This window comes from Prionailurus viverrinus, chromosome A1, assembly GCF_022837055.1.
Source record: "Prionailurus viverrinus isolate Anna chromosome A1, UM_Priviv_1.0, whole genome shotgun sequence".
NCBI lineage: Eukaryota > Metazoa > Chordata > Mammalia > Carnivora > Felidae > Prionailurus > Prionailurus viverrinus.
Genome location: NC_062561.1, coordinates 12,000,988 through 13,154,420, shown reverse-complemented (window position 1 = coordinate 13,154,420; position 1,153,433 = coordinate 12,000,988). Strand labels below are relative to the sequence as shown.

Here is a 1,153,433-nt window from a genome sequence, read left to right as displayed (position 1 = left end):
TAACCTTTAAAACTTTAAGTCTTCCTTACATTCAAAACTTGAAATTACTTGGTCATACAAACAAGGATATAACCAAGGCTGTGTCAAAATTTTACCTTTTTTTTTTTCATCAGTTCTGTCAGGTGAGCTCAAAAAGTTTTCAAAATTATCATGCCTTAAGGTATTTTCAAGCCTATGGGTCCCAAATGTCTTTATTATTCAAAATAAAGTAATTGAGGCAGTACCTTGTAATGTGAAACTCCTCTTTCCCCTGAGTGATAATTGTTTAAGGTAGAAGAAAAACTCACCATGTAGTCCAACATAAATGGTAACTATTGATGCCAGTGCAAAAACCTGCCTCTAGAACCCAAGACTTCAAAGGGAGTCACTAATTAACTATTAACAATTCAAAAGTAGGTTATACCTTCATGGCATGAAGAAATCAGCCATAGAGTAATAATAAATTTCTCTTTCTCTTGCCTCAATTTGTCCCTCTCCTAGCTTGACTATATTTGATTTCTATTCATAATTCAATTCCAGAACAACTGATATCACTTGCTGAGTCTATTGCAAGCCCCAGATGAATTGTGATTGGTAGTTTGGGTTTATGTCAACATAGCCTTTCTCGAAGATAATTGCTTATGAATAAGGGAGAATCTATTTCCATGTGACTAAAAACCAAACTGAGATCAACAAACTTAGAGCCCCTTGAGCATATCACTTAAAAATCAAATAAAATTACATTCAGGGGTCTTCATTAAAGGTTGACATTCTCTGAGTGATATTTACTTAATAACATTATCTGACATTCCCTGAGCTGATGTTTCTCAAATACCTCTGAGCAGTTCTTTCAATGCCTAATAAAAATGTTCTATGCTGCTCACTTCCATGTTTATATTTCCAGCCCTGATTTTCATCCATGCTCCACTCCAATCTGCCCCTTGAATATCATTTCAAACCCTAGGATGTCCCACTATCACCTAAAATTCCTTCATGTAGAGAGTTTTCTAAAGGATATCTTTGCATCATCTCACCTTGGGAAGAGAAAATAAAAGTTACACTTAATACATTTGACTTAGAGTATATGCGTCTGAGTAAATTAATTGCTTTGTAGTGATCAGAAAGAACAGGTCATAAAATAGCTCCAGTCCTTTTTATTACTAAATTTTGTGTCCCACAACAAGATTTTGAAAGCTGAACTAATAATAATTGCATACTTGTTTTTCTGACCACGTTATAAGTGTGTATCAAGTGAGAACTAAATATTTCCTTCTGCTGTTTGAATACCCCTCAGTGAGTACTGCCTTGTGTGTTTATAAATGTACAGTTGTGGGGATGTGTGTACCTTTGTGTGTTTGTGTCTGAGTATGTTTGCATGTGTATATATATCTTGTGTTTATATGTACATGTCTGTGTGCATCATACAAAGATTCAACCCAATTCACTCACATAATGAACACTTATAGTTGGCATATCCTCTTCCTCTTCAGATATAGCCCTGCCCTTCCATCAGTCCACCATCAATTCCTTCTGTCCACAGGAGGAATATCCTGGATTAAGTCAATCCCATCTTGGAATCAGAGAGAAACAATAGGGCAAACAGACTATGGAAGCCATCTTTTTCTCTGTCTACCACATTTAAATGAAAGAAAAGATACAGACTCTTTGTACTATATATAAACATAAAGCTTCCCCCCCCACACACACATCTTTAGAACTATAATGCTTTTAAAAAGTTCTAAAAGGTATTTTAAGGTCAAGATATCAAAATTAACAAAGAAAATGAAGAAAAATAACTTCTGAAGTTGGGGCGCCTGGGTGGCTCGGTTGGTTAAGCATCGGACTTTGGCTCCAAGTCATGATCTCACAGTAAGTTCGAGGCCCATATCGGGTTCTGTGCTGACAGCTCAGAGTCTGGAGCCTGCTTCATATTCTGTTTCCCTCTCTCTCTGCCCTTCCCCTGCTCACACACTGTCTTTGTCTCTCTCTCTCAAAAACGAATAAACATTAAAAAAAAATTTTTTAATTCTTATGTCTGCAAGCATAGGGTATTTATATATTCAGGAGAAAAAATATTCAACTTACTTTTTTAAACCATTATCTAAAAACATCATGGGTGGCAAGATGGCGGCTTAGGAGGACGCTGGGCTCACCGCACGTCCTGCTGATCACTTAGATTCCATCTACATCTGCCTAAATAACCCAGAAAACCGCCAGAGGATTAGCAGAACGGAGTCGCCGGAGCCAAACGCAGACGAGAGGCCCACGGAAGAGGGTAGGAAGGGCGGCGAGGCGGTGCGCGCTCCACGGACTGGCGGGAGGGAGCCGGGGCGGAGGGGCGGCTCGCCGGCCAAGCACAGCCACCGAGTCTGGCTTGCAAAAGCGGAGGGGCCTGACGGACTGTGTTCCCACAACAAGCGCGACTTAGCGTCTGGGAGGTCATAAGTTAACAGCTCTGCTCGGAAAGCGGGAAGGCTGGAGGACAAAGGGAGGGAGAGCTGCTGAGCCCCCTGACAACAGAGCTCAGTTTGGTGGGGAACAAAGGCGCTCGCCAGCGCCATCTCCCCCGCCCATCCCCCAGCCGAAATCCCAAAGAGAACCTGTTCCTGCCGGGGAACTTGCTCGCTCCGCGCAAACACCCAACTCTGCGCTTCGGCGGAGCCAAACCTCCGGCAGCGGATCTGACTCCCTCCCGCTGCCACAGGGCCCCTACTGAAGTGGATCACCTAAGGAGAAGCGATCTAAGCCTGCCCCTCCTGCCCCCGAGCACCGTGCCTACCCACCCCAGCTAATACGCCAGATCCCCAGCATCACAAGCCTGGCACGGTGCAAGTAGCCCAGATGAGCCACACCACCCCACAGTGAATCCCGCCCCTAGGAGAGGGGAAGAGAAGGCACACACCAGTCTGACCTTGGCCCCAGCGGTGGGCTGGGGACAGACATCAGGTCTGACTGCGGCCCCGCCCACCAACTCCAGTTATACACTACAGCACAGGGGAAGTGCCCTGCAGGTCCGCACCACTCCAGGGACTATCCAAAATGACCAAGCGGAAGAACTCCCCTCAGAAGAATCTCCAGGAAATAACAACAGCTAATGAGCTGATCAAAAAGGATTTAAATAATATAACAGAAAGTGAATTTAGAATAATAGTCATAAAATTAATCGCTGGGCTTGAAAACAGTATACAGGACAGCAGAGAATCTCTTGCTACAGAGATCAAGGGACTAAGGAACAGTCACGAGGAGCTGAAAAACGCTTTAAACGAAATGCATAACAAAATGGAAACCACCACAGCTCGGCTTGAAGAGGCAGAGGAGAGAATAGGTGAACTAGAAGATAAAGTTATGGAAAAAGAGGAAGCTGAGAAAAAGAGAGATAAAAAAATCCAGGAGTATGAGGGGAAAATTAGAGAATTAAGTGATACACTAAAAAGAAATAATATACGCATAATTGGTATCCCAGAGGAGGAAGAGAGAGGGAAAGGTGCTGAAGGGGTACTTGAAGAAATCATAGCTGAGAACTTCCCTGAACTGGGGAAGGAAAAAGGCATTGAAATCCAAGAGGCACAGAGAACTCCCTTCAGACGTAACTTGAATCGATCTTCTGCACGACATATCATAGTGAAACTGGCAAAATACAAGGATAAAGAGAAAATTCTGAAAGCAGCAAGGGGTAAACGTGCCCTCACATATAAAGGGAGACCTATAAGACTCGTGACTGATCTCTCTTTTGAAACTTGGCAGGCCAGAAAGAATTGGCACGAGATTTTCAGGGTGCTAGACAGAAAAAATATGCAGCCGAGAATCCTTTATCCAGCAAGTCTGTCATTTAGAATAGAAGGAGAGATAAAGGTCTTCCCAAACAAACAAAAACTGAAGGAATTTGTCACCACTAAACCAGCCCTACAAGAGATCCTAAGGGGGACCCTGTGAGACAAAGTCCCAGAGACATCACTACAAGCATAAAACATACAGACATCACAATGACTCTAAACCCGTATCTTTCTATAATAACACTGAATGTAAATGGATTAAATGCGCCAAACAAAAGACATAGGGTATCAGAATGGATAAAAAAACAAGACCCATCTATTTGCTGTCTACAAGAGACTCATTTTAGACCTGAGGACACCTTTAGATTGAGAGTGAGGGGATGGAGAACTATTTATCATGCGACTGGAAGCCAAAAGAAAGCTGGAGTAGCCATACTTATATCAGACAAACTAGACTTTAAATTAAAGGCTGTAACAAGAGATGAAGAAGGACATTATATAATAGTTACAGGCTCTATCCATCAGGAAGAGCTAACAATTATAAATGTCTATGCACCGAATACCGGAGCCCCCAAATATATAAAACAATTACTCATAAACATAAGCAACCTTATTGATAAGAATGTGGTCATTGCAGGGGACTTTAATACACCACTTACAGAAATGGATAGATCATCTAGACACACGGTCAATAAAGAAACAAGGGCCCTGAATGAGACATTGGATCAGATGGACTTGACAGATATATTTAGAACTCTGCATCCCAAAGCAACAGAATATACTTTCTTCTCGAGTGCACATGGAACATTCTCCAAGATAGATCATATACTGGGTCACAAAACAGCCCTTCATAAGTTTACAAGAATTGAAATTATACCATGCTTACTTTCAGACCACAATGCTATGAAGCTTGAAATCAACCACAGAAAAAAGTCTGGAAAACCTCCAAAAGCATGGAGGTTAAAGAACACCCTACTAACGAATGAGTGGGTCAACCAGGCAATTAGAGAAGAAATTAAAAAATATATGGAAACAAATGAAAATGAAAATACAACAATCCAAACGCTTTGGGATGCAGCAAAGGCAGTCCTGAGAGGAAAATACATTGCAATCCAGGCCTATCTCAAGAAACAAGAAAAATCCCAAATACAAAATCTAACAGCACACCTAAAGGAACTAGAAGCAGAACAGCAAAGGCAGCCTAAGCCCAGCAGAAGAAGAGAAATAATAAAGATCAGGGCAGAAATAAACAATATAGAAACTAAAAAAACTGTAGAGCAGATCAACGAAACCAAGAGTTGGTTTTTTGAAAAAATAAACAAAATTGACAAACCTCTAGCCAGGCTTCTCAAAAAGAAAAGGGAGATGACCCAAATAGATAAAATCATGAATGAAAATGGAATTATTACAACCAATCCCTCAGAGATACAAACAATTATCAGGGAATACTATGAAAAATTATATGCCAACAAACTGGACAACCTGGAAGAAATGGACAAATTCCTGAACAACCACACTCTTCCAAAACTCAATCAGGAGGAAATAGAAAGCTTGAACAGACCCATAACCAGCGAAGAAATTGAATCGGTTATCAAAAATCTCCCAACAAATAAGAGTCCAGGACCAGATGGCTTCCCAGGGGAGTTCTACCAGACGTTTAAAGCAGAGATAATACCTATCCTTCTCAAGCTATTCCACGAAATAGAAAGGGAAGGAAAACTTCCAGACTCATTCTATGAAGCCAGTATTACTTTGATTCCTAAACCAGACAGAGACCCAGTAAAAAAAGAGAACTACAGGCCAATATCCCTGATGAATATGGATGCAAAAATTCTCAATAAGGTACTAGCAAATCGAATTCAACGGCATATAAAAAGAATTATTCACCATGATCAAGTGGGATTCATTCCTGGGATGCAGGGCTGGTTCAACATTCGCAAATCAATCAACGTGATACATCACATTAACAAAAAAAAAGAGAAGAACCATATGATCCTGTCAATCGATGCAGAAAAGGCCTTCGACAAAATCCAGCACCCTTTCTTAATAAAAACCCTTGAGAAAGTCGGGATAGATGGAACATACTTAAAGATCATAAAAGCCATTTATGAAAAGCCCACAGCTAACATCATCCTCAACGGGGAAAAACTCAGAGCTTTTTCCCTGAGATCAGGAACACGACAAGGATGCCCACTCTCACCGCTGCTGTTTAACATAGTGCTGGAAGTTCTAGCATCAGCAATCAGACAACAAAAGGAAATCAAAGGCATCAAAATTGGCAAAGATGAAGTCAAGCTTTCGCTTTTTGCAGATGACATGATATTATACATGGAAAATCCGATAGACTCCACCAAAAGTCTGCTAGAACTGATACAGGAATTCAGCAAAGTTGCAGGATACAAAATCAATGTACAGAAATCAGTTGCATTCTTATACACTAACAATGAAGCAACAGAAAGACAAATAAAGAAACTGATCCCATTCACAATTGCACCAAGAAGCATAAAATACCTAGGAATAAATCTAACCAAAGATGTAAAGGATCTGTATGCTGAAAACTATAGAAAGCTTATGAAGGAAATTGAAGAAGATTTAAAGAAATGGAAAGACATTCCCTGCTCATGGATTGGAAAAATAAATATTGTCAAAATGTCAATACTACCCAAAGCTATCTACACATTCAATGCAATCCCAATCAAAATGGCACCAGCATTCTTCTCGAAACTAGAACAAGCAATCCTAAAATTCATATGGAACCACAAAAGGCCCCGAATAGCCAGAGGAATTTTGAAGAAGAAGACCAAAGCAGGAGGCATCACAATCCCAGACTTTAGCCTCTACTACAAAGCTGTCATCATCAAGACAGCATGGTATTGGCACCAAAACAGACACATAGACCAATGGAATAGAATAGAAACCCCAGAACTAGACCCACAAACGTATGGCCAACTCATCTTTGACAAAGCAGGAAAGAACATCCAATGGAAAAAAGACAGCCTCTTTAACAAATGGTGCTGGGAGAACTGGACAGCAACATGCAGAAGGTTGAAACTAGACCACTTTCTCACACCATTCACAAAAATAAACTCAAAATGGATAAAGGACCTAAATGTGAGACAGGAAACCATCAAAACCTTAGAGGAGAAAGCAGGAAAAGACCTCTCTGACCTCAGCCGTAGCAATCTCTTACTCGACACATCCCCAAAGGCAAGGGAATTAAAAGCAAAAGTGAATTACTGGGACCTTATGAAGATAAAAAGCTTCTGCACAGCCAAGGAAACAACCAACAAAACTAAAAGGCAACCAACGGAATGGGAAAAGATATTCGCAAATGACATATCGGACAAAGGGCTAGTATCCAAAATCTATAAAGAGCTCACCAAACTCCACACCCGAAAAACAAATAACCCCGTGAAGAAATGGGCAGAAAACATGAATAGACACTTCTCTAAAGAAGACATCCGGATGGCCAACAGGCACATGAAAAGATGTTCAGCGTCGCTCCTTATCAGGGAAATACAAATCAAAACCACACTCAGGTATCACCTCACGCCAGTCAGAGTGGCCAAAATGAACAAATCCGGAGACTATAGATGCTGGAGAGGATGTGGAGAAACGGGAACCCTCTTGCACTGTTGGTGGGAATGCAAATTGGTGCAGCCGCTCTGGAAAGCAGTGTGGAGGTTCCTCAGAAAATTAAAAATAGACCTACCCTATGACCCAGCAATAGCACTGCTAGGAATTTATCCAAGGGATACAGGAGCACTGATGCATAGGGCCACGTGTACCCCAATGTTCATAGCAGCACTCTCAACAATAGCCAAATTATGGAAAGAGCCTAAATGTCCATCAACTGATGAATGGATAAAGAAATTGTGGTTTATATACACAATGGAATATTACGTGGCAAAGAGAAAAAATGAAATATGGCCTTTCGTAGCAACGTGGATGGAACTGGAGAGTGTGATGCTAAGTGAAATAAGCCATACAGAGAAAGACAGATACCATATGGTTTCACTCTTATGTGGATCCTGAGAAACTTCACAGGAACCCATGGGGGAGGGGAAGGAAAAAAAAAAAAAAGAGGTTAGAATGGGAGAGAGCCAAAGCATAAGAGACTTAAAAACTGAGAACAAACTGAGGGTTGATGGGGGGTGGGAGGGAGGAGAGGGTGGGTGATGGGTATTGAGGAGGGCACCTTTTGGGATGAGCACTGGGTGTTGTATGGAAACCAATTTGTCAATAAATTTCATTAAAAAAAAAAATAATGAAAAAAAAAAAATAAAATAAAAAAAAAATAAAAACATCATTATGAGCTAGTAATGGATTTGGAAAAAAGAAATCCCTTTTTGTTTTTATTTATTTAATATTTATTTAAATATTAAATATAAATAAAATAAATGTTAAATAAATATTATATTATTTATTTAAATTTAAATTTATTTCATATTAAATACCCATTCCTATAACCAACTTTGGGACTGTGTGCAATATTCTTCACAGACTTCCCCTCTGACACACAACCTTTTCCTCCTGTCACCAGTCATTGTTCTTCTTCATCCCTCATATACAACACAGTCCCAGTTACCCTCCATGGTTCTTTTACAATGTCTTCTTCTCCATACTCACAGCCCTCCGTTCAGTCCAGACCCATCTCCTGACAGCCTTATGATCACAACACCCTCCTTACTGATCTCCCTGACCCCACAATCTTTCTCTCAGTCCATCTTGCCCATGGCACCAGATTAATCTTCCTAAATGCTCCATATCCTTATTCTGCACTGGTGCCAACTCACTGGTTATCAACAAATCAGGCTGCGTTTAAATGAGGGCCACTGAATAGAGAGGGGAAGATAAGAATGTTTCTGAGCCTTCTTGGCTAACAGACAAGGACATTTTCATGGGGGTAGAGAGAACCAGTGTCTCAGCCTGGTCTACCCTTATCCATCAGTCAGCAATCTTCAGAAACATACCAACTTTGCAGAGGACCTCATGGTCTATTTCCATTTTTGTGTCTGCTGTCTTCCTAAAAATATGATAAACCTCCTAAGAATAGGAACCATACCATATGCAGTGAGTATATCCTCTACAGTGATCGGGGGGTACACGACTGGGCTCCTCTCTTCTCTGTCAACTCTGCCACCTTGGACAAGACAGGAGATTTTTTTTTTTTGAGCCTTATTCCTTTTATGTAAATGAGACCAAGAATACCTGTCTCAAACTAGTTTCAATAATTCCATTAGCCAATGCAGCTAATGTGCTTACTGTCGTACCTGGCACACAGTAGGTACTGAGTTAAGTGTAGTAACTATGATTTTTGGCTGAGTGGAATGCAGCTACATCAGCTAAAAACCTTTGAAGACGTGTGCTGTGAGCATTCCCTGCTCTGAAATTCTGCCTGTGAGACAAAGAAGCAAGTGGCACAAACAACAAAGGCCTTAAAACCAATCGCCATGGCTAGAATTTAATCCGATATTTGAATTCGAGGTGACAAGGCTTGTAAGCAAAGCAGCTGGTTCTCAAGAAACCCCCAGCCCCCCGCCCACAAAGATCCCCGCCACAGGAGATAGCCGAACTGAGAATGAGCTATTTGTGTAAATCTCTGTGCCCTTATTCCAAAGCACTGGAATCAGTTTATCTTGAAGTGCATCCTAATTTCGTCACTCTGTTCTCTCTGGCAACCACCCCAGATAGTGAGCCATCTCTCTGGAGGAAAGGTTCAAGCTCAGCACCCTAATAATAAACCATCACTGTGCCCAGAAAGGGGGGAAAGTTTCAGTCTCTCCCCCTTTTTGAAAAGGTCATTAAAAAAAAAAGTTATTGTTTCTTGTTTCTCTGTTACCACTAGATGGTACTAGCCAGCTGCTTGTCATCTTTTTTATTTTGTTTTTTGTTTACTGACTGAACATTAAACCAAGAGACTGATCACAATAACAAGCTTTTTAGAAGTGAGACTTAGGGAGACCTTGGTCAGTCACCAGAAAGTCACTCAGGTGCCATTTCTTAGATGTGTCAGCACTTCCCTTTGGCATTCATTTGTATAAAGTCCTTTTTTGCCCTCTCCTGGATAATGGAAATATTTAGTAATCATACAGATGACTCATGTCACATGTGCCCCTGTGTTTGGGACCTTACGAATGCCTGGGAGAGATGTGGAACACAATGACTTTGACTTGAAGGCAGCCAGAGTGAAAATTGGATTTTCCACTATTCTCAGGAGTCCTGTCCTACTGCCTCTTTATTTAGGATATCTTATTCTTGTCTCAGCTCCCAGCACATCCCTGATGACTTAGGCTTTCCATACAGACATTTGGACCTTCTCTTTTCCGGATGGGAAAGACAGCAGTAGCCATCGCAATAAGCAAGTCATGGGAAATACTGGAAGAGACTGGAGAGTATGACCCTGACATCTGACCTTCTTCTTTACCAAGCTGGTTTAAGAGAATTAGGGGGTACACCCCACCCTATCCCCACACTCTCTTTAAGACAATAGATGCCACTAAAGCCCAGCCTCACCTGGGATGGATGGATTGTAGGAAGTGGGAAAAGGGGTCCAGGTACTTGATATTGCAATTTACAATTAGGCTATGAGAATTAACAGGGAACCAATGGTGGGGGAGTGTGCTATGTTAAACAAAGATTAGTCACAAGTAATCATTTGGGGATGGGTATCAATCAGAAATTGTAGGGTTCGTGCAAAATATTTTAACTGAAGCAACATTTACCTATGATGCAGACCTAACTTTCCATTCCAGCAAAACCTCTATTTAACTGTAGGAAGTTGGAACAATGGCTCAATCTTTCTGAGACTCAGTTTCTCTACCTGGAAAAAAATGCATCTTTTGGGTAAGATTGTCAGACAAAGAGAAATTAAGTCAGTAAAGCTCCTGGCATTTAGCAGGAATTCCCCAAACGTCCCTCCCTCCTTTAAACAGCTATAATGGCAAGTAGCCCTTAACTACCACCCAAGTCTCTCCTGAGGCTAGAGACTGAGTGCCCAGGAACTGGTCCCCAGTCATTGAAATTAGTGTAAGATGTAAGAAAACCTTGAATGCCAAAACTTTGCTTAACTTTTCATAACAATAGCAGTGGCTTTCACACCTCCTGTTCATATGTCCCATTTGTCTTGAGAAGGGGCACCTGCAAATCTCAGGAGAGGTTACCATCTGTGAGACAGCTGCATATTACTATCCATTTTCATAAAGAAGCATTTCATTTCCTTAAACAGGATTTTTCTTTTGAAAAGAGGAACAATTTTCTTCATTGTTTTCTTTTCCCAGAAATACTTCTTAAAGGCCAGTGAGACAAATCAAAGGACAATATGAAATGATGGTGTAATCTTTCCTATCTCACTTGAAGGAAAGTATAGTAAAATTAGCAGGTTGTACCATACAATAATTGCTACAGGAACACAGCATGACAGTAAGTTAACATGGAATATTTGTCTCTGGATATAGAGAATAACAGATTTTAAAAGCAATAATTTGAACTAACTACAACATGTTCTAACTACATGGGGAAAGGACTGTTGAAGTTTTACTTCTTCCAGTAAATGTTATTAAACAGCAAGTTGTCACAATCCAGCATGTAAGCACCTGCAGAATTAAGGAATCTTCTAGTTATCATTAAAAATTGCAGGTACCTCAAAGCTAGTCCCAGAGGAGCACAAAAATGAAAGAAAGCTCAGCCTACATGGGCAGAAAGTACACAGAATAACATCTCTTATACGTTAATTTGTGCCTTCAAAGGACCTGAAACTTTTAGAACGTTAAAAACTTCAGAGTTAGAATGAAAACTTTGGTGTATTTGGTAATAGACAGCTCCAGCATCATACTGGAAATGACTCCCAAAGCCATTTGTGTGAAAGAGAACTTGGATCAATTAGTGATGACTGGGTGCTGCAGACAGGAGTGGCTGGTTCAGTGTCTCTCCAGTACACTTCTAGTACTTCATGAACAGAACTATCAGGATATTTACACATCAATTGATAATCATCTGTTTATATGATAGACCTTCCCTTTGTAGCCCCAGCACCCAACAAAGAATCAATACATCCATTTATAAAGACAAAAATAATTACTCTTGGATTCTGAGCAAATCATGGAGTAGGAAGCATCAGAAATCTGTTTTCCCTTGGGGTGCCTGAGTGGCTCAGTTGGTTAAGCATCCAACTTCAGCTCAGGTCATGATCTCGAGGTTCATGAGTTCAAGCACTACATCAGGCTCTCTGCTGTCAGCTCAGAGCCCGCTTTAGATCTTCTGTCTCCTTCTCTCTCTGCCCTTCCTCCACTGGTTCATTTTCTCTCTCTCTCTCTCTCTCTCTCTCTCTCTCTCTCTCTCTCTCAAAATAAATAAACTTAAAAAAAAGAAAAGAAATCTGTCTTCCCTCCCAGACAATAAATGCACTGGCAGAATCTGTCTGGTGTAACTATTTTGGAAATCCGGAGTCTATTGAAGGCTTACAATGACCAGCGGAAAATTTCGCCAGTAAATTAGGTCTTGGAAGGTAAGTTGTGGTTAACATCAGTTAATTTCAACTCTTAGCAAGTTAGCAGCTATCTATCTATCATTCCCCAGCCAAGTGACAGGCAGCTGCACATGTCTCCCTGGAGTAGCCCACACATAGCTTATGAGAGCCAGAAGCAGCAAAAAAGGAACTTTTCCTTCAAATATTGGAGATCTGTGCTCTGATCAGTGACTGCTGCTTCTGATCAAATGGGTGCAGCTGAAGGCAGGCAACCACTGTTATTATACCTCCTCATTCTTGAAAGCCCCTCCCTCTGGCTGAAGTGGCTTAAAGACAAAACTCGATTGAGCGATTTAAAAGTAAAACTTGATTGAGTCTCTGGGAAAAGAGAATATGGGAATTATTTTATACTATTCTTTTGTGTAACATTTTGGTAAGTTTGGAATTATTTCAAAATAAAAAGAAAAAAGCAAATTTATCATCGCAAAAATGCATACGTACATGTGTACATACATACATTAAGTAAATAAGTAAGCAAATACACTGGCCTTAGTTTGGGTACCCCAAAAATCAGAGCAAGAGGTAATGACCTGGGTATAGTATTTATCTGGGAAGTGACACCAGGACACAGGATTTGGGGGGAAGGGGAAGTTGAGTGAGATGGGGAATATAGAAAAGCCAATATGATGGTGTTTGTTCATGCAGGTGTTTCTGTCGGCAATCTGGGCTTGACTGCACATTTCTGTCCATATTTATAAAAAAGTACTTCAGTTCTCAGCAGAAACATTATAGGCTAGGAGATAGTGGAATGATTTATTCAAAGTGCTTTAAAAAAAAATCTGCAACCAAGAATACTGTACCCAGAAAAATTGTCCTTCAGAAACAAAGGAGTGATAAAGACTTTTTCAAACAAACAAAAACTGAAGGACTTCAGTACTACTAAGCATGCCTTACGATAAATACTGAAAGGAGTTCTTCAAGGTGAAATGTAAAAACGCTGATTCATAACATAAAACATAAAATATACAAGGTACTGATAAAGGTAAGTATACAGTCAAATTCACTAGGCTCTAGTTCTGTACTTTGGTACATATTAACCACTTAATTCTAGTATCTAGTAATATGTTAAAGGACAAGAATATTAAGAATAACTATAGGGGCACCTGGGTGGCTCAGTTGGTTAAGTGGCCGACTTTGGCTCAGGTCATGATCTCACGGTCCGTGAGTTCGAGCCTTGCGTCAGGCTCTGTGCAGACAGCTCAGAGCCTGGAGCCTGCTTTGGTTTCTGTGTCTCCCTCTCTCTCTGCCCCTCCGCCATTCACGCTCTGTCTCTCTCTGACTTTCAAAAATGAATAAATGTTAAAAATAAATAAGTAAATAAATAAATAAATAAATAAATAAATAGAATAACTAGAGCTACAATAATTTGTTAATGAATACACAATATAAAAGAAGTAAGTTGTGACATCAACAATATGAAAAAAGGGGGGTAAAAGGGTAAAGTTTTTGTATGAGATTGAAGTTCCTATCAGGATAGAATAGACTATTATATCTTTGCCATATTTTATGTAAGCCTCATGATCTGGCCAATGCAAAAATCCATAGTAGGATGCACAAAAGATAAAAAGAGGGAAATCAAAACATATCACTATGAGAAGTCATCAATTTACAAAGGAAGATAGCAAGAGAGGAAGAAAGGAACAAAGGCAATACAAAAATCCAGAAAAAAAATGAATAAGATGGCATTATTAAGTCCTTAACTATCAATAATTACTCTAAATATAAGTGGATTTATTCTTTAATCAAAAAGCAGGCAGTAGCTAAATATATAAAATAACAAGGCTCAACAATATGCAGCTTACAAGAGACTCACTTCAGCTTTAAGGACACATATATGCGCAATGTGAAAGGATGGAAAAAGATATTCTAAGCAAGCACAAACCAAAAGAGAACAGGGGTGGCATGCCTGGGTGGGTCAGTCAGTTGGTTAAGCATCTGACTTCAGCTCAGGTCATGATCTCAAGATCTTGTGGTTCATAAGTTTGAGCCCTGCATTGGGTTCTATGCTGACAGCTCAGAGCCTAGAGCTTGCTTCGGATTCTGTGTCTCTCACTCTCTGCCCCTTCCATGCTCATTCTCTGTCTCTGTCTCTCTCTCTCAAAAATAAATAAACATTAAAATTTTTTTTAAAAAAGAGAGAGAACAGGGGTAACTATATCTACATTACATAAAATTGACTTAAATACAAAGTTATAACATGAGATAAAGAAAATCCTTATATATATATATATATATATATATATATATATATATATACACACACACATACACACACACATATATATAATATACATGTATTATCCGATATATAATGATAAAAGAATCAATTCGTCAAGAAGAAATAATAATCATAAATATATATGCACCCAACATTAGAGATCCTAAATATATTAAACAGGGGCACCTGGGTGACTCAGTCGGTTGAGCGTCCGACTTCAGGTCTGGTCATGATCTCGCAGTTTGTGAGTTCAAGCCCTGCATCTGGCTCGTGCTGACAGCTCAGAGCCTGGAGCCTGCTTTAGATTCAGTGTCTCCCTCTCTCTCTGCCCCTCCCCCACTCGCACTCTGCCTCTCTCTCTCTCTCTCTCTCTTTCAAAATAAATAAACATTAAAAAATAAATAAATATATTAAACGAATACTAATAGATTTGAAGGGTGGAATAGACAAGTACTATCATAATAGAAGAGGACTTCAGTACCCCACTTTCAACAATGGATAGATCATCCAGAGAGAAAATCAAAAAGGTAACATTGGACTTGAGCTATACTTTAGACCAAGTGGACCTAACAGAATGTATGAAACATTCTGACAGCAGCTGGACACATATTCTTCTCAACAGCACATGAAATTTTCTCTAGTCTGTATTGTGTTAGCCCACCAAACAAGCATTATTCCCACTATTTAAACCATAGAAGTAACCCAGATGTCTATCAATGGATGAATGGATAAGCAATGGAAGATTATTCAGTCTTTAAAAATTTTTTTGACATATGCTATGGCATGGATAAACAAACATTGAAGACATTATGGTAAATGAAATAAGCCAGTCACAAAAAGAAAAGTGTGGGACCCAAGGAATTTAACAAAAATCCCCTACCCCTGGACAAGCAGAGCAAGACTAACTCCATTTTGTGCTACACCCACCATCTCATGTATAACCCCCACATGACCTACTTATTGCTTAAGACACTCCCCCACCCTAGTCAAGCCGCTGAGCACACCCTTACTGGAAACAGGCTCATATAGGAATGCGGAACCCCAACCGCCAAAGAATGTAAACCCCGCCTTTTGCCTGCCAAACTTGCGCGCCAATTCTGACCAGAGTGATAGGCTAGGTCAGTTACTATAGGGTAAATTGTAATTCAATTGGCCACCTGCGTGTGGACTGACATGACTATGCAACTTTCTGTGTGTGTTACAATCTCATTGGCCACTGGCCCCTATAAAACTGCTCCGCCTCTTAACCTAGGGGTCCAAGTCCCTGCTCTGCTGTGTCGGGTATACTTGGGCCCAAGCTCGCGCTTGCAAATAAACCCTCGTGGGTTTGCATCGGTATCGGGTCCTCGGTGGTCTCTCGGATTTGAAATCGGGGCATTATAAAAAGTACTGTATGATTTCACTTGTATGATGTATATAGAGTAGCCAAAATGAGAGAGATAGAAAATAGAATGGTAGTACCAAGGGGCTTCAAGTGGTGGTGGTGGGGATGGGGAACTGTTATTGAACGGATAGAGTTTCAGTTATGCAAGATGAAAAGAATTCTAGAGATGGATGGTGGTAATTATTATACCACAATATGAAAGTACTTAACACTGCTGAATTGTACAATGAAAATGGTTAAGATGGTAAATTTTATATGTATTTTACCACAAAAATATTAGGAAAAATTAAATGTATGCCTTTTTGCTTCTTTCTACCATCTTCTTTCCCACCCTTCCTTCTTTTTTCCTTCCATTCCTGGTCCCTGGTAACAACTGAACTGATTTGTCCTTATGGTTTTCCTTTTTCTAGAATATGGTATATAATAGAATCACACAGTAGGCAGTGGTCTTTTGTGGCTGGCTTCTTCCACTTAACTTTTATGCTTTAGGGTCTCAATCTTGTTACTGCATGCATCAATTTTGTTCCTTTTTATTACTGTGTGTTATTGTATTGTAGGGATGCACCACAATTTGTATATTACTTACCAGGGGATAGACATTTGGGTGGTTTCCAATTTAGGATTTTAAAAACAAACCTGATATTAATACATACAGATCTGTGTGTGTGACCTACTTATGATGTTTTGATTTTTGTAAGTTATTTTTTCTAACTTCACTGTGTTCCAAGTAGAGGAACATTAGTGGTCCTATAAGTCACTGAAAGGAAGTCAAGAATTGATGAGGGCCAGCTCAAGTGGTTTTCACTGGAAATGTCACTCTAAAATCTTCCCTTCCTCCCCATTCTGCTTTGCTATTCCATTCAGTTTCAAATGCAGTTTTCTGATCTGACTCACATCTTAATTCCAGGCACTTGTTAGAAATTACATTGGCTGCAAAATGGCAGGAAGAAAAGATCAAATCTCTTTTGGATTTAAATTTGGAATGAAATGGGACTTTTGTTTAAATTCAATAGAAGCACTTAACAAAGGAATAGAGACCTTAAAGATGTTTCATTAAAATTACCCATAATGCTACTCTGAGTGATTCATGGTTTTGAGCATTTAAATGAGTCATATTCACCCAAAAGCCTAAACTAATCTCTATTGTAAATGAGGTACTTAGGGAAATTCTATTAACCAGTTAAGCACCATGCAAATTCTCCCCAGCTCAGATTCTACCTCCTTCATGAAGGAGGCTCCTACCTCAATCAATTTTCCCTTCTTTGATTCTTTAAATTCAATATACTTCTACTCATTTGCTCTCTTATATAAGGTATGCATTTTAATTTAATTCAGTGTGTGTGTGTGTGTGTGTGTGTGTGTGTGTGTGTATAATTTCTGTTATAAGATTTAATCTCCAGCAGGTCAGGGATCAAAGTCAGAAAGCATTAGAACAGAAAGAACTTTATGGAGATTATTTCATCCTTCATGATTAAACAATTATGAAAAGTTACATTTGTTGAGTGCCTTCTATACGCCAGGGACTATGCTGGCCAATTTATTTATATTTAATCATTTAATTTAATCTAATCCTTATAGCAACCTTATGGTATACTAAAGTGGCATAAGTAGTGGTAAAAAGATGGAATTTGGAATAAAACGGAATTGGATTCTAATTACGGCTCTGTTGCTTACTCTCTATGTGATGTTAGGTAAGTATCTTAACCTCACATATAAATGCCTGAGCCAGGTTATGAATTAAGACAGCCACTCCTTGTCTTATAAATTCCCATGTCTTCTTTACACATCCCTGTACACACACTCCTTATCTTATAAATTCCCATGTCTTATACTTCTTTACACATCCCTGTAGCACTTGTTACATCTTAGTTCTTAAATAAGGTGTACTTGTAGTAGATTAGCTGAAGGCAGAGGTATTAATGCCCGTAATTAGAAAGGGCTCTCTCTGTGCACCTTACTATCTAGATAAGATTGGTTAAGCTTTCAATTCCAACTCTTGAGGAAGCTGAAATTGCACTGAGATTTCCAAGAAGTACTAGAAGGTCCACATTCCCATGGCCTCCTCTGCTCCTGGGTATCTGCTTCTGCATGTGTTATCTTGATCTCATATATATGGATCCAAGTGAGACACTGCGTTTCTTCATGGAGCTTCATTAAAATAAAGTGGGGCAACCCACTCAGATCCCAGAGCTGGCATGAAGATTATTTTAAACTAAAGACACTTGAGATAGAGCAAATGCAGGAGGAAGATTTGTTAGAGCTACTCTTGTCTGACTAAAGGCAGAATCTTCTGAGAGGTTGTTATACCTCCCTTCTCCCAGGGAGAGCTTCGCTCCCAGTAAGAACATGACCACTCACACTGGGATAGAGAGACCACGTAAACAAATCGTATCACAAACTGTCGTATCTTCCATTTGTTCTTCTAAAAGCCCATTTGTCTTTCCTAAAGCCCATTTGTTTTTCCACAGAAACCCTTTCTCCCTGTTCCCTTTCCACTATGAAGTCAGCATACAAACCTCTATCTCTAGCTGTTTGGGGATCCTCTTCATCTGAATGTTTCCCCCACACAAAATAAACGTTTCTTCTGTTAATCTGTCTACTCTCAGTTACTTTGCAATCTCCTGGCCCTTATCACTGGAATTAAGTTGGCAGAGGGAAATTTTTCACCCCATACATGTATGTGGAGTAGACTTTCCTGAGAGCTGAGAAGAAGGGACAGTTGACTCTCAATTACTCTATTATGAGGCAATGCATCCTTCCCTGACACCCAAGTGCAGACTTTTCCAATCAGTCATCAAAAAGCCCAGCAGATAAGTTTCTTCCTTTTAATAAACACCTTCCTTCAAAAGTAACTGTACCTGTCTACCTGCTTTCTGTTGAATACGTGTAAAGCTGTCAGTGTACTCAACGGGCATATGCTGCATTGTACTCCACTGGGGTTTTCTTGTTCTCTGCTCATCATGGCATACAACGTAATCTCCTCGAGGGACTAAAAGGGCTACATTATTTTCATATGGTTTAGTTGATTTGGGAATGAATCTATAGAAATATTTTCATATTTAAGAATTTGTGGAGAATTATCTAAATACCTTTCTCTCAAAAGCTGAGGGTCTGCAGTACCTTGCTTATCCAGAATTTCAATACTTCTGTCTTCATGATTATCACATTGACCCAAGGCACCAGAATCTCATTGGAACTACTGCAAAAATCTCATAATTGGCTTCCATATTTCCACACAGCAATCAGTGATTTTTTTAAAAAATGCAAGCCACGATTGGGTTACTGTCATTGCTTTTAGAATCTAAATTCCCCATGATCACTTTACATTTTTCCTCTTCGTTCTTTTCCCTACCATTACACCCTCCATCACCTGCTCCATCACCACCCACCCCAACTCTTCCATCTATCTACAACCTTAGATCCTTTACACTGTCTGCCAGGAATGCTCTTCCCCAAGATCACATGACTCACTCTTTCTTGTCAATCAAGTCTTATACCTACTGTCACTTCCTTCTAAAGGCCTCCTAGCTTCATCACTCTCCCTTAACACCCAGTTTTATTTTCTTCAAAGCATTTCTCTCTAGCCAAAAAGAAAAAAATCTGATCATTAATTTCAGTAATTATTTTTGTCTTTCTCACTAGAATATAAACTCCTTGAGATCATGTAATGAGTCCATTTTATTCATTCCTGTATTCCTAGTATGTAAAACTCAGCACCTAGCACATAAACAGCATTTAATATCTGTTGAACTAGTGAATAAATGGCCTCTCATCACCATTCCTACTGCCACTGTCTCTCTCTCAGTCTTTTATCTGAGCTGTTACATCAGCTTCTCATTTCCTTGGCAACGTGCTCTGCCCCTTCCATCTACTGTCATCATCAGTGTTTGCTTCCATAAATAGCAAACCTATTTATTCTATTCCCCTCTTTAAAAATTTCTATTCACTTCCTGTTGTCTGAAAAAAGGGAGGATGGGAGGCACCTGGGTGGCTCAGTTGGTTGATGGTTGAGCATCCCACTCTTGGTTTCAGTTCAGGCCATGATCCCAGGATCATGGAATTGAGCCCCTCGTTGAGGCTGTGTGCTGAGTGTGGAGTCTGGTTAAGATTCTCTCTCTCTCTCTCTCTCTCTCTCTCTCTCTCTCTCTCTCTCTCTCTCTCTCTCTCTCTCTCTCTCTCTCTCTCTCTCTCTCTCTCTCTCAAAAATAAAAACAAAAATTAAAACCAAAGACAAACTCTTTAGGTAGCCTACAAAGACTTTTGTGGTCTAGACCCTGCCTAATTGCTATTCCCCCAACATGATGCCCAGGGACCCTATGGTTGAGTGAAACTCAACATCTCACCATCTGATTAATAGACTAAAAATCAAAGTGGTTAATATGCCCCAAGGAATTGAATTCTTTATGCTTTATCATTTGTCCTTAATGCTCCCTTCCTTTCTTACATTCAAACCTCTTGCTGTCTACAAAAACCCAACTCTTCCTTTGAACCTCAGCTTCTTGGAGAATATTCCATAACTACCAACTATCTCCACTCACTTTTAGGTCCTAACCTCTTGGAATTTTAACCTTTTTTATCTAGACATCTAGAATGTCTAGAAAGAGCAGGTCTGGCCAGGGCTGGATTCCACAGCAGGCAGGACATGACCCAGCTAAGAAGCTCTTGACCTGGAGCTTCTCATTGTATAAAGCTAGTTGGCTTTCCAACTGAATTAACTTAATTAATTCAAAGTCCAACCAACTTATTAATTTATAACAAGCAATACAAATAACCTGACTCTTAATGGTATCCTTTTAGCCTGAAGGAGTTAATGTGGCTTGCAGATTAACCATAAGGGAGCAACTCTGAACTTCTGGTCCTGTTCATGAAGACATTAGGGATTCTAGCAAGTGTTTGGAACTACAAATAAATTAGTTTCCTGCTAAGTAAGCCATCTGGGATTGTCCCTAGGAAGCTACTAAAAGTCAGAAAATTCTCATGATGAAACAACCTCTGTATTTCTAACACCAGCTGCCAGGATATCACCAGGTGATCTCCAAGGGTAGCCCCAAATAATACACACCATAATTTGACAAGCTTCATTGTCAGAACAATCAACTTCCCCTAAAACAACTGTATTTTTCCTGATGCTTTCCCAAACTTGCTTGGTTAACTGTGCGCTCTTACATACTTATACACTCCACACATACCTAAAATATCAGGAAAATATATTAATTTGCTTGATCCAAATAACTGATGATTCTTTGGTGTTTCAATCTCACTTGCCACTATTTCTTCAAAAAAGTAGCACGTGTTCCTTTTGGTATAGTGAATTGAAAGCCAAGCCCCTGGGAATTCTGGATATTTGGTAATACAGCAATCTTATCTTCTCTGTATTATCCACACACTGATTTTCAGCTTTAGTTTGATCATCTGTATTAGGATAAACACTTGGATTTTTCTGAATTTCCACTCATAGGCCAAGTTACTATAATAAAGGACTATCAAGACTGTCAAGAATCAGGGGTGCCTGGGTGGCTCAGTCAGTCAAGCGTCTGACTTTGGCTCAGCTCATAATCTCATGGTTTGAGCCCCATGTCAGGCTCTGTGCTGACAGCTCAGAGCCTGGAGCCTGCTTTGGATTCTGTGTTTCCCTCTCTCTCTGCCCCTTCCCTGCTCATTTTCTGTCTCTTTGTCTCTCAAAAATAAATAAACACTAAAAAATAAAAATAAAAGGCTGTCAAGAATCATTGGAACCATCCAGATTATTTCAGAAAAAAAGTTTATGTCTAAATGACATAAAATAATCATTTTAACACCTGAATTTCTCTGTATTTATGGAAATACAATAATATTCGATTCATGCAATATTCCCTGACTAAATAATATAACAGAACATTTTTCAGACTTTACAAAAAGTTTCTTTTACCTATGTTGTTGGAAAACATTATCTGTGATTGCTTCTTTATTAAAGTGGCAAAGCATATGCACAATAATGCCAAGTCATTTTAACTCCTGCAGAAGTCACTGAGGAGACATGTTCATAGTACTCACTGAGAATCTCATTGGTGGTGTGTGTGAAAATTTCTTATGCCACCAAACATCTTAGCAGAGCACAGTTCATAGACTGTGTCAGAGACATCTCACCAAAGAAATATAAAATTTTAACTTCTTAAAATTTTGAAGACCTTAATTTTCTAAGACATCTAAATATCTGGTTAGTTGGGGCATCTGAGTGGCTCAGTCAGTTAAGTGTCTGACTTTGACTCAGGTCATGATCTCATGGTTCATGGATTTGAGCCCACATCAGGCTCTGTGCTGACAGCTCAGAGCCTGGAGCCTGCTTGGATTCTGTGTCTTCCTCTTTCTTTGCCCCTTCCCTGCTTGCACTCTGTCTTTCTCTGTCTCTCAAAAATGAATACATGTTAAAAAAATTTTTAATTTGAAAAAAAATAAAATATCTGGTTAGTAAATTTAAAAATCCTGTCAAATCATGAATCTGGTATCACAAAAGTCTTTTCTTTGCTAAATTCAAACAGTAAAATTTATGACTTCTCAAGTAAATAATGTGGTAAAAAATGGTTTCATGGAGTCTCCAAATGACATGTTTTAAGGTTGCAGGCTAGAAGAGATCTCTTGCTACTGAAGTTTTTCACAAAAAGGAGGGGATTCTACAGGAGAATTCTAATAAGCAATTGATTCTCAGCCTTGAACAACCTCTTTTTTTAATGCTTATTTATTTATTTTGAGAGAGAGAGAGAGAAAGAGAGAGAGAGGAAGGGAGGGGCAGAGGAAGACGGAGTGAGAATCCTGAGCAGGCTCCACACTGTCAGTGCAGAGCTGGCTAATGTGGGGCTCCAACCCATGGACTGTGAGGTCATGACCTGAGCCAAAATCGAGAGTCAGATGCTTAATTGAATGAGTCACCTAGTAGCCCCTTAGCCCTTGAACTTCTTAAGGATTGAGTCTAGTGATTGGAAGAGATATGTGAAGACCAGCATATCAATGCACAATTGATTTGATTCTGTACATCCTTGAGTACATTTCTCCTCTCATATTTGTATATGTGTGTGAGTGCGTGCTTGTGTGTGGTAATGGTGTAGTCAGGGAGGATATTTCTGTTACCTCATCTTTAAAATTAATCTTATCTTGTCTTCATTATCTACACACTAATTTTCAGTAAGTAGGTGATATACTGTCTTAAAGGGATGGTATCGTAAGAGCTAGATTAGGTTTTCCAAAGTGATATTAACATTTTAGACCAGTCTTTTTCAACTGAGATTCTATGACAGAATCAAATTCTACAAAAAAATTTGAGGGAATATTTTCTCACTCCAAGAATGGTCCTTAGCTAGTACCATTTTAGATGCATAGAAAGAAGCCAATTCATTACATATAATGAATATCTTACACAAAATGTGTATTATATATATATGTGTGTATATATATATATATATAATACACATTTTGTATATTTATAAATATGTTATATATATAACTACATATATAAAGTTCTGAAATATATTAAAATAATATACAATTATAATTTTGTTATGTATAAATAAAATCCTACATACAAAATTCAGAAAACAGGTATAGTAGAAAAGTTAGACTCAGGCTACATAATACATTGCAATAGAAATGCAATTTTTTTTATGGGCACCTGGGTGGCTCAGTTGGTTAAGCGCCTGACTCTCAATTTTGGCTCATGTCATATCTTGTGGTTCATGAGTTTGAGCCTCATGTCAGGCTCCACCCTGACAGTGTGGAGCTTGCTTGGGATTCTCTCTTTCTCCCTCTCTCTCTACCCCTCCACTGCTCATGCTTTCTCTCTCTCTCTCTCTCTCTCTCTCTCAATAAATAAACTTAAAAATTTTTACATATATTTTATGTGAGTAATTTCTGCTTCTATAACATGTTGTAATCTCAGCCCATTTTACAAAGGCAGAAACTGAGTCTCAGGGAGTATGGTTCTGGTCTCCAAAGAGAGCTCTTCAATGAATCATATATCCTGGTATTCTGGACTGGCCATAAGACTCATTTCAACTAATAGAATGCAGCAGAAGTCAGGTTGCAAGTCTTGTGAGGTTAAGTGGGAATGAGTCTTACAGCTTCTGCCTTGATCTCTTGGAAACTGAGGAGCCACTTGGAATACCAGCATCGGTATGAAGCCCAAAAACATTTGAGATTCAACAGACGCAGGAAGAAGCCTTCTCTGAGTGTCCCTTATCTAATTAAAGACAACTTCTGGGAAATGAGGCTACCATAAATTCCCTCTTTGGAGTAAATCTATTGCCATGAGGAAGAATTAGAATAAGCCTACCATAGATTCCCTGTCTAGGAGTTTTATGGCACTGAAAAAGACCAAAAACCACTCATACCTATATAGACAAACATTATCACAAGCTTTCTTAGCTTCTGTTTGTTCTCCTAAAACTCCATTTGTCTTTCCTAAAGAAACTTACTTACTCTTCTCAATGAGCATTTTCCCTTCCCTTTTCTTTACTAAGTTGTATATATAAGCCCCTAACTTTACTCATTTAACCAGCTAGCTAATTCTTTTCTTGGCTGCTGTGTATGTAAACCTTTCTGTCCCATTAATCTTCCTTTTTTCAGTTTAATTTGCAAGCCCCTAGACAAAGAACCTAAAAGAATAGAGAAAAAGTTTTTTCTTTCCCAACAAAACACTCCCTCTTGGAGTCTGAGCTGTCAATGTAGAATTCCAACTGCCTGAAGCTATGCTGCTGTGAGGAAGTCTAACCTAACCACGTGGCCAGACCAGGTGTAGAGAGAATAATGCTTGCTCATAGGTACCAGGCCTGTGAGTGGAACAGGCTCAGGCCCTCCAGACCAGAGAAGCCACCAGCCAATACTACTACAAGTGACTCTATTTGATTCCACATGGAGAAGAATTACCTAGTGGAAACATACCTTAATCTCTGGCCCATTAAATTGTGAGACATAATAAGATGGCTGTTGTTTTAAGTCAGGTTTGGGTAGTTTGGTATGTGGCAATGGGTAACTGTGACAAGGAGGTTAAGTGGTATCTTCTAGACTGTTTCCTAGCAGCCCGGCCAGAAGAAAGCCAGTATTTCTCACCTGTTCCTGAGCCAGCTTTAACTTTGAGACACTGAGTTTAAAAGCAAGAAGTACCCCCTGTGCCCAGCACCCTTGACCACCATCTCAGTGATTAATTCTCCTCTATACCATTCTGCTTTCATTAAATGATGACATCCATCATGACTATAATCCTATCTACCATTTTACATCTCAGTTTGATTCACTTCAAAAATGTTCCCATGGGAGTAGCTTCATAGAGGAAAAAGAAAAAGGTTACCGTGATTTGGGGTTGGGGAATATTTAAACTGGATAGTATGCCCAGTTAAACATGAATTTCAGACAAACAACAAATAATTTTCTAGTATTGTATGTACTATTCAATATTTGGGACATTCTTATGCTTTAAAAAGTATCAGCCATTTAACAGAATTTCAAATTTAAATTGAGATTCTTATACTTAATCTGTCAACTCCTACTTGAGGGTTCATCGAAAAAAGAGGCTGAGTCTGTAGAGAAAAACATTTGTTTACTTCACAGTATTGTCTAGGGCCAGTCTTTTGCAGCCCATTATTTTGTCCAGTAGTCCACTTATCCTAACATATAAGAAGATGTGACAGCTTCAATGTTAAAACATTCCTGTGGCTGGAAAAGCACTCAGATTTTCTGCTTTCTGAAAAGTGAGTTGGCAGCCTTTATTCCACATATAAAGAATAACTTATACCCTTCAACATGATTTATCAAAGGCCATATGTTTAGCACTCGGAGCATAGCTTGAAATTCAAAAGCAAACAAAAAAGTCACAAAACCCAAGTACTTGACTCATAAAAGGAATTGATTATAACTGTACGTAAATTAAGATGAGCAATTTGAAAACTTGGTAGAAAGTAACAACAGCAAGAAGGGACAACTGGCCATAAATAAGGTGACAGCAGATCTATAAGACAAACATGTCAGGAACTCCAAACGCCATTTGGATAGCAGTCCCCCACTACCTCCTACTACATCTTAATTGTCCCTGTTGGCAAAACTATCAAAGTCAAGTACAAACAGCAGATACACCCTGGTGACCTAAAAATCAATGAGAGATTACATAATTTAGAATATTCAGTTGAAGAGGGAAGAATAGTGCATGGCATTTTGAAAAACTAAAAGTTTAATTTTTCAAAAAAATTTGTGGGGGAGGGCTGATGATTAAAACAAACTTCTTTGATTGAGCTAGAGAAGTCACATATGTGACTTCCTTAAAGATGTTCCATTAGAACAGGTGTTAGTGTTTTAACTTGCTGGGTCTAAGACTGTGTTTTTGAATTACAGTGCAAACACACTTCTGTGACATGGTCCTTTATCATATCCTCTTGGCACATTAAAATATCAGAAGAAAGGAAGGAAGGAAGGAAAGGGAAGAGCGAAGGCAAAGGTCCAGAATAATACAAGCATTATCAAGAGCCCTAACTTTGCCATCAAAATAAATATGCTACTTCCAAATGTTAATGTGAGATGAGCACTTGAGCAGGAGAAATGCTATGAAAACAAGAAGGAATATTTGTGGAAAAATAAATCCAGGAAATATTCTCTTGTTCACAGAGTGCAGATCAACAGGAAGATGATGTTCTGGATAGTATTTCCTGACTGTTATTCAGGTTGTTATTTTGCAGCATAGTAAGCATAGCTTCAGGTGATAATAAAGGATAATGAATGAATGTGCGCTCACCAGCAGGCATATCTTTTCCTTGGCTCAGAATTTAACAATGGCCAAGGGAGAGCAGTGCAAAGCTAGTTTTTCTTTTATGATTTATTACTTTGCAGCCTACTACAACGTGCTCCAAAGAAGTTTGGGTTAGGTATTAGAAATCTTTGCTCTACTGCCTAACCAGAATTTAGTCAAATTCAATTAACTCGTGACCTCATCAGTAATTTGAGTACTATTGGAGGAAGCCCAATTTTGGTACTGTAGTCTCTGGGCCAACAGCATCTGGGTCACCTGGGAACTTGTTTGAAGTATAAATTCTCACCCTTCGCTCCACTCCTACTGAAGCAGAAATTCTAGGAGTGTGTTTTATCAAACCACCCAGCTGATTCTGATACTGCTAAGGTCTAAGAATCACTGATTTAGAGAATCAGGAATGACTAGTAATTTTTGTGGTATTAGAAATCCCATCATCACTTCAAAAATATGAATTATTTTTGTGTTTGGTTTTCTGTTTGGTTTTTAGCTAAGAGTTTTTCTATCTTCCTTTTCTTATTTAGGTATATATAACTGTAATTGCTACTTTTCATGAGAACTACAGCAGAATCCAAGGCACAAGGGAAGTTATAGGGTTCCCAAAATAACAGTTGCAAGTACTAAGTGGGGCTAGTCTTGTCATGAAGCGTTCTTGACATTATGATTAGTGGCTTAGAGACTTCTTAGATCACTGAGTCATGTCTTCTCTCCCCCAGTAGCACCCCAACTTCCTTCCCAGGAAAAGCTGCCAGATTTAGTCAATAAAAATACATGATATTAAATTAAATTTTAATTTCAGACAATTAATTTTTTTAAGTTTTATTTATTTAAGCAATCTCCATACCCAACGTGGGGCTCGAACTCACAACCCCGAGATCAAGAGTCACATGCTCCCAGCCAGGTGCCCAGAAACAACTCAATTTTTAAGTATAAGTATGTCCCAAGCAATGTTTATAATATACTTAAAAATTATTAATTGTTTATCTGTTTATCTGAATATTGAATTTAATAAAGTGTCCTGAATTTTGTCTGGCAGCCCTAATCCCAGGAATAGTGAAGAGTATAAGTAAAGAGAAGGCTCTGAAGTTTAAATCAATTCAATACATACACAAGTACTTCCTCTATGAAATAATAAGAACTAAAGAGTATTTCTACCATATCCTTCATTATTAATGAAATGGTTTGCGAATAGGTGGCTTTGGAGGTGAAGTACAAGACTGTTCCCATCTATTCCCTCACTATAGGTTGCCAGGTTACTATACTCCTTGCCTTGATGGGGAGGCAGGGCTCGGGTTATGGGGGGCACTGCTTTCTTGTACTTGCATGTGTAGGAGACCAGAATATGCCACCCCAAATATGGATCTTTGGCATAAGGATTATTTTGAACTGGTTATTTTGGGAAATAGCAGATACAGGAGAAGCACAGAAAACAGAGCAGAAGTTACACTTTTGAAAGGGAAACTTATATTTATAAAGGAAATCACCATTTGTAAGGGTGTTTCCCTCTCTACCAGGAAAAGAAGGGAGGCTCTAAATCATGCCTATTATCAATGGAGAAGGAAATGGATTAAATCTGCATAACAAACTTTACCATTGTTTACCTAATTTTCTTAGTCACTTTCTCAAAACTTGCCTCCCTCATACCCTTTTTCCTTTGTTTTAGCTGAAGATGGTACTTAAACTCAAGTTCTAGCCACATCTTTGAGTTTACTGATCTCTGAGCTTCTTCCGTGCATATATGAGACATACATAGTAACACATTTCTGTTTATTTCTTCTTAGACTCTTTTGTAACTGGGGCCAAAGCCAAGAACCTAAAAGGATAGAAGGAAAAGATATTTTCCCTCTACATGTTGTGTGTGGAATATGTGTGTGCACGTGTGTGCATGGCTTGGGGTAGAGGGAAAAGCACTCAAAGACCATTTCTAACCGTATTATTTGGGATCAGATGCTAGAATGCTCAGTTTTCTCAACCATAAAATAGGGAATTACCTCATAGGGCTTTTGGAGCCTCAAATAAAATAAATTTTTTGAGAGTACTTAGTAAACCATGAAATAAAATTCAACATGATATAGTAGAAAGTGCATGGGTTTTGGCATCAAATAGACCAGTGTGAATCTCAGTTCAGAGACCTATAAACTGAGTAAGTTATTTAAATCTCTGAATGAGTTTCCTCATCTGTAAAGGAGGGATAACAATGCCTACCTCCAACACTGTTATCAGGACTAAGAGAAATAATGTAGAAAAAAATTACAGGAACAAAAAAGGCAGTACTTGAACCTATATATTTTGAGTTAAAGTTTTAGAAATTTGGGTAGTATAAAATCAACTTCTTCTTTTTTTTTTTTTTTTTTTTTTTTTTTTTTTTTTTTTTTTTGCTGTAGGTTATTAAGTACCTATGATCTGATTTTAATAAATTCAGGCTCTTTCTTTTCTTTTAAAAGTAATTAAAGGCAGCACAGATTTTTTTTTTTAATTTGCTACCTAGATTGCGGGAGCTGAAGTCCTCATTAATGATTTAAAGAGCTACTTAGCATGTATTAGAACAAAGTGACCAACTTAAATAATTTACAGTCTGCTTAGATTACTCTCTTACACCCAGGATGGAAGTAACCCATATTCTCTCCCTTGGAGATCTGAGGCTGAGGGAATTTGATTTGAATATATTAAGAAGAAAAAAAACCCAATCTCCTTTAATTTGCAATGTAGTAATTTATTTGGAAATATCTATTATTAATTTCTATGTGCAACTGGATTAAATATATAAATATATCCATGCCTTGCCGTGTATCAGGATGACAGGACAGAGTAGGGAAGTTGTTTCCAGTCAAGTCCACTGTACTTCTTGTGAATGATGGTAACTATCAAGTAACATGATAGTATCTATCAACTTAACTACACAAAGCAATTATGTTGAGTTATAGTGAATTATACCATACAGGCACATCTCACTGTTAACTGGCCCATCCTCCTATATCCCATCATCCTTAAGAAAATAAGTTTTTAAAACCAGATAAACGATGTATATGAGAAGTGTATCTTTCCAGTGGAATCTACTATAAAATACAGTCTTGAAGAAAATCACATTTGACTTGTATCTAATGACTATTTTCTTTTTCAGCTTTAAATCTTGTGACCACTTGATCATTTTCATTTTGTTTTGTTTTTTACAATTTGACCTGCATTCATCCAGAGAGAAATGACTGAAAACACACACACACTGAGTTCTAAATGTTCAGATGTGAAGGGTTTGAATAACAGGGAGCCAGACCACAAAACCTTACCTAAAATTGCATGAAGGGCCTCAAGCGTTAATTAGTCCCCTACATCACCATCAAATACTGCAGACTGCAGCCCCAATAGCTCTGTAAATGACTGAAGTCATTTATTTATCTGAATGTTAGTACCCTAGTCTAGAAAATGAGCAAAGTGTAGGATTGAGGTGTATTGGTTTATTAGAGCTGCTATAACAAAGTAACGTAGAATAGTGTCCACTTGGCCACCCTGCACCCTTCTCTGGCCCCACTCCCCAGGGGCTTATGTTGCCAATCCTCTTCCCATCAAAACCAGCCTGGCTTGTATCTCCTTAGAGCCAAAGAATCAACCAACCTTGTAGTAGTTACTTATTATGGCTGTAACAAATTACCATAAACTGAGCAACTTAAACCAACACACCCATTATGTTACAATTCTAGAGGTCAGAAGTCCGAACTGGATCTCATCAGCTAAAACCAAAGTGTCAGCAGGGAAGTATTCCCTCTGGAAGCTCTATGAATCCTCTATTTATTTCCCTACCTTTTCCAGCTTCTAGAAGCCACATGTATTTGTTGGCTTATGCACCCTTCCTGCATTTAATAATGTCATCTCAAGTCCTTTTTATGCTGCCTTCTCTCTGATTCTTTCTTCTGCCTCCCTCTTCCACTTATGAGGACCCTTGTCATTACGTTGGACTGATTAGAAACTATCTTTGTTTACTAGACCTGCCATAACAAATGACCACAAACTGGGAGGTTTAAAACAACAGAAATCCATTCTCTCATTGCTCTGGAGACCAAGAAGTCCAAAATCAGCAGGGCCATGCTCTTTCTGAAGGCTCTAGGGAAGGATCTTTCCTTGCCTCTTCCTAGCTTCTAGTGGCTGAAGGCAATCCTTGGCATTCCTTGCCATTCAATATATAAAATTGTTTCCCTGTTCATGACTCTTTGGTGGTCTTCCTCAGACTGCACAGCCCCCATTTCCCCCGCCCCCCTGCCCTGCATTATGACTCTCTTCATTTACCACCTCCATTCTTGACGGCAGAAGCTTTACTTCAGGCAATTCTCTGTGTGCAAAATGTCTTATTATTCCCATTTAGACTATTCTATTCAAGCATGCAAAAGCCAATATATTTCAACTGTTTTCCCTCTTAACCTTGCTTTAAACAAGTGATAGTGCATCTAGTTCTGATGCACTGTTTAAATGTTTGCTGATCATAGATGTTTTAAAAAATGGCTATAAATTCTTTCATACTCCTCCCAGTGGAAGGTGAAGTCTAAGTCCCCTTTGAATCTGAGTGAAACTCTGATTACTTTGAAATAGGGATTCCACTTCTGCTTGGTCATCTTGGAATACTTCCTCTTATGAGGATCTTTCTCAAAATATTTCCTGTAGGATCCCAGTTGCCATGCCATGCGATGCCCACACCACGTAAAGAAGTAATATGTAGCTGGTTGGCAGTCTCAGTGTCCCTGCTAAGCCCATCTTTAGCCATCCTAGACAGGAGGCTAGGATGTAAGTGAAAAGTCATCTTTGAAGTAGATCTTCCAACCCTAGTTGTCCCAGCCTCCACCATTTGGGCCTTCCCAGCTAAGGTTGTGGGGGAAATCTCCTTGCTTAATTGATTTCTAAAAATGGCTTCCTTGGTTACACTTTGAGTTAATCTAATTAGTTTCGGTGAAGGTGCCTTTCTTTTCTTTCCTTTTTACTTTCCTTTTGTTTTCCTTCCTTCCTTCTTTCCTGCCTGCCTCCCTCCTTCCTTCCCTTCCTTCCCTTCTTCCTTTCCTTCTTGTTTTTCCTTTTTAACTTATCCTCTTAGAGGTTGAGAGCTGAAAAGTAGCTAACCACTTTGCTTCCTTCAGCAAGTGGTGTGCTGAGAGTCTCATGAAAGCTGATTGTTAAATTGCGAGGGATTTTACAAACATTAACATCATGTTGGTAGCTGGAAATCAACCAAGGTGCAAGTATTTGCACTGTGGAAATAAGCAAATGTTAGAAATCAGAGCTATTATTTCCAGAGATCAGTTTGTTAAACATTTACCAGCATGTCACTGACTTCCTTCAGAGCTGACTTCGACAAAGTAAGTGCCATTTTCTTAGAAGAATATTATTCAAGAAGAATAAGTTGTATTTGATTCATACTCTCTCCAGTTTCATTGTATCATAGACTTCCCAAAATGCCTTCCCTGCCCAGGGTAAATACTAATAAGAACTATTGAAAGAGGACAAGATATTTTGGCAGCCTGTCCTTGACAATGCTTATGCTAATATCACACTCAGCTACTGTGATCAAAGAAAAGTCCTAATACATACACAGTATGTTTCCTGAATTTGATAGTATATACTTCAACTTTATTTTTCAAAATTCCAAAATCTAGTCCTGAAATACTTTGTGAAAATACACATTTGAAAATGGTATCAGATTTTAGATTGGTTCAGTGAGCTTTGTACACTACAAAATTCTATTTGGCACATACAAAACAATCACTTTTTCCATTTACCTTTGAAATAAATTCATTAATTTTATCCACTGAGTTAAAAGAAAAATTTAGAGTTTGTGATAGGGGGGAGAGAAAGATGAGGGAAATCTGATTTGTATTTTTACTTCTGTCACTAAGTGATCCTTTCTAGGCCTCAGTTTTAACCTATAAAACAAAGGGTTCAACATTATAATCTCTAAGGCAACTTCCAACTTTGAAATGCTATGATGACTGGCTATGAACACATTTGCAAAATGAGATGAAACTTGTAAGTAATTATCAGGTTAATTAAGGTCAAAAACACTTCTAATTCTTTAGGATTCCACTTTTACTTGTGGGTCAAGCTAAAAGTCTAAAGATTTTGCTGAAAAACTTTACTGAATTTATTTTTAAAAGACAGGCAATGGGATAAATAGTGGTATATTCATACAATGGGATACTATTCAGCAATAAAAGTAAACTACATACAAGAATGTAGGTAAAATTCAAAAGCATTATGCTGAGTGAAAAAAGCTAAACTCACAGAGGTACATACTCTGTGTGGGATTCCATCCATATGTAGTTCCGGAGCATGCGAAACTAATCAATGGGGATAGAAATCAGATGAGTTGTTGCTTGGTGAGGTGTTTGTGATTATCTGCCAAGGGGCACAAAGGTGTTAAGAAGTTGGAAATACTGTATATATTGATAGACTTGTAGGTTATATGAACATGTACATTTTTCAACTAGATAAAATCACATTCTTAAATCAGCATATTTCATTATAGGTAAATTATACTATAATTTAAAATATTAAAAAAGATAGCCTGGAATTTATAATATCTATTTAGATTATAAAAATTGAGACTTAATATGGTTACTTTTGTTATCACTATGCTTCTGGGATTCTCAATAAAAACTGATTAATTGAAATACAAATACTATATTTTTAATTGAAGTATAATTAACAAACAGTGTTTTATTAGTTTCAGGTGTACAGTATAATGATTCAACAATTCTATCTATTTCTCAGTGCTCATCAAGATAAGTGTAATCTTAATTCCCTTTATTTAGTTTACCCATCCTCCCATCCACCTCCCCTCTGGGGACCACCAGTTTGTTCTCTGAACTTAAGAGCCTGTTTTTTAGGTTTTCTTTTTAATTTTTTTGTTTATTAAATTGTATATATGAGTGAAATCATATGGTATTTGTCATTCTCTGACTTATTTCACTTAGCATTATACTCTCTGAGTCCATAATGTTGTCACAAATGGCAAGAGTTTACTTATTTATTTATTTTTTGGTCTGAGTGATATTCCAGTGTGTGTGTGTGTGTGTGTGTGTGTGTGTGCGCGTGCGCGCATGCGTGCACATGTGTGTGTAACACGTCTTTGGTCATTATTCTATTGATGGATACTTGAGTTGCTTCCATATCTTGGCTACTGTAAATAATGCTTCAATAATCATATATCTTTTTGAATTAGTGTTTTCATTTTCTTTGAGTAAATACCTAGTAGTAGAATTACTGGATCATATGGTAATTCTATTTTTAATTTTTTTGAGGATTCTTCATACTGTTTCTACAGTGGCCATACCAGTTTGCATTTCTACCAACAGTGAGCGAGGGGTTCCTTATTCTCCACATCCTTTTCAACACTTGCTATTTCTTGTTGTTTTTCTTTTTTATTTTAGCCATTCTGATAGATGTAAGGTGACATCTTATTGTGGTTTTAATTTGCACTTCCTTGATCATTAGTAATGTTGAGCATCTTTTCATGTGTCAGTTGGCCATTTGTATGTCTTCATTAGAAAAATGTCTATTCAGATCATCTTCCAATTTTTTTAATTTAGTTTATTTGGGTTTTTTGTTACTGAGTTGTATATGTTCTTAATATATTTTGGATATTAGCCCCTTATCGATTTTATGATTTCCAAATATTTTCTCTCATTCAGTAGGTTGATGGTTGTCTTGTTGATGGTTTTTGTCTTGTTGATGGTTTCCTTAGCTGTGCAAAAGTTTGGGTTTTTTTTAATGTAAATCCAATAGTTTAATTTTGCTTTTGTTCCTCTTGCCAAAAGGAGACATATCTAGAAAAATGTTTCTATGGCTGATATCAAAGAAATTACTGCCTATGTTTTCTTAAAGGAGTTTTATAGTTTCAGTTCTCACATTTAGGTCTTTAAACCATTTTGAATTTATTTTTTGTATGGCATAAAAAAAATGGTCCAGTTTCATTCTTTTGCACACAGCTGTCCAATTCCCCCAGCACCATTTGTCGAAAAGACTGTCTTTTTCCTGTTGTATATTTTTGCCTCCTTTTTCATAGATTAATTGGCCATATAAGCTTGGGTTTATTTCTGGGCTCTCATTGTGTTCTATTGATCTATACGTCTATTTTTTGGTGCAAGTTGCATATTGTTTTGATTACTACACCTTTGTAGTATATATTGAAAGCTGAGATTGTGATACTTTCAGCTTTGTTCTTCTTTCTCATGATTGCTTTGGCTATTCAGGGTTTTTTTGTGGTTCCATACAAATTTTAAGATATTTGTTTTAGTTTAGTGAAAAATGTTGTTAGTGTTTTGATGGGGATTGCATTAAATCTGTAGATTGCTTAAGACAGTGTGGCATTTTAACAACATGGTTCTTCCAGACAATGACATGGAATGTCTTTCCATTTGTTGTGTCATCTTTAATTTCTTTCATCAATGTTTTATAGATTTTGGAGTACAGGTCTTTCACCTCCTTGGTAAAGTTTATTCCTATGTATGTTATTATTTTTGGTGCAGTTGTAAATGGGAGTTTTATTAATTTTTCTGCTACTTTATTATTAATGCGTAGAAATGCAACAGATTTCTGTATATTAATTTTATATCCTGTGACTTTACTGAATTCATAACCAATTCTAGCAGTGTTTTGGTGGAGTCTTTACAGTTTTCTACATAGTATGTCATCTACAAATAATAAAAGTTTTACTTATTTACCAATTGAGGTGCCTTTTATTTCTTTTTATTGTCTGATTGCTGTGGCTAGGACTTCTAGTACTATGCTGAATAAAAGTGATGGGAGTGGACATCCTCATCTTATTCCAGACCTTAGGAAAAAAAAGCTGTTTTCCACCATTGAGTATGATGTTAACTGTGAGTTTTTCACATATATATGGTTTCAATTATGTTGAGGTATGTTCCATCTAAACCTACTTCATTGAGAGTTTTTTAATCATGAATGGATGCTGCATTTTGTCAAATCGCTTTTATGCATCTATTAAGATGATCATATGGTTTTTATCCTTTCTCTTATTAATATGATGTACCAGGTTGTTTGATTTGTGACTACTGAACCACCTTTGCATCCCTGGAATAAATCCCACTTGACTGAGGCAAATTATTTTTTTAATATATTGTTGGATTCGGTTTGCTAATATTTTGTTAAGCATTTTTATATCTATGTTCACCAGAGATAGTGGCCTTTAGTTTCCTTTTTTAACAGTGTCTTTGTGCAGTTTTGGTACAAGGGTAATTCTGGCTTCATAGAATGAATTTGGAAGCTTTCTTTCCTCTTCTATTTTTTGGAATAGTTTAAGAGGAATATGTATTAACTCTTAAATATTGATAGAATTCACCTGGGCTTTTGTTTGTTGAGATTATTCTTATTAACGATTCAATTTCATTGTTAATAATTGAGTCTGTTCAAATTTTCTATTTCTTCCTGATTCCATTTTGGAAAGCTACACGTTTCCAAGAATTTATCCATTTCCTTTAGGTTGTCGAATTCGTTGACATACAAATTTTTTTTTTAATTTTTTTTTCAACGTTTTTTATTTATTTTTGGGACAGAGAGAGACAGAGCATGAACGGGGGAGGGGCAGAGAGAGAGGGAGACACAGATTCGGAAACAGGCTCCAGGCTCTGAGCCATCAGCCCAGAGCCTGACGCGGGGCTCGAACTCAGGGACCGCGAGATCGTGACCTGGCTGAAGTCGGACGCTCAACCGACTGTGCCACCCAGGCGCCCCAGTTGACATACAATTTTTATAATATTCTCTTATAATCCTTTGTAATCCTGTGGTGTCAGTTGTTATTTGTCTCCATTTATTTTTTTTTTTCATTTGAGTCCTCTCTCTTTCTTTCTTGATGAGTTAGGCTAAAGGTTTATCAATTTCGTTTATCTTTTCAAAGAACCAGTTCTTGTTTCATTAATCTGTTCAATTGTTTTGGGGTGGTTTTGTTTGTTTGTTTGTTTTTATTTCATTTATTTCTCCTCCACTCTATTATTTCCTTCCTTCTACTGGATTTGGGTTTTGTTTTTTCTTCTTTCTCTCTCTTCTTTAGGTGTAAGTTTAGGTTGTTTGAGCTTTTTCTTGTTTCTTTAAGTAGACTTGTATTGCTATAACCTTCCCTGTTAAGACAGCCATTTCTGCATCCCAAAGATTTTGGACTATTGTGCTTTCATTTTCATTTGTCTCCATGTATTTTTTTATTTCCCCTTTGATTTCATGGTTGATTCATTCGTTCTTTACTAGCTTGATATTTAACCTCCATGTATTTGTGTTTTTCCCAGATTTTTTCTTGTGATGGATTTCTAGTTTCATACTGTTGGGGTTGAAAAAGATGCATGATATTTCAGTCTGTTTGAATTCATTGATATTTGCTTTGTGATATAACATGTGATCCATTCTGGAGAATGTTCCATGTGCACTTGAAAAGTATGTGTATTTTATTGTTTTTGAATGGAATGTTCTGAATATATCTGTTAGGCCCATCAGTCCAATGTATCATCATTCAAAACCACAGTTTCCCTGTTGATTTTCTGTCTGAATGATCTATCCATTGATGTAAGTAGGCTGCTAAAGTCCTCCGCTATTATTGTATTATTGTTCATTTCTTCCTTTAGTCTGTTAATAGTTGCTTTATGTATTTAAGTGCTTTCATGTTTGATGCATAAATATTTACAATTGTCATATCCTCTTGTTGGATTATTCCTTTTATTATTATTATCTGATGTCCGTTTTTGTCTATTATTACAGTCCTTGTTTTAATGTGTTCTGTGTCCAATATAAGTACTGCTACCCCTGCTTTCTTTCCACTTTCATTTGCATATAAATGTTTTTCTAGCCCTTCACTTTCAATCTGCATGTGTCCTTAGATCTAAAATGAGTCCCTATGTAGGCAGCATATAAATGGGTTTTGCTTTTTTATACATTCAGTCACCCTAGGTCTTTTGATTGGAGCATTTAGTCCACTTATATCCAAAGTAATTATTGATACGTATGTATTTATTGCCAGTTTGTTACTTGTTCCACAGTTGTTTTTGTAATTCTCTATTCCTTTCTTCTCTTGCTCTCTTACCTTGTGGTTTTATAGCTTTCTTTTGTGGTATGCTTGTATTCCTTTCTCTTTATTTTTTGTGTATCTATTATAGGTTTTTTATTTGTGGTCACCATTAGGTTCATATATAACATCTTATGTATATAGCAGTCTGTGTTAAGTTGATGGTTGCTTGAGTTTGAACTGATTATAAAAGCACTAAATTTTTACTCCTTCCACATTTAATGTACGTAATTTTAGACTTTACATCCTTTGGTTTTGTGAGTCCCTTGACTTATTTTTACAGATATAATTGGTTTTACTGCTGTGTGCTTTAACCTCCATACTGGTTTTAAAAATAATCAATCCACTACTTTTGTTACATGTTTGCATTTACTTATGAAATTTTTTACTTTCATAATTTTCTTAGTCCTGATCGTGGCCTTTTTTTTTTACCACTTAAAGAATTCCCTTTAACATTTTTTAAAGTTTATTTACTTTGAAAGAGAGAGAGAGGGAGAGAGAACACACTCATACGGGCAAGGTAGGGGCAGAGAGAGAGAGGGAAAGAGAATCCCAAGCAGGCTCCATGTTGTCAGTTAAGAACCCAACGTGGGGCTCGATCTCACTAACTATGAGATCATGACCAGAGCTGAGATCAAGAGTCGATGCCTAACCAAATGACTGAGACACCTAGGTGCCCCTCTTCAAATAAATTTTATGTCTCTTCTCTCTGTCTTCTCCTTCTGGGATCCCTGTAATGTGTGTGCTATTATTCTTGATGTCTTTGAAGTTCCCTTAACCTATTCTCAATTTTTTATTATTCTTTTTTTTCTTTTTTCTGTTCAGCTTTGTTGCGTCCATTACTCTGCTTTCTAGGTTGCTGATCTTTTCTTCTGCCTCCTCTAGTCTGATATTGGCTCTCTTTAGTGTATTTTTTATTTCAGTTATTGAGTTCTTCATCTCTGATTGGTTCTTTTTAAACTTTGCTGTCTCTTTGTTGGAGGTCTCACTGAGTTCCTCCACTCTTTTCTCAAGTCCAGTGAGTATTTTTTTGACCATTGCTTTGTATTCTTTAATCAAATATATTGCTTATCTCCATTTCATTTAGCTCTTTTGTTGTGGTTTTGTTCCCTTCTTTCATTTGGGACAAGTTACTCTATCTCCTTATTTTGTCTAACACTCTGCATTTGTTTCCATGTATTAGGAAAGTCACCTATGTTTCTTGATTTTGAAAGTAGTGTCCTTATGAAGAAGAGATCCTGTGGTGCCCTGTTGCGCAATGTCCCCTGTTCACCAGAACCAGGTACTTCAGGGGGTGTCCCCTATGTCAATTACATTCACCCTACTGTTGTGGTTGAGCTGTGTTTGCCTTCACCTCAGTCAGCTGTAATGGCTCACTTTGCCTGTTGTGAGTGCACCAGGCGAGGTTTGGTCCCTGCACTGTTAAGGGGCCAGTCTGGGGCTGTTGTGGCTTTGTAGTTGGGCAGTATCAGCACTCAGCCACCATTCCATCTGTTGGGACTACATTATCACTGATCTGCAGCTTGTTCGCCCTACCTTGTCCCCTCAGAGGCTTTTGTTGGTGGGTGGGGCCAGCAGTCAGACCAGATGCCTGCCCCCAGTCTGTCTGCTGGGGCTGTAGTCATCCTGAACTGCAGGGCTCCCTGTCCCTGAAAGGCTTTTGTTGAGGGGTAGGGCTGGCAGTCACATCTTATGTCTATCCCCAGTCCATCTGCCAGAGCTGCAGTTGCACTAATATGTGTGGTATCGTCCCCTCTCTCCTGGGCAGGAGTCACTTTGGAGTGGTGTTGATCCCTGCCAGGGATGTTTTCAGGGTGTGTCAAAATAGGAGTTGCTTTGGCAGTGGATCTGTTGAAGAATGTGAGGGCAGGGAGCCTGGTGTTAGCAAGGTAGGTGGAGAGCGTTCATGCTGGTTCCCACAAGTGTCTGGCTATCTAGGCTGGGGGGGGGGGGCGGTGGGAAGGAGGAGGGAGTAGAGATAAATGGCACTCACTAGCTCTTTTGCTCTTGGAGAAGTCTCCTAAACATCTCTGCCCCTCAGTACACATTTTGAGATTATTAAAAAAACAAAACAAAACAAAACAAACAAAACCTCCTTCACATATAGCCCAAGGCACTTTTCAAACTGCTGCTTCTGTGCTATGTATCAGCTGGTTTATTTGTTTTGCTAGATCTTTTAGGGTGGGGACTAAGTTTCCTATCACCCTAAACCCACTGATTTTTAAAGTACCTGGAGGTAAGCCCCACAGATTAAAACAGCTCCTGAAGTAAAGCCCTACTGGTTTTCAAAGCCAAATGTTATGGAAATTTATCTTCCCTTGTGGGTCCCCCTTATCTGGGCTGCCTGACATGAGGTCTGATCCTCTTGCTTCTCGGTGCTTGTGGTGTCCCTGTGTCTCTGTGCCTTGGGGTTAGTCTTGCCTGGAGTGTTGTTCCTGACTGTGTCTCTGCCTCTCCTACCCTTTTCTATGTGGCCTCCTTTCTACAATTAACTGTGGGAAGTCTGTTCTGCCAGTCTTAGGGTCATCTTCTGAGTTAGTTGTACTGATGTGGCTGTTATCTTAGTGTGTCCTTGAGATGAGGTGAGTTTAGGATCCTCCTACTCTGCAACCTTTCCAGAAGTCTACAAATGCTATTCCTTAAAATTTTAAAGATCACATTGTTTTGCTTTACAATTGTATGTAAATATGATTTCTGTTCATTGGATACATTTAAAAACCTAAAACAGCTAATGATGTCACAGTCACAGCCTTTAGGATGAACAAATATCTGTGTTCTATCAACCCAGAAAACTATAGATGTGGATATAGCAAAGCCATACCACTAACTTCTTGCTTGGGTGGATAGGGGTACAATGGTGGTGTATATTCAAAGATAAGGATCTCTTTCATACACCAGCACTTCTCAACTGCCCTGTAAATGGTGTCTATCGGAAACTGAGTTTATTCCATGTCACCGTGAGCTCCTTTTCAAGGACACTGATGAGCATCTTAGCATTTGGAATCTGATCCAATGAGCCTTAGCTGAATTTCATATTTGCTCAACAATTCAGGATTGATGTTTTAGTGTCACCAGTTTCTCTTCCACACAAGAGAGATAAAAACATTGAGCTATCATTGTAAGCATCTGGGGGATGAGGGTGAGAGTAGGGAATAAACTCATTATGGGTGGATGACTTCTCACACATTTCCATTGACCTAACACATCAGCTACTCAACTCAATCCTACTCTGCCTTGGTTGAGCTAATGTTGCATTAAGTTTGATTCAGATATCCTAATGGTCATTTATGCAGATGATTTGTATGAAAGTGAAAATAATAATTGGAGAGCCCAGACACAAGTATTTCATTTTCTAAGATTTCATAATGTTTACAAAATCTGCCATCCAGTAGCAACACCCTGCTGTAATGCTTGTTGGTTTCTAAATATACACTCTGATATGATAAACACTATGTCTACAGTCTTAATATAAAGTAGGTATAAATGAAAATTATTGCCGCTGTTAGAACACTGATGTTGGAAATAAAAACTGCTAATATAATGTCAGTCATGGTTAAAGGTTAATAAAACAAATCTTTTCATTTAAAATTAACATAACAAAAGAACTTATTTGTATTTATCTTCAGAATACCAACAGAGAGTGGAAAATAGTATACTGGTTTTTAGAACCTTGAAAATAAACAATTTAATTAATTATTCAGTATAATATTTATAGAAAACAAAAAAATTTAGCTATCACTCACGGAAATTCTGTAGTGGAAAGTAGGGTAGAAAAAAATATTCTAGAGAAGATCCAGTATACATTTCCAATGAAATGTGAAAGAAGTTGGGGATGGCCAAGTTGTCCTAGAGTACAGAATAGAGCACTATTTGTTTGATTTATTGTTCTTTTTTTAGTGCAGATCAGCTTCTGCAAAATTCTGAATCCAACCAATGTACTGAATCCAACCAATCCCCCATGTCTTGTGGAAAGGCTAATCATTTAAATACAGATACTTAGATTTCTTATTTGTAAAATGCACTAATAATGTAAAACGCCCCATGGGGTTTTTACTAGAAAATATTAATGAGTATAATTCATTATTAATTCATTCACAAAATCTTTGTTGATGTCCTCTGTGTGCTTAATACTGTTCTCAGTCTGGAATAATGGTGGTGAGCAAGACAGATGAGATGACTTCTCTGTTCTAGAGAGGAGAGATTGGTAAGGAACGCAGTTGTTTGTGTGTAATAAAAACCCTCCTCAGATAGTGTCTGCACAGCAAAGTACCCATAGAGAGACCCATAAAGAATTGTTGGGGTGGCTTTAGACAGTGGTTAATACAGTGGAGATAAAAGAGGTCAATATATAGGGGATATATTTTAGATTAAAGTTAATGGACTCACTGATGGATTGTGTGCTGGGGGTGAAATATGGAGGGTATTCAAACATGACTTCCAGGTTGTTGTCTTGATAATTAATGATATAATAATAACAATAACAATAATAATAATTCTTTGTATTTTAACTCAAGGATTTATTTTATTTTATAGTTTTATGGTATTTTATTATTTTTAAAGCATTTTCAATCCTATAACAGCATTCAAAATAATTTTGTAATTAAACATGACTGTTACCCTACAAAGTCAGATAAATAGCATGTCTCCAATGCTAATTCGAAGTAGTTAACTTTGTACTAAGCCCTAAAACTAGGAAATTTGCAAAATCATTCCATTTGGTTTTTATAACATCCTTATGAAATGCAAATTCATAACCCCATTATGAAGATGAATAAACTGAGGTTCAGATAAGTTAGTTCACTTATTCAGACTTACAAAGCCAGTTAGCAATATCAGGATTCTATTCTCTTTAATGTTAGTCTTGGGTCTAGAAACTGTAGAGGCTGCTTTTGGGCAACAGGCTTGAAAATGGAAACCTGAGTACAGTAAAAAGGCCAACAGTGACCACCAGGCTGAACACAAACAGGCTCATTAGGTGACCCACCTCAAAATACGGGCTACTTAACAACCAGGCACAGGTACCCAAAACGTAAACTTCCACATGTTCCCAAACCCCCTCACTTCCTCAGCTTAAATACAGCCCCCTACTTCTGCTTCCTGACAGATAGCCTCTCCTTTGCTGTCCTGCCCACTGGCCCATTGCAGTCTTTTCAATAAACTTCTATCTCCTCTGTTCTGCCTCAGGTGGGTTCTTTCACCACCCGTGACACCAGCCTCCACCTTATCGGGTCATCTAACACTGCATTCTTCCCACAGGCCAACCTATAAATTCTTAAGAGCTTCCTCATAATATAAGCTATCCTGAGAGGTTACTGGGGAGTAAGGTTGTTACCTTTGTCTACTTGAAAAGGAGAGGACAAGACCCTGAAAGAATGGGACATCCATCAGAAGGGTCCATCTAGATAGAAGTGGGAAGGGCAGAGGAAAGGTGAGGACGTTTGAGAAAAGTGGGCACAGGACAAGTAGAGGCAGAAAGATGTAGAGAACCTGGGGAAATTAGAGGGCAAAAGGGTCATGTTGTTCCTACGGGAAACCAGAACAGAGGCAACTGTTGCTTTTGATATGCCAGGTGGGCACTGCTTCAGCAATTCAGTAAACAAAAGCCTTGGGGTCAAACATCTGAAACAGAGATTGTGCAAATATTCCTAATGGGCCCTTTGTTTAGAAACTTTGGTTAAACCTTGCATTTAAGAGAACCTGAGATCTGCTGAGACCTGAGATCCACAGTAGAGAAAGCCCTTTGGTTGGCTTTGCACGGCTTCTGTTGAGCAATGCTGCTTACAGATCTGTTTCTCCTAGGTCATTCACACCCAAATTATGCCTCCTCCCTTGTGGCTCAGGTTAAATTTCCTATTAGCTTAAGAAAAAGCAGAAGTTTGGACACTTTTAGCCTATTAGGGACATTAACAAAGAACAGCCTATCTGCTTGTTATTTCTATTAAAAAACAAAACGAAACTACAGTGTAGACTGCCAGTGTTACCTTGGTGATTTCCTTCCCTCTGTTCTGAGCTGAAATTGTGCAAGGCTACTATGAGTATCTGAGACATGCAATGGAGGAAACAGTTTAGAGAGTGAAGCTATTATGGATCAGGGAAAGGAATGGGTCCTTCTCTAGGCCCAGTGCTAACAAGATTAAAATGTGTGCAAGAAATTATATGTAAGCATTTTAAATCTAAGGCAACTGAGCAGGTGCACATTTTTATACCTAAAGGAGTGGGGGAAATGAGCTCATTGAAGAGGGTGGGGAGGGTGGCTTCATGCTCGCCTTCCCCCTCAGTCCCCTTTACATTCCACAGCACCCTGCAGAGTGACCATTTTTCTCCTCCATGAAAATAATGATTCCTTAAAAGGGCCAGAAGGCACAGCTGATTCCAAGGGAAGCTGACTCAGACTGATGGAGGGAAAGGAAAAGTAAATGCAATTTCATTTCAGGTTTCTGAAAGCTATTTACAAATGAGGGCAAAAGACACTGCAGAAATGAGGAACACAGTATGCAATGTCGCCAAATAGGTGGTTAAGATGGAATGAGATCACTTAGTAATACCGACTGAATATTCCATGATTATCAGGGAGCCAGCCCAGAAAAATTGAGACACTGCCAGAGGTGCCTCATTTCCTCTCCTCTTGATAGGTGAATCTAATCACCATGTCAGGGAGGTATTGCCTGTCTTTAAATGTTGCTAGGTCCGAGCTTTGAAGTTTGCTAATGCAAGTTTGATTTGGAAGCTCTGCACTGGGCCTGGAAAGCATGAGCTTCTGGGTTGCAGAAATCCAGTGTGACCCAAGCACAGCACATACCTAGTACTTTATTTCTAGCGCCCCTGTGAGCAAACTGCCTGTTACACTTGGGAGGTAGGGGATCTGCTGTGTGCCTGACTTAGCTGTGATTATGTGAGAGCTCTCCGCTCTGAAAGAGTTTATCTACCCAAATAAGTCCACCAGCCCAATTCCTCCTATTGTTACTTATTACTATATTTTCTGAACTCTGAGACACAGGCTTTTTTTTCCAGCTTAAAATCTCTGAAATTGACTGAGTGAATATGGTATCATGGCCTATAAAATTGAAACTCTGCCTCCAGCCTATACGGCTACAGGGACTGAAGGTTGACAGAAACAAGTAGGAAGATGAGTGCCCAGACCTGAGTATCCAAGGCAGGTGGGACCAGGGAGGTGGGGCGTGCAGAGCCACCTGTGACCAGATGGTAATTGTCTTAGAATGAAGTAACCAAGCCCACATTTTTCCCTGTGCTTTTGTTTTTGCTTTGTTTTAGTTTTGTTTTCCCCATCATAGCTGTACTTAGAGGAAAAGCATCTTTGTCTACACAAGAGTGGTAATTGGAGCACCTTCCCAGTCACCTTTTCATGTTCTTTTTGAAAATGTGTCCCTTGATGTCTAAAATGCACGTTTTCCCCTAGCTCTTCAGAGCACCTGAAGCACTGGGGTTCTGTCATCCCCCCCAGACTAGCCCAACATCCACAGGCTGTGGGACCCAAGGAATTTAACAAAAATCCCCTACCCCTGGACAAACAGAGCAAGACTAACTCCATTTTGTGCTACACCTACATCTCATGTATAACCCCCACATGACCTACTTATTGCTTAAGACACCCCCCCCCCACCCTAGTCAAGCCGCTGAGCACACCCTTACTGGAAACCAGCTCATATAGGAATGCGGAACCCCTAACCGCCAAAGAATGTAAACCCCGCCTTTTGCCCGCCAAACTAGCCTGCCAATTCGGACCAGAGTGATAGGCTAGTTCAAACAGTTACTATAGGGTAAATTGTAATTCAGTTGGCCACCTGCGTGTGGACTAACATGACTATGCAACTTTCTGTGTTCAATTCAATTGGCCACCTGCGTGTGGACTAACATGACTATGCAACTTGCTGTGTGTGTTACAATCTCATTGGCCACTGGCCCCTATAAAACTGCTATGCCTCTTAACCTAGGGGTCCAAGTCCCTGCTCTGCTGTGTCGGGTATACTTGGGCCCAAGCTCGCGCTTGCAAATAAACCCTCGTGCGTTTGCATCGGTATTGGGTCCTTGGTGGTCTCTCGGATTCAACATCGGGGGCATTACATTTGGGGACTCGTCCGGAATTCGAGAGACCCCCCCCCCAGGACCCCACCTGGAGGGTCCCACGTCTGGTGAGTGCACTCAACTTCTTCTACCTTTCGCGCGCATATTTTCTGAGAGTTCTGTATTGTATCTCTACCTGTAGGAATTCCAAACTGTCTTTGGGTCGGCATTGGCTTAAGCGGAGGCGCTGGTGAGCCGTCGACCGGGGGTCTTGGGAGACGTCCCTTGCCCCCGCCAGGAGGACGAAGTCCTCATCTGTGAGGAGGGCCAGCTGCCATTACGGACAGCCAGCCCTTTGTTTTATTTTCTGTTTTGTCTCCGCAGCCGCGCTGGAACATTTGTCTGTGTTATTGTGTCCTTGTTAATCCTCATAACTGTTTGTGTCTTGGTGTGGAATGAAATGGAGCAGACCCAAACCACCCCCCTGACTCTTATGCTCTCCCACTTCTTGGACGTTAAGGAAAGGGCTCATAATTTGAGCACAGACATAAGAAAAGGGAAATTTCAGACTTACTGCATGTCAGAATGGCCAAACTTTGACGTGGGATGGCCCCAAGAAGGAACTTTCCACCTACCTATTATTTTGCAGGTCAAGGCCGTAATCTTCAAGGACAAACCGGATGGCCACCCTGACCAGGTGCCCTACATCCTGGTCTGGCAGGACATGATCGAAAACCCCCCTTCTTGGCTAACACCATTCTTACCCCCCAGGCAGGACCTACCAAGAGTCTAGCCCTGCGGAAAGTGGAGAAGGAGACTGACACAAAGGCCAAAACGCCCCTTTATCCAGTCTTGCAGGATTCCTCTCCGGAGGACCTGACCCATCCGCTGCCCTACGAGGCTCCCCCTCCCCCTTCCGCCCCTCCATTGGAAGCACCAGGGGCTGCAGGAGGGGCACCAGTGCTCCCTGATGAAAGAATTCCTGTGCGAGGGACACGTGGACCGACCCACCGGGCAGCCCCACCCTCAAATATGGGTCCAGCCGACTCCACTGCCCTTCCCCTCCACTCCATGGGGCCTCCCGACGAGTCTGGAGAACAACCAATGTTATATTAGCCGTTCTCCACCAGTGATTTATATAATTGGAGAACTCAAAATGCAAAGTTCTCCGATAACCCTAAAGATTTAATTGGGCTTTTAGATACTGTTCTCTTTACCCACCACCCTACTTGGGATGACTGTCAGCAGCTCTTGCAGGTTCTCTTCACCACTGAAGAGAGAGAACGAATACAAGTGGAAGCTCGGAAGTCTGTCCTGGGAGAGGACAGACAGCCGACTCAAAACCCAGACCTCATAAATGCTGCCTTCCCCTTATCCTGCCCTACCTGGAACTACAACTCAGCTGAAGGTAAGGAGAGACTCCGGGTCTACAGCCAGACTCTAATGGCAGGTCTCAAGGCTGCCACGCGAAAGCCTACTAATCTAGCCAAGGTATATGATGTAAGACAAGGTAAGGATGAGAGTCCAGCAGCCTTCTTAGAATCACAGAGGCTTTTAGGCAGTACACCCCTATGAACCCAGAAGCCCCAGAAACAAAAGCTGCAATTATCATGGCTTTTGTTAATCAGGCCGCTCCAGACATCAAAAGGAAATTACAAAGAGTGGAGAGGCTAGGAGAGAAGAGCCTGCAGGACTTAATAATAGTAGCAGAAAGAGTTTACAATAATAGAGAAAGCCCGGAGGAGCAACAGACTAAACTAAGCCACCGGCAAACCCGAAATCTGGCTAAGATCCTGCTGGCTACAACCATGGATGACCCACAGGAAAAACGGAGGCACCTCAAGAAGCTGACTTCAGGGACAGGTAAGGAGGATGGCCCTGGTCCCCGATGAAAGCGCCCTAAACTGAAGAAAAACCAATGTGCTTATTGCAAGGAAGAGGGCCACTGGGTGAAAGACTGCCCTAACAAAAGCTCTAAGGCCCCTGCCAAGATATTGGAGATGGAGGACCTGGACGACTAGGGGAGTCGGGGTTCGGTACCCCTCCCCGAGCCCAGGGTAACTCTCAGAGTGGAGGGGCAACCAGTTGAATTTCTAGTGGACACTGGGGCACAACATTCGGTCTTATTACAACTGAAGGGGAAATTGGCGAGCAAGACCTCATGGGTGCAAGGGGCCACAGGGACCAAACAGTACTCAGGGACTACCCGAAGAACTGTGGACCTCGGCATGGGCCGGGTATCCCACTCTTTCATGGTCATCCCTGAATGTCCCTACCCATTGTTAGGTCGGGACTTGCTCACCAAGATGGGGGCACAAATTTGCTTCCACCCCGGAGGGGCAAAAATCCTACACAAAGAAGGGCAACCAATTCAGGTGCTTGTCCTGAGTTTGGAAGACAAATATCGACTCCACCAGATGCCCCCAGCCCCAATGACTGATATTGACCATTGGCTACAGGGATTTCCTCAGGCATGGGCAGAAACTGGGGGAATTGGGCTGGCCCAACACCGACCAGCTATATACATAGAACTAAAACCAGGGGCAGACCCTGTCAGGGTCTGCCAATACCCCATGCCTCTCGCGGTGCAAACGGGAATCACGCCCCACATACGGCGACTACTAGACTCAGGCATATTAAGGCTCTGCCAATCGGCATGGAACACTCCCTTGCTGCCAGTGCAAAAACCTCACTCTAACGATTACAGGCCAGTCCAGGATTTAAGGGAAGTCAACCAGCGAGTAATGGATGTGCACCCCACGGTCCCAAACCCATACACCCTCCTCTCCACCTTGCCTCCAGAAAAAAATTGGTATACGGTATTAGATTTAAGAGATGCCTTTTTCAGCCTGCCTTTAGCACCCAAGAGCCAAGACCTTTTTGCCGTTGAACGGACGGACCTCGAGAAAGGCATCAATGGCCAACTCACCTGGACTCGACTACCACAAGGATTCAAAAACTCACCAACCTTCTTCGATGAGGCCTTACACAAAGACTTGGGTGAGTTCCGTTCTGAGAACCCTCATTTGACCTTATTGCAATATGTAGATGGTATCCTGCTGGCGGCCGAGGACCAGAACACTTGCCTGTGAGGCACCAAGGACTTACTCCAGACTATAGCGGCTCTAGGATACTGGGCCTCAGCCAAAAAGGCCCAAATCTGCAGAGCAGAGGTGAGCTACCTGGGGTACAAATTAAAGGATGGACAAAGATGGCTGACGGATGTGTGGAAGGAAACTGTCCTAAGGATCCCACAGCCGCAAACTGACCATCAGGTACATGAATTCCTGGGGTCGGCAGGGTTCTGTCGATTATGGATTCCGGGTTTTGCTGAGATGGCCAGACCCCTCAATGAGGCCACCAGGCACCAACAAAATTTTGAATGGACAGAGGCCATGAACAAGGCCTTTAACGACCTTAAACAGGCCTTGCTGTCTGCCTCGGCTCTTGGGTTGCCTGACCTAATCAAGCCCTTCTACCTATATGTAGACGAGAAAGACAGGGTGGCAAAAGTGGTCCTTGTCTAGTACATAGATCCCTGGAAAAGACCCATAGCTTATCTCTCTAAAAAGATGGACACGGTGGCCGCTGGATGGCCCCCATGCTTAAAAATTATTGCCACGGTGGCCACTATGGTCAAGGACACAGACAAGCTAGCCATGGGGCAAGAGCTATATGTTACCACCTGACATGCTATCGAAGGAGTACTCAAACAGCCCCCAGACCGCTGGATCAGCAATGCTCATCTGACCCATTTTCAGAGCCTACTGCTAAACCCCACCAGAATTTTATTCAAGCCACCTACAACCCTGAATCCGGCAACGCTACTCCCTAACCCAGACTGGGACCCCCCCCTCTGCATAACTGTCAAGAGATTTTGGCACAGGTCCATGGAATCAGGGCTGATCTCCGGGACCAGCCACTGCTGAACGTGGATGCCACCTGGTATATGGACAGCAGCAGTTTTGTCTGAGAAGGAATCAGATACGCGGGGGGAGACGTAACCACAGAGACGGAGATCATCTGGGCAGACCCATTGGCAGCCGAAACATCATCTCAATGGGCAGAACCGATCGCCCTGGCCAAGGCACTAACCATGGGAAGAAGGTAAACGAATAAACATTTACACCGACAGCAGGTACGCCTTTGCCTCCGCTCATATCTGTGGAGCCCTTTACAGAGAGAGAGGGCTTCTGACAGCAGAGGGAAAGACTATTAAAAACAAAACAGAGATTCTTGAACTCCTAAGGGCCCTCTGGCTGCCCAAGACACTAGCTATCATCCATTGCCCAGGACACCAAAAAGCAGACACACCAGTAGCCAGGGGAAACCGGCTAGCCGACTCAAAAGCAAAGGAGGTGGCCCTTTCGGTGACCCAGGTTTTAACAACCACGCTACCCGATCCGGGGGCACCGACCCTGACGGACACCCCCAGCTATACTGGCACTGACTTACAATGGATTAAACGCTTGCCTATGACCCAATGCTTGCATGGCTGGTGGAGGGCCGCAGACTCCAGCATCATCCTGCCAGAGGAACCAGGACGACGAGTCCTATCCAAAATGCATCGGAGTACTCATATGGGAACAAGAAAGATGGAAGACCTCATACGACATGCTAAGATCATTATTAAGGACTCTCGAGCAAAGATGGAGCAGATCGTGGCAAGCTGTCATGCATGCCAGCTAACCAACGCCACCACCCATGGGTCTAACCCCGGAACCCGACTCAGGGGAGACCGCCCAGGAGCATAGTGGGAAGTAGATTTCACTGAGATAAGGCCTGGAAAGTATGGGTACAAGTACTTGCTAGTTTTCCTAGATACCTTTTCAGGGTGGACAGAGGCATTCCCCACCAAGCGCAAAACAGTGCAAATCGTGACCAAAAAGCTGCTGGAGGACATTCTGCCAAGGTATGGATTTCCTGCCAGGATTGGATCCGACAATGGACCGGGGTTCATTTCTAAGGTAACACAGGAGTAGCACAAATACTGGGGGCAGATTGGAAATTACATTGTGCTCACAGACCCCGGAGCTCAGGTCAGGTAGAGAGGATGAATAGGACATTAAAAGAGACCTTAACTAAATTAGCCTTGGAGACTGGTGGGGACTGGGTCACTTTCCTCCCCTTTGCCCTATATAGGGTGAGAAACTCACCATGTAAGATGGGACTGACTCCCTACGAAATCATGTTTGGTATACCCTCACCTATCGTTCCTGCCTTGAAGCCCGAAGTGCTTGATGAGTTCAATGACCAACAGCTTCTTTTCTCCCTCCAAATGTTACAAAGGGCCCATGAGCAGGTGTGGCCTAAGCCGAAGGCCCTCTACGAGACCGGCCCACCTCCTGACACCCATTGGTGTCGACCAGGCGAATGGGTGTACGTGCAGAGGCACCAACAGCAGACACTCCAACCTCGCTGGAAAGGACCCTACATGTCGATCCTGACCACGCCCACTGCTCTCAAGGTCAACAGAGTAACTCCCTGGGTCCACTACACCCACATCCGGCCAGCTGATCCACACGCCGTCCTCAAGGACTTTGTTACGGAATGGAAGAGTCAGCCCGACAAGGACAATCCCTTAAAGCTAAGGCTGCGTCGCTCCCACTTACCCCACTAATATTACTTGCGCTGTATCCCCTGGTGGCTAAACCCAACCCCAACCCCCACCAACCACTTAATCTAACCTGGCAAATCATCACCCCAAGCTCTAACCCATGATTGGGTCCTGCATAGGATCCTCTGGAAAAGGGGGGAATGTGGGACCCAAGGAATTTAACAAAAATCCCCTACCCCTGGACAAGCAGAGCAAGACTAACTCCATTTTGTGCTACACCCACCATCTCATGTATAACCCCCACATGACCTACTTATTGCTTTAGACACTCCCCCACCCTAGTCAAGCCGCTGAGCACACCCTTACTGGAAACAGGCTCATATAGGAATGCGGAACCCCAACCGCCAAAGAATGTAAACCCTGCCTTTTGCCCGCCAAACTTGAGCGCCAATTCTTAAACCCCCTCCTTTTGCCTGCCAAACTTGCGTGCCAATTCTGACCAGAGTGATAGGCTAGTTCAAACAGTTACTATAGGGTAATTGGCCCCTGTGTGTGGACTAACATGACTATGCAACTTGCTGTGTGTGTTACAATCTCATTGGCCACTGGCCCCTATAAAACTGCTATGCCTCTTAACCTAGGGGTCCAAGTCCCTGCTCTGCTGTGTCGGGTATACTTGGGCCCAAGCTCGAGCTTGCAAATAAACCCTCGTGCGTTTGCATCGGTATCGGGTCCTCGGTGGTCTCTCGGATTCGAAATCGAGGGCATTACACAGGCCCTCATCCCCATCTTTCCCAGAACATTCCCTGCCATTCACTCCTTCCCTCAGGGCTCTGATAAGTAACCAAAACTACCTTGGAGAAACAAATTTAGGCAAAGACATTAATGGATAATAACATTTCCCCTTCTTGGGTGTTGCATTGTAAAGGGGTCTGGAGAAAACACAATATTTTAATTCAAAATACTTGACTTTGAATTGATGAATTTTCAAGATACCAGGAAGGATATATTAGGAAAGAGAGATTTTAAGTATCCATCAAATTCCATTATATACACACCCACATGCTCTTTTTGAGCCCAAAGATTCTAGGCAGCAAGAAATGTCAAATGTAAATGTAAAAATCTACCTCTTTGACCCTGGTATTTTCATCACAGCTTTGGCGATCCTGATAAGAAAGAGAGAAAAAAGAAAGAAACCAGTTTTTCATTTGCAAATTGCTTACCAATTAGCTTTTAATGAACACTTTATTCTTTCATGATGGCACAGACTAAGGGTATTTACTCAATCTAATTTCTCCTCAGCTTAATGGGAGCATTTGACTAGTCCCTGCAACAAATTCATCAAAACAAACATTTATTCTGCTACCATTTGAGAGACACTCTGCCAGCCATTGGAGGGATTAAAAATATATGAGACATGGTCTCTGTTCTCTAGGCACTTAATATCCAGCTTCAGGGAAAAGTTTATAAGAGCTCAATAACAGATTCAACACAATAATACATGTAATGGCACAAAGCACTAAGAAATGCATTACTAAATTCAGTGTTGGGGTATTTAATTGAGAACCAGTGTGACTAAAATGTCCATCTTGATGCAGCTAAATCTAACAGGTAATGTTACGAACATCTGTTATTTCTATTCACCTAGCAGCCTTGTAACCTTTGGAGAGATTTCCTGGCCCCATTCCCCATGGTCCTGCAAGCTATCAAATATGAGTCTGCATAACGCGATACCTAATCCAAGTTGCACCAGCTACGATTCTTCACTCTTCTGACAACAAGAATTATTTGTTGGTGAGTATTTGATTCACCTTGGGCCAATCAGAGTCCTTCTCTGGATTTCTGATTCATACACACTGGGAAGGAGCAGTCCTCTACTGGTATGGATAAATAAAAAGGAATAAATACAAGAATATTAAAGGCCATGTTTTGTCTCATGGAGACAGCCTTCTTAGAGAATGAAGCCAAAAATCAGGAGAAAGCCAAAATGAAAGAAGAAACAGGCATATTCCTGACATCTTTTGAGCACTTAAATGTACCGGGCCTAATGGTCCACCGCTTAGTTTTACAGGCCAACAAATTCCCTTTGTATCTTATTTATCAAATACACTCTCTACTCTTCCTGGAGATCAAGTTTTACATGTTAGTCTTCTTTTTTTTTTTTTTTTAATTTTTTTAACGTTTATTTATTTTTGAGACACAGAGAGACAGAGCATGAACAGGGGAGGGGCAGAGAGAGAGGGAGACACAGAATCGGAAACAGGCTCCACGCTCTGAGCAGTCAGCACAGAGCCCAACGCGGGGCTCGAACTCACCGACCGCGAGATCGTGACCTGGCTGAAGTCGGACGCTTAACCGACTGCGCCACCCAGGTGCCCCTACATGTTAGTCTTCTTAATATTGTCCCAGAGAGTCACTGATGCTGTTTTCATTTTTTCCCTATATTTTTATCTTAGCGTGCTTAATTTTGGATAGTTTTATTGCTCTGTATTTAAATTCATTAATCTCTTCTTTTGCAGTGTCTAATATGCTCTTAATCTCATTTTGTGATTTTTCTCATTTTAGATTTTTTTTTATATCTGAAAGTTCTATTTGGTTCTTTTTTTATATCTATCTTCTTTTCTCATCTCAACATGTTCATTTTTTTTCCTACACCTTGAGCATATAGAACATATTGTAAGAGATATTTTAAGACCCTTGTCTGCTAATAACATTGTCTCTGCCATTTCTGGGTCTGTTGAATTTTCTCTTATGGTTATGAGTCATATTTTCCTGCTTCTTTGCTTTTACTGGTAATTTTTTATTGAATGCTGGATATTGCAACTTTTATATTGTTGGATTTTGTCTGACATGCAGTTAATTTACCTGAGATCACTTTGTTCTTTAAACACTTGCTTTTAAGCTTGGTTAGGAAAGGTCTAGAACAACCTTTAGTCTAGGGTGAGTTTAGCTCAATTACTGAGGCAACATCTTCTTAAACACTCTATCTGACGCCTGTGTATTATGGATCCTACATGAGTTCTGGAAGTTATGTTCTCTCCTACTTTCTCTCCTGGCCTCACAGAGCTTCAACCACCAAATGCATAGGATGATATTCAACAAAAGACTCCAGAGGATCTGCTGAAGATTTCTGGAGCTCTCTCTCTTTCCCATTTTGTCTTTCTCTATCTGTCTCTGCCTCTGCACCTCTCTCCTCTCTGATATTCTCCAATTTTATCTGTCTGAATACTGATGTCTGTCTCCTGAACTCACTAAGAACTTTGAGTTTTCTTTGTATCTCTCTCCCTGCACTATACCTCAAAACTTCCTCCTAAATGGAGTAATTATAGGGCTCATCTCATTTACTTCCTTTCTGTCAGGATGACATTGCCTGTTGTTCAATATCTGAAAGTAGTTATTTTCTATATTTTGTTTGGTTGTCTAGTTCTTATGGTGGAAGGACAAACCCTACCATATCAGTTAATCCTTCATGGATGGAAGGAGACCCAAACTTTATTTTTTAAATCTACTCCTTATCAAAAAATAAGACAGTGTCTAATATTAACAAATTTATATTCCTCTTGCCCAATTCCTAATTACTATACTATGTCTCTACCTTTCTACTTGAACTTATCCCAGGAGCCAAAAGGTATGAGACATGATTTCATCTGTCAAATGGAAATAATAAAAAGTACTCCTAAGTTTATGATGAGGATCAAATGAGATAAATTACATAAAGTCTGGCATACGGTGTTTGTTCTACAAATGGCAACTCTTAGTAGCGCTGAATGAATCATAGGAAATGGAAACAATGATTTTGTTAAGCAGGAGTCAACATTAGTGGCTCCATTTTTCTAAAAGTAAACACAAAACACACACACAAAAATTCAGTTATGAATACATTTGATGTCTCCAAATGTATTCTCCAAATATGCCCTGTTAATTTTGTTATAAAAGTTTCTCGAGTTCAAAATTTCACTGAAAATGCATTTCATTCAATATTTCTATGTCCTGTAAGTCAAAGTTTAAAATAATGATGAAAACTATGAACTGGAAAACTCTCATTGAAAAGTGATGCTAAAAAAGCAACAAGCCCTGGTTTTCTGAATCCTTCTAGAGCTTTAGTATCCCAGAAGTGAGAGCATGAGAGGAAGGAATGGCTAGACTGGCCTTGAATTGAAAGATAAATTACATAATTGGCATTTATACTAAATCCTGGAAACAGAAGTAGCAAAACTTAGTGTCTGCTTTGTCATAAAAATTAAAATGCATTATTTATATATGGAGGCATTTATCCTGGAGTTTGTTTTCAAGATATCATTGATCTCATTTTAAAATAGCACTCCCATCAGCTATTTGTATTGGTAGATCACAATTATTCCTCCCTTGGAAAATGAAGGGTCCCCTTTAAATATTTAGGCTTTCTATTAGGTATTCTACTAGGTTCTGTCACATGCTAGATTGCATTTTATCTCTCACAATATATATAATTACCGTCATTTTATAGGTGAGGAAACTGGAGCCAAGAGTGATATTATGACTTGTGTTAAATCACACAGCTATTTAGTGGCACTTCTAGAAAACAAATAGCACTGAGCTATTATCCTCAAGGAACACTCTGCCTGTAGTTTTAAAAATATCTCTTAAAGAGTGAGGAAAGGTCTGGAAAACAATATGGAGTTATCCTCAAGGAACACTCTGCCTGTAGTTTTAAAAATATCTCTTAAAGAGTGAGGAAAGGTCTGGAAAACAATATGGAGTTTCCTCACAAAACTAAAAATAGAACTGTCCTACAACCCAGCAATTGCACTACTAGGTATTTACCCAAAGGATACAGGAGTGCTGATTCAAAGGGGCACATGAACCCCAATGTTTATGGCAGCACTATCAACAATAGCTAAATTATGGAAAGAACCCAAATATCCATCGACTGTGGAATATTGGAATGTTTCTCAGCAATCAAAAAGAAATGAAATCTTGCCATTTGCAACAACGTGGATGGAACTAGAATGTCTTATGCTAAGTGAAATAAGTCAGTCAGAGAAGGACAAATATCATATTATTTCACTCATATGTGGAATATAAGAAGCAAAACAGATGAACATAGGGAAAAGGAAGGAAAAATAAAATAAGATAAAAGCAGAGAGGGAGGAGAACCGTAAGAGACTCTTAAATACAGAGAACAAGCTGAGGGGTTGCTGGAGGGGAAGTGCGTGGAGGGATGGGCTAAATGGGTGATGGGCATTAAGGAGGGCACTTGTTGGGAGGAGCACTTGGTGGTATATGGACATGATAAATCACTGGGTTCTACTCCTGAAACCAATATTACACTATATATTAGCTAACTTGATTTTAAATTAAAAAAAAAAAAAAAAGAAGTGAGGAATGGGTGAGTCTCAAAGAGACCATAAAAACTATAGTTAGAGTAGGTGGATAGACGCCTCCCCCAACTGTGAGAGGCCATGTGCCTGCATGGACAACACAGCCAACTCCTGGTGGACCAATTTCAGTGACTTCATTCGACTCCCCATCCCCAAAAGGCAACCTCCAAGGGCTACTATATTATTTCTTTCAGAAGCCTTCTGAAATTTTGCCCAATATCTAAGGAATTAAGACATTCTTTAAAGAAAGCCTGCAATTGAGGCATTTCATTTCCTATTTTGCTTCTTTCTATTTGCTCTGTAGTTCTCCATAGAGATTTGAACAAAGAATTTACTACAGGGTTTGTATATTCATGCAAATAACACATTTTCCTACAAGACTACACCCTTTGTTCTTCCAGATGCTGAAACATTTCTGTTTGCTTTTCTAGTTGATTTTGAAGAATTATGATGCAAATGTGTAGTTGGCAGATATTTTGTATTCTTCTCAAGCTCTTCCTTATGCTCTGAATGAGAGAGAGCTGTGCTCCTGAACTTGGGTTCCCTGCTGCTTCCAGCAGGTGTGGATTTGCCACAGCCAGAGACCAAGCTGGTGTGCAGCGTGAGTTCCTCCTGAAAACATGTATGTTCTGCCTTCAGCTGGAGTGCTTTGAAGTCACTGTGTGCTTTATGGCCAGCTTTTCTAATTCTGCAGATTTAACTTTTATTTTATTAGGGTTTTGTGTGTGTGTGTGTGTGTGTGTGTGTGTGTGTGTGTCTGTCTGTCCCTGTCTCAATTTAGTAAAGGAATAAATGTTTTTCCCCTTTGGTATAATTTGACCTCTTGGTCTCTGGAACATCCAGAGAGATTGAAGTAATAGGTGAAAAGCAGTCAGGTGCTGTGCCAACAGAGCCTCCTGAGAAGAGCTAGCAGGGGAGCAGGGAACCCAGAAGCAGCCCTAACCTGGAATCATCCTCTAGAACCACGCTTGGATCATCTGAGGTGCACGGGAGCAAGAAGACACAATTATGCAGTTCCAGTCTACATAGACCATTAGTAGTAAGAACATCGCTAGGGACGAATCTATGGCCCAAACCACTCAAGGTAGAAACACACAACTGTTTTGTCTCCCTCCTTTACTGTAGAAGGTTAAAAGACACACTTTTACAAAATAAGCACCCTTTTTTCCTTATTTTTTTATGAATCATAATTCTGCTTGTGCCGTGAGAAATGATGTCACTGATACCCTCACTGACACCCTGGACTAACTTATCCCACAGACAGGCATTATTCCTGTTTTATGTGAAGGAATGAAGACTGTGCTACATGAAGGAAATAGCTGACTATTTTTTCCATAAGTAGATGCGAAATAACAGAAAATGCATATATTGATCTGTGCCCCATGTTCCTGACACAAAGCTCCTAAAACCTTTGTAATTTCCTGAGTAACAGCAACATCTGATACAGAACTCAACTCCTTTGGAATTTCCCGGGTAATAGGAACATCTTTTGTTCTGGTGAGATGACTCTTTGTGAGCTCCTTGATGGGGACTGGTCACCAGAAAAACCAGAAATTAGAAACTTTTAGCACCACCTTCCATTCTCCAGAGAGGGGAGAAGGGCTAGAAATGGAACCAATAATCAGCCACGCCCACATAATGAAGCCTCCATAAAAGTCCCCAAAATATGGTGTGCAGAGATATTTTCCAGGTAGGTGCACAGCTATATGCCAGGAGGGTGGTACACACCAACTCCAGGGGGACAGAAGTTCGTGCCCTTGGGACCCTTCCAGACCTTACCCTATGTATCTCTTCATCTGAGTATTCATCTGTATATTTCATCATGTCCTTTACTATAAAATAAACTGATAACACAAGTGTTTCTCTAAGTTCTGTAAACTGTTAAAACCAATGACAGATTCCAAGGAGGAGGTCATGAAAACCTCTGATTTGTAACCAAACTTGACAGAAGCTGTGGGTGACCTGGAGACATACTACTTGCAAGTTGGTATCTGAGGCAGGGGTAGTCTCGCGGGACTGAGTCCTTAACTGACGGGGTCTGCACTAACTCCAGGAAGCCAGTGTCAGAACTCCTTGAGGTGAAAACCCCACACATCTAGTGTCAGCAGTGTTTGAGAAGTATAGTACTGTAGTTGTAGAGAGTGAAGGAAAAGTAAAAACAGAGAGCTTTTTTCTAGACAATGGAAAACAAGTGCCTTCCCTGAACACTACTGAAAAAACAGAAATTCATCTTACCTCTTTGGCTGCTCTTTTTAGTTTATTTTGCTGGCTCCTACTATCTCCCTGGCCTCTGAAACCTGGAGCACTCCAAGGCTTTGTCCTTGGCCTCGTTTTCTGCTCTTTCTGTGCTCACTGCATTGTTGCCCTGACCCATCCTCAGGGCTCTCAAGTTTGCTTAAGCAATGATGCCTCACAGATTTATATCTTTAATACCAACCTTTTCTTGAATTGGACTCAAATATCCAATTTCTAACTTCACATCTCTACCTGGATGTCTAATTAACACCCAAATCCTAACATGTACAAAGCTGAGCTCCTGACATTTCCACCAAATCTTGCCCCTCCCATGGTCTTGCTCATCAAAGTACAGGCCATATGTGTACTTCTAGTTGCTCACATCAAAAGCCTTGGTGTAAATCTTGATTATCATCTTTCTCTCACATCACACATGGTATAAGCTTTCAGCAAATCCTAACAACTCTATCTTTATCCAGAACCTGAGCATTTCTCACCAGCTCCAATATCACCATCCTGGTCAATTCATCCTGGTCAAACCATCATCTCTTACCTGGATGACCACACAGCCTTGTAGTTGATCTCTTTTCATCCTTGTATAGGTTTAGTTTGTCCAAAACACAGCACTGAGAACAATCTTATTAAAATCTCAGTTAAGGGGCGCCTGGGTGGCTCAGTCGGTTAAGCGGCTGACTTCGGCTCAGGTCATGATCTCCTGGTCTGTGAGTTCAAGCCCTGCGTCAGGCTCTGTGCTGTCCGCTCAGAGCCTGGAGCCTGTTTCAGATTCTGTGTCTCCCTCTCTCTGACCCTCCCCTGTTCATGCTCTATCTCTCCTTGTCTCAAAAATAAATAAAACGTTAAAAAAAATGTTTTAAATAAAATCTCAGTTAAATCAATTCACTCCTATGTTGAAAATCCTCCAATGGCTTCCTATCTCACGAAGAATAAAATCCAAAGCCCTTTCCCTGAGTTACAATGTCCTACCCCATCTGCCCCTGCTTGAGCCCCATTGTGTTTCTGACCTAGTATGCTGCCATCTTCTCCCTCTCTATCCCAGTCTATGGGCCTGGCCTCATGATTCTCACCTCAGGGCCTCTGTGCTTCTTCTGTCTGCCTGCAGTGCTCTTCCCCCATCATGGCTCTGTCTCTTCCTTGTTCCAAGTCTTTACTCTGTGGAAATAAACAGAGACCAACCAAGTGACAAAAAAGGCTGCCCGTTCAGCATTCACTACAGCAAAGGAGTCAGCACCATCACTTTTTCCAGAGTTTCAGCAGAGACTCACAGACAGGAATAGGAATGGGAAAACTTTATGGCGGGAAAGGAGGTTTCAGGTATGCCCAGATTGGAGGTTGTTGGCATAGGAAAGGTGTAAGTGGGCTACGTATGTGATTTATTAGGAGTGCTTTCTCTAGTTGGTCTTAAATTTGGAAAGCTGTCAGTTATTAAGTGTTGGATATTTGGGGCCACTTCTTAAAGGGATTATTGTTTTGGCTTCTTGGAGTGTTTACTAAAGATAGTGGTCTGACTTCCTGCAAGTCTGATTTAGAAAGAGCAGACTGGCTTCCTGGCTGGTTACTGTAGATCAGGTATTGATTTCCTGAGCTGGATGCCATAGGTTGTAGATCAGTGTTCTATTCTTTTATATGGTGTGGACATTGTCTGCTTGCATATTCAGTCTCTCACTTCTCAGGGAGACTTTCTCTAACAATCTCTTCTAAAATGTCAACTCTTCCCATACCTTTCCTTTTTAATTTTTCTCTTTAAACATGTATCTTTTGATTATTTATCTTATTTACTATGTGCCTCTCCCACTAGTATGTAAACTCCTTGAGAAAAGGACTTCCGGCTATCTTTTTTCATTGTTATATCCCAGTAGCTGGACGACCATCAGTTTGGCCCATAGTACAAGTTAGTGACTATTGTTGAATAAAGCAATGAAATATTTAGTTAATACCTATTACTAAAGAAGAATTCTATTAGTTATTAACTTTACTTTGGAGACACCTGGCAGTCACTACTTTAACAAAGTGATCATGAATAACATCACCAGTAATAAGTCATGTTGATGTCATGCATTCTGATATATAATGATGAGATGGTTATATCACTTCTGTGTTTTTCTCCTCCAAAACCCATAACCGCAATCTAATTATAAGAAAAACAACAGAAGGGCGCCTGGGTGGCTCAGTCAGTTGGGCATCTGACTTTGGCTCAGGTCAGATCTCACAGTTGGTGAGTAAGAGCCCCATGTCGGGCTCTGTGCTGACAGCTAGGAGCCTGGAGCCTGCTTCAGATTCTGTGTCTCCTTCTCTCTCTGCCACTCTCCCACTTGTGCTCTGTCTCTGTCTCTCAAAAATAAATAAATGTAAAAAAAATTTTTTTAAAAAGAAAAACAATTGAGAGTCCCATATCATGGGACATTCTGCAAAATACCTGGCCAACACTCTTCAAGTGTCATGAAAGACAAGGAAAGACAGATTAATTATCACAGTTTGGAGAAGAAAATTAACATGTAATGTGGCATCCTGAATTAGAAGCTGGAAAGAAAAATGACGAAGTTTTCAATGGAAAAACTTATGAAATCCAAACAAAATCTATATTTTAGTTAATAGTATTAAGCCAATGTTAATTTCTTAACGTTATTAACTGTATCATGCTATAGAAGATGTGCACATCAGGAAAAGCTAGATGAATGGTATACGGAAAATATCTGTACTAGTTTAGTAACTGTCTTTAAACCTAAAATATTTAAAATTAAAATATTTAAAAAAGAAAAAATGAGTGCATTGGGAAGTGGCAGGAAGGGAGGACTATATAGAATCATTCCAAATGCACTTATGAAGTACCCACAATGTGGTGAGTGTTGTTGAAAATTCTGGTGACACAATATCAAACAAAATTGTATCTCTACACCTAAGGGCCTGGCATATATGGTCCAGCAGAGAGATGCATATTATACATTACAGCTACTCTGATTGGCATCCAAATAAGAGAAAGCAGAAGAACAAAGAAGAGAGTTCAATTGTAAGGACATGCTGAATAAAAGGAGAGTGAGTGTGAAAAAAGGCTTGTTAGAGAAGGTGATTGTTGAGCTGAATTACAAGAAAAGAGTGTTTATTCCCTGGAAAGGAATGCTGTTGGGGAAAAGGGTTTGGAAGGGCCTGGAGGATGGTCCTGAAGCCCTGAGTCAGGCAAGATGACTTCACCCCAGGGCTTATAAAAGTGGGTGCAAAATATCTCCAACATAGCGATGTCCTCACAGAGCTCTACTGCTTTTCCAAAATATAATTTGTCTATTACTTGCTGCATAACTTTTAAGTTGATTCTTTACTCTATATTAGTTTTGGGAAATAAACCAATAAACTTGGATCTCATCTTTAAAGAGAGACATGCCTCTGAAAGAATTCCAGTTAACCTTAAACTGTAAAGTATTTCATTCACACTTTAAAACAAGCTCATAATTTAAAGACTTGTGTTTAGATGAGATTGAATTTTATTAAATAAAACTACTAGAGGCAATTTAGGAATCTTTACAATGTTAAGGAAAGAAGTGGTATATCCTGTTAGTGACATTTTTGAATGTGTGGGGTAAGTACTTTGGAGTCCTTATAGCTTGCTGAGGTCTGGTCTGGAGATAAATCTCAATTTTTACCAATTGAATTGTTTAATTCCATTCAGTGGTTTTGGTTGTTATGGACTGCCAACTATAACATTGATAAAATATCAAGAAGTCAGTCCACATGTTTGGAAGTACAGCATAGGATATATGAGAAAGATGTCATCTATCCATTCATCTATCTATCCATCCACTTAGCAACAGACACAACAGTATACAAAGTAGACTTGATCTTTCCCCTCAAAAAAGTATGTACCTCAAGAGAATAGGCAATTATATCCAGAATGATAAGAACTCTAAGAGGGGTAAGCAGGGGCGGGGGTGAAGTGACCCCAACCTGGTATGAGGCAGGTCAGGCAAGCTATAGCCTCTAAAGAAGTGGGATTCTGGCCACAAGGTGTGTAGGTACTTTTTGTACCTGGGTACAAACAGTGGAAAGAAGGGGAAACATTTATACCAAGTAACAGTGAAACCCTTCCTCCCCTACTGCCTCATAGATATGAAGTACCCTGTCAATGTGTGCACAAAAGTCCCTTAATGGCATGGAAACTTCCTGCTTTATTAGGCTGGAGCCAGTGGGGCACTAAAGAGCAATTCTGATGACAAGTATGAAAGGTTCCAGGAAATTCTATTTCTATTGCTTGGTGACTTATTTGCTTTCTTTTTTCCCCCAATCTTTGAGTCATCTGTTCTCTGAGCATTGCCAAGGACACGGGAAGGTTGAAGGTCTTAACCTGTCCCTGTGTGTATCCCTTCACTCTACATCATTTTATTTCTTTAGTCTGTATCTTAAGTGATGCAATGATGTCCATAAATGATCAAGAAAAAAACTAGCCCCTGTTGAACTAGCACGTTCCTGAAGTATTCAGCAGGACTACCCCAAATTACTCATCTTTCCATCCCTGGAATTTCTCCCTGATATTTTACTGCAAACTGACCCCAGCTGGAAATGGGCTTCAAATCATTTTTGCTATTGGCCTCCCAGTTCTACAAGTCTTCTAAGGAATTAGTTGCAGTTCACTATCTATCAACTACCACCCCCACCAAAAATAATTTCTCCTCTCCCATAGGAGCTCTAGTGAAGAATGTCTTTCTCTTTGACGAGATGATTTCTGAAACTCAATCTAATGTAGCCCTTGATGTATTTGGAATAGAAGGCAGAATTAGAGACACCCGGTAAGTTTAAGTCCCTGATTAGTGAAAATTGCTTAAAACTACATCCAGTAAGTTAGTATATTTGTTTAGCAGTGGCATACCTAGCATATTTTTTTTTATTTTTAGGTATAATCAACATATAATAAATTGCACATGTTTAAAGTGCACAGTTGAGACATTTGCATATATATATATACACATATATATATGTATACACACACACACACACACACAAACACACCTGTGAAACCATCACATAGTCAAGATAATGAACATATTCATCAGCCCAAGTTCCATTATTTCCCTTTGTTTCTCATAAAAGGTGTTAAATATAGATGCCTGTGGACAATAAAGAAGAAAAACTTTCTAGTTTTATTAATAGATGCAATTTTAGGGGCGCCTGGGTGGCTCGGTTGAGTGTCCGACTTCAGCTCAGGTCATGATGTCGCGGTTTGTGGGTTCAAGCCTCGTGTTGGGCCCTGTGCTGACAGCTCAGAGCCTAGAGCCTGCTTCAAATCCTGTGTCTCCCTTGCTTTCTTCCCCTCCTCCACTTATGCTCTCTTTCTCTTTCTCTCCAAAATGAATAAACATTAAAATAATTTGTAAAAAATTGATGCAATTTTAACTGTACATTACCATTGGAGTAAGAAGCAACATCCCACAATAGAGTCAGCCTAACATCATTCTAAGATCAAGGAGCTAAACAGGTTCATAGGGTGACTATGTGACATGAGACATCTAACTTAGGTAGTCTGAGAGCTCTTCTGATGCATGTTGCCTTGATGAATGTTCCCTGTTCTAGTGCTTCCCAAGACTGCATTAGGTATTAACTGTGTAGTCCCATAGCATCTTCTCTTTACTCCTAGAATAAAATCATACCATTGCATTGCAAAAGCTTATTTACTTGTTTTCCTTTTCCACTATGATATCAAGAAGGATCTTCGTTCTTCACTATCCCTGATGGAATGCCTACCACATAGCAGAGCTCAATGCATTCCTATTGAAGGGAAAAATTAATGAGTCTTGTTTTTCCTAAAAGCAACTGAGCAGATGGCTTGGTCTAGCCCTTTTCCATGCAGGAAGGGACTCAAAGTACACAACTGACCAGTGACATGATACAGTAACATTATCTATGAGTCTGGAAGCAGCATATTTCACCAATCAGTAGAGCTTGGATCATGTCCTACCTAACATTGTCGTTACTGAGAAATGTTCCTTTAAGGTGATATTCTTATTGAAGCATGTCCAGTTTGCTAAAGAAAACAAAATATATATATATATATATATGTACATATATATGTATATATGTATATATATGTATATATGTATATATATGTGTGTATGTATATATGTATATATATATATATATATATATATTAGGGAGAAAAGATAGAAGGTGAGTGCTTTCTTTCTTTTATAATTAATTGTAAAGAGATTCATTTGTTTGCCCACACATTCTAAGCATTGCCTACATGGTTTTGGGAATATTTTATTTTTCCTTTGAAATCATCTTAAAAGAGAAAAGCAATGCTTCTGAGAGTTATGAAATCTCAAAGGCAGTTAGAAATTCATTTATCACTTTAATGCAGGAAGATAAACAGGGATGTATTAAGCAAAGATACTCCATTATGCTGTAGCAGAGTTATATTTTAGCTTTGGCTTTGGCTTTACTTGAGGATTCTAATGGAAACATTGATCTTATTTCCAATGTCGCATTCCAGCATTCTGCTGAAATGAAAATTCCTCTTCTGCGTTTGTTTCTAAGCATGGTGAATTAAATCCTCCCTGTGGTTATGCTTAAATACCATGGCCTATTGAATGCTTTTCCTGACCACCACTCAGCCACACTCCATAACAAATAGCTATATACTGATCTTCTGGGCTCCCCAAATACCTACTGCAAAGACTATAATAGATCTGATCAGAGTTTGCTACAATTGACTATATGTCTGAATAACTGGACTGGGAGATCTGTGAGGTTTCTTCAACTCACAGAGAATTTTCATAAATTTGCCTAGTTCAGATCAGCTCAATAGAATAAAACAGGAAGTAAATCGAATAGCCTAAAAAATAAAAATAAAAATAGCTTCTACATATCTCTTCTTCCTTTCCAAGGAGAATTCAAGAAAATTCAGTCTAACTCTCTTTTGGAAATTCCACTTACCCTTAACAATTATGTATTAGACAATTGTCCTCATGTATTCATTTGCTCTTTTAACAAACATTATTAAAGTCTTACTTTAATGCACTTGTAAAAGTACTAACATGAATACACCTGCTATCAAGAAATTTGAAGCACAGCAAAGAAGGTATGCGCAAAAACAACTGCAACACAAACTATCTATAACATGTAGAAACTCATGCACAGGGTGTTCTAGAAGCCTAGAGAACAAGCACAGAAAGCTCACCAATTGTGGGTAGGGTAGGGGTGATGGCCAAGGAAATCTTCCACAAGGAGGTCGTGCTTAAACTGGATTTAAATACAGAATGGGAATTTTCTATCAGAATACAAAGGGAAGAGGAATCCAGACAAGAGCATAGCACAGGAGGTCTTAGAAAGCAGAGTATACATTGAAAACAGGCATGATATATGTCAGGAAGTGTTTGGAAATGAGCTCTAGGGGCGACCTGGGAAGGGTTTTGCACCCCTACTGGGTAGTTCTGAACTTGACCCTATGGGAAATGGATAACCAATGCAACATCTAAGCACAACTGTAACACAGTCATATTTACATCTTGGAGCGTTCACTTAAAAATGTACAGCGATGTTTGTAAAGAATGTTTCTAAGGACGTTGGCATATTAAGAGTTATGACTCAATGATTTCTGGTCAGGTAAGTCTGAGAAAATGATGGGTTAAGCATATTTGAACACCTCAAATATTTAACTTGCTCACCTTTGTTTTGTTTCTCCAAGAAGGGCATAGGCAACCTTTCCCAAACTTATTTCACTATGGAAACTTCACCAGATATCTTATAGGATTAGGGTTCCCAAGAATACACTTTGAGAAATGTAAGTGTAGAGGACCAATTGGGATGTTGCAATGACATTGATATGATCATTGATGAGAATATTATGGTATTTACAGGAAATAAACTGTCAGCAGCCAAAGCATGGAGAAGATGGAACTAAACCATGTTTAGCTCTCATAATGGCCAAAATTGGCAAAGCTTGGTCTGGCGAATCATTTTGACACCTGTGATGTTAATTCATTAGAGTCACAGAACTTTTCAGAAGGGGCTAGTCTAATGCTAAATTTAACTGCCCCCCACCTTTTATAACATAAGGAAATTGAGTCCTCAGTAAATTAATGACTTAATAAAAATTGACAATCATGATACACAGAATCAACTCTCCAAGCTCTTAATGTTTTCACTGGAGGAGAGCCAGAGTGTGAATATTTATAAACACTAGATAATCACCAAACAAGTTATGTTTGTCTTTGGATTATATTTCTTTACTTATATTTGAATAGAGATTCATGTGACATTTAGGGAATAGATGATGCTCTAATAAAACTAATGAAGTCGCACTGTCAGGACTTGACTCCAAAGGAGCTGGAAAGCTGCCCAGCATTTTTATTCTGTCTGCATGAATTCTTGCCTGCTGCCCACACTGTGCTGGGCAGAGAAGGTAGCACCTGCCAGGCATGCCTGCAAGTTCTCCCCGGGCATGGTGCTCTTTCTGAATTCAGTCTGTGACATGCATTACTTCTCTAGTGAAAGGGGTCAAGAGGGAATTATGTTTTGGTTTCAGTAAAGTTGTGCCATAGTTATAGAGTTATCCCCTTAAACAATCATTTTTAGGAAAGTTGGATGCTAAATGATCTTTTATTATTATAGTTTCCATTGTTAATATATATTTAGAGAGCATTCAAAATCCAATACCACTCTTAAGATCCTGTGATTTCACCTGAAATGACACAGTCTTTCCTTTTGAGCACCATCAACATAAGAGGAAGTATTTTGCTTCGCTCTTCTTTCTGCTCCACCTGCTGCTATATTGCATGGGCCCATGACAGTGACCACTTGACCCACTGGCCAAATGAGATTTTGGTCCTCACCGCAGTAAGATCAAAGATTGGGATAACCTTGAAATGACTGCTGTGTCTTTATTCGGGCATTTGAAATGTGCTGACGTTATATAGTCTCCTAGCTGCTGTCTCCACTCTGACTTTTTTGGTAGCTTTCGATTTTCCCTGACAAGAAGATTGTTTTGCATAGGATGTGCCAAATAAGATTCACCTTCAACTGAATGTGCTACTCATTCATGGATGGCAGTCTCTGAAAGGTGTTAATTGGAATACTAACCACTCTTCTTGGCTATTAAAAATGACTAAAGGTCAAAGACAAGCAACTTGCTCTATTCTCACGCATTTTCTATCCTGGTAAAAATGTTTGTGACTTGCCTTCACTCAGGATTAATGAGAAGGCAAGAGGATTATTATTGAGACACACCTGATCCACATAAAGAGCTGCAACCTTCACACTAAGGGACTGCATTTGGAAAAAAAAAAAAAGGAAAGAAGAAAGGAAGAAGGAAGAAAGAAGAAAGGAAAGATATACATTGAAAATTCTGAGGATTGGAATTCTAATCTAAGAATTCTAATTCTAAGCCAACTAATCGAAGGAAATGCTAGAACAAAGAAGTAAAAATTAAGTTCCTTAAACCCTAAGAAATAACCCTTATACACTAAGAAAGACATTTCATGTTGTTATTCCATAAATCTTGAGTTAATAATTTTCAGCCATAATATTATGAAAATGAATATCTTTCCCCCTGTTTTTTTCTTTAAAGTGATCATCAGAATTTTTCCCTCAAGAAAGGTAAAAATTTTTAATCATTTTGAAATGTTTTTGTCCTCTGGATGATCATGGCTATACCTAAAACAGAAGCTGAAGCAAATTGTGAATATTTTTAAAATTTAGCTATAATTAAGTGGGTACATTAGGAATACCAGTCAGCCTCCATATGTTAAACTTATTCTAGAGTCATTGACAAAAAGTGTACTTTCATGACTTTGAACATTATTAAAGACCGGGATCAAGTACAGCCTCTCTATGAAAAATCCCCCTAATTTTCCAATTTACATAGACAAAATTATACATCATCTATTTTGTGCCTACAGTCTACCTAAGAGTACCATACATAATTAGATAGATAGATAGATAGATAGAACACTACATTTATCGAAATACTTGGAATGCAATATGTAGAATCACTCTCTACTGTGAGATTTCCATAATGGCAGGAATGAATTTTCCCTACTTTGATTTTCTGTGCCTAAAAGAGCCTAGTACATAGTATTATATGTTGATAGTGTTAGGGGCGCCTGGGTGGCTCAGTCGGTTAAGTGTCTGACTTCAGCTCAGGTCTTAATTTCACTGTTACTGTGAGTTTGAGCTCCACGTCAGGCTCTGTGCTGACAACTCAGAGCCTGGAGACTGCTTCGGATTCTGTCTCCCTCTCTCTCTGCCTCTCCCCTGCTCGCGCTCTGTCTCTCTCTTTCAAAAATAAATAAACATTAAATATATATATATATATATATCATATATATATATACATGATATATATATGGTATATATATATCGTATCTATATATATAGATATATATATGGTATATATATATATATCGTATATATATGGTATATATATACGTATATATATACCGTATATATATACGATATATATATGGTATATATATATCGTATCTATATATATAGATATATATATGGTGTATATATATCGTATATATATGGGATATATATACCATATATATTAATATATTTTTAATAATATATTTTAATAATATATATGGGATATATATGGGATATATATGGTATATATATATATGTGTGTGTGTATATATATATATAGTAGTGTTACCAAAGTGGTAGGTTCTTTGCCTACTCAATATGGTTCCCCACATAGCCAAATAATGATGCTCTAGGACCTTCTCCCCAATTAGGTCAGAGTTTTTTAGGTGAGAGTAATTAAAGGGCTGGTAAGCAAGCTGACATAGGGGGTTTTCAGCAAAGTGGGAGGAGGCTTTTCAGAATCAGAGTGCCACCTTTCTTCTTCCCTTAAATAGGCACAGTCTGATGTATCACGGCCCTGGTTGGTGTATTTTACTGCTATTACAATTAGATGGTAATGAACTTGAGATCATCTGGAGGGTTAGCATGGTGCCTGACCTGGATCAAACAGGTCAAAAACTGGGTCAGGGGGCTTATTTGGAACCTGTGGTTTCTGGCATCCTGCCTTGGTTTCTGATGGCAAGCGGCATCTATAAGCAGGGCTAGAAAACTGGGTTATTGTGGCTTATTAGCAAGTACCTGGTGACAGTGGGACATCTGTTTTTTAAACATCCAGTGAAATAAATGATTAAATATATTCAGGGTGATAACAACTATGAAGCTATTCCTTGAATCTATTAGCTTGGAAAATGGAATCATCTTTCAGCTCCTAAATATACAACACTTAGAAGTATTCTGAAGTACTTTGCTTCCACATTTTAACATAACGGATATGAATTTTAAACACATCAAATGGCTGCTTATTTTTATTTGAAAGTTTTAAACTCCAAATGTGAAACCTCTCCCTTATTCCTCATTTGCAGCTGACTTTTAACAAGGCCTAGTTGTTAGAATAATGAAAAATATTTTGACAATATCAAGGTCTTATATGAATTAAAGTTGTTAAACCAAAGAAGCTCCTGAAAATTGTATCTCTCTTTATATATAGAGAAAATAAGAATCATTTTCTAAAAGGAAAGACAAAGATGATATGAGGAAAAGATTTTAGAGATTATGCATATATGGAGAAAATCTAGATAAATATAATAAAAACATGGTAAAGATGCCATATATTGCACTATCCAGGACAATAGTGGCTAGCATGATGTGAAATTAGACACTTAAAATGTGGCTAGTCCAAACTGAATGGTGCCGTAAGTGTAAAAATGCATACACTTGAAGATTTAGCACAAAACCGTATAAACTATTTCACCAATAGTGTTTACATTCATTATACTGAAATTGTAATATTTTGGATATACTAGATCAAATAAAATGGTGTTTTAAAATTAACTCCATCTATTTCTTTTCCATTTTTTTAATGTAGCCATGAGAAAATTTAAAATTACATATATGGTTTATGCTGTAGTTCTATTTGCTAGTTCATTACATTGCTATACAGAATAATTTTTTTCTTTTCTGATTTTATTTTTAGTTTAAACTTGTCTTTCATTAAATGGACTTCAGCTCCTTGGTGCATGCAGGCTAGATATTTTTTAAAGCCCTCTTCTTATAATATCCCCTGGATAAATTGTAACAAGCACATTTTCAAATTCATTGATGAGCTTGCAGGACAGAAGGTAAAACGCCTACCAGGGGAAAAACGAGCCGAAAGCACATGAGTGAAGAATAACCTCCTAACCCAGGATCTGTCTGTTGTGGGGGCAAAAGGTGAGCTTTGGCGATTACTTGGAATCCAACAAAGCCCTGGGACAGCTCTCAGTGGCAAAGCTAAAGGTGAGATGTGCACATTGGATCAGGAGTTAGGAAGATGACTACATCATTGTGAAAAATGGGCCAGAAAAACAAACGCCTGCCAGAAAAACGATCCTTTACAGAATCTTTGTTCTCTCCCCTATGGTTTCAAATAGAAAACTGATATACAATAGAGAAAATTAACACTTTCAATATCTGGTTCTTAAAACACACACCCAGTAAAAATTATAAATATCTGATAAAGATTCATAAAAATTTAGTATATATGTTATATTAGAAAATGTTTAAAAGACATAATTACAGATAATGCAGACAAAATCCAAAAAAATTCAAAATTCAAAGAGAATACCATGAATAGCTTTGTGCCATCAAATATAAAACCATATTAAATGGACAGAGGCCTAGTATGAAATAATGTACAAATTCTGACTCAGAAAGAAAAAAAAAAGCCTGAATGAAGAGTCTTTTAATATGTGAATAAATTGAATCAGTAGTTTAAAATATTCTAACAAGGAAGATAGCAGGTCAACAAGTGAGTTCTATTCACTTATCAAGGAATGGATTATTTCAATATCTTATGCATTTAAGGGGGGAATTATAAATAGGGAATACCTCTTAAATAATTTTATGAAACTACAATAACTTGATCCCCAAACTTGGCAAGGAAGGTATGAGAAGGAAATTAACTACAATGTCACTTGTGAATATACATGTGAAAATCCTAAACAAAATGTTAGCAAATCTAGCAATATATTTTTTAGTCCTTACCAAGCTGGATTCAAGTTGATTTCAATTAGACAGAGTTATAGAAACAGGCAAAACCATGGATGATGCAAACACATCAGTATTTGCCGGGAGTTGGTGATGGTGGGAAAGGAATCAGTTACAATGGGCACAAAATTGTTTTAGAATAAGGGAACTGTTCTAATCCTGATTTTGGTGATAGATACCCTGTATAATTTAAATCAAAGAACTTTATTATATATACATAAAGTCCTTAATAAAAAGCGATATGAAAGAAAGATTGAGGGGATTCGCACTGACCAAATGTGGGAAATGGTGGCAAATTATAATCCACTGAATAAAATAAGAACTCATGAGATGGTATTGATAACGAATGAATGAATGGGAAAGAGAGAAGGGAAAAACCCTTTCTTTGTTTTTGAAAATTTTTTAATGTTTATTTATTTTTGAGAGACAGAGACAGAGCATGAGGAAGGGATGGGCACAGAAAGAGGGAGACAGAATCTGAACCAGGCTCCAGGCTCTGAGCTGTCGGCACAGAGCCCGAAACGGGGCTCAAACCCATGAACTGCGAGACCATGACCGGAGCCAAAATTGTATACTTAACTGACTGAGCCACCCAGGCACTCCAGAAAAACTCTTATAGTCTAATGCTAACTAATAACGATGAAAGAAATTATAGAATTTTAATCATATCACTTTCTTTGCAAACATCCTAGTTAAAACTGACAGGGGCAGGAATCATCAATGGATGCTAACTCTAGGAAAGGAATACAATTTCAAATATCGCCCCCCAAATTACTTATTAATCACAAAAGGAAAATTAATAATTGTCCAGTGGCACAACTGGACAGTACCTTAGTCAAATGAGCAAAATTAACATCACCAATAAGAGGTAAACAGATATTCTTTTTTCTGAATGTAATATCTCAAGTGGACACAGTGTCCCCCAGGTCACATGCCAGCAAAAATCATGGACAATATACAAACCCAAATTGAGAGATATTCTCTAAAATATCTAACCTAATTCTTCAAAAGTATCAACATCATTAAAGACAAGCAAAGGCAGGGGCGCCTGGGTGGCGCAGTCGGTTAAGCGGCCGACTTCAGCCAGGTCACGATCTCGCGGTCTGAGTTCGAGCCCCGTGTCAGGCTCTGGGCTGATGGCTCAGAGCCTGGAGCCTGTTTCCGATTCTGTGTCTCCCTCTCTCTCTGCCCCTCCCCCCATTCATGCTCTGTCTCTCTCTGTCCCAAAAATAAATAAACGTTGAAAAAAAAAAAATTTAAAAAAAAAAAAAAAGACAAGCAAAGGCAGAGGAATTATTCCAGAATAAAGGAGAATAAAAAGAACCAGTTAGATGTAACTTTTCATTCAGTAAAGAAAAAAATGCTATAAAGTGCTTTTGGGGACCATCATGAAATTGGAGTACTGGCTTTATAACAGATTAAAAAAAATATCAATATTGTGTTTTCTGAATTTGGCAACTATACATTGGGTATAGCTTGCTCTTAGGAAAAACATACAGAAATATTAAGGAGTAAAGAGGCATGACATAGACAACCTACTCTCAAATGGCTCAAAACTGATTAAAAAAATATTTGAGAAATAGAATGATAAGCCAAACATAACAAAGTATGAAAAATTAATGGATTTCGGTGAAGATTATAAGGAAGTTCTCTATTCTATCTTGCAACCTTCTATAAGTTTGAATTTACTTTAAGACAAAAACTTTTTAAAAACTTAAGTGCTCATCCCTTACTCATCATCATATATTAATATGAAACAATCTCCATAATTTATCATTTGGATAGAACCAAGGTGCATAATAGTGTGTATGGCATGCTACAATTTATGTAAAAAGGTGAACACACACATATGCATATACACACATATTTCCTTGTATTTGCATAGACCATATCTCAAAAGATAAACTAGAAATTAGCAACACTCATTGCCTTTGGAGAAAGGAATTGAAGATATTTTTCACTCTACACTCTTCTGATCCTCTCAAATGTTAAACCATTATTCAATTAAAATAATAAATAAATGCAAAAAATATTTAAATTTCTACCACAGCTATATTTTGGTAAAAACATAGAACAATGAAAGCTCTCATATACCACTGATGGAAGTCTGGAAAAGTCTGGAAAAGTTTGGTCTTATCTTGTAAATGTGAACATATTCAAAGCCTGAGAACCTTGTGGTCAGCAATTCTACTCCCAACTACACACCATTCTGGGAAATGTGCACCAAGACTCACATTCCAGAATGTCCTTGGCAGCTTTGCTCATAGAAGAAAAACACTGGGCACAAATCAAATCTAGTTGGGCAGGGAATAGAGAATTGGTAATATACTGGAATAGTATACAACAGAGAAAATGAATGAACTTTAATTGCCTATAAAAAATCATGAATCTCAAAAATGTAACGTTTAGTAAAAGTGAAGTTACATACAAGATAACATTTTATAAATTTCCAATAATGTAAAATTGAATCACATATTTGTTATACTGCACATGTAAAGCTATAATGAGAGTAAAGGAATTATAAATGCATAGCTCTCAATACTGATTCCCTCTGACAAAGGGAGGGAGATACCAGGATAAAGGAAATGCAACAGGCTTCAACAATGTCTGTGGTTTGTGAATATTCTATTTTTTAAACTGCATAGTGGCTATATGGATATTTTTTACTACTATTCACATATACAAATACATATATTTCATGTATCTTTTTTGAAATAATAAATAATTTTATTTATTTTTTAAGTTTATTTATTTATTTTGAGAGAGAAAGAGAGGGGGGGGGAGGGAGGGAAGGGCAGAGGGAGAAGGAGAAGAAATCCCAAGCAGGCTCTGGGCTGTCGGCACAGAGCCTGAGTCAGGGCACAATCTCACAAACTGAGAGATGGTGACCCGAGCCAAAATCAAGAGCCAGATGCTTAATGACTGACCTACCCAGGCACCTCAAAATAATAAATAATTTTAAAACACAAAACATTAAAAATGCTTTTTATTTTTTACCTGAATTCCATTTATTATTTTTTTTTTACTTTACATCCAAGTTAGTTAAGCATATAGTGTAACAATGATTTCAGGAGTATATTCCTTAATGCCCCTTATCCATTTAGCCCATCCCCCTCCCACAACCCCTCCAGTAACCCATATTTAAGAGTCTCTAATGTTTTGTCCCCATCCCTGTTTTTATATTATTTTTGCTTCCCTTCCCTTATGTTCATCTGTTTTGTATCTTAAAGTTTTCATATAAGTGAAGTCATATATTTGTCTTTCTCTGACTAATTTCTCTTAGCATAATACCTTCTAGTTCCACCCACATAGCTGCAAATGGCAAGATTTTATTCTTTTTGATTGCTGAGAAATACTCCACTGTGTATATATACCGCTTCTTCTTTATCCATTCATCCATCGATGGACATTTGGGCTCTTTCCATACTTTGGCTATTGTTGATAGAGCTGCTACAAGCATTGGGGTTCATGTGCCCCTGCGAAACAGCATGCCTGTATCCCTTGGATAAATACCTAGTAGTGCAATTGCTGGGTCATAGGGTAGTTCTATTTATAATTTTTTGAGGAACCTCCATACTGTTTTCCAGGGTGGCTACACCAGTTTGCATTCCCACCAGCAGTGTAAAAGAGAGCCTCTTTCTCTGCATCCTAGCCCACATCTGTTGTTGCCTGAGTTGTTAATGTTAGCCAAGAATGCTTTTTAAAGAGAGTGTTAGAAAATATGCAGTGGATCCAGAGAATATATTGGACTGAGGGATAGAATAATGCAGGGAGAATGCATCCCCACCAAATCAGTATGTGGATGAAGAGGAAGCTGATTAGCAGATGGTGGGGTTCCTATCCTATTGGGGTCATCTTCTCTATGTGTCTATAACAGAGAGATGAGGGAGAGAAGGTCTTGACTAATGGGGAAAGATGAAAACTTGAGATATGAAGCAACAGTCAAACCAAGCCTTAGCGAAATGTCCTCTGATTCAGAGAAGTGTCTTCTACCTTTGGGCCAGGGAAGATTCCAACAATATTCACTTATTCATTCAACAAACCTTATCATATGTCCAGGCCCAGGGAAGCACAATGAACAAGAGATATATGGCCTTCTTACTTTCTCCTCATCTATGGACTCTTCTGCATCTCTTCTGTGAGCATGATATTGTAGCTCAGGGATCTAATCCCACTCTCCTTTTCTTTCCACTCCAGGGATAACTTCTGATATTTTGTAAGCCAATAATATCAAGTCCATAGCATTTGCTTTCTGGACATCTCCACTTATATATTCCATGGCTTACTGTTGGAGAAATAAACAACCCTACCAAAGCAAGACCCTTCCATACCAATAGAGAAGAGAGAAAAAACAATTTTGTTATATATTTTTTTATTTTAGAGAGAAAGAGAGAAAGAGCAGGGGAGAGGGGCAGAGGGAGGGAGAGAGAGAATCTTAAGCAGACTCCACACTGAGTGCAGAACCTGATGCTGGGCTCAATCCCATGATCCTGGGATCATATCTGAGCTGAATTTGAGTTGGACATTCCACTGACTGAGTCAGCCAGGTGCCACAAGAAAAATCAATTTAAAATTGAATAAATGTTATCAGATGTACATATAAGTAAAGGTAGCAGGAACTTATCTATAATGTCTGGACAGAATTTCACATAAACTCATTCATAAAAGCAAAAGAGGAAAAACAATAAAAACTTTTATCTCCAATAGAGACTAGAGGACACACCTCTTGTGTGTGACTGTCTCACACACAAGAGGGACTTTCAAGTTCATCTTGGAGGTTGTGTTTATAATTCCAAAGTCAGAAGGTTCATGACCTTGCCTTATGAAGTACAAGGTCAGACGTTTGATGAGGACCCCTGTATTTTCAAAGAGACAGCCTGAGGAGGAGAGTGTAGGAAGGCTCTCATGTCCCTCCTCTTTACATTTGATCATCTTACCCTTACATTTGAAAGCTTGATCAATTTACCCTTAAATCCAACAAATGTAGTTTCTAAACTGAAATAGTCTCCTTTTCTTCAGCTTCACCCTGCTCGTTCCTGAATTTCTTACATCAGTATCAGAGGGAATTGCACTGCCAATCCAAATCTTTGCCTAAACCAAAAATTAAGACATTATCTTTGACACTTTTATCTCCTTTCCTATATTCCCATCTCATGTGATCATTAGAAACTCCTGGCCATCAGCCACAGCAATTTCTTGCTCGACACATCTCCAAAGGCAAGGGAAATAAAAGCAAAAATGAACTATTGGGACCTAATCAAGATAAAAAGCTTCCACACTGCATAGGAAACAATCAATAAAACTAAAAGGCAACTGACAGAATGGAAAAAGATATTTGCAAACAACATACCCGATAAAGGGTTAGTATCCAAAATCTGTGAAGAACTCACCAAACTCAACACCCAAAAAACAAATAACCCAGTGAAGAAATGGGCAGAAGACATGAATAGACACTTTTCCAAAGAAGACATCCAGATGGCCAACAGACACATGAAAAGATGCTCAACATCACTCATCATCATGGAAATAGAAATCAAAACCACATTGAGATACCACCTCACACCAGTCAGAGTGGCTAAAATTAACAACTCAGGAAACAACAGATGCTGGCGAGGATATGGAGAAATGGGAACCCTCTTGCACTGTTGGTGGGAATGCAAACTGGTGCAGCTGCTCTGGAAAACAGTGTGGAGGTTCCTCAAAAAATTAAAAATAGAACTATCCTAAGACCCAGCAATAGCACTACTAGGAATTTATCCAAAGGATACAGCAGTGCTGATTCATAGGGGCACATGTACCCCAATTTTTATAGCAGCATTTTCAACAATAGCCAAATTATGGGAAAGGCCTAAATGTCCATCAACTGATGAATGGATAAAGAAGATGTGGTTTATACATAGAATACTACTTGGAAATGAGAAAGAATGAAATCCTGCCATTTGCAGCAACATGGATGGAATTGGAGGTTATTATGCTAAGTGAAATAAGTCAGTCAGAGAAAGACATATCATATGTTTTCACTCAGAGGTGGAAGATTATGGGGGAAGGGAAGGGGAAAAAATAGTTACAAAAAGAGAGAGAGGGAGGCAAACCATAAGAGACTCTTAAATACAGAGAACAAACTAAGGGTGGATGGGGTTGGGGTGGAGGAGAGGGGAAAATGGGTGATGGACATTGAGGAGGGCATTTGTTGGGATGAGCACTGGGTGTTGTGTGGAAGCGATGAATCATGGGAATCTGCCCCAAAAATCAAGAGCACACTGTATACACTGTATGTTAGCTAACTTGACAAAAAATTATATTAAAAAAGTAAATAAAATAAAATGAAACAAAATACAATAAAAATAAAAATGCAAAAAGGAAAAAAAGAAAAAGAAACTCCTGGCCATTGTACTCCATAAATATCTATCAGTGTATCCCTTCCTTCTACCGTCTATGCTGTGCCTAACTCAGGCCACCCTCCGCTGGGTGTCAGCAGCATCCCTGCTTCCAGAATGGTCTCTATTGGGTCAGAGGGATTGAGGAAATGGATACAGAAGCTTGAACAATTTGTGTTTCTTTTTGTCAAAAGGAGGATTTAATAGAAAATTTAGTCATGACAAAATTGTTCTTTAGTGCCCTCTTCATACCTTTTTGTCCCAGAATCTCTGCTTCTTAATTTTAGAAATAAAGCTTTCTTTTCCCTTTCACATTTTACAAAATACATCTTCTCCTTCCTCCTTTTCCATTTAGCTGTCACCCATGCTGAAATATTAACGAGAAGGTAAGAATATCATAAAATAGAAAACAGCAACGTGTAGAGTTTATTTGGCAAGTGCTCTGGCTTGCTTCTTGAGGATGGAAAGGCTTGTCCTCATTCTGTAGTCCCCAGAATGGATCAAGGCAGCGGGTGCTCAGTATATTGCATTGATGATGAAGAACGGAGGAGGAAGCCTGTTGAATGGAAAAGCTTTTGGCCCCGGGGGGTGGGGGGGTTATGGTGGAATACTGGTCAGTCTATAGTACACTCATTGCAAAGCTTTTAAGGAGACATTTTTTTTCCTGGAAAATAATTCACCACAGGCTTGTGCATCTGAGAAGGCATGGGGGCATGGTTGGAAGGGGATTTGGGGGGTAGGCTGAGGGAGCAGGGAACAGTTATAGGTACAAAGGGCTATAGCGGCTAGGAGGCTGCTGGAGAAAACATGAGATGTCAACTTGGGTGAATGTCTTGAGCCAGGTTATTGCTATTTTATTCACTTCCGGTGATGTAAGTAGCTAACCATGGCAGGGATTTTGTTTTTATTATTGTTGTCCTTAATCACTTATGATAGTGGCAATCTATTTATTTTCTGAATTTTTAGCCCTGCTGGGAATTTCCTCAGCACTCCAAGTAAAGACAGGAAAGTTGTCTTTTTCTTTTGTCTTTTTTTTAATTCAATCCTTTAAATCTTATGAGAAGAAAACATGTCACAGAGTTGTAATCTTTGTGGTGTCATTTGCATTGCCATTCTGAAAGCTGTGTCACTGTTTCCATTGCATGTCAGTCCTTTTATAGGCTTATAGCTGTCATAAAATACCCTAGGGATGGAAATGTGCCACCTACACATTTTTTGGTTCACCTGCTGTATGGCATAATTAATATAGCTACTTTTACTTCTACTCGATCTTCATCATCAAAAAATAAAAATACCAAACACAAAGACTTTGTCTGGCACCTGGCACTCTATTCCATTTTACGGAAACAGGAAAAACAAATTTAAGTGTAGTGTGTACACCTATCACCTGTCCATAGAAAAGACAAGCAAGACCCCTCCCTCCAAGAAAAGTGACAGACTTGCAAAATGCTGTGTGAAAACCACCAGCTTGTTCCCTTCATGACTTCATGCACTGGAACGCAGGCCAGGCTATTTATCAAGAACAGCAAATATTCTATGGGTGTTTGGGATGATACGGTTTCATTTTCTCCTCATCAGGCTGAGAGAACAGTTTCATGAATCCCACACTCTCCCAATGTCCTGGAAAGACCTCAGAATTTCATATGGCTGTTTATTATCTAAAAACCTATATGCCTTCCTGAATGGTACAGACAGACCTTTAATATGAGCGATCTATAATTCTGATGCCTGAAAGTGAAGTATAGCAGGTGCTCTGGAAGGAGATCTCATTTGACTTTGTACGTAAGAACTCCAGTTTCCTCATTTATAAAATGTGACTGACAATAAGGCTTGAATTTTGTTCTATTTTATTAATTTTGAGGTGACATCCACATGTGATCATGAGAAATATAATTCAAATAATACATGAGGACACACAAAAGGGGAAAATGGACGTCTCCCCCTACTTGGTTCCTACTTGCACCATTCCGCACTCTCCCTCCTCCGTCTACCTCTCCCCGTCTCCCGCGAGTGCTAGCAGACTCTTTGCTCTGTATGTACGTGTGTGGATAGATGGACACATGCATGTGCAGATATCCTTTCTGTTTGTTCCAGACAGTTTTTGAAGACGATCATAGCATTTTAATTTGTAATTAGATCTTCATCATCCTAAGGATTCCTCTGCTTCTTTATATTTGATCCTTCTTGCCCACATATGCTAGCAAGTCTTGATGTTTCTTTACATGTTGGTAACCTTTTATGTGGGATAGGGTTCACAGCGTGAAATAAGTATGTTTCTGGGATCACATCGCTCAAAAATCAAAATAGTGCTGTGCTCTGTGCACCTCAATGACACTTGAAAAAGATTGTATAATGGCTGTAAATATGATCACATAATATTTTGATAGTGACATTCTGAGATAGCTCTTTTGATGGTAGCTGTTTCAACTACCAATTTTTGATCTTCGCATGCCAATAATTTTGCTCAACTTGTCACATATGCCAATGTACCATTTTTTCCTCTGAAAGACTTTTTCACTGCTTATTCTTTTGTTAACCATGACTGTGTCTTTCCAACAACAACTAATTCTCCAATTCTCTGAAATGAACTGGGTGTCCTACAATTCATTTAAATTCTGACACTAGCTACAAGGAGTCAGCACATGTCCCATAGATTAAGGGCACAGTCCCACAAGACTGGCCCCACATCAGATATCAGTTGCAGGTGGGATCCCCAAGATACTCACACTTCTGCACAACTGAAGACAAATTCATTTTGATTATTTGCCAGAATGACTCATAAAAATAAAAAAAGAACTATGCTTCTGATGACATTTTTATCCTAAAGGATACTATCCAGGAACAGCCAAATGGAAGAGAAGTATTGGGCAAAGTATGGGGGGAGTAAGATGCAGAGTTTCTATACCCTGTCTGGATATGCCACCCACCCAGCACATCAATGTGCTCACCAATCCACAAACTCTCTGAATCACTGTTAAACTTGTTCAAAGGTTTTTATCAAAGTCTCATGACACATTACATAGGCATGATTGATGAACTCATTATCCACTGGTGTATCTGACCACCTTGTTAAACAAACATATGTTGCTAACTGATTTCATTCTTTTTCTAGGTAGATTGTACACCCTATTCAATTAGTTTTTCCTCCTTCTTGCCAATATTTACACATATTCACTTCTCCTCCTTTTATTGTATTAGCTAGAACTTTTCACACAACCTTGAATATCAACAATCACAATAGGCTTCCTTATCTTACTTTTGAACCCGATGGGAACACACTTAATATTTTACCATTAATAGTGTGATCAGTTCTGGATTTCTGACAGGTATTTTTTATGGAATTAGAGATTTCCTTCTATACCAATATGAGAAGAGATTTTTTTTGTTGTTTGAATCATGAATAGGTGTAAAATTTTGTTAAATTCTATTGAAATGATGATGATTAATTTTACTTTTGACTTGTTACTATAATAAATTACAACGATATACTTTTTACATTAATGTTTCTTGCAATACTTGACTAAATACTTCCTGATCTTTTCATACACAGCTAATACTTTATTTTTAATGTTTACATGTACTTTGATAAATTAGAATGGCATAGAGGTTTCTTTTCTGGTCCTGAACCACCTAGAATATATTGATAATAGGTTAAAATCTCCTTCAGTTGTACCAATTTATACTAATTGATTTCTTAATTATATGCATTTATAAACACAAACACAGAAGCACAGTTTTAACAATTAAACCCAAGGTTGCAAACTCAAATCTATACACAGATCGGAAAAATATCACACATAAGTGAAGCAACCCATGTAACCCAGGTGTATGTGTATACAATGAGCAAGTGGGAGGCACTCTGGCAAAGAAGTGCACCAGCCACTTAAGAAAGCAGTCTCTACTTGGGTCCAGCCAATTACTGCAGGCAGAAATGTGAGCACAGTGCTACCAGTTCTAATAGACATTTAGGTACTTTTAAAGACTTGGCGAAAGAAAGAAGAGAGAAAGAAAGAAAGAAAGAAAGAGAGAAAGAAAGAGAGAAAGAAAGAAAGAAGAACAAAGAAAGAAGGAAAGAAGGAAAGAAAGAGAGAAAGAAAGAAAGAAAGAAAGAGAGAAAGAAAGAAAGAAGAACAAAGAAAGAAGGAAAGAAGGAAAGAAAGAAAGAAAGAAAGAAAGAAAGAAAGAAGAACAAAGAAAGAAGGAAAGAAAGAAAGAAAGAAAGAAAGAAAGAAAGAGGAAGGGAGGGAGGGAGGGTGAAAGAAAGAAAAGAAAACGAAAAGTCATTCTCTGGGCCTTGTTTGTGACTTTTGAATTACACAATAAACCTTAGGATTAATACATGTGCACACATCAGAAAAGTCTCACTCTTTTCTTTAGCCAATCAGAAGGAAAGAAAAATAAAATTCCTTATGACCTCCTCCTCAATAGACCAGCAGAGAGCTTTAAAGAGACCCCAGAAAAGGCAGACTCCTTTAAAAATTAAAGTATGATTTAAAATGTAAGAAAGTAGAGGTGATTCTGAAAGACAATGAGACTACTGAAAAGTACTTGTTAATCAGATTTTTATGTATAGTGATAAAAATGAAAATCTCAAATTGCCTCTACATCTCATGACTAGCCAAATAAACCTAGTCTTGACAGTAAATCATTATTTTTGGCCTCAGATGAAAACTATAATTCTCTAGATTAAAAAGCACAAGGTTAGAAAGCAAAAAACTTCAGACATTTTTGAAAAATATAAGCAAATGCACTAAATAACTCCTAGTTGATGTAAATTCCATATCCTCCATAACAACAACCAAAAAAATTGATTGCACATACTCTCTTGAGACCTACTTTCTGCTTTTACTGGATGTAATTAATATGCCACCCTTGCTTCCCTTAGGCATACCTGCTTGAGGGAAGGTTATCAAAGAGAATTGATAACAAAAGCAGTGGCAAGAAAAGGTAAGGAAAAGAAATCTAAGGCTTTGGGCATCCACATACATATACTCATACACTCACACATACACTCACACACACACACACACACACACACACGGATATCACTGGTGCTCTGAGCTTCCCAATTCCTTTCCCACCCCGTAGCAGAATCCCAGATGGCTCATATATTCATCTGAGATCCCTTTTGCTTACTTGCTAAAGTCTTGAGTATTGCTTTTTCATCCATCATCGTTAATTTGGCAGTGAGCTTTCGGCAGATTCTATGGCCCACTCAGCTTGTTTTGGACATCTGTTGAATAGCACTTTGAGAAATGCTACAGCAAAGGTAGAACCTTTAATATCACATTGGTCCTGTCTGTTGCATCTCTGTGGATAATGTGCCCTACCAACGTTGCTGAGAATCTTACTCAAGTGATCTCTCAGTTTTTACCTGGAAGTAATATTTATCCTAACTCAACAGTTGCAGGTGAATTAGTTAGGGTATGTGAGACTGCGGTAGCAAATAGATCCAACATGTAATGCTATTTGGAGGCCCTTCATGTGGTAGGTCTAGGGGGCTCAGGGTGAATTCAAGTCAGTGGGAGGAGTCATTCAGGGCACCAGGCTGGTAATGACTTTGTCATGTCTCACTCATGTCTTCTAAAGTCTCCAAAAATGGGAAAAATATGGAAGAACACATGTGGGAGATTTAAAGCAGGCCCAGATATGACAAATGTCACTTCTGCTCATATTCCATTCACTATAGTTCAGTCATTTATGTGGCTATACCAAACTGTAAGGGGCAACTAGGAAATGAGTTCTAGTTGAGTGCTGGGAAAGAAAGGAAACATATCTTGGTAAACACTTAGAGTCCACTATGGATGGGAAGAAATAGCATCTAGATCAATTGCCTCTAGGGATCCTATAAAATAAATAAATAGACCCCCTTTCTGTATAGCTTTTTTTTCCATTTCAAAACCTTCTGTAGTACTCATCCCACAGATTAAAGGACCAAACAGCTGTGTTGGAATATGAGCCAATATTTTGCATATTAAAACAGTTGGGCACATAGAAACCCTCTGCTTTCCCTTGCCTCCCACGCCTGAGATACAGGCCTGCTACATTCAGAGCACGGGTAACACCGAAGACATTGAACTCCTAATCTCCGCCCTCTAGGAGTGTACAATTGAGTTTCCAGAAGAGAGAAGACTTATAATCATAAACACAAAAGGGATATAACACTACACTGTCACATACCCCCTTCAACTCTAAGAACAGGAGAAGCAAAACCCTATCACTAGGAGGTTCCTGACTTGTTGCCTTATGCACACGGCATGCATTGAGTGCCTTAGGGGTAAAGAGGAAACATTGTTGAAAGTTGATTACATTTTAATCAGAAAACCCGGTTATTGATTCTATAACCAGTGATTTTTTATTTAAAAAATCTCATGCCTAGAAAGCTTGGCGGTGTGCTGGCTTATGCTTTGTGTGTCCTATAGGTCTCTCTTTTTGCATATTGGGTGCGTAAAAGACTCATTAAATTGTATTTCATTTTCCCTTCTGTCTTCGTTTATAAAATAATGAAATCAAAGGTGAAAATCACTGTCGTTAGAGAAGGGACTGTGATGAGTGCAGGGAAATGTGACTCGCTAACAACTATTTAATCAAAGCTTTTCCAAGATCCATCTGTAGTTTTAAAAGATTTTCTTCCAAGTTTTGCTGTATCGACATGCAGTACAAAACTCTGCATTAAACCTCGAATTCTCCAAATTCAATAAAAGGAAATGTAAAAAGATATTTTCTTCAAATGCCTCCAGCTGGCCATCTGCCCTAATCACATACAGGCCTCAAAATTGTGTTCTACTGACAATAATAGGACCTATAAAGAGTATTACTGTGGAGTGATTTGAGAACGCATGGCGCCTTATGACCCTCACCTCCACTGAGCGGAGCCTGCCCAGATGGGAATAGAGAGACGCAGGCAGAGGCTGCAGACCCGTGTATGGGCCAGCTCTGAACCACTGTGGCATGTTGCTCAAATATCTCCGTGAGGCAAAGGACAGCTGATTAGCTGCTGACCTTCTGCCCCTGGAGAGCAACCTCACATAGCATAGATGGGGTGCAGTTATTGTAATAATTCAGCAAAGTGGGAGTTATAAAAAGAGGTTGGCTCTAGCTACTGCTCTAAGGCCCCAGCTGTTACTGTGCCATCCACGTGACCATGTGGGAGGCGAGCTCCTGGATCAGCCAGAGCTAGAGGGAAAAGAGACTGGGGAATGGGGTTGGGGGGCCAAGGAGGCTCTCTTAGTCAATCACAGGATGGGTCTAGACTCCTGCCTTTCTAAGGAAACTGCTCCGGAGCAGGCCAGACCCTTGTGCATTTCAGATTGATTGACTCTGAGTGATGGGTCAGTAAACACAAGAGGCAGCCTGGTGAGGTTAGGAGAACATGGACCTTGGAATGGAAAGATCTGGGTTCATAACACAGATGTGCCTTTTGCTCCTCCCGCCCCCAAGGAATACCGAAAAAATCACCTCCGTGAGCCTCAGTTCCTTCAACTGTGAAGAAAGAATTACAAAAACATGTACCATTCAGGATTGCCTCACGGAGTGACTGAGGTGTCTTAAAGAGGGCTTTGAAAACAGCCAAGTGTTATAAATATTGTTGAATGATGTTAAAGAATACAAAGGAAATTCTATACAGACATCCTGATACCAGGGCCCTATTTCTTTAGGGAGAACTGTGCATTCATAAAGCAATTTGAGGAAAATGAGCAAGCAGACAAAAAAGGCAAAATGACGTGATAATGACATCAATGCTTCTCATTTACTTAAGCACATATGCACATTACACAAAGTTTTCACAATGTATCCTTTTGATCGATCCTTACAGTTGTGGGTCCCCATCCCCCAGATGTGACACATTATTGTGCCATGCTCTGTTCAACGTGCTTAACGTGTTGTGAGAATCATGGCACTCTTGCAGATAAGCAGTGAGGCAGATCCTACCGTTCTTGTCATTCTAGAGACAGGGAAACTGAGGCACAGAGCAGCTAAGAAACAGGCCAATTCAGACAGGTAAGTTAGTGCTTCCAGGCAAGTCACAAATCCAAGGCAGTGGCCTCCACAGTGCTATGCCACAACTGCGTGCAGGAGCCAAGGTTAAAAGACCGAAAGGACCTTCCAAGACGACTCAGTTAGTAAGCAAATAAGCAAGGGAAGACTTGATACTAAGACATGGGTCTTTTGACCTTTGATCCAGAGATCGAAGACCACGGTTTGCAGTAAAGAAGAGTTACTTTAAGCTGCAAGATTAATCATGCAGCTCTATTTTCTCCTCAATTCTACATTTTTAAATAAAAAGGAATTCGTGAGAAGGGTTAAACATTTACAGAGTTACATCTATTTACTTGGATAATTTAGGGCCTAAATTTGAAAATCATAGAAAGACCTAAATTATATTTAAAAACTCCACAGACTAACTTTTGTAAGTCCTCATCTTCCACATTCCTCCCCATTGCTGACTGTTCTCTTACCCTGGAATCTGCATGTTTCAGGCGTTTATGCTCCCTAACAAATTATGTCATAAGCCAAAATCCCTGTAGCTTTTCATCATTTGTTGGCTTTCTTCCTGCTTAGTCTCTTCTCGTGTTCATGACTGAATTCCTAAATAAATGCACAGCTCAGCTCTGGTTTCACTTGGATTTAAGAACACTTTGTTTCCTTCACATGAGAAGACTTTAGCTAATCCCAGAAAAGGCCTCAGTTCCACCATGGACTGGTTCTCTAAGTACTCAGAGCTGTCACATCTTTTCACCTGTCAAAGGCAGAGAATAGAGATCATGAGGGCCACCTATCCCTCAGGCACAGAAGATTAATGTCTGTCAGAAATCAATCTCTCAGTCACTCCTCCTGTGAGTCTCCAAGTTGCCATTTCTGCCTGATACTGAAAAGGTTCCTGCTTCACTAACAGGAAGAACCAGATTTGTGAGTTGGGAGGGAGGGAGTGTGTCCCAGAAAACGCACACAGGCTTAGTAATACATCAGGAATGGTACCTACTCACAGAGGAACTGAGAGAAGCAAGATAAGTGATCTACAGGAAGGGTTCTTGACCATTCAGGTCTAAATAAAGGACTCCAAAATAAAAGAGACCAGAATTGAATTGAATTCTGGCCCATTATTTAATGATTTTGAGACCTTAGGTATGTCACTTCACTTTGCCGACCTTCAGTTTCATCAAGTAGTTCAGTTCAAAACAGTTAATAAACATCCACTGAGGGTGAGTGTTAATTCACCAAATACTCATTATAAGTACCCATCACTCTCGTTTATTCCTTGGAAGATAGCAGTGAATAAATGTCCCATCATCTCTGCTCCAATAGAGATTAAGGTCTAGAGCCAGGCATCTATAAAAAGTGAGGGAAATGCCTGATGATAAGATTCCCTTCAGAATTCAGTGAAATGAAGTAAGTAAAGCATGGGCCATACAGTAGGCACTCAATATACATCATAGCCACTGCGTCATATCTTTAGAAGTTTGCATATGTAAAAATTTGCAATAGCTTCAACAGCTGAAATGCTTAGCCTGTTCTCCTTAGAGAGGAACCCTCTTATTTGAGAGGACAAGACCCTCTTTATAGAAAATGTAACAAGGAAAACATACCTGAATTGAGCATATTCACATTTATAAATATGGGGCACCTAATTTTTTCATCATTCTCTCCATTTTCCATTTTGTATACATTCAATACTTTTGAAATTTGACAAGAGGCTTGAGCTTTCCAGAGGGAAGAAACCCCGAAAGCTCAAAGCGATAATATCCCAGCCGCTAAAGTGGACTGCAATGACTATACAATGGCATTTTAGAAATGGCCCTGCAGGACTCACTCAGTAATGGCCTAGTTGGGCTAGACCCTCTCAACTAAAGGCCAGGCCTCATCTAGCAAAAATGAAAAAGGAAATTGAGGCAATTTTTCAAGTAATTTAGGGGGAAAGCAGTTTCATCTCAATTCTCGAGGTGCAGCGATTGGCACAAATGTCTGCCCTGGCAGTGGAGACCTGGCCATTGTGGAACCAGGGCTGAGTCAATCATTCAGGAAGTGAGGGCTGTGAGCTGAAGGGAGATAATCGGGAGGAAAGCACATTCTTGTGAAGCATGAGTTCTGAATGGCTCCTCTAACCACCGCGCCGATTTCTCTTCCAGTTACAAGTGACCAAATCAACAGTACAGTTTTGGACGTTAGAACATGTTTAATTATGTTAATTCATATAGAATTTTTCCAGACAGATATTTTCTTCACTTTAAATACAGCTCAGAATTTATTTCTGAATTCAAAGAACAGTGAGCACGCAAAGTCAGAGAGGTGGGCAAACAATTGCACAGCAACTGTAATAAAGACGCGACAGAAAAACAGCATCCTCCCTGGGCTGCCAATCAAAATGTCATCGAACAGTTTTTAAGGCACTGAGAACTTGTTTTCATTAGTTTCCTCTAACTGTGTTTCTCTTTCAAGATGTTTACTTCCTTCTCAGACTGAGAAATTGTACCAATTCATTAACATGTAAATATGCTCTCCCCACCCCACCCCAAACACACACATTTGGTGACTGCTTCTTCATCCTGAGGTCCAGCCTTCAGGAATAATTTTGCTAAGTTGAGCTCTGGCAGGAAAGGGAGCTTCTGGGTGTGATACACACCATCATGGCTCTGCCTTTTCTGGGCTATTCACACTCAGTTACTTCAGATAAATCACTGTGGATTTTACGTTAATCAATGGGGGACATACTGTGTAAGGAAAAGCGTGACTTTGAAAATAAAAAGGATTCTGGGGCGCCCGGGTGGCTCAGTCGGTTGAGTGTCCAACTTCGGCTCAGGTCATGATCTCACGGTTTGTGAGTTGAAGCCCCATGTCAGGCTCTGTACTGACAGCTCAGAGCCTAGAGCCTGCTTCGGAGTCTGTGTTCTCCCTCTCTCTCTGCTCATCCCTCACTAGTACTCTGTCTCTCTCTCTCTCTCTCTCAAAAACAAATAAAAACATTAAAAAAAAATTTTTAAATACAAAATAAAAAAATAAAAAGGATTCTAAGAGATGACTCCATCACTTACTGTGTGATTTTTGGTGAATTACCAAACCTCTCCAAACTTTTTTTCTTATCTACTCATGGATGTCAATGGGTATTAAGTTATTAACTTAAGTAAAGATTTATCACAGGGCTTGGATAAAAAAACAAGTACGTAGTAGATATATCTTCCCTCACGCCTAATAAATATGTCTCTCTTTTCTCTTTTCAGTGGCTCAACATGTAGACCAGAACCCAATATGTAGATCCAATATCCTAATGCCAAAGCAGAATTTGGTGCAAGGCAGCTCTAGCTCAAACTTCACCCTGACTGCATTAAATTATTAAAGTTGATTTATCTTAGCAGGTGGTCTCTTGAGAGAGATAAAATAAACCAAAGAATATAGACTGAAGGTGCAGGTGCTGTATTAGATATAGTCTCCCTCAGCTCCTACTCACCTCCACTCCACTTCCAAATAGTCCAATAGTATCGAAGCAGAAGTCTCAAACAGCTGTTACACCTTCAGTTTTCAACTTAATTTTAGAAGCCCTAGTCAAGTAACTACTAAACAGTAGGAATAATTTTACACAATGGGATGATATCTTGCATATTTGTTTCGATATTATGTTCATTATAAAATCAATTTATGCAGATGAAGAAATAAAAACAATACAGAAATGTGAAAAGTACAACATGAAAGCTTTCTATACTCCTGTGCCCTTCCCCTTCTCCCCAAACCTCACACCACACACACACTGTGGATTTGGAGGCTGGCTTCTGCATGGAGATTGAATGGAGTGGATTCTATTTCTCTGGAAGACAATTTCACCACTCACAATACTCAGGATGTGACGTTTGTCAGGAGATGGTTGTGATGGAAAGCCATTCCAGGTCTTTATATTGGCTGTGGCCACCTTGAGGAGCCCTGACAACCACTCTGTAACTGCCATACAAACCCTTGCAAATATGCCCTTGACTTATGTTGAAGTCAAATTTAGTACTGTGTAAAAAATACCAAGTATTTTTTTTTACTATATATGAGTGGCCAGATCTTTCTAATACTAAATTCTTCATGGTTTTTTTTTTTTGAGAGTTGCCACAAAAAAAAATAGCAATGACTTTTTCAACCCACACAATATTACTCAATTCACTGAAACAATAAATCAAACAGGCTCCCAGTCCTTTATACAGGCCCAGCAAATAAATGAGGTATTAAAAAAAGAACTGCTTCAATTCTGTATGTATTATATACACACAAAGCATACAAAGAAATTCCTGCAAGTCTTCCTATGGATTTTTCCACCTCCATTTAGGCACCTGAGTTGATTCTATCCTATTCATGAAATACTGCCCTAAAGCAAAATTATAAAGATGAAACAGTTTCTACTCAAAAACCATCATTGGTTTGGGTGATCATTCATTTTGTAAGTGATAGGGAATCACTCAAAGGAAAGTACAAATGCCTGTCATCCAAGGATCTCCTTAGTCCAAGCCAGTGTACATTTCCAGATTCTTCTTCCCCTGATTACCTACATGCCATGGGCTCATAAGCGCAAATTGGACTGCTTCTACAACATTCTCCCAGCATCTTTGCTTCCACATCTGGACTGTGATGACTTATTTTATACATTAGGAATGCTCTTTTTCTGTGTCTGAGGTATCATATTTATCTGTATCAGAAATGAAACTATTTTTCAAAACAATAATAAAAACAAAATGACTGTAAGCCTTCCTGCTGTAAATGATGGTGTGGGAATAATGAGAGCTGGTAGAGTAGCATTGGCAATGTCCATATTCAAAGACAGTCCTATCGTGGCCTTTGGGTGGCTCAGTCAGTTAAGCGTCCAACTTCAGCTCAGGTCAGGATCTCATGGTCCATGGGTTCGAGCCCCGTGTCAGACTCTGTGCTGACAGCTCGGAGCCTGTCTCTCCTCTTGGATTCTGTCTCTCCCTCTCTCTCTGCCCCTTCCCTGCTCATGCTCTGTCTCTCTCTCTCAAAATATAAATAAACATTAAAAACTATTTAAAAGATTGAAAAAAAAGTCTAAGCCCTAGTGTGGCCTCCAGACAGTGTTTATTAAAACAAACAAATAAACAAACAAAGATAGTTCTATCAAAGCAGTTGAGCTGACCCAATTTTAAAAAAGAAAGAAAGAGAAAGAAAAGAAAAAAGAAAAAAAAAATATGCCATTTCAAGGCTTTGTGCTGCTGAAAGAGTCCTAGAAGAGAAGCCTATGGTTTAGTAACGTTCTTTATGATCTGTGTGAACCTAAAGTCATTTGGGATTTGGTATAAGGTAGGTACGGCAGATAATGTTTCTATGTAATAGCCTTGGAGCCTTTGTTGTCTTCTGAGAGGCAGCCAAGGTGCAGCAAAGAGAGAAGCTTCATAAGATAACCAGGGGCTGAAGAGAAATTCTCCATGAGAATGGCTGGTCATGGAACACAGCTGAAGGGCTTTTAATTACAGGGCTTTCTAATACCTACTATTACATTATTTCCAGCATTACATGTAAATTCACCCCTTCCACTTTCCCAGCATTTTTGCAAAGTTTACCTAATCCCCAGCTTTGTGTCTGTGGAACTTCAGAGGAGGAGAGAAGAATAGAGGGAAATGGGTGTCCAGCAAAACAAAATATTATAGAAAGGAAAGTCACATCAGCAGCAGTAGGGACTCAGGGCTAGGGTAGCTGGGAGAAAATTAAGAACCCAAGAATCCTTGGAGTTAATAGAAATGATGCTGTGTTCATCTGACATATGTAATGGGTAGAAACCAGTTTGAGTTAAATCTTAAAGATACACTAACCCCAGGGGCGCCCAAGTGGCTCAGTCCATTAAGCATCTGACTTCGGTTCAGATCATGATCTCATGCTCCGTGAATTCAAGCATCGTGTCGAGCTCTGCTGACAGCTCAGAGCCTGGAGCCTGCTTCAGATTCTGTGTCTCCCTCCTTCTCTGCCCCTTTCCTGCTCCCACTCTCTCTCGTTTTCTCTCTCTCTCTCTCTCAAAAATAAATAAACATTAGAAAAATTTAAAGATACAGTAATCCCAGAAAGCTAAAAGACATAAGTAATATACAAGTAGGTAATATATGAGCAAAATATCCATTCATAAAACTCCAAATGAAATGTCATTATACAAACAAAGTAAGTAAAAATTAAGAGAAGATGTAAGGTTACAGGAGAAGATCATTAAATGAACTACATATCTGGAAAGAGAAGAGAGGCCAGTGGCAGACACATGGGTTTCAGCCATCCCAGTCACTGCATGCAGCCTGATGAAGCAATGGCATGATGCCAATCATTTTCCTCACAACTCCTGCCCTTGGCTTCCTTCATGTGGCTTCCATATCCCCACTCATCAGGAAGAACTCCCCAGAAGTGGCAGTCCTTGTGGTAAAGGAGAGGATTCAGGAGAAGGAAGGACTATAGAGATGTATAAAGCTTCATATTGTTGCCCAAATGTATTTTCTGTGTCTGCTGTTTCAAGTAATGCTTAAAAGGTCTTATCCACACATGTTGAAAGAGAACTTTTGAACTGTTGGGCATTATAATAATTATATTCAATCCATGTTTCCTTTTACATAAAGAGAATATTGAATATGTATTAGACACGGGTGACTCAAAAGTCTTAGCTGTGATTAGTCTGTAAAGGTACAAGTCAGTTTTTCTAATCAAAATGAAATTTTAGCCTATCTTTGTAGTTCTCGAAACTTGGAGTATTGAAAGTTTTCCTAAGTATTTCTCTATTAATTTGTTATAGAATATACATTAGATCAGAAATCCCATTTGACTATGTTCGTAAACATTTGAAACTGAAAGCAATATGATGGGGGGAGAATAATAGAAACCTAGATTCATGGAGTTAGAAGGGATCATGGAGATTGCCGCATCCAAACTTTTTGTTTTACACATGAGGAAGTAAAATCAAAGCTTCGGGGCAGAAGATTTGATTTTTCTTCTCATTCTGTTATAAACATTGGGTTTAACTAAAAGTAGCAATTTCTCAAATAGAACCTATACACTCAGAACCTACTCAGTACTTATACGGTGGTAATCAATGATGATGATGATGGTTTCATTTTTAGCCCAGTTCTTCACTCCTCCTCATACCTTTTGCCATGTGACTCTTAAGTTTCTCCCAGGAAAAGAGCTGAGTATATTTCCCTGCCCCTTGGCTTTCAGTTTAGCAGAGTGACCAGCTTTATGCCATAAATTAAGAGGAAAGTGACAGCGTATGAGTCAGCTCTAATCCTGGACCTTAAGTGTTCCTTAAGAGTTTCTGCTTGCTGTCTTGGGCCATACCCATCCCAATGAGAAGGGCATTTCTTGTCTAAACCATTGGTCCAAGAAGGATGAGAAACACATGGGGCAAAGCCAGCCCAGTCCAGCCCACAGACACACAGTGAGAGGCGGAGCTGACCAGCAGCCTTAGTCTAAAGCAGAACCATCCAGCCAAGCCCAACCTGAATCAACCACCTCCTGCCAACCTACAGATGCATGAGCAGTAATAAATCACTGTTGTTTTAAGCAACTGAATTTTTGGATGCTTTGTTGTGAAAAACAGCAAACCATTCATTACCGCCAAATCCATTATTTAAAAATTATTTTTAATAGGCTTTAAATGCTAAGTGGGTTATTTTTATGCTGTTACATACATTTGGGGCTGAGTTTCATCCAAAATTGAATTTAAAGTATGCCATGTTGTGTCATTTCTTTGTTCAAAGAAATCGCTCCAGAAGGACCAGATTGACGGAAGAACAAATTTTTCTTATCCTTGCTATAATCTTTTGGAGATTAGCCTCTGGTGATTTCCTACATATTTCCTAGCTTTGGCAGGACTACTATAATGGGCATGTGTATGGAGAGTATGGACTTCAGTTATGAGTATGGATCTTGGGTCTGCCCACTTACTTGTTATTTGACCTTGGGTAAGTTCCCTTACTTTAGCCCCTAAGTTTCAGTTTATTTACCTGTAAAATGGAGCCGAGTATACCCACCTCATTAGGTTATTGTAAAGAATAATGGAAAGAATTTGACATACGGTTTGGCTTTGGGCAGGCACGAGGGGAAGGAATGAATATCTGTTCTTTTTCTTCGTTTCTACTTCTACCCATTAAGGATAATAGACAAAACTTTCTACCTAGGAGAGTATTGAAGGTAAGACACAGTTTCTCTGATGCCAACATTCCTCACAGAGGAAAAAGCAGTGGTGAATTTTATTAGAAATTGACATCCAATGAACCATTTTGTTAGTGGTCATGCTGATGCCAAAAGCCAGACCTGATTCTACATTTCCTTTTTCACTCTCTGCACTCTGTCAAACTTGAGCTGCCTCTTCTCTTCAGGTAACTAGGCCACTTTATTGTCTGCCTCCAAATGGATGTTTAAGGTATTCTTGAGGTCCTCATTCATCTAGCTGCTTGGGTACTGAGTTTTTGAGTCTGTACTTCAGGCCCAGTAAAATCTCTGAGTATTAGTATTGAGAGTCAGGGTAGAGGGTAAGAAGCTTATTTTAACCTAGACTCTAAGACGTGGTGTCCATTCCAACCTCCTATTCCATTCAATTTCCTTTATGTGTTTCCTCCAGTGGTCGGTATCCAGAGGCAAAGAGGGGCTCCTTTCCCTCTTCATCTTTGTAGCTCTTTAAATTTAACTTGTTCTTCAAAAGCTAGTTCTGATCGTGGTCTGTGAGCCCCCACAGTGAAAGGAATCTCCACCGCCTCCAATCTACCTGTACAGCTCATGTGGTTTCTATATAATTAGCTACCTTTTATGCATTTACATATTATCCCTTCTTTCAGAATTATTGATCTATATATTACTCTACTTCTGTTTACCTTCCTCAAGGCTAACATAATGCCTTTCCCAGGTAGATGTTCAACAAACAGTTAATCTGCAAATGAATGATCTATTCTTGTGTATTTGTGCCTCTCATCCCACCCAAGAACAGACTATACAGACAAACTTAAAAGTGACGCTTGACTTTGAGGATTTGACACTTTGACCATTAATATTGGTTTGTCGTTTGAACAAATAATAGAACTAAAATTGCTTACCTATTGCACGATGTCCTGTGTTTGTTACCTCCTTTCCTCCCTGCATGGTTCTCTTCTATTTTCCCCCCTCAAATCTCCCTTCCCCACCTCTTACCACCACCATACACACAAGATATCCTCAGAACTAAAATAGTTCTCTGATTGCACCCCTCTTTCTCCATCTTCCCTAATCTACCTCATCTTTAAGGTAATTTTCCTTAATTGTTGGTTTATTTAATTTTTTTGAGCTTATGGATTGACTTTCCAGGTTCTATTTACTTTATTCCTTCTACTACACTTTCCGTAAGTCAAAAATACTTAGGCCTCTGATTTTTGTTTGTTTACAAAACAACCAAAAATTTGCTAGTTCCTACAATTTTCACAGAGTTAATAGAAACAGAGTTAATAGAAAAACATCCACTATAGATGGCAGGCTGGTGAATGCAATGCTAGGTGAATATTGTCTAGGGTTAAAATAAGCAGTGAATGAGCAGTGGTTCTTGGAAGGAAGGAAGGAAGGAAGGAAGGAAGGAAGGAAGGAAGGAAGGAAAGAAGAAGGAAGGAAGGAAGGAAGGAAGGAAGGAAGGAAGGGAAGGAGGGAGGGAGAGAGGGAGGGAGGGAGGGAGGAAGGGAGGGAGAATTGGAACACTATACTTTAGCATTTGCCAAATCAAGAGTCTCAGGAATCTGAAATGCCCTCTCCCTGACTCTGTCAAGAGGCTTATATTGATACAAGCACCAAAAAATAAAAATCTCTGTCAAATATGGTACTTGATCTTGTAGACTAGTTTGTGCTTGACCTGAAGTGGTCAGTGGAGCATGGCACTGTAAATGGAGGACACAGAGAGCGACTGTTTATCCAAAATTTGAAGCAAAGGCTGTGTTTGGAAAATACAGGATGGAAAAAATACATTGCCATGGCAACAAATTACTTTTATACTCACATAAAGCAAAAATAGATCTCTCCCTCTCTTCCTCTCTGAGAAGCACATATTTTAAAGTATATGGAAGATTAAAGGTGATATGCAGAAACAGCTGCATGAATATATTTTCATTTTTCTTCATTTGGTTTATACTAATGTCAGTATAAATCTGAAAGGCAGAAATAATTTTGAACTGGAAGTATCTCAGTTCCAGAGAGCAGGGCAGCTTAGGAGAGAAATGTATAATCCAGTCAAAAACTCTATTTTGACTGTAATATAATGATGGCAGAATTGAACTTATCAAAACAAAATGTTCCTGGCATCAGTCACCAAGGAAAATAACATTTCTTCATGTATTTGTTCTTTCTCTTTGAAAAGCCCAAAAATGTTTTTCTCCTCCCTTTAGCTAACAAAGAAGAATTCTTCAGTTTAACTTACATGAAAGGTAAATGATATTTTCAACAGTCCTTAGATCTTTCTTTAAAGTTCTAAGATATGCTGCTCTATGTGGTAGCTACTGTGGAACACGAGTGTGGAGACTGGGGAGAAAAAGGAGGATACAACCCCGTTTGTCCAGTACAGTTCTTGGGAGTAGACTCCTAAAAAGTACCCCCCACCACTACCACTCACTTCCCAAGTCAGCACTCTCCACTAGCTTCCCCGCATAACACTGACCTTCCCAAGACAGTAGGTAGTGAAAGTTAAGTAATAAAAGGTAAATACTTCGGTTTAATAAAATTTTTGTCACCTGTTTTATTTTTCTTGGAATATTATGTTCAACACTTAATAATACTCCCTATTTCCTTAGTGAAATCTAAAGAAGATCCTTCATAAGGATCTTCCCCAAAGCCAGTGAACTATTTGAAGGGCCATATGAAATTGCCATTTTATGTAGATCAAAAGTGGCCAACTAGGGGGGCCTGGGTGGCTCAGTCAGCTAAACGTCCTACTCTTGATTTTAGCTCAGTTCATGATCTCACGGTCATGAGATTTAGCCCTGCATTAGGCTCATCACTGAGCGTGGAGCCTGCTTGAGATTCTCTCCCTCCCTCTCTCTCCCCCTCCCCTGCTTACATGTGAGTACACACACTCTCTCAATTAAAAAAAAAATTAAAAATGGACAGATATTAGCAATTTCATAGGGTTTAACCCAGTAGATATTTTACATATTCATAGGACCTCCCCTAAAAGCCCTTAAGGTGTTGATAATTCTCTTCAAGTTCATCACAACCTTTTTTTTTCTTTCATAGGTAAGAGGTGAAAGGCTTTCTCACACTCAGTAATGGGTTGTATTTCTACATACCCAAAATATGCCCAAACCTGAACTCATCACCCAGAATTTAGCAAGCCTACTTCTCTATTTCAGCAATTGGCTCTCCCACATACTTAAACAGAAATCTGGGATCCATCCTCAGTATCTCTCTTTTCCTGCTCTAAACACCTACAGTCAACATTCCTCCCTCAATCTCAGTGATCCTTACTGATCACTGCTGTAGCCCAAGAACCAATCACACCTGCATTTGTACCCTGGTGACATGAAGAGTCTCCCCATTTACATCTCCTTATTCAAATTCAAGTTCCACTGCTGCCAGAGTAGCTTTTCCAATATCACAAATCTAAAATCTCCCTCTCGTTTTCAAAATCCTCATAGTTCCCCGTGGCCTAGGAATAAACTCAAAATCCCTAAGGTATAGTCACCTTGGACTACCATGTACTTCTATGTTTATTTTCATTTGATTATTCTGGCTACTGTTCCTGGAACAGCCCCCTCCATCCTCACCTTGTACGTCTTGGAAATATCCAATTATCATTTAGGTGCAAACTCCAGGGGCTGTGGAAAACTCCTTGATACACTGCCTCTAGTATCCCAACAGCCAGGATAAAAGATCTTTCTCTTCTGCCAGAGTCTTTTGTACATACGCAGTTATGACACCACATCCTAGGTAGTATGACTATTCATGATATAACTCCACCCTGGCCCACAGATTGTGAGTTTCTTCAGTATACATAATTTTATTCAATTTTATTTTTCAAAAAGTCTAGCCTGAGCCTTCATCATTACTCACTGGTTGTTGAAAAAGAGCATTATCAAATGAGTGACTGCGTATAGTTTCCAAACATTCTAATCACTTGGAAATAAGGACTTACTTTACTTATGAGTTCAATCATGACCCAGAAGTATAGTTTCTTTCATTTTTTATTTTCAGGGACACTAGTTATACCTTTTAATATTGTCTTACTATATGCAGACTAGACTTCACTCTCAAACACCTATTTGTTTTGTTTTGTTTTGTTTTTGTTTTCTTATTTTAAGTTGTGAACAGGAATCTCTTGAAGCCACATATAACAAAACTATCTCTGAAGATCTCATAGACCTACGCGTATTTGCATATTGTCATCATAATCTTACCATTAATCTAGTTTTCCTCAGGTAGAGTAGATGCTACTGATTCAATCCTCCCCTCCACATCCTATTGACCAATCTCTGAATCACTGGTGCTGGGCTGGACAGTATATTATAGGCTGATGACTGCCCAGCTCAAGTGCCTATATCTTTCTGTTTCTCTGCCAATGGCTTTTCCCAGCTGTCTAAGAATTTGCCCAGCCAAGGACCAAAGTGATCACAGAGTACTATACATTTAATTCCCCCGTGGGGCAACTTTAAAACAATGATACAATTTTAGTGGCATTTCTCCTTTCCCAACTTATCTTTTCCTTTCTCAGTTTTTTCATTCCCTCTCCTGTGCTTCCTTTGACCACTTCCCAAATAAATGACTTACATCCAAGTCCTTGTGTTAGAGTTGCTTTGGGGGAAAACTAAAATTAAGGTGGGAAATATTTTGGGAATGTAGTGCCCAGATAGCTTCAGAACATCAATAAGACCAGGAAGTACAATAAGAAAGTCATGAAATTTTAGAGCAAATAGGGCAATAAAGATCATGTTGTCTTATTCACTCTCCCTCTCTCTTTTCCTTCTGAGCCTTGTGGCTATCCTGGTTTATGTCTGTACAGTGCTTTGTTTCCTTGTCGTTTGGCTTAAGTGAAATGGTGATGAATTTTTCAAAAGTAACTATACATGCAGGCAAAAGAAAAATGCAAACCAAACACAAGGCCTAATAGAAGCCTAAAACTTGACAGAGTTACTTTATTAGTTTGCTAGGGCTGCTGTAATGGAGTACCACAAACTGGCTTGCTTAAAGAACAGAAACTTACTGTCTCACAGTTCTGGAGGCTAGAAGTCCAAGGTCAAGGCATTGGCTACTTCTAAGGGCTGTGAGGGAAGGATCTTTTCCAAGCCTCTCTCTTCAGCCTGTACATACCTACCTTCTATCTGTGTCTCATCACTTTGTCTTCCCTTTATGTGTGTCTATCTCTGTGCCCAAATTTCCCCTTTTATAAGGACACCAGTCACATTGTGTTAGGGCCCTCCTGAATGACCACATTTGGACTTCATTACTCTGCAATGACTCTATCTCCAAATAAGGTCACATTATGAAGTACTGGGAGTTAGGATTTCAACATATCTTTTTTGAAGGGATACAATTCAACCATACCAGTTCACAACACAGATTCTTTGTGAAACTGTGTAATGTTGCCTTTGCTTTCCTAATCAAATTACAGAACACTCAGAGCCATGTTTCTTCTCTTTGGCACAATCTAGTTTACTAAAGGGCTAATCTCTCATCTGAGGTAAAGTTCAGCAGTCTGTTGCTACTGTTAGATATATAGGATTATAAATTTTAGACTTTATGAAGATCATTAAATATTCTGAGAAAATGTCATATTTGTCTGCCTTGAACATTATTCATGTCAGTAAAATATAGTTCTAATTAATGCATACTATTAAATATAATATCCTTCTCTGATAAATATTTTGCACAGTTATACTCAATTGTACACCGTTAGACACCTTTAGATACATAGTTTGTTTGTGCACATGTATAAATGGCTTCTTCTGAAATACTTAGAAATAAAACTATTGGGTTTGAAGTATATGCCCTTCAGATGGCAATTCCCAGATTTCTTTCCCAAAAAGGCTATACCAGTTTTTCTTAAGAGCAAACTATGAGTGTTTTACCTCATCCTTACTAACATTACATGTTACCAGTTTTCTTTTCTAATTTTTGCACATCTAATGAAGAAATAAATATTTTGCCTCTATTTTGATTTGCATTCCTGTAATTAAAGGGGAAAAAGGATGGGTCTATTTAGTTTATTCATTATTCTTTCTACTTCTCTGCTAGCCTGATTATAACCTTTGCTTATTTCATAATAAGTTTTGAACATTTTCTTATTTAAGTGTAAGAGCTTCTTAGATATATGTTTGCAAATTTTTTAGTTTATTTCTTTTGATTTTTCTGTTTTTACATTAATCTATTTATGGAATATATTTTTACATATAGTATGATTTAGGAATCAAACTTTTTTTTCCCCAGAAGAAGACTTAATTGTCCCTAAACTATCATTTCTTTACTCATTTAATCAAAATATGTAACTTTATGTCCAAATTCTCTTTATTTTTCTCTTTCTATACAAATCAAACTATACAAATTATTAATGCTCAAAAGTGTTTTGATATCTGGTAGAACCAGTCTTCAATATTTGTTCTTATCTGTATAAATTTTCTTGACCATGTTCCTCTTCTAAATAAACTTAATAACAGGTGATCAAATTTCATTTGTCTGTTGGCTAGAATTATTTTCTATATATAAATTAATTGGTTGAAAAGACAATCCTTTTCCTCACTGAATTTCCTTCTGAAAATTTAACTGACCACAGTTAAATCTTGATGTACTCATGTACTGACCTTAATATTTCTTGATTTATTCAGCAATCACATACCTGCATTACTAGAAAATCCTAAAGAATATACATATACATGTATTTATTTCCTAACTTCATTAGCATGAACCTCTAGGCAATGTTGAATAAAAATGGAAAAAATGGAATCCTTTTCTTGTTCTTGATTTTAGGGTAAAAGTGTCAAATATTTCACCATTATGTATGTTAGTTGTAGGATGTCTTTATATATTTTATGAGATTGGGGACCTGTCCTATTCTTCATTGTCTGAGAGTTTTTTTCTTGTCATGAATGAGTGTTGAATGTTTTCATATCTTTTGAGACAATAATATAATTTACTCCTTTATGAGTTATTCAGTGAATTATAGTATTATATTGATTGGTTCTTGAGTGCTAAACCAATTCTGCATTCCTGAAATAAATGCCACCTAATATACTATATTTTAGGCTTTAAAAATATTTTTATATTACATTTACTATTATATATTTTAGACATAACATTATAAATTTTAATATTCAAAATACTTTAAATAAAATTTATTAGCATATTTTAATTATAATGTAAATATTTAAATGTGTCACATGTCTTAAATATTATTAAATATATTTTCATTAAACAATTTAATTATTTAATTTTATTTAACATATTTTATATAAATTTATATTTTACTGGATGTAATTTGCATATATTATTAGCATTTTGCATCTATGTTCATGAGTTCAAAAATGATTAATCTGTAATTTTTTTGGAAATGTCCTTGGTAACTTCATAAGATAAGTAAGAAAATATTCCTACTTCCTCTATATTCTGATAGAGTTTGCATAAGATTGATAATATAGTTGACCCTCGAACAATGTGCGGGATAGGGGTACCAAGCCCACGTGCAGTTAGAAATCTGTGCATTACTTCTGACTTTCCAAAAAATTAACCACTAGTAACCTACTGTTGACCCAGATGCCTTACCGGTAACCTAAATAGGTGACTAACACATATTTTGAATGTTATATGTATTATATGCTATATTCTCACAATAAATTGAGGCAGAGAAAAGAAAATGTTGTGAAGAAAATCATAAGGAAGAGAAAATACACCTCTAATACTGTACTGTAAACAAATGGGCCTGCACAATTCAAACCCATGTGGTTCAAGGGTCAACTGTATTTCTTTCTTGAATATTCCTTAGAATTGACCAGTAAAGCCATCCTTTGAAGATGATTTTTAATTAAAATAGCAATCCTTAATAGATACAGAGATATTCAGATTTTCTTTTTTTTTTTTTGATGGTACACCGTGTTTTTCAAGAAACTCGTCCGTTTCATCGAAGTTGTTTAAATGCATGCCGTAAAGAAATTCACAATATCTCCTTGTTATTGTTTGAATGTTTGTAACATCCCTGGTGGAGTGTTTTCATTCCTGATATTGGTTATTTGTGTCTTACTTCTCTCTCTCTCTTTTTCCCTCTTGATTAATCTTGCTAGGGGTTTACCACTGTTATTAATGCTTGTGAAATTCTACTTTTGGCTTGTGGACTTCTATTGTTTGTTTTATTTTTAAACGTATTAAATTTGGACCATTTCAACTATACCCAGTGTGTCTCCCTACTTCTACTTTTGAGTCGCCCTTTATTAGCACCAAAGAATTCATGGCTTTGTTAATATGGAAGTCTTATTCTGTCCCTCCCGGTCCCCATTCTTTCTCGACCACTATCTTCTTTCTGCTCCTTCTCACTTTTCAAATTCTCTCCAGCCACAATGGCTTTCTTGCTGCTCCTCAAACACGTCAAATATGCTCCTACCTCAGGACTTTATATTTATTGTTACCTCTGCATATAGCACCCTTTCTCTAGACTGCCCTAAAGTTTTCTCCTGCTCTCTTGTTTCCTTCAAGTTCTTATTAATAAATACTCTCTTCTGACAAATTAGCTGAGAAAGGAAATTAGTGTGTATGAATTAAAGGAAGCAATCAGAAAAGGGGTAACTACTCAAAACCTTCAGTAAACACCATATATCATGTTGAAACATTAAATGCTTTCCATTTCAGATTTGGCTTAAGACAAAGATGTTTGCTAAATGACGCTAATTCAGTAATTTACTAGAAGTCCTCATAAAGGCAATAAGGCAAGAAAAGATACACAACTTATGAAGATTGAAAGGGAAGATGTAAGACTGCCATAACAAATCACATCCTTATGCATGTAGAAAATCCCCCCCCAAATCTACCATAGATAAACCATTAGAATTAAAAACTGAATTTACCAAGGTCACTATATACACACCAATACACATAATTATTTGTACTTCTATAAGCCATCAGAAATAAATTTGAATCTTAAAATAATAAAATAGGAAAAATTAATACAAGAATAAATTTAATGACTGCAATATCTCTACACAGAAAATTATAAAACATTATTGAAACACATTAAGCAATAGCTAAATGAGGTATGTACTATTCTCATGAATTGAAATACTCAATATTGTAGAGATGTCCCCAAAGTAACCTTTAAATTTATTATAATACTAATAAGACAAAAACAGAGAGGGAGGCAAACCATAAGAGACTCTTAGATACAGAGAACAACCTGTGGGTTGTTGGTGGGATGTTGGGTGAGGATGTAGACTAAATACAGAGAACAACCTGTGGGTTGTTGGTGGGATGTTGGATGAGGATGTAGACTAAATACAGAGAACAACCTGTGGGTTGTTGGTGGGATGTTGGGTGAGGATGTAGACTAAATACAGAGAACAACCTGTGGGTTGTTGGTGGGATGTTGGGTGAGGATGTAGACTAAATACAGAGAACAGCCTGTGGGTTGTTGGTGGGATGTTGGGTGAGGATGTAGACTCAATGGGCAAGGGGCATTGAGAAGGGCCCTTGTTGGAATGAGCACTGAGTGTTTTATGTAAGTGATAAACCACTAAATTCTATTCATGAAATAATTAGTGCACTATATGTTAACTAACTTGTATTTAAATTAAAAAAATGAACAAAAATTTTGCAATACTACATAAGAGAATACGTTCATGACCATGGGCTATGCAAATATTTCTTAAACAGGAAAAAAGCAAAAATAATTAAGGCAAAATTGTCTTTAAATAATTCACTAAAATAAGGATGAATTCTATTAATCAAAATACACTACCAAAAACTGAGGAAACACTCAAATCCACATTATATAAAGAACTAATCAATAAAAAAAATGGGCAAAAGATTCGAATAGGCGCTTCACAAAAAAGGATATCCAATAGACTGATAAATAATTAAAAACTCGTTCAACCTCTGTAGTCATCAGAGAAACAAACTGAAACCCCAGTGAAATACCTGTACGTAACCATCAATGTGATTAAAATGAAAAAAGTGAAAAATACCAAATATTGATGAGAAAGCAGTTAGAACTCTCACGGACTGCCAGTGGGAGTATCATCTCTGGTACCACTATTTTGGAAACTGTTTAGTGCACCAAAATACAGGCATAGTCTATAACCTGGCAATTCTGACCCTAGGTGTTTATCCAACAGCACTACATATATATATATGTATATATGTGCTATATATATGTATATATGTGTATATATATATATATGTGCTATTCATAGTAGCCAATTACTACTATAGTCACAATAAAATAGCATACATAAAATAGAAATGAAAATGAAAAAAACTTGCTACATGAAGCAACACAAGCACACTGCACAAACATAATGTTGAGGAAAAGAAATCAGATACAAATGAGTATACATTGTATATCCCAGTTACATTTCTCAAGTACAAGGGAAATTCATTAATGGTATAGAAATCAGGATCACGATTATCTTTGAGAAAAAAAGACATAGTGACTAGAAGTGGGTATGAAGGAGCTGCTGAAGTGTAATAGTTCTTGATATCCCATTTCTTGATCTTCATCTGAAGATGTTTTCATTTCATGAAAATTTATGGAACTAACATGATTTGTGTGATTCTCTATAAATGTTATTCGTCAATAAAAATGTTTATTTTCTAAAAATTCACTTATCTGTGAGACTTTTCCTAGACTCCCCAGGCAAAATTATACCCTCTACCCATCCATATTCCATGTCTCCCTTCTCTGCTTTATTTTTTCCTTAACTTAGGACCCATTCTCATGTATTTGGTTTCACCCAGAAGGAGACTCTAAGACACTGATTCCAGGGTGAGCTGGATGTGCTACAAAGTCACAGGCAGGAGGGTGGAAGAGTGAGAGGAAGGGAAAGAAGGCAGCAAAGGATGCTTTGTCAAGCAAGTTCCTCTGTGGAGCAGAGCAACTGGAGCTCAACTGGAGGAAGACTCGGGCAATCTCTGCAGAACACAGCCTTCATAGTTATCCCACCTGACAGCTGAGATTCCTAGGATATTTCACAAGTACATTTCTGTCAGTCATTGGCTGAAGACTGCTCCTGGAACTGTCTGGCCTCCCACATCTCCAGGCAGAGCAGGCTCTAGGGGTGAGCCCTTAGACCAAGAGTTTCAGGGTCTCACAGAGAGGTGTTGGGATGTCTGTACCGAGTGGAGAAGGGCTCCTGGGATGTGGGCTGGACATAATAGGCATTTTACTTGTTTCGTCTTATTTTATGAAGCATATCCACTGTAACTACAATATATGCTCCCAAATGGCAGGAATTAAGGTTCTTCTGGGGTCTGTTTTTGTCTGGCACATGGAATATACTCAATAATATTTATTAACAAGGACTTTTATTTTCTGAATTTATTCATTGACAGCAAATCCTATGTAGCAAACATGAAAGGTTTTCTCTAAGCTACATAATTCACCATCTTTTCTCTTTTGTTGATGTGATTTGCCTTTTTGCTAGAGGTGGAAAATGAGATGTCTGACCTAAGGCATTCTCTAAAGAAACAAAGTAAATCTGTGTGTGTAAATATATATTTTTGTATATGATATATATGTATAAAACGGCTGCAACTTAGTACCATTTACTCTTCCAGGTGTTTCTAAATTATTTTTTAAAACTAATTTATTCTGAGAGAGAGAGAGAGAGAGAGAGAGAGAGAGAGAGAATGCATGCATGTGCAAGCAGTGGAGGCACAGAAAGGGAGAGAGAGAGAGTGTCCCCAGCAGGCTTTGCACTGTCAGCACAGAGTCCCATATGGAGTTCGATCTCACAAACTGTTTAGATCATGACTTGAGCCAAAATCAAGGGTTGGATGCCCAACCGACTGAGCCACCCAGGTGCCCTATAACTTATTTGATTTGCATCTTTACATGGATTTTTTTCCCATGGTGTTCAGGGTAACCTTTTATTTTTAACAATAACAATAGCATTAATAGTCACAATAAATGTGACACTTCTAATACTATGCAAAGCATTTATCTTAAGTGCTTTTAGATATATCTTTAAGTACGCTGTGCTTTTAAATAATTTGTTTGTCAATAAATTATTAAAATTTATGAATACTGACCTATATTCAACCCTAATATCTTAAATCATTTAACCAGTTCTAAGTGCTACCTTCAACTCTTGAAATTTTGTTTTCTCAAGTCATTCCCTCTTATATTCTCCTTCTCTGGAGGACATCTCCTTGTCATTCATAAGTAGACATACTTGTTGGAAAGACCACAAGTGATCTTTTTAATAAATAAAGATCATTAAAATTAAAGGCTTCTGACTTTTTAAAAAATCATCTTTTTCTCCCAGATTTTGACCTCTTTCCATCTTTCATTTCTCCCAGATAGCTGCTGCTTTTTGGCCTCTTCTGAACCTGGACTCTATCCTTGTGTAACTTTGATATGCCATACAAAATCACCCTTTTCTTTTGCCTCTGTTTCTATAATCTGATTAAAACTCTGGAATTTTCTAAGAAATTGTGTTAATGACCATCCATAATATCAACCTCTCCATTGGTTGTAGCATGGATTCATTTCTTTTTCCTTTCATCATTCTTGGTTTGCTGACTGAATAAAAACTCTTTAGTTGCAAATGGTTCTCTATAGAAAAAAAGAAAATCAGGATTTGTTGAAGTAGGTGGGTGGAGGTGATATGATGTGTGGCATGTGATATGGCTTTTAAAAGAATAAAGTGAAGTGCCTGAGCATCTATGTTGGTTGAGGGTCGGACTCTTGATTTCAGCTTGAGTCATGATCCCAGGGTCATGCATTCAAGCCCTACATTGGGCTCTGCACTGAGCATGGAGCCTGCTTGGGATTTCCTCTCCCTCACCCTCCACCCCTCTCCCCCCACCACCTTGCGTGCTCTCTCTCTTGCTCCCAAATAAGAAATAACGAACAAAAGGAAGGAAAGAAGGAGGGAAGGAAGGCAGGAAGGCAGGAAGGCAGGCAGGAAGGAAGGCAGGAAGGATGGCAGGAAGGAAGAAAGGAAGGAAGGCAGGAAGGAAGGAAAGAAGGAAGGAAGGAAGGGCCCATCAGTGTCATTCAGAAAGCAAACGTTTTTATTCCATTTTTTTAAATTTTTTAAGTGTATTTATTTTTTGAGAAAGAGAGAGAGAGAGAGAGAGAGAGAGAGAGAGAGAGAGAGAGAATCCCAAGCAGGATCTGCACTGTCTGTGCAGAGTCCGATGCAGGGCTTGAACCCACCCCATGAGAAGATGACCTGAGCCAAACTCAAAAGTTGGATGCTTAACCAACTGGTCCACGCAGGCACCCCAAGTCAGCAAAGGTTTTTAAATGCTGACTATGTATCAGGCACTGAACTAAGTGTTGGGAATACAAAGTTAAATAAGACATGTTCCTATCCTCAAATAAATTACAGTCTAATGAAGGTTGAAATAAGCACGTGAGTGATTATATTTTACTTTGGTCAACTCTATGAGGGTGGTATACAGAAGGTGCTATAGTCTCAGCAAGGGATAAGGAAGTAAGATGGGAATGGTTAGGAAAGAATAGAAGAGGAATAAGGGAAGAACAGAGAGATCTCAGACAGAGAGAGCATGTCTCAAAAGCCCAGAAGGGTGGTAAAGTCTTGGAAGATGCAGCAGCATGTAGGAATGAGATGATAATTTTATGTCCTAAAATAGGAGTATGACTTTATTCTAAAACATCGTGCTGAAGGATGTTAAGCATGAAATTATTTATATTTTAGAAAATTATTTTGATATATGATAAAGATGGATTGAAGGAGGGCCAGACTGAAAAAGAAAGACTAATTGAAAGATCCAGGTGAGAATAATATAAGCACTTATTCCTTGGCTCTAGTGAGCTAATTAATTCTAAAATACTCCTAGATTTCTCCTTTGGGTAACTGGGTTGAGGATGGTTCCATTTGCTAAGGTGGTAAATATAATAAGAGGTTAGAAATTGGAGGTGGGGATGATGTTTTAGACACGATGAATTTGGAATACTTGTAAGACAGCTTAAGTGGAAGAGTTCAAGAGGTGATTGAGTAGAAGACTTGGAATTCACAAAAGAAATCCTGACTAAAAATATAGGTTTCTGGAATCATCAACATATTATGCAGTAGTTGATGCCATGGATGTTGATTATGTCACTCAGAAGAGTGTGAAAAGTAGAAGAGTAGAAAAGTAGCAGAGTAGAAAATCAGGGGGGCCCCAAAGAGTTTCTGTTGCTAAGGCTTGAGCCAGGGAAAGAGGTGCCTCAAAGGAGACTGCAAAGGGGCACCCACAGATGTGAGAGAAATCTAAGGAATTCTTCCATTATGGAGAGAGTGGGGGAAACAGTCAATCCTCAAATATTGCACAGGGCAAAAATTAGATCTGACTTTCAAACAAAATGTTGACTCAGAAGATTGGGAGACTCAACAGCATTCCAGACTTCTGGGAAGAGAAAAGGGTGGTGAAAAGAAGCAATGGAAGAAAAAGTAGGAAATGGGAAAAAAAACAGGACCGACGTGTTAAATAACGATACTATGAAAACAACACAGTAGTTTATACTTGATCATTTGGTAAATGGGCTAAAAGCCTACAATTGTTTTCATGCTAGAACTCAGGGCTCTCAGCGGCTTTTTTTGGCCCCTGTCCTTCATCTTTTAGGCAGGTCAAGTATTAGCATATCTATTTATGGATGTGCTAACTGAGGCTCACAGAATGATTTGTCGGATTCTCACTTAAATATGAAAAATGACTCCCACCAGAACATCACAACTGTGCTTTTTCTTGTCCTTTTACCTTTCCTATCAGAAAATATTGTTTACTAGTAATGGGTTTGTGAGTCTATGCTATCTTGCTTATTAAATTTCATATCTATTTTTTGATGCAAGTGTTATTTCTGAACTTAGGAAAATTTTGAATGAAAATAGTCATATGTGACAAGGGTCATAAATGAATTGTCAGGTATATCAATTCTAGACTATATTACAGACTAAGTTTTGTTGCATTAAAGTAGCTTTCAAGGCTTAAAAACAATCATCAGAAACCTCTTTTAGGGGCGCCTGGGTGGCTCAGTCAGTTAAATGTCTGACTCTGGATTTCTGTTCAGGTCATGATCTCAGGGCTCCGTGAAGTTGGGCTCTGCACTCACAACTCGGAACCTGCCTGGGATTCTCTCTCTCTCTCTCTGTCTCCTCTCTCTGCCCGTCCCCCCACTCACTCACTCAAAATAAGTAAACAAAAACAAACAGAAACCTCTTTTAAAATTAACGAGTAAGTATGATACAATATATAAAACAGTGGTCCTAATATATTAAACAGTGATATTACATTAATACAAATTTATTTTACAATTTATTTAATTTACAAAATGTATTTTTGCCTTGTAATTTTACAGGTCACTTAATTAAGCTGTTTCAATAAATACGAACAATTCAAAACTGGGATTATGCCAGCAAGTTGAAGATGTGTCTGAAATTAATGCCTGCCATGACTTTTCTTTATTCAGCTTAGAGAAAGTCCATATTCACATAAACAAGTGTTCTTGCTCTTTTAAAATAAATCACCTTATGGGGCACAGGGTGGTTCAGTCAGTTGAGCATCAGACTCTTGATTTCGGCTCAGGTCATGATCCTAGGGTCATGGGATCAAGCAATCCACATTCAGCGTGGAGCCTGTTTGAGATTTTCTCCCTCTCTCTCTCTCTCTGTCTCCCTCCCTCCCTCTGCTGCCCTTCTTCCCTGTGGTGCCTCTCTCTCTTCTCTCTCTCTCTCTGTCTCAAAAAAAATAGAAAATAAAAAACTCACCGTGCATGATCACAGTACCCACTAGCTATATAATAGTAGCAAAAGAAGGTTTATCCTGAGGACTGCACAAAAATTAACTTAGAAGCACAAGATAACAAGCTAGTTGGTTCCAATGTTAAAATTTGTTATATAATACATTTTTAAATGCATGTTGGTTTTATTCCTGATTAAAATGTAGAGGAAAATAAAATTTATAGTGAATTTCTATCAGATTGCTGAAGTACATAATCTTTCGTGGAAAATACTTTGATATTACAAGGTCTAATAAACTTGGTATAAAGCAGCATTTTTCAAAGTAGAAATATTATTATAAGACCCTTTTCATTTTTTAATAAACTTTTTATTGTAGAATAGTTTTCGGATTTACATTCAAATTGAGAAACTAATACAGAGAGTTCCCATATACCCTACAGCCAATTTTACCTATTGTTAACATCTTACCTTAGGACGGCACATACACCACAATTAATGAACCAATATTGATACATTATTATCAAAGTCCATACTTTATTCAGATTGTGTCAGTTTTTCTCTAATGCCCCTTTCCTGTTCCAAGATTCCACCCAGAATACTTCATTACATTTAGTTGTCATGTCTCCTCAGATTCTTCCTGCTTGTGACAATTTCTCAATTTTCTTATTTTGATGACCTTGACAGTTTAAAGGAGTATTGATAGGGTGTTTTGTAGAACTTCACTCAGTTCGGATTTTTCAGGTGTTTTCTCATGATTACACTAGGGTTATGGGTTTTCAGGAGGAAGATCACAAAGATCAACTGCCATTCTCATCACATTGTACAATCAACATGACTTATCACTGTTGACATTTACCTTGACCACCTGGCCAAGATACTGTTTGTCAGGTTTTCCCCTATAAAGTTACTCTTTTTCTTCCCCTTTCCACACTGCCCTCTTTGGAAGGAAGTCAGATGGGCAGCCCATACTTAAGGACTGATGAGTCATATTCCAACTCCTTAAGAGCAGAATATCTGCATAAATGATTTAGAATTATACCAATAAGATATTTGTCTCTTCATCTCCATTTATTTTACTCAATTACTTATTTATAAGTATGGCACCATGGTATATATTTTATATGTTATGTTATAATCCAATACTACTTTATTTTATATCTCAAATTGTTTCAGAATTGGATATTGGGAGCTCTTTCAGTTGATTCCTGTGTCTTTTGAAATGTGCTTGACATTTCATCTTGGACACTTTATTTTCTTGCACTGTAAGATAGCCCAACATCATCTTGTACATTTCCTATCCTAGTCCTATAATCAGTCACTTTTCCAAAGATGCCCTTGTTCCTTTTATTGGAGAATGGCATTAGAAACCAAAATCTGGTTGCCAAGTGGGTTCATTGCTTCCAAGGTATCATTGCCTCTAGGCCCTCACTGTAGACAGAGCAAAAATATATATTTCTATATTCTATATGTAACCACTTGTATCTACATTAACCTAAACATGCATTCATACTGATGTCTCCAACTCTAATCCATTACGACATGGGTCACTCAAGCCTCTTCCTTTGTTTATCCATAACCTGCCCATTATAACAGTAAGAAATGTGATTCCTTCAATCTGTTATCCATTTAGTTAACTGTTCAAATCTCATATACATATATAGGGGTTTCAGAATTATTAATCCATATACCTGTAGGCAGTGGCTTTATCAACCAGATTACATTACATATGTGTAGTTCTTTTGTCTTTAGCCTGAGAGATTCCACCCATTTCCAAAGTTATTTAGATCAGCACCTTCTCCCCCATACTCTTCAGTGAGCGTGTTTCACTCAAGCGTGCAAACCGTGTTTGCAATACGGTTAGACAATTTTGCCACATTTTATATTCCATTTTGGGATTCCCAGATATCCTAAAAGACTTTTTAAATTTTGCATATATTCTCACTTTTTTACTACAAGTTCTATGGGCCTACAGTATCATAGAGGAGAGTTTCACCACCCTACAAAAATACTTTGTGCTTCACATATTCAACCCCCTCCCCTTCCCCCACAGAACTCTTGGCAACCACTGATCTGTTTACCATCTCAATAGTTTTGCCTTTTTCAGATGGTCATAAGTGGAATCATACATGTAGCCTTTTCAGACTAACTTCTTTCACTGAGAATAGTCATTTAAGATTTGCCCATGGCTTTTCAGAGCTTGGAAACTCTTTTGTATGTGTGTGTGTGTGTGTGTGTGTGTGTGTGTGTGTGTGTTTGCTATTGGATAGTTTCTGTTGTATGGATGTATTACAGCTTGTTTATCCAATCACCTTTTAAAGACATCTTGCTTACTTCCAGTTTGCAGTGATTATGAATAAAACCACTATAACCATTCATATGCAGGGTTTTAAGTTTCCAAATAAGTTAAGTATATACCTAGGACTATGATTGCTGGATCATATGGTAAACCAACGTTTAGCTTTGTAAGAAACTGCCAAACTGTGTTCCAAAGTGGCTGTACCATTTTGCATTCCTACCAGGAATAAATGAGACTTCCTGTTGATTCAAATCATTGCCAGCAATTAGTAGTGCCAGATTTTTGGATCTTAGCCCTTCTAGTAGGTGGGCAGTGATATCTCATTGTTGTTTTAATTTGCAATATCCCAATAACAAATAAATTTGACCATTTTTTCTTATGTTTGTTTGATACCTGTATATCTTCTTCGGTGCAGTGTCCATATCTTTTGCCCATTTTTTAATTGGCCTGTGCCCTTTTCACTTTAAAATCTACCCTCATAATTCAAGCATTTGGTAAAGTTTTCCACCAAATAACACTGCATGACCTTTTTTCATTCTTTAATTTAGGGGAATTGTTCTCAAGTTTATTTTAGTTGGTCATTAATTTCTTATTTTGTGAGCTTAGCAAATACTGTAAGCTAAGAATGTTTTGTTTGTGGCAAAAATAACGGTTCCGGGGGTGCCTGGGTGGCTCAGTTGGTTGAGCATCCGACTTCGGCTCAGGTTATGATCTCACAGCTTGTAAGTTCAAGCCCCGCGTCGGGCTCTGTGCTGACAGCTCGGAGCCTGGAGCCTGCTTCGGATTCTGTGTCTCCCTCTCTCTCTGCCCCTAACCTACTCACATTCTGTCTCTGTCTCTCTCAAAAATAAATAAACATTTAAAAAAATTTTTTAAATAATGGTTCTGGGACTATCAACTCATCCTAGAGAAGGGGTAGAGATCAGAAAAGGGAATAAAGGTGTTTTTGGCAGCAAGAGAGCAGTAGTCTGGGCCCCAAACACCTGAAGAAGTGACTCCTGAGAAGTGAGCCACTAGTGAGGCCTGGGACAATGTCCACCCACAATCTACAACAGGCTGGAGAAGAGCAAGTGGGAAATATTGTTCTTTCTTATACAACTATTTGCTTTAAGTAAAGCAAATAAAAAAGGAAAACAAGTATATTGTGTACTCAGTTATTTTCTAGACACTTTGGTAATGATTTCTCCTGAGTGAAGAGTTTGGAGCTGACTTTGTTACCAGGGTGACTTCTGCACCCAGGGTGCAAACGAGCCAGACCTTAAGCGCAGATTGGTTTCTCTCTGCAGATGCCTTCAGTCTCTGCCCTCTTACTAGTCAGGACGTGTGGGACCCACTGCTGCTGGCAATCCCATATCTCTGCTCTCACATCACACAGTGTGTGGGCAGAACTAAATATAGATCTCAAATTCCAGGATTATTATGCTGCACAGACACCCAGAGGTGCCTTTATGAGTCTTCCATTGAGACTTGGCCTGAAACAAGAGAGTTGGCAAATGGCTTTTAAAGCCACTGGGTGGATGCCCTAGATGAGGCAGAGCTTTCGCCTCACCTTTTAGGATCTCTCAATGAACTATCTAAATGCCTTTACAGGCCTCACTCCTGTCTGGGTATGTGGGGCTATCCCCCTACTATATTCCCAGCTTTAGTTAGAAAAGTGGAGAATACTGGGAGCAATACCCAGTGACTTAACAAAGGCAGATCCAAAATCATCCCTTGGACATATGGACACACTGTGCTGTTTTTATCTGCTGTCCTTAATTCATGTACTATTCCCTCTGCTGGGCATGCTGTCTGGTGGATTATCCAAATGCTGCCCATTCTGGAAGAATCTGATCAAATCTCTCCTCCTTTAAGATGTGTCTCTTGATTCCCAGTCCCATAAGAGATCTCCAGTTTTCTAAACTCTCTCATCACTTGCGGCTTAACCGTCCCTATGGTCTGTGATGTAGGCATGCACACACGTGTGTGTGCACGCACACACACACACACACACACACACACACACATTCTGCAATGTTTCTGGTGTGTTCTCCTTGCTTTTTTACAAGACAACACGGAGCTCATGGCCCTTTCAGGTCAAAAGGAAACAACGTAGGCTATTTTCCATATCATCCTTCAAGGCTGAGATGATCTCACAATAGATGCTAAATGAATAATGTTAAGTGTATTGATTCCTATTATCCAGTATAGAAATAATCATTGACTTTCTTAAACCATTCTGTATGTAGGTCCTGTAAAACCTCTTCAAAATTTTTCTATTTTACATTCTTTTAAAATACATTTATCAAGTGCCTAATACTATATTACGGTATCATAGATGCTAGAGATGAAATAATATATAACATATTGTCCCTGCCCTCAAGGAGTTCACAATTTAATTGTGAATTAATGTTGCCAGCTATACTCCCAGGGCACCAATTTTATCATGAATCTGGTAGGTACAGAGTCTGGTGTCCATTTGGGGAAGCAATGTGAATAGATAATTTTTTGTAAACATCTGGAAGACCCAAGAAGAAATTATAAGGCCCCTTCCCATCCACAAAAGAAGAAAACACTAGGGGGAAATATACCAAAAAACAAAACAAAACAAAACAAGACAAAACAAAACAGCAAAACAAAACTACTTAATAGCAAGAAAGGGAAATCTTCAGGGGCTAAAAAATGAAAAAGTGACTCAGATCTAGGAAAGCTAGAGTTGAACCAAAATGCCTCTCTCAACGTTGAGGGCAAGATACACATTTGAGACAGCTGGGTTCTGATGTCCTGGTAGAGCTGGAAGTAAAGCCTATCACTCAGCACTAAATGAGGAGCTGCAGTTGGAGTCAGTGCATAAACATGGGACCACCGAGGGGACTGTCCTACAAGTTAAGATAGATTTGAAAACCTTTCACGTCACCTTGAGGTTTATTTATTTATTTATTTTTGTTTTGTTATTTTGGGTTTTTTTCAATATATGAAATTTATTGTCAAATTGGTTTCCATACAACACCCAGTGCTCATCCCAAAAGGTGCCCTCCTCAATACCCATCACCCACCCTCCCCTCCCTCCCACTCCCCATCAACCCTCAGTTTGTTCTCAGTTTTTAAGAGTCTCTTATGCTTTGGCTCTCCTTGAGGTTTATTTAAAAAGTAATAAATAAACTTCAAAACATAAATAATAGAACAAACTGATAAAGTTAGTTACATCAAAACATAAAATGCCTGTATGGTAGCCTGTATGACTTCCAACACCTAAAATATTTATTATCTGGCTCTTTACAAAAAATGTTTGCCGACTCTTGTGATAGAACAATTGAAAACCAATGTTTCAACATGACTAGACTATAAAAGTTAAATGAAAATTACAAGCTGTAGAATGATGCATACCATTAATACCATTCCTATTAAATTGTAAAACAAGTAGAATAGTACTGTAAGCTGGTTATGAATACTTTTTGGGTAATAGTTTTATAAAATTTCAAAGGTAAAATGTTTTCATCAAACTCATGACAGTGGTTCAAAATTCTGAGGAATAGAAGGAAAAAGGACTGAGAAGATCACAAAGAGTTCTTGGTGAACATATTTACAGATATGTGTATTGCATATGTGTGTATATATATACACATATACATGCATGTGTGTGTAAATATATACACATACATATACACGTGTGTATACATATACTGTATATATATCTGTCAATACTCAGCTCATATTTCTCTGGCCTTCTGCATTTAGCTGCATATCAGGCTACTTCCAGCTGTCGGGACCAACATCTCTTTTCCTAAGGACTTTCCATTGCTTCCTCTGAGACCACTGAACCCATGCATGTGACAGCTGAAGTGTCAAGAATCAACACCCCATCTCTCAGAACAGCTTTCCTTCATGGCTAAGTGGAATTGGTCTGTGTGCACTCAGTAGTATCACCCCTTAGTTGCGATAACTCTGAGGTCTGTATCCTGCACTGCTTCCCAGAGTTCCCAGTGAGACTAAGTCAGTTGTGCACAATGATTATTGGAAATCATGCCCATTACCACCTCTTCCTTTTATCCTGCTGGTATTTCCTGGGACTACTTTCCAAATAAACAAATGCACCCCAAATTCTTGTCTCAGGATTGGTTTCTAGAGGAATTCAAACTGAGACAGCCATTTATGTTCACAGAGTAAGTTAACATATATTTTCGACAGTCGTCATTTCTTTGTAAGTGGGTTGGACAGAGCATTTCCCCCCCTATTTTACAGGGAAGGAAACTAAGGTGCAGGGACATTAATCTCCCAGCAGTACCACCACCACCACCACCACCACCACCACCACCATTAAAGTCTAGCTAGTAACAGATTGAATTTGATCTTAGACATTTGACCCTTTCTGTTGTGTTGTGCTACGTGAGAACATCTTGGGCCTCCATTTCTACTGTGTAATAGGAGTTGTATTATGAAAACTTGAGTCTGTAATAAATGGTACACTTTGATTTTGTTGCAACTCCCTGGAAATGGTGACTCATGTGTTTTGAGGGGGCTTTGGCCCATGCACATCAGAAAGGATGCTGGGATTTCCTGAGTGCCAGTTGGTGAAAATACTTATCTGGATTACTCCTTGGGAGTTACTAGTAAGGGTGGAAGGCCACCCAGCCTCTGTAGGAAAATGACAGGTGAAACAGACTTTATTCTATCAGATTGTTTCTCACAGTTTCCTAGGTTCACCTTCAGAAGAGTGGCATGTCAAGTTTCATGAACTAATTACTTCAGCTTTGAGGTGTTTCAGCTTGTTAAAAATTCTCACTCCTTATTGATTCCCCATGGCTTTTCAAAAAGGAAGGACACTTTTAATACATCACATGAAGAATCTGTGATACAATATCATCAGGAGTTGAAGGCAATCAAAGTCCAGATTTCAAATCCCATTGCTGCAAAATGTTTACTTGTCAGATCTCATTTGTTGACGGTGTTCAGATGCATGTAATTTCTTGCAAGGCAGACTTTAGAATGTGAGGACATGGCAGTAATGAAGAAAATTTGTATCGTGGGTGAACTGCAAGCAAGCCTGAGTGTTCGAGCTTGACTTGGTAAAGTCAACACAATGCCAACATTAGTATTCAGATGAAATTTCAGGTCCTATGAACAAGCTTCCATGCAGCCCAATTTGTCAAGATAAAATTTCAGAGCCTTGTTCTGTGTCTCTTCTCTCTAATAAGCAGAACTTCCAAGATGTGAGAGGCAATTTCAAGGATATTGATGACAATCTTCCTTGTTGAGAAGGTTGCACCAAATATAGTGGCAAAACGCTTAGATGAGCACTTTATAATTTATAAAGTGTCTGCTTTTAATTTTGCTGGTTCAGTCCTCACAATAATAATTCCATGAATCTGTGAACATTTTTTGACAGTGTTGGATATTAATCCTTCTACTGATTATTAAGTACATTACGCATGGAAGGCGCTTAGAAAAACTTTTAATTATGACTAAAAGACAAGGAAATCTAAGCTTTGGACAAATGATGGCTGTCCTTCATTCTGTGAACTTAGTCTATGGTCACTTGGTTAAATTACCAGGCAGTGCAGATATCTTTGGCCACATTTGAAAGGATTAAGTACCTGACACACTGAGGCTGGTTTTATACAGGTAAGGTTTTGACTCTACATAATAGTTAGGAGGCATAACCAACTTTCATTGTGGCAATAATTGTTATACATTTGTTCTATAATTTTAAAGTTTTATGTCCATAGTCATTACCCTAGTACAAAAACTCTTAAAGAGCTTGATTTTCTCAGACTGTTAATAGGCATGACATGTTTAGGAAAAAAAAAAAAAGTTTGAGAACTCCTTGTTTAAACAAGTCTAGGAATTTCTGGTTTAAACTAAGTTGGTTTCTTCACATTAGGACACTTCAGAGCATTTAATATGCTAATACATACTATACTCTTCAAAAGGGGTCATAAATAGTAGTGTTTCTGAAACTAATTTGCTCGTTAAGCTCTTTTTCATGGATCATCTCAAGGGACTGGTGCTCCACAGCATATGGTATTAGAAATACTACCAATGTATTTGAAGGGAATGAAATTTAATTTGCTTCTTTTGAATTGGCCTCATCACTATGACAATAAAATTGGTAACTTCAACTCATTGCTAATGTCTTCTTCCTACAAAATTTTTCTGGAAAAAAATTAATTTTCAATTGGTTTATCATAAAACTAAGGCCTTTTGTCTTTGCAGCTACAGAAACTCATGTTAATTCTGCAAGGTTACAAATTATCCAAAAGAAAGACTGAGAACTCAGAGAGGTCCTTTCTGAATATAATATTTTTCATTGAGTCCATTAAATCTCTAAGTTACTTTGTTTTTTATAAAAGCACAATACACATGTCAGCTGTTTTATTCCCTGAGAAACCAATGTGCATATATATAAAAATATGTGTAAAAAATGTAGACTAAAGCTAAAGAAGAAAAAGTTAAAAATTTTGTTTAATGTTTCTTTATTTTTGAGAGAGAGAGAGCTAGAAAGAGTGGATGCATGTGGAGGAGGGGAAGACAGAGAGGGAGACAGGATCTGAAGCGGGCTCTGCACTGACAGCAGACAGCCCAACGTGGGGCTTGAACCCACAACAGTGAAATCATGACCTGAGACAAAGTAGGACACTTAACCAACTGAGCCACCCAGGCGCCCCAGTGACAATACTATTTTCATCACATGGTGGCATAGCTAATCATAATTATGTACTAAATACATGACAAATAAGTATCAGGAGATGAGCTACATGAAGGAATGCATGTGGGCATAAACCTACCTGGTCCTGATTCATGGACCTTATTATGGTCTGAGAACAACATGTCAAAATGATCGTTACAGGTGAGATGAGTGTTTTGAAGAAGTAGGGGGTTTGTGGACATGATTAGCAGGTGGACCTAATCACTCAGGGAAGAATTTTCTCAAGAAATGATGTTCAGACTGGGTTCTGAAGCCTGAACGACAGAAAGAGCAGACATCAGCACATTGTGAGCAAAGTGCAAAGTATATGTAAAATTTCACATGCTACAACATAAGAGAGAAGTTAGGTCAATGAAGGCCATTCCTAGGAGTCTCTGAGTATTTCACTGCTTCTTCAATCACCCTTATGGGACCGTAAGAGGCATTCATTACCACCGGTTCAATTGTTTATCACAGCCCTACTACATGCAAGATTCCATAGAGGATACAAAAGATACATAATAGCCTTCAAAGTAACTTACAGTCCAGGAGCAATCTATGAATGAATGAAGAAAACAAAGTCAAGACAAGTAAATATTTAGCATCATTAAATATCATCTAGATTATAAGAAATCGTGATGAAAACTGGTGAATCCACTCAGTGTGTAAAGAAGAGTTTGTGCAAAGCCCTGTCCAGGGTACTCAGGTAAAACACAGACTTTAGCATATTTGAAAATGGGTTGGCAGAAGCTGAAGCAAAGCTGACATTTACATGCTGAAAGTAGCTTCTATCTGGTAAGAGGTGGTGACTCCAACACATCTTTAGAGATCACTCTTCCCTTGTTCAGGCTATTAAATTAATTGAGCGATTCTACTGAGGTGGTTTGAATGCTGTGGTGGCCTATGTAAGCAAACCAAAACCCAAGCCTGTAAATATCTCTTATTAAGTCAAAATGCTAAGGACACCAATTACCAACAGCTAACTAGGCTTTATGCTATGGCCAATCAAATAATTTCCTTTCTTCACGTCTGCATTTCCTCTATATAAGTCTTTCCTCTAACTCCTGTCAGGGGAGCATTCCTAACCATTTCCAGTTGGCACTGCCCAAGTGAAATTGGGCTTTCCTCAAATAAACTCCTAAAATTTTTAATATGGCTCAGCTTATTTCTTAACAAGGCAAACCTTGTTCGTTGGCCTTTTAATGATGTAGATACAATGATGACGATGTACAGACATCTTTATTACTTCTCATAACAACCCTATCATTATTACTATTATGGCCATTTTACAGATGAGAACTGTAGAGAAGTTTATCAACTTGCCCAAGGTCATAGCAGATCCAAGATTGGAACCCTGGTCTGCTAACTTTAGAACCTGCTTGTTTTAGTTTCCTGTGGCCACTGTGACAGATTGCCGTAAACTAGGTGGCTTGAAAAGGACAGAATTTATTCTCTGAGAATTCTAGAGGGCAGAGGTCCAAAATCATGGTGTCAGCAGGCCATATACCTTCCAGAGGCTCCAGAGGAGATATTGATCCTTGTGTCTTCCAGCTTCTAGTGGCATTTTTTGGCTTGTGGCCACATCACTCCTATCTCTGTCTCCAGTGACCACACCGTCTCTTCTTCTTCTGTCTCTATTCTGTGTGTCTCCTATAAGGGTATTGTCATTGGATTTGGGGTGGAATGGTATTATCCAGGATGATCTCCTCTCAAGATCCTTAACTTATCACTTGTCAACAAAGGGCCTTTACAGACTCTTTGTCCAAATAAGGTCACATTCACAGTTTCTGGAGCATAAAACATAAACATATCTTTTGGGGGACCACTGTTCAACCCACTACAATCCTCCTAACCAAAACATACTTTCCAAATGGTGATGTGATTGAAGCAGCTAAAACTGCTTTAGGGTAAGATTGTAAACAATTGTCTATGCTGGAGACATTTATGAGACATTCCCCAGTTATTAACTGGGGAAATGTGTTTGTCTTATGAAGAGATGAGGAGGATGAGGAAGATGTTCTGATGTTTATTCCCCCATGAATTTGATTGACTGTGATTCCCACAGCCAGAAACTGTTGGCAACCTTTTCAAAATCCACCTGGTGAAATTCTGAACAAAAGGCTGCATGGTTTAGGAGCCCAGGGCTCCGAGTGAGGGGCAAGTTTAGGGAATGTGTCATTCCTCCACCCGGAAAAAATCCACATCTGTCTGGCTCATTGAAGAGCCACTGCTGAAAATCGTATCTTCTCATTATAATTTATTATTGATTATTGCTGAAAAGTGTTCCAGGTTTGGAATGTTTATATTGTATTTCTTCTACCTCTTCGAGTTCTCATGAGTTCTGTGGCCATACAGTCCTCTCCTTCTCTGAAAACAATCATGACATGCCTCCTTTCTAATACACCTTCCACTTGTTAATGTTTCCTGAATTAACACATTACCTAAACTATAAACTGTATCTAATGTGATGAACATATAACATAGTTGAGCCTCAGAAGAGCCATTTGAATGCCAAGAGTCCAGCAGCAGAGCAAACAATTCCAGAGATACTACAGTGATTTCATAATTTAATGATGTTAAGACCAGCATGATGCTGAGAGCAGAGGACAGAAAGAAGGCTTTTTAATAGCCTGCAGGAAGGCACATGTCAGAAAATGCTTTAGAGTTTGTTTTTACTACTTATATAGCTGATAACAGAAACCACAGACCACTGTAAAAACATTTATTTCTAGACTGAGAAGCTCCATCATTTGATCACACCAGACGTTGACATATAGTTCATTATAAACAAAGTGGTAATAACCTTTGTCACGCTGGACAAACAAAATTGCCTTTGTTCGGTGGATATTCCTGTCTGGTAAGGTTTAAGCTGCTGCAGCTGCTGTGAAATCCCTCCTCAATCTCAGTGTTGTTTGTGATAGCACACCCGTTTTCTCATTATTAACTGTCATTCCTCAGAGAGAAATGAATGCAAAAGAACAGAAACAAGTCAGTCAAGCCCAGTAGCCCATGAGAGCAACAGAGGATGGAAGAAATATCAGCAAGCGAACTAATAATGTCCCTAAATTAATGCAGCCTGCTCTATAAAGCATTTCAAGGCTTTTAATCCGGCGTGCAACTAGTGAAAGCTTTATCCTGCCCTTTGTTACTAAGTACTGCTCCCACTAACACAGTTCTTCATCAAGCATAATTAATTTGGTGTCCTTGCTGCAAAGTATGACTTTCAGAAACCATACCATCTTACTGTTCAGGTAGCATTAATTGAATTTTACAAGTATAAAACAGACATAATGCCTACACACTCCGGTGAGTTAAGATTTTGCTTAAGTATGACGATTTGGAGCCTTCATTTTCTGCCAGGAAGTATTGAGTCGTGCAAAGCTCCCTATTTGATCTTGGCATACTTTTGACAATATCCCTAGATCTTTTTCTACCATGCCTCTAATGATAAAAGAAAAGAAAGGATAAAACAAAGCATTCTTTGTTGCCAAAGACATGTAGCTGTTGCAAGCTTTATGCCAATCTATTTAATATAGCAGTTTAATTCTATTATAAAAGTGATATATACGCACTATAGGTAGCTTTAAAAATGAAAAAGCATGGAAAATAAATTGAAAAACCTTTAATACCACTACCTAGTGATAGCTCATGTTAATATTTTGGTATACATATGTTGGTGATAATATTTTGCATTTTTACATATTTACATATAAACCTCATTTATTGAATTCCTAGTATGTAGTAGAACTATTGTAGGCATTTGGCAGATGATTTTTCATATATATCCACAAAATAACTCTGCAAGACAGGTACTATTGTCCTCACTTTACAGTGATATCCTGAGGCCTGGTGAATTCCCAGGATCTCAGCTAGAATGTGGTAAGCCTCAATCTTCCTGATCCCAAACCTAATGCTTCTAACTTCAATGCTCTATTGTTTCTCATACACTCAAATAGTGTAACACATATGTTGGAACTCCTTGGAACTTAGAGTCTTTTATTCTGGCTTTCAGGAATGTATTTCCAATCACAAGCATCCCCTCTGCTATTAGCCATTCCTAGAAAAGATTATTTTCTGAATGTATACTATGTCATCACATGAATGTCTCAGAATTATTTATTACAACAATATTGTAATGAGCATTATTGAACAGAAACTTTTTGCCTCATTTCCTTAGGTTAATTGCTAGAAGAGGAGTGTTGTGAGAACCATGAATATTTTTCAGGCTCTTAATATTTATTCTGAAAGTATGATACAGTGGCTTATATATTATTGAAGATCTGCTAAGTCAAAAACCACTCACTTGGGGAGTGGGGCTGAGGGATACAAGTAAGTACATTGATGAGGAGAAAAGGGAGAGGAAAGAACAGAAAAACGGGGAAAAGCTTCTGCTTAAGAAATGAGTTCAACCAAGGATGAGCTGGGATCCAAAGATACTGCCAAATTTTGATAGTCTGTGTTTCTCTTTTCCTTTCTTTGGCAGATCCATCAACTCACCCCTTGCATAACTGTCCTCCCAGCCCTAATTAATTCACAAAGAAAACAGGAAGGTTGCTATCTGCCTTTGCAAGCACTTGCTACTCCCACAGGACAGGACTCTGCTCCCCTTCTATACCCAACAGAAGGGCTTGCCTTGGCGCTTTGAAGCCTCCATTCATGATTGTTCTGAGGCCCATTGCTTATGAGAACAGATTTGTTAAGATAGGTGTGGCCAGATGGTCCCATTCTGTCTCTCCTGCTAAAATTCTTACGGAGGAAAAGGTTTCCTGGGACAGCCTTTGTTCCCTTGTCAGCTAGTAATCCATCTTTTCTTCACTGTCAAATTCTCATTATACTGATTTATTCTTCCATGGGGACACTGAGGATGAAAGGCTTCCCAAACACTGTCTTGTTTCTGGTCTCGTCTCTATGTTTTCAATCTCTGATGGCTGGCCATGATGTTTCCAACTGTGCCTTCCTGGAATGTCCCTCTTCTTGTGCCTATACTCAATACTGATATGTCCTGTGAATGTGACCATCTGGAAACCAGTTAGTAGTTTTGATGTCTGGCACCCTCTTCTCCTTCAATCCAGAAACCTAGGCTTCTGCCCATGTGTTTTTCTCTATGTGCTTTTAAAAGCTAATAAAATGACACCATTTGACTTAACAAACAAGCATTATTGAAAAGCTATTATATGCCAGGCATTCTGTTAGTTTCTAAATGTAAATAGACTGCAACCATGGATCCAATCCTCTAGTTTACTGAGTCAGATAAATATACAAATAAATAAGTAGAATAGATGTGTATAAGTACACTATTAGACATAAGCCCAGGGTACCACAGAAAAATACCTACATTAAAATAAGAGGTGATGGAGGCTTTTTAGAAGAAATGGAAAGAGTCCTAAATGATGTGTGGAAGTGAAATCGGAGAGGATGGGAGGAGAAACTATTCATGGAAGAATCAATAGCAGGAAAAAGGCAGAAGTTCCCGAGGTCACATGGAATGATAGACAAGGTTGTCAGATTTAGCAAATACAAATGCAGGATGCCCAGTTAAATTTGAAGTTTAGCTAAAAAATTACAATAATACTCTTGTATAAGTATATCCCATTCAATATTTGGAACATACTTATACTAAAACAGTATTTATTATTTATCAAAATTCAAATATAGGGTGTCCCATATTTTACAGAGATAGGCTAGTGACTTATGGACTGCAACAAGAAGTGTATAATGATACAGAGTCTGAAGAGAGGGGCACAGATCAAATCGTGAAGAGCCACTCATCCAGTCATTCAAACTTGTTCTTGAAAGCATTACGGATCACTGGCAGATGTAAGGCAGGGCAGGAATGACCATATTTGCATGTTAAGGGCCTGCTGGGCATCTATGTGAGGCTTGAATGCAGGTGGCTAGACTGTTGAGGTGCTCTAGGTGAAGAGGAAGGGCATCTGAATCAGCCAGTGGGGTTTTCTAGCTGTCACTCCTGCCCTGTATACTGACTTCTCCAGTCTAGTTCTGATGGTTCACCTATAGAAAGGGCCTCCTAGGTCACTTGTGATACTGATCCAGTGGCCCAAATCTTAAACTAAGGACACCTAAAGCTTGTAGGTAGGGGACGCACTGACAGTAGAAACACAGGAGATTAATATTTCCTGAGCATATCAGAGGGACTTGACAGTACAAATGTTTAAAACTCCACTGGATTTTTATACATACCAGATTAGACAAAAAGCTGCAGAGAAGCTGCACATAGGCTGGAGTCCTCATTAATCCTTTGAAGAAACAGAGCCTCTGATCTCATACAACTTGCTCAAGGCACATGGCTACTCAGGGCCGGCGGCCATTCTGAACGCCAGATCTTCTGACCCAGTGCTAGTTCAACAATGTCACCTGTTTTCCTGGTTAGCCTAGGTTGATGAAACAACAGCTAACTTGGGTGCAAGGTGTGAAGTCAGACACAAGGAAGCCAGGAAAGAGGCAGAGTGGGCTGAGGGAATGAGCACTGTGTGCTGCCAGCTTTTGAAGAGCTCGCTGTCTGGTGGAGGAGAAGGAAATGGACGTGGCTAACAATAATACAATTGGGCCTGGGATAAATGCTCTCAGTGTGAACAAATTGCCATGAGAGCTGAGAGGAGGGGGGAGAAACTCATCCAGAGAATGACTTTACAGGAAGACTGCAATTCACAGTGGGCTCTGCAGGATCAGGGGTCAATGACGTGAGAGACCAGAGAGGAGCCATGAAGTCTTTGCCAAGTTCAGAGTAGTCCTGTGTGCCTGAGCCTCACGCAGGCCTTGTGGGAGGGATTGAGAATGACGGTGTTAGCAGGTGGTAGGTGACAGTTTGCAAAGACTCTTGAAGGCTCTGAAGTTTGGCCTGTATTCCATAGACATGAGAAATTATCAACAGTGGAAGCAAGACAATAACCTCATCATAACTGTTTTTAGAAAGAGAGCCACAACATCAAGGTTGAGACAGCATAGAGAGGGTACATGAGATGAGAAAACAAGTAAGACCACTGAGGCAGATCAGGAGTATTTCCTGTGCTTTATTCTGTGAACCTCTGGCCTCATAAGCTGCTACCAGAGGGGTAAGAGGCTCCCAAGCATGTTTGGAGACACTAACCCTTAACATCTCTCTCTTATGTCTCCAACCTATTTGAACACAGATTTTTTTTTCTATAATAGTTCTATCGAACTAACAGAAATGGCATTCAATGTATTTAATAGTGAATAATTGGATAATGGATAAACACTAATCAGAATGAATGCTGGAAAGGTCCTAGAGGCCCTCTGTAATACTAGACATATCCCAGATCGTGGAGAGGTGGTAGAGGAAGCCAGGTGAGGGGGTCAGGGCAACCAGGATGCAGAGGGAGCTCTCAGCATCCAGGTCTACAAGCAAAGTTAAATTGCTAGGGTCAACATTTAGTGGATAAAAAACACATTAATTCAGATCTGCACCCCTATGCTTACTGCAGCATTATTCACAATAGCCAAGCTATGAAAATAACCTAAGCATCCATCAACAAATGAATGGATAAATAAGAAAGATATATAGGAATATGATATATATTATATATTATGGAATATTATTTAGCCATGAGAAAGAAGGACATCTTGCTTTATATGACAACATGGATGGACCTTGAGGGCATTATGCTAAGTGAAATGAGTCAGAGAAAAACAAACACCAAATGTTGCAGTTATATGCAGATTCTTAAAAAGCTGAACTCATAGAAATGGAGTAGAATGATGGCTTCCAGGGGCTGGGAGAGAGAGGGGGGTGAAATGGGGAGACATTGATCAAAGGGTACAAACTTCAAACTATAAGATGAATAAGTTCTGGGGAACTGATACATAGCATGGTGATTATAATTAACAATATTATATAATTGAAAGTTGTTAAGAGAGTACATCTTAAATGTTACCACCACACACACACAAAGCTAAACATGTAAGGAGTTGGAAGTGTTAACTATTCTCATTGTGGTAATCATTTTGCAACATATACATGTATCAAATCATCACACTGTATACTCCAAACTTACATATGTTGCATGTCAATAAAGCCAGAAATAATACAAATTTTAAAAATAAAAATAGAAACAATAAACTCATTACATGGTAGAAAAACAGAAAACAAAAAACATTCAGAGTCTTCCACTATCTACTCAGAGTGTACATCAAACTTTATCTGAAACCAGACATCTACGCAAACTCCCCTCTATAGCACACAAAATCATTTCCTGTTTCTCAAAAATGTCTTCTGGTTGTTGTCATTACTGTTGTTGTTATCATTGTTGTTATTTTGTCTGTATGCTGTTGCATAGAGTATGTTTCCAAAGCATGTTCAAGGAAACCAATTCTCAAGAGCAATACCCAACTAGATTGCTCTGGTACAACCAGGCTACTTGTATCAGTTCCAAAGGCTCTACTTTATCATGATAGCAGGAATTAGGTACAAATATTTCCAGAAATCTCTTTCTCCTTGCTTTTCCTTCAAAAATCTCACTTCCTCCCACCTCAGGGCCTTTGCACATGCTATCTCTTTTACTTGCAACATTAACCATCACTACTACCACCCTCTTCTAGCAAAAACCTCTCCATGCCCCGACATTTAATCTAAGACCTAGGTTTATGTCTTGATCTAAGACCTATATGTCTGTCTTAATTTCAGTCTCACCTCCTCAGACAGACTGACACTGATCACCCTTATCCAAGGCACCACCCCTTTGATTTGTTCTTTTGGTCCTTATTAGTTTCCTTCTTAACATTTATAATAACTTCTATAACGTTATTAATATGACATTTTTTCACTCTCCTCTCTACTAGAATATCAGGTCTATGAAGATGGAACAGCATCTGTGTGGTTCACCGTCGTATCCCTAATACCCATAACAGTGTGTGGGTACAATAGCAAATGTTCAGGAAATACCTGTAGAAGGAAGAGAGGCAGGCAGGTCAGCCCACCACTCAGTCAGCCTGGAATATTGGTAACTATGGAAGGTCTTCCAGATCCAGAGGCAATTCCCTCCTTCTTTGCAGGATAAATTTACTTCCCACCACCCACAATCAACTTCACAGAGTTCAGCCTGGTACATGTAGTGAGCTTGAGCCTGTTGTGCTAAAGTCAAGCAACCACGGTGTGACATGTTTGAACAAGTTGGCTCAGATCTTCCTGACCTCACGTTTATGTATTTGACTATTGGTCCTTCAGAGCAGCAGAAGTGGGCTTTGCTCTTCCTGGTTATTTCACATGCTGTACACATTGGTTGTATATTCAGTCATTGCATGCAGTACCAAGCAGGGCAAAATGCACACCAACCATGCTGCTCTGCATCCTAAATGATTTCTTTCCATGTTTTGTCTTCCATTGCTATAAGCGTATCTGTTCTATTCTAAAATTAGGTAACAGTATAAAATATAAGCCCTAAATAATCTAATTATGCATTTTTCCTCTTTAGCATGACATAAAGAAGAACACAAATGTAGGTTTGATCATCCATTGGGGCTCTAGGAGAAAAGTGATGCAAATAAATTATTCTCTTTAGCTTTTCACCATAATTTTTTAACAAAAATCTTGGGAAGCTGCACAATATTAAAAGAAAAACGAAATGACCTACACATTTATAGTTATCTTCCAAAACCAGAAGTTGCCAATACACTTATTTGTATATAAAAATATACCAATAAAGGAAAACTTAGAGAAAGAAATGAAGAAAGGAACCAAGGAAGAAAGACAGAAAGAAAGAACAAAAGAAAGAAGAGAATGCAGAAGGAAAGAAGGAAGGGAGGAAGGGGAAAGAAAGAAAGAAAGAAAGAAAGAAAGAAAGAAAGAAAGAAAGAAAGAAAGAGGAAGGAAGGAAGGAAGAAATGGAAAGGAAAGAAGGAAGAAAGAAAAGTAGGAAGAAGGGAGGGAGGAAGAGAAGATATCTACGTAACTATCTATGTATATGTATGGATAGATACATAGATATATAGATACACAGGAACACAGATGGAGATAAATGACAGACCTGCATAGATCTACACATACAGACACGGAAACACACACACACACACACACACACACACACACACACACACACACACACAGGAAGAAAGAGCAAAAACTTATATTCTATTAGTAACTAACATTCCTATAGAGTTTTATAATTATTTTATAAATTTTCTGATTTGATTGTCAGGACATATCCATGGCTGGTTAAGGAGGAGTTATCTTCCCGTTTTATAAGCAAGGACACAGACTCAATGACCATCTAGTGCTGTTTTGCCCAAGGTCACACATCTGAATAGGATGCCAGTTTATTCCCTGTCCACACTCTTCCTTTATATGTTCTTGATGCAGAAGCTCTTCTAAGAAACAAAATTCCTTAACTTTATACAATCATTCATTTAAGGTTTGGACATCTTGGACACTTTTTGGTACGATATATTTTATTTCTAAGTTAGAATATTTTCTGTGGAGTGTGTTTCTAATATGCTGGTTCAGCAGACTTTAGGAAAATTTATTAGTTTTGGCTTCAGCAGTACTGAGACGGTGCATAATTTGCTATATTCATCTGTATTCACAAGCTGCCATCAGGCAATGTCTTAAACCAGTTGAGCTCAGAAATCATCACCATGTACTATTTCTGAGATTGAACTATACATGGGCTCACTCTTCCTAGAAATCCAACCACTAATTTCCAATCCAATGTACTGATTTTTAATGTTTTGGTATTCTGATGTATTGTTTTAAATTATTGCTGGCTCAAGGAAAGAAAACGTCATTTTACTTTCCTGTTTTCTCCTCTGAATGTCTTTCCAAAATGAGGCAAGATAGAGGGTTTTTTTTCCCCAGGTGGCAGAAATTGGAAGACAAGTTGGCATGTGTCCAGTGAGTTGAAGGGAAAACAGATCAATGAAAAGAGGAGAAATAGCACATTATTAATGGATGATACTGTTATTAAACTTCGCTATTTTTGCTGTTTGGGAAATGTTATACCCTATTTATTTTTTTAAAAACTCATCAGGAACCAAAATTTTGTAGATTATGCTCTTTAGTAAACTCTTTAAAAACAGGATAGTAAAAAAAGACATTCAGGAAATGCTGTCTATTCTAGCGTCCTAGAAGAGTTAACTGTGTGTGACCCTATGAACATCTCACAAACATCACTGGGAGGTGTGAAGGGACAATTTTGGGGGGTATAGTCCAGTGTCATGAAGTTATTTGACCACAAAACTTGATTTCTGAGGACAATCCATACCAATCGAATAATGTATGCTACTGCATTCACGTTTGCGTTTGATCACTATCTTATGTTTAAATTGCCCAACTGATTTTCGTATTTAAAAAAACATAATTATGAGTATGTGGAACAAAATCAGTAAGGCAAGCAGGGTAAAGACTAGTTAAGAGAGACTCAGATTAGGATTAGGTTTATAGTCAAGGCAAAAAAAGATTTATTTCCTTATACTTTCCCCTAGGAAACCTCATGCTTACGATACGGATACTCTCTTTCCACTCTGCTGCATAGTTGCTTTATAGTTACTCACTCTACTCTCATAGCCCATACTAGTAATATAAAAAATTATCCAACAATATCCTTAAACAGAGTTAAACATTTTTCAGAAGCCCTCCATCATTTAGTTTTTCAACTGCTTCTGTGATTTAGTTTGTAGGATTTCACACACCCATCTTCCTTGAATGCTCCTCAGAAGCCTTCCACTTTTTCATTCTCTTTCATTACTGTTCTACTTTACCTGTCTCAGTAGCTCAGTGAAGTGATTGTTCCTTCTGAATCTATTTCTAAACACTTGAAAGGAAATTGAACACCATAAGAGATTTCCTGTCCCTAGCACTCATAAGAACATGTAGAAAACTACACCAGAAATATCAAAACCATATTGTTGGGCTACATTCAGTGGGTTCGTGTCTTAATTGCAAAGTTTGCTACAGAAAATGATACTAAGCTTAATGCTAAATTTTGAAAACAGATGACATCAATTGATGGGCTTCATGAAACTAAAAGTAGATCGGGATGAATTAGCTCTACTCTCAACTTTTGCACATTACCTGATTAATCTCAAATCTTCCTATGTCCAAGCATTATGATGCCCTCTGGTGCCTGGAAGACAAAATTCATAGGTGTTTTGGGAAATGACCATCATTCAGAATCCTTGTATGCTCTTGAAATGACAAAAACTTGTTTTTGTGAACTGTGATCCTCTTTCTTAGTTATGTTTATGAAACTTTCCCTAATGCTAATGGTTTTGGTTGATTTCACATAAACATAGATATTCTATCTTTTCCCTAAATGTGTCTACTAAAAATATCTTTTACTTGAGAAAAAAAGATAATAAAAGTTCTTTTTCTTTAACCCTTTATAAGGTTTCTATCTTTTTTTTTTTGCCAGTTAGATTGGAAGTCAGGTGAAGGGGACTTAAGAATGCCAAACTAGGGGCGCCTGGGTGGCGCAGTCGGTTAAGCGTCTGACTTCAACCAGGTCACTATCTCGCGGTCTGTGAGTTGGAGCCCCGTGTCAGACTCTGGGCTAATGGCTCGGAGCCTGGAGCCTGTTTCCGATTCTGTGTCTCCCTCTCTCTCTGCCCCTCCCCCGTTCATGCTCTGTCTCTCTCTGTCCCAAAAATAAATAAAAAACGTTGAAAAAAAAAGTATTTAAAAAAGAATGCCAAACCATTCTTTTAGTACAATGTTTTATATTTCTTTAAATGAACTGTTTTTAGAATATTCCTGAGGTCTTTCTGTCATCCCAGGCTTTGAGAGTTACTTCATAGATATCTTTTAAACGTAAAAGGGAATCATATTGATCAGTAAAATTCTGTTTATTAACACTGTGTATTACCTAACACTCATAATTCTTAAAGTATGTCGGCTCAGTTTTTCCCTTCTTTAAAATTTATCCCAAAATTTTATGTCATGCGAAAATTCTAGTTAGTTTTCAAGCCAAAAAAGAAAAAGAAAAAGAATAGAGGAGGATGAATACAGGAAAAAATAAAAAGGAGCATATTTTACTACTGATAATGACACGATAGATTTCAGAAAACGGATCCATTGGAGTGGGCTCTAGGACCAAATACCTTGAATTCAAGTCCTCTTACCATCATTGACTAGAAATGGGCAGGTTGTGGAAGGCATACTCTACAGTGATCCCTAACGAGTCGCACTCTTGTATAATCCCTTCCCTTTGAGTGTTTGCTCCTAACCAGTAGAAACCGTGGATTTGCTTCTTCTCAGTAGAATACAACAGCAGTCAAGAAATGTTTCAGATATAATTAAAGTTTTTAATCAGTTTACTTTAAGTTAATCGGAAGAGAACCTCCTTCAAGCCTCAAGAAGAAGCAAGCTACCCTTGAGTTCTACAGCTGTAAGAAAACTAATTCTACCACAACCGGGTGACCATGGAAGAGAATGCCTGAGCCTTAGACAGGACTTCAGACCCAGTCAGTGCCTTGATTAGAGTCTTGTGAAATCCTGAGAATATGACCCAGCTAAGTCATGCCCAGCCTGGGGTATATGTGAAATATCAAATGTAAATGATGTTTTAAGCCAATAAGTGTGTGGTAATTTGTTATGCAACAATAAAGTCTTCAATTTCTTCTTTTGTAAAATAGGAATACAAATAATTCATACTACATATGAAAAATTTGCAATGTAAAAATTTGTAATTTGTAATTCATACATAATGAAAACTTTGTAATGGCACCTGTTATCAAGTAAGCTTGATAATTCATATAACAAATCCATCAACAGTATCAATTTTAGAGACCCCAGTTCAAGATACCTAAGAAACCTGCATAAATTGAGGCAGTGCTTATCCTTGTCCATAAATGAAAAATCAAAGCTTAATTAAACTTTAAGATGCCAGTAATAACACAAAGAGTTTGCACAATGTTTTTCCTTAAAGATCTTTGCTAAAATCACGGAAACCACCACAATATTGAGGCTGACTATCAAAATCATGAAATCCTCTAATGGCTATCAGTGGAATAAGTTCCAAGCATCATTCCATTCATCAAGGCAAGGATGGGGAGTACAGGAACAGCTCTGCCTTTATACATTTTATTAGTCAAGGTTTCCTATCATTGGAACAAGTCAACTGCTAGAGGCAGGAACCAGATTTCCCAAGATTTTCTTCACAGAATTTGGAACCATTTTCATTCCACCTCAGTCTAATCACTGTACCCACTGACCACAAGTATCCAGCTCATGTGAAGAAAAAATGTTAAATGTTAAGCTACCATTCAAATGGGGAGGGAGTGTCCTTGAATCAACAGCATGTACCCTGAAAAAACACAATAAATGCTTCTAAATTCTGCCCCTAAATTTTTTACTAAATTCTAAATTCTGTTCCTATATCATTTATAACCTCATTACCATAAAAATAATATAAACTACTCAGACATCACAATAAAACACCAAAAAAGTTGAAATTATAACCAAGATTATTTGAAATATGGATCCATGCCCAGTGTCATTAATGTTGAAACTCTTCCTAAGTACATGACATATTAAAATAATAGCTAATTTTTATATGAATGATTATTAGCAAGATTCAAAATTTTTAAATGAAACATTTATAACATGTTGAAGATAAAAAGAAACTTAAAGTTTTGAATCTAATACTTGACAAAAATCCATTAAATATAATGGGAAATGTTTATATGCTTCCTTAGAAATTTTCCACTAAATATTAAAATTTTAAAAGATACACACCAGAGAAGAGGTAATTATCCTTCCTGAAAGAGTAATAATAGTTCAAATAATATCCAGAAAATGATACCACATCAAACCAAAATGTATGTCTTGTCCATAAATATTGTTAGAGGACAGCAAATTTGCTAAAGAAACATATATTAAAACTAATTACAAGTTGAGAGAGGTTTGCCACTAAACATTTATATAAATGTATAGGTTTGGTATACATCTCAGTTTATATTCTTTCAAAAAGAAAAAAAATGGAAGGTTCTGGGTTTTGTGATCATCTTAAGGAAAGATGTATGTACTAGATAAGATATAGTCTTAACAGCAAAACTTTTATTTTGTGTTGACCCATAAAAGTTTATGGAAATCCACATATCTACTAGTGATTTTAAATATGTTATGAAATAAGTTACATATACAGTGCCACATATGAAATGTATTTGCTACATCATCCATATATAAATTATATCAGCAAACAAGTTGAAGGCAGAAAAGCATAAAATACCAACAGATGCATTCAATGTGGTAACATTATATAAAAATTATATTAACATATAATTTCTGGCTATGCAAACACTAGATTTCAGCAAACTAATACCTTCCAAATACGAATAGAAAGAATATATATAAAATTTTAAGACTTCAATTGAAAGCATGAAACCAAGAAGCTAGAACTTGAGGGTCAAAAATTCCAGAAAGGAGGGAAAGGCAGAAAAGTAAAACCAAAAATGTGTTCTGCTTTGTCCTTTGAAGTATTTGCTGATTCATGAGCAGAGCAAGACTAGAAGCTAAGAGGCTCAGAACAAAGTGTCAGCTAAAAGACTGAGAAACTAGGCAGAGCTATCCTCAATCTTGTTGTGTCAGAGAGACAAAAATTGAATTTCAGGGCTCATCAAGGAGATGAAGTCCAGTGAATAGCCTGGCTCTCTGATGCAACTCCTGAAGGGCAATATCCTGAGAATAGACTGCAAATAGTTAAGTTCTTTTTTTTTTTTGCGTTTCTTTTTTTTTCCAATGAAGTTTATTGTCAAATTGGTTTCCATACAACACCCAACGCTCATCCCAAAAGGTGCCCTCCTCAATACCCATCACCCACCCTCCCCTCCTTCCCACCCCCATCAACCCTCAGTTTGTTCTCAGTTTTTAAGAGTCTCTTATGCTTTGGCTCTCTTCCACTCTAACCTCTTTTTTTTTTCCTTCCCCTCCCCCATGGGTTTCTGTTAAGTTTCTCAGGATCCACATAAGAGTGAAAACATATGGTATCTGTCTTTCTCTGTATGGCTTATTTCACTTAGCATCACACTCTCCAGTTCCATCCACGTTGCTACAAAAGGTCATATTTCATTTTTTCTCATTGCCACGTAATATTCCATTGTGTATATAAACCACAATTTTTTTATCCATTCATCAGTTGATGGACATTTAGGCTCTTTCCATAATTTGGCTATTGTTGAGAGTGCTGCTATAAACGTTGGGGTTCAAGTGCCCCTATGCATCAGTACTCCTGTATCCCTTGGGTAAATTCCTAGCAGTGCTACTGCTGGGTCATAGGGTAGGTCTATTTTTAATTTTTTGAGGAACCTCCACACTGTTTTCCAGAGTGGCTGCACCAATTTGCATTCCCACCAACAGTGCAAGAGGGTTCCCGTTTCTCCACATCCTCTCCAGCATCTACAGTCTCCTGATTTGTTCATTAGGGACACTCTGACTGGCGTGAGGAGATATCTGAGTGTGGTTTTGATTTGTATTTCCCTGATGAGGAGCGACGTTGAGCATCTTTTCATGTGCCTGTTGGCCATCCGGATGTCTTCTTTAAAGAAGTGTCTATTCATGTTTTCTGCCCATTTCCTCACTGGACTATTTGTTTTTCAGGTGTGGAGTTTGGTGAGCTCTTTATAGATTTTGGATGCTAGCCCTTTGTCCGATATGTCATTTGCAAATATCTTTTCCCATTCCGTTGGTTGCCTTTTAGTTTTGTTGATTGTTTCCTTTGCTGTGCAGAAGCTTTTTATCTTCATGAGGTCCCAATAGTTCATTTTTGCTTTTAATTCCCTTGCCTTTGGGGATGTGTCAAGTAAGAAATTGCTACGGCTGAGGTCAGAGAGGTCTTTTCCTGCTTTCTCCTCTAGGGTTTTGATGGTTTCCTGTCTCATATTCAGGTCCTTTATCCATTTTGAGTTTATTTTTGTGAATGGTGTGAGAAAGTGGTCTAGTTTCAATCTTCTGCATGTTGCTGTCCAGTTCTCCCAGCACCATTTGTTAAAGAGACTGTCCTTTTTCCATTGGATATTCTTTCCTGCTTTTCTTTTTTTTTTAAATGTTTTTTTTTTTCAACGTTTTATTTTATTTTTGGGACAGAGAGAGACAGAGCATGAACGGGGGAGGGGCAGAGAGAGAGGGAGACACAGAATCGGAAGCAGGCTCCAGGCTCTGAGCCATCAGCCCAGAGCCCGACGCGGGGCTCGAACTCCTGGACCGCGAGATCGTGACCTGGCCGAAGTCGGACGCTTAACCGACTGCGCCACCCAGGCGCCCCTCTTTCCTGCTTTTCAAAGATTAGTTGGCCATACATTTGTGGGTGTAGCTCTGGGGTTTCTATTCTATTCCATTGGTCTATGTGTCTGTTTTTGTGCCAATACCATGCTGTCTTGATGATTACAGCTTTGTAGTAGAGGCTAAAGTCTGGGATTGTGAAGCCTCCCACTTTGGTCTTCTTCTTCAAAATTACTTTGGCTATTCAGGGTCTTTTGTGGTTCCATATGAATTTTAGGAATGCTTGTTCTAGTTTTGAGAAGAATGCTGGTGCAATTTTGATTGGGATTGCATTGAATGTGTAGATAGCTTTGGGTAGTATTGACATTTTGACAATATTTATTCTTCCAATCCATGAGCACGGAATGTGTTCCCACTTCTTTATATCTTCTTCAATTTCCTTCATAAGCTTTCTATAGTTTTCAGCATACAGATCTTTTACATCTTTGGTTAGATTTATTCCTAGTTATTTTATGCTTCTTAGTGCAATTGTGAATGGGATCAGTTTCTTTATTTGTCTTTCTGTTGCTTCATTATTAGTGTATAAGAATGCAACTGATTTCTGTACATTGATTTTGTAGCAACTTTGCTAAATTCATGTATCAGTTTTAGCAGACTTCTGGTGGAATCTATCGGATTTTCCATGTATAATATCATGTCATCTGCAAAAAGTGAAAGCTTAACTTCATCTTTGCCAAATTTGACGCCTTTGATTTCCTTTTGTTGTCTGATTGCTGATGCTAGAACTTCCAACACTATGTTAAACAACAGCGGTGAGAGTGGGCATCCCTGTCGCATTCCTGATCTCAGGGAAAAAGCTCTCAGTTTTTCCCCATTGAGGATGATGTTAGCTGTGGGCTTTTCATAAATGGCTTTTATGATCTTTAAGTATGTTCCTTCTATCCCGACTTTCTCGAGGGTTTTTATTAAGAAACGTTGCTGAATTTTGTCAAAGGCCTTTTCTGCATCGATTGACAGGATCATATGGTTCTTATCTTTTCTTTTATTAATGTGATGTATCACATTGATTGATTTGCGAATGTTGAACCAGCCCTGCATCCCAGGAATGAATCCCACTTGATCATGGTGAATAATTCTTTTTATATGCTGTTGAATTCGATTTGCTAGTATCTTATTGAGAATTATTGCATCCATATTCATCAGGGATATTGGCCTGTAGTTCTCTTTTTTTACTGGGTCTCTGTCTGGTTTAGGAATCAAAGTAATGCTGGGTTCATAGAATGAGTCTGGAAGTTTTCCTTCCCTTTCTATTTTTTGGAATACCTTGAGAAGGATAGGTATTATCTCTGCTTTAAATGTCTGGTAGAACTCCCCTGGGAAGCCATCTGGTCCTGGACTCTTATTTGTTGGGAGATTTTTGATCACTGACTCAATTTCTTCACTGGTTATGGGTCTGTTCAAGCTTTCTATTTCCTCCTGATTGAGTTGTGGAAGTGTGTGGGTGTTTAGGAATTTGTCCATTTCTTCCAGGTTGTCCAGTTTGTTGGCATATAATTTTTCATAGTATTCCCTGATAATTGCTTGTATCTCTGAGGGATTGGTTGTAATAATTCCATTTTCATTCATGATTTTATCTATTTGGGTCATCTCCCTTTTCTTTTTGAGAAGCCTGGCTAGCGGTTTATCAATTTTGTTTATTTTTTCAAAAAACCAACTCTTGGTTTTGTTGATCTGCTCTACAGGTTTTTTAGATTCTATATTGTTTATTTCTGCTCTGATCTTTATTATTCCTCTTCTTCTGCTGGATTTAGGCTGTCTTTGCTGTTCTGCTTCTATTTCCTTTAGGTGTGCTGTTAGATTTTGTATTTGGGATTTTTTTTGTTTCTTGAGATAAGCCTGGATCGCAGTGTATTTTCCTCTCAGGACTGCCTTCGCTGCATCCCAAAGCATTGGATTGTTGTATTTTCATTTTCATTTGTTTCCATATATTTTTTAATTTCTTCTCTAATTGCCTGGTTGACCCATTCATTCTTTAGTAGGGTGTTCTTTAACCTCCATGCTTTGGGAGGTTTTCCAGACTTTTTCCTGTGGTTGACTTCAAGCTTCATAGCATTGTGGTCTGAAAGCATGCATGGTATGATTTCAATTCTTGTATACTTATGAAGGGCTGTTTTGTGACCCAGTATGTGATCTATCTTGGAGAATGTTCCATGTGCACTCGAGAAGAAAGTATATTTTGTTGCTTTGGGATGCAGAGTTCTAAATATATCTGTCAAGTCCATCTGATCCAATGTCTCATTCAGGGCCCTTGTTTCTTTATTGACCGTGTGTCTAGATGATCTATCCATTTCTGTAAGTGGAGTGTTAAAGTCCCCTGCAATTACCACATTCTTATCAATAAGGTTGCTTATGTTTGTGAGTAATTGTTTTATATATTTGTGGGCTCCTGTATTTGGCGCATAGACATTTATAATTGTTAGCTCTTCCTGATGGATAGACCCTGTGATTATTATATAATGCCCTTCTTCATCTCTTGTTACAGCCTTTAATTTAAAGTCTAGTTTGTCTGATACAAGTATAGTTACTCCGGCTTTCTTTTGACTTCCAGTGGCATGATAAATAGTTCTCCATCCCCTCACTCTCAATCTGAAGATGTCCTCAGGTCTAAAATGAGTCTCTTGTAGACAGCAAATAGATGGGTCTTGTTTTTTTTATCCATTCTGACACCCTATGTCTTTTTGTTGGCGCATTTAGTCCATTTACATTCAGTGTTATTATAGAAAGATATGGGTTTAGAGTCATTGTGATGTCCGTAGGTTTCATGCTTGTAGCGATGTCTCCGGTACTTTGTCTCACAGGATCCCCCTTAGGATCTCTTGTAGGGCTGGGTTAGTGGTGACGAATTCCTTCAGTTTTTGTTTGTTTGGGAAGACCTTTATCTCTCCTTCTATTCTAAATGACAGACTTGCTGGATAAAGGATTCTCGGCTGCATATTTTTTTTCTTCATCACATTGAAGATCTCCTGCCATTCCTTTCTGGCCTGCCAAGTTTCAGTAGAGAGATCGGTCACGAGTCTTATAGGTCTCCCTTTATATGTTAGAACACGTTTATCTCTAGCTGCTTTCAGAATTTTCTCTTTATCCTTGTATTTTGCCAGTTTCACTATGATATGTCATGCAGAAGATTGATTCAAGTTACGTCTGAAGGGAGGTCTCTGTGCCTCTTGGATTTCAATGCCTTTTTCCTTCCCCAGATCCGGGAGTTCTCAGCTGTTATTTCTTCAAGTACACCTTCAGCACCTTTCTCTCTCTCTTCCTCCTCTGGAATACCAATTATGCGTATATTATTTCTCTTTAGTGCATCACTTAGTTCTCTAATTTTCCCCTCATACTCCTGGATTTTTTTATCTCTCTTTTTCTCAGCTTCTTCTTTTTCCATAATTTTATTTTCTAGTTCACCTATTCTTTCCTCTGCCTCTTCAATCCGAGTCGTAGTTGTCTCCATTTTATTTTGCAGTTCATTGATAGCATTTTTTAGCCCCTCCTGGCTGTTCCTTAGTCGCTTGATCTCTGTAGCAAGAGATTCTCTGCTGTCCTTTATATTGTTTTCAAGTCCAGCGATTAATTTTATGACTATTATTCTAAATTCACTTTCCGTTATATTGTTTAAATCGTTTTTGATCAGTTTTTTAGCTGTTGTTATTTCCTGGAGGTTTTTTTTTGAGGGGAATTCTTCTGTTTCGTCATTTTGGATAGTCCTTGGAGTGGTGTGGAACTGCAGTGCACTTCCCCTGTGCTGTCTTGAATAACTTGCGTTGGTGGGCGGGGTCGCAGTCAGACCTGATGTCTGCCCCCAGCCCACCGCTGGGGCCACAGTCAGACTGGTGTGTACCTTCTCTTCCCCTCTTCTAGGGGTGGGATTCACTGTTGGGTGGGGTGGCCCGTCTGGGCTACTTGCACCCTGCCAGGCTTCTGGTGCCGGGGATCTGGCATATTAGCTGGGGTGCATCCGCAGGGTGCACGGGGGTGGGAGGGGCAGGCTCAGCTCGCTTTTCCTTGGGAGATCAGCTTCAGGAGGGGCCCTGCAGCACCGGGAGGGAGTCAGACCCGCTGGAGGAATGGATCTGCAGAAGCACAGCTTTGGGTGTTTGCACGGTGCAAGCAAGTTCCCTGGCAGGAACTGGTTCCCTTTGGGTTTTGGCTGGGGGATGGGCAAGGGAGATGGCGCTGGCGAGCACCTTTGTTCCTTGCCAAGCTGAGCTCTGTCGTCCGGGGCTCAACAACTCTCCCTCCCGTTGTCTTCCAGCCCTCCCATTCTCCGAGCAGAGCTGTTAGCTTATAACCTTCCAGATGGCAAGTCCCGCTTGCTGTCGGAACACACTCCCACCAGCCCTTCTGCTTTTGCCAGCCAGACTCGGGGGCTCTGCTTGGCCGGTGGGCCACCCCTCCGCCCCGGTCCCTCCCACCAGTCTGTGTAGCGCGCACCGCCTCACCACCCTTCCTACCCTCTTCCGTGGGCATCTCATCTGCACTTGGCTCTGGAGACTCCATTCTGCTAGTCTTTTGGTGGTTTTCTGGGTTATTTAGGCAGGTGTAGGTGGAATCTAAGTGATCAGCAGGACGCGCGGTGAGCCCAGCGTCCTCCTATGCCACCATCTTCCCAGGATCCAGTTAAGTTCTTTAAAATACTCCTCTCCAGACCGGATTGAGCCCTGACCCTAACTGGATTGGGGTGATCTGCCCTACTCTCACTACCTATCATAATCTAAAATTAATTTCCAGGGTACCTGGGTGGTCAGTCAGTTAAGCATCTGACTTCGGCTCAGGTCATGATGTCACAGTTCATGGGTTTGAGCCCTACATCAGGCTCTGCACTGACAATTCAGAGCCTGGATCCTCCTTCAGATTCTGTGTCCACCTCTCTCTCTGCCCCAACCCCACTCATGCTCTGTCTCTTGCTCTCTCAAAAATAAATACACATTTAAATTTTGTTTAATAAATAAATAAAATTAATTTCCTCTGTGAAGATATTATTATGATCATACACAATGTCTAGCATTCAATTAAAAATTACCAGATATACCAAGAAATATAGTCAAGACAAAAAGAAAACAGAATATAGAAACAGACCAAGGGGTTATCCAGACATTAGAGTTACCAGACATAGACTTTAAAATAGCAGTGATTAATATGGCCAAAAAATGATGATAAGAGAATTTTGGATGAAAAGTCAAATGTATTTAAAAAATCAAGTAGAGGGGCTCCTGGGTGGCGCAGTCGGTTGAGCGTCCGACTTCAGCCAGGTCACGATCTCACGGTCCATGAGTTCGAGCCCGGCATCAGGCTCTGGGCTGATGGCTCAGAGCCTGGAGCCTGTTTCCGATTCTGTGTCTCCCTCTCTCTCTGCCCCTCCCCTGTTCATTCTCTGTCTCTCTCTGTCCCAAAAATAAATAAACGTTGAGGGGCGCCTGGGTGGCGCAGTCGGTTAAGCGTCCGACTTCAGCCAGGTCACGATCTCGCGGTCCGTGAGTTCGAGCCCCGCGTCGGGCTCTGGGCTGATGGCTCGGAGCCTGGAGCCTGTTTCCGATTCTGTGTCTCCCTCTCTCTCTGCCCCTCCCCCGTTCATGCTCTGTCTCTCTCTGTCCCAAAAATAAATAAACGTTGAAAAAAAAAATTTAAAAAAAAAAAAATAAATAAACGTTGAAAAAAAAATTTTTAAAAATCAAATAGAAATTCTATAACTAAAAAATACAATAACTAAAATCAATAATTTAATAGATGAGCTCATCATTAGATTGGGCCCAGTTGAAAAGATGATTTTACTGAACAGAAAAAATATACAGATGAAAGCATTAAAAAAATCTGGAAAATTCAGAAAACACTATAAGAAATATATAAGACATCTTAATAAGTTCTGTGATACACACAATCAGTGTCCTAAAATGATAATACAGAGAATGTGGCAGAAGCCATATTAAATAGATATGGTTTAGAATATTCAAAATTGACTAGGTACATCAACTCATATATTCAAGAAGGCTATAAACACCAAAATTTAAAATTTAAAAAAAATCCACATTTAGGCACACTGTAGTAAAACTTCCAAACACCAAAGACTGAAAAATCTTAAAGACAGACAGAGAAAATAGGCATTTATCTTCAGAGGAGAAATAAAAAGACTGGGCTGCTCTTTTAACAGAGAAGGTGGGAGCCAGAAGACAATACAAGGATGTTTTTATAGAGCCAAACTGGAAGTATATAGGCTATGAAAACATCCTTCAGAAATGAAGGTAGAATTGAGATGTTTTCAGACAAACAATAACTGAGAAAATTTACCACCAGTAGACTTTCCTAAAATAATTACTAAAGGAAAGTCCTCAGGCAAAAGGAAAACAGTCTTGCACAAAATGCAAAAGAGACTATAAGGTGGCATAAAGTGATAAATACTTGGATAAATATAAATGGGGAGCAACTGTACAAAATAATAATAATGATGCCCTGCAGAGTTTAAAATGCACTAAAATAGGTGAAACAGCATTGGGAAAGGCAGATTGAGAATAAATGGAATTAAAGTATTCAGAGTTTCCAACATAATCAGAGAATTGATAAAAGGAATATTTTTTATTTGACTGCAATAAGTCAAGTGTAGTTATTAAAAAATAACAGAAGAAGGTATAACAGACAAGATAATTGGAATTAAAATAAAGAAATAGAAATATTTTATTACCCCAGAGAAGACAATATAGTAAAACAATGGATATAAGGACAAAATGATGAACACGCCTGGCATGTTTCTCATATGTCAAATACTACACATATCATTTGTAGGATATGCTTTGCACATACAGTATTTATCAAAATTGGCAATATGTTAGGCTATAAAGCAATTTTCAACAAATTTTGCAAAGGACTGAAATCATACAAAGAATATTCTCTGACTGAGATAATTACCAAGTGTTTGGAAGTTAAGCAATATAATTCTAAAATCAAGATGAAAAACAGTGAAAAATAAAAAAATATTTTGAACTGAACGATAGTAAAGATTAAGACATAATAAAACTTGTGGAGTGCGGTTAAATCCATCCTTAGAAAGGCATTTATAACCTTGATTAATACATCAGGAAAGAAGAAAAGTTGAAAATTAGTGATCTGAATATCTAACTCAAGAATTTAGATAAAAACTCAACAAATTATTTCCTCTCTTAAAAAAAAATTAAGGAAGTAGGAAGACAATACATTTAGAATAGAAATTAACAGAATAAAAAACAAGTATTCAACAAGGAAGATCAACAAAGCCAAAAGGATTTTTAAATATTAGTAAAATGACTAAACCTGTAGGAAGATGAATCAAGAAAAAAAAAAGAATACGAACTGCCAAAATCAGAAATATGCAAAGATGACATCATCTCAGATTAACAAATACTTATTTTTAATTTTTTTTATTTTTTAAAACTTTTATTTATTTTTTTTTTATTTTGAGAGAGAGAGAGAAAGACAGTGTGAGCAGAGAAGGGGCAGAGAGAGAGAGAGAGAGAGAGAGAGAGAGAATCCCAAGCAGCCTCCACACTGTCAGTGTAGAGCCCAAGGTGGGGCTAAATCCCACAACCTTGAGTTCATGACCTGAGTAGAAACCAAGAGTCAGATGCTTAACCAACTAAGCCACCCCTTGACAAATATTTAAAGGACAAGAGGAAATTATAATTTTATGCTCTGGAGTGTTTTTTCTGACACCACAACCAATTCTCTTATTCTCCAAACACCAAGTGGTGTCCAGAAATTCCATTCAATTCTAACACTACTGACCCAGACTTAGTACAGATACTACAGGTTAAGGGCTCAGTCTCACAAAACTGCCCCCACTTCAGACACCAGCCACAAGTCCAGAGCCATCCATACTTCCAACTGGCTATAAATCAGGAGTCCCTACGATCCCCTCCTCAGGTTCAATAATTTACTAGAACAGTTCACAGAAGTCAGAAAAATAGTGTACTTAGGTTTACTTTATCTGTCCTTTATTATAAAGGGTACAATTCAGGAATGCCCAAATGGAAGAAGTTCATAGAGCAAGAAGGTATGGGGCCTAATAGCATGTCTATAGTAGCACCTTTTGTGATAGAGACAACTGAAAAGTACCCAAATCCCTATTTAAAATAGTTAAATAAATTGTAGTATATTCATACAATGGCACGCTATTCAGTGATGAGAATGAAGAAATCACAAATATATATCACAATGCTGAGAAAACAAGATAATAAAACACTATATGCTGTATGATTCCACTTGTATAAGATGCAAAAATAGGAATACCAAATTGATCTACAATGTTAAAATTCAGTATAATGGTTACCTCCAGGAAAGGTAATGACCATGAGAGGTTCCAAGGGGGGCCTCTATAGGGTGCTAGTGACATTCTGTTTCTCAACCTCATGCTTGTTTCATGCGTGCTCTTACTTCGTGAAAATTCATAAAGTTGAAACTTAAGGTTTTTCTGAACATAAGTTAAGCTTCAATAAAAAGTTTAAAAATAAAATATGATTTAAAAAGTGGGATGGAACATATTTCCCTGAGGAAGTGAAGAATATGCCAACATATTTAACATGCAAACTTCCAATTACTTTATTTTTTGAAGTTACCTTCATGGCCTTGAAGGCATTTTAGTTTGCAACTCTTGTTTTGGGGGCATAATATAAAATACAATCCTGTTTTTTGTGGTTAGGCTTTATCTTGAGCTATGGCTTTGAAAATGCAAGATTATAGCAACAAAAATACTCCTTTAGGAAATTTGCAAACATCCTTGGACTGTGGAAAGGGATGGGGGTGAGAGGAGAAATACTAAACTAACTCAGGTAATAGAAACCTTGGTAAAGCCAATGGGTCATTTCTCTTCCTTAATGACCTTCCGGATGAATATGTACAATGGGCATTGTCTTATAACCAAGAACAGAGAAAAGTAGTCCCCTCCATGTGGGATTGGCTCCCCTGTGCAGGGAACAGAGACTTACAAGGAGGGCCAGGTATTCCACAGTCATCCTCATAAATATTAACAGACTAGTAGTTTGAGAAATAATGATTAGCACCACCACCCTCAGGAGCACATTAGAGGAACAAATCTTATTGCTCTCAGATAGCCACTTAGATTTTTTTTAAGTAGCAGAGTTAATCTAAAATACAATTTTAGTTAGATTCATTAAAAAAATTTTTTTAATGTTTATTTATTTATGAGACAGAGAGAGACAGTGTGAGTGGGGAAGGGGCAGAGAGAGGGAGACAGAATCCAAAGCAAGCTGCAGGCTCCGAGCTGTCAGCACAGAGCCCAACACGGGGCTCGAACCCATGAACTGTGAGATCATGACCTGAGCCGAAGTCGGATACCCAACCAACTGAGCCACCCAGGCACCCCAAATCAATTTTAGGTAACAAGTAAAGCTAAACATTTTTGTAACTCATTTTGTAACTCTAAGTTACCTGCTAATCCTCTTATATGTATTCCAAATCCATGTTCGTAAATCACCCCATTCTCAACCTTCATCGTCATATGGCATTTTCTTTGTGTGCATATCTGTTTCCATATTCAGATTTCCCTCCTTCATAAGGACACATGTCAGACCGGATTAGGTTCCACACTAATAGTCTCATCTTGACTAATTGCACCTGCAATGATTTTATTTCCAAATATGGTTACATTCTGCTGTACCAGGGATTAGGGCTTTAACAAATGAATTGGAGCGGGGTTGGGGGGGGGGGAATCTTTTGCCTCATAACAGACCTTATTTCAAAAAAAAAAAAAAGGTCACATTCACAGCTACTGGGGGTTGAGACTTCATCTTTTTGAGGACACAATTCAAGCCATACAGCACCCATGCTTATAGATGGATAGGACTTTAGTCCAGGAAAATTGCCCCATAATGCAATCCAGCCCTAGCATATTCTCAGTTCCAAAGTAAAATGTAGGTGTCAGTGTCTTTGTCTCCCAGAGCTACTCTGCCCATTCCCACCTCATACGGACCATCACCCGCCATCTGGGTTACTCATTACCATGACTTTTCTCATTGACTGCATCTCCCAGAAGCTATTTCAAAGACCCCTTGAGCTTTCCGTGCCTTTGGGACAATGTGCATGAGGCTATCGGACTTCCTTGCGCTGTCTGCCTCTCCCTTCTCCCATTATTACACCAACCCCCCTGTGCCCACATGCACACGTGTGCATACCACACCACTCATACCAGAACTCCACACAGAAGAAAGATAAGGCCAGTTCTGTGGCCCAGGTGCTACACATGTCCCCCAGTGTATCATGTGTGTGGATCTGCTCATGCCATTCATGCAACAGCTTCAACTGTGAAATGGTGCTTCAGCCCCAACAAACCTTTTCCTGCTAGTCCGTTCTGGTATAATTGTGTAGATACAGGCAATGGATTTGAGTTTTGAAAGGTATTTTTAAGACATTGTTTCTTTTTGTTTTTGTTTTGCCCTAACAGACCAGAGTGTTGCTAACTCTGTCTTTCCCCTACAAAGTGAATTGGAACATGCCTGTGAGTGATAGGATGAGTAAGGTAACAAAAGTTTCAAGAAGAAATTGGACAGTGCTTTAAGCCACATCTTTTTTGTGTAAAGGTGAATCACAGTGAAATTCTAAATCCTCTCTTCCCACTACCACCCCATAAATTAGGATCAAAGGAAAGTGCTACAATCAAAAGTTATTAGTAAAACATTAAAAAACAGTATATTGAATATATGAAAGAAAAAAAAACCTTATTTTTAATTGCGAAGGAAATTTAATTGTGACCAACACCTCACTTATACTCACAAGTTTGGAAGTGGGACAATTTCAGGTCACCAGCTACTTTAATTCCATTCATTTCTAGTAAGTAGCATGTGATAGTAATTCCAAGTAAAACTTCTACACATTATGGAAGAGAGGAGGCCTAATTTCCCAAAGAAGAAAGGTAAGGTATTTTGGCATCATTTGAATGTCAAAGAGACTTCCTGCTCATAAATAGGAAGTTGGTGGCACTTTAAAATTTTATAACTACATTTCTAAAGTTTAAATTGTTTTGTCATAATTATTATTTCCAGAATCCCATAACATGCTTTTCTCCCCTTGGCATCTGGGTGGGGTGGGAAGACATCCCAAGGCAGAAAAAGAAAATTGTAACACTTCAAAGGGAAGATTAACATATTTTAGGACATTGATATGATCCAATTATCTGGTAACTAAAAGACCCTCAAACCAAGAAAGGCAGCCAAAAGATCCAAAATGTGGAGGTTTAGGCAGTCTGTGAGGAGAGGTTCAGCCGGGCACACTGCCACATGGGCAGGCCATCAGCAAGGGTGGGATCCAGCCATCCACGCTGGCAGAAACTTCATGAATTGAGAGTTTGGGGTTTTGGTTGCAAGCAAGGTCTCCAGGTCCCCAAAAAGTTACTTATAGGAGAAAGGCAACACTTAACACTTAGAGAGAAAATGGTACTAGAGAGATAACCAAGGATAGATGCCCTGGCACAGGAAACAAATGACAAGAGACCTGCTTACAAGAAATGCAACACAAAAGTCAAAGATGGGCTAAGGGCAAGGATGTCTACTGCTGAGTCTAATCAAGGTCTGCATGGATCATAAAAACCACACTGTCAGGAATAAGCAGCAGGGATCAAGCTATAGAAAGAGTGGAGCCTTGGGGAACCTAGGTGGCTCAGTCGGTTAAGCATCTGACTTCAACTCAGGTCATGAGACTCAGATCATGATCGCATGGTTGGTGAGTTCGAGCCTCACATCAGGCTCTGTGATGACAGCTCAGAGCCTGGAACCTGCTTCAGATTCTGTGTCCCCCTCTCTCTCTGCCCCTCCCCTGCTTGCACTCTCTCTCTCTCAAAAATAAATAAACATTAAAAAAATTTTAGAAAGATGGGAGCCTCAGAACCTGGGCTATCAGAAGAATTGGGTGGTTACTGATTCTGATGTCCAAATAACAACAGAAGGACCCAAGCCAAAACACATGGTTATCTCAGAACTCAGGGAGTTTGCTATATCTCTCGTTGTTTCCTTCTCCCTCTTCCTGCCTCCTCATCCTGTTTCCCTCTCACATTCTCCCTCTCAATTATTTTCTTATTTGTCTTGCCTTTGTCTGTCTGCTCTATTTATAAATATTTGATTCCTCTGGCCCATTTCTCTTCTTTTGCCCTCTCTTCCCCACCTTCTCCCCTCTCTGCTTCTCCCCTTCGCCTGTCTGACCCTCTCTGCATCCCCACACCATTCAATGGTTCGTTCACCCACTTCCTTCTGTTACTATTCCTTCCTTCCCTGATCCTGGAGTCTCCAGTCATCCATCATATTAAAATGGCATATTTCTCTCAATTTCATGTAGCTATTCAATTGAAACTTTAAAATCCCAAATTTGGAGGGCTTTAGAATGTTTTTAATATTTCTTTCTCATCAAAAGATAAAAGAAAACAAATTATTTTCCTTTATATGCATCTGATCTGGGAGATTTTTACCCCCAAGAGGGTCAGTGATTCTTAATAAGAAACAAAAAAAGTTTCTGCCCCCAATCTTGTTTTCAAATTTCCTAAGTCATCCGTTGAAAAAGTCTCACCAACAATGAAATTCTTGGCACATTATTAAATTCTATCATCTCATTGATTTACTATCTCTTTGTTACACCAGAGATAGAGGATGAGAATCTGGCCCAGTGTTATAAATGGTAACAATTATGTTCATCATGGCTAGGTCTCTTTAAACATCACAAAGGAGATGAGCATCCAGCCCAATAATAGCAATGACCACAGAAGCTGTGGTAATAAAAGACAATCACTAAACCAATATTATGTTCTCAGGGTACATTTCTTCCCCGGCACTGACCAGCAGTTCATTTTAACACAATAAGACCTCATTCCCAAATGATGTAGAACAGGTAGAATGTGATTATTGCACCTTCTTTATTTGTTCACCCAGACCTCCATGTGCTTTGTGACCTCTAATACCGAAACTGCTCTTGAGGCATATATTCCCCATTATCAGCTTGGCATTGGCAAGCTAGAAAAGGAAAAGGAAAAACAATCACAGATTTGAGGAATTTATTGTCTGCCATAAGAGCTTGCATCAATGAGGCTGAGCAGCTGGCTCAAAGCTCTTATGATATCGCCATCTGTACCTCAAAGGGGAAAATGAGTATCTCTGATTTTTCAAAGGGTGAAGAGAGTACAATTGTATTTATTAGGTGTTCAAACGCTTTGACAAGAGAGGCCTGTCAGACGTTATCAGCATGTGCCAGTTGGCACACAGATTGTAGGCATATTGTCCGTTTAAGTTGTCAGTATACAAGTCTCAACCAATGTTTGCAAATCTGCATAGCAAAAGCCAGTCGTTGTTGTCAGGATCCCAGGAATATTGCTTAGGGACCGGGGTCCCCACTGTTTCAAACTTACATAGCAATGTGCTTTGTAGAAGAAACAAACAAAAATGTGCGTGTGTGTGTGTTTGTGTGTGTGTGTGTGTGCACATACATAATACTGATTTAGACATAGTGGATCATCCAGTACTTCACATAATCAACTTGATATAAGAATTTGTTGACTATCCTTGCTCTAGGGCAATGCTTTCTCTCTATTCTCTATTTGACAACCTCTTTCTTCATTCCTTCCAAGGGGCTCAACCCTGAAGATTCTTAGAATTTCTTGTGTCACTAATAAAATATACTTTACAATACAGCCTAACTAACACATTTTAGTACTTGCATTTTATCTTATAACTCAGGAAATATGAAAGAAGACCCTAATAAATGAGGGAGAACAGCACTTTTTTTGAGGGAAAGATTACTATAAAAGACATCCGTTCTTCTAAATAAATACTTACTGTAAGATAATTCCAATCAAAGACACACATTTAAAAAAAGTGGTTGTCTTCACCTCTTTGAAATTTACAAAATGACACTTAGAAGAATAAATGGGTAAGGATCACTAAGGGGTTTTTTTTTGGTGGTAATGAGAAGGAAATTTCTGTACCACAAATTAAAATCAGTGTGGTACCCATGCACCAATAGATAGATGAACAATTGAACAGATTATTGAGACGCTAAATTTCATGCAGGCAGAGCCCACATGTGTTCTGTTCATGACTATTTTATTCATTTTGATATCTCCACAGTGCCTGGAACACAGTAAACATTTGTAGAATAAATGAGCTAGCACAGTAAGGACAATATACACAGTATTGGAATATAAATATATATACACATAAAACATATGGAAAAAAACAGAATCATAAATCAGTGAAATACAAATGTTTTATTCAAAAAGTGTTGAGAAAATTGCCTTTTAGGGAAACAATATACTGTTTTAATCACCACCCCACAGGATACATGAACAGAACTTGACTTGATGTATAATTAAAGTATAAAAAAGAGAATTCATAAAAAACTGGAGGAAAACAGATAACTATAAATTTGATCTTTGGACTGGGGATTGGGAGCTCTTAGAGGCAGGGGAAAGGGACGTTCAGTGTTTCAAAAAAATCAGATGTCACAAAGAAAAAATTATTTCCGCTATCAGCCTTCAGGGTACCTGTGTATGGCCACATGCAAATGCAAAAGACAACTTTATGAGCAGTCATTCACATGGGAATGGCGCCCCCTCGAGGTAAAAAAAAAAATGTGGTGACCCTGCAAGTCCAGTCATTTTGATTTTCCCAGTCATTTTGGTCCACTTTAACTGGCAACATCTTAAAAGAGTTTATAGATCTCATTTGTGGATCAGCACCATAGAAATCTTAATCTCAGCTCTCAGAGAGCTTATATCAATGGTTCTCAAAGTGTGGTCCCCAGCCAGCAGCATCAGTATCACCTGACCCTCAGCAGACCCACTGAATCAGAAATGCTGGGGTGGAGCCCAGCACCTCTGCTGGAGACGTTGATGTGTGCTGAAGTCTGAGCACCACTGGCTCAGATGAAACAAGCCACCAGCCACATTACAACTGAATCCACAAACTCTTCTCATTTCAATCTCACTTTTCTTACCACGATGAGCAGCAAATACCATTTTCACACCTAGTGGTCATATCGTCCTGTCCCAGGCCCTTCAGCCAATCTTAGAAAATCGATGTTCATCAGAATATTCCCACCATGTTGGTGCCTAGGAAATTCTTCACAGTCCAATATGGCCAAGATTCAGGATCTACAAACCAAAGTTGAGGAGAACATCAACAGCACCTAAAGTCTTACATATCAAGCAAAGATAGGCTGAAACAGTCAAAGTCTACATTTGTCCCAAGCGTAAACAAGCACTAAAAACCGTTCTAAGAAAAAAAAGAGAGAATGCAGTGTACCAATTTAGAGCATTAGAAATTCATAAAGAAATGACAGGTGATGCCAAATGATGCTATTTTCCTGAAGAATGAAGGGAAGTGGGAAGACGGAGATCATGCTGGGAATCCAGGTTTGAGATCTGCATGTGTATTCTCTTCCCCAAAGATGTTAATTCATCTCCACTAATGCCCCATGAAAATACACATTATTAGCAAGAAAATCCCCAAATCTTCAAGAGGCAAGTGACTAATATCATGAACTGACAAGTCATGGAAGAGAAAATTAAAAGAGCTAATTTATGAATGTGAAAATGGTAAGCCTCTGTAGTAATGATAGACAGAAAAATAAAGCTGTACAATTCATTTTTCATTTATTCAATTGTTCAAGTATTAGGGGAAAATTCTCAGTGATGAGAAGTATTAAATTATCACAAAGATTCTAGAAGGCAATTTGGCAAGCTACATTAAGAACCTTAAAATGCTGACTCTTTCTGACTCAAAAGTGTCTTCTAGCACTCCACTTTAAAGAAATAAACAGGAGTTGATACTACCCAAAGCAATCTACATGTTCAATGCAATCCCTATCAAAATAACACCTATCAAAATAGCATTCTTCACAGAGCTGGAACAAACAATCCTAAAATTTTTATGGCGCCAGAAAAGACCCTGAATAGCCAAAGCAATCCTGAAAAAGAAAACCAAAACTGGAGGCATCACAATTCCAGACTTCACGATGTATTACAAAGTTGCAATCATCAGGACAGTATGGTACTGGCACAAAAACAGACACATAGATCAATGGAACAGAACAGAAAACCCAGAAATGGACCCACAAACATATGGCCAACTAATCTTTGACAAAGCAGGAAAGAATATTCAATGGAAAAAAGACAGTCTCTTCAGCAAATGGTGTTGGGAAAACTGGACAGCAACATGCAGAAGAATAAACCTGGACCATACACATACACAAAATAAACTTACACCATACACAAAAATAAACTCAAAATGGATGAAATACCTAAAGTTAAGACAGGATGACATAAAAATTCTAAAGGAGAAAACAGGCAACAACCTCTCTGACCTTGGCCATGGCAACTTCTTACTTGACATGTCTGTGGAGGCAAGGGAAGCAAAAGCAAAGATGAACTATCGGGACCTCATTAAGATAAGAAGCTTCTGCACAGAGAAGGAAACAATCAGCAAAACTAAAAGGCAACCAACAGATCGGAAGAAGATATTTGCAAATGACATATCAGATAAAGGGTTAGTATCCAAAATCGATAAAGAACTTAACAAACTCAATACCCAAAAAACAAATAATCCAGTGAAGAAATGGGCAAAAGACGTGAATAGACACTTTTTGAATGAAGGCATCCAGATGGCCAACAGACACATGAAAAGATGTTCAGCATCACTTATCATCAGGGAAATACAAATCAAAACCACAACGAGATACCACCTCACACCTGTCAGAATGGCTAACATTAACAACTCAGGAAACAACAGATGTTGGCGAGAATGCAGAAAAAGAGGAAGCCTTTTGCACTGCTGGTAGAATGCAAACTTGTTCAGTCACTCTGAAGAACAGTGTGGAGGTTCCTCAAAAAAATTAAAAATAGAACTACCCTATGACCCAGCAATTGCACTGCTAGGTATTTCTCCAAAGGACATAGGAGTACTGTTTTAAAGGGGCACATGAACCCCAATGTTTATAGCAGTGCTGTTAGCAATAGCCAAAGTATGGAAAGAGCCCAAATGTCCACTGACTGATGAATGGATAAAGAAGATGTGGTACACATATACAATGGAACATTACTCAGCGATCAAAAAGAATGAAATCTTGCCATTTGCCACAGTGTGGATGGAGCTAGAGTGTATTATGCTAAGTGAAATTAGAGAAAGACAAATATCATATGACTTCATTCATATGTGGAATTTAAGATACAAAACAGACAAACAGAAGGTAAGGGAAACAAAAATAATATAAAAACAGGGAAGGGGACAAACAATAAGAGACTCAATACGGAGAACAAACTGAGGGTTGCTAGAGGGGTTTTGGGTGGGGGGATGGGCTAAATGGATGATGGGCATTGAGGAGGACACTTGGGATGAGCACTGGATGTTATATGTAAGTGATGAATCACTAAATTCTACTCCTGAAATCATTATTACACCATATGTTAGCTAACTTGGATGTAAATTAAAAAATAATTAATTAAAAAAATAAAGTTCTAATGTCTAATTAATACTATTAATAGATTATGTCTCTTTCTATTTTCAAACATCTTTGAAATGTTATTAATTTGTATAATAAACTACATTGCTTGGAACTTTATTACATAGTCTAATTTTCAAATACATTTAGGAGTGAGCAATAAATATTCTTTAGTAACAAATAATTACGAACCTCAGTATTTATGTACAGAATATTTCGTCCTTGATTAATCTACCAAAACGAAATCTGACAATGTGTGCAATACACATCCTCATTACATAACTGCACTGCAATTAGAAAGAACTACTAAAGTTTCATATAAACAAGAGTCTTTCATAAGACATTCCATACACATAAAACCTAAGAGTAATATATTGTCCTTCATGTGCTAATGGAGCTAAGTAGATAAATGCAACTGAGATGGTTGCCACCAATAAAACTATTTCAAAATTTGGAAAAAAAAAAAAAGGAAAGAAAGAACAAAAGAAACAGGAATATGGACAAATATTTAACTCAAAAAATGTTAATGTTATTTATAACACAAAAAATGGAAATAATCCACTTATTAAATTATAATAGCATAAGAAAAAGTTCAGAAATTTTCTTGTGAAAAAGTAGGATATGGAATTAAATATATAGTATGATTTCAAATATATAGATATATTGTATGTGACTATATCAAATCTATATACTTGAGGACAAATACATAAATATAAGAAGCATATTCACATACTACACAGTAACAGTATTCATGTATGGTTGGAGATTATGAGTCAATTTGTTTTCTTTTACTTTGCCACATTTTCTGAAGTTTCTACACAGAATAACATTTTCCAGAAAAAAATGTTAAAGGATATTACATGAAAATTTCATTTGGAATGTTTGGGGGAAAATATTTGGGGCTATGTGATCTTTCTAAAATAAAAATCACCATGGCAATAACTTTTAATACACTCTAATGACATAATTAGTACATTTAGTGTTAATTAAATCTTTAAAAGTAGACCCATTTTTTCCATTGACTTGCAATATGAAATCAGAGATATGTTTATCTGGCAACACTCTTCCATTATATATAATTAAAATGTTTTGGAACAAAATCCCATAAGTGTTCTGGCTGTGTTTAGAAAAGAGGGCTATGGCAAGCACTTCTATAATATTTTCCTATCCATCATAGAACCCTTCTTTTCTTGGCATTTTGCCAACCTTCTAGGATAATTTAGGACTAGCAATGTTTGTCAGACCTCTCTTCTCCTGTCTTTCTTGGTGAATTTACAATATCAAAAAGAATAAATGCAATATGATATTTTATTAGCAACTAGGTAGCCTTCCTTTAAATCCTCTTAGTTTAAGATTTCAGATTCTGAAAAAGCTATAAACTCTATTTTCATCCATTTCAGACTAGTAGCGGTAAGTAAAATGGATTTTGAAAACTTTTCCGCAAAATACTATAGAAAAAAATTATTTTAGATGTAATCTTAACTCAGGGCCAAAGGTGGGCATGTTTTTCTACAAAGAACTACAGCTCTGTGTTCAGAGGAAACTAGTTCATTTCAGATAGGCTTCAATGTCCTCCCAGACACTGGGGTCTCATCATTCAAATGCAACAGTGATTGTAACAGACATGTGCCTGCCTACTTGATTAGATGGCATGAGACTGATGGACCCTGCACAGGTTTAAGCATAGGCAAGTGGTGGTGGGCTTAGCAGTACTGATGGGATATAGATGGAAGAGTGCAGGGTAAGGATAGCCAGTAATCCTGGGGGCCTCTGCTCCATCAGCCTAAGGAGGCTGCACAACCAAAGAAGCTGCAAAGCTCCAGATCCCCTGCTCTGGCCAGAACTGGGATGAGGCACAGGGGGGCTGATCAACATGATAGGATCCGGCAAACTCATGAAATTTAACAAGGGCATATTTAACACACCTTAAATGCCCAACTTACTCATACCTATGGATACCGAGTTCAGAGCATGGTCATAGCCTCTAAACGAACCCTCCCGGAGCCGGAGCCCCTACCTGTTGGTTCATGAGAGACAAGTAATCCTGTCATCACCGTACAACTTGAATGGAAAATTCAGGACTGACATTTGTAGCAGATATTTATCTTTACAGCCATAGATTCTAGTGTATAAATACATAACTTTATCTCCCTATTTTTGAGTGTTGCTTGCTCCTCAGGTTACCACATGTGCGACTGAGCCACTTTCAATTTTTCTTGGGAAATACTCAGTCTCACCCCCTCCCTCCTTCCCTTAGAGAAGCAATTTGGAATACTAGGTAAGCCCACGATCCTGATCCTGCATGTGTTCAGCTCCTGTCTTTGTTACTTCACTGCTATGGGGATTTGGGCAAGTTATTTAACTTCTCTGTACGTTGGGTCTACCCTCTGTCAAATAGGAGGTGTAATAATAGCTACCCACCTCACAGGACTGTTTTGAATATTAAATGAGTTGAACTATGTTATCTCATGGCATATCTCATAGCATTTACCATGTTAATTGTATCTGGCACATAGTAAATGCCATGAGAATGTTAGCCATTGTTCTTACTGCTGGATGGAGTCCCTGGGAACTTCTATTTTACCAACATATTGGTCTATCTCATCCAAAGCCCCTCCTTGGACTTGAGGGACCATCCATTGCTGATATAAACCAACTTCTTTTTCACCCAGTGACCTTTGTTCCAGTCAGGTCCACACACCTCATCCACTCACCAGGCCTCTCTAGCCCAACAGCCCACACTCAGCTTCTTCTGAATCTCTGAAAAGTCATAGCAAATCTCATATACTCATGGGTCCCATGTCACTCAGGGAAGGAGACACATGGCAGAGTGGGGTTCATCTTATAGTCTATCTGCCTAAAGTGTCATATCACCATTTTCTGTTTCTATCCCACTGAAGAAACACCGTGTCACTGTGTAAGGTGAAGTGAAGAGTGGAACTTTTCTAAGTGGCTTATTCTTGCCCAGGGGTCAGAAAACATTTTACATGAAGGGCCAGATGGTAAATATTTGAGGTTTTAAGGGTCATATTGTCTCTGTTGTAACTACTCCACTTGGTTGTTGTAGCAGGAAAGCAGTCATAGATGATAGGTAAGCAAATGAGCATGGCTATCTTCCAACAAAGCCTTGTTTACAGAGACAGTCAGCAGGCAGGATTTAACCTGCCAACATAGTTTGCCAACCACCTTTCTAGACAAGAAACATCTTGAGAATGTAGACTATGTCTAGATCTTCTTAAACTTCACAGAGAATGCACCACCTTCCATTCATATGAAGTCAGTGATATTTGTATAAAAATTGAATAAAAATAAATGAACGAGTGTGTCCCCTACAACCGCCTAATACATCTATTCTTGTCTTTTAAAATCAATCATAGATCTTTTGGAAGATCGAGATGCATCTTTTAGAGTTTGAACCTGTAGGCAAAATCCTTTCCGAGCTCATACAAGTTATGTTGAGTCCACGACTTCGCTTCACCTTAGTTTCAAAGCCCCTTTCAGGGTTGAGCTAAAAGTATAACTAATAGAGCCCTGAGCGCTGATACCAGCCCCCACAGACAAAGTTTCTGCACCTTGGGAAAGCTGGTTCCTTCAGGCCCTCAGAGATGAATCCAGCTCTAACTATGGGAAAACCAAGGAATCTTGGATGGATACCACTGCCACGATGGAACTAAACTTTCTCTGACAGCCTGAGGACCTCTGAGGCTCTCCTATAGGTGAGAGAGGCCAGGAAAGACAAGTACATTCAAATTATAAGAAGTTATAAAGACCAACTGGGAGTGATGCAGCCCCAGCTCCCTGAACTTCAGTCATAGCATCAGCCTGCCCCATTTCCTCCTGTGGTCATCATTCCCCATTTGTAATCCATCCCTAATTTGAGTCATTGTTAGAGCTCCTAGATCCAGCTTCCCTAGCAATCACCAGGCATCAGCCCTACTCAGTATCACTCTTAATTCAGTCCTGAAAGTGACCAGGTGGCCTGAGGATCCCAGACAATCAGGTCTTCTCACTTGTTCTGGGTCCACTGATTTTCATGTTAATATCCTAGCCCCCAACTACACATCAGTCATCACAGAGCCATGAACATGGATGACATCCAACTTGTCAGTCTCAGGCCTTGCACGGCCACTTCTGGCATTTTTCAGGCTCAGGTGGAGACAGATGATGCCCTTTCTGTGTCAATACACCTAAGGCCTTAGAATGTCTGTCTGGGACCCTTCTACTAAGTTTTGTTTTTCTTTGGCCTCCTCATCTCCTCTCCTCATAGATAAAGAGCAAAATCAGATTACAGTACAATAGATCAATCTCTGTGTCACACAGTTTGTGCACCAAAATTTATTTTCATTCAGTTCTTCAATGATTACTATTTCCCAGTCAGAGGGGGAGACTTTCGGTTCCCTACTGAAGATTAAAAAAAATCTCTTCCCCCATATTTATAATTTTCCTAATAGGAAGTCACCCCCTTTGTTCTTAAACTTAATAAAATGGCTCCTTTACCAATTCCCTAGGAGTCTACAACTCAATAAAACTCCAGCAGCCGTTTATTGAACTCTTATTAGATAGCAGGCACTGTACTAATTGATTTACTAATATAATAGGTTAATTCCCATAACCGTGTTATCACCTCTATTTTACAAATGAGGAGACTGTGAACCAGAGTTAAGGAACTGGGTTTAACATCCCACAGCTAAAACCTGACAGAATTAACCACAGTTTGACCAGAGCCTTCCTAAACAGAGCCCTCATACCTGACCCCATAGCATACTTTCTTGTAGTGCTTGCCCTTTTTCAAAGATTTTGCAGTAACACATTCAATGTTATCAATGACTATCTTTTCAGAATAACACTTAAATAAGAAAGACTTTTTTCCACAGAAGTTTCATGACAATATTTGTCACTTTTCTAAAACTTGCTTATTTGAATAACCACCAAGGGTCATGATGGAATGTTCTTTGTATGAAATCTTAAAAATTCAATAATTCTTAATGATATCAACAAATATGAATGATGCCCTCCCTTATTATCTGAAAAGAAATTGGAAGGAAGGTATCAGAGAATATACTCTTTAGAATGATTGATTATTGGAGCGCCCGGGTGGCTCAGTCGGTTGGGCATCCAACTTCAGCTCAAGTCATGATCTCACAGTTTGATCTCACATCAGGCTCTGTGCTGACAGCTCGGAGCCTGGAGCCTGCTTCAGAATATGTGTCTCCCTCTCTCTCTCTGCCCCTCCCCTACTCACACACACACACACACACACTCTCTCTCTCTCTCTCTCTCTCTCAAAAATAAATAAGCATTAAAAAAATTTTTTAGAATGATTGATTACTGAAAAATGCCAAAATATATAGCCACATAAGTAAAATACAGTGGTTCGTTTGTACTGTATCAATAGTATTTAGCCAAGCTTGTTATCAGAAGTTATAACATACTTAAAGAATTAACCTCTTTTTTTTTTTGGTGGGGGTGTGTGGGGAGAAAGGAGGAGAATGTGGGTTGCCCCTCCTTCTTGTTTAGTATCAAATATTTTTTGGAAACTCCTCGAGAATTATCTATACTTTGTTTCCCATCATCACTATACATAACAAAGGTACCGGAAGTAATGTCCATTTTCAGATAAAAGACTTCAGGTTTTGTATTAGGTACATTGGCTATTAACTCATCCAACAATCACACAACAGTGCTGCAGATGGATCTCAGTTTAGACTGTACTTTCTCCAAATAGTCTTAGTCAGCTGCAACTTGTCAGGGGTGTTGGGAAGAATTAACATTTTTTGTGATAATTATCAGAATATCACCACATGACAACCTGTGGTTACTTAGTGAATATGATGATTATCATGGATTCCTAAATAGAACAGTTCCTGAGGTCCCTGGGTAGCCCAGTCAGTTGAGCATCCGATTCTTGATTTCAGCTCAGATCATGATCTCATGCTGGTGAGATCAAGGCCAGAGTCAGGCTCTAAGGAGCATGCAGCCTCTTTGGATTCTCTCTCTCTCCCTCTCTCTCTGTCCCTCCTTCAACCAGGTGAGCGTTCTCTTTCTCTTAAAACTAAACATTAAAAAAATAGAACATTTCCCAAACACAATTAGGAATTCTTGGACATAAAACATTCTTTCTAGGGTGATGGAAATGTTCTAAAATTTTATTGCAATATCAATTATCTAATTCTGCATATACTAAAATTCATGGAATTGTACACTGAAAATAAATGAATGTTATAGTATGTAAAGTATATCCCAACAAACTAGTTTAAAAAATAGTAATAATACAGGAGAAATAAAGAATGTTGCTGAGGCTATTAAAAATTACTTTCAGGGGCGCCTGGGTGGCTCAGTCACTTAAGCGTCTGACTTCAGCTCAGCTCACGATCTCCCAGTTCGTGGGTTCAAGCCCTGTGTCAGACTCTGTGCTGAAGCCTGCTTCAGCTCAGAACCTGGAGCCTGCTTCAGGTCTGTGTCTCCCTCTCTCTGCTCCTCCCCTGCTCACACTCTGTCTCTCTCTGTCTCTCTCTCTCTCTCAAAAATAAATAAACATTTTTTTAAAATTACTTGCATTACTAATTATCATTTTCTAATGAAACCAGGCATCAGGCATCATGTTAAACAGGGAATCTCACTTAATCAAAGAAACTTCTTTGCTTCATTTCACTTTTTTTAATTTACATTTCACTTAATCTTCACAGAAGTCCTCTGGATAGGTATCCCCCCGCTCTGCCTCATAGATGAGGGAAGAACATGCTAGAGGTTTCCTATATCTGAAGAGAAGGAGCCAGGAGGCAAATCCAGATTTCTCTGGACTCCACTGACTATGCTGAGTTCTACAATTTCCTTAATCCCGGGCACCCCATTATGCCTTATTTAAAATACTGAAAAATTAGTCCAAACCCTTGCCCAAATACTACTTGAGTAAATAGTATTAAATACATATTTGAAGTCTGGAATAGTAGATCAGTAAACTGAAACTTAAAAAACCAAACCCAGAGGTCACCTTTGTTCTTCACCCACGGGCTCCATTCTGGGGTGTGCTGGGAGGGTGGCATGTTGATTCAAAGTCATCTTGAAAGGCTACACAATCAGGGCCTATCAGAGCTGTCACCTCAGCCTACGAAACAAAGATCCACAGAGCTTATAGTTCAGTTTGTTAAACGTGAGATCTCCTATTTAAAAACAGCTGATCAATGGCACCAGTGTGGATTTTGTAGAGGCTGGATACTCTTCTCTACAAACTTGCGGGAACAGGAATGCAAGAAACCGTCTTTTGGTCCCTGACCTCTGGCTGTTTATATTTGCTTTTCGTTTTGTTTGGAACCGTCTTCCTAACCTTGTTAAATCAAACTGTGCACCTTCAGTTCTCCGCTTCGAAGGCATCACCTTGGGGAAGGCTGACTTGACTTACGTGCCATTCCCATGTGGGTTAGGGAGCCAACATGTTCTCTGAGAGCCTGCAGTTCAGTGCTCACAGCACTTAATATCCGCTGCTGTAGATGCATGCTTAATGCCCAGGGAGACGCATCTGCCACTGAATCCCCAGCAGATAGTACAGCAGAGGGCAAGAGTGGGCACTCAGTAAACAATCATTCAATGAATAAAAGAAATAGCCTAAACCTACTTGGTGCTGGAGATTTTAAGTTTTTGTTTCATTTCATTTTTCTTTTTTTTATTTACAAACTGCAGTCCCTATATGTAAATAGTTTAATCTGTGAGGATAAATACATATATAAACAATGGTAATATCAGATGGTAAGCGAGCATGTGTATATGCTATCAATTGAGGCTTATAGAAGACACAGTGGGAACATAATCTGGATTTACTCTATATTCAATTTTATTAAAATAAATAAAATTTGATTCATAATATGAATCAAATGTGTAGTAGGGAAGACTTACTAAGATAAAAACTCGTAAGACTTTATTTCCTTTTAGATATCATATACAACCAATGTGATGACTGCATTTCGATCACAAGAATGAAGATTTTGCAGAAGTGTAATGAGCTGAGGGAGTAGCCACAGCACCACAATAAATATTTTTTTAATTAGGCATTTTCTAAAACTCACACTTGTACAAGGTAAACTAATGAATTTTCTTCCCACCCCAACCCACCCTTGGGTGATCCTATGTTGTACTGGGAGGGGAATAAACTTTCTAACAGTTACTTGGAAGTTATCATTATGAAATTTATCAAATCTTTGTAAAACCTTCTCTTTCCAGATCAGACTTGTCCCAGGACACTGTTTGTATCCCATAATAAGGGAATGGCACGAGGACACTAAAAATTTGCTGAGGTTCTGCCAGCCAAACATTTTGTCCTTTTCACCCAAATATGTCACTCCAGGATCCTGGGGGTGAGCCTCTCTGCAGGGCTGAGTGAATAGGGTGAATAGGGAGACAGACTGGAACAGGAGGGAAATTTCTCCAGCATCTGCTATCTGCCTGGCACTGGACCAGAAGCATGACATACAGAGTTATGCTTCAACTTTACAAACCCAATGAAGTTTACACACGAGGATACCGAAACACAGGTAAAATACCCACAATCGATTACTACTGGGTCTAATATGTTACCCAAGACCATAAGACGCCTGAGATGTTTTCCTCTGCATACACACCCTCCACAAATATCTGTTCCCCATGAAACCTACCCACGGGATTAACAAGAAGCAGATGAAATTCTTTAAGGTAAATTTTACATTTTTTGAAAAAGTTACAGAAAAATGATATTTTAAAAGCATACACAAATAAAATAATATAAAATGTATACATTAATAAAAATATTATTATATATAATTTTATATAATTATATAAATATATGGTTTTATATTAATAAAATAATATAAAACATACATAGAAATAAAATTAAGCAAGTAGGTTTTTTTTTCAAAATCATCTAGCTTTCACATCAATACTTTTAGCAAAAAAAAAAAAAAACCAGCCAATTAGCTTTATTAATTTTTCTGAATGATCAGTTTACATATGAAGTAATTTGATTCTCATAACCATAGTACAATATAATTGGTGTAACAGGTTTATCGAGCATCTTAACTTAGAGCAAGTGTCTTGTGAGCATATGCATAATAGCTTTCTAGAGGAGGAATTTCAATGTCAGCCAAAGAAATAATCACTTACAAAAGAAAAAAATAGATCGGGCAATTCAGCCTAAGTACCTTCAGGGTTTCCATGACAACCACAATTAGTACCATTTAACAAGAAAACAATGGATTTGCAGCTTGAGAACAGTAGTCAAATACATGTCTTCTAATTTATTTCTATTATTAGAAACACAAAGAGATAATTGAATACGGTACTATGACGGCTCCGGCACATACTTTTCAGAATTTCTGATGCAGTGAGAGGATCACATCATTAGCATAAACAATATTGATTGTGTGGGCTGTGGAGGGACTAAGATAAATGTCCTCTAGAAATCCCATCTGAACACTCACCACCATCCCAAATCAATTACCCTCTATAGGATAAATAAGAACTGACAAGTTCTTTGTTCCAAAGTCACCAAAGACAAAAGGGATTCCCCTGCTATACCTCCAGTTTGGGCTGGGTAGATCATCCAAATTATAGAGGTTAACTAAAGGTAAATCAATAAGCTGGAGCTGTCAGCGTTTCATGATTAGTCCCATAAAAACTTTCTGATCACCCTTTTTTTCTTGACTTTGCTTTTGAGAATGTGAAAATACGGTCACATCAATTCTCGAGCATATAAACTTGGCTGTGATTACTGCCTGCCTTAGGCTGAGTCAGCGGAGTTAGGCTATGAAGTAATGGGGCATGGATGCTTCAGCCTTTTCTGTCCAGCACAGGTTTTGTTGCAATGCCCTCCACAGCTGGCAAATTTCGTACACCAGCCTGCTTTACTTATTTGGTATTATTATTTGAGGTTTCTAGCAAGTTACAAGTTAGTTTGCTCCAAAATATTCCCCTGTAAAAAAAATTATTTCCCATATGCACAGGACAGGGGAGACACAAACATTTATAAGCAATTTTGGCAATAACAATAGTTATCTTGTATTGATTATCCGAGAGTACTTTGCAAGGATTCTTTCATTTAATCCTCACAGCTCACTGAGGAATGTATTATTATTATTATCCCCATTTACAGCTCGAGAAACCTAAGTAACAGCCCCAAATTACACAGCTAGCCAGTAACCATGTACGAAATAAATGTGAGGGTTTGAATCCTAGCAGGCTGACCCAGGGCTGGCTCAGTAATAATGCTACACCAATTGCTGAGGTCTGAAACTGCTAGATTTTCTCTAATCCAAGTAGATTATTGTTAATAGAATGTATTCACACAAACTAACACACAGGCTGTCTGCAGCCTGTCTACCTGGCATTTCCTTTTTGAAGATTACTTGTCCCGAGGGGCAGAACAATGCGATGAAAAAATGGGGCCACAAGGGCGCAGGTTTAAATCCCAGCTCTGCAATTCACCTACTAGATGACCTTGGGCAAGCTTCTGGGCTTTTCGCAATCCAAGAGTCCCCAATTGTAATAAGCAACTTGGAGAGCTACGGGGAGTACTAGCAATGGCATATATTAAATGCTTTTCAGGTAATAGGCACTCTGAAAATAGAGTCAATAATTATTTTGAGCTTCTTAAGAGTCCACCTCCTTCAGATCAATCTCTGACTCCAATTCTACTATTTGCCCCAACAAGCAAAGGTTTTTCTAGCAAAATCCAAGAGGATTGTCTGTATGTTCTGAATCCTGCTAGTGGACTGGATGAAAGGGTTTCCTTTCATTTCTAAATGAGGATCGTCTTATCCAGATACCTTTACATACAGTGTTGCTAGGAAGGTTCCTAATCCCAGGGGGGCTGTCATTTCATAATGAGGCAATTCTAGAGGTATGAAAAATATCAACTTATATGAAACAAAATGGTTCCAGAAGAAAATTAAATAGCGTCTGAGTTGTGACCCTTGGGTTGTGCTGGGCCTGGAGTGTGGAGATTGCAGAAAGGGCCTTATGCAGTGCACAAAGCACAACTCAAGGAGCTAAACAGAACTACTGGCAGCATTTGCTCAACTCTAAGGAAACAGGAGGGCTCTTTTGATCCTAATATATTCAAATAGATCCTGAAGAGGCCCTGGAAACAGCAGAGTGTTCTGCAATATTTAAAGGATGCTGCTGAGATTCACAGTCCTAAAATTAGACCTGCAGGCTGTTTCCTGCACTTCAGGCTAAACTTCCTTTCCATGCCCGGGATTATCTTTCTAGAAATTAAGGTTCTGATTCATTTAAACATCTACTCTGTTTACAATATTAAAAGGTCCAAACGAAGCCAGGGCTCTCCTGCTTTGCTCATAGACTTACCTAGCAGGATAACACCTGAGTTCTGTGAAATGAGGTGGCTGACAGGGAAACCACCCTGGCCTGGGATAGTGTCTTATGACTCAAGGACTGTACAAGGGAGATAGGATCCCTCATGCCTCACTACTCCGCTTGCATGGTGAGTGTCTCAAAGACAGGAGATCATGTCTAGGACATTAGCCTTCTTTTCTGAGTTTTAAAATTTCAGGACCTTGAAACTTAACAGAGTAATGTCTCAGAATCCCCTGGACTCATTTAGAAATTACATCTTTAATTTTGAAAATAATTATCAAAATAACAACTTTGACTTTTGGTGATAAATGAGGTCGGTAACCTTGGAGGTGAGGGAAGTCATATAAACCAAAAATGCATTTAGCAAATAAAATTAAAAACATTTACATAGACACACACACACATATACATGTGCGCAAATACATGTTTGCATCTATACATGCAGTTGGCCCCCACCACCCCTGCCCCGTCAGTGGCCTTCATGAAACCATCATTGACACATTAGCCAAACCTCCACAGGGACTATGAGGCAATATTCCACATTATTACATGTCATGTAGTCAAAACCAGGCCAGTTGTCTATGAAGAATATTTCCCCCTCTAGGCAAAGTCTGACTTTATGTGATCCAGACCTCTTTGCGACACCCAAGAACTACTGTGATTGGTCTAGAGTGAGGCTCACATAGACCACTACAGCAACTTAAACCTAACAAGTGAGCATTTTCCCTACAGCTTCTTAACCTGAGTAGAGCTCTATCATTTTCAGATACGGTTTTCCTCTCTCGATTTTAAAATCAATTATTGTGAATAATTTTAGCCATTGTTTTCTTTATTTCATCATGCTAAAATAGTAATGATAAAATATTTGTGAAAGTAGACCCACCCAACATTAATTGAAACTACCCTGCATGATTGAAAAATAGATTCTATGAAATTGAAAGAAAAAGAAAACAAAAGCAAAACCCTCGCATGGGTGTAAGGAAGAGGATGGAAGTCTATTCCAGGGAAAGCCAGCATTTTCCCTCTTCATTGCTAGCAGATGTACTGACTAGTGAATATATTTATTTTATTTTATAATAAAATACAACCTGGAAAGCATGTTTTCAGATTAAATATACATTATGGTCCCTGCCCTAAACAAGGTTAGAGTTTAATAGGAAGTGTGTGTGTGTGTGTGTGTGTGTGTGTGTGTGTGTTTCAGAAATACATAATATTCAGAAAAAGGGGAACGTGTGTACTGGCATTTTAAAAACCTCTTCATTTTAGCTCTTGCATTCTCTGCTGGCAGCATCATAATTCCTGCAGTAGCAACTATGACAGCCAAACAAAGGATTAAGGCTGTTTGTGGAAAAGCAGCAGCAGTTGAATTCATAAGCAAGAGAAATTCAATATACTTGTAAATGCCTCTCACAATAGAAAACAAGGGAGATAAAACTCCGAGAAACAGAACTATTTATTTCTCTAAGATTACTTGAATTCTAAAAGTGGTAAAGCCTTTCTATTTGCTGCTTGCAAGATGCCATCTTGGATTTTGACCACATACAGAACAATTCTTTGTGGTGTTCACTTTAAATGTATCATAAAATATTATTAAAATAAGTTTAAAATAAACTTTTGAAGATGGGGAAAAAATTTTGACACTACCCTAACACAGTATTTTCATTTGTGTTTGCTCTTTCCCAGTCATTTTTATGTTTCATGCTAATTCTTCATATATAGACAGAACAGGTGAAGTCTTCAAACTATATTGTCTCAGATCTTTATTTTGTTCATATTTCTAAAGAGATTTTGCAACTATTGTGAATAGCTGCATATTATTATCTAGAATTAACATGATTGTCATCCTTAATTATTATTTAGTATTGGATGTTTATTTCCAGTTTCTTCTCATTATAGGTAATACCACAATAAATACCTTCATATAGCTTCTTCTTCTGAATTATTTTCTTCAGATAATTATTTTCTTCAGATAAATTTCCAAGGAAGTGAGGTTAACAGATCAAATGGCATAATATTTGTGTGCTCAACTTACAGAGACGTATTACTTTCTTAAAAGGTTGTTCCGGTTTACCTTGTCATCAGCCACATGTGCGTGTAAGGTGCTCATTTCTAAATTTGTTGTGTGTGAGGTGCCATTTCTAAGTTTTCCTGATATTGGAGTGTATACAGGCAATGTGGAAGAAGAAGGTACAGAGGAGGGAAGAATGGAGTACAGGAAAGAATAATAATGAGTGTTCAAGAGATGATGGTTGAATGAATGAATAGATAATTGGACTATTCAAATGCTCAACTCTTTCCTTTTAAGAAAAAGTAGCCTAGAATAAAGCATTTGTCTAGCACAGTGAGTGGTTACATTTTCTACCAAAGGTTGGCTCAATAACAGAGCAAGCGTTGGCTTCCTATTAGCTTTAAAGTAGAAATAAGATGCTCTTTTGAATATAATTTTTTATTATAATTGACCATAAACTGCCTTAATACCACTATCATAGGACAATATACTTTATCATCATTTCCAATCTTTAACTAAATCTATTTCTAAAGCAATTACCTGTCTACTATTGATTGGCCATCTGTTTCCCCAGTAATTACATGAGCATATCACTTAGCAACAGGATGTACTTTTCTTCCGTATTTCCATAGAACAACATGGTTATGGTTTTAAAGCAAGAAGATACTGAAGTCTTCTATTATGACAAACAAATATGCAGTCACATGCTCTCAGCATATCTGTGTGAATGGGTGTGACTGTGGGCTCCTTTTATCCCTGGTTGCTGTAGTTAACAAGGGGAAAAAGATATTTTCCTAGATATCTCGTAATTACCAACAAGGCCGCTACAGAGACTATTGGAGACTTATTATTTGTTAGACACTGTAATGTGCTAAAACTTTACGTACACTACTTCACTTAATCCTTAGAACAATCTGATAAGCTAGGTATTTTTATACCTAACCAAGTGGTTTTACCCTATTTACAGATAAAGAAATTGAGGCTTAGAGAAATTAATTTCCCTTTAAGGTCATAGGGTAAGTGACAGAACTGGAATTCTAAGCCAGAATTACCATCTCAAAAGCCCATGTTCTTAACTACTGGGTCCTTCAAGCTGATCACAAAATTAGTTCATTTACCACTTGGGCAACTTGGTGCTTTCACACCAATTGCATATAGATTAACAATGAAGGAGAGATTTAAAAGTGTCTCCGGCTCTCTCTTTAGACTCATCCAGATGTTTCTTTGTTCTTTTGCCAGTACCTGGATCACTGCTTGAGCTCAGTTTAGGGCCTGTGGACACTGCCTTGGGTACTGAGAAACCCCCAGATCCTAGCCTAGAGAGCAAATGTTCTTGTCCAGGGAGTTTTATCTCCTTATCCAGAGTAAAGTAAGTATCCTTAGTAAAATAACTAGGTAAGTTTCTTACATAAACTGACAGTGTCATTGCCAGTTTCATGCTACACAGCTTCACTTGGGTGATACACAAGCATTTCAAACTCAAAATATCCCAAACTAAACTCCCCTCTTTTTCTTTCTGACCTTCTCCATACCTCAAAACTGTCCCTGGCCCAAGGTCCCCTGTTCTGTGAATGGCACTACCAAAGGTGGGTTTTCTCAGTAGAGTCTGGTGAATACAATTCTATGATTCCTCGTCCTTATCCACTCAAGGTGCTGCAATCTATTACCAAGCCAGTTTACCACCCCTGTCCTTCCACTTACTCCATCCCTAGGCTACCAATACATCTTTTTTTCTATATTATTTTATTTTACTTTTTTACAATGTTATATTAGTTTCAGGTGTAAAATATAGTGATTCAACATTTCCATATATCACCAGGTGCTTGTCACAACAAGTGCATGCCTTAATCTCCATCACCTAATTTTTTTTTTAATTTTTTTAATGTTTATTTATTATTGAGAGACAGAGAGACACAGAGCGTGAGCAGGAGAGGGGTAGAGAGAGGGGAGACACAGAATCCGAAGCAGGATCCAGGCTCTGAGCTGTCAGCACAGAGCCTGATGCGGGGCTTGAACTCACAAACTGTGAGATCATGACCTGAGCCTAAGTAGGTCGCCTAACCAACTGAGCCACCCAGGTGCTCCCCCATCACCTAATTTAACCCAGTCTCCTACCTCCCTCCCCTCTGGTAACCATCAATTTGTTCTATATAATTAACCAATATGCCTTGCTGTAGTTATTACAGAAGTCTCCAAACTGATATTCCTGTACCTACTCTTGGCCTAGACTATCTATTCAGTCACTTCACTGCAACTGGAAGACTCTTTCTAAAATGCATGTCTGGTCTTTTTACTCCCCCAATAAATAGCACATGATTCCACATTGTCTTTGAGCGAACTTTGAATTTCTCTCTTGGGCTCATATAGCACTTCATAGCTGGTTTCTGCACCCACTCTCCAGCCTCACCTCTGGAGATGAATGAGTCAGCCATACTGACTTGCTTCTTGGTCCTGAATATATCTTCTTTCTTCCAGGCCAGTGCACTGGCTGTTCCTCCAGCCTCCTTTGAGCAACCACCAACCCTTTCTAGCTCACTCACTCCTACCCATTTCAAAACTCATTGCTGAAATTGTTTCCTCCAGAAAGCCTTTCTTAACACTCTGGGTCAGAATAAATGTCCCTCCCAAGAGACCCCATAATGGCTTAGGCTTCCGCCATTGTTGCATCCATCACACTAGTTTGCAGTCACTCATTGACTTGCCACATTCCCACCATCACTGTAGTGAAAACAGTCTCTCTTGGTCATAACAATATCTCTAGGACCTAGGACACACAGTAGATGGAAGCTCCATTTCTTGAATCACTGACTAATAGGCTAAATAAACCCTAGTGACAAGAAATCAGGGGCTGAAAACTAGTATATCTAGTTGTAGACATTTTTTTTTCTTGGCTTCATATCATGAACTTTTTGGTTTCCTTTTTTCATCTTGACGAGATCACATAGGCAAGAATTTGCAAGTAGTTCTTTGATCTGGCAATGAGGAGAGGTGTTAATAGAAGTGTGGGTAAGGTCTAAGAAAGGAAAACATTAATGACTTCTAGTAATATACACCCAAAAATACATACTTTATCAGCCTTCAATATCCAACTAGTTAAGGAAAAGATTATTAATGATAGATAGGCAAAGCTATTAATACAAATTTATATATAGAAATTCTCCTGTGTATATTCCCGTGTATAAACCAAGAGCAGTATGTCCTCCCATGTCTGTCCTGCGTTGGTAATGGGAGGCTGTGATGTGAAAGAGCTCTCCTTCTCACCAGCTGTTTGGACTTAGGAATTCTTTCCAACCAGGCATTTAGGCCTCAGTTTCCTCATCTGTGAAATGGGTGATAGAACTGTCCTACCTCAAATTGGTCTCCATAAGGTCTGCTATTGCTGGTTTCTTTAAAACCCTTCCTCTTAAGTGCCTTGAACTCTCACAGCCTATTGTTTTCATAACTGCTATTCTTCTTTACCTGAAACACCTCTTTTTAGACTCCTTGTAAGGTAGCTCCTAGTCTGTCCAAGGACTCAACTCAAGTACCATGTCCTCCTGAAAGCCTCCTAGGATCCCTGTAGCTGGGATCAAGTGCCAGTTTCCTCAGCCCCGTTTGTCATGGAGCACTGACAATATTGTCACGCTGCTCTATATTCTTGGTTTACTCCCATGTGTCTCTGACTTGGCTGTAAGGTTAATGTCAATAATAAAAATAATGATGAGCATTCATAAGTGCTTACTATGTGCCAAATACTCTGCCAAACTCTTTCCATGTACTTTAATCATCACTATAGACCTATTAATCCCCACTTTATACACGAGCAAATCGAGGTTTAAAGATGTTAACTTCTAGGAGCACCTGGGTGGCTCAGTTGGTTAAGTGTGTCTGACTCTTGACTTTGGCTCAGGTCATGATCACATGGTTTGTGAGTTTGAGCCCCACAACAGGCTCTGCACTGACAGTGCATGGAGCCTGCTTGGGATTCTCTCTCTGTCCCTCCCCCACTTGCTGTCTATATTTCTCTCAAAATAAATAAAAATAAACTTAAAAAAAAAGGTGAGACATTAACTTTTTTTAATTTAAATCTGAGATGTTAACTTCTAAGTAAGGGACAAAAACTGGGTTTCAAACACCATCCATCCAATTTCAGAGTCCAAATTCTTAACCATTATGCTTATTAACTTTTTTTTGAGAGAAAATCTATCCTATTTATCTGTATATTATTTTTTTTAGAGAAAAAGAAAGAGCAACCAGGGGAGTGGTAGAGAGAGGTGGGGAGAGAGAGAATACCAAGCAGGCTCCACAATAACAGCACAGAGCCTGACATGGGGTTCGAACAAACTCACAAACCATGAGATCATGACCTAAGCCAAAATCAAGAGTCGGATGCTTAATCGACTGAACCACTCAGGTGCCTCTATCTGTGAATTTTTAATACATGCCTAGTGCACAATAGGAACTAAGTGAATGTTAGGGAATTGGGTAACTAGATAAGTGAATAAACAAGAGAATTAATGAATATGGCAAAGAAGCAATAATAAAATAGTAAAAAGAATAACAACAATAAGTAATATAATAATATCAAACATGGAGATAACATAACGAGAAATAATATACATACATATATATTATATATTATTATATATTATTGCCATGGTTTCTGGTCTATAATTCTTACCCACTTGCAGAAAAGGTGAAAGTTTACTACATTTTTAGAACAGAACTTCTAAGACGTCTCTCCTTCTAACTGAGCTAAAGTGTTTGACATAGTACCCAACATATAGTTTGTGCTCATCAAATGTTAATTTTAATGAGAAAATGCCCCAAAGAATCTTTCCTGTAGTATGCCAACCCTAATCAAAGGGGCACCATGTATGCATTTTCTAAGTCCTAAGGACCATTGTTATTTTGGTTACATGTCCAAGATGTTGGCTCATAAAATGATCTGTCACATAGAGATGACTAACAGTCTTTGTCTTCAGGCTGAAAATGGACAAACTTAAGTTAAAGAAGCATGCTTTGTTTTCTATTTATTCTAATTGCTAAGTTTTTCCACACCAGGAAAAAAAAAAGGAGACAGAGTAGGAAGAGGAGAAAGGGGAAGAAAAAGAGGAAGAGCAAAAGGAAGAAAGAAGTAAAGAAAGAGGAAGAGGGAAGAGCAGGAACAGGTGAAAGAGAAGGCAAGCCTCTCCCTAAATGACACCTTCCTGGACTTTAGAAGTCCTGTGGATTGTGGGAGAAGCCCTAGCCTAAAAGCAGGAGGAGAGGGACCAGCTTGGTTTCTTGTTACCTCAGGGACCCCAAGAGCATTATCTTTGGGGAATTAAAACAAGAGAATTGGACTAAACATTTCTAAGATTTCTTCCAGGTCTAAAACATTAATAAGTCTACAGAAAGCCCTGTTTTCAATTCTTTTAAATCATGACTGTAGAATGTATATAATAGATAATTTCAGTGTCTTTCAGGCAACATGAGAAAAGTCCATAAATAGAATCAGATTGTAATGGTTAATTTTGTTTCAACTTGAGTGGGTTATGGGATGATCAGATATTCGGTCAAACATTTTTGGGGTGTATCTGTGAGGGTATTTCTGGATAATAGTATCATTTGTATCAGTAGACTGAATAAAGCAGATTGCCCTCCTTAATGTGGTGGCCCTCACCCAATTCTCTGAAGACTTGAATAGAACAAAAGTGCTAACCTCCCCTGAGTAAGAGGGCACTCCTCCTGTCTGATGGTTGATTTGAGATGTTAGTGTTTTCCTACCTTTGGAATGAAAATAAAATGTAAGCTCTTCTTGGGTCTCAAGTATGCTGGATTTTGGACTGGAACTTAGGCTATCAGCTCTCCTGCTTCTCAGGTGTTTGGACTTGAACTGGTGCTATATCATTGGCTCTTCTGGGTCTCCAGATTACTTATTATATATCTTAGGACTTCTCAGCCTCCATAATGACATAAACCAATTCCTTATAATAAACTTCTCTCTCTATGTCTGCCTCTCTCTCTCTATAGGTAGATAGATAGATAGATAGATAGATAGATAGATAGATGCATGCATATTATATATATTAGTTGTTATATATTATTTCTAACATCTGTATTTTAGTTCAAATATAACTTTTATGAGTTTCATTTCTCTGGAGAATCCTGACTGAACACAGATCATTACAAAAGAGGAATAAGCAAGGCTTAATAATTTCCCACCTTCTCTGGAACTATTAAGACTTTCCCTGCTAATTTTGTAGAGTGAACAATCTCCACAAGAACTAGGATTCAATTTATAGCAAGCTTTCTAGATCATGGAGCAACCAGTGAGCCACATCAGAAATTACAGATAACCAGAGTTCCTCTGGTACTTAAGTTAGAGTTTCCTGGAACTCCAGGGCTATTAGCCACTAAATCCTGGTCTATGGGTCCTTAACACCATGGAACACTTTCCAAAACACTGAACCTCCAATCTGCAGTGTGTCTTTCTTTTTTAATAGGCTGTTCAGCAGATACTCATCCTTCTTATAAAATAAATGCTGAACTAGTCAATTTAACTTTTTTCTTTTCAGATAAACACAGTGCAAATCAATCTTAGTGGAAATATTTGGAGGAGTTCTTTGAGTAGTTTAATACTTGATTATTTTACCCTCTCTGACTTTCAGCGTATCCTTAGAAAGAGAATGAAATTTTATTATCTAGAATTCTTTATTCCAAACACATTAAAGGCTTTCCATTATAGGAGCTGTCAGGGAGAAAGTAACATATAACATCAGCATGCCATAAAAAAGAGAAAGAATTTTTTTTTGTGATACTCTGATTCCCAAATACTTTTCAAAGATTTGTGAAAGGCCTTGAGTGTAACATAAGATATAGCAGAAGAATTATTTCTGACTATATGCTTTTCTTGCTGTTTAATAGGATTTAAATTGGATCACTGACCTAAAATATTCATTTTGAAAATTATTTCATAAAAAAATAAGAAGATTAAATAGTTGATGCTTTTAACTATGGTCTTTAGAGACAGCCAAGTGATATTAAAGCTTGTTCTTCATTGTCTTTTTGTTCTAAATAATCCCTATCAGGATGATTACTGCTAACATTTGAATTAACCATAGAAGCAATTAATTCTATTCATATTAGAATGAATTAAATCTATAAGAACTCTTCATTCTAAAATTTTACATGACAATTATATGATGTCTCCTTCACTAAGAAAAGTATTTTTGGCTGTGGCTTTAAGTGTAATTTTTTAAATGAGCTACATTCACAATTAACTTTTCATCTATCTTATTTGTCTTGGGGAGATTTAATTCTTGATATGTACTAACTTGGAGCAGTAAAATATGTCTCAGGATTTATCATTTCTTTAGAACAAATGGCAAATACAGCAATCTCAAGATTTCTGGTCTAGGTTTAGGGGTAATAAAGATATGAGAACTAAGAAGAAAATAGAATTTCCCCTTCTAAATAATCTTCCTTTCATGGTGCCAAACAGTCGAGGGATAGAACATATTACCCTAAGCCTTTACCTCACACATGATTAGGATGAGATTTCAATAAGTCATTACTGAGGACTTAGTGCCACACTGGTACTGTGAATAACAGAAATAGAGATTGAGAGTGAACTAAGAAATAGATCTTTCAAAAGAGGAAAAATGTGTAATTAAAAAACAGAAGTCAACAGTGAGAAAGACTGAAGAGTTATGGCCGACTCTATAATTAGAGACTTACATTTCCATAGAAAGTAGTGATCAGCACATATAGTGAACCTGAGAAGGTTCTACGTGAACCTGAGAAGGCCACATTCGGTCATATTTAGATTCTGGGTATGTCCTGTAGGTCCAGTTCCAATGTGTGTCTACTACTGGGCTTACTACTAGAAAAACCAACACTTTTAGCTTGAAGGTCAGTAACACAGAAAATGGAAATTTCCTTATATATCAGTTTATCCAACTTTCAATCTCTTTTGATTTACTGACCATAAGCCAAATAAAGAATCACGTATTAGAGAATGGTTGCAATTTAGATTCATGCATAGAATTTTAAGGTCTTGTGGCAATACACAGAGTTGAGTCACAAGCCAAACCCTATATTCTGAGGATGTGATTAATGTGCCACTTATACAAACAAAATCATTAATCAAACAACAGATTAAGTACCACTATATGCACAGCTTCATATATAATAACAAACAGAAGCCACAGTTCCTTAAGGACATTATGAATTTGATATTAAGAACAGAAGTAATTAGTGTCATACAACTAATCATAGCAGGAGTTAAGAGTAGGGCAAGGTCAGGTTGAGTTTAAGATTCCTTGTAGTCTTTTCCCATTAGCCCATAAATGTGGACTGCCTTATCAGGTCAGACATTTACCAAAGTAAGTTTTCCAATCATTATTCTGTGTGTGTGTGTGTGTGTGTGTGTGTGTGTGTGTGTGTGTGTGTGTGTGTAAAAGGCCAGATTTGGTGAAGAATGGTACAGGGTCATTTGAGTTGATTATTAACAGTCACTAGAAAGTCAATCAACAGTATTTAGTGTGTACTTACTTTGTGTGAGATACTGAGCTTGCTATTTTAACAGTCATCTTTATGCTGTACATTGACCATGTAGAAATCTGCTTCAGTCACGAATATCCTTAAGTTGCCATCAAACTGGAATAGAGATATTGTTAAAAACTTATGGATGACTTTTTCTTGCCATTGAGATTTTTATTTTGTACTTAATGAAAGAGGTCTTTCAGACTTGGATTTTTGTCATATGTCACTCTTTTGCATACAAAAAAAAGAGAATATGAGTAAAAGAAATTGGTTAGGATATTTCTAAGGTAAAAACAACTACATCACAATTGTCACTGACTTTCAGCAATTGTCAGACTATCCTGATTTCAAAGATGTTAAATTGTGAAAAGAAAAGGATAAACAACAACAAATAACATGCACCCATGTATACACTACCTTGCTTAAGCTATAGGACAATTCCCAACATCATTAAAGCCCCCTACATACACTTCCCTTGTCACACTTTCCTCCTTCCCACATAAGATAACTACTACCCTGAATTTTTTATTCAGCATCCCCTTGTTTTTCTCTACAGTTTTATCTAATATATACCCAAAGCGTATATATATTGTTGAGTCATATTTTTCAACATAGCTTGGCTCTGAGGAGTCCTACCAAGATCTGTTTAGGCCAGCATTGTTATCCCAGCCTATTTGGCCATGGGAAATGTGTTCACCGTAGCATCTATTAATTTCTGAGGAAATACTGTTCTGAGGAATTCACCTGGGAAACATTGGCATGTCAAATGTAGAAGGAATTGCTGAGAGGAAAGGGTGGATGGGCAGATTGAGGCCAGATTGTAGAAGGGCCTCAATGGCACATGAGGGATTTGGATTTTGTCCTGATGGTGTCAGAACCATCTGGTCTGTTTTAAAGGACATGGTATGATCTGACCTGTGCTTCAGGAGAGTTTCTCTGGAACCAGGAAGATGGATTAATGTGGAATGAGACTGGAGGTGGGAAAACTAATTAGAAGACAAATAGCAGTCGTCCAGTGAAAGGTGATTAGGGTATGAGCTAGGCCAGAGGCAGCAGTTAGAAAAGATATAAATGGGAAGAGGAGGGACAGCTGAAGTTACCAAAGTTGGTAAAGGTCAGGGGTGAGGAGATGAATGCTTAAGAGACAATTGAGAGGATTTGAGCTTAGGTGACAAAAAAGGTAAGTGGTACCTTAAGAAAAACAGAAAAGGAAAGTCAGGAAGAAAACCTTCTAAATTTTTTAGAAAAAAAATATTGCTTATTTTGGACATAGAATAAGATACAACCATCCAATCATTCAATAATTTTAAGTGTCAAGCATCATGGCTGACTAAGAGGTCCCTTGTTTGTACGTCCTTCAACAATAACAATTTGGTATCCACTCACAGACAAAAGTGTCTATATGGGAGCTGTGGAATCCAGCACCATATGCCAGGGCACCCAGGAGGAATCTCATCCATTCATGCATCAGATAATAGGGATATAGACTCACTCCTGGTTGTGGACATTGCAATGGCCCATGAACCAGCTCCAGCCCCTCTCGGCTACGGTCCAGAGGCCCCGGACAACACAGTTCAACAAGAGACCTTCTGTGGAAGTCTAGATTTCCAGCAGAGAAATTCCAGCACACCGCTGGAGCAAAACTATAGGTGTTTGGACACGATGGAGACAGCAGTTAGTAAAGAATGAAGAAGGTGACTACTACTTAAAATGTGAAGACAGCAGGGCACCTGGGCAGCTCGGTTGGTTGGGCATCCGACTTTGGCTCGGGTCATGATCTCACAGCTTGTGGGTTCGGGCCCCGTGTCGGGCTCTGTGTTGACAGCTGAGAGCCTGGAGCCTGCTTCGGATTCTGTGTCTCCCCCTCTCTGCCCCTTCCCCAGCTCACATACACTCTCTCTGTCAAAAATGAATAAACATTTTTTTTTTTAAATGTGAAGACAGCAATGTAAGTCTCCAAGGAATATGGTGGTGATGGTTACAAAACAACATGAAAGTACTTAATACCACTGAATTGTACACTTACAAATAGTTAATATAGCAAATTTTAGATGTGTTTCACCTCAATTTAAAAAATTGGAGAAAATTAAATGTATGCCTGTTTCCTCCCCACCTTATTTTCCTTTCCTCCCTCCCTCCCTTCTTTCCTTCCTTGTGGGAACCAAGCAAAAAGAAAACCAAGTCTGGGATCTTTCTAAGCACAGGACCCTATGTAACTGCACAGGTGATACAGTCATGAACCAGCCTTGCCAGAGTATCTCCTCATAAAATATTTTATTAATTAGAGGAAAGGAAAAAAGCAAATTTACTTTGGAGAAACTAGGCAGCAGACATCCTCTTAACCACATAATTAAAGTTAATACCACAGGTAATATGATAAGTTGACATTGTGTGCCACCAGATAGGACATAATAAGAAGAACACAGGGCCACTTCTGTGGTATTTCAGTCAAAGATGAAAAACCTGAGTCTAATCATGAGGAAACATTGAACAAACCTAAACTGAAGGAAGCCTATAAAATGGCATATATTTAAAAAGACAAGGCCATGACAGTGAAAGAAAATTGAAGAACTGCTCCAGTTTGAAAGAGACTCAGGAGACATGACATAGGTGCAACATGTGATCCTACACTGGGCTGCCTTACCATGAAGGATGTTATTGAGATGACAGATGAAACTTGATTGAGCTCTTGGGCAAAGAGAATGTGGGAGTTATTTTGTACTATTCTTTCAGTATAGCTTTTTTAGAAGTTAGAATTATTTCAAAAGAAAAAGAAAAAAATGGAAATTCACCATGACAAAATTAAGTAAGTAAATAAATACTCCTTAAAAAAAAAACCTTTTATTTATTTATTTTAAAGTTTATTTAAGTAATCTCTGTACTCAGTGTGGGGCTTGAACTTATGACCCTGAGATCAAGAGTCGCAAGCTCCACAGATTGAGGCCCAGGCATCCCCCAAAATAAATATTCCTGTGTGAGTTTGGGTTTCCCAAAAAACAGAACCAGTGCCAGTATCCTGGGTACAGTATTTATCTGGGAGGTGATACCAGGATGGCTATTCTGAAAAAGACAAAAGATAACAAGTGTCGTTGAGGATGTGGAAAGAAGGAATTCTTGTGTAGTGCAGCCACTATGGAAAACAGTATGGAGGTTCCTTAAATAATTAAAAATAGAATTAACATATTATATAGCAATCTCACTTCTGGGTACAGATTCAAAGGAAATGAAACCAGCATCTTGAAATGATATCTGCATTCCCCTGTTCATTGCAGCATTATTCACAACAGCCCAGATATGGAAACTACTTCTGTGTCTATGTCTATGAACAGATAAAGAAAATGTGAGATATATACACAATGGAATATTATTCAGCCACGAGAAAGAAGGAAATTCTGTCATTTGCAACAACATGGATGGACCTTGAAAGCATTATGCTAAGTGTGGTAAGTCAGTCAGAGAAAGACAAATACTATATCATATCACTTGTCTAAAAAACCCAAATGCACAGAAACAGACTAGAATGGTGGTTACCAGGAAGTGGGGGCGGGGAAGAACAGGGAGGTGTTGGTCAAAGGATACAAACTTCTATTTATAAGATGAATAAGTTCTGGGGATGTAATATATACCATGGTGCTTACAGTTAACAGTACTATAGTATATACTTGAAAGTTACTAAGAGAACAGATCTTAAATGTTCTCAATACAAAAAAGAAGTGGTAATTATATAGGTAATGGAAGGGCTAACAAATGCTACTGTGGTGACCATTTTGCAACATATAAGTGTTGTACAACATGTTGCACACTTTAAATTTACTCAATGTTATATACCAAGCAATGCACTACATGCTGAGCACACAATTATGAAAAAGACAAAGGTCTTGTCAAGACAAAGGTCTTGAATATGAGGTAAAATTTACCACAATGATTTTAGAATGTTCAAGTTCAAATAGTATTTCAGAAATAAGTATCTTTAACAAGGTGAAAATGAGACTGATATGTAAAAAATAGTCTTGCATTGGGCACCTGGGTGGCTCAGTCGGTTAAGTGTCCGACTTCGGCTCAGGTCATAATCTTGCGGCTTGTGAGTTCAAGCCCCACGTCAAGCTCTGTGCTGACAGAAATTTATAAAAATATATTAAATTAAAAAAAATTTTTTAAGTAAAAAAAGTAATCTTGTATGCATACACCCCCACAAATGTGAAATCAGTGAAGAAAAAGACAGATAAGTGTAATAAACGTGGATATCCACAAGATAAAACAGAAGTAAATATCTGTTTCTTTGCTTAACTGGAAGAGCGGTGCATAACTGGAAGATGAAATGAGATACTGAGTTTCTATTTCGGGGAGAAAACCAAGGAGTTATCACCAAGAAATGACAGCACAGGGACCTAACAAGGAAACTTAGAACACCAAACCACTCCCCACATCACAAAGGTAATGAATCCCCGAACAGGGCCCCAGGCAAAATGGGACTACCCTCCCCGGAGGTCAAAGCTGGGAGACCAAGAACAAAATGTAAATCTTTTCTTGTGTTTGCATAAATATGCAAATCCAATCAGGAGTGTTTAAGAACTTCTAGGGTACATACTGGAGATGTCCTGGAGCCAGCAAGCACCAGCTCAGGAGGGCCTATTGCTAAATTTTCAGGAATTTTGCAATCCAGTTTTTAAAAATGCACATTACTAAACAATAAATTATATATACTTACAATTAAGTTTCATTTTTAAAAAAGGGCAATTAATACTTAAAATTTATTACTCACCAATTTTATTATAAACTGTACTATTATCCTGTGCTCTTGAGGTTTTTTGAGGTTTTTACATCTACTCTTACCTGTATGGTAGAAATATGATGACGTATGACTGCATGTCTCTGCCCAACGCCATGCTTGGCCACATCACGTTGGTAAGTTGGAATTGGTCAAGGTAGGAGTACTTACAACATAGAAATTAGCAAATGCTACAAATCAGGCTTGGTTCCTTGTTTTGCTGGCTGTCTAGACTTCCGTAAGTAATGAAGTACCTTAGGCTGAAGAAGTCAAGCAGCTAGCCCAAAGTGACACCACTAGTAAGGGCCAAGTTTTGGTGGTGGGCATTCTGACTCCACAGTCATGGAACTTAGCCAGATTTTACCATGATAGAATCACACCGGCTTGAGATAGGGTCAGCCTTATGTTTGAGCAAGCCAGGAGGCTAATTCTAATAGGACCTGAGAATCTCATCATGCTCTACAAGCCTCCAAACGTTGCCCTGTGTTTCTTCAATCACATTCACCCTGTCTCCTACCTACCTGTTCACCATTCTTTACCTGGCCTGACACTCCCTCCATCAGTGTTACTCTGTGTAACTACTGTTGTCTTACATTTGAAAAGTATGACATTTTATAAATGTACTCATGGCGGGGTAGGGGTCAGGGTCTGGGGTGTGGGTGGACATTTCTCTGCTAGGTAAGAAGTCTCCTCAGTGCTCTTCTCACTAAGCAGCTTCAAATAATCCATGAATTATTTGCTTTTTTAAAAGTCGCAAAGACTGACTCTAAAGTTTTAAACTGTAAGGAAATACATTCATGAAAGTAGAGGTTGCTGGGGGTGGAAGAGGGGCACAAAGGCACTAACTCAGGGCCATAGGTCTAAGGTGGTTGCCTGAAGTGAGGCAGGCCCCTTTGAAGGAGTCACTGATGGGACTAGTGAAGAAAAATGGACAGGAAAGGAAATAGGGAAATAGGAATAATGTGGGCCAACATTCAATTTTGCAAACCTTATAGTTTTAATTGGGGTAGAAAGATTATAAGATGCCTCTAGGCTGAGACAGCCTTTCTTTAACTCTTAAGGCCCTATGGTTTCAGATGGGTAGAACCTACATGCTAACATGAGGAGGGTCCATATTCCTTAATTCTGACTTCTAGAGTCCTGGTTTTTATATTCTCTTTGACCATTTTTTTTTAACTTTCCCTAATTTTTGTCTTAGATCTAATTAACCTACCTATTTCTCTGCCAACAAGGCAATCCTCTCCAAGGGCCAGCAAATTGCTATATTTAAGATGCCTCAACTATTTGTAAATGTTCAGTCAATACTATTTTGTCAATTACTATCTTGATGGCATCATCAGATTTTTTTAATTCATTTGAATTGCTTGCATAATCATTTGACAAAAATGTTTTGATTGTTTTATACCAGGTAGGCATATTCAAATAATGTTATTGAATTATCTCTTATTTGTTTTTTCCTTTTTTTTTTCCAGATTGAATTCCTGATATCTTTAACTTCTATGCCAAGAAAGTATTTTCTGGTGTCTTTTGTTCCTTGCATTCTTGTGAACCTTCTCACAATATTCATATCCTTCATGGTTGAGACATAGAACTTTAGCCAAGTCTATACGATGCAAAAATTCCAACATAATACAAAGGCCAAAAATTCATATATTTCCAAATACATGTACTCTGGGTATGTGTGTATGCACATGTGTATATATAAGTGTTTATAAGAATATATTTGACATTGCAGAAAAAGAGCATCTGGCATTTTCATCCAGATGTTTGACATTATGTAGTTACTATAATCCAGCCAGCTGTGTGCTTCAGGTCACTTTTTTTTTTCTTTTTTGTTCATTGATGGGTGTAACATGCAGATAATCAAAAGATTTGTTGCAATCACAACAGAGAAAATCTATCATTCCTCCTTGATCTACCATATTAGATTAGCTTAAAAGGATTTGGTTTTAAGTAGAACACATTAGTCATTATCCACTAAGTACCTTCTTGTCTTCAAGTTATTTGCAAATTGATTATATCAGGGTTTCTGCCAGTATTTTCTTAAGTATCCAAGTGAAGGTTACTTGTCTGTTCTGCTTGTTATATGACTCGTGACTTCATTTAGTCCTCTACTGGTGACAAATTTCCCTGTTAACACTTCAAGATAAAACCTTTAGGGAACCTGACATATGAATAAAAAGAATGCATTAAAACCAAGGTTGGTGGAGTTGTTTCTATTATTAGAGTTCCTACATATGAAATTCTGCCAGTATTTCAAATGCATACTGAATGCTGAAAATTACCATTGCCATTCTTGGTCGTGTATTTAATATCAGACTTAGCAAGTAAGATTGTGAAAGATTCTTACTTTACAACTTTTTATAACCATGAAACATAGTGGACTCTTCAGTTTTTTTAAATGACCATGACCTAGAAGGACCAAAAAGTGGAAAATTATAATTTCTAGGGTTTTTTACTTTATGTATGAATTAAATTTACATATAAACAGAGCCAATGTTATTTCATGAATTTTGTGATTGATATACAATAATATGCCATCCCCTAAGATATGTGTCTGCACTTAAAAATTAAGTTAACTTTACATATTGATATATCTAGAAGAAAGCATGATATAAAAAGAACAGGAATGAACTTAGGAGTCCCATAGACCTGGTTTGAATCTCAGCTGGCCCACCTACAAGCCGTGTGACCTTCAACAAATAACCTAGGTTCTTGAAATCTCAGTTTCATCAAGTCAGAGTGGTATTACCTATCTCATCAGTTTGTAATGAGTTTAAAGGATATAACATATTTTATTTATAACATATGACACATAGTAACTGATAAATAAATATTAGAGTTCCAAAGATTCATAGGTTTTCTGAAAAGAGATTGGAACTATGATAGGAAAATCCGCTAAACCATTTTGAACAATTTCTTGCTCATTTCATTAGCACAGGGGCAATGCAATGGCATCTGAATCACCATTATGTGGTTTCTGGGACATAGTCATGTCCAGTCTGATGAAGTCAGATTAACATTATATTATTGGTATTATCAGATTGGGCAGGACTACCCATATAGGATAGCTATACTACATACATGAGCTCCTAGATTATTTTAGACATGGAGCAAACAGTATTCAGATCATGGGCACAAACAGAAAATTGGTATAGGCTCTAACCAGAAGACTGAACTCATAAATTAACATCATTCACTACATGCCAGTTCCATTTAGAGTAACACATTGCTAAGAATTACACTAGCAATCCCTCAAATGAAAACTAGGACTCTACCTACTTTGCCCAGCTTAAAAAGTGAGCCTCAACACTCTCCGGGACTTTTGTCAGGAAATTGTAGGGTTATTCCTGACCCTAAAACTGGCCATTATCACCATTATCATCTACATGTGAATAAATATATTAAGGCCCAGGAAGGCAAGGACCTTGAATATACTGATTACCAATATATCTCGAGCACTCAGAAAAAAAAAAAAAAAAAAGTAATACATACTAGTCTATCTAAAGGTATTTGTTGAATGAATAAATGGATTAATTTTAAATTAGGCAAATTCTTGAACAATCACCCAGCCTGTCACCTGATTGAGCTGTAAAGTTTTGCCACCTGAGGGTTAAAGAGTAGCCCAGCTTCCTGTTGGTTCAGTTCTTATGGCTTCTAAATGTTTCTCCCAATGTCTGTATGCAATCTCTTGCCTTATCAAGCAGTATAGTGAACACGACTGCATCTTTCAAAGATGTCATAGATCATTGCAGCCTCAGGATTATCATATGCTAAATCCATTTTCATCTTTCAGCTGCAAGTAAACAGGTAGGAAGGGTAAGAGTTGGGAGGAAGAAAGTATGGTCCCGAAATATAAATTTCAAATTTTCACTAAAATAAATATCTACTATCAATAAATTTTTCATCGCCTATATCTCTTTTCTAAACCCCATATGGAGAAAAAATAACAATTATTTCTAGATTTCTGTTATATGAGATCTGAATAAGTTTTACTATAATGAAAATTCTATTATCACTGAACAGGTGAGTAAAGTTTCTTTTGTTCCAGAAACCGTTTGGGAGCACCTACTGTATATGCTGTATACGTGTGCTTGAGACACACTCATTGACATTTAACCTCAAATCAATGTATTATAAAAATAACTATCTCTATAACAAAATATAATTACAAGATGCTGTGTTAAACTGTAAGTTATTACTCTGTATACAAGGACTTCTCAGAAAAGGCACTCTGTAAGATAAACTTGGAAGAATGAGTAAGAGTTCACCAAGACCAAGGTCACCAAGTTGTACGACTCCATGGAGCATCACCATCACTATATATAAATGGTGACCTCTGCATTTGTGTTCCTGGGAAACTCTTTTGTATGTCAGTCAGGATGCCTTCAGATGCAAGTATACAGAATATTACAGGAAGTGGCTTAATTAATAGAAGGTTTTATTTTCTCAAAATATAAAAGAAGTGGTCCTAACACCTTAGGTGCATGGTTATGTCAGTCAAGATCTTCCATGATTCTATTCTGTTGTGGTCAGCATGTTGGCTTCTGTCCTTGGGTTTATCATCACATGGTCACAAGATGGTTTCTAAAGTCACAGAAAACTATCCGAATACAGGAAGAAAATACAGCAGCTGAGAACACTCTCTTTGATTATATCTTTTTTATTTTATTTTTTAAAGGGAAGAAACTAGTTCACAGATGTCACCCAGATGTTACCCTTATACCTCAAAGGCCAGAACTTACATATAACCAGTACTACCTACAAGAGAGATTGGGGAAGCAAGTAAATTTCTTTTTAACCACTATTGTGCAAACATTCTATACTAGGGGGAAAAAATAAAGAAAAGGAAAGCTCTTGCATAGGCAACCCACAGTGTCTCCAGGCAATTCTAAGGTGAAAAGAGATTAGGCTTTTGGTCTCCAGAACTAGACATTTTGACAAATATTAAAGATTTCTTGTCAGTGTCTATTAAAACTATACTTAGGTTTTCATAACTTCCGGTATTATTTTTTTACTTTCTCAAGAGTAGTATGCTTCAGCTCAACATTCTCTGTTTATTCTACCAAAATTACAGTTAATTTCCATCTGCAGAGGAGAAAATTGGGGCAAAGAAGGGTTAAGCAACACAGTCAGCAAGTAATTAAATAATAAAGCCCAGAATTGGTCCCAGGTCTCCTGACTCTGAGACCAGCTTTCTTTTTTTTCTGTGATGTCTCAAATGTTTATATTTTCATATGTTATTTTCATATATTTTATGTTTATATTTTCAAGTATGATATTATAGTATGATAGTATTTAATTATATACAGTATGGTAAAGGTTCCTACTCTAACATAGGGTAATAGCTAATCACTGCCATACTTCAAACTGACTGCTGCAGCCCAAGACAGACTAATCAGCTTCATAGGAATTATTCACTATAGGCTTAAAGGTAGCTCTATTCAACAAGGCACTCTCTGTTCCAGGAGCCCACCATCTTCCCAATACAACCTGAGAGAAATTAAAGAGTGGGCTCTCACTGTAAGAGTAGAAGAATTCAGGAAATGTCCTGGGTATAAGGGCAACCAAGCATAAGAAATGCGATTTGAAAAGCAAGAAGTCTACATTCCTTGGACTTCTTTCCCTCCTTTTGTCCTCTAGTTTATATCTGTCCATGGGAAGTAACAAAATTACCAGCAAATCAAAAGAACACATTGTACCGAGAAACAAGATGAACCTTGAGAAGCCCACAAGAAGCTAAGATGTGCTTCCCCCCAGGGGAAGAGACTGCATGGGCCATTTGAAAACTCGAGATGGACTGTACACTCAAGATCAATAGATTTAATATCTGATGGCACCAGCCATGGTCACCGTGGTGAGCAAGGCTCCAGCTATAATAATAAGGTTCAGCTGAATGAACTGCAGGAAGAAATTCTTTATGAACAAAACAGGCTTGGCACCCTTATAAAGCTTGTATCCAGCATAGTTCTCAGTCAGGGACAATTCAGAAAACGGTGACTTTGAAGATAAGGCAGAAACCAGAGTAACTGGGTCATTTCATTCTAGGGTTTTCAAAAGGTGTTCTAAATAAGTCTAGGTTCTAAACAGTTCCCTGTATCTGTAGTTATAATTCTGGACTGTGGCTGAGTGTTTACTTGACCTCATTTTCCAACATAAAGAATTATCTATTAGACAAATAAAAATAGAATTTCTCCAAAGCAAGCACACTTTGGTCAGGGCAGAACCCATTCAAGTGGAACCCTGTAGCACAGCATCTAAAGAACGGGAGAGGTCAATGACAGACTTTCCCTAAGATGTTATCCGGTATTTTTAAAAAGAGCGAGCCAAAAGAAGTGAAAGAATGTCATGTTTCTGAGTCATAGGTTTTTCAGTATACTTTGATCATGCAGATTATGGTGTAGTTGCTCAAAAAAAACAGTTTCAGGATAGGCAGTTGAGCTTTTTGACTGAGACACATACGCTCTGGAAATTCAAAGATTATACAAAGCCTACAGAATTGGTGGCAAGCCCCAGAAATAGAGCAAATGGTTGATGTGTTTTTTAAAATAAACTTTCTATTTTTGAAATAACTGTAGCTTCTTCTGCAATTGTAAGAAATAAGACCTAGAGTACTCTTGTTCCAGTTTCCTCCAATGGTAATATCTTGCATACCTACAGTACAATATCAAAACCAACATATTGACAGTGACATGATCCTTCAACCTGCTCATATTTTTCTAGTTTTATATGCACTTATGTCTGTGTGTGTGTGTGTGTGTGTGTGTGTGTGTAGTTCCACAGAATTTTACATGTGTTGAGGTTCATATATCCACCCCCATAGTCAAGACACAAAAGAATTCCGTCACCACAAGTGTCCATCATGTTGCCCTTGATGTAATGTTTTAATGAACTGTGAAGGAGAGGTGAGAACTATATCATTGTTTAAAGTGGGAGAAATAGGGGCGCCTGGGTGGCGCAGTCGGTTAAGCGTCCGACTTCAGCCAGGTCACGATCTCGCGGTCCGTGAGTTCGAGCCCCGCGTCAGGCTCTGGGCTGATGGCTCAGAGCCTGGAGCCTGTTTCTGATTCTTTGTCTCCCCCTCTCTCTGCCCCTCCCCCGTTCATGCTCTGTCTCTCTCTGTCCCAAAAATAAATAAACGTTGAATAAAGTGGGAGAAATAAACTAACAGAAACTATGCATTTTAACATGCACATTTGTAAGTTCCTTTCAATTTCTATTCATGTTCATCATATTTCCCTCTAGATTATTTAAAAATATTAATCTGACCTTGTATAGTTTTGATATTTTTATATGGTCATTTTAAGATATATGTTTAGTTGTTAATCAGTTAATCCCACTATAAAACATCACCTATTGAGTGATAATAGGATTTTCATTATAGTAAAAATTATTTAGATCTAATACAGCAGAAACCTAGAAATATTGTTACTTTTTCTCCATCAATTACATGCCTGGGTATTCATCATAGAGAAATGAAAATTTATGTTCTCCCAAAAACCTCTACATGAACATTCATAGCAGTTTCATTTTTAAGAGTCAAAAGCTACAAATAACCCAAATGTCCTTCAGTGGGTGTATGGATAAACAAACTTGGTACATCCATAAAATATAATACTATTCAGCAACAAACAGAAATAAACACAGATACACACAACTTGAATGGATCTCAAAGGGCAGTATGCTGAGTAAAAAAAGCCATCTTGTATTATCCCATTCATAAAACAGTCTCAAAATAACAAATGTGATGGAAAATAGACCAGTATTGCTAGAAGTTAGGATTGGAAAGTAGGTATAACTATAAAGGAAAGCACAATAGAGTTTCTTTATGGTGATGGTATATATCCTGATTGTGGTGATTACACACATCTCCACATGTAATAAAATTTCACACAACTGTATATCCTCCCCCAAACATTTACATGTATAAAATGGGTAAAATCTGAATTAGGTGTGCAGTTTAGTTAATGGTATTCTATCCATGTGAATTACGTGATTTTAATAATGTCTTATGGTTTTCTAAGATCTTATCATTAGAGGAAGCCAGCAAGGAGGATGCACAGGAACTCTCTGTGCTAATTTTTCAACTTTGTGTGAGTCTAAAAGTATTTCAAAATAAAAAATGAAAACAAAAAATTAGCTTCCCATATGTACACAGAAGTAAACTAAGATTCAAACAGGCTAAGTAACCTGCCCTTAGAAAGAAGCTCTCAAGCTAATAAAAGGCCAAACTGGGATTTAAACAGCAGGATCTGACTTATGTGACTAATGAAATTTAAATGGATTTTATTTTTTTTAAGATTTTATTTTTAAGTAATCTCTACACCCCATAATAGGGTCCGAACTCAGGATCCTGAGACAAGCGTCACATTGTGATGAAGAATCACATGCTCCCCCAGTTGAGCCAGTCATGCACCCCTAAACTGATTTAAGTAAAGTTAAAAATTCAGTTTCCCAGATGCTCTAACCATCTTTCAGGGGCTCAATATCCACATGTAGCTAATGGCTACAATATTAGTTCAGATAGAGAACATTTCTGTCATCTCAGAAAGTTCCAATGCACAGTGTTGCCTAAAGTAATACACAATGACTCACTAATTTGTCTTCCCTGAATATTTCCTACCTCCCTCACACAGTCATGTTATATTAAGAGGTTCAGCACTCCATGTCTCAGATGGTCCCCTGACATCTGAAATAACTCAGCATTGAGTTACTTTCAGCACAATTACGGAGAATCCAACTATATTAGAACCTTGATGTCTTTTATACAAACATACCAGATTTTACGATTATGCCACTAACATACCATGTTATGTTTAACATGGTTAAGCAGTGCAGTAGGCAGAATAATAGCACCCCCTAAAATGTCTGCATCCTAATCCCCCAAACCTGTGAATATTATGTTCCATGGAAAAGGGGAGTGAAAGTAGCAGATAGAATTAAAGTTTGCTGATCAGCTGACCTTGGATTAGTAAATTATTCTGGATTTTCCAGGTGGGCCCAATGGAATCACAAGGTCCTTAAAAATGGAAGAAGGAGGGAAAAGAAGAGTCAGTGTCAAAGTGATGCAGAAGGAGAACGACTTGACATGATAATGGTGGCTCGGAAGATGGGAGAGAATCATACACCAAGGAATGCAGGCAGCCTCTAAAGGCTAGAAAAAGCAAGAAAACAAATTCTTCTAGAGTCTCCAAAAAGGAAGGCAGTCCCGCCAACACCTAAATTTTAACCTGTTCATACTAGTTTTGGACTGATAAATTCTAGAACTATAAGATGATACATTTGTGTTGTTTTTTAAGCCATTAAGTTTGTCATAATTTGGTGCAACAGCAACAGGAAACTAAGTAAATAGAAGTTCCTAAAATTCAATATAATGGATGTAACTCTTGCTTATTTAATTCTATTTAATTTTCTTCCTTTCATCCTTTCTTTCTTTCTTTCTTTCTTTCTTTCTTTCTTTCTTTCTTTCCTTCTTTCTTTCTTTGCTTCCTTTTCTTTCTTTCTTTTTCTCTCTCTTTCCTTCCTTCCTTCTTTCTTTCTTTTTCTTTCTTTCTCTTTCTCTCTCTCTTTCTTTTTTTCTTTCTTTCTTTCCTTCTTGTTGTGGGGAAGCAGATTTTAAAGAATTAGTGGTACTTTGGCTGTCAGGTGTTCTTTAACGAAGACACTGAGGATTCAAGTTGGCCACCTGGCCTAGAACTTGACCTAGAATGATGGGTCTTGTGGAGGAGGAGAGCAGACCTGGAGCTAAATCTTCAAGCACAGAGTTGTAATACAGCGTGGTTGTTTGCCTGAAAATGACACTGAAATGAAGTTCTCAGCACTGAGGATAAAATTAGATAATCTATTAGCTTCATGAAAAGGACAAGGAAATGATATAATCTTTAAGAACAGTAGAAGAGTATGCACAATTCTATTTACATATGGAAACAAGACAATTGTTCTATTGTGTCAATTACTGAGATTATATACTATCAGATGAGATTTTATTTTCCACTTTGTCATTTTTAAAAAATTTAACATGCTTCTAAAGCCAAAAACGCCAATAAAATATTGACTGTTAGCTTCAAAATAGAAAAGTGGGTCTAATACATTTGAGATGGGAGGAAATTCTGTGCTAAAATACATCTTAGAGTTTTCATATGACATACCAAAACATTATGATTTAACTAGGGCTAAAAAACTACCCCAAAACTTGCCAAAAACCCACATTTGTTTCCCTACCTGAAATTTCTACATTATTTGCTCTTTTTGTTTGAGGCTTTAATGGCCAATGTCAAAATGAAAAAATATAAATAGAGACAAAGAGACAGTTTCTTAGTGTTTTCAGCAAATCTGTTCTTAATGTACTTTTCAAGGGTCTGAACTTCCTGTACCTGCTCTCAGAGCCCCTGAGATCCACTCTATATCACCTATTCATATCCATCGATCGAGCTGCCTACCACATACCTCAAACTCAACATATGTCAAGCCCAACTATTCAAATCTTTCTCCACCCCAACCCTGTTCCTTCTCCCATTTTTCCTGACCCATCCACTCAAGATGAAAAGCTCAGTTATCCAGAGACTCCCTCCCATCCCTCCCCATCACTTCCAGCTCATCACCAAATCCTTACAATTCTTCCTCCACAAAATCCCTTCCATATCCAATTCTGGAGCCTCCATTCATCTCATTGGTTCTCATCTAAACTCCAATCAGTCTCTCCTGACCAATCCAATCAGTGAAAAGGATTTATAACCACAGGATTTGTGTAAAGGACTTACAATCAATATTTCATTTAAAAATAGTTTAATTTTCATTTAAAAATTTAAAAATATATACCTGAAAATCACTGTGGGAAGATAAACTCCCTGATATCAAGAAGTTTAAAATGAAATGGGAAAAAATATGCAACAATAAAAATAACTACAATTATCATTTATTGAGTATCTCCTATACTCTTCACATTATTCTAGATGCTTTACCTATATTGTCCCTAATAATCATAACAGCCCTATTGGTGAACCTGGGTGGCTCAGGTGGTTAAGCGTCCAACTTCGGCGCAGGTCATGATCTCACGGTCTGTGGGTTCGAGGTCTGTGTTGGGCTCTGTGCTGACAGCTCAGAGCCTGGAGCCTGCTTCGGATTCTGTGTCTCCCTCTCTTTCTGTCCCTCCACCTCTCATGCTCTCTCTCTCTCTCAAAAATAAATAAACATTAAAATTTTTTTTAAATAAATAAAATATATTAAGTTAATGAGAAGTGCTCCACAGTAGTGTTGTAAGAATTTAATGTAAGAATGCTTGTGAATTGTCTACCACAATGCCTGACAAATAGTAGACCCTCTATAGGAAGTAGTCAATATAGCATAATGGCTAAAAGATGGGGCTCTATAATCAGCCCGTTACTGCTACTTTACAAGCTGTGTGACCTTGGCTAAATCACTCAACCTCTCTGAAACTTGCCTCCTCACATGCAAGATGCAGCTAGTAATATCATACTCATTCCATTGAGTTATAATGGAATCCAATTGGATAATGCATATAAAGCACTCAGCCTTATTTCGTAAGGATTCAATAAATATTAGCTTTCAGCTGTTATCTGCCCCCATCCTCAGAAAACCAGAGTTGCAATAAAGGTGTTACAAGTGAAAAAAAAAATCAAGGTCTGGTTTTACTCCACTGCATTTATATACACACACCAATCTGTTTTGCCAGAAGCTCACTGGCTTATCATCTGAACAGAAAGATATCAAATCGTGGGATTTAGGAACTCAGAGAGAATCTTTTCTGAAATCCAGCTCAATCTGGCCAAATTTAGAAATGAAATGGAGGTTCATAAAAGGAAAATTGACTTCCAAAGGTGGCAAGGCTTGTTTAATGCAGATCCAACAGCAGACTCTAGATCTCTAGGCTTATAATCTGATGCTCTTTCAACTACTAAGAAACACACACCTTTTTAAGTCATTTCAGCACCATCTCGTATCTTAGAAATATGAAAATGAATCACTAGTCATATTGTTCCAAAGTGTTTGACTGATTATACTAATTGAAGTAAACTATCTATAACTAAGCTTAAAATTCAAGTAAAAGCAAATTTATATGCTACTGAATGTGTCCATATTGCTTAAAAATAACATAGAAACAAGAAAATACTCTCATGAGTTAATTTTTTTAATGCAAAATTAATTTTTTTAAAACACTTATTAAATTCAGAAAACAATGGACATTGATTAAAGTAAGGATTGTCAACAAAAACTTGGAAAAACAAAATAAGGATTTTAAAACCCTAAATCACACATTTTCTGCCTTTAGGAAGATCCCATTTCCTGCACAGATCACAAAGGAGCTTCACTACAAACAGTCTTCAACTGTATCACCTTCGAGTTAATAATTTTTAAGTGTGACACAAATGTAAATAATACAATGAATATCCTCATTCATTGGATAACTATTGATTGAGCACTTCTTTTGTTCTAGTAATGATGGTAGGAGCTGGAGCCGTAATGGTAAAATAAGATATGCCCTGTCCTATAGAATCTTAGAAGATGACCGGAGAGGGAAAGAAGAGATCACAAAACTAAAATCCAGGATAATGGACACCAACAGCTAACATTTAGGATAACTTATATCAATAGCTAATATTTATTCAACACATATAATGTGCCAAGCAATATGCTAAGCACTTTCAAGCAGTTTCAGGCTGTTTCACAAAACCCTATGAAATGGCTGCTATTATTAGCCTCATTTGCCAAGTCAGGACTCTGAAGTCAAAAACTTACTAGAAAGCAGGGGAGGTAGGATTCAAGTCCCCATTTGCTGCATCCGAGCCCTGTCTGTTAACAATGACAACCATTGCCTTAGTGATAGATGTAGAATACACTGTGCTGTGGAATCCATAGCACCCCAGTCTTGGTGGATAAGGATCAGTATTCCTAGAGAGCACAACATGTACAATGAGACCTGACAAGGATTGTACTAGTCAGAGAAGGATAAGAAACACCTTCCACGCCTTCCAGGTGGACAAACCAGAATAAGAGGAACCACCTTCCCATTGACCTGAAAATCACCCTAAAAACATGGTCTTCATGTTCCTTCATGGTACGGCCTAGACTTGTCTGTAAACATTACTTTTACACTTCAATTATAATTTAACATTTTTCAATTGCTTCAAAGAACCAAGTTCACCGTCTCTGCTGGGCCTCTGGGCATGTCATTCTTCTGTCTAGATTAGAACTCTTCTCCAAGCTAGTGCTTAGTCATTCTGCACGTCTCAGTGCAGACACTATTTTCTCCAGGGAGTCTTCCAAGAGCTCTGTCCAGGCCCTTCTCAAATTGCATTTTGGGTCCCTACCATGCCTGCCTATGGCCCCTTGCATTTCTGTCACCACGGCACTAAGTAGACTGCTAAATACACTTCAAACATCTACCTTCTATATGATACTGAAAACTCCATTGAGCCAGGTCTGTTTGATTCATCACTATAGCCCCAGGGCCTGGCACAATGCCAAGCACATAGTAGGCACTCAATAATTATTGGTAGAAAAAGTTAAAAGATCTAAGTTTGTAGAGTAACATCCCCATCTTGTGGCCTTTTGGAAGACTCTATTGAAGTCCTAACACCCTGCTGTGTTTTCAATAACAAAAGCACAGGTGGGCCCTCGAAATCCTCGCTCCATGCACTGAAGGAAATGAAAGTAAAAGCGATATACCACCTGGAAGGTCCATGTTTTCTACCTTTAGTTGACACAAAACAGGAGAAATATTTGGAAGGGAATAGACCTGGAAGTACAGCTGTAAATAGCAGCGAAAGTACACTCACGACAGACAAACCAGTCCCCTTGCCTACTTCCATTTTTAAAGCAAAAGATTTTATTCAGTTTTGCCTTCTGGAAGGACATTTTCTGAGCACATATGTCCTCATGGACTGAGTCATTCTCAGTCAGACTCACGACCTTTCTAGAACCACAGCACCTCAGAGGGAAGGAAAGAGCCCACATTTAGAAAGAAAATACCCAGCTAGCAAGTGGCACTGCTAGGCCAGAACCCAAACCAGCTGGCTGCTAAACCTCAGTTGGGTTTGTTAATAATTTAACAATGATTAGTCAGTGTGCCGTGGAATGGAATGATGGAATGTATGAAAGAGAGGGATGGCACACAAATTAAAGCAATGCCCAAAATGGGATGTTTTGAAAATGTGTAATCATCCCCCAAATAATAACCTACAACTTCAGAATCCTTGACGATTTAAAGAGAAATGAAGCTTCGAGGAAGACTGGTTCTAATTAAAACGAATAAAAAATTGAACAAGGCTTTGACTTCCCCCAAATAATTACCACTCACACTGACTGAAGCACTTCCTGCGAGCCATAAACTGGATTCACATGGGTTACTCTACTTACTCTCCCCAAGCACCGCGTTCTGTCTTAAAGATGAGGAGGGCAAGCAAAGGTGGGGCTGAGAGGACCATTTGAAGTCTCTAGTGAGTAAATGTGGACTCGAGATTCTAGGTGCCTGAGTGTAGCGCTCCTGCTTTTGTGGCCCTTTGCAAAACTGAAAGTCAAGTCCTCCTTCTGCCAGTTTGTCACCATAAAACCTTCTTTTGAAGATGTGTGAAATGTATGACCTCCCTTCCTTTCAGACACTCCGTGTGGATATTCTCTTAGTCTTTTCACTTAACTGAATTTTTTGGCATAAAAATAAGCCAAAGTCAAGTCAAAAGAGCACTGGATTTGGCACTGAAAAACAAAGGCATCGGAATACTTGGATTTTCCAAGTTTATCAAAGGTCTCTTAACCTCCTTCAAAGTTTCCTAATCTGTAAAATGGAAGCAACATCCATTCCACAGATCTGTTGAGAGAGTTTAATGAAAGAACATATCTTAAAAGGCCTGGGACACGATGGGTGCTCAAACATTTTTTAGTTCCAGTGACCACTGTCCTCCCTCACCCCACCCCCCACCCCAATGGAAGAAGACTGGGTATAAGGAGTTGGTCACTAAGACTCTGGATTGATAGAGGGAATTTTGTGACTATTTTCAAACACTCGTGGAGGCCCTACCAAAGCCCAGCAAAATATTTCCCCTTAATTTGGTCTCCTAAGCATACCAAATCTGGCACATTTCTGACCATGGGCCTACATTTGTTTAGCTCAACTTTAAAAATTAAATGACTCTTCAAGTCATCAATAAACGTAGAGGAAGCCAACAAGCTCAAATGAAAACATTCTTCATTTATTTTTCATGCAGAATCAATCAACCAATGATGAGATTCATTCATTCAGCACTCTGCAAACATTTATTGAGTGCCTACTATATTTGTTTTTAATAAAATATAATGCCAGGTGTTCCGAATATTTGGAGATTGGTAAAGTTCATATCACTTGTAAATATTTTTATTCTCTCTCCAATCATTCTCCAATAAAGAAATTCAGAGAGTGACGAGCTTAATCTGTCTGTGGAAAGTACAGAAATGACTGAACTCTCCAAGGTGACAACCTTCTCTTGCTAATGAGGCCTCCTCCTCTCCCACAGCTTCCTCACTCCATTGCCTTGGGTAACAGGCGCCTCCCTGTTCTGATTCAGCCACTTGCATAATAGGTTTAAGATTATGGATAAGCTTTCTTTACCATACACTCTGCCCATTGGCACAGCCCAAGGACATGAAGTCAAACAAACAGATATTAGGCAAATGTTCTCTTATCTCTTGCCATAGAGATGAAAGAAAAAAAAAATGATTTAGACAACAAATGAAACCACCTGCTCTGAATGTTAACAAAAAAAATCAGGAACATCAGGGCTTTGAATACTGCCGTAAGTCTGAGTACAGTTCAATATTAATTGATGCAGGCAGGGTAGGCCTTCAAGACCAGAGTCTAATGCAACAAAGTTAACCTTCCCCTTTGCTAATCTGTAAAATAGGGGTGATGCTGGCCTTTCACTTATCTGTGGGTCAGGGAAATGGACAGAGGCAAAAATGCTGTGTCAAGTGAAGAGAACCACCCCACTGTTCCATGAGTCTTACTGTATAGTTTTAACCCCAGAAATCTCTTATGCCTTCTACATTGTTTGGTTTCAGGAGACAGGAGAGGGGGATAATGAGAGGTAGGATGGAGTACAGGCAGAATAGTGCCCCCCAAAGATGTCTACATCCTCATCCCTGGAATCTGTAAATATGGCCCCTTACATGATAAATTGAACTTTATAGGTATGACTAAATTAGGTATCTGGTTATGGGACATTATTATGGATTATCTGGCTGGGACCTTTGTAATTGCAAGTGTCCTTACAAGAGGGAGGTAGGAGGGCCAGGGGCAGTAATGGAAGATGGGGCAGTAAAAGCAAGAAGGTGGAGAGATCCAAGGAAGAGGCCCCAAGCCAAGGAGTGCTGGTGGCCTCTGGATGCTGGAAAAGACACAGAAACAGATTTTCCCTCAGGCCTCCAGCATGACCCAGCCAGTGAAACTGGTTTTAGACTACCAACCTCCAGAACAGCAAGATAATAACTGTGCTGTTTTAAGCCACTGAGTTTGTGGTAATTTGTTACAGCGATATAAGTGGGAAGCTGTGTTCTCTAGTAAAAAGAGCAAAGGACTGAGGGTCAGAAAGACTTTGGCTCCTGTTATAAGATTGGCACTACAAGGTGCCTGTGTGTCAGTCATTAAGCATCTGACTATGGCTCAGGTCATGACCTCACAGTTGTGAGTTCGAGTCCCACATCCAGTGAGCTTAAGTCCCACTTAGGGTGAGCATAAGCCCCACCTTGGGTGAGCATGATCCTTGCTTCAGGTAAAATATGAGCCCCAGGTGAGCCCAGCTTCTCTCTCTCTCTCTCTCTGTGTCTCTCTCTCTCTCTCTCTTTCTCCCCACTTGCCCACTTGGGCCCCCTCTCTCAAAAAAAAAGAAAAAAAAAAAAGATTGGCACCACTAGCCATGGGACCCTAAATGAGTCACATTACCTTTCAGGACTATCCATACACCACAGGGTTTAACTCTGGTTAATGCGTTAGTCCCTTCCAGCCCTGAGAGACTTTAATGGGAACAATGCAGATTATATTCTAAAATTTAGTTTACATTCTCCCTTCCATACCATAACTCAAATGACGATATAGCCAGATCACAAACCCCAGACATTAGTACTAAAGATACAGCGGCACACAAAATTTATTTCTAAATCCTGGGATGTATTTGCCTAGTACACAAGACTTTTTAAAACACACGGTGCTTGCCTTAGGTAGTTTTATTTTGGAGAAGGAGTTTCTTAGTTCTGGCCAAACATATGGTCTGGCAGTTCTACTACACCCACTGAGTGTTTATCTTCTCTGCTCCTGTGCAGTAATTTCAATAAAAGCCCTGTACCAGCCTTCAGCCCAGGTGGTGAGCCCACCCCACCTGTCTCTTCCTGACAGACTGTTGAACATGGATGCCTTCCAGCAACTAAAAGTCATTATTTTGCCTCCTCAACCTTTCTGCTTTTGCTCGAGGTAGCTGTTGCACAGTGTTGTATATTTAGAAACATGATGTCAGCTATTTCTTATCTTGCCATCTTTAAGATGTCATGTGTCTTAGAATTTCCAACAAAATAGATTCCTCCTTGTAGCACTCCCTATTCTAGACACACAAAAGAAAATAAATGGATTAGAGGAATCCCATTATTTTATCTGGGATTTATGTATTTCATCATCTTCAGAATAAGTAAGCCCACCCACCCAGGCACTTGGTGCTAGAAGTAAGCTAAGGAGGACAGCCAGGTGATGCTTTTTGCCCTTCACTGGCCCTATACAAAGGACAGGGCCTTTTTTGTCTGAGACTGAGCTGTTAATTGCTTTTAACCAGACAGATCCTTTGAGAACATTTTCACCAAAATCAAAATACAAACCAAAATATTCTGAGTATATACATTTAAGAACCAGATCCCAGGAACTTGGCAATTCTGAGAGTTCATGAGAACACTCACTGTATTTTGTCAACTTAACAAAGACTCACTCCTTCCCTTTGTGAAGCTAGCAAACATCACAAAAAGAGAGAGTTAGATTTTTGTATTTCTTTCTCTCAGACTTTTGCGGGGGGGGGGGGGGAGGGTTTCTGTACCGACCATCTTGAGGAATCTGGAGCCTCTGAAAGCTTAAACAATAAAAGGGGGGCCTTTTAGAATGTGACATTAAAAAGATGATACAAATTATTTAGGAGATTAGGATATAAGAGACATGCTAGGAGATTAACCTTCACAGTGCAGAAAGATCTGACCTTTGTGATACTCCTCCTGAAGGCCAGATGACAATGAAATTCTTTTCTTTCTCTTCCCTTTACTTGTAGGATCTGAAGCACTCACTTCACCTTATCCTGCACCTGCAGGCCAGTTCCATCCAGCGGTGGAACCACATGAAGATGAGAAGGGCAAATAACCCACACTGGAGACACAAAGGCAGAACTCTGCAGGCACAAGGCATAAGAGAAATTCAATAGTATCCTTCTCTGCAGAGAAACACTCACCTCCCTGAGAAGAGTTTAATTTTCTATTAGTGGAAATTATTCCACTTTTTTTTTCTACTTTTTACTTTGTTATATAAAAAAATAGATGAGTAAAAAGAACAACAATCATAAAAAAAAAAAAATCTGCAGCATTTTTCATGTAGCCCTCGATTTTTTGTGGTTCACTGTCCCTAGACAGAAATCAAATGTTATCCATGAATCAGTCTTGTAAAGGTCAAGGCTCTTGGTTGCAAACAATGGAGACCAAATATCACTAACCTAATGAAGCAGCAAGGCATTTATTAAAAGAATATTGTGTTGCTAACTCAATCAACAGGAAGGCTAGAGGGCCCAGGCTAAGAAAACAGGCAGGGCCACAGTACAGTGACCCAGGAACACCCAGTCGGGATGTGACCACCAATTACCACCACCAACAGCTCAATGTTGCCACCACCAGACACTTCATGGCCTTGCCTCCAGAATTTTGACACTGACCACTGCCATTGCTGAGCTCCGCGAATCCCCAAGCTAGCACCAGGAAGTGGTGCTACTACTTTTTCACTAGCTTTGTGATTTAGTGCCCTACCCCAGGAACGCTAGAATGCTCCTCAAGCTTAGGTAATGGAGGCTTATCCCAGCACTGGGGGCCAGGCAGGAATGTCTGGCCATTTTAGCTTCTATAATGGGAAGTGAGGCCTGCGTTCCACCAAGGTTCGAATGTTGCAGGATTTCCCACAAATGGAAGGGTGTTGGGATGCCAGGTAGCCAAGCAATAGCAGATGTCCAGCACAGTCCAGTGCTCTTCTTACCGGATTTCTACATACAGTCCTCACTCGCAAATACTCCTGCTTCATCATGGAATGCTCTTTAATCAAGATATTTTCAGCCCCTCCCAACAAAGGAAGGTAACCTTCAGCCTTGCTAGTTCTGCCTCTAGATCAAAGTCTGAGATCTCGGAGTAATCTTTTTTCCTCCATTTCTGTTGAATGCCTACTTAATATTCTGCTGCATATAACCCAAAACGTAAAGTTATTCAACAAAATTTATTTAGAAATGGTGTGGGAAAGAGGTAGGAAAGGAAAAAAATAGTTAAAATACACAAATCTATACATGACATGGCAAGGAGGGAAACAGTGGTCACAGGATATATAGTTGATAGTTATGATTTCTCCCTCTATCACACATTTTGTTTACCCCATCGTCTTTAGCCAGCATTGTAACTGGTATGGGGTCTTTAGCCACATAGATGATACAAACCTTCTTTCTCACCTGGGGTATCTCAGTCCTGTGGGTTAGCCTGTAAGGGGTATTTGTAGTGTTTCAGTAACTCGTTTAACTTGATAAAGTGGTAATAGGATGCTTCCCAGGGAATTACCTGTACTCATCTCTGTCTCTTTTCAGTAAGTGAAACTGTATTTCTTCTCAATAGTCAGGATGCATCACCCCAGTTTACCACCATGATCCTCCTTTTCCTCTGTTTTCCCAAAAGAATGAGTGGTCTGAAATGGTTAATGTTAGTTTCCACTTCAGTTGAAAACTATTGCTATTTCCTCCGAAAGAAGTATTTCTCCTTGGGGTACGATAATTAGTAAACTAACAGAATCCAGAGTCACAGAACAGAAAACAAGGTTTATAAGTGGGTCATTAGTCATACTAGGTAAAGGATCCACCTTACTTCCAGTTCATTATTCTTGGACATGCACATTCTGGCTATGGGAGAAAGAACACCATATTTCAGTTGTCGGTTCAGAGCACATTCTGAATTTTGTAAGACAGTATCCAACTTCACTAGGCATTGGCACTAAAACTGAGTACCTCATAGTCCATTGCACCATTTCATAAAGCTAACTGCTTCTAGTCATAAAGATATAAATTTAGTGAATTCCATGGACATCAACCATTGCCTTGTTTCTCATACCGTAGCTTAACTTCCACTTGGCCCTTCCTACCATACAGTCTTTACTTAATGGATCAGAAAACTAATGAAGATATATGCCAATCACTCAGGATACTATTCTATGTAATATGTATACTTACCTTACATTTATTTATATATACATATATATACATCTAAATTTATAGGAACTAGGTAAATAACCATGTATACAAACACACTGAACCTGTGATAAGGTGGATCTGAGTCAAAACTCTATTATCTCGCTTTTTCAAACCCCATTCTTCTTGGTAGACCTTAGTGGAATTTGGGGTCACCAGAAACTAGCCTGAATTAGAACCATTGTGAAATCCTCCCCAAAGTAACTCGGTATTATACATTTACAATGGCAAATGGCTATGAGCCCTTAAAGAACAAGTAGTGCCTAAAGTATGTACAGAGTACACACTTGTTTGTGACTTTCTAATATGTCCTTTTAAAAATTTTTTTTAACGTTTATTTATTTTTGAGATAGACAGAGCATGAGTGGGTGCGGGGCAGAGAGAGAGGGAGACACAGAATCTGAAGCAGGCTCCAGCTCTGAGCTGTCAGCACAGAGCCCGATGTGGGGCTCGAACCCACAAACAGTGAGATCATGACCTGAGCCGAAGTTGCACGCTCAACCGAGCCACCCGGGCGCCCCTCTAGTATGTCCTTTTGGAGGGGTCCCAGAGCCACCTTTCTTCAGGGGCTTCAGGTCTGTGATGTGGCTCAGGGCTGGGCATTGGGTGAGGAGATACTACTCTATCATAGAAGCTCATCAGGCCTTTTTTCACCACACCTACAGATATTTTTATTTTTTACTTAAATACATCAGGGACCACAGAGAGCTTCCAATCAGGTATCCCATGATCAATTATCCACCTCCAAAATCTGTATGAGTCACACTCTTCTAGTCAGCCATTATCCCAGCTGCCTGTGAAGGTAACCACACCACTTTGCCTCTGTCAATAAACACCATTACCTGGCCTGGGCATCTTGGTGCTTCCCATCCCCACTGAGTTTATGAGTCCATTTTCCTGCAGCACTTCCCACTGCCATCACAGCCTCCAGAATAGAACCCCTGGACTGCTTCTCAAAGCTGCTCACCTCATCACTGCTTTACTCAAGGCCTTGGTGAAGAGTTTCTTCTGAGGCCTCTTGGAAGGCATAGCTATAGGAGTCACACTTGATTAATGTAATCAAGGACTCCTGTCTTTGTAGACACAGGCTACCTTGCACTATTTTCTGACCGATCACGTTTATTTACTCTAGATCTCCGTGAAACCCAGTTTTCACTCAACTAGCCAAATCAACATTAAGAACTACTTCCAGCCGCTTGGTCCAGCACACAGGACCCAGAATCCGTGGGGCATATGCCTGCACTGATAAATTCAGTCGACTCTGTGATTCTGTTCTTCCCTCCTAGATACAGCTTCCTCAGAAGTCATTCCCCTGTAGATTTTGCTGACGTGAATTAGCTAACAGGGATGTTTACTTCTTTCCTTACGTCACCTTCTCCTCCTGTGTTTACTTTTGTAATTTCCCAAGCACCCACTCCTCCATCACCCACATTCAACACACACTTTGGTTTCAAGTCTAAAGACATCACTAGGGTGAGTAAGTGCAAAGAGAAAAAGTACTTCTTCCAGGGCAACTCTCTCAACGTACTGTGAAATAAAGTTGCCTTACTCTGAAATTCAACAATGCTTATAGAAATATTTTTGCATATTTTACGGGCTTTCCAGGTGTTCTGCGTTGAGAGGATTACTCTGAACAGCAAAAGCACCATATTCCTGTAAAATTCTCCTGAAACATTTGATGCTTGTAATCACTGTCCTATTTGGAAACCCTTCTCCTTCTAACCTTCTATCCTTCTCCTTCTATCCTGTGTCATTTCAGTTCCTGGTTTTGACTTTCTCCCTCAGTTTCTGGCCATTCTTCACTATTCTAAGATAATCTTTTATCTTCTCTATCTTCTCTCTTCGCTTCCCATAGTTCCAACCACAATCAATTATTCATTTTTTTTCAACCATAGCTACATGCCTAGGTTTTCTCTCTCTTGTGAACTCCATTCCCACATTTCCAGCTGCACAACAGACACCCCCAAAGTTGCCACTGTAACAAGACCGAACTCCCCTTCTTCCTATAAAATAAGTTCACCATCACCCAATTTATGTTCTGGGAATCATAGTTCAGTTGTTCTCCCTCACTCACATCATCTATGCCAGTTCCTTTCAAATATCTCCAGTCTCTAGGATCCATACCATTTTTATACCATTTTCTGCTAAAATATTTTCAAAAAGTTCCCATTGCCTTGAAGAAAAAAAAAAAAAATCTACATAGTATAAAAGGTCAAGCTATCAGTAATCTATAGTCTTTTCCCAGCCCTATCAGTCTCTAAGCAGATCTCCAGTTCACCTCTTGACCTCCAACCATACTCCCCAAGGTAATCTCAAGTGTCTACTATTTCTGATATTCACCCTTCACGAATTCACTTCATCGTCTCTGGTCATGCTATTCCCTCCACCTTGCCACTCCCAACCCTCCTTTCTCAACTGGATCAGGTAAAGAACCCAAGAACTGGAGGATAGATATAATAACAGAAACAGAAAGAGAGGATGCAACAATGATGTCCTTGAGAGGGTATCCTATGCTTAGACATCTCCTTTCCTAAATTATAAGGATGAGGAGGGGGAAAAAAACTACAAAAACCTCCAGATGGATGTTTAGGAGGCACAGAGCAAAAGGAATCTGTGCTCTATGCCCAGTAGAACCCTGAAAATTGCCAAGATCCCGGTGTTCCTAACCTCAGCATACATGGGAGAACAGAGTAGATACAGCAGTGGAGTGGGAAATCCAGAAGAAGATCCTTACATGGTCTCAGAGAGGGCCTGGGTGCACATTCAATGTCAGACAAGAGAATGAATGACTTCATTGCACCAGAAACAGTATTTCAGAGCAGCAAACAGCATGGAAGAGGTGACTCAGCACTGACAACCCCTCAGTGGCTGAGAACATGCTTATGTTTGGGATGGAAGACACAGGAATTACCTGGGTGAAATAACTCAAGACCAACAGGAATGAGAATGTCTCAGCTGATGTCGGAGAGGTCAATCACAAAGACCCATGCAGCATATGGCCTTTTCAATGCCTGAATATCATAAAGCTACTCTGCCTTCCCTCAACCCGCTCTCTCTTTTCATGAACATGGCCTTGGGTTGAGGAGGGGAAGGGTGCTAAATTGATGAAGACTTAACACCTGCTACCTAGCAGACTGAGGACTCTGAACAGAAATTAAACTCATTTACGGAACAATAAAAATCATTTCTTAATCACCTAATTTTGTGTTTGAGATCCGTATCTGTATATATGTATTAAGTATATACATCTACGTGTATATATATTTTTTCTTTCATCCATAAATCATCAATGTGTGTCTTAGTCCATTTAGGCTGCTACAACGAAATATCACAGACTAGGTGGCTTATAAACAGAAATTTATTTCCCACAGTTCTGAAGGCTGGCAAGTACAAGATCAAGGTGCCAACAGATGTGGTGTCTGGTGGACTTGCTTCCTGGTTCACAGATGGCAGTTTTCTCGCCGTGTGTTCACGTGCAAAAAGGGACAAGGGGGCTCTCTAAGGTCTCTTCTAAAAAGCACACTAAAATCATCCCAGAGGGAGGCACCTGGGTGGCTCAGTCAGTTGAGCATCCGACTTCAGCTCGGGTCATGATCTTGTGCTTTGTGGGTTCGAGCCCTGCGTCGGGCTCTGGTCTGACAGCTCAGAGCCTGGAGCCTGCTTTGGATTCTGTGTCTCCCTCTCTCTCTGCCCCTCCCCCGCTTGTGCTCTCTCAGAAAGAAAGAAAGAAAGAAAGAAAGAAAGAAAGAAAGAAAGAAAGAAAATCATTCCTGAGGGGTTCCAATCTCATGACCCCCCAAAGGCCCCACCTCCAAACACTAGCCCACTGGCAATTAGATTTCAACGTATGAACTGGGGGAGGGGGCACAAATATTCAGTCCATAACAATGTGGTCATAAATATTGTGACGAAAGATAATCTGTCAGTAAGAGGAGTTTGTGACTATAGAACATCATTCTAAATACTTCTAGAGATGAAAATCAACCAACTGGTAAAACAAACCAAAGTCCTCTGCGGGAAACACTATCCTTAAGGACCTCCAGGAAGTCATTTTCTAAACTTTCTTGAAAACTCAAGTAAGAGTTTATTATAAATAATAGAATCTGACAGCGCTGGGAGGCAGTTTGTAAATTCCATTCTATGATGAAATCATGCAGCTGGAAACTTGAGGAATAGACTAAATAAAATGACCTTAGAGGTGACTTCAAAACAGCAACCCTCATTATATTTCTGGATCCTAAATTTCCTACTTCGTATATAATTTCAGGACATTTAAATTGCCAATTGCAAGAAGAGATCAGATAAAAATACTCAGGAATTTAAGACACAACTATAGAAAACATATATCAAAATATGTATGTTGACACACACACACATATATATACACACACATACACATACACATACACGCATAAATAGTAAAAATACATAAATATATAATACATAAGAACTTTTTTAAACCTTTTACAATTTTGTCTCATTTTTTTAAAGTATTTGGATATGTGTGTATGTGTGTGTATATGAATCAGTGGGAGACATACTGATTTATATAAAATCATGGACAAAAGTAGCTTATTGATGTAGAAAACCAGCAGAAAATACAGGAACACATCTAATTATAAAAGATGGGAACTATAAATGGAAAAAATTGCATAAAGACATTGAAGCTGAGTCAAGTCAAGGGAAGTCTCCAAACTCTTCTTTTAAGAATAACTGTTAAACAGATTTCATTGAAATTATACTTCACAACATGTTAATTCCCTGTCCCTAAGGGATTCCATTTTGCATAGAACCTAAATAAACTGCCTGAAGAAATTTTGCTGAGATTGTATTTAATTACCGACCTAATTCTTCAGTAATGGAAATTCAGCCAAACAACTGGGAGAAACTGCTGACTGAATAGAGACCTGAGTGACCTAGCTAACTGGAAGGGAACAACATTTTTGATTAATTGAAAGGACAAACACTTCATCTTAAAATATCTAAAGGTGAGACATGTCGCACTAAATAAATCTACAACACTGTTTGATAGCACTTTCCCAATAACCCTGTGGAGTACCTTTTCATATGATAATATATTAAATAGCAAGAAGCATAATTTTGCAGGCACCTTTCTACACCCAAAGTAAAATTTAGCATTTTTTAGAGGCTCCTGAATAGGCATTTCTGCTACCCATAAAAACAATCTCTTACATTTTCAGGGTTATTTTTACCGCAAAGGTCACCAATTGTAATTGGCTGCAGTACTTTTGTATGGCACACTTTTGTTTGAAGTTGGTAAGAGGCTGTTAAGTGAAAAATCATTTTGGGAGAATCTAAGTGGAGTTGTAAATGTCTTTACAAGATAAACTGCCTCCATAGCAATGAACTGCAATGATTCTACATGTTATTTCAAACATGGAAATGTCACAATTCTTCCCTTTGCAAAGCTATCCTGAAATCAGCAACAATTAGTATGGTTGTTAAAAAAAAGGTGACTTTACTGATATTAAGAATTCAATGCCACACTAGAATCAAGTTTATTATCACTGTTCTAATACATCTTGAAATTAACATGCAGCCTTTAAATGGTGTGTTTTGTTTGTATGTTAATACGTTTTTAAGTATTGTATGATCTGTTCAAATATGTTTCTTAAGTAATAGGAGGGGAAAAACAGGTTTGGCTACTTTAAGAAGTCATTGTAGGACTTGTTTATGAAAATGAAATATCACTAACTAGGGGAAAGTTATTTAAAGGGACATAACATGATTGTTGCCAAAGTAACCTCCCTTGATTGGAGGAAAATCATGACAGGGAATCATGCTGTAGACAGAAACGTAACACATCTCATTTTCTTTCTTCTCTCCTTGTTTTAGGCTAAAGGGAAAGAACAAGGAGTTTCTCTATCCTCAGAGCTGCCTGGAACACATATGGAGTCTAGAGTCACATAAAGAAGCCAAGGGATAAGCAGAAACACATTCAGAGATGAGCAACCAGAAGGACATGAGACTGGAGACCAAGTCACAGGATGTCTAGTTTGGAGAGGGGGCAACTAGGGAAAAATACAATAACTAATTTAAATATTTGGAGCTCTTTCTTTAAAATTCATTTTACTTAAACTAAAACCAAAAACAGTTCACCTGTTTCCACCTCCCATCCCTCCCACCCTCTGCTTCTAGGAACCACCAACCTGTTCTCTGTATCTATGAGCTTGGTTTGGTTTTTAAAAATGTTTTTTTAGATTACACATATAAGACAAATCATACGGCATTTGTCTTTCTCTGTCTGACTTATTTCACTTAGCCTAATGCCTTCAAGGTCCATCCATGTTGTCACAACATGGCAAGATTTCAATTATTTATGGCTGAATAATATTCCATGGTATCTATATACCACAATTTCTTGCTCTATAATGTAGAATGTGTCTTTAAATGTGTTTGTGCAGGGACAGAAAGCAACATTTACCCACATCTGGGCAAGCATCTGAAGGTAGCACCCTGCCCCAACTGCAGGCAATGGACTTCTGGCCTTCTCCTGCATATTATTGTTCCCTTGATTTTCTTGTGGGGGACTTTGCTCCCTCAGGTTTCTCCCCTGGGTCTTTTCCCCTTTTTTAAAAATACAAGTAACACACTTAGACAGAAGTAAGTCTTATTTGGTCATCATTATATAAAGGATGCTATTTGCTTGGTCTATAGGAATCTTTATTATTTATTTCAAACTATAAATATATACATCTATGTGTGTGTGTGTGTGTATGTATATATGTTTATGATTTAATTCATGTTCCTTCGAGGGAAAACTTGGAATATGTAGAAAATAGAAATTATCCATAGTCCTGCTACTCAATCACTACTAAAATTATGCTCCTTTTCCTCATGACTTTTCTGAGTATTTTTAAATTTTTTTTTAATGTTTATTTATTTTTGAGAGAGAGAGAGACAACGTGTGAGCAGAGGAGGGACAGAGAGAGAGGGAGACACAGAATTTGAAGCAGGCTTCAGGCTCTAAGCTGTCAGCACAGAGCCCAGCATGGAGCTTGAACCCATGAACTATGAGATCATGACCTGAGCCAAAGTTAGATGCCCAAATAACTGAGCCACCCAGGTGCCCCTTTTCTGAGTATTTTTGTAAAGTTCTAATCTTTGTACATAGTCACTTTTATAAGCAGTTCTCCTCACTCATTAAAACAAAGATTTTTATGTTCTTAAAAATCTTTAATGATTTTATAGCTTTCTATTATAATATTATTTAACTATTTTATCATTTTGGGGCACTGAGAGTGATTATCAACTCTCCCTGTTGTCAATATGTTGGGTTAATCTGTTATTAACCCATCTGGGGTTTTTTTGTTTGTTTTTGATTTTTTTTTTCCCTGAAAATTCTCACTTTGCTCCATGACCTCTCTTTTGGTCATTTAGGCTTTGCCTCAGGGAAAGGACAAGAGGGCAAATGAAAAGAGTCCACACTCAGCTCCCGAGATTTAAGGCAGACTTCTGAAACTTGCAGCAAAGATGAACAAAAAGTTACCTTTGAGCCTTAAAAGCCTGACTTTTGAGTGTCAAATAAAATCATGATGTTTGTGGTATTTATACCATATACAATAAATTTGAAAGCATGTGAGATTAGCCAAAACAGTTTATAAGGGATAAAAACATACAAGAGAGAAGTCTGAGACATGAGGGTAGAGCCATGGAGTTAGATGGTGTGGGTCTCTGAAAAGAGATCCTGCCCTCTGACCATCATCACCAGAGCCAAAACTCTTGGGAGAGGGTGAGGGCAACGAACTCCAGATAGGTTTGGGGCTTTGAGTGAAGAGGAGACCAGTGCCCCAATTCCTGACTAGAGACTAGGCAAGAGGCAAGTCTTATAGAGGGTTCTACCTCAGCAAGATGACAGTGGGTAGAGATGATGCCATGGGGGGGCGGGGGGTTCTATAGGGAGACACATAAGAAAGCTCCACAGAGTTTCCTTTGGCCACATTGTAGAATAGAAGAAGAGTTAATTTTGCCTGTGCCCCACTGAGGCATGGAGTCATTAAAAGAGAGCTCACACTCTCATTAAAAGACATCTTAATGACATCTTATTAATGTCTTAAGAGACATCTGTCTTAAGATGTCTTAAGAGATTGATGTCATTCAGAGAAGATGTCATTAAGGGATTAATGACTGAAAGGTGTGCCAGTGGAGTACAGCAACTAGACCAATGAGAACCCAGATGCCTCGGTAGATGCTGCAGTGGAAAAGTCACAGAGCCCAAGGAGCAGTTAGAATAGTGTACATCACCAGATGCCAACTTGGGTAGAGAATATCCCAGGTGCACCCTCTTCTTCATGCATTGATGTAATGTAACTTCTTCACAATTGAGATGTAATCTCAGAAGGGGGAATCCTGAATTTACTGAGAAAACCATAATTTAACTCAGTCTATCCTGAATTGCCTAAGATTAACTATCCAAGTAGAATAAGGAGCTCAACAACAATGTTAATTTTCGTTGGATAAAAATTATTACATTTTTGCATACCCAAATCTTACACCACACTTCACCACTCGCTGATTCGCAGCAGTAAGAACTTGAATGCCTTTGTATCTGGTTTTAGTAATTTACCTTTATACTCATTTATTCCTTCAATGAAATTTTTGAACACCTATTTTCTAGGCACTATACTAGCCACTAAGGTTAGAGCATGGAACAAAACAGATATAGCTCCTCTCTGTTTTCATTGACTTCCAGTTAGGAAGACTGACAATGGAGACGTTATTACAACAAAGTAATGTGGCCCTTTTGACAAAGGAGGGGTACTAACCTGGTCTTCTTTAGGCAAAGCATGAGTGACACAAAATCCCAAAGAATTAATAGACATAAGTATCCTAGTATCCTTTGGAAGAGAACAGCTTATCCAAAATGTCAGGGATCAGAGAGAAGGAGGATATGGCCATACATTATAACCATGCACTTAGCATTTGAGAATGTATGTTGTGTGTCTTATAAATGGATTTTCAAGCACCATGTTGCTACAGTTTAAATAAAAAGGTAGGACTAAGGGCTAGAACTAGAAAAATACATTCTGTGAAAAATACACCCTCTGTATTTGATAACCTACCACTTTTATTTCCACTTAAATCAGTAAATAGATACTTCATTTTTCCATGACTGGAACAGAGACAGATAATTGCCTACCTCAATATTAATTTTCTACTTTTTCTCTGATTGTAAAAAAGGATTTTACTCAGTACAGTCATATCCTCAGCTTTTCTCCAATTTCAGATGTGACCAGGGAAATAAATTCTGGTCATCTAGAAATAAGTAAAAGCATAGGAGGTACCTTCAGGAAATCTTCTTAAGTTCCCTTCACTCTGCTGCCGTCCTAGAATGCAAGCATGATATATGGATCTCCAGCTGTCATCTTGAAACATGAGGACAACACTTGTACTGCAGGATTTGTGAAGAGTGAGAAGGACCTTGGTTACCAATGGTTTTGTAAAAGCCACCAGACTAGCTTCAAAATTGCTTTTACATGAGAGAAATAAACTTCTCTCATATTTGATCTATGTTCTTATTTATCAGGGATATCATACAGGTAGCCAAGCCTAACCCTACCTAATACAGTGTGGTAAGGAGCTGATTTAGGATAGCTGAGAAATATTCTAAATCTGTGGCAAAGGTCCAAAACAAAAATCAGAAAACTCTAAGGCTTAAAAGAAATGTAGAAGTCGTTATGTCCAACCGTTTCATTTTGTTTAACCTGATCATTATCACTCTCAGTGTTCAGGCTGTTCATCCTCCTCATTGATAAGATGTCTTAAGTCTAATAAGCTTCTTGAACAGTATGATCTGGTTCCTTCTACTCACCATCCTTATTTCCTAACATTGAAATAATGCTTTAAAAAAAAATGAAGGAAGGAAGGAAGGGAGTGGGAGAGAGGGAGAGGGGGTGGAAGAGGGAGAGAGGGAAGGAGGAAAGGAGAGAAAGAAAGAAAGAAAGAAAGAAAGAAAGAAAGAAAGAAAGAAAGAAAGAAAGAAAGAAAAAGAAAAGAAAGAAAGAAAGAAAGAAAGAAAGAAAGAAAGAAAGAAAGAAAGAAGGAAAGAAAAGAAGAAAGAAAGAAAGAAAGAAAAAAAGAGTTGTATGCTCAGGAATTATCAACTATTTCTAGTATCCTGATATAACATGCATCTCTCCATCAAAAATATGCTTCCCCTACTTAGTCATTTTGCTCAAAAATTTCCTTCTCCATGACAGCTGCCTACCTCCAAATTACCAGGCAGGCTGATCACTTCCTCCTTTGTGTTATCTTTTTGGTGTATGTGTTTTTCTAATATTATATATAAACATGTAAATAGTCACTATCTAATGAGACATTATTTCTGTATTCCCAGGGTCCAGCACAATAACATATAGGAGGTGCTGAATTTGTTGAATTGACTTTTATTTCAAATTAGAAAAATTAAGAACGCTGAAAAACTAATCAAACTAGGTTGTAACAGAACAAAGAGACCCAAGGGTTATATCAGGGGCCAAAACAAAAAAGATGAAGCCAAAACATCACTTTTATATATAACAGAGATCAAGTTGGAGGGCTTGGCCTGTATATTGACACCCATTAACACTGAACTCCACAATTGGGCAGACCTACTGGACTAGCAAGGAAGCACTGGAACGGGTCTAGGCTTCCATGCGTCATAATAGAGGGAAACGCATGTTTACTTCTGAGGCAAGGAAAATGGGAGCTGAGCTGAGCATGCCGTACTAACTGAACTCAGAGGCTAAAAATCTCTCAGAGACAGAGCAATTAACAGGGAAGAAGGGAGCCCAGAGTTATAAGAACTTGAGCTCCTCTCATAAGAACAAAGCCTCAGGAGTGGGGAAGAGATGAACCCCATCAACATCCCCCAGCCTTTCATTCTCTTAACTCATTGAGCATGAAGCTTAACTTCATTAAGCATGAAGCCTTTGGTCACAAGAGTTGTGGCTCTCTCCCTCAGTAGAACTTTACCCCTGACCCTCATGAGACCACACTCTACACCAATTTCTGCTCTTCTGGGTTTCCTCCTGGGTCCAATGGCAAAGCTTAAGCTTTTAAATGTTTAAATACTTAAATGTTGTCCCCAGAAGAATCTGCAATGGGTCAAAACAACACATTCATTGTATCAGCTTTGAGTCCACTCCATGCCAAAAGCAGAAAATGTATTTCCTATTCTATTTTCTGTCCAAAATTCTGTCTAGGCATGCTGTCCAATGTAGCATGACAGAGGTTCTGCAGAGATTGAATGCTATCTTAAAGATACTTCAATAATAAAATGACTTTAAAGAGATGTTTCATATTTGAACACAATTTCCCTTCTATTATTAAATTCCAAGAAAGAAATTAAAGCCCGAAGATTGCATTCGTTTACAAGTTGAAGACATTAAAATCTGAAAGAACTAAAGCCTGAAGTCAAATTCTCTTGTCCTGTGTGTTGAAGTTCAAAGTGTAAAGTTCAATGGGGCTTCTTCAGCAATTGTAGCAATCTTTCCCTGGAATGGGTTTGGAGCTTCAAAAGCCTCAGAAGTCATAGTAATACAATGCCTAATTTCTCAGAAGCCTCACTTCCAAAATTCCAGAGCTAACAGGTCACACAGAATTATCCCAGGCCTTTTCCAGATCTACCTAATATAGAAAGCCATTCTCCTGCCATTAAGTCAATTAGTGCAGGCCAAATTACATTCCCAGCACCAGGGCTGCTGAGACCCCAAGAGTAATCCCATGATATCTGAGAGGAAAGGAAAATATTGTTGGCCTCAATCTCAGCAGGAAGTCTGTCATTCAAGACCAACTGTCTGGATTCCATGACCTGTTTACTTAAGCCAAACTAAGAAAATTCTCCCAACAAGTTATTTGAGCCTACACATTTAGCATTTTCATTTACACTTCTTTACATTTACATTTTTGTGGACAAAATAAACCCATCTCTGATTCCTACATCCTCACATAAAGTGTCATGTGAGGCATTTCTGCCCCCTTCAAATAATTGCAGTGGGGCTTCAGGTGATTTCTTCCACATCCAGCATACCCAGTACTTCTTAAATTTTTTTTTTTAACGTTTATTTATTTTTGAGACAGAGAGAGACAGAGCATGAACGGGGGTCAGAGAGAGGGAGACACAGAATCTGAAACAGGCTCCAGACTCTGAGCTGTCAGCACAGAGCCCGACGCGGGGCTCGAACTCACGGACCGCGAGATCACGACCTGAGCCGAAGTCGGCCGCTTAACCGACTGAGCCACCCAGGCGCCCCTACCCAGTATTTCTTAATCCCTTTCCCATGGAGTCTTGGCCCCCCAACACCACCCTGAGGACAGGTTCTGTCTGGTGACACAACTGCACCACTTCCTGGGAACAGGTATTTTCTGTCCTGTGCCACAGTGGTTGTCTCACTGCCTCTAGCTTGGGGGTTGCTTGCACTGTCAGACCTGCCCCCTTGGGAAGAGGTCTTAATTCCCCCATTTGTTTTAGCTGAGGAATCAGATTCCTGCACGAAGAGATGTTGATGCTTCTCAAGCTTGTGCCCTGAGGAAAAGCCGTTTCAAATGTCTTGGGGTCTGAATAGCTTTTTTTATTTTTTATTTTCCTGCTATGTCTTTTTCTGAAATACTGGGACATACCACTGGTATTTAATTTCCCTCTGCTATTTCCTGACAGCTTTCAGGAAGGCTATTTGAGTTTGTTAACAATTTAATCTAATTCTTAAAATGGCCTCTTTCCTTCTCTAATCCCAAGAGCTAATGCTGCTGTCTGGAACTGAGTGCCTCCCTTCTGTTTACCTTATCCTTACCCTCTGGCCCAGATGGTTATTTTTATAACAACTCTGCATTATTAATAATAAAAGAGAAGAAATCAACAAGTTCTGGGTTTATTGTCCAAATATTTTCTACTTTATTCTCAAGGAGATGGATAATCCCCACCTCCCTGGAGATATTCTTCCATCAGACAGGTAGCTAAAGCTTGAACTTGTTCTTTTGTCACTGGATTTCTTCACATCTCTTCTCTACTTCCCTTTAGGATCCTCACTTCATAAATTTATCAGCTAGATTCATTAAAAGTTCCTTCCCCAAAGTATTATTTCAGTGAGCTTCTATGTGACAGAAACATAGTATACAGAGAAACAGGCAATGCCATTTCCCTGAGTAATATATGAAATTGTTGAATCATTACGTTGTTCACCTGAAACTAATATAACACTGTATGTTAATTATACTTGAATAAAAAACCAATTGCCTATTTCACATGCATTTCCTCTCTCAGTTCTGCCCAGATTTTTTTGTAACCACTTGGGGTTGCTGTCCCAATCTCTAAGAAGTGGTTCTTCAATTGTTCTGAGTGATGGCCTGTGACTTTCAGAAATCATCTCTCAATGACTTGGCCTTTCTTGGAGGAATCACTCAAGGTTGCTGTTAGGTTTGTTTGGATCCCAGTCACCACTTCTGCTCTAGTAACAACAAAAATATCTTTCCTTCTTAAGAGCAGTTAGAATCTGAGTACTTTTCTCCCCTGCTTGCATTTTTGTCATTCAGGATGCCCTTTTCCCCTTATTCTTTCTTGAATGAATAAACAAAAAAATCTCTTCCTCCAGTTTAATCAGCTGTGTTCCTTTATTTTCTTAATCTTTTTGTGCTCCTGGGTTTGATAGTAAAACTGAAGTACCCTTTTCAAACCACTCTGGTTTCTCCTTGTTTTCCTAAGCAAATGGGATTATTACAGGCAAATAGTTCCAAGCATAGATCATTTTTGTTTCTAACTCTGTGTTTGTAATAATGTAATTTGGGTGACTTTCTATCTTAAGGGGATGGCATTTTCTTTCTAATAGGGGCTCACATTAAATCTAACATAAGTTTATGGTAAAGCCATGTATCAAGTCAGAGTTAGAACTTATACCAACATAAAGCCAATGTGAGATTCTATAATGGGACAGTGAGTCATAAAAATAGGCAGAAATGCCACATGAAGTCAAGGTCTCTCCACGATACCCTCCTTGATCCTGAAAGAGGAAGAGAACGTGGAATACCCAATGTAGTTGCCTAACCAGCCATGGTACTAACTGTATAAAGTTAGGGCATCTCTAAGTGTTCTGTTATACACGCAGAATTCAGCTGCCCTTCAGTTTAAAAGTAGCAAATATTCTTTTGTCAGCCAGTGACTAAAATACTTGCAAAATTCTTCTCTACAATGGAATCTTTGCCTTGGCTAAAGAAAAGCTAGCCTGTGCAGTAAGCTAAAGCAGCCTCTACCTGAAGCTCCCAACACAGCTAACGGGTTCTCTTATTTTCTCACATAAGTTGTGTAAGTCATAAGTTGCAGTCACCTGCCAAGCTCAAAATACCTCATGATAGCTAGAGCTTCTTTCCTAGGCTACAGAAGTTCAAAGACATGTGCAAAAGTGTAAAAACATGTTTGGCCTAAAATAAGCCTCTGTAAACCAGGCATAAATATCTTTTCTTGAAATTTTCTCCCTCAAAATGTTCTTTTATTTCTCAATGTTCCGGATGAATAAACCACACCTGTGAGAGCCCCTACCCAATAAATCGCACCCTTATCCCACACTGTTTACTTATTTTGAAAGTGAGAGAGCACATGGGAAGGGCAAGAGAGGGAGAAAGAGAATCTGAAGCAGGCTCCACACTCCCAGTGCAGAGCCCGACCTAGAGCCTGAACCCATGAACCACAAGATCATGACTGGGGCCAAAATCAAGAGACAGACACTTACCTGCTGAGCCACCCAGGCGCCCCCTACCCTCAGTTTAGAACAAGTTGAGAAATACAACAAAACATAAGAGTGGGAGGCCAAAATAACACCTGTTACTGATAGAGAGCAGCCTCTATGGCATGGTTTGTTTGGTAGGGCAGTGCTGGACTTGGGTAGGCCTCCCCATATGTAGGAAGCCTGACTAGGTAAGGTTTACAACTTAGAACACACAGGCTCATTCTCAATAAGAAAAAAGTTGGACCTAACTCAAGCCGGTTCACGTACTTTTCTCAATGCTGACATTCAAATAAAACACTTCATCTCTCTAGGAGCTGAATAGATAAAGGATAGAGAGGCCTGGAGTTACATTAATAGAGCCCACTTCCCAAGAAGGAAATATTAGGAATGGAGAATTATTCGCAGCTAACAATATTTGCAAACACATTTGAAATCCTTGCTTATTCGTTTTTGAACTGACAGTAACTTTTCTCAAGATGTTTGTGTTATTCTGATGGTATAATATTCTCGTGTTTTTAATACCATATTGCACTGCAATTTAATAAATCCCATTCATGGAATTCCAGTGTTTAAAATATCAACATTATTTTCATAAAATTTGACATCAGAAAGTCCATTTTAGAATTCAGTCTTCCACTCTACAAATGGGGAATGTATTCATAGTAAGCTCTGTTATTTAAATGTCTGGAAATGGATTTCTCATAAAATTGTAGGCCAGATTATTCAATTATTCCCTGCCGAATAATTTCCCAAATCCAACTTCAGTAGATATATCAGAAGAACATAGATGTGTAATGGTATAACAATAACTCTACATAGAAATATTCACTGTTTACATGTGTTGTATTATCAACTAAAGAGTCCAATCTTTGCAAAGCAGGAGGTTGGAGGTGGGGAAAGTTAAAAGGATGTGGTTAAGAAATGTACCAAAATGGAGAATGCATAGTCTAAACAAAGCCATTCCTCAGCTCCAATGAATTAAATTCTAGAAAGGAAAGGAATGCCTATTTTTTTTTCTAAAAAAAAAACAAGAAAAAAATTCATTCTTTATAGGATATTTCTAGATTTTTAAATATTGATAACAAGATATTTTAAAGCAATGTGTAATTCAACACTATGTAAACCAAATTAAAAACTTTGTAAGCCAGGAGTTTGCAGCCAAATGTTTATACAAAGAGTAACTAATACTCTCAACCCAGTGGCTAGATTCTGTTAAAACATAAACCTGATCATGTAATTTCTCTAAAACCCTCCACTGACCTCCTTTCTGGAAGGAGCAGTGGAAGGGAAGGAAGAAAAAGAAAAGAAAGAGAAAACCTAATTAACTGTGGTTTATAAGACTCTACATTAGTGGTGTGCTGGAGAAGACGTACCAGCTCACAAGGTCTAATAAATTTTATGGAATTTTGGAAAGCTCGTTGTTCTCAGGTTAGTAGCTTGAAATTGCCGTGGCAGGAATATTTACACCAGAGAAATTAGTAAACAGTGAAAACCAGGGATTTTTATTAATTTTGCCCCCAAGGAGCCAGCTGTTAAAACATTTACCAGCACACCAGTGCCCTATATAATCTATCCTACTCCATGCAAACCCAATGCAGGTCTGACATCTTTTACCACTTTCCCATTTTACCCAACTCACTCCACTGGCATGTTCCTTCCTGCCTCAGGTCTTGCCTATATTGTTTATTCTGCTTAGAATTCTCTTATCCCTGATTAGTTCTCTTGTTGAAGAGGTTTTCCCTGATCATCCTATGTAAAACAAACCAATGCTCCACATCCATAACACATCTGACACACACTATTTTATCTATCATCTATCTTTGTGGTATAATGTAATTCACAGAAAACTGTTGCTACCTATTTTGTCCTGCTATATCCCCAGTGTCTTTAAAAAAATACCATGGCACATAACAGGTGCTCAATAAATATTTTTCTGACCTAATGAATGGATAAAAGTTGCACTTAGTGGTCTGAATCTAAATATTTATAGTTATATGTATCTCTTTCTTTCACAGAAATTAGGTGCTAGATCACTTAAGGCGATGAGTATGAAGAGTTACAGTTGTTTTTTTTTTTTTAACACATATCTATGTTTTGCATTATATCCATGCTTTCTAGAAATCTGTTGTGTCATCAGAGTGAGTCTAACCATGAGTCCACATAGTCAGTCTGTTCTCAATTTAGTGGCAGGTACAATTAACTACATACACCAAATGGTGCAAGTACAGAAGGATGAAAATAACACTCATATATCAGAGAAAATAACCAGAATCTGACAACTGGCTGTTTTAAAATAAAGGGAGAGGTCAATTTACTCCAAAGTTTTGGGGGTTTTTTTAAAAAAATTTTTAGCATTTATTCAGTTTTGAGAGACTGAGACAGAGTGTGAGTCCGGGTGGGGCAGAGAGAGAGGGAGACATAGAATCTGAAGCAGGCTCCAGGCTCTGAACTGCCAGCACAGGGCCCAACACGGGACTTGAATCCATGAACCATGAGATCATGACCTGAGCCGAAGTTGGAGGCTTAACCACCTGAGCCACCCAGGAGCTCCAATTTACTCCAAAGTTTTACACCATGTACTAGGAGAAAAGTGGTGTACTAACACAAGCAAGAAGCTAAGAGGAGTAGTTGGTTTAACAGAAAAGCTGGTGAATTATTTTTTTGATAAGCTAAAGTTAGTGAAGATGATGTTAGGAAACACACCAAATGTCTCAACATGTGAATCATTAGCATATGCATCATTTATAAACCCCAAACTGAGTTATCTCAGGCTACATATAAACTGGTCATTGAATAGAGAAAACTAGATGGAACCACAAGAAATTCCAACAGTTGTAGAACATGAAAAACAATCCAAAAAGATGACTCTGAGAAAAGAATACCGGAAAAGATCTAGTTGGGAGCTGGGAAGATCAAAAGCTGTTTGGGACATGTTCCAAGTTGAGACGTCTTTGATATATTTGTGAATAAGTATCAGAAAGGTGTTTAGGTGTAGAAGTCTAAAGTTCAGAAAAAGTCTGAGCTTATGTAAATGAAATTATTGGCTACAAAGTGGTATCTGAAGCCCTAAGCTTGAATAAGATCACTCAAGGAGAGTCTTATGAGCAGAAGGGTAAAAGATAAAGCCATATTCCACATTTGATAGTTTAGTAAGAATAGCCTGTAAAGTTGAGCACCCAAAGAAATAGTTAAAGAAAACAGAAGACAGCATTTGTCTCAAGGAAGCCATTAAAAAAAAAAAAAAAAAAAAAAAAAAAAAAAAAAAAAAGGAATTCAGGAAAGAGTATGTTGCTGAGGTCAACCAAAAGAGTTCACTGGATATAGAGCAGATATTCACTGTGTGGAGATATAAACATATACCTGTTTTTTGACTAGATGGGTTTTTGAAATTATGAGAGGAAAAAACAGATTGAAAGGGGTTGAGAAGAAAACTGTTGCAATGAGAACAGAAAGCATTATTTAGAAGTTTGTAAAGAGTAGTAAAAAAGGCCCAAAGATGGGGCTACAGTCATATAAACAACTTTTTTTCTTAATAGGAGGGACTTGAATATATTTACAAGCAATAGGAATAACTTTCTGCTTTTGGTTTGGCTGATTACTTCTACCAGGCCAACCTTCCAGTAGATAACAAGGATAAACATTGAACAAAATACAAATAGCAGTTGCTGTACAGAGAAGAAAAACAAGCAGAAACTGGAAGGGAGTCAAAGTGGGATATGGTGGAGCACCAGAAGAGTTTCCCATTTTTTTAGGGCTTTTACTAAGAGCAGGCCCTCATCTGCATTAAGATAGGTATCTAATATCTCATGGAAATCCAGTTTTATTGAAGAACTAGAAGACTAGGGTAACCAAAACTGCTAGAAAGTTGTAGAGACAATCCCTGAAAAGAGAGAACAAGAGAGCCTGAGCTCCAATTCCGCACATACACTCTCTGACTAATGCCTGAATCATTCAGAACTTCTGGTGCAATTCACAATTATTCAACATACAAAGAACAGGATGTATCAAGAGAAAGGATGACCCACACAGACCAGCCCCATAGAATCCAGATTGTGAAATTCACACACAAAAATACTCAATGCAGTGACTATAACCAGGCTCCAGGATATAAAGGAAAATACGCTTATAATAGATAGAAAAGTACCAGTACTGAAATAAACACTGTTAATAAGAACAACACAGAAATTCTAGAACTAAAATATACAGTATCTTAAACATGCACTGAATAGTCTTAATGGGAGAATGAAGATGACAAAGGAGCTGGAGAACTAGAAGTCAGATCTGTAAAAATTATCCAGTCTGAAAAACAAAGAGACAAAAATGTTTTTAAAAATAAACACACAGGGATCTGTGAGATAATAGCAATAAGTCAAATATATGTGTAACTGGATTCCTGGTAGAGCTGTAAGTGAATGAGTTGGAAAAAATTTTCATAAAATAATAACTGAAAATAATCCCAAATTTGGTGTAAAATATAAATGCATAGATAGGAAGCTCAATGAGCCCCAAGTAAGATGATTACAAAGAAAACACCAGGCATATCATAGTTAAATGTTAAAATCCAAAGCTAAGAAAATACTTGACTGAGGACATTTTGCTAAGTGATATAAGCCAGTCGCTCAAAAAAACACAAATACTGTAGGACTCTACTTATATGAAGTATCTAGAGTAGTCAAATTCATAAAGACAGAAAGTAGAATGGTGGTTGCCAGGGGCTAAGGAGAAGGGGGAAATGGGGAGATGTTATTTAATGGGTACAGAATTTCTGTATTGCAAGATGAAAAAGTTCTGGAGATGGATGTTGGTAACAGCTGTGACAATGCAAATGTACTTAATGCCACTAAACTGCATAGTTTAAAATGGTTAGGGTACCAAATTGTGTATGCATTTTATCACAATTAAAAATAATAAAAAATTTAAGTAAAGAAAAATCTTCAAAGCAGGCAAAGAAAACAAATTACACATACAAGGACAAGAACACATATGACCAAAGACTTCTCATCAAAAATAATGAAGGACAAAAGGTACAAACTTCCAGTTATAAAATGAGTAAGTGTGGGGGATCTAATATACAGCATGATGACTATAGTTAATGTATTATATACTTGGAAGTTGCTAAGAGAACAGATCTTAAATGTTATCACTACAAAAAAAAATGTTATGGACGTGTTAACTGACCTTATTGTGGTAATCATTTCACAATACACAGGTGTACCAAATCATATTATACACTTACAGGGTTATAGGTCAGTTAGATCTCAATAAACTTGGGGGAATAATCAGAGAAGAAAATGTGAGGATGGAAGCAGAGTCAGAGAAACATTTGAAGATGCCACATTGTTGGCTTTGAAGATGAAGAAAAAAGGAATGAGCCAAACAATTCAAACAGCCTCTAAAATCTGGAAAGGCAAGGAACTAATTCTCCCCTAAAACCTCCAGTGAAACATATTTTAGACTTCTGACCTCCAAAACTGAAAGATAAGCTACTAACATCAACATCATCAACATCACCACCACCATCACCATCATCTAACAGCAGAGCAACAACTAAAAAAAATTCTGCCAATCTAGAATTTCACATCTAGTGAAAACATCCTTCAAAAGATTAAGACAAAATAAACACTAAGAGAATCTGCCAATAGACCTACACTGTAAGAAATGCTACAGAAAGTTACTCAGGCTAAATGGAAAGCAAAACAGATCAAACTCTGGATATTAAGGAAAAAATGAAGTTCCAGAAAAGGTAAATAGTTAATGTTAAAATCTATTATTTTTTAACGTTTATTTTTTAGGGACAAAGAGAGAGCACAAGTGGGGGAGGGGCAGAGAGAAGGGGACACAGATTCCTAAGCAGGCTTCAAGCTCTGAGCTGTCAGCACAGAGCCCAACACAGGGCTCAAACCCACAAACTGTGAGGTCATGACCTGAGACAAAGCCGGACACTTAACTGACTGAGCCACCCAGGCACCCCTAAAATCTATTTTTCCTCTTAATTTCTTTTAAAGTACTTGGGTCTATTTGTTTAAAGCAAATTAATACTGTATTATAAGTTCTACAAGGTTGTAGATGTAACATGATAGTCATAAATCACAAAGCACTTTGAAGACAATGGACATCCTGAGTCTTCAAATCCAAGACAAATTTCTCTATTTATATAGGTGTTCTTTAATTCCTTTTAAGAATTTATTTTGAATATACAGGTCTTGGGGGCAAGGTTGGTTAAATTTATTATTTATTATTCTAGGGGGTCTCTGATGTATTAGAAATTTAATCAATTATTGAAACTTTATTTTCCACTAGTATCCTGCTACTATGTAAATTGACTTCTGTACATTAACTTTACATCTTGTAATCTTACTAAATTCACCCATTTGTTGAAGGAATTATTTAGAATTTTTCTAGGAAAACAATCATTTTGTCTAATACGAAGACTTTTCTTCCATCCTTTTATTTCCTTATGCCTGTTATATATTTTTCTTACCTTATTCAACTAGCTTGTTAATGATGTATGTGCTAACAGTCTTGGGAAAAATGTACTGATGTCTGTAACTTGCTTTGAAATGCAGCAAAAACATGAGGACTGAAAGATGGAAGGATAGACATATGATAAAGCAAGTACTGGGACACCTGGGTGACTCAGGGAAGCATCTGATTCTTGATTTTGGCTCAGGTCATCATCTCACGGTTCTTGAGATGAAACCTTGCATTGGGCTCTGTGCTGACAACACGGAGCCTACTTGAAATGCTCTCTCTCCCTGTGTGTGTGTGTGTGTGTGTGTGTGTGTGTGTGTGTGCGCGCGCGCTCTCTCTCTCTCAAAAATAAATATATTAAAAAAAAAAAAAGCAAGTACAGTTAAAATTCACTATAAAACATTAGTATGAATGCTGTCAATATTTTCCAGTTTTCTGTATGTTGGAAACTCTGATGACAATATGTTAGGAAAATCAAAAGCAACACAAGGGTCTACTTTTGAGAGGACTGAAAATACAAGAGAGAAAGGACAGAAGATACTGACACTTTTTTAGACACAGGCTACAACTGATGAAGATTAGACTCGAAACAAAGATGATAGCTTCTCTTTATATAAGAGAATATGCATGCACAGATAGTACATAGGATGCATACAAATGAACATATAATACAGAATGCATACACATTTGGTTTTATTAGCTGGTTGATAAAGAGGTAAGTTTTAAAGAGGCATTGTGGAGACTTGATAGAGAAATGTAAAATTTATTAGGCAGTATTGAAGACCTATTTCTTGGGTTGGTGGCTTTCAATTCATTGGAATAGAACCTGTGCTCAGCTGCCTGGATCGTTTTCCCACTTGCAAAACAGGGCAGCTCTGAGACTATTAGGAGAGTTAAATGAGGATGCCAAAAAAAAAAAAAAAAAAACAAAAAAAAACCTAGCACAGTGCCTCACACAGAGGTACTTAATGTTATTCTGGAAAGGCTGTGTGGAGTTCTCTATATGCCTACTATGAGTGATTATTTTGTACAGCTGCTCTTCAGGAAGTTGCTAAAGTTTCTTATGCTGCTATATTAAAGAGCTGGTAACTTCGGGAGGCAATCAGCTAATCAAAAGACTGCAACAGGCAGAAGGTACCAAGTCACAAAGGTACCATACGGTGTTTATAACCAGCATTAGGCTGCAATTCAGACATGAGCTAAGGTTCGGAGGGACCACTATTTTTGCAAAGCTACTGAGAGGAGTAATTTATTGTTAAGTCATGCATACCACGATCAAACTGATAAATAGCATCTTGTGATAATGTTCCAAATTTCCATAGGAACTATGAACAGGAAAGAAACTGGGGTGAATATCTAGTGGAATTTAGTTCACCAATTTGAAAAATATGAAAAAAATTATGTTCTTCTTGAGAACTAGGTACAAGGAAAATTGCTGCCAAGAGTTGATTTTTTACTTTTTATGAACTGTGTTTCACAACTTGGAGTGCTATAATTTGGAAAGAACATTTAAATCTCCATCATTCAGTTCTGATATATCTGAATATAAAACAGAACTTTATTAAAACCTCAACAAAGCTTTTTGTTGTGATGTATATTGCACAACTTCAAATCTTAGGAACAAAATTTTAATTTATATTCTAAAAACGTAAAAAGAAAGGAGAGTCAGCCATCATAACAGCTTAAGTCCTCCCTGGTTTTTGTCCCCCATCCACAACAAAACTTTGGTATCCATGGACAGAAGTGCCTTTGAGAAAGCTGTGGGGTTCAGCCCCATATGTCAAGGGACTCTAGAGGAGTCTCACCCACCTGTGCAATGGAGTCACAGACAGACCTCGGTCCCCATTGTTGACCCTACAGTGGCCTGTAAACTGGGTCCAGGCCCTCTCCAATCACAGTCCCCTGAGAACATCGAAGAACACTAACTTAAGACAATCATTTTAAAAGGAGAGAACCTTTGTGGAAGTCCAGGTTTCTAAGAAGTTCTAGCACTCCACTGGAGCAAAAAAAAAAAAAAAGAGTTTCAATGAATTGTAGTGGGTAACAGTAACAGTTTAACTTTATCCATATCACCTCCTCCCCAAGGCATCACAACTTAGGGCCAAAAGACACCTTCCTTCACCATTATTTGTCCCACAGGGGAAGAGTGTGTGAGCCCCTGGCTTCATCTGTACATGATGCTGCTCAAGAGATCCCTTTCTTTATTGCCCCATCACAGTGCAGAATCACAAGCTACATGACAGGAAAAGATGAGGAGAGTGGCAAATATAACTACTGGATGAAAGTAAGGGACTCAGATCCTAACTAGATCACAGACTCCATCAGAACTCTGCCAGTGAGCTGATGGGAACACCTCACTTGTCGATCACTTCAACTGGCCCACAGAAACCTCTAGCACTCTGTGTACCTCACGTACAAACCTCCCTATCTTGTGGCCAGCTATCTGTGCTCCCAATGGTGGCAACAAGAGTAAGCTCTGGAAGATGGCCAGTGAACATGCACATAAGTTGGCAAATCTGCGGGCCAGGGAAAGACCACAAATTTGAACTTCAGTACCACCTTTAAGGGGAAACAAAAGAGAAACTGTCAGCACTTGGCGTGTTGCATTATAGAATACAGGAAAGGCTTAAAGCTTAAGCACTCTGCCATCGAGGGGCAAGAAGTATGAACAGCTGGACCCAAAAAAGATCTGAGATAGCTTCAGAATATCTGTCATGGCTGATGGAAGGTCTTTCTCTCCCAAAAACAGTTAGTAAAGCCCAGAAGAGGTGACTCCTACTTCAGAAGTGAAGAAAGTAATGCAAAACTTCAAAGAGCATGAAAAATCAAGGTAACATGATTGCACCAAAGGATCACAATCATCCTCTGGTAACAAAATCTAAATACAAAGAGATCTGTGATTTACCTAGTAAAGAATTTAGGCAACCTAGATAAAAATGGATAAATTCCTAGAAACAACAATCTACCAACACTGAATCATGATGAAATGGAAAATCTGAATAGACCAATTACTAGGAAGGAGATTTAACTGGTAAAAACCCTTGACAAATAAAAGTTCAGGACCAGAAGGCTTCACTGGTGAATTCTACCAAACATTCTAATAATTAATACCCATACTTCTCAAGCTCTTCCAATAATTAAAGATGAGGGAACTCTTCCAAACTCATTTTATGAGGCCAGCATTACTCTGATTTCAAAATTCAGACAAGAATACCACAAGAATAGAAAATTACAGGCCAATATCCCTAACAAGAATAGATATAAAAATAATAAATTATTAGCAAAGCAAATTTAAAAATACCTTAAAAGGATCATACATCATAATCATGTAGGATTTATTCCAGGGATGCAAGGATGGTATAAAATCTGCAAATCAGTCAGTGTGATACACATTTTAATCAAATATGAATAAATATCATATGATCATCTCAACAGATTCAGAAAAGACAGCTGACAAAATTCAACATCCATTTATGATAAAAACTCAACAAAGTGGGTAGAGTGGAAAAATACCTCAATATAAGGGCCATATAGGACAAGCCCAGAGCTAACATCATACTCAATAGTAAAAAGTTGGAAACCTTTCACCTAACATCAGGAAGGAGACAAGGATGCCCCCTCTTGCCACTTCTATTTAAGACAGCACTGGAAATCAAAGCCAGAGCCATTAGGCAAGAAAAAGGTATAAAGGGCATCAGAACTGGAAAGAACAAGATAAAACTGTCAGTGTTTGCAGATAACCTGATTATTATATCTAGAAAACCCTAAAGACTCCATCAAAAAAGTGTTCAAACTAAAACAAATTCAGAAAAGTTTCAGGATACAAAATCAATACACAAAAAGCTTTTGTATTTCTACACACTAATAACAAACTACAAGAAAAGGAAACAATCTTTTTATAACTGTATCAAAAAGAATAAAATAAACTGGAATGAATTTAACCAAGGAGGTTAAAGACGTGTATATTGAAAACTACAAGAAATTGAAGATAGAAAAGATATGCTGTGCTTATGAGTTTGAAGATTAATAAAATGTCCATATTCCCCAAAGCAATCTACAGATTCAATGCAGTTGGTAGCAATGGCATTTTGCACAGAAATAAAAAATCCTAAAATGTGTATGGAACTACAAAATAACCCCAAATAGTCAAAGAAGTCTTAAGAGAGAAGAACAAAGCTAGAAGCATTGTGCTCCCTGGTTTCAAATTATATTACAAAGTTATAGTAAATAAAACAATATGGTATTGGCATAAAAAGACATAGAGATCAATGGAAAACAGAGAGCCCAGAAATAAACCCATGCATATATGATCAAATAATTTATGACAGAGGAGCCAATACTACAATAGAGAAAAGACAGTCTCTTCAACTAATGGTGGTGGGAAAATTGGACAGCCACATGCAAAAATAATGAAACTCAACCGCTATCTTATACCACACACAAAAATTAACTCAAAATGGATTAAAGACTTGAAGACCAGAAACCATAAAATTCCTAGAATAAAATATATGTGGTAAGCTCCTTGACACAGAGCGAGTGTGACACCAGAAGCAAAAGTAACAAAGCAAAACTAGTTAATTTGAATTAAATCAAACTAAAAAGCTTCGGGGCATCTGAATGGCTGTCAGTTAAATGTCCAACTTTGGCTCAGGTCATGATCTCACTGTTCCTGGGTTTGAGTCCTGCATTGGGCTCTATGCTGACAGCTCAGAGCCTGGAGAATGCTTCCCATTCTGTGTCGCCCTCTCTCACTGCCCCTCCCCTGCTTGCACTCACGCTCTCTCTCTCTCTCAAAAATAAATAAACTTAAAAAAAAAAAAAAAACTAAAAAGCTTCTACACAGCCATGGAAATCATCAATAAAATGAAAAGGCAACCTACTGAATGGGAGGAAATTATTTCTGGAACATGTCTGATAATATCCAATATCCAAAATACGTATCCAAATACCCAAAATACATACAGAACTCATACAATTCAATAGCAAAAAAGGAAATGATCCAATTAAAAAATAAGCAGATCTGAATAGGCATTTTTCTAAAGACATACAGATGGCTAACAGGTACATGATCCATGATTCAGCAATCCCACTTGTGTATACCTCTAAAGTAATGGAAAATGGAAAATCTAAGGGATATATGCACTCCCATGTTCATTGTAGCATTATTCACAATAGCCAAGGATGAGAAAACAACCTAAATGTCCCTCAACAGATGAATGGTTAAAGATGTGATGTGTGTGTGTGCATGTATACATATGTACGTATACATGTGTACGTACACACACACACACGATGGAATTATTCAGCCATGGGAAAGAAGGAAACACTGCCATTTATGACAATATGGATGGACCTTGAGAGCATTATGCTAGTGAATAAGACAAAGGCATATAATGTATGACATCACGTATGTGGAATTTTAAGAAGCCCAACCTCACAAAAACAGATAGTAAAATTATGGTTATCAGGAACTGAGAAGTGGGAAAATGAGAAGATACTGGTCAAAGAATATAAACTTCAAGTTTTAAGAGGAGTAAGTTCTGGGGCTCTAAGGTACAGCATGGTGATTATAATTAATAACACTATATTATATACTTGAAAGTTACTGAAATCTAACGGTCTCACCATAAAAATGAAATAGTAATTATTTGATGTGATATGATGAGAGGTGTTAGCTAAAACTATGAGGATACTCATTTGGCAATTACGTATATCATATCAACACACTGTATAACATAAACTTACAGAATGTTAGATGTCAATTATACCTCAATACCACTGGGAAAAAATACATTAAATCATAGAGTTTTACAGAAATTAGGGCTTTCAGTTAAAATCTTTAAGACTTTCACTACCAATTATGTAAGAGTAACTGATACTGGACTTGCTTTCCCACTGTAAACAACTAGAAAACTAGACAAAATACATAAAGCAACTCTGTAATAGATGTTGAACAGAGAATGCAAGACTGTAAGGCATAAGAGAAAAAAAACCAATGAGGTAAACTAAAGTCACCTGATTTTTGCCTAGAGGCACTTTCCTGCAGGATAAGAAGGGCAAATCCAGGCAGACAACTGTGATAACAATGAGCTGGAGAAAAGAGAATTCAGAAGCTAAGGTGGTTGAATATGCACAGCAGAGATCTAGAAAAAGAGCGAAACAGAAAAGGCGTACAAAAATCTGCATAAGGGTTTCTTTTCTTGCATCTTTGGATGATTACTAAGCTACATATGCATTGAGTGTGACTCCACAAAGCCAGACCCCCCCCCCCCAAAAAAAAAAAAATACTGGGAAAAGATATGCTGAGAACTGTAAGCTGAAAAATTACCAGAGCTCACACAGGGCTGGAAGACATTTGATTTCCGGTGATCCAAGACACAGACACCTTAGTGATCTCCAGGGTATTGAGTAGAACACCAGAAAAGTAATGTCTCAGTTGTCAAGCTTAACTACTCTAAAAAAGGTGAAAAACAAGCAAGAAAAGGGATCAAGCAGTTAATCAAATAACTGCCCGCTAAAACAAAGTTCAAAACTGTTTAAAGACAACAGAATTCAGACATTCAAAAATGTAACATTACCATGTAATATTCAAAATAGCCGGCATCCAATAAAAATTAATGCACATACAGAACCGCAGGATATATGACCCACAATCAGGAAAAATACCAGTCAACAGAAACAGATCTAGAAATGACAGATGGAATTAATCAAAGACTTCAAAAGGGCTATTATTAATATAAGAAATTTTTTAAAAACCATGAACAGAATAAGAAATGTAAAATACAAAAAAAGAACCAAATGAAACTTAACTTCCAGAGTGGAGGAACTCAGTATTTAAAATGACAATTTCACTGCATGGTCTTAAAAGCAGATTAGACTGTGCGTAAGATTAGTGAACTTGAAGGTAACAGAACCTATTCAAACTGAAGGACAGTGAGAAAAGGCCTAGAAGAAAAAGAGAGACTCTACAGGACACTATCAGGAAGTCAGAAATATAAAACTAGAGTCTCAATGGACAGGGCAGAAAAATATTTCAAGAAAACAGCTAAATTTTCCCAAGTCTAATAAAGTATATAAACCCACAAATCCAAGAATCCCAATAAATACAAAGCAATATAAACAGGAAACTACAAAGAAAAATAGTGTCAAGACACATCTTAATCAAACTCCAGGAAACTAGTTATAAAGAGAAGTTGTAAATCTCACAAGTAGCCGTAGTAAGTAAAATAAAAGAAAAACACATAGGGAGAAAAATTAGGATATAAATCTCTCTTCAGAAAAAATGTAAACCAAAAGACAAAAAATATTTTTCAAGAAAAAAAACCCATCAAAGTACAATTCTATATCCATTAAAAATGCTTTCCAAAGAACACTGCATACTAAAGACATTTTAGGCCCCACCAAAACCAACAAAACAAAACAAAACAAAACAACCCTGAGAGAATTCACCAGATCTGCCCTGCAAGAAAAGCTTAAAAAAAAAAGGTTTTCAGACTAAAGGAAAATGATATCAGATTGAAATTTAGATCTACAAAAAGCAATGAAAAAATGAATCAGTGAAGGGCTACTTACACTAAGTGAAACAGGAGGAAATTGGGTGATCTCCCTCTACAGAGAAGTATTAAAAATGAGTGGATAAAACTGTCAAAAACAACCAATCGGTATACTTAAAACATCCAAATTAGGCAAATTAAACAATGTTTATTGCTAAGAAACTAGCTTTACATAAAAACGGCAGCAACTCTATGGCATTCTCCACCTGGTGTTGTTAGAACACACCTGTCACTTGGTCAGTAAAAATTGTAGCTGTGTAAGTTCAAGGCTGATTGCAGCCAGAGTAGTGGACTCAATTCAGGATGTAGACATATGAAAACCTATGGCTTTGCTGGATAAAAGTGGCAGACGTGGTTCAAAAAGGATGGGGGAAAATCTATAGCTTTGCTAGCCCAAGGTTACAATTCTAGTTCATGACCACTGAGAGACCAGTCAGTTATTGAACTGAGAGATCCTGGAAATAAAAGAGCCATAGAGGGACTAAGATACAATCTTGACTGACACATAACCAAATGAATGCTAAACTGGGGAAGTGAAAACCAAAGGATACTGAGAACTGGTTGCAATCTTAGAATGTGTTCCTCAGCCCACCTATAGCTCAGCCGACTTCAAGCCTCATTTAAGACGCTGAGCTCAAACTGCCCAAATGATTATCTGGTCACGAAACTATGCAGACAGAAACATGAAGCCAGGCTTAAAAATAATAATAATAATAATAATAATAACAATAATAATAACAACAACAACAACAACTGAGCAGAAACATCAGACACAGCACAGTGAAAGGAAGATAAATTACACAGTTTAAGTCTAGGTAAGCTATGAAACATAAAAATCAGAAAAAAAAAACACATAAAGATGGCTAAAATATATTATCTAAAATTAAGTTTTCAGCCACAAATTACCAGACATGGGGTTATGGGAAGGAAAAAAATATACTGATACTGAGTAGAACCAGATGTTGGATTTAGCAAAGACTTCAAAGCAATTATAAATATATTCAAAGAATTAAAGGAAAAAGATAAAAATGAGACAACAAATAGGGAATTGCAATAGAAAAACTGAACCTACATAAAAGAGCAAAATGGAAACTCTAGAGTTAATATGCACAAACATTAAAATGAAAAATTAAATATCAGATTGCACAAACATTAAAACAAAAAATAAATTAGCTATCAACTATGAAATGGCATAAGAAGGAATCAATGAACTTCAAGATCAATGAAATTATCCAGTCCAAAGAACATAAAGGAAAAAGACTAAAGGGGCGCCTGGGTGGCTCAGTCGGTTGAGCATCCGACTTCAGCTCAATCATGGTCTCATGGTCTGTGAGTTCGAGCCCTGCATCAGGCTCTGTGCTGACAACTCAGAGTCTGGAGCTTGCTTCGGATTCTGTCTCCCTCTCTTTCTGCCCCTCCCCTGTTCATGCTCTGTCTCTCTGTCAAAAATAAATAAACGTTAAAAAAAAAAATTAAAAAAAAAAAAGACTAAAAAAAATGAACAAAGCATCAGCATTGGGTGGGGGGGGGAGACATCAAACATTCCAGCATATAAATAATGGGACTCTCAAAGATGAGAAAAAGGATCACAGAAAAGATATGAATAAATAATGGTTAGAAATTTCCCAAACCAGGGGCACCTGGGTGCCTCGTTTGTTGAGTTGGCTCAAGTCATGATCTCATGGTCCATGAGTTTGAGCCCTGCATCAGGCTCTGTGCTGATAGCTCAGAGCCTGGAGCCTGCTTCAAATGCTGTGTCTCCCTCTCTCTCTACCTCTTCTTCCCCACTTGTGCTCTGTCTCTCTCTCAAAAATAAACGTTAAAAAAAAAATCCCCAAACTGATACTACAATAATACTACTCATAATAATCTAATCCAAGAAACTAAATAAAACCCAAGATAAACACAAAGAGAATTAAAACTAGACACATCTTGGTCACACTGCTAAAAAGCCAAAGAAAAAATGAAAATATTGAAAACATCAAGAAGAAATAACAGAAGGTAGTAGAATGAAATATTTAAAATGCTGGGGGGGGGGGGGGGAAGTAAAATCAACCAAGAATTCTATAGATGAAGACAAAACAGATACATTCCAGATAAAACTGAGAATTCATTGCTAGCAGAACAAGAAATATGCCTACCATGCAAACTCTCATCAAAAGAAAGCTGGAGAAGCTATCTTAATATTGAAGTAGATTCAGAGCAAGAAATATTATCTGAAACAAATATTATCCGAAGTAATGACAAAGGTGTCAAATCACTAGCAAGACATAATAATCCTAAATATGTTTGCACCTAATAATGAGATTCAAAATGCATGAAGTAAAACTCAAAAGAATTGAATGCAATAAATCCATAATTATGGCTGGAGATTTCAATATTCCTTTCAGTAAGTGAAAGAAAATTAACAATAAAAAAGACTTAAAAATATATCTGTAAAATCTTAAGTATTTGGAAATTAACACATTTCCAAGTAATAATTCAAAGAAAAAATCGTTAAGAAAAACGAAAAAATAGTTTGAACTAACGGAAGTGAAAACACACGATATCAAAGTCTGTGGAGGAAGCTAGATCAGTATGCCGGGTGAAATTTGTAATTTTAAATGATTATTAGAAAAAAATGGTCTAAACTCAATGATCTAAATCTTCATGCTTAGACTCTGGAAAAATAAGAGCCAACTAAGTCAAAAGTAGAAGAATGGGATTAATAAAGATAAAAAGGTAATCAATAAAATATGAAACAGACAATACAGAAAATCAATGCAACCAACCAATTTTATAGGAACAATTAGAACACTCTTTTTGTTGACAGGAATGCAAAATGGTACAACTTCATTGGGAAGCTTGTTTGGCAACTTCTTAAAAGTTAAACTTACACCTATCTTATGTCCAGTCATTGTATTCCTATAAATTTACTCAAGAGAAATGCAAACAGTATGTCCACAAAAAGACTTATACAGAAATATTCAGAGCAAGTTAATTTATACTAACCAAAACCTGGACACCCAAAGGTCCATCAATAATAGGCTTAAAACATACACAAACATATTCTGATCAATAAAAATTGAAATTAGTGAAACATACGTGTTTCAACAACATAAAGGAATCTCAATTATAATTGAGACAATGAAGCCTGAGAAAAAGACCATACAGTATTTGACTTTAAATTCTTGAACAGGCAAAACTAATTTATAACCACAGCAAGCAGATCGGTGGTCACTTGAGCCAGGGTAGGGGTAGAGTGACAGCAAAGGGATGTGGAAGAAACTGAAGTTGATAAAATCTGTATCCTGATTGGGATGGTGCTACTCTGAATACATTTGTCAAAAATCAAATACAGACAAAGTGGGTATGTTTTAGTATAAATTACACCTCATTCCTCTAAACTTCAGCCTCTTTATTTTTATAGAAGATAATACCTCTCTCCTAGAGATGTAAGGGTCTAATAATACATAAAGTCCCTAGTGCAACGTCTAGCATATGTAAGCATTGCATTCTCCGACAATTCTCTAAACATTTCCTGTTTATAAGAAACTCTCAAGCTTGCCATACAATTACAAGACAGCTGCTGTTAGAAAGTTCTTCTTCACTTTCAACTAAAATGTCTCCCTTTAATCTATGCACACTGATCCTAAGTACACATTCTCTAGAGCAGTGGTTCTCAAACTTAAAGGTACACCAGAATTCCCTGAATAGCTGATCCGATTCCCATAGTTGCTCATTCAGTAGATGTGGAATCAAAGTTGAGAGTCTATGTTTCTCAGTTCCCAGGTGATGCTGGTCCAGAGATTCTACTTTGAGAAGCACTGCTCCAGAGGAATAAAAATTGTAAGACCACTCAGACTTCCTAAACATCAGAAGACAGTCACAATATTTTCACTTTTTGTTTTTCAAATTAAAAGTCCTAACTCTGCCAAACCGCACTTTCCCAGTTCTTCAGTTATAGTCAATATCCTTCCTAGCATGTAAGTGCCCCAAGGACTGGGACTGCTAACTGGGGCCTAACTAGTACCCCCAAAACAAACAAACACAAAAAGGTCATCTTTCCTGACCTTAACAGTTTCCCATAAGCCTAAAACTGCTACACGTTTTTATATGTGTGTAGCTGTGTCCATCAATTAAATACTTCCTGACTGATCACTACTACAAGAAGTCTCCCTGTTATCCTCACAGAGATAATTTAACTTATTGGAACTTAAAATCTTTTATTTCACCCTTGTTGGTTTAGCTTTTGAGTCATGCTTCTGTTGCCCAAAATTAAAGAAACTATTCAGAGCCTGTCCTACAAATCTGTCAAGCAAACTCTTTGTTCCATGAACCAAATATCTAATGAAAAAATGTTCCAAAGGATAGGATCAATGACAGAAAAATACACTTGTTCAAAGAGTAATTTCTATACTAATATACCTTTGCTGTGAAACACATGATGTATGTTCTTCAACAATCTCAAGTATTCAATGAAAACATTCTTATTTCTTAGTAGCCCACCTAATATGTGAATTACTGAAATAAAATTGGATTTCTATAGTCTCAACAGGAATGGTACCAACAATGTTCTTCACACTCAGGCTATTTAATTTCAAAATTAATCCTTATATTTCCTGGAAAAAAAAAAACAAAAAAAACCAAAAACAACCCACAATTCTTGACTGAGAGAAAATATGATTAAAGGTAATGACTTGCCAAGCAGAGTTATGTGCCTGTGGCCAAAAATGGTCATTTAGAGGATAGAAAACAATCTCTGCTTTTGTATGTAGTAAATTTCCTCCAACAGATGAGAGAAAGGATGGAAAATGGCAAGACCAACACTGCATAGTTGAATAGCAAATTTTGAAAGTATATTAAACTCTAAAATCATGTTTCTGGACTCTGAAGTTTCTAAGTTGTGTCCTTTCAATAACTTCAACAGTATAAAAGAGCAATTATTTAAGTATAATAATTAATAGTTCACAGAAAAATTGCTACCAAAAAAAACCACAAAACACCACAAATAAGGCATGGTTAAGTGAAGTTAGTTTATTTTACCTGCAGCTCTTCCAATATAAAATGGATGTAAATGATGATAGTGAGATATATTAGGAAGAATTAAGGATAGCTGTTAAGATGTCAAAACATCATGCCTTCCAATCCATCCTCCATGAACTTCTTATAAAGTGCCATAAATTTGGCTACAAATGCTTCCAAGTGATAAATGGCTTTGCTACCCAGCTGTAGACGATGTTCATAGTAAGCTGCCATCTGGGCCACTTCCCCTTTCAGCTGTCCATCACAATTATGTAAAAGTTCTGAGAGAAGGCCCTGAAAAAAAGATAACCAGTAATTTAAAAAGTAATCATTAAAAAAATAATAAGCTGAAACAAGTTTTATTTCTCATTCAAAAAAGAAGCAAAACCTCAGTATGTTCTTTTTACTTGTGAAATCTCTTTTATGTTCTTTTATATGGTAGTTTTCATCCAAAAACAAAAAAATTGCATACCTTTTCCATAATGTAAAATGTGGTAGCTATCAATCATATTCCAAATGCCAAATACTTAATGTATGAGGGTGCAAAGAGAGAAGTAAAAAGATGCTCACTGCAACGTTATTAGTTACAATAATAACGTGTAGCCAACCTAAAGTTCCACCAACAGCACCATATTCAAAAAAATATATGATATAGTCCCATAATGAAATTCCATTCATCACGAGAAAGGATAAAAGAAATCCATACTGTCATGAAATATCATCCATGCTACATTATTTAAAAAAAACAAACAAACCACAATGCAGAACATTGTGAGGCTTTGTGAAACTATACACACACAGCCATACATATGGGCATATTTCTACGTGACTAGAATACAGGTCTGTTGGAAGTGCTCACCCTTGTGAAATGGATGGGTAGAACTCACTCTCTTTTATATTTGGCATAATTAGAATTTTTTCTTGTGAGTGTTGCCATATAACTTTAATAAATATAAACAGAACCCCCTGCATTCCCTAACATCTAAATCAGTCAACACACATGGCTTAGACCTACCAGACCAAATCTAAAGCTGTGCCTTACAAAATCTTACAAAGTCTAGACTCTGCCTACTTCTTTAATGTCATTCCCTATGTGCACTAAACCTCACTGTCTGAAATACAGCTGACCCTTAAACAACGTGGGTTTGAACTGTGAGGGTCCACTTGTAAGCACATTTTTTTCAGTAAGTCCAGTAGCATAAATGTATTTTCCTTATGATTTTAATATTTTTTCTCTAGCTTAGTTTATTGTAAGAATACAGTATATAACACATCTACATAATGTGTTAATCCAGTGTGTTATCAGTAAGGCCTCTGGACAGCAGTAGACTATTAGGAGTCAACTTTTGGGATAGTTAAAAGTAATACACAGATTTTCAACTATGCAGGAGGTCAGGGTCTTAACTACCACGTCGTTCAAAGCTTCAAGGTTCAAAGGTTAACAGTACTTGTTCCCCAACTATTTACACGCTGCCTCTCTTTTAATCTTCTAAGTCTCAGTTTAAACATGCCTTCCTCACAGAAGCCACTACTGACCTTCCACAGCCCACCTTCCATTACCATTTCACCTTCTTACTTCCTTTGTAGCACTTATAACATTCTGAAATCCTTTTGCTTCTTGTTTCCCATTTCACCCCACTAAAATGTATATTTTCTGAAGGCAGGGCCTCCCAGGTCTTCCTCAACACTCCCCTAATGGTATCTGGCACACACAGGAAAGGTTCAATAAATACCTGTTGAATTAATGAGCTGGAGAGAAAGAAATGACAATGTGTCTCAGTACTGCAAAAGTCCAAATTTCATGGTTATAAATGGTTCAGGAACTGAAATCGGATTACCTTCATTATAATTTCAGGAGGAATACAATGAGTTAGAAGCTCATAAAGTCTTCCACGGACTTCAAGGAGCCTATATAAAACAAGATAATTAATACTTTGTAATGAAAATAAGACACAATTTTTTCAAGAACATACTGTGCTGTTTTAGTTTATGAATTAATTCCCATACATTTTGTTAAATGGCTTATCATACTTAAGATACACATTTAAGCTTTTCCTAATTTCAGTTCATGTTTCTAAAAGAAAATGTTCAGAACTCATTTAAAGTCAGACGTTTACATTCAGTTATTAATTACATCAAAATACCATGAAAGTGCCAGACAAAAATTAAAACTTCAGGAAGAGTGAGGGTTGACATTATTCACACTGCATTTCAACCTACTTTCATGACATATCATGTGAATATGTTTATTTTTCCTCCAGATAGATACCTCGGACATCTAGAAAATGGTCATGAAAAGATAAGACAATCACTAGTTAATTATACAAGAAAAGAGCATACAAGCATGATTCTATATATCATTACATACTACCTCAACTGCAAAGTAAAAAAACAGTATGGCAAGGAAACAAAGTGGTCCTGTCACAGAAAGGCAGTACAATAGGTCATAGGCAAGCACAGAATCAGATTGTCTGAGTGAATATGAATACTCCAACCTCTGAGCTCTTAATTTTCGGCCCTTCTCATAATAGTTCCAGGAAAGAAAGAATACATATGGCATTTTAAAATGGCAAGAAGAAAATGACAAGTAAAATTGTAAGTACACATAAAACAACTATCTTTCTCCGTATATATACTTAGTACCCTAAAGGGAAAACATGTTTTAAAGCTTTTAGTAAAATATTAGTAAGATTTAGGAAGATATTAGTAAATATCACAGATGTTCCATATTTAGATCAGAGAAGTGACTCATCAAAGATTTTCTTTTGCAATACTAGAACACTTCCATTCAAATCAAGTTTTCATCTTTTTTTTTTTTTTTTAAATTTACAACCAAGTTACCATACAGTGTAATAATGATTTCAGGAATAGAATTTAGTGATTCATCACTTACATATAACATCCAGTGCTCATCCCAAAAAGTGTCTTCCTTAATGCCTCTTGCCCATTTAGCCCATCCCCCCACCCAATACCCCAACAACTTTGTTCTCTGTATATGAGTCTCTGATGGTTTGTCTCCCTTGCTCTTTTTGTTATTTTTGCTTCCTTTCTGTTATGTTTACCTGTTTTGTATCTTCCACATATGAGTGAAGTCATATATTAAGCTTAGCATGATACACTCTAGTTCCATCCACATTGTTGCAAATGGCAAGATGTCATTCTTTTTGATCCCAAGTAATATTACATTATAGATATATACCACACTTCTTTATCCATTCATCAGTCAATAGACATATGGGCTTTTTCCATACTTTGGCTATTACCACCAGCACTGCTATAAACTTACCACCAGCACAGCACCCCTGTATCCTTCAAGACAGCGCTCCTGTGTCCTTTGGAGAAAGACCTAGTAGTACAATTGCTGGTTCATAGGGTAGTTCTATTTTTAATTTTTTGAGGAACCTCCATACTGTTCCTTCAGAGTAACTGCACCAGTTTGCATTCCCACCAGCAGAGCAAAAGGATTCCTCTTTCTCTGCATCTTTGACAACTTCTGTTGTTGCCTGAGTTGTTAATTTTAGACATTCTGACAGGTATGAGGTGGTATCTCATTGTGTGGTTTTGATTTGTATTTCCCTGATGATGAGTGAGGTTGTGCATTTTTTCATGTTATGGGTCTGTTAGCCATCTGGATGTCTTCTGTGAAAAAGTGTCTATTCATGTCTTTTGCTCATTTCTTCACTGGATTATTTGGTGGGTGTTGATTTTGAGAAGTTCTTTACAGATTTTGGATACTAACCCTTTATCTGATATATCATTTGAAATATCTTCTCCCATTCCGTCAGTTGTCTTTTAGTTTTGCTAATTGTTTCCTTCACTGTGCAGAAGCTTTTTATCTTAATGAGATAAAGTTCAATAGTTCATTTTTGCTTTTGCTTCCCTTGCCTCCAGAGACATGTCAAGTAAGAAGTTGCTGCAGCCGAGGTCAAAGAGGTTGTTGCCAGCTTTTTCCCCTAGGATTTTGAGGGCTTCCTGTCTTATGTTTAGGTATTTAATCCATTTTGAGTTTATTTTTGCATATGGTGTAAGAAAGAGGTCCAGGTTCATTCTTCTGCATGTTGCTGTCCAGTTTTCCCAACACCATTTGCTGAAGAGATGTGTTTTTTTTCCACTGGATGTTCTTTCCTGCTTTGTCAAAGACCAGTTGGCCATACGTTTGTGTGTCCATTTCTGGGTTCTTTATTCTGTTCCATTGATCTATGTGTCTGTTTTGTGCCAGTACCATACTGTCTTGATGATTACAGCTCTGTAATACAGCTTAAAGTCCAGAATTGTGATGCCTCCAGCTTTGGCTTTCTTTTTCAGAATTGCTTTCACTATTTGGGGTCTTTTCCGGATCCATACAAATTTTACGACTGTTCTAGCTCCGTGAAGAATGCTGGTGTTATTCTGATAGGGATGCATTGAATATGTAGACTGCTTTGGGTAGTGTCGACATTTTAACAATATTTGCTCTTCTGATCCATAAGCGTGGAATGTTTTTCCATTTTTTTGTGTCTTCTTCAATTTCTTTCATAAGCTTTCTATAGTTTTCAGTGTATAGGTTTTTCACCTCTTTGGTTAGGTTTATTCCTGAATATTTTATGGTTTTTGGTGCAATTGTAAATGGGATCGCTTCCTTGATTTCTCTTTCTGCAGCTTCATTACTGGTGTATAGAAATGAAACTGATTCCTGTACATTGACTTTATATCCTGAGACTTTGCTGAATTCATGTTTCAGTTCTAGCAGCTTTTTGGTGGAGTCTTTTGGGTTTTCCAAATAGGTTATCATGTCATCTGTGAAAAGTGACAAGTTTGACTTCCTCCTTGACATTTTGGGTGCCTTTTATTTCTTTGTATTGTCTAATTGCTGAGGCTAGGACTTCCAACGCTACTCTGAATAAGAGTGGTGACAGTGGACATCCTTGTCACATTCCTGACCTTAGAGGGTACACTCTCAGTTTTTCCCCATAGAGAATATTAGCAGTGGGTCTTTTTGTACATGGCTTTTAGAATCTTGACATATGATCCTTCTATCCCTACTTTCTTGAGGCTTTTTGTTAAGGAAGGAAGCTGTATTTTGTCAAATGCTTTCTCTGCCTTTGAGAGGATCATGTGGTTCTTATCCTTTTAATAATGTATCACATTGATTTGCAGATATTGAACCAGCCCTGTATCCCTGAAAGAAATTCCACTTGATCATGAAGAATTCTTTTGATGTATTAGTGGATCCAGTTTGCTAGTATCTTGTTGAGAATTTTTGTACCCATGTTCATCAGGGAAATTGGTCTATAGTTCTCCTTTTTAGTGGGGTCTTTGTCTGGTTTTGGAATCAAAGTAATGCTGGCCTCATAGAATGAGTTTAAAAGTTATCCTTCCACTTCTATTTTTTGGAACAGCTTCAAAAGAGGTGTTAACACTTCTTTAAACGTTTGGTAGAATTACCCTGGAAAGCCATCCAGCCCTGGACTTTTGTTTGTTGGGAGATTTTTTGATTACTGATTCAATTTCTTCCAGATTTGTCCATTTCTTCCAGATTGCCCTATTGGCATATAATTACTCATAATATTCTCTAATTATTATTTGTATTTCTGCAATGTTGGCTATGATTTTTCCTCTTTCATTCGTGATTTTTATTTGGGTCCTTTCCTTTTTATTTTTGATCAAACTAGCTAGGGATTTATCAATTTTCTTAATTATTTCAAAGAACCAGCTCCTGCTTATCTGTTCTGCTTTTTTGATTTCAACAGCACTGACTTCAGCTCTAATGATTATTTCCCGTCTTCTGCTGGTTTGGGACTTATTTGCTGTTCTTTTTCCAGCTGTTTTAGGTGTAAGGTTAGGTTGTGTACTTGAGACCTTTCTTCCTTCTTTAGGAAGACCCGAATTGCTATATACTTCCCCCTTATGACTGCCTTGGCTGCATCCCAGAGGTTTTAGGCTGTCATGTTTTCATTTTCACTGGCGTCCGTGTATTTTTTAATTTCCTCTTTAATTTCTTGGTTAACCCATTTAGTCATTAATAGGGTGTTCTTTCATCTCTAAGTATTCATGATCTTTCCAAATTTTTTCTTGTGGTTGATTTCAAGTTTCGTAGCATTGTGGTCTGAAACTATGCAAGGTATACTCGTGATCTTTTTGTATTTGTTGAGGGATGATTTGTGACCCAGTATGTGATCTATCCTGAGAATGTTCCATGGGCACTAGAGAAAATGTGTATTCTGCTGTTTTAGGATGAAATGATCTGAATGAATACACCTGTGAAGTCCATCCAGTCCAGTGTTTCATTCAAAGCCATTGTTTCTTTGATTTTCTGCTTAGATGAAATGTCCATCGCTGTAAGAAGGGTATGGAAGTCCCCTATTATAATGGTTATTATCATCAATGAGTTTTATGTTTTGATTAACTGATTTATATATTTGGGTGCTTCCACGTTGGGGGCATAAATATCTACAATTGTTAGGTCTCTTTGGTGGACAGACCCCTTAATTATGATATAATGCCCTTCTGAATAATAATGCCCTCTTGTTACTGTCTTTATTTTAAAACCTAGTTTACTTGATATAACTATGGCTACATCAGCCTTCTTTTAGCCACAAATAGCATGATAGACGGTCCTCCAACCCCTGACTTTCAATCTGTAGATGTCTTAGGTCTAAAATGTGTCTCTTATAAGCAACATATAGATGAGTCTTGTTTTCTTATCCACTCTGATACCCTACGTCTTCTCATTGGAGCATTTAGTCCACTGACATTTAGAGTGAGTACTGAAAGATATTAATTTAGTGCTGTTGTATTGCCTGTAGAGTTGGGTGTTTCTAGTGATGTTCTCTGGTCCTTTCTAGTCTTTGTTGCTTTTGGTCTTTTTTGTCTTGTTTCATCTTTTCTCCACTCAGAGTCCCCCCTTAAAATTTCTTGCAAGGCTGGTTTAGTGGCCACGAACTCCTTTGGTTTCTGTTTGTCTGGGAAACTCACTATCTCTCCTTTTAATTTGAATGACAGCCTTGCTGGTTAAAGAATTCTTGGCTGCATATTTTTCCAGTTCAGAACACTGAATATATCCTGCCACTCCTTTCTGGCCCGCCGAGTTACTGTGGATAAATCTGCTGTGAACCCGATCTGTCTTCCTTTATAGGTTAAGGACTCTTTTTTCCCTTGCTGCTTTCATAATTCTTTCCTTGCTGCGTATTTTGTGAGTTTGACTATGAAATGCCTTGGTGATGGTCGGTTTTTGTTCAATCTAATAGGAGTTCTCTGTGCTTCTTAGATTTGGATGTGTCTTTCCCCAGATTAGGAAAGTTTTCTACTATAATTTGCTCACATTTAACTTCTGCCCCTTTTTCTCTCTCTTCATCATCTAGGACTACTAAGATTTGGACATTATCTCTTTTTTAATAAGTCACTGAGTTCTCTAAGTCTTATACTGTTTCCTGTAGAACTGAAACAATGAAGCACTCTATAGTCCATACACTAAGCAGGTAGACAGACCTGTGTTGGACTTTTAAGGGATGTGCCTGGAGGGCACAGCTGGGCAGGGCTTGGTGAAAAGGCTCTGTTCTCCACTAGGTGGTGCTGCTTAGCTTACTGAGCTGGATCAGTGTGATCTGCATGCACCGTTATGCATGTATGCGGGAGAGGTGGAAATGGCTTCACCCAGCTTTCTAGTCTGACAAAGGAACTTTGTGCTCTCACCAACCCACAATCAAGCACCTCTCCTTTGTCTTGGGCTTCCATCCACTCCCCACCTCCACCTTGTCCATGTCCAACCCATCAGCCTACCAGGCAGCATCTCCCTCCAGAGTTTTATCTCAGATGGGGTTGTGTTTCAAAACCCCACACTTCATAGACCCCTGCAGCTTAGATCCCTGCTGTCTCTCTGAGGGAGGCGCTCGCTGAGCAATGGCTGGGTGGTGAATTACCCCCAGAAAATGTTTGTGCAGTCGCACAGTGGTAGAAGTTCAGAGATTATGGCAAATCCCAACACAGAGCCAGTGCCTGGTTTCAACACGCGCAGGTGTCTTTGTCTCAATAGCAGCAAATGTGGCTGCTCTCAAGGGTCCGTTGGGACCACTGCCTGTGGAGAGGCCATATGGCCTCTAGCAAATGTTTTCCAAGAAGGGGAACCGCTTCTCCCTGTGTGGCACATGGACCCGTCAGACCCCGCTGCCTGCTCCTGCAGATTTGCCCTTTTACCTCTCCAGAGCACAGAGCATAGAGGATTTATAGAATCCTAATGGTATTGAGACCCTCTCCTTCCTTTCTGTCACTGGTTTTAGGGACCAGATTTCTTATTCAGTCACTTGTTAGTGTTTTCACTCTTTCTCTCTCTCCAGCTACTTTCAGGAGAGTGCTTTTCCTGCACTCTCCACCCCTCTTTCCTCTCTCCACAAAAACAGCTCCCTATCCTCTGTGGCTATTCTCTCCCCCAGTTCACTTCTCCACACAGTGTACCTGCCGAGTTCTGTGACTCAAGTTATGCATATTGTTGTGTTAATCCTCAGATCAATTTCCTGGGTATGCAAAATAGTTTGGTGCTGATACAGCTGCATTTCAGAGATAAGACAAACAGAACTTCCATGGTGCTTCGCCATCTTGCCTCATCCCCTCATCAAAGATTTCTTAAAAGTAGAAGTTCAGACTCTTCTCCAGAGAGCCCGAGTATGAAGTTGTATCACAATAAAATAAAGTGGGAAAAAAACCCAGCATCTTTTGAACATCTGCTATGTGCAAGACACTGTAACAAATTATTTTACTTAAGTCCTCACACTAGCTCTGAGTGGGGGCATTATCTCCCTTTTTTTAGATGAGAAAAAAAAAGGCTGATAGTTTAAGTAACCTCACAAAGTTGACTATAGAAGAACCATGAATTAAGAACAGATCTGCCTTACTCTCAAATCCATACCCTTCCAATGTTTGCCAAAGTATTTAACTCTTTCCTCTGTATGAGACTGACTGCAGTTTGCTATTTATACCTCACAACACCATTCTTTTACTGAAAAGAGAGGTTAGGCTTTCATTTAAACTCATGTCACTGAGGCAGAATCTTAATTCAAGTCTGATTCCAAAGGCCTTGATCCTTCTTGGACATGATAGTATTATCTTTAAAAAAAAAAAAAAAAAAAGCAGGGGTGCCTGGGTGGCTCAGTCAGTTAAGCATCCAACTTCTTGGTTTCTAGTTTAGGTTCAGGTCATGATCTCACAGTTCATGGGTTCAAGCCCCACATCAGGCTCTGCACTGACAGTGTGGAGCCTGCTTGGGATTCTCTCTCTCTCTGCCTTCTCTCTCTCAAAAATAAATAAGTAAACATGAAAAAAAAAAAAAAAAGTAACCCTGATTATTAAAGAGTTAAGAAACAGATACAAATGACAGATGGTATTAAACCATTTTAGGGAATCTATACACCCAACCTGACATCAACAGTTGCATGCTCTATCAACAGAGTCAGCCAGGCACCCCAAAATTATTCTAATAATTATGCATATCATTTATTTCTAAAAAGTTAATTCAGGATGTTTTCCTCTACAACTGTTCTATGCTGTGTGCATTGTGTGCATGTTACATGCATCTTGTCTTAGTCTGAGTTCATTTCTAATATAACTTAGTTTCTTAAAAATGAATATATTCTACAATTTTTTTGTGTCATTATTCCTTGGGGATTGCAAGTGCTAAAGAGTACAAATTCTTCTGTCAGAGAAACATGGTATTATTGAACTGTCTCTGATTCTTAACTGAATGTCTGCAAGTAAGCAATAATCTCCCAAAACAGTTTTCTTACCTATAAAATAAAGATAATAATAATACTTTTCCACGTAGGACTGCTCTATGAATTAAATGAGATGTCACAGTGTAAGAACATTAATAATTGCTCACTAAAATTAGCTATCAAATTAGAAAGCTATGACTCTTCTAAAATAAATAAGAATCAAGACTGTAAATATCACAGCAAGTCTAATGGGTCAAAAATGAGAAACAATTATTTGGTACTGTGTGGGCCAATAATCAGAATGATACCAGCCCTCCTAGTATTTCTGGTCAACCTGAAAGCTTTGAAATTCAAATGTCTTTTTTGTAGCACAACGAAATCAATTCCTACAACTGTTAGTCTAATCAGGAAATAACAACACCTCTTTTTAAAAAAGTGTATTTGTGAGCTGCCCAAACTTGTTTGGAAAATTGAAAGAGATAGCAGCTGCTAGAAGAATTAAGCAAAGCAATGATCAACTAAAGTCTTAAGAACAAACTAGTAATTATCAAATACTACAACATCTGTACCTAGCTCTCCTAAAATTAGGAAAGTTCTATAACTGCTACTACCAAGTTTTCGTCTTTAAAATCAGAAAACAAGAAAGTCATCTTCAATGCAGAAATATTTTACAAAAGTAAAAGTCTCCTAAAACATGTTTTGAATTTTATCTCTTTTAAGGCTGAGATTACTTCACTGCTTAGCAACATTTTACAAAATGGAATGCACACTTTTTCCTAAAGTAAAGTTTTCTTTTCTGAAGAGACTACTTACAATGTTTGGCACTTCTTAAAAACTATTAAATTCTTCCATTAAAATAAATGAATTATAGGAATTCAAAGCAAACCCTGATGAAATACTAAGAACCCATTATGTATGACTATCCACGAATCTACATGGTGGCCAAAGAGTACATGTTATAATCCTTTTGAAGAATCTTTACAAAAATTAGAATTCATCAGATATATCACCCAAGAGGAGAAACAAGGTATATTTTTCTCACGATTATTTTCACATGAACCAACGAAGCTTAAACTTTAGCAGATGAACACAGTCCAGTGTGTTTCTTAAAGCAATCAACTATCCTCTCTTAAGTCCAGAGGTGGTTTCTCAGGTCTGACAGGCATTAAGAATAGGAGACTACATATCAACGAGCCTTAAAAACCTCTGGGCCTTAAAACTGCCACTCCTGATTTGGAGAAAAGTAGATGGCCCTTCTCAAAGTTGTCATAAATCAAACAATTAATGGCTGACATATTTTCAGTATGAGCCACTACTGAATAATAGACCCACAGAAGTAAACAAAAACAACTGTTCAATAAATATGTTATAAAACACTTCCTAAACACTGGTGGCATATACACAATATTGTTAACAGAGCTTATCATCATACTTGAGCACAGAGTTCATGTATGTTTTCAAACCATTATCACACAATCTTTTTTGCTCTTCATAGCAAAGGCACAAGTATTCCCGGCAGAGTAATAACAACAGTATCTTCATTATATAAATGAAAAAGTTAAAACTCGTTAAAATGAAGTTACCTGCTCAAGGGCATAAAAATCAGTAGAGGTATGATTCATAGCCTGGTATCTTTCCAAGATATGATGCATCAATTACAATTATAATATTATTCTTTTCAATATTAGAAAATTAAGCACATTGAGTTATAAATTAAGTCATCTGAGATTCTGAAAGGAAAACTAAAACTTCCAAGATTTGTTTTAATTTATATGTACGTTCCATATGCAAATGTCAATAGCTTAATAAAAGCCACGTTACTACATACCACCTATTCTGAACCAGTAAACTTCTAAAATTAAAATCCTATCTTTTCTTTGAAAGTTTAGTATTCATATTCAAGATTTAACTATAATTCTAAATGGCACTGGTGGTAGTATGAAACAGCTAATCCAAAACTCAGACTATCTGTTCTATTTCTATGATCAAACTTTTATGGTCATTTTTGAGACTACTTACCTTTGTGGAGTCTGCTGACTGACAATAGCATTAGCAGTCTCTCTCAGATACACCTCCCAATCTGTTTCAGGGATTTCTTGATCTGCAGTGAAAGGATATCTACATGATAAAAAGAGAACACAATAAATTATATGGAAGCTTGTGCCCCAAAATGTTTCCTGTGGTAACTGCCCCTTTCACTCACTGTTGCACTCTGCAGGCTTCACACATAAGTAGGGCTTTTCGAAGATTCCTGCAGGACTTCTCTGCAAGTCTATGAGCCAGTTGTGAAGGAAGAGTCAGACCTTCCTTCTTACACACAGTAGATAAAACGTGACAAATCTACAAAAAAGACAATTAACAAAAACGGGCAATCTATCAGCACACACTGAAGCAATTTCTGTTGATAACACCTTTATAGACCCTTGTTATTTATTTTTGTCACTCCCAACCCTAACCCACAGGCTCCTTTAGCAGAAAGCCAGGGGTCAGTCAAGTTGTCAGGAAGAGGCAGCAACTGGTCCTGCCAACTACAGAAAGAGCTGGTTTCAGCTCCAAGTCCTGCCAGCCATCTTGGGGGGCTGGGTGTGGGGGGGGGGGGTGCTGTGAAAAAACACACAAGGCCTCAGGTCTTTGACATGGACACCGATCAGAGGGCTGCCAAGTAGAGTCTCATAGGCTGAATTCTGCGTGACTCGGGGGGTGTTACTTGCATGCCCTAAGAAGCGAATAGTGCCCACAGGAGGGTGTAACCTGGTGGTCCCTTTTAACTATATTACTCTCAAAATTTTTATAAGTGAAACTTTTAATAAAGTTACTTCACCACTTTGCAACTAACACAAGGTGACATATTATCCCTACTTTGCATAAAATCACCCCAAATCTATTAATAGCAGGGAAGCTGCTTATTGTGAGAAATTTGCATTTTTACTTTATAAGTGTAAGAAAAGAAATCTATCTCAAGTCTCCTCCAAAGCCAATTAAATCAGCTTGAGGTAGAATAACTAAATAACTAGAATAACTAAGTAACTAGCCCTTAACTAGTTTAGTGAAATTTATACCTACTTAAGGTAAAAAATGACTTAAAAGGAAGAACTTCTTAAATATTGATGGCATATATGCAATATTATTCTTAATAAAAGTTTATAATCATATTTTCTATGTACTGGTGATATCTGGTATTTAATACCATACATATTCATTTATATATCTACTAGAGGTTAGTATCCAGGCCACAGCTGTTCCTGAATCACTAATACATTTCACTATGTTTTTACAAAACAAACATGACAAAGATATACACACAGTACTCAGAGAATCTGAAATGAATGACTTCTGAAAAGTTTCACTTGACTTACATCTTCAATGCTGGGAGCAGGCACACGAACCGCCAGGCACCTACTACGAATAGGTGGTATCACTTTAGATGTAGAATTGCAACACAAGATCAATCTGCAAGTGGACATATACTTTTCCATGGTTCTACGCAAAGCATGTTGAGCGTCTTTGGTGAGTTTGTCAACCTCTGTCAGTAATACCACTAGTCAAGGAAAAAGAAACAAATTTTAACTTGAGAATCTATCTCCTTCTCTTCCTTCTCATTATTTGGAGTGAAATTCTAAATAAGAAGTCTGATATACTACTCTTCCCTTTGGCAAGGACATATAAAAGTCTCAGGTATGGTGAGAATAATTTATTTTATGTATTTATTTTTAAGTTTATTTTGAGAGAGAGGCAGACTTCATAAACGCAGAAGAAGGGCATAGAGAGAGGGAAAGACTCCCAAGAAGGCTCTGCGCTGACGCAGGGCTCAATCCCACAAACTGTGAGATCATGACCTGAGCTGAAATCAAGAATCAGGCGCTAACAGCATGGAATCTACTTGGAATCCTCTCTCCCTCTCCCTCTGCTCCTCCCTTGCTTGTGTTCACTCTCTCCCAAAATAAAAAAATAAACATTTAAAGAAAAGATGTTAAAAGAAAATTCCAATCACACTTAAGAAACACTAGGCTAAAATGAAGTCAAAGATGTTACTTTTTTGTAGAATTCACTGCAGTCTTTATTATATTTATATGAACCAAAACTCACCAAGACAGAGGTACTAGGCTATACTTCCCCCAAATATTTTATCTCAGAAGCACATTTCTGGGGAACACTTTAAATCTTATCATGCCTAAGAATATACTTTGGAAAATACTGATGCAAGAAACAGAGCCAAAAAGAATAAAGACAGCTGGTCACATGTACTGTGAGATTCCACCGAGCCATAATAAAGGATTGACTTTAAAGTGTTTCAGGAATACTATGCAGCTAGACCTGAATGCAACTATTTATTGTATTTTTCATCATATTAAGTTATTTCTAGAAGATGGCAGTGGTAGCAGTGTAGATTTGAATCTCTCCCACAAAAGTAGAAAGATTCCAAGACCAAAGACTCATGGACAATATTTATACCAAAACAAAGTGATAGGTTTTACCTAAGAACTCCCCAATATGAGCAAATGAGAACAAGCAACTATGTGTGGGAGGGTGGCAAGAATGTACCATGTTTCTGACAGCCTTTGGTACAGAACCCAAATCCAGGTACCTATAAGAACACACTGTGAAGTATAATGGGACAATTTGAGAACAGCACCCACAGGGTTCAATTTATGGGTTAAAGCAAAGGAACCTGGATGCAACAAGGTTTGACAAGAACAGAACACTGAAAACAAAATGAAGCTCCCCTCTAAGACAATCCTTCACAGTGAGGAGAAATTCTAGAGATAGAATCCAAATGGAATAGGACAGGAAAAATAGAAACAAGGAGACTGATCCCAAAATCTAACAAATAGCACCTAACGTAAAGTACTACAGACCAAATGATACAAAAATAAGTCCTTGGTAGGCAGAAAACAGCAGCATATTTTAAAAATTAACACATCATGACCAAGTGAGGTTTACTCTAGGAATAGAGAGCAATTTCACTAGAAGAGCCAATAATATAATCTACTTGACCAACAGAGCTAAAAAGAAAAATCTTAATACCACATTCACGGATGCAGAAACAGCATTTGAAAAAATTTAATACACATTCACATTAGGTACAATCAATAATATACAAACTGATGCTTACTTTCTTATTTCTTACTATGATCAAATAGATACAGGGACGCCTGAGTGGCTCAGTCCGGCTAAGTGTCCAATTCTTGATTTCGGCTCAAGTCATATCTCATGGTTCGTGAGTTAGAGCCCTACGTTGGGCTCTGCTTACAGTGCGGAGCCGGCTTGGGATCCTTCCTCTTCTCTTTCTGCCTCTTCTCCACTCGAGTATGCGTGTGCACATGCATGAGTGTGCTCTCTCCCTTTCTCTCCCTCTCAAAAATAAATAAATAAGCTTAAAAAAAAAAATAGATACACCTCAGGCCAAAATCCAGCAACTAAATGGGGAAACCCTAAGGCTCTCCTTCCAAAGTCATGACAAGGATGTCCACTATCTTAAGTACTATTAAACACTATACTGGAGGTATTGGTAAACATAATTAGATAAGAAAGAATGTTGAAAGCCATACAAATTGGAAAGGGAAAAAATTATCTCTATTCAGAGATGATATAAATATGTATCTGAAAACTCAAAAGAAACCATGGAAAGGCTATTACAAACAATACAACAATGAATATAGTAAAACATAAAATTAAGATATAAACATCATAGCTATCACATATAAAAGTTAGAAAACGTAAGACTCCATTTACAGTAGCAAAAAATAGATAAATGTAAATTTATTCTGAAATACAGTGAACTAAGGAAGATAAAAACCAGCTGAAACATGCATAGGCAATTCACAAAACAGTAAAATGAGCAACAAACAAAAGAAAAAAATTATCATACTAACTTAAAGAAAAAACAAACACAATTTATTTTCTCCATTCAAACTGATAAAGATTAAAAATAATTGACCACAATGGTGATAAATGTCAAGGAATAATGGCACTCCCAAACACTTCAGATGGTAGTATAAATCGACCTTTTGAATGAAGAATTTAGCAAAATTGTATCAAAGGCATTAAATTCTGGCATATTTATTATCACAAAATCTTCTATGAGAACGTACACATACATGTGCATACAGGTAATACCGGAAGGTAATGACAAAAATGTTAACAGTAATTGTCTCTGGATGGCAAAATGATACCTGATTTTGTTTAATATTTGACAATAAACATGTAATTTTGGTCCTAGGAACAGTTACGCTTTTTTTTTTAATGTTTATTTTTGAGAAAGAGAAAGACAGTGTGAGTAGGGGAAGGGCAAAGAGAGAAGGAGACACAGAATCTGAAGCAGGCTCCAGGTCTGAACTGTCAGCACAGAGCCCGACGCGGGGCTCAAACTCATGAACCGCGAGATCATGACCTGAGCCGAAGTCAGTCGCTTAACCAATTGAGCCACCCAGGTGCCCCAGAATAGTTCTACTTAAATCATGTTATTTCTTATTTTAAATAAAGTGTTTTCATTACTCATCTAGTTCTAAAATAACAAATGAGTGGCATAAATTGTCCTCTTTCCACCAAAATTCAATTCCATTAGGCTACAACCTCCCACGAGCAGAGAGATCATGCCTGTCTTACTCACTTTTATGTCCAAAACTAAGAGAGCATTAATGCTCAGTATAGAACAAGTTAATAAATATTCGCTACATAGATGGAATTTATGTTTCCCCACTACATTTTCCCTTATACTCACTATGTACCAGGTCAGTGTTCACCTTAAAAGAAATATGTTTATCACATACCTTTAAAATCTCTTTGAGAGTTTGTTTCAAGTTGCTGTGATTGTGCCACTGTTTTCAACATCTCTTGAATTACTACCCGGTCACTATTTCCAGCATCACTATATAATACAAAAATAATGGTAAATATAGACTCAGGTATTTAGAAAGTATTATCCCTTTAATCTGTTATTATAAGAAAAACATTGAAGATTTTAAGTGGTTAAAATATTAATCAAAATTATTCACACCTAATTACATTCACAAAACTTTCAAAGTGAAATAGTTCAGGGTCATTAAAATAACAATATTCCAATATTCAATTACAATATGATAGATAACACTGAAAACGGTAAACATGTTCTTATATTAAGTTTATTTTTACTTAAAAAGAGCAACAACTGGGGCACCTAGGTGGCTCAGTGGTTGTGTGTCCAACTTCAGCTCAGGTCATGATCTCACGTTCACAAGTTCAAGCCCCGTGCTGACAGCTCAGAACCTAGAGCCTGCTGCAGATTGTCTCTTTCTCTCTCTCTCTCTCTGTCCCTCCGCCACTCGTGCTCTGTCTCCCTCTCAAAAATAAACATTAAAAAACAAAAAGCAATAACTAATACCTAAGTTTATCAAATACTTTAATACTTCTGTACTGACTATAGTTAGTATCTAGTTATAGCTAATTTCTCAATCATCTGTAGTCAACTCAAAATGTAAAAATAACTCTGAAACAAAAAAAAATTTTTTTTTAAATTTTTTTAAACGTTTATTTATTTTTGAGACAGGGGGAGACAGAGCATGAACAGGGGAGGGTCAGAGAGAGGGAGACACAGAATATGAAGCAGGCTCCAGGCTCTGAGCTGTGAGCACAGAGCCTGACGCGGGCTAGAACTCACGGACCACAAGATCATGACCTGAGCCGAAGTCAGCCGCCTAACCGACTGAGCCACCCAGGCGCCCCTGAAACAAAAATTTAACCTCCATGCCTCTTCTCCACCCAAATAGTAAAGGTCTGAGAGAGAACAAGCTTAGACAAGTCTGCTCCCAGCACTAGCAAGGAGCTGATTCAGGGTCTTGGCAAGATGATGAGACAAGCAAATGGAATTTAAGATAGTCAGAACTCTGTAAACTACTGACGTATGATAAGCATTATCTGTCATTTACACCTACATTATTGCTTTAGCATCTAAGTCCTGCACCTCACAAACCAACATAAAGTCACCTAGTTAATTTAGGCTGTCAATTTCAAACACGTGAAAAACAATCAGCTCAATCTCTAATGGAATACTCTTGCCACAGAAGAACTCGAGATGAGAAACAGGGCAAAAAAATCAGCTTTAGTTTATTTTCCCAAACAGCCATCAAATCTTTCTTAATTCACTAATATTGTATCAATATGCCTCAAGTGTCTCTTATGATCATTTCCTAGTCAAGAATCAAAAACATTTCCCTCTGTCTATGAAATTACCATTTTTCCCTACTTTTCTAATCAGACCCTTTCTCACCAGTCATATTTCTCTTAATTTTCTTGGACACATATAAGGAAAGTAATAATGCCTAAGCTGTTTTGAAAACTACATATAATTATCCATGTAAAGTAACAGTGCCTGTTACTGAATACATATTAGCTTATAACTATATTCCTCCTGCTCCATTCAATCTTGATATAGATGTTCATCCTCATCTTTGTGCCACTGCCAAAAAGGTTGCCTTTGCCTGAAGATGTCCTTGATTTTCTTCTCCTTCAAGAACATACCAGGCCCCAGACAAAACTGAAGCTTTACTCAACTTTGCTCCCAAGACAATCACTTCTACACTATTAAGCAGTACTACACTGCCATGGCATGAGTTTTCAATGTGTCTCCCAACAGGAGCCTAATCTTTGATTAAGTCATGATAAATAATATAGACATTGGTTGGTGGACTATTATAACACACTTTAATCAAGAAACTGAAACAAAGGAGAGGCAAAAAAAAAAAAAAAAAAAAAAAGATTTGGTAATCCAAAATATATCCTGAAATATTCACTCCAGACATTACAAACTTTTTAGCCATACTTTATTTTGCTATCAGTTCTGCTTGAGCCAACAGAACAAAAATTTAATGACTATGAAATGTACTCTGTATAAAACACTGAGTTCTATAGAGCAAGAAAACTTAATTATTAAACTTATTTGACTCAGAAGTCAGAGAAAAGGGGAAATGGGAAGGTTATAGTCTCCCTATTTCACAGTGGGCATCTTTACTTTTACATATTGTACATATGGTGTTTCCACACATGATTCTATTTCAAGAATGGGTTTAATTCTTAAAAAAAAAAAAAGAAGAAAAGACTTGTTTCTATATAGTAGAAACCTACCTGGGATTAACTTCAAGGTGATAATTGCTCGCAATAGTGCTAATTTCAATTTTCTTTTTAGATGGAGTCTGTGGACAAAGAAAATAAATGTTCTGAATGTGTAATTACTGGCTATTTCTCCTCTTTTCTCTGTTTCACTGTTTGTTTTCAAAACAATTTATTCTTTTTTTTTTTAATTTTTTTTTAATGTTTATTTATTTTTGAGACAGACACAGAGCATGAACAGGGGAGGGGCAGAGAGAGAGGGAGACACAGAATCTGAAGCAGGCTCTAGGCTCTGAGCTGTCAGCACAGAGCCCGACGTGGGGCTCGAACTCACGGACCGTGAGATCATGACCTGAGCTGAAGTCAGACGCTTAACCGACCAAGCCACCCAGGCGCCCCTAACAATTTATTCTTAATAAAAAAAACTTCAGATAACCACCAAGAATATTTTAACTTCATTAACCCCATTTTTTTCTCTATGTGCAGATGAACGTATTTCTATATAAATTGGGTCATATCACACATCCTGGTTTCTACTTTTCCCTCTATCTCCAGAAATCTACAAACCATCTCATTATGAGTGATCATCCCTGTAAACAGTCTGCATATGTCCTTGCATAGACTTTTCCATAACACACAAAAATAAACACATAGATATGTATCTATTTATATATATATATATTTAATGTATTTCTATAGAGTGTGTTTCTTGTAAAAAAGTTATAAAAAAAAGAGTCAATCATACCCATTTCTCTGTGTTTTACTTTTCCTAGTTAACAATGCATCTACACAATTCCCCTCAGATACTGGTGTAGGTTAGTTGCATATGACCTATAACATGGATGTCCCAAAGCCAATCATACTGATGGGCATTTTGCTTCTTGCTTTTTGACATCCCAAACTATCCCACAATTATCATCCTTCTCCATACATCTATCATGTACTGACTTCATTTCTATGCAATAGATTCCCAATAAAGGATTTGCTGGATTGAAGGGGACACATTTTCTAAATTTTTATGTGTATGTATGTATATATGTATAATCAGCCTATCTCCCCCCCAAAAAATCTAACAATTCAGTTTTCCACTAGCAACAAATACTCTTGCCCAACATTCCCTTCTGGATATATCATGCCTTTAAGTTCTGCCAATTTGATAACAGACTCACTGCTTCTCTTTAACTATCAAAAATGACAAACATCTTTACACACATTTATTGGTCATTTATATTTCTCTCTTATGACTCTTTTATTCAGTTTTTTACCAAGTTGTCTTTCATTGTCAATTTGTAAAATCTTTTATCTAACACATTCCTTTCAACTATTTTTTGACAATCATTTGTTTTTCTACTGATTCTATGTACATTATATTCTATAATAGGAACATAAATTTATATACATCCAAGTACATATTTCTTTTTTTCTATCACTTCCTTGTTTAAAAACTTTTTTTGGGGTGCCTGAGTGGCTCTGTCGGTTAAGCATCTGACTTCATCTCGGGTCATGATCTCAAGGTCCATGAGTTCGAGCCCCGCATCAGGCTCTGTGTTGACAGCTCGGAGCCTGGAGCCTGCTTCAGATTCTGTGTCTCCCTCTCTCTCAGCCCCTCCCCCACTCTCGCTCTGTCTCAAAAATAAATTAAAAAAATTAAAAAAAAAACAACAACAACTTTTTTTAACGTCTATTTTTGAGAGAAAGAGACAGAGTGCAAGCAGGGGAGGGTCAGACAGAGAAGGAGACACAGAATCCGAAGCAGGCTCCAGGTTCCGAGCTGTCAGCATGGAGCCCATTACGGCTCGAACTCACAAACTGTAGGATCATCACCCAAACCAAAGTCACTTAACCAACTGAGCCATCCAGGTGCCCCTGCCCCTTCCATGTTTTCTATTAAAAGGTATTCTCGACCTACAGGCTGCTCATATAGTCTAAGAAATTTAGTGCTTCATTTTAACATTTAAGTTTTTAATTCGTCTGGAACTCATCTCTGTAAATTATGAATCATAGGGATTCAACTTTATTTTCTTCAGAGTAGTTAACTAGTTATGCTAGCACATCTTGCTAACTCGGGTTTTTAATACTGATTTGAAATAGATTTTCCATCGTATTTCTGGGCTCTCTAATAAGTTCCACTGATCAAATTCTCTATTCCCATGCCAATATACTATTGTTTTGGTTAAAACAGCCTTACAATATGATTTAATATCTCATAACACAAGTCCCACTTCAGAAATCTTTTTTGTATGGTCTCAGAAAGGTATTCTTTCATATGTACTTTCAGATCATTTCATGAAATTAAAAAAAACAAGTTGGATTTTAATTCTAATTTCACTGAAATTTATACTGTAACTTGGGGAAAACAGATATTTTAAAATATTAAGCCTCCTACCTGAGAACTTGCTGGATCTTTCCATTTGATCAGCTTTTTTTTCCCTTTTATAAGGTATTACAGTTTTCTTCCTACAGATCACACACCTTTCTTGTTAAATTTGTCCCTGAATATTTTATAAGAGTTCCCACCAGGATGTACCACAAGCCACCTTAAACTCAATGTGTCTAACACAAGCTCATCAATATTAGCTCAAAATCGATTTATCTTCCTAAAGATTCTATTAATAGCACTACTTACCATCCAGTCACTCAGCATTCATTTTTTCAGTGCCTAATATGTACAAGATGCTACACCACGGGCTATGAAGGATATAAAAATGAGTAGGACATGTTCCCTGCATAACTTCAAAACAAATACAATCTTCTCAAAAAAAAAAAAAATGTATGATAAACTATAATGAAGGCAAAACAAAGTAAGTACTAAAAAGTATAAGCTATAGGTTAAAAAAGGAAAAACTAGGGGTGCGTGGGTGGCTCAGTCAGTTAAGCATCAGACTCTTGATTTAGGCTCAGGTCATGATCTCATGATTCATGGCTTCAAGCCCCGTACTGGGCTCTGCGCTGACAGTGCGGAGCCTGCTTGGAATTCTCTCTCTCTGCCACTCCCCTGATCGTGCTTTCTTTCTCTCTCAAAATAAATAAATAAGCTTTAAAAAAAAAAAAAACTTAAACAACAACAAAAAAAAGGAAAAACTAATTCTAATGGGGTTGGAGAGGGGCACACCAAGAGAAGGTAATTTCAACTGAATCTCAACCACTGTCTATAAGAAGAGTATGAACATGCACTGCATGGTACAGGCTGGAAAGCTCAGCCAAGATAAATCATAGGAATTCTCTGAACATCCCAGAGCTTCATGCTTCCTTGTCTAATCAGTCAGCTGTCTAATCTTTATTAAGTTGCCTGATTCCACATTTAAAATTTTTCTCAAAATCATTGTTTTTCCAAATCCATTATTGCTCTCAGAATAATGAACTGTAGAGACTTGAGTTCCAGTTTCAGCTGAGGTACTGATTTGCTAGATAATCTAAAATAAATTCCACTGCCTACATTTACCCCAAATCTCTGGTTGCTCATATTTCCTCTCGAACATAACTGACTTTGTTCTGGTTTTAACAGTTAGGTCTATAAATCAGTAGCTCTCAATCCTGTGCATCTGGGTTATCTGTGAAATTCTTACTTAAATCACACATTGGGCAGCAATGGACAGGGCCATGGGAATATATATGATAGGACTGGAAATCCCTCCTATAAGTATTTGGAGGCCTCAAAGCAAAATGCTTACTGTGATGGTCTGATGTTCAATTCTCAATTTTTCCACTCCAACACCATAAAGTTCACGTAGAATACACATAATCCTTGTCTTTTTTCCAGCACCTGATGGTCCATACACTAAGAGATGAGGAAAATCACCACATTGCACCTGGGGGGAGGAAAAAAAGAGGCATTTTCCCTAGTCAAACAACTGCTCTAGAGAGAATTAAACTACTTTTTTAGGTATCAAATATTTTGTGTCTCCACTTATGAAACTTCAAAAATATGTATGTATGAGCCTAGAGACTTTTATATTTATTTATTTTTATTTATTTCCTTTTTTCTGAGAGAGAGACAGAGCACAAGTGGGGGAGGGTCAGAGAGAGAGGGAGACACAGAATCTGAAGCAGGCTCCAGGCTTTCAAAAACTCCTAGAAAACTTTTTAAAATAAAAAAACTTTTACTGGACCCCATCCATGAGATTAAGATTCAGTAACTAAGAAATGATGCCTGACTTACTTTGGGCTATAGTCTCTTTTTTAAGAATTGAATGTATGTGGTTTATTTGAAAAATAAAGGAAAACTTTGTAGGGGAATAAGAAAGCAAAGCAAGGAAAGGAAGGCAGCCAAGGAATGCATTATCTGCTTAACCACTCTGGGCATCTGCAGTTTAATCCTGCTGGGGATACTCTTGAAGCCAGTGTAAAAAAAAAAAACACCACAATAGGGGCGCCTGGCTCAGTCAGTTAAGCGTCCGACTCAGGTCATGATGTCACCGCTCGTGGGTTTGAGCCCACATCAGGCTCTATGCTAACAGCTCAGAGCCTGGAGCCTGCTTAGGATTCTGTGTCTCCCTCTCTCTCAGCCCCTCCCTCGCTCTCTTTCTCTCAAAAATAAACAAACATTGAAAAAAAAATTTTTTAAAGAAAAAACACACCACAACGTTAACCCACCCAAGAGGTGGGGAAGCTGGAGTACAATACGCTCTCTCTCATCAATCCTTTGATGCAACTTGCTTGGGAAAGTGGTTCAGATTAAGGAAGAGTATCAATTACCAGGCATTTCAAGTCTGCTTAGGAGTGTCAGCAAAAGAAAGCCTTCAAGAAGCACAGATCCTGGAAGCTGGAAGTCAATCTGTGTGCATTTATAAGTCAAGAGCAATGGGATGGAGTAGGGCACTGACAGTGCTGCAACAGAGTACAAGACTGTGCTTTTAAAAAACTTCCCAGGTGACCCTGGTGATCAGTCACGTTTGGGAGTCAGTGCTAAGAAGGCTAAAAAAAAAAAAAAAAAAAAAAAAAAAGACAAAACAAACAAACAAACAAAAAAAAACACAACACTGAGAACACAGGTCTTAACCTCAGGGGCATAAAATCTTGTGACAGAAGTTTCTAAGTAAGCATTATAGAAAAAAATGAAATAAGTATCTTAACAGAAAAGCTTATTGGGGTGAATTTTAGTACTTTGGAAACTCATCTATGTCTCGCACTGAAAAAAAAAGTATCAAGGAAAGGAACTATTCACCTGAAACAGTGCCTGGAAAATAGCAGGTGCTTCACAAATACCTGTTGCCTTTGCTTTTTAAACTCCATCTAGCCAAAAACTAAGGGTATGCTTTAAATGTTCCAGTTTTACTAAATTGTAGATTCAACAGTAAAACAGTTGAACAGTTTTTAAAAGCAAATCTATAAACATCCGAGAGCAGTATATTAAATTTTTGTCCAAAATATTTACTCCAAATTCTGTATAACAAAAAGACAGCCATAGAAAATAAAAGGTGTCGTTTGCCTAAGAAAATCAAAGTGAAAGCTATGGTGAGAAAATGCAATTTGTCTAGAAATGGAAGTATAGAGCTGTATACAGCTGTAATAGAGCTTAAACTACCATAGATGGAATACCAATAATTTAAAAAAGGAAAAAAAAAAACCTTCAATCTCACAACACTATCAACTTTTCCAATGACTCTGAATAAGGATAGAGTTCTTTTTTTTTTTTTCATTATTTCTCATTTTTTTAAGTACTTACCAAATAGTACCTGTAACAGAAAAAAGGTGGGTACTGAAGAACCTGAGAGCTGAGCAAAACACTTCCATTAGCATATGGTACTACTTGGTTCTAAAAAGGAGTGAATAAATAGCTTACACAGACAATAGATTTTTCTCAAGACCCTTCTCCCCTCTCCATTTCCTAAAATATTCAGTTTGTTTCTCAGAAAACATTGCCATTCGACACTTATACCAACTACAACACGAAAATACACATCAGGATGGAGAAAAGAAAAAAAATCTATTAGGAATTACACTCAAGGACGATCTAATACAACCTTTTAAAATTAGAAATGACCTCTGAAGTTAATAAATAAAACACCCTCCTTTTTATAAATAAGGGAAATGACACCAAGAAATTTTAAGTTACCCTGTTAAAAAGTAAAGTCAGATGATGTCACTTCTCTGCCCTAAACCTTCCATGGCTTCCGATCTCACCCTATAAGAACTTACTGGATCTGCACCTCCCCCCGCCCCTCCCTCTGCCCACTATTATCCAGCTACACTGGCCTTCTTGAGGTTCCTAGAATAGGCCGGACACACTCCTGCCTCAAGGAATTTGCATTTGCTGTTGCAAGTGCACTCTTCCCTCATTTTCCTCTATTTCAATGCTTTCTCACTTTAGGGCCTACCACTCCTTAGGGGCTTGAAACTCCCGAGATGGGGGCCTACCCTCTCCCCGCTCTCCCTGCCCCGTTACGCGGACTCACCAGGTTGCGCAGCTGGGCCGCCTGCTCCTTGTGATAGTCTAGCCGTCCCAAAGAGCAGGGACGGTACTTGTCCACCCAGAGGCTCATGCCAGCTCGAATTCCCGGGGTCGGCCGCTTGAAAATCCCGCGCGCGGGCGCTCTCTCGGTCCGCACGCCGAGAGAAGTTCTCCCGCGAACTCCAAATCTCGCGACGTCACTTCCGGCCCTGGTCGCTTACGCGACCAAAGAACTAAAGACTACGGAAGCTGGGTCGGGACAGTACTAGCCGCAGTGTTGGTGCCGTCTGGTCAATGATGTTCATTGTCTTATTAATCATTTTTTTGTGTTGTTCTTACCCTCTATGATAGTCCAAAAATTACCAAACAAAATTGGAAATTCGGCTCCGGGCTTCAAATACAGATACTCAGAGGAGCCATGTTCCCTGATTAATTTCGTTCGTTCCTTCGTCCACTCATTCGTTTTACAGAAACCTGAAGAATAAATACTGCGTTGGGCCCTGTTCCCGGTACTAGAATATATAAGACCTTGGTCAGTTCTCACTGGGTAGGCTCTCAATAAAGCTGTTTAAGACAAATTGCTAAAATTAAAATCTAATCTTCACTACCTTTCCTTCGATTCCTCAAGAGTCTTACTGGGTTGAAAGCAAGAGAATCAAAAGGCCACAAAAAACTACAGAAGTGTGCCCTGTAGAAGAGACAATATGACATTAGTATGTTATTTTAAGTCCAGAATGTTTGTAGAACCTTCTGATTAAAATGAGAATAACGGGTGCCCAGGTGGCTCAGTAGGTTAAGCCAGTGGACTCCTCATCAGTCTGTGGGTTCCAGCCCCACGTGGGACTCTGTGCTGACAGCTCCAGAGCCTGAAGCCTGCTTCTGATTCTGTGTGTCCCTCTCTCTCTGCCCCTCCCCTGCTTGCACTCTTTCTCTCTCTCTCTTAAAAATAAACATTAAAAAAAAATTTTTTTTTAATGAGAATAATGTGAAACCCTTGGGAAAATATTCTGCAGAGCAAGTCTATGTAAAACTTTCATTGTGCCTCTCAAACTGCACTCTCAAATGCACCCTTCTAGTTGTACATAAAATTCGTTGTTTAATTTATGCTTTTATTTTATATATTGTTATAAATATTTGCTGTCATTAGGTTGCAAGTTCTTACAAGACAGGTATTGATTTACAAATATGTCTTATAACCTATCAAAGTACCCCCTCTCATTCACTTATTAAACAAGAATTTATTGTGGTCTATGAGTCGTCATATTTACTGAGTTATTTCTATGGGCAAGACATTATTGGGCACAATCAGTAGTACAACCAACTATAAGATATAGTCCCTATTCTAAAGAAACTTTCTGAAACAAGCTCCAGGGGGCTTCAACCTCTGGGCCTTTGAACTTACTATTTCCTCTTCATGGACCACTTTTGTCTAAGTCTCAACAGAGATGGGTCTCTCACCTCTCTCAGGGTATTTGCTCAAAGTCATCTCTTCAGTGAGGCCTCCTTGGCCATTCTATTTAATACTATGAAATTTTCCATATTCCCTATGTTACTATGTTGAATCAGAATGGAGGGGGGAAAATGTTTGAAATTAGAAGGTAAAAGAACTCGGAAGCAAAGATATTGAATTGTCATCTATGTGGGTAATATAATCCTCAAAAAATAATAATGGAAATAATTACTCAGAGGAAGAAGGTGAACCAGGTGCTGAAATGATCAGTAAACTGATAAGAATGACCCTGAGCATGACAGACAACTTCAAATACAAGGCAGGGTAATAGAGAGTGGAGTTTGAAGACATGTAGACACATGTTTCAAAGTTGCCAGAGGTTATAAGGAAGGAGAAATGGTGTGAAGAGAACAATACATAAGAAAGACACTTAGCTCACTTAGGATTGTCAGATTTCATAACTTAAAAATACACAAAGCCCAGTTAAATTTGAATTTCAGATAATTGTCACTAAATATCACTGCAAATAATATTTAGTACTACTAAATATTACATAAATATTTCATAGGCATATGTATACAAAAAATATTCATTGTTTATCTGAAATTACAATCTAATTGTGTGTCCTGTATTTTATCTGGCAATCCTAGACTCTTGAATATATGGGAAGTGAGGGAGGGCTGGGAGGAAATAGGATCCTCAGGGGAGAGCCAGAAAATGAAAAATATGTTCAGAGAAGAGGTTATACATATTAATCAGTGGCCGGCAAACAATAGCTTCAACAGCTCAATGACTCAGCTTCCTCAGCCCTAAAATAGGGTTGATGAAACCTGCTTTATTTACATGGTTCATCTGAGGATTAAATGAGGTAGTAAGCAGCAACCACATCAAAGGTACTCAATAAATAGAGGTTATATTTTATTGAGAAAAGACATTTACGGTGATACAGGGTAAGGGGGCTTGAATACAGAGATGGTTAAGAACACACCAAGTTTAAATTTGCACTGAGCTCATCCAAATGAAAATGATAAAGCAGTCATCTTTTACCTGTAACTAAGGGCTAGGCAAAACCAACCTAAACTTGTAGAGATGCTCAAGATTTAGGAATGAGCTACCTGGGCTTTTCTGCCCCTAACCCTTGGCAGTTTATCCCAATGCACCTCTCTGGAGCAAACTTATACTTGGATGTTGCCAGAATCAGAAGTAAGGTATTTTTATAGGCTGGATCTAATTTTGTTTCTTTAAAAACAAGTAATGAAGCAGATATGTCATGATCTCAAGAGGTCTAGAGAGGAGTCAAGGAGTGTGTGTAATTTTACTTCCTCTAAAGATATCACTTTGACTTCACATGTTTGTGAGTTTTCTCTTTCATATATCTGAACAGATCTGGATCTTCCTTTGCAGAGGGCATACCCGGCAAATTTTGCTGACAGCCTTGCCCCTATCTTAAAGTGAGAGTGTTCTGGTCCTTTATACTTATAATGTATTCTTTGAAATTGTCACCAATAGTGTCCAGTTATAATTCCATTTCAACATTTGAGGAAGGGCCAATGGGCAAATCCCTCTCTACACTTTAGAAATAACATGACAGGGGTGCCTGGGTGGCTCAGTTGGTTGAGCGACCAACTTCGGCTCAGGTCATGATCTCACAGTCTGTGAGTTCGAGTCCCACATCGGACTCTGTGCTGATGGCTCGGAGCCTGGAGCCTCCTTCCGATTCTGTGTCTCCCTCTCTCTCTGCTCCTTCCCTGCTCATGCTCTGTCTCTCTCTGCCTCAAAAATAAATAAAAACATTAAGGAAAAAAAAAAAAGAAAGAAATAACATGACATAGTAAGGTGGAAAGAATTTTGAACAGAGGTTTCTCAGTGCAGCTTTACATAATGTCACGTTCTTTGATAGCAATAATATGAAATTTAACATTCTGAAATAAGTGAGCATAGATTTTGCTGCAAATAGCTTGGGAATAATTTAAAACTCCCAAAGAGAGAGGGGAGAGGTAAACTTCATTTTAAAATTGTGGCAGAGTCAATGCTCTGTGTTCACCATAGCTCCTGATTTTCCTGGATACACAGGGGCTTTCCCCAGCTTTCTCTGTAATTAGTGGAATCACGTGACTGAATTCTGGCCAATGGCAAGTACGCGGGAAGGATGGGCACCATTTCCGCTCCTGTCCCATTAAAACTCCCGGGTGCTCCTCCACGCTTTCACCACTTTTGGTCAGTTTGTTGCAGAGAATCTAGTGGAGGGCTCTGAGGTTCTAGGAGACACCTGAAGCACTGGAGGGAGGGGACCTAGACGCCCGTGTCTTAGCCCCAGTTACTCTCCACACAGCTGCAAAGCAAAGCAGGTAATTTATTTGGGATGTGGTTACACATATCAGCAGAGATGGACTTAGGAAAGAGAAATAGGGGAGAAGTAAAGCCAAAGCAAGAATGAGTTATCAAGGTCACCTCTGTGGGAAACTGGGGCTAGATCACTATCTGAGAAGTGTGCAGATTTCTTTCAGTAGTCTTCTGAGAGGATTAGGGAGAAATGTTTATCCAGCAGCTCCCATACTCTATTGGTTGAAGGCATTCCTTGAAGATGCTAATCCCCAACACCCACACACACATTTCTGTGGCACCAGGCCTGCATGCTCAGCAGAATCCTGCTGGTGCTGTGCCATCAAAGTCCAACAATCCTACTATTTCTTTTTCTTACTCATTATCCATCTTTTTATCCACTTATTCTCCCATTCTCCCAAGAAAACAGATAATAATGATTTTGTACTTTTCATATTAAATTGCCATACAGTACCAAAATATCCCAAGATAATAAAGACAATTTTTACAAAAATAATTACAATATAAATGATAGCTTTGATTTATCAGAGAGCAGACAAGTACTTTTCACATAAAAAGCAAAATGGCGCCTCGTTAAAATGGCAGGGATTCTGCGGTTAAGTGGGGAGGTAGACAGTTCCTTGACTGGGGCCCCTCTGCCCCTTTTCAGTTGGCACATGCAGTGTTTCAAAAAGTAAATCTATGAATTCAAACTCTATAGGTCCATTGTATGTTCAAGGGCTGCTTCAGCCAATTGTCACCAGTCAAGAATATGTGCTTGCTGAATGCCCTCTATTACCAGAGTAAATTTTGTTCTAATTTTAGTTTGATTTTAATATGAAAATTGTTTCCCTTCTAAATGTATATTTTTTCTTATGATAAATCTAAAAATTACATAGTATTAAAAAGAGGAGGGTCTCTTAAATAATGTATTGCAAAAACGAAGACAAAGTACAATTGTGGGGCACTGCAACACAGGTTTTTTTGTCTGTTTTGTTGTTGAGGGGGATGGGGGGGTCCATCATGTGAGGCACTTTGGCTCATGACCTAAGTATCTCAAGTAGACTTCTGTGTCTTTTGGGTGTGAACTGGCATTGCTGGTATCCCTGGCTCTTAGGGTCTTAGGATGACAGGTATTGGTTGTAGACAATGGAAATGTCAGTGCCATGAATCAAAGAGCATGAAGGGTCTTAATCCAATGTTCTCTGAGCCATAGGACCCTGTAACACCTCCCATCCAAACAAGAGTCAGAGCACAAGATTCAGATCTGTACTGGGTGAAAAGGACCTGAAGGTATAGGCAGCTGATACCATGTGGTGCTTTTATATTCAATCCGACAAGTATTGTTACTTATGCTTTTATATACGTTTATATCTGTGTATCTACAATCTATATCAAGATATAGAACATTTCCACCACCCTAGATGGCTTTCTCATGCATCTCTCCATTCAATACATTCCCCAGGGCAGCCACAATTCTAAATTCTATCATCATGTATTATTTTCTCTGTTCTTAATCTTCCTGTAAACGACATCATATAGTATAGTTTATCTTGTGCATGAGTTCTTTTGCTTATTGTATATCTGCAAAACTCATCCATTTGTTATATGCAGTAATAGGTTGTTCCTCTCTTACTGCTCTGTAGTATTCCATTGTATCACTATCAGGACAGGGGGAATCACGTGTGCAAGGCAACACAGCTTCCTGTTTGGTTTAATGCTCTGTTGTTGACATCTTGAAATTGTTAATAATTCCTTAACAAGGCACCTGTATTTTCATTTTGCACTGTAAAATTATCCTGTGTCAAAACTGTGTCACCAGACCTGACCAATATATAGCTCAATTTATTATTTATTGTACCATTGATGGACATTTGGGATATTTCCATGTTTTGTCTAGTAAGCATAATTTTCTTGAATATTCTTATACATTTTTTTGAGACATGTACTAATTTCTATTGGACATATGCATCTAGGAATGAGATTCCTGGGCAATAATGGTAGGCATGTATTTAGCCTTAGTAAATACTAACAAGAGCTTTCCAAAATACTTGTACCAGTTTACCGACCCATCAGCAAAAACTCAAATTCATTTCACATCCTCCTCAACAAATTTCTTTTTTATTATGGTAAAATATTCATAACATGCCATTTATCATTTGAGCAATTTTTAAGTGTATAGCTCATTATCATTTAGTACATTCATGTTGTCGTGCAACCATCACCACCATCCACTTCCAGAACTTTCCCATCATGCCAAACTAGGACTCTGTACCTATTAAACAGTAACTCCCCACGATGGTAACCCCCAGGCCCTAGAAACCATCATTCTACTTCCTCTTCTTTATGAATTTGACAATTGTAGGTACCTTAACGAAGTGGAATCATATAGTATTTGTCCTTTTGTGTCTGGTTTATTTCACTCACCATGTTGTCTTTAAGGCTCATCTACATTGTAGCACATAATATAGTTTTATTCCTTTTTAAGGCTGAATAATATTCCAGTGTAAGTTTATACTTTGTTCATCCATATCTGTTGATAGATATTTGGGTTATTTCCATCTTTTGGCTTTTGTGAATAAAACTGCTAGGAACATTTTTGTACAAATATCTGTGTAAGCTCCTGATTTCACTTCTTTGGGGCATATACCCAGAAGGAGAATTGTATCACATGGTGATTCTATGTTTAATTTTTTGAGTAACAACCATACTGTTTTCTATGGCAGCTGCACAATTTTACATTCCCACCAACAATTCATAAGGGTTACAGTTTCTCCGCATCCTTACCAACCAGCAAGTCTTTTAATTTTAGCCATTCTGGTAGGTTTGTAGAGAAATCTCATCATGGTTTTAATTGCCCTAATCATTAATGATGTTAGGAATCTTATGTGTGTGTATCAGTGATCAGAATATTCTCTTGTAAAGTGCATATTCAAATCTTTTTGCCATTTTTTATTTGTCTCTTACTGATTTTTCAAACACATGTATTGTAAATATCTCTTTCCTATGTGTGGTTTTTGGCTTTGAACTCTCTTAATGGTTTCTTTTTCTTTTCTTTTTTTTTTTTTGCTGATTTCTTTTTTATTTTATTTTATTTTGTTAATTTACATCCAAGTTAGTTAGCATATAGTGCAACAATGATTTCAGGAGTAGATTCCTTACTGCCCCTTACCCATTTAGCCCATCCCCCCTCCGAAAACCCCTACAGTAACCCTCTGTTTGTTCTCCATATTTAAGAGTCTCTTATGTTTTGTCCCCCTCCCTGTTTTTATGTTTTTGCTTCCCTCCCCTGTGTTCATCTGTTCTGTGTCTTAAAGTCTCATATGAGTGAAGTCATATGATATTTGTCTTTCTCTGACTAATTTCGCTTAGTGTAATATTCTCTAGTTCCTTGATGGTTTCTTTTGATGAACAGAAATTCTTAATTTGAATGTGTATACTATTTTTTAAAAAATCTTTGCCAACTCCAAAGTCATCAAAATGTTCTTGTGTTTTTTTAAAGCTTTATTTTTTCATTCTCACATGTAGATTTTATAAATTTTTTTTAATGTTTATTCATTTTTGAGAGACAGAGAGAGACAGAGCATGAGCAGGGAAGGGGCAGAGAGAGAGGGAGACGCAGAATCCGAAGCAGGCTCCAGGCTCTGAGCTGTCAGCACAGAGCCCAACGCGGGGCTCAAACTCACAAATGGTGAGATCGTGACCTGAGCCGAAGTCAGGCGCTCAACCGACTGAGCCACCCAGGCGCCCCTCTCACATGTAGATTTTAAATTCACTGAAAATTTTTTGTATGGTGTATAACATAAACATCAAGATATATTTTTTTCCCATGTGGATATTCAGTTACACCAGTATTATTTATTGAAGAGAACTTTCTCCACTCTACTGTAGGATCACCTTGTCATAGAACAGGTGACCATATATGTGTGGATTTGTTTCTGAACTCTGTATTCTGGTCCATTGGCCTATTTGTCTATCCAGGCACAGAAACACACTGTTTTGATTACTATAGTTTTGAAATAGGTCTTGGTTTCTGGTGGTTGGGCTCTTTTTGTTCTTTTTAATCAAGGTTGCCTTTGCCAGTTTTTGTCCTCTGCATTTTCACATAAATTTTAGAGTCAGCTGTCAATTTTACAAAAATCTTGGTTAGTATTCCTTTGGGGATTGCTAGTTACAAGCATTTAAATCTATATTTGAACATTGTGGATTTCATCTTCTTGGTCTTGGAAATCGTAAAATGGATTTTTTCCCACCTCAGCACATTACAATCCTTTCACCCATTTTACTCAAGCCTTTATATATGCAAAAAATTTCAAAAGCAAAAAAAGCACTTTTTTCTGCATGATTTAACCGTGATATATATTTAACACCTCTTCAATTGCCCTTGCTACCTTTTTGAAAGGTAATATATTAAAACTGAAAATAGTTACTTGCAGATGTTAAAAGGAGACATTTATTTTACATGAAATGGCATAGAAAACCAATTAGAAATGTAAAAACACAAAATGTCGTTAAATGTCTGATATAAAAAGAAGAAAAGGCCTTTAGTCCTTTGAGGTTCTGTGGCTCTTGTCACTGATATTACTTCATCTCAGTGTTTTAAAAATGATCAGTGTGTGGCCTCTGAGAGAGGGATCTTGAGAACAGGAGATCCCATAGTGGAGCAGAGCAAGAGGACATTCCAGGGCACGAGTGCAGGAAAGGTCCAGGCAATAGTGATGGAAAAAGCTTGGAAAACGACTACTTTAGGCTGAAGCAGGAGGAAAACTGTCTGCAGAAGATGAAATTAATATCTGATGTTCTCACACATACTCAAATGAGATTTACACCTATGCGAGAGAATCTGAGGGTAAGTTAGCAATAGGTACCTTAAAAACTAAGCCAAAGAGAAAACAAGACAATTAGTAATAGCAAGAAACCTAAAAATTATATAGAAGGGCATTTAGTATCTAAGAAAGGAAATGTTATAACATTATAGCATGTGGCTGAGCTGTAAATAGTACATATATAATCAAAATTAACATAAATACCATATATTTACCTGACCAGAAACTATCATATAAATGCACTGGGAATTGCATCTTGGTAGGAGGGGGGACTGGTGTAAGACAGATAAGACCTCATTTTCCTTAGTAGGGAATCAATAGCTAATTTTTCAAAATCAAGAAAAAGCAGGATACGTGTTATCCAGAAATATGGAGTTAATACTAATACACAAGCACGCGCGCGCGCGTGCGCACACACACACACACACCTATGCATACACACACACTAAAAGAGTTGAAAGTGTTTTCTCCAGGAAGCCTAAATCAAGTCGTGGGGCAGAGACCAGGGATGTGGGAATGCCATTTTTCATACCAACCTTTGTGGAATCTTTTGGCTTTTCTTACCATATCCTCCAATAAAAGTAAAAATTAAGTGAACAATACAATGATTAATACAAAGTGAACCCAAGAATATACTGGCCTCTATTGCCACACATATTAAATTTATTTATTTCAGTACTAGCTTTAATCAGGATTTCTAGGGGGACTCACCTAAACAGGTTGGTCAGGAAAGGTTTCTTTCGAAGAGTAACACTTAGAATGAAGTTACAGTTAGAATCAGCCAGAAAGGGAGGAGAGTGTATTTCAGGATACAGGACCCAAACTGGCATAGATCCCGAATGGGGAAGTGTCAGGGCTCCTGCTGAAAGACTTGTTGGCCTGAGAGGAGTAAACACAAAGGAGAAAGTCAGGCAGGAGATGTGGCAGGCTAGGCCAGTGAAGAGACTGTGCTAGGCTTTTAATAAGGATTTGTTTTTATTTTTTTTTAATATTTATTTATTTTTGAGAGATAGAACATGAGTAGGGGAGGGGCAGAGAGACAGGGAGAGACAGAATCCGAAGCAGGCTCCGGGCTCTGAGCTGTCAGCACAGAGCCCCATGCGGGGTTCAAACTCACAAGCTGTGAGATCATGACCTAAGCCGAAGTCGGATGCTTAACCGACTGAGCCACCCAGGCACCCCAATAAGGATTTTTTTTTAATGTATCCTGAGTTTCCTCTAGTTACCTCACAGGTATGTAACAGGGTTGAGCTGGTCCTTCTGGATTGCAACATTCTGCAATTCTAAAACCCTGAGCTGTTTTCCCAGGGATTTTGCTCTGCGATGGACAACTTTCTGCTGGGGATCAGGGCACAGCTCAGCCTGGCCCTGCACCGGCCCTGGCTTCTTGTTTGACTTTGGGCAAGTCACTTTGTTTAGGCCCGAATGGACTTGTCCACAAAGCGAAAGGCTGCGCCAGGTAACACCTCCGTGCCCTGCCACCCCTAACACTGTAGCTCCTTGCACTACTCTTTGCTTTTGCCAGAAGGACGAATACCCAGTTCTTACAAGCGTGAAACTCCTTTCTTTTGACATGATATTCAGCAATTCTTTGACTTCGTAATTTTTGAGATGTTTCTACGAAGTGGAATAGAGATATCAGTGGATGTTGGTTTTAGCAAATGGGATGCAGAGATGATGACCCAGGATTGATGGCAGTATATTATTAGACCATTTCATTGCAACATTGTTTTCAAAACTACAGTTTGATTTTTTCCTTAGAAATTAATCATTATTATATACATGTTTATTAACTAGATAACTGGAGTGACGTTCTAAGCTTTCCCTGTAATCGCCGCAGCTCACTACCCTGTTATTTGATGATTTTTTTTTTCAGTTCTCATATATCTTCTGCAGCAGGAGCCTCTATGCACCACCTCCCCCCCAGCAACAAGACAATCCCCTCATCTGCCTGATCCACCTGACTCCAGCCCAGCAGCATTTTGTGGGGGGGAAATGGAACATTGTGAGTGGGGAACAGCAGGGCAGAGCTTTCTCCTATTTAGTTTCTCACTTACACGACCACAATGATCAAAGGCTTGATGGTTACTTTCCTTTTGGCTTACTGTCTTAATGGAGAGCCCTAACACCTGACAGCTCAGATCTCACCAACTTGGCTCAGTCTTGACAACACCCTGTCACCAACATGAGATACAGCACATTTCAAGCTCTAAAACAGCCAGGTGTATGGGATGTAGAAAAGGGACTCTGAAACATCGCAGTTCTTGGAGGCAAGACAGTGGCATCTGAGCAATGAGTGTATGCCATGAATGTATTAACATTAACAGGGTGATATTTGGTGTCCCAACTCTCACATTCCCCCATTGAGGAAGACCCCGCAGGGCAATGCAGCTCAGTTCTAGAGAGAGAGAAGGCCTCCTTTTGGATCCTCCAGAACATTGATGCACAAAAAACAAAGCTATGGCTTTATTCAGGCTGAAAAGGACCCTGCTCTGCACTCTAGAACAGCTAGGTTGAGCAGAATCAGTTTGCCTTTTAGTTGAAATGTCCAGGTCTTGCTACCCAGGCTACTGTCATGAACTCCAGTCTAGTCAAGGTGCAGCTTGCTTTCAGTGTTGCAAGGCTTCTGCAGGGCAGAGGTAGGGAGAATAATGAACAGGCGGGAATAATACAGGGCCTCTTTTTAATACTTTGTTTCAACCTCCTTCTTGAAATAGCAACATTTATTATTAAAAAAATTTTTTTTCTAATTTTAGAAAGTGAGAGAGAGCAGTGTGTGGGCAAGTAAGAGTGGAAGCAAGGGAGGGGCAGAAGAAAAGGGAGAGAGAATCTTAAGCCTCCCTAATGTGGGGCTCGATCCCATGACCCTGGGATCATGACTGGAGCCGAAATGAAGAGTGGGAAGCTCAACCTACTGACCTCGCAGGTACGCTGAATGAGCAACATTTCAATCATGAAGGTATTGTTACCTTTTCCAACTCTTGTCCTTCCTCTGTAGCAATAAACTGTGCAAGTGAGTTCTACAGCTGTCTGTGTCCCTCTCCCCTGATGGGTGGTAGGGAACAGTGAGCATCCCACGTCTCACAGCTTTGGCATGCATGTTGTATACGCTGTTCTTATATTCCTACCTTTGCTACCTCATTTTCACCGGTTTTAAGATTTATTTTGCTCACAGTTATCTGTCTAACCACCTTCGATCTTTTCGAATAGGACAGGGTGTGCATAAGTAAATACACAAATGATAGATACATTGGCAATTTAGAAAAACAGCAAACAACTGGACAGAACAATTGGAAAGGTCAAGCTGTGGCTAATTTACCATCTTGGTGATTCTCTTTGAAAAAATGGGAAGGAATCGCTACTTCTGCTAGGAGGGGCTGCTAGGAGGTGGCTGATTCTGATGTGGAGTTTTCAAAGGCCGCAGTAGTCTGAAATTTCCGCGAATCAAACCAGATTTCAGGAACGCAGTCACGAGCCGGCCCTGACTAGAGCCTCAAGAGTCTAGGGTTGGAAAGGCCACACTGAAGTCATGGTTGCTGTTTGGTATTGTTTTGGGTTTTGTTTTGTTTTTCTTTTGAAATACACTAATGGTAAGAGCAAGAGGAAAAACTTTTATGTAGAAAAAGTGAAGAAATTTATTAAAGTCTCATCCTCCTTTTTTATATTTAAAAATGTGCCTTTTATATTTAAAAGTAAGGGCCAATCACATTTGTCCTACGATATCAAAATACGGGTTTTGCTTTTTTTAAGGTGTTGTGGTCCTGTTGATGCAAAATGAACAAACCTTTTAGAATTTCTAAAAAAAAAAAAAAAAAAAAAAAAAAAAAAGGAAGAGAGTTTTGTTTGAGCCCAAGTTAGGACAGCTGTCTGGGATATACAAGCTTCACCAGAATAGAGTGCTCCGGTAAGGGAACATTTGGTGTAAAGGTATACACATTTTTGCATAAAAAGTTACAAAGTATTAGACAAAGACCATTTCAGAAAGTTGCAGACCTTAAGTTTCTATTATATGCAGGGCTGTATGACTTTAATTTTATGGGAACCAGGGAAGTTTCTTACTTTTTCTTATCCTCTGTGTTCAGAATGCTCCTTTTTGGTTATTTTCTTTATCAAAGCAGATGTACAATGTGTGCTCCAGGCAGAAATAGAACCCATACTTTGAAGTTTTGCTGAGTCATTTTGACCTTGGGAAATGTTAGAGTACTGCTTCCCTGAGAGCCCAGGAGCAAAGCCCATAAACATGAAAAGTTGCAAATTTCCTTTTTGGGTTCCCAGTTGTTCTTAGATGGTCACAGTTAAGAAAATAACATGAAATATGCAATACCTATGTATTCTGTAACCATGCCTTAGCTTTCATTTGAAAGACTTTATTTTTTTATTCTGCTTGGGGCTGCCACACTATCATTTTAAGAAACAATAGAGGAGGGAAGATGGCGGCATAGGAGGATGCTGGGCTCACCGCGCGTCCTGCTGATCACTTAGATTCCACCTACACCTGCCTAAATAACCCAGAAAACCGCCAGAGGATTAGCAGAACGGAGTCGCCGGACCCAAGCGCAGACGAGAGGCCCATGGAAGAGGGGCCCCTCCTGAAGTGGATCACCTAAGGAGAAGCGAGCTAAGCCTGCCCCTCCTGCCCCCGTGCACCTTGCCTACCCACCCCAGCTAATACACCAGATCCCCAGCATCACAAGCCTGGCAGGGTGCAAGTAGCCCAGACGGGCCACGCCACCCCACAGTGAATCCCGCCCCTAGGAGAGGGGAAGAGAAAGCACACACCAGTCTGACTGTGGCCCCAGCGGTGGGCTGGGGGCAGACATCAGGTCTGACTGCGGCCCCGCCCACCAACTCCAGTTATACACCACAGCACAGGGGAAGTGCCCTGCAGGTCCTCACCACGCCAGGGACTATCCAAAATGACCAAGCGGAAGAATTCCCCTCAGGAGAATCTCCAGGAAATAACAACAGCTAATGAGCTGATCAAAAAGGATTTAAATAATATAACAGAAAGTGAATTTAGAATAATAGTCATAAAATTAATCGCTGGGCTTGAAAACAGTATTCAGGACAGCAGAGAATCTCTTGCTACAGAGATCAAGGGACTAAGGAACAGTCACGAGGAGCTGAAAAAGGCTTTAAATGAAATGCAAAACAAAATGGAAACCACCACGGCTCGGATGGAAGAGGCAGAGGAGAGAATAGGTGAACTAGAAGATAAAGTTATGGAAAAAGAGGAAGCTGAGAAAAAGAGAGATAAAAAAATCCAGGAGTATGAGGGGAAAATTAGAGAACTAAGTGATACACTAAAAAGAAATAATATATGCATAATTGGTATCCCAGAGGAGGAAGAGAGAGGGAAAGGTGCTGAAGGGGTACTCGAAGAAATCATAGCTGAGAACTTCCCTGAACTGGGGGAGGAAAAAGGCATTGAAATCCAAGAGGCACAGAGAACTCCCTTCAGACGTAACTTGAATCGATCTTCTGCACGACATATCATAGTGAAACTGGCAAAATACAAGGATAAAGAGAAAATTCTGAAAGCAGCAAGGGGTAAACGTGCCCTCACATATAAAGGGAGACCTATAAGACTCGTGACTGATCTCTCTTTTGAAACTTGGCAGGCCAGAAAGAATTGGCACGAGATTTTCAGGGTGCTAGACAGAAAAAATATGCAGCCGAGAATCCTTTATCCAGCAAGTCTGTCATTTAGAATAGAAGGAGAGATAAAGGTCTTCCCAAACAAACAAAAACTGAAGGAATTTGTCACCACTAAACCAGCCCTCCAAGAGATCCTAAGGGGGACCCTGTGAGACAAAGTACCAGAGACATCACTACAAGCATAAAACATACAGACATCACAATGACTCTAAACCCATATCTTTCTATAATAACACTGAATGTAAATGGACTAAATGCGCCAACCAAAAGACATAGGGTATCAGAATGGATAAAAAAACAAGACCCATCTATTTGCTGTCTACAAGAGACTCATTTTAGACCTGAGGACACCTTTAGATTGAGAGTGAGGGGATGGAGAACTATTTATCATGCGACTGGAAGCCAAAAGAAAGCTGGAGTAGCCATACTTATATCAGACAAACTAGACTTTAAATTAAAGGCTGTAACAAGAGATGAAGAAGGACATTATATAATAGTTACAGGGTCTATCCATCAGGAAGAGCTAACAATTATAAATGTCTATGCACCGAATACCGGAGCCCCCAAATATATAAAACAATTACTCATAAACATAAGCAACCTTATTGATAAGAATGTGGTAATTGCAGGGGACTTTAACACCCCACTTACAGAAATGGATAGATCATCTAGACACACGGTCAATAAAGAAACAAGGGCCCTGAATGAGACATTGGATCAGATGGACTTAACAGATATATTTAGAACTCTGCATCCCAAAGCAACAGAATATACTTTCTTCTCGAGTGCACATGGAACATTCTCCAAGATAGATCATATACTGGGTCACAAAACAGCCCTTCATAAGTTTACAAGAATTGAAATTATACCATGCATACTTTCAGACCACAATGCTATGAAGCTTGAAATCAACCACAGGAAAAAGTCTGGAAAACCTCCAAAAGCATGGAGGTTAAAGCATACCCTACTAACGAATGAGTGGGTCAACCAGGCAATTAGAGAAGAAATGAAAAAATATATGGAAACAAATGAAAATGAAAATACAACAATCCAAACGCTTTGGGACACAGCGAAGGCAGTCCTAGGAGGAAAATACATTGCAATCCAGGCCTATCTCAAGAAACAAGAAAAATCCCAAATACAAAATCTAACAGCACACCTAAAGGAACTAGAAGCAGAACAGCAAAGGCAGCCTAAACCCAGCAGAAGAAGAGAAATAATAAAGATCAGAGCAGAAATAAACAATATAGAATCTAAAAAAACTGTAGAGCAGATCAACGAAACCAAGAGTTGGTTTTTTGAAAAAATAAACAAAATTGACAAACCCCTAGCCAGGCTTCTCAAAAAGAAAAGGGAGATGACCCAAATAGATAAAATCATGAATGAAAATGGAATTATTACAAACAATCCCTCAGAGATACAAACAATTATCAGGGAATACTATGAAAAATTATATGCCAACAAATTGGACAACCTGGAAGAAATGGACAAATTCCTGAACACCCACACTCTTCCAAAACTCAATCAGGAGGAAATAGAAAGCTTGAACAGACCCATAACCAGCGAAGAAATTGAATCGGTTATCAAAACTCTCCCAACAAATAAGAGTCCAGGACCAGATGGCTTCCCAGGGGAGTTCTACCAGACGTTTAAAGCAGAGATAATACCTATCCTTCTCAAGCTATTCCAAGAAATAGAAAGGGAAGGACAACTTCCAGACTCATTCTATGAAGCCAGTATTACTTTGATTCCTAAACCAGACAGAGACCCAGTAAAAAAAGAGAACTACAGGCCAATATCCCTGATGAATATGGATGCAAAAATTCTCAATAAGATACTAGCAAATCGAATTCAACGGCATATAAAAAGAATTATTCACCATGATCAAGTGGGATTCATTCCTGGGCTGCAGGGCTGGTTCAACATTCACAAATCAATCAACGTGATACATCACATTAATAAAACAAAAGATAAGAACCATATGATCCTGTCAATCGATGCAGAAAAGGCCTTTGACAAAATCCAGCACCCTTTCTTAATAAAAACCCTTGAGAAAGTCGGGATAGAAGGAACATACTTAAAGATCATAAAAGCCATTTATGAAAAGCCCACAGCTAACATCATCCTCAACGGGGAAAAACTGAGAGCTTTTTCCCTGAGATCAGGAACACGACAGGGATGCCCACTCTCACCGCTGTTGTTTAACATAGTGCTGGAAGTTCTAGCATCAGCAATCAGACAACAAAAGGAAATCAAAGGCATCAAAATTGGCAAAGATGAAGTCAAGCTTTCACTTTTTGCAGATGACATGATATTATACATGGAAAATCCGATAGACTCCACCAAAAGTCTGCTAGAACTGATACATGAATTCAGCAAAGTTGCAGGATACAAAATCAATGTACAGAAATCAGTTGCATTCTTATACACTAACAATGAAGCAACAGAAAGACAAATAAAGAAACTGATCCCATTCACAATTGCACCAAGAAGCATAAAATACCTAGGAATAAATCTAACCAAAGATGTAAAGGATCTGTATGCTGAAAACTATAGAAAGCTTATGAAGGAAATTGAAGAAGATTTAAAGAAATGGAAAGACATTCCCTGCTCATGGATTGGAAAAATAAATATTGTCAAAATGTCAATACTACCCAAAGCTATCTACACATTCAATGCAATCCCCATCAAAATTGCACCAGCATTCTTCTCGAAACTAGAACAAGCAATCCTAAAATTCATATGGAACCACAAAAGGCCCCGAATAGCCAAAGGAATTTTGAAGAAGAAGACCAAAGCAGGAGGCATCACAATCCCAGACTTTAGCCTCTACTACAAAGCTGTAATCATCAAGACAGCATGGTATTGGCACAAAAACAGACACATAGACCAATGGAATAGAATAGAAACCCCAGAACTAGACCCACAAACGTATGGCCAACTCATCTTTGACAAAGCAGGAAAGAACATCCAATGGAAAAAGACAGTCTCTTTAACAAATGGTGCTGGGAGAACTGGACAGCAACATGCAGAAGGTTGAAACTAGACCACTTTCTCACACCATTCACAAAAATAAACTCAAAATGGATAAAGGACCTAAATGTGAGACAGGAAACCATCAAAACCTTAGAGGAGAAAGCAGGAAAAGACCTCTCTGACCTCAGCTGTAGCAATTTCTTACTTGACACATCCCCAAAGGCAAGGGAATTAAAAGCAAAAGTGAATTACTGGGAACTTATGAAGATAAAAAGCTTCTGCACAGCAAAGGAAACAACCAACAAAACTAAAAGGCAACCAACGGAATGGGAAAAGATATTTGCAAATGACATATCGGACAAAGGGCTAGTATCCAAAATCTATAAAGAGCTCACCAAACTCCACACCCAAAAAACAAATAACCCAGTGAAGAAATGGGCAGAAAACATGAATAGACACTTCTCTAAAGAAGACATCCGGATGGCCAACAGGCACATGAAAAGATGCTCAACATCGCTCCTCATCAGGGAAATACAAATCAAAACCACACTCAGGTATCACCTCACACCAGTCAGAGTGGCCAAAATGAACAAATCAGGAGACTATAGATGCTGGAGAGGATGTGGAGAAATGGGAACCCTCTTGCACTGTTGGTGGGAATGCAAATTGGTGCAGCCGCTCTGGAAAGCAGTGTGGAGGTTCCTCAGAAAATTAAAAATAGACCTACCCTATGACCCAGCAATAGCACTGCTAGGAATTTATCCAAGGGATACAGGAGTACTGATGCATAGGGGCACTTGTACCCCAATGTTCATAGCAGCACTCTCAACAATAGCCAAATTATGGAAAGAGCCTAAATGTCCATCAACTGATGAATAAAGAAATTGTGGTTTATATACACAATGGAATATTACATGGCAATGAGAAAAAATGAAATATGGCCTTTTGTAGCAACGTGGATGGAACTGGAGAGTGTGATGCTAAGTGAAATAAGCCATACAGAGAAAGACAGATACCATATGGTTTCACTCTTATGTGGATCCTGAGAAACTTAACAGGAACCCATGGGGGAGGGGAAGGAAAAAAAAAAAAAAGAGGTTAGAGTGGGAGAGAGCCAAAGCATAAGAGACTGTTAAAAACTGAGAACTAACTGAGGGTTGATGGGGGATGGGAGGGAGGGGAGGGTGGGTGATGGGTATTGAGGAGGGCACCTTTTGGGATGAGCACTGGGTGTTGTATGGAAACCAATTTGTCAATAAATTTCATATATATTAAAAAAAAAAAAAGAAACAATAGATGCAGTGCCATTAACAAAAACCGAGAAATACGAAGAGGACAGAGTAAATGATTCCAAATATGTGAAATGTAAACCTAAATGCAGCTATTTTGACTTTAAGAATTACAAAGAGTTTAGAGAGGTCATAAACCTTTTGGGTTACTTATTCTCCATGATTTCTACATTTTATTTAAAAACTCTGAAATTTGTCACGAAAACTTCAAATTCATTAATTCAATGATGGAGGTATATACTTTTTCTGATCAAGACAGGAAGACCCCAACACATAATGTAGGTAGAAAGAAAAACAAATATATTTAACCTAAATTAATAGTTGTTATTTCTTTGTTTCAGTATCAGCTCATTAAAAGGAAACTAGAGGGGCCTGGGTGGCTCAATCTGTTAGGCTTCCAACTTTGGCTCAGGTAATTATCTCGAGGTTTGTGAGTTCGAGCCCTACTTAGGGCTCTGTGCTGACAGCTCAGAGCCTGGAGCCTGTTTCCGACTGATTCTTTGTCTCCTCTCTGTGCCCTTCCCCTGCTGGCGCTGTATCTCCCTCTCTCTCAAGAATAAATAAGCATTAAAAAAAAAAAGAAAACCAAAAAAAGGCAGGTATTTGTCAAGGAAGTTTTTTTTTTTTTTTAATATTTTTGTTCAGCTGCTGTGAAGGATCCGATCCATTATAATAAATACATTTGTGTTGAGGTGTTACTAGCACCAGCAATTCCCATTTTTTCTCTTGAATAAAGATTTAAGTTGTGGAGTTTTAAAACCTTTCTCTGTTTCTTCCTATCACGGCCCCTCCACCCCCATTCCTCTACACAGAAGTTACAAATAGAAATGCCTACAGGGGCCAGACAAATACTTGGTCCAAGCTTTGGGAGAACAAGACAGGGGGAGAACACAGGAAGTTTGTCTTCAGCTTCGCTTGATCCCCACCCCCACCCCCACCCCCCAAACGGGATGCCAGTCGCTGGTGATAGAATTTCAAATGTTTTGAGAAAAGCCCTAATGCAGATTTCCCCCCTCAATCTCCTGAGACAAACAATGCCACTGTGCAGGCCTACAGAGCACATCTGCTGGCCAGATTCAGCCTGCAGCCTTGGCTTGCAAACTTTGCTTACACCTTGTAACATTTTGCTCAGATCTTCTCAGAAAGAAACAAAACCAAAACACAAACCAAGCACTATTTGATTTATTTCCCCTTGAACTTAGTGATTTATTACCCGTTGTTTGATATACCCCCGCTAAATTTTCTAGTATAAGAGAAAAGGGGCTTAAAGAACACATAGTTAGCCTCTGCCTCACCAAGTATCTGTGGCTGCATAGATTGTATAATCCTTGTTTGATACTGGAGGGAAACCTTTGGGGCAAGCAAAAGCTGAAACAATGGACTGAACAGGGAAGTGAGGACTGCATTCTGACTGTCATTGATGCAAACCTTCCCTGCCCCCTACTATTGTGGATTGCCAGCAGCTGATATGTTACCTGAAGGTTATCATTTTGGTTTAATAAGCTCAAGGAGATCTGCCTGTTTTCATTCATAAATATGTTTAATATAAGAAAGTACATTTATTTATATTTTCCGCATTTGAAGACTAATCACATTTACCTACAAATAATAGCTTGCCCACAAATGATACTCAGAGAGGGACAGCAAAGCAAATCTGACCAGCTAGTAATTTCTTTACACAGTAATCTGTTACATGGAAATCAATTCTCTGTTTCATTCCTGGAATGAAAAGGCTCGGAAATTCCTTTAGTTTCATTTATTTTAAGTGATGGGCAATATATGTTACAGCCAATAGTTATCATCTTATGAAATATAAATAGCTTTTATTATAAACAACTGAAAAAAATGCAAGGATTAGTAATGACTTCTAATAGAACCCTGTTGATTTTCCTTATATTTCTTATACTTCTTTTATGTCTCTGATGCCTTCTGGCCAAATATTCTGTTAAATTCCTTATCCTCTTACCTTCCAATTTAGGAAAGATTTTATAGGAACTTCTTACCCGTAAAGGGAATTTTGAATTAATATATCTTTCCTTTGGTGCTTTTGAGTATTATTCTTTAGCAATAGATTTTCAAAAAGCAGTTCTGTTTATTCATGTGGTGTGTGTGTGTGTGTGTGTGTGTGTGTGTGTGTGTGTGGTTTATTTATTTATTTAAGAGAGAGAGTGCATGCATGCAGGGGAGGGACAGAGGGAAAGGGAGAGAGAGAGAATCCCAAGCAGGCTCCACATGCAGAGCAGAGCCTGACCTCAAGACCCTCAAGGCCCTCACAACTGGGAGGTCATGACCTGATCTGAAATCAAGGGTCTGACACTTAACTGACTGAGCCACCCAGGCACCCCATGTTTATTCACAGTTTTGAAGACATTTGTAGATTTAGATATTTTCCTAATTTATTTGATATCTTAAATTTATTTATACTTTTTTTTCTTAACTATTATAACAAAAAAATTTTCATGCAATTTCCGTGCTGCATTTCATTGGTGAAACCAGACACATTCTAAAGAATGTGATTTTTTAAAATTCTAAATAAAACAGCAACTATTCAAATTAGAACATGTTTTTTATGGCATATAATCAGCCTCATTCATCCACCTGTGACTGTGGGTCACACACACACACATATAAGTATATACATATAAAAAAACTTAGTTTAACAGTAATTTATATTTATAAACACACCCCCCCCCACTGAAAACCTTAGCCAGTCCCAAAAATACCAATCCTGCACTAATATTGTGGTATGTTTTCACCAAATTACAAAATTACCACTGCTTTAAGTAGGGAGGAAATTTACTGTAAAAATAGACCCCCAAATGTAGAATTGCTAAAAAATTATACAACTTTATTTCTCACTATGTAAGCTCAAGACTGAGCTATCCTAGAATAGTAGGTGGCTCTTCCAAGAACCGACATGGGGTCACATGCTCCTTCCATCTTGTGTCTCTGCTACCTTCACCAGCTGGCTTCCAAGGTCACCATGCTTGTTTGAATCAAGCCAATGAAAAGGGAAAGACACGCAGGATCACATATGAAAGTGTGTCGGGGCCAGAACTGGGAGCAGGACATAGCACATCCCATTGGCTAGACTTAGTGACATGGCCATATGTAGCTTAAGTAGAAGCTGGGAAAAATATCCCACCTGTATGTTCCAGTATGAGACACAAGGGGCTTAAAGAACACACAGTCAACCTCTGCCTTGCCAAATATTTGTAACTGTGCATAGATTGCATAATCCAAAAAAAATGAAGTAGAAGAGGACCATACCTGTATCAAGATAGGGGCATTTTCCTACAATACAGGTAGCTTAAGGCTTCACTCAGTCCTTGCCACTCAAAGGGTGGTACCTAAACCAGCAGCATCTGCAACATTTGGGAATTGTTAGAAATACAGACTCACAGGCCCCACCTTGCTGCTTCTGGTCTAGATGTTGATGACATACCCAGAGAATTTTCATACACATTAAAGTCTGAGAAACACTGACATATATCTCAATTAAGACATCTTATGTTAGTTCAGAATTATTGTTCCATTTGTACAGAATTTATATTTTTGTGTGTGCAGAGTTACATATTTCATGCACTTACATAGACACATCACATATGCCATGTGTTCAGATGTGTGTATATTCATGTGCATTTACATATATATACATATATATATATGCTTGTTCTAACTTAACTGTATATACCATATTAATTTGTTTATATAAAAGTCCTATTTAAAAATATTATTTCTGGGGCGCCTGGGTGGCGCAGTCGGTTAAGCGTCCGACTTCAGCCAGGTCACGATCTCGCGGTCCGTGAGTTCGAGCCCCGCGTCAGGCTCTGGGCTGATGGCTCAGAGCCTGGACCCTGTTTCCAATTCTGTGTCTCCCTCTCTCTTTGCCCCTCCCCCGTTCATGCTCTGGCTCTCTCTGTCCGAAAAATAAATAAACGTTGAAAAAAAAATTTAATAAAAATATTATTTCTTTTTTTGACTTTATAAACTATGAGTTAAAAATTTTTTCAGACTTTGCTAAGGAAAGAGCACTTAAGTCAGGTGGACGCACTGACAATTTCAAGTAAGGTTTATATTCCAGACAGTGCTATGAGGGAAGCAGCATGTCTCAAAGAATGATGCCTGAATATTGCCTATTCATTTTAGGGTATGCCTCCAACAGGTAGGGAGACTGAGGTAGAATAGTAATTGGGATACAAGTTGTGAAATGCATCTGTGAGGTGGTACCACTTGAATTGGATCCTAAATGATAAATAGGAATTTTCCAGACCATGAGAGAAATCTACTAAGACATAGAGGCTTGATAGCAAAGATTTATTCAAAAAAGATGAATGATATGTTGTCAATGGCTATGTCTCTTAGGATTGCATTTGGTTATATGTCAAAGTGGCCTGAGTTAGTGGCATAACCAAATAGAGACTGATTTTTTTCACACACACCCACACCCATAGAAGAAGAAGAAGAAGGAGGAGGACGAGGAGGAGGAGGAGGAGGAGGCGGAGGAAGAGGAGGAAGAGGAGGAGGGGAAGGAGGGGGAGGAGAGGGAGGGGGAGAAGGAGAGGGAGAGGGAGGAAAAGGAGGGGGAAGGGGAGGAGGAGGAGGGGGAGAAGAAAGAAGAAAGAAGGAGAAGAAGATGATGATCAGAGGCAGGTGACCCAGTACTGGTGCAGCAACTCCATGCTATCTTCCATATCCTGGGTTCATTCAATCTCTGCACCCCCTCCAATCTGTAGCTAGTAGCTGTTCTTATCTGCTGTTCTACTTCCAGGCTTCTGTCCACTTAGCCAGGCAAAAAGAAGAAGAAGAAATAAAGCAAACAAAAACGGGGGCACTATTTCAAGAAACCAGGGGCATCTGGGTGGCCCAGTCAGTTAATCGTGCTGTCAGTGCAGAGCCTGCTTGGTATTTTCTCTCTCCCTCCCTCTGCCCCTCCCCTGCTCTCTCTCTCTCAAAATAAATAAACTTAAAAAAAGAAACCAAACTCTTCCAATGGCTTTCCGACAGGCAATTGCTTACATCTCTCTGGCCAAAAGTGTGTCAGATGATGACTCCCGGCTGAAACAAAGATAAGAAATGTCGTGTGTGTGTGTGTGTGTGTGTGTGTGTGTGTGTGTGTGTGTGTTTTAAACTGGGCATATTGATGCCTTAAAATAAACTGGAGTTCTAAGAACAGGGAAAAAGGAGAGATTAGATTTTCAGTAGGCAACTACCAGCATCTGCCAAAACAGGCACAGTGCAAAGATTGGGGAATAGGGAGAAATGATGAGGAACTAGGCAAGTGCCAGATAAGGAAAGCTCTTTTGTATCATGCTGAAGAATTTGTATTCACATGTGATTTAATTCATGTGATTTGTTTAAAATACATATGTAACTCTAGGAGCAGCGTAGATGGTGGATTAGAAAGCATAGACAATAGGACAGATTTTCATATGACACTTTAAAATCAAAATATCACAGAACAGCTGAGCACAGAACAGCTCTGCTAAGCAACCATTTCAAAGAAAATTTGCTTTTACTTAGGGAACTAGTTACTAAATCATTATTTTCCCCCAAGAGTGTTAAGTGTTATACAATGAAAAAGCAGAGTTTTCCATTGGCCCCAGGGTGGTTGAGATTCTTTTACCTGAGTCTTGAATTTGTCACTGTTGTTCCCCAAAGGAAACTCTCTGTTCCCACAGAGCCTACCAAAGCTTTAATTAAAGACCATTCAAAGTCGGCTTCCCAAAGACACAGATTATAGTGCCCCACAGTGGTCTGCAAAGGAACAAGACATTGTGTTTGGCATTTTTTTTAAGCAATCTTTTTTTTTTTTAATTTAAGTTTTGTGTAATCTCTACACCCAACATGGGGCTCAAACTCAACCTGAGATCAAGAGTCGCATGCTCTTGCAACTGAGCCAGCTGGGCTCCCATGTTTAGCAAACATCAAAACACAGTCATGGGTTTGGGGGGCACCTGGGTGGATCAGGTAGTTAAGCATCCAACTTTGGCTCAGGTCACCATCTCACGGCTTGTGAGTTCGAGCCCCACGTCAGGCTCTGTGCTGACAGCTCAGAGCCTGGAGCCTGTTTTGGATTCTGTGTCTCCCTCTCTCTCTGCCCCTCCCCTGCTCACTTTCTGTCTCTCTCTCTCTCTCTCTCAAAAATAAATAAACATTAAAAAAATTTTTTTAAATAAGTCATGGAGATGAAAAGTACAGCATAAGGAATATAGTCAATAATACTGTAATCATGGTGGGCATTTCATAATGTATATAATTGTTGAATCACTGTGTCATATACCTGAAACTAATTTAGTATTATATATCAACTATACATCAGTTAAAAATAAAAAAAATAAAAGCTATTTCAAACATTATACAACTATGTTTGTTTCCTGTTATTCCCTTAACAGATTACCACAAATTTGGTGGCTTAAAATGACAGAAATGTATTCTCTCATAGTTCTGGATGCCAGAGGTCTGAAATCTGATTGTCTGCAGGATTGGTTATTTCTGGAGGCTCTGAGGGAGAATTCATTCTGGGGCACTCTCCCACCTACTCTTTTCCTACTTTGCCCATAATCCTTTGCATTCCTTGATTTATAAACACATCATTCCGGTCTCTGCCTCTGTCTCACATGTCTTCTCTTTGGTTCTTCTCTGTGTCTGGATGTCTCAAACCTGATGCATGTTGCTTATTAGAATACTAATCATTGTATTTGAGGCTCACCCCAAATCCAGTATCATCTCATTTTGAGATATTTAACTTAGTTTAATGTACAAACTAAGACCCTATTTAGGAAATAGGGAAAGAACCTATTTCCAAATAAGGTCACATTCACAGGTACTGGGGGTTAAGACGTGGACGTAATTTGGAAGGACATAATTCTACCCACTAGAACTACCTCAGGTAGAACACCAAGATTTTGTGATGTCGGGGATGGGGGGCTGCGCACAGACAATGAGACCCAAACTTTAGTTGATTGATTGAACCCATGAACCTAAGAGGAGACTCTATTGAAAATAAATGATCTCATGGTACTCTATTCACACTTCTTTTTTAAGCTGATGGAGACAGAGAATCTTGTTTTTACATTTTTCTACATGCTGCATTTTTCTGCTATAAAATGTGTTTTTTCATTAGTTTAAAATGACAAACGTTTTTGGAATTGTTGAGTCATTATAGCTTTTTCTTTCCCTTATGGTAATAAATCCAAGAAAGACAGAAGACTGCCTACCTTGCTTGTACACCTTTTTCTCTCTATACTGCAATTTTATTCACTAAATGACTTTACCCTGAATATTTTCATATTTCAGTTAACTTTTATTTACAGTTTTGAAATAGGAACCTCTGAACCATGAAAAGGGCAAAAAAAAAAAAATCAACTGAAGTTCTTTGATGCCTACATAAATGTGTATATCTGCTTCATAGCTAAATAGTATTAAATACATCTATTGAGACTAAACTTTAGCTTTACTTTAAGAATTTAAAAGAACTCTTAAAGGGAATTAAAGTTTCGAAAAATGCAGTTTGCATTTCGGCGACTTTTGCTTACAGATCTCTCATCAGTAGGTGGCAAATAGCATGGAATATAATTTTATATTTAAAATTTTTTTTTTAATGTTTATTTATTTTTGAGAGAGAGACAGAGTACAAGAGGGGGAGGGGCAGAGAAAGAGGGAGACACAGAATCCGAAGCGGGCTCCAGGCACTGAGCTGTCAGCACAGAGCCCGACATGGGGCTCGAACTCACGGACCGGACCGCAAGACCACGACCTGAGCTGAAGTCGGACACTCAACCAACTGAGCTAGCCAGGCGCCCCTATAATTTTATATTTTAAATGATTTTCCTCATCAACACTGTGAATAGAGGTGTTTGAAAGAATTTAAATGTAGATTCTACGTAACTTTTGTAAAATTTCTCTCTGAATTTCATAGTTAAGTTCACTCTGAAATATTCATTGACTGCCTGCTCTGAGCTGAGCACTGTTTTTGTGGTCATTGCTTGTTTTTGTTTTTTTTTTAAAGTAAACTTTTTAAATGTTTATTTATTTATTTTGTGTGGTGGGTGGGGGGGGGAAGGGCAGAGAGGAGAGAGAGAATCCCAAGCAGGCTCTGCACTGTCAGCACAGAGTCCGACTCAAGGTTGTAACTGTGAAATCATGACCTGAGCTGAAAGCAAAAGTCGGTCACTTAACTGAGCCACCCAGGTGCACTGAGCTGAGCACGCTTTAAGGATCCCATGAACAGGTAGACTAAGTCCCTTTTTTTCACTGGGATCATTCCAGTGGGAGGAGGCAGAGAAAAAATAAGCACCAGGATAATTTCATGTATTGATCAGTGTAATGAAGACGATAATGTAGGGTAACGTGATTGTATGTCACATGGTGGTATGGGATGAGGAGTGTCTGCTTTGGCTACCATAGTCAGGGAAGCCCTCCCCAAAGAGATGATTCTGGAATCGAAGCTAAAGGATGAAAAGGTACTTTTAATACAGAAGACGTGGCTGACATTGTATTAGCAAGGCCACATCTATTCATGTTCACACTAAGCACAAGCAATCTGAAGAAAGAAGAAATGATGTCAAATAGCTTCAGAATAAGATTTGAAGCCAGAAAATTTATTTCCAAGTTGATGACTCATAATAGAGCTGGTGTATAGGGCCAGAAACCATCTTATACATATGGCCAGAAACTAATTGGGAGCATTCCAGACCTAGGCCTGTGGTCCTGTGCCCAGAAGCAATTTTATTCTATTGATTCTGGGTATGACAGCAGCAAGATCTCAGCAGCAAGTAGCTGCAGCTAAGGGCCTAAACTGAAATCCTGGGGAATCTTTCCTCCAACCTGCCAGAATTCCCTTTTTGTGACACACAGTCATCACATGGTTTCATGATACTACATTTGTGGTTTCTTTTTTTTTTTTTTAACGTTTATTTTTTTTGAGGCAGAGAGAGACAGAGCATGAACGGGGGAAGGGCAGAGAGAGAGGGAGACACAGAACCGGAAGCAAGCTCCAGGCTCTGAGCCATCAGCCCAGAGCCCAACGCGGGGCTCGAACTCACGGACGGTGAGATCGTGACCTGAGCTGAAGTCGGACGCTTAACTGACTAAGCCACCCAGGCGCCCCTAAATTTGTGGTTTCTAAGGCTTGGAGGGGTCAATCTAGAAAAGCTTGGAGGGAGGAGGACTTAAGACAGAACCTAATTTTTGGTAAAGAAGCCAAAAAAAAAAAAGTTTATTACCTCAGTCTGTCAATGCTGCATAATGGTTGCCCGGATACAACAATCCAGCAGAACACCTACCTTAAAGTTATGGTCATATTTTTATTTTGCAAGGAAACCAAAGTTTGGATTCCATTCACTATAAAACCAGTGGTCACCATTACTATTTTTGCTTTGGTTCCCATTTTTCTTTCTAAAAATTCAACTACATTGAGGTAAGATTTATATATCATGTTTACAGGTCCATGTTGACATATGTAAACATCTGTGTAAATGTCCTACACGAAGAAATCAAGTACTGCCATCACCCCAAGGGTTTCCTTGTGATCCTTCCCATCCCATTCCCAACCCCTACTCTCAGTCCCAAGAACACTTGTCTACTTTCTATCACTATAGATTTGTGTTTCCTAGAGGTTTATATAAATGGAATCAGAGTATGTGGCCTTTTGTGTCTGGCTTTTTCCATTTAGCATAATACTTGGAGGTTCATCTCTGTTGCTCCATGTCTCAGTAGTTTCCAGGTTTTTATTTTTTATTTTTAGAGAGAGTGTGAGGGGGGGAGGGGCAGAGGGAGAGAGAGAATCTTAAGTAGGCTTCACACTCAGCACAGAGCCCAACATGGGGCTCGATCCCAGGACCCTGGGATCATGACCTGAGTCGAAATCAAGAGTCAGATGCTCAACTGACTGAGCCACCCAGGCGCCCAGTAGTTTTTACTTTTAATAGCTGAGAAGTAATCCATTGTATGGATATAACACAATTTATCCATTCACCTGTTGATGGACATTTGGATTGTTTCTAGGTTTTTGCCAAAATGCATAAAGATGTTATTAACATTCAGGTACAAGACTTTTGTGGACATATGTTTTCATTTTTCTTGAGTAAATATCTGAGTCAAATTGCTGGGTTATAAGGTTAAGGGTATATTCAGCTTTTCAGAAAACTGCCAAATAGTTTTCCAGCGTGGTTGTAATATTTTACATTCCCACCAGCAATGTATATGTGTTCCAGGTGCTCCTGACTTTGCCAATATTTGACGTCTTGCTTCTTTGTGTGTTTGTTTTCAGTCACTAATTGATTGTATAAGTGGTAACTCGTTGTGGCTTTTTTGTTTTTCCTATAATTAATGATATTAAGTATTTTTTCATGTGCTTATTAACCATTCACATATCTTTGTGAAGTGTTTACTCAAATATTTTGCCCATTTTTAATTGAGTTGATCTATTTTATTGAACTATAAGAATTATTCACGTATTGTGGACATAGTCCTTTGTGAGATACGTGTGTTGTGCATTATTGCCTCCCAATATGTGGCTTGCCTTTTCATTTTATTAATGGTAATTTTCAAAAAGTAGAATAGTCTCCTTTTATTTTTCCTATTAGGATGCTGATCTTTTGCTTGTTTTTTCTTCTTGTCATACCCCTGAATTATGTATGTTCAGAAACTAAGATTATAATTTGCAATAATATATATTGCTAAATATTAAATGGGTAGAAAATTATGCTGTTATAAAAGTGAAAAAATGATCTATAATTACAACTGCGTGTACTAGTTTTCTAGCGACCACAAATGGAGCAGCCTAAGAGACACCTATTTATTACCCCATAGTTCTGTATGTCTGAAATCTGGTCACATACAGCCCAGGTGGTTCTCCGCTTCCAGTTTCAAAAGGCTAAAATCAATCAGTTTCATTCAGGGTGTTGGCAGTATTCAGTTCCTTGTGCTTGTAGGACTCAGACCCCGGTTGCTTGCTGCCTGTCAGCAGGGGATTATTCTCAAGGCTGTCTTTGTGCCCTGGAGCATGACCCCCTTCACAGCCCCCACTGGCAGTTGAGTCTTTCTCAAGGTCCCTGTGTCCTTTTGCCTCATTTCTCCTGTCTTCCTCTTCTGCATTTCTCTAGCTGACTCTTGTGCCTTCCTATTCTACTTATTAAGGGTTCACATGATTAGATGGGGCCCGCCAAGATAATCCTGAACAATCTCCTTATTTTAGCTTAGCTGATTAGTAACCTTAATCATATCTGTTAAAATGCCTTTACAGAAGTAGCTAGATTAGTCTTTGATTGGGTAACTAGGGGATGGGAATGCCAAGAGAACATCTTTAAAAATCTACCTAACACACTGCCAAACTAATATCTATATTATATGTGGGGGAAAAAAAAACAAAACAAGTTAAAATTAGATTCAGCAAGAGGTTGCAACTAGGAATGCTAAGGAGATATTTTAATCGGAAATAGTCATGCAAATGTTAAATATTAGCTTAGAAATTAGAGATAGTAAGGTAAAATTCACAGCTATTCTGCATAAGCATTTCATTCAAATTGTCAGTTTTCACCTCTAATCACTATCACATTGAGTATGCAAAGAAAAGGAAAACTTTGTCATTTTGCTTTTCTTCTCTTTGCTTAGCAACTGATTTGACTGACACCTTTAAACAACTAATAATTTGTATCTGAAAATCTATAGGTCTAGTAAATACAAGATTTTTTGAGAAATCGTCAACAGTAGAAAAATGAAAAAAAAGAAATCATAACTGTAACACATTGTTAAAAGACTGCAACTTGTTCCTCCGCTTTTACCCTCTTTCCTTGCTTTGTCCTTTTTCAACTCGAACTGCTTCTTCAAGTTTGAAGAGGAAGGTAAGCTATGTGAAATGTATAAGAAAACAAACATGGTGTTTTCCTTGTTAAGTTTCCATACTGGTCTGCTAGAGCTGTCGTAACAAAACGCCACAAACCAGGTGCTTTAATTGTGGTAAAAAACACATAACATGAGATCTACCCTCTTGACAAATCTTTCAGATTTTCAGACAAATCTTTCAGTACTGGGGCGCCTGGGTGGCGCAGTCGGTTGGGCGTCCGACTTCAGCCAGGTCACGATCTCGCGGTCCGGGAGTTCGAGCCCCGCATCAGGCTCTGGGCTGATGGCTCAGAGCCTGGAGCCTGTTTCCGATTCTGTGTCTCCCTCTCTCTCTGCCCCTCCCCCGTTCATGCTCTGTCTCTCTCTGTCGCAGAAATGAATAAACGTTGAAAAAAAAATTAAAAAAAAAAATCTTTCAGTACTGTATAGAACAGTAGTGTTAACTATAGGTACAATATTGTATAGTAGGTTTCTAGAAATTCTTCATCTTGCATGACTAAAACTTTATACCCACTGAACAGGAACTTCTAATTTTCCCCTCCTCCCAATCTCTGGCAACCACTGTTCTACCTTCTGCTTTAATGATTTTGCCTACTTTAGATACCTTATATCAATGGAAGCATGCAGTATTTGTCTTTCTGTGACACCCTTCCACTTGGCATAACATCTCTAGATTCATCCATGTTATAGTATATGACAGGTGTGACGGTTAATTTTATGTGTCACCTTGACTGTGTGTATCTGTGAGGGTGTTTCTGGATGCAATTAATATTTGAACCAATAGACTGAGTAAAGCAGAGCGTCCTCCCTAATACAGTGAGCCCATCAAGTCAGTTGAAGACTTGAACAGAAAGGCTGAATGAGAGGGAACTCTTCTGGCCTGGCTGCTTCATCTGGGAGATCAATCTTTTCGTGCCTTCAGACTCCAACTGAAAAATTTGCTCTTCTCGGATCTTGAGGCTTCCAGCTTTCTGACTGGGATTTACAACATCAGCTCTCCTGGTTCTCAGGCCTTAGGATTTGGACTGGAACTATATCATTGGCTCTTCTGGATGTCTAGCTTGCTGGATGCATATCTTAGGACTTCTTAGCCTACAAAATTGTATGAGCCAATTCCTTATAGTAAGTCTCTTTGGTTCTATTTCTCTGAAGAACTCTGACTAATACAACAAGATTTCATTCTTTTTGTGGATGAATAATATTTCACTCTGTGTATATACCACATTTTCTTTATCCATTCTTTCATCAATGGGTATTTAAATTGTTTCTGCATCTTGGCTATTGTGAATAGCGCTGTATTAAACACGAGAGTACTAATATCTGTTCAAGATCCTGATTTCAATTATATTTGATAAATTCCCAGATACAGGATTGCTGGATCATATGGTATTTCTATTTTTCATTTTTTGAGAAAACTGATTTCCACAGTGGTTTCACAATTTTGTATTCCCACCAACAGTGCACAGATGTTCAAATTTCTCCATATCCTCATCAATACTTGCTAACTTCTGGGGTGCTTTTGTTTTTGTTTTTCATAGTGGCTATCCTAACAGGTATGAGGTGATATCTCAATGTAATCTGGATTTTCATTTTACAGAGAAGCAAAAATGTCAAGCATCTTTTCCTATGTCTATTGATGATCTGTATGTCTTCTTTGGAGAAATGCTTATTCTTTTTTTTTTTTTGAGATAACTTAGTGTTTTGCAATTGAATTGTAGCATATCTTACACATTTTGAGTATCAACCCCTATCGGATAATATGGTTTGCAAATATTGTCTCTTATTCCATGCCTTTTCACTCTGTTGTTACCTTTGCTGCACAGAAGTTATTTGTTTGATATAGTCCCATATGTCTATTATTGCTTTTCAGATTGGGTATCCATTACCATATTTATAGTTATAGTTACTTTTATACTTTTGACTTTTACCTCCTAAAGTGATGTATACACTTCTGTTACAGTATTACAGTATTCTATTTTTGTCTGTATTATTATTATCTTTGTTAGTTTTATAGTTTCATGTTGTTTGGCATCTTTTGTTTCACTTTGAAGGACTTCTTTCAGTTTTTCTTTTAAGACAGGTCTAATGGTGAAAAAAATCCTTTAGCTTTTGTTTATTTGGGAAAGTCTTTATCTCTCCTTTGCTTTTGAGGAACAGTTTACCAGATATAATTCTTGGTTGACAGTTTGTTTGTTTTTCTTCCAGCACTCTAACTATATCATCATAGTCCCTCTGGCCTGCAAAATTTTGGCTGAGAAATGCACTTAGTCTTATAGGGGTTCCTTTGTATGTGATGAGTCACTTTTCTCTTGCTGATTTCCAAATTCTTTCTTCGTGACTTTTGATGATTTCAGTGTGTGAGGTTTCTTTTCTACCATCTTTCTGATGTCACTCCCTGGGTCTTTGCGGATTTAACCAAGTTAAGATGAGATTATTATGATAGTGGGTCCTAATCCAATATGATTTACAATAAAGGTGTTCTTATAGAATGGGGAAATTTGGATCCAGACATACACAAAGGGAAGACAATGTAAAGACACACAGGAAGATAGCCATGTGATTACAGTGATGCCAAGGAAGGCCAAGGATTGCTGGCCAACAGCATAAGCTAGAAGAAGCTAGGAAAGATGTTCCCCTGGTGTTGTCAGAGACAGCATCGTTTGCTTGCTGACAGTTTGGTTTCAGACTTCTGGCCTCTAGAACTGTGAGACAATAAATTCCTGTTATTAAAGCCACCCAATTGTTGGTTTGGTATTTTGTAATACAACAACCCTAGGAAACTAATACAGGAGCTTTATTAATAAAGCTTTAATAAACTTAGTTTCACTGAGGATTCCCTTCTACCAAGAGATATGCATAGACACAACCACTTTTGAGTGATTCTTATTCTCTCCAAGAGAACAACTAAGGGACTGGGGGAGGGGAATAAAAAAAATACATCGGGGTTTATTGAGCTAAAATGAATGGTTCTTTTGAGAAATTTGTTGAGGTATCCAAAGTTTAACTTCATAGTGTAATATCAAAAGCAAAATGTATTGCAGCAGACAGTTGCTTATTGCTTCTTTACACCCTCAATAAGTGTCACTAACGCATCTCTTTACCTAGGTGATCTACCCTCTGAGGAATTGTTTAAGCCCTTTTACCTTATGATTCTTTTTATTTAAATAAACATGCATGCAAGAAAAATAAAACAAGAATTAAACAAATTACAAAATTACGTAGAGTAGGGTCATGACATTTAAGCAAAATATGTTCAAAAAATCCGAATGTGTGAATACCACCATAGCATAAAATAGAGTGAAATACAACTGAAATATTGAAATGACCAATCAGCACTGAAGTTATTCATATAGCGTTTAAAATGTTTCTCCTTCTAAAATGAATATCATATTTATTTTCTGTTTTCTTTTATTGTACAGTGTACTAGTGGACACTAGTTTTTGTGACAGAACTAAGCCAATACTGAACTCAACACGTCACTTTTTACTTTATGCAAAACATAAATTGTAAATAAAACTTCTTTACTTTCTTTCTCCTTGCATGTCCAGGAGTAGCAGCAGTTGGCTTTCCTTTGGTGTCTCTATTTCACAAAGGAAAAAAGTGTGTCATTTCACAAGAGTGGAGAATAACAAACCAAAAATGTGGTTGCCAGGCCAATGCAAGGTGCACTCAAGAGCCAAGTGACATATTCCCATACATCAGCCTCAGGCATAATGTATGCAAATCTCTACATGTCATCAACCTTTGAGGTCAAAACCATAATGGCAAATGGTAAACCCACAAATGCCTACGGGCTACTGTAATTAAAGGTAAGCCCTGACTGACAGTAAACAGGGATGATGTGTCTCTGTCCAAATCATACCAAGTAACAGATATCAGGGGAATTTGTGAGATAGCGTTCCAAATTACTTCCATCAAATACTGCTGGGCTCCTGCAGGATAAATACCACCCTGAACAATACTTGGAACATACCAACACTAAATATCATGCATTAACACTAATTTCAAATTTTACAAAATGAAACTAAGAAAAATAAGAGTACTGAAGAAGAATACATTTATTACTAAGGAAATCTTTTAATTTATAGAGCAATTGGAAAACATATTAGTTAAAAGTGCATTAGAACATAAAAGCAATAACTTCTGCCCCAGTCAGATCTCTTTAAGAAAAGCGTTCTTTCTGTGTGTGTTCTTTATTAAGAACATTCATCTTCATGCCAATCAGTGCCACCGGTTGGTTTTAAACTCCATGGTAACAACATTAACTACCAGGAATACCAAGAGTAGCAATAAAAATAATAATTATAATAAATGCCTACTTGGGGGAAATTTTCAGCTCCTTCAGGAGTTTGATTTCTCCTTTGTCTCATGGAGGAAAATTATAATAATTGTTTTGTCAGTTGCCACTGGAGATCTTTTAACTTCATATCACATCAATTCAGAGATCCCAAGTCTAACTGTCACTCAGAGAATGTTAAATAACTGTTTGGGACACTGCAGGAAGCCGCTGCTTTCTGATTCATCCCACTGAGTTGTAAGGAATAAAATAGCATTCCCTTGATGCAGCACTTCTCCAGTCCCACAATGCCTCGGGGTTATTTTCAGTCAGATACATTGAAAGGATAACAGGTTTTACAACAACAATGTGCTGGGAAACTGCATATGTGAATTTAAGAGATTGGAGGAGTCTTCAGTAGTGATTTCCCATTCAACAATAACTGACAATTCTTATGTAATTGAGAATGAAATTTTATCAATAAACAGGATTCATGGGGAATAATGAATGAATTGTTTTAGTAATTAAAAAAAACCCTGTTGTAATGTACCCTTTAGGCCAAAGAATAGCTGTGTAGAAGCATGAATAAATAATATACGGGGAGCCTGGGTGGCTCAGTTGGTTAAGCGTCCAACTCTGGATTTCAGCTCAGCTCATGATCTCACGGTTCAGTTAGTGAGATAGAGCCTCTGTTCAGGCTCTGGGCTTACAGCATGAGCCTGCTAGGGATTCTCTCTCTCTCTCTCTCTCTCTCTCTCTCTCTCTCTTTCCACCCCTTCCCCATTCTCACACACACGCATACTCTCTCTTTCCAAGAAAACCTTAAAAAATGTGTTGGTGTAAGTATGCTTCATGAAATATGTGGGACGTACATATATACTAAAACACTGTTATTTTTCTATTCCCTGCAAATGAGCACAGGGGATGTTTTGGGGGTGATGAAAATGTTCTAAAATTGGATTTTGGTGGTTTCACAACTGTAACTTTACTAAAAACCATTGAATTTCACACATAAAATGGGTGAATTGTACAGTGTGCAAATTATACCTTTAAAAAGCTGTTAGGAGATGTCCATGTTTTATTTTAGATGACTCAAGGCTAACATATTTTTTATTTGATGGCTGAGCTCCTTATTTCTTGTGGCATTATTGTGATGAGCAGATGGGGTGATGATAAATGGACGGATTTTGTAAATGCTAGAGTACTGTATAAGCACAAGGTAGCATACTAATATTTCTTTTGTTAATTGCAGTGTGTATATTTCATTATTCTATGTTGTTATTAAGATTACTTCTATCTATAATAAACTCTTGTTAGATGTTATTCTTGGATTTTGACTAGTTCAAAGTCACATCACGACAGAGGTAGGGTCATCCCACCAGAAGTCATCTGACCCCTGGCATAGTGTTGTTCTAAAACACCATGGGTAATTAATGGAGAAAAGAGTTATACTTACCCTTTTCTACCCATCTTTTCATTTTGGACTGTAATAAAAATGTACAGATGGAAAAAAAACACCAAGATAAAATTTGTCAAAGTAACTGCATATAGGTCTTTTATGATAGTCACCATGCCTTTCCTTCAACCTTCAACAGTTATTTATCGCATGCTGACTGCATGTTGAGTAATACGTTAAAGATGCAGTGGTCATGAACAGGGAGAACACTGCCCTTATTCTGATAGAATTCCCAATGGGAGGGGGATCTCTAGAATTTCTGGTTTTTCCATTTTGACCTATATTATTTAGTCTTTTTTTAAAGTCTATTTATTTATTTATTTTTGAGAGAGACAAAGAGAGCGAGAGAGACAGAGAAAGAGTACAGGTGTGCCAGCAGGGTTGGGCGGGGAGGGCAAAGAGAGAGAGAGAGGGAGAGAGAGAATCCTAAGCAGGCTATACCAAAACATTTCTTACCATTTATTTGAAATTCATGTTTAACCAGAGACTATATTTTATCTGTTTACCCTACCAAAACAGGGACTTTTAAAACTTATTTTTTTAGTATTGTTGATGGATTTACATATGCTTATTCACAATCTCTTTATTAGTAACAAAATATGCTTTTGTAAGATGCCTGACCAAGGACTTATGTTTTACAATTCTTTATACATAAATTACTACTAGAATAACTAAGGAGTTCTAAGTGTTTCTTTTTTTTAACAATTTTTTAAATATTTATTTATTTTTGAGAGAGACAGAAACAGAGTGTGAGCAGGGAAGGGGTAGAGAGAGAGGGAGACACAGAATCCGAAGCAGGCTCCAGGCTCTGGGCTGGCAGCACAGAGCCTGATGTGGGGCTCAAACTCACAAACCAGGAGATTGTGACCTAAGCCAAAGTCAGACGCTTAGCCTACTGAGCCACCCAGGTGCCCCAGGAGTTCTAAGTATTTCTAAGGAAACCAATCCCCATGTCCCTTTCACATGTGAGTGCAGTCACCAGAGGACTTCAGGCAGAAGGCCAGGCTTGGCGCTGCTCTGGGATGTTGTGTTTATGATTCTATCTGATGTGTCCTGAGGCAATACACTTGCACCTCTGGCATTCTTTAAGGCAGTTGTGCATTTCAAAATTAGCTACACTACGCAGTACACCTGCCATATGCAGTGAAGGCACAACCCACTACACACACCGCCTCTAGTACAGAATCTAGCAGAGAATGGAAAGTCAAGCAACGTGGAAACCACAAAGAAAAGATAGCCCCACTCTATTCATATTCTCATTGCATCGGAGACCAGAACCTCAAGGCTTGGACTGTTTAGTTGCCAGAGACTTTTTTTTTTTTAATCAAATAGAAGCTTCCACTGAAGCATGGATGGTAGGTTTTTCACAAGGTGAGGCTAAACAACTGTTAGGTAGAAAATATTCTAAATGACCTCCTCTGGTCTCTGTGGTACGGTTCCTATTTGTTTCCCTCATTCTGTAACCTTGATTTAGTCATTCAATCAATCTGTCAACAAATGCTTCCTGAGGGTATCCGTTTGAACACTAGATACCGTTGTGGGATCTAGAAGTTCAGGATAGGGTTTAGTTTTTGTTTGTCATTTTGGTCCTGGTGCCAAGCTCAGTGCCTCGGTGGGTCAGCACCCATATTCATGTGGCAAATGAGTGTGTTCAGCAGTGAATACAACAGAAACAGTTCTTGTCCTCCACGAGTTTACAGCCTGTCTTCCTGACCTTTCTCAGAGAGGTTCTGAAGCTCAGCAGAGAAAATCAGGCTGCCACAGTCACTGCTGTTCTAGTTTTCCTCTATTTTAGCCTTTGCTTGAATCTTGAAAATCTTTTGATTTCCTATTTTAGCCCTCTGACCTGAAATGGGAAGCAAAAACACTACATGCTTTTTCCATGGCTCACTTCATGGGGTATCATCAGTCAACCTCACCCCCAGAACCTCTTGTCTGATTTTCCTTAGATTGAGGAAACCACCTGGAAATGGCAGTTTCCCTTATTTCCTTGGATTACAATTTTCCTTGGATTACATTAGATCAATTTGTGGTAGAGTAGTGTTCTGACAATCCAAAACCCTGAATCAAAACAAAACAAAAACTAGGCAGCAGCAAAATGGCACATTACTAAATTTACTGCTTGAAACTAATGCAAACTACTGAAAGCTCAGTTATATGATAGTCCAGTAATCTTGTATTATTGGCATTTTATTAGTATTTAATAATTACTAATATCACCCAATATTTAGTTAATATCATCTGTCATAAAAAGGACAATAGTTTGGTGGAAATTTAAAATGGTATAACCCAAGCAAAGGAAACAATCAACAAAACTAAAAAGCAACTGACAGAATGAGGAACAATATTTGCAAATGACATATTGGATAAAGGATTAGTATCCAAAATCTATACAGAATTTACCAAACTCAACACCCAAAAAACAAATAATCCAGTAAAGAAATGGGCAGAAGACACGAATAGACACTTTTCCAAAGAAGACATCCAGATGGCCAACAGACACATGGAAAGATGCTCAACTTCACCCATCATCAGAGAAATACAAATTAAAGCCACACTGAGATACCACCTCACACCGGTCAGAATGGCTAAAATTAGCAACTCAGGAAACAACAAATGTTGGCGAGGATGTGGAGAAACAGGAACCCTCTTGCACTGTTGGTGGGAATACAAACTGGTGCAGCCACTCTGGAAAACAGTGTGGAGGTTCCTCAAAAAAATTAAAACTAGAATTACCCTACGACCCAGCAAGAGCACTACCAGGAATTTATCCAAAGAATATAGGAGTGCTGATTCATAGGGGCACATGATAGCAGCGCTATCAACAATGGATTACTACATACAATGGATTACTACGGGGCAATGAGAAAGAATGAAATCTTGCCATTTGCAAAAACATGAATGGAACTGGAGGGTATTATGCTAAGGGAAATAAGTCAGTCAGAGAAAGACAGATATCATATGCTTTCACTCATATGTGGAATTTGAGAAACTTAACAGAAGACCACGAGGGAAGGAAGGGAGGCAAACCATGAGACTCTCGAATACAGAGAACAAACTGAGGGTTGATGGGGGGTGGGGGAGAGGGGGAAAATGGGAGATGGGCATTGAGGAGGGTACTTGTTAGGATGAGCACTGGGTGTTGTATGTAAGTGATGAATCTACTCCTGAAGCCAAGAGCACACTGTATACAGTGTATGTTAGCTAACTTGACAAAAAAATTTAAAAAAATGGTGCAGCCTCTATGGAGAACAGTATGGAGGTTCCCCCAAAAGTTAAAATAGAATTATCGTATGATTTAGCAATCCCACTTCTGGTTATATAGCCAAAGGAACTGAAAGCAGGATCTTGAAGACAGGCTTGCACATGCATGTTCATTACAGCACTACTCACAATAACCAAGAGATAGAAGCAACCCAAATGTCCATTGACATATGAATGAATAAATAAAATGGTATATATATACAGCATAATATTATTCAGCCTTCAGAGAAGAAAGAAATCCTGCCTTATGCTATAAACCCTCTCATGAATCTTGAGGACATTATGCTAAGTGAAATAAGTCAGTCACAAAAAAAACAAATATTGTATAATTTCACTTATATGGTGTATCTAAAGTAGTCAAAATCAAAGAAACCAAAAGAAGAATGGTGATCTCCAGGGGCAGGGGAAGAGGAAAATGGGGACCTTTTGTTGAATGGATATAGAAATTCACTTTTATAAGATAAAAAAGTTATAGAGATCTGTTGCACAATAATGTGAAAACACCTAGCAGTAATAAGCCACACACTTAAAAGTGGTTAAGATAGTAAATTTTATGTTATGTGTTTTCTAATTTTTAAACACAATTTTTAAAAGAGGACAACACTAGTTATGCTGAGACCCAATATTTTCTTAGTTATAAGAAAAAGGATTGAAGGTTCAGCTTTTAAACCCTGTAATCTCCATATAAAACGAATTTTGTTGTAGACTGGACAGAGATTATTTCCAAATTTGCATTGGAGATTGATGCTAAACATGCATCACTGTGTGTGAATCTAAAAGGGAGAGTTATTTAAAATAGATTAAATGATGTGGAATAAAACTTCCAAAAGCTGTAATTGAAAGTGTCAGAAACATTAGCTTTGAAACAAGTAACATTTAATCACATAGATTATACAGAAGCATAAATTTTTGTAGGTTGTTTTCTTCAATCAAATTTACATTTTAATCTGCTGAGACTATTCATCACTTTTGGCTGTCTGGTACCAAGCAACTTGTCAGAACTTATAAATGCAAACCGCCTACATTGGGAATAGGACTTTTCCTTTAAGCACAAAGATGATGAAAATTTAATTAGAATACTTCAAGATAGCAGGTGTCTGAGAGTGGTGAGATTAAAATAAAGGGCATTTTGTTTATCTGTATTTCTTCAGCTACTAAATGGTAAAAATTATAATCATTCATGCCTATAAGACTGCTTTAAGGGCCAATAAAATTTAAACTTTTAAAAAATAGACACTTGCCATAGGACAGAATTTGACAAGATATATACTGCGGTTGGCAGAGGGAAGCCATGAGACAGACAGACCCTCTCTTCAAGGGTTGGGCTGGAAGAGGACAGTTATTGGTCATTTTGGAGGACTTGCTAAGATGGGAGGGTTCCAAGGATAAAGAACCTCCATATGGCTGCAGATTTTGGCAGTTTTCTTAGGTAAGTATTAAACTCCAACTGTTTTTCACTGTTGTCCAGAGGATTTGTTTTCCATATTATCAGGTTCTGGAGCAACTCTTCATTTTACTGGCATCACAGAGGACTGCTGCTGTACTCTCGATACAGCCCAACTATGTGTGGTTGCTGAGGTCACGGTAACAAACTGTAGTTTGTTGTGTGTGTCTTTATTTGTATTCTTTTCCAGGACACAAGTGCCACCAGGTACAAATGTCATAAGGTAGAACAGTTGAAAAATGTGGGTGAATCTATACAAAGGCAGAACTTTCTCAGAACGTGCACCTTTGGCTAGCAATGACAGTAGGAAGGATTTAAGTGTTACAGTGATTAAACATTTTACCAAACTATGGTAGTTATACATTTCCCCCCCAAAAAATTTATAATGGATTTGAGCCTGTTGAGGAGTCAAAGCCCAGAAGACCTGGCATAATTTGCTACCATTGCATTTAGTAGCAGTTCCTTGGGCATGGCCAATGAGAAGACCATAATATCACCAACAAGCATGTACTGCAAATTTACTTATGAAGCATTATGCTACTACCCAAGTGATCCAACCTGAAGGAAATCATCCCTGTTCTCCACAGATATAGATAGATATAGGTATAGATATAGATACAGGTATAGATATAGATACAGATATAGATATATAGATATATACCTAAAGAACTAGAGAATAAGCATCATGAAGACTCAAAGAAAGAATAAATTATTTCAGTTAGAAATTATTTATATAGAGTTCCTGTGTTATCCTCTTTTTCTTTCTTCCTTCCTTTTTCTTTCTTTCTTTTTCTTTCTTTCTTTCTCTTTCTTTCTTTCTTTCTTTCTTTCTTTCTTTCTTTCTTTCTACTGGGACTTTATCTGAAGAGGGTCAAAAATATGACACTTATATTTTATGAACATAAGAAAAGTAATTAATAGCGTCTTAGTTCCATGATACTAACAGTAAACTGCAAAATCTGTTTACTTTAGCATCAGGAAAGGATAAATGTTACCATAAGTCTAGTACTGAGTAGTAATTGTAAGGGAGATCTGGGAAGCACAATTAGAAAGTAGAATTCTTTGCTTATCATTCCTTCTTTATTAATATCGTTCCTCTATTCCCTGTGCTCAAACAATTCCTTACAGCCCAGTGAGAATTATTTTACCAGACAGCTTCTCTCAGTAACAGTAGGAATCAGCATAGACAATGGAAGGCTGGGGGAAGGGTGTTGGAGTGGTTTAAGATGAGCTCAGTCTTGCCTTCCTTGAGTCTGAGATGTTCATGGACCATCCAAGTGGAAGTGTAAAGGAAAAGCTTGCACATTCACACCCAGAGTTCACAATGGATGTCCAGACAAAAGACAGACTTTGGTGTACAGAGGGTGAGTGATGTTGGCACACTGGATGAGATCACCAAGGGAAACCATGCAGTGTGACAAGACAGGAGGTAAAGAATGGAGCCATGTATGCTAGACTTTGAGTTTCTCAGGGAGCAGCCTCTGACAGAGTTTTGTGTTCAGGGTGTTTATTGGAGTGCACTTGGGATCCACACCTATAGAAAGGGTGTGAAGGAAGCAGGATTAGGCAGAGGGAGAAGGTGAGCTGCAATGCCACCCCTAAGAGGCTCTCTCCAGATGGAATGACCTGTCAGAGTTGTCCTATATTTGGCCCAAATAATGAGGCCTTTATGCTCTGCCTTTATCAACTAGCCATTGGATATGTGTCCTGGGAACAGTGTGGACCTTCCATGAAAGCCCTCTTTGCAGCTGAAGTCACAACAGGCTGAGCTGGAGGCAGCCTTGTCTATACTCTAAGCAGTTATAGTAGAAAGTCCCTTCCTATAGAGGGACCTGGGAAGCATGTCCCCAGGTCACCCACACTGTGAAATGCATAAATGTCAGGGATGGGCAGAGAAAAAAAGCCTACAGTTCAGAATTTATGAACAGCAGGTAGAGTAGGACCATAAATAGATTGTACTATGTTGGAAGTGCTGGAGGCCAGAGGAAGAAGGAGGGAGTGGACAGCAATGTCAAGTGCTACTTTTAAAACACAAGTAAAATAAGAACCATCAAGTATAGATAGATGTCAAGAGTTGACAGCTACCAGTAGAGGTACAGGCTTCAAGGAGTCACAGCTTTTACATGAAAATGAAGCACTCACAATCCAAAAATGGCATGGAGTATAAAAAGTTGCTGAGGTTAAATCTTAGCCCAAATCTATGTGCGGTTGGAATAATAAGCCAAATCCACTTAAACGGGCCAGTTCATATCCAGTGTCTTCAAGGTTCATATCCAGTATCTGTCAGGTGTCAGTCAAGGCAAGAGGTGCAAATGGTTTCCAATAAAGAAGTGAAACATATGAAAGATTTGGTTTACCACATTAAATATTCCAAAGCACAACAGGAAAGCTTAGGAGGCGGAAAAGGGAAGGAAATGAAGAGAAAAAGAAGGGAGAGGTAGGGCAATGGGCAATATGATCTTGACCCATGTAAAAGTGTTCACCCAGCAGTCTGGGTTGGGGGGGGAGGAGTGAAATTATGGGAAAGGATGGATGCTCAAAGGGGCTTCTAACACTTTGGATGGGAATGTGAATCATGGGAGGACTTTCTAGCCTCAAGATTGCTAACATAACCTGTCCCAGAAGGCTCAGTCTAAGAAAGACACAGACCTCTAGGGAAGGAGTGAAAATTTTGCTTGATTAAAGATGTTTCAAGGGATTTATCAGGTGAACTACAATAAGGCTGACTTTGTTTTCAGGAATCCTTAAATTCAGCAGAAGCCCTCAGTGGATGGGAGAGTTCTTGGAAGCCATCAAAGAGTCTATTAAAGGGCTATCACAATGGCAATGTTCCTTTTCCCCTTTTTTCCTCCTCTGTTTTGTTATATGTATTAAACAACAAATATTTGTTGAGAATTTATAGTTACAAGTAGCTGTCCTAGAGCTTGGAGATACCGAGATAAATAAAGCACACCATCCATCCTCCAGATACTCAGAGCACAATAATTCTAGCATAGTTATAACTGTCAAGAAAAATGCTGTGTGACAGTCATGCAAACAAGCACTCACAACCTGGAATAAATCAGAGCCAGTCAGATATCAAGCTGTTGATAATTAAAGATTTTAATAAAAGTTGAGACATATCCCTTGGCACCATTCTCCACACATTCCTACTTCTACTGCACACTGCTGTCAGGTGCAACATTGTAAAGACATTACACGAGGAAAGGACAGTGAAAGTAGAGTTGGTGACAGATTTTTAGAGAAAATACATGTGTAATTATTATTCCACTCATTGAAACATCAGTCTGGAAGAACAGAACCTGTCAACTGTCTTAGCCACCTACCTTCTGGTCAAGCGTCCCCGCTCACTAGGCAAGGAGGGATCCCTTGTCTTTCAGAGAGGCCATATCCTTCTCTGCCTGTCATGGATCATGACTCATCTTCTTGTTCCATCCTCCACTTCCTCTCTTCTTGTCAGCTTGCAAGTGTTGGTAGAACAGTCTGCACTAAGGGCTGATGTGGGACCAACCCCAAGAGCTCAGCCTTCCCCTTTCCCCATGACCCCGGTCATCTGTCACCAAAACTAGGTTCTCACTAGTGTATAATTATTCTGGCCTCACATCTTAACAAGGGGTTTTAGCCCTCATTACCAAAGCAAATATTAAATTGTGATAATTTATCCATGAGACATTTGTTGAGTGCTCGCTAGGGCCTCAGAAGTCAAGACAAATAAGACATGGTCCCTTCACTAAAGAGTCAAGGAGGAGAAAACAACAAAATATTCTCAGAGAGAAACATGGATTGCTTAGGGAGCAACTTACTTCTTCCATGGAATAATAAAAGCCTGTAAATAGGTAACACTAACAATGTAACCTATTCCTTATCATCACTGACAGGATCCTGGTGCTATAAATCAAACCTTATTTGCATGATCATACAGGTATTTAACATATGTGAACATATATCATTCATTCATATAGTAATCATCCACATAGAGATGTTCAATTCTGAAAATTAAGTGTGTCATGTCTACATTTCACCTATTAATATTTTTTAGGCCTAAATTCTGTGCAAAGGTCTATTAGACGCTAAGAGTGATACAAAGATGAATCAGACACAAAGTCTCTTTTAAAAATATTTCATTTAAAAAATCAATATTAGCTTTCTTATGGATAGTTTTCACCAAATTTGGAAAGCATATTTGGGATTTACTGAGTTAAAATATATACTATGTGGCATACTGGAAATTCACTCAGGGGAACCTTAGAGAACCCCTCAACCAGATGGGCTATCTTCCCAGATATTAGCTATTTGGAGCCACGCAGCATGTAACAGTACCTTGTTTTTTGAGAGAGGCATTACTTTTCTTTGCATGCAATCTTAGCAAGATGGTAAATCAATGTGTCTAGCCCTCTCGCAACAGATGCTGAAGGGCCTCCTATGAGTGCCCCCCATCTCTGAGAACAGCCAGAGGCAGACAGGTGAACTAAGACTGACCAGACAGCCTCTCTCCCAAGACTTAGAATCCTGAACAGAATAATACAAAAAAGAAATAAATTACTGGAGTTGACTCACCCTGTGGTGGATTCTGAGTGAGACTGTCTTCCCCTGGCAATGAAATCTGTAGTAGTTTCGGGTCTCTGTTTTATGCCTGGTTCTTCAGTCTTCCATGGGATTCTGTAAGTTTTCTTATGGTCTTTTATTTTTTATTTTTTTTTTAAAATTTTTTTTTTCCAACGTTTATTTATTTTTGGGACAGAGAGAGACAGAGCATGAACGGGGGAGGGGCAGAGAGAGAGGGAGACACAGAATCGGAAACAGGCTCCAGGCTCTGAGCCATCAGCCCAGAGCCTGACGCGGGGCTCGAACTCACGGACCGCGAGATCGTGACCTGGCTGAAGTCAGACGCTTAACCGACTGCGCCACCCAGGCGCCCCGGTCTTACGGTCTTTTAATAAATTACCTTTTTAAAAAATCCATCCAGGGGCGCCTGGGTGACTCAGTCAGTTGAGTGTCCGACTCTTGATTTCTGCTCAGGTCATTATCCCAGGGTTGTGGGATCCAGCCCCATGTCAGGCTCTGTGCTGAGCATGAAGCCTGCTCAAGATTCTCTGTCTCTCCCTCTGCCCACATGGATGCTAATGGGAAGAGAAATACAAAAATCACTTACACACAGAGATTTCAAATTTGAGCCCCACGGTGTAATTTGTCAGACGTTCCAAACTGCCAGCACGGGTTTGTGACAGAGCCACTTCTCACTTGGACTCTTTGAGGTAGAAACAAGGACTTATTTAATTAATGATGGCTAACATCCTGAAAATGTGGAACTTAGATACAACATGATTAAAATTCAAAAGGAAACAAGGTCATTGTTATAGGAGGACAGGTAAAGTGTTATAGAATGCCAAGTAAAGAAACTGTGAAGAGGCCAAGGAGACATCTCAAAGGAGACAACATTGAGCTAGGTGATCAAAGGAATAAGGTGGGGAATAAGATTAGCAAGTAAATCATAGAGGCATGAAATTATGGATGTTCAGTAGTTAAGCTTTGCTAAAGCTTAGGGTCAGTGATGAGGAGCAGTGGAACGTCAAGGTTGGAATAGCAGTTTGTTGATACAACTAGGTGACACATTAAGTTTCATATCTATATCTACTCTAATCAGCAGTGTGTGTGTGTGTGTGTGTGTGTGTTACATGAAAGCAAGCATTGAACTTCATGTACCATTCTATGTGTTGAATTGTCCAGTTTTCAGTTGCATCTACTGAGTTTAGGTATCTAGCTTTAACAAATTGTGGAGAGGTTCTTTTTCTCATGACTTGCTATGAGCCTTTGAGCAGTTTTAAGGAAACCTGGCAAGGTTAATATTGTGCTTGTGTTGTGCTTGTATATACCCCAGTCATAAATTCAGGATGCAAAAGATGTAATCTTTTATTTTCTAAAATTCACCTTAAGTTTTAACCCTCATTCCATCAGTCCCTGGCATGTGGTAAATACCCAACATCTGTTTGTGGAATGAATCAATCAATAAATGAATAAATGAATTTGTTAGAACAAAACTTGAGTCAGCAAGTCTGATTCCCTACCTGTTGCATTAATTCTTTCTGACAATGAGGCATACAGTTTTTTCAAATCATTCTAGTTTTTGCTGCTATCTTTAAAAATATACTGACATTTTACAATAATTGTAACCAATAAGAAAACCATGTGTGCTAGTCTTCTAAGCTAGTTTGGATTTTAAATATTCTATCCTAATGTCAGATCACAAATACAATTTTTGTTTCAGGAAATATGATCCCTGTATACGATTTTTATTTTTACTTTCATACTTAGCTAATTCTCATCACGTTTGGTTTTCTTCCTTCCTTTTTTATTCTCTAAAGCATTCAAAGAGAGTCAGGAGGGATGACCAGCTGCCATGAATGAATGGAGCAGAGGGCGGGACAAAGAGATGCTCTAAAGCTACCATGAAAGGCAGTTTGACAAAAAGCCTGGACACATCCTGGCTGTGCAAGGGTGGGGGGGGGGGGCGGCAGGGAGCAGAATGGGGCCAACCACCTGGGTAGCTGTGGGTCAGAAGGGGGGAGTGGTCCAACAAGAAGAGTCAGAGTCAGCACAGGCCACTGAGCTGTTACTGACCTAAGTAATAAATGCTGTGTCTTCAAGTCATGGGCCCTTAGTGGGCAATTGTAAATTGATGGCTACATGCTGTGACATCCCATGACTTAAGTGTGTGGCCTTTGGCAGCCTTTCATTTGGAGATATCCAATAATAGGGGTAATCAAGGCCTCACTTAAGCTGAAAGTATTGAACCAAAGAAAACCACCTAACTTGGGGCATAGTTTTAAATCAACTCCTTTTTATTTACTTTTTATTTTTTATTATATTTTTAATTAATTAATTAATTAATTAATTATTTTATTTATTTTTATTTTTTTTCAATATATGAAGTTTATTGTCAAATTGGTTTCCATACAACACCCAGCGCTCATCCCAAAAGGTGCCCTCCTCCATACCCATCACCCACCCTCCCCTCCCTCCCACCCCCATCAACCCTCAGTTTGTTCTCAGTTTTTTTTTTTTTTTTTAAATTTTTTTTTTTTCAACGTTTATTTATTTTTGGGACAGAGAGAGACAGAGCATGAACGGGGGAGGGGCAGAGAGAGAGGGAGACACAGAATCAGAAGCAGGCTCCAGGCTCTGAGCCACCAGCCCAGAGCCCGACGCGGGGCTCGAACTCACGGACCGCGAGATCGTGACCCGGCCGAAGTCGGACGCTTAACCGACTGCGCCACCCAGGCGCCCCTTGTTCTCAGTTTTTAACAGTCTCTTATGCTTTGGCTCTCTCCCACTCTAACCTCTTTTGTTTTTTTTTCCTTCCCCTCCCCCATGGGTTTCTGTTAAGTTTCTCAAGATCCACATATGAGTGAAACCATATGGTATCTGTCTTTCTCTGTATGGCTTATTTCACTTAGCATCACACTCTCCAGTTCCATCCACGTTGCTACAAAAGGCCATATTTCATTCTTGCTCATTGCCACGTAGTATTCCATTGTGTATATAAACCACAATTTCTTTATCCATTCATCAGTTGATGGACATTTAGGCTCTTTCCACAATTTGGCTATTGTTGAGAGTGCTGCTATGAACATTGGGGTACAAGTGCCCCTATGCATCAGTACTCCTGTATCCCTTGGATAAATTCCTAGCAGTGCTATTGCTGGGTCATAGGGTAGGTCTATTTTTAATTTTCTGAGGAACCTCCACACTGCTTTCCAGAGTGGCTGCACCAATTTGCATTCCCACCAACAGTGCAAGAGGGTTCCCGTTTCTCCACATCCTCTCCAGCATCTATAGTCTCCGGATTTGTTCATTTTGGCCACTCTGACTGGCGTGAGGTGATATCTGAGTGTGGTTTTGATTTGTATTTCCCTGATGAGGAGCGATGTTGAGCATCTTTTCATGTGCCTGTTGGCCATCCGGATGTCTTCTTTAGAGAAGTGTCTATTCATGTTTTCTGCCCATTTCTTCACTGGGTTATTTGTTTTTTGGGTGTGGAGTTTGGTGAGCTCTTTATAGATTTTGGATACTAGCCCTTTGTCCGATATGTCATTTGCAAATATCTTTTCCCATTCCGTTGGTTGCCTTTTAGTTTTGTTGGTTGTTTCCTTTGCTGTGCAGAAGCTTTTTATCTTCATAAGGTCCCAGTAGTTCATTTTTGCTTTTAATTCCCTTGCCTTTGGGGATGTGTCAAATAAGAGATTGCTACGGCTGAGGTCTTTTCCTGTTTTCTCCTCTAGGGTTTTGATGGTTTCCTGTCTCACATTCAGGTCCTTTATCCATTTTGAGTTTATTTTTGTGAATGGTGTGAGAAAGTGGTCTAGTTTCAATCTTCTGCATGTTGCTGTCCAGTTCTCCCAGCACCATTTGTTAAAGAGACTGTCTTTTTTCCATTGGATGTTCTTTCCTGCTTTGTCAAAGATTAGTTGGCCATACGTTTGTGGGTCTAGTTCTGGGGTTTCTATTCTATTCCATTGGTCTATGTGTCTTTTTGTGCCAATACCATGCTGTCTTGATGATTACAGCTTTGTAGTAGAGGCTACAGTCTGGGATTGTGATGCCTCCTGCTTTGGTTTTCTTCTTCAAAATTACTTTGGCTATTCAGGGCCTTTTGTGGATCCATTCACAATTGCACCAAGAAGCATAAAATACCTAGGAATAAATCTAACCAAAGATGTAAAAGATCTGTATGCTGAAAACTACAGAAAGCTTATGAAGGAAATTGAAGAAGATATAAAGAAATGGAAAAACATTCCGTGCTCATGGGTTGGAAGAATAAATATTGTCAAAATGTCAATACTACCCAAAGCTATCTACACATTCAATGCAATCCCAATCAAAATTGCACCAGCATTCTTCTGGAAGCTAGAACAAGCAATCCTAAAATTTGTATGGAATCAACTCTTTTTTAATATCACTCTGTCTTGTGTTTCAGTTCCATGCTTTTTAAATACGTGTGAATTGCAAATGGGTTTGCATACACCTCTTCACTTTGACTCAGGGGGAGATAAGCATTCTTCTCAGGCTCTTCTGGTTCATTCCGAAGAGCCTGGGAGCAAAGGTCTCAGATCTCAAGTGTCAAAAGTTAAATTTGCAACCTGCTTAGGACCTCAAGGTCACACTCCTCAGAAACTCATTTTTCATTGAGATATAATCAGGACACATATTAGCCCCAAATTACAACTGTTGACAGAGATTCCAAGAAGTGATGGTAATTGCCCAATGTCACTGAGGGCGCTAAAGTGCACAAACTCTACCAACACTTGCTGGTAGAGTTAGCAGTTCTCCCTACATTTCTGAACTCAAACTTGTTTTCTGTGACTCCTGTCGTCTCTAAAAAAAGGGTTGCAAAGATAAGGGCAAATAGGGAAAGAATATAATTCAGAATTTCTCATTTACAGGCAAGAATTTCCTCAAATTTGGAAGTATCTAGCCCCTGTCTTGCACTAAATATCCAAATTCTGGAATTCCAAATTCTGTGAACTTTCTCTTCAAGACAATCTGCAAAGTAGGTAGTCGAGGATTTACAAACATCAGAGGGCTCTGAGCAGATTCTGCCAAGGTATTATTCTTTTTAAACCACCTATTTCCTGGTTTGTAGCACAGTGTTAAAATGATTGATGAACAAATAAGTTCATAGTAGTTGAAGCAAACAGTGCTTACCCAGCTGAACCACTACAAATCATACATCATCTTGCAGCATTAAATCCTTTGCGTGTTGCAAGAAAATAAAAAATAAAAAGCCACACACCCACAATTCTTAATGACAACACAGGGAAACGGGTGATTTTTGCATCAATCAAATGCTGCTGTTATTCTTAGAAACAGTTCCCAACCCGAAGGCCTCTGTAACGGTGAGCTGTGGGCTAGATATCTTATTCCTTCTTTCTGGGCTACTTCCAGAAACATGTGCAGTAGTACAAGCACATCTTTCATCTTTAATACACTTACAACTGAAGATGAACAAAGCACAATGCACTGCTATCAAGATACTAACCTCATTCATCTTGCAATGCTATTGAAGTAGCTCATGGCTTTAGTATAGAACAGTTTTCAAGTCAACTCTATACACATTTGTGAAGCACCTATATTTTCAGATTGTGCAGCAGAGATAGAAAGAGGAATAAAACTTGACACGCCCCTGTGCATTTTGGTTAGGGATATATGAGAGATAAAGAAGGAAGAGGTGACCACATGGTGTGATGAATGCAATGACAAGTGTGCATAAGAGAGACGAAAAGAGTCCTGGAGGGGGCACTTGTCACCTGCTCGGAGTGGTCAGTGGAGACTGCCCAGAGGAGATGAGGTCGGAACTAGACTCCAAAGAATCCGCAGTAACTCTCATTGTCAAGAACATGGGTGTGCACTCTGGGGACAGAGGGTAACAAGTGCAGAGCTATGACCAGCAGCATCTGGAGGCTGCTGAAATACAAAGAAAGGGGGTGCGGAGATCTGTCAGAATACTGTGAAAGGGGAGACAGGAGGCAGCATTTCTGGCCTGAGGACCAAGAGACCTTTGCTTATTCAAATCTTCCCCTCTCTCTTTTAAAAACTCTTTTGGGCTGTACCTACTGGATAGAAAAGTGTACTGAATATTAAAAGCAGAATTATTTTTTTTCCAAATAAATAGATTTCTTCCCCTCAAACAAGGCTTTCTAACAAAACTCAATGTCACAACTGTCTAGTGGTTGGAGCACTGGCTTTTGAGTTAGGCGGGTCTGAGCATGATTCTGTGTCTACCATATATATCCTGAAAAGTTATTTAAACCTTTAAACTTATGTTTCCCTGCCTGTATTATGGCTGCTATGAGAATTAAATAATATGTACTTACCACAGTGTCTAGAGTATAATAAGTATCAGACCACAATACCTGCTGCCATTATCATTATTTTTTTTACTGGCAGTTTCCTAGCATAACATTGCTTTAGTGTCAGGTGGATAAATAAAATGTCTCACTATAAACCCCTCTAACTAAGCTCAATGGCAAATGGACTGGATATCCGGGAGCAAAGCTCCACCCCTGGGGGCTTTAAAATGTGCTAACGAAAGAAACCACAAGGGTCCTAAAGACAGGACACTATTCCCAACTTACCCTGTCACTTGCCTCCAGTGGGAACTCTCTCAGGTCTCTGAATGATGAAGTGAAAATGCCCAGAATTTAGACAGATGTTCTTCTAAAATCCTGATTGTACATGTAAGGAAATCATGGCACCTCCCATCCCAGTGGTATGCTTGCGATGGGAACCTGGAGCCAGGTTTTTATGCTACTCCCTCATTCTATACTCTGCAGAGGCATTTGGTAAAGCCGTACAACGAAAATAGCTTTATTAGCAAGCTCTGAGAATATTTATTCCCTCCAAAAACAGTTTCTTAAACAACCTAAACTAGTCATGCAATCTTGAACATCAGAAGAAAATCAGGAGTTGGGGTGAAAGTAGTGGGACAATCACAGCTGATCAACAAAGAGTGAAGAATTCCTTCAGAGCAGAGAAAAGGAAGTGGGTCAGGCCCTGTTCCGACAGGAGAATCACATGTTTGTTTGTGGATGAAAATCTGTTATGTAGGAGATTACTCTGGAGTTTTTCAGTGGTTAACTTCCATAATTTCTATTTTCAAACACATGCCAGTCTTATTAACAAGATGATATCTGTCACAGAAATGAAACTGCCTTATGATTTCTGAAGCATATTCTGCATTGCCAAAATGCCTATCTGGTGCCACCCCCGCCAGCCCTCCCTCACCACGTTCTAGGGCAGGCCTTTGTTTCCCATGCATTCCCTGGGGGCATGAGGTCACTGGAAAAGCTGAGCTCCAACACCAAACTTTATGAGAGTCAATTTATGAATTAAACTTCACTGCCTAGCCACCAGATCTCTACCATCCTGGCCATAAACAATCCACAAATATGTGTGTCTGTAGGGGGGAGGTGGTGTGTAGTTTTATGTACAAAACTGTGCTGAGCACCGTGCAGAAATGCCAAAGTATAAATCATGCTCTTTGAGATAAGGAATTTGTAATGTCGTGAGGGGAAGTAGGTCACAGAAATTAGTATGCAAACCCAACAGCAAACAACAGAAGCAAAGCAATGTAGTGTTATTGAAAAAGCTGAATATTTGGGCGCCTGGGTGGCTCGGTTGGTTAAGCGGCCGACTTCGGCTCAGGCCATGATCTCGCGGTCCGTGAGTTCGAGCCCCGCGTCGGGCTCTGTGCTGACTGCTCAGAGCCTGGAGCCTGTTTCAGATTCTGTGTCTCCCTCTCCCTCTGCCTGTCCGTCCCCTGTTCACGCTCTGTCTGTCTCTGTCTCAAAAATAAATAAACGTTAAAAAAAATTTAAAAAAAAAGAAAAAGCTGAATATTTAAAACAGAGTAGGTTTGAAATCTTGTTATGTAACTTTGTACTTGTGAAATCACAGCATTAATTTTATTTTGCTAAGTTTCAGTTTTCTCAACTCTAAAATGGGGGTTAGATTTATGGGAGTGTTGTAGGATCAAGCACAATAATCTATGTAAAAAAGTGATTTTGTAAGCTTCAAAGTCCCATACAACCATTGGATATTATTCTAAGTACCAAATCCTATGGTATATACTTTACATTCTCTTTATTTTATTTTATTTTATTTTATTTTATTTTATTTTATTTTATTTTATTTCTTAATGTTTTTATTATTGAGAGCGACAGAAAATGAGCAGAGAAGGGGCAGAGAGAGACAGGGAGACACAAAATCCAAAGCAGGCTCCAGGCTCTGAACTGTCAGCACAGAGCCTGACATGGGGGCCAAACTCACAAACTACGAGATGGTGACCTGGGCCGAAGTCAGGCGCTTAACCCAACTGAGCCACCAGGAGCCCCCTTTAACATTCTGTCTTAAGTTTTCCTAACAGCGACCACTGAGTGATTTGTAATAGCTAGCTTAACAAGTTAGCATACTACAACAACAGCAAAGTTCTAAGAAATCTAGAAAATGCAAATTGGATTTCTCACTGCATTCAATGATTTTCTTTTATTTAATGTTTTTATTTATTTTTGAGGAAAAGAGAGTGCATGTGAGTGGGGGAGGGGCAGAGAGAGAGGGAGACAGAGCATCTGAAGTGGGCTCTGTGCTGACAGCAGAGAGTCGATGTGGGGGGCCTGAAGTCAAGAACCATGGTATCATGACCTGAGCTGAAAGGGGACATTTAACGAACTGAGCAACCCAGGCGTCCCCCACATTTCATCATTTTCTTAGGTTTTTGATTTTGGGTCTCTTAGGCCCTCTCCTACCCCCAATTTTTGAGACTTCAAGTTGAAAAATAAATGTTAATAGCTTCCAAACTAATTATTAATTATTTGGGAACCTCGTTGCAAGACAACAGCTTTAGAAGACCTGGAAACAGGCATGATTTTAACATGATCTTGCCCATATAGATTTTACTTTTTGTTTCTGGAACTATTTTTGAAAACCTGATTTTTCAAGCATGGAAAAATGAAGGATCATGACGAAGTTTCAAAAGACGCCCTAGTACCACTCATGCAGATTTGCACCTGCGTGCATTTACACGCAAACGATTTCATTTGCATGTACAAATTGACTAATTAGGCCGCTAACTATAAGATCAGCAAATGTAAATGCTTATTAGCCCATCAACAAATTTGTGCTCATAAAAAATTTCCAATCATAGCTTATAGTCCAATTTCTTTTCACCTTTTCAGTATTGGCAATATTCCTATATGTTGTTTAAATTTCCAAGTATTGGGGGATATTTTCCAAATAAACTTACTCTCTGAAGTGTTAATCCTCCATAAACTTTTCAGTTTCAAACAAAGATAGAAAGATGCTCTATTATTAGCAAAAATGATACATTTCCCACAAAATCCAATGTTGTGTATGTGTGTATGTGTAGGTATATGTGTGTGCGTATATATATATGTATATATATATTTACATATGTACAAATACACACACACACACATATATACTCCTTATAGACACATTTTTTAAATTGAATTTTATTACTGAAATGAATCTTACTACTTTGTTTTTCAGACCATAAAACTAAGAAGTAGAATAAACAAATACCTCTAGTTAGTTGCACAGCTGGGGATTTGATTCTAGGTCTCCTGATTTATCCTAACATGTTAGCGCATTCCCTCAGGGTCCTCTTAGGAAAGACAGAATATCCAAATAAGGCAGAAAGTTAAAATAAACGTATGCAAAACTTCTGATATTATTCAAATGAACTTTTTCTTCTTATCTTTTAACAAGATAACTTGGAAAATGTGACATAATTTGACAGTTGGAGCAGAGTTTGACAGTTAGAAAAACTGGAATTCTTAGGCTTTATGAAAGTTTGGGCCTATGAAACTTCACATAATGTGTTTTATGTTGCCAAGGACACTGAAAACAACGACTATAATTCGGTCACAGTGTAATTCATAAAAGGGAGAAGATTCTAGTACCAGAGAAATTGAAAAGATATCATCATAGAATAAAGGAGTATCTTATGTATCAAGTGAATTTAGTTTTATGTAAAACTATGTAAACAAAATTTATTTAAACACATTTTTCTCAGTCTGTTGCAGGCAAGTTAGGAAGTTCTTCCATATGTTGGGTCGAAATTGACCTCCTCATACTTTCATTCATGACTTTCACTCATACAACCAGTATGGGTACTAGTGCTTCTTCCAGAACACACAAACAAGTTCAATGTCAGATCTCTGGATACTTAGGCAAGCACTGCATATGGGGCAGAGACAACTGATGTTAAAATAAAGAACCCACGTCTTAAAGGGCAGACAGAATGATCTAATCTTAAGGGCAGACAAAAAGATCCAGAAGAAGTTACTTAGGATTTCAGGAAATATCTAACAAAATTCCATGCCAAAGACCTTTTGAATAATTGTGTCACTATCATTTTTACAGCAATGACCAAACCAGAACTACTTGAGCACCGGGTCACTTGAAGGTAATTTTACATCTGTTATTTTATATTTGCATTACTATAATGGTTACATATATATTTGATAATTATTCTGTGTTTGAAGGCATATCAGAACTTTTTTTTTCTTTTTTTAAATTTTTTTAACGTTTATTTATTTTTGAGACAGAGAGAGACAGAGCATGAATGGGGGAGGATCAGAGAGAGGGAGACACATAATATGAAACAGGCTCCAGGCTCTGAGCTGTCAGCACAGAGCCTGACGTGGGGCTCGAACTCACAGACCGTGAGATCACGACCTGAGCCGAAGTCAGACGCTTAATCGACTGAGCCACCCAGGCACCCCAGAACTTTTTTTTTCTAATGAGAAATTATAGGATACAATGAGTAAAAGTGAGCACACCTTGGGATAAAGTGAAAGGCATGAGTGTCTGATATCATAGATTTTAACCTGGGTACCTTTGTTCTTGTTGCTTTTTCTACCTAAAATGACCTTGATCTTATGATCTTGGGAAAGATTCATTATCTTGATTTATTACAAGGTTTTCCACCCAATCAGGTCTCATTGCTTTTCCATACTCTTCTCATTTGTACTTTATACCTAAAAGTATTATTGCATCTACTGTTGGGTTTGGCTTGCATCCTTTTCCTTGGTGTACCAGAATAGCCTCAAGGACAAAAACTGAATCTTACTATTTTTTGTCTTTTTATCATATCTCAGGTTAAATGTCACCTTCTTCAAAAAATCTGTCTGCATGATAGGGTAAATTTTGGCTCATGGTTGGGTGTTAGGTCAGCACTAGCACTGTGCTCATTAGAACCCTTGCCAAACTATGAAACTGCATCGCCTCTTGCCCATCTCACCCACTAGAGAACATCCACCACAGTGCATGGCACATAGTGAAACCTCTGAAATATTCTTGCCTAGCAAAGCGACCCACACAATAGTCATTACTCAATGAACTTTTTATGTGGAATAGTTGATAGAAGTTCAGTATTTTCAATATTATTATTATTAAATTTTTTTTTCAACGTTTATTTATTTTTGGGACAGAGAGAGACAGAGCATGAACGGGGGAGGGGCAGAGAGAGAGGGAGACACAGAATCGGAAACAGGCTCCAGGCTCTGAGCCATCAGCCCAGAGCCTGAGGCGGGGCTCGAACTCACGGACCGCGAGATCGTGACCTAGCTGAAGTCGGACGCTTAACCAACTGCGCCACCCAGGCGCCCCAATATTATTATTATTAAAATATTATTCAACATTTTATTAATTTCCTGCAATTTTCTAGATTTCCTGGAGGGTAGCTAAATAGGGACAATTCAATGGTTACCCCAAGTATAACACTGAATTGCAAAACGCATCATCACCTTCCAAAACAATTTTCTCTACATCTGTAAGGAAGGTGATCCTTCTCCACGCCACTCGAGTTTCCTTAAAGGAAGAGAAGTGTACTGATGCATCTCCAAAGCCTAGTAGGAAGATCTGCAAATAACAGGCATTCAAAAAGTAATTGTTGAATAAAGAAAAGTTTTAAAACTTTGGGGAATTATTCAAAGGCTACAATTGTATTGGTAACATTTACATTTCTGGATGAAGAGTACCCAATGTTTGCAATGTAATTTTAATTTATTTTTTTTGTAAGTCTGAACTATTTCAGACTACAGTTATTTTTATTGTGTGAAAAAACACATAACATAAAATTTACCATCTTAACCCTTTTTTTTAGTAAAAGGTGAAAGATATATTTGATCTTATCCTAAACATTTTCAAGGATACAGTACAGTAGTGTTTACTGTATGAACCTTATTGTACAAAAGATCTCGAGAACTTTTTCATCTCGTAAAACTGAGATGCTATACCCAGTGGACAACTCCCCTTTTCCCCCCTCTCCCAGCTCCTGGCAACCACAATTCTACTTTTTTCCCTAAGCATTTGACTACTCTAGGTAATTCATGTAAGTAGAATCATGGGGTATTCGTCCTTTTGTGACTGGCTCATTTCACTTAGTAATGTACTCAAGGTCCATCCGCTTTGTAGCCTGGGTCAGAATCTCCCTCCTTTTTAAGGCTGGGTAATATTCCATTGTATGTATATACCACATTTGGTTTATCCATCCCTCCATTAATGGATATTCAGGTTGCTTCTATCTCTTAGCTATTGTGAATAATGCTGCGATAAACAGGAGTGTGTCAGAAGAAGGTTTTTAAAAACTTGGGATCATCTCTGACTCACATGTTACCAAGTTCTTAACGCTTTTCTCAATCTCTCTTCTGTCTCCGCCTTCCTCTCTAATTGATGTTTCTTTCAATCTTGTTCAGGCACTCACCAATTCATACCTGAAGTGCCAGAACAGTGCCTTAATTTTTCTTCCACTCTTCAATTTCTTCCTACTTAGCTATTTTATACAATGTCATCCATCCGTCAACTTTCCTAAAACGACCACATTAATCATATTCACATAGTGTGAAAAACCTTTACTGAATTTTCACTGTCTGTAGTAAGTGGGGCCTGACTTAAAAGATCCTCTTTCCCTTCCGACTTTATCACCTTTCCCCCTAGTCTAGGTTTTGCCAGTTGCCAGCCTGCTTCCAGGCACAGTGGTAGCAGAAAGGTGGCAGAAGGAAGGCCCTGGAGAAAGGAGCAGGTGAACCATGTCCCCAAGGAAGATGCCATAAGATTTAGGGGCCCCAGGACAAAGCCAGTTAGACACATTTGGGGGCAAAAGTTAAGCCAAACAGGAGGAGGAGACAGAGGAGTCACATGCATGCACAGACACATACACAGACACACTGCAGCTACACCATAGACTCACTGAGACACAGATATCGGCATACACATGACACATACATATGCAATGACAAAGCTGTGAGTCACTAGACAGGGATTTGAGCATGAAGCCACATCTACCTTAGTGAGTCAGTCCTCCCACAAGACCAGGGCAGCTGACCGAGCTGTCAGGAGCAAGGAGTTCAGATAACTCAGAGAGGAGAGCAGTGGGTGGCTAGCTGACTTGTTCCACCTTCCCTTGTCCATCTGATTTTACTTAGTTTTAAGTGATGTGAGACCGACGCGGGGCTCGAACTCATGGACCGTGAGATCATGACCTGAGCCGAAGTCAGTTGCTTAACCAACTGAGTCACCCAGGTGCCCCCATCCTACATTATTTTTTTAATGTTTATTTGTTATTTATTGTGTGTGAGACAGAGAGTGTGTATGCATGTGACGGGGAGAGAGAGAAAGAGAGAGAGATTCCCAAGCAGGCTCTGCACTGTCAGCACAGAGCTCCATGTGAGACTTGATCCTACGAACTGTGAGATCATGACCTGAGCCAAAATCAAGAGTCGGACTCTTAATCAACTAAGCCACCCAGGTGCCTTTAACATTCTTATATTATTAAGAATTTATCCTATGCATCAACTTTAAAACTGCATAATATTCCACAGATGTATTCAATCAGTCTTCTATTCATTTACATTTCTGTGAATATATTTTGCAGAATCTGGCCATTTCTGAAAGGGGGATTCCTAGAAGTTTGAATATGTTAATGGGTATAAGCAACTTTAAGATTGCTGATTGATATTGTTCAACTTCCCTCAGTAAGTCCATACCAGTGTATGAGAACTCTGCCTTACTACTTTTCCCAACACTAAATATTTTAAGCCACTGCTATATAAACCAGGCTGCCCTTCATTCACAAATAACATCAGACAAAAAAAGAATCAGCAGATATTTGAGAGAGTTTATTTGCACAAATGGAAAGAACCAAGATGAGTAAGTAGAACATCCAACTCCAGTGAAAACATATAATTCAAGAGATATAAGGGAGTTTAAAATTTCTTTTTTTATATCCTCAGAGAAATATGAGAAGATATTGAAACCATAAAACAAATGACAGTATAGGATGCTATGAAAAGGAACAATCACAGAAAAAGATATTTCTTGGTAATTAAAAAAAATAGGATTCCCAAAATGAAAAAAAAAAAATCAATAGAAGTGCTATGAGATGACCTTGCAGAAACCTCCCAAAATACAGAGCAAGATAAAGAAGGTAAAAAACCTGAGTGACTAGTTGTCTGGACTGGCCGGTCTTCCCACAGAAAATAAAAACATAGAGAGAAGTAACAAGAGGGTGGGGAGAAGTACAAGGATTAGAAATATCCACATTTTAATTTATTTTAATGTTTATTTTTGAGAGAGTGAGAAACAGACAGACAGATGAACACGAGCAGGGGAGGGGCAGAAAGAGAGGGAGACAGGATCTGAAGCAGGCTCCAGGCTCCGAGCTGTCAGCACAGAGCCTGATCTGGGGCTCGAACCCATGAACCATGAGTTCATGACCTGAGCCAAAGTTGGAAGCTAAACTGACTGAGCCACCTAGGTGTCCCAAAATACCCACATTAAAAAAAAATTTTTTTAATGTTTATTATTTTTGAGACAGAGCCAGAGAGAGAGCTCAAGCTGGGGAAGGGGCAGAGAGAGAGGGAGACACAGAATCTGAAGCAGGCTCCAGGCTCTGAGCTGTCGGCACAGAGCCCCACTCGATGCTCGAACCCACAGGCAGTGAGATCATGATCTGAGCCGAAGTTGGACGCTCAACCTACTGAGCCCCCCAGGCGCCCCATAAAATACCCACATTTTAAATCAGCAAGTTAGAGTTTGGCAAATCAAGAAAGAGAGGTTTACATGTACTGCTCCAGAGTCAGACAAGTAACCACCAGAAGAATCAAAACCTCCAGAGTCCATCAGAACTTAGGGGTGCCAGAGTTAATTCTCCTTTCATATCAGTGAGACAAGAGATGCTGCTGATAACTTTTTAATCAAAAATTAAAGAAGTCTCCATATTATTCGGTGTCACAGAGGTAATTGCCAAAATTGCTGCAAGCTAAAATGATTAATTTTAATTTAAAATTATTACTTGTTAATTTGTACTTTTCCATGTTATAGTCTTCTATGCTGTTGGAATTTTTTTCACTAGGTGCATATAATTATTTTTTTACTAGGTGCATATAAAAAATTACATTTCACCAAGATGGGATGATTCACCAAGCTTTTTCAAACACGCAAATGTACGTTTACACAGTGCAGAAGCGATGCATTGGATGTAGTTTATTTACGAGGCAGCATGTGGGGAGGACGTTGGGGGCTAGCCCTGGAAACCTTTCCTCTCTAATTACTCACAAGAGACCATTCAGGGAGCTTGGGAGGGCATGACGCGGTTCTGAGTATGAGGTTCTTCCATGGTGTATTCCACTGCTATACAGGTAGGACTTGCAGTTAGGAAACATATATTTGGAGAAGGGGACAGAGAATCCTTTACATTCGGGGGAGTTAGTTGCAAGGGACAACAGGAAAGAAGAACAGATAATAGAGCAGCAGATTAGGCTAGAGCTGGTAGGTAAAGGATCTTGAAGATGACAAGAAGGTAAAGATTTCAGTGGCAGGCTCACTTGTCAAAAATTATTGAAAAGAACTAGTAGCCAAATTCAGCAGATAAACCACTTTCAGAAAGTTTTCTGGTTTTCTCCTAGCACTTTATGTATTCATCATAGCCTTGTGATGATGACCAAAAAAATAAAAAAATAAAACATCATTCTTTTTTCTAAGGTATAATGGCCCATAAAATTACTCCATCCCTACAGCACTGAGATACACACATATACCCTGCGAATTACTCTTCTTCAGGAAGAATAATCTTTGCCTGAAGCAAACATCTGTTGCCTGCCCCTGCAAACACTATTCTACCTGTAGTTCAATTTACTGGGATCACACACATAGGAACCCTTTTTATGCATTTCTTATGGTTATCCAGATTAGAAGTAATGAGCCAGAGCCTCAACGTCCAAAGTAACTGAGGAGGAAACTACATTGTGACTGCCATTGTGTTCAAAGTTACACATATGTTGTGTAAACTCTGGAAGAGTATAATCTTCCTCCTTGACCAGAACTTCCTTCTTTGGTTTGACTATCTTATTGCTTAAGCAATATAGCTAAGTTTTAAAAACATCTGGTATCTGTTAAAAAGAAAGTATAGAAGCTCCTGAGTGGCTCAGTCAGTTAAGTGGCCAACTTCGGCTCAGATCATGATCTCATGGTTTGTGAGTTTGAGCCCCACATCGGGATCTGTACTGACAGTGTGGAGTCTGCTTGGGATTCACTCTCTCTCCCTCTTTCTCTGCACCTCCCTCACTTGTGCTCTCTAAATAAATAAACTTAAAAAAAAAAAGAAAGTGGGGTGCCTGGGTGGCTCAGCTGGTTAAGTGAACGACTTCGGCTCGGGTCATGATCTTGCAGTTCATGAGTTCAAGCCCAGTGTCAGGCTCTATGTGACAGCTTAGAGCCTGGAGCCTGCTTGGGATTCTGTGTCTCCCTCTCTCTCTGCCCCTCCCCCACTTGCATTCTGTCTGTCTCTTTCCCTCTCGAAAATAAATGAACATTAAAAAACTCTTTAAAAAAAAAGAAAGAGGGAAATACAAGGCTTCTGGTACTTCTGGTAGAAGAGAAAAATGTAAGTAGCATTATCTATAATAGTAATAGTAATAGTAATAGTAATAGTAATAGTAATAGTAATAGTAATAGTAAGTCTTCTGCTATTTCAAACAGGTACTCAGAGGCAACCAGTGAGTTTTTCCTAGGAACTACTGTTACTGAAAGGAAAGTTCTCTCTCACCTCAGAATTTTTTTTTTAATTTTTTTTCAACATTTATTTATTTTTGGGACAGAGAGAGACAGAACATGAACGGGGGAGGGGCAGAGAGAGAGGGAGACACAGAATCGGAAACAGGCTCCAGGCTCCGAGCCATCAGCCCAGAGCCCGACGCGGGGCTCGAACTCCCGGACCGCGAGATCGTGATCTGGCTGAAGTCGGACGCTTAACCGACTGCGCCACCCAGGCGCCCCTCACCTCAGAATTTCTAATGCCTTACCTCAAAGAGGCATCTTTTAAATAAGGCATCCATTCTAAGTTTACTCTTACGCTGGATCAAAAATAATAAGCTAGATTTATAGAATTAATTAAGGAAACAGGGGCACCTGGGTGGCTCACTCAGTTAACCATCTGACTTCGGCTCAGGTTATGATCTCACGGTTTGTAGGTTTGAGCCCCAGGTCGGGCTCTGTGCTGACAGCTCAGAGCCTAGAGCCTGCTTCAGATTCTGTGAGTTTGAGCTCTCTATCTGCCAATCCCCCATTTGTGCGCGCTCTCTCTCTCTCTCTCTCTCTCTCAAAGGATTATCTCAGCTAAGCAGAAGTGCAGTAGAGTGCTGCATCATTCTCAAAAAAATGAACATCAAAAAAAATAATAAAGAAACAGTGTCACACATAAGGAATCCAAGAAGTAACAAATTCTAATGAACTTGAATCTTTACTAAACCATTCTTTGGTTTAAAGATGCAGAAGGGCTCAGTTAGGGAGTGTCATTTTAAAGCAATGGCAAGAAGCTTTGTGTCACTCCTCCCTTTTGTCATCTAGTTGACTAAATGTGCTGGCTGTCATTCTTAATCTGGTAGCTGGTGATAGCTAATTTGTTACATAACCTGGAAGATTCTAAATATCTTCGTTTAGGTATAGGTAGAGGCTAGTGTTTAAAGTGATTTCTTGGACTTTAGTTTCTCTACTTCTTTAATAGGCATCTGGAACACAGTGGTGCCTGCAGTCAGACACTATGAAGAATCAAATTTCCAGAAAGATATTAATTAATAAGGACTCTCTGAGAAAAATGAAATTTGCAATATGAGTATTTCCATTAAAATTGACACTTAGTGTGTCAAAGTGGGTAAATTTTTTTCTGTTGCCTCACCATCCCTTCCCAGGCCTTTCTCCAAGATCTTAATAAACAACACTTTTATCACTGTTGTATTCTAGGGACAACTTGTCTCACCGTGAATGCATTGCTCTGTAGGTGTTCACCATGATCGAACAGAATGTCGGCAAACCATCTCCTACTGGTAGGCTTGAAAAATAAAAACAAAACTCCAGAATCCATGGGCTCTTTGGCTTCCAGTCATGATAAATACTTTGAAAGAATACTGGCCAAAAATGTGTGATAAGATCAGGTGTGATTAAAGGTGCCATCCAGATGACAGCAGTATCAGTGTCCTTTTCTTGGAAATTTGATTGGAACCACAAACTTGGACAAGAGTGGTGGCTGCAGACTTCTTACCAATTTCAGGTCTGAAATGTAAGAGGGAGATCAGCACTTTCATCTTTCAAGGAGAAGATGAGTTTTTGTTTTTGTTTTTAAGCCATTCCATTAAAGAATGGAGGGTTTTATTTACAAATTCTGGGGAAATTGTCTTGAATCCTCAAGAAATATTAAGGGCTAATTTTAGGATCACAGCATTTGCCTTTTGATAATTTTCCCTTCCCACTACCACCACTAGCGATAACTTGCAATAGAGACTTTAGGTTCACACTCCAGGAGTTTCTAATTGCCAGGCAAGGTAGAAAAATGTATATATTTAACCCTTTTCTTTTCCAGGCAAAAATAGGAGACAGATTATTTAAGAATACAGGCTCTAGAGTTAGATTCACCTAGTTTAAGCTTACTGGTTCCTTGGCTTACTAGCTGTGTGACCTTGAACCTGTAACCTAGTGTCTTTTTTCCTCAGTTTCCTCATGTTCAAAGTGAGGATGACACTAACACCTACAGCACAGGGAGACTGGGAGCCAAACTATGTAATATCTGAGAAATACATAGCTAGGGTCCTGATTCCCACTGTTATTTAACTATTTTAAGCCTCCATTTTTCATCTGTAAAAAGAGATAATTATTTTTGCCTATCTTATTATGTTGATGTGAACATAACATTTGCTGAGTCTCTTGGTACATAATAAGACACTGATAAATATCAGACATTATTTATTGCTCTGACTTTTCAGTAAAACAGCAGTTAAACACCAAATATGGCCTCTTCAGAATGAACTTCAGAAACACTGCCATCTAGCGACCCATCTAAACTTCCAATGCCCTCCCTTTTTCAGAAGCTCTAGCTCTACGCCTTTTATTATTTCCAGCTCCTTGACGAAACATGCACTGCTCAAACCTTTAAAGGTGTGCTTTGAAAATGTCAGTCACTGCCAGCCTCTGCTGCCTGCCCCAGACATCAGGGAGCTAGGTACAAAAGAAAGGAAAACACGTTGGCCACATTAGCCTGGGTGTATCCAGGTTCTAACAATCCATTTGCTTCTCTCCTAACTGTGTGTGTTGACCCAAGCATGGACGGACACAGTGTTTCCTTAAGCAAACACATCCTGCATAATACTGAAAAATCAGTAAAACAGCAAAGCACGAAGAATTGGCTATGGCATTACTCCACCACCCCATACTACTATCAGATCACCTTGGGGTGGAGGGTGGTTACAAAGGCCACGGAAGAGCCATGGCAGTTAAGCAGCAGGTCATGTGTGACCAGAGGCCAGTGAGCTAAGGATTATCTCAGCTAAGCAGGAGTGCACTAGAGCGCTGCAGAGATCACTGGCTCCCAGTGGCATTTGTGTGTTCAAGGACTAGAACAGAAAATGCCCTAAAACAAACTGAGCAGGTTGAACCTCATCTAAAGAGCAAACACAGAAATGCAATAACTAATGGTGACTTCTGCGCCATATGCTTCAATGTCATCCATTGTATTTTCATCATCTTGCTGCTTTTTGTAGGCAAACGAATTTGGGTAACAACTGCTCAGGCTCTAACATATTGAAGATAGTTCTCAACTTAATAGTGACTCTTCAGACTCTTTTGCTTCAATTACCCAGATAATAAAAGTAAAATTTCTGAGGGGCGCCTGAGTGGCTTAGTCAGTTAAGTGTCCCGCTTCAGCTCAGGTCATGATCTCACAGTTCGTGGGTTCGAGCCCTGCGTTGGGCTCTGTGCAGCTCAGAGCCTGGAGCCTGCTTCGGATTTTGTGTCTCCTTCTCTCTCTCTGCCCCTCCCCTGCTCGTACTCTGTCTCTTTCTCTCTCTCAAAAATGAATAAACATTAAAAAAAATTTTTTTTTTAAAAAGTAAAATTTCTGAGAGTAGAGATAAAGAAGGAGGTCAGGCCCTAATTGCCTAGAATTCTACTTCTTCTTTCTGCTCGATCTTTTAGTTCAGGGCCCTGCTCTCCAAATCTTGACCCCATCCTCACTTTAAGAAACCTTGGCTGGCCTCAGTGGGGTGAAATTTTCCAGTGATGTTCTCGTTGAACCAAGTTCCCACTTCTTTTCACACTTAGCACATTGCGTTACATTTATGTGTGTGATTGTTTGATTAATGTGTCTTTTCCCCATTTGACTGTAAACTCCATGAGAGCAGGGACCCTAACTGCTTTTGCCTAGCATCAAATGCCCGCAGTTAGTATAGACCTGGTACAACCCACACACTAAATAAATGATGAAAGGAGGGATCATTCCTTGCTGGCTTAGCCAAAGCTGTCACTGAACAGAAGTGGACACGGCCTGTGCTAGAAGACCTTTGGACCTATTCACTGTCTACCCTGTAAGTTAAAAATGACTGTTACAGGGAGGTCAGAGCACTCAGGGAGACAAACTGGGCCTACAATAGCAGAAGAGGGACAAAATCCATTTGCTCAGACATAGGAAAGTAATACCTCACTCTGCTCTGTAAACCCAGGACTCAGTTTAAGATTTATATTAGGGGTTAATTCTTCTCCAAAAGCAAACTTTGAATTGGGTTTAACGATTAAAATTCAATTTTATATTGGTGGTATGCAATCAGTTGATATAACAATTTTCCCCCTAAAAGCAATTCAATACGGCTTTATGGGTCTGATCCCAAAATAATGGTTTGTGCAGAACACTGCTTACAGGTTAGGACCCAAACCGACGTGCAAGTCAGGGCTCACTGCACTGATAAAGGGAAGATGGGAAAATGAGACACAAAAAAACATAAAAAGCCATGGATAATCTCAAAAAGTAAACCTCAAGTCAACAAATATCTGTTTTAAGATTAAACACTACAGAATTCCAATTATAGCCTTAGCCTTCAGATTGACAACAATAGCACTGGGCCTATGCTGTTCTTATCAATGATGCCAAATTTCACCAAATATTTTTAATAAGATAACACATGGGGTTGAGGAATAAAAGAAATGGCCCATTTCCTCAAGGAAACTATATCTCATTTCCATGAGGAACATGTTACATTTGTTATTGTAAAAAAAAGGAAACTGACTTCTTACCCAATAAAAATAACATTTTATTTTTGGAATACTCTTGGTTGAGAGAAATTATATATAGATAGATATACACACACACACACACACACACACACGTATATATGTATGTATATATATGTATATATATGTGTATATATACACATGTATGTGTGTGTATATAATGATATATATATATATATATATATATATATATATATATTCTTTTTAACATTCAGTATCACAGACAGAATTAGTGGTGTATCACAGTGTGTTCTTTAGGACTACTGGGGTTATGGAATATGAAGAACTCTGCTGCCTTCAGCCTAATAAAATACTCATAATGGGGTCAAATAGAATTAAAGGGGCAATTAAACATCCAACAGCAACAGTTTTATAGATTTTGTTTGATTTAAGGAGTATGATGATAGTCTGATAGTCATCATCCAGTGGTTAGAAATTCTCTTTAAACTCTCTGGAAGGCTTATCTAATGAGTAATGTCCCAAATAGCTCCAAATAGGCTCCAGAAAACATGAGCTGTATAGGTTTAGGAATTTTATAAAAGGAATCTAGTTCTGGTAATCAAGGTAGGACCATATATTACACGGAGCCCCATTATATGTTGGTTTCTAAAAGATTGAATTCATGTAATCACTTACACTCTTCAGCACATTCTCCTGTGAACAAATAAAGAAATGAGAGTTCAAAAAACCCCAATGCATTCCTAGGTTCCAGCATTCTGTGAGTCTCACATCTTACATCCCTCTGACTGATATAATGTTCTTTTATTTTAATTATTAAATTTTTAGTTTTATGATGTGATGACTTTTTAAATAGAGCTAGGATCTAGGACTCTCATAAAAAAAGTGTTTGCTAAGCTGCATGTGTCTCTAACATGCCCTTTGAGATTTATGGTATAAAGACACAACTGACCCACCCTACGGATTAAATGAAATCACCTCCGTGTAATGACCTCAGCTCATTCATATCTGGCATGTTCTGAGTAATGCAGGTGTTGTCATTTGTATTGTGGTATATGTATTACATTATCGCCCATCAATCACTGGTACTGTTTCAGGGAAATAAAAGGAAATGTGTTAAGACGCAGAGCTGATAAAGGAAGTTAGTCTAAATTAGAGGTCTTATAAATTTAATGGTAGACTGATTCCTGTTTCAGAAAGTTGGATTGACTAAAAGTGAAGGGAGAAGATAGAATTCACATCAAAGACATAAAACTTTAAGTGTTCTCTCACCCTACATTGGTGATACCAGTTAAATCTGAGTTCTTGCCAATTCCCTAAGGGAACCAAGCTTTCTCTTGGTTACAATATGCATGAATATATTCCTGAAAGATTATATATAATCTAAATTTGTACAAGACTAAATGTATCATATATACAAGGAAGTGGTTCCTCCTCCCTACAAAATAGTATGATACACTTTTATGTAGCAATTAGTTCTAAAATATGTCACAAAGAATTTGTTACTATGATTGCTAAATTATTGAGGTTTGTGAATTATTTACTTAAAAAAAACCTTGCTTCTGATGTATTGAAACTCAAACTCTTGAGTATATGCAAGGTTATTCCTATAATACTACCCATCCCTTTAATTAATTTGTATTTGACCATACTTTCTTAAGTAAAACAGAAAGGGGTAAAATTTTAACCGTTATACTAGGAATGTCTCTAGGATAAGATTAATTGATCCTGGAGGTAAGTCTGTGCTAACCTCTGTCATAGCATTTGATCATTCTTAAATTGTAACTTTGTGACTTGTCTGTTTCTCACTGAGCTCCTTAAGGACCGCAGCAGTGTCATAGCAAATAGTATGAACTCAACAAATATTTGTTCAATTCATAAGTTGGGTTTATGCAAAAACAACATAGGGAGTCAACTGACTTTAAAAATTCCTTGGTAGTACATGTGTCAGATGTACTTAAAATTATATCACAAAAATTTGATTTGAGGAGTTTTCCTGTTGCATTGCACTTTTTTTTAATTTTTTTTTTTTTTTTTTGAGAGAGAGAGAGAGAGAGAGAGAGAGCAAGAGCATGCATGCACACATGAGCAGAAGAAGTGCAGAGGAAGAGGATGAGACAGAATCTTAAGCAGGCTCCATGGCCCAGTGCAGAGCCCAGTGTGGGGGTTGATCTCATGGTCGTGACCCGAACTGAAATCAAGAGTCAGACGCTTTACCCACTGAACCACCCAGGCTCCCCGCATTTTTTCTTAAAGCCAAGTATGTTTGTACTGATTTTCAAGGAATCCTAAACCCTTTATTAACATTAACGTAATTTAATTCAATGAGCTTTATTGAATTCCTACTCGGTGCTATGTGCTAAGAAAATGATGAATTAGACACAGTTTCTACCCTCACATATTAGAGGTGCAAAGAAACAATTATAACATAGAATAAGAATAGTCATAATGTATGTGTAACACACACACTTAGCATAGAAGAGGGAGGATTAAATCTGCTGAGACAAGTCCAAAAGACTTCCTGATAGAGGTGACAGCTGAGGTTTCAAGGATGTGTAGTAAATGACTAGTGAGCAATTAGTTGGGAAAGAGGAGGAGAGAATCATCCTGGGCAGAACAATATATGCACAAGCAGAAACATGGAACCTCATGGATGGAGACAAATACAGAAGGTGGGGATGTGCTGGAGAACGTGGCCATAGAGGCAGGCAACATGATATTATGTAGGGTCTTGTCTGATATTCTAGGGAGCTAGCACTCAATTTATAAGCAAGAGTTTTAGCACGAAGTACATACACTCATACTTGTCTTTCAGAAAGATGACATTTGTTGCAGCAGGAGGATCAGAGAAAGAGAAGATAATAAGGCACAAAGTTAAAAAAAATGCTGGACAATGCCAAAGGGAATACAGGGGAGAGGGTAGACTCAGATTTAACAGGCACATGAGCAGAACTTGGGAAAAAGTTATCTGGGGGTAGTGGTGAAAACTATACTAGGCTAAAAGCATCTATTAGCATTTCTGAAATTTGCCAGACAACTTCTTCTGTACTTCACCTTCTCAAAAGAATCACTTAAGGGGGCGCCTGGGTGGCGCAGTCGGTTAAGCGTCCGACTTCAGCCAGGTCACCATCTCGCGGTCCGTGAGTTCAAGCCCCGCGTTGGGCTCTGGGCTAATGGCTCAGAGCCTGGAGCCGGTTTCCAATTCTGTGTCTCCCTCTCTCTCTGCCCCTCCCCCATTCATGCTCTGTCTCTCTCTGTCCCAAAAATAAATAAACGTTGAAAAAAAAATTAAAAAAAAAAAAAGAATCACTTAAGGAGCTGTTTAAAACTCCAAAGCCCAGACCCATGAAATTAGATTTTCTGGAGGTGGAAGCCCATATTAGTGCAATTCCAAAGTGTAGTCTAGGCTGAGGACCACTGGTGTAGATGGACTCTTCCTTCAAGTTATTTGTGGAGAAAATGAGAGCTTAAGCAAAAGCATTGAAAGTCACAGAAAATGGGAAATAGAACCCAAGCCTCCCAATTTCTAGCCCAGGGGCCTGACCACCAGATCGAATTACACCTAGGAATATCAGCAGATCACTGACAGCGCTGATAAGTCAGGTCTGTGGCATTCATTCCTTTATATTTCTGCGTGCTCAAAGCTAGCCGAGACTGACTACAGTAAGAAATAGAAGACATTTTTCCTTCACCTGAGATGATGACACTTAAGAAGATGACAAACTAATTAGAAAGACCTAATACTTCTAAACATAAGGCCAGAGGACCTATATTACCAGATATAGTTAATGGTAGAGGCACTTACTGAAAGAGTCATAGAAATTCAAAGAAGTGAGAGTTCACTCTAGAAAAGATCACTCAAGAAAGAGACAAGAGGGGCGCCTGGGTGGCTCAGTCGGTTGAGTGTCCAACTTCAGCTCAGGTCACGATCTCACGGTTCGTGAGTTCAAGCCCCGCGTCAGGCTCTGGGCTGATGGCTCGGAGCCTGGAGCCTGTTTCCGATTCTGTGTCTCCCTCTCTCTCTGCCCCCCACCCATTCATGCTCTGTCTCTCTCTGTCTCAAAAATAAATAAACATTAAAAAAAAAAGAAAGAGACAAGACACATCGAAATGTAAACTTGAAATTATGAGCATTTTAAGAGGCAATGAATGGCATTTCATGAATGCTCATGTAACAATCCAATTAATTCTGACAGGTATGCACATAAGTCATTGAGTATTGCTTTTACTAGGTAAGATTTAGTAGATTCAAAAGCAGTTTACAGCCTTTGGATAACTTTTAATTCTAAATCAAACTGTGATGCAGTCATTTTACTCATGGAAAGATTAGGTCAATTGGAGAAAGAAATACAATTATCATTGAAGCAAAATGAGCTATTGAGCTCATGTGGCTCTGAAGAATAGTCTTTCAAAGTGTCTCTACAGACAGAGAGTAGATAATAATCTATTTTTCACTGGCATAGCGATAACATTCACTGTGTCTACATGTAAATATCATCAACTACAAATTTAGTGAATACTCGAGTTATTTGGAGAGTAAGAAAGACCACTTTTCCATAATATCACAATCCTTAGTCTTCCCATAACCATCATCCCATCCTCCCTCCTTCCTTTGCACATAGTTGCAACCGGGAGCTCGTCTCTCCTATGACATTGTCCACATTTAGGCTTGAGTTTTGGCTATCTAGGCACACTGTGCTATCTAGGCACACTGTTCAAATCCTGGCTCTGTAATTCACCAGCACAATCATCATAAAATAAGTGAGTAAAAATATAAAATAGTGAGTAAGTTACTCAGCACCTGTGTTTCAGTTTCTTCATCCCTAAAATTAGAATAATGATAGTATCTACCCCAGAAGATTATGGTGAAGCTATTTCAATCAGTTATAGTAGTTATAGTAGTGTCCTGAATATAGGACAAACTCAGTAAATATTGGTTATGGTGCTGTTGTGATTTATAATAAGAAATATGTATTTGGTCTTTGTTCTGGTCCCTGGCACAGAGTTCCTAAAACGCTTGGAATTTCCTGTGGAGCGGTTAAAGTGTTGTTTGTTATGTTAATGAGACAACTTTTGGAAAGCAGTGAAGGATGGGGGCTGGTTGCTGGTGGAGCCAACCATGTGATTACAGAGTTGGAACTTTTAGTTCCACTTAGAACTTCAGGGAGTGGAAGAGGGGCTGGAGATTGAATTCATTTGCCAATGGTCGAAAGTTTAATCAATCACACCTATGTAAAGAAGCCTCCATAAAAAACCAAAAAGATCAGGGTCCAGGGAATTTCGGGTTGGGTGAACACAGGATGCTTGGAGAGGGCCTGGAAGCTCTGTGCCCTTTTTCCAAACCTTGCCTTACACATCTCTGCCAGCTGCCTGTTCCCAAGTTATATCTTTTTATAGTAGATTGGTGATCGGGCAAGTAAAATGTTCCTTTGAGTTGTGTGAGCTGCTGTAGCAAAATCAATCAAGCCTGAGAAGGAGATCATGAGAACCTTTGATCTGTAGCTGGACTTGGGATTGGCATCTGAAGAGGGTGGTGTGGGGTAGTCTTCTAGGACTTAGCTCTTAACCTGTGACATCTGATGCTGATTGTAGTCATTACAAAAACACACACTGGAATTGGGTGCAGAATCATAGTTATTACAGTGTCTTATATTAGTAAGTGTTGAATAGATACTGGATGGAAAGGTTGATGAATGGACAAGTGACATAGAAAAAAAACATCTGATAGAAGAATAACAATATCCACTACAATCACAAGACTTGGTCTTTTTCCTGATCTATTTCAATTCAGCAAATTGCTAGACAAGTTTTATAACCTCTCTTTGACCTTTATAAAATAATGACATCAATACATTCTTCCCCTCTCAAACTGACATGGAGATTAATTCTACAATATTTTTTCACGGTAACATTTGAAGATGATGTCTTACAAGCATAAGAATATTATTTTAAAATATCTTAGTTTTATTCCACTGTTTTCCAGAAGGAATGGGGAAGCTGCTTTTGAAGGAATCCTGGAAGAGCTTAATATTATGCTCTTTGTTCAAGTTAACAGATTTGGAGCATTACCTGTGGTAATTCGCTAATAATATAATGAGAGATCTCTTACTTGAGTTTGCCATTTGCTAAAACACACAGAGTGAAGACAGCTGTCCCTATCTAGGGACTGTGATAAACAGAACACAACTATGACAGTGCCTTTTAAAGAAAATAACAATGAGGTGCATGGGGGGCTCAGTCAGTTAAGTGTCCAACTTCGGCTCAGGTCATGATCTCGCATCAGGTCATGAACTCATGGTTTGGTGTGAGAGTTCCAGAACCGCATCGGGTGCTCTGCTCTCAGTGCAGAGCTCACTTCAGATCCTCTACCTCCCTCTCTCTATGCCTCTTCTCTGCTCATGCTCTCCCTTTCTCTCTCTCTCAAAAATAAATAAAAACATTAAATAAATAAATACATTTATATTAAAAAAGAAAATAACTTTGTCCTGCTGCATATTGTAAAACTCTAAATAAAACAGGCATAGTTTTTCTCACCTATGTAAAAACATCAAATTGCTACCTATTTGAATTAAAAGTAATCCTTTCTCTAAGATCAGTGTCTTTTAAGATAAACCTAAGGGTTGTAGAGGATGCTTAGTGCACAGCCCAGAGGAAGAAAAGTGTATGTCAACCACTGATTTATCTGTTTCTGCAGAAGTTGCATCTAGGAGATACATCACAGGGGCTGAGTCACTGGAGATCTTCCCAGGCTGAACACAAGCAGCACAGGCAGACTTGAATTTACAACTTGAGGAAAGAAATAAGGAGAAAAACACTGCCAGGAGAAAACCTACCATTCCATTTAGGTGGTTTGATCAATTGTGATTTGTGGAAAGTGCCCGTTTCAAAGCCCGTGTGTTTTAGTTTATGAATTTATGCATTTAGCCACGTGTTCTGCTGAGGAAGCTGCATTAGTTCTGTGTCTGCCTCCGGGAGGCAGAACAGAGTGCATTTTACACCAACTGACTTTTCCTCCGTCAGAAGATTGCTGTCACTCTAAGCTTTGATCTATACCCCAAATCTTTGAAAAGTAGTGATAAATTATTCCAAATGACAGTTTCTGTATAATTTCACTGCAGGACTTTGAAAGCTGAAAGGAGCTTTAGAGATCATCTAGTGACAACTGTCTTACAAGTAAGGAAATGGAGACTCAGAAAATCTATGAGCCTTGGCCAGGATCATACCGCCAGGCACTATTAAAGACAAAATTAGATTCCACAGCCTTAGACACAGAAAGTCTTCTTCAGTTAAGTTGGATTATGCTTTATATTACTTCACATGTTAGAGAAGCTAATTTATTACCTGAAAACAATTCAAGACAGTAAGAAGTCTATAAATCAATAATGCAATGATGTGGAATGTATTGTTATTTATAATCAAGATATAGGAAAAAGTCTAAAGTGGCAGGCTTCTCGTAAATATGTAGAGAATAATATACTTAAATGCTTTGACAAAAAATGTTCATTCTCCACTAGATAACATAGGGCATTCTATTTAAAAATTTTTTTTAATATTTATTTATTTTTGACACAGAGAGAGACAGAGCATGAGCAGGGGAGGGGCAGAAAGAGAGGGAGACACAGAATCCGAAGCAGGCTCCAGGCTCTGAGCTGTCAGCACAGAGCCCGACGCGGGGCTCGAACTCGTCAACTGCAAGATCACCACCTGAGCCGAAGTCAGCCACTCAACTGACTGAACCACCCCGGTGCCCCAACATAGGGCATTCTAGAGTGAGCAGGGGTATTAGTAAAAAAAAGCTATTTTCAAAGACTTGAAACTCATTTGGCCTCATCTAAAATATTTACAATTTATTTCAAAATCTCATTTGTTTAAGCACTGACTTCCTTATAATTCAATCAGACACACATGCTCAGTCGACTACAAGTATTTCTTTCATGCCTACTATGTATCCTTTAATCCTATTCTCAGGATAAGCAGAAGAATACTCTAAAGATGTTTAAATTTGCAAAGAAAAATTAGCTAAAGAAAAAAAGAAATATTTTATAATACCCACCAAAGAATAGATTTATGTGTTTAATACAAGATGCTTATTACCAGAGAGCACCAACTTTCTCTCTTCTCAATATTTGTAGATATATAGATATACAGGTGTATAAACACAGATATAGCCAAAGATATACTTCTGTGTGTGTGTGTGTGTGTGTGTGTGTGTGTGTCTGTGTGTGTGTGTGTGTGTGTGTGTGTGTGTGTGTGTAGCATCTCCCTTGACCTTTGCTTTGTTCCTGGAGCACAAAGTAGATAAGGTATCAAAGAGTAAACTTTTCTTTGACTTGGGAATCTTCATATATCAAGGCTATTTAGAAGCTTAGAAATTCTTGAATAGGACAATCTCCCAACAAATAGTGAATGAAAATATATAATTTCATGGTATTGCTATATAACACACTACAAACATAAACCTTGAGTCAGATCAACTTTTACTTAAGTTTACACCTTTCAGCAGTAAGGTACAATTTTTCCTAATCATTTGCCTTCTAATACTTATAAGAAGCTAGGAGGTCAGGTTATTCTGCAGGGTGATGTATCTCAGAGAATCAAAACAGTGCCCTTTGAGCCATTAGAGAAGGCAGTGCCTATCTGGACAGACTTAAGAGACCTAAATGTTTGTCTGGACCAATGTTAGTGTCTGAGAGTTTACCAGTAGTGAAGCATAAATGCATGTCCTCATAAAACAAACAAAGCAAAAAACCAACCCCCCCAAAAAAAAACCCCACCCCCAAAACGTATTTTTCCTTATTGCATAAGTAACATATATTAATTTTAGAGTAATCATAAGGTAATGTAAGATAGTGACAAACAAAAAGGAAAAAGACTCCTTATATTCTTATCACTCACAAATAAACACTCTTAGGTATTATTTCCAAAATCCCATATATATATATATATATATATATATATATATATATATATAATTTTTTCCAGAAAGGAAACTTGGGTGCTTGGGTGGCTCAATCAGTTAAGCATCTGACTCATGAGTTTGGCCTAGGTCTTGATCTCATGGCTTGTGAGTTTGAGCCCCATGTCAGGCTCTGCTCTGACAGCACAGAGCCTGCTTGGGATTCTCTCTCTCCCTCTCCCTGCCCCTGCCCACTCGTGCTTGCACCCTTTTTCTCTCTCAAAAACAAATAAGCATTTAAAAAAATAAATAAAAAGGAAACTTGGGACATTTTATGTTTTATAATTTGCTTTTCATATTTCTCTCCATATACAGAAATATCCTCCCTTTGCATCATTTTAAATATCTGTATAGTATTCCTTTGCAAAGACAAATGCTTTTAGTTTACAAATCTCCTAACGTTGGACACTTTTAGTTTCAATTTTCCAATAAGATGAGCAATACTGCATTGAATTTCTTTGTGACTAAGTCTTAAGAACAAATCCATGACTTACCTTATTCCTTAGGATAAGTTTTAGAGTTCCTAGTTTAAGAATATGTTAATGTTTATCCTTGTGGTGACCTCCTAGTCTCCAGGGGTGGGCCTAAGCCAAGCCAGAGGAGGGACTGACATTCATTGAAATGGGGTTTCTGGTCTCTCTGACCCTCGACGGTGTGTGGAGAGTCCCGGATGGGGGGAGGGGCCGCACCGGGACCTGACGTGACCCCGCCCCCCTGCCCTGCGTCTCAGGCCCGGGCGGGGTCCTGTGCTCCTGCAGGGCTCGCCGCCTCTTGGCATGCTGCCAGCAGCGCTCCCTCAAGCGGGGAGGGCCGCAGGGCCCTGGGCTGCGCACCCCTGGCCCTCTGGAGGGCTCCAGGTCCTTCCACAGGTGCCCCAGATAGAGCAGTTGTGGCGTTTCCTGTTCCCAGTGAACCCCTCTGGTTAGGGCTGCCGGGGGAGTGCCTGAGGAGCCCAGTCCAGTAGGTAAGGGAGGCCTAGCGGTCCCCTCTGGGGCAGGTGCCGCGTCGTCCCACAGGCGCTGGCTTGGCGGGGATGCGGTGCACAGGGAGGTGTGAGCCATCACGACCCAGAGCTAGCCACGGGGGTGGTGGCCACCCAGGGCTGTCGTTTCCCCCTGTGTGCATGCTTTGGTTCTCTTGCTTTTGTTGTTGTTGTTGTTGTTGTTATTTTCGTGTTTGAAAAAAAAAAAGGAATGCTAATTTTAAAGCTTTTAATATTATTTCTAAACTGCTTTGTGGACAGGCAATACTAGAGTAAAATCCCTCCAATACCGCCAACGCTGGTTATTCTCATTTCCTTTAGTCTTTGGCAATTTGACACCAAGAACTCGTCATGGGACACTGTTGTATTCTAGGGCCTCTTACTAAATGGCAGCATTTAGTAAGAACTTGTGTCTGGGAAAGAGCATCCAGCGTGTAAGGACACCGCGCGCCGTGCTGGAATGTGAAGGCATTTGTGCAGTGGTCCCTGCCCTTGAGAACCTGAAGTCAAGAGAGGACGGCTAAAAAGGGTTAAGCCTCCAAAGCCGGAAGAAGTGGGGGTTTGAGGAGAAGAGGGTTTGCTTTAAAGAGAGTGGTGAGCAGAATGTGTGGTGAGCAGGTTTGCGGAGATTAGCCACGGGACTGGGTTTATACAAATGCATGCCTTGGGCTCTAAAGCTCATTCGTCCTTGGTTCTGCTGAGCGGGGCTGGCAGTGGGCTGGTTACATTTGTAATAAATGGTTCGTGTCCACATAAAGGAACAATGGAGCAGTAATTTTTCTTTTCTAATGGTCCATTACCACTGTCCTTTATGTGAAATGATAACAGTAGGCTCTCTCCCATCCACATCTTTGAAATGCTCTCCTCCTATGGAGGCCGCTGACCTGTGGTTATGCAAGAGTACCTCATTTCTGTCATGTTGGGTCACCATGTTCCCTGCAGTGTGTGGCTCATCGTAATTCTTTCTACTTGTGCTTATGCCTATTTTTTTATAAGATTAAAATGCATGTGTAGCTCATATCATCAATCCCCAATGTCACTTAACTATGTGTGTTTATACAGCTGCTGACTCCTGAGATACCCTCTTGGCAAGTAGACAGAAGTTCTGAATGTAACTTTTTGTAAATCAGTAAATAGTACAGTCTGGATTTTTTTAAAAGAACAAAGGTTTTTAATTCAGCATCCTTGCCAACAGGGACAGTGGCTATGCAGATACTGGCCCATGGAAAGATCTCTGTTTCAGGCATCTCCTTGAAAGCAACAACCAGTATTTGGAATGTAGGGGGTAATTAAAGAAAACTGGAGTTTTGCAGGATTGCAATACTTTTCCCTCATTGTCTGTTTGATTTGATTTATGAGTAGCAAAATCTGGAAAGAATCCAGTTTTTAGTGGATCTTTCCAATTGGAAGTTGCAGGGTCTCCCTTGGCCTGGGGGACTTCTCTGTTCTATGCAGCTGTGCTGATCCTCACCCAGCTCCTGCCTCCAGGCCTCCTGGTGATGCTTCAGGCTTCCCCCCGCCCCCCACTTCCTCCACCTCTTGTTAAACAACTCAGTTACCTCAGTTTACAATGTGTCCATTGACTGGCCCAATAATCCTTTGAGGTAGACACAGATGAGAAAGCTGTATCTGCAAGAATACAGCTTGTTAGAGGTCTCCATCTTTTCGGAGGGACCACAGGTCATTCTGCACGCTCCTCTAAGTTATCAGTCCAAAGCAGGTTGTACGACGACTTTCAGCAATAAACCCTGCTGCAGGATGGAAACTTCTGCCTTGGTGGTTGGGTGTGAGGCTGAGTTGGTGGCTTCCACTGAGCTATCTCCAAGTATGTCACCACAGCTCTCTTTTTCTCTTGCAGTTCTTTCAAAAGTCTTACAGTTACAGGTAGTTACTTTGCATTGTTTATGAAATTTGAGGACTGACAGGAAGTCTGCTGATGGTGAATGATCAAGAAGTCCATTGTCATTCAAAACACACGTGCTGGTGTAGGTGTGGGGAGCAGTCCACACATGTCTCTCCTCTCTCAAACTCTGTCCTGTTTCACAACGTATGGCTGTTTTTGACCCCAAATCCATTCCATCATGTCTTAATTTACCCATTCATCAAACACTCATGAAGCTGCCACTTTCCTGGACACTGAGCTTACAATGAGGTCACAATTCCCTACCTATGCCTTTTGCCTCCCCTTCCCACCCCCTGAGAAATCACAACAAAACAGATTTTCAGGGTTTCTTCTTCCCGTTCTAGCGGTGCTCATTATCACCAATACCCAGTACAAGTCCCAAGCATCCCGGGGCCTTACCTGGGCAGGTGTGGTCCCACACACAGACTGATGAGATGATGCAGACCTAGTTTACCAGGGGTGTGGGTGTGGAGACTGTTTTACTGGGCTCTGGGGCATGTGGGGGAGAAGGAACAGGGATGTGATGAGTGAGTTACTGAGCTGAGCCATTTGAAAAGGCCAGAGGCTGTGGAGGGGATAACGTCCGGCAGCCCAGTGTCTATAGCATTTGTGGGGGCGAAGCTTGAGTGATGCAGAAGAGCAGAGTTTGGATTATCCCTTGGGTTTCTGATTGGCAGCCTGCAATAAGATTGACAGCTGCTATCACCTCTTACGTATTTACCAGCAAGAGACCTTTGATCAGTTGGCTTGCCTCCTTCCACTCTTCCGCCCTGCCAGTCTCTGCAGCCAAAATAACCTAAAAACATAGTGATTCCTTCTCAATAATTCCACTGGCTTCCTGTTACATTTAGAATAAAACTTTGCAGGCATTAACCTGGACCCCAAGGTCCGATTAGTTGGCCCTCAGCTTGCATGATGTCTTCTACTGCTCCCCTCTCTTCTGCCCAGACACACTGGATCCTTGCTGCTTTAAGCATTCCTGCCTCACACCCCCTCTTTGTCTATTTCTTCTCCTCATTAAGTATTCCTTGGTTAGATTTAGGATTCTATTAAGATTTCACCTCTTAAGACAGGCACTCTCTGCCCAATGCTATCTAAAATAACACCCACTGGGCCTCTTTATTTAGCCTCTTCCCCTGCTTCCTTCTATATTTTATAGTACGTACTGCTGTTTGACATTCTATTCTATTGCCATTTGTTGTTTGTCCTACTCAGTAGAATGTAAGCTCTCTGAGGCTGGCATCCATCCTTCTTGATCACTGTTCTATTTTTAATGCTCAGGACAGTATTTCTGTATATCTAGGGATCAATAAATAGATGATGAATGATGGCATTAACTAATTAATTAACTTATTAATGCTGTCAGCCTATATTAAAAATTATTTTATTGATAGGTTTGGATTCATATATGCAATCAAGTATAGAACAGATTAATCGGTGTATATACTGTGCTAATCTTGATGCTGATTTCACTTAACTTCTTCACTAACAAGACAATTTAGTGATGACCCATTTTGTGACTGAAAGGACATATATTAGGTATTTAATGTAAAAATAGTAGTTCATTGAGGTGAAAGGTAGAGCAGTAATAGGCCATTTAAAATACATAATGGGAAAGAAAATGCCTTCATTCATCTATTCATTTATCCACTAATTTAACAACTATTTATTGATTCCTTCTCCATACCAAGCTGAATGGTAAGCAGTGAGAATGCAGTGGTAAAAAACAGCAGACTCATTACTTGCCCTCAGGGAGCTTAGAATCTAATGGGAGAGTGTCTTAGTTTATTTGGACTCCTATAACAAAACTACCACGGACCAGGTAGTTTATAAGCAACAGAAATTTATTTCTCATATTTCTGGAGGCTGAGAAGTCCAGGCTCAAGGTGCCGGCAGATTTAGTGTCTGGAGAAAGCTTGATTCCTGGTTCATAGATGGCCACCTTCTCACTGTGTCCTCATTTGGTGGAAGAGGCAAGGGGTTTTTCTGGGGCCTCTTTTGTGAAGGCACTAATCCCATTCATGAGGACCCTACCCTCATGACCTAATCACCCTAATGGCCCCACCTCCAAAACCCATCACTTTAGGGGTTAGGTTTCAAGATATGAACTTGGAGGTACAGAAGCATTTAACCTATGGCAAGAGATTAACTAAACAAATACTAGGAAATGAATTAAAATTTTGGCAAGTACTAAAATGGTGGCCCACAATATACTGTGAAATTAAATAATGGCAACTAAACCTGTTGTGGAGAGTAGAAAATCCTTCTCAAAGGAAGTCAAATCCAAGCTAAAACTGGAAGGGGAAGAAGGAGTTACCCAAATCAGGAAGAGGAGATGAGCATCTCAGGCAGAGGAACTGCTTGTGCCAGGGCCTTGAGGATGTTGGAGTTTAGTTTATTGCAAAAACTGCAAGAAGATCCAGCATGACTGGAAGACACACAATGAACAGGTACAGGATAGGAAATGAAGCTGGTGAAGCTGATAGCAGCTGACTTGTAGGACCATGCAAATCCCTCAAGAGATTTTTTTTTTTTTGAGAGAGAGACAGCATGCACAAGTAGGGGAGAGGGGAAGAGGGAGAGAGACAGAGAATTTTAAGCAGACTCCACCCTCAGTGCTGAGCCTGACATGGGTCTCAATCCCATGACTCTGGGATCATGACCTGAGCCGAAATCAAGAGCCAGACACTCGACTAAGCCACCCAGACGCCCCCATCAAGAGACTTAACAGATGAATGACATGATCAGATTTGTCTTTTTAAAATATCACTTTGTATAGAGCATGAACAGTAGATTAGAACTAGCAAAATTGGAAGTGGGGAGGTAAACCAGGGGCTATTGAAGTAACCAAGACAAGATACGATATACTGGACTAGAGAAGTGACACCACAGATGGATAAAAGTAAGTGGATCCTAAAAATGATTAGGGGGACTGTTTTGGTGATTGGACATGGAAGAGAAAGGAGATATCAAGAATGATTCTTTATATGTTATGAGTTTAATTATGCCCCCCCAATTTGTATGTTGAAGTACATCAGAATGTGATCGTATTTGGAAATAAGGTTGCACGTGTATTAGTTGATCTATGTTAGATTATACTGCAGTATAGGGTAGGCTTCTTTTTTTTTTCCAACGTTTGTTTATTTATTTATTTATTTATTTATTTATTTATTTATTTATTTATTGGGACAGAGAGAGACAGAGCATGAACGGGGGAGGGGCAGAGAGGGAGGGAGACACAGAATCGGAAACAGGCTCCAGGCTCTGAGCCATCAGCCCAGAGCCTGACGTGGGGCTCGAACTCACGGACCGCAAGATCATGACCTGGCTGAAGTCGGATGCTTAACCGACTGTGCCACCCAGGCGCCCCAAGGCTTCTAATCTAATATGACTGGCATCTTTATAAACGGGAAATTTGGGCACAGACATGCACACAAGAAGAATGCCATGTGATGATAAATATAGAGATTGAGGCATGTATCTACAGGCCAAGGAATGCCAGAAGATTGCCAGCAAACCATAAGAAGATAGGTGGGAAGCATGGAACAGATTCTCACAGCACTCAGCAACCCTGACCACACCTTGATCTTGGACTTTTAGCCTCCAGAAGTATGAGACAATAAATTTCTATTATTTAAGCCGCCCATTTGTGACTCTGTTATAACAGCCCTAGCAAACTAATGTACGATTATTGTTTCAAATCATGTCCCTCATCAGGATCCCTGCTGAAGGACAATGGGCAGGCATGGAGGTGCCCTGTCTCACCAACTTTACCACAGAAAAGCCTGTCCCTACCAAGGACCTTCAGAAAGCAGATTGAGGAATCTAAGTCATAGACTAGAGAATAACTCATCTATTCATCCATCCATTCATCTAGAAACATTAATTCGACCAAAATTCTTTGGAACCTATACTTTCCAAGTGCTAGATGAATCTTGAAATATTATCCACATGTATTGAAAGAAAGCACTTGTTTGGGGGTGGTCAGGAAAATTATAGCCAAAATCTTGGATTCAGTTGAACAATGAGAAAATTTGGCTGACCTTCAAAAAGGCATTCCTAATAATGAAGGCTATTATTCTGCAAAGAGTTTCCCAGAGGAAGTGGTAATAATCCCATAGTTTGAGTCATAGGAAATTTTGCTGGACAGAACATTCAATAACACACTTTGGGGAACAATCTTAAATTATAACGGGGAGTAGGCAGGATTACTTCATTGTTTTCCATCTTTATTTTCTATAAAAGCTCCTTGTGGAGACTTTCACGACATGGGTGGCCGAATTATAACCACCGAATGATACGGTGGAGGATGAATCAAAATGTCATGATTGTTCTTTTCACTTCTATTTCTGACTTTTATTTGCTACCCTTATCCTCTGGATTCTTTCTCCTTAGCATTTTCAGTAATACCCTCTGTTTCCCAATATTTTCTATTATTGTCTTTGTACTTTGTAATTTCAGGGTTTAATTAAGATATGGAGGCTACAGACAGTCTGGGTTTGCAAATCTTTTGGTGTAACTGTGAAAATAATCTTCAGGTGCAAACCAACTGTCAAGAGAATTTGCCCAGTTCTGTGCTTTTAATGGTGTTTTAGTATCACCTCACATTGTGAATAGGAAATTAGCAACAAGATAATCCTCACATATTTTCTTTTGAAATGCTTATGTTTTATGTTTAAAGAACTTAGTTTTAGCTCCCTGGCAACTTTTAAATTGCTTCCTAATCTATTTCTGCATTTCCAGGTGTCTTACTTGGGAGAAGAGGAAAGCAATCTTAGGGCTACTAATTAGCCCAAAGCAAAATATAAGGAAGCTTTGAAAATGTTATCCCCTTCCAGCCAAATTGACTTATCACTTAAGACTCATCAATGTCTGACCAAGGAAAGCAACCTGAACCACAGGAAGTGTAGAGACTGGTCCACATCAGAGGGAATCAGATGTTTGTAGAGCATAAGAACGGCTTTGCTTTTTTGACATCAGTAAAAGATGCACGGGGCTCATATGACACGTGTCTGGTGAGATACCTCCCCAAAGGCCATATCCTATGGTTTTCAGATTAAATGGTCATTTCTGTCTAGGATGCCACCAGGGCTTGGTTTAAGAGTCTCAGATTGGGTAGCATAGTATGAAGAACAGTTTAGGGAAGAAATAGTTTCTTAGGTAACCTTCATTTCTGGGAAACCTTTCCACAATCCATTGGCCTTCCCATGAAATGCTAGCTCTTCTCTTCTGTAAAACTCTGAGACTCTCAGGCAAATCTCCAGCAAAGAAAGTCCTTTGCATCCTTTCTCTGCCCCTGAATATGATGATCCATCAGATAGATGTAAAGGAGCACAATCCTTAGCAAGCAATTTGAAGTAGGAAGGAGAAACTTTTGAGTACAAAAGTTTTGTTTATTTGCTTAGTTTTAAGAACTCAAGAGGAAGCAGCCAATCATTTTTAAATAGGAGAAACATAAAGCATTGTCTTCACTGTGTACTCTGTGGGTGTCGAGGCATATCGAATCATCCGTCCCCATTTCACCTCTCCCAGACACATCCAGTACAAGGGATCATATACTTGTCTCTGGACTCTCATCAGCTATGGGGAAGAAGAGGGTCAGTGATACTGGAAGCATTTGGCCAGTGACACTGAGGTGAAGGTGTGCATTAATTTCTTATTGTTGTTATAGCAAATTATCACACACTTAGAGGCTTAAACATTTATTATCTCATACTTCTGTGGGTTAGAAATCGGGGCTGTCTGGGCTTGATTCTCTGCTTAAAGTCTCATAAGGTTAAAATCAAAGTGTCACCCAGCTTGGCTTCTATTAGACGGCTCTGGGGGATATCTGCTTGCAGTCCCATTCAGGTTGTTGGCAAAACTCAGTTCCATGTGGTTGTAGGACTGAGGTCCCTATTTTCTCACTGACTGATGGCTGGGAGTCATTCTCAAGCTTCTAGAGGCTGCCCTCATTCCTTGGCTCAAGGCTCTTCGCCTCCAACTTCAAAATCAGCAATGGTGGGTGAAGTCCTTCTTATGCTTTGAATCTCTCTGACCTCCCTTTCTACCACATGTCTCTTGCTCTCTTCTTCTTTTCCATCTCTTTAACTATTCCACCTTCCTCTTCTGGTTTTAAGGGTTAATTTGATTACAATGTGTCTACCGGGATAATTTCCCTGTTTGAAGGTCAGCTGATTAGCGACCTTACTTACATCTGCAATGTGCCTTCACAGCAGCACCTAGATTTGTGTTTGATTGAATATTCAGAGCATGGGGATCTTGTGGCAACATCTTTAGAATTCTGCTACCGTAGGGAGCATGACAGGGGCATGGCTTCGGACCCTCTGTGTAAAACATGATGTGAAACCAACTTTTCTGTTGTCTTGGAGTTTCAACAGAGGCCCTAAAGATGGAGAACAAAAATGTAAATGCCAAATTATCCCACATCCTAATGAGTTCTTGGCCAAATGCTAAGCAATTACAAAATCTGTTCAGCCAACATTAGCCCCCCGCCCACTCCTGCTTTATAGAAGGATTCACTGGCAGTGGGGACTGTTTGAGAGAGTTTTGCCAGTGTGTTATGCATTCTGAGCTCACCCACACTCTTGAAGAGGGAGAAAGGAATGCTTCCTTCCCCTTCCAGCTGAGGAAATGATGTTTCAAGAACAACCACTCAGAAAGCTTCATACTCATTCCCTAGAACTCGAGGAATACAGAAACAAGTATCCAACTCAGGCCTAGAAAGTTAAAATGAGAGACTACACTTCCAGAGTTTGATGGGGAAAGTAAAGACAGTCTGAATTTCCCAAGGGCCAGGGGTGCACCTGTGGGAGACAGCCAGTCTTGGGTACATTCAAGAAGGACTCTGCCCAAGAGCACTTTTTTTTTTTTTTTAATGAATGAGATGGCCCAGAAGAGAAAGAAGGTAACAGAGGGGAAAGGTATTAAAAGGCAGCCACAGGAGAGGGCTAGAGGAGGGAGAGTCCCAGTCATGGGGGAGAGGGTCCCCAAAGATCCCAACAGGCAGTCCACAAAGGAGTAATTAGGATTTGGAATTTTCCATATTTGGAAAGTACCAACACCAGATCACAACCATATCAACCAAGCTAGACCATTCTATGCCTTATCTACCTCATTCCCCACCTTTGATGACCGTGGAAAGATGGAGAAAGAAGAGAAGAAGTGGCTTGGGCCAACGTGAGCTGGAGGAGAGGGAATATTTTACACTGGAAGAGTGTAATTTTATGATTATTATATCGGACTGGCCTGGATTGGAAGAACTATGGTAATTTCTGGTAGCTTCATTTTTTTTTAACATTTATTTATTTTTGAGACAGAGAGAGACAGAGCATGAACGGGGGAGGGCCAGAGAGAGAGGGAGACACAGAATCTGAAGTAGGCTCCAGTCTCTGAGCGGTCAGCACAGAGCCTGATGCGGGGCTGGAACTCACAGAGCGCGAGATCATGACCTGAGCCAAAGTCGGACGCTTAACCGACTGAGCCACCCAGGCACCCCAATTTCTGGTAGTTTCATCAAATAAAGAACTATTTGACACAAGAGATTGAAAGGAGAATGGTGATAAAGAATAAAATTGGCTTGTGTCCCCTTAAATCAAGCTTGTTCAGTAAAATAGTTATGTATTATATGTGTCATTAATTGATGACATCACTTACATATTGGAATCATTTTAATTGAAATGAGATCATCGCTCAGCTTTCTTTTTACCTATTTAAATAATATCAGTTCCTTCAACTGAGAATTTTAGTCATCTTTGAGCATCTCCTAAAAAAACCATCTCTCTATGACTTCCATCAAGAGCCAAGATAATTTCATATACCTTGGCTCCAGTTTTTATATGCTCTGTATTCTAAGGGAGACTGAACAAAATGACCTCCACAGATATTTCCAACTCAGTAGTTATAAAATGAATTGTTGTTTTCTCCAAGGTCTCTTTGCCTTAGTTAACGGATTAGTGGTCCAGTTAGGGTTGAATCTGATAAACTCGCCAGCAGCTCTCTACCCTTCACAGAACACTTGGTTCCATGAAAAGACAACTCAGGGAATCATCTCTGTACTTCATTTCCCACGATCATCTTCAGTCACCTCCTCCTGGGACCCATTTCACTTCATTTTACCATGCTCCAGCCCTCCTGTTCTCAAATATGCCAAGAAGTACAGTTCTCATTTTGGAACCCCATCATTCCCATTCACTTCATCTCCCATATGCCAGTGTTAGGATGTCAGTGAAGTTTTGACAGAAACACTCTAACATTGCTGGATGTCCCAGAAGAATAAACTCTGGGGGAAAGAACACTAGCATCAAAGCAAATCTCAACTTATACACCATAGCAAGTTTTGATAGCTATAAACCTGACATGCAAATAGGACATTTTATGGCATATCACTACATTTAGATTAAAGTGCTTTTTAATAGAATATGTAATTTACAAATATGAAAGTAAATTTTAATTGCCCACAAATGACTTTTTAAAGAACTTAGGAGCATCAGTAACATAAAATGCAAATGATTAGATGAGGTAGGCTGCTGAAACTAATAATTTAAATAGCAATAACTGCACGAGGAGTAACTATGTAGTATTAAGACAAAATTTTACCAACTGTGTATGGACCCTGTTTTATTACTTTAAAGTTGTATCTTGTATAGGCACATTTTGATGTTTAAAAGGTATCCTTAAGTAGGCACCTGGGTGGCTCAGTTGGTTGAGGTTAGGTCTCTCAATTTTGGCTCAAGTCATGGTCCCAGGGTCGTGGGATCAAGCTCCACTTTGGGCTCTGCACTGAGTATGGAGCCTGCTTAGGATTCTCTTTCTCTCTCTCTCTCTCTCTCTCTCTCTCTCTCTCTCTCCCTCTCTCTCTTTCTTACTCTCTCCCTATCTCTCTGCCCCTCCTCTCCCCCACTCACACTCTTTTTCTCTCTAAAAATACTACTAATAAAAAAGGTATCTTTAAGCATGGTACAAAATCATGTTGTGTGTGACAAAGACCATTTGATATCTATAGCCACCTTTTCCACTTCTTCATACCTCCATCATCCACTATTGTACAAAGTATTGCCATTTACTCCTCCACTTTACTCAGTGTGAGCCATGCTTTTCTGCTTTCTTCATTGTCTTATCAGCACCCCGTGTTTATCTACTTCTGTTTCATCTGACCAGACAGAAAGCTTGGGATTGGAATTTAGGGAGTCTCACAGCATTTTTCTCTTGCTCTCGCACCACGTCAGATCATCAGACTGCCCCACTGCAAGTCATTGTCTCATACATGAAGTTCAAAATAAGTGAACGAGTGAAATTACAAGATCATGCGCTTCTGGTCCAGCCTATTAATAGGCTGGTTATTAATAGGATATTAATAGGAAATTAATAACAGCTGTTGAGTGATGCTCTGAAACCTGCTCAAAACCATTAGAATAATAACACTATCTAATAAAGGTATGCTGTGCTACAAGGCAAGACTGGGACAATAGTGTTCATAAAAGCCTCAAGATAAAATTACAGGTAGTTATGGTAATGTTTGGTAGGGAAACTCAACCTAGCCAGTGGTTTTAAAAAAGTTTCTCTAAAAAAAGAAAAAAAGAAAGCTTCTCTGGGGAAAGGACATCCAGTGTGAGATCCAGGGGATGAGTAAGTTATCCAGTGTGCAGAAAAGAACATTCTAAGCCCCTAAAACAAGAAGGAACATGGAGTGTTTAAGGATCCAATAGATTAGTAAAGCAAGAGAGAGGGAAGGAAAGAGGGCTGATTTAAGCAAAAGTGGTTCAGATATTGCAGGATGATAATTAGAGAGAGGCAGTAGTGCCTGAGAGAGAGAGTCTAGAAGCCATTATTATAATTGGGTACAGAAATGATGTTGGTTTGGACTAGGATGGTGTAGAAGAGATGGAGAGAGGTGGATATTTAGAAGGTACACTTAACACTAGCGATCAATTGTATATTGTGAGTGAGGAAGAGGAGGGTGTTTCTGACTTACACACTTAGATAGATGGCAGTGCCATTCACTGGGCTAGTGGTCATTAGGGGAAAATTGAGTTGCTGGGGATGGAAAGAAGAGGTGCATTTTGGGCTTACTGATGTTGAGGTGCCTGTTAAATATCCAAATAACAATGTTGACTAAACCATTGGCCTGGGGCTTGGAAGAAAGTCTGGACTGGGAGTATAAATTTGATGGTATTTAAAGATTTTATATGAAGCCATCAGGGTAGATGAGGTTCCCTAGGGAGAGCATATAGAAAGAAATTCGATTTAAGGAAAGGAGACAGAAGACGGCCTCTGACCAAAGCTTAGGGCACTCTGGTACTTTACGAGCTGGGGAGAAAATAACATGTTGGAAAAGCTGGACATATGAGAAGGTAACTAGTAGGGTGTTGTACCTCAGAAGCTAATGGGATTCGAGTTTACTAGAAAGGAGGAAACCACGACTAGAAAAAAGTATAAAGTGTAATGAGATGTCAAGTGAAATGAGAACTAAAAGAAGAAAAAAAGTCTTTGTGATTTAGGGATAGAGAGGTCTCTGGTGATCTTGCCAAGAGCCATTTAGAGAGTGAAGAGCATGAATAGGAAAAGAATAGCGTGAGTTCTTAGTGCTTGAGAGCTGAGGAAGTGAGGGTATAGACACTCTTTGGAGTTGGTGTCACCAAATGTCCAGTCTTACCCAAGATAGTTCCAGTTTGGCCTGTTGTCCTGGACAAACTATTAACAGCTCCCTCCTTCATTCTCAAATGTGTTCTATTTTGAGTGATAAATTATGCATCACCCTATGTGAAGGGCAGGGGAAGAATGACAGCTAGAGCGTGACTTGGCAAGAGTAGTAATCCTTAGCTTTCTGGTGCAAGAGAGTGGCTGCACAGGGCTGTAAATGAACCCACATTTGAAGGCAGACAGCCCTGAGTATCATTTTCATTTCTACCACTTACTGGCTATGGGAACTTGGGCAAGTTTACTTAAGCTCTCCAAGGCTAACAGGACTTACATCTCAGGATGGAATAAGGGTTCAGTATAAAGTGCTAATGTATAGTGCTCAGTATATATGAGTTCCCTTCTCTTTGTTCCCTGTGACTTGTTCTTCAGCCCTTGTTACAATGGTTTGGCTTGATTTCCTTCCCTCTCTTTTCTGTCCACCCGCCCCCCCCCCCCGCCCCCGCCATCTGTTTAACGCAACTCAAAGATTTAGTGAAAGCAAAAGTTCTTGTTTCTATAATCTCTAATAAAACACTCTGTGTAACATGCTTCATTCCTCAGAATGGTTGGTGACATAGCCTACTGTCCTGTTATTCTAACCGGGCAAATATACTGATACCCAACTCATTCATGACAGCACATTTCAACTGCTACTTACTGAGTGTTGCTGGTATCCCATGCTCGAAATGCGAAGAGATACCATAGAAGTGTATGATGTGATCCTTTTTCTCAAGAACAGCCTTTTGCAGGGGAGACAACATACTGTGCATAAAATTCGTGCTGCTGCAATTCCTGTATTGCTGATGGTGGTTACCATTTATTGAGTGCCTTAGGTGTACTGTGCTAGGCAACCAGCCTCTTCCTGCATCAGATCTTTACATTACACAAGGCATCATTGTAATCGCTCACTTTTACAAACGAGGGAAGCTGAAGTCCAAAGACATTAAGCGCACTGCTCAGAATCACACAGCTCATATGTGTCCCAACTGCGATCTGAATCCTGACCCACCTGACAGCACAGCCCATGATCTTTCCATTCCTCACTGACATAGAAAACAAAATATCATCTTAATATTTCACAGTTAAATTAATGTGCTATTTATATATATTGTTTAAAAATTTTAATTAGAAAGTAAAATCAGTTTCTGAAAGGATAAAATTGATTCTAATTACATGTCAAACTAAATGGGACATTATAAATAGAAGTCAAACTGTGTACTCCCTGAGCAGACATGTAGGTACTAGGGGTGCTCAGGGAAGAGAGGGGGCATCTACCCTAAACCAAAGGCTCTGGTGAAGGCTCTAAGCAGGGGTGAGACCTGAATGGCCTGAAAGCATAGTTTATGCAAGTAATTGTTTAACATAGACAACATGGTTTACAACTTGTGAGGCTAGAAATGTTTCCCAAGGGATTAGATGTATAGATTTCCAAGGTCTTCTGTCCTCAGCCTTGACCATTTAAAGCAAATTTTCAATTAAATGCCCCTGAAGTCAAATTGGATAGAATCAGCCCTGCTACAGTATTCCAATAGCTCCAAGCCTCCCTGATGTGGACTCTCACTTTATAAGCACAGAAAGCTGTTCAGGGTTCAAAATTACAGAGTTCACTGCAGTTTACCAATAGCATATTATTTGTTTTTAGTCCTTGCCTCTAGCACTGAAATAGTACAGACTTTAGCATGATTGAAAGTGTGCACTTAGAAGCTAGCTGAATAGTGCTTGACTTTCATCACTGCTGAAAGGGTACTTAAAGCACAAACCCCGCAACTGTGTCATCTTCTGCAAATCAAGGTTGATTAATAATGAGATTGCCTCACCCTGGCATCATGCCTTTCATCTGAGCAAGACTGAAGCTATTCCTGGAAAAGATCCAGTTTTCTTTTGCAGCAGTAGTGGGGTGTACTGACCTCAGGGGCAGAAATGAAGGTCAAAGTTAGCATTTGGGTTAGGGCTGGGGGGAAGGAAGTGAGGGGATTGAACTCCAACCTGTAAGTGGGATTAAGGTTCTGTGTGCTCATGGCACAGGGTCGACGTCAGGGGTGGACATGGGATTATGCTTCCTCTGTGCAGCCAACCAGGCACCATTTTATGGGCAAGCTTTCTGGAAAATGTTGATATCATTAGGGGGTGTGGTTCGAGGCACTTGTCCTGCCTTTCTTCTGAAAACAAGCAGGCTATTCTTCTACAGAAGAATTTTCAATTCGTATTCCATGGAAATTTGCCATGGATCTGTGGCCTGTTTCAAAAGCAGAACTCAGGCTATGGAAATTTTTGTAAAGGACTCCCCCCAACACACAATTTTCACTAAGAGTAAGGACAGTCTGTCAATATTTTCTCCTGAGTTGCACTTCACCATGTCCTGGATGCCTAGCTCAGAGCACTCCAGGACTATACTCTACATAGTGAAATCCAGGGAAAGAAGCTGTCTTGTGTTGTACCTGGTTTATATAGGAGTTACCTGTATTGCAGTGCCTTTACTGAGTGCTTACCTTTAGGTGTGAAGAAAAGTAGGTCCAGCCTTCTGGGTCAAAAGAGGGGAGGTTGTTTTTTCTCTAGCAAACTTGCCAATGATCTTGATGTTATTTAGAAGCTGTCTCAGCATTCCAAACAATGTTGTGGATATTTGTTCAGTAGTCAAACTATAGTGAATTTTAGGTTCTGCTATCATCTCTTTGATTTGCATGGATTTGTTTTTAGAGTTTTGGCCATTGGTTAAATCGGACATCCATATAATAGTTAATCACCAGCTCACTACAGAGTGGGTGACACATTCTTCATCAAAAGTAGAGGTCAACAAGCTGACCTGAACTCTTTACCAAGATCTACATTGAACTACTTAAACGTAAATACAGGTCTATTAGTTTAGAGAATTAGAGATTTTAGAGAAAAGGAAATGATGTTCTTCTATAAAACTTAGTAAGGAAGAGGGAAAAGTGGTATTAGGAATCTGCTATATTCTAGAAACTGTCCAAGTGCTGCATCACCACTCCAGTGGGCCTACAGGAAGAGTGTTGAGCCAACGAGGATTATTCTCAAGCCCTATTAAAAGAATTGGTCTTGCTAGGTTTTGGACTTGCTTGGGACCCATCACCCCTTTCCTGTTTCTGATTTCTCCCTTTTGGAATAGGAATGCCCATCCTGTGCCTCTCCTACCATTATATTTTGGAAGTACATAACTTACCTGGTTCCACAGTTCATAGCTGGAGAGAAATTTTGCCTTGAGTTTCATTGATACCTGATTTAGTTGCTACTTAGACGAGACTTTGGACTTGGAATTGATGCTGGAATGTAACAAGACTTTTGGGGTTGTTGGCAGGAGGTGAATGTGTTTTGTATACAAAAAGGACACAAATTTTGGGGAGGCCAGACAAGGGAATGTTATGGACTGAGTTGTGCCTCCCTAAAATTTGTATGTTGAAGCCCTAATACAGTGGGACTGGTGGTCTATGACAAGGGGAGGAGACACCAGAGGGCACAGATAAAAAGCTTTCCATGTGCACACAGATAAAAAGCTCTGTGAGGACACAGTGAGAAGGTGGTCATCTGCAAGCCAGGAAGAGAGGCTTTGCAAGAAACCAACCCTGCCAAGACCTCGATCTTGCACTTCTAACCTCCAGAACTGTGAGAAAATAACCTTTTGTTGTATGAGTGATGCTGTGTGTGGTATTTTGTTATGGCAGCCTGAGCAAACTAATACACCATCCAATTAAACACCAACAGTTTCTAAAATTAGTCTACCAGCCTAGGAAATTATTATTATTCCATTATGAACAGTAATTTCTTGTCCCCTGAGTGGGAAGCCATGTAGCTGGCAGTATAGAATTAAGAGATCCTAGAAATTAAGTCAGCAATCTCCTTGGGACCACCCCCCCAACATTTTTCAAGATGTATCTGGATAAGAATAAACCATCTGATGGCTATGATAAAGGCAAAATTAATATAATTCAAGTAACAACTAAATAAAGAAAAATTTCTCTTTAGAATACATTATAGGGTTTCAAGAAGATTTCCTTTCCTATTAGTGTTTTACTTGAATTGATTTAAAATCTGGGGCACCTGGGTGGCTTGGTCAGTTAAGCGTCCTACTTCAGCTCAGGTCATGATCCCACAGTTTGTGGGTTTGAGCTTCATGTCAGGCTCTGTGCTGACAGCTTGGAGCATGGAGCCTGCTTCGAACTCTGTATCTCCCTCTCTCTCTCTCTGCCCCTCCCCGACATATGCTCTGTCTCTCAAAAATAAACAAATGTTAAAAAAAAATCTAAAATGTGAGCTCACTGAGCCTCACTGACTGCGTAATGGAGACATAAGCCTGCTTTCTGCAGGTAATGGACAAGATGAAGCATTTACTTGTGAATATTGAGAGCTGACTGTAAATGTATTCTGTAGGGCATAGGAAGTAGTTCCCAGCTAAGAAAGGAAGGCATTTACATGAGATAAAACTTCAGTGAAAATCTAGTGGAAGGGAGTTTGAAGTCCTCATTCTGTGTTAGGTGTGGGGAGTCACCCTGCATGAAAGGCTGGGGTGAAATGAAAGTCTCTTTTTTGCAGAGAACTAGCAGGACTAGGAAGACAACTCAAGAGATTGTGTTTAGTAGACCAAGGAATAGCCCTTGGGGGTTTCTGACAGTGGTTTTGCTTAAGGGAAGACGAGCATTTTCTTCACATTTGTGCATTCATAACATTTCCAGATGCCCACCAAGTTAAAGATTGACACTCCAACACTACGTGTGTCTTTACGTATGTCTTGTGCCCTTTATAACCACAGATTTGCTATTTTTATAAATCAGATTATGATTTAATTGGTGTATGCAGTGTAAACAAATTTTATCCAAAAATCAGAAATATAGCCCAACAAAAGATGCCACTTGTATGATCTTTTCACCAGGAAGAACATGGCTAATTAAGGGAGATTCCTTGCCTTCTTCTTTGTGGGGTCTTTATTCAAAGTTACCTCGGCGCGGCAAACGTACACCCTAAGGAGTGGATCAACGATGGCAAACGTACGTAAAAGACAGAACCCTCCTCTTACAACCTAAAAGCGACAGGGTTTTCTGGGTTGAGGGTTTCTGCATGGCCAGCCCCAGAAAGGCCCTGAGTTTGCTCCCTTCTCATCTTCTAACTTCGCATCCTGCAATCCTGTGTATGTTGTGAGACTTCAGACTCAATTTTCCAGATGACTTCATGGGCAGAGAATTGCTAATTTGTTATACTGATCTTGACATTTCGAACTGCAATTGAAAACAGTTTTCCTTAATTAACTAGGTTGTTCCTGGTTTAAAACACACACACACACACACACACACACACACACACACACACAGACAAAGCTGGCATTTTTGGGTGGGCAGTGTTTCCATTTTGGTGTCTTTTAAGTATAGCCCTTCAGTCTCAAGTTGATATCCATACATTAATTTCTCAACTTGCCCCATAGAGAAAATTAAATATAAATAAAACTCTACGATGCTACTTGGGAAACAGAGATGGTACCTACACTAGAACTATTTTATCTATATTATCCATCACAGAATTATTGTGAGAGAGATTTTGTGAAAAATCCTTTTCTCAATATAATAGGCAAATATATTACTTAAAAGCGACCTCTCCAAATACGGAAAAATCTTTAGAAAGAAAGTGTGAAATCATCATAGCATTACCTTCAAGTACTTTGAAATTAAGATTGACTAAATTTCTGTCTAAAATACTTACTACAGCATTGTGCTTGCCTAGGCTTTTATTTATATATATTTAAAAATATACAACAAACATATAATATATTTATACATAAAATAATTGTATATTAGATTATATATGTAGATTTAGTATATATAATAATACATGTAATTTGACAGGAAAAGATTATAGGCTAGTAGTGAACAGAGGTTTTCAAGGGGAAAGGAGCCAGTATTGCTTTTAGTAGTGAAAACAGAGGCCTGCCTCTGTGCCATGGGCCACCCCACCCCACCCAGGCTTTTGTCCTGCTAGAGGTAAATTCTCCCAGGAACGCAACACAAGGTGGTGCTGTTGTATTTATGCTAAACGAGCAGCAAGCCCATTCAATTTAGGCTATCTGTAGATTTGATCTGAAAGTGTTAAGTGCCAGAGGCAGGGAGGGCTAGGGTTTGCATATGTAAGTGTTTACACTGTAGCCATCCTTTTAGATAAGCAAAGCTAAGTAGAAAGGAGGAGGTGGAAAGCGAGTTTCTTCTATTCGTGGAAGCTTCTGGGAAAAGCATTTTAAGGGTAGAAAGTGAAAGTGCAAGTGGGTTCCTTTTGTGACTAAATTACAGCAGCACAGAATGTTAAGGGCTTGAAGAGATACCGTTAAGATATTTTCTAACCCATTTCCCTGTTTTTAGACGGGATTTCATTTATTAAATTATCAGCCGATTAAACTTTTCTGTTGGTTTTAAGGGTTCCCAGGGAAGGAAGTGGGGCAAATTAACAATCCCCAGTGCTGCCATTCTCCCCTCCACGTGTGCGGCAAGGGCTCAGCACCTGCTCACTCCTCTCTCACTCTTGAATTCACATTCACAGGGGATGGGAGGGATTTCACCAGCAGCCCTGCTTGGCAAGGAGCATGACTAGGAAGGAGTTAGGGGGCTTGGATTCCCCTCCTTCCTCTGACTCAGGACAAGCCAGCCCTCACACTGGGCATCTGCAAAGAGACGAGGTTAGACTAGCATTGGTTGTTTCCACAAATAGTTGGATCACAGAATCACCTGGAATGCTCTTTAAAAAATACACAGGGTCACACCCACAAAACTGCTCCATCAGAGAATCTAGGACAGGATCTAGAAATTGCGCTTAAAAAAAAAAAAAAAAGAAAGAGGGGTGCCTGGGTGGCTCAGTCGGTTAAGCGTCCAACTTTGGCTCAGATCATGATCTCGTGGTCCGTGAGTTCGAGCCCCGCGTTGGGCTCTGTGCCGACAGCTCAGAGCCTGGAGCCTGTTTCAGATTCTGTGTCTCCCTCTCTCTCTGACCCTCCCCTGTTCATGCTCTGTCTCTCTCTGTCTCAAAAATAAATAAAATAAACGTTAAAAAAATTAAAAAAGAAAGAAAGAAAGAAAAGAAAAACTGAAGGCTTTTCCCTCCTGGAAAACCTTTTTCCTGTCTGAAGTTCGGGAAATTACCTATCAATTCATAGGCAGGCAGCCCAGCAAAGGACTCATGGCTGGTGAGTAGATACCACTAGATTAAATAACTCTTAAATGCCATCTGGCTTTAAATTTTTCAGGCATCCCACACTCAGAAGCCCTTGAAAAATAAAAGTAAATTTTCCCAGGTCCAAAGTAATGTCCTCTTGAGTGATATTCCCAGCCCTTTGAGCAATCTGTTGTGTAATGATCTAAAACCAAATGTTTTCTAAATTTTTTATATCCATGAAATTGGGAGGTCCAGAACTATTGCTGTGATTGAAAAAAATCTAGGGGCGCCTGGGTGGCTCCGTCGATTGAGCATCCAACTTCAGCTCAGGTCATGATCGCACAGTTCGTGGTTCAAGCCCCGGGTCGGGCTCAGTGCTGACAGCTCAGAGCCTGGAGCCTGCTTCGGATTCTGTCTGTCTGTCTGTCTGTCTGTCTCTCTCTCTGCTCTTCCCCCACTCATGCTCTGTCTCTCTCTCTCAAAAATAAAAAAATAAACATAAAAAATCTAATAATAGTACACATGTTCAGCACACTTCCTACATGGTATTTTATTTTTCTATAATTGTAACTATGAATTGGTTGACAGTTATGAAAATAATATTTGATCATTTCGGTTTTTATTCTTATAAAACGGTAAAGTTAAGAAGCTGGTCAGGTATCTGGTCAGTATCTAAATGACCTATCTTGGCCAATTCAGCTGTGTAGGAGTTACTAAACAAAAAGTCATCTAGGAGGATTTGGCTTTCTTACTCCTCTTTCAGACTTTGTGTAACTCAGCAACGTGAAATTCGGTAACAATGGCAATTCAGATAATTTACACCCCAAATGTCTCATCTGAAAGAATCAGATAATTGAAGCAACATTTGTTTACTCTAATTTATAGTACCAAGGCAATTAATGCTGCTTTCCATTTTCCCTTGGTAATATAATGTGACCTCAATGTTATTTTCTAAGTAAATCAATTAGGAGGTTTCACTTGCATGTGCAACTCTCACAAATGGATCATTATCCTAGCAAACAGAACCCTATATACTTTTTGCAAACCCTAGTCTCGGTGTCACTTGCAAATGTTTGGTTCTCATTATTTGTAGTTTAAAAGCCATTTACAGGTCTAAGTAATTTGTTCCACAACAATCTAAAGATCAATATTTCCAGCCCCATGGATTGAATATATAAAATGATGCATGGGGCCAAAATTAGCATTTAGTTAAGTATGAAAGTAAGTCAGTGTCAGAGCTAAACTCCACTAAATGCCTTTTAGGTACTCTGTCCATTAGACCTTTTAAACCACCTCTCTAAATTTGGGCAAGCTACTGCTGTTTATCAGTTACAAATTTCCATATTCCTCCACTGCTCAGTCATGCTGTTCCAAATTATCTCTAAGTCCATGTCTTGTGATTCGCTGTATAATTACATCTGCATTTCCCTGATTTTCCATTAGCTTGTGTCATCCTTTCAAGATTGCTCACAAATGCATTTGTTCCCTTTATCAGAAGGATACCAGCGCACAGCTCTTTCTCTGTTTTGACTCCCAAGCCCCATTGAATAAAAATAGCCTTGTGTCCTCTGGAGTTCTCTGAACCATTTAGGAAAAAAGAATGCCTGTCATGGAATCACTATCATTTGTAATATCCTCTCCAAAAGAAAGCCACAAGGGGGAAAAAAATCCTAGAACTATTTGTGACCTCATGAAACACAAAAGAAAAGAAAATGTACCCTGAACAATATAGCTTTTCTTTATTGTACAGTCCTGACGTCTTTGAGCTCCAGTGACTTTTGTTTCTGAACTTGGTCCTGGTCGTGTAGAGGGCCTGAGCAGGAGGAAATCAGTTGCTGTCTCAGCAGCCAGAGTGAAATTACCCTGCATTTTGAACCAGGCTATCTGTTTTCATTGACATTACTGTTGCTGGCTTCCAAAGACCCAGGATGCTCTTTCCCTGGATACCGAAAACCTTGTTCCTCCTTCACCCAGAACTCTTTCTCCCTGTTGTGAAGGAACCGGGAGCTGCCATTAACATTGCAGTTCTTCAGTCAGCACATTTTTAGCTCTGCCCTTCATGGAGTTCCTGAACTTCTGTGGCTGGAGAAACCTCAAGCATAAAATGGAAACTGTATCTATCTCACAGCACTGTTTGCATTGAATTAACAGTTCCTTGAAATGAAACACTATGACAACAGCCTGTAGTTGTGCCTTGACTCACAGATGTGAGGAGTTGTTGAATCCTAGTTGTGGAGAGCAGCGGCCTCCAACTGGGGCCCCCCAGCCTCAGGAGTGCAAGGCAGTCAAGTGAGGCATGGGAAGAGAACGTTAGAACTTCCATCTGTAACTGTTTGAACTAAAAAAAACCTAAAAGGGTGTTACGTTTTCATGCTATTTAATACAGGAATTCAAGCCGGTGCCTTCTCTTGGCGTCCCTGTGCAATGCTCATGGGACTTGGAACATGGCACATCCTGTGGAGAGTGCTGATGCCACAACAAAGGAGTGACAGCAGAATCCTCACACACCTGTACACGCCTTGCATGTTGCAATAGGCTGCAGTTTGTGTATGTCCTGTGTGGCAGGCAGAATAATGGCCCCCAAAGATGTCCGTGTTTTAACCTCGGGAACCTGTTTAACCAAAAGGAACTTTGCAGATGTGATTAAGTAAAGGATCTTGAGATGGGGAGGTTATCCTGGATTACCTGGGTGGGCCCATTGTAATCACCAGAGTCCTTACAATAAATGAACCAGGGAGACAAGAGAGTCACAGTGAAAGATGGGATAACTGAAGCAGAGGTCAGACTGACATGATCGTCGGAGGGGTGACAGGCCAAGAAATGCAGGCAGCCTCTGCAGGCTGAAGAGTCAGGGAAGCAGAATTGTCCCAAGAGCCTCCATAAAGAACAGAGACCTGCTCAGACCCAGTGAGACCCGTTTTGGGTTTCCCACCTCCAGAATGGTAAAATATTAAATTCGTGTTGTTTTAAGGCACTAAATCTGTGGTAATTTGTTACAGTGGCAATAGGAAACTAAGTGTTTAAGTGGATTTGTGAGTACCATTATCTAGTTTTAAGGGAACTGATTGCCACCAAATAGACAAATGTCCTCTAAAGAGATTTCTGCAGGAAAAAAATGTTACTGAAAGACAGCCTTAATAATGTAAGCTCAAGTGAACAGCAAATTTCACCTTACTTTTTGGTTCATTTTGAAGTCAAAGCAGTGATGATCTAATATGCTTAATCTTTCTGCTTTCGCTATAACAATTAAGTGAAGACAATGGTTTTTATATCATGAATACATAAAATAAAAAATAATCAAATATTACTTTTAACATATGCATTTTATAGCCATTAATTCCTTTTTAAATTAACCTTTTTAATTTTTTTTAATGTTTTTATTTATTTTTGCGACAGAGAGAGACAGAACATGAGCAGGGGAGGGCCAGAGAGAGAGGGAGACACAGAATCGGAAGCAGGCTCCAGGCTCTGAGCTGTCAGCACAGAGCCTGATGCGGGGCTCAAACCCACAGACTGTGAGATCATGACCTGAGCCGAAGTCGGACGCTTAACCGACGAGCCACCCAGGCGCCCCTAACCTTTTTAATTTTGAGATAATTGTAGATAAACATGTAGCTGTAAGAAGTAATACAGAGTGATCCTGTGTGTCCTTAATCCAGTTTCTGCCAGTGGTGGTATCTTAGCTTAGCTATAGATTGCAATACCACAACCAGGATATTGACATTGATTGACATTGATACAATGCACTGACCCTATTCAGATTTCATCAGTTTTACATGCACTCTTGTGTGTGTGTGTGTGTGTGTGTGTGTGTGTTTAGTTGCATGCGGTTTTATCACATGTGTAAATTCGTGTAACCCACACTACAGTCAAGTTGCAGAATAATTTCATCACCACAAAGATCCATTTGTGCTATCCATTTAGTCATATCCAGCCACCCCCCCCCAAGTCTTTAGCAACCAGTAATGTTTTCCATTTCTATCATTAGTCATTTGAAAAATATTATATAAATGGAGCAATTCAATATGTAACCTTCTGAGAATGGATTTTTTTCATTCAATATACTCCCTTGGGAGTCATCTAAGTTATTACATATATTACTCGTTTATTGTTGCTGTGCCGAATTACCATAAATTTAGCCACTTAAAGCAGCACATATATATTATCTTATAGTTCTGAAAGTCAGAAGTCCAGCAACAGCATGGCTCAATTGCTTAGAATCTCGCCAAGTCTAAGTCAAGGCCTATGTTCCTTTCTAGAGGCTCTGGGGATTGAGCAGTTCCAAGTTCCTTCAGGTTGCTGGCCAAGTTCAGTTCCTTGCAGTTGTAGAACAGAGGTTCCCATTACTGTGCTGGCTGCCAGCTGGGCCCCAGTCTGTGCTCTGAGAGGCTGCCTGCGTCCTTCTCATGCTTTCCATGTGGCCTGCCCTCAGCAACGCAGACGAATGCCTCTCACAGTCAGAATCTGACTGGTCTTTATTTTTACAATCTGTAAGTTGGGGGGGAAATCTGGAGGTCTGCATAGATTTCTAATGTGACATAAGCTAGTATTCCACCAAATTCATTAAGAATTCTCAGACCACAGCTCCCTATATGAAGAACTTTTTCCTATTGTTAAGCACTGGACATACGTTTACAGTCAGGGTTATGACTTGAAAGCTTAGACAGACACAGAGGAGAGAGAATTCAGAATGTTCCATGGTCCACCCAAGCCAAGTAACATCAGAAGGAGTTGGTTTTTTTAAATTTTTAAAAAATGTTTATTTATTTTTGAGAGGGAGAGAGAGAGACAGGGAGATAGAGGGAGAAAGAGGAGCACAAGCAGAGGAGGCACAGAGAGAGAGAGGGAGACACAGAATCCAAAGCAGGCTCCAGGCTCTGAGCTGTCAGCACAAAGCCCAATGCAGGGTTCGAACCCACAAACCATAAGATCATGACCTGAGCTGAAGTCAGATGCTCAACCGACTGAGCCACCCAGGCACCCCAAGGTGCCCCTATTTTTAAAAGAATAATTTATTTATTCAACAAACATTTATTTTCTTACATATACAATGCATTGTGCCACATGTTGTGACCCTGATACGTATAGTCTTTGTCCTAATAGGAGGCAAAGCTCACTGAAAAATGCAGGTCAATAAATAAGCAAATGCAAAGAAGTGGCAAGTGCAATGCTAGAGAAATGACAGAGTGCTGTAAACACACAGGAGGAGTGTTTAAGTCAGGAACCATTTGGATGCAAGTGACAGAAACCCACCAAGGGTAGCAAAAATTGATAATTTAATATATGGGTAGAGGTAATTCCTAGGAAACCAAATGGAGGAAATAAACCTGTTAAAAGGAAGACAGCTGGTGTCTTCTTCATGTTCCTGAGGCCATGTGATCTTGCACACTTGTTTCTTTCTGGGCATCTCTTTCACTCTCTGGAGGCTGACTTTTATTTACCATTATTGTTATTATTTCTTTATGCACATGGCAGAATAAAATGGATACCCCACATTGGCAACCCAACTGAGTGTACCTCTCTTCTTATTTCTAATATGAACTAAAATGCATTATTATGCTCAGTTCCAAACCAAATTCCCAGGAGAGAATCTGGCTGGTCTAATGTGGCTCATGTACCCACATGAGCTGAGAAACACCTTAAATTAAGTCTACTTCAGGGAATATCGATATGTATGCTGATTAGCGGATTCAGGGAGCATGTCGTAGAGGAAATAGCAACTAATCAAGTTGGCAGAGATGATGTTATCAGAAGCCTAGAGACAGCACAGCACATCTGGAGCCCTCAAGGAAGCTTGGAACAGTTGGAAGTTAATACAGTTTGTGTGAAGTAAGGGACAGCAAATGAGGAGTTGAGTCTGGAGAGGGAAGAAGGGGCCAGATTAGAAAGGATCTTGAAAGCCATGCAGAGGAGCTGAGTTTTGGCGAGGTGGTCTTCCTTGATGTAAACTTTGGTATGAAGAATGTTGTCCCCTACTCACCAAAGCACCATTTATGACTGCATTGACTCCAACCACATCCTTCATAAGACTAAATTATAGAAGGGTTTGTTTTCGTTTACGGCCACATGGCTTTCTCCCCTGTGGTCTTCCTATAGCCGTCCTTGTCTTGGGTTTCTGTGAGTCTTACTTGAGGTGCAGGTGCAGGTATCATCATGGTTTTGCACAAAGGTGGAAACGTTTAATTCATATTACTTTTCTAGTAATGTGCAAAGTGTCTTTGACCTCTTTGACATACGGGAGGAAAAAACCAAGTCCCTTGATCGAACCAGCTACTTTTATTCCCAAAAGAGACTATAAATAGTATAAAAGACAACCCAAAGCATTAGAATAATTCATTTATTTCAAGTTTTCCTTTCTTTGAGGTTTGTCCCCAAGCATGACTTGGAGTCATAATACAACAATTTAGAAAATTCCTAAAATAGTAAAAGAAAATAAACACTAAGGAAAAAAAGAAAAGGAAGACAACAAGCACTAAAATAAGAGAACCTAACAGCAGAGATGCCAGTTTAGTTACTTAAACGTGGTTTGTATAATGTGTTTCATATAGGACATGCCAGTATTTTGAAACATTTTATGACAGTCCCCACTCCCACCTCATCTGTTGAACTATAGAGGTTTTTCCAGAGTGTTTCTTCATGTCTGTCAATCATGATTTCAAGTTGAAAACCTGGAACTGACTTTTTCCCATTAGTGCCCTTTCTTTCATCTGCTTAAATTTTCCTTTTAGTGTTTCTGGTTGCACTTCCTCATTTCTACCAGCCCATAACCCTTGTTCAGAACTGGCTAGTGAATTCCACTCTTCACGGTTTCTGATTGTTTTAATCCTGGACTGCTTAAGATATTCACTGGAGGCAGACCAATGAGATTCAACTTAGCTTTAAGAAATCACTTGCAAGGGAATAAACAGTTCACATGACTTTTAGTGGTGGCTCTTTTGCTTTCGGGGCCTTGGGCCACGGACAAAGTAAGGTTATATAGGATATTTGCTACTTTGAGACAAATGTGAGTATATTAAATGGAGGGCATCCTCTGGAGGAGTTTATGAATGGCCGTCACCAATTTGTTCCTTGGAACCACAGGAATATACCCACTGTGGCACTGATTATTCCCTTCCTTTGTTTCTGGGAGTAGGGCTAAATGCACCTTGGGAGGCTGAGTTGGTGTTCGCCCTGGGATTTCTGTCTGTCTCCCTGCTTGAGACATGGAAAATAAAAGTGAACTAATTCTCGGGCAAAATGCCATTCTTCTTTCTTGGTAGATCCCTACAGGCTACCACCTTTAATAATTCAATACTAAGGTTCACTTCCAGTTTAGAAAATAATTGATTCATACTGAAATTTTAACTTAACCAACCTGCAGAATTTGAATTCAAGAGTAAAGGAGTAGAGACGCTTTTTAACTGCATGACTAAGAGTTGAGGTTCTACTATATAGCAGTTTCCTCAGTAAATTTTCTGGTGCTGGCTCAAATCTATCATTGAGCTGACTTTTACCCAAACTGGCACTTCATGAATAATTCACACTTATGAAAGTACAAAGTCCATGAAAAAATTATTATTTTTGCTACTGACTTGAATAGCCCAGATACTTGTCATCTCTCAACATTAATTTTTGATGGCTTGCTCCTTGGATAACAGAAAATGAAGCCAGAGAGGGCTGAAAGAACAAGAAATACTCCTCCTTTCGTGCTTGGAGATATACAACTCCACTTTTCTCTGACACATGAAAGAGCATCTGAGAGAAATGGAACTATGGCACCAAAGGGTGGCAGACCCCAAAAAGGGGAGACTAAAAACCAAAATGCAGTGGATACTTGACTTTTAAACAATATAAGTACTAACTAGAGTAAATGTTTATTCAACTAAATTAAACTTGGTATTTGAAAATCATCAAAAGATTTAAAAGTTAAATCCCAGTAATATTTCTTATCAGTTAGAACCAAAAATAAATTCAGATCACCAGAATTACCCGTAAGAGTTGTACTTTTCAAAATAAGCCCACTCATTTTTAGGGATGGGGCATAGATCAGACTTCACAAATGTCTGTATTTTCCACATGTATTTCACATTAAGCAATCTTCCTGAACTACATGAAACTTACTTGTTAGAATATTTTTCTTCTTTTGTTCTTTTTATAGAACTAATGATTATAAGGTATACCTGAAGTCAGGAAAAAAAATCGGTTTTGTATTGTTCACCGCAGCTTCACCCCAAAGAAATTCAAGGGACTTTCCATATCTAAAATATATAACCCACCAAACTTTCTTTGTATATTATGAAGTGATGTAGTACGTAAAACTCATAAGTACTTCCTCACTCATGCACCCAGCCGTATTTTCGTTTTTTTGTTTTTTGTCTTTTGTTTTTTTTGGTTCACAAGATATAATCTCTCTGCTATTATAGTTTCAACTGCTGGAAAATAGGAAAGCAATATAAAAACACAACAAAGAAAATATGAAAATATAGAATTTTCCACTCTTGCAGTTTCTCTATTTAATTAAATCAGATCTAAAATGGATCACCTCACCATATTAGCTCTTTGTTGAAAGATGTAAATAAATAGGGGTACCTGGGTGGCTCAGTCAGTTCAGCATCTGATTTCAGTTCAGGTCATGATCTCGCGGTTCACAGGTTCTGGCCCCACATCAGGCTCTGTGCTGACAGCTCAGAGCCTGGAGCCTGCTTTGACTTCTATGTCTCCCTCTCTCTCTGCCCCTCCCCTGCTCATGCTCTGTCTCTCACTCTCTTTCTGCCCCTTCCTGGTCATGCTCTATCTCTTACTCTCTCTAAAAAATAAATAAAAACATTTAAAAATTTAAAAATATAAATAAGTATGTAATTATCTATAATACATAGAGATATATGTATGTATATATGTGTGTGCATATGTATGTATGTATATATAATGTATGTAATTATCTACATATAATACATATAGATAATATGTATTGCATCTATATGATATATGTATATTATTTTTTCCTATCCTACAGTAAATTATAGACCTTGAATTGCTGTGGTATGCATTCATCATCAAGAGTATGGCCAAGGAGTTCTTCCTTTAAAGATGACTTTTTGAATCAGCGCTAAGAGCATTTCTTTAGGAGCAGAGCAGAGAGGCATCATAGCATGGAACAATGAATTGCCAATTTGCAGAATTCACACAAAAGGTAAGATTTTATGACGGTTATTTAGTTCCAATGAATACTTAGTTCCAAGTGGATTCTGTATTGACTGGTAAGGTAGAGAAGTTGATTAACACCCCTCTCCGTGGCATAGTGTTGTCAGATATTGTTGTTGCACTGGAAAAATGAGTCCGCTGTTTATTGTCAAAACATGTGCCACACACACTGTGGAGATTCTTCCCTGCACTAGTGACACTTTAGGCTTTCCATGTTGTCCCTTTCTAGAGGTTCTGATACATGCTTATGCTTCTCAAACACTGTGTTAGTCCCCTGAGATGAAGAAGAAATAAATATCAGTGTCTTTATTTTCAAAAGGGAAACTAGGACAGGAAAAAGTACTTTATTAGCATGATCTCTGGCAAAGCAAAAAATAAAAAAAGGAAAAAGAGACGATTTTCCAGCTAATCGGTGTGAAACTAGGTGATGTTTTAATACCCTGAGTATATTCCAATACTTTGTATTTGCAGTTCCTGTTTTAGCTTTAGGGATATGGAAGGATTAAAATATTGCACACCCCAGTTTTTCAACCCCATGATCCTCTATCCCTATTGTAGGATAGAAATAGAATTAGTAGTGGTGTTGTAAATCATATATAAATTTCACTGTTTTCAAAATCGAGGAGAGAAAGAAGAGTAGTTCTTTCTTTAAAAGAATGTTTTGTGAAAAGAAAAAAAATCATTTATTTGGGGATTTGCACTTCTGGTTTGCCTTCCTTCGTGGAACTGACAGGCCACGGGCCAATCTAGAAGTAGAACTAACTTGGTAGTGACTCGAACTACATGGCATCATTAAACAGGTGTGCTTGACCATCCTAATCAGCAGAGTCTAACTTGGATAACGAGAAATGTGGAAACAATAGGTGTAGTTTGCTAAGTGATAAGAACGAACAAGGGATGGATCATGGAATTGAATGTAAGAGCTAAAACTGTAAGACTCTTAGAAGAAAACATAGGAGCAAATCTTTATGTTCTTGAGTGAGGCAATTGTTTCTTAGATAGGACACCAACCGCAGAAGTGACAAAAGAAAAAAGAGACACATTGATTGGACTTCATCTAAATTGAAATCTTTTGTGCCCCAAAGGAAACCATGAAGAAAGTGAACAGATAACCCATAGAATAGAAGAAAATATTTGCAAATGACATATATGATAAAGAACTTGTATTTAGGCACTATAAAGAACTCTTAAATTCAACAGTAAAACGACAAATAACATAATTTACAAGTGAGCAAAGGATTTGAACAGACACTTCTCCAGAGAGAAGAGACACAAATGGCCAATAAGCCCATGAAAAGAAGCATAACATCATTAGTCATTACAGAAATGCAAATCAAAACCATATTGAAATACCGCCTCGCACCCACTAGGACGGCTAAAATAAAAAAAGATAGACAATAACGAGTGTTGGTGAGGATGTGGAGAAGTTGAAACCCTCACACATTAGTGGGAAAGTAAGAGGATGCAGCTATTTTGGAAAAATGGTTTTGCAGTTCCTTAAAATGTTAAACATCAAATTACCATATGACCCAGCAGTTCTATTCCTCAGTAAATACTCAAGAGAATTTAAAACATGTATCCACACAGAAGCTTGCATTTGAATGTTCATAGCATCATTATTCATAATGTCAGGCTGGAAATGACCCAAATAATCATCAGCTGATGACTGGAAAAACAGAATAGGCGTACAATGAAATTGTATTCGGCCATGAAAATAACGTGAAATACTGAATACATGCTACTACATGATACTGCATGGATAAAGCTTGAAAACATTATGCTAAGTCAAAGAAACAAACAGAAAAGGCAACATATTGTATGATTCCCCTTATATGTAATGTCCAGAATAGGCAAGTTCATAGAAATGGAAAGTATATTAACCATTGCCAGTAGCTGAGGAGAGGAAAGTATAGGGGGTAACTCCTAATTGCTATAATGAAACCATTCTAAAATTCATGATGATGGACATATAACTGTTATTATGCTAAAACCCACTAAATTGTGCACCTTAAAGTAGTGAGTTTTGTTATGTGAATTATAATGAAGCCGTTACTATTTTTTTTTTTTAATTGCGACTGAGAGTCCACTTTGGGTGACTGAGACGTGGGACAGAGGGAGGTACAAAATAGATGTGGTCTGGTTCCTTACAGGTTGCAGAATCTTTATGATGATTTTTTTTATTTTAAGAATGCTATGTTTTCGGGGGAGCCTGGGTGGCTCAGTCAGTTAAGGATCCGACTTCAGTTCGGATCGTGATCTTGCGGTCTGTGAGTTCAAGCCCCGCATCCGGCTCTGTGCTGACAGCTCAGAGCCTGGAGCCTGCTTCGGATTCTGTGTCTCCCTCTCTCTCTACCCCTCCCCTGTTCATGCTCTGTCTCTCTCTGTCTCTAAAATAAATAAACATTAAAAAAATTAAAGAATGCTCTCTTTTCGTATTCTGTGTTCCTCAGTTGGACTTAACCTGATGCATGCAAAGTATGAGAAGAAAGAGTCATTCTTAATTACCAGGGACATTGGGCAATGCTTTCCAAAGATAGGAAAAAATCTGTAGCAGGTCACTCCATGCTCTTTGCATAAGGTAATGCTTCAAATCAAGTTAAATTCCAAAAACCAAGGAAGTCAGTCAGCTCAAGGCAAAATAGTCAAGCAGGGAGCAAACAAAGTCGGTTTCTGCTGTGATTTGATTTTTTCCCCATAAAAATCACATTCATTTCAAATAAAAGACTGAATTAGCTGCATATAGAGTCATGAGTATTTTTTTTAAAAATATAGAATCTGTATTTCTTTATAGAAACTCCCTTCAGCTCAGGTCATGATCTCACGGTTTGTGAGTTTGATCCCCACATTGGGCTCTCTGCTCTCAGCGCAGAGCCTGCTTTGGATCTTCTGTATCCCCCTTCTATCTGCCCCTGCCCTGCTCTCTCTCAAAAATAAATAAACTTAAAAAAATGTTTAAAAATATATAATACCAACTGTTACATATACAGACAACTATTTGTATGTGTGTGTGTATGAGTATATATATGTCGTGTGGCATGTAGTTACATGTAATACACATATAAAGTATATAACATATAGTTATAAGTGCACACATATGTATAAAATCTTGGTAAATCTAAGTGAGTTACCTGGAGTTGCCTCAGATAAAAAATAATTTTGGTTAAACTGGGGCTAAAAAAGGTTTGTCGAGTTTTTCCTTTGGAAAAGCATAATCATTGTTACTTAACCAGAAAAAAAAAGTTATTAATACAACTGTTGAGAATAAATTATCACAAGGATGTTTTAGTTTGTTCTTGTCCTTGTTATAAAATTCTACAAGTCTAAGCAAGCATCTTACCTTTTTAGTTTTGTTCCAGAGGAGGCGAAAAAAAAGATCGAAGTTTTTAGTCCTGAAGTGATGTTGGCAAGGATTTCGTAAATTTGGGCAACAGATGGTGTGTGGTATTTATGAGCCCAGCTGTTGAATGCTTACAGAGTGACTCATGAACTGATAGCTGTTTATTGAAGGGGAAGAAAGGGCATTATCTTGTTTGAAATGTCACCACATTGCAGAGAATAGAAACCTCACTCCACTTTGAGCCTGTCTCCTTCCTAGAAAATAGGCATTTTCTTTTGTTCAAGTCATTTATCACATTTAATTCTTTTAATATAGCTTTTAGACACTGGGTCCAGGTTTACTGCAAATGAAAGACAACTGCAATGTGTTTGCATAAAGATGTTTTAGCCTACTGCTTTCCATATGTAAGAAAGCATGTCCACATCCATGGATAAATTCATTCAGTTGGCTTATACATCATATTTGGAATTGAGTAAACCAGTGTTTTGGCTTCCTTTAATGAAAACAATGAAATTAGAGGGAAAACAAAGAAGCATAATGCTATGAATGGATTTTGAATGTGATGAGGTGTGTGGTGATAGGGTGGGGAAAGAATTAGCAACTCTTAATCATTGCATCTTGATCATGTTTGTAGGCCAAACATTGTACATGTGATGTTAATGTGATTCGAATCGTGACTATAGCTGGTGACGACTGAAGATTGCCCCGTGGCTTGAGATACTGGTAATATCAGAATTCCCATTTTATCTGCAGTAACGTTAGAAAACCAGATCCATACCTTGGTTGTATCTCTCCATTCTGGTTTGCTTCTAGTATAGAAAGAGAGAAAAGTATTTAGTTCTGAGTGCTCAGGGATTGAGTTCTGCCCAAAATAGCAACTGAAAAAGAAGTTCTACACAAGGACTCTTGGAGAAAGAGAATGTTTATCCTTCACCCAATAAGCTCTGATTCTCAGGCATGGATACAAAGCAAACATAACAGTTTTCTATTCCTTAAAAAGGAGATAATGGAGGATGTAGAAGATTAACTGAGCTGATGTATCTAAGTCCTCAGCATAGTACATCGCTAAAAGCAAATGCTCAATAAGTGGCAACTGCATTTATTTTGTTTTTGTCACTAAAATTAATAAAACAGAGACAGAGCAACCACTCATCGTCATGGAAAAAGCATTAGGAATAAAGAGACAAAGTACATATAATCCTTTACACTACCAATTGGCATTTTATTGACTTTAGAATTAGATGAGTCATTTGATAGATTCCAGAATTACAAAATTTGAGAGCTGAAAGGCACCTTATTCATCCATTTGTTCCATGAACATCTATTGAGTACCTACTATGTGTTTTAGCTGGACATGGAAAGATGAACTTAGACACTGTCCCTGCACTATGGGAGCTTACACTGTGTGAAGAATGACTTACAAACGATGATGCAACAAACAAGAAATGCAGTGAGAGAGATGTGAAAACTGTGTTATGGAAACTTTTGGTGATGGAGACTTAACTTCTTGTCTCTGAAGATCTGAAGTCCTGGTGATTAAGGAAAGCTCCCTGGAGTTTATAAACCAAACATTGTGTAAGTGATGGTGGTGTGATTAGAATTTTTATCTACAGCTGGTTAGAGAGGTATGTAACTCACCCAGTATCATAAAAGGACAGACTCAGACCTATGGCGGACAGGCAGGGACCAAAGGCCAATGGAAGGTCTAGTGAGCTGACATCAGGAAAGGCCCTGCTCACTAAAGTTAGGTGCATGCACTGGGAGAATAAACACACCTGCATTTGTTGACCTCTGTACAATAGAGTTGAAGCTCAGGACAAGATAATATCCAAAGAGTAGATAGTATTTCAGGAAGTATTAACACTAGGAATTCTAATTTAGCCCATAAAGCACAGAGACTGTGGGCAATAAAATAAATATTAGGTTGTGGTTCTGGGATACAAGTGCATTCACAGCCAGACTCTAGCCAGTGACTGAGAGAATGAAATATGGAATCCATCCCCTGGAAAGGTCTGAAAAACCTGGATATGGATAGATGGATATCACGGCCCTGGATAAGCAAGCTGTGGTTTAGCTAAGCCTTAGAGGGTCAGTAGGGTAGATGACATAGGACCTATAGGCTGTGGAATAGGGAGCAGGTTGAAGCCCATTGCTAAGTACTGGGTCTAGACTGTGAGATATGGTCTAGACTGCTCACACTCCTCATCTGGTTCTGTAAGGTGATGCTCATGGTGCAGCTAATCCCAGCTCTGGCTGGTAGTATGGATTGATCTACTAATTTGTTGACTTATATCTCCATCCCATTCTCAGTAAGACTTAAGGGGACAGACAGCATGACTTATCCCCCATAAGACACTCAGATACCGGTGCTTAACCAGAATTGCTATTTGAGTTTAGAATGCACCTCCAGCTAGTTGGACGGCCAGTGTTAATATCTAGGAACAATTTGTTTGGGTGCCTTATGCATGATAGAGAAGTAGGTGATGGGAAATTGAAAGCATTTGTCAAGTGCTTGGGCATATAAAGTCAATCACTTGTAGGAGGCAATGAAGGAATCTCTCTTGAGAAATCACATGGTTAAGAAGGTGATTTTGGATCTGAATTCTTGGAGGCCTCAGTTAAGACTACCAGGGACCAAATCAGCAGGTACCTCAACTGGTTTCTGCTTTTCGTAAGCACGCTACCACTTGCCAGCGCAGTGCATGGCACAACTGTGGTGGGACCAGTCTCTCCTTCTATGGCGGGCACACCTCCTCCTGTACCTCAAGGACACAGACGGTCAGAGTTTGGGTAAGCTGCTCACGAGCTGTGGCCTTCACAGTGTCATGCACGTACAAGCATATTTTTATGCACCAGAACTGCACACTCACTCTTGGAATACTCATGCTGAGCTCCTGTGATCATCAATATAGGCTCGAACTATTCTTTCAGTGAGCCCACAAGTAGCAGCCACTATAGTGGGTATTTTGGCCATATTACTTCCAATTTTTGTAAGTATCCCACAATATAGGTAGAGTTATTAGCTATAGTTTATAAGTAAACTGAGGCTTATAGAAGTTAAACCAATTACCCCTAGACCAGAACTAGAAGGGGGCTAAGGTTCTGTTCAAATCTACTTCTGTTTGATGCCAAACACGGTACTTTTCCCACCACACCCCATGTCTACATACTTTTGTCACAGGAACTGACACATTGGGCAGTTCCTGTTGTGTACCAAGTTTCCTTTTAATGCATTTACAGACATCCTTCATTTTCTGGATACCTGAAAAAAGAAAATAAATAAATAAATAAATAAATAATAGCTTAGAAAGAAAAAAGACCCTGTTCAAGTAGAATATAACAACCCTCTGTGTATTACGTATATAATATATACATAAGTACCAATTGTATGTACACATATTCCATATCTATTCACTGTCAAAATTATAAAACTTAAAAATCACTGGGTAAGAAAGAGTTGAAGTCCCAGTCACATTCTTTGACTCTCTGAAAGCAAAGCAAATGCAATTTTTTGCCAGAATAGTCTCAGATGTGAATCTCCAGGGCTAGGAATCCTGTCCTACCTTATTCCTTAAATACCATTAGGCAGACTGTAGAGCTGCTTATGTGGAAATGCAGCCCTGGTCTCTTGAACCACTTGCTTTGAAAAGAATTCTAAAACCCAGAGCAAACTCACATATAAAAACCCAGTGTATCTTTCACTTTTCAAAAATTCATTATTGTATGCCTGGGAGAATATTACTCTTTGTTTTTTTTTTTTTTTTTGAAATGTTCTCTTTTTGATGAAAATGTTCAAAGCCAGGACAGAGTGTTCTTACTTGAGATAATTTGGGAAAATAGCTTAGAGGGTGGGCATTGAGAAGGGGCTTGGAAAACTGCAGAAAAAGAAAAAAAACACAAAAATGCAATTTTAGTATAATTTTCTTGGCTTTTGAACATCTCTTTGTTGTGTGGTCAAGGCAGCTTTATGGGTTCTTTACAAGAACTAAGGGGAAAGTCTGAATTAATGTTTCCTTGGGAAAAGCCAGAGCTGAGTGTGGGTGATATCTGTTATCACTCATGGACCCAGGGTGGACAGAATACTCCATTACATGCCAGAAGCGGCGAGGGATTTAACAGTTTCTAGTGTCAGAGGTGAAAACCTTCAATTTAAGGGAGACTTTTTTGCTGTCAGATTTGCTACAGGGAATTTGTGATGCTTTTGATATGTATATTTCAAAGTATGTAAGACCCAGAAATGGAAAAGCCCCCATTGGGAAAATCTCTCTGCTCATAATCCACCCAGCAGAGCTAGTAACCTGCATTGAATTCCTCTCCCCTCCACTCTCCCTCTCACACTCACCTCCCACGTACATCAAATACACTTATTTGGAACATACAGAAAACGTGTGTTCCAAATATATTGAAGGTCTGTTCTTCCGGTAGGACTTGGCTGGGTAGGCTTCTGTGCCCTCTCCATTATTCTGTGAAAGCTCCCGCCCACCCCTCTCTTATTTCTATCTTGTACACAATAAATGAGACTTGGTATCCAGCTTTTCAGAAGAGATAGACTATAGCCATTTCAAAGCAGAGATACACCCAGTACTTCCAGAGCCACAGAGGAGAGGAACTGTCCCCGCCCCCCACCCCCACCCACTGCCCCCTAGGAAACAAACAGATTTAAGCGTGCATGTGACTAAAATTTTCGTTGTTCTTTTTGTGGCTGGGAGATGTCACATGGTTTACATGTGGCCATACCCCTTTTTCATACTGCAAATCCACATCTTTCATGCCTGCCTCTGAACGTCTCCATGGAAAAGGTAATATGGTTGAAAATATTAGGATGGCAATAATTTTTCACATTGAAGATGAGTTTCTTCATCTTATGAAATGCTGTGAATTTGCTCTCTCTGAAGGTGAGACCATAGAAATACAGAGGAAATAAAAGAGATACCATAAAGCCTGGTGAATTTTTAATAGTCTCCTAAATCCTTCTGAATAGAGAACAAAGTTACTTTTCATCCTCAAGAAAAGCAACGATAGTCTTTCCAGGCTGAAAATGTCATGGTCGAAATCACTCTTGGCCAGAGGCTTTTGCAAAACTTACAGAACCAAAACCAAATATAATAACAATAAAAAAAAAAACCCTCTAGAGTAAGTTGTAAAGTACACTTCAGAACACAGACTGAGTTTCTGAGCATGGAAACAAACAATATTGCATAGTTGACTGCAATTTGTAGAATCATCAGATTAAATGTTATCATAGCAATTGACTGCTAAATCTAAAACATCTTACTCAGATTTTTGAAACAACCAGTGCAAAAAAGGAAAACTCTATATATCACGAATCTGTCTGTGTCAGGCTTTAACAAGACATTCCTCAAATTGTTCTCAAATATATGTGGTTCAGAATAACACAAGAAACTTGGCTTTCTAGACATGGCTCTAGAAATGCTATAAAAAAAAAATACCAAGAGGGCGTCTCTTTGATCTAAGGACTCTATAATTAGAGGTTCTTGAACTGCAAAGATTTTTAGTAACTGTTGTCAAACATTGCATCAGGCAGAGTTTAATTGGAGAAAGCCTTAAGGGCATATCTAGGTTTATAAAAGTTGGAAGTGAGCCAACAAACTGATCTAAAATGGCTACTTCATCCTCTGGTTCCTGGGTCTCCAATGTCATGAATTGGTTACTACACACTGGGCTTCTCTTTTCTGTGGGACATGGGCCACTGCAGAGGCATCTTTTGTCTGAGAAGCATAGCCTGAGATGGAGTCACTCACGTAGAGAGAACACTTTGTGACAAGAATTAAGTACTGATTTTATTGACATACTTATTTAGGGCCGGGTATCTTCCTGAGAAAGGGGACAGAGAAGCTGATTGCTAATATCCTAGCACAAGAACCAGCTGAAGCCATAGCTAATAGCCATACTTTCTTTCTCTGCTGTCTGTTGGACTCCATGTTCTTTGGACAAGGACTTTTTCAGTGCCTAAAATGTGCCTTGCACTAGGCATTGGCATGCAGGGGTGAAAATGAGAGACAGCTAGCTCTGGCCTTTTGGAGCTCATCTGTACTTGGGGGAGGATGGGCATCAAGCAAATAGTCTGAAAAGTATCTTATTGTGTTCATGTTAAGTGTTATGAAGGAGTATAGGGCACAGTGAGTGTATGACTTGGGTATTAATCTACATGGGGATCAAGAGGTTTCCCTTAGGAATTTATGTTTATATTGAGATCTGATAAATGAGTCAAAGTTAGATAAAGAGCAGATTAAGGTTCAACTCAGCAAACATAAAATGTGTCTGTCACATGACAGACAAGGAAACTCCTATCCTAAGAGACCTTTCCCCCCATGTCACTTCTTTGCCTTTATTGTCTAGGAGGCTTCTTCTATTTCCTCCATTCTAGTCACCACATTGGTCACCTGGCGTGTGTGTATGTGTGTGTGTGTGTGTGTGTGTGTGTGTGTGTGTGTCTGTGTGTGTAAGACTTTATTTTTTTTTAGAGCAATTTAAAATTCCCAGTATAGGGGCGCCTGGGTGGCGCAGTCGGTTAAGCGTCCGACTTCAGCCAGGTCACGATCTCGCGGTCCGTGAGTTCAAGCCCCGCGTCAGGCTCTGGGCTGATGGCTCGGAGCCTGGAGCCTGTTTCCAATTCTGTGTCTCCCTCTCTCTCTGCCCCTCCCCCATTCATGCTCTGTCTCTCTCTGTCCCAAAAATAAATAAAAACGTTGAAAAAAAAATTTAAAATTCCCAGTATAATTGCAGGGAAACTAGAGAGATTTCCTATCTCTCTTCCACATGGGAGCCTTTTAAAATGGGATAGAACCTCATCTTTTTGGGGTTGGTTATTTGTGTCCAACCACTTAGAAACAGAAGACCATGGGGGAAAGGAAGGGGAAAAAATAGTTTCAAACTGAGAGGGAGGCAAACCATAAGAGACTCTTAAATGCAGAGAACAAACTGAAGGTTGATGGGGGGTGGGGAGAGGGGAAAATAGGTGATCAGCATTGAGGAGGGCACTTGGGATGAACACTGGGTATTGTATGTAAGTGATGAATCATGGGAATCTCCCCCCAAAACCAAGAGCACACTGTATACACTGTATGTTAGCTAACTTGACAATAACTTATATTTTAAAAAAAAGAAAGAGGGGCGCCTGGGTGGCGCAGTCGGTTGAGCGTCCGACTTCAGCCAGGTCACGATCTCGCAGTCCGGGAGTTCGAGCCCCGCGTCAGGCTCTGGGCTGATGGCTCAGAGCCTGGAGCCTGTTTCCGATTCTGTGTCTCCCTCTCTCTCTGCCCCTCCCCCGTTCATGCTCTGTCTCTCTCTGTCCCAAAAATAAATAAACGTTGAAAAAAAAAAAAAAAAGAAAGAAACAGAGGTTAGGTTAAATAATCAGGATTATATGGGGCTCCAACAGCACAGTGATTCTAGAATTTTAATTCTGTGATTATATGGTTTTCTTTTCTTACCAAATGGACTGAAAATAGGGCAGGAGCTGGATTTAAAAGCCTGGAAAGGTTGTTTTGCTTGAGCAGTAACACAAGTTCCTCTTCAAGTGTCACGGTCTGGTCTTGCTCATGCAGAATGCCCAGCAGTGCTCACTTCACTGAAGTGCTTGTGGCTGGCAAATGGAACCAAGGCAATTTGCTCCTAGATTAGGCAAGGGTGAGTGAGAGCAGGGAGTGCCTGGGTTCAGAGCTGGCATACAAAGTGCAGAAGAAATACAGCTCAGCAGAAAAAGTGACTTGGGGTTGGATGCAGGACACGTATAGAGAAATCACCTAAAACTTTGCTCTTGGCAAGAACACACATGCTCAGTGGGTGAGCCCATAGTGTTTGAGGGGTGCTGAGTTTGATCCCCCATGGGCCTCTTGCCTTGGCTCCCTTCCTGTACCCTTGGTCAAGCTGAATATCTTGCAAATGCTTACTTTTGGTCATCAGAGGATGTTGTGAAATGGGTCAGCACGACTCAAAGTTCATACTTCTTCAACCTGAATGCATGATACCCTCGCACATGATGAGCATCTTTTTGTGGGAATGAATTATATTATATTAAAAGGGTCTGCTGTCAGTTACATTTCAGACAAAGATATCAAAAAAATCATTTCCCCCCCTGTGTTAAATCTCAAGTACAATGAACTGAATAAGAGAAAGACATGTCTTTGAGGAAGTTAGTCCTACCTGAAAATTATAAGCCAAAAAAAGAACTTGAACAGAAAAATCAATGCATTGATATGTCTGAGGCTGATTATACCAGTGCCTGATAGGTTTAGATAAAATGGAATTTACCTAGACAGCAAACTCTGTAGAACATGTGGAACGTATAATGCTTAGAATAAAAAGACACATTTTTAACTGACTCGGCTATAACGTTGAAAGTGAGAACTAGTATCAGATATCATAACACCAGATTTCAGAAATTGCCGGGTGGGGTTGTGACCATCCCAACGGAAGAATCAAAGGTACCCATAGTTTTCTAATTTTCTTAATTCAAAACTGTGGGAAGTAGACTTTGGATTTTCAGACACATGTTCCTAATCACCACTCCCTGTGATAGAAAAAGAACAAGAGTGTTAAAGTCACCTTAGGAGAGACCAAATAGTTTAAAGACCTCCAATGGGTTTTCAGAGTTCTATATATCTGGGAGCTGCTGCTTCCCCATGTGGGTGCCTACCAGGGCTAGGCCAGTGCACCTATTCTTGATTCATTAGGCAAACGAAAAAGTAATGTTAGCAACCTGCCTCTTGGCTTCTGTGCCTTCATGGCCAGCCACATGAAGACGCACTGATGAGCCACATGTAAAACCCACTATAGCTTCCCTAGTGTCAGCTGGGTTTGCTTGGTGAACCTGAATCCATGAAGGCAAATATGGAGAGAAAGGTCCCCAAATCCACTTAGCTCTGTAGTCAGAAGACAGGTAGGGGTTATTAGGGCTGCTTCAATAGCAGAGGGACTGTGTATCACAGAAATGGGACACCCGTGAGGGAATCCCTTCAGGTCTAGAGCTAGGGGTCACATTAATTCACAAAATCTCTCCACCTCTTCTGCCTGGGACTGAGTTAAGCTGGCGTCACTGTAGGAGTGTCATGATAAGGGCTGCTTCAAGTTCCCAATTTTACTCTCTCAGAGAGCTTCTCCCACTTACCCACACATAGCTCATTTGTTTGGAGGAAGAATGAGAAGGAATCTGTCCTTTGATGTCAGGAAGAAAGAGATAAGAGAGAGGAAGGTTGAGAAAGGAAGAGAGAGATGAGAATGGACAAGGCAGATAATAGGAATTTAGGAATTGCTACAATTGATTGAGTGCCTTCTCTTTGCCAGGCACTGTGCTGGACTGTTGGTTTCCATTATTAGGTGAAATCCTTACAAAGGCCTTGTGAGGTCAATGCTACCATCTTGTTTTGTTGACGAGTAAATCCAGGCCTGGGGCAGTGAAAGAACTGGCCCACACAAGGGTAAAAACTCAAGTTGCTGAACACTACAACACCCTCAACCATACCCCCCAACACGGGATCTTGAAAACACTTGAGAGCAGCCCCCATACAGGTCATTGAATGTAAGAGAGTGAAAGCAACAACTCTCAGAGCAAATTTGAGCTTATGCCTTGAAAAGAGATCTAAGTATTTCTTTTGCCCCGGCAGCCTGTGGACAAAAATCTACCTTCCTGTGATAACAAATGAGCTGTTCAGGGAGACAGAAAAGCCTGGAGTTTAAGGATTTGGGAGAGGAGACTGCCTGAGAAGAAAGGACAATCCCGGGGGGAGGGAAGGTTGGAGACCATAGGGGTGTCAGGTCATTGACCCTGAAAAGCGTGTTTAAACTGAATGATCATTCTGCTAGATGGCAATATTTAAACAGGAAACATAAAAGCAATGAGAAGGTTTAGCCTGCTTTCATTTAAAAATACATTTTGTGTTTTAAAATTATATCTTGCCCACGTCTAACCTCTGGCAGTCCCCAACCCAGAAATCTCACCCCGAACTGATAAACCACCTGCCATGTACAGGGTCGCAAGTTCTGTTCTGCCCCCAGCCAAAATTCTGCTCAGAACCTCATCCCCCATTTATAGCTCATCATCACTGAATTCTCTCCCTTTTATAGATGAAGGAATCAGGTCACAGACACAATCCTTAATAATATACATAAAAAGAGAATACCATTTTTTTTTATTTCCAACCACATGACCCAGTTTGGGCGACTAATTCTGGAGGTAGTCTGCGTGTGAATAAGCAAAGTGGAGGCTCAGCATGGTAAACTTGTCAGTGTAGCTCATGGTGTGTTAGAGAGAGCTTTTCTAGGGTCATCACTCTGGAGGGATCAAGAGGTGAGCAAATTGGCTTTCTGTGTCTGGCATGTCTTGGGCTTTAAGCAGGAAGATTACACTTTTTAGAAACAATTAGATCCCTCCTTGCTGCAAATAAACTTTGAGAGCTCTCCTGGGAAAATGGGTCTTAGCCCTTAATGAGAAGAAGAGACGTTAATTGGATACGTCAGCAGAGTTTCATGTTTTAGCTGTGGGCTTAGTTATAGTTATGCTCAGTTCTATGCTATTAACATCCAAGTCAAACTCCTGGGTGGGGTAATTGTACTTTTCCCTGCCCCTGAAGACTGGGCCCCATAGGAGAAGGATGGATATATTTCCAAATTCCTTTCTAATGCTGCTTCCTCCCTAGACTCCTGCCATCATCCCTTCCCCTCATGGAGCAACTCTCCCTCTGTCTTCTCAGCCCTTTCCTTCACTAGTGGGATTTCTCAGGGTCCACACTTACCTCTATTATCTTCTCACTCTATACCCACTCCTGAGAAAATTTACTTCCAAGGCTTGTGGTCCATGGCTCTCATTCATCAGTTCCAGCTCAGCTCACTCTTTTCTTAGGAGAGCATGGCTAAAAGCAGGGGCCCTGCAATCAAACTGCCTGGTTTTGAAATGCAGTCCATCGACTTGCTGGCTGTGTAAATGGTATGAGAGACCTCTCTGTGGCACTCAATGTCCTCCTTGGTAAAATGGCAACACTAATCGTACTTTCCTTGTGGAATTATTTTGAGGACTGTATGAGTTAAATGTATGTAAAGCACTTAGAACAGTACTGAGTACAGATGTGCTCACAAATGCTCATGGGTATCGCTACCACTAATACTGTTACAGTTCAACACATCTGTGTAGATGTCCCTCATGTACCTTGAAACCAATATTAATTCAATGCAATTGTGTGTCAGGTAGTTTTGTGTGTGTGTGTGTGTATACACACACACACACACACACACACACACACACACACACAGTGTCAGTCCTTTCACAACTGCTCGGCAATGTAGTGTTCTGGTGTTCTATTGTTTCATTAACAATATGATGCCCAAATAGAGGCATCAAACAGCAACCATTTTATTATGTGCATGAACTCTTAACTGGGAGTTCCAACTGGCATAACATGGGTCGGTGTTTTTCACAAAGCCTGAGGCGTCAGCTAGGCATGACTTCAATAGCTGGGAACTGAAATCAGCTAAATGTTTCTTCACCCACATGTCTGGCACCTGACCTAGGACGACATAAAACCCAAGTTCAGCTGAGACGTGACTGAGGCACCCATACATAGCTCCTGATGTGATGTGTGCTTCTCAGAACATGGCAGCTAAGGTTCCGAGAGGTAGTGTCCCAAAAGGAGGAACAACTATTCCAAGAGCACCAGACAGAAGCTGCAAGACATTTTATGACTTAGCTTCAGGGATCACAAAGCACTGATTCTGCCATACTCCACTGGAGGAAGTAGTCATAGGCTTCCTACTCAGTCATAGGCTTCCTACTCAGATTCAAGAGTAGGGACATAGACCCCACCTTTTCTTGTCAAAGAATTTGTAATCCTTTAAAAAAGCTGCCAAAGGCAGGACCCATCACTACTTTAATAAAGAAATAGGCACTTAGGGAAATCAAGTAACTTGAAATATGACATATCTAGTAGGAGAGAGAGTCCAGATTTTAACCCAAGATTTTATGTCAGGTATGGATTTATTTTTACTTATCCTCCTGGGAACCTTATATAACTTGAATATAAGAACTAATGTCTCTGGAAAATTCTCAGCTGTTTTCCTTTTAAAGATTGTTTAACTGCCAATTCTATTCTCTTTTTAAGAATTTCACTAATTCTCTCTTTGACTAGATGGATCTTTTTCATATATATCTGCTTATTTTTTACTCTGCTTATTTTTATTTTACAATTTCTTGGTTTTTTAAAATGAATTTTATTTTTTGACCTCTTGCAGGATTCTAAGCTCAATTGAGGAACATGTCAGCATCATATCTAGAGAGTAAGAGAGCCCTTGTCAAAATGCATCCCTTCATTTTCCTTATTGCCATCCCCCACCAAACAGATTTAGCCAGTTAAAGATGGTACCCTGACATGTTTACTTTAGAAATGCTTCTGAGCTAGTAATTCTGACTGCCTGTTTACCTCTCCCACCCTATTCCTGCTATCTCTGTCCCCCAATGGTCACACTCTACCCCCAGGTTGGGAATAATTATTTTAAAATACAGATCTAAAAGTACATGGAGAGGAACCAACATGGCAATATAAGAGGCCCCCGAACCTCCCTCCTCCCATGGAGGCACTGAATGTGTAACTACACAAGGAGCAATGCCCTTGGAGATAAATCCAGAAACAAGTTGAGTAACTCCTACACATTGGGTGAATGAGGAAATGACCACACTGAAATGAGTAGGAAGGCTGAGACACACCTTCACTATATACCCCACCCCTGATACAGTATCATTCAGTTGGGAGGGAACCTCCAATTCCCAACTTCTTGAGGAGCAAAGTGTTTGGATCACACATATAGCACCCCAACTTTTAAGGCTCTCTCTGAGGGATGGGGACCCCAAACAGTTAGCTCTGAAAGCCAACAGGGCTTTTGTTCACAAGTATTACAAAACTACAGCAAAGAAGTGATTTCCCCTCACCACCAGTTTTATTAAGATACAATTGACATAGAACATCATATTATTTTTAGATGTACAACAAGATGATTTGATATATGTATATATTATTAAATGATTACCACAATAAGGTTAGTTAACATCTACCACCTCACATACATTTAAATTTTCTTATAATGATAACTGTGTTTTGTTTTGTTTTAAGTTCATTTACTTATTTGAGAGAGAGAGAGAGAGAGAGAGAGAGAGAGAGAGAGAGGAAGAGATCATGAGTGGGGTAGGGGCAGAGAGAGAGGGAGAGAGAATCTCAAGCAGGCCTCATGTTCTCAGCATGGAGCCCAATACAACTTTAGTCACCATGCTGTACATTACATTCCCAGGCTTATTTATCTTACAACTGGAAATTTATACATTTTGACCACTTTCACCCATTTTGCCTGCCTTCACTTTTCCTACCTTCATTTTCCCCACCCCAACCCCAGCTCTAGCAACCACAAAGCTGTTTTCTGTATCTGTGAATTTGGGTGTCTCTAGGTTCTACATGTAAGTGAGATCATCTGGTATTTGTCTTTCTCTGTCTGACTTATTTCACTTAGCATAATATTCTTAAGGTCCATCCATGTTGTTGCAAATGGCAGGATTTCCTTCTTTTATGCCTGATATATATGTATGTGTGTGTATATACACACACATATCAGATAATATAGCAGATAATTATGTCAGATATATATCACACATATATGAGATATAGTATATTATAATTATATATTTTTATATCAATATTTATATATAAAATTTCTGCATCCATTCATCTTCATCAATGTCTTCACTATTGTAAATAATGCTGTAGTGAACATGGAGGAACAGATTTCTTTTTCCGAGGTAGTAATTTTGTTTCCTTCAAATATATACCCAGAAAGAGAATTGCTTAATCATATGGTAGTTCTATTTTTAATTTCTTGATGAACCTCCCCATGTTTTCCAGAGTGGCTGCACCAATTTGCAGTCCTGTCAACAATACATAAGAGTTCTGTTTTCTCCACATCCTTGCCAACAGTTGTTATCTCTTATCTTGTTCATAAGCAGACACCCTGACAGGTATGAAGTAATAGCTCATTGTGATTTGATTTATATTTCTCTGGTGATTAGTGCCCCTTTTCACATACCCGTTGGCCAGTTGTTATGTCTTCTTTGGAAACATGTCTATTCACTTCCTCTGCCCATTTTTTTAAATGAGATTCTTTGTGTTTTTTGCCATTGAGTTGTATGGGTTCTTTGTATATTTTGCCTATGAACCTCTGTTATAGACATGATTTACATGAAAGAAGCAGTTTTTAATGTGTGCAAGCTCTCACTGTGGTTCTCCTTCTTGGGTCCAATGCAGAGACAGCAGGCAAAAATGTCCATCTCTTAGTCTTCCCTAGGGAGGATTTTGACTTCATATGTTACAAGCTACTGCTTGAGTGTCTGGTCTCTAATTAGCATGCATTTAGCACTGTGATCCTCCCCAAAGCACCAAAGAGCTGATGGACACTTCCCCACCTTATCTCTCCAATAGTAACACCAAGTTGTCAGTATCCCTTTGGAAGGAGAATGTCACAGGTACTTTCCTGGAAGGAGAATGACCACGCATCTAGTGCCCAAACCTTTATGTCTACCACCTGAGGGATGGGTCCCTAAATCACCTAGCTCTGATAGCCAACAGGGCTTGTATTCTTGAATCTCACGGGTCTGCAGAAAACAAAGAAGCAGTTTTTAAACAGGTGTAGGAGCAACTCCCATAGCAATACACCTGGCCTTAGCACAGAGGGACAGAAAAAAATCACCGGTATCCCGGTTTCTCCCTGGAAGGGGTTCAACTGCATATTTTTTTGAGCAGTTGCCTAAAGGTCCAGCTTCTAAACAACCTATATCTAGATGATGACCGTGATCCTCATCTTTGAGACACTGATGGGTCTTATTACACCCTCAACTACTGGGAAACACTAAGAACAAAGACAGTGGAATGTACAATCACAAAGGTTTGAGAGGCAACCAGAAGCTCATGTTAGGCAGATTGATGAGGATCAACTCCTACATGAGACCAGTCTATTAAGACTGAGAAAGGTGACTGTTTTATACACAGAAACCAACACATGGAGTCAAGGAAAATGAATAAATGGCAATATGTTTTTAAAAAGAGCAAGATAGGCACACCTGGGTGGCTCAGTTGGTTAAGCATCCGATTTTAGCTCAGGTCATGATCTCACGGTTTGTGAGTTTGAGTCCCATGTTGGGCTCTGCACTGTTAGTGCATAGAATTCTATCCCTCTCTCTCTCTCTCTCTTTCTGCCCCTCCCCTGCTCTCTCTCTCTCTCTCTCAAAATAAATAAACCTAAAATTGTTTTTAAAAAGAATAAGATAAATCTCCAGAAACAGATCTTAATGAAATGGAGATAAGTGGTTTATCTGATAGCAAGTTTAAAATAACAGTCATAAAGATGCTCAGCAAGGTCAGGAGAGCAATAAATGTGCAAAGTAAGAATTTCAGCAAAGAGAAAGTACTAAAAAGTCCTAACAGATATGGAACTAAAGAAAAATAACTGGACCGAAAAATTCAGTAGAGAAGTTCAGGAGTAAACTAGATCAAGCAGAAGAAAGGATCAATGAACTCAAAGTCAGGGCAGTGGAATTCATTCAATCAGAGAAACCAAAAGAAAACAGAATGAAGAAGAGTGAAGACAGCTTGAAGGTCTTATGGAACAACATCAAACAGAATAATATACACATTATAGGAGTCCCAGAAGGAGAAGAGAAAGAGAAAGGAGATATTTATTCTTTGAAAAAGGAGTTTTTCAAAGAATAAAATAAAATAAATATAAAATAAAAATATATAAACAAAAAATAAAATAAAAACTTCTCTAATATAAAGAATGAAACAGACATCCAGATTAAGAAGCCCAAAGAGTACCTAAAAAGATGAATCTAAAGAGACTCACACTGAAACAGATTATAACTAAATTGTCAAAAGTGGAAGACAATGAGAAAATCTTAAAAGCATCAAGATTATTATTATTTAAACAGCATTTTATTATGTATAAGGGGAACCTCCATTAGAATATCAGCAGTTTTTTCAGCAGAAATTTTACAGGCCAAAAGGGAGAGGGATGACATATTCAAAGTTCAGAAAGAAAGAAAACTGCCTGGAAAAGTCATCCTTCAGAATTGAAGAAGAGATAAAGACTTTTCCAAAGAAAAGCTGAAAGAGGTCATCAGCACTGGACCATCCTTATGAGAAACTGTTAAAGGGAATTCCTCAAGTTGAAATGAAAGGGGACTAATTAGTAATGTGAAAACATGAAAATACACAGAACACTGGTGAAGGTAAATATATATGTTAGGTTACCAAACAAATCTTAATAAACTTAAGAAGGCTAAAATCATACCATATATCTTTTCCAACCATAGTCATGTAAAACTATTATAAGAAGAATCAACTATTCTTGTAATCTTGAACTATTACAAGAAATCAGTTACAAGAAGAAAACTGGAAAATACACAGATACACTCTCGAACAACCAATCAGTCAAGGAATAATTCCAAAGAGAAAAAAAAAAATCTTGAGAGAAATGAAAATGCAAACACAACATACAAAGACTTAGGGATGTGGCAAAAGCAGTTCTAAGAGGGAAATTTATACTGATAAATGCCTACCTACATTAAGAAAAAAGAAAGATCTCAAACAACCTAACTACCTCAAGGTACTAGAAAAAGAACACACTAAGCTCAAAGTTAGCAGAAGGAAGGAAATGAAGATCAGAGCATATATAAATTAAATAGATACCCCCCCAAAAAACAATAGAAAATATCAGTAAAACTCAGAGCTGATTTTTGAAAAGATAAAAATGACAAATCTTTAAGCTAGATGAACTATTGTGACTTAAAACTAACATTTGCTAAATAGAGCCCTTGGATGCTGGATGCTGAACCTGGGTCAACAAAAGACCACAAAGGAGTTCAAATAGAGAAGTTCCTTGCTCAGAGCTTCTGAAGGAAGTACAGGGCATGCCTCTGGGGGTCCACAGGGAGGTCAAGGCAGTTGCATACAGAGGGAGTGGCACTACTTGGACACGTGCCTTAATGAGAGTCTGAGGGTGGGTGGAGTGCTTCGGGATTCTTGATATGAGGCCATATTGCCCAATACATACAAAACACAAGTGGGGTTTTGGCAAACTTTGTAGGGGATCTTATCTCAAGGATAATCACAAGATAATAAATGCATAATTTAAGGGGCATGATAGGGGAAGGGCTTGTGAGGTAGGGGAATTCTGTATCACAAAGGCCATTGGGGGAGTCATATCAGAACCCCCCCCTCTATTTGTGACTCTGTGAACTGTTATCTGGGGCAAAACAAACAGCCCCAGCTTCACTTTTAAGAGGCTAATGTCAGTTTAAGACCGCTGCAGTCCACCTGGCCAAAACAACAACAACAACAACAACAACAACAACAACATGCCAGTGCAGCAATACCATGGTGTAGCTTATCTAAACTTTTAACGCTAACTTAGAAAAAGGAAGACTTAGAAACATAAAATCAGAAATGAAAGAGGAAACATTGATAACACAGAAGTACTAAGTATTATAAGAAACTACTATGAACAATTATATACTCTTTATAACAAATTAGATAACCTATAAGAAATGAATAGATTCCTGGAAACATACAACTTACCAAGACTGAATCATGAAGAAATAGAAAATCTGAACAGTCCAATAATTAATAAGAGATTGAATTAGTAATCAAAAACTTCTCAACAAAGAAAAGTCCAGGACGAGATGTCTTCAATGGTGAATTTCGCCAAACATTTAAAGGGTTAATACAAATCCTTCTCAAACTCATCTAAAAATTAGGAGAGGAAGTAATACTTCCAAACTCATTTTACAAGGCTAGCATTATCTCATCCCAAAGCTGGTCACAGACACTACATGAAAAGAAAATTAGGGACCAATATCTTTGATGAATATAGAAGCAAAACTCCTCCACCAAATATTAGCAAACTAAACTCAACAGTATGTGAAAAGGATCATACACCATGATCAAATGGGATTTATCCCTGGGATGCAAGGATGTTACAACACATGCAAAATAATAAATATCCTTCATTGACAAAATGAAGGATAAAAATAATATGATCATCTCAATAGATGCATAAAAGTTATTTGGAAAAATTCAACATCTTTTTTGTAATAAAAACTCTCGATTAACTGGGTACAGATGGAACATACTTCAACACAATTAAGTCTGTGTATGACAAGCCCACAGCTTAACATCATACTCTGCAGTGGAAAGCTGCAAGGTTTTCTTCAAAGATCAGGAGCAAGACAAAATGCCCACTCTAACCACTTTTATTCAACATATTACTGGAGGTCCTAGCCAGAGCAATCAGACAAGAAAAAATAAAAAAGTAAAAAGGCATCCAAATTGGAAAGTAAAAAGTAATGTTTACAAATGACATGATCTTATATATAGAAAATTCTAAACACTCTCCCAAAAACAAATAAAAACTGTTAGAACTAATAAACAAATTCAGTAAAGTTGCAGGATACAAAATCAATATGCAAAAATCAGTTACATTTCTATATTATAACAATGGACTATCAGAAAGAGAAATTAAGGGGCATCTGGGTGGCACAGTCAGGCCTCTGACTTTGGCTCAGGTCATGATCTTACAGTTCGGTTCATGAGTTTGAGCCCCACATTGGGCTCTCTGCTGTTAGAGCAGAGCCGGCTTGGGATCCTCTGTCCCCCTCTCTTTTTGCCCCTCCCCTACTTGTTTTCTCTCTCTCTCAAAAAACATTTAAAGAATAGAGAAATTAAGAAAACAATCCCATTTACAATAGCTTTAAAAAGAACAAAATACTGAGTTTAAAAAAAAAATGGGGCGCCTGGGTGGCTCAGTCAATTAAGCGTCCGACTTCAGCCCGGGGTCACGATCTCGCGGTCCATGAGTTCGAGCCCCGCGTCGGGCTCTGGGCTGATGGCTCAGAGTCTGGAGCCTGCTTCGGATTCTGTGTCTCCCTCTCTCTCTGCCCCTCCCCCGTTCATGCTCTGCCTCTCTCTGTCTCAAAAATAAATAAACGTTAAAAAAAATTTTAAGAACAAAATACTGAGGAATAAATTTAAACAGGGAGATGAAAGAGCTGGACACTAAAAACTATGAAACATTGGTGAAAGAAATTAAAGAAGACACAAATAAATGAAAAGATTGCTCATGCTTATGGATTGGAAAAATTAATATTGTCAAAATGTCCATAGTACCCAAAGCAATTTACAGATTTAGTACAATCTCTATCAAAATTTCAATGGCAGTTTTCACAGAAATAGAAAAAGTAATTCCAAAATTGTATAGAACCACAAAAGATCTCAAATAGCCAAAAGTGATCTTAAGAAAGAACAAAGGCATCACATTTCTTGATTAAACTACATGATAAAGCTAAAGTAAAACAGTATGGTGTTAGCATAAACACAGACACATAGATCAATGAAACAGATTGATAAACTCATATGTGTATGGTCAATTAATTTTAATAAAGGATCTATGGTACCTGGGTGGCTCAGTTGGTTGAGCATCTGACTTCAGCTCAGGTCATGATCTCACGGTTTGTGAGTTTGAGCCCCTTATCAGGCTGGCTGTTGTCAGCGTGGAGCCTACTTCAGATCCTCTGTCCCCTTCTCTCTCTGCCCCTCCCCTGCTTTCCTGCACTCTCTCTCACAAAAATAGTGAAAGAGATATTTTTTTAAAAAATTTAACAAAGGAACTAACTACATATAGTGGGGAAAGGAAAGTCTCTTCAGTAAATGGTGTTGGGAAAATGATATAGTTTTCCCCTGATATCCAAAAGTAGAGCATTCCTATGACCTTTCCATAAGCCAAATGGCGTAAATCAAAGAAGCAATTACCATTAATTTATATGAAAAAATTTTTTAAGTGTTTCCAGACCCCAAAAATACCTTTCTTAAGCTTTTCTGATACCTTAGGATACATCTTGCTAATGCATGCACAAAAGAAATCAAGATAAAACACAGATGCTCATAGACCAAATTCAAAGCTATGGCAGCTTGATGCTGAGATGCTGCGTGTAGTTCTAGGGAAGGAGCTTGGGGGTGCCACTTTTGCTGCTCGGGGGGGTGAGCTGCCTCTACAAATGGCTCACTGCAAAACAAACACTGAACACTATTTTTGTTTTTCACCTTTTTTTCATAAAGGCAAAAATCCTCTTTGGATTTTTTTTGGTTAGTGAAAACAAGTACTAATGTAGGTCTTTTTGTAAAAATGAAGTGGCATAATGTGAACTTTTGAAAAGCAGGAGACATCTGTATATCCATGCTAAAGAATAAAACTGGACACTTGTGTTACACTCTACACAATAAAACCACTCTACACAATGAAACCATAAACCTCCTAGAAGAAACCAGGGGGTAAACTCCTTAGCATCAGTCTTTGGCAATGAGTTATTGGATTTGACACCAAAAGCAAAAATAAACTAAACAAGTGGGACTTCATCAAACTAAAATGTTTCTATACGACAAAGGAAATCATAAACAAAATTAAAAAGTAACCTGTGGAAAGGGAGAGAATATTTGCAAACCATGAATCTGATAATGGGTTAGTATTCAAAATATACAAAGAGCACATAAAACTCAATAGCAAAAAAATAAATAAATAAAAAATGAAAATGAGCAAAGAACCTGAATAGACTTATTTCAGTGAAGACATACAAATAGCAAACAGATACATGAAGACATAATCAACATCACTAATCATCAGGGAAGTGCAAATAAAAATCACAGTGAGATATTACCTTACACCTGTTAGGTTGTCTATTATCAAAATAGGAAAGAGGAAACAAATTATCTGTCCTCAGATCATTCAGTGTAGGTAATATTATATGGATCAGGAGATTCACCCAGTTGGGCCCAGTAGGTTTGCAGAACCATGGAGATGATAAAAGAGATGTTTTAAGCTACTGTGTTTAGGGTGGTTTGCTATTGTAGTCATGAATGACAAATACCTATGTTGCTTTTCCTTTGTTCCTGTATTTCTTTGTATTCATCAATTTCTCAAATGGTCATATAATCTTGTGGTCAAAACAAATTTAATTCAGTTGAAATCTTGTTTATTTTTTTTATTCTTAAATTTTATTTTGAAATTTAGAGTGAAGGCTCTCTCCAGTTAGTACCAAAGCTGTATGTAAAAGAATGATTGCCATCCATTCTAATCCTTGGTCCCTCGAGCCCTCTGGGCAGTGTGTTGCTGCTGTCACTTATTACCTTGTAACTGCTCAGAGCTATGTGAATTACCTTCACTCCCTCTGTTGTATTTGTGAAAGCAACATGAGATTTGAAGGTGGCCAAATTATCTTAACTCTCAGCTGTATACTCACTATTTCCATAGATGGTTCCAAAACATTCCCATAGATGGTCATAGAAAACGTAAATGTTTAGAAAGTTTGGATTATGGCAAAAGGCAGTAACTACTGTAATAAGGAATATTATATTCAACAAATGCAAGCTAAAAATCTATAATAGGATGAAACTGAAAAAAAATTAACTATACATTGGAGAAAATATAATCCTCATGCAAAAATGTATATCTAAACCTAATCTTCTTCCAAAGATTTGCCTTACCGCTTTAATTTCACTGCATTTATAATGCACATTACTTCTCCTAGTTATTAGCTTTTTGTCTATTTACTAATGCATTCAACTCATACTTACTAAGTTCCTTACCTGTGCCAAACATGGACGATGCTAGTTCTAGAAATAAAAATGTGAGTGAGAGAGATTTATTAGTTTAATGAGGTAGACAGATAGGCATACAAGAAGTCAAATCAATTTAAGTACTAACCTAAGAGCAAAATAAAAGATACTCTGTAATAAAGGCAGACTGAGAGACTAAGGGAAATTCCCTGGGATGAAATGACTCAGATTGCAGCCAAGTCTTGAAAGATCAAAGGCTTTGTCTACCATCTCTGTCTTTGGTCCACAGTCTCCTTGCCAGGGTTCATCAGGCAGGGCAAATATTTATTGAGTATGTTTTCAGGGCTCTGGCCTTGGTCCCCGATGATTCAGCACTCTTCTCTCTTAACAAGGATGAGTCCCCACTCACGAAGGGGGATTCTTCGCCCAGTCAGAGCTCATCCAGTAGCTCAGGAAGGATTGTACTGGTCAGACCATGAGGACTGAGTATTCCTAACTTTACTTCTGTCTATCGACCTAGAAGAGAATTATTTGGTGAACTTCATTTTGCACACATCTCCAACTTACCACACCCCAACATCTCTCTTTTATTGAGCAAGTCAATAAACCTTTGCTTCCCTTACATAAGTCCCATTGGACCTTTTGCTTTTGCTTTCAGTATTTCAGTCTTAAGATAAGACTAGCAGCATTGGATCCGGTTGGTTTTTATATTGCTGGAACAATATTTTCTTCTCTCCCCTGTGTGGGTTCTCCTGCCTTTTTTTCACTCATCAGATTCTTAGAATGCTAATGATCTCATGGGTTCCACACCAGCCCTATCCAAAGAAAGTCAGTCATGTAAGGTCATCACCCGTGTGGTCACCACCATGAAGTAGGGGAGTGAGGATCTCCAGTGTCACCACAGAAGTACTGGGCAGCCTCTTCTTTAAGTCCTATCTTGACTGCTAAGTGGCTGAAAGTTTCTTTTAGAGACCAATTTGCCTGGGTTTTTTTATTTTCTAGCAGGATAAGACTCAAGATCATCTAGTCTGTAAGTCTCAAACTGGTAACCTACAGGGCAAATTTAACCAGCAGATAGATTTTTCTCGGCATTCATGGCATTCATTAAACATTTTGAGTATGTGTCTCCACATATAAAACTCGGGAGATTTCACATAAAAATCTGAACTTCTAGCTTCTTTTTAAAAATCAGAAGATTTGGAAATACCTGGGTGGTTCAGTCAGTTAAGCGTACGATTCTTGGTTTCAGCTCAGGTCATGAGCTCAGGGTTCGTGGGTTCGAGCCTTGCATCGGCAGCGTGAAGCCTGCTTGGGATTCTCTTCCTCTCCCTCTCTCTCTGCCCCTCCCCCACTTGCGCTGTCTCTGTCTCTTTCCAAGTAAATAAAATAAACTTTAAAATAAAAAAAATCATAAGATCACAATTCATCCCATAACCAATTAGGATCCATTATTGTAGAATAATAGCTACGTCTGAAGTACAGACCTGTGTCTTCCATCTCACCTTAGCCCACCCGCTGACCTGCACTTTGAGTCTTTGCATTTACTTTTCTATTCCTGAACTGGTGCAACTGCCTCATTGGACAAAAACAAACCTGAGATCCAGAGAGACCTCAAGATTTTCCTGAGCTTAGAGCTGATTGTATAACCAGAACCAGAACTTGAATATGGGTGTCTTTGCCCCACTTTCTACTTCAAGGTGCTGCCTTTCTCTCTTAGTTACACCCAGAGCCAACTGCTCACCATGATTAATTGCTTCAGGCTAGCGTCCTAGCAAGGGCTGCAGAAAGACCCAACAGCATCAAACTCTAAGCCTAGGGTAATCATGGCTCAAGTCTTAATGTATGGAGTTTGAAGAGGCTTGATTATTTTTACTTGTTATTTATTTATTTATTTATTTATTTATTTATTTATTTATTTGCCACCCAATACCTCTTTTCTTTTCTGTGGCATGTTGTAGCAGATGGACATGAAAGTAAAAGTAAATGTTTTTCTGGTCGCTGTGTATCCATGTCCCATGAGAAGACATGTACTTCCTTTTCACAATGGCTTCTAGTTAGCTTGATGGGGAAAGTCCACTTGAAATATTATGTCACAGATTGATTTTATTGCACAGAGCAGTAGATTTTCATTTTATCTTTGGGCTTGGTGGGGCCTGGTTAGCACACATTATTGTACACTCATACTTGTGAACTTCCTTCCAATAAAACATCCTGGCAGTTCTTGCAGACTAGACACTTTTCTAAGAAGTGAGATGGAGTTTTAACTGTAGAGCCCTTCTTCACACCAGCCAGGAGCATAGCAGAATTCCAAGAGATTAGCTTTTCCTCTTATCTCTGTGTATTGGTGGGTTGTTACAAGTCTTACTTGCTCCCTAGGAAGCTAACAGAAAAATAATTCTCTATATTTTTAATGAATGGGAGGCCCATCCCAACAAAAGCATGAAAACTACAGATTGGCTAGAGCCCCCCTCCCTTTTTTAAATAACTCTTTCCTTCCCCCAAGACTTAACCAGGACCTCACAATGAAGTGCTTTGTGAGCCTCATGCCAAGGTTGATTTGGCACCTCCGTCACAAAGAGCATGGGCAGACTGTGACAGGCTTTCAGGGAAGCCACTTCCCACATGTGCTCCTCTGGTTTCCTCATTGGTGTTCGGGAAGAGGAGGTCGGTTCCTCCCAGTGAGCTGGGTGCTATGACACATTAGACTTTTACGCGAGAAAATAAATCCCGCACAGTTGATGTACTGCTTTAGACTTAAAGACCTCTTGGGACCTGAAATAGTAAGGTAAGCAGCGCTCTGCCACAATTCTTGAACTTTGAAACCGTGAATGTAATTTGAGGACGTTCCTTGAAACTCTTTGTTGTTTAATGTGAAACTTTAACATGCCGCCTTTCCTGCTGCCTTTTAGAATAACAGCTCACTGTCAAACATGCACACACAGCTCTGGTTTAAAAAGACCAAAAGAAAAAAAAAAGCCACTGCTTAAAAAAGAAAAATCCTTCCATAATGAAATAGTCACATAGACTTGTTGTGCTTTTCCACTTGTATGGAAGTGCCCAAGATGGGCTGAGTTTTTTCTGTCTGTTCTCAGAGTAATCAGTGTCCTTTAATACGGGATCAAATTATCTTTGCCACTTGAAAATGGGTGTGTGTAAACAGGATTAATTCCATAGAGAAAAGAAGCTCAGCAGAATTGAAACCAAATGTCAGTCCAGGTCTGTGGGTCTTTACCCCAAGGGTCGCTTGGTGCTTGCTAAGGCCTGGGAGGGGATTGGAGAAACCCGCTGCCAAATTCTGTTGGCACTGCTCTGCACGACCTGGAAGATCTGCTGGGGTCAGGTGCTGCTGGAGCAGACCCGTTCCTTGGGATTGTGGCAAGTTACCGTGGGAAGCTGGAAGTTATTACAATGCAGACTAAGAGCCCGTGGTTTGTCAGACATAAAATGATGTGGAACAAGTTCAACAATATATAAGGCAGTTATGTGTCTCATGTTAACGGCGTCCAGTCTTTTTTGTAGAAATTTACAGGAGCTTTTAATGTTTTTGTTCAAGTTTAACAAGACTCCAAGGGTGAAATACTCATGCTTTTAGCTATGTAAATAATCTGTTTCTAAGAGGGCATCACTGTAGAATATTTCTCTGTTGTAGGGAAAAGTGTTGTTAAATCTTTCTGTGCTCTGGAGACCATAAAGGAGAAGACCTACACTCTATTCACGCAGTTTCTTTTCTCTTAAATCTTTGCCCAGATGTTTCTCCCACTCTCCTACTTTACCTTTGCCTCTTCCCTGGGGAATGTTACTGTGGGCACCTCAAACTTCCCCTGAGACCCCAAGCCCCTTTCTGTGCCCTTCTCGCCAACAGCACCAATGTGCATCCACACAAAGTATCCAGGTTCTTGCTTATCGTTGTCTTTCTCACTCTGAATAGTGGTTCGCATCGATCTATCAGCCCCCAGTGCACAGTCCTGTGATACAGGTTCCCTCCAGTTTATAAGCTTCGAAGGTGAGTCCCAGGGGGGCTAGGGCACCCCAGCTAAAGTCCAAAGGAACAGCAGTGGTAGGGCCTGGCTTAGACGCCATCTCCCCTTCTCCAGCCTTTCGCCCTTCCAGGACTAAGTGTCCTCACCTGGCTCCAGGCATTCCCATGAACCTACCCTTTGAACCACATTATTGATTAGCTGCACTCTGTTTAGGCAAGGTCCTCATTGACTCTAAGGATCAGAATGGCGAAGCTACCTTTGGTCTGGAGGGAAGGAAATTTACCCACCAGGAGTTGAGTAGAGAATGTGGGGGGTCTCTGGAAACAAGCGGCTATCTGAAGATTTTTCTCTTCCTCTTGCTGCTGTTTCTTGCTACTCTCGGCACACATTTTTAAAAGAGCTCAAGCAAAAAGGTGAAGATTCCTAAGGAAATGAGGCTGGGGTTGTTTACTTTGGGCAGCCAGGACACCCAGGATGCTAGTCTCAGAAGGATAAGCAGTGGTTTGGATTAGCATTCCAGTGTGCCATTGCCTTGCAGAAAGAGTTATTTTTAACTTGACAACATTTCTACACATATGCAATCTAAATACCCTGTACGTGAGAATAAATATTTAGGCAGTGTGTTAGCTTCATTAACCAGACACTACATCAGAGCCAGTCTTGGTAATTCCTTGTCTCGTTCTAATAAAATTAAAAGAAAAAAAAAAAGGTTGGGGAGACAAAAAGGGCAGAAACAAAGGTGAACTATATTGCCTAGGTCAGTTCAGGAAAAATTACCTAATCAGGGACCAGAAAAGCTTTTTTCAAGATTTCTCTATTTCTTTGATCAAAGATGACACCTCTCCGCTGAGAGGTTCACTCAGGTTGTTTTGTTTTTCATCTTTGACAGACCTGGGTCTTTTCCTCAGAGTTGTGCTCAGACTCTGCTAGGAATACTTGGAGGGCAGTTGCCAAAAGGTACACAGAGACAGTGGAATTATAAACGCTCAAGTAATTATTCTCTGTCATTCTAACAACCAAACCCTGATGGAATCACCACCATTCTAGAACTCATATTTAAACAGTGTCTCATTTGTCTCTAGATAGAGCTAATAGTTTCCTTTATTTTTGTTATTCTTACTTTTCATCGTTTATTGAATGAATGAAAGCCTGAAGGAATAGGAAATTACTATGATTTCACATCCTATTTAAAGTACATTCCTTCAATCATTCAAGTTTTCAGATTACACAGGCAAGCAAATATTTGTGAACAAACACTGAGAGATGCAATTATTTTATTTTTTAAAGTTTGTTTATTTATTTATTTATTTATTTATTTATTTATTTATTTATTTAGAGACAGAGCAAGCGCAGGCACGGGAGGGCAGAGAGAAAGGGAAAGAGAGAGCATCCTAAGCAGGCTCCTCACTGTCAGCGTGGAGCTCAATGTGGGGCTCAAATGCACAAACTGTGAGATCATGACCTGAGTGAAACCAAGAGTCAGATGCTTAACTGACTGAGTCATCCAGGTGCCCCGATTATTGTATTTTGAACAAACCCTAGGAAGGTGAGGACAACTTAAAGTTGTCCTGTCCTGACCAGATCCTTTTACAAAGAAGATGGAAAATAATTTAAATATTTTGTCATATCTAATATGGTATATTACTTAAAATCATAAAGTGCAACCTATCACCTATTTGCCTGAAGGCAGCACTTAGAAGGCTCAAGAAGACTTGGCTGGCAACTCATGGGAGCTTGTGGTGACTCCTCTACACCTTCCTTCTCAGACAGCCATAAATATAGACCAAGAGCAGGGCCAAGCAGCAATTACTGCCCCTGGAACCACACTGATTTTTAAAATAACAGTGGTAACAGTAAGGTGGGTCAAGGGAAAATAGCAGGGGAAAACTATGGGGTGGGAGAATATTAAAGGTATGTCATATTCTTGAATTCATTCTGTAGAGACACTAGAGGGTGGAGAAATTGAGCAATTTCCTTGAGAACAGTGTAAAATACTTGGAATGGAGTGCTCAGACAGCTGAGTTTATCAGCATTTATTTTCAAGTAGGGGGTTATCCCCCATTGGTGTCTTCAGACAGTTTCAAAAGGAACTTACACATAGTGCTAAATTTTCTCAAACTGGCTAGATTCTAAAATGGATTGTTAAAGGAATGGTTTATAGAGTGTCCAAAGGAGATGCCAGTGGATCCCTAGGATCCAGCATAGATTCACTTAAAAGGAAATCATGGGGATAGTCACATTTATTTTCTCTAATATATTACTAGCCTGGTAGATGGTAGTATGTTTTTAGCCAAAAGTAATTTGGTCAAAAGCAAATTGGTCAGCACAATACATTAGTTAAAAATGAATCTTGGGGCGCCTGGGTGGCTCAGTCGGTTAAGCGGCCGACTTCGGCTCAGGTCATGATCTCGCGGTCCGTGAGTTCGAGCCCCGCGTCGGGCTCTGTGCTGACAGCTCAGGGCCTGGAGCCTGTTTCGGATTCTTTGTCTCCCTCTCTCTGACCCTCCCCGTTCATGCTTTGTCTCTCTGTATCTCAACAATAAATAAAACATTTAAAAAAAATTAAAAAAAATGAATCTTTTCCACGGGCACCTGGGTGGCTCAGTCAGTTGAGCGTCTGACTCTTGATTTGGGTTCAGGTCATGAACTCATGGTTTGTGGGTTCGAGCCTCCTGTCGGGCTCTGTGCTGGCAGTGCACAGCCTGCTTGGGATTCTGTCCCTCTCTTTCTCTGCCCCTCCCTCACTCACTCGCACGCTTTCTCTCTCAAAAACACGTAAACTTAAAAACAATGAATATCTTCCATCATTATATGTTCAGGTATGAGTGATAAAACATGGGACAGCTTTTAACACTATAAGTATCTTCAAACACTATGTTAGTTTCCAGAGTTCATCTTCAAACAATTGCTCTGTTTACACTGCAAAGTTTGAACAATTAAGGAATTGCTTAGGGAACAAGAATCCAACAAAAGCAGCTACATACTTGAAACTAATGGAGTGATTGAACAATTGACTACAATTATGATTTATGTATTATTTTAGACTTTTTAAGAAACACATGCTTATTATGGAAAATTATAAATACAAACCAAAACAAATCTTTAAAGATAATCCCACTCAAGAGTGCCAACCATAATTGAACATTAGTGTATGACATCCCTATATGCATTTCCTATGAGTACATATTATATTTTACCTACCATATGGTATCTGGAACCTAGCATATTTTTTTAAAAAACAATACATCAGTTGTTGGACATTTGCTTTCTTCTAATTAACTGCTGAATAGTTATATTATTTCAGTTAGTCTGCATTATAAGCAATGTTTGAATGTTCAAGCCAGCTTGAACAACTGGCTAGAGATGAATTAGTAATTTTAAAAATCAAACTATTGAGAAAAAACAGAATATTGACAAATATATATAAGGTACAAAATGGGTCATAGCTCTATCAAGTAGCACACAAAAATTATCAACTTTGAAAACACTGATTGGCATTATTCTTCTGTATCCAGATCGCTGTTTTGACAAAATTGTCTTCTTGACCAAATTGCTTTTAGTCAAATTGCTTTTAGCCAAATTAAATCTGGCCAAATTAGTGGGAAACAAGAGTGCAAGGAAATGCAACAGACAAAACGTTCATGAACTTCAGTGGGTCATTGTGTAATTTCTTCATGATATAATTGGAGATAAGATTAAGAAATACGAGCTGAGCTAATGCAATTAAGCAGATTAATAACTGGTTGAATGAACATACTTAGAGGGAGCTTCTTAGCAACCAGGGGTCGGGGGTGGGCAGTCTGGTGGCTTATAAAAAACTCTGTTCATGGTCCTATCCTAGTAAGTATTTTTGTCAGTGTCTTGGATAGATGTATATTATACAGATTTCTGGATATAAAGCCAAGAAGCATTACTATAGTGCTTACTTCAGCAGCACACATACAAAAAGAATTAGTTCATTAGTCTGTTGACATTATCAAAATCCAAGCAGATCTGATCTGAATCTACCTAGACTATGTAACAGTGGTAAATATAAGATTATTTACTTTGACCCGTAAGTGTAAATGCACAAGTACTCGTTGGAAGAACTTGCACTTGTGAAATAAGACTTTAGGACTTTGGTTGATGGTAAATTCCATATGGTGTAGGCAAAGAAGGTGGTGTGTTTTTTGGTGACATTATTAGAAGCGTAGGGGAAGAGTACAAATGGAATATGCTATATGCCAAGCCCTGTGCTAGTTCCAGTACAAGCGTCTCATCCTAGTCCCACCCCCAGTGTGACTTCCATTGCTTCTGAGTATACATGTCATCCCTGAATTACCCTCAGACCCTGCATTCCAAATGATGGGCTAATCCAGTTGATGACCTCAAGATTTTCCACTCCAAAAGATCTATTTATTTCATTGTTACTTAGCTATTTGTGAATTGGAGAGGAGGGTAGTACTTAGCCTAGCAGGGCAGGAGAGATCTTGAGTCTCTATAAGATTAAGAGTGATGATTAGATTTTGAAACAAATTGTGGTTGGACAGTTAGGGCCCTGGAGGGACAGAGTCATAAAATATTCTTCATATCATGACAGTTAATGAGCATTAAGTTTCTTGATGGAGTGAGACAAGCTTTGGAAGTCTAGAAGGACCGTGTGAGTTCCAGTGGATGATGTATAACACACCAGCTAAGCGCACACATGAGAAGCTTGACAAAGCAGGAGCACACTCTGAAATGATTTAAAGACTCAGGAGAAAATGGAAATCATCCATGAGCTGGCCTCTTCTGCCTGTCCCGCTGCTAGTACTATGTTTATCTACTTGGTAGAGTTTCTGCATTCCTTTTGATTTGTTTCTACAAGAGTTGCTTTCCAGCATCTGTGCTATTTTTCACCCATCTACATCTGCTGATTATTGGCTTGAGGCTGTCTTTAGTTCTGGTCTGCAAGTGATTCTCAGCAGGCTGTGATTTCCTTTGCTCTTAATCCAGTGTCACTGGGAAAGAAGGCAATACCTAGTGTGGTTTCGAGCACAGGCTCAGGTTTAGACCCAGACCCTGCCACTTGCCAGCTTTGGGGAATGCCCTTAAAGTTTCTCAGTCTGTTTCCTCATGGGTAAAAATAAAATCATAATAGTATTGACAAGTTAGGGTTGTCAAGAGAATTAAATAAACTTGTGCGTGGTAAGCCACTTAGCATAGTTAAGGGAACATTCAATTCAATTTTAAACTGCTATTGTTGCTGCTTTTAATTATTCTTTACACCAGTCTTGTGTACCCTCTGAGGATGACCAAGTACTGTAAAGTAGCACAGAGGCCTGTGGGTCTAGAAGTAATTTCAAGGACTAGCCAGCTATCACTGTAGTAAAAGGTAGGACCCAGGCAACGTCAGCAAAATAAGGTATTCAGAAGGAAGATGAAGGACTAGTGGTAACCATACCTTCCACTTACCTCATCACTCACAGTCCCAGGAAATATTCTTTTCAGTCTCTGTCTGGAACCTGCCACCATGAGCATAGAACAAACCTCCCCCATTTAAGAAAAGCCAATCCTATTTGTGGGAGGTTCTACTACTAATGCTTTACAGATGGAAATTTTTTTCTGAAATATTAAGAGAATAACATACTAAGCTCCCATCATATCTTGCAATCCAACTTGAACAATTATCAACCCATAGCCAATCTTGTTTGATCTATATGTTCCCGTAATTTTTCTGATGTGAATCCAAAACATCATCATTTCATCTATGCATTATTTCAGTTTATGCTCTAATAAAAGACCCAGGACTTGGTTTTAGCTCTTTACTTTTTTTCCCCTCAGATGCCATTTTTGATGGATATTTGAAACAAGTCCAAAGGGTTTTCATGCAATAATTATTCAGCATCCATTAAAAAGAATAATTTTGTAATGGGTTTTTGAAACTCACCCCCCCTTTTTTTTTTTACTAATGAAGAATTATCAAGCTCTTTTCATGTTTTTGCATCTCTCAAATCGGGATGAAATTTACAGTTGATGGCAAGTGATCATTTAATTGAGTATTATTTTTCTTTATTCACACAAAATCTAATGGTCTATCTCAGAGAATCATGTCTTAGAAATGAAGAAATGCAATGGTTGGGAAGATAAAAGGCCACACACACATACCCCTAAAACTACATGTTTAACTGCCTATTTAAACACTTTCCTATACATGTCTATATAAACAAGAGAATGAAAACAAATTTAAGTTGATTCCCTAAGTTCTAAGAGAGTAAAGTAGGTATTTCTGAACAGGTTAGGGTACAACTTGGGAAGTCTGGAAAAGAGACGCAAAGCACATAAGCATTTTATCCCAACAGGTACAGAAGCATTCCTAATATGCAGTATGAAGCTTGAAATTCTCAAGATGAAGTTGTCTCTCCTTCTATAACATTTCCATACTGAAAATCTTTATTGCTTTATTGTCACTATTGTTCTCACTCATCACTTCAGCTTTCAGATGTTTTTTAAATGGAAGTATCAGAAAAGTCATAGTGTGGTGAACGTGACAAGAGAGGCAAAGGGGGACATGTGGTAGCCCCAAAGAGATGGGAAAGCACACGACTGAGTCACATGTGGAACAGCCAGTGCATTTATGTGACCACACTTTTTCTGTATTAGCTAGCTTGACAGGCAAATGCCTCTTCCAGACATTTTTAAAGTTGCATGGTAAACAAGGTTTTTTAAAAGTCTGATGTGATAAGGGATCACAAGATCTAGGACTAGCTGTGTGATTTTGGGCAGTCAGCTGAGGATTCTCTGAACCTCAGATTAAAAAAAAATGGGGGGCGCCTGGTTGGAGCAGTCGGTTAAGCGTCCGACTTCAGCCAGGTCACGATCTCGCGGTCCGTGAGTTCGAGCCCCGCGTCAGGCTCTGGGCTGATGGCTCAGAGCCTGGAGCCTGTTTCCGATTCTGTGTCTCCCTCTCTCTCTGCCCCTCCCCCGTTCATGCTCTGTCTCTCTCTGTCCCAAAAATAAATAAAAAACGTTGAAAAAAAATGGACTTGGGGTGCCTGGGTGGCTCAGTCGGTTGAGCGTCTGACTTCAGCTCAGGTCATGATCTCATAGTTTGTGAGTTCGAGCCCTGCATCGGGCTCTGTGCTGACAGCTCAGAGCCTGGAGCCTGCTTCAGATTCTGTGTCTCCCTCTCTCTCTGCCCCTCCGCTACTCATACTCTGTCTCTCTCTGTCTCTCAAAAATAGGTAAATGTTAAAAAAAATGGACTAAAGGATTTACTCATTACATTAGACTATAACCTTCATGAGAGCAGGGACTTTGACTCTGTTCAGTGCTGTATTTCCGGTACCTAGAGCAATATCTGGCACATAGTAGGTGCTCAATAGATGTTGAATGGATAGATGAATTTTAGTTCCCAAATTCTGGGACAAAGGCTGCGGGGACAGAATTTATTTCTAGTAACTGCAACTGGTCCAAGAATGTTCACTGAACACTGTGTAAACTGAATAGATCATCTTTCCCATATATACGATTTACCATTTTTCAAACATACAAATGTTCTTTTGTGGTTAATACAAATTTTAAACCATATAATTAATATTATGCAAAATTATTCAATAATATGAGCAAACATTACATAGCACTTAATTTGGCCGATACTCTAGGCATTTTACTCTTCACAACACTCTGTGAATCTCATACTTTAATTATCCCTATTTTGCATATGAGGTCACCGAGGTAGAGAGGTGAAGTGACAGAACCAGCATTGAAATCCAAGCAACCTAGATACAGACTCCCTGTGCTTAACCGCAGTGCTCTATTAAGATTGCCCAGGAATCTTCTTTCTAGCTCACTATAGTAACTCCTACACTAACATGTTGTCTGAGATCATGTCCAGCCCATAAATGGTGTGATTCTATGTGGTAAGTCCTCATTCACATATTAGTAACATTAAAACAGCAGCAAGGGGTGCCTGGGTGGCTCAGTCGGTTAAGCATCCGACTTCGGCCCAGGTCATAATCTCACGGTTCTTGAGTTTGAGCCCTGCGTCGGGCTCTGTGCTGACAGCTGGGAGCCTGGAGCCTGCTTTGGATTCTGTATCTCCCTCTCTCTCTGCCCCTCCCCCACTCATGCTTACACTCTATCTCTGTCAAAAATAAATAAACTTAAAAAAACCCAGCAGCACAAAGTGTATTCACAGAAGCATTGGCCATTTCTCCTGAGATCCATGGAGATGTATAAATTCTCCTCCATTTAGAGATTAGGAAGGATTTCCTCCATTTAGAAATCACGAAAATGTGTCATGCCATTCCGAGAAATTCTGCCCCAAATCCTGAGGTCAAAGGAATGTTTTGACCTTACCACATGGCTTAGTCTCATTTTAGCAGCAGGGTCTCTTCGTTCAGGGGCAAGTCAGGTTATTTTATGCCTTGGTTTATTCCAGATCCCTGTGGTCAAGGGCAAAATATACTGACACATTTAGCTCTATGGCTTGCACTGAACCGGCAGAGTGACATTGACTTACGACCTTCCCCCTTGGGGCCCTCATTAACCATAAGTTATGACACTCTAGAGAACCCTGGAGAGAGTAAAAGCTTGGAATTCATTTTATTTTTAGTCTAATGGCTCCCTCTTCTCTCATTTCAGATCAGTCCTTTCTCAATGGCTGCCTCTGAATGCCAGCAAGCTTCTAGCTGGCTAAACGTTACTTAGCCTCATTATTAGAAGAAAAATAGGAAAGCCAAAATAAAGAAGCACTTTCTTCTGTAAGATAAAAAATATTCAAGGTAGTAATTACTCCATTGTCTGAAATGATTCTGTTAGGCATTGTCTTTCCATCAAATTTAACCAGTACAAAGAAACTGGCAAGAGGAGGGAGCTGGTAGAAAAAAATAGTGTTTTCATGTAGCAGCTGGTTAAAAGATAATTTGAATGTGCCTATTACTTACTTAGAGGTACATAAGTAACCATTAATTCTTGACCATAAGTCAAGATTAAGTATCTGTAAGATTTAGTATCTATATATTGTTTTCCTTCTTTTTGTCCTTTACTTGATAGCCAAATGAATGCTTTGTAGGCATACATCAGGAGTCCTCAACTTTTTTTTTTTTGATCATATACTCCTTGAAAAATGCCACAGCATTGCTCCTTTGAAGATTTTTCATAAATTTCATAAAATGTCCAGGAGTCAGGTATTGCCTTGCTCCAAACCCCACCCAATGAAGAGTAATAGGTAAAACACAATCAAGAACTTACTTAAACAAGAAACAGGAACTTGCCTTTGAGGAGCCCGGGCTGTGTTGTTGGATGATTCACTGACTGGTGCTTGACCCAGTAAGGAGACCCCCCTCTGGCCCTCCTTTATTCTAATCATTCTGACATTCATTACACAGTTTATAAATAGTCTTTTGGGGGCTCCTGGGTGGCTCAGTCAGTTAAGCGTCTAACTTCAGCTCAGGTCATGATCTCATGGTTAGTGAGTTTGAGCCCCGTGTCCGGCTCTGTGCTGACAGCTCGGAGCCTGGAGCCTGCTTTGGGTTCTGTCTCTCTCTCTCTCTCTCTGCTCCTCCCTTGCTCACGCTCACTCTCTCTCTCTCTCTCTCTCTCTCTCTCTCTCTCAAAAATAAATAACCATTAAAAAAATTATAAACAGTGTTTCACACAGTCTCATTTTATCGTTTTGGCCAAGAGGAGTAACGTGAGTTTAAGTTTGGTAACTGAGGTTCAAAGTGGGTAACAGACTTGCTCCACACGGCAGCAAGAACAAGAGATAATGCCAGCACTGAAATCAGGTCTGTCAGATTTCTTTGAGGTGAGAGACAGCATTGTTAAGTCCATCAGATGCAGCGAGCTGTGAATACCTTAAAGGGAATTTTCACCCAATGCAAAATCACCAGTTCCATAATTTTCAGAAGGAAAACCTCAAATGAACTGTGCCATTTATATGGAAACCTTGGTCTTTTGTTCTTTCTCACCATGACCCCCAAAACTCAGCACTTCTAAAAACTCATTGCATGTGCCTGCTACTAAATCCTTACTTAGTGTAGTGTTACATGCGACAGTGGGCCACAAAGAGGAAATAGGTAGAATGCACAAAGCCTCCATGGGTAGTTTCACTTGGTGGAAAGGCAGTGAAATGAAGGTATGGTGTTGAAAAATTAGTGCCTTCTCAGCACTTTTCCTCTCAGGTCCTGTGTGTTGACTGGAAAGGACTTGTGATTTCTTGGGCCATAGAAACTTCTATATTTTATCTCTGAAGGGACTGGAACAGAAGAGAAACCAGTAGCCACTGCTGTTTGTCCAACCCAGCTCCCCTTTCTCCTATAGAGGCAGCACTAGTGTTCCCTTCCTGTTATAAGCTGTCCAGCTCCCATCAGAGTGGTGAGATCAGAGCTGATCTCCTCCTTCAAGGGAGTTTGGAATCATGGGCCTCTCATTTTCCTTCTGGTGAAGCTATATACTAGATCCTATCTGAGACAGCCAATCTGCCTTCCTCTTTCCTGTTCTCCTTCCTCCCTCTTCCATCCCCACTTCCCTCTCTCTCTATCTCTCTTTTTCTCCTTGTTTGGAAATTATGGGCAGGGAAATGTGTTTGTAGACAATTAAGAGTCTGTTGGACGTCCTCTCTGTACATTGACAAGCTATATCTTCTTGAAGACCAGAATCTCACCACCTTGTAATATACAAGTTTCATTTTACAGATTCAGGAGATGGATGTTCAAAAGGTTAAGAGATGGTCCAAGGACAGAGGCAGCTTGGGGGCTCGAAGTGATTCCTAGTGATGCCTTCTCTCGATTACACCAAATTGCCTCCCTAGGTATTACTAGTGGGAAGAATGGCTGAGCTGAAGGCTGATATGTGAGTATGGAAATAAATGAGGACCACCCAAGTGAGAACAAATGGAGGTAATTTATTCAACGTTTACTATAGCAGGAGAGTCAGCCACCATCACATGCATTTGGCAGAGATTCAAAGGCAGGCAGAAGAGTAGAAAAGCTTTACAGTGGAAAAAAGAGAAGGCTCGGGGTGTGACCCAGTTGGAGGTTGTCAGTGTGTAGAGGCTGGAGGAGGGCTAGCTAGAAGTGGGGCTTCCTATATGATTGCTTAGAGAAGCATTTTTGGCTGAGAAGTCCTGAGCTGGAAGCAGGGATTAAAAATCGGGCAGCTGACAGTCACTGGCTAAGTCCCAACTACTTTGGGCTCTTGCTGTGGTTGGCTTCCTGGGCTGGTTGCTGCAGAGGTGGTGCGTCAGACCTCTGTCGTCACACATGGCCTGGCCATTGTCAGCTTGTAATACATCATGTCCTCTCTCAGGAACTGCCAAATTCTGACCCAGCTAGACTCCTACCTCCACTCACCTGACCCTTCAGTTCAGCCAGCAAACTGGTCACTCAGGCTCATGTCCCCAAACTGGCTGCCTTTTGTGACACCGAGGCCCAAAACAAATGAAACAACACTTAACATATCTCTATCCTAATCAGTCCAGGTCAAATTGGTAAAACCTTCTGCCTGACTTTCAAAGTCCCTTCATGGTCTTGCCCACATTGCCAACCCCTCTTTATTTTCCCTATCCTGTAAGACTACTGCCTCCCTACCTCTCCAGCACTGTGAGCAGGAACTGATGCAAAGAAAGGCCCTGGAATAGGCTCCTAGTGAATTCTGAGTTTGATCCTCATTTAAGCCATGTGGTTTGTTTATGTTGCATGGTCACAAATTGTCCCCTCACACCCAGTAGTAGCCACATAGAAATATGTCAGAAGACCAACTCCAACTCATCTTTTAGATTTTTAAGGTATTTTGTGACTTAGAAAAGCATCGTTAATGCTCACCCTCTCAAGTAATTATCGTAACAAACCTGGGGGAAAGTTTAGTGCAATATTGCCCCCACTTTAGAGGTGAGAAAATCCAGGCATTCATAAATTAAGTGATTTACCCCAACATTACACTGATAGTAGATGTCAAGAATAAATGAGTACAGAATATTTTCATGGTTTCCATTCTTAGAACCATGCTCTGAGTATCCGTCTGACCACTTGTATACATATTTTATCTGACAGCTGTTGAACATTTGGACAATATAAAAAATGGTAAAAATTAAAGAAAAAAAATCACCTACACTCATACTCCCCTCAGGATAACCACTGTTAACATTTTGTATATTTCTTTGCAATTCTTTTTTTTTTTTTACTAGTTTGAAATAATTGATCCCAAAGCCTATATAATTTGCATTACTCTTTGTTTTATTTTATTTTTTTAATGTTTATTTATCTTTGAGAGAAAGAGTAAGAGTGGGGGAGGGGCAGAGACACAGAATCCAGAGCAGGCTCCAGGCTCTGAGCTGTCAGCACAGAGCCCAGAGTGGGGCTTGAACCCACAAACTGCAAGATCATGACCTGAGCTGAAGTCAGATGCTTAACTGACTGAGCCACCCAGGCGCCCCATGCATTACTCCTTGTTAATTAAATATATGACAGAAGCATTTCCCCATGTTTTTAAAATTCATGATAAATAAATTCATAACGAAACAGTTGATGCATAATATTTCCTCTTTTGCACATACAAGATGTAATAAACTATCTCCAGCAACTAAACATTTACTTTGCTTACAGTATTTCTGTTTTTTAAAATGCTGCTTCATTTTTTTGTTCATATAGTATCCTGGATCTTTTACTAAGAATAGTGTCTAAGATTTCTATCATTGAAAGCAATATTGTTGGATATTAGAAAGTTATTTTCTAGAAAAAGTGCTTTAATTCAAGCTACTCTTGGCAGGGGAAGGTAATAAACACCTCATCTTGCTCTCACGAACCCTGAATTCGATATGTTCTCAAAACCTTGCTAAGTTTATGGAGAAAACAGTATCTCATTTCAGTATTGTTTACTGCTATTGAGACCAGTTTTTTTTCATACATTCATTAGCTTTTTATATTTCCTCTTTGGGAAAACTTTATGTCTCCTTGCCTGCTTGGATGATGGGGTTGTGGCAGTTTTCAAATTAATGGGCATGAGCTTTAGAACTTATTTTTAGCCCTTTGTGATTTCTTCTGAGGCAACTTTGGAGGAAGGATAGAGCATGGCATACCCTTACTTCCACAGATACCAATTTGTTGTTTCCTTAAAAAGCAGCTATACGCATAGGAGCTACATCTGGTACAGAGGGTGAAGGTTTTCTCACTAAAACCGGATTGAAAGGTCTTCAAGAACGGGTGTTCTATCCTCTTTTTTTATTTCCTCAATCCTGGGCCACACTAATGTACTGTACTTCAGTACATCAACAAACACTTGGTTTATCAGCTTAGGAAAATGTGGAGAAATGTAAAAGTCAAGCAAAGGTCCTTGATTTGCCACAGGGCAAATCAGGGGTAACCTATACCCTTGACCAGCCGCATACTAATTGGACTTACAAACCCTCTGGTCAAGTCTGTTTAGGAAGAGAGTATTAATGCTTTCTAACAGTATTTTGCCAACATCTCTGGTAGTCTTTCAATTACAAAATGTTCAAAACAAAACAAAATTTTACTTCATTTCATACATGCAATAGAGTATCTACATATAATCAAGATAACAAGTGTGATAGGTTTACATTGATTGGGGATCTCTGGTAAATGGTTTTGAGGGCTGAGCAAGAAATAAATCACTTTAATGATGATATATTTGTGAGCCTATATGTATATTAGAACATAATCAGATTTGCTTTTCTTTGTGGGAAGTCATATTGCTATTCTCTTTTCCTCTCCTCCTCCCTCGCCCTTTCCTACACACATACATGTACTCCCTAGTACAGTCTCTATCTACCCCAAAGTTTTCAGAACTAACAAAATTCTGTATGTGTCAGAGCCTGACTTACCCTCTTCATTCCTCTTCCCTTGACTAACTTTACAAACCTTGCTTTTCAGATTGGTCACTTGGGAAGGTAAACTTTATCAGTATCCATTTCCAAAAGAGAACCAGCAGTTAAGAGGCAAATCCTCCTTATCTCTTTTTCTTGTAACCCCAGCATTGTGGTTTGGTATCATATTTAGGTGACCAAATTACTAGGCTCAGTCTGCATTACATTTACTGGCATTTGAATTCGCTTTCTGGATTCAAGAGAAATTGATTCTGTTTTTATTAGTTAGTGACGCTACAAGCCCCAGCTCGTTGAGTAGTCTTCCTTGCAGAAATCTAAGGAATAGGGTTGTCAGATAAAATATAAGGCACCCCGTTAAATTTTAATTGCAGGTAAACATCAAATAAATTTTAGTATAAGTATGTCCCAAATATGGCATGGAACATACTTATAATAAGTTATTTGTTTTTTAACTGGAATTCAGCTTTAATCAGGTATGTTTATTTGCTAAATTTTGCAACCCTACCAAGGAAGCAACACCATTGAGGAACTAAAAGTACCAATCAAATACTTATGTTGTGTCCTGCCTCCCTGACAGACCAACCAATCCCCAAGTGTTACCATAATGAAAGCAACTGCACATCGCAAGGGTCTAGGACTAGTCAGGACCAGCAATTGAAGGAGAGAGCAGACATCCAGGAAAACCATGGGACTCAGGATCGTTCCCACTGATATGAAATTATTCTAATTGGAGAGATTTTAACAGTGGAGAATTTTCACAATGAGAAGTTTTAACTGTCAGAAATATCTTTAAATTTTTAAAATTTATTTATTTTGAGAGAGAGAGAGAGAGAGAGAGAGAGCGAGAAATCTGGGGAGGGGCAGAGATAGAGGGAGAGAGAGAATCCCAAGCAGGCACAGAGCCCAACGTGGGCTCGAACTCACAAACCATGAGATCATGACCTGAGCTGAAACCAAGGGTCAGACGCTTAACCAACTAAGCCACCCAGGCTCTCCAGAAATACCATTCTAAGCAGTGGGAAACTATGCCAGTACCACAGCTGGTAGTGCTATTTCAAAAATCAAAATCTTGTTTAATGTTATTGATGTAAAGAAACATGTGAATTTAGTGAAGAAAAAAACTGTACAAGTATAAATCAGCTACAGGAAAAATCCGGGTTCTACTTGGGCCAGAGCCTCCTCAGGAAGAGCTTCGTTGGGCACACACCATCGCTGACCCTGCTCCGCCTACGTACCTGGCCTCTACTCCCCTCTCTCAAAGGTCCTCAAAGGACCTCTCAACTTTTCAAAGGCTCTGTTCAAACAGAGCATTGGCATCTCTGGAATGTAATGAAGATTGTTATCCAAGAACAGAATGTGAAATCATATCAGGTATGATTTAAGCCTGTGAATAATCAAGATTTAAATATTTTGTTTGGGCCACAGACATAGTTTCCCAGCTTATAGGATGTGCAGTTTGAATTTTATCAGCAATGGTGTAGTCGGAGTGGGGGAAGAGGGTAAGGGAGACACTAAGTCTGGATTAGTTAACCCAGAATGTTATTTTGCTAGAGAAGCAACAGCTGCAACTGATGCCTGAAAGATAAATTTTAAAAATTGATTTTCCCCCAAATTTGGGGACTACCAATTTCGTTTAGCATGCCCAAGTAAAATAAGACTTTTGATCTGTCCTCCAATTGCATCTCAGTGAGGATATTTTTGCCTTTGCTTCTCTGGTGTCTTCAGCTGGTGAAGAATCATTGGCATGAAGAATAAAAACTATGTTGAGAAAAAGATACTTCAGGCTAAGAGGCAGAAACTGTCCCTGAGTTCACAAGTGACTTAAATAATTTGGATTTCGTATTTGCCAGAAGGGGAGAATACTATCTACTTTATTTCCCATAGGGTTTATAAATTACAGACATAAGCATACTTTGCAAAGTTAAAAGCACTACAGAAGCATAATAATTCTGTTTGTACACTTTTGTTCATAGCATCATAACTCACAATCCCAAAAGGGGGAAACAACTCAAATGTCCATCAACTGATGAATGGACACACAAAACATGGTATATGTACAACTGAATATGATGTGGCCTTAAAAAGGAATGAAATCCTGCAATATGCTACAATACAGATGAAACTTGAAGACATTATGCTAAGTAGAATAAGACACTTGACAAAAGGACAAACATTGTGTGATTCTACTTATAGAAGTTATTAGAGTAGTCAAATTCATAGAGACAGCAGAACGGTGGTTGCTGGCGGGCTAGGGAGGAGGAAATGGGGAGTTAGTGTTTAGAGGGGACAGAGTTTCAGTTTGGGAAGATGAAAAAGCTCTGTGGATGGATGGTGGTGATGGTCACGCAACAATGTGAATGTATTTAGCGTCACTGAACTATATGCTTAAAAATGGCTAAAATGGTAAATGTTATGTTTTATATATTTTACCACATAAAAATATATACTATATATATTTTTTACAGAAAAAATACAGTGATTAGAAACGATAGGGGACTTGCTGACATAAGTAGTTTGGAGAAATCCTTCACATGATATTGGACTTCTCTAAGAGGCTGGCTCAACTATTTACATCAAAATATTATGGAACGTTTGCATATATAAAGTGAGGAGGCAAGGTGACCTTTAGACAGTCACATCTAAAACTTTCAAAGCAAATTAAGGATTCTAAAGGAAGTTTCTATGCCTGTGTTGTAAGAATAAGTTAAATAACCCGTAATCTTCCCCAGAATATCCCCCCAAGCGGGTCAGGGAAAAGTTTTGAATATCTGCATATTTTCTACACATTATTAGTTGAACTTTAAATCTGCAGTTTTAGAGTCTCTGCTGTATGTTTTGATATCTTCTTGTGCTTCCAGTATTTTAACACATGTCTTACTACTTACTGGTCTTCTTTTCCTAGTAATCCTGTGAGGTGTGTGGCTACTTCTTCAGCATTGAATACATAGCTCCTACACAGGGCTGGGCACTTAGCAGGCACTGAATAAATATTTGTGGAATGAATGAACAGATGTGCAAGGGTGATGGACTCATATGTTAAGCATATTTTTGAGCTAAATAGACCTTGTAATTTCTATCACTCCAGGGGGTGAACATGTTGTAACATGTTTACACCCAAGACCTTCACCGGAGAGCGGCAGGGTTGAGTGCTCTAGGGAAAGTTCTTGGGAGAGTGGGACCAGTACATAGGCATAAGTAGGTGAAATAAAATGTGTCAGGTGCTTAAACACACACACACACACACACACACACACACACACACACACACACAGGAAGATTACTCCAACCTGGGGAGATTAGGGCTGGAATGGGCTAGGGAAGGGAGAGACTAAGGATGTTTTCATTTGAGAGCATAGCAGTGATTTGCAAAGTCTCCATTTATTATAGACTTTCATGTCATTAAATGATGACTGTAATATGTTAGCTTCCTGGATTGATACAGTAAATTTGGTATGGAAAAATACCATCAAATCTTGCCAATAAATACATTTCTTCTCTGGAGGAACTATCCATTGTTGCAAGCCTGATTTCAGTTGCATAATACTTAGCCAGAATTTTAGTTCATGCAATCAAAAGGAAAGTTTATTACTGTTGTTTATCTACTATAAAATAACATTTAAATTCAAGTTAACCTCTTGCTAACAATCACATCTGAATTTAGAAAGACATTAGAGATTAGGTCTGCTTGCCCTGTTAAAGTCAATTATAAGAAATTTTCCATTTTCTATTCCTATTATAAATTTCTATCTCTAAAGCACACAGAATTATAAAATGCCATGCAGTTATTTTGTGTACCCTCATTCTCAGCATTGCTTCAGGGGGCTAGAGACAGGGCAAAAAGTCCCTTTTACAAAGAGTCTCTTTTATAAATGAGTCTTGCCATGACTTGTCAAGGACCACAGGGTGGGTATGCAAGGTAGAACAAGAAGCCACAAAGTCTGACTCCGTAGTAGTATTCTTTCCATCAAAGCCTCCTTCCCTTCAATCAGCTGCAGCAAACTTAGTGATATGCAAAATTCAGGCAGAAGTGCTTCCAAAACTTTCACTTTTGACTAACAAAGGTAAAATCATGAATTACCCTAATGGCTTTTGCACCATGGGCAGAATTCTTCACACAAATTTACCTGTTTTAATGTTCAGTAAATTTTATTTTAACTTTCTATCTTATTCTATTGCATTTTTGAGATATAATTCACATATTATCAAATTCACCCCTTTTAAAGTGTATAATTCTGTGGTTTTAGAATTCCTGCGATATTGTTAAGTCATCACTGCTAATTCTAGAACATTTTCATTACCCCAAGAAGAAACCCCATACTCATTAGGAGGCACTCTCCATTCTCACCTTCCCCAGCCCCTGGCAACTACCCATCTATTCTCTGTGTCTATGGATTTGCCTCTTCTGGACATTTCATATAAATGGAATCATACAATATGTAGGCTTTTGTATCTGGCTTCTTTAACACAACATAATGTCTTCAGGGTTCATCCATGTGGTAGCATTTATCAGTGCTTCATTCCTTTGTAACCATTGAATAATAATTCTGTTATATGAATATATATCACATTTTCTTTATCAATTCATCAGGTAATGAATATTTGGATTATTTCTACTTTTTGACAGTAATGAACATTCATGTGCACATTTTTGTATGGACATATGTTTTCATTTCTCTTGTTTGTATATATAAGAATGGAATTACTGGGTCATATGAGAACTCTGCCAAACTGTTTTTCCAGAGCGGCTACACCATTTTACTAACCTACCAGCAATGTATGTGAGTTCCAATTTCTCCACATCCTGCCAACACTTGTTTGTCTGTCTTTTTTACTATAGTCATCTTAATGAATGGGAAGTGGTATCTTACTGGGAAAAGCTTTGATTTACATTTCCGTAATGACTAATGAGGTTGAGCATCTTTTCATGTGCATGTTGGACAGTTACATATCTTCCTTTGGAGAAAAGCCTATTCAAATACTTTGCCCATTTTAAAATTCGGTTGTCTCCCTTTTATTGTTGAGTTTTAAGTGTTTTTTCATGTATTCTGAATTTCAATCTCTTATCAGATTGTGATTTACAAATATTTCCCCCAATGTTGTGATTTATCTTTTTGCTTTCTTGAGAGTACCCTTGGCAGAACAAAAGTTCTTAATTTAGATGAAGTCCAATTTATCTCTTTTTTTTTTTTTTTTTTTTTTTTTGCTGCCTGTGCTTCAGATACCTAAGGATCTGTTGCTTAATCCGAGGACATAATTTTCCCCTTTGTTTTTTTCCTAGAGTTTTATAATGTTACCTCTTGCATCTAGGTGTTTGACCCATTTTGAGTTAATTTTTGCATATGATATAAGGTAAGTTACAACTTCATTCTTTTCATGTGGATATCCAGTTGTCCCACCTACGTTTATTGAAAATACTATTCTTTCCTCACTGAATAGTCTTAGCACCTCCATCAAAAAGCAGTTGATCATAGATGTATGGGTTTATATTTGCACTTACTTCTATTCTATTGGTCTATACGTCTATTACTACTCCAGTAGCACATTTTTTTGATTACTGTAGGTTTGTAATAAGTTTTAAAATCAATAAGTCCTGTGAGTTTGTTCTTCTTCCTGAAGATTGTTTTGACTTATTCAGGGTCATTTGCATTTTCTTATGAATTTTAAAATCAGCCTGACAATTTCTGCAGAATAGGCAGCTTGGGTTTTGTTAAGGATTACACTGAGTCTGTGGATTAATTTTGAGAAGTATTGCAATCTTAATGACATTAGGTCTTCCAGTCCATGAACAAGAGATGGCTATTGGCTTTAACTTCTTTCAGTGAGGTGTTCTGTTTGCAGTGTAGATGTCATACACAACTTTTGTTAAATTTACTTCTAAGCACTTTTTTCTTTTTGACAGCATAAATTAAAGATACAACTAGTACTATCTTTAAAAAAAAATAGTTACTATTGCAACTAGATACCAGATATTGGACAAATCTTTTGTCTCTTTAAACCCGCCCTACAACTCTTGGAGATGCTATTACTATTCCCAATCCACAGATGAAGGAACCAGAGCTCAAAGAAATGTAGTAACTTGCCCAATATCATCCAAATAAGTGATTTTCTGGGATTAGAAATCAAGTGTAACTGACTCTAAATTGGGTGCTACTAATGCAAAATTTTTTGTGCCTCATTAAATTGATTTTGAAGATAAGAATAATTTGGGAATACATGTGTTTTTATATCCAATGAACCATGAAACTGTTATGAGTGTTACTTTTAGTACCTATGTGAGGAGAAAATTGTTAACTGAGTGTTATAAATGACTACAGAATAAGTTTTATTGACAATTATTGTTTAGAAATCTGGAAATTGTGGTTTATCATTGTCCATAATACAAATGTGATTTTATCACATATGCAATTATTAAATTGTTACTTAAATTAGTCTTCACCAAAATATTAACTTGACCCAAAAACATTAAGTTAAATTATAGACATCATTGTCTTTCATTTTTATCTTGTATGCAGATCTTTTATCTAATTATGTGGAGCTGGAGCTGAGGAGAGATAATATCAATAGCATAGCCCCAAATGTCCAAATGTTGGGGCATTTTGCTTAATTCAGCTCTAGAAATATTTATTGAGGGTCATTGTTTTGATTTTTCATTGTTGTAAAACAAATCTATGGTGGCTTAAAACAATAACAATTTTATTCTATCTCACAATTTTGTGGGTCAGGAATTTAAGGCTCAGCTGAGTATTATATTCAACATGGTGACACTGAGTCCCTCATTTGTATCAGCTGCTAGCTGATCTGCTCTGGAAGGTCCAAGATGGCTTCACCCACATGCCTGATGCCTTGGTGGGTGAAGTAAGTAGAAGGTGGTTCAGCAGGGCCCCTTTCCCATTCTCTGTCCACATACTTTGTTCAGCAGAGTTGAAGGATTTCTTTTTTTTTTAAATTTAATTTAATTTAATTTAATTTAATTTTTTTTTTTAAGGAGGTGCTTTTTTTTTTAAATTTTTTTTTCAACGTTTATTTATTTTTGGGACAGATAGAGACAGAGCATGAACGGGGGAGGGGCAGAGAGAGAGGGAGACACAGAAGAATCGGAAACAGGCTCCAGGCTCTGAGCCATCAGCCCAGAGCCCGACGCGGGGCTCGAACCCACGGACCGCGAGATCGTGACCTGGCTGAAGTCGGACACTTAACCGACTGCGCCACCCAGGCGCCCCTTGAAGGATTTCTTAAGACTGTTTCAGAAATCCAGAAAGAAGGTGAAAGCTGGGCTTGAAATGGACATTGAATCACTTCCAACATACTGTAGTGGCCAAAGTAGTCAGAGACTGGCCAAGATTCAAGAAAAAGGGAACTAGAGCCCACCTCCAATTGAGAGCAATATCAAGAATTTATTATCCATCTTAAACCTATACCAGACATGATGTTAGACTTTGGGGAAAGAGATTAGAAAGACACTGCTTCTTTACCAAAATATCTCAAAGTTGAATGACTATTGTTAGGGTGATCATATCATATAATTTGTTGTCTAAGCCAGATACTTCTGAGTGAAAGGAGGGGCTAGTAATTATTATGCTTGGATTAGAGGCATGGCATGGAATTAGCCCATCCAAACTGGAATATTAGTGCTCATTTTGATACATTGAATCTTAGTATATCTAAAGAGTTGTACCAAGCTTAAATTTTATTTTCTAGATATTTCACTTTTAGTGAAATATCTTTTAGTGCATGCACTTCTATTCTTGAAAGAAAGTGTGTTGGGGAATGGTTTGAAACAGTAGCAATTATGAGACTCCTGTGTGTACCCAAAGTAGTCAGTGATAAAGATCACATTATGTTATTATGAAAAAAAGATCTATATCCTCTCTCTAAAACTCTGTTTCTTGCTATATACCTGACTTCTTAAAAAAAACACAAGAAAGTTGTTCAGTAAACTTGTGACAAAAGTCAATATTTATGAAGATGAACGAGTTCAAAATTATCCTTGGTATAATCCACTCCATCTGTCACATTCTTCTATCTTATTTCTGCAGTGCCCATTACTGAATTTTATTTTTACCTACATTCTTCTTTAGAATAACGTTTACTCTAAGAATTCAATCCTCAGAGTTCTCTAGGGTAAAGAGGGAAAAACAAATGCCCAAAAGCTTACAACATTAAAAGGATTTTTTTTTAATTGGACTCATTTCATATTCAGGTGTAGAGCCAAATAAGAAACACCTACTGGGGAAATGGAAGAGAGGTGGTGTTATTCTTCATCCCATAAAGGCAGTTGAGGCTGCAAGTCACTTAATGTGAGTCTCCAGATTTGGCACTCAAGTGGCAGGGAGTAATTTCTGTGACTAGGAGAAAAAGGAACATGAAACTTTCCTGGCAGAGTGTTTCTAAGGAATTAAAAACTTCTGTGCTAAAAATAAAACTTCAGGCAAGCTGTATTTCATGACTATTCCTGCTTGTATTAATTACCAAGGTTTTAAAAATTCGTATTGGTTCTGATTAAGTATTTTAAAGTCAGTCATTCATGGTAGTTGAATGTGCTGGCTTCCCTTTCTATTTGAATGAGACAGGGGTTTCATTTGTGACCTCTTTACCCTCACCACCCAGGCCAATTATATATTTATTTGTTCATTTGAAACCTAAATTATCAAGCCATCATTTGTATTTTGAAATGTTTTAGATCTTTTGAGGAAAATTGATGGATGGGTGGATTGATGTATGAGTGGGAGGTGGATGGTTAGGTGAGCAGAGATGTTCATTCACCCAGCAGTTCTTTGAGCCTATGAGGTGTCAGGTTCGGACTTAGGGCTGGGGATACCAAAATGAAACAAATGCTGAAGAGCTCCTTTTCATGGTATTTATGTTCTGGTGTAGCCAGAGGAACAGTAAACAGGTTAATTGTAAACACGGTAATTACAGATTGCGTTAATTGCCTCTCAGGAAATACACAAGATGACATGATGGAAAGTGATTGGCTGAGGTGGGAAGGGAGGCGTGATTAAGACTCCCAGCAAATGCTGCTCGAGGAGGTTGCATTTGAGCTTAGACCTGAAAGATGAGGAGGAGCCAGGAAAAGTCAGGAGAAGTGCATTTCAGACTGAGAGCACAACGATGAATGCCCTTTTATACAGTAGCATATATGCAGTAAATGCATTAGGTAGCCTGGACCAAAATCCAAAAACAAACAAAATACAATAAGTAGAATTTTGCAAATTACCTAGAATCTAGGTTATCTGGATTCTAGATGGTTTGATTAAACTACATCTGAATCTCATTCCAGCAACAAAATAAAAATGACTACTATGAGAAAACAAACTACTCACTAACTAGCTGTAATTTGAGGTAGGTCCCTCTTCTCTTGGTCTTAGTTTTCTTACCTATAAATCGAAACTGCACCCGCTGCTTTCTGAAGTCTCTATAGCTCTAAGGCCTTCCTTAATGGACAGAGGGGGAAACTGAGGCCCAGACAAGGAAGAAAGTGAAGGAACTAACCTTTACTTAAGGACTCCTCGTGGGAAACCCTTTCCATATTATGTCCAATTTAATCTTCCCAGTATTCTGGACTAAATAGTATCCTTCCTATATTACAAGCAGAAAATGAGAGCACACAGTAGTTAAGTAACTTCCAAGTCTACCCAGTTGATTAGTGGCAGAGCTGAGGTTTGACCCCAGAACTGCTGACACTAGATCTCACTGAAGCAGGTAAGAGCATGAGCTCTGGAGTCTGAAAGACATGGATTCAAATCCTGCCTCTGTTCATCAGCTGATGAGCCTGGGCAAGTCACTTACCAAGAGACTTGGTTTCCGCATTTGGAAATAGAGATAATACTGCCTATTGGGATTGTTGAAAAGATTAAAATAAAACTTGGCTTAAAAGTACTCTGTAAGCTCCTTTCACAGAATGAGCCTTTAATAAATGTCAGCTTGGTTTTATTTCCCTAAGATCTCATAGCAGATGAACCAATCTTGTCTTTTACATCTTAGAAGAGTCCTCTTATCATTCCCCATATGAGATGACACTATATTAAAGAAATAAATATGTTCACTGTATACCTGACTAAATATACAATACAATGAAAATAAGAATGAAAATAATGAAGATGTCCACATGTCAGGAAAAGCTTTTGGATACTATTTTGCTAGATGCTAAGACTGAATTCTGTAGGATCAAAACCTTTGCTAGATCTTTCCCTTTTACATCATCTTGAGTACACAATCACATCATGATTCTATTCTAGATATATCAGGCTTGTTGTTCAAGGTCCTTGATGATAGTTTCCTGGTAATAGGACTGTTGTTATCACTATAAAAAAAATTGAGTTTGGGTAAGTATTTGAATTGTTTGATCCATTCCTAGAGACAAACTACATGATTCAGACCAAATAATTTCTTAGGCTAGGGAAGAACAGGGGGCTTCTGAATGACCACTTAGGATCTGAGCTACTAGATTCTTATCCTGGACTGGTTATAACTGAGTCAAGGGTACTATGGGAGCTGCTTGTTAACTGTAAATATTGAATATACTTCACTATATAATTATTTTGCCCATGAAATTATTGCTCTTTCAAAGTTTTGTTTAAAAGTCAACAAATAAATAAATCATTGTATTGGATGACACTTTTTTTTGTTTTGAAAGCACTTGCGTGTAACATTTCACTGTTTAGAGTTCTGTGAGAATGTAGTATCTCAGCACCTCTCCCTCCCCGCCCTTTGGCTAGAATTTTGGAACACTTAACAGTTGATCTAAAATTAATTTTTTTTTTAATCAAACTTGAGTATGATTTCAAAAGGTGCAAAATCGTGGCCCTGGTGCCTGTGTCTCATCCTCTGTTGCAAAAGCAAAATCGTTTGTATGCCAATACAAGCTAAGCACTAACATTTTTATCCCCAGAGATGCTGTGCCTAACTTTTCCCATTACAGAAGTCCCCTAAAGCCAAGACAGGTGCTGAGAAACTCATAGCCAAGATATGTGGGAGTTTGAAGTATTTTTAGGCAGAACTTCCTGGAGTTCTTGGATTCCTTTATGTGGAATCCATGAGTGCTTAATGTACTCTTCTCCAAACATCTGCTGGACATGAGGCAGAATGTTTTCTCCTACAAGGGGGACCGAGAGAGAGAGAGAGAGAGAGAGAGAGAGGCAACAAGAGCAACAGGGTGTTTATTTTTCCATGTTGCATTTTAAGATTTTTTTGAATAGCATGGAGATTATTCTTCTTATAATGAAAATTAGTCGGGTCAGGACCAGTGGGATTCCAGTGTAGGTATTCAGTGAAGAAGAACAGGACCATGCGCCTGGAACATGCTCTCTTTGTGTATGCAAAGTCATCACATGGTGGGGGGGTTATTCTTGCAATTGGATTTAACCCCCATTACATTTGCTTTGATAAGGTTTTTGTCAATTTGAAAAATCACTACCATCTTTCTGACAGCAGCTGGTGTCAGTCATTGCTAAGATGTGTGTGTCCTGTGTAATATCTTCCAACTGAAACAGTCACAGAATTCTCAATTAGTTGCAATCGTTGGCAGAAGGGAAAGAAAAGTGAAAGCCCCTGTGTGATGTCACTGCTGATACATGCAAATAAGATCCATTTTAGGTGATATCCTGGCTTTAAAAAGTCTGCCTTCACTCCCCAGGCATGCCTGTAGGCAAACTTTTTCACGTATTGAAACAACCCAAAAAGCAAGTACTGCCACCCCACTGAAATGCCACTTCCCTGTAGCGTTAGGGAGAACTCCTGCTCATTACATTGCTTAACAATGAAATGTTCTCTCAAAACAACAAGCTCCTAATAAGATAACCCTGTGAGATGAGCCTTTTCAATTCTACTGTGGGCTAGTTGCGTCAATGGCCACCCTGGTTCCTACTGGACAGTGGCAAAAGACTACCTGCTCATGATAAGGAAAGTGGTATACCCTTGTGTGAATTTTCGTCTATTTCTTTGTAACAAAACCCCCGCAATTTGGCAGTTGAAACACACTCTTTTTTGGTTAGCAATTCTGTGGGCCAGCAATTTGGGCTGAGCTCAGTGGGGTGGTTCTTTTGGTGCTTGGTCTTGACCAATACACTCAGTCATCTAGCAGCTTGGTTGGATGAGGGGATTGCCCAAGACATTCTCACTGCCTGGAAGCTGGTACTGGCTGTGAGCCAGGCCTCTCTCCCGCTATGCTCTTTCATCCTCAAGGAGGATAACCATTCTTGGGGCCACAAGGGGGAGGAAGCTTCAAGACCTCTCGAAGCAGAGGATTGCAAATCATATGACACCACTTTTGCCACATTCTGTTGTTCAACACAAGTCCCAGTGCCTCCCAAGAGTTAAGGGGAAGGGAACCAGACTTCAGCTCTTGAAGGAAGAAATGGCAAGGTCACATTGCAAAAGATTGTTGCATCTATCTTTGCAAGCAGTCTACCACAAAGAGCTAGATGCCGAGTATTGGTAATAAAGCCATGGCATGATTATCTGCAGAAAGAAAATCTCCATGTGCTTCAATTTACTATTTCTGATCTGAGGGTTTTGTTCTCGAATGATTCAAATGCATATCTATCACATGCATATTGTTCTATGGGAGTCATTTCTGAACATTTGAGTGTCATTATTCCAAGAAAAGCTCATATTTAAGTTGTGCACAGCATAGAGAATATTGTACATCCTCTGAAATAATTTGATGGTCAGTCACTCAGCCGGTTTTACAGATACTGTCAGGGAGCATCTTAAAATACCTTGTGCCAGAAAATAACTCTTTGTTCCTTCTATTTCGTTAGCAGCTTTTTTTTTTTAAGTCTGACCTCAGGTGTAGTTCACATAACCAAATGGGGAGGTCTCCAGAGTTCTGGGTGCTTCTTTTAGCTCTCAGTATGGGAGAGAATGGCTGCCCTCAGATGTGTCCAGAGAAATTCCTTGAGAAGAAGTGGGGTATTCCAGGAGGCACTCTCACTGTTTTCGTTTTATGCCTTTGGAACAGCGATTCACCAAAGTTGCCTCAAGTAAATTGCTAGTGTAATTTTGTTTTGTTTAGTCATTTAAACCAGGGGATGGGAGGGCAGCTGGAACTGCAAAGCTTATAGCTGTCGACTTTAGGAACCAACTTCTCTCCCCCTTTTATGGCCTGATACTCTCTCTCTCATTTTCTATCTTTGTCTCTTTCTCTAGCTATTCTCGCTCTCACTCATATTATCTTTTCTACATTTGTCTGCTCTCTACCAATAGGCTCCTCTGTTGATTAATTTCCTTTTTAGAATTTTAGCTAAGACCTCAAAATTGAAGCTAGCAGGTACAGAATCCCTGATTTTCAGACAGAATGTGGAAGAACAGCCAGATGTCTCCTCCCTCCAGCCCTTAGTAAGAGGTGACCAAAGATGGCAGAGCAGTATGGAGACCCTGAGCTTGTCTCAACCCTGAAATGCAGCTAGATCAGCACCAAACCATTTTTCAACTTAGGAAATTGATCTGAGGAGTAACACAACAATATGCATAACTTGAGCCACAGAACTCAGCAGGTATGTGGTATGGAGAGGTGAACTGGGGTAGAGAAAAGCTGCAGAGGGCAGGGAGCTGTTTTTGTAGAGAGAAGACAGAGAAAGGGGGAGAGTGTGGTGCATCGGGAGAGTGCAGGAAAAACACTCCCCCAAAAGTAGCTGGAGAGAAAGAGAGAGAAAGACTGAACAAGAAATCTGTTTCCCAAAACCACTGACTTGAAGAGAGGGTTTCAATACCATTAGGATTCTATAAACAGTGGAGTGCAGAGTCGGAAATTCTGGAGGACATTGCCTAGTGGTGCTCTGGTGAGGAAAGTGGGTGAATCCCCAGGAGCAGATAGCAGAATCTGAGGGGTCCATATGCCACATAGGGAGAAGTGGTTCCCCTGCTTGGAGAACATTTGGTGGAGGCCATATGGCCTCCCCACAGGCAAAAGTCCCAGTGGAACCCAGAGAGCAGCCACATTTGCTGGTATTGAGACAAAGACTCCAGAGTACGGTGAAATCTGGCACTGGCTGTGTGTTGTGATTTGCCATAATTTCTGAACGTCTGCCTCTGCATGAATGCAGGAACATTTTCTGGGGCAAGCGAGCACCTGGCCATTGTTCATCAAGACCGTCCCCCAGAGAGTCCACATAGATCCAGGCTGCAGAGTCTCTGAAGTGTGGGGTTTTGAAACACAGCCCCATCTGAGATAAAACTCTGGAAGGAGGTGCCACTGGGTAGGCTGATGGCTTGGACACGGACAGGGTGGAGGCAGGGAGCAGATGGAGGCGTTGGACAAAGGTGTGGTGCTTGATCACAAGCCTGTGAGAACACAAAGTTCCTGTGCCAGAGACTAGGGATCTGGGTGAAGCCATTTCTACCTCTCCCATGCAAGTACATGTGTGCATGCACACTGATCCACTCCAGTAAGCTAAGCAACACCAGCTAGTGGAGAATGGAGCCACTAAACCAAGCCTCACCCAAATGTGCCCTCCAAGCACATCCCTTAGAAGACCAACACAAGTCCCTCCACCTGCTTAATATATGGACTGTAGAGGGCTTCATACTTTCAATTCTAGGGGAAACTGGATGTAACTTCATTAAGGTTTCATTCTGTTTGTGGGTTCATTTATTAGTTTGTATTTTTTTGTTTTACTTCTGTTTATGTTTAATTTTTTTTCCTTTCTTTTTCTTGGGTACAGAAAGAGAAAATTTTTATTTTTCTGTTCTTCTTTTTAATTTAAAAAATTTTTAAAGTTTTTTTAGTTTATTCTTTATTTTTAAAATTTTTTATTCTACTTCATTTTCTTTATTTAATTTTATTCTATTTCATTATATAATTTTTTTAATTTTTAAATTTTTTCTTATCTTTTTTCCTTTCTTTTCTTTCCTTTTTTTCTCTATTCTATCAAGCTTCTTTCAGCAAGCAGACCAAAGCACCCCTAGGATCTAGCTTCCTTTATTTGATTTTTCATGTTGTTTTTAATTTTTTAATTTTTATTTTATTAATTTTTTTCTTCCTCCAAAATGACAAAATGAAAGAATTCACCTCAAAAGAAAGAACAGGAAGAAATGACAATCAGGGGCTTAATCAACACAGATATAAGTGAGTTGTCTGAACTAGATTTTAGAACAGTGATAATAAGAATATTAGCTCGGGTTGAAAAAACACAGAATCCCTTTCTGTGGAGATGAAAGAAGTAAAATCTAGTCAGGACAAAATTAAAAATGCTATAACCAAGATACAATCTCAAATAGATGATAGACATCTCAAATAGACAATCTCAAATAGAGATAAATACAATCTCAAATAGGGTGGATGAAGCAGAGCAGCGAATCAGCAGTATAGAAGACAAAATTATGGAGTATAATGAAGCAGAAAAAAAAGAGGGAAGAAAGGGCAAAAGAGCATGATAAAAGACTTAGAGAACTCAGTGACTTATTAAAAAGGAATAATATCTAAATTGTAGGAATCCCAGAAGATGAAGAGAGAGAAAAAGGAGCAAAAGTTTATGTGAGAAAATTATAGCATAAAACTTTCCTAATCTGGGGAAGGACACAGACTTCAAAATCCAAGAAGCACATAGAACTCCCTCCCATTAGATTCAACAAAAACCTGGGGTACCTGGGTGGCTAAATCAGTTGAGCATCTGACTTCAGCTTAGGTCATGATCTCATGGCTTGTGAGTTCAAGCCCCACACCAGGCTCTGTGCTGACAGCTCGGAGCCTTGAGCCTGCTTTGGAATCTGTGTCTCCCTCTTTCTCTGCGTCTTCCCCAGCTCACACTCTGTCTCTCTCTCTCAAAAATAAATAAATGTTAAAAAAAATTTAGATTCAACAAAAACCATCACCAAGGCATATCATAGTCAAATTCACAAAATGCTAACAAGATGTAACAACTGTAAGTATTTATGCCCCCAACATAGAGGCACCCAAATACATAAATCAGTTAATCAAAAACATAAGGAAAATCATTGATAATAATACTATAATAATAGGGGACTTCTGCACCCCACTTACAGCAATGGCAGAAAATCAACAAGGAAACTATGGCTTTGAATGACACACTGGACTGGATGGACTTAACAGATACATTCAGAACATTTCATCCTAAAGGAGCAGAATATACATTTTCTGGAGTGCTCATGGAACATTCTCTAGAATAGATCACATGCTGGGTCACAAATCAGCCCTCAACAAGTACAAAAAGATCACAATCATACCTTGCATATTTTCAGAACACGATGCTATAAAACTCGAAATCAACCACAAGAAAAAATTTGGAAAGACCACGAATACTTGGATATTAAAGAACGCCCTACTAAGAATGAATGGGTTAACCAAGAAACTAGAGTGGAAATTAAAAAGTACATGGAAGCCAATGAAAATGAAAACACGACAGCCCAAGACCTCTGAGATGCAGCAAAGGTCATCATAAGAGGGAAGTATATAGGACTCCAGGCCTTCCTAAAGAAGGAAGTAAGGTCTCAAGTACACAACCTAACCTTACACTTAAAACAGCTGGAAAAAGAACAGCAAATAAAGCCCAAAACTAGCAGAAGAAGGGAAATAATAAAGATTAGAGCAGAAATCAATAATATCAAAACGAAAAAAACCATAGTAGAACAGATCAATAAAAGCAGGAGCTGGTTCTTTGGAAGAATTAACAGAATTGATAAACCCCTAGCCTGAAGGATCAAAAAGATAAAAAATGATCAAAAAGAAAAAGGAAAGGACCCAATAAATAAAATCATGAATGAAAGAGGAGAGATCACAACAAAGACTGCAGAAATACAAACAATAATAAGAATATTATGAGAATTATATGCCAACAAATTGGGAAATCTGGAAGAAATGGACAAATTCCTAGAAACATATAAACTATCAAAAGTGAAACAGAAAGTAATAGAAATTTGAACAAACCCATAACCAGTAAAGAAATTGAATCAGTAATCAAAATTCTCCCAACAAACAAGAGTCCAGGGCTTCATGGCTTTCCAGGGGAATTCTACCAAACATTTAAAGAAGAGTTAACATTTATTCTTTTGAAGCTGTTCCAAAAATTAGAAATGGAAGGAGAACTTCCAATCTCATTCCACAAGGCTGGCATTACCTTGATTCCAAAACCAGATGAAGACTTCACTTAAGAAGGAGAACTACAGACTAGTTTCCCTGATGAATATGGATGCAAAAATTCTCAACAAGATATTAGTCAACCAGATCCAACTATACATTAAAAGAATTATTCACCAAGATCAAGTGGGATTTCTTCCTGGGATGCAGAGCTGGTTCAATATCCACAAATCAATCAATGTGATATATCACATTAATAAAATAAAGGATAAGAACCACATAATCTTTTCAATAGATGTAGAGAAAACATTTGACAAAATACAGCATCCTTTCTTGACAAAAACTCTCAATAAAGTATGGATAGAAGGATTGTACCTCAAGATCCTAAAAGCCATATGTGAAAGACCCACCTCTAATATTCTCAATGGGGAAAAACAGAGTTTTCCCCCTAATGTCAGGAACAGGATGAAGGATGTCCACTCTCACCACTGTTATTAAACATAGTGTTATAAATCCTAGTCTCAGCAATCAGACAACACAAAGAAATAAAAGGCATCCAAATTGGCAAAAGGAAGCCAAACTTTCACTCTTTGCAGAGGACATGATAATCTATGTGGAAAACCCAAAGATCCACCAAAAAGCTGCTAGACCTGATCCATGAATTCAGCAAAATCACAGGATATAAAATCATTGTACATAAATTGGTTGCATTTCTATACACCAATAATGAAGCAGCAGAAAGAGAAATCAAGGAATCAATCCCATTTACAATTGCACCAAAACCGACAAAATACCCAGGAATAAACCTAACCAAAGGGGTGAAAACTCTATACATTGAAAACTATAGAAAGCTTATGAAAGAAATTGAAGAAGATATAAAAAACATGGAAAAACTTTCCATGCTCATGGATCAGAAGAGCAAATGTTGTTAAAATGTCGATACTACCCAAAGCAATCTACATATTCAATGCAATCCCTATCAAAATAACACCAGCATTCTTCACATAGCTAGAACAAACAATCCTAAAATTTTTATGGAACCAGAAAAGACCCCAATTAGCCAAACTAATCTTGATAAAGAAAACTAAAGCTGGAGGCATCACAATTCTGGACTTCAAGATGTATTATAAAGCTGTAATCATCAAGACAGTACGGTACTGGCACAAAACAGACACATAGATCAATGGAACAGAATAGAGAACCCAGAAATGGACCCACTAACATGTGGCCACCTAATCTTTGACAAAGCAGGAAAGAATATCCAATGGAAAAAAGACGGTCTTTGCAGCAAATGGTGCTGGGAAAACTGTACAGCAACATGCAGAAGAATGAACCTGGAACACTTTCTTACACCATACACAAAAATAAACTCAAAATAGATTAAAGACCTAAATGTAAGGCAGGAACCATCAAAATCCTAGAGGAGAATACAGGCAACCACCTCTTTGACCTTGGCTGCAGCAGCTTCTTACTTGACATGTCTCCAGATGCAAGGGAAACAGAAGCAAAAATGAACTATTGGGACCTCATCAAGATAAAAAGCTTCTGTACAGTGAAGGAAACAATCAGCAAAATTAAAAGGCAACTGACAGAATGGGAGAAGATATTTTCAAAGGACATATCAGGTCAAGGGTTAGTATCAACTTATCAAACTCCATACCCAAAAAACAAAGAATCCGGTGAAGAAATGGGCAAAAGACATGTATAGACACTTTTCTAAAGAAGACATCCAGATAGTTAACAGACACATGAAAAAATGCTCAAAATCACTCATCATCAGAGAAATACAGATCAAAACCACAATGAGACACCACCTCACACCTGTCAGAATGGCTAAAATTAACAACTCAGGCAACAAAGATTGTTGTTGAGGACGTGGAGAAAGAAGATCCCTTTTGCACTGCTGGTGGGAATATAAACTGGTATAGCCACTCTGGAAAATATTGTGGAGTTTCCTCAAAAAATTTAAAAAGGAACTATGCGACAGTCCACCAATTGCACTATTAGGTATTTATCCAAAGGATACAGGAGTGCTGTTTCTAAGGGGCACATGCACCCCATGTTTATAGCAGCACTATCACCAATAGCCAAAGTATGGAAAGAGCCCAAATGTCCATCAACAGATGAATGGATAAAGAAGATGTGGTATATATACGTGTGTGTGTGTGTGTGTGTGTGTGTGTGTGTACACACATACACACAATGGAATATTACTTGATGATCAAAAAGAATGAAATCTTTGGGAATGCAAGCTGGTGCAGATACTCTGGAAAACAGTATGGAGGTTCCTCAAAAAACTAAAAATAGAACTACCCTATGACCCAGCAATTGCACTGCTAGGTATTTATCCAAGGGATACAGGTTTGCTGTTTCAAAGGGACACATGCACCCCAATGTTTATAGCAGCACTATCAACAATAGCAAAAGTATGGAAAGAGCCCAAATGTCCATTGATGGGTGAATGCATAAAGAAGATGTGGTATATATATACGATGGAGTATTACTCAGCAATCAAAAAGAATGAAATCTTGCCATTTGCAACTATGTGGATGGAACTGGAGGGTATTATGCTAAGTGAAATTAGTCAGTCAGAGAAAGACAAATGTCATATGACTTCACTCATATGAGGAGTTTAAGAAACAAAACAGATGAACATAAGGGAAGGGAAGCGAAAATAATAGAAAACCAGGGAAGGGGACAAAACATAAGAGACTCTTAAATATGGAGAACAACCACAGGGTTACTAGAGGGGCTGTGGGAAGGGGGGTGGGCTAAATGGGTAAGGGGTATTAAGGAATCTACTCCTGAAATCATTGTTGGACTATATGCTAATGTGGTTGTAAATTTAAAAAAATAAAATTAAAAAAAAAAGAATGAAATCCTGCCATTCACAACAACGTGGATGGAACTGGAGTGTACTGTGCTAAGTGAAATAAGTCAGTCAGAGAAAGACAAATATCATATGACTTCACTCATATGTGGTAATTAAGATATAAGACTGATGAACATGAGGGAAGGGAAGCAAAAATAATATGAAAATAGAGAGGAAGATAAACCGTAAAAGAGTCTTAAATGCAGAGATCAAACAGGGTTGCTGGAAGGGTGTTGGATGGGGGACCCTCTATGGGCAAGGGGCATTAAGGAGGACACTTGCTGGGATGAGCACTAGGTGTTACATGTAAGTGATGAATCACTAAATTCTGTTCTTGAAATCATTGTTGCACTATATGTTAACTTGGAATTAAGGTTTAAAAACAGAAGAAAAAATAAACAACAGCCTCCAGGCATAACAAAATAATAAAAAATAAGAGGTGACCAAAGTAGTCATTTGACCTTTATTCCCACCTCTACATCATGTAGCCTCTCTCAGCAGAAGACAAGAATTTATTCAGGGGAGGAGGAAAGTGTAGAGAGTTCACTGATGTAAGACATTAGTTTGAATTAGGAAATTGTTGAAGGAGTGTAGGAAGGTGTGTAGGGTGAGGCCTCAGACCAAATTCAAGAAGCTCCAAGAGACACTGACATGGTCCTCCCCAGCTAGAAGTCACTGACCTCCAGAGTCAAAGTAGCAACCAGAGTACTGGGCAGCAGAAGAGGCCTTGAGAAAGCTTGGGCATACACGCACATAGGGCCTGGCTGTTGCTTCTGGCCTTGAGATTGCTAAGGTGAAGGCTGACTACAAAAGCCGGGGTGCACAAGTGAGTGGGGAGGACCAGCGGACCAGCAGACCCCAGCTTTGGGGATGGGGCAGGGACCTGAGACTTGCCCACCTTCAAGTATGCACCGTAACGGGTAGCTATACTGCAGCTGTCTGAAAGTTCTCCCTCCCTCAATTCCTTTCTGCCTGTGGGGAGACCAAGAAGAGAGGAGCTGTGGGATTGACAGCCAAAAGTTAGGGCTGAGAAGTGTTTCAAGAGATCAGAAAGTGCATTGCCTAGAATAAGGGATGGGTGGTATGAAAAACCCACGGGTATGCCCTGCCGGGGAAGAAGCATAATGATGATACCAGTAACCAAAATACAGTAGCACCGACCACATACAAAATATCTGTCCTTGCTCTGAGACCGTATTACTCCAAGATGGAAGACAGAGGAGCTATAAAGCGCAACAGCGAGTGAAAACACAGACTAGGCTTCCCTTCCCCAGCATAGGGCCCCCACCTTCAGTTAGTCCTCAGCTAGGAGTCTAAGGGGTAGGTGACAGCTTTGAGTTAGATGTGAAGTCGAAATTTCTTTTTTTTTTTTTAATTTTTTTTTAATGTTCATTTACTTTTGAGACAGAGAGAGACAGAGCATGAATGGGGGAGGGTCAGAGAGAGAGAGGGAGACACAGAATCTGAAACAGGCTCCAGGCTCTGAGCTGTCAGCACAGAGCCCGACGCAGGGCTCGAACTCACAGACCGCGAGATCATGACCTGAGCTGAAGTCGGCTGCTTAACCGACTGAGCCACCCAGGCACCCCTGAAGTCGAAATTTTTTTTTTTAACGTTTATTTTTGAGACAGAGAGAGACAGAGCATGATTGGGGGAGGGTCAGAGAGAGGGAGACACAGAATCCGAAACAGGCTCCAGGCTCTGAGCTGTCAGCACAGAGCCCCACGCGGGGCTCGAACTCACGGACCGCGAGATCACGACCTGAGCCGAAGTCGGCCGCCCAACCGACTGCGCCACCCAGGCGCCCCTGAAGTCGAAATTTCTAAAGTGGCCTGTGCTACACTTCTTGAGCTCTCACTAAGAGAAACACAAAAGGGAAATGCAAAGGAGGCATTGGTTGGAGAAAAAAAATAATAAAGCCATTTCCTTTCTTGCACCTCACGAATAAACTGATTTCAAGTATATTCTCTCAATTCACAGTCCCAAGAAAGTCTTATTGCCTTAGCCCACTTATTTGGAGCCACACTGTAAATCTGTAGCCAGTCTGTGGACTGGCTGCCTGTGCTGGGGCCACCTCTGGTCCAGTCTACTCTGTGGCCAGGGCACCATCAGATGGAAGCCAGGACAAGGCCTCTGGCTCTTCCTTTTAGCCGGCACAGCAGGCAGGAAACTTCCCCTGTGGAGGTTTTGGACAAAGTAAGCAGATACTCAGCATTCTCTTCTCCTCAAGGGACCTGCTTAGGGGCTTCTGAAACAGGACTCATCTTCCTGACCTGGGCTCAGAATCAAACAAAAAAGATGCTCAAGCTTTCCCTAAACATTCGTGTGTGTGTGTGTGTGTGTGTATGTGTGTGTGTGTGTGTGCGGCGCGCGCGCGCACTATTTAAAGTACCCAAGTTAGTTACTTACATTCAAAAGAATCTCAAGGTATAAGCAATACACACTGTATAGACACATGTATACATATGTACTAAGAAAGCCGGTCTCTCTTTCCAAGCCAGTATAAAGCAGTGATCATCTTCTAGGCTTAGGGCTCAAGGTAATTGCTTAATCAATGTTTACTCTTTGCAATAACTCTGTCCCTGTGCATGAGTTCACTCTGACCTCTTGCCTGAGTCCAAATCTGATCTTCCTTGATCTCAGCTTTATTTGCTCTTAAGCAAGTAGAGATTTCATGTTTGTTTGTTTGTTCTCAGAGTTCACGGCCCTTTGGCAGTATCTGGGGGAATCCCGCAGCCCCCTCTGTCATACAGCCTCTGAGAAATGCAGAACAGTGGACAGATCAGGGACTCTGGTGTCAGCCAGATGTAACTAAATCTGTGCCACCTAATAGCTGTGTGACTCAGGGTGGGTCACTTAAGGTCTCTGAGCTTCCTTTCTTAACTTGTAAATGGAGATCTCAGTAGTCACCCCAGAGAGCTGTTTGGAAGGCTTACACAAAAAAAGTAGTTTCTGTGGGTGCCTGAAGCACAGGAAACACGCAGTTCTTAAAAAATTTTTTGATGTTTATTTTTGAGGGATGGGGAGAGAGAGCAAGAGAGAGAGTGAGCGCAGGGGAGTGGCAGAGAGAGAGAGAGAGAGAGAGAGTCACAGAATCCGAAGCAGGCTCCAGGCTCTCAGCTGTCAACACAGAGGCCGACTCAGGGCTTGAACTTGTGAACCGCGATATCATGACCTGAGTCCAAGTTAGAAGCTTAAGCGACCGAGCCCCCAGGCGCCCCAGGAAGCACACGGTAGTTCTTAGTAACCTACCCAGCAGCGCCCCTGCCCGCTTTGCCCACAGACTTGCTCCCCTGGATAGGGGCTCCTCTCCTGGCTCCCAGACTTTTGCTTAGATCCTTTCTATTTTTCTTAAAATGTCTCTATTATTTTCTCACGTTGGCTGCTGTATGCAGCCTTCTGCCTGCATTGCTAGTCATACCTTACTGCTGTCAATGTCTTCTGAATTCAGGTGTTTATTTTTTAAACTTTAACTTTATTCACAACTCTTAATTCCTCCAGACTGCTGTCCTTCTCTCCTGCATAACCATAACAAAATAAGACCCTCTCAGTAACTCTCACTGATTCGTTAACTCAGTCATTCCTTCAATTACCCTCTGGAATATTCTGTATGGAGACCAACTTTCTCAGTGGGATCATGGAAAAGGAAAGAAGGAAAGGCACCAAAAAGGAAAACGATAAATTACTATCTTCTAGGAGCCTACGGTCTAGTATGACCACTTCATTGTTAGTATCTGTCGTTGCAATGTGAGAGTTGTATCTTGAAATTAAGTCCTAAAGTCAGTATTTCTTTTTCCTTTTTACATTAGTGTAACAAAAATACTACCATTATGTTCATTTCTATTCCATTACCTTTCTCGGACAGTCTTCATTTTTTTTTTTAATGTTTATTTATTTTTGAGACAGAGAGAGACAGAGCATGAACGGGGGAGGAGCAGAGAGAGAGAGAGGGAGACACAGAATCCAAAGCAGACTCCAGGCTCTGAGCTGTCAGCACAGAGCCCGACGCGGGGCTCAAACTCACGGACCATGAGATGGTGACCTGAGCGGAAGTCGGACGCTTAACCGGCTGAGCCACCCAGGCGCCCCTTGTCTTCATTTTTTGGTACAGAAAGTTACAAGGTCAAACGACTCAAATTTTTTGAAATTCACTTTTCTCTTCTCTATCTGTGGGAATAATAGTATCTCACAGGCTTTTTCTGAACATCAACAGAGAGAAAACAAGCATCCAGCTTTGTTCCAGAAATACACTAGGCACTCAATAAAGTTTGTGACTCTCCCTGCTTTACTTAATTGGCATAGGGGAAAAGAAAAAAAAAACAACAACTTCTTTTCTCCATTCACTGTGAGGAAGGATATGTTTCCCACTCCTCTCTTCTTGCTCAAAGATTGGGGTCAATCCCATTCAGGGTACTGATGTACTCACTTCCTCCTGTTGCCCTAAGGGCCTCCCTCAAATCATATTGCTGAGCAGGATGTTTACAAACTTGCATCGGACCTAAGGATCTGCTGTCTATCAGATCTCACAATTAACTGACAAAATGACATTTATTTGACCAGTAAGAAAGCCATCTGCCAAATCCATCATTAAATGGCAGAGTCTCCAGGTCTCTTGTGCTTAGTTAGAGAAGGAAGGACCGTCTGTTTTCAGTAAAACATTGACTGGAACTGCCAGGCTGGAAGGTGAATGAAGGAAAAGCCACTATCATTGGTTCTGTTTCCCTTCCCTGATGCATAATACATTGACACCCTCCTTTGCATGGGCTATTAGGAGGTTATTTATATTCTGATCACAAGCCATTAAAATATTGCATTTATATTCTAATTGCAGGGTTTTTTGAAAGCTCATTTGTTTTCCAGGGGGGACTGAGGTTTAAGGAGAAAAAAAATAGTCAGTGGTCTGGAGCTTTGGTCGCAACGGGACCCAGTGTGCAGAAATTAAAATGAGAAAAGGTGCCTAAGAAACAGAAACTGCTGACCCCTGTGGGTGTGTTAGGGGAACACTAGGCAGAAGCACAAAGAAAAAGGCATATTTTTCACTGTAATTGAAAACAGCAGCTCATGGTGGATTGGACAACAGCTTCAAGAAACTAGCAATACAACCCACCAAGCACCCACCCTTAACGCCCTTTCCCTGGGCAAGACCTCCAGATGATGTGTTGTACTACAGACACTCAGATGGGAAAAAAATTAAACACATGTACAAATTAGTGTTTTAGGAAAAAGGATTTTTGGATCAATGACTAGAATGTGTAAATGCACGTTTGTAGAATGCGTTGATCTTCTGTATACAGAGGCCCTGGATATGACGTTGGAAGTTGCTACGAAGTTCAGCATAGAAGTACTACGCTCAAAAAATATAAATTGTGCCACCTCTAACATCATCTACGTGCTTCCCTGGCTTTACTAGGGAATTTTCTCCTTGCCCTCTCATTTTTTCCATGTGTGTGTGTGTGTGTGTGTGTGTGCGTGCGCACGCACGCGTGTGTGCGCGTGCCTGTGCGCCTGCGCGCTCCACTGGGACTATAATGAAAAATAATAAAAAACACTGGATGAGGAGTTGAGAAACCTATGTTAGAGATTTGGCTTTGCCACTGATGAAGTAGGTGGCCCTGGGCAAATTCCTTGGGGAGATATCTTCTGACCTGTTGCTCTGCCCGTGGAGATTGGATTATTCCTTTCCTTCCATTGCCATGATGGTCAGGTTTGATGTCCGTTTTACCTACCATTCATGAGTTCCTTGAAGGCAGGAACCTTATTTTCCTATGAGACAGTGAACTTCATGAGAGCAAAGACCATGGGGATTCTTGCATAGCTTTGAATCCCCATCTCCAGCACAGCCCTGGAAAATAGCAGAGTTCAAGGCCTTGGACTTGCTCCCCCCACATCCCAACATCATCTTTGCCCAAGTGGTTCCAGGACTGATCTCCACTGTAATGCCTCTTCAAGCGAGGTGTCCCTGAGCACCTGCCTGAAGTAGCCTCCTGGTTACTCTCCGATGCTTCTCCACACCACCCTTTGCACCCCTGCGTAGCATCTGTCATCACATGTCATTGTCTTATCTGTTCACTTGTGTCTTGTTCATTTTTTTCCCCTCCGATTCGAAACTATATGAGGTGAGGGAGCATCTCAGCTGTGTTCATTATTTACCTCCAGAATTTTGAAAAATGCCCGGTTTACAAATATTTGCAGAATGAATGAATCTGTTAACTGAGAAGCTGACTAAAGGCTCAGGTAGTTCTGATTCAAACACATTAAGTCTATAGCCTCTGGCTTTAGGAAGAGGAGAACCGGTTCCTTTCACAGAAAATCTGATATCCACAAATATCGGAAGGCAAATGTCTTTGGAAGCGTGGTGATGATTTGTTGTGGTGCTTTACCCTGCTAGAAATACCGGGTCGTGTGCCCTTACCTCCAGTGTCTTTATTGCTCAGCTGACCATATGGCACTGTGGTATTGCAGTACTACATTTTAGAAACATATAACAAATACTATTATATAAAATAGTATGTGCACATCAGAATTTTATATTATTATTGTTGTCATTGTTATTATTTGATATCTCATTATCCCTTCTGTTCTACCCCTGCCTGATTTGTTTTAAGTTTATTTATTTATTTTGAGAGAGGGAGCATTAGAGAGTGCAAGTGGAGAAGAGGCAGAGAGAAGGAGGGAGAGAAAGAGAATCCCAGGCAGGTTCTGTACCACCAGTGCAGAGCCCAGTGTGGGGCTCAAGCTCACAAACTACGAGATCATAACCTGAGCCAAAGTCAGAGCTTAACTGACTGTGCCACCTAGGCACCCCTACCCCTGCCTGATTTTTTGAGAGAGTGAGGTTATAAGAGGATACTTAGATATAAAGTCAGTGACAACAATACAATCAGGTTGGAGAGAATATGTGATTTCAACTATTATGGGAATGTCAGCCTAATATAATTTCTGCAGATCAGAATCATTTCTTAACCTAAGTATTTCAAATAAATGAGTTGCCACTGTATTTCAGGAAGTAAAGCTCTGTATACAGTATTTCCAAATTTATAGTTATAAAAGCCTTGGAGGAGGATGTATCTCACACTAGGTTTCCAAATCCAGCATTCAAATCAGGGTAAAATATAACAAATATGAAGTAACACAGATTTATTCAAGAACCTGAGAACTTGGTAAAAGAACACAAGAGGAAATATGGAAACAAGCCATTAGATGCTCCAAAAATGAAGAAATGAGTGAATGAATAAATTGATGAAAATATAATAAAGATTTAGTTGAAAGTTGAAAGTCAATAAGTTTGAATCTAAAAAAATAAAAGTAAAGAGTACTAGCACCGTGATTGAAGCAAATCAAATTCCTATTTAAAGGAGTCTGCAAAACTGAGTTCAATATGTGGTTTCATGAATATATTTTTTTACCTGTTAATAAAATTGACCCTGCAAGAATCAAAATTCAAAACTCAGACCCATCTTCTTTAGATTTCATGTGAATCTTATGTAGCTATGTAATTCAAATCAATTTAACTCATGTTTTTAAATTACTTCCTGGAAGCAAATTATCTGAGTTAGTGTAAGTTGTAGCTTCTTTGAATTTCTTTCCATATGATAAAATGTGTGAGTCTATTAGAAACTGTCTTTTGGTCTTTGGCAAAATCATTATCTAAGCCCTTGAATGTGCTGCAAAATAATAAGTGTTAACTGCTAAGAAGCTTGGTAGAAAATGTCATGAAAGTTTAAAGTTTCGTCGCATGTTGGTGTTCAGTGCACATTTGTGAGAATTTGAAATGAGTTTCCAATGAGCAAAAGAGCAATCAGAATGATATATTCCAGGACTTTCAAGTTACAATATGAAAACTGAGCATTTTCCAGATGGCTGTGTGTTAAAATGTACCTTGTGGATATTTATCCAGTTGAGGACAACTTTGCTCTCATTTACACCCTAGGCCAGAGGATAGCAATTGGAGGGCATGAGCCATGGAAATGACTCCTTCACTCTCTAAATTCTAAATAAATTCTGTTTCTTGTAATCCAGTGTTGGAAATTTGGAGCCTCTTCTCTTCTGCCTCTCCTCTGCACTAATGGCACGGGGGTTAAGAACACAGACTCTGAAGTCCCACTCTCTCCATTCCAAGCCACACTGCAGCTTACTAGTTGCAAGACTTTGACTAATTACCTCTCTGTATCTCAGATTCCCTTCTTACCAAGTGATGACGGTGCCTACCACAGAGATTTGCCGTGGGGCTTAAATGAAACAATGGTGTTTGGCACATAAAACATTCCCAATAAAGATAAATGAGTATTATTCATTCCCTCATGGTGCTTACAGGCAGTGTGTGTTGCTCACAACTTGAATTGAATGCTACTTTCAGAAGGATGCAAAATCTGAATTTTGAAAAGATAGTGTATACACCGTAGTACTTCAGGTCTCCAGAAGATTATAAACAGAATTCTACACTGTTGGAGAGCTCAGAGGTCCCTGGTCCAATTTTCTGATTGTATAAGTGGCATGACTTGGACCCCAACTGTGATAACACAGCCAATTAGCTGTCAAGAAGGGCAATGAACCCAGGAGTCCTGATGACCCAACCAGCATTTTTGACACAGATATATTAAAGCAGTAATAATGCCTTGTTATCATGACTCATTATTATTTTAATTATTTTTTCAAGTTTACTTATTTTGAGAGAGAGAGAGACAGAGCAAGTGAACAGGGGAGGGGCAGAGAGAGAGGAAGAGAAAGAGAATCCCAAGCAGGCTTCACTCTGTCAGCACAGAGCCTGACATTGGGCTTGAACCCACACACTGTGAGATCATGACCTGAGCTGAAGTCAAGAGCTGGACGCTTAAGTGACTTGAGCCACCTGGCTAATTATTTTTTAATGGAGTGTCTGAATGGAGAGCAAGGGCACTCATTTCCTATTCTTCTTCAAATAGAAGAATAGGTTTTTGAGAAAATTAGCACCTTTCCCTCCAGGTTTAGGCTTTGCAACAGGAAGAAGGTTTAGGATCTCAGGTTGCTGAGTAGTACAGTAATTAGAGTGGCAAACTCCCAGTTTTCTAGGGAGAGCCCAGTTTATTCCCGTTGCCCTAGTGCCCCATTGGATTAGCACCCCATTTCACTCTCAAAAATATCCTAGTTTGGACAATGAATCTTACGATCTCCCTATCAACAAAAGTAATGGCAAGTAAAGTTACTGAACCTCTAAGTCCTCCTTTCCAGGAGAATGGGGAGAAATGCTATTTCCCATATCCTTTAAAATAGAGGGTTAAGAAGAAAGCGTGTGTCAGTAATCATTACAATAATCACCATAGTTTTGTTTACTACTATGTATTGAGGTATTGAGCATTTACCATGAGCGATGATCTGAGCTTAGTGTGTTACATCCATTTTCCTACAACTCTATGAGGTAGGTATTTAATTTTCACTTATCAAGTAAGAACACTAAACAAAGGATATAGAACAGGATACGGTAGGAACCAGGATTTAAACTTAGGACAGTCTGGCTCCATGGTCTGTTCTCTGCTCTGTTGTACTATTTATTCTTCAGTACATTTTGTACATGGACTGAAGAGTTCATAAAGTGGGCACTGTAAAAGGTTTCTCTGAGCTTAGGAAGCATTTTCTAAAGAAAAGGGAAGAACTGGGTTTAAGTCTTGAGATATTCATCTTCTTTGTTTTATTCTATAATTTATGGTGAAATAAAAAATGCTCCTCAAATGTCTCTTTATGGTAGTATCTCCAAGGGAGAGCTGGCACATAGCTGCCTTTCCCCTCCCTCCATTGTACATCTTGCACCCACCAGGCACTAGCAAGGAGAAATCATGAGAAAAGATGAGGCCAACTCAGATCACACCCAGTGTTTCACCACCTCGCTCCACCCTTCATTTGCAGCTACATCACTTTCCCTGGGGCCCAATGAACATTGTTTTTCTCTCTGTTAGAGGGGCAATCTAATCATGTGAAAGAGAAATAGGAGAATGGGAGTGAATGAATGAATGTGTGTGTGTATGTGTGCATGTGCGTTAAGTTTTTTTTAAAAAGGCAACAGTAATTTAGATCATTTAGCTTCTGTCCAAGGTAGAAGCAGTGTGTTGAATTAATATACCCCTCATGGCTCCTTTCAGGATTTAGAACTAGAGAAAGAATTTGGTGACCACAAATAACTTTAAGGTATCTATTCCAATCCAACATTTGAAAAAAAAATTAAAAAAGGAAAGAAAACAAGAAAGAAAGGTAGGGGAGGGAGGGAGAAAGAGAAGACTGGAATAGAAGCTCTTTTTAGGTGTCTATTTCTTTGGTAAATCAAATTTTGTAAACACCATGGGGTTGTGGACTTAGAAACAGTTCAAAAGTTCTAGGAAACGCCCACTGATAACAATGAGAACTATTCCATGTATTTACTGAACAGTTTCTACCATTGGATCATTAAGGCATACTTTAACTGTGAGGTCACTGATGTTGAGTAAGTCTAGAATTCATGGAGTGATCTGTTCCTTAAAGGAGTTCTGACATGTCTTGGCAAAAACTTTCACATGCTATGGGTTGATGCCACGCTGCGTTCTTAGCTCGCGGATATAAATCAGGTTGTAGCAAGAATAAGGTATATTAGATGCTTAATTTTCTGGTATAAGGTAAGAGGGGAATGAGATTATTTAAACGATCATGTTTATCTGATGGCCATCTTTTAATGAAAATTCTTTTCAATCTATTAAAAACTATTACTAAGTTATCAAATGTAGTTTTGTCCTTTGAAAGACAAAAGAGTAGTGTTTAGACTATCTGAAGAATCCATTTGAATGATGCAAACAAATATGGTCTTGTTGTCATCTCTGAGTCCTTCTGAAAACCCTGTGTACAGAGTTCAGATTGGGAGCCCGAAGAGGGCGGTCAACAGTGAAAATGCTCCCCACTGGGTCAGCTCATTTCCCAACACCACCCTGAGAGGTAGGGCCACAGGTCCTGCTACCAGATTACATCACCCTCTCCTCCTGACCTTAGATGCCAGGCTAAATCCTTCCATTCTGCAATTTGGTTTTTACATAATATGGTTGAATAATGAAACTTAGAACCAGCCTGAGAGGAAAGTATATCATATCATCTGACTTCTTTCCTTTTTAACATTATTCTGAAGATGCAATCAAACACAACCTAACTGTTCTCTGCAGTGATTACATTTTAAAAATTGTGCCAATCATTCATGTAGAGCTTGATACAGAATAGGAGGCCGCAGATGCAATCTATGAAGGACATTAAGCAAAGAATGTGCTTTTTTTCCCTGTATTTTACACAATTTAACATCCACTAAGCTGGATAATGACTAAATAACACATATGAAATGTGAATTTCGAGGCCAATATTTTTTTGTTTCTTTGCATTAGCTACATTCTTTGTGTTAAGAACCTTAAGTTCATCTTATGGATAAGGCAGATGGGGTATGATCTATGGTACTATTTAAAAGAATCTGCTATAAAGCCCTAGCATTCATTTAGAACTTCCATTTATGTGCCATAAAAAAAAAAGGTTATCATATGATTAAAGGTAACCATCAAATTCTTTGGTAAATAGCATTAGACGGCATTTGGATGACAAGAGGAAATTAGAAGGTAAGGTCTTTCTAAATGCCCGGAAGGGTTAAATGCCATGAATGACATTGCTGAATAATATAGCTGGCATTATCAAGCACTATTTATCATCAATGTCATTTACAATTCACCACACACTTCTTAATAGGAATTAAATGAGTCTTTTGGAGAATTTCAGGGTAAGTTCATTGTACAAAATAAAAAATGCTAGCTTGGGTCCAGTGACATTTTTGCCCTTTTGAAGCAGTAGGGTTGACATTTTCTAGCACTAATGCCATGTTTATTCAGGTCTTAGGTTATCATTTCATTGATTGTTATTCAGTTCTGTGAATGATCACTATGCTTTTGAAAGACATTATGCCTTGCTCATTGCCTCTTAAATAGAAATGAAAACAATTAGAATATAGGACATTGTGACATAATGATTGATATGTAGAAAACAATGAGAATTTATCCTTGTAGAAAAGTAAGTAGCTGATAGATTTCTTTCTTTCTGAAATTCATTTTTCTAGCAGAATAAAACTGTAAATAATAAGATTGGAAAATAAAATATATATCAGTAAGGAGAAGTAATAAAATTTGGTGATTATTTTGCCAAAATATTTTTTTCTACAGAAAGAAACAAAAGTTTTGGCTCCCACTTTGATCTCAGTCCATTTTCTGGACTTAAGGAATAAAATACTCCTACACTGGAACAAAATTTCTTCTTAACTACATCCGAGTTGATTTCAAGATAGGTAGGTAGAATACAGAGAGAGTGAAATGGAACTAGCCTACTGATCTTCTGAATATGAATTTATATAAAAATATTATTCTTTAAAAATTTTGTTAAATGTTTATTTATTTATTTTGATGGAGAGAGAGAGCTAGCACAAGCAGGAGAGGGGCAGATAGAAAGGAAGAGAGAGAAAGAATCCCAGGCAGGCTCCACGCTTCTGGCACAGAGCCTGACACAGGGCTCGAACTCACAAACCGTTAGATCATGACCTGAGCCAAAATCAAGAGTCGTATGTTTAACCGACTGAGCCACACAGGCACCCCTGAAAACCTATAATTCTAATAGGATGCCATAGACTAACTCACAAGGTTCTAAATAATATATCTGGTCAAAGTAGTGCTGAATATTGCTGATTAACTGGCTCACTAATGCCAGAATTGCTGGAAAGCATATTTCAGAGAAAGTAAGCAATTGGATTAGATCAGAAATGACTGTACAAGGGCTCAAAAGTTGACACCTTAGGCCTAGCCTCAATAACTCATATGTTCTTCTGATTTAAGTAAATTACCTATAATGCACTGATAGTATGTATTAGCTGTAGATGGACAATATCACAATCAACCTGTATCAATTAGTGCCATTTGGTAAATTAAGCTAGTAAATGCAAATAGTGACAATGTCGTTATAATGAAAACTGGTTTCTTGCAGCAACAGTATAATCAGAAATTTTGCTGTGACTTAACAAGCTCTATTTAGACTCTTGTGATGGATGATTTTCTTTTTACTTCAGATCTAGTGGAAATGTGTTACCATGACAGAATTCTTTCTTTCCATTATTGTAACCATCATTTTTACTCCAAATTACTTTTATCGGCTCACCAGCTATCATGATAAGATTTTCACCTGATCTTTGAGTATGGCAGTTTGAATACTGGAAGTGTTCATATTTCTATAAACATTTGAAGAAATAAAAGTAAAAATGAGCAGCCTACAGCATCTTAATTGTCACTCTACCCTAGAAATCTGAAACTCCAACTGATTAAAATGCAACAAATAGGACTGCCGTGGAGATTTGATTAAAATAACAAGCAAACACAAATAGCCCTGTTTATTTCCTAGCTTTGGCATGTTTTAGTCCAAAGCTCATAGCTGTATCTACATGTCTTGTACAATGAGGTGTGGGAGTCAGCATTATGACATGGAATGCTAAGACTTCTTCAATCATCAACCAGACAAAGTCATATCTTTTATACACTATCTATCAACATAAGAACACAAAGAGGATATTCTAAATGCTTTAAGGAAAGAAAACTAAAATCACACTTATTAATATCTGCCAATTTTAGGAATAGTCCAGATAATTTTGATTTTTAACTTAGCATAATACCTGGCTATTTTGAGAACTAGATAAATGGTTTTGTATAGAAAGATGTCACCTGGTATTCCCGTAAAAGGAGGGTAATATATTTTGGATGGTCACTAAAATTACATGTGGTGTTATAAATCCCTATTGCTTATACTAGCCAGGGATTATTGTTTAAGAAAGAGAATACCAAGTAAGTGCCACTCCAAGCTCATAAAAGCAGTGATTTGGCACTGCCCTGGACTGGACCTACTCCTTATACAGCCTGCGATACCAGCAGGGACTTTGCATCTAATTCACAACGACCAGAGCATCTTTTTTAAAATGCAGTTTTATGTATCAAAAGGATTCATAACAAATGCCAATTGAGTTCATTTTTAACTAAGAAGATCTGAATCTTTCTAACTCGGGAGTCTAGGATCGTACTGTCTACACAGTAAGACAAGGATGGGGAGGTGTTAGAAAGGAGAGAAATTCCTTTCTTGCATTTACCATATTACAGCCATTAGAGTGATGAGAGAAGGTGAAGAAAGATTAGGACGGTAGGATTCACAGGTTCTCAGGACAGAATATGTACAAGAAAATTTGTGTCTGAGCAGGTAAGTAGTGATATGGGCTGGAGCGTATCTAATACCATGAAGAACAAGATAAAATTCCACAGACTTGGGCGTTTACAAAAATTCTTCCCCTTTGTTTAATTTTTCCCACACTTTACCTTTGGATAAGATTCTATTAGCAAGTCAAAGGGAGTGAAGGTCGTGAGGGACTAGTAGAACTCAATACTGCACCTCAGAGGAGAGTGGATACTGTGAGTTTCTGTAGGAAAGGCACACAGTCAGCACCTCTGAAGGGAAAAGTGATACACAGTGGCCACAGCAGGCCAATTAGAAATACGTATCAGCAAATTAACTTTTCCGTAGGCTTTGGAGTAAATCTTTCCTAGAGGCTAGGAAAGTGGTGGAGTGAAAGGAAAAGGGCCTGAAAACCAGCCAAAAGGAGGTCTCACGGGCTTCATTAAAATAAGCTGAGGGTGAGAAGCTTTTGGGGTGTGAAGAGATGAGAGGAACTGGGACTTAGTGGCTAATGAGTGAGGGACTAAGGGACAGGGAATTTGTGCCATCTGGATCAGCGACTGCTTTGCTGGGGCACTCTGGGAAACTAGCTTCATTTCTCCATTCCTCCGGCACCTTGCCTTTAAAGCAAGCTACTCTCACTTAGCTCACGGGGTGGCTGTGACAAACAGATAATAAAAGTGAGCTGGAAGTCATTAGCAAATATACAAAAATTATATAAATGTGAAAGAGAAGCAAGGACTGCTGGAACATGTTATATAAGTTATATTTGATTCAATAAAAGGCTCTCATTTGCCATTGACGCACATCTTATTCCTTTTATATTCATAAACCCAACGATCCTGGGCTTGTATGAGTTACCTGAACGACTGAAAACCTTCTGAGATTGTTGCTACATTAGAAGCAAATTAAAGATTTACAACACATGATAGTGTTTCTGATAGAATAGGGCCAGGGAGAGAGACAATGAGACTGTATTGATTTTTTGTCCAGTGATTCCTTGGCTCTGGAGAGTTCAAAAAATGATGTTAAACCCCAGCAGTTTTTCTTTTCCATCTGTTTTGTATTCTTGCCCATATAAATGTATATAGGGTATATGCTTATAAAAAGAAGAATGCCATATAATATCACCCATAATTCTCCTATATGTCACTTACCTAATTCAAAGTAGATTTAACTCAGAAACTGTAGTGTTTCCCTAGCACACATGCATATTATTTTCCAGACTTTGACAGAGTGAAAGCCCAATAAAAAAATCACCATGAATCATTTGAATATTTATCTGTGGCCAAGCCACAAATTTGGCTCGTTCTAGAAATCTCTAACAAACAATATGGAACATACAAAAACTCTGACTGGTAACATTGTTTTCTCTTCTGAGATCAGACGAGATCGGGCGCGTTCAGGGTGGTATGGCCGTAGATGATTGTTTTCTCTTCTAAATAAGACAGCATGTGAGAACAGTGCTTGGCAATTTTGTTATTAGTTTAGTTGTGGAGGTTCAGGGTGGCTGTTGTGATAAAAAGGGTACATTCTTCTTAACCTTCCTACATCAGTCCTTCAAAGAGTCTTGATTTCTCTAAGGTGCCCCTTCTGCATAAAGAATGGGTTGAATTTTGCCAAATTTGACTCTGATTATGTGAGGTTCCTGCTGAATGAAGCCGAAGTTAATTACCTGAATGCCTATTATAATAGTTTTGTTTTAATATAATCCTGAGAAAAAGAGAAAGGACTTATTCTGACTCATATTTGATCCTTCAACTTGAACTTGGAAGTTGCTCAGAAGCAACTTTCTGGTCTGTAGGGAAAAATGTCTGGGGGAAAAGTGACTAGGCTGTTCATTAAGGAATAAATTTATTAGTGCCATGTACAAAGTAGAAAGAATAAAGACATCCCTGGTTTAATTTCTGGAATAAATAAAAGGAAAACATTGTAAATGTGTGTATATGTGCATGTGTGTGTGTCCAGAACAAGAAAAAATGTATTAATCCCAACTCATTACCCTGTTAAATGGAAAAACTACTGCCTTAGAAGTAGCCTAAAATTATGCAAAGTAAATCTAGGATGACTTACACTATAGTATATTCTTTATAGCCATTCAAAAATTAATAATTATACATGGAAAAGTAAATACCAAATTGACACTGTCTAGATCTAAGCAGAAAAATACACTGACATCGAAAAGTGAAATAAAATGGTTTAATGATTCTAAAAATAAAGGAGGGAAGAATACTGATGAAGGCAGCAGTGGGCTTATTCTGTTTTCCTTTATAAGAATCAATTTTGTAATTGTATTATTTAAGGTTTATTGATCTTTTGATCTTGGTGGCCATGTTTATTTGTTTGTTCGTTTTTTACTTAAGGCACAGTCAGCGTAGTAATTTACAGATAAAAAACCATGTACCAAAAATAGTGACTTCTCAACATGGACTCAAATACAAGTGAGTCTCTAACATTCCAGACTTGACATTCTTTTTTTTTTTTTAACAAATTTCTTTTAATGTTTCTTTATTTTTTGAGAAGGACACAGAGTGTGAGTGGGGAGGGACAGAGAGAGAGAGAGAGAGAGGATCTGAAGCAGGCTCCAGGCTTCGAGCTGTCTGTAAGCTGTGTGTTAGCCGCTTAACTGACTGAGCCACCCAAGCTCCAAGACTTGCCATTCTTGAGTTGGGATATATATTGGGCTAATCCATACTCTTCCTTCTGGTGATGACAATCCTCAGGCTGGTGGCATATAGTACTACTTGCAAAGGTAAGAAAGGGGAGTGGGTGACATGTTTCTTAAGATGGCTTGGTAGAGTAGGTCAGAAAATTATGTGATTCTCCTAACAGAAAATACTTCCCTACTGTTTCCAAAATTTGAGAGTCAGTTGGTGCAAAAGTTTCTCTTTAGAAATAGAAGTGGTAACGGCTTTATTTTGTTTTAGATTTCACCAAGTGCTTTCTCATATTCTGGAGGTTAAGTGTATTCATTGGTTATCCATGCTTTATTTTCTTTTCTTTAATCAGATTCATGTGTAGCTAAAGTTCATCTAGAGAGAATAGAATAGTTGATTGGGAGATGAGGGTGAAGCGCAGGGTACTGAAGGAAGAAGAGACCTGTTTAGTTAAGACATGAAAATATTCGTTTGACTTTTACCCTTATACAAATCTTCCTTTTCTCCCTTTCTCCTCCTCCTTTGTGTCTGGTGTTGTCACATCTGATTTCTGATGTTCCCAGAAGCAGTTACAGCCTATCCATAAAAAATGCCAAGAGCCTTCTATATAAACATTTTCCTGTTTAAATTCTATAAGAAGCATTATATAAAGCCAAATCAGAACAGAATTATGTTTTTAAATGTTTATTTATTTATTTTGAGAGAGAGAGAATGTGTGTATGTGAGTGGGGGAGGGGCAGAGAGAGAGAGAGAGAGAGAGAGAGAGAGAGAGAAAATCTCAACAAGGCTCCACATGGTCAGTGCAGAGCCCGATGCGGCACTTGAACCCACAAACCGTGAGATTATGACCGGAGCTGAAATCAAGAGTCAGATGCTTAACCGACTGAACCACCCAGGTGCCCCAGAACAGAATTATTTTAGGGCTTTCTTTTTTTTTTTTTTCAACGTTTATTTATTTTTGGGACAGAGAGAGACAGAGCATGAACGGGGGAGGGGCAGAGAGAGAGGGAGACACAGAATCGGAAACAGGCTCCAGGCTCTGAGCCATCAGCCCAGAGCCTGATGCGGGGCTCGAACTCCCGGACCGCGAGATCGTGACCTGGCTGAAGTCGGACGCTTAACCGACTGCGCCACCCAGGCGCCCCAGAATTATTTTAAATGGAATTTAAGATGACTATGAGTGGAATGAATATACATTTAAGAATTCTTCTGGGGGCGCCTGGTTGGAGCAGTAGGTTAAGCGTCCGACTTCAGCCAGGTCACGATCTCGCGGTCCGTGAGTTCAAGCCCCGCGTCAGGCTCTGGGCTGATGGCTCGGAGCCTGGAGCCTGTTTCCGATTCTGTGTCTCCCTCTCTCTCTGCCCCTCCCCCGTTCATGCTCTGTCTCTCTCTGTCCCAAAAATAAATAAACGTTGAAGAATTCTTCTGATACCATTAGGTAAATAAAGTTGCCTTCTAACCAACAGAATTTGCAAAATTTCTAAATATGTTGTCAGACACTATTTTCAATTTTCTAGGCTCAAGTTTAGAATATATTTTTCAATTTTTGCCAAGGTTATACCGGCAGTTAAGGACAGAATTAGTTTCTACCCACGCCCTTATCCCAGGGAAGATGATTCCTAATCACCTTCTCAAGCATTAAGAGGCTAAAATGTCTCACTCCCCTTTTGTCCTCCGCTCACTTCTGTACCCAGGCTTGCTCCTGCTCAGATCTCAGCAAAAGTGTTCTGCTCTGCCCCCTCAGCCAGGAAGTAACAAAATAGCAACTGTTGTCCTCAGGATGGCACTGCCCACCTCACCTCCCACCCCTGCCATCGCGCTCCAGCCAAACAGGATGGCATCCCCCTTTCAGGGATTCTGATAGGCTGTGCCGTTAGTAAGCCAGATCCCAACTAATCTACACAAGCATTTGGTAATAAAAACAAACATTGAAGGAGAGACCTATATCAGAAGTCCAGTTCTTACATACAGGTAATGAGATTCACTTGTTACCTAACAGACACTAAATAACAGGAATAACTATTCCTGGCCCTAGAAAACTCAAAGGAGATAAAACGTACCTCCCAGGGTTCTTTAATCTTTCTCAAATATCTATTGAGTTTAAACACTATGTTCAGTGCTGGGTGGGATGTTGGTGATTCATAAATGAGCAAGACCATCACTGACTTCCAGGAGCTCTTGGTCTGGTGAGAGAGGTGAAAAAGAAACCATATATATTCCCAATGCTCTGTTTTAAGAACAACTGAATGACACCAGAGGCAGCATCTTACTGTGTCTGTAGTGAGGCCAGTGGAGGTCAAAATCTCTCTGAGGGTCGCAGACACTGGAGCTGAGTCTAAAGAGAAGTAAGTTGTTTTCACAAACATTTATAGAGTATCTTCGCAGTACATGCCTCAATAGTCCATCATTTTTTATTGCTAATTAGTACTCCATTGTATGAATATACCATGATTTGTTCATACATTCTGTTGAAGGACATCGGGTTATTTCTAGTTTGGGTTGCTTGGAGTGTTTCTAGTTTGGGACTATTATGAATACAGCAACAGCAAACATTCTTGAATAAGCCTTTTGTAGGCATACATTTTTATTTCTAAAATGGATTTACAGATGGTATAGTATATTTATTTTTATTTAGCTCATAAAAAATCTGCCAAACTTTGCCAAAATGGTTGTGATTTACTTCATCAGCAGTGTGTGAGAGCTTCATTCACTCCACATCGTCTCCAACAGTTGGTGTATGTCTTTAGAAATTTTAGCCATTCTAGTCAGTGTGAAATGCTATTTGGTATCTTTGATTGCATTTCCGTGGTAATGAATGATGTTGGACATCTTTTCACGAGCTCATTAACAATATCTTCTATTGTGAAGTGCCTTTTTCAAGGCTTTTGCTCATTTTTTATTGATTTGTTTTCTTATAAATATGTGTGTCTGTGTTCTTCAAGCAAATATTTTCTCCCAGTCTGTGGCTTGCCTTTTTATGTTAATAGTGTCTTTCCATTAGCAGACTTTTATAACTTCTAATGAAGTCCAATTTATCATTGTTTCATGTCTAGGGCTTTTTGTGGGCTTTCTAAGCAAATTGCACCTACTTCAAAGTAGCAGAAGTATTCTGTATTCTTTTCTGTAAGATTTATGGTGTTAACTTTATGTTTAGGTTTCAAAATAATGTTTGTAAATGGTATGACATATTGGAAATGGCATTTTAAAATTCATTTAAAATTATTTCATGCTGGTTTGCTGCTAGAATATAGAAGCTGATTTTTGTATAGTGACCTTGTATTCTGGAATCATGCTAAATTAGCTTGTTAGTTTTAGTAGCCTTTTATAGATTGATTAGAATTTTCTACATAAATAATCATACCATCTGCAAGTAAGACAGTTTTACTTATAGATTTTCAATGTTTATGGCTCTATTTCTTTTTCTTGCTCTATTGCAATGTTTATGAACCTTACTACATTGCTGAATAAAGTGATAAGAACATAAATCTTCCTGAACCCAAAATTAGGGAGGAAACATTCAGTATTTTACCATTAAATATGATGTTAGCTGTAGGGTTTTCACAAATAGCCTTTATCAGAATGAGGAAGTGAATTTCTATTCTTAGCTTGCTGAATTTATAATGAACAGGTATGAATGTTGTCAAAAGCTTTTTTTTTTTTTTACAAATATTAAGATGGTTAATATGAGCCCCCCCCACCTCTTTTATTCATTTAATGTGGTAAATTGCTCTGATTAATTTCACTGATTGCATTCCTGGTATAAAAACCCATGTGGTCAATTTACTTTTACTTTTGTATAGTATTGGATCGATTTGTTATGTTAAGAATGTGGATTTTCTGTGTATATTCATAAGGGATATTGATCTTTATTTTTAATATCTTTGTCAGATTTTAGTAGTAAGGTTATTCTGGACCCATAAAATGAGTTGAGAAATGTTCCCTCATTCACTGTTTTCTAACAAAGTCTGTGTAGATTGTTTTTTTTCCCTTTAAATATTTTATAGAAATATTGGTGAAATCATCTGGGCTTGGAGTTTTGTTTGTTGAAAGATTTGAGTTCTAAATTCCATTTATTTAACATATATAGACTTTTCAGATTTTCAATTACCTTTTTAATCTGTTTTGGTAAGATGAGTTTTTCAAAGATTTGGTTGATTCTATATGTTATCATATTTATTGGCAGAAAGTTGTTTATAATATCATTTTTATTATCTTTGAATATGTAGCAATATCCATTGTGTTACTGTTGATGTGTTTTCTCTTTTGCTAATTTAAAAATTTTATTATTTTATAAAAATGATGTTTGACTTTGTTAGTTTTCTTTATTGTTTACACATTTTCTAATTCATTTTGCTTATTCTTTATCATTATTATTACTTCCTTTCTTCTACTTACATTGGGTATAGTTTGCTCTTCTTTTTCTAACTTAAAAATTCTTTTTATTTCACTTAACAGTGAAAGAAACAAAAAGCACTTCCATCCTTGTCCTGCAAATATCAATTCTAAAATTAATTGAGCTTCTTCCAGTGCTGGTTTTATTTCTTCTTCCAGTACTCATGATGAAAATGCTCAAATGAAATTTATTTTCTAATTTTTTAAGACGGAAGCTCAGCCTGATGGTTTTACATCATTTTATTTTCTAATATAAACATTTAATGTTATAATTCTCCTTATACCACTTCTTTAACACTCTCACAAATTTTGGCATGTTGTGTTTCATTTTCATTTTGTTTCTAATATGTCCAATATTTCCCCTTAGACGTATTCTTTGATCCATAGGCCACTTAATGTACTCTTTAATTTCCAACTATTTGGAAGCATTTCTAGATATTTTATTATTATTTATTTATCTTATTGTTACTGATTTTTAGTTTAATCTTATGTTGTAAGATTTCAGTCATTTGAAATGTATTAAAACACAGTCTATCTTAATGAATAGTGCAGTGCACTTGAAAGAATATGTATTTTAAAGTGTTGGGTGTAGTGTTCTAAAATGTCAACTAGGTTATGTGGATTGATAACATCTTCCCAATTGCTATACTTAACTAACTTTGCATATATGTGTTTGTTTGTTCTATAAATTACAAGGAGAGGGTTTTAAAATCTCTAGTCATTATGGATTTGTATTAGTTTTGTCAATAATTGGCTCATTTATTATGGAAGTCTGCTAATAAGTGAAAGTATATTGGGACACTTGGGTGGTTCAGTTGATTAAGTGTCGACTTCAGCTCAGGTGATCTCACAGTTCTTGAGTTCAAGCCCTGCGTCGGGCTCTGTGCTGACAAGCTCAGAGCCTGGAGCCTGCTTCAAATTCTGTGTCTCCTCTGTCTCTGACTGCTGTTCCCCGACTCACACTCTGTCTCTCTCTCTCTCTCTCTCTCTCTCTCTCTCAAAAATAAACATTTAAAAAAATTTCCAAGAAAATAAAAAAATAAGTGAATGCATATTTAAGTTTGTTTTATCTTTCTGATCAATTTACTCTTTTATGATTATGAAGTTCCTTCTTTATCTCTGTTAATATCCTTAGTCTTAAAGTCTAATTTAGATGATATTAATATAGCCACACCAACTTCATTATGTGTATTATTTATACGGTATACATTTTCCATCCCTTTACCTTACCCTGTCTTTAATGTGTGATTCTTATTGACAGTATATAATTGAGCCTGCTTTTTTATCTGTTTTATTATAGCTTTTAATTGGAATGGTTAGCAAATTTACATTTAATGTGGTTCTTGATATGGCAGGGTTCAAACCTATCTCATTATTTATTTTATATTTGTACCTTTTTTTCATTTCATTTTGTTTATTTTTGTTTTGGTTTGGTTTTCACTCTTCAATTCTTGCTGGGGTTTTTTTGGAAGATAATTTTTTATTATTTCCTTTTAATCTCTGTTGGCTTTTTATCTATACCTATCATTTTAACTAGATATTTTTAAATATTCTAAAATTATTATAATGTAGCCTAATTTTTCAAAAAGTAATGAGACTTATCTCTGAAATTAATTAAAATCAAATCAATATTATACTACTTTACTTAAAGCACTATATTTACATTTATCTACTCTATCCCTTGACTTATATGAGTAATATCTATATATATGATAATCCAATTTGAAATGTTACCATTTTTGTTTTCAACAGTCATTTTTAGAAGATATTAAGAGATAATAAAAGAGAGCCTTTTATATTTACCTGTATATTTGTCATTTTCAATTCTCCTTATTCTACCCTCTAGATCCAAGTTTCAACCTGGCATCATTTTTCTGTATGCTGGAGAACTTCTGTTAGTATTTCTTGTAGGCAGAATTTTGGCAACATACACTCAGCTTTTATTTATCTGAATATCTTTATTTTACCTTCATTTACATTTTTTTAAATTTTTTTAATGTTTATTTATTTTTGAGAGGGAGAGAGAGACAGAGCATGAGCAGAGAAGGGGCAGAGAGAGAGGAAGACACAGAATCAGAAGCAGAATCAGAAGTTCCACCTTTTCCATTAAATTCTTGAGTGTATTTATACTCTCTTGCTTAATACTCTTGCTTTATACTCTCTTGCTTAATCCTAATTCCAACAGCTGAGTAATCTGAGTCTGTCTTGGTTGTCTTTTTTCTTGGTTTTTATGCCACGTTTTCTTTTTTTTTAAATCATGAATAGTAATTAATGGATTGTACATTCAACATTGACATTGTGGATAATACATTGTAGAAAATCTGGTTTACAGTGTCATTCATTAGAGGGAGTCATATTTTGTCTGGCAAACAGTTAAATTACTTGGAATCTTCTCTGTCCTGTGAAATGTGTTTTGGTTCTTTGTCAGGGCTTGTATGGGCCAGATTTGTCTTAATCCTAGGGTATAGCTCTTATCTGGGGTATGGTCTTTGCTCACAGGGTGTGGTGCTTTTGGAGTCTTAACTAAATACCCACGATTCTCAGGAATATCTGCCATTCTAACTGGGTCAGAACTCCGTGTTCTAGCATTATATAGTTTCTATCTCCTATTCTGCTTTCAGCCCTAAAGCAATAATTCTCTTTCAGGACTCACAACATTTTCCTTCTGAATGCATAGGCTGGCTTTCAGCCAAGGATTCACCAAAAACGTGTACACAGATTCCTAGGGTGGTTCTCTCCTCAGATCTCCCCTTTCCAGGATCCTGCCCTGAATGTTCCGATGTTTTAGCAGTCCTGCTCACACCTATTAGTCTCCACAGCTCAGCAAAATCACTGTGGTCTGGTTGGGCTCCATCTTCCTGCACTGCAGTCAAGGACATGCCCCCAGTAGGAAGCTAGGACAAACAGGGGGCTTACCTCATGTTTTCTTTTCTTAAGGATTGACTGCTGTTCCACGGTAGAAACCTTTATATATTTTTTTTCTATTTTTCTAGTATGTCAAGTGAACAAATTTGATAGCAGTAACTCTTTCATAGCTGAAAGAGGAAGTCTTATCATTGATTAAATTTGTATCCTCGATGTGTGACCTACAATCCATCAATGTAGGATGGATGGATGTGTATATGAATGGATGTATGAATAGTGGAATTAGTGGAGAGAGGGTAGAAAAGACTTGCTGAGCTTTTTCTTAAGGTTATTCTTTCTCCTTAACACTTCTTACAGTCTAATATTTTGTTTTGTTTCTTGTGTCACTCCCACTAGAATGTAAGTGGCACAATGTAATTGTCAAAATGACATTTGCTTGTTTTGCTCACTGATTTATTCCTAGGACTGGAGTAATGACTGGCATATACAAAGTGCTCAATAAATATGTGTTGTTAGGGTTAACTGATAGATTTTTAAGGATGATCTGTCTTACTTTTATAGAAATATGCTTAATAATGAAGCAAATTCAAGCAGGTATAAAATCTGTCAATGGATGGTTAATGCTTTTGGGGGAGGGTCATTTTAGAATATCCTGACAACTGGAAAGTTCAATCCAGCTATATCAACCCTTTTTATGTTCCTCATTACATATGCCAACCTTCTTCCTGCCTTAGAAATGTTGTTGTCCTCGGGTGCCTGGTGGCTCAGTCGGTTGAGCATCCGACTTCAGCTCAGGTCATGATCTCCTGGCTCATGAGTTCAAGCCCTGTGTCGGGCTCTGTGCTGACAGCTCAGAGCCTGGAGCCTGCTGCAGATTCTGTGTCTCCCTCTCTCTCTGCCCCTAACCCACTCACATTCTGTCTCTGTCTCTCTCAAAAATAAATAAACGTTAAAAAAAAAAAAGAAATATTGTTGTCCCAACTCCCTGGAAACCATCTCCTTGCTTTTCCCATGAACAATAGTTCCTTACATCATTCAAAGGTCAACTCGAATGCTGCCATTTTAGAGAGGACTTCCCTGACCTCAAATAGAAGCACTCACACCCCCAGTTTTTCTCTATTATAACACCATGCTTGATTTTCTTAAGAGAACGTATCCCTGTCTGAATTACCTTATTTTATTTTTACATATTCATTGTCTTATCTATTTCCCCAGAAAATAAATTCTGTAAGAGCTGTACGCTTATAGAGCTTCTTCAAGGTAATGCCTAGAAGGTAACATAGTGCTTGGCTCTCTGTAAGCACTCAAAAAGGTTTTCTGGTGATAGGTAAGATTCTAAGATGGCTCCCATGTTCTCCATCCCTTGGTATTACTCCTGTGATTTTGTTATGCAACAGGATAAAGGGATTTTGCAGGTGTAATCAAGGTTATGAATCAGTTACCTAATCAACTGAGCCCTTTCAAAGAGAGTTTTCTCTGGCTGGCAGCAGAGGAGGAAGTCAGAGAGATTCCAAGTGCAAGAAGATTTGATGAGCCACTGCTGACTTTGAAGATGGAGGGGAGCACATACAAAGATCACAGAGAGAGAGGCCTCTCTGGCAGCCAACAAAGAAATGGGAAACTCAGTCCTACAGCTGCAAAGAACTGAATGTTTCCAATAGCCAAGTAAACTTAGAAGCAGTTATTTCCTAGAGCTTCAAGGTAAGAACCCATCCTGGCTGATATCTTGATTTGGCCTTGTGAAAACCTAAGCTGAGAGTCCAGTTGAGCCTGTCCAGACTTTTGACCTTCAGAACAGTGAGATAAGAATGGACACCATATTAAGCTGTGAAATTTGTAGTGACTTATTATGCAACAATAGGAAACTAATACAAGCTTGTAACAAATAGTTGTGCCTTTTCTTCTGCCCCAGCACAACCTCTCAGTCTCACAGATGAGTTGTCTTCTCCTCTACAGAGGTGACAATAGCCTACAGGTTTGTAATCCATTGACTTAACTTCATCATGAGTCAGAAATGTCCCTTGACCATCCCTCATCTGCAAAGTATCTCTTTATCTTTGCTCACCTGTCTTTTCCTTCTTGCTCATCTGTGAGGAAGAAAGGCTTCTTTTGGAGTTTTATCATTTCACAGGTGATTTCAAACAGAGTGTGACCCGCTTTGTCGGAACATTGCTTCTTCTGCTATCACCTCTTTTGCCTTTTATGTGCCATTTCCCCATCAGATGCTTTTTCTTTGTCTACAAATACAAATTAGCAAATATATCATCTCACTATACTTGATTGAATGGTCTCACTATACTCTGATTGAAAGCAGAGTCAGCACTTACTTCTTCATTTTCCCCATCATCAACCAATTTCTGAAAGTACAATTTTATTTCTTTTTACTAGAATTAAGGTATATACACTTTGTACAAAATCCAAAAAACACAATGGTATTAAATAAAAAAAAAAGAGTAAGCCTTCTTCCCATCCTTGTCGCATTGATATCTAGTTCCCCTTCTTAGAGAAAACTATTTGTACGTATGTGTATCTTTCCAGGGATAAGTTGTGTGTGTGTGTGTGTGTGTGTGTGTGTGTGTGTGTGTACATGTGGACATGCACCACACACACACACACACACACACACACACACATGTGCACATACATATATATTTGTTTAATGCCTAACCTCACATTCTAGCTCCCACTGATCCTATTTTCATGGAAGGCACCAATGCTTCTATGTTTTGTTTTCCTTATTTCATTGCTCTTTGTTAACTTCTCACTTTTCTTTATTTCCAGGAAACATTTGACATTCTCAAAACAGCACCATCATCATGCCATCTCAAACTCTTTTTTTTAAGTTTTTTATTTATTTTGAGGTGGGGGGAAGAATGAGAGAGAGAGAGGGAGGGAGAACACGAGTGGGGAAGGAACAGAGAGAGAGAGGGAGAGAGAGAGAGAGAGAGAGAGAGAGAGAGAGAGAGAGACAGAATCTCAAGCAGACTCCTTGCTATCAGTGTGGAGCTTGACTTGGGACTCAGTCTCATGAACCATGAGATCATGACCTAAGCCAAAATCAAGAGTCAGGTGCTCAACTGACTGAGCCACCCAAACACCCAACCTCAAACTCTTTTTAAAAAATACTCATTGCTTTCATAACAGTGCAGTCTTTAGATGGTCTCCTAATTCCCATGTTACTTCTTGTCCATTTTAGGCTGCCTCCTTTTTTGTCTCCTATCCTCTCAGTGTTAGGACCTAAGGCTCTGATCTCAAGGATTTCTATAGTCTTCACCATTAACCTATGTGGATGATTGCCAAACTCATCTTTTTGGATAGCCTAAATGGATTAGCCAAATTCTAACTCTTTATTTCAGCAGGCTGTAGCTTTTTCTTCCCGACATTCCCTAAGTCTTTAGGATAAGATTTCTAAAGCTGAGTCGTACTTCAGCTCTTTCTCGGGAGTTGGGAAATGGGAAACCCTAAAAGCATCAGCTCTTGCTGATATCCCCACTAGCATTAACTGTTCCACTTAGGCTCTACCCTTAGATTTATAGATAATTCTTTCCTCTCTCTCTCAGCTCTCACATAACCCCCACACAGTCTCACATAACCAGACACAGTCAGCTCTTGGTTTATAATCTCTTTCCACCTGTTCCTTCTTGCTACACTCACCCCAAGTCACGCCTAGATAAAGTCTGCTAAATATTCTCCATGCTTCTACACTCTCTCCCCCATCCATTCTGCACCATTACGTTGTCTAATTCAATTCTTTCCCCTTATCCAAAGACTTAAATGACTCCCTATTGCTTATAAGATAAAATAAACATCCTTTAGCTTATCATTCAGAGTTGAAAACAATCTGGCTCCAACATACTTATGCAGTTCATTCCTCACCCAACCCTCCATTTATCTTGTATTGTGGCCTAACTGGAATTTTCCCTGTCCATACCATCCTGTTCCTGAACCTTTCATCATAACATAATGGCTCGCCACACCTCCTTTCCTTTCAATTTCCTGCATCACTGACACTTTTTGAAAACCTGTCGTCAATTCAAGGCTAAGTAAAATGCCTCTTCATCTACTAAGTATTCTCTGATGTCATCCCTCTTCTATGTAGTTAATAGGCATTGCGTATGCACTGATGGCTTATGTGCAAAGAGAAGAGAATCAAACCTACTGAACACCTAAAATGCATTGGTCACTGTGCTAGGCACTATCATCTCATTGAATCCTTACAACTGTGTAGTGCTCTTGCATCAACCCAAGGTCACACAACGAGGTTATGGAGCAAGGAGCTCATTCTGGGTTGCCTCAATTGAAAAAAATAAAAGCAAAACAAAAAATAAAATAAAAACCTAGGAATGAAGTACAGTAAACAAAGAACAAAAGGACTTTGTGTCTGTTGTTCCATTTGAAACTATGCTCATGACACTGATAAGGTCAGGTCATATTGCAGTACTTAACAGATGTGTCCTATTTCCACACGTAGATCCACAGTTCTTTAGGATCCACAGTTCTGTTTCCTCTTACCCCTTTTCCTGGTTCACTTGTACTCATCATTCGGGTCTCAAATGGAACATCATTTCTTCAAAAAACCTTTCCTGACTTGCCTCTTGTCCCCATCCAGGCATGGTGTTTTGTTAAGTACTCTCACTGTACTTTGTACTTTCCCTGGGTAGCATCACTACAATTCAATTAAAGAATTCCTGTAGTTACATATTTTATTACTTATTAGTATCCAGGAAATTGCTTATTAAATTACTAAAGCATGAACTAATTTAAGGATGGATACCATATCTCTTTCCGTGACAAGTGTGTCACTGAAAACATTCCCCACCATCATTGAAAATAATCCTTTTGTGGTGAATTAATGAATGGATGGATTGATAGATAAATTAACAATTCTCAAAACTCTCCTAGTCTAGACTTCTGAGATGGGCACCCCAAGAATGATAAATATGTGGGAGAAAAAGCAGAAAGTTGTAATTGTTTAATATCTTTTCTTGCTGACTATTAAAATCATCTGCGTACCTCCTGTCCCTATAGATTTTGCCTTAGAGATTTTCTTTCTTCCTTTTTTCCTTCCTTCGTTCCTTTTCTTTTTCTTTCTTTCTTTCTTTCTTTCCTTCTTTCTTTCTTTCTTTCTTTCTTTCTTTCTTTTTCTTTCTTTCTTTCTTTTTCTTTTCTCTTTTTTCTCTGTCCCTCTCCCTCTTTTCCTCCTCCTTCCCTTTCTTTCTTTCTTTCTTTCTTTCTTCCTCTTTTCTCTCTGTCCCTCTCCCTCTTTTTCTCCTTCCTCCCTTTCTTCTTTCTTTCTTTCTTTCTTTCTTTCTTTCTTTCTTTCTCTTTTCTCTCTGTCCCTCTCCCTCTTTTCTTTCCTTCCTCCTTTTCTTTCTTTCTTTCTTTCTTTCTTTCTTTCTTTCTTTCTCTCTTTCTTTCTCCAATTCTAGCAAGAAATGTGTCTTTACTATGCTTGGGATAGCTGCCTCTGCAGAGTGAGAAAATATTAAATAATACAGCATAACATAAATAATACAAATAATGACAGCACTACATTGTTAACATTAAGCTGATTCATTTAAGGACTGGCAGCATCAAGAGTTGTTTCAAAGAAATTTAACACTTGAAGATACTGTAGATACACAGTAAGTATTAACTGGTCTGAATAGTACTTACAACCCATGAGAAATTTGTTTTCCCACATAGCTATTTTCATCTGAGGCTAAACACAAACACAATGAAAGGCATCTTTGTTTGGATGCAGTGTGATGCTATTGAACCAGTACCTAGATGTCAAGATAGTATCTCTAACACGGTGGATTTACACAGCACCATGCTTCACAGAAGCTTAATTGTGTTGTTGTTTTAAAGACAAACTCGTGCCAAAGATCTGGCATTCTGCAGAAGATGCCAGATGGTTACCCTGGAAAATCTCTTCTCAGAAACAGGTGGGTGTTCCGTCTCACTGTCCTGCCCACAGGCAAAGCCTTAGCTCTGTACTGTTCGGAGGTCTCAGGGCGAAGCACTTTGCTGCCAATGGAAAATATTTTTCTTTCAGTGGTTCCCAGTACACAGTAAGCCCTCAAAGATACTATTGATTGATCATTGAAGTTTAAAAATCAGTGTTTCCTACCCAATTTTACTCTGAACCTCAGCTTCAACTGCCCACTCTGCATGTGTCTCTTCTTGAATCTCTGCCCCTTGAAAGTCAAAGCAGAACTGTTGATTCTTATCCACCCTCCCAACCCATGCCTGAGGCCAAATCAACCCCAATCCATGGCTTTTCCTCCTCTGTAAATGGTACCACTGTCCACCAAACTGTTTACGATGAAAATAGAGGGGTTCTTGTGGATTACTCTTGCTCTGGAACATCCCACTCAAATCTACTTCCGAGTTCTGTTGACTCGACCTCTGAAACATCTCTAACTCGGTCAAAGCCTACTCTCTAATTGATTCGGGTGTAGCCCAACAGCATCCTCTCTTGCCTAATTGGCCTCTCTCCTTCCACTCTTGTTCTTTTATTCTTTTTCACTCTTGTCCCTTTAAAGTTCATTTTCCACATAGTAGCCTGGGTGAGCCTCGTAACAGCGCAAACCAGACCATTTTACGCCCTGACAGCTTCCAAAAATAGAATGAAGTCACCTGACATAAGGCCTATTGATCTCCCCTTGCCAAAGGAGAACCCCATCTGCTGTACTTTTCCCACTCACTCCCCACCCACACGGGCCTTGTCTTTGACCCTCCAACATACTGAGTGGTTCCAGGTTCATTGGCTTGGTGCTTGCTGGTCCTGCTTTTTAAAATGTATACCTCCCAGATCTACATGGGACTTAACTCCTTCTTGTCTTTCAGGCCACAGTTCAGACAAGAGACCGCCTTGTGTCTTTTGCTCTTTCAATCATGTTACGTTTCTCATACCACTTGACTATATCTAATAGTATTATTTGCTAACATGCATTTGTTGTGGGCCTCCCCACTAGTTTATAAAGTCCATGAGCTCAGAGACTGACTGTTGGTCACTGCTTCATCCCCAACATGTAAAAGCGTGACTGGCTGGCTGGCTAAAAATGCACATAATGCCAGCTTGTCTCAGTGGGACCAGGCATCTTCCTGAGTCCCGATTTTGAAATTTTTTTTTTATTAAAAAAATTTTTTTTAACGTTTATTTATTTTTGAGACAGAGATGGAGCATGAACGGGGGAGGGTCAGAGAGAGAGGGAGACACAGAATCCGAAACAGGCTCCAGGCTCTGAGCGGTCAGCACAGAGCCCGACGCAGGGCTCGAACTCATGGACCGCGAGATCATGACCTGAGCTGAAGTCGGACGCTTAGCCGACTGAGCCACCCAGGCGCCCCCCGATTTTGAAATGTTTATGGAGCAATATTTGGCTAGGGTCAGTCACAGACAGTATAAAAGAATCTAAGTTCAATATTACACAAAATAAAACAAAAACAGAGACCGTGTACCCACAGAGATAATGTGCATTTAGGGGGTATTTGAGTACCACCTGAGATTTTATTGTCAAGCTAAGCCTGAGTGCACCTTTGGAAGCTGGACCTCCAGGCACCCAAAAAGCTCTCTTTTGTCAGAGCATCTCTGCTTCATCTGCTTAATTTTTTTTAAATACAATTGGCTCCCACAAAGGGGATTCTGACAAATAGGATTCCACTAGTGCAAACAAATGTGACTGCTTCATGCGTATATTTGTGAGCATTTAAAAGTCCTCTTCTGAATCTCCAAAAGTAGAGAGAAGGTGAATTTCTTGCCATCCACACTTCTCCCTGCTTTCTGGTCCCACTGTCACTACCCTGTCGAGACCCCCACCTCTTCCTTTGGCCTGGATAGTATCTGAGAATGTCTCTGCCTCCTTTTCTGTCCCTTCTGCTAATTCCTTCTTCACCCTGCTGTTAAATGAATGTCAGTCTTCCCAACCCCAGTGGCTCCTGTGCCTACTGCACTCATCGACACTCAGCAGCCTGGACAGGGACCACTTCCCTTCTCTTACTCTTGCTTCAAAGTCTCTGTGCCCTGCATACCCTTTAGACCAGCCACACTTGACTATTTCCTAAGAGGCCTCCAGTTCTCCCTTCTCCTATATGGCTGTGCTCTTGCCACTCCCCACCCCATTCGCCTTCCCAGTAGGACTTGCCAGTTGAAACCCCGCCCATGCTCCCTTAGGCTTCCCTACCTCCTACCCCACCCACCTCACCTCACCCTGAGGGCATCATCTCCCTCTTCCTCTGGGCCCACGACTCTGTTTGCACTGCTGTTGTGACAGTAAGGATGCTTTTGTCCTCTCTGAACTATGGAGGATGCCTGCTCCTGTAGGGAAGGATATGATTTAGAGCAGAAGATTCAGTTGCTGGTCCCACTTCAACTCGTGCTATTTGTGTAATCTTGGACTGATCCTCTCTGAGCTTTATCTGCTTTACCTATAAAAAGTACATAATACCATCTACCTCTCAAAGCTGTTGTGAGTGTTGATATATGTGAAAATAATTTGGAAGCTTTAAATGTGGAAGCATCCTTATTCCTATTTGCTATTTGAGGGCAGGGACCATTTCCATTCATCTTTGCACCTAACCTCCAGCCCCAGTGCATGCCAGTATCTAGCAGAGTCCATTCTCTTCAACACAGTTCTGAGAAAAGCAGAAGGGACCCATTCAGACTCATTCTTAAATCCCTCAACTTGAACTTTCAAGCTGCTCAGAAGAGTTCTTTCTGATCTGGAGGAGAAAATGAACAGAAGAAAAGTTTTAGGCTATTTATTAACTGCTCTACTTGAATAACAGGTTATTTGGGGGTAGGTCCATGTGAACCTCTGAAGTTAGGACTCTTCTGGATGTTTCATGTGCTCTCAAAAGTCTAGCCCCCGGTTTTGGGACATCTCAGCCCAGGAGCTTTTTGAGACAGAATTTGAAAGGGACAGTTTAATTAAGGCAGTGCAGATTTGTCTGATGGCCAGGGTGTATGGTATATTTCCAGAAGAGGGGCTAGACAGGAGGAAAAGAAAACGGGATCCCTAAACTCACACTCTGTGAAAAAGTCTTAAAGAATGGTACGGCCTCTTGCAGCCACACTTGGATGATGCAGAGAGTAGATGTTTTAGGGGAAGCTATGCTTGGATTTCCTCTTGCCCAGCTCCTTTGCAGTCTTGTTGTGTTGGATCACCACGACTGGTCATTCAGGTTGTGCACTGAACAAGAATGCACATAGGAAGATGTTATTTACATAGTATATTTGCACATGCTATTTTTTTTTAATTTTTGCAAATTTCTGCCAAAGGAAAGCCAAGTGTCTTAAGGAAGGGATGACTTTTTGTTTGGAGTAGGGGAAGCCCTGGCAGGGCACCCTACATGGGGAGGTCTATTAAGAGTAGAAAGAACTGTGCCATTAACAGCCTGATAGTTCCATGTTAACATTCCTTCAAAAAAGTTGGTTTCATGAAGGAAGTGGAATGAGTGTCCCTCCTTGTCATGGTGGAGAAGAGTGCCAGAACCCAGTGGTCCAGAAGTGATTGACAGAGACCTGTAAATAGTAAGCAGAACAGAGCAGATGTGGTGTCTGTAGGGAGTGGGCAGTTTCCCAGTCCTGGTTAAACCCACTGCTATGAGAGCACATACACAATTAGATCCTCATTATGTGTCTCTTCCAATCTAGCCTGCCTTCCCCAAACTCTTTAAAGGGAAGACATATGTCTCATTCATATTTATCCCCTGAGAACCTAACACAGGACCTGGTGCATAGTATTTACTCAGCTGGTTGTTTGATGCATGCTCATGGGTTTATAAGTTTTATCCAGGAGACTTCAGATAGCCCATTTTCTCTTCATTTCTTCTGTGTTTTTTTCCCTCAGACTTGGGTGTCATCATAGGAGATAATATTTTCAATAAACCATATAAACCTTCACTCAATACACAAGTTAGAAAGTATCATGGCAGGAACCCCTGGCCGGGGGTGTGGGGGGGGTGGTGGCTTTCTTTCCAGGCACAGTTTTTCCACCTTTCCTCCATTTCCAAGTTACCAGAAGGACTTTCCTACACCCTAAAGTCCGGGATACTGATCAAGTCAGTTAAGAAGCTTTTATTCTAAGCCTTCTGGGTATAAAGGACTGCATTTTACCCTGGGAAGGTATTCAAAGTCTTTCCAAATAAATGACCTGCTTGTCTAGCTGTCAAAATGTGAACTTCATTGGCACTCTTAGCATAGTCCTAATTCAAGGTAACGTGCCAGAAATGGAACTTGTGCCTTTCAGATTCAAAAAGGTCTTCAGACCATGGCCTTCTTGCACAATATGGAGCTGCTATTAGAGCAACTAAGGGTATTTCCAGTGTGTTTAAATAATGTAGTGCAAAGAATAGGAGGTTTGAAAGTCTGGCTGGGAGCTGGAGCATTGACTCCCATAAATCTAAGACCCGAAAAATACCTTTTTTGTTCAAATGTTGGAGAGAATTTTGTCGACCTTTTTGCTTCATTGGGATTTATTTAAGTTTTCCCGGTAACCAGAAACAAATTTCACAATTTGTATCGCACTTGGCTCGTGTTCCACGACTAAGGGAAAGCTGGTTGTTATTTCAGTAACCCCTGCACAGTGGAGTATGGAGAATTCAGCACCGAGGACGTCTGCCAGCAGCTCACCCTGCCAAACCAAACAGGAATCAGTGTGGACAATAGGAAGATTATGTGGTGGAAAACGGATACCCCGAATTGAGGCAGGAAAGCCATGTCAATTATGTTCAGAGGCAGCAACTCTCCCCCAGGTTACAAAGCCATCCGTGCAAACATTCGGAAGATTTGCTGTTTCACCAAACACCCACCCACAAAGGGTCAGTGGGGGAAGCTGAAGCAGAATGTTTTTCTCTTATAACTGCCTGTGTGCCTTGATACCTGGACACCAATCTTTTTGTGACCACTCTGTCCTTTTGTTCGCACTAGATCAGGCCTTCCAGTGCTTCCGAGAGAGGAGATAGACAGAGCCCCCGCTGCCAGGAGCAAATGCAGAGGGCTTAGCAGCACCCTCCAGAAGGTGCTGCCCGTGCCAGCCTCGGTGAAGGACATGCTGTGCATCTTCCTCCCTGCTTTTATCTTGACCTGCAGGAGAAGAGAAGCAAAAACAAAACAAAAATCAAGCAAACAAAACACCTGGGTTTTCTTTTTTCTTTTTTTAGTTTATTTATTTTGAGAGAGACAGAGACAGAGCAAGTGGGGGAGAGGCAGAGAGAAAGAGAGAGAGAGAGAGAGAGAGAGAATCCCAAGCAGACTCCACACTGTCGGTGCAGAATGTGATGTGGGGCTCGAACTCACGAAACCGTGAGATTGTGACCTGAGCTGAAACCAAGAGCTGGACGCTTAACTGACTGAGCCACCCAGGCGCCCAACACTTGGGTTTTCTAAGCCACAAAAGCCCCAGTGAGTACTGGGATGACTAAGGATGACTCCTAGTGGCCCAGGCTGGTCTGTGTCAGTCACTGTTGTAAGTCGAAGGGAGAGTGGCTTCCCACCCATTGCCAACCTATGGCCGGCTTGGCCACGTCTCCTGCCAAAAGATAGTTTCAGCAATGTGCTTCAGGCTGAGAACTGACTTCAGGGGGTGCGTGCTATGCTCTGGAGCGTGAATGATTCTTTGATCCTTGTCTCTTCTTTTTCAAAAAACAAAATCAAATGAGTGATTTTTCATCTTAACAGTGAAACAATCCCAAAGTACAACATATGACACTCATGTATTCATCACCAAGACGTGTAGGTGTTATTGTTATTACAAACCCACTTTGTTTGTTCATTGTTCTTGTTTTTAAAGAAATGAAACTTTAAAGATACAGTAAAGCCCGCCTTCATCACCCCCTTCCTCAGAGGGTACCTTCTAAAGTTGGCACAAATCATTCCCATGTGACTGTTAGGACTTTTACTATGTGTTTGTATTCATAAATATATATATATGATCTTGCATAGTTTTTTAAATCTACATAAATGATATGTTTTACATGTATTTTTTCAGTTTACCTTTTTGTACTCAAACCAATGTTTTTGAAGTATGTCAGTGTGAATATTGCTAAATCTAGCTTTAAGATCTTTTTAATACAATTTATTGTCAAGTTGGCTTCCATACAACACCCAGTGCTCATCCCAATAAGTGCCCTCCTCAATGCCCATCATCCATTTTCCCCTCTCCCCCAACCGCCATCAACCCTCAGTTTGTTCTCTGTATTTAAGAGTCTCTTATGGTTTGCCTCCCTCCCTCTCTGTGTGTAACTGCCCCCCCCCCACCACAGTCTTCTGTTAAGTTTCTCAGGATCCACATATGAGTGAAAACATACGGTATCTGTCTTTCTCTGACAGACTTATTTCACTTCGCATAATACCCTCCAGTTCCATCCATGTTGCTGCAAATGGCAAAATTTCATTCTTTCTCATTGCCAAGTAGTATTCCATTGTGTATATAAACCACAATTTCTTTATCCATTCATCAGTTGATGGACATTTAGGTTCTTTCCATAATTTAGCTATTGTTAAAGCGCTGCTATAAACATTGGGGTACACGTGCCCCTATGCATCAGCACTCCTGTATTCCTTGGGTAAATTCCTAGCAGTGCTATTGCTAGGTCATAGGGTAGTTCTATTTTTAATTTTTTGAGGAACCTCCACACTGTTTTCCAGAGCAGCTGCACCAATTTGCATTCCCACCAACAGTGCAAGAGGGTTCCCATTTCTCCACATCCTCTCCAGCATCTATAGTCTCCTGATTTGTTCATTTTAGCCACTCTGGCCGGCGTGAGGTGGTATCTCAGTGTGGTTTTGATTTGTATTTCCCTAATGATGAGTGACGTTGAGCATCATTTCATGTGTCTGTTGGCCCTCTGGATGTCTTCTTTGGAAAAGTGTCTATTCGTGTCTTCTGCCCATTTCCTCACTGGATTATTTGTTTTTTGGGTGTTGAGTTTGATGAGTTCTTAATAGATTTTGGATACTAGCCCTTGATCTGATATGTCATTTGCAAATATCTTTTCCATTCTGTTGGTTGCCTTTTAGTTTTGTTGATTGTTTTCTTTGCAGTGCAGAAACTTTTTATCTTGATGAGGTTCCAATAGTTCATTTTTGCTTTTAATTCCCTTGCCTTTGGAGATGTGTCAAGTAAGAAATTGCTGCGGCTGAGGTCAAAGAGGTTGTTGCCTGCTTTCTCCTCTAGGGTTTTGATGGTTTCCTGTCTCATATTCAGGTCTTTCATCCATTTTGAGTTTATTTTTGTGTATGATGTAATAAAGTGGTCTAGTTTCATTCTTCTGCATATTGCTGTCCAGTTCTCCCAGTACCATTTGTTAAAGAGACTGTCTTTTTTCCATTGGATACTCTTTCCTGCTTTGTCAAAGATTAGTTGGCCATATATTTGTGCGTCCAATTCTGGGTTCTCTATTCTATTCCATTGGTCTATGTGTCTGTTTTTGTGCCACTACCATACTGTCATGATGATTACAGCTTTGTAGTAGAAGCTAAAGTCTGGGATTGTGATGCCTCCAGCTTTGGTTTTCTTCTTCAATATTACTTTGGCTATTCCGGGTCTTTTATGGTTCCATACAAATTTTAGGAATGTTTGTTCTACCTTTGAGAAGAATGCCAGTGCAATTTCGATTGGGATTGCATTGAATGTATAGATTGCTTTGGGTAGTATTGACATTTTAACAATATTTATTCTTCCAATCCATGAGCAGGAAATGTTTTTCCATTTCTTTGTGTCTTCTTCAATTTCTTTCATAAGTGTTCTACAGTTTTCAGCATACAGATCTTTTACATCTTTGGTTAGGTTTATTCCTGGGTATTTGGTGGTTCTTGGTGCAATTGTAAATGGGATCAGTTTCTTTATTTCTCTTTCTATTGCTTCATTATTGGTGTATAAAAATGCAACTGATTTCTGTACATTGATTTTGTACCCTGCGACTTTGCTGAATTCATATATCAGTTCTAGCAGACTTTTGGTGGAGTCTGTTGGGTTTTCCATGTAGAGTATCATGTTGTCTGCGAAAAGTGAAAGTTTAACTTCTTCTTTGCCAATTTGGATGCCTTTTATTTCATTCTGTTGTCTGATTGCTGAGGCTAGGACTTCCAATACTATGTTAAACAACAGTGGTGAGAATGGACATCCCTGTCATGTTCCTGATATCAAGGGGAAAGCTCTCCTAATGAGGATTAGCTTTAAGATTATTTAATAGTCCTTTAAATAAAACAAATTATTTTGGGTGCCTGGGTGGCTCAGTTGATTATGTGTCTGACTCTTGATTTTGGCTCAGGTCATGATCGGGAGATGGAGCCCCATGTCAGATGGAGCCTCCTTAAGATTCTCTCCCTCCTGGGGCACCTGGTGGCTCAGTCGGTTGGGCTTCCGACTGTGACTCAGGTCATAATCTCATGGTTTGTGTGTTTGAGCCCTGTGTCAGGCTCTGTGCTGACAACTCAGAACCTGGAGCCCTCTTTTGACTCTATGTCTCCCTCTCTCTCTGTCCCTCCCCCACTCATGTCCTATCCGTTTTTCAAAAATGAGTAAATGTTTAAAAAAAACTTAAAAAAAAAGAAAAATTCTCTCTCTCCCTCTCCCTCTGCCCCTCCCCCACTTGCATTCCAGCTCTCTCTCTCAAAAAAGAGTCCTTTAAAAATCTAATCTATTCAAGGGCAGGCATTTCCCCCCACTATTTTGTAAAACAAAGAACATAATCAATATGCTTATACCATCTCAGCACTCCTGTCTAGTGTTTACAGATACTATTACAGATACTATTGCTGAACCATATTTCAATGTAAACTTTGCCAAATATTGGCAAATTGCTCTCCAGGAAGGTTGCACTAACCCCACGTAATGTTTAACATTACACCAAAACTTGGTGTCAACAGATTAAGTTTTGCTGATCTGATGGTTTCAAATGGTACTTCACTGTTTTATTTTTCAATTCCCAGATACCAAATGAAGTTGAACATATTTTCATATGCCATTATCTATTTGTGCTTCTTGCTTTTTTTTAAGTTTATGTATTTGTTTTGAGAGAGACAGAGCATAAACAGGGGAGGGGAAGAGAGTGAGGGAGACAGAGGATCTGAAGTGGGCTCTGTGCTGAGAGCAGAGGCTTGAACTCCTGAAGTGCCAGATCATGACCTGAGCTGAAATCAGACTTTTAACCAACTGAGCCACCCAGGCTCTCCTGTGCTTCTTGCTTTTTCAATTGCCTGTTCAAGTGCTTTGCCTATATTTCTACTCTGTTATTGTAAAGATTCTTTGTGGAGTTTTGGATTTATATGTGGGTCCCATGGATTTTCCCAGTCTGTGACTTCCTTTTTTACTTGGTTTATAGTAAATTTTAATTTTTAATGTAATTAAAATATACTTTCTAATGTAGTCAAATTTTATTAACATTTTTTCTGTACTTTACTAGTATTTTACAATATTTTTTAAAGAAAATGCTTCTTTAGTTCTTTATTCTAAAGATGCCTCCATGCTTCATTCTAAATTTTGTGTGTGTGTTTGTGTGTGTGTGTGTGTGTGTGTGTGTGTGTGTGTGTGTGTGTTTAAATGTCAGACTTCACACCATCTGGGAATGTGAATTTATAAATAAAATGAAGTAAGGGCTTAATTTTATCTTTCCATATGGATAATCAGTTATCCCTCATGATTCATTGAAAAGTATACCCTTTCCCCCCTACTGTATAATATCACTTATCATATTACAAATTTCCTTGTATTTGTGGATCTGTTTCTAGATGTTTTCATTGATCAATTTTCTATAGTTTTATAATTGCAATAGTTTTATCAAAAGTCTTATTATAAATGAATTTTATTTATCTCTTTTTCCTCCACTCCTTCCTCCTCTTCCTTTTCTTTCTTCCAGATTTTATTGGCTTTTGTTGGCCTTTTACTTTTCCATAAGATTTCAAAATCAGCTTGTCCAGATCCTCAAAAAATCATGGTGAGAAGAGAACTGCAATTATATTGAATTTATGAATTAATTTGGGGAGAATTGACACCTGTATAATATGGAGTGTTTCCATTCATGAAGACAATGTAGCTCTCTAATAGTGAGGTCTTCTTTGATGTCCTCCAGTGAACTTTGATACATTTTTTTGGAAATATCATCCATTTTTATTAGATTTATTTCTAGACAACTTACCAATTTAGTTACTAATATGTTACAACTTCTAAAATTGTATTTTTTGATTATTTGTTGCTTTTTATACTAATCAAAGAATATTTTATATTATATGCAATATCTTAATAAAATCCAAAATTCCTTATTTGTTCTATTAATTTGCATAAGTTCTAGGCTTTTCTATGTGGAGAGTAATGCCAATGATGAAAGTTTAGTCCTGCCTTTCTAATAAGTATAACTGTCCCCTCCTCCACTTCCAATCTGCACCATCAGAAAAGAAACAATGATAGCTGGAAAACTTTCTCATTCCTGATTTTAAAGAGTATGCTTTTGTTTTTATTAACATTTATGACAGATTTAAAAGATACCTTTTAAAAACGTTCCTTTTTTTCTAGCAGGCTAGTAATTTTTCTCTTTTCATGAATTTTGGCTTATTTGCTTTCCCTTACTTGGTTTTCTTCAGCTATTAATGATTTGTTACTCCTCCCTCTAAACTGTCAATATTGTGACATATTAATAGAATATCCAAATTTAATACTTAACCATAATATATGCATGGTTTGATTTTATATTTTTCTAAAATTTTTGTACTTAAGGTCATGAGAAAGATCGGATTTTAGGATTTTTGTTTGTTTGTTTTTCCTGTACTGTCTTTGTCTAATTTAGGTATGAGATTATACTGGCCTCATTTAATGAGTTGGATTACTTTTCCTGTTGTCTGAATATCTGAGAGAGTATATATAAAATAGAAATGATCCATTCAGTGGAAGCTTGGGAGAATTTGCATATAAACCATTTTGGACTGGAGGATTGTTAGAGGGATAGGTGTTGATCCATTAATCCATTTTTGGAAAATGGCTGTAAATTTTCAATTTGTTTAAAATTTTATTTTTCTGTTAAAATTTTCTATTTCTTCTTAAGTCAGTTTTTATAAGTTGCAGTTTTCTAATAAAGACTTTCTTAATTCACTGCAGACCAATATTTTATAAAATATGAAATTATGTGCTTGGATGTTGCAGCAGTATAAAAAATGCTTTTCCTGGTTCTAAGTACTTACTCTCAATTTCTGTACTTACTTCATGTCAGACTGGTAACAAATCGTTTTCAGACAAGTCAGCTGACTACACACTGAGGAGCACTGTTCAGAAAAATCATCCATTTGTGAAACTTTTCAAATCCATTAGCATAGAGCATTGTTCATGAAACTCTGATATTATCTTTAAATATTGCTATTGTATGTGTAGTTATGTTGGTTGCTCAATCCTAGGAACAGGAAGTGTGGTGTAATGGAAAGATTTAAAATCAGAGGAACGAGCTTAATCCACAGCTTTGGTGTTTATGAGCTGCATAACTTTGGGCAAGTTAATTCTCTGAGTTTTTGGTGTATGTTTTGTGGTAGATTAGGTCAGGGCTCCTCAAAGAGTTTTTTTTTAATTCCTTCCTATGTCCCAATGAAATATTATCTTCAAATAGAGCTTAACATTAAAGCAGATCAAAATGGAATTGTCTTTCCTGGGGAGGGAGTGGGTATTTCCCCCCTTGTCCTTCTGCCCTCTCCCACCTTCAAGAAGCCCTGAGGCACTTCACAAAGCTCCTAGAGCTAGTGTTGAAAAGGAAAAATTTTCCTCTATCCTTCAAGATTCTTCTGGCTGGTCTAAGAGAAAAAGTGACAAGAGACAGATTAACAGGAGAAAATAAAATTTAATTTGGACATACTATGGGACCTAAGAGTGACCAAGGTGGGCAGGTTTTATACTTTTTAGACAAAGAAGCATAAATCTGTGAGGAATTGACAAAGAAAACTTATGTTTGGGAGCTTCAATTAGTAAGGAATTCTAAACAAAATTTGGGCTAGGGTAATAGATTAGTAAAAGTAACAAGGTTTACTTATATAGGTTTTTCCACCCTAAATTCCCTATCCTGGATGATAAAGATATCTCTCTACCTCCTGGTGCAGAGAAAGTACCTTTCACATGGAGGATTTATTTCCTCCATCTGAGACAAAGGAGAATCAGAATATTCTTGAGCTAGCTATTTAAGTAACTTAAACTCAAAATAACCCGTATGCTATTTTGGCATATTTGGGGGCAGCCTGCCCTAGGCCCCTATACTAGCACAGTTTGCCACTCCTAGTTTACGTTGCAAAGGTTTGAAGTGAACCTTCCTTGAGTTGGCATCAAGCCAAACAGCCAGTAAATAAGCAACCAAAGTGATTGCATTAAGCGTGGTTTCCATGAGGACTAAAAGAGCCTTCCAGGTTTCCTAGCAACAGAAATCAAGGTCTGCTGGCCACGGCAGAATAAAAAAAACATTCTTTGGAACATGGGGAAAATGGTTAATTGAGTTTAACCCTTATTCTCTATTGTGATACAACAATAGAAATGATCATAAGGTGACAATTTTCTAGTTTTTACACCTTAAATCTTCCAGCGTCTCCTGAGCTGCACGTGGCAATCATCAACTATAAGAGGGTAGTGGAATTCCCATTGTATTAAAAACTGAAAGGTAGCTAGTCACATTTTCCTTTGATGCACATTTTACTTGAGAAAGGAAAGGGAGGGAGGAGAGGAGAGTGAAAATAATTTCAGCATTTCCCCTTTCATACCATAGTACTTAAAAGAAGATATTAAAACACAAGTTTGGGGATACCCTTGGTTTCTTTGTCCTTTTTTTATGAGCATCATCTCCTTACTTTATACGTTAAAAAAAAATTTATTTCTGGGGCACCTGGGTGGATCATTCAGTTAAGTGTCCGACTTCGGCTCAGGTCATGATCTTGCAGTTTGTGAGTTCAAGCCCCGCGTCGGGCTCTGTGCTGACAGCTTGGAGCCTGGAGCCTGCTTTGGATTCTGTGTCTCCCTCTCTCTGTCCCTCCTCCACTCACACTCTGTCTCTCTCTCAACAAATAAACATTAAAAAAATTAAAAAAAAATTATTTCTAAGCCAAGTGACCTAAGATCACACACCTATTAAATGGCAGAGCCAGGAGAAACCAGGCTTTTTTTTAAGGTCAATTTATAATTTTTATTACAGTTTTAATTGATTATAATGCTTTTGGTCAAAAGTTGATATCTTGTATGTTTTTCCTCCTACTTTTTACTTTGAGAAATTAAACTTACACAAAAGTTGAAAAAATAGAATATGAATACTGTATTCCCTTCACCTAGATTCACAAGTTTACATTTTACATTTTTGTTTTTCTTCTTTGTATGGGGATATATGTATATGTATGTATATATGTATCTACATACACATGTGTAAAACATAAATATACATTTTATGCTGAACTACTTAGTTACTTAAGAACTTGCAACTCATGGATAAAGACTTTTTAATTTTATATTATATATATTTTATATATAAATATTATGAATATTTATATATTATATATTTTGTATTATATTATATATAATTTTATATTAAATATATATATTTACATTCTAACCAAAATGCCATCAACTACCCATGAGAATTAAATAGATTATCATCTAATATAGTCTATTATTAAATATTTTCAATTGTCTTAATATTATCTTTCATAGATTTTTAGAATCTTGGATCCAATCGAGATTTACACTATACATTTGCCTTTGACCTTGCTTTCTTTCTTTCTCTCTCTCTCTGTCTCTGTCTGTCTCCCTTTCTTTATTTTGTCACACTGACATTTTTGAGTTCAGATAAGTATCTTCTAGAATGTTCCATTCAAAATTAACTGAATTTGTATAACTGTTTCCTCATAATTTGATATAGACTGAATGTTTTCAGCAAGAAAACTGCATAGGTAATATTGTATATTTATTGTACCACATCAGGCAGCAAATAAAGTCAGGAGGTTTCCCTATTGGTGAGGCTGTCTGGTCATCTAGTTAAGATGATGATTACCAGATGTAAAGGTACATTTTCCATTTGTAATTTGTAAATAATCTGCATTGTGAAACTTTGAGATCATGTAGGCATTCAGTTTCATGACAGTCTTTCAGCCACAGGGTTTTAGCATCCATGTTGACCCTGATCTTGCCAGAATCACTTATTAAAATGAAGAGTTGCAAAATGGTGATTGTTTAGTTATCCATTCCTTCCACATTTATTAGTGTGCATTCTAATTATAAAGAAGAGAGGTGCCTGGGTGGCTCAGTCAGGTAAACATCCAACTTTGGCTTGGGTCATGATCTTGCAGTTCGTGAGTTCGAGCCCCACATCAGGCTCTGCACTGTTAGCAGAGCTTGTTAGCAGAGCCTGCTTCGGATCCTCTTTCTCCCTCTCTCTCTGCCTCTCTCTCTCTCGCTCTCTCTCAAAAATAAATAAACATTAAAAAAATTAAGAAGGGATGCCTGGGTGGTTTAATCAGTTAGCATTTGACTTAGGCTCAGGTTATAATCTCTCAATTCATGAGTTCGAGCCCTGCATCGGGCTCTGTGCAGGTTTCAGAGCCTGGAACCTGCTTCGGATTCTGTGTCTCACTTACTCTCTGCCCCTCCCCTACATGCATGCATGTGCACGCGTTCTCTCTCTGTCTCTCAAAAATAAATGAATAACATTAAAAAAGTTTAAAGAAGAGTCTTCTCTTTCTCTCAGTCTCGCTGTGTGTCTATGTCACATTTCTAGTTCAATAATCAGTGTGCAATGCCTCCTTACACTTTGTTGCTTTTGACTAAATTTCTACATAAAAAGACCTTATGGAAAATGTGGTTGTCAAGGCACAGAAATTTAGGATTCTGTGTCCATGGTGCCTTCCAGAAACTTAATGAGGAGGATAGAGCCAATTAACTTTACCTGAGCTTCTAGGAATGAAGTTCTTAATTATTAATAAGGAAACTGGTGAACAATATTATTAAGTAGCTAATAATAATAGAGAAGTGTCCATAAAAGATAAAAAAGAGTAGGAATCTTTTTTAAAGAATGTTGCTGAAATCCTAAAATGTCATTTGATTTTAGCTAAAGGAAAGAGTTTGAGATGTGTTTCTTTGGAAGCTTCTGGGCTGCCCAAGGAAAATGGTCTAGTCCCAGTGTTGTGAGTATTATCAGTGCAGAGGGCGTTCACAGAACATGTAAAAACTTTTAAGGCTGGCATGCAGTATTTCCTTAATCGCTGCTTTTCAAATAAATCGATGAAGGCAAAAATAAATATAGTTGGGTCAGGATGCTTGAAATAAAACCAAGCACAATATGAAAAGGAAGGGGCTGTTTCTCAAGGTAAGTTGAAGGAGAAACTACTGGATGGTTTTTTAATTGAAGTTCCCGCAATTGAAATTCCCGCCTTGTAGATATCACTCCCAGAAACTTTCTTAAATCATGGCAAATCATGAATATTCCCTTAGTTTGTGGTAAAGGAAAGAACGCTCTTGAGAACAAGATGTCTTATGATTATGAATTATTCAGGAAACATTTAGGGAGGGCTCTTGCTTTCTTGGCATAGATTTACAAGTTAATAATCCCGAGGAGGAAAAGACTTAGCTTCTGTCTGGTGGTACCTCCAGAATTTCTATCTAGAAGTTTAGATATGACAATTTAGGAGCTAAGAAACTTGTCAGTAAACTATGTTTCCATTTCAAGTGAAGTTTATAAACTCAGATTATTTGTTACAAGTCAGTCTAAAAATTAGCGAAGTGAGGAGCACCTGTGTGGCTCAGTCCTTTAAGCATCTGACTCTTGATATTAGCTCAGGTCATTATCTCCCAGTCATGATATCAAGCCCCTTGTCAGGCTCTGTGCTGAGCATGGGACCTGCTTGGGATTCTCTGTCTCCACCCCCTCTCTCTGCCTCTCCCCTGTTTGTGATTTCTCTCTCTCTCTCTCTCTCTTTCTCTCTCTCTCTCTCTCAAAAAAAAAAATCAACTTAAAAAAAATAAAATAAAAATCAGAAAAATGTTTTTGGAAATGTCTGTTCATTATTTGTGTAAGACTGAGAAAATATCAATTATGTTCCTATCCAGGTGGGGGAGAAATTACTGATGGAAATTATGAAAAAGCTAAAGCTTTTTCTCTCGTGTCCTATGATACGACCACTATTTCTAGATTTGAAGACCTTGGTTTTAATAGGGATAATAGATGCATAAGCAAAAAATTATAATAAAATATACTATTAGAGGGATAAATGAATGAACAAAAAGATATTAATGAGTTAAATGGGCAAAAATCATTCATTTGAGGTGGAGCCTCACCAAGGGCACAACAATAAGATTTTCCTTCAGAGACATTCGGAGACAGTTTGAATCAGAACTTGGTCCTCTATACCTTAGCCTTTTGTTTCTATCATCAAACCAAATGTTCCTGGGTAAACATGACACTCATCAAGCCAGGTGTTTTCTCTTACTGTGCAATAGTTCTAGGGAACACAAAATTCAAAGGGGGCCGTGTGAATTGGGTTATAGGGCACAGGATATCTCAGGGTTGAAGTCAAGAAACTGTGAGTACTCACAAGAAACTGTGAAGTCAAGAAACTGTGAGTACTTTTCTCTTAGCAGAAAAGGACACTGATGTCAGCCAGGGTAGAAAAAATCATGGGCCACCTGATGGCCGTGTCAAAAGTGCCCTAGAGGCTGAGGTTCGCTGGAAAGATGGCATGAATAAAAGTCAGGTTGTTGAAGAAAAAGTGTAGAACAATGGCTTTATTCCGACACTCATTTATTCTTCTGTCAATAAGATATGCCACAGTTCAAATCTATCAACTAATAAGCATTAGCATTCATTCAAATTTGACCTGACTAGGTTTTGAGCTTCTTGAGGGCAGGAAGAAAATCTTATTTCCCTATATTTTATCAATGCCTACTACCCGACTCACCACAGTGTAGAATAAAGGTTGTATGACTAAATGGGAAGACTCTTGAAAACTCTCTAAACCAAAAATGTAGAAGCACATTAGATGATATAATAATATATAATAATATTATATATTATTTTACATATAACATAACAATATAACACAGTATAATAATATGTAGATTACAGACATTCCATTTATATCTTTGGGTTCATGACCTAAATCATTGACGTAACAACTCTAATAGAATAAGGCACTTTTTAATAGGATATAAATAAAAATATAATTTGATGATTTAACCCTTTTACTTGGAGATTTTTGCCCATGATTGGAATGATAACACCAACAATTAGTATTTGAAATAGGATTATTAAAACAAATATAACATCACTTTCTATGGTGAATACACGCTGTTTCATGTACGAGCAATCTCTGATGATAACAACAGCTACCAGCTTAATAACATCACAGCTTAGTAACGACTATTAATTCACGCATTGTATAGTGACTTGCTGATAGTCTTTGGACTTTAGTCTGTTGAGTAACACCTGGAAGAGCCTCAAACTCAGGGTACACATCTCAGAAATACAATTCATGACCAGTACATAAATACAGGATTAGTTCTTCTAATGGTAGTTTAAGCACAACTTGTAGAAACCCAGTTAGGAGCTGTGTTTGTTTGTTTCTTTACTTTAACAGAGCTGTCTTGCAGGAATTTGTAGGAGATTATTTTAGGGTATGATTAAATCTCTGGGAATTAAAATCTAGCCATTTCATAATTGCTGAAATCCATGCCATGCTGACACCACAAGGCTTTTCCAAATGGCTGGTTTATTATTCTGCAATAAACTGTAACTAGGTATTTAGTTCCCCTGAATAAATCTGTTCTTTCAGGTACACATTAAGTCATCTGTTTAAAGTAGATTTCATCTATATATGCACATCTCATTTATCTTAGATTGAAGATCTTTGCTGTTTTTAGAAAGACTTAGGTATCATTGAAATTAAGGATAACTTTTTATATATTAATAATTTATTTCATAACTTTATAGTATTTCAAACTCTGCTTTTATTATCATTTAAATTGTCTATTTAAAAAAACCATTTAAACCTAGTGATCCATTTTATTTTCAACCCATGGTATCTTTCTCTAAAATATTATGCAAGGGAGAGGTTATTAAAATCAGTTAGTGGACTTCCAGAGTTGACATGTTCTCTAGATAATCCACATCTTCAGGTCTTACTGGATAGGGATTTTCTACTTTTTAGTTGACTCTCGTGCACTTTTATTTGCCCCAACTTTGGCACACTTAAGCTCTTTTTCATAGACGATGAAATAACATTCTCCTGAAACCCCAATTACATGCATTCATGTATCTAACATGCATTCAAATTCATTTTAGTTTATCTCTGAAGATGTACTTCATATGTATGTATGAAGAGATGAGGGTGGCAAGATGCTATTGGTCAACATCAGGTTCAAAAAGTAATTTTAGGGGCGCCTGGGTGGTTCAGTCGGTTGAGCATCCAACTTTGGTTGAGGTCATGATCTCGTGGTTCATGAATTTGAGCCCTGTGTCAGGCTCTGTGCTGATAGCTCAGAGCCTGGAGCCTGCTTCAGATTGTGTCTCCCTCTCTCTCTCTGCCCCTCTCCTGCTCACACTTTGTCTCTCTCTCTCTCCGAAATAAATATTTTAAAAATTTGAAAAAGTAATTTTAAAACAGTATGGCGGTTCCTCAAAAAATTAAACAGAATTATCATATGATCCAGCAATTCCACTTCTGGGTATATGTCCAAAAGAATGGAAAGCAGGGACTCAAAGACATATTTGTACATGCATGTTCTTAGCAGCATTATTCACAATAGCCAAAAAGTGGCAGTGGGCAAAGTGTCCACTGACAGATGAATGGATACACAAAATGTGGTGGATACATACAATGAAATATTATTCAGCTTCGAAACGGAATGAAATTGTGGAAAGACTCTTGAAGACAATATGTTAAATGAAGTCTGTCACAAAAGGACAAATACTCTATGACTCCACTCTTATGAGATACTTAGACTAGTCAAGTTCATAGAGACAGTAGAATGGCAGTTGCCAGGGGCTATGGGGAAAGGTGAATGGGGAGTTAGTGTTTAATGGGTATGGTGTTTCAGTTTGGGAAGTTAATAAAGTTCTGGAGATGGATGGTAATGATGGCTGTCCAACAATCTGAAAGTACTTAGTGCCACTGAACTATACACTTAAAAATGGTTAAAATGGTAAATTTTATGTTATGCATATGTTACTACAATGTAAAAACTAATTTAAAACGATCTTAATATTTTAGTAATGTCTGGAGAAAAGCAAACTCTAACTTTTATTGTTTTAGCAAATCATAGTCCTAGATCTTATTTTAGTTTTTGTGCAACCAGAAATGAGATGATTAAGGTAGACAGAGCCTTGGCAGAGATAGGACTTCAGACGATACCTCCAGTGGTGCTTGGTAGGCAGGGCTTGCTGAATCAAAAGCCCATGATTTTTCTATGAGTCTCAGAACGCAATGGGTATCTTGGTGTTTATGTGGGAGAACATTACAGGAATTAGAAGCAGGTGCCGCGTGAAACACTCAGGCAGCTGCCACTGGGGATTCTGTCAACCTTGGGTATGGGAGGTGGCCCTCCCATGTCTCCCATGAGACATTCTGGGTGGGTGATTCCTGACATAGGAATCTTTTTTTTTTTTTTTTTTTTTTTTTTATTTATTTATTTATTTATTTTATTTTTTTTTTTCTGAAATTTATTGACAAATTGGTTTCCATACAACACCCAGTGCTCATCCCAAAAGGTGCCCTCCTCAATACCCATCACCCACCCTCTCCTCCCTCCCACCCCCCATCAACCCTCAGTTTGTTCTCAGTTTTTAACAGTCTCTTATGCTTTGGAATCTTATCCAGAGACTGGGGCTCTGGATAAGTCTCTGGGACTATTGGGAGGGGGTAGTTTAAATAAGCTCATCACAGGACCTGGGAGAAACTGTTATTGGTATTTGGAGCTCAAGTTAAGAAAACGTAGTCACTTATGCTGTGACTCCTTAGAATTGAGCATGGCTTCTTAAATCCTTTTTTATTAGGCGAGACTGGCATGGGGCTCAATCTGTAGGTGGATATCAGCTGGGTCTAATTATTACAGAAGAGAGAATTTGCAGGTTGTGGGTGCAGCCTGGATGGAAAGGCTCAGGTTAGGTCCTGAGAGTTTAAAGTTCAAAGAATCACTCTCAATCTAGTTGAAAGTCATTGGCCATAGTTTCTAGAGACACACATATCAGAGCCCCAGCCCTAACATGCTGAACCCTTGTACCACTGAGCATCCCCAAACCTCTTCCCATTCCTCTATTAGCTCCCCATCACCATTCCTCTGTCCCACTGGCCTTCCACCCTCTCCCCAAGATGTTTGGAGCTCCGACACCCCCAATTCAGCCTTCCTCTTTCTGATCCACTCCAGTCTGCACATGGGAAGAACTCTTTGAAAGGGCTGGTGCTTTAGAGCTGCATTAGAGTACTCAATAAGCATTTATTGAATTATGTTAAGACTTTCTGTTGCCAAATAAAACTATTTCAGTGCACTAAGTTTCTTAAGTTTGCAATGTATTCTGGTGCCAGAAAATTGGCCTGGGGAGGAACCAGGAGCTGCATATTAACAATTCCTATATTCTTAGGCAAGTATTTAATTTCTTTGTTCTCCTTATAAAATTAAAAAAAAATGTTAGGCCCTCAAAAAAACATTCTGGCTCCAAAATGTTAGATTCTCTGGACCCACAACTGCATCTTTGAGGTCTAGAATCTCTCATTCTCCTATAAACAATTGATCCCTGACCCAAGGGCATGAGGCCATAGAATTCTCTCTCATTGCCAATCTCCTAAGCAGTATAGGGTCTCTTTCTGATCATGATCCCAACCCCTCCAGATTTCAGGTCTGAAATAATCTTTTGAGGTTTTGGAATAAATGATGGCAAAAACAAGTGGTTAAACATAACACATAACACAATGACTTAAATGATGATGCAAATTTATTTTTTGAGTACCATTTCTTGATTTTTATTTTTTGAATGCCAAAGGAAAATTGATCTGTATGCAAAATAACTAAAAATTCATCTTTTAATGCCAAATTTTAAAATCTATCCACTAGTCTTAAAGTTAATGAAAAACATCAAACCATTTGGCTTTGGTGATGTTTAACTACAATACAGTGAACTAATGCTGATTAAGTTTTGGGGAGAAAAAAAAATCAGCATGGATGACAAATTATATGCCAGATATTGGCTTCCTATGATTCAAGACCATGTTGCTGAAGAGCAGGCTGCTGACGGATCTTTAATTACTAATATTAGTAATATAGACATCTAAGCCTAATGTGTAATATGAATATAAAGTACACAATTAATAGAAAATGCATACTTTCAGACTTTTAATTAATGAATGAGCATCACTATTGCATTAGCTTTCTTAAGTAGGTCAGAGCTTAAAGCTGTCCAAATAATAGATTTTATGTTTCCTTTTTTTTCCTCCATCTATCTAAGGGCAAGGAATTAATTTTTTCCTGTTCCAATGTCATCACTAGATTAATGACTGTCATATGTGGAGCCTAGCTACAGGGAGCTCCTCATACACACAGCCGTGTGTGGCTTCTGAAAAATGAACGGAATCATTTTTCTCACAGAATGTGATTACAGTGGGATATCAAGTAGATTATTTTTTTTTCTCAGAGAGAAAGACTGTTAAATTTGTTCTGATGACAGTGGTGAATGAGATTTAGAAATACAAATGCCTCTCCCTTCTGTCATGCCTCACTTATGTTGTCATAGATACCATTTCAATTTAGAAAGCCTTATTGAGGACAGTGTGGAAAAAGCTAAGATCCCTGCACCCCCCCGCCCCCGGAAAACTTATATTCTAGTAGGGGATATATGATCCCACCACCATCCACTGATATATACATATAGCACATGCAAATGAACATTTTTATTGAAAATGCGTTTCCAAATTGGCATTCTATCCCTTGTTTTAAACATAAATAAGGTCAAGTTTATATATATATATACATATATATATATATTTAAGTTTTAATTTATTCATTTTGAGAGAGAGAGCGTACGCACATGCAAGTGGGGGAGGGGCAAAGAAAGAGGGAGAGAGGATCCCAAGCAGGCTCCACGCCGTCAGCATGGAGCCCCATGCAGGGCTCGAATCCACAAACTGTGAGACCATGACCTGAGCCGAAATCAGGAGTCAGGCAGCACTCAACTGACTGAGCCACGTAGGTGCCCCATGGTGAAGTTTGAACAGAGAGAGTTTTTTAAAGTAAAAAGTAAAAAGTCTACAGTGTTACTCCAGACACTAACCATTAGCTGGACCTTCACATTTGGAAGTCAAGGTGAATGGATGCATGTGATGACAATGCAGAGTTCTGGAGACATGGCTTTTGCCCGAATACATCTGCAGGGAAGCTCTGTAGCCCTAGGACTGCAGTGAGAACATGTAAGAAACTTCATGAAGGATGATGTTACTGATAGGAGCTAGACAGGTCTTAAAAATGAAATGAACACAAAATTCCAAACTTAATTAGATTATAAAAGTCACAGATGTTAAATTTTAAGGGACTCTTTTCCATAATATTGCTCCCTTATGTAAGTGCCCAGGACCTTTTTTTCCCTTTTTTTAATTGCATTGTGGGAAAAAATAATTTTAAGCCCTAAAAGCATCTTCAGAACTAGATATGTTTAATTCCCTTTCAAAATGAATTGAGGACTTAAAAGTATTTTTTGCCAACTACATAATGACCCTGATGAATGAATGGTCAGAAAAATACAACAAATTACCAAATTTAGTTCAGAAAACAGTAGGATGAGAGAATGTTCTGGAAATTGCCTTTTATTTAAGAAGTTGTATGTGTCTGAGTCTTGCATTGGACTGTGTTATGAATCCTGGGGTCACCAGGACCTGGCTTGTTATAGGTGTTCAGCAAGTCTCTTATTGAAGGAGTGTCCCTGTGGGTTAAGTGAACAATCGAGTGAAGAATGAATTAGTGCATGAATGCATGAATACATGAATGAATGAATTAATGAATGAGTGAATGAATGAAGATTTACTGGTCATTACACTTAATACTAGGGGCCAGTGATCCTGGAGTCTCAAGTTGAAGTTGAATAAATGCTTCTTAAATCCTGTTTGACATAGCATTTGGAATTTGCCCCTTACTTCTAACCAACAGCTTTCTCAAGTTCCTCATGGTACTGAAAGAGAAGCAGTCACCTTCTTTGTTTTTAAGCAATTCTCTTTCAATCAACTTTTAATTATCCTGAAGGTGGAAACCAGTGGTGCGGATAATCCCAAATCTCTTGTTGGAATGCATTATAGGATGGCTTTTTACAGTAGTTTGCCTTCCTAATTATGTTTTGATTAGGTTTCTATTACAGTTACTGGAATTCCCTTAGCAGAGAGGACAGAAGGTAGGACAGCCCAAGAACACAGTGATCAATACATTAAGGTTGGCTGGGATTGACCCATACCTTACTGTGGGCCCTCCTTTTTAAAATGCAATGTGCTAAGCACGTTGAGGCATGCAAAGTCATAGCAGACCTTTCAGGTTCATAATTTATTCAGTGGTCATCATCAAGAATCTATTAGAAGGTAAGTACTTCTCCAGAGGCTGTCAATATAAGGAGGAATAAGATATAATCTTATACAGTGAAGAATGCTATATAAGCTTGGAATTTCAGGAACTCACTGCTTAGCACAATGTAGGTATGTGACCTTTAGCAACACAAGACCATATGTGCTAAAGGATAAATAGACCACCTATTCAGAGGTTGTCTGAAGCGAGAATACAAGGAAGACACTAGAGAAGGTTGACTTGAATTAGCTCTTGAAGGTAAATAACATTTGAACAAGTGGAAAAGATTTAAGAGGATTCTCCAAAGCAGCACTGTCCAACGGAAATACAATGTGAGTCACATATGCAAGTTAAAATTTTCTAATAGTCAATTTAAAAAACTAAAAAAGAAATGGGTAAGGTTGATTTTAATAATACATTGTATTTAACTCAATATATCCAAAATATTATTTTAAGGTGTAACCAGTATAAAAATTACAAGATATTTTACACTTTCCTTTTTAGACTAAGTCTTCAAAATCTGGTGTGTTTTACACTCACAGCACATCTCAATCCAGACTAGTGTATTTCAAGTGCTTAACAGCCATATGTAGCTAATGGCCCCCATATTGGAAAGCATGGTTCTAGAAACCTTCTTCCTAAGCTATCGTCTGGGGATCAGGTGCATTTGGCAGCATCTGGAAAAATGTTAGAAATGCAGAATCTCAGGCTCCAACCCAGACCTGCTGAGTCAAATCTGCATTTTTAATAAGATACTCTGGTAATTCCCATATGCATTAAAATTTGAGAAGCACTGGTCTAGACAGGGAAAGGTTTGAAGAACAATTCAGAGTCAAGAGTGCTGAAGAAATGTTTAAGGTCCAGCCACTATTAGAACATGTGAGATGTAGAACCTAAAAGTATATGGGTAGTTGTTTATAAGGGATTTGATAAAAACATTTTAATCTAAGTGTCTGTTTCTCAGTCTTCAAAATGAAACTAATCCTGCTTATCTTGCAGGACTGATGTTAAAATTAGAGGCAGCGATACAGCAATTCACATGAGGCCTGGCTTCCAGACATGGAGGTCTTATGTAACTCCATTAATGATGGGTAATAGTTGCAGATGCAGACTTTAGTGCTACAAGATTTTAACTGCAGTGAAAGTGTCTGAAACTATAAGGAAATTGACAAATAGGGAGAATTGCAGACCACCACTGCTGTCACATGCCAGGATTCTGTGTGCTTGGCAAGAATCTCAAATGAGAACTAATGTCAGAGCAGGTTCACTCAAGGTAGGATGGGAGAGAGGGCAGTCCCACAGGAGCAACGCAGGTGTAGGATTCACACATCATGTTCACGAGCCTACTGTGGCCATCCTTCATCCAAATATGTTGCACAACTCTGGACATCTGGTTTACCAACAAATTAGCGGGATCAAGAGGATCAGATAACTGGTTCCTGTGTTCATTTAACATCTGGCCCTTTCACTACGTCGGCATGTTGGATCAAGACACCTTATTCCAGCTGTCGAACTGTGTCAGCATGTCTGGGAATCTTCTCCAGCTGTAAGTAGTGCAGTACTGAGAACTGGAAACCCTCTAATGTTGTTAGAAGGTTAACGATGCCCCTTTTCTTCTAATGACAGTGTATCAAAAATGTCAACTGTCCCCAAACAAAGGGGGGTGGGTGGGTGGGTAACTCTGGGACAATAGAAAATTCTGGTCTGAGAGTCAGAATTACTTTGGTAGGATAGTTATCCCTTTGAGCTTGGCATAAAATTTCAACCCTTATACATATGAGTTCATCAGAGCTCAAAGGTTCACACCGTTAATAGTGTTTGTTTCCATGTGCCCCTTTTCTCCCTATGATAAATCTGTGATTATCACTGGGTTAATGAATTAGTGAAGCTGACTGACAATGACAATTTCTGTAAAGTAAACCTATTGACTTCTGCAGATCATGCCAATTCCAAGTAGCAAAAGAAAACACAAAGCAATTGAAACCATTTTCCTGGTTTCCATTATGTCATTATGAAATGAATTTGTTTTGAACAGTGTTCCAAAAAGACCACTCACAGAAAATCTTCAGGGCAGGAGGGAGAGGGTTAGAAGAGGCTAGGTTGAAAAAAGCAGCTCTCTGTTCATCCCCACTATCCTGACCTTTCCAAGAAAAGTTGGAAGAATTGGTAGAAACTGAAATTGGTTAGGGGATATAAGAAATAGGATCCCTCTTCTTTCAAAATTTCACCTCTGTTCTATGTCAGAAACAAATGTAGGTTTACAAGTTTCTCTGTGAAAATGAAAATATTTCTCATGGCTTAATCAGGAACTTTTGTGAGAAAGAGTTTGGGTTTGGGGTACATGTCAGGGCACTATGGACATTTTGTAGTATATCTGCTGTGTTGTACCGTGGGAAAGTCAGAGCCCTCTGCAATATTTTAAGAACTGTTGGCATGCTCTTAATTCTACCTTCTTCTTTTGGGCAAAATGTCAAGAAGAGAGGATGTTTGAGGATGTCATGATTTCAGATGTTCAGATCTCCAGTCTTCATCTCTCAGAGGCAATGTTTGGTAAATAAAAGCATGAGAATAGGAGTCAAAAACATTCAAGATATGTATCCTGGCTTTTCCCCTTAATAGCTGTGTAACCTTGGACAAATTACTTAGCCCTTCTCAGACTCAGTTTTCTCATCTGCAATTGTTTAAGTAATGATAGTTGGCTGTGTTGTTAAATGATAAGGTACAAAGAGTGCCTGGTACACAGTAGATGTTGGGTAAATGTTAGTAAGTTTCCCTTATTGTTTTGTTAAATTTAGGAGTATGTATTTATTCATTCATTCAGCCTCTCATTCTACAAGCATCCATTAATATGTATGTGCCTAGTACTGTTGAAATCAAATACAACTCTTTATCAAATCATTCATTTTCAGTATGTGTTATCTTCTCCATGAAATGCGTTAGCTTTAAAAATATTAATTCCTCCTGAGTTGTGTAAAATAAATTAGTTACTTTGTATTATTAAATATTTATAGTTTGATTTTATGTACAGTATATATAAATAGGATGAATAGTAAATTGAAATGCCAGTTTGACAATGCAACAGACAACAAATCTCTTTGAGGCCTAACAAATTTAAGCGAATATTGTCGGTAAACCCTTGTTATTATTTTTTTTAGTTTATTTATTTATTTTTTTTTTTAATTTTTTTTTCAACGTTTATTTATTTTTGGGGCAGAGAGAGACAGAGCATGAACGGGGGAGGGGCAGAGAGAGAGGGAGACACAGAATCGGAAACAGGCTCCAGGCTCTGAGCCATCAGCCCAGAGCCTGACGCGGGGCTCGAACTCACGGACTGCGAGATTGTGACCTGGCTGAAGTCGGACGCTTAACCGACTGCGCCACCCAGGCGCCCCAAGTTTATTTATTTATTTTTGAAAGAGGGCAAGAGCATGTGCACACAAGTGGGGATGGGGAGGGCAGAGCGAGAGGGGGAGAGTGGGAATTCCATGCAAGGTCCGCACTGTCAGTGCAGAGCCCGATGTGGACCTCGAACCCATAAACTGTGAGATCATGACCTAAGTTGAGATCAAGAGTTGAACACTTAACCCAGTGAGCCACCAGGCACCCTGACCCTTATTTTTTAATATAGGATGGAATAGGGTTATTTTATTATAATAACTACTGAAAGAAATTATAAAATTGATCCTGTGCCCACTGAGTTCATAGCACTCTAAAAAAACACTTTGAGAACTTTTCAAAGGTTTTTATTTAGAGTTTCATAGATCTCCTCCAGGATTATGATGGGAAAAGCTTTGGGTGACTGTCTAAGGGAAATTCTTCTATGACTGTCATATTTTAAGACCAGAATTCTAGTAATGGATCGATAAATACTGAATACTAAAATAGTCTGACAATCATCATTCTGTTGTCAAAAGGTAAATTATGGTGAAAATGGGCATGATGAAAAGGCTAATTGTCCAAAAAAATTGTCCATTAATTGTCCAGAAAATTTTCTCATGTTTATGATGTATTTTAAAAAATCAAATTCTACTTATTTGAATTTGGTTAGCAAGTATTAAATTAAACAGAAGAAGGTAAATAATGTCCTTAAGGCCACTGAACTATAATATTTGGGAATATGTGGGAATATTTTTTAATGTTTTTGTTTATTTTGAGAGAGAAACAGAGAAAGAGTGCAAGTGGGGGAGGGACAGAAAGAGACAGAAAGAGAGAATCCCAAGCAGGGATTCTCAAGCCCATTGCGGGGCTTGAACTCACGAACCATAAGGTCATGACCTGAGCCAAAATCAAGATTCAGACGCCCAACCAACTGAGCCACCCAAGCGTCCCAATTTTTGTGAGAATATTAAAGCTGGGCTTCTTAAGAAGTATCCATTTAATGATTATCATTTTGATACCTTTTTTGTGTTTCCCTGGGAGAGTTGGAGAAGTGTATAGGTATGTGTATTTTCTAATCTTGAAGTCCTGATACTGTCAGTCTAGCTTGCTTATAGGTAAAGATAAAAATTTGAGCCAAGCTGGCTTTGAATCAAGGTGATTTCCTTCCTTTGATCCTTCTTTACCTCCTTCACACCCTTTGTGTTTTGTTGTTTGAGGCTCACAGAAAAACTGTGCAGAAAGTACAGAATTCCCATATATCTCATCACCCTCCTTCCCTGCCCCCAACACTGTCTATTTCCCTTACTAGCATCTTGGATTAGTGCGGTATGTTTGTTACAATTGATGAGTCAATATTAAAACAGTATTAACTGAAGTCAACAGCTTACATTAGGGTTCCCATTTCTATTATACTTAATGTGCATTTGACAAATGAGTAATGATATATATCTACCATTACTGTATCATAAGGAATAGTTTCACTGCCCTAAAAATCCCGTGTCCTCCACCAATTCATCCATCTATCCCTCTCTCTGAATCTCTGGCAACCACTGATCTTTCAGTAGTCTCCATACTTTTGTCTTTTCCAGGATATCATATGGGTGGGATTATACAGTATGTGGACTTCTTAGGTTGCCTTACTTCATTTTAACAACATGTATGTAAGTTTTCTGTGTCTTTTTATAGCTTGATAGACCATTTATTTTCATCACTGAGTAATATTCCATGTCTAGATGTGCCACAGCTTATTTATCCATTCACCTACCAAAGGATTTCTTGTTTGCTTCCAAGTTTTGATAATTGTGAATAAAACTAAAATAAACATGTGCATACACGTATTTGTGTGGACTTAAGTTTTCAACTCATTTAGGCAAACACCAAGGAGCACTATTGTAGGCTCATATGGTAAGAGTATGTTTTGGGGTGCCTGAGTGGCTCAGTTGGTTAAACATCTGACTCTTGATTTCAGCTCAGGTCATGATCTCACAGTTTTTGAGTTCAAGCCCCACATCGGGCTCTGTACTGAAAGTGTGGAGCCTGCTTGGGATTTTCTGTCTCCCTCTCTCTCTGTCCCTCCTCTGCATATGCTCTCTCTCTCATAAATAAATAAATAAACTTCAAAAAAAAGAGTATATTTCATTTTGTAAGAAACCTCCACACTGTCTTCCAAAGTGACTGCGCCATTTTGCATTCTCATCAGCAATGCATGTGAATTCCTCTTACTCCACACCCTCACCAGCACTGGGTTGTCAGTGCTTTAGATTTTAGCCATTCTAATAGATGTGTATTGGTAACCTGTTGTTTTCACTGCAATCCCTGATGACAGATATTGAACATCTTTTTATGGATTTATAAAAATTTGCCATTTGTGTGTCTTCTTTGGTAAGGATTCTGCCCAGATTCTTTGCCAATTTTCAATTGGATTGTCTGTGTTCTTATTGTTGAATTTTAAGAGTTCTTTGTAGATGTGAGATACCAGTCCTTTATCAAATACATGTTTTGCAAAGATTCCTTTTTTTTAAACCTGCCTTTCATTCTTTTTTTTTTTTAATTTTTTTTTTCAACGTTTATTTATTTTGGGGACAGAGAGAGACAGAGCATGAACGGGGGAGGGGCAGAGAGAGAGGGAGACACAGAATCAGAAACAGGCTCCAGGCTCTGAGCCATCAGCCCAGAGCCTGACGCGGGGCTCGAACTCACGGACCGCGAGATCGTGACCTGGCTGAAGTCGGACGCTTAACCGACTGCGCCACCCAGGCGCCCCTGCCTTTCATTCTTTTAACACTGTCTTTCACAGAGCAGAAGTTTTGAACTTTTAACGAAGTCCAACTTACCAATATTTTCTTTCATGAATTATGCTTTTAATGTTTCATCTAAAAAGTCATTGTCAAAACGAAGGTTGCATAGATTTTCTCATCTGTTATATTCTAGGAGTCTTATAGTTTTGCATTTTAAATTTAGGTCTATGAGGGGTGCCTGGGTGGCTCAGTCTGTTGAGCATCTGACTTCTGCTCAGGTCATGATCTCACGGTTTGTGGGTTCGAGCCCGGCATCGGGCTATGTGCTGACAGCTCAGAGCCTGGAGCCTGCTTTGGATTCTGTGTCTCCCTCTCTCTCTTTCCTCCTCTCCTGCTTGTGCTCTCTCTCTGTCTCTCTCTGTCTCTCTCAAAAATAAATTAACATAAAAATTTTTTAAAAAATAAATTTAGGTCTATGATTGTTCTTGAGTTAATATTTGTGAAAGGTGTAAAGTCTCTGTCTAGATTCATTTTTTTGTGTGTGTGTGTGTGCATGGATGTCCTGTTCCAGCACCATTTGTTAAAAAGACTATCTGTTCTCCATTGAATTGCCTTTGTTCCTTTGTCAAAGATCAATTGATTACATTTGTGTCGGTCTCTTTGTGGGCTCTCTATTCAGGAGCTCATATTATTATCAAGAACTCTGATTATTTACCATCTTTTGCTTTATGGCATTACAGGGTATTAATAATTTCCTTCATGTTTTTGAAGGTAAAATTTGCAAATAGGAAAATGCACAGATCTCTTCCCTTTTTAGTACCTGATGAACTTCTTTGTTTTTGTAATGCAACAGCGTGAAACAATTTATATTTTATAGTGTAATATTTATAATGAGGTTAAAACACTTTAAAGAGTGAAAGTCCATCTTTCTGTGAGCTTACTGTTTTGTAGACTAGAGGCTGTCACCATCACAATCACCTCTGTCATGATCAAAACAAACATCGGTGGATCTGGTTTAGATTAGTTTGAATCCAAGGTCTGTGCTGCACACGCTTGTAGTACTTTATGCAAATTATTTAATCAAGAATCTGCTTCTGTGGTTAAAGAAATGGAAATAATTATGCATAGCTGTCAGTACTGTGATAAAGATTATATAAGAAAATATACTTGAAAGGGCTTTTGTAAAATAGGAAATTCTGAACAAATGCTGGCTATTGTTTTCATTGAATAATAGCATTTTAAGGGACTGTTTTAAAGATGAGTACTTCCAGCTGCCATCAGACAGGTGATGGTTTTAAACCAGCAATTAAAGCATTAAAATACTAAAATCACTAAGAATGCTTTTATAAGTGCCTTCCAAAGAAGAAGATTCCACTGAATCCCATCAAACTATGTTGAAGATTGTAACTCTAAGCCATATTATTGTATGTCTAATTGAAATCTCTCACACTGTATTGCTTTTTATCCTACCTTTGGTGAAAAAGATTCTAAATTCCCTTCAATTTTGTTACTGTGAAGAAAAACATTTGAGGAATAGACCATCAATAATGTGGATAACTGATATGTAGTTTTTATTTTTCTTAATGAGAAAATTAGCCAGTTGAAAGCAGATTTATTACAGTTATCAACCATCAAAAGAGTGGCACCAACAATAGTTCAAAATATTTGAAGAAAAAATAGCCAATTGGTGTAGAAAAAAATGTGCTATCTTAACTGATCTAATAATATTAATCTACTAACTAGTTCATTAATTCATTCAATGAGGAGTTAAAGCTCTGACTGAACTAGATGCTGTGGTAGAATCAAAATACTTTGGAAATAGACCTGCCATCTTTGGGGCTCCTGGGTGGCTCAGTCGGTTAAGCGTCCAGCTTCCGCTCAGGTCATGATCTCACGGTCCGTGGGTTCGAGCCCCACGTCAGGCTCTGTACTGACAGCTCAGAGCCTGGAGCCTGCTTCAGATTCTGTGTCTCCCTCTCTTTCTGACCTTCAGCCGTTCATGCTCTGTCTCTCTCTGTCTGAAAAATAAATAAACGTTGAAAAATAAAAAAAAAAAAAAAAGGAAATAGACCTGCAATCTCAAGCCACTGAAGATATCAGTCCCATGTTGATTTTTTTTTTTTTTTTGGCACTATTAGCTGTGTCCACATTATTCTGCTTGAGCATTAGATGCTGTGGCTACCAAGGAAGGAGAGGGGCATCCTAGGTAGAAAGAATGGCATGTGCAAAAGCATAGCAGTTCAGAATGGGGTGCTGTGGCCTTCTTTCTATCTGTTTCCCTATCCCCCAAAATATAGAATTTTGGTCAATGGGGGAGGAAGTCCAGTTGTCTCTTCCAGATTCTGAGTTCAATGCTGGTGCCGCTGGCACAGGGATAAAGAAATAAGTATATAAATTCCTTTGTTCCAGAGCTCACTGGGTTGGTCAACTATTTGCTCAGCTGTAGTAAAGAAAGGATTGGTAAATATGTAAATCTAACACTAGTAAGAAATCATAATAACTCAGTGAATAAAATTAGCTAGCTTTTGGGGCACCTGGGTGGCTCAGTCAGTCAAGAGACTGACTTTGGCTTAGGTCATGATCTTATGGTTTGTGGATTCGAGTCCCATGTCAGGCTCAGCCATGTCCAGGCTCAGCGCCTGGAGCCTGCTTTGGATTCTGTGTCTCCCTCTCTCTCTCTGCCCCTCCCCTGCTCGTGCTCAGTCTCTGTCTCTCTCAAAAATAAATAAACGTTAAAAAATAATTTTAAAAAAGGGGCGCCTGGGTGGCTCAGTCAGTAGAACATCTGACTTCAGCTCAGGTCATGATCTCACAGCATGTGAGTTCAAGCCCCGCATTGGGCTGTGTGCTGACAGCTTGGAGCCTGGAGCCTGCTTTAGAATCTGTGTCTCCCTCTCTCTATGTCCCTTCTCTGCTTGTACTCTCTCTCTCTCTCTCTCTCTCTCTCAAAAATAAATAAACATTAAAAAAATTAAAAAAAAATAGTTAGCTTTTTTGGGAACTTTTCAAATGTAAGCTTTTCCTACATTTTTCTTAACCCATAGATACATCTTATTTTTTTTTTCTTAAAAAAAAAGACACATAGTAGATAATGAAAATGTTATAGCACTTTGCAAGCCATAAAGTGCTAAGTTAATTAAAATAGTTGATATTCCTTATTCACTTTCATTTAAAATCTAAATCTCTTATTTTCTAAATGTTTCAACCACATAGTTTTATTAATCACCCAGTAAGTTTTTTTTTTTTTATTTGGATCCTAAGAATGAGCTGTATTTTAAAGCAATGATCAGCTCCATCTAAGGTTTTTCCTGTACACGATTCTATACTCCTTCTTCCTATGATGAAAAGCAGCAGGGAGAAGGTGGCAGTGGGATTAGTTTAAAAACTCTTGGTACCTACCTGAAATGAACTTGCTGGTTGTACAGATTAGATGAGCAAGTTTGACAGCTAAACTCAAATATATCCAACATGTTGAAATTTCGTTTGACACTTGATTCTTAAAGAATTTATCAAAATATACACATTAGTCACCTCTTTAAAAAACTGAGAGCAACTAAATCCTTGATATGATCGATGTGGAATGAATGTTAGTTACTTCAGAAAGAAAAACAAGACAAACTGCTAGTGTCAACCCACTACCCATATTCTGTAAACATTTAAAAAATTTTTTTAATGTTTATTTATTTTTGAGAGAGAAGGACAGAGTGCAAGTAGGGGAGGGGCAGAGAGAGAGGGAGACACAGAATATGAAGCAGGCTCCAGGCTCTGAGCTGTCAGCACAGAACCCAACACAGGGTTTGAACCCACGAACCGTGAGATCATGAAGTTGGACGTTTAACCAACTGCGCCACTCAGGCGCCCCTATGAACATTTTTGATAGCATATCCCTATTAGTAAAACATTTAAAAATATATCTCCAGCATATATTCATGTGTTTATTTACATATTATACCATTTATTACTAGTTATTATATACAATATAAAATATGCATAAAATAGAAGTTTTTAAAAGAATGGAATTAAGGAGGAACTAAATATTTTAAATGATCGGCTAATTGTTTTAGACCTTTTTGTTTTTAAAAATTTTTTTTTCAATGTTTATTTATTTTTGGGACAGAGAGAGACAGAGCATGAACGGGGGAGGGGCAGAGAGAGAGGGAGACACAGAATCAGAAACAGGTTCCAGGCTCTGAGCCATCAGCCCAGAGCCCGACATGGGGCTCGAACTCACGGACCTCGAGATCGTGACCTGGCTGAAGTTGGACACTTAACCGACTGCTCCACCCAGGCGCCCCTAGACCTTTTTGTTTTTAAAGTTTATTTATTTATTTTCAGACAGACACTGTGAGTGGGGGAGGGGCAGAGAGAGAGAGAGACAGACAGACAGACAGACAGACAGACAGAATCCCAAGCAGGCTCCGCACTGTCAGCCCAGAGCCCAACACCGGGCTCAAACTCATGAAACCAAGAGTTGGATGCTTAACCAGCTGAGCCACCCAGGTGCCCCTAAGTGATTGGCTAATTTTGATGGTTTATGCTGTCATTAGCTAAGTGAATGTAAGAGTGAAGTCCTTTGTCAGTGGTAATAGATAAAAAGGCATATTTAAGACGGTCTTCTTGAAAATTTCAAAAAGTGGCTGGACTAGTTCTTGTAAGAACTAATGAGATGGCTTTTGTCTCTTAATGGAGTTGACACAGAGCTCATAGTAGAACAAGGAGCAGGGCCATTCAGACATACTCTTCTCCACTTGTGCTTATATTCTCAGTGTTGTCTGCATTTGCTGGTTTCTTTACAGCATCCTTTTGCCTCACGTCTCCCTTATGTGAAGGTTAGTTAAGTTAAAGCTAGGTAACATAATGCACAAAGCCACTGAACCAAGCACATATAAGCTGTAATGGGCTGAAATGGCCTGGACACGCGGTGGGGGCAAAAGTGAAGGGGTGGTTGTGAGCACGTTGTGTAGGCTAGTTCATTCTTGCTGTAGTTAATATTTACCATCGAAGCTTTCATTTGTTATAGTAGCACTAAACAAGAGAAGGCAGTCATCAAAGGTTATATTGGAAGTCCGTATTTTTACAAACTACAATGTAGAATTCCTATTCAGTATTTAATATGTAAGACAATAACCAGACAATAATCTCACTAAAAAGTCATGTAAACATTCAACATGGCAATATATGCAAAGAGTAAATTAATGGTGATTTTTCATTTTAAAATAATTTATCTAATAAATTATACTTTAGACATACCGTATTAGGGCCTTTGGGTTGTTTTTTTGTGTTATGGCAAATATTTATGTACACAAAATAGGGAGGTATATGTACCATCACTGTGGAAACAGTGGTTTTAGATAGAAAATGTAACAACTTGTGCTATTTGGGTGGGTCTGCATCCCTACGTAAATAACTCCATCAAGTTTAGAAATATGTCTCAACTATATTTTATTGATTTTTCACTCATTATTTTTCCATATCTCTAAGTAAAGTTGAAATAATCTTTTTGGTCTGGTACAATTTAAAGGAACCTGTAATCATAAATAGTAGAAGTGGTTCATTGATGTCAAAATCTTCTGGATAAAGATGAGACCAAAGTCCTTCCTCTGGGATGATCTGTGCTTTCATCTATTATGTTCTGTCACAGATTAAAAACTTTGCCTTTTGGGGTGCCTGGGTGGCTCAGTCGGCTAAGTGTCTGACTTCAGCTCAGGTCATGATTTCATGGTTCTTGAGTTTGAGCACCATGTTGGGCTCTGTGCTGACAGCTCAGAGCCTGGAACCTGCTTCAGATTCTGTGTCTTCTTCTCTCTCTGCCCCTCCCCTGCTCGCGTGCTATCTCTCTCTCAAAAATAAAAACATTAAAAAAAATAAAGAAAAATTGTCTTTAAAAATATTAAATAAATAATATTATAGGAGGTACAGGGATGTGACAAAAACCATGAGTGTTGCCTAACCAATGGGAAAAGACTGGGGAGCCCTGGATGAGAGGCATGTGGGGGGATGGTGCATGAAGGGATGTGGTGCCATGTCTAATTTCACTGAGTGCGCTGCAGAAAACCATAATTAGTGAACACACCATTAAAAGCAAGTGCTGCTCTGGGTGGCTGGGTGGCTCCGTTGGTTGAGCATCAGGACATGATCCCCCAGATCATGGGTTTGAGCCTTGTGTTGGGCTCTGTGCCGACAGCCCGGACCTGCTTCAGGTTCTGTGTCTCCCTCTCTCTGCCCCTCCCCTGCTCATGCTCTGTCTCTCAAAAATGAATAAACATTAATAAGAACTCGTTTAAATACAAAAAAAAATAAAAAAAATAAAAAGCAAATGCTTCCCCAGTAACATGTTTTCTTTCCAAAATGCCATCAAGTTTGTAACATTGAAATGAAATATGGAAAAAGGCAAAGTTTTTTTTAAATATTTATTAATATTAAATACCAGAGCACTGTGGTAAGGTAAAAAGGTACAGCCATGCCAAGAGGGTGCCCTAAATCTAGGTATTTTCTGAATCTGGTCTCACCAACTAAACTAATAAAGGAACAATGTATCAGTTAAAATATTTGGTGTTCTTCTGAGGTATAGTTCATAGATTATCTACCTTTGCTCCATAGAACATATCCCAGAATACCTATTTACTTTAAAACATGACCAACAGAACTTTAATACCTGTCACCATAATACAATCTAATTGTCACTGGAGATGTTCAGTAACCTGAGGAAAATCAAGGCTTTTGTATATAACAAGTACACCCAGACTTTCAGCCATTTAAGGTCTCTAATCTTATAGAGATTTCAATAATGATTTACATATTTTATAATGGGATCAATACTAATGTATTTTCCCTTTAAGAGCTCTGGGAAAAATTGAGCTTAACCTGCTTTTGGTGAAATAAAATTGTTATTCCTAAGTAACATTAGCTGCTATATGTGCTGTTTTGTTTGTTTATTTGCCTCAGGATGAACTAAATATAGGATGCATGATTATAATATAATATGACATATTTCCACTTGCCACACATAAAAATGAATCTCATTACTTGATATCTTTGCCTTTTATAAAATAAGGTCCCTCCTTTCAAAGGCATTACAAAACGATGGGGAAGCAAAACTAATACACATGAACCAATAAATGAAAAATTAAGTGTAATGTATTTAATTGTGTAAATTGTGTATAATTCCATGAAACTAAATTTATTTCACATTGGTTCAAAAGTCAGTATTAGGATTCTTTTATCCTGTTAGTTTTCTTTTTCATATAAAACTTCTACAAAGGGTTATAGTTTACATTTTTTTGTAGCTGTTTGGTAAATGTTACATAAAATCATTATAGGCTCAGATCCCCTCAGTTTTTTTTTTTTCTGTTATACCTATGCAGGGCATTCTGCCCAGGAAGCAATCAAGTAGGAAATAGATCAAGAGGCAAAATTTTTTATTTAATTTGTTTTTGAAAAAGAGCCTGAAATTGCTAATCTGCATAGATATATTGTGCATATGGCTTTTATTTTAGAGTAATAAAAAGTTAGGAAAATACATAAGAAAATTGTCAAGAGTAAAGATAATGGTATTTCCAGTTATTTTTTTTTTTTTGCAACTCCTTAAATACAAATTATTTATTCAATAGAAATTGACCAGTAAGCCCTCTTTAGAGTATAGTGTATATATAAAGCATTGATTCAATGTTGTATTGACCTCATAGACATTTATTTAAGAAATAAATAAGTTGGCATATACAATGTCAGATACTTAACTAGAGCACACATTTGTCAGGGACTTCTAACCTTTATGTGACTCCAAATTATAACACTTTTTTTTTCTACATAGGTATAGATTATACTTTATATTTTTAATGTTTACAGTTTATAAGCTGAGATGTTTTCTTATGTAAATGCATTTATCCAGGCTTCTCAGAAGTTGCCTGGGGCCCCTGTAGTCTAGACTATTTTTGCAACTAGGCAGGATCCCCAAATCCCCCACTTTTCACTATAGGAACCTAAAGGAATACGGTATAACTTGGGAAAGAGAGCAGAGGCCACAGAGCCATGATTTTTTGTTATAATAATGTAGAAATGGGATGTATGTCCTGGGCCATTGAGCATATTAAAGTTTATATTTATAAAACAGTATAGAGGATATTTTGAAAAGTAGTTTGTAACCCAGAGCCATTTGAAAAAGTTGTATCATATGAAAGAATATCTGGTACCCAGAAAGAGAAACCCTAGACAATTAAAGATTAAAGATTAGGATGTTACTCTGCAGGCAAGGCAGGAGGGAGGGAGGGAGAGACAGAGAGAAAAAGAGAGAGGGAGAGAGAGAGGGAGAGAGAGGGAGAGAGAGATCCAGCACTTTGCTTGCTTATTTGAGCAAGTATACAGTTCCTTATATCTGTTTTGCTGTGCAATTCAATTATTATTTACTAGGCTTTGATGTTTCCCAGCACGCTGTAACTTCAGGTGCTCAGAACATTCAGAACATTGGTCTAAAATCCCCCCTTGTTATTTTCTCTCTTAACCATGCTTGCACTGGCACCAAGTTTTTCTCAGTAGTTCCCTGGTTCTCAGAATCCCATGTGGTCTTATACCCGGAAGAGGAATATTTCCGGGTCCACTCAAATCTTTTTCTCACAGCATCCAGTCCTATTGCAGAAGGGGAGTGTGCTGTTTCTGTGTCTGGCAGGCACCTGCTATAGGGCAGGCCACACCTCCTTTCAGAACGCCTGCATAGCATCCTCATCCCGCGGAAGAAGGGAAAAAGGTGGAAGGGCCCACTGCCCACGTTAGAACCCATTCGTTTCTGTTGGCGATCTGGTGAACTTGAACGTGGAATAACTTCTGGCCACAATGGGGCAAGAATGTGGCCCTGCTGGCAGAGCAGGGAAGGAAGCACCATCCAAGTCCCTCTGAGTCCTAGCATTGGGTATTTGAGTCATGTAACTAATGCATAAGATAAGGTATGCAGAAAAATACAAGCAGTAAAACAACCGTCACACTAAATTTTTAACTCTCTACATTAGCTCTTTCTCACGTATTCTCAAAAGTAAAATAGCCTTAAAATAAGTTGAGTTTGTGGGTTGTTTTGTGAGGAGTTGCTCACCTGGGTGCTAGCGACAGAATGTCATGTGAATTATAATTGCCGAACGAACCAAAAATGAAGCTAATTCTACTTGTCCTCCTCTAATGCGTAAAATTCATCAGCATGGAATCTCAACTCTTCAGAGAGAAGCAGATGTCTTCTCCTGATGTATCCGCTAAATGCCCAAAACCTCCAAGTGTGTCCAGATGGAGATACAAGACTCCACCCTGGGAATTCCTGCCAATCCACGGGAGCCAGAATCTCCACCAAAGCATTCCTCCTCAGGGAGGGAAGCTCTTGCAGCCAGGTGCCACACAATGGCCCCAACTCTCAGGATGTCTGGCGGCTTGAGCATCGTGAGGGATGTAAAAGAGGCGAGTCATGGGAGCACATCCTTTACCGCCATAGGGGCCGAAGATAATATTTCTATTTCCTCCCTTGAGAGCCGTGTCTCTTTACACGTCAAGCAGTCAGAGCTTCAGAGAAAAATCCAAAACAAACCCTGAATAAAACCCAGCACAATGTGTTTTGCCAACCATCACCGTACAACCCTTGCTGCTGACAGAGAACTCAGGATATGTGAGGGGACAGCTGCCTCATTGATGCGTTGGCAGAAAAAAAGAAAGGGGCTAGTGGGTACTTTCCCACAACTGCCCCCTGGGAAACACCTGTAAAGGAACCCCTGTCAGGAGCTTTCCCCCAAAGTAAGCACAAAAGATTTGCATCGTGAAGAGAGTTTCAGCCCAAGTTTTGGAAACAAACTAGGTAAGGACAAAAGTGAACAAAAGAGCAATCCATCTGGTGATGAGTTGTTACCTAATGGCGAGGACTGATTCCTACAAGTGTTTGAAGGGTAGCCCCTCCACCTTCTCAGTTTAAATACGTTATAATACTCTGGTCAAGAAAAGTGAAGGGCAAAAAGATCACTAGTAAGGCTTTATATGGGGGTAAAATTGGTAACAAATTATAAAATTTAAATTATCTGTTCATTTTTCAAGCATCAATGGCATTACCATCCAACTGACAGAAAAGTCAAATCCCCAAATGATCCAGCATGCACTTGAGAACCAGTAGCTGGGATTTTAGGGACTGTGACTTCCTGTGTCAGCTCTTTCACAGATCCCTTTGCTGATGCACGGTGCCAACGGGGGGCCTAGCTTCAAAAGAGACACTGAGACAGAATATTCATTACTCTAAACTTGTGCTTAGCAAGAACCACGTGCTGGGGGCGCCTGGGTGGCTCAGTGTCTGACTTCAGCTCAGTCGTGACCTCATGGTTGGTGAGTTCAAGCCCCATGTTGGGCTCTGTGCTGACAGCTCAGAGCCTGGAGTCTGCTTTGGATTCTGTCTTCCTCTCTCTCTCTCTGCCCCTCCCCTGCCTGTGCTCTCTCTCTCTCTCAAAAACAAATAAGTAAACTTAAAAAAAAAAGAGAGAAATAGCCACGTGCTGACTTCTTCTTTGGACAGCAATTTTTCTTCAATTTTCATTTTTTATTAAGTTTTTATTTTAATTCCAGTATAATTCAAAGATAGTGTTATATTAGTTTCAGGTGTACAAAATAGTGATTCAACACTTTGATACATCACCTGGTGCTCATCACAAATGCACTCTTTAATCCTCATCACCTATTTCACCCACCCCCCACCCCCTTTCCCTCTGGTAACCATCACTTTGTTCTCTATAGTCAAGAATCTGTTTCTTGGTTTCTGTCTCTCTTTCTGTCTCTCTCTCTCTTTTTTTCCCTTTGTGAATAGCAATTTTATTGCACAAACAAGCATCAGTCTCTTTATTTGTTTTATCTGTGTCTTAACCTGTTAACTAAAAGGAAAGTTAATATTTGTCTGAAAGTTTAGCCAATGATTCACTCTGTTGCCATTTCATCACAACCCAAATAAATACAGTACAGAATAATTTATACTATATATTATAGTTTGAAAGTCAAATAATGTAAATAAATTACAATTTAAATTCCTAATGAATTACTTGTGTAATTATCATTTCCTTACTGGTGCAGGTTTTTTTTTTAACCTTTCTTCCAATTGAGATGTCACCTCTACATGCTGAAGCTTTCTATTCACTTTTTCCTCATTTAATGCCCTTTTACCTTTACTTCATGCCTAATTATTATATAAAATTATTAAATCCTTAAAATTTCTTTAAAACCATTCCCATAATTTAGCCCAGGCAGGGGGCTTAGGGAAGGCTCTCCAGAGATTTTTTTTTCTTATTAATTTGCATAAGCTCTTCATGTCATGACATTTACCTATATTTACAACTCATATTTAATATTGCCAAACTTCTCTTCAAAGTATTCAACCATTTTACACTTTTAACAGGAATGTAAATGGAAAGTAGCACTGAGGTTTACATTTTCTAGACCAAATGCTAAATAAACTTGGCCTTTGTGCTATTTGCAGTCAATTAAATCAGAATGAGTAATCTTCCCAAAGAGACAGTCTCATATTTTTTGTCTCCTAAACTATTATATTTTTTATTTCTTTTAGGAGAGTAATGGTTATTGGTCATTAAAAAAAATGATAAGGCAGACATACAGGAAAACTCAATTATTTAGCTTAATAAATCACTAGAATAATTCTGCCCCAAAATAAAACTCAAGTGTATTTCTTATTCTTACTCTGAGTCTTGTGCATGTAAGCAATCCTACTGTAATTAGGTAACAACTCATCATTAAATGGATTGTGTATGTGTATATCTATACATCTATAATCGAATAAGTCTTTCTGAAATGTGGGCTGAAAAATCTCCCTTGGATAAATATAACATGTAAATTCTGTAATTTATGCTGAGGCCTTATAAATACAGTAAATAGACAACGTTACACATTGATTGCATTCACTTTAATCCAGTCATTCATATCTGGACTTTCTGATAAATCCCACAAGCCAAGAAGCTAATTCTTACTCAATTATTTAGTGCCTGGTGGCAGAGAGCAGCTCTGTGCAGACCGGGGACACCACAATACCAAAGTTGGGTTGGATCACAAATGAAATTAAATTGATAACTTGCCTCTGGGACTATACTACATCTGTTAAATGTTTGATATCTCTATGACAGAAATATTCAAGGAAAGTTTCAGAGCTCTTCTTTCCAGCATTTTATTAACAAATAATTGCCATAGGGGTGTGCTAATCGCCTTACAGAACATTACAGAAGTCATTAGGCCCTGGTGAGCTAGGTAATGTTTTACCTGCCTTGCTACCACAGGTAGTCTGTACCTGTTTGCTCCCCTTTCCACAAGCCGGAACTTCCCTCTCTTTGTTTTTATCTACATTCACTGGAAGTACCAAAGCAAACAGCAGGAGTCCCCAGGGAGACACCCACCCTGCTAAGCGTTCACAGTACAGATGATTAGGAGTGACTGCTCAGGACTAATGCTTGGAAGTTAATAATGCTCATTCAGCAAAGCAAATCTAGTGTTCCCCGTTGTTTTCTCCTTGCCACCTCATCCTTTAAAATATATTAACTATTCATTTAAATGGCGCTACCCCCAAAATCCCTAAATGCCAGTATCTGTAAACAAAACAAAAACCTGTCTCCTCTCTTCATTTCCTAAAGAAGAAATGCAAACCCATAAATACATTTTAACATAGTGACGTCTGGCCCTGTTTACATACAGATGTCTAAGAGGAGCATCTGTGATTTTAAGGGGTGGGGGGGGCATCAGTCACAAGATGCACATGGGGCACTTTGACACTGGGGATGTTCTGACCCTGCGTTTTTATAATTGCAAGTGTTTCAAGAAAGTATAAGTATGCTGACAGTAAGGAAAACAATATTCCATAGCAAATTTCATTAAATTTAACCAATAGCTCCATTCTCTACACAATGCGGTTGAAGCATGTTCATTTTTTGTCACTTTGCTTTTTATTTTTCTGAAATGGTCTGTTACTATCACTTTCCTATATAAATTACATGAAGATTTGATTCCCAGAATAGTTTTGTCCATATTAAGTTTTCTCAGTTATAGCTTCACCATTGTAAATTTGTTCTTTTGGCCACTATTTCTATGAAATTCCATTTTCTATGAACTAAATATCACCCAACTTTGATTTTTCTGTTGATGTATAGTCTGCAACAGATTCTGCCTTGTGCGGTTTCAGCTGCCATCAGTTATATTTTGTTTATTATTTGTACTGAGATTCAATTTTCCCTGGGTCACTAATAGCTGTTTTCACAAATATGCCATCATTCTTTAACTGTGCTCTCCAGTTAAAATTCAGCCAGCATCAGTTTTATTTTGTGTTTGTTATTCTTATCAGAATACTTGCTAGGAATTTTATAAAAAGTATTTTCTCTTGAAGCAAACAGTATAGTGGTGGGTTGTAGATACCAGGCAAGGTGGAAACATTCTGCTTCAGCAATATAAAGTGACCAAGCGAAGCTTAAAGAAAGTTTGCAAGAAAAGCCAATGAGTGCAGTAAAGTGTAAGAATTGCACTGTGAGAATACCGAAAGGGCATGCAGTGGCTTGCTTAAGATGTAGAGGAATAAGAAGTTAGTCATCCATTAGAGTAGACAGTTGAGAAGCTGAAAACACCTAAGGCCAAAAAGCAAAATTATTTAGTGTACATGCTAGAACCTATCAATATGGTAGGTGATAACGGGCCTGGTGCAAGCTAGATAAAATAAGAAATAGACCATGGAAGGATGGAATTCGGACACAGCAAGGACTGCCTCGTAATAGGTGGTACCTGAGGACAGTGGCCGCTCTTACTGCCTAATCCGATGAAAAACCTCCAGTGGGAATCAGGGTGTGTCTGACTCACTTCTCACTTCTCCCAAGTTACTTGGTCTAATAATTTTCAGGAGCAGGGGGAAAAGGCTTTATTCACCATGTCCTTGATCATGTGATCTTTTGTGCCTCTTATTTGTAGGTTCTGTAGAAATGAAAGTGAGAGCAACTTTAAAAATGATAAAACACGATGTCTATCCTAAGACGAAGTGCTCTGGTCATAATGAAAGGGGAATTTCTTTGCTTGTCCAATATCTTCACAAGTGCCAGAAACTTCTCGTGGTTGGACTTGCACAGAAAATCAGACATAGTCTCTTGAGTCCAGGCAGTTAGAAAAGATGAGGAGGCATAAATATTATGGAACGTTCCATAACAAATATAAGTCCAAGTGCTTTAAAATCACAAAAGGAGAAAGTAATTCATTTAGCTTGGGAAAGCATTCCAAAGCAGGTGGCATTGGTTTGGGCTTTGAAGGATGAAGAAACGGGAAGGAGTTTATTAGGTGGAGAAGAAAAGACAAGAGAAGAGCTGTTGGCTGATGTCAGTGACAATAATGATGCACATCTATGACATATTTATGACATATTCTTTTGCTCCTTTTTTTTTTTACATTGATTTATTTTTGAGAAACAGAGTGAGACAAAGCGTGAGCAGGGGAGGGGCAGAGAGAGAATGAGACACAGAATCTGAAGCAGGCTCCAGGCTTTGAGCAAGAGGTCAGCACAGAGCCTGATGCAGGGCTTGAACTCAACAAACTGTGAGATCATGACCTGAGCCAAAGTCGGGCGCTCAACCGACAGAGCCACCCAGGCGCCCCATCTTTTGATCCTTTTAAAGACAGAGTACTAGGCAGAGAAATTTGCCTGAGCCTACGGGCAATTGATGTGCTCATGCCCTCTCCATTCCTGGGGTAGGAGGCCCAAGCATTCTGTTTAGAGTCACCAAGTAGAGGGGTGCCTGGTTGGCTCAGTCGGTTAAGCATCCAACTTCAGCTCAGGTCCTGTGCTGACAACTCAGAGCCTGGATCCTGCTTTGGATTCTGTGTCTCCCTCTCTCTCTGCCCCTCGCTCGTGCTGTCTCTGTCTCTCAAAGATAAATAAAAATGTTAAAAAAAATTTAAGTCACCAAGTAGATTATATATTTTCTCAAAATGCACCTTTAAAAAATATTTTTAAAATGTTTGACCAAAAGCAACAAGGGTAGTTAAAATTTTTATTTTATTTTATTTTGGTAAACCACAGTGAAAAACCCTTAGTAGTATCTTACCACATTCTTAACAGCTCCTGCAACAGCTGATGCTCAATATAATTTTGCCTTGATGACAAGGGTTTCCATGGCTTTTATTTTTCTTCTCAACTCCCAGCTCTCACTCTAGGAAATACTCTAAAATTTATATAACTTTACTTAGACTTATTAATTGGTATTTTAATAATATTACATAGCATATTTGTAAAACATGGTTTCATTTTTTTTAAATGAACAAATTCAGGTAAATTTTTTCTTTTACCTACAAAATTCACATTGTTTTGCTATCTGCATAGTTCATTTATTCAACAAACAAATGACTGATAATTTGGTTCTCCTGGATAGATTAGATGAGATCCTTGGGCCTTGGAGAATTAAATGGTGTGCATTTAAAAAGTGTTGCTAATTAATAAGCATGTGATATTAAAAGTCTATATAAAGGACTATAATTTCAGACTAAAAAGAGCCATTATTTTTTGTGGAAAATTCAGGAAGACTTCATGGAGACAGTACCATTTGATCTGGGCCTAAATGCTGGCTAGACAACAGACTCATGGGAATGGAAGAAAGTTGTTCTAGGCAAAGAGAAAAAATGGATGAAGAGGTATAGGGAGTCACATTGAAGGATAAATAGAGGTCAGCGTCACTTGAGGGCATAGTCATAAAAAAAAAAAGATGGATGATAGAGTTTTCTCAGTTAAAAAAAAAAGCAGTCAGGAAATAACTAAAATTAATGTGAAGATTTGAGTCTCTATATTTGAATATTTTATCTTCAAAAAGTACCACTCATATGCATTAAGTCCCAAATTTACACTGGCTCTTGGTATCATAGAAGAAAACATTGAAATTAAGTCCAGAAGCAAATAACATTCAAGAATATTAATCTATTATCCTCAGATAACAATGGAAATGTTACCTCAGCTCTGGAATATTTTGAAAACTTTGAAGTGAGATATTAAGCTGCTAAAGTTGAAAGGGATGACCATTTCTTTGAAGTGGACTGAGAAAACTGAAGGCCAAATGTGTTATCTTTCGATTTGTGGTTGTGGTCTAAACAGAAAGGACAGAGCATTAGTCACATCATGTGGTACAATAATGTCCTGAGTGTGTGGTAATTATTAAATGATGACACTTTGGAATTGTTAGACTAATGCCATAAATCATCTCTGTCCTGTGCAAGAAAGCATTACAGTATGATATTTTGATGCTTTGGGATTGCCAGGGATAAACAAGTAGCTCCAAAAAGCAACTAATTTAGGAAGATTTAAAATAAAGAGTTGTCTGAAGTTTTGTGGCTGTTCATGACATTAAACTTGATACACTCTTTCAGAAGTATATCAAGGTAGAAGACAGTGTTTCAGTCAGGTACAGGGGCACAGATCACTGAAATCCAATTTGTAACACCCATCTAATGTCACTTACAAAAAAGACATTTTAAAAAGACACATGTAATGAAGGAAGAGAAACACGTCTAAGCAATGCAATTTAAAAATAACAAGATAGAGTATTTCTAACAATCACAGGGATTACACATATCAGAGGGAAAATATCTGCAATTTGGAAGTAAACAGAACTTGTAAAATGAACAGAATAAAAGAATTCAAGTAAATAATTTTTATCAGTGTGACAAAACATCTTCAGGTTTTCTGCAAAGGTTTTGAACTCTAGAATAAGTTGTACAGACCATTTTTTTCTTTTTCTTTTTTTTCAACTTTTGAACTAAATTCACAACACTGAGGATTTCAGCTTCACGCATAGCTCACACCTATCTTTTAGGAATATAGACCAAAAAGGAAAAATCTTTTTGAGTTAATTGGATTAATACCTTACAAACTTATGAACTTCATAGCAAACTAAAAGAAGAAGAAAAAGTTTAAGGAGGTAACATGGAAAGACAAGATTCTTAAACATGTTTAAGACTCCCCAGGAGTCTCCAAGGGGAGTAACACTTTCTAAAAGCTTATTAATACTTAATACTCAAGGCATTAAGAACAATATGCTATTGGTACAAAGGATGTAAGTCTTCTGAGCTGTTGTCAACAGTTTGAGAACAAGATATGGAAAGAACTCAACCCAAACACAAGATTGCATTTAATCCTGTGGGGCTTTATTTGAAGGGCCCTGATTTTGTGTCTCCAAATCCTTTTCGTCTAAACAAAACAGAACAGTAAAAAGCTAACACTTAGCTGATAATGTTGCTGATTCTGAAACATGAATATATTTAACCTAAAGATGAGCAATAAGGTGTTTTAAGAATTTGTAAGTGGTTTGGGGCACTTTGGTGGCTCAGTCGGTTGAGCGACTTCAGCTCAGGTCATGATCTCGTGGCTCCTGGGTTCAAGCCCAGGGTCAGACTCTGTGCTTACAACTCAGAGCCTGGAGCCTGCTTCAGATTCTGTGTCTTCCTCTCTCTTTGCCCCTCCCTCACTCACTCTCTGTTTCTCTCTGTCTCTCTCAAAAATAAATAAACATTAAAAAAATTAAAAAGAAAAGCATTTTTTAAACGGCGGATAGTTTGTGTGCTTACAAATGGATTCTTCAGTTACATATGCACAAGGGTGGTTGGTTCTCTCTGGGATGCTACTGCCACGACCTGTCCAATTTCATTTGGCAACAATTTTTGCGATGCCTGAAGGGCCCCTTCATTGGATTGCAAGACTGTTATGCTCAGTCCATGCACGTTTGGAGGTGGCATTTTCCATCCATGTTTTTTGCCACCTAGATTTTGTGGGAAGGGAAAAAGAAACAAATAAACCCAGGCCTTTCTTCTTCTGAAGGCTAATCTTTTTCCCTTTATAATAATTTCCTCAAGATACTATACTTTGAAAGCCTATAGAGGGTCTGTTTTGGCCATTTTAAAAAAAAGTCTAAACTAAGACTTATGAATTTGAATTGGTTTCCACACTATGTTAAAGTTCTGTTAGAGAAAACAAAATTTCTTGTTGAAAGTTATATGGTGTAGCTGTGTGGACAGATAGGACTTAAGATATTATCTACAATGCCAGTAACTTTCTTATTTTACATTGAGCTTCCAGGACCTGAAAAGAATATCTACATGTGTTAGTCAGCTCAATCTGATATAACAAAATACTATATAGACTGGGTGGTTTTACAACAGTCATTAATTTCTCACAGCTCAAGAGGCTGTAAAGTCCTAACACCAAGGCTTCATCAGGTTTAGTTTTGGGTGAGGGTCTCTACCTGGCTCACGGCCATCTTCTCCCTGGATTCTTATAGAACAGAGAGAAGTTCTGGTGTCTCTTTACGTTCTAATGAGGGCACTGATCCCATCATGGGGGTTCCACTCTCATGATCTCATCTAACACTTAGTTACCTCCTAAAGGCATCACCTCTGAATGCTCACATTGGAGGGTAGAGCTTCAACATATGGTTTTTTGGGAGGATGCAAATATCAGTCCCTAACACGAAATGTACGATATTTTGAAGCACCTTAGCTTCTCTGGTCTCTAGATTTACTATACTGCAATTGTATTCAAATTCTTTCAAAGCTACGGTGTATCTGAATTTCACATTTTGTGCTTAAATGGAACTTCTTTTAGTTAAAAAAAGAAAAAAAACATGTGGTGCTTTTGGAATAAAACAACATCATAAAGAAATATAAGTAAATGTAGTAGGTTAATATAATTATCTGAGAGTATTAGACTTCAAAATAATTTTCAGACCTCTTCTGTAATTTGTGAACATAGAGGAAATTAAGAAACTCAGTAGCCTTTGCAATCACCCCAAAAGATTGTTTCTGGGAAACAGAAAAATTTAAATGACAATCTATTAAATTTGTAACATAGTCATGCCTGTCAGATGCCTAGAAACATAAAGAGCCAACTATTATAACATTTAACATTTTATTGGCTTTTTAAAAATATTTTTTAAGTTTATTATTTTGAGAGAGAGAGAGACAGCGTGAGTGGTGAAGGGGCAGAGAGAGAGAGAGGGAGAGAGAGAATCCCAAGCAGGCTCTGTCCTGTCAGCATGGAGCCCAATGTGGGCTTGAACTCACAAAACCGTGAGATCATGACCTGAGCCAAAACCAATGGCTGGATGCTTAACTGACTGAGCCACTCAGGTGCCCCAACATTTTATTGTTTTTAATCCTTAGGATATGTGCTAATTTCCACACAAATGACTTGGTGAGTGAATTCTTTGGTTGATATCAGCACTGGGTCTATATTAGTGTACAGACTATTACAACAACCACCTTTTATTATTCAACAGACTAAGTATTAAGAATTACATGAGAGAGGGGTACCTGGGTTGCTTAGTCAGTTAGGTGTCCAACTTCAGCTCAGGTCATGAACTCTGGGTTCATGGGTTCGAGCCCCACATCAGGCTCTGTGCTAACAGCTCAGAGCCCACTTCGGATTTTCTGTCTCCCTCTCTCTCTGCCCCTCCCCCACTTGCTTGCATGTGCACTCTCTCTCTCTCTCTCTCTCTCAAAAAATAAACATTAAAAAAAATTACATGAGAGATACTTTTTATTTCACTTACCTTCATTTTCAGACCCTAACAGGTCATATAGTCCAACAGAAGTCAGAAAGTGAGAAAAATGATTGTACTATGATCTTATGAGCACAGTCAAAATTTTTAATCTTTTTCTGCCAAACAAAACAAAACAAAACAAAACAAAACGACTTAGTATTCCTTTTTATGTTCTTCCTTCCTTTCCTTCTTTATATCCTTCCTCCCTCCCTTTTTTCTCTCTACCATAAAGATAGGCTAGTATTTTTTTTTTAATTTTAAGAAATAAACACAAACAGTTAAAGGCAAGCTGAGAAATATGTATCTTAGCAACAATGCCACATTTTCAAAGAAAATATATAAATATAGATTAGTAGGGATATTACTTTTTTATTCAAGTTTTCTTTTTTTGAGTGTATTTATTTTTGAAGGAGAGAGAGAGTGGGAGAGGGGCAGAGAGGGAATCCCACAGGAAGAGAGAGAATCCCAAACAGGTTCTGCCTTGTCAGCACAGATCCCGCCACAGGGCTCACCCTCATGAGCAGTGAGATCAGGACCTGAGCCGAAATCAACAGACGCTAACTGACTGAGCCACCCAGGTGCCCCTGAATGATTTAATCCTAACAATCCTGTGAGGCAGGTACCATAACTGTCATCCTCAATTTACAAATAAAAAACCTAAGGCATAGAGGAGTACCCTTCCCAAAGTCACAGAGCAGGCAAGTGATGTATAGAAAGTTTATGAGTGAAAAAGTGTTAGAATTTGGAAACCGTGTCCTTTTGCCTCTTAAAGTTCTGCTTTGTTTCTGTACTACAAATGAAATTGTGTTTTAATCTTTACTGCAAAGTTTTTAGTGTAGTTGCCTTTTAAAATCTTGACCTTTTTATTCTTTTAAAATGCTTATTAGTTTAAATCACACAGTGGCTCACTCCCTTGTGCTCCCCTGATACCCACACTTGAGAATGCTCTGACCCAAAGACAATAAGACTCTTGTGACTGTACAGTTTCCTTTAGTTTAGAGCCCGTGGTCATGTCACTGTCTCATTCTTCCCAAACTCTTTATAGCCTCTGAAGAAACCCTCCATAGGTATACCTACTTTCCTCTGAAGCAGGGCTTGTACCCTGGCTTACTTCAGTTCCTCCAGAGAACTAAAATGGTTGAGGGGAGAAAGAGTTAAATCATTTTTACAAAACTAATAACCTTCCCAAAGCTTCTTGTTTTGAATCTGCAGCAAAGAACCAAAAGTAGCAGTTCCCAAAACACTTTTGCAGCACCTACCATGTAGCACTGGACACAATGCTAGTCTTGAGATCATGAAGATAAATGACACACAATTACCATGCTGAAGGAGCTACAATAAATGATACAACACTAAAGCTTATGAGGAACTTGAATTCTTCATATGGTTCAAAAAAGCAAGCAAGAATTTCCCTGAATAAGATCACTGCAAAACTAATGGCTACAAGACTCAAAATAAATTTTTTTCTTGTAGAATACCATATGCAAGTTCATTTCTTGGATATAATCACAAACCGTTAAAACGTCTCAGTGAAGTTTGAATTTTTAAAAATAATCTTCAGTTTACTTAAGTTTCTAAAAGAGCAATATATTATGCTAATTGCTATACATCTATATCTATGTCATATATACATATGTATATATAACATATAACATATAATATTATATATATAATATACAATATATTATTATAATTTATATAATTTATATAATTTATAATATATAATATATTATTATAATATATATATATCCTAAATGTTACATAAATATCATAAATATCGTAAATATCAAAGTATAGTATTAAGGAAACAGGAGAAATTATTATAAAGGAAAGTTATCATAAAGGCCTGTTGTTCCTTACAGACCAGCACGAGAGGTAGGAGAATTTTATCTGGTTGGGTGTTGCTCTGGTAAATCTGTTTATCTTTTCATATGATGAATGACCCAATGTCTATTTAAAGAAATCATATTCTTTCTTAACCTGAGTCTCTGGCTCATTATCAGGAAGATAATTTAAGCATGTAGAAGTTCATAGCCCTACCATAAACCCAGAATGTTTACAGTTCCTTTTATAAAACTGTTATTTCTAGAATGGAAATAAGTAAGTGAGAAATAAGAGCGAGGAAGCAAAAAGGAAAGGAGGGAAGCAGGAAGAGGGTGAACAAGCATGGGCAGCATTCTTCACAAATCTCTAAACATCAAGGATTTCATGTCTGCGTGGGTTCCCCGTACGTACACCTATTACATTTAATTTTCTCTTGTTAAAAAAAAAACCCAAATATCTAAACATCATCATTCCAAAAGAACAATTAAATATCACTTTGATTTTATAACTTCCATTTCCTCATGAATTTCTTCATACGAAGTGTGATATACTGAAAGTCCACTCTGTTGTGCCGAATGCCAGTCTTAACAGAAAACAGGACAGCATTAGCTTTCATTTGCTACTACTTTTGCCAGTCCTTGCTCCCCCAGTGAAGAAGCCCTGTGTCTGTGAAAGCCACGCATCCGTTGTCCCGTCATGTACGTTTCTGAGGACAAGAAATGATTATCTCCAGGTCTGGGGCTTCAGGAACGAGTAATACAGCAGCACCAGACTACAAAAATGGACCTGATATTAACTAAAGACTGAATGGAAGCAGAAGGCTGAGGTAGCAATACTAATGTCAGGTGAAATAGGCTTTAAAATAAAGACTGTAACAAAAGACAAAGGCATTGCTGTACATAATGATCGAGAAGTCAACACCTTAAATAATAATTAAATAAATAAATAAAATAATGACTACCACAGACTAATGAGCAAAGATGTTTTACCTGAACTCTGTAATGAGTCTCATGACTCTGATGTAAGCACTTCTATTTTGCTCTCTCAATTTTCTAGGTAAAGAAATGAAAGTTCAGAGGTGATCAGGAATTTGTCTAGGTTCACTAAGCTAGAAAATAGCAGGGAAAGACGCAGCTGGTGTTTTGTGACGCCAGAGTTCTGCTCTTTCCGTTAGTTCTGCAGTCTTGAGAAACATCTGTCTGTGGGTGTGCGGGCACTGAGGAGAAGTTGTTTGGGCTGATCGGCAACTGAGAGTAGAGACTAGCACTAGAACTGAGAAGTTAACCAGGGCCCTGAAATTTATAGCAAAAACAAACCCTCCAATTGCAACAAAATTTCAGGGGGAAAAAAGTTTATATCTAACAACTCTTTTCTTTTCCAGAACTTTCATGCAAATTTTGTGCGGACAGAGCCGTCCGGTTTCCCTGCTGGTCTGGCCTCTGCCTAAAAATGGACAAGTCTTCTTCCCTGCAGAAGGTTGGCTGGGGCCCAGCTGATTGGATGCTGGGCTGGGAAAACCCAGGTCTGAGGTCCTGGTGCATTAAAGAGCAATGGATTAAGAGTCACGGCACTTAGATCCTAATTTCAATTCAGATACTAGCTCACTGCACATGACCTTAAGCCCATTTTGAAGCTTTTTGTGATTACTTTACTACATCCTTCATAGATACCTCAGAACACTAGCTAGTCTCTCAAATTGTGGTCCTCAAATCACCAGCCTCAGTCCTAGGAAGGGTTAGGGGGGTGGTGCTGGTTCTTGTTGTGAATGCAGATTCCTGGGCTCCATCACAGACCTACCACATCAGAAGATCCTGAGATGAATCCAGAAAAACCCAGGTGCACTTTTAAAGTTTGCACACTAAAATTTGCAAGCCATTGGGAGGGTCTTTGTAATAAGTCACATGTATTTTGATCCTAATCCTAATGTTTATTGGCAAGTTACTTAATTTTCTGTCTGGGGAATTTGCAACCAAGGTCTTTCTTGTGTTATTATTTTTTTTTTTTTTTGAAAGACAGAGAGAGACAGAGAAAGAGAGAGAAGCAGAGAGAGGGAGAAAGAAGAGAATCCAAAGCAGGCTCTGCACTGCCAGCCCAGAGCCCAACGCAGGGCTCAAACTCATGAACAATGAGATCATGACCTTAACCAACTGAGCTGCCCAGCCACCCCCACAATTTTTTTCTTAGTCACATCCAGCCAGCTCAACCTTTCTGGCCTTCACTTTTCCCATCTCTAAAACGGGTATGACTACTTCTAACTTACTGAGTGAATATGAAAGACAAATATGATATTACATTTATAGCTTTTAATGTGCCCAGTAGAATTCCTAATATGACAGACTTTCGTAAGTGTATGTTATCTTTCCTTCATAATAACAGACCATTAGCATAATGATAACAGATATTTATTCAGTACTAACTATATATAGTACCAGGCACATTACATGTACTCACTCACATAATTATCATAATAACCCTATGAAGAAGGCAGTGTTATTATCCTCAGTTCCTCTCCACAGGGGGATCCTGAGACATAGAGAATTAGATAACTTCTCTAAAATCACATAGACAGTAAGTGATGGAATTACAGGCTCTCTGTGGTTCTGATACAAGATACAGTTTGAAAATTGCTGCCTTGGAATCACTACCATGATCATTGCGTTCAAGAAACACATGGCAGAACAGCATCTCACCCAGAATCTATGGGGCTGGAGCCCCATGATTTGGATACACACAATCTTGAAATTTCATTGCCAAAATCAGAGGCTAACAGAGTTATATTTCCTGAGTATTTTGTTTAATTAATCCCTATATCAGTATTACTATTACCCCAATTTAATTTTTACATCTCTAAAATACAATTAAATGTCTATTAGTATTCTTTAATACTAATCATGTAGAGACGATATAATTGAAACACATAAAATAATGAAAAGAATAAGCACTTGGCATGTTCACCAAACCTGCAATATTATACAACTCAGATCTTAGTAATAGAAATCTTTTTAAAAAAAAATGTGCTATGAATTTTGAAAAATAAATTAGCTATGAATTTTTAAATTTTGATATAATTATTTAAAACTTTTAATTAATAAAAATGTTTGCTTATTTTCATAATTGCAAATTATAAATGAATCTAAAAAATTCTACCTAGACTACAATCAGACACAAAATTACAATCTGTGTACAATTACATATTGGTGTGTGTATTTCTTATTATTCACTTTACGCAGTTATTTTTGTTACATTTATGTAGTTATAATCATATCATTTATATACTTTTACTAACATAACATAAAATTTAACAAGCAGTATCTCATAATGACATGCTATTTATAATCATTTTAATAATATTCCTACCTGTGAGTTGTAAGTTAACTAAAGTTATCTTAACTCATCCCTTACTCAGGTTTAGGTTCTTTCAAATTTTGAAACAATTATGAATAAAGCTATAATTAATATTTCCTCCTCGCCTTTTTTAGGATTATTTCCATAAAAGAGATTCCCAGGAGTATAATGGCCAGGTCTAATTCAACTCTTTATATCGACAAAAATTATTGAATTATTCATTTCCATTTGTGTTGTGATGTCTTTTAATATGCACTGCAACATATAAAAGGTAATATTTCTTTGATATTTTGTTCAATTAACATTCTTTTCCTACATCAGTGTTATAATATTTATATTATCATAGCTGAAAACTATGGTTCAATGTCCAGTGTCACTTGTGTAACTCATTTCTCTTCCTTTCAAACTATTCTAAGCATTTTTCATGTGTTTAACCTTTCAGATGAACTTGAGAATGATTTTGTCAAATGAAGCAAACAAAACAAACCAAAATTTTTTTCAAAAAACAAAATAATTTTGAAAACAAATCAAACCCAAATTTCCTTATGATTTTAACTAGAATGGCATTAAATCTATAAGGTAATTTTGACATAAGTGAATCCTTGAAATGTGTGTTTTTGACATACAGAAGTGTTGTTTATCTAATTTGTTTCTACTGTTTTCTCAAAACTCCATCACTTTTTATTCATGTTAGGCCACAAATATTTGTCATTAAAGTTATTCTGAAAGTTTATACTGTTGCTGCTGTGGCAAATATCGACTCTTTCACTCATTTTTAACAGGTTTATTGAGGTATAATTTACACACAAAATTTAATTTTAAGTGCACAATTCAATGATTTTTTAACAAGTTATAAAGTTGTTCAAACAGCACCACAATCTAGTCTTAGAACATTCCCAACACCGCAAAAAGATTTTCCTTCTTGTTGCTGACTTCTAATTTATTTTTGTTACAATTGGAGAACATACTTTATATGATTCCACGCCTTTTAAGTACCTTGGGATGTGTTTTATGGCCTAGCATGTGCTCTATTTTTGAGAATGTTTCATGTGCGCTTGGGAAGAATGTCCATTCGTTTTTGTTGGGTGGAGTATTCTGTGGGGGTCAGTTTGTCAAGTTGGCTGTTGGTGTTAAGTGTTAAGGGATATAAAAGATATCCTTGCTGATTTCCTATCTAGTTGTGCTATCAATTCTTGAGATTGGAGTGTTGAAGTCTCCATTTACGATTGTATTGCGCTTCAATTCTGTCATTTGTTGCTTTATGTACCTGGGGGATATATGTTAGGTATGTATAAATTTATAATTATTTTATTTTCCTGTTGAGTTGACCCTTTTATCATTATGAAATATCCCTTTTTATCTCACTTTTTTTTTGTCTTCAAGTATATTTTGTCTGATATCAGTATATTCACTCTAGTTCTTTTACGGTTCCTATTTGTGTGGTATATCTTTTAAATTCTCTTAACTTTCAGTCTGTATGTGTCTTTTTAATTTAAAACTTGTCTCTTGTAGGCAGCATATAGTTGGATTTTTTTAAAAAATACAGCCTGACAATCTCTGCTTTTTGGTTGGAGTATTTAATCTGTTTACATGTAATGAAAATATTGATAGAGTTGGACTTCCGCTATTTTGGTTTTTTTTCCCATATGTCTCAAATCATCTTGGCTTCTGTTCCTCTTTAACTGTGTTCATTTGTGTTAAATAGATATATCCTAGTCTATTACTGTAATTCATTTTTAAAGACTTTTTCAGTTTTTACTTGGTAGCTGCTCTTGGCATTAAAATAACCAATCTACTAGATTAATTACAACCTACTAGAATTAATCGCAATCTACTTCAGATGACTAATAACTTAATGCCAGTAAAATATAGAAATTTTGCTGCAACATAGGTATATTTCTTTTCCCTTAATGTTATCATTGTCATATATCATATCATTATATAAGCTCAATAACAGTTTTGTAATTATTGTTTTATACAATTGTCTTTTAAATCGGTTAAAAGACAAAAGTAAGTATTTATACAGTCCTTATATTTACTTATGCAATGACCTTTTCCCCCCACATTAGGACTTTATCCTTTAGAGAAGTTAGAGGTTTACAAATTAAATTTGAGAGGGAGGTACAGAGATTTACCATATACCCCATGCTCCTCCCCCCCCCCCCCCACCAGGCTAGCCTCCCTTATTACCAACACCCTCCACCAGAGTGGTACATTTATTACCAAGGATGAACCTACACTGACACATCATAATCACCCAAAGCTCATAGTTTACCTTAGGGTCCCCTCTTGGTGTCGCACATTCTATGGGTTTGGACCAATGTATGACATAAGTGCATGATTATAATATTATACAGAGTATTTTCACTGCCCTAAAAATCTCTGTGTTCTGCCTATTCATCTCCACCTTGCCTGCAACCACTGATCTTTCTAGTCTTCATATTTTGCCTCTTACAGAATATCATATACTTGGAATCATACAGTATATACCCTTTTCCGATTGGCTTCTTCCATTTAGTAATATGCATTTAAGTTTCCTCTGCGTCTTTCCATGTAATTACATTTTCCAGTGTTCTTTATTTTTTCATGTGGATTCAGTTACCATCTGTTGTCATTTTCATTCAGCCTGAAGGATTTTCCTTATTATTTCTTTTGTATTCTGTCTTTGTTTCTCTGAGAATGTCTTTATTCTCCCTTCAGTTTTTTGAAGGGTAGTTTTGCTAAATATAGAATTTTTGGTCGACAGTTTTTTTTTTTCTTTAAATATGTCATTCTGCTGCCTTCTGGCCTCAATTTTTGATGAGAAGTCAGCTTTTAATCTTATTGTGGTCCCACTGTTATGTGATGAGTCATTTGTCTTCTGCTGCATTCAAGATGCTCTCTTTGTCTTTCAACAGTTTGACTATAACGTATCTTGATGTAAATTTCTTTGGGTTAATACTTTTGGGAGTTTATTGAGCTTTTTGGATATGTATATTAATGTTTGTCATCAAATTTGGAAAGTACTTATCATCTTCACACATTTTCTAACCCACACATTCTTCTATCTCTGTCCTCTCCTTCTAGGGCTCCCAGTGTGTGCATTTTTGTATATTCATGTGTCCTCCAGGTCTCTGAGACTCTGTTCATTTTTCTTTCTGTTCTTCAGGTTGCATACCACTAAGAGAGAAAAGCCATATAGTAATTTGAACAAATTTAATATGAAGAAGTATCAGCTAGAGGTGGGTATTCAAGTAATGGGGTATTGACTCATAAAAAGTAAATAGAACTCTTAAAAAATGCAGGACTAGAGAACTAAGAAGAAACCATTATACATATAGAGCTGATATTAGAGCATCTAATAAAGACTCCCCTCCTCCCCCGCATCCAACAGGTGAGATCTAGATCTGGTTGGAGTAGGCATGACAGTGGCTCAGTGAATGGCAGAGAAGTCACTGTGGAGCTGCATGGGCAGAACCTGCTGGGAACCTCCCTCTAGCATGCTGGCAAAACCTCTTCATACGGAGGCATCTTCCTAAAGGCACTCCTACAAAATTGCCCAATGACAATTGCTGGGGGGCATGGCTGGCCAATGGATGCTGCTCATTGCCATGCAGTGCAGGAGATGGATGCTGGAAAAAGCTGCCTGCACTGCAGGAGCTGGGAGCAGGAGAAGCCACACAGGCAGCATGAGGATCCATTGGGTCCTACCTAAGAAGGAAAACCCCTTCTTCCTGCACTGTTCCTCCCAGCACCCTCTCCTGACAAAGCTATTGCCAGTTGGCAAAGAAAATAAAATTAAGGGCTCCAAATGCATTTTCATAGAACAGGAAAGGAAGAGAATTTGGAACTGAGAAGCAATATATTGATAACTGGCACATTGTATTCCTTTGGCAACCTTCTACACACATTTGAATTTCTCTATAGCAACAAAATATATGTCCAACTAACAAAATACAGTTATCCATGTTGCAAGCAAAGAAGCCATCCCCCTTTCCCAAAAACTGGGAGGTACATAGTCCCAAGTCCCAACACTTATTATGTCCAACACAGGCTACAATAAAAGCTCCTTAAAGTTGGTGACAGTTTCACTGAATATTTTGTTACCTAAAGACAATAGTGTTAGCTTCTAAAAGCTTGTATATAAAATAAAGAAAAGAAGGAGAAAATGGTATATAAGTAAACATGTGCATATAGCAAGAAGAGAGAAAACATACACAGCTAATATAGTCGTTTCTGTAATTGTCTCAAGGTTGTAGATGATATCTATGGATTCCATCTTTAACTACCCATTCCGTTTTTCCCTTACTCTCTTCCAAAACCTTGACTGCTCTGAGTTCTTTTCCTGAATGACCAAAACCTTCATTCCTGAAGGGTGTGCATCCTCAATTGTTCTGCCTTTCCTTGGTTGCTACAGTTTTACATTAACTTTTACTATTGGACTTGAAAGTAATAAGATGTGCCCCTGAGAATCCCCTAGGTTGCAAATGTGGTCTTTTTTTTTTTTTTTTGTCTCTAATCAATTTCTAGTTGGGAATATAGATTAATTGCTGCATCTCTCTCTATATATATTGGTTTGATGATACAGGAGTCCCAAATTGCCAGTTGGAAGTATCATCTTCCAATTCAATGGAATAATTTTTTCTGTCCCTGATGGAAGCATTCCATGCTTGGGGACTAAGGCTGCAAAACTAGAAGAACTCAAGGTTATGGGTATGGAAAGCAAAAATTGTGCAAGTGGTGTATCACATGTTCACATGTATCACATGTATCACATGCTTATACTGTCTAGAATTTGTAGGGCTTTTCAGCATAAAATTGGTGAAAACAGAATCCCCTATCTTATCTGGATGTAAAAAGAATGGCTTAGTATTTTATATTTAAATAAAGTAAAAACGGCTACTGGCTTGAGAGAGACGTCTTAACATATGAAGGAGTTAACCTTCTAAGTCACACTTTTGAAAAAAGATTTAAAAATAAGTATGAAATTTCACTAAATGACTTTTGGAAATCTAATGGAAATAATTGTAAAGATTTTTCTTATTTTATCTATTAATACAATGTGATATCAATACATTTCTCCATACTGAACCATCTTTATTGTATTAGCTTTTGCTGCAGTAACAAATAGCCCCCAAATCTTTTTGGCTTACAGTGTAAGACAAACATGTTACATTAAGGCTGTAGATTGCCTCTGTTACTGCTTGCAGACTGATTATAGATCTGCCCCATTGTCTTCTTCCTGTGTCCAGGATGCACAGGCAACAATAATCATAGTAGAGGGATAAGGCACAGAGATTGAAATGAATCATTCACTTGCTTTTAAAGCTTCTGCTTGAAAATGGCAAACCTGACAACCATTCAGATTCCATTGGCCAAAGCAAGCCACATGGTCGAGCCCAATGCCAATGAGATGGGGAACATATTCCTTCAACAGTCTGGTGAAGGGAGAATGGGTATTTGTGAAACGTAATGCAAACTATCATAATTACATTCAAAGAATAGATACTTCCTGGTCATGGTAAATTACTCTTTCAATATATTATTAAGTCTATTTCATAATATTATATTATGCATAATCATAAGTGACATCTATAATTTTTCATGCTTTAAGAGTTTGGTAGGATGTGGGGCGCCTGGGTGGCGCAGTCGGTTAAGCGTCCGACTTCAGCCAGGTCACGATCTCGCGGTCCGGGAGTTCGAGCCCCGCGTCGGGCTCTGGGCTGATGCTGGCTCAGAGCCTGGAGCCTGTTTCTGATTCTGTGTCTCCCTCTCTCTCTGCCCCTCCCCCGTTCATGCTCTGTCTCTCTCTGTCCCAAAAATAAACGTTGAAAAAAAATTAAAAAAAAAATAAAATTAAAAAAAAAGAGTTTGGTAGGATGGTTATGTTTGCTTAGTAAAATGAACTGGGTAACTTTCCATATTCTTCTCTATGTTCTACATATGGAGCTATGTATTCCTCATAAAGATAAGAAATTTCATCAGCACCATTTAGAACTAAAGGCCTTTGGGGGAAGTAATTAATTTGATAACTTGAAACAATTTTTTTTTTTTTTGCTATGGGTAGAATATCGCTGAACTTTTAAGTAGTTTTGTTTTTTCTATAATTATCCACTTCATAATTTTAAAAACTGACAGTGATAAATATGTATATATTTAACAAATGTTTTCTACATGTTATAACTTCTCTATGATTTCTAATTTTTACTGGGATTTTCCAAATTTACTATTTTGTGATTTGTTCACTTTTTTCCTGTTTTCTAATGCATTTTCTATTATTGCTTTTATTTTTACTAGTCCTCCTGTTTTTTTAACTTTATAAGTATTTAATAAAATGATTAGTCTTGCTCACAGAATAAATTTAAAAAATTAGCTATGAATTTAAGTTTAGCAGTATTACATAGTTCCATTAAAATGAAAACTCAGTGAGGGCTGTATTTCTATTCCTTTGTTCACTAATATCCCCAAGGTTCTAGCACTGTGCCTCTGCACATAGGTAGCATTCACAGGAATCTGTTTTTGCATTATCTGTTTCCTTTTTGAAATTATGATTTCTTAATTTCAACAATCTTGGATTTTTGTTTAAATTTTCATTACTTTATCTAGTTTGGTGGTTCTCAGACTTTAGCAGGGCTCACTTGGAGAACTTGTTAAAACACTGATTTTTAAATTTTAAAACATAGGTGCTACTCTCAGAGTTTCTAATTCAATAGGCTTGAGGCAGGGATCTAGAATTTGTATTTTTAACAAGTTCCCAGATGATGTGAAGTCTCACTGGGGTCCACACTATAAGACTCATTGTCCTGGTTTATTTCATTTTATGAGAATGTTAATTACTTGCTTCTGCTTTAGAGAATTTAATGAGGTATCTTGGTGACTAATAGATCAATTAGGTATGCTGCCTTTGCTATAGATATTCTACCATCTTATGTTTTAAAAGTTCTAAGTGTCATCATTCGTTTTTGTGTAATTGAGAATAGACGAATAGTTGTATAATAAGATGTATATTAAAGTGGCAGACTGATGAATTCTCTAAACTAGTTTATAGTTTAGTTGTTTACCTATCTCTGCTATTCTCTGAAAGACTTGATTTTCCAAAACTTTACCTACAAGCAAATCACTCACCTGAGCCATTACTTTGTGATTTGGCCACCACATTTTCCTTAGTCCACCACTAAAGAAATGACTTTAGTCCTTTTCATGGATGTCATGATACGCCTTGTACATTTGGATTTTCTTCAACCAATGGTTCCATGTTAAGAAGTGCTTCCAAATTCATTAATCAGTTTTTCTGGAGCCTGCTGTGTCCTCTTTTTCTCAATTCTATTTTCTACTTCCTAAAGTCTCACTTCTCCTGACTTTAACTCATTTTTATTTTTTTTTAAACATCCGCACTTTTTTTTTAATGTTTGTTTTATCTTGAGAGAGAGAGAGTGTGAGCAGGGGAGGGGAAGAGAGAGAGAGGAACGGAAGATCTGAAGGGGGCTCTGACCTGACAGCAGCAGCAAGCCCTATTCAGGGCTTGAATTCAGGAACCATCAGAGCATGACCCGAGCCGAAGTTGGAACGCTCAACTGACTGAGCTACCCAGGTGCCCCGTATTATTTTAAAATTATCTTATGCACTGATTTCTGCCACAAATTCTACCTAATCTGACATTAATATTAATACTGATGCATTCTTTAGTAGGATTTAAAGATGCTCACTGCTTCATTGGTAAATTTTCTGAATAATTCTTACATGCATCTCTATGAGTACTAAACCACTGGATTTTATTTCATTATACTCCAAGAGACTTTTTAGTGAGCGGATTTAAGCAATTTACAATTTTTTATAACTTACACAAGTCATTTCATTATAGAGAAATCATAAGGTACTAGTACTACAAAAAGAAAAATAATTAGCCAATATGTTAAATTTTTTTAAATGATTTGACAGACTAAGGACATTTTTTTCTAGTTTACTTTATAAATTTTAACACACAGACTTTAACATTTTTATGTAGCATGAATTATCAGTTGTCTTTTCCTTTGATTTCTGATCACTTTTGTGATTAAAAAAGGTCCTTTCTTTTCTAGAGATTAGATACTCATCTTCATCTTCTGATTTTTAGTTTTGCTTTCTTTACATAGATTACTTTGTTATCCCTAGAATTTATTTGATACACGTATATTTTACTTCAAACAAAAATATAGTTATTTTATACACAATATTTTTAGGCATACTTTATTTATGGCATTGTCATAAACATTCAATATTTATAATTATTATCAAGTACTAGAATTGTTTTAACTTTATCCCTTCACTTAGCATTAGTTATCAACATGATAAGTTCCACTCCCAAATACCGTAATTGTAAGAGAAAATAGGAATTAAGTATTTAAGACATGCAGGTAAAGCAGGGTTAGGGGACTGTAGTAAAAATGAACCTAAAAGAAATCAACTCCTGAAATTTTCGGTATTTTTAAAACAGCAATAATCTACATTGTTCAATTTTCAAAATTCCTTATGAATGTATTTTTGCTTTGTTGTAAATATACTGTAAGAAGTACTTTTCTTTGGATCTCTACCAAATGATCAGTGTTGTTTTCGGGTTTTTTTTTTTTTTATTCAATTACCGTATTTAGTTAGGACATTGGAAGAAAATGCCAGTATACTAGAAGACATTCTTCAAATCTTTTCTAATGCATTGTTTTATGTTTAAGATAATTTAATACTGGTGCAGAAATGACCATGGCAGAACATTGCTCTATCTCTAAAGCTTTGACATGTTTCAATTCCTTTCCTTTAGTTTACTTTGCCTCAGTTCCCTATATTTCTCCCAAGGTTACATTACAAAGATATCTACATACACTTGCTTTTGTATTTATTTTATCTCCTTTTTCTCTTCCCAATATCCCATGCTTTTATTGTAATTAAAAAAAAATTATCCCCTGGGTGCCTGGGTGGCTCATCTGGTTAAGCTTTGGACTCTTGATTTTGGCTTAGGTAATGATCTCATGGTTTGTGAGATCTCACGGTTTGAGATTAAGCCCAGCATCAGGCTCCATGCTGGTGGTGGAGCCTGCTTGTGATTCTCTCTCTCCCTCTCTGTCTGCTTCTCCCCTGCTCATGCTCTCGCTCTCTCTCAAAATAAATAAACATTATATATATATATAATATATATAAAATATATATATATTATATATATACATTGTATATATATACATTATATATATATGTGCCTTAAAAAGATTATCCTCAAGAAAAATTACTGTTTGCAAATATAGTATCCTAAATTCTCACATTAATGGAAAAAGTACAAGTATGCAAATCCAAATCTGTAGATATTTGTACAGCAGGAATTATTGTTGGGGAGAGATTATTGTAGTCCATACAAAGTGTTTAGTAACAAGAAATTTGCCTAATGGGACTGCATTTCATCTGGTACAGAAACACACTTAAGATAGTAGAGTTGATACAATGACTATATATAACTAAAGCACCAAAGCTACTGAGGAAGAGCTACATAGTTAATTCAGTAGTGTAAATGACTAATTCTAATCAATACATGGCTGAAATATTAATAATAAAACAGTTTACCATAGCAGTTGAAAAAGATCTACTGGAAAATGGCTGTTGTGGTAGTATTTAAAAGCCATATAAAAATACCTTTATATTTTTGCTTTTTCCAAAGTATTATAATAATTGGCATTGCTCAAATTAGTATAGCAAACTTAGATATTAAAATATTTTATCCATATCAAATGTCAAGGGCTTTAAATGTGCTATTATAATAAATGTATGATCTGCATCAGTACTCACGACTTTAAAAGAATATTTTATCCTTATATCAAATTATATCAATTATCATCAAAACATGTCCAGTATATGAGGCTTCTATTTAAGTGGATTGAAAACCAAAAATTTTATTATTTTAACAATACAATAACAAATGTAGCTCACCATCAGGGAGGACAGCCATTAAAATGAATACAGCAGAACAATTAATTCAAATTTATTTCCAAAGAATAACTTAACAGAAATGATACAGTTTGAGTGAGATTTAAAATACAACAAGCCAAAAGATTAGAAAGCCTAAAAACTGCAACTCAAATACCATGAAAGGCAGTAATAAGGCTTCCCAGATTCAACTACTAGTGACTGACAAAAGTATTATATATTGCCAGTGTACAAAGAACTAAAAACAGGTTTCAATATGAAGTAAAAATGTGAGTATCAGTACCATTAGGCTAAAATCCAAAGTATTAACAAGGCTAATGATTGTAGCAAAAATATTGATAAAAGGATATCTGAAATAGTTAAGACACTGGAAGAGTTGAATCAACTTATTTCAAAATTTCTCCTTGGAGAAATGCTTCTTTCCACAGATGCTCATTATACATCCATTTATCTATTATAGTGTTTTTTAAAGAAATTTTAAAAATTTTATTTATTTAGTTTGAGAGAGAGAGAGCATGAGGAGGGTTGGGGAGGGGCAGAGAGGGAGAAAGAGAATCCCAAGCTGATAGCGCAGAGCCAGGTGTGCAGGGCTCAACCTCAGGAACCGTGAGATCATGACCAGAGCCGAAATCAAGAGTGGGACAATTAACCTACTGAAGCACCCAGGTGGCCCTATGTTTTTAGGAACTAGGAGGAAAGATAAAAAAACAGAAAATGGAACCGGAAAGTAATTAATAGAAAATTAATATTTTTGAAAGCGAATGTGGCACTGGAGTCTTAATTACTATGTCAAACTCCATCAGTCCTTGATTAAAAGTAAACTACATCATCTCACATGATGCTTAATGACAAAATTAGCCAAGATAAATGGTGATGTTAATAGCCATAATAAATAAATGTCACAAATTACTAATTACATTTAGCCAACAAAGTAGCGTTGTTAATAATGCTCCCCAAATACAACAGGTAGCATTTCTAATGAATAGTTGGGGTTTACATCACACCTCTCTTTATCATGAGTGAATTCATAACAAGCTTCATTTAAAATGAGTCACAGAACATGTGCCTTTCCTTTCCTGGTTTAAATGGTTAATCAATAATGACTCAGATACAAAAGTACTAGGACTGTTAGGGCAATACCATTGTTTTAGGACAGGTTTTCTCAACCTTTTTTTTTTTTTTTTTTTTTCTTTCTTCCTTTTTCTGGTGGAGGCTAAAAGGGGAAAGAAAAGGACTGGAGTCCAGTGAACAAAATGATAATGATTTTTAAAAATTGAGGGGTAGACAATAGCCAAATGAACGCACCTGGCAATTACAAAAGTACAGGAACAACTCACAAATATAAAACCTCACGTAATTCTAAAAAGGTAGTTAGTGGGATAATAGCAATAATTAAGAACAGTTAACACATCTCAATATAGCACTGATGATACCCTGGCAGGAAAGCAACCTTCTTGAACATTATGGAAATTCCAACTGCCTGCATGTGTGCATATAAAGTAAGAGTCTGTAAAGTTGCCAGGAGTTGGTTGCACCACACAACTGAGTGGAGTACTGAATTAGAATCCTCAGTTATTTGTGGTAATGCAATAATCTTAGTCTATGAATACCAAATTTGGTAAGCCTTAATAACTCATTCAGCAGGTTACAACTAAGAAGCACTTAGTTGTCAGTAAAGATGAATGTATGAAATTGGCTCATTCATATGTAAGTATCAAAAATGAGCCTTACATTTTTCCATGTGGAGGGCTCTCAAAGCCCATGAATTTGCTTTAGAACAAGACTGACTTGGGGGCGCCTGGGTGACTCAGTCAGTTAAGCTTCCGACTTCGGCTTAGGTCACGATCTCAGAGTTTGTGGGTTCGAGCCTCATGTCCGGCTCTGTGCTCACAGCTCAGAGCCTGGAGCCTGCTTCAGATTCTGTGTCTCCCTCTCTCTCTCCCCCTCCCCCACTTGTGCTTGGTCTGTCAAAAATAAATGTTAAAAACGTAAAAAAACAAAGACAAAACTGATTTAAGGAACCCAATGTCTGACACCCACTTCAAAATAAACAATCTGGACCTAAAATACAAAGAAAACGTGTGATTAATATCTGATTTTATAAAAACACATAAAGACCAACCTCACTGATCTAATTTTGTGATAATTTACTTATATTTTAGACAGTATGGATTCCTGAGTTTACAATAAATTCATTCCTTTAATCACTTCAGCGATGTTATTGTTTTTGATTCATAAAAACCTTACTACATTATTGCAAAAGCAACATTTGAATTATCTTTGTTCATCTTTAGATATACTAATTTACAAATCAAGGTTATATCAGTAATTTCTATAGTAAAGGCAGTCACACTACAGTATTCCAAACTTTTTACTGATTTTAGGAATAATTTCAGCTATGACCGTAACAAGCCTGTCTAACAATTTGTATTTCACTTAGGAGCAAGAACAAAAGTGTGTCGTGTACTATCCTGTGTGAGGGTCAATAAACACAATGGCAGAGTTGGGATGTGACAGAATTAAGAGGAAAAGGCCTGCAGAGAAGATGAGATAAAGCCATTTTTACTAATGAGAGGGCCATTTTTACAAATGAAAGCATTGTGTCCGTTTGTAAATGGCACGGTGTGGGTGAAGTGAAGTGGGGTTGGTAAAGGATTAGGAGAAATAAGGGAACTTGGAGAGATTCAAAAGGCCGCTGAAAGACCCTGGCATCTTCCAATGGGTACAATTAGAATGGTTGTTGGAACAATTTTGTCCTTAATTTTAGTAATTTCTGACTGACTTTTAACAGCTAATGTGAAGGACAGAAATTACTGCAAAATAACTGAAACATTTAGTATACCTGGTGCTAGAGCACCCTCTATCACATGATCATATACTGAACATATATATGTATTAGTCGCTTTAATGGAATATTCATTTACATCTAACTTTCCCGGTTCTAAGGCTTAATTTATTACTTTCCAGCAAAGGGGTCAAAGGCCTACACATCTCTCCAGTTCTAGTATCATCATTATCTCTTATCTCTCCTGCACTAGCAAAGAGCATTAATGACAAAGCAGTCCTGAGCTCCAAATTATTCCGTGTGGTCCTTGTACCAACAGCTTAAATCTCACCGGAGAATTTATCAAGCCTCTGATAATCCAGCTCTGGCCCTAGCTGTTCCCAGTTAGAAACTCAGAAGTTACAACCAATGTTTTAATAAGCCTTCCAGGGGCTTCTGATGCATGCCCAAGTTTAAGAACCACGGCTATAGACGGAAACAGAGGAGCAGCCAAGTTAGCAGGTGCTAATATACGAATTCTAAAGGAAACTTACTTCACTTTCATTATATAGTTTGATACTCAGTTAAAACACCATTCCAGTAAAACACTGAAAACAATCTCATGCTAGCTACCTAATATCGCCAGGCCTACACGCTTCCAGGGAAATCTAGGTTTTCAAGTAAGAATTCATGATCAGGGACGACTTTACCACCATTTTGCTGACTTTAGGGAAATTATTTTTCCTCTCTGGTTATCAAAAAGTAGTACGCCATGCAAACAAATCTATACGTAGCCTGAGTGTTTCTGAAACTAAGTTCCTAAAATTTCCTTATCCTGTTTTGTTTTTAAAGTTTTATTTAAATTCTAGTTAGTTAACATATAGTGTAGTATTAGTTTCAGGAGAAGTGGGTGAATCTAGCCTATTTTTTTTTTAATTTTTTTTTTTAATGTGTATTTATTTTTGAGACAGAGAGAGACAGAGCATGAACGGGGCAGGGGCAGAGAGAGAGGGAGACACAGAATCGGAAACAGGCTCCAGGCTCGGAGCCATCAGCCCGATGGCTCGAACTCACGGACCGCGAGATCGTGACCCGAGCTGAAGTCGGACGCTCAACCGACTGAGCCACCCAGGCGCCCTGAATCTAGCCTATTTTTAATAAAAATTACCCACTAACTTCCACACTTCTGGACGGGCTCCAAGCGGACACACTCCACACTTTTACAACACTGCCTTAATACGTGAAAGGAAACAAAAGCTTTTACATCAGAGGCCAACGGAAGCCACAAAGCCTGAGCCATCTTCCCACCAAGTGTGAAATGGAGGACCCCATTCCCGACACACTAAGAAATTCACGCTGCTCAGAAACAAGGCATGTGGAAGCGTAAAAAGAAAAACGCTTTTTCTGGGCTTAAAACTAGAGAAAGAAATCTGTTGGCTCTCCATCTTGTAAATACACAGACACTCCTACGAGCGGCAGCCGCTTCAAAGTCCTGCGAAGTCCCTCCTGCGCGGGAACTCCGCAGGGCGGAGACTCGGGCCCCTCCCTTCCGGGGGACGGGAGAGAGAAAAACGCTGGGGTCGCGATTTCTCTGGAAGGTTCGGAGAGAAAGGTGCGCGCTCCCCCTCCGCAGGCGGTGGGAGACACGGCGCCAGATGGCGCTGCCGCACCGAGAGCCGGAGTCGGGGTGGCTAGGGGGACGGGAAGACGCGTCACCGGATCCTTTTCTTCGTGTCTGTCGCCGGAAATGCGCGCTGGCGCCAGCTTCTGGTCCCGGATATTAAGACTTCTGGAGAGTTCCCGCGTGAGGGCGGGGCTAGAACCGGAACCGAACGGCGACCGTCGGGCCGCGGGGCGGAAGCCCGGGGCGGTGCCAGCGGGGGCGGCCTTGTGGTGCGCGCGCCTCTCTAGGCGGGTGCGCGAGGCGGAGAGCGCGGAGGGGCGGGGTCTCGCCGTGTGCATGCGCACTTTGGGGACGTAGTCGTCACTGGCGTGAACGTCTTTCTCTATCTTAGCACGTTTGCGGCCCGGCGAGAGGCGGAAGTGGTGACGTAGTAGGTTTTTTTTGTTTTTTTTTTTTTTTTTTTTCGTCTCTTCCCCTCCCGCCTACAGGGTTTGGGTTTCTAGCTGTGAGTCAGGTTTCTGGAACTGTCTGTGGAAAGTTAATGGTGTATGAGGTAAAAACTCGAGCTGTATTTTCCTCTGGACTCTAAAGTGAGCTAGATGTTTGCTGGGCGCGGTCCCAGTGCTGGTATAGACCCAGCTTTTCCGTCTAAATCAGACTTTTCCTCTAAATGTCTGATCCGGCGTGATCCACCCACTGTTTCTTTAAGCATCAATCATGAGGCGGTCCCAAGGAAAGGAACGCAGGCAAATAGACTATTCCTGCGGAACCCAAAACAGTTACTTAAGGAAGCGTGCTTTTGCTTTTTAACAGTACTTCGCAAGAATTGAAGTTCATCCGGCTTTATTTTTCTGTTTTTGTTAGTGTAAACAATTTAATTGTGCATCTTGTGGTGTAGTCTTAGTGTTTATCACACTTCGTTAACTAAAGTAAGGCTGCTTGTACAAATCGTTACAAAGGAAAATTCTGCCCTTTTTTCATTTTTGCAAAGTAGAGGTAAACCACTTTTACGGATGAACCATAGTACCTAGTGAAGAGTGTACTAGTTTCCTTTTGTTTTTAGATGCAGCATGGAAACAACTAAGTACGTTGCAAAAATAAATGTGTCCATCCTGTTTTAATTTTAGATTGGAGAAGTATCAGCTGCAAAGTGACAAATTTATTCAGTTTTAGTAAACTTTTATCTACGTTTTTCAGAGCTCTTTTTGTGGCCTACATAAGACGGAGTACTTGTGAAAGCCAGAGCAAAAGGAATAGAGACTTAAGTGGATATACGGGGAGAAACAGGTGGACCGAGGAATACTAGAAAGTTAGATTGTCTCTAGTAGCCATATGAGGACACTCTTACTGTTTTTCGATAAACCCTCTTGGGGGGTCTTGGTAGTAGGTGTAAAGAAAGCTGAGGGTTGAGGAGAGCCATGACATGTTTTTATGAAGAACCAAGAAAAAAAATGTGGGCAATATTGCAGTAGCACCAGAAGGACCAGAAATAGGACAAGCAGGAACCAAGACGTCCAGGAAAATTAAAAACAAACATAGTGGAAGATATTAGAAAACATTGAAGGGGAAAGAGCAAATATGTGATGGATGTGGAAAGAGACTGATTTAGACAGTGAGGGAAAATCATTTTTAGACCTCAACCTGAATGTGTAGAGTAAGGAATAAATTCTTAGTGTTAGATGTTTCAGCTTTGGGTAGTTGAAACATGTAGTTGCAAGAGTGCTTAATTTTGCCGCCATTAGTAATTTACACTAACCTAGTTCTTCCTAGTTAAAAAAAAAAATCAATTTATTTAATTTATAGTCACAAATAGTGACATTTACATCACTTGTCTGCAAATACCTCACTCAACTCTTGTCCCTCACTACTACTTGCCTGCAAAACCCTGCTCATGTAGGAACTCATGCATTTATGTTTTATGTGCTTACACTCAACGGCATAACAATCGGATGGACTAACAGTGATCTCACACCTAAATGGGCTCTCCACTGTGTCTAGTCCTCCAGCTCCTTTTCTCTCGTTACCTTGCTTTCTTCTGGAAACCAGATACTCCATTCTTCCTCCTCCTTTCTCAAGTTACCATCTGCCTCCTCAACCAATGACTTTGACTCATACTTGATTAAAAACTAAAATTGTGAGTCTAAGCTAAGAATTCTGGCCTCCTAGCATCTACTCTACCTGCACGTGTACTCTTTAAACATCTTCCCTCTCATTTAAAAGGATTTAATCTCATTTAATCTCAATTAATGTCATTTAATCTCATTTAAAAGGTCTCTCTCAAATGCCAACACCTGATGCTGTTAACCTTTAGTTTTAGCCATTTGAGTGGGTATAGGTGTTAATTTTTGTGAAGTGTGTTTAAAACTTTTGCCCATTTTTAAAATGGAGTATTATAATTGAGTTGTAAGAGTTGTTTATATATTATGTTTGCTGTTTTCTTTATTGAATTATGAATGACATACAAAAAGCTGTATGTATTCAATGTGTACAATTTGATCAGTTTGGAGAGAAGCATACATCCACAAAACTATCACCACAGTGTCTATTGTAAATACATTGATCACCTGCCAAAGTTTCCTCCCACGCATTTTATTTATTATTCTTTTGTGATAAAATCACTTCACCTAAGATCTACCCTCTTAGCAAATCTTTATGTATATTATACATTATTGTTAACTATTAGCTCTGTGCTGTACAGTAAATCTCTAGAATTTACTCATCTTGTATAACCAACATGGTAGCCTCTAATACCTCTCCATTTCCCCTTCCGCTTATACACATTTGTTGCCAAAGTGTGTGTTGTGAATATTTTTCTACCAGTTTGTGGCCTATCTTCTCATTTTCTTAATAATGTATTTTGAAGAGCAGTGTTTGTGAGTTGTATTTTTCTAAGAATTTGTAGATATTATCCAAATATTAAAGTTCATTAGCATAAAGTTGTAAATAAAATCCTATTATATTTTTAATATTCATAATTAATACATTTAAGCCTATTACCTGTCGAAGGTTAATTCGTCTGTATGGCATAACAGTAGGAGTTGATATTTATATTTTTCAAAATGAAAATCCAGTTATTCCAGCAGCATTCATTGAAAGGATTATCCTTTCCCCCATTGAATTACTTTGGCATCTTTGTCTGATTTTCTGAATATCTGCTTAGTTCCATTGAAAAGTATTTGTCCTTATGCCAACTTATTCAACATCCTTTTTTCTCAAAATTGTTTTGATCATTCTGAGTCCTTTGCATTTTAACATGAATTTTAGAATTGGTGTTTCTGTTTCTAAAAAAACCTGGTGGGATTTTGATTGGGATTCTGTTGAATCTGTTGATCAGCTTGGGGAGAATTGACATCTTAACAATATTCAGTTTTCCAATCTACAATCATGGCATATCTTTCTATTTATCTTGGTCTTTAATTTCTCTATGTAATTTTCAGCATACAAGTCTTGCACATATATTGTTAAATTTTTTCCTATTTCTTGTTTTGTATTTATTATAAATGTATTGTTTGAATTTAGATTTTCAGTTTTAAGTCATTTTACTTTTTAGTTCTAGAATTTGTGTTTGATTCTCTCTTTATTTTTCGTGTTTATTTATTTATTTTGAGCATGAGAGAGAGAGGAGAGAGAGAATTCCAAGCCTGCTTTTTATTGTTATTTTGGAATTATCTCCTCTAGAATCCAGGAACCGTGAGATCATGATCTGAGCTGAAATTAAGAGTCAGATGTTTAACCAACTGAGCCACCCAGAAGCCCCTAGAATTTTTACTTGATTCTTAAAGATTCTACTTTTTAGGTGAAATCTTGAAGTCTGTGCCTCATAACTCCAATATTTAAATCATCTGTGGATATTGTTTCTATTGACTTTTTCTTATTCCTGTTTCTTCATATGTCCAGAAATTCTTAATGGAATGCTGTCTTTGTTTATGAAAAAATTAGACTCTAAACAATGGTTTTACTTCCATAAGGGATTTTACTTTTGTTTCTGTTAAAAAGGTAGGCCAAGGGTAGAGTACCTTAATCTGTATGGTTTTCAGTCTGTTAGATCTGGTCTATTTCAGGTCCCTTCTTACTCCTAGGATGGCCCTTTTCTGTGTCCCAACCAAAATCCAAAGGTATTTTTTTAAAGTTTTTATTTATTTTTGGGAGAGAGGGGCAGAGTGAGAGTGGGGGAGGAAGAGAGAGAGAGGAAGACACAGAATCCGAGGCAGGCTCCAGGCTCTGAGCTGTCAGCACAGAGCCCTACGTGGGGCTCAAACTTATGAACTGTGAGATCATGACCTGAGCCGAAGTTGGATACTTAACTGACTGGAGCCCCAAGCCTGAGGTATTTTTAAAGGCCGTTCCTCATTGGTTGTCCTTGAACTCCAATTTTTATTTTCTCAGAAGCAAGGGACTCCTGAAAGCTATTCTTGGCTTCTCTACTTCTTAACTACCACTTTCTAAGTGACTTCCCAGCTTCAGGAACAGCTTCTAAATTGGCAAATAGGTAAAAGGGAAGAACAGTTGAATATGGACAGACTTCTCCACACCTTCTCCTGTCCTCTTTAAGAAACCATCAAAAAGATCCCTTTTGTATTTTTACACAGCTTTTCAAGTTATTCACAGTTGAGAGGATGGGTCTGATTAAAAAGAAGGAGAAGAAAAGTGAAGAAAAGAAGTCCATCATTGGCAGAAGTGGAAGTCCCTTTTAATTTGAGAGTCTCAGTGATGCTAATAAAGAGTATTCTTTTTCTTTATCAGTCACTGTTGCTTGTCCCCAAATACCAGAAACAATCCAGGAGACACACCAGTGGCTTTCTGTCTTGCTTCTGGATGGGTCTCTAGGGCCTCCTGGAAGTGATACCCCCTTGCCACAGATGGGTTCCTGGAAACTACCCTATTCTTTAGAGTTTGCCTACCTGTGTCTTCTGTCCTTTGCTCCTCCTGCGGGGGGCCCAGGTCATTCTGTTTTCACACAAACCAAACACTACTGTGCTGTAGCTGTAAATTCACTCTGTTGCTTTCGGTATTCTTATAATACAAGCATATATTGCAGTCAGGCAAGAAGAAATACATCCCTTTATTTTTATAGATAGCAATAAAGAAATATATGCTCCCCAGACAGCAAATGGATTTAATTTCTTATTGTAATTTCAAGCAATAATTCTACAAAACTTTGTCCAACAGCTCATAGGTGTGCTCATAGGTATGAGTGCATAGGTATGAGCAGGACATTGTCCCAGACTCCCCACTTCTTGCAAGGAGAAATTGAGTAAGTTATTTAAGTTTTCTAAGCCTCAGTTTCTCTAATTTGAAAAACAAGATGTCTACTTTCCAGGGTGATTGTTGGGTTCAAAAAAAAAAAGATACTATTTGCAAAGTGTCTGATAAATGATAGGTTCTATTTTTATGTATAAAATTATTTCTATAGATTTCAGGGAGGAACTGGTCAGCCATAATTTGTCCACATGGCAGCAGTATTTCAGAGCCCCATAATATTTTAAGATTTCTGTTAATCACATGATCGACCTTTTATTAAATACTGAACACTACACTAATACATTAAGATGCAGAAACTATGAAACAACTTGCCTCACAGATATGTAGAAATAGCTTGTCCATTTTATTAGAAGCCTTGGTCAGAACTGTTCCGAAACAGTCTCATCACCCTTAGGGTTCAAGTATAAGACTTTGTGATTTTGTTCTCTTGCTGCTATTTAATGAATCCTGAAATAGTTTTTGTTACCTAAAATAAAATTTGATAGAGTTTAACTTAGAATAAAATTTAATATAAAGCAGCTCTAATATGGGTCATTTCCAAGGGAATTTTATTACTAACAAACCAATAGAACATTATAGTGAGGCAGTTTCACTTAGAAAACTGTATGACACAATGGAAAGGGAGCTTGGCTTTAGCATATTAATAATTAGCTTGACTCATCCAGAGGTTGGAGGAATAGGCTGTTATCAAAAGTCTTGGGAAGTTCTGTTTGGTGTGCTGGCAGAGAGCTTTCTTCTTTCTTTAGAGAAGAAAACCAGTTTATTTTATAGTAGAATGTTTGTAAAAAACTATCTGCTGACTTTTCTCTCTTAACCTTGTTCTTCAGATTATTCTAGCCTTGACACAGCTGTAAACCCCTTGAATACAAACACTTTGCCCAGGTTTTATCATGTCAACTCTCATACCCATTTCTAAGGTCTACCTACTGAATTTCTGGTTTATCAAGGGGGCATAATAGTTATGCAATAAATATGGACTGGGTAATAATATAAGATTCTCAGATCCAATAGATTCTCCTGTCATAAGAAAATACCACTCAAAATAAAATATTCTATTTTCTGATTTCGATTTCCTTTATTATATGGTGGTTTGTTTTTATTCTACCAATCTATAAATAAATGTAGCTTGGAACAGATAAAATAAAAAAGCATTCTTACATATGGACTATAGAATTACTCAAATTATGTTCCACTGATTAAATTTCCCAATTTCCTTGCTTTAGAAATGCATGTGCATAGAAGTAATGGCAATACAATTTAGTACTCTAATTCATCATTTGTCTTGCTTCACCATTTTTTTCCACATTTGAGTTCCCAGTTCTTTAACTGTATTAATCGGGTTTCACATTTAATTGTATCTATTCTGTAATTGGGTAAACTAGAATTATTTGTAATTCTTTTGGAACAGTCACATATTAAATTTATTTATATGCACACACAGAAAATTAAATGTCAAGCCTAGAGTGGCTTTCCCATAACCCTGCCCTATTAATGTCTTAAAAATCACCAAATGCTCTTATTCCAGATCATGATGAGGTCAAGCTGGAGTGTTAAATCTGACCTCTATGTGTTCTATAAGGGATTGCTCAGTCCTATTACAATCTAGTAGTTTAAGTATAGATTTTCTGACAGTCATCTTGCCTTTTATAATGTGCTTAAATGGAACAGTAAAACAAATGTGCCTTTTACTGCTCTGAATGGGATTATTGTAGAGCTATAAGAAGAAGCCATAAACAAGGGTGCAGCATTTCCTTTATTCCCAAAACACAAATAGTCACATTGAGGACTGGAAAATATTTACTTCAGCTTTCGTAATAAGAGAAAGAATATAAACTTTCTATGTTCTAAATAAAGTTGATGTTAGAACCTAACAACTGATATAGTCTAAGAAGTACCTCTCTACCCTGCCTTCCTTTGGAGCAGCCCTTTGTTATATCCCTTTAATTCATGTAATTGAATTATTTTTAAAATTAAAACAGTAAATTGATAATTGATAATCTCCCAATTATCTGCTTCTTGAAGTTTTATTTTTAAATTACTAAAAATCAATTATATCCTTAGTTGATTGCCTTTGGTTTTCTTTGGTAGAACTTAAAATACAAAATGTGTTTTACTTAAGTGTATTAATTTGAAATTGTTATAGTTCAAATATAATTCCATGTAACTCTTCCTCAACTGCTTTTAAATCATAAATAATCATTTTCATGATTAAATATTTAGTTATCTATGCTAAATTGCTTTTAAGTCATCAATATGAATGTTCACATGGTGCTAAAATTTCCAGTTAGTGCATTTTTTACTTTGGTTTTTATTTTTGGTTAGTCATATTCAGATTTATTTGATAATAACGACCCATTTCACTTCTTGTATTTTATCCAGAATTTGAAAAAGTTATTAGATTAAAAAAGAAAAACAAAGCATTTTAATTTTCCCTACTATCTGTTTTGGGGGTTACTGTTTCATTTGTAATGAATAGTTTGGATAGTAGATGATCATAGTTTACAGATTAATGAAAGAAAATTAAGTTTTTAGAAAGTAATATTGAAACAGACACAATCCCTACCCTCGTGGTATTTACAGTAGGCATTTAGTAATTAGATTCAGGGGGTAAATATCTCCAAAGACCATTGAAATGTTCTATAGCCATTTTTAATAGTGTTTCAACAGTGGATTGTATGTATAAAAGAAATATATTAGAAAAGGAAATGGTCTTTTCTGCTTACATAACAGCATACATGATCCCAAAATTGAGGCTGAAAAAATGCATGAAAAAAAAATCAAGCATATGACTTCAAACATCTTTATTTATTTATTTTTTTAATTTTAGAGAGCATGTGAGTGGGGGAAAGGGGCAGAGGGGCGGGGGGGGGGGGGAAGCTTAAGCAGGCTCCATGCTCAGTGAGGAACCCAAAATGACCTGAGCCAAAATCAAGAGTCAGATACTCAACTGACTGAGCCACCCAGACACCCCAGATTTCAAAAATCTTTAAAACAAAGATTACATGATTAAATGATTAAGAACAAGAGACTTTTTTAAAAATGTTGAATTCAAAAGTCTATCTTTGGAATTATATTTAAATCCAAGTAAAATATCTTTCTCCACTGTCTTCAATTATTCTCCTTGTTTGGTTCACAACACTTACACAGCTTAGAGGCAACTTTACACACAATAGCACATCATCCGGTGAAGACATTTGGGTATCACTGAGCTTGAGTATCTGATACTCCCAAATAATATAATTTTTAAAGACCTCATCTTTTATGGTAGGAGACTCCAAGATGTAAAATAAAGAGACATTGTATTGATAATGAGAACTCTGAGACTAGAAAAAGTGAAAAGCTGACTAGGTTAACAAAAGGTACTATTTCAGGGTTGCTGATTGGCTTTTCTTGACAGCCCCAAAGCATTCCTATTTTAATGTTTTAACTCCACTTACCTCTACTTATTGATCAGTAGATAATTATTGACAAATTCTAAGTACAAAGCTCTTTCCAATTTTCTGATGAATATAAAGAAAGTATAAAATATGTCCTTCCTTTTTAGGAACTTTGAGAATAATTGGTACTAATTGAATGGAAAATACCTTGTAATCAAGTATGAGATGGTATCTCAGACTGTGATAGTAAAGAAAGGCACTGATAATGACAGCCACCATTTTGTTAAGGGCCTAATGTGTGTAGAGCTTTCCTCCAGGGTGGGACAACGTTGAAAAGATTGGGGAAAAATATCCAGGTTTACATGGCCAGTAGTGTAACAATCTGGAATCGGCATTCTTAAGGCTTTACTATTTAAAGCAGGCTCCTTAAATTTCTCTGCCTGGAATCTCCAGCAAGAGGCTTTTTCCTGACTGGTTACTTTAGCCTTCAACCAACACTTAGCTGCAGGCATTTGATGAGTTCACCTCATCCAGATTTTTTCCTTTGGGTTCTCAAAAAAAGTGATTCTTTCCCTTAAGTATATCTCTTGGGCAAAGCAGTCCTTTTTAAAGTCTTTTTGGCTGGATTCTTCATCTGGAAGGTGCACACATCTTTGGTCCACACAAAACACTTGTCCTTCCTTGGCTAAGCTGTACATAGAAGTACAGTGAGTTGCTGCCTTAAGTGAACATGGGCACTGTTACACTTTACATTCTTCTTATCTGAGTTAGACACCAGATATGAATCAGACTAATTCATAATTCCGTGAGATACAAGGAAACAATTGCTCGAAAGTACAACTTTTTTGATAAACCCAAGTATCATAAATTTCTCTCTTACGTTTTCATGACAAGAATTGTGTACACACATCACACTATACACAAAACTCAGTTTCAGGTGTATTATGATCTTAAGAGTGAAAGTCAAAGCTTGAAAACTTTTGGAATGTTTTTATGACTTCAAAATAGAATTTCTTAAAAGATACTAAAAAAGAAAGCCACAAAAGAAGATGAAAATTAAATGAAGGGATCAGAAGAAATGCTAAAAACTTTTTTCAAAAAAACTTTTCTGAAATAAAAAGGATTAAAGTTACATGTTGAAAGAACTCATCATGCACCTAAGAATATCAACCCAGAATGACTAACACAAAGATATTCTAGTACAATTATTAGGTTTAGGAGAAAAGCAAAGTGTTATTTGACTTTGGGGGTGGGGGAACACACAATTTATAGGATATTATAAGTAGATATACGTTAGACTTTTCAAGAGCAACATTTTATGTTCAAAGACAATAAGATTCTCTCATTTCTTTCCTTTAGATTCTCAGGGAAAGAAGATGCCAGCCAAGCATTTTGTATCCAGTGAAACTGACTTTCAAGTGAAAAAAGCCAGGGAATCTTCAGCTTTTTCTGAAAGATCTATCAGAGTTTGAGCTTCAGGTAGCCTAATGACCAGAGGGACATCGACAGAAGGACTGGTGAGCATTAAGTATGTAGTTCTTAGTAGGACTAAGACTAAATGAAGGCTAAGAGAATCAGAGTATAGTATATAATGCTAAAAATGTCAGAAGGGAGGGAGAACTGGGAACAGCATATGCAAAAAAAATTTTTTTTAAGTGCTTTTAGTATTCATGTAGTGGTAGTATTAATATTGTTATTTTGAGACTATTCTGTGTATTATATGAGCTAAAAACAAATGAGTTATTATGGGATATTCTAATTCTGTGTCCTTGGGAACCAATATTCTCATGTAGAAGGAAGGATAAACAAATATAATAGCTTAGAGATTAAATACAACTTTTGTAAATCCTAAATTTGAATTGTAGCTATCAGTATGAACTCCTGAAGCACCTCTCTGTCTCCCTGTTGAAAACAACTAGAAATGAATGATCAAGACAGTAGCAATAATTATCCCATTATGTGGAATGTGTTCTTGGAATACAATTTCTCATTAAAAGAAATCAGAGTTTCTTTCTTTCTTTCTTTCTTTCTTTCTTTCTTTCTTTCTTTCTTTCTTTACTTATTTTGAGAGAGAGAGAGAGAAAGAGCACAAACAGGGGAGGGGTAGAGAGAGAGGAAGAGAGAGAATCCCCAGGAGGCTCCACACTGTCACTACAGAGCCCGATGCAGAGCCTGATCTCAAAAACTGTGAGATCATGACCCAAGCCGAAATCAAGAGTTGGATACCTGACTAACTGAGCCACCCAGGTGCCATGAAATCAGAACTTTTTGAAGAAGTTTCTAATTCTAGATTTAGAGGACGAAATGTACAAGATGAACCTAGAATAGCTTGTCATTTCTTGGCTAGGTAGCTACCAAATACTACTAAGTTCTCAAGAACCAACTTGAAAAGTTCCCTATCGGCCAAAGGTAGAACACTGTGAACTTTAATCATGGAAATAATTGCTGGATTGAAAGTCATCAAATATATTTAAATCCATGTGTTCATAATGATATTTTTTTAAAAAAGAACTGATCATTTTTAGAAGATGATAGGGAACCAGTTCACTATCTTGAAAACTAATGTGTAATGAAGTGAAAGACTCAAACATTTAGCCTATATGAACTGTAACACTGGGTAACCAAATAATAAATGAAAAAAACATTCCTCTATAAACATTCCAACTGATAAATGAAAAAAATAATTAAAATATAATTGTGTTGCTACCCTCAATGAATTCATAAATACAGCTAGTTAGCATTAATAGCTGATAATATCATAAAAAAGATAATCAGATATTATATACTTCTTGAAGGAAGCACTCAGCACTACCAAGAGTCATACCAAAGGGATGGAATCCAAATCTGATTCACATTCTGATTTTCAGAAAAACAGAAGATAGGAACAAGTTGAAATTACTATTGAGCATGCAATTTGCAAATTCGGACTGTGGAAAACTACAGAGTGTACAAAAAACTTGGGTTTTTCAACAGATAAATTTGACAGAAATAATTATAGATTAAGAAAGTTCAAAGATATCAAAAAATTTATAAAGGGGACTAAACTTTAGCATCTAGGGATACACATTTGACTGATAAAGCTATGAAAAATACAAGGAAATAATTACTGTAAAAGTCAGGATAACAGTTCCTTTTGGGAATGAACAGAATATGGAGTATATTGGGAGATTTTGTTGGGGGAGGGGGCAGAGTTCTGGCAAAGTTTTACTTCTTGCCCTGATGCTGGTTAAAAGCTTCCTCAAAGTTGAGTAATTCATTAAGGCATGCATCTGTTTGTGTGCTTTTCTGTATCTCTATTTTACAATAAAGACATTGTTTTGAAAAAGCATTTCCAAAAAAAGAGAAGGAGCAGAGGCAAGGGAGTGTTGAACTCATAAGAGAAATCTTAAACTCCTTGATACTTATTGTTTAACTTTCTGTATTGTTTAACTTTCTGCGTTGTAAAATACTACAACAACAAAAAACCCACAGGGTTCTGATTACCTACAGAAAAAAGTCCAACTCCTTAATATGCGGCTTCTTATCTGGGGACCCCCATTTCAGTTTCATACATCATCTGTTGCCATTATCCACCAGTTCCCATCAGATGGAGTCAGATAAAACTCAATGTTCTTTAAATATGCTGTATTCTTTCTGTGCTTTCATGTCTTTGGGCTTCTCTTCCCCTGAAACAGTACATAGTACTCTTCCTTCAGAACTCAGTTTAAAGGTTATTTCCTTTTTGAATTCTTCCTTTTCCCCAGGCAGAATTATTTGCTGTTTTGTCTGTGTTCCCACACTGTTGTGTATATACTTTGGTTTCAATCCTTGTAATATTATCTGTCTACATGGCTCCTTCTCCCTAGACTAGAGCTCTTCAGGAAAATACATTCATTTTGCTTGGATAGTGCTTGGCATATGAGTGAATGAATGAATGAATGGAATGGCTCCAAAGATCCTTTGCCTAAGGAAGCCACTGGGGACAGGGGAAGGATATGGATACTACAATCAACTGTGTACAAGTGATAAATAAAGCCAAAAAACTTCTGAAGCTTGCCCTATATGTCACTACATTAAGTAGAACTGTATGTCATCATGAATCGTCTGTGTTCTCACATCTTATGTTTTGTTCTGTCACTCCTATAACCATCTTCTACAGATCCCATGGTGGGATTTGAAAGAGATATTCAGGTTCTTCAATCAGCATGACACTAACATTTTCTTAGTCTGTACATGTTGGGTCTCTAAGGACTATTTTGTGGTACTTGATCCATCAGAAAGGGTGTAGTCATAACTCTCATAGAAGTTATAACACAATTAGAGCTCTGGCTTCCTGAAGCCCTAACAATATCTTGATAAAATGTGGGCTAAAAAACAAAATGGGAAGTAGTAGATAAAATCCTATTAGTAGGCCCTATTAATCTAATTAGTAGGTCCCATTTTAATCTAATGAGATGGCAGAGACATTGAGAACTCAAGTAACTTGCTCAGGTCACACAACAGTTAGCAGAGGAAGCATGACCTGAATTTGAAGAGTAGCCTCCTTTTGCTACACTTTAGTGTAAGCACTAAATAAGTAGTAGTTATCATTATTGTGATAGAGAAGAAAAATTTTGTGTCTAGCAGCAGGAATATGAAAAGCTGGAAGGCCTCTCTCAGATGGATCTGGAATCAAGTATGTCTTTCTTAGTCTAATTTAGCAGGATAAGTAAGTTAGTCCCATTTATAGGAAGAATGGATCAAAAACATTGTCAAAAATGAATTCAATATAAACTATTTTAGCTCAGCTCAAGAAAATTTTCACATGTGCTTAAATTTCTTCTTTGTGTTTTTAATGTTCCCTGAAGGTTAATTACACAAGCTTCTCTTTTTGAGATACAGAACACATCTATCACTTGAAAAATAAATGGCAAAGGTGACTTTGAGTCTATGCATAGCTTTGACCTTTGGCTCACTTCATTTACATTTGGGATCAAAAACTGATGTTATATTATTTATGCCTATTGTTGCAGCTGGACACTAAATATTTTAAATGTTTGGAAATATGGATATTTCTTTATAAATGTTGTGCTGTCCTCTAAAAAATTAAATGTAAAAATCTTCAATTTCCAAATTAGTTAATTGGTAAGATTCTTCTTTGCAAATGAGGAAATTAAAGAATGGCATGCTGTACTTTTAAATAATATATAAAAATTGGAATATTATATATTATATTGTAGAAATGTCCTAGAATTTTTTAAAGAAAAAGATTATTTATCTGTCTCTTTCATTTTTTTATTTCTTTTATTCTGAAAAGAGCAAAACGAGTAAAATAATTTTCTCTTTATCTCTCTAAGCTTGGACAGTCAACAAGCCACATCACTTCAATTACTGGTATTTTGCATAATTGCAAATATCTTAGACATTTTTTCTTAAGTTCTCTTTCTATGAAATTTTGGCACACATTAGGAAGGTAATTTCTTTATTGGTTTCTTTCAGTTCTATGTCATGACTCAGTTGTATATAGGAGAAAATATTCAAGATTATTGTATCAGTGAAGTCTCATACTTTAGGGCCAATATGTACACATGGCAACCTTTGAGAATGACGATAAGGATAGCATTTTAAAATTTCTTTGTCCAGGAGAAAAACAAATGATGAGGCATTGTTTGAATAATGTATGAACTACAGAAAGTAATAAATAAAGATCTAGAAAGAAAACATATTTGGAAAATCAGGTTATTTCCAAAAGAGTTATCAAGGCTGAAAAAAATTTTAATTTAGGTATTTGGTGGTAGTTATGAAAACATTAAATTAGGGACACCTGGGTGGCTCAGCCAGTTGAGCATCTGACTCTTGATTTTGGTTCAGGTCATGATCCCAAGGTTGTGAGATTGAGCCCTGTGTCAGGCTCTGCACTGAGCATGGAGCCTGCTTAAGATTCTCTTTCTTTCTCCCTTTGCCCCTCTCCCTACTCACACTCTCTTTTTCTCTAAAATAAAATAAAAATAAAAAAATAAAAATGAAAACATTAAATTAAACTGTTGAAAGTGCATATTTAACATAACCTAGTTGTATTATTGTAGAGGCTAAAATACAAAAGAAAAATTCCAATTTAAGAAAAATATTCCAATTTTTTGCTCCAAATAGGAATAAATCCTTATTAAATATTTCTCTGGCCTTGTCACTTTTTTCCAAAGAAGAAAACAGTTCTCTTTGGTGTGGCCAGTGGGGGTTTCCATTTGTAATGGTTCTAATAAAACACTCCAAATAGTTTTCATTATTTAAAATTCCTATCACTTGATCCTCAGAACACCAAGAGGCAGATCAAATATGATCATTATTTTCGCTATTTTTATAAGTTCATTATACTTTTATCCATTCATTTACTTGTCATCTACTAATATAGTAATAGCTATCATGAAGTCATCACATACTGTGTACCAGTATTTAAAGTGTTTTGCATATATAAACTCCCTACAGTACAGCATTATTATTTCTAGTTTTACAGAGAGGCAGCTGAGGTACAGAGAGGTGAAGTAGTTTGTTTATAGTCATACAGCTAGTGAATGGCAGAGCCTAGCTTTGAAACCTGCACTCTAGCTGCAGAGTGGCATTTTAAATCACTCTTCTGGTCTTCTGGTATGGTAGCTATAAAAGTCAATTAAAACTTATGGTCTTATGGAAGATACAGGCAGAGTAAAACATCGGAACAATTACTTGTTCATTCAAACAAAGATTTACGGTGTGTTTACTCTGTTTCAGACAATGCTAGATGTTTGATGGTAAACCAGACATACCTCGTCTTTACCTTCATAGAGCTTACAGTTTAACTTTGAAGGTGCCCATTAAACAAACAACAATAATACTAAGAAACAAATGTTTTGATAGAGGAAGTATGGAAATCCATAGAAACATCTAGGAGTGATGCAAGGTTTCCCAGAGGCTCTAGTGATTAAGCTGAGACCTAACAAATGAATTTACCTGTCAGCCTTAGTGTTCAGTCTGTCTAACTTAAATCTAGGCTCTTTCCACTAAATAACATAAATAAAATTAGGAACAAGAAGGCTATAATATCATATATAATATGATTTTTTTATTTTTTTATTTTTTTTAACATTTATTTATTTTTGAGACAAAGAGAGACAGAGCATGAGCAGGGGAGGGGCAGAGAGAGAGGGAGACACAGAATCCGAAACAGGCTCCAGGCTCTGAGCTCTCAGCCCAGAGCCCGATGCGGGGCTCGAACTCACGGACCGCGAGATCATGACCTCAGCCAAAGTCGGATGCCCAACCAACTGAGCCACCCAGGCGCCCCAGTATGATTTTAAAAGTACAAGAGTACACATGGGTATGCTAATTAATTTGAAAGACTTTGTAATGGACAATGTTATATTAAAGTATGTATCATCAGAACTCAGGAGTTACATACCAGAATAGACCAAAAGCCAATGGGATAAATTAAACACATTCTCAAAAAAAAAAAAAAAAAAAAAGTACCTACCCCTAAGAGCCAAATGGGTTTCCCTGTGAATTCTTTGAAATTTTCAAAGAATGGACAATTCTCATGCAGTATAAAATTTCTGAATCTCATTTGTAAAAATGCATAGATTCCATATTTATTTTACAAAACTAACATCTTCTTGATACAAAAACTTGACAGAGAACAAAAATGAATATGGATGCAAAAATACTAAAGCAAACAGTAGCTAACTGAACTAAATAAGATTAAAAAGAATTGCTTATCACAACCAAGCACAGTTGATGTCATGAATATAAGAATGGTTTAATAAGTGTAAATATTTTGGGATGCCTGGGTGGCTCAGTTGGTTGGGTGTCCGACTCCTGATCTTGGCTCAGGTCATGATCTCACAGTTTATGGGATTGAGCCCTGCTGTCAGCTCAGAGCCTGCTTGGGATTCTCTCTCTCCCTCTCTCTCTGCCCCTCCACTACTCACACACGTGGGCATGCATGCTCTCTGTCAAAATAAATAAACTTTAAAAACAATAATTGTAAATATCTTAGTATAGTGTGTTGATATGTCCAGTTACCTAAGGGAATTTGATAAATTCTAAGAGTCATTATGATAAATAATCTTTAAAGACTAGAAGGGTACTTTGATAATATAGTATAGGAATGCATGGTTGACTTCATAGAAGATTAGTATGATTTATAAATTAGAAGATTAAAGAAGAAAAATTTGATTATCTTAATAGATGGAGGAAATGCATTCAGTAAAATTCAACATTCTTTCATGTAGAAAGTTTTGATCACAAGAATGGAACTGCCTGATTAAAGCAAAAACAAAAACCATACAGTCAGTATCACACTTAAATGGAGAAGTATTAGAAGCATTCTCCTTAAAATCAGAAATAAGATCAGGATATCCTATCTTAGCACCTCTAATCAACACTGATTAGAGGTCCTAGACTAGTAATAAGGAAAATGAAAGAAAGCAAACTACAATGGAATGGAAAGGAAACAAAGTATCATTGGTCCCATATTTAAGAGTACAAAGACAACACCCCCAAATATATAAAATTAATAAAAGAGCTTACATATATTTATGGATACAACATCAATTAAGAAAAATCAATTGAATTTCTATATACCAATTACAGAACCTAGAAAATCCTTTTTCTTTTTACAAAAGGATGTTATTTATAACAGTGTCAAAAATATAAAGTGCCTTAGCACACATTTGTTAAGTGCTGTAAGTGGCCTTACCTCTCTGCCTGGGAGCTCGAAAAAGCTGCTGGGTTACTATGGTCAATTCCTTCCTGCAGATTCAGCCTCAATCCCTAATCTCTGTGGGTATCCATCATCTACAAGGCTTAGGGGAGCCCAAGCCTGTTAACCACCTGAACAGGGGCTATGATGGGATTTAGACAGAAGAGGTCCTTGTAGACATGGGGCTGGACAAGCATACAAAGAGAAATATGGGGATGTAGAGAAAGCACTGAGAAGAATCAAGAGAGCTAAGTGTTCTCATTTGCCATGTGAGCCTGGTCAAGTAACTTATTCTCTTTACAAATTGTTTTATAAAATGAGAACAATAAGACCCAGCTCACAGAGTTGGTGGGAAGAAGAAAGTGAAGTAATATATGTGAAAGTATCATACATGGGATCTTGTATTTAATAGTCTGTCAGCAAATGTTAGTATTTTTCCTGAATAAGATATAGTTCCTAATTTCCTAAAGGAAAAGAAGACCATCCCCACCTGCTGAGTGAAAACAGCAGCAACAACACTTAAGAGGCTTTCATGCAGTGCACTGAAGCCTATTGAAATAGCTGCCAGCATCATCTCACTTTACAAATGAGCCCACATTGAGTGTTGCTCTAGGCATCTGTCAAATTGTCTACACTTGTGGCAGAGATAGACATTAGTCGTAATCAGCAAAGTGTAGCACTCATTGGTCAACCCAATGGCCAACTCATTGTATTGTCAGCTCCCCCGGCTGCCTGTTCATTATAGTCCTATTTGTTGCTGTTTTTTTTTTTTTAATTTAATAATTCATACCTTTAAAACTCTGTGGACTTGAAGTCGTTTCTGCATGGCCTTTCCTCATGGGCAGAAGTGTGTACACACTCTTCTATATCCTGCAAACCCTTGTAGGACACATTTTTGAGTTAGTAAATTTTCATTGTGAAGAACACATCACGAAATTGTTTTAAAAAGGTAAATATATAAAACACATAACAGTGCCTGTCAAACAGATATTAGCTACCATTATCATCACCATATCCCTATCGTTCTCATCATCATAGTCAGTTCTTTTCCCCACAGGGGAGTTGTTGCAAGCATCAGGAGAATTAATGATTCCACTTAGACTTGGCAGGTTCTTACGTACTCACATACCATTGGTCAAATATGCCAGGCACAAAGAAGTGTTCAATAAATGCCTGTGTTATTTTACAGGTGAATAAATTAAGATTTGAGCATATTAACTCCAAGGTTATATAGCTTGTATTTGGCAGTGCTACATTCATACATAATTCAATAAAGTTTGTTTATTCTAGATCTTTTATCCACCCCGCCCCCAAACAACCTGATGATCAATGAGCAAAATTTTAGTTAAATGAAAAATTCACATTTCTAACCTTCATACTCCTGCAAAATTTGATACTTTTTCCAGAAGGAATAGACCAGGATAAAACTTTGCACTAGAAGCTTCTAGGTAAATTATAATAAGGAACTTGGCCCTAGAGAGATGTGGAAGACTTGCAAGGAATGGGAAGAAATAACGAAGATAAACTTAATTACTCCAATTCAATGAGAATTTACCCAGTATTCTAGAAAAAGGCTTTTACTGTATCTGAAAAGTTCAGGATTCTCTTTATGCTAATATGTTTTTAGTAATTTTAGTTCTGTAGCTAACCCTCAGAAATATAAATTTACAGTTTGCTCCCTACTTTATAAAATACATAAACTGAGATCGTAAAGCCTAAAGGAATAATGTGGCTGTGTATGAGCCACATCTTATTTCCATTTTTAAAACGCCTTTGGTGGGCCCTTGGGTGACTCAGTCAGTTGAGCAGCTGACTTCGGCTCAGGTCATGATCTCCAGGTTTGTGAATTCAAGCCCCATACTGGGCTCACTGCTGTCAGTCTGTCAGTGCAGAGCCTTCTTTATATCCTCTGTTCCCCTCTCTCTGCCCCTCCCCCACTTGTACTCTCCCCCCAAATAAATAAATATTAAAAAAAATTAAAAAATAAAACACCTTTGGTTTTACATTTTAGAAAGTTTACAATATGCCAATAATAGTACTATATTTTACCTTGGTAGATCAAAAGTAATTTCAGTTTATAAATTTACATTTACAGAAGGTTCTTAGGCTTAACTAGGCTGATCTCACTGATCCTAAGCATAAATGTCTTTGGAAAAATTATTAATATTTAGGAATATTCTCACAGTTTATGTTAATTTTCAAAACTATTTTTTTTAAAAAAATGGATTTTCATTGACTAATTTAGATGAATTATTGCCTAGGAATAATTCTTTGTATGTGAAAAATAACCTGCTTAAATTTTTTTTCTGCAGAATTCTATAAACCTGAAGAGTAAGCTTTAAAAAAAATCGTCAGAGGAAAGGAATTTGTAGAAATAAAACTGGAAACATCGAGAATCTTGATGGTGTGCCAAACCAGATGTCAACTGGAGCTCGACCAAAACCTAAAGTAAGTAGCTTTATTACAGAATATTCTGGGTGGAGTGTCATGTCCCATTCATGCAATAAAGTCAGCACCACATTCGCACATTCTCTATTACTTTTTTGTTTTAAATTTAGCATTAAGGCTGACCTGTTTTTCATTATAACATGATTTGTAATAAACATATATATATAGTTAATATTTATAGAATTGGAAAAAAATGCAGTCAGTGATTTTGTTAAGGTAATATGGTTTTAGTTCATTGCAATCCGTAGAGCCATAGCAGAGGAGGATTATATGTACTTCAATTAATTTCTTCATTGTTAGTGAAAATTCTTGGTGCAGTTGAAAATATTCTTGAACTATTATTATAAAAGTCTTCCCTATTGAGATGGCCCATATCCCACCATGGTTCCAGAAATGAGGTATCAAATTGGGGAACACATCTGTGAAACATCAGCCACAAGCATTAACTACACTTTAAATAGTTATCTTCGCGTTACAAAGCTAACTAATAATACCCAGGGATGTTTTTTTGTTGTTGTTGTACTTTTTGGTATATTTTAATGAGGAAAAATTGACCAGCCTTTCTCATAGATATTTTACAACTTTTATAACTTTTTCCCAAATCTCTATAATTTTTTCCACTTTTAAAATTGAATCTAAAAGTACATTTCATAAATCCTGACCAGTGTTGGATATAGAGGGATGTCCGTAATAACTTGCAAGATTTTGTAGAGTTGCGTATGGTTCTCGATTTTACGATGCCTTGGCTGCTTTACAATGTTAAAAAAAAATAATGATTTTGCCAATAAATATGAAGGGCAAACATTATGTGTCTTCCTGACAGGAAATGGCAGAAACTTTCTAAATTACCTCAAGGGATAATATAAGAGATTGCTTATACAGGGATGGTCAGGGTTAAGGGAAGCCAACTGTAAGCTGGTTGCCCAGCAGTCACAACCAAACTACAGCCTGACGGAGAAGAGGTGCAGAAGTAAAGACCTGTCTCTCTCACTCCCAACATCTAACCTCCTCTGGGACCTCCTGCTGGCTGATCTCATCAGGAAATCCGAGGGAGGAGTACTCAATTTAGAAATTGTGCCCCACAGGCAAGATGGTTAAAAGCAGAGAACAGTTTTTAAAAGGTCAAATAAAAAGTATTTAGCATACATTATAATAACAATAGCATGGTTAGCTACCATTATTAAATACGTAATGTGTTCCAGGTGTGGTGCTAAGCTCTTCACACACATTGCCTATTTAAAAAAAATTTTTTTTTTCAACGTTTATTTATTTTTGGGACAGAGAGAGACAGAGCATGAATGGGGGAGGGGCAGAGAGAGAAGGAGACACAGAATCGGAAACAGGCTCCAGGCTCTGAGCCATCAGCCCAGAGCCTGACGCGGGGCTCGAACTCACGGACCGCGAGATCGTGACCTGGCTGAAGTCGGACGCTTAACCGACTGCGCCACCCAGGCGCCCCCACATTGCCTATTTAATTCATACAATAGCTCTACAACATAGACGTTAATACCTCCATTTTTTTAGAAGAGAAACCTGATCTTCACAACATCATAAAGTTAGTGGGATAGGTATTAATGTTATCCTGATTTTACAGATGAGAAAACCAAGACCTAGTGAAGGTAAGTGACTTGCCCAGAAGGGCAAAATTAGTACTTCAGTGTGAGCCTTCAGACTCTTTCTCACTTTGCCATACCAACGTACATGGCTTTGGGAAAGTTTTATAATGCCTTTAAGAAAAAAGATGAATATTACTTAGTGAAAGAAGCCAATCTGAAAAGGCTACATACTGTATAATTCCAACTATATGACCTTCTGGAAAAGACGAAACTAGGGAGAAAGTAAAATGATCTGTGGTTGCCAGGGGTTAGTGGGGAGTGATGGATGAATAGGTAGAGCAGAGGATTTTTAGGGCAGTGAAAACTATGGTGTATGATACATGTCATTATACATTTGTCAGAATCCACAAAATTTATACCACGAGTCAACCATAGGGCAAGCTAGGGATTTCAGGAGACAATGACGAATCAGTGTAGGTTCATCAATTGTAACAAATCTAGTACTTTGGTCAGGGATGTTGATAGTGGAGGAGGCTGCATACGTGGGGGCAGGGACATATGGAAATCTCTGTACCCTCTCTGCTCAATTTTCCAATGCACCTGAAACAACTGCTCTAAAAAGTAAGGTTTATTTTCTAAGAAAGGAAAAGAAACGTGTAGTACAGCTTAATTATATTTACTATGATCCCATTTTCTTTCTTTTTTGGTGAAGAATGAGAGATAGTGTAGACTTAAAAAAAATTTTTCTTAATGTTTATTTTTGAGAGAGACAGAGACAGAGCATGAACAGGGGAAGAGCAGAGAGATAGGAAGACACAGAATCAGAAGCAGACTCTGGGCTCCGAGCTGTCAGCACAGAGCCCGATGCGGGGCTCGAACCCACAAACCATCAGATCATGACCCGAGTCGAAGCCTGATGCCCAACTGATTGTGCCACCCAGGTGCCCCATAGATAGTGTAGACTTTTATATAAGGCTTTCTTCTCAGAAACTTCCTCAGCTCAAGAAGAAAATGCTTATTACAAATTAATTGATTTTTTTTTAAGATTAACAACGAAAGTTAAAAAGAGGAAAGCTAGTAGTTTTAGTGTGATGCTATATTCCATTGCTTATTGCCTCTTAAAGGAATATAATTTATCAAAGAGGCATTTGGGACCTGTTTTAGCTGATTTTCTAGTTTTTTTCATTCTTGTTACTTTGTTTTTACAGTAAGCTCTTAACTATCCTGGGACAGGTCATTTATTTCCAAATTAGCTCATTCAGGATAGGGTAACTTTGTAAATTATTAGGTAAGAAGTATTTGGGAGTATTTTATTTTTTTGGCCGATTCTGAACAAGATTGTAATCTGAGTCCTCAGTCAATTGTTACTGACATGGAGTGGGGAGCGGAGGCATATATAATCTCAGATGTTACTACAAGAATATTTATATGCTCTGAAAATCTTTTTCTGTAATCTGTTTTCACTACCAATATATGCCATTGGCCATTCCTTCTAAGATGTTCACTAATAAATGAGGCATGCAAGCAGGGGCCGGCTTGGTAGAATAACTGCTTTTGCTGTTACATCTGTGAATCTTTAGGTAGATGGACAGTGTAATCTAGAAGTTTCCCTCTCTGTTCCCTATTCTAGGGAACACTTTCTAAAGAACCAGCTTCTGTTTCCTCTGTATATATCATGAAGTCAGAGACTTCATAGGAGAGAAAGTTTGCCAATGTCCAATTTCTTCAGAGAGAGGAGACAAATCCTTCCACATAGATTTGTGGCAGCCTAATGTACATTTGTTCATCTGACATATTATCTTTTTCTTATTTGCTCAGGCTAGCCCGCAAAACCGAATTTCAACCATAAAGTACTGGATGTATAAAATTCACTGCCCTGTGGAACATGCATGAGGTCCATGTGCTCATTTCTGAACATGGCCCTGGCTGCCAAATACTGAGGGCAAAACGTTTCCTAGTCAAGGCATGTTTCCCACAGGCCTATGCTATGCAGAGGGTAGAGGATAATTCTATATACTTTTAGAGGCCGACTGAGGTTGGGTATATGGGCTTCTACCTTGGCAGGATTATTCATGTCTGTTCCTCACAGGTCTCACTTGCCTAGGGGAAAAGTGAAGCGTAAAAGCTGTTGATGGTAGCTGCAAGTAAGACACAAGAACTGTTTAGGATTTACACTGGGCATACGTATTCTTACCAAAGAGCCAGATAGCTCAGTCCAAAGCCAGATCAGAGCTGCACAGATGGTATGCCTTGCACAAGGCCCACCTTTTCTAATTAGCACAAAGATATCTTCTGATACTACACTATGAGTCCTTGAGATAGTGAATGCTAACCAAAGAGGATGGTTTTTTTTTCCTAATGTTTATAAAAGCATCTTTTGGGCTAACACAGGCTATTGCTTGGCTAAGGGGATGGTCTAGGCTAGGTTGACAGAAACAATAAAGAGTTCATGGGGCCAAGCCATAGCTTTGGACAGCCAGGTTGCCAAGGCTAAGAGAGGTGTTTAAGAGAAAGCCAAGCCCAAACAGCTACCATTTGAAAATGTGGGGTTATTCTGGCTCTCTGTTCTCAACTTCAGAGAGCAAGTTGGGTACATTTCTGAAGGCAGTGACTCATGAGCATCTTGATTTATGTTTACTTCCTGGACACGTGGTTGGGGGGGAGGGTAGAAGGAGTAAGACAGTGATGTGGGCATTATATTCTGGGAAGGGCAGAAATCAGGGGGTGCGGGCTGTCCAGCTCCATAGGATTCATTCTCTATCATCCGTAACTGCATCCCCTTCTTCCTTTTGAACTCAGACTCTTGTGCCTGCTTGGCTGTCTTGGCATATCTAATGCACCTCAAACTCTGTCAGGTCTTGAACTTTACCATTTTCTCCTGTCTCCGTGAAAGGCACTTTTCAGTCAGCTGATCATTTGGGCCAGAGACCTGCAAGTCAGCCTAGTTTCATTCTTCTCTCTTAAACTCACAGTCACTGTCACCAAGTTCTCTCTAGTCTATACTTCTAATGATGTGTCAGTGCATCCCCTTGGAATCCCTAATGCCACTGCTCTGAGTCAGGTACTTGTCACCTGAAATGCAGCCTGTTAGCCTGGGCTTGATGTCAAATACCCCTGTTCATTATCTAAAATGCAAACAGAATGATCTTTTATAAAGTTAAATCTCATCACGTCTCTGTTCTATGGATGATCCCTTCAACGTCTTCACAATTTCTTTGGTAGAAAATCAAATTTCTGGGCATGTTAGACAAAGATGCTCACGGTTTAGCCATGCCAACTTCTGCAGTCTCTCTTCTCACCTCCTCCACCTTTCACTAGTGTTCCGTCCATGTCGAACTGCTTTGGGATCCATCTCATACTCCTTGTGTTTGCATCAGTTGTTCCTTTAACCGTAATTCCCTTCCTGTCTTCTTCACGCCAATTAACGATACTAGCTTCTTAAGACTCAGTCTCCAGGAAGGGCCCTGTTCTTCTAGCACTTATTACATTAATAATGTCTATGTTTGTTTTTGTTTTTCCCCCTTATTGGACTTGAAGCAACTTAAAGTCCAGGCTGCCGCTTACCTCAAGAACTTAAGTGCTTAGCATAGTGACAAAAGGGCCGGCACTCATACAGTGTTTCACACTATAGTGTGTTCCAGTTATTCTTACTCGTAGGGTCTCCTTTCTGCTCAGGAGTAGTGGCAGGAGTTGCTATTGAGACACAATTGGACTAATGTGGCAGGGTTTTAATAATGAAAGGAAGATGGATACACATTCACACCACAAAAAGTTAGTGGGTTCTAGGATGTCAAGAACTGAAGAGTTGTAAGGGGAAAAGACTTTCTATCTCGGAGGAATTCTGAGAATTTTTCCACCTGGCCAGAGTTCTGGTTACATCTCTTTTCTTTTCTCCTGAGACCACCAGAATGTGGGCAGCACATTGCTGTTTCCATTGCTGCCTTCTTGGCTTTCAACTATTATTTCTTTTATTCCTTGCCTGATGAGAAATGAGTAGTTTCAGCAAGGACGACTCTTCCCTCCACAGTTTTTCTAAGGGTTTGTATTGGAAATTATAAGAAAGAGATAATGGGAAAAGGGGCTCCACATAATATCCTCCTATCAGTACTTTTTATTTTTCCCAAAAGAGTGTTAAAGGGAGATAAGACACAGATAAGTGGTGGGTCTCATGTTGTATTTATCTATACTTTGAAGGCCACCTAGGTTCAGTGAGTTTCCTGGAAGCTAAGGAGGAGTTAAGAAACAACTGGGGGGCTGAGTTGGGATGGAACAGGGCTAGAGACTGGGCACGTGATCCTGCACCTTGGCTGGTAGAAAGGTAGCTAAGAAATGGGGGGGAGGAGAAGCCATGGGTGGTGATGCTGGGGGTACGTATCCTGCCTCTTATTACTTCTCCCTTGCAGTTATTTCCAGCATAACTACTGCATGGATTCCTGCTTGGGATCCACAGTGGGGAATCTCAGAGGATTTCTGCATGGTCAAAGGGATGAGAAGAATTTGTGAAATATATCCTCATAGCAGCAACTGTCAGGGAAACAAATGAGGCTGAGGTTGTAATTCCCAGAAATTATCTGTATGTAAACACTGGTCTAGCACATGTAAAATAGAGACTATACATTATTTTTTAAAGTAATATCCTAGAGAATAAAGCGCTGTTTTTTCTGTTGTCTTCCATGATTAAGTCATCCCTGACTATTCTAGAATGTGTAGGTCTTTCCTTTTGTCGCCTCCAGATTTAGAGAGTATTTACCAGAGCTAATACGTACAGAGCCATGTCTGTGTACGTTTGTACACATCTGTTTCAGGAACGCAGCCCAGTTGTGTGATTAAAAATATGCTGTCACAAGCCGTATGCGGCCACTGCATTCTTGAAGCCCTGACTAGATGTATTTGCCCATGAAATCCCGCCAGCTACCAACCAAGAATGTTTTTTCTCTGAATTGTTAAAAAGTATTTTAAGCATGGTGTATCTGAAAAAGTCAGAGCTTTCATTTTGGTTTATTTTATAGCCTTTATTGATTATACACATTTCCTCTAAGGCTTGAGTGGATAACAGCATCAACTGTTGTAATAAATTCTCTACTCCACAGACCTGTGTAGCACATATGCATGTGCCAAAGCTATGTACCAGATGGTAACTGCAAATGATTTGATATCTATGGTGAGATGGTACTGAAAGAAATACATTTGCATGTAAAACAGGGTGGACATTTCACAGTGAATTTTAAAGCAAATTGAACAAGTCAGCCAGCAAATATTTACTGAGTGCCTACTCTGGGTAGAACCTTGTAAGGATTGCTGTTTTTGTGTTGGGTTGCCTGGATGTGAGGCTTAGAAGTGTTGCTAATGCATCATCTCCTACAAGAAGTTTGGATAAATAATGATTTCCTAAATTTTCAAGGTCTCTCCACTAGGATGCAAAGATTTTTTGTGTTATGAACTTGGGACAGGAATTAAGAACATTGTAGACATCAATAATTATGTTTTCTGTGGCTTATTGAGTTAGGCATGTGTTATGATGTTGAGTGACCCGTGGAAGACAGATGCTGGGTTGGCCCAAGTCACAGGTGGGATCCGATTAGAGACTGTAAATGGACTTGGTCCATAAACAACATAGTAGGGTCCTAAAGACTTTGAATATCCAGTAAAATCTTTATCAAGACATACAGAGTGAGGAAGTGACTGAATTTCTGGTCATAATTGTCATTGTCCTGAAATGTATGTTCTTTAGAAATTACACAAGTGTTCCTGGAGAGTGAGTGGCAGGGGTGAGTTACTGAGCTGTGCCTATGACCCCTGATTTACATAGTCTGTCTTCCCTGTCCCCCTCTAAAGACCTATAACCAAAGATGAAATGTTCTTCCCCACAGCTAAGACCATAGGACCTTAAACTGATGTCCCACCCCACCTTTTAACTCCATGAAGTAGAAAGGAAGTTTCCTCAAAGCTCCCTGCTTTCAAATCATTTTATTGCCAAGAGGCAGTTCCACTACAAGGAAGAGCACAATGAATTTGCTCCACTGAAATAAAATGTCTTGAAAGACTTGACATGACTTTTTTTTAGCAGCTAAAATGTTAATATCTTAGCATATTTGAGAAGTAGCCACATGTAGGCAGCTTTCTAATCCTTTGTTTTGGAATTAGATTTCTGTCCTTATTTCTGAGGAAGACAGGGAGTGAATGGGCTGCTAATCACAGGAGAGTACAGAGGCAATTTGATTGAATAAATTCACACTAATGTGTAAATTACTGAAAGCCCTTTAACACTCTCAGGAATATTTGCATTTTTAAAAGATTCTCATTTAAACCAAATAAATCTGTGGTGGGGTTGGGTAATTCTGGTAGTGTAACACAGTGAAATAAAAGCAAATCAGGCAATGCACAGGAAGCTATTTCAGAGGCTAGGGGGTGGGAAGAGGGGTAGCAGGACTGGGAAGATCAGCCCCTAAATGGTTTCTGTTTTCCCACAGGCACCTTTTCACTGATTCTCTAAAAGCTTCATTCTCTAAAAGCTTTTAACCAGTCCCAGGCAGAACTTGAGGCCAGAGGAAGAAAACATGGCCAGGAGGGGGCAGTAGGTAGAGAGGGCATGGAGACAGGGTAGGTGGTTCTTTGTAAATTCTGGTCATTGTAAATCAAGTTTGAATACATCAGGGATTAACAGTGGTTTGATGTAAACATGTCTGTACATGGATTGATTTGTCTGTAAAAATATCGGAAGTGTAAAAATAGTGGCAAACCACACTGGAGAGAATAAGTTTTGCTGTTTATGTCAAACACTTGGAAAATATTCAGCCCATTGCTCCCTTGGGCTGGATTGATACTGCCTATGAACTTCCTTCAAGAAAAATACAACCGGTTTCACCATCCATTTTTATTAACTCCACACTCTCAGAGGAACCTTTATGCACTCCTTGAATAGCAGGACTAAATTTGTTTCACTCCATGTAGCACTGTCTTACTGGATGTAATTTTCTGGGAAGCTGGTTTTGCTTTCCAAGACCAGCAGGAATATCTGTGAATATTCTGGTCTTGCTCTGCTTCCTTTGTTTTGTCTCCAGACATCATTTCAAGAATAAGAAAAACATTTGTTTTTCTTTCTAATGGAATAACTTCAGGGCCAGCATACTTGTTATGAGTGCCAGTGTGTACTAGTACCTATTTCCCAACATATGCAGACTGAGAAATTCTTTTGGCTACGGTAGGTGTAATCAAAAAGAGTTGTTAGCTCAGCAGGGATGTTTGTGCCTATGAAAAAAGAAAATAGGCCAGGAGATTGGGTTTGGATTGGGAGTGGGGGTGGGGCTCAGAGAAAGACCTAGGCTGCAAAGGTAAAAGCTCTAGGTCAGTGCTGCCTCTAGAGGTACAATGTGAGCCACCTAGGTAATATTAAATTTTCTAGCAGCCACTTAAAAAAAAAGGAAAAGGAACAGGTAAAAGTAATTAATTTTAATAATACATTTTATTGAAACCAGTATATCTAAAATGTTACCATTTTCATTTTGACACGTAATCAGTACACAAAAATTATCAATAAAATATGGCTTTCTCTTTGGGGTTCTAAGGTCTCAAAATCTGCTGTTATCTTAGCCTTAAAGCAGCTCTCCATTCAGACTAGCCACGTGCCAGGTGCTCAATAGCCATATGTGGTTAGAGCAGCCCTGGGTGATAAACCCTGAGGAAAGATAAGATGATAACCAAAACCATTTATATATTTGTTTACGAGTAATTATTATAAATAAATAATCAATAAATAATCTTGTGGAACCGAAGTTAGGGAAAGCAATAAGAAGACAGTGAGAGAAAGAGAGAAAGTTAAGAGATTTGCCTAACTTTGAACAGTTACTCCCAACAAATAGACTGATGAAGGGCATATTTATATGACTATGGTATGGTTCACTGAGTGAGACTTCAGGAAGTTGTAAAAGGATCAGTTTCTACTTGGATTAAAGGATGAACTCGGAGTTCATTCACAGATGGTCTTGGTTTTCTTAAGGTAAGTCTGAGAAACAACTCTGTCCCTAGAGCAAGACAGGAAGAAAAGGTGAATTCCAAAGGCAGTGACTAAAAACCCCATGAATGTATAAATCTAAAGGGCAAAGAGACATCCTGAATCTAATATGCATAATTACGTACCTGATTTTGAGTGAATCCCCAAATCTCCTTTCTGCAATAAAGTAATTTTTATCTATATGAAGTGCTTTGTTAATTATGAAACTCATATACATACATATACACCGATGTATGTATACACATATATGTATGTACACATACACAGTATATGTAACTGTGTAATTGTTATTGGCTAAAGAAAAGCCTGTTCTATAAAGATGAGCTGCCAGGGAAAATTTTATCACCCCAGACATTATTAAATGTCAGAAACTTGCCCCCACCCCCAGGTGTGTACCAGAGAGTTAGTGGAGGTGAGGGAGGGCTGTCTTTCTGTTGGGGGAAATCTTAGACTTGTTTTATCAAAACGTTTATTACCCATCTTTAGAGCCTTCAGACCATTGCTCTCATTATATATTTAGTGTGAGGGCATGTACTGCTCAATAATTATTTTTTTTCCCTCTTAATGTGGGCTTTTGGTGGCTTCATAAACGTGATAAATGGCTCTTCTTAGACACACAAAATAGAGATTGGCAGGCAATTTAAAGTTAAGATTTCCCAGTAGAACCATTGCTACCAATGAGATCACACACTGACTCTCCTATACTCTGAGAAATGTTAAAGTAAGGCCAAGATTTTTATGGTTTCCACTTTCTATGCCCAAAAGACTTTTCTGTCCTTCATTTCTCCTGTGCCAGCCATAGCTGCATTTTCCCAGGTATGTCCCCTTGGAGTAGACAGACATACACGGATGCTCCTAAAATCAGTCATGTGAAGGAGCTTTAGGTTTCTCTGAGACAATTGTGTATTTAAGAAAAGTTACTTGGAAAATCACTTTGGAAGACACAGAAACATTTTTATATCAGGTGACAATGGGATTGGTGTAGTCACAACCTTTTCTCAATAGCCTCTTCTGCAATAGTCTAGAATTAAAATAATGACACTTTAGGGGCACCTGGGTGGCTCAGTCAGTTGAGCATCCGACTCTTGGTTTCAGCTCAGGTCAGGATCTCACAGTTCATTTTGTGGGATTCTGTCTCTCTCCCTCTCTCTCTGCCCCTCCCATGCTCGTGCACTCTGTCTCTCTCTCTCAAGATAAATAAGTAAACTTTAAAAAATGACACTTTATTAAAGTTTGGGGTTTTCTCACACAAGATCCCATCTGAGCTTCATAATAACCTCATTAGGACATTTGAAAGATTCCACTTTTTCAATACAGGATCTGAAGCCCAGAACATCTGAATGCCCTGACCAAGGTCACACGAGAGATATTTAACAGGATTAGCACTCTAGTGCTTGCCTCTCTACCATATTCCCTTCTCTTTTACATCTTTGTAAGTTGTGTTTTCCAAGCCATGCAACCTGGAGCAGGTTTTAAGGCTCCACTTCCATTTATTATAACCCCGACTCTACGATTTCTGCCAACCAGCTCCAGGAGTCTCAGGGTCTTTTTTCCCCTAGGAATCTTGGGGAGGGAGGAGAGGGGACGGGGGAGGAGTTCACATATGTTTGTGACTTGGATTTGCTGGTTACATGCTGGCAGGCACTGCTTTTATTATTTTGTGATCCAGTTTGGAATCCTTGATGTGATTTATTACTGCCCATATGCTGAAGCAGCTGAAACCCTCCTAAGGTACTGAGGCTGCCCAAATGTTATGCTCTCTCGTTTGTCTGGTTTAGCTCCAGGCTGTTCCAGGGTGCAGCCCAGACTCCAGCTGCAGGGTCACCCCTGAGTGGGGAAGTGCCCTTTTGCCCCATCCCCCACCTCACCCCCAGCTTCCATTGTTACAAATGCTGTTAAACACTGCCCTCAACAGAGTCTTATTGGAAACTGCCCTTTTCACGTTTATTCCCTTTTTATTGTATTTAGCCCTGAGAGGTCCACAGAAGCTGAGCCAGAGAAATGTCCAGGTAACAAGCTCCAAGCTGTTCCCAACTGTTGTGTTCCTCCAGCAGTGCCCCATTGAATTTAAACACAGCGGGCCTGCTGCCTTTGGGGGAGTTATTTCCCTGAAAATCCTTAGATCTCTTTAGCCAACAGACTCTGCTGGCTTCCCCTGCCTTCCTTCCCTCTGGCCAGACAGGTCCATAGTTTAGGTTATCAAGCTGATATCTCTACATTCACAGCTGCTGGAACAATTTTCCCTAAAACTCCATTTTCTCAGTTACCTTTTGTATACATCTGTTGACTCAAAGCCAGATTTTTCTGCCTGAGTGTCAAGGCCTTTTACCAACTGTTCATTTTATATTATTATTTTTCATGCTTCTCCCTCCATAGGATGTCAGAATTTGCTTGTAATGGGCATTTTCCATATATATCAATGGGTTCATTGAGTAAATGACAAGCTATAGGTGACAAACTGGAGACTGAGTTTTCTTTCTCAGGTATATTTCTAGATATTTTTATTAGTGCTTGAAATGTGGTTCAAATTACATAGCTATTATCATCAGTCTTTTCCATCTTCTCTTCCTCATGAATCTACCTGAATAATATTGTTGGTAGTGGATTAGTAGGGTCTCCTTCATTAATGCTGGAAACCACATTAATTAGCACAGCGTTGTGCTGGCCGTTAAAAAACCAGACCTTAAGTTCAACAAAAACATGCTCAGGAGTTTATAATGTGAGGGAGATGATAGTACTTAGATCTATTCTGTAAAAGGACATCCAGATACTTACATAAATACATAATGTTTTAGCATAAAAAACCATCTAAGTTGTGTGAGCATTAGTGTAAGCAGTTTTATGTGGTCTAGAATTTAAGAATGAGTCATGAGAATTGCATATCCAGAGAGGATAGGCCAGGTTAAAAAATAAATCAGCACTCACTTCCTCTTTGGAGAGACTTCAAGAAGGAAATGAGATTTCCAACACTCTTTTGCTATGAGGAGGAAGAAGTTGAGGTTTGTGGACGCCCGTGAATCTCATAACTCTCTTCCAGATTGAGACCAACTGAGAAATACATACAGGTGTCCGAAAGAGATCAAAATAAAATATTTACTGCTGATAAGGCCATGCCTTGGACCCCAAATTGCCTTCCTATTTACCCCTTACTTTTATCCTGAACAGAACTTATTAGTGACAGGAAGGTCAGCTGGACATTTCCAGACCTCTCTGTGGGAGAGAGGGGTTGACAAAAGATCAGCAGACAGTTCTTGAAAGAGAGATACAAGGAAAATGGGCTGGGTTTGACTAGTGACCCTTTCCCCTATCTTAACAATCACATAAATCAGGAATCAGCAAACTGTATCTGTAAAGGACTAGAGAGTAAATATTTTAGTCTTTGAGGCCATATGATTTTTTGTTCCAACTGCTCAACTCTGCTGTTGTTGCATGAGAGCAACACTATATTAACATATAAATAAATTAGGATGGCTGTTGTATTAGTTTTCTATGACTATTGTGCAAAGTACCACAGAATGGGTGGCTTAAACAAGAGAAATGTATTGCTTCACAGTTCTGGGGGCCAGCAGTCTGAGCCCAAGGTGTGGGTGGGGTTGGTTCCTTTGAAGGGCCATGAGGGAGAATCTGCTCCATGCCTGGCTCCTAGTTTCTGGTTGTTTGCTGTCAATCTCGGCATTCCGTAGTTTGTGGAAGCATCAACGTGATCTCTGCCTTTATCTTCACCTGGCATTCTCCCTGTGAGCGTAGCTCTGTCCAAATTTCCCCTTTTTGTAAGGCACCAGTAATAATGGACTAGGGGGCCCACTCTACTCCAGTATAACTTGTATTAACCAGTTATATCTGCAGCGAATGGCCCTTTTGCGGATTAAGGTCACATTTTGAAGTATGAGGAGTTAAACATATGAATTTAAGGGAGACAATTCAACTCATAATGTTGACATGAAATGTTAAATTTCATATGGCATGTGTTGAGATAATCTTCTCATTTTTTCCCTAACCATGTGAAACATGTAAATGTATGTAGGCTGTATAAAAACAGGCCCTGGGCTATAGGTTACTAGCCTCTGAGATAAGTCCCTCCTCCTCCAGAGGGGAGGACTGAATGAGGGAGAGAAGGAGGGACCCCAAGTGTTCCTTCCTTCCTAATCCCTCCAGGGGCATGAGTGAGAGTTCCTTGCCCTCTGTGGAAATTTTGAGGATATTTACATAGGCCGAAAGACCCTGGCTAGTCAAAAGGCAGAAAAGGGAGATATTAGTAAGGATGGTAGAATGGGAAACATAAACAAATGAAGGGAATAAAAAGCAGGAAGGTAAAATAAATTAGAAGGATTTGTAAGCATAACTTGCAATCTTGTGTTTTAGAGCATTTAAAAAATATAGTAGGTCCTGTGAGGAATTGACCAACATGGTCAAAGTAAATCATGAGAAGAAAGTAATTGAAGTAAATCCACAAGTAGGAAACCTGGAGAGAAAGATCATGCAGAAATCTAGACTGAGGTTACAAGAACTTTACTAAAGCTATGGTTGAAGAATGATAAAAAGCATTCAATAAAAACAAAAACAAAAACAAAACCAAAAAACCTCTTTCTTTGCTCTAGGGAAGGGACTCTGTCTCTTCTCTAAGACTCTGAATTCCAAAAGCTCTTTGTTATATGTTCTTATACTTCTTATTCTCATTGTGGAAGAAATGCAAGTAAGACTTTGATTTTCATGATAAAACTTTGCTCACCTAATAGGGGCTTTGTGCACATAGATATCTTTTTAGTCAGCCGTCTGCTTTAGATACTTAATTTCCTTTACTGATCTTAGTCTTTAGTTTCCAGTGGTTTTCTTTATAACTTTTATTATAAGCTTTTATGAATCAACAGATGTTTGTGGGGAGTGGTCTTAAGGGATGTACTACTTTCATCTGCTTTTCACCTAGAATACTCTATAAAGTCTTATATATCATGCCACAAGGCTAAGAACAGATCATGTGTGCTTCATTATTTTAATCTTCCCCCTAGAATTGCCTTCACAGATTTATAATTTAACAAGGGCCTCTGAGCTTTAATTAAGGGTCAGTTTTTCTATAATAGCCATAAAAAGGATATTTCTGTATCTCTTATGAAGCTTCTGTTAAAGACTCTCAATTATATTATTCAGTGCTAGTGTATGAAGAGCTAGGTCATAAATTATTTCTAGACTTTAGTGTTAGAAATAAGATAATCTCTCTCTGATGAAGTGGGTCCTTTAAGTAAGATAACCATGCTACAAAACTTCTTAATACCCATTTTGCTTTGCCTTTTCAGAAGCTCAGAGACCAATTTTGTCCTTGATTCTAGCAGAGAGACTCAACCTAGGATTTTTAGTTCAATCCTCTCCTTCACTTTATAACTTGGATATTTTGACTTTTAACTTGCTTCAGTGTTTTTTTTTTTATTAGATAGTGCCTTTTATGGCAAAGAGACACAAAACTTTTTTGAATGTAAGTAGGATATAAATAATAAATGGTTGGCTCTCATCACTCTGTCCTGGGGCATTATCCTCTAGAACAGATTTTTGCGACTTTAATTAGTTTCTAATGCTACATCAAGTTACAGTGATTTTCCCCCTACAGAATCCTTAACGACTTCTCTCCTGACATGCTATATTTGTTAAGGAAGCAAATACATATTGGACTCCAGAAATACATGTGATTTTTTTTAAAAAGAAAGTATTGTTTTAGGTGAACGTTCAATGATTTCTCTTTAAAAAAATAAAAATGAAATAAAAATCACTTTATTTGGTTATGTATATTAGGATTCTTTTGTCTGAAAATGACAAAAGCTTAACTCAAACTCATTGAAGTGGAAAAAGATATCTGTTGGCTCAAATAATTTGCAAAGACAAAACTAATCTGTCTGTCTAGCATTACATAGGGCTAGATCCAGGAGTTCATAAATACTTTTTTACTCATCTCTCTGGTTTGCTAAACTAGCTATTCACTCCATTATTGGGTAGGCTGTCCCCACAATGTAGCAAAAATGACTAGCAATATTTCTGTGTTTGCACTGTACTGGCAGCTGGCATTCCTAATGAAAAAATACAAAAAAGTCTAGTTTCAATAGCTCCAACCAAAGTCCCAGGGGGAGCTTTTATTGGCCTGGTTTTGATCATGTGACCATCCCTGGACGTAATCACAATGCCTGAAGAAATCGAGTACTTAACTGGCCAGACTCCTGGGACTGTGCTTGCTCCTAGAACCAAGTAGATGGGATCAGCCCACCCAAACCACTGGACTCAGAATGGGGAAGAGATAGTGTCCCAAAGAGATTTGGGGCTGAACAAAACACAGGTTAACTACATCTCGCATTGGCTGCCCCGCATCCATATATACCTTCTTTGGCACTTACATAATTCCCCAAATGGCCCTGGCTAATAGAATGCAAATACACCTATACAAAGAAAATTTCCTCTACCTCCACTCTAAAGGGAGGTAGCTGTTACTCTTTTCAACTTTAATTCCAGAATCTCTAAGTTATGATATTTTTCTTGGTTGTATCTAAACTAGCTCCTCGTGTTCAGGCAACCTCTGGCCAAATGTTGTGTTTAACACTACCAGTTAACAGTGGCAGAGAGAAAACACTTGCTGCAACAAAACTTCCGTTTGGCGAAGGGAGAGAAGAAAGGCAACCACTAACAGTGATCTCAGTCTCATAGCAGTCATCTCAGGCTGGACAAAGAAAGCAAGGACTACCTGACCTGGCAGTGGAGGGAGTTCTTTGTTCAAGAATCTGGCCGGCCTGTCACTGCTTTCTGGGAGCTACTCCCTTTCCATTGTCCTACATAGCCACATGGCAGATGCACACTGGGAGGCTTTCGTCTTAACAGCTACAAACATAGCAGTTCCTCCTTGCTGTTGGTACAGGCTTGGGGCCTGAAATCTGCCTTATAAGTTGGGCATCGTCAGGTCTGTTTGGTGAGCCTCGGCATTTCTCTGGCAATGCCATCGGACCTCTTGCTAGGACTGGCATGCTGTTTATTTCCTGGATATTTTCTGGATTGACTCTTGTATAGTCATGGCCCACCACTCTGGTTCCAGCCCTCATTGTTTGTTCCTCTGAACAATCTGCCTTTAGACTCTGCCCCTCCCCCAGGCCATCTGGAGCCCAAACTGGGAGACCATGAGCTGACATCCTGCAGATCTTAATCTTCCCAGTGGTAGGAGTCCTGGAGATGGCTTTCCTGGAGGAGTTGTAACTGTTCTCTGTTAGTCAGGGGATGTGTTTGGAAATGACCCTCCAGCGCTCTGGTTCACCAGGATCTCCATCCCTTTTCCCATTGTGCTTTCTACTTGCACTGACTTTAGCAAGGGGCAGATATTTATATATCTACCACCACAAAAGACACATGGTTATCTGCTATTGACCATTTTAGAATGCCAGGCATAGGCAGAAAGGACGACTCTCAAGAAAGACTGCATCCCTTTTCCTCTCTGCTTTCACAACTGCCAGATTAGGCTGCAGGCTGTCCTTTTCTCTGAAGGCTGAAAGAAGGAGCCAACACCCTCCAAGATTTTGACACTTTTTTCCTGATCAAAAACTCTATCCTTGATATTATGTGATTTGAGTTCTAAGATACATTAGGAGCCTTTTAACTGACACTTTGCTATCAAATAATAGCTTTTACTCTTTCCCTAACCTGGAATGGGTGAGTCCTCGACCTCATCTCAGCTGAGCTAATATCACATTTTAAAGTCCGTGTTTTTTTTATGTTTTTATTTATTTATTTGGGGGGGGGGGATATGTGCTTGTGAGGGAGGGAGGGGCAGAGAGAGAGAGAGAGAAAGAGAGAGAGAATCCCAAGCAGGCTCCATGCTTCAGTACAGAGCCTGATGCAGGACTCAAACTCATGAACCATGAGATCATGACCTGAGCCGAAATCGAGAGTCAGATGCTTCACTGACTGAGCCACCTAGGTGCCCATTTCCAGGTAGTAGATTCTGTATTAAGATTCATTTTGGTGCAGGCAATAGGAATCCGGTTTATAAACACTGAAGTAGAAGGAGTTAATTGTCTTTCATAACCAGAAAGGCCAGAGATGTATCCATCTTCAAGCACGTTGGTTGCAGAGGTTCAGTGTCATCAGGACACATTTTTTTTTCCTTTTGTCTTTACTTCCTGTGTTGGCTGCATTCTGATAGTTTCCCTACTTTTTAGCAAAGATATCCACCCACAGTTCTGGGCTTGCATCATTCTTAGAGCTAGCAACATAGCCAAAATTGTAAATGCAGAGATTCCTTTTTTTGGCCTGTCTGAGTCATCTTCCCATTCCTCAGGGGGGTTGCAGTACTCTGACAGGTAAAGCTGTTTATGTCCTCTTGATCCAAGAACAGGACCAGCCACTTGTACTGAAAATAGCAGGTGGGTGGTTTTCCTGAAGAGATACTAAGTCAGAAAGCTTATATCTCCTACACTGAGAAACTCATCTTTAAAAAAAGGAAGGCAAATTCTGAACAAAATTCAGTCTTGGCTATATACCATCATATAACTAATTATTGAACATATTATTTCTAAAGCACAGTGGTTCATAAATATCTTGGCCTCAGGACACCATAGCTCTTCTTAAAAATTATTGAGGACTCCAAAGAGCTTTTGTTTATGTGGGTTACAACTATTGATATTTACTATATTAGAAATGAAAAAAAAATTCTGTGTTAGGAATTAGAACAGAAATTTAAAGTTATTTTTCATAAATTAGTACAAATAGTAACAATAAGCCTATTACTTAACATAATTAGAATATTTAAGTGAAACATTACTATATATTCCAAAACAAAAAAAATATTTAGTGAGAAGAGTTTTAAATTCATTTTATTTCTTTTTTTTCCGTTAAAGCCTTATTTTCTTTATTTTTTTTTATTTTTTATATATTTTTTTATGAAATTAAATTCATTTTAAACTGACTGCTTTGCCACTTCTTAAAATACATTTTTTGCAAATCTCTGATGACTGACTTAATAGAAGACAAATGTATTTTTTTTAATTTTTTAAATATTTATTTATTTTTGAGAGACAGAGACAGCATGAGTGGGGTAGGGGCAGAGACAGAGAGAGACATAGAACATGAAGCAGGCTCCAGGCTCTGAGCTGTCAGCACAGAGCCCAACGCGCGGCTCGAACTCACAAACTGTGAGATCATGACCTGAGCTGAAGTCGGATGCTTAACCAACTGAGCCACCCAGGCGCCCCATAACTGGGTTTTTATATCTGCTTTTGCTTCAATTTATTGCTGTGTTGTTTTGGTGGAAGTATATGAAAAATTATAACCTCATATAATTATGTGGTTGGAAAAGGAGGAGTATTTTAATAGCCTTTTTAGATAATTGTGTGTAGGCTTCTTTTATACTACACCAAAACCTAGCAAGCAGTAGTTTCAGAGATTCAGAAACTGTATCAGTGAGCTTTTCATATTCTGTTACATTGAAATTGACTGGGCATATTTAGACTTTGAATGTATCTTTTATTCATGATTTTATAACATTATGTTTTGGTTATTTGGAAAATGTTGGTTTATGTAGATCTTCCAAATGTTGACACATTTCATTGTATAGTTTCCAAAAATCACGTTCATTTATGCCACACAATTCTCAGTAGCCTTTGAAAGCTATCAAGCTTATAATGGTAGATAAAAATTTTCCAAAACTCTAATTCTCTCTCTTAAAAGCTTGAGTTTTATCATTGGCAAAAAATACTGTCACTTTTCCTTGAAATGATAATCTCACTTTGTTAATTTTTTTTTTAATGTTTTATTTATTTTTAAGAGAGAGAGAGAGACAGAGTATGAGCTGGGCAGGGACAGAGAGAGAGGGAGAAAGAATCCACAAAGCAGTCTCCAGGCTCTGAGCTGTCAGCATAGAGCCCGACGTGGGGCTCGAACCCGTGAAACATGAGATCATGACCTGAACTGAAGTCGGACGCCCAACTGACTGAGCCACCCAGGTGCCCCATCACTTTGTTAATTTTTGAGATGTCTGTCAGATACCCAAGTCTGAATAAGTATAGTCTGTCAGTTCATTCAAGTAAAAATAATCCTTCATGGGAAAAGCCTCTGTTTCAGTTTGCAACTCAATCGTACCTGCTTTTCCTTAAGCCAACCATCATACTTTCCTATGCAGTGAAAGTGCTTTCTGGGGTGTCTGAGGGGCTCAGTCAGTGAAGTGTCCAACTTTGGTTCAGGTCATGATCTCACGATTCATGAGTTTGAGCCCCAAGCCAGGCTCTGTGCTGACAGCTCAGAGCCTGGAGCCTGCTTCAGATTCTCTCTCTCTCTCTCTCTCTCTCTCAAAAATAAATAAACATTAAAAAAAAAAAAAGAAAATGCTTTCTGCTTCCTTGCTATGTTGTCACACAGAATATTTAAAAGATGTATATTCAGGGTTGAAATGTAATAAAACAATTTTTACTGCTTCATCAAGGACACTCTTAGGTGAAACTTGTGCTTTGTTTTTCCACTGCTAGTGCATGGCATTGAAGAGTACAATGATTGCAGGTATAATCTGGGGCCACTTTGTACTAAGTCACCATGAACAGTTTTACTTCTGTGGTTTTGCACCATTAGTACAAGTATCAATATGGTGAAAGAGGCAAATAATATCTTAGCCTTCTAAAGAAATTAATTTTGACTTCACAAATGTCCTGAAAGGTCTCAGAGACTCCCAGGGATCTGCCGGCCACACTTTGAGAGCTGCAGCTATTCTCGTAAGCACTGAAATAAAGACATTTTACTGAGATCCGTCATAAAAGGACCCATGAACATGAGCTGCTGTTTTGACATGTCCATTGATTTTCATCGGTCATTTTTGTCATTGTGACAGTACGTGTCAAACTAGCTTTGAAATACTGTGCTCTGAATGTCTTTTGAGAGTTAAGGGGGGAAAGTCAGTTTAATAGAAGAAGTATTAAGCCAGGATACTGGCCCTTGGCACACTTGTTTCCCAGAGAAATTTAAAAATGGTCTTATTTTTATTTAAAATGTTTTGTTGCTTAAAAATAATTTTAAGGGGTAATATTAATGTTTTGATAATATTTTTCTATCTATCAAAACCATAAACAGCTTTTTGGGTTTATAATACTTAATTTTGTCCTACTGTATATGATATTTCATGCTTGTGAAATGACTATGGCTTTCTTTAAAAACACTTGTGAGGGGTGCCTGGGTGTCTGAGCGTCCGACTTTGGCTCAGGTTATCGTCTTGTGGTTCATGAGTTTGAGCCGCACCTCGGGCTTGCCGCTGTCCACACGGAGCCCACTTTGGAGCCTCTGTCCTCCTCTCTGCCCCTCTCCCGCTTGAACTCTCTCAAAAATAAATATAGACATTTAAAAAAAAATTTGTGAGTTAATTCTGTATGAATTTTTATTTACTTATTTAATTACATACTGAAATGTCTTTCAGGAATAGAGAAACTCGAGTTTGCATTCCAACTATACCATTTACCAACTAATCGATGACAGATTTTTAACCTTCCTAAGCTTCAGTTTCCTCACTCATAGGAAATTGAGGGCATTTTGGATGAGTGATACAATGATATCATAGATGTGAAACTTAATACTGTTTGCCACATAGAGGGCACTCAGTTTTCATTTCCTTCTTTTTGTACATTTACTTTCCCACTCCAATCATGTTTTCTGTTTGTTTTGAGAGAGAGCGAGCGAGAGAGCGTGTGAGCGCGCGCGTGCATGTGTATGTGTGTGTGTGTGTGTGTGTGTGTGTGTGTGTGAGTGGGGACGGGGCAGAGAGAGAGAGAGAATCTTAAGCAGGCTCCATGCTCAGCTTGGAACCTGTCCTCGCAGGGTTGGATCCCCAGACCCTGGGATCGTGACCTGAGCTGAAATCAAGAGGCAGATGTTCAAACACCTGAGCCCCCCAGGCGTCCCCCAGTCCATACTTGTAAGAACAAGCACTGATTACAGATTCAGGTCATCAGGAAGGGAGTTTTGGTCTTCCAGCATTCAGTTCTAACTGAAGACCCCAGCTTCCAAGAGCCAGCTTTCTTTGGGGCAGACCATGATGCAGGGTATAACGGAAGGACTGTCACAGAAGTAGGGCCTTTCTAGAAATTTCTCAGATGGAACAACTGCTTCCATCCTCCTGATATAATTTATTTTTTAGGAGAATTATGGAAAATTAGGGAGGGAATTAGGGCAGGTAGAGAAGGGAAGTGTGGTGTCATGGTAATCTTTTGTAGTTGTCATTACTTTTTCAAGTTCTTTTTTTAACACCATAAATTTTTTCTAGTAGTTACTACTGTTATCCTTAAACAAGCAGGCATCCTATAAATATAACATTCACACTGAAGCATTATTTGGTAATCCGTAAAACAAGTTTGTCATCTTCGTCATACAAATTTGATAAAAGAAAATCCATGCCTTCATATCATGTAGTTAGAAACTAGAATTATGGTTAGAATGTTTTCTCTTACTGCCTGACTTCATGAGTGGTGCTCCCCTCAGGATAGACTCCCTACTGTACTGGGTTCTACTTGATTAATACTTGGCAGTCCTTGAGTCCTTTTACTGCTAAATATATAAACAAAATGTTAGAAAAAGTTATCACAGTCTGAGACAGGGTTTCATCAAGCATTCAATCGATTGTGTCTGAAGAAATAACAAGGCAAAGAGCACCTGGAATGGATTTATTTAACCGCAAGCAAAATTTTTCATTGATCATCTCTAAAATATTCTGTTCAGGTGCTATTAAGGCTAATAATTAAAAAGGAACAGGGGCGCCTGGGTGGCTCAGTTGGTTAAGCATCTGACTTCAGCTCAGGTCATGATCTTGCAGTCCCTGAGTCTCAGCCCTGCGTCGGGCTCTGTGCTGACAGCTCAGAGCCTGGAGCCTGCTTCAGATTCTGTGTCTCTCTCTCTTCCCCTCCCCCACGCATGCTTGTGCACAAGCACTCTCTCTCTCTCAAAAATAAATACACATTAAAACAATTTTTAAAAAGGAACATAGCTAAGTGACAGGATAAAAAATATCTTCATACATGTGACTATACAGAACTAAGAGAAATTGTCCATCTTATTTCCCTTCTCAAATGGTTTTCTAATTCTTAGCTTTATTTTCTTTTAAAAATTGCATAATTAAATTTAAATGTTAAATTAAAATGGCTTGATAATTTGGTCTGAAAAGATGGGTGGCCAAGGTTTCAAGAAGCCTGGATGCTTGTCCTTACTTTCACTCTAAAAAATTTTTTTTACTCATTCAAATCAGTTAACTTTTCTTAGCCTTACTTCTGTCATTCATAAGAATAAGTGTTTTGGACTAAACAATTTCTGAGGTTAATTCATGTGCTAGGATTTGAACTGTAATGTACTCAAAATAGTTTAGTTGCAGTAGGGAGAATTCAAGACTATTTCAAAGTTCCTCTCTCAATTAATTAGTATTTCTGAAGCATTGTGTATGAAAATATGAAGGAGGCACAATTAATGTCTTATAACTTTGGATCACACTGTATAAAGTATTTACTTCTGATTCCTCATGATCTTTCTCTGTAATTTGCACTCCTATTTATTTAATACAAGAATTATTTGTCTTTCATCTTGTAAGGAAGTTATTTGAGATTGTTATTTTATGTGTATTATTTGAATTCCTTTAATAGAAAGCATTTAGACTCATTTAATCTTATTGGTTATCTTTTTACCTAAAGCCCATCTTATCTTTTTCTCATTATAATAGTAGAGATCATATTATCTTATCTCTTGACTGTCACAAAAATGCAAATATTTTTAAATGTTGGATTTTTAAATAACAATATTCTGAAATAAAGGGACTATAAGAAGTCTTACAGTAAAGTGATCAGAGAAATTTGAGTTTTGATCTATTTTAACTCCCACCATATCATTTCCATCATAACCCTTTTATCAACATTGGGATAGCACTTTACTCTGGAGTACAAACTTAGCAGAGGATAATTCCAAATTGCTCAAATTAAAGCACATCAGTTGCTATGCTGTTCTTGTAAATATTTTATGTTGGCTTAAGGCTTGAGAGTAAATGTGTTATTATTCTCTGTTTGCAAAGAAATAGATGCTTTTAAAACTTCAGTTCACATATATGGAGATATCGGTGGCATTCTAGTTGGTTTTCCTGAAATCAGTCTGTTGATACCACAGCTCTTTTTTATTAGACACTATTTTAATGATTTATATTATACTACTAAAAAATTGGTTGCTGTTGATGTACATGGTTAAAGGACTTTCTAGTTCATATTACAGAGCCTTGCATATGTGTACTTTTTTGACTCCCATGGTACTAAAGTAACATGAGCTAAAGAACCACAATAATAACCACATATGCTCCAAATCATTTATCATTTCAGAGTTTCAAGGATTATACATTCCAAGAAGCCCTCACACATTTAACTCCATCTTCACCAAATCCAATCCTCTCCACAGTGACTGGGGCTCATGGGAAATGGGCCCATGAGAAGACACAACAGTGTCCAACATACTTGTTAATCATGGATGTGACAGCATGACATGACAGCTAGCTCTAAATAGAGAAGGAAAGACTGATTATGGTCTTGATAACAGATGATACATAAAATAAATAAATCAGCTAATTTGGCCATCAAATCAACTTGAAAGATTTTCATATTGAAGAGACAAGATAAATAAAGAGATCAATGTAAAGGTAAATGGGAGGAGGGACTCAGTGGTTGAGCTGTGATTTAGTACTACAAACTAGTATTCCCACCTGTTTACTACATGTTTTTACTACATGTTTTACTACAGGTTTTGGAAAACCTGTCTCACTTCTTTATCAATATGGAGATTGCCTAAGGTAATAGGTAGTAAAACCCAAGCTAGACTGTGGTTGAAGATGAGATACTCATTGACACAATGGTAGCTGTAACTCTGTTGGCTGATAGTGGAAATGAAATGCAGCCTGAGTGTAGTCTTCAAGGCAACTGACATTATTCATAGAACAAATTGCACGTTTAGTCTTCATGGAAAGGAAGTAGACTGTATGTTTTTGGTTATGTCTGGGTGGCCAGCACATAACATCAGCAACAAACGTCGATTTTCCTAGGCAGGAATTAGATTAAAAATTTTGGAAATTTGAAGGTTTCAGAATATGATGGGACTCATTTGAGGTTGTTATAATTAAGCTAAGCATATATATGTATATATATATATATATGTATATATATATATATATACATATATATATATATACATATATATATATATATATATACACACACTCAAAGCTTTAATAAGGAAAGCCAAGGTCTGTTTTTCTTGACATAAAAGGATAACCACAAAGGAAGTCTGGTGTGAAAATAAGCCCAAACAGCTCTTAAAAAACATCTGTTTCTTATATATCTGTTTAATTGGGAAAAACAACACTCATAGGATAATAGCAACAAAGCAGAGTAGATTATCATGTAACCAAAATTTATCCTGAAATGAGACTATAGAGTTAAAAAATTGAAGATAAAATAAAGTTTAAAATGTGCCTTTTGATATTGAGACAAAATGGTTCATATACCTTCTTTATTTAAAAACAACAGTCAGACCAATACTTTTACCTGCTTTTGTGCCTTGAGACCAAATATCAACACAGTAAAAAAGGTAAATGATAGTTTAGTATCATTGTAGAAAAACTTTTTCCTTATATATCTGAAAGTATCTTGGGTACACCAAACATACATGGTTCAGATATTAAGAACTGCTGTGCTAGAGTGTAGACTTGGGTCCATGTTCTATCTCCCATCATTGTTGAAAAAATAAAAGGTGTAGTTAGTCAATATAAATTGTACTAATTGTAAGGATAAATGCAAGTTAGTAGCAATAGTATTGATTAGTTATTATGGATAGTTATATTGACTTGACACATGAAACGTCTATGTATTATAACTGCAATAAAGCCTTAAAACTAAAACAAAAAACAAAAAACAAAAAAACAACAGTCAGTATATAGAAACTGTATCATCTTCAGCGGCAGCATTATGAAATTTAAAAGCACTCTTCTACATGTACCACTGTCCTAGGTATGGTACGGAGTGAACAAACCTGGGAGCCCTTTGGTTGCTTAACATTTAAAACCTTATTATATGTACCTGGACATACAGGTGATTCAGACAAAGTAATTAATATGACACAAGTGTCTGATGTAAATAAATACTTGAATAATAATATTCATATTCTGTGTAAGAAGAAAGGAAATTGCATAATAGAGTAGGATGATGTGTTAGGGAGAGATTTGCAGATTAAAAATCTGCAAGACCAGAAGGAAGTTTCTACCATGAACATATTTTAGGAACTGACTAATCGTTCTAAATAATTTAATAATAATTATTATTACAATTTTAATAGTAGTAATTATAAGCACTAATTTGGATGGAATTATATTTACTATGCTATTTTAAACTTTTCCTTTAAAAAAATGTCTTTAAGGTTAATTCATTTTTTGAGAGACAGCACGAGCAGAGGAGGGGCACAGAGAGAGGAAGACACAGAATCTGAAGGAGGCTCCAGGCTCTGAGCTGTCAGCAGAGAGCCAGATACAGGGCTTGAACCCATGAACACAAGATCATGACCTGAGCTGATGTCAGATGCTTAACTGACTAAGCCACCCGGGCGCCCCTTAATTTCTTATGTTAAAACTTGCTTCAAAGACATTTATCCTTGCCTGAAATAAATGATAAAATATACTAACTGTAGAAAGATAGTGAGCCCAAGATCAAAATTGATTTAAATCACCATTATAGAAGTATAAAAGACCGAGAATAATGCAAAACAATTTGAAACCGTAACCTCCTCCTCCTTCCTGCTGGCTTTATTCAAAAGTAATGTATACACAGCAAGTATTTCTTGGGAATAGAAGATGGGAAAACTGGGGCTCCTGGGTGGCTTAGTCAGTTAAGTGACCGACTTCGGCTCAGGTCATGACCTCGCAGTTTGTGAGTTCGAGCCCCGTGTCAGGCTTTGTGCTGACAGCTCAGAGCCTGGACCCTGCTTCAGGTTCTGTATCTCCCTCTCTCTCTGACCCTCCCCCACTTACACTCTGTCTCTGTCTGTCTCTCTCTCAAGAATAAACATTAAGAAAAAAAAATAAAGAAGATGGGAGAAAACTGAGGCATGGATATTTTAAAATATTTTACTCAACACAATAAGAAAGTAAGTGATCCACAAAAAGACAGTGTTGAAGATTTTCAATCTTTTATCTTTAAGTCATGCTGCCCTTAAAAACATTTATCATTTATTGTTGAGGGCTTCTTAAATAGTACTGTGTATAGAGGAGCTCATATTATTTGTTAGCATTTCCATAACAATTCTCTAATGTAAAACAGAAGTACTTTGTTCCCAGGTTTTAAGTGATATCAGAGAAAACTTGATGTAATAGAGTTCTGAATGTTTTTTAAATGGCTGGTACAATTACACCGTTTTTATTGTCACATGTTGTATATTCTCTAAACACTTTTTATGGTCTACACAGGCTGAACTAGAACTATCTGGCATAGCTACATGTGAAATACAAACTCACAGTGAGGTCCAGAGCTAAAGGAAGTGTAGACAGGAAATAGAGAGTCACTGAGTCATGTCATGGGAATGTATGGCTAGTGAGCTTTGATAACATTTAGCTAAACCACACTGTTGATTTTGGAAGATTTGTCGTGGGAACCCTAAGTAGAGTTCCTACCCTTTTGGGGTGCATTTATTTTTAAGTTTCCTACTGTGTTTAAGTGGTTTAGGCTAGTAATTTCTTTTTCTGGTGTGGCAGCAAAGAAAACCTTGAAATGATAACCTCTATAGAGTGTGTCACATAAGCTCTCTGTTGGGCTGTTGTCCTAAGTGGCCACCTAGTCTTATTTTGCTAACTATAGGGGAGAAAAACCAAGGCTTCCATTTCAATCAAAAAGCTACTTTGCCCAAGCCTCCTTTCAGTTTTACTGGGATTACAATTCTATCAGCAAATCTTGTTGACCACTGTTCTATCTTCAGCGTTCTTCTCTCTGGTAGTAGACAGTGACCCAGTGCAATGTGTCAAAAGTAAACTGCAAAAGCTAGTGCAGAGTAGCCGGGGAGGTATAGCAGCGACCCTTAAACTCTAATGGTTCTGTGTATAAGCCTTTTTCATGCCTTCTGACAATTGCCTCCATCAGGGCTGTCACTGCTCAGGTTCCCATGACCTGGGCTCCTGGGACACCTTTCTGTTCCAGTGTCCGTGCTGCCATTAGACTCTGTTCTTCCGAGTGTACATTCATTCATTCATTCATTCAGTTCATCAAATATGTATGGGAGGTATACTAAATGCCAAGTTCCATTCTAAGGCTAGAGATACAACAGTAAAAACAAAATCTCTGCCCTCTTAGTGCTTATGCTAGTGAGGCAAGAAAACAATAAAGTCAAGTAAAGTGTATAGTATGCTGAATGGCAATGAGCGCACTGGGGGAAATAAAGAAAGAAAAGACAAGAAGTGGGGGTAAAGAGATAGTAGAAGTGGAGAGTTTGCAGTTTTGGATTGGGTAGTTGGTGAATGTGGCACTGAAAAGGTGGCATTTGCATCAACATGGGAAGTATCTGCGGTGTTCCTATACTAAGGACTAGTGCTCTAGAAAGAACTGTAGCTCTTTCTGACACCGTTGTAAAGGAACCTTTGAGGTGAGCAGTTAATCCTGGTAATCTGATATTCTGATGAATACAGCATCCCTAAAGTCTTTCTGGATTTCCCCAAAAAGGTCTGCTGAGGAACCTACACCAACTCATTCAGGTCTCAGAGGCAGGCCATCCATGTGGCACCAGCCTAATTCTCTCACAGACCTCTTCCATTAAGCCCTACCCTTTGACGATGCAGCCAACCATGGGCCACTTTCTGTGAATGTGGTAGAAACTGTAGGTTTGGGGGCTAAGGAGATAGGAGGCTGAGTAAATCTTAGATTTGGATTTTTTTTGACTTTAACTTTTCTTTTTCCGAATATATTAGGAAATAACTAACTTAAAAAAACTAATAAAGTCTAATTTTTAGAGCAATTTTAGGTTTTCAGAGAAATTGAACAGAATGTACAGAGAGTTCCTAAGTATTCCCCACATGCACCAACAACCCGGTTTCCCTTATAGTTAACATCTTGTGTTAGTGTGGTACATTTGCTAAAGTTGATGAAGCAATATTGATACATTATTACCTAAGGCCGTCATTTGTATTAGGGTTCACCCTTTGTGTCGTTCAGTTCTAGGGGTTTTGACAAATGCATAATCAACTTTACTGATCATGTGATATCTGTGTTCATCCTGGGACTTTGTGGGAGGCTGAGAGGAGTGTTAAATGTGGTGGGTCAGGCCCCAGACAATAGCTCTGCTTTGTAATGAGTTGTGTGGGGGTCTGAGAGTTGGTTCCACAGTGAGGTTTTGTTGAAGTAATAAGCTGTGGTTCCTAAAGGTCAGGTGATCATGGTAAACTTTTTAGGTATCCCACCCCGCCTCCACCTAAATGCCGATAGTCTCTGGGAGATATGACGTGCTTATAAGTACCTATGTCCCTCAGGGTCACAAAACTTCATTTAACAAAAGAAGAATACCCCAGAAAATGTATGCAGGAACAGATGTCGGTTCCTTTGGTGGGACATACTTGAACCAGTTTGGTACAGTCTGTCGTGCACAGGATGTATTCAGCATTTGATTGACCTGAGCAAGTTAATCTCTCTGAGACTCAGCCATCTCATTATAAAAAGGTATTATGAGACTTAAACTCAGCGTCAATGAGATAAACTCCATAAAGTACTGAGATAGCATAGACAGTCAGTGAATGGTAACTATAGTATTATACTATCCAACTCTAATCGTTTCCCCACCCGAAGGAGCTCTTGCCTTTAGGTTCCTCTAAAAGTCTCTTAATACAATGGTTTTTAAACTTCCTTCCTGAGAATTCTAGGATTCCTCATTGGATTGTGTGGAGTGTCATGGAGAGAGAAGATGGGCTGGACTCCAAATTCGCATTTTTAACTTATTTATTGGAGTTTCACTGTATAAATAAAGTTTATAAACCATTTTTCTATGAGAAGTTGCTTTTAGACAATGATCCTTTATTGTGTCTTATAAAGTCTACAGTATAGTGGGCCTAGGTTCTTTGCTTGGTTAGACCTTGCTCTTAAATTTCTAAGGTACAACTTTAGCATTTAACTACAACTAACAGATCACTGACTCATATACCGAATACTTCATACTCTTTGGAACTGTTGCTAAATTCTTTCATAGGATTTAAAAAAGCAAAGCTAAACAAAACACTTAAAAATTTCTCCAGATTAGAATATGTCCTCTTTTAATAAATTATTAGGATTTCTTTCAACAAAATTTTTTAGGATTCCTCAGATCTTAGACAATCAAATCACTAATATTTCCGATTTCAAATTAATGTCTCCTAAGCTGACTCAGCCTTCTTTCATGCATTTATTCAAAAATATGTGTTGAATGCCTACTGTGGTGCCAGATACCAGGAATACGATGGAGAAGTGCTTTTCCATTTTACATCTGGCATTTTTCCAAGGTCTGCTCTCTTTTCACCAGTTGGGTTCAGCTTAGAACTTTCATTTTAATCTTTTACTCCAAACAGGCTGCCCATCTGCTATTGGCAAATTCTCCAGTATATTATAAGCATGTCACATGGCCAGGTGGCATAGTTAATACCTACAGGCATCCTTCAATGTATGACTTGAAATGATTTTCCCAGACCAAAGATACATGTGGAATTCCATAAAACAAAACAAAAAAACACAAACTTTTGAAAGAAGACAAACTGTTGTTGTTAAAGTAAATTATAATTAAAATCAAGTTATAATTTATAATTTACACATCAGATAAAATTATTGTCATGATTATTTAAAAGTTATTAAAAGTTTAAAACAGTATTTTTAATGGGTAATATTATTTATGTCATTTCCATTCCTTGCTTAACACAAAGTTCCTTCTTAAATTCGTTATCGATCTATTTGATTTTTTTTCTTTTCACCAATGTTCTGACCTCAAAAATTATTTTTACCCTCCAAATAGAAGGAATACGATAGGTCACATTTTTAGTTTGATAATTTGCTGAGAATCCTCATATGAATAATGAAAACTAGCAAAGTAGGCAGAAATGAAGAAAAGAGAAGTTGAAGTGATTAGCCCTGTGACCCATGGCTGTTTCTTGAGTTTTTAAAATGCAAAGTCACCATTGTTCAGATTAATAAAATTAACACATTCAATTCTGGTCCTAGAAGAAGCTGTATAAGTAAATTATATGGTACTTTCAACTACTGATTTAAATACTTTAAAAAGAAATGTAAAGGGAAGTTTTAATAGCGAAATTGTTTTCAGATGTCTGTATTCATCCTGTTTTTTCTTAATTGGTTCACAGTTGACACACATAAAAGTAACATTTAATTCTCTAAATCATTTATTAGAAATTGGTCCAAGGAAGAAAATGAAAAATAATATGATGTCTTCTCAGCTTTATTACAAATAAGTATACAAATGTCTGACCACTAAACCACTAAATTAATTTTTAGTTTGGTTTACCAAGAGATCATTTTCAATAATACCCTGAAGGAATTATAGTGAGTTGTCTTATGGAAGTGTAAAGAGAAAATAAAACCATAACAGTTAATTGACTACCTATGGATTATATAACTTATGTTTATTTTTCTAAATTGAGACTTGATTTTTTATTAGAAATTCTAATCAGTTGATTAATAATTGATCAGAGGAAGAAAATGAACAATAAAATGTGATGATTTGAACCATCGTATTAACAGTGGGGAAAGGGATGTGAATATATTTGAAAGATACTTAGAAGCTAGAATCAATGAGACAAAGTGAGAGATGAGAAGGTGGAGTGATCAAGAATGACACTCAGACTTCTCTCTAACTGGGAGCCCAGCAGGAAGACCAAGTCTGGTAAGAAAGGATGTATTCAACTTGAGACATATTAAATTTGATGGATTCAAGGGTTAACCCAGTGAGATGATTGTTGGGCAATTAAATATGAGTCTGAAATTTGGGTGGAGAATATTTTAAGGAAGTGTGACCTAAACTCCTTAAATAAGTGTTAACACAAAATCCCTTGTGATAAAGAGCGATTTACTCTGTGAACCAGTATCAAAGAAGACTACAGAGAGAAAATGGTATTTGAATTTAAAAGATTGGTAGGATTTCAGTAGATGGAAAGAAGGAAAGGATATTCCAGGTTAAGGCAATATCATGAGCAAAGATTCAAAAGCTTGAAAGTGTTTGACGTTATCAGGAAATGTCTAGCAGTAGAAAAAGCAAAGTGTTCATGAAGAAAGATAGTGGAGATTGAAGTTCAAAAGAAAAATTAGTGCCAACTACTGGTAATCTTTTAATCTTATTCTAAAGAATTTTCATTGTATTTTCTAGGGGTAATTGGGATGCTTTGGAGATTTTTGGGGAGAAAAGAATCAGATATTGGAAATGAGACATTGCAGACACAGAAGTAATTGGGTTTGCTGGTTGAGTTTATGTGGGATCGCTACATAAGTCCAACCAGAGATGCTACTGAGATTTCTACACTGGAAACCTAGGGTTCATAGATGTGCCATTAATAAAAAAAATAAGCACAGAATGGGAGCATGTCTAGGTGGACGTGCATAGTTCAAACTCCTGTTGTTCAAGGGTCTACCATACTACTATAGCAACAGCAGCAGCAGTTGTTAAGATTTCCTTTACTTTGTGCTAGGACAGTGCCAAGAACTTTCCATGGATTATTTCATTGACTCTCCCCCTCCCCCCATAACTTTATGAGGTGGTGACAATTAATGTCTACCATTTGCAGATGACAAAATCCTGTTTAGAGAGGTTAAGTTGTCTAAGTTTACAAAGCTTGTAAAAGGTAAAAGAATATGACAGAGACTGATACTATACTTTGTAAAGGTCATTGTTTTAACAAATGGTTACTCCTGGCTAGTGGTGAGTTAAGAAAAATGGTTTTGTTTGAATAACTAGTTCCCCTACAGAAGATTCAGGTTGCCAGTGGTGAAACATAGCAAGCAGCACTACTTCTGTGGAAGAAGTCTTTCCAGGGAAAATGAACTACTTACCCTACTTCAGTCCTAAAAGGTCACTGTGGAGGTACTCTTCCAAATGTTATTACTTTTCTTTCTGGAAGACAAAAGATAGGCAGTATTAAAATGCCAGAGTGTGTGTTTGGGAGGAATAGTTAGTGGGTGAGAGGAGTGGCCTTGGTGAAGTTAAGTGATGTGTCAGTAGGTAGAATTGTGGAAGACATAAGCCATGCAAATCCCATACACAGAAACAATCATGGATAAAAGATGGGAAGAGTATTATTATGTAGGAAACAAAGAATTTGAAGCTTCCAACTAAGCAGATGCTCCTCTTGTGGTTCCCACCCTAACCCTTTTATATTTGCTGCCTGGCAACCATATTTATACTGCAAAGCGGATTCACCTTCTATTAGTGCCCCCTTTTGGGGTCCTGGGGTCCAAATCCCAAGAGATGATTCTGATCTTCGTTTTTCCTTAGAGCTGCTCTAGGCCAGGGTTGATCTTAAAATGTGGGTGAAATCACTGAGGAACTCTTTGATCATGATTTATAAGTAGGGCAGTCAAGGGGCCACAATAAGTGTTTTTCATAATTAGCACTCTGAATGGTACACTTTCTACATTCCACACTTTAATTTTTCCAATTCACCAAAATATACCTGACAATTAATTCATCATATTTTAGCTATTCTAACCCTTATTTCCTTCTTGCATCTCTGCATGGTTTGCCCTTTCAATAATTTGAAATTGAAAGATTTATGAAATTTCAACTACTGGTAATAATGATAGTACTTTATATTTGTATACAAATTCATATAATTAAAAGTAATTTGACTCCATTTGAAGTGAATAATGGACATTCTGTGCCCTTGGAAGACAGATTTCTGAGCTCTTTTTCAGGAAATTCTTGAGATTCAGCCATTTCCCCAATACCCTCATACAGCATAAGAAATTTTCCAGGTTTGGAAATTGTTTTATAATCTATATTGTTCTTCTTTTAATACATCAATATTTATTTATTTTCTAATGAATTTCTGTCAACAAAGCATTTTTATCAATATTTCAGAACCAAACATTGTGGGTATGTTATACATACGGACATAATTCTTTATTTTCCTGGAGCATTTTTGGCTAAGTTAGAAATATTATAAAAGCAAACGTGTTTTATTTTTTAAACTGGTCTCACTTGAAAGCATTTTATAAGATCATGGACCATTTCACTTTTGTAATTAAAAATACCTTTGAATTTCAGAAGAACTAAACAGTAGTAAAATTATTAATCATTTACTTATTTTTCACATTCATTTAATTTAAGGCAATCTAGATACATTTCCACTAATTGCATTTGCACTTTACCAATTAAAGTGCAAAATATTGCACTTATTTTGGAGAAAATATTCTTAGGTTTAGTTCATAAATCTGTCAATAATAATTGATTTTGAATAATAGGGATCAGTTCTTTAGTATGTGCATTTGTGCATTCCCTATATTTGCAGTAGTTTATTTAGTCTGCTTGTCTCAAGTATCAGCTGGTAGCCTTTAAGGTTATGAATGGTAAAAAGAGAGAAAGCCAGAGGTGGAGGAAAGTGTCTCCTTAAACTGATTTTTTGAGGTTTAGGTGACCTAAGACTTTGAAATTGAACATAAATTGAGTTGTTGAAGTATTATCTTATGAGGCTACATGAACTTTATTTCTCATTTTTCCTTCTCCAGCTCCCAGCCTGCACTTGTAAATGACTTCTTCCTAATTAGTGGTGAAATACTGAACTTAACCATATTGGAATTTTTTTCAGTAGTTTTATGCTTATGTAATTCTCAAACACTGAGAATACCCTTGCTATAGGTTAATGTCTCGTTTTGTTTTCCCAAGAAAAATCATGTACCTTATATACAGCCATAATTTGTAGTTATTTTTAAACATGCTGAGTTATGGCCAAAAGTGATTATCAGTTATTTTCAAGCCCTAATTTTCTCCCTCTTTTTTTTTCTGATTATTTATTTAGTGGGCCCTGATATATAACATATCTATCATTATTTTAATTTTAAATGTCTTCTGAGGCCACCTGGTTTGGACCAGACAGTCTTAAGAGATCTACATCTGTTCCAGATTTTCATCCACAGTTAAAATTCATTCCAAAATTGTATTGTTATTAAAAGTTCTCTAGGTTGTTCTGGTTGATTCTGTGTCATCAGAGAACCCTCCAACTAACTCCAAAGTACTTCACCACCTTGACTCACTTCTGAATCCTGTTATTGTCTTGCCAGGGAAGAGCCAGTGTGGAAATTCTATATGGAAATGCATTCGAAAGGTTTTAACTAATCCTAATCCAGACTCTAATCAGAATGGTGGTCAAGGGTGTCCCCAGATCAATGGCTATACCCTTTGGTCAGCTTTAAGGTTATCATCTTATTCCCTCCCATATGATTTGTACTTCCTTCCCATGTGCTTAATTAAAAAAAAAAAAAAAACAATAAGAAGAAAATTTAAAAAAATAGAAACTAGTCTGAGAATTTTATCTGAAACCTTTCTTTGTTAGATTATGGCTAGACTTCAAACTTCAAACTGGATCCTACTTGCATTTAATATATTTGTCTGGTACACCAAACAAACAATTAAAAAATGAAGACTTCCATAACCAAGTCTCCATAAATTTTCCACACTTTATTTTAAATGATGCATTTAGATAAAATATTACTTTTATCTTTGATAATTATTAACATTTATTGTGTTTAAAATTTCAATCAATTGTATATTATCAAAAACTGTAAAAAATGAGATGAGATTTTAACATTTAGACTCATATCACTCCCAGAAAATTTTTAAATATCAAATATCTACATGTGTATACTTATTTTTGTTGCAGAAATATGAATAGGTGATTAGTAAAATGCTTTTATTAATGTCTGTTTACATTAGGATAAAATTCGTATGGGTAAGTGGAATGGATTTCAAGGAGAAAAAGAAACACTATAGTATTTCCAACTGATGGATGTTTTTGTCTTATTATGAAAATTTCTAAATATGTAAAAGATTAGGAAGAAGAGTAACAACAAAAAAAGAAGAGTAACAATGACCCCTTATATACCCATTACCTAGCTTCCATAGTTATCAATACCTATATCCCCACCCACATCTCCCTGACCTATATTATTTTGAAGCAAAATCCAATCATTGTGTCAACTCGTCAGTAAATATTTTTGTAACTATTAAGAACTTAAAAAAAAATAACCACAAATCAGTCTTATACCTAAAATTACCAATAAATGTAGTATCAGAAAATATTCAGTCAGTGCTTATATTTCTGACATTTTAAAAAAAAATAAGGATCCAAATAAAGTCCTCACGTTAGAACTGGACTCTTAAGTCCCTGAATTTATAGGTTCTATCTTTCCCTTTCTCTCATTTTTTTTTCCTTGTCAAATTATTTGTTGAAGAAGTGGGGTTGTGTGTTCTATAGAGTTTCATAGACTGGACTCGGATGATTATGATTACATTTAACATATTCTTTTGTTCTCTGTATTACCTGTGAATTGATAGCTGAATCTAAATGTGTAAATAGTTCACCAATATTTTTTTGGTAAAACTACCTCATAGGTGGCATTTTCTTCTGTTAAGAAGCATCTAATATCTGTTTATCTCCCCTTTTTTTTGTGATGTTAGCAGCAGGGGCTATGAGAGGCATAGATCCATTTTTTCCTTAGGGGTTGCTTATGGTAAAATACAGAATTAGCACATTCTAATTGCTCATTATTATATTCCGATCATTCTGTTTTTATTAACTTTCTTTCATCTACTATTTGGTTATGCCTTGGTACAATTCATATAGGAAAGGCAGGATTAATGCGTGGTTCCATCTTCATTATCCATTCATCTGTCGATGGATATTTGGGCTTTTTCCATACTTTGGCTATTGTCCATAGTGTTGCTATAAATACTGGGGGACATGTGCCCCATAAAAACTGCACTCCTGTATCCTTTGGAGAAATACCTAGTAGTGCATTGCTGGGTCATAGGGTAGTTCTTTTTTTAATTTTTTGAGGAACCTCCATACTGTTCTTCAGAGTGACTGCACCAGTTTGCATTCTACAAGCAGTGCAAAAAGGTTCCTCTATTTCTGCATCCTTGCCAACATCTGTTGTTGCCTGAGTTGTTAATTTTAACCATTCTGACAGATGTGAGGTGGTATCTCATTGTGGTTTTGATTTGTATTTCCCTGGTGATGAGTGATGTTTAGCATTTTTTTCATGTGTCTGTTAGTCATCTGGGTGTCTTCTTTGGAAAAGTGTCTATTCATGTCTCTTGTCCATTTCTTCACTGGATTATTTGTTTTTTGGGTGTTGAGTTTGATAAGTTCTTTACAGCTTTTGGATACTAACCCTTTATCTGATATGTCTTTTGCAAATATCTTCTCCCATTCCATCAGTTGCCTTTTAGTTTTGCTGATTGTTTCTTTCCTTCACTGTGCAGAAGCTTTTTATCTTGATGAGGTCCCAATAGTTCATTTCTGTTTTTGTTTCCCTTGCCTCCAGAGACCTGTCAAGTAAGAAGTTGCTGAGGCTGAGGTCAAAAAGGTTGTTGCCTCTTTTCTCCTCTAGGATTTTGATGGCTTTCTGCCTTACGTTTACATCTTTCATCCATTTTGAGTTTATTTTTTCTGTATAGTGTAACAAAATGGTCCAGGTTCATTCTTCTGCATGTCACTGTCCAGTTTTCCCAGCACCATTTGCTGAAAAGACCATTCTTTTTCCATTGGATATTCTTTCCTGCTTTCTCAAAGATTAGTTGGCCATATGTTTGTGGGTCCATTTCTGGGTTCTCTATTCTGCTCCATTAATATATATGTCTGTTTTTGTGCCAGTGCCATATTGTGTTAATGATTATAGCTTTGTAATGCAGTTTAAAGTCCAGAATTGTGATGCCTCCAGCTTTGGTTTTCTTTTTTAGGATTGCTTTGGCTATTTGGGGAGTTTTCTGGTTCCATACAAATTTTAGGATTGTTTGTTCTAGCTCTGGGAAAAATGTGTTATTTTGGTAGGGATTGCATTGACTAGGTAGATTGCTTTGGATAGTATCGACATTTTAACAATATTTGTTCTTTCAATCCATGAGCATGGAATGTTTTTCCATTTTTTTGTTGTCTTCAATTTCTTTCATAAGCTTTCTATAATTTTCAGTGTATAGATTTTCCACCTCTTTGGTTAGGTTTATTCCTAGGTGTCTTATAGTTTTTGATGCAATTGTAAATGGGATTGATTCATTAATTTCTCTTTCTGCTGCTTCACTATTGGTGTGTAGAAATGCAACTGATTTTGGGGTGCCTGGGTGGCTCAGTTGGTTAAGTGTCCAACTTTGGCTCAGGTCATGATCTGCTGGTTTGTGGGTTCAAGCCCCACGCCGGGCTCTGTGCTGACAGCTCGGAGCCTGGAGCCTGCTTTGGATTCTGTGTCTCCCTCTCTCTGCCCCTCCCCCACTCATGCTCTCTCTCTCTCTCTCTCTCTCTCTCAATAATATAATAAATAAATGTTAAAAAAATAAAGAAAAGAAATGCAACTGATTTCTGTGCATTGATTTTATATCCTGCAACTTCGCTGAATTCATGGATCAGTTCTAGCAGTTTTTTGGTGGAGTCTTTTGGGTTTTCCACATAGAGTATCATATCATCTGGGAAGAATGAAAGTTTGACTTCCTCCTTGCTGATTTAGATACCTTTTATTTTTTTGTCTTGTCTGATTGCTGAGGCTAGGACTTCCAACACTATGTTGGATAACAGTGTTCACCTCCCCCCACCCAAATAATGCTGTAATGCAATGTGCATCTATCCTGTTCCCCCTACTCTCTTTTTGATGCTCAAACCCAGGAAATGCATCTGTCCTTCTGCTTTGTGGCCTGAGTATATTTGGAATAGTGGGATAAATGTATTTTTAGATCCAAGGATAAATATATTGACAGCTTAGCCAGATATTGCCAACCCCCTCTTCATAAGGGTTGTACCATGTTTGCACTTCCCACCAGCAGTGTGCAGTGCCTCTTTCCTCTTGCCAACAGAGAATGCTGCTGAATTTTTAGAGGTGTACTAATTTAGTAGGTGAGAAATGGTACCTTAGTATACTTTTAATGTGCATTTATCTTACTATGTGCAAGGCTTGTCATCTTTTCAGATCGTTAAAAGCATTATGCGCCAGTTTTCTAGAAACTGTTCATTTCTGTGGCCCATTTTTTAAGAATTGTCAGACCTTTCTCTACTTTTAGAAGCTCTTTATATATTTGAATATTAACATTTTTTCCAATTTGTCATCCTTATATTTTTCTTCATTTTTTAAAGTGGGTGATGGTGGAAACCACTTGGTTATATAAGTTTAATTCCATTGGACACATGGAAACATTGGTGTCACAGTTTTATTATAAAATATAATATTTACAGTATGCCAGAACTTAACATCTTCCACTGCCATTTAAATGCATTTTGAAAAATTTTGGATATCAACTTTAAAAAGTATGTTTTCCAAAATTATTTTAGGAGGTCCGTGAAGAGGTTCCTGAGGACCTCAATATTTGAAGATATGAGGTTCTCACCAGTAATTTCAGTAGTATGGCGCCTCCAAAACAGCCTGTGCCAGTATCAGGAAAGATTATCTGACTTTGTATTCTGAAAAGTTGAAGTCCAAACCCTGCTAGTTGGTACAGGCAAGTTACTAAATCTATTTGAGCTTCAAATTTCGTCATATATAATCTGTGGACACAATAATATACCTTCCACAGAGGGTCACTGTGAAGATTAAGTAATAATGTTGATGTGTCTAAAACATAGCAGACCATAAATATTTTCACACTGCTTAGGTTGTTAATGAAATGAAGGCATAGTTTGCCTTACCAGACTATCAGTTATCTAGGGTCAAATTACTTCCCTGATTTTTCTGCTTTCTTTTCACAGCCAACGACCCTCCCCCTAAGAGAAAAAAAAAGTTATTACATGCTGGTATGGTGATGTTTGGAATGCCAGTCATTTATTTAATAATATGCCTCTATGTATGTTGTGTATAGCAGGCACTATGCTGGGTATAGCGATTCAGAGATAAGACATGATCCCTACCCTCAAGTTTCTACCTGTGAAATAAGAGACACTAACAAGCAAACAAATGTAGTCAGTACTGTGCTTACTTTGCTATGGCAGAGGTATACATGCATTGGTGCTGGAGCACAGAGCTCTTAATTCAACTTGAGATAGTCAAAGAGTGTTTCCCAGTCAGATAATGACAAGGTAAAATACAAAGAACATATAGAAGTTGGCTAGATGAGGAGGGGGTATTCTGAAAGAGGAAGGAGAATGGGCAAACATTCAAGAATGAAAGAACCTGGAAGCTGCTGTTCCTTCAGTGTGGCTAGAACAGTACATGCACATGAGTGACAAGAGATGGGCCTAGACATGAAGACTGGAGCCAGACACGGACGGATGAGCAGGCACTGCCGAGGAACTGGAATTCATGGTGAAGTTCTGTCATCAGACTTGTGTTGTCCAGAGACCATTTTGGCTTCATCGTCAAGAGTTCATTGGAAAAGAAACTGCACACAAGGCTTTCATGGTCATACATTCATTCATTCATTTGTTCAATAGTTCAACAATTACTTACTGAGCAGTAATAATTAAAACCTGAACTAAAGCACTGACAATATGAACCAAGAATTTGTTGATCAGCAAAAGGTATGGAGGGAATGAGTGTAGGAGAAGGTACAGCAAAAGGACAGATGTCTGGTTTATGTGTCTAGATTGATTACCTTTGAGGAGGGATTTACCTGGTCCACTTTTTTTAAGCTTTTTGATAAAGCGTCATATGTACTTTAACCAAAATATACATTGTATGTGTCTACCTTGATACATACCTTTGCACACCTTGATATAATTCAGTATACCCATAGCGTCAGCATCTAGATCAAGAAATAGAATATCACCAGCCCCCCAGAAAGTTTATATTCCCAATGTAAAGTCACCAGTATTTCCCAACTTCTAATAAAATTGGTTTTTTTATTAGATTGTTTTTTGTGTTTTTGTTCTTTAAATAAATACAGTGTGCACTCCTTTGTGTTGACTTCTTTCACTAAAAATTATTTTTATGAGACTCATCTAAATTGTTGTGTGAGACATAGCTCATTCATTCTCTTTGTTGTATAGTATCTCATTGTGTGAATATGCGATGACTTATTTATCCCTTCTACTATAGATGGGTATTTGTAGTTTCTAACTTGTGGCTATTACAACAAGAGCTTTGGAGCACATATGGGTACATTTCTCAGTCCATCTGGGAGTGGAGGTGCTGTAGGAGTGGATGTATACATATTCAATTTTGGTAGATACTGCCAAATAGTTTCTGCTGCTCTTTGTATACCAGTTTGCACTTGAATCTCACCAAAATACGTTTGCTGTTGTCAGTCTTTTTCCTTTCAGTCATTATGCGTAATGGTATCACGTTGTGGTTTTAATTTACATTTCCTTGCTGACCAACAATATTGAACATAATTTCATATGTGTTTTGGTCATTTGGATATTTTCCTTTGTGTCTCTTCAAGGATTTTGTCCATTTTTTATTGGGTCTGTATTTTCCTTTTGTTGTGTAAGATATATGAGAATATTCTTTTCAAATATGTATTTATAAATTGTGTGTGTATCTTCTCCTATTCTTTGACTTTCCCTTCTTGATGTCTTTTGATAACAGATGTTTTAAATTTTAATATAGCCAAATTTATCAATTTTTTATTTTTTTACACTGAATGCTCTTTGTGCTCTGTTTAAGAAAACTTTTACTTCTTCAAGATCATGAAAATAGTCTCTATTTTCCTCTAAAATCTTTGTTATGTTTATTTATTTAAATTAATTAAAGGAAAGGCTCTTACCAGACTGGGGGTATTGTGATTAAAGAGGGAAGAGAAAATGTGACTTGTCACTATGAGGGAATGTGACAAGTTTAAGGCCCTTTCATACTTCATCACTCCAGAGAATGTTGTTCCAGTAGTTCAATCCAAAGTGTCTTCTGTCTCTCTTGAAATTTGACAGCAGTTTTTGTCTATACCAGAGCTTTCCAAAGTTTTTCACCTTGTGGTACTCAGGAAAATAGATGTTTTTAAAAGCATTTCGGGTTGTATGAATGGGGATCCTCATAGGTAGATGTAATGAATTGGGGCTTTGGCTACTGCCAAACCACCAGGTGGTTGCAGGGGCCAAGGAGATTAAGATTTTGGTATACCTATAACCCATTCATGGCACACTTGTTACAAAACTCTGCTTTAAATCTTTAATTTCAAGTTTATTTACCCTTTTTTTGAGAGAGAGAGAGAGAGAGAGAGAGAGAGAGAGAGAGAGAGAGAGGGAGAGCATGCATGTGTGTGCAAGCAAGTGGGAGAGGGTCAGAGGGAGAAGGAGAGAATCTCAAGCAATTTCCATGCCTAGCACAGACCCAGATGTAGGGCTTGATCTCACCACTGTGAGTTCATGACCTAAGCCTTAATCAATAGATGCTCAACTGACTGAACCACATAGGTGGCCCTCAACTTTATCTACCTTTTATTTAATAAACTGTTATATAATGAATTGTTTGGTGCTTTCTTATATGTTAACATTCATCATAATCACCTGAAGGGCTTATTAAAATACAGTTTCTTGAGCTCCATCCCCAGAGCTTTTGATTCAGAAGGTACAAGGCAGGGGTTTTGGCTGAGAATTTCCATTTCCAACAAGTTCCCAGTGATACGATGCTGCTAGTCCCGGGACCATAATATGAGAAGCACCTGATAACTCTCAGCACAGTGCCTTTGTGCATAATTGGCTTTCAATATTTTTTTTATTTTTGGCCACGGGAACAAGTAAATGTGAGATGACAAATAACTCTTACTTATCCTTACAGGTTTCATGTAAATACCCACTCTTCTATGAAACTACCTCTTACCCTCCAAAGCAGATTTAACCTCCATTTTCTCCATATTATTGCTGAAACTTATATTTATTGGTGTGGTTAGCACATTCTCTTCTAATTATAAGTGTGTCTAAGAATACATCAAACAATATGACTTCACATGTGAATTCTGACACTTAGAAACTCTGTAAAACTGAGTAAATTACTTAATAGCTCTGAGTATTAGTTCCTTGTTTTAAAAAATGTGGATGACACTACCTATTCTGGACTTTGTATTACATAAAGGTTCATTGTAGGGCCTTAATAAATTATAGCGTTCTTTACATTCTGGACACCAGACCCATATCCCTGATGTCTACAACTGTACCTAACATGTGCAACACACCTGATGAATTGTAAATCAACAAGCCACCCAGCAAGTCCAAAGATACTTCTGAATCTTATGTAAATTTCACATTCCTCTTGGACTTGGCCAGGACTAAATGGGACCCCAAGGGCATGGAGAAACCATAGGATGAGTAATAATTTGTCTACAGATATTCCTTTCAATGTTAAACTTCCTCTTCACTTAAAGAGCCCCAGGTCCCATCCTCAAACACACATGATTCTACAATGTCCTAAATGGATTGGAAAGCTGAATAGTTCAGGGCATTTCCTAGATGCATCTATGCTGTATGATGGGTTGTTGCATGTTTTACTTTCTGGTATTGAGCAATAAAGCTGCACTAAGTTGCATAGCAGCATCAGTATATGTCAGTAGTTCTCATCTGGGTTGTTTTGTTCCCTGCCCTCCAGCCAGCTAGTGGACAATTGACAAAGTCTGAAGACATTTTGGGTTAAAAGTCACAACTCGGAGGTGGGGTGGGGACACTACTGGTATCTAGTTGGTAGAGACCACAGATGCTGCTAAACATGCTACAACAGACAGGGGGGCTCCATACCCCCTACCACTATATGACAAAGAATTTTCCAGCCCCAAATGTCAATAGTGTCAAGATTGTGAAATTCTGGCATATGTTTTTCTTTTTTATAATTGAATTTTGGAAAAATAATTACAAACTGATGACAAGCTCTATAGAAAAAAGACTTGTTATAAAAATAAATTTAAAAACTTTTAATTTATTTTAAATAGTGGCTAAATCCACATTCTTAGGGGGATTATATATAGAAAAGAAAAGCACCATCCATTTTATAATTTGATGAAAAACAAGGTAAGTATACTATGTAATTTCATTTGCCAGGATTTTATTTTAGAAGTGAGTTCATGTACATAAATATTGTATCTCCTTCTGAATATTTGCTTTATATAAAGGATGTATTTTTTTTTTTTTTTTTCAAAAAAAAGGGGAGGCACCTGGTGGCTCAGTTAATTAAGCATTTGACTCTTGATCTTGGCTCAGGGCATGATCTCATGGTTCATGAGATCGAGCCCCACTTTGGGCTCTACGTTGACAGCACAGAGCCTGCTTGGTTTCTCTCTCTCTCTGTCTCTCTCTCTGCCCCTCCCCAGCTGGCTCTCTCTCTCTGTCTCTCAAAAAAAAAAACTTAAAAAAAGAATTTATAATGAAAGAATTTTCTTTCTGTGTAGTTAACTTCATTTCCTCTTTCAGCTATGTAGAAAATTGTAAACGTGTCTCTAATGCTGTGTGGCTTATTTATAGTGCAAGGATTTGTGTTCATTTTGAAAGGATCTTTGAACATGTCTCAGGAAGGTCACTTTGTTTTGCTTTAAGAAATGAAAATATGTTTGTCTGCATTGCAGATAGGCAAAAAATCAGTTGGTCACATGGCTTTTTCCCCAAGGAGCGAAAAGAAGCAGGGAGCCTAATGTGACTGATGGTGAATGTATCCACTTTGGTAATCAATTACTTCTGAAACACAGCCATACGCATGGTATATTTTAGAATGGAAAGAGCCCTCTGAGGGACTATTAAGTATTCCTTTCCATTCTGAAGTAGAACTTGCTTTGTGAATCCAGCAAATAAAAAAGAATTGGGAATTTACTTAAATTGATCTGTGTGCTTGGAAGCTAAGGGTGAAATATTGTGATTCAGCCATCTCTGTAATGCATTCACAGGAATTGTGTGCTGCTGCTCTACACGACTGGCTTCTATTTTTGCATCATGCAGAGACATCTTTGTAGCACATCTCTAGAAGCACATCTCTTCCTCTTTCTGTATGACTATATGGTGAGGGCAATTTCATATTTTTTGTCTTTTCCTATGAAAAATAACAGAAGCTTTTGGTTAAAAACCTTATGCATATCTTAAGATTATCTTAGCAGTAACTCTTTAAAAACAATACAGCTAGTGTCTTATAAACGTAATCTCCTCTCATCCACACCCTTCTTGAAATAGATTCTTTGAGATTTTTGTGGTCAAGTGACTAGGGTCTTACTTCTGTCCCTATCATTAGCTCATTATATAATTTTGGACTAATCTTAAGCCAAATGTCTCAATTTCCTCTTACATAAAGTGGAATAATAATGCATTATTTTGCTGTCTTACAGATTGTCGTGTGTACCTAATACCTTTATTAAATATTCCTGGAGCGCCTGGGTGGCGCAGTCGGTTAAGCGTCCGACTTCAGCCGGGTCACGATCTCGCAGTCCGTGAGTTCGAGCCCCGCGTCAGGCTCTGGGCTGATGGCTCAGAGCCTGGAGCCTGTTTCTGATTCTGTGTCTCCCTCTCTCTCTGCCCCTCCCCCGTTCATGCTCTGTCTCTCTCTGTCCCAAAAATAAATAAAAAACGTTGAAAAAAAAATTTTTTTTAATAAATAAATATTCCTATCCCCTCTGCTCTAATATTACCTCTTTGTCAGCATATCCATTCATGTACCCAATGTCTATGGAACATTGTTCATTAAATAATTGTTGAATGAAATATAAACGATTTCAGTTTTAAAATTCCTACAAATACTCAGGTTGAGGGGTATTCCATGTGAACTAGACTTTCAGTAATTCAATAAGCCAAAATGTTGAAACGTCTCTCAAAAGGGTCCCAAGACAAAGAAACAATGGCACCTCAACTTTGAAGCTTAAAAGTATTGTTCATTTATTAATTGTGAAAGGGGTCATATAGTATTGGTTAAAAAGTGGGGCTTGGAATTAGGCAATCCTGCTTTTAAACCTGGTTCTGAAACTTACTTGTGACATTGCACAAGTTTCTTGAACTATATAAGCTCCAGTTTTGTTTCCTGTAATAGGGGAATAGTAATAATATATTCCTCATAATATTTTTTTAATGTTTATTATTTTTGAGGTTGGGGGAGGGGCACAGCAAGGGAGACTGAGGATCCAAAGAAGGCTCTGCGCCAACAGCAGAGAGCCTGATGTGGGGCTTGAACTCACCGAACCATGAGATCATGACCTGGGCTGAAGTTGGACACTTAACTGACTGAGCCACCTAGATGCCCCATTTTTTTCATAGTGTTATTCTGAGGATTAAATGAGGGTAATTTATATAAAGTGCTTAGCACAATGCCTGACAGATACTAAGTATGTATATTAGGATATGCTAGGCTGTGGTAACAAATAGATGCCCCAAATAAATGATGACTCAGCATATTAGTTTGAGGCATATATTTTTGGTTAGCACGTGGCTCATCTGCAAAATTAGAAAGGGAAGAGTAGAGAGGGCCTTGGCCAGGAAATTACCATATCACTTCTGCTCTTATTCTATTGGTAAGAATTACTCACAGGGAGTGGGAAGAACAGACGGTTGCTAAGTATTACAAGCTGAATCAATGGAATAAGCAATAAGAGATCAAAGCTAAAGATAAAAATGTTTCAAATGCCTGTAGAGATATCAGTGTTTTTAGTATCAATTAGGCATGAAGGAAGATAAGTAGGCTAGAAGTAGAAAATTATGAATTGTGATTTAGAATATTGAATTAGATGTCCAGAAGCGTATCCACTTAGGGGAGTCCTTCAGGAATTTCGAGATGTAGGATTATAGCTGGCACGAAGAATTCAGAGTGGTGCTGGCTTTTTTGGGAGTCATTCACATAGAACCAATGTGACTGAAAACAGTTGCTAAAAAGATAATGCACCATTTTAACTTCCCTTATTTCTGGCACCCTTGCCACTAGCTTTGCATAAGTCTGATGACTCATTAGAATTTTCCAAAAAGTGACTAGAATGTAAAGACCTTAATAACCATCCCCTTGAACAGTAGTTCAAAAACACCCTTACATCAGTCCCAGAGATTAAGGAGACAAAAACATTCATAGTATGAAAAATATTTACCATCTATAAAATGGAGATATTGAAAACATCTACCTCATTAGTTGTGAAGATTAAAATAGATGGTACATGTAAAGTATCTAGTGCTTGGACATGATAAGTTCTATCATCCTATGTACCTACTTCCAAACGGTTTTCTTTATTATTACTATGCCCTTAGCCTGAATACAGAACCCAAAAATATCCAACCTGTGACAGATTTAATAAGTGCCCTCATTTTGCCTTAAGAAGAGAGTCCTTGTACTATACTTACGTGACTTCCAACTTCAACATCAACTTCTGATATGATCCTTCCAGTTTTCTACAGAATAGCAAGCTTTCACGAGGAGGTTTCCCTTCTGTTTAGTGTACTCATGGAAAATAAAAATACCTGCTACCCAAACCATGCACTGATTTTACTCTTGGAAAAATTTTTATTTTTGTTTTTGCTATGATGTAGATCAGGGGTCAGGAAGACTTGACAAGTATGTGTTTCCCTTTTGGATTGTCTTAAATTTGTATTTAAGACTTTCGAGTTCACAGAAGTCTTCTGATTCCTAGAGTACTTTACATTTATGCTGCATTTTCTTCTTTGAAAGCAATTTAGAAATACCAACTAATGATATAATATTAGGCTACTTATCTAGGCTTACTTAGCTTGTTTGTTAGCAGTATTTTTGTTTATAGTTACTGTTTTCATGTAGAGATTTTCATTTAACTTCTATGCAGCCTATACATTTTTATATGATGTCAGTATGCAAGCATATTAAAGCTTGGTGAGACATAATAAAGTATAAACAAATAGTAAGCACGTTTATTTCATGGTATAATTTTGAGGCTGGAAGTCTGAAAATACTTTAAAATTGCTTGCTAAGAGAAGAGGGGAATTTTATAGTTATATTTTAGTCTCATTTTTCCCCTTAATGTCAACTATATTAACCTAATGATTGACAGGAATCTGGTTATGGCAGTGCCAGGTTATATACTTCTGTATTTCCTTTGGAAGGATAATATGTCACATAGAAAATAATTGGCAGACTTTCCCCCCTAACCAGCCTGGTTACACATATGTGGGATAACACATGTCATTTCTTCAGGGAGGCCATTTGAACTGTTGCAGGCCAGATCCTGTAAGTTCCATCCTGATTGTAATGGGAACCAACTATGGGGAGGAGTGTTATCCGATGTATCTACATTTGAAGCTTATTTTGGAGGATGAACTATAGAAAAACAGGAATGGATGCAAGAGGACCAATTAGGAGACTGCTAGGAGATAGATCATGGTGAGTGGTAGAAATAAAGAAAATAGAAGTGAAGGTTGTAGAAATCAGGATGGAAGAGGAAAACTGAGGACATGAGGGAAAGTAGAGTGAACAGGACTTGATAATGAATTGGATGTATGGAGTGAGAAAAAGAGAGGAAGCAAGGACAGATCCCCAGCTTTTGACTTGAGGTTATGTTTTTACCAAAGTAGGGAAGATGGAAGGTTTTAGTGACTACCTGCAATCTGACTTCCCTGTTAGACTGAGCACTTCTAGCAGGATGGGACCATTGCATCTAATGTGGCATTTAGCACATAGAAGGCCTTCAGCACATTTTTTAAATGAATAAAGAAATATATGGTATGATTATGCAAAAGTAGAATCAGACAAGCACAGATCTCCAGTATTTCAGTTATGGCTTTAAGGGCATTGTGGCATGGACACAGATTTCCTTCCAGCTGTGAACCTTGGTGTTATTGTTTATCCAAAATAAGTTTTGGAGGGACACATATGTAAAAATAGTGGACTTGCATGAGTGAGAATATTTTGTGCTTCACTAGACATCTTACCTTTTTAACCCTAAATCTTTTTTTAAAAAAATTATTATTGAGATATTTATATACAGACAAAATTATAGACTAGTATAATAAAACCTCATGTATCCATCCCTCAGCTTCAGTAATTACCAACAAACTAGTTTTGTCTCATCACTATTCTCTTTCAGCTCATTTTGAAGTAAATTCCAGACGTCACACCATTTGATATGTATTTAAACAACCACTGACCTTACTTTATCGTTATGCATACATTTTAACATCTAATAGGGATAACACACAATTTCCCACCAGGTTTCCTGAGGATCCTACAATATAATACGTGGCTGCACACATTGCTGTTTGTTTTGTTTTGTACCTCCAGGCCTGGGTTAGCACAGCCCAGATCTCTGTGTTACCATACTGAGTTCTATGCAGCTGGTTCTGCTTTCTCTGACTTTCTTTGGCACTTCTGGAAACTTGAAAATCATTTCCTTATTCCTTTATTCACCAAACGTGCTGCCCATGTACTTATTAAGGGTAAGGCACTCAACTAGGTACAAGGAGAGGCATAGAAGTGTATAACAGGACTCCTGCCCAATCATAATTTAAAATGTGAAAGAGTAAAGGTAGTATGCAGACTAATAAGGTGGTATGTGATCTCTAAGAGTTAAGTGAATGGTCTGGACAATGAATATTCTAAGAATTGGGAACAGGGAGTTGATCATTTCTGGTCAGGATGAACAGGAAAGATACCAGGGCTGAGGCAGCATTCAAACATATCTTTAAAGAATATTAAAGTTTTTAGGGTGGACTTCATTCCTGAAAGAGAGAGTAACATACATACAGGTTCAGAGGAAAAAAGGCAGAATATATAGACAGGGAAGTAGGTGATAGAGCAGATGAGGCAGCATTCAGGTTTGTGACAGAGAAGAATGGGTGGTAGGCTGGAACAGAAAGAGAAATAATATTCAAATTTATTTCTTCTTTTATTGTGGTTGTGTTTATAACACAAAGAGAAATTAGAAAAAATCATTATAGTTTCATTCTATGGCAAAGCAAATTACAAGGAGATGGCTGCTAATTAAACTATCCGGACTTTAACAGAAGGTGGACATGTGATGTTGTCTACATGATCGATTTATTTCTGATTCTACTGGACATCCTACAAAATGTCTGTATTCTAGGTTTTAAATTTCATACAAATGTGCATATCATGACACATGTAAACAAAGAAAAACCAGTATTACATATTTAAATATTTCATCTCAATCTTGAGTAGTCTGTAAAAATCAATCTAATCTAAAAAGCCTAAACCATAACATAACTTTACAAAAACCCGTGATAAGCAAGGGTATTGTTACAAACTAACACCCCATCAGGGGTGGATGATACTTAAGATGCTCGTAAGCAAAAAAGCCCGAAGAGACCTGTACTACTGTAGAAAAGGCAAAACCCTGAAATGAGACTTAGCTCAAATTTCAGGCTCCCGCTGAGAGGCCTTTAATTTCACTGAGTCTGGGCTTCCTTATTTGTCAAATGTGGGAATAATAATAATGCCTGCCTCACACGGTTGATGAGGATTGGATGGCAAAACCTAGTACCAGCACTGACCACTGCCTGGCACAGAGCAGGTGCCTGATGTATCCTTTATGCCCTTCTCTATGAATTTATGAGAGATACACGTCACAGGATTTTTTTTTTCACTTTTAAAATCAGTGTTTTTTAAGCAGCTTTATTGAGGTATAATCAACATATAAACTGCACACATTTAAAGTGTATAATTTGATAAACCTTAACATATGTATAAACCCAGGACACCAACACTGTAACCAAGGTGGTGACCATATCCTTCGCACCGAAGGTTTCCTCACGCCCCTTGGTAGTTTCATTACTGTCATCCTCATGGAACCACTGACCTGCTTTCTGTCATAGTAGGTAGTTTGCATTTTCTAGAATTTTACAAATATGAAATTATTCAATATGTGCTCTTTTTTGTCTGATTTCTGCCACTCATCCTGATTGTCTTGAGATTCATCTTTGTTGCTGCATGTATTGGCAGCCTTTTTATTGCTGAGAGCATGCCATTGTATGTCTATCATACATATTTACATTTTTAAGCAGGCTTAAAATTGCCAGGATTTCAGATCACATAACATAGTTTTAAAGTATATAACTGGCAATTTTAGTTTAGTGCAAAAAAGGTATTGCTCTTTTTGTTCACCATTTTTTAGTTGATTCTGCAGGATGCTTTAGAAATCTAGCAAAAAAATAAACATGCTCATGATTTTTATTTTTTAATTTGGGATAGTAAATGCTCTATTGGAGAAATGAGCCAGCGGTTAGTTTTAAAAATGAAAGTGATATATTGTCAATATTGAAAATTTAAGAAATCCAGAAAAGCACAAAGAAGGAAATAAAATAGCCCAACCCCATGACCCAGAAACAACTTTCGTTAATATTGTTGACCTTCATCCCATAAATCTCTTGACAGATGATAAGAAACAAATAATTTTGCAAAAACACATTTGGGACTTCCCACTATCAGCTAAGATAGAATAATGGGAGCTGGCTAAATAAACCCTCCCATTTTAGATAACAACAATAACGACATCAAAAACAGATGAAATATATAAGAGTGGTTTCAGACATGGGTCATCTGGCAGTACAGGACAGTGAACCCTAGAAAAGGGGAAATCAGTAAGTTGAGCCTGACAGTTGCTCCCGCTTACTTCCTGAGGAAACTTTCTAGCAGGTGCAGGGAGGGGGAACCCAAGCAGAGCCTGATTGTCTGCCTGACTTGAGGAGTCAGTGTTGGGCCACACAGGAAGGCCAGGGCAGCTAGAATCCAAAGGACAACACTAAAACTTCACAGAGAGACAAAGGCCCTTCAGGGTGGCGGGGTGGCGGGGGAGGTAGGGGAGCCTGAGCCTTAAATCTGCAGCTGAGTGCTGATCAGCACATACTGGTGAAAAAATTACCCAAACCCAGGGAAAGAACCACAAGAAAAGATCAGAGGTAACAATCCCAGAGTTTACCCAGGACTGAGAATAGTTCGTGCTCTCTTCAGCCACAGTTAAAAAAAAAAGTCCTTGTAATTCTCAGGAGATTGGGTAGTATACTCTAAGGAAATTGCTTAAATAATTGGGAAAAATGAGCCCTAGAATAAAGACTGCTCTGATTTCACATAAAAAGCTTAACAGCAAGCTTTGGAAGGATTAAATCATTTCCAACTAAGCTAACTACATCCCAGAACAAAGCTAAAGAATATTTATAAGAATATAAAAATATTCAGTGCTCAACAGGGAAAAATTCACCAAGACTGACATTCAATTAAAAATTACCAAGAAGGCAAGGAAGCAGGCAAATAAGACCCATAACGAGGAGAAAAAATTAATTAATAGAAACAGGCCCAGAAATGTCATAGATAATAGAATTCTTAGACAAGGACATTAAAACATCTACTGTAACCACACTGCATATGTTCATGAAGCTAGAAGATTAAGCATATTAAGTAGAGACATAAGAGATACAAAAAGATATCCAAAATGAACTTCTAGTAATGAATGAGATAAAAAAAAATGCACTGCATGAGACTAATAGCAGTTGAGACATGACAGAGGAAAATATCAGTGAGTGAAACTGAAGACATAAAAACTATCCAAAATGAAACACACAGAAGAAGAGTTGGGGGAAAAGAAAGAGCACACCTCACCAAAGAAGTTATACAGATGGTAAACAAACATATGAAAATATGTCATACAATGTATGTCATCAAGTGAAAACAAACTGAGATACCACTACGTGCCTACTGGAATGGTCAGTATCTAGAACAACAACACAGCAAATGGTGATGAGGATGTGCAACAATAGAAACCCTCATTCACTCCTGGGAATGCAAAATGGTACAGTCACTTTGGAAGGAAGTTTGGAAGTTTCTTACAATATTAGTCATACTTTTACCTTGTCATCCAGCAATTATGCTTCTTGGTATTTATCCAAAGGAGTTGGAAACTCATGGCACTCAAAACCTACCCATGAATGTTTAAAGCCATTTTATTCATAATTATCAAAACTTGGAAACAACCAAGATGTTCTTCAGTAGATAGTAAAAATAGATTAATAGATAAATAAACTGTGATACATCTAGACAATGGAATATGATTCAATGCTGAAAAGAAGTGAGCTGTTGGGCCATGAAAAAACTGGGAGAAACTTGAATGCTATTTCTAGGTGAAAGAAGCCAATGTGAGAAAGCTGCATGCTGTTTGGTTACAACTATATGACATTCTGTATAACTCTATAATTGCGGACACATGTCATAGATTGGTCTAAACCCATGGAATGTACAACACCAAGAGTGAGCTCCAATGTAAACTATGGACTTTGGGTGATAACAATGTGTCAATGTAGGTTCATCAGTTATATGATTATACCACTTCATTGGGGGATGTTGATAGTGGGAAAAATTGTGGGTATGTGGACAGAGGGGTATGTGGGAACTCTCTATACCTTATACTTAATTTGCTGTAAACCTAAAAGCCTTGAAAAATATAATCTATTTTAAAAAGTCAGTTGCCTATAACTTCAAGCATCCACGTATACAGGTAATTAGAATTTACAAAGGGAAGGAGAAAGTGAAAAAGGAAACAGAAAAGTATTTAAATAAATAATGACCTGATTTTTCCAAATTTGATGAAAACTTCAAACCACCAGAACTAGGATCTTCAGTGAACTCCAAGCACAGGAAATTTGAAGACTACACTAAGGCACATCATAATGAAATGATTTAAAATGAATGATAAAGAGGTAATCTTAAAAGCTGCCGGGGTGGGGGGTGGGGGGGGGGGGGGAAGATACATTCCATACAGAGGAACAAAGATAAGAATGATCTCAGATTTCTGTCTGGAAACAATGCCAACCAATGGAGCGGTGTTTAAGTACTGAAAGAAAAACTGTCAAATTAGAGTTCTATGCCCAGAAAAAATATTTTTCAAATAAAAGTAAAATAACAGCTATATTATGCATAAAAAAGTATTCATCATCAGCAGAACTGCACTACAAGAAATATTAAAGAAAGTTCTTCAGGCTAAAAGAAAATGAGACTGGATGGAAATTTGGATCTACAGAAAGGAATGAAGAGTGCTGGAAATGATAAATATGTGGGAAATGCAAGTGAAAATAATTTTAATCTCTTTAAAAATAATTGAGTGTGTAAAGCAAATAACAACATCAATGTATTTAGAGATTTGTAACAGATACAGAGGTAAAACGTATGACAGTAATAGTCCAAAAAGAGAGGGACAATGGAAGTATAGTCCTGTAAGTTTTATGTACTATACATAAAGTGGTATGATATTACTTGAAGATAGATAGATTAGTAAGTCAAAGATGACGACTGTAAACCCTAGAGCAAGAACTAGGAGCTCTATCAATGACAACAACTATTAGAAAAACCCCAAAGAGTTATAGCTTATAAGCCAACAAAGGAGATGAAATGACACCATAGAATATTTATGTAATGCAAAAGAAGGCAGACTGAGAGACAAAGGCAATTCAGTAAAGAAAAGATAGTCTCTTCAGCAAATGGTGCTGAGACAACTGGATGTCCATATGCAAAAAACGAATCTGTGTCTGTACCTCTCACCACATGCAAAAATTATCTCAAAAGGAATCGTAGAGAAATGGAAAATCTAAAACTATAAAAATTATAGAATGAAACACAGGAGAAATCTTTATGACCTTGGGTTACACAAGGATTTCATGACACTAAAGATAACCTATAAAATAAAATTGATAAATTGGACATTTTCAGTATTAAGAACCTCTGCTCATCAGAAGATTCACTGAGAGAATGAAAAGATGAACCATAGACTGCAAGAAAATCTTCACAAATCATTTATCTGATAAAGGACTTTTATCAATAATAAAGAACTGTAAACATGCAATAATGAGAATACAATTAACCATTTAAAAATTTTTAATGCTTATCTATTTTTGAGAGTGAGAAAGAGTGAGAGAGAGCGAGCACGGGGGAGGGACAGAAAGAGAGGGAGACAAAGAATCCAAAGCAGGCTCCAGGCTCTGAGCTGTCAGCACAGAGCCTGAGGTGGGGCTCGAACTCGCAAATTGTGAGATAGTGACCAGAGCTGAAGTCAGACGCTTAACTGACTGAGCCACCCAGCTGCCCCACAACTAACCATTTTAAAAATGGACAAATAGGGGCTCTCAGGTGGCTCAGTTGGTTGAACCTCTAATACTTGATTTCAGCTCAGATCATGATCCCAGGGCCAAGGGATTGAGCCCACATTGGACTCTGTGCTAAGTGTGGAGCCTGCTTAATATTCTGTGTGTGTGTGTGTGTTTGTGTGTGTGTGTGTGTGTGTGTGTGTCCCTCTCCCCTGCTTGCATGCACTCTCTAAAAAAAAAAAAAAAAAGAAATAAAAAGGATAAAGAAAAAAATATATGAATAAAAAATGGATAAATACTTTGAAAGACACTTCATCAAAGTAAGTATAGAGATAACAAATAAGCACATTAAAGAGACTCTGCATCATTAATTATTGGGGGAATGCAAATTAAAATAAAAAATATTAAAACCACTGCATACCTATTAGAATGGCTAAGATTAAAGAGACTGACCATTCCACGTGTTGGTAAGGATCTGGAGTAGCTAGAGCTCTTCTGTACTGCTGGTGGGAATGTAAAATGGTACACTTTGGAAAAGAGCTTGGCAGTTCTTAAAAGGCTAAATATATACCTATCACATGTTTTCATCATTCCACTTCCTTGAGAAAAGAAGAAAATATCAATAAGAAGAATTACAGGTGGACGTTCATAGCAGCTTTAATTGTAGAAGCCAAAAACTGAAAACTACCTAAGTTGTCCATCAGTAGAAGAATGCATAAGCAAATAGTGATATCTCTATATAATGGAATTCTCAACAATAAAAATGGAAAAGAACTCTTTTTTTTTAAAAAATTTATTTATTTATTTTTGAGAGAGAGATAGAGAGAGAGGCAGAGAGAGAAGAAGAGAGAGAATCCCAAGTAGACTCTGCACTGTCAGTGTGGAACCCAACACAGGGCTCAAACCCACAAACTTTGAGATCATGACCTGAGCTGAAATCAAGAGTCGGATGCTTAATTGACTGAGCTCCCCAGGCATCCCATAAACAAAAGCTTGGTACATAAAACAATGCGAATGAATCTCAAATGCTTTATGCTAAATAAAAGAAACCAGAAAAAATAGATACTACATGAAATAATGGTCAGATCAGTGATTGTCTGAGGACTGGAGGTAGGAGACAGGAAAGAGTGTGAGTGGTGATTACAAAGGGACAAGGGAACTTTCAGAAGGCAGATATGTTAATTATTTGGGATGATGGCTTTGTGAGTATGTCCAAATTTATCAAATTATAAACTAAATTACATCATAATGTATAATTATATAAATATACATTTATATAATTTGTATATATAAATATATACATAATAATGTATAACTATATAAACAAATATATATTTTATATATTTACATATATTTATATATATTATATATTTATATATATTTATTTATATATTTATATAATATATATTATTTAAATATTAAATATTTATATATTTATATAATATATATTTAAATATTAAATATTTATATATTTATAAATATATACTTATATATTTATAAATATATAACTATATAAATAATATGGCATAATTATAATTAATAAACTAATAATATTAATAAATTGCTGATAAAAAATATAATAATTACAATATAACATAATGCATGATTATAATGTGTATAATTGCATAATTATAAATTATGTAAATATATTTACATACATATAGATATATATAGTTACATACATAAACTAAATTACCAGTTTATTCTATGTCACTTATACCTTGACAAAGTTGTAAAATTGAAGAAATGGTCATGAGATTAATAATAATGATAATAATAATAATAATAATAATAAAACATGCTCTGTAGATTGTTCCCTGCTCAGAGGAGCCCTTCCAAGGGAGTAACTAGGCTTTGAAATCCTGGGGTCATCTATCAAGAGGAAGGTGGGTCTTTTGTAACTTAGAAACCCAGAGGAACCCTCTTTGTGTAATTTTTTTTTCAGCAGATGTTGCCTTTTTCTAATTCATGGAAAAGTTCTCTTTGTGTTTGCAGCAATCTTGCCAAATCTACATGTAATCACCATCATAATTTTTTATAGTTCAATTTTATTTGATGGTAAGAAAAAGAATCCAGTGAGAGTAATGGAGTTGCTAACCTTAAAAGTTTCTATACACATGAGAAAGCAGGTCATAAAGATTCCTTAAAGTTAATAGAAAACATGAAAACCATTAAGTGATTTGGTTTGTTATGGTTTTGTAAACTACATATTTCAACTTTAGTATCTGCTAACTCTTGTTATAAAAAATAAGGAAATCAGCACATTTGTACCTCCCCTTACATGCCCTTCCCCACACTTTTTGAATTATGGTTTTTATATGATTATTTTGGCATTGTCAGGATAAAAACCTAACTGTGTGAATTATAGTTATAAAACTAAAACTATGTAAGCCTGTGTAAATACCTTGATTCTGTATTTAAATGGATTCGGTGTCCACTACCTGTCCTTGTATCATGGTTTCTCCAGCTCTGATGATTCTTCACTTCTATCTTCCTCTTGGTAGTCTTTGTTAACAAACTATATTTTTCAAGGAGGTGCATTGGATATTCCTTGAATTCTTGCAATCCTACCTGTTGTTTTTATACTTACAGAACAACTTGATCAGGCAGATGTTTTGGGGCTCACATTTTATTTTACTAACACCTCTATAAACAAATGATCATTGCTTTCTGGTTCGAGTGTTTCCATCCAGACACCTATATGATTCATTTAAAGGGCTATCAGTCAAGTTCACTGACACTTGACATTGTAGATTTTCTGGAGCACAGTATGTCCTATCAAATAGCAAAGTTAAGTTGTTCTTTTATTTCAGAAACTTTTCTGCTACTATTTGAATTCTGTGTCCTTATTGTTCTCTTCTCCAGAACACCAATTGTATGTATGTTACACTTTTCTTTTTCTTCCATATTTATCCTCATACTCTGTACACAATCACTTTCCACCTCTCAAATTCTTCAAGCCTAACTACTGCCTGTGTTTTCTGTCTAAACTAATTTTTTTAGTTTTGTGGCTTCAGATGTAGTTTTAACATCTTCAACATTATTCTGTTTCTCTTCTAAGAGAAAGAGTCTCTTCCAAGCTTAGGCCTTAGCTTTTAAGTGGTTTCATAATACATTGTTTTAATAGGTATATGTCTTTTCTGTAGCTTAAAAACTTGTAAAAAAGATCATGTGGAACATAATTTCTTTGAAATGATGGAGAATGATCATTGTGAATTTTTATTGAGTTCTTCATGTAATTTATTTTGAGATGCATGTTCGCTTATGTTCTCATTCTCCTACCCTAATCTGCTACCCCCTCTCAACTTTTTTCTTCTGAGTTGCTTTGTACATGTCCCTCAGTGGTTCCTCTGTGATTGTTACTCATATTTGAATATTACCTACTGATTTCAAAGAATAATATGAGCCTAAGACTGAGGTGGAGGACAAACCGAGGACTCTGCTGTCTTATAATAAATATTCTGTTACCAAATCTGTTATTTCCTCTCAATTTTTTGGATATTCTTGGAGAACCTCTTAAGTGAAGGACCAGATAGTAAATATTTTAGGTTTGAAAGCCATACAGTCTTTCTCTCAACTACTCAACCTGGCTGTTGTAACCTGTTATGGACTAAATTGTATACCTTAAATTCGTAGGTTGAAGCCCTAACTCTCAATGTGACTGTATTTAGAGATAGGGCCTTTAAGGAGGCAATTAAGGTTAAATGAGACCATCAATGTGAGGCCCTAGTCTAATAGGACTGGTGTCCTTAAAAGAGGAGGAACAGACACCAAGGATGTGCATACACAGGAAAAAGGCTATGTGAGGATATAGTGAGAAGGTGGTCTGTGAGACAAGGAGAGAGGCCTTAAGAGAAGACAACTCTACCAGCACTTGATCTTAAATTTTCAGCCTCCAGAATTGTGAGAAAACAAATTTCTGTTGTTTAAGCTACCCAAACTGTGATATTTTGTTATGGAAGCAGCCGTAATAAATAAATAGCCTGAAAGCAGCCATAGAAAACATGTAAACAAATGAATATCGCTGTGTTTCAATAAAACTTTATTCCTGGATGCTGAAATATGGATTTCAGAAGTTTTCTTGTTTCACAAAATACTATTCTTCATTTGATTTTTTTAACCACCTAAAAATATAAAAACCATTCCCAGCTCATGGAACAAAAACAGGCAATGGCTGGATTTGACCAGCAGGTACTAAATGCAACCCCTATGCTAAAGGGAAGGTTGATTCAGAGTGAAGCCTAGTGAGTCACAAACCTTTGTGTTAAGATCTGATGATTGGTTATTCCCCTTGGTCCTTTACCCTCATTCACTTCTGGGTATAGAAGTTAATATGGCACATTAGCCTGTGCTCATGAGCCCTCTTCTCCTGCCTTCCTTCCCTGATAAGGAACTGCACACAAGAGCACTCCCTGCTTGTCTCAAATTCTCCTAGTACTGGTTATTCTAATCAAAGGATCATTGGCTAGACCTTCCACTATTGTGACGCTTATTTCTGGAGAAGTCTGCATCCTGTTCAGAGTCTGAGGTTTGGGGCCACTCTCAGCGCCCTCATGTTGGCAGAGCTTTCCATGGTAATTGACTTCTGTGTTTCATAGTCTGTGGTTTAGGCTTATGGCCATCTTCTTGTTATACTGGTGGTGGAGGGTTTGGGTTTTTTCTTTTTTTCCATTATGTCTCTGGTCTTTAAGGCACTGAAGTACAGTAAAAGATCCTTTACACACACACATCTTTGAATGGAAGTCAACCACATGCTTCTGGACAATTAAGAATGTGTCTTTTGTTTTCTGTCTTCCCAGAGCGTAGCCCAGAGCTTGGCCCAGGGTTAATACCTGCTGAATCAAAAATCTGTTTTCCCTATGAAATACTTCCCCATGTCTTCTATCTACACTGAAACTGTTCTCACACGTGCCACCATCATCTCTTCCTTGGCGATTGCACCAGTCTCCGAACTGGCCCCTCTCATCTGCCCTTGCTCCCCTTCAATTCATTCTTCACTTTGCAGCAAGCAATCTTATATCACAAATATGAGCATGCCACCCAAAGAAGTGCTCTTTATTCTTAAGATAAGGCCTGGAACCAGGCATTTAGAAGGCATTCAATAAATATTTGTTAAATCAAAGATTGTGGGAATCAAGAGCCTCAAGCCATTGAGTTATAGTATCCTCTTTGGCAGTTTATCAAATCTCTCTTTGCTTCAGCTTTTCTGTTTGTAAATACCTGATTATGACCATAAAACAAAAGCAATATAGTAGGTGAATATTTTAGTTAATGTCTTCCAAGAGGCAGATACCAAGTAGGATTAGACATGCAAGAGATTTATTGAGAAAGGGAGCAGGGAAATGTGGGAAGAGCCTCCATACAATATCGGAGGTCTGATACCAGTAGGAGGAGAGAGGGAATAAGGAGCCACAGAGCAGTTCCAAGAAAGATTTAGCCAAGCCAATGGGAAATCCTGGAGCAAAGTCATCCATAGAGAGTGTCCTGGCTGGAAAGGGCCTATATCAATACCCCTACGAAGTTCATTCACTGGGTCAGAACAGCCTTTATGAAGTGCAGCATCAGCACTAAATGGGTGGTGGTTCCAGGGGGGCATTAGCTCCCTGAGCAGAAGATCAGAGTAGTGTATTGTTATCATTGCCACAATTAGGAACCCCTTGAAGTTAGGAGAGGAGGCATTAACTGAACACAAGAAAATAAAGGCGTCATTCAGTAGTTGTTCAAGGACTGTCTGCTTAGCTTGTGGGTTTCATATCATAAACTCATCAGCCTTGCCTTTTAAGTTCCTTCTTCCTGCTGTGTTCCTTTCATCCTTTTCACTACTCACCAACACCTTTATTCAGAGATTGCAGGAACAGAGAAGCAAGAATTCAGACGATTTTTTCAACAAATAGCAGGACCAAATAGCCCACCTTCCCCATTTTTATTTTCTTTAGCTCCTTCTTTCCTCCCTCCCTCCTTTTCTTCTTCCCTCCACTTCTTTCTTTCTTTTCTTTCTTTCTTTCTTTTCTTTTCTTTTCTTTTCTTTCTTTCTTTCTTTCTTTCTTTCTTTCTTTCTTTCTTTTCCTTCCTTCCTTCCTTCCTTCCTTCCTTCCTTCCTTTCTTTCCCTTAGTGGTAAAATGCAGCAAAGTGTTTATACAAGTGTTTTTGTCTAAAGATGATGTTTAATTATATTTTGATACATAATAGTTTTGAAGTCCCAGACCTCCATTAGCACAAACAAAATTAGTGATAGTATATTATTATTATCTCCTAGATTTCATCTCTTATTCTCATTTTGTTAAACTATTGATTTTTCTGTGACTTTCAAATTCAGAAGGAAAAGGGTGCTCCAGGAAAGCCAATATCACCAGAAGAAAATTCTCCATACTCAGAAGAAAATATGTTCTTAAGAGTCATTTTTGTTTTTTAAAGTACTTAGGATTTATTCAGGAAGTTACTTGAGCTGAGGCCAGACAGAAGAACAGACGATCCAACTTCTGACATTTTCCAGGGCTGTGTGTCCAGAACGTGGTGACCCAATTTTTCTCCGTTGGCCTATATTAAGCTGAACATGTCACGGCCTAAGTCATCAGGCTTATGAGATGTTTCGTATTTTTAAACCCAAAACCACTCTTATAAAGAAAGTGAAGCATTAAATAAAATATGCCACTATAATTTTTGAATAATCTTAAAAGCTGGCAATGCTGGTCTATAAAAATAAACCAGAAAGCCAATGCAAATAGGCCTATGAAGCAGTCAAACCCAGGGGTTGCCCAAGGAGGCTGGCCATGTGGTAACAGACAGACCAAACTCTTGATTTTGATTTCTCACTTATGTACACCTAAAAGTGAGGTGGGGTTATGATTATGATAGTACAGAATTGGGGTGTGGTAGAATTCCTGCTTTTCCATAACTTTCTTAATGGGGGGCAATATTTTTAAAGTTAGAGATGAAACTGAGCATAGTAGTTGGACAGAAAGATATTTTCATATAGACACACATAAGTGTACACTTTACTCGTTTATTTAGAATGCATAGAGTAAGCATGTTATGTGCCCTGTCTGATCCTAGATACTGTGGATCAGAGATGGTCCACAATTTTAAATTTAATCTTTACATTTCTATGCAATCTCATTCAAGTTGAGAATATAGTTTCTTCCTAATCCAACTGGATGTCCAACAGCACACCCAATTGTAGTGAAAGTTTTTTGCTACTAACTTTAAGGTGTTCTTAAACATGTTAACCTCACTTATCTAAGTTAATTATGTACTGTAATAAATTCTTCACAGAATAGCATTCTAGTTAGTTTATGTGTGTATGTCTTATATCTTCTAGATTATCAAATCTTGGAGTTTTTTACTCACCCACAAATTGTCTTAGAGTGAATCAGCCCTCTTATAAAGCTAGATAGCTGGGCCAACACATTCAAAGTATTTCTCACTGAGCCTATGATATTACTTGGCTAGGAAATCTGTGTTTAAATCATGAAACCAAACACTTTTTATGATTATTAAATAATTCCAAACTAAATAAGGAGAAAAAATGTTTGATTTTGAGCTGATTAATTCATACTGCCATTTCTCCATTTTTAACAGATTAATTCATTGGATTTGCAGTCAGAGTTTTGTTTTTTACTTTGAGTGTCTCATAACATGATATTATTACTCATAACATAATATGTTATTACTATCTGGTAAATGTTTGTGTAAGTATAGTCATTAATTTTCAAATTTTCTAACAAAATGTAATGAAAATTCATATGATGCTATATAGTATTGCATTGATGTTCCCAGATATGTAGTGACATCTTCTAGAGGAAAGGGTCAGGAACTGGTATGTTGGGGTCAATCTGGGGCAGCCCAAGTCCAATGTCCAAGTTGGAAGGGGACACTCAGTACAAGATCTAAAGGAAGGAACACAGGAAGTCTGAGCAAGCAGGACAAGACCCATATTTTTGGTTCATGGTCCAGAGACAAGAGGAACATCTGGAGGCTCCATGCCAGTCTGGTTGTCCCAGGAGCATCGTGCTCAGCTGCTGCTTTCATACAGACTCCTGGTACAGGCTGCCTCGAATCAAAGGATTGGTCAACTTTGCCTAGTGACGCTATGGTTGTATGAAAGATGGAAATTTTTAGGTCCTTATTTTTTTTTCAGTTCTGGAAAACTTAATTCAAATATTTATCCAGATGTAAAATTCCTTGGATCATTGTTTAAAATGAACTTTATTAACTAAACTGGATCCAGGAAAATTCTATAATCAGTTTTGTTATTAAGAAATGAATTTTTATTTGAGGCATTCCTTTCTTCCTTCATTTATTCATTTCTGGGACTTGGTCCAAATATTATATAAAATATACACAGAAAGAGAGAAAACAAGTGGCCTCTTTATATAAACTAATCAAGAAGGAAATGAAGCCACCCAAATGTGGCCTATGCCATCTGTGCTCTGTGATAAATAGCAAAACTGCAGTCATGTTTTTTCTTTAAATGTTAACTATAAAATATAAAATCCTTTTTATTAACACCAGATGTCAAGAATGCTTATTAAAATGCCATGGTTTATTAAATAACATCGTTTTAGACTCACTGAGCCAGTAAAGACTGGTGGGGTTTTTTTGCATTTAGATTAAGTATCTGAAATTATGTATTACTTACCAGATCTATCCAAATATGTGAGTGCTAATATATATATATACACCAAAATTTAAATTTAGAAGTGGAAAGATTTATACATCATGGGTTTGACCAAAATATTTTTAAATCTGCAAAGTAGATTTTCATTTGGCTGTTATGTTTAAGATTTATTGAGATTTTTATATGCATGAAAAAGGCATTACTTTATGTATCTCAGGTCTAGAGGAAAGCAGAGAAGTTCGAATAAAAATAAACAGTAGCTCTAAAATTATGTATTTTCTCTATCCTTTTAGCAGCCTTTTCTTTGGCTTTCATAACAAACGTAATTGTGAGGAAATCTATTCTCTTCTGTTTCTCCACATTCCTCACCAAGTAAGAGTTCCTACAGCCTTTTCTCAAGCCGAGTCAGGAAAGGAATAGCTTTGAGAACTACTATATAGAATTTTTGCAGAAATCAGAAATAAAGAGTTTTGGGAAATTTTGCTGCAAGCCCATGCTTGGAATATTTTGGATTCAAATTTAAAGTCAATAATGAGAGTTTAACATGGTGATTAAGGAACATTACATACTCTTTTTTTCTTCATGATTTGATACTTTGGTTGAACCTCTCTTAGCAGGGCTCCTTGAAATGATTCTGGAATTTCAGAGCTTAATGCTTTGAATATTTTCTTTTATCTTTCATTTTTACATATAGTTTATACATGACCTATTAGGTAGCTAACATGAAGATTAGGAAAGTTATTTTGAGATGTAAATTCACCTACATTAATGTCAGTCAGCCTTAAATTACTTAGGCCAAAGTCAGTGTTTAATACTCATCTCTTGTATTTATTTGTCCAAGGAAACCAACTTTCTAATGGTGATCTGGTGATTAATCTTATTTGCTCATTGCTACTTAGACATTATTTTGTAATGTTTAAATCAGGGTCATCCCTGAATATTATTTATTGAGTTTGAAACCAGCAGGTGTATTCTGGAAAAGTAAAGAGCAAATAGTAAAGTGGCTTACATGTTTACCTAAGAGTTTATTTTCTTTGGTATTTTATCTGCTGCTTTGGGTTTTAAAGGTTTACTATTAGAGCATTAGGAACAAATGGGCCCTTTGTTTTTCAGGAGCAGCAGGTGTTGAAACAGCTTTTCAGTTTAACTTGGACAATAGTAGTTAATGTATTTATTGACTTGATTGATCATTACATGCCCCAAGGACGATAGCCTCCCAATAAAAATTATCTGGATATTTTTATGGTTATCTGATATTGTTCTGTTCATTTAATCTGCATATTTGTCTATGTGGGCAAGGGATACGTGTCTGGGTAAATTTGCTGCAAGAAGCAATTGCACTTTAAATCCAGCCATATCATAAGACAATTCCTAAAATGTTGTTATTCTTAAACCATGTGAACATGGATTTATAATTACCATGGCTTTAGAGGTATTAAAAACTTAATACCTTGTGGAAGATCTCACCAAATGAAGCAAATGATTCTTAAACTTAGTTCAAAGGAATTTACTATGACTTATCCATGAGATAATTCTAACAGTTCTAGAGTTCCTAAATCTCCAACTTTAATGATTTACTTGCCCCAGCCATCTATACAACAGAGACAAAGTGTCAAACATGCAGCATAATACTAGAAATGTGTATTTCTATATATTGACAAAGCACTCAACAAATACTTACTCAATAAAATATTCAGAGAAAAAAAAAACCCATTGGTGGTCTAGAGACATTTAATTAACTAACCTGGCATCAGTGAATGGCATTATCCCACATTCTGCTCCCAAGTGCACCCTTCTTTCTTATGTTTAAAAAAAAATTTTTTTAATGTTTATTTTTGAGACAGAGAGATAGAGCATAAGCGGGGGAGGTCAGGGAGAGAGGGAGACACAGAATCTGAGGCAGGCTCCAGGCTCTGAGCTGTCAGCACAGAGCCCGACGTGGGGCTCGAACTCCCGGACTGTGAGATCATGACCTGAGCCGAAGTTGGACGCCCAACCGACTAAGCCACCCAGGGGCCCCTTTAAAATTTTTTTAAATATTTATTTATTTTTTAGAGGGGAAGGAGGGGCACAGAGAGACACGGAGTCACAAAATCCTAAGCAGGCTCCAGGCTCTGACCTGTCAGCACAGAGCCTGTCGCAGGGCTCAAAATCACGAACCACAAGATCATGACCTGAGTCAAAGTCAGATGCTTAACTGATTGAGCAACTCAGGCACCCCTTTTCTTTCTTATGTTTCTGAAACTGACTATAATCTAATGATAACTTTAGATGAGTACAAATAACTATCTCCAAGTTAGTATCAGTTCCTTTATTATCTGTCCATTAGTCTCATTTTAGATCTTAGACCTATTCTGTTCATGTGATGTTTCTAATCTAGGGTCTACAGTGCTTCTACCCTATCATTTGGGTTTCCAAATAGAGGGGTTTGAGTTACAATAGAAGGCATGTATCTAGAGAGTTTTATGTGTCTTTTTTAATTGTGAAAAAAATGTATATAACATAAAATTTATTATCTCAACCATTTTGAGTGTACAGTGTAGTGGCATAAGTACATTGACATTGTCATACAACCCCCACCGCCTCCATCTCCAGAATCGTCTCCATTTTGCAAAACTGAAACTCTTTCTTCAATAAACAATGACTCCCCATTTCCTCCTCCTTTGGGCCCCTGCAATCTAGTGGTTTTTAGTGGAAATTACTATGCTAAAATATTGCTGTATATCTATAAGGATATTTATGCTCACCATCACATTTATGAATGTTTAGGACTGACGGATTACAGAAAATACATATGATATATTTATTTTTTGCCACATCGGTTTTCTGAGGTAATGGGTGTCCCTACTTCTACTTCTAACTTTTCATGTACTATTTAGATGGTTACATGTATTAAGGGTTCAATTTTAAATATTTCTAAAATCTTGGAGCTTCAGTAATCTCTTCCAAATATCTTCAGTTTTCAAAAACACTAACTTTTGTTGCATTAATTTCAGGCACTTAATTTCTACCTTTTTTCTCATCATGTCATTCAACATTAATTTTTTTCGTATTTCCATGTCAATTTATGTATTTATCAAACGTAAACTCTATATACCTTTTAATGTAACGTTCTATACTTAAGACTAAATAATACTCAACCATACTTTTGTCAAATGGTCTATTTTATCTGAGAATCCCTATTTCATCTGGGTTGCATTGATTTATTTTAGAATCAGGTAATCTGACTTTCAGTTCTTCTGTCAAGGATTATTTGTTATTAATGTATGAGTGGCTATGTTAGCACTTAATCTCAAGGAGTGGTGGAGGAAGCATACTGAATATGTTTTGCTTTCTTTTTAAGCCCTCAGACTGAAATTTCTCTGCAGTTCTCATAAGTCAGAGTTTTTAAACAGCTGAGCTTGAATTCTGCTTTATTTCTTTGTATGATGATTATTTCTTTGTATGATGATTCCTTTGTATGATGATTAAATCATTTATTTCTTTGTTTCTATTTATGATGATTATTTCTTTGTATGATGATTAAATATTATTATGATATTTAGAAAATAATTCTTAATATTTTATTATGTTCACATAACAAAAGTTACTTTCTAATTTTATTCTACTTGCTATTCCAAGTCAAATAGTCATTAAATAAATTTGCTGCCAAACCAAGTCAGAACCATTTAAATATGCTATACTACTATCTATAGTCAGGTTGGATTCTTTTTAGAGCAGTGAGTAGTCACCTAGTGGATGTTACCTGAGAAATGTAGAGAGAGATTTTTCTCCTCGGTCTCACATGTCTGAAATTTTACCATTAGAGGTTCAATACTTGGTGTCTGCTCTCAGATGGTACCCTTTATTTTTATTTTTTTTGTAATATAATCACCTTTTAATAAATAATGACAAAAAATCCTATGTGTTTGTGAATATATGTATGTATGTACGTGAGCTTATATACTTTTTTATGATAACATGAGCATAGAAAAAAGAAAGATACATCTCAGGTTGTTGGTGTGGGTTACAGATGGTACCCTTTAAAATGTGAAGATCCTTGGGAAAAGTGACTCTTCTTATTGTCAGTCACCAACTCTTTTGTGGATTTGTTTTATCCAGGGTAAGTTCAAGTGGAGGTATAGAATAGGGTAAGAGAGACAGAGAGAAGGAGAATAAAAAATAAGGTAGGTAGGAACTGAGGTAACAAGGACAAAGCTTTAACTGCATCAGTAGTTTGCCTCTGTCATCCCTGACTCCCATGGAGTATCATTTACTTGATGCTTTGAAAAAGTCAGTAAAATTTAGGTCTCTTTTTCAGAATTTCCTTCAGAAAAATCAACAAATACCCATTGTATGTCTTTTCCATGCCACAGTTGCTGCTCAGCACCTCACATGAATTATTTTACTTACTCCATAAAGCAACCCCATATGACTGACAAGGGAATGAGGTTCAAAGAAATTTGGTAACTGTCTGAAGGTCATGCGGCTAGTTACTATCATTCTGATTGCTAAGCGTATGATCTTCACCTCTAGACTGTATTTATTCTTAGGATTAATGGGGAACCATTGAAAGTTTTCAAGAAGAGTGACCTGATGAAATTGTATTTTAGAAAGTTCACGTGGGTGTGACTAGTTTGGAGGGGACTAAGACTAGAATCAGGCTAGAAGTTAGGAAGCCATTACAGTTATCTAAGCAAGACCTGAATGTTGCTCATAGGTGGAAGGAGGAATGAAAAGAAGTAGATGGATTCAAGCAAGATTTGGCAATAGGCATCAACAATGTATTTAGAAGGACAGGAAAGAGTCAAGGATGATCCTTGGGTTTCTGATTTGAGCAACCGGGTAGATGGTTGTTTTAGTCAGTTCAGGCTGCTATAACAAAAATACCATAACCTGGATGGCTTAAACAACAAACATTATTTCTCTAGGTCTGAAGGCTAGAAGTCTCAAATCAAGGCACTGGCAGGTTTGGGGTCTGGTGAGAGCCTGTTTTCTGGTTTGCAAATGCCCGTCTTCTCGCTATGTCCTCACATGACAGAGAGAGAGAGAGCTCTGAGCTCTTCATCATCTTAAGGGCATTACTCCCATCTTGAGGGATCCACCCCCATGTACTTATCCAAACCTAAATATCTCCCAAAGTTCCCATCTCCAAATACTATCACACTGGGGATTAAGCTTCAACATATGAACTGGAAGGTCAGGGAGACAATCAGTCCATAGCAATGGTGAAGCCATCCACTAAGATGGGAACACAGAAATAGGGTCAGCAAGAGACTGTGGGGGTGGGGGTGGGGTGGGGGGTAGATAATGTTGAGCTTTGGACACATGGAGTTTGAGGTGTCTGTGAAATGTCCCAGTGAAGATGTCCAATAACAGTTTCCTCTTTTGGCCTGGAGCTCAAGGAAATAGATATGGGATGGAGGTATAAATTTGGAGGCTATCAAAATATGGATGGAAAGTAGATGAGATCACCCTGGAAAATGTGTAGAGTGAGAAGAGAAGGCCCTGACCAATGCCTGACAAAACAAAATAAAACAAAAGTAAATGAAATCAACATATAAGAAGGGCACAGGCAAAGAAAGAGCCCACTGAGAAAATGAGAAGGAACAGCTAGAGAGGTAGAAAATACAGCAAGGACAATGTAGGAGAACAAAAGCCCAGAAAAATAAAATTTCAGAAAGGAGGAGTGCTCAGCTGCCTTAGCTGTTGGACTGTTAACTGAGAAAGTGAGGTAGGACTGGTTTTAGCATTAGGAGGTGACACAAGGGCAGCAGAGTAAAAGATAAAAACTAGACATCAGTCTTCTTTTGGCTACTAACTGGATGCATAGGATTACATAATACAGAGGGAAAAAGTTAAACACATTTCCCTTGTGAATGACTATTTTAATTATGTTTATTATTCCAAATGATTTGTCCAGCCTAAAATCATTCAATCCTAATACCCATGTGGGAATTTTATTTTCATTTCTGGAGGTCATTCAATTCTAATTTTACAATCTGATGGGTTTTTTTTTTTCAAACTTAAAGGTGTCATTTTTGATGAAAGCGGTGGAATTTTGAGATGTTAAGATAGTTGTGATTTTTCCTTGCAGGTGCTCTCTGGCAAACGAAGCAAAGAGAGAGCAGGTAAGTCTCCTTGATGAAGGATTTTTTACTCTATTTGCTTATCAAAGTTGTTTGAAGAGCCTTGCCTCATCACTATAAATTTAAGCATGACATGAGTTTTGCAGAATAATCGATAGTCACAGTGTAAGGTTAAATTAGAATATGTCCTACATCCTGAAGACTGGATCAGTTCACTTAGTTTTCTGCTAGTTGTCATTCAGCCATATTATGGGTTTAATCCTCATTTTGAAGAGATAGTTTTTACACAGAAAGAAATCCCTTTGTCTAGCCAGTGTTTATCTTGAAAATATACTGTAGATTCCATATAGAGTACACCTATATAGAAACAACTGCCTAGAACATGAGTCTTCCTGACAGTCATGAGAGGTAGCAATTTTTATTTGTATGGCTTCCATATTTGGAAATGTTCTCTGTAAATCAGTATGTTTTGCACCTTACTTTACTTAATTTCTTATTTAAATAACTACCTAAAATAACAGCTGGCAACTCCCTGAACCACCACTTCTTACCAACTAGGTAGTAGCTGTTTGTATTATTTCAACGGTATTTTTTTTTTATTTGAGCAGTCATTGTGGACACATCATTCTGAACTTTCTCATTTTTCCTTACTTCATATGGCCATTTAAAGGCTTGTACATAGAAGAAAACCACTTCAAAAACTATGTGATTTTCCACTATACTTTTCTTCTTATATTGAAGATTATATGCTTTTAGAGGAGTTCAAGTGTAAATTTAAAGCTTCTTTTCTCTAAGTTTATATCTTTAAAGCATGTTTTGGAAATAACCCTCTCAAATAATGCCACTAATTATAATCCTCTAATGCTGTCCTTGTTTGGGTGACCATGATTATGTCCATTTTTCCATTATTTCCATTTTTTTAATGCTCCCTTTTCTTTAATTGTTGGAGAACCAGTTTTAGTTCATTATTCAAAAACACAAGATCTCAGCTTCAGTCAAATTGGATCAGTATCAGCATTGGATCTCTGGGATATTGTCATCTGCTGTTCTATCTCGTAGGGAGATTTGCAAGGAATCTCTTACACTGGACCACCAGGCAAAGTGACTGGCTGGAACTTTGTAATGAAAATGTCTTTAGTGAGACAGTGGGGCCCAGCAACTGTGCCACTAAAACCAACAGACTTTATCGCTGCTATTTTGCGAAATACTAGTAGCATCAAGTATACATAATTTTGTCCATATTCACTTCTTTATTTGAGACTTTGACAGTACTGAACCCTCAGCCACCCAACACCTCAGTGGAGTGTAAGCAAAGCCCTCTTTCAAGTTCATGTGAATGTGTCCCAATAGTAAATTGTGCCATAAGTAGAAAGCTCTGTGCTTCACCTCTCGTGTTGAAATTCCAACCCGAATTCAAGGAGTCGATACTACGTTCACGTCAGCAAAGAAAGTGCTTCACTCCAGAAATGTCCAAGTGAGAAATTTACACAAATGAACAGCATGTGAAAGTTTTAGACAAAGTGTTTCCCCTGGATATTTGATAACTAGAATATGTTAGATCTGTTTTCTTTTTATCATAAGCATATCCAACTTAGGATAATTTCCATCATGTAAAAGCTATAGTCAAGGGAGCAAATAGAAAAACAACATGGTCAACTCCCAGAAAGAAATGACATGTAGCTTTCTAACAAATCTCCAATGAGGAAGTTCAGCTTTAGTGGCTCTGATGTGGTGAAAAGTACCAGTGTGGATGTGGAGTTTATCTACGATTCAGGTATCACACAGTGGGGGTTCCATCTACCAGAGACTACATTTTTAGCTGCTTATCAATTCTGCCAGCTGGTGTCATTTTTGACAGAAAAAAAAAATTGAATAGGCAAGCAGGCCATCAGAAACTAGAAAAGAGTCAAATCACTTCTCACATAAATATTTATGGAAAACACTCTGGGAGTAGGAAATATTGGTGAAGGATGTCTGAGAACAATTTTTCTGCACATGTAAATCAGAGGAGAATTTTTGAAGCCTAATTCAAATTTCCCTGAGAATGTAACATAGTCCATAAGTTTGGGGTGTTTCAATGATAAGTTGTCCTCTTTTTTTTTTTTCCAATCTCATCTTTCAAATTAAATTATTTTCACAATTAAAATTTTTAATGATCCTTCCTTCTTGACATTTGTAAAATATGGAATGGGCTCCCCTTGCTTCTAATTTTGCTTTCTATAATGGCTTCTTGGTTGGAGTATCTAGGAGCTTCTCTCTGTATGTTTTACCAAAGATGTAATAGGGCAGCCAGATGGAAGATATATTGGTGGCTGCTTAATATATACAGATGTAAGGTGTAATATGACATAGGAGGAGGATGTGGCTGTGAGCCAGCCTCACCGTTTGCCCTTGTAAGGTGACTTCTGATGATTCTTTCTTGTGTGTTAAAATGGCCTGATCCACGCTTTCCTGTGGTTTTAGTCACTGGTAAGGGATAAATGCGGAGCCCAATGGAATAGCGATCTTGAGCAGAAAAGCTGAGGTATGATGATGTGGCCTAAAGTCCAGTCATTGTTATTGCTTTCACTAATAGATTAAGAGAGAGTGTCACAAGATAACCATACTCTTTTTTAAAACAGTTTAAACTGTCCACTAGGACCAAGAGATCTCAGCCTAGTGAAGAAAAAAACATTTACTATGGTAACAGTGCAGTAAATTCTCTGAGTTCATGCCTATCATCCTTTGGTCCTTGTTGGATAAAAAGTCAAAATAGAAATACATAGAACATGTTATGGAATGGATTCTGTAATAGAATGAAAATTCACTTAAAAAAATTTTTTTTTCAACGTTTATTTATTTTTGGGACAGAGAGAGACAGAGCATGAACAGGGGAGCGGCAGAGAGAGAGGGAGACACAGAATCGGAAACAGGCTCCAGGCTCTGAGCCATCAGCCCAGAGCCCGATGCGGGGCTCGAACTCACGGACCGCGAGATCGTGACCTGGCTGAAGTCGGACGCTTAACCGACTGCACCACCCAGGCGCCCCGAAAATTTACTTTTTAAAAGTGAATATAAATGTTCATAAATAGGGGCGCCTGGGTGACTCAGTCGGTTGAGCGTCTGACTTAGGCCCAGGTCATGATCTCGGGGTTCGTGAGTTCAAATCCCGTGTCGGGCTCCGTGCTGACAGCTCAGAGCCTGGAGCCTGCTTCAGGTTCTGCGTCCCCCTCTCTCTCTGCCCCACCCCTGCTTGTGCTCTGTCTCTCTGTCTTTCAAAAATGAATAAACATTAAAAAAATAAAAAAATAAAAAAGTTCATATATATATGTATATGTATGTATCATATACATATATATATATATATATATGCACTTTAAAAATTAACTCATACAGCTATGGTTGACTTAATCTGTCTTTAAATTTAGTTTCTCATTGTATCTATTTTTCATTTCTTTAAATTTGTAAATAGGATAGCAAAGCCAAATTCCAGCGTTCCTCACTATCAAAAATATTTGATTCTTGCACCGGTATGCTATTCTTAGCATATATTGTACATATTTTGCTTTGAGATTATAATACATTTCTCTTCCATGTAGAAAACAGTTTTTTTTATTTAAGAAATTTAAAAAAAAAATTTTTTTTTTCAACGTTTATTTATTTTTGGGACAGAGAGAGACAGAGCATGAACGGGGGAGGGGCAGAGAGAGAGGGAGACACAGAATCGGAAACAGGCTCCAGGCTCTGAGCCATCAGCCCAGAGCCTGACGCAGGGCTCGAACTCATGGACCGCGAGATCGTGACCTGGCTGAAGTCGGACGCTTAACCGACTGCACCACCCAGGCGCCCCGTAGAAAACAGTTTTAAAGCCTAAGGAAAAGAGGATCACTTCTGAAAAAAAAAAACTTGCTTTTTTTTTTTTCTTCATAATTTCACTAGGGCAACAGGGATAACTCCTCTAAGAACAGTTTCAAAAGAAGTTTTGTGGCCATAACTATTCGTCCTTTCTGCAAGTACTGTAATTACTTTCTGCCTCCTCAGCTTCATTGTGTTATGGCGTTTTGTTAGGCCTATTATCAAGGTTATGAAGGATCTGTCACAAACAGAATTCCACAGGCATTGAAGATACAGAGTATGCACAGAGTCAAAAGTATGGCCAAACCCAATGATTGCAAGCAAAAATGAATACTATGGAATGTGCGTATTTTTCTATTTCACTGGAATTAATTGTAATGATGAATGCCTGAGCTTGAGAGAGTCTTGGTATCCCTCACCAAACCGAATTAGAAACTATAACTTCATTGTAATTCGTCAAGTGTATGTTGAGCAACTATGTCTCTGGCACTATGCAAGGTATTAGCAACACAAAGATAAATAAGATAAAATTTTCCCTCCTTCAAGAAACTTACCTACCTTAATCCTCTCTCTAAATATTTCTTCAGTGAAACCAGTGCTTTTCAGTATATTTACAATAATTTAATAAGTTTTATAATTGTGATTCCCTTTATCTGTATAAAGACGAACAATTATCATTTTGTTGCAGTATGCCCACATGAGGCAAAAGGAGAGCACGCGTGCGCTGAGAGGAACCTTAGTTTTATTTTATTTTAGTGTGAATCTCTATCCTGAATTGCAATTGCCACATAAGCAATATAAATCTAGCTACGTAATCTTTCCCTCTATATTTGAGCAATGCCAGTTTATTCTGAACACTTAGTTACAGGCTTTGCAAGCTGCTAACTTAAATATAGGGGGGGAAGAGAGTGATTTTCATCTGCCATTCCTACATCTTGCAGCTGGCATTCAAAGTCTCTGCTGCAATACTTCCCAAATATTTACCAAAAATCTCCAAATAACAGGGAGATTGCTAAACCAGCAAATATGAAATTTGTTTTATGTGAATAAGTCATGTGACTTTTGCATTGCTGTTCCCTCTGCTTCAAATGCTCATCCCTAAGTCTTCCCATGTCTGTCTCCTCATTATTCAACTTAATGCCACTGCTTTTAAAAGACTTCTCTGTCCACTCTTCTAAAGAGGTTGGCCCCTCCTTCCGCTAGTTTCTATCTCTGTAACTTCTTTGTTTCCTTCACAGTACTTGTCAAAAATTGTAACTTCCTTCCTTCCTTCCTCCCTCTTCCCTCCTTCCCTTCCTTCCTTCCTTCCCACTGGACTAGAGGATTCATATCTTATTATTTTATCCCTTGTACCCAGCAGACTGATGTTCCATAGCAGGTGCTCAAAAACATCTGTTGAGTAAATGCATCCATGAATAAATGTTTTATATTAATATAATTATGTGTCATCCAGAAAAGCATATGCAACAGGATGACCATCATGTTTATCCAGTGGCTTTGGGCCCTCTTGACACATTGCTGAGGACCCAATCTGAAGAGGATAAGTCTGGGGTATTAGAGGAAGATAGAGGATCAGTATTTATTGAGTGCCTTTTATGTGCCAGGCAAGCATCATGATACATTGTGTGAATATTTGTTCATTCAATCCTCAAAAAACCTGTATAACATAGGAGGTATTGTCCTTGCTTTATACATATAAAACAGTAAGGGTCAAGGAGATTGAATTGCTCAATGAGTGTCTACATTAGAATTTTAACAGGGTTCTGTTTGCTTTTCAAGACCATATACTTTTGGGGTGCCTGGGTGGCTCAGCTGGTTAAGCGTCTGACTTCCGCCTAGCTTGTCATCTCACCGTTCCCAAGACTAAGCCCCACGTCAGGCTCTGTGCTACAGCTCAGAGTCTGAAGCCTTCTTCTGCCCCTCTGCCCCTCCCCCGCTTGCACTCTGTCTCTCTCTATCTCAAAATTCAATAAACATTAAAAAAAAAGACCATATCCTTTTCACTAAACAAATACTTTCCCAGGAGTATAGTGCATGAGGGGATGGGGGGGGGGTGGTATTGCTAGTTGCCACAGCTTGTCTCCCCATAAACTTCAACCACTGAGTTTTATGTATATAGAAGTCTATTGAGTGGGTATTATAACTCATTACATAATGGACACAAAGAAGAAAAAGACAGTGTCTTTCCTCAAATGGCTCAGGGTTAGTGGAGAAGAGAATAAATAAATAGATTACATAGAGCGAAATTATATAGATATTTTCTATTACGTTTATATTTCTACTGTTATTTAGAATGTAAATATACCAGGGACACAAGCACGATCCTTAAAATCAGGGAAACAGTCATTATTTTTGCAAATATGATTAATGAACCTTTATTTAAATATCCTCTAATAAGTAGCAATTTTTTAAATAAAAGAAGGAGTTCTAAACACAAAACCAAAGCCAAGCAAGAGGTTTGGTCTTCCTGTTGCTGTTGTTGCTTCTAAAGTGCCTTTGGAGGAAACCAGACCTGAGCAAACCCTAAATGATAAAAGACAAATCAGTACCTGGTTTCTTCCTTTTGTGGTCTTCTGGGAAATGAGGTAGGCTCTCCTAGAGGATGACACACCTTGCAAAGATGAGATCATGACCAGAAAGCAGAAAAACAGAAAGCTATTACAAGACTTGGTAGCTCATTTATTGTCAACAGGGAAAGAAGATTATCTTGTTACAAGAATCCTTCTTTGATATAATCAATAATTTCTTCAGTCAGAAACACAGAAGCATCAATTCGCTTTGTTGTTCAATACCATTTATTGAAAATAATATACTTTAACTGAAAAACATCCTTCTAGCCTTACATCCTATTTGTTTCATGATCTGAAAGGAAAAGATTAAAAATCTCTATTCAATAACATGATTTTGCCTTATGTGCTGTCTAAAAAACAGGACTTTCTACTTTTATGTGTAGCATATTGATTCCTTAAATAATGAAAATAAAATATGACTTCATTTTCAGGTTCCACAGTATACCCACAACTTGTAAATAGATTTGTGATTAGTCAATGTTTATTTTTATTATTCTTGAAACCGCAATTTCTGTAAAAAGTGTGCTAAAGAAAATACTAGAGTTAAAAGGCAGCCATAATTTTGCTTCTGAAATTGATTTTTATAAGTATGTTATGCCCAAATATATAATCTTGAATGTATCATTCATGTACGATTATTTTCATTGCAATTTTAATATAAATAAATATAGTCCTGTGGAAAAATTTAAATCATATTGACTGCAGCATTACAACAGATGAATAACTTTGATATATGTTTATTTCTAGCAACTAATTCAGTCTTTGGAAATACTGGAAGGTATTTCTTGTAGGTACAAGTTGTTTTGTGAAGCTGCTCCTTCCTCTAGGGAGCCCTGCAATTATCCTGTTGAAAATTATCCTTTTATGAAGCATTGTCCTAACCCAAAGAGCTAAGCATATGCTTAAAAAAAGGAATATTTTGCCCCATACAGTTTTTTACAGATATTTTTATTGAATGCTATTCAATTAAGTCTTACTAATTTATATTTATGCTTTTTGTTAACATATTCCTCTAAGAAAGGAATAAAGATTCTAAAATCACATTAGAATATGGGCACCGTTGCCAAAAGCTAGCAAGTGATCGTGGTTCCTCTTTTTTCAGCTGTCAGCACCAGAACCTTGTAACCTAGAACCTTCCAACACTGGAAACATGGCACTACCTACCCTACTCCTTTACTTTGCAGAGCCGTAACTGCCCTGCCCTCCTAACCCCGTCACTAGGCGTACCCTGCTCTTTCACACTTAGGAGAAAGGAAAACAAGATACTCCCTGACTTCTCTATCTGGCAAATTCCTCCTCACATTCAAGAGGCAGATCAGAGGCTAATCCATCTGTTGAATTTTTCCTTAATCCCGCAAGCAGAGTTAACCAGTTACAGACACTATCATGCTGTCTGTTAAGGCTCCTATAAAATTTGTAACTTCAGGGCACCTAGGTAGCTTAGTGGGTTAAACATCCGACTCTTGATTTCGGCTCAGGTCATGATCTCATGGTTCGTGAGTCTCATGGATCATGAGTTCAAGCCTGCATTGGGCTCTGTGCTGACAGTGCAGAGTCTACTTGAGATTCTCTCTCTCCCTCTCTTGCTGCCCCTCCCCTTGACTCAAAATAAATAAATAAAAAAGCCTTAAAAAATGCTTGTAACTTCTACTGTAAGCTGCTTGAGAGCAAGTACCAGAACTTACTACTCTTTGTATCCCTGGTACCTGCACACAGTAGATTCTTGATAAATTTTTGTCAGGTGAATAAACGAATGAAATAATTATTCATCTTACATTTGTAACAACCCCTGAGGCAAGCATATAGAATTATCTTGGTTTTACCAAATAGCTATTAAATGATTAATAGGTATTAAACGATTCATCAAATTTATGCAGCTCTTAACTGGTAGGGAAAACTAAAATTGAAACTTTAGTCAAATAATTTTTCCAGCACACTAAATATTGAGTTTCATTTGTTTGTTGTTTTGCTTTTGCTCTCGACAAAATTTTTCCATGATTCAATTTTAAGGTTGGTTATTTGAAAACACATGTGGCTCATAACAGTGCTAACAGAACCATAATGCAAACCACAAATGTGAGCCAAATATGTCATTTAAAATCTATTAATCTCATTAAAAAAACTGGTGAAATTAATTTTAATAACATTTTATTTAGCCCATATCTCCAAAATATTATTTCAACATATAATAAAAATTTTTTTAGGTTTATTTTTGAGAGAGAGAGAAGAGAGCAAGTGTGAGTGGGAGGGGCAGAGGAGAGAGGGGGAGAAAGAGAATCCCAAGCAGGCTCCATGCTGTGAGCTCAGAGCCCAATGCAGGGCTTGAACCCATAAACCATGAGATCATGGCCTGAGCCAAAATCAAGAGTCAGATGCTTAACTGACTGAGCCACCCAGTCACCCCAACATATAATAAAAATTAAAACTATTAGATATTTCACACTTTTATATTAAGTACTTATAACCTGGAGAGTATTTAATACTTTATAGCACATCTCAGTTCAGACTAGTCACGTTTCTAATGCTCAATAGCCACCTGGGTTGGTGTAATTCTTCCATGTTGGACAGCGCAAGTTATAACATCTTTTTATAAGTCAGTCTGCAATTTGTTATTTGATGTGGTCCTGTGGAGAGCAGTATTGTGTGAATCAGTTCCAAACGGTGAGAAAGGGGAGATCATCATGGCATGGTTAGTGAAAATCTGTAAGCCACTAGTGTGAATTATAGTGTCTTTTCCTCCATCATTTTGATTTGAAATACTTGTAGGAATTATTGATTTCCTTAATGGATTCATTCAGAGCACTTACCTTACTCTGCAATTCAAAATAATATTTTTAGGTTTCACATTTCTTAATGCAAAACTAAAGAACATTGTTCTTTTTGGAGACAGAACACCTGGGTGTTGGAAGCAGAGAGGACTAAATGTGAGTCTGGGCCTGTCACCTCCTCATCTCCTCATCAAGGGCAAGTTACTGAACTGTTTAAGCTTCATTTTCCTCCTCTGTGATCATAAATAACAACATACCTATTAGGCACAATTATTATGGGGGTTGTATGAGATAATAGATGGAAAGTTCTGAGTATGATGCCTGCTTGTGGTTGATGCATGGTGGCTATCACTGGCATTATTATTAATAATAATTAGCTCTATACAAAGTTCTCATAATCCATTCCAACTACAACATATTTACTGAGTACCCAAATGATGAATGATACAGCATTTTAATGGTCAACACAAGTTCATAAACTGTGAATGGAGTGAGCAGCAAGGTTCTCTGACTTTTGAGATATCAAAGCTCATTCTTTATGCAGTATCTTGGTTAAGTCACATTCTGTTTTCTTGGATATAAAATGTGAAAAGTGTTTTGTTACAATAATAGGAGTACAGTGCCACTTAATATAACAATATTTCATAAAAATTTTTATAACAAGTACACTCTATTTACTATTCTGAAAGGTAATTTATAGTCAACAGATGCCTGTAATTTCAAAAACTGATATAATGCCTTAAGTGTAATAAGTGAAATAAAAATGAAAGCAATTTTTAGTTAAGTGATTATATATTTAATATATAATGTTCAGGTTGGCTACATGAGAAGGTATAATGAAATAGTCCAATGCTTATTATGAATAGTTTTATATTTAAAAGAAGTAAGAATATGAGAAGCCATTTGGTAGAAGGCTTCTAGGAAAACAGTTATTTTACCAGCAAAATGAATTTATTGGGGAATAGGAGAGGAATTGCAACTTGGGACATGCAAGTTATAGTGAGCCATAGGCCACTCCAAAGAGACAAAGGGGAGGTCAGCTTTTATTACGTTTTAGGAGGCAATTTGGGAGGGTTGTTTTAAACAAAAGTTCATTGGAGAAGAACAAGAGTTCCAGGTCGCGGCAGTTTCTTAGTGGCTGCAAGTGGTTAGTGTGTGGTTGCTGGAACAGGGAGGGATCTGCCTTCTTTTTCTTAAAACCAGAAGATGAAATTCCTATGTGGCAAGTGTTGTCCCTTGTCATAATAATTTCTGTTTTTCTACATTCTGCTGGTTATGGAGGCTGCAAAGAGTGGTACATGCAGGAGCGCTTTTCTTTCAGGGCTTCTTAACTCCGTTTTCAGTGAGGTCTCCTTTATTCATTTGCACAGAATAAAGTATCACCAAAAACCTATCTCCTTTCTTGAAATTCCTCCACATATCAGTGCATACAGTCAGGCTCATCTTTCAAAAGACACTAGAGATAATTTCCTTCAATGAGCAACAGAATATTAAGGAGGGATTAGAAAAAGTAGCTCTAGTACAAGAAGCTAGAGTAAAATTGTGTTAAGTGATGTATGAAAACAGTGTTGAAAAACCTAGGTACCTAAAAAATAAATCATTTGAACAGAGATGGTCATATTTAGCATTTTAAAATAAGGACAAAATAAGACTCAGTATCAGTCTTCCCACAATGTATACGGTGGTTCAATTGCTGCATAATTCAGTACATATTAAAATCATACTTGTTTGTATCTAAAATGGAATTAGGGTTTAGTTTCAGAGAAGGTCAGGTAACAGGTGGCAGGAGATTTGGAAATCATGTTGAATGTAGGGCAACTCTTCACTCTGCAGTCCTGTCCTGTGGTTTTCAAGATAGTCACTAAATTCTAGCAGTTCCCCATCATTGAAATAAACAAAAATGCACTCCCTTCATTTTTTCCCCAAGGGCACACATTCTAGTAGGTGTAGGATCTCCATTGAGAAGCACTGGCTTAGAGAGGAAGAGCAGCCTCGCATTTGGGACTTTCCCCGCAGGTGCACGGCATGTCTTGAGGTTCGGGTACCACCTGGAATAAGACTGCGTGCACATTTGCTACCCGTTCCTTCAGCTGCATGGTGCCAACCTTGGCGTGCCAGTTCTGACAGTTCCTAGACATGTCAAATGCTTGCTGGACACTGCTTGTTGATGACTTAGATGAATCTTTTTCCAAGTAGGAGGCATAGGCAAGGTTTCATGTTGCCTACAGTACAGTCAAAAAACCAGACCAGAAAACAAAAAACAAAGCAAAAAGCCCCACAAAAAACAAAAACCCTCAAATCCACCATAGAATAAACAAGTATACAATGCATATCAGCTACTCCATTTGAATAATTGCATACATGTGGCTTTCCTTTTCACTGAGCTCTTATATAAGGTGAGACTGCAGTTTTCGTTCATCTCTTGAGGGTTTTAATGAGATTTAAAGGCTTCCATGATCTATTCTTAGCTCTAAAACTCCTATCAAAATCAGTCTGTCATCATTTAATAACAATCAGATCAAATTAACAAATTCTTAGACTCTCAGAGGATTTTAACTTATCATTAAAAGTCATCTTTCAATTGTAGAAGCAAACCAGTTTCTCTCCTGGAAAATTCACTAAAGGCAAGTTTGTCAAACTGTGTCTATTTTGAGTAACATGGCAAGATTCCTGAAAGGTACAACTGAGCTATATAATAACATGCAAGACAAACTTGGATTTTTACACATAAAAATATATCCTCATTCCTACTACATATGGTCTTTTTTTGATAAGGAATCCTATGTTCCCTATTACCCACAGGATGAAATCCAGAAACCTTGTCTGGCCCTCAAATTCCTAAGCAGGCTACCTGCCCTTTTCCCCCCATCCTCTCCCACACTGCCAGACAGACCTCACTTCACTCACTCCGTCTGATGGCCTACACTTCCCTCCTCACAGTCTCACTCAGGCCCGATGCAGGAGACCTCGGACCTGTAGTTGAAGCCCTATTTGGTCCCTTAATCACTTCCCATTCAGAATCATTTTTCCCCATAAGTACAAAGCAAGAGGAATGAGCTGCAGCAATGTACAAAGAAGGCTTACTGAAGACCCTGGCACAGATTAGATGCTGAAAGTGTTAGTGCCTTTTAAGGTCTTTATCTCATGATCTAAAAAAACACTATCTTTGAAACTGGCCCAAATTCTGCCTCTGTGAAAATTTCCCTTGAGATCTCAGCTGGAATTAATCATTCATTTACAGATGAAGAAATTTTGTTACAGAGAGATAAAGAAACTTGCTCAGAGTTTTGTAACTGGTAAGTGGTAGAGATTCCATCCTAGGTTGTCTGGCTCTAGAGTCTGTATGTTTTTATTTTGTTTTTTAGTATAGCCTAGATTTTTCAAAATAGCTTTATTGAACTATGATTTATGTGCCACACAATTCACCATTTAAAGTGCACAGTTCAACAGTTTTTAGTATATTCACGGAGTTGTGCAACCATTCACCAAAGTACATTTGAGACCATTTTCCTCACCCCAGAAAGAAACTCCACACCTGTTAGCAGTCACTCCCCATTTCCCCCTGTATCCCCTGGCTACCACTAATTTACTTTCTGTCTCTGGATTTGCCTATTCTGGATACTTCACATAAATGGGATCATATGCTATGTGATCTTTTGTGACTGGTCACTCTCACCATAATGCTTTCAGGGTTCATCCATGCTATGGCAAGTATCAGTATTTCATTTCTATTTATTTCTGAGTATTCCATTGTATGGATATATGGCATGTAGCTTATCTGTTCATGAGTTTATGAACTTTTGGATTCTTCCCACTTGTTGACTGTTATGACTAATGTCATCGGGAATATTCATTTACACGTTTTAGTGTGAACATATGTTTTTATTTCTTAAGTACATATTTGGAATTGCGGGGTCATACAGTAACTCTGTGTTAAACTTCTTGAAGAACTGCCAAACTATTTTCCAAAGTGGATACACCAGTTTAAATTTCCACCAATAATGTATGAGGGTTCCAATTTCTCCACGTCCTTGCCAATACTTATTACTGTCTGTCATCTTAGTGAGTATGAGTAGTGGTACGTATCTCATCATGGTTTTGATGTGCATTTCTAACTACTAATGATGCTGGACTTTTTCCACATGCTTATTGGCCTTGTGTATATCTTCCTGGAAGAAATGTCTGTTAAGTCTTTTTGTGAAGATATTTTTAAAGCCCATTTTTAAATTGTTTTTTTTTTTAAGTGTTGAATGGTAGGAGTTTTAAAATACTCCCATTCTGGGTTGTCTTTTCACTTTCCTGATGATGTCCTTTGGAGTAAAAACTCCTGAAAAATTGATAAATTCAAATGTATCTATTTTTTCCTTCTGTTGCTTATGTTTTTGGTGTTGCGTCTAAGTAGTCTTTGCCTACTCCAATCCAAGTTCATGAGGATTTACTCCCATGTTTCCTTCTAAAAGTCTTACAGTGTTAGCACTTACATTTATGTCTGTGATCACTTGGAATTAATTTTTATGTATGGTCTAAGGAAGGAGTCTGACTCTGTTCTTTTGCATGTGGATGTCCACTTGTTCCAGCATTATTTGCTGAAAAGAGTATCCTTTCCTGCCCTGAATTGACACCCTTGTTGAAGAAGAGCCTATGTACTTAATTTTAATAGTGTGCCGCTTCCATCATTTCCAAAGCTTGCCAGTCAGATCCATTCATCCTTACAAATGACATTTTCTTTCTCAGTCACATCATGCTCTTCATACTTCCTTGCTTCCGCACATTCTTACAGCCTGTCTGGAATATAGTTCCTGATCTTGTCTGACTGCCAAACTCTTGCTATCCTTAAGAGCAGCTCAAATGGAATATACTTTGTCTCGTTTTTATGGCTTTACCTCCTGCACATTATTAATTCTTTTTAAATGTTTTACTTTTCATATTAGGTCATTATCTTGTTATTGTCAATTCCTCTCTTTTTTTCTGAGACTCTGATTCTCTTTCTCTAAGCCCCTGCCAGCACACAGTAGACACTATAGGTATAAATCTGTTGAATTGAATTAATGAAAATGGCCTTGGCTAGGAATTTTAGGGCCCATAAGAAGCCCAGGAAGATCCTAAAGAAATCAAGTATTCAATAAATATAAAAGTTAATAAAAATGAAAACTGCAACCCACAGCGAAAACATTATCATTTTCTCATGCTTCTGATAAATTTCCTGCAGACTTATCATTGCTGTATCACTGTTCAGAACAGAGAAGCTGTTGACAATTTTACAGGCTGATAAAATGTTCTGTGAGCTAATGCACTTTTCTAATGTATCTTATAGACTGCATTACTGAGAATATTTTAAAATCAATTTTGTTAATGCTTATCTCTTGCTTAGTTTTATAGCATATTTAAAGAAGATTAAGAATGTTTTAGTTGCCAATCCACAGCCACTTTCAATGCATAGGCCCTTAGTTTTAAAGAAAATTGATTTATAAATGTGTTTATGAAACAAACATTGTATACAAATGTCTGAAACGGAGGTCTCCAGAATGCTGCAGCACATAGAGAATAACAGTAAAGTAAGAGCACTTTTCCAAAGGTCAATTCCAACAACAAAATGGAACATAGAACATTTTTATTTCCTCTTGTAAATTTTTTCCGCATTTGATTTTGTTCAAATTGTAGAAACCAGTGAGGTAATATAAAGACATATAGGCTAACAGTTTATCATCTCCCCTTTCATTCTTTTTTTTTTTTTCAACGTTTATTTATTTTTGGGACAGAGAGAGACAGAGCATGAACGGGGGAGGGGCAGAGAGAGAGGGAGACACAGAATCAGAAACAGTCTCCAGGCTCTGAGCCATCAGCCCAGAGCCCGACGCGGGGCTCAAACTCACGGACCGCGAGATCGTGACCTGGCTGAAGTCGGACGCTCAACCGACTGCGCCACCCAGGCGCCCCCCCTTTCATTCTTATTGCCACTGCTAAGCAGCCACTCTTGATAGGTAAGTTTTTGTTCATAATGTTCTCTTTTCTGTTCCAAACATTTACATATCTATAAACATGTCTCAGGTATCTATTGCTGCATAACATCTATCCCACAAGAGGTGGGATGGGATGATTGGTAGCTGTCCTTACAGACATTGGTACCCCAACATTCATACCTAGAGGTTGGGTGCTTTGTTTGATCTACATGAAATAGAGGCACAATACATATTACTATAAAACTTTTCGGGGCTCCTCGGTGGCTCAGTTGGTTAAGCGTCCAACTTTGGCCCAGGTCATGATCTCACAGTTTGTGAGTTTGAGCCCCATGTCGGGCTCCGTGCTGACAACTCAGAGCCTGGAGCCTGCTTCAGGTTCTGTGTCTCCCTCTTTTTCTACCTCTCCCCCACTCACGCTCTGTCTCTCTTGCTCTCAAAAATAAATAAACATGAACAAAATTAAAAAAAAAAAACTTGTCTTCCTAATATAGTAGACATTCTCATAGATCACAAAGATCTAATTCTAGCCATCTTCCTCTAATTTTTATGCATATTACCCACACATATATGTATGAAATCAGTGAAATTTCCCTGTCCTCTTTCTTTTAAAAAAAGTTTTTTATGTTTATTTATTTTTGAGAGAGAGACAAAGCACGAGTGGGGGAGGGGCAGAGAGGAAGACACAGAATCCGAAGCAGACTCCAAGCTCTCAGCCATCAGCACAGAGCCCAAAGCGGGGCCAAACCCAAGAACTGTGAGATCATGACCTGAGCCGAAGTTGGACACTTAACTGACTGAGCCACCCAGGCACCTAGTCCTGTCCTCTTTCTTTATTGCATTTTAGTAATCCCTTTCTCTCTAGCTTCTCCCATGGTGCCCTCTCTGCCTCACCTGCATTAAACAACCCATGTTGAGAAATGATGTGTTTTCTTCCAGACTTTTTTACTTAACGGTTTGTGTCATTTTCTAACAAAAATGAAGTCACACTATGCTACTTTTGTGCACCATTTTTTCTCCTCATTCAAAACTTTGTCAATGAAACTCTAACCAAGTCAGTTGGTGTAGAAAGGAAGAGAGAAAGAGAGAGAAAGAAATTACCTTTCTTTGCTTCCTTCCTTTCCCCTGTCTTTCTCCCTCTCTGTCTTTCTTTCACACTTCCATTCCTTTAAAACTTTTTTAAAATTACACTTTTTATTTTGAGATTCGCATAGATTCGTATGCAGCTGTAAGAAATAATATAGACAGCTCTCATTTACCCTTTATCCAGTTTCCCCCAATGGTAACATCTTGCAAAGCTATGGTGCAATATCACAACCAGGATATTTGACATTGATACAGTCAAGGTAGAATATATTTCCATCACTACAATGGTCACTAAAATTCTTTTTATACCTACACCCATTTCCCTTCCACCACCATCCTTCTTCACCTCTGGCAACCAGTAAGCTTTACAAATTTTTTTCTATAATTTTGTCATTTCAAGAATGTTACATAAATGGAATCAAGGAGTATGTAACCTTTTGGGATTGACTCTTTTCACTCATCATAATTCTCTGGAGATCCATCCAGTTTTTGTGTGTATCAGTAGTTCATTTCTTTTTGTTGTTGAGTAGTATTTCATAATATAGATTTACTATATATTATGAATAATGCTGCTATAAATAGTCATGTACAGATTTTTATGTGACCATAAGTTTTTGTTTTTCTAGATAAATGCCCAGGAGTTCATTTGCCAAGTCATATAGTAATCCCATGTTTAAAATGCTTTTGAGAGGGTTATATCATTTTGCATTCCCACCAGCAATGTATGAACAATACTGTTTCTCTGTATCCTAACATTCAGAGTTTTATTTTTTTAACCACTTTGATAGATATGTTGTAATATCTCATTGTGGTTTTAAGTACATATATCCTTAATGGCTAATGATGTCGAAATTTTTTCATATACTTATTTATCACCTGTATATACTCTTTAGTGAAATGTCTTTTCATGAATTTTGTTATTTCCTTTTTTCATTGTTGAGTTTTGAGAATTCCCTGTATGCTGTAGATGCTAGTCCTTTGTCAGATATACAGTTTGAAAATATTTTCTTTGTCTATAGCTTATCTTTTTATCCTCTCCACATGAATGTCACAGAGAAAAAATTTTTAATTTTGATGCAGTTTGTTGATTTTAATGATGTTTTCAAAGAACCAGCACTTTGTTTTGTTGGTTTTCTTTTGTTTTTGTTTTTGTTTTGTTTTGTTTTCAATTTCATTGATTGCTCCTCTTATTCTTATTTCCTTTCTTCTCCTTGCTTTGGGTTGATTTTGCTCCATTTTTTTTTCAGATTCTTGAGGTGCAGTCTTAGATTACTGACCTGAGACTTTTCCTATTTTGTAATATGCATGCATTTAATGCTATAAATTTTCCCCTGAGCTTTAGCTGTGTCCCACAAATTTCAATATGTTGTATTTCATTTTCATTAATTTAATGCATTTTTTTCTTTCTGTTGAGACTTCCTCTTTGACTGATAGATTATTTACAAGTGTGTTATTTGGTTTCCAAGTATTTGGAAATTTCTGTTAACTGCTATTGATTTTTAGTTTGATTTCATTGTGGTCAGAGAATACTTTCTGTATTATTTCAATTTTTAAAAATTTGCTGAGGTTTATTTTATGGTGCAGGATATGATCTGTCTTGGTATATGTCATATGACTTGAAAAGAATATGTTTCCTGTTGCTATTTGGGTGGAGTGTTGATTGTACCATATTAGATGATGTCATTGAGTTATTCCATACCCTTGCTGATTTTTTTTACAGTTATTCTATCAATTGTTGAAAAAGAGATGTTTAAGTCTCCAGCTGTAATTACAGATTTATTTATTTCTCTTTTAAGTTATATCAGAGTTTGCCTCACCTATTTTGTTTTTATTTTTTTATTTTTTATTTTTATTACTATTATTATTTTTTATTTCAGAGGAGAGAGAGAGCATGAGCAGGGGAGAAGGCCAGAGGGAGATAGAGAGGGAATCTCAAGCAGGCTTTATGCTCAGTGTGGAACCCGTTATGGGGCTCTATCCCACAACCCTGAGAACATGATCTGAGTTGAAATCAAGAGTTGGACACTCAACTGACTGATCCACCCAAGTGCCCCTGCTTCACATATTTTGAAGCTCTGTTTGTTAGTACATACTTGTGCAGGATTACTATACTTATTGGTGAATTTACCCTTTTATATTCATTTAATGTCCCTCTTTATCTCTGATAGTTTTCTTTGTACTGTGTCATACTTTATTTATATTAATATAGCTACTCCTGACCTTTTTTTGGTTAATTTTTGCATGATACATCTTTTTTATTCTTTTATTTTAAAACTGCTTATGTTTTTATATTTGAAGTGAGTTTCTGCCACTTAATTCTACCAATTTCTGTCTTTGAATTGATACACTTAGACCATTTACATTTAATATAATTATTAATATGTTAGGGCTTAATTGTACCATTTTAATTGTTGTTTTGTTTTCTCTGTTTTTCATTTTTATTTTCTTTTTCCTGCCTTCTTTTTTTTTTTTTTCAACGTTTATTTATTTTTGGGACAGAGAGAGACAGAGCATGAACGGGGGAGGGGCAGAGAGAGAGGGAGACACAGAATCGGAAACAGGCTTCAGGCTCCGAGCCATCAGCCCAGAGCCCGACGCGGGGCTCGAACTCCCGGACCGCGAGATCGTGACCTGGCTGAAGTCGGACGCTTAACCGACTGTGCCACCCAGGTGCCCCTCTTTTTCCTGCCTTCTTATGTGTTACTTGAACAATTTAAAATTTTCTTTTCATCTAGCTATGGTGTTTTTTGAGTGTATCTTTTTGGGTAGCCTTTTTCGTCATTGCTCTAGGTACTACCTCATCTATACATAACTTTCCACAGTTTGCTGGTGTTATTTTACTAGTTCATATAAATCATAAAATACTTATCTCCCATTGCATCCCTTTACTCTCCCTTTACAATATTTAATTGTCTTAAATATTTTCTCAATATACATTTGGAACCACATCAGATGGTGGTATAATTTTTGCTTCAACCATCAACATAATTGAGAAGATGCAAGAGGAGAAGGAAGGCCTATTGTTAATTACCCATAGTTTTGCTCACCATGTTCTTCCTTCTTTCTTTTATTGTTTTCTTTTTGTTTAGAGAACTTTGTTTAGCTGTTGTTTTAGGGTAAGTCTGCCAGCAACATGTTCTCTTTTCATTCATCTGAGAATGAGAGTTTTCTTCATTTCTGAGGAATACTTATGCTGGATATAGGATCCTAGATTGATGTTTTTTTTTTCCACACTTGAAAAATGTAATGCCATTTCATTCTGGATTCCATGGTTTCTGATGAGAAATGTGCTGTCTTTCCTGTCTCATTAGTTGCAAGATTTTTGTTTTGTCTTTGATTTAAAAAAATTGTTATATTTATTTATTTTGAGAGAGAGAGATAGAGAACAGGTGAGGAATGGGCAGAGAGAAGAAGAGACAGAATCCCAAGCAGGTTCTGCACCATCAGCACAAGATCATTACCTGAGTCTAGATCAAGAGTTGGAAACTTAACCGACTGATACACCCAGGTGCCCCTGTCTTTGATTTTTAGACTTTTGTTTTTCTCTTTTAGTTTTCAGTGTTAGTATGGATTTCTTTGACTTTATATTGTTTGGGGTTTACTTAGCTTCTTGAATGTATACATTTATCTCCCAAATTTGAGGAGTTTTCACCCAATTTTTTTTTAGTATTTTTTAACTCCACCCTCTTTCTCCTATCCTTCCAGGACTCTGATGTTTGAGCTTTTGTTATAATTCTACAGGTTCTTGAGACTTTTGCTTTTTTTTTTTTTTGAGGCTTTTGCTTGTAAGTAATATTCTGTCTGTTGTTTTAATGGGTAATTGTTATTTTTCTGTTTTGCCGTTCATTTACAGTTCACTACAGTTTTTTTTTTCTTCAGTCCACTCCACTCCATCCTACTGTAGCATCCATTCATTAGTTTTCTATTTCAGTTGATATGTTCTTCAGTTCTAAAATTTACATTTGGCTCTTCATTATACTATTTGTTTGTGGAGAATTTCTATCTATTTGTTGAATTTCTCTATATTTTATTTGTTTTAAGTTTATTTGTAATTGCTTTTTGAAGCATTTTTATAACTGCTTTCAAATCTTTGCCAAATAATTCTGATATTTCTGTCATCTCATTGTTGCCATCTGTTGATTGTCTTTTTTCACTCACTGTGAGATCTTGCTGGATCTTGGTGTGACAAGTGAATTTCAGTATTCAGTATTCAGGATTAAGTTATGAAACCCTGTATCTTATTTAAGTCTTCTGTTTTAGCTTGCTTCTTCAGGCACTACTCTGACTGGGAAAGGATAGGGTCCCCTTGTTACTGCTTAGTGAGCATAAAAGTCGAGATTCTTTATTTGGCTTTCATATACCTGGGAGTGGGGTTGAGAATTGGCTCCTTGTTATTTCTGGATAGGGGTAGAAGTTCTGGCTCTCCACTAGGTCCCTACTGATTCATTCCTGTCTGGGAGGGTTAAGAGTGCTGTAGCAATAGCTCTCCAGCTAGCCTCCACTGTCACCATGGCATTGACTCTTCCATAAGAATGGTCAGTGGTAAAAGTCCTTACTCTTCTCTAGTCTGGGCCTCTTCCAACATCACCCTGTGGGGAGGGGAAGAGGCAACTTATTACTGATAAGTGATGATGAAAGTCTAAGCTCCTTACTCTGCGTCTTCCAACACCATCCCTGGCAAGGAGCATTGGGTCCCTTGTTAAAGTCTGGTGAAGTCCCCATTTAACCTTTGCTGATTTGGCTGGGGGAGGGGATACAATTTTGGTTCTTTTCCTGTGGTGTTTGGCTGCAGTAGAATAATTATTTTTTAAAAATTTCCTGTCTAACTGGGCCATCCCTTTCATGCTCCTTTGGCTAGAGAGAGCAGGCTTTTGTTGGACCTTTTTTGGTCTGCACCCAGTGGCGTTTCCAGGTTACCAGCTTCTCCAGCAAACAGTCTTGGATATATGAGGCAAAAAGAAAACCCCAGGGAATTAACTACATTTGGGTCCTGACGTCTCTAGCTTGTCTGCCTTCTTCCTTCAGATGCTGCTTGTATTTGTTTTATGTATAATGTTCAGAGTTATCAGTTGTATTTAGCAGGACAAATGAGAAATGTATGTCTACTCCCTCTTGCAGGAAGCAGTTGTATTTCTTTTTTTTCTTTTTTCTTTTTTCTTTTTTTTTTTACATTCTGTGCGATATTCCCTGTTGTGAATGTGCTACAGTTCATCAAGTATCCCCTACTGAGGAATATTTCCATTAAGAAAATACTGCAATATTTATATTGGTACTTACACCCTAACATATTATTGCATTTATTTCTAAGAAATGGGATGGGGAGTGGGGTTGGAGATGTGTATTTTAAAGTATAGTAGATATTACATTACTTTATCAGTTCACATTTCCACCAGCAATATATTTAAAAACCTTTTTTTCACACATGTCTATTTACAATGGTTATTATTGACCTTATTGTATTTTTTCCAATATTAGAAACAAAAAATGATATTTTACTTTATTCTATATTATCTTTATTCCATATTTTTGTATATTTATTGCCTATTTATTATCAGTTCTCTGTCATTTGTTCCTTCATAGCTATTACCCCTTTTTCCCCATTGGGTTATTAGTCTTTTTTTACCCATCAATTTGTAAGAACTATTTGAAATTATAGACCCTTTATGTGACATATGCCTTATCAATCATTTTTTTCAAAGATACCAGTTGTCTATTGATGTTGCTTCTGATGTCTTTTGGCATATGATTTTTTAAATTTTTATGTAGTCAGAGATGTTTATAATTTCTTCTATCAGACTTATTATTATCATAATCAACAGTTTGATATGTATACTTTGCAAATATTTTATCTGAGTTTTTGTTCTTTATTATCCAGTAACTACTTGCTCAGAGTAAGGCTTGGTCTGGTTCAATGAAATCTATAATCTTCAGTACATTTGGTTATTGAAATTAAAATCTTTCTGTCTTATAGGCAAATAAAATTTACAATAATTAGTGTTTTGGTGAAAAATAACTAATTTTATCTTCCCCCCAATATTTATACTAATTATTTTATTTTTCTGACTTAATTGCAGTTTCTTATAGCAGAAATCCCTAACTGTATTCTTATTTGACTGAAATGGTTTAAATTTGTTTTACAGTTTTGAATAAATTTCCTGTTAAGTTTTGATAGTTTTCATCAAACTTTAAGGATTTTTTATTACCATCATTTTGTTTACAGTTTTTATTTAATGGTTTTTATTTATTTAATAAGATTTTATTTGATCAAATGACCTTTTCATATGTATTATGTACTTATTTCTTTTTTATTGATTCAAATCATTCCTGCATTCCTAGAAATGATTTCATTGGTCATAATATATAATGATTATTATTATGCTAATATTAACATTCTTCTTCTTGAAATAATTTCTAGTTTACAAGAAATTTAAAAATAGTTCAAAAAGATCCTATATGCTCTTTGACTCAATTTATCTATATAATCATTACTCAAACTTAACCAATTTTTAGCATTTTATCATTTTTAAGACATTTTACCCATTTGCTTTGTCATTTACAATCTCTCTGGTTAACTCAGTTTTTTTGTTTGTTTTTTGTTTTGTTTTGTTTTGTTTTTGCTACCCTAAGCAAATACATGTTTACTTTATTATTTCCTCTTCTTTTTTTCCCACAAAAGTTAGCATTCTGTTTATGCTTTTCTGTATTTTTTTTTTGGTATCACTTAATATATCCTGGGGAGCACTCCATATCAATTGAAGATTCTTTCTTGTTTTAAATATTTGCATAGCACTCCCTTATTTGTCCAAACTGTCTTCTATGTTTGAGCTTTTAGGTAAGTTTCCAACATTTTGCAAATACAAATGATGCTGAAAAGCATAATCTTACACATATGTATTTTCATCTCACAAGAATATGTAAAGGGTAAATTCCTAGAAGTGTGATTGCTTGGCAAAAAAAAAAAAAGGCTTATATCCATTTGTATTTACACCAGCAATATATCAAAGTGCTTGTTTCCTGCAGCCTCACCAACTGAATATAATATCAGGCTTTTAATTTTGCCAGTCTGGTAGGCTAAAATGATATCTCAGTGTACTTTAGATTTCTCTTATTATGAGTGAAGATGAGCATCCTGTCATTTGTATAATAACTGTTTTGTGTTTTGTGTGTGTTTGTGAATTTATATTCATGTCCTTTGCCCATTTTTCTGTCAGTTTTTTAAAACATTTATTTATTTTTGAGAGAGATAGAGAACACGAGAGTGGGGGGAGGGGCAGAGAAAGAGAGAGGGAGACAGAAGATCTGAAGCAGGCTGTGTGCTGACAGCTCAAACTCACAAGAGCCATGAAATCATGACTCAGCCAAAGTAGGATGCTTCACTGACTGACCCACCCAGGCACCCCTCTGTCAATTTTTTATCTTTTTCTACCTTCAAGTTTTAAAAGTTCTATGCATATTAGGAATATTAGCTCTTTATTTGTAATACATATTGACAGTATTTTCTGCTGGTTTGTTGTCTTTTGCCTTTGCTCATACAATTTTGCCATACAAAAGTTTGTTTTGTTTGTGATGTTTTACCTTGCCCGGGTTGAATTTATCAATATTTTGTTACATTGCATCTGGACTTTGAATCATAGTTAGGAAGCTTACTTTCCCCACACCTAAATTATTATGTAATTCACTCATGTTTTCTTCTCATTCTTTTTTTAAAAATATTTTTAAATTTATTTTTGAGAAAGAGAAAGAGAGAGAGAAGGAGAGAGAGAGAGAGAGAGAAACAACACAAATGGGGGAGGGGGAGAGAGGGATGGACACTCAGAATTCGAAGCAGGCTCCAGGCTCTGAGCTGTCAGCACCGAGCCTGATGCAGGGCTTGAAGTCATGAGCTGGAGCTTTGAGATCATGACTTGAGCCAAAGTCAGATGCTTAACAGACTGAGCCACACAGGAACCCCTCTTCTCATTCTTATATGCTTTCCTTCATTTTGTTTTTTTAACATTGGGTATTACAATACTAATATGTTGCTGGATATTTGCTAATTTTTAATTTTAGAATCTTGCCCTATCATAATTAGGATTAATTACAATTTTCTATATATTTCTATATCTTTAGTATAAAGTTATCCTGATTATATAAAATAAATTAGGGATATTTCTTTTTCATGATAAAAATAGTTTAAATACACATCCCTATCAAAATAACACCAGCGTTCTTCAGAGAGCTAGAACAAACAATCCTAAAATTTGTATGGAACCAGAAAAGACCCTGAATAGCCAAAGCAATCTTTAAAAAAACAAAACAAAACAAAACAAAACAAACAAAACAAAACAAAACAAAAACACAAACCTGGAGGCATCACAGTCCCAGACTTCAAGATGTATTACAAAGCTGTAATCATCAAGACAGTATGGTACTGGCACTCAGATCGGTGCAACAGAATAGAGAACCCAGAAATGGACCCACAAGCATATGGCCAACTAATCTTTGACAAAGCAGGAAAGAATATCAAATGGAATAAAGACAGTCTCTTCAGCAAATGGTGCTGGGAAAACTGGACAGCGACATGCAGAAAAATGAACCTGGACTACTTTTTTATACCCTACACAAAAATAAACTCAAAATGGATGAAAGACCTAAATGTAAAACAGGAAGCCATCAAAATCCTCGAGGAGAAAGCAAGCAAAAACCTATTTGACCTTGGTCATAGCAACGTCTTACTCAACATGTCTCCAGAGGCAAACAAAAGCAAAAATGAACTATTGGGATCTCATCAAAATAAAAAAGCTTCTTGGGACGCCTGGGTGGCTCAGTCGGTTAAGCGGCCGGCTTCGGCTCAGGTCATGATTTCACGGTCCGTGGGTTCGAGCCCCGTGTGGGGCTCTGTGCTGACAGCTCAGAGCCCGGAGCCTGTTTCAGATTCTGTGTCTCCCTCTCTCTGACCCTCCCCCGTTCATGCTCTGTCTCTCTCTGTCTCAAAAATAAATAAACATTAAAAAAAAAATTTTTAAAAAGCAAATAAGCTTTTGCAAAGAGAAGGAAACAATCAGCAAAACTAAAAGGCAACCGATGGAATGGGAGAAGATATTTGCAAATGACATATCAGATAAAGGGTTAGTATCAAAAATCTATAAAGAACTTATCAAACTCAACACCCAGAAAACAATCCAGTGAAGAAATGGGCAAAAGACATGAACAGACACTTCTCCAAAGAAGACATCCAGATGGCTGACAGACACATGAAAAAATGATCAACATCACTCATCATCAAGGAAACATAAATCAAAAACACATTGAGATATCACCTCACACCTGTCAGAATGGCTAACATTAACAACTCAGGCAACAACAGACGTTGGCAAGGATGCGGAGAAAGGGGATCTCTTTTGCACTGCTGGTGGGAATACAAACTGGTGGAGCCACTCAGGAAAACAGAATGGAGGTTCCTCAAAAAATTAAAAATAGAACTACCCTATGACCCAGCAATTGCACTACTAGGTATTTATCCAAGGGATACAGAAGTGTTGTTTTGAAGGGGCACATGTATCCCCAATGTTTATAGAAGCACTATCAACAATAGCCAAAGTATGGGAAGAGCCCAAATATCCATCAATGGATGAATGGATAAAAAAGATGTGGTATATATACAATGGAGTATTACTTGGCAATCAAAAAGAATGAAATCTTGCCATTTGCAACTACGTGGATGGAACTAAGTGAAATTAGTCAGAGAAAGACAAATATCCTATGACTTCAGTTATATGAGGAATTTAAGATACAAAACAGATGAACATAAGGGAAAGGAAGCAAAAATAATATAAAAACAGGGAGGGGGCAAAACATAAAGACTCTTAAATATAGAACAAACAGAGGGTTGGTGGAGGGGTTGAGGGAGGGGGGATGGGCTAAATGGTAAGGAACATTAAGGAATCTACTCCTGAAATCATTGCTGCACTATATGCTAATTAACATGAATGCAAATTTAAAAATAAATGAATTAATTAATTTTAAAAAATAAAATAAGGAAACAAAAAATTGCATTGCAATGATCTTGTTTTATAATAAACTAGAACTTGAGAGATATTTACTTACTTTTTATCCTGTTTTATAGCAAATATTCTGTTTAAGTTCTGTTGTGGATCATTAGGCAATTTTCATTTTCTTAAGAAATCATTCATTTCTTGAACATTTTCAAATTATTTGTCATAGATCTGTGTATAGAGAGTTATACATGGTCAAGAGGGACCAAATGCACCCTTTCTATAGACTATCTATTAAGAGAGAATCTTAGAATATTGGGGGTTTTCAATGTTTATTTATTTTTGAGAGAGAGAGAGGCAGAGCATGAGCAGGGGAGAGAGGCAGAGAGAGAGGGAGATGCAGAATCCGAAGCAGGCTCCAGGCTCCAAGCTGTCAGCACAGAGCTCAACATGGGGTCCTAACTCAAGAAGTGTGAGATCATGACCTGAGCAGAAGTGGAACACTTAACAGATGAGCCACCCAGGCACCCCACTGGAATATCATTTTTTAATATTAAATGTTATGATTCTAATTTGTATTACAGTACTCCAGTATTATTCCTATAAGCTTCCACATAAATGGGTAAAAATGGAGGGAAAATCACAAACTGTAGGCTTGTTTGTTTTATTTTACACAGTGCTAAATAATTTCTTTTACTTAATAAGCTAGTGGGTGTTTTTTCATGTAGGCACGTTCTTAGTGTAATATTTGCATGTGGATTTTATGATATATTAGAAATTCTAATTATAGTGAATGAAATTACTAACTAAACATAGTGTACCAGAGCAATTGTAAGAAATGAAGAAAATAATGTCAAAACACAAGATCTGCAATGTGCCTTTTCCTGTTTCCTTCTTAGTGATCCAAATATAATAAATAATTGACAGCCTCAGGAAAATAAATTGTTTCATTGATCATCAATATCATTTAGACTCAGAGAGTATTAAAGCTGGAAAAAAGATTAGAGATAATTAGTCCAGCTCTCTCACCCTGTAAGGGAGGAAATGGAAACCCTGACTTTATGACTTGCTCAGACTTAGCCATCACGTACACGTTTCTCAATTTCCCCTTCATGTTTAATGGGGAAGGACTCGAATGTTGGGCTCAGTGCAGATTCTCGCAGACTTCTGCTTTCAGTCAAAGTGAATCAGTGTATGCAAAAGGAGATGATCCTCCAGGAAAATGAGTGTGCTCTTGGCAATTCAGAACTAAGCTTTGTGATGGAGTTATTTCTTCAAGATCCATTAGTAAATCTCACCCTCCCACTGGAAGTCCAGCAGAAGAAACAAATCTGTTGATGTTTGGCCTTCATTATTATTCTCAGTGTTACCCTCTCCCATTGGAGATTTTTTCCCAAAGATCTTCAGAATCCTCAGATCCCATTCAATGAGACTGTAATTACAAAATATCATGAAGGTTATTATCATTTGGTGACAAAATTTGGCCGACAATCAAATGTTGGATGTATGCATCTATTGTTCTAGTGAAGCCTGAAGAGTCTGAAGTGAAGCTGACCACACAGGTGGTGTCTTCAGGCATACAGGGCCCATGGAATGGTCTCAATCATTTGCCAATTGCTTTGTAAGTCACCTACAACAAAGCAAAATGCAAAATTGAACCAAGGAGTTTCAAGAAGCTAGTTTAAAAAATAAACTGAGTAAAGAATATAAAGAGAATGATCAAAATGATGATTCTTTATCCAACACTCATAAAGATAATACTTCTTTATTTTTTAAAAATATCATTTCCAGAGAAATCTATCTCTTTCTATGCCTGCTAAATTAAGATTACTCTTAGATTGTCTCTGATTGGGAGACTCTTCCTACCTTCTCTGTGTTTTCTCAGAACATCAGCCTAGACATTGCTGAATTGCACACCAGTGGAGCCCCCTGCCAGGGTGTCTAGGCCTTAGAAGGATCAAACAGAAGTCAACGGCAGAAATGCATTTGAGGGGGGTGGTGTCTCCAGAAGGTAGACAACAGCCGAAATCCCAATGAAAAGGATGGAATCTGAAGTGATCAAACCACTTCTGGCAAATAAGAAAGTAAATAACAAAGAGGGTAGAAATAGTCTTTGCCTGCTATCTGTCATATTTATGCCTTTTATTCTGGAGAATGGTGCTTATTTCCACTGACAGGAACTAACTCTGTTAGGGAATTTTCTAAATGTAATTAAAAAGCCATGGTTGTTAATGAACATATGTTATTTCTCTAATAAATTCTAATATTATATCAGTGATATAATAAATCTTGCTATGTTTCAATATTCAGAAAACTTCAAGTATTTCAAGTCAGAGATAATTGCCTTGAAATAGATGGAGCCAAAGATATTGTAGTGGTACGACTACCAAATTAAAGAGCTGCTCTTTTTAAACAACCTTTTAAACACTAAAAACTGTTGAGGCCATTTTGATACTCAGAGCATCTGGATTGGGGGAGGCATGGCTAGGAATAAATGTCAAATTTCTAGAAGTTGTGAAGAAAATGAACCACATTCTTCCTTGAGCTCGTAACACAATGTCCTGCTAATGTTTCAGGCTGGGGATTGGCAGCTCCTGCCTCCAGCCTCCTGCACTGTTGTGTATTGAGCACAGACTGCAGAGGCTGCCAGTGTTCCGTGTGGATCTAGAAAAGGATGAATGCAGGGAAGTTCACGACTCCATTTTACCGCACCATTTGTGAGGGTAGTTTAAAAGACAAAAGTCGAATTATTTTGTTGAAAGAGTCTAGTTCTCTTTTAGTGCAGGCAGATGGTTTTAACCATCCCTCATAATGGGTCCCCTTTTATAAGGGAAGGCTCTTCTTCAACACAGAGAAGGTAGAAAGCCAAGCATGCTGGGTGGGTGCTGCAGATTATGAACCAATGACAAGTCCTTCTTTGTTACTGGAAAGGAGTGAGTTCTAGAGTAGGAGATAAAGCCTGGTGGCTGCGGAAGTTTGTAACCTTGGCCTTTTGGTTGGAAATGCATTAGGCATTCTAGTTCTAATTTCTCTTGAGATGTTATTCAGATCAGGCAAGATGTCCCCGGTCCACACATTAGCCTTTTTGCTCTCAACAAGTCATTTGAAGGAGAGGGTGTATAGTACCTATTCTTCTCCATCTGTTCCCTGCTTCTGCTTCCACTTATTTGACCATTAGCATATTCCATGACACCAATAAAATGAAGGTGGCAGATTATCTCAGAAGATTTTCAATAAATCACCCAACAACTACCTCACCTAGTCATATATCACAAGCATATCCTTACAATGGAGAGGCACACATAGCTATTGATTTTTATCAAGCTTGCATTAAGCACTTAGGAGTAGACAGCAATAAATTAGTAATCACCTCAGTGTTTTCCAAGTTCAACTGAAGTGGCATTAGAGGAATTCTGAGATGCTGTATCAAATATACACTCCATGGCGAAGGACACAGAGCAGAGAAGACAGGAGAAAGAGGACATTACATGGGAAAGATAGGGGAAAATTAAACTGTAAAGAAGATGTGCTGGGAAAAGTTATTGCTCTCAAGGTTGACATTTGTGTATAACACAAAGGCAAGTTGAAATTATGGAGTATAATCCTTTCCTTGTAAGGTATTAGCACTTTCAGTTAAGACTGGTAAATACAGATGGCTATATCTTATTTCCAGAAGGATGTTAGTGTGTCCTGACCTGCCATGTTCTGAAACAAATTTGACAGTATTTAGTCAGGCAGGTACTATGCTAACTTCCACTGCCCAAGCACTGAGCATGATATCCAGAGTGGAGAAAAACTTCGTGTGCCAGGGCTTTTCTCTGCCAGCAGAGGAGAAAAGGCAGCAGAAATATTTTCTCTTTCCACCCTGTGCCCCATAGCATCTATAATTCACAGTACAATTTGTCACCAAACAAGAACATTGTGATGCATAATGGGAAGGAGAAAACTCGCTACCTCTTTCCTATCATTTTGAAATTGAAGCGTTATTCTCTTTATTCCTTCACTCATAGTGTAATGGCTAAGATTCTGGCACCACACTGTTTGAGTTACACCATGATTCCATTCCACACCAGCTGGGTGACCTTGAGTAAGTTACTTGACATCTCTGTGCCCTCATATTATCGTGCAACCAATCTCTAGAAATATTTCATCTTGGAGAACTCTGTACCCATTAAGCAACAGCTCTCCTTTTCTTCTCCTTCCCAGCCCCTGGCAACCAGCATTCTACTTTCTGTCGCTATGGATTTGACTACCCTTGGGACCTCATATGAGTGGAATCATAGAGTGTTAGTCTTTTTGTTTCTGACTTTTCACTTGACGTAATGCCCCCAAGGTTCATCCACGTGAGCCTGTGTCTCACAATTTCCTCCCTTTTTAAGGCTGAATATATATACCACATTTTGATTATCCATCATTCATCTGTCATTGGATACCTGGGCTACTTCTACCTACTTCTTTAAAATAGTTAAAATTGTAGACAAAAATATGACAACGTATGCCCTTGGAATGAAGTTGATTTTGTGCTCTTTTTTAAAAAATTTTTAATGTTTATTTATTTTTGAGAGACAAAGAGAGCATGAGTGGGGGAGGAGCAGAGAGCAGGGGAGACACAGAATCTGAAGCAGGCTCCAGGCTCTGAGCTGTCAGCACAGAGCCCAACATGGGGCTCGAATTCACAAACTGTAAGATCATGACATAAGCCGAAGTCGGACGCTTAACTGACTGGGCCACACAGGCACCCCAATTTTGTGCTCTTTTTAAACTTAAAAATTAAGTCTGTTTCCTAGAGATAAATGATCTGATCATGGCCATGTGATGCCAGCCCATTTTGTATTTCTCCTCATCATACTGGCTGCACAACAACATGAATATACTTAATGCTACTGAACTTATACCTAGAAATAGTTAAGATGGTAAATTTTATGTTACATATAATTTGCCACAATTAAAAATTTTTAAATTAATAATAATAATAATGCAAATTCTATGAGAATAGACTAAGATTAAGGGGCATTTACTTTATTGTAGACTTGATGACTTTCTCCCATGACCTTGCTCTGCAAGGAGAGCTGCCACCTGCCACCCACGCAGGTGAGGCAATCTTCCAGCCTCAGATACAAGCATTGCCAAGAAGCTCCCGGCTGCAACTTGGGCACTAATGGAGGAAATAACATGGCTCACTTAAGTTCAGAGATAAGGATTCGAAAGACCCTCCGGGGAATACGTGTAGTCTGAATGCTTTTAAAAATACCAGCTACTACAAAAATCATAATTAGTCATGATTAGTATTTTTCACAATTATGATTAAACTGTCTCTACCCATTATTGCTTAGAAAAATGCTCTCACAACAGGAAGAAATGACAAAATAAAAACAAAAGCAAAAGTGCAGGAAGCCCAGGCAGCACTGTGCATGAGTTCCATTTCTGTTGGTATCCTATCCTTGTGGTGCTTGAAGCCTTTTTGTTCCCCTGACATTTAGCCACCAACTGCATGACAGAGCTCTCGGGCTTTTCTGTGGTAGAGAGGTAATGACCGTGAACGTAGCCTAGATAGGAAGGGAATGTGGTAGTAGGACCTACCAGCAGACTTGAAGGGGGTCTGGGTGATGGAGAACACCCCACTGCTTATCTGAGTTGGCATAAGCAGATGCAAAGACCACATATCCATGGGGCCCCTGGGTGGCTCAGCTGGTTAAGCATCTGACTTCAGCTCAGGTCACGATCTCACGGTTCATGAGTTCAAGCCGCCTGTCTGTGCTGTCAGTGCAGAGCTTGCTCTGGATCTTCTGTCTCCCTCTCTCTCTGCCCCTCCCTAGTGCTCTCTGTCTCAAAAATAAATAAACATTTAAAAACAAACCGACAAAAAACAAAGACCCTCCGTCTTTAACCTCTGTAGCCAGAATGTAAGATATTATTCCATATGTATTATTGGAGAATGGTTTCAATTGGCTAAAATTACAGTGGGAACCTATATGAGCTGCTGTTTCAAAGAATAAGCTAGTACAACATTGCCTTTATTCAACTTAACTGCCATGATTTCCTTCAAGTGATTCAGTTGTACCGTTGATCCTCATTATTCATGGATTCAGTATGTGTGAATTCACTTCCTTGCTGCCCCCCAAAGTTAATACTTGGGATGTTCTTGTGGTCATTTGTGGACATGCACAAAGCAGTGGTACAGGTCCCCAGCTGAGGTTGAACAAAGCTATGTTCTACCTTCCTGTTTCAGTTCCTATACTAATAAACAAACAAGTATCCTTCCTTTTCATGGTCTATTTAGTACCACGTTTTCACATTTTTGTGCTTTAATTGCTGATTTTACTGTTTAAAATGGCCATTATGTGTAGTCCTAAAGTGCCGTCTAGTGTTTCTAAGTGCAAGAAGGCTGTGATGTGCCTTTCAGAGAAAATATGTGTGTTGGATAAGCTCACTCAGTCACAGGTGTTAGTGCTGTAAACTATGACTTCAAGTTAATGAATCAACAATATACATTATCTAAGGTGTCTTTAAATAGAAAACACACGCAAATAGATTACATATAAATGTTCTGACCAGAGTCTGACAGGCACTAACCCTGTTATTTTCCCTAGGAGCAAGGGCTCAGAATTCACTAGTTCAGTGTTAATAGCTAATATATGGGACATAACTATGATGAATAATGAGAACTATTGTTTATCAACCTAGTTGATAGCATAGCCTGCATGTTTTTATTTATCATTCATTCAACAAATATTTGTTATGCACACAGAACCATGGGACTGGAAGGTTGCCAAATTACTTAACAACACTTATATTAAATTTCTAAATACACTGAGTTAGATCCAGGTCAATCTGCTGGCAAATGCCTTACAAGGAGGACCATATTTAGATAAGTGCCAGCATGTAGAAATTACAGAGCTCTCAACAATTCTCAGAGCAGAGATCATGTCTTCTCTGTCCTGTGTAAAAGTATTCTGAGTAGTGTGAACACAATGAACATTTGCTGCCTTCCTCAGGCCGCATGAGCACCCTTGCATGTGGAGAGGGGGATGCCTTGATGAAAAGGTGGGGCCATCTTCTGTGTATTTAGTCCACTCTCTTCCCGGCAGAGCTGGGAGCCCAGCCCACAACACAGATGGTCACATGAAGCAGGGATGTACACTTACTAAGATGGTGATTCTCAGCCTACTCTCTGCCCCACCCCACCCAAGTGATATGATAACCCACTCATCAGTAAGAGTGGCTCCTTTGGGCACTAACTCTTCAGGAGGAGGTAGGATTGTAAGCAGTGGTGGTGGGGGCTGGGGGTGGTGGTGGTGGAGTTGTCAAAATTTCTTTGAGCTTGAAAAAATCCCAGAGGTGATTTTGACATAGTCCCTCCCTCAGCAGGGTGTGACATTTCCTTCTCACACTTCTGTCTGGTGAGAGAACGTGCCTTATTATTTTACAGAATGTTCAGTTCTAACTCAGTAACCACATTTGGTGTTTTCCTAGCTCTAGAGCTTATTTTATTGTTTAGAGTGACTTGTTCTTAGTCATGCCTTTAGGTAGCTTAAGGGACATATCTTAGATTCTCTCTCTGGATCACTACCTAGTCCCAAGTCACCACTCATGCATTGCAAACATCAGAAATACTCATTCCTGTAAAAGATCGTTGTACCATTTCTGCTTATGGTCCATGATTTCTTCTGTTAGTATCTCTCTTTCTCTTTAAGTTGAATAACAGAACAGCACTTTACTTTGATCTTCCTTGTTTGTGGCAAAACACATCCTTTTTGGACTCCTGCCTTTAAAAAAAGACTTCAGTAGGATATAATATAGTTGAGAAAAGATTTATGTCAGCAGATAATCTAGTTCCTTTTTTGTTCTCTTTGAATCTGCTTCTTATCAAGATGTCCTTTGTAGTATCATAGCTCCTTTATTTGTATTCCAGGGGCCATTGAGACATTTCTTCCACTATCTATGAGAACATATCTCGTTATTATTTATTTCAGTTACAGAAAAAACCCACAATGATTGTCAGCCTCTTTTGCATATTACCGCTCATCAATAACACTAGCTGTTAAACTAATTAAAGATGAAAGTTTGCTTATGATTCAAGAGATCTAAAGAGAAACATGTAATAGAATGTTCCTATTAATAGCCTTTAGAGTAGTAGAAGAATCCAAGGGAGAAAAAGGATAAAAGTTTTAGCCACGATTTATGGAGAAAATTGAACCACTGATTTGGTATGATTTCCTTATCCATATAGTTAATGGTGTTTTGGTTCCCTTTATGAAATATTGTCCATGTTCATGAGTTCTAAAAATATAGAGTAGACAATAATCGTTTTTATCCTACAGTCTGTACCCGATTGGACCAAAGATTTATTAAGGGACAAGGCAAGATGACAATTTACACATTGATAGTGCTTTCTAATGGTGTCGTATGGTGGCACATATTTGAAATCATGTCTAGGTTCAGCCTCTTATTAATCACAATATTTATCGTGATATATTTATTTCTGGCCTATTTCATTTCTTATAAAAAAGTGCATGAATTCTATGAGCTAACGAAAGGTATAAGTATGTAGTACCTTTTAAGTGCTTCTTAAGTATGTAGTCCCAAAATTATTTTTAATGTTAGCATGGATATCCGTGATGAAAAAAAATTTTTAGTTTATTCTCTTCCTTACTTGCCAGGCATTACCTTGGCCTCCACCCAAATTATTTTTGAAACAATTAGTTTGAAAATCCATAGCTCCCATATAATCATTTCTAAGCCTACATACAAATGAACTATGCCCTTATTACAACACCAAGTATTTTTTTTCTTGAATTATCACAGCAAACAAAGAAGCAAACCACCAAATCCCTATTTAAGGGAATCCAATTACATTGCTTTTACAAGTTATTTAATTTAGAAGATAGTTCTTGATATTCTAAGAGCTGAAATTTTTATGCTGTCATCCCTACTCTAGTAACAGAGAAAAAGAACTACATGGCATATTTTTATAGCAAACTACAATTATAAACACATATGTGCAAAATACTATAGGAGGAGATATACAATTTGATTATAAGGGTACTGCCCACCTTCTAGCTACATATAATTTACTATTCTTATAGTAATATAAGAAAAATTGAAAAATATCTAATATTTTTCAATTTATGAAAACATGGACTTTTCTATACTGTCAGGTCAGGCTTATTATAGATTTTGATTGTATGATCCAAAGGGCCTGTCATTTGACTATTCCGGTTTAATACTTTTACTCACAACTTGAAGAAGACACATAACTACTCACCGTTTTTGGACCTCATAAAGGTGGGAAAAGTAACAGAAATAAAGGAATATAGAATCATGATTCACAAATACCTTAATTTGTTGGGATAACGGACCTTAAGCCAACAAGATGGAATTAAATAGGTATAAATATAAGAGAATAAAAGCCATCAATGGGCCTCTATTGCTATAAAAGATAGTCAAATATTGGACTATGTATTTGTTCAGGTTCACCAAGAAATAGACATCAAAATGCGATTAAATCTATAAGGATTGAATCGAAGAAAATGCCTATTAGAAAAAACTGGGAAGGGAGCTGGGAAAGGATGGGAGATTCATCCAGTTATGATGCAAATCTGACTCCTAGTGAAGGAGAGAAAGGAAGGTAAGTTGGGTAAAAGTGTTTTTGACCTCCATTAAGTCTAATGAAAGTTCATCAAAGTGACTGGGGTGTCCTTGCGCCAAAACTAGCCTTCTGGAAAAAGACCTATGGCTCTCAGGAACAAGCTGCCTTAGTATGCGTGCTGCAATCAGTCATGGGCTTGGAGTAGCCCACTGGAAATACGGCCTCAGTGCAAATGAAGCAATGCATTTCTGAATGTGACAGGTGGATGTGACCATAACTAATGGTCAGTTAATGTCTCTGTAGTTGGAAGTCTGCAAGGTACATTCTCAAGGCATTCTCAAGACAAGCCTACATAATTTGGGTTTTTAAAATGCCATCCAAGTTTTGCTTAGAAAATATTACAAAAAAATATTTTTAATTAGTAATTCAAAACCAATAAAACCTGAGATCCTAAAAGTGCAATAATAGCACTTCAGAATCAAAACCTGTTTCAGAACAGTTACTACCCACAGAAAAGATGTTTCAGAAAATAAAATTAAATTCTGGTCTTTGATGTGAGTGTGTGCACATGCATGTAATTATGGAGTAATGTCTTTTTATATATTCATTGTATTTTTTCATTTTATTTTTTTAAGTTTTTATTTACTTATTTTGAGAGCAAGAAAGAGAGAGAGCATGAGCGGTGGAGAGGCAAAGAAAGAGGAGAGAGAGAGAGAGAGAGAGAGAGAGAGAGAGAGAGAGAGAATCCCAAGCAGGCTCCACACTGTCAGCCTGGAGCCCACAAGGGGTTTGAACTCACGAACCATGAGATCATGACCTGAGCCAAAATCAAGAGTCAGACGCTTACCTGAGTGAGCCACCCAGGTGTCCTCCATTGTATTTTAAACATCCACAGCCATCATCCTCCTTTTGTCAATTTTTGTCAATGGGAATTCTTTTAAGGTTGGCTCTGAATCATTGACATAATCATGTTAATCTCTTGTTTGAATCTGTGGATCTTTTCTTTTTAAATCAACTTTATTGAAGTACTATTTATATATACTGAATGTACCCATTTTAAATTTACAGTTTGATGAGCTTTGACAAATATATCTCCCATGGAATCACCATCACAATCAAGAATAGCTACCCACAAATTTGCCTCGTGCCACTTTACAACCATTGCCCTCACAATCGCAGCCTCAGGCAATCGATGATCTACTTTATCCCACTGTAATTCACTATACCTATTCAAGAATTTTACATAAGTAAAATCACGTAGAATATGCTCTTCTGTTAGTTTTGGCTTTGTTTTTTCACTCTCATAATGTTCTGGAGATTCCATTGTGTTTTTCCATCGATCAGAAGTCCATTCCTTTTTGTTTTTTGACAAGTATTTCCTTCTGTGGGTATACTACAACTTGTTTATCCATTCACCCCTCAATGGACTTTTGAGTTTCTAGTTTGGGACTATTATGAATAAATCCATTGTGAGCATTCATATAAAAGTTTTTGCAAAGACATATGTTTTCATTTCTCTTGGGTAAATACCAAGGAATGGAATTGCTGAGTTATATGGTTAAGTGCATAAGAAAACTGCCAGAGTACTTTCTAAAGTGCTTGTGCTACTTTACGTCCTCTCCAGCAATGTGTAAGAGTTTTAATTGCTGCACATCATGACTAACACTTATGTGCAGTATAGTATTTCATTGTGATTTTTAATTTGCATTTCCCTGGTGCTAATGATATTGAGCATCTTTTAAAAGTGCTTAGTGACTATTTGCATGCCTTCTTTTGTGAAGTGCTTGTTCAAATCATTTGTCCATTTTAAATTGGATTCTTGTCTTTTTAATTAGTGAGATGAGTAGTTCTTTATATATTCTGGATATAAATCTTCATATATATTTATTGTAAATATTTTTCCACTTGATGGATTGGTTTTAATTTTCTTAACAATGTGTTTCAGAGAATAGAGGAACTTATTATGAAATTCAATTAATTTTCACCTAGTTTATATTTCTGTATCCTAAATATCCTTTTCCTACCCTCAAAATCTTGATTTTATTTTATCTTGCCTTCTTAAAAGCTTTATAGCTTTAGCTGTTTTTTAAATCAATTTTGTGAACATTGTAAAGTCATTTCAAGGTTAATTTTTTCCATATGGATATCAAATTCTCCCAGGATGAATATTATTACTAACTGTTACAACAGGACTGACCTGAGGCTGACTGCAAAATTGGTTGAGGAACAGCATCCCTCCTCCTCAAAGGAGAGTCAACAACAATCAAGGGAGTTGTCTTCAGTCAATTTTCTGATACTCAGCCTGTAACCACCTCCTAAATCCTATTCAATAAAAGCCAATAAAGGGGAGAATCATTATTTTGCCCCATTGACCATGCAATTTGGCCAACAGTTTGCTGTGTTTGCTTATCACCAAACGGTCCAAATCTATGAAAGTTCTGAGGTCTTACCTACTTGCAAGCTAACAAGTTAGCCAGCCATAGTTTCAAGGATGTCAACAGAAGACATGATTTCTGGGTCAGGGACAAAGAACTTTATTACGCATCATAGGAGTAGGTGCTGGAGTGTCAATATTCGCACTACCTTCCTGAGTGCTAGTTTTTACAGGGCAATATCTGCACATGAAGTACAGTGTGGTAAAGGAGACGAACCCTGAGTTACAGAACCCAAATCTTTTATAATGGGAAGTAAGTTTTTCTACCCTTTGCTCCTGAGAGAGACAGTAGCTCTATCCTTGAAGTCTATTTGCTATATAAACATCTCTGGGGGTGGGGGGATGGTCTAGAATAAATGTAGTCAGTACCTCTGGTTGCAAGGTATGGGGAAATGTGAGCAAACAATGGAGAATTGTCACTCATGCTTACAGCTCTCTAGTTGTTCGTTTATGGCCCCATGGAGTTTCTTCCTGTGCATCCCAGTTTAGTATTTTGCACAGACTCAAGGCAATCCCATGCAGATTTCTGTAGGTTTTTATCTGCATAATTCCCTTCTCTCTGATTCTCTGTTCTGTAAATTCTAGTCATTTCAGCTTCCCTGAATTCTCCTCTTTGTCTTCTCGATATAAATATGACTGTTGTGTTTTGCTGGGGTTCTCCCTCTGTGCCTCAATTCAGACAGTACTCCCAGGCAGAAAGCCTAGGAAATTGTAGGGCTCCCCTTATCACAGTTTTATGCTCTCTCTTTTATAATGTCTGAAACAATGATTTTGTACATTTTGCCCAATTTTCTATTGTTTACAATGGGATTATAAATGTAGTGCCAGTTTACCTCAGCATGGTAAAAGCAGATGTCCCCTTTTTAAAATTTTTCAATAGTTTCTGAGACAGTCATTAAATATAATTAGTCTTTAAGTGGCATATACATAAAACTAAAATTAATCACATACCTAAAATGGAACAGAATAAGAAAACACTTATACTGACGCATGAAACACTTCTGAAGCACAGATGCAGTCTGAGAGTGCCTTTCAGGGAGGCTGGTGGGGTCAGTCTGTCTGCACTAAGGCCAGTCAGGTGGATGAGGAGACATGAGGGGAAGCATTAGAGATGCCCCAGAGGCTGCTCCCTGCTCCTTCTTTGAGAAGGCAATTCATCCAAACCTTTGGGAAAATGTCAGATTGATTTTTTTGATGCTGTTATGTATGTACTTCATAGTAAATGTTTTAGTCCTGAACAGAAGTATCTCTTTCTCCATGATTAAGTCAGGGCATCCAATCTCATAATGGTTATGAAGAGTGCTAGCTTACTCCTAGTTACGGGACTGGAGCCATCTCCTGGCCCAGACACATTGGTTCACAACCCACAAGGCACAGATCCGGGCTGAGGCTTCGTCAGTGGAAAAGTGGTTTGCAGCATACCCTCACTAATTTACCTCAGGACCAAATTAGTAGAACGGGAAAAAAATGAGAGAAGAGTCTGTCGCTCATTTTACCAAATCTTTTTCCAAAACGAACAAAACACCGCTGGCACAGTGAGGATGCCCTGGCTTATCTCCCATATTTCATATTTCATCCATCTTCCCATTTTATTTCCAGCCTGATAACTGTCCATCATTTCAATTCTTTCATTCTGTAATCTAATAAGGCCAATTAGTAGCATTGTAAGTATTATAAATATATTAACCAAGAATGGACTTAAGCTGCTTTCCAAATTTTTTTTTATTCAGTAGATGACTGAAGTTCTCAGGCCATGCTAATAATCCATTTTACCAGCACATATTTAACAAGCACTTAATGTGTCCTTTTAGTGTCATTATTGTTTACTGTCAAAAAATCAGATATTTTGAAAGTCATTCTCATTTGGAACTATGAGGTATTATGATTTGGAGGTTAGAGCTCAATAACATTACCACAAGAAAATCCAGAACTTGTTTCTCAGCCTGTGACTGAAGACACCCTCCTCATCTCTGTCATAGTTACCTTCCTGAAAAATGAAGCTATGCCAGTCATGTCATCCACATCTTTAAGACTCCTGATGGCTCCCTGTGGCCTAACAGATAATATTAAAACATTTTAGGGAACACAAGATCCATTAAAATTTGAGCCTGGTTTTAACCTTCAACACCTGTTTCTGCTATTGTCTCATCTTGGGATTCTGCCATTCTGAAATCACCTTACACCATAACCAGGTCACAAGGCTTTTTCAAGATTTGGTGCCTTTGCTTGGGCCACTTCATCTGCCTAAAAAGCCCTCTTTAAACAACTCTGATGGCTGTGGCCAGAGCTATTTGCTCACTTTCCCTCACCCATTTCTCACCTCTGTGGGGCTAAAATGCAACGGTGAACATATCACTGCCAAGTCCTGTGCTTTACCGAGCAGAGAGCCTAAAAGATTAGGGTTAAGGTAATTGTCCAAACTTGATGCCTTAATCTTCTCTCCTATTGATTCACAATACACCCTACCTCTTTCCAGTAGCTATCACCCTAAATATCCGTGCAAAATCCCCTGATATGATTACATACGTAACTTTGGGCCACCCGGGTGGCTCAGTCCATTAAACATGTAGCTAGTGGCTACCATATTGGGCAGTGCCATTCTAGAATCCTCATAGGCTTGGAGACCAACTCATAGGACTATTATTTCAGGGCTTAGGCCTTTAATTGTAAAGAAAAGAATTTTAGAAATGGACAACTGATCATAAAAATAAGGTGCTAGTAGGGTCATATGTTTGCAAGAATTTTTTTCTTTTTCCATTCTTCGGGACTTAATTATCTACAATTGAGCCTATGTAATTTTGCATTAGTTTTCATGCTGCTTTTTAAATGTTCTACACCCTTCCTTTTGTAAGTTCTGCCACTCTAGAATAATAATGCTAATTTTCTATTTTGTTAATTATGTATTTATACCTTTATGAATGTGCTGCATATAGACAACATGTATTAAGCTAGTGATTGGGCTAGTCAATGAAGTATTAGACAAGAAAGATTGCTTTTATGTAATACATGAAAACATACAATCGCCCCTAAATGAATTCAGATAGCGTTCATGATGGTTAAAATAAGGAAGACAATACAGTGTGGAAGTTAAAGCACAAATGTAGGTGCGAGATAGACTTTGGTGAAGCTATTCAACCTAGCTAATCTTCACAGTTTCCTATTCTGGAAAATGAGGAGGATAAAAATAGTGCCACCCAATGACATAATGCCTGTAAAGCTCTTAGGTTAGTGTCTGGCACAGGGCAAGTGTTTAAATGTTAGTTGGTATTGTTACTGTGATAATGATTATTATTATTTCATCAGTGTTCTCATTGGGGTAGAACTTTACAGTTGACAAAGCACTTTCAGAATGTAATCTCATCTGACCCTCGAAACAGCCTTCAAGGCAGGTAGATAGTCCCACTTTAAAAGAAAAGTGATATTTAGAAACTTTAAGCAACTTGTTCAAGCAACAAAAGGCAGAGCTGTCTACGGACTCCAAAACGCACACACGGGCCACTACGCTGCTGCCATCATTACTGGTAATCGTCTTGCTGCCTTTTTAAAGACACTTATTAATTCAATTCTTCATCTTCAAATTCTTATTCTTAATTAGGGTTTTAGCAAATATCCCTGTTTCCCAGGAATACCCTCTCCATAAGGTTACCTCTCTTCCCAGCCACATGCTGCTATTGTGTTTTAAATTTGTTTCTTATGTGTTAGGCAAGCAAATGTTTCGTAATATGTGGTAGTGCCTTGCATAAGCATTGGCAAATGGATTTTTTGAAAAACTCTTATCCATATCCAAGAGCAAACACTTATGGTTTACTTCTGAAAAGCCAGGCCAGCATCTGAAGCTGAAGCTCAACAAATGTGTCTTTGTTTCAGCTGATCTCAACATCAGTTATAAAACTCTTAGGCATCTGCCAAGAGTCTTTGCCTTATTGTACCTTACAAGTAAGAGACAAAAGGCTTTGGAATAATTAAACAAAGCACAATTTCTACATTTTGTTTACTCAGGACCCTATCCTGTAATTTTTTTATGCCAGCAAAATTTAAATGGAAGTTAGCTGAAAGGTGGCTTATGTGAGACTCAGAAGATTGGGTTCGTAATCCATACTCATAAAAGTGTTTCTACCAGTGCATATTAGGAGATATTAAGATTTGACTTCTCTTCTTAATTAGCCAGAATACAATGATGTGGCTAAATAAATGCAAAACTCGATGACTACCTTCATTCCGCCACGTCAGACCAAACATGATGGTATGGCCAGATGAGCACAGCATCCTTCACATCCGAAGGCGATAGGAGCCTCTTCAATCTGTGTAATGATTTCCCAGCCATACGTCCAACCTGCTTGGCTTGGAGCCACTGGGCATGAACACTGAGCAAAGAATGCATAGTCAAACACAATGCTTAAGGAAAAACAAGAGTGAAGAAACAAAGCATATCACAGGGTGTTTGGGGCCTCTCTGCATTTTAATTTTCTGATTAATAAAGTGTGAATTAGACTAGTGCTTTATAGGGATGTCTATATAATCATGAGAAACTCAGTTTCTGTGTTTTTTTTTCCCTCTACATGTAAAGCAAAATACTTAAGGAAAGAATTCCTACAACAGAATCAAGTTTATATGGGCTCGTCCACATGATGCCAGAACTGGCCTATCCTGAAAAACTGTCTAGTGGAGCAGTGCAACTAAGGCCTCTTACAACAGCAATACTCTAGGATATTACACAATAAAGGCTTTTCAGAAGACAGTCACTTTACAGTTGGCTGGTTCTTTCCAGAATATCATAGGGTGTTTGAGGATTTTTCTCTAGCATCCTGCCAAGAGGCTCCCCACACATAGTGGGTGAATGCTGCTCTAAGTTTCCACTGAGGGGTTCCTACAACTTCTAACTCAATTCAGGTTGGAGATGTTCATGATGAGTGATAAGCAAACACTGACCCCAAATTGAGAACATGTGGTCTGTCCTCCCAGCTGATTTCCTGAGCTGTCCTGGGCATCTTTACCAAAACACTCCCTGTTCCATAATTGTGAAGTCCAGCTAAGAGTTATTTGTCAATAATTCTACCCCACCCATAATAACTTCCTACACATGTTAATATTTGTAAGAAATGTTTCTGAATTATGTGTTAAAGTAATGTGGGGGTGCGCTTGGCCTCTAAATCAATCCTGCATGTACTCTGCACACTTACCTTGCTATAAGGACACTGCTTTTGCAACATTGATGTACAGTGATGTTCTGAGTAGCAAACAAAACAAAACAAAACATTCAATCTGACTTAAACATAAATTGCACACCTTTCAAAGAGCGAAGACTTTGGTAAATGCAGTGAATGTTGAAAGGCAAAACTGGTGACATCTGACCCACTCATTTTGAAGACTTTATAGTTGTGGTTTTTGTTTTGCCAATGGTAAAAGTTGTTTGATCTGGCATTCCTTACCTAAAGCAAGTAATAACAATGTTCAACTATATCTAATTGCTTTCCATTTCGTAAGATACAGCCATTTGCCTTAAAATAGAATAAAGTAATACATTCTTCCTAAGTCAGGGACATTTTCTTGTATTTTTACTGTAACCCGGACTGTGATGTTTTCTAGTCATTGAGAGGGGTAAAAATCTGCTTTTTCTTGCCATAAACACAAACACACACGCTTAGAAGGTAACCTGCTGAGTGATTAAGAGAATTCAAGTGCTTCCGGACAAAATTAATATGTCATGGAAAAGAAATACAGAAACAGTGACTAGGCTTGTGAAACTGCACCTGAAAATACCATATATACTCCTCTACAGGTATAAAAGGGGCACAGCTTTTCAGTGATACATATGCAACTGTTTTCTTCCTGGGCCAGTATACAAGATGAAAAGAATTCTTGCGTTGTGGTGATAGACGGGATTTCCTAGACACCAGCATGATGTTCACCAAGCTAAAGCTGTCTGGTTTAGCCTGGGTTATTCTCTAAAGGGGCTAAACCAGAAAACCTCTCTTCTTGGGCCAGGAAAAACAACACCCTCCTCATACTTGAGCACAGCATTCTTGGCATGAGCAAATGTGTTCTTGAGTTATATTTCCAATAATGCTGATTTGCATTGATCCGTCTTTATCCTCTTGTTTCTGCTTTGTGACAAATTATGTGAATTTATGAAATGGCTGGATACACAAGTGCCATCTGTCGTTGTAGAATAGAACAAGGCCTGAGCTGCAAAAAAGCATAGAACTGGTGCCCTTGGAATCCTCGACTTGTTCTAACATACTAAGGCAAGTGGACAAGGACACAGGGTAGCCAAACTCAAGTTCTGCCAAAACCCAGAGCTGCTGATAGAACAAATCTTGCAGCAGTAATCCCTGTCAGTCATTCTGGTGGTGATGGAGGGCAAAGCAACCCAGGGAATGCTTTTTGGTTCTGATTTTGGACGTGAACTTACACTCGGCAATTCTCCTACCTTTTATAAAATTATCAAACATGGGGATTAAGTCTTCTTTTTCTCTTGAATTTGTTAACAATAGTTTATAAAGAGCAGTTCATAGGGGAAGCACTCAGACATGCTTTTCATTGATTTTTCAGAGTGTTTTACCTTTTCCAGCCTGTAACATCATTCCTTCGGTTCTAGATTTTATAGGTTCCATTCATGGCATGACATATCTGCTGCCTGAAGGGACCTCCACACCTTGTACCAAAGAATAATGACTAGTATTCTTGTCCCAGAGTGGGTCAGTCTTGTTTTTGTTTAACCAGTTGATCTTTTTAGATAACGCTAGAAGGTGATCTTTTTAGATAAGATGGTAGGGACACCTGGGTGGCTCAGTGGATTGTGCCTCTGACTTCAGCTGAGGTCATGATCTCGCGGTTCCTGAATTTGAGCCTTGCATCTAGGTCTCTGCTGTCAACCAGAGCCCATGTGGGATCCTCTGTCCCCTTTCTCTCTTTTCCCCTCCTCCTCAAAAATAAATAAACATTAAAAAAATTTTTTTTAGGGCACTGATTTCTACTCCTGAAACCAATATTGCACTATATATTAACAAAGTAAAATGTCAATTTTAAAAAAAGAAAAAAATAAAAAAAAAATAAATAAGACTAGAAAATAAATCAGACTTTTAACAGTATAACGTAAAAAAATATTGTAATTACTTTCAGACTTGTGAAGATATTTAGATCAAAGTCACAGGACAGTCTTGCTTCCTAAGCATTAAATAAAATGGGTATAATATATAAAATGGATTTTAATTGCCATTGACATGATCATTAGACTATATGACTATATAATATAGATTTAAGGGACATAAATTTTTAATTTTTATTTATACATCTATAAGTACTGAAATGTGAACATATGGTTTGGATATCAGAGAATGATTAATTTCCAATTGAGTTAATGGAGTGTTTTCTGTTTTTGTTCTCTATAGTTTATGATAGTGAAAGATTTGCAAACTCATTTTATTACCCTATGACAAGAAAATAAAGAGCTACAGGTGGTAGGTGATGGAGAGGATGAGTGAGAAGCAACCCAGACCTTCCCTGGCTCAGCTCACCCCGCTGCCTCCTTTACCAGAAAGCTCCACAGCCTTCCTCCCCCAGAGTTCCTTCTACTATAGCACCCCCGGTCAGGGGAGGAAGGAGCCTCTTCCTCCCAGAAATGTCTGATTACATGGGTCATTTTTCCTCATATACCAGTTACATGTGCCTTATGCTTCAGCTATTATTTGAGCATGACCTCGACCCTCTGAAAGACTGATATATGAGGCAAAAATATGAAGAGTCAGCAAGACACTGGGGGTTTGGGACACAAAAGTCACCAGCAGCAAAAATGACACAAGGTAAATGTCTGCGGTAAGGCCATCAATATGAGAATTGGTGTCCCAGGCCATGGCAGAGCTTAGCCTGCCAGTGTGAGTGACATGGGTATAGCTGCCGGGCTGTAGGACAGGCGCCAAGCAGGCTATTTTGGGTCCTGTGCTTCACTAAGTCAAAGGATAGGGTGTGTCTACAAAGATGAATTGACAATGCAGAGCAACATGTTGCTAATTTCCTAACTCCTCTTAAAATTCAGAGGAAACAGACATCTCAGTGAGGCTCTAGAAAAGATATGACTTAGGTGAGCTCTGAAGAAAGGACAGAATTTAATTAAAGTAACCCAAGAGGAAAGCAGGAATCTCACCAGTAGGATTTGAGCTTCGGCATCTTCTTAAGCTGCTTCCCTATTGGGGTGCTCAGCCCGTGACCTCTCTCTATAGGCTTCAGGCAACAACCACCTGGGCTCAAGAGCTCTTCCTGACCTATACAGAGTTCCTCCTGCGGCACTCAGCCCCGTGGTCATAGCTGGCCTTTAACTTTGCCAACCCACTCTGGTACCATGCTTTTTCCAACAAGTGAAGGCAAGCCACAGTGGCCTCATCTAGGCAACTTCTCTTGATCTTTGCCCATTTACTCTCAACTGGGTATTTTTGTTCAATTTTCCTGTAGTTCTTAGAACCCAGCCTTGATATTGGTCTCTGGTCCCTACTCTTCTGCAACCCAGTAGATGTCCTTTGAGGCTTCCTGGACCCTGACTTCCAACTCTTGGCTCTTCTCACCTCCTGATTTTGGCATTTCTCGTGGGGGATGAGAAACTCTATGTGGCAGGTCCAGCCTTATAGAAACACACCCCTTGATCTCCCCACACTTGTGCTTGTCCCTTTCCCACCTCACAGCCCACGGAATACTCAGGTGCTTTGGAGAATAAAGACCACCTAAAACTCGAACACAAAGTGTGGTGAAGAGGGCAATGTTCCCTACACTGTGAGCTCCTCAAGACAGGTGACCTCGTCTTTTCATTTTGAATCTCCAGCACCTAGAACAGAGCCTCGCATAAAATGAGCACTAGCTAGATGTTTCTTAATTGTAACACTGTGATAAAGTAGAACCATTTTATTTAGCTTCAGCTGAGATTCCCTGCTATGAAGGTCAAACCATCAGGTGCCAGGCCCCTCCACTCCTTGCCCCAATTCCAAACCAAGATACTAGAAGGCCTATGCAGGGTTTGCAAAAAGCATAGTTAAAATTCCGTTTTGTTCTCAGCACATCATCCACCTCAAAATTTTTAAAGGGTGGAAATTGAAGAGTAAGGAAGGCAGCTCTATAATTGGTGGAATGGTCACTATGCTGTGTTTCTCTCTCACTTTAAGACAAATAGAGGGACCCCGTGGGCCCCACTGCATGAAGGGACCAGAGAATTTGACTGATATTCTCTGGACTTTATTGAGGGCCAGAAAATGGTGCGTAATTCCTTTCTGAGGAAACAAAAGGCAGAGGTGTGTGCTTTGAACGGCCTGCCACAAGGGTGGAACAAAAGGAGAGAGACATGGGAGAGAGCTGCTTTCCCACTGATGGCAGCAGGCATGGGTACTTGCCCTGAGCCAGATGTGGGCCCTACACAGGAAGTCAGCACGAGAACCGTCTGTAGGGGAAACTGATCGCGACAGAGTGGGAATGCCACCAGATGCCCAGCCAAGAAGGAAATCCAGCATGTGACCTCATGGGACAGGATTGGCGCTAGGTATCTGCCTCATCCAGAGGGCACCAGCCAGCTCAGCACATAAGACCTTTTGTTTTTCTGGCTTCAGATCTCTCCACCCATTGTGAGACCTGAGGAGGCAGGCAAGGGTGATCCAGTGAAAGCTGGGTGGGGTGAGGGGCGTGGGGGGAGACAAAAGGAAGACTGAAGAGCAAGGCTGGGAAACAGAAAAGCTTTCATCTGGGATCAGATTTGAAGCTTTTTATAATTACAGTGGACTGGATATTTCAGTTGCTAAAATGAGATTGTTCTTATGATCAAAGGTGACCAGATTACTTTCAATCATCTGTGTGATACGAAGAACCATGACCCTTCAGATTTCACCTCAAGAATGTTGAAGAAATGGTTAACAGAGGATCTGAAGGCCGAATGTTGAAGGGAAGCTGCTTTCTGTTTCATGAACTCAAATTCAGCTGATATAAATATAACAAATGCATAATGAATTAACGAATACAAAAGCAAGAAAATAATTACAAATTCAGTCATATCACTCAGTTCGACTCACAGTGTTATTTACCATGAATTAGACTTTTACAATTATCTCCAGTTCCCCTTCTAGTTTACTATTATCTCTGCTCTTAACCAGGTCACAACCCTGGTCTCTATTTTTGGACCATTTCAGGTGAATACTCTTTTCCTTACAGCTGCCAGTTCCTCTGGCTTCTGCACTCTTAATTTTTACAGCAATTTTACTCTTGAGCTCACAGCTCAGGACAGCTGTACCCAGGAAGGCTTTGCCTTTTTTTTTTCTTCTCCAGAACTTTCCTAATTTGCTACTCTGTGGATGTATTTAAGACATGTATCCCTTTCCTGCTTTTTAGAATCTTTTTTTTTTTCCAAAGTAAAAATCTAGGATTTGTTGGCATATTGGACACTTGGACACCAGAGAAGCTAGAACTATTGTCAAGCCATACGTGATTTGGGAAGAGGGTTATATATGATTTTTTTTAATACTTAAAAAAAATTAATGTTATTTCTTTATTTTTGAGAGACAGAGAGAGAGAGTGAGCAGGAGAGGGGCAGAGAGAGAATCCCAAGCAGGCTCCAGGCTGTCAGCACAGAGCCCGATGTGGGGCTCGAACCTACAAACTGTGAGATCATGACCCGAGCCGAAATCAGAGAGTCGGATGCTTAACCAATTGAGCCACCCAGGTGCCCCTATGTATGTTTTTTATTTTTATTTTTATTTTTATTTTTATTTTTGAGTCTCTCTTTTCTGCCATCATTTTGGTTCCATCTGTAGGTCACCTACCCTCTGCTATGGTTCACTATTTTAGGTCTTCCCATGGAGCTGTGGGCACATTTAACTAATTTCTCTTTCCCTCAGCACAGCAAACTCTTTGGAGGTAGAGGTGGCTGGAGTAAGGATTAAGCAGAGGTAAATTACGGTTGCTCTAAAGGATGAAAGAAATGAATCTGAGGATTACATCCCTGTGGACAATGGGATTGACAATGGAATTGACTAACCATCAGGATAGTTCTTTTTGTTTGTTTGTTTTGTTTTGTTTTAAGTTTATTCATTTATTTTGAGAGAGAGAGAGAGAGGATGAGTGAGGGAGAGACAGAGAGAGAGGGAGAGAGAGAACTCCAAGCAGACTCTACACTATCAAGGCAGAGAACGGCAGCGAACTTTAAAAATCTACCAGTTAGTACTATAGCACAAGTGTAAGTAAAGCCTGGAAGTATCACAGTACAATAGTTATTTAGCACAAAGATATATGTTAAAATGTCCTAATTTGAATTATAAAATAACAACTTGAAATATAAAGTAAGAACTATCCTGAGGGTGGGGCACCTGGTGCCTCAAACCCACAATCCATGACATCATGACCTGAGCTGAAGTCAAGAGTCAGATGCTTAACCACTTAACCAACTGAGCCACCCAGGCACCCCACCATCAGGATAGTTCTTATACTTTATATTTCAAGTTGTTATTTTATAATTCAAATTAGGATATCTTAATGCATGTCTTTGTGCTAAATAACTATTGTACTGTTATACTTAGGGGCTTCCTTTTGTGCTATAGTACTAACTGGTAGATTTTTAAAGTTCTCTGCAGTTTGTTAATATCAATTCATTTGATTCAAAAACATTTGCTTTCTCAAGACAATTGATTCAGCATTCTCTTAAGGAGCATTAAAGTATTAATTGGTCAGTGTTTAACAAGCCATGCTGAGTGGTTTTACGTGATTTGGTTTAGCAGCCTGCCTCCTGGATTCCTGGCTTGGCTGACAACATTACAGTGCTTTAACCATCAGTTTAGAAAACTGAAGAGAAGGGGAGCCTGGGTGGCTCAGTCGGTTAAGCGTCCGACTTTGGCTCAGGTCATGATCTCGCGGTCCGTGAGTTCGAGCCCCGTGTCGGGCTCTGTGCCGAGAGCTCAGAGCCTGGAGCCTGTTTCAGATTCTGTGTCTCCCTCTCTCTGACCCTCCCCCGTTCATGCTCTGTCTCTCTCTGTCTCAAAAATAAATAAACGTTAAAAAAAATTAAAAAAAAAGAAAACTGAAGAGAAGTATTTCCCTTCAATCATTACAAAGTGGTCAACAGCTAGGATTAAAGCTAGAGGAAGGGTCATCTAGTTGAAATTATTAGTCAGATTTAAGGTATTTTTATATGACGGCAATCTCACTTCCTCTCATCTGAAGATGGTCTGTGATTGGACCACATCGTGCAAGACACTGTTCTTAAGACCTTCATCATCTCTGCTTTAGCGCTGGGTTAGTCAGCCAAGTTGCTCTTCCAGGGCTAATTTATCTTACAGGTGACACATTAAATAGAAGCACACAGTCAAAGTTTGAATTCCAGCTTCTATGTTGTCTTGGTCTGTCAGGTCAAATTAATCACCTAACGGTGTGCCCCTGAACCAGCTGCTTGCCGTATACAGTTAGCTGTCCAAACTGCACCCCCCCGCCCCCAACCACAGGAAGTAATCCCCTGGTAAGAAAACAAGCTCACAAAACACCCAGGTACCAGGCAGGTGGGACAGGAGGATGACTAGAAAGAGGATGTGCAGTTTTGTTTTTCAAATGAAGAGCTAATGGTGTGCTGTTTCCACTGGAGGTTGCCAGAGTCCTCTCTGTGTGTGGTATCCCACAGGAACTCAACCTCAGAGGAAGCATAACTCTACCCATGTGGCATTTCTGTGGAACACCGAGGGAAACATGGGAGAAATATTATGTGCCTTGTGAAAGAATCTAAATATATTCTGAAAGCTTGATTTCCTGGATTTTTTTTCATCATTATAATGGGAGATCCAACTAGATGTCACCCACCAGCACAGCCCAGACCAGATCCACTGAGAACTAAACGCACAGAATACTGTCTTTGGTCTAATGCTCCAGTGCCACAAAGGGATTTATAAATTAGAAGTTTGGAAAGATCCACAGGAATAATAAAAGCAATAGGGGAGAGTGATTTCCGGAGCATACTAAAGGAACAAACAATGTGTAGTGTGGCGAAGTAATAGTGAATAGAACGTGAGGCTAAAAGCATTTGAAGTGTATGAATGCCAACTTGAAGAATTCGGTTACACATACAGAGAAAGTACTCTCTAGAAGTTGGACGTCATAGGATAAAATTAAAGGTGGGTAAGTTTAAGCTGTTCACCAAATATAATAGTAATATTAATAGCTAATATTTATAACTAGGAAAATAAAGCTATTATATCAATAAGCTCTTATCAGTGGAAGAACATTTCTCTGTAATTTCAAAAAGAGCCTTAACTCTAGAAATGGGGTCTATGCTGTAGCCAATTCATGAAGAGTCTCACTTTCCATTCTCTTAAATTATGAATTCTTGGTGTTCTTTGATCCATGTTTGTTTAACATTTGTGTGCTACATGCTGCAACACAGCACTGAACAGAAACAGAGCCCCTGCCTTCGTGGAGCTCATGGTCTACAGACAGGACCAATGATAAACAAATAGCCACAAATGATAAACTTAACATTACAGCTGACATCGGTGCTAAGTAGGAAAAGACAAATGATATTGCAAGGGTTGACAAGGTGGCCTTCCCAGTCTGGGGAGGATGGTAGGAGAAGAGTCAGTTCAGTGAGGAGGAGTTCCCTGTGGGGAAAGAGAGGGGGTAGAAGAAAAAGTTGTGAGGGAGCAGGAGACACCTGTGTGAAAGCCCTGTGACACCAGTGAGCAGAGCACAGTTTTCCTAACTGGATTAGTTTAGCGTGAGACCTGATATGCCCTGAAGAAATAAAAATTAAAATGCAGTGTAAATGACCTGCAGTTACCCAAGAGAACCCAGAACTTCAGATAATTCCACGAAGAACATTCTATCCGCGTGATTTAGTGCCCATAAGGTATGACAGGCCGTATTTATGATTCTGCAGTGCAGCCTGGGCTCATCTGTGCATTCTCACTGGGGGTGGGGAAGATCTGCCATGGAGTTGGAGGGGACCGCTGCTGTCCCCGGTGGCCATAGACAACGTTCGGTTCTTTCCATGTTGGAAAGGTAAAGGGGGACACTTTGGGGAAACTACCGGATGGTCTTTTGACTTTGGTGTATCATTCTATAAAACCATGGTGAGGAATAAATTTCTTATATTCCATAAAAGTAATGAATACATTGGAGAGAAATCTAAAAGGAGATCCTTCATATCACATAAGGGAGGAATTACAATTTCTAAAATTCCATGAATGTTTTTTCATGAATGATTTTCTGAAGAAGTGATGTGTAATCCACACACATAGGGACACTCCTGGGTCACACCCTTATTGAGAATGAACATGGGCCAACTGTGAGGTGTTTAGTAGGTGTTCTGTGGGCGGGAAAAATTAAAAAATGTTTAATGACTTAAGTTCAACAGAGGCTGAATTAAACAAAGTTAAACAGACTTTCTTACTGCCCAACTGGCCAAAGTATTTAATATTTTTATATTAATATAAATTGTAAAACTCTTGTAATAAATATACTATTTGACATCTTGAAATATACCATCCTCAGAACTGAGTATTCCTGTATACTACCCATATAGGTGATCTAAAATAAGCAAAAAGTCATTACTATTTTTGGTTCTAGAATTTCTTGCCACTTTGTTGCCTTTGTAATTAAGTCTACAGTTCTGAGCTGAGCTGATAAACCAATCACTGTCTGGACCCAGTCCAATTTTTTCTTCCATCTTTTGTCCCCACAGCAAATGTACTTTATGTTCCGGCCACACTGACTTCTCCCTTGCCCTAAACATGCCTCTCTTTCCCCTATACCTGTCTGTGTCTTGCACATTCCCCTCTGCTGGAAAGCTCTTGGTCCCCACCCTTGACCTCCCTCTGCCCCAGGCCCCACTTTTGCTTGTCAAGGGCCTGTCCATTCTTTAAAATCTAATTCAAATATCTTCTCTGGGACCTTTGTTCTTTCTTCTTTTAAAACGCTTTCACCATTACATTCTCATTTGTCTGTTTCTCTGGCCCTTTCCTGCCTTCTGCCTTCCCCTGGCTGAATTTCTTGCTTCCAGGAACGGCAGAGATAGTGCTCCGGTTTGTACACAGTCTCACCTAATACAGCATGCAGCACACAAAGGAATTATCTATGCCTAGTGCATGAACTTGAGTTTGTGTGTACGTGATATGTGTGATGAAGGTATTCTCCACATTTGAAATAAAACACGTCAAACTGTAAAGCATGTCTCTGATGAGGAGCACACCTTTCTGTCTTGCATGCATTTATTATTGCACTTACCATAAAATATTAAAATTATGTACATACAGGAGTCATGTGATAACATTGTCCTTGAGCACAGGGATCTTAGCACATTCATTTTTCATTCTCAGCACTTAGCATAAATCCTGACATTTAGTAAATGGCCAGTCAATGGTGCTTGAATTAAATGGAATTGAATCTTGCTCAACTCCTTGCTGCTACCCCTGCTGATGTAAAGATTGTCACAGCAAAGTGACAAAATGTGTGAACTCTGGGATCAAAATGTTTGGTTTCAATCCCAACTCTTCACCAGCTGTGTGACCTTAACCGTTTTGTCCTTCACTCTGTCACCTGTAAAAAGAGGATGTTCATATTGTCTACTTCTGGGGATGTTGCTTTAATCTTAGTCTATATTTATAATCTATTTCTGCAGCTATTCTATTTATTTAAATTATATAGAGTGTCCTTCCAAAGGCTTCCCAGTGAGAGAACATTTAAGTGGTGTGCTATACAAAGAGAAAACCTCTACCCTTCTAAATTCTGTTAAACGTCAAATCAGAGATGTGGATCCTGTCCATAAAGGAGTTACCTGAACAAATACGAGGGTATAAATTGCATTGTGTAATGATTATAATCTGCCCAACCAAAATTATTATATTCTTATTTCCCGACTTTTAAACATTGTCATATAGCTTTTATGAAAAACTCTGTAAATGTCATAGAAAGTACTATAGGACATATTTTTAATTTGTACTGTTTTACAAGGTGCTTTAAAAAACATGTTGTCTTGGGGAGCCTGGGTGGCTCAGTCTGTTGAGCATCTGACTTTGGCTCAGGTCATGATCTCACAGTTTGTGAGTTTGAGCCCCGTGTCGGACTCTGTGCTGGCAGCTCAGAGCATGGAGCCTGCTTTGGATTCTGTGTCTCCCTCTCTCTCTGCCCCTCCCCCGACTCGTGATCTGTCTCTCTCTCTCTCTCTCTCTCAAAAATAAGTGTTAAAAAATTTTAAAAAATACATATTGTCTTATTTGATTCTCATAGGGACTCTGTACAGAAAACTAGATCTGGGTTATACTAAGTATCAAATGCACTTTTTAAAAGAATAAACACAGGTTTTCACAGAATGAAATTATTCCTGAGAACCACAGTGGGGTAAAGATATCATAGAGGAGGTGGAGCTTCAGGTGGGCCTTGCAAGGTAAGATTTAAGCGGTTGTAAAGCAGAAAGGTAGAGCTCAGCATGCATTTGGTATGTTTAGGGTGATGAGCTCACCATATGGCAGCAGTGGAGGCTCAGGCTGGTCCTGGAAGCTAAGTCCAGTGGTCTACACTGAAATGTAGAGGCTTTGGCATGCCATGCTGCCCCAAGCATTCTTCCAGGTTGAACTGTCCACTTCCCTGCAGAAACCACTGACTAACAGCCTCCATGAATTACAAGTCTGATAGCCAAGGAAGGTCTGGAGACACCCCTCCCCTGACCCCGGGGACCTACAGCCAGACATTGGCTTTCCCCCATTAAAATAAAGCTTTGCTCAGCTGTTTCATTCAGTAAACAATAACCAGCACCAGCATTGTTCCAGCACTATCAAAATAGTCATTTAGCCACTAAAATGTACCAAACATTTCTACCAGAATTGTATTGGCTATTGAGAATGGTTTAATAACAGGATTTTGTTCATTTGGTTTTTAGATGTGTTATTACTGATTTACCCATTCAATCAGTTTCTATTTCCTGTGTTCCCAGCCCTACCCCCTGGTTTCAGAATCAGAAAAAAAAAAAAAAAAGACAAAAAGAACTACATCATAACCACGGAGAGTAATCACATACTTTCCTGTTCTAAGTTAGGATTTTCAATTCTGATATAGGTTATTCAGGGATATTGTAGAGTCTTCCCTAAAAGTATTACAAATAGGATGCATTCTTATCTTCTGAGAACAGTGTGTGTGTGTGTGTGTGTGTGTGTGTGTGTGTGTGTAGGGGGAGGAGGCTAGCCTAAGGGTCAGAGCAAGAATGATTTAAATCCTCTGTTAACATTTCTTGCAACACCATGAGGCTAAGGTACCATTTTTTTCTATTGTTAGGTAGAACTACTGGAATTAATATGCATACTAACAGCCTCAATACTGACAATTCTGGATAGATAACTTTGTTTTTTACCTTTCAGAGAAAGCCCAGTATTCTTCACATGGTGTCCTGAAGTTCACACGCACATACCTCAGACTTCAGTCTTTTTTCCCAAATGTCTCCTCATATCAGAAAAAAGACATGAAGCAAAATTAAATGTTTTTACTAGAATATGGTTCTTGTTTGCTACTGTAGATTTTTAAAATGCACAAGTGCCATTATAACCCATTCTCATGGTAATCTTTTGAGGAAAACTGTGCACTAGTTATTGGTGAAAATTGAGATGCTTAGAGCTTTTGCTTTATTTTGTTCCAAATCTTCAGGAGTAACAACTACAAAAAGGTTATTTTTATTGACAATAAAAAAGTGGCAGCAAGAAATAAGTTATGGCAGCAAATTATCATCTAAGAATAAACTAGACCCCTTAAGAGTCTCGGGACTTTTTCTCATATGTAGAATACCATGTAGCATCTTACTGACCAACCCCCAGGGAACAGTGCATTGTTTCCCAGAGCTGACCACCCCTTCCCCACAGGGGCCACCTGTCCCAGATCTGTCTCCTTGACCTTTCAACATTTGGTATTTTTACCTGGAGGGCCCATGACCTCCCTGGCTTCTATCATAGAGCAGTACTTTGGTACTTCTTTTAAGGCTCTGACTGCTCCTTCACAGGCTCACTGACTCCTTCCTGTGTTCCCTCAGTGCAGGCAGTGCCCATGGTCTCCAACCTCAGGAAGGCATCTCACCCACTCTCAAAGTTTCTTCCTCCATAAAGACCAAATCTATATCTAAACCTGCATCTTCCACCCTGTTGAATTTGAATCCCCCATTCTTGATTCTGTGTTTGACACTGTCCCTGGCAATAAATCTTGCTGCACCTTCAACTTTGCTCCCTTTCCATCTCTCCTCAACCTCCACTTCTGGAACATGTAAGTCTCCTCTAGATCAGAAATTCTATTAGGGCAACCCTTTTGGTTGTTGTTATTTTTTTGGTTATTTATTTATTTATTTATTTATTTTTGAGAGGGGGAGAAGAAGGGAGAGAGAGAGAGAGAGAGAGAGAGAGAGAGAGAGAGAAAATCCCAAGCAGGCTCTGCACAGCCCAACGTGGGGCTAGAATTCATGAAGCTGAAATCAAGAGTCAGACACTGGGGCACCTGAGTGGCTCAGTTAATTGGGCATCTGGCTTTGGCTCAGGTCATGATCTCATGGTTGATGGGTTTGAGCCCCACGTTGGGCTCTGTGCTGACAGCTCAGAGCCTGGAGCTTGCTTCAGATTCTGTGTCTCCCTCTCTCTGTGCCCCTCCCCTGCTCATGTTCTGTCTCTCTGTGTCTCAAAAATAAATACAAACATTAAAATAAATTAAAAATAAAAAAAGAGTTGGACACTTAACCGACTCAGCCATCCAGGCACCCCAATTGTTGTCATTTTTACTTAACCTTAAATATCCTCAGCACTTTGAATAATGCCTGGCATATAGCTGACATTGGGTAGATGTTGAATGAATGAATAAGTGGATATCACCCCCTCAGGACCCACTGCAAACTAGCCTAACTCTCCTCTACATCCTGGTAGTCACCTGTGCTACCATATTATTTATCACCCACACTGGATAGGAGGAGGCACTATTAATTTTTAGTGTGGAAGGGGCATAATTAATTATTATTCTGGGACAGTTGTCATAAATTTGGAAAGTCTTGAGAAAACCTGGTTGAGTGTGTATTCTAATCATCAGCATTTTTTTTTAACTTTTCCTCCTCATACGTTCCCCTGCAGGGTCAGCTGCCAGGAGATATATCTTGCCTGCCCCTAAACTTTCCCCTAGTTTGATCTCCACTTTGCACCTTCATTCTCTCTCACTTGCCTGTTTCAAGCTTCCCCACATCTAGCCTATTTACTACTTGACTGGCCTTGTTGATCCATAACCAGTCTCCACAATGTCTGTCTTGGCACATTCTATTCCCACTACATGTGGCTGCCAGATTAATCTTCCTAAGGAATAATGGCTACAATAATACAATATCCTTACCCAGAAGAGTTCCAAACAATAGCCTGCACTGGCATTGCTTTCTGTTAACTCTACAGACTTCTGGTTTTCAACGTTCTTAACCTCGGACTAATCTACATTCATAGGCATACATATTGGACACCTGAGCTGCTCAAAACAGCTCAGTTGGTATCACTTGGGAGCTTATTCAAAATAAAGACTTTTGGACCCTACCATTAGACCTGTAGAGTCATAATCTACAGTTTAGCAAAATTCTTGAGTGATCTGTATACACATTAAAGTTTGAGAAACACTGCTCTAACTTTAACCTAAATGGGAAGAATCACAATTCCAAAACCCCACCCCCAAAATTTTACTTCCATGCTTTCTTTATACTGGTCTCTTTTGAAAAAAAATTTTTTTGTTTTAATGTTTTACTTATTTATGAGAGAGAGAGAGAGAGAGAGAGAGGGAGAGAGAGGGAGAGTACGAGCAGGGCAGGGGCAGAGAGAGAGGGAGACACAGAATCTGAAGATCTGAAGCAGGCTCCAGGCTCTGAGCCATCAGCACAGAGTCTGACAGGAGGCTCAAACTCATGAACCACAAGATCATGACCTGAGTCAAAGTTGGATGGCTAATGGACTAAGCCACCCAGGTGCCCATATACTGGTCTCTTTTTACAAGATACCTGCTGGCCCCTTCTCTCATTGCGGTTTATCAGTCTTCCGAAGGTAGACCTCAACCACTATATAATCTATAAAACCTTTTCTGAAACAGTTCCTATTCTTTACATTCTGTGAACACCATAGTGTTTAATTTCTACTCTTACTACTATATCACTTACCTTGGGTACTAAGTTTACATACATGTGCATTCCCCACTGTATGGTAAGCCCAATACAGGCAGGGACTATCTTTTTTTTTTCTTATGATAAAAGATACATAACACAAAATTTACAATTTCAACCATGTTTAAGTGTATGACTCTGTGGCATTTAAGTGCATTCACGTTGTTGTACACCCACCACCGCCCTCCTCCAGAACTCTTTTTGCTGTTCCAAACTGAAACTCGAACCCATTAAACATCAACTTATTATTCTTCTGTCCCTGCCAACCATGGCAGCCACAATTCTGCTTTCTGTCTCTGAATTGGACTACTCTACATACTTCATATAGAGGGAATCATACAGAATTTGTCCTTTTGTGTCAGGCTTATTTCACTTAGGATGCTGTCTTCAAAGTTTAACTGTGTTGCAGAACTTTCTTCCTTGTTAAGGTTGGATAATATTCCAGTTTCTTTATCCATTTATCTGCCAATAGGCATTTGAGTTGCTTCCACTTTTCTACTATTGTGAATAATACGGCTGTGAGCATGGGTGTACAAATATCTGTTTGCGTCGCCGCTTCCTGTTGGGTGCACATCCAGAAGTAAAATTGCTGGATCATATGGTAATTCTATTCTTCATTTTTGGAGGAATCTCCATACTATTTTCCATAGCAGCTGCACCATTTTATATTCCCACCAGCCGTGCACAAGGGCTCCAGTTTTCTACATCTTCACCAACATTTGTTTTTTTCTGTTTTGGGTTTTCTTTGTTTTTTGTTGTTTGATTGTTTTTGTTTTGGTTTGGTTTTAGTAATAGCAATTCTAATGGGATGGTTATGAGATGGTATCTCATTGTGGTTTTGATTTGCAATTCCCTAATGATTAGTGATGTTGAATATCTTTTCATGTGCTTACTGGCCATTTGGATGTCTTCTTTGGAGAAATGCTTATTTTAGTCAGGTTGTTCGTTTTGTTGTTGTTATTGTAGGCATTCTTTGTGTATTCTGGGTCTTAACCCCTTTTCAGATATATGATTTGCAAATGTTTTCCCCATTCTGTATGTTGCCTTTTCACTCTTTTGATATAGGAACTGTTTTTATAGCCCTACTATAGTTAGCCTTGAAGTGGTGTCTGGTCAATATTTATACTTTCAGTTTAATTGAATTCTTAAATGATAATTAATGATTTCTCACTTGCTTAAATTTATGACAAAATTAACTAAGTATAAATTAACTTCGCTTTAAAACTATTCGGGACAAATCCAATGAGATTGAGGAACTTCAAATATAATTGTGAACATTTTCAGGCTTGAACTCTACTAAGATATATAAAGGAGGCTTCAAAACACTGTACTGAAAATTTCCCATCGTTGTCCCTAGATTTAGAATTTTGGCAACTTCCACAAGGAGGCTTTGAAAGTTAATTGCTCTTGTATGACAAGAAAGAGCTGAGAAATTATTTGTGGGACAATCAGATGAAAGTTTAAATTTTTATGTTTGGCTAGGGGCTGTCCCATGATCAAAGACAGATGGGAAATAGAAAGTAACTCTGAAAGAATGAATTTTCAGGGAAGTAAGGATGTTTATAAAAATTCTGAATGTACCCTGAAGCATGACTCCTGTTGGTCTTTGCTCTAATCAGATGCATCATTAATATGACTGTAGTGAATAAAAAAAAAAAGCTAGTGAATATTTGTAGGATGGTAAAATGAAAGAGGTAGTAGGTTCTTCATTATTTCTGAACTGCCTTACCTGGCTCATGTAGAGGCGAAGAAAGCTACTAATAATAGCTCTATTAACAACTTAGATTCTTTTGCTTTCTCATATTCTGGTCTTTCTGCTTCTGTGATTTATTTTTAGTTGAAAAACTTTCTACCACAAATTATCTTCAGGCTACAGAGTCACATTAGTTGTGTACTGTTGTGATCATGTGCCCTCTGTAGACAACTTAATGGAAATTCTGATTGTTCTGCTTGGTTCACATTTGAAAGGATTACATAAAACTTCTTTGAGTAATTAGCACTGCATCCCAACAAAGAGCTGGTTGATTTTTTGCAATAAAAGGTCAAATAAGAGAAAGTCATTTATAAAGCATAAGAGATTGCCTTCCTGGGGTAATTTTTATTCTGAATTATGAAACAACTTCAAAGGCATGAGTCAAGCACTTAGTATTTCTGGTGCAAAACATTACAACTGAGTAACCGTAGTTCAAGGACAAGATCTCTACTGGATTAACATAACATAAATAAGAGCTAATAATGCTCCATTCATGCACACAATGTAGGTATATTTAAAGGGTATGTGTGGGTAGTTAACCAGGGTCATACTTAACCTTCATTATAACTCCCTATTTACTCTATTTACTCAACCCCTGACTTTATGATGAGCGATCCATTTGGAACAAACTTTTTATGCCCTTTCAGATATATAAAGGTTACACATTTCCTCAAACTGCTTCTATTTAGTGCTTTAAACATTTTTCCCCTGACCTTGACTCATTCACTCACCTATGTTCTGAAGTGATTTGTCTGATTGTCTCCATTAAAAGAGATTAACAGGAATAGAGAGAGCCAGGAATCCGTGGACCTTTCCAATTTTGATTGGTTGTGTCTTAAGTCTAAAACATGGCAGGTGTTTCTGAGACAAGATCTATTGGTTTAAGTCCCTTTGAGCCTTAGTTGGAGTTTAAATAGAAATAAATTTTGTGACCACTGACCACTTTTTCTCCATTTCAGTTCTGGAATAAAAGCAATATGGTATAGTATAAAAAGCTTAAACTGAAAAGGAGAAGTTCATGTGTTGAGTATCAAACATGTGCCTGAAATCATACAATTTTAGAAAAAAGACCTCAGGGCGTATCTGTTCTGTTTCTCTCAATTCACAAATGAAAACCAGTGAATTTAAGGGACCAACCTAACATGATATAGCTCACTAAGGACAGCGCCAAGATGAGATTCAAAAACTGCGAAGTATCACAGTTCAGTGTCTTCACTATTATGGGTTGTCTTCCTTCAGTTAATCCTTTTGATAAGCGCTATATTAATCAATTATTGCCTTTTTAATGAGAGTAAACCATGCATGATGATGGAATCAACAAGTTGTTCCTTTATTAAACATTGAAATTTTTCTTGTCCTTGTCCTGAACTTCCTACTGAAAAAAAAGAATGCTAAAGTAGCCAATATTTTAACATTTTGTTAAATGTTAAATTTTAACATTTTATGTTACCCAGTGTGAAATCCTTAATGACATCAATCTGAAATGTAGAATGGTTGATACCTACATACACAGACTTAAGGAGGGTGTGCTTTCTTAACAGTTTTTCAGAAATGGCATAGTATTAACAGATGTTTAAGCAAAGCAGATGTACAAAGAAAAAATGAGCTGAACTTTTCTATATAATATGTTTTCAGATGCTAGTGAAGGTGAAAACAGACAAGACAGCTTTACAGAATTCCTTTTCACTCAGATAGTAAAAGCATGGACAATTGAAGAAGGAAAGAACTGATAATCCTTTCTCCTATTAAGAATTATGTTAACATGTTTTATACCAGTTTATTTAGAGATGAAAACAATTACTATCACTTTAGTTACAGAAAATATATCACATTAAAGCAAGGCAACATTTAGAAAGGATACTTTTGTCCTGCAAATGTATGCTATGCAAAAAGCCAGGTAATCTCTTCAATTATAACTAAACAATAAAATAAATCCTAGGACATGTAAAAAAATGGTACGGGTATGTTTTCACATATATTAATTTCCTGTTGCTGAAACTAGTACAGTATGAAAAACATTTTTCCCTACTGCCCAAATCCAGGTAAAAATGAGAAAGGTGTGGCAAAATTAAAATTCAGCCTAAGTGATATTAGCAAACTTTTACTGTATATTAATTTCTTACTGTCCTTATGAAACTAATTGTGCTATGAAAATCAGCATTTCCTGTTCTCCAAACTCAGCTAAGAATGAAAGATGGAGCAGATTCAGCAAAATTGGCTCAAAAATACAAAAACTAATTTCCTCTTCTAGGAGGATCAAAAGTAGTAAGTATAAGTATTTATAAGCAATTAATATAAAAGAGCTCATAGTGATGGATAGTTTTATGTGCCAGGCCCTGTTCTAAATGCTTTGTAAGTATTATCTTATTTAATATTCACAACAGTCCAATGAATTATTATATTATTATCCCCATTTTACAGGTGAGAAAGCAGACATAGAGAAGCTGTAACTTGTTCTAGAAAGTGGCAGAGCCATCTGGAAAAGATAAAGGCCAGATAAATATATAGATAGATATAGATATATAATAAATATAATATAATATAATATAATGTTATATAACATATATAAAAGATAAATATGCTTCTGTACTTTATCCTGCAGCTTATATCCATTTGTAGTAATATGAACTGTCATTTCTTTTGAATATAAAATCAGAAATATCTGGGGAAATTAAAAGATTATGAATCTGTTGATATTTCTTGAATTACTTAGCAAATACTTGAATTACTTACTGAGGACCAACTATGTACTAAAACCAAGGATTCTCTACTCATTAATGATAAGTAGCTCCCAAAATAAGGGAATTTTTCTTCCAATTGCCTTCAGAACAAACCTGACCTAAAACACATATAAGGTACATCTGTGTGTAGGAACATAGGCACACATTCTTTAAACAAAGAGAAAGGGAGCTTTCAGATACATCTTTGTTTACAAGCCTGGAACAAGTGGCAGTTCGTTGGAAGACATACACCTTCTCAGGATATGTCCAGCTTGCCTTGAACTACTAGACCTGTTTCCAGACTTTGTGCAGGATGGTTAAAAAAAGTCTCCATTAGAAAATTTTCTTGACTGGGGCACCTAGGTGACTCAGTCGGTTGAGTGTCTGACTTCAGCTCAGGTCATCATCTCATGGTTCTTGAGTTCCAGCCCCATGTGGGGCTCTGTGCTGACAGTTTGGAGCCTGGAACCTGCTTCAGATTCTGTGTCTCCCTCCCTCTCTGCCTCTCCTCCACTTGCATTCTGTCTCTCAAAAATGAATAAATGTTTAAAAAAATTTTTTTAAAAAGAAAGTTTCTTGGCTTACATACAAATTTCTTTTTCTCTTTGGAAGGGCCATTTATAGATTTCTTTGATAGCTACCATAAAGTGCACTGAACTGGAATAAAGCTAACACTTTTTCAAGGTGTTTGAAGGGAGAAAATCTCAGTAAGAGAAATAACCATTTTCACTGGAAAAGACTAAATTTAATTTGGCTGTGAGCATCGAAAAGCAGGTAGGCTTTCAGCTGTGTCAGCACAAAAAAACAAAGCGAACACCTACAGAAGCACCTACTAAAGGTCTCAATGTTTTCAGAAGCCAAGAACCGCAAATGGGAGAAAATACTTCTGAACTGGTATCTGAGACGCCCAATGAGGCTAAATAGAAATGAAGATATTATCCCACTTTCAAGGGTGTCAGCTAAAACACAGAACAATACACATACAAATACTGCATGGGACATACTTCTACTCAAAAAGGATTTGTTGTTTATCTGAAATTCGCATTTCACTGGCAATCCTGCATTCTTATTTGCTAAATCAGGCAGCCTTAGTCACTTCCCACACCTGACTCTGGCTCCTCACTTCTGGTGGTCCCCGTTGTCTTGGTCAGAGATTCCAATAGGGGCTGTGTGTGGTGATGGGAAAGGATGGAATGTGATGCTGTCTCTAACATGGAATACTGGGAGGGCCTCCCAGAAGGCCCTGAGTTGAAGGCTGGAAACTCCTACCTATAGAAGCCCTTGGAAGACACACTATAGTGGGCCAGCCTCATGTCCACAACCACCCCCTTATTTTTGTTGAGGATGGTTCTTACTCTCAAGTTTTTTCTAGTCTGAACTCTTGTGTAAGTCTCTTCATGGCACAGCATCTTTTGTACTTGATTCTGCTATCTCCAGCATCAAGCAGAGAGCCCAGGACATTCTACAGGGTCAATAAATGTTTACCAAACTTGAGGTTCTCAAAGGTTTGTGTTATTGATGATTTTTTCCTGATAATAATGGTAAGGAGGAAACTCAGATAAAATCGTTCCCTCCTAAACCCTCATCATGTCTCCTTATTTATTTATTTATTTATTTATTACGTTTCTTTATTTTTGAGAGGCAGAGACAGAGCATGAGCGGGGGAGGGGCAGAGAGTGAGGGAGACACGGAATCCAAAGCAGGCTCCAGGCTTTGAGCCATCAGCACAGAGCCCAACGTGGGGCTTGAACCCATGAACCGTGAGATCATGACCTGAGCCGAAGTCAGACACGAAACTGACTGAGCCACCCAGGTGCCCCTTTATTTATTTATTTATTTATTTATTTATTTATTTATGTATTTATTTATTTTTAAGTTTATTTATTTATTTTGAGACAGACAGAGACAGCACAAGCAGGGGAGGGCAGAGAGAGAAGGAGAGAGAGAATCCCAAGCAGACTCCACACTGTCAGCAGAGAGCCTGATGTGGAGCTTGAACCCACAAACTGAGATCATGACCTCAGCCAAAATCAAGAGTCAGACGCTTAACCAACTGAGCTACCCAGGTGCCCCTATTTCTCTTTATTTTTAAAAGTCCATAAGGAAAGAAAGAATTGCATACAATATCATTGTATCATGTACCAAGCATGGTGTCTGCTATATAGGATGTAAATATTTGTTGATTGAGTGAATGAATGCTAATTATGACATTTGAATAAAAGAGGGCTGGCATAAGTTCTATCTGCATTTTGTAGAAATGACCTTTCATCAAAAGAGCTTTTCTGTATAATAGGAGCTTGGTCAGGGTTGGAGATGGGGCTAGTTAGATGTTACTGAGCTTGGGACATATTGAGGAGAAGAGTTGGTAGAGGGGTGCCTTGAGGAAGTGGGGAGAGTGATTACTCATAGGGTTTACTCCCCTAAGATAAGAAGTGTTTGAAGTAGGAGGAGAGACTAGAGACATAGGCAGTACCAAATAACAGTGATAGAAGGAGGAAGGGGAAGGAAATTGCAAACCCTGTTATCAGAAAGGGGAGGAGGGTTCCTACAGTTACTGAGCCCTCTGGGCCCTTTTTCTGAGTGGCCATATATCTGAAAGTGACACATCTAAATCAATATGCATTAGTTAGGGACTACCCACAGTGGGAGAGATTACTAAATTCTTAAATTCACATAAAACATCAAGCCTTCTTAAATGTAGTTCAATTTTAAATACATATTCCACTAAAATATTTGATATGGGCAAGATAAAAAAATACTATGAGTCATAACTGAGTTTTCCCTTAAATCTTCTCTAATTGGTTTACATTATACAATTAAGGCAAAGGCATATTAGATAGGTAGCTAGCTGCCATTTTATCTTGGGATACTTTTCCCACCAAGATAAAAGCAGACACAGAACAAGTTAAGATAAATTTAACAATACCACACTCAAGAATTAAGCAAATAGATATTAAACCATAAAGTTCAGTTTTTAATACTTGAAGAAGTTTTATTGTTGTTTTTGGTGGTCAAAAAAAATCATTGTTCTTTGTTTTTTAGGAGCTACTTACCATTGGGAAGCAATAGTTTCAATCTTTTCATCTCTATTGCAGTTAATCAGAACACAGCTATCTTAGACTGAATTTGATTGAAGCCAGCCTGTATGTGGCATTGATTAACTGTTTAAGGCAGAGAACTGCCTTTAGGTTTCAAAACTCTGCTTAAAGTTGTTGCCTTATTAGACATAAATTAAAAGAAGTTTCCAGAAACAGCTGGAAACAGTCTTTTTGGACTAACATACATTTTGTAAAATAAAAATGGTAAAAAAAATTAAATCATTTGGACTATGATATATCACATCTCTGTCTTGATGAAAATTCTGTTTCCCTTTTTCTTGATATATTATCTACATAGTGACAGAAGGGTGATGAGTGTTCATGCTGTTAATGCTGTCATTAATCATTTTGCAACATACTTATTTTAACGTATTTTTAAGGCAAACTTGGACTACTGGATACTTATACAGTACTCTTTTATAGGACATGGATAACTCCTGTCATAACCTTTAAAAATCCTTCCTAAAAAAATAAACTTTTAGCTCAAATCCAAAAGTTTAGCTTTCATAATAGTTCATCTTTGAGCTCCCAGCAATAATCTCCTTTCACTAAATGTTGATATAATATCCGGCCTATCAAGAGAAATCAGTGTTTAATGCTTATGAAAGGCATAGAACTGTGCAAATGTGATGTTTTATAAGGCATTAATCCAGAGATCCAATACTATGTACAGTGAACTTTATCTTGACAGGTAAGTCAACCCACTGCTAAGTAAAACAGCCAGACAATACTATCCTTGTTGTGAAACTGCAGGTGTTTAAAAGCTGGGGGAACGAAGGAGAAACCCAACAGCCTCAGATGGCAGGAATGAAGGGTGGTGAAGGAAGAGAGCTTGGTTAGTCAGGTAGGCAGGTGCCTGGGAAATTTAAAGGAGAAAATAGAAATAAAAAATCAAAAGCAGGTGTCTGCTTAGGTTTTATGGCTTTATTAGAAGTAATAAGAGAGCTAAGGTTAGGAACACAAAGATTAAAATAGTTATTTCTAAGAAATCTTGGTTTGGAAGAATGAGTTAACACTTTGGAAATAGCCCTGCTTTAAGTATTAATTGTGTCCAGATTAATTACAGGGAAATCCTGTTAAATCTAAGGACAAACATATTTATCAGCCTCAGAAGTATTTATTAAATCCCTCTAGTGTCTGTGGCAGAGTTCTACCTTCTATCCTATCTTTCTTAAGCAAACCAGATTAATCTTAGGAAACATTATTTGCAAGAACTTTTAACAATTGTAGCCAAATGATAGAAACACATACACATATATGTATGTATATGCCTACACATACATACACACACACACACACTCGCACACTTAATTTGCTTACAGAGCCAAGTTTAAGTTTTTCTGTACCTATGATCGATACTGTACGTAGAGAGAAAAAGCCATATACCCCTCTGATACGAGTCTCCAAACAAAAGTATTAAGAAAAAACTTGCTTAAGATAAAACAACCAATGGGTGAATTTTGTGTTACACCAATAATGTCTTGAAGAAAATGTTATTTAAAGACATGAAAGTGGAAAAATAAAATAAAACCATTAAAGATAAATTAGGAAAATAACAGGAAGAATTTGTGAGCGGGGTAATTAATGTCTCAAGTGAAAATGATTATGTTTTGTAGTTATATCAAGAAAAGTATATTGAGTAGAGAGAAGACAGAGCAAAATATTTTCCTGGACAGACACCTGACCCGCAGTGAATTTACAGTTCATATAGGAGGCTTCCAGACAGCTTTATTTCTTCTTCAAGGTACTGAAAGCTGAGGGATTGCATTTTGTATTTAGTTCACCCATGATTCTTCTACAAAGCCCATTTGATGAAATACATGGCATTTCATCTGCTAAAAAATTGTGTGTTCACTTTTGATTTCCACCACTTACGGATCCAATGGTAAGAATCTCTAGCCTTGCCACCTTGCTTTAACTTCCCTGGTAGGGCTCTCTTCTCCAGCCCCGACTGCTCTTTCATGTGGGATACAGCGTTGTTCTAAGGCACTTTAACCTGTAGCAGTGAAATGAAGTGCAGGGACACCAGCTGTATATTGTTGATGTGCATCAGAGGTGGAGGCTGATATTGCTTAGTGTCCTTTGCCCAAATTAAAGGTGCTAAATGACACCTTTCCCGGTTCCTATTACTAGATTTCCCAATTTGAATTCTTTGTGGCTATGGATTTTTGTTCAGTCCACTACCCCAGACCCTCTGTTCTCTGCAGTCTCCTTTTCTTCTAAGGGGACCAGGGTCCTTTCCTACTTGAGGCTCAGATGAGTCCAAATCAATTTGTTTTTGTGATTGCCTCCTGCTATCATGGAAAGTGACTGATTCTTTCTTGCTCTGGAGTTTCTACCTTTTGCAGATGCCTTCCTCCAGATGAAATTCTAGTAGGTTCTGTTTTTGAGGCACTACTTGGTAGGTAGTATTTTGGAGCCCTTCTTTGTTCCTTCTGGTTTCATTTAGCTGCTTCCTTTTTGCTCTTACCCACATCCTATAGTGGTTGGTTTTGTTTTGTTTTGTTTTGTTTTGTTTTGTTTTTGTCCTCTTTCTTTTTCTTAATCATTATTCTATTTTCCTTTTAAACCACATACACTTTCCTTTAGATGAGACATTGTTGATTTTTTTGTTTTACAATACTGTATTCCTATTCAGATAACCTCGACAAGTTTGCATGTTAAATTAACAGTACACTCTTACATATTAACCCAATTCATTTTTATTACATATTTGAGATATTGATGACTCCGCATTTATAGACTCCAACCCTGGTTTGGGTAAAGGGAGGGAGTTAATTTATGACTAAATTAGTTTTCTCAAGTATTAAAAAAATGCAGATTTCATAGGGAAAAAAAGAAACCTAAGTAATGTTTTAAGTTAATCAACTTGATTAAATATTTGAGAATAGTTAATAATATTAACTACTATTTATTTATACTATTTATTACTATCTTTATTACTAGTTTTCTATTTATTACTTATTTATTTATTTTTTATTTATATTTATTTACTACAACTTATTACTATTATTTATTACTATTATTTCCTGTCATTCTTGGTTATTTTATCAATTGTGACTCAGTGCGTATCTGTTTGTATGCATATTTTACCAATTTCTGTCTAACGGATTGGTGCTAATACTTCAATGTTTTTGGATAAGAAACACATGGTCACGCCCAGCTTCCCTAACCCACTCTTTAGCCCCAATTTCCAATTCTTATTCATTCCATAAATACACAGTAAGCACTTACCGTGTATTTGGCACCGTATTCCAGAGAGGGATTAAAGACTTCCTACCCTTCAGGGGGTCACAGTCCAATAGGGGAATGAAATAGTTACTCTCTGGAGTTTAGGTTTATCTATAGAAAGGAAGAGCCAGTGTGTTCCAGGCAGGAAGAACAGGTACAAAGGTACTGAGGCAAAAGAGGGTGTGATGCATTCAAGGAACTGCCAATTTCTCAGTTTTCTCTGTGAAGCATCAGGCAAATGTCAATGCCGAGGGCAAGGGGGAAGAAGGCGTGTGTGGTTGCTTTATGTGAGCTACCTAGAGTAAGCAAGTTCAGAGAGACAGAAAGTAGAATAGAGATCGCCGGGGCTGTTGGCAGCAGGGAAGGGAGAGTTACTGTTTATGAGTAAAGTGTTTTTGTTGAGGATGAAGAGATGGTTGTGACTTTTATACGACATTGTGAATGTGATTAATGTCACCAAATCGTATACAACAGATAATTGAAATGATAAATATTATGTGTACTTTACCACAGTAAAAGAATGATTTTGAGTGTGCATGGGCCTTGAGGAGAGTGGTGAGGTTTTGAGAACAGAAAAAGACCCAGGTAGAGACATGGTGAAAATGTGCTGGCACCTCTCAGTTCACCAGCATTGTGTCACCTGTCCATGCAGTTCTGGGATTTCACCGACAGCCTGTGGTGGCCTGGATGGAAGAGTGGATATGGGGGTTTTGTCAGATGGGCGTGGAATAGCTAGAAACTGAAACAGCTGTATGAGTGTGTGTGTGTGTGTGTGTGTGTGTGTGTGTGTGTGATGAAAAAGTGGTTGAAAGGTTGGCTCATGGAGCTTAAGCCAAGGCTTGGAAGGGTGTGAGGCCAAAGAGAGGGACTGATTAAGTAAAGGAAAAGCAAAAGCAAAGATCATGAGACAAGATGAGGAATGCTGAAAAGATAAAAGATCATTATAGAAGCTGGGATGAAGGTTGGAGATTTTGGAAGCACAGCAGTGTGACTGGTGACTTAGCCCAGGGCATGTCCAAGGGGCGTGGGGGTGAGTAAAGGCATGCTGGAGACAAAGATCCCTGCAGTTGTGAGTTGAAGGAACTAAGCTCTCCAGAAGATACGGGACAAGATCATGTGGTCACATGAGCTTTCCTAGCAAATGATGTATTATTTATTCATTTGTCACATGCATTCATTAAGTGTCTACTTTGTACCAGACACTGCCCTAGGCGCTGGGAATGAAAGTCCAGAAAGAAAGACAATTCCCTGCTTTCCTGGAATTTACAATCTAGTGAAGGGGCAAGTTAGGCAATAACCAAAATAAACAAACACAAAATATCACGTGGGCATGTGCTATGGTCAGAGTTAGTGAGGCTTGATCATGTAAGAGGGGCACACAGAGGTGGTCAGAAAAGGCCTTTGAAAGCAGTAACAATTATGCTGAGACCTACAAGTTAAGAAAATCAAATTCAGTCATCCATTTTATTTATTTAGTTTTTGAGAACGCCAAGCACAGTTCCAGGCACAAGGAATGCAAAGACACATAAAACAGAGGCCCCAGCCACAAAAATATAATAGAGATATCAATAAATATCAATTAAATCTGCAAAGACCTCCCAGGACTCAAACGATGGATTTGAAATTTTAGTTTTTTCCTAATTAATATCAGGTATTTTTATTTTAAATGATACTTGAAAAATATTTTACTAAAAAATAAATCATACCAACAATATATTATTAGTAATGAATGGCCAATGGGGCATAACTGAAGTGATATAGGAAATACTTATTGTCCCATATGGAAAAAAAAGTTTCAACTAAGAGGAGAAGACAGCAGAAAAATACATTATTACCTGATAAAAATAATTTCCATTGCCCCAGAAACTTTTTTTTAAATTAATTTATTTATTTTGGAAGAGAGAGAGAGAGAGAGAGCACAAGTGGGGGAAGGACAGAGAGAGAGAGGGGGAGAGAGAATCCCAAGCAGGCTCCACGCTGTCAGTGCAGAGCCAGATTCAGGGTTCGAACTCACAAACCATGGGATCATGACCTGAGCTGAAATGCAGAGTCAGAAGCATAGCCAACTGAATCCCCCAGGCGCCCCACCCCAGAAACTCCCTTTGTATTCACCACATAATAACTCCCTTTGTATTCACCACATTATCATAAGGCACTAACAGGAAAACACTTAAAATTTGTAAAGGTCAGCTACTTTTAGACAATTTCTGCTGAAGAGATACATCTTGAAGTTTACACATTTAAAAATATCAGAAATTGACATATACTTTATAATATTGTTTTCACTCTTTAGAGTTTTGTTATTGATAACAAGGAAATGTCTCTGGGTGTTGACAGAATTCAGTCTGTCCTTATAACCCCTCACTGCATTTGAAAAAATTAGGGGTTGGAAGACCGAAGTTATTTTGAAGTCATCATTTCATGAAAATTGGTTCAACTCCAAAAATTATATTAAATAACCAGACTTTTTCCAACAGCTTAATGATAGATTTGAATGCAAATTAACTCTAGATTACTTTAAATAATGAACAGATGCCATTTCTTTAATGATTATAATGCATTGTCTGACAACCTCCAAAGTTCTATAGGCAAAGGATCATCAGTGATGATGGACTAGGGGTCTGGAGAGTGGTAAGCGGGCAGTTGGTGGGGGGCGGTGCGGGCTCAAGGAGAGCTGGACTTAGCAATAGAGATCAGCTTTGAGTCTCGGTTCTATAATTTATTAGCTGATAATCTAGTCACATAACTTTTCTGAGCCTGTTTCTTTTTTTTAAAGTGAATGCCTACTTCATGTGTTTATTATGTTAAGTAATACATACAAAGTGCTTTATCCTAGGTAGTGCTTCACTAGGGCAAAGGCTTATTAATGAAAAAATTACTAAAGAAAATGCCAGATCTACTCAGATTAAGTAAAAAGCTAGGAGTTACTGCTGAGCTATTGCCAAAAGATTTTCCTCTAGAATGTGGAATATAGACTGCCTGTCTTTAAAGATGACAAAGGTTGGCTCCATGTGTATCTGGGGAATAAATATAATTGCAGTGGGAGATATAATTCCCAGGGAAGGGGCTGAGGGTCCCAGCCCCTTCTGACTGTCCACACCACACACTTAACTGACTTTAAATCATATCAGCAGGTTGGACACAGGGCCACCAGAGGAAACCTGTGTCGCTCAAGAATAAAGACACTTGTTGAATAAATACATTTTTTTTAACGCGAGTAGGAAACATACCAGCTCCAAACGTAGATTCTCTCCAATCTTTCCTATTATCTACAACACCTTTGAATTGATAAGACTCTCTCATATGTAGTTTAACTTTGATCAGGGTAAGTAGAACAAATGTTCTCGTCTGCATTTGACAAATAAGCAAACTGATATTCAGGGAGGTTAAGTGGCTTCTACCAGTCCTACAGCTTATCATTCTCAGAGCTGAGGTTTGCATTCCATCCTTATATCTCCCCAGTTCATTGCTATTCTCTAACACTCTTTAGTGTCTTCTTGTTACTTAGTATGAGGCTACGCAGAACTTAGCTGGACTGGAATCTCATGAGAATTGCAGAATTGATATAGGCCAGATAATATTACTAATGATAGCTAACATTTAATGAACGTTCATTATATGCCAGGAACCATTCTAAGTATTTTACGTGTATCATTGCATTGGATCCTTGCCAAAAATCCTTTGCGGGAAGCACTATTATTATTCCCATTTTATAGATGCCAAGGCTGAAGAACAGAAAAGAATGGCAACTTGTCAAAATCACACAGCCAGTTGATGTGGAGACAGGGTATCAACCAGTTGTCTGTCTCCTTAACCTTCTTCAGGCACTTTACTGCCTAAGCGAGCCAGGGAGCTGCCTTTCACAGCTCTTTATATGATATGTTTACTGACCTTAAAGAGCATAGTAGCACCAAGACAATGCTTCAGAGTATACATTTCAGTGTCCCCAAAACATGCTGAGGTCTAAAACTAGCCTTGTTTACAGGCAGTCACAGCAAAATGGCTGAATCTTCACTAATCAATTTGCCTGTATCAGTGTATTAAAGTATGGTTGTGTAGGAAGTTAAATTGACTCAACCTTTATGGCGGAGTAAACAGGCTGAAGGATGCCACAGGGTGTCCTCAAGCAGACATCAAGGTGATTCCAATCACAGGACACTTCTTCAATCCAGCAGCCTGCGAGTATAATAAGTGATTTGTGACACACTGACCCAAGATCTCCTGGGTGGTAATGATAGTCCCCACAAGTGTATGTGAAAAATACAGAAAGGAATTATAATATTTGTAAAGTCAGTGAAATATTATGACATTAAGACTGAAGATTCCAGGCATTTCCCAGTGTACATGAGTATAATACTAAACATAGGCAAAGATACTGATCGGCAGTGCAGAGCTCACAGCTAACACTGAATTTGCTTCCAAGAAAGCATGGAGCCCAACAATGTTTTAATTAAGAGAACAAAACCCCAAAGCAATCAAAACTATTAGCAGTAGAAGATTGGCAGATTCAGGGCTTGGCAATGGGGCACTAAGACCCACCCACCAGCACAGCCACTGATTGGTGATCCTGAGCCAAGGATCCAGCGTGAAAAGCCAGCTTCTCCAGAACTTTCAGCAACATCTTTTATGAGGAAACAAATGAGATTGCATTTCAGAATATCCATAACAAGACCCTGAAATACAGCCTGAAGGGAGCACTGAAGGAATGGTTGCCACATCACCTCTCTCTTGGGAAAAGAACTTGCATGGAAGGAGTCACAGTGAGCTCTTTACCCATCTACTGTGCAGCGAGGGGAAATGGGTCACTGTAAGTAAGGTGATTTCCTAAAGTAAAGCTGAAAAACAACCTGAAATAATGGATCATAACCATAGGCTCCTGGCAAAGGTTTGCTGGCCTGGCACAGTTAGAAACTGAATTCTTTTCTTAAGCAGAGGCTTCTGACAAAATTCTCAGCAAGTGAACAGAATATGCTTCTCCATTTTGGGTATAAGGGGTGATGGCACATAATGAGTTAAAATAAGGGGGAGCAGAAGAGATAAGAAGTTAATAGAATTGCAGTCTTATTTATAGAAGGGTACGTGGCAAGTCCTGCTTATTGTTGTGGTTGTGGGGGCAGTGGTTATGAGTCTTAATTATATAGCATTAAGAGAAGATGAAAGAAAAAAGATCTTTTTTTCACCAAATTTACTAATTATGATATTATTTGTAATTTCAGAAATTTGGAATGAAATGTCCAAACTTAGGAAGGTTTTAAGATAAATTATGGTATGTCTATCCAGCAGAATTTTGCACATTCACCAAAAAGTATATTTAAAAAAACTTGGGGCACCTGGGTGGCTCAGTTGGTTAAGCGTCCAACTTCGGCTCAGGTCATAATCTCGTGGCTCCAGTTCGAGCCCCGCATCAGGCTCTCTGCCTTCAGCACAGAGCCTACTTTGGATCTTCTGTCTCCTGCTCTCTCTGCCCCTCCCCTGCTCGCTCTCAAAAATAAAAAATAATAATAATAATAATTTTTAAAATTTAAAAAGCTTAATAGATTGGGAAAATTCTCATGATCTAATAACGCTAAGTGGAAAAAGTTTTTTCAAAATTTGGTATGAAAGTTATTGCAGTTTTTTAAAAATATGCAGAAAAAAACTGAAAAGGAAAATTTTCAAATGTTCTCAGTCCTCTCTTCCTGGTAATATTACAGGTAATTTTAATGTTTCTTTTTATAATTTTCTGTGTTTAAAACTGTAATCATTATTACGTATTCTCTACTTAAAATTAATAAACTAGATATAAGAAGATAGAGGGATAGTTAATGACAATGAAGCAACACAGCCATAGGCATAATTAAAATTTACATTTACACTAAGAAGCAGACCCTAGGAATAACCAGTTATCCAAAACTATAGTAGAATATTTATTTAGTCAGTAAATGATCCCACTATGTGCTTTTCACTAAAGGTGGCACATGGGATTCAGAAATCCAAATACTAGTTCTAGCTGGGGGAACTCAGGAACAGGGGGAAGGCTGAGAGAAAACAGTTACCCACAGTGCTCCGTGATTTCTGGGCCCAGGGTGCTATGGGAACACAAGAGAGGAGGAACACCGCAGCCTCCCTTCCAGGGATCTGTGGAAGGCTTCCAGGAGGAGGTGACATCTGACTTGAATCCTGAAGAATGCATGAGGAAAAAAAAAAGTAGGGGAAGGTCTTTCAGCAGAGGGAATGCATAAAGACAGAGTTGAGTAAGGGTAATAGTTTTCCAATGAGAATCTCATAAGAAGAAATTCAGAGAAGGAAAGGAGAAAACTTAACCAAACCCAGTCCTCTGGAGATAGAGATACAGAGAAAAATTAAAACAATATTAGGAATTCTGGAGGAATTTAGAATGTCTTTTAGGTATCTCTCTTGGACACTCGACAGGTGGTAGCATTACTGGCTAATACAGGAAACATGGACGAGCAGGTTCAGAGGGAAACTTTTACAAATATCCATTAGTAAGGTAAATGATATACAGTGCTGGAGTATAATCACTCATTCTACACGTGAGTCCTGAACAGCCTGTTCTAGGCGCTGAGTACGCACCAGTGAACCAGGCAGACAAGGCCTCTGCTCTCGTGAGGTTCAAGGTTTGCCTGGGAGACAGACCACAAACAAACAGGAAAATATCCAAAGTGATAAGTGCTGTAAAGCAAACATTAGCACTCGTGGATGCCATGAGAGGAAGTGATGCAGTTATTTAGATTGTGTCAGGAAAGGCCTCTTGGGGAGGCTCAGGAAAGATTTGGGATAGGACAGCAATATGATCATGATAACTATAGGACAGCAGTGCGGTAGCATTCGCTGACTGAATCCTTTCTTTGTGCCAAGTGGATTATTTCGTTAAATCCACAATACAATCATATAGGTAGGTGGTGTTGAGGGGCAGAAACTTGCCAGTCAAACACAACTCTGCCTCCAGCCACACTGGACACAACTACTTTTGCCTGTTCCACGCCGGGCCTTGAGAGGTGAGGATTGGAACTATGACAAGGAACACAATCACCCAGGGACACCAAAGCAGGAGGAAAAGCGGGGGGGTGGGGGGTGGAGGGGGCTGCTGAAAACTGAAACCTAGAGAATGCCAACACTGAGCGGGTAGATGAGGTGCTCTGAAGACAAGCACCTCAGCCATGTGGCCTGACAGCCACGAGACAAGCCAGCGTCACAAGGAAGGGAATGAATGGTCAGCAGTGTCCTGTTGTCCACATGACCTAGAGAGGACAACAACCACACAAATCATCCATCAGATTTAGCAACCAATTATTGATGAGCTTGGCCAGACAGGTTTTAGTGAAGTAGTGAGGGAGGGCCAGACTGCAGGGTTGATAAGGGAAGATTTCTTTTCCAAGAGATACAGGGTAGAGGCCGGACGACTTGCTATGGTGGTTGGGGTTGTGGTTTGGTTTAAAGAAGGGAGAGACTTGAGGGTTGAGCCTTTAGAGAGGAAGGTTGAGGGCACAGGAGACAGAGGAAAGAACTGCTGGAACAAAGTCCTTGTAGGAACAAGGACAGCACACAGAGCACAGCTGGAGGACCGGGTCTTAGTAGGCAGAGAGGCACCTCTTCTACTGTGATGGGAGTGGGGGGGAGTAAGTAAGAAGGTAGCACATGTGAGGGTTTCTTTTCTCTGAAGTAGACCTATTGTCCTCTGCTCAAGGTGAAGACCGCAGGGAGAAGGTAGTCCTTCTGGAGTCCTGCTTAAGGTCCAGCGTTGAAACAGGGCATGTGGGTGCTACTGACCTGTATAAAAGACTCCAAGTAACCCCGAGGTTCCTTTTGAGTTTGGAGCCCTTGCATCTGTGCCAGCAGCATGTGCACAGCTGTGAGGTGTCCTGCTGCAAGCCAGCGAGCTGGGCTGAGCTGTGTGGCACAAGCTGCTCCGGTGGCACCTGTCCCGGGAAGATCACTTTAGGCTTTCATCTGGCTTCTCTTGGACAGTCCTGAATTCATGGGCTGTCCTACAGCCAGAACTAAACAAATTTGCAATGCAAAACTGTATCTTCAAATTAGCCCTTTAAAGAAACCCCCTAATCCGTGCCATCTGAATATGAAATATGTATTAACATAGAAAATAGTAGGGGTCCAGGATCTTTGGAGATAAAATGATCAGTGAAATAGCTGGAATATTCTTGTTTTGTCCTATTTCTATGTACATAATGTTACAGCTACTGCCTATGTTTGGTTCAATTCGATCCTTTTTAAAAGTTAAATACACAGCTTCCCTGGGCATGTAATTGTGAAACATTTTGTTGATATGCTATATCGCAGTACTTTAAGATAACACAGGTCTTTCTCCTTGCAGAGAATTTCGTTGCCACTACGTGCATACAAAACAGAGGTTGTAATCAAAGGGGTATTTGGCATGCATCCAGAACGCTATCTGGACTAGTCTGTGACTGGCTGCCATAGTTTCCAGTCCATTTCTGATCCATGACTTACTGCTTCATAACTGCCAGTTTCCAAGGTTTATCAGGATGGCACACAAGAGCTCAGTCATTACTTTCTAGCTCATTCTCAAGTGTGTTTTACTAGTAAACATTTTTGATTATTTAAAGTAACAAAATAAGACCATCAAGATTGTTTTTACCATCATTTCTCCATTTTCTACCAACAGCATAAGCTAGTGCAGGGAATGTTTCCAAAAAGTGTAGAATTGTAGCAGGAATACTTCAGGTAGCTGATAGTTTCCATGCCTTAAGCCAGTAGCAATTTGTGTAATAGAGAAAGGATTAGACAATTTAATGTTCAAACTTCACGTGAAGCACCTGAATTATTTTTAAAAACACCAGCCGACAACTGCTACTCTGGCAATCTGGTTCAAAGACATTTACAAAGAACAGAGATTCCAGAAATTTTAGTGTTTAAAGAATTGAGAAATTTTCTCTTGCAATATATCAATTCCTCTGACCAAACTTGAGCTGTGTGACATGAATCCCATGGTTGCATTACATCGAATGTTTTCAAAATTACTTTCTCTGAGGTCCTCTAAGCACTTTAGAAGCAAAAGACTGAGGATAGCAGGACATCTGAGGCCTGAACGAGCACTGTCATCATCTTACTTGTGAGGCTTTGGAGCCTAGCAGAATGAGTTGGACACCACTTCTCAGGTATTTTCGCAACAGCCAGCCCCCCTTTTCCCTGCAGGAATCAGTTCATTTCTAATAATAAGCCTACTTTGTTATTGACTAAAATACCTTAAAAGTGTTCAATTTTCATATCTCACTTCCTCATAACACCTACTTTTTAAACTGCATGCAGATTTAAATGCCAAGATATGTAAATCTATTTAATGTAGGTTCCTAGCGGTTTGACCTCAATATTTGCAAGTTAATTTTCCTCCAACGCAGTGGCTGTAATATTTTGACTTAAAAAAATTATTGTTTTACATTTATTTATTTTTGAGAGAGAGTGAGACAGTGCACGAGTGGGGGAGGGGCAGAGAGAGAAGGAGACACAGAATCCGAAGCAGGCTCAGGGCTCCGAGCTGTCAGCACAGAGCCCAACGCGGGGCTCGAACCCACCAACCGCGAGATCATGACCTGAGCTGAAGTCGGACCCTCAACCGGCTGAGCCGCCCAGGCGTCCCTTGACTTTTTAAATCACTTAATTTGATTGCTGGTTGCAGCCAGATAATCATTTCATTGATGAAATGAGGAGAGATTAACATAAAACCCGAGAACACCCGTATCCAACTCCAGAAGAATGTTAGCCAAACTGAATAGCTGACGTCAAGTGACTTGAGTTCAGGAAAACTCCGATGAGTTATAATGGCACCAGCTGTGGCATAGTTTAAAATCTGTGTTACGGTGGTGGTGATGGTGGTGGCTTCTGAAACTGAAAAAATGGAAACTGTCAAAAAATAGGAATATGGTACAGCCCCTGATCTCCGAGTGAAACTGAAAAGGGGGTGGGAGCTCCGTGAGTATGGGGCCAGGCCGTCAGGTTCAGGCGAGGGAGGCGGTGAGGGAGGGGAGGAAAAGCTCGCAGGGGGAAGGAGTGGGGCGCTAGACAGTCCCGGAGAGAGGAGGAGGGAGGAGGAGGGAGGGGAGCGGCGGAGCGCGGAGCCGAGGGGAGGGAGGGAGGGAAAGTGGGAAAGGAGTAGAGGAGTTGACGGAGCGCAGAGGTTAACCTTGCTCGGCTCGGGGCGGGCGGCGCATCTCGGCCCGCGCGCGCGGAGGAGCCCCCAGCGCGGGACGGCGGCGGACCCATGTCGCGCCCGCGGCGGGTCCCGGGACCCCAGCGGGAGTCCCGCGCCAGGCGTCTGGGGTCTCCGGGAGTCTGAGTTGCGGGCCACGCGGGAGTGGCGGTGGCGAGCCCGCTCGCTGGTCGTTATGAGGACGGATCTAAAATGACCAGCAAACGGAAGCCCTTCCCAACGCAGCTCAGGCGGTCCATCAGCGAGCAGTTGCGGGACTCCACGGCCAGAGCCTGGGATCTGCTGTGGAAGAACGTCCGGGAGAGACGGCTGGCAGGTCGGTGCCCGCGAGACTCCGGGGCCGCGGGGCAGGAGGAGGCGCGGGCGGCTCGGCACGCCCGGCCCACCTCCCGCCTTCCCTCGGGGTGCCCCGCACAGGTTTTCGGGGCCGGGGGCTGGGCCGGGCCGGCCGCGCGCACCCCCTCCCGGCCCGGCCCGAGCGCCCGCGCTCCCCGCGCTCCCCGCGCTCCCCGGGCGGTGTGGGGTCGGTCCCGCGCGCTGACATCCTGGCGGGGAGCGCCACGCGGGGCCGAGAGCGGGCGCCGGGCTTACCTGGCGACTCTTCCTTCCTTCTGGCGGCCGCCTGGCCCGGCTGGCCCGCGCTCCGCAGCCATCCACCCGGTGAATGAATGAGTGCCTCCCCGAGGGCTACCTCTCTCCCAACTTGGCCTGTTCCACAGCGTGTTGGGGGGGGGGGGGGGCAAAGCAAGGGAGAATCTCCAAAGTTCTGGGAGACCAGACATTTGGGGGATCGGGGTAGGGGGAAGATTTGGGGAAGGACAGGTGGACAGCTGTTGGTGCAAGTGGATCGCCGCCCACAATCCCGGTCTTGCTGTGGATCAGGCTCTCATCACTTTGGGATTCCAAAAGAGGGGCCTCCCGTTCGGGACCTATTGCCCACGAATCAGAGGAAGAGAAGAGGTGATTATTCTGAGCTAAGGGGTCCTTAAGAATCCTTGCTTAGGTCAGAACGCCAGCCCCCTCCTTAGCACCTCCCCCAGCCTCCCCACGCCGTGACCTTACTTCTGTGCTGTCTTCGATGGAACCATCTCCTTGTAGGGCCACGGATGCAGTGAGTGGCCTGAGCCTTCTCAGAGCCCTCATTCAGAGCTGTAGGTCTGGTTAGTCACCGCATCATCCCTGCCCCAATAAGGGAAAGCCGCCCTCCACACAGTTCCAGAGCAGTGGAGGATTTAGGATCCCTTCGCCCAAGGGCTGGCTGCTTGAGGTGTTTCAGGGATTGAGGGAAGTGTGGTTGGAAGGGTCCCTGAGCTGACCACCGGTCCAGTCTCTGGACCTTGTTGCCTCCTGTCTCTCCAGCAGTATCTCCTGAGTTGGTCAGTGACCACAAGGATGGAAGAGAGTTCTAGAGAAGAAGAAGGTATGAAGTCTGGACAGAGGGAAGGGATACCAAGGGTGACATGGGAGATTTTAACCTCCTCTGGGCTCCTCCCCTTTTCCTTAAAGTAGAACTGAAGTGTGTTTGCTAGATGTTCTGCCCCTGCACCCATGCAGCCTGACAGCATTCTGGAGTAGGTGCCCAGAGACTGTATCTCCTTCACTGTGAGGTCCTTATCAATCTAACCGGTCAAATTAGAAGCAGGGATTATAGATGATTTCAACACTCAATGTTGTCAGCATAAAATGTTCATCCCATATTTCCTGTCCAACACAGTGGCCCTGTTTAGTAAGCACCCAAGAAATAAACAAACTTTTCAGTCTAGACCCAGAAATAAGTTGTGACAACTGGTAGTTTTGACTGTTGACTTTTAAAGACTTGTATGTGCATTGCAGACCTCAGTTAATAACAATTAGTAACTTTCCCTGTTACCCTGCTAAATTGTATAATCTATGTGATGGATGGTGTCAGAAAAATTTTTGTGGTCTAGTAAACATTTGTTGCTTCCTAACTTCAGAGTGCTAACTGCAAATGTCTCCTTCATAGCTTCTGTTACTTAAGTTTGTTAAATTTGTTAAATCAATGGATCTTCAGGAAACAAGAAGTCTTTCCAGGAGGGCTGCCAAGGCTGTGCTGGGTTTTTATAGAAGCTGAGGCCAAAGATGACTGCAGCCCTGTCTTTTTCAAAAAGAGATCTGGGAAGGAGGAGAGTGTAATGTAAAGACTTAAAACCATTAAGGTTGTCCAGGAAAGTCATTTATTCACATGAATTGTAGAAATTGCAGTTTAGGTAAGGTGGTGGAGAGAAAAGGGTTTGATTCTGGGAAATAAACCATAGAAAGAGATTTTAAGATCATGAGTATATAGAAATTAAGGCTAGAAATGGCTTCAGAATGGTAAGTCTAAGAGTTCTCCCAGAGTAGTGCAATTAGTTTTTAAAATAGCGGTATGAGGTTTTAAAATGTTTAATCAGAATATTAATATCTGCTTACCCATGATCTGCTTACCACTCTGCTAACAGTGGATGCCAGCGGGTTATTCAACTAGCACCAAACAATCCTCTGTGAAGCAGACTTCAACTTGTGCTTCTCCAAGCAAGCTGGGATGATTGCCACAAAACCAAGCCAACTCCATGAAGGAGCTTTTAGATGCAAATTGATTTTCTTGGGTTTTCTTGCTAAGGTAGCTAAAATATGGAACTTTGGCCACGAGACACTGAAATACTTAAGTTATTAATGTTGGCATCAATTCTAGGGGAAAGTGTTCTTCATTTGTAAAAGTGTTCTTTCTATGGTTCTGTTCACAATATCAGAATAACCAACCATATGAATGGACCCCCAGAGACTATCCACCCTGCCAAGACATGATACTGACTGGCTTTTTTTTCTGAAGTTGTTTTTTTTTTTTTTTTTTTTTTTCTATCAGATAAAATTGGTGTGCTGGTATTTCTTTAAATTCTCTAAAATTTTCTTCTTATTACCTCTGGTCAATAGAACAGTATTCACAGTGCTTTATAACAAACTTGTGTTTATTGTCTAGAGCAATCCTGAAGGTATTTGAGTCTCCCTTTTACTTTTTTACACCCAAAGGAAGGAAATCCTTATTCTAACTCACTCCTACTTCTCTTTGTGAGGGGCTGTCTTGTCAATGAAACAAAGTCAAGAAGTAAAAGTGCTTAATGATACTGAAGTGTGTGGATTCTGTGCTGTGGGGCCATATTTAGGAAGGAAGGGACTATACGTAATCGAAAGAAGTATTTCTTAACACGTATCACAATGCAGATAATGAAATCATTGGAAGGATAAGATGTGAAGGATGTTCAAATATATTCATTTTATCACTAAATTTAAAAAGGGGTAAGTTATTGTTAAAGAAGGATTGATACTGGGAGCGCTTCTTGGGCCTTCCAAATCTGTAGTAGCTGCCAAATTTCCATCAGACTATGGCATTTTTGCCAATGCATGCTTCTTAATTTCCCGAGACTCTAACCCCGCAAGGGGTCAGCAAGAGTTTTTCTTACTTGTTATCTCAATATTGATTATTCCAATAATGGTGGTAATTGTTATTTATTCCCAAGATGACAAAATTAGTGTTCAAAGCAGGATTCTAATGCGTGTTGTCAAAAGTCAAAGGCCACCTGTGCCCATTTTCCCTTACAGTTACCCTGCTTCTTCCATAGGCTTTATGGAGACACACGGACCTCAAATCCTTTCTCCAAGTCTGGCACTTGCAATTAGTTTAAAAAAGAATAGTAAAATTAACTGGAAACATTGCTCTTTTTTTTACTCCTGGAGTGACAAAGATAACCCTATACACCTAAAACAATGTCCCTTTGTCATCCTGTTGGACTGCTAAGTGTATGGGCTCATAGAGATTTGAAACCAACAGCCATACCTCTAGCTTGTCAGGGGCCCCTAGGTGGTGAGCCTTGCCCACTACCATCACTATAAGAAGCCAAGGGCTATAAGAATGAGAGGCTGTCATAAAGCCTAAATGTAGGTTTCTTCAAGATAGGTGAGTGACAGGTTCTTTTGGCTTCCCCAGATCTCTAATCAGCCACCACTGGTGACGATTCTGAGCTTTTGTAGCATCATTAAATTCTCTAGGCAGCAGCATACCCCTCAGCTTTTGGTGTTTGTAAGCAGCTTGAACTACTTTTCAAATGGTAAGGTCTGAGAAAATCCAAATGAGTTCTCTAAAGCTTTCTGCTCCTTTATTTTAAAACCCTACTCTATTTTAATGGAAATGTAATCCATATGTTTGATTCCTTTATACTCACATAACAGTGTTTAGGTGGCTTGTGAACTAACTGATGTCCAAGTCTTTTGATCTCTTTTATAGTCTCATTTTAAATCATTTCTCTTAGACACAGGAAGTTCTATTGCTGCCAAGAATAAACTAACTTAAAACACTGAAAAGTTTGAGTTTCGATGAGAAACACTAATTCCACCAAATTTCAGTGAGTTCTTGTCATGTTAAAACAGGTTCATTCATTCTCAGAGTCAACAGTAGCATCCTGTGATGTGATGTAAACACAAGACTGGGACTTTAATGCAGAGTGGGATCAAGAATAGAACATAGGCGATAAAGACGTTCCTTATTAAAATCTAAATGTGTTCCGTGATATCAAAAAGCACAGGATGATACCAGTTGATCCTTTTTATGTGTTTTATATCAGCGTTCTTCTTTTTTATTGTCACTTTCCTGTAAGGTACAGGCCATCCCACTTGTCAGGTGTTTTTTTAAACATCTCTTAAAAGGAGAATACATTTAGATGTGATTTATATTAACAATGACAAAAAAAATCTAAGTAAGCATGCAATTAAAATCAGAGAAGGAGAACATATTCCTTATATAAGGGTTCTCAGCCTTAGCTGCACATAAAATCACTGGGAGCCTTTTATGAATATCAGTGTCCTGGCTGCCTCTTAGAGATTCTGCTTCAGTTTAGAGAGGGCCTGGGGATGAGTATTCTGTTTCAAGCTCCACAGATGGTTCCAGTGGGTAACCTGGCCTAAGAACCACTGTTTATATTAACTACCATTTTATAACTCTCAAAAGTCTATGTAGCAGAAGGTCATATTCTAGGCCCCTAAGAAAAGTTTTGATTAAGTAGGGTTGGAATGAGCTTGTCATTTTACAGAAAAATAAAAGTTTGGGCCTAGTTTCCAGGGTAAGAAATTTGCTTTTGGTTCTACCTATGGTAAGAAGCAAAGGACTTTATGCAGAGGAGCGGCAGGTCCTGGTTTAATTGCCACCAGAGTGGTCTAGGTGAAGATAAACAGTGACAGGGACTAGGGTAATAGTGATAGAGATGGAGATGTAGGGACATATTTGGAATATGTGTTGAAAGGAGAGACGACAATGCTGAGGTTAGTTGCTGGAGGTGAGGGAGAAGGATCAAGAACTCCTGGGTTGTAGTGCCATCGGCTGAGATGGGGCACGTGGCAGATACGCGTGTTGCAGCTGCAAAAGGAAGCTTTGTTTTTGTTCTTTGGTGGTTTTTTTTGTTTGTTTTTGTTTTTGTTTTTTTTTGTTTGTTTTTGCTTTTGGCATTGGACAGATGAGGCTTGAGGAGTTCTCCTTGAGCCAACTTAGACCAAAAGTGCCTCTTAGACATCCAAAAGTAAAAGTCAAAAAGTTGGCTGTGCAAGTACGGGTTTGGAAGAAAAGTCAAAGCCAGAAATATAAATCCAGAAGTGATTGTCATATAACTTTTATAGAATAAAACCTAAGGATTAGATGGGGTTACTTAGGAAAAAATATGTAAATAAGAGGAGGGGCCAAGGACAGAATCCTAGGGCATCCTTTATTTAGAGCACACTATTTGGATGTGAACTCTCTCTATATATACATATGCTAAGTTTCTGGAGAATTTGAAAAAGCAACACTGTCTGAATTCAGCATTCCTATAGCAGAAGAATAATCGTGCTATGCTGAATAATCTTTTGTGACAGATTTATTTGGTCCCAGAACTGCTGATGAATGAAAATAATCATAAAAATATGTCTCGCTAATAAAATATAACTTTTTTAAATTTAGAAATGATACCACAAAGTAGAAATTAAAAACTTCAAATAACATTTGAAGGGAAGGCTGCTCAAGTTTGCCCTCATTAAAAAAAATAAAAATATGGTTAAGTATAAGTGGTCTTAGCAGGAATACTTCTATGGTTATTATAACCTGTTGACCCCACATATAATGAAGTAAGAGCTTTATATTGGAAAGATGACTTTTTCAATGTCATGATATCCAGGAATAGTCTACTCAAACAAAGCTTAGCTTATAAGAAAAGTTCTGTATATTGAGGTTTTGAGTACTGCATCTGTTTACTGACATTTATCAGTTATGGTTTGTCCATAATAAAGTTGATTGAAGGGAATTTCTCTGAGAAAAATAAATACTATCTTAACTTTTTGCATTTGTAAGAAGAGTAACTTAAACTTGGCCTAACCTATCTGCAGCATGCTGGCTAACCCTTAGAAGTAACACAATTTCCTCCAAGAATTGGAGAAAGGAAATGATCACATTCATTAATTGCTGGCGGTGCTCTGTATAAGAGACATGAGCCCTAATAGTTGGCTGGAACTCCTTGAGGAGACCATGTGGTACAATTTTTTTGACTCAACAACATGAGACATGGAGCACACGTCTAATGAAATGAATATATACTCCTTTCATTGTGTTTTTTTAAATCTTCTGTTCAATAAAACAACTTATAAGGAAAAATTTGCTAAAAGGCCTTGTAGTTTACTGGGAGTTTATCCAACAGTATATTTCATTCTGCCCTTTTGCAAGTTTAGTGATATTGCAAAATGAAAACAAAAGTGGTTTGAAAAGTGTTACAACATTCCTGGGCTTTTTTCAGAATCCTTGAATGTTTAGTCCTAAAACAGTCGAGTTGAAGGACAAACATTTTTGTCATGTTTGTAGTTAGTCAATAAGTATTTATTGAGCCATGAAATAGCATCCTTGTCAAAGCATGTTGGGACTGTAGTGCAGGATATTAATTTAGTACTGTGGTTTTATCCTGGCAAAGCACACAAATTTTATTATGCTGCTCAAATCACTTAACTCATCTATTTAACCAGAAATAGAGCAAGCTTCCAGAAATTGCAAAAGGACAGTATAGAATGTGCCATGACTACACAATATTGCATTTGCAAATCTGCTGTGTCAAGCCATTTTATATTTTCAGGCAGACTATTTCCCTAGTAACATTTTTATCCAAAATAAAAATTTCAGAATCTTACGGTTCTGTTATATTGTCTCATGCTGCATATTTTATCTATATTTCAACACGGCATACTGTGTTTGGTGAATACTTTTCTTTCTCTTTCCTATATAGGAAATCAAATGAATATGAGAGGTAATTGTTGTTCAATCCCATGAAAATTAATATATTTACTTGCTGACATTAAGTTGGAAAGTCTTATCAGACGCTTTTTATTCTCTCTCCATCTGATAAAGTAGAAAAGTAGCCAGGTTCCTTGAAAGATATTTGAAAGCACTTTCCATTGAAATGTAATATTTATCACTATGATAAGGTTCTAAAAGTGCAAATATTTGAATGTGTGTAACAGTATAAGTTACACTAATGCACCGCTGCATGGGAACGTATGGATGGTCACAGTGACATTGTAAGGAGGTCCGAGTATTGCTTCCCTCCTTCACCTGACAGTGAATTGCATTCATCTCAGAACTCTTCAAAAACAGTGATAGACTGCACCTGTCCCAGCCATGAGGAGGTGTCCTCATGATCTTGGAAATAAATTACATCTTTATTTTAGTCTCAAGAAAATATGTCATAAGCAATAGACATAAAAGACGAACAATTGTTAGAATTAAAGTAAGTAAGTTAAAAAAAAAAAACTTTCATATATTTCAATATAGGCTGTTTTATTCTTTCTGGAAAAAGAAAGAAGCTTTGTGCTGTATGTTTGATTTTTGTTCTTAAATCTAAATCAAATCAATAATGGCAAATGAAAAAGAGAACTCTTAACCACGTAGAGTAGCACTGTAGTGGTGGAAAAGGGATTGAAGCTATTTGAGATGTCATATGAATAAAATCACAGCTGTGCAATGGTGATTAACATCTGTGAAATTAGCGTCACTTCAGTCATAATGTTGATATACATATTTGCCACAGCTATGGCTACAGTGCCAGGAGCATGGAGCACCCAGGACTGTAAATGCATGTTACTTTACTTTCAGTGCGTATGTAGTGGAGGGCAGGATTAGCTGTGTTTGGCATGATGGAGGATTACTGGCATGGCATCGTGATCTACTGGTTGGGAGTGGCTACTGGAGCCCAAGACTACATGGGTTTGAATCCTGCCTCCAACATTTAAGCAGTCAGTCCTTGGGAAAGATAAGTAATCTCAATGTTCTTTAGTTTCCTCATCTTTAAAAAGGAGGATACGCATAGTACTTACCGCATAGGGTTGTTATGAAGATTAAATGAGTTAATATTTTCAAAGTATTTAGCATAGTGTCTGGCCCCTAATAAATATTGTATGAGAGTTTATATGGCTATATACACACAGACACTCCTAGCGACCCCCGCACAGTCAAAACTCCAGGTATAACTTTTGAGTGCCCCCAAAACTTACCTACGAATAATAGCCTACTGCTGACCAGACTAATAACATAAATAGTCAATTAACACATATTTTGTATAATATATATTATATAATATGTAATAATAAAATAAATATATAATAATATAAAATAAATATAACAAAATAATATAATATATTATATATTATATATACATGTGTGTGTGTGTATATATACATACATATATATATACGTATATATACACTGTGTTCTTATAAGAAAGTAAGCTAGAGAAAAGAATATGTTATTAAAATATATCATAAGGAAGTAGGGGCTCCTGGTGACTCAATCGGTTGAGCATCCGACTTCGAGGCCCAGGTCATGATCTTGTGGTCTGTAGGTTCAGGCCTCATGTTGGACTCTGTACAGACAGCTGAGAGCCTGGAGCCTGCTTCAGATTCTGTGTCTCCCTCTCTCTCTCTCTCTGCCCCCCTCCCTCCACCCCCCCCACCCCCACTCATGCTCTCTTTCTCTCTCAAAAATAAACATTAAAAAAAAAAGAATATCATAAGGAAGTGAAAATACATCTAAAGTACTGGACTGTATTTTTGGGGGAAAAAGTCCAGATACAAGTGAACCTGCACAGTTCAAACCTGTGTCGTTCAAGGGTCAACTGTATGTGTACATGCAAGTGGAGAATAGAGCAGCAGAGACATATTTCCTGGTAAAGGAGATGCTTTTATCTCTAGCCTTAAACCACTTACCCCCTTCATTCATCAGCCATGTCTCTTTTTTTAAGTTTATTTATTTATTTTCAGAGAGAGAGAGTGTGCGTGAGCACGAGTTGGGGAGGGGCAGAGAGACAGGGAGAGAAAGAATCGCAAGCAGGCTCCACACTGTTAGCACAGAGCCCAACACGGGGCTTGATCCCACGAACCGTGAAATCATGACCTGAGCTGAGATCAAGTCAGATGGTTACCCCAGCACCGAATCTTACGAACCTATTCTTAAGATCCCATGTTCAGGGATTTCCAAGAGCTGAGACGTTAGTCTCACTCTCTTTGCTCTGAGATTAAAAAAAAAAAAAAAAATCAAAAACTACATATGTTGGCAGCATGGTTGGCAGCATCTTGTGTAACCCATTAGTGTTCTAGCATGAATCATTCATTCTACTAACGTTTGTCTTTCTGAAAGATCATCAATTATGGTTTGTTCATCAAAATCACCATCAGCTTTAGAGGTATGCAACCATGAATTCATTCCCATGCCCTTGGCCTAAATGGAATTTGATGGAGACCTAATTAAAATGAGGGAAGTTAGACTAGATAATCTCTAAGGACCCATTTAGCTTTAAAGATCAATGAGCCTGTAAAACCAGACCATGTGTCTAAAGGAAACTTAATGCACTAAGTCTTTTAGCTCCCTTTCTGTGTAGATTTCATAGGATGTTCTGAGAGATGAGGAAGCTGAAGCCCAGAAGCATACCTCAGATGCCTGCCAGTGCCATTCCCCATGCTGGTTTGGTTACCTACCTCCACCAACAGCAACAACTTATAATTGGTACTTTCTGTAATTGGAGCTACCTCTGCCAGAACTGGAGTGGAACAAGTTGGGGGGCAAGCTGGGAATCCTGGGCCTGTGAACACCTGTAGAATCTCTCTACAGCCCCTGCACCGCACTCACGCAGGGTCACTTCTCAGAAGGGCTCTGTCCTTGGTCTAGTGTTCTTCTATTGAAATTTTGAAATTATTAATAATCGTTGAATGGAGGGGCCCCATTTTCCTTTTGTACGGTGCCTGCCAAGTGACGTAGCTGGTCCTGCATTCAGAGAAAGCCAGGGTCTTGTAGAATCATGCCTTGATTTGTGAGTTCACCTTCATTGGTGACTTGCTGTTATTTAAGTAAGATAAAGGGATGCATAAAAACCTAGGATATTAGATTTGGAAGGGACCTTGGAAGGCTTTCCTTAAGCACCTACAATCTATAATCCACGTGCCCTGTGCTTCTTGCTCTTGGGAAAGGCGATCTCCCAAGGGAGAAATTGTGTTTGTTTTATTTTATTGTTTATTGATTCTGACAGCATCATTATAAAATAAGGCAATAACATTACCCCTAGTGTTTACAGAGCTATAGTGATTTTATTTTAGCTATTACATATATTGAAGCAAATATTTTAATTAGTTTTTTAAGGTTTTGCAGTGTTTAGGTATAATAGGAAATAGGGACAAATTATACAACTCTTGGTAATCTAGATTTTCAGATCCAAGGCTTGTTTTGAAAAGTGCTTAATTAAGCTTTTTCTTAATTAAAAAGTTATTTGCAATACCCATAATAGATTAATTCATTAAGCCACTGCTATTAAAACCATTAAGGTTATTTCCTGTGTAGGTTCATCCAGGGCTACTTACTAAGAAAAGGAAATTAGGAGAGGTAGTAATAAAGCCTATCATTTATCACCAGGGATTTTCAGCCCATATCTGCCAACATTTTGTTTTGTCATTATGTCCACCTGTCTCCATGAAGAGCACTAAAGCTGACTAGAGTCTAGTCTCTTAGTAGTGCACAGTTTAAAATCCCTCTTTGCTAACGGAAGCTATACACAGAACTCACCATTTAATAATGTTTTTTTAAAAAGGACACTTTCTTTTGTTGGAAATTAAGTTTATTATTTAATGCTAAGTATTTCTGGGCAATTGACTAAAAAAAAAGAGTGCATTTTCATTTGCTCTTAAGCTACTTCAAACAAGAATGTGCTTGCATAGTTCTAAGTAGTAAATAAGTAGGTCCCTCGTCGGTGGATTCAAGGCCATGTTAGAAGTGAACCTGGCTGACAGCAGGGCCATGGCACGAAGGTGGGCCCAGGTACTATTCCACAAGGAGAATCAAGTGACAGTGGCTTGGTAAGCTCCTTCTGTATGTTCAGATCTACACATATGAGAAGAGCGAGAGGTGTAAACAGCTCTATCCAAGAGCCTGAACAAGTTCGACTTGCCAGGTTAAAAAAAAAAAATCCATAGGAGTAAATTAAACCTTTATAGCACAGTTGCCAGAATTCGGAAAGTGAAACTATAACTCTCACTCTGGACAAGGTTCCCTACATCAGTACTCAAATACAATGATTTACTCAAGTGTCTGTTTGCACCTTAGCCCCAACCTCCTCCCGGGAAAAAGACGGTGCCTTGTTCACTGTCGATAGTCCAGTTGCCCTAGCACAGTAGCTGGGATACAGAATGTGCACAATGAGTGTCTGTTGAGTGAATGAACCAGTGGTCATTATAATATTAACAGCAAACCTGCTTGGACCCCATTGTGTGCCAGGCATTATGCTAAAGACTTCACACATTTTCTCATTTGATGCCCAGGCTTCAGGAAAGGTACTGCCAGGGTCACTGTTAGCACCCACAGCAGCTTGCTGTGATTTAGAAAAAGGCTTCTTCTCTGGGCTCACAAATTAGAAAACGGTGCCTCTTCTGAGCAAATGCAGCCCCAAGGGCAGGCAGCTAAGTGAGTGTACCCTGGCCTGAATTTCATCCTGTGTGCCCCCCACCCCCACCCCTTGGCTGGTTGCTCTGTGTAAGTCACAGCCCACACAGTTGTACACAGTAGCCCTGGGTGCTACTACCTCCAGTTGATGCCCGAGGAAACTAAGGCGTGGAGAGGTTAAGTAACTTGTTCAAGGCACATAACTACTACTTGTAGCTATGTAGATTTGGGAGGCTGGCACAATTCACATGACTTGTAAGGTTTGTGAGATCCTGAAGACTCCAAGAGCCACATCCTTGTCACAGTCTAGCACTTAGGAAGAAGGGGTAAGTGTTGATGGGTGTCATTGTGACCATACGGAACTATTTGCAGAGCCCCACCCAGTGTTGCCTCAAGGTTACCATAGGGGGTATTAGGTGGGAGCTGACCATGGCATCCTGGCATCCCAGGGTCCCCATGGTAATAAAGACGATGATTAATGGTGATCCTAAATATTTGTGTAAGACTTACAGTTAAATGTCTTTCCATTAAGGTAATATAACAGTGGATTAAAATCATTAGGTTCTCACAAAAGTCCCTTGAGAAAGGCGGGGCAGGTGCTAAGATCTCAATTATTTAAGTGAGACAAATGAAAATAAGAAAAATAATGTGACTACCCAAAGCCTCATGACCAGTGAGGGCCAGAGAGGGATTTGGATCCAGCTCCTACTCCAGTGCTCAGTCTTCTGGTCTCTTTCCTGTTGCCCAGTGTGAGCTCTGCTCTGTGAGAGGTCAGTTGCGAGTCAGGCTCCCAAGCCTAACTGAGCATCAGAACCACTAGAAAAGCTTTTAAAATACAGGCTCCTGGACTCCTCACCAGATCCACTGGATCAAAATCATCCCTGGGGAAGCAGTATAATGAGTGTGTTTGTGTGTGTGTGGTAGGGGGTGGGGGAGAGGATTGGTCTGTAGTTATCATTTTTAGCAAGCTTCCTAGGTGATTTTTGTTGTTTGTTTACTGCCTGCCCAGCACTGTCCTCTCACCGGTGACTGGAAACGGCTCTAAACTCATGATTTTTTTTCAGGCTCTATGCCTTGTGCTATTCAGTGTCTTCTAGTCTCATACTTTTCTCTCCTGCCTACCTAGATCTTAGCCATTTTCAAGGACTAGCTCAACTCCTTCATGATTTTGTTGCTAGTGCTGTTCTGGTTATGCCCACTCCTGCCTCCAGACAGTCTCGCCTTCCGTACCTCAGTGCTCTCAGGGGGGCTAGAGGGTGGGAGCAGCTTGAGGGCCTGCTGCATGTCAGGCCCCTAATTCAGTGTTTCTCCACATGTCACCATGCGAACCATCACAGCAAGATGCTGAGGTCACGATTATCATTCCCATTTTAAGGAGGGGGTACGTGAAGAAACCTGGCTGAGGCCAGCACATCTAGGAGAGGGCATAGTCTCATCTGGCTTCAAGTACCTGCCTTTCTCTTCATTCTGCTGAATATTCCAGTCTTCAGAAACCAGGAAGATTTCTTTTGTACTATAATTGAGAAACTGTCTTATGTTAAAAAAAAAAAAAAATCTTTTACCTCCCACTGTATAACCCACATAGTAAAAACACCTAGTTGTTAAAGAAATAAAAAAATGCCTTTTCTCCTTTTGTGAAATTACTTCCTAGCAAGCTTCAAAAGGCTGAACTGATATTGATCAAGATAGTATATTTATTTATTCAAGCCCTTTAATATTATGAGGAAATAACAGCCAACATTCCATCCTTTTCTTTCTTTTAACTGGAAAACACATGAAATGTTAGAGCATATGGATGACTTTCAGATTACCTTTTCCAGGCTATTCATTTTACAAGGGTCGATTGAATCTCAGAGAGATTCAGTTAACCCATTCCAGGTCACATATCTTATTGGTGATAAATTTGAGATTAGAGTCCAGCTGTGTCTCATAGGATTAAGGTGAATTCATACTTGGCCATCCAATAGCAAGCAAGATGCCCATTTTTGAAATTAGTCTAGAGTACAAACTTCTTGAGGGAAAAATGGTTCCTTACCTCAAGAGCAAAGCTTTCCCCATGAAATATGTTTATGAGTGTTTGTTCCGGCAGCCTGACTCACTGCCTCAATGACTGAAGGACATTAAAGGAATAATTGCTCCTTTCTAAGTGCTCTGGTGGCCCCACGCCCTGCAAGATAACCTTGACCTGTCCTCCTGCCTCCTTCCAAGGTGCAAATGGAAATTTTATAGCTAAAGAAAACTAACACTGCTATCGTCACATACTGGGTGACGAAAATGGGAGAAAGCATGATTGAAATTTAAATAACAATTTTTCATCTATTTAATGGCCCTTTGGGCCATTATTTTAAATTACAGAGCTAGAGGGAAAAAATGATTTTTTAACCCCCCAAATCATATGATTTTTTTCCCATAGTGACTCCAAGTTCTTATTCACTTAAATTATTCAACAAATATTTATGAAGTCCCTACCATGTCAAACACTGTCCCACCTACTGGGGATTCAGTGGTGACCAAAAGACAAAATCCACACCCTCACCAAGCTTCCATTTGAGTGGAAGGAGACAGATAGTAATGAATAAATATATAATATGTGTTACAAATAGCACATCATGAAGAAAAACAAATAATGAGAAGGAACTGGAGAATGAAAGAGAGTGCTATTTTGGATCTGATGGCCACAGAAGATCTCTCTGGGGAGGAGGAGATTGGAGCAGAGACATTCAAAGATCTGGGGCAAAGAGTGTTCTAGGCAGAGAGAATAGGACATGGATCATTCCTGAAGCAGGAGAGCACAGATGTGTTTGAAGAAAGGCCAGAATGTCAGTGGGGCTTGGGGTATGGTGATTGGGTGGGAGAGTGGTAAGAAAAGGGGTTTTCAGATGGCCAGGTCCTCTGCAGCATTGGGCCTGGGAAGGAGTCCTGATATGATCTTGAGTATAATTTGCCATGAACAGTTATCTGGTTTATGATGTAAAAGTTGAGAAGAAAAGATGGTAAAGGCCAAGAGTGGCTTAAAAATTTTTTTAATGTTTACTTATTTTTGAGAGAGAGACAGAGTATGAGTGGGGGAGTGGCAGAAAGAGAGGGAGGCACAGAATCTGAAGCAGGCTCCGGACTCTGAGCTGTTAGCACAGAGCCTGACATGGGGCTCAAATCCATGAACCATGAGATCATGACCTGAGCTAAATTCAGACGCTTAACCGACTGAGCCACCCAGGCTCCCCAGAAAGATTTTTTAGAGGCCTCCCAGAAATATCAAGTTTAGTTAATGTCTCAGTTGTAAAAAACAAAACAACCCCCAAAAACCCCATAAATACTTAGTTGCTAGTCACATAGGGGCCAGTGCTTAATTAAAAAGAAGGAGAGAATAACCTCTGGCCCCTCAATTTTTTGACACAAATGGGAAGAATTAATTAGATCCATTCATTCATTCAGAAACATTTAATGAATATCATATTCCAGATACTCTGCTATGCTCTATGCCCCAAGCATAAAAAGATGAAAAAGACACTAAGTCTTACCCTCAAGGACTTGTAGACAAATGCAACGGCAGCAGCAGAATATACAAGCTATAGAGGTAGATTAGAGGATGGAGTGATGAACTTGGCCTGGCTTTGCCGAGCAAATGACCCTTGAGTGGGGCCTTAAAGGAGAGAAATTACATCCTAAGTAAGGGAAAACGCAAGCACATGCAAAGAAACAGAGAGGAATGAAGTTGCATGAGTAAATTTTATATATTGATTGATGGGACCTGGGGTCAAGAAGGAGAACGGTTGAAGAAAACTGGAGAGGTGGGCAGGGACCAGATTATGAGCCTGTGGATTTTATCCATGACTTCCAGTGCTATATCAGATAGTTTGTCATTTCTTTTCTAGCTCTAGGACTTTATGTCATATGAATCTGTTTTCCTTTCTCCATCAGTGTTTGAGGTAAGAATCACCAGCCCCTGTTTATTTTTGTATTTATCTTTTTAAGGTTACCTTGCTCTACCACTTTAAAGAATAACCATCAGAGCCTCTTTTCTTGCATGGGTGTTGCAAAGAACTTGAGGTCTTCTGTGGCTTTTAACAATGACTTTAGTTAAATTAGCAGAAACTACAGAAACTCCTGTGAATTTCCACTTTCCTGCCTTGCTCCTTGGGGCTTTTTCACTCCTGATCGTGGTGCAGTTGCATGGATTTACAAGTTTACAGTTCTGGGGAGTGTGTGCTATACATCTGGTATATTACAGAGATTTGGTAGTCGGTAATTTTCACAGAAAACTAATCTGACTTCTTTATCAATTTTTCAGATTTCGGACTATTTTTTTTAAATAGTGTCTTTAAAAAGAACCATCCATTTATGGATGACCTACTTGAGGCAAGATCGCATACCAGGTAGTGGGGACACAAAAATGAATAAGATAAAATTCTTCCTTTGAGAAACTTACCACTGTGGAAGATTTCTTACAATTCTTATAAGAAATCTTATAATTGTTTGACTGTAGTATATACACCGAATGGCGTTAGGTTCACTATGAAAAAGGTTTTTACAAAATTTCATTAAAAATAGTTGAGTTCTTTGGTGATGCATAAGCTTAGCCTCTCCTGGAAAGCTGAATTTATTTATCCAACACACTGACTAGAGGCAAGGAGGAGAAAAAAAAAGCCAGAAGAAAAGTTCTAATTCATGATACATAACTTGAGAATCTCCATTGAACAGCTGCATTGTAACACTCACCCTTTTTGTTCACATGGAGTTGCTCTCTGGAATCCTCAGATATCCATGGTTGCCCGAGGGCTCTTCAAATGTCACCAGGGCAACACCAAAGTAACACACATGAAGAAGCCCTTCTGTGGCATTCTTTATGAAAAGCATTGAATTAAATTATTGCATAACAAATCATCTGCATATGAAAGGCAGTGAACTGTTGGAGAACCCAACTGGAAACAATGCTGAATTTGATTCTACCTCCACTGATAACTTACTGGCACCCTTAGAAATCTTGTTGTGACCAGAGTCCCCCTTTTGGAATGTGGGAAATATTAACACCGTACTTAGGACCTCAAGGGGATTATGAGCTAAATTAGGGAGACTGTTGAGATGGTCATAGAAAAATCCCTTAACCCCATTCCTCTCAGCCTTTCGCCATCAACCTTTCAAAAAAAATTAAGGAATTTCCCAGTTTAGATGAAACCATTGCTCCCCGCCAAGGAGATCCTGGCAAAACAGATAGCAGCTGCTTTGATTGAGTCTTACCATGTGCCCGAGACCGTGCTAAGCACTTCACATGCATAATTTTTATGTCACCCTAATGACCTGTATTGTAGGGTCAATATTATCGAAGTCTTCATTTTATAATGGAGACATTTAGACTGTAAAATGTATGTGAATCTTGGCCCAGTTTCACAAAGCTCAGGAGTATTCTGAAGCAAAGAATTAGAACCAGGTGATCTGTCTCACGAGCCCTCAAACCTCTGTACATATTAGTTTAGAGGGAACTCTATATCAGAGCACATCCTCTATCACTTCTATACCTGGCTACTGCTTATTCTGGATAGAAATCCTTGTAGTAGGAAAAGTAATTTCTACAGACTAAGTATATTAACTCAAGAAAGCCTGTAAAGAGGCAGTGTATGAAAAATAGAAGTGCTGTTTTAGGCTTGATTAAACCAAATAAGACAGATTTTGGAAAATATACTGAAATATTTGTGTCCAAATGATACTGCCGCTGGCAACGCAGCCTCCCTAGCATAATGCGTGATGCTTTTCCTGGGGAATTGCCCCCTTATGAACCACAATAAGAAGAAAATGAGTGTCACTTCTCTTTGGCTAGATTTTAATGTTGGGTCCCCAGAGAAAAACCAATCACCTTCTTCTCACCAGGATTGTCCGTGAAAGATCTAACTATTTTATTTAAAAAAAAATTTTTTTTTCAACATTTATTTATTTTTGGGACAGAGAGAGACAGAGCATGAACGGGGAGGGGCAGAGAGAGAGGGAGACACAGAATTGGAAACAAGCTCCAGGCTCTGAGCCATCAGCCCAGAGCCTGACGTGGGGCTTGAACTCACGGACCGCGAGATCGTGACCTGGCTGAAGTCGGACGCTTAACCGACTGCGCCACCCAGGCGCCCCCCCACCTTTTTTTTTTTAATTTTTTCACAAACATCTATTTTAAAGGACAGATTTGCCCCCTTTACAATTTTATTTATTTATTTTATAGTAAAAAAATAGCATGTTGATTATAAAACATACCTGTTGATCATAAAACTAGCATACTGATTATAAAAAGCACCTCAAAATAATCACTACATACTTCTAACGTGTACTCAAAAGAGCGTTTTGAAATATTTCAAGCGAGCCAGCCAGCATTTTTAAAAGTAAATGTGATCTCCCAAGAGAATTCCTTCACTGAAGATAGCAGACACATGGCTCCTATAGGTATTTTTTAAATGGTAGCACTGCTTTATAATCACACGTCTAATGTGCTCTTCTAAGATAGAAGCACAATATGGGTACATATACAATTATTTCTTGGTGGCACCATTTTTTTCAAGAAAAATGACAATACCTACAACTTTTTGGGTGCTAACTGTGTTCCAGGTACACAAGTTATTGTATCTAAAACTTAAAACAGGGCTAGCAAGTCAGTATTACACTCATTTTTCTTTCTTTTTTTTTTTAAGTTTATTTTGAGAGAGAAAGAGTGCTTATGCAAATGGGGGAGGGGCAGAGAGAGACAGGGAGGAGGGAAAGGGAGAATCCTAAGGAGATTCTGCACTGTCAGCGCAGAGTCCGATGCGGGGGCTCAAGCTCACAAACTGTGAGATCATGACCTGAACCTAAATCAAGAGTCGGATGCTCAGTCCACTGAGCCACCCAGTCTCCCCTACACTCATTTTTCATGTGATACAAGTAAAGCTTATGGAGGCTTAGGAATTAAGTGGAGTCTCGTGGTTAGGGCTGTGTTCCTTGAAGGCTCACATGCTCACTCATGGTGCATCCATGGCAGAAGAGGAGCACAGTCATTTCTGCGTAAAGGGAGAACAAACATACAAATTAAATTATTAACATCACCACTTGGGTGTTAATAGACTCCTGGAACTGAGGTGAGATGTAGTCTTCAATGGCTAAATAAGAGAACCTGTACGAAAGCATTGAGACAAAGTCATTCCATTCATTCTTTACTTTTAGTACAGAAGAATCGTCTGAGGGGTTTTTCAATATACAGAATCTGGGATCCACCAGTTAGAAACCCAGTTTAAACAGATGGGGGTCCAGGAGCCTGCATTTTTAAGATGTTTTCCTGAGGATTGTGAGGCTGTAAGTCTCTGGGACCCTCTTTAAAAAATACCAGTTTATCACACAGCAGATTCTCTCAGTGTGGTTTCCTTTCCTTTCCCTAGATGTGTGAGTACAGGAAGAAAACCAAAGACAATAGTTGAAAACAAGAGCTCAGTTCATAGGGCATTGTGTCTGGTTTACATCACTTTATTGAAATAGGCCAAATTTGAAATTTCATTTGAAATTTAGCCTCTTACCTTGATGGCCTCCGTGTCAAACTTCAGTGTACAAAAGTACACTGGGTGTGAAGAAAGTTCTCACAGCAACTCTGGTTTGATCAGTCTCAGGATTCTCGCAGCATGTAAGGCACAGCCAAAGTAATGCCAGGTGGAGATGCAGGAGATTTCCTGTTTATTTGTTTTACCTATTTAAAATGATTTTATACATCCTGTGATTTTTACAGTTGTTGTGAAAGGAAGCTCTTATATTTAACTCTATTGAAATGTAGCACTTGTGTTTTTAGAGGAGGGGAGGATGGGGATAAATCTCCTTGGCGCTTTTCATGAATTAATGAATTATGTTCTTACAGCTTGACTTTTCCGCTGTCTATAACAGAGACAAAGTTAGGCTTCAGAGATCTGATGGTGAATTTCTAAGGTTCATAAATTATGTGTCAGACAGTTCAGGAGGCAGGGTATGTTTTTGTTTTTATTCCCCCCCACTTCTTTTCTTGCCCTTCGGGCATGCAACATTTGGATAGTTTAATCCAGCCCATAATGGGATGGGCAAGAGAAGGGGATTAAAGTTAAAATTCTCTAAAGTACCTCACATAAAAAAGTTTTGTAAAGAAAAAGGATTCAAAATCCTAGGTTATACCAAGACTTCATCCTACTTTTCATTTTCTTTATTCATTCTATTTCCTCTTTATGGGACTAATCAGGAGGTAACTATGGGCAGAACTGTTAGTTGATGACAGCAAGTGGAGTGAGTGTCTGGGAAAGGATCTCATCCTATTTTTTTCTGCAGGTCCTGAGACCTGGCATGTCAGCCATTTTAGGGTTGCATGAAGGTTAGAGATAAAAGTTAAGTTCAGCCTTAGTGCTGGTTGCACCAAAAGCACAGTTGTGCTCCTGGTGTTTTCAGAAAGGATGGTGAGTGGTCGATGATACTCAAGCAGCCTAATGACAAGCTTTTCTAGCGTGCAGGTTCAGAATCCCTTCAGTTTACTTTTTTAAAAAGATATATATATATATATATATATATATATATATATATATATATAGTGTACCATATATACTTTAGCTCTATAAGGAAGAAAAAAATAGAGGCAGGAAAACAAACCCAGGGCCAGGAGGAATGACTTGCTGCATAGACTGGAGAAGCAGCACCCACTTTCAGAAGGGAGGGTTTTAGGGATAGACTCGGTATGCATAGAGATCAGTATGTAATGAGCAATCTGCACATAGTTATTACTACCTTCAGTGTACTCAAAAGACACATACAACCTTTGTTTTAAAAGGTTTTTTTAAATTTATTTATTTTTAAGTTTATTTATTTATTTTTGAGGGAGAGAAAGAGCGCGTGTGAGCGCACAAGTTGGGGAGGGGCGGGAGAGAGAGAGGGAGACACAGAATCCGAAGCAGACTCTAGGCTCCCAGCTGTCAGCACAGAGCCTGACGTGGGGCTCGAACCCACAAACCATGAGATCATGACCTGAGCCCATGGCGGATGCTCAACCAAGCCCCCCCCCCCCCCATACAACCTTTTTAAATGATAAAAGTAGAGGGGTTTTTTTTGTTGTTGTTTTGTTTTGTTTTTATTTTTTTATTTTTGGGACAGAGAGAGACAGAGCATGAACGGGGGAGGGGCAGAGAAGGAGGGAGACACAGAGTCGAAACAGGCTCCAGGCTCCGAGCCATCAGCCCAGAGCCTGACGCGGGGCTCGAACTCACGGACCGCGAGATCGTGACCTGGCTGAAGTCGGACGCTTAACCGACTGCGCCACCCAGGCGCCCCTAGAGGGTTTTTTTAAATTAGGTAATCCAAATATCTTAATCTGTCAAAAACATACAAATTACAAAAACGCATGTAGTATCTCTTCATTAACATTGAGTAAAAGATGGAAAGCCGTGAGGTTAGCGGGGGGACAAAAGGTGATGAAGCACTAAATACCTCCTTCCCTGAATAATTTTCGTGAGTACTTTCAAGATGTTTTTGTGAGCAAGCTCTGGAGGATTTTTTTAAAAAAGAGGAAGACAGTTTTGAGGACTAGCTTGATTTTGGAACTTCAGACTTTAATTCTTTATTCAACATCAACCTTTGGTTCTGTGTTTGATATGCTAGGCTCGGCGAGATACACATTTTCAAAGTCTGTGTAGAATTTTTAATTCTCTATGAAATAAACCCGGTTTCTAAGTTAGGTATCAGCCCTCACCCTTGGCATAAGGAGCTTCTGTTATGCAGGACTTGAGGAATGCCCCAGCTGGGGAAATGCCAGTTAATAGATTCAGACAGATGGATTTTGATGAGAATGTGCACTGTTCACACCCCTTTAGCAAATGTTTTCAAATATTCTCAAGTAACACACTTAACTTGAAAACAAATATGGATTTGCTTACTTTAGAGTCAATAGTAATTATTATCATTAGTAGTATATAAAAATATCTGCTCTGTTTGTGCATATGAGAGTGCTAAATTCATATGTCACATTATATCTCTAGACCTGTAGCTGCCTTGTACATACAGAAAAAACATACTTTGAATTTAAAACAGGTTTTGGCAGAAAATTATTTCAGCTGTTGTGAAATATAGCACTTTTTTTTTAACTTCCCTCCCCCATAAAATCAGAGTGATCGTCAGCTGTGGAAATAGCCTTACGAAATTCCCGAGAGGAATGCAATTTTTTTTTTCTCAGTGGAGACTGTGAAACCAGACCAGAAAGGAATGACATTGGAATAGAAATCAGACTGGTTTAAGGAGCAGGGGAGAATTTCTTATGGGAGTCATTTTATAGAGTCCAGTGCTCTCTTCATGAGCGTGAGGCACAGCTCTGGCCACATGCGTTGCCAAAGACCATTCTTCCCTGGCATTAACTTAATTGAAGGCCCGAAAACCAAGTTTAAGGCATAGGAAAATACGAAAGCAGGAGGTTAGAGATAGTGCTTTGAAGTGTAAATATATGCATTAATATGTTGAGTGCTCTTTTGGGCAAGATGCTTTGCTGGGTTTGTGGATATAGCTGAAAAGGAAAAGATCTCATAAAACTTGCAGTCCAGGGCTGTGGATTGACCTTCGCACATTTAATTATTTAATTACAGTGTTTAAAGTGCTATGTAGGAGAAGAAAGGGTGCTATGGAAGTGTAGCAAGGGGATTGATAGCATCAGAAAGGTTGGAGAAGGCTTCATTGAAGAATAAATATCATTGGAGCTAAGTTCTAGAATAGTAGAAGTTCCTTAGAAGGAAGTATTAGAAAAGACATTTAAAGCAATGGGAACAGCATTTGTGAAGGTTCAAAATCAGGAAAGCATTGAGTCAGGCCAGGGATTAGAAGGCAGTTGGTGTGGTTGCAGCTAAGAGAATCAGCGAGGGACAAAGTGAGTAGGTGCCATTAACACAGCATTGAACACGCTGGAGACGAGGGGCCCTTTTCTCATTATATTCTGTGGTACCCTCCGTGGTGGTACCCATTTTCTGGCCAGAAGAAAAAATATCAGGACTTCAAATTTATTCTCTTATTCTGTTTCAGTTCTTGCCTACATTTCTATCTCCATCTCTAAGTTTCTTTAAAAAAAAAAGTTTGTGTGTGTGTGTGTGTGTGTGTGTGTGTGTGTGTGTGTGTTTCATAAGAAAATCATACTACTGCTTGTTCATAATGGCCTGGAAGTTTTAACTAATTTAATATCTGCAGGGCTTTGTATATCTTTCAAAAATGGAATATTAGTTCAAATTAGTAGAAGTGTGAACTCTATTACATTATCATAGCATGTATTGGTTTAGCTTTTAAATACAGCAGTCTCTTCTTTTTAATTTCTGAAAGGTCTTGTTTAAAAAGAGGAAAATAAATGAATTCTTCTGTACCAAAAGAGAAGGCTTTTAGATCCTATTTCTGGATAGCTGAATAATGTTTCTGCAGCTTTTACGTCACATCTGTGTGTGCAACAGCTGTTAGATCATTCCTAAAACCTTAGCATTTGTTCATATTTTAAGATGTTCAACATTTTTATGTGCAGATGTAAGTTTCCAAGTTGTATTTGGAGAAAACATGCCTTTCCAAGTTGCAAAATATATTTTCTGGTTCATTTGTTAGGAAAGGAAAATATGCGATACATTTTTGAATGCACTCCTGGCGGTTTAACTACTCAGCCAAACTATGTGGAGAACAGCGTAAACAACACATGTTGGGCTCCTTTCACCTGTAGGTCAAGATCTCGCCAACTGCGTTGTTCTGAAGTTTCATGTTACTAAAACTTTGGGCTGTTTATTTGCATGTTGTGTACATAATGAGGAGATATAAGCCAATCTTGTTGATTGCCATCCTTAGATTCGAAAAGTTCTGTAAGTGAAGAGACTAGATACAATAGTGAGTAGTAATGTAAAACTAAATGAAATCGATTTTGAAGTGAGATATAGTGTTTGTTAGGCGATTGCACACATGCTAATCCCACCACTGTGATTAATGAGTGGTGAGTTGATAATGTCTGTTGAACACCCACTTCAATTCAGAACATTCTTTCATGAACAGGTCAGACATAGCAGAAGAAAAAAGAGAGAGAGAGAGAGCAAGAGAAATATCACAGTCTCTTCTTTATAATTCAACAAAAGCTAAACATGATGTGCAAAATACATGTCTTTGATGATACTTAAAAAAATTACCAAGGTAACAAATTAATGTCCTAGAAAACTGGGTTTATAAATGCTGAAAAGATAGAGGAAAAATAAATAAATTCCTATCAATAAGAGGTGCTTGTAGAAAGCCTCTGGAAAGAGATGGCTTTGGCTTGGCTGGAGAGGAGGATAAGTAACGAGAACCGATGCCTACTCATCATGAGGTCTAGAGAGTGGGAGAGCCCCGGTTTTTGTGGGCTACCATCTCCTGGCCATGTGACTTTAGGCCAGATATCTCGGTTCTCTCATCTGTAAAATGGGGCTAATAATCATGTTGTTGTGTGTTTGAATAAAATATGTAAAAGAATGGGGATGGCACAGAGTAAGTGCTTAAAATGTCAGTTTTTATTTTTTATTACCTTTATTCATAATGGAACTAATAGAAATCAGGGTTGTGAGGTGCAGAGAATGCTGTAAACAAAAGTAAAGAGGAAGGAACAGGCCTGCCTAGAAGTATTCAGTCAGTTTTAAACAACAGAAATGTTATTCCTAGCAAATAAAATACACTAAATGCTTATTTATTATTTATTTTGAGAGAGAGAGAAACATGCAGGAGAGAGACAGAGAGGGAGAGAGAGAGAAGCCCCAGTTTGCGGGGTTTGATCTCACAAACCGTGAGATCATGACCTGAGCCGAAATCAAGGGTCAGAAGCGAGCCATGCAGGTGCCCCTACATGCACAATGTTTAATGGTCTCCATAAAGTTGATTGTGTGACTTGTAAATGTCCTTAAAAATCTAGAAATTATTTCAAACATTCAGAATTAGAAACACGACTAGTCCATGACTAACCTTTAATGATATGTTTATAATGGAAGAATGAGTGTGCGTATACTGACATGAATGATGGAGGGTGTCATGACTTTTCCTGAAAATTTGCTAGTCCAGCTTTCCGTCTAGATTTCCATCTTTTGATCATTTGAAAAAATATCTATGGATAGAAATGTGATTTAGAGAAACATACATAAAATATATAGTATAAACATACTTTGGGAATTTCCACGTTCTGAAAAAATTATATAAGTTGAGCTGGAAGAAGGACGTAAAACTTCGGGTCATATTCAGACGAATGTTATTTTTCTCATACTGGTTAGCTAACCTCCACATCCACTATTCCAAGAAACCCTGCATTGCCCTGATCCCAGCACAGGCAGGACCCTGGCATCCTGGTGTGTGGCCTCTATTTTGGGAGGACCTGGGGGAGGGGGAGGGGGCAGAGCTTTAGAGTGAGAGCTCCTGGCCCAAGTCACTCAGTAGAGCTGACTGGTTCCGTATGTAAAGCGAGTACCTTAAATCTTTGTGTAAGGACTGAAAGAAATAACATTTGGAAGAAAAAAAATCACTAGGTACACCCCTTTCTACAATCTAGATATTCAGCAATCGCTCTTTAATTCTAGAAGTAGCCAAAAGCTATAATCACCTTATTTTGTTTTAAACATCTCTTAGTATGCTTTATGATTAGTGCTTGCCAAATACAAAGTCATCTAATACTCAGTTTTACAGGAGGAAACTGAGGCAGCATGAGGTGGAGTAACTTGTCTAAAGTCAGGCATTTAGCACATGGCTGAGCAGGGCTTTCAAAGGCTTGGACAGTATGGCTCCTGCAAAGGTGTGCTCTCACCCATTAAACTACACAAGTATGGTAAGGAGCATACAAATACGTATCTCATCTCTGTTGTGGTTTTGTACAAATATTAAGTTTTTGTATAGACTTGGAAACATTGAGCTGCGGAACTGAAGGCAACTCTAGAGATCATCTGTGAATCCAACTCCTTATTTGATAAGTCCTCACCAAAGACCCGGGAGCGTGAATAATTGACCCATCATCACAGTGATCTTGGTAGCAGAAAGGTGGCAGGTACTCAGGTCTCTTGATTCAGCACTCTTCCCGTTCCACTGTGCTGCTTCTCCAGAATCACAAAGATAATTTAATTATTGTTAGAATCACATTCTTTAAAAAATATTTTTTTTATTGAGATATAACTTACAAAAAATTCACCCTTATAAAATGTATATACCTCGGTAGTTTTTAGTATTTTCACAAAGTTCTACAACCATTACCACCATCTGATTCTGGCACATTTCTGTCACCTCCAAATGCCTATTAGAAATCACACCCTCTTTCTCCCTCCTCCCAGCCCTTGGCAATGCTGAGCCACTTTCTGTCTCTATGAATTTGCCTATTACACACATTTCATTTAAATAGAATCATATGATGTATGCCTCTGTGTCTAGCTTCTTTCACTCAGCACAGTGTTTTCAAGGTTCATCTATGTTGTAGCATGCATTAGTACTTTATTCCTTTTTATGGCTGAATAATATTCCCTTGTATGGATATACCATGTTTTGTTTATCTGCTCATCGGTTGATGCATATTTGGGTTGTCCCCACTTTTCAGATATTATGCATCATGTTTCTATGAGCATTCGTGTACATGTTTTTGTGTGAACATATGTTTTCAGTTGTCTCGGATATATATCTATAAATGGAATTGCTAGGTGATATGGTAACTCTATGTCTTACCTTTTGAGGAACTGTCAGTTTTCCAAAATAGCTGCACATTTTGCATTCTGGATTCAAATTTCTCCACATCCATAAAAATCTTTACTTACGTTTTCCTTTAAGAGTTTAATAGTTTGGGGGCGCCTGGGTGGCTCAGTCAGTTAAGTGTTGGACTTTTGGTTTCAGCTCAGGTCATGATCTCACAGTTTGTGGAATCCAGCCCCTGCCTGTGATTGTCTCTTTCTCTCCCTCTGTCCTTCCCCTACTTGTTCTCTCTCTCTCTGTAAATATAAATAAATACACTTAAAAAAAGAGCTTAATAGTTTTAACTCTTACATTTCTGTCTCTGATTCATTTGAGTTAACTTGAGTATATAGTGTGAGAGGATCCAACTTCATTGTTTTGCATGTGTATACCCAGTTGTCCCAGCATCATTTGTTGAAAAGACTATTCTTTCCCCATTGAAATGTCCTGGAATCCTTCATTCTTATATTAAAATGAATCACTGTTCTCTACAAGTCAGGATAAGTAAATTGTTAATGTTGGATTACTTTCCAAACTGACTGGGCTATAATATCTCTGTAACCCTGTTGTTTCATCTATAAAATGAGAGTGATAATACTTTGTCCTAGCATCATTTGAAGTATATAATACCTTAGTGAAGATGGAAGCCTGGATCACATGATATCCCAATATCTAATTTCAAGATTTTAAGGTTCTAATTTTGATTTTGATGCTGTTTAAAGTCCTTTGAGTCTGACTGACCTGGTTTCAAACCTTGGCTCCATTACATACTAATTATGTGACATAGGCAAATTAAATTTTTTTTGTTTTTTTATTTTTTATTTTTTTAATTTTTTTAACATTTATTTATTTTTGAGACAGGGAGAGATAGAGCATGAACAGGGGAGGGTCAGAGAGAGGGAGACACAGAATCTGAAACAGACTCCAGGCTCTGAGCTGTCAGCACAGAGCCCGACGCGGGGCTCAAACTCACGGACCGGGAGATCATGACCTGAGCCGAAACCGGCCGCCTAACCGACTGAGCCACCCAGGCGCCCCAAATTAAATTAAAAAAAAAATATTTATTTATTTATTTATTTTGAGAGAGACTGTGTGCATGTGCTTGGGGAAGGGACAGACAGAGATGGAGGGGGAGAGAAAGGGAGAGAGAATCCCAGCACAGAGCCCAACACAGGGCTTGATCCCTCAACTGTGAAATCATGACCTGAGCCAAAATCAAGAGTCGAATGATTAACTGACTGAGCCACCCAAGCACCCCTGTAAATTTTATTTTTAATTGAAGTATAGTTGGCATATTAGTTTTAGTTATACAACAGAGTGATCTGACAAGTACATACATTATAAAATGCTTACAGTGAGAAGTATAGTCACCATGTGTTACCATACAAAGTTATTACAGTATTATTGACTGTATTTCCTATGCTATACCTTTCATCCCCATGAGTTGTTAATTTTATAACTGGAAGTTCGTATATCTTAATTCCTTTCAGGTATTTTGTCTGTCCCCTCACTTCCTCCCTTCTGGCAACCACTAGTGTGTTCTCTGTTTTTGTGAGTCTGTTTCTTTTTTATTGTTGTTTGTTTTTTTAGATTCCACATGTAAGTGAAATCATATGGTATTTGCCTTTCTTGGTCTAACTTATTTTACTTAGCATAATACCCTCTAGGTCGATTCATGTTATATAGTGAACGGCAAGATGTCGTTCTTTTTTATGACTCAGTAATATTCCATTGTGTATATATACCATTTCTTTTTTATCCATTCATCTATTGATCTATGCTTAGATTGCTTTCATATTTTGGCTATTGTAAATAATGCTGCAATAAACATAGGGGTATGTATGTCTCTTCAAATTAGTTTTTTTTTTTTTCATTTTCTTTGGGTAAATTCCCAGAAGTGGAATTACTGGATCATAGGGTATTTCTATTCTTAATTTTTTTGAGAAACCTCCATACTGTTTTCCACAGTGGCTGAACCAATTTGCATTCCCCTTAACAATCTTACATAATTCTTAAAAGATAAATCATACAGCATGGTAATTACTTCAATTTTATTATCAAAGCTCAATGCTTTCATGAACCTGGCTTGTTAAAGCAGCTACACTTACTAACTACAAGAACCACATGGTAAAATGACAACACAGAAGCCCCTGGCATGCACTTTAAAGATAAATTTACAACCATGTAGATGCATTGACCATTGCTTCCAAAATGCTGGTGAGTGGATGGCAATCTGATGAAACTTTCATGACTTCATGGAGAAAATATTATATAATGTTTTTAACTGATAATTTTTTTCTTTATTATGAGGTTATGGCCTTTCTTCCTTTTGATGTTTTAAATGCCATTTTTTTAAGTGTTAATGATGGTGGTGGTGGTGAATTCCTTGACCCAGCAAAATTAGAAGGTAGGTAACTTTAGTATTACTCCTAAGCTCTCTTTTGAAATTATTCCCAGGCTATAAAATCTCTAAGTCTGGGATCCTCTCTCTTAAAGTACACTATCCCTGAAGTCCATAAATATAAATATTGTTTCATTTAATTATAAAGGGATCACAAAAAGTCTCTAGCTACCATGCTCTTAGTAGATAATAGCTCAGCCAATCAGGAGTCTTTAAGAGAGCTCTTTTCATTCCAGAGGCAGCCATTTAAAAGTCCCTAAAGGAAGCTTCTGTAATACATACAAAATGTGAAGTCTGGTATATGCAAATACATTCACACTTGTATTATTTAATTTTAACTCTCAGCCTCTTTTGAATAAGGTTGACCAGAGGTTTAGATGATACATTTTTTAATGTTTATTTATTTATTTTGAGAGAGAGAGAGAGAGAGAGAGAGAGAGAGCATGCATGAGTGGGGGAGGGCCAGAGAGAGAGGGAGAGAGAGAATCCCAAGCAGGCTCCACACAGTCAGCACAGAGCCTGACATGGGGCTCAATCCCAAGAATCATGAGATCATGACCTGAACTGAAATTAAGAGTCAGATGCCCAATCAACTGAGCCAAATAGGCACCCTGCTTAGATCATAATGAATATTCTTGCAAGATATTAGTTGAGTGGAAGGATTTGATGAAATGAAGTGGAGAAGTTAAGTTTTGCCATGAGCTTTCATGCATTAAATCAAGTTACTGTAGTTTTTGCGTCACTTTTGTGTTACTAAGACAGGCATCCAAGGGGAACTATGTTCTAGGTAGAGTAAGCTCATTTTAATTTACAACAGTGAAGATATGGCATATGTCTCTTCCTTGATAAAATATTTTAGGAAGTGTTTGGTGTTGTTTCTTCTCAAGGATGTTGTAGACCACACACACCATTCAGAGCCTACATAAACCACTGTAACTGTCAATGAAAGGGTGGGCTTTCCGACTTAAAAAAAAAATGTGTCATATGTTTTAGCTCTTTCTTTTTCTATAACCTAAATATTCTTAGATTCTTAGTAATTACATACATTCTGCACAGAATATACTATACTCTGTAATTGTAAAGAACATACCTTCTAGTATCAAGAACTTAATTACTAAGTATGAGATACATGGGAATAAAGCACCAATGCAAGCTGGTAGTAGGGAAGGACAACAGCTTTAGTGCCCTGACAAACCTGGGTTTGAATTCAGCTACAAGATAGGTGAAGACATTTTCTTGGTGTTCTGTGTATCATGGACAGCCAACAAATTAGAGGACAGTGGAAATTTGGAGAAATAAGTTGTGGAATGCTTTCCAGAATAGGTGACGTACAAGGTGAATTTTTAAGAATAAGTAAAAATTCACCAAAGGGTGGGGAGGAGGGAAGGACGCTCTGGCAAGGATCAGCAGCACGTGCAAAGATATTTAGGCATGATGCCATAGCAAGTAGGAAGCAAAGGGTCCAGGATTACTGACCCCATATCAGGATGCCTGAAAGGCATATGAATGAAAATATTCAGTAGAGGGACATCTGGGTGACTCATTCGGTTAAGCATCTGACTCTTGGTTTCAGCTCAGGTCATGGTCTCGTGGTTCGTGAGTTTGAGCCCCACATTGGGCTCTGTGCTGACGGTGCAGAGACTGCTTGGGATTCTCTCTCCCTATCTCTCTTTGCCTCTCTTCTGCTCGTGGTCTGTCTGTATCTCAAAATAAATAAATAAACTTAAAAATTATTCAGTAGGGTTGGAGGCTTCTCCTTATTTGGCTCATGTGAACTTTTAATTCATAAAGTAAGCAATTTGTTTATATTAATTAAAAAGTAATGATTATTTCCCATTGGAGTACCAAATTCTTCATTCTGAATACCCTGTTTTTCCAAAAAATATGTTTCTAGGGCAATGAACTTATGATAAATCAAAAAAAATTTTTTCCTAACAATACATTTTAAATTATATATATTTTTTTACTAGATGTTCATACAATTCTTACTCATATTCTCAGATTTAAAAATATCTGACAGCAAAAGCTAGCCATTTTGATTAAAAGGAAATAAGGGTTTGAGTTGAGACTTCAGTTCTACTAATGAGGATATAAACATTTGGTAACTCATTACAACTGGCTAAGGGAGAACTGAGAAGGTTTTTACCTAAGGAAAGACTTTCATTAGAATTATGATAAGTCTGACTCAACAAATGGATCATTCTTCGTGGACAGTTTTTGTTTGTTATTAGAAATGTTGTTGTTACTTTGATCGAATGAAATGTTCCAAAGTAAAATGTGTCTCTGAGTCCAATAACAGATATCCACATACTTATTCAGCAGGATTTTTTTTTATTTGCAGAAGAGAGCTATGTTGCCACATGTCTACTCAAATAAATTAACATTACTGTCTAAACTGACTCATTTGTAAGGAACAAGTCTACGTAGCAGAAAGTATAACATATCAGAAAGTATGCATGCCAAAAACATCAAAATAGACAGGTTTCTCATTTTCTGTTTGTGTTAATGATGCCATCTCTTGACCTTAACCTGCACCCTGATGCCAGCACAAATGCTGAAATGTAGAATCATAGAAAATAAGAGAATGGAGGTGGGAAGGAGGGAAGTGGGAAAAAGACGGGTGGGGGAGGAGCAGGAAAGGCAGGATGCCCTTTCTCAAGACAGGAATTTAGGGGGGAAATGCCCCTGACAAGGGAATTCTAACTTGAAAGACTATCTTCCCCAGCTAGGTGGCATCTAGAACCTATGATTGCCATTCAGAGAAAAGGAGAAAGGGAAAAAGGAATGTAGCATTTTCTCCTTAGGGCAGAATGAGTTGTTTCTCTTTAATACATACATGGACTTAAATGTGGAACCTCAGATTTTTATAGTCAAAGCAAAGGAAACCATAAGATAAACAGTAAAAATGATTTGTTGGTATGATGTTATTGTAGCTTTTGTGTCTATTTTGTCAAGCAAAACGTAGATGTGTCACGCAATGCTTTAAGCACGACTTTCGAAAGAAAAACAATAGCCATTTGCTCCGATAGGAACCGCATGTTCAATGGTAGACACATCTTGAGGCATTATTGTTTTTCTTAGAGCAATGACATTTGGTGTTTTTCAGGGATTGAAACAACTATACCATCTTTCCACTTACATGGAAGTTTCTAAGATAATCACATGCAAGGAAAGCGTAGTCTAAATAATGACTCTACCTATTAAGTTGCTTTCCACTTACGCTAAGACCAGGACTGGCTTTGACCAGCACCACCATTGGCTTCATTTCCTACCATGGCTACCTATTCTCCTTGAGCCTGGCGTACTCTCTGGAAACTCGGACCCTTTATAATTTTATCTCTGTATTCCAGGGCCTAGAAGGAGTATACTAGGGGTGCCTGGGTGGCTCAGTCGATTGAGCGTCCGACTTCGGCTCAGGTCACGATTTCATGGTTTGTGAGTTCTGGCCCTGCCTTGGGCTCTGTGCTGACAGCTTGGAGCCTGAAGCCTGCTTCGATTCTGTGTCTCCTCCTCTCTCTGCCCCTCTCCCGCTCATGTTTTGTCTTTGCCTCTCAATAATAAATAAACATTAAAAAATAGAAATAAATAAATAAAAGGATTATACTATTTTTTTTTTTTTGCTAAATGAATAAGGAAATGAATAACTTCAGGCTAGAAGTGATGAAACAGATAATATTATAACTGAAATTTACAGTTTGTAAAGCACTTCATTACCCAATTTAATAGTCAAAATCATGGCATGAGGTAGATACCTCCTATCTCTATTTTACAAATAAGGGAACAGAAGCTCAGAGAGGTTAGGTAGGCTGCCTAGAGCACAGCTAATGAAGTCACTTAGCTGGGATTTAAACTTAGATTCTCCCTAAATTCTGCTCTATCCTGCTGTCTCTAGAGGCCTTATACACAAAGAGTAGAAGCTGAAAAGATTTTATCTCACATATTGAATTTTATTCAGGGGGAAATAAGTAAAGCTTTCTATTTTAAAAAAGTTCAGAATATTAATAACATTTTATGAATGCTCACATTCATTCGGCTTATTATTTTTTATCAATATGAAAGAAGAAGAACCAGCAGTGCAAGTTTAATATCATGAGAGATTTGGGAGTATTTTATTAACCTGCCCTGCTAGGTTGCCCACAGTGATGGAGGCACTGCTGTTTATCAGTTTGTGCAGATGGACTGAATTCCAGCCTAGAGATGTGTTAACTTTCACATATAGAGAAGCCTGGAGGGTACAAAGCACTCTATTGTAATCCCAGGAAAATATTTTTAAGTATATATTTCCCCTCTGCAATCCCATAATAATTTCCTTTCATGAAATCTCATCGTTAATGGATTTATACCTGGAAGAACCACCAGCATCCAGGAGGGTGTCAGCAAGGCGCCGTCCCAAGAACTGAGTGACACTGCCTGCCGCCATCTAGACTTGTGGGTGAAAAGAGCACAGACAACTCCATGCGGTGTGTTCGTGTGTTCCTAAGTGTCCACAGTCCAGGAAGTGAGAGGCCTTTACACGTCTCTAGCATTTGTCCATAGCCATCCCCTTCCTTCCCCAGGGGAGCATAATGTCCATGGAAGGTTCTAGAAAACAGATGCGAGGTAAGTCACTTACAATACTTGTCATTTACTAGGAATGAGATGCTGTCTGGAGGAAAAACATTAGGAATCGTCTGGTCAGGGCTTAAGAGCATGTGTTGCCTCCATCCTCAGTCTGCCTCTTGGAGGGAATACCTTTTATTCCAAAGAAACTCTTCCTGTCCCATTCATTCCCAGTGAAGAATATTGGTATCTGCTTATGGCTGCCTTTTCTGCTGTTATGTGAACACTCTAAAAAATTGCAAATTAAAAAAAAATTGTAACAAATATCCTGGGTAGGAATAGGAAAACCTAAACACAGGACAGTTATTTCAGATTACCACAGAAAGCTACCTGCCAGTGTGTTTTAGGAGGGTTCGTTGTTCAGTGTATTTGGATGAAACTACGGTTGAACACGTCTCTTCTCTCCTGATCTTCTTTCCAGTTTGCCCACCAATTGCATCACTGGCTCAGCCTGTGCTTTGTAAATGTAGACATCACACCAGCTTCTCTCCTCTACCTTCCTTTTATTTGGTCAGGTGTCTCCTTGCAGAGAGCTGACCCATAGCTCCCATTCTCACTGTGGCCCCTATTGTGAAGACTCCGGCTTACCTCACCAAGCTCTGTGGCTTCCTCTAGGGTCCTGAGCCATCCTCTGGACCCGCAACTCTTTAATTTCACTTCACACTCTTTAAGAGTTCAGAGAGGTAAGAATGAGTGTATGGTCATGGAAGGTGTCATGGAGGGAACAGGGCTTAAGCTCACTACAATGGTGGGTGGACTCTTCTATATCAAAACTGCCCAGATCGAGCTTTTATATTAAGACAGTTTCCCGAATTATTCAACATCATGCCTAATACACAGCCGGTGGTTGTACAAGTTTAAAACTGAATTTCTCGACTATGATCAGTTTTAAGTCTGCAGGAAGCTGCGTTTGTTAGAGAATCACAAAATTAAGTATTTGATGAAGGAGCTCAGTAAGAGGCAAAATGACCATCATGAGATCCTTGGTGGTCTTGCGGACCCCAGAGCTCTGGAGAGATTCCCAGCACACTTATTGTGGGCAACCATCAGGCACCATACGGAGCAAAGTTGTAGTCCTACAAGGCAAATAAGTTTCGCGGAGACTTTGATAGGAAATTAGAAAAAATAAATGAACAGATCACAGGGTCCAGGCTTAATGCCTTCAAGAAATGCAAGTATGCATAGTGACAGATACTTTTCCAAGATTTAAAATATATATACTGTCTGGGGCACCTGGGTGGCTCAGTCGTTTAGGTGACTGACCGACTTTGGCTCAAGTCATGATCTCGCAGTTCGTGGGTTCGGGCCCCGCGTTGGGCTCTGTGCTGAACACTTGCTCGGTGCCTGGAGCCTGCTTCAGATTCTGTGTCTCCTTCTCTCTCTGCCCCTCCCCTGCTTGTGCTCTGTCTCACTCTGTCTCTCAAAAATAAATAAATGTAAAAAAAATTTTTTTTAAATGTATATATACTGTGAACTCTGTTCTTACATCCATGTCAGGCATGTCAAGGCATATCAAGGCTTTATTTTCTCTGTGCACTGTGTATCACTTATATATTCAGAAACATTTTAGTAGGAGTAATCAAAGGAAGAAATTTAAAAACAGCTAATTGGGAAATGGGTTAATTCTAAAGCAACAGCTTTAATTGTTCTTCCTCTGGAGACAATCAGCTGCGTGGGTTTTGCCAAGTGTCCTGAAGCAAATACTACTATAAAGCTCCATGTGGAGTAGGACTATTGTCCCTCTAAATATAGTCCCTTTGTGTTGAGGGCCAAGAAATCCAATAATGGAATGAAACAATGGAAGTCTGCCCAGAAACTTTTGTAAAGAGCGATCTCTTTGGTAAAACTGACAGATAAAGAGGCACCACACTTGCTCTTATACCAGTAATCCTTTAAAATATTTGATCATAAATGAAAAATATGTGGTGGTTTTTGACCAACGAGGTTCACATTTTTATGTGTGCTCTCCAAAGGAAGAAGTTATAGGAATAGTATAAGCACAGATAGATTTACATAAAATCTGAATTCTAATGTATATCTGGGGCTTTTGTAGATCCAGGATCTAGCTCTAAGATACAGATAGGGGGAATATATGCAAACCTTCAAACTGGATCCAGAAGCCCCCTCCACCCCTACGTGGGTGACAAGGCCGTCCTGCACATTTCTGTAAAACCCTGTGTTTTGACATATCATAATACTTACTAAAGGGTATTGTCACTATTGTTACTTTATCCCCCACGTAAGGAGGGTCTACATCTTTCATTTCTTTGTGCCTAATGGTTAGCATAGTACATGGCACCTAGCAGATACTCACTAATAATAAATGAATAGTTGTTGAATTCATGACTATCCCCATTGCTAAAACATTTATAATCAACATATGTTTTAATATGTTTTAGCAACAGGGACATTCACTGCTGATTTTCTATCCACTCTGTAAGGTGAATTTTACTTTCTTGATTAACCAGCTGTATCTTTCCTCTGGATAAGGTGTTCTCTAATCACTGTGGAGGACACAGAGATGTAAAAGAGATGAGACTCCACCTAACCCCAGTTTTATCCCCAGGCTAACATAGTGCACTCTTCTTTAACTCACTATGAATCATCATCTGTCAATTCTTTGAAGGTTTAGTGACTAGGATACACCAGGTATTCCTTAAATGTCTGGTGAAGAATAGTTAAATGAATCTATCTGGTCCTTGTGGTCAATTCGACATCAAAAGCTTGGGGCTAATAGCTATCAGTGTCCTAATGAAATCCTTTAATCTTTCATGGGCTCTTTTTCTCAGCCAATTATGGTCAGCATTTTTTAATTCGTAACTGTAGTGTAAGATCCTTGAAGGCCGATACTAACTATATTGATCTTATTCGCCATTGTATTCTCAGTCTCCCACTGATAGTAGATGATCAGTAAATATTTGCTGAATGAAGTTTTTAATGTTTCCTTTTTAGTCTTTATAGAGGAGATGCCAAAAGTAGACAAATAGCTATGATAGAAAACACAGAGTAAAAGAAAAATAAAACAAAATAATAGGGGGAACTCACTTCTGGTCAAGATCATGTCTTGCTGTGGAGGTACAATATTTTTTTGTAAGTAAAATTAATAAGTTTTAATAACATTGTAGGTAGATCTTTTTTTAATGTTTTTTATTTATTTTTGAGAGACAGAGAGAGAGAGAGCGAGCAAGCACAAGTTGGGGAGGGGCATAGAGAGGGAGACACAGAATCCAAAGCAGGCTCCAGGCTCTGAGTGGTCAGAACAGAGCCCAACGTGGGGCTTGAACTTGTGAACGGCGAGATCATGACCTGAGCCCATGTCAGACGCTTAACGGACTGAGCCAACCAGGCACCCATTTTTTTAATGCTTTTATTTATTTTTGAGAGAGGGGGGAGAGAGAGAGAGAGAGAGACAGCACACACAAGTCAGGGAGGGGCATAGAGAGAGAGGGAGACACAGACATTGTGGGTAGATCTTGAAGAAACAGGTAGAATTTCAATAGGTGTTCCAGAAGAACATTAACTTTTACTTAAAAAAAAAACAAAACAACCCTCATTCTTCAAAGTTACAGAATTCCTTAATTCAGAGATCTGGAGTTTTAAAAATATACAGAATTCTTGTCTTTATGTCTGCAAGGAAAATCAAGTATTTTTAAGCTGGATTTTTTGATCACATGGAATGTTGATAATTTTAAAAAAATTAAAAAGAGGGGTTTCAGAATTTAATTCTGTGAAATTAATGTTAAGCACTAAAACACGCTCCTATAAGTGTTTAAAATATTTTTGTCCCAACAATAAACTTCAGCTCTTTTCTTAAAACTAAAGGCCATCTAAATCAATAAGATATTTAAGAAAAATAATTTTACTTCCAGTGATAAGTAATATTAAAAATGTGATGTAATTGAGTAAAAACATTCAAAGCAGTGCCTAAAACATTCACCTAATCATGTAAGGATCTGTGGCTCAGCAGAAAGGTCAAAAACATCAACTTTAAAGCACCTCAGCCAGCGTTGTGTCTGCAGGTGGCAGATTTCACAACCTGGGAAAATCCAATACACCCATATTCCTGGTCGATGGAAAGAGGGGGTTAGGGGCGCCTGGCTGACTCAGTCAATTAAGTGTCGGGCTTGAGCTTAGGTCATGATCCATGGGTTCCAGCCTGCCTAGGGCTCTGTGCTGACAGCTCAGAGCCTGGAGCTTGCTTCGGATTCTGTGTCTCCTTTTCTCTCTATGCCCCTCCCCCTCTCACACTCTGTCTCTCTCTCTCTCAAAAATGAATAAAAATTAAAAATATTAAATAAAAAAAGAGGGGGTTATATTAGAACAGCACCTCTTGAAACTTTAACATACCACTAATCACCTGCCAATCTAGTTAAAATGCAGATTCTGACTGAGTGGGTTGGGGAGTTGGGGAGGAGGTTCTGTGTTTCCAGTAAGCTCCCAGATGTTGCCCAGGCTGATGGTTGTCGACCTCACTATCAGTAACAAGCACTGGAAATCTTTTGAGGTTTTCTGCTGCCTGGGGATCCTAGGTTTCCAGGTTTCCAGCATGAAAATTCTGTTATCAGACATAAGCTGGAATGTGGTTCAACTACAAACACTTCTGGAACTCGTTCTCATTGAATGTGCACAGTGCTAATCATTACTTTACCACTTGGATTTAAAGGAATAATCTTAATGTTTATTTATTTTTGAGAGAGACAGAGCACGAGAGGGGGAGGGGCAGAGAGAGAGGGAGACACAGAATCCGAAGCAGGCTCCAGGCTCTGAGCTGTCAGCACAGAGCCGGACATGGGGCTTGAACTCACCAACTGTGAGATTATGACCGGAGCTGAAATCAGATGCTTAACCAACTGAGCCATCCAGGTGCCCCATAAAGGAATAAGCTTCTCTAGATATCACTGGCATGCAATACACTCTTCTTCCTTAATTTCGCTGACAAGCCTGAGAACATAGTACTTAAATACCAGTATATAATATAATATGCCTTGTGTGAATTCTGGCTCTTAGGAATTTGGCCAGCAGTTATTGTATTGTCTGTCAATCAAAAATTCAGATAGTAATTTCTTGAACCCTTACTCTGTGCCCAAGACTGTACAATGCAAGGTGTGTATCATTACCTTTTGTTTTGCAAATGAGGACATTTAGGCTGAGTGAAGTCTAAGGCTATCCATTCATTAAGAGGAATCAAGATTTGAACCTAAGTCTTGAAGGCTCCCAAGCTGTGCTCTTTCCACTAAGCCTCACTGCCTCTCTGAGGGATGCAAAAGACAGGGTCCAGATGGGGGTTTAAACATGTACGGGACATCTTGTGGGCTTCAATAAGCTTATAATAAGAGCGGTAAGAGAGGACACAAAGGAATCAGAACGAAAGTGCCCAGTGACTATAAATAAGTTTCAGAGGAATACAGAAGAGGGAGGAGGCTGTATATGCAAGAACAGCCTGGAAAGCCTTCCCAGAGAAGGGGGCCACTGAGTCAGCTCTTGAAAAAATGAGTAGGAATTAAAGGAACAGAGAAGAGAGCTTCACAGGCAGTGGGGACAGGAGTGAAATCTCTTTCCTTACAAACGTCAAAACTTTCAAGGCTTTTTCAGACAACCAGAATGGAGTCTACTGTGACAGGCCTTTACTACTGGACCAAAGAATTTGGATTTCATCCTTTTATCATGGGGGCACCTCTCCACGTTTATAAATAATATATCAGAACTACACTGTAGAGGATTACCCCGGCAACTAGAAATGCGAAAAACTGGAGCTGAAGAGGCAGGAGGAAGGAATACAGGAGGTCAGTTTTTTTATCTGTAAAATGAGGAAATCACAGTAACTGCCTCACAGGGTTGTTTTGAGAATTAGATGAGACATGTATGTAAAGGACCTAGAACGGTGCCTGACACATAGTGTTAACAGATGTCAGCTCTCGCTACTTCTGTTCTCTAGGTTTGAAGGTGAACGAGCCCAAACCTGCGTTTATTTCCACCTAACAGATATTAGATGCAGTTCTTCCAAAGCCTTGTAGTTCAGCGTCGGGCATGTGGGAGGACATTACTGTGTCGCCGGCGTCATCATCATTTTCTTCTTCCATGCTTCCTCCAGGTAGGTGTTCGCTCATGCCAGCTTTTCTCGAAACTTCAGTATCTTTAGGGCAACACAGTGACTTTCCTTTGGCTTAATGTTGCTTTGTTGGTCATATCAATCTTTCTCCCTTTACTTCTACATGAGCATGAGGTCTGCTTGGAGGCACAAGGGTGAAAGAAGGGCTATAATTGTGAGCACAATTTAAAAATAAGTGGGTGAGCGCAGGTTTTCTAAGAAAAAAGAAACTCAAGGTGGGAATTCCCAGGGCAGAACTTGACTGAGAGAGTGACATTTGATATGTATCAGCAACTTCCAGTTTTCCCTGAGTTAGTCCTGCTCTATAAACCAAGACTTAACATACTAACCTAAAAGGCACATCTTTACACATCTTTAATTAGAACAGAGTCCAATCCGGAAGAGGAGAGAGAGAAGAGAAGATACAGTGTGGGGGAGGAGGGATAAAGTAATAGTGAAGGCAGCGGGTTCCCATGCTTCAACCCCACTGAGTGGTCACATGCCCTATTTGCCTTTCACCCAATAGTGCGTTCTACTAAAATTTACTATTCACTCCTATGTGCCAGGCACTGGGCCAAATTCTTAGATACAATAATGAGCAGTAACATACATGCTCCCTGCCTTCATAGGATGTACAAACTAGGGGAGGTATTAATCTAATCCTAATTAATCTAATGCTCACCCCTCCCCCACCCATATCACAATGCAACTGGGACAGGCTATAAGGGAAATGCACAGTGCTCAGGTCATGATCCCAGGGGCGTGGGATCGAGCCCCACATCAGGCTCTGTGCTGAGCATGGAGCCTGCTTGAGATCGTCTCTTTCTCCTTCTGCCCCTCTTCCCTGCCCACTCTCTCTCTAAAAATAAAAATTAAAAAAAGTAAAATAAAGCGTTGTGCTCATTATCAAGTAAAAAGAAGGACTTTAATTTATAACTTTGAAGTCTTCAAAAATTATAAAATGCTAAACAAATGAACAATTTCATTATCATCATGAGTATTGTCTTTCTGGAGTTACACTAAGAGAATTGCACCGAATAGCATTAATATAGCTTAATACAAGTATTTATTCCACTTACAGTATCAAAGAACAATGCTTGGCTGTTCACTGAGTCATAAAATACTCACCAAAGAAAATTCTAGGCATCCACCTTTTTGGTACATATAATGCTGGTGATTTCATGGAACCATAAACTTGTAGTTTTGAAAGGACTTTCTTCACTAACCTATGGCATTTCCGGTATGGTTGAGGGCACTGAAATCGAAAGCCTCTTGGGATGAGGAACTCTGAGCTGTTGAAGGCAACCATTCTATCATTGTGCTTTGAACTTGATTCAAAGGTCTCACTCGTATTTTGGATCAGAACCTACAAGATGAGGATGGGGAAGAAGGCACTAACCTTACAGTGTGCTAGTCACATACATGATCTGATTCAGTCCCCATGAGAGCTTTATGAGGCCTAACCTCAGTTTTATAGATGAGAAAAGAGAGGTGTGGAAAAATGAATGAATTTTTATTTGCCCAAGCTTATATAGTTAATAAATAGCAGAGCCTGACTTTGAACACACGTTGACTTGACTTTAAAGCCACAGTTCTGTGTGTTCTAGAACTATACCTTAGAGTCATTTAAAAAAGTCTTGGAGAGTTACAGCATATTTTGAAAATCCAGTAACATCTAAAAGTCTATGCTCTAGAAAAATAAAGGTACGCACAAAATTTTGTAAACAATTCCAGAATTTAGGTGGCTCATAGATCATAGGTTAATAAACCCAGTCTGTTATGTTCATTGGTTAGAACAGGAGCTTCACTAGGACACTGATCGTTGTTTGTTTTATTCATTGCTGCCTTCCCAGCACTAAGAATATTGCCTGGCAAAAAGTAGGAGTTCAAAAAACAGTTGTTGAATAAAAGTGATTCCAAATGCCTGTGCCCATTCACCTAACTATTGAGAGAGGGGTGGTAAAAATATGGTACGGAGAGGTTGCTTCTGTGCAAAATTTAGAACCACAAAATGACTTCCCAACCCTGACCACAGGGGACCCAAGAGATACTAAAAAGGACCTCCTGGGTCCAGATCTGAGTCATTATGGGCCAAGTCTGTTTTGTTTTGTTTTGCTTTTTAACATTAAATTCATTTTCTCTTCCCCCACTCTCAGAAAAGGATAATGCCTTTAAAAGTTTCTTTTTAAATTAGAATTTGAAATACGCTAGTATTTCAATTGGCACAGCACTTCTGAGTCAATTTTCAGGAAGTATTTGGATAAAAAGTGTATGGAACACATTGTCCAAATGTTTCCTGGTGTCACCACTATATTATTTAAATGGATTTTTCTCATTGTTGGGAGTTAAGAACTTCAGTATGCTTAAAACTGAACTAAAAATCCATTCTTAGAAAACAGCTGTAAGGATATAACATGTTATGTATCCCAGGTTTTATTTTTATCTTTATTTTTTTTAGATTTTTTTTTCCTTAATGTTTATTTGTTTTTGAGATGGGTCAGGGGCCAAGAGAGAGGGAGACCCAGAATCGGAAGCAGGCTCCAGGCTCCAAGCTGTCAGCATGGAGCCTGACACAGAGCTTGAACTCAAGAACCTCGAAATCATGACCTGAGCTGAAGTAGGATGTTAGCCAACTGAGCCACCCAGGCGCCCCTCTGTCCCAGGTTTTAAACCCAAGAATAGCTGAGAAGATCCTTTCATATATCTAGAGATTGGGTCTTGTGCAGTTGACAGTTCTTAGTGCTCCCAGTGCATCTTTCCCCAAAAAGTGACATTCAAGAAGTGATACAAAGTCCTCTTTCAACTAGTCATTTTTTTTTTCTTGGTTTAAACGCTAATCCAGTTGAAACAAAGGATGGGAACGGAATGATTATCATATATACTTGGCCTGCTTGTTTATATGTATATACATATAAAGCGTGTAGATAAGGAAAGGGGCACCTTAAGCGACTCAGAACCTTACACAGTAAGTGGTAGATCTGGGACATTATTTGGTATTTTGCAACAGGAGACTAATAGGATGGAAGTGCTATCCTGAGAAGCTAAGTGTTCTGTGATGCTCAGGTGGTACTCAGATAGGCAAGAGTGGACACAGAGACACAAGCTGGACTGTCAGAGTCATCTAGGCTTGGGGGCTGGTCCCTACACAGTGGAGGAAGTAACTCAAGAAGGAATGGATGTGAGAAGCATTTTGAAAATGGAATCCATACACTTCTCCTCCCTCTCTCTCTCTCTCTGTTTCTCTCTCCCTCTCTTTTTCTTTCTCTTTCTCTTCCTCTTTCTCTTTCTCTTTCTCTTTCTCTTTCTCTTTCTCTTTCTCTTAATCTTTCTCTTATTTTGAACACTGGGGTTTTGCCCAATACCGTGTTAGGCACTAAGGAAGTTCAAGCTGTGTTAGACCATATCTATCATTTTTGTGCAGATTTATCTCCTATCTTATATCTGTGAGACACAGAAGCATTTGGAAATAAACTGAGGCCGAGGTCCTTCTCCACACCTCCTGACATGATTCACTGGGTAATGATTATCAGATGATTATCACTGGATAATGATCCCCTCATTATATAAAAAAATATAATTAATCGTATGACAGAATATTTGGAAAATGGAAATTTAAAAGACATCACCCATAATTCCACCATCCTAAAAATGGACACAATTGTGTTTTTGATGTGTTTTCTTCAATCTTTTTTTTTTACCATGCATTTAAGTAATTAATTAATTTTATTTATTTTTTTTTTACAAAATGTAATTGTAGTAGATACTGCACCATTTTGTGCTCCTCATTTTCCAAATGCAACAACAAACACCGATTGATTAACAGAATGCTATGGGACTGGGTTTTCTAAGGTAATCCAAATTGAGAAAGAAACCAAGGCCAAGAATAGTCCTTGACATCCCCTGAGTTAGAGAATGAGAGAAAGAAGCTCATCAAAGACTAAGAGCAGCTTTTGGTATGCTCTATCCTTCTGTGTAGCAAACACATTTTTGGTATTTTGTGTTTTCCCGTGATTGATTAGTGTGAGTCATCTTGGTGGAGCGCCATAAAGACAAGGTAACCACGCCCAGCTATGTATGGTGCGTGGTCTGTTTAAACAGGTCTGTGTCTTAGGAGGCAGTGTGATTATGATTATGCTCTCGGAGGTTGACCAGAGGCCACTGCAGGCTTCAATAAACATCAAGTTCTAAAGAAATAGTCAAATGAGAAATCTCAAGACAGTCTCTATAGATCTATAAACACACATATATTCTAGAACAAAAAGGAACTCCTCCAGAAAGTCTGTGTGAAACAGACATAATAGCCAAGCAATACCTTTTCCTTCCCTTAACTCAAAGAAGCACCCATGGGTGTAGGTTTGGAAACCTGATTTGTCTTTAAAAGTTGTATTGTACTGGGGCACCTGACTGGGTTAAGCATCTGACTTTGGCTCAGGTCACGATCTCACGGTCCTGAGTTTGAGCCCCATGTTGGGCTCGTGCTGACAGCTCAGAGCCTGGAGCCTGCTTCCCATTCTGTTTCCCTCTCTCTCTGCCCCTCCCCCACTCATGCTCTGTCTCTCTCTCAAAAATAAATAAACATTAAAAAAAATTTTTTTTAAGTACCATTGTACTGATTTTGAAAGCTGGTTAGGCAAAGGATAGCTTGTTTTCACAATGCCAGAGTACCATTTGATGGGTAGATAGATTCAGGACTTCCTACACATGTTGTCCCTATGAACCCTTCTGGCAGACCCCTCTTACTTCTGCCCAAGCTTATAAATCCTGAATTCAGTTTGCCTTCTTAGTTCTTTACCATTATTCACCATAGTGAATTCACCTTCTTCTAAAAAGTTGAGTACTTCTAGGAAATAGCTGTAGCAGAAAAGTATCCCCCCACTTTAGAGCTTTGGGGGGGAAACGGGAGAATGACTCATGTAGAACACTTAGGGGAGGGGGTGTCTGCTCCCAAGTTGAGTCTTAGTATCTGGGAGGTCTCTGTAACATGGTGATTTGAAATACTAATTCCTCTTATTAACTAAAGAAGGGAGCATCACATAGGAAAGTATTAATGTATTTTTTTCTTTTTTTCTTTTTCATGACCACGTTTTGCTTGATATTGTCTTCACCTTAATCTCACCCAGATATGTACCCGTTCAGGCTCAGCACTGTGTTTCCTGCTGTGCAGAATGAATTTGGTCCTGTTCTGATCTGGCTACTCTGCTCCTACAGTCGCCTCTTCACACTCTGTTATATGATCAAGTCCGGGGGTTGTAACTGTCCTCAGCTTTTGCCATGATAAATCATACTGTGGAGAAGAGGGACAGTCCCTCTTTGTACCACTGGTGCCTAGCACTGTGCCTGGCATGAACTATGCACTAGAAATATTTGACTAGGAAAGGGTGAAAGAAAGGTACTGTGGCACATGTTAATTAGTGGCTTTGTCTCTATTTATGAGAAACAAGATGCCACCAAAAAATCAGTTTTTCATTACAGCAGAATCACCTTTGGTCAAGTCATTCCTCCCAACCCAAAAGTGGAATCTCCCCTTATTGTCCAGCCATAAACCATGAAATGTGTCTTCCCCATCACCTCAAAGTTCCACTGATACTGGTTTCTAGGGTTCTAGAAAGCTATCTTGGTACCTTCTCAATTTTGTAGTGTTTCTTTCTTTGTAGGATGTGTTTTAATGCTGTTACTCCTCCTGATACTTGCCATTCTTTAAAGTATAGATTAATGGTCTTGTATTAGGAATAAGGAGAAAAAACATTCTATCATATTCTTAGTGTACTGAGCTAAATATATCCAAGAACTTATATTAGTTTAAATATATAAGAAATGCAATTGCATTATGAATCCCACACTCTTATTCTTCCACAGTTTGTGGGCCATGATTATTTACAAACCTTTCTTAGTGCCCAACTGTTGCATGACGCCAGATGGGAAGCAATTATATAAAGAATGGAGACTGGTTCCAGAGCAACAGGTCAGCATACAATCTAAATAATGGTGTACCTTTCATTGAGCAATATCAAATATTTACAAAACAAATAATGTGGAGAATCAATAAAGGATTTTCCAAAGGGCTCATCATAGGATTTCTTTAATGAGCAAGCTTCCCTTTTATATTCAAATTATAATTTGAGTCAACATTGAAAAAATATATTCACTTGTTTAAGATAGGGACAGAGTTTATAGAATCTAATCTGATGTAAATGAGGATAAATTTCTAAGTGCAGACAAATCCCACCTAAGAGACTGAAAGATCCCATCCAGTAATAGAGGCAATCCATAAAGAAAGAAAAGAACAGAAACACCAAAAATGAGCAATTACCGTTATTTTCAAGTAGGGCAAAAACACATAGGTTCTAGAAAATACCAGACAGTAAGTTGATTGAAGTTTCCACCAAAACTCTTGAAAGAATTATTAAAAGATATTTATGAGCATGAAGAAGCAGAGGTGGTTGGCAACCTAGATGCAGCATGGGTCCGTGAAGAACAATCAACCCCATGTTGTTTGCCTTGTAATTGAAGGCACAGCAGGTGTTCAGGCTGACTCAAAGCTCAGGAAGATAGCTTTTCTTTCTTTCTTTTCTTTTTAAATGGCTTTCAGCCTCTCTCTGTGAGGGGGCAAGGATTGCTCATCCCTCCAGGCTCCCTAATATTCCCAAGAAACCTTAAACTGCCCTCAGTTTGATGGTCAAAGCAGATACTTTTGCCACTAACCAACAAAGTGAAATACATACATTTAAGTCCTCCCTCCTCCCCCACCCCGGAGAATAACACCTTGAATTATCTACTGTCCAATCCTTATCCAATCCAAATGTTGTAGTAACAACAGCAAAATTTATGATGATTGCCTCAAAAATATGCATCCATTCCTGTAGACATTGTAGACATTCCAGATCTTTGGAAAATTCAAATTATCACTTGTTCGATTACTTATTTAATCATTTATTAAACCAATTGCTATTGATTTCCCACTATGTGCCAGGCCTTGTGAAAGGCACTGAGTGTAGAATGTGAATGGAATAGACACGGTTCAGTCATGAAAATCTACTGGGGGCAAAAGGCAATGTGTGACTTAATGAACAAATAAATATGTGATTATAAATTTATTTTTTTAATTCTTTTAATGTTTATTTATTTTTTGAGAGAGAGAAACAGAGTGCAAGAAGGGGAGGGGCAGAGAGAAAGAGAGAGGGAGACACAGAGTCTGAAGCAGGCTCCAGGCTCTGAGCTGTCAGCATAGAGCCCAATGTGGGGATAGAACCCACAAACCATGAGATCACTACCTGAGCTGAAGTCGGATGCTTAACCAATTGAGCCACACAGGGGTCCCTGTGGTTATAGATGTAGAAGGTGCTATAGAGATAAATGGAGTGTTGCTTCTGCTTAGGTAAAGCGAACAGGGATGGCTTGCCTGAGATATACCAGTTAAATTGATACTTGAAATCTGAAAAGGAGCCAGGGATGGAAGGACTCCATGAAGAGAATCCAGGCTAAGGGGTAGCATGTGTGGAAAGAGGATTCTGAGGTAGCAAAGTGGAGGAGGCTGGGTGTTGAGGTGGGAGTGGTAAGCAGGGAGTAGATTGTGCAAGACCCTGTGGGCCAGGTAATGAGTTTGGGTTTTGTTCTAGGTGGAATGGAAAACTTTTGATGTATTTTAAGTAGGGAAGTGATATTGTTCAGTGCATAGTTTAGATGATCACCGTGAAGAGCATACTTATATCATGTTTCCTGGAGGCCCTCATAGAAGCTACTTTTCCCAAATAGTGCTTGTTATTTTACTATTATTGGCATTGAAGGAGGCAGATAAGATATTATGAGCTCAACTTTGTTACCAGATCCAGTATCATTGAAGATGCTGATTCTTTATGAGGGCCTTTTACTTATGAGAAAAGTTTTCTTGGGGGGGGTCTCAATATCTGTTGATCTGTGTTTATCTTGAATCACCTTTTTGTTTTTATCTTATGGGTATGCTGAGTTTTGTGATTGATCTTATTTTCCTTTTGCTTTGTCACATAGGAATCTTCAGCCACCTCCTACAAATGTACAGAATTGTGTGGCTTATAGTTCTGTAAACTGATTTCAGCCTTAGCTTCATTATTTTCCTACACTTACTTTACCTTCTTCCGAACTCACTTAACTATTCATTTTATGCTTTAAAAATATAGGTATTTTTGTCAGCTGCATCAACGAACAAGGCAGAATTAAATAGTTGGAAGAGAAAATCCGGAACTGAAAATATCTCAATAATTCCAATAAGTTGAAAGACCTGTTCTTTAGTTTGAAAGGTCATTTGTTAAATACAGAATAGAGAACACTCATTTAGCAGCACATTTTGTGAAGATACATAAATACCACAAGGCTTAAGCACTTAGATTGGCTGTAAAACAGAATCTGTGACATAACACTTAACATTGGTGTAATGGTGAATCTCTTTTCTATCTTCCCTGGCAGACTCTCCCTTGAGAGCAGAAACCACATGTAATCACCTTTGTGGCTTCCATACTTATTACAGTGCTGTACAAGCATTCAGTCCATACTGAATTAATGATTGAGTAAATATAGATTAAAAAAATCCAACATCCCGTATCTTAAACTGGATCAGCAGAAATACAATGCCCTGAATGGAGGAGGTATTCACATATTGTATCATGAGCTACCGTGCTTGACTGTTTCTAGAGCTCTAAGTTTAGGGTGGGAGCCATATTCTTAAAGAGATACCGACAGACTGGACTCAATCTAAAAGATAGCAATTGAGCCAGTGGATGGAAATTATAAGGAAAAACTTTCCTAAACAGTTTGTCGTCCTCAGTGAAATAAAAACACTTCATATATGTGGGTAGAGATTACTTAATTGATCTGTATAGTAGTTGGGTGGTTGGATTAGAAGATATTTAATATCCTTTCCAAATCCAAGATGTAAAAACTTTATGCCAATAGGAGTTGCAATGAATAAGTGGATTCCATATTTGTATGTAACAAGCTAATCAAATTAATGTGCCACATAATGACTATTTACAGGTATTAACATGACTGTTCATACTAAATATTTTTGCATTAGTCATGAAAATGTTTCTGAAGGCAATAGGTTTTGACAGGGTGAAAGAAGAGGAAATCACACAGTTCCAAATCTTTGAAACAACTTAGCAAAGTGAAAGAATTTTGGTTTGGCTGGAATGGATGGGTGTAGGCAATGAGCCCAGGACAAGTCAGACCAGATCGCTTGCCATATGAACTGGGGCTGACGGTTGGGTCCCCAGGGGATGGCATAAGGGCAGTGCATGTGCTCTTGGAGACCCATAGAGGCAAAGTCAACCAAAGACAGTAGGGAGGGCTGAGAGACAAAATAAAGCAAACCTATTACCACCCCCAAGTCCAGCAACAAGAGCTGGACTCTAAATGGGGGAGACATGGTCTATAGCTGGTAAAGCTGAATCAGAAGAGAATCCGCTCTGAAACTTTTCATGGAGGGCCCTGGTCATGGCTATGAATGTTAGTTTCACTGGCTTGCCTGCATTGGTCAATGGGCATGTGGTGCATGCATGTTGGGAAGGCTTATTGGCACAGGGTTGGACACAGGCTCCACGAATCAATTGGTGGAAATCCTCAAAGTGAGCTTCAGAACCCACAGGAAGGCTCTGCCATTAACCCACAACGTTTGGATTCAAGTAATCTCAAAAGCAGCTTTGCAAATCGGTTCTGCTTTTTTCCGCCTACCACTTATATCTCAAACATTTTCCTGCTTGGCAGGACTACCTTGGCTCCCTCTGAACAGGCTGATGAGGAAGCTGGAATGCATGTGAAGGAGGAAAAGGAGTAGTAGACAGATGAAAGCACTGGAGTCATTCCTGGCTTCTGTAAAATCACACCTAGCTTTCTTCTATGTGTACCTAAGATTCCACTGAGCACTACTCTAGGATCATCTACCGAAAGACTTGGTACCAAAAGTTTTGTTTAGAGGTCAGGTTTCAGAATTTTGACTGTATTTGGGGCATTTGCATTGGGAAGAAATTCCCTAGAAAAGGTAAGACCATATGCAGAGTTAGCCTTGAGGATGAACAGAAAGCAGAGGGCAAAGAGCCTACCCTGCAAAAGGAATGTGCTTTTTAAACAAAAAGACAGTCAAGCTGCTTCTGCACTTTAGGATTAGGGTGGGAGTGGGTGGGTCTCCAGTTCTTAGCTTTGGGTTGCTCCAAAGAGGGCCCATGGTTCTCACTGGTTAATTAAAAGCTCTGGGCTATGTAGTTTGCTCTCTAGATACCTAGATCTCAACCACTACAACAATTTAGCCAATCCATTGCGGTTTAGCCAATCCAATTTAGCCAATCCTATGCAGTTGACCTTTGAACAACAAGGGGGTTAGGGCACCAACCCCTATGCAGTCTGCATATAACTTGGCTCCCTGAAAACTTAACCACTAATACCAACTTGACCTGAAGCTTTATTGGTACTACAGAGTCAATTAACACATATTTAGTATATGTATTATATATGTACTGTATTCTCACAATAATCTCAAAATTCTTTAAAAATTTTTTCAGTATATCTAGGCTTTGTTGTTTTTCTGCAAGTTTTTTAAGTTGTTGCAAGTCTCCAAATTTTTCCCAATATATTTATTGAAAAACATCTGCATGGGAGTAGACCTGCGCAAATAAATATGCGGTATCTAAGGGTCAACTGTATTTTCATTTAAGCGTTCCGGTATCACATGAAATTATACAGGATTAAGATGATTTTCAGTATATCCCTCTAAAATTTTTTCCTCTATCCAGTGTCCCCAGCACCCTCTCAGTGCCACAATTTTCCTTTCCCTGTCCCTTGTGTGTGATAGTGGAAAGAGTTAAAATATCATCAGCTTGGAGATAGACAGTGGCTCTACACTTGGTTGCTGTATGACCTGGGACATCTCTTCATCCTTGGGAGTCTTAAGTTCCTGTTCTACAAAATAGAAGACCACAGACATTAATTAAAGACATGCCTGGTACATACAAGGAGCTCAACACTGTTAGCTCCTCCCACTTCCCCCTTCCCCTGTTCATTGCTCGCTTTGGGTCTCTCAGTATTCATCTGTTTATTCCAACCCCGAAATAGTCTAAGTGAAGATTGCTCTTGACCAAATTAGGAAAGAGGAAAAGAGGTGAAAACTAAAAACTAGCACCATCCATTTCCCTCATTTTTATTTTTAAATTTTTATTTATTTATTTTTAAAGTTTATTTTATTTATTTTGAGAGAGAGAGAAAGGGGAAGGGCAGAGAGAGAGGGAGAGAGAGAGAGAGAGAGAGAGAGAGAATCCCAAGCAGATTCCACGCTGACAGCACAGAGCTTGACGTGGGGCTCAAAATCATGAACCTTGAGATCATGACCTGAGCCGAAATCAAGAGTTGGACGCTCAACCAACTGAGCCACCCACGCACCCATTTTCTCCATTTTTAAAAGGAATTAGAAAGGAAGGAATTCAGCATTAGTCTTGAAAGATACACTTGGGTGTTCAGCACTTTCTCCTTCTCTCTGATTTCTTTGGACCTCTCTCACTCACCAGTAAAGACAAAGAATTCTCTCAACTAGTTGAATGGAGACAGTATCAGCCCAAGGAAGATTATTAGCAATTTCTCACTTTTACATTTACAACAAACAGAAAGAGCTGCCCACCCAGTGGTAATTATTTGATCACTAGGACTAAATAATGAAAAAAATATTCATTAAAAGGGTGTGGATTTCATAGCAATACATTAGCATAAAACAAGGCATTAACAGTGCTAATGAGAAAAGTGTTACTTAGCTGCTTTAAATATGGTATTTTGGACATTTGAAATGACAAAAACATGGTGAGCAGTCACATGGATTTATAGCTACTACTTGAACCATAAAATCAAACTTGTCATGATAGAGAAGACAGAAATGCTGATATGTAATCCTTCACAGATCCCCTTATTAAAACTTAAACTGATTTTTAGAAAAATTAGGCTTTCTTCTAAGTTGTCTTTGTTTTAATCAGGGAATAGAAATTCCTTTTTTTCTTAATTTACATTTAATTCTTGTCCTTCATTGCCAATCTCTTATGAAATACTATGTTTCATGTTGTTGCATCTGTTTACATATATATCAAAGAATACATGTTTATGATCTTGATGTTTTCAGAACAAAACACCTTGGGAATTTCAGTGTAGAATGGAGGCACTGTGATTTTTTTTTTTTTTTTAAATACTAAACTGGCCATGATACACTGCAGTGCTTCTCAGAGAGGCTCATTCCATTTATTTTTAAAATGTAGCCAAGTCAATAATGAACTACCAGCCTGGCATTGGGTATGGCCAATCTTTAAGTGTTATTCACAGCTATAAAACAAGTAGATTTTATTTCCAGCCTTTACCTTCCCCTTGCTTAGCTTTTGGAACGTATCCCAAGTTGCTAAGTTCATGGTCTTTCTCCCTCCATTCTCCTTCCATTCTCTCCCAGTGAAAAAGTGATAACTGCTAGTTGTCTGGCTTGAACACATGTTTAATGGCACTGATGTCCCTAATGGTGGCCTATCAAAACAAAAGCACGTGCACAAAGTAGCTGGCATTGACCTCTCCATCAGAGGGCATCCAGAGCTGGACCTGAGTTTGGATTCTGATTTGATTTGAATTTAATTCAATTAAATTACAGGATCTAATACTGAAGTGTAATGCTAAACCTGTCTACCATTACTGCCCATGCTTTTGGCATACCAGGGCCACTAGACCTTAGATCCCTTTCACCTTCCACAAAAGATGCCCTGGAATAGCAAAACTCTGATCAAACCCTAAATAAGAATGGAAAGGGAACAAAATAATCCATTGAGATCTTTCCTCTTCTACTGTGATGCGATTGAAACCCTAATGCTTGGCTACTCTTGCATAGCTATCGGAAGAGGCTCACAATTGCCATGAGAGAGTGTATATTCTACCGTAGGCTCTGTTCATTTACGTAATAGGATAGTCATGCGAGGTGAGCTGCCACTGGTCAGAATCAGGCCAGCAAAAATTCCCACAGGGAAGAGCGTTAGGGCTGACCACCGTTAGCCACAGTAACAAGAATTGGGGTCCTAAGTTAAGTCCTGTTAAACTTTTGAGAGTTTTTTCATCATTAAGACTATAAATCACAGGCCAGGCTGTTTCAGTTTCAGCCAGCCAAATGTAAGAACAACTTGGCCATATGCTTCTTTTTCAAAGAACTTTATTCATTTAGCCCCAGGCTCAGAATTCAACAATGTTTTCTATGGACTTTTTCTCTTCACATCAAATAATATTAAAGCGGAAAAATATGGGGGAAAATTCTAATTACTCCCATATGTATACTTGGAAATGGCCAAATGGAATTATTCACAGTTTCCTTAAACACATACTCTGATTCCTGATCTCCACACGTGTGGGCATAGACCCTAGTGCAAAGACCTCCTCAGGCTCTGTTTGTCAGAATCACACTCATTTTTTTAAAGCCCACCCAAATGTCTTCTCTGTGCGCCCCGCTACGATCACCCCAGTCGAAAATAATATCGCTCCCCCAACATTGTCTTTGTGTCTTTTTTGAGACACCTCTTACATAAGGTTTGTGAAAGCCTTAAGCTTTTGCGTAACTTCTCTTCTGGTCCTTAGCAGCTTGGCAGCATAAATCTGAATCTTTCCAGTGATGCGTGGCAGTGTCTTAAATGTGATCGGTACTTCATGACTATTTTGCTTCTTGGCGATTAACTATTGGGGGTGTCGAAAAATTAAAGGGAAATAGATACTTAACAAATATGTGTATGCCCTTTGCCTCTCCCAGTCATCTGTAAGAGCTCTCAGCCTCCCACTGCAGAAGGTCAGGAGTCTGTAGTGTATTTACTCTGGGTGTTAAAGCACTTGAAAGTTTATTTTTCACTGGAAGAGCTTTATTTGATTCATTCTTTGTAAGGAAGGGTGCTAGCATACTCAGCTGTTGATGCTTATTTGGAGTAGTTTTTCATTGGAGACGTTTATCCCACCCATTTGTTACCTGTCTGCAGCTGCCTTTGGAGAAAGCAAACGTGCTTTCAGTAACTTTTACAGCCTCCAAGGAAATCTATGCCCAGGGCTCAGTTTTCTTCTACTGCCTTTTCTTCTACCTTTCTCTTTTTAACTCGTTTAGTGAGCGCTGCTTCCTGGCGCTTAGTCAGCTCTGAGGCACCGCAAACGCTGGCATTTGCCTTCAGCACCGTGGGGGGATCAGAGCTGCTGGAACTGCCCGTCTAGGGGGCTGGGGGCTGACTGCTTACGGTCCCGTTCTCCTTTCTTCTTCTGATTGGCTGCTCGAGGTCACGTGAAGGCCGGGGGTTGGAATTCTGAGTTGTGGCTTTTGGCACTCCTTCTTCTTTTTAAAAATCGCCTGGTGTGTGGAGCTCCGCCGGGCTTGGTGCCTCGCTCCCTTACTGAGACTGGAGACAGCCGGGAACAGCCACAGGGCAGACTGAGGTGGCAAAAGGGAAATCTGCCGAGATGTTCAGTCAGGGACCCAGGACCCCAGCTTCAGGCTGCTACTATCTAAATTCCATGACACCTGAGGGCCAGGAGATGTACTTGCGATTTGATCAGACTGCGAGGCGCTCTCCTTACAGGATGAGCCGGATTCTAGCACGCCATCAGCTAGTGACTAAAATTCAACAAGGTGAGTGGCCGGTAGAGGAAGGCTGTTGCTAATTCTGATTTCTGTTGGCTCTATTTCATGCTAACCCAGTTTTTTACATTGTTGTTTTCACTTTACAATACATGGATTTCTATGCCACGCTGCACCTAACTTTTAGAAATAACTTTAGGCAGCAGTTTTAAACAAACAGTGACAGCGCTTAGCTGCCACATAACTCAACTTCAAGTGCCCGGAAAACTTCACGGTAGGACGGTGAATCCTGCATTTCCAAAATTTATGTGCGTCTACACAATAAATGAGGCAGGTTTACTCGGTGTGTGTTTTGGGAGCTTTTCTGCCGCTTCCTCACACTGTGTCACATTTAAAACTTGGACATTTGTTTATTTCATTGGAGGGAGGGTAGAGAGGGGGGACTCACTTGTACCCCGCCCAGATTCTTTATAACATTGTTAGCCACAGGGGAAAGTTAGAATTCTATTCTTAAGGCCACTGGGCTGACAACCGGACTCGCATTCTCTATTTGTATGTTTATGTCAGTAGTCTCTGATTTGTTGATACTGTTTTTCTGGTGAAGGGTAAAGGTGTCTGCTAAGTTCAAAACAAAGCTTGTGACATGCGCTTGGAAGCAGCAGCTTCCTAAGCCCAGAGGAAAGGATATTGATTACAAGCCGCTAGATGTTCCTTTTTATTCTCTACAAAAAAAATTAATAAATAAAAATTAAAAAATAGGTCAACAGCCTGGACATCACTAAAACTCCTCATTCTCCAAAAATAGTTAAAACATGCTTCTCATCTTAGGGTTGGTCTGTAGAAGCTCGAAAATGAACATTCCTAAGAGACTCCTAACTGGTGCTCATTTAAAAGACACACACATACACCCACATCATCACAATAAGTTTATGAAGTTTATGACCACGCCCCTCCTGGGCTAAACAAAAACAAAAACACAAAACAAGAAACCCAATAACTAAATTATTATATTGGTGATACGAAATTTACCACGAATTTCTAGAGCCATTATACAAACACAATTTCCACTTAAATAAATGAGTTTAAGATTTTATTGAATTTTAGAAGGGAAGTTGGGGTTTGTAATCGTGAAAATCTTATTGTAATGTTTCCAAAAGGAACAATATGTATTCTAGCGAGTAGCAGTTGATGAGATTGTTTCCTTGGAAATTAGGATTTGTTTGTAAAGGTTCAGGAACTGGTTATGTGTGAAGGATACTGGTCCTACATACCAGTCTGATTTCAGGAAGGATATTATGTCATTCCATAAACTCTGTGTGCAGGTCTTGATTGAATAGAAACAAAAGTAATTATTTCCCTGTGGCTTGATTTAAAAATACATTAGTCTTAGAATAAAAACCAGCTAAAGCTTTAGAGATTTCTGACAATGGTGCTTTGCCAGATGCCATCATCGCTATGGATGCAGGAGCTTGGCAAACGTTTGATGATGCTTTATCATCTATGCTCGTTAAATGTTCTTCAGCATGCATGTGAAGTGCATTATGTTAGAAACACTGCATATAGAAATAGTTTGAAGTTGTTTTGCAGATCTCCTTAAATGTATTTACAACGATTGATTTCATTAAAATTCTTTATGTGTTTTTTGGATGAAAGTTATATTCCTACTGAGGATTTGAAGTTGTGAACACATGCGTGATCGTTGAAAGGATACTCTGAGTCTATGTTTCTTTTGCCTAAATAGAATATGTGAGCATTCTCACCTTTTTGTGCTGGGCAACAGAGTGTTTGAAAGCAATGTATGCCTAGAAATTAAGAGTGATCATGAAGATCATAGGGAAGCATGAAGAAATTCCAATAGTCCAGCCATTGAGAACTCATCATTTGTTGATATTATACAATGATATAGTAAGACATTATGATAGCAGAAGCAAAATTTCCTGGGTAAGAGTAGAGAATATTGACTGAGCATTTATAATGTTTCAAGCACTACTCCGGGAGCCATATATATATATATATATATATACATATATATATATATATATACATATACATATATATATGTATATATATACATGTATATATATGTATATATATATGTATATATATGTATATATATATATATTTCAATTTATTTTACCCTCAAAAAAATCTTCTAAGTGAGCACATACTATTATCATACCCATTTTAAAGGCAGGAAAACAGAGACACATAGAGGTCAAGTAACTTCTTACAGTTTACATAGTAGGTGCTAGTATTTTAATATAACTCTGAAGCTCATGCTCTGCAATACACTAAACTGTTTCTGGTTTTTATAATGAAGGTTGAAGTATTGGACTTGAGATTTATTTTAGATTTTGTAATATGCCAAAGTCATTTCAGTCTTTTCTACTCGGAATGCAGCAACAAACCATATGACAGAATCAGAATCGGTCACTCACAATGCTATTTCCAGTCAGGTTTTATTTCGCTAATGGAAGCAAAGTGCTGTGTGTTTTACCTTCCTTGAACAGCTAGTATCCAATAATGCATAATGTCAAGTTATTTTACTGATGACCTATAATCATTCAGTTAAAGTTTATCAAGTGCGTATTAAATTAATAGCACCATTATTTTTTGTAGTTCACATAGTGGTATCTTGAAATGACAGCAACATCAGTAAAATTGTTTACTCTATCGTGGATCTTTCATGGAGAATTTAGCATTGTATCATTATAATTTGGGGCATTATTACTGATGATCATAATCTCTCATGGTTGTTGGGAACAGTGCAAACAAGAGTAAGTTGCTCCCCACTGACCTCATTATAGTGAGCTAATCATTGAATGGCATGGACATGATTCAACAGCAGATGCACTCATGAGAAGGAAAACAAAGAGGAGAAATAAAGGAATCTTTGATGATGCATAGGATCAGAATTAGTTGCTCAAACCCAGGATGAATCTAAACTTGCTCATCTTAGGGTATGCTCCAAAATACACACGCATTATTTCTCTTAGCCTTCTTTATAGTTCTGGAGTTTTAAGTCCAGTTAAAAGAGAAGAGAAGTTTAAAATAGAGGATTGCTTTGCAAAGTGAAAGTTTATCATCAGTCACACTGCCCAGAATCCCTACCCCACAATCTCGCTGAATCAATGGGTAAATTGTTGTATGGAGAGAGAATGGAAATAATAATGGTCTTTATTTGCCTCAGTAGCAGGCACTTGGGAATGGACAAGAGGGGGGATGCTGGGGAGGTGGAGGAAGAGTATGTTAGGCCACAGGAAGGGAGAATTGGGATCTCTTGTCATTTGATAGCTATGATGCATTGGCTACAGGTGCACCATGTTGAAAGCTTATATACTCATGCATATGCTATCTGGAAAATCCAAATCTAGGCAAATACATAAATGTGATTATTTGCTTTGTGGAAGAATTCATCTTGCTATTGTACTATTTTTTAAAAATTATTTTGAATGCTGAAAATGGCATGATATGGACCTGATTGTAGTCAAATTCACTGAACCAGAAAAAAAGGAGACCAGGATGCAGCTCTTATTTAGACCCCCTCTCATTCTTTCACTATGGCAAGTTTCAGAACCTTACTTGGCCTTTGTTTCTTGATGAGAAAATGAGATGGTCAGTCTCTGGTTTCTAAAGTTTATTCTGGTTCTCAAGTCCTCTCTCTGGTTGAGTCAGTAACTCCTTGAACAAGAGTGTGCAAAGCAGGGACTCCTTAAACCTAAAATAATAAGTTGAAAAGAAAACAGAGCAGCTTTCTAATGTAGAATAAATCAGTGGCTTATAATTTTTCTACAACTTGTCAAGGAAATTATTACAGTGGAAGTCAGATTTTAGTTCTATGGCTGTCACTAATTAATTGTGTGCTCTGGGGCACGCTACAACTTCTCTGGGCATTCTTTCCTTCCTCCATAAAATAAAGGGTTTGGATTAAACAAACGTGAGGTTCCCATCATGTCTAAAATTCTGGGATTCATGATCACAGGTATTATGTTAAGAAAGAGAGGCAGTTCTTATTTCTGTTTTTCTTATTATGTCATTTAATACCTACCTGGACATGTTTCTTTGATACCTGTTTAATGCTCTCATTATCAATTTAATGGGCACGTTAGGACAGCCAGTCTTGGGGACTATTTAAATATCATTACTACCTATAATTATAAAGAAACTGTAAAAAAAAAAACAACAAAACAAAAAAAACACCTTTCTTTCTCTAGAGTCCAGGACTGTGAAATGGAGGTATTGCAGTGCCTGGCCTATCGCAAAGAATGTCCGTGTGAGTGTGCCCCTGTGCTCACAGAAAGATGTCTTTTCTTGACAGAAAATGCAAAATGTAGAAAATTTCATAACCAAGAGAATTAGTGAAAGTCAGATTTGCATTTTCTTTGACTTTTATTTATTTTTGAAAGAGAGCGAGCGAGTGGTAGAGGGGCAGAGAGAAAGGGAAAGAGAGAATCTTAAGCATGCTCTGCGTTTAGCACCGAGCCCCATATGGGATTCGAATTCACGAACCATGAGATCAGGACCTGAGCCGAAATCAAGAGTTCAATGCTCAAACGACTGAGCCACCTTGGTGTCCCTCATTGACTTTTTATCTGAGACTATATTTTTAATGATCACATCTGAGTTGAACTTAACCAGAGTGGAGTAAACTGCCTTCCTTCTGCTCCCAGGGAATGGAACTGGGTATTAGTGATGTGCTGTCTGTCTCTCATCACTCCATCGGGCCACATGGCATCTTGGGAATTTGCCCGACCTAAGTGGTAGCCTTGCTCATCCTGGTGGGAGAGCCCCAGCCCCCCAACTGGATAGCGTCAGCGGAAATTAAACAATCATTTATTCTTTGAGAATTGCCCTTTCTCCATGTCCAGTATTTTCTTACCCAAACACTTTCAGAAATGGAGGGTGGAAACACTGGCAGAAAAACAGATGGAACACAGAAAACAGGGTGAGAATGCATCAGTCCTGTATTGCTCAAGTTCTTTTTTAAAAAAGTGGCAACTGTCAGAAATTCACATTTCATGAATCAGAGCCTCTTTCTGTTCAGTGCTGGTGACCGAAGGACCTGTACATAAAGGGTACTGTTTAACCGAAAATTACAGGAAAATCTGTTGGGAGAATTAAGTCAATGAACTTTGCATAACATTTTAAAAGTGATCACATATTAAAAATGCAAGCAGTTAAGAAATAAGTACTAGAAGGGAATTAGCAAAGAATGATATGTAAAACCTGAGAGTTTAATTTTAACCAAATTGAGACATCCATAGCTGCATGTCACTGCTTTTATTAGCTCTAATTTTTTCAACGTTTTTTTTTTTTTTTAATTTATTTTTGGGACAGAGAGAGACAGAGCATGAGTGGGGGAGGGGCAGAGAGAGAGGGAGACACAGAATCAGAAACAGGCTCCAGGCTCTGAGCCATCAGCCCAGAGCCCGATGCGAGTCGAACCCATGGACCACGAGATCGTGACCTGGCTGAAGTCAGACGCTTAACCGACTGCGCCACCCAGGCGCCCCTATTAGCTCTAATTTTATAAACACACATCCCAGATGCAGGTAATTGCCAAATCTGGATTATGTGATATTATTTTCAGTGAGTAGAGATTCATTTTTTTCTCCTCTTCTCCCCAGTCAGTGTTTAGTTCTTTGTAAATTCTCGATGCTGGTCCACTCTTACAAAGCAAGGTTCCTCATTTCCTTAGCCACCTAGTCATGGGCAGTGCTTCTAGCTCTTCAGGTGACCCGAAAAAATTTAGACAGAGAGAAAATGAAAAGTGGGTTTTGGTAAACCTCTATACAGAAGGAAACATATCAGTTGGGATTTCATGACGATGGGTCATGAATGAGCATGTGCCTTGTGCATTTCATTAACTATGCGAACCCAGTGGTAAGTCTAGGAAGAAGATACAAGAAGATAGGAGACCACGAGTTGCATATCTGATATTTGAATGAAGTAAGGATCATGTGAAAATCATTATCTGTCTCCTAAGGGGCAGTGTGAATATGATTTTCATGTGGGTAAAGACATCATAGATTAATTTACATTCTAATGCATTATCTAAAGGATTTGATGTAGTGTATAAAAGAATATACAACTCTGTGAAGGTTATTAAAAGACAAATCTGATGAAGAGAAAAATATAGGTTAATTAATATAATAAAGGGATTATATTACATCCCTTTAATATATTAAAGAGATATTACATAAAATATGAAACGTAAGGTGCTAAATAATTATTAAAAGTGGGCTTTAAATTTAGCCTGAGCTTCCCTAATCTAAGCAAAGAGGAAAACACGATCAGGGGAAGATTTGCCATGGTGAAAACACACCAGCGCAGCTTTTCCTGGGACTTGATGTTTGGGAGAGTTTTCTCCCGAGAACTTGATATATGAGAGCAGTTTCATACAGATCTCACAAAGGGGACACTACAATATGGAGATGTAGTGGATAAATTAAACATTTCCTGCAGTGAATTCAATTGCAAGTCTCCTATAGGATCCTGCAGTGAAACCAGGGGCATAATAACAAATTATAATTCAGTAAAAATATTTGGGGATGGGGTGAGTGGCTCAAAACAAGGAGGTTCAGGTATGCAACCTGATTCTTCTCCTTAATCTTGAAATAGCATGGAAGCTGTCTAGAGATAGTTTCTCATTTGGCTTCACAGAACACTAGTCCTGTTAGATATTCAGGGGAGAAATGTTTCTGTGGTTAAGTAATTTGAGAAATGCTATATCCTCTTTCCCTTTTTGGAAATTCACACTTATGAAAGGCCCAGAGAAATCCTGCGGAAAGTAATTTAACTTTGTTCAAGCTGGTGTATTTCATCATGAATCCATTTTTCACCGGATACCAGGAAGTGACATCTTATAAAATCATGTTCCCTGGGGAACGCATTTTGGAAAAGCTGATTGAGGAAGCTTCAGGACCTGTGGTTCATTCAGATAATTCTCTTTGACTATATTTCTTGCATGGATTGGGCAATAGATAGTTTGAGGTTATATTTTGAGAGTAAATTGTAAATATTTTTTGTTTTCAAATAAGGCCAGCTCCATGTACTCTAAAAATCAACTGGGTGTAAAGACAAGATTGACATCTCTTTATAAAAATTAACAAATAAAGGAAGATTCTTACCTGTTTAGGTGGCCCCTATATGTTTGCCAGGCAGAAAACTGAAGGAGTAGGTATATGGGCAGCGTTAATAATTCTACTAAGAATACAACCAGTCTTCAAATAACTCTACACGATAGGTACTGCTAGGCCAGAAGAAAGAGATTATTGCTTTTTGGCTCTCGTTTGTCTCACCTATGATAAAGCTGAAGCCCTGGGCAAATTCCAAAGGGGTCTGCTATTATCTCAGCTAATTCACGATATTCCATTACTGCAAAGTGGAGTTGCCCCGCAGGAAAGAAAAAGGAAACCCTTCAGTAGCGTCAGATTCTCCTTGGCTGTGACGTGGGATATGGACTCTCTGAGACTCAGGCATCGATGAGTGTGGCTCAAAGTCCATTTCCGACTTCATGATCTAAATGTATCTCTGGTTTATGTTCATACTTCATGTATGAAGTCTCTGCCAGTATGACAGAATAAAATGAACTAATAGGTAATAGGTCATTTTAATTAATAAAGCTTGTTTGTTTAGTTGTATAAGCAACTTACAAGTTTCTCAGGAAGCCTGAAAACATATTCTTAAGGTACTTTTCCTCATGCTCGCAAAGAGATAGTACATAGCATTTGCATTATGAATGATGCTTTTGGAGATAATCCACAAAATGTAGAAAAGTTACCACAGAATGCATGGGAAATTAGCCTTTCTGTGTAGCCAAACCCCCATGTAAAGTCACATGGGACCATAGCAATCACTATAGAACGGTACAGCCTAGGGCAGGAAAAGTTGTACACTATTGTTTGAAACGACCTGAGTTCCTGAATTCTCTCTCTCTGTCTGTCTCTCTGTGTCTCTGTCTCTTTTTAATTTAGAATCTAAAGGAATTTAAATGGAGCAATGGGCTCAATTAATGGAGCATACCCAGTGGGTACTTGGGTGGCTGATTCATTTGAGCATCCAACTCTTGATTCCAGCTTAGTTCAAGCCCCGTGTGGGGCTTTGCACTGACAATGCAGGCCTGCTTGGGACTCAACCTCCCTCTCTGTACCCCTCCCCTGCTCCCTCACTCTCTCTCAAAAAGAAATAAATAAATGGAATGGTTGCAAGATAACTGAAAATTACAGAACATGCTATTGCTATTTTAAAAAAAGGGAAATCAACAACAACAACAAAAAAATCCAAAATGTCTGGCCGCAGTCTCAAATGATTTCCCCACAAGACGTAGGAGTCCTGACAATTTTAAAAGTCTGACAGAGGCAGAGCTGACTAAAATACCAATGATTTGCATTGCCTTGCCTCTGTAACACTCTGATAAAACACAGGCGTGAACAGTGTAAAGGAAAAGGGTAGGGATTGTAAAGAAACTAGGCCGTCGCAAGTAACTAATATACATGTCAGTATTTTGAGCTAAAGAAGGTTTTCTCTTTCTGCATTCCAAGTCTCCTCTTTCTAGCTTATTTTAAAGATCATACATATGGATGGCAAGAATCTTGGATGAATATTCAGTCTTGATAAGTGAATGGTAGTAATTCACATACCCTTGTATTCACCAAATGACACACTGAGAAAAAGTATGATAGTCATAAAAGCATATTTTACTACCCCAGTATTATTTATAGTATTTAAAATTATTATAAGAAATAAGAAAGATTCACAATCCCAGTGATAATGGTATTCTAACCATTCCCCCCTAAATAAGACTGGAGTTCTTAATAGAGGACCTTAAATCTCTCCCAGATGCTTTCAAGGACATAAAACATTTCCTCCTAAATGCATTTCCCAAAATAGAGAATGAAATCCATTGCAAAGCCTTACTGTTTGCACCTTTGTAAAAGCATGTGTTGTGTAGAGCAAGTTCTTAGTAATCAAATCACCATCACTTTTACCATTGATCTCTTTTGAGTAGGAAGATCCACTAACACCCCTTCCCTCTACACTCCCAACCTCACCATTAGTACTCCATTCCACCTGCTGTTACTATCTCAGACTTACTGCAAGGATTAAATGGGATAATACAGTTAAACACTGAGCACAGTATCTGGAACATACTAAGTGCTAGATATAAGAAAAATACATATATTAAACAAACATCCATGTACGTATAGCCCTTCAAGGCGCTGTATCATTAAATGAAGAATAACTAATATACTTTATACCAAGTTGACTAAGGTAAGCATACATACTGCCACAGTTTTGTGTCCTTAAAAAAATATCACAAAATCTGGGGCGCCTGGGTGGCGCAGTCGGTTAAGCGTCCGACTTCAGCCAGGTCACGATCTCGCGGTCTGTGAGTTCGAGCCCCGCGTCGGGCTCTGGGCTGATGGCTCAGAGCCTGGAGCCTGTTTCCGATTCTGTGTCTCCCTCTCTCTCTGCCCCTCCCCCGTTCATGCTCTGTCTCTCTCTGTCCCAAAAATAAATAAACGTTGAAAAAAAAAAAAATTAAAAAAAAAATATCACAAAATTTAAAACAAAATTTTTTTTTTTGGTTTGGTGTTTTGCCGTTTTGTTTTGTTTTAATCTTAAGCTGTAGTGAAATCTGCTTTTCCCAAATGTGGTTTCCTTTACTTCATTTACTTAGTAACATCAGTTTACTTAGTAATAAATGTACAGCGATTATTCTTAGTTGCCCTGAACTGACCTGAAATGATGGCCAGGTTTCAGCTCATATCGATAAACAGCAAGGCCTGTTGTTCCCTACCTCCTGGCAAATAAAAGAGACTGTTCTGGGCAGGAAGTGTTCCTGGCTCCTGGAACCACTTGGTAGGAAACTCTGAAGCTGAGGGACAGCAGCAGAACTGGAGGAAGGGGGCTAGGTTCTGATCAGAGATAGGCCAGAGTCAAAGGCCAGGGAGATGACCAGTGTGGAGCCTGGGAGCAAGGGCTCTACCCAGTCAGTAGTAGAGTTATATCTCTGTGCCTGATGAGTGAATCTATGATGTCTGAATCCCCTTCCCAAATTGTTGTGATTTTCTAAACTGGGCAGTTAACTTGGAGATTCTTGCCAATTTTATAAAAATTTTCCTGTATTTAATGGCCTTTGTGTAGAAGAGTTAAAAGAAATGCTGTAAAGTGTAGATAAAGTTTCTAATGCCCAGTTGGTAATTTAAAAACTCAGCACCCTTTCTCAAACTAATTCAAACAAATTATTTAAGAAATTTCCATTGCCCATTTCCTCTGGGATTTCATTCCTTTTAACTGAGGGATAATCTTCATCACTATTGAATTCCTAGGCTATGAAAGACTGCACGTGAATACAGTCATTAGCATTTGTGAAGTTTGTTGTTATGGAGTTGAATGGATTAAATAAACAAGAATGCTTTTTGCTGTATTTGGGTATGGAATATGTATAGTCTTAGGAGGCTCCATGTAAGAGACTCCTCTACAAAGAATAGAAATTTCATTTAGTACCTGCTTCATACATCATGACTTAAATGTTAATCTTGAACTTTGAAAAAGCCTTGCTTTACAGGATAAAATATTTGATGTCTGCATATGGCGTCCTGGAAACCCTGAAAAAACTATGATAATAATAATCCCTTAATTGTTATGGTACATGACCGTTTGTGTAGGAATTCCATATGCATTCGCTGTTTGAATACCTACATAAAATGGTATTATAATCGTGGATGACAAAGCTCTGTCCCCTAGAATCTGTCTTTCAGAGACCTGACCAATGCATCTGCAAGTGGCCCTACTTTGAATTATTTCTACTCTTGCGTTCCTGAGTCATTCCTTTGGACGTGGCGTTTTCACTTGGTGCATTGTGTGGAACAGCACATTTCCCTGAGTGGGTAGAAAAGCAAAATGCACTTGACAGAATAAGGAAACTTGGTAGTGAGCAATGCGGTTGTTAAACATTAACTAACCGGTAGAAGAGAGATGGTTTCAGAGGCCAGTTTTTTCCTTTCCCTCCTCTGTTTAGAGTAAAATTACTTCCTCACCTCCAGCTTTACAGTTCAGTTTCTGAGGAAGCCATTCTGTTCCTGGTTCGTGTGAGGTTTCTCCTGTCACTTGGTCGCCTCCTCCCACCTTTGGTTACTCCTGCAGGGCTGACCCTGGACACTGGCAGCTTGTGTTCTGTGACGCTTACTGCTTTGTTCCAGAATGCAGGAGTTGTGACAGGCTCTTCTCAGCTCATTAACCCTCAGCCATGCCTCTCGCAGGCACGCCTCTCGCAGTCTGTGCAGCTGGGCCTGGGGGTGTGGGAGCCTTACCTCTGGGCTGAGGGATGCCATTTGCACTGGCTCACCCACGTGAAAAGGAAAGTGGGAGTCCGGGTTGGCCATGGAGAGGCAGGCTGTCCACATAGTTTATTAGCATTTTGGTGCATTTATATAAAAGGTTTGGGTCTGGGGCGGCGATTGGACTTTTTATAACACACATTTTAGGGTTAGAAACATTACAACATTTAAAAAATGGTAACACAATACCTATAGCTACTCCTATTGAGGGCTCGCTATTATGTTCCAGGGACTATTTTCAACATATATTGGTGTTTTATTTAATTTTTGTGAAGACCTGAAACCTAGGTTTACTCCTCTGGAAAATAAATATGGTAAGGCTTGACGCTTAAGGGTTTACTGTGTTTTTCTCCCAGCAAGTAGGTGGCAGAGATGGGCTTTGAACTCCAGTCTGTATGACCCAGGAGCCCACATTATTCACCACTGTGCAACCCCATCACCCTTATAATTATAGGTAGTCATGGTCTACTTGTAACCAAAGAAGGTTGTTCGTTTTGTTTTTTTCCATCATTTTAGCCCTGGCTGGTGCTTACTTCCTCACCCGCCCTTCAAGTTGTTGGAGGACTTCCCTGTGCCTCCAAAACCAGCAACAACTCCGAGCAACCGTCCTATATACTAACTACCCTCCCACTGCCTTCTTGAGGGCTGGCTGCTCTTTATCAGGAATGCTCCGTCCAAAGTCAATGTCAGGGCAGCAGCATTCCAGCCTTTGGCAAGGAATCTAGCATAGTTAGGTAGGAACATGCCTAACGGGGAGAGGACAGATTCCTCCACCCCCAAGCGCCTTTCCCTACTTGCAAACCTCCAAAATGCTGCCCCTTCCTCCTAGAAAGTTTTGGAGGCAGAACACTTCCCTCCTCTAAGTTTCCTCAGGGCTCCTAGGGCCCACCTCTCTCGGTGGCCCCTGTAACCTTCACAGGAGGCCTTTGCAGACAAGAAGCAAGGTGGGAGTTAGGTCAAACCACCGTTGTTCCCTGGACCCTAAATCCCAAAGACAGCAGTTCTATAGTGGAAGGAAAGCAAGCATTAAACCAGGGTCTCTATTTCCAGAGAGAAGTCCTATATGGAGATTTTTTTCCCCCAGATTTTGCAATTTTGACCTCAGTCACAGCCGAGGCCCATAGACCAGAATAGTCCCAGTTGCACTCTGCACTTGCAGCTAGAGAACAGTAGCCAGTCAGAAGAAAATATCAATGTTCTGCCAACTTCTGCTGTTTGTGAAATTTTGCCAGAAGCAAAACAGGATCAAAAATAATAAACAGACCTCCTCCCTTGCTGCATGACTGTTATTTACATAAAGAGATTGATGAACTGACTGTGCTGTGTGAATGCACAGGGAAGGGACATTTTAAGGAGAAAAAATTAATTTTTTTGGTGCTTGGTTGCACGTGGTTTGAGGTTTTCTCAAATAACTGGGTTTCCAAAGAGACAACCCATAGCACAGATAGTGCTGTCTCTCCAGTGTAAGTGGACTAACCCATGGATAACACAACTTGACACATGAATTACATGTGGCTGTAAACCTCTACAGGGAAAATGGGTCTTGAAAACTAAGGAACGTTGTCTCAAGTGGAATAGTGATGTTTCCAGGAGAAAGAGAAGCCGGACCTGTACAGTAACCCCAGAAAGCAGGAGGCATGGGTGCTGGGAACACCTTTGTCCTAATGGGCACCTGGTCACCATGGATGACTTTATGTAACTTCTTGGTGCCACAGTTTCTTCATCTACCAAATGGGAATAATATTAGCTCCTACCTCTAGTAATATTAGTGAGGAAAAAAGAATTGATGTGAAATTAATTCAAATGGAAGACATGAGGGGCACCTGGGTAGCTCAGTGGGTTGAGCATCCGACTTCGGCTCAGGTCACGATCTCATGGTTCGTGAGTTCAAGCCCCGTGTCGGGCTCTGTGCTAACAGCTCAGAGCCTGGAGCCTACTTCGAGTTCTGTGTCTCCCTCTCTCTCTGCCCTTCCCCTGCTTGCTTGTGTGCGCTCTCTCTCTCTCTCTCTCTCTCTCTCTCTCTCTCTCTCTCAAAAATAAATAAACATTAAAAAAAAATTCTAAAAGAGGAAAACATGATGCTCAATTCTGGGGTGGGTAAGTGATGTTAGGATGCACCTTTAGGGATCACAGGACTGGCCCAAACACAAGAGCCACACAAAGCAAGACCTAGCTCTTTATCCTCAGTTGGACACAAAGCCTCATCATACTTGCTTCCTCTTCCTCGAACAATAATTCGTATCACTTGTCAAGGGTATGGGAATAATGAACCGCTCTGTAGTTTTGTTTTATTTTTGTTTATGTTTTAATATTTATTTATTTTGGGGAGAACGCAAGCAGGGGAGGGGCAGAGAGAGCGGGACAGAGGATCTGAAGCAGGCTCTGCAGGGACAGGCTGACAGCAGGGAGTGCAAGGTGGTCCACTGACCAAACTGCCAGATCAGGACCTGAGCCAAAGTCCGATGCTCAACCGACCAAGCCACCCAGGCACCCCTGTAGTTTTGTTTTATTTTAATTGGTTCTCAAATGGACAAAGTCTACTAGCTCTTACATTCGTTTTATGTTTTCTTTTTATGTATTTGATGTGCTATTTTGGGTCATTTCAAACTCTAGTTTTCCCTCTTATTTTTCTTTCATTCTGAGGGGTCAAGAATTTTGCTCTGTGTTTTCACTCAGGTAATAAATATTCCTTCATCCTTAATGAGTAATTTCCCATAATTATGATCAGAATAAAACCTTTTAAAGTGAAAGATATTGTGTTAGAGACCGAGGGACTTTGACAAGTTAGAGTGTCATAAATCGTGTGCTTTCAGAGTTATAAATTTCCAATGGAAATTGGGCTTCTTGCCTAAGACTAATATTTATTTATTTTTCATAGTGTTTATTTTATTTTGAGAGAGAGTGTGTGCATATGAGTGCGAGTGAGCAGGGGAAGAGCAGAGAGAGGGAGAGAGAGAGAATTCCAAGCAGACTCCACACTCAGCATGGAACCCCACGAGGGTTCAATCCCTGTGAGATCATGACCTGAGCCGAAATCAAGAGTTGGCCATTTAACTGACTGAGCCACCCAGTTGCCCGCTGAGACTAACATTTCGTGTGGATAGTTACCCATTTAGGCAGGATACCCTGCTGTGGCTGTCTAGGTGGAGGCCTATAAGAGCTCACTGTGGTCACAGCAGATCGTTTAAGTCTGAGGGGGCAGAAAGGAACCTGATGTTGTGGTGCCCAAATTATCGAATGCAGGAAAGATGTGCCCAGTGCTTTGCTGCTGCCTTGCGTGGCACAATCTGGTCTGGAAAGTCTTAGGAAAGTAAGGTGAAAGATGAAATGAATGTATACTTTATAAACACATCCCTTTAAAATGTTTGAGTTTTGCTTGATAGTTTTTTTCATCGGTTTTATTTTTTGTTTCAAATGTTTAAGCTTGCTGATGATGGTGAATTCCGAGAGAAAGGGCAGTTGCTAAACTAAGACTTGAAAATTGTTAAGCACTCTGTATATTTGGCTATTATTTGGAAAGGCTGGGTGTCTTACATGAAGTGGAATTTGGGCGGGGGGGGGCACATAAATGAAGAGAAGCAAAGAGCTTGTTTGATGGGGAAGTATGCAGGTACATGGATGGCTTGCCAAAACCTCTTACTTCAACAAAAACAGAACCCTAAGGCTCTATTGACTTCTTTCTTGCACGAGGGTAAGACTGGCTTCTCTCCGCCCCCACACAGATGCGTGATGCTCTGAGTTTCCCTGCAGTCTTTGGCTTAGCAGAACACATTTCTTGTTTATAGCTGGCTGTGCTCGATGATCAGTCATTTAAATAAATTACCATGTTCTATGATTGATGTTAATAATTTGACATGGGAGTTATGAAGCCTTCAGATCCTTGATTTATCAGAGAAAGAATCTTTCAGACATATTTTTCTTTAGCTCTGGGAGGCTGTGATTTTTCTGAAACTTGCAGTTCATAGATGCAATGCACATTGCATAAAAGCAAGAGCTTCGCTGTTTCTGGACCTAGGTTCAATTCCTAGTTCAAGCACTGATTAGCTGTGTGATCTTGAGCAGATTCCATGACCTCTGTAAGCCTATTTCCTCATATAAAGTGGGAAAAATAATAATGTCTGCTGCCTGGAGTTGTTGTGGAATGAAGTGTTGTCACTCATGCAAAGTGCTCAGCATGGAGCCAAACACTTACTCAGGGCTCAGTGTCCCTTATTCTAAAAAGGAAACAAAAGGACTCTACAAATCAGCAACATGGCCCACTGCTATGGCTTGACTACTTCTGGGGAAGATTAAAAATATCCAGGCTTGGATAATCACATAAAGTGGAAGTTAAGGAAGGGCCATAATCACAGTGGATCTGAAATTAGAATGTCTGAAGTTTCCTCAGAACAGAAAAAGTATGAGAGGGGCCACTTAGAAACTATGCAATTTTAAACAAGGGTTTTCCTAACCAAATAGAATTTTCCTCTGAAAGCAGATAGCTGTGAAATACCAGTTATAATAGATAATATTTTTAATCCTTAAGCTAATGAGACCAACCCCCATAAATCCAGAATATGAACTTCAACTCTGGCATGAAGTCTGATATGATGGCAACATATCTAACTCTTAATCTTTCAAGGCTAACCTCCCCAAATGAAGTGCTGTATCTTTAAACATTCGCCTTAGCAAAGCAGTCAATTGGGAACTAATGATACATCTCCCAAACTACTCTCATGAGATTTGGTAAGAGAAGCCCAGAGGAAGCCTGTTATCCCACCTTCATCCCACCCTCAGGTCTGCAGCCTGCTCTAAAGCCTGGAGGAAAAGGGACAGCACAGGTAGTAGGACAAGATATCGTCCAAGCCTACAATCTCTCTTAAAGGCTGCCTGTTAAATCTGTTTTTACTAAGTTCCGCTGGACTCAAAACATTGAATCTCAACTTCATTGCAACCCACTCAGCTAGCTTACAGAGAATGAAGTGCATTCGTTCTTTGTATTTTGCGTGGAGGAACATAGTCATTCGCTCAGTCACTCACTCATGAAATCACTTCTTTTCTTTTTTTAAGTTTATTTATTTACTTTGAGAGGGAAAGACACAGTGCAAGTTGGGGAGAGGCAGAGAGAGAGAGGGAGAGAGAGAGAATCCCAAACAGGCTCTGCATTGTCAGCACAGTGTCTGACATGGAGTTTGAACCCATGAAGCCGTGAGATCGTGACCTGAGCCAAAACCTAGAGTCGGATGCTTAACCTACTGTGTCACCCAGGCGCCCCACCAAATCGCTTCTCGAGTGCCTACTCTGTGTCAGGCGCTGTTAGGTCACTGGGCTATAATGATACATGAGAACATAACCCAATGAATCACTGAATTCTATTCCTGAAACCAACATTGCACTGTATGTTAACTAATTAAAATTAAAATAAATAAATAACAGATAAAAATAAATAAAACATAACCCATGCCACAGTTTAACAGGTGGACTTTCAACAGGTGTCAGAGTTTATAGGTACGAGAATGGGCATCCAGGCAGGGAGGATGGAGGCACAATGGAAGGAGTCTGGTTCTAGCTTTAGCTATTGGTTTGTTGTTGTGGTTTTGGTGTTTTGCTGTTCCCTTGCTTCAGCTTCTATTCCTTCTGCAGAAAGCAGCCATGCTTGGTGTTCCTGGAAGTGATTCTTATGTAACTGTCTGGGAAATCCTGGGGTTAAGACTTCATCAGTTTTTGCCCCATCAGTTTGCCATGGGTCTTCCTTAGAATCTTAATAACTGTGCTCCAGCTATTCGAGACCATGGAACTCTCTCCCTCTGGTGAAAAGTACATTGCTGCTCTCCTCTGTCTTTTCAAAGTAAGGGCCCATCATCTACAGGGAGCTTACCTCTGTGCTAGCACTGCTATCCTAGCATTTGGGCTCCCTCTGGAAGGAATAGGATGGTGGCAGATTTCTCATGAAATCAACTGTAGTAACATAGCAATAACTAACAGATATTTAAGAGAGGCTATATTTTGGAAACAAATACTTTTGGTTTTTTGCATCAAAGTCAGTTGTGTGCAAGATCTTTGCTGATCTTGTGTATGTGAAAAATTGTATGAAACATGATCACTGCCCTCAAGGAGATTACAATTAAGTGAGATAAGACATAGAAAGACTCATTAATATGGGCAATTCAAGGGAATACATGGTTCCATGACTAATAGGCTGTCAAAATGTAGGTGTTCAAAAGAGGGCATTGTCAGCAGGACAGCAAGGTAACGAAATAAGATCACTGGGCCTGAGCTATGGAAAGTGGCTGTGTTTCCTCTGAGCAAAAATCAGAGTGAGTTCTTCGAAGGGGGACAACAGAATGAGTTGAAAAGTATGATGAAGTAATTGCAAATGTAATTCAAACCTGTGAGCTGGAGGGTGGCAGGAAGTGTAGACGACAAAGCTCAAAAAGAAGTTTGAGGTCAAACAGCAGTAAGTTTGAAACTTACATTATAGGTAGTGGAGAACTACTGAAGATCTCTGAATCGAAAAGAAATAGGATGAAAACAGCAGTTTAGAAAGATGAGGAAATGAACATGGGTTTGAGGTGGTCAGACTGACTGTAGAGAGAGAAATAGTCATTGATTATGTGTTCTGTTCAGGCCTGAAGAATGATAAATAGTTCTCTCACTGAATCCTCACAATAGTAGGTAGCATTGATATTCCCATTTTAAAGGTTAAGAAATTGAGGCCCAGAGAGGTTAAAGTAACTTGTTCAAGTTAAACCCAAATAACTAGCAAAGCCAAGAATTGAACCCAGGGCTGTCTGACTCTGAGTGTATGTTCTTCCACAGCTCAAGGCTTCCCCTGACACTTGTTGCTGCTGTTGTTACAGTGACCACCCCCCAAAATATCCCGAGGGATGAGGATTTTAACTGTGGCGATAAAGAAATGATAAATATAGGATTTAGTTCCACAACTTTTCAGAATGACAAAATATGTATATGCCTTATAAAATTTTAATATTTCCAATTGCTAATTTATCTCTTCTTGCCTTTTTTCCCCACTTATTCTAAGAATCCATTAATTTGAATTTATTACTGTATCTTCTACTAGAGATTGTCCTTCTACTTGGAGGCATCTGCCCAATAATTTGTGTTCCCAGTAAGTCTTAGTAGGTAAAGTTTGGATCACTTTACAGTAGAAGTTTCACTGGATTGTAGTTAAATTACCCGATGGAACTGTACGTATTTGCTTCTGCTTCAGGAATAACCCCTTTAAAAATTTATTGGTAAGGAGTAAGTAAAATCAAATACTAATATTAAATGAATTTAAAATGGTGTGGTAAGTGGATTTGAATTTTAAACCTGTAGACATTACCAATTAGCTTGAATTACTTTATATTTCAGAAAAAAAGGCTTTTCTGAGAGAGTACTATGTACCCAAATACAAATATAACTTAGAACCTAATTTTAGAAATGTGAATAAACCAAACCACTAGTTAAATTGGGCCAATTGGCTAAAATAGTTTGAGACCACAGGATTAATTTGTAGAGAAACCCAATAAGCAAATATCCCTATAGGACGCCTGTTCTTGTTTATACCAAATTCTTGAGCAGCCAGTCATTATTTTATCAAGAAAGGGAGTTTCACATGTGAATTCTTCCGGAAGTAATTTAAAGATGTTTAAATATTTTATGAAGTATGAAATTGCACATATTTGCCTGAGGCAGGTGCCCCACTGGTATTGAACAAAAAATACTCACACCGTATTTCAAAAGAGCTATTAATATAAAGTTTTACTTCTCCGCCTGAATTGTAGTTCACATTCTGAATCTAGCCGCAGGTTAAATCCCAATTAAATGAGGTGACTAAAGAGTCTCCAGGAGATAGAGTTTATGTGCTTCAGGGGAAGAACCATGTTGGAGAATTGGCTTCCTCAAATATTGTGCAAATGATACCGAATTATCAGGCATGGTCTTTAACACCCGTGCACACATTCTGCTATTTTCTCAACACACCCTAGTCTCAGGACCCTTGCTGAGAAGGTACCTTTCGCCATTTCCCTCAAGTCCAGGTCACTTTTCTCTTTCTTCATCGAGATAGCTCTCTGTGTAGATCAAGATGGGGAGAAGGTCGTGGTGAGTTAGGCAAAGTCTCTTTTCTTGGCAGCTTATGGTCATACTTACTCTCATGACCTCTCCCAATAAGCAAAATCTAGAGGTCACTGCCCAACCTCTGAGTCAATGCCAGTTTATTCTCTAGGATGGGCTGCTCTGGATCCAGTAATTGGCTCCCGAAGGTTCATGGCTTTTCAAGGGAGTGCTCTCTTTTTAAGGCTCATACTTAATGTTCTTGTCTTATATGTAAATCCAAGTCTCCCTTTCCTACATATTTAGCTCTCTTCACATGAGTGGCATGAAAGAAATCACTGCAACTCCTATGTGTAAGACAGACCTCTAGATACCACTGGTGAAATGTGTGACCTTACGCTCCTCACCATGTCCAATGGCAGATCCCTTCCTTGACTGCTTCAGATGTAACCTCCAACTGAGCTAATCCTACAACACCCAAGTTCGCCAGTGAATACATTCTTTGAGCAGCAGTGGTCAAAATTCAGGAAGGTGTGTTTAGTTACTATTGCTATATAACAATCCATCCAAACTTAGTGGCATTAAACACCCATTATAATGCTCACGGATGCTGTGGGTCAGGAATTTGGAAAAGATGCAGTGGAGATGGCTTGTCTCTGCTCCACGATAACTGTGACTTTAGCTGGAAAAACTTGAAGGTTGGGGCTGACTCAGTGACAGGGCTCTAGAATCATCCAAAGCCCCATTCACTCCCAGAACAGGCCATTGATGCTGTCAGGTGGGACCTCAGCAGAGGCTGCCAGCTGGAACATGTGTGTGTGTCCTCTCCAAGTGGCTGCCCAGGCTTTCTCACATCATGGAGACTGCCTTCTAAGAGTAAATGAAGCAAAGCGCATGCCTTCTGACTAGCCTTGGAAGTTGCATAGGGTCACTTTTGTTTTTTCTGCTGGTCAACATAGTCGTAAAGGTCTGCCCAGATTCAAGGGAAGAGGACATTGATCCACCCTCATAGGAGGGCCAGAGAATTCACAGATATATTTTATAACAGCAACAAAGTATGTGTAACATGTTTGAGAATTCTGGGTTTCTGCCGTTCTTGCTGGCATGTGGCTGGCCCTTAACTGCTGTTATTTGTCTGAATGCCACAGCTAGAATCATCATGCAGTGTGGTTTTGCCCCCAGGTGTGAAGAGAGTGCCTTGGTGACATTCCTAATTGCACTAATTCTTTGGCTGTGATTTTATGAATAGTTACAGGCACCATTCTGCATGTACATTGTCTTGCTTAAGCCCCATAGCCATCCCCAAAGCAGAATGTGCTCCCGCCCCTACCCTTTGCCCAAGATTAGAATAAAATCCAGAATCTCCAAGTTTAGGGCCGGAGAAAGTCTCCAGGTGAAGTCAGATGGTTCTCAATTTACACCAAACCCTGTTCTTCAGAGATGACAATTGTGAGTTGTCTCATTTCACTCAGAGCTATGTTCTTTAGTGCTACCCTGAATCCATAGGGTTAGAATTCAAGTTTGTGGGTGCTGTTTTATTAAGAAAACAAAGAAGGGGGTTCCTTTACAGCTTTGGTTCTCAAGCAGGGGCAGTTTTATTCTCCAGGGGCAATTGGCAGTATCTGGAGATAATCTTGATTGTCCTGCCTAGGTGGCGACGCTACCAGCTTGCAGTAGACAGAGGCCCGGGATGCCGCTGAACACTCTTCAATGCTCGGGATGACCCACCACACCCAGAATTATCTGACCCAGAATGTCAGTACTGCGCCGTTGGAAAAGCCTCCTTTCCAGGGCATTTTTATGTTTCCCCTTATGAAAATGAGGAAACTGGGGCTCAGAGGAGCTAAATTACTTGCTCGAGATCCACAACTAGCAAGCAGGGGAGTCAGAATTTAGACACCCCTCCCGAACTCCTCAGTCCCACGTTCTTATTTCCTTTTGGTATTTCAGCTAGCCCTGCTGCCTGCCCAGAAAGGGAAAGAAATTGGAGGCCAAAGTGGTTTTTCTCACTTTTTTCACGTCTTGGGCAGTGTAAGGTCCATCACACCCATCACAATGAGCATAAATCATCATGAGGGACATAGTGCCCCCTCATTTTCTTTGCCCTTCAGGTTATGGGTGCGGTGCTCACACAGGCATAGTTAAGACTGGGTTAATGCGTAGGTGGGATTAGGGCTCTGACCTCTCAGAATGAGGCTTAAAAATAACACCTGAAAAACTGGTACGCAGGGTGCATGCTCGCGCGCACGTGCATGCGTGCGTGCTTGCGTGTGTGGGGTCTGGGAGTGTTGTGGGAGGGCAGTAAGATCTTATCTTACAATGACAAGCAAACAGCTAATTGCTTGTAATTTTGGAGATAATTGTTTTCTCATCTGCAAGCAGGCCGAACAGGAAATTAATCTAAACCCCAGAAAGTTTGGATCATCTGCAGATTGTCAGGAAAGAAACACTCATTATCCCCTTAGAGCCCCCCATCACCTCTAAGAGCCGCAGCTGTGGCCTAGTGCCACCACCGCCGTGCTGGGCCCCGTGCTCACTGCTAACTGGAGAGAAAACAGTACAGAATGTCTGGCAAAGGCAGGCCCCAGGCAGACAGGGCCCCCGCTCCCTCTCGACACCTGATTAATGCTGCCCGATGCAGAATGTCTGGCTTTGAGTCATCCCTTCTGATAGACCCATTCATCACTTAGCATTCCATGTCAGTGCAAGAGCAAGCTTCCTTCTGCCTTGGACAAATGAGCCTTCAGGTAATAGATGGTAGTTTAAATGTCAGGCTGGTGTTATCTCCAGTGAAAGACTTGGCCGTCTCTGCTCAGTCCCTTTGCTTCCAGTTTGAGGAAGTCTCTCTTCATTTCCAAAAGGGAGGATAAATAGAATCCAGAATATCCACTTAGATGAAGGATCTTCTGCTTCATCTTCTCACTTGCTCCTGGGCCCAAGTGCTCCAGGAAAAGCCTTCTAGGGGTGAGCCGCAGAACAAAAGGAAAGGCCTGCCCTGCCTTCTGAACTCAAGCAGCCCGCACATACAGTGTTTTAACTGTTCTGGAAAGAATGAAGCATTCATAAGCCATTCCATTTTCAAGAAAAAAATTTCCTGTGACATTTTAATCCCCTTTTGTGCTGGAGCATTTTTAGCGTTTTCTCCTGCCAGTCATCTCGAATGTTTTGTATCTTTTCCTTTTAGCTGAATTGCATATTATGAGCCATGACCCACAATAAAAAATAATGCCACTGTTTCTGAATGAAAGTCTCGTTCTTTGGGTTATTCTGGGCTATGGGTTAGCATACAAATGCTGACTTCTGAAAGTCCAGAGGCGTTATCTGGTTGAGACTCATGTTGGGAGAACAAAAATGAGCCATGAGATGAAAATGACCACCTGGGATGTCCAATTTGGTTTATGTTTCTTCGAAATGCTTTCTATAAACGATATGACTGGATGCCATAGTGTTTGTCCTAATATGAGATCTGGCTTATTTCTGAGATCTCTTGACTGCTTATAAAATGTTTGTAGATATTCTGTATCTGAAGCAGGTTTCTTATTAACCTCAGCACTATTGACATTTATTGTGGGGGCTGTGCTTTGTAGGATGTTACATGCCATCTGTGGTTTCTACCCTCTAGATTCCACAATGTCCCCCCTCCAAACTGAGGGTCAAAACTGAGGTGTCTGGCATGTCTTCAGACACCGACTGCCAAGGGTTTGTCGACCAACAAAATCACAGTTGGTTGAGAACCAATGATTTAGATAAAAAAAAAGTACCCAGATGTAAGTGAATTCACTGTTCATTCCTTTTACAAATATCTTGAGTGCCCAATGTGTGACAAAATCATCTTTGGGGACTATACATTGAGAGTTCATAGTTGAGACTTGTAAGGCAGACAGACTTGAAAGTAAATAATGACATCAAGGATGCACTCTAATAAAATCGGAAGGATTTGGGTTGGGACTTCAGAGGAGGAAGTTTTAGCTTTCATTCAAGTATTAGACTTCCCGGAAATTCTTGGTTCTCCCTTTATTCAGGAAGTACCTATGTTTCCAGGGGAAAAATTCCTGTTTACCAAGACCTTATACTATAGAGAATTTCAGAAGGAAACTTATGAATTCTTTTAGAAATGTATTGATAAGGTACATTTGGATGATCAAATGTAGGCAGAAAAATGCTCTGGTCTCTGGACTTAACTGATATACAAACATATACATGAGAGCACCTGGATGATTCCATCGGGTATCGGCAGTTCCTGGAGCTGAGTGAGCTCTGGACCTTGGACCATGTTGAGGCTTGATTTCAGGAAGGTATCTGTCATGCTTTGAAGTCAGTTTTCAACCTTTGTTCAGTAGTAACAGACAAAAGTGGATGTTTACACTGCTCTGGGCCTCAGATGTGATAATCTCTCCATAAAATATGGAGGCCAGTAAAATAAAACTCAAGTAAACCATCCTAACTGTTGAAGCAGTGGTGGCAATGGTTGTGTACCAGGAGCTGCCTGCAGCAAGGAGTACAGCTCTCAGCAATTACCACCTTTTCTCTTTTCCCTGCAAATAAGTGTGAGAGATGCTATTGTCAGGGGTGGTTTTGAATGTATGCAAATTTGTATTTAAAACCATGTGTATGTTTTAACGGTGTTGGAGGAAGTGTGATTTCATCATCAAGAACACCGGCTGGAGAATTAGAGAACCCTGGGATAAAATCCAGGCTCCGCCAGGACTAGCTGTGTTTGACCTTGGACAAGTTGTCTAACCCAACTGTGCCTCAAGTTGTTTGTAGAAATTGGTGCAAGAACACCTACCTCAAAAGATTGCTGTAAGAATTACAGATATTTGAAAATTGCCTGATGTAAGTGTTTGGTGACTGGGGTAGTGGCATGACCGTTAGTAACACATTACTCTCCATACACCTTACATTCGTGTGCCCATGACCCTATGGTTGAAAACTGGTTTTGTTTTATATTATGAATATCTGATTTCACTTTGTTTTTTTATTGAAGTGTAATTAACATACAATGTTATATTAGTTTCAGGTGTACAATATAATGAATCAACAATTCTCTATATTACTGCACATCACGATAAGTGTGCTCTTACTCACTTTTATCTATTTCACGCATTCCCCCACTGATCTCTCCTCTGACAACCACCCGTTTGCACTCTGTGCTTAAGAGTCTGTTTTTTTAGTTTGTCTCTTTTTTGTTGTTGTTCTTCTGTTTCTTAAATTCTGCATATGAGTGAAATCATATGGTATTTGTCTTTCTCTGTCTGACTTATTTCCCATAGCATTATACCCTCTAGATCCATCCGTGTGGTTGCAAGAGGCAAGAACTCCATGAAAAGATGCTCAACATCACTATTTGTCAGGGAAAGGCAAATCAAAATGCAATGAGATACTGTTTTACAACCGTTAGAATGACTAAAATAAAAAAGACAAGAAATAACAAGTGTTGGTGATGATGTGGAGAAAAAGGAACCCTCATGTATTGTTGATGGTAATGCAGTTTGGTGCAGCCACTGGAGAACACAGTATGGAGTTTCCTCAGAAAATTAAAAATGTAATTACCATGATCTAATAATTCCACTACTGGATATTTATCCAAGGAAAATGAAAACACTAATTCAGAAAGATGTTTATTGCAACATTATTTACAATAGCCAAGATATGGAAGCAACTCAAGTGCCCATCCATAGATGAATGGATAAATAAGATGTGGTATATGGATACAATGGAAAACTGTTGTCTTGAAGATAGAAAGGAACAGGTTGGTTCTGGTTCAAGATGGCAATATAGGAGGATCCCAAACTCACCTCCTCCCATGGACATACCAAATCTATAGCAATATATGGAATGATTTCTTCTGAAAACAAACAAAACAAATAAAACAACCTGAAATCTGGCAGAGTGACCCCTTCACATTGGGCAAACGAGAGGGAAACCACATTAAAATGGGTGGGAAAGGTTGAGACACAGTCTCACCGTACACCCCACCAATGGCACAGGGACCCATGATTGGGAGGGAACTCAAAACTCAGAACTTCTCCCCAAGGGGTGAAGGGTTTGTACCCCCCCCCCATCAGGTGCCCTAGCTTTTAAGACCAGCACTTAAGAGATGAGCCCCCAAAACATCTGGCTTTGAAGACCAACAGGGCTTGCACCCACCAGACCTATTGGGCTGTGGTAACTGAGGAATATCTCTTAAGGAGCCCATGTGCAGACTCACCTGCCTTGGGGCCCAGCACAGAAGCTGCCCTTTTAAAAATGCCCTGACTTTACATGAAAGAGACTCACGTCATCATTTTAAAGCATGAGTCTAAGGGGGAGGGGCCTGGTGGAATACCCTCCAGGGATGGAGATGGCAAGCACCATCTTCTTGTTTTCCTTTTGCGTTGCTTAAAGCCAGCAGTCATCATCTTCTTCCCTCCCCTCCCCTCCCCCCCCTCCTTTGTTTTCCTCTTCCCCTCCTTTCCCTTCCCTTCCCTTCCCTTCAGTGCCATCTTTGTGCTTTAGCTGGCGGGCGGCCATTTTCCAGGCTATACTCTCTGCCTTACTAAAGCCAAGGAGCACCATATTTTTTTACCCTTTATTTCTTTTTTTTTTCTTCTTTCCCTTCTTTTCTCTTTCATTTCCTTTTCTCCCTCTTTTTTCAGCAAGCACCATCTTTGCACTCCCCCTCTGCCTCAGTCCAGCCAGTAGGCACCATTTTCATCCTCTCCCTCTGTCACACTCAGGAGCTCCGGTACCTCCCAGAGGAAAGCTTCTACACACATCCGGTTCCCCAAATGTTGTCTGGTGTCCTAGTTTTTGTGGCTGTCACCCGGGAGACACCCCTTGATCATCTGGCTCTGGAGGCCAAGGGGGGCTTGCATTCCTGGGTCCCATGGGACTGTAACAATTGGAGAGACAGTTGCTGGCAAGTTACCACCCCCAGGGCTCTGCACAGACAGCAGATTGAAACACACCTCCGGTCTTTGTTAGACCTTAGAAAAAAAATCCTTAGAAAGAGGATTTTTAGCTTGGCCAGGACCTTTGGCCTGAGGGGCAGCCCTCTGGTTTGGCACTGTGGGAGGGCTTTCAAGGAATGGAGGCCGGTAGGCACAATCTTTGTGCTGTCTTGCCTCGCCCAAGCTTGCCTCTGTCGTATAGAAATGAGCCCATACCCTTCTCTGATGCCCTGAATTTTGGACCTTCTGCCAAGGGACACTTCTACATCGCCTGGCTCTGCTGGCCAGCAGGGCTTACACTCAGAAGTCCCATAGGACTGTAACCAGTAGAGAAAGACTTCTTAATCAGCTACTACCTCAGGGCACAGCAAGGGGCAACAGACCTGGGAGTTCAATCTTTGTGGAACGAGGCCTATTCACTTATCGTAGCTGCAGCCTGAGGGGCAGTCTTCTAATTAAACAGACATCTAAGGGCCACCTGTAAACCTTTCTTGAGGACTCAGAGGACAAGCAGTATTTTTGCGCTCTCCCTCCAGAGCGCATGCTCCAGAGCACCAATATCTCTTGAAGGTGAGCTCCTCTACATGTCAGGTATTCCTGTTTTTATGTCTGATTTCCTGCGTTTTGTGACTGCCACCCAGGGGTACTCCTTGATCACCTGGTTCCAGTGGTCAGAGGGGCTTGCATTCCTGGATCCCTCTGGATGTTAACAATTGGAGAGAAAGTTCGTGGCACATTACCACCCCCAGGGCACCGCACAGACAGCTGACTGAAACACATCACCAGCCTTTCTGAGAAAGAGGGCTACTTGCTAGTCCTGGAGCTTTTTGCCTTATGGGCGAGCTTCAGGGTTAGCCCATATCTAAAGGTTATGGAGGTATTCTCAGTGAAGATAGGCCCAGGCATGCCATTTTTGTGCTCTCCCTCTGTCTTGCTATAGCTCATCCGTATCTCCAAGAAAGGAGTTTATACACTTGTCTGGAGCCCCAATTTTTGTGACTACTGCCTAAAGGACTACTGCCTTCAGTCTCACTGGGTGTGTGTGTGTGTGTGTGTGTGTGTGTGTGTGTATTTTTTTAAAATATATTTGCATTCTTTAAAAACTGTTGCCTGAAGTTTGGCTTTTAATCAGCCTGAGTCTAGGTGCTTGCTGAAATCTTCTCCTTTGGAACACTGACTGATCTTGCCACACTCTTATTACTGGGAACTATTAAAAATAAAATAGGTTGCTTTGACAGTCACAAAGGTTTGAGAGACAGCTAAGAACTAAGACAGTGTTAAATGATAAAGCTCATCTCCCACACAAGACCAACCCTTTAAGACTGGGAGAAGTAACTTTCATCTAATGCACAGAAAACCAACACAGAGAGTCAAGTCAAATGAAGAAACTGGGAAATATGTTACAAATGAAAAAATAAGACCTCAGAAAAAAATCTTAACGAAATGAAATAAGTAATTTACCTGATAAAGAGTTCAAAGTAATGTTAATAAAGATGCTTACTGAACTCAGGAAAAGAATGGATAAAAACAGTGAGAACTTCAATGAAGAGATAGAAAGTAGAAGAAAGTTCCAAGCACAGGTCACAGAATTGAAGAATGTAGTAACTGAACTGAAAAACCTACTGGGGGGTGTTCAAGCATAGAATGAATGAAATAAAAGCAAGGATCAGTGAACTTGGAGACAAGGCAGAGAAACTCAATGAACCAGAGTAGCAAAAAGAAAAAAAATTGGAAAAAAAAGTGAAGATAGTTTATGAGACTTAAGGAAAAACAACACCAAGCAAACTAACATTTGCATTACAGGAGTCCCAGAAGGAGAAGAGAGAGTGAAAAGGGCAGATAATTTGGTTAAAATCTACCCTAACCTTTGAAAGACAGAGGCATCCAGATCTGAGAAATCCAGAAATTCCAAACAAGATGAACCCAGAGAGACCCACACCATGACACATTATTAATATTCTCAAAACTTAAGACAAAGAGAGAATCTTAAAAGCAGAAAAAGAAAAACAACTTATTACATATAAGGTAACTTATATAAGATTATTAGCAGGTTATTCAGTGGAAATGTTACAAGCCAGAAGGGAGTGCCACAATAAATTCAAAGTGCTGAAAGAAAAAAAAATTTCAACCAAGAATACTCTACCCAGCAAATTTTTACTATTCAGAATTGAAGGAATAAAAAAGAATTTTCCAGCAAGAAACAATTGAAGGAATTAATCACCACTAAACTGGCCTTAAAAGAAATGTTAATGGGGTTTTTTAAGCTGAAAAGAAAGGGCAGTAATTAGTAACAACAACAACAAAAATATGAAAATATATTCAAAATAGATGAAAGACCTAAGTGTAAGACAGGAAACAATCAAAATCTAAGAGGAGAAAACAGGCAGCAATCTCTCTGACCTTGGCATAGCAACTTCTTACTAGACATGTCTCTGGAGGCAAGGGAAACAAAAGCAAAAATGAACTATTGGGAGGGCCTCATCAGGATAAAATCCTTCTGCACAGTGAAGGAAACAATCAACAAAACTAAAAGGTGGCCTACAGAATGGGAGAAGATATTTGCAAATGACATATCAGCTAAAGGGTTAGTATCCAAAATCTACAAAAAACTAATCAAACTCAACACCCAAAACCAAATAATCCAGTGAAGAAATGGGCAGAAGATGTTAACAGACACTTTTCCAAAGAAGACATCCAGATGGCTAACAGACACATAAAAAGATGCTCAACATCACTTATCATCAGGGAACTATAAATAAAAACCACAATGAGATACCACATTACGCCTGTCAGAATAGCTAAAATTAACAACTCATGAAACAACAGATGCTGGCAAGGATGTGGAGAAAGGAGAACACTTCTGTACTGTTGGTGGGAAGGTAAACTGGTTCAGCCACTCTGGAAAACAGTATGGAGGTTCTTCAAAAAAATTAAAAATAGAACTACCCTATGACCCAGCAATTGCACTACCAGGTATTTATCTGAAGGATACAAAACTTTTTCAGAGAGGCCTATGCACCCCAATGTTTATAGCAGCATTATCAACAATGGCCAAATTATGGAAAAAGCCCAAACGTCCATCGACTGCCAATAGATTAAGATGATGTGATATATATATGTGTGTATATACATACATATATACACACATACATACATATATATACATACATACATATATACACATACTATATCTATATATATACACACTATATCTATATATATACACACACACACATATATATAGATATAGATACACACACACACACACGAATATTACTCGTGATCAAAAAGAATACAACCTTGCCATTTGCAATAGCATGGATAGAACTAGAATGTATTATGCTAAGCTAAATAAGTTAGAGAAAGACAAATATCCTATGATTTCACTCATATGTGGAATGTAACAAATAAAACAGATGAGCACAGGGGAAGGAAAGAGAAAATAAGATAAAAACAGAGTGGGAGGAAAACCATAAGAGACTCTAAACTAGAGGGAACAAACTGAGGGTTGCTGGAGGGGAGTTAGGTGGGGGGATGGGCTAAATAGGTGATGGGCATTAAGGAAGGCACTTACTGGGATGAGCACTGGGTGTTAATATGTAAGAGACTAAATCATACTCCTGAAACTATTACTACACTATATGTTAACTAACTTGGATTTAAATTTTAAAAAACAATAAAAATATGGGGCGCCTGGGTGGCTTGGTCGGTTAAGCGTCCGACTTTGGCTCAGGTCATGATCTCACGGTCCGTGAGTTCAAGCCCTGCGTTGGGCTCTGTGCTGACAGCTCAGAGCCTGGAGCCTGTTTCAGATTCTGTGTCTCCCTCTCTCTCTGCCCCTCCCCTGTTCATGCTCTGCCTCTTTCTGTCTCAAAAATAAATAAACGTTAAAAAAATTAAAAAAAACAATAAAAATTAAAAAAAGTATGAAAATATAAATCTCACTGGCAAAGCTGAATATAGAGTTCACAAAACAGGGGTTAGGGACATCAAGCTCCTACACATTTGAAAATCCACGTATGATTTTTGACTCCTCCAAAACTCAACTATTAATAGCCCACAGTTGACTGGAAGCCTTACCAGTAACATAGTCAATTAACACATATTTTGTATGCTATAGGTATTATATACTATATTTTTACAATAAAGGAAGCTAGAAAAAAGAAAATGTCATTGAGAAAATTACAAAGAAAATACATTTACACCAATGTACTATTTTATTGGGAAAAAAATCTGTGTATTAGTGGACCCATGAAGTTCAAACTTATATTGTTCAAGGGTCAACTGCATAGTAAAGGTAGTGGATTAATCATTTATAAAGCTAATATGAAGCTTAAAAGGCAAAAGTAGTAAAAATAACTGCAACTGAAATATTTAAGGGATAAAAAGAGGTAAAATGTGACATATAAAACTGGGGGGGAGAGTAAAAATACAGAGCTTTAGAATACATTCAAACTTAAGTTGTTACCAACTTAAATAGACTGTTGTAAATCTAAGTTGTTGTAAGCCCTACCACACAAAAACCTATAGTAGATATACAAAAGATAATAATCTAAGCATACCACTTAACAAAGTCATCAAACCACAAAAGAAGAGAGCAAGAGAAGAGGAAAGAAACAGAGGAACTACAAAGCAGCTAAAACAAAATGGCAATAAGTCAATAAGTACTTACTAATTAAATGTAAATAATTAAATGTAATATCAATAATTAAATATAAATAGGCTAAATCAAAAGACATACAGCAGCTGAATAGTTAAAAACAAACAAGATACATCTGTATGCTGCCTACAAGAGACTCACTTCAAAGATAAGGACATACACAGACTGAAAGTGAAGGAATGGAAAAAGATATTCCATGGAAGTAGAAACCAAAAGAAAGCTGGAATAGCTGTATTTATATCAGACAAAATAGACTTTAAACAGAGACTGTAATAAAAGACAAAGAAGGGTATTACATATTGATTAAGGGGTTAACACAACAAGAAGATATACCATTTAAAAATATTTATGCATCCAACATAGGAGCACCTAAATATATATAGCAAATATTAATAGTCCTAAAGGGAGAAATAGCATAAAATAATAGTAAGGGGCTTTAAAACCTCACTTACATCAATAAATAGATCATCCAGAGAGAAAATCAGTAAAGAAACATTGTCTTTAAATTATATGTTAGACCAGATGGACTTAACAGATGTATACAGAACATTCCATCCAAAAGCAATAGACTACACATCCTTCCCAAGTGCAACATGGAACATACTCCAGGATATATAGGCCATAAAACAAGTGTTAACAATTTAGGATGGAAATTGTACTAAGCATCTTTTTCTGACCACAATTGTATGAAACTAGAAATCCATTACAAAAATTTCTTCACTAGAAAATTTGCAAATATGTGGAGAGTAAGCAAATTGCTATTGAACTACTAATAGGTTAATGAAAAAATCAAAAGATTTTTTGAGACAAATAAAAATGGAAATACAACATACCAAAACTTATGGGATGCTGCAAAAGCAGTTCTAAAAGGGAGGTTCACAGTGATAGATGCCTATCTCATGAAACAAAAATCTCAAATAGCAACCTAACTATATACCTTAAAGAACTAAAGAAGAACAAACAAAGCCTAAGGTTAGTAAAGGGAAGGAAATAACGAGGAGCAAAGCAGACATGAATGACATAGAGACTGAAAAGACAATAGAAAAGATCAGTGAAACCAAGAGCAGATGAACAAAATTGCTGGCAAACCTTTAGGTAAACTCACCAAGAAAAAAAGAAAGAAGATTCAAATAATATCAAAAATGAAAGAGACTTTACAACTGACATCACAGAAATACAAAGGATCCTAAGAGATTACTGTGAACATTTATACATTAACAAATTGGACAACCTAAAAGAAGTGGATAAATTCCCAGGAACATACAATCTTCCAAGACTGAATTAGATCAATGAATGAATCATGAAGAAAGAAAAAATCTGAACAGACTGATTATTACTAAGGAGACTGAATCCCATTACTTAAAAACTGTAAAAACAAAAGTCCAGGACTAGATAGCTCCACTAGTGAATTCTATTTAACGTTCAAAGAAGAACTAATGCCAGTCTTTCTCAAGTTCTGTCAGAAACAGAATTGAGAGGACCCTTTCAAACTCATTTTACAAGGCCAGCATTACCCTGATACCAAAACTAGACAATGATTCCACAAGAAAACTGTCAAAAAAAAAAAATCGCCAAATATTAACAAGCCAAATTCAACAATATATTAAAAGAATCATATACCATGATCAAGTGGGATTTATCCCATGGGTGCAAGAATGGCTCAACACCCACAAATCAATGAGTGTGATACATCACATTTACAAAATGAAGGATAAAAATTGTATAATCATCTCAATAGATGCAGAAAAAGCATTTGACAAAATTCAACATCTGCTTATAAAAAAATTCTCAACAGGGTGAGTATAGGGAGTATACACCCCAACATAATAAAGGCCATATATGACAAACACACAGCTAACATAATCCATGATGAATAGCTGAAAACTTTTCCTCTAAGATCAAGAACAAGAAATGATGCCCACTTTTATTCGAGATAATATTAAAAGTCTTAGGCAGAGCAATTAGGCAAGAAAAAAAATAAGTAAAGTCATCTAAGTTGGAATGGAAGAAGTAAAATGGTCACTATTTGCAGATAGTATAATACTATTAAAAAGAAAAAAATAAAAACCCAGGGCATCTGGGTGGCTCAGTTGGTTAAGCACCTGACTCTTGATTTCAGCTCAGGTCATGATCTCACGGTTTGGTCAGTTAGAGCTTCATGTCAGGCTCTGTGCTGACAGTGCAGAGCCTGCTTGGGATTCTTTCTCTCCCCCTCTCTGTCCCTCCCCTGCTTGTGTTCTCTCTCTGTGTCAAAATAAATAAATAAACTTAAAAAAAATAAATAATAAAAAAAAACCCTAAAGATCCACCAAAAGCTGTTAGAACTAATAAGTGAATTCAGTAAAGTTGAGGGATACAGAATCAATATACAGAAATCTGTTGCATTTCTATATACTAATAGCAAACTATGAGAAAGAGAAATTAAGAAACAATCCAACCTTACAATTATACCAAAAAGAATAAAATATCTGAGAATAAATTTAATCAAGAAGGTGAAGGGCCTGTATACTGAAAACTATAAGACATTAATGAAAGAAATTGAAGAAGACATAAAAATGAAAAGATATATCATGCTGATGGATTGGAACAATTAATATTTTTAATGTCCATACTACCCAAAGCAATCTACAGATTCAATGCAATTTTTATCAAAATTTCAATGGCATTTTTTACAGAAATAGAATAAGCAATTCTGAAATTTGTTTAGAAACACAAAAGACCCCAAATAGCCAAGGACAATCTTGAGAAAGAAGAACATAGCTGGAGGCATCACACACTCCCTGACTTCAAGCTGTATTACAAAGCTATAGTTCTTAAAACAGTATGGTATTGGCATTAAAACAGGCACATAGATCAATGGAACAGAATAAAGAGCCCAGACATAAACTGATGTATATATGGTCACTTAATTTACTACAAAGGAGCCAAGAATATATACTGAGGAAAGATAGTCTCTTCAATAAATGGTGGTGGGGAAACTAAACAGCCACATGCAAAAGAATGAACACGGACCACTATCTTATACACAAAAATGAACTCAAAATAGATTAAAAACTATTTAATGGTTTTAAATAGTAAATTTAAGAATGTAAGAACTGAAATTGTAAAACTTGTAGAAGAAAACATTAGTGGTAAGCTCCTTGACATCAGTCTTGGTGATAGTTTTTTGGATTGACACCAAAACAAAGTTAACAAAAGCAAAAATACATCAAACTAACAAGCTTCTGCATGGAAAAAGGCAACCATCAACAAAATGCAAAGGGAACCTACTGAATGAGAGAAAATATTTGTAAATCATATATCTGATAAAGGGATATTATTCAAAATATATAAGGAACTCAACTTGATCGCAAAAATGAACCAAAAAATCTAATTAAAAAATAGGCAACGATCTGGATAGCCATTTTTCCCAAGAAGACATCCAGATGGCCAAGAGGTACATAAAAGGATTTTCAATATCACTAATCATCAGGGAAATGCAAATCAAAATCACAATGACATAACACATCACATATGTTAGAGTGGCTATTATCAAAAAGACAAGAAATGACGAGTGTTGGCAAGAATGTGGAGTAAAAGGAACAATTGTGCATTGTGGCGAGAATGTAAATTGGTGCAGCCACTATGGAAAAAAAACAGTATGGAGGTTCCTCAAAAAATTAAAAACAGGATTCCTGTGTGATCCAGCAATCCCACTTCTGGTTATCTATTTGAAGAAAATGAAAACACTAACTTGGAAAGACATACACACCTCCCGTGTTCACTGAAGCATTATTTACAATAGCTAGTATAGGCAGGCAACCTAAGTGTCTATCAATGAGTGAATGGATATAGGAGATGCGGTATATATACACTTTTTTATTCAGCCAAAAAAAAAGATTGAAATCTTGCCATTTGTGACAGCATTCATGGACCTTGAGGGCATTATGCTAAATTAAATAAGACAGAGAAAGACTGTATGATACTGTATGATATCACTTATATGTAGAATCGAAAAGAACTAAAAATTACAGATACTGTATGATATCACTTATATGTAGAATCAAAAAGAACTAAAAATTAAAAAACAAAACAAAACAAGGTGGTAGATACAGAGAATAGACTGCCAGAGGGGAGTCAGGGAGGGGAGGTAGGCAAAATGGTAAAGGGAGTCAAAAGGCACAGACTTTTAGTTATAGAATTAATGAGTCATGGGCATATAATACACAGCATGGCGACTATAGTTATAAATCTGTAGTGCATATTTGAAAATTGGTAAATGGGTAAATCTTAAAAAGTTCTCATCATAGGAAAAAAACATTCTGTAACTATATATGGCGATGGATGATAACTAGATTTATTATGGTGATATTTCACAATATATACAGGTATTGAACTATGTTGTACAACTTAAACTAATGATGTTACATGTCAATTATACATCAGTTTTTAAAATAAGGTACAAAAGAACAAAACCAGGAAGCTACGATAGGTCTGCAGAGCAGCTGTGCTACTTACACCAAAGATCAAAAATAGTTGACTTTGTTTCTAATGCTAAGGAGCTGTGGGGAGATTCTTCAGCAGAGTAAAGCCAGACTTGATGAGGTTGGAGTGGTATTTATCATTAGTAAAAAAGAGCTGATGATGATTTCAGAAGAGGAGATCAGAAAGGCCATCATAGCTTAGGAAAATCTGGCATAGGTGGAAATAAACCAACCCTTTAAGTGTGCTTTCTGTTGGAATATCAATAATGATTTTTAAACTCAAATAAAAGTTTGATATCACCTTTTGGCGATATCTTGGGCCCGACCCAGCCATAAACAGAGAAGCCTTTGCCCTTAACCCCTGAGATTTAATAAAAATGTACCTGGACCACTTTCTGTGCCTTCTTTGGCTCATGACTATGTAGATGTGACTGAAGATAGAAATATTATGATAAAGGAGATACCTTCTACCAAGGTTGAAATGACATCAGATTGTGGGGAGTGACCCCAAAGGGAGTGTGATAGTTAATAGTTGGAGACATTGATGAGAGAGACCTGGTTTGGAGTGGTCTTTCCCTTTTCTGTGAGTATTCTTGGCCTGGATATCCTCCTTATCAATATGTTTCTCTATTACCTTTTAATTTCTACCAAAATCTCAGGAAGAGGATATTATCAGCTCTGATGAGAATGAGGACGATATAAATTTTACCAATTTGTTCCTCAAAAGATAAATTTCCTGTAGCCATTCCCCCATTTATTCAGTGCTTATTAAGCAATTGTTGCAAGCTAAGCAAGACAAGACAAGGGCACTGCCTTCCAGGAGATTCCACTGTAGTTCAGGGGTGGGAAGGGAGTGAAGTATAGAGGTCATTCCAGTACAAGGCAAATGCACGCCATTGGTGTAAGTGAAGGATAGAATCCAAGCCACAAAGTCTATACTAAATGCTTAAGGGAGGCTTCCAAGATTAGAGGACGCCCCCGCTGACTTCTGAATGAGACACACAAGCGAGGATAGAAAAGAAAGATGTTTATAAGAGAAAAATCTCATGTGCCATAGCCTAGCTGTATGAGAAAGCATGATCTGTTCTTGGAGCTGCAAATTAAGGAGAAACCTGGTTTTCCTTATGGAAGCAGAGGCCTGGATAGTTCACTGAGGCTCTATAATGACTGAGCACATACAATTCCCAATCTCTAGAGCCCTTCTCTAAATCAGCCAGACTGTAAAAGTGTGCATGACTCTATTAGGTACTTGTGTAGAAAAACTACACATAAAATGGAATTGAAAATCTTTAATTGGAAACTGCAAGAATGATTCTCAGAAATATTCTGTATTTTGCATTTAGAAACAGCTCGAAATGTTTCGTCATCCATTTCTGTGCCTTCCAGCTTTGGGGTCTAAACAGTGCATACTATAAAAAGGCTGTCCTTTACTACCTTATCCTATGATTTTTTTTTTCCTTTTCCTAATCTCTAGAATGGAAGGTTGCATGGTCTCTTGTGATAATGTGTTCCTGTACTGTTGGTATTCACAGTCATTAAACTAAGTTTAATCGAAATCCAGTTGAAACTTGCTCTTTGATTTTTTCTCCATTGAAAACACAGAACTGCTGTCTGGCACATCTATTTTTTAGGAAGATGGTTATGATAGGGTTTTACTCCAGTGACATAATATGGGTAGGCTATTGCTTGCTTTAACTATGCCAGATAAAGGATAAATCCACTTCTCCTTGGCAGCTAGAACCATTGATGCTGGAGCCAGAGGAAGACACTGAGTAAATTTTGTAGCTGGAAGGAGATTTGCAGATGAGGGGCTATCACTCACCAGCTTAACCCAAGAAGCTGATAAAGGGGAACTGTCCATTTCAAGTGAATCGGAGCCTTATCACATGCATATAAAACAAAATGACTAAATGAAGCAGCTGGAATATTATAGTGAGTTTTAATTATCTTTTAATAGCCAAAAGGCTCTTGCCAACACATGCTGATAATCTGTCAGCTGTTATGTGCCATACAATCTCCGTTTATGAGTCTCAGCTGTTACAAATTGGAAAATATATTTACAGTGATGATCTTTTCTTGTTAAATGCAAATTCCCAGAGATGTTCAAACTGAAATTTGGCCTCACTGCTTTGTTTCTGTTGCCCTCTTGTGTGGAACTGAAAGGGCTGGCAAAAACTGATAACAATAACCCAACCCCCTTCTTGTTAATCATTTATGACTCTCATTATGATATAATAATCCCAATTCATGAAAAGTAATGGTAAAATCATTTCTGGGGATTATATTTCTGTACGTTACCAAAAAATCAGTTTTTTGTTCTAAATCAGCCTGTCCCCTTTTTCCTCCTGTCCTTAGGTTTGTCTATCTCCAGTGTTCTTTGAGCTCCAAGGCTCCTGCTATGGTCAGTTACATTTGCTCTCTATCCTTAGGGCTTAGCATAGCACTTGGCATTCGGCCCATGGTAGAGAGAGTGTGACAAAGGCTTCTGGATTTACTGACCTCTGCCTACTTCTTGCCTTAACTCCATTAGCACTTTATTTTTCCCACTTCTCTGGACTGTTTTTACTGTTATCTTTGCTAGCAACTCTTATTCCATACCCCCAACCCCCAGCTCTATGTTCTTCAAGATTTAGTTTCCATTCATGGCTTTTATTACCAATTTCAAATCTACATCTGTTGGTCAGACCTCACACCTTCCCGCCAGCTCCATATTTCAGATTGCCTTAATGAACATCTCTAATTGTGTGATCATTGTCACTTCCAATCAACAAGTTTAACAACTGAATATGTTAAGTTTCTGCCTGGAACCTTGTCCTATTTTCGCTAGAGCTTTATCTTTTTCTCCCATCTTCTTGATAAGAAAGTTGGAGTCATTGTTCAAATTCCTCTAACCCTCAGCTCTGTAGTTGGTCACGAAGCACTACCATTTTTCCTTCAAAACATCTTTGGGATTGGCATAGGGATTGAATTATTCTTTATTTGCACTGCAAACATTGTGGTTCAAGTACAGAAACTTCTCTATTTACTTTCAACTTAAAAATTTTAATATATAAACAAATTATACTTTATTGAAATCCCCGTCAGTCCTACTTCCCCCGATAGCTGCGGTTAGAGCTAAAGGGCCTCATTTTTTATCTCTGCTGACCAGTTTGCTAATGTGTTTGTCACAGTTAAGCGTGATTAGGAAGAGTTTCTTCAGTCATTTGGAACTGATTCTGGTCTGATAAATGCAAAAGTAGCAACAGTTCAAAGTTTAAAAGCAGCTATAAAGTTCTATTAATTGACATGAAATTGACATGAAAACAAAAGTGTTTTCTTTTTAATTGAAAGAGGAGAAAATGTGGTGCATGTGGAGTTGGAATGAATAGTTTGATGATTTCTAAACTTTGTAAGTGCTAATGGGTTCAGAAGGAATGTGAGTAAAGCATGTCAGAGGTGAAGAGTGCAGAGCCCAGGTGACTGGCCATAATCTACAAGAGGAAGGAAACGTGCGCTCAGGGACAGAATGGAAACACTATTGAATGTAATGCTGGAGGAGCAGCCTCTGAGCCCCCCAGGCCTCAGGAGCCTTTGCAAGGAGGTGGAGCAAGCAGAGGTGCAGTTGATGGAATTATACATCTAGTGTATCATCCATCCAGTATAGTTTCTTAGGTCCCACGCCTATTCAGATCTCTGCATCAGAGTGCTTACAGCTCGGGGCTGAGGCACGTTCAAAACTTGGCACTTCGTGAAACCAAGTATGAAAATTCATTTTGAAAAGTAATTATTTTTTTGTTGTTGAGTATATGCTTAACTCCGTCAGTATTTCAGTAGGCCTAGTTGGAAAGTGATGAGATAAAGTTAATCAAACTTATATTTCTAGGGGCGCCTAGGTGGCTCTGTCAGTTAAGCATTCGACTTCGGCTCAGGTCATGAATTCATGGTTCATGGGTTTGAGCCCTGTGTCTGGCTCTTTGCTGACAGCTTAGAGCCTGGAGCCTGCTTCGGATTCTGTGTCTCCCTCTTTTTTTGCCCCTCTCCTGCTTGCACTCTCTCTCTCTCTCTCTCTCTCTCTCGCTCTCTCGCTCTCTTTCTCAAATACATAAACATAAAAAAAAACCCATCTTATATTTCTACATTTCTATTTTTACTTATAGTTAATATAAAAATTGACCTCATTTTTATACTGTTTTGTACTCTGGTAATTATGAAGGGTCTTATATTACCTGTAGGTCATTATTATGAATGTCAGTTTGAGGAACGTAAGCAAAAGGGCTTCTAATTAGTGCTTTCTCCACAACTCAGGATGGGTAAAACCAAGAACCTGATCTCCTCCTCCATCGTCACAAGGGAGCTTTTTTATACACCATTAACCAACCCGTCCTTGCCCTGGAAGGAGTGTAGCAGAGAAAAAGGATAAGGATGGAGATCTTTTTGTATATAATTCTTGCTTGGTGATGACAAAGAGGCATCTTTGGGCTCACTCTGGGTCAGCCTGATGTTTTCTGCCTCTACTGGCCTCTGAAGACTTTGCCTTTATAACAAGAAGAGAGTATTTGGTGAAATAAATTGCCAGCAAGACTCACTACACCATGAATGACTTACCTTCCATTTACCTCCTTATACAGAGTTGGGGAGAGTGGGCAGGGGTGTGGTTGATGGCTATGGGGCTTGCAAGTCCTGGAGGAAGGAGCTTGGCCCCAGTTGTGACTGGTTCTCCTTAGAGATTGGGGCACTTGACAAATCTTTATCATAGCTCAGAAAATAATAGTAAAAATCCTGCTCCCCATCCTAAATGTGAGCACTTATCTATCCCTTATTATCAGCCAAGAAGAGAGTTACAATACTTGAGCTTTTCTGGATATGAATCATACACACATCGGTTTATACGTCTGTATGAGATTTTCAATGTCGCTGCATTCACAGCACACTTTCAAACACTCAAATATAGGAGGTACCAAAGAAGGGATTGAGAGACGTAAAATGAGCCTAAACAAATCACCATAATGAGCTACTATCTTGACATCACCTTCTCTTTTCAACTCCACTTAGGTGTCTGACATGTCGTGTCTACAAATTATGCTCTGCTGCTGGCTTGATCTTGTGTTGCGCCTCTGACTTCAGTCTGCTTTGTGACTCACTCTTTTCAGCCTAGTGTTCCACCTTGCAGGGACCAACCTGCCTGCTTTGCCTGGGACCCAGGGGGTTCCTGAGGCATTGAACTTTCAGTGCTAAAACTGGGACAGTCCCAGGGAGGCTGGGCCAGCTGGTCACCCTACATATGACATTCAACATCTCGCTAGTACATATATTCATTTGTAGGACTAATGCATTTTACAAATTGATCACCAGTTGGTAACCTTCCTGGAAAAAATGTGCATTTCCACTGGGGACTATGCAGACCTGTTGAAAGTGCCCCCTTATGTTTTTCCCATTGCTCAGCAAACCTGCTTCCATAGAAGGAGACCTTTATTATTATCCCTTTCAGTCTAGTAAATCCAAACATCATCTTTAGATTCTTAATGTTTTGAAAATTTAATTCCACGTTTTGATGATATGCTTACAAATCAGAAATACATGTGATACAAATCAATAGAATTTACCCTTTCTGCTGGGTGGGATCACAGTTGGGGATACAGGAAGCACACAAGACTGAGTGTCAGCAGAACTGGCTGATAAGGTCAGCCTAACCTTGTCCCTGGGTGGAGAGCCTCAATCTTCACAAGAACATCTCCTTTGCCCACCAGCACTGCAGTGACATCCAAGCATCATGCTGAAGCTCACAAATAAGTCCTATAGCCCACACTGTGGGTGTAGCACTCGTTCAGTGTTTAACCTGAGTTCTGTATGCTCATCAGAATAGTTGTTTCTCCTAAGTTAGCTAAAACAATTTGAAAGTGATCTGTCATATTTATGCTGTCCATTGGCTTAAAATATTTTAAGAAATAGTTTGTGTGTTGAGATGTATCTTTCATTGCAAGAAATCGAAGGGTAGGTTAAGAATTGTGAGTGTAAAACCATGACTGAAGGAGGACTGTGGCACCTATATTTCTACCAGGGTCTGAGTCTCTTAGGAAGCCCAGGTGGTCCACAGCCATCTCCTTAAGCCACAGAAGCCATCCTTCTCAGGACTGTGGTGATGTGGGAGACAGAGAACATGCGCAGTGCTCTGCAGGTATAAAAGCATGGTTCTTCTTTGGTTCTTGGAAATATCTGATGACATTGTGATCTAGGTGTCATAGAAAAATTGTTTGGTGGTGACCTTTTTTATATGTCCCTAAAGTAATCTGAAAATGTGAAAGGCATGGGCAGGGGTAGTCTGTTCCAGTGGAGTGGGCACCGACATTTTTCTCTAACCTGCCAACTCTCCGGTGCGCTCATGCAAAAGGAGACACATTTCTGTCCTTTCCAGCCCTAATCATACTGCCTGTTGGCGGGACTACAAATTTCTTTGACTTGCACAGAATCCAGTTTAATTGGAAAAGTACTTTCAGATGAAAATCTTGCTAAGCTATTTGACGTGGAGAAAGTTATAAAAATGTCTAAGCAAATGTTCTTCCATATAGACCTTCAATTGTTTGATGACGCACAATTCACCTATAATTCACGTGAGACACATACATACCTGCTGGGTCCCTCCTATTTACAGTGACAAAATTGGTTTTCCCCTGGCAGTTCGACACTGTGTTAGAAACCTTGTGTGTAGAAATGTTGAACATTGGGATTTATAAAGTGAGAAGTATTCAGAGCTGAAACTGGCTATTTGGTACATTTAAAAGTATGCGGAAGGGAGAGACTAAATACAGCCCGTGGAGTGAAAACCTTCTTAGTCACTTAGTGCGGTTAAAAACAAATGACAGAGGTCTGCTGTGCAGCTATTTCGGTGTTCTAAATGGAATGTCTAGCACTGTTATCCTTGCTTCCTCCGCAGCTCTCCAGGCCCCCAGGCCATCCCAGACAGCCCCACCCAGGTTCTCTTTGCCCCTTGTCAGAAGTAGGCAGGACGTGGGGGTGTGGCAGCTGAGAAGGGATTAAAGGCAGGGAATTCCAAATAAAGGATGCCTTCTGAGAGATAAAAGCTCCTCAAAATCTTGGGTGAATCATGTATTTAACCAGACTAAATTGAATTAGAAGATGATGATGTATTCTTTTTTTAGGGCTCGAGGGCCACATCTTGAATGGGAAATATTATATATAGTAATGACGTGAATATTTAATGTGTGATTATTTTTATATCTGTAGCATTTCAGGGTGAATAAAACTTCTTTTGATGTTTAGGCTTGGTCACAAATCTGCGGAGGTGAAGTTTTGCTAGTTTATCTGTTTTGAAAAGGAAGGGAATTTACTTTTGAAATTGTGTTCATGATTAGATGTTACTTGCTCAGTTTAAATAACTATACTGCTTGACAAGCTAAATAGGGTGGCAAATATGAGGCGTGCAGAAAATAGTCTTTCAAAATTCCCATCTAACATTAAAAACACATTTCATTACAGCTTACCATCAAAGGAAGAAATAACCCAAGATATAATGTGCCCATACTTTTTACAAACAGCCAATTAACTTCTTGGCAAAAAGAGAAACTTCTGGAAGTGCAAACATGTGCGTCCACTTACTAAGGGTCTACCAGCTGATTACATGCCGCTGACATAATGATGCCTTGTGTACTTCCTCTTTGAAAATACAAAGATACATGATACTGAGACCAAAAGCTCTGAAACTGAGGGGCTATTCAGGCTTTCTAACTGTACTGAATGCACAGGGTTTGCTCATATTGACCACAGAAGAGGCGGATGAATCATCCTAACCTGGCACACTGTTCCAGTAGATCTTCCGTTTTAATGAAGTGATTCATTTGGAAAGACCGGCAATGTGATGAGGACATGGCCCAAATCCTCCAGCGGCTTGAGGGGGCTCCACACCACGTACTCTTGCTGTTGGATCATGCTAGCAGTCCTGGAAGCCCAGGGAGCCTGTCGGCCTGTAGTGGGTCCCACCCCCCGTACACTAGCTGTTTGCACATACATCATCTCCTTTAATTTTCTGCTCAATCCCACGAAGTTGGTATCATCCTATTTTGTAAATAAAAACGCGAGGCTCCAAGATGTTAAATAATTCATAATTCAAGCGTTTTAGATTCCAAACTGCGTCCAAACTGTTTTCCCGAACTCATCCTGTTCTTTTTCCTTCCTCTATCTGTAATATCTCCCTTCCCTTCTCTTTTCTTCCCTTTCTTTCCCAGCCCTGTCCCCGTTTTCCCATTCCTTTTATTCATTCATTTGTTCAAAACATATGAGTTTCTACACCATGCCAGGCCCTATGCTGGAGGCCAGGATTCATCAGTGAACAAGACAGACAAGGGCCTTGACCTTATGTAGCTGATAGTCTAACAAACAAGAACAAAAGTATGTTCAAATGGAAAAAGAGGGGCTTTGGGAGGCAAGCAGCGGGGCGGTAGCACATATGGAAGGGGCACCTGCTTCCTGGGGAGGATACCTAGTGTATCCGTTGGCAGATTAAGAAGTATAAAAGATTTTCACAAGACGGAACAATGGACCCAAAGCACTGGTGGAAATTAAACAGGAATAAATATAAAGCCTTTCATTTAAGTTTATTGTCATATAAATACAGAATTGGAAAGACACGACTTCATAGGGTTTCAGGTGAATTTGAGTAATATGAAGCAGTGCTTTAACAAGGATGTAATCTTAGGCTGTATCTATACCAGCGTGGATTCCAAAGCAAAGATTCCAAAACAAAAATCTATGTCACATCCATAACTCTTTGCTTTGAGGGCAGCACTGATTACTGGATAGCACATAGGGAACTTTTGGCTTGGTATGTAAGAGCTAGTGGGAGAGAGCTTGTGAGTTCCAGCATTGGGCTCTGCGCTGACAGCTTGGAGCCCGGAGCCTGCTTTGGATTCTGTGTCTCCCTCTCTCTCTACCGCACCCACCCCCCCACCCACCCCCCGGAAATAAATAAAACATAAAAAAAAAAAGAAGAACTAATAGAAGAACATTGGTATCCCAAAGTGGTTTATTTTCCTTAACAATACCCAGCAATGTCTACTGCTCAGAATGTTTAGAGTACACTTTGCTAGAATTTGTTTTAAGTCAGATTTAGTCTTTTAGTCTAATAATGAGTAAGATAATTAGTTTATGGTGGTATTGGGAAGAAACAGAAAAGGGAGACTATGAGGAAGTAGAAAGAACACTGGCATCAAAATTAAACATATGGGTTTGAATACCAACTATACTTACGTTAACTGTGATATAGACAGTCCAATTACCATTTCTGAGCCTTAATTTCCTCATAGTAATCGGTGTTACAAATATCTGCATCACAAAATTGTTGCACTGATTAGAAATAATGTTGGTAAATTGACCCCACCCCCACCCCAAATTGCCTGGCACATTGTAGATGGCTAAGGAAACCCTGAGAAAAGAAATTATTGAAGAAAATAGGGCAAGTCAGGGAATGACTCTTGGAAGAAATGCTTTTTGAGATTCATCCTTAAGAAATCATGGGTATGGAATAGGTGCCTGGTGGCTCATTCGGTTAAGCATCTGACTCTTGATCTCAGCTTAGGTCTTGATCTCAGGGTCTTGATCTCAGGGTTGTGAGTTCAAGCCCCATGTTGGGCTCTGCACTGGGTGTGAAGCCTGCTTAAAGAATAAAAAATTAAAAAAAAAGAAATCATGGGCATGGATTGACTTAATTTTAAAACCCATTACAAGAAGGGGAAAAAATGACAAAAAGAATATAAGGTCAAGAATTTGTATAGGTGGTGTTGTGCTTTCTCTTTGGTCAACCAGGCCATCATTTGATGTGTTTTCTTGAGACTGAAATTCATTGTCAGCTGGATGTGTCTGGTGCTAATCTCCAAGTGTGTGTTGATTTTCCTGTTCCTAAATCCTCCCAAGATATGGGAAATGGTGTTATGTTATTATTAACTTGTTTTTCTCATTTTAATTTATAAACTCGCAGTCATTTTAATGCCATGTAGAATGTGAAGTATTTTTCATGAGAATTTGCATGAAGCACATTTCCTAACAATAGGTTCCTATAATGCTTCCTGTAGCATTAATTGCTTCTCCTATATCAGTTTTGTACTCTTTTGTCAGAAATCACTGCCCCATTTATTAATGAAGAGTAACTTGCTTACATTTATTTGAAAGATTTTGGCACCCTAAAATCTAAGACTAGAGAACATAGAGCTCACTCAATAAACACAAGTAATAATTTAAAATATTGTATAATTCAGGTGTTTGGGTTAATAAGAAAGCGGGTAAGGGTGAGAAAGAAATGAAGTGATTGAAGAGATATAGAAAGAAGGGAAAGAAGAAGAAAGAACAAATGTGGAACAAAGAAGGGACAACAACGGGAGGAATTCAAAAAAAGAAAGAAAAAAAAAACAAGAACAGGGAGAAGAAATAAGGAACAGGAATAGAGGAATGGGTGGGGCCCTGCAGAGTAGAGGTCACTGGACTTCCTGCCAGAGGCCCTGCTTCCCCTCCCTCCTTCCAAGTCTTGACCCCAACAGGAGGTAACTCTAGATCTGAAGGCCACTGTCAGGGATTTGCCCTGTAAGGCTAACGTGCCCAAATCTCAAACACATTATCACATACCCAGGATCATTTAGTTGTAAGTATCCTTAAAAATTCCTTTGTCGTTAAACATCTGGGTTATGTTCTTTTCCTGTGTTACATTCTTCTTCCTTTTTCATACTCCTCTTCTTCTTCCTGATGATAGTCCTGACTCATCCAAAACCCATGACCACAGTGGAAATCTAAACTAAAATGTTGTATGTCCATTTATTCAAAATTAATATATTTATCCTGTTGGGTCTTGAAGTGCAGCAATATAAGGACCCTTCGGAAGATCATTTAAATTGCCTGAATGAAAAGTTTTTTGCATCAGTAGGCCCCAACATCGTCAGTACCTTTGAATCACCTAGGGGGCTATTAACACCTAAGGTGTTTGGGCCCACTGATTGGGGGTGGTCTGAAGTGTGGTGTCCCGTCATTGCTTTTTAAGCACCTCAGGTGATGGGATATGCAGCCAAAGTTGAGAATCATGCCTTTGAGGAGATGGCAACAGAGTGTGGGAGTCATGGCTGCAGCACTTACTAGTAAGGGATTATACAGTTATGTATGTATAACTGAGATCATGTGGTTTTGCCTCTTGCTTTTATATATATGTGGGAGAAACTTTGGGTCCCTTGAAAAATGTTGCAAAAATACTAGCTCCAAATAAATGAGAGGGTGCTGGTCATGTGGTACAGTTGTCGTGGAAACATTTGGCTTCATGTTGAATTTGTACCTGTATATTCAGCCATCGGAGCCCAGTGCTCATCATTTCGCTCCATTGCCTACTAACTTAAGCACTGGGTCCTCAGTTGGAGCTATGCTCCATTTTAATTCTCTGCCTCCTGGCACCATGGCTCCAGCCAAACTCAGCCACAATGCACTTTCTCTTCTGGGCGCTTATCCAGCTATTCCTTTAAATTGCAACAATCGATAACTCTCCCTAACCATACTGCCATTATTTCATCATTGTCTATTGAAATTATATCTATCCTCTGAGGTTCTTCTTCCAGAAAGCAACCTTCATTCTCTAGCCAGCAGATAAATTCCCTCCTGTCTTTGCAACCCCATTGCATGTTGTTTTGTCCTGTCTCTCCCTCTCTCTTTCTCTCATTGTCTCTGCCTATCTGTATCTGTTTTATGGTCGTGAATATTTTTATCTTATCTGTCTAAGAAGCTGAGTGAAGTTAGAGGATATCTTATATATCTTTGCATCCTCCGTTGTGCCTACTTAGCCCAGTGTTCCTCACAGAAAGTGCTCCACAAATATTTATTCGGTAGAATTTAGTAAAATCAAGAAAGCTGTTGATTAAGATACAAACTGATTGAGATATAAAACTAAAATTTAGACAGTGTGATTGTTAAAATAAATCAGCAATTTTAGGAGTTGCTTTTCTGCTTCCAGACGTCCAAACTTAGACAAAGGCAGACTTAAGAAGCTCATGATCTGTAATACATTCCAGCCAACATTGACTAGAGATCTGCCTGCATGTTTCTAGGTGCATTAGGTGCATACAAAGTGAATGAATAGGTCATGTTTTATCCAATCCTAACTTAATGACTGCCACGCGTCTCCCTTTTGTGAAACAAGACAGTCACTTATTCATCTTAAATCATTTCTTCTGGGTTCACTCTGACACTCATGTCTTAAATTGTAACCCTGGGATTTATTATCTTTTGTTTCAGAAGAAAGACAAAGCATTTATGCCTGTGAATACAGGCATACACAACATGCCTTCTACCGACATACACAAAGGAATTATAATTTTTAAGAAATTGCCAAGCTTGAGCTCATTCTTTGTGGTGTTGCTCTGGAAAATAGGCAGGCCTGCCCTTCCCCCTTTGTGCACCTTCCAAATATCCCACTTGTACAGTGAATAAAATATAATTATTGTCCTCAGGCCATATCTCGCTTCTGCTGCATACGGTAACCACAAGTGTGCGTTTAAAAGCAGAATCTGGCCTCGGGTTTACCAGTTAACTTAATCAACTCTTTAAATTACTTTTAAAAAATGAGAATGAATGAAAGAACAGAAATCTACTTTGGAAACAAAAAAAATGTGTCTGTGCAGCTTTCTTTTCATGTGGAAGACAAAGAATCTTTCCAACAGGACGACAGAATGACAGTTCCACTTATCTTGGCTGCTCGGAAATTAGATCAGTGACATATTTTCTGTTGAAGAAGAAACCTTATCTTAGTGGCTAAATTTCAGAATCAATCATCTGAATTTCAGTCCTGCCCTCTCTCACAAGCAGGGAGCATTACACAATTTGTACATTTCAATTAGGTTGTGATAAAAAATGAGTAGCTCAAGGGCATTAGTTTATTACTGGTATCCAGCCATGTTTTCCTTTGCTAAATGACATTCTGGAAGCCTCCATTCTGAGCATAATCACCTTAGGGTGCCCACAGAACGTGGCCCCAAATGATTCAATTATGGCTGAAAGTCATTCTCTTCCCAGAACACAAGGCTCTAGAAGCACATCTGCAGTGTTTTGCAATTGCAGGATATATTTTCTTTTGTAAACGTTCCTGCAAGGATATAAATGCAGATGAGGACTGTGCTCTGACTTCTCACTGTTCTCTCTCTTTTCTGCTGATCTGCTATTGTGACGTGAAGTATCATGTCTTAGGATAAATCATCCTTAGTTTACCAATGAGTGAGTTTATAAATGAGTTGATTCAAATGAGGAATGTTTCCCCCTAGAACCAGCAGTTAAGCATGCTGAGTTTCCTACTCACCCACAATAACCTGTTTAACTCACAGTGAAACTCAACTATACAGTATTAATAGTTATTCATCATTTCTCGGAAAAAAGAAGCTAATGTTTCAAATAACTTGAAATGTCTGGAACTGGTTGTGACATGCGACACTTTCTTCCTCCCTGCTAGTGATAAGGCGATTGTTTCTGTCATCAGAGACAACTTGATGGGTATATCTGAGTGTAGGGATGTATCAGTTAGCTATTGCAAAGTAACAAACCACTCCAAACTTAATGATTGAACCAAAAATCATTTATTAGCTCACAATTCTGTATATTGGCAATTTGGGCAGCGCTCAGCTAATAGCTTCTTCTGTTGGTCTCTGGTTCAGCCATGTGCCAAGAGTCGTCTGGCAGCTTGGTGGAGTCTGGTGACCAATACTGCCTCCCTCACGTGCCTGGTGGCTGGTTTTAGTTGTCAGCTAGGCCTGTCTCCATGTGTGCTCTCATCCTCAGGGAGGCTAGCCTGGACTTCTTGTCTCAGAGCTCCCAGAGGGTCAGTACGGAAGCTGAAAGACCTCTTCAACCCTAGGCTCATAAGTTACACAATATCACTTCTTCGTTTGCTGGTCAGAGGAATTCACAGCACCAAGTCCATATTTAAGGGCGCTTTTGATTAGAGGAGTAGCCGGGTCAAATTGCAAAGGGAGATGCTGGGGTGGGAGGAATTAATGCAACCCTCTCTGTAAGTCTTTGTAAAGAGTCGACTATAATGTATTGGAGTGGAGGGGTGAGGAGGTGCGGAGTGGTGGAAGGGGTTGAGAAGGTGACTAATAACTTTGAAGTTCTGAGAACTTGGATTCAAATCTCACTGTACGGGTTCTAGTAAGAAATTATTAACCTATTCAAGCTAAACTTTCCTCATCTCTTGGTACCAATGCCTCCCTATCATAATGGTTGTGAGAGTTAGAGTCAGTGCTTAGAGACCTACCTAGCAAAGTGCCAGTTACATAGCAGCTGTCAGTCAGTGATGCTAATGCCTCCTGTATTCTCTCCTCACCCACCAAGGCAAGCAAAACGGCATGGGCTTCAGGCATCTCTCTACCTGGCTGCTCCTCAGGCATCTCCGAATCAGCTCATCCACAGAGAACTCACTAACTCTCCTCCCCCCACCTCCATCCCTATTTGCATCTTTCATTTTATCCCCTTTCCTAGATAAAGGTATTACCATCCAAATAATTGCCCAAGTCAAGAGCCTGAGAATCATCAACTCCATTTCTCTCCATCCCATATCTATCTCATGGTTCCTGCCTTCCACCCTTAAACAGATGTCTCTTAGACACCTGAGATGTGCGGAGCTTCATGTGTAGGTTTGGGTTTGACAGGTAAATGCGGTCAATACGGTTTCTGCCCCCAAGAAACTTATAACCCATTGATAATATGAAAATCTCCAAGTTCAATGAAAGAAGGTGTTGTGAGAAAAAGGAGGGGCACTGGTTTTGCCCACCCTTCCTGCCCACAGCACCCAGCTGAGTCTAGGCCGCCATTGTCCCTGTGGCCACTACTAGTGGCCCAGCAAAGGGGTTCCCCCCACTTTATGGTTAAGCCTCCACACTGTTGTTAGAGATATTTTGGAAGAAAACAGTTCATCTCTAATTATCTTCTTGAAAATCCCTATGGCCCATGGAATTAAAATACAAACTCCTCAAGGTGGTGTAAAAGGCCCTTCATTCTTGGCCTCAATCTAGCCATTCTCCCACACAGACACTTTTCATCCTCACAAACTATGTTCCTCACAACTCCTTGAAATGGTCATATTCTTATAATCTGAAGGGAAGTGTGACTTCCCTTCAGAGAAAGTCTTTACTGTGAAATACACCTCTTTGATGCTTACCTCTCTCTCAACCACACACACACAAAATTTCTATTTAATTTTGTACTTCAGAGCTTTAGGACATAGTAAGTGCTCAATTAATGTTTATTGAATGAATGTGTGTGGGTCTGGTTAAAGGTGGGAGATAGTGTGATTCAAATGAAGGAAAACTGAGTATGGTGAGGTCCATCAATGAGTACCGTGAGGAAGAAGCTGAGGCACTTAGCACCGTAGGGGTGGGGGCTAGGGATGGGATGAGAGGGGGCATCCTCCCATGTCATCTCTGCTGGCAAAACAGAGTAGAGAGGAAACAGGAATTCCTATGAGCAGTCAGTCAGAAAGAAATGTTCAATGGAGAAGTGTTTTCTGAGGCTTAATCCATGCTTCCAGAAATGAGCAGTCTGGAGGGAATTGGTATTATTTTTACTGTGCAGTGAGTAGTAATATGTATTTTCTAATTTAGAGAAATTTAATAGGTCTTGCAAGATCCAAGAACAGAAAAACAGACACACTAGTTAAACCTCTTAATATATCAGCCCTAATATATGAAAAGGAAAAGATGTTTTAAAAATAATTTTAGCCATAAGACTATTATTAATTTTATACTATTTAATCTTATTTCTATTCCATTTTTATATATATTCAGACTGAAATCACCTAGAAGATGTGTCTGAGGTAGAACCCAAAATTATTTCATCACAAGTCAAAGTTTTTGTTTTAGTTTAACATCAATACAAAGTTTAGTTTGTGGTTTTATTCCATTACTCCACAATAAGTCTGAAGATCCAAGTGATTTCTTACCTAGATTTTAAACATTTAGTAGATTCCTTTAACTCACTCTGTTATTTTGTCTTTATAAGCCTCAGTTAGGGCTAGGAAATAACTTAGAGTCTACTTACAATGAATGGCAGTCTGTTAATTGATTGTAGAAATCAGTGAGTCCTAAAATACTTTATAAAACAATTTCATACCCATAAACCATGCAATCCTCACAACAATCTCATAAAAGAAAGAACACAGTTTCATCATTTGTAATATGATGTCAATAATAGCACTCTACCAATGCATCCACATTAGTAAAGAAGAAGTAAAACTATCTCTGTTCACAGATGACATGATCTTATACCTAAAAAACCGTAAGATTACACACACACACACACACACACACACACACACACGAGAACTAATAAATTCAACAAAGTAACTGGATACAAAAGCAATGCACAAATATCATTTGCATTTCCTTACACTAATAATGAGCAATCCAAACAGGAAATTAAGAAAACAGTTCTCTTTATAATAGCATCAGGAAAGAATAAAATATGTAGGAATATACTTAACCAAAGAGGCAAAAAATTTTGCCCACTGAGAACTACCAAACATTGCTGAAAGGAATTAAGGAAGATACAAACAAATGGAAAGACATCCCATGTTCATGGACTGTAAGACTTAATATTGCTAAAATGTCCACACTACCCAACGCAGTCTGCAGCTTCAGTACAATGTCTGTCAAAATTCCAATGGCATTTTTTTCAAATATAGAAAAAACAGCTTGAAATTCACATGGAATCTCAAAGAACCCTGAATAGCTAAAGCAATCCTGAGAAATAACAACAAAACTTGAAACCTCATACTTCCTGATTTCAAAACATATTGCAAAGCTACAGTTATCCAAACAGTATGGTACTAGCATAAAGACAGACATATTCACCAATAGAATAAAACAGAGAGCCCATAAATAAATTGTCACGTGCATGGTCACAAATGATCTTCAATAAGGGCACCGAGACTACACAATGGGAATAGGATCCTCTCTTCAACAAATGGTACTGGAAAAACTGGATATTTACATGCAAAAGAATGAATTTACACTGTACACAAAAATTAATTCAGAATGAATTGAAGATCTAAAAGTAAGACCTAAAACTGTAAGGTAGAAGAAAATATAGGGGGAAATCTTAATAACATTGGATTTGGCAATGATTGCTTGGATATGACACCTAAAGTACAGGCAGCAAAAGCAAAAATAGTCAAACGGGACTATATAAAACTGTTTAAAACCTTTGCACAGCAAAGGAAACAGTCAACAGAGTGAAAAGCTAACCTACGGAATGAGAGAGAATATTTGCAAAGTATGTATCTCATAAGAGGTTAACATCCAAAATATATAAAGGACTTCTATAATTCAACAACAAAAACAAATAACCCACCTGATTAAAAAATGGTGAAGGACTTGAATAGACATTCTCCAAAGAAGATATACAAAAGACTCACAAGCATCTGAAAAATGCTCAACGTTACCAATCATCAGGAAATGCAAATTAAAACCAAAATGAGACATCACCTCACACCCATTAGAAAAACAATTATTAAGGGGGAAAAAAGGCAAAACAAAACCAAAAAAACAAAATAACAAGTGTTGGTGAAGATGTAGAGAAATAGGAATCCTTGTGCAATGTTGGTGAGAATGCAGATGGGCGTATCCACTATGGAAAACAGGATGAGCGTTCCTCAAAAACTTAAAAATAGAATTACCATATGATCCAACAATCCTGCTTCTTGGTATATATTTAAAAAAATGAAAAAGTATCTTCAAGAGATATCTGCAGACTCATATTTATTGCAACATTAGTCACAATAGCCAACAGGTGGAAGCCACCTAAACATCCACCAACCAGTGAAAGGGTCAAAGTGGAATATTATTAAGCCTCAGAAAAGAAGGAAATCCTGTCACATGCTACAACATAGATGAACCGTGAGGACGTGATACTAAGTGAAGTAAGCCAATCACAAAAAGAAATACTGCATGATTCTGAGGTGCTTGGGTGGCTCAGTTGGTTAAGCATCCGACTTTGGCTCAGGTATTGATCTCATTATCCATGAGTTTGTGCCCCATGTCGGGCTCAGTGCTGACAGCTCAGAGCCTGGAGCCTGCTTCAGATTCTGTGTCGCCCTCTCTGTGCCCCTGCCCCACTCAATCTCTATCTCTCTCAAAAGTAAATAAACATTAAAAAAAAGGAAAGAAAGAAAAGAAAAGAAATACTGCATGATTCCATTTGTGTGAGGTACCCAGAATAGTAAAACTCACAGAAACAGAAAGTAGAATGGCGATTACCAGGGCTTGGGGAGGGAGATAATAGGGAGTTGGTGAAGAGTTTCCAGTTTTACAAGACAAAACACTCTACAGATCTGTTGCACAATAATGTTCATATAAGTAACATTCATATCCTGTACACTTAAAATGTTTAAGATCATAAATTTGTCATTTTTTTTACCACAAGAAAAAATATTATTCTACCTCATGGAGATATCACAGAATTAAAGAGATAATGTATATAAAGTGCCTAGAACCACACTTAGCTTGTAATATGCACTTATATGTTAGCTATTGTTATTGCCACAGATCAATCAACTGAAGCCTAAGGATAATGAAGGCCTTTCAGCAATTACTAAATAGCGGCAGAACTGGACCTTCCATTCAGATTTTCTCACCCCAAAGTTCACGGGCTTTCTACTATTTTTGCTTCCTAAAACTGAATCTTTCCTTCTTCATAGAAAATATTTAGGTCTTGGGATTCTAAATCAAAAGTTCAAAACCACTAGTCTATTCCTTATTAAACATAAATTTAATAATAATAATGATAGTAATAATAACTAGATGATCAATTTTAAGGATGTACTGTCCTTCCAACGTAAAAGTTTTTATCACTCACTTTGTCTTCTAGGGGCAATGTATTCATTTTCCCCTAATTATTTATCTCACCTGATTCTATCTGTATTCTCTTCTCTTGAGCAGCCTATCGTAGTCCAATATAGTACCTCAGGACAATTCAGTCTTTGGTCTTCAGCTAAATCTTTGGTCTTACCACCTGGCTTTGCCTTTGAAACTAGCCAGGAATTGAACCAACAAAGAAAAATTCCAGGGAAGCTGGGATTATGTTTGTTGTATTCACAGTTGAGTTCGTAGGGCTTTATGTGGTGCTATATTTGTATATGAGTGAAAAAAAGAAAGGCAAATGCTATTTTAAACAGAATCTTAGAATACATGAGCTGGAAGTAATTCAAGGTCACCCACAACAAGTCAGTGATAGAGCTAGTCTCAAAACATATTTCTACTTTCTACTGCTATGTCCTTCAATAGTATTAATCAGTTACTCTGTATGGTTTACATAAGATATGTTCCTGAAAGATATAATTTGGTCTATTTCACCTTGTAAATATGCTGTCAATGTTACTAAACAGTTCTCTAAACCTGGCTTACTCTGATTTTTATCACCAGATAAGGTGTTTCATTTTATTTTGAGCCAGAAAATACTTTTTCAACCCAATTAGTTAGTTTATGTTAAAGGCAAAGATTTTTTCAGAAAACATATGCTATCTCCCAGAGTTATCAGTAGAGGTTGTGACAGGCTTTTTCTTACAAGATTTTGATGAGGGCAGCCAGGTGGGTCCTGCAGGGGCAGAGAGAAGAAGGGGAGATTGGAGTTTTGATCAAGGGATCACACTGCTGACTGGTGTAATCTAGGAATGTTTATTTAGCAGCAAGGTCTAGAATTACCTGGAGAAGCAAGAAGCTAGAGATGGGAAGACCAGAAAAAGAGTCAATTGCAATAGTTCAGGTTAGAATTAAGGCTACTCCAAAACATGTCAATGGTGGAAACAGAAAGGAAGAATAAAATATTACAAAATGAGGCTTGTTTACCCTCTAGAAGGCAAGAACCAAGTCTTAGATGACCAGCACTGACACTGTGCCTTCACCTGGCAAGTACTCAATATATAGATGTGTTATGAATTTATAAACTGAGTGAAAGTAAAGGCCAAGGAAAAACAAGGTTATAAGATTATATATTCTGCTTGCTTTACCTACTTAGCTAAGAAAAACAGTTTCATTAAGAATATTATGCATGTCGGGGAACCTGGGTGGCTCAGTAGGTTAAGTGTCTGACTTTCTTGGTTTTGGCTCAGGTCATAATCTCACAGTGATGAGATCGAACTCTGTGTCAGGCTCTGCACTGAATATGGAGCCTGCTTGGGATTCTCTGTCTCGCTCTCTCTCCCCCTCCCTTGCTCATGCTCACGCTCCTGTGCACTGTCTCTCTCAAAATAAATAAATAAGCATTTTTAAAAATCTTAAAAAAAAAGAGTATTGAGCATGCCAAGAAGACAAATCCAACTCCTGGGAAAGATTCTGAGTTCAGTTGGGTTGGGGGTCAATTTGATAGTCAGGTGGTAGTTGGAAATCACTGGGACTTGGCAAATGGACAAAAGTGGGGTTTCAGGAGAGGTTCAGAGCACAGAGAGGAATTAGGATGTCATTAGCAAGTGGAGAAAGTTGAATTCCTGGGTGTGGAATGACACTGTAGAAGGCTGGTGGTGTAGGAAGAAAAGAGAAGTTAAGGTGCAGATCTCCGGTATATGGGGAAAGCATATACATGAGAAGATGGAGAAGGAAGAAAACGAAGCAAAGAAAACAAAAAGGGATGTAATAAGAGTATATCCATGCAAAGAAAGAATTTCAGTTAGGAGATAGTGGTCCAAAAGTATTAAGCTGTGAAGAGGAGACTGAAACGTTCGGGAGAAGGAAATGAAGTTGTGCTGACCTTGGAAGATGACCATAAATTAATTTCTAAAAATTATTGTATTGAGTAAGAACGCAGAAGAAGTCTCTTGGGTAGCTGCTGTGAGTCAGAGAGTTAGTAAGGCATGGCCTCACTGGCCTTGAACAGTTGAGGCCCAGTTGATCCTTGGTGGCCCCGACTTTCTATCCCGTCAGAGTCAAGCACTGAAATCATCCTAGTATTAGAGGATTCAAGTTAATAAAGATTCTTTTCTCCTATATTCTAACAGATGTGATTTCCTGATTAGCTTCCTTATGTTCAGCATTCGACAAGCATATTGCTAAGGAAATAGGGGCCTCCCAGAGAAGATTGTTGCTGAAAGCTTTTGATTTAGTCCTCAAAAGTTTGGAAATCTCTGCCTATGTACAAAGGCTTAATGGGATTAAATGGAATGAAATACTGAGCTCTTTTACTCAGCAGGAGAGATTTTACTCAAAATCCACTAAAAAATCATGAGTTTTCACCATACCCAGTGGTCTTCTCACTCCTTATTCTTCCTGACTCTTCTATGCAGAAATACTATCAACTCATGTGAGGTATGTCCTGCTTGGTGTTAATGCGGAGGGGAACGTAAATCAGAATGCTGCCAAGGACTTTGGATCATGCCCTTCTGGCCAGTCTTCAATTTTGTCTTCTGAAAGAAATGATGTGATTCATTCTCAATAATCTGACACACTGAATGATTCAGTGTTCAGAAATCAAAAGGCATTGTGGGATCTCCAGAATGTCATAGGGTAAAGATAAAGCACAGATTATTTATAATTCAGTGCATTTTCATCATTCTAAAATTATAGAATGACTGGAAGATATATACACATATGTATGTGTTTATGTAAATGAATTGGTTTGGGGTTGGGTTTTTTATTGCCCCATTTGGGCTATTTCTGTACTTGTTCATGCAAACCAAGACTGGCCTGATGTTAATTTGAAAACTGAACATCCACATGGCCTAACACAACAGTTTTGCTTTTGGGTCATGTGCTACTTGCACTGGTTCTCAAACTTAGGTGGGACCTAAGGATTAGCATGTACGGCAAGTTTTCCGTAGCAAAGCATCCCAGACCTTCTTAGTTCATTAGACTACCAAGTTCTTAGTATTGTGCTCACTGTGCCCTTAGATACAGTGATCTAAAGAAATACCTAACAGCTCCTTTTATTAAATAGGTAGGTCCAAACAACTTACTAAGCACTTGTGTCCTAACAGCTTGATAGGTATTCAAGGAATAATAATAATAACCCTTAAATTGAAAGAAAAAAAATTTTATTTCATTATTAACAACTATAATTACTTAATAATAGAATGTGTGCCCTGGTTGGACACTGCACAGCTTTTCAAACCTTGGACTCAAATCAGATATCACCACCCTTATTTTCTATTACACATTGATTTTCTTTTTTTTTTTAATTTAAAATTTTTTAAATATCTATTTACTTTTCATTTTTTTTTTTATTTTAGAGAGCATGAGAGGGGAGAGGGGCAGAGTGAGAGAAAGAAAGAGAATCCCAAGCAGGGCCCACGCTCAGCACAGAGCCTCACACAGGTCTCAATCCCATGACCCTGAGATCATGACCTGAGCTGAAATCCAGAGTTGAACGCTCAACTGACTGAGCCACCCAGGTGCACCCCACATTGATTTTCAACAGGGCCCTTGCTTTTTTACCACAACAACTGGCAAAGACCCCCAACCCACAAGGATATGACATTATAGAAAGGACTGTGGTTGAGCTCATTGTTGAAACTGTCAGCTACCTTCATCAAGTAGTTTGTTCAGTATCTGGCAGATGTCCAGTGTTGCTGAGAGTCCCTTGAAATTTTAAAATATTCCAAGGTGCCCGTGTGTGTTTACCACAGTGCCCCAGTGCACCTCACGGCACATTTTGGAAACTGGGTCTTAAGTGTTGTCGATGGCTCTGGTTTGAGGATTCTGCTTTGAGAACCATTGTACTGATGTCTCCGAGAGATCACAAGGCAAGTGTTTTCTGAGCTTTTTCGCATTTTCTTTGACAATACTTAACATTCTTAAAATGTTGGAAAGCAAGAAATGCAGAAAAATACATACAAATTTACCCTTAATGGTTTACTTTTGTAGCAGAAGAACTGGGTAGGGCAGGCATCAGAGAATGAGTAAAGACACCACAAAGAAAATTGTTAAGTTTTGAAGTTAGAAGCATTTAGGTTTGTGTACAGTTGTTGTTATGGAGCATTTACAAAGCAATTTTTTTTCATGATGTTTTTCAGTGATAATTAATTAAACGGACAATCCCAGTGAGCTAGGTAACAATTATTGTCCTCGCTTTTCACACAGGAACTGATAGAAATATCAGATTAGGTAACTTACCTTAGGTCACAGAGAGTTTAACTTGTTGGAGGCAGAATGCTACAATCCTAGTATTTTAGCTTTCCTTAAAAAACAGGTTCTAAGAAGCCAGCCTATCATTTCACTCCTGATTCCTTCAAGCTTCATTGTTAATTTTCTCAAAAATCTTATGAGGTGGGTGAGTAAGTAGTCCCAATTTGACTGATGAGAAATCCACGGCCAGTTGTGAAAGTGTGCATGCGAGATGAGTTACTGAAGAATTGGTGAGAACCAGTGAACTAAAGAGGAAGCATGCCTGATGAGTTTGAAGACAGTGAGATATAGAGAGAGGGAGGCTGGTGGTTACCTTTGAAAATGACTGGTCCAGGCCCCTGTATCCTTAGCATTTTCTCAAAAGAACAAACTTCAAAACCCCTTGAGGACCAACGGACAGAAAAATCAATTTACGACGAGAAAAGCAGTTAATAGGCAATAGTACTTCATCTTGAGGGGTAGATATTCAGCTTCTGCCTGATTGAATTATGGCTTCAGTGGGGGCCCAGAACCTAGAGGGTAAAGAGTCTATTCATTCACATACAATCAGCCTAGCAGATGTTTCCATGTATACATATAATTTTAAGCCAAATATGTGTATAAATGTGGCTCATCCTACCTTTCTTTGGCTCACCCACAATATCTCAAAGAGTGCCTTGTGCATTAATCAGTGCTTGATATGCATTGTGAAGTTTCTGGAGTATGGCTGCAAGATTCTGGAGGAAAAAAGAAGAGACAAGTGGTTATAAATTGAGCGATTGGTTTTTTATGTCCTGAAGTCTATGAGATTTAATATACTAACCAGTGGTCTAGATGATTGAGCAGAGTGCACTTGCTAGGATGACACTGAATCATTAGGTTATTAAACTCTTTAAAGTTTCAGATAAAGCTCAGTCATCTTGAAAACTTAGAGAAATGCCAACTGGCCCTGGAGTCAGAAAACGCGACTGGCAACTTGAATCCCATTTGCAACTTCTGACCATGTGAGCAAGGACATTCTTTCCTCTTTCGGTTTCCTACCTTATGGGTCTGTAGAGAGCCAAAAAGTAAGATAGTAAATGTGAGAGCATGCTGTATTTTTTTTTTATTAAGCTCCCTTCAGCTCAAGATGCTCAAGATCCAAAATACAACTTCCCACCTCCCTGAATTTGCTCCTCCTTTGATTCCTTACTCTCACATGCATATGCCTACAGGGCAGTGAAGCTGGCCTGAGTAAGTTGGCATGTGAATGTTATTAGAGTCCCAGGACCATTAAACTGTAGGGCACATGTCCAATCTAAAGAGAGCCACTCAACTACCACTGTGCGCCAACCTCTGAGCCTCGTGTCTGTGGTGCCTTACATAATAGGCTGGGCAAAACGTAGGTGCATAGTGAGAGGCTAGGTCCTGCTGTCTTGCCTGATTATCTTGCCTACCATCCCCAGGACCTTATGCGTGGTGGTCACTAAGTCAGCAACCCTCAAGCTGGCCAACTCACTCATTACCGCTCCCAGCCCAGCGCCATTGAGACTGGCTCTCGCAGTGTCTTACCCTTGAGATAAATGCTAAGTTCTGATTGTCCTTTATAGTTCGGTATCCAGCTAAAGGATTTCATGGGATCCAACTTTCAGTTTAAAACTGGGTTGATAGATTACTGTAGTAAACCTGCCCAACTTAAATTCTATCTCCATCCACACTAATGTCCCAATCTTCTCAGTAGGAATTAATTACTTTTCTCTTCCTTATATGCCCACAGCATTCTGGTTACACCTCTATCTTAGCACTTTCCAGGTATTAGAATTTTTTCCCCAAGTGTTTCTGTTTTCTTCACCAGATTTTTAGCATCTTACCGTCGTGGTCCTAGATTCCTCCACAGTGTCTAGCTGGTGCTTTATATTGTCAGAGGTACTTAAAAGTACTTTGCTTAAACTGAAGAAATTAATCATTCAGATACAAAACGAGTAGAGGCCGACCCTGGGCATCATAATGGACTAAATAGACAGTGTTCAAAAGAGATAATGTGATTCTCAGATGAATCAACATGAGAATAACAGGAAACAGGCTGAGATTTCAGCGAAAGAGAATTCTGTGTGTCAAAAAGCAGGCCGTCCTTGACTGGAAGAATGGCGGGGAAAAGTTACTGGTTATAGCGTATAAGAGGAGATTATAAATTCTCCACTCTCAAAATCATTGAACATTGTCCCACCATCTATGTATCTCAGTTTAAGATGGAGATTTTTCCACCATAAGGGCTGGATGAAGTAATGTCAGAGGCGGAATTCAAACAGCCTTCTCCATGTGGGCCAGGATTCCAGGATGATACTTGCCATATTTCCACAGGAGGCACCACAGCTATATTTCCTTTTAACTGAAGTAAGATGTGCATGGACTGGCTTATGCCTATGACAGTTGTGATCGTCTGGGTTTAGAAGTCAGGAGTGTGACAGTAAAGTTAACTAGCAGCAGAGGATAATATCACGTTGTAGTTTCACACTTTTTCCACAAAGGATGCATTTGGGCACACAAAGACTCTCTGAATTACCACTTGCCATGGTCTTCACAGAAGAATGATAGCCCTGAAATTCTCCTTCCACCATGTGGACTGCCCATCTGCTCACAATAATTGCAAATTCACTTCCGGGATTCATAAAGTCTCCCTATGTCCTTGCACATCTTTGAAATGCCTCAGGCAACGGCTCTTCTCTCCAGCAGAGCGGCCGAAGCAGCCACAACAGCTGTGGGATTCACCAGGGCTTGTGTCTGCCCAATGTCTGGCAGCAGGCAACGACTGCCAAGCCACTCTCCAAAAACGCCTGCAAATTGTAAACCCATTAAGGCTTAACTCCCAGGGGACAACAGAGAGCCCTGCCTTTGAATGTGAGCTCTGTGTGGGATCACAGAGGCCTCTGGCACCTGGTCTTGTCCTCAGGGCCAGGGTGATCTGTAGGGAAAGTTACAAGCTGCTGAGGGAATATTTTCACAGGTTTTCCAAACAAAGAGTTCTTTCTTCAAACCTCGTACAACTCCTTACTGATTGCTAATTAACCAAACCTCGTGAAAAACAGGCCGCTTCTGTAAATAGAAGTTGTGTGTGTGCGTGTGCGTGTGTGTGCGGTGCCGTTGATGTGCGTTCTCATCATGTGCTTCTGTTGATGTTTTGGGGGGGTGGGTGGGGGATGCAATGATGCGAAGGCCTGTTTAGTTTGATGAGATGGTAAGAGGACTGTCCGAGGCATCTCCTCTCTTCTAGCAATCTCTCCCCGTGTGCACACAGTCTCGCAGCTGTGTTCATGTATCCAGCACGATTCGTGTTGTGCTTTACGTCGCTCTGACCCCTGCAAGCTGAGAGTCCTCACCTTAGGGTCTGTTTCAGTCTGTGTCCTTGCACCACACCTCATCTGTCTTCCCTGTTTACTTCCATGGAGTCACTATTTAGGAAGTCCCTTCTGGGCCCATCTGTCTTAAATTACTGCTTTGTTTACTTTCCCAGACGCTTTCCCACCCAGGAACCTTTCCTCCTGTTAGTTGCTTGCCTTTCGTAGTTAGTATCCACCTGAAGATCTGAAAGCCCCCTTTCCCTCAGAAGCCCCTACAGGGGCCCTGGCAATTTTATAAAGGCTGCGTCACTCCTTGGAGGTCCACCTAGTCCACGCCTGCCAGAGCCTGGCAGCCTTTTGGAACTGTTGCTGAAAGCCTCAAAACCCCTACCTCCTTTAAGTGAGTCTGCTCTTTCCCTTCCATATTAGGAGTTCTGTTAAGTTTCACAATTGAATACGTTGGAGTTTTGAAAGACCATCTCATTTTGCTTATTTTATCCACACTTATGGTGCTTGTTGTGTGGTTACCTATCAATTCAGGGTTCGCCTTACTGATGTTTGATCAGTATTTCTTATTTGCGTTAATTCTGGCCTTTTTGCTTGTAAGACTGCGTGATGGGGGAAAGAAGCTCTTCACAGGCCTCTAGTGGACATGTGGTGGAACTGCAGAACTCTTGTATTCAAATGTGCAAAACTGCTGGGTGACCTAGGCGAAATAGGCAATCCCAAAAATATGTTCTTCATTTGATATTTCACTTAATAGTACAATACTGTGCTTGAAGGCGAGGAAATGAGGAACAGCGGTGACGTTTTCCTCTCCGTTGCTCAGTTTTACTGTCTGTTGCACACTCAATCACACGTCCGATTTGTTACTACAAGTTGGCTTGCAAAGGGCCTGTTTGTGCCTCTGGGCCTGGAGCTCCTCGGAGAGCCGTGCGGTGTTGTGTTCCACCGTATTACCATCCTTCTACCCCCAGTCCCTACCACAGCTCCTGGCACTCAGTCAAGATTTGTTGAATTGACAGCTATTCTTTGCGGTGCTCTACTCGTCCTAGTTAAAAATCTGGGACTTAGGGAAGCATGCCACATTTTGTCTTTAGTGTCCCTGTTTGGTTTGTATCCAGCATCCTGCCTCCCTTCCTGCTTCCTCCTTCACAGTCCTTTCCAACCTAAAGTGATCTTAAGGCCCCGAACTGCCTTTCCCAGAGTATTTGAAATGAAATGTTTTGCCCTGGTTAAACAAGAACAGAAATGTCAAGTGGCTATGCCAATGACACAGTCATGGGGGGGGGGGGGGTGGAAGACAGTAACTCTGTGTATCTGGGATTACTGTCTCTTCTCCCTAAGAGTTAGACCGGCCTCCCTCTTTCCCAGGAAGGCTTCTGTACCATCTTTTGGGTTAAACTTGCAGAGTATTTTCAGGGTATCGATGTGGAAAGTAATTCTGGAACAAGTTAGCCCTGGGTTTAAATCTGCATAGAGTCGTAGCACCTGGGTTCATATTTTGAGCTGTATATGAGGACAGTGAGATTATTCGGAATCCCATCACTGCCAGACAGACCTCGCACTAGGTGAGAGACGACCGGGGATGAGACTTTAAAGAGGGTGATTTTATGGATAGCTATCTGATGTTACCACTGTGGGACACCTGAGACTTCACACTGGAGGGTTGAGCAGAGCTCATGGGTCATGGTTGAGACTGACTAAAAGCAACTGGTCACTGAGGCATTTTGTAGTGGCCACTAAGAGTATTGAAGTGGATGGAGTTTTCTTTGCTGGAAGAGCTTACTTTGTTTTTGTTTCATTGGGGGCAGTTGGGGCACTGGGGTCCATAATCTGGTGACTTCTTATCTCTTTAAAACTTCAGAAATTATAAGAAAAAAAAATGTTTATACATATGCTCTCCTTTTAATAGGAAAAGCTGTAGTAAGATTCTTGAAAACCTAAATAAGGTTAAGAATGACTATTTTAAGAGATGGTTGAAAGGTAGTATGTTTTATAGTATGGGTTAGATTAATAGACTTTTTGTCCAAACGTTGTCTGGACTAGGCCAGATATTACCTTTACACATACTGCCCAGTCGTTTGTTTCCTGAATTCTCTTACTGAGTAATAGAATCGAATTTCAAAACTGAATCCTAACACTTTGGACAATAGCCTGGCAGTAGCCTTTTACTAAAGATTTGCTATACTTCTATAAGGCAAAAGTGAAAAAGTTGGAGTGATTAGTTGGGTTGAAAGAATGATTTCTTTTCAAAAGAATGAAAGAGCAGAAGTAAAATTAATCTCTAAGGATAAATTGTTTGGAGCATGAGCAAGCCATTTGGTGCAAGTGCTCCTTCATTTGTGGTTTTCTAAATTTATAATGAGACATTACCCTTAGTCATAGAAAGATAAAAGGAAGGATAAGATTAAACTATAGATCTAAACACTGGAAAATACAAATTTTCCTGGCAAAATGAGGTTAGAAGGAAGACACATACTAATATGAAGGGATTTTTTTTTTCATTGAGGAAAAGATTTAGAGAAGAACAGAAGAAGGCGGTATCTTATAAAACAATAGAAAGATCATCATGCTTGGGGAAATGAAAATGCTACATGTTTAATACCTCTAAGCTCATAACACAGTGATACTTCACTTATGCAAAATCCACATACGTGGCCCAATCAGCTATATGCAAAAGGCCTATAAACAAAGCAGCATAAATGTTATGCACCCAGGCTCTTGGGTTTTATTCGTAGAACAGCACCAGAGATCCTTCCAATTTGGCTTATTTACTCTAATTTTATAAATAATTATACCGCATTTAATTTTCAGGATGTTAGAGGACTAAAAGCTAGAAATCAGAGTGAAAAGGGGACTACCGGTATACAGACAATAAATGGAAGTGATGGCTGACTTGTCGATAGCAAGGGAGATGAAAATAATTATAAGACGCCAATCTGTCTCATAAGCCCTACATGGCACTCCGAGATAAGGGGTATTCTTACTCCGAATGTGTTTCCATTACTGAAAGATATATTTAATATATATTTACATGTATATATGTTAAATGAAGTAACATTTATTTGATACCAAGGGTATCACAACGTTGTTTCTGATATTTACATTGTTGATCTTTCATGATTAAGAAAACATTAAATTATATATGCATACCCTGTTTAAAAAGAAGGAAAAGTATGTAACCATTAAAAAAAAAACACTGTCATCCAAAAAGAAGTGTTTTTTTTTTCTTATTTTTTTTTAAGGTTAGAAGCTGTACAGTAAAGTCCTTAAGTTCACACACGCAAAAACGTCAGTTATCCTGAAATACCTCATTTCTGAAGTTTTCGGCTTTTATATCTCATTTGTTCATGAAAAGAGTGGGATGACTTAGATGGCTGTCTAGTGAATCAAAGTTCAAGTAAATTACATGTCTACACAGAGTGGAGGAGATCTGCTTGTATTCAGGACATAGTTTTGAGAGAAATAGACAGAGATATTTGTGTGTGTGTGTATTCCTATCAATGTTGTTGTTTTCTGAAGAAACAGAGACACATTTAAAACTGGCCCAAATGAGCACTGGGTGTTGTACGGAAACCAATTTGACAATAGATTTCATTATATTAAGTAAGTAAGTAAGTAAGTAAGTAAGTAAATAAATAAATAAATAACAAAAACCAAAAAAACCTGGCCCAACTGTAAAAGGGAGGATGCAGTATCATTAGGGCCTATTTACAAGATCTTCTTCTTTCCATTTTTTAATATTTACTTATTTTTGAGAGAGAGACAGAGCATGAGTAGGGGAGAGGCAGAGAGGGAGAGAGACACAGAATCCGAAGCAAGCTCCAGGCTCTGAGCTGTCAGCACAGACCCTGATGCGGGCCTCAAACCCATGAGCCATGATATCATGACCTGAGCCAAAGTCAGACGCTTAACCAACTGAGCCACCCAGGTACCCCCCAAGATTTTCTAATGTAGCCCTCCTTCTAGGCACATGATGGGATTGTACTGCCTCTTTGAGGTTAACCATCAGTCACATTGCTGATGAGATGTGGGGTAGAAATGACATGATTCACTTCTACATAGAAGCTTTAAAAGCCATTGTATGTATCTTCCATGTTCCTTTCCTGCTGCTGTGGTGATTGTTGGGATGAAGTCTGCAGTAGCCTGTGTTCCTGAGGGACTAAGATGAACCAAGCCTTGTAGCCAATGCTTAGTGGACATATAGAATAAGAAGCACACTTTTGTTGTGTTAAGCTGCTGAGATTTGGGGGCTATTTGTTACTTAAGCATAACTTAGTCTATCCTAACTGATACAGAATTGACTATAAAAATACAGAGCTGTTCTCCAAACTGACTGTGTTTCAGGACACCCCGTTTAGTTTCCCTGTGGTAGGAATATGACTAGTTCAACAAAAGATGTGTGACCTCTTGAGTCCTCCCCTACTCCAACCCACCATGACCATTACTAAGCAAGCTTGTGTTTTACATAATTTAGGAAATTCCTGAATCTAGAAAAAATAATGGTTAGCATTTAGTGGCCATTCCATATGTACCAGGCACAGTTCTGAACGCTTACGTGTGAACTCATTTGCTCCTTTAACAATCATGTGACATGTATATTATTGTCATTCTCATTTTACAGATGTGTAAACCGAGGCACAGAGAAGGTACTGAGTAGCTTGCTCATGACATACTTCCAGGAGGGTTAGAGGGGGGATTTGAATAGAGGTGCTGTGGTTCCACAGCCCACATTTTTAACTACTCTGTAGCATTAAATTTTTTGGTTGTTTTTTTTTTAAAATTTTCCAAGTGTATTTGGCCTATATAGCGAGAAATGTGTTATATACAAGCTTTCAAAAAGTATCTGGGTTGTTTTTACTTTTGCTTTATGAGAGCAGTGTGAAAATGCTATCCTTGAAGAACCAAGTTTAAAACAAGGTATTAACCTTGCAGTGTATTGTGTGAACCATTGTCCTCAGATAACTCTTTTAACCTCTTTCTTTAGATTCTCAGAACTGCCAATAAATGCTGGGTAATCTAGGACAAGTTGGATGACTTCCACCTAGGTTGTTTTGTTGACTATCAGATTTTAACTAAATTAATCTGAGGCCTGTTTTCAGAAATGAAATTCTGTAATAATCTCAAAGTAGAAAATAGATTCCTAGCCCCTCTTTCCCTCTGAAAGTCATTGTATTTGCCAATCATTTAATTATCAGTGCTTCACAGACCAGTGATCAACACAAAATTAATTCAGTCTTAAAAAGAGTCAACCTGGGAACAAATAAGAATTATAGCAGTTAGACTCAGGGCCCCGTTTCTTGAGATTACTGATGCGTTCTCTCTGTGATGTTATTCATTACTGGAGAGGAATTTCGAATATTTTGCTAGTTGCTAAAAGTTTCCAATGGCTGAGAAATTTTAGGACTTTGCCATTTATATGTTATGTGGATACCACGGATAGGTATTTTATTGCTTCTCCATCCCTAACATAGAGAACTAATAAGGAAAAAGAAAAATAGAAACCCAATAGAAATGGACCTTCACTGTGCTGTGGGGAAAGGCAGAAGGTACTCCTGCAAATGTTCTATATCTGCTAATATACATTGGCCTCATTTAGAAGTGCTAAGTTTTGTTTTTTAAGGTCAAACATAATTTGTTTGTGATTAATGTAATTTATAGCGGGAATTAATTCAGAAGAAAGCATTGAATTCCTTCTAGTATCAAACACATACGAGATGATGCAGGAAAATGAAAAACTATGGCTCCGTTCTCAAGGAATTCACAGTTTAGTGGGAAGACATTCCCGCATGTAGATCAATAGTGATGAGTACTCTATGGGGTGCCTGGGTGGCTCAGTCAGTTAAGCATCCGACTTTGGCACAAGTCATGATCTCATGATATATGGGTTCGAGCCCCGTGTTGGGCTCTGTGCTGACAGCTCAGAGCCTGAATCCTGCCTCGGATTCTGTCTCCCTCTCTCCCTCTGCCCCTCCCCTGCTCACACTCTGTTTCTCCCTCTGTCAAAAATGAATAAACACTAAAAAAAATTTTTAATAAAAAAATAGTGATGAGTACTCTAGAACTGTGGTCAGATAAGGTGCCAGGTGGACACACAAGCAGGGCTGGCTTTGTGGGCATGCAACCCTGCAGTTTTGTGACAGAGCCCTGCGCTTAGAAGGGCCTGGCAGTAGGTTTAATACTCTGCTGTTGCCATCTTGGAATTATTAATAATTTTTTAAATGCGATAAAATACATGCAACATAAAGTTTGCCATCTTAACCACTTTTAAGTGTGCAGTTCAGTAACGTTACGTATATTCACACTTTTGTGCGAACATCACTGTCATCCTTCTCTAGAATACTCCTTGTCTTGCAAAACTGAAACTCTCTCCCCATTAAACAACGACTCCTCATTCCTCCCTCCCCACAACCCGGCAACCACCGTTCTACTTTCTACCTCTACAAGTTTTACAACTCTAGGGAGCTCGTATAAATGGAGTCATATAATATTTGTTCTTTTGTGACTGATTTATTTCACTCAGCATAATATCCTCAAGCAAATGTTGTAGTATGTGATGTAGGATGTCCTGCCTTTTTAAGGCTGAATAGTATTCCATTTGATGTATATACCACATTGTGTTTATCCATTCATCCATCGATGAATATGAGATGCTTCCACCTTTTGGCTATGGTTGACTAATACTACTTTGAGTGTGAGTGCACAGATATCTCTTTGAGACTGAAATTATTGGTAAATTTTGATCAAGGGGACTGTGTTTGCCTTTTTCACTGAGATCCACAATTGACATAGCCAGTCATATGTGGAAGAACTGAATGAGATTGAACTGGAGCTACAAGGAAGTGTTGGGTTGACCAAGCAGAGGTGTGGGACAGGGCTGTATTCAGAGGCAACAGGGTGGACCTGAGCCAGAGGAAGGAGGAGCCAGGTATGCTGAAGGACATTGGGAACACACATCAAAGACAATTGGTGAATCTTTGCTCCAAGATCAGTTTTCGGTCCTGATTAGTTACAGAAGTTGATGATGATATTATTCAGCCTTTTTATAAGGAAGGAAATCCTGTCACGGCAACAACATGGATGAACCTGGAAGACAATATGCTAAGTGAAATAAGCCAGTTACAAAAGGAAAATACTGTATGATTCCACTTACACCGGGTACTTAGAGTAGTCAAACTCATAGATACAGAAAATAGAATGGTGGTTGCCAGAGACTGAGGTAGGAGGGAACGGGGAGTTGTTTAATGAGGACAGAGTTTCAGTTTTGCAAGATGAAAAGCATTCTGGAGATTGATGGTGGTGATGGTTGTGCAGAACTGTGAATGTATTTAATGCTACTGAGTTGTATACCTAAAAATGGTTACAATGATAAATTTTTTTGTGTAATCTACCATAATTAATTTTTTAAAAGTTGATGAGTGTTTTCATTTCAGTAGTCCATATGCTATTGGACATTCTTCCGGGCCTACGTGGATGGGGCTGGGACAATTTACTCTTTCAATGGATGTGAAGACTATGGTGAATGCAACTAACTGGTCCTCCGATATTCATAGAAAGTTCTGTCTGTTCTTGCAGCCTCTGTAAGAACACTTCGTTCTGTGTTCACTTCATAGAAGGCAAACATTTTCTGTTAATATAAAGAGGCTGTTCTTTTATCTATGTTGTTAATTGTAGAAAAGATGAGTGATGGAGTAATCTGTTGGGATCAGAACCTAGATAGCTTTCAGTCATCTGCTTTCTGAAGATATGATATTTTAAATACATTAATTTTTATAAGGGGTCATCTTCATTCTTATAGCTAATGCTCATTGTCTACACCCAGCTAATACTCATTATCTAGAACCGACTAATACTCTTTGTCTAGTATGTAAAATAATAAATTATTCCAGATTTGTTTTACCCTGAATTTCAGATGGATATGTTTTGTGCCCTCGAGGAAGCTCATTCCCTTATTGTTTGTAAGCATTTACCGGCCTTTAAGTTTGCTCCCTCACCTGGTTTCCATGTGTGTGCATCAATTTATGATTCATTTATCATTTGCTACACATTTGAGTGACTACTATGGGGTAGGCACTGTTCCAGCCACTAAACATATATCTGTGTACAAAAGAAAAAGAATCCCTGCCTCATAGAGCTTTTATTCAGAGCAGAGGTGGACGTTAAACCAAATAAGTGAGCCAAGAGTGGCAGAAGGTGAAATGTGCCCTGGAGGAAAAAATTAAAGCAGGGACAGGGGTCTGATTATAAGTTCTCCATACGGTGCTGCAAGCATATGATTTAAAGTGATCCCTCTGCCCATCAGCACTTCAATGTGGAATCTTGCAGCTGTTTATTTTCTTACCGGACCCCTCCCCGACTCCCTACCCTGCAGTCACACCCTTGAGCTGGGACATACCACATGGTCATCATCTCCTTCACCCTGTGGAAAGTTATCTTGAGGTTTCTTTTCATTATTCTCATATCCAGCCCCCTAGCATCTTACATAGTACTCTATATACAATAGTCATGCTAAATACATGTCTGTTATATTTTTAAAATTAGGGAAAGAATATATTCTGTATATTTCCGATGTCCTTATTTTTAGAGCCATCCAAAATATAGGTTTACCATTAGATTTTCTTCTCACAGACGTCATCTCACACGTCATCTCAGGTTTTCCACCACCGTATTGTTCAGTACAACCAAGCGTAGCATGATGGGACCTAATCCGTATTTATCACAGAGTATTCTTCTGTCTTTTTAATATCGAAATCACAAAACCAGGTTTAAAGAATACAGAAACTGCCATCTGTTCTTCACAGACAACTGAATGGAAGATAAGCAGCTAGGTTACAATAACGCCATCTTGAATTTATAGAGTACCTTTGTGGTGTTAAGCTATTTGCAACATTTCTTGTATTTTATTTAGCAGAGAGAATAAGCAGGTTGCTGTAAGTCAGACAAGTGAAGTGTAGGAACACACAGGCTTTGGAATGACATGCTTTGGAGTGAGACCTAGTTTTGAATAGAGTCGGCGACTTCTGTGTGGCTTCGGCACCACTCACATCTGAGCTTCAGTTTCCTTATCTGTAAAGTGGGGATAAAATGAGGTGTGTGTGTGTGTGTGTGTGTGTGTGTGTGTGTGTGTGTGTGTGTAATATAGTTTGCCCCAAGCTTTGCCATTAAGCAGACACTTCATAAATATTAATATCTTTTGGCCTTCTCTTTAGAAATAAGCACTTCTTGATTTACCTGCCTTGCTAGGCTGAGGACTTGCCGAACGACAGAACCATGCCTTATTTATCTTTAGCTCCAGCACAGTTCCTGGGCTGGTAGTTTTTCGGTAAAGCTGCATTTTGGTAGAAAAGTAATGTAAGCTTAACTTTGAAAATATTTTTAATGAAGATCTGCCTTATCTCTGGCTCAGTGGTGTTCTCAGCAGGGGCTGCCCTGTCCTCTCTCACTCTCTCTGAGCTGTCCTCCTGAATCTTCTTGTTTTGGAAGAGCCATCAAATGATGGTCCTGTTATACCTAGCACAGCAATGAGTGGAAGAGTCTTGGTGGAGAGGCTTCTTGTTGACTCGGATGGATCTATGGCCTACTGGTCCTCATGAATGTCATTGTGCCCTCACAGCACACCGACTTCCTGCCCAGAAAATAAATGGCCCTTTTCTCCCCATTGCTCAGCCTGACAAGTGGCACATTTGGCAGGAGCAGGCTGGACAGAGAGGGTTTTGACGAGGCTGGGCAATGCAATGGTGGTAGGAGGTAGGAAGCTCTAAAGTCATGAGGGTGGGGGATGTCTCCAGTTTGCCCTCCCCTCCACAAGTGCTAGATCTGTACTCAATTTGCATATGTCCCCAAAAACAATGACCTGGAGGAGGTGGGAACTGTCTTTTCAAATCTCATGTTGTATGAGCTGTGAAAGATGGAATATGATCAAATATTACTAATCAATCATACTGTTCATCCCAAGAAGCTTTCTGACCCATCTCTGTTTTTGGAATGGTCTGCACTCCAATACTTTAGGGAAATGATACCTTAATCTTCCTTGGAAGACACCTAGAAAATGAGATTTCTCAGTTTCCCATAGTCTTCCAATCCCATAGGTCTTCAATCCCATCCAACCCATGAAGCAGCCACATCTCCAAGTGATGAAACTGACCTCTAATATGGTGAGCATTATTATGTCCAAGCACTATGGATCCAAACTCTATGATACGATAGAAAAAACAACAGGGTCATCAGGTTTGGTATTTAAAAAATCATGATATAGTATAAAGTAAATGTTTAGAAGTTACCTGGAAGGCATTATGTGGAGAGTTGGCTGAGGGTTGAAATAGAAGATGAGCCATCAGTCGGTTAAGCGTCCGACTTCAGCTCAGGTCATGATCTCACGGTCCGTGAGTTCAAGCTCTGTGTCAGGCTCTGTGCTGACATCTCAGAGCCTGGAGCCTGCTTCGGATTCTGTGTCTCCCTCTGTCTCTGCCCCTCCCCTGCTCACAATCTATCTCTTTCAAAAATAAATAAACATTAAAAAGAAGAAGAAGAAGAAGAAGAAGAAGAAGAAGAAGAAGAAGAGCCTTTACTGGTTTTGTTTTGGATTATAGAGGTAAAGCTAATACTAGCCTTGCAGTGTTAAGATGGTCTAGGAAGAACAGAGGCCATGCTTCAAACATGGGAATTTTAGCATGACTCCAACAAAACAGAAGTAAGTCTGTCGATGAAACGCATGCTCTGTTTAAAGAAGAGTCCCTTAAGTGAAAGCAGGATTCCACCAATCAGAGACTAGCAGGGCTCAGCTCTAGGTACCCCCCTTTTTTTTCTAGAATACTCATTCTATTCTTGAAATCTCTGATGCTCTCACTTCTGAGATGGACAAAGCATTTTCTTGTTCTCTAAATATATTCTTTCCTAAGGAGCAATGGTTTGTGTGTCTCGTGGGAAAAACTATAGTTCGAATTTAATGCTTCCAAAGGATTTAAACAAGGTTTAGTTTCCCTGGAAACCAGGCTCTTGCTGATTGTTGTACACATTTTTCTTATGAGGTCAGTAGCACCTGAATCGCTTGACAGTAAAGGCCACCTTGAAACTCAAAATATGGGTGGTGTTCTAAAGAATATTCTAGTTGTTTAAAAAACCTACACAGTGTATAGCACTGTGAGTGTTCCATCTTAGCCACCATCGCAAGAGAAAGGGGGATGTATGTGGTTGCGTGCATGAGAGCATGTGTGCGTGTGTGTGTATGTGGGTGTGTAAGGTGATAGAAAAGAAAATCTGGGATTTATTAAAAGCTAAGGTTTTTAATAAGGTCTGAAGTCACTGAAGGCTGGAACTGGCTACGGTAGTTATCAGTCCACGCTGACATTCCTGTGTTCGGATTACGGGGAGCATTACAGTAGAGTAGCTAATCTTTTGTGGCCAGTGCTGCTTGCCCGTGTTGATAAGTATGATTAACAACTTTAAAAGTCAAATACATTAGCAAATGCCTTATAGCCGCCAGGAATGCTCATGGCCACCCACACTTCACAGCAAAATGAAAAACAAGTTTGGGAGCCTAGGATTCCTGAACCTTTTAGATAAGTATGCCTCCAAGTTTGGTTTTGAAGTTGGCTTCAATCAAATCATGTGGAGTTGTTGTTAGAAAGTAGTCAGATAGGAACCAAAAAGAAAAAAAAAAGAGGAATGTGCTTTTGGTTTGGGAGGTTGTAAAAAGATGACGTTCATTATAGTTTCAGAATCTACTTTAGGCCTGCCTCTTCCCTGAAATTGCAAAATGAACTTTAAAAGAGATACTAGATTTTGGGCGGGGGGGGGGGGGGGGGGGGGAGGCGGTGTAGAAAATGCGTTGCATAATCCAATTTTTGATGGTAAGCCTAAATAGAAGTCAAAACTCTGGGCTACATACAAATTGGATGAGGCAATGATAGGTGACATAATCTTCAAAACAGTGGAAGAAATTCAGTTCAGTAAGTGCTCAGCCTGGCTTGCTGTGTGACCAGGGGCTTTGTTCCCCCAAACTGGGGCTGCATTGTAGATGTCCATTAGCATCATAATTAAAGCAAGCCTCTGTGCTAAGTGTTACACAAAGGAATTCTGGATTTCTCTGCCCAGAATTAAAGATAACACCATTGAAAATTTAAACCAGTGTAAGATTTGATGTTTACAGTTCAAGGATTAGTAGATAGTGGGGGTGAAAGGAGAATACAAGCATGGAATTAGTAGACAATCCTGAAGAATAGTAGTGCCAGATTCCAAGAGGCAAATCCATTCTTGCAGAACTGTCATGAACACAGTGCACGAAATTGGCCTCTCCCCAGCAGGTAGTTTATACTTTCTGCCTCACTGTTGACTTTCCTCTGGTCTGTGGCTGCCAAATGCCAAAACTCCACATACCTTCCCTACCACCAGAGATCCAGGGTAGGTTTTGTTCCTTGGTAACAGAAACTACAAGCCAACTAGCTCTCCAGAGCATCAGATTCGTAGGAAAGATGTTGACGTGATGGAGATTTTTTTTTCTTTCATCGCTTATATTAGTTACAACAGTTATTCTTACCCATATGATCTTTCTTCTTTTTTAATGCACAGTTTGTTTTTTGCTGATGAAAAATTTCCCCCTATTTCTCAATCTCTCTCTCTCTCTTTCTCTCCCTGTCTCTCTCTCTCTTTAGGTAATGTAAGCCAGAAGTGTGTAGCTTCTGGAATTTTACAAATACTGAAATCGAAATCCCATATGTACAGGGGAACATCCAGATAGATAAGACAGCGCTGACATTTTGAAGCTGTACATAATGTGGAATTAAGTTCTTATCATTTGAATTCCATGTACAGCTGTCATTACTCATCCGGTGCATTTTAAGGGTCCTCATGCTGCAGATCTGCTGTCAGATTTTTCTTATGTAATCTTCTTAGATAAAGAAAGTTTAAAAAAATCAGGGATCAGGGTCAATAATCCAAGCAGCTGAGCCAATTACCTTGATTTACTTCAAAATTAGAATATATCAGGGGCGCCTGGGTGGCGCAGTCGGTTAAGCGTCCGACTTCAGCCAGGTCACGATCTCATGGTCCATGAGTTCGAGCCCCGCGTCGGGCTCTGGGCTGATGGCTCAGAGCCTGGAGCCTGTTTCCAATTCTGTGTCTCCCTCTCTCTCTGCCCCTCCCCCGTTCATGCTCTGTCTCTCTCTGTCCCAAAAATAAATAAACGTTGAAAAAAAAAATTTTTTTTAAATAAAAAAAAAATTAGAATATATCAGAGGTGGGGGTAGGTTGCCTCAATCTAAAAACATAATGGCTTCACAGAACTCTCCATTTTAAACATCATGTACTAAAAGCAAAGTGAAATTTTGTTAATTTTATGACGGAAGGTACCGTTCTTTTCCAAAAAAAGAAAGGAGTGTAAATGTAGTAGACATTATGTGATAGATTGTGATCCCTATTTAGGAATGTTAAATGCTTGATTTGTGGAGAGTTTGTTTTTAGAGCACACTATAAACATGCGTTTGTTTGGTTTTCGACATTACCTGGAATGTTTGCTACTGAAATTGTGTTGGAGGCATGCATAGTATCCTGAGAACCTGAAAACTACAAGTTGCAACTTGAAAATGGGCTCCATGACACTAGGCACTGTGAGAAGTCACAAAACCCTTATTGTGCATAACTGCATGTGCCTGTACCTGTCTGTGGGACCCCTGCAGACGAGTACATGTCGCTTCTCGCCTATGCTCTCAGTGCATGTGCACCCAAGCAACCTAATATGCAAATCTGGAAATTTGACATTGCCATTGCCGTAAGGAAGACTAACTCAGCAGTAGAAGGTGGTATTTATTTTCTGCTTAAAATGGGGTAGAGAAAAGCCATACTCCAAATACCTGTGTGCATGCTAGAGAGACAGTCACCTGAAACAAGTCAAGAAATTGAATTTTTATTCAATTAATTTTTTTCATTTATGAGTTTGTGTGGTCACTCATTTATCCATCTATTCTACCATATTGCTCAGGATGTAAAACTATTAGAGAGGAACAGCAGGGACAGATCTCTCAGCCTCAGGTGGACAAGTGACTCACCCAGAAAGGCACAAGCATGTTTCTGACTCCATTTTGGAGCTCTGCAACTTTCTTGGTCTGGCCTCCCTGGTATCAGACATTAGATTAATAGTCACTTGGGTTCCATCGGATTAAGCTAGTAGCTTTATTTGTTCAGCTGAAGATCTCCAAGACATATTGTTAAGTAAACAAAATAAGTCTTTGAATAATACATATGATTGGATTCTATTCATATAAAAAGAATTTCCTAATGGGTGTATATGTACATATATGTGTAGACATATACGTGTATGTTTTACGTATATAAGATATGTGTATATATGTGTATGTGTATGTTATATACCTATGAAGACCTATGACTATATCTATAAAGTTTGGAAGATAGGCACTAAACTATTACTAGTGATAACCTCTAGAGAGAGAAGCAGAATTAGGAGTTGTAAATAAAAATAGACTTTTGTTTGAATTTTTACAGAGCATTATTTGGTGTAATTAAAATTATTGTAAAGGAAAGTATTTTGAAGGTTGTTTTATTAGTTATTAGAATGTGTTAGATATTCTTTGATTTCTTTGTGAAGATAACAATTTATTAAAAAATGAATGAACCCATCTTACAGGATGGGAACTGTATTTTCATATTTATGAATATATTCACAACATAATATAAATAATATACAGTACCCTTCTGGTGTGTTTTTTCTCTAATTCCTTTTTGCCAAGAGATTGGTGAATTTCTTAGAATCCAATAACTAAAGCAGTTATGACCAAAATAAACCTCTTTGTCCTGGGCTCTTTGGTCAAGCAAACTTTGGAATGTTTGCTAATCTTCTTCAATGTCCTATGGGTTCCACGTCTCATGCTGCCTTTATTAGTAAATAAAACGGTCACATTGGTCATGCACAACTGTTAGGTTCTTTTTGCTAAATAATAGTAGCCAAAGAGGAAATTTTGAAGCAAAAGAGGGTCAGCTACTCTCCCAACCTCATAATCAAGTCATATTGATAACCAAACATAGGACCAAATTCTGCCAGATAATACAGACACTTATGAAGCAAACAAAACCCCCACATGTAAATCAATTCACATAACCTGTATGCATGCAAGTCCCAGTGTTTCACTTTTCTTCTAGATGCTTCAACCACAGCCTTACAGAAAGAGTCGAGAGAGGCTTGAGGCAAGCACCCAGATTCCAAATACAGATTCTGTCACCTTTGTAGCCAGCGTCAGACCAGCCGAACTCTCCAGGATATCGTGGCTAAGTGAACGTACAGTGATTACATTGGTCGTGCATAATTCTTAGGTTCTTTTTGGTAAAAAATGGGAGCAAAATAAGCAGTTTTAAAGCAAAAGATGATCTACTCTCCCCAGAACCTTTTGACCAATTCATGTTGATAACACGTCTAGGACTATTTTGGGATTTAGACTGGGGCATTGTCACCGGAGACACGGGTAAAGGCCTTACTGGATTTTACACTGAAATACTTTTAGCCAGTCCATATTTCTTGAATACCTTGAGGCCACCAAGCACACTAGGCGACAGTAACAATTTTCACCAGTTGCAACCTCTTTTTGACGCTCAGAATGCCAACTGGAGATTGTTGACGGAGTGGTGGTGCCAGTGGGGCTTCTATCGGCAGGTCCCGCCGTGCAGCTCCCTCTTTAGAAACCAGCGAGACTATCTCAGACTTTGAATGCTTGGTTAGATGCTAGCAGCATGCTAGAACTGAACCCAAGTGACACACACATAACTCTGCACCATACAGACCCAAGTATTTTAGAGTAAATTACAGACAAGTACTGCAATTAGCTGTTCTTGCAGAGTTCTGTTTCTTGAATCGCGATTAATCATATTCAGCCCTGTAAGTGTAGTCGTAATCACCTATGCTTTAAAATTCTAACTATGGAATGGTAAGTATTGAATCTTTATGCCAAGCTCCATTCCCAGCAATTTACATGTATTAACCCACTTAATGTTCACAAAAAGCCCAAGAGGAATATTATTATTTTCCTTTTAACAATGAGGGATCTCAAGCAACTTGCCCAAACTCACTCAGCTTGTACCTGGCAGAGTCCAGATTTGAACCCAGGCATTTGGAACATAAAAGGCAGTTTTTTCACTGCCTTAAAGAAGTAGCGTATTCTTACCCAGAAGCCATACTGTTCTCACCAGTCGCAAAATACTACTCTTAATTTGCTCTTGCGCAGATTCTGTGCACAAGGCATGTTGTCTACCCGTTGTTACATCTGAACATCTCTTGCCTTGATGTGCAGTGTTCCTCGCTGAAGTCCCTGGTTCCTCAGTATGTGTTCCTCTCTCTAGAGCTGACGAGAAACATTGAATCGTCAGGCCTGGCTCTCTGCAAAAAAGAAAAAATCCCCAGGGAGCCCCTTGGACACTTCCTGTGGGTGCCCTTTCAAACCACAGCTGGCTGTTGTAGACCCCAGGGCTTGCTGCTGAATTTTTGCACTCCTTCTGAGAGGCTGGACTCCATCTTTTTTTTTTTAAGGTGTTTTATCTCTGCAGAGAATGAGCTTCCATATATAAACTTCCAGGGATATAAGCCTGGTTTCTGCTGTCCCAGAGCTAATTAGAAGAAAGGGAACTGGGGGGCCTGAACCATACAGTCTGTGGAATATCACTTAATCTGTTACTTCACCTTTGCCCTACTCTGTAAGGGGTCCCTGAGGTTAGGGCTATACTGTTATTTCCATAAACCATATATGTTGCACCTTTTCCATGTGTTGCGGAGAGGATGGAACCAAGGACTGTCAGATCTAGCTGCCCCTTAGACTGAGCTAGTTCCACTGTATAGAGGTCCAGCTTTTACTTGAATCTTTTATTTGAATCTTGAATCTTCTTGAATCTTCTCTTCATTAGCCCTCCCTATAAGCACTTAGGTTTGCTCTCCTCTCTGCAAAGTCATTACCATTTCTTCACCTGGTTCCGGTTTCTTTCTTTCTTTTTTTATCATCTTATTTTTTTTTTCATCATCACAAGTACACTCTTTAATCCCCATTCCCTGTTTCTCCCATCTCCCCAATCTCCCCTCTGGTAACCATCTGTTTATTCTCTATAGTTAAGAGTCTGTTTCTTGGTTTGTCTCTCTTTTTTTTTTTTTTCCTTTGCTTACTTGTTTTGTTTCTTAAATTCCACATATGAGTGAGATGATATGTATTTGTCTTTCTCTGATGTATTTGATTTAAAATTATACTCTCTAGCTCCATCCATGTTGTTGTAAATGACAAAATGTCATTCTTTTTATGGCTGAATAATATTCCATTATATATAGCATATATACACACACCACATCTTTATCCATTCATCTATCGATGGACACTTGAACTATTTCCATTGTTTGGCTATTGTAAATAATGCTGCAATAAACATATGGGTGCATATATCCCTTTGAATTAGTGTTTTTGTATCTTGAGGTTAAATACGCAGTAGTGTGATTTCTGGATTGTAGGGTAGTTCTACTTCTAATTTTTTGAAGAAACTCCATACTGTTTTCCACAATGGCTACACCAGTTTGCCTTCCCACTGTTAGTGCAAAAGGATTCCTAAAAAGGAATTCACATCCTCACCAATGCCTGTGGTTTCTTGGGTTTTTTTTTTTTTAATTTTAGCCCTTCTGATGGGTGTGAGGTGGTATCTCATTGTAGTTCTGGTTTGCATTTCAACATATGAGTCCCAATTATTACTGCTGTGCTTGGTTTGTGAGTTTGCAATGCACTTACACCTGGGCATAGATGTGGCTTTGATGCCTAACTGACTTCTTGTGCTCAGAGTTTCATAAAAATGGGAAGCTTCGGATGTCAGACCATTTGCTTTGCTATCTGGTATAATCCTGAAAAGTATTTTTGTCTCCAACATGAATGGTGTTCCTTTTTCAAGTATTGATTTGCCCAGGCACATTGGGTATTGGGCTTCTGACCATGAAAATGGGCAGGGCTGAATTAGGCAGGTTTTTGGCACCTTGCAGTTGGTGGTCATGGGCATAGCTGCCACATATATTTGAGTAGGTTGTACACTGCACAAATCTAGGTTGTCCTGATTCTGGGGAATGCAGGTGCCAATGTGGGAGTAGAATCCACATTCTGAGGCCCCCTCCTAGTGCATATTCCACTCCCCAATATTTTTCTTCCTCTGCCATGGTTACACACTGCCATTCTGGTGCCTATTGTCAGTACTCTACAATGGCTTTTCTCGTAGCTGCATATATATTTTAAATGGCTGTACAGTATTTCATTATATGAATATAGCATAAATTATAAGTTCCTTATTGGTGGGCATTGTGCAGTTTTCAGTCCTTTGCAATTACAGCTAATGCTGAAATAAAAACTTATACGTGTTCATATATATGTCTGCAAATATCTCCTGGAAAAAATCTTCCAAGTGGCATTTTCTTTAACTCATCTCCCTCGACTCTCATATCTATGCAGTTGCTGCCAGCACCCTTCCTTGCCTTACCCTCATCCTCCAAGTTCGAGCTTCATGACCTCTTGCTTACATTATTGCAGTAGTGGGTCAGTCTACCTGCTGTCTCCTTTATAATCCACCCTAAACACGGTTACTAGACCTCGCTGCTCAGATTATGTTACACCTGTGTTCCCAAACCTCCCAGGGCTCATGATTGCTGATTGAACTCAGTATTAAATGACCCCCACCCCTCCCAGCATTCAAGGCCACACCACAGTGGGGCTCCAGCCCGTCTTTGGAGTCTCATCCCCTGTGATTCGCCAGGTCCCTATGCTTCAGCAGAACCGGATACCTCGCTATTTCCTGAGCTTGCCTTGCCCTAGAGCTCGTTTTTACTCTAAGAGTGTCCTTCTCTTCCAAGTGTCCCCCGCCCCCGTTTTTGCCTGTGCAAAACCTTTGCAAACTTTAATGCTACCACCCTAATCATGTTTTCTGGATTCTCCCACTCCCACCCCCCAACCTAGATGTGATCCTCCCCCCTCCTCAAAGCACAGCTGCACTCTGTCCCCTGCTGGTCTCAGATCCTGTTTTTGATTGTAGTAGTCATTTGTGCTGCTAGAAACCAGTGGTAGCTGGAGAGCTGGAAGCCTGTATCCTGTGGTGTGTTTAGTGGAAGGCCTTCTATAAGTATGGCATTAAAAGTATATTTATTAGATTAGATCTTCACAATTGGTAAATTCACTTACCCCAAATGGGCCTAGCCCTTCAGCTATAATTCAGAGATTATACACCTGAAGCCATTAATATGAAAGTAGATTACTTTTCCGGTGTACTTAGTCAAAATACAGAAGAAACGCATTGGCGGTGAGGTGGCAGGCAGGGTGGGAACAGGAGCCCATCTCTTCTGCCTTCCCTTTCCCTGGGGTCCACTGCCACCCTTATAAAGAGCACATGGAGTAGGATCCTGCTAGACTTGGAAGGCTGACTTCTTGCCAGCCACAGCAAGCAAGGACTCACATCCCCATTTAGGAGGAATTTACCCTAACAATCCAAGCCCTTGCATTAAGGGGATGTTTACAAACATCCTGGTTTTTGACTCATACTCATTGTCAGCAGGATGACATTCTCAGGAGAGGAAGTAGGAGGCAGGGGAGTCACTGGGGGGGGGGGGGTGGGGGTGGAGGGAGTGTAGAAAGCTGGATCAGATCAGGGATCCCTGAACAAAACCTCCTCTCCTTTCAGTGACCCAGAAAGTCTCTTTGCCTACTGATCCCAATCTTGCATTTGAAGACACTGGAAGGACACATAGGAAGTCTCCACCTTCAAGTACTGATTATCCACTTTCAAGCTCAGGCTTCTCATAATAATGTCTACTCCCTCCCTTAGAGGGAGCACCTCTCACCTAGTTCAAGTTCTCATTCACTTATTCAACAAATGCCAATTGTGTATGTCCCTGCCCTTAAGGGGCTTATGGACTAAAAGCAGATGACAGTTCCATATTCTTTTGTGAGGATATGGAAAGAGAGCCAAGGTTTCAGACTTTTACTACTCAACACCCCTCTGACCTGTGCTTCCTGCATATTCTCTCTTATCGAAGAGTTCAGATATTCAAAGTCTGAGTTGCTATTGTCCTCAGCATGCACTTTATACCCTGCGCATTATTCCCGGAATCCTTTTATCTCTAGTGCTCTTTATCACAGGCTAGTATTTATTTTGGTACCATCCTTTGCCAGATTAAATATTTATACTCATTTAATATTCTCTCTGTTGTTGAAAAGAACAATACAAACGTTGAATAATAACAACAAAGTACTTTATTGTCTTAATTTAATCTTGCAATCACCTGTGAGGTCCCCAGGGCTTACTCTATGCCTTTCCTGTTCAAGGACGCTGTCCGAGGACCTGAACCCAGGCCTTCTGATTCTGGATTCCAGCACAGCCTTCAAATCCTTATTTTTGTAACATGCAACCTATTTGCTCTAAAAATGTTCAGCTCCTCTACCTGGTAAAGTTTGATGACTATTGCCTGCAGAATATGTCACTCGGAAAATGTACCCTCTGTCCTACTGATTTACAGAGCAGACTAGTTTACACATTCAGCTCTTCTATTTTACGTGGTAGAACTCTCAACTAGACCCAAAAATGCATCTCATATATTCTCTTGATTCATGTAGTTCGTCGGTGGTATAAATATTAGCAAATCCTGTTGCTTAAGATGTAATGTCACCTGGGGGTGCCTGGGTGGTTCAGTCAGTTAAGCTTCTGCCTTCAGCTCAGATTATGGATCTCACAGCTTGTGATGGTTTGTGAGTTCGAGCCCTGCGTCAGGCTCTGTGGTGACAGCTCAGAGCCTGGAGCCTGCTTCGGATTTTGTGTCTCCCTCTCTCTCTGCCCCTCCCTCATTGGCTCGCTCTCTCTCTCAAAAATAAATAAGCATTAAAAAAAAATTTTTTTTAAAGATGTCATCTGAATATGCATGATGACCTGTGTTTTAGGATAGAAATTATTTGTAATGTACTATTTTGGCATTTTCTCCTTAGAATCAGTTTTCACAGTTTTAAGATGTTAAATATTATTCCATCATGGATGGGTGTCAGGGGACGAGGTATAGTGAGTGTGTGGGGGGCGGGTTCATTCATGGGCATCTTCTTTTGAGTCTCTTTAAGCAAGGAAAAAGATAAACGTGCTTTAACAACGCTTCCTCTTGGCCTAGGAAGTTTTTAAAATGGGATTTGTTACATAATATACATGCTTGGCGTTGGTGTGGGGGGGGCAGCTAGGAGAGGATGGTCCCCTTGGTTTGTGACAGACTGGCAGCTTTTCCCCTCTAGTATGTGCCATAGCTGCAGAGCCAGATTTAAAAGAGAGGATTTATAGGAAATCCAGCTGTGAGTTTTCGTTTTTTCTCTTAGAGCTGGAGGCGGGGCCAAAACCAACCTCAAACCAGGCACACCATTGATCAGGCTAGAATGATGTGGAACAGGCTCACAGACAACAGCTAAGCACAGAGGAAATATTAGCTGGCAGAGATAACGAAGAGGAAACACTCAGTGACAGAGGCACCATCTGTCAGTTTCGGAGGAGCAGTTTTCAAGAAAACAGAAAATGAAATGAAGAAGACAGTGGTTTTGTTTCAAAGGTACAGCACAGCCTAAGGACATTTTTAAACAAAGTAAGTTTGTATTCCATAGGAAAGGAGGCGGGGGTGGGTAAGACAACAGTTACTGCCTATTTGCACTGTGACTTTTGTGACGGATATGTAAAGTTTTCTTTGTGGTGTATTTGATATTTAGAAGGACATTCTTTTAACAAGAACTGGATTTGAAATTTAAAGCAGTGCCTCTCATTTTGATTATTCACTTGAAAAACATTTGAAAGTTACTATAAGGTTTGGTTTACTTCTATTTAACCTCAGAGATTTGTTTTTATCTCGGTTATACCATAGATACTGACACAGGACTTTCTTTTTCTTAATTTTTTGAAGTATGAGCAAAATTATTTGTATCTTTCCCCAAAGGCAAGTTAGTGAGAAAAGTGCCCATGTCTCAGATTTAAGAGGCTAGCAGAAAATGTTATCTCTTGGATGTTTAATTCCTTGGGGTCGGCTAAGTAAATAGCCATGAGTGTGACCTAGACTTCTGTGCGCCTTCCACATCACCTTATTGTGTTCACATCGTTTTTAAAGGAAGCTGCTTCTGGATCTTTTAGTTTGTCTTTCTCAAAAAGCCTTCTACCCTTTTCCAGAACATACGCTGCCATACCAAACAACCCTGTTACTTAGGCTTAATACATTTTTAAACATACCAGCTTTAAAACGGGGTTGGACTTGTGTTGTCTGTTGTTATGTGTTACATCCAAGTGGTTTGCATTTGATGTCATATGTCGCATGTTTTAGTAGCCTAGGATTTGTCTATGTCCAAAGGGATCTTAAATAGGGATTTGGAATGATAAGCTTATAGGAACGATAGCAAAAAGTTTTTGGAGCCCCTCTGTTGGAAAAAGGCAGTTCTCCTTCGTTCTACACAGGCAGGAGGGGACTTTTGTGCGTCAGCGTTAGCAGGCTGTCTAGTCCAAACCAGAAGGAGAAGCACTGGCTGTAAACTCACAAAAGCAGAAACCACTCAGTGTGATGGCCCAATATGGATGTCAGAACTTTGTAGCATGTGTGGGAAAATGGCTGCAGTCCAATGTCTGGAATCATTTATCTTCTGGTAGAGCCTAGAAGACAACTGTTGTATGCATGTTACAGAAATCCCCGCTGATTGATTTCATTTACATAGAGCAAGCGCAGTGACTGATGGTGGGGACAACTGCGACTGGGGGAGAAGTATTGATCTATTTCTGCTTTTGCTGAAATTCTCGTCTCATTAGTGTTCTTGGCACCTTTGAATGAGACTGTGCCGCCGCTGACAACCATATGGTTTCTAGGGGGCCCTTTCCACACGCTTCGTAATAGGTGCCACATTTATGCCTTTTCTTATTGAGGAAGTCATAAACAGAAGGTTGAGTGTTTTGTCTCACTGTCTTTTCCGAGCTTAACCTGTTTCCCGTAGTCTAGGTTTGAAGAATGGGAGGAAAAAAGTATTCAGGAGCAGGGTTCTTGACACGGACTCAGCGCGGCATGCGTGGTCCTTCAGAGACGTGCACGGGATACTCTGCGAAATTCTGGCACACGCTCCTCTTGATGTCGAAACTCGTGTCTGCATGTGAGGCTGTCACATTTGCCAGTATACGCTGTGTGAGCTAAACTCACATGTGCTAACATATGCTGACATCCGACAGGGTCGCATCCAGACCTGTTTGCCGAATGTGTGAAAGACATTTGCCCATTTCTGACAGTGCCCGTGTGAGATCTCGTGAAGACGTTTTTAACTCATGGCAGGGACCAAGATAACAGTCAAAAGCCTTGGGTTTCAGCCACCCTCCCCCTCTTACGCTACCTAACGTGGCGACCTTGAGGACGATCACTACCTTTTAATAAATCTGTTTTGCTGCTTAAAATGCCTCCTCGAGACAAATGCCAGTAAGATATTTACAATGTGTCTTGTATTTGTGTCATTTATGAAGTTGCCTTCATTTTCTTAGACAGAACTACACTACACTGAAAAAGCTGAAAAACTCTGGGTCACTAAGAACAAAATTCTGTAGTCTCGTATAATAGTACTTTTGTTTGCAGAAGCCTGCTCTTGAAGGTACTTGCACTGGCCTTTTGTCTCTATGTGAAATTATTCTTTGATGTTCTCACCACAATTCCGGCATTGTGGAATACCAGTAATTTCCTCCAACAGGTTGAAGTTTTAGCAGTTGGGTTCAAATTGGAGCAATACTACTTTGATTTAGTATAGTTAAATATATATACAATTTTTTCAACTCCCAATATAAGGAAAATGGATGATAGTGCAAATTCGGGTACCTAATATTTTCTTACATTTGATATATCCATATATGTCATATTTAAATAAATACATACATGCATAGGTATGCTTAGCTTCATATGACATATATATACATACATATATATGTACATACATATATACATACATATATATATATATATACACATATATATGTATGTATATATATGAGAGAGAATCTCCCTCACATATTCCAATAAAAGCAACAGTGTATAAAATATTGAAAGTAAAAGATAGGAGCCACTAGTGTATTTTCATTTTACGTGATAAACATGATAGCCATTTAGTAGAGTGCAAAGGATGTGGGAAGTCAGAAGTCAGACCTGTCAATATCAGCTGCCATGACCACCATGCTCCAACCAAAACCATCCCATGGGCACCGTCTACTGAATTGTGAAGCACGGCTGCCCTGTGAGCCATCCCACTCAGCTGTGTGACCGACCTTGGGCCAGTCACTTAATCCTGCTGACTCCTAGTTCCTCTGAGGTAACATGGGTGAGAATGTATACCTTATCCCATTAAGTTGTTGTTAAGGGCAAATGACAACAATAATATATATGATAACGCTTTGAAAACTTTAAAGTCACTAATTGCTTCCTGGAATATTCCTATTTTCCCTTTCTTTAAAATCCTGCCTGTCATTCAAAGGCTTCTCTTGACCCTTTTCTGATCTCCTCAAGGGTGTGTTTTTTCCCTCTATGTTTGAAGCCCTAGAGCTTGTTATGGAAATAACTAACAAGCTTGCCAGTCATGTCCCACCCCTACCCTCAGGTTGACCCTACTATTCCGTGTGCTTTCGCATCTCCACAGTCTGCTCATTTCTGTCCCTGGGCTCTTCTAAATGTTTTCTCCATATTTTTTATCAGTCTCTTCACCCTCCAAAGCTACCTAGTATATGTAGTATATAGACCCATTTAGAATGGGAACCTGAGACTCCAATGACAGAAGGCACTATATGTAAATAAATGGTTAACCTACATAGTCATATGTGAGTCCTACTAATTACACTTAGCTAACTAAAAATTAAAACTATCAATCAACACTGTCGGTTCAGAAAGATCCTTGATATATCTATGGCTAGATATGTTTTAAAAAGAAAATCTAAGCATCTTTCTGAAAAGCAGTTTGGCAGTATTTGTCAAGACCTTCTGATCCAGTAATCCCCCTTCTAGGAAATTATCCTAAAGTAGTGGTAAACAAAACAAAATAATGTAGACAAAGCTTTCTGAACAAGAGGTTTAACATGATATTATTCATAAATATTATGAAAAATGGCAAATTAACCAGCATTATTTTAATAATCTGAATAAAATTCTTAACAATCCAAAGGTTTCCTGATCAATTATACACTAATTACAGTGACCTAAGGGCTGCCTTTTTTAGATACTTTATGTAGAACCAAGGGCATATTTAGAGCAATCAAGTTTAGCAACTTCATACCAGCCTTCTAAATTTCTGCTCTCCCTTTTTTATTTTTTTATTTTTAGTTTTTTTAAAGAGAGAGCTCGAGACAGGGAGGGGACAGAGGGAGAAAGAGAGAATCTTAAGCGAGCTCCACACTGAGTGTAGGCTCAGTGGATGCGGGTCTCGATCCCATGACTCTGGGATCATACCTGAGCCGAAATCAAGAGTCAGACGCTCAACTGACTGAGCCACCCAGGCGCCCCTGCTCTCCCTCTTTGAAATTTAGAAAACGTTAAACATAGGGTAACCTTCGAGGCCAAAATTTGAAAATTCTGAGGGAACAAAAATTTAGCATCAGGAGGGACCCAAGAGGACTGTTTTACCCGTTTGCATTAAAAAATAGACTATCGCAGAGAAATGGAAATCTAACTGGTTTAGCTTTTCTCTTTAATTGAGGTTAAAAACAGTTAAAAAGGGGAAACTTGAGTCTACTTGTTAAATGACTCTGAAGAAAACTATGTAAATTGTGGAAGCTTTTTATAATCCCTTATTTAATCTCTTTTTGCATGGAATCACTGGAGGAGGTAAAGCCATTTTATCATAATAGTTTCTGCAAGTTATGTCAGGATAAACCACAGGAATACTGGAACCGATCTATCATATCAGGGTTGTGTGGTTATTGAACACTGAACTGAGTTAGAAGCTCCACTCTGTTTTACAGCTTCAGTGATAAATGGAGCCTCAGCCCCCGAGACATACTATCCATCACCTGCTTCTTTGTTCAAGAGGGGAGGTTTTCTTTCTTCGGTCCTTGGAATAATATTCCGAATGCATCCCCACTAAAGGTGCCACTCCCTGAAGCTCTCAGTAAAGAGCCTGGGGCAAAAGACTGCTGGTGAGCGAGAACGCTTCCTCAGAACCCCTGCCCACCCTGTCTTGAAAGGGTAGAGGAACAGGTGCCTTCTTTAAAGACCTTTCTAAATGGTCCTGTTTGGGATGCTGCCGAGTAAGTGCTATAAGTCCCTTGCCTCAAAAAAGGTCACTGTTTTTATGGTGAAGGGATGCCAAGTTCAAAAATGAATACAAACCCAGTAATGAATAGACAATTCAACATGTCCCCACATGGGCTGCAGCCAAGCCAGCATGCAGTGTCAGTGCATCAGGCTGTGGGTAGAGGGAGCAGGAGAAAGTGGAGTCCTGAGGGGTTTATCCCACAGAAAACCTAAGGCTTCATAATCAGGAAAGCTCCCTGGAAGTGGCCTTGTTCTCACGAGGCTGTGGAAGCCTGAGGCGACATGTCTCCACGGGGCTGGTGCCGTAGCTTACTACACCTTGCCAGTGGCTTCCACCCACAGAAATAGACAGCACAGGGGTAAGGTTGGCCGGTTATGTAGCTTAAGCTGAGCCCAGCTGATGATCTGAGCTAGAAGTAGACGAGAAAGCAAGCTGCTAGCTGAAGGAGGACTCAGAATCCACCAGCCCAGGTAGCCCTGCAGGATACCAAGCAAGAGGGTAAGGGCCATCAGCATACCAGAGGGGAGGAGGCTCGAGAGGAGCACGCCTTACCCTTCAGCCTCTGCAGAGGGCCCTTGCAGGAGACCTATGTATTCTGCAGTCAGCAAAGGGTGGGAGGACCCTATCTGAATAAATTCGCTCTCTACTGTCTCAGCAAGGATTGTGCTATAAAAGCTTCTTGGAATTATTGGTTCTCTACTTTCCACAAGAAAACAATGATTTTGTACAATCTCCTAAGAACTGCTGTTCTTTCCATACGTGCTTATTATCCTGCATACTGGACCACGTGTACTGGGCCTGGCCAGTGACTAGTTGTGTACGTTACGGGGACAGGCCTGCGGAGGAGAAACCAGCAAGCAGACGAGATACAGTTTCTTAACCCTTATGTAACACGGAGGCATCCTGACTGGTGTTCTTGAGGCCTTGCGAGTACTTGAATAAAACCACAAAATGGTTAAACAACAATAGCAACTGCTCAGTTTAAATAAAGCAGTTTATTTTTAGCTGAGGATCAAACTCCAAATTAAGTGACTTCTCTGTGCCAGGCATTATAGCGGAGAAATAAGATATCTGTATCTTTAGAGTTTATTACTGAAGGCTCCAATTTCATGTTTGTTTAAGCTACAATTTTATTTTTCTTTTCGGTCTCACTGACGTTCATTTATTTGGTATTGGTGTATTCCTTCTACAAAGGATCTAAATGCTTATCTTAGGACAATTCCCTCGTCACAAAATCCACAGCTATACTGATATCATATATTTCATTTCAAGAAACTTTTATCAGTCATTTACTGTGTCCAAGGAACCGCAAAAAGGAGCAGGGATTCCCCATTCAGAGGATGTTATGTTATTCAGGGATGTTATGGTCCCATCTCGGGGGCAGGTACAGACACAGTTCAAGGGAGAGTAACTTCTATACTGGTTAGAGGCATGAGGCGATGCACTGGGAACACATGCTTAAAATGTAATTCAGAGAATGAGGCAGCTTCGTGGATGATATGACATTTGAACAGAGCCTGGAAATATCCATAGATTTCAGTAGAGGGCAAAGTAGAGAATGGATATTCCAAGACAAAAGGATATGTGTCTAAAAACAATTTATTTAAAAGCGTGTGTTTAAAGCGTGCAGTGTGTTCAAGAATAAGTGAATGGTTCCCCAGTGTGACTAGACCTTAGGATGTATGGAGAAATGGCTGCATTGGGAAATGGGAGTGTAAAGGGAGATTGGGGGCGCATCTCTGAAGGCTTTCAGATGTCATTTCATAAATCGCACATAGCTACTGACAATTTGGGAGGAGAGTAGTGATTGAGGCTGAATATTTTGGTAGAAGGGTGGATTGGGGAGGAAGCAATGATACCATTTATAGGTCCCCACTGCAATAATCCATCCATCCACCTGTCCATCTATTCATTCAACAAATATTGATTGGACACCGACTGAGCACCAGGCCCAATTTTAGGTAGTAGAGAAACGTCAGTAAGCAAAACAGGAAAACAAAGTTTCCTGCCCTCAGGGAGCTTGTGGCGTTCTAGTGGGGAAGACAGACAATGAGCAACATAAATAAATAAACGGTGTTTATTTTAGTGACAATGAATGAAGACAATGAATGAAACTGGGAAGGGTGGTGTGAGTGAGGGGTTTAACTTTGTGAAAAGGGACCCAGGGAAGGCTTCCTGGAGAAGGGACTTGAGTGAGGACTTGAAGTGAATGAGGGGCCTGGATGTCTGAGGCAAGAGCGTATCCAACAGGGGAAGCAGAAGACGCAGAGGCTCTGCTGTAGGGTGAGCCTGGGGTGCTCACGAGTTAGCTGTCTCGTTTCGGCAGGGTTGTGCAGAACGAGGAGAGACAGCAGCTGCTTCGGTGAAAGCATCCGTCTCTGACTGGTGGGTTTGGTGAATAAGGAGTGAGTCAGAGATGACTTGGGGTGTTTTACATTGAGTGACCTAGATGGATATATATTGTGTTAAAACAGCTTTTGTAGGGGGGGTCTTGATCTCATCAAAGAAAGAGGTGAAGTCAGCTAAGAGTGAGCAGGTAGCCTAGGATTAGGGCTGGGAATTGAAACCAGGGACAGCCTTACTGGGCATGAGTAGAAGGACTGATGAGCGGTGTTTGTAGCTTAACAGTGGCCTTGTGTATTCAACAAACGTATTAGCACTTGCTGTGTAAGGAACACCGTGCTGAACGCTGACCATGCAGAACTGGAGTATGCTCACCAACGGAGAAGAAAGAGAAGGTTAGTAAGTAGTTAAAATCTGTCCCTTTATCAGACTGGAGAATGAGATAGCATAAATATGTAACTTCTCCAGAACAAGCCCAGTTGTGACACAGACACATTTTAGTGGGCTGATTCTTAAGAGGTCCATTTAAAAAACAAAAATAAAAACACAAACCTTTCTCTCTCCTTTTCTATAGAGTTGAGTGCATTAGGACCTAATAGCTGTGTTCTTCAATCATTTGCCCTGCCTAAATCTATCTGTAGGACTGAGTTTCCGAGCAGTGTGCTCCTAGGTGCCTCTCTGGAATGTGGGTGTACTCTCAAAGGGTTTCTAGGTCTGCTAAAGATACTCAGCTCCTCAGCCATTGGGCTGGCTGAGCAGGGCCTGGGACAGCCAGAGGCCTTGTCTGATGACCTTGGGTTTCCAGCAGCATGGTTGTTTACCCTAGTACAAATGTGATACAGGCCACGCTGTGAAAATGGTTGCCAAGCATCTGTCAGACATGGTCCTATGGTACTCCCACTCTGTACTCATGGTCCCCAGCACAGCAGCCCCATGTGTCTGCGAATGTATGGTCCTATCGGTAACATGATCTTGAGCAATACTTCCAATGGATTTATTTGCATTTTGTAAGTTATATACATGGTCCACTATCATTTACTGTCTCAAGTCCTAAAGACCAAAGCTGATCAACAATTACTTATATACCTCTTTTAGATCATCTTCAGGACCATTTTGAATTATTCTAGCTGACTTCTTGTCTGGTCTAACTATATTTTCATTGTTCTTACCTTGCAGATGTGAATGTTACAGGGCTAGGGAGTGGGCATGTTCAGCTCTGTCACTGCTTGGTGACCATTCCTGCTAGTAATTAATATCATCTCTTCGTGGTATCTCTGTAGGAATCTTTTTACGTTACTTGTGCATTTTGTGAGGGTTAGTTTCTTTAAAAGTAAGCAGTGTATCCCACATATCCTCTTAATTAGGTACATATAGACTTCAGTACATCGTGGTACTGGGCAGTACAGAAAATGAACGTGCACATGGGATAGCCAATGCCAGCCCTCTGCACTACATAGCTAACTCCTGCTCCCCACCCCCCACCCCCAGAAACCACCATGCAGGTGCACAGCTTAAGTGAGGGCACCTTGTATTAAATCCTGACGTGGACGTGGAACACTGGCATAACAATTTATTCCTCAAAATATCTAAAATGCTGAAATAAAATATTTAAAATTAATACAGATAGGAATTTCTAATCTATTCACCTGCATGCTATTTTGGAGACCAATGCCCTTATGTCCTGTAAATATCCATTGTCTCCCTGTTTATCTTAATGATAAAAGCTGTTAGTTGTCATGTCCTTCTCATCTGCCAACCACGGTACAGATATCATCCCATTTCAACCTCACCGCCGCCCTTTGAGGCAGGATTATTCTTCCTATTTTACAGATGAGAAAACTGAGACTCAGAAAAGTTTGTTAACTTGTCCAAGGTGGCATTGCTTCTAAGAAATGGATTTGAAACACAAACTCTTTCTTTTTTTTTTTTTATTTTTATTTTTTTTATTTAAAAAAAATTTTTTTTTTCAACGTTTATTTATTTTTGGGACAGAGAGAGACAGAGCATGAACGGGGGAGGGGCAGAGACAGAAGGAGACACAGAATCGGAAACAGGCTCCAGGCTCTGAGCCATCAGCCCAGAGCCTGACGCGGGGCTCGAACTCACGGACCGCGAGATCGTGACCTGGCTGAAGTCGGACGCTTAACCGACTGCGCCACCCAGGCACCCCTACACAAACTCTTTCAATCTTAGTTACTGCCTTCCTTCTGTTAGGGTCTGGGGTGATTTCCATTCTTGTGTTTATAGAATTTAACCCCCCAAAATACTGAATTTTGAGTTCTCGGGACACTCTTTACAATAATACTGTTGTGGGTGCTGCAAGTCTGCATCCCACCTTAAATTGCAGCCCCATGATGCCTGGTTTGTATCCATGGCACAAATCTGGTTGCTATGGTATCCCTCTTATTAGGAAAATATTTGTCAGCTCCAGGTGGCTGGAACACCAGACAGGCTTACTGATACTTCAGTGAATACAAATAACGATTTAGCGGGTTATGGCGTAGTATGCTGAGAGCACAACACGGTCTCCAGGGATTTTGATGAGGTAGACCAGGGATTTACACAGTGTATTTCTACTGCCACAAACTTCAACTTTAGTCAGCTGGGTTACAGAGAGTAGCTAAATCTGCAGAGATGAACTAGGAGGTTACTGAAATAGCAGTTCTTGCTTTGAGGGAGCATAGACAGCATTAGAATAAATGAATGTGTTGACCCAGTAAAACTAAGTTGCCATATCCAAAGCGGTGGCAGGACTGGGCGTTTTACTTGTTGGCCATCGATTTAAAGCATCTCCTTATTCAGAATGTGTTCTCCTTCAACATGATTACACCCAGATAATCTCTTCCAGTAAGAAGGGAAGAACAAAGGAAAATAAATAAAACAGTTTACTAGAATCTCATAAAAGTTGTTGCACAAGAAGTGAAGAAGCATGGGAAAATGTGAGTTCTTTTATAAAAACAAATTTTTCCTTGAAGTCACTACAAGATTGAAGTTCACATAATATATTGGTATGTGTATATGTTTATACAAGAGGGGGCTGTATCCCCAGGAAACATGCGAATCAAAGTCTCTATAGAAGCTATGGTCATTTTTTAAGATGAGTAACAGCATACATAATTTCCTTTTTAAAAAGCAGTTTATCATTCATCATTCAAAAAAAAAAATCCATTTTCACTTTCTCCAAAGAAGCCCAGATCTGGGAATTGAGAACCTTTTTTTTTTTTTTCTATCTTAATTCTTCACTATTTCGAATTTGTCCTATATTCTGCCCCAAACTAACAAAGCATGATAGACTTGAAAAGTTTTCCATTAACAACCAAACAAGTTATACCTAGTTTATGTTAAACCAATTTCATTTCTGTGTTGAATACTTGAAAATATGATGCTTAAATATAAATACATACTTCCATACCCAAAACAAATGCTGGTTAACCCATTTAATGATTTCTTACCATAAAAGAATCTACATTCACAAGATCCATAAATCAGGGTTGTTTTTTAAGATTCAGCCAAAACACTTTTTTTTTTAAAGGAAAAAAGCTAGTCTCCGTACTAAACTGGATTTCAGAGCAGAATATTTCCAACATGAAGTATTAAGTAGTCCTCCATATTTAAATTAAGATCTATTTTAAAAAATTCATTTAACACCCAATTTTAAGGTAATACCTGTTTATAAAACTGAAGTGTATTTATGGTTCAAAAGTCATTAAATATTTATTTATTTATTTATTTATTTATTTATTTATTTATTTATCTATCCAGTTATTAAGCACGGACTGTGTTCATTGCCCCCATTCCTGTGGCTTTTCTGCTGAGTTGAGTTCATTGAATGTACGTCCAGACTGAGGCAAGAAGGGCCAGGAGGAGTCTGTTTCTATGCTCTTGCTTCAACCCTGCAAGAATTCTGTCTTTCATTTCCCCCAAATAAGTGAAAAGAAGCTCTAACAATCTTTGAGGTCTCTGGGATAATTCTAGACTGACTTACTAATAGAAAACAACAACAACAACAACAACAACAACACAAAAACCTCAGCTGAAAAGAACTTTTTTGATTCAGTTCTGAGAGGAAGAAAAGCATAATCCTATTAAATTTAGTAATCAGGCCCCAGTTGAGATTCTGACTGGCTTGATAATCACCATGGAGCCACAGAGTACTTAGCTGGTAGACAGCTAAAGTTAATTAACAGTACAGATTGCTGGATAAACCTCCCCATTCATTTTACTGATCTGTGCCCGTGGTCTCCCCTGCCCCCCACGTTAGGGTCCTCTTCTTGGTTTCCTTGTTTTCCCACTGCAAGCTCTGGGCAGTGGCAGAGGATACCCTGCAGTGGGACCACTTGGAGGGGCGTGGTGTCCCGGAAGGGTGGAAGGCTCAGGCTCAGAAGGATCTGGGTCTGAATGCCGACATTGTCTCTGGTTGTGTGCACTTTCCTCCTGCTCATCTCCAGAGTGGCGATCGTAATGTCTATCTCAGAGGGTCAGTAGCGTGTGCGATCATAGGGAGAAGGGCTTGGTACTGTGCTTTGTCTGGATTATGTCCCACAACAACGCTGTTACTATGCTGCCCTCATTTTGCTGCTCCCCTCCTCTTCCATAGCTCTTAGCGACTTCCCCTTGCCAGGAACCTAGAATTTCCACTTAGAACCTTCCACAAGGAGTCAAGAAATATTGGAAAATATTTAGGAAAATATTGCTTGATGATTCACCTTTCTCCTCATTTTCATCACAGTTTAAGCACTGCCTTTTAGTTGACCTCTTGTCTATTCCTCACATTGTCTGGTGAGGTGACATATACATTTAATGGCTGATTAAGGTCTGAATAAACAAATGGGGAAATTATGTAAGTGAGTTTTTTTTCCTTTAGTTGCTTTTTTATTTATAATTTATACCCAGTCTTCTTTCAGAAGGATGTGAAACGGTTTGCTGGGTTTTTTGTTTTTGTTTTTTCTTTTCTATGTATTCCCATATGGTTATAAGTAAGGACTAGAAATGGAACAAAAGCCCTTGGTATCACATATGGCATCACTGTTGTACGACCTTGGCACTTTATTTAATCTCCCTGAGCCTTGGTTTCTTCCTCCATAAAATGGGGATGATAATGCTTTTTTAGAGGTTGTTATGAGGATTCAATGAGTCATTGTATATAAATGCGTAACATATTTAGCATCATGCCTAGCACATGATATTAACAATAACCATGCAGATACTTTTTAGCAAAATACCCGAATGGCATATGAGACAATTAAAACAAGAATCAAATGGACTTTTTGGGCCCTATAAGCCTTCCTTATACAATTTAAATCAGGGAGAACATTCCTGAATACACTTCAAAAAAAAACAAAAAACAACAACAACAACAACAAAAAAAAACAACCCTGCAGTATTCTAGTGATAATATTTATTTCCAGGAAAACAAGTATACATGATTATGATTTACAAGTTAAAGAATAATGGAAGCAAATTTACCAATATACTGTTTTAGCCTTAAGTAGTTTATTCCCTGTTTAGTAAATATTCCCATTCCCATTATAGCAAATGTTTATCTCTAGTCAAACTATAAAATGCCTAAAGCTTTCACACGGTGTAGAATTTATTTTCTGGCCTTTTCCATGAGAGCTGTTTAGGAAATTGTCAGCAAATTTTACCATGCCACCATGTGCCTGACACTGTCAGGTGCTATAGGAACTGCTGAAAAAAAGGACTCCTGTTCACAGATTCCTGTAACTCGATTTCACAGAAAGCAGTCCAAAGCCATATGCACCAAGGGCCAGATTGCCTGGCTGATTTGCAGGCTGAGTGCAGTATGAGGTCATTTACCCAGACATTTTAATAACTGTCTTAGAATAACTGGCTGCCTTTTAAAAAATGCCCTTTTATTCCTCTCCCTCCAGCCAGAATCCTGTCTGTCTTCTTGTCCTTATTAGAATTAGATTACAAAACAGAAAGCGATCAGAAATGTTATATTTAAGAATAAAATCAAGCAAAGGACCGAGTTGGGGATAATGTGCGAGACAAAGACTCAGCAGCTGAGACTGTGGTTTCTCAAGATGTTTCTCTTGCTATGTCAGAGACCACAATATGAAATCATATAAACCATTTGGATTAGAGCTCACCAACAATGCTTTCCTAGCAACAGAGTGTAGGACTGACCTTAACTCTCCTACAGCGTTCATATGGGATTCTTGGATTCGGTTAGCATGGGTGTGGCTCTTGTCTACACTCATGTAGCTAGAACATAGGTACGGTTTATCTCCTCTGAAGTCCTGTGACGTTGTTCCAATATGGCATTGCTCTCACTGATTTCAGATACTGTCAACATAACATTTTATCTTTTCAGATCACAGGATTTTAGAGCATTAAAAGACTCTGAAAGAGACCTCATTTTACTCATCTTACCAAGAAGCCTGGGATCAGGAAGGTTAAAGTGTTGTCCAAGGTCACACAGCTAGCTAGGCACTTGGGTGGTTTCACCAGGCATCCCTTAACTCTCCTTCAGAGAAACAGATTGTTCTGTAAAAGCCTCTGCCTTCTGCAGGCTCTCTTTTCCCCCCCTAATTTCTTTTTTTTAATATCTTATTTTTAAGTAATTTGTACACCCAACGTGGACCTTGAATTCACAGCCCCGAGATCAAGAGTCTCATGCTCTCACAACTGAGCCAGCTATGTGTCCCCCAGCTCATAATTTCTGATATATTTCAATATATACACTCCCCCCCCCCCAAGAAAAGTAAACCTTTTGGTAACAGCAACAGATGGACTATGACCAAATAGTTTTGTTAAATTAAATTAAAAGCATTCAGAAATTACTTCGCTTACTATCTAATAACCCACAGTGGCCAATCACCAAAGCTTCCCCAAGAAAATACACTTAAAAAGCTGAAAATTGTGTGGACAGTTTTTTTTTAATGTAGTGATTTCACTTTAGTACCTGTTTGTGTCATAACTTATTAAAGTAAATATACCTTTTAAACCATTTATAAAATACCACAGTCTCTTTGGAAATGTGAGTTTCTTAGCATTGAAACTTTACTAGTTCACAGTCTTTTCTCTGTGTTCCTGACAGATGCACAGAGGTAACTGTACAAAGTTCAATTTCCTCTTCTTTCTTTTTCATTTTAGAAGCCAGGGGGGTTTAGGTATGACGCTAGCCATTGTGTGTGAGGAGAAATTGTTTTGTTATTCCTGCTAATTTCAGTACTAAGGCAGTGAAGCCATCTTGTTCTGCCAAAAGCCGATCACCCACTTCCATGGTATTAGCAAATCATTTTCTGCCTGTTTGGAAGGTTATGTGCTGTTTCCCGTTAAAGACTATATTCAAATGAGCATTGGGACATTTTGGGAGAGGAGTCTGAGGGGTAAAATAAAAATATTCTAGGACAAGAAAATGCCTTGGAGTAACCCTGCTTTTTTTGTTTGTTTATTTTGAATTCTTGGATTTTTTTTAAAAGACTGTGTGATTTATATTGGGCACATTGAGAAATGGCTACAGGATTCCAACTGTATGCCCTTTTATTTTTGTTCTATCGTGGTGGTGTTAAGAGCCACAGGCTTAAAAACATTTAAAGTTTTGCTTTCATGCCTATCTCAGTAAATCCTTAAGATATTTTTGAAATAAGCCAGGTTCAGGGTAAAATAAAGCCCAAATAGACATTCATTAACCATAATGAACTTTAGCCAAATATTTATTCATCAGTTAATATGAACTCACTAGGTGATCACATGGTACCTAGTACAGCGAGACGGTTGTTTTTCACCCAGAGGGAGTTAGGAAGCTAAACTTTAGAATAACATAAATCTAGAGTTGGGTTTGGGATCATCATTTGTGCAGTGGTAGTTAAAATGATTGAAAGTAGATTCAAGTTGAAAGTAAGGTGAGACTTCAGGTGGTACATTTCCACCAGTGACTTCCGTTGAACTCCTGCTAGAAATCCGGAATACCCAGGACAGGACAAAGACAGGGAGCAAAGGGTTCAGAGAACCATCTTGTAGATGGGAAGAGTGACCAAGCTAAGCGAGATGGATGTATTTAGAAAGGTGAAATTGAGAAATGTGTCAAAGTTTCTAATTTGAGAAATAGTTATAAACTGGGCACTGTCCATGAAGGTGCCAATACAGAGCAGGAAAGGTAAGCAAAAAGTTCTTTCTTTGTTAGAAGGATGTTCATGTGCAGTAGCCAGATGACCTCAAGTGTCCTGGAGTACTGGTGCTGGACTACCTCTACAGGTGCCAGCCACATATTTGTTTAGGTAGTCTGAAAGGATGACATATTGTTAGAGTCCTTCTTCATTCCCTTCGCCCTTCCTTCCTCCCTTCCCCCTCCCTCTCTTCTTCCCTTCCTTCCTTCCTTCCCTCTTTCCTTCCTCCCTCCCTTCCTCCCTCCCTTCCTCCCTCCCTTCCTCCCTTCCCTCCTCCCTTCCTTCCTCCCTCTCTTCCCCCTTCCTTCCTTCCTTCCTTCCTCCTTTCCTTCCTTCCTTCCTTCCTTCCTTCCTTCCTTCCTTCCTTCCCTCCTTCTTTCCTCCCTCCCTTCCTCCCTTCCTTCCTCCCTTCCCTCCTTCCTTCCTTCCCTCCCTCTCTTCCTCCCTTCCCTCCTTCCTTCCTTCCTCCCTTCCTTCCTCCCTTCCTTCCTTCCTTCCTTCCTTACTTCCTTCCTTCCCTCCCTCCTTTCCTCCTTCTTTCCTTCCATCCTCACTCCCTCTATTGCTTCTTTCTTATAACTAGTCATTTAATACTAGTGTTAGAAGATACAGCCACTTGGAGACTTCAGACAAATTATACATGTGCCTGCTATCACCTCTTGCAAATATACAAAAGGATTTTTTTTTTAATGTTGGTTTGTAACTCTTTCCTATGATTTTATTTCAAGCTATCCCTTGTGTTACTTTTTAGGCAACAGAAAGAAAGGAAATGAAACATTTTTTAAATGACAAAAAGCGTAAATACAAGTTGTAGTATTATTATTAATTTATCCCAACAGATACTTAACATATAGTTACAGTATCTAGTCACAATTAGTTTAAAAAGGAAATATCAAATGCCACTTCATAGTCTTTAGCCTAGAAATCACCTTTAGCCTGAAAATAAATACAAACGTATAAGGGATTTGTGGGTCCTGTTGTTAAAGCAAAGTGTCCTACCCTTTGTCATTTTCACAGGGTAGTCTGAAGGGGCAAGAGAAGACGGAGCAAAGAAACCCACCCACCAGTTAGTATCCCTGCAGGGCATCTGCCTTTAAAGTCTGGATAACCCCAAAGTGGTTTTGAAACATATTTGATTCTCTAAAACTGATGAGCAGTGTAACAAACATGTTCAGTCAACTAAGATCGGCTTTATTTGCAAAGGTAGGGGCAGGGGTGAAGGGGACCAGAATTGCGTCTTTTTCAAAAGAAACAGTTTCACAATGTATCTTAGTGTAGTGTGTATTGAAAGTTGGATGATTTCCATGAAACGAAAATGGACATAAAAATCAAAAGAGGGGGCGCCTGGGTGGCGCAGTCGGTTAAGCGTCCGACTTCAGCCAGGTCACGATCTCACGGTCTGTGAGTTCGAGCCCCGCGTCAGGCTCTGGGCTGATGGCTCGGAGCCTGGAGCCTGTTTCCGATTCTGGGTCTCCCTCTCTCTCTGCCCCTCCCCCGTTCATGCTCTGTCTCTCTCTGTCCCAAAAATAAATTAAAAAAAAAAAAAAAATCAAAAGAGTTTTAGGTAATATTTAGAGGGAAGGTGTGTGTGTGTGTGTGTGTGTGTGTGTGTGTGTGTGTGTAGGAGTAGTAGTAGCAAAGCATCCTCAGAAAATTTTTTCAAATTAACTCTCTGTGTGCACTTTGATTTTTCATTGCACACCCTTAAACCCACACAACATTCATTATTCCATAAACATTGACTATATACCTACTCTTCTCCAGGCATAAGGCGGCCATTGGGGATTCAACATCAAGTAAGGCAGAAGTCCCTGTCCCCAAAGCGTTATGATGTCAACCAACTAAAAGTCTGTTTCCCATTCACTCTGGAATAAGATCTGCTCCAGATCTAGGCTGGCTGATCTCCCCGACCTCAACACGCAGCAGCATCTGAGGTCCTGGGTCACCTGGGCATTGGCACAACCACTCATGGATAAAGAAGGAGAAGGGGCGGTAAATCACATAAGCAGATTCACTCATGTACCTTTGCACAGAACTTCTTCCCGGGGCCTGCCTGCCAGCGAGGCTGGTGATCATAGTCCACCCACAGGTTTGTGAAATATAGACTTTGCTTGTCTCTGCCACAATATTATTTTAAAAATCCTTAATTTAAAAAACGACCATAGTAAAAATATCCTCTTATTAAAAACTGACCTGGGAAGCTAAGACTTACGTACTATATCCAATGTATTAATTTTAATGGCAAATGAAGCTGCCAGTCTCAATAAAATAGATGCCCATCCAACCACTTATTTGAATTAGGTCCCAGATTTGCCCAGAGTTTTCATAAATATAAGATTGATAAATTTGCCTTTTACATGTTTCACCCACCATTCTTTCTGAAGTTGCAGGTAGGCAGTGGAAAGGTGAAGAGTGAATCAGGAGGTAAATCAAACTCAGATAATTGTACAAGTCAGGTTAATACTGTGATGGCAATAATTACCTCCTGGAAAAATCAGGAGTTAGCAGTCTTCAACAACTCACTCTCTAATATGGACAGAACGGTACTCTTCTCTCCTTTCTGGCTGCCTTCCAGGCAGCCTTCTGCCTCCCAGTACCTCTCGTCACACCCCCAATTCAAGCCTCTTACAGAAGAGGAAGTTTAGCCACAAGTTTAAAGAACAGGAAGTGACTCATGGTTCCCCCAGAGGTCAGGTGAGTGGGTAGTGAGGGAAGGCTGGGAGAGAGAATTCCAGATTAAAAAAGTAGCCCAGATGGGAGGGTGGCCAGGGCTGGAATTTGAGAAATGACAATGACATCAGCAAGAGTGGTACACCCCCACTTTCCCAGACAAGCATCTCAAAGCACTACTGTGAATTGTTCCCCATCTATTTTCACAGCATGATCGGGAACGGAGTTATCAATATAAAGCCTGTGGAGAATGGTTGTAAATCCCTGAAGGGGAGTTCCGTAGAGGAGGTTTCCGGAAGAACTTATCAGTAATTTAGTGCAGTCTCGGTTTTGCTGATAGAAACCATTATGCCAAGGAGAATTTTTAACCTAGAATGTGAGAAACTGAAGATAGATGATGTATGGATCTTTTTTTCTGTTTGGGGATTATTAATTTCAAATACTCTACATTTGATGATACCAACATTGTTGTGTTGGGAAGTAAGTGAGGTTATGGAATGTCTAAATAATACACTGTTTGGAGTGTAAATAAAAACCGCGCTTGACAGAGAAGACAGGAGTAAAATTTGAAGGAGGCTCTGAACTTGGAGTTAGCATTGTGCACGGTGCTCTGAAGGTACTCTGGCCCAAGAAGGAGGAGGTCCTTTGGAAACATCATCTTTGCTATTTGTAGTCAACTGCAGAGTGTTTCAAGCTGTATTTATCATCTTAAAGGGCATGTAAGAAAAGATTTGGAAATTTCAAACTGAAGATCGACCACTGGCATTATAATGTAACTCCTGAGCTGTTTCCCTATGAGTCGAGAGTTCTGTGTGCTACTAAGAGACCCTGTTGATAATGTGGGGAATGAGAGGAACATACCCCAGCTCCCATTTCAGTTCTATTTAGGGGTTTGATTTATCAGAAAGTATGTGGTTCTTTCTGTTCCAAACGGAATCCTTTCTCCCCATGACTTTATTTTGAGGCTGTGATGCAAATCCATGGTGTTCCTTTTTAATGTGAATGAAAACAATGAGCAAAAGGAAGTGTGGAGGTTTGGAATCTTTGCTGATGCTTCACAGGTCACTGGGGAGCCGTGAGGTTCTTCTCCACTGTCAGTGGCCGGAAGCATTCGAGAGGACTCTTTTTTTACTCCTTGCTCTGCATTTCTTCGAGCCTCTGTACTGGAAGCTTCCTCAGTTTGCCAAGCAAACATTAATCAAGCCCGTTGGTTGGTGCAGGATATGCAAAGACAATGCCTGTGGAGGGAGACAGGAAAGCAGAGTAAACCGAAAATTCCAGTGCCGGGTAAGTGCTGGGTCAGAAGTACACAGTGGGTGCAAAGGAGTGACGGGCGAACCTCACTTACTTACCGTGTGGTAGGAGAGGGCGATCTTCACAGGAAGGACTTCGCAGAGGAGGTAAAACTGGAGTTGGCAATTACAGAGGGGGAAACAGAGGGGGAGGGAAGAATTAGCTAATTGGATGAAGTGGCAGAAAGTCATTCTAGACCTAGGAAAAGTACCTACAGGGAACAGCAGACTGGAGCGGTGGGAGGTGGCCGTGTGAGGGAACCACGAGTTGTTTAGTTCCCCTGGTGTCCGGGGCACTGTGGCCAGCTGAGACACAGAAGGACGTGCCTGGGACCTAGGCTGAGCTCAAGACTTGTATGCCGTCCCCAGAAGTTTGGATTTTACTTTGGAGGCATCTGAGAACCGTGACGGATTTTTAGAGAGTGATGAAATCTGGGTTCCATCTCTGAGGTTACCTCTGTTGGGTGCGCTCCTGGATAAAATGCACAAGTTGCCGTCGGAACAGAAGATCTCTTGCTGTTTTATGGAAATATATTGAAGAAGGTATTTGTTTCTCAGCCAGCCCTTTCATGTTGCTGACCAGAGAGAGACTCTGCCTCCGTCCTGTGATCTTAAACCTAGCCAACAGTCAGCCCTCGACTGCCTGTGCTGTCCCTCCGTGCGTCCCATCGGACTCTGGGTGCAATTCACGTCACTGTGGCTTGAATGGAGTTGGAATTTGCCTGAACCTCACGTTTTCTAGTGTTCAGGGAGACTGTTATTAAAAAGTAATAATAAATCACCTCTCTAAAAATGAGATTTATTTTTTAAGTGTACATCTGAGCCTCTTCAACCTGGCAGGATAAGAAACTATAGAATGGTACATCTTCTTGGAGCATCAAGTTTCTTAAAATGTGAAGGAAGGTTTTATTGTTTTATTTATTGATTTATTTTTTATTTTTATTTTTTTAACATTTATTTATTTTTAAGAGAGAGAGATAGACAGAGTACGAGTGAAGGAGGGGCAGAGAGAGAGAGGGAGACACAGAATCTGAAGCAGGCTCCAGGCTCTGAGCCGTCAGCACAGAGTCCGATGCGGGGCTCGAACTCACGAACCATGAGATCATGACCTGAGCCGAAGTCGGACACTTAAGCGACTGAGCCATCTGGGCGCCCCTGGTTTTATTGTTTTAAAACAAGTGTGGGCATGTTATATTCTTCCCCTCTATGGGTGTAAATGTCAAATAAATTCTTTGGGGGCATCTGTTTATTTTCTTCCGCCATTTGAGTGCATCAGTGGAGAAAACGTGAACAGTACTCATTTTAGTCAATAATAATAGCTCCCAATTTTTAAGCGCCTGCTCCTTGTTGATTCACATGGTTCATTTTATTCAGCAAATGCAAACACCAAGTGAAACCCAAAGCCCTGTGCCAGGGACTAGATTGCAACAGTGAACTAAATGGCCTTGCTCCTTGTGCAGTTCCTGTTAACGTCCTTGCAGCTGCTCTGAAGAGTTATGTGACGTTACGCACATTTTGCCGATGAGAAACTGAGACTTCACGACGGAACACAGTTTGCTCAGGGACCCCGGCAGTAAGCCCGTAGTCCATGCTGCTGGCAACTGCCACACTACCTTTCGGAAAAGTTTTTGGTCTCAGCTTGCTGTGTCCTTTCCCTTATCTGTTCCTGCCTTCACCGTATCCATTAAAGAAATTCATTGCTTTCCCCCAGCTCTGCTTTCCTATCTCTAGAAAGGAAGGAGGTCTATGAGTCACCATCATCGGTCGTCATCAGCCATGCCTGCATACAGGCTTGTTTTTATGTTAACTATTAACAGTAGCTGTAACAGCCACAACCATCACAAACCTGTATTGAGCCCCTACTGTTTACAAATTCACTCTGCTCAGACTGTACGTCTATAAATAGATGGAAGTCATGGTAACATATGACAGGTCAAATAACAATTCGAGATGGCCAGAAATCATGAATGGTGGAGACCATAAGTGTTAGAAATGTTCAGGGAAGTCTTCTTGGAGGAGGTGCCCAATGGCACTTCCTTCAAGGAAGGAGAGAAGGGAGGGTCTTGTAGCAGACCCAACTAAATCTAGTGCCCAAAAGAAGTCACCCTAGTACATCACACGTTTTCCCTCTGCTCTCGAGAACCAAAGTCACCGTAGCTGAGTGTGGGGATGCCTCAAGAGAGGCATTAGTCTACCCTAATTAAAAACATACACACTTTCCCCAGGGGCGTGTACATTCAGGACTAGCTGGATCACTCCTTTGGAGGTGTGATTGGGGTGGCCTCAGGAAGTTGAGTTTCCTCTGGGGCATATCCAGGGAGATCTTGGGTGGTCCAGACTGAACTAGGCCTCGGATCTGTTCATGAAGAGACCAAACCCTTTTTGCTCATCACCAGAACTACCCTCCTCCTCCCAGAGCCTTCCAGATTTGAAGTGACTTGGACCAAATCTGACTTTCCAGCACTATTCCAAATCCTCATAGGAAGGCCTCTAAGCTGCGTGAGATTTCACGTCATTGATTTGTTATTGATTAAGACTAGGGCTGGCTCCCAGCCCACCCTCTGCCCCAGCTGTAGTAGCAGCAGACTTCTCAAACGGAGTGGAACAGAAAGCTACGGAAACCCAACATGTGCCCCTCAGCCTCCTTCAGTCAAACTGGGAAAGGAAGAGGAAAGCAGGAGAGCGTTTTCAGGGGGCAAAGGTACCTTCATCAACGACGTTTGACTAGCACTAATCCAGAGGTCCAGGAATAAATGCAAGGAGCAGCAGACCATTCTGGTTCGGGATTAACGCCGAGCAATGTCGGTGAAAGATGGCCGCCCAAGGGATACTTGGGGCAGAATCATCACTCTTGCTTCTCTGCAGCTCAGCACGCACTGAGCACACACTGGGTTCCAGGTGCTCTGCCAGACTCTAGAGATGCCAAAAATGAATCAGGCAACCTCTGCCCCTGAAGAGCTTGTGGTCCCATGGGGAGACAGACATGTAGCAAGAACAGTTTAGGCTAATCTTGTAAGAATTAAAAGAGATGTATGAAAGTCCTGAGAAGACCAGGCTCACCTGGGACTTGGGAGGTGAGGTCTTAGCTGAATGTTGATAGAAGACAAATGAAAGTAAGTCAGGAGGACCAAGTAGGAGGAATGTGATGACAAAGGGAGGAAACAGCCCAAGCACAGCGTGGGACATGGACCCACACCTCGGGACTGGCGAGCCCCAGGCACTTAACATACAACTGGACCTGATGTGGACCATCAGCCCCCGGAAGTAGGCAGAGGCCAGGTGAGGCAGGGCACTGTGGTCAGGAGGCTGGGCTGCTACTCCATTCTGCAGGTGACAAGGAGGCATGAAGGAGTCTCAAGGGGAGCAACCGGGCTTATACTGTAGAGAGGCACGGAAGGCAAGAACTGAAGTTGCCAGATCCCTCTAAACCAAAGCAGAGGGAATGCACGTTGGCACAGGGGTTTGAGAAATACGTTTCAGACAGAAATTCAACGGGGCTTGGGACTGTGTTGTGGAAATATTGGGAATGTAGGAGAGGGAGGAGTCTAAGAACAACTCTGGGTGTCAGATTTTTATAACTGTGTTCAATTCATTCATTTATTTAACCAGAGTGTCATCCACAACAGTGTTCTTTAAATAGAGGGATCATGAAGTCAGATAGTGGGTATACCCAACAATTTTTAACAGAGGAGAACAAACCAAAAAAAGAAATGTCAGGTGGCATTGCATATATATATATATATATATATATATATATATATATATATGTATATATACATACACAGTGTAACTACTATTTTGTGAAACTTTGTTTCAGTTGCTGTGTGTGTGTTCACATGTGCAAGTATGTGCATGTTAACAACTCTAAGGAGTGTATTTCTACTAAGGATAGTGGTCAAAACACTTAAAAGTCCTATGGTATTTATTTTCTGTGGTTGAGTCTGATTATTCTCGAATATGAATATGTCCCAGTCTGGTTTCATGATCTTAAAAGGGAGACTAATTCCTTTGTGGGAATACAGGAAAATCTTTTTTTCTCACTGTTAATTTTTCAAGACCAAAGCTCGCAGTCATCTGTGCCCTTGGGATTCCCAAGGGTTCCATATAGAGGGAAAAGGGATGGGAGCCAGCAGAAACAGCTCTTCCTGTCCGGGCTGGGACAACATCAAGTGGCCTCGCCTTTCAGAAAACACAGGCACTGTCGAAAACTACAGAGACACTGCTGCCCAAGGGTGTCTGGGGACTTGTATCCCAGAGGTAGAATCACAGCTGGAAAAATAATGTTACTTTATCTTCATATAGGGTTTTCAGTTTGCAAGCTACTTCCATAATCTATGTTCCCATGTTTACAATAGCCTGGTGAGTTTGGAGGGGACTGAAAATCTAAAAAATACTGTAGGTGTTTATTGGCTTATAAATGTTTAAAGCTATAAATACTTTCCTCTTCATATAGCCAGTCACTGTTTCAGCCAACATTTATTTGCAAGGCTCTGGGCTAAGAACTGAACATGTATAGATGCAACCTGCTTTCCAACCTGGTGATGTGTACCTACAATGTCATAGTTTCAGAGGATAGAAGAATGTACATATTTATTGAAGGATACTTGTATTTTTATCTATGTCATGTTTACAGAATGTATGTGCACCTGTATATATATTTGTGTGCATGTTGTGTGTGTGTGTGTGTGTGTGTGTGTGTGTGAGAGAGAGAGAGAGAGAGAGAGAGAGAGAGAGAGACACCATTTATTTCTCTTAACTTCCAAAATCAAAAATTGATTGCCTAAAGGGATGAAAGCAGGAAAAACTTGGCCCTCTTTTAAACCTGGTGCATAAAGTTTTCTTTTTGGGCTAAATGTGAGCACCTTAGTGGTACAATAAGTGAATCAGAGAACTTAATGAGAGCTATGTAGTCTCAACAAATAAAGCATCTTCCTAATGCTACTTATATACAAGGGATTTCCATGCCTTTCAGTTCTATCTAAAAACCTAGGTTAAGAATTCCTACTTAATGTATTAATCTAGACAAGACAAACTTCATCCCAATTTAAACACACACACACACACACACACACACACACACACACACACACACAGTTGACCCTTGAATTACATGAGCTTGAACTGCACAGATCCACTTACGTGCAGATTTTTAAAATAAATACAGAACAGTACCATATATGTATCTCCCTTATGATTTTCTTAATAACATTTTCTTTTTCCTAGCTTGCTTTATTGTAAGATTACAGTATGTAGTACATACAGCCTACAAAATAGGTGTTAATCAACTGTTTACGTTACTGGTAAGGCACCTGGTCAGCTATACACAATTACTGAAGGTTTTGAACAGTCAAAACTTTCAAATGCGCGGGTGTCCGTTCCCCTAACTCTGGCGTCATTCAAGGGTCAACTGTATGTATGTGTGGGTATGTGTGTGTGAATATGTACTAATTATTCCTTATTTTGGAAAAAACCAAAAGATTCAAAGAAGACTGCTTTCTAAGTTTTGTGTTCAGCATTGGGTATAATTTGAGCAGCCATGAAATGTTAATATGATCATTTAAGCATAAGAACCAAACATCTCTTTGCTTTTAAATGTAAATGATTTGAGGTATTTTAATAGTATTTCAATGATTTTCCTGATTGCCTCCTCACAAAGTAAATCCCTGAATACACACACACCTTGGATGTTTTTAATAGTGGCAGTGACCTTGATAGGGAGCCTATCTGGGAGACTCCTGACCTCTTGAGGTCAATGGCCTTGGGATCCACTTTAACCCTCAACTTTTCCCAGTCATTATTCCACAGGAAGCCCGTATCCCTTGCTAAGAATTTACTTATTTGTTCAGTTTTTTTTCTCATAACATGGAAAAATAATCTTCTGAAGGCATTTCCTTAATGAAGCCTACACATCTGATACAGATTTCTTTCCCAAGGTTCTGATGTGTGGTATGTTTAAACACATCTTTGCCCTTGAGATCCTCACATTATCAAGCGATTGCTAATATTTTACTTATTAACTGGTAAGCACATTGTAAACTATAATCACCAGACTGTCTCCCCCAGCCTGGTGTTCATATCCTAAAAGTAACAGCCTGTGGAGGCCCTCAGTTCCATTTTCAAAGTGTCACATTTCATTTATGACTCTCATTACATCTTGTTAAACAGCATTGTATTGTGTGAAGCATGGCTACCTGCGATACAGCATAATTTAACAGAAAAAGTATAACACAATCTTCCACAGAATGTAAAAAAACGAATTGCCTATTAGATTCCTGTCATAAGAAGGATCTGGATGTAGGGGACGGGGCGGTGGCGTTTAGCTCCAAAGCCCTCCTGCAGGCACAGATGAAGCAACATAAGCTCTATTCCAGAAAGACGGCCATTCACAGGAATCCCAGCTTCAAAAGTAGTCCGGGGGCAGAGAGGGATGGCCATGGGCAGAACAGGTTAGCCAACCATCTTCTGCCTCACATCTCATCTCACCTGCTAAGTCTGTCCTGGTCACTTTACCCGAAATGCCCCCTCTGGCTCTGAGTCCTGTACGACTTTATCCTGTTTTGCTTTCTTGGGATTAGTGATTCCTGGGTGCGTCCTTGTCTCCTCTGCTTGACTTAGAGACCTGCAGAACAGGACCCCGCTCCCCACAGCCAGGCATCCTCCCGCAGTGCCTAATCGCAAGCTTTTCAAACCCTGGGCAACCCGTAGATGTCTGCCGAATAAATCAGTAGGATGAATGCCTCTTACTTCTGAAAGCCAAATGAAAAAGAGCTGAGTGGAGAGAATCAGCAACCGTTGGAACCACTATTTTCTGTTGCAGGCACGTGCACCTTCAACTGTACTTGTAGCACATACAGCTAACAACTCACTTAATCCCCACAACAATGCTGTGAAGTAGGTACTCTGGTACAGATACTGAGGAGACTGAGGCACGCTGAAGTTAACCTATCACAAGGCCACGAAGGTAATCCAAAGTAAAGCTAGGATTTGAATCTTGCTTCTAATACTTCAGGCCATATAATGGCTCCCGTAATGCTGTTTAACAAGATGCTGCATTACAGCTCCTGTAACAGTCTGTATATGTCCTCAAGTAAAGGAGCATTTTCTGAACCAATCAACAGACTCTTTTTAAAAAGTTAATTCATAGGGCGCTGGCGTGGCTCAGTCAGTTGAGCGTCCCGACTCTTGATTTCAGCTCAGGTCATGATCTCAACAGCCCTGCATTGGGCTCTGCACTGACAGAGTGGAGCCTGCTTGGGATTTTCTCTCTCTACCCACCTCTCTCTCTCTAGGCCTCCCTCAACTCTCAAAATGAATAAATAAACCTAAAAAAATTAATTTATAAAACCGAGTATATGTATTCAACAAAAGAAGAAACTTAGTTTTACTTAATAGATACGCTGTTAGTTAAGAGCAAATCTTCATTTCAAACTCCCCTTTAAAGCAATAACATTAACCCTGTGCAAAAATAAACTTGTTTTGTTCTAAAGAGATGCACTCTTGGTGAATTTGCTAGGCTTTGAAATTCGGGTCACTTTTTGCTTTTCATTACTTAGAGTATTGGAAGAGTCCTGTCGACTCCAAATATTCATCTAGTCATTAAATCAAGATGGGGAGTTTTTCTCTATTTGGTCTAGTATCTTTTGTTTTGTTTCGTTTTGAAAGTTTAACCTTGAAACTTCAGCGACACCCTTTAGAAAATACCAGTTTATGACATAAAGTTTTGAAATGCATCTTTGAAATTATCTAAATACATATGCAGGAGGTCAAAGACAAGTGGAACAGCTGTTACATAAAATCTCCACTTTCCAAATACCAAGAAGGAAGAGGTGGGAACATGGTCCAGGATTTAACCTTAACTTTGAACTTCCTGACTTGTGTTAGTTTAAGACATCCCTGTAGCATCATTTAAACATAGTTCTGGTGTATGAATAAACTTCCACTTGGAATTTCCTTTTTGAAGTCTGCTGAGAATATAAATCAAAACCATATGAGATGGGTCTTAATCCAGAATGTAAAATAACATGAGAAATGTCAACCCAGAAGTACTCCCTGAAAATACATTCACCAGGATGCACGTTCAGGCAGAATTCTTTATTTAGAATGAAAGCCTCCAGAGAACTGAATTTATTATTTTTAACTCATGATTGTGACGTCTGAATTGATAAAGGAAGATACTTTTTAAAGTAATGGCAGTAGGAATGTTTTTCAGCCATCTAGAATGATTGAAAAGGAAATCAGCTGGGTTGGAAAGAGGTTCAAAAGGCATTGTCAAGTGGCAATGCAGATTATAATTTTACTGAAAGCTTATGTAAAACATATAGTAATTTAGCCTATATACATGTACACATCTGCATAATAAAAGAATGAGAGACCATTTGCCAACAAAATGTTAACCTGTGATCGAATTGTGGTGGTTTTGCTTTGCTTTGCTTTGCTTTGCTTTTTTTTCTTCCTTTTTTCTTTCAGGTGTTTCAAATCTTAGGTTTAGATTTTGCCACTTTTCTGTCAGCTTTCACTTAAGAGGGGATTTTTGGTCATTTTTATCTCTTATTCAAGTCTGTTTGTGAGGGAAATAACCTTTTTATACCTGAATTCAGTGAGTATTTGCACAAGCATCTTAGTCAAGACCATAGTATTGACTGCAAGTAATAAAAATTGTTATATGCCCAGAGCTAGTCAGGTAATTAAATTATATTTATATTTTATAAGGTAGAGCTGCCTGAACCTCCATTTAGAAGTGCTTATGTGTTTGCAGGACGTATTTTTCTGCCATTTCTTACTGTGTTCTTAAACTTAAAATCTGAAGTGATGGTAATTATTAAGGCCCAGAGTTCTTTAAAATTTGAAGTCATTTACTACCCATACTAAACTATTAAAGATTTAAAAACTTTTACTGTGTTTTAAACTTTTTTAAAGTTTTATTTATTTAGTAAACAAACTTATTTAGTAAGTAAAGCTCCAGCATGGGGCTCAAACTGACGAACCTTGAGATCATGACCTGAGCCAAAGTCAAGTCACACGCTCAACTCACTGAGCCACCCAGGTGCCCCCATGTTTTAAACATTTAAAACTCTTTACAGTGTATGTAACTTTTTAAAAACCTATTTGATTGCATTTGTGGTATATTTATGGGATGCCTCAATTGACTTCAATATCAGTATGCCATGTGGTTGGATCATAGAATGACACAGTCATTAATGTATCACTGTGTCTGATGAAAAAAGGGGGGGGAACTCCAAGGTACAAGTTGTTTCCCACCTCTTTGGTCTGAATCTTAACCCCCTCCTTCCCAAATGAGTAAAGCTATTTCAGTGACCTAACCTGTTTTAAATTGCTTTCTGTTTGAAATTGTAATGTCAATGTCTACTAATGATTTACAAAATAAGAATCCCAATACTTTGAGAGCAAACCTCTGAGTTCAGTGATAGCTTTGGCTTTGAAGAACATGGAGAAAAAAGATGAATCCATAGCTGAAAACCTAATAACACAGTTTCTTGAATCTGGCTACTGATTTTCTGAGACAAGTGCTAATATGTTTAGAAAATCATTCACAGAATGATTGCCACTGCAGACAAGTAGAAAACATTCTAGAGGACTGGCAAAGGCACTTTGAAAAATTCGCAGTAAATATTTTATCCCAGCGCATATTTCCTAGTAAATATTTAAAAATAAAAAATACACACCTGCATACACTATCGAGTTATATATATATATATATATATATATATATATATATATAGTCAGATAATAAAATTACACTTGAGTTGTATACATCTTTTCTTGGGATTAAATTAAGCAAACACTAGTTTTGATTGATCCACATGTTCCAATTGGTGAGAAATTAAGTGCACACAATTTTGAACTGGCTGTCAGTAGCTCAGGTGATTGTTTCATATGGCCAGCCCTACAAAGAGTGAAAGACCTGAAAAAAATCTGTAGGGTTCTTGGAGTTATTTTATCAGGAGAGTCTCCATGATCCTTCTGATGCCTGCATGGTAGAATTTTCCCTGATATCACAAGAGCTTCTGGTGTAATTGGAGTACCCAGAGCTATAAGAGTTGGGCTAAGCAACTGAAATAGCAGATAAGCCTTTGTAAGTGTAGACATTCAGATATATCTGAAAATAGAGAAGGGGTTTGAGTCCCTAAAGACATGCGTAGTTTTTTTAACATTAAAAATTTAAAGCAAAATAGGATAGAAGAGTACCTGTCCAAAGCCAAGAAACCTGACTTCCTAGCGGTGGTCGGATTTGTCCAAAGCAGTTGGTTTTCCCCAGGCAAAAAGTCATCGTCATGGCAGTGAATATGCAGGGACCCTTCTGATACTGCCAGTTTGCCAGACCTTGAGGAAGTTAGAGCCTCTGCTCATGAGAACCAGCATCAAGTCAGCTACCTTGGACTCCTATTCTTCACCTTTCCAAGAGAAGCCAAAGAAACCAAGATAGAAAAATCATCTCCAGAATCTCACACCCTTGTCCCAAGAAAGGCTATTTAAGACTTTATTATCCTGGTGGGTCAGTATGGAGATACTTTGGCCAAAGCCTGAAAATTATGACCTTCTTTCTAATTTTCTGTTCCCCTTCCTTGCATTTCAGTTGCTTAACTGACTCCGCCATGAAGAATCTCTTGGGATTTAGTGGTAGGCAGTGGCTCCACAAGTTCAAAAAAGCTGGGGATGTTCATATGCTTGTGTCTGCATGCAGCCTCCTTGAGAAATACCACAAGCGCCTGATGGGAACAATCTGTACAAAATGAAAGGAGAGAATGAAGAGCTACTCTGCCTCATGGAAAACTTGAGTCAAAACAATCTGGTTAGGAGCTTTTTGGCTGGCAGAGCGTATACTTTCTGCCTTCTTTTTCTTTGAGATTGATTGCGGTGGGATTGTAAATTTTCTTTTTCTTTCTGGTTTGTGTGTGTTTGTGTGTGTGCTCTTAGGAATATGAGCATAAGGAATAGTATTTATATTCCTGAAGACTTTCCTTGTTCAGTTGCACCTGAACTTTTGATTTTCTGTGGTGTGCGTATGTGAGAGAAAAAGTGTGTGTGTCTGTGAATATGGGTGCACTCACACACTCGACACATGTAGCTGCATGTAACTAAGGATCGTGAAAGGATTCTTTTCATTTTTTTAATTCACAGAGGCCATGCACTGTAGGCAGGAAAGCAGAATTCCAAGCAGAAATGATTCCTGATACTGATTGTGTTCACTTCTAGAGCACACTAATAACAGATATCCAGCAACAGCTTCAAGTTGAAATAAAGGTCCATAGGCTTTCTCTCTAGAATGGGTATCTAGCCCTGTGTTAAATTAGTTTAAGCTAGATTATCCTCTGTAGCAAGTTGTCCCCCATGTTGTAGTGGCATAAAACAACGGAAGTTTATTTCTTGCTCACATTACGTGTCAGCAGCTAGTCTCCTGTGGCTTTGTTCCCTGTGTCATCATTCCAGGTCCCAGGTTCAAGGAATAACATGTCTGAGACCTACTAGCCTCGTGAGAAAGGGAAAAGAGTAGGAAAACTGAAAGACCTAGATGACAGCTTTTGAAGCGTTTTGCTTGAAACTAGCATACATTGCTTCTGCTCACATTTCATTGGCTAAAGTGGGTCACGTGGCCAAAACTGGACAGCAATGGGATGGGAAGTAAATGCTTCCCAGTTGGAGGAGAACTGCATGTTCGCAACAACTGGAAAGAGCAGGGAATCATCGTGTTTAAGAAAATGTGTGTGTGTGTGTGTGTGTGTGTGTGCTTTCATTATAAATTTAAAAATTAAATACATTAGTAATAAGACTAAATTACATATACAGTGTAGGATTGCCCCAACAAAGCAGGTTAAAAACCAGGAAAAAGACTGGTTAAAAACAACTCTTGAGTGACTAGGAATAGACCTACCATTCAGGTGCTGTATTTGCTTGATCCTCTTTTACTCTAATAGAAATTATTTTTAAGTGACTCGATTTGCTATGAATCCAGCTTGCAGAAGGTCTTTCAAGGCCTCAGGAACAAGGCTAGTGTAAGAACTGGCAGTGGAATAGTGTGTCCCAACACGTATGTGATTCTTGCTTCAGGTAAAATGTACACATAAACACAACCATGAATCTCCACCTTATCTGTGTATAACTTGGTGTCATAGGAATATATGCATCTTCCAGATTTTTTCTTCTATTGTTCTGTATCAGCTGACAACAAGATACGTTGCTACACATTAAGGAAATAGTTGCCTTAAAAAAAAGGCACTGAATGGAAAATAAAATGGGTGTTTCTAAGTTAGTTCACTGATTTGAATATTCAGTGATTAATAATCTTAAATTTATCCTAAATAACTTATTTAGAATATAAGGGAAAGAAAATGATATGCATATTAGAAAAATTATAATTAGTAAACATTTAAGACTTACTCAGGCCTTTTACACATCGCAATAAACTTATTATATAATTCAAAGAGTGCAAAAAAGAAGTATCCTGTCACCATGATGTGAAACCTAATCAGTCTTGATTACATAACTTGATATTTAATCCTGTACCTGTGATTAAGGTTATAAAGCACTCTTGGGAGAAGGATTGGGGTGGTCATGTATGGATCTATGTAATTTTAATTATTGCATCATTCATATCTATATATAGACGGGATGGACATTCTGGCATTGATTTTAACAAAACTAGTGTAGTGTATGGCCAAATAAATAACCTTCAGTAAGTAAGGACTTCACTTGAGAAATTCCAAGTGAAGACCAAAGAGTCATTTGTCTTAAGTAGTACACTAATGATGAAGCTAACTCAGCCATATAAATTAATCTAAGCCAACAACCATGAGTGTGTTGAAATGTTAATACCTTTGATAGACTTCTATAGTGTTAATTGCATCCACTGCAGACATCTTGTGGTGGTTGAGTCACTCATAATCTTCCAGAAACAGGGTGCCCACCATGTTAGCCAATTTAAACGGAAAAACAAAGCACCTACTTTTCTAAATCACATGGAGACCCACGATGCCTCCCCCCTACCCCCCACTTCTCTTGAGTATTTTAATGAACATTTAAGAAAGAAGACCTACTTAAATTGGAGCCAGTGTGACCACTGAAATTCCAGGAGATTTGTAAGAACAACATAAACACATATGCCTGTATATATTGATTTCATAAACCTTTCACGGTAGACCAGGTTCCTTCTAGCCAGCTAGCTTTCTGATAATAATAAAATTTAATTTGGCCTTAATTTGAATTTTTGGTCATTTAGAAAGAATAGTATTCCTTTGGGTTAGCCATGGAAAAAGCATTTGCTGTGCCGAGAATAACGTAAACCAAAAAATGTACTTAAAACGTTTAGCTAGGAGAACACACTGTTCCCAAGCACTCTAGAAACACCAGTTTAAAAATTCAATGAGATTGTAACATGAGAGGAGGCCTGCCAGCCTGGGCAGCAAATTTGCTGTGCTCAAAATAACCCCTTACTTGACCAGAGCCCTCCAGAACCTTATCTACCTGACTATCCAAACATCACTGCATGGTGTCTCTTTAAAGAAACAGCTTGTAAATCTCTTAACTCACATAGACTTCCAGCCTTCTCCACAACCAGTCTGTATTGGTGAAGTCTTACTGAACTGTTTTCTCTTGGCTACCTTGATTTTATAACCTCCCAGCAGTGATTAACAATTGGCAGTATTCAAGAATCAAGTATTTTAAAAAAATAAGGATCATTCTCAAAACAGAGTAAATTTCCCATTTTTGCCAACAATATCATTATGTGGAAAAATATTCACAATGTATTACTATGTGAAAATAGGTAGTCAACCAAAGATACTACAACGATTACCATTTTGATAAATAACATACACTAAATTATGTGTTAGTAATGGGACAAGAGTTGACCTTTTTCTTTCATTGTGCCTTTTTGTGTTTTTTATAAGTTTTCAACACTGAGCTGTGAAACTAAGAAATAATATAATATCTTTTAAAACCAGTGTTACAGGCCGTGGTTAGTTTCCACTTTGTTCTCATGCCCGTTGATTGGCAGCTTCCTAGGCACCCAGGGAGACAGCCTCCCTCTACTGCATCTGCTCTCAACAGAGGCCACATCATGTTCTAAGCACGTAGGAAAGGAAGCTAAGGCAGAGTGAGTGACTTTCCCTCAAGTAGAATCACAGACAGGTGGCAGGAGAGTATGCCCAGCACCAAAGAATTTTCTGGATTTACTGAGTGAAAAGGTTTGCTTGATCTTTGCACAGATCAAGCTATCAGTTGTTAAACTGGATATCTCCCTTTTCAACCAGTTGATTTCGGCCCCCAAACAACTGTTGACTTAAAATCCTGAAGCTCCTTGGTCTCCTCGAACTAAAGGGACTGGGGGTGTTCTTAAGGAGTCATGCCCGTTTGGGTGGTCATGCCCGTTTGGGTGGTGGTGATAGGACCAAGGAGTGTGGTTGGGGTGACCAGGACTGTCTGTCCCCCCTAAACTAAGTAGAAGAGTCTCCTAACAGGAGACTTAACAAGAGGTTCTATTATCTGAAGAAGCGGGGGGGGGGGGGGGGGAGGCGGATACTGAGCAGGCAAAAATAGGTACCCACTATAGAGTTAAAGAGAAATGAGTTTTACATATAATAATGCAGAAATTCTGATGAAATCCTATCATGCTGTGGAGTCAAACAGATTGAATTTTCTCAGGTAATGTAATGTGGTAACTGCAGTAGAGATCAGTAGGCCAGTCTGTCCAAGGTCATTCTGTTCTATCTACCCCACACTTCAGCTTTCTACAAACTTGCAGCAACTTGATGCTTTGCTTTGTTTCCCTGGAACTGCCACAGGGACAGGTATGGGTTGCAAATAGAGAACAAATAAAACTGTAAACACATGATTTGAATGGCCCTTAAAGCTTTCACATAATATTATGCTGGCTAGCAGGAGCACAGTTAGAGATTTTCACACTCTCCTCAAACGTCATTTAAATCTCATGAGGTAGGTCTTGGTGACGTGATGACCCTGGCAATGATGGTTCCTTTTGAGTTTTCTAAGATTTTTGGCCACTGCAAGGGTAATATGCCCTTAGCATTAGCATCTGGTTGGTGGGTGTTAGTAGGGGCTGTGGGGACTCAGTGGAAATTGTAAGGGCTTTTTTCCCCCAGCTCAACTTGATGGGCAACGTCAAATTTGACAGTGGTTAAGTATGTCTGATTATTTTTTGTCTTTGCTTTGTCACTAGGGTGTAAACAAGAGTTTGTTTGCCCTTAGAGTTTGAGATATCAAGGTGCTGGGCCTACAGCTAGAGCAGAAGGGATATTGGAGAGACATTTCAGAAGTAGAAGCAAGTTGGGTATGCAGGAGTGATGGCAAAGAGCATCCACCATGGCTGGGATGTGGCTTCTTCTCGGTTATTATGAACTAACTGCCATCTTTGTTGGATTTGACTCTGAGACTTAAAGGCTAAATGCCTCCCCAGTTTAAAAATCAGTTTATTTAAGGGTCTGATTTAGCTGGATTCTGGTTAAGATGTGATTATTCATGTTTACATATTCATAGAATCTCAGTTCATTATCTTTGTTGCTCTTGTGAGAAAATAAACTGAAGTTAGAGAACCTTTTAAATAAAATCTCCTAGGCTAGCCTGAAGCTCGTTCCACTGTCTAACGAGAGTCTTCAGTTCCAAAGGGAATTTTCCTATAAGGACCCCTGCTGCCCGCCTCTCATTGTCCGAACTACTTCAGGGTCCGGTGGAGGGTCCACTTTTTTTTTTTTTTTAATTTTTTTTTCAACGTTTATTTATTTTTGGGACAGAGAGAGACAGAGCATGAACGGGGGAGGGGCAGAGAGAGAGGGAGACACAGAATCGGAAACAGGCTCCAGGCTCTGAGCCATCAGCCCAGAGCCCGACGCAGGGCTCGAACTCCCGGACTGCGAGATCGTGACCTGGCTGAAGTCGGACGCTTAACCGACTGTGCCACCCAGGCGCCCCAAGGGTCCACTTTTTTATAAGCCCACTTCCCACCCCCCTTTGAGTTTTCTGTGTTGTAGAACCCCTGCCTTCTAGGTCCCCTCCATTTGGTCTTCATGGTCTGTCTCTCTGGGGTTCTCCTGCTTAACACTGCATTTTGAGAGTAGTGAAAGTAATAGAAAAAAGGCAGACTATTCATGTAGTTTCAACAGAAAATTCAGAGTTCTATGCTTCTCTTTAAGACTGCTGGCTCATAATTAAGTTTAGACAGTATCCAGGAATTAGATATTTCCTCCTTATTAATCATTGCATTATACTGAAAGAGAAAGAAACTCTGAAGTTTGAAAATTTAGAAGGCAACAGTCTATCTATGACTCAGTAATAACTGACCACATTTTCCACGTTACATCCAGAATGTGCATTTTCTACTTCCTCTGAAATACTTGTGTGATTTTCAAAGCAGAAGCCTTCACATAAGGACTCTCAAAGGAGTACTCCTAAGCCTGTTAAGCCCTATAGTAATTGCCCTTTGTATCTTCCCAAAGAAAACCCATGTTAGCCTACAGTATGGTTCAGCTGAGTGTCCATTTTGAACTGTACTTGTGGATCTCAGAGACATCCCTCCTGAGCAAAATGCTTTCCAAGGCTTTTATTTCCAGCTTGGTGCCCCGAGTATTTCTGAGTGATGCCTGCGTGGCAGGAACAAGTACATAGGTCTGTGCTGGTAGCAATTATGTAAAAAATCCTCATGCTGAACAAAAACCCCAAGATTTAGAAATTGTCAATCACTAGAATGGCAGTGGATTGGGGGATGCCTCTGAAATGCCCTGAATTTAATGTAAAATCTCAATCTATGTCCAACCAGCTCCATGGGATGGGGATGAAAGTGTTTGCTCTTTCATATGGGGCCTGTGCAAAATCTGGCCTTTGATGTGTTTGTCTAACATCTATCATATATATAGCTCTGTCACAATAAACATTATGCTGCACAGACATTTTTTCCCCGAATTCAGTGCATAGATGCTGTGCTCTCAATGTTAGGTCTAGAGGCTCGAGCCCGCAGCTGATGTTAGTGTAGCTCATTTTTGTGCCGTTGTCCCAAGAACACCCTGTACTCTCGGCTTTTGCTATAGGGAGAAGTGAACATCAGAGTAAATGGAAATACAATGACCTGACCGGGCTCCATCCCAACAGCAGAGGAAGAGGGCTGGGTAGAAACCTGTTAAAACAGGCTGTTTAATTTTGTTTGGAGAAACTGGACTTTTGACAGATGAACTTCTTTTCCCTCGCATTCGTATTTGTCTAACAGAGCTGTGGTTGGGAATTGATCCAGGATTCACAAGGTCAAAAAGTGACCTGGTTCACATACTGTAGACTCTTCCCACCTCACCCCACAGCTTCTCCAAGCAGGTGGTCCCGTGCGTGGTTGGAGTGTCCACACTGAATGGTCACCCAAAGGACGTATCAGCCTTTTGGATTCAGCCCTCAGAGATTCTAGCAGCCCCATCAAACTTGCCTCGGTTCCAGATAACCAGCTTTGCTTTTCCATGCTCCACTCTGCAGCTTGAAATCATTCGGATGTGTGTGATGAACGAACATCTTGTTGGAAGGCATTGGGAATTAAAGCCATCAGAAAAAGAAATAGCAATACACTGGATTTTTGTAATACCTTTCTTCATGAGAAAATACATTTTCATGGACCATCCAGCTGTATTCTTTCTTTCATTAGCCCAAGAGTGAAAGAATAAAGGAAGGTTGAATGAGTATACTTAGCCTTATCTTTAAACTTTAAAAGTTTTTTAAAAAATTCATTTTAAAAAAAGGATCATAAGGAAGTGTTTCTTCCTTCTCTGTAGTCCCTTGGCTCCCTGGTATATAAATAAGACGTTTTTCCCTGCCTGAAACTCAGCCTTTGTGTTCTGTAATCTGTGGTTTTGTTATTATCCAAATACTTGTGGATCTACATTGAAGATAATCTTAATAGGCACATAAGTACCTTTGTGATACCTGCTCATTTTACACCCATTTCTGGTAGGTCTACTGAGACAGACTTGCCTGAGAACAATTTTGCTTTGTAACAAGGAGTACGGTGCTCACCAGTTTCTCCTTGATTAAGAAGGCAGAGTGCTAGCATGTGGCTGCTGGACTCAACGCATTTCCCTTTCTTGTATTTTTCAGAAATCGAGGCGAAGGAAGCATGCGACTGGCTCCGTGCTGCTGGGTTCCCACAATACGCTCAGTTGTATGAGGGTAGGTTGGCCTTCCCTTCACTCTTTATAAAGAGAATTAATTCAAACTGAACCTCGCATATCCTGCGGTGTGTTTTGCACTTCCAAAGCTTTTCTCAGCCGTTTTCCTTTGCTGTCTCTTTCCCTCAGCCTTTGCAATCCCAGGGTGTAGACCGATGCCAATTTAGACACGAGTGTTGCTGCCCAGGCCTACCTGACATTCCGCTCCACACCGCTTCTCACTCCTTTACCTTCTGCTTCTTCTCTCTTCACGGTCAACCCCGACTCTGCCTTTTCCTTCCAGCATTCTACCTTCAGCAGCTTTCTTTGTTCCTATTCTGATTGAGGTATAATTGACATACAGCGTTACATTGGCGTTGGCTATACACCACAGTGACTCGACAGTTCTGTACATCACACAGTGCTCGCCGCACTCCGTGTAGTCACCATTGTCACCATGCAGTGTTGTCGTCGTATTATTCTACGTATTTCCTTTGTGGTGCTTTCATTAGTAACAGCTCTCTTGCACTTCTTACTCTTTTTCCTTGTTTTTTTTTTCTGTACTACTCTCTGATTTCTCGAAGGTGCAATAAATGAGTTGTTGATAAGTTTTCTGAAAACCACAAAACTAGTTGTCTTGAGACCTTCCTTCCGTTCTGTTTAAATGAAAAAAAAAATTAAGACACAATATGGAGAAGAAGTTATTTGGGGGGATTTGAAGTGAGATGTTTATTGCCAGCATCATACTTCTTTCACTGATGTTTTATTTGGCACTTAATAAACTTAATCACCTGTATCTTACTCATCCCTGAAACTATAACCAAGGCTACGAACTACTTCTTGGATTGTCCAGAATAGTGAATTAGGATCCTAATGGTAAACAGATGGAGCACTCAAGATGGTCTGAGGAGGACTTATTTCTAAAAATGTTTATTATAAAAGTGTGGGCAGGATATGAGAAACCAGGAGGAACCATACAGGTGCCCAGAGTTCATAGCCACAGAGCTGCCACTGCTGTAGGCCCAAAGGGATGGGCAGAGGGAGCGGGTGCCAGAAACCAGGACAAGAGAGGATCCCTAGAGCAAAGGACACAGCTGGTGGTGCGTGATAACCAGGAGGGTAAATGCCCTGACCTTGCACTCCTGCTCCCCTCCATCTCCAGCCAGGGCTCCCTGTTGCCCAAACACAAAAGGAAATCAAGGAAAATGGGTCCCCTCGAATGCCATCCTCACTGGTGACCCTCGGTGCACAAGGCAGGGTATAAAAAAGTGGAGAGTGGATCTGTAGGGCTAAACAAAGGATATCTAGAACATTAAACAGCATTGAGTTCTCTTCCTGATGGCGTAAAATCTATGCAGGATAGAAAGAAGCAACAAAATTAACCCATAGTCACTGGTGACTCTCATTCACTCACCTGGAAGCTCAGTTTTATATGTATGTGTGTGTGTGTGTATATATATATATGTGTGTGTGTGTATATATATATATATATATATATATATACACATATGCATATACATATAACATATATATACACATATACATATATACATACATACATACACACACACACACACACACATAAAACCCTTATTCTACTTCTGTAACTTAAATTCAGTGGATGAAGGAGAGCATATCTCAAAATGTGCTTTGAAGTCTAGAGTCTCTGACTCAAGTTTTTATAAAGGAGGGTTTTATAATTTTGGTCTAAAGAACGCTACTCCCACCCTCCCACCCCCTCCAATTTACTGATGATGAGAGAGAGGCCCAGAGGTTAAATGACTTTTTCAACATTAAAAGGCGGAGGAATCAGAATTAAAATCGTAGTCTCTTAAGTCTTAATGCAGTGTGTTTTCCCCTATAATGTGAACTCTCTTTGTAAACTCAAAATACCTTGCAATTTATTTATTTTTGTTATTTTTTTAATGTGTATTCATTTTTGAAAGACAGAGAGACACAGAGCACAAGGAGGGGTGGGGCAGAGAGAGAGGGGGACACAGAATCCAAAGCAGGCTCCAGGCTCCGAGCTGTCAGCACAGAGCCCGATGTGGGGCTCGAACCCACGAACCATGAGATCATGACCTGAGCTGAAGTCGGACGTTTAACCTACTGAGCCACCCAGGTGCCCCAAAATACCTTGCAATTTAAATATGAAGTGTCTACAAATGGCTAAGAAGTAAATTAAATTTCTTCTCTTTAGATAGAATCAATTAGTTGAATATCTTGCTGGTACTCTAAAGTGACTCACGATTTTGCTACAAAAGAAAACATTTGAGGCCATTGAGCTTTGGTTATTTTTGGAAATTTCCTTTCTAGAGAAAAAGAATGTGCCATAAGTAAAAGTGCCTGTCAAATTGTATTGAAGCCATGTGCATTGAATAAATATAATAAGAAAGAAAGAGCAAATACTTACATGGAACATACTGTGTGCCAGGTCCTGCTGAGAGCACTTTACCTATAACCACTTATTTAATATTCTCAGCACTATAGGTTAAGTATTATAATTATCATCATCCCCTTTTTACAGATGGGGAAACACAAGCCCAGAAGAGGTTAGGTAAGTTGTACCCAGTTCTACATCTAGAGATTAGCAGTGCCGGGACTCAAAGCCAAGGCAACTGGGCTGTGGTGTCTGTGTTTCTCATTACTACACACATTCCCTCTCGAGCAGAACAAGACAGTCTTCATTCCAGCACCATCTGGAATTCACTCACATTACTTTTATCACCAGAAGAGATTGTTTCTATTTCCAACTCACATTAAGATTTAGATACCTTTAGATTTATTATGACTGGCAAGGTGGAGGCAGTGCAAAGTATAAAATGAGGAAGAGAAAGAATGGCAGGATAGTGGTGATGATTTGACATTGTCTGTTATCTCTGACCATGGCCTCTATTAGAATGATCCTCAGATTTTCATCTCTGTGAATAAGGTACCTACCATTAACACTGCCTCTTGAGCGTGGCCCTTGACCTCCAAAGTTGGCATGAATAGTCAGTCTGTGGGAGAAAAATCATGATGCTGGAATTTATCTCTTTGGATAGAATCAGTTGTTTGAGTATTTTGCTGATACTCTAAAGTGGCTCAAGATTTTGCTACAAAAGAATACTTTTGTGGCCACTGAGTTTCGGGTATTTTTGGAAATTTCTTTTCTAAAGAAAAAAAATCTTCCAAATTAAGTCTTTCATGAACTGATCAAGATAAAAGTCAGTGATGTTAAGTGTGAGAGTATAAAAACTCTTCATATAGGGGCGCCTGGGTGGCGCAGTCGGTTAAGCGTCCGACTTCAGCCAGGTCACGATCTCGCGGTCCGGGAGTTTGAGCCCCGCATCGGGCTCTGGGCTGATGGCTCAGAGCCTGGAGCCTGTTTCCGATTCTGTGTCTCCCTCTCTCTCTGCCCCTCCCCCGTTCATGCTCTGTCTCTCTCTGTCCCAAAAATAAATAAACGTTGAAAAACTCTTCATATAGATAGGCTAATGTCTGTGATTATGATGAACCACAAAAATGCAGGCACTTAATATTCACTCCTATCCAAGGACTTCTTTTATATCCTTCAAAGCACTTATTTGATAAAACTAAAACTGCCTACTATCTTAAACATCCCAACACACCCAATGATGGGAAAGCAACTGCCAGGACCAGTCATGTGTACAGAAACATGGTGGTCGAAAGATATTGGTGCCCATTCAGATAAAAACAAGACTCATAATCTCCCTTGTTTCTCTCTTTCTCTTTTTTCAGATTCCCAATTTCCCATCAACATTGTGGCTGTCAAGAATGATCATGAGTTTCTTGAAAAGGACCTTGTAGAACCTCTTTACAGGTAAATTAGGTGAAATTTTTTGTTAGTTTCAATGGTGCAGTCTCCAATAGGTATCACTGTAGTGAGGGGCAAGTTCAATGACTCCATCGTAAGTATTTATTGAGTGCCTACTATATGCCAGGCATGGGTCCAGGTTCTACCACAGTGAGCATGATTGGTCCCTGGTTTCATGAAGCTTCAATCCTAGTCACAGGCTTCAGAAAATACATTGAGAAAAAGAAAAAGAGAGTCAGTGAGAGAAAAAGAGAATAACAGGGAGATGTTAACTCAGAGACTGTTCAGTGCCATGAAAAAAATAAGATGACCCCATAGACTGTGGTGATTGGGGTCAGGGATGGATTGGTTAGCAGGGGAGGCCACAGCATGAGTGGACAGAGTAGGTCCCGAAAAACTCCATGAGTATGTCAAACTTGGCTGTATTTTTTGCAAAGTCAAGTGATTATATGAGCAAACTAGAAGATATAAGCTCAAGTGATGATATCAGCAACCTGAAATATTTAGTCTTTGCTATGTCATAGATGCTAGATAAAAATAAAGATGTAAATGAGGAATTCCCTCTCCTCAAAGGATTTATAATCTGGTTGGAGAAGTCTAGTTGAAGAAATAAAGCATGAATACATGAACAGATAAGTAACAATCGTAATTTGAGTGATAGGAAATGATGCCAATGTAACCAGTATCCACGAACAATTAAATGCTGCATGAGAGACAGTATGTGTCTGTAGGAATTTGAAATTTCTTAACGAAGGCCCTGGAGAGAGGTCAGGGATGGAGATAAATAGTAGTTACAGGAGGTGAGTCATTTTTCCATGGCCACACAGCTAGTTAGGAGTCGAATTGACCTTAAAACGTGGTACTTATAGTTTTCAATCCAGTGTTCATTCTAGCACATTCTGCATAGACATAGAAGGATGGTAGTTTAATCAGAAAGCAATGATGAGCAAAACTTTTTTCAAGATAAGAGAGACCGGGGCGACTGGGTGACTCAGTCGGTTAAGCATCCGACTTCGGTCTGTGAGTTGGAGGCCCGCATCGGGCTCTGAGCCTGGAGCCTGCTTCAGATTCTGTGTCTCCCTGTGTCTCTGCCCCCACCCCCCGCCCCACTCATTCTCTGTCTCCCTTGCTGTCAAAAATAGCTAAAGATAAAAACAAAGATAAGAGAGACCAAGGTATGTTAGGACAGTGCGTAAATAACCTTAGACTTTCTGAGTCTTCAGACATACATATTTTTGTATCTGCTCTGTGGTTCCTATATGAAGAAAAAATAGATTTGCATTAAGAATTGATCTCTGAATGTTTAAGGAAAATAGTACTGTGGGTTTGCTTAAGTGTGTAAAAGAGCAAAGAACTCTTGAAATCACAAATTAGAGGAACAGGCTATTTGGACTAGAAAACAAATAATGGCACAAAATGAATGGCACAAAATGCCCTTTGTGAGCGTTTATGAGAGGAATGGATGGTTTGATTGCAACTTTTTAAAGGTCATGAATTGGAAAAGAAGTGTTTTCTCTTCAGGATGTCTGAGGTACACCCCAAACAACAGTGTTTCCCTTCTCAGGAGATTTCACTCAAACCAGAACTATTCCAATAGCACTTCCTTCTGAGTTTTCCCTCTTAGCGTTAACCAAGGGGACTTTTACTAGCTGGCATTAAAAAAAAAAAGTAATTTTTGTTTCTTAATTATGTTATATTGCATTATCATTTTTCCCCATATGCTTTCTTTAAGTCAAAGTGTCATATATACGTACAAACTAAAATTCACTATTTTGAGTGAACACTTTTTGAGAATTGACGAATGCCTGTAGACATGTAACTGTCACCACAACCAAGATAAAGAACAGCTCCATCACCCCCCAAAATTCCCTGGTTCCCCTTTATCATCAGCCTCTAACCCTACCCCCAAGCCCCTGGCAACCACTGATCTTGTTTTTGTACCTGTTGTTTTGCCTTTTCCAGAATACCATATAAATGAAATCAAACAATATGTAGCCTTTTGAGCCTGGCTTCTTTTACTTGGTGTACTACATTTAAGATTCATCCGTGTTGTTGGTGTATCAATCAGTACCATTACTGGGTAGTATTACATCGTATGGCATTCTACATTGTCCATTCACCAGCTGAAGGATGTTTGAGTTGTCATCAGTTTTGGTGGTCATAAAGCAACTATAAACATTCATATTCAGGGTTTTGTGTGAACATAAGTGTTCATTTCTTTTAAGTAAAATCCTAGGAATGGGATTGCAGGGTCCATTTGATAACTGTATCTTAACTTCTTAAGAAATCACCAGGCTTTTCAAAAGTGATCATATCACTTTGTATTTTCACCAACAATGTATCAGAATTCCAGTAGCTCCACATCTTTGCCACCACTTGGTGCTGTCACTTTTTGTTTTGTTTGTTATTGAGGTATAGTTGACACACAACGTTGCATTAGTTTCAGATGTACTACATGGTGATTCAACAAGTCCATACATTATGCCATGCTCATCACAAGTGTAGCTACTAACTGACACCATATAACACTATTACAGTACCATTGATTATATTCCCTATGCTATGCCTTTCATCCCCATGGCATGTATTGTTTGTTTTGTTTGTAGCCATTCTAATAGGTGTCTACAGTTATTAACTCATTAGAATTTTAATTTGCATTTCCTTAATGAGTAATGATGTTGAATGTCTTTTCATGTGTTTACCATACCTGTATCTTCCTTGGTAAAGTGTCTGTTCAAGTCTTTTGCCCATTTTAAATTTGGTTGTTTGTTTTTTATTTTTGACTTTTAAGAATTCCTTATATGCTCTAGATATAAATCCTTTGTCAGATATGGGTTTTGTAATATTTTCTACCAGTCTGTAGCTTGTCTTTTTGATCTTTTAACAGTGTCTTTCACAGAAGTTTTAAATTTTGCTTAAATCCAGTTTATCATTTTTTTCCATATTTTTAGTCATATCTAAGAAACCTTTCCCTAACATAAGGTCACAACGATTTTCTCCTTTGTTTTCTTCTGGAGATTTTAGTGTTATGTTTTCATTGAATTCAATGGTCCATTTAAAGTTAATTTTTTATTAGGTACAAAGTATGGATCAAGATTCTTTTTTTGCACATCAATGTCCCATTGGTTCGACACCATATTAGAAAATTATACTTTCCACATTAAATCGCCTTTGCACCTGTAATGTTAATCAATTGGCCACGTATGTGTAAATATATTTCTAGACTATCTATTCTGTTCCATTTATCTGTATGTCTAATCCTTCATCAATATGACACAGGATTACTTAGCTTTATGTATATCTTGGAATCCAATAATATACGTCCTCCAACTTGGTTCTTCTTTGCCAGGATTGTTTTGGTTATTCTAGTTCCTCTGCCTTTTCATATAAATTTTAAAAACATCTTATTGATATCTATTTTAAAAACCCTCTGGAATACTGAATTGGATTATGTTGACTCTATAGATCAGTTTGGGGAGAATTGACATCTTAACAGTACTGAATCTTCTGATTTATAAATACAATGTATGTATTTATTTAGGTCTCCTTTGATTTTTTTTCAACCCTGACTTGTGATTTTCAACATATGGATACTACACATCCTCAAAAGTACTTAAGAATTTCATGTTTTGTGGGGCACCTGGGTGGCTCAGTCGGTTAAGCGTCTGACTTCGGCTCAGGTCATGATCTCACAGTCCGTGAGTTCAAGCCCCACGTCAGGCTCTGTGCTGACAGCTCAGAGCCTGGAGCCTGCTTCAGATTCTGTGTCTCCCTCTCTCTCTGACCCTCCCCCGTTCATGCTGTCTCTCTCTGTCTCAAAAACAAACATTAAAAAACATTTAAAAAAAAAGAATTTCATGTTTTGTGGTGCTATTGCAAATAGCACAGTTTTTTTTTTTTTTATAATTTCAATTTCCAATTGCTCAATTAACGTCATGTAAACTTTTGCTATATATTGTCCTTGGATTCTATAGTCCTTCTAAACTCTCTCATTACTTCCTAGTAGCTTCATCATAGATATCTAAAATTTTATTTTGAAATATAAATAAAGGATTACATTGTAAACCAAGAATAAAAATTATAGTACATATTTTCAAGACAGGATTGCAGGGGCAAAGACTATCTCTGATTGTTCAGCTGTGTTTACTGGTGACGTGGCTAAGTGGGCCAATCTTTGCATCTCATACAGTTGGGTGGTAAATCCTTATCTATTCACTGCTGCTGGTGATCTGAGATGCCTTGACTAAGTTTTGGATTTTTCCATCAAAGTCGACTCTTAAAAAAAAAAAAATGCCTCTCATGGGGCACCTGTGTGGCTCAGTTGGTTAAGCATCTGACTCTTGGTTTCTGCGCAGGTTATGATCTCACAGTTTATGAGTTCAAAGCCCACGTCTGGCTCTGTCCGCACTGACAGCACAGAGCCTGCTTGGCATTCTCTGTCTCCCTCTCTCTCTGCCCCCTCCTCTGCTTGCTTTCTGTGTCTCTCTCTCAAAATAAATAAATAATGTTTAAAAATAAATAAATAAATAAATAAATAAAATTTTAAAAAATGCCTTTCAGACACATTATAGAGATGACCTAGTACAATGAATGTGAAATCATTTAGAGATAGACAGTTCTGAATAGTGCTATTAGTGTCAGCCAGAAAAATCAGGAAGTCTTCTCTTGTAGAAACCGTGAGCCCTCTCCGCTGCAGCCCACGGCAGGACCTGCGCAGACATACCCCAAAAGGTGTTGCTGCATAAATACGTGTGAGTGCAGCAATGCCAGAGAGCACGGTGTTCTTCACAGGGGCCCAGCTTGTGTAAAAATGGCGAGAGTGGCAGGAGGTTGTTATAATTGGAATCAGTCTTATGATAACTATGTCTCCAAAAATATTATGAAGTAAGAAAAGCGTTTGGCTGCAAGTGTGTGAGCTGAGGTTCTTGGGGCGTAGGAGTGGTGGGTGGAATGGAGGCCAAAGGAATAGTCCCAGCAAGGTGGATCAAAGGAAGCAGCCACAGTAAGGAGGCAGACGGCGGTGGCTTGACTAAAGGGGACCCGTGTGGAGTTTGTTCCCTTCACTACAAGTTCCACCAGGGCACCGATTGCCAAGGTAGCAAATAGCGGAACGCAGGCAGAAGGAAGAACTCCAGCCTGAGGGGAGCGACAGCACTTATAAAACTTTGAGATCGATGAGTGGTTAATTAGACACTCGCCCACTCACATGGAATGTAATGATTGATGCCTGGAGAGCAGTAAGGGGTCGGGATTTTATTCGTTTTCTCGCTGGTGCACTATAGACACAGCGTGAGAGTTGGTCTCCTATTTTATTTTTAAGCTTTGCGTTTGTCATGCATATTTGAAGCTCAGAGCTAATGCAGGATCACAAAGGAAACCGCAGCCAGAGGTTTCTGCCAGGTTTCTGCCAGGTAAACAAATGAAGACAGGTGGGCTGAAAGTCTCCTGCAAATGTTACCCACGACAAGAATTTTTACTCACCGTTGGTTTTCTGGACGTGTCTCACCTGTGTAGACAGACAGTTAATCCTGGGTCCTAATGACACTTAGTGAGTTGTTGAACAGAGTTCACTTTTTGATCGGTTGGGAAAACGTATCGTACTGAGGGTATTGATGGCAAGGAGGACCCGTGCGTGGCCCAGAACACATAGATGTGGAGCTCCCAGGTTTTGGTCTCGAACGCTATACAGGTTTGCTGTGTCTGCTGGCAGTGTGAACTTCCAGGATGGCAACCATGCCTTACCATTGCTTCTGCGTCCCACAGTCCCAGCACATAGTAGGCGCTCTGTAAATATTTGTTACTGCAAATTAGAGTAGTGCAGCTTCTCATTTTAACAACCACAGTTATAATTTTGTTTTGATGTTCTTTGATTCAATTCCTAATTGAAAAATATTTTCCCCTGTGAGCAATGAAAAGATATTTGCAAATCTAAGTACCTTAGATGAACTAGATGAAACTGTTAACCGTATCAGAATGTAGGAATAGCCAAGGTGTCAATAATAGCTTGAAAAGTTTGTCACCTTTAAAGCCAATTGCAGCAAATTGAAGTCCCTAAATGAGATTTTTTAAGGATAATATGTTCTATTAGCATTTTGGTTTACGATATTCGCTCAGACTGATAACATAGGGCCTTGATGCTCAAGTGATCTCTGAGCTTCTAATTTAGTATTAGGCCAGTACACAATCCACATAACTTATGTTAATAAACACTAGCTAATTGTATCATGTATAAAACAGGGCATTACCTTGTTCGGTACCATTTCGTGGAGATAAGGAATTGATTCAGATGATAGAGTGCGTCTATCACTGCCCTTTGTATTTAAAAGGACAATTAATGACCCTGGTTTTTGTGTGCAGCAGGCAGCAGGTGAGGGAGAGTGCTGACAAAAATGAGGTTTATGATTTACCTCTACACACAAATGCACATCTTTGAGTATGTTACATAACATAATAATATTAAATAATGGTAGTCTTTATGAATATTGAGATATATTTTAAATATTTTCCCTTTTAGAATACTTATCACAGAAAATGTACAGTATTATGTATTGTCTTATGTCATATAATAATATGTGACAATTAGATGGACTGACACCTTGGACAAATCATTGAGGGAAGGATACAGGATAATCATGGTCACTTCCCACTTTAAAATTCTGAGCTATAAGAAAAATACAAATCCCAGTGAGTGGTGATTTTATTTTTTAAAAAACGCTTACAAAGTGTTCACTATGTACCAGGCACTACTCTAATCACTTTACAAATATGTAGTTATTTAATTCCACAACAGCTCTATAAAGTAGGCTCTCAGCAACATGATTCCCATTTTATAGGCAAGGAAACTGAGGCACAGAGGTATAAAATAATTGGCCCACTCAGCTAGTGAATGGCAGTGCTAGGATTCAAAGCCAGGCAGGCTGCTTCTGGAGTTTTTAAGGAGAGCTGAGGTCTTCCTGTGAAATATAACTTGGAATACTTTCCATATCTTCCTATGAAGGTAATTTTTCCAAACATGCCTGTGTTGCTTATGATATCCTGAGTTTGAAATCCCAAGGATAGAAATTATGGTGGCATCTCTACTTTATTCTTCATGGAACTACATTTAAAAAATAATCAATTAATTAATTAATTAATTAATTTTAAAAAATTAAAAAAGTAATAATAGGAGTTGAAAGCACACTGTCCTTCCGTGAAGAGATGAGATGTGATTTCCTGTCAGGAGAGTAGCCAGCCCCTTCTCATTTGTTCCTTCGGCTCTGTTCCATCGCTGTGTCTTCAGGGCCTCTCTGGGCTACAGAGACCAGTAGGACAGAATCCTCGCCCTCAGGTCTCAGGCTAATGCAGTGGTCTCAGCCTGGAAGGGGAGGAGCATCTTGTCCCCCTCTCAACATCCAGGGACGTATTTTTGCCCTCCACAACTGGGTGATGCTACTGGCATGTAGTGGGTGGAGGTCGGGGATGCTGCCGAAACTCCTAGAGTGCACGGGGCAGCCCCCATAAGCAGGAATCGTCTGGCTCCAGAGGCCAGTTGTGCCAAGGTTGAGAAGCGAGTAAATGGCGATTTACTTGGACAAATGGTATGATCGCTGTAAGTACGGATACAGGGAAAGGGGTTTCAGAGAGGGCTTCCTGGAAAAATGACCCTAAAAGACCAGTCAGGATTACCCAGACAAGAACACATGACATTTTGTTGTGCCTATTTTGAACTTTTAGCTTTTTTTTAAAGTAAATTAGTGTGCAGGAAAGATATCTTTATCCCCACCCCCTTCCCGCACACAGCCATCATAGTATAGAGCAGGCCTGGGGTATAGACACTTCAGAGTCAGAGATAGGGGACTTCAGATATAGATGTAGATGGAATATAGATATATGAAAAACATTGATCCTTGTATTTTTAAATGGCCTCTTGTGTAAATTTTTCCATCCGGCTACTCAAAATGATTTTTACGTATATGAACTTCCAAGAATAACACACAAGAAACCATAAAACAGGACGGCAGATTGAGGGGAGAGTTGCTATTTTTTAATTACATATATTAGATATTTTGTATTGAATTATTAAAAACATTAACAATGTTTTTATTTTTTTAATTTATTTTTTATTTTTTTTAATGTTTATTTTTGAGACAGAGAGAGACAGAGCATGAACGGGGCAGGGTCAGAGAGAGAGGGAGACACAGAATCCGAAACAGGCTCCAGGCTCTGAGCTGTCAGCACAGAGCCTGACGGGGGGCTCAAACTCAAGAACCGTGAGATCGTGACCTGAGTCTAAGTCAGACGCTTAACCGACCGAGCCACCCAGGCGCCCCAATGTTGATTTAGTTTTTAAAAATATTTTATTTACTTATTTATTTTGAGAGAGAGAGAGATAACACAAGTAGGGGAGGGGCGGAGAGAGAGGGACAGAGAGAATCCCAAGCAGACCCCGCACTGTCAGCACAGAGCCCATGGTGGGGCTCGAACTCACGAACCGTGAGATCATGATGCGAGCCGAAACCAGGAGTCGGACCCCTAACCGACCGAGCCACCCAGGCGCCCCTAACAATGTTTTTAAAAGTGGCTGGCTTTGCCAGATAAATAACAGATGACGGTGGCTAACATTTAGTGAGTGGCTACTGCTGCTTGGTAACATACATTGGTCTCATTTAATCCGTACAAGAACCTATGAGTTACAGGTGCTGTAGCTCGGAAGTCAGGGTGACCAGGCTCCTCCCGGTTGGAGCAGCCAGGGGTGGTGGCACCTTTCCCTGAGGCAGGGAGCAGCCATGGAGTCTGGCCAGGGTCTGAGCCCAGGAAGGTGTGGTGAGGTGAGGTACCTGAGGGGCTGGGACCAGACGAGTTGCCGTCAGGTGTGCGGGTCTGCAGCCAGCCAGGGACCACAGCCGGAGACAGAGATGCAAAGTCATCAACGTACGCGGGCATGAAGGTCCTGAGACTGAGTGATGTCCCCCAAGGACAGTGAGCACCGTGACTGAAAGATGGGGGCCCATGTGGTGGAGGACAGGCTGGGGAAGGAGCTGAGAGCCAATGCTAGGGCCCAGAGTGAGGCCCACCAGTTACCCCTGGCCTGGTTTTGCTTTGCTTTCCTTTGAACCTCTCAGAGACACCTCCGGTTGTGACCCCTGCTTCAACTTGGACCAGCTCTCGCTAGAGAAATTATCTGGATTAGCAGTTGTTGTGAACAGTTCAAGGCCAAGCACACCCCATCTGATTTTTCCAACGCAGGCATGTGTGAATTTAAAACTTGAATCAAATCCTGCAAACTAAAGAAGTCCAAGAAAACCTGCATCTTTTGTTTTTGAAGTTCTTTACTCTTGGGCTGTTGAACCTTACTGATTTGCCAGTGGACCTTACACTCTTCCTTGAGTCCTTGATCATTAGAGGACGTGATTTAAAATTGCTTTCTGGGGATGGAGTGCACAACCTGGTGACTGTATTGTATACAATAGCTGTATTGTATACAATAACCATACTGTATTGTATATTTGAAAGCTGCTCAGAGACTAAATCTTAAAAGTTCTCATTATGAGAAAACAAAGTCACCATGTGTGGCTGTGGATGTTGACTAGACTTACTGTGGTGATCATTTTGCAACATATACACACATCAAATCATCAGGTTGCACACCGAAAACGAACACAGTGTTATGGGTCGATTATATCTCAATAAAAAAAATTACTTTCCCAATCACACAGTTCCACACGCACATCCTCTCTCCCCCGACGACAGCATACACATACTTCATTTTTCTTCTTGTAGCTAGATCTGTCCGTGCCTAACTGGTTTCCTCCCACACTGCAGCTACTATCCAGGAACAGCTGTGTGTGGGTCGATGGGCCGGAGGAGACAGCGTGACCGCTTGGTGGGAGAGCAGCAGGGGTGAAAAGCTCCACAGAGCAGAGGGGCACGGCCCTCACTGCCTCAGCGGTGGCCCAGTGACAGCCGCTTGTGGACTTCTGACCGTATGCTTTTTCCCTGACACGCCATAAAGCCCTCCTGCTGGATGGCCTGTGATTTCTGAAAGGCCCCACCCTTGCAGAGCTACATGCCGCAGTTGTCTGTCTGGCACAGCTACCCATCCTGCTCCGCAGAGCCGGTTTTGTGAACTCCTGAGCTGCAGGGCTGTGGGGAGACCTTTCCCAGGCCCTGTGCTCCTTGCCCGGAGAGGAGGAGCCCCTGCTCTCCCTCACCTTTGATTCCTGGGGTCAGGACGAGTCTCGGGGACTTTGTTTCGGGCCGTCTTTGAGGGCCCCGCCCTGAACACTCCTAAGCAGACGGGGCCAGATACCTTCAGCCCCTGACACTTGAGTGCAGGGTGAGAAGTTCAGGCCACGCGGGCTTTAACCAGAATCACATGTTAGAGATGAATTCATACCTTTGCTTATCACTCCTTTCATGGCTTTGGCAGGAATATTAGAAATATCACAGGAAACTGGCCATTAAATCAGCATGGGAGACCTCTAAAGTCTGGTAGTTTTAACTGTAAGATATGAATCTAAAATGTGAGGAGGGGAAGGGGTTTTTTTGGTTTTGTGGTTTTTTGGTTTTTGCTTTCCTGTACATTCATAGGCAGAGGGCCCTCCTGTGTCTCCCAGGCAGGCCTGTGTTGCAGTGTGAGTGGAAGAACCCTCTCAGACACGGGCCAGACCACCCTCCCATCACCCTCAGATGCTCGCGGCACATTCCCTGCTCACAAATCGCCAGCCCTCCCAGCAAGCCCTCCGTGTTCTGCGTGGCCCCCGCGTCCTGCCCTCCTGGACATCGTCTCTGGGGTTCTCCTCCTGTGTGCTCAGAGCAGTCTATGCACCACGAGATTTGACACGGGCCACCACCCCGCCCCACTCTGGTTCTGGCTAGCTGGGCCTCAACGGAAGGACCTTCTGCCAGGCTTCTAAGTGCTCCACAGGAGGGACTGTATCTTAGGAGTGTAGCGTGGGTACTTCGTGGCCTTGTGTGGAGCAGGAAGTGAATATTTGTTACATTGAACTGGAACCTGGAAGAAAATAACCTGTCAGCTCGGGAATTATTTTATTGCTTCTACATGTGAAGAGAATATTATGTCATGATGAATTATTCCTTTTCTCCAGAAAATACCACACACATCTCTCCTTCTTAGCTAGACTTCTTTAAAATTTTTTTTTTTTCAACGTTTATTTTTTTGGGGGACAGAGAGAGACAGAGCATGAACAGGGGAGGGGCAGAGAGAGAGGGAGACACAGAATCGGAAACAGGCTCCAGGCTCTGAGCCATCAGCCCAGAGCCCGACGCGGGGCTCGAACTCACGGACCGCAAGATCGTGACCTGGCTGAAGTCAGACGCTTAACCAACTGCGCCACCCAGGCGCCCCCTTCTTAGCTAGACTTCTTAAAAGACCACTGTGTTCATGGTCTGTCTTCACTTTCTCTGAGTCCACTTACCCCTCAGCCTTCTTCCCTCAGGCTTCTCTGAAACTGCCCTTGGTAACTGCTAAATCCAAAAGGCACATTTTAAGGGGCGCCTGGGTGGCTCAGTCGGTTGAGTGTCTGACTTCGGCTCAGGTCATGATCTCTCGGTCCGTGAGTTTGGGCCCCGCGTTGGGCTCTGTGCTGACAGCTCAGAGCCTGGAGCCTGCTTTGGATTCTGTGTCTCCCTCTCTCTCTTCCCCTCTCCCACTCGGGCTCTGTCTCTGTCTCTCTGTCTCTCTCAAAAATAAATAATAAAACATTTAAAAAAAAAACTTTAAAAAAGGCACATTTTAAGCTGTACATCACCTCCCCGGCCTAAGTATTCAGTACAATGAACCATATACTGGGGTACCTGGATGGCTCACTCAGTTAAGCATCCAACTCTTGATTTCAGCTCAGGTCATGATCTCACAGTTTGTGGGTTCGAGCCCCACATTGGGTTCAGCACTGACAGTGCAGAGCCTGTTTGGGGTTCTCTCTCTCCCTCTCTCTCTGCCCCTCCGCTGCTAGCATGCATGTTATCTCTCTCTCTCTCAAAATAAATAAATAAATAAAAACATCTTTAAAAACTAAAGAAAAAAAGAACCATCCACTCACTCCTTTCTGTGATGGTCATTCCATGGCTTCTAGGACACGGCCTTCAGCTAGTTCTGTTGACCTCTTACGTCTCTGACCACACCTTCTCCACATCTGACTCCTTCTCACTGGCCTGTGCCTTACACGCTGGAGTTTCCAGGGTTCTGGATTCCCTGAGGATGGTTGGCTCAATTATTATGTATCTTGTGTGTAAGTCACTGTGATGCCCAGCTTTCCCAAGGGGGTCTGGACATCACAAAGGCCCCTAACAGTTAACACATCCAAACATGAACTTCTGATTTTCTCCTGCCCAGCTCCCCACTGACTTCCCCAAGTCACTGTTTTCTGTGTTCTGTGGCACGGTCACAAAGCCTGGAATCTGGGAGTCGTCCTCTACTTCTCCTCCTCGGCTCCTTCCCTATCAAAGACCAAATCTTCATCGGCTCCAACACCCTTTTGCCATCTTTCACCCAAACTATTGTAAACATGCCCTAACGTTCTTCAGCTCATTCTCCGCCCTGCCACCACTTACGTTTGTAATGTGCGATCTAACGACGTTCCTCTCCTGTCTAATATCCTTCAGTTGCTCCCCATCACTCACAGATTACTCTTGACATACTCATTTTGGTCCTTCGTGATCTAGCCCCTGCCTTTCTCTGCAGACATCCCCACTCACACGAGTCCTAGACTGAAGTGTGCTATTTAATGCCCGTTTGCTTTGCCTGTAACTCTTTTAGCCTAAGCAGCAAATTTCTCCTAGTCCTTCCTGGGCTTGCTCAAATATTATCTCCTCTGGGAGGTTTTGTCCTTATGTACTCAGGAAGTGAGCTGCTTCTTGTTTGTGAAATTTATATCGCACACGGGACTGTGAGATCCTCAAGGGCAGGGACCACATCTTATTCGCTCTGCATTCCTGCCACCTACCCTTGCTCCTGGTACGTAGTGCACTGTTGGACAAAGAGTCTTGACTTCTTGTCTTCTTTCCCATTAGAACCCCAGGTTTCACTCTTAAAATGAGATTTCTACCTCCCCTTTACTCATGTACTGGCCTTCTCAAGGATTCTGAAGACAGCAATGGCAATTCACAGATTCTGCAGTGATATCAGATACTCAGATTCTTCTGAAAGGATCAAACTGCTTTGCTTCTGTTAAAACAGAAATCTAGTTTGCTCAGAGTGCAAAGTGGACAAGCTTCATCGTGTGTCATGGGTTTTCTCTTTGCATGGAATAAAGGAGAGGGGAAGGAAACTACCATTTGTTCAAAAGCCTCTGCTAGGTACAGGACTAGGTAGGCTCTCATTTCCTGGATAGGCAGGAGCAGAGACATCACTGTCAAGAAGTCCTCGTCCTAGCTCTCCTGCTAACTAATGTGTGGCTCCCTGGAGCGAGTGGTCGTCTCAGATCCTTATTCTCCTCATTTAAAAATAAAAGGGTCAGACCAAATTGTCCCCAGAGGTTGCCAAGCTCTAAGGTTTCATTAGAAAAAAAATCACTGAGTAGATTTGCCCTGAGCCAGCACCTGTGCTAGGCATTAGGGATGCCACTAAGATGCAGTCCTTAGCCTGTCGTATTCAGTGTGGAAGAATAATTCTGTTATTCTGACTCTGCACAGGCTGTTGCGACTACTTAAAATCAATCACCGATTGGACCTATATAAACAAAGTATGTTCGGTTAAGAAAGAAAAACCTACTGGGGCGCCTGGGTGGCTCAGTCAGTGAAGCTTCCAACTTCAGTGCAGGTCATGGTCTCACGGCTCACGAGTTCAAGCCCCGCGTCGGGCTCTGTGCTGACAGCTAGGAGCCTGGAGCCTGCTTCGGATCCTGTGTCTCCCTCTCTCTCTGCCCCTCCCCTGCTCATGCTCTGTCTCTCTCTGTCTCAAAAATAAATAAAAACATTTAAATAAATAAATAAATAAATAAGTAAATAAAATAAAATAAAACTTTAAAAAAAAGAAAGAAAGGAAGAAAAACCTACTGAAACGATTGTGTGTAAAATTTCCTGCAAGGCCTAATTCAGATTAGATGAATAAATTATGGTTCGTGCCTCAAAAGAGGCTCTAACCCAGAGAAGACCCACTGTGCATGCAGCCGATAAAATAAATTTTATAATCAAGATTGTTACTCCTGCAGGAATAGTTTTTCAGGAAACCGCTGCTAGACCAACTCAGATTATCTGAAGGGTTTTATGTTACTTACCATGAAGTTAGAAGTAGACAAATACCGATGCTAAATACATGTCCTGAACAAAGATAGGCTTCATTCATAGCAGAATTTCACAGGGGTTTTGATAAAGCGCTCTGGATACTTCTGTTATGTGACATGTTCTTTTACCTGAGGCAGCCAGTCCCTAAAGAAGCATTCACATCTCTCGAGGATATGTGTTTCATCCGTTTTGTATTCTTGCAGAGTCTAGCCAGTTTCTTTTACCTTGTGCAAAATAAATCACAGGCTGATGCAGCACCGTCTGCCTAGTTTCAGACCACCATAAAGAGTGTTTTCTCTCCTTGTGTCTTTTTTTTTCATCTTAACAAATCAGTTGTGTTTTTTTTCCCCAGCGTTGTTGAGGCATATTTGACAAAAAAAATTATAGAATATATAAAGTGCACAACATGCTGATTTGATACACATACACATTTTCAAAGGAAGAGTTGAATGGTTATGGGTATGATATTTGAAATTGTACCCAGGATTTCTAAGAGGTCTTCAACGATGATACTTTTGTAGATAGGATTGAGAAGCAATGAGCAGGTGGATGGAGAGCAAAGGAAATGGAGATCACTTTACGTTGGTAATTTCAAAGGCAGATAAATAAAATTATCGTTAAATGAATCTAACAAAAACTATGTCTTTAAAAAATAGACTTTTTAAAAGAGCCATTTTAGAGTCACAGAAAAAAAGGAAGACAGGGCACAGAGAGTTCCTGTATCCCCCTGTACCTGCACATACTCAGCCTCTTTCATGATCACCATCCCACACAGAGTGTGGGACCTACACATCATCATCACCCCAAGTCCATAATTTGCATTAGGGTTCACTCTTGGTCTTACACATTCTGTGGGTTTTGACAAATGTATAATGATTTGTATCCACCATTAGAGTACCACACGAAATAGTTTCACAGTCTGAAAACCCCTTATGCTCTGACTGTTCAGCCCTCCCTCCTAACTCCTAGCAACCACTCATCTTTTTCATGTACCCATAGTTTTGTCTTTTCCAGATTGTCATATAGTTGGAATCACACAGTACGTAGACTTCACAGATTGGCTTCTTTCACTTAGTAGTATGCATTTAAGGTCCCTCCATGTCTTTTCATGGATTGATGGCTCAGTTTCTTTTAACACTGAATAATATTCCATTGTCTGGATATATCACAGTTGATTTATCCATTCACCTACTGAAGGACTTCTTGGTTGCTTCCAGGTTTTTGCAGTTATGAATAAGTCTGCTATAAACATTCCTGTGCAGGTTTTTATATGTACATAAGTTTTCAACTCATTTGGGTAAAATACCAGAGTGTGATTGCTCAGTCCTATGGTATGGGTATGTTTGGCAGTAAGAAACTGTCAGACTGTCTTCCAAAGTGCTGTACCATTTTGCATCCCCAACCACAGTGAGTGAGCATTCCTGTTGCTTCACATTCTTGTCAGCATTTTGTGTGGTCAATGTTTTATAATTTTGTTATTCTAATAAGTGTATGGTGTTATCTCATGGTTATTTTAATTTACAATTCTCTAATGATGCATGATGTTAAGCATCTTTTTATGTGCTAATTTGCCATCTGTGTGTCTTGTTTGGAGAAGTGTCTGTTCAGACTGTTTGCCTATTTTTTAATTGGGTTGATTGTTTTCTTATTAAAGTTTTAAGAGTTCTTTGTATATTTTAGATAATAGTCCTTTATCAGATATGTTTTTTGCAAATGTTTTCTCCAAGTCTATAACTTGTCTTCTCATACACTCAACAATGTCTTTCTCAGAAGTTTTTAATTGTAATGAAGTCCAGTTTATCAGTTATTTATTTTATAGATCATGTCTTTGGTGTTGTATCTAAAAAGTTATCACCAAACCTCAAGTCATTTAGATTTCCTTCTATGTTATCTTCCAGAGACCTTATAATTTTGTGTTTACATTTAGGTCTGTGATTCATTTTGAGTTAATTTTTGTGATGGGTAGAAGGTCTGTGTCTAGATGGATTTGTGTTGTGTGTGTGTGTTGTGTGTGTGTGTGTGTGTGTTCAGTTGTTGCAAAAAAAATTGTTGAAAGGCTATCAGTAGAAGGTCTGTGTCTAGATGGATTTGTGTTTGTGTGTGTGTGTGTGTGTGTGTGTATGTTCAGTTGTTGCAACAAAATTTGTTGAAAGGCTATCAGTTCTCTATTATATTACTTTTGTTCCTTTGTCACAGATCAGTTGACCATACTTGTGTTGGTCTATTTCCAGGCTCTCTGTGCTGTTCCATGGATCCATTTTTCTATTCTTTTACCAGTATCATACTGTATTGATTACTTTAGCTTTATAGTAAGTCTTGAAGTTGGGTAGTATCAGCCCTCCAACTTTGTTCTTCTGCTTCAATATTGTGTTGGCTGTTCTGGGTCTTTTGCCTCTCCATCTAAACTTTAGAATCTGTGTGTTGTCTTGTTATTTTTTGTTTAATACCAGAAATTTTGAACACTATAATGTGGCAACTCTCAAAATCAGATCTCCTCTCCCCAAGGTTTGTTGCTGTGGCTATAGTTTAGTGAATTCCCTTGTTGTGGCTATAGTTCAGTGACTTTCCTCAGCTAATTCTCTGAAGTCTGAATACTTTGCTATATATTACCACTGAAGTCTCCATTTGGTTAGCTTAGCGGTCAGCAAATGATTGAACAGGACTGTCCTTAAATGCCTTGAACCAGTATGTCTCCCAGCCTTTATCAAGGGCTCTTTGTGCATATTGGGCTATGGTTTCAATGTTCCAGGAGGAAGTTGATAATTCTGCCTTAGCCTTTATTTCCTGCTTGTGCAGATCAACAATGCCAAGCAGAGGTGAGAAATTAGGACTTTGTTATGCCTTTTCTGGGTATGCACACAGTTCTTCATATGTGTTTGGCCTTCTAGATTCCTAAGAATATGTTAAAACTTTTCTAAGTCCCCTATGGGCATCTGATTCTTGCAGCTATCCTTTTCATTCATTTTGGTTCACATCTTGTTTAGCCCAAATGTTATCAGCGGTTCAGGCAGCTATGATGTTAAATAATTGCTGCTGATTGTTTTTGACAAACACCCTGGGGGGGAAACTGTTCTCAGTGATGAGCTCAGAGTCAGGTTAAATGAAGATAAGCCCTGTGAATGGGGGCCATTCAGGCAGTTTCCAGGCAGCTCAGATAATGACAGTTCTTTAATAATGAAGCTTTTGGGGAGCCAAGCCCATTCTGCCCTCTCCAGTGGCTGCTAGGCTGCCAGTTTTCATAGGTACTCTGATTGTGATGCTGTTGTTTTTCAAAGCTTTTGCAGAGCTGAGGAAAGAAACATGAGAATAGGGCAAGGTCAGATGCCTCAAATCTCCCTGTTCCCACATAGATTCAACCACTGTTCTTAAATAGACAGTACTTGGATGGTTGCAAGCCTTTATTACTTTCCAGAGTTCTTAAAAAGTTGATTTTGACAGTTATTGCCAATATTCTTCTTACTTTTATAGAGGAACAGAGCATTGAAGACTTTTATTCCACCATTCCCACCGACGTCACTCACTTGCAGTGTTTTTTATTCAGCTTTATTAAAAGTGTAATTTACATTCAAAAAAATTCACCAACTTAAAACCTACGGTTTGTTGAATTTTGTCAAATGTATACAGTTATGTGACATTCACCACAATCATGATGTAGAACATTTCCATTATCTCAAAAAGTTCTCCATTGCTGACATTTGGCAACCACTGAACTGTTTTCTGTCACTGCAGTTCTACCTTTTCTAAACTTTTGTATAAATGCAATTATATAGTGTGTGCTCTTTGTGTCTGGCTTCTTTTACTTAACATAATGCCTCTGAGACGCATCCATTTCGTTGCATGTATCAGTTGTTAGTGCCTTTGTATTTTTGAATATTTCTTTATATGTGTATACCACAGTTTTTATTTCCATTTGTCAGTTAAGGGACCTTTGTGTTATTTCCACTTTGGGGCTATTTTCTGAATAAATTTGCTGTGAACATTCAAGTACAGGTCTTTGTATGGGTGTACGATTTATTTTATCTTGGATATAACTAAGAGTAGAATTGCTGGGTCATATTCTAAGAATATGTTTAATTTAGTAAGATATTACCAAATTGTTTTCCAAGGAGGCTGTATCCTTTTGGAAGTTCCAGTGGTTCTATGTCTTTGCTAAAACTTAGCGTTGACAGTGTCTTTAATTTAGGCATTCCAATGTGTCTTATTATTTTAATTTGCATTTCCCCCATGACCACTAAGCATCTTTTCATGTGCTTATTTGCATTTGAATATCTTCTTTTAGAACTGTATGTTCAGGGGCATCTGGGTAGCTCAGTTGGTTAAGCATCTGACTTTGGCTCAGGTCATGATCTCACAGCTTGTGAGTTTGAGCCCCTCATCGGGCTTCACATCAGGCTCTGTGCTGACAGCTTGGAACCAGGAGCCTGCTTCAGATTCTGTGTCTCCTTCTCTCTGTCCCTCCCTGCTTGTGCACTCTCTCTCCCTCTCTCAAAAATAAACATTTAAAAAACAAACTGTATGTTCAAATATTTTGCACATTTAAAAATTCAAGATTGTTTGACCTATCATGGAATTTATTGTGGAGTTCTTATGTATTCTGGGCACAAGTCCTTTACAAGATACAGGTTTTACAAATATTTTTTTTCCAAGAAGAGGAGCAACTCTTAAAGTGCAGGCAAGTATCTGGGTTCAGGGGAGATAAAAGGACCCAAATCTATGTAGTCAAATCTAGTTTGTTTGAGTCTCCAGCTTTAGAAAATAACAAATTGACCTCTTGTTTGTGTCAAAAAGTAGAAAGCATATTCAAGCACGTAACATATAAAGGATGAGCCCTTTGATGGCTTTTGTGTATGTAGGAGATCAAAAACTTTTGCACAGAATAAAAATGTTTGTTTGTGATTCCAACCTATAATGGAAGAACAGTTTGTTAGAAAAGTAAATTTTATAAATGACAAGCAATCCTTACCTAAACAAACCTGTTACAGAGCTGCCAGATGAGCAACATCAACTTATTTAAGCTCTTCTGTACCTCATTATATATCCAAATGAGAATGTATATATAAAATTTACCTCACATACCACTCTTAGGTCTTAGGCAGCAATGGACACATGTGGAACTGACCAAAAAGATAGGCTGTCAGTTATAAGAGCAAAGGCCAAGCCCATGCTAAAGATAGCTTCAGACTAAATGATCAGTTTCTAATCCAGGGTTGCTTATTATATTTGACACTAATGAATGTGTAGTCAGTGGGTAAACTGGAGATGGCTGAAAATAAGGGGAGTCATCAGATATTTTTAAATAAATGAGTGACATGAGAAAAAGTTGAGAAATAGAACTGGTTTTAACGTAAAGCATTTGAATTGGTAGTGAAACCAATTAAGAGGCTATTGCCTGACTTAGGTAAAAGATGAGAAGGCACCAAAATAGGGCCAAAGAAGAGGCAAGATTTCAAAAATACCAGAGATGTAATTGACGGGACTTGGTAATCAAATGAATACAGACCTTAAAGAAGAAAAGTGTCAAGATGACTCCATTTGGCTGGCCTACTTGGTGATGCTCTTAATCAAGATAAGACAGTAAGTATCAGAAACAAGTTTGGAAGAGAATACAATGAGCTCAGTTTTGAAAGTTGAGTTTGAAGGGTCAGCAGAACCCCACAAATGGGTGAGATTAATGAGTAGTTAGAAACGTAACTCTGGGGCTCAAGGGAGGTATCTGGGTTAGAGAAAGAAGATTGGACATCATCAGAGTCTATTTTAAGATGGGATAGGGGCGCCTGGGTGGCGCAGTCGGTTAAGCGTCCGACTTCAGCCAGGTCACGATCTCGTGGTCCGTGAGTTCGAGCCCCGCGTCGGGCTCTGGGCTGAGGGCTCAGAGCCTGGAGCCTGTTTCCAATTCTGTGTCTCCCTCTCTCTCTGCCCCTCCCCTGTTCATGCTCTGTCTCTCTCTGTCCCAAAAATAAATAAACGTTGAAAAAATTTAAAAAAAAAAAAAAAAGATGGGATAATATATTTCAGTATATTCATGCAGAATAAAAAGAGCAATGACTATAGTCTGAATCCTAAAAAATATTAATAGTTAAGGGGCAGGTACTACTTGGTGACAGGAAGGAGATAGGAACTCATAATCTTAAATGCCAAAGAGAAAAGTTTCAAGGAATGGAGAGTGGGGATTATTGCCCATTACTACAAACAGGTCTTTGCTAAAAAGAAAATATGGAATTTGGTGATCAAAAAGCATTGGTCAAAACTGGAAATAGCCTAAATATCCACCAGCAAAAGAGTAGATAAACCAATTGTATGTCTTTATACCATGGAAAACTACTCTGCCATTAAAAGGAATGATTACTGCTATACTCCGTAAAATGGATCAATCTCAAAAATATTGTGTTGAGTGAAAAAAAAAAGCCAGACACACAAAACTACATACCATATGATTCCATTTATATTATAACCAAGGATTGGCAAAATCAGTCTATGAGTGATAGAAATCAGAAAGAAGATGACCCTGAGGGCGGTAGGAGGGGATGTGGTGGTGAGGAGAGAATTGATGGTAAAGGAGCGCAAGAGAACGTTCCTATGTGCAAAAATGTTCTTTACCTTGTTTGAGGGTAGTTAAAATTGCCAAAACTCATTGAGCTGAAAATTTAAAGCGAGAGCAGTCAGAATACAAAAGGAGTCATCAAAGATAGGAGATTGAACCCCTGAATTTTCTTGCTATCTAAATTCCCACTGATTTAGAGAGGCATTCCTTTACAAAAGCAGATGTCCATACAAAGAGAGACACCACAACTATAAAATTTTCAAAGCAGAAAAACAGAAATGATGTAGTAGAAAACTTGGCAAGCCCAAGAAATAAAAGCTAAGTGGTCAGTGAAGTAAGTCATAAATTCAGTCTGTACTACAATAATCCTAAAAAGCTCAAAAATGGGGATTGACATTTAAGGGAGGCTAAAAAGAAGACGGTTGTTTGAAATTCTGTTTTAAAGTAGATAGAGCCCTGGATTTACTCCCCTAGTTTATATCTAGGTGACTTTTCTTCCCCACCATCAGCCCAAAACTAGAAGTTGATTGCCTGGAGAGGCTACAACAGAAGTTCCCTAGGCTGGGGGAACACTAGACATAGTTGAAGGTGAGACACTCAAGTGAAAATGGGAACTTCAGTGACAGTGATATTTATGTTCTAAATATTGAGGTTCTCAGGCCTCTTTTGTAGCTCAGCCTCAGCATATTAGAAAACACACTCAAGAAAAATCTGAGAATCTGAGTGCTGAGAAATCTGATCAGCCCATGATAGTAAAATAAAATGAACTAAAAACAAGGGCAGCAAACCCCCAACTAGAACAGGTAAGAAGGCTCTGAGAGAGACGTCACCAAGGAAATTAGATTACTAGAGTAACACACTTAGGGAGTTAGATAGCTGAGGAAGTATTTGAGTTTGAATTTAGGGATAAATACATTGAAAACTAAGGAAACAAATAAACAAGATGCTTATTAACTCCTAGGATAATGAAAAGTTGAGAATGGAAGACAAAATAATCAGAGTGTGATATACATGTGAACAGCATTTACATGGTCAATAATAAATATAATAAACACTGAATACTGATTTATCCAAAAACTGAAATTATGACATAACTATAATTATAAAAGATACAGTGTACGAATGTGGGGTAGGCGAGGGATGGGGACAGGTAGTAAAAAAAAAATAAATCATCATGCAGAGAATAAAGTCTATAAATAATGATTTGTACTGAAAAATCAAGAAGTAACAGCATAAACATGTTGTTAGAGGTAAATGCCAACAAAAGAAACAGGCGAAAGAGTTGCCCCCAAAGAGGCATAAATGAAAAAGGACAGGAGGGGTAATGTGTGACTCTTCAAACCATATGCATTCAATAACTATGATTTTTAAAGCGTAATCAGATAAAGTAAACTAGTAAAGGTATTTGCAAGAGCATTTCAGGAAATTACATTGTAATGGATTGAAGAGTGAATGAATATTGAGACTGTTCTCGGGCAGTTGAGTAGTGTAAGAAAGGGAATATTGGGGTAGGTTAGTACAGTTGCTTGATGGGAAGATTAGGATTGAGGGGAAAATTGTTTGTGTGATTATGGTGATTTAGGTAGCTAACTAATTGGTTAGTCAATTTGTTCAAGACAGGGATAAGCTTAAAGAGAAGAAAGCAGTCGAGAGAATTTGCTGAGGTGAGGGAATAAGTGAGGTATCAAGGTCCCAGAAGAAGTGGTGGATGTTGAAATAAAAAACAAGATGAAAGGGTTAGCTTTGAAAAAGAAGAGGAACATCATTTTTTTTATGATGAAGGAAAGGATTATTAAAAGAATTTATGTCTGATAGCTTATGTTCAGCTATATTTTCTCATTGGCAGCAGTGGCTAAGTTCTCTGTTGTGGGACTGGGATATTTTTCATGATCTGAGATTGGGAGCCAACCAGACAAAAAAATGAAAGGAATGCTGAGTAGCAATTTTCAGAGCCCAGCTGAGGATGAAAATCAAAATGTATTTATTCGTCAGCCCGGTCTGCCATAACAAAATACCACAGACTGAGTGTCTTAAACAACAGACATTTATTTTCGCACAGTTCTGGAGGCTGGAAAGTCCAAGATCAAGGTGCCAGCAGGGCTTGGTCCCTGGTAAGCACTCTCTTTCTGACTAGCAGACAGCCACCTTCTCACTATGTTCTCACATGGCAGATTGAGAGAGCGCGAGCTCTCTGGTGTCTCCCCTTGTAAGGAACCAATTCTGTTGGATCAGAGCTCTTTCCCGTGACCTCATTTAACCTCAATTACTTCTTACTCCACATACAATAACATTGGGCGTTAGGGTTTCAGCATACGAGTTTGGGTGGGGACACAATTTAGTCTACCACATATATAATTCAGCACTGAGTTATCTTGCCCTTTATACCCAATAGCCCAAGAGTAGGGGAGAGGACAGATGGTTAAGTTGATCTGAATTTGGGGACTAGCATGATCGAGGTGGCAAATGAATGGAGGGGCTGGTGAAAGCAGGGCTAAGATGACTGTTCATGCATTCCAGGAAAGGAGAGGGAAGCCAGGAAAAGACTGGGTTTAGATTAGGGGATGGGTAGGGACTGGTAGGCTGGAAAGCCAACGGGACCCTTTGCATAGCATAACTTGAGTGGGTACAGTACTTTGTTGGGACATAACTTTTCATTTCTGCACTTTCAACTTCATTGGCAATAAATGAGAATCAATCTGAAAAGAAAATTTAGGCTTATTAGTGGTAGCAATCACCACCTTTTTCTTTCTTTTCAGACGACTGCATACATTGAACAAGTGTGCCTCAATGAAACTTGATGTGAACTTCCAAAGGAAAAAGGTAGGTGTCTACACCTTACTAAGATCATGGTTTATGTTAACAAAAGAAGTTTGCATTTATGGATTAAAAACAACAGGAACCCAAGCAAAATTCTGAAATGCCTGACCATCTATGTTTTCCAAATATCCCAGCTCATCATAACCATCATAAATAAGTCCCATTATAAATCCAGGCTGAGTTCCATTTGTTTCACCATTTCACTTTGTTTTCAATTTGATCAAAGAGTTTTGCTGAAAGACATAAAATGCCTTCTCTGTGGTCATCTTTTCGAAGTTTCTTTAGTCGTAAGTATCCACTCCCCATCAGTCTCAAGTACTCCACAGTGATGCGTAGATTAAGCGAATGCAGAAAAGAACCCGTGGGCCCGTGCCAAATGTCTTTTGCTTCATCCTGTTCCATAGCATTTTATTTCCAAGTACCCTGGAAAATGTGCTCATCCGCAGGCAGGTTCATTTCATAATCAGTGAGGGGTCGTGTGGAGTGTGGCAACAAGATGCGGGGCCTGCCTCCTGTATACCATCCCTCCCACTTACACTTCTCTCTGCTCACAAGGAATTTCGTTCAGTTTTAAGAGTCACTATGCTCCCTCCGTGTTCTAGGACTAGCATGTGCTATTCCCTCTGTAGGAATGAGACTGGACACTTCAGTTCTGAAATAAAGCTGTACTTTATTGAGCACTTACTGTTTTCGAGGAGCTATGTTATGTGCTTGCCATACGTGATCTCATTGAATCCATTGAGGTAGGATCTCTGTTTTCTAGACAAAGGAAATAAAACTTGAACAGGTTGTCATTTGCTCATGATCTTTAAGCTAGCGGGAGAACAGAGTTTCAAACTCAGGCATGCCTGACTCCAAAATCAAGGCTCCTAATAACCACTGTCGCTGAAAACCCTCCCTATCCCTCAGTGAATTGATCCTCTTGGGAAATTCAAAATTAAGATCGTTGACTACTTTTTTCATTTCACATCTCCAATATGTAACAAGTCAAGCCACAGTATATTTTGAAGAAGCAGAGAAAACATCTTTGAGTCGAAAGAAAGTGCTCTTTATCCTGGTCTACCCAGAGAAATCATTAAATCCAATGGATTTTAAGTCACTCTTGAGTAACCTGATCTTTAAAAAATAACTTGAATTTGAATTTCTATTCTAAAATAGCACCCAAAGGAAAAAAAAAAAAAAAGCAAATGAATTTTGGTTGACCTCACCTTAAAAACAGTTTGGGGTTTGAGTTAGAAACCAAAGATTTAAGCTAATGAGGTAAAATGGTGAAAAACAATATCCAGAGAAATATTAAAATATTAGAAATTTGTCTAGGCCAAAGACAAATTAAAAATGTGGAAATAAACGTCCCAACAGCTGTCTGGCTGAATAGACCCCTTGAAAAGCATACACACGATCTGAAGCGTGAGCATCAGATGTTGTTTTGGTCGTAACACATGGTTCTTATTAACCTAACACAGCCACGCCTATGTGTCTAAAGCATGGCTGATCCATACGGCTTCCTAGACAGATCTGTGTAGCTGCAGTGTATTACAAAAGACAAAAACTAATGACATGATTTGTTTTCAGCCAAGTGGAGTGATCAGATTCTCACCCTATCACCAGCTTTTCAAAAACCCACATGTGAGATCGGCTGGAATAACATTTGTTAGGCTGGTTGTGTGTTACCTTCACAAAAGTTCCTCTGTAAATCGGTCACTTCAGTATTCTGACATTCTTAATTTATTCCTCACGTTGGATGTAGCGGCCCTTACCCTTACAGCCCCTGCTCAGCTAGAGGCCTCACAAATGCATGCACTGAAATAAAATACGGCTTTGCACTCAGTAAATTGAGAAGACATGGCCTGACTTCTCAAATAAATAATTTCAACATGTGGTCTTCACCACCTTGTGAATCTCAATAATGACCAGCATCTGGGGCTGTGGTCTAAGCAGTTATGCAGGAGACCGTGTGGGGGTGTGCATTCCTGTGATCTGCCCCTTCCACAAGTCATAGGCTCACCCTTTATTTTACTGCACCAAAAAAATATAAATACATACATAAATACAAGCTAGGACTAGGTCAAATGATCAAACGTAGAAAGTGAAACTTGAGAAGAAGCACCATGTGACACTGCAGTCAACTTCGGAATTTGTTCAGTTGGAAGAAAAAGACAACCAGCAGCATTTCCTCTAGGTATGTCCCCATTTTAGGCAATCTAAGAAATAAAAATATAATCCTTATCTCTCATCTGCAGAGGCCCAGACATGATTCATTCTGTAGAATATCATCCCCAAATTGCCTAACTGTCCATAGCCCCAGTGGTTCTTTCTCCCTTTGGGATCAATGAAAGGGCTACATGTGCTCACCTAGCAGTTTGTGTGGGCAGCAAACACCCACACAGAGCATGCTCTGTGCCAGGCGCTATCCCTCCCCGTGTCATGGATGCACAGGGAGTAACTTGCTCAAAGTCACTCAGAAATAGCAAGGTTTGACCCCAGATACTCTGGCACCAAAATGCCCCTCCTTGCCTTTCAAAGAATTCACAGGGGCCCCTGGCTGGCCCAGTTAGTCAAGCATCTGACTCTTGATGTTGGCTCAGGTCATGGTCTCGCAGTTCATGAGTTCGAGCCCCGAGTCAAGCTCTGCACTGCAAGTGCTAGGGATTCTTTCTCTCCCTCTCTCTGCCCCTCTCCTGGTCTCTCTCTCTCTCTCTCTCTCTCTCTCTCTCTCTCTGTCCCTCAAAATAAATAAATAAACATTAAAAAAAAACTTTAAAAAAATAACACAAAGGGGGAACCTGTGTGGTTCAGTCAGTTAAGCGTCAGACTTTGGCTCAGCTCATGTTCTCACAGTTCGAGGGTTGGAGCCCCGCATCACATCGGGCTCTGTGCTGACAGCTCGGAGCCTGCTTCGGATACTATGTCTTCCTCTCTGTCTCTGCCCCTCCACCGCTCATGCTCTGTCTCTCTCTCCCAAAAATAAATAAACATTAAATTAAAAAAAAAAAAACAAAAAAATTCAGAAATGTACTGGAGTCTGAGGGGACTTCTGGCACTTGGCCTGAGGCCTGGAAGAGTTTCCTCTGCAATACATACAATTATAATGTATTTTTATTGTTGTTTTTAGAAGAGGGATGTTTCTTGCCATCTGCACAGAAGTCCATGATTTATTTAATGTCCTTGTAGAAATGCATTTCTGGGTCTCTCACAGTGAATGTCCTTGCTCTGCTTTGCATTTCCTTCTCATTGGATTTTTTTTTTTTTAATTCTGAAGAGTTTGATGGGTTCACCCAAGAAAGAAAAACAAGTATGCAAACAGATGAGGATGGTGAAGCCTCATTCATACTTACTTGGGCACACACCTTTCTTGGACAACAAATGGCTACTTGTAAAGCCCCAGGAAAAATGAAATCACACCTGCCTCCCCCTCTCAAGATAGTAGCGCAAGATTTTCTCTTTGTGGGAGAGAAAAGTGATTTATCAGAGATTCAAGGTAACCTTCCCTGTCTCTGTGAGAGTCAAGTAGAGAAGAGTATTCTCAGTCTCGGCCACACACCTCACTGAGACACTTACTAAAACCCAGGCGGGAGGCATTTCTGGAGACCCTGAGGACACCAGCAGCTCCCCTGCCTCCGGCTTCAGGCTCCTTCCCCTGCAGCCCTGCAAATGGTACATTCCAGCTTCTGAACAGGTGGACTCCACCACTCAGCTCCCGTTAACCTGAATGGAAGATACACTTCTAAATTTCTACGTAACCGTGGATTAGCTGCCTCTTGCAGCTGTCGACCTGTGTGGGCTCCTGTTTCCAGTGTAAAGATCTGGCCAAATGCCATTAAAATAAAAAAATTAAAAAGAAAAAAAACACCTTTCTTTTGCAATGTCTGTTTGGCATTTGTCTCTGAGGAATATATAATTTCAACTCAGAATGTTCCCATTTTTCGGAAAAGCCAAAATATCAGCATTTCATCTAAATTAAAAACTCCAAGGCACACACAGAGCTACTTGTTCTCAGAAAAAGTGTTTCTTCTTCATCATTACCTACAAAATTCACACTTGCTTCACGATGACCTTCAAACTCCCCATTGGTTAGTGTTTATGTGGTATGACTTTCGTTCAAAGTTAAAGTTGAGACCAAAGACTCCAGTAGGCTGTCTGTTAAATGAGGAAAGAGACGGACATATATGCTCACAAGGCTCTTCCCTACGATTTCCCGAGAGAGAAAGGCTGGCTTCAAATGGTTCTGGTTAAAGTTATAGTTTTAATAAAGCTCTCTGAATCATGACCAAAGGTGGAAAGCAACTCAGAAACCATGACTAATTGCCACCTTGCAGCCAGCATCTCGGGGCCTGGATGCTATCAGCATTTCAAAGGAGCTGCAGCTGTTGTCCAGGGGCCCCGTCTCCTCTCCCCTCCACCCCCTCTGCTTTTCACACACACCCCAGTCTCTCCCTCCAAATTAGACGCTTCCCACTAGCTCCAAACAGCAGAGTCAAAAGAGAAAAAAATTACGTCGTATTCCAGCATTCGCTTGACTGGAGAGTATTACAATCTCAAATTGAAGATAATTGCAGGTGCATATCCTAGAACCATTAGATCTTTGAGTTGGAAGGGATGTTCCATCATCTCCTCCAGCCTCTCATCCACCACAGGATTTACTTCTGAGAGCCCTGCTCATAGCCCACTCAGCCTCCGCCTGTGAGCATCTAGCCACGATGAGTTTGCTGCACTGCAGGGCAATTTATTTTCTTTCTAATTACTGGAAGTCTTCCACACAGTAAGCCGAAAGCGGATTTGATGTAAACTCTCGCCCATTGGATTCTAGCTCTTTTCTCTGCAGAAGCACCGAGGGCTCACTTTTCACACAGCAGCCCATCAGCTCTAAATCTTCTAGACTGGGGGTCTGCAAACCACTGTTCCTGTTTTTTCAAACAAAGTGAAACTTGCATTAGAACACTCATTCTTCTGGCTCTAATAGCAGAGTTGGCCAGGTATGACAGGGATCGCATGGCCCAGAAACCTATAATATTTACTATCTGACCCTTTACAGAAAGTTTTCTGACCTCTGCTCAATCTTGAACAGTTTCTCAAACTGTCTATGGTGAGTGACTTGGGGTTTTTTGTTTGTTTGTTTGTTTGTTTAATTTATTTTTACTTCATGAAATTTTATCTCATTAAGAGGCCACCATTCAGTTCTGTTAAGGTCTTTATACGTCCCGATATCACCAGTCTCTAACAACAATAAGTAGCTTTACATTGTACTTTAAGGTTTACGTGTCATTTTCACATATAATCTCCTTTGGCTGTGTTGACAAATCATGCTGGATTTATATTACTATTATTCCCATTTACAACTGAGATAGTTGACTCTCAAAAAGGGTACCTTGGTCAACATTACTTAGTGAATTACCTAACATGAGTTCTCCTGGCTCATTCAAGTTATTCTTAAAATTGACATAACTTGGAGGCATCCTCCAGAGAGCTCTCCTGTAGTTGCATTCAGCCTTTTGACCACACTCTTTGGTGTGAACTACTCAACCAGTTACCAAAAGAACTCTCTATAGCATCCAACATGGTTAGCCATCTTGGTCACAACGATATCATGAGAATCTCTTGTCAGTTCTTTTGCTGAAATCCAGACACTCTGTGTCTGGATTTCCATGGTATACTAAACCATTGAGATGGGAGATTAAGGTTTGTCTGGTGTGTCTTTTTCTCATAAATACATCTGACTCCTAGAGATTTCCATTTTGCATTCCTAAATAATCAAGCTATTTGTTTTTAAGCCTCAAAAAAATTATCAAACAGAGGAGATCTCAATATCTCTTAATCAGTACACTTCCACAATTACTGGAGAGTCGGCTGTATGCACGTTAAGTCTGCTGGGCCCTGAGTGTTTAGGAAAAAAAAAAACAACTTAAACTCTAGTACAGTGTGTTTTTCATATTGTCAGTCACGACACGTTGGTGAGCTGTGAAACAATTTTGGTGGGTAACAGACAATATTAAGAAAAATAGACTAAACTAGATTATAAAATATGAGTAAAAACAAGGATAATATTTATATCATGAGCTTGGTTATTTATTCGTTTGTATGTTTGTTTATTGTAACATGTGTGTGCCTTAAGTTGTGATGGAAAGTTTCTTATTGTATGTCACTATCAATAGGTTGAAAGATTCTGCCCTGGTGGAAAAACCAGACAGAATCATGTCACTGCCCTTTGGGACATACTATGATAATCACATGCACAGGATGCTAAAGGAGAATGGGTATTTTTTTTTCTTTTGTCTTTGTTTTGTTTGTTTGGGTTTTTTTTTGCTTTGGTTTTCATTTGTTTGTTTGGGTTCAAAAGATCTAAATACTGCAGAATTTCCCTGAACTGCTGGCCGTGTTTTCCAGGAGTTTACCACTTTTTCACATGCCTTGGTTGGATTGTAAATACCTTCCTGTTGCCCAAAGCTAGTATAATAAACCCTTAGAGTCTAGCAGACGGGGGCAAGCTTTCCATTGCCAGTCCACAGTGCCCAGCTTGGCATCTTTTCTTGACCAAAATAAAGGAATCCTTATCCAACTCGTATGTGGTTTTCCAGCATCAGTAACCGAGTTTGGGCTAACTTGAGAGACATCATTGGAGCCCACACTAAATATCGTAGTTTCTATTTAAAATATATACATTTTCTTTAAAAATATATCCTTTCTTTGCCTTCTCAAAACGTATTTGCTGAAAGGGCTTTTTCAGAATGCTAACTTAATATCAGCTTCTTTTCACTAGCTTCCTGAAATGTGATCTGAAAATCCAGTGAGCTCACCCTTCAACCTTTATGGTGCCTGATACATAAGTGGCTCTCAAATGTCATGTCTTACTGTGTATCAATCACAGAAAAAGAGAACTCTAAAATGCTATAAAGAAAGTATAACTTTGATTCATCACCCAAGACCCTTTCCTTTTTTCCTATGTGTACATCTTTTTAAACTCTTTTGCCAAAGCTTTATATGACTTTTTTTAAACTCAAAGCTAATTTCCCACTGTGATCCCAATGCAATGGAATTCTCCACTAGTACCTCAGTTTTTACTTTCTTCCACCTTCCACTATATGTGCATGTAACCGCTGTACGTGAATGTTCAAATTTGTCAGTTAGTCCAGCCCATGTGAATCTAGATTTTCAAGAAATAAGTGAGAATAGGGAGATGGCAATATTTATTGCCTGAGCATCTATTTACTTTTTCTTGAAAGGAGAATATATCGCAAAGTTAAGGGGGGTTAAAGTAGACATTAGATATGTAAAAAGATAGGTAAGCAATCTTCTTAGATAGACAATAAGTAGATAAGCAATTTAGCCAACACTGGAAAATAACAAATACTCCTCTAATGAGGGCCTACTAAATGCATTATTTCATTTAGCTCCCTCAGCGAACCCATGAGGCAGAACCTGTTTTTAGTACCATTTCATGAGTTGATGGAAACTTTGGAGAGAAGAAGCAATTTGCAAGCAATCACCTAAACTCTTAACTGGTACTACTAGAATTTGGAACCAGGTCTTAGAACCAGATGTCAAAGTAAAATAAATGTAATTCAAATAACAAAACAGTATTGAGCAGTTACTATGTGCTTGACGTTGGAGAGGTTATAAATGTGATTAAGACACAGAAACACAAGCCCTTCTCTTGATGAGCTTACCTCTAACAACTGAGAGTGGATTCGAGCAGCATGAGCTCAAGTTATCATTAGAGTAAGTGCTACAACACAGATCTAACCCAAATGCTGTAGGAGCTCTGGGCGGGAAGTAGTCATTGCCTTGGAGCAGTGAGGGAAGGCTTCGAAGAGAATGGGCCAGGGAGTGGGGAAACTGGGAGGCACAACTAAAGTGAGGCAAGAACAGGACACTGCAGGCCGGTTGAAAGGGCTTTGAATGGCCATGCTAAAGACTTCTAGGAAGGCCAAGGGAAGCTGAAGGCTTTGAAGCTGGAAAATTACATGATCATATTTGGATTACACTGTGGAAAGCTGTTTAGATGGGAAAGACGCTGGAGACAAGGATTCTAGCCAGGCTTTTACTGTAACGGACCCAGACAGAGGTGCCAAGGGCCTACACAAAGGGAATGAGAGGGAAGATGTGAAGGAGGGAACGGATTTGAAAGTCACTTCAGAGTTGGGTCTTGGTAACATGCAGGATGAGGAGGGGGAAGAAGCTGATGAATCCACTCATCTTGGAGGAAAATTATTATTTTTTGCCCTAGGTCCGGGTCTGTCCTGGGCCACAAGGGTTGGCAAAGGTAAACGAGGACATCTCTGGCCTCAAGGAGCCCAGACTCTCATCTCTCAGGGGGTTTCTACTCAGGCAGCACCCAGACAGGAAAAAGAAGTGTGTGAGGTGCAGAGTGTGAGTCAGGGCAGAGCACTGGGGGCTCAGCTGCCCGGCAATGCATGTCCTGCGAAAAGGCATTTAGATTCAGAGTTGATCAAAAACAAGCAGGCTGGCCAAGCAGAGCCGGCTGGATTGGACTCTCCTCAACTAGTGATCTCTGTAATGGCGCCCAAGTTTCTACTTAGAGGAATTCAGTGGATAATTTTGGCATTAATTTGCGCAGGGAATACATGGTAAGAATCAGATTTGGGAGACTAAGGTAAGGAGTGTTACTTGGGAGATAGATTGACTCTGAGGTTCAGAAGAGGGAGGCTGGAGGGGCGCCTGGATGGCTCAGTCGGTTAAGCGTCCGACTTCGGCTCAGGTCATGATCTAACGGCTCACGGGTTAGAGCCCCGCATCACACTGTGTGCCTACAGCTCAGAGCCTGGACCCTGCTTCAGATTCTGTGTCTCCCTCTCTCTCTGCCCTCCCCCACTCTCCCCCCCCCTTTCTCTCTCTCTCTCAAAAATAAAAACATTTTTAAAAATTAAAAAAAAAAGAGGAGGGAAGCTGGAACTATGGTCCTGGGGCTCAGTGAAGAGGTTTCAGGAAAGAAGTCGGTGCCTTTGATGGCAGGATTAAGTTTCTGAAAAAGAGAGCTGCAGGTGTTTTATATTTAGATGTCTAGTCAGATGGTAATTACACCTCTTCGTAATCAGTCAAGGAAAACTTCTCAGAGAGGAAGGAAGGACTCAGAACCTCTATGAAAATTAAAAGGAAGAAAGCTCAGCAGGTTGAGAAGAGATCCTGTAGGCACAAGGGAGGAGGAGGGTGTGGGGGACAATGAAAGATGGTGGAAGGACCGTGGGACAGCCAGAGGGCACGCGTGGAAGGAAGGGAAAAGAGGGGGAGTACCGTGCCTCTGTGCTCACCCGGTTTCCCACTGCATCCATGCTTCCTGGAAGCGAGCATCATCTGTAATGTTTTTCAGGGTGACGACTCAGATGAGGAAGATCTCTGCATCAGCAACAAATGGACTTTCCAAAGAACCAGCCGCCGGTGGTCTCGCGTGGACGACCTGCACACACTGTTCCCCGGAGGAGACAGGAATGGGTCATCGGGAGACATTAGGATGAGGAACACCACCAGCAGTGAAAGTGTCCTCACAGACCTGAGCGAGCCCGAGGTCTGCTCCATTCACAGTGAGAGCAGCGGAGGGAGTGACGGTCGCGGCCAGCCGGGCAGCCACAGCGCGGGCCGCGAGCCGTTCGACTGCCCCGGCCAGTCCTGCCCCGACAGCCCAGTCATGCTGGACGCCACGTTCGTCAGCGGCAGCCTCCCACAGTCCCCCAAAGACGTTCTCAGCTACCCCCTCCACCCAAAGAATGAGAAAGCCACCAGGACCAGAGCCAAATCATTTTTGAAACGTATGGAGACACTCCGAGGGAAGGGAGTGCACGGAAGGCACAAGGGGCCGGGGCGGACCGGGGGCTTGGTGATCAGCGGGCCCGTGCTGCAACAGGAGCCAGAGGCCTTCAAGGCCATGCAGTGCGTCCCCATCCCGAACGGGGATCTCCAGAGCTCGCCCCCCGCTGCCTGCACCAGAGGGCTCCTGAGCTCCGGCAAATGGAGCGGGGAAAGCAGCCAGTCGTTAAACAGCGGTAGCGGGGTGAGCACGCCCGGCCCCAAGGAACGGAAAAGCCAGGAGGCCAACAAGCGCGGGGGCATGTACTTGGAAGACCTGGATGTGCTGGCCGGGACGGCACTGCGGGACACAGGCGACCAGAACCACGCACACGAGTTCCATTCCCAGGAGAACTTGGTAGTACATATTCCCAAGGATCACAAACCAGGAACGTTCCCCAAGGCACTCTCTATTGAGAGCCTCTCGCCCACAGACGGTAGCAATGGGGTTAACTGGAGGACCGGTAGCATCTCCCTGGGCAGACAGCAGGGCCCTGGTGCCGGGGAGCCCAGACTCATGGCGTCCTGCCACAGAGCAAGTAGAGTCAGTATCTACGACAACGTCCCGGGCTCCCATTTGTACGCCAGCACGGGAGACCTTTTGGACTTGGAGAAAGATGACCTCTTCCCTCATTTAGATGACATCTTGCACCACGTCAATGGGCTCCAGGAGGTAGTGGATGACTGGTCAAAGAACGTCTTGCCTGAGCTGCAAACACACGACGCACTGGTTGGAGAATCTGGATTATGCCCCTTTCCATCGCCTAATCAGATCACCTTAGATTTCGAAGGCAACTCAGTCTCTGAAGGTCGGACAACACCCAGCGATGTGGACAGAGCATCTCTTAATGAGTCGGAGGCCACTGGGGTCAGGGAAAGGAGGGATTCTGGTGTAGGGGCCTCTCTGACCAGGCCAAACAGGTTGGTGGCATGATTTTCAATCCATCTCGTAATAATTATGGTGTCTTTATTTAAGAAACGTTTAAAGAGCACATACTAAATGCCTGACCCTGTTTGAGGTGATACACAGGATTAGGCTATTCGAACACAAGTATATCTTTTGTGACAAATATTATGGGGATTGAATCCGTGTCAACTCACATTCATTTCTCTGTTTATCCTTTAATTCGATCTCAGTTTTACTAAAAAATATATATATGTATATATTGTGAGTATACATTGAAAGCATTATGCTAGGCACCATTAGGGATCACTGGTAAGGGAGCCCCAGGTACTTCCCGTGTCCTTGCTGCAGTATTAATTAAACAGCTCCACCTCAAATTTTAAACTTTTTTTTTTTTAATCCTATGAGAAATTTCTGAGACGCAAGGGTGCATACTTCACAAGTTTATTTTGGCTTTAAAAAATGCCCATTACAGGGTACATTAAAGCTGTTTTACAAAGAGCATTTCAGAAGCACCCTTGAAAAATGGACCCGGAAGAGCTTAAAGCAGTAGAAATAGTAATACTGTACCTGCCGCTGGGCTCTTGTTGAGACAGACATGTGTCTTGTGGTTCCCTAATGTGTTGTCACTTCAGGAGTGCGTCTTCATCTGTGCCTGCCACCTTCAGGTTCCATCTCAACAGCAAAGGAGAGTTAGAATGCAGACAGGACGGCAGTGTAAAATGTTCTACAGTTCCGGAACATTCCACATCTCACTTTCTGTCTCGAGCTCTCTGTCTGCATCTCTCTCTCTCTCCACACACACTTACACATACACCGTCTCAGCTGCTTTCAACACTTTGGGAGCAAATTTAGGAATAAACAAACAAATAAAATGTATTATGTCACTTATTTAAAACCTCCCAACAAAACAGAGAATGACCTTTTCCATTATCAGACTTGAAAACAAAAAAAACTTTCTTATGTTCATTCTGTACATTGGCGCCTCCTGTTCCATTTGCTTTGTGATTTTCTTGGCTCGAAAACTATTTTGATTAGCTACTTAAAAGTTAGTAACATCCTGTGTTTTCCAATGACATATCCACTTTGTGACTGGCTTCTCTGACGGTCTTTCCGGTAAAGGCGACTCCGATGGAATAGTTTCCAGCTCTCGCACCAGCCTCAGCCGTCCACGGCACCCCACATCAGCAACCAGACAGCCGGCCAGCTGAACCTGCTCCAGCGTTTCTCACTGCTTCGCCTCACAGCCATCATGGAGAAGTACTCCCTGTCCAATAAACACGGCTGGACGTGGTGCGTAGTGTGGTCACTTAGGAGGGGATCGTTTGTTCGAGAGCTAAGTACACAGTTGCCAAAGCTTCAGTATTTAAGTTCTGATTTCTGAAGAAGCCATTCGTTCCGATCTCCTGGAAATCATGCCGGAGCTCTGCCTTACTGTCTGCCTTCTGTGCTGCCGCAGCGGGGACGTGATGTCGCCTGCAGGAAGCATTGCTTTATCTGTAGCTCTCTTGTTAGTTTCCAGGGAAAGCAGTCAGGCTCCAAGAAGGAAACAAAGACCAGCAAAGGGTGATTAATAGTGAACAGAGGAATTAAAAATAAACTGGCCATAAAATAATTCTGGCAGCTTGCAAAGAAACAGCTGTCACTCGTACCTTCTGGAGCAGGGCAGAGCTCAACACTTAGAGCGTTGATTCATTCAAAGAGCATTTGATTCTTCAACTACATTTCTGCGTTTACCACACTGGCAAATAAGAACAAGAATATGCAGTAAACCTTTATAGTAAGGAATTGACAAAAGCGTGTATTGAAACCTTAAGTGAGTCCCTATTTTAGATGAGTTGATGGATTTGAAAAAATATAAAATATGTCATTAATCGTCTTATGTTATATATTATGTATAGAGAAGAATCGAAAGTGCCTTTATAAAAATATTTTAGGAAGTTATAAATTGCAGAGTCAAATCAATATATGCTTGTATTAAAATTTCCTTTAAAAAGTTCGACCGGTTCTAGAAAAGTAAGAACGTAGCCAAGAAGTGCTTCATCATCTCTCCCCTCCTTTCTCCTCCAAACCCAACTAAATTTCTTCTTCTCGTAGTTTTTAAATTTCTTCTGTCTTACTGGGGACAGTAAATGTCATTCACAATTAAACTGGAAGGTTGTCCACTTGACTTGAAAACAGAGCCATAAATCCATCCCGCTAACATGAATCATGCTGTTTAATAGTTAGACATCTAACATAGGCAAGGGGCACACACAGTATTTCCATGTAATGTGATTCATTAAGGGAGAGATGTTGAATTCCCCCTGTGTCTGTTGGTTGTTCCAACAAAAGCTTGGCTTCCCTCTTGCTTGCTTTCACAGCCTCTCCCCACAGGCTGCCCCAAGAGGCTCGCATGACCTGGTTTCTGTGAATTCTAGGTCAGTTCCAAAGTTCATGAAGAGGATGAAAGTTCCTGATTACAAAGACAAGACTGTCTTTGGTGTTCCCCTCATAGTTCACGTGCAGAGAACGGGACAGCCCCTGCCTCAGAGTATTCAGCAAGCACTCAGATACCTGCGTAGCAACTGCCTCGATCAGGTATGGTTGGACATCCCAAACACAGGCGTGCATTTATGGAATGCCGGACCAAGTCCGATCCCTCCAGTATCAGATAAGACGTGCCTCACCAAAAAGAAAAGGCACTGTGATCTTTATATGTCAGCGTTGAATTTGACCAGGTTACATCCTTATCAAGCTATTTGAAGGTATTTCCTCACTGGCAACTTGAATGAGGTCCTGAGTGAAAATTCATGTTAATAGCTTCTACCTGTGCTGGCAAATTTACATTCCCCAGAAACTGGGAGTTATGCTTTACACTGCATTTCCTTTTAATTATTGGCCCACTGCCGCCACTGTTTTCACAGCATGGTTTCATCCCTTTTCATCATTCTTTCAGCACCATGACCAGGAAAACTTAAACCAAAGATGAATTAATTTATATGTTTTTAAATGTGCAAGTAAATGTTGAAAATGATGTCAGCTAAGTCAAATATCCCCTCATCCTGTAGAGTTGATTAAAATGCTAAATAAAATATTCAGAGATCGATTTCTGTCTCCAGGACTGTTTGGGAACCACCATAATGGTGGCCTATGATTGGACCCAGAGTGCATTCCAGTCTGTAAGTTACTAGGCCAACCCATTGCTCCTCCAAACTAATACCCATTAGTTTCTTAAATATCCTGCCCCCCAAAAGAGCCATATTCCCACTTGATAAATTACACCCTGGAGTAGTGGGGATATTTTCAGGTAAGTCTTCTACAGTGGCTTTTGTGCATCATACCCTTTAATACCATGTGAATAATCCATGCCCACCTAAGATTATTTGCACCTTTTAATGATTTACCCTTGGCCTTGGCCTCAGTGAATAAGAATGAGCTGAGCTACATGAACTCACAGATCCTGGCTACTTATGCTTGTATCTACCCCAAAACTGAGATCACAGTCAGAATCAGGATGGTCTCTTGATGAATCAGATACCACTTTTCAATGGAGCTAATAGAATAGGAGTAACTTCTTCATATGATGCATGATCCCCTTTTTGCCTCCCCATTCCTAATTTAGAGAATATACAAGTACACATTTCTTCCACTTATTTCGATGGCATAGTGGAGGGCAGGAGTGGCTGCTGTTACTGTCATGGTGAGGACTCTTGTGTTTTGAGAAATGGCTTTAGTAGCTTCCCTGTTATTTCTCAGAAAGAAGGGAACAGACCACTTTTCTATAACTGTGGTGCTCAGCAGATACCCCAGCATTAACTGACTTGTGAATAACATCTGAATAGAGCAAACCAATGAATCCAGTTACTTAAGCATTATTATTATTTTTTTTAATTTTAGAGCTTTTACCAAAACTGCACACCAATCAAAGGTGGATCATCTATGAATATCACAAAACCCAAGATTGTGTTTTGTGGAGGGTAACCTTTTTTTCAGACACCTGTTTTTCCAAGCTTCTCAGTTTTCCTAAGGGTTTACGAGATGCGTCCCTCCTCTTGGCTAATTTCCTTAGAGTTTTTGGCTCTGGCTATTCCCAAGAACAAAAAATACTTTGTTCTAGACATTCTAATGCATGGCCAGTGAATGCTTCTCAGCAAAAGCTCTATCAAGGGAAAACAGTGTTTGTTCAGGAATGCCTAAAGCAAATGCAATCCATCTATGCAATTGGCTCAATAATAGTAACATTTCTTGATGCCCAGCATGTTCTCGGCATCATACTGAGTGTTTTACATTCACTGCCTCATTTAATGCCATATCCACCCTGGGTGGGGTTGTCCCCAGGTGGCAATGGTGGAGCCAACACTCGCTTGAAAAGCCAACTCCAGAGTCCAGGTTTTTAAAAACTCCACTCTGCTGTCACCTGTTAGAATTGCTTGTCCCAGTGGATCTAGAGTGATGCCATCTCCAGCATCAAGGGACACTCTGAGAAATAGCCCTAAACAACTCATTGATGAATGCATCATACCCTTTGTGCATCATACCCTTTGTTTGTTGATGATGTTGGTTATTACATGAGGTGATAGCCTTTCTGTGATAATGGAAGAATCTTTTTCTGGCCCCAACACCTGAAAGCATTGTGTTTCTTTTGGATGATGACTCTGTTTGTTTAGCTTTTTTAATATTAAAAACAACTGGGTATTTTTTCCTCTCTATATTAGCTGCTAGAATGATCGGAGCCAAATGTGTATTCTGCCTGTAGTAAATATATGTAAATATTTGGCATGAATTTTGTATGTCCACCTCATTTCTGGCTGCCCTTTTCATCTTTATTTTCCTTTTGCTCAAATTTTCTTATCTTTTATCTTTAATTTAATTGTATCTTATACATTTTAGAGATCATTATAGGTCACCTTGAATTCTTTCTTGAACAAAGTTGGATGGGAGTAAATGAATTACACTACCACTGTTCTACTCACTCCTTTAGTGTAGACTGGAAACCACTCAGGACCCCTGTAGATTCTGAATCATGGATGGCATCAGTAAGACCACTGTTACTTGGTCTAGTCTCCTATCTGAAGGAAAAGTCATACAAATCGAGAGAAGGATGGTGGGCACCAAAATCTCCTCAATCCTGGCTCACTGGCTTATTCCCGGTCTCCATATCAAGCCTCTAACTGTGTTTGAAATCTGGAAGAATGCCTTACTGAGAAAACAGTGTGCTGGCAAACCATTGTGGGCAAAAGACTGATTTCGAGGACATAAATACCGATTATAAATGTAACCAAAATGAATGAGGCAACCCTCTCTTGTATCAGTCAAAAGTAAGAATCCATAAAATGTCAACGGGACTTTCCCCAGAGCCAGTTAGGACTTCATGATGCCCTCCACACCTGCAGGGCTCCCCACCTTGTAAGTCCCTCCCCTTCACCATCACAGAGTGTGGAAAGCACACAGAGACACCCCCGCCCCCACTCTGGTCCCGGTGAAGAAGGAAGGTGGCAATAACAAGGGCACAAGGGAAAACCAGACAAACACATGGAAAATTAAAACCAGGCTTAAAAGGAAGACTATTCTAGAGACTCTAAGAGCAAACAAAAGCACATAAAAGTGAATGAATCAGTAAAGAAAGAGGGGACACGAGTAAGAGGGAAGGAACATGCATCACTCTAGACTGTTCCTTCTTCACCAGTAGCACCTCATTAGAACCGAAAAGTTTTAGGTCTGCACAGGATCTGGAGATCTCAGCCCCTGCGTCATAGGAAACCAGAGCATCCAGAACATCCTTTCTCTAACTGGCTTCTGTGCTGCCTCCCTTCACATGGTTCCCTTGAACCACCATCCAAGACTCTCCCAAGGCTTTGCCCTGGACCCCGGGGAAGGAGGCTTCCTACCATGAGCTAGACCCCTTTTCCTCATGCTAAGCATTCACCTCAAACATAAGCATTCATCACCAACAGTTGAGTGCAGCCCCCTGGGGCCCTGAAACATTGCCAACATTTCCCCTCCTACACTCCCAAGTGCAGAACAGTTTATAGACGATGAAACACAGTGTATCCATTTTCACCCTTGCAGCTGGCCGTAGATGAAATAAGGAAGTTCAGCCTTCAATTATGAACCATTTGTATTCAGACATAGCAGTGTGTGAGAGGAGCCTTGCTTTGTTGGCTGAGCTTTTATTTCTGCCCTAAATCAGTGGCGCACAGAAGCACAGGTTGTGCCCATCCTGATGAATGTGAAGCCACCGCAGGGAGAGGAGAGGCAAAGCCTGCAGTGCTCAGAATCAGAACCCGCCCCTCCTCCCTTCCCCCCCCCCCCCCCGCACCCCCACACCCTGTACTTAGGAACCTTTCTCTTTCTGCATAAAACCAACCTTTCTTCATTAGCTGAGCACATTTCTGAAGAAGAGGAAATGGAAGTCCTGATAAACATCATTAAGTATTGAATGGATTAGCATAAAAAGGATGCCAAGTAGGAGATTTAATGTTATTTAGATGAAATTTGAATTCTAATGCAGCACTCATGCCGACCTCTCATTCTAATGGAACAGTAAGTTTTAGAAGCCCAATTATTCTGGGAAGACACTTCCTACTCAGTGCAGGTGCCCTGTACGCGCTGCCTGTTCATCATGGTCCTGCTGTCTACCTCAGATGACATAAATGATGCTCTGGGGCCTCTCTAGGTTATACTTTGAGTCTGCTTTTTCAAAGCTGGGATTTTAGGTGGAAGACAAAAGAGAGGAAAGTAAAACTGGACCAAGGGAACGCTCGCCACTCACCCTTTTACTTGTGAAAGGAGAGATCACATGCAAGATGCTTGCGAAATGAACTCTGCATTGCTGACCGCTAGTCTTCCCGTCTTGGAGAGGGTGTTGGAGCCGTGCTTTAGCGGCACACGAGAACGGGACCTGCTGTGGAGCCTGCAAGGCCTCGTGCGAAATGAAAACTTGAGCTTCTTTGTTCATAACTTATTAAGAATTTCAAGACGGTGACAGCAGAGAATGAAACCAAGCATGGGACCCTGTGTGACTACCAGCAGTGACAGGCGCAGAGGCAAATGAAAGACATTTCACACTCTTTGGGTCTTCCTCATAATGAAGCTGAGGGATCTGGGGCAGCCTCCCATCCACAGTGATGACAAGGCTGCCCTTAGAAGCGACAGCTTTAACATGGTTTCTTCGGTTCTCTGTTTTCACTCGGGGAAAAAAAAAAAATTTTTTTTTTCACCAGAAGTGCAAATTTCATCACTCCTTTGAAAACTTTTCAAAGAAATGATTATTGCCAGTCACTCACACCAGCCGCCATGGTTGCTTAATGAAGGTAGGTGGACTTCTCCTTATTCTCAGGGTCTCTACACCATCAGAAGAATCTTCTAGTCACTGTGTCCTGGGAATTTTCCACTGCAAGGAACAGAAGAAGACAGTCCCAAAATGGCGCACCCAATAGGAAATTCAGGAGCTCCTGTAACAAGAAGTCAGGAAGTAGGGTGGCTCCAAGGCTAGTTTTTTCATCAGCGTAGGGCTAAGCTTGAAGACAGGGGTTTCTTTCTGCCTTTCCCTTCTGCCATCCTGAGCTACTACATCTGGAATCTGGTCTGAGTTCAGACCACCTTTTCCTTATTAAGTTTAGGAAAGAAATTTCCTTCTGTGCTTCCAACAAAAATCCACAGATCCCACAGATATTTCCCACATCCCTGGAAGATAAGGGTGGGACGGGAAGGTTATTGTCAGAATTTGAGGCAGAACAAATAAATACCTGACTGCCCTCTGGACATCCTGTGAGATCTAAGTCAGAACAAGCAGCTGAGAGCCCGCAGCTGGAGAGCTCCAGACATGTCTAAAATAATTAAAATAACAATATTTGCTGAAACTAGAAAGAAACTTGGAAACGGAACAATACGAGGAAAACATTGCTGGGATGTGTTTGTACATGCACGTCGGTACTCACCCAGAGATGAAGCCAGCAAGACTCGGGATGCTCGTAATTTACCCACAAACACCTATCTGCTCTATTCTTGATAGATTCCAATCAATAGTCCTCTGCTGCTAAGAAAATAACAGGAATTCTCAGGCGGAATAATACCAACTCACAGGAGGATAAATGTTTGTGAGTCATACTTCACAATTCACCCTCCGGGCACTTGGATTCTGAGAACTCCCGTGGAGCACAGCCCCGTGGCACCGTCCTGGGCCTCCTTCCAGAACTAGAGAAGTCGAGAATGTAACCAGGCTGAGGATGGACCTCACTTTAGTAATCGTTCATCTGACACCTTGAATTTCTCTTTCGACAGTACGTGCTTTCTTCTCATGCGCTTTGATGAAGTTTGGAGCAGTTGCCAGAGGATGATAAATGTCCTTTGCATTCTTGAAGCAGTCTTCTAAGTGCGGCGAAGTTTTGCATTTTCTAGACATTCCAAACTTTAAGAAATAAAAAAGAAAGCAATTAATGTTTTCAGTGACAGTATGCCTGAATATTCCTGATCTGTGGAATTAGGGTGCTAAGCCTGGGAATGCAAAAAAAGTGTTACTAAGGATTCGGTTCTTATTGCCACAAAACGTAGCAGCGTATGATGTCCTCTGTGATCCATTCCGCTGACGTGTACAAAACCTGAGTATTCTCTCATCGCTCAGACTTCTCCCCTTGCTGTCACTGTACTTTAAAGGAATTAGGACAGCTCTCCATTTAGAGCAATAACCAGGAGAGCTTTCCTCAGACACCTGAACTTGGGTCAAGCCTGGCCTGGCACACGGAGCAGCCGCTGACATGGCCTGGAAGTTTCCCCAGGCTCAGGGAGGAGGAGCCATGGCTGACCGGTGTGCGGCTGCTTACCTGTCTGAGCGCTCAAAATCTCCCCACCTTTTTGGAAGTGAGCCAACCTGTGAGCCCTTCAGGAGTGAGAAGAGTAGAGATTGAGGGTTGAATGAACGACCGAGTTTGAGCAACTCCGGGCCCTACAGGCACTTAAAAATAGCTGACATGCTGGGGCACCTGGGGGGCTCAGTCGGTTAAGCATCTTGATTTCGGCTCCGGTCGTGATCTCATGGTTTGTGGCATCCAGTCCCCCATTGGACTTTGTGCTGACAGCACAGAGCCTCCTTGGGATCTTCTCTCTCCTTCTCTCTCTGCCCCTCCCCTGCTCACGTGCACGCAAGCACACACTCTCTCTCTCAAAATAAATAAATGAACGTTAAAAAAAAAAAAAATAGCTGACATGCAAATTCACTGTAAACCAGGAGTCCCAGAGAAATTCAGTCGTTTCTTGGGTAGAGGCAAGTCCAGAGTGCAGAGCCTCTTGAGGGGCCAAGAGTGTAACCTGCCGACCCTGGCAGGAATCTCCATTCTCCTGGGGCTCTGCTCCACCTCAACTCATTCCTATTAGGAGCATTATCTCCTTGGTTCCTTACTGCTCCATTTCTCCATTTACATGTCAAAGAGAAGAGGAATCTAAGCCCTACATAAGACAATGCCTTAAAGTGAAAAAAATGCCACCCAGGGATCCTCACTAGAGCCACAGCTTATGCACATAATAACTAACCAGGTAGAATAATGGGTGCCAAGCATCATATGAGAAACCTACATAGGGAGGATTACAGGGGTTCCAAAGGAGAACAAGAAATAAGACCCTTAAATCAAAATACATGTTTATGGTATTATTTTGTTTCATGAGCGTATTCCCGATGAACTTCTCCCCCAAAGGTGCACTGCTTGCTTATCTGGGACCCACCAAACCTTCCATTGACCAAACTTTTTCAAAACCCCCCACTGAAGTGTCAACCCCAGACAGCAGGGAATTTTGTCTGGTCTGCTCTGCTCACTAATGGCTCCTAGCAACTGTAAATATGCCTGCGATAGGGTGGTATTTAATCATTGCTTGTTGGGTAAGTGAATGCCATGATAGCATCTAGTGTGTTAGAAGGCTACAGGTTACAAAACACTGTCATGCACATTTTGTCATTTAGTCTCCACGAACGCCCTGTGGGGTAGAGTATTATTCTTATCTTTATTTTATGGGAGAGGAAGTCAGCGTTCAACTACTGCCCAAAGTAACTAAACTCGTCATTCACGGTTTTACCAGTTCGGAAGCAATTGCTACTCATTCTGGTCCTGGTTCCATGCCCTCTCATCACTCCCAGGTTGCTTGCTTTAGGAAGAGAATGACTGGGGCCAGGGCCGCCTCGCTAACACGTCCCTGTGACTTGTTTCAGGTGGGTCTTTTTCGAAAATCGGGCGTGAAATCTCGAATCCATGCATTACGTCAGATGAACGAGAGCTTCCCTGAGAATGTCAGCTATGAGGACCAATCTGCTTATGATGTGGCGGATATGGTAAAACAGTTCTTCCGGGACCTCCCGGAGCCTCTTTTCACCAACAAGCTCAGCGAGACTTTCCTCCACATCTATCAGTGTAAGTGGAAGCCATGCAGACCACTGTTCTCATGCGCACGCATCCACGTAAAAACATTCTGCAGACTGAGTGCTTGTTGTACAAGTAATACATAAATCCATAAAGAAATATATGAAAGTTATCATTCTACACTTCTTTCCAAAAGTAAACTTTGTTCACAGTTTGATATGGAAACTCCAGGCCATATTTTACGGGTCTGAAAATACCTTTTTGACATCAAAGTTTTCCTTCTCAGTAGGGTTTTGCATAAGATCTAAAACTAACTTTCAATGTACTTTTAATAACTTTAAAATGCAAAGGGGACACAATGGAATTTATTTGGTATATAAATGTTTTTATAAACTTACTTAATTTTGGAGGTGCCTGGGTGGCTCAGTCGGGCTAATCATCCGACCCTTGATTTCAAATCAGGTCATGAACTCACCATTCATGAATTTGGGCTCCGCATCAGGCTCTGCCCTGACAACATAGAGTCTGCTTGGGATTCTCTCTCCCTCCCTCTCTGCCCTTCCCCGCTCATGCTTTCTCTCTCAAAATAAATGAATAGCATTAAAAAATATATTTTATCTTTTTAAAATAAACATTTCCTTGGGATATATGAGACTCAAAGCCAAATGACCAGAAATAAGAAGCAAATGTATCTTAATACAATGTATTTTAATTGGTGAAAAGTAAACAAACCAAATGAAGCTTAGGCCTAATTCAAGTAAGTAATGTTTTCACTTGGAATTTTTTAAGTGATGCTAAATTGACAATTCTCAGCAAAGCCCCAATAATTTAGATAACCATTGAATAAAAAATTTTTTATTCTTCTGAAGGTAGCATATCCTTCTGAAGGTAGCAGCAAAGGGGGATATTAGAAATGAACACGTAACTCTTTTCTAGATGCAATAATATTATGATTATAAATTATTTTAGTGGTCCAAGTCCCAATACTTTAGGAAAAAAAATATTTGGCTGTGGACTTTGAGTGTTCAGCAAAATATACCTGAACTGGGACTCAACATGGAATTAATCCAATTTGAAGAAGATCCCTGCTATAGAGAATTCTGAGCTAAATGTGTTTCAGGAGCCTACGATAGTGCAAATCCAAAAGGGATTATAATAAATACCACTTGTAAAAACAGGATAAAGTGATGACCCACTAAATAAATATTATTTTGTCAAAGTGAGTAAGTTAAGTTAAATTAATGGTACATGTTGTGTGAGCCCAAACACAGAGAGTTTATGATTTTGTTGCCATAAGAGATTGAGCTGCCATGAAGCCTCCCTCATGGTTTGGAACTATCATATATGATTCTTTACATTTAATCAGTTCTCAGGTTAGGGTTGACACTAGTCTAAGGTTAAAGCCAGATGATTTCCAAGAGATAAATCCCTTTGGCCCCTTCTGAGACTCACCAGCAAGAAACTGGATCAAAGCAGGGTTTATTTTAGCTGAGCAAACATTTGCCAAGTTCCTCTTATGCACAGGACACTGTGCTGAGTGCTACAGATGATATGGATTGGTAAGACCTACTCTCTGCTCTTAAGGATCTTACAACTGAGGGACACGAGACATATAAATAACTGCCGTGCAGCAAGATTGGAGAAATTCCACAGTAAGCTTACAAAGAAAACCCAAGGAGGTTGAGATGAGGAATTGAACTTGGTTCCACAACGGAAGGTTGGGCTATGGAAGAAACACTTGTTGAGTTATACAAATAGCATGAGCATGTGTCAGGGAATTACAAGGTATTCATCTGGCTGGCATGAGTGGTAACTGTACAATGTAGGACCACTGACACTGAAAAATTAGACTGGGTCCATACCAAGAAAGGGCATTGAATATCAGGGCAAAGAGTTCATACTTGATTCGTTAAGCATTGAGAAACCAACCCTTGGGTGTTGTTGAGGGAGTTACCAGTTAGAATGCTCTCAGCTATAAAGACAGAACCAGAAATCCAACAAATAGCTTAAACAATTAAAAAAAAAAAATCATACAATCGCACATGACAAGAAATCTGGAATTATGTAATTCCAGAGTCGGTTAATTTCACAGCTCAGTGATGCCAGGCTTGAAGTCAGCCTCTCTTGGTTATCCCCTGAAGGTCACAACTTAGAATTATGATTACCACAACTTATAATTATCATGTCTTCCCCAAATCACATTCAAAGTCAAGAAGAGAGCAGAAGGGCTTCTCCTTGGGCAAATGTCTCTTTTTATCAGGGAGATACATTTACAAAAGTTCCTAGCATTTATCTTGGTCCCATAGGCCAGAAATTATTTATACCTTCTCCCTTCAATCAGTCACTGGAAAGAGAAGGATTACCATTTGGGAGTTAGGCCAGCATGGTTATTCCCTAGTCCGCAGGAAGGACCCACCTTCCCTGAGCATATTGCAGCCCGCACCTGAACAGAAAGTGTGTTTTCTTGTAGAGGAAGAAAGAGGAAGTAGATGTTGAATAGGCATCCACGTTTGTGTCTGCCACAAGGGTAAATATCCATCAGAACTGCTCTTGTGACCCATGAATGTGGAAGTGGTGAACAAGAGATATTGGACTGTTCAGGAACCGGGGGTTAGTGAGTGAGCTAACACAGTAAGTGAAGCACTGGGTTACCTGCCGTGACTTCCAGCAGTGAGACTGGAAATTCAGTGTTCCGTGGATAGACTCTAGAGTCAAAGAGAGGGACCGTTCTTCCTCCCCTTTTCCAGGGCAGTTTTAATTTTAGCTATGTTACTTCTTGGACTTTCATTAAATGATTAATTGGAGTTTGGATGGATAATGAAAATATTTGAAACCCACTGGTCTACAGGAGGAAGAAAGATAGAGGGATCAGAGACTACTCTGTAGTCCTAACATTTGGTGACTGGGAGAATATGGAAAAGAAGAGGGGAAGGAGAGCTGGTTTGAGAGCAGGGAGAGGAGAGGTGTTCAGAATCAACTGCACATTGAATTTGAGATGCTGATAGCCATCCACATTGTTGCCATTATCAACATTTAGATGTGCAGGTCTAGAGTACTCTCCTGAGAGCTGAGAAAGAGGCAGGAGCCACACGAGTGCCGAATGTAACACAACGGTCAAAGAGGACAGGATTCAAGATGAATGCTGAATTTAGGGATTAATAGTTGACCTTCACAACAATTTTTATAGAAAATAATAGAAGATCCTTTCTGACAGATAAAGGGAAAAGTGACTAGAGAGAAAGTTGAGACAACATGTAGCCATGACAGATGACTCTTACAAATTTTGTTGTGGAATATTGGCGATCTGAAGTTAAACAATGTACACACTAGACATCTTAGCCAAAGCAGCATATTTAAAAGCAGTTCAATGGCTCAGCTGAATTTATAGCACTTCAGTGACAAGCCTGAAGCATCTGCTTCTGTTTCAGCACAAGCAAAAAAAAAGAAAAAGGTTCTGCTATAATTTGAACAAAATGGCTCTTTTCTACTAAACCCCGGGCTGTCTTCTGCCACTACACAGTGGACGTAGCAGGGGTAGAGATGGTTTCTAAAACATTGACTGTACATCAGGCTTTTCCAGAAATGTGGGTTTGCTGCATGACTGGGGTCCAGAGGGTACCCTGCCCTGGGATGTACAATGATGGAGAGGATCCAGACCCGGGATGAAGGTCACACCACAGGCCCTCTGAAGCAGCAGGTTCCAATGTTTTTTATCATGTACCCCTACCACTAGTAAATATCTGAGCATGTATACTTATTTTTCATGGTAGAAATATACTGTGATATACTATGATAAACATTATAAAACGTACCCAGTCAGTATTTTTAAAGCATGAGAGAAAACATAAACACCATTGAAAATCCTGATATCTTCTTCTCTCATGTCAAGGATTGTCACAAGCGCATTTCCTCCACCCCTTCAGAGGACAGACACCCCACTGCAGACACCTGTTCGAGAACATGGTATTTTAAGAAAGACCATGTAACCAGAGTGAATTCTTGACCGGGTCTTTCAGAGTCAGAGGTATAAGGGCATTGAGTCAGACCTAAAAGATCAATAATGAACACAGCCAGGGGGCAGCATAATGTAGTGCCTAGCACCCGTTTGCTGGGATTTTCCCTTTCGGTTCACATCACCTATTTGGCGCCCGCACCCTTCTGGACCTGCATGGCCAGCACCCACCACCACCACCCCACACGGACCACCCCGAAGGAGAGTGGCCCGACACGGCCAGACCCTCCCCATCATCCTAGTGAACCTGGATCCTCTTCCCCAAGTACAACCTCAACTTCCATACTCCCCAAAACTCTGAAATGCGTGACGCTAGGTCACCGCATGAAGCAACAGCACACTCCCTCTGCACCAAGCCCTGGGGGACTTGTAGGAGAAAGGAAGATGTGTCCGGCTGACCCTCAAGGAGCCGAGCCTCTAGGAGTCATTCGAGAGGGCCAGCCAGCTCCGTCCCACCACTCGTGGTTAATAGCGCCAAGCTGGCATCGAGGCCTGGCTCCTCTGCTAGAGGTGGGGGAAGGCGAGGCCGCCGTCCCCTAACACAGTGGTGTCCAAACACGTGCCCCGGAGCCCTGGGCCTCCTGAGAGGTGCTTCCCAAGCTGTCTGGTGGGAGGGTGGACATGAGGGAGGCCAGGCTGACCGTGCCCCGGCCAGCCGCCAGCTGCAGTCAGAGCAGAAAAACAGTTTGCAAACGGCTGAGCAGGTGGCTAGCTCAGAGACCGTGAAAGGCCAGGACGGGGCCGTTCCTTGCCAAACAGCGTTTCTTGTTAAAGCAGCGGGTCCGGAGCTGGACTACTTGGGTCCAGTCCCAGCTCTGCCTCTCAGCAGCTGTGAGGCCTAAGCGGTGACTTACTTCTTTGTGCCGTTAGTGGCTGTCGCCATGGTAGTCGGTGATGGTCGTATCTCTGAGGGGGTCTGCACACCGGGAAGGTGGAGCTTCCTCACGGGCCCCCAGCTGGCTCTTCCTGTGGCTGTTGCTCTAATGACCCGGCACCCGCCTTTCTGCAGATGTCCCCAAGGAGCAGCGGCTGCAAGCAGTGCAGGCGGCCGTCCTGTTGCTGGCCGACGAAAGCAGGGAGGTCCTGCAGACGCTGCTGTGCTTCCTGAGTGACGTGGTCAACTCGGTGGAAGAGAATCAGATGACACCCATGAACCTGGCTGTGTGTCTGGCCCCCTCCCTCTTTCATCTTAATTTACTGAAGAAAGAAAGCTCCCCCAGGTGGGTTTTTCTCATCAACAGCCATAATCCTTAGATGTTCCCCATAGTTCATTAAACGAACAAACAAACAAAAAACACTTCTAGTATTGTACTTCAGTTTGGGGATTTGTCAGCATTTAGTTTATTATAATCAGAAAATGTTTTAAGGGGCCCCTGGGTGGCGGAGTCAGTTAAACATCCGACTCTTGGTTTCGGCTCAGGTCACAACCTCACAGTTTGTGAGTTCAAGCCCTGCATGGGGCTCTACGCTCACAGCATGGAGCCTGCTTGGGATTCTCTCTCTCCCTCTCTCTCTCTCTTCCCCTCCCCTGCTTGTTCTCTCTCTCTTTCTCTGAATAAATAAACTTTAAGAAAAAGAAAGAAAATGTTTCAAGGTGAGCTAATTCATGTGCTCAGATATAAAACCAAGTAGTACTGAAGGATGGCCATTGCCATCCAGAAAGCCTGAGGCATTGTGTTCTGGTGTGTGTGTAGTGTGTGGGTGGGAAAGAAGTCATATTTACAATCTTTTATGAAAAAAGCAGGACTTAAGACCTGAGAACAGCAGCCTGTAAAGACATGGTTTCAAATTTGGGAAAAAATAGATAAATTTCTCCCCCAGCAGTTACTCCTGCCCTTGTATTTTTCCAAGGTTTTTCATTATGAGCTGTCAGACTCTTCCCCTGACTCAGAATATCTGTGTGGTCATTGTTTTTATTTGGAAATGAGAAAGTCTGGGATCTGGATTAGCATCTTGGACAGGAACCGAAAACAAAAGGGACAAGCTCTGAATTGCGAAAAGCTCTTGGGTCTGGGATCCGCTTACAACTCTGTCCTTCAATTATAGAGTCATACAGAAGAAATATGCCACCGGGAAGCCAGATCAAAAGGACCTCAGTGAGAACCTGGCCGCGGCTCAGGGGCTTGCCCACATGATCACAGAATGCGACAGACTGTTCGAGGTGAGTAACCGCTTCCAGCAGCCTTCCTCATAGCTCTTGGAGCCAGAGAAGATGCTTGGAACCGTTGCTACATTTGCGGCTTATATGTGTTTGTTCCTGATTTTATAATGACAATAGTACACGACGTAGCTCTGATCGTTGCCCCCAAGAAGCGTGAGGAGCTCTGTATCACTGAGGCCCTGACAGTTAGACACCTGGGGCTACCGTGATGATGGTTTTCAAGAAAACGGTTCCATTGCCCTCCAGTGCCAGCTTCAAGGCCAGCCAGCCAATTATGTTGGATGTATTAACTTGGACCTGATTAGGTTCAACATCTGCGTAACCCTCTTGTTTCTGTGAACCAAGAATCAATGACAGGCTCTGAGTGTAGCCACAGATGTGTTTAAGAAGTTATTGAAGTAGACTGCTGGCATACTTTCTGTGGTGGAATTGGCATCTGTAAATGGGAAAAGTGTGCTAAAAAGGTAAAGCTATTTCTGACTCATATTTGATGTTTCTCTTAAGTCTATGTGCTTTAAGTTTCCTGAGCCCACATTTTGCCAAACCGAAGAAAAATACGTTAAAAGGAAAACGGAAAGAATGAATGGGAAGTCATTGCAATGTTTTGGATAATAACTGTAGTCTCAGAAACATATTTGCTTTTCCTGACTTTAGGAAACTCCCCCACCCCAGCCTTGCCACTGATCTTGGGAAACTATCCCCGTGGCGCTAGGCCCGTTGCCCACACTGTGGGTTTTGACAAAATTACTTTGCTTTCTCTAACTATTAGTTTCAGCATTTCTTTAGCTCAGTATGTTACTCTTGTGTGCATCCGTTGATTCAGGTCCCACATGAGTTGGTAGCCCAGTCCCATAACTCATACGTGGAGGCTGAGATCCACGCTCCGACTCTAGAAGACCTGGGGTCCCAGCTGGAGGAGAGCGGAGCAACTTTCCATATGTACCTGGAACATCTCGTCCAGGGGCTCCAGAAAGAAGCCAAGGAGAAGTTCAAAGGCTGGGTCACGTGCTCCAGCACAGACAATACAGATCTTGCTTTCAAAAAGGTAATCTCAGGGTTGTAACAAAATTACCCCCATTCTCACAAGCAGGGATTTGTTTTGCTTTAAAAATGGCCACTCTCAGGCGCCTAGGTGGCTCAGTCAGTTAAGCGTCTGACTTCGGCTCAGGTCGTGATCTTGTGGTCCGTGAGTTCAAGCCCCGCGTTGGGCTCTGTGCTGACAGCTCAGAGCCTGGAACCTGTTTCAGATTCTGTGTCTCCCTCACTCTGCCCCTTCCCTGTTCATGCTCTGTCTCTCTGTCTCAAAAATCAATAAACGTTAAAAAAAAAAATTAAAAAAATAAATAAATAAAAATGGCCACTCTCTGGGGCACCTAGGGGCTCTGAGTGTCCAATTCTTGGTTTCTGCTCAGGTCATGAACGCAGAGTCTTAGGATAAAGCCCCATGTTAGGCAGACACTGAGTGTGGAGCCTGTTTAAAATTCTCTCTCTTTCTCTCCCCCTGCCCCTTTCCCCTACTAGCATTCTCTCTCTCACTCTTAAATTAAAAAAAAAAAAAAAAAAAGGCCACTCTGTCCATGGTGCTTGGCACACACACAAACAGGTCAAAGATCCACTCTAGAGACCAAGCAGTCCCTGGTGCATGTAATCAGAGTACAGAGTACCAATCTTATCCTTGTCCTTTAGCTGTGTGACATTGGGCAAGTCACATGCCTCTCTGTGCCTGGTTTTTCATTTGCATAATGGACATAATCCTACCACTGTTGGAGGAGGGCTATTTAAAAATCAAATGGGTTAGAATCTTTCCTGGCACACAGTAAATACCGCGTGTGTTGATGGAGATTATTTGTACGATCACTGTTATTTTTCTTCTAAGCTTAAAGATTAACATCTTAACGTCTTAAACCTGAGATATGCAGAATCACTTCCCAGTGACATAACCAGTGATGTTTTTTGAGTGCCCAGTGAAGTATGGTAGGTTTTCGTTGGAACTAGTTGACCCCTTCAGCCTTCGATGGTGTCTTTCCCAAGGTGGGGGACGGGCATCCGCTGAAGCTATGGAAGGCCTCTGCGGAGGTCGAAGCGCCCCCCTCGGTGGTTCTGAATCGTGTGCTGAGAGAGCGTCACCTGTGGGATGAGGATTTTGTGCAGTGGAAGGTTGTGGAAACTCTGGACAAGCAAACAGAAATCTATCAGTACGTGCTGAACAGCATGGCCCCCCATCCTTCCAGGGACTTCGTGGTTCTCAGGTAAGCCTGACTCTAGGGTTTAAGATGTTTTTGTTTCCAGAAGCAGATTAAGAGCTGCATATTTAGGGGCACCTGGGTGGCTCAGTTGGTTAAGCGTCCGACTTCGGCTCAGGTCATGATCTCGTGGTCCATGAGTTCGAGCCCCGCGTCGGGCTCTGTGCTGACAGCTCAGAGCCTGGAGCCTGTTTCAGATTCTGTGTCTCCCTCTCTCTCTGCCCCTCCCTGTTCATGCTCTGTCTCTCTCTGTCTCAAAAATAAATAAACATTAAAAAAATAAACTTAAAAAAAAAAAAAGAGCTGCATATTTAAACATTTGGCACAGTTCTATCACCTAAGTTCAGCCTCTGCTGGGAACTCTGAGCCGGTGCTCGCTGCCCTCAGCGACACCTGACTTTGTTGTATTTATGCCCGACTTCCTGCTTCCTTCACCCAGTTTACAGCTGTGCTGGGCTCTCCTCTGGCCCCTTTCATTACGGAGCAGACGGTTTATTAGGCCATAAATACTGCTCATTTCCTCAGAACAGAGTCCCGAGAATAAGCTGCTGTTGGTCCAGTGGGACTTGCTGCCATGTTATGCAAATTGACTCTGACTTTTCTCCTGATTTTGCCTTTTCTCCCTTGGGAAAGCAAGTCTTTGGTGTGGGTACCTCTTAAGACAGAAGTATGTGCAACCTCAAAATCCATCAGTGCAACCTCAGAGATTCATAACTCATTGCCGTGCGTGGAAACCTTGGCACAACCCCGAGGCCCAACTGTGCCTTAGGCCCAACTATGCACAGACAGCTGGATATCCAGGAGGATTTCAGGGCCTGAAAGGCCTGCAAAGCCTTGTGTCTTCTGTTCAGATGTTGCTTCTGATAGCTTTCTGGCTTGAGTTCTGGCCCCTTGCCCTCTGGGTTTGGAAGGGGTGCTCAGCCAGCAGTAGGAGGCGTGCAGAGTATAGCTGTGCACATGGGCTGGGGAGCCAGCATCGAATCAGAAAGGACAGGGACTGAGGATACCAAGACACCAAATAAAATGTAATTAAACCAATATATGCTTTTTTTTATTGATAACTGATGGCAGACAGTGTCTCTTCCCATAAATTAGCAGTGCAAAAGGAATCACTAGTGAAATTCCCCGACGTCTGTTTCAAATACTTTATGAAACTAGTTTTGATGGCAAACCACAGGTTACTTTTCACACAGGCTATTTATGCCTTTGGAGTTGGTCCTTGGGACCTTGAATTTTAAGGGTCATTTTTGCCGAAATATATGTGTTTATCTTAGCAACCTTGGGATCCTGGTGGAGAACGTGGGCAGTTTTAAGGGTGGCTTAGTCCCACAGTTGTTGGGACATTAGTCATCTCGTGGAAGTTAAAGTTCACATCTTCACTCTTGCAAATAGTTCTTCTGGGATGGCAGCCAGTTCTTCTGGGATGGAACCGTGCCATGGCGTGCCTCTTCCCTCCCTTTGGAGGAGTTTGAGGGCCAGAGTCCAGGCATGGAGCCTCGTCCTTCTATCCATCCCGCAGTCCCACCAGCCTATTTCTCAGTACAGGACATCATTCCAGCACCGTGGGGAGTCTGTGGGGATAATGCCATGAATACAAGAGACCGCAGTCCTGCTCTCTTGGGGTTGGCATTTTATCCGGGAGGGAGGATCAATAAATAATGAGTAAGGGGATCAGGTTCCTTGATCTTGGGGTGGGGGGGATAAGGAAGATAGGAGGATAGTAAGGGGTTGAATTTTAAACATAGTGGTTAGGGCAGAGTCTCACAGCACCGATAGTTAATCCACAACTTGAAAGAGAAAGTGGTTGCATCATGAGGCTCTGAGCAGGAAGAACTCAACGCTGGAGAAAATTAACCACGCAAGAAGGTAGAAGGTGACAAATATGGTGAGGAGGTCACAAGGCTGAGATGCTTCCTGTTCAGAGTGTCTCCCTCTCTAGACCAGCTTGTACGCGGCTGGTCTCCATTCAGGACCACCACATTTACTTCTTTGTCTCCTTCCCTAGATCCTCGGGAGCTTCCAGTGGTAGCTACTGAGGATTTTTCCATTTTATCCCCACAAATCTGTACAACTTCCAGTTTTTATTGCTAATCACTTCATCTCACGTGAAGGGAAGGGTCCCACCCATGGAGAAGTTGCTAGGCATTTCTATAGGGCTTTGTTCTTCCCAAGGTCTTGCTGGGCACCCAGAGTAATTTCTCTTCCTGGTATAGTAGGACAGGGCTGACAAAGTTATAGAAGATATGGCCAAGCAAGGGAGGGGATTGGTGATGTAAATAACTGGGATTATGATAATGAAACCTGTATCTTACGGTAGAAATGATGGTTACACAGATTCTCTCACAGTTCCTGATTTCCGTCTGCAACATTTTTCCAAGTGGCAGCCCCCTCTCTGTGTGAATGGCTCCCGTAACAGGGAACTTCCTACTCCTCAGACAGCCTGTTTCATTTTTGGAGAGTGTACTTTGTGAGACAGGTCTTCTCTATACTGAGCTGACACACGCCGTCACATCCCTGCCTGCTGGAGTCAAATCGACTGTGTTTTTCTTCTTGTTCTGCTTAGGAGCCACTCAGGTATTTGAAAAGAATTAGCAGTCCACATGTGTCTAATTTGCTTCAGGCCAAGCACACCAGCTCATTTTTCCTGTAAAACTGAGTTGAGCATCACTTCCGGAAAGCCTTCCCCTGTCAGCCCTACCTTCCTTTCCACGTGATTGCAGATCACTCCATGCATAGCCTCATCACTGCACTCACTTTGGTGTTTCAGACGTCGCTCTGTATGTCTGTTTCTCCTCCTTGGCTGTGTATCTTTGTGTTCTTAGTGGCTTCTCACGTGTCCAGGAGATGTTTATTGGATGAATTGAATGGGCAAGTCCTAATTCTAAAACCGTAAGACCAACCGTTCAATAATGGCCAGGAACCTCTACAGCCTTGATTTGGGGTTCCAGAGGCAGACTGGAAAGCTGCAAGACTGGGGCTCCTGGGTGGCTCAGTCACGTGAGCATCCGACCCTTGATTTCAGCTCAGGTCATGATCTCACAGTTCATGGGTTTGAGCCCTGTGTCGGGCTCTGTGCTGACAGCACGGAGCCTGCTCGGGATTCTCTGTCTTCTTCTCTCTCTGCCCTGCCCCTGCTTGCTCTCTGTATCTCTGTCTCTTCAAATAAGTAAACAGACATTAAAACAAAAGGTTTAAATATTTTTTTTAATCAATAAAGTAAAATAAAAATAAAAGGAAAGCTGCAAAACCATTTCTGGCCTCTGGGTCGGAGGGCTGAGACCCTTGCTTTGAATTGTACTGTAAAGATTTTACACACCCTTCTGGAAACCATCCGTTGAAGTAACCAAGATTGGGATTTGAGCGGGAAAACAGAGGCGTGAACCTCAGTGCCTCGCCCAGGTGTTTCTTTCTCTCTTGGCCCTAATCCTGCGGTGCTGGGTGCTCTGCCACAGGACCTGGAAGACAGACCTGCCCAAAGGAACATGTACCCTGGTGTCCCTCTCCGTGGAGCACGAGGAAGCCCAGCTCATGGGCGGCGTGCGGGCCGTGGTGATGGATTCTCAGTACTTGATAGAACCTTGTGGCTCTGGCAAATCGAGACTGACCCACATCTGCAGGATAGACCTGAAGTAAGTGTGCCCTCCCGGGGATGGCAGGCTCACTCAAGGGCCAGAGTCGCCAGGGCGCCGTTCGTCGTCCTGATCCCCCGTTTCACCCTACTTGGTGTTTTCGCTGCCGTTCACGTGCTTTCGTAGGTGATTGCTCCCCCTCTCTGTTTTCCTTTTCCCCCTCCTTCCCAAGCTTCTGACGTTCTCCTGCAGCCCTTTGCTTTTCTTTACGTTCAGTGCCGTTCCCACTCTGTGTGCTTCTCAGGCAGGGCGAACACACGCGTGGTGGCAGCACAGCGATCGTGAGTCCCCTTCTCGTGTGTTTCTGTCACGCCTGCTCTCCTCTTGCCGCCCCCTCCTGTTGCCGTGCGTTGAGAAGAAACGAACTTACTTCCGACCCCGTCAAGGCAGTCACGATGCCGAACAGGTTCTCGGTCTGGGTCCGTGGACACTGAGTGTTCTCAGTGAATTCCAGAATTCAGTCTGAATCTTCTCTGGGGACATGGTATTGCTGCGAAGCACCCAGTGAACCCTGAAGAGACAGACTGAATACTTGGCCAAAAAGGCATTTTCCAGGCACCTGATGACAGAGTGAGGGTCTCAGACCCTCGAGGCGTCAGCCCCGAGTTGTAGGCATGCGCCCCGAGGTGCGGGCCACAGCACAGCCCGGTCTGCCGTGATAAAGTGCTGAGGTTTGGAAAAAGATTTTCCCACTTCCTTTCTCATTTTTGTCCCCACAGAGGTCACTCCCCAGAGTGGTACAGTAAAGGCTTTGGACATCTGTGTGCAGCAGAAGTTGCCAGGATTAGAAACTCTTTTCAGCCCCTCATTGCTGAGGGTCCAGAAACTAAAATCTGAGTTTTCCCCAGTGCAACATCAAACTCAGGGAAGAGGAAGTGAACGGAAACACTTGTGGGAGAGGCTGCTCGTGAGAAAGCGAGAGAGAGAGAGAGAGAGAGAGAGAGAGACGTGGTTAATGCTGAAAAATGGAAACACTGAGAAGTCGGAATGTTGAAGAGGCAAGTATTGCTGAGAACTTTCCTAGCCTTCCTGGAGACGGCTACATCCCTACTAATATAATATTTTTAAAAATCGGAACATTTATCTATGTTACTTAAAATTAAATGGATTATTTCTTGTGCATTGCCTAATTTGCTATTTAAAGGCTTCTAAGAAGCATACTCTTAACTGTAAATAAATGTATGTATAGCATATGTACATATGTGTGTATATCTCTGTCTTCACTGTATATATGCACAGTATCAATTTTATATATAATTGCGTCTTTTGAAAAGGAATGCATCTGACTCAGTGAGTCCCTTCCTCACTCACGTGGTTCTTTCCGAGTTGCTCTGGGCCCAGCCCCCCACTGTCCTGCTGCTAACACCCAGGTATGAAAATGTGTAGTCTGTCGGTCTGCCCCGATGTCTAACCAAAGATTAGCTAACCAAAGGAAAACAACATTGAAAGTTGTTATGTGTTGTCAGTTTGCTTGCGTCCTTCAAAAACTGAGCTTGGAGTGCTGGAGAATGCTGGGAAAAGAATACTTACTCCTCTTAAAAGCACAGAAGTAGAGTAGAAGCCATGACCAAGTATAAGGCTAGGTTGCCAGTAGCCAGTAGACCCAGCCGGATGCAGTTTGGTGAAATGTCAGATGCCCACGGGCCACTGGAGTCAGGGCAAGTGACTGCAAGAACTTCATTGCCCTGCTGGTTAGAGCCAAATATAATAGCCTTTGCATAGTCAAAGCCCAAGGGAGCCTCTGTGTTTTATCGAGTTTTCATAGATACATTTTATCATGTTCCTAAATGTCATTCTGTATGACCAGTGGCCTTTTTGGTCACAGTTAATCAGCATTTTCTTACCGATACATTGCACTGAATTTAACTCTGGACACCAGACGGGGGAGGCGATGGTCAGTTGAGAGTCCTGGACCATTACAGCTTCAGGGAATTCTTATTTTGCCATGGAGGATGTTCTTAAGATATAATTCGTTAAACTTTTGCAATTTAAAAGACAGGGTTTTAAACTAACAATAAGACCAAAACTGTACTCTGCGAAAATAGAACTCTTAGAAAATATAAACAGGTTTCTCAATTTCATATTTCTTCATTAGCCAGTCAAGCTACCTACACGTTTGACCCAAACTTATTTATTATTGTATAGACTAAGCAGATTGACTCTCCTTAACCCATTGCTAATGGATTTAAGTTGTGGAGTTTTTTTGTTAATTGTAATTCGACAATGGTAGAGAGAAAGATAAGTTATTATGCTTGGCTTCAGGAAGAGATTTTCTTTGGTAATCCATGAAGATTGGCATCATAACTTAGCAACTGGTATGGGAGGAAAAAAAAAACCTTAAATGAGTGTTTTCCCTTTCTTTTGTATTGTTATGCATTTATGTTATTATGTAATGTTTTTCCTATCAGCAATGTGCAATTCTTTTATTGAGAGAAATAAAAATATTATATATGAGTTCTCTATGGTGCAAGGAAAATCATACTATTTGAATTATGACCTGGGAATTTTTCATTTCCTTGCCTACAAAGAAGTGGCCAGCAAACCCATAATTTTCAAGTTGGGCAATGCTCCGTGAGGAAAACAAATTCATTTCTGCCATGCATCTTAAATTCAACCATATATGTTGGATTACCTTAATATGCATATACAAGATTAATGAAGTTTAATCTAGTTTAACACTGGTCCAGAGATGGAATCCTAGGGGTTTGGAAAATACGCTAGACACACACGGATGAATCGTACTGTATCACCAAGTTTAGCGTGAACACGAATCACCCGGAGATCTTGATCAACTGCAGACTCTAATTCAGGCAGTCTGGAGTAAGATTCTACATTTCGAACAAGTCTCGGGGATGCCTATGCTGCTGGCCCAAAGACCACACTCTGGGAAGCAAGAGGGTACTAAAACCAATACGGTTGTATTCATGACCCCCCTTCTCTTTAAATTACCTGACTTTCCCATTTTTGCGCTCGTACTAATCACGTCACTGCTGCATAACCTAGTGCGTCTAAAAAAATAAAACAGGAAAAATGAGGGAAAAGATGCATCGAGCTTTTGTCAAATACCACAGTATTTTATTCATTGTTATCTTGCCAATGGAAATAAAATATGATATTGCATTTAAATATTATATTTATACCTCATGTATATTTTTACCTCAATTGTTGGTATCAATCATCAATTGTAAATAATTGCCAAGGCAAATAAATTTATATACATTAAATATTTCCTATTTTCTATAAAAATATATGTTGATTTTCATGCTTCATCCTGTAAGCGGAAAACCTGTCTTCAGTACCTCTCCCAAATACAGGGATGTTGTTACCAACAAACACTAATAGTCTGGGCGCCTTAATTTGCGTCTAAGGCATTAAGGTGATGGGAAGGGCTTTTTTTTTTTTACGTTTCATTGTTAGGAAATCTGGAAGTTCTAAAAACACATCTACGGTATTTTTATTGAAGATTCAGGAAACTACAGCTACATTTCATCTTCACAGGGTAGACGAGAAATTGAGATATGAAGGGACTTCTGGCTGCACCACTGGGCCACGAAGAGTAGCCACATCTGACCCCGAGCCTCTGGCCTTCACTCTATTTGTTCTCTGCTTTACTTCTAACAGATAACTAAAGTAGCTCCTCATTAAGTTAAGCAGAAGCTCCCTGGTAGTCTCGGCTACAGGCTGCAAAAGGCTCAGCAGCCCAAGAGACCATATGCCCGCATAAAAATTATCCAGACCCTGCCCTCTGCTCGTCCCTCTCATGCCTTCTCCCCTTTCGTGAAAGGTTTCCTGTCCTAGCCAAAGGAGGAATTTCACTTGCCCCCTATGGGAAAGAAGAGAACACGGTGGTCATTCTGGCGGCCACTGGCTACAAACATCCCGAGCCCCCAGACCATATGAATTCAAACCTGATGGCAAGCATACGTCTTGAAATTCTCAGGGATGACGTTGCTCTGCTGGCTCTTGATATTTGGCCGCACAAAAACCAGTTGTATGTCTTCTTCTCAGGAACGTGATGTACAGGGATGAAATAGACCCCAGCTAAGGGCAGTGGCACATGCTGACACAAAAGCAAAATCAGCGTGTGCTGACCGAACAAGGAGTTAGGAAATAAACACTTGCAGTCACAGCTCTGTAACACTGCAAAGCCAGCAAGTTTGAACAACGGACAGCATGCAAAGTTGCACATGCCTTCGCCCCCGGCCGACTACATCCTCTGGAGAGTGTTTACTTCCATTCTAGCAACCCCACCCAACAGGCCACCCAGATGTCTCCTAACCCACATGCTCCTGTGCCCAGATGAGGCTCAAAATCCCAAGTAGTGCTGTTCCTCTGCAGCAAAATTTCCCGCAGAGGACGTTTGTTCACATGTGCGGTCCACATCCACACGACATTGGAGGGGGCTGGGACACCGGGTAGGCAGAGGTGTGACTGCAGAGAAGACGGTGTGGAACAGAAACAGTGATAAGCAGCAGTCCTTTCTTGTTACTTGTAGCAGTTCTGTTCGTTAAAGTCACCGTGAACTGAATTAGCGAGTACCAGACCACTGCTCCTGACAGAAATATAGGGGCAGGTTCCCAGGAGCCTCTGCTCACAACATTTGTGTCAACCAATAAATATATAAACCTTATTCTATGTGAATTTCTGTTTAAACATGCCTTACTCAATATCTATTTCTTACTAATAATGATTGAGCTACGGTATTTCTTTATAGGAAAACAACAGTCAAGAAAGGCTTAATATTTTCCTGACCCCGAGTAATGTGACTATAGATTTATTAGGCTTTCAGCCTCACAACAATGCTTTATTACCTTTTTTTTTTTAATGGGCCATCATCTCAGGAATCCACAAATTTAGATGCTTTCCATCTTTTCCATAACTTCATCATGCATTATCAGTGTTACTTTCCAGAGTCGCCTCACTTACAGATTGGTGCATTTCCTCTTTCTTTTTCTAGATGTACCATACGGTCAATTCTTTAACATGGAACTCACAGCCAACAGCACTAAAATTCTTGGCTAAACAAATCTTATCTGACATACTTATTTTCTCTGTAAGGCACATTCCGGCTTTCTTGATTTCAGGAACACTAGACAGCCCTTCAGCACTATACCTGGGGGCCATTTTAAACAGCAAAATCACTAACAAAAAGCTCAAAAAGGGGGAAAACGTAGTACTGAATACACCGTGAAAAGGATACTTCTTTACGGCATGAGAGCTGAATCAGGAAGGCAGAGGTCACATTTGCTTGGTCTCAGCTGGGAATGTGCATGAACATCGGTGACTCCAGTTCTGTGCCAAGAATGACCAGGAAAGAGCAGTGAGTATTGATTTGGGGATTACAAGTAAGTTTTGAAAAGTGGGTGAATTTGCAAATGCAGATTCTGTAAGTAATGAGGATGAATATATATACAATACCCAGTAGTAAGTTACTGCAAAGTCTACGAAGCCCAGAGGTGGTGGTGACCCCCAGCGACTTTAGAAGAGTGACAAAGGGACTGGCACATGGCAAACCTAGGATGTGAAGGGAAAGGACAGGCTTGGGCATCAGGTAGAAGAGTGGTGTGGCTCAGGCCGAGGTCAGAGGGTACAGAGGATAGGAGTGAGTGGAGCAGGAGATAAAGCTGGATGGTCACGAGCCAGGAATTGTTCAGCTGCAGCAGGGACGTTGGGCTTTCTGTATTGAGCCAAAAAGCAGAGAGGTGGAGTCACATCTGTTCTGATGGCAGAGACTTAAAATGGGCTAAAAGAGAATTGGCACGTTCTTACATGCAGGAGCAGGGATATGAAGACACCCCCATCTTTGCCTTTCCCTCTTCCTTTTGGTTTCTCCTTAGAGAGAAATAAAGTGATTGCTACCACTGGCCTTCCTGAGCTGATACCAATCCATGATAACTTGCTTTTCCTTTCATTCTAGAACCTGTTGCTTTCCCCTGTTCCTTGTTACTTGCAGAAGTATTTATGTAGATGTACTGTTCATTCGACACCCCCAGAGAAGACACTTTCAAACCAAAATGCCAAGACCCAGGGAGCTCCAGATCAGTCTGGGTGCCATATGATCTAAAGATGCCAAGAGCTGGTATGGTGAGCTTACTGGTGAGATCTCCAAGGACAAACTCCAACAAATCAGCAGGCAAGGCCGGGCTGCTGGCCTGACTTCTCCCTCTCTTGTTGTAATGCCCATTGCTTGTCGCAGGGGGTAGGCTGGTTCTGGTGATGAGCGAGGTCTAACCCCAGACCACTTGCTAACTGAGAGGAGGCCTCTCTAATCTGTGTGAAGGGAGCTTGACCTGTCACTTTGCATCCTCCCTCAACTCCAGCATGGCCAAGACATGTACCTAAGACCCCTCCCATAGGCCAGACTGGAATCTGTCCTTTTCTGATTAGCTCAGGACCTAATGGGTGCTGAGGAGAAGCTTCCAGAAGGTAACAGCCATGAGAATGACTAGCGGCTGAGATGAGGGCAGCCCGGAGTGACGAAGAGCAGTGTGACGGTGGAAAATCCAGCAGAAAGCCGTGGTAACCAGTCCAGGTGGACAATATTTGTGGGGACAGAAGTAGAGAGATTTTTAAGGATATTTCTGAGCTGGAATTCATAAGATTTATGTATCAGTTGGTTGCAGAAGGATGGAGAAATGGAAGTAGCTACAGATTACTCTGAGTTTCTAGTTTGTGGTTTGTCCTTTAATTGAAAAGGGAAAAGGAAGAGGAAGAGCACGTTTCAGAGGGGAGCGGGGCAGGGAGGGAGGGAACCATGTTGGAAAAGGTGGTCAGTTGGGCTCTGATCGTGTAGTGCTTGCAATGGCTGGGAGCCATCCAGGTGGAGGTGCCCACCAGCCAGTTCAACACACAAGACTGAAACCCAAGAGAGTGACCGGTGCCCAAGCTGAAGCTATGTCCCTTAGGTCACCTCAGTTTTGTCATTCCTGCCTCTTCTGTCCATATGCTTACTGGCCCAGTGATACCAAACCACTGTTTCACATCTCTGTGATGTTGCATTGACCTTCTCTCCCTCTTGTTGGTCATGTGATAACTTATTTATTCCTCAAAGCCCTATTTGGGCATGGACTTTCCTGACCATCCCTCTTGAATCCACCTGTTTCTTTCCATATTTCTCTTATTGCACGAATCACATTTCATGTCATTATTTAGCAATAAAGCTAACTCTTCTACTAGATTATAAGCTCTTGAGGGCATGGTTGAAACTCTCAATCTTAGACTTCCTGCTATATTATCCCATAAATATTGTTAAAATAAAGTGGGCATTAGGAGGACAGAAGCCATAGACAAGGAAGTCATCACATAGGGACATTGTGTAAAGTTTTCCAAAGCTAATGAAATAACTTCCATTCTGTGCTTTGACTACTTCACCTCTCCAACAAAGAACAGAGAATTCGCTGGTGTCCCAAGAAGTTAAACGTGGCTATTTCTGAAATTAACAAATACCGTCAAATAACAAATATTTGCTCACAGCAAATAAAAGTTTGATTAGTTAATTCAATCAGTAAATATGTATAGAGCACAGTGCAAGACACTGTTCTAGACTTAGTCAATAAAACCGTGAACAAAAGAGGCAAAAAATCCCTGTTCTCATGAAGCTTTTGGTCTAGTGGGAAAAATAGCCAAGAAACAAGATAAATAATTGGCCAGGTAAGCTCTATAGAGGGGAAAAAAAAAAAAAAGGCAGGAGATAGATCAGGTAGTCCAGAAAAACCTTACCGAGGGCTGGGGTAGAGAACTACTCAAACAGACACCCTATTTTTCTCTCCCGCTCCACTAGAGTTTCTAAAATTACAGTGGTAGGAATGATCGATTAATTAATTTGCAGAGACCTATTCCTTGAGAAGCAAAAGGAGTACAGGGGCACTTGGGAGGCTCAGCCAGGTAAGGGTCCCTCTCTTGATTTCAGCTCAGGTCAGGATACCACGGTTCAGGAGTTCGAACCCCAGATGCGGCTCCACACTGACAGCATGGAGCCTGCTTGGGATTCTCCCTCTCCCTTTCTCTCTGCCTCTCCCTGGCGCTTGCTCACTCGCTCTCACTCGCTCTCTCTCTTAAAATAAATAAAAAGCAACACCAGACAAATGAATCCCCTGAGAACAACACTTGCTCAGACAGAATGGCTGCATCTCCCAAGCCGGTCAGGAAGTAAGGAGAGCAGGGAGGCACAGATGTTAGAAACCCACATGTCCCGAACTGTAACATCTCCTTCTTACGCCTGAATGATCCTGAGGCCCCTGCTTTCTGGTTCCCGGATAGTAGCACGTCTCAAAGGTTCCCCAGGTACTCCAGGGAGTTCTGGAGACCAGGTCTCCGGTGTGGTCAAGGGCAGGCTTCCGTTCATCGGCTTTGGTGCCCTCATCGCACTCCACACAGCAGCTACCCCTGCTGACCATGACCTCCTCAGCTCACTGCCGGGCTCCGCACATCTCCTTTCTGCTCCTGTCACACTGACCTTTTGGGGGGTCTCGGTGGGGAAGACCCGGTTCTCCTCTCGGTACCTCTGTATGGAGCTGCCCCCAATTCTTCCCTAAATCCCCACAGCACAACTGTCTGAGACCAGGCTGTCCCTTACAGTAAGTCTCCACCAATATCCTGGGGAGAAGTTCAAAATAAGGCATAACTTAAAGCTGCACCTGAAAGTGGTTTGTCTTCCGACCCACTGACCCCAACCTGACCTCAGAGGCCCCCAGCGCTCCGGCCTGCCCCGCCTCACCCCTGCCAGCTGAGCCTGTCCACTCCGAGACAGGCGAACGTCTTCGCCTGCAGGGAAGGGCCTGCCTGGTCCCAAGCCCACCTCTCTTCACCAGCCTCCCCCACCCCGAGCCTTCATAATGTGATGAACAGCTGGCACTGCTTGGCCAAAAGAATGAGTCCCAACTCCATTTCGGCGACGCATCCGAGGGTGCAACTCAACCCTCTGGACGCCAGACAATAATCACACAGCAGAACTTCATTGATTCACTGCCCTAAATCCGGATTATCTCAGAGGAAACACCACCACGTTGATTCTGGCGGGCATAGCAGAAGAGCCAGCCGGCAGCCACAGCCAGCCCTGGAACGGGGCGTCCTCGCCTTCCCTTCCCGGTGCCTGCCTCACATCCAGGCTCCGGGGCCGCCTCTTGCAGACAGCCTCCGCCACGGCTGGTGTCAGTCATCCCACCGCTGCAAAGCTGATTGATGACATTTTAATATGAATGAGTTTCAGCCCGAGCTCCTCCGCCAGAGATTTGCATAATTAAGCCTTTTATCTCTTTATTGGGAATCAGGGGGCACAGGGATTTCAGGCATCGGCAGGTCGGTGCCAGCTATTTTTGGAGTTAGGAAGAGGCTGAAATTACACTACCGTGTAAAATAAAGCCTAAACCCGACAGTGGATCTGATCTTGTTCCAGGATAACTGGGGTGGGCAGGAGGATTTCTTCTCTGCGCGGGCCTTACTCTCCCGGGAAGCTGGGACGCTGCACCTTTCTTGGACCCTGAGGGATGGGGGAGCTCTGCCTTGATTCAGAAGGGGTCTTCCTGGCAGCCTCCTCCTACCTGGCCCTTCCCTCACCTTGCCCTCCCCCCTTCCACCGCTTCAAAGCTGTCTAAATCTGATCTTTCTTCTCTGAAAATCCCCCTCGCCTTTGGTTTCTAAGCCCCCGAGGCATTTTCTGAGAACTCCCAAAGACGGTGCCTGACGTCCATGTCGTCTAAAGTCCGTAATACACAGCTTTGCCAGGAACTGTGTGCCCAAGGAGGACCCAAGAGAATGCCCACATCACACGCTTGAGGCGGCAGCCAAGGGAAAGAGCCTGTCCCGGGGTTGGTGGGGCAACGCCCTGTTGACAGGACAGGCTTCAAGGGGACAAGAGTTGAAGACATCAGGTAAGAAAGTGCCAAACTGGGGGGCACGGCACACACACACACACACACACAAATAAGATGGCTGGATTGGGGAGCAGTCACTGGTTTTCCTCAGAATCCTTTAGGTTCTCTGTTAGTCCTCATCGTGAGGGGAAAAGAAAAAGGAAACCAGGCATAACTGGCAGATAGACTGTGCTGTCTTCCGTGGAGATGGACGGTTCGAATTATTTTGGAAAAAGCAAACTATCCAATTGTCTGAAAGGAGCCATGCGCTCGGAGGAGCAGCCACTGGGGATGACCCATCGCTGGGATCTGCTGGAGCCGCCCTCTGGACACCAAGCATAAGGAACACTCGCTCCGGAGCAGTGCTCCTATTCTGGAAAGTGAACGAAACGGAATGTTCCACTCAGAAGCAACTTGCAAGTGGCAAAGGAGAGCAAATTTCTTCCTGGTTTTCTGTTCGTTTGCAGTGGGTCCAGTACAAAACACAGTCCACGTACAAAGCACGAGAAACAGCAGCTGACTCAGTGGAAGCATCAGCCCCGAGATGTAGCCTTTCTACAAAGCCTACAGTTGTCTCACTGCATTGCTCATTTTTCAGAAGGCTGTATGTCCATCCTACTCTCCCCCGTACATCCCCAAATTCGTTTTGCACAGAGCCCCCCTCCCCTACAGTCCTGATGAGCCGGTTACTGTTCAGGGATCAGATTATCACAAAGCAGGCATCAAGCGGGATTCCTGCACATGAATTGAAAGAATTTTAAACAATCGTACGCACAGCAACAGCTGTCGCTTCATGGAACTGAATAAGGACGAGAAGGGCAGTTTTTGAGAAGACAGTTGAATGCTTCGTAATTTTTGTTCAAGGATTTGGGAGTGTAAAAAAAAACAGTTCCTCACGGCCCCACATTCTGGTGCCAAGATGTCACGCAGAGATCGGAAATCGAGTGTTCAAGGTGACATTGTGAGCTGGGCAAATCAGGAAGAGCATCTCCCAGGGGCAGTAATGCCCGTACAGGGTTAAGGCCATCACACAGTGACCAGGGAGTCGAGGCTAGGAGAGGGATCCAAGGCTAAAAGTACTTGTACTCTGCTCAACAAAAAGAAAAGCCAACCAAGTGGCAGGTGGGCGGTTCTCCATAGCATTGTCCAGGTGGAATTGAGAAGCTTAATGGAGGGGCATCACTGTGAACCAGAGCTTCAGACCTGGAAGTATACACATCAGGGGACGATTCCCCAGACGCTATATGCTCTTTATCCTCCTGCCTCAGACCAGCCCCAACCACACGTGGAATCAACTCCCTGCCAAGGAGAAAGAAGCTCACAACAACTGTATGCACTGAGGTCTCGCTGAATGCCAAAGAATCTTCCTACATGTTCACATGTATGTACAGAGGTATGCGGCATTGATGTATCGAGCCTCACAATAATCCAATGAAACACATACTATCACTTCCAATTTTAATGAAGAGCAAGCCGAGGCCCAGACAGGACAAGTGACCTTCTTGACATCACTCAGCCAGGACTGGACTTCAAATCCAGGCAACCCGATCTTTGCTGTGCCGCTTCCCTTAACGAGCAGGGGGGTTCCTCTCTAATGTGAGCCGCCATGTTGGGCTCTGGGCTGACAGCTCAGAGCCTGGAGCCTGCTTTGGATTCTGTGTCTCCCTCTCTCTGCTCCTACCCTGCTCTCTCTCTCTCTTTCTCAAAAATAAATAAATATTAACAAAAATAAATATGTCCACAAAGTATTTGATGCTTTTCCCTTCAAGAAGCAGAGCTTAATTCTCCTCTCCTTGAACGTGGGCTGTATTTAGTGAGTTGCTTATAACAAATGGACAGTGGTATAAATGGCAGAGTAAGCGTACGGGTAGGTTTTTGTTGCTCTTAGATAGACACCTAGAAGTGGAATTGCTGGACCACCCGGTATGTGGTTTATCTAACTTTTAAGGGAAATGGCAAAGTGTGTCCCAAAGCGGTGGCACCATTTTACCCATCTGACAACAATGCACGACGGTTCCAATTTCTCCACATCTTCATCAACACTTGTTACTGTCCATGTTTCGGATGGGGTGAAGTCATTCGCAGTGTTAAATGTTGTTCACTGTTTTCAACTTAAAGCAAAAACAGAATTTCCAAGTGATCGGAGGAATTGATAACATTCAATTAACTCAACTTTCGGTTCTCACTTTTTATAATCACTCTGCTATCATTGATTATTTCAAATCTGCAGTTTAAATAATCACAGGGATTATGCCCAAAACAAGGTAAAATAATTCCAAACTCTACTTGCTCGTGCTCTTGAAGAGGGTGAGACAGAGAACATATTTTGGCACTCTCTCCCTAACCCCCCCCCGTCTGAAATCCTCTAGGGCTATGCTTTCTGCTTTCTTGCGCTCTTTTCCTTTTCCAGCTTCCACCCTAAGAGTGAGGAAGAAAAATGTGCTAAATGAACACACTTTCGAGGGGCCAATAGGAGGAGAACAGGGGAAACGAAATTCAGATGCATTCCTTCCCAGCCGGAGACGTTGGCCAGCACTGGCGGGGAGAGAGGATCTGTAGTCAGAACCCCTCAAACTTAGGCATGAAAGGGGGTGAACATTTGAGAGGCACGACCAGGGGGTCAAGCAAAAAAGGTGGTTACCTTCAAAAGACAAAAACAGCTCCCAGTTCAAAGTGACTAGACGCTGATTCTATGAAACCAGAAAGAATGTTCTGCCCACATGTGCAGTTGTCAGCAGTGGAACCACAAGAAAGGAAATCTCGGAGGTAAACGCTGGGAATGCTCATCAAGGTCCGCCTGGGAAAGAGAGAAATCTGGGCGGTGGGCTTCCAGTCTGGTTCTCCTGTCAGTGGCCTGTCCCTGAGAGGACAGAGGCCATGAGCGCCCCTTTCTCCTGTCTCACTTAATTCTGCTCTGTGTTCACGGATCTCACTTCCTTCCAAGGAGGATTTTGCTCCCACGCCAGGGGGCCCCATCGGGAGATAATGTGCATGCAGGGCTGGAAGCTGGTTTAGTCCTCAGAGCAGAGCAGCAAACCCAGATGCTGGGAGGAGGGATCGGGAAACCGCTGGGTGGGAACAGCCTCAGAGGGGACGTCCAGGTCACAGAAAACGGCATGCAGTGCCTGTTCCTCTGCACCCCGGGCCTCCCTGAGCAACTAAGCAAACACCTCTGATTCATCCGGCAATGCCTTAGGAGGTCACAAGCAGTTTTAGAGAATTACTATTTCCAACCATAAGGAACATTTGCATGGTCAGACATTCTCAAAAACAAGAGCCCATAAATTCAGCAGAGTCCTCAAGAATGGCCATCTGAGGGCTGCAAAAGGCTGAGTCCCCATGGTAACCTCAGCCTGGAAACCAAACTGTTTTCAAAGAACTGGTGCTCGGGGCACCATTAGGCAAATTAAAATGGTGGTAGCCATTCTTATTGGTGTTTTAACACCTCTGATATTTAGATCAAGTACAAGGTCACGCAAAATGGCAAAATTCACCAGGGCATCTTTGGTCATTATCATTTAGTGTGGCCATGCTCCCCAAAATTATTTCCCCATAATTGTCCGTCTCTACAGGAACAGAACAGTGCTTAGCAGTATGTCAAGTGTAGTTTCTGAGAAACCTGAAATTTCCCAAAGCCTGTTTTCTTTTTTGGAGGACAAGCTATGAAAGATTTGTCTTCTAATATTCCACTTTGAACCTCCAGGCTTCCACATGAGTGTGAATACCAAAGTAATGCAATGAATTATTTTCTGTTTCTAATACCAAAAAAAAAAAAAAAAAGTTCCTCTCAAAATACTCAGTTGCTACACTAGAGACAGGCAAGGGAGGAGTGTGATAGGAGTTTGATACGAGAGCATTTGCAGAAGACAAGAATATGAATTCTCCCTATGAAGAAATCCCAAGACATTTTGGACTGGATTTGTTCTATCCACTTAGCTTTGTGAGTACTGACTTTCTGTGCAGATCTGTGTAAAGGGTCATTGAAACCTACCTTTGCTATAAAGGTTAGTTAATGTAACAGTGGATTTTAAACTAACTGTGTGATCTCCATGGATATGGATAGAAGGAAGGCTTCAAAGAGATCACAAGGCAAAAGTCAAGGGAACCAGGCAGATGATGGCCCAGGAGGAGAAGGAATACGCCAATAAGAAGTAGAAAATCTGGGGAAGGGGAGCAGGATTGCATTTGAGGTAGACTGAGGAAGGCAGTGACACGCCCTGTGGCTGCTCTTTATTTCCCAAATGAGTAGATGGCCTTGAAGATTTAGTCTCCTGGTTTTATGCGCATTCCCAGAATCAAGAATTATTATGCAAAGCTCTTTACAGGCATGGGTTCCTGCTTCTCTTCTTAATACGCTATAACCCGCTATAACCCGAAGACTTAAGAGAAATGCAGCTATTCAGAAGTTCACTTGTATAGATTTCTATTTTTGTTTAATTAAAATATTTAAAATATGGAGCTGGCACACCAATTGGCAGGTACGTTAAACTGTCAAGCATGGCAAAACGGTTGTGCAATGTTCTGTCTTTTTATGTGGCACAAACACCACCTGACAAATGGAGTGATAAAGAAACATGGAGTGCCTGTTTATTTAATAGGCTGGAAAGATGAAAAAGAACTCTCCCCAGTGTTCCAAGTGCAACATAATTGCTAACAGAATAGTAGCCACAGGAACAATAAGGTAGAAAAGTCAGGTCTTATGAAAAAGTGACTGAAAGCTTGCCTATTGGTAACCCAGCAGTCTTTTATTTGTTTTTATTCCACAAAGAGAACATAAATGGAGATCATGCTGGCTTTTTAAATAGTTCAGATCCCTCCCTACCTCCCTCATTTATTCCTTCCTTCCTCCCTCCCCCAGCCCTCAGTCCCTCCTTTCTTCCTCTCCCCTCCCTTCCCCTTCCCCTCCCCCTCCTTCCCTCCTTCCTTCCCAAACCACACTAAGTATTCTGTGTTAACCTAGCCTTGTAAACAAGTGCACACATTCACAAACAACATTATGACATACTTTGGTCATCGTTTATTAGTATTATTTACAGAAATGCAGCGTTAATACATTTCTGCAGTTAGATTTTCTCAATGATACTTCATAGAAATCCTAACGGAGTCAACTGATTTTGCTATAATTCATTCTTTTTAATGGCTGCATAATGTTTTATGATATTTAAATTTTTTTATTTTAAAGATTGATTCAACCATTCCTCTCTTTATGGGAATTCATCTTGTTTCAGAATTTTAACTGTATGAATAATGATGTCATAAACATGATACACCATTCTTGTGAAATTATATTATTACGGTATGTATTTTTATTTCTTCAGAATAGCTGCCTAGGAATGAGATTGGTAGATCAAAGTGCATGTGAATTTTTATTTTTAGAAGATATTGCTAAACTTCAGTTTAAAAATGACTGTAACAGGGGGCGCCTGGGTGGCTCAGTCAGTTAAGCACCTGACTCTTGGTTGCTGCTCAGACCATGATCTCACTATTTATGAGATCAAAGTCCTGCTGTGATCCCAGAGCCTGCTTGGGATTTTCTGTCTCCTCTCTCCCCGCCCCTCCCCTGCTCATGGGTGCCTGCCCTCTCTCTCAAGATAAATAAATAAACACTAAAAAATATAAAAAGGACTGTAACGATTCACATTTCAGTTTGCAAAGTGCAACAGTACCTTTTTCTCTGCATCCTTACCTCCAAAGAGAGTAACAGTGTTACCATTCTATTGTCTTTGTTAATTACATGGCTGTAAAGGGTTATTGTGTTGTTACTTTAATTTGCATTTCTTTGATTACAGATGATTTTATTTTCTTAATGTTTATTTATTTATTTTGAGAGAGAGAGAGAGAGAGAAAGAGAGAGAGAGAGAGCGTGAGCGAGGGAAGGGCACAAAAAGAGAGGAGATAGAATCCCAAGCAGGCTCCAAGCTGACAGTACAGAGCCTGATGTGGGGCTCCATCCCATGAACCATGAGATCATGACCTGAACCAAAATCAAGAGTCTGACGCTTTACTAACTGAGCTACCCAGGTGCTCCGATTACAGATGATTTTAAATATCCATACCTTATGGCCACTATGCCCACTTTGGGCTAAATTATCCATTCATATTTATTTTTATTTTCTGTTGCCTATTAGTGAAACTTTTGGTATTTTAAAGATATTAACTTTTTATCTGTCATCTGTGATGCAAATATATTTTGACCTCTACAATTCCTCACTGACCTTGTTTAAATCTTTTCTAGCTGTTGGTTTCTTGTCTTGGGTGAGAACATTCTCCACAAATCCTAAACTGTATATGGAGGCTCCTACATGTTCTTTTATAATTTAGATAATTCGTTTATCTCCTCGATTTTTTTTATCTAGTTCTTTACACTGAAGTCTTCAATTATCTGGGATTTATTTATTTAAATGCTGAGAGAAAATAGAAAATACATTTCTGTTTTCTTCCAGATGAATAGCCAGTTGAATGTGTACCCTTCTTCTCACACTGAAATGAAATGTAAACTTCATGATAGATTAAAATAGTGTGTATTTTGGAATCTAGATTTTCCATTCAATTATTCTACCATATGTGTTTCAAAACCCAATGCCCTATTTATTTGATTATAGTGGCTGTATGGTATGTTTTAATATCTGCACTCACTAGGTCTTTCTTTATACATCTTATTATTGGACTTTTCATTTTTTTCAAATAAGCTTTAAGAACATTTTATATTATTTTCAAATAAGCTTTAAGAACATTTTATATTATTTATTTATATATTATTTTATATTATTTTAACTGGAATTGTAGTATATATCATAACTAATGTATTATAAATATTATGTATACATGCGTATAGTGAATTTGGGGAGATCTAACATGTTAATTACATTCAGTCTATAAACCTAAGAATTTAGGATATATCTAAGAACATAGAACGATTTTCCATTAGGTTGAATCTTGTTGTTAGGATTTTATACTTTTCTTCACACAGTATTGCCTTACATTTTATTGCAACCACAAATTAATTTTTCCCATGTTCACATTTAGGTGATTTCTGCTATTCATTGTTGTATGTCATTTTTCTATCTCGGTATCTTACCATTTCAAGTGCTTTTTTCTTACGTCTCTTGTATTTTCCAAGAATATAATATTACCAACAAAAAACAAAAGTTTTATCCTTTCCTTTCCAATGTTTTTAAATGATTTTAAATGTGTTTAAAATGATTTTACTATCTTTTCTTACTATCTTTGCTAGAACCTCTAAGACAATGCTGAATAATAATGACAAGAGCCAGCAATCTTATCTAGTTCCTGATTACGATTAAAATGATTTGGGTGTTTTTCTAGTTAGGATAATGTTTACTGGTGTTTTGTAGTCTATATCATATTTACGAGGGTTCCTCATGTACATATATTCTTAAAGTTATTATTAAGAATAACTCCTAAGGCTCCTGGATGGCTCATTTGGTTAAATGGCAGCTCCTGGTTTCGGCTCGGGTCATGATCTCACAGCTTCCTGGGTCCGAGCCCTATGTCAGGCTCTGTGCTGACAGCGTGGAGCCTGCTTGGGATTCTTCCTCTCTCCCTCTCTCTCTCTGCCCCTTCCCCATCTCTGCTGTCTCTGTCTCTCTCAAAATAAATAAATAAACTTAAAAATAAAAAAAGGAAAGAATTCCTGAATGTTTATCAAAATGGCTCTGCAGCATCTTTTGGGATGTTCATTTATTTTTTGGCTTTAATGTGTTGATTTAATGAATTACATTGCTTGATTTCCTGATACCTACATTTCATTCCTGCAATTAACTCTACTGGCCATAGTTTCTTAGTCTGTTTACATATTTCTGGATTATTGTAGCTAATATCACATTTAAAATATTTTGCATCTAATTAGAATGACATCAACCTTTTTGCAGTATTTTTATTAGGTTGTAGTAACAGGATTGCTTTCATAAAGACAATGAGAATTGTCTTCTTCTAGGGTCTTAAATGGTTCAGAATGGCTTGCCTGTTAAGCTTAGTGTTCAGCTATGAAATCATCAAATCCTGTTAACTTTTTTCAGTAATGCATTTTTAATCACCTTTATCACCTCTTCTATGGTGCTTGGTCTAATTCAAGGTTTGTACTTCTACTTCAATTTTAATAATGTATGTTTTCCTAGGAGATCATCAGTGTTTTTTAGGTTTCTGAATCACCTTTTTGAGATAAAGGTTTTCTGTGTGGTCAAGTACATGACCAACTATTTTTGTAAGTAATGCATGGATGTTAAAAAAAAAAAACAAAAAAACCCCTGCATGTTCTTCAGGAGTCAGTAAATAAATAGGTTCATATTTAATAAATAGGAAAATTGTGACTGCACCTTAAAGTAGACACTAGCTATAGGCTTAGGATAAATAGGTCCACTTTCCACCTCTCTCCCTCTGCCCACCTCCAAACTTTTCTGCAGTAGTGTTCACCACACCTGTCCCCAGTGGCTAGGGAACTCCTATCTACACTTAGGTCTCAGCTTCAGTCACTTCCTCCAGGAAGTCCTCCCTCATACCCTCAACTAAGTTGGGGAAAGAGTCTCACAGTCCTTTTGTCCTTTGCACTTTTCTTATTTGTAATTGCATAGTTGTTTGCATAAATAGTACAGTAATGTCTTTCTCTCCCACTATGCTAAAAACCAAACCAGATTCTCTTAGTTTTTTTGATCAAATGTCTGTTCTCTGTCCAGGATACCACATTTCATGTAATTGTCATGTTCCTCAGGCTTCTCCTGCTGTGAGTGTTTCTCAGACTTCTCTCTTTTTCCTTTTTTTGGCCTCATGGTGCTTCTTGTGCTTTATTTTATCCCTTCCATTTTATGCTTACTTTGTATTCAGCTTGCTTTACTTTGCTGTCTCCTTTTCCTTTTGCTATTTTTTGCTGGTTTTCATAAATTTCCTTTCATTGTTCGTTTCATTTTGTGATTACTGTTGTTCTGCTGGAAGTTTCTATTCCATAAATGTTTGCTTCCTCTCTCTCGGGGCTCATAACAAAACACACATTTCTGTAATTTTCTTTAAAAAAACACAAAAGATATAATTTATTCCTTCGCCAAGACCGCCTGTACTAATGAGATCAGTCTCCTAAGAATATTTTCATTCCTATTCTCAACTCTGCCCTTATCCAGACCAAGATTAAATCTTCGTAATGCTTTGCTTCATTGCTTTTCTCCTCCTTCACCCCTAGCTCTTAGATTTCCCTTAAATAGTTCAGCACTTTTAGTTCCAGATTATTCTTAGAATTACCCTTGCATAGTTCCTTTCTATTTTAAGAATTCTTATCTGGGGTTGCTAGTATTCAATCCTGGTCTCTTGCTGTCCATCTGGGTTCCACTGGGCACACATTGCTCACTGCTGCTTCTCTTCCTCCCCGTGCTCTGGTACCTTCGGTGGTGGTACAGGCAGTGGGTGGAGGTCTGCCTGCTCTATCCTCCCCTAGGAGTTTCTTCCAGAGTCCCAGTGCACGACTGATACGTTGTCTGGATCACAGCACACTTGCTTTTACCTCCATCCTGAAAGGTGACTGGCACGCTTAGAGAAGAAAGGGTCTTCGTGGCAACTCATTTCTCTCAGTGGCCACATACCCGCCATCTTATGCTTAAGGTGTTGCATTTGAGAGGCGCCTGGGTGGTCAGTCGGTTAAGTGTCCGACTTCGGCTCAGGTCATGATCTTGTTGTTCGTGGGTTCAAGCCCCGTGTTGGGCTCTGTGCTGACAGCTCGGAGCCTGGAGCCTGCTTCAGGTGCTGTGTCTCCCTGTCTCTCTGCCCCTCCCCTGTTCGCACTCTGTCTCTCTCTCTCTCTCTCTGAAAAGCAAATGAACATTAAAAAAAAAATTAAGGTGTTGCATATGAAACATCGAATGGCATTGATTCTTTAAGCAGTTATTTCTGTCTAGAAGTTGGTACTGGTTTCTCTCCATTCTTAGAGTTTAAGAATTTTCCAGACTAGCTTTGGGGACATTTTTGTCTCATTCCTTCTGCTTGGAACTCTGAATAGTTTCAGTTTGCACATTCAGGTCTTTCTTAATCTTGAGGACATTTTCTTCTTCCATTAGTTTAATTATTGCCTCTTCTCCATCTGCTCCTTTTCTCTTCTCTAAATCTTCTTTTATTCACATTAATTCTTCCAGATACAGCTGCCAACAATCCAGTTTTTTTCTCCTGATTATCTTGTCCTCGTTCGTTTGCTCTGTGTTTTAAGATCTTACTTCCAGGTGAATTTCCAGGTCACTAACAGTCTCACTAACACCACTGCCCTCCAATTCATTTGCTAGCAGTTTTAGTTCAAAAAGCATGCAGAAAGTCTTTACAAAGCATAATTGACTACGTTGACATACTTCTGCGTTTTGGTTCAAACTTTAATCTTTCATGTAGGGGCTTGTCCTGTGTGTTCTGCTGGGTTTTCCTCTCTCGGGCTCCTGGGTCTCCTCTGAACACTGGGGCTTCCGTCATCTTCAAACGATGCCACAGAACAGTGGTTCTCAGAGTGTGGTCCACAGAACCCTGCAGGTCCCCAAGACCCGTTCGGGGCACGTACATGACCAAGCACTGTTGTAATAATCCTACCGTGTTTTTGCCTTTCTCCCGCTGTTGACATTTGCTCTGATGACACAAAAGCAACGAGTCAAAGCAGTGTCACTAATATGCATCAGCTGTCACTGCATCCTTCACCAGTGAAGAAGTAAAGACTTGAGTAGCTTCTAAAGGTCTCAACAAGGGGCAAAGCCAGGCCCACATCCAGCTCTCCAGCCCAGCACAACAGACACCAGACCGCTCTGCCATCTCCCTCTCCCCTTGGAAGCAGCGCTAATTCTGGGGAGGAGGAAAAGAAGATGAGAATAAAAATAGACATAAAACATACAGTACTTTGTACTAGAGGAGTGACTAAGGAAAGAAACAATCCCTTCTTCTCGGATTGTCTCTGCCTGGAATGCCGTCCAGCACCTAATGTGCTACTTTGGCAACCAGAGAAAGCACGCCGCCTCCAAAGCGAGACTCGCCCTGGCCAGACGCCAGAAGGTAGCACCTGACTCAGCACTCACTCAACCCCAGCCCTGAGCTGACGACTCCCTCTGCTTGGAGCTATATATTTCATCAGGATAAAAATGAAACTTGGACGCTTGGTAAGGAACCTCATCCCCTTTGTCTCTTCTATAGCATCATCTCCTTCTGCTGGGAGCAGGGCCAGATACCTAACGTAAAGGACCCCATGCAAAATGAAAATGAAAGCTCCCGTTGAAAGAGCAGGGAAAAGTGCTACTGAAGGTACTAAAATATAAAAAGTTCTCCTTCAAAAGTTTTGTGTTACCTACAAAAGAGTAACAGGAGTAATAGCGATGCACGAGTAACAACACAAACTTGCAAATTTGCAGAATGATATTTTGGTGTCATCATTTTATATCATGTCATAATGATTATGCTTTGTTAAAGTGATACCTCCATCGATCGTATGATTTTTCTGACTTTTTGGCTAATTTATTGGAACATCAAAATCCATACTTCTAGTAACTTTATTATTTTTTTTTTGTTTTTTTAATGTTTATTTATTTTTCAAGGAGAGAGACAGAGCATGAGCAGGGGAGGAACAGAGAGAGAGGGAGACAGAACAAAGCAGGCTCCAGGCTCCAAACTGTCAGCACAGACACGGGGCTGGAACCCACGAACCAGGAGATCATAACCTGAACAGAAGTCGGATGCTCAACCGACTGAGCCCCCGAGGAGCCCCGCAACTTTATTTTTAATAGCTATTGATTTAAGACAATATTAGTCCCGGGGCGCCTGGGTGGCTCAGTTGGTTAAGCGTCTCACTTCAGCTCAGGTCATGATCTCGCTGGGTTTGTGGGTTTGAGCCCTGCATCAGGCTCTGTGCTAACAGCTCAGAGCCTGGAGCCTCCTTCAGATTCTGGGTCTTCTCCTCTCTCTGCCCCTCCCATGCTCATGCTCTGTCTCTCTCTCTCTCAATAAAAAATAAACGTTAAAAAAAATTTTAAAATATATAAAACAATATTAGTCCCTCTTGCAAGATTACAAAAAATATTTTCTTTCATTTTTAATTTGGAGAAGACTCTTTCTGCATATGCATCTGTTACTGGAGCTATTTTACATGCTGTGACAACATTGTTGGGATTATTGGAGATATTATATGCAGATAAATTTCTGATAAATTATATCAAAATATACATTTTATTACATCTGGAACTGAGGATTATAACAGAATAACTTCTAAAAGATTTATCTCTCTGTACAAATGGGTTTCATGTAAGTGGAACATTACATGCGAATTTATATGATGTTATTTCAACATTTCCTCTGACATTTCCTTGAACTTGCAGATGTGTGGTTGCCACTCCTGCTGCCACCGTTCCCACCACCGATGGACCCAGATTCTGTCCTGGCCACACCCCTGGGAAGGCTGAACTGCCCTGAGGCGTGCACGGAAGGTCTGGGCCAACTGCTGTGTGCCCGTGGACTGTGCTGGACCACTGCCATCCGCACACGGGCTGCTACCTGGTGCATCATCCATGTGCATATTGCATTGGATCATCACAAAACAGCATCATCACAAAACACAAATTCAGAGATAGACGTGGATGAAGAATTTCCAGACAGTCATAGAAGAACATAAACCCAAGCACAGAGTCCTCAACCTGGGCCCTTTGTAACTGTGGGCTCTGCCTCATAGCAGCCATAATTCCTGGTTTTCCACCCACTAGTGGTTTGGACTGGAGTGGTTAATGCACTTTTTATTGCCAATCTCGTAATTTGTCTTATAAATCTGCCACTTACAGTCTCTCCTTCTAGAGGCCTTGTGCAGCTCTCTTAGCCAGTGATTGTCTCTCTTCTCCTTGTAAATCAGTTGGCTACCTTTCCTAGGAAAGCAATGTGAACCTAACCTTAAATAGTCACTAATGACTTATATTAGTTGCTGGGTCTTTCTGAGCCTCTAATTTTCCCAAGACTGATTAGCTCAGGCTTAGACAAGCTTTGCATTCATCCAGCCATTTAAAACGTGATGGACATAAATTCAGAGTACAAGGTCTGGAGCAGTCCTGACTGCTTGGATCCCACTCTTACCTCCACTCCCCTGCTCTGTAAGCCTCAAATTTAGCATGGTATTAACCTCTGTAAGCCTCAATTGTCTCATCTGTAAAATGGTGATAGTAGCACACCTTTTAAGATGGGGCTTAACAAATGTTTATTATTGATATTCACTTCTAGGTAAACGGGATTCAATCTCTCTGCGTATAGCAGTGCTGTTCCTAAGAAAACAAAAACGCTGGCTTTGACTGACAATTTTTTTGTGTAAAATGTAATTCACAACCGCTTTCTGAAGGAGTCTACAAAGGAGCAGAAAAAGAGTCCCGTTCAGTAAGGCCATTTCAGAAAGTACAGTTGGACGAAGGCTGCTGTAAGGTTAGCTGGAGGTGTGGCAGTTATGTGTGAGTGTGTGTGTGTGTATGCGTGTGTGAAGAAAAGGCTATGGGTCTGCATGTGATCAGCCTTGAACTTCCTTCTGATTACTGGGATTGCTTCCTCCTGTTTACACAGCAGCCAGCAACAGAACTCCAAAGGACTACCCAGGTAATACAGAACAGAGCACCCCTGCTTGCACAAGACAAAGAACAGGGAGTTGTTGAGGTTGATTTTTTTTTTTTTAACTGGGATGAGACTTTCCAAACCTACCTTATGGTTGGTCATGAATTTGAAGCATAAGCCAAAAGCAGGGTTTGGTAAAAAGGAATTGCAAACGTAAAAAGAAACTCACATTTACGTTTCTTCCACCACACTAATATGGACTAAAAGATTATAAGTAGTCAACCCTACATACTAGGAGATAGGCATCACATAAAAAATTAATTTCTTCCCTATAGACTTTACAAAATAAAAGTGTGACCTATGACAAGGAAATTAAATCATCAGAAAATGATGAAATTAGAACATTTCATGAAATTCTCCCATGAGACTTGTGTTATAGAATATCTGCAAAGTGTGCTGCAGAAAGAATGGTCTGGAAATGGTCACCAAATTTGTGTCCTTCCCACTCCCCCGTCCCTCCTGCCTGGGCTTCTTCTGCCCCCCAGGCAGGACTCAGGTTGGCTGTCCAAGGGTGTCTCATCTTGCGCTTACTTCGCGGTTTTCACTGTCTTCACGGCCAGCTGTCTCAGTCACGTTCCAAGTTCTGAGAACCAGAACAAGGAAAAGAGGAACGCCTTTGAGATTTTACAAAAGGGAGAATGGAATCCACAGAGTTGGTTACAGATGTGATGGAAGGGCCGAGAAGCCAGCAGGGACAGAGAGGAAACGCAGGGAGTAGAAGCAGCAGAAAGCCACGGCCTCACCTGAGCTACTAGCTGAAGGAGAAGGTGCTCCTGGACCGCAGGGCCAGGGTCACCTGGGGGAGGCGGCGAGCCCATCCAATGTGCACTAGAGCCAGGAAAGAGGCACACAGGGCCACATCCCACACCAGCCAAGTCAGAATCCCTGCAAAGGAACCAGGCATCAGTGGTTTTTAAAACTCCCTAGGTGATCCCAGTGTGCCACCAGGCTTGAGAACCACTGCTCAAAGCATCCAGTTAGAATCTGCTTACCTAGTGTTACACCTCTCCTGGGCGGTGCAGACCTGGGGAGAGGAGCTGCTGACACCACCACAGAGACCGAAGTTACCAGTGAGATTAGATAGGCAGCCAACCTGCTCGAAGGTACCTTGAAGATACATCACAGAGCTGGATTTGATTTACAGAACGTTGCGTCAGGGGCAACTTTTTAGTAATTGCTCTACAAAATACACTATTTTAAAGAGCCGTATTTTGCTAAACGTCTATCGGCAAAACTTGATGAACTATCACAGTGTATGCCAATTACTGGCACAATCGATGCACAAGGCATTTCAGATATACATAAATATGACTGGAGTAGAACATTCCTGGGTAATAACTCTATTAACTTGCACATATTAAGTGTGTGCTAGTTATTTGTTGAATGGACTGATCGTCAAAGGAAAATTAATGTTCAGTGTGCTATTATCATAATTTTTTATTGTATTTTAATTCTTTTAAAATGGATAATCCATGATGATACATGTAATGAACCTGTTAACTAGAAATAAACATCTTAATATGATCTTCTCTTAAATGACTGAGAAGGCAGTTCAAGATTTTGTCCAGCCCCAGGGCAATCACTATGAACACCAATTATCATCACAAATGTTGTTGACTCGAGAAGTCTGATTGGCAAAACTCCAGGTAATAAAGGTCAACTAAGCCTCGGTAACTGGAAAACAAACAAACAAACAAACAAACAGTTAACTCTTTTTAAAGAACCACTTGTAATAAGTTTCTAGCCCTTTTTCATCAAGCATTTATTCATATAAGAAATATTTATTACTAATTAATATTCATTCCAGAGAATAACAAGACAAATAAGGTACCTGCCTCAGAGCACTTTATAATCCGATGGCAGAGATTAGACAAACAAATCCTGGTAGTAGACGGTAGTAGGTGCTGATCCTAATGTTCAGCCAGGTTGTGGATGACCAGGTCAGAGGACACGCAGAGGGAGATTTAGAGCAAATGCCAGGTGATGGTGAGGAACAAGGACACCCTCTGTAGGCACTTGAAGAGAGAAATGAACTGAATCAAAATGGTGTTTGACGGGCAGAATGGACACAAGCCAGAAAACCATTGAGGGGGTCTGGGAGAAGCCTAAGCAAGCAGTTCAAAGAGGACAACTTCAGCAGACATTCAAATGCGAGGTGGATGCTAGAAACATCAGAGTGAAAAGAATCCATAGAATTTCATGCTAAATGTCCCCCCAGGGAGGACTGGGGGAAATGAAGGAAACAGAAAGAAGAGCTACTTTGAAGGGAAACAAAATGAATATTCTTCTTCAGACATATCTGGTTGAAGGCTAGAGAGATACCCAACAAGAAACATCCACGGTAAGTGCACTGCAACACTCACTGTTTGCCAAATTGTTTTCTTTTTTGTAAGATTGTTCTTTTATAAATAACCGTAGCCAGAAATAAAACACTTGTCATTTGTAGTCTAAAATATTGTGAATAAAAATATAAATTCCTGTGTTAGCACAATATTCATAAAGGCTTTCAAAAATAGCCGTGCCATTCACGCAAGCATCACACAGGTACTGCCTTCACCTCCCTCTGACAAAGTCACAGTGGTGATGATGATGTCATCCAGACTTTTAGGATGAGGTTGGAGAATTCCAGATCCACCCGTTTACACATGTCCATAATATGACCAGTGATGGTCCTTGGGGTTCTTTATGTATTTGTGCCTTCCTGACCAAGGCTGGAGAGACCAATGAGATGACAGAGACTGTATTTTGAAATTGCATCACAATCAGGTTGATGATAATCTCCCCCACCCCCGCCCCCAGTCTGCTTAATAAACATGGCAGCATTTCCTTTCCTTTTTTTCTCTATCTCTGTAGACGCGATGGGAGGGAAGTCACCTCTTCATCTTGACAACAAGCAAAAAGCTGAACAGACTGAAAAATCAGCAACTCTTCTTGGATCTGTCAGAGAGGAGAAGACGCACAGCAAATCGCTGCCCCCAAAATGGAGAGACAGACAAATATAGGGAGTCATGGCGTACCCAAGCAGAGACTCATGGGTGGGAACCACCTCAAGAACCAGTGCTGGGGAAGGAATTCATGAATTGTCGAAGGCTCAGTGTGGACATCTCGAAGAATAAAAAACTCTAAGGAGACCCAGTCATGGCAGTGGGAGGAGGTGCACAGTTGGTTAGATTTTCTCCAGGAGCTCTATCAAGTTCTCATAGTATGTTGGAGATTGTTTCTGATAAGGGGAGAGAAGAAGGAACCATTTTGGAATACACCAGAGCACTTTGTTTATTTGTTTGTTTGATGTAAATTCTACTATCAAACTCACAACCCCGGGGGGGCGCCTGGGTGGCTCAGCTGGTTAAGCGTCTGACTTCGGCTCAGGTCCTGATTTCACAGTTTGTGGGTTTGAGCCCCACGTCGGGCTCTGTGCTGACAGCTCAGAGCCTGGAGCCTGCTTCGGATTCTGTGTCTCCCTCCGTCTCTCTGCCCCTTCCCCCACTTGCGCTCTGTCTCTCTCTCTCAAAAGTAAATAAACATTTTTAGAGAACAAGAGTGTCACGCTTTATGGACAGGCGCCTGAGAGCACTCTGTTGTTAACACGTCCTACCTTCATGAAAAACTAGCTAGCCCGGGCCTAACCTTCTTGCGTGTTATTATCAATGCCCAGCTGACCTGGTAGAAGGGAGATATCCAACCTTAGCCCACGCTAATGTTCCATAATGGAAAAATTCTGTCATCGTTTCCAACGTTTCTTTCATGGGCTCTCCCCAGTCCTGCAGGCCCTTCCCATGCTTTCTGGCTTCCTTTGTCTCCTTCCTTCCTCTCAAGGTGAATACTGCCAGAATCTCGCAGCTCCAGTATTGTCAGTCTGATGGACGAGTAATCCCCACTGTGTTTGTTTTGGTGGGTTATTAGGTCCATGAGAAGGCACAGATAGAATCAGGATATTTTAGAATGGTACAGTTTGAAATAAAATCATGTTCATGTCTCATCTGTTATCTTTTACTAATGGAATATTTTCACCTGACCCGTCAATCTTTTTCAAAGTGTATCTGTTTTGCTGCTCTGTGGCTTACGCTTACCACTCCTGCCCCTGTCTATTGATAATGCTACATTTTGAAGCCTTTGGGCTACTTACTGGAGACTCATAATACCCATAATTTAAAGCGGGGCGGGGAGGGGGGGGGAGTGATAAAACCTTCATGTCTTAAATGACACGGCCTTGAAACACTATAAAACTTGTAGTCTGATAACCTGGAACTAAATTAGCCAAAGCTTTGATTCGCATGCAGCTGGAGATCAAAACAGGTTGAAATGTCTTAAGCAATGTTTACGCTTAAGGTCATCATTAGACAATAACTACTATAATAGTGAAAGGAACCCAAAATGTATAAGCTAATCAATTGAAATTTTAAACAGAAAAAAGGAAATCAGCATATCCTAGTAATTTATTAAGGAGCAATGTTTCCATTGCAAATAATTTATAAAAAATAAATAAGCTCATTAAAAGTTAATTCGTTTTTACCATAAAATAAGCATATGGAAAGATTATAAGCAAAATTAGAAACTCAACCAAGGATTTTTGAATCACATAAAAATTTAGTTAATGGGTCTTCAATTATTCAATAACAATATACAAATTTCCGTGTTTCGTCTGTGTCATTAGATTGTTTCCAAAGAGCAGATGGCGGAGCACACTGATATAGAAGCATCTTCTGCCAAATTATGTTCAGGATTCTATCAATTCAACATTCGTAAAATTCACAGCCAAGAAAGTAATCTGGTATTATTAAGTAACTGTGGGGATTAGTATTTTTAGTCTGGTTTCACCCATGGGCATCCTAGGACGATGTCTATTCAAAGTCACAAATGAAATAACGAAGGGACTTCAGGGTGAATTGTATTAACTGTAACAGTCCCTGGTCTTACTTAGGGTCTTACTGAGCTCTGAATATCTAATTAACAAAAAATCATACACACATTAAAAATAAGTGGAATCGGGGCGCCTGGGTGGCGCAGTCGGTTAAGCGTCCGACTTCAGCCAGGTCACGATCTCGCGGTCCGGGAGTTCGAGCCCCGCGTCAGGCTCTGGGCTGATGGCTCGGAGCCTGGAGCCTGTTTCCGATTCTGTGTCTCCCTCTCTCTCTGCCCCTCCCCCGTTCATGCTCTGTCTCTCTCTGTCCCAAAAATAAATAAAAACGTTGAAAAAGAAAAAAAAGAAAAATAAGTGGAATCAATCCTGAAAAACATGGCTGGTGGAGGTGCTTTATTTATTGAATAGTTAGTATGCTCAGCACTTTGCTATTATAGACATTATTCCCATTTCAAAGATGAAGAAATTGAGGCTCAGTGACATTTTGAAGTAGGTCTACTCTTTTCTGTCTATCTTTCTGCCCCGATTAATAGGTAGGTTGAAATTTTTTCCTTCTCTAATCTGTTTTCTTCTCTAATCTATTTCTCAAACTGAGGCTGGAATATCAGTCACCAAGCCTTTTCTGGTATGTAGCAATTACATCACAAAATAAATTTCATTTGTAGGCATCCTATCACAGGCAGTAGAGTATTTCCACCATTTACTCAAGGTTCCTTGTGGTTTTTCTTGACCTCTTTCTCCTTGATATCAAACAACGGGTATTTACCACAAATGTATGAAACAAAAATGTCCCAGGAAATGCACTGCCACAAACAAAACTCTAACAATACTTAATGGTTATACAAATGGAAAAATATAACAGATCTGAGAGAAAAAGCAACATATTCTTAGAAATTGTATTTCAAGATGACATAAAGGAGTTCCTGCTAGAAGAGGAGTTCCCTGGTACTTATTTGCATATAAAGAACTTAACCTATAACAGTACTTGCAAATAGAATACTGATTGGCTAAGGGACAATGTGAATAAGAAAGAAAACGAGTTATAATCCTCTCACTCTGTGATTGGTCTAGGGGTGATGACTTAGGAAAGCCATGTTACTGCCTTGTTACCTAGAAAGGCTATCAAAGGTTATCACACGGAAACGTGTGTTCCTTCCTCTGGATACACAGAACTGATGCTGTGTGGCATCTAACACATGGCAATTTCAGATTCTTGACAGACTTTATTAAATGTGTCTCTGGACAAAGGTGATGTCAGGGAGCTAATTCTGTTAATTCCTGTATTCCATCATTCATTCATACATTTATTCAACTAATCAACATTTACTGAACAATATTTTATAGGAGGCTCCAGGCTAAATACTAAAAATCAAAACAAAACAAGAAGACACGGCCTCTGATTTCCCTCTAGAACCAAGGCTCTCTGTGAAGGTTGGTCCATGTCATCTAAATTAACATTCTCTTTCCCAGACAGAAATTTTGAGCAGCATTGCTCAATATTAAATACTCAATGGAGATGCTACAAGACAATATAACTGCTCTATTCAGTTGGAAAAAGGCAATTTGAATGAGAGAAAAAATGGAATTGTAGATTTATGTAGAAACAAGAGCAGTTGAATTCCACCACCTGAAATACTGCGAGATTCAGAACTAGTTACAGAATTCTCCCTTCCCTGAAGATGTTTAAAAATATTTGTCTTAATCAATAGTTTAGCTTAATTGTAAACTTACTTGCCAATTTATTTCCATGGACTGTAGAGCTGGAAGACTCTTGAAGAGTTTATTCTTCTAGTTTGTTAAATATTTGGGGTATCTTAATTATGCTAGTAATTGACTTGGCAGAGCAAGGCTTTCTTTACAGACCTGCACTGTTCAGTGGAGTGGCCATTAGGCCACACGTGGCTATTGAGCACTTACAGTCTGGCTAATCCAAATTGAGCACGGGATGTGCCATACTTGTAAAACACACACCAGATTTCTAAGACTTAGTAAAAAAAAAAAAAAAAAAAGTATGTAAAAATCTTAAACATTTTTATATTGATTATCTGTTGAAGTTAATATTTTGATGATGTTGGAAACATAATGTATACCATTAATCTTTATTTTTTCCACATTTTTAATTTTTTAATGTGACTACTAGAAAATTTAAAATATGCAGCTTGCATTATCTCTGTGTTGGACCGCATTTGGTATAAACAGTATAAAGGAAAAGCTTCCAAGGCATTAATAGATTCTAATTCTTGTCTGTGGAAGATGAAAATAAAATGAAAAGCGTCCGTATTGAATCTGAAAAACCGTCCACGCAAACCCAGGCAAAAGGACCTGGGCATAAGTGCAAGGGGCACACCGGGGTCCAAGAGAGGAACTGCGAAGGCAGAGCAAATACAAGTGTGGCAGAAATTAGCCCAAAGGCCTCAGAAAACCACAGTACCACCTAATGCCCTTGCAGAGTTGGCCCCACAACCTAATGAGAGGTGTAGGAGTTCCAGAGGAAGAGTCTCTACCTTCAAGAAAATATGCAAAGTGGTGAAGTACCCGGCACTAGTGAGTAAAATATTAGAACTGATGCGGAAGGAGGGCGGTGGACAGGAAGTCCCGCCCCTGGCCCCGCCCCCTCCTCCCTACCCCTCCCCCCCTCCCGCGGTCTGGGCGGACCCTCGCTCCTTTCCCGCTGCAGGGAGCCACTGACCTCCTCCTAAGGTCAGTGAGAACTCAATGTTAATACGCTGCTCTCACTATGGATGGTTTTGAGATGTCATTTCTCCTTGAGGCTTTGGCATGTCTGTTTGGTCTCTTTTGGCTCTTCCTCTGTTTTGCTTTCTCAGTGTCTGAAAGTCTCCCCTGAACCACAGGGACGAGCACGAGGCAGCCTCCACCCCCTTCCACCTTCTACCCTGGCTGTCCACCCGTTTCTTCACTGCTCATAGCCTATGTAGTTCAGTCAACTCAAAAAACTGTTTTTTAAAGAAATTCATCCAGCAGCCGGTCAAATGATTATGAAAGCAGTAAAGTTGCAGGCAGATTTATTACAATACTTCATCAAGGGACAGAATTGCTTCTGTCTACACCCAAGGGAATGAAAATTAATATGGTAGCAAGAAAACTTTTAAACAACATTATTTAACAGTAATTTACAATGAGAAACTAGTTCAACTGATAAGAATGGTTAAATAACTTGTGATAAATTTGTATAGTGGAATTACTCTACAACTATTAGAAATCATGTTTTTGAAGACTAATGACAAAGTTAACACACAATAAAAATTAATAAAGATACACAACTATTTACAATATGATCTGACTCTAATTATGTAAAATAAAATACACAGGCTACGGTAATAGTGACTACCTGGGTGTGATGACAGGTAATTTTTTCTCTTTACGTATAGTTTCTGTGTTTTTAAAATTTTTTTACAATGAATATATATTACTCTTATAATCAGAAAAATATATATACATAAGAGAAACTATTGTTCTCTAGTTTCTAATTTTAATAATAAGTCCAATTTTTAAAAGAATACCAACAAAAGCTTATCTTTCATGGAAAAAAATCACACCACCTTTAAAGATGATACATAATACAGTACAACATTTTATTATACACTATAACCCTGTGTCGGCAAGATTAGTTATGCCTGATACGATAGTGGTTTACCTTGCCTGATACGATACTGGCTTATCTATAAAACAAACATTATGATCGTCCACAACTCCAGTGTCATAGAAAGACCCCTGTCTGAAAATCAGCAAAACTTGTTTAAGGGGCATTAAAAGATAAGACCCCATTAGCCCTTTCTAGAAATCAGTAGCATGTTTCAGTGTGAAAGTTCAAAGCAAAACTACTTCAAAGCTAGTTCCACAGAAGGTGCAGCAAAAATAGAAAATAAACCTCAGCGATCACAGAAATAAATCTTCCAGTGTTATCAGACCAAATGCGAACCTAGTAAGAATTTTTAAAAACTCGATTCAAAGAAATCAGGGCACTTTCTAAAGAACAGCAAGTGAAGTCACTCTTCATAGGATGAGTGATTATTTCGTTCTTATTCACTCAGGAAAGGTCACATCATTCATTGAAAGGAGTGCTCTAAAATCAAAGGGTTTCTAATCAAATTAATCATACTGTTGCTCATAATATGCACTTTTTCCTCCTTTCCTCCTCGCCACGCAGTATAATGCATTGCACGATCGGTTTATGCTTCCTGAAGAGTCCAACATCTCATGATTCATATTTATTTTTCTGCAAACATTTAAAGCCCTCTATGTACAGACCCTTGACAAGGCCCCAGTGACACAAAGCCCTCAAGGACCCCAGGGCCTGAAAAGCGCCTTGAAAGTCACATAAAATAAAATTCTACAATTTGCTCTGCTAAGTACATCATTAACCAGATATGTAAATTAATATTAGCAGCATTTGATAGAAACACTGCTTTTAAAAGGAACGTTCTAGCGTAGGGCCCTCTGTCATGTCTCTAATATTCTACCATTTCTTTTTCAAGGGAAACTGGGTCCAACAGAGAAAGACCATTAGGCATATCATGGAAGTTTAGAGATGGTTATTTGGGACTTAACTTTTTATTTCCACATTTGTTTTACTTCAAGATAATTTAGGAACGGGCACTGATCTTGCTATTCAATTTCTATAAAAATGTTCCAGAATGGGTCCCACTTCCCATACATTTGTTACAGAATGTGTTGCAGAGATGATGGCCCCTAACTGTCTTTGATCATCCTCCAAGAAAGAACAAATCCAGGCACTATTCACATTATTCAGTATTTTACAATCACCTATGCTCACTTCCATACCTCTGTCATACGCCACACATTTTTTTTCTAGAAGTCAGATAAGTGAAATCCAGTCTTACGACATTGAGAAGTGCAAATGGTGAACAGCTGATGTGTGTGCATAATCATTTCAAAGTAAATGAATAGGAAAAAGGTCAGGACTACTTGTAACTTCTTTTGCCTTTCTTAGAGTAGTAAAAAATCAGAGAAAGAGAAATAATAAAAGCAAAAAGTAGGAAAGCTATGAAAGCCAGTAAAGATTTGCGGGTATGAAAAAAGCCGCATCCGGTGCACAGGGTGAATTCTTCTGGACAAAATCTCCCCAAAGTTTCAGGACCCGAGAAGCCATTGCTGTCAATCATTTTCCGATAATGTTTCATGGACGGTTTGGGCTCAAACTGATTTGCAGCATAATGATAGAAGCCAAACTTTGGAGCTGTGCGATCATTGAATGAATAAGCAAAGTATCCACAAAGATTGACACCATCCAATATGTAGGCTAGAAAAACAAAAGGACAGAATAGTTACTAAAATTTTTTTGCACGCAGCACTTCACTTTTACACAGCCTTGGTGCATCAGAGAAAATTTCAATACTATTTAATAAAACTAAATTAGGTTTGATCACAACAGGCTTCCTTCATGCGAGGACAAACATTGAGCTACAGTTAACGTAGAAGGTTTTACATAATTAAACCTACTCTGATGTACTTGGGTTAAATCTTCATGCACAATGAAGGAGGTAAGACTGCTGTGAAGCTGTCTGAAATGGGGGATAAGAAAGTCCATGCTTTTATAGGCCCCAGCAGGTGCTAGGCATTCCCGCCCCCCCCCCCCCCCCCCCCCCCCCCGCCTCAGCCCTCCGGGGCTCCTTACCTTTCAGAGCTTCATTTACATAATTTTGCATGTAATACACCCTCAGCTTGTCTTGCGCTGCCTGCGGATCATCGTCTATGCCGTTGGATATTATATACATGGGGAGGTCTCCGTACTTCAACTTCAGCCAGTTGAGAATTTTGCGTAAGCCCCAGGGCACTACTGCCACCTGACTGGGGGAGTTGAGCCACGTGATGTCGGTCATTTCCTGCACCTCCAGGTAATCGTTGTATTTCATTGGATCTTCTTTTTCCCAGTCGACGAGGATGGTGGTGTAATGGCTTACGGCCAGAAAGTCGAAGGAACCCCGGATTAGCTTTTTTTCATCTTCAGTGAAATAAGGTAGAAGGAAATTGTTTCTCTGCGTGAGCCAGTCCCTCATCACACGCGGATAGTCCCCAGAGCCGAAAATGGGCTCGGCCAGCCAGCCAATGTCAAATTCCAAAACTCTCTCTGCCACTTCTTTGTCCTTTTGGGAGAAAGGGCAGGCCGGCTCTATCCAGTCGGCCTGCAGGGCTATGGATATTTTCCCCTTCTGAGAGCCCCGAAAGTTTTCATCGTACACGCGCCAGGCCAACGCGTGAGCCTTCAGAAGATTGTGCCCCGCGCTGTAGGTCATGTTCCGTGTGTACGGCTCGCCCATCGTGATCCAGAACTTGACGTGGTGGCCGAGATCCTTGAAGCACAGCCGGGCGTACTCTGCAAAAGCCGAGGCGGTGTGGGGGTTCTCCCAGGCTCCGTGCTTGGCCAGGGGCCGCGGCAGCCCTTGGTGCGGGGCCGCGGGTCGCCAGAGCGCCACCACCGGGGTGATGTTGGCGCGCACGAGCTCGCTGACCACGCAGCGGTAGTAGTCGAGGACCGTGTGGTTCACCTGGGACTGGTTGCCCAGCGGCAGGATCAGGGCCCAGTCCAGGGAGAAGTGGAAATGGGAAACGTGCATCTCCTGGAGTAAGGCTATCTGGGGCCGGATGGCAGCGAAGTCCACGCAGTAGGACTTCCGCTTCTTGGTCACAACCCCGTCCACCTTAATTAGCCTCTTACTGTGGTGGACGTCCCACAGGTAAACGTTCGGGTCGGTAAACTGAGACAGAGTGGTGTCCACCTGCCAGCAGAGGAGTAAGCGTTAGCTTCACGAAATCCCACGCAATCCCTTCCGCGAAACTAACAAGCAAGAGGGGCAAAAATAGAGCCTCCCTACCCATTTCAACCATTCCTCCCAAGTCGTTAAGTTCCTGGAAAAAAAACAAAAACAAAAACAAAAACAAACCACATTCCACTCTTTGATGCCTATTTGTTTTACCCCTAGCTCTAACTCTTGATCATTTCAGATGACGATGTTTCTCACACACTTCTGGTCTGTGTTAAGCAAGCATGTTTGAACGATTGCATTTTAATATAAAAAAAACTACTAATATTATGAGACTCCCAAATTAAAAAAAAAAAAATGGATGAAGAGGTAAAGCCTAAAACCTGAGTTAGAATCAGAAAATGCAGAATGGTATGTAAAATATTAAATCATGGGGGCACCTGGGTGGCTCAGTCGGTTAAGCGTGGGACTCCTGGTTTCGGTCAGGTCATGATCTCACGTTTCCTGAGTTCGAGCCCCGTGAGAGGCTCTGCGCTGACAGCACAGAGCCTGCTTAGGATCCCCTGTCTCTTCCTCTCTCTGCCCTCCCCCCCCCCCAAATAAACTTTAAAAAGTATATTTTTAAAAATTTAAAAAATTAAACTAAATTGTACTTCTTAAAATCGTGTTCCAAACTGAAGTTTGCTGTAGGTAGAGACCATGCTGAAAACCAGTGACTGTTGCTTTTTATTGCCTTTAGTGTCAAAGACCGGATTTAACCAATTCAATCTGATGGTAAAAGTGATAGAGAATGTGGTAATGAGGAACGATGTTGTCATTTCCACATATTGGGCTATTGTAACATAGTTTTTAGGTTTTTCTACATTATTTTTCTGTGATGATCATGACAATAATGGTTGTCAATCATCTGATCCATAAGCCTCCAAAATGGAAATAAGAATTTAGGAAGAGCAGACGCGTTGTAAAACTGAAATCATAAAATCCTCCCTCCACGTGTAAACCATGGAGGAAAATGCAAACTGAAAGTTCATCCCAAGGAACCACTTGATGGAACCAGTTTTCTCCTCAGAAACAATCCTGTTCAAACAGGCCCCTTGGTTTGACCCTCTGTATGCAAGCTGGGGTCTAGGGACCTCTAGCAGAAGTTTTGTTGCATTTTGCGGGCCTGAGTTGCTGTTCCTCTGGAGGGGTCAGTGCTGTGTTTATAAAGGAAAAGTAATAAAAACCCAGCGTGTCAGAGGGAAATTGCTTTCTCTGGAGAACCGTCTCTTGTAGATCACCCACGCATGTGTGTCCCCTAGTACGGTGGGAATGCTGTGAGAAGTATTTTTCCACTGTGATGCACCCACAAATCTGGTTTCCTCAGCTTTGCAAGAGAAAATATTTGCATGCTCTTTTGAAGTGAAAGTGTTCATAGCTTGAAGGAATTCTTTGGCTTATTTTTATAGAGCTCTGAGTTGACTAAATTTATACATTTTCTACCACAATTTTTCCAAAACAGCAGGTTTTATTCAGTCCATCTGCAAATAAATATGAGAGACTAAGGTACAATTTCTGGGGGGAGGGGGGAGGCGGGGATCTGTTTCTTGAAACTACAGGACACTTAGAAATAAGTACTTATGGGGCGCCTGGGTGGCGCAGTCGGTTAAGCGTCCGACTTCAGCCAGGTCACGATCTCGCGGTCCGGGAGTTCGAGCCCCGCGTCCGGCTCTGGGCTGATGGCTCGGAGCCTGGAGCCTGTTTCCGATTCTGTGTCTCCCTCTCTCTCTGCCCTTACCCCGTTCATGCTCTGTCTCTCTCTGTCCCAAAAATAAATAAACGTTGAAAAAAATTAAAAAAAAAAAAAAAAAAAAGAAATAAGTACTTAGGCACAATTCTATCTAACCTCTATTTGTCAACTTTTCTTAATAAAAAAATGAAAAAATTAAGGGCAGCCTTTCAGAAATGGATATACAGTATATATTTAGTTTATCGTGGAAGAAGCCTTCTCCTATTAGTGGCCAATGTTAAACAGGCTTTATGTCCCCAGCATGTGGCAGGTTCTGTACCTATATTTACTATGAGCATTAGTGGTTGTCCAGGGACAGTGACCCTGGGAGTCACTGAAATAGCAGCCAGGAGGGAAAAGATAACTTTCAATGGTTTAAAAATTACTTCTCAGGACTTTAATTCAATGTATGAAAAGTATAGAGAACAGCTTGTAAATGAAAACATAGGCACACACTCCTCAGAACTGCCCTAATTTCACTTTGTCGGTTAGGAAGTTCCCTCAGGAAGGGGCCCTGCCAACATAATGCCAAGCTCAAGGTGAAAAGCAGGAAGAACAAAACAGCAGTGGCAACCTTTTCCCACTAGAGAGCTTCTGGAGAAGTTCACCCACCACCGAGGGTCTGAGAGTGAGTTGTTTTGTGTTTGGCTGGTTCGGTGTGGGAGAGACTGGGGAGCTCCAGTGGGTGGAGGAACAGAGACCCCCCCCCCCCCCCAACCACCACCACCACCACCACGACCCCGGAAGTGATGAGGTAAAATGGCAATGCAGCCTCAGGGGAAGGGTCCAGGGCTAACGTCTCGTTGGCATCAGATCAAATTTTAAAACAACTGCCCCCGAGGGGTAGAAAAAGCAATTCTCTCCCCATCTGCCTTCCTCCTCACTGCCATACTTGTTGCATCTGCTTAGAGTTTCTCTGCTCTCTTGAGGAAATAGGTGGTCCTCTTAAAACCTTCTCACTACTTACCGGTTCCCAAGGCAAACCCTCCCTGGGGTGGGGAGCAGAGCAGGAGGGAAGGAGTTCCCTCCAATGTGCAGTCCCTCCCAAGTTCACACTGCCTGCACAGAGATGCTGGCGGAAAACTGAAGTGGGAACTACCTGCCCTGCTATTAGACATCAGGGCAGAGCATGAGCCCTCAGTGACCAAGGACACAGAGCCTGGCAGGGAGCGGGGCCTGGCACAAGGTCATGAGAGAGAACAAAGACCAGGGACTAACCCGTCCAGAGCACAAATACAGGGGAGGGAGGAAGGATGGGGAGCCCATCTCACCAGCCACTTCTGCACCTCCAGACCCTATTTGAAGCCCACTGTCGTTCCCACTTGCAGGAGAGAAATTAGGAAAAGGAGGTAGGAGCAGAGGCTGAGGGAGGAGAGAGAAGGAGGGCGGAAAACCCCAAACCCAACAGGGCAGAGCTACGCTCAGACATCCTGGCTAATACATGTCCCTCAGTCGCCTTTTAAATGTAAGAAGGGATTTAAGACTGAGACTTAAAGCTAAGTTTTTTCTTAAATGTTTGTTTATTTTGGGGGGAGGGGGCATGCACCATCAGGGGAGGGGCAGAGAGAGAGAGGGAGACACAGAAACCGAAGCAGGTTCCAGACTCTGAGCTGTCAGCACAGAGACTGACACGGGGCTCGAACCCGTGAGATCATGACCTGAGCCGAAGTTGGAAACTTAACTGACTGAGCCACCCAGGTGCCTTAAAACTAAGTCTTTTAAACTGAGGTCTTCAAAAGACCTAAGAATAATACAACCCAGCGAAAAATGTATGAAGGAATGTGTTATTTATTTCCTTATAAAGGACTGCCATTTGATGTTTACAAGAAAACAGCAACCCAGCTCAACTAAAAGACCCTCCCTCAGATCCAACCATTCTTCCAAATACTTGTTTTGAGCTGAAGGGTAACAGAATATGCCACCCCAAAATGTGACCGTAGTTCAGGGCCTGCCACCCCAAAATATGCCCCTCTGGTATACTATTTTGAGCTGTAGGCACTCGAATAATAACATGCAGGGAAAGGCTTTCTCTGAACTCCCCTTACCTGCCTAAAGACAGATGCTCCAGAAAGAACTCTGTTCTCATCAATCCCTCCCAGGAGTTTCATCACCCAGGGAAGATCGAGACACGTCACAGGAGACCAGAGGCCACCACAAGACCCAGACAGACTTTGTCAGAAACTCTTGTGGCTCCCATCTATCCTTCTAAGGGCCCATCCATCTTTCCTAAAAATTGCTTATTCTTCCCTAAGAGACATATATCCCACCTCTGCTTCCAGCTTTTTCTATTAAGCTGGTATTTAAGCCTGAATTCTAAGTCACCTCAAGGACTTAACTCATTTTTGTCTGAGTATCTCTCATGTATATATCAGGTACACATGTTAATATACTCCTGCTTGTGTTTCTCTTTTTAGTCTGTTTTTAATTTTCCCTATAATTAAAGAACTCAGAAGGGTCGAGGGAAAGTGATTTTCCTCTCCTACTGCACCAGTGAGTTGGCTAGAAGCATCCGACGGCATGCTAAGTGCCAAATGCCTTTGCTTGTCTATGGATACCACACTTTGTCTCTTATTTTAATATTTATTTATTTTGAGAGAGAGGGAGTGTGTGTGTGTATGCAAGTGGTGGAAGGGCAGAGAGAGAGAGAGAGAGAGTTCCAAGCAGGCTCGTGCTGTCAGCATGGAGCCCAACACAGGCTTGAACTCACGAACTGTGAGGTCATGACCTGAGTGATCACGACCTGAACCAAAATCAAGATTCGGATGCTTAACCAGCTGAGCGGCCCAGGTGCCCATGTCTCTGTCTTGATTTCTATTTTCACACTCAGACTTTTCAACAACACCCCACCAGCACCTGCTCACTTAACACCATGCTCCATGCACTCTATTATATTATTTGTACATCATTTTCCCTCAGTAGACCTCTATGAGGTTTTTTGTTTGTTTGTTTGTTTTGTTTTGTTTTTGTTTTTTTTTTTTTTGGTTTTGAGACAGGGTGCAAATAAGCGAGGGCAGAGAGAGAGGGAGAGAGAGAGAATCCCATGAGGTGCAGAGAGAGAGAGAGAGAGAGGAGAGGGGCTCACCCGAAGCAGGGTTTGTGTTCACCTGAAGCGGGGCTCAAGCTTACCCTATGTGGGACTCTAAATCACTAGCTGTGAGATCATGACCTGAAGCAAAGTCAGATGCTTAACCAACTGAGCCACCCAGGCGCCCAGCAGTAGACCTCTTTGAAATCAGGGGTCAATCTTACCCATGTCAGTGTGCACTCCCCTCAACGGAGCATCCCCGGCAATGAACACAGGGCTTTGTGCATGCTAAGCATCCAATAAGTGCCTCCTAAAATAGTCCATCAAGCTCCAGAAAACAAATTCCTTAAAAATTGGGAAGTTAAAAATATACTGAGGATTAACTAAGTAGTAAGTGCTCAATAAATATTGGTTGACCATTTTGAAGAACTTCCTTACCCTTTTGATAGCTAGTTCTAGAAATGAAACTTCAAGCAGTGAACCATTGGAGCAAGAGTTTTCACCGCTTGAGATGCTTCTGCAACAGGGTGCAGCTAAGCCCCGGCAGGGCTCTGCCTAATGTTCCTGCCTCAGACTCAGCAGCTCCACTGAGATCTCAGAAAATTTGAAGTTGTTTGTCCTATCTTGTTTATGGAAGAACTCAACTGCTTTAAAAGGCATCCAAAACCACTGTATTAAAAGGGAGTATTTTTATCTTTTTACTATCTTTTCAGATATTAAATATTCATATATTTTAAATCTGTTCCTCCTTTGGGACTGATTTAAAGTGCAAGATGAAGCTAGGAAGATTTGTGGAGAGAAGGGTGCAATGTTTCAAATTGTGCCCTTAATGTTCTCATTAAGGAATCACGTCTGGCCCAAAGAATGGACAATGTGTCATGACAACCTAATAAGGAAGCACTACTTACTAGCGATAGGGCTTGGTGAGACTGCTGATTGGTTTTGTCAGCTGACTTACTTGAATGTAGTTGTCAACAATTCCCCAAGCAAAGTCACAGGGAAATGTCCCTTCTAGAGGTTGATTTTCAGGTAAAGGAGGGAAGCCATTTTTCTCTATCAGCTTTTGGTAGAACAAGGCTGAAGATTTCGGCAACAGTTTCTTATCCTGGCTTAGAAAGTCAACATAGAAGAGTCCACGCCTGATGCTGTAACCTCTGTGCCATTCGAAGCCATCCATAAGGGACCAGGCCGTGTACCCAATGACGTCCACCCCATCCAGCCTAATGGCTGCAAAGAGAAGAGAGGACAAGAACAATGTGACCCCTAGCCAGGCACTGGCCTCATGTGTCAAGAGCATTTGAGGGGTTTACTACTTACGGAAATAAGTTGTGTATAATGGTCACTGTTTGGTAAACCAATGACCTTTCTTACTAATAAAAGGCTGTCACACTTGGGTAATTCCACAAACAAATGTCTTCACCAACATGCTTATCTCCAGTATGTTTTTACTTGGAATATTTTTATTTCCAGTAGGTGTTCTTTGGGCCTGAGATGATGGTCTTGCTCCATTTTCTATCCTAGCATTGTGCTTGCCACAATAAGTGAACACAATCTTTAAAAGAATAAACTATTTAATATTTTCTTCAGAAAGGGTTGATACTCTTTTTTCTTTAAAAATTGTTTTATTCAGTGCAAAGAATAAGAACCCAAAAACATGTACAGAGATCTAGATGTCCTGGGATTCACTTAATCCTTAATATAATCTAAAATTCTAGAGTACTAACTCTGAAAGTCAAGTGTTTTCACACATTATAACCCAGTTTCTCATTTTCAAAATGAGTTTAAAAATGAATTTAAGTTCCTCAAGTCCCCAAATGAGAAAGGTGTTACATAAGTGCATTTCTACTATTGCCAAAATGAATTTCTTCATTACAATTAAAATCTATAAATTCACATAGTTTATTACAGATCATCTGAAAGATTTTCCTGTTGCTTTCAGCAAGAAATTAGAATTTTATCCCCAATCCTACCTTTTAAGGTTTCCATTACGAATTTTTTGAGGTAATACATATATTTGGCGTCGTCTCTCTTGGTGGTCCCTGAGACAAACCAGCCATTTTCCACAATAAATATTTGAGGGTGGTTATATTCAAGGTCAATCCAAGAAAGGAGTTGCCTCAGGCTGGGAGATTCTAACTGGCGGAACTTCATGTGGGGGTCCAATAGTTGAAAACTTAAGGTTGGTCCAAAAGAAAGAGCAAAAAAGTCAGCTGTTCCCTTAATGAACTTTTTCTCAGCTTCAGTAAAATCAGGCAGAAGACGTGAAAGATTATTCTTCATGCTCTCAGGATAGTCACCATCAATAAATATGGGTTTGGCAAACCAGCCTAGTACAAAGTCAAGAGACTTTTGACATTCTTTGATGCTGTGGTCGGTCATTCTTCGAGGATTGATCCAGTGGGAGCTTAGGGCGATGGAGACCTGGCCTCCCTGAGTTGGACGGAAAGAAGTATTGTAGAGATGCCAGATTTTGGCATGAGCCTATAAAAGAAAAGCAATGGTGAATTTATCTCTGATTGCGAGAAGAAATATGCAATATATTTCTGAATCCTCAATTCTGTTGGTGTCTGTTTCACATCAAGCCTAACTTAATGAATCACCCCACAATGTAAAAGTCACCTGGAAACAATAAATTATTTCAGGGGTAGGTCAGCCCACAGCGAGCTGCTACCACGACTGGAATTATTTCTATTGTTTTTCAGTAGCCAGTGGAAAATGTGAATTTCTTGTCTTGAAGTCATTGTTCATACTTTGGGAAGTTAATGAAATAAGAATTTGTTATAATATCTTACTACTTAATTGACTTTGGATTATGTAATTTTTAATTAATAGGCTTCGTGAAAAGAACCAATCCTGCATTATGATCACACCAGGAATTTCTAAATAGGATTATATATTTTTTATCCTAAGAGACTGGGAGTTTTCGAGGTGACTCAAGTTGTTGGAGTCAATTTGATATTTTGTATTCATCTCTGACAGCTAAAATTCTAACACGTGTCCCTTTATTCTTAATTTTAATTCTTCCCTAAGAAGAATCAGCACAATAAAGTAAAGGGCCAACTCCAATATCTAGCCTCGGCCCACCCTCTGGAACTCTGGGACAGTGTTGGTTCGCACAGGACCCAGAAGTGCAAGGGTACGAGCCAAGAGCAAGAATCACCCAAACTTGGCTTTGAGGAGATCAGCTGTCCATAGTTAGTCAGCACTCAGCTGGGAGTTTCCTACAGCAATGAAATGGGCTTTGCTTAAGATTAACTTTATACTCCCATAAAATCTTGCTGACTTCTGATATCTCATTTTCACTTGTTTTCTTTGTATTTATGAAGACCAGTGAGGATTACAGGGTTTTTCCTCCCTTATTTGAATTTTCTCTTCACTTTTGAATTCCTTGATTTACTCTCCATATTTTTCTACAAACACAAGGGCTGTTTATTGGCCTTTTACTCCCCTAATATATCCTCCTTGAAAACCTCATTCCAGTTCTCTGTTTGACTCATATTCTCCAAAATGATCATGCCAATTTCATCCCGCTCCCTGGGCCTGAAGAAGCTCTTTCAGTATGCCAAATATGCTCTTCATTTTCCCTAAATATTCTTCTCGTGGTTCATTTCAGTGCAGGTGTCCAAGAATGATCTTATCATTGTTCTTATGAGTTCAGCCAAATATTTCAGTGGAATAAAATAGTTTATGTCTAACTTTCATTTTTAGTTTCTTAGTAAATATCTACTATGTTTCATTCCACTGAATATATTTTTTCATGACCTGAAGCATCTCCCCATATGCTAAGAAGGAAAGGGAGAATAAAAGATTGATCAGAAGAATAGTAGCATTCACCCATGTGGTTCGGCGGGGGGGCTCAGTCGTGCTACACTGCTGGTCTTGTGGTGTCCCCCACCTTTATCTTCTTCCCCTCCACCACCCGATATCTCTCTTCCCCATTGTCAAGACGTCTCGTCATGTCGCTTAACAGTTAAATAGAAAAGAAAAGGAACATCTCAGGCTAGTCCTCAGAATGTCAGATCAGGGCACTTTCCTAACTTGGCCCAACTGAGGCCCACAGGCACTCGTGTTCTAAGTCTAACAGACACACCTCGACAGACCAGCTGCTGTGATAGAAATAAGAGGCCAGGCAAGAGTGAGAGCAACCCAAGAACTTCCTAATCTGGGTCAGTTTTGCAGGTAGCAGAAGTAGGAGTCCTACCATAGAATAGCCTACACTAATGGACCACTCCTCTAACCTTGGATATTTTGACATGGTGCAGAGGAAGTCTGGCTAGGAAACCAATGCCCTGGGCCACACAGAAATGTACACGTGGTCTCTAATGTCAGATAAACTTCCTGCCCTGTCACATTTTTGGGTGCCTTTAACCACACTACCTAACCTGGCAGGTGAGACTAACTTCCTTGTGTCTTTCACAGAGATGTTATGACAATTAAATAATTTACATAAAACACCTAACACAGAGTCTGCATTCAATAAGGTCTCCATGAATGCTTACTCCTTCTCTCCTTAAAGGATGAACAGAAAAAAAAAAAAAAAAAAAAAAAAAAAGGAAAGCATAACAGGTCCAGGGAATATCACCTGCTAAGGAATTCAGCCCAAGAGCACCCAAGTGAGGTACTGATGCCACCTGGGGTTTGGATTAGAAGAGGCTTAGGGCTTAGGTTGGGATCCCATCTCCCCCTTCTATTACCAGTGTGAGCCTCAGGTACTTCTCAGTATCAGTGGGGACAGCATCTATTCTCCTGCAAGGACACGATGGGGATCATGTGATATGATGCAAGTAAAAATGTCTACTAAGTAGTTTATTATTTTATAGAAGTATATATTTGCAGCATTGGGAAGTTGATGGTTAATTTTATGTGTCAATTTGACTGGACTTAGGTCCCCCCAGATAGCTGGTAAAATGCTTGTCAAGGGTTTAGCTAAACTATGCCATGGTAATGCTGCCTCAGCAGCCATTTTGTTTGGCCATGCAGCCTTGAGGGACCTTGACCTGACATCAGCCCCTCCTGCAAGTGCATGCCCTAGACAGCAGCCTGCAGGGTCACAATCAAATTTAAGGTCTTGACATGACCTCCCTAACCGCCCTTGTGATCCAGAATCGCCCCTTGCTCCCAGCCCCTGTATGCCCTATGGGCCCTTTAGATAGACCACCATGGAGTTTACTCAAATCCTCTTTCTGGTTTGAATTGACCAATCTGGCCCTTGCTTAAGAACCCTAATCAAGCCATGTATTTGGGTTCTGCCTCTCTCTTTGTCCCCATGTGGCCCCTTAAGGCCAAGTACTTCCTCCAGGACCTGTGAGTAACAGACTTCTCTATTTCAAGTTCTCTTGTGCTCTGTTGTTGAACTGGGGCTCACCATACAGCACTATGCTCCACTTAACAAATGTTAATTTAACAAAACCATAACAACATTATTTCTGGGTGTGTCTATGAGGGTATTTCTGGAAGAGATTAGCATTTGAATAGGAAGGCTGAGTAAAGGAGACCACCCTCACCAATGTGGACTGCCATCAACCCATGCATTGAGGGGCTGAAGAGAACCAAAAAGGGAAGGAAGGGTGAACTGTTTTTCTGGAGATTGCAAACAAATATAGAAAGCATCTTGGATGTCACTTGTCTTAACCACTCACCCTACTCCCCAAACCCCTACTTGATCTGTTATTTGACTGCTCTCCACCACAGTCCAACTTGGTGGTCATCCCACTCATGGAGGCCCTCCCACCCTCACCCCCATCCAACCTGCCACACTGGGCTGCATGTCCCTCCTCTGGGTGCTCTCTGAGTCTCAGGCATACCTCTCTTGCATCTACTGCAGGTAATGATGCCTTCCTCCCCAGACTGAGCTCCCTGGCTTCCCTCATCCCCTTCCATTGCCTGTTAAACTGAACTGAACCCTGCTTCATTCACCTTCATTCCATTTTCTGATGGTAGATTTGAGTAGTCGACTACTGTAAGGCAAGGTGTGGGACGGTCACTACTTAAGGTGTGGCAACAACTAAGGACGATTAAGAGGGACACATGGTTATGTTTGGTTTTGCATTGCTTTCTAATTATTCCAGGTACGTTAATCTTACAAACTTGTTATTTTAAGATTGACATTTAATAAAGCTATTGTCATAGACTCAGGGAAGTAATTAAGGGTGTATGTAAGAATGTTTATCTATGAACTATTTCCAATAGCGAAATATTGAAACAATTGAAATATCCAATATTCAAATACATTCACACCCATACGTGCATTTTTAAACACATTATGGTATGACTAAAGATATACTACTATTCAGACATTATAAACAATACGGAAGAACGTCCATTTACATGTTAAAACTGTTTCTAAAATACTAACTGAACAGAAAAGCGGGCTACAAAATAGTAAGTAGAGTTTAACAGAATTTTTTATTAAAGGAAAACACATACAAATCTGAAATGATTTATAAGTTGTTAAAAGAGCTTTTGTAGCAGGATTGTGGGTGGTATAATTCTCTTCAATTTGCTTATCTATATTTTTTCATTTCCTACCATACACATGTATTTCTTTAGAGTTTTGTTTTTGTTTTTTTTTACTTAAAATTTAAAAATGAAAAATAGCTCATAGGAGCTGGATGGCTGGCCCTGCTGAACTGTCCATGATAGTAATTTGAAAGCCGTGATCTAAATAACCCCTGCCTAATTTTTCTTTGTTGTGCCTTATGGTCTCTGCCTCAAGTCCTGAATCCCGGGTGCATGGAACCCTCCACGAAGGTCTGAAATTGCTAGGCTCCCATGCCTTCATGGGTGCATCTCTCTCAAGTTTTCCTATCCCCAGTCCCTCCAGTTCCACCCCGCTTCAAAACTCAGCTCAGACATCACCCTTCTGGGAAGTCTTCCTTGACATCTTCCCTCTCTCTGCCCTGAAGTGTCCACTCCATGTGTCTCCACAGCTGCCCTCTATTAAAAGACCTTCACCATATTGGGTTGCATTCATTCAAATGTCTAGATTGTAGGTGTTTCCAAGTCTTTGACTAGGTCTTTTATGTGTCTATTCCCAGATTCTAGCAAAGTGTCTGGGGCAGAATACGTATAACAAACAGATATGGAGGAATGAAGGCTGGCAGTGAAAACCAGACCAAAGAGTGTCGACACAAGCGAACATTTTTCTGAGCCAGAACAGGAAAACTCTCATCACATACCCTGGTTGTATTTTATTTCTGAGACCTTGAAAGACAGAAAACTTTCAGGTGCACACCATCACAAAAATAAATTAGAATGGATTTGGCATAGTAGGCTCTTAAGAATAATACTGCATAGTCCCAAGATGTGCTAATGATCTAATGTGGGGCATATGACACGGTGTATAATGTCCTCTCCACTTCCTTCCTAGCCTCATGGTTGATTTCGCAATCTACGTTCTGAAAAATCTAAGAAAAAAAATTATTCTTATATTTCTTTCTGCCAATCAGCTAGTATCACCACATTTTAGAAGTCAACTGAAATATTCTGAATTCCATACACACATATAAACATTTTCTCTCTGGTTAAACGACTCCTTGTCATTTACCTATTTGTACCCTTCACAGAGCTCAATGAAAACTTTCACACAAACTGGGTATTTAAAAAATAGTGAGGGACGGGAAACATGGGAGATGAACCCCACGTCCACTCCAGCATTCTACCGCGGTTCGGTTTCCAGACTTGGATGAGGGAAATGAAACCCAAGCAACACACAGCAGCACTGCTGAGCTGAGAAGGCAGAGCTCAGTGATACGGGCTGCTGAAGATCCACACGTCGAAGAGAAGGGCACAGAGGGAGGGCCCAGATTTCTGCATGAGGATTTCCCGGCAGTCCTTGGCTAACTATGAAGAAGACGAGATTCTGCAGGGCTTCACAAAGAGCAGATGCCACAGGTCTGAGAGCTGAATACAAAAGGCTGTACCTAGAGAGCCACAATAGAGAAACATGGCTGAATACTTCAGACATTCAACCGAAATCCATAAAGGTCATACGTGAGGAATAAGGACAAAACTAAGACACACCAGCTCTAACAAAGACTACATCCAAGCCTAGTGGGTTCAAGAGAATCCTTGGTAAAGTAATTGCTTGGCAGAGCAAAATACCACACCCTTTAAAGGAAGTGGCATAAGCCAAACTTCCTATCATGTGTTATTTATATTGTCCAGGCATAATAAAAAAAATTTACTAGACATTGAAAAAGCAAGAAAATAAAAATCTTAATTAAAAAAAAATCAAAAGGACAGAAACCAAAGCCAAGATGACCCAAAAGAATTTTAAGATAGCTATTACAAGTATGTTCGAAGATTTCAAGAAGAAGATAGATATAAAAAGTGAATGATGTGGAATAACAGCATATAACAACAGAGAAACGGAAACTCAAAGAAAGCATGACAATTCTAGAACTGAAAAGTAAAATATATAAAGTGAAAATTTTATCAAAGGGGATTAATAATATTAATTCTACATAGACTATATAATTAGGGTGAATAATCTCTATTTTAAAATTTTTTCATGTTTCTTTATTTTTGAGAGAGAGAGAGAGAGAGACAGAGCACGAGCAGAGAGAGAAGGAGACACAGAATCCGAAGCAGACTCCAGGCTCTGAGTGTCAGCACAGAGCTCAGAGCAGGGCTCGAACTCATGAACTGTGAGATCATGACCTGAGCCAAAGTCGGATGCTTAACCGACTATGCCACCCAGGTGCCCCAGGATGAATAATCTTTAAAGAAACCACAAAAATATATTAAATGTTTATCTTAAAAGCCAGTAAGATAACAAAAATGAAATACTAAAAAATATTTGATTCACCTAGAATGCTTAAAGAAAAATACAAACAAAAACCAATGAAATAAATAGAAAGCAGACAGCAAAATGGTAAACACAAACCCAATCGTACCAATAATTACTCAAATGAAAATAGACTAAATGCTCCAAGTAAAAGACAGGTAGTGTCTGCTGCTGGCAGCACAGAGCCTGCTTAGGATTTTCTCTCTCTCTCTCTCTCTCTCCCTCTCTCTCTGCCCCTCCCCACTCAAGCTCATGTGCATGTGCCCTCTCTCTTTCTCTCTCTCAAAATAAATAAATAAACTTAAAAAAAAAAAACACACAAACTCTAACCCCAGGTAATTTCACTAGTGAGTTCTATCAAAGACTTAAGGAAAAAATATACCAATTCCACAAAAATTCATTTAGAAAATAGAGGAGAGGTCGTTCTCAATTCAACTTGTGAAGTTAGTATAACAGTGATGTAAAAATCTGCCAAAAAATTTAAGAAACGAAAATTAGAAACCAAACATCCCTGGAATAGATATGCAAAAAGTAACTGGAGGTCAAACACAACAATATTTTTAAAAATGTACCAAAAGAGGGGTGCCTGGGTGGCTCAGTTAGTTGAACACCCAATGTTGGCTCAGGTCATGATCTCACGGCTCATGAGTTCAAGCCGCATGCGGGGCTCTGTGCTGACAGCACGGCCTGCTTCAGATTCTGTGTCTCCCTCTCTCTGCCCCTCCCCTGTTCATACTCTGTCTCTCTCTCAAATAAATAAACATTAAAAAAAGGTTTTTTTTAATGTACCAAAAGAGAAATGGCATGGCATTACTAATATGAGACAAAATATAGTTTAAGTCAAAAATTGTTACAAGAGACTTGGGGCGCCTGGGTTGCTCAGCTGGTTAAGCGTCTGATTTCAGCTCAGGTCATGATCTTGCAGTTTGTGGGTTCGAGCCCCGCGTCAGGCTCTGTGCTGACAGCTCGGAGCCTGGAGGCTGCTCCGGATTCTGTCTCCCTTTCTCTCTGCACCACCCCCCCACCCCGCTCACACACCCTGTCTCTCTCAAAAATAAACATTTAAAAAAATTTAAATAAATAAATAAATAAATAAATAAATAAATAAATTGTTACAAGAGACAAAGAAGAACATTACATATGGGTAAGAGGGTCAATCCTTCAAGAATATGTAACAGTTACAAACATTTGCACACGAAGAAGAGAAGAAAATTAATGAAACAAAAATTGATAGAATTGAAGAGAGAAATATATCATTTGATAATACCTGTTGCAGACTTCAATACTCCACTTTCAATAATGGACAGAAACTCTAGACGGAAGGTTAACAAGTAAACAGAGGTCTTGGACATTACTAGAAGTCAATCCGAGCTAAGAGACACACAGAACACCCCACCCAACGAGAACAGATACACATTTTTCTCAAGTGCACATGAGACATTCCCAAGAATTGACCATATGTGAGGACTCAAAGCAATCCTTAATAAATTTTAAAAGATTGAGATCATACAAAGTATCTTCTCTGACCACAGTGAAGTGAAACAAGAAATCAATAACATTCATAAATATGTGGAAATTAAAGAACACACTCCTAAAAATCAACAAAGAAGAAATCACAAGGGACATTAGGAAACACTTATGAATAAAAACAAAAGCTGAATAGAAACAAAACCACAATGCACCAAGACTTAGAAGACGCAGCAAAAGCAGTACTCAGAGATAACTTTATACCTGTAAATCACTATATTAAAAAAGAAAGACCTCAAAGCAAGAACTTAACCTTCCACCTTAAGGAAAAAGAAAAAGAAGAGCAAACTAAACTCACAGCTGGCAGAATAAAAGGAATAATGAAGATTAGAGTAGATAGAAACACGACAGAGAAGAGTGTCTAGACAATTATCTGATAAATTATCTAGACTGACTAAGAAAAACAGAGAGAAGACTCAAATTACTAAAATCAGAAACAAAAGTGGGGACACTATTACTGATCATTTCTGTATATCTATTTCCATAATAAAAGGATTATAAGGGAAGATGGTAAAAATTGTATGCCAACAAATGAGATAACCTAGATGAAATGAACAAATTCCTAGAAATACACAAAGTACTAAAAACGGCTCAAGAAGATATAGAAAAAGGAGAAGGATATCACTTTCTTTAAATTTTATTTTATTTTTTTAGTTCTGCCTTTTGGTGTACGATTTCCTTATTGTTTAGGCTCAGATCTCTGGTACAAGGTTGGATGGGGGAGATACCATGTTTACTCACTGGAAGATTCAACACTGAAACTTATCCATCCTCCCCAAACTGATCTCTAGATTCTGCACAATCCCATACAAAATTCCAATACATTTTTTTGTAGACATTAATGAGTTGTTTCTAAAATGTATGTGATTATTCAAAGGACATAGATAAATTAAAATAAATTGCAAGAGGAAGAACAAAGTTGAAGCATTCACAGGACCTGATTTCAAGACTTACTATAAAGCTATAATATTCAATATGGTGTGATATTGGCATAAGAATAGACAAATAGATCAAAGGAGAAGAATAAAGAATTCAAAAATAGGCCTAATGCAAATTGATTTTGAACAAATCCTTAGATGGCAAAAAAAAAAAAAAAAAAGCCTTTTCAACAAACTCTCTTGCAACAATTGGGAAACCATTATGGGCAAAAATGAACCCAACCTTACACCTTGCATAAAAATTCATCTGAGATAGACCACAGGCCCAAATGTAAAATATAAAACTATAAACTCACAGAATAAAACATAGCCTCTGGATCTCACAGTAAGGATTTCTTAGAATTCAGAAAGCACTAATCATAAAAGAAAAAACAGATGAAGTGGACTACATCAAAATTAAAATCTTCTCATCAAAAAAGTTAACAAAAAAGACAAAGCACTGAGGAGAAATATGTATATGTATAAAATATATATATATATATATACACATCTGACAAAAGAGTTGTATTCAAAATAAATACAAGAATCCTATCAATTCATAACAAAAAAAGAAATCAACCATATCACCACCATGAACAACAGATCTGAGCAGACATTTTCACAACAGCATCTACATCAATGTTCAATCAGCACATGGAAAGGTACTCAACACCAACATTATCAGGGAAATGCATATTAAAACCACAGTGAGCTATCATATGCACAGGAATGCCACAGCTGAAGACTGACAGCAAATTCTGACAAGGATGAAAAGCAGCTGGAACTTTCATACATTGCTGCTTGGAGTGTAATTAGTACCACCACTCTGGAAAATAATTTGGCAGTTTCTTATAAAGTTAAACGTGGGCTTTCTCTATAACCCAGAAATTCCACATCTAGGTATTTACCCAAAAGAAATGACAAAATAGGTCCACAAAAAGACACAATGTCAAGATAAAAACAAGAGTGAACGGTTCAAGGATGCTTACAATAGCATTATTCACAATAGCAAAAAACTGAAAATAACACAGATGTCCATCAACAGGAGTATGTATAAATCCTGTCTGTTTTTACAATGCAATACTCCTCAGCAATAAAAAGAATGAACTGCTGTTAAATGCAACAATAGGGATTGGCCTCAAAAATATTATATTTAGCAAAAGAACCAAGACACAAAGAATACAAGCCTATGGTAGCGTGATTCCATTCACATAAAATTCAAAAATCAGCCTGCTGTGATAGAAATCAGAACAGTGGTTTCCTATGGTGGGTGAAAATTGATTAGAAAGAGTCACAAAGGGGACTCCTAGGTCGCTCAGTAGGGTAAGCGTCTGACTTCAGCTCAGGTCATGATCTCACAGTTTGTGGGTTCAAGCCCTGCATCGGGCTCTGTGCTAACAGCTCAGAGCCTGGAGCCTGCTTTGGACTTTGTGACTCCCTCTCTCTCTGCCCCTCCCTTGCTCACACTCCATCTGTCTCTCTCTCTTTCTCTCTCAAAAATAAATAAACATTAACAAAAGAAAGAAGAAGAAAAGAATCACAAGGAAACTCTGGGGTGATGGGAATGTTCTGATCTTCATTGGAATGTTGGTTACACAAGTGTATGCAGTTGCCAAAATTTATCAAAGTATACATTAAAATATGCACATCAATTTTAAAGATCTATAGAGAAAGAAAGAAAACCTTAGTCACAGGCGAAGCTATTTTGCGGACAGAAATAGAGTTATCTAAGATTTACATGGCAAGAGAAAACTGATTTTCTCTGAAACACTAATTTATTTCTGAAACTACAGTAGTAATTTGTTGCTTAAAAAAATTTTGCAGTTGGGGTGCCTGGGTGGCTCAGTTGGTTAAGCGTCCGACTGCAGCTCAGGTCATGATCTCATGGCTTGTGAGTTCGAGTCCTGTGTCAGGCTCTGTGCTGACATTTCACAGCCTGGAGCCCGCTTCAGATTCTGTGTCTCCCTCTTTCTCTCTGCCCCTCCCCTGCTCATGCTCTGTCTCTCAAAAATAAACATTAAAAAAAATTTTTTTAATTTGTAGTTATTTAGCTTTTAATTAAGGGTATCAATACTCATTTATTCACTCACTCATTTATTCATTCAACAAATGTCCTAGGCACTTGTCTAAGTTTCTAGAAATCAATAGGACTCAAAATAAGATTCTGATCTCATGCAGCTTACATTCTAGGGAGGAAGAGAGGTCCTTGAAATAAAGCTGAGTAAGAGAATCAGAGGTGGCAGGGGTCAGGATGGGGGAGTACAGTATGAAAGCCTTCTTTGATCAGGGATGTTTGAGGAGAGGTCTATCAATAACATGACAAATGAAGGCTGCTAAAGGAGCCCTGGAGGGGAAAAGCATTCTGGGTAGAGGATGGGGCCAGTGTAGAGATCTGTGGGTCCTGTGGGCATGTGGCAGGTGGGAGGTAAACCGTACAGAAGGCAAAGGGAGAATCTCCTCAAAGAGAAGATCAGACAAGACACTGAGCCCCCACTCCTCCCACCTCCTAGCCGAGTGGGCTGTTGGCAATGACAGACAGGTGTGGGAGTTCAAAATCCACCTGAAAGGCAACTGTGGGATACAACTTACAGTCCAGAGGTCCCGCAAGGGATCAAGCTGAGATGGCAACATAGCTTGTCTTTTCCCTTTCCCTGTTCTGCTCTCATGCCCTCACTGACTTCTCTTGCAAGCACTTCTTGACTCAAGATCTGCTTCTTGGGGAGCCAGACCTGCGTCAGGCTGGGACGCGGTTGGCTCAGCCTCATAGGGTGCAGTGAAGAGTTTGATTTTATTCCATTTTTTTTTCTTTTCAAGGTTTTATTTAAATTCTAGCTAGGTAACATATATGGTAAAATTGGTTTCAGGTGTAGAATTTAGTGATTTATCCTTTACCTAAAACACCCAGTGCTCATCACAAATGTCCATTGCCCATGTAGCCCATCTCCCACCCACCTCCCCTCCAGAAACCCTCAGTTTGTTCTCTGTAGTTAAGAGTCTCTTATAGTTGACTTCCCTCTCTTTTTTTTTCCTTCCCCTATGTTCATCTGTTTTGTTTCTTAAATTCCACATATGAGTGAAATCACATGGTATTTGTCTTTCTCTGACAGGCTTATTTTACTTAGCATAATACACTTGAGCTCCATCCATGTCATTGCAAATGGCAAGATTTCCTTTTTTTTTTTTTTTTGATGGCTGAGTTGTATTCCATTACACACACACACACACACACACACACACTCACACTCACACCACATCTTCTTTATCCATCCATCGGTTGATGGACATTTGGGCTGTTTCCATTGTTTGGCTATTGTTGATAACATGCCGCTATAAACATCAGAATGCATGTGCCCCTTTAAATCTATATTTTTGTATCCTTTGGGTAAATACCTATTAGTACAGTGAAATTGCTGTGTCATAGGGTAGATTTCATTCTAAATTAGGTGAAATTCACTAGATAGTTAAGCTTAGTGATTAAGAACATGGGCTAGGTCAGACTGTTCTAAATCTGTGCCCTTATTAGCTGTGTGACCTTAGACATATAATCTAACTCTCTGTGCCTCTGTTTCCTCATCTGTAAAATAAGAACAAGTATAGCACCTTACGTTCATATCCTTACGGGGATTAAATAAGTCAATATATGAAAAAACTTATGATTGTGACCCATCGGGTAAGTTTATGATTCAGTGTGGTAGTAATGGAATTTAATTTATGATTTTTAAGAGATCACTGACTGCTATGTGGCAAACAGACTCCAGGAGGGCAACATAGGAACTAGGAAAGCAGTTAGGCAGCTATTGCTGTGGTCCCAGTAAAAGATGGTGTTGGTTTGGACCAAAGGAGGTAGATAGAAGTGGCCAGATTTCAGCCATCACTGAAGGTGGAATCAATCAGTAGAACTAGCCAATGAATTACACGTGACTTGTGAGGCAGGGAAAGAATCAAGGACAACAGAGAAAGCAACAAGTAAGGGACTTGGGAAGGAAAGTGATCAAGTTCTGTTTGGACCGTGGGTCTGATATTTGGGTGAAGATGCCTGGTTGATGGCTGGGTGTATGCGTCGAAAGTTGGAGAAGACATGGATGGTATTAACAATCGTTCAAATACATTTCAGAGGTAACACTGACAGGGTCACTTTTGGCTATCATTCCTCAGATATATTTTTTAAAAAATGAAATGGAATAATTCTTAACAGATTAACTTAATCCTACAAATAATCATAATTAAATTGACTGAGACCAGTGGCTAAAGAACTGAAATGCAGCCCATAAGCAAAAAATAATTCAAGCAGCTAATTTCTGTCTACTTTCCACCCAAGAAGAGACCTCAAAGTGTTGTGTAGTTCTAAATTAGAGGTACATTCTTTTAAGAAAGGTCAAAGGACTAGACAAATTTTGGAGAGCCCCAGAGGTTTGCTATTTTCTCCTTTTGGCATCCTTTTACTACAAGAACAATATCACGATCACATGTCTAAGGACTTTCCTAAAAGTCACTGCCACCCTGTGCTGTTACACACGTATGCCAGCTATCCAGTGTTCGTGTTTGTAGACCAAATTAACCCTTTTGTTTCTATGAGCACAGTTCTGTGGATTATAAACTGTTGTTACTACAGATGGAATTTCAAGCAGCCTCCACAAAACAACAATTTAAGAGAGCACAAAAATAATTTCCAAACATAACCCGCTAGAATGTTTAGCCACAAAAATACCAGGACCGGTAGTCTCTGTGTGTGGTTCCTCAAATGTTGCCCAGGACCTGACTCTACCATCCGAGTCCCAACCTGTGCCCAGGGCCTCAGCTCCACCTTCTCTGACACCCAGGGAGATACATGTATGGTAATAAGCAGCCGCTGGCCTCTCTTGCCTTCACTTTGGACTTCCGGGGAAGTAGAATTTCTAGCTTGAGCACCAAGCCTCATGGCCTCTCACAAGTTAAGAAGTAGGACTCGTACAGTTTCATATCCATACGAGTTTCATATCTCATCCCTTCCCGACCAGCTCTTTTACTACAGACAAGTCAATTTCTCGATACCCCTCACCCAGGGCTCTACCTTGGATGACAGCCTATCAATCCTGAAATGGCATTCTACTTTTCCTCTGTTATCTGTGGCCCTCCCTGCCTCCTGTTTTGAATTTGTTTCTTCTAAGAAGAGTTCATAATTAACCCTGCTTACTCTTAGTGATATTTTCCCGAGTTACTCTCTGTAAAAGTCCACTCCTTCCAAATTCAGCTCAATTCTCCTCTCCTCTGTGAAGACTTGTTTGGCGTCCTGGATGCATTTAGACGTTCCTTTCCCACCACACCCTGAACATATGTAGCTGGAGTAGAACCATGCTTCTTCATAGTTCTTCATAAATTAGTGGCTCTTCAGCAAGGCTCTACACTCCTCATCAACAAGAGTTGAATTGAAACAGCCTGAACATCTAACAATATGAGATTATTTATTTATCCTTTTAGTCAAATATTTATTGAGTAGCTACTATGTGCCAGACATAGTTCTTAGATTAGGTGAAACAATCTAAAGGGAAAACAAGAAGGATTAGTTGAAATAATCCAGGACTGAGGGATTAAAAGGAACAAATTATTTGTTAGCAAATAATCAAATGATCATCAAAAAACAAATGATCATCAATAATTTTCATAAATTATAGTTAGCTACAGATAAAGCCTGTGTAGTATTACCTAGTTTATGGACTCATCTGTACTTATATGAAATAAATAGACATAAGAGAGGATTCAGTTTCAACTTCAAGGTGAATGACCCAGTGAGAGATTCTCCCTGAGATTTTTCTGCTGAAGTAGAGGCAAGTCTCTCCCCTCCTTCTGGAGTAAATCTGGGGTTGTTGGTATAGGAAGAGACCCTCTGCAGTGAGATGTAAAGAAGCCAAGCAAACCCAAGGGCAAGACAGAGAGAGAGAGAGGGAGGGAGAGAGAGATTGCCACCCTCAGCACCCCCCCAACATGGTGATAATTACCTGAAAGTCCAATTCCTAAAGTCCTTGGAGCTTTTCTCCAATTCTGTGAATTATCCCAGTGTCTTTCTATTAAAATCTCTTTTCTTCCTTAATCTAGTTTTAGTTGGGGTTGGTCATTTGCAAATATAGAATCCCTAAATACACATATAACCAAATTTGAGATTCTATAAGACCTCACTCAGGTAAAGGTATGCTTTTAAGCTAGTCAAGACAAAAGCCAAGGTAGATTTTTTAAATCATGGCATGATTTTGGAGTTTTGTTACCTATAAGCATTTTGTCTGGATTTTTCCAAAGCAGGTTACATAAAAGGCCTTATTCATTCGTTTTTAAGCACAAACTTCCTTCAAATGAAGTAAAAGGCATTTCATAACTCATTTTGAGTAAATACATCAATAAATCAGAGATCAAGTTTCTTGCCTCATTTATCTGTACAGAACTAATCAACATCAGTTAATTCATTCTACTTAATACTAAATCGTGCTGCTATAAAAATCCTTCCAAATCACTGATGCCAGGTTGTTAACAAAATATCTGGCTTGTGACCAAAACCCACCTATTCCACTAATCACCATGTTATCGGAGACATAGAGGAGTTCCAATCCCTGGATTTTGTATCTCTGTTTTTCTAATAGCAACAAAATGAGAATGGTGAAGGAACAGGTAGGGAGACATGAGGCTAGATGAGAAAAAGGGACAAGAAGATAAAGAACTCATATAAGGGATGTTTATCACACAGTCAGCAAAAGCATCCTGTGGTTCATCCATCAGCTAGAATCTTTTCAGTAAACATCCATTACTAAAATCACCAACGTAAATCTATAATACCCTCATGACACAGCTGCTCTCCAATTTCCGCAAAACCGAGAAAAGTATTTTCCTCGTAATAGTCAGCTTTACTTTCTAAATGGTTTACCTCTGCCTCTTCTCCTAATTCTCCTGCTCTGAATTATCAACAGCAGATGCCAACTGAGTGACTCTCTCTGAGACTTTAAGATCATTTATCAGTTCACAGACTCATTTACGGCTCTTTGCTTTCAAAATAACTCAATTCCCCTCGCAGGTAGAGAACACTTTCCACCCGAAGAAAAAGTGACATGTAAACGTGCGAGGGTTTCTGTGTTGTCAGGTGGGGTAAGGTTATGGAAATATAAAATATGCTTTGTGGAGTAGCCAGTAGAAGGTAACTACCCCTCCATTTCCACCCTCTTTCCCATTTACCTCATGTGGTAGCAATTTCTACCACAGTTCTTGTTGTTTTTTCACGGCAGAGTCCGGTCGTGACATCCAGTTATGAGGAGCTACAGCAATTTGGAAAACCTAGACTAGGACTCATTAGAAATTATCAGAGTGTGCCGTGTATAGTAAGGGTAGGTAAGTGCTGCTTCGTGAAAGTTCCGTTTCAGTTGTGAATATGTCAATTTTTTACCATGGGTCAAGTTCCAAGCACTTGAAAATCACTGGTCTAAGTTAAGGGATGTTCTCATTCTGCAAGTAATTTTGAGCTGCCTGTATATTTATCTATTATATAATATGTATTCTATACTAAGCATTTATTTACCTGCCTGGCTCAGTTCTAGCACTTGGGGAGGCAACAGTAAACAAATTGGGCAAAAATTTCTGCCCTTATGGAGCTTCTATTTTAGCAGAAGAGATAATAAAGGGCAAACATAATACACATGACTATAAAGAATGTTAGAAGGTGGTAAGTGGTACAGAAAATTCAGAACAAAATAAGGGTGGTCTGGGCGCCAAGGAGAGGAGATGCATTTTCTTGGTGGTGCGTGCAACAATCTTTCATTTTTTCCCCCATTAAATATGTTGTGGTGTTAGTCTCCTTTGACATCTCTATAGGGCAAAATCCATATGTGTTCTTATTGGGTAAGAATCATCTCCATTAACACCTACCCTCACAGAAATTAAAGTACCCCTAATCCATAGTGAATAACAAATCAAGCAAAGGCACACCAGGAAATAAGGATCAGAGAATGGGATTGACCCGGGTAAGCCAGCTCCAGGCCTCAGCTCAGGAAGATACCCAGTCATTCGGCCCCATTCCCATATCTAGGATAATTTTTCTGTGATCTTAAATAATCCTCAAAGATTATTCTTTAAAAAATTTTTTAATGTGTTTTATTTATTTTTGAGAGGTAGTGGGGGGGAGGGGCAGAGAGAGAGGGAGACACAGAATCCAAAGCAGGCTCCAGGCTCCGAGCTGTCAGCACAGAGCCCGATGCGAGGCTCGAACTTGTGAACCATGAGATCATGACCTGAGCCAAAGTCAGACGTTTAACCGGCTGAGCCACAGGCGCACCCCTCAAAAAGTATTCTTTATCCACCACTGCCCCTCCCCAAACTGCTCTCCTTGGGCTTTGGTAGGATTCATTTATGATCTAGAGAGCTTCCAATAATCTTCAAGGGGTATTAATTAGTATGTATATGACACTTGAGCAACTATTAGACCTGGAGCTTCTGAGGATTGCATAAGAAATGGAAGATTGCATTTTTAATAGCCACTATTATGCCAGAGGGATTTTGTTGGTTTGCTTGCTTTGTTTTTTAATAGCTCTTATAGGGTCTTCTATTCTGAAGCTAAAAGCCAAGCCCCCCAAATTCTTCTTCACACATTTCATTTGCGGTACCTACACATCTGGCGAACGCCCCTCTACACAAGCCTCCCGGGATGTACTTCTTGAGCCAGGAAGTAGGTCTCTCTACTTCCTTCACAGGCCAGGCCTCTCTGGGAGAAGCAGTTCTGGACGGGGTGGTCAGGCTGTGCCTCACTCGAGAAAGTGGCTTCTGAGCATAGGCTTAAAACAGGTGAGGAAGCTGATTCTGTGGATTTGGGGGTCAGGTGGGATGGGAGAAACATTCCCAAGGCATAATAGCAAGACCTTCGGCAGGACTGGAGGACAGTGAGTGAGGGGCAGGAGTTAGAGTTGAGGCCAAATGTGTTAGTGCCTGCAAGAGTGTTTCCAGAATGGGGAAATGCCTGATCTAGCCCCCCTCTGTGATGAAAGGGAAAATTTAAAGGGGATTAAACATGAAACGAAAAGAAGTTTTTTAATCAAATTGTAAATGGCATGGTTTTTGCCGCCCCCCCCCCCCACCCCACCCCTTGTTTCTCACAGATTAGCAATAAACACAGGGAGGCAGCCTTAGGCAGTTTCTGCTGTAACTCCTGAGAGATTGCTTCCTTCCAATGTTTCTGAAATTAGAATTGCAAAGGAAAATCAAACAAGACCTCTGAATTGAAACACACTTTTTTCACAACTATTATATGTCTTATCGTGTAATCATTATTTCGCCAAGCAAACATTTAAGCAACAGGCAATTTGTGCAGGGCAGATAGTGTGGGATCAAAGCCCATGTACACAAAATGATTGTGACATAAGATGGAAAATTAAAGGGCCCGGGTGCCTGGGTGGCTCAGTCAGTTAGGTTAAACATCCGACTCTTGATTTCGGCTCAGGTCATGATCTCACAGTCGTGGGATCGAGCCCCAGGTGGGGCTCCACACTGGGTATGGAGTCTGCTTAAGATTCTCTTTCTCCCTCTCCCTCTGTACTGCCCCCACTTGTGCTCGCTCTCTCTCGCTCTCTCTCTCTCAAATAAATAAGGTCTTCAAAAAAAAAGAAAATGAAAGGGCCATAAGAAGGATTAAAAAAAAAAATACAATGGAGCTTCAGAGAAAAGGAAAACTCCTTCCTGTGGAGAGGTCTTCACATAGGAGGTAATTTCCAAACCATATATTGAAAGATGTGTAGGTCCTGGGGAGATGGAAAAAGACATTTCAGACAGATCACTGGGAGCTGGAAAGCCTGTGATGTGTGGCAACTCATATTTTTCAAAGACAGAACATCCCGCACGATCCAGTACACCGTGACCTTGCCACTCCTCCCCCTGAGGGGTCCGTGTTCCCCCTCCCCCTGACTCCGGGGGTTGTGACTGATCTGACAGAAGTGAAGCTACATGACACCACTTCCTTCTAGTTGGTTCTCTTGGGGTGCTTGCTAAGCTGAAGCTAGCTTCCACATAAGAAATGTGACTGACTTGAGGCTCACAAACTGTGCACTAACTGCCCATCATGCGAGAGAGCCCAGCCCAGTCGAAGTGACATGACTGCAGAGAAAACTTCCCTAATCCCAACCCACCACGTGGAATCCAGTAAGTCCTGGGGAATGACGTAGCAACAATTAGGGGAACTGATGTATATGGTTTAGAGTTTTGTTAAATATTAGTAATGGTGAGTCTCTAGATATTTAATGAAGGTAAAAAACACTGGTGACAAGTTAGGGCTCACATTCTCCTCCATTTCAGAGTGCTAATATGTGGACAAGAAGGGAACTTTCTCTCAGTCTAGACATTCACTAGCACACCCCCAAATGAAACTGTGCTCAGGCAGCCTGCATTAATGGAATGTGTGCTGGGAACCGGTTCAGGAAAGCTGTGTTCTGATCCCAGTTGGCAGCCACGGGAAAGTCAGCTAGACTCTGAGCCTCTCAACTAATTTACCTGCCCCCCCAATATACACAAAAGCACTTCAAGTTCTATAAAGCATTATTCAGTGGTACAGGTTTTTAAAAATTATTCTAATTACATAAATCCATTCATGTAGCTTGAAATCAAATAGTACCAAAGGCCAACCATGAAAAACAGTGTTTTCCACACCCCCTCAAACTCCCTCTCCTGCTCCCTGCAGGCAGCCACATTTAACTTTTAGCTGGTTTCCTCCAGCAATTACCATCATGGTCCTAAATGACCTGCTTATTCCAAAATTTAATACAGCATCATGGTAAGGAAGAGATGGCACTTTTACATTCCCCAACTTTCTTCCTTTATTCTCCCAAATGTCTGTTGTTATTCAAATCATTAATCAGTTCAAGGTTTTTATATAAATATTGGTCATTGCAAAGCCAAATAGGACACTAACAATATCCCCCTGCCCCCCACCGCCTTTTTTGGGCAGTTTTTTATTTTCCCCTGAAAAAACAATCACCTCATTATTAAACCTGCAAAATATCCCGTGCGCTTAAATGCTTTCATGATTCTCCATCCTATTCACTGCCATACCACCTGTTCCACTGAGTACATTTCCACCTGCTCTGCTAGACCTTTCCATCTTCCTGGTTTTATCTGGACTAGATGCTGCCTAGAGCTGTGCTTGTCCTAGGATTTTTCTCTGTTTCTCATGGATTGGAGCCATACTCTTCTGGATCCAGTTTCTTCTTCTTATTTGCTCTGTAATTTTGCTGGTGCATACCTTCCATTAGAGTCTTAGAACAGATTACATTGAAGATAAGCTTTCGAAATCCCTCTACAACTGTGCATTCATTGTTCTAGGATCTCAGTTTAAAGCAGAAGGCTCACATTCAGTGTTGGGGCATTTTCTTATGTTATTTCTCTAGTAATTTCCTGCCCTCTATTCCATATTCTCTTTTTTGAAACTCCTGTTAGTCTGATGTTGGACTTTTGTACTTGATCTTTTCAATCTTTCCCCCTTGTCTCTAACATTTCCATTTCGTTGTCGTTTTGCACTACTTTGGGGGCATTTCTTTTACTTTACTCTCCAAACTTTTTACTAAACGATCACGTTGTGGAGGTCCAAGAATTTTTTTTAATATTCTCTGTTCTTTTTTCAGTTTGTGTGTATTTAATTTCTTGCACAATTTGCTTCTCTTGGTTTGCTTTTCTGTTTATTTATTTTATTCTGTTTCATGTTGAGCACTTTCTTCAAATACTTTTTGATGCTTGGCTGTGCATTCATATTTGAGAGAAAAGTACTTAAAAACTAGTCAGAAATGAATTTATATGATAGTATTGTTGCTTCTTGAGTAATTGATGCTTGAAAGCTATATTTTAAGAGTATTCATTGATGAAGCAAAAATTTACTGGTTGCTTACTGTCTAACACTGACAGGTGTTTGCAACACTAATTAATAGGAGCTGTCCCACTGAGGCAAGGCCACTAACAACAAGTAAACAGAGTTTACTCACAGTCCTATTTCTTTTCAACATTTTTATCATCAAAAGGATGAAAATTCACAAAGCATTAATCTGGAAATTTGGAAATTCTGCAAAGCTCAATTCAAAAAGTGTTCTACAGACCAAAATGTTACAAATAAGCACTATAACTAACAAAAGTAAGGTTTTTAAAAATTTATTTTTTAGAGACAGTGGGGAAGACAGGTGGGGGGAGAGAGAGAGAGAGAGAGAGAGAGAGAATCTTAAACAGGCTCTGCTTAAAAGTCTGAGCACGGAGCCCAGTGTAAGGCTTGACCTGGGGCTCAATGTGGGGCTCAATCTCACAACCATGAGATCATGACCTCAGCCAAACTCAAGAGTTGGACCCTAAACTGAGTGAGCCACCCAGGCACCCCACAAAATTAAGTTTTAAAGTGATGATAAAAATTTCGGGGTGCCTGGGTGGCTCAGTTTGTTAAGCGACCGACTTCGGCTCAGGTCATGATTTCACGGTTTGTGGGCTCGAGCCTTGTGTCAGGCTCTGTGCTGACAGCCCAGAGCTTGGAGCCTATTTCAGATTCTGTGTCTCCCTCTCTCTGTCCCTCTCCTGCTCACAATCTGACTGCCTCTCAAAAACAAACATTTAAAAAAATGTTTTTAGGGTGGGTGATGGGTATTGAGGAGGGCACCTTTTGGGATGAGCACTGGGTGTTGTATGGAAACCAATTTGTCAATAAATTTCATAAAAAAAAAAGAAAAAAATAAAAAAATAAAAAGAAAAAAATAAAAAATGTTTTTAAGTGATGATAAATTTTTTTTTAATTTTTATGCAACTTGTAACAATAATTGCAGTTCTGCCTACTCTCCACCCCCCTACAATCTCCCCAGGTCCCCTTGGCAGAAGTTAATACCTTTGACTCTTATACCTTTTGAAATTTACACACTTCCATACTTCCACACTTTAGGCAGTATCCACTGACTTCCTGTTATGGTAGGTGAGGACTTAGCTATACAGCAGAGTTTGGTTTAAAAAACTAATGTTCCATAACTGACATTACTCTGCTAATGTGACTATTACTCACAGCTGGGCTTTATAACATGGTAATTAAGACTGTTTTCTTTCTTATTTTTGTTTTCCTTAAAGTTACTAATTGCATTGCTTTTTCATTTCCTTGGTTTTCTTTGTGCTTGTGTCTAATTCTTCCCACACTTTCCAACAGCCCGTCAGCATAAATTTCTACAAGTTCACATCAGCCTCCAATATTTTTCTTGGAGACACACTTCTAGAATCTTCTCCCCTTCTGGACTGGTTGCTCTTAGTTCTGCTGCACAGTTGACTTCCTGGGTCTACAATTCACCGTCACGTTCCTGGATTAGATTTACTGTTCTGTCTTCTTCCTTCTTCCTTCTTGTCTCCATCATGCTCCTGATGGAGGGTGCATGGAAGATTTAGCTTTTGAGACTTTGAGAAGTTTGAAATCTCATTCTTTTACCTTCATAAATGATTGATAGTTTAAATAAATATCAAAATCTGGTTGGAAATATATATTAGAAAAATTCTGGTTGGAAATTCCCCTCTTGGGAGTGGCATTCCTCACTGGTGTTTGGAGTGTTTGTAGTAGCCGTGAAAATGCACTGCTCAGTTTCCTGTTCTGAGAAGCATAACTGACCCATAGCACCAGTTGCTACCCCTTTGGACCCACTGCTTCATTGGCCCTGAGGTCATGCTTCTCACAGGCTACTCCCTTATGACTGAACATAGCAGGGGTACTAATGTAGACCCATTCCTGCAGGATGGGGACCCCTCTAATAGGCAATGTTGACTGGCCTGGCTGTATCTTTCTTAGATCTGTATTGCCATCTGAGACTCTTCCCACCTAAACCTACTTCTTGCCCACTCTCTTTCACAGATGTCAGACAAGTCATGGTCTAAAGGCTCTGCCTTCTGTTCTCCTTCCTCTTTATCCTTCACAGTTGTTTCCTTCAATAAATGTTTTACATATCTAATCCTGTTCTGACATTTGCATCTCAGAAGACCTAAACAAACACAAGTCAGGTTTCACTTCCTAGAAGGGAAAGAAAGTGCCATTCTGGGTAATATTAAGGGGGCAGATAGTTTCTTGGCACAAGACAGTGTTCCAATTGCCAAATATTTCACCAGTGGAACCTGGGGAAATGTCATGGTGAAGGGGAATGCATCGTAGGTGCAATGATCCAGGCATTCCAATGCCCACAAGGAGGGGCGAACTGACTGGTTCCTATCATACTGTACTGAGTCTCCGCAGAGAGATCATGAGAAACCAAGGGCCTTTAAGAAGCAAAGACTCAATATGAGAGCCAAAGGGTTTCACTAGTAGCTTATCTCCTGAAGTGGAAGTATACACACAGCTTAGCCTCAGTCCTAGGACCTGGTAGAGATACAGAGCTGCAGAGATGTTTAAATGCTCAGTTAAGGTGGGTCTGTCATGCCAAGGTCAGAGCCCTGGTTGGGAAAACCTAGGACTCTGGAACATGGGCCATAGTTGCTGGGATCTTCAGAACCCTTAGAACCCTTGGGGATTACAGAGGTGGCTGGCCCTTGCCTAATAAGAGATAGCACTTCCCTATGCTGAAGAGGCCTCACCCTTAAAAGACAGCAGGTGCCTCCCTCAGAAGTTGACAGGCCACTAAGTAGGGTTAAATCCCAGGTTTAAAACCTGGAGGCAGCTGGACCTACAGAGGAGGCAAGACATTATATGCCAAAGTAGCTTCAAGATTTAGAATGTAGTGGGGCACCTAGCTGGCTCAGTCGGTTAAGCATCCGACTTTGGCTCAGGTCATGATCTCACGGTTCAGGAGTTCAAGCCCCGAGTCAGGGCTCCGTGCTGACACAGCAGAGCCTGCTTGGGGTTCTCTCTCTCCGCCCCCCTCTCTGCCCACTCCTCCACTTGTGCTTTCTCTGTCAAATAAATAAACTTAAAAAAAAACCAAAAAAATATTTAGAATGTAGTGGCAAGAACCCAAGGAGTACTACCGGGATTGAATTTGGAGGGCCCTGGATTCCAGAACTGGAATGTAAGACAAGACAACACAGAATTTGTTGACTACGGAGCACTCTCTCCAGAAATGTGTGTTAATGCTCTGGCCAGGACCTCGGGACACAGGGCAAACTTGCTGCTCGAATGGCTCTGAGAAGCCTAGAAAAAGTGATGGCCAACGCTGAGTGGGCAGAAATGCTTGAGTTTCCCTGACAGCTGAGAAAGGAAGGAATACAAGAAGCCAAGAGACGTAGGCGTACTGGAATGAGGATATTATGTAAGGCCAAACAACCCACTAGCGTTTGGCGTTTCATTTGAGCGCCAGAGGGAGAGACACCATGCACCAAGTCCATTGGGAATATGCCATGAGGGCGCACAAGCATCGCTGGTGTGGTGGCAGTTCTCTGCAGGTCAAGGCTGATGGTTGGAGAGGCCATCACAGAGCTGGGCTTGTTATCATCCATGGAGGCCATGACACCCTGAAGTAACAGAGACCAGGCAGTGGGTGGTGCTTAAAGCCAGAAGCCAGGAGGCCACAACTGCCATAACATGGTATTGGCATGGCTGGGCAGACTGCCACGCTTCACAGGGAACTGTGAAGATGTTTAATAGAACATGGCAAAATAAAAAGCCATGATCCCTTGCTCATGGACCCATTGGCCCTGCTGTACCACAGCAGCTTTGTTCTATAATGACTCCCCAGGTACCTCACGTTCAGTATGGGAATTCACACCTTCCAGTTCTAGGAAATATCTTGGAATTACTTCATCATTTGCCTTCTCTTTCTATCAGTTATCTATTGCTATAAAACAAACCACCCCGGTCAGGGGATTGAAATAACAAGGATTTATGATTTCTCTGGTCTCTGCGGGTTAACGGGGCTTACCTGGACAGTTCCTCTGCTCCATGTGATGTAGCAGAGGTCACGCATATAGCTGCACTCAGCTGGGATCTCACCGGTGGCGAGAACATCCAGGGTGATCTTTGATCTTCCAAAGTCTGTCTTCACCTTTCAGTAAACCAGCCCACGTGCTGACACCGGTTCTCATGACGGAGCAATCCAGAAAGACTTCCAATGTGAATGCACTTTAATTAAACTTTTGGTTGCTTCACATTCACTATGTTCCGTGGAACAAAACACATCTGCTGTCAAGCCCACAGTCCGGGAAGGGGGAGGCACAGATCATGGCTACTGGCCGGCATGGTTCATTGAGGGCCACAGCCTAACACCCTACTGCACCCCTGCTTTCTCCTTCTGGAACTCTCATTATTTGAATGTCACACCTTTATCTCCCACCTCTTTGACTTTTTTTCCATTCATCTCTCTGTCTTCTTGCTACATTATTAGGTTTCATGCCTCACCTTTATGTTCCAACTTTTCTATTAAATTTTTCATTTCTGTTATAATGTATTTCATTCTCAAGTATTCCCCCCCATCTTGTTATCCTTTTCTTACATCCTGTATTCAGAATCTTCTCTTATCTCAGACTCCCATTGGGGGTTTTAACATTTGTTTTTCTTTATTGAGCTATAACCGACATATAACATTATGTTAGTTTCAGGTATACAACACTGTGACTTAATATGTGTATATACTATAAGTGATCACCACAATAAGTCTCATTAACATCCGTCACCACACAGAGTTGCAGTTTTCTTCTGTTAAGAACTTTAAAGATCTGTTCTCTTAGCAAATTTCAAATATACAATACAATGTTATGAGCTATAGTCACCGTGCTGTAGATTACATTCCATGACTTATTTGATAACTGGAAGTTTGTATGTTTTGACTGAGGGTTTGGTAGGGGGGTTTGAGCATTTTCTCCCTGCATATTCTTGGTTTCTCCAAGTTTCCTTCAAAATTAGTTGTTCGTTCTGTTGTTGTTTCTTTATTTGTGTGGGTCTCAATCTTTCATGTTAGAGGCTTTCCTCAGATGTCTGTTGATCTTTGACTGCCTATTCATATTTAAGAAGGACAAACAAAAAACCTGACTGGAAGGTCTGAGCTACAGTGTAGGTGGGGTTGGCTGACTTTGAGTTTCACTGTAGAGGGATCTGTCTCATTTAATTGTTGTGGAAAACATTAGGATCAGTATCTGAGGTCTTTCCACATGAACTCATCAGATTCCCTGGAGAAGATTCTTCCAATCTCTACCTGGAGAGCAGGCCACACTGTCAGCCTTCTGAGACCCTGGTAGGGAAGATGGAGGGTGGGGTGGGGGGGAGGCTGGGGGTGTCTCAGCTGTCAGCTGCATATGTTCACTTACTCTTTATTTTCAGTATAGGACTCATGCCCTCAAATGTGCCTGGTGTCCCTAAGCCCAGACACTTCCCATTTTTTACTCTCTAGAAAATTAACCTCTAGTTTTCTCCTGAGTGGAGAAGGGGCAGATGCCCAGCAGTGAGGAGAAGGGGGTGATCTAGGAATCTGGTTCTTTCTTAAATAACCTTCAGCCGGTTCTCCTCATGTGAGCACTTAACTCCCTTCTCCTCCAGATCCAGACGATTTGGTCTTGCTACTCTCGGAGCCTCCTGGAGATTCTGCAATGCTGGGATTTGTTCTTGGCCTCTCCTACTGCCAACAGTCTACCTTCTTAGGCCTGCTCAGTCAATAACACTCGTACATCTGCTTTTCAGCTCCCAAAGCTTTGCTGCTACTCTGCTGTCTCCACTGTGTGGGTCTTTGTCTCCACCCCCTTCCCTCCTTCTCTCCTGCCCTCACTCCTCCCCCACCTTCATTCTTTAGCAGTTTCTTTACTACAGTTTCATGGGGTTTCAAGGAAGAGAAAAAAATTGTAGTGGGTAAATTCAATCTTCCATCTTTTTCCAGAAATACTACTTACTATTTCTCTATCACAAAAGTAATACATTTTGCTTACAGAAAAATCAGAAAATCCAGATAACCAGAAAGCAAAAAAAAAAAAAAATCATCTGGGGGTGCCTGGGTGGCTCAGGCGGTTAAGCATCCGACTTGGGCTCAGGTCATGATCTCTCAGTTCGTGGGTTCGAACCCCACGTGGGGCTCTGTGCTGACAGCTGGAGCCTGCCTCAGATTCTGTGTCTCCCTCTCTCTCTGCCCCTCCCCGCTCACGCTCTATCTCTCTCAAAAATAAAATTTTTTTTAAGTCTTCTGTAATCCCACCATCCAGAAATAACCCACTGTTAACTTTTTTCCTTTCCCCGTTCTTGGAGGGGGTGTATTCTCTCATTCCTGCAACAAACATCTGCATGCTCCCTTGCATGCCTCCCTTGTGAGGCTCCAGGTATAAAACAGGAATATAAACATGGTTCCTGGCATCTCAAAGCTGAGGTCTGTCGAGGGAAGACAAGCAAACAAATCACTTCAGTAAAATGGGTCAAGTGTGGTTAGAGAAGTAATACAGGATTTTATGGAAGCACCAAGCAGGAATGCCAAATCTAGTTTTGGTTATGTCAGGAAGGGGCTAGAGAGAGCCCCGCACGGCCCAAGAGCTGTAAAGTGCTCACTACTTAGTCACATGTCGTTATCAGCAGAGCTATGTAAGAAGCATAATACAACTGGCATTTTTCTCTTAACATACCATGTGCAACTTTTTAATCACCATATATCAACTTTTTAATACCCAAATACTATTCCACCGTATGCACGTCCCGCTATTCCTTTAACTGAATTATCCATCGGTGGTAACTGCCTCTGTTGCCCAGTGAAGATGAGATTTACTAAGATTAAAAGTTCAAAAATAAGCAACAAAAGATTTCAGGAGAGGTCTGGCTTAACGGCAACTTACACAGGGAAACACTAAAGACCCCGAGAGGCTTTAACTGACTACAAACTAAGCCAGTCCACGGGGAGGTGACAGCCAAAACGGTTAATGCAGTCTTGGACGGCATTATCCTCAGTCAGTGTCCAGGAAAAGAAATGCGCCCTAAACATCTGGGGCAGCTACAATTGGTTCTGTACCTCAAATTCTAAGAGAGGACTTGAAAAATTCTAGGTTTGCTTTTCCAGCTTCTTTCCCTCCTTTCCCCCGATGCTTCAGCCCTTCCAACGACCGATCCTGTGGGGCGAATTGCCACCTACCCCAACCGCATGCCGCTCTCCCGGACCATCACAAGCCCTTCTTATGCTGGGTGCCTGCACACCAGCCCCAGCAATAGGAGCCCACAGCTCTTTTTGTAAACGAACCGTGCCCATTCATTTACACGTTGCTTATGGCCACCCTCTAACTGCACGGACACAAGCGAGTGCTTGCAACAGACACTGCACGACCCACAAAGCCTAAGACCTGGCCCTCTGCAGAAGTGCTTGCCAGCCCCTGATCTCACCAGCATAGTTTTCCCCGACTACCCCCAAAACTCTTACCCTCCTTTCTTGGCACCCGCGTCGTCCCTGGTACTTACTTCTATGAAGGCACTTACACATTTCAATGTAATTATTTGACAACCCTATCTCCCCTACTAATCTCTAAGGGACATGAGGGCAGGGGTCTTACCTTATCCTTCTTTTTGTGGAAATGTGAGAGCCTTTCCCTTAAACCCTTAAACCGCCATCACTCCCCCCAGCCACAGCCTCTTGTATATCTGGAACAGACCTGCAGACTGAGAGAGAAGTTTTTGTCCTTTGTGGGTCCAGGGAGGCTGTGACATGTAACCCTGACCAGGAAGGGTGGAAAGGGCCAAGCGATTGGTTCAAGGTAAACACAGCCCACGTTAGGTAAACAAGAGGAAGCTGAATCTCTCACGCAGCCCAAAGAGTGTACTTTGAAAATATCTGTGCTATGACTTCCGTTTGGCTTCAGATCACTTCAGGGAAGATGTACCTGATCCCAGAACGAAAGACCCTGCCACCCTTCCCTCCCCCTGCCTCTGCCAAGCCCCAGCAGAAAGGCCTGACATTGAGTAAAGAGAAGCCAGCACCAGGAGAGAAGTAATGTCACTGATAGGGGAAGGGGCTGGAGGGAAAAGACCAAATGAGGAGGAATCCAGAGAGACGGGGGTGTCAGACAGGAAGGAGGAGGAGCACCCCCCCGCAAAGATTTGCAGGCGCCTGGAGATGACATACATTCCCTACCACCCCTCACCTCCCCTGTGGCTTTGGAGCCATCCCCTGGTCCCTCACAAAAAGAACGTGTAAATACAGCCAGAGGTCCCTATTCTCTGCAGGATCCGGAGTCTGGAAACCTCCGGCCCCTTACATCTACACCCATCTCCAGCCCCTTGTTAAGGATGGTGGGACACACGCAGGTCTGACAACCAACCCTGGAGGGCTCTGCTCCTTGAAGACCATGCCCCTCTTCCCACCCCTGGAGAAACAGGAAGGTCAACTTTTCCACCTCCCACTCGACCTTATCCTCAAGTGTGAGAAGATACAGAGGCCTCTCTAGGGTCATATTTGCATTCTCAGGATTCAACATGCCTGCCTGCCTGCCACATGGCAGGCTCCCAAGAAGGGGGCCTTGGCTAAATGTCCGGCTTCCTCTAATTCTCCTTGAGGCAGACTTCAGCATGAAGAGAAAATACTTAGGAAGAACAAAGTGGCCTTTTCAGATATTTGAAAGGCTGTCTCATCAAAAAGCAGTTCGTTTTATTCTTTGAGATTTGGAAAGGCCAAGAGCCAACCAGGGGTAAGTCCTGTACTGAAGTCCTAAAATGAAGAGACAGGCTTCCCACTCAATATAAGAGATGAGAATGAGTGGATTACTTGGGAGGAACTGAGTTCCTCTTCCTGCAAATAGTCGAGCAGAAGCTAGAGGACCCCAGGAGAGTCACTGTGAGTGGTTTGTCCTGAGAAGAAATGTGACCTGGGATTTCCCCAGCCCCTTGTATTTCTTTCCTTTTTTCTAATTTTTTTAATGTTTATTTGTGTTTGAGAGAGAGAGAGAGAGAGAGAGCACAAGCAGGGGAGGGGCAGAAAGAGAGGAGACACAGAATCCAAAACAGGCTTGAGGCTCCCAGCTGTCAACCCAGAGCCCGACGCAGGGCTCAAACTTGAGAATGGCGAGATCATGACCTGAGCCAAAGCCACCCGGGCGCCCCTATATTTCTAACCTTCTAACCATCAAATAAAGATGCACTACAGGCATGGAAATAGTATTTGCTTAACCACTGTATTTCACTTAACGTACGTCACAACTTTTAGTTTATTTTGAGTATTTCATCAAACCACAAAGATAATGGTTCATGGATGATGTTCTGACATCTATACTTTAAACAATAATGTTATCAATAAAAAATCTACTCAGACTGAGACCACAAAAGTTCACGAAATAGTTACCTTTAGTTTGGTCAACATATCAAATTATAGCAGTTGTAAACTTGAGTATATTTCTTTCAAACACCAAACTGGGTCCAAACAAAGGTAGTTGGTAATGTGTTTTGGGTAAAATAGATCATTCCAAAAATGACTTGAATAATCTTTGGTCAAACGCTATTGCAATAACTGTGAAAATTTTGTTCCATTGAGTGCTATAAGTTGCATGTGAAGAAGTTAGGTAGGGCAACACTTTCTAAAGTCTTTGTCTAATTCCTCTCTCCTAAATAGCTCGTGGTTTTGCTTTTTTTTATTATTATGATTGACAATAAATTCATACCTCACCTCTGTAGAGTTCTTTCCATTTTTCAAAACATGTTGACATTTATGATTTTGTTTTCCTTCTCACAATATACCTGGGAGATAGGCGGTGTGGCAGAGATCCCTCGTTGCCTGAAAGATCTGGTTCCACCTGGTTTCAACACAACTAGAATTATCTGCTGAGCTCCTGGCTATGCAGCGGGACAATAAGTCCCAGGCTCCTTACACCACGTGACTGAATTCTGCCAAAGCGATGTGAGTAGAGAGGACGGCACAGCCTCCAGGTGGGGCACTTACACAGTCACATTCTTCCCCTTCCCCTCTTTCTTTGTCACTGGATGAAATGCGGGTATTATTTGCCCTGGAAATGCACAAAGGTCATACACCTATCTGGGCAAGAATTTTTTCCCTGTTCTTCCTCACGGTTTTAAACTCCTCCCCAGACACTGTGTGAGAAAACAGACTTTAAGTATTCAATTGAGAAGAGAGAAAAAAAGGACATACATACTGAAATAAGGTAGAGATGATTTTACATCTGCATTTATTCCTTCATTAAAAATTATATCGATCGTATTCTTCTGGGAGGTAAGCACTAAAATTGAAAAATAAATATGATCTTACAGTCTGGGACCTCAAGGAGTCACAAATGAGTAAAACAATCCACTCTTCCTGTTGTTAGCACGTAACGGAAATATCAGCGTGGAGTCTGAAGGCTAAATAACGGTTTATCCCAAGATGGAGCGGCAAAGAAGTAGAGTGATCCTTCAGACTGACTTTGTACCAAGACGGAGCATACAAAAGGTAGACGATGCTTCTCTGTGTAAGTACGAGTGAGAAGTGTAATTTAGTAGTTTCTGAGGAGGTGTGGACCCCGGAGGACTCACTAACACTGTGTATTGTTACTCATCCACTCTTTGTTTCTTGTCCTCCCATTAAGCATGTATTCTGTTCTCCTCCTACACCTAAACTTTCCCTGGTGCCTTGAAAAGATGACATTCATGGAAAGAAAGGCACATTTTGTACAAGTTAATTATAATAAAATTCTGGCTTAGAGCAACCATATTGTCTGAACACTTAATAGAACTCATAAGACTTCTATATGCCAAAGTCATGACTAACTACACAGCCAGGTACACAGTTGAACATTCATTCACTTTGTACTTAAGAAGTACATGTGGACATTATTTGAAGGTTGAGTAGTTTGTACTTTTCCTCTTTTTTATTAACACTGTTAAACATTGCTACCATTTTGAAATTATTTGAAATTATTTGAAATTATAGTCCTTTTTCTAGTCTTAAAATTCTTCTTGGACTTGACTGTAACCTTTAAAAAAAAACAGCGTGTTCAGTCAGCTATTCAAAGAAGAGTGAGTCAGGCTCTTTGGGAGATATTTTTAACTATTTATGATTAAACACACTAAGGAATTCAGCAGTATTCTATAAAATACTTTAACGTTCAACCCAGTTGATTATTCCATCTATGCACCAAATATATTTCAGTGAGAGGAAAATTGGTAAAGTGCCTCCCAAAAGTACATGGCATATATAATTTGAACATGTATCTGCCAGATAAATTGCCTCCACTATTACTTGGGAAATGAAAACTCAACTAGATAACAAAGCTACTTCAACACACTACTAAAGCCAGCCAGGAGATTTCCCCCACCTCCAATTCTGGAAACTTCTTCATAATATTGCATAGGGACTATAGTTTTTAATTGTTTGGTAATCTTTACAATGGAATCATAAATCTGATGAACCTTAAATTTTTACTGAAAATGTCACGTTCTGCCCCATTATGCTTGCTGATCTTCTACACAGTTAGGATTTGGCACTCCTCGTCCCATTGGAGAGTGGCTAGAAAGACTGACAAAGAAAGAAAACCCTAGGAGCATCAGATTATAGAGGCAAAGTCAGGCTATTAAATGGCCAGGAGCACTCACTGAGCACCTACCAAGGACAAGATGGCACTTTAGGAGAGATCAAGTGAATATGACTTCCTTACTTAAGGAATTGCCCAGCCAGTGGGGCAGTGAAAGGAGGAAATGGTCACATGAAGGAGGTGTGGTAGAAGGGATCAGAAATGAGGCACAGTGGGGTTCCAGGGAAGGAAGATATGGCATTCGGGTGTGGAACCAAAGAGAAGACCAGTTCAAATGTGAACTGGTTCTTCAAGGAAAGGTGGGATTTTAATAAATGAGGGACTTTGTCTTGCTCACGCAGGACGATATCCTTGAGAATGTCCATCATGAAACACCCCAGGGCGCAAGGGCATCAGCTACGAGTCTATTCCAATTATCCAGGCAGAATCTGACAGGGACTTGGATCTGTAGCTCCAGATAGAAGGAGAAGTGGTTGGATTCTGGGTACGTTTTGAAGGTAGGTAGGGCAGTAGGATTTGTTGATAGATTGCAAGTAAGATGTGAGAGAAAGGGAAGAGTTAAGGCTTGGGGCCCGACCAACTGAAAGTTCAGAGTTGCCATAATGGGTATGGGAAGCACAGGACCGTCTGGAGCTCAGAGCACAAGTCTGGCTGGAGACTCCAAACTTGGAGTCATCAGAGTCTAGAGCATTCAAAGAGTTCACCTGGAGTGAATCTAGAGAAAAGGTGCCATGATGGAGCCCTGGGCCCTCCAATATCTAGAGGCAAGGTGAGGAGGACACAGAAATCTCCAGTGAGCTGAGAGGGGAAGCAAGAGAGTCAAGTTGAGGAAGTGTGTCAAGAAAGAGAACAGTGTCTAGACAAATGCTGCAGACAGATCAGCTAAGATGTGAGCTTTGATGTTAATGCATAGCCTGCTCGATGCCAATCATGTCTGTACCACCCATTAGCATCCAAAGTATTCTCGCCTAGTCCCATGTCCTAAGTGAAAGAAAGTGTCTTTTTCCACAGGTTCCCTGTACAAACATTTGCAAGACTCCCACATGGGAAGCCCACACGTACCTTCAGCGCGGTCCTGGCCCTCTCAGAAACCCATGGGCAGAATAAAAACTCAGAGGCACTGCTGGGGCCAGAACCCCAACTACAGGCCTCAATGCTAGTTTTTCAGGGGACATCAGGAGCTGTGAAGGTATAGCAGTCTCTCTACAAGTCACAGAGAAAAGGTGCGTCCTCTTTCTGGGTTATACTCAGATGAGCAAAATAACCCAGGGTCCTAGAGCTCTCTGGGGAAAACCTTTTAGTTCTGTTTCTCCCAGTCTCTGACTCTGGCTCTCTTTTAAACACACACACACACACACACACACACACACACAATTTTTTCAAGGTTTATCTCAGTACCAGGAACCCAAAAGAATATGGAGACTTCCATTTTGAGCAGAACCCTCCATTATTCAACCTGCTGTTTGTTTGACCTGCCTCCTGTCCTCCAGGCCATCAGACAACGATTCTTGAACTCGGGGTTAGCGCAGGGGTGAGGGTGGGCGGCTAGGAGAGAAGGTTGGTTCAAATCCCCAGTCTCCCCGGTCGGGGGGGGGGGGTCTCTTTAGTCTGCAAATTAGTGGAAGCACACAATGGGGCAGGGAAGGGGTGCTGGCCACTTTGCTCCTTCACCAGCATCAGATCCCCAAATGCAAAAGAATATGCTAGGGGCTTAGTGGCCTTAACAGCAATATCTAAGCCCTGGCTGAAATGTTCTATTACCCATATATGCACAATATGTCTTACCTTTTCAAATAAGGTCCAAACTTCCCTACCTTCCTGTCCTGAACACAGCCACCAAGAAAGAACATTGAAAACACAATGAAAATATCTCATATGAAAAAATTAAGCTATTGTTTTTGATAACGACAAGTTACCTCTTCATAGTATATAAGAATGGCTACATTCCAAACCAAAGAAATTTGAAAGCAAAATTAATATTTTACAGCTACTAGCATTTTGTTTGCAGCCTCAGCAAAACCAAATGTCCACCTGTTAACTAATTTCTTATGAATACAAAGTCCACTGTGTTTCTGGGAAGGATGGTTAGTGTTTGTCAAGTTTTTTGTGTGTAAAGACACAAAACTATAACTGAAAAGTTAATCAGAGGGCCAAGAGTGGGAACAAGGATCAAAAAAAAGCATGTTTACCATTTCAAATACCAGTCTACTAGAAAGCTCCTTCAGTCCCCAGTCCTGATTTTATATGTGAAAGGATCATGTAAGTCACTGCAATAAAAACTGATGACTTTTTGTATACATACAGAGTTTAACACATGCACTCTAAAAATAGAACTTGTATGATTTAAATCTAAAGTAGTGATTTTGCAGGAATGGTCTATCGGACCCTCCAGCTGGTCTACAAATTTCTTGTTTGTTTCTGGTATGAACTAAAATTTGCTTATGTTCTCTTCAAAAGAGGGACCATTTCTTCCCATACCTTATCTATCACCAACAATGAACAGGTGGTGTTTAAGGTATTTTGGTTCCTTAAAGAATTGACAGACTGATAAACTTCCTTACTATTGCTCTAAAGTATCTTAACGAGAAGAATATGTATCAATCTGAAATCACAATTTTGTTGTCAAACAAATCCAACATTCTTCTATGCCCCGTGGTAGCACACAGGAGCTGACATACGATCTTATTTAGCCATTATTACAACATTACCAGGAGCTCAGAGTGCTTAGTCACCTCAACAACCCAGTCCTGTTCTGCCTCAGTGACCTTCATGAAAAGTGTGTAGAAGTGGTTTTCATCTTGAATTTGTTCAAAATCTGTGGCTTAATTCTCAATTTAAAGTAGGTCTTCCGTAAGCCCACTAGTCACCAAAATAGAGTACGAGAAGTCAGACATGTAAACACTTTTATTAAAATGTTCGCACATATACAGAAAAAAAAAAAAACTCTTTCTCTCGTGGTATAAAACTCTGTACAAAATGTGCCAATGACTGACATTATCATAAAGGAACCCTCAAATCAGTGGGACCTAATCTTGAGCACCGAGTGAAGAACTAGGAAGAAGAACTGAGAGACAACCTGATCATGGCATATCAAGAACTCCTGCCGTCAGGATGTACTAAGCCTTCTGCACAAGGGTGTCAAAATCAATTGCGTCAGGCTAAGGATCATCTCATCACCAAGGAGTCCTCTGAACTGGAGAAAGGATCTTGGGAATACTGTTGTTGTAGGGCACAATCTAGATCATCCTGTAGTTGCTTCTGTATTTTTACGGCTATAGCCCTGTTTAAGATTGTCCAAGGGGTCTTCACTGCCCTGATGATTAGTATGGTTGATGGACGCAGTTCTGCCTGCCATAGAAAGAACTTCCAAAGACAGTTTAAGCTCAGTTCTCCAGGAGATGCCATTTTGAGACCTTTGCATCTGCTGCACTGTGAACATGGGTCTCTCTCTCTCTCTCTCTCTCTCTCTCTCTCTCTCTGTCACACACACACACACACACACACACACACACACACACACACACACCACAGATCTTACTGGAGTAACACTGAACCCATGACATCTCCACAAACTCTAGCAGAGGCTAATGCCACCTGCTCGTCTTCCTAACAAACCTGTTTCTTTCATCCACCCTCCTCACTCTCCCCTTAGCTACTATTGGGAAATCGTCCCCTCCTTACCTCTAGGGATTCCCATACACCCAGAGAAAGGAACTTTCCTTTTTCTCTCCCCGTTACCAAATGCCTGGCTTCCCAGGAAAGCCCCAGCTGCTCAGCTCCCCCCCCCCCAAGATGCCAACCCTAGGTGACTTCAGGAATGTGTTCAAATGGAACTTCCTCTAGGCTGAAGGCTCGGCCCCCCACTCGCCCCTGGCATCTCCAGAGGCCCTCTCCCCGCGTGGCCCTCTGCCCGGCCCCTCGAACTCACCAGGAGGAGGTTGTGCGCCACCAGGTACCCGAGCCGCGCGCTGCCCCGGACGCCAGGGGCCAGGCGCCCGGTGGCATAGCCGTGCCAGGCCACCACGTAGGGGTTGTCGATGGTGATCCAGTACTTGACCTGACCGCCGAAGTGGCGGAAGCAGAGCTCGGCGTAATCCCTGAAGTGGTCGGCCAGGGCGCGGTTGGCCCAGCCGCCGTAGGCGTCCTGCAGGCGCTGGGGCAGGTCCCAGTGGTACAGGGTGACCACGGGCTGCACGCCCAGCTCCCGCAGCCGCTCCAGCAGGCGCCGGTAGTAGCGCAGCCCCTCGCGGTTGGGGGCGCCCGCGCTGCCATTGGGGAGCACCCGCGCCCACGAGATGGAGAAGCGGTAGTGGGTGACCCCGAGCTCGCGCAGCCCCTCCGTGTCGCGGAAGACGTTGTTGTAGCCGTCGCTGGCCACGTCCCCGGTAGCGGGCGGGGACGGCGACGGGGCGCCCGACGGCGGGCGGGCTACCGGGGGGGCGCCGGGGGGCGCCGGGGGGTGGTGGGTGAACGTGTCCCAGATGGACGCGCCCTTGCCGTGCTGCCGCCAGCCGCCCTCCGTCTGGTAGGCGGCGCTGCCCACGGCCCAGAGGAAGCCGTCGGGGAAGGTGTCGTGGAGGAGGCCGGCGGCCTCGGGGGCCGGAGGCTGCGCGAAGCGGGCCCAGGTCTGCGCCCCGTCGCCGGGCTCGGCGCGCAGGCGGCGGGCGCCCAGGCCCAGCAGCAGCAGCAGCAGCAGCAGCGAAAGCGGCAGAGGCGGCGGCGGCCGCGGGCGGCGCGGCGGGGCGCGGGCGGGCATGCTTCGCGGGAGCCGGGCGCTGGGGCGCCGCACCGCGCCGCGCCCCTTTATGCCCGCGCCCCGCCGCGCAGCCCGCCCCTGCCGGCGCGCCCACCCCCGCTTCCCCGCCGGGCCCCGCTGGCAATAATTACCTGCGAGCCGGAGCCTCCCGGCTCCCGGGAATGGGGAGGGCGCGGGGCGCAGAGGGCGAGCGCGTGCCGCGGAGGGGGCGCGGCAGCGAGCGAGGTGCAGCGGGTGCCTCTCGGGGACGTCGGAGAAAAGGCACCTGTCCTTCGCTGCTCCCAGGAGCGCGGGGGGATGTTTGGCGACGCAAGCGGCCTCCCGGCCACCTTCTCTTTCCCCTGGGAGAAGCCACGGAGCGGGTGTTCGTCGAGGAGGAAAGGCGGCCCACCAACTTTCCCCGAGCTCAGCGCGGGCTCTTTGCCTGCCCTCCCGGAGCCCGGCGGTGGGGGAGCACCTGCTTTCTCGTGGCCTCCACTCGAAGGCCGAGAACAGCTTTAGGCCGACATTGTTAGAGCCGTTTGCCTGAAACCGATTGGGAGGGTAAGGTGGGGAAAGCCAGGTGGGAACTCGGGATGCCTTGAGACAGCGACTGGTGGCGGACTTTCTTAGAGTCTTTAGGGAGAGCAGGGACGCGCAGGGACGGAGGGTCGGTCCCCAGGGACCCGTGTAGAAAGCCTTCAAGGAAGACAAAGGAGACGCGTGGGTTGCATTGCCACTTTGCTTTACTCTCCCTCATACGGTTATCTTGTAACCATTTCCAACCAGCGCCGGTTGTTGAGTTAGACGTTGCAGAATTACTTGCCCACGGCCCAAAGGAAGGGAAAGGTGGCGAGTTCCTGTCAACGACAGTTTTGATTGTTCTTATTACACATTTTTGTTTTTTAAGAAAAAACGACGTACCAAGGTTTCAACTTTGAGTAACTGTTATTTACCTATTTTTTAAAAAAATCCTTTTATGAATAATCACGGTTTAGCTTTCAGCTCTGACTTAGCAAGTCACTTATCTGTGTAAAGTTTTGCGCGCAGCTCTGCTGGAGCCCAGGGTCCCAGGGTCCCACCAATGCCTCCTGAACGGAGAAGGGAAAGGGGAGGAGGGATTTAGCCCAAGCAACCACTCCCACCCACTACAACAAAAGAGATTGGTGACTTCAACCCAGTTGAGAGAGAGCCCTTTTGACAGGTTGTGGGGACACAGTGTCCATTTGAAGATGTGTATACACGACCTACGAATAACTGATGTCCATCTGGTGGCGAGTGGAGCGACCTGGGCTCCACCTCTGTGATCTTGGAACAATCTCTTCTCCGAGGCTTAAGATTCTCATATGTAAAATGCAGATGTCTGTGTCTACTCTGCCACCTTTGAGGCCTGTGAAATGCAAACGTAAAAATGTGCACACAGATGACTCCATCACAGAAAACACAGACAAATGTAAGATCCTGCAAATATCTCCCTCCCCCTCCAGTACCGTGGGACTCACTCCCAGCACACCTGTGCCTGTGCTGAATGACTAAGATCTCTGCGGAGGTATGAGCACATCTGTTCTTGTGGGATGATCATCCCTGTGCTGTTTCTTACACATTTAAAATTGGTAAAGTTTTGAACATTGCAAATGCAGGCGCTTTTATTAATTTCCTTTAAATGTTAGCACAATAAATTTATTCCAATATTTTATTAAATATTCCCAACTCCAGCTAGCATATATTATCGTGATTAGTAAGATTAAGCCATCGGACTGGAACAAGACATAATGCTATTCTTTTACATGTGGCATTTACATTTTTCAATAAATGTGAAATAACAAACAGTGACACTTAAGCAATTGAAAAGATTAGACCACACAACTGCGCAGGCACACTCGCTCCCCGCTAAATTAAAAAGCATTTATGTCTGCGTGCAGGACCACATTTCCCTTCTAGAGCTGACGACTAGAGCATTTGCTGGATCGTAGCTTGTTAAGTTTCAATTAGAAATGCATCATGGGTCTCACGGAAAAGTAGCTTAGGCTAAGTGTTCACTTATTGATGTATGGTCTGTTCAGGGCGGATTGTATTTATTGCTACTTTTATTTAACCAACAGTTTAAAAAGAGAGAGAGAAGTGGTTTTTTTTGTTGTTTTGTTTTGTTTTGGGTTTTTTGTTTTTTTTTTGGAGTCGTGGTTAAAAAGAATGACCAAGTTGATTAATGCTCACATTTGAAGTTCATCTCTCCTAAGTTGGACATCAAAGCCTCCCGCATTTGCAGAGATATTCCCAGGTGATAGTTAATTTAACTCGACGATGAACATTCATGATAATTAAGGTTTATTTCCAGAACTTGCTGTTTATCAAGTTTCCGTTTGTGGTTATTGACCGGCGGGTTCCTGAAGTGTGAGTAACTGCTCGCATTGCCCCTCACTAGTTCAGGTTTATTTTGGTTCTCGTCTTTCACAGCCACCTTCGAATTCTAAAATGTGGGTTTCATTTAGTGTTTGTTCTCTGGCAAACAAGAGATTAATTAATTGCTGTGCTTTCTTTTTTTTTTTTTTTTAACATTTATTTATTTTTGAGACAGAGAGAGACAGAGCATGAATGGGGGGAGGGCCAGAGAGAGAGGGAGACACAGAATCCGAAGCAGGCTCCAGGCTCTGAGCTGTCGGCACAGAGCCTGATGCGGGGCTCGAACTCACGGACCGTGAGATCGTGACCTGAGCGAAGTCGGACGCTCAACCGACTGAGCCACCCAGGCGCCCCAATTGCTGTGCTTTGAATATGAAGGTGAAGTTATTGATGCATCCAAGGAAGGGAAATTTTAAAATCTACTTACTGAGATCTGTCACGGTGATGATTTTCAACAACCACAAGGTGGTTCTCAAGCCACCCATCATCCACATTCCTTCACCCTTCAGTCCCTTCTTGTAAGTCCTTCTCTGTGTGCTCTGTGAGCCCATGCCAGGCAAGAGAGCAGAAGGAAGTCCACTGACCTCCATGGGCCCAAACACAACCCCAGCCTCACAAGCTCTCAGCTCCTCAGCCACAACATTCAGCCTCTATGGGGAGGAATGGATATCGTCACCAACAATCTCTCTGAGTAGCAACCATGGGCAAAGCAACCGTGAGGAGCTGAAGACTTCAAATCGTAGCTGACCCTTCACCCTGCCTTCAAAGACAATACTGTATTGGAGAAACAGGATAAAGAATGTTGACAATATGTTGTTGAGTGTTCACAAATGACACACATGATACCCGTTCCAGGAATTCAGAGGAAAGAGAAATTATCCTATTTTGAATTGGATGGAAAAGTTTCATAAGAGGGGCACCTGGGTGGCTCAGTCAGTTAAGTTCCAGACTTCAGCTTAGGTCATGATCTCACGGTTTGTGAGTTCGAGCCCCACGTCGGGCTCTGTGTTGACAGCTCAGAGCCTGGAGCCTTCTTCGGATTCTGTGTCTCCCTCTCTCTCTCTGCCCCTCCCCCGCTCACACTCTGTCTCTCTCTCTCTCTCAAAAATAAACACTAAAAAAATTTTTTTTTTAATTTCATAAGAAATGTGACAATATTTGGGGTTTATAGAATAAAATTTACGAGGAGATCTGGAGGCAAGGATAGTAGAAATGCAAAACATGAAGAAAAGAGGCCTCACAGTGTATTTGTAGTAAAAACACCTATTTGTGCAGGGAAATAGACTAAAAAGGCAGATACGGCCTGGAGATTTGGACCAGACATTCTGATGCTGGGATGGCAGATGAGATAAGGGTGTTCCGAAAGAAACAACCAAAAGCCAAGGGCTGACTGTTGGTAAGGGTATCCATCTATGAGGAGAGGTGGTGGCATAAGAAAGGAGAAGAAAAGAAAACAAAACCCACAGGGGAGTGCCAGAGGTCCCAGGATAATGTGCGTTTCAAGCTAAGGAGAGGAGCACTTCCAAAAGGAGAGATGATCAAACTTGCTGAGAAAAGACGACTAAAGAGGGCTCAAGCCGGACTGCGGTGTGAAGCATCAGAGAGTGTGGGAGGTGAGGAGATAAAGGCCGTCTGTACCTCCTCGTCTGAGGAGTTGGCCAGTGGAAGGAGTGCAAGAAGGTGGTCACTTGGGGGGTTCACAGAGTACAGAGAAACTTTTTCGAGGTGAGGAGCTCTGCACCTGTTTGTGCATAGAGGAGGAAAGGTCAAGGAGGAGGAGAATTGGGAGTCCGGGAGTTCATCTTTTCGATGAAGCAAAATACTGTGCAGCACCAGCTGTGATCTAAAGTAGATGATTCTAGACTTTTAAGGTCCCAGCAAAATAAACAGGGAGACCGTAAAAAGACTACAGAAACAAGAGCATGCAGCTGGAAAGCTCAAAAGATGGAGAAGGCAGCCTATGCAAGCGCCCCAGGGCAGTGGACCAAAAGCTACTACCAAGGTGACAAAGAGAACTCTATGAAGGCTTCAAGACGCCAGCAAATGGGTTCCTGGGAAGCTGAAGCCCTGCCAAACTCTCTAGAGCTGAAGTACCTCATGGAGACACTAGATTGGGCTCTGGCTGCTTCTGTAGCCTGTGGAAACTGAGCATTTCTGGATGGTTCTATCTCTTCTGAGCAGAGCAGGGAGCCTGAGGGCTTGAATCCTGCACCTCCTCCCCCTCCCCACCGTGTCCTTCTAAGTGACACTGCTGCCTCCATAGTCTGGAACTAATTTACACCCCAACTAAACATGTTCTGACACAAGGCTTATGTCTAGAAGCAAGAAGCATGGCACCAGGGGCTGAGGGCACTGAGTTGCTGGAGTCAAGATGTCTTTATTCCCTGGGGTCCCTGGGTGGCTCAGCTGGTAAAGCTCCAAACTCTTGTCTTCGGCTCAGGTCATGGTCTCAGGGTTCGTGGGATGGAGCCCCATGTCAGGCTCTGTGCTGATAGTGGGGAGCCAGCTTGGGATTCTCTCTTCCTCTCTCTGCCCCTCCTGCACTCATGCTATCTCTCTCTCTCTCTCTCTCTCTCTCTCTCTCTCTCTCTCAAAATAAATAAACATTAAAAAAAAAAGATACCTTGCTCCCTTTCTCTCAAAACTACCCTCAATATGAAGAGGATAAAAGGCATATCTGCTTTCACTGAAATTGAGCGAGGTATATGGAAAGGAAAGGAAAATGAAGGACTGGTCTGTGAAATTAGCTGAGGAGGATATATATGAGAAACAAGATGATTCGCCTGGCATGGCTCCAGAAAGGCTCAAGGTCTGAGATACTATGACAGGAATAGGCAGCTGGAGGCCTGAAAACGGGATCAATTATTCCAAGTAACACAGTCTGGCACCACCCATTCTCTAGCCCTACAGGGAACTTATTCTCTCTGAAGAAATGGATCCAAGGAGGCAGCAGCTCTGGGGACAGCACATTTGGAGAAGAGCACGGGTGGGGCAGTTAGGAAAGTAGATCAAATTCCGCCTAGCAAGAGTGGGACCCGCAGCCCTTTTCGCCAAGCTGGCTCCAAGACTCCATCAGAGCAGCTGGCAGTAAAGCTCTCTCTGCCACAAGCCGTGCCTCTGCACCTAAAGCTTCCAGACAGCTTTATAGTGACTCATTCCTGAATATAAAAGAACAGCCAAGACACACCAGATATATGAAGGAAAACTCCTCATGCAAGAGTCAAAAGTGTCTTTAATGTTTTCAAGTAAGATAAGATTTTGCATCTATGGTACAAGAACAGGATAAGAATAAATAGGAACACTAGAGATCCAAAACAGAACTCTTGGAAGTTAAAAATACGCCAAATAAAAATAAGATTTTAAATTTGGTAAAAGTATTGGAAAATAAGAAAATACCTTTAGAACTAGTAAGAAAAATAAAGCATTAGAAAATAGGAGAAAGATCTTTTTTTAATTAAAAAAAATAAGTTTATTTATTTATTTTGAGAGAGAGAGAGGGAGGGAGGGAGGATAAGCAGGGGAGGGGCAGAGAGAAGGAGAGACAGAATCCCAGGCAAGCTCTGCACCATCAGCACAGAGCCCAAAGCAGGACTTGAACTCACAAACTGTGAAATCATGACCTGAGCCGAGATCAAGAGCTGGGTGCTTAACCGATTGCACCACCCAGGCGCCCCTAAAGATCTTTTAAAAGATGCTTTCAATGTATCTTTTTTCCCAAGCTATGAAAATATGTGCTCCACTAACACAAGGAAGTAAGCCAAAAAAGGAGAAAACATGATTTGCATGAAACAGAGGTAAGAAGGCAGATAAAACATGAAGGGAATTTGTAAGACTGTAGCAAAAGGAAGCTTCAGGACTTAGCCAATTTAGAGCTCAAGCATTCCAGATGGAAGCGGGAGAACAGAGGGCTTCGAGGGGGATGTCTCCAGGAAACAAACACACGCACCAAAGGTAGATATCTTACAAACTTTGTTGAGAGAGATTTCATAGGGTTTTCGGAGTAAATATGAAAGCTTAGCAAGAAATTCAAAGTGAAGGATTTCAGGTTTCTAGGCTGACATGTAAAAAGCTTAGAAGTCAGGACTCCCATCCTCACAACAAGAAAAACCTTGAACAAATTGAAAATCAACAATTCTTCTTTGAGGCAGCAACCTTTAAGCTGTAATTGATAGCTGAAGATTCAGTGTGAACAAGCTTGGGAGTTTAAAACTCTGAAGGGGCCCCCCACACTTCTGTGAAATTTACCTCCACCGGCCCTGCAAGATTCTCACTGTGAAGACAGGAGAAAAGGCCTCTCCTGCTTCTGACAGGAGGAGGGAAAAGTAACAATTCTGAAACAGCTCATACCTCTCAGTTCTCCTTAACAAGACCTGCTCTCCAACTGCTTTACCAGAGCTAACCAACTCGGGGGTTACCAATGCCTAACCATCCTAGGAGGCAGGAAATACCCAACTTCAGCTCCCACTAGCTTTTGACATGGAGGAAGAGATATATCTAAATCAGGTTCAGTAACAGATGGAGACCCAGTCATGGGACTACAGAATGATTCCCCTTCCCCCTACACCTTACCACCACATCAAAGGACTCCTGTATAATAACAGGGGATTATAAGCAACAGTACTGTGAGCCTCAGACTCTAAGAAGTTTCTATGGGTGCCTGGGTGGCTCAGTCGGTTGAGCGTCCAACTTCAGCTCAGTTCATGATCTCCCGGTTCATGATTTCGAGCCCCATGTCGGGCTCTGTGCTGACAGCTCAGAGCCTGGGGTCTGCTTCGGATTCTGTGTCTCCCTCTCTCTCTGCCCCTCCCCAGCTCACATTCTGTCTCTCTTTCTCTCAAAAATAAATAAACATTAAAAAAATTTAAAACAAAAGAAGTTTCTAGAAAAAAATGAAAGATGATAAGAGAGACAAATAACAAAGACACTGGAAGAAATGTTAGCTTCTGGTACCACAGCTATGGCAAACGGAAAACATAGCCTGAGTCCTAGCCAGAGTAACGTAAAACCTCACAATCAAACCTCTCGGTTCCTTTGACCACATAGATCATGTCCGGTGTTCAACAAAACATTACAAAATTACATGCTAGAAGGCAAAAACAACCAAACACAATCTAAGGAGACAAAACAAGCATCAGAACTGCACTCAAAGAAAGAAAGAAAATGAGGTAATCCCTTCCTTAGGAAAAAAAAAATTAAAAGTCGTATGATAAAGGAAAAGCTATAGTACACTACTTGGCTCCACTGTGAATGACTTTTACTTATTTATACTTTATATGAATGTAATAGAGAATTATGATTATAACTGTATTGGGCAATTGTATCAATGCCTCAAGAGAAAGGGGGTACATACACCTCATTTTTAACTGTGTGGTGAAATACCGAGAAAAAACAACTGGAAGAGTTGAAAGAGGCAAAATCAGGAGGTTTGGTGATTTCACAATAAAACCTTTCAACATTATCTGACATTTAAATTTGTATGCAAATTAGAGGAAATATCAAGTCAATACATTTTGGTCCAAAGTGAGGAAGGACTATATCTTCTTGAGAGAAGAAAAGAAGAAAGGTAGGTACAGCTACAGACAGAGTTGGAGGCAGAAACGAAGGCGTACACATATATTTTGAGGTGACAGGCTGATGGCGGTGGGCAGGGGAATGCCATGAAACTTAACACTAATGGTTTCTGTCTTCTAGTACAATAGAAGGCTAGGGCAGCTGCCAAGAGGGAGCAAGCTGGAGGACTATGAAAAAAAGTCAGAGCCACCATAGTGAACTTCCTGAAGAGTCAACAAAAGATGATTAAAATATCGTTGACCAGCAAGATTAAGGCTCCACAGCATGCATTTTTAAAGTAACTATCTGGGGCGCCTGGGTGGCGCAGTCGGTTAAGCGTCTGACTTCAGCCAGGTCACGATCTCGCGGTCCGTGAGTTCCAGCCCCGCGTCAGGCTCTGGGCTGATGGCTCAGAGCCTGGAGCCTGTTTCCGATTCTGTGTCTCCCTCTCTCTCTGCCCCTCGCCCGTTCATGCTCTGTCTCTCTCTGTCCCAAAAATAAATAAACGTTAAAAAAAAAAAATTTTAAAGTAACTATCTAAACCACATTTATCTCAAATATTTGATATAGTACTTCAGGTTGTCTAAATGCCTGTGTTTAAATTCACAATATTATGACATGTTTCTCACTGAGATGTATAGCTGTACTTTTCATACATTACGAAATGGAATTTGCTGTTTCTTTGCATATGGCCAGTCTCTGTTGTTGGCTAGGACCAAGGGCAATGGTTCAGACTTGAATGGGCACAATTAGCATCCTTTGGTCTACTCAATGATTGTCCCTCTGCCCCTGGCCACAAGCTTGAATTGATGTCCTGAGTCACCAGGGGAATTGGTTGAAGCAGAAAGTGAATTAATTAGTTGGAATATATCACCAGCATGGAAAAATGGCAGAAAATATATCACTCTTTAGTGTAACTAATACAATTTGGATGTAGGGTCTGAGCCCCTGACCGAGTGACAGCTGAGTTGCCTACAAATCCTCAGCCAACAGTGCTGATGTTGAACCCACACTATTTGGGCCATCTCCCTCCAAACAGAGAACCTGAAAGTCTTCTTTTTTTCAACAAGAACCTCTATGTAGCCTGGGCATTTTGATCTTTATAATTTCTTTTCTATGGTGTGACTTTTGTGATCCTCACTTGTCACCTCTCCTCTTATTTACCATCCCCATCTCCTAGTCCTTGGCCCTCCATCCATCTCTCTCCTGACATCCTTCTTCTGAGAGCTCATCTATTCCTTGGTTGCAGTTGTGAGGGTGATTCACAAATTGGAATCTCTGCCGTGATCTGCCTCTGCTCCCACTCCATACCTATAGTGCCTGCCCTGCACTTCAACCAGGAAATTTCAAGCTCCCATCTCAAACTCAACATGCTTAAATCGGCAAAGCACACAAAGAACAGACAGGAGAAAAAAATCAGATATATAATAAACATAAAAAATATTCAGTGTCAGAGAAGAAATGTAAATTGTGCAAAAGCAGTCAAAAATTGTGAAAGGAGGAATAAGGAAGAATTTACACTACTATAAGGGAAGCAATGTATTACTGGGATAGTGAAAAAAATAGTAAAACAGGGCACCTAGGTGTCTCAGTCAGTTAAACATCTGTCTTTGGCTCAGGTCATGATCCCACAGTTCATGGGCTTGAGCCCCACGTTGGGCTCTGTGCTGACAACTCAGAGCCCGGAGCCTGCTTCAGATTCTGTCTCTCTCTCTCTCTCTCTTTCTCTTTCTCTCTGCCCCTCCCTTGCTTATGCTCTGTGTCTCTCTCTCAAAAAATAAATAAGCACTTAAAAAAATAGTAAAACATACTGGAATATATAAAACAGCTCTGGATGGACAGAGAGATCCATAAATATAATAATTTTACAATAGTTTAACATAAGCTAAAATGGAGGGGGTGATTTTTTTAAACTGGTGAAAATGACCATTCATTTGAAAAAATAATAATAAAGTTAGATTCCAAATTTACACCATAATAACAAAATATTCCTAAGTGACTAGTTAACAAAGTGAAATAATGTGTAAAAATACTAGAAAAATGCAAGAGACCTTGTTTATAATGTCGTAGTGAAGAAAGCCTTTTCCAGCATGAAACAAAACCCAGACAACATAAAGGAAAAGACTGACAACGTTCACTGAGTGATCAAAGACACTGCTTAGAATTAGAGACAAAAGACATATCTGGAAGAAAATATCTGCAGAGTTAATAGCTGTGATCCATAGAGTCTCTGTAAATGAATACGTAAATAAGGCAATCGACTCAATGTGAAAATCATCAAAAAATGTGAATAGGCATGTCATAAAGGAAAAAATTAAAATTCCCAATAAACACAAGCAAATAAGAATGATCAAACTAATAGACAACAAAAGAAAATTGTTAAAAGAGATAACCATTTTCACCTAAAAGCAGGGGGAAAAAAATCACATTTAGTGTTAGAAAATGCGTACATTCATATACTACTGATAAAAGTGTAAATATTGCAACTTTGGAGGAGGGTAATTTGTCATTATCTATAAAAAATACACGTGCCCACACCTTCTAATTCAGAAATGCCACTTCAAGGACTCTATCCTACAGCCATAGAGCAACAAATGGATGAAGATACATGTGAACAAATGCCTGGTAACACTGTGTGTGACCAAAGACAATAGGAAAATCCCCAATGCCCTTCAATAGGGGAAATTTACATAAATTATGTTACAAATTTAGAGTTCTTTTTTTAATCTCCTGGCTGAAGATATGCCAAATGCGTCCCACCTCTGAGGAATGGAATTGAAGGAGGGGATTTTTTTTTTTCCTTTTATTTTTCCTTTGTAAATACTTTCTGCCCATCCCTCACCTCTGAGGAAGAAAAAAAAAAAAAAAAAAGGAAACAAAGGAAAAGGTGGGCTAAGTCATCACCTAAGGATTAACTCAGTAGTGTAGTACCAGTGGGTAAAGTGATGCTGTATGAATGGAAACAAGCACTAATCTCCCTACCTCTTCTTTTCAATTCTTTTTATGTCCCAGAGAAAAGAGAGGGAATATAAAGAGAAATTCTGAACACGGAACTCGTATCCTTAGGAAAGCGATATCAAAAAAGAAAGAAAGAACAAACACAGAGTTGAGGAATGGATGCAAGAGGCACAGAAGGGAAGGAAGGAAGGAGCGAAAGAAGGGGAGAGGGGAAGGGGAGCCGAGTCTGAGATCATTTCCAGCGGACATCCACTCCATCTGGGTGACGACTCTTGGGTTAGTCTTGGCGGCAACAGGAGTGGGAGTGGTTTCCTGTTCCCTGAAGCTCAGCCTCCATTGTGCTTTGAAATGTATCCCATTCTGTGAGTGACTTAATGTCCTTGCAAGTCCAAATCCCTTCTCTGTTTAAACCAGCCAGGGTGGGTTCCATCCTTTGCAGCTGATAGTGACCCATGTACTAATCATGTGTCTTTATCAGCCTGGTACCCCAACCTAATCAGAAAGAGAATCTTAGACTTGGTGAAACGCCCAGAGTCTAAGAGACCCCCAAAAACGAACCACCAGAGTCCAGAGTCAAAGCTAAGCAGCAAGGGTCATTTATTGCAGGTTCGAACCTGGACCTCTGCGCCCCCGTTGCCGGTGACACCAAGAGGCCCTGAGAGAGGTTTTTACACCCCTTTTATAGACAGGTACAAACAAGTCATGGGGAAATCAGGAATTTTCCACAGTTACAGAGCTGTGATTGGTTGGTGTTTAAAGTTGGACACTTAATAGTATTCGATTGGTTCCTGCCTTTAGGTCAGACCACAACCGGGGGTACGGGTATCACAATGATTGATCAGGAATACACGGATGTGCCAAGCAACAATGATTGATCAGGAGTACACGGATGTGCCAAGTAACAATGGTTGATCAAGAATATACGGATGTGCCAGGCAATAATGATTGATCAGGAATACATGGGCGCGCCAAGCAATTGTACAGAAGCGGAACAAGCTGGTTAAGGTTGGTTAGGTTTCAGTTTCCCATTAACTTAAGCTTTTAAGTTTCAATTTTCTCAGGCCTCTCATTGGAAGGAAGCTTGGGGTCATAGGACCACAAGTCCCACCAGGTATGGAGTCTTCTCTGCCTCCCTCCTTCCTGCCCGCTTCCCGAACATTTCTTCTGACCTGAAATCACCACCTGGTGAAGAGTCCGCAGTGTCAAACCAAATCTTACTTGTTCCATAGAGTCTGCCTCCTTGTACCTTCTACCAGAGGGTCTTGGTTCTGTCCCCAAGAGCCACATAGAGCCTCTAGTTTAGAGTCACGCTCTTTATGGTTCGGAGGAAGCACTCGCTAATCTCTCACTCAAATCTGTGCTCCTGCAGCATCTGATCCACAGTGAACTTCTCAAGGGCAGAGCGTGGTGCCCTCATGCCCTGCAGAGCACTCAGTAAACACTGGTGGAGTGAATAAACATCTCTGCTTGGGTGCTGCAGTGACTCTAACACGATTGAGCTGTGACCACTCACTCTTATAAAACCCATTCCTCCAAATTAGGGTCATCAAAGTGCCAACAGTCAGCTCTGCTCCCCGAAGTAGGGGAGGGAGAGGCTTCCCCACACCTTTCAGGAAGCGTGACCTGTTGATGGTGTTAGAGGAGACGATGAGAAGTGCTGAGAGCCAATATTGTGGCACAGGCGACAAGATATTTTGAGAATCGAGAGGCCTAAAAACCAGAAGTAGGGAATGAGGTGACTGCTGTTACCAGCTCACACTTTACAACGAGCTGACTTAAGCTCTGTGGATGGACAGCTGACAAGGAAGAGTTTCAGAGAGCTGCCCTGGAGCTGTGTCACCAGACCAGGGCAAGGGGGGAACTTCCACAGCCAAAGTCCCCTGGGAACAATTAGCCACTAGAATGCCAGAGGCGAGGACAGTCTGGCCTGAAATAGAATTAAATGTACAGCAACCAGACCAAACCCAGAAATGTATTTCATATTCACAAGGCTTTATTCACTCATTTAACAAATATTCACTGATCACCTGCTGTGATAGGCAGTTATGTGGTGCCCACAAAAATGCCCATGTTCTAATCCCTGGAACCTATGAATATGAAAAGGACTTACACGGTAACAGGGACTTTGCCGATGTCCTTAAGGATCCTGAGAGAGAGATTATCTTGGATTATCTGGGTGCTATGAACTGAATTGTGTCCCCTCAAAATCCATACATTGAGGCCCTAATCTTTAACGTGGTAGTGTTTAGAGATGAGACCTTTGGGTGATAATTAGGTTTAGATGAGGTCACGAGGGTGGGGAATCTCAGGATGGGATTAGTACCTTCAGGAGAAACACTGACACACTTGGGTGGGTCCAGTGAAATCCCTTATACTGGAAGTAGGAGGGCAGGAAAGCCAGAGTCCAAGAAGGAGGTAAGGTGATTCCGGCAGACCTGGTGGTGATGTGGGACCACGAGCCAGGGAATGGCCTCAGCCTTTAGAGGTGGAAAGAGCAAGGAGACACCTTTTCCCCTGGAACCTCCAGCAGGAGCATAACCCTGCCAACACTCGGATTTCAGAACTGTAAGTTAATGAACTTGTGTTGTCTAAAGCCGCTAAGTTTAGGGTAATTTGCTACATCAGCAATAGGAAACAAATATGCTTACTACATGCCAGGTATTGTACTATGCATTTGGCATCGAGCAGTGAACAAAATAAACAAATTCCCTATCCTCGTGTCATTTGTATTCTAGTGAAGACAGAAAATAAACAATAAGCGTATTAAGTAAACTGTTCAGTACATAGCACATTAGGAGGTGATGTGTGCTATAGGGAGGTAAATATGTAGTCAAGAAAGAGAACAGGACTGCCCTGCTGATGGGGAGTGGCTGCAGTTAACAGGGTCAGGATGAGCTTCGCTGAGGGGTAGAATTTCAGCAGAGACCTGAAGGAGGTGAGAAAATGAACCACGGGTATATCTGGACAAAGAACAAATGACACTGAGAAAAGCCAGGGCAAAGGGCTGGGCTCAGGGTGGACCTGGCCCACTCAGGACCAACAAGGAGGCCATTGAGGCAGGAACAGAGAACGTTGTTTCTCACTGAGTAGAGAAGCCGGCTTCTCACTGGGAAGCTGCTGGAGGGTTCTCGGTGATGAGGGTTCACCTGATGTGAACTCGGATGGCTTCTAAAGGATCATTCTGCCTGCTCCTTCAGGAAAAGATGGGAAGTAAGCAGGCTGGAAGTGAGGCAGTAGCAGTAGAAGTGGCTAGAAGTAGTCAGATTCTGGATCTATTCGGAAAGTAGAGCCAAGGATTTCCCGGCAGATTAGATGTGCGGTTGAGAGAGAGGAGTAAAGGCTAACTCCAAATTAAATTAGGAGCATAGGGTTCAACCAGGAAGCAAACCATGTTACTGCTTGTTAAAATCCCAATTAATAAGTTCAGCATAATTCCATAACCATTAGCCATGTAAACAAAAAAAGGTACAATTTTCTGGCCACTAAAGAAACATTAAAAGGGAGAATACTCTTGGCCTTAAATTTGCAAAGTGTTAGCCAGGGTTTAGGCTAAGAGATACTCTTAGGTGCTGTGTATATGACTTTGGGGCCAGCTAAGCTGGTATAACAACAGTACAGGGGCTTAAACAATATAGAAGTTCGTTTCTCACTCACTTGAGAGTCCAGGGGGAGACAATCCAGGGTTTGAGCTGGTTCTGCCATCCTCGGCCCACATGTCCAAGATGGCCCCCGTCATCGCCATTTCTCAGCCACCAACCAGGGAACTGACGAGAGAATGTCCAGAGTGAGCATCTCTACAGGAAGGAGCCACGAGTTGCACTCATCCTTTCCTACACATCCCATGTGGCAAAACAAAGATATATGGCCATGCCGAGCTGCTAAGGGAAGTAGGAACTTAATCTACAGCTGGGAAGCCGAGTGCCCAGCTACAACTTGAGGATGTCTGTTACTCCTAGAAAAGGGCAAGAAAGGGTGCCGGGGAGGGGCAGCAGGCTCTGCCTCACCTTCCTGGGGGTATCACTGGCACAGCCTCTCTGAAGGGCAACTGGGAAACACAGACTGAAATCTTAAAATGTTGAATCACAATTTCATTTCTGAAAATTAACCTAGAGAACTCATCGTGGCATTTTACAAAGCACTGAAGATAGGAATTTTAAATTAAATTCTGAACAATATAATCTCAGAAATCAGAGAATTAGATTGTAACGCTGGCCTTGTAAATGTAGGCATGCTTCCTTGTCTGTTTCCCCGCCCTGAGCCACATGAACCTTGGAGATAAGACTGGATCGAATTCACTTTTGATCCCATGGGCTCAGCATTCAATATGTATTTGGAGGATAAAGGAATGACAGGGAAAAAATTATGACTGTGAACAAATATTTAGCTATAAGACAGCTACTGAAAAACGTTGAATGTAGCAAAAGAATGGAAACACCCTAAATATCCGACAAGAGAGGGTTGGTATAACAAATTATCCATACAATAGACTACTGTGTGGTTTTTCAAAATGGCAGAGTAGTAGACTATGCAATGACACAGAAGGTTTACAACATATTAAGTGTTTAAAAAAAAAGTAGGCTGGGGCGCCTGGGTGGCTCAGTCAGTTAAACATCCAGCTCTAATTTTGGGTTAGGTCATGACGTAGTTCATGGGTTTGAGCCCCACATGGGGCTCCATGCTGAGTGTGGAACCTGCTTAAGATTCTCTCTCCCTCTCTCTGCCCCTTCCTGGCTTGTACTCTGTTTCTTGCTTTCTCTCTCTCCTGAAATAAATAAATAAACTTTAAAAAATAATAAAAAATTAAAAAGCAGTTTGTGCAATTTTAGGTAAAATATGATCTAACATACGCTCTAAAATTCTCACACAAATATCTGTACATATTTGGGAAAGTGTATACCAAAATTTTACCTCTAATTACTTCTTTTTATTTTATATTTTATATAAGAGTTTATGTTTTGTTATATAAATATATTTTATATTTTATAATACAAGAACACAGTGGCTGTGTTGCTTTGGGAAGTAAAAAAAAAAAAATGTTTTCAAAAACGAAAAAAACTATTTTGCTTCCAAATGTAGCCCACCTGCTCACTGCTGTTTCTTCCAGGGTTGACAGTAGTCTCCCATCTCCAGGAAAACAACCTTAGAGTCCTCTCTCATTCTTCTTTCCCCTTGTCTCCTATATGCAATGATCAAATAGATTATTTTGGTTCTTTTCTCAAAATATCTTCTCTAATTGCCCTTTCCTTCCCTCCTTCCTTCTTTCCACACCTTCCCCATCCCATTCAGGCTCTATAACTTCTGCCAAAGCCTCCCAGCTGGCTTTCCTGTCATCAGTCTCTCCCACTCCAATCTCTGCTAGTTATTAATCCAGAGTCTTCTTTTCAAACTGCTTAGAAAGTCTTTTAAGGACCTTCCCTACATAGAGGTTGGCCTCGAGGCCCTGACTCCATCAGGCCCAATGTACTACCCCACGTGTGATCAGAGAAGCATCTTCTCAGCCAGCCACACTCCTAACTCCACAAGAAAGTTCTCCTGAACAGCCTAATGCCCCTCCCTATGCCCAGCCCTGGTCATGGACACTTTTACTCAGAAATGACTCATTTACTCACTTTTCCAAAAGGCAGTTGAGGTTTTTTTTCTTTTAAGTTTATTTATTTTGAGAGAGTCAGAAACCACATCAGTGGGGGAGGGGCAGAAAGAGAGGGAGAAAGAGAATCCCAAGCAGGCTCTGCACTGTGAGTGCAGAGCCTGACTCAGGGTTCAAACTGATGAAACCACGAGATCATGACCTGATCCAAAACCAAGAGTCCAACGCTTAACCGACTGAGGCACCCAGGCGCCCCTGGGCAGTTGAGTTTCAAAGAATAAACATATCTCAAATCTTAACGTGAAATGTGAAAGCAGAATGCAAAAGCCCGCACTTGAGCAGAGCCGTGGAAAGAAAACAGACAAGGAACACCATGGGAACGTCGAGTTGAGCAGAGGGATCCTTCTTCCTATGCCTCCTCCAGACGATGGTTTCTCTATCCTCCCGGCAGACCCCGTGGCTTCCAAAGCCATCGGACTGCAGCATCTGAAGGTCCTCGACAACCATATGAGCAACCCCTCATTGACTGAAGACCTGAGCACCTGACTTGGTCCTTCTCTCCACTACTACTTTCATTACCCTTAAGGTTATTTGCTTATGCACTCTCGCCACCACTCTGGCCTCTAAATTGGTTGATCGCCTCATCTCTGATGCTCCTGGCCTCCAGCCTGCTTTTTCCACAGACATCCACGCCACACCCTAGACTTTGTCTTTATCAATAAGTACATCACCTCTAACGTCTCAGTTTTACGTACGCCACCCTGCCACCGCCCCCTGCCACCTTTCCGTCTTACTCCCACCAGTACTTGCCTGGCAAGGACTCGACGGCCCCACTAAGACTGGGAATCCTCTGAGCCTACTACCTTGCCACTGTCCTACCATCTCAACCCCGCCCACAACCTCCCTCCCCTCCTTCTAGAGCTGAGATTCCTTTGTTGCTATTCTAATCACGCCCTTGCATTCTTTCTCAATGCCTTTACCCTTCTCCCTTCAAAGTAGTAGCCTGGCAAAAAAATAAAATAAAATAAAAAGGCACCGGGTGGATTATCTCAAAATTTGTTACCACAAGTCCCACGTGGGTCTTCAGCCCAGCCCAACCACCCTGCACATTTCCTGTGTCCTTTCTCTCCACTTCCTAATTCATAGCTTCTCCTCTTTCTTCAAGCTCTAACACCTCCTCCCCCATTCCCACCCTCAGAGGCTGACCTTGCTTCTCTTTCATTGAGAAGACAGAAGTGATTGGAAAATAAACTTCACAACCTCTCACAACAAATCTCCCATCCCACACGGCTCTGTGCTTACACTCTGCCTCCCATCTTCTCATAATGCAGAAACGCCCCACCCTACCCAGGGGTCAGCCTCTTCTCCTCACTGGCTTCTCACCCCATCCCCTCCCGATAACAAGGAGCTCCATTCTTGAAGTTCCCTCTCCATCCTCATTCTTTTCCTTATTTACTGAGGCATGATTCCTATCAGCATCCGCACACACAAACTTGGGGTGCCGTGTCACAGGATACCACACCCCCTCCACACCTCTGCGAGACCACTCAGCAATTCTCCTTGAGAGAATGATCTGCATCCACCGTCTCCAATTCCTTTCTTTCCATGGTCTCTCTCTACTAAATTTAAAATGTTTTTAAATGTAACATTTGATTCATAGAAAAGAATATACAAATTATGTATGCAAGATGTAACACAGACTAATTTAATGAATCCACAAACCTATCACCCAACCCAAGAATCAGAAGATTACCAATGACTTTGATTTATATCAGTGCCTCTTGATTGTCTCCCTCTGGCAACCCTAATCCAATCCATCATCAAACTCTGTTGGACTCTATGTTCATAAATTATCCCAAATTGGACTGGTGCTCACCATATTCATGCTATCACCCTCACCCCAACTGACGTTGTTTAATCCCAGGTCACTGCAATCACCTTCTCTCTGCTTCCAGTCTTGCTCCCTGATTCCTCAAGCAGCAGCCAGACTGATGCTCTAAAAATGTGAAGTCAATCGTTTCCTGTTCAGTATCCCCCAGTGGCTTCCCATTATGCCCAGAGAAATTCTGAATCCTCCAGTGTGGTCTAGACCCTGCCAACCCCGCCCCACCCCTGCTATTCTTCCCTCATCCCCTACGGGACTCCCAACTCTGCTTTGAATAGACCAGACATGCTCTTGACTTCAGGCATTTGCATTTGCTGATGCCCCTGCTCAGAATGTTTATCCATATATCCACACAAATTGTTTCCACACTACACTCAAGTCTTTAATTAACTGGTATCAGAAGAAGTCCTCCCCTAAGGAAGCAATATTAAGTAGCAGCCCTCATCTCATCAGTTTCTAGATTTTCTTTTTTGTTTGTTTGTTTGTTTGTTTACTTACTTGTTTTTGAGGTGGGGAGGGGCAGAGAGAGAGGGAGACAGAGAATCGCAAATAGGCTCTGCACTAACTGTGCAGAGCCAGACGCGAGATTCAATCCCATGAACTGTGAGATCATGACCTGAGCCAAAAACCAAGAGTCAGACACCTAACTGACTGAGCCACTCAGGCACCCTTCGATTTTCTTTAAAACATACCAAACATTATAGCGCATATTCATTTGTTTCCTTGTATACGGTCTGTCTCATCTTGCTAGAATATAGGTTCCATGAGAGCAGGGACTTTGAAATGCTCATGGCTGATGGCCTGTCTCTATCTGGTGCCCGGTGTATGCATGAGATGGGAAACCAGAACAAATCTCTGCATCAGCCTAATCGAAAGTCCCTGGGCCATATCTCTGAAAGTCCCACCACATTTCTGCAAGTGGACAGTCACGGCTGATGACATACCAGTGTTGAAGGCAGTACCTACAACATGAAGATCATTATCACTGAGTCGTATGAAATTCCCAGGTGAAAGAGAGCCATGGTGGAATTAAGAGGATGGCATACAGTCAGCTAGAAGTGCGGCAGTGTGAACTGCTGATAGAACCATGCACGCAATTTCATCCTGCGCCTGGGTTTTGTCTCTCTAAGACTTCAGGGCTTTCTTATGAGAAGTTGAGACAGTAATTGGAAAGGAGTTTTAAGGCATTGAATGAAGCCCTGAGCATCACTGTGGCTCAGACCAGCGATGCCAGCAGTGTTCATACTGGGCCAGGGGTTGGTGTACAGCCTATTAGGAGGTTGGGTGCCCCTGAACAGCCCCAGAACTTGAGGGCAGCTTCAGGACCCACCAAGGTGGTCTCCCCCAGGCTCAGGTGAACCCACGGGTCTGAGAAGATCCTGGAGAATAGGATATTCTAAGCCCTTTCTCTCTTCAAAGTTCTGTTCAAAGAGTATAAAATGGGGGACAGGAGGGACATTCTTAGATTTATTTTCCAGAACCTCCTAAAAATGAAGAATTCCTCAAGAAATGTAGTGTAGTGTTCCTCCTCCAAATGGAATACTGGGGGAGGTAAGCAGGGCACTGCACTGAGAAGACCATCACTGCCCTTCACCTACAGCACTTACTAGGTCACATTGTTCTTGGTCACATTGTCAGGTACAGCTTTTCCTCATATTGTCCAAGGTCAGGGAGTGGAACCGCTTACACCAGACTTCCCACTTTAGCTGCCAAACCCTCTTTCAGAAAGCTTGACCAATGAACCATGATGGGTTTCTCTTCCTTCCATTTACCTACCTCTGGGAGGGCCAAGGTGGGGACAACTTCCCATACTCATCCAGCAAGGGTTCCCTTACAGTGCTCCAGTGTGTCCTCAAACATAAGAAAAAGGGACACCTGGGTGGCTCAGTCGGCTGAGCATTCAATTCTTGATTTCAGCTCAGGTCATGATCTCACAGTTGTGAGTTTGAACCCTGCATCAGGCTCTGAGCTGACAGTGCGGAGCCTACTTGGGATTCTCTCTCTCTCTTTCTCTCTCTCTCTCTTTCTCTCTCTCTCTCTCTCTCTCTGCCTCTTCCCTGTTCTCTCTCTCTCAAAATAAACAAATAAACATTAAAAAAGAACTAAGAAAATGCACAGATGACTTAACATTTGATTAAGGAAGCAAGATATACCCTTACCAAGACATCCAAAAAACATAAGCAAGTATTGACAAACATAAGATGCACTGTGAGAGAGGAGAGAGGAATGTGAACTAAGGGACAATAAAAGAATGGGCTTGGTTTCTTCAGGACACTTTTCTTGTTAGCTAGTCCTTTGTTAGGGCAGTCCTAGCTAACTCACACAGCTTCAAGCCATGACCTTCCTCCAAAACCAGTTTATTCTTCTGGCGTCCCTACTCCATTATTGTGGCCTCTGGTCTCATGGTCACCCAAGTTCAAAGCATCTTCAAAATATCATCAGAACTTTACCGATGATATAAATCGAATTAATAATGAAATGAAACCAAAAGACAAGAGAAAAGGCAGTGTTTTAAAGCAGGTTTAGAAATAAGGTGAGCATATATACATATATACATATATATGACTGTATACTAGGGTTAGAAATATACACCAGCTAGGTTTATACACTGACCAGAAAGACTCAGAATCATTCACTAATTTTCCCAAGACAGAACAATCAATATGTGATGGATCATGTTTTGAACATGAGAGACATGGTCTTCCCTCTTTCCCAAGTCACCTGTCATTATTTGTTTGTTTCGTCTTCACTCACTGATCACCTATTATTAGAAAGCACTGTGGGCATACAAAGGTGCACCTGACGTGTTCAATTCAATTTTATTCCCACAAACTTTATTGAGTGCTTAAAATGAGTTTTTCTTCTGTATGAGGAAGCCCTGACCTACGGCGATGGCCCAGGCCCAGCCCTATCCTCAAGGGGCCGGGTGGCCAGGCCGGGTCATAGAGGAGGCGACAGATAAGCAAACAACCAGCAAGTATCTTGTGTGCCAGCTCAGTGGGACAAATGAGAAATTTGGCTGACACAATTCCAAAGGTTCTTTCCAGCAATGATTATTTCATGACTCACTATTATCCGTACCATTTATTAGCATCAGCTTGTCTGTGAAATATTTATGCTACTATTAAATAGTACTTAACTTCTGTATTATTCAATTTTTCATAAGTTCAAATCTTGTATCCCAAACTAGATTTGAAGTTTCTTTTTTTTTAGGTCTATTTATTTGAGAGAGAGAGAGAGAGAGAGAAAGACAGAAAGCATGTGAGCAGGGGAGGGGCAGAGAGAGAGGGAGACAGAATCCCACGCAGGCTCCGCACTGTCAGCAGGGAGCCCAATGTGGGGCTCAGATTCACGAGCCATGAGGTCATGACCTGAGCCAAAACCAAGAGTCAGACGCTTAACCGACTGGGCCACCCAGGTGCCCTGAGATTTGAAGTTTCTTTCTCTCTCTCTCTTTTTAATGTTTTTATTTATTTTTGAGAGAGAGACATAGTACTAGTGAGGGAGGGGCAGAGAGAGAGGGAGACACAGAATCTGAAACAGCTCCAGGCTCCGAGCTGTCAGCACAGAGCCCGACGCAGGGCTCGAACTCACAAACTGCGAGATCATGACCTGAGCTGAAGTCGGATGCTCAACCCACTGAGCCACCCAGGCACCCCAAGATTTGAAGTTTCTTAAGACAAAGTCTGTTCTTACTCTTTTTGCATCCCTCACGAAAGTCGGAATTCAGTAACTAGATTCATTGATTATGAATGTCCATTACTTGCAAATAAACAGATCTCCATGCTCTCTCCTCTTCCTATTTTACCTTCCCCATATACTAAATATTGGTGATGCAGAGTATTTATGTCTGGAGAGGTTTCTGACAAGGGATGGTCTCTCTTTTTCTGATACTCGCTCTATAAGCTTAAGCCTTTTTTTTTAAGGTATTTAATAGTATGGGGAAATTACACTACTAAGTAAAAAAGAACAGAATACAAAACAGTATACATAGAATATATCCCAATTTTAACAGAGAAATGGGAAGAAGAAATACGTCTTCTAGCCCATAAACAAAGACGTCACTAGCCCACAAACACAAATGCTGTCACACTAGTATTTATATGCCCAAGTTTCTGTTCCTGTTTCCGTCTGCACACGCAGAACATGGGCCTCGCCTGTAAATTTCCTCCAGAAGGGACCCTCTCATGTGCTCGTATTTGACTGTCAGGTGCAGTGGCCACCTGGCACCGGCATGTCGTCCTGTCCCTGCGCCCCAGACATTGTCCGCTGCTGGTGAAGCCACATGAAGGGCTAGTGATGCCCAGCAGGAAAATATTAACACTAGTTCCCTCCATGTGGCAAGGATATAAGTATTACAATTACTTGACTATTTCTCTCTGTTCTTTCTATTGTCTGAGCTTTCTAGATTATTAGTTTTACAATCAGAAAAAAACATTGATTAAAAGCATCTGCATCTGGGGTGCCTGGGTGGCTCAGTCGGTTGGGCGTCCAACTTCAGCTCAGGTCAGGATCTCTCGGTCTGTGAGTTCGAGCTCCGTGTCGGGCTCTGTGCTGACAGCTCGGAGCCTGGAGCCTGTTTGGGATTCTGTGTCTCCCTTTCTCTGACCCTCCCCCGTTCATGCTCTGTCTCTCTCTGAGTCAAAAATGAATACACATTAAAAAAAAAAAAAAAGCATCTGCATCAAGTCTGCAAGATAGCCAGGGGGCTGCTGTTGTGAAGAGCCCCAGCAGAAATCAGAGCAGAAAGAGAAACAAACAAACAAACAAAAAACAAAACAAAACAAAACAAAACCGTAGCGTGAATGCAGTGGTGCTAGAATTGCAGGGTTGGTCGGCCTAACCGTGTCCCCCCCCCCCCCCCCCCCCCAGCACCGGACATCTCAGACCCGTTCTGGGAGGTACCAGCATCTGTGGAATTACCACCATTGAGTCTGTTCATAAAGCCTAAAGAGCAGGCAGCAAAACTCACTCCTGGCCGGCACCTTTGCCTGATGAGACTCAAGATGCACAAAGACAAGGAAGTTCATTTTAGGGGGTAAAAAACTGTAAGCCATTCACGTGAACCAATAGCTTTGTACTTTGCCGAAAACTCACAGGGAAAGCTCCTAGAATTGTCACAGGCGGCCGAATGAAGACATCTGCTGAGCAGAGACAGCTGGCCAGAAACTTAATAAGACACCAGACCATGTTACAAAGAGAATATAGAGTCTTGCTATGGAAAAATAATAGTGTTTGTGTGCATTAATGAGCAGGAACTGACTGAAGCATCAAAGGCATACGGAGGCAATTTGGTTTTTGGAATAATAATAGAATCCATGAAAAAACTGTTCACCCACATTCCCAGCTGAGGTCAGAGAAACCAGCGCTCTGCCTTCCTGTTTCAGCTGTCATACGGAAACAAGTGTCCTTTCTGTGGTCTAGGAAGTGCTGCATTTTTTGCACTTTTGTGCTTTTGGTTGGTGATTTTGTTGTTAAAACAGCTCCCAAGCATAGTGCTGAAGCGCTGTCTAGTGTTCTGAGAGCAAGAAGGCTGGGGTGTGCCTTGTGGAGATAATAAATGTGTTGGATAAGCTTCCTTCAGGTGTGGGTTAGAGGGCTATCAGTTGTGAGTTCAGCGTTAATGGGACTATATATATATATATATATATTAAATAAGGTTGTCTTAAACAGAAACACACATACAGCAAAGATATGTATTGATCGATGGGTGAAAATGTGACCAGAGACTCTCAGGAACCCCATCCTGTATTTCCCCAGACCAATGAGTCACCATTTGCTAATTCACTGTTCATGGCAATTTTACAGAACATAACTACTATGAATAATGAGAGCTGACTATATTATCATTTCAACAATTTTTAAAATATTTTAAATATTTACTTATTTTTGAGAGAGACGGACAGAGTGCGAGCAGGAGAGGAGAGAGAGACACACACACAGAATCTAAAGTAAGCTCCAGGCTCTGAGCTGTCAGCAAAGAGCCCGAGGTGGGGCTGGAAACCACAAACCACGAGATCATGACCGAGCTGGACCGACTAAGCCACCCAGGCACCCTATCATTTCAACAATTAACATTAAAATGATTAATGAGATATATTGCATTATTTTTTGTGTGCTAAGGCTTCAAAATTTGATATGTGTTTTGCACTTAGAGCACATCTCCTTCCAGGCCATGTTTAAAGGGCTTGTGGTCACATGTAGCAAATAGCTACTGTACTAGCCCAAGCAGATCTAGCCTATGACTCCACAAAGAAATTGAAACCATCAGACAGAGCTCCCCAACCATTACCAAGACCCTTCATGGAGCTCTGGACCCCATCCCTCCCTCTCTCCAGGGAAGTTGCCCTTTCATCAGGGCCCTTCCTTCCTGTATCTCTCCGTTGGCTATTAACCTTCAGCATATAAATGTGCTTGTCTTCCCAATTTAAGAAACAAATAATAAAATGAGGGATCTTATGTGTCCCTCAGCCTTTGTATGTACTTCTGAGTCAGAATTCTCTCTCTGCTTGTATTATTTGTTCATTCATCTACCTTCTCACTGGATTAACCTTAGGACAGAGATCATTTTCTACCACATTTTATTCAATCAATAAATATTTACTAGATCCAAGATGCTCTAGGCACCCAGAATCTGTGATAAGGCCCCGAGGATACTGTGATGAGAAAAAACAGGCATGTCCCAAACCAAAATAAATCTTACAGACTAATGGGTGAGTCAGATGATATTCAGATAAACCCTCAAATAAATGCATAATCACAAGCCGTGACAAGTACTAGGAAGGAATACACAGGGTTTTGTGAACTTGTAACAAGGAGACCTGTTCTACTTTCATCAGACTTCTCTGAAGAAAGAACATTGAGCTAAGTCAGAATTAGTCCCCCAGAGTCCAAATGCAGCTCACAAAAATTAAATCTTCAAGATGGCATGGAGTTTATTTCATCACTGAGTCTCCAGCACCCTAAATCAGCACCTGGCATACAGTAGGTCCTCAATAAATATTTGTGAGTGAATGGATGAACTATGCAAAAGAGGAGACACAAGGGAGGAAGGAGGGAGACAAAGAGCATTCCAATTCTATAAGAATTGCAAAGACCCTGTCATAGAGGGAACATGATGCACTCAAGGGACTTAAAGGCAGTATGGAAGGACAAAGAGAATGGGGAAGAGGATGGGATGAGAATGGGGGAGAGGATAGAGACAGGAAGGAGCAATACCATAAATACATCCCTGGCCACCTTAGAGATTTTATTCTTCAACTAAAGAGACACAGATTTTTAAGAGAGGAGGAAGGATAGGAAATGACATGACGAGATTTGGCTTCAATGTGAAGTGAGGTGGAGGGCTGGGCACACATGTGTGAGGCCAGGAGTCCGTCAAGAAATGACATAATAGTTGTTTGGACTCACGGTGACTGAAGATGGGTGGGGGAAAGTGAATGGATTTGAGAAATATTTACATGTTAAAATCAACAAGACTTGGAATCACTAAATAACAGAGAGAGAGATGGAGAGAGGTGTCATGGACGATCACTTAGTGTCTGTTAAGTGGAGCCATTCTCTGAGAGCAAAACCCAGAAATAACAACAGTTGTGGGGACGAGTCACAGGTTTTTGGACGTGCTGGGTTTGAAACACTCTTGAGCCAGTCAAGCAGAAATGTAGAGAAGGTTGTGCTATGAGGTTTGGAATTCAGAGAAGCCTGGGGTGGAGATATCAACTGGAAAGTAATGGTTATTGAGGCCCAGTATCCGGCAGGTGATAGGAGTTTAATAAATATTTGTTGAATTAACGAATGACTGGGGATTACTAAGGGTTAGTTTTATTAGGACATGTAGAGGTTGTAGTAACTTGAGACTTAGCAATATCTAAATATATCTCTAAACTTCTATTTTTCATCAGAGACTAATACACAAATAATTTAAATAACATTTAATCTCCTCCAAGTCTATCACATTATTTTTGTTGTGGCTTATTTTTAATTCTATTTCTTGGCTTTTAATGGTTTAATGGCAACACTTGAGACAAAAGCTATATTGAAGATAGCGTCTTGGTTAGTATTACACGTCAGTTTTTCAAACCATGTAAGCAAGATAAAGAATCTTAGAAGACACTTTTTTCCAGTGATAATTTTTTTACTTTTTGCTCTGTTCTTGTGGCACATGCAATTCTCTAACAAAAATTAAAAAGGAGTCTCATTATTTCATGTACATAAATCATATTTAGGCTCAGATACCATCCGAAAGAGCAAATACAAATAAAGTGCCTGGAAAAAGTTGAGTCTTAACAAATGTTTATTAAACTGAATTGAGTTGAGAGGTCACAAGTATTTTCCTTTGCTGTTCCATTTACTTGTTTCTTCCCCTTTATCCTGTAGCCAAACCCTTCCCCTCCCCCATCAAACATTCTAGTGTGTTTTACAAATGTCCTAAAATGTGTATTTGTTGTTTTGTGCAGATACATCTTTTCTCTCAAAAAATTTTTGAACAAATTAATGAATTCTAAAATTTGCACAATATTGACCACTTAATTATTACATGTTGCTTTGTTTCACATAAGTAAAGACACAAGCACAATCTCCCTTCTCCTTTTTTTTTTTTTTTTTTTATAAATGCTTATTTATTTTTGAGAGACAGAGCATGAGCTGGGGAGGGGCAGAGAAAGAGGGAGACACAGAATCCAAAGCAGGCTCTGGGCTCCAAGCTGTCAGCACAGAGCCCAATGCATGGCTCAAACTCGTGAACTGCAAGATCATGACCTGAGCTGAAGTTGGAAGCTCAACAACTGAGCCACCCAGGCGCCCCTCTCCCTTCTCCTTTTTAAAAAAAAGGATTGCATGCCTACTTTAAAAACTATCCAAATCACATATATTTTTCTTTTTTTTTTGTCTTTTTGAATGTATTTTTTGTTTCTGTAATTGTGGTTAAGTATACATAACATAATATATACCATTTTGGCTCCGTGCTGCTTGTAGAGCCTCCTTAAGATTCTCTCTCCCCATCTCTGCCCTGCTCCCCTGCTCATGCTCTCCCTCTGTCTTTAAAACAGAAAAAATAAAACATTTACCATTTGAACAACTTTTAAGTACATGGTTGAACAATATTAAGTACAACCACATTGCTGTGTGATTATGATCACCATCAATCTCCAGAACTTTTTCGTCTCAAACTCTGTCCCCGTTAGACACTGTCTCCCTTGCGAACCCTGCAAATACCATTCTACTTTCTGTCTTTATGAACAAAAGTTCTTAATTTCGATGAAGTCCAATGTATTTATTTCATTGCCCGTGCTTTTGATGTCATATCCAAGAAACTATTGCCAAAGCTAACGTCATGAAGATTTTCCCTTATGTTTTTTTGCCTTATATTTTCTTCTAAGAATTTTATAGCATTAAGATATATTTTTATTTGTATAAACAGAACTATATGTCTCATTCTGTTTGTTTTCCACTCAGTGTTATATTTTTAACATTTATCCATGCTCCTACATGAAAATTGAATCTGTTGCTTCTAACTATGGCACAGTCCTCCCTCAGTGTTTACCCTGACCGTTTATCACCTACTCTCCTTGAAGGACTTCAGATGCCTCTATAATCTGCTACCAAAGCCCTTAGATGTGTCGCTTAAGGGTCTATAATGAGATTTTCCAGGGGCGACTCCAGAGAGGAATGGCTGGGCCCTAGGGCGTCCATAAGCTTAGCTGCACTGAGTAGTGTACCATTTCCTGGATGGCTGTTCCAGTCTGCTTTTCCACCAGCAAGGCAGAGGGACCCCTAACCTCACACCCTTGCTGAAGGTGGACATCATCCAGCTCCCTGATTAATTCCTCATTAATGGGCACAAAGTGACGTTTCATTATTTTATTCGCATTTCTCTTATTAATAATGTTTGAACAGCTTTCCGTGTGTTTATTAGCTCAAAGAGTTTCCTCTTCTGTAAACCACTTCGTCTATATTTTGCCTGTTTTTTTCTATTGGAGTATTTTGTTGTTGATACGCACAGGTTCCTTGTGTATTCTGGTTACTAGTCCCTTGTCAGATTAGACATAATATCTACAGATTAGACATAGACACCCTTTTGTGTCACACGTGATCCATGGGACCACAAATGTTTTATTGTCACTTTATTATATTTAGTAATTCTAAATTTTAAAAATGCATCACCTTGCCATACAATAAAAATTGTATGTTGCCTGTTCTGTCCCTTCAATTAAATTAATTCACATGAGTGATGCACTTAGAACAACCTGGTATATGGTCAGCACTCAACATATGTTACTGTTGTCATCACATATTTAGTTCAAATTTATGTTTCTTGAGGGGAATTGTCTCACATGACCTACCTAGCATAATTGCCTTAGGACACATTCAAATGATTGAAAATTTAGGTGACTATGAATTTTTTTAACTTTTTTTAAAGTTTATTTTCAGAGAGAGAGAGAGAGAGAGAGAGAATTCCAAGCAGGCCCCACACTGTCAGCACAGAGCCCCACATGGGGCTCATCTCACCAACTGTGAGATCATGACCTGACCCAAAATCTAGAGTGAGACAGACACTTAATCGACTGAGCCACCCAGAATCCCCACTGAATTGTTTATCAGGAAAGATGATTCAGTTATTTAGTAAATTTATTAGAAGACAAGAATAAATAAGGGAGACACAGTCCACTGTTTTAACTCATGTATCGTCTTTAGGGCTTTGAGGGTTAGCTATGGCACAGAAATCATAGCATCTTCCAACTTTTAAGAAAGAATTATACCCTGTGGCATAGTTTCAGCCTCTCTGTTTCATTGCATTTATCTCTCTGCTTCTCCACTTTCGGCGCACTGGTGACCCCTTACTTCCTTATTCCAGGTACTGAGAATCACTTTCTTATCAAAAAAAAAAAAAGAAAGAAAGAAAACAAGAGCTCACAGGTAATATGACCCTTTCCTCACTTTAAATTCCCCATCCCTGGTAAATGCTGTCATAGTTCAATTCCTAGAAACATGGACTTTCACGAAGGACTGAAGTGTCCCCAAGAAAAGTCTCCTCTGTCATCTCCACAAGGACCCTCAGCCCTTCTGCAGAGCTGCACCTTCGCCTCCTGGTCACGACTCTGAACTTGCTCATTGCCCTTGCCCCGCCCCCCATCATGATCAGAACACCCTGTATCATGCAAATGGGCGGGATGGGGCACCAAGAGAATTACAGACATTTGCGGGTGGTGTCTGTGTAACACGACAAGGCTTTTCACCCAAAGCTTCTGTTCAGAGCATCTTATTGAAGACTTGGACAGGTTTGTGCACAGAATAGTTTTTTACATATTTTTTCAAAAACGTGCTTCAGTCGATTAAATATAATTAGGTAAATGCATTGATTATGATGTCAGGAAGGCATTTTCTAGCTAGATTTCCCGTTCCTACAACTCCTGAGATACTCTGATTAACTATGAGAGTGCTATCTGTAATTACACACTTAGCAGACATTAACGTGTATCTGTTCCCTTTATGTTTGGAGAATGGGGTCATATGGAAGCGAGAGGTTTTCTTGCACAAGTAGTTGAACAGCTTTCATGTAAACAATAATTATTTCCTAATTCTTTTCCATATTTCTCATTAATACCATATTGCCTAACAAAGTTTTAGCCACAAATATTAGGAGGAAGCTGATTCTATCCCACAGCGAATACAGTGGGATGCCCTTCACATCAGCCATTCCCCTTAAGGTTGCCACATGTAACCACTCCCCCAGAAGTATTTTACTTTGTGCATTTTAATCCAAAAAAAGAAACTGCTCTTAGCAGCTAACTAGGGGTGTTGTTGCTTTTAAAAATGCTGTCAGGTGTTTTCTTTTTCCAGTTTAGAACACTGTTACCTTATGAATCAAAACATGAAAGAAAGGGTCCAACGTTAGCAGTGAACTTTGTTTTCATACATTGAGTTTGTTTTCTTAGTGGTTTTGTAAACTTTGGCCATCTGTCGCTGAGCTGCGAGGACCACATATTTTCTTTGCAAGTGAAGAAGGATGCAATACATTTCACCACCATATGCGTAAGACCAACTATCTACAGAACTAGAACAATGGATCAGAGTCAAGCTGGAGTCAAAAAGCTAACATTTCAGTCATTTTCCTGACAGTATTTCTGCAAACATCTTCACACTATGTTATTTGTACCGTGTCGTTAAGGACTGAATGTGTATGACACCCTAAAATTCATATGTTGAAACCCTAACTCCCAGTGTTGATGGTATTTGAAGATGGGTCTTTTGGGTGGTAATTAGATAAGATCATGAGGGTTGGGCCCCATGGTGGGATTAGTGCCCTTATAAAAAGAGGAAGAGACACCGGAGCTGTCTCTCTCTCTCTCTCTCTCTCTCTCTCTGCCATGTGAGAACCAAGCAAGACGTCTGCCATCTACAAGCCAGGAAATAGGCTCTCACCAGGAAGAAAATCTGTAGGCACCTCCATTTGGTTGGGCTTTCCAAGCTCCAGAACTGTGAGAAATAAATATCTGTTGTTCTAGCCACCCAGACTGTTGGATTTTGTTCTAGCAGCCCAAGCTGACTAAGACACATGTGATTGGTGATAACCATGGGGACTGAACAGATACATTCAGCATTTCTTTAATGTAAATTTTTATTCAATATTTCTTGGGCTGCTTTTCCTCTGCTCTGCATATGAAGTCCTATACTGAGGAGAAAACAAAACCAAACGAGTCTATCTGGCTGACTGATTGGAGCTTCTGGAATCTTGTGCTGACCATAGGAAATACTATTTGGAAGAATATAAAATGTATCTTCATAATTTACAACCTCCCCTTTTATGGAAAATGATCTCAACTCCCCCCCCCCTTTTTTTTAGTATATTTATTTATTTGGTGGGGGGAGAGAGGGAGAGAGAGAGAGAATCCCAGGCAGGCTCTGCACTGGCAGCACAGAGCCTGTTGTGGGGTTCGAACTCATGAACCATTGGACCATGACCTGAGCCAAAGTCAGAGGCTTAACTGACTAAACCACACAGGTGCTCCAAAATGCCCTCAACTCTTTTGAGAGAGAGAGAAACAGAGAGAGAGAGAGAGAGAGAGAGAGAGAGAGAGAGAGAGAGAGAAGGAGTGGGGGAGGGCCAGAGAGAGAGGAAGACACAGAATCCAAAGCAGGTTCCAGGCTCTGAGTAGTCACCACAGAGCCCGACATGGGGCTTGAACTCATGAACCATGAGGTCATGACCTGAGCCGAAGGCTGACATTTAACTGACTGAGCCACTCAGCACCCCAAAATGATCTCAACTCTTAATTCGTAACAGTGTTGGCAACCTAAGTATATCACCCATGCTCTCCCAACTTAAACGAGAGTGTCTGCCTTTTCAAAGATGCTTTTACCTGGAGGAATGGATGGATGGTAGAATTCCATCAACCAGAAAGAATAAGCTGGTGGGCAGCTCTAGTTGGGACTTTCTTCAGGAGAGAATGGGCACCGCACCACCCAGAGTGTGAGCACCTCTTACATTTCTCACCCTGTGGACCTCATTCAAGGGGCCCCAGCTCTCATGGGCTCGGGTAACACCATCTCTTCTCCTTTCCACTTCTATCTGCTCTGTTCTCTTAAAGTTGGGTTTCCGGATGATCTTGTTGCAGACCTACTGGGTAATGCTGATATAAATAATTTTAAAACACTGTATGTATGAACTGGGAGATTTTTTTTTTTTTTTTTTTTTTTTTTTTTTTTGCCAATACAACAATAAATCAAGGTTAATTGTTTGAACTGGAAGATTTGGAATTTTACATATACGCCTCTCCCCAAAAACTTTAGAAAAAGCTCATTGATTTTTATCCATTTTTGTGTCCCTCAAAATAACTTCAGATAGTCTTTTATGCCCACATGACTATATATGGCACCGACTTGAAGGAAAATGACAGATTAAAAGATACCAAATGGTCAAAGCACCTGAGTGGCTCAGTTGGTTAAGTATCCGACTTTGGCTCAGGTCATGATCTCATGGTTTATGAGTTCAAGCCCCTGGTTGGGCTCTGTGCTGGTGGTGCAGAGTCTGCTTGGGATTCTCTCTTCCCCGCCCCCCCCCCCCCCCATCTCTCTCTGCCCCTTTCCAACTTGTGCGCACGCGCTCTCTCACATCCTCTGTGATGGTCACGAGAGGTACCACTCGGTTCTCAGGGCTGCTGGGGGCTGGCTGGAGCCAGGCTGGGACCTGCAGAGGAGATGGTAAAAACTGCCTCGGGTGCCCAGAGCAGCCCACAGGGACAGAAGGCAGGCCAAAACCAATCTGAGCTAGGGTAATGGACATCTGTCCACTCTGCTTGGGGTCAGTGATGGTTGGCGTGGAACAAGCAGAAGCCTGGTCCAATCTCAGTGGGCAACGCAGTGTATGTTCCAGGCTCTGTATCCATGCAGCCGTCAAAGCCAGAAGGTCTGCTGGTGGTGAAGCGTGATACTATGTAGTCCTTAGCAAAACCTTTTGGATATTTTTCAAGGTGTGCTAGCTATTCTGTTGGCTTCCCCAGATCCACTGTCTCTCCCCTACTGTATGCCCCAGGAAGCTGGCCTCTCCGGACTGCATCTCCCAGCTCCTGGCCCTTGAGATCCGCACCGGTTCGGCAAGAGGTGCTGGCAGGAGATCAGAGGGGTGGATGAAAGAATCAGGGCATTTCTTCACTGTTTCTTGCTCCAGTCATAGTCTGCCTTCTTCCTTTATTACAGCTCCAGCCAGTGGCCCCTCCAGGACTCCTGGGCTCTACAAACACAGTTTCTCTTCCTTTCTCTTCAAGTTGTTGTGTGGTAACCACTTCCTGCTAACCCTAGTTCCCTGAGGGCTCACCATGCCTCCTTAGCTTCCTCACCCTCTGCACTTCTATAAATAGTCACTCTGCGGTTAAATTCTTTCCAGTGGAATCCTACTTGCTAGAACCCTGACTGATACCTTCCTATCTCTTTATTCCTATATACTCTTACATTTGTTTTGTATAGTTTTATAAGATAAGCCATTTTAATTTCCCACTAAAAGAAAAAAAAAGCATAAAACACTGATAGGAGTTCACCTTACAAAAGGTAGGAATTCAGGGAGAAAGGAAATGCAAACATAAGAAAGAAACTGTATTAGAGTTCTCTATAGAGACAGAACCTATAGGAACTAGGTAGATAGACAAGGGAGAGAGAAGCAGAGAGAGAAAGAGAGAGAGAGAGAGATTTATTACAAGGAATTGGCTCATGCAATTGTGAAGGCTGGCAAGTCCAAAATCTGCAGTGTGGGCCAGCAGACTAAAGACCCAGGAAAGCTGATAGTACAAATAGAGTTTAAAGGCAGTCTGCTGGAGAATTCCCCCTTGCCCGGAGGATATTATTCTTTTTGTTCTACTCGTGTGTTCATCTGATTGGATGAGGCCAACTCACAATATGGAGGACAATCTGCTATATTCAAAGTTCACTGATTTAAATGTTAATCTCATCCAAAAACACCCTCCAAGTAACATAAAATCAACCATCACAGGAACCTAGATAATTGAAAAACTATATAGGAACCCTCAATGATCAGGAAGTAATTAGACCAGTTAAAAACTATTTTTAGTGTTTTTCCTATGTATCGAATTCTAAATTTAGCTAGCAGTTTCCTCTGCTTTTAAACACATGTGGGACACATTTTTTTTTCTTGATCATTTCATTTATTCAGACACATAGAAAAGAAGTGCTATTCATCTGGATACAATGAAACATAAAGATAAACATTTACAAAACAACATATCTAATGGTTTTTTTTGTGCCACTTAAATAGCTCAACCTCTAGTGCCTCTTGACATTCACTAGGCCCCTGGCTCTGGAGTGACTGTCATTGTCCTCACCACACACACACACACACACACACTGGAGGGCTCGTGTGTGTCTGAAATAGATATAGATATAGATATAGATATAGATATAGATATATAATAGATATAAAATATATATTATGTAAAATATAAATATATAAAAAATATATAATATATAAAATATATATATATTTTAGACACACACACACATATAGATATAGATATAGATATAGATATAGATATAGATATACTTATTTAGCAGCGTGTGGGTGTCAGGGTCCAGTACCTGGAACGCGCTATCCTGTGAGGTTTTGGGCAAATGAAATGTGCTCTTGCAAGCTTTCTACACATCTAGGGAAACATACGTTTCATTCCCTGAGTTCATGGCTGAGATAAGGCCCAATAGTTTTAATCTTTGTAATCAGAATGGGCAAGAACATGTTTTTAACCTTCTGAATCAAAAGTTCTTTTGTTTCATAGGCACAAAACGACAATTCCAAAAAAAATGTGTATGAAGAAATGAATCACTCGTGTAGAAAAACTATTTTATGAGACTCTGGTGTGTGTTGTGGGGGAAGGGGCCAGGGGATGAGAATCTTCATTTAAAAGAGATAAAATGACCCAATCTTAAGGATCTAAATATGCACAGAAATCTCTTCCTCAATGCTTTTTCCACAGCATTAGGTCTCATTCAGACAAATGAAATGGTAGCTTCATTTTTGTTTAATAGGACTCAGAATGCGGCTCAATTCCTTGTGTCATTTTCACACCCAAAGCACTGTTCCACTGAGAGGCAAAGCATTTCTTCCATTAATATGGATCTTGATGTTGTCATAATACTTTTTATCAAGGAAACATTTTAATTTTGTGTCCTGAGAGCTCTTTTATACCAGAGCCCACAGGACAGTCGGCAGGAAATTCCACAGTAACTCCCTGAGGAGTTGCACTCCAAGAAAGATGCACATCAAGAAAGATGCACTCCAAATGTGAAACGGTGCAGCCACTGTGCAAAACGGCATGGAGCTTCCTCAAAAAAATTAAAAATAGAATTACCACATGATCCAGCAATTCCACTTCTGGGTTTGTATGCACAATAATTGAAAGCAGGGTCTTGAAAAGATATTTCTACACTCACGTTCATAGCAGCGTGATTCTCAATAGATAAAAGGTAGAATCAACACAAGGGTCCATTTATGGATGAATGGATAACAAAAGTGGTCTGTCCAAACAGTGGAATATGACTCAGCCTTAAAAAGGAAGAAAATTCTGACACAGGCTACAACATGCATGATCTTGAGGACAATGTGCTAAGTGAAATAAGCCAAGCACGAAAAGACAAGTACTGTGTGATTCCACTCACATGAGTTACCTAGAGTGGTCAAGTTCATAGGGACAGAAAGTGGAAGGGAGGTTACCAGGGGCTAGGAGGAGGGGATTGGAAGTTAGCGTTTATTGGGTACAGAATCTCAGTTGGAGGTAATGAAAAAGTTCTGGAACTAGATAGTGGTGATGATTGCACAACATCATAAATGCACTTAGTGCCACTGAACTCTACATTTAAAAATAAGTAAAATGATAACTTCTATGTTAAATATATTTTACCAGACACAAAAAAGATGCTCCAAGGTGACCCCTACCTATTCCTGCCCATAAGAGAAACTGCTGGTACATTTACCTCAAACACACACACACACACACACACACACACACACACACGTGCACATGCACACATGTATATATGTATGTATGTATATATTTTTTTCAATGATAAATTGGACTCGGTGGGCCCCCCATTAAGGGATCCCACTTCATATGACCAAACTTGAGTTATTTGTAAACTGTGTAGAGTTTTCATGCTAATGTATAGTATGATTTTAGTCATTCTTAGTTAGTGCTATCATTGTCCTCAGAAAATTATAAGTAAAGACCCTCCTGGTTTCATAAGGAGAAGATATTGGGACAAGGTCATGACCAATTCACTCAAGATTCTGTGCCCAGGTTTGGCAGTCCAGACTTGTACCCTTACACAAAGATGCCCTAGACACATTTCCTTCTGTCTGTGAGTACTACACATTTCAACAGTAATTAGCACACACACACACACAAAACAAGCAGACAACAACAAAAACAAACAAAAAACTGCTAGAGATTGACGCTGAACAACAACAAAAGTTAAAACAATATAATAGCAAACTACCCTGTACAGTCTTATTTTGTAAGATTGATTTTATAAGTAGTACCATTAAGGATATTGGCTGTATTTAGAAATAATATTTTCATGTTCCAGTTCACTGGCACTGAAGACAATAGCCATATGCATATATGCACTGTTAAATAGATGCAAGGAGAAGATTTGATCGTTCCATTTCTCAACAGCCTGTTTATACAACTCTGCGAAGACAAAAATCCAAGAAGTAATAGGCCCTCTGCTCCAAATACAATTTTAATGAGCCATAGCAAATTTGAGAACCAAATCTTTCAATTGTGTCCAATTCAGCTGCCTGTTTACAGACACACTCTGTTAGTTCCCTAAAACAAACTTTTCTGCTATATGAAGTCATTATCCTTAACACAAGAAGCAACTATTTGTTAGTTATGGTTTGGAACCCTCTATTAATAACATAATATCATGAAAAATGTTTTCTAGTAGGTGGGGAAGAAAATCCATCCAATAGAACAAAATACTTGTCTGCTCTCATCAGTAGTTTATCAGTGTAATCCAGAAATTCATTGACAGATACAATTCTGAGCATTTATTTTCCATTTGTATCTTTTTAGAAATTTTTGACACATCTGAATTTCTTTTAGGCTTAATTAGATTTCTCTGTCATCGCTAGAGTGCATGTTTTAGGTAAGTTGCTGAATCAACTTCTTTGCCCTTCAAGTATATTTTGATCTGATTTAAAACCAAGCAGCACTGACTACACAGACGACATAGTAACTCAAGTCAGCCAGTAAATCAACTCGGCTGAGTTCAATTGTTGGGCTCCATATACCCAGCGATTACTCAAATGGCATGGGTATGGCCATCGAACTTGATAATGCTAAAACCAGAAAATTATTCCTAGTAAGCTGAAGTCAGGGTTCATTTTGTTTTATTTTCCCCACGTCTCCCCTATAAATGACTCTTCCCCCAATCTGAAAACTGGACCCACCTTCACAATAAATGTTTTGATCATCACGGTAACAACCAGCCTTGGGCCCCCACCATGAATATCCCTGTAGGAGTGTGGGTGTCATCCTGTCGTTTCTGAGTTCTTCAAACAATTACCTCAAAACGGAATATGTGGCTGGTACTTAAATCAGTGGTTTAAAATCCCATCGGTAGAATATTCCTCAACATCATGCTCTGGTTTGCTGTCTATGTTCTCTTAGAGGTTTTTAGTTTGTCACTTGGTCAAGAATCCTGTTTAAGGGTACTTGGGCTATACAATGCAGCATTTCAGAATGACTTCATACGCTTCATTATTTTACATTAATAGATGTGTGTTGAGCACTTTAGGGCACCAGGCACCATAGCAGGCTTTGGGGATTTACAGTGACAAAAATAGACCTGGTTCTGCCTTTATGGAACTGGCAGACCCAGAGAGGAGACACAGCCCTCACGAAGGGCAAAAGTGATATTCAGAGGTTCACCCTCTGGGAGGCAATAAACAAGGTCCTGTCTTCATTAAAAAGTTTCTTCAATGAATAATATATATAATTTCTTTGATCTATGATCCTGTATAATTAAAATATCTAAATGAGTGCAAAGGCAATGACAGCTGAACTCTTCAAGTTATACTCCCCCTCCCCCAAGAATCCATAACTCCTCATTTCCTTGACTTCAAATATCCTTGTCACTCATCCTGGGTTCAGTGCTTCTCATGAGAGGAGCCAGCACTTTAGTTCCATAACTCAGAATATCAAAACTCTCCTGAAAAAGATTCACATGTAGCTGTACAGAGCAATGTGCTTGTATGTATCTAGATACTTGAAGCTGAAACAGGAACATCATGTTCCCCATCCTCAGACCTGTCCAATCTGAAGGGGTGGAGCCTGGGCCCCTGCCCTAACTCCTATAGGCCAAGGAGTCGGAGCCCTTGAGCATCCTCCTGGGCAGCCTATCCCCTACCGGCCGCTCTTATATTTCCTTGAATAAAGTTGGTGGGGTGAAATATTGCTGGAGTTTCATGGCAGCAGTATGTATAGAATGAGTATGAAAGAAATCCGGAAGGAGGGAGGGAGACAGGAAGGAAGGAAGTCACAAAGTGATGGAAGCCAAAAGGAGAAACCTAAGCCAAGGTGAGGAGACCAGAAGGTCAAAATGCATGACTGTAGGAGAGATGCAGGATTACATGGTAAAAACTTCTTCCTTCTCCACATCCCACCCACTGAAGCCCACCACCACAGGGTCGTTCCTGTGGCCAACCTACCTGCAATAACCCCAATAATCCTCACTACAGCCCCAGGCAGGAAGCAAGGACTAGAGTGCCCTGTGCTGGACACAGAGGAAATACTCAACAAGCGTTTGTTGAATCAGTAGTTTCAATAAAATGTCGCACCAACTGTGATGAGGCACAGAACTCCACGGACAGTCACGGGTTCAAGAGATCAGAGCGTCCTCGAGGGCACCGTCCCTCTCCTCCCTTTTCCTCTGACTAGCACAGATGGCGGGAGCCAGTGGTGGCTGAATGAATCGACAAATATATGAATAAATTCAAACAAACCAACAAAAAAGATCCCCATAGACAAATCAGATTCTGTTTCAAAGCTTTATTTCGCAATTTCTAATTACAAAAATTCAAACTTCTTTCCTTAAGGCAGGCTTCCACTCTGATGATGTTGCCATTGCTGAACCTGAATAAAACATTACAAGCTCTTTCTTTTTAAAAGCAAATTTGAATTTAATCTGTTAAACAGAACCAGCTTTCAGTAGATTTTTCTCATCTCCTCCCCTGCTGCTATATATCCTGTGTCCACAGAGGATGAAAAGGGGAAAAATTCATTTGAAAGCAAATTCTTGGCGTAAAAGAAAAAATATATAAAGAAGGCTTAATGTTTTTGCCCAACTTGTTTTTGGGATAGCTGGTGGAATTGATTTTTTTTCCATTTTCTATAAACACTCTTATGTTTCCGTATAGTTTTATCCCCTGCAATCAGAAGTATCACGATGCTCTTTACCAATTATACAGCAAAGACATTATATCAGTATGTAATGCCACAGATTGTGACAATTCAAAGTTAAATAGCAGCTTACCATACTGAAAAGTATAACAGGAAGGAAAGACACTGACAAGTGAGCTCATCTGGCTTATTATAGACACCACGGCTTCAAAGTTTCCATTCTATAGCAACAGCAGGAGCAACTCTCTGCTGAGATAATGGGATGCACACACAGCAAACAAGAACCTTAAAAGTTCCAGTGCTTGTGGGCAAACCCAAGTTTCATTTCTTTGTAGCTGAGCCAGTTCAGCATGGACTCGGCCTTCTCCCCAAATGTCCTCTGAGGTCATCATACCCTGTTAATTTCTTTCTAATATTACATTAATGAATCAGAGGCCGGCAAGTAGTCAAATTTCCAAAACTCATTACAAATGTTTGCTGCCGATGGTAATAGTGCAGGTCCTGTTTGCCGCTCATATGGTTTCTGGCCTCTGGAAGCATGGAAGTGCACTCATCAGAGGGAAAGTTTTGATTTCCACACGTGGCTGATCTGCGGGGTGGGAGTGGGATTCCCACTCATTCTATCACTGGCCTATATTCTTCAAAATATGCTTATGTGCTTCACAGACTCTTCGCACTTTACAGTGTGATGCTCCCTCATTTGTTAGCTGATTTCTGTCAACTTCTGGCACATTCTAGAGAATCTAATCTCTTTGGCACTGGACTCACATGGTTGGATGGAATATTTGAATAGACAATATCTGGAGGAAAAGAAGCCAATGCTTCCGAGCACCTGCAATATGCTGGATTCATGGCCAGATACTCTCCATACACAAACCACAAAGCAGGTGTCACTGGTCCTCTGTATGGGAGAAGGCCTGAGACTTCAAGAAACTGAGTCAACAGGGCCACCTGGGTGGCTCAGTCAGTTAAGTGTCTGACTCTTGGTTTGGGCTCAAGTCAAGGTCTCACAGTTTTGTGAGTTTGAGCCCCGCATCGGGCTCCACGCTGACAACGTGGAGCTTGCTTGGGATTCTCTGTCTTCCGCTCTCTCTGCCCCTTCCCCACTTGTGCTGTCTCTGTCTCTTTCAAAATAAATAAATAGACTTAAAAAAGAAAAAGAAACTGAGTCAACATTCCACAAAATATGGTCCATGGGGTTCATAGATGAGAATCCCCTTGAACGTTCTACAGTGCAGATCCCTGGGCCCCACAGAAAAAACCACTTAATCAAAATACCTGGCAAGGAACCTTGGACTCTAAACTTTAACTAGCCCAGTGAGTCTAACATATCATTGGGCAGGAGGGTCACTTGCCCAAGGTCATCCTGCCAGGAAGGAGGAAGCAGAGGCAGAATTCCCACTTGAGTGTGTAGAGACCACAGTCTGTATCTTTGCCCTGCCTGAGCCCCCTTCTAGCTCTTACATTCTCAAATTTTATTAATACAACCAACTTATGATATTATAGTAATAATAATGATACTAGCTTTTTATTGAGCTAACAAGTAAAAACCTGAACAAATTGAAATCAGCAACTCTTGTTAGGTTTATCAGAAAATTGGGGGCATAAGACAAACTATTGCCCCCTAAACTAGAGACAGATGGGTAGATACAGAGAGGCATATCTGGAGCAGGGAAACTGTTTACTGGAGCAGAAGCCTACTGGTAGAAATCCCTAAGGGAACCAGTAACAGGATAGGAACACCTGAACTATAATTAACAAATTGCTGGAGGTTCACAGTGGACAAGTCTGAAAGACAAAATCTCCAGGGAAGGCTCAGTTTTAGGGGGATTTGCCCACATTTCTGTAAGTTTCACCTCCAGGAGCTCTACCGGGTTCTCACACTGAATATTGAAGAAAATTCCTTTTGAGCTTCCCACTGGAGAGGGAAAAGGTAACCATTTTGAAATATACCAGAGCATTCTCTTCTTAACAAGGTCTACCCTCAGGAGAAACTATTTTACCAGAGCCTAATCTATTGGGTTCTTATCAGAATCTAACTGACTCAGGGGTTAGGAAATAACCAACTCTAGCTCCCTCTAGCCATCTTGTCCCATCTAAGATGGGATAGGAATGCGGTGGGGAATCAGGTACTGAAAAGCACTTTCGATGTTCACAGTCCAGAGGCAGAGTCTCACTAAAAGACTGAGACCCAATCACATGATTATAGAAACCTTCCCCTCCCCCACACCTCACCACTACATTACTGGCAGCCAATTCACAAAAGTCTCTTTTACCCTGTACATCAACAAAATTTTTCAACAAAAAATTACAAGGCATACTAAAAGGAAGGCAACAGTTTGAAGGGACAAGGCAAGCATCAAGACTCAGATGTGACAAATATTGGAGCTGTGTTGCCTACAAAGATCTCTTCTCACATCTGAACTCCTGAGACCCCATCATTTAAATCTTTCATCTGGTATCTACCACAAACTGCATTAAATTTCAGTTACCTTCTTACCTGTGTCTACAGCCCCTTAACTAGAGTTTAATGACAGAACAAGCATTTGTGGGTGATCTGAAAATGCCCGCAAATGCAATAAGACACCAACCCCCAACATCCCCAGAAGCCCTGAAAGCTTTCTTTTACTTCCCAGTGACCATAAGTAACTGGTGAGAGAGCATTACAAGCAGCGTTAATGAGGATAGAGCCAACGTAAGCTCACGGAAGACTAATCAGGCCCAAGGAGGCCAGTTTGTATCGGCGATTGTCTGTTGTCCCTTTCTGTACATTGGTTTCTTCATTTCCCACAGTGGCCCTACCTAGATTTCCTAGCCCATTGGTCTGTCCATGCACTGTTTGTGCGATCCTGCCATTTATAACAGGTGCTTGCCTTCATCTTATGTTTCACTTGTCAGTGTCTCCTACATCCGGGTGCCCTGTCATTTGCTGCCACAGGCCTCTACTTCATGTCATTCTATTCTGTTGGCTTCAGTCTTCCCATCCCCAGACATCCATGCTGCTGACTGTGAAATTTTATTACCTTTAAAATTACACATATGTACACCCACAGGCAGAGACCCATTAGTTTAAACACCCATTAGTTTTTTTTTTTTAAGTCATTTTCTGTTTGTTTGAACAGATCATTTGAGCACGTAGGGTAATTCAGTATTGCAAGTCTAAAATCCAGTTCAAAGACCTTGTCCTCCAAGCCCTTATCCTGATGGAGGTGCTGGTTTCTGAGGTGACCTTCACTTTAAGAATTTTTGTATTTATATATATTTCCTTACCATACTTTTGTTAGTTTGTTTGCTTGTTCAAAATACAATTACCAAAGGCCAAAAAAAAAAAAAAATACAGGTACCATTTTATTTTTTAAATCCATATAATTAGCATGTCAATAAAAGGCATGCATTAAAATGGTGATAGTAGCTATTGGTGAAAGGTAGAGTTACCAGTGACTTTTTTCCTCTTTATATTTTTAAACTCTCCCTACTCATGTAAGTGTAGACCCATCCGATTCATAAAAATGATAAAAATCCAAAACCTAGGATTGAAAGGCATAACGCTCCTACGGCTGCTAAGTACAGACTCAGTTTTAACAATATCTCCTTAGGTTCTGACAGAGGATGGTTCTTAAAGGCTTATTCTTTGAGGACAGATCAAGGTGAAAAGTTTCATCATAACGTCACTGCATATTCCAGTCATCAAGCTCCAGTCTCGCCCAGATGGCAAGGCCATGCACGGTTCATACATCGTGTTCTATCAGCACGCCCCCGGAAGCCTAGGCTTCTTCTCTTGGGTTTGGCTGTCACATGAGCCATCCCTACAATTAAGAGGAGTTGCCCATCTCTGCTGGGCGATGAAATCCCTATTAGAATTCCAAACTACTTGGCGGGGCTTCAGTAAATTTGCCAGCAATACCCAATTTCACACATTTCAATCTGAGGCATTTAGAAACCGAGAAGTCACTGGCCCTTCTCTTGAAGAAGGAAGAGAAGTAAGCAAACACTCACGTGATGCTGACTTGCTCTGAGTTCCGACAGCGGCACCAATGAGGCCAGGAGCACAGGGCTGGGCATCGGGGATGTGATCGGCAATCTCAACTAACCCCTCTTGGCCCGGCATCATGCTCTGACTCACTTCGGCAGTCTCCCGGCCCTGGGCACCCACAGTGCAATTATTTGTTAAAAGCATTGCTGTCACTTCCCTCCCATAGCTCTTTGGCATCCACTCAGTCCTGCAGGACTCCATTAGTTGCACTTTTTTTCTGAGTCCCTGTAAATTCATCCCTAAATGTGATTCTTTTATATTCAGATACATAAACAGCATACCTAAGCTCTGCCAAAAGGCAATTTCTCTTCAGTGCACAACTGTGGCTCACTGACCCATGGACTTGCCTTCTTGCACTGTAATTTTTAAGTATCATATTCAACCCTGTCTTTTGCCCGGGAACCCCTGGGGCCTCTTCTTCAGAGCTGCCTCGGGTTGCCCGGCTTCCTCCTACCAGCATTTGGCTTTCTGATCAGTTACGCCTGTGTCCTGATGGGGCATGGGGAGGGGGTGGCAGTGAGCCAGCTGTTGCTGTCATTGTCCCACCTTCTCGCCCATTTTAGATTCCCGGTTAGACCGTGGTCTGATCTTGAAGCCCTTTGGCTAAGAGGGCTTCAAAATTGCCACCTTCCAAGTCATCATCACCATCCTCCCACCTGCTTAATGTATGCAACACACACACACACACACACACACACACACACTCCAATGGTTATTCCATGGGAGACACATAAAATCATACTGTCAGAAGGACCACAAAAGGTTATCTGGATCATTCCCTAGCTTTTGTTGATTCACTCATTTATTCACTTATTCCCTCACTCAGATATTCATCCACTTGTTTCTTCCTTCCTTCCTTCCTTCCTTCCTTCCGTCATTGAACAAACAGTATTTGTTTTACATGGTTTAGGCCCTGAGGATTTCAAAACAATGAAACCAAGAACGTTAAGGTGGTAAATACCCATTGTTTGGTTTTGGATTTTGTTTGTTTGGATCAGGGAACAGTAAGAACTCCCCCTTTTGCTGACAATAGCTTGTAGATTTCCTTTCAGTGAGCCACTTGCCCCTCATTTACAGTCCACAGTGTTTCAAGGGGGGCTGATGGACAGCCCCAGCCCCAGCCTGTGAGTGGGGGCAGGCCCACCAGCTCTGACCAACCAGAGATACTACAATTGGTTTAGAGACGTGCCTCTCAAACATTTTGGTCTCAAGACCACTTTACGCTCTTAAAAATTATGGAGGACCCCAAGAGTTTTGGAGTATATGAGCTGTATTTATACATATTTACCACATTTGACATTTAAACTAACAAAATTTTAAACTATTTATGCTTTTATTGTACTGACCCAATAGTCACATGCACAAAGTAGCCATGGGGCAGGGATAGAGGCCATGCATGGCCCCAACAGTACAGCCTCTCTCTCACCAAGGCTGATCTGGCTATGCCACTGCTGAATGAAACCCTACAAAACAAATCCACACTGGGCCCCAAGATGGCACCTTCCCTCAAGGAGACCAACCAGCCCAGCCCCTGGAAGGGGTGTGACTCTTCTTGAGAGAATTGACAATATTCTGATATGGGTTTGCCTTTCTTGTTCACAGGGACTCAATCAGCATTACTATCTGAAGGAAGGCTCTAGAGTGATCCACATTCTCACAACCCACATAACATTGTAGCCCACATAACATCAAGAGCCCCACTCTATAGCAGGAGCTATGTCAGCAAGCACATGACCACAGGACCCACTGATCTCTCACATTCTACATCATAGGGAAGTTGCTGACCCAACAGAAGGACAAAATTATCTGCTGAAGGTACATCTGAGGAGCCTGTTAGGATGTACTACCCTGCATGGGTGTGTTGCATCCTGTAGGACACAGTATATACACTAAACCAGTGACCAGTATAGTGTTTTGTCCCAAGTTGGGAAAATGCATGGGCTCAGGAACCAAGGGATGAGAGCAATATTGGCCTCCCTTTTCACCAAGTGGGAAAGTTTGGCTTCTCATCCCAGCATCTCTGAACTCCCTACCTTAACAGGTTCTGGCTCTCAAAGGAGGATACAGCTACTGGTGGACACAGCCAGAACCCCACTGAACTTTCAGCTACATCTGCCACCAGGGCACTTTGGATACATTATGCCAAGGGCAGGCAAGAAGAGGATCCCCATTGCATCGTCAGTGCCGTAAGGGCTTCGGAGGACTTTAGAATGTAGAGGGCGATTGAAGCCATGACCTTATTTGAGAAAGCCCGAGAAAACTATAGGAGGGGTGATAGTCCATTTGTCCTCGAAGTCCACTGGAAAAGAGGGTGGCAGCACCATCCTTCAGCGGTCCCCTTCTTTGGAGCATAAGTCCTTCATGATGTTGTATAATAATTCCTTCTCTGGTTCTAACTTATGTAAAGCACTTTGCATTCTTGACGATATTAACTTCTCAATCTTTTAGGACAAAAAAACACAAACAAACTCCAATCCCTTTATTTTTAGCTCAATAAGATCAAAATTTTATTTTAAGAAGCATACCTAGATAAGTTAAAAATTAATTCCACGAGGCTACTGCAGCCTTCCAGGAATTGGTGAGGCTCAACAGGCCGCATGCACTGCCTGGGTGACCTTTTCTTTCTTTCTTTTTTTTTTTTTCCAGTCCGTGTTCTAGTCAACAACAAAGCACAGATGGTAAGCTTTTCCCAGGGCCACACTTTGCAGAATGCACGAATGACTTTATTATTTCAAACTTGGAAAAGAGCAAGGATTGTGTGTCCCCTTAAAAAACAAAACCATGGGGTGCCTGGGTGGCTCAGTCAGTTAAGCATCCGACTTTGGCTCAAGTCATGATCTTGTGGACCGTGAGTTCGAGCCCCACATTGGGCTCTGTGCTGACAGCTCAGAGCCTGGAGTCTGCTTCACGTTCTGTGTTTTTCTGTCTCTCTCTCTGACCCTCCCCCACTCATGCTCTAGCTCTCTCAGTCTCTCAAAAATAAATAAATGTTTAAAAAAATTAAAAATAAAACAAAAACCAAGCATCTTATGTAGGAAGCTAGCCCCCTCCTCTCTGTAAGGACCATGTGCTGTGTATCCATCTGAATGTATTCGAGGCAATGCAAGGCGAGCAGTCAACACATCACCACAGAGTGGACCAAATGCTGAACCGGAGACTTGGATTCAAACCCCAGCATACCCCCTAAGCATGTGACCTGGGTCCGTAAGCCTTCTCTGTGTTAGTTGCCCTTTGCAAAATGACAGGATTAGGCTAAATGACAGTGGTGGTCTCTTAAGTCAAGAGATTCTATGCGATGGGTTGTTGCCTTATGACTTCACATCTCCATGAAGTTTCCCCAGCCAATAATAAATCCTCAGGGCAGACATGAGGAATTGATTTTCCTTTTTTGCCCACATAGCACAGTATACATTTGTCTCTAACAGCGGTCCTCAAACTTTACTGGGCTGAACAATCACCTGGAGAGCTTTCCGATGGCTTAGAGTTGTTGATACTTTGAGTCTTGTGCAGACATGTGGATTTGGGCTGAGATGAGCCTCAAGAATTTGCATGTGGGACGAGTTTCCCAAGTGATCATGAGGCAGGTGGCCCATCAACTTTATCTGGGACCTGCTCTTGTGCACAGTGCCTGGAAAGGAGACACGGTTGAGTGACCAGTGATTCTGGTATTTGTCATCTCCTCCATTCTAGGCCACAGCTTATTTTGTGGATGTGCTTCAATACTTCTACCTTTTAGGGATTTAGAGAAGCATCTCCTTATGATGAATATGTGCTGGGGAGTATCATTATTTGAACCGGAGACAATTCTGATCTGTTCAGATTTGCTGTTCCAAATTTTTATATAATCAAGTATAGAGAAAGAAAATGAGCTTTCAATAGCTAAATGATATCATTTTCTCTCATCTTCCTTTCTCTAGAACACTGACAAATTAGAGAACCATATTTTAAAGGACAATTAGTATCTGTTCACTTATTTTTATTTCAAGTGACTTTTCAGCAGAAAACTCAATAATGCAAAATCATTTTACTTATCTGGTGTTTTCATAACTAAGTTACAAAAATCATTCCCTTATGCCTTTAGAGGACTGGGGAACTTTTGGAGCTGGGTGGTTTCTTTTTTAAACTCAAACATAGAGGTACTTCTTCAATGTAAAATTTTCTACTCCCTCATCTGACTACTTTGAAAAGTATAGCTTCTAGAGCAGTGTTTAGATTTTCATAGCATTAGAATATTCTGCGTGAACATGCAACGAAGTCCTAACAAGAGGCGGAAAGGCTGCCGGAACGGGTGTTCCATGTCACGGTGCGTGGCACAAGCCAAGCCTGGCCTATCAAGGCAGCTTCAACGGGGCCTCTTGCTTTCGCTCTCCTCCCTTGCAGTCATCCACCATCCAGCAGCCAGAGAAGACTTTTCAAACGTAAATCCACTCACACTTCTGTTCTGGGCTGAATTGTGTCCCTCTACCCCAAGCTTCTATGTTGAAGTCCTAACCCCCAGGACCTCAGAACGTGAAGGTATTTAGAGACAGTGTCTTTAACGAGGTAATCCATTTAAAACAAAGTCATTAGGTGGGCCCTGATCCAGTATGGCTGGTGTCTCTGTAAGAAGACATGAGGACACAGACATAACACCGTGGAAAGGTCACATGAGGACATAAGAAAACAGTCATCTACAAGTAAAGGAGAGAGGCCTCAGGAGAAACCAACCCTACTGACACCTCCATCTCCTGTAGCCTCCAGAACTGTGGGAAAATTAATTTCTGTTGTTTAAGCCCCTCAGTCTGTGGTACTTTATGATGGCGCCCTAGCATAGCCTCTCTCTCTCTCTCTCTCTCTCTCTCTCTCTCAGCCCTCAACCTCTCCTTCTCTCTCACACACCCCACCCCTCCTGCCACTCTTCCTTACAAACCTCCAAGGTTTCCCATTTCTTTTAAGACTACAGCCCAAACCCTGCAGTCAGCCCTTGATGCACGCAGGGCCCTGCCAGGCCTCCACTGTAGTCACCCTCCGCCTCTCCCCTCCAGCCACACTGGTCTTCCTGTGACATATCCCTCACAGCTGAGCACTTTTGAACAAGTTCTTCCTCCACCCAGAACACTCTTGCCCTGACTCCCTCCACCTAGTAGTTTCCAATAGCCCTTTAATACCAGCTCAAGCGTCACTTCTTTAGGAGTACCATCACAGACAGTCACTACACCACACCCGGCCATAAGCTCTCATGGACCCTAGACATTTCTTCATGGCACATACAGACATTTTCAAATTGTGAATGCATTTATTTGATTACTTCGTTCACATCCATCTCTCCCACTTGATCGTGAGCTCTAAGAGGGCAAGGACATGTCTGTTTTGCTCCCTCTTGTATTCCCAGGGCTACACAGAGAGCCTGGCAAGTGCTCAACCAATGACTGTTGACTCAACGAGTGACCACAATTTATACTCACCGCTGGTCTTGGGGGAATGGCTGGGTCAGAGGGTACAATGAAAAGGGGAACTAATTAACCTCTCCAGGTATAGGAACACAGTCAGCAGTATGAAAGCTGACCCTACAAATACCTCACCTCCATTTGCAAGATAATCTTCAATTATCGGAACTAGGAAGTACTGATTCTGCGTCCTCTCCTGATACAGACACCAGTTACCCCAAGTGGCCCTCAGCTAGGCAACGGGAGGCCCTGTATTCACCCTGCAAGGCACAGTCCCTGGCCTTGACTTTGACATCGTTTCCTCTGAGCTCTTCCCTGCCAAGAATCAAGGTCCCCAGTAACCCCCATCGTTTGGCCTCCTTGGCCACTTCCTTGCCTTCTGGCCATTTGTTCCCCCAGCCCTATCCCTTTCTGCTATCCCCTCAGGAAGCAACTTTTCCCTGAATTTCTCAAACCTGGTGGAACATCACAACCACATGTACCCTTTTCAATAACGACATTCCCGGGCCCCATGCCCAAAGGCTCTGAAGTTCACCTGGAAAGAAAGCATAGTCTGTTACCATCTGTTCCTAAGTGATGAGCCACACTACCTTGGACTATCTCAGTACTACAGTAAATTCATTTGAGTGGTTAAACTAGCTTAATTGTTTTCCAAATGGTAGCCTAGGGATGATCTTAAATTCGATAAACACAATGTAAGGTTCTAACTGCATAACTAGCATTTATGCTGTGCCTCCTGGCTGCCAGATGCCTTTTCAGTCCACCTCTCATTTGATTCCCCAGACCCTGTGAAGGCAGGAGAGGGGTCATGGCCACCATCTCCCATATGAGCAAGGAAACTGGTGAGTTTCTTGCCCATGGTACACATCACAAACAGCAAGTGTTCCACAGCTCAAACCTGTAAGTGCGTGGAGCGGAGGTGCGTCCTTACCTGGCATCCACAGCCCTCCTCCCTGCCATTAAAACCACTACCTAACGCTTTCTGAATTCCAAATTGAAGCTGATGGGAAATCAATGTGGACTAATAGAAATGCATTTATTAATCATTTCTTGAATGTCTCCTGCATGCCAGGCACGCTTCTCGGAGCTGGGTCACCGTAGCAGTGACCCAAGCAGATTAGACCCCCTGCTCACACCGAGTGCTTTCTGTAGGTGGAGTCCTTGGTGGCTGCCCTTTCATTTTATTTTTTTATTTTTTAAGTTCATTTATTTATTTTGAGCGAGAGCGAGGAGGGGAGGGACAGAGAGAGAAGGAGAGGGAGAAAGAGGGAATCTGAAGCAGGCTCCACACTGTCAGGGCAGAGCCTGATGGGGGGCTTGAATTCACCAACTGTGAGATCATGACCCAAGCCGAAATCGAGAGTCAGACGCTTAACTGACTGAGCCACCCAGGCGCCCCTGCCCCTTTTAGAGCAGGCTGAAGGGAGGCCACATTCACGGCGGTCATGAAATGGATACCAGGATCATCTCTTTTTAAAAAAGCATTTCTTTAAATAGGTTATTCTGAGGCTCATACACAAAATACGCATTTCCACTAAAACCGTAGAACCAGAAACATTTTTAAAGCATGGCTTTACTCTAGAGGAAAAGAAATATAAAACAGAAAGACCCAAGGTGATTTTTTTTTTTTTAAATTTCTAAACCATCTGCCACGTGTGTGCCTTTTGCAAACCACTTCACCCCTTCCTGCCCCTCCTCACCTGCACCTACCCTGTCATGTTACTGGAAAGAACAAATGAGCCACACTTCCAAAGCACCCGGGGCAGTGTCTGGTGCACAATAAGCCAATCTCTGAAAGCCTTATTACTTCCACACAAATCATTTCGAAGGCATTTCTCTTCGCCCGCTAAGACTGAATTTTCTTTTATCTTCTCGCGTACTCCTAGGTTGCCTTCCTGCCTTCCCTGAGATTCACAATCACTCCCAATTTAATATTCACCGTGAATTTAATTAAAATTCGGTTAGCATCTACCTCTTCTAGGTCATTAATGAGGCTGTTAGATAAAACGTAATAAAGACCCCTTGAGCAGCCCAGCAGACATTGCTATTAATCATTGTTTACTTCTCCACGGCCTGCGTTCGCACGTCAGGGATATTTTCCAAACCCATTTGAATAAACTCACCTAGTATGACTTTGTTTTTCTAAATGGTGTCAAGCACTTGTCGGGAGCCATGGTGCATGGTGCTGCTGAGGGGGGGCCCTGCCCTTCCCCTACCTGGGCTGGCACTGCCCGGGGTGGGTTTGAGCACCTGCGGGGAGCCCTGTTCCCGCCTGGCACTCTCCCCCATCCCTAACCCCCTCCCACGCACACAGATGAAAATCTCTCATAGTCCGCTTTTAGAAATTCTGTCCTTGAAGCTGAACAATCTCCTTTCAAATATCTCCCCAGCTCCTCTGGTAAGTGCCTATTGTTATTAATGTCTTCGAATTGCCTCTGGGTAACAAGGAGATAAATAAATACATCTCGTTTTGAATGAATTCCAGCCCGATCGCGCTGGGCTCACCAGGCCAGGCCGCCACGGCCAGGCTGAGGGCAGCATGCCGGTGTGCGCGGCTGTGTAGGGAGAGGAAGTGAGGCAAGAAAAGGGAAGCACCAGGAGGAGAGGGTCACACTGAACACAATCTCACCTCCTTGGCTTTCCCATTAGAGTTGACTGATCTGTGCTTTCCCTGCAGCTCCCGCCCCAGTCCAAACAATCTGTCCCAACCGCAGCAAACTTATCAAGGCTGAGTTTATAAGCACCTGCTACCCATCCCTTTCTCTAGGGTCTGCGAAGTGTTCTGTGGTTTGCAGGCACAATCCACGACATGAAGGCAAATGATCTGAGTTCCAGCCCTGACTTCAGCGCTTACCGCCAATTTCCTCACCTTGGACATAAAAATAACAACAGCTACCTCAAACAGTTGTGGCAAAGATTCACAGAGATTCCACACCGTGTATCAGGTGTCTCTTCGAATCGTATAGCCACCGGGGAAAAAATTAAGTTATATTGACAAGGAGTTTTCCAGACAACCAAAGGGGGTGAAATTTAGTGAGTCTGCTAATTTTTGTGCCTTTGATGGTTTGCGTTTAAGCCGCATTTTGGTCCCAAGTAAGAGCCAGGAAAGACCTGTGAGGTCTTCAGGCCCAATTCCTTCTCCAGTCAAGAAGCTGCAACAGCCTTGCTACCCAAAGTGGTAACACTTGGGCCCCAGACTCAATCTGCCAGCCCCATCCAAGAATCTGAATTTTGACAAGATGATTTACATGCATATTAAAGTTTGAGTCATTGCCTTATATAATACCCTTCATAGGTGGTCTGAGAGTCAATAACTTAATGAAGCCACAGAGTGTGCGTGCGTGTGTGTGTGTGTGTGTACATGTGTATAGGGGATGGTGCCCAGACCTTAGAAGAACCACATGTCACAAAACTCCTATTCAAAAGCAGTGAACTTTTAAGGGAGCTGTTTTACAAATGAAGAGATAGCTTGTATTTGTGTAAATTCTCACCTTACTCACTTTGACCTTAAACCAAGCCTCTTGATTCTTCCTCCCCACCTCTTTCCATTCTCAGAGTCACCTGATCTCCTCTGTTTGTTTCCAGGTTCCTACTTAGGGAGTTGGGCACTGTGATGCTAGGAAGGATTGAGATAGATAGGTAGATAGATAGATAGATAGATAGATATAGATATAGATATAGATATATCATATATCATATTTTTTTTCAACCCAGTTTCTGAAGAAGCACTTTAGAGGCACTGATAGTGCGGAACCTGCTTGGGATTATCTATCTCCCTCTCTCTCTGCCCCTCTCCCCACTCATGCTTTATTTCTGTCTCTCTCTCTTTCTCTCAAAATAAATAATCTTTAAAAAAAGAAACAAAGGGGTTATCATGAGAAATAAAAAGTCAAAAAAGGATTAACACAGAGAAAGCGCACAAGAAAGACTATTGCTCGGTTGGCCACAAAAATCAGAGACCTGCCCCACCACATCCTTGTCTCTCCTTTTCTTGAGGGAGCAAGAAGGTAGTAGAATGGCTGCTCACACAATAAAAAAAGGCTCCTGGTTTCCCTAGCCATCCATCAGTGAATTTTTCTTTGCACATCTAACAATTTGTATGTGGGTGAGGAGCCTTGAAAATGACCACAGAGGGGCGCCTGGGTGGCTCAGTCGGTTAAGCGTCCGACTTCAGCTCAGGTCATGATCTCACGGTCTGTGAGTTCGAGCCCCGCGTCGGGCTCTGGGCTGATGGCTCAGAGCCTGGAGCCTGCTTCAGATTCTGTGTCTCCGTCTCTCTCTGGCCCTCCCCCGTTCATGCTCTGTCTCTCTCTGTCTCAAAAATAAATAAACATTAAAAAAAAAATTTTTTTTTTAAAAGAAAAGAAAATGACCACAGAGGGGTGCCTGGTGGCTCAGCTGATTGAGCTTCCAGCTTCGGCTCAGATCATGATCTAGCAGTTCATGAATTCGAGCCCTGTGTTGGGCTCTGTGCTGACAGCTCAGGGCCTGAAGCGTGCTTTGGCTTCTGTGTCTCCCTTTCTCTCTGCCCCTCCCTCACTTATTCTCTGTCTCTCTCTCTCTCTCTCTCTCTCTCAAAAATAAATAAATAAATAAATAAACATTAAGAAAAGAAAAAAAAGAAAATGACCACAGAGAGCTGGCTTCATATACCCAGAGAGACAAATTCTCATTTTCCTGTTCTCTGCAATGCGTGAACAATTTCCTGCAAGGTCTAGGTCCTCTCCTATGTGAGAAGAGCATCTGGACCTCTGGCGGGGGGGGGGGGGGGGGGGGGGGGGGAAGGGGACACTGAGATGGGAAACCTGAGGCACAGAGTGAAGTGAATGAGACCAAAGATAATTAGATGCTTCTGAAATACCTACATGTTTTCTAAACACCGGGAGAACACACGGACGGCCTGCAGCTGACAGATTGCATCTTGTTGCCTAGCGCTGGCCAGAAGTGACTGGGAGCTGCTAGGCAACCCATCCTCCTGGGCTTGGTGATCCAGCAAACACTAGACAGATGCCGCTCCGCCGCTGCACGCCAGCCCCGACAATTTTCTCATCCGCGATACTCACACCTGATTAATGCTTGCTCTGGACTTTTTTCTTGCTTGGACACTGCGACGTGCAAGATCGCCCTTGCTCAAGTGAGCATGGCCACCAACCTAAAGAATGCCTCCAGGCAAAAAAAAAAAAAAAAAAAAAAAAAAGACCCTCTAAAAATTAAACTGTGTGGGGATTTCAGCCTGAACTCTGGAGTGTAGGATGAGAATCTGAACCGTTTCTTGTAGAAATTATCAAATTACCGTGGGCATCGACAGCAGATTGGTCTGGTACTGATTGAAATGCCCTGAGCCAGATTGCAAAGTAGCCCAAGTTTATTCTCATCACTCCAAATTGTTTGGGGGCAGGAGGAGGTACTTTTTCCCAAGCAGGGAGCTTCCTCTAACTGCTCACCGAGTTTACACTTTCTGGCAAATCTGCTCAAGTCCTTAGACAGAGCCAAGTATAAATATAAATGATAAACTGCTCTTCCCTACTCTCCCCAGGAGTGTTTACATTATTAGGATGCAGGATAGAATTTCACAAAGGAAATTAACAAAAGACAAAAAGAAAAGAGAAAAGAAAAAAAGTGAAAGGACAACCCTTAGCACAGGGGAAAAAAAATGCAAAGAAAAAAAGAATTTCACAAAGGAGGTAAAGAAAACAACCTTTTGCCCTCCTTTCTTCCCTCCCTTCTTTTTGTTGAACAAAACATCGTAACACAAAGATGATGACTTATTTAGCTGGGCTCCATACTAGCCCCTGCTCTCCAGAGACTTCTGATGATAAAAGATATTAACATTTTCAAGCTAATATTGTTGATCATACGCTATTAAAGAGTTACTCACTCTAGTTTTTCCTGGTCTCAGGTTTATTGGAGCTTTCTGATTTAATGAGATAGTGGTTTTCTTTCTGAGCAGGGCATTGCTCTCTCTTCCTTTCCATTTATTTGGTGTTTATAACTTTTCAAAGTGTTTTGCATTTTTTTATCACAATGCTCTATAAACCCCTATGCTCTGATATGTGTAAGTTAATTATACTGATTTTCATTGAAGAGAGAAAGAGATTGAAGAAAACTGTAGAGCTTAGTGGAAATGAATTTCAGTCCACAATCTCAGGTGCAAAGGAAATATCACTCTATCTAGGTCATCTTAATTCTGAATTAAGGTCTATCCCAATGGATTAGAAGAAATCCACTCTCCGAATTCCTGCTCTAGAATCCAGGAGGCTTAAGAACTTCCTGGAAAATGGAGTGAAGGCCTTTTACCTCCAGTCTATGATAGGTGCCGTGGTACTCTCAGACCCAAGTTTGTGTGGTCTCTTGAAGTTCTTGCCTTCCATCCCACACAGGTGAAGCACAGAATCTCTGCCAAGTCCTGGAGGTGTGGAGCCTCCACCAGCCCTTGTCTCTGAGGGGCAGCCAGTCCTTCACCCTCTGGTCTCTGTCCCTTCCTGTCCTGAGGGAATCGTCTCTCTTTTGCGAGTCTTCCTGACTGCCCCCACTATGCCCCCCCCACCCCCGATCCCAAGCTCTATCTTTGATGGCTTAGGCTTCCCCAAAATGCAGAAGCAACTATTCTTATAGAACTAGGACAAGGGACTTTATTTTCATCCTGCCAACGTTATGCTTTTGTCATATCATTAACACAATGCTTAGTGGGGCCACTTAACACCTGCATGTTGACCAGAGCATTGGTCAGTTCTCTCTGCATTTTTACTCATTGTCTCAGCAGCAGCAAGGCTGGCCACTCCCTCCTTGAACACTGCCTTGTCTGGCTCCTATAACGCATCCCCATGGTTCTCTTCTACCTTGTGCTCACCCTTGTCCATATCCTGCTCTCAGCCTCCTACACCAAACCTCGAATGTTGGAGTCATCCTGGGTCCGTGGTCTTCTTCTGGGTCTATACTCTCCACCACGTTATCTGGTCCTACAGCCTGGCAGACCGTCCACACTGTTACTCTCAAATGTGCATTTCCAGCCCAGAACTCTTCCATCGGATGCACACTTGCATAGCCAACTGCCTATTCACTTCTTGACTTGGATGTCCGATAGGCATTCTCAAAACCAACACAGCCAAATCTGCCATCTCACCCCCTGAGTCTTCTGTTGATTTGATCAGTCCAAAACCCTAGGAGTTATCTTTGAATCCTCTCTTTTTCTTATACTCAATATCTAATCCATTATTAGGTTGTGCCTATAAAACCAATCCCAAATCCAACCACTTCTCCCCATCTCCATTGGCACAACCCTAACCCAACCCCCATTATCTCTCACCTAGATTTCTGCAACAGCGCTTCCTCTTCACAAGTCTATTCTTCACACGCAGCCATATGATCTTCATAAACAACATCACGTTGCTCCTCTGCTGAAAATATTCTCGGGGTTTCCCATTACAATTATCATAAAACTCAAACTCTCAGACCCACAGGGCCTGCATGCCTGCTCCTGAACTTTCACCTTCTCCCGCTCTTCCTCCCACCTGCCATGTTCCAGCCACCTGGACTGCTTTCCACCCCTGCACCTGCCAAGCTCATCCTTCCCTAGGGCCTTAGCACCAGATATTACCTCTGGCTGGAACCATCTTCCCTCTCTCCTCACATGGCTGCTTCTTTTCATCATTCAGGTTTCTCCTTGCTCAGAGCATCTTCCCAGATTCCAGCCTAAGTATCCTCCAGAGGCCCTCTATTTCACGTGACCCTGTTTTATCCGTAGTACTTCTCAGCATCTGAAATTTACCTACTGAAATAGATTATCATTACGTACTGATCTCATTTACCTACTGAACTAGACTATCATTACCTGACTAGAATGCAAGTTTCATGAGAATGGGAATTATCATTATTATTTTTATTTTTTTGGTAGACTTGTTCCCTCTGTATCTCCTGGAGCAGTGCCGGGTCTGGCTGATTTCCCTCTCAGGCCAGTGGTCCCCAAACCTTGCCGCTCATCAGAATCACCAGAGGTGCTGCTTAAAGTACAGTACCCTCGTGAATTATATGTCAGTAAAATTGTTTTTAAAGTATACATCCCCACCCCAGACCCCGGATCCATCAGGATCAAGGGTAAAATCTGGTTTTAACAAGGCCCATGAATGTGACAACTATGGCATCAGGCCACAATGGAAGGACCTTCCGAAAATAAAAGGAACCTGTGTGAGATAGGAGGTTGCACCGTGCTCAGGGAAGGGAGGAGGGGGCTCCCAGTTAAGAGCAATAGAACTGCACGAAGACGATGCAAAACTACTGTTGTACCAAAAGCCATGGATTCAAAACAACAGCAACAAGAACAATTTTATTTCATTTTGGCTGAACTGGGAGCATTTTCTCTTTCAAAGGCAAAGATAGGTGTTTTCTTACAACTTTGACTCCTTCACCTGGCTCAAGTCCTGGGATTCAACGCCAGGTCTTCACTCCAAAAGTATTGCCAACTTAGCAGTCACAAATTCTGGTGGCTCTCCTGGAGCGCTGGAAATGTCAACATTCCATGCTGGGCATCATAGTAGCAGGTGAATCTTCCCAGCACCCCACACGAAGCTCTTGTCCTGAGGAGACGCCTGGACCAATACTCAGTTACCCCGTGTGTTCCAGCTAACACAGGATATGGAGTAGTCTTAGCCTCCTTCCACGGCAGGATTTCAGAACCAAAACCACACTGTACGGAACTCTGTCTCCGCCCCCTTCCCCCGACTGTGATTTTTGGGAATTCCGGGAGTCCCAAACTCTCTCAAACCCATAAGCTTAGAGCACAACCAGGAAATTTGGGAACTTCCAAATCTCTATAGACGCCAGAGACTCTGAGGGCAGACAGAGAAGTGGGCTGTGTTTCAGGCATATCACAGATCCCTGATCCTGAGCTCTGGGAAAATGCCCCATTTCTCTCCATTCAGTAAGATGGAAACCATCTTATCCCTACTAACCTAGACTACCAACTGACAGATCATTTGCTTATTTTGCATTAATGTGGTAAAGTGACTGTCATGTAAATTTGCCATTTTAACCATCTTTAGGTGTCCAGTTCAATGGCGTGACATATATTCACATTGTTGTGCAACCATCACTACCTTCCACATCAGGAACTTTTCCATCATCCCAAACTGAAACACTGTACCTATTAAACAGTAACCCCATGTTCCCCTCTCCTCCAGTCCCTGGTAACATCTATTCTACTTTCTATCTCTATGAATTGACTAGTCTAAGTGCCTCCTAGAGTGGGATCATACAATGTTGATCCTTCAGTGTCTGGTTTATTCCACTTAGCATAATGTTTTCAAGGTTCATTTGGACGGAGGCACATACCAGATTTCCCTTCCTTTTTAAGGCTGAAAAATAGTCCATTGCACGTATATGCCACATTGTGTTTATCCATTCCTCTGTTGATGGTCATTTAGGTGGTTTCCATCCTTTGCCTATGTGAATGATGCTGCTACAAGCATTTTGTGTACCAATATCTGTTCAAGTCACTGCTTTCAATTCTTTTGAATGTGTATCCATAAGTGAAATTGCTGGATAATATGATAATTCCACTTTAATTTTGAGCAATGCCCATACTGATTTTTTAAGCAGAGGCACCATGTTAAATCCGACCAGCAGTGCACAAAGGTTCCAATGTCTCCACGTCCTTGTCAACATTTGTTATTTTCTGGTTTTTTGATAGTAGACATCTTAATGGTGTGAAGTAGTATCTCATTGTGGTTTCAATTTGCATTTCCCTGATGATTAGAGATGTGGAGCATCTTTTCGTACTGTTGGCTATTTGCACGTCTTCTTCAGACATGCCTATTCAAGTTCTTTGCCCCTTTTTGTATCATATTGTGTGCATTTTTGTTGTTGAGCTCCAGGAGTTTCTTATGTATTCTAGTTACTAATCCCTTATCAGATATACAGTTTTCAAGTGTTTTCTATCATTTTTATGGATTGTCTTTTCACTTTCTTTATACTGTCCTTTTACTTTTGTAATTTTTAATTGTCCATTTCTAATTTTGATAAAATCTGATTTATCTATTATATTTTGGCTTTGGCTTTGGTATCATTCCAAGAAATTATCACCACATCCAATGTCCTGAAGCTTCTTCCCAATGTTGTCTTTGAAGAGTTTTATCGTTTTAGCTCTTATATTTAGGTCTTCAATCCATTCTGAGTTAAATTTTGTATATGGCATGAGGTAAAGTCCAACTTCATTCTTATGCATATGGACATGCATTTTTCCCAACAGCATTTGTTGACAAGGCTGTCCTTTCCCTCACTGCATGGTGTTGGCATCCCTGTTAAAAATCAATTGATCATATACGTCACTAATCATTTTGAACCCTGAAAATAATAGCATATCAGTCCTATAATGTGTGTAGCACCTGCTGCATGTTCAGGAGTTTGTGAAGTAAAGCTGATTAAAACACTGTTGCGAGGAACTCAGAAGGAGGAGGCCTTCGGAGGAGGCCAGACAGAAACCCAGATAACTGCAATGAGGCAGCGTGTGATATGTGCTCACATAAAGGCGCAAACAAAACCTTGAGGGGTCCAGAGGAAAGGATAGTTAATTCTGGCAATGGATAGTGGGGCAGTTTTCATAGTGAGGGTAGCATGTGGGTTCCACCTTAGCATACTGATAGGGTTTCCTGATGCAGAAGCTGCGTGGGGGAAACATCGTGGGAAAATGCTCAGAGGTGGGAAATCGCGGAGGTCTGGCTTTGTCTGGCACACAGGTTGAATGTCGAAAAGACTGCACAGGAGGAACAAGTTACTGATGTCTCTCCCGTCAGCACCTCAGACACCTGCCCAGATTGGCAGAGCCCTGGGGACAGGGATGGCAAGCCAGGCTTGGTATATGGAAGGAGGAGAGAGATGGGGAGCTGGGTTTCTGTCCCCATCCTAACAGCGGCTTTATAGGGCTGGCGTTCCTCCCAATGGTTTTCAAGTGATGTCTCAGCCTTAGGACCAAAGTCCTATCATTACATGTGCGCCTTCATCAGCACTCCCAGAAGCAGGTAAGTAAGATCTCCTTCAAAACTCCAGGCTACTAACTGGTTAAGGCCCCCTGGGCCACAAATGCTGACTCTGGTCCATTTCCCTCCTGGGCAGAGCATAGACAGCTAGACTCAGGGCTCAAACAGCCCCTGGCTGGGATCCATGTGGTCTGGTGGGAAGTCATCCAGCAAGAGGCCAGTCTACTCACATGGCTCAGACAAGCCTCAGCACCAAGGACAGGAAGCAGTTTAATGAAGAGAGCACAGAGTGCTGTTTCCTCAGAGTCAGGAACTGGCTTGTAAGCTAGGCTGTTGAACATGGTGCTTGGGGATGGAAAGAGAGAGAATGGGAGGGGGTGTAACAGAACCCCAGCCAGCAAGCAGGGCTCAGGGAACCAGCTTTGCCTCTTGGGGGAGTACAGTGCACGTGCACAGAGCCCTGGAGGGACAACCGGCCCTTTGACCAGGCTGGCGTTTTCAAACATTCATGACCACACCCCAGAGTTAGAAAGACATTTTACATCCTGACCCTGTACCTACATACGCATATACAATTGAATTATAAAATATATGATTTTATAAAACGATGCCTCCCAGAGCACAAACAATAAAATGCGTAGAGGATGGGCTGCTCCAGGTTGACTGATTCAACACTTTAACCTCATGAGCCCTAGGCCTAGGCTTTTCTCCATCTTTCCATTCTGCCGCCCCCAGCATCTTGGCTGGTTCCTTGGTGTTCACAGGATGCTACAGCAGCTCCAGGCAACACATATGACAGGGCTGATTTAGGAGACCTCAAAGGACCTGTTCTCCTCTCGTGTCTGTTTTTTTTTTTTTGTTTTTTTTTTTTATTTTTTATTTTTGAGACAGAGAGAGACAGAGCATGAACGGGGGAGGGGCAGAGAGAGAGGGAGACACAGAATCCGAAGCAGGCTCCAGGCTCTGAGCCGTCAGCACAGAGCCCGACGCGGGGCTCGAACTCACGGACCGCGAGATCGTGACCTGAGCCGAAGTCGGACGCTTAACCGACTGCGCCACCCAGGCGCCCCTCGTATCTGTTTTTAAAAGCAAAGAAACTTGGGGCACCTGCGTGGCTCAGTGAGTTAAGCATCACTCTTTGGCTCAGAGCATGATCTCACAGTTCATGAGTTCAAGCCCCACATCAGGCTTTCTGGGCTCTGCGCCCTCAGCACAGAGGCTGCTTTGGATCCCCCGTCCCCCTCTCTCTCTGCACCTGCCCTGCTCTCTAAATAAATCAATAAATAAACAAACAAACATTAATTTTTAAAAAAGGTAAAGAAACTTAACCTAGAAGTTCTCTATCTTACTACTCAAAAGGTGGTCCTCAGACTGGCAGCTTGTGGCTCTATCTCCCCTGGGGACTGTCAGGCCCCACCCCAGACCTCCAGCATCAGAATCTGCAAAATCCCAGGTGATGCATATGCACAAGCCAACTTGAGAAACTCCTCCACAGCTGACCTCATGGGCAGCCATTGCATCACACATGCAAACTAAAACCAATTACTGGAAGGCAGGCTAAAATTGACATTATTAGAATAAGGTAATCAAAATTCACCCCCAGGGGCAGAGGAGGAGGTCCAGTCTTCCTTGAAGCTGCATACCTGAAAAACACCACGATTCTATCAGTAAGAAGAGGTGGAGAAAGGTTTTTGGTAGGCAACTAACAATGGGTGTCCCAGGCAGCAGATAAGCAGGTAGATTATAAAATGGTGTGATAAATATTATGATTGAGATGTTAAATGTGCCCAGGGAAAGAACTGACTAACTTCCTTGGAATAGTGAAGAAAACTTTAAAGAAGTGATACTTGAGGAAGGTTTTGAAGGATGAATAGGAGCTTTCCGATAGATAGTGGGGTGAAGGATAATCCAAGCAAAAGGCATAGCATATGCAAAGACAAAGTATGTTTGGAATATATTTGTTTTGCAGCTCTGTAAATTCCTCCTGAGGTCATGGTATCATCACTAACAGCTCAGCATAGCTGGAACACAGGATGTTTGGGAGACAGGGGCTGTGTCGGGAGATGTGGCCAGTGAGGATACAATTGGGAGTTATGCTGTGACATTCCTCAGAGGAACAAGGCTTTTTTTAGTCCCACAGGATCCACTTGCCCTCTATTACTTAGGAAGTGTTTTCCAGGAATGTTAACTCACACAGATCAAGCCTCTTAAACTCTCTGTCCTGGGTATTTTAATCAAGAGAGATGACATAAGGGGAGGAGGAGACATTAAAACACTTCCATCTACCGACCAAGTCTGAGGTTGACTCTTAGATGCTGCTGAACCAGGATAGAAAGTGGAAAAGTTTGTCAAAGACAATGCTTTTGAGTCAGTTTCCTCTCTTTGGTTCCAGGAGGGCCCAAGTAGTTGAAGGATTCATAAGGTAAGGAGTCTTGCCATGGGATTAATTATTCCCCTCTTCAAAAATGATGTTGAATTGGATGGGAAGGTAAGAGGAACGGGGCCTTTCATATCTTTTAATAATGTTCTGTGTGCTTAAACTAAGTATTCTGATATTATTCCAGAAATTAACTATTTCCCAAAATGGCCCACTTCTCTCAAGGCTGGTCTATTAGAAAGATACCAGTTTAAGAAATGTTTAAAATGATTTAGAACTGATTTTCACTGAAACTGGTTAATCTAACAGACCAGAGATTGTCAAATTCTGATGCCAAGGAATATGGGTGACCTACCATGTCCCTAAATCAATGGCCAGCTATTTCCGATTCACAGAGATTTTTTTCCAAAAATTATGGTTTTAAACACTTCTCATGGGTTATTCTTTATCTACAGTGATTCCACAGCAATCATATATTCAGTATTTTTTTAACACTTCAAATGTTCACGGTGTATTGCAAATAGCCTCCTGATTTCCAGATGCTGCCACACCAGAACACATCTGGGACTCGTGCATGACCATCAGCCAACAAAAGCATCCTCCCCAAGAGAATTGTCTAAACACAATCTATTTGCAATGTGTGCATATGTCAAAACATGTATGAATGCGTACAAAGCTGTAAACGTGGTTATTTTTCACACTAGCAGAATTTTTACTGTTTGGTGGGCTATATTCCAGGTTCTTAAACGTTTCTTCCAACAAATGTAGCAACTGAATTCCAAGTCAGTCTAAGAAGCACATTCTGGTGGGGATGGGGAATTAATGTGGAATGAGATGTCTGTGATTATACTACTCACATTATACACATCACTGGATATGGTCTTCAAAACAACATATGAAGTAGGTATGATGTTTCTCATTTTTCTTATAAGGAAAAGTTTGGAAGGCACCATGCTCAAGTGCCCTTGAGTGACCCAGTGGGTGGCGAACCAAGGTTTGAACCAGTCTTTGACCTCACGGTGCCTGTTATCATATGCCATCTCACTACTGTGAAGTCTATGTTAAAAAGTTATTAGTGTGGGGCACCTGGGTGGCTCGGTAGGTTAAGCATCTGACTCTTGATTTAGGCTCAGGTCATGACCTCACAGTTCATGGGTTCAAGCCCTGTGTCGGGCTCTATGCTGACAGCTGAAGCCTGCTTGGGATTCTCTCTCTGCCCCTCCCCACCTTGTGCACGCAGTCTCTCTCTCTCTCTCCCTCTGGAAATAAATAAACATTAAAAAAAAAAAGTTATTACTGCAGCTTCAGCCCATTGAGCTAAAATAGCAGTTCGAAAGCCATTCTCCTAGATGATGGGATGCAAAGACAAGACAGCCCTCTCAGGCCCGGAGCCTACAGTCTGAGGCAGGACAGCAGAAAGCCATAAAGCAGCCTATGATAAATTCCATACATGATGTTCGTCCTGCCAGCAGTGTTCTCTCACGTTTACACCTTGGTGATCTCCCAGCTCTTTGAAAACCCAGAGCTGCCTACTCTGGAAAGCTGCTCAGAAACCCCTCATTGACCCTCTCTCCTCTGCTTCTACGGCACCTTGCATCACCCTTCATCATGCTGTATTAACTATATGCAATATATGTTTGTCTTCTCCTAGACTTAAGAAATAAGGGTGACTGGCCATAACATCAGTCACTTTCTAGGATACCAGAGTCGGTCAGCTATTCTGGATCATGTGATCCTCCCCAAATGTAAGGTTCATTGAGAAAAGATATTCCTCCCACAGGAATAAAGAGGGTTCCTAGATCAAGGGCACACTCAAAGCTTACCCGTCCTACTAGAATTGCTAAAGATTTCAGGGCCTATTTATTGAAACACGTATAGTGAGCACCTCCATGAGATTGTCTCCTTTTTTTATTTCTAAATACCCTCTAGATGAAGCACTTGGTTTGGCACATAACAGGTGTTTGATAGGTATTTACTGAGTAGAGAATGAATGAGAGAATAAATGAATGAATGAAAACAACATAATCTCCCATTTTAAATATGACTAGTAGATGGATTATATGGGATATTTTATGGATTATATGGGTTATTTTACACATTTTAAAAGAAAATTATGTCAATTTGTTTTTCCAAGGTATTGTTTAAAGTGAAATTAAAATTAAAAATGAGCATATATTAACTCACATTGGAACCTGGAAACTGGCTCTGATATTATGCTACCAGGACAATTCCCTCCCTGTTCCAATGCCTTGTTTCTGGACTTCATTATGCTTCCTATGTTTCTGGCATTCTATAGAGGCACTCATAGGATTCCTGAGGATTCCCAGCAGGGAATCCAGAAGCCATAAGACCCTTCAGTCCAATGCAGGACTTAGTTCTCAGGCCTTCCAGGAGGTATACACTGTTCTTACTACCTTGCAACATACTTGTTATCTTCTAGAGTGTTTAAAAGACCACAGAGATTATCTTCTTAGTGATCTAAAAAGCTCCTTAGAAGCAAAAACTGACTTCTGCTTGTTTTAAGTTCACTATAGCAAATGTGCACTAACCCCAGCCAGAGCAAATAATAGATACTCAATAAACCTTTGTTACATGGCTAGCAGTGTTTCACAGTTTTATGGCATTACCAAAGAACATTCATGTACTTGATGTCATTTGAGCTTTAGATTAATGAGGTACACAAGGTTGATATTCCATTTTATAGATGAAGTAGGACCACAGAAAATGATTTTTCCAGAAAAATAGAAACGAGAGAGCCAATAAGTTTGAATCTCAGAAAAATTAATTTTTAGTATAAATTTGGGACTACGCTCCATTGCCAAAATGCATGGGACTTAACAATACTAAAACCTTATTCATTATATTTACCAGAAATTCAAATTTAACCGAGCGTCTTGTGTTTTCTCTGGCAACCCTAGCCCAATTTGTTAGTGGCAAGGCAAGGGACAAGTATTTCATCATGATTAAATTGTTGAAATGGCCGCATTAGCCTATATTGAAACCAAATACATAACGATGCAAATCAAGAGGTGCCTGAGTTGAAACAGTAACAAAATGGGCAATGAAATTTTGTCACAATTTCCAAGCTTGTTAGGAATAAAGCAATGTAGCCCAAAGTAACTATGATATTTTAGGAGAAAATTTAAATGCAGGGAGGGTTTTAGCTTGTGCCTAAGACAAAATGTTGGCAACTGACAAACTTGTGGGGCCAGCCCTAAGAGAATTCAATTTGCCAAGACTTAAGAGCCCCAGGCAAAGAGATAACAAGTGTTCAGTGTGTGCCTACTCTGGTGATGCAGAGATGAACAAGAGAGGTATAGCGTCTGCCTTCCCAGAGCAGAGACCCTAACTCTGTAGAAAATACTCCTTAAGGGACTAAGCGGCCAGAAACATCTCACTTGGGCAGATAATCAAAGCTGAGAAACAGAGGAGGGCAGTTACTTAGAGTACACAATACTTATCCTACAGACAACTCCATGTCCGTCTTCCTTAGGTCACATTCCAGAAAGGCTGCAAGGAACATAAAAGATCTGTTTCCAGATAGCCTCTGTAAAACATGAGAGAGTACAAGTAGTCCCACATTCCACCAAGACTTACAGAGTGTAATGTGGGCTGCGAAGGGACATTCCCACCCCCAACACGCACACATCTCTATCAGCCTTTGACATAGAAGAGAGGGAAGACGCGGACAATTCACGAGGACACTCATTCAAGAATGCGTACAAGACACCCCCAGAAATGGGGCACCTGGGTGGCTCGGTCAGTTCAGTGTCCAACTTCAGCTCAAGTCATGATCTAGCAGTTTGTGGGTTCGAGCCCCATGTCAGGCTCTGTACTGATAGCTTGGAGCCTGGAGCCCGCTTCAGATTCTGTGTCTCCCTCTCTCTCTGCCTCTCCCGTGCTCATGCTCTGTTTCTCTTTCAAAAAAAAAAATGAAATGATTCTGTGTCTCCCTCTCTCTCTGCCTCTCCCATGCTCATGCTCTGTTTCTCTTTCAAAAAAATGAATACAACATAAAAAAAAGAAAGAAACCCCCAGAAACACTCAAACATGCCTTGGGAAGACTTTGTAAAGGTGGGAGGCCCTCTGTCAGCAGGTGAGGGCAAGAGACAATGAAATGTAAGCCATTGATGTTGATATGACCCTAATAGTGCCACTGACTGATGAGTCTTGTGTGTCCAGGGCTCCCCAAGCAGGCAATTACACTCAGTTGTCAACCACTCCATTCTGGAATGTCTCCATGTCCGATTTCAACTATGACAATACCATGTAACAGCATTGCTGGGCTCCTTTGTTAATGTTATCTTCCTGAATTTACCTCCAATGGTAAGTGATTTAAAGAGTTTAAAGTTTAGCTAAATGGTTTAATGTTTTAAAACACTTTTCATCATCCTAATACCTGTAATTTTTACTTGCCTTTTGAATACCGTGGCAGGCACATTAAAGGACAGGATGAAATGCTAAAATTTCCCAAGGTAAGACAGCCTCCTTGTTCATAAGACCTATATTGCAACAAGCCCTTTAAAAAGAAATATAATGAGAGGGCCTTGGGAATTAAATGTAACCTATCCTATCACAGGGTTCATCTAATGAGATGCTCAGGACTTCACGTTTTCTTTTGCCACGGGCACATCTGCTGGTGATTAAAATGTTTTTTTGACTAGAGGAACAGGTGCAATAGTTAAGACTTTTCTTAGGAGCAAACATTTAACAAAATCCAGGGTGAAGCCGAATTGACTTGCTAGTGTTTTCCCACTGGAAAAAAAAAAATCTATAACAAGAGAAGAATTTGTTAATTCTCTCTAAATTTACACACTGTGCAAAAACAAAAGTTGTTCTTCTCATCTGTAAAGTGAGGCTAATGACTAGATTTGCTAGTCACGGCAACGTGACATCCATTCTTTTTTGTGTATTTGTTTCATTTCATCCCTTTTCTTTCTATAAATGTCTCCAAACATTTTCCCCGTTAGATTTTACCTAGCTCAGCTGACACTCAGGTGTAAATAGAGTCCCAGGAAAATATACTTTTCCATACTAACACAAATGTTTTGTTAATTTTATCTATTAATAAAAAAGTAACTTGGGGCACCTGGGTGGCTCAGTTGGTTAAGCATCAGACTTTGGAGTCAGCTCAGGATCTCATGGTTTGTGGATTCGAGCTGGGTATGGCACTTGGAGCTGACAGCACAGAGCCTGCCTGGGATTCTCTCTCTCCCCACCCTCCCCTCTCTCTCTCTCTGCCTCTCCTCCACCTGCTCTCTCTCTCTCAAAGTAAATAAACTTAAAAAAAAAATTGCCTCAACTGAGTTTCTAAATTTTACCCACCCACCCACTTCCCAATTTTCCTTGTCTTTCTGAAGCCATAGCTCATGCACATTGGGACTTAGTCGTTCCGCCTTCTGAAACAACACTCCTCTCTCATGGTCTCTAACAGCCACAGTGCCGGGAGGAAGCTCCCCCGCCTTTTGTGGTCTCTACTTACAAAGTCACACCTACCCTCCCCTCATTCCAATGACCTCAGACTTTCCTATGTAAGGTCACCTGTTCCACTATGTAAGGTTAACCATTCTCTTTTGCAACCAACATATATCAGAAAAGTCATCAACATTTCACCAAATAAAAACCAAAAGGAGTATTAAAATACTAATGTGGGTCCATATACTGATGCAAGGTTCCTGTAGTAACTTGAAGTAAATTGTGATATGTAAGAGATGCATATTGTAATCCCCAGAGCAAGCACCAAAAGTTAACACAAAGAAATATACCTAAAAAGCCAATAGGAATTTTTTTACTTGTTTTAATGTTTATTTATTTATTTATTTTTCAACGTTTATTTATTTTTGGGACAGAGAGAGACAGAGCATGAATGGGGGAGGGGCAGAGAGAGAGGGAGACACAGGATCTGAAACAGGCTCCAGGCTCCGAGCCATCAGCCCAGAGCCTGACGCGGGGCTCGAACTCACGGACCACGAGATCGTGACCTGGCTGAAGTCGGACGCTTAACCGACTGCGCCACCCAGGTGCCCCAAACAAAAGCTGTCTAAACTGAGATAGATAACAATCAGAACCAAGACTTTCACATTATTCTCCCAATCAACTGATAGAACAGGTTGACAGAAAGTCAGTAACAATATAGAAAACTTGAACAAAACCTGCAACCAACTTGACCAAATTGAGATTTACTGGTGCTCTACCCAACAAGTGCAGAATTTTCAAGGGCACGTGGAATATTCACTAAGATAGACCACATATGCCAGGCCAAAAAAAAATACACTCAATAAATGTGAAAGGATTAAATTCATACAGCATGTGTTTTCTGACCTATTAAAAGAGTAAAAGCAGAACTCAATAACAGAAATATATCTGGGCTATACCCAAATATGTATCAATTGAACAATATATTTCTAAACACATAGATCCCAGAGATAAAACACACACAAAAAAATTAAAAGATATTCTGCTCTAACTGAAAATGAGAACAAAACATAGTAAAGCTTATGGCATTTAGTTAAAGGAATGCCTATAGGAAAATTTACAGTTTCAAATGAAGGAAGATCTAAAATCAATTATCTAAGAGTCCCCTTAAAGAAGCTAGAAAAAGAACAAGTTAAGCCCACAATAAGTAGAAGAAAGAAAGTAATATCAGAAATAAATAAAATAAAAATCAAACAATAAAGAAAATCAATGAAAATAAAAGCATTTTTTTTTGTAAAGATCGATAAAAGTGACACACACCTAAGTGCACTGATCAAGAACGTGATGTCTCTTTGGGCACATGAGTGGCTCAGTCAGTTAAGCATCCATCTTCAGCTCAGGTCATGATCTTGCAGCCTGTGAATTCAAGCCCCACATCAGGGTCTGTGCTGACAGTTCAGAGCCTGGAGCCTGCTTCAGATTCTGTGTCTCCCTCTCTCTCTGCCCCTTCTGTGTTCACACTCTGTCTCTGTCTCTCTCTCTCTCAAAAATAAATAAACATTAAAAACTTCAAAAAAAAAAAAAGAATATGGTGTCTCTTCCAATCAGATGGGGGGCCCCAAATGTGGGGCAACCTGATCCTGTGGATGCCAGTGGCCCGGGAAGTGAAAGAATTCACCTGCGGCAGAACAAAGGAGATAGAAGTTTATTGAATACACCACAAGGGAGTGGTGGGCAGGACAGCAAAAGAGACACTGCCTTGAGGCAGTGGGTGGGGCTGAATTTAAAGGGAGGAAGGTTTGGAGGTATGGGGATTTTGGAATTTTCCCTTTTTTGGTACCTGCCTGATTGTAAGTAGCCCATTGGTTAGCTAAGGCCTAGGATACTTTGAGGTGGGTCACCTGATAGGCCTGTCTGTACTCAGCCAGGTGGTCGCTGTGGGTCCTTTTGCCTTGATCAAGTTCCATTGCTCAAGGCTATTGCCTGAACAATTTTGACCTTTACATCTTTAAATTTTTTTTTCGATGTTTATTTATTTTTGAGAGAGAGAGAGACGAGTGCAAGCAGGGGAGGTGCAGAGAGAGAGGGAGACACAGAATCTGAAGCAGGCTCCAGGCTCCGAGCTGTCAGCACAGAGCCCAACATGGGGCTCAAACTCACGGACGGTAAGATCACGACCTGAGCTGAAGTCAGATACTCAACTGACTGAGCCACCCAGGTGCCCTGATGACCTTTACATCTTTAAGGTTCCTGAAGGTGAAAGGTCTTCTTCCTGTTGAATAGGGGCAAAGAGATGTTCCTTCCTGTGGGTCAACACTGGTCAGTTCGGAATTTTATATATATATATATTATGAAAGGCAGAGGCAGCTGAATCCAAGGTAAACCAGAGGTATGAATCTCCCTGAGTAGAAAGGATCATCTATTGGCTTGAAGTTCTGGCAACAAAGGAGTCTTGGCACCTGGTGGAGCAACGTGGGAGGAAACAGGGAAACATAATTAAAATAACAAAAAGAAATAGAACCCCAAATCAGAGTCCTTTGATGGCTGACAAAAATCCTCCTCTAATCCAGAAGCTTAACCAATCACTAAAGGAAAGAGAGGGCATGTTTAAAACGCCAATTTGAGTATTTCAGTCTTTTAGTAACCTTGTCACATTTTTGTGGTAATCTGTGGTATACACATAACACTCTGTTTTAATAAAGCATAGGTCCTTGAGTCACAGTCAGGGTATCAAGGGTCATTTGGTTTTGGAGGGCTACCTTCTGAGTTGGTGGGTGACTACGAGCTGGGTTTGGTTAAATGTGGCTGCTGTGTGCTTGGCTAAAGCCTCAATAGAGGCAGCTCCTGGGACAAAAATGACTAAGGGATAAAACCATCAAGAAGTCCTCTTTGTTTGCTGTCTAGCCTTAACAATATCCTAATTATGAGAGATCACTGGGCAGTGGGAGAAGACTGGTCCCCAAGTGTATTATCCAATCCAATTATAAGGAAAGTTGGGCCATCTATTACCTATCTCCATGAGTCCATAATTAACCCTATAGAATGGGGTACACTCTGGCTTTTAAGGAGTGATTTTGTCATCCCAGACACACAGAATTGGTCAAAGTGATAGTTGAGTTATACAATTGCTGGGAAATCTAGCTGTTCAAATAATCATATGTCCATGGGGCCCTGTTATTTATTTTCCACACAGAATAACAAGCATGAAGATTGTCTATACATGAGCTATTGTGGCAATTTCTCTGAAGTTTCCTTCGAGTTGTCTAGCTTAGGCAAACAACAAATCAAAGACAATCAGAACTAGAATTTAACATACACAAAGGTGTGTTATTGAAACATAGTTTTTCTCTCTAAAATCACCCTTATTTCCAGAGATAGCCAAATCAAGACTAATTCATTCAAAAAACAAATCCAATTTTAACAAATTTCACCTAATTATTTACATAAGTTCAGCAAGAAAATAGTGATTGGTCAGATAGATCTTTTAAAATCTGCTTTGCTGGAATTTTTTGTTGGGAATCTCTAGATAGAACTTTTAGTAGGCTCGCAAGCCCAGAAGCCAAGCCAAATACTTGCCATCTGACATGATGCAATAGATTTGGGCGAATTCCTCTTCTTGAGATTCCTAAAATATCCTGAGGTTCTTGTACCTGCCAGAAATTAACATTCTTTACTCACCTGGTAAGGCTGCTGGGAACTCTGTAAGCAAGGTATCAGGCCAACATTTCCAAGGGGTTTCTTTGGCTCCATGAAGTCGACCTTAATTCCTTAAAGTTGTCTGGTCATATCTGAATGTATGCACGTCTCTCAAATATAACATTCCAGTCAAAGCCTTGGTAAAATAACACATGTTTCTAATGGTGTCCTGTTACAAGGATACAAGGAGAACAGAGTCTTACTGAATTTATGCAAATAACTATACTTGCCATAAAAGAAAGAATATTCACTGAGAATTTCTGAATTTCAGAGGGTTCAGGTAGGGACAAAAGTTGAATGTTTCAATTTGTTCACAAATGAATACTTTATCCCATATCTGTAAGTCATTGATATCTTAAGAGAAAATTTCCTTAATCTAGAAGAGCAAACACTATGTTTTAAACAAGTCACAAAACTATAATCATCTTCTTCAGTTCATTTAGTCCCATGTTACTAATTCTTGTTCAGTTTGAAGGCAACTTTTTAGTTAGTTTTTGACATTCTTACCCATTTTAGTTTTATGATTCTAAAGATATCAAATACCTGTATTTGTCCCCCCAAAAAAGCCCTTTTTATGAATCTTCCTGATGACAACATTCATTTTGCATCAGAAAAATAACTATAAATGACCAAAAAAAAAACCCCTCAGAAATGGACATTATTATTATTTCTGATATGAAAGTTCATTATGATGCAATTGGCAAGGAAATTCAGCAAATTTGCTATGACACAGCAAATCTCAGGAAAGTTTATTAAAAACCTTAGAAAGTTTTAAAGCACATGCTTAAACAGGATTGCAGATAAAGACCTGATTTAAAAAAAAACCACACACACAGAAACTTTGGTTTTCTGGGCAGATAAAGAGAAAATTTTGTTTACATTTTCTTATCAAGAGCAGACTAACAATCCAATAAAACTTTATCTTTTTAACAAAAAGAAATGCAGAATTTCAATCTTATACCAGTGTACTTTTAAAATCCATTCATTTCAATCTTAGTCCATCCTGACCACATATAAAATTTCTTCCAAACATTTCCCTTCACAAACCTTTTACAACTTTCTTTTACATTCAGATTTTATCCCAAGTCATTTCTCTCCAAACCACCAGTCTCATTTTAGGACAAAATTACTTTCCCTTACCACAACACAATGTATTCTCATTCTTTACATTTTTCTTACACATCTCTTTCTTATTTTCTTACATACAGAGTTGTTTTCCTTATTTACATCAGTTTTAATTACCTTTAGCAGATTTTTAACTCTTAGAAACCATAGTCTCTAGTGAAAACTAAGTAGTAATTGTGAACTGTTACATCAGAATTCTTTATATGGCAAGTTTATGAATCAGTTAAGCACAAAACATGTTTTCCAACAGACTCAAGTATCTTCAGCTTCTCTGCAATAAAAAGCCAAAAGCACGGGGGCGCCTGGGTGGCGCAGTCGGTTAAGTGTCCGACTTCAGCCAGGTCAAGATCTCGCAGTCCGTGAGTTCGAGCCCCGCGTCAGGTTCTGGGCTGATGTCTCAGAGCCTGGAGCCTGTTTCCGATTCTGTGTCTCCCTCTCTCTCTGCCCCTCCCCCGTTCATGCTCTGTCTCTCTCTGTCCCCAAAAAAATAAATAAACGTTGAAAAAAAAAAAAATTAAAAAAAAAAAAAAGCCAAAAGCACAAACATACGTTTAGTAACCAATGCTCTACTATTTGAAAAAGACTTAGATGTCCAATGAATTCAATCCAATCCATCACCAAGCAAAACTCTAAAGTTTCAGGTTACCAAAGACTTTGAAAGCTAACTTAACAATTACCCATGAGAACTTTGAGACAGACAAATTTAACCATCATTTTAAGTCATCTTTTTGCTGACAAATTGCAGCAGAGATCATTAGCTTATTCACCTTTCAGTAAACCCTGGTAGAATAAAAGTTTCATCATTAATGCTATAACTCTAAAGACAGGTTTATCTTAATTAAATCAACAAACTTAAATTAGTTTAAATGCTGATTATGTGCCACCTAAGTCCACTTAAAAGTCAATCAACTTGTTCCCCGATGTCAATTTTTGCCTGGGGCACCGGTAGGGAAATCTGAAGTGGGCGGCGTAAGCCCAAGGGGGTGCTCTTCACTCTTTCAGAGTCAGGGTAGGAGGAGTAGCCAATGGCACTGGAGGCAACAGAGATGGGAGAGGTGCCAGTTATGAAGACCACACTCGAAGTGGTACAGAAACAGGGGAAGGGGGAGGCAGAAGAAGTGAGGTGCCACCAGCAAGGCTGAAAGCAGATAAAAACCCAGAAAGCAGAAAAAAAAGGACTCCAGTTTCTAAAGTTCACCAGCTTGGATAGATGAAAAGGCAGGTGTTTGTTCTACCAACAAAGGGAAATAGGCAGTCCATGTCAGGCTAGAGAAGACAAGGAGCTTCCCTGAAACAAAAGGAAATGGTTGGCTCCAATTATCACAGCCATTAAGCCAGGAAATGAAAGAGGGAGAAGCCCCCACATTCAACAAGAGTATCCTGGGTGCATTAGGAGGAACAGTATGAGAGTGAGTGCCCCCTCACCAAGGATGGCGTGTTACTCCTCCAGCAACTTGGGTCTATTAGAAGGCCTATTTAGATAATCATCCATTATATTGGGAGGAGTTTTTTGAGCCCAGTTAGTGGCCAAACACATTCTGTAAGAGGCCTTTAGTTTGGATCCTGATTTAGGGCCATGAAACCAAGCTAGACAGTTTTTGTGAAGACCAGGGTTTGAGGACACATGAAGGCTTGTATCTATAAGATTTCCAACCATTTGGGGAGTTCTGGCAAAGGAAGTTAAGCTGGAAAAGAGTATTATAAGAGTTCCACAGAAGAGTGAGGAATAGTGGGAAAGACTGGCTGCCGATTCCCAAAGGGGCATCCCACCAAAGGGAATGGAGCTCTGACTCCTGACTGAAATTTCACTTAGGGTGTCCTGAAAAAGGACCTGACCTTCTACAAGACAACTCTCTTCTGGGGTGTCCCACCAAGGAGAGGGCGGGGACAGATGGCAAATAGCCACCACACTTCCTATTGGGGCATCCCCTACAACAGGGAGAGCCGGACATGAGTTTGGCAGAACAGGTTAGAAAAAGGAGTGGGGAGGACTCACCGCTCAAATGCACAGCAACAGGTTGGCCTGCAGATCAAGGTGGCAGCTGGATCATCAGGAACAAAGGAAAAAGGGCGGGAGCCATAAGGAACAAGGCAGCTGAGAGTCAGCCAGCATGAGGAGAGGGTCCCAACCAAGTCCTTAACATGTGCAGACTTGCCCTGCGAGAGCTTCTGCTGCCAGCTGTGCCAGACTTTTTGGAAACAGACTCAGGGGACGTAATGAGAAATCAGACGAAAGGGCTCCTTCTCCTTCACAGGTGCACACAGTCCAACCTGCTCGCTCTCAGACCTTCAGACCACAGCAGGGAGCTGCCCTGGCCAGGGGTCTTCAGTTGTCTGGGAAGTATTAGGGGTAGGCTGCTGAAAGGCTTTAAAGGGAAAGGAGAGGGACAGAAGTATCCCTCTGAAGGGCAAACGGGAAAACCCCTTCACCCTTTCTGGCAAGGGCAGTCTGGCCAGTTCTCCACTGGGGCTTCTGATCCTCCCCAAGGAGTAACCTTCGCCCTCTGCCAGAGGTCGTCAGTTCCCCAAGGATTACTAGAGTCAGTCCACGAAGGGAAAGTACGTGGAAATTCCTGGAGAATCTGAGGAGAGCTTTGGGTCAGCAAAGTCTCCTCATGCAGGGTCCCCCAAATGGCGGGGGGGGGGGGGGGGGGTTGGAGGATGGGCACAAAATGCCCCTGCCTGAGCCACCAAATGTGTATCTCTCCCCATCAGATGGGTGCCACCAGATGTGGGCCAGCCTGATCTGGGGCAGTGAAAGAATTCACCTGAGGCAGAATAAAGGAGATAGAAGTTTATTGAATACACCACAAGGGAGCGGTGGGCAGGACAATATAGGAGACAATGCCTTGAGGGAGTGGGTGGGGGCTGAATTTAAAGGGGGAAGGTTAGGAGGTACGGGGATTATGGAATTTTCCCTTTTTTGGTTAACTGCGCCTGATTATATGTAGCCCACTGGTTAGTTAAGGCTTTGGGATACTTTGAAGTGTGTCGCCTGATGGGCCTGTCTGTACTCAGCCAGGTGGTCGCTGTGGGCCCTTTTGCCTTCATCAGGTTTCCATTGCTCAAGCCTATTGCCTAAAAGCTGCCAATACAAAGAACAAAAGAGAAGATATGAATGATCACAGGAGTGAAAGAGGATGTTACCATAGATCCTACAGAAATTAACAGAATAATAAAGAAATATAATGGATAACTTTATGGCAATAAATTCAGCTATATAAACGAAGTGGACAAAATCTTTAAGAGACACAATCACCAAAACTAACTCAGGATGAAATAGGAAATTTAAATAGCTCTATGTTAATTTTAAAACCTTGAAATTGTCATTTAAATCCTTTGAGTAAAAATATATATGCCCAGATAGCTTCACAGGTGAATTCTACCAAGCACTTAAAGAAGATATAATACCAGGCCTATACAAAATCTTTCAAAATATACAGAAGGAGGAAACAGCTCCTCTGTTTCCTGGGGCTACTTACAAATTACCACAAATTTCCTATATTAAAACAACAGAAATTTATGCCCTCAGAGTTCTGGAGGCCAGGAGTCCAAATCAGCATCATTGGATCAAAATCAAGGTGTCCTGCTCCCACCAGCAGCTCTAGGGCAGAAACATTTTCCTGACCGTTCCAGCATTCTTCTGCCTGTGGCCCCATTACTCCAATCTACACCGCCATGGTTACACTGACGCCTCTTCTGTGTACATTTTCCTTTTCCGACTGTGTGAAATCTCTGTCTGCCTGTCACTAGTAAGGACATTTACAATTGCATTTATAGCTGCTTAAAAAAAAAAAAAGAAAAAAAAAGAGATAACAGGCCCAAGGTGGAGTCCCTTGCTTCCAGGACAGCAAAAGAAGTCTTAATTGGCAGTTTCTGCCTCTCCCAGGAGTGGAATTTTAAACCAATCAGTCTGGAATTTCCTGGTCAGCACCAGTGAGGTAATCTGCCTGATAAGACCCCCTGCCTTCCCCTAAGGGAAGGCAACCTCCCCTGAAATAATCTTTCCTTTTCTTTTGCTAATAACGTTCTAGCTTTGTGTCTCATATAGCTCCTCCAATGCCTATTTACTAGAAGGAATGGTTCCTGAATCCTCGAAGAAAGCCAATTAGATCTTCAGAGGTATTAGTTGAATTTTTATTCTTTAGCACAATCTTGATAATTCAAGACTGTTTCCCCATTTCCAGAAACCTAATTTCATTATTTTGGCAAGATTCTTTTTCTATAGGAGAGGATATTCAGAGATTCTGGGGATTTGGACCTGGACATATCTTTGAGGGCCACTGTTTTGCTTATTTTTCACCACACCACATTTTCCACATTATTTTATAAGCCCAGTATTACTGATACCAAAAACATTTGAAGACATCAAAACAAAACAATATCACATCACCATGAATATAGATACAAAAGTCCTTACAATATATTAGCGAATCCAATTTTGCAATAGATAGGAAGAATAATACTTTAAAATCAAGTAGCGTTTATTTCAGGAATGTGAGGTTGGTTTAACATTTGAAAATCAACTATAATTCACTATATTAATACAGTAAAGTGGGAAAACCCTATGATCATCTCAATAGATGCAGAAAGTGTATTTGACAAAATTAAACACCCATTCACAATAAAAGCTCTGAGCTCACTAGAACTGGAAGGAAACTTTCATAACCTGATAAACTGAATTTATGAAATTGCTACAGATGACATCATTCTTATCAGTGAAAGACTCTAATTTTTCCACTTAAGATCAGTAACAAGCAAGGATGCTTGCCCTCCCCCACTCTCTCCACTGCCTCTGCCCTACCCCCACCTCTCCCACCACTACTCCCACCACCACTGCCACCAGCACCCCCCAACCCTACCCCCCACCCCCACATTCCAACTGCAGTAGGTGGCTGGTGTCAGCCTCCTGTGAGCATCTCAAGTAACCTCAAGAAGAAACCAAAAACAAGAACCAGAAAACCAGTTGAGTGGAGGCATGCAGTGGAGGCATTTTTGAACAATCAGAAATGATAGAAACAACGTATTAAGATGACCGAAGGGTCTTTCACATGTCCCCACGGAAATCAGTCAACCTCAATTTTTACAACGGAACAAATTGTACCTTGTGATGTGCAACTATACCCTGGGGAACTGCTTGCAAGCCCGCAGCTCCTCCCCTTTTTGCATATAATCATCTGTTAACTGGTGAGCTTTGGAGCAGTTCTTTCAGAGCAATCTCACATACTGTTTCCCAGGCCACAGTCCTCCGTAAGACAACTGAGTAAAACATTTGCTAACCTCTTTTGAGGTTGGCCTTTCGTTTAGTTGACACCTCTATTTCTATTACACACTTTACTAGAGGTCCTAGGCAATGCAATAGGCAAGAAAAGGAAATAAAGCCATGCAGTTTGGAAAGGAAGAAATAAATCAAACCATCTGTATTTTCAGATAACCAAATCAGGGATATATAAAATGCAAAGAATCCACAGAAATGCTCCTAGAACTAGTAAGCAAATTTAGTGAGGCCACAGGAATCAAGGTCAACATACAAAAATCAATTCCATTTCTATATACCAACAACAAGCAGAAAATGAAATTGAGGGGAAAAAAAAACCCAACAGTTCTTTTTATAACATCAAAAATAAAATACTTAGGAATAAATTTGATTCAACATATACAATAGCTTTATAGTGAAAACTACAAAACATCACTGAGAGAAATTAAAGAAGACTTAAATAAACAGGTAAATGTTTGTGCATCAGAAGATTCAGTCTTGTTAAGATATCATTTCTCGGGGCGCCTGGGTGGCGCAGTCGGTTAAGCGTCCGACTTCAGCCAGGTCACGATCTCGCGGTCCGGGAGTTCGAGCCCCGCGTTGGGCTCTGGGCTGATGGCTCGGAGCCTGGAGGCTGTTTCCGATTCTGTGTCTCCCTCTCTCTCTGCCCCTCCCCCCTTCATGCTCTGTCTCTCTCTGTCCCAAAAATAAATAAACGTTGAAAAAAAAAAATTAAAAAAAAAAAAAAAAGATATCATTTCTCAAGTTAGCCTGTAGATTCAATGTAGTCCCCATCAAAATCCCAGCAGACTTCTTGTAGAAAACCCCAAGTTGATTGGCATAAATGTATTTGGGAATGCAAAGGACCTAGAATAACCAAAATACTTTGAAAAAGAAAAATTAGAAGACTTCCACTGTCTGATCTCAAACTTATTATAACCCTACCTTAATCAAGACAGTGTCATATTGGCATAGGATGGGTGTGTGGATCAATGAAAATGAACAGATAGTCCAGGAATAGACCCACACTTATGGTCAGGTGATTTTTTTTGGTTTTGGTTTTGGTTTTGGTTTGTTTTGTTTTGTTTTTAGAAAGAGAGCAGGTGAGAGGGGCAGAGGGAGAGAGGGAAAATCCCAAGCAGACCCCACACCTAGCTCAGAGTGTGACAAGGGGATCCCATGACCCCAGGATCTTGACCTGAGCCTACATCAAGAGTCAGGCACTCAACCAACTGAGCCACCCAGGTGCTAATTTTTTCTTTAAAAAAAAAAAAAAAAAAAAAAAAAAGATGTCAAGGTAATTGAATAGGGAAGGGATTTTAATATATGGTGCTAGAGCAACTTAATATCTATATGGGAAAAGACCCTTGACCCTTACTTCACACCATACATAAAAATTAATTTGAACTCAGGGCACCTGGGTGGCTCAGTCAGTTGAGTGACAGACTTCAGCCCAGGTCATGATCTTGAGTTCGAACCCTGTGTCAGGCTCTGTGCTGGCAGCTCAGAGCCTGGAGCCTGCTTCGGATTCTGTGTCTCCCTCTATCTCTGCCCCTTCCCTGCTCGTGCTCTGTCTGTCTGTCTGTCTCTCTCTCTCGAAAATAAGTCTTAAAAATTTTTTTAATTGAACTGGATCGTAAGTCTAAATGTTAAAACTAAAGTAGGAGAAAACCTCTGTAAGCTTTAGATAAGCAAAGAGTACTTAAATGGGGCATACACAAAAAAATACAAACCATGAAAGAAAAATTTAATACACTGGATTTGGTCAAAATAAAAAACAAACAGGCTTTTTGAAAAATACTCTTGAGAAAATGAATACGCAAGTCACAAAATGGGAGAGAACTTCTGTAACATGTACTATGTGACCAAAGACTTGAATCCAGAATATTTAAGAACTCTATAGCACGACAATAAGAAGACAAACCACCTAGTTTTAAAATGGACAAAAGATTGGACCCTTCACGAAAGAAGATACACTAATGACCAATGAGTACATGAAAAGATGCTCATCATATGAGTTATGAAAGAAGTGAAAAATTAAAACCACAATAAGGTGTCTCCATCCACACACTAGGACAGCTAAAATGAAAAGAAATGACAATACCAAGTACTGGTGAGGAGTAAAAGCAACTATAAATCTCTGCATTGTTAGTGAAAATACAAAATGCTACAGCCATTTTGGAATAGAGTTGGTACTTTCTTATCAAATTAAACATACCATATGATCTATCAGTTCAAGTCCTAAATATTTACCCAAGAGAAATTAAGGCATATGTGCACACATTGGATATGAATGTTCATAGCAGCATTATTAATTATAGCTCCAAATTGGAAATATCCAAATGTCCATCAACTGAAACATGGAATTCTAGTCAGCAAAAGAATAAGACTAACTACTAACATACACACAATATGGATAAATCTCAAAAACGTTATGTGAAAATATATAAGCCAGATACAAAAGATTATAGTGTATGATTCTATTGTTATGTAATTCTAGAAAAGACAAAACATTAATGGCAGGAAGTAAATTAGTGATTGCCTGAGGCCAGGGATAGAAGGTTGGAGTGGGGTGGGGGTCGAAAATTGATTCTAAAGAAGCACAAAGAAAGTTCTGGGAGTGGTAACAGAAATATTCTAGATCTTGATTATGGTGATGATTATATGGATATATGTTTGCCACAACTCCCCAAACCATACACTTAAAATGAATGAATTTTATTATACATACATTAAACCTCAATAAACCTATGTGTGTGTGTGTGTGTGTGTGTGTGTGTATTACACATATATACACTTATATATATACATATATACACATACATAATATATATACACAAATACATACGCACAAAGATGAACTCATTTACTAAAAATAGTGGTTATTATCTATTGAATGTATGTTCTGTGATAGGCACTTTTTACATGCGTTATCTGTAAACTTACAAATTTGTAAAGTAGATATTAAACCTACTGTCTTTTTTTCTCAGGCTGCTATATCAAAATACCATCAACATGGTGGCTTAAACAACCAACATTTATTTCTCATAGTTCTGGAGGCTGGGAGGTCCAAGATCCAGGTGCCACAGATTCTGTGTCAGGTGAGGACCTCTTCCTGATTCATATATGGCCATTTTCTCATGCTCTGGTCTCTTCCTCTCCTTATAAAGACATTAATCTCATCAGAAGGTCTTCACTCTCATGACCTAACTACCTCCAAAAGCCCGATCTTAATCCATTCTGACTGCTATAACAGAATGTCATGGACTAGGTGGCTTATAAACAATAGACATGTATTTCTTATAGTTCCAGAAGCTGGGAAGCCCAAAATCAAGCACCAGCAGATTTGTTATCTGGTGAAGATCAGCTTCCTGGTTCACAAATAGCAATCTTCTCACTGTGTCCTCAAATCAGGGAAGGGGAAGGAGATCCTCTCTGCAGTCTCTTTTATAAGACTGTGAATGCCCTTCCTGAGGGTCTGCCCCTCATGACCTTGCATTCTTCTAAATGTCCCACCTCCAAATATCCTATTGGGGATTACCATTTCAACATATGAATTTGAGGAGGAATACAAGCATTCAGTCCATAGCACTTACCTTCCAGATGAAAAAATAAACTGAGTTGTAAGCAAGTTCACTGACTTCTTCATGGTCACATAGCTATTTACATACAGATTGGTCTGTCTGACTCCAAAGCCCCTGCTCCATTAGTCAGACCACTATCTTCCCTGATTTAGGGAAGCCAGAGGTGGCAACAGGGCAATCACTGGGTAGCAGCAGGCCAGTGGCCAAGGGCATACCCTGAATATACCCCTGAAGGGTCTTTATCTGCCAGGCCAGCTCACTGAAACCTTCAGTCATAGTGATTGAGACCCCAGAGAATATTGCTTTTCCTTTGGGCAGTACACAGGAAATGTATATGCTTAATCCTCCATTAATTTCCTGGACAAATTCTGCAGCCTATGTGTCATCTGTTGTGGAGAAGTTGACAAGAGAATTATAATGCCAGCATCTTGAAATGTCCCTGAGTTCTTGAAGGGAGATAATAGACTACAGCTCCAACACAAGAGGCAAAGCTAGAGCTTCAGCACTGAAAACAGAAAGAACATCTTCTCTGAAAGCCAGGGACACTATGGCTCTCTCTGTGATTCTCCACCTAGTAAAGTCTTTGGTGGGTGGCAAGAGGGATTCACATTCCGGAACTGAAGGTAGGGAACGGAAGACACCTGTAATCACTGAGGGTTTGCTGTGTGGCTCACACATCATGTATGTGGTTTTATTTATTCATTGCAAACAATTTGTAAAGTTTTACAGATGAACTGAGGCTCAGACAGGGTACGTTTCCTCAGGTATCCAGGCTCCTCCACATGGCTAATCGCCATGGGACGTAGGCCCTACAGAGTGTCTTCATGATCAGTGTAAGCCATTGCTGCTACCTCCTTGCCTCCCCCAGTATGTGGCTTAGGCAGGAGCAATTCTGTCAATGAGACATGAGAGGAAATCAACCAAAGGGCCTCCGGAAACGAGTTTCCTTACTGACACAAGCAGAACTTGAAAAGAAACACTTTTTCTTCCACCAGACATTTCTCTGTCTCCACTCCATGTCTGGATCCATGGAAGTCATCTTGGCAGACTGAAAATGGCAGAGTGGCGCAGAAGGATGGAAAGAAAACAGTGGGATCCTGAAGATGTTGTTGAGTATCTGAATAACCAGCCTTGAAAGTAGCCATATTATTCAAGAGCAGTGAATCTAGATTTTTCTCTTAGTTGCAGCCAAACGCACCCTATCTGGTTTTGTCCTTTATCTCTGTACTTTGAGAAGCACCTAATAAAATTATGCTTTGGACAGTCTGGCCTGGCTTTGTTCATTGTTGAACCCACCTGGGCTGCACAGGGATTCTGGACTAATGGTTTGTAGTATAATTGACACAGTTTGTACTTTTTCTGGTCTCTCTAACCTTCTGGGGTGTTGCCAAACTGCTTAGGGGAGGGAATCAAACATGTGAATCTGAGCCAGCCCTTTGCTAGTAATTTCTTTCCTTCTCTCCAAGATTTTGGGGTCCTTTCTCCAGATGCCCATCCCATGTCCTCACACCCCATAATCCATTGTTCTATTGTTTTCAGCAGTTATCAACTAGTCCCTGTTTGGGTATTAACTGATCAATAATACTGAGTGTTTTATATTCCAGAGATTGTTTTATTTTAAAAGTAATACACAGGGGCGCCTGGGTGGCGCAGTCGGTTAAGCGTCTGACTTCAGCCAGGTCACGATCTTGCGGTCCGTGAGTTCGAGCCCCGCGTCGGGCTCTGGGCTGATGGCTCAGAGCCTGGAGCCTGTTTCCGATTCTGTGTCTCCCTCTCTCTCTGCCCCTCCCCCGTTCATGCTCTGTCTCTCTCTGTCGCAAAAATAGATAAACGTTGAAAAAAAAATTTAAAAAAAAAAAGTAATATACAGGGTAACCTGGCTGGCTCAGTCAGAGGAGCATACAACTCTTCATCTCAGGGTTGGGAGTTCAAGCCCCACATTGGGTGTAGAGATAACTTAAAAATAAAATCTTAAAAAAAAAAAAAGTAATATCCAAAATTAGGGAGGGAGAATGACTGAAACCCCCCCCCCCCCCAAAAATCAAGCCATTCTAGTTGGGGATCCCCTCTGGCTCCCTAAGGCACAACCAAGGAAAACTTCCACACAGATCAAGCTCCCAATGCCTTGCTTTCATCTCCCATTTCTAAAAGCCTCTGGGTAACCCCATTTTGTTACTCCAGCTTTATTTGGATTTCTTCTTCTTCTTTTTTTTTTTTTATTTTGAGAGAGAGAGAGCACAGTCAAGTGAGGGGCAGAAAAAGGGAGAGAGACTCTCCAAAAGGCCCCGTAGTCAGCAGAGTCTGATGCGGGGCTCAAACCCGTGAACTGTGAGATCATGACCCAAGCCAAAACAAGAGTTGCACACGCAACTGACTGAGCCACCCAGGCACCCCTGTTTGGCTTTCTTCTTACCCTACTGTCTTCTTGGTGCCGGCAGCCCTGCCCCATAAGAGTAGCATCTTTTTTCATTTTTTGGATCACACTGCACCTTGACTTCCACTTTCATCCAGATTCCCATCTTATTTCACTTCTGCCAGCACCCACTATCTCCTGCCTTCCACAGTCCTGATAAAAAATAATAGAACTTTGAAGACAACTTCTAGGGTCACTTCACGATAGGGTTGGCCAAGATCTCCTAAGACCTCCTTCTCTAGAAGCAGCTCCACTTGAATTACACCAGGCCATGGGGGACTGTAGATGCAGGCTGCTCTAGACAACCTGGCTCTATTAGCCTCAGAAGAAAAAGATCTCAGCTGGTGCAATTTGCCTCACCTTGATTTGTTCCCATGGCACAGACCCACAGGCACCAGAATCCCCAGTGTCGCTAAATGCAGCTGATGGAATTTTTCAATGTTGGTTTCGCCTACTGTTGAAGGGACCAATCCAGCGGCACACAGAATCCCTGGATGTGGCCTTGCCCCTGGTCACTCTCTGCCATCACTCTGTTTAATGCCCTTTATACTTCGGGTCACTGTGGCAGAAACTTCTCCCATCCCTCCTTAGCAACAGAAATATGATCTGATCTGACAAGTAAAGATTACAGCTAAAAGACTACATTGCCGGGGGCCCCCCTACCTGATATGGACACGTCACCAAGTTCTGCCCTACCTTAGCTTCAGTTCCCAAGAAAGCAGAGCCTGAAATGAAAGTGTATGTGCCGCTAATTTATTAGGATGCACTCCCAGGGAACTAGGAGTGAGGAAAAAGGGACATACGGCAGGGAAGGAGAGAGAGCCAATATGAAGGTGTGTTTCCAAGTTGGACATTGCTGGGCATCAAACACAACTGATTTTTAATTTCATGGGGCCTATTACTAAAGGCAAATGAACTATGCAACTCAGGATGTCCGTCCTGGGCGGGAGGTCGGGCAGGAAGGAAAAGGGGGATGGACAGGAAGGAAAAAGAACCAATCCCACAGCTTTCATTAACTCTTAACAAAAGTTTCACCAGTTGAGGCAGTAACCCGCACTTCCGGATCACGCATGCGTGGGCATCAGGTGGAAACCCGCTCCCTGGTGGCGATGGGGAAGCCTTGCAAGGAGAGCTACAGCGAATAAGCAGGAGGCGAGGTCGGGCTGTGGTGAATCTACGCACAGTTAATCCAGTGGCTGAGGACCACGGAGACAGGCAAGATATGGAGTTTCCTGGAATATGGTTAGTTGCTGGGTGTAATTTCTGAGAAGGTTTCTTTAAAGATACGCAGACCCTCTTCCTCCTAGAATGGAGCCAATATGGCTCCCTGGAATGGACATGCGATGGCTGCTGAGGCTCCTTCCATCTTGCACATGAAGCAAGTTTGAGGATGAAAGCCACGCACCAAAGATGGAAGAACATGCAGTCACAAGGAGCCTGGGTCCGTGATGAGGCACAGAGCTGCGGCGCACGTGCCAACGTTCATGTTCTCTTGTGACGGAGAAAAATAACCTAATTTGCCTAAGTCACTACAGTTAGGTCTCTGTGACTGCCAGCCAAATGCAATTTCGAAATGATACAATCACTGTCTGAAAGCATCTTGTTATTTGTTTTCCTATGGACAAAGAAAATAATACAAGTCCTTTTCTAAAAAAGGCAAATAGGAATTCAGAAACATGAGCCTCTATTTAAGAAGAGAGCTTTAATTAAAGGGAAACTATGAAGCAAATCACTTGGGCTTAAAGTGCTTTTGTTTATTCTGGATGCTGTGCTATAAAATGCCTTGCTCTGTGCTGATAAGGAAGCTGAATTTATGGCCTAGTGAACTAAACAATTAAAAAAACTATTTGCTAACTAATCAGATTGAGGCAAAGGCCTCAAGGAATATAAATTTGACTCTTTCCTGTTTTCCTTCACAAGTCACAGATTTCTTCTGTGCTATCTAATGTAAAGAGATAAGGGCCATCTTATAAAATTATTTTACGATAAGCCCTATCTTTACCCAATTAAAATGTATACTTTCTGTGTTTATGAAGGGTAAGGTTTGTGAAACATGTTTAATAGTAGGAAGTCATGAAGCATGGCTAATGTACGTTTGGGGATAATGTATGAATTTAGCTTAATGTTGCTTGATTCATATATAACTAGCTTAAAATGAACTCACCAATTTTCTTTTCCATTTCCTGCCTTAAATCGAGTCACTTGTTGCATACTCACTACACAAATTCTAGGTGAACTTTTGATGCTTGGAGGTGACTATTACTATATAGTGAATTTTAACAAGCTTGAATCAAATAGAATTGCACTAGACAGATTTGAAACCTGAGTCAACGTGACATTCAATCCTTCCATGCCCCTGAGCTTCTCCCCACGAGAACTCTCAACCCTGACCACTCCCCCCTGCCCCTAGCAGCTGTGTCTAACCAGCTTCGATGTGGTTTTCCTTCTACTGCTCCACAGTTCTTCTGAAGACAGTGCTCAGGGTGGTCTCCACTGATCAATCAACATTTCCATGAAGAGTGACATCTATTTGCCATCCCTGGCATACATGTGCATGTGTGTGTGTGTGTGCGCATGTGGCTGTGTATTTCCAAGTAATTAAACTATAAATTTAAAGGATGAGGATACATCTATCTCACATCACCAAAAGATGTTGCCTGACCTGTCAAAAGACAACCCTGCCAACCCATCAGCACTCAGGAACAGGTTCTGCAAAAATATATTCAAATATATTCAACGTATTCAATCACCAGGGGCTTCTACTGAGCTCTGCAGCCCAGTCTATAGACAGTTCTTGTTCAGGGGAGAGGTTTTCCTTCTCTCCTGAAAGGACCAGTCTTACCCTCAGGTTGGGCCAATTCCCAACATATTCTTGTCCACTGACTTTAAGACAGAGCCCGAAACTACCACCATTTGCATAATTCCTAACATGTTTGTTCACAGGTCATTCAAAGTATAATGTATTTATGCATATAATAGACATGTCCAGGCATCTCACTTGCCCTGTAAAATATTCACCTGAGGAGCTCAGATCTGAAGTTTATCAATAAGGAAACCATTTTAATTTTGGATGGAATATCCAAGAAGCTAAGAGCCCCCATAATTTTGTCAGAGCAAAGAATTGCCCTTTAAAATATGGGGATTGATTTCATTTTGGGACTGGCTTTCTGGGATCATGCCCATAGAATGTAAAAATTCAATAAATTGGCAATGTTGTGAGGCCACCAATCACAGAGGTCCCTAAACATTCTGAAGATACGAAATGTTTCTGTGGTGCTTCATTGAGTTTCACAGTGTTGTTATGTCTTGAAATGTACAATATTTGTCAGGGGAGGGGCGGTCTAACTCAATGTGTTCTGAAACCTGTCATTCAGATGAGATCTACTAATGTGCAGGCACCTAGCCCCGGATTGGGTAGAAGGGGCTGGGGAGTCTCTTGGAGTTAATTAGGATATGACTGCCCCCAGCCCCCAACCACTTCCTATGTCAGTAGACACATCCCAAAGTATCAGTCTGTAGCACCAAATTAGGCCCTCGCAATTCAATATACTGAAAGTGTTTTTTCAAGATGGTTTTCAAGTTTTAAAATGAAATATACATTGAATAAAAATCTCAGGTGGCCTATTCCAGTTTTAATTTCATGTGTGCTGCTCTAACCTGGAAAGAATTGCTTTTCTCCTATTCGATGGTCTTTGAAAGCAGGCACTAAGGGGATGATTACGATGTTGGCCAGGAAAAACGTGGTTAGACAAGGGGTTTCTCAAGATAGGTTATTATCTTGAGAATATGAGAATGCACACACACACACACACATTTTATACACACACACACACACATACGTGTATATACCAACACACCCATATATACATATTATAAGCAGTTATAACACTATGTATGCATATTTTATATACATGGCTACATATGAATATTTGAGGTTTTTAGTAATGTCTGAATACAGCTTTTTGGTTTTCTTTTTAGCATCGGATAGAGGTGTTTGGCCCAACCTGAGGGAAAGATTGGCCCTTCCTGGGAGAGAAGGAAAACCTCTCCCTTGAATAAGAACTGCACACAGTCCAGGTCCCAAACCTGCAGCTGCTGACCATCCAGTCTTCCCATGGTGGGACTGTCTCCACTTCTGTCCCAGGAAAGCCCTGTGGGATGAGCTGTTGATCTACCCTTCCCAGCCACCCACATAGACTCCACCCCGCAGGGCCCTCAGGACCCTTGTAAGCAAAGGAGAGCTCTGAACACCTAAGAGTCCACTATGCCCATCCTTGAAGTTGACAGGGACCAGAGTGACCCACCCCACCCTGCCATTTTCTCCCTCACATCGTAAAGACAAAAGGCTTAGCTAAAACCCATTATACTAGGTAGCATCCACTGCATTCTTATGAAATCCCAGGAGACAAGCCAGCATATCAAGGTCCTCACTTTACTCCCCAGACTGCCTGTCACTCTTTAGTCCTTGTATTAATATTAAGACGCGACTTCTAGGAAGCCGCGTGTTTATATGCCAAGCTAATTGGCACTTGGCATTGCCTCAGCTAATTATTTCTGATCTGGAAGGTACCCGTTGTTGGGGAGGCCAGGGGTCCGCAGCGCACCCAGCTTACTCTGGCTTGCCTGGAGGAGAGAGTGAAGGGCCTCCTACACCCTCAGGTATTGCTGAGATGCTGAGAAATGACGCAGGGGTCACCCTCCTTCCCCCAGCAGGGGACATAAGGGAGTAAACACCCACAGTGACCTTTGATTCACTGGGCACCCCTCAGAGGGAAACAGTGCCACAACATTTATAAATTCCCTTCCTTTCACAGGAACTGCCTTTGGGTACTCATAATTTATGCATCGTTCTCTTTGCAGACACTTACTTAAATACACCAAAAGTGGGAATTAGAGCAGGAGAGGCGCTCCCCCCCCCCCCCCCCCCCGCCCCAGCCCCACTGAAATCCTGGCTTCCTGGCTTATTTGTTCTTCTTCATAAGAAATGAGTCGCGAGGAAGAGTGAATATCAAAACTCTCCCCTTGGGGTGGTTTTAGTACTTTTTAAATTTGACAAATAAAGTAGTTAGCAATCCAGTTTCCATTCACTCACGCACTTTACTGATTCATGACAACATTTAGCCTTTACACAGTTCATGGGACTCTGAGACTGTTTATAAGCTCTCGGTTGGGGGCGCCTGGGTTGCGCAGTCGGTTAAGCGTCCGACTTCAGCCAGGTCACGATCTCGCGGTCTGTGAGTTCGAGCCCCAAGTCGGGCTCTGGGCTGATGGCTCAGAGCCTGGAGCCTGTTTCCGATTCTGTGTCTCCCTCTCTCTCTGCCCCTCGCCCGTTCATGCTCTGTCTCTCTCTGTCCCAAAAATAAATAAACGTTGAAAAAAAAAAATTTAAAAAAAAAAAAAAAAAAAAAAAAAAAAAGCTCTCGGTTGTTATCCCTAAGGGTCACCTTGCTTTATAAACCAGCAAGTGCCGTTGTAGACAGGAAGTGAGTAATATAAAGGGCTAGTGAGTCAGAAACAGAATTGGGAATGGGGATTTAAAACTCTTGGGCCAGCCCTGGAATAGATTTGGAAGAAGGGGGGACAAAGTGGTGACTGGGTGGGGGTTTGTGTTCACGTGGCTCTTCAGAATTCCTATCTTCAGAACACTGAATCCCCAGCAAAACTGTGGGTTTTGCCTTTCATATTTCCCTCTGGGAACCAATATATGCATCCATTTAATTGGCCAACACGAGCTGGGCATCTACTCTCTCCCCAATACTGTGTTAGGGCTAAGGACGCAAGTCTAATGGAAGAGACAGGCAATCTAATGGAAGACAAGGAGACACATGAAGACAAAGCCACAGCGGCTCTCAGGTAAGCTCTGTACCCACAGTCTGCTCACAGCTATGGGGACAGAGACTGGGAAAGACCCAGTTCTTCCTGGGAGTGGGAGGGAATGACCAGCAAAGATTCTTCAAAGAAGAGACAGCTGGGCCAATCATGAAAGGTAAGTTCGTTGGGCAGAAAAATGAGGTAATGGCCTGCCAGGCAAAGGGTACAGCCTGAGCAAAGGCAGTGTGAGTGCTTGGGGCAGGCATATTGTGCAGGGAGGGCCTCTCCACATAAGGGGCCAGGAGGGGCTTTAGGGACACAAGGCAGTCTCCTAGCATGTGGGTGACAAAGGAGTGAGAGCAAATAAAGACAACGAAAGCCAAGAGGAGGAAAGGCCTAATGCAGATGGCTGGAGAAAGATCTAGAAAGGAGAAAAAGACAGCAAATATGGACTACTCTCTCAGGAAGTTTGAGTGAGAAAGGGATGGTTACTTTGCTGACTCTCCCACACACGCAGCTGGATGCAATCCTGGTTCCTTAACAGAGTAAAAAGGGAATGACATCAGCATCCTTTATCAATTCTTATTACTGAAATAGAATTCAATCTTTAAAAATGGAATTTAGGGGGTAAATTACCGATTTCCATTTTGCCAGAGAATCTGTTTCAGAGGATGACCTTAGCTCTTACCTATCCGATAAAAGTAAATGTTACTCTGCTATGAAGTCTCTAGGAGGCAAGCCAAGTATGTCCCACAGCTCCCTGTTGTCAACGGTCTGGACAAATGGTGAGTCTGGAAGAGAGAAGTGGTCCTGCATGCCATGTTCTCATCAGAGTGCACTTCACGGACTCTAGGTGTCTTGAGGAGGAAAAAAATGTTGAATGATAATCTCAGTGGCTAAGTTTTGACATAACTTAGAGAAGCTGTCCAGAGACCACTGAACTAACTCAGCCACTGGAACATAGCAGAAATTTCTCTCTGTGGGAAACCGAGTAGCTAACTCAAAACCAGTATGACTTCATGACAATTGCCACCCAACACCCCAGCTACATGAGGCCTCTCATATACTCAGAGCAGGGGCAAACAAGGAGAGAACATTCCATTCTTATCTGGAGCTTTCCTTCATGTTCTCTGACTCATGATTGGTCCACAGTTTCCGTGCTCAGTTTTTTTAATCTATTTAACTAGATATATACACCATATATATGTATGGTGTATATATATATATCATATATATATGATGTGTGTGTATATATATATATCATCCTATTTATTTCTTTTCCTTTCTCAATTACTTGGCAATTGCAATATATTGGGAAACTGCCAAGAGCAAAAATAACCCTACCACTTAAAGAATAAGTATACAAAATAAGAAGTGAAAATCTCCCCATACAACTCCACTGAGATAATTTATGAAATGATTTATTGTTTATCCATGCTAGTGTTTTTTAGTAGATCTATATCTTTTCTAACAAACCAAAAAAAGGAATCGTAGTATAAATTGGACTCCAGCTTACTTTCTGACTTAATGTATCTGGACATCTTTTTAGAAAATGCTATAGATCTTTCTCTTCTTTTGGATGACTGCATGGTATTCCATAGAATAGGTGTATTACTGTGTTCAGCCATTAAGTTAATCATGCCTATTGATTCCGGTTGGTTTTGATGTTTTGCTGTTCCCTACAATGCTGCAAAGAACATCCTTGCAAATGGATGTTCTATCACACCAATAATAATAAAGTGAAACAGGATGAACGTCAGCAATCAGATTCCATCCTGTTGCTTTAACCATCATCAGCATTAAACGTGGACAGACATCTGCCTTCTTAAAACACCTTCTTCTCTTGGCTTCTGTGACCGCCTGTTTTCCTCCTACCCCAACCACTACTTCTCAGTTTCTTTTTCAACAATCATTCATTCACAAATAATTGTCATGTATCTTCCACCAGGCTAGGCGCTCTTCAGGGCACTGAGAATGCAGTAGAGAATAAACAGAGAGCTTCCACCCTCACAGAGTTTACCATTACAGAGAGGAGGAGGTTGATGGACATGTAATACAATATGGACAGTAATAAGGGCTATGAAGAAAACTAAAGCAGATCTTGGGAAAGAGAATTGAGGGCACCCTTTGGGTAGGGTGGCCAGGAAAGCTCCCAAAGAGGAGATGGCATTTGAGTAGGAATCTGAACAAAGCAACAGATGGAGCTCTGGGACTTTCTAGGAAAGGGTATTTACAGGTAAGGGGACTAGCAATGCAGTGGCCCAGTGGGGAACATGCCCACACATTAAGAACAAGAAGGCTGGTGTGGCAGGAGTTTAGTAAGGAAGGTGGGGTGACCAGAGTGGTCTGTCAGAGGGTACTCTAGATTGTAGGAGTGAACCAGGTGGATGATTATTTTAAGGCAGTGGAGGCTGGGCAGTGGTAAGGAGTGGTAGAAATCCACAGGTCCTGCTGAGGCTTCAGATGTGGGGTGTGAGAGAAAGGGAGGAGTCACTTGGGTCCTTTGCCAGCCCTGCCTCTTCCACCCATTCTCAGAATGTGGAAGGAACCCATTGGCCTCTCTTCTTCTCTACCTATACATTTTCTAGAGGTGACTTCCTCTTATCTTATCCATACCACCTACATGCTGATGGTGCCAAGTTGATATCCACATGCCTTCTTGATTGTTTCATCGGGATACCCAATAATGTACTTAGGTATAACATGCTCAAACAGAACTCTTGATAACACCAACCCTCACCCCCTCCCTGAAAGCTCCTCCACCCCACTTTTCCCATCTTAGTTGGAGAGACTCCATATGAATGATAAGAGCACAGGACCCTAGAGCCAGCCTACCTGGGTCCTGGCTTGACTGCCTGCTGGTTATCTCATATTAGACAAGCTGCCTAGTGTTTCTGTGACTTACCGGTAGAATGGAGGGACGATAATGGAACCTACATTATGAAGTTGTTATGAGGATTCAACGATTTATTACCTACGAAGTACTTAGCACAGTATCTGGCACAGGGTAAACTCAGGTGTAATTGTTTTCTATTATATTTATGCCACTACCCCTGGTTTCCCACACTCTGAAATCATCCTGACACATCACTTACTCAAAAAAGAACAGGAGCTGGCCTAGGGTCTAGGAGACAGTCGTATCTCAAGAGAGTGGCACCAATTATTTAATTATTGTTTAGTTAGGTGAGACAGGGAAATGGAAAGTCATATTATTCAGAATCAGATAAGAACTGATTCCAAATCTTACTTCTACCACTTACAAGCTGGGTATACTTAGAAAGTTATTTAACATTTCGAAGTCTCCATATCCTCATATTTAAAATAGGAATAATACTTCGTATCCCTCAGGGTACTTGTAAACTTTAAATAGAATAATGCATATAAAGTGTCAGCTCAGTGCCAGATAATGGCTATTATTATTAAGGGATTTAGCTTTCTCAGCCTTGGAGTAGTCATGTGGCATCAAAGGAAAGAAGCAATTGACAATAAATTCCTCTCTAGCAGATCCATCGGTCATTTGGGAAAACAAAAATGCAAAAGGCTTTTGTGAAGTCCCATGCTGCCTGGGAGACAGTGTACAGCCCCGGGTCACAGATCACGGCATGGATGGAAGCATCCTCTGATTACAGGCTCCACCTCTCGAGGGTCACCTTTGCAATCAGCCCAGACCCCAGGGGTACAGCATGTTGTGAGCCCATTTCCAACTCTGCCTCCAGTTCTCAAGAGCAGAACAAAACCATTAATGTTTAATATTTAAACAAAAATCTTCCATTATTAATCACTTGAAGCCCCAGTGATGATTATTAAAACATAATGGATAGGGTCTTATTTTTAAAGCTTGCTTTTTAATGACTGAGATAGAAATCAGAACTAAAAAGGAAAAAAAAAAATTGAGCCCCATCCTGTTTTCTAGAAATTTCCCTTCCTGCAGGCTAGAGCCCTGAGGAGATTTTCTAGCGCCTCTGAAAATCCAGGGCAACCTTTCTCCCTCAGTAGGTTTCCCGTGGCATAACCAGGGTAAAAGAGTACTCTCAGGGAGGGCCAAGACACTGATTTCTAGGCTCTGGGTCACAAGGTCATGGCCAGGATGACCATGTTGAATGATGATCTCAGTGGCTAAGTTTTGGCATAACTTAGAGAAGCTCTGCACAGACCACTGAACTAACTCAGCCACTGGAACAAAGCAGACACAGTCGTGCCATCTCTCCCCACCCCCTACCAAACTCCTGACCCCTCAGCTATAGGGCACCTGGCCCAGCCTGTGGAAATTGACTCCAGGTACAAGGTCCTGGGCACTTAGAAATAAGATCATATTTTCATTGCTGGCCACTTGTGGGGAGTTTCATGAGGTGGGTTGATTCTCCCTTATTTTCTAGGACAACTGGGCCCACACCCACATCTTGGGGCCAAGGAGGAAGGGCCCAGAAGGGGAGGGAGAGTAGGAGTGGGCCTGGCCCAGTCTCCATTCTGCTGCTCCCTGTAGATATCCGTGCACAGGCGAGAGCTGGAGCTTCCAGACGATTGCGCATTAGGAGCTAAGTGGATTAGCCTACTTGGTCGAGTGGCTAGATAGCTATGTGGAGGATATCCCTTTAATAATGGCAATCAAAAAAAAAAAAGCACATGAAATTCCTAGGAATAAATTTAACAAGAGATGTTCAGGGCCTACGTGAAGAAAACAAAATTCTACTGAGGGACACAGGTATTGGAATAAATGGAAAAATAAATTCTATTTTTGAATAAATGGAAAAATAAATTCTGTATTGTGAAAATGTAACAACTCTCCTGAAATCAATGCAAGTCCCAAGCAAAAAAAAAAATTTCAGAGTTTTTTCCCTTTAATACGGAAAAAAAAAATTGATATCAAAGTTCTTCTGAAAGAATAAGCATGAACAAATAGCCAGGCAGAATAATGAGCAAATAATTGTCCTACTAGATATTAAAACATATCACACAAGTACAAAAATTGAAGCATTAAACAATAATTAGCACAAAGCTCAGTAGCACAAAATGCAGAAACAGACTCAAGTATGAATGAGAACTTGGTAGAGGGTGAAAGTGAGTAGGGAAAACTGACTTAGTCTTTTGGAAAAAAATGGCATCTTACCACCAAAATAAGTTTCAGGTGGAGCAAATATCTGAATGTAAAAATGTACATTCTAGTTAAAAACTGCACGAAAACATAGGCCATCGACTTATAATCTTATATGCAACTTTCTAGACGGTTACCTGACACCATGTACCAGCGCTGTAGATTTCCATTAGTGAGGATTTTTGCCAAGGACCTAATGGGTCAACTTCACAGAGAAATATGCATACGGACGTTGATCACACACTGTTTATAATAGCAAACAATTGGAAACAGTTAAATAAATTATGGTGCATCCATGCAATGACACTCTCCACAGCCACTTAAAGTAGTGACACATAACCACACTGTCACTGTATTTCCGGAGTGTCCCAGGGACTTGCTCTCGCAGAGGCCCCGGCAGCGGTTTAAGCATGTGCCTGTTACTCCATCCTCACCAACACCAGGGGGTGTCATCTGCGCGCTCGCTCTGTAGAGCTGTCGTTTTTTTCTGCCGAATAGGCACATGCCACTGGCCTCCACTCTGCGTGGTTGGCCCTGCAACATCCTCCCGGTGGCCAGCTGAAACGGCTGCTGGTCTGGAGCAGGGGACCCGAGCACCTGAGCGTCTGCAGAGCGGAGACACTTCAGGAGGTCTCTGCCTCCTCCAGAGTTGCAGGCACACTTTGAGTGTTTGTGCAAATAATTGGCCAATGACAGGATGTTGCATCCGTTGCAGAAATGTGTGGCGTTGCCATCCTCACCTCCACGGTGGACTGTGTAAATTGATTGCGTCGGGCTGTGAAAATGGAAGCGGCGACATAAAGGCTGAAATCGTTAAGCTTCAGGGACTGTGACATTCTGCTGGTGGCCTTGGGCCGCAAGACCCGATGCTGCACTTGGTAACGGCTTCACTTTCATCCAACTACAGTAACTCAAGAATGAGAAAATTTTTGGTTTTGATCTTGTTCATATTGAAAGTCAGCTGAGTCTAATTACCCCAAAACTCCCTTGGGAGAGTTAGGGACTAAGAAGTATCTTCAACACCCACCCGGAGTGCTAAAGGCAAGTCCCTACTGATGCAGAACCGCCACAGGGCAACTCATGACAGATTCGCGCTGCTTGCTGCCTTTGGTTGATCGGTGAAGAGACAGTTGTTTGTGTAATTTGAAGGGACTGTCAGGGGAAGAGGCTTAGATAGGCTCACTGGAATACTTCTCAAAAAGATGATTCAGGTTGGGACATAATGAAGAATGGTCATCTCTGGGGGTGCCTGGGTGGCTCAGTAGGTCGGGCGTCCGACTTCAGCTCAGGTCATGATCTCACAGTTTGTGAGTTCGAGCCCCGCATCGGGCTCTGTGCTCACAGCTTGGAGCCTAGAGCCTGCTTCGGATTCTGTGTCTCCCTCTCTCTGCTCCTCCTCCGCTAGCACTCGGTCTCTGTCTCTCTCTCAAAAATGAATAAACATTTTTAAAAAATAAAGAGTGGTCATCTCTGAGTGATTTTTATTTTCTTGTTTATTTTCTTGTTTACCTGAGTTGTCCTGGCTCCAAAAATAAAGATAGCGCTTATATAATAAAGGTGGTTTAAGTTGCTATTCCAAACCTTTGAAGACTAGTTTTCAGACTGTTACCAATTATAGGTCTACCAGGAAAGTGTCTATAGAAGCCCGAAGTTAGGGCAGTGTATAAGGAAGTGGTTTTTGGTAACAATGGAAAGAGAGGACATAAACTACCTGTGTTTTACTAGTCCTGCCCAGGTAAAACTCACAGGTAAATTAGCAGTGAATAAAAACATAAGCATGATCTCTGTGGCACCTTACCTTTATTTTGCATTGTTTCCCGTCTGCACACAGATAAAACAGAATCATGATATGCTGGAAAGGCAAACTAAAGCCACCTCTTTAATTCAGCCCAACAACCTTTACAGTATTTTAGACATTCCAATGGAAAGCCAATAGTACCTGCTAAGAGAACTCCTAGGAAAGAGTATTGGCATTAGATTCAGAATCTAAATATAGGGAAAGTTAAGGATTGATGAGAAAGGTACAAATTTGTGCTATGAGAATCTTTTTTTTTTTTTTTTTTTCTGGAAGAGAGAGAGCTTGAGTGTGGGAGGGGTGGAGAGACAGAGACAGGATCGGAAGCAGGCTCCAGGCTCCTAGCTGTCTGCACAGAGCCCAATGCGGGGCCCAAACCAGGAGCAGTGAGATCATGACCTGAAACGAAGTCTGTCGCCCGAATGACCGAGCCACCCAGAAACCCCACGAGAATCGTTACTAATACTCAACTTAAAAAAAAAAAAAATCAGTTATAACGGGTTTTTTAGAATCCATTCCTTTAATAAAGAATAACATGTTTTTTTGATTATGTGGAGGAAACTTGAGGTTATGACTCTAAGACACTTAAACAAAAGGACCCACATGGCTTGCAGTTAAAGCCATGTGCTCATCACTCAGTGACAGACTCCCTGAAGTGCAGGGCTACACAGAAAGGAAAATGCTCTTTAAAAGCTACAACCATAAAATTAAAATCATCTTACAGCAGAAAGCATTTCATATGTGTGTTCCAATGTGCATACATAATCTGGAATGTGTATATATTTGCCTGATAAAATCTTCTGTTTCCCCTCATCTCTTTGGCAATTAAATATTTTCCGCTTTTCCGTCTTATATAGTATTCCCTAAATGCCAAACTTTAATAAGAGTGTAGGCATCCCTCATTTTTCCTTCACTAAGACATCCCTTTGCATCTGTATCCCCAGAAACAAATAATTGGGGACAACCTATTATTTTCTGACACATAGGATTCCGTAATTAAAGACAAGGACAAAGGTTCTGGGGGAATCCTGAATGTTCGGTTCTTAAATTATCCCCCTCCTTGCTCATTCCCAGTCTTCTGACCCCGCTTCTGCTGTGATAGATTGTTAGAGTAATGGTCCCCAATGAATCACACCTGCCCGGGTCTATGTCCCTTTGGTATTCCCATTAAAAAGTGGAATCTATTTCTCCACCTCTTGAATCTGAATGTGCTTAGGTCCTGCTTGGAACCAATAGAATGTGGCAAAAGTAGCACCGTACAAGTTCCAGAGCTCAGACTTCAAGACCGTGAGACCACTCTGCTGTGAAAAAGCCCACTCTAGTGTAGTGGAAGATAAGAGGTCACGTCAAGGAGAACAGACACATCCCAGCCAATGGCCAGCATCAATTCCTGATAGCGAGCAAGGCCATTATAGACCCTCCAGCCCCAAACTCTTACAACTCTTATTGCCGGACAAGCAACAGAACTGCCTAGATTTTCAACCCTAACAATCACGGGAAATAATAAATCATTGCTGTTTTAATAAAGCCATTGAATTTGGGGGTCATTTGTTATGCAGCAATTGATAGCTGATAGCTTCAAGAAACCATGTCTCATAAGAAGATTTCTACAAAAGGAAGAGAAATAACCATTATTTTCCCTCCTTCCTTTGATATACTGCCTCTACTGATTTGCACCATCCTCCTCTCTACATTCTGGAAACGTGCCATTAAACATTCACTCCTGAGTGGGACCTTTGCTCTGGCTTGTCTCTTGAATTATCAAAGGATTCCTCTTATGTTCACTCTTCTGCCCACTAACAAACGTTTAAGGGAGGGAGGGAGGAAGATGGCTTAACTTGAGCTCTCAGAAGGCAGAGGGAATACATTCAAACACCATTTTGTATATGCCCAAGGTAAAGCCCTGGGTGGTAGGCACTGAATAAACATTTACTTAAAGATGACAACAAGCAGGGAACAGGGAAGGTCACCATTAAAGACACTGAGTCGCATCTGACTTAAGACAAGCGAAGCATTGTGTACTTTATATTGCAGACCAAAATCCCTAAAATATAGGAACAGCCAGAGGCAGAAACGTGATTGGGCTGTATTACTTTAAAGCTACAAGGAGTACATTAAAAGGATTCTGCTATATTTTCAATAAATTCCCTTCACAAATATGTGGTATATTAGTAATCTGCCATAAGGGGGAAAACAAATCATAATAGCATCTTGATGTAGGAGGAAAGTACACGTATGGGAAAAGTGCCGGATGTTTTCTTCAGTGAGGAATGATGTACAGGCCTCCAATAATTCCCAGAGTTTGAGACATGTGCTGCAGAAACCCTGCTTGGAACTGAAAATCTCCTGACTTTCTTTAATAAGATCACAAAGCAAAACGAACTCAAGTTCTGGAAGGATTCTTCTGAGAAAATCCAGATATCACAATATAAGAGCCAAAGGTGCATAATTCCTACCTAAACGAACCAAAGGCTGTAGCAGTACCCGGTAAATAATTAGAAAAGTAAAAGGCAGGTAATGTTTGTTAAAATTACGGCCTTTGTTCCTTACCAGCCTGCTAAACTTGGAATGTTAAACAGAACAAAGAAGCCACACCAACATGGAAAACAATATTCAGATCTGGATCAGACCGCTGTTGAAATTGGCTTCATCCAGTTGAAACCAGCTCCTGGTCAGAAATGACCTGAGCTGGGAAGTTATCGTGGGTCTCATTTCTTAGCAGGGCCTTGTCTCCTGAGTGAGATTTGCTGTTATGATGTTACTGTGGCTGTTATTGGCTTGTTTTTTGGTTGGGCTAGGTTGTTTTTCTTTTAGTCGTTTTTAATGTTCAGAATTTCTTCTGTGCTGCTGCCAGATGTTAAACATTAGTTGGCTCCCCTACAGCCTATATTCTGAAAACAAATAAAATGAGGACGACCAGAGTTATAAAATAAATAAAATCCACAAAGCCAAGTTTATTGACTTGCCTGGCAAGGAAACACACGCGAGTGAAGAAATTCGCTGAATAGCTGAGGGAGGAAAGTCAGGTTGTGTCACCTGGAAAGAGGGGTTCACCGTGATTAAAGGTTGAAAAACAGCACCTCGGAAATCAATCTACAGGTCTGTATCTGGTGGGTTCAAACAGATCCAACTGTTCATTGTTCAGGAAAGAATCTTTAGTTGGGTCCAATAGGGGGTTGGTTTGGGGTCCACGTCAGCTGGGTCGAATCAGTTATGATAAAATACATTTAATCTCGGTATCTCCTAAGGTATGTGTCGCTAGAAGGGAAAATTTTTCCTTTTGAAATTCTCACCTGCTCCTCCTCTTTGGAAGCTCCAGACAGGACATGTTCGTGCAGAAAGTAATTTGTTTCTCCTTATAGTCCTTAGCTCAATGCTTTCAAATTCCATGGTCATCTTCAATAAAGGTTTGTAAAATGTGTATGTAAATGAATGACATCCACATGCTCAGCTGGTCTTCACTGCTCTGCCCAACAGAGCAAGACCATAAGTGTGCAATTCTCTCTGCAGAGCAAATAGTAGCTGGCAAAACACATCTGCGTGATGATATCAGATAATCATGACACCCAGAGTTCTGATGAGATTTTAGGGACATCACTTCACAAAAGTCAAAGAAACCTTTCAGAACGTGGCAGTAGATGGAGAAAAGAGGAGAGGGCGAGCAAGGGAGATAATGGAAGTTGGAAGGAAACGCGGGAAAAGGTAAGCTTGTGTATATTACTGCAGAGAAAATCAGGGACAGATTAAAGAAAAATCGTTTTGGGGGGGGGGGAATACGAGAGCTGAAGAAATCTGACCGAGCCGGGGGCATGTGTTAGCAGAAGGCCACAGAGAAACAGTGGCAGCTGGAGGAGCCTGCAAAGCTAAGCAAGTCCATTTTTGCAGAGTCCGGGCAGGAAAATGCTGTTGGCTAAAGCAGAAAATAAAGTGATTTTTTTCCCCAGCTGATGCTTCTCTGGGATCCTGCCAAAGCTCTACCCTACAGAACTAGAAACTGAATAAATAGACTAATTTATTCAGAAGATGTGTCTCTTAGTTCTCTTCCCAGAATGGTGTCAAACCTGCCCAGGATACCAGAAATTTCTGTGAATTTGGATGACAAGGCATTAGCCAGCATGTTTCTCCTCATCCCACAACACCTGCTCCTGAAAAGGAAGCATTTGCTCCTTGCATGCAAATCATTTTTTATAAACAAGGCATCTAATGAGCATTTGATGAAAGTCCCCTAGAGCAGGTAAGACCTACATTAGACACGAGCTCAGAAACGAAGAAGAAACTCATTATTTACAAGCCCAGAGCTAAGCATTTGCTATAGAACAACTATCCCTGGTCTTTTCTTTGGGCATAATTAATAATTCTCCAAAATCCTCTGTGAATATTTGCCCAGCTGTGGTACTCAGAGACTTGACTGTATGTTCAGAGTCAGTGTTCGAGCTGTGAAAACCTTAGAGATCATCTAGTTAAATGCCTTCTCTCCAGAGAGGAAATTGCAGCCCCGAGAGGTGAGTGAGTTACTCAAGGTTACACAGCTAATTAGGAAAAGTTTTTCAATTCTCAGTGTGCTTCTCACAGCACTATGACACATACCTCCGTAATTTGTCACCCACACCCCTCTCCTCCACCTTCACTGTACCCTTACCACCCAACAATGCACTGGGCTGCCATCGCAGAAGACCTGGCTGACAGTGGTTTGAACCATAATGACGATCACTGTTTTCTTGGTGAGAGGCTGGAGGTAGATGGTCCCAGGGTTTGTTCTGAAGCTTAACAATGCAGTCAAAAGCCCAGGCTTTTCTCACCCTGTTTGGGCATCTGCAGTGTGTGGACCTCTCATCCTTGAACGTGTGACTTCATGGTGACAAGATGGCTTCCACAGTTCCAGATATCACACAGCCATACCAGCACCCAAATAGGAAAGAAAGGGATAGACAGAAAAGAGCTTTGTTTTTATCAGGAGGAAAATCTTCCCCCAAAGTAAGATTTCCTTTTATGTCTCCTTGGCCAGAACTAGGTCACCTTGGTCACCACCAGCTGCAAGGAAGCCTGGGAAGGAAAGTTATCTAGCAAACAGTAACAGAAGTGACATGATTGCCTTAAACCAATAATGGCACATTATAATCTTTAACAAAATCGGGACTCTACAACACCAAAGAAGAAAGGGATTGTGGTTGTTAGGTAGGTATATTAGTTCACTTTTTTAAAATTATTTTTTTAAATTACATCCAAGTTAGTTAACATATAGCATAATAAAGATTTCAGGAATAGAATTTAGTGATTCATCACTTATACATAACACCTAGGGCTCATCCCAACAAGTGTCCTCCTTAATACCCCTCACCCCTTTAGCCCATTCCCCCCACCCAACACCCCTCCAGGAACCCTCAGTTTGTTCTCTGTATCTAAGAGTCTCTTTTGATTTGTCTCCCTCCCTGTTTTTCTATTATTTTTGCCTCCCTTCCTTTATGTTCATCTGTTTTGTATCTTAAATTCCACATATGAGTGAAGTCATGTGATATTTGTCTTTCTCTGACTGACTTATTTCCCTTAGCGTAATACACTCTAGTTCCATCCACATTGTTGCAAATGGCAAGATTTCATTCTTTTTGGTTGCCGAGTCCTCCTCTAAAACTCAGGGGCTTAAAACAGCAATATTTTGCTGTTTCTCATGTGTTTGGAGGTTAGCTGACCCACCCGATAGTTCTGATGATATCCGCTGAATGTGCTCACATAACCGGATCTCTGCCACACCTGGATTGATCCAGGCTGTGCCCCACATGCCTCTCCTCCTAGCACCAACAGGCCACTGAGGAAAATTCTTCTCATGGCAATGCTGAGGTGGAAGAATGCAAGCGGAGTCACGCAGAGCCTCCTAAGGTTGAGGCTGGGAATGGGGACATTGTCACTTCACTTCTGCCCCATTCTATTATCCGAAGCTAGTCAATGGGCCAAACCCAAAGTCAGAGATGATGAAATATATTAGTGGGAGGAGCTGCAAAGGCACCAGGCACAAAGTGTGGGTACAAGGAAAAGCAAAGTATTGGGGTGAATTGTGCAACCTAACTCAACAAGCAACCCACACCATGTGCCAAAGCCCTTTTCATTCGCTCCCCTCCCCAAAACCCACTCACTTCCCTTATGCGTCCTTCTGTGCCCCTTTCTGCAATAGATTGAATGCATGTTTCAACACGTTTCCTATGTTGAAACCTAATCCCTGATGTGATAGTATTTGGAGATGGGGCCTTGGAGAGGTCATGAGGGTGGAGCCCTAATGGGATTAGCACCCTTATAAAAAGACCCCACAGCGTTCTCTCACCCCTTCGGCCATGTGAGGACCCAGCCAGAAGACAGACACAGGAAGTGCATTCTCACCAGATGCCGAATCTGGCAGCTCTGTGAACTTGGACTTCACAGCCTCTAGAACTGTGAGGAATAAATAAATGTTGTATATAGCGTGCCCCCGGGGGGGGGGGGGGCGGTAATTATGTCAGAGCATAAAGGGACTAGCACGCTCCCCACCACCTGTCTTGACATTTTCACCCCATTGTTCACAACGGGGTGAGAGTGGAAATCCTCGGCGAAAAGGAGATGGGTGTGGGGTACAATCAGCAGTCAGCAGAGTGTTATATCAGACTTGCATCAGAGGCTCCAGCAGCACCGGGGTCAGCCTCCTCAGATGTGCAGAGGACAAGGGTCACCTCAGTGCTCAGTTCACTCCAGACTTGGAACTGCTCTGGTTTTTCTGGTGTGGGCACAATAGAACCTGCCAGAGGTCTCGGGAATTTCATGTGACTGTACCTAAAGGCAAAGGGCCACTGGAGGCTTTTCAAAACCTAGTCCTTGTTTATCTTAAGGCACTTAGGCTGCCGTCCCAGGGCTGAGAGGCATTCCGGAAGATTTGGATTATATTCACCCTCCATTCCTTTCTCACTGTGCACTTGAGCTGAGAACAAAGCTCAGGAGAAAGATGTCTGTTGCTCGTTTTGCGGGTTTTACTCTCCTAAAAACAAACTGATAACGGAATGCAAGCTGCCTGCCACTTGTTTACTTGAGAATTTACAAAGGCTTGTTTTCTAATGAATACATTAGTTGTGCGTGTCTGTGTTTTCAGCGGACATGGTGAAAATTCACTGAGGCAGACCCTGAGAGAGGGCCTCATGCTTCATTTGGCATCTCAGGTGCAAGATCCTGAATTCCCAGTGGGCCCCACCCATCAGCTGGCTTGACCAGCCTAGTTCAAGTCACTCCTTTCTCCTTCATTATGATCAGCTTTTCTTAACATAACCTCGTGTCCACAGCTACCCAAGGGAACAAGGTCCCTTGGGACCTGGTCACAAGCCCCAAACACAGGCTTGCCTCCAACCAGCAACTCAGTGGCAGGTGGATGTATACCCTGGGGAACCATCTGGAATTTTTTCTGTCCCACTTCCTTTTGGAGTCAAGGGGTGGCCTCTGATGCCAATTGCTTGGAACTGCACTGAATGGAGGTTGGCTGGCTGTTTGAGTAAAGGGAGAAGAGACAGTGAGTCTGTCCTGAAGAAGCTCTCCATGGGGGACCAGACCTGGATGCTAAGCCCAGCTCCTTCTGTGACAGGCGGTAAGACCTTGAATAGGTCACTTACCCTCTCTGAGCCTCTGTCTCTTCATTATCATGTGCATTTCCAATCAAGGAAAAAGTCCTCAACACTCATTTTTCACGTGGTTGGGCAGGTGAGCAGTGTCTTAGGATGTCAGCCACGCGAAGGCCTTCACTCGGTGGAGTTTAACACAGCTCTGAGGAGCAGTGCTGTGCTTTAGTGCCTCCAAAATCAGGAGCTCTCAACACCTACTTGTACTTATCAGAATTCCTTTTATTCTTTTGTGGATAAAGCAAGACAAAGTCTATGAGTAGTCAAGAGATTCTGAAATAATCTTGTTGGCAAACACGTCAGTAAAATCTGTCACTAGTTTCTTCTCAAAGCTGGCACTATTGTGGGACATCTCATGGAGGCTCAAAAGAGGGAAGCATTGAGAAAGACTGGCAGGGTCCTCAGGGGGAGCTTTGTGTTCATTAGATGGGCTTGTGCCATGAACAGCAAAACACGAGATGCTAAGTTCAGCTAGTAGCATTCTGTGTGCTCTGAAAACCAGCATGGTGCTATGAACTGAATTGTGTCTCTCCAAAATTCCTATGTTGACGTCTTAATCCCCAGCAGATGGTATGTGGAGGTGGGGGCTTTGGAAAGTTATAGGTTTAAATTATCTTGATGTTTATTTTTTTACTTTTTGAGAGGGAGAGACAGAGTGCGAGTGGGGGAAAGGGACAGAGAGAGAGGGAGACACAGAATCCAAAGCAGGGTCCAGGCTCCCAGCTGTCAGCACAGAGCCTGATGTGGGGCTCGAACCCATGAGATCATGTAAGATTATGACCTGAGCTGAAGTTGGATGCTCAACCAACCTAGCAACCCAGGTGCGCCTGGAAAGTGATAGGTTTAAATGAGTCATGAGGTGGGACCTTCACGATGGGATTATAAGAAGAGTCCCCAGAGTGCTTGTTTTTCTTTTTCTCCTTCTCCACCCTCCCACCCCCAGCCGGGTGGCCAGGACACAATGAAAAGTTCTACAAGCCAGGAAAAGAGACTTCACTGGGGGAACTGAGTTGGTCAACACCTTAATCTTGGACTTTCCAGCCTCCAGAAGAGTAAGAAAATATTAAGTCACTCAGTCTATAGTATTTTTATTATAACCACCCAAACTGACCAAGACAAACAGTATTATGTGGTAGCAGGGTACATGAGGACAGGAAAAGCTCACTGAGGAAGGGATTTTGAGCTGGTCTCTGGAAGACGAGATACAGCTGGGCATGCAGAGATATGAGAGAAGACATTCCAAGAAGATAAATGGAAAGCGCAAAGGTCCTGGGGCTTCGGGGATGATCCAGATGTTTTGGAAAAACAAAAAGCAGGCCGAGTGGCTGGAGCATAGAGAGCAAGGGAAGAGTATTACAAGAAGTAAACAGGAGCTAGATCATGTAGGCCTAAAGGCAGAGCATTTCTGGAAAGATATTCAAGAAACTATTCATAGTAGTTAGTTCTGGAGGGTAGGACTGGGGTCGGTCAGGACACACACACCTTTATTTTTTACCATCTACTTTCCTAACCATTTAAATTTTTATTTTGAGGATATATTAAATCTTTAATAAAGAAATGTTTATCCTGTATGCTCAAATATAAGGTGACCACAACATCAGACGATCTTGCTTTCTAAGAAAAATATCTTTAAAAAGTGTTTTGGCCAACTCAAGCACATAACTTTTAAGGATATAGCAAAAATAGTCAAATGTCTGTTTAAAATATTAAGTGCATTACTTATACACATACTTGTTAAGATACTGCTTTTTCTAACCTCTTCCTCATAGAACAACTTTATTCAAACTTTTTTGTCTTGATCATCAGGGTTAGCATCTACCAGATTACTTTCAAGTCATATAAGAGAATTTTCCAAATAGATAATATTTACTTTATAGAATTTTGCAGGTAATGTCTCCCAAATTTTAACTAGCCATTCACACTGTTAGGAGCGTTGTGTATTTTGTTTTGTTTTGTTTGTCTCATAGGTTCATATAGTAGGCAAAATAACGCACACCCCCTAATAACGTCTACATCCTATTCCCAGAACTTGTGAAAATGTTGGGTTACACGTCAAAGGGAACATTAAGGTTGCTAGTCAGCTGACCTTAAAATAAGATTGTGTAATCTGTTCTTAGAGAATTTTCAGTCTCAGGAGGAAGGCAGGATTGCCTCTGTATGACCATACAGGATATTAACATACTGAAGTACCTTCAGATAGTTGTGAAATTGTTCTGTCCCCTTCCTTTCTAACTAAGCTGCTCAGCCTCTCCCTCCAGACACCCTACACATGCATGCACACACACATACACACACATGCACACACGTACTCACACACCGCCCCCCCACCCCCCGCCCCCGGCCATGATCTAAAGGATTTCCCGTATGGCAGAAAAAAGCACTTCTGGAATCATGCTCAGTCACTCATCCAGATTGATCTGTGTTGGTGTCTTTGTTAAGTATTTTTGAAATCACCCTTGGAAACACAAAAATAATTTGGAGTATAGAGTTCAAAGGGGGAATACGAATAATTACTGACTCATCTGCAAGTTGGGGTAAAGCTAGCCTCCCCCAGCTAATCTTCCAGTAAGTTACATTTGAAGCACTTCCTGAGTAAGATAAGGTCCCCTTCTTAGAGTGGAACAGCTCCTCAACTGCTCGAGGCTTCCAGGCGCACATGCATGTAACATCACACACACACACACACACACACACACACACACACACACTTTCTTCTGGAAAGCCCTGGCTTAGGCCTGACAGACCTTCACTTCTAACGATTAGGCAACATGGTAAATACTCCAGTGTATTATACTACATGTTCCTTCCCATCACGCAGAATTGATTTTTCCCCCACCTCTTCTGGTCCAAACTTATACCACAGTACACACTGTTGCTCCCTCTAGACTTTAGGGTGCACAGTGAGGTTGAAGATTGGATCTCATTCATCTCTGTATTTCCTGCACTAGCTTAGTGCCTGGCACCAAGTGGGATGCACAAGATGGCTCTGGATTTGGGGACAGGTGGAAGGCGTAAAAGAACGAATTGCCAAAAGGTTAATCCTCTAGGATGCCAACAGTCACAGGGCGGAAAGAGGAGGGTCATCGAAGGGGACCAAGAAGAAATGGGGAGAGGAACAGGAGGATGAGGACATGGGGTGACAGACAGACCAAGAGAGAGGAGCCAGGGACCAAGGCCTTTGGAGGAGCAAGCTGCAAGGGGGAGACGGTGTCCCACGTCCAACACAGCAGGGATGTCCTTCAGGTGGACGGTCGAAAATAGGACAAGGATCTGGCATTTAGGAAGTCACAATAGACCTCGGAAGAGCAGTTTGGTGATTACTTGGGGAGGAGAGCAAGGATGTAGATTGCAATGAGAAGAAGAGAAGATGTGGGGCCAGACAGCATAGCCAGTGCGAGCAGCACCAGTCTTTCTAAACGTCTGGTGATAGAGGAGGGAAATCAGTCAGCAGAAGGGAAGGAAATGTTAAGGAACACAATTTCTTCAAAGTAGGGGACACCTGAATGTGTGCTGTGGTGCTCATACACACAGCCCTGGACTGTGGCTTCTGGAAGACGGTCAGGACTGGGGTAGAATCTGCCCCTGGGAACCACACAAACCTGGCCTGTGTTTGGGGGTTCAGAATCACAAATTCTGTCTTGTTGGTCCCCAGGTCAGACGAACATGTTTCTGAGCTCCTGGCCACCTGTTCCAGCACCCTTGTGTAAAAAGCAGAAGATGACATAACACAGGAGACCTCCTGCAGCCACACTGATGGGTCTCTCGTCAAGCGTTCCCCTTGATCAGGATGGTTATGAGACTTCCATGCTTCAGCTCTGCTTGTGTTTCTGCCCTGAGAACTGGAGCAATACTGCCTTCCTTCTGAATCATGCTTCATTTATGGTTGTGATAAAAGCGATTTTTCAATCCACTAGAGCAAAATACTTCTTTTTAAAAAATCTTTCTTTTTGGATCCTTTGGCTCTTTGGAACTTTAGAAAGTTCCTGGTGAGCGTGTGCTCCATCTGGAGGCACGAAACACAGTGATAAACTTGTGACGGGGAGGCGCAGTGAGCGAGGCGTATACCATGTGCTCTGTCTTATGCTCCTTGGCTGATGAACCTCCTGCCTTTGAGGAAATACTTCAGTCAGTTTTCTCCAAACAGCCTAGAATTAGTCATTTCTTACCATTTAGGATGATATACTATTAAAGCAATCTCCTAAGTGATTACAGAAATTATTCAGATAGAACCTCTGTGATAACACTTTATAGGCATGTTACTTAGCAACTGAAGGATACACGCGTTCTGAAAAATTAAGATGGAAAAAGTAAGGATACATATTTCATTCAAAACTAGTTTTACAATGATCCATAAAAACAACCAGAAAATCACTATAATGAAATCAGGTAATGACGTCAAGATCAACTTTAGTTATGTACATAGACATCGTGCCCAGGTTCTTAAACAAGCATTAGTAGCAAGATGAACATCAGTCTCATCTCTCATGGCACACCTGTCCATGGTGGGCCAGAGCCACAGCTCTTTGACGTATAATCAAAGGTGAAGTCTCCAGTCACCCCCCTGAGCCTTCCCAGCATCCTCATGTCAGACCCCTCTGTTCCTCAGTTCTGCTCTTTCCACTGTTAAACACCACCATCACTGCCTTCTACCACCACTGAGGTGGTGCCTCACCACTGCCTCACCGTAATGCACATGTTCCAGGTTCTGTGGGGTGGGGACCGGATAGCACCTTTGGTTGGGGACCAAGGCTGTGGTTGGCCCTGTTGCCCTGGGCCAACAGGGAAATAAGAGTACAAAGTGAGGCATACATATTATATTTGATAGATAAACAACTCAATGCCCATATTTCACTCATAGGAGACTAGGAATGTCATAAATGCAGGTATGTATATATGTTTGTGTCTGTGTGGATATAATAGATTAAAAACCCTCCCTGTGCTAAACATTGCACTAGATGCCTTTTACTCTGATCCTCTCAATGGCCCAGCAAAGCAAGCAACTACAACTGTATTTAAAAATTTTTGCTTTGGGGGCGCCTGGGTGGCGCAGTCGGTTAAGCATCCGACTTCAGCCAGGTCACGATCTCGCAGTCCGTGAGTTCAAGCCCCGCGTCAGGCTCTGGGCTGATGGCTCAGAGCCTGGAGCCTGTTTCCGATTCTGTGTCTCCCTCTCTCTCTGCCCCTCCCCCGTTCATCCTCTGTCTCTCTCTGTCCCAAAAATAAATAAAAACATTGAAAAAAAAATTAAAAAAAAAAAATTTTTGCTTTGAAATAATTGTCGATTCACAGGAGGTACAGAGAAATGTACAGGGAAGTTCCAAATACCCTCCCCCCTTGCCCATTGTTAACATATTACACAACTTCACAGTATCAAAATCAAGAAACTGATATTGGTACAATCCATAAGCCTCATTCAGGTTTCCCAGCTACACATCCACTGACCATACAGAAACCCAAAATTCCACTGTGGACCACCAGTTCGAGTAGGGCCTTATAGAGGTCAGAGTTAGAAGGAGTTGGACCCACCCAACAGTAGGGCCAAAGGAACGGTGGACCCATTTGGCAGCTGTATCTCTAACTCAAGATGTACTGTACAATGGACAGTACGCAGAGAAAGTAACAAAAGCTGTCCACTAGCTTCCTAATCTGTGAAGTGAAGGCTGTTTTGGTAGGAAGAACCAAGTAGAAACCCCAGGAATTATCCTCTCCCTGCTAAGATTCTCTCTCAGCCAAGAGAGTAAAGCAGAAGCAAAGCATCTCCAGGGGATGACAAAGGCCAGTGTTACCATCAAAGACGTGAGAGACAAAGGGATGGTGATTCTTACCACATCCCTAAGTACTCACACTTTTGGCTACAGCAAAGGTCAGATGGGTCATGAAGAATTACTATACATTATGGCAAACTTCAGATGAGGTGATGACAAACACATCTTAGGTCTACTTTGTATCTTTGCTGTCAGGGCCAATACTTACCTTTAGCCCACCCCTGAATCCCAGGACTCTATCTATCTATCTATCTGTCTATCTATTTATCTATCCATTATATATCTGTCTATCTATCTGTCACCTATCTAATATGCATGCATGTATGTAGTTTGGAGGGGTCATGATAATCTCAATAGCTCACAAAACATCATGCTGATCCGTTATTGGTCTTCTGAGCAGGTCATATTGGTCTTCTGAGCAGGTCATATCAAACACCCTTTATGTCTAATTAAGGTCTTCTGAGCAGGTCATATCAAACACCCTTTATGTCTAGTTAAGGCACCCACATGCCAGAGGTTGGAGACAGTCCCCATGAGAGTTTATGTGGACCTGCAATACTGAAGTTCCCAGGGATTCAGCGGAGTAGAGTGGAGTGTGTGGGAATTTCCCTTTAAAGTGAGAACCAAGTCACTTCCCCTTGTATCATGTACCACAAAGAAAGAAACATGGTACTTGGTGGCCCTCTTTTGCTTTGAAGTAATATATACCATCCTGAGGTATGTGCTGCTATAGTTCACTTACCAAGGATCTCATAGGCTTCTAGTTTTGAGTGGAGCAGAAAATAAGACAGGGTTCTTCAGCATGTTCAGGCTGTGGTGCAAGCTGTCCCTGCCACTTAGCTCTCATTATCAACAGACCCAAAGGAAGAAAGTGTTAATGGAGCCCATCAGTGTGGCTGGCAAACCTCAGTGCACTCCTCAGCTGACAACTATGCTCCATTCTTAAAAGCAGACCGTGGCTGGCTCCTGGCCTCTGGTAGAGGCTTTACACATCACCAAAGGATACCAAGTTGACTGTGCAAGCTGACTGTTCATCATGTATTGAGTATCCATCATGAATTGAACCCGCCAAACTACCAAATTGGACATGCATGGCAACATTCCATTACACATTGGAAGTGGCATACATGAGAGCAAGACCATGCAGGTCTGGAGAGTTCAGGCAAACTACCAACAGCTGGCTCTGGTTCCCGTGGCTCCTGTTCCCACTGCTTTACCACCTCTTCCTGAACCCACAACCATGGCCTCTGAGTGAGTTTACTATGTCCAGTTATCAGAAGAAGGTAAAGCACAGACCTTGTCTACAGATGAATCAGTGTGATATGCTGGCACCAGCCAGAATGGGTGCCTACCTTACTACATCACAGTCATGGATGGTCCTGAAAGGCAGTGGTGAAGGAAATGATCCTGGGAGGCAGAACTTCAAGTGGAACATCTGGTCATCCACTTCCTGTGGAAGGAGAAATGGCCTGGGAGACAAATCTACAATGATTCATAAGCAATGGCTAGTGGTGTGGTTGCTTGCTCAGGGACTTGGAGAATTGGTGACAAGTGTGGGGTAGAGATGTGTGGATGGATCTTACAGAGTGATTATAGGGCATGAAGATGTTTATGGCCCATGCACATGTCTTCCAGAGACATCGTGGCAGAGGACATTCTAGAAAGGTGAAAAAGAGTGCCAGTTCTCTGCATGTCAGTCAGCTGCCCCAGGGCTTGCTCCATAGAAGCTACATAACACAGCGTTCCTTTCCACAAGTCTTACCTGGCTACCACAAACCCTGGGTACCAAACTTGCTAAAAGCAGAGGCCAAACACTGAGCCCGCAGTACGGTGTCATCGCCTGGAGTAACCAGTCAGTGCCGTAGAGGGCTAGCATATGTCCTCACACAAAGAGACACGCACAAAGGGCATGGATTTGACTCCCCCTTGCTCAGCACTTCCACTAGCACCCCACTTTTAGATAGGCAGAGCACTTCATCTATTCTCTAATGTTCTTTATCTTGAAAGGTATAAATACTGTAGCCCAAGTATTTTTAAAAGAATTGCCTTTTGCCTCTATTTTTTAACAATTACTGCTACAAGACAAAATGCCCCCAAATGCGTCGTCTCTATTATTATTTTCAAGGCTTTGCCAAATGAAGGTGTTCCAACATCAGACCTTCTGAATTCATTCCGTTCCAATACAGAATATAAGTTTTTAATAAAGTAAAAGTTCTATCAAGAAATTCTTCCTGCAATTTAATGTACTCCAAGGTGCAATTATAATAATTCAAAATTAAATTTTAAATTTAGTTTGTTCTAATATTGTTTAACTTGTTCTGCTTTTCCCTCACCTTTTATAGAGATAATTTTAATGCTTTCCTCTTCACAAGCTCTTTTCTCAATTATTAAAATTCACCAAAAGCTTCAAATCTGAAGTTTTGACGTTTCCTCCTTTGAATGTACTAATTAAAAAAAAAAATCCCAACTGATTTTGAACAAAATACAACCAAAATTTGTCAGAATCTTTTATAGAAAGTTCAATGCCCTACGTTGATTTACAAAGTCCTTCTTCAAAGGCACATGCATACCTAAACTACAGCTCATAGTTGGCCGCAAGGAGAGAAAGCATGTTCTACCATCTAAAATATGCTTTGTATTCATCAAATTCATTATGTTTTGATAAATACAAAAAAATACTTCATCACAAAAATTTTGTCACTCAGTTATAACAACTGTGATAATGTGTAAATATTTGTAAATTTTGGCAATTACAGTTTCTGTTTTGATCAGTAAAATATTGCAGCTTGGTTGGACAGAATTATAAATTATATGTGCATCACAATCAACCACAAGTACATTTATGTTCCTTAAGCTTCCTAACTTACTAAAAAGCATTGTTTTTACAATACTTGGTCCCACCATCATAAAAATCAAAATTTTATCTCTAACGTTAACCTTATTTCTGAATTTATAATAGCATTTACAATAATGTTCCCTTCAACAGAACGAACTGCTGCAAGCTTCATTTTGATCCTATGAAGCGTTTGGAAAAAACGCAAACATTGTTGGAATTAAATGGCTTCTATTGGAAGGCTCTCGTGCCATTAACACAAATCAGCCTTCACTATCGATGAAGTTTCTCTGGTAATGGCATGAAGACATTAGCAAATGTCTTTTCATATATGAGCAAAAAAATTGGGGATTCAAAATGAGCAAAATTAACCTAGAACAACCATTTTTTGATCTAAACGAAAAGTCATCATTGCCAGAGTAATGTGTCAAAGCACCTTCTGCCACTGCGGGTATTAAATTGTCATCCTTAAGCACGGTCTTCTTAAAATAACGACTCCTGGGGCGCCTGGGTGGCGCAGTCGGTTAAGCGTCCGACTTCAGCCAGGTCACGGTCTCGCGGTCTGTGAGTTCGAGCCCCGCGTCGGGCTCTGGGCTGATGGCTCAGAGCCTGGAGCCTGTTTCCGATTCTGTGTCTCCCTCTCTCTCTGCCCCTCCCCCGTTCATGCTCTGTCTCTCTCTGTCCCAAAAATAAATAAACGTTGAAAAAAAAAAATTAAAAAAAAAAATAACGACTCCTTTGTGAAGCAGATGCTGATGCTTCTTCATGAGGTTTGTATCTTCTGGTTTTCACATGGTCAATAATATCACGGTGGGCCTGGTGGTGGGTGGGGAATATTGCCAAACATTTTAGGGCAAGTTATACATTCATCATCAACTTACTTAAGAAGCAGAATTTCATTACTTCGTTTTCCATTAAACACAGACTGCCCTTTTTTAAGATTTTTGCTAGCAGGAGTGCTTAGCAAAAATAAATAAGTAGTTGTTGCCACGTAACCACGGAGTAAATGACAATGCAAGAGCAGTCAGCCTACCTCCTACGTTCCCCGTCGCAAGACAGCTCAACCTCTTCTTCCCACATACGTTTTTGTAAACCTATCCCGTAATTTCCCATGCTTCCCAATGGCCATGCTGACTGACCATCTGGTGGCTTCGTGCGTCTTGCAGGCCAGAGAACTGTGCAAGTGCCCAGTACAACAACGGCCCGATGAGGACAGCAACACTGAATGAAGGTCCCACCTCCATCTGCAACTGTACAGAGCTAGAGATGTCCCTGGCCAACTGTATCCGAGCAAACTTTGTTTTATGGACAAACACCCGGTGTGCTGTCCTTGAAAGAGAGCTGCTAGTTAGATTGCAACAGGAAACGGTTGGTGCCAGTCACCTTTCAGATTAACCACTTGTTCAAGTGCAAATTGCGCTCACTGCATGCTTGCATCACAGACTTCCAGATGAGCGTATGGCAGGAGCTGGAACCACAGAGTCTTCAACAGATGTTGGCACATATTCCAGGCATACCTTGTTTTATTGTGCTCCACTGTATTGCGCTTCACAGAGAGGAGTTTTTTATAAATCAAACGTTCGTGACAACCCTGCCTCGAGAAAGTCTATCGGTGCCATTTGTCCGACAGCATTTGCTCACTTCCTGTCTCTGTGTCACATTTTGGTAATTCTCACGATACATTGTCATTACGTTTGTTATGGTGAGCTGTGTTTCCTGTGATCAAGATCGGTGATCGTCGATGTTACTACGGTAATTATTTTGGGGCGCCACGACCTACCGCCGTATAAGATGGCAAACTTAACTGATAAATGTTGTGTATGTTCTGACTGCTTCACCAACAAGCCACTCCTCCATTTCTTTCCATCTCCTCAGGCCTTCTTATACCCTAAAACATAACAATGTTGATACGAGGCCAATAAATAACCCCACAACAGCTGCAAAGTGTTCAGGTGAAAGGAAGAGTCAATTGATGGGGCAAACTTCATTGTTGTCTTCTTTTAAGAAATTGCCATAGCCACCCGTGACACCCTGATCAGTCAGCAGACCAATATCAAGGCAAGACCCTCCTCCAGCACAAAGATTATGACTCACTGAAAACTCAGATGATGGTTAGCATTTCTTAGCAACAAAGTATGTTTTAATTAAGGTACGTATATTGTGGGGTTTTTTAGACATAATGCTATTGCACACATAATAGACTACGGTATAGTGTAAACATAACTTTCGTATTATACACCAGGAAACTACAATTTTCATTTGCTGCTCTGAGTCGCTAATCTGTTACTGTTTTCACCCCTAGTTGTTTTTGTCTTTCCCTGACATGGATTCTTTTTTTAAAAGCAAAAAGGTGTTGAGGTAATGGGGGACAAAAGACCCAAATTCAGAATATGAATGCAACATTAGTGAATTCCGGGACATCTGCCAACGGACCAGCAGGCAGAACCAGCATTTTATCCCTGTTAAAAGACCTGCTAATCTACAAAGTGATTGCTGTGATGAGCCTCTGGGGGCAGCCAGGAGTTGGTCCTCTCCGTTTAAAGGTTATTTGGCCACCAGACACCCTGCCCACTCAATAGTTAGGAAAAGGTATGAAGAGAAAATGATTTGGAGGATGAGAAAAAAAGCATTTTTTTAACTTGTCTAAAGTAAAAAATTAAATCACTTCTTTCTCTGAATGTTATTTTCCAAGATAAGAAGGCTTGTCTGAAGGTGCCGTTGTGCCAAAAACCCAGTGCCAAGGATGAAGTTTTGTTACACATGTAAGAAAAATGTGCATAAAGGTTAGCCATCCAGAAATGTGGCTTAACATACTCACAATCATGGGCTATTAGAACTGAGGCAGATTTTGGAAGTCCTCTCATTCATTCCCTTCACTGTACAGAGGAGGAAACTGAGTCCCAAAGAGGTCAGTAGTCGTCCAGTGTTACCAGATCTGGATCCAGGCCGTCCCTTTTCCCACGCCAGTCAGCTAGTGATGATAACAGTTAGATCAAAAGCACATATTCACATCACTCAGACAGCTTCACGAGTGGGAGAGGCAGATAGCCTCTTAAACACTAACGGACAATAACCTCCTTCAGAGCTTTTGGGGGAATGGAACATAATGAAAACATGGAAATTTCCCTGAATATTGCCCAATATGAAAGCCACATAACAAAGCAACTGAGAATTTTTAATACATATCGCAAATCATGTAATTTTCGGTGAGTCCCTATCTTGATTTTTCCAGAATAAACTCCGTGGACTCCAAATTACTGTCGTCATTGCTAGTGTTCACTGTTGCTTTTAAAATCCCAGACAGAGGTTTTATTCACTGTGGGTTTCTTCTACCAAGCCTGACAGCCAAAACGGGGGCTTGGGAAGAGGGGCAGAGCAGATTTAACAGATTTCTTAAAAACATAGCCATTATATATAAGCTGTTTATTCCAAAGGGGGCTTAAATTTTTGACGGATGGGTGAGTGGGTGTGTGGGTGCATGTGTGAGAGAGTAGGCGGAGGGGTGGAAGGGTGTCGGAGTTGTGGTTGTGGCGCGTGGGGATGGGGATACGTGTTCAAAAGTTGCTAAACAGTCCCGTAGCGTCCTGCCTGAGAGCACAGTGCCTGGAGCCAGAATGTCTGAGTTTAAATCCCAGCTTCATAACTTGCTAGCTTAAGTACTTGCTTAGGTACTTAAGGCCTATTAGGTGTCGCAGTTTCTTCGTCCGTAATACAGGCATAATAAGAGACCTTAGCTCAACCAGTTGCTGTAAGGATTAGATGAGTTAATGTACATACAGCCTGCAGAACATTCTGCGGCATACAGCAAACATGTAATTAAACGTTAACTGCTGCTATCCAGAGGTCACTCCTCTGGCAACCACAGTTTTCTGGGATAACACCCAAGTAAGCCTTCTGCAGAACCGGGGCGCTACGGCCTGGCCGCTGAAGTCACAGACGGGTCTCAGCCGGTTTCACACCAAATTCTAACAAACCTATCTGCTCCCTTGTACAGGAAATGACAAGGCACAGGTAAGCGTCTTCCTCCCGATGCCGGCGGTCGGCCCTTGAGGCAGCTCCACGGTCACTCGTGCGAACGATGTGCACCTACTGTCTCCCCAGCATGGTGGGAAGGCCAGACCGACACCGGGAGCTCACCGTCTGGTAGGGGAGACGAGCCGCGCACAAACACTTCGGTGGCAACACAGGAGTTTGAGAATCGTGTGCAAGAGAAGCACCAGGCTGGGTGTGATCCAATTTCACCAGCCCCTTCTGGTGTGGGGGAGATCCAGGGGAACACCACAGACGGGGAGTTACAACTGCCCACGCACAGATAGGAGGGACCCTGCTCCCACCGAGATTCATTACCATCAGACTGCCAAAAATAAAAACAATGATTTTTAAAGCAAGGCTTAAATACACAAATCTCTGTGCAAAACCCAAATAATTACATAAACCCACAGACCATAAAACCCGGTATCATAGACAAGGCTACATTGATTCATCACTGGGTTCCTTTATGGCTGCCTCCCTGAGGGGCTGTGCTGGGCCTCCCGGAGCCCTGGAATTTCTTCCCACTGTTGGAGCTTCGAGGCCCTGGCTCCGTGGCTCACTAAGTCACTCTGCCCTGCCCTGGCTCTTCCAGAAGACCGCCGACGCCTGCCGTGGATGCATATTTTCTAAACTCTCGACTCGTTCCTTTAATAACTCTTAATGTCAATTTATCCAGCACAGCCGGTGCAGCAGTTTATGACTGAGTAGGAGGCAGAGCAAAGTTGAGCAAAGCAGGATGAGTCAGCTTTCCCAAGACTCGCTTCTATCAGCTGGGTCTGGATGGAGAAAGGGACTCCAGGAAGGCTTTCAAACTCACTTTGAAAGTGAGGACTTTCACCTAGCTGTCCTCACATGGTCCAGCCACTTTCTAGGGGGCATCAAGTCTGGCAGCAGGAGAGTTTGTGACGGTCGTTTTCCCATTGAATGGTTGGCGAGAGCTGTCCGGAGCCAGCCTCCACGGGGCCCCCCAAGGAGTGGCCCTGCCATTCTCAAAATCTCACCCTCCTTTCTAAGGGGCACCAGGCAACAGTCTTGCACTTGGAGCCAGAAAGGCCATTTGTCAGTAGTCTGGGCCCAGAGGCTAACCTGAGACTGAGCTTAAAAACTGACTATGAGTCGGCATAAGTGGGATAAAAAGGGCTCCAGACCCGTGGCTCTGGTGGGTCAGCATTCGTGCTCATGTATGTCCAGGAAGGCTACAGGACTTTCCACTGTCACCACTAAAGGGAAGACTTTGCAGATACCACTGGTCCCATGAACTTGGTCCTAAAACCTCTGAAAACATGACAGGAATGAAGGAAGCCCGTGTGGGGTGAGGCAGGCTGTCATTTCAAAGGAATTTGGGGTGTAAAGAGAAGAAGACTTGGGTATACCTTCGGAAGCTCGTTTGTTCCAGGAAACCCAAAGGGCCATTGGGCATACTGGGACCATAATTGGAGAATCAAGAGGCTTTTGAGACACTGCTGTGTCTGGAATGCTCTGTGTGATCATGAAAAGTATTGTCTGTATGTAAAGTACACTTTCTATTCTATGTATTTAGTTGCCTTTGGAGAGATTTTGTTTCATTTTTACCTTTAAGAATGGATGGAGGCGTCTTTGTGCAGGAAAACTGCTGTTTGTTCATGGGAGGATGTGTCTGTTTTTGTTGGATCAAGGCTGTCGGGGAATCTGGGCACGAGGGTCAGAAGCTGGAGGAGATGCTCTCAAGAGAGAGAAGATGAAAACCCCAGGTGCCAACAACGCAGCTCCGGAGGCCTGGAAGAGGCTCTGTGCTCCGTATTTGGGTCTGACCGGTCCTGCATCCCGGGAATGGCAGCTCTGAGGGCCTCAGAGACAGCCCCTTGGGGAAGACATGGATATGCTGACCAGGGACATCATCGCGATGGCTGGCCAAGAGTTGTGGAAGATTCCTGAGCTGTATGCGTCAACCAGGGAAGCCAGAGCATTGCGAGACAACGCCCTGGGCAAAGACATTGGCATTCTCATCAGGAACACATTGTACAGGGCTGTGGACAGTGACCTCAGGAGCCTGAGAGGGAGAAAAAGAACCTGAGAGGTGATTTCTGAGCAAATTCTGGAATGCCAGCTTGGAGCACTCAGAAATCATTGGCACACTCTTTAGGGATGTGAAGTTCCTGCTGGCAAGATGAAGGCCGGAGATTAACATATGTGCTCCCAGGCTGGCGAGACTTTCATCAACCCTCTTCTCTGTGATAAGACACAACTTACTTAGAAAACCGTTCTATTCCCAGTTCTACTACTAATGCCACACGGCTTTGGTTAAGCTGCCTTAGTTGCTTGAGGTTTGTCTTCTTAGTTATCCCCGGATGATGTTTGCCCACTTGCCCTAGAGCCTAAAGACGACATGGACTAGATTGCCTTCAGTTAAGAAGGATCTGCCAATGAGTTGCCCCTGGACACAGTCCAAACGGAGCCACAGGAGCCCAAATGAGAGGTATAAGAGATCCATGCAAAAGGAAAAAAAAGGTAGAAACAGTAACTGAAGCCCTCTTAGCTTGAATTCTCCCAGAGGCAGACCCTGCCACAGGATTTGAGCAGAAGTAGTTTATGTAGAAGTTACAAGCAATCACAGAGAAGTAGGGAAGTGAGGCGGAGAAAGTTGCTTATAAAGTGTGCATATTGAACCACCTGAAACAGTGGGCAGCCAGTTTGTCCCAGACAAAAAGGCTAAGAAACTGCAAAATACTTGTCTCAAAGCTGTTATACACCAACTCCTGTCTGTCATTGCTGAGGGCAGCTCCCAGGGTGGGGGCTGTTAATTCTCCAGGCCTTTGGTTTGCTGGGCAAGCAGGCAGCCTTCTGCACTTGAAAAATAAAATACACCCCAAAAACAAATAATCCAGTGAAGAAATGGGCAGAAAACATGAATAGGTACTTCTCTAAAGAAGACATCCGGATGGCCAACAGGCACATGAAAAGATGCTCAATGTCGCTCCTCATCAGGGAAATACAAATCAAAACCACACTCAGATATCACCTCATGCCAGAGTGGCTAAAATGAACAAATCAGGAGACTATAGATGCTGACGAGGACATGGAGAAACGGGAACCCTCTTGCACTGCTGGTGGGAATGCAAACTGGTGCAGCCGCTCTGGAAAACAGTGTGGAGGTTCCTCAGAAAATTAAAAATAGATCTACCTTATGACCCAGCAGTAGCACTGCTAGGAATTTACCCAAGGGATACAGGAGTACTGATGCATGGGGGCAATTGTACCCCAATGTTTATAGCAGCACTTTCAACAATAGCCAAATTATGGAAAGAGCCTAAATGTCCATCAATTGATGAATGGATAAAGAAATTGTGGCTTATATACACAATGGAGTACTACGTGGCAATGAGAAAGAATGAAATATGGCCTTTTGTAGCAACATGGATGGAACTGGAGGGGGTTATGCTAAGTGAAATAAGTCATTCAGAGAAAGACAGATACCATATGGTTTCACTCTTATGTGGATCCTGAGAAACTTAACAGAAGACCATGGGGGAGGGGAAGGAAAAAAAAAAGAGGTTAGAGAGGGAGGGAGCCAAAACATAAGAGACTCTTAAAAACTGAGAACAAACTGAGGGTTGTGGGGGGTGGGAGAGAGGGGAGAGTGGGTGATGGGTATTGAGGAGGGCACCTTTTGGGATGAGCACTGGGTGTTGTATGGAAACCAATTTGACAATAAATTTCATATTTAAAAAAAAGATTGTAAAAAAGTAAAAATAAATAAAATAAAATAATAGAATAAAATAAAATAAAATAAAATAAAATAAAATAAAATAAAAAAGCTCTGTGGTGCCAAGCAGATACTGAGAGTTAAAAGTCATCCTGCCGAACACTACCAAAATGGCAAGGTCCAGATATGTGAGCAAGGCTCTGACAGTCTGTGGTACCACTTGGCCTTGCACCACTGAGATCCAGTCGTACTGCTTCTTAAGTTCACGCTGTCTGGTCAATGTTTCTTCAAGGTGGTGACTGGTCACAACTTCCTAAAGAAACAGCTTACAACAAGAAACGATAGCCCCTTCTGCTACAGTTGGTTCCAAGGCTGCAATGAATATTTAATCATCTCCATGTCTAGAATCCATTCTAGATTCTCCTCATCTTCAGGCAGCTCACTGGTCTAAGTTACTTACCCAGCCAGTGTGCCCAGTTACGTTGTTTACCTAACAAGGTAACCCAGCTCTTTCTTTCTAGTATATCTAAGTCCTTGGCCATCATGCTCTTATCAGGCTATGGCTGCTTCAATTGCCTATTTATAATTATTATTTGGCAATGAAAACACCAAAAAACAACTCAGGGATTTCCAGACATACCTTTCCTGCTCCTGTTATGGAGTAGCAACTGTCTTCAAGATAAGCAGGGTCACTACCCCTGTCAATACGGCAATTTCTTTCTTTGCCTACTGGTCTGTTTACATGAGGAACCCGAAGTGAACAAGTAGCAGCCGTAACCTTAGATTTAGTAGATCCTTTATTGCATCCACTGGAAGAACATCCCTCCCCTTGGACCAGGACCTCTAATCCATCTGAGCCTATGGTTACAGGGGCTGGAAGCACAAATTCCCCCAAGTGGGTTGCTGAAAGTAATGGTGAAAAGGGCCATTCCTACTTAACCACTGGGTTCTTAGACCCATCTCGTCTAAGTATGAGAAAAATATCACAGTCATTAGCTTAATGTTTTTATTCTATCTTGAAGGACAGTGTATCAACCTCTCTGGTGCCAACTCCAAGCTAGCAACTGATTTGCACATTTAAGAGACCCTCTCACTGTTCTGTTAGGCCAGTCACTACTGAATGGTGTGAAGCACAATAGAACCAGTGGATCTCAAGGCCATGTGCCCATTTTCACTTTCCTTCACTGGTCCAAAGTGATAGAATATATCAGAAAGACTGAGAACCAGTGGTTCTGGCAGTAGCACTAAAGGCAAGAAAGGAAAACACATACCTGGAATATGTAATAATTCCAGCAGGGATGACTCAGTATTCCTTCCAGGATGGAAGAGTTCTAATGCAATGAACCTGCAGTTGTTGGCTGGTTGGTCTCCTTGTAGGTGATTCCATATCAGCCTCAGCTGCTGACAGCTCTGTCATTCAGCAGTGACAGTAGGGGGATCAGCCTTGTGATGATGTCCATGCTCTTGGACCTATGCACAAACTCAGTTTTCACCCCCATGAATACTATGTTCACAGCACCATAATGCAAGAATGGAGGTGACCAAGGAGAGATGCTGGTTTATTTCCACTGGATGAATCATCCTATGCACTCAGTTGTTCTGGGCTTCCTGTATGGAGGATGCTTCTTGAATTGGTCATTGAGGTGAACACAAAGATCCTCACACTCCCTTAGAAGTATCCACACTTCTCTAGACCTCTTTGTCTCTGAGCTTCCAATCGTTCTTATCCTAAGCCCTAACCAAAAAGCTAAATTATTCACCACTGCTCATTGATCAAAGTATGTACTTACCTCAAACTACTGCACACCCCCCGCCTTATAAAGTTGAATGCCAGGTGTGATGTTCTAAGCTCTGCTCACTGGGAAGATTTCCCCATTCCCCTGCCACTGTCTTTCAGAGGCATCTGTGAGTGGAGCTGTAATACAGCAGCATGTCAAAAGTAACCACATATCGAGCTGACCCACTTATGAACAAGACCCAAGATTTTTCTCTGTTGATCATCTGGTCATAGAGAAGCATCACTAAATCCATAGGGGAGGCATTGGTGCAAGAGAGATAGGTGTACAAGAAACTGGACCATTCATTCTGAAAACTTATTTGTGCTTTCCAGATGTACTCAGATCCCACATGTAATATTCCCATGGTATGATGAATTGAATCAAGCTTGATTTGGCAAGTCCAAAAATACCCAGGACATGATGGAAATCTCCAATCACTTGCTGTCCTTTCCCATGTTAAATGTTCAGGCCCTACCAAGACCCAGTAGCATACCAAGAGCTACTTTTCAAATAGTGAATAGCTCTCTGCTGCAGATGGCTTGGTCTCACTTTAGAAGCCAAGGATTCTGTTCTTCAACTTTCCTATCAGAGCTTGCCAGAAACACTGTAGAACATTCTGGTCTACCATAGCAACACTATAAAGCATCATATATGTTTCCAGACAACTGGAGCTCACAAATTTTACCAGTATTCCAGGGTCTTGGAATTTTTTGAGGTTTATTTCCCACTTTATGATGCACATGTGTCCTAACAGAACACCCAAAGTATTTGCCATCTACTCTTCCAGATCTAAATCAACATAATATTGGCAAAATAGTGGACAGATCTGATGCTCTGAAGAATGTTTAGATAATCAAGGCACCTTTGGACCGTATTATAATAAAGAATGTAAGATACAGGTCTGCGGCATGACCATGAATGTACATTGTTATCTATTCCAAGTAAATGCAAACTGCTTCAGCATCTCCTCTTGCTATGAATTGAAAAACATGCATTTCCCATACCAGTAGCTACATACTAAGTGCCAGAAGCTGCGCTGGTTTTTTCAAGTAAAGATACAACATCCACACAACAACTATGATTGGAGATACCACTTGATTAAATTTACTGCAGTCCATTGTCAGAGAGAGATGAATTAAACAAAGAGATGATCTGGACAACCATCCCTATACATCTCTAAGGATGGCACTAATTTCTGCCAAGTCAGCAGGATGAGATTTTGCTTCTGAGTCATTATCTGGGCTGCAGATGGGGAAATTGGGAAGGTGTGGCAATCTCAGACTTCTACACTTGGCCTTTCCTATGGGTCAGAGAACCACAGACAAGAGAGAAATTTGAAGGCTCTGTTTGCTAATATAACCATTTAGAAGACTCAGGAACCAGAGAAATGACCAGTTAGGCAGTGAACTCTAGACCAGCTAGACATGGACTTGGACCAGGCCTCCATTTATCACCAGATCTCCAAATGCCTCAAATCTAACACCTAATATAATGACAGATTGGATCTCCTAGTGTTGTGAGTTATATTACGTAGAAAATGGAACCTGAGAAATATACGTGTGTATAAAAAGCATATCAGGGAGTTATTTTGGAGACAATACCCATTGGGAATGAGGATGCAGACTTGGGTAGGGGAAGAAGTTAGACAGTAATTCAGTTGCAAGAGACCCCATCTGATGCTGTGGAGGGCTCTGAAGCTGGAATAGCCTTTCATAGATATCTCAAACTAAGGCCAGGTGGCCTAGCCTTTGACCCAGCACTTGGACCAGTCATTAAATGCGCGCTTTTCCCAAGGAGGGGCTTAGCTATCAGTCATCATGCCTAGCAGCTATGAAGATGACCCCTTCTTCAGTCCTGAAGGAAGTTCTGGGACACACGCTACAGCATCCACTTTTGTCCAATCCTTGCACTGCTTGGGTACATTTGATTTGTGTAGTCAGTTTACCCCTTCCAGGAATATCTCCTTTAGGAGTCTGAATGTAATAGCACAAACTATTGCCCTGGCTGCTGCAACTGATCTCGGGCTCCAAATGATATTCATCTTCTCCTTCTTCTACCAATCATGCTACATTTCCCTCACTGGATACTAGTATGTCTGCTCTTCTCATGACTTACCTGATGGAGTGAACCAGAACCTGTCTGAATCCCTGATCACCAAGCCTTCTCAGGTAATGGCAGCTGCCTTCATTCACTTACTATCAAAATTGGGCAAGGTCTGCCAAGCCTATAGCTCCACTTGGACCTGCTGTAGAGTCCTTTCTGCTCCGGACCCCACTCAAAGCTGAAAACTTTCCATGTCCTTCAGCAAATGGGCCCAAGCATTATGTCCAAGTATGGAATGTGCTATCTCCAAAAACCCAAAAGGCCAATCCAACACTGTGCTACATTTTTACTAGGAGAGGGAACAAACAGAGATAATGTGTCCTTTATTTTGGAAAGAGATCCCAACAGGCCTCAGGCCACACAGCCTTTAAAGCTACATTGGCAAGGTGGCCCTCCGATTGGGTTTATCTCTCACCATCTGGAGGGCATGTGTCCTAACAAGGGCTCCAACATACTTGCCACTTCTTGGTCATCAGTTCAATTAACATAATGTCATCAGTCTAGTAGAACAAAATAATGTTTTACAGAATTTCCAGATGGTCTGGGGCCTCTTTGACTATAATAAGGCAGAGGCCATGAGTTAACATAAAAGCTAGAGAAATACTAAATGTATACTGTTGTTTGTCCCACATGAACCCAGACTGCTTCTAGCACTCTTTCCTAATAGGAATAGAAAACAACACTTTTGCCAGGCGAATGGCCATATGCCATGAGCCAGAGCCCATATTAATCTACTCTAGTAATGATACCAGCAGGGCAGCTGCAATTAGATCTTCTCCATCACTGAATTGATACGAATCCACTCCTAGGATCCATGTGGTTCTATAGGAGGCAAACTAGCAAACTAAATGTGCATGTGAAAAGCACAACAACCCATGCATCCCATAAATCTTTAAGAATGGCACTGATCTGTACCATTTTCCCCAGGATACAATATGATTTTTGTTTTACTACCTTTGAGGCAAGGATGCAGATTCAGAGGTTTCCACATGCTCCTAAACTCAGATGTGGGAATTGTTCCAACTACCAAGTATTTCCAGTTCAAATATGTATTCAAGAATCAGAAAAATGACCACAAGGTAGGTCCTTGGGCCTAGTGGAACTACTGTGAAATAAACCCTGGCCAGGACTCCATTTACTATTTGGCCTCCATGTGTCCCTGCTCTAACAAGGTGGCCATGATGATGCTTCAGTTGCTAGATTACTGGATTACAATTACTGGGGCCCTACATCCAACAGTCCTTGAAATGCCCAGTTATTCCCCTTATCCTGGTGTATAATTACCCAAGTAAATGGCCAGAGATTCCTTTGGAGAAGGACTGGGAAACTCATTACCATATACATTTACTGTAGTGTTGCAGGACTCTTCCTCCTGAGGATCTGCCTCTCCTTTGTGAATGGGTCATCGTCCTGAAAACTGGTTCAGATGAGGAAATGGGGCAAAGAATTATGACTTTTTATTAAGGCAGGTGACTTCAGCCTCCTGATAACCTATACTTGATTTCTTTTACTTGTTTCAACGGAACAATACTCTTGTTGGAAGCCCACCTATCTTGCTCCAGGACACCATGTTCCATTACTCATTTCATGGCTCTCTACACACCATAACCCCAAGGCAGAGATTTCACTCTTTTGCTCATAAAGAACATTGCACCACCTGGAGTCTATTATTCAGGATTTTATAATCCCCATTGCTATCAAAGATCCCAGGTTTCTAACAGAATCACCCATCAGCCTGGCTGGCAGCTGTCACCAGTGTGTTCCTTACTTCTTTGGGTGTCCTCTATGCATTCCTGTGGACTACAGTGGGCTGGTAGTCTTTCTACCCTTGCATACTGTTCCAACTTTATCATGCCCATCAATAAATTCTTCATTCCCAAGTTTTGCTCTGCCACCCTTGATCCATTACTCAGATCCATTCTAACTGAGATCCATATTCTCAGTTAGAATCCCTTGGCTCCTGCCAGTGCATGTTAGCTAAGACCTACAGCTCCTTCCATCAGTACGTTTCCTCCCTAAACAGAACCAATAGTTGTGCAGCCAGATTAGGATGCAACTGAGTATTTGGTCTGGTAGAGGGATAGGAATAGATCCTGAGGGAGGTACATGTTGTATCGTAAGACAGAGGCCTTTTCATTTTCTTTAAGTAAAAGCTGGGGGGTGGGATGATAGTCTTTAACAGAGAGGAGTGGAGTACTTCTGTAGGACCAGTAGGTTCAGAGATATCTAGGGGTTGAAGAATCTGAAGTGCATCAACCCAGATGTCCTCTTCCAAGTTTGAGGGTCTCACTCATTCCTAACCTGGACCTTGACCCTGATGTGCCAGAATTGCCAGATTCCAAATTCAACTTTATATAAAGTTCCAAAACCCTTATAATTAATGCCTGGGCCTGATATATAGCTTTTTCTTATCTCCTGCAACTGGAAGATAAGAGTATCTCTATCTGCTGTAAGAAAGCTGTCTAGCTTTGCCACAACACATTAAGCCAGTGATTAGCTTCCCTCAGCCTTTGATTGTCTTTCTTTAATTGATAGCACCTAATAAAAGTTACCCAATTTCATTGGCTTTATAGTCACTACTTCCCCAGGACCTCTCAAATGCCCACGATGCTGCTCCCACCAGTGCATTCCCTTCTATCAACATTCCAGTATCCTATCCCAATTTGCAAGTGAAAGTTTCAACAATTCTCCCGTGGCAACCTGCCAGGAACTCTCCAAACGCTTTAACACCAGTGATGGGCCCCTCACTGCCAGCCACCCTGTAGGTAATCCAGCTCTAAAGTCTCACTTCTAGTTCTAATTGTCTTGGGTTGAGTTGCTTATGAAATGACTCTGAGATGAGGATTTTCGTGCAGGAAGTTTAGTGGAGAATGTTGGAAGAACAACTGAAAGGAAAGTCAGATTAGGCACTTGATGCAGTTGTGATGAAAGCCTCAGCTCTGGCCCTTCAGAACTGAGTCAAGGAGGTTAGGCCTTCGTACCCCACCCCAACCAGTCAGTGGATGTGGGATGTTCAGAGAGAGGTATAACTTTGGGTGAGATGCTCCCTTTACATTGAAAGCAAGTCCCAGAGAGCCATCAGCAGGTGACACTCCCAGAAGCTAGGGGAATGGGGGTCTCGACCCTGAAGGGGGCATGTGGCTGGTAAACAGCATCCTCTACAGACCAGGATAAGTGATAAGAGTAAGCAAGTGTGCAAGCTTAAAAGCCAACTGGATTAGAACTGACCATAAACAATGCTAATGGAGAAGTCTTTAAAAGTTATGTTTTGTAAGCAGTTCAAAAAATAATGAGGGCATGTTACTCATGCCCAATCAGAAAAGTCTACAACTGTTCAAAATTGTCTTCCTCGGATTGTAAAACAGTGACAAAATAGACCTTCCAAATATTAGAGACCTGGGTTTCCAAATCTCTCTCAATAGATTCATGACTTAATAAATATCACAAACCAATAATTACATAAGTTACACAATGTGTCAGAAGGAAATAAGTGCTATTAAAAAGAAAAAACAAAAAGAACAGAACAGGATAAGGGCATTCAGGAGTTAGAGGAAAGGAGAACAGGGAAGTTTGCAGAGCAAAGAGAATGGTCATGATAGACCTCCTTGTGAAAATGAGTTTGGTAAAAGGACTAGAGCTTAAGTCAGGGCGTGAGCAATGACGGTATCTGAGGGAAGAACATTGCAGGCTGAGAGAGCAGCCAGTGTAAAGGCCCTATGGCAGGAACATGTCTTGTTGATTGAGGAGCAATCAGAATGCCAGTATGGCCAGAGGGGAGAGGGTAACAAGAAGAGTGGTAGAATAGAGGCTCGAGGGGTCACTGGAGGGCAAGGAGAGGTAGGGGGCTTGGTAGTCTCCGGCAATGGATCTGAGGCAAGAGACTTGAGTAATGGCATCCATTGCCATTTAACCAGACTCTATCAATAAATAAATTTGGGGAAGAATTTGCTACTCTACTTACACCAATTTTACATGCTCAGTGATCTGACAGCTTTCTAATACATTTCCCATTCGGATACACAATCTCATACCCTACTTTAATATATTATTTTAAATTCAAAAGAAATTAAATATCATGACTAAAAGCAAAGCAAAGCAATGAAATAAAACACACCTTTGTTTCCAAACTACACGTGCCTCCTAGATACTCTGATATGACCTCTCTCGACTCCATCCCATTTCTTTCCCCAGAGCAATATTTTTTTTTTTCCAGTGCATCCCCTTATAAACCACCTGGTGAGTCTTAATGGGTTCCAAACATGAAAACCCTATCCTCCATACTTCGTAGGCTGTCCCTCAGACTATCACTCAACCACAAAATTAGGTGGCTCAGGAGTAATTAGGGCTACTCAGTAGTCATCTATTAAATGAGTTATGGATAGAAACTGAAAAATGGAATTCATAAACCAAAATTAACATGTGATCAGAATTTACTGGGGCCATTCATTCAATAGTCTCCTAGGAAGTCTGGCAGCCACACAGTGTGTGGCAACAAAAGTGCATGGGTAAATATTTGTAATTTCCAAATTTTTCTAAAAGAATTCTCTACTATTAGTGTATGGTGAGGGTTGTCTTCAGCTGGTTAGAGTTGCTACTATTCCTTTTTTAATTTAATTTTTTTTTTTTTAGAGAGAGAGAGAAAGCATGTGAGTGGGGGAGAGGGGCAGAGGGAGACAGACAGAGAGAGAGAGTGAGAGAGGGAGTAGAGAAAGAGAGAATCCTAAGCAGGTTCCATGCTCAGTGCAGAGCCCAATGCAGGGCTGATCCCATGACCCTGGATCATGACCTGAGCTGAAATCAACAGTCAGATGCCCCCACTGACTGCGCCACCCAGGCACCCCTACCATTCTTGGTTTATAATTATAACTTACAGTTAGTCTGCCTTCACCATTATCAATTTACTTTGTCATGAATGGTTTGGTGTATTGTAGAAAGAAAAAACGTCTATAATTTTTTCAAAAACTAGAGTTAAAAGCATGTGTGCATTGCAAATTAAATTGGGGCTACATCAAACTAAAAAACTTTTGCACAGTGAGAGAAACTATCAGCAAAACAAACAGGCTACCTACTGAATGGGAGAAGATTTTGCAAATGATATATCTGATAGGGAGTAATATCCAAAATATATAAAGAACTCCTACAACTTAACACCAAAAAATAATCCAATTAAAAAGTGGGCAGAGGGGGGCACCTGGGTGGCTCAGTCGGTTAAGCGTCTGACTTCGGCTCAGGTCATGATCTCACGGTTTGTGAGTTCAAGCCCCGCGTCGGGCTCTGTGCTGATAGCTCAGAGCCTGGAGCCTGTTTCAGATTCTGTGTCTTCCTCTCTCTCTGACCCTTCCCCGTTCATGCTCTGTCTCTCTCTGTCTCAAAAATAAATAAACGTAAAAAAAAAAAAAAAGTGGGCAGAGGATCTGAACATTTTTCCAAAGGAGACACACAGATGCCCAATAAACACATGAAAAGATGCTCTACATTCCTAATCAACAGGGACATGCAAATCAAAGCCACAATAAGATACCACCTCACTCCTATTAGAATGGCTACCATCAAAAAGAAAGAGTTAAAAAAAAAAAAAGACAAGATTGATAAGTGCTGAGGGGGATGTGGAGAAAAGGGAACCCTCGTGCACTGTGGTGGAAATGCAATCTGGTGTAGCCACTAGGAAACATAATATGAAGGTTCTTCAAAAAATTAAAAACAGAACTACCATATGATCCTGCAATCCCACTTTGGGTATATACCCAAAGGAAATGAAAACAGGATCTCCAAGAAGTATCTGCACATTTATGTGCATTGCAGCACTGTTCACAACAGCCAAGATATGGAAACAACCATTAATCCTCAACAGATGAGTGGATAAAAAAGATGCTCGGTGTGCCTGGGTGGCTCAGTCGGTTAAGCATCTGACATTGGCTTAAGTAATGATCTCAAAATTCATGAGTTCAAGCGCCGCATCAGGCTCTGTGCTGACAGCTTGGAGCCTGCTTCGGATTCTGTGTCTCCCTCTCTCTTCCCCTCCCCCACTTGCTCTCTGTCTCTCAAAGATGAATAAACATTAAAAAAAATTTTTTTAAAGATTCTCTCTCTATATATAATATATACAATGCCCTCAGGTTCATCCAAGTTGTCACAAATGGCAGGGTTGCCTTCCTTCTTATGGCTGACTAATATTCCAAAATATATACAGAGAGAAATATTATTCGGCCATGAGAAAGAAGGAAACCCTGCCATTTGTGACAACTTGGGTGAACCAAAAGGCATTGTGCTAAGTGAAGCAAGTCAGACAGAGAAAGACAAATACTATATGATATCACCTATATGTGGAATCTAAAAAAGCCAAACCCAGAGAGAAACAGAGTATAATGGTGGTTATACTGGGGCTGCAGGATGGAGGAAATGGGGAGATGTTGGTCAAAGGGTACAGACTTTCAGTTATAAGATTAACAAGCTCTGGGGATCTAAAATACAACACGGGGATTATAGCTAATAAAACTGTATTATATAATTGAAGTTGCTAAGAGAATAGATTTTAAATGTTCTCACCACAAAAAAGAAGTGGTAATTATGTAAAGTGATGGAGGTGTTAGCTAATGCTAGGGTGGTAATTAATCATTTTGCAATAATATATAAGCCTATCAAATCAACATACTATATGCCTTAAACTTACATAACGTTCCATGCCAGTTGTATCCCAATAAAGCTGGAGAACAAAATAGAGCAGAAACAGTAAACGCTTCTCTGCTCCATGCCCTGAGGTGCCAGCGGGGCCCTCCTAGAGGCCCTCAGCTTCTAAGGGAAAGCAGCCTGGCACACACCCAGGACCAGCTGACTGTTCCGGAACTGCTTTTTAAAAGAGCCATGGGGCAGAGGAGGATGGCAAACATTCGGATTTCCAGTGCTGGGACCCCTGTGGGGGCTTCTGGCATGAGTGAGGTGAGAAACCACCTTTCTACTTGCTCTACTCCTGTGAAAATGACATCCTGCCATGGGGAAAACAGGAGAAAGGTAAAAAGTCATGGGTGTGGGTTCTTTCTATCAAAAGAAGCAAAGAAAAACTCAATGGGCCCAACACCCTCTGTAAATAATTCCCTACAGAAATCCTAGCTTCCCCACCACCTCCCACAAGGCCCTCTGCCCCACAGGATGTCCCACAGACCCTCTCCCAGGTTTGGCCCACACCATTCCAGCCTCCTGGTCTGGGGGTAGGTTTCACTAAAGAAGGCAAACGGAGCTCAGTTTCATTCCTCTCAGGCTGAGTCACCTGGATTTTTTTTGGAGGCTATTTATAGGTTGATTAATAAATAATAATAATAATCCCACCATTTTGTAATTCTCAGCAATGACTCGCAGCCAAATTTCCATCGCAAAGTGTTTTCCTAGAGCTTTGGATGAAGAGCCATGTGAAAACTAGGTTACTGATTTTTGTGAGCACAGAAATTGTTCCTTACCGCAGCTCCTGAAGGACGCTTGATTTTTGGGTGGAGGGAAAGGTATATTAAAATGACACGGGGTTGGGGCCTGGGGAGGCACGCTTGACTTTGACCGCCGCTAGAGAGCCTGAGTCAGGTGCCTTCACAGGCAGGTCGCAGGAAGAAGACGATGCTTCCACAGAAGGAGCCCGACCCAAGGGCAGCAAAATGAAAGAGAATCTCATTTAGAATTTCCAAGGCCACTGACATCAACAAATAACTCTCAGCTGCCTCCCACTCTTTTCAAAAACTAATCTTATTTTTCTTAAGCTTTGATGAAAAAGTTGTCTCCCTAGCGGCCCTACATGACTGATGGGCAAGCCTCATCTTTTATACCTGCAGTGGAATAAAACTGGCTTTCCTCAGACTATAGGGGGCCTGGCAGTCAGGGCAGACTGTCTTGCATGGTCTCCCTTCTTCCTTGAGGAGCTGTCATTGGCCCTCCTGGGGCTACTCCACAGGCTTTGCATCTACAAAGTGCTCAAAGTAGCTGCTGAATTGAACTCGAATAAGTTTCCCCATCTTCCTCTGAAATTACTAAAGATCTTTCAATTCAAAAGCAAGCCTCAGCACTCTAGGACTCTAAGGCATTCCAAAGTTTTGCTACCCAGGGTGGTCCTTGGACCTGCTGCTTCTCTTGGGAGCTTGTCAGATGTGCAAAACGCCAGGCCCCATTCTTGAGATTAAGGCTTCAACATTTGAACTTGAAGGGAGGATACAATTCAGCCCATAACAAGCATTACCATGTCCAGCCATTGTGTTAAGCCTGGGTTACAACCATGATGAAGGGGACAAACTTGGTCCTCAAGCAGCTTATAACTCCTCACTGGCCATACTTCCCCTCGTGTTTTGGCCACCCAGACCATGGCCTCTTACTCATGTCAGGTCCTGCAGTCTGAGAGTCTGTGCTGCCTGCTCTGGCCACTTGCCCAGCCCACCAGGAGGAGCAGCTAGTTCCTTCACCCTTTGGCTGAGGAACGTGGGTTCACCCTGTGTAGATGCCAGCCCAAAAGAAGACCCCTCCTATAAAAACAAAAATTATCTACAGATGCTAAAATTTCTGGCTAAAAGTATGATGAGAAACAGTATATTTACATGGTCTTAATGTATCTCCCCATAAGATATTTATTCATCACAAGAGGAAAAGAATGACCTGGCAGTGGGAAATTTGGCAGATGTGACCTTAAACAAGTAACTAAGTCAACATCAGCAGGAAAAAGACTTGTCAACAATGTGCGCCTCCTGATATGATGCATTAAGAAATGATTACAGTATCATTTCTGTAGTATTCTTGTCAAAAAATCATAATCTCAATCTAGTCATGAGGAAGATGTAAAAATTTCAAATTGAAGAGCACTCTAAAAAATTGGCCAGTATTCTTCAAAAGAGTCAAGGTCATGAAAGACAAAGGAAGGCTGAGAAATTGTCAAAAATAGGAAAATACAAAAGACTTCCAGGTAAGATGGGAAAGGAGGAGCACCCTAATCTCATCTCATCCCACAAATACAACTAGATTAACACCCACATCAGTGTAAATAACCCAGAAAACAACCGGCAGAGTGGACTCTCCACAGCTGAATGTAAAGAGGAAGCCACATCAAGGAGGGCAGGAGGGGTAAAGCCATGGTTGGGAGCTAAATGGCCCCTCTGGATTATCCATGGGAGGGAGGGACATGGCGAGTGTGAAGAGGGGAGAGGAGTAGGCACTCTAGCCATGGAGAACCCACACGGGGAAAATGAATCCCCATAACATTTGGCTTTGAAAGCCAGAGGGGTTTAACCTCATGAGTTCTTACAAATCTTCAGGACTTAACAGCTGGAACTTTAAAAACCAGCAGGCTCGACCCTAGAGTTAACCTAGAGTTAACTAGGTCCCCAACCTTAAACAGACAGCACAATAAACAACCCTTCTGAGATACAGCATAGAAGCAGGAGCTTGAAAAACATCTAGGCTATTAGAGAGGGAGATTTGGTTACTAATCTCAGAGCATGTGCTGGAGAGGCAGGGATCACTGGGAGACTTCTCCAAGATCAAAGGAGCTGGTGGGTGCCATTTCCCCCCAAGTGTAGACACACAGACACTGTGGGAACCAGCACCAACACTCTCCACCTAACTTGCTTATACCACAGCCCCGCCTCCAACACGCTTCTGCAGATCACCCCCCTCCAACCTGCTTAACCTCGGGCAGGAGTTTTCCCAGGCAGCTGCAGGACCTTGCTAGTACCAAGTGTCCTTCCCCCCATTCTCCTGTGCACCTGGTCCCCTCCAGACCCCATCCAAAACGATGCTACAAGCCTGACAGTGTATAAGAAGCCCTGAGAGAGGCCAACACCACTCCTCAGTGACTGTCCAGGGAGAGCGGAAGGTAACTACACACAACAGTAGTATTGTAGTTCCAGCAGGGGACTGGGAGCAGACATCTGGTCAGACTGCAGGCCCTGCCCACCAACAAAAGCCTCTCTGGGGACAACGCAGGGAACGTGCCCCACAGTTTGGTGCTACCGCATCTCTGGCAAAGGCCCGATCTGACTCAACTCAAGCCCAAAGTGGTCCCCAGCTGGCCCACTAACAACACAGGGACCAAACCTTGTCTACAACAGGCAAAGAGAGCCATTGCAGATGATTGGGCCAAAGGCAAAAGTGACTCAGCCACAACAGCAGAGCACACACGACACATAAGAGACACCCCTGAAGTGCCAGGTTCTAGTCAACAGGGGACAGACACTGCATTGCAGGGCACTACAGAAACTCTTCTTCATAAGGCCACTACTTTCAGGAGTAGGAGACATAGCTGACTTTCCTAACATATAGAAACAGGTATAGAGAGTTAGACAAAATGAGGAGACAGAGTAGTGTGTCCAAAATGAAAGACTAGGACAAAATCACAGCAAGAGAGCTAAACAAAATGGAGGTAAGAATTGAAAGTAATGATAGATAATGTAAATTAATGGTCATAAAGATTCACTGGACTTTAGAAAAGACTGGGGGACCTCAGTGGGACCCTCAACAAAGAGATTAAAAAACATAAAAAAATAACCAATCAGAGATGAAGAACTCAATAACTGAAATTAAAAATATACTAGATGAAATCAATAGTAGACCAGAAGAAGCTGAAGAACAGATCAGTGACCTGGAGGACAGAGTAGAGAAAGCAATCAAGCTGAATAGGAGAAAGAAGAGAAAAAACAAAAAAGCAAAAACTTAGGGAACTCAGTAATACCATCAAGCATAATAACACTTGCATTATAGGGATCCCAGAAATAGAAAAGACAGAAATATTATTTGAAGAAATAATAGTGGAAAACTTCCCAAAACTGGGAAAGGAAACAGAAATTCAGGTCCAGGAGGCCCAGAGAGTCCCCCAAAAAATCAACACCAGGAGGTCCACACCAAGACACATAGTAATTAAAATGGCAAAAAACAGTGATAAAGAGAGAATTTTAAAAGTAGAAAGAGGAAAGAAAATAGTTACACACACAGGAAACCCCCATAAGGCTAGCAGCCGGTTTTTCAGCAGAAACTTTGCAGGCTAGAAGGGAGTGACATGATATATTCAAAGGACTAAAAGAAAAAAACCTGCAGCCAACAATACTTTATCCAGCAGGACTATCATTCAGAATAGGAGAGATAAAGAGTTTCCCACACAAACAAAAGTTAAAGGAATCCATGGCCACAAAGCCAGCCCTACAAGAAATGGTCAAGGGGAGTATGAGTAGAAAGGAAAGACCATAAATAGGAGTAAGAAAAATAGGAAGCACAAAAGCAGTAAAATTAAAACCCGATGAAGGGATTCACAAAATAAAAGTATATACAGTATGACACCATATACCTAAAATGTGGGGAGGAAAGATTAGGGGAGTGTGGGGTAAAATCCAGCTAAAGCCTAACTCCATGACACACATCTAAAACACAATTAATTACACAGCGCAAAAGTGAAGAGATGAGAAATAGGTGCCAAGCAAATGCAAGAGAAAAGAATACATGGCCATTTCAATACTAGATGAAGCCAAGTTAAAGGCCAAAACCTCATTGTTAATAACAAATATGTCACAATATAATGCTAACTGAGTCAGAGTGTGGGTGAAGGGGATGAATTGAATGGGCGAAATACATGAAGGGGAATTAAGAGTACACTTATCATGATGAGATGATGAGTGCCTAGTAACATAAAGTGTTGAGTCACTATACTGTACATCGGAAACTAATTTAACACTGAATGTTAACTATGCTGGAATTAAAATTTGAAAAAAAAGACAGTTAATGCAATCTGGGATTGAATCTGGAGCCGAAAAAGGATATTAGGGGACAAATGGGAGAATTTCTTATAAGGTCTCCAGATTCATTTATAGTATTGTACCAATGTTAATTTCCTAGTTTCCATAATTGTATTACAGATATGTAAAACCATTAATATTAGGGGAACCTGAGCGAAGGGCATGTGGAAACTTGGTGCTGTTATTTACCTTCTCTATAAATCTAAAATTATTTTAAAATTAAAAAAGAATGTCTGCTAGAACTTCCGTTGATTAGGGTAGAATGCTAAACTGTTGTAATAGACACCCCAAAGAATACAGTGGCTTAAAGAATAAAGCAGTCTTCTCTCACATGGCAGTCCTGAGGTTCGGGACCACACTAGCGAAAGAGTTGTCCTCCTCACTCCTGCTCTAAGTTCTCTCCACTGTACATGCCCTCTGAGGCTTTGTTCTCTTCAGAATGGGTAAAGCTGAATTCGCATTGGCTCTTAAATGCTGAGTACACAGAGTTCCGTATATGTGTGTTATATCAATCTTGCTAATTATGTTGTTAAAATATTGCATCTGCAGTCTACTTGATAAGTTACCGAGAAAAGTTTACTATGATATATTTCACCATGGTTGTGGATTTCTCCTTATAATTCTGTCCATTTTTGCTTTCTGTATTTTGAGGCCATATAACTAAACGCTGGTGTAGATGGTATCTTTTCACACCATTTTTTGTACCCATTTAAGAATTTGTATATCAGAGTTGCGGCAAGATGGCGGCTTAGGAGGACGCTGGGCTCACCGCACGTCCTGCTGATCACTTAGATTCCATCTACACCTGCCTAAATAACCCAGAAAACCGCCAGAGGATTAGCAGAACAGAGTCGCCGGAGCCAAACGCAGACGAGAGGCCCACGGAAGAGGGTAGGAAGGGCGGCGAGGCGGTGCGCGCTCCACGGACTGGCGGGAGGGAGCCGGGGCGGAGGGGCGGCTCGCCGGCCAAGCAGAGCCCCCGAGTCGGGCTTGCAAAAGCGGAGGGGCCGGGCGGACTGTGTTCCGACAGCAAGCGCGACTTAGCGTCTGGGAGGTCAGAAATTAACAGCTCTGCTCGGAAAGCGGGAAGGCTGGAGGACAAAGGGAGGGAGAGCTGCTGAGCCCCCTGACAACAGAGCTCAGTTTGGTGGGGAACAAAGGCGCTCGCCAGCGCCATTTCCCCCGCCCATCCCCCAGCCGAAATCCCAAAGGGAACCGGTTCCTGCCAGGGAACTTGCTCGCTCCGCGCAAACACCCAACTCTGCGCTTCGGCGGAGCCAAACCTCCGGCAGCGGATCTGACTCCCTCCGGCTGCCACAGGGCCCCTCCTGAAGTGGATCACCTAAGGAGAAGCGATCTAAGCCTGCCCCTCCTGCCCCCGAGCACCTTGCCTACCCACCCCAGCTAATACGCCAGATCCCCAGCATCACAAGCCTGGCAGGGTGCAAGTAGCCCAGACGAGCCACACCACCCCACAGTGAATCCCGCCCCTAGGAGAGGGGAAGAGAAGGCACACACCAGTCTGACTGTGGCCCCAGCGGTGGGCTGGGGGCAGACATCAGGTCTGACTGCGGCCCCGCCCACCAACTCCAGGTATACACCACAGCACAGGGGAAGTGCCCTGCAGGTCCTCACCACGCCAGGGACTATCCAAAATGACCAAGCGGAAGAACTCCCCTCAGAAGAATCTCCAGGAAATAACAACAGCTAATGAGCTGATCAAAAAGGATTTAAATAATATAACAGAAAGTGAATTTAGAATAATAGTCATAAAATTAATCGCTGGGCTTGAAAACAGTATACAGGACAGCAGAGAATCTCTTGCTACAGAGATCAAGGGACTAAGGAACAGTCACGAGGAGCTGAAAAACGCTTTAAACGAAATGCATAACAAAATGGAAACCACCACAGCTCGGCTTGAAGAGGCAGAGGAGAGAATAGGTGAACTAGAAGATAAAGTTATGGAAAAAGAGGAAGCTGAGAAAAAGAGAGATAAAAAAATCCAGGAGTATGAGGGGAAAATTAGAGAATTAAGTGATACACTAAAAAGAAATAATATACGCATAATTGGTATCCCAGAGGAGGAAGAGAGAGGGAAAGATGCTGAAGGGGTACTTGAAGAAATCATAGCTGAGAACTTCCCTGAACTGGGGAAGGAAAAAGGCATTGAAATCCAAGAGGCACAGAGAACTCCCTTCAGACGTAACTTGAATCGATCTTCTGCACGACATATCATAGTGAAACTGGCAAAATACAAGGATAAAGAGAAAATTCTGAAAGCAGCAAGGGGTAAACGTGCCCTCACATATAAAGGGAGACCTATAAGACTCGTGACTGATCTCTCTTTTGAAACTTGGCAGGCCAGAAAGAATTGGCAAGAGATTTTCAGGGCGCTAGACAGAAAAAATATGCAGCCGAGAATCCTTTATCCAGCAAGTCTGTCATTTAGAATAGAAGGAGAGATAAAGGTCTTCCCAAACAAACAAAAACTGAAGGAATTTGTCACCACTAAACCAGCCCTACAAGAGATCCTAAGGGGGACCCTGTGAGACAAAGTCCCAGAGACATCACTATAAGCATAAAACATACAGACATCACAATGACTCTAAATCCGTATCTTTCTATAATAACACTGAATGTAAATGGATTAAATGCGCCAACCAAAAGACATAGGGTATCAGAATGGATAAAAAAACAAGACCCATCTATTTGCTGTCTACAAGAGACTCATTTTAGACCTGAGGACACCTTTAGATTGAGAGTGAGGGGATGGAGAACTATTTATCATGCGACTGGAAGCCAAAAGAAAGCTGGAGTAGCCATACTTATATCAGACAAACTAGACTTTAAATTAAAGGCTGTAACAAGAGATGAAGAAGGACATTATATAATAGTTACAGGGTCTATCCATCAGGAAGAGCTAACAATTATCAATGTCTATGCACCGAATACCGGAGCCCCCAAATATATAAAACAATTACTCATAAACATAAGCAACCTTATTGATAAGAATGTGGTAATTGCAGGGGACTTTAATACACCACTTACAGAAATGGATAGATCAACTAGACACACGGTCAATAAAGAAACAAGGGCCCTGAATGAGACATTGGATGAGATGGACTTGACAGATATATTTAGAACTCTGCATCCCAAAGCAACAGAATATACTTTCTTCTCGAGTGCACATGGAACATTCTCCAAGATAGATCATATACTGGGTCACAAAACAGCCCTTCATAAGTTTACAAGAATTGAAATTATACCATGCTTACTTTCAGACCACAATGCCATGAAGCTTGAAATCAACCACAGGAAAAAGTCTGGAAAACCTCCAAAAGCATGGAGGTTAAAGAACACCCTACTAACGAATGAGTGGGTCAACCAGGCAATTAGAGAAGAAATTAAAAAATATATGGAAACAAACGAAAATGAAAATACAACAATCCAAACGCTTTGGGACGCAGCAAAGGCAGTCCTGAGAGGAAAATACATTGCAATCCAGGCCTATCTCAAGAAACAAGAAAAATCCCAAATACAAAATCTAACAGCACACCTAAAGGAACTAGAAGCAGAACAGCAAAGGCAGCCTAAGCCCAGCAGAAGAAGAGAAATAATAAAGATCAGAGCAGAAATAAACAATATAGAAACTAAAAAAACTGTAGAGCAGATCAACGAAACCAAGAGTTGGTTTTTTGAAAAAATAAACAAAATTGACAAACCTCTAGCCAGGCTTCTCAAAAAGAAAAGGGAGATGACCCAAATAGATAAAATCATGAATGAAAATGGAACTATTACAACCAATCCCTCAGAGATACAAACAATTATCAGGGAATACTATGAAAACTTATATGCCAACAAATTGGACAACCTGGAAGAAATGGACGAATTCCTGAACACCCACACGCTTCCAAAACTCAATCAGGAGGAAATAGAAAGCTTGAACAGACCCATAACCAGCGAAGAAATTGAATCGGTTATCAAAAATCTCCCAACAAATAAGAGTCCAGGACCAGATGGCTTCCCAGGGGAGTTCTACCAGACGTTTAAAGCAGAGATAATACCTATCCTTCTCAAGCTATTCCAAGAAATAGAAAGGGAAGGAAAACTTCCAGACTCATTCTATGAAGCCAGTATTACTTTGATTCCTAAACCAGACAGAGACCCAGTAAAAAAAGAGAACTACAGGCCAATATCCCTGATGAATATGGATGCAAAAATTCTCAATAAGATACTAGCAAATCGAATTCAACGGCATATAAAAAGAATTATTCACCATGATCAAGTGGGATTCATTCCTGGGATGCAGGGCTGGTTCAACATTCGCAAATCAATCAACGTGATACATCACATTAACAAAAAAAGAGAGAAGAACCATATGATCCTGTCAATCGATGCAGAAAAGGCCTTCGACAAAATCCAGCACCCTTTCTTAATAAAAACCCTTGAGAAAGTCGGGATAGAAGGAACATACTTAAAGATCATAAAAGCCATTTATGAAAAGCCCACAGCTAACATCATCCTCAACGGGGAAAAACTGAAAGCTTTTTCCCTGAGATCAGGAACACGACAAGGATGCCCACTCTCACCGCTGCTGTTTAACATAGTGCTGGAAGTTCTAGCATCAGCAATCAGACAACAAAAGGAAATCAAAGGCATCAAAATTGGCAAAGATGAAGTCAAGCTTTCGCTTTTTGCAGATGACATGATATTATACATGGAAAATCCGATAGACTCCACCAAAAGTCTGCTAGAACTGATACAGGAATTCAGCAAAGTTGCAGGCTACAAAATCAATGTACAGAAATCAGTTGCATTCTTATACACTAACAATGAAGCAACAGAAAGACAAATAAAGAAACTGATCCCATTCACAATTGCACCAAGAAGCATAAAATACCTAGGAATAAATCTAACCAAAGATGTAAAGGATCTGTATGCTGAAAACTATAGAAAGCTTCTGAAGGAAATTGAAGAAGATTTAAAGAAATGGAAAGACATTCCCTGCTCATGGATTGGAAAAATAAATATTGTCAAAATGTCAATACTACCCAAAGCTATCTACACATTCAATGCAATCCCAATCAAAATTGCACCAGCATTCTTCTCGAAACTAGAACAAGCAATCCTAAAATTCATATGGAACCACAAAAGGCCCCGAATAGCCAAAGGAATTTTGAAGAAGAAGACCAAAGCAGGAGGCATCACAATCCCAGACTTTAGCCTCTACTACAAAGCTGTCATCATCAAGACAGCATGGTATTGGCACCAAAACAGACACATAGACCAATGGAATAGAATAGAAACCCCAGAACTAGACCCACAAACGTATGGCCAACTCATCTTTGACAAAGCAGGAAAGAACATCCAATGGAAAAAAGACAGCCTCTTTAACAAATGGTGCTGGGAGAACTGGACAGCAACATGCAGAAGATTGAAACTAGACCACTTTCTCACACCATTCACAAAAATAAACTCAAAATGGATAAAGGACCTAAATGTGAGACAGGAAACCATCAAAACCTTAGAGGAGAAAGCAGGAAAAGACCTCTCTGACCTCAGCCGTAGCAATCTCTTACTCGACACATCCCCAAAGGCAAGGGAATTAAAAGCAAAAGTGAATTACTGGGACCTTATGAAGATAAAAAGCTTCTGCACAGCAAAGGAAACAACCAACAAAACTAAAAGGCAACCAACGGAATGGGAAAAGATATTTGCAAATGACATATCGGACAAAGGGCTAGTATCCAAAATCTATAAAGAGCTCACCAAACTCCACACCCGAAAAACAAATAACCCAGTGAAGAAATGGGCAGAAAACATGAATAGACACTTCTCTAAAGAAGACATCCGGATGGCCAACAGACACATGAAAAGATGTTCAGCGTCGCTCCTTATCAGGGAAATACAAATCAAAACCACACTCAGGTATCACCTCACGCCAGTCAGAGTGGCCAAAATGAACAAATCAGGAGACTATAGATGCTGGAGAGGATGTGGAGAAACGGGAACCCTCTTGCACTGTTGGTGGAAATGCAAATTGGTGCAGCCGCTCTGGAAAGCAGTGTGGAGGTTCCTCAGAAAATTAAAAATAGACCTACCCTATGACCCAGCAATAGCACTGCTAGGAATTTATCCAAGGGATACAGGAGCACTGATGCATAGGGCCACTTGTACCCCAATGTTCATAGCAGCACTCTCAACAATAGCCAAATTATGGAAAGAGCCTAAATGTCCATCAACTGATGAATGGATAAAGAAATTGTGGTTTATATACACAATGGAATATTACATGGCAATGAGAAAAAATGAAATATGGCCTTTTGTAGCAACGTGGATGGAACTGGAGAGTGTGATGCTAAGTGAAATAAGCCATACAGAGAAAGACAGATACCACATGGTCTCACTCTTATGTGGATCCTGAGAAACTTAACAGGAACCCATGGGGGAGGGGAAGGAAAAAAAAAAAAAAAAAGAGGTTAGAAAGGGAGAGAGCCAAAGCATAAGAGACTGTTAAAAACTGAGAACAAACTGAGGGTTGATGGGGGGTGGGAGGGAGGAGAGGGTGGGTGATGGGTATTGAGGAGGGCACCTTTTGGGATGAGCACTGGGTGTTGTATGGAAACCAATTTGTCAATAAATTTCAGAAAAAAAAAAAAAAAAAAAAAAAAAAAAAAAAAAAGAATTTGTATATCTTCCCACTGAACTGTTCCTTTAGCATTATGCTGTAACTTATTTGTTATTAACAGCGAGGTTTTTGCCTTTAACTTGGTTTCATCTAATATTTATATGGCCATATATTCTTTTCTCTTGCATTTGCTTGACAGCTATTCCCCATCTCTTCATTTTTGCTCTGTGTAATTAATTATGTTTTAGATGTGTGTCACAGAATTAGGCTATAGCTGGATTTTACCCCTCACTCTCCTAATAATCTATCCTTTTTAATTCATGCGCAACAGTTCAGATCACATATATTTGATTTATTTCTATCACCTTATTTTATATGTTCTATATACCCTGCTCTTTCATGGCTTATTTCTTCTTCTTTCCTGCCTGCTATTTGATTAACTATATTTTCCTTATATTGTTTTTTCTCTCTCTACCAGTTTGAAACTTAAACATTCTATTCACAGTCTTTCAGTAGTAACTCTTAAATTTTTAATACATGCAGTTGACCTAACAAAGTTTAAAATAATCAACCTCTCTTCCTTTCTCTCCAAAATATGAACACCTTAAAACAGTTTAACTCTAATTACTCTGTTCTCATCTTCCATGCTGACATTATTGGTAGTTTTTTGTTTTTGTTTTTAGCACCTGAATTGGTCACTATCATTCGTCAATACTCGTTTAAA

At 39.7% G+C, this 1,153,433-nt stretch overlaps 3 protein-coding genes and 1 long non-coding RNA gene across 13 annotated transcripts; 1 reads left to right on the top strand and 3 right to left on the bottom strand.

Annotated features, from left to right (window-relative positions):
• Positions 1–210,247: 210,247 nt before the first annotated feature.
• RFC3 (replication factor C subunit 3) lies at positions 210,248–259,984 on the bottom strand. 3 transcript variants are annotated; one of them, XR_007155216.1, is made up of 10 exons: positions 259,812–259,984; positions 257,088–257,225; positions 253,432–253,499; positions 251,103–251,200; positions 247,689–247,870; positions 246,536–246,672; positions 246,352–246,450; positions 236,488–236,557; positions 234,671–234,943; positions 210,248–210,316 (listed from the first exon to the last, which is right to left on the bottom strand). XR_007155216.1 is itself a non-coding variant. In XM_047873685.1 (10 exons), exons 1-10 carry the CDS (start codon positions 259,896–259,898, stop codon positions 234,918–234,920), a joined length of 921 nt encoding a protein of 306 aa, XP_047729641.1. In that variant the 5' UTR covers positions 259,899–259,984; the 3' UTR covers positions 234,767–234,917. The 3 variants fall into 3 exon arrangements, 2 of the variants coding, with proteins under 2 accessions (XP_047729627.1, XP_047729641.1); XM_047873685.1 differs by lacking the exon at positions 210,248–210,316 and adding an exon at positions 236,383–236,398 and having other exon boundaries at positions 234,767–234,943; XM_047873671.1 differs by lacking the exon at positions 210,248–210,316 and having other exon boundaries at positions 234,637–234,943.
• Positions 259,985–393,143: 133,159 nt separating this feature from the next.
• Positions 393,144–933,494, top strand: STARD13 (StAR related lipid transfer domain containing 13). 8 transcript variants are annotated; one of them, XM_047852656.1, is made up of 17 exons: positions 393,144–393,322; positions 537,030–537,187; positions 546,672–546,807; positions 616,199–616,232; positions 870,521–870,592; positions 874,312–874,393; positions 897,908–897,971; positions 907,291–908,684; positions 909,790–909,960; positions 911,031–911,247; positions 918,848–919,046; positions 924,017–924,227; positions 925,054–925,168; positions 925,992–926,213; positions 927,200–927,417; positions 930,864–931,040; positions 931,760–933,494. In XM_047852656.1, exons 3-17 carry the CDS (start codon positions 546,778–546,780, stop codon positions 931,875–931,877), a joined length of 3,324 nt encoding a protein of 1,107 aa, XP_047708612.1. In that variant the 5' UTR covers positions 393,144–393,322; positions 537,030–537,187; positions 546,672–546,777; the 3' UTR covers positions 931,878–933,494. The 8 variants fall into 8 exon arrangements, with proteins under 8 accessions (XP_047708612.1, XP_047708600.1, XP_047708606.1 ...); XM_047852644.1 differs by lacking the exon at positions 393,144–393,322 and adding an exon at positions 527,362–527,461; XM_047852650.1 differs by lacking the exon at positions 393,144–393,322 and adding an exon at positions 527,362–527,461 and having other exon boundaries at positions 537,030–537,198.
• LOC125162104 (uncharacterized) lies at positions 871,108–886,503 on the bottom strand. The gene is made up of 3 exons (XR_007150892.1): positions 886,429–886,503; positions 873,511–873,569; positions 871,108–871,226 (listed from the first exon to the last, which is right to left on the bottom strand). It is a non-coding gene; the product is annotated as an uncharacterized LOC125162104 (long non-coding RNA).
• Positions 933,495–962,828: 29,334 nt separating the features above from the next.
• On the bottom strand, positions 962,829–1,010,260 carry KL (klotho). Its single transcript, XM_047873754.1, has 5 exons — positions 1,009,433–1,010,260; positions 972,858–973,368; positions 971,846–972,114; positions 965,008–966,109; positions 962,829–964,632 (listed from the first exon to the last, which is right to left on the bottom strand). Exons 1-5 carry the CDS (start codon positions 1,010,258–1,010,260, stop codon positions 964,295–964,297), a joined length of 3,048 nt encoding a protein of 1,015 aa, XP_047729710.1. The 3' UTR covers positions 962,829–964,294.
• Positions 1,010,261–1,153,433: the final 143,173 nt, after the last annotated feature.

Bases quoted from the DNA above. Each gene is read 5' to 3' on its own strand.
- RFC3 (XM_047873671.1), bottom strand. From the start codon at position 259,898: ATGAGCCTCTGGGTGGACAAGTACCGTCCCTGCTCTTTGGGACGGCTA. The intron at 246,451-246,535 runs GTGAGTGAAAGG...TTTATCATGTAG, and splicing joins GAAGCCTGCAGAGTGCAACA to ATATCCTTTCACTGCAGATC. The intron at 234,944-236,487 runs GTAATCCGATTT...TCTTTTTTTCAG, and splicing joins CTCCTGAAATTATAATGAAG to GGCCTTCTCTCAGAACTTTT.
- STARD13 (XM_047852620.1), top strand. From the start codon at position 749,744: ATGTTCAGTCAGGGACCCAGGACCCCAGCTTCAGGCTGCTACTATCTA. The intron at 749,913-870,520 runs GTGAGTGGCCGG...TGTATTTTTCAG, and splicing joins AGTGACTAAAATTCAACAAG to AAATCGAGGCGAAGGAAGCA. The intron at 925,169-925,991 runs GTGAGTAACCGC...CCGTTGATTCAG, and splicing joins AATGCGACAGACTGTTCGAG to GTCCCACATGAGTTGGTAGC.
- KL (XM_047873754.1), bottom strand. From the start codon at position 1,010,260: ATGCCCGCCCGCGCCCCGCCGCGCCGCCCGCGGCCGCCGCCGCCTCTG. The intron at 972,115-972,857 runs GTAGGATTGGGG...TTCTCTTTGCAG, and splicing joins CGTAATGGAAACCTTAAAAG to CCATTAGGCTGGATGGGGTG. The intron at 964,633-965,007 runs GTAAGGAGCCCC...TTGTTTTTCTAG, and splicing joins TGTAAATGAAGCTCTGAAAG to CCTACATATTGGATGGTGTC.